The sequence below is a fragment of the Peromyscus maniculatus genome, chromosome 21, assembly GCF_049852395.1.
Source record: "Peromyscus maniculatus bairdii isolate BWxNUB_F1_BW_parent chromosome 21, HU_Pman_BW_mat_3.1, whole genome shotgun sequence".
In the NCBI taxonomy this organism is placed as follows: Eukaryota; Metazoa; Chordata; class Mammalia; order Rodentia; family Cricetidae; genus Peromyscus; species Peromyscus maniculatus.
The window spans coordinates 56,827,942-57,981,374 of record NC_134872.1 but is presented as its reverse complement, the minus strand read 5'-3'; the positions used below and the strand labels follow the sequence as shown (position 1 = coordinate 57,981,374).

The 1,153,433-nt window shown below is 41.8% G+C and overlaps 7 protein-coding genes and 1 long non-coding RNA gene across 38 annotated transcripts; 5 read left to right on the top strand and 3 right to left on the bottom strand.

Annotated features, from left to right (window-relative positions):
• Positions 1-44,301: 44,301 nt before the first annotated feature.
• On the top strand, positions 44,302-118,465 carry Tram2 (translocation associated membrane protein 2). Of its 2 annotated transcripts, none has more exons than XM_006991701.3 (11): positions 44,302-44,523; positions 84,440-84,503; positions 105,555-105,664; positions 106,344-106,460; positions 111,455-111,513; positions 112,458-112,542; positions 113,048-113,118; positions 114,432-114,536; positions 114,830-114,973; positions 115,814-115,980; positions 117,238-118,465. In XM_006991701.3, the coding sequence occupies exons 1-11, from the start codon at positions 44,404-44,406 to the stop codon at positions 117,309-117,311; spliced, it is 1,116 nt and encodes a 371-aa protein (XP_006991763.1). In that variant the 5' UTR covers positions 44,302-44,403; the 3' UTR covers positions 117,312-118,465. The 2 variants fall into 2 exon arrangements, with proteins under 2 accessions (XP_006991763.1, XP_042121556.2); XM_042265622.2 differs by lacking the exon at positions 44,302-44,523 and adding an exon at positions 78,311-78,495 and having other exon boundaries at positions 117,238-117,521.
• An 8,746-nt stretch (positions 118,466-127,211) lies between these two features.
• Positions 127,212-178,086, bottom strand: Efhc1 (EF-hand domain containing 1). Its single transcript, XM_076557903.1, has 11 exons — positions 177,664-178,086; positions 173,175-173,396; positions 168,459-168,746; positions 167,651-167,800; positions 165,367-165,559; positions 162,068-162,288; positions 153,421-153,561; positions 150,586-150,799; positions 149,784-149,976; positions 129,091-129,301; positions 127,212-127,448 (listed from the first exon to the last, which is right to left on the bottom strand). Exons 1-11 carry the CDS (start codon positions 177,790-177,792, stop codon positions 127,377-127,379), a joined length of 2,034 nt encoding a protein of 677 aa, XP_076414018.1. The 5' UTR covers positions 177,793-178,086; the 3' UTR covers positions 127,212-127,376.
• A 15,279-nt stretch (positions 178,087-193,365) lies between these two features.
• On the bottom strand, positions 193,366-242,176 carry Paqr8 (progestin and adipoQ receptor family member 8). 20 transcript variants are annotated; one of them, XM_042266348.2, is made up of 6 exons: positions 242,032-242,174; positions 224,529-224,720; positions 220,747-220,797; positions 220,235-220,321; positions 201,250-201,432; positions 193,366-198,336 (listed from the first exon to the last, which is right to left on the bottom strand). In XM_042266348.2, the coding sequence occupies exon 6, from the start codon at positions 198,292-198,294 to the stop codon at positions 197,230-197,232; it is 1,065 nt and encodes a 354-aa protein (XP_042122282.2). In that variant the 5' UTR covers positions 198,295-198,336; positions 201,250-201,432; positions 220,235-220,321; positions 220,747-220,797; positions 224,529-224,720; positions 242,032-242,174; the 3' UTR covers positions 193,366-197,229. The 20 variants fall into 20 exon arrangements, with proteins under 20 accessions (XP_042122282.2, XP_042122279.2, XP_015865438.3 ...); XM_042266345.2 differs by lacking the exon at positions 220,235-220,321 and adding an exon at positions 220,372-220,508 and having other exon boundaries at positions 224,651-224,720; XM_016009952.3 differs by having other exon boundaries at positions 224,651-224,720.
• A 28,190-nt stretch (positions 242,177-270,366) lies between these two features.
• Positions 270,367-277,957, top strand: LOC143269843 (uncharacterized). The gene is made up of 4 exons (XR_013046612.1): positions 270,367-271,172; positions 271,262-271,331; positions 272,968-273,063; positions 277,671-277,957. It is a non-coding gene; the product is annotated as an uncharacterized LOC143269843 (long non-coding RNA).
• A 54,654-nt stretch (positions 277,958-332,611) lies between these two features.
• Positions 332,612-351,265, top strand: Mcm3 (minichromosome maintenance complex component 3). The gene is made up of 17 exons (XM_006991706.4): positions 332,612-332,900; positions 335,344-335,456; positions 335,830-336,038; positions 336,517-336,647; positions 338,618-338,856; positions 339,279-339,387; positions 339,840-339,993; positions 340,304-340,435; positions 340,955-341,163; positions 342,581-342,755; positions 343,085-343,211; positions 344,321-344,471; positions 347,376-347,516; positions 348,417-348,520; positions 348,776-348,855; positions 349,225-349,294; positions 350,566-351,265. Exons 1-17 carry the CDS (start codon positions 332,823-332,825, stop codon positions 350,762-350,764), a joined length of 2,421 nt encoding a protein of 806 aa, XP_006991768.1. The 5' UTR covers positions 332,612-332,822; the 3' UTR covers positions 350,765-351,265.
• A 20,164-nt stretch (positions 351,266-371,429) lies between these two features.
• Il17f (interleukin 17F) lies at positions 371,430-377,464 on the top strand. Its single transcript, XM_016009942.3, has 3 exons — positions 371,430-371,456; positions 375,845-376,059; positions 377,227-377,464. Exons 1-3 carry the CDS (start codon positions 371,430-371,432, stop codon positions 377,462-377,464), a joined length of 480 nt encoding a protein of 159 aa, XP_015865428.1.
• Positions 377,465-414,190: 36,726 nt separating this feature from the next.
• Positions 414,191-417,070, bottom strand: Il17a (interleukin 17A). The gene is made up of 3 exons (XM_006991707.2): positions 417,044-417,070; positions 415,831-416,042; positions 414,191-414,428 (listed from the first exon to the last, which is right to left on the bottom strand). Exons 1-3 carry the CDS (start codon positions 417,068-417,070, stop codon positions 414,191-414,193), a joined length of 477 nt encoding a protein of 158 aa, XP_006991769.2.
• An 82,736-nt stretch (positions 417,071-499,806) lies between these two features.
• Pkhd1 (PKHD1 ciliary IPT domain containing fibrocystin/polyductin) lies at positions 499,807-983,357 on the top strand. Of its 11 annotated transcripts, none has more exons than XM_076557888.1 (68): positions 499,807-499,968; positions 500,659-500,721; positions 502,301-502,438; positions 503,902-503,979; positions 504,555-504,699; positions 507,525-507,633; positions 511,276-511,333; positions 516,107-516,185; positions 523,259-523,333; positions 524,538-524,617; positions 525,073-525,112; positions 525,971-526,041; positions 531,203-531,304; positions 532,407-532,502; positions 534,742-534,883; positions 535,408-535,522; positions 536,330-536,608; positions 538,132-538,221; positions 538,308-538,398; positions 539,670-539,812; positions 541,589-541,719; positions 542,383-542,558; positions 545,757-545,895; positions 547,391-547,518; positions 549,674-549,858; positions 550,824-550,946; positions 552,335-552,440; positions 552,865-553,140; positions 559,574-559,704; positions 567,811-567,946; positions 574,138-574,333; positions 574,956-575,023; positions 576,272-577,873; positions 579,734-579,877; positions 591,477-591,699; positions 598,688-598,838; positions 648,738-648,894; positions 676,971-677,183; positions 701,098-701,308; positions 701,672-701,829; positions 704,233-704,424; positions 707,797-707,922; positions 711,182-711,238; positions 712,460-712,590; positions 722,634-722,746; positions 725,311-725,416; positions 728,142-728,276; positions 736,490-736,622; positions 738,860-739,106; positions 758,383-758,560; positions 760,299-760,494; positions 774,356-774,421; positions 779,969-780,097; positions 811,977-812,114; positions 822,564-822,677; positions 825,385-825,472; positions 837,111-837,265; positions 839,569-839,721; positions 845,587-846,462; positions 848,133-848,301; positions 849,354-849,511; positions 942,294-943,311; positions 951,850-951,985; positions 952,898-952,985; positions 963,398-963,505; positions 968,848-969,006; positions 974,432-974,557; positions 982,241-983,357. In XM_076557888.1, the coding sequence occupies exons 3-68, from the start codon at positions 502,387-502,389 to the stop codon at positions 982,666-982,668; spliced, it is 12,222 nt and encodes a 4,073-aa protein (XP_076414003.1). In that variant the 5' UTR covers positions 499,807-499,968; positions 500,659-500,721; positions 502,301-502,386; the 3' UTR covers positions 982,669-983,357. The 11 variants fall into 11 exon arrangements, with proteins under 11 accessions (XP_076414003.1, XP_076414005.1, XP_076414008.1 ...); XM_076557890.1 differs by having other exon boundaries at positions 499,807-500,057; positions 524,553-524,617; XM_076557893.1 differs by having other exon boundaries at positions 499,807-500,057; positions 974,432-974,520.
• The last annotated feature ends 170,076 nt before the right edge of the window (positions 983,358-1,153,433 follow it).

Here is a 1,153,433-nt window from a genome sequence, read left to right as displayed (position 1 = left end):
CTTCTGGGGTTGACAATATCACTATCAAAAAGCTTTAAAATTACAATCAAGGGCTTGGATCTTTGGTAGTGTGTTTGCCCTGCATATAAAAGATCCTGAGTTCTGTCTCAGCACCACAAAAGTGAAGGGATAAAATTAATTAGTTAACTTAATTAAAATAAAGTGAATGTATAATCTTACATTAGAATCTGAACATAACGAGGGTTTTTGGTTTGTTTCAGTCTTTTGTCTGTGCATATCCCAGCACCGTGGTCTTGACCACCACTCTTAGCTACTTTTCTATTGCTGTGATAAGACATCACAACCAAGGCAACTCGCAAAACAAAGTGTTTCATTAGGTGCTCACGGTTTCAGAGGGTTAGAGTCCATTCCATGATCATCATATCATGGTGGGGAGTTTGGCAAGCATGGTGGTGCTGGAGCAGTAACTGAGAGCTCACATCTTGAGACACAAACACAAAGGAGAGAGAGAGAGAGAGAGAGAGAGAGAGAGAGAGAGAGAGAGAGAGAGAGAGAGAGAGAGAGAGACTGGGAATGGTTCAAGTCTTTTGAGACCTCAAAGCCTACCCCCAATGACATACCTACTCCACTGAAGTCACACCTCTTAATCCTTCCCAAACACTTCCACTAACTGCTATGTCAAATATATGACCCTCTTGGGATCATTCTCATTCAAACCACCACAGAACCTTTGTCCAAGATCATTTTACTCACTATATGTGAGGCTCACCTCACTTGTAGTTCAAAACAATTACATAAAGTGATGACATACTATAAACAGTATGGTGTATGTATAGGAATAGGGAACAGTGGAACTGAATGGAGCCCAGAGGTGACAGATCCCCTAGAACGAGAGTTGCAGGTGATTGTGAGCTGCCATGTGTGTGCTGGGAACTGAACTTGGGTCCTCTGCAAAAGCAGCAAGTGCCCTTAACCACTGAGCCATCTCTCTAATGCCCTATACATTTTTTTAAGAGATGCATCAGTTCCAGTAAAGGGACAGCCCTATTGAAAAGCAAGGGGTCTGAAGACAGTAAAGAGGAGAGCCCACAGGCAACGGGAACAGAGAATGGAAAGGCCAGGCAGTGACATCTGCTGGGTGGTTTGGAGATAAAGGAAGCTGGAGTGGAGTCACCTAAGAGGAAGGCAGAGGAAGGGAGCCCCAGGGAACTAGGGCCATTGGATTCTGCCCTTTGCTTGGAGTACTACAGAAGCCATTGAATAACTCTCAGGAGAGGACGGAGGTAATCAGCTGGATGTTGGAAGGACTGCTGTGTGATTTGCTCTGTTACATATGTTGAAGAAGCACTTTTTACATTCTACATAGATTTGAGAACACACACACACACACACACACACACACACACACACACACACACACACACACACACACACACAAGCCCTGCAAGCATCTATGCAGACATGCAGGCTTCAAGAATCTCAGGTCCTTTTCCTGCAATCTTCCAACCCAGAAACCCTTCAATCTTGACGCTTAGGGCCAGGCATGGCAGGCACACTGTTAATCCTAGCACTTGGGAGACAAAGACAGGAGGATCTCTGGGAGTTTAAGGTCCATCTGACCGGCAGGGTGAGTTCTAGGCCAGCCAGGGGTACATAGTGAAATCACGTCTCAAAAAAAGAAAAAGAACCCCCTCCCACACACACACACACACTTTTCTCTATCCTCAAAATGTAACCTATCAATTTTTTAATAACATCTTTATTAATTATTTTAATTACTATACTAAATCATGGGTTTCAGTATGACATTTTTATACATGCATATGATTACACTTTGCTCATATCCCCCCTTTACCTCTCTCTCTCTCTCTCTCTCTCTCTCTCTCTCTCTCTCTCTCTCTCCCCCGTTAGCTTCATTTAAGTAGTTATTTATTTGTTTATTTATTTATTTTGAGACAACACCTCATTATGTAATTCAGATTAGCATGGAACTCACAATGTAGTTCATGCTGACCTTGAACTCAAGGCTCCTATCTCAGCCTCCTTCATGCTCGTATTACAGGAATATGTCATCATGCCTGGTGAATCTTTTAAAATATCAATGAAAATGCAATTTTTTCCTTTCCCCATTGGAATGTAATATTTCTCATTCATTAGCAGACAGACAGTCAGGCAAACTTATTTGTAGGTGATATTCTATTCTGTTGCACCAATCCATTTGATTTTTCTATCAAAAATAGAAATGTAAAACTTGAAGCTTTATGCTGTGTTTTAAATTAAAGTAAGTCAAGAAGAAGCATCTTGATTTTTCTCATCAACCTGTTCTTTGACCTCAGAATCATGTCTTCAAATTAAATAAACAAAGTTAATAAGATGAAATTCCATTGGGATTTCCTGACTTTGTAATTAATTCAGAAAGGTTGTTTTTATCATTTTATCACCAAGGAACACAGTCTATATTTTCCTGATGATTTCAATCTTCTTGTGCATTTCTTAATTAAGTTTTGATCACCTAAGTCCTCTGCCTTCCAGGATAATTTTTTTCATTTTTTGCTGCTCTCACTTACAGAAGTTTCCATTACCACCTTTTTTTAGTAATCGTTCTTAAATTGGAAAACAAAGCAAAACAGTTCTCAGTCCCTCTCTGTCCTCTCCAAAGGAATCACTCCTTCCAGTTTCCCAAGTATCCAGGGTGATCGCTCCAGGAAAGACAGAGACGCTCAAGTTTAGTTCCTCTTTGCATTTCCTTGTGTGTGTGTGTGTGTGTGTGTGTGTGTGTGTGTGTGTGTGTGTGTGTGTGTGTTTGTGTGTGGTGAGTGTGTATGTGTGTCTGGTGTATGTGGGGGACTGTGTGTATATGTGTGTGGTGTGTGTTTATGTGTATCTGGTATGTGTGTGTGTATATGCGTGTCTGGTGTGTTTATGTGTATGTGTGTATATATGTGTGTATGTGTGTATGGTGAGTGTGTATGTGTGTGGTGTGTGTTGGGGGGATTGTGTGTATATGTGTGTGGTTATGTATGTGATATATGTGTATGTGTGTGTATATGTGTGTATGTGTGTGTGGTGAGTGTGTATGTGTGTGTATGGTGTGTGTGGTATGTATGTATATGTGTGTGGTGTGTGTTTATGTGTATGTGTACATGTTTATATATGTATATGTGTATGTGTGTGTGGTGAGTGTGTATGTGTGTGGTGAGTGTGTATGTGTGTGTGGTGAGTGTGTGATGCGTGTGTTTGGTGTGTGTATACATGTGTGGTTTGCATTTATGTGTATATGTGTATGTGATGTGTGTGTACATGTGTATATGTGTGTATGTGTGTATGTGTGTGTATCCAAACTGTACTTAGTTTTGTACCATTGATTTTTTTTTTCATACTCTACTAGAAACAAGGAAGCTGAGCCCTCCCTGGTACCGGCACTCCCCGCCCTTGCCGTGTGCTGCTCCTCTGCTTGGCTGCACTAGTTTATGAGCCCTCCCCATGGGGGGATATTTAGGTTTCCAGTTTTTGACACTGACACACAGCATTGTATTGTCATTTGCACCTTTGGCTCTAGAATGGACATTCAATATGAAACTGAAATTCTGATAATTTTTTCCCTTGAAGTCCTAGCCTATTGCTGAGAAATTTTCACTAGTTCTTGTACGTTTAAACAGTAAAATAACATTGACCCCCACGCAGAGTTTTACTCTCAGACTTGAACTGGTTAACATGCAGGCTTGGGCGATGTTTTCATTACTGGGCAGGGTGATTCCTGGAAACATCATGCAAGCAAGCTGCTGGTGTTTGTTTTTTACGCCGCACAGTTTGGCTTGGAACGTTTGTGAGGTCGCGCAGTTCCTACGGAGATAAATGAATGACTGTTTCTGGATACAGGTTGGTTGGTGGTTTTTCAGACCTGAACGTACTCCTCTGTTTTTGGAGGCTTGGTTCTGTGCGCTTGGTCACACTGTACAAGGGAGCCTTATGTAAGGAGCCATTAATTACGCCTCTCAAATGGGCCATGGGAGAGGAGCCGTTTCACTCCAGCCCACAAGTCATTACCATAAAGCCTGGGTATGATATTGAAGTTAGCGAGAAACACTAGACCTACTCACTCTGCATAGTCGACATTCTGCTAGCCAGTGCCTCGGTAGTGCAGTCACCCTGGAGTACCACTCCTCCATTGCCTAGAATAGCTTTCCTTCTCTCATTTCTTTTTAAAAAAATGCATGTGTATGAGTGTTTTGTCTGTGTGCATGTTTGTGCACCACATCCCAGGCCTTGTGCCTCAGAGGCCAGAAGAGGGTGCTGGATCCTCTGGGACTGCAGTTACAGATGGTTGTGAGCCCTAAGTGGGGACAGGGAATTGAACCCAGGTCCTCTAAAGAGCAACCAGTGCTCTTAACCACTGAGTCACCACCCGTTTCTTTATCCAGTTTCCACAAGCTGGTTGCGTGCTGACCACTCCAGACAAAGTATAGAGTAACCTGCACACCTGCACCTGAGAAGAAGGATGGAGGGAAGGAAGAGTTCTAAAGCATCTTTGAAGCCAGGTGTGGCAGCTCATGCCTGAAATTCCAGCAAACTAAGAAGTCTAAAGCAGAGAGGATCACAATGAGTTTGAAGCCAGCCTGGGCTAAAGGGTGAGACGCTGCTTCAATTTTTGATAATAAAATAAAATATCTTAGATCAGTGGAGTAAAGTTCAACTAAACTAAACTTTAAACTTCCCATCATTTGAAGTCAGATAGTTCTAGATTTGGACCCCAGGTTGAATTGCTCTGAATGCGCAATTACAAATAACTCATCTCAGGCCAGCTGCTTCTTCTAGACTCAGTTTTCAAACTACAGAATGGCACTACTGTACATGTGTCTGAAAGTTAATCCCTGATGCAATAATGCTACCAGATACGGCCTTTGAAGTGATTATATCATGAAGAATCTGTCCTCAGCATGGAGAAATGGCATTATCCAGTTTGTACGTTAGTTATCATGGGGGTGGATTCTAAATAAGAGAATAAATTCAATTCTCTACCTACATATATATATATAAATTCTGAATAAGAGAATAAATTCAATTCTCTCTCTCTCTCTCCCTCTCTCTCCATTTCCTTTCCTATGTTCCCCCTGTACTTCCCAGCCTCCAGAATCATAAATTAATCTCTGGTTTTTTATTATAAAATACCAAGTCTAAGGTATTCTATTACAGTAACACAAAAATGGTCTAAGAAAAGTAGAGTGTGGTGATGCATACTTGTAATGCCAGCATTTGGTACCAAAGACACAAGTTCAAGGCCACCAGGGCTACATAGTAAGAACCTGTCTCAATTTTTAAAAATAATCTAAGGCACAAAACTGGTACTGAGGGGGCTAGAGAGATGGCTCAGAGGTTAAGAGCACTGGCAGTTCTTCCAGAGGTCCTGAGTTCAATTCCCAGCAACCACATGGAGCTCACAGCCATCTATAATGGGATCTGATGCCCTCTTCTGGCATGCAGGTGTACATGCAGATGGAGCACTACATACATAAAATAAGTCTTAAACAAACAAACAAACAAATAAATAAACCATCCTTTTAAAAAAAAACTGGTACTGAGAAGTCAGTCTGTAGATGGACTTTTTCTTTGGGCCACCAGATCACAAGAAATGATGCGGAAACTTATTATTAAATATAAAGCTCAGCCTTAGCTTGGGTTTATTCTTAAGTAGTTCTTATAACTTAAATTAACCCATATTTTTTAACGTTCTTTTATGTGGCTTCGTTACCTTTACTCTATTCTGCCCATCCTGCTTCCTCTTCATCTGGCTGGCGACTCCACCTTTCTTCTTCCCAGCATTCTCTCTATCCAGAAGTCCCTACCCTACCTCCTGCCTAGCTATTGGCCATTTATCTTTTTATTAAACCAACCACAGTGACACATCCTCAGACAGTGAAAAGGAATATTCCACAACATCAGTCTGTGGCAAATACCTGAAAATGTGAGAGCTTCCTTGGATCTGTGCAGTGAGCAGGGCCTAGAGGCTTTGGAGGCTCAGGCTGGAAAAAGTCTAGGGTGCCAGAAATGGAGTCATAAAGGAGGTTCTGGTGACGCAGAGGAAGAGAAGAGATGCCGGACATCTGCCACCTCCTGGAGATGATGTCAGTGGTCATGACCAGGATGTTGAGAGAGAGAAACACAGATGGAAAGGCAACTCTGAAGAATCCTAGGGTTGACGTAAGGAGTCAAGTACAGGGAACGAGAACAAGGGTTATCCTTGTTTTCACTGGCAAGCAATCCACAAAAAAAAAAAATGTGTCCAATTCCTAGGACTCCGTGGAAGTCAGAACTCAAGAGCAATGATATGAGATGTCTGGCAGAAGAGATAGCGGGGCAGCAAAACACCAGAGAAATAGCAATGCATGTCTCCACAAGTTGTCATGTGGGTATGGGTGTGCACCAATCCAACAGGGGCAGGTCTCTAGGACAAAAGCCACTGCCGTGTCATCTGCTTGCCTCTGAATTCACTGAAGAGCTTCAGTGTTCTCAAACCTTACAAGCTCGAGGCTCAAGGCATGGTCTGAGTGGATTTCTTAGGCTTCCGGGATTAATGAAGGGGAATAGATCAAATATTTTTAAAAGATCATTAACAATAATCTTGGAAAGAAGTTTTACTTGCTAACACTCCAGAACATTCGGTCTTTGCATCTGCATTCACCTCATACATCTTAATCAAACATCTGTTACGTGTTGGTTTCTATGTTATATGTTGGACACTGTGAGATATGGGTCATCAAACTACATACTTCAGGACAAAGCTGACCTGCTGTCTATTTTTGTAAAGTTTTGTTGAAACATATCCATTTGTTATGGATTTGTTTGTGGCTATGACAGAAACTATATGTGGCCTGAAAAGTTTAAAATGTTATGTGAAGCTGGGGGTGGTGGCACACACCAGTAAACCCAGCACTCAGAAAGCTTTCTTTCTTTCTTTCTTTCTTTCTTTCTTTCTTTCTTTCTTTCTTTCTTTCTTTCTTTCTTTCTTTCTTTCTTTCTTTCTTCCTTCCTTCCTTCCTTCCATCCTTCCTTCCTTCCTCCCTTTCTTTCTTTCTTTCTTTCTTTCTTTCTTTCTTTCTTTCTTTCTTTCTTTCTTTCTTTCTTTCTTTCTTTCTCTCTTTCTTTTTTTGACACAGGGTTTCTCTGTGTAGCTTTGGAGCCTGTCCTGGAACTCACTTTGTAGACCAGGCTAGCCTTGAACTCACAGAGATCTGTCAACCTCTGCCTCCCAAATGCTGGGATTAAAGGCGTGTGCCAAGTGCTGGGATTAAAGGCATGTGCCACCACCATCCGGCTACTCAGAAAGCTAAGACAGGAAGATCTTAGGTCCCACATAACCAGAGCTACATAGGTTGAGCCCAGTCTGAGTTACATAGCAAAACCTTATGTTACACAACCACACACACACACACACACACACACACACACACACACACACAGCTGTCAAGACCTTTATTTTAAAAGCTTGCTCAGGAAATACATAGAGGCACTTCTATCATGGCAGTATTAACAACATTGTTGTACATATAAGACACACACAACCAATTGAATATCCATGCAAACCTGTGTGTGGTTAGTACAAAATGGTGTGAGGGAAATAATGTTATTTATTATGAGTGTTCATGTTATGAGTGAACACAAAAAGGGATGCTTGCATGTTGATATGTTTAAAAGAGAGGCAGTCTAGGATATGGGGCTTGAGCTTCAGATTAGGGGAAGGTCTGTGTCTTCAACAGATTGACAGGCATAGCGATGATGATGAACAGAGGTAAGGCTGTCCCGAATCCGATCCAGTCTAATCATGATGTTCTAAGGCTCCAGACCTGTGCAGCTAAACGCCTTAGCTGGCTTATGAGACAGACCTCCAGTTATCCGGCCCGGCTTGCCTCTTCCCCTCTGTTCTTGCACTTCCCCTTACACTACATACCCACACACATATACATGCTTACATGTGTACTTCATAATCCGAATTCCATTCTGAGTGAAATTTTCTGTTACTCAAATGCACAGTCTTCTAAGGGCACTGACCAGTTTTCCTGTCTAGTACAGGCTGCTTTCAACTCATGACAAAACTTCTGCCCATTCATTGTGTCTCATCTGATTCTCTCTCTCTCTCTCTCTCTCTCTCTCTCTCTCTCTCTCTCTCTCTGTCTGTCTGTCTGTCTGTCTGTCTGTCTGTCTGTCTCTGGACTGCATTCTTTTGTTGTTGTTGTTGTTTGGGTTTTTGTTTTTCTTTTTTTGGTTTTTGTTTGGTTTTCAAGACAGGATTTCTCTCTGTGGCCCTGACTGTCCTAGAACTTGCTCTGTAGACCAGGCTGGCCTTGAACTAACAGAGATCCACCTGCCTCTACTGCTCTGAGTGATGGGATTAAAGGCGTGCACGACCACCACCCAGCCCTGGACTGCATTCTTTCGTGTCTCCAAGGCTAGATTAAGCACAGTGTAGACTCCCTTCACGGCTCCCCCAGCATTGCCGTGGTCAACCCATTTGTCCATATCCTTGACCAAACAAGGAGCTCTTTGTGTGCAGAAACCTCTCATCATAGCCCGGCCACACAGAAGGCAGCCAGAGCACTCTGGCATGTGGTGGCTCATGTGATGCCAGCTTGGACGAGCTGTTTTCTGGTGGCTTACAGAGTGAGACCACGTCTAAGAGGAAAATCAAATCTGGGTTTGAGTGTGAGCATTATGACACTCTGGATGTATAACTACTGTGAACTTCAACTTTTCATCTCTCCTCAAGGAGATGAAATTTTAATCACCTTATCTGAGTAAAGGACTGTAGTGAGAAGAAATAAATCATGTTGTTCTCACGGTTGTCATTTTCAAGAAAAACTCTCTTAGGTAGGCTAGTAAAATGTGGTAAGAAAGGATTGAATTTCCCCCAAATAAAGGGGCTCCAGCAGAGCCTGGAGGTCTCTCTAGTCCACGTTGGGGTTAAGTAAATGGTAATGACCCTTCGTGCTGTTTTAATGAGGCTGGTTTCCTTCCCTGCAAAGCATCAACTTTCAAACGTGCTTGGCCTAGGGTCTGGGAAGGCTTCACAACAGCTGTGAACCACGTGCTGCCCACCCAGACAGCCTGCACAGCCTTTCTCCAACAAATGCACACACCAAGTCACTGATGCAGGTGGGCCCTACTCATTCATACACACACACACACACACACACACACACACACACACACACACACACACACACACACACACAGTGTTTCTAGACTACCCACCTCTTGTGTGACTACACCATCTTTTGGAAGTGGGAGGAGTCACTAAAGACCAAGATGAACAAAGCATTGCATGAACCCCTGAAGAGCTCAGTCTGCTCCAGCAGCCAAGTGCATCACCGAGAGAAGGAAACAGTAGGAAATACTAAGAGTCTTATAGATGATGTTCCAAAGCACCATAGTGCTGTTTTATCATGGTGGGGAAAGATGAAGTGACCTGAGTCTGTAGGACACACATGGAGCCCTTACAGAAGAGAACAGTGTCCAGCCGGACATGGGCTGTGACTACTCCAACCTCCCCTCCCTAAGGCTAAGCAAAAGGATGTCAGCTGACCCACCAAGAGACAAAGCAATTGGACAGCAGACTTCTTGGCCTGCACAAATCAGCCTTTGGTCTCAAGACTCTTCTTCTGAATAGCAGCAGGTTCTAATATAATATTTCTAGAATTTCTTGGCTGACCATTGCATCATTTACTGTGGGATAGCTTCAAGTTTGCTGAAGTTACTCTCACAGGGCTGGGGACAGAAAGTAATATCCATCATCATGGACTTCTGCACCTTCATATCTTATCAAGGAGGACCCAACAGAACAACAGAGCATGCTAGATAGGTGACCTTAGGGCTAAGATTCTGAAATTCAAATAAAGATCAAAGATGGGCACTTTATTCTCAGTATAAAGCCCTGGTAGGGAAAAAATATGACAGGTGGAATATACAGAATGTCCTCCTTCCTTCCTTCTTATAAATGAGGGAAGGCACGTCCAAGTACAAGATTGTGCCAGGGTATTCATTTCCTCTTCTAATCTGGAAACCAGAGGAAACTGAAAACTCAGTACAAACTTCCCAGCATCGTGGTTGTTGGAGAATGTTGGAGAGCAACTGTCTTAGTTAGGGTTACTATTATTGTGATGAAACACCATGACCAAAAGCAAACTGGGGAGGTTTTATTTGCAGTTTATTTTGCTTGTATTTCCACATTACTGTACATCTTCAAAGGAAGTCAGGACATGAACTCAAACAGGGCAGGAACCTGGAGGCAGGAGCTGATGGAGAGGTGACAGGGGATTTCTACTTACTGTCTTGCTCCTTATGGCTTGCTCAGCCTACTTTCTTATTGAACCCAGGACCACCAGTCTTATTGAACCCAGGCACCAGGGCTGGGCCCTCCTGCCTCAATCAATAATTAAGAAAATGTACTACAGACTTAGCTACAGCCTGATCATATGAAGATAGTTTCTCAGTTGAAGTTACCTGCCCCCCAGATGATTCTAACTTGTGTCAAGTTGACATTAAAAACTAGTTGGCACAGAGTTTTCTCTCCGGGTCCCACCAATCCCTGGCAGTCTGACAGCCCACTCATAAAATAAACACACAGGCAATTATATTATTTAAACTGTTTGGCCTAATGGCTCAGGATTCTAGCTATCTAGTTCTTACATCTTAAATTAATCCATTTCTATAAATCTATACCTTGCCACGTGGCTCGTGGCTTACCGGCATCTTCACATGCTTCTTGTCATGGCGGCGGCTGGCAGTGTCTCCCTCTGCCTTCCTGTTCTCTCATTTCTCCTCTCTGTTAGTCCTGCCTATACTTCCTGCCTGGCCACTGGCCAATCAGTATTTTATTTATTGACCAATCAGAGCAACACATTTGACATACAGACCAGCCCTCAGCAGCACACCCAGTGTGGTCTTTCACATGGGGTCTGGGACACTGAGTTATTTGAGCATAGTGAGGAAAATTTCCACAGTTCCATCTCGAGAGTGTGGTCCAAAATGGGTGGAACAACAGAATGGTTTCAGAGGCAAGGGCAAGTCCAAGCTCCCTTTTCATGCAGGCCTCTTCTAGCTGTGGAACACTCATAGCTGAACCTTAATGAGGCACTGCTGTTCCTTGACCAATCTTTTCCAGTAGCGTATCACATTGCAGGGCAGCAAGGCATTCTCCCATGTGAACTCCTCCTTGGATACAGACCATCTTAATCATCTTTAGGTTCTGGGTGCCTACTGCGGGCCCAGCACGCTGTCAGTATTCAACACTAATTGCTGAGTGAGTATTGTCCCTGGAGGAAGAGTGGACAAACGGGAGACAGATTTCTCAAGTGACAGTTTGCAGGAAGGGACCCTGGAGGCCACCATGGGGATGTGCTAAAGTGGCCCTGATGCTTCTTCCACTTCTTGTGTGACTCTCTTGGATTGTACTCATTCTACTTTTTATCAGCTTTATAAATTGGGGATTCCATGTCTGCTTCTGTTAGTTCCTAAAAAGTACTAACTTTGGGGATAAATAAGAGCCTATTCTGCTGTTATTGGATCGAACAAGCTCACTCGGGATGCTTCCCATAGCACCCTGGAGGTGACACTATTGTCCCAGCATGGTCACAGCCTCAGGTTGTTGGCAGAATAGAAGGAAGACCTCACAAAAATGCAAAAGGTGAGCCAAGAGATTTTTCTCCGTCTCTTCCTACAAGAATCTCCGTCTTTGGTTCTCAATCAAACTCCTGAATGAATGCCATGAGATCCCACTATGAAGTGTGCTCATTTCTTAGGACCTTTGTACAGGCCATTCCCTCTGTCACAGAAATTTCCTTCTTCCCCTCCTGTCTTAGTCTGGGTTTCTATTGCTGTGATAAAACACCATAATCAAAATCAACGGGGAAGAAAGGGTTTATTTCATCTTATAGCTTTGTAGTCCATCATCCAAGGAAGTCAAAGCAGGAACCTAGAATTAGGTGCTTAAGCAGAGGCCATGGAGGAACACAGCTTACTGGTTTACTCCTCCTGGCTTCCCTGTCTGCTTTCTTATACCACCCAGGACCACCTGCCCAGGGATTGCACCACCCACAATGGGCTGGGCCCTCAAACATCAATAACTAATTAAGAAAATGCCCTTGTCCACAGGCCAATCTTATGGAGGCATTTTCGCAATGAGAGTTCCCTCTTCCCAAATGACTCTAGCTCATGTCAAGTTGACATAAAACTAGTCAGTTGACATAAAACTAGTCAGTACGTCTCTCTTTGTAAAGTAGATCTTCCAGTCTCCATCAATATATTCCTGCTTGACAGCCTAGCCAGCTTGCCCTGGGGAATCCCTTGTCTCCACCTCCTGAGCTATGGGATTATAAGTAGACTAGAAGGCCCACCTGACTCCAGCCTTTATGCTTGTATGGCGAGCATTCTGTCCATGGAGCCATCTCCCCAAGCATCTTGTGTTTTTCTGCATGTTTATTAAAATTATGTAACTAGAGTTTTCCTGCCTTGCCCACAGTCAGGACAAATCTCTCTCACCCGCCAGTCCCACAGCCGCTCAGACCCAACCAAGTAAACACAGAGACTTATATTTACAAACTGCATAGCTGTGGCAGGCTTCTTGCTAACTGTTCTTATAGCTTAAATTAATCTATTTCCATAAATCTATACCTTGCCGTGTGGCTCGTGGCTTACCGGCGTCTTCACAGCTGCTTGTCAGGGTGGCGGCTGGCAGTGTCTCCTTTTGCCTTCCTGTTCTTTCTTTTCTCCTCTCTGTTAGTCCCACCTATACTTCCTGCCTAGCCACTGGCTAATCAGTGTTTTATTTATTGACCAATCAGAGTAATTTGACATACAGACCATCCCACAGCAAAATTACAAAACCTATATGCCCATAGGTGAACTGGACCTGGGGCTCACCCATTCATCTGTTCAGGGATCCTAACATCTCCCTGTCTCTGCCTGTCCAACACTCGGGTTGCAAGTGAGTCCCACACCTGGCTTTTTATGTGGGCGCAGACATAGTATCAAACTTCTCTTTAAATGGGCATCTCTCTAACCATATGTTATTACAGACCTCCTTAGAAGTTTCTTTGTACAGTAGATGGCAGTTAACACAGAAATTCAACCACTGGTCATGTATGAAAGCATCACTCAAGTGCTCAGCCACAAATGGAATATCTAAATTGCCACCACCCTCCCAGGTCCAAGGACAATGGCAGAAAGGGGGAGGAAATATTATAAGAGGCAGAGGTCAGAGAGGTCCAGAGAGAAACAGTGTCTTTGGGACCTGCTACACTCACAACTTCACAGCACATGTGGTTGCTTCCACAAGATCAAGCTGGTCAGTATTTTACCATGAAGGGAAAAGGGGTTCACAAACCCCACCACTGATGGAGGAGCTATGGACAGTTGATGGCTTTTAAGTGAGAGAAGGTCAGTTTTTTAAAGGAGGTAGTATAGTAGCTCCTGGTTAGTTGACAATGTCCCAGTAGATGGCCTTACACCTATTAGTTTTTGGACAGCACAAATTAGACCCAATAGGTTATAACACAAAATAAGAGGACATGAAGTAGAGGTGGGAGTAGGGAGTTGGGGGTGGATCTGAAAGAAACTAGGGGGAGGAGTAGGGAATGAATATGACCAAAATGCACTGCATGACTTTCTCAAATACTCAAAAGTCTATATATTTTACATGAAGTTGGGGTGGATCTGGGTCTGGGAGATGCTGGGGAAAAAATAGAGGGAGCTTATGATCAAACTACATTATATGCATGTGAAAGAGTCTCCAAGCATTAATAGCATGCTATACTAAGGAGCCACAGAGATGGCTCGGAGATTAGGGCTGTATATTACTCCTACGGAGGGCCCAGTTCAATTCCTAGCACCCATGTCAGGTGGCTCATAACTTCCTCTAACTTCAGTTGTAGGGGGATCAGATGCCTCTGACCCCCGTAGACCCCTGCATTCATGTTCAAACACCCCCACACAGACATACACACAAACACACGTGTATGCAATTTTTAGTTAGTAAAAATAAACCTCAAAAATATCAGTGGGTAAGAACGCTTGCTCCACAAGCATGAGGACCTGAGGTCAAATGACCAGAACCTGTGTGAAAAGCTGAGCATGGCTGACTGTGCCTGTAACCCCAGCACTGTGGAGGATGGAGGCAGGGGGATCACTGGGATTTGATAGCTACCAGCCTAAACCGGGGAGACCATGTCTCCAGGGAACAAGGCAGAAAATGATCAAGCTAGACACCTGATGCCTTCTTTTGGTTTCCATGTGTGTTGACAGGCACCCACCCCCACGCCCCCACACACTGTTTTACAAACACACACACACAGACCGTCACAATGCCTTTCATTGTAGAAATAGGGGGAAAAAAATCCTAAAATTCATATGAAATCACAAATGACACCAGGAAGCCAAAGCAATCCTCAAAAAAAAAAAAAAAAAAAAAAAAAAAAAAAAAGAACAATGCATTGTTTGAAGTTATACTGCAGAGTTTTAGGAACAAAGATAGTACATTGCTGGTAGAAAAACCGACATGTCCATCAGTGGAATAAAACAAAGGACCCAAACCCAAAAATAAACATATGCAGCTATGGGTACCTGATCTTTGACAAAGATACTAAAAAACATACATGGAAAAAAGATAGCCACTTCAACTAACGATGCTGGGGAAAATGGATGTCCACACGTAGAAGAATGAAACTAGATCTCTGCTCGAGCTGCACAAAAGCCAATCCAAAATGGGTCAGAGAACACTTTGTGATGCAGGCACAGGCAAGGTCTCTCTGATAAGGGTTGCAGCAAAGCAGGAAATAAAAGCAAGACTTGACCAATGAGATTACACCGAATTAGAAAGCTTCTTCACCACAGAGGAAACAATCAGGAGAGTGAAGAGACAGCCCGTGGAATAAAGAAACAAACAGAACATCTGGCCAGGATTGCCATCTGGAATACACAAAGAACTAAAAGGGAAAGAAGGCAGAACCTCTCCAAAAACAGGAAAAAAAAAAGAAAAAAGAAAAGAAAAGAAACCACTGCAGTCCATAAATGGGTTAACGAAGTCAATGAGCCAAGAGATCATTCTTGGAAGATGATGTACAAATAACCACTAAGCGTCTGAAATAATGTTCAACCCCCTTGGTCATCAAGAAAGTTCTAATCAAAGCTGCACTGAGATCCATGTCACTCCAGTCCACATGGCAGGCATCAGGAAAACGGAGAAGGCCTAGGGTGATAGCTCCGTGGGTAAGGTGCCGGCTGCACAAACTGGAAGACCTGAATTTGGATTCCCCAGAAGCAAAAGACAGGTGTGGCAGGTCATAGCTGCAACACTAGTGTGAGGGCCCATAGACAGGAGGATCCTGGAAGGTGAGGTGGCTGCAGTCTAGCCAAAGTGGTAAGCTCTCAGTTCAGTGAGAGACTTTTTCTCGAGAGAGTAAGGTGGAGAGCAATTGGAGATAAACCTCTGGATGGCAATATCTGGACTCTACAGGTGTTCACATGGGTGAGTGTAACAACACATGCACATGCATCCTCATGCATCCAACACAGAGAGAGAGAGAGAGAGAGAGAGAGAGAGAGAGAGAGAGAGAGAGAGAGAGAGAGATATGCAGGGGGGGAAGAACTGGTGTTTATGGTGTGGGGGGGGGTATGTGCACTTGCGTGTGTATCTATACACATCCATACATGCACATGTGGAGGCCAGGGGAGGGCATCAGGTGTCCTGCCCTACCATTCTCCAAGCTCCCTTGAGACAGAGTCGCTCAGTGAACCTAAAGTTAGGCTGGCAGCCAGTGATGATTTTGTCCCCACCCTTCACAGCACTAGGTTACAGGTCAACACCTGCAGCTACATCTTACTTTTCTGGGGGTTACAGGCAATTCAAACTGGGTCCGAATGGTTGTACATTGAGTGTTCTGACCCACTGAGCCATCTCTCAAAGGTGGTTATTATTGTTACTGGTCCAGGGGCTAGAGAGATGGCTCAGTGGTTTAGAGCACAGGTTTGCAGAGGACCTGGGTTCAGTTCCCAGGACCCACATGGTGGCTGGAAACTACCAATAACTCCAGGGTATCTGTCATTCTCTTCTGGCCTCCACTGTCCCAGGGATGTACATGATACACACACACACACACACACACACACACACACACACACACACACGTAGGTAAAACATTCACACACCTAAAATACATAAATAACATAAATCTGAAAAAAATTACATGCTCCTGGTCCAGTCACTATGAAATCAGTATGAAAGCTTTTCCAAAAAGTAAATATAGAACCACCATATGACCCAGCTCTGCCACTCTTGAGTATAATATACCTGAAAAATCTAAGTCCGCACACAAGAGGGAGACTTGCACATCCATGTTTGTTATTCACAACAATGAAGTCATAGAGTCAGCCTCGCTGTCAACAGATGTTGACATCAGTCAACAAGTGAATAAAGAAATGGTATATGCTCATGATGGAGTACCAACTGGCTGTAAAGAAGAAGAAAATTGTGTTGTTTGCAGGAAAATGAGTGCAACTGTAGATCACCATATAAAGTGAAGCAAGTCAGATTAAAAAAGACAAATACTGGCCAGGTGTGGTAGTACTTGACTATAACGCCAGCATTCTGGAGGTGGAGACAGGGGACTAGACTGGGCTACAGAACAAGTTTAAGGCCAGCCTAGGCTAGATGATGAAACTCTGTCTCAGGAAAAAAAAAGGACAAAAGGAAAGAAGGAAAGAATAACATGCTTTCTCGTTTTCTATAGATAAAATCATTTACATATATATGGTCAAAGTAACTGATATATTTGTATGATATGAAAATGTCTTTATGAAACCCATTTCTATGAACAATGAAGATACACTGATTAAAAAAGAAAAAAAAAACTAAAACCTGTTTGTAGCTAGAGTTTTCCTGCCTTGCCCACAGTCAGGACTAATCTCTGTCACCCGCCAGTCCCGCAGCTGCTCAGACCCAACCAAGTAAACACAGAGACTTATATTGCTTACAAACTGTATGGCCATGGCAGGCTTCTTGCTAACTGTTCTTACAGCTTAAATTAATCCATTTCTATAAATCTATACCTTGCCACGTGGCTCGTGGCTTACCAGTATCTTCACATGCTGCTTGTCATGGTGGCAGCTGGCAGTGTCTCCTCCCACCTTCCTGTTCTCTCAATTCTCCTCTCTGTTAGTCCAGCCTATACTTCCTGCCTGGCCACTGGCCAATCAGTGTTTTATTTATTGACCAATTAGAGCATTTGGCATACAGACCATCCCCCAGCACCTGTTGCTCAGCAGTTAAGAGCACTTACTGCTCTTTTAGAGGACTGAAATTCAGTTCCCAGCATCCACTTGAGTGACTCACAACCACCTATAACTCCAATGCCAGGGAGATCCAAAGCTCTCCTCTGGCTACCCTGAGGAACCACACACACACACACACACACACACACACACACACACACACACACCCCTGTGTGAGCCCATGTGCACGTACAGACACAAATAAACAACAAAATAAATCTTTTACAAATGTACATTAAAGCCATTTTTTTATTGGGCATAGTGACTCCTGAATATGACCCCAGCACTTAGGAAATGGAGACAGGAGGACAAAAGTGAAGGGTCACTCACAACTCTGTGCTAGGTTGAAGGCTACCCTGAGCTGCAGGGGATCTTTTCTCAAAGAACCTACCAATCTAGGTACATGGGTGGTAGCACTTGCCTGTAATCTCACTATTCATAAAGCCTGAGAGTGAGTATTAAGGTAAGTAAAAGACCAGCATGGGCTACACAGCAAGTATAAGGCTGGTTTGATGTCTCAGTCAATCAGTCAATCAATCAATCCATCAATCAAACAAAAAACCTATTCAACTTTGTTCCATAATTTTCTAAATGAAGACAAAGGCTGGTAACTTTAGATGATATGTCAAAAGAAGGAGAGCTACAGGGCTGGGGTAAAGCTGCAGAGATGGGGCCCTGCCTGTACTAAGGGGTGTTGGTGATGTAACCAGAGTCAGAGCCTCGCAGTGAAGTAGAGCCTTAGGAGACAAACTTTGGCCTGGGGCAAATGCTTTGGCCTGGGGCAGAGCCTGACTAACACTTTCTCGGCTGTTAAGTTATTTATTCCTCCTTTTGTTCATAAAAGGAAACCAGGAGAACGCTGGACACCAGAAGGGACTCGCCAGAGGGAGGAAAGAACCCAGCAGAAAAAGGACAGGAGACACATGGATCAAATGATTCTTATATTTACCTTTGTATCCCATAACATGAAAGATCCGGGTTTGAGTGGGACTGAAGGAACTCAACAAACACCTTGGCCAGGGTGGGGACACGAGGTCAGGCTTCATTCCCCCACAGTGGCTGAAAGGATCCATGGAAGGCACACTCCTGGAATTCAGCTTCTTCAAAGATTAGACATCAAGTGCTTGAATCTGTATAGCCATCTTAAATGCTTCAATAAAGCAACTTTGCTACTTCCAGAGTTGTCTGTTTCTCATTCTTTGCACATTTCTACTGTTTCAATCACCCCAAATCTTATTATTTCAGTATTCTTTTATAATAGTTAGCAAGTAACTGTGAATGACTATTTATTTAGTCAAACTTCCTGAAACCCTTCCTGCTACCTGTAGGAATGGGAATGTCCTAACACTGCTCTGTGTTTTATGCTTAGACTATCACTGGGGGGGGGGGGGGAGAACAACATTCTAAAAGTATGTCAAAAAACTTATCTGAAGGGCTGGGCAGTGGTGGTGCATGTCTTTAATCCCAGCACTCAGGAGGCAGAGCCAGATGGATCTCTGTGAGTTCCAGGCCAGCCTGGTCTCCAAAGTAAGTTCCAGGAAAGGCGCAAAGCTACACAGAGAAACTCTGTCTCGAAAAACCAAAAAAAGAAAAAAGAAAAAAAAATTATCTGAAAATTGAAGCCAGGCATGGTGATATATGTCTGTAATCTCAGTTACTGAGAGAGTAAAGCAGGATTGAAAGTTTGAGGCCAGCCTGAGCTATATATAGAGACTCTGTCTCAGAAAAAGAAATTATTGAGTACTTACTGTATATGAAATTATAAAATCTAGCAGGATGGTGGTAGGGCACGCCTTTAATCCCTGTGCTTGGGAGGCAGAGCCAGGCAGATCTCTGTGAGTTTGAAAGCCAGCCTGATCTACAGAGAAAATTCCAGGACAACCAAGGCTACACAAGTCAACCCTATCTTGAAAAGCCAAGAAAACAGAGCAAACCAAAAGAATTATAAAATCTGATAAAAGAGGATCATGTTTCCCCAAAGGCATGCTACCGAAGCACTTCCAAAGATTAACAATGCCCTATTTATAGGAAAGCCCATGGAATGGGAATGGAAATTAGGAACTTCCCATTTCCACGCTCATCGTTCTCCAACCTCCCCCTCCCATCTATAAAAGGAATAAGACTATGGATCATTGATTTGGATCATCTGCTCATTGATCTGTAAACATGCATAGACATCAGATAACTACTCATGCAAATTGGCTATGCTTCCAGACAAAGACATGAAAATAAATCAGACCTTGAGGTAAGCAGGCAGTCAGCATGACCTGAAGAGATTGGGTGCCTGTCATTGGCCTTCTCCAATCTCCCTTCAGTGCCCGACAGAGACCCACCAATACCACCTTTCCAACTTCCCCTTCTCAGCCCCAGAGGACTGGTCCTCCCAACCCCCGAGGGTTCAGCTACCTGCAGAGGGTGCCTACATCTACAGTTCCAACCCTTATAGATTCCATCTGGATCAGCTAGTACCAAGGAAAAGAGAGGCCTGGGAACTTCAAAGCACCGGGGGTTTCAAGCGTACACCTGAAGAAAAGTAAAAAGCAGTATAGATTAACTAGCAGAAATTTTAAAAAACTAAAAAAAACAACAACAACAAAAACAAAACCAGACATATTGAGGTTGTTTTGAGCCCCAATTTTAACCATTCTCATGAACCCCTGTTTATCAAAACTATTTTTTTTTTTTTTTTTTTTTGGTTTTTTCGAGACAGGGTTTCTCTGTGTAGCTTTGCGCCTTTCCTGGAGCTCACTTGGTAGCCCAGGCTGGCCTCGAACTCACAAAGATCCGCCTGGCTCTGCCTCCCGAGTGCTGGGATTAAAGGCGTGCGCCACCACGCCCGGCTCAAAACTATTTTTAATAATATATTTTGAAGCATAATAATAATAACAATAAGGTAGTTGAAATATTATCATCTGTGCTTATTTGATAAAAATTGCCCAAGGTGGAAGGGTGATAGCAGTGAATGTTCTTTGGGTTTGTTGTTGTTGTTGCTGTTTTTAAAAAGTGTATTTACTTAATTGGAGTGTGTGTGTGTGTGTGTGTGTGTGTGTGTGTGTGTGTGTGTGTGTGTGTATCTGTCTGTCTGTCTGTCTGCTTGCCGCGGTTTGCAAGTAGAAATCGGAGAAGCACTTTCAGGAGCCAGTTTTCTCCTTCCGTCCTATAGGTTAGAAGGATTCAATTTAGGTGCGCAGGCTTGGCTAGCCCCAAGCCCCTTCCCCTGCTGAGTCATCTCCCCGGGGGCCCCCAAAGGAAAAGTTCTTCGTGTGACCCCCTTCCCAGTTGCTTGATAACATGTAAGCCATTTCCAGGAAATGCAGTCTCTCAGCTTCTGTTTTGTTATGTGTGGGTCAGGAGGCTCTAAAGATGGGGTGCTGGGAGGGCAGGAGACTTTAAATTCCGGTGTGGTCCTCTTACAGCAAAAGGGGGCTGGAAAGGCCTCAGGTCCCACCCAGACCTACCCATTAGGAATCTACATTGTGCAAGATCCCAGTTGCTTAGGGGGTGTGAGAAGTCAGGCAGGCACTTGGAGCCTCTTCTTGCCCCCCTGCCCTCCCCAATGTGGTTCGATGGTCAAGATCTAGCGTAACTTTCACACCTCCTTGATGTTGACCTAGCAGTAAAAAATCACAGCTCTGTGGGAGTAAACGCCTCCTGCTCAAGCCACAGCCCTGAGTTCTGGGAAAGCCCTGAACGAATGACCTTCTAGATTCCGTGTGGGTTGTGGGGCCTCCAAAGGGAAGCCGAGGTGAAGAGACAACTCGGCCTCCCTCATCAAAGTCCGTCTGGGAGTCAGGGCTGTTGTGTTTGCTGCCCCTTAAGTCACAGGAAATCATTTACCTATGGGGACAGCAGAGAGACTCACAGCACAGTTCTTTCAAGTCTCTGGGACATCCACACAGTTCCCCTCTTCCCTTCCTGATCCTATATCTGCTCCTTGCTGACCCAGATGGTATCTCGATCCTTGCTCTTCCACCAGGGGGCAGCACTGGGCACTGCCAGGTCATATGGGTTGGCCACCACCTCCAATCAGATGAGCTGTGAGAGCCAGGACCTTGAGTGCCTGCCTGGTGATAGAGGAAAAATAGAAAAGACAGAAGCCAAAACAGTCATGTCTGCCTGGGCTGCCAGCCACAACCATGTGTGGTCATGAGAGCTTGTCAGAGTCAGAATGGCCCAGACAGCGCCTGCTGAAGGGCTGGGTCCCTCAGACCTCAGCTGGGATCTCAAAGCAGGCAGCCACTGCAGCCCTTGCAGGAGCGGCTCCCTGCTAGGACCTGCTGCTCGCGTGGGAAGTGCCAGCCTTCTCGCCTTCAGTTTGTTTTCTTCCTGAAAATCGACGGCCATCACAAGCCCGTGTGACCAGACACCGGGGTCCCTCTGTGTTCTGGCACCTACGGCTTCTGTCTCTTCAGCGCCGTGGAATAATCCTGCTGGCCCCAGCCCTGGCCTTGGCTACCAAGTGCTCACCTGGCATCTGCCTCTCCGGAGCCTGGCGTCTTAAGCTCATTGGGAACCGACTTGCAGATCTTTCCATGGGAGCATGTGGGTCACCTGTGGGGGTCCAGTGCCTGGTGCAGAGGGAGAAGTGAGGGATGATGACAAGGACTCCTGTCCTTGAGGAGCTTACAAATGTCACCCAGTTTGTCCCGGCAGCTCGAAGCTGTTTATAAAATAGCAGCTATCAGGATAGTCTTTTTTTTTTTTTTTTTTTTTTTTTTAATTGTAGAGGTCACTGAATATAAGTGGTTGAAACCTCAGGCTCTGGAGCTGCAGATTTCATTCAGGTACTGGCTGCCTATTACTAACAGAGTGGCCCACCTTGCCTTCTGCACTGTTTTAATTAATTGTGTGAGTGTGAGTGTGTGTGTGTGTGTGTGTGTGTGTGTGTGTTCACAGGATGTGTGTATGTGGGCACACATTCCACAGCATATGTGTGGAGGTCAGCGGCCAATTTTGTGGAGTCAGTATTTCCCTCTCTGAAATGGGCTCACAGGGGCTGTAGAGATAGTTAAGTGGTTAAGTGTGTTTATTATTCTTCCAGAACACCAAAGTATGTCAAAGGACTCTTGGCGACATGTCTGCAGCTCCAGCTCAGGTGATCTGATACCCTCTGCTGGCCTCCACGGACAACTATATGCACATATGCACACACACACATGCCCACACACGCACACAATAGCAAAGCACATTTTTATAAATAAATAGGTAGGGGCAGGAGAGAAGGCTCAGCAGTGAAAAACACAGATTGGTCTTCCAGAGGACCCTGGATTGGTTCTCAGCATACACAGGGTGACTAATGACCATCTATAACGCCAGTGCCAGAGGACTGACCTCCTCTTACAAGTACTGTTGTAAGTTCTTCTTGTATGAGTTCATTTACTCCTTCCTACATCCCAGTTTTATATGCGAGGAATCTGAGATACAGAAGCTGAGCATCAAGCAGCTAGTAATAGACATATTCCAGGCCAGGCAGTCTGGCCCAGAGCCTGCCTTCTTACTCCTATTACCATGAAGCCTCAAATAATGCAACATACCAACTGTGCCTGGGGATCAGGGAACGCTGTGTACACACGACAGATTGTGACTAAGTACTCAGCCTCTTGGTGTTTGGTCTTCAGCTGGGATCCTTCACCCAACAAGGCATGGAGTTGGGGGACTGCTTGAGAGGGTCCCGAGGCTTTGTCTCAGCAGCTAGCACTTCTGAGTTCTGTGGCTGAAAATAAAAAAATAAAAAAATAAATAATGTGATGGATTCTTAACCCCCAGTACCACAGAATGTGATCTTGTTTGGAAGTGGAACCTTTGCGAAGGTAAGCAAGTTAAAATGGAGTGTCACTGGAGTGGGCAAAGGACAAATTTGGACACAGATGTGTCCTCAGAGAAGTCTCCGTGGAGACTTAAGCAGAGTCACCCTCTGGAGCGACAGACAACAAAGCCAGGGGCACCTCAGGCTCCAGACATGGTAAGACGGTCATGGGAAAGATGTTTCTCAGCCTCACCGGGCCAGGCGGGGTCTCGTAGACATCCCTTGATCTTAGACCACGAGTGCCCACTGCTGTGGGACAAACATTTCCATTGTCCGAAGCCAGCCAGTCTGTCATGATTTGTTATGGCAGCCCAGTGTAACAGGCTATATATACACCTATATCAAGTGTGGTGTATGTACATGTTCATGTGGCTAGACACACACGTGCATGTGAGTGCTCTGTTGTTCTCTACCTTAATTCCTGGAGACAGTGTCTCTCATTAACCTGGTACTCACTAATTAGACCAGACTGGCTGACCAATGAGCTCTGGGAATCTTCAAGTATCACCGTACCTCACTAGACCTGAGACCGTATTTTTGGTTGGCACACAGGCATTCACTTTTCCTGTAAACACCAGTTTCACAAAGATTACATTCTGGCTGCCTATCTGCTTGCCTTCCTTCTTTCCTGCCTTCCTTCCTCCGTGTGAACAGTTGACTAAAATATAGCACACAGATCATCAGTGGAGATTCAGCGTGTCCACAGCAACGTAAGCAGTGGCCAGACAGAGAACGAGGACATTAGCAGCACCCCTGGAATCCTCCAGCCCCCTCCAACCACCGGCCAACAAAGGAGCCACTATCCTGACTTCTGACATCACAGATTGGTTTTGCCTGGTTTGGAGCTTGACATAAATGGGATTTCACAGTACTCTTTTGTGTCTGGATTCTTTGCTCCACATTATGCTGGTGAGGTTTGCCTGTGTTTTGCATAGCAAGCCATTCATTCTCACAATGTAGTAGAGTGTTCTTTACTTCCAAACTGTGGACTGCAATTAAGAAGAAGTGCATGGAGGAAGAAGAGAAGAGCTGAGAGAGAGAGAGAGAGAGAGAGAGAGAGAGAGAGAGAGAGAGAGAGAGAGAGACAGAGAGAGAGAGAGACAGAGAGAGAGAGAGACAGAGAGAGAGACAGAGAGAGAGAGAGAGACAGAGAGAGAGATGTTTCATTTATAATGTAATGGATCTGTTAAGAGCTAGTTTCCAAAATCACTACTCTATCACCCCTACTCCCGCCCCCATCCCACCCAGGGTCACACTAGGCTGGCTCTGCTTGAACAGATATAGTAAGGGACTTGCAGATAAGTAGCTGTGTTCCATGTGAATGAACCTGCCTCGCCCTCAAAATAATCCAGAGCCTGGACCATCCCTGGTTGGCAGTAGGGCCCCAGTGTCTTCGGTACCACCATAACCATCTTCATCCACAGCCAGAGAGGCTGCCTGTTTTATTCAACACTTCCGAGTTAGTCCAGTTAGCCCCTGGAACCCTGATCTGAGTCTGCCTCAGGCCATCAGTGGCTGGAGGGAGTCCACAGAAGGGGTCTGCGGCTCCCCTTTGAAGCCACCACAAAGAATCACTCCCCCGGCTTTCTCAGGCTCAGCCCTCCGTCTGCAGACGCAGCTTGACTGCACTGAGGCTGTGCCCTCCTCCTTATCTTGGCCAGACTATAAATCATCTCCATTTCTTCATACTCACCAACTTCTCTGGGGTCTCCCTTTTGCTGGGAACAATGACCTAATCCCCAAATGCAGTTTCCAGAGGATCCCTGGGGCAAATCAGCACGACCGCTGGTCCTGAGCCTCAGTCCATATATGGTACAGTCTCTGCTCAGACAGAATAGACTATAATGCAACACAGCTGATTCCCCAGCTGTCCTTCTTGCTGCTTAAGCTGCGCTGGCCCACTCCAGTTTCCATGGAGGTCGGCACAGCATCCACAACCAAAGGTTAAGATGGCTAAAGGGCCGGGCTTTGTGCCTTTGGTCTCTGCCATTTACTGTTCCCTTCTTTCCAGGATCCCAGTTCCTGGGAGGCTGTCCTTTCTGGAATGGAATAGAGTACTGTGCTCCAGTCATCTTGTGGGTGCGGCTGGAAGCTGGGAGGAAAGGAGACAGTTATAGCGGAGAGGCTTGCTCAAGCCCAGTTGCAGCTGAGCTCAGTTCCGAACTGGAAGCACTCAGAGAGCCCCACCCTGACCCTAGGCAGAGGTCAGCATTCACCGGCCAAAACTGGAGCCTTAACTCTTCGGTTCGTTCTCCACCCTCAAGTGCGTTTTGTTGGGACTTTGGTAAAGTATGTAGTGCCTCAGACAGCAGAGACAGCACAAGCCTGGGCTGCCAGCTCCGGGAAAGCTCTTGAGAAGATAACCACATTCTTTATATTACCAGACTCCCCACCATCCCATGCCTAGTGCAAAACAAAACTTTATATTAGACTCTACTAGCGGCGCGGCACTGAGGCTGGCTCAAACCAGATTGCCAATCTTGTTACATTGTCAGGAATTTTGCAAACAGATCGTTAAGCGTAATTATTAAAAGACTGAATTACATAAAATTACAATGGAGTAAGTGAAATTTAAAACAGCCACGGCTGATGAAATGGCTCTGTGGGTAAAGGCACTTTGCCACTAGTGCTGATGACCCGAACTGGATCTTCTAGACCCTTGTAGTAGAAAGATGGAATCAACTCCCAATAGCTGCCCTTTGACCATCTCACATGTGCTGTGGTGTGCACACAACCACACACACACACACACACACACACACACAGATAGACAAGATTTTAAATTTTTAATAATTTTACACAGATCTCGCAAGACTGGAGAGCTAGCTCAGCAGTTAAGAGCACTCACTACACAATCATAAGGACCAGAGTTTGGATCCCAGCACCCACATCACAAGCCAGGCAAGATGAACTGAAAATGGATGTAACTCTGGATCCTGGGGATCCCACTCTCTCTTCTTAAGTCTGGGGCCCACAGGCGTGGGCATTCCCCCTCTTCTTTTCCCACGCGTGTGCACACACACAAGTACATACATTCACACTGACACTCTCAGACACAAATAAGTAAAATAACATAATCAGCTGCAATGAATACCCTGACTCATCACGTCCCCTATATTTCCTTACAGGCTACTCACTGCATGGTATCTGCATGGTGGGAATACTGCATATCGGTGCGCCATTTCACATATCTTCCAGATTTCTTGCTCAGTGTCCTCCTCATTATAGTAGTTTGTCATCAGTGGGGGAGTGGGGTGGGAAGGACATTACTTGCTCTAAAGGGCTTGGACCTGTGAACCAGGACTTCACCACCTGGCTTGAACAAGCATCCTGCTGGCAAGGTGAGATAACAAATATCCTTGCCTGGAGGTCCTTTTAACACATGAAGGAAAACAAGTCTTTCAAGTCTTGGGTTGGGCACAGTTTCCTGAAAAATGGTTTAAAAAGAGGGTAAGAGGACAGAGGAGAAGTCAGGGAGGCTTGGCTTGGCTGTCTCATACCGTCTCACACTGCCATTTGCCGGCCTTGTCACCAGAAATAGTGAGCTCACAGTTTCAGTCACTTGCACATGAGGAATGGTGGTGTTTTTCCCATCGTGCACAAAACCCCAAAGCAGAAGCTAAATCCCCACACTCAACCGCCAGGCCATGACTACATGGTGTCCATTTCCTGGTTACTTATGCAGACACCTGGAAACTAGTTCCTAATAACCCATGTTGCCAGTTTCAAGAAAAACAGCTCAAGCTGTAAAATTTCCTTCTTAATAAGGGAAAATGTGGACACTACTGCACCGACGGCCCACAAGATATGGCCAAGAAACTTTCTTCTCAACTTCTAAAAAGAAAGAAAAAAGAAGAAAGAAAGAAAGAAAGAAAGAAAGAAAGAAAGAAAGAAAGAAAGAAAGGAAAGAAAGGAAGGAAGGAAGGAAGGAAGGAAGGAAGGAAGGAAGGAAGAAAGAAAGAAAGAAAGAAAGAAAGAAAGAAAGAAAAGAAAGAAAGAAAGAAAGAAAGAAAGGAAGGAAGGAAGGAAGGAAGAAAGAAGAGAAGGAAAGATAGACAGGGAGGGAGGGAGGAAGGAAGGAAGGAAGGAAGGAAGGAAGGAAGGAAGGAAGGAAGGAAGGAAGGAAGGAAGGAAGGACAAAAAGATGAAAAACCTTCCATTCACTCTCAGCCCGTGTTCCCTCTCTGGAAACTTATTCGCTGCCTCCTTCCAGTACATTTCAATAAATTCTCTGTTTCCTCGTGCTCTGGTAAATTCTTTTTACTGCCTATCTTACCAGCTTTACTTGTGGATTTCACAGCTGCTCACCTCCTCATAAGACATTCCTAGCAATCCAGAGGTAGAGGCAGGGAAACCAGAAGTTCAAGGCTAGCCTTTGCTACACAGTAAGATCAAGACTAGCTGTATGAGATCCTGTCTCAAAAAACCAAACAGTAGAACTGTAGGAGAGCCTTCAAGGAAGACCCAGTGTCAAGACCTGAGGCTGCAGAATGGGATTTTTTTCCTTTTTTTAAGAGACAAGGCCTCACTCTGCAGCCTAGCTTGGCCTCCAACTTGCCGCAGTCATCCTTCCTTCGTAGCTTCCGGAGGGCTGGGATTACAGATGTGAATCACATCTGGCCGGCTAAAGGCATCTCTGATGAAGGGACCAGAAATGACACAGGAGTATTAAAGACTAGTCAGAGAATGACTAGGGGTCCAGTGTATGCATCTGTTAAGCTCCATCCAGAACAGCGAGTGGGCGGAGTAGGCATGATGCACCTCCAGTAGTGCAAGATTGACAGGAAGGGGAAAGCTGGGGCTGGAGGAGACTGGGCTGAGGAAGCTAAGGTGCCACAAAGGAATCCAACAACCCAGTTACCTGTGTTTGAGAGACAGAAACCTCAGGCGTCAATCAGTTAATCGGGGGTAGAATGGACAGGCAGTGTGATGGAAGATCTACTCATCCAAGGTGAGGTCGCAGTTATAACTAAAAATATAAGGGGCCCTGCTTCATTATTCAAAGGGGGGCCAGAAGTAAGAACTAGGCATCTTAACTAAAACTTGGAATAATGTGGGTATTGGTGTTATAGTAGACCTAGAAGAGTTGGCAACAGAAAGCCAAATGGCAAACCAAGGCATTAATGGAATAGGCCAATAGCGAAGGGATTAAATCTCAGCTAGGAGAAATTCAGTTACAAAGACTGAAACATTTAACTAATAGGCAAAAGCTATTTAAGTATCTCATAGAAGTATGGAAGTGGTGGTAGGGCTGGTCCAGTGCTCAGCACGGTCATCAGCTGGCTAAGGTCTTCATCCTGATATGGTCACTGCTGTTAGTATGTCAGCATTCATTCCTGGGCTTGACATCTGTCCCAACTCACACCATCTGAAGCCAAGCAGATGTGCCTGCCGCAAATCCGAACATCTCTGAAATCAGGGAACAATGCTTTCCTCTGATTCCCCAGCAGATTTCCCTTTACATAGCATTGGCCAGAATGGCCACACAAAGATGTTCATGCTCTGACCTCCTGCAGATGGTTCCCTTTATACAGCAGAGGGGACTTTGGAGGAAGATGTGAGCCATGAGATAGCCAGGCTATCTGCCCTGGCTATCTAAGCATATCCGCCCAGCTGGGAGAGGGCAATGATGACATTGTACCAAGTTGCTACTGATTCTGAGATATAGGGGCTATGTGTGAGAATTGGAGAGAGGCTGCTAGGAACCCAGAAGGGTCTTGAGTTCACAGCCAGCAAAGAAACTGGTGTGTGTGGGGGGGGGGGGCGCTGTAGTCCTACAGCTTCAGGAAATCACAATCTGTCTACAGCCAAAGAACAAGAAAATCATGTCTCTCTTGAACCCCCAGAAAGGAACACGGCCATGATTTTAGACAAGACTCAGGCTTAACATCAGAAATGCAAAAAATAAAACAAAATCATGTCTATTTTAAGCTATGTTTTTAGTGGTTATTGAGACAGCAATAGAAAAGTAATTCATATGGCCTCTCCTAAAGCCAATAGTGGTATAACCAGATATAGTTTAGACCAGCTAGGCACTTGCCTGGGATTGGAGTGGCAGGTCAATTGTGTTTACATGCTGTCAAGTGTCCATCAGTTAAAAGTTGGAGACAGGTAGGTGAAGGTTGGGAACCAACATTATTGCAAATGACAGACAGGCCAAGGAGCAGTAGGAGAGATCCAGGACAGACCTACCACGTGCATTTGTGTATCTTCTGTTCTGATTATCATGTAAAACTTTGAGCATCCCCATGGCTACAACTAAGGGTGCCTTAGGGCAGGCACCCAGAGTTGGCTCCGTCACCCAGGGACCCATGCCTATCCTGGGAGGAAAAGTCTCTAAGAACGATCTTCCTGGTTCCCAGCCTCGGGCTGAGCAGCTGGCACTTGCATCTGCATACTTCATTAAATATGAAGTGTCTTCAGTTGTAAGAGATAATATTATTTCATTAAGAAAGAAAAAAGGGAGCTGTCAATATGGCTTCCTGAGTAAAAGTACTTACCATGCAAGCTGGACAGACCTGAGTTCAATCCCCAGAACCCAGATAGAGATGGAAGGAGAAAACCAACCCCATAAGGTTGCCTTCTGACCTCTACACTGTGAAAGTACACACACACCCCACACCCAAACAAAATGTACATGAATACACACACAGTGACAACAAATAGAACAATTTTAAGAAGGAATGCTGCAAAATGAACAATAGCAGACCACTGATTTTAACATCAGTGCTGAGCAATATGTTAAGAGGAGGGGAAATGTGCATATTATGCTCTATCAAATATGATACACTGGGCGGTGGTGGCGCACGCCTTTAGTCCCAGCACTTAGGAGGCAGAGGCAGGCGGATCTTTGTGAGTTCAAGGCCAGCCTGGTCTACAGAGCAAATATGATACACATTTTCCGCCAATCACAATTCTTGTGATTCTGCCGAGATTCCTAGAAACCAGCTGCTCGCTTGCTGGTGTCTTCTTCAGAAAGCCAGCGGCCAAGGTGGAAGGGGGACATGAAGTTGCTTAAAGCCAGGCTAAGGGCTGCGGGGCTTCCTCCAGCAGGCCCCTTCCAGTTGCCGAAGGCACTCTCACTGGGAAGCAGGATGCTGGTCACGTGGTACCTGGAACCGCATTTATAACTCCTGTCTCGTGTCAAGGTTGAGAGATCTGTGCCCAGCATGGGTGGACTAAAGCTGCTGCTGGCTTAGTTTTGTTTTTTGTTGTTTTGAGATAAGTTCTGGCTGTGTAGATCAGGCTGGTCTTGACTTTGTGATCTTCAACCTCTTCCTCCTAAGCACTACAGTTTCAGGCGTTCACCACAGTGTCTGACCTGAGGTCAACTTTGAATAGCACTGGCCAGAAGGTTCACCTCTACTCCAAATGAAAACACTCAGGAAAAGAAGCTCCCTTCCCTTCCCTCCGCTTCCCTTCCCTTCCCTTCCCCTCCCCTCCCCTCCCCTTCCCCTCCCTTCCTCCCCTTCCCCTTCCTCTCTTGTTCCCCTGCCCTCCCTTCCCTTCCCTCCCTTCCCTTCCCTCTCCTTTCCCTCCTTTTCCCTCCCTCTTTTTCCATGCCTCCAGGTATTCGCACTTGCTAGAAAGAAATGTTCTCTACACCGAGCCCCAGTGCCAGCCCCCCACCTTTTACCGTCCAGTAAATATCTATAACTTTGGTAATGATAGAAACAATACAAATTTCAAAGTAAGCACAGTTGCTCCTTTTAGGGAAAAGAGTCTTAACTTTCCCATTCAATGTTTGGAAAGGCTTATGTGTATTTGTAATGATGTGTGTGTGTGTGTGTGTGTGTGTGTGTGTGTGTGTGTGTGTGTGTGTGTGGTGGGGGATAAGTGTGCATGTGAGCAGGTACCTGAGGAGGTCAGACAGATCTCCTGGAGCTGGGGTTACAGGTGATTGTGAGCTCCCTGACGGGTGCGGGAACTGCGCTCCAGTCCTCCATAAGGGAAGTGTATGCTCTTGGTTGTTGAACCATCTCTTCAGTCCCCCTTCAGTTTTTTAACAGTGTTCACGGTATCATCACTGTTGCTCTTCAGAGCTTACACTTCCTGTTCTTAAGACCTGTCAGAGCCTATGCCCTTGACTTTCACACCTGTTTCATCAGCTTCCTTCTCTTTACTCTTGTTTTGTGCCGATGGAGGCTGTGTGTATTTTTGAGTGACTGAGACAACTTCACCTTGAACACTGAATGCTCAGCAGCTGCCGGCTGAGATAATTCCTTGGTCTTGGCATCCGTGGGTAAATATATGAAGCTGGGATCTTGTGGGCACTTGGTTTTGTGATAACTGAGAACATGTTCTTAGGTTTTTAGAGGGTTACTCTAGGAACCTCTGTCTTCAGTGGGACCTAGCCTGATTTTCATCAACTTTAGTGGCTGCTGCCATCTGTGAGGGTAGCTTGCTTTTACTGAGGAGTCCATGTTTGTTCATGCTATTGTGCGGGGCACCTGTGTACTTTGCCCATTCCTGATAGACAAGCCCTCTTAATACTCACCTGGAGACTCTGGTGGGGTGCAGAGGACCAACCAGGGCTGCCTCAGGGACTTGATCTGGACTGAGAGAACATTGCACAAATGGGAAACTCTAGGACCAACCAATGAGTCATTTGTTTCCTTTATCCCTTTGCTGTGGTTGGTCCTGAGTCCAGAAACATCAGAGGTTGTTCTGCCCACTTTCATCATTAGGACAAAGCATCGCAGCTTTTCCAATACCATTGCTTTTCTGATGAGGACACCGGCGCTTGGGAAAAGAAGGGCTGGACTCAAGGAATTCGCTTGAGGTGTGACAGAACTAGCCTGGAATTCAGGTTTCCTGTCACTTTGGGCCTGAAACCAAGAACAGTAGAGCAGAGCTTCATCCCCTGGGGAAGACCCAGCCTGTCTCACTAACCTAGTTCCCTAGGTAAGTTCCCTCATAACCCCGGGGCTTCCAAAATGCTGCGAGTAATTGTTGTCTACTGCAGAAGGTGGTGCAGATTGAATTTAAAACCTCGTATGAAGGCTGGGGGCTGGTGACGCACATCTTTAATCCCAGCACTCAGGAGGCAGAGCCAGATGGACCTCTGTGAGTTCGAGGCCAGCCTGGTCTACAGAGTGAGATCCAGGACAGGCACCAAAACTACACAGAGAAACCCTGTCTCGAAAAAAAACAAACAAACAAACAAACAAACAAACAAAAAGCAAAACAAGAACAAAACCCTAGGTGAAGGGTTTAGGCAGTTGCTCTCTGCTGGTGACAACTTCAGAGAGTGGCTGTCACTGTTGTGAATCTTTCCCACCATCCCCTAGGGCTCCTGCAAACACGTCTGAGAGCTGAACTTTGAGATTTAGGGGCAGAGACACCTGTGGAATTTGTTCTCTTTTCTAATCTCACAAAATCAACAAATCGTTTCTGTTCAACCCAAAGAGGAGCCTCTGGAGTTGGCAGGTCACAACACCGGGAGGTTTCAGGTGACAGGCAGCAGCAAAGCCGGCCTGGAGAGATAACAGCAGCCAGGCTGGGGAAGGGGAGAAGCTTTCTTGGAATGAAGATGCCTTTGAGTGTGGAGGGAAGGAAACAGGGGATCTAGGAGCCATAAGGCGCCTGGGTGGGGGCACTTGGCATGTGAACGGGGTGGAGAAGGCCAGGAAGGGGGATGTGATGTGGACATTTACAGCTATAAAGGAAGGAGACTCAGAGCGTATGAAAAGAACCATTTTCTGTGGGTCTCAGGAAGGGCCTCTCACAGGGGATTTCCTACCCAGGGCTCCAGGCCTTGGCTGCCTTCCCAGGGAAAGGTGGTGTTTGCTATGGGGGACTTGTATACTGCGTGGCTGTAGTTCAGAGACACAGGGTGCCCATTCCCTGCTCTGGACTGAAGGCTGCCTGAGCCTTGTTCAGCTGGGAACAAATATGCTCTTTCCTTGAACCATACATTTCAGAAGCCTTTGAGGGAAAGGGATGCTGAGTTCAGGGCAGGAAAAGTGTGAGTAACACTGGAGTGACGGAAGGTGAGAGCAGTGAGGGGATGTTCAGAGGAGCGAGCAAGCGAGCCCTTAGCGTATATAGTGTATAGATGATGGCTGGCCAGCTCCCGGCTGAGGCCACAGGGGCAGGGCTCCTCATAGTGCAGTGTGATCTAAAAGCAAGTTCCCTTGGAGAAAAGGATTTCAAAATTAAAAACAAAACACATCTGACCCCGCACTGTTTTTTTCCCCCAACCTCAATAAAAAATCAATATGTGCTATTGAAGAAGCAAAGCCATCTCAAGTGTTGATGTGGTAGAATGCTTTCCCGGCACGTGCGAGGCCCTGAGTTCTATGTGCACAGAGGACTTTTTAAAAGAAGGGAAAAAATCACATCTCAGAAACCAGGTGCAGTTTCTGTCAGCATCTGCCGGGGGTTTCTGATGGGAATGGTGGAAATGTGTTCCATTTTCATTTAGGATAATGAATAGCCAAAGTCCTCACACGTCTGTTCGGGCAAGATAATGATAACATTACTAGAGGGATTGTGCTGTACACACTGTAGTTGGAATTTTTTTTGGGCCACCAACCAGATCCCAAATAAAGACTCAGAGACTCACTATTAATTATGAATGCTCGGCCTTAGCTTAGGCTTGTCTCATTAGCTCTTTTAACTTAATTTAACCTGTTTTTATTCATATGTGTTTTGCCTTGGGGCCTTTACCTTTCCTTCACTCTGTATGTCCTACTTTCCTGCTTCCTCCATGTCTATCTGTCTGGCCCTTGGTGTCTTCCCTGCATATTTTTTTTTCTTCTTTCTAGCCTAAATTCCTCCTCCTCCTTACTTGCCCAGCCCTGAAGTCTCTCCTATACCTCCTTCCTCGCTATTGGCCATTCAACTTTTTATTAGACCAATCGGGTAAGGAAAACAGCAACACATCTTTACACAGTTAAACAAATATTCTGCAACATAAACAAATGCAACACATCTTTGCATAGTTAGATGAATATTCCGCAACAACATATTATCTGCCTTTCAATCCTTCTCACCCCCTGCTCTGTTCAGCTTCACTCTTTCCCCTCTTTTCTCTCTGTACTGTTCCCTGCCTCCTTCTTTGTCTTTCCCTTTGTACTCTTTCTTACCTTTCCATCTGTCTGTCTGTCTGTCTGTCTGTCTGTCTGTCTGTCTGTCTCTCTCTATATATATATGTTTCTCTCTCTCTCTCCTTCTCTTTTCTCTTTCCTATTTTTCTTTCTTCTGTGACTTTGAGAAAGGATCTCATTATGTAGCCTAGGCTGGCCTCTCAACTCCCCCTGCCTCAGCCTCCCGAAGGCTAGGGTTGTAAACATGAGCTGACAATCTCTGATCTCCTTTCCTCCTTTCTTGCTATGTCTCAGTGCCCTCAATGAATTTGCTGGTGAATTCAATGGACAAAGTGAGGAATTCCCATAGAATCAAGAATAGGGGCTGCTGTGAAGGTGTTGAGACTGGGGATTGGCTGCCCAAATTCACTATAAAAGGGACTCTGAGTTCTTCCTGACAATGATTCCTGTGTGAAAGACCCTTGCTTATCTCTCAGCAAGAATCCATCATCTTAGTCAGAGAAATCTCTGACCCTTCCCCATGCTCAGCCTCCTCAACAAAGAGTCAAGACAGGCAGCGGCAGTGTGACAAGCTAATTCCCATCAAAGAAAAAAACAGATAGGAAAGGTCTAGTGGCTTTGGGGGTGGGGGGTAGTAAGTCTAGCCTTTAACATCTGAGCCATCAGCCCAGGTCTAATGTTTTAAACATTCAGGAATGTTTTACACCATTACTGAGATCTCCTGGAAGCCCAATTAATTATTTTATGTATTTATTTGTTTGTTTGTTTGTTTGTTTTTGAGGCAGGGTCTCACTCTGTAGCCCAGCCTGGCCTACAACTTACTATGTAGCTCAGACTGGCTTCAAACATGAAGCAATATTACAGCTCTAGTCTCTGAAATGTTAGGATTATGGCTATGAGCTTACTATGCCAAGCTTAGTTAATTTATAATGATGTTTTAATTTTGGCACATAAACTAAAGTCATATGTGGGGTTGAGTTTGGTATCAGTGGGAGTATCTCTAGTGTTTATCCACTCATTCATTCATTCATTCAGTCAGTCAGTTTTTTATTTTGTCTGAAGCATGTGCCAGAGACGCCTGCTTTTCAGGTTTAAAGTCCAATTGAAGTCAAACTTCTATGAAGCCTCAATATAGCTTTGGTCCTGGACATGCCTCCTGAGGGAAACAGAATCCTTTGTGGTCCCTTCACTATGCAAGAACTCTAGGTATGACTGTAAAAATGTCATGAAATGGACTAGTACACACGGATCCAATCCACCAGCTCTTACATACATCCAACCACCCATTGTTCATGTACTCATTTATCTATGTACCCACTGATTTACCCCACCACCTGCCCATTCATCCAAAATACCTGTCTATCCACCCAGTGATCCCTTATCTATCTGTCTGTCTGTCTGTCTATCTTCCCATACACCTATGAATTCTATTATTTATCTATTCACTTATCTATCATCTTTCCAAGAATGGGGTGAGAAGTCAGTTTTTAATCCAGTGGGTCTCAGGATATGCCTGACTAATCACTATTAAAAGTACCCTCACCTTATAATTCACCACTAAATATTTCCTCGGCACTGGGCAGAGGCAAGGTGAGAGCAGAGATGATGGGATGCACACGGGGTGCTGCGAACAAAAGTCCCCTCGAGATGCTTAGCTTTATTCAAGATGGCATCCAGGTTTCCCTGCAGTCTAATTGGGTTGTTCCGAGAAGCCGGGCATAGCAGTCGCCTTTTGTCAGGGCGGCTCTTCTAAGGCAGTTTCTCCTCAGTGTGAGAGCCCATGCTTCTGCATCGTAACTCTGGTCATGTGTTACTTTCTCCCTGTACCTAGAAAAAAACGAGGAAAACCAGTTTATTGGGCAGGTTTAAGCTCCCAATATGTTCTTTTTTCCATCCATAAAAATGATCCCAGAAGTTGGCGAACTCAGTGTCTGCAATTGTTGCCTGGCTTCACAGATGCGTGTCAGTATTTTTCCTGTGGTGGGAATTCAGGCTGGTTTACTCCTCTCTAATGTAGAGTTGTATCCCTTTCTAAAGATGCAACCCTCCCTCTTTCTGTCTGGAGGTCAGGCGTTAGTCACTTGGGATTCATCTGGAAAGGGGAAATGAGGTGCAGTGGTTAGAGCCCCAGAGTCATGGTGAGAACTGCTTCCCATGCCTTAGTCTGGAACTGAGTCACTAGGCTGTGCTGGACAAGGAGGTTCATGTGTCTGAGTGGTCTGTGAAGAGGGAACCAGCACTGGGCACAGCCGGTACTGGGAGTGACATGCCAGAATGCAGGGCGTCCTCTCCAGATCCTTATTTTCACCTCTCCAGGTCCTTATTTCCAGGCCTCCCTCTTCTATCTCTAAAGTGAGAGAGTGGATACATGACACTTAAGGAAGCTTCTAATGCATTTGGGTCTTGATTCACTCAATCTTATACTTGGTCTATTTGATACCTGGGGCAGACCATGATGAACACCCAGCATCTCTCTATGACATGACAAATAAAAGGATTACAGAAACAATCATGCCATGAAACAACACTTAAAAACAGAGAGTTGACTGAAAATGAATGTTTGAGTCCTAGTTCATCCTACAGAAATAGTGTAACTTCTGTGTTTTCATATCGTAACGGAAAAGCGAGAGTTGGAGGCACGGATGATTCCGATCAGGTATGAATGAATGTGGGCATTTGAGGCTGTATATACCAGTGGCTGACAGTGTGACATGAGTCACAGGGTTAAAATGGTTACAGAATACAGTGTTTATTAAAGGATAAGTAATAATATATGCTAAATTAGAGGTTAAATACCGATGAAGGCCAGGTGTGGCAGTGAATACATGTGATCCCAGGAAGCTGAGGCCAAAGGATCATGAGGCCCTGGCCAGCCTAGACCACATAGTGGAACTCTGTCTCAAAAACCAAACTTAAAATGAAACAAATCTGCTGTGGGATGGTCTGTATGTCAAATTGCTCTGATTGGTCAATAAATAAAACACTGATTGGCCAGTGGCCAGGTAGAAAGTAGGCAGGACAAGGAGAGGAGAATTCTGAGAAGTAGAAGGCTGAGGAGGGAGACACTGCCAGCTGCCACCATGACAAGCAGCATGTGAAGATGCCGGTAAGCCACAAGCCACATGGCAAGGTATAGATTTATGGAAATGTACTAATTTAAGCTGTAAGAACAGTTAGCAAGAAGCCCTTCACAGCCATACAGTTTGTAAGCAATATAAGTCTCTGTGTTTACTTGGTTGGGTCTGAGCAGCTGTAGGACTGACGGGTGACAGAGATTTGTCCTGACTGTGGGCAAGGCAGGAAAACTCTAGTTACACAAATCCCCACAACAGTACCTATAACAATTGCTCAGAATTTAGATAAAAATATTTGAGGGAAGGGGAGGAGCTAGGTATCACTAATGTTGCGTATAATGGGCACTTCATGTAATAACAAAAGATAATCAACTTTCAGTGCACTGTAAACAGAAGTTTCTGTCCTGCCAGTAACTCCCAGATACCCAACAGCTGCTTCCTAAATAATTGACTCAGAGGCTTAATATTACTTATAAATGCTTGGCTGGTAGCTCAGGCTTATTACTAACTAGCTCTTACACAAATTAACACATTTCTTATCTATGTTCTGCCATGTGGTTTGTGGCTTGTTACTTTATTTTCTATACATCTTGCTTCCTTGGTGGCTGGCTGGCATCTCTCCTGACTCCACCCTTCTTCATCTCCAGTTTGATTGTTCCGCCTAACCTTATTCTGCCTGGTTATTGGCTAAAACAGTTTTATTTATCAACCAATGGGAATGAAACATATTCATAGCATACAGAAAGACCATTGCACAACAGTCCACTTTAATGTAAAAAAATCATAGTTTGAACAATTTTAAACTTACAGGAAAGTTGGAAAAATAGTTTGGAGCGTTTTCATATACATATGTCCCTCTTTAGGTTTACACAGCCATTGTATATGAATTAAAATGAATACTAACACTAGCACAACATGGTTAACCAAACTACAGACTTTATGTGCATTTCTCCAGTGTTTACAATGTGATCTCTCTTCTATTGTGAATTATTTCAAGAATTACATTGCATTTACAGGCTTATTACTGTTTTAAAAATCCTTTACACACCTACCTACAGACCCTTATTACTGTCCTGGGAGATGACCTCTCCCACCACCCTCCAGTCCTTGTTATACCATGAATTCCCCTAAATTGTATTACTTTGAGGACCTGCAGACTGTGGACACATCTGGACATCTCAGCTTCTCTGAGGATGTGTTCTTGGAGACATTAATCTAATCAAGTCTACCAGTGCTTGCTTTAGGAATGAATTTGGAAGGTAATTCTGGCCAGTGGGTAATGAGAAGTCTGGAGTTTCTGGGTAAGCTCCCTTCACTCCTCAAATCACTCCTTCCCTTCTTGTCTGAATCTCAAGCCTTATTGTCTGAGTTATCCTTGGTTGAAGGACAGAATGCCTGGAGCTGTTGCAGCCACTTTGTAACCATGATGGGCAAACCCGAGACAGAAGCAAAGCACATGTTCCAAAATGGAAAAATCGCGAGGCTCTAGTCTTAAATGTTTTATCCCTGGGAATGAACTAACTCCTGACTTCTTGTTATGTGAGAAAATACATTTTCCTCTTTTAGGGGGAACCTACAGTTACTGACAACTGATGGAAAATCTCCATCAACAAAAAAGCATGCTGTGAGGCCAGGTATGGAGCACGCCTTTAATCCCAGCGCTCTGGAGGCAGAGGCAGCTGGATCTCTGTGAGTTTGATGCCAGCCTGGCCTATGTAATGAGTTGCAGGATAGATAGGACTACATAAAGAGACCCTGTCAAAAGGAAAAAGAAAAGAAAAAGAAAAAGAAAAAGAAAAAGAAAAAGAAAAAGAAAAAGAAAAAGTAGAAGAAAAAGAAAGGCATGATGTGCTCCATGTGGACAAGGCCAGAAGAGGTGGTCAGCTTTTATAAGGTCCACAGCAGAAGCATCTCTCATTCAATCATGAATCCATCACCTCCCAGCACAGATGTGGGACTCTTGTACTTGGCTCTATATCAGTATGACAGCCATCTAGGGTGGCACTCTTGACCTGCCATCTTTTTCTCTACTCCAAGAATGAACTCAAAGGAGGAAAGGTTTGTTTAGGATCCTGCTTCCGGGGGTTTCAGCTAGTGGGTGGCAGGCTCTATTGTATTGGTGGATATCTGTGGTGAAGCCACGCTGCTTGCCTCATGGAGGAGATATGCCCTTGGTGACGTAATTCCTCCAGCTAGTGCCTATCTCTTAATATCCTATTCTGCTTTGAACTCACTGGTTAATCGAGATTAACCCACCGGCACAGCTACATCCTCATGGTCCCATCACCTCTATATGACAGCAGCAGCCGGGGCCCAACGCATCACCGGAAGAGCTTTTGGGGGGAATATTTCATATACACACCATAATACCGGCCTAGAAATGTCACACATCCAGGGGTGAAATTCAGAGGCATCCACCTAATGTAGGAGCACCTGGTGCTGCCTGGGAGGTAAGCGTAAGGTGTTAGGAATGCCTGCAGACTGGAGTATGGAAACTTAAAAGGAGGCAATGCATCTGTCTCGAGGGATGCTTTCCTTCTAGGCAAAGGGATGAGGAACACAGGCACTGAGGTAAACAAAGATACAAGGATTGGCAACCATCACGTCTCTTTCGGAGAGTGAAACTGATCCAATTTAGATAACCTTTTATCGTTTTATTGTTCGGCAGTTTCAGGCATTTAGATAACAAATTTTAGTCGTTTTTACCCTCTAGTCCCCTCCCTATCCTTCTTTCTCTCCGGCTGGAACCCTTCTTCTCCACAAGCCCCCCTGCTGTTTTTTTAGCCCTCTTTTTGTTTGTGAATAAGAGCTGTTTGCCAAGCATGGCTGGGAGGTTGCTATTTCCTGGGGCTAGGTCAACTTACCCATGGCCACACCACTGCAGAGAAATGATATCCCTCCTCCAACTGCCATCAGTTGCCAATGGGAGTAGTGATGTCTCATGGCCCCCTCCCCCACCCTAGTGAAGTGTGAATGTGTCCAACCTTGTTCAGGTCTTAGGCAGATAGGCACAGCTTGGGTGAATTCACGAGTGCAACTGCTACATCATAGCCAGAAGACATCTCCCCCAACCACTACTCTTAGGTTCTTTCTAAGCCCTCTTCTGCGATATTCCCAGAGCTTTAGAGGGGGTGATGGATAGCCTTTGACGTAGTCAGATTGCTGGCAGCCATCATTGGGTTCGTTCAGTGAGACCTCTGATAGGCTTCACAAGCCGCAGTGTGGACCAGCGGCCCCTGGAACTAGTTAGTCCTGAAAGACTAACTCAAGCTGCTGAGTCCAGGTTCAGCCACCCACTAATTATGTGGCCCCTGGTCATCCGTGTGTCTTGGAACAGCCACAGGAAGAGGTGGCCCATCACTGTCCTCCTTCCTCACAGGGCACCTGCAACGTGCAGTGTAAGTGTAAGGGGTGAGTATTCCCCCCACCTCCAGAGGTAACTGTGTATCTGCCCACTCTGAGGTTCCTGTTCTATGTCAGAGTTTTCCTTCTGTTTAAAAACAATTTGTTTTGAGCCAGCTTCTCAATCAGTAACCCGGTCTAGCCTAGAATGAACCAAGTAGCCTAGGCTGGCCTCAAATTCAGAGCAATCCTCCTGCTTTAGCCTCTTCAGTGCTGGGATACAGGCATGTTTTAAGATTTCCCATGTTTCAGAATAAAGTCACAATCCTTAGTGTGATTCTTAATCCAATTCCAACTCTTTCCAACGTTATTTCCATTTCTGCATTCTCTGTCTCTGTCTCTGTCTCTCTGTCTCTGTCTCTCTGTCTCTGTCTGTCTCTCTGTCTCTGTCTGTCTCTCTGTCTCTGTCTCTGTCTCTGTCTCTCTCTCTCTCTCTCCTCTCTCTCTCTCTCTCTCTCTCTCCCCTTCCCTTTCTCATTGTGTTTTGAGAGAAAGTCTACCTAAGTAGTTCAGGCTGATCTTGAACCCTCAGCCCTCCTGCTTCAGCATCCAGAGTGCTCGATAACAGGAGTGCACCTCCACACACGGCCTGCATTCTTTATCAGCAAAATGTATGTCAGATAAAGGCCCAGCCCAAATGTCCTCCTTTCCTAGACCATGATCAAAATGAGTCTTTATACTCATAGTGTACATATTTCAAATTATCAGAGCCACTACCATCCTATTCAATTGTAATGCTGTCTTTATTTCCTAAGAAGTACTCTAAGCTCCAGCAATACGTATAAGTTACTTGTTGCTACAAAACAAAAGGCAAGATTTAGTGGCTTTAGATATCAAACTCTTATTATCTTATCATTGCACTGGGTCAGGAATTCAGGCATGGCTTACACCCGGCCAGTTCTAGCTCAGAGTGGTTTATGGGCTGTGGTCAAGGTGTTTGCTACAGGTTTGCTACAATCTGCTTCCAAAGTAGCTCCCTCACATGCATGAAGTCAGTTGCTGTCAAGAGGTTTCAGATGTTGCCATGTGAACTCTTGCTATATGTTATATGGCAGCTGGTTTCTCCCAGAGAGGCTGAAACTCAAAAGGCCTTTTAGAACCTAGTATTAGAGATAAAAAAAAAAAAAATCACTAATACCATGTTCTGTTAGAAGTAATCCCATTAAGCCTACATTCAGGAAAGTTTAACCCACACTGAAGGGAAAAGGAATTGAAAGTTGGATTTGAAGACATATAAAACCACCACACCTGGGCTGTCATATGTCTTTGTTCTCAGCAACTAGCTATGTCTACCACATGGTAGATGCCCATGGACATTCTAAATGAAATGGCTAATAAACAGGACAATAATAACAAAGGTAGAGAATGGGTGGTTTGTGGGGGTCTACACGTACAAAACGATGGAGATGAAGATTGGTGAGAAATTCTGAGATACGAATTTACAGGACTTTGAGTGAATTAGATGGGTTGGAAATGGGCTTGCAAATCTCCTGCAAAATGGGGGATGCCGTCAATTCTCAGTATTAAGAGTGTACATTGAAAGCACGGGGCAATGTTTACCCCATCCTTTGTATTAAGATGGCTCAGGCAATGTGCACTTAGAGATGGTGGTGATGGCTGAAGGAGGCTTTTGGTACTTCCTCTGCCCATGTCAGGGTGAGGCGCTATCCAACACATATCTTTGGATCTGATTGTTCTTAGGTCTGATTGTTCAATTATATTGCAAAGGGAAGAAGGGCTGGCTCTCGGAAGCAAGAGCCTTGTCTATGCCATCTCTGTTATGTTAAGTGTCTTATTTATACTTGGGAAGGCTCTACTTTCTGTTTTCCTGGGGGGTTTGACCTAAAGTATTCATGTTAGATTGACACCATTACACATTCGAAGGAAATTCCTACAAATCTTTGTAAAATGCGGGGAGCAGACAGTTACGCAGCATCATTTTGAATACTAGGATTCCAGTTTTCATTTTTGAAGCACTCAGTTTCCCAGGGCTCAGACTTAATTGGCACGGCTGCAAGTTGACCATTAGAACAACTCTACATAGAAAGTCACAAGCTGCTCCCTAATACTTAATCTTTTTGTTCTTCGAAAGGCTGGGGGAGGGGGACAAATTTCAGCAGGGTCTTGGTCGGGGAGATGGTTTAGTGAGTTAAACGAAAGCACATGCTATGCAGGCCTGAGGACCCAAGTTTGAATCCCCAAAACAGGTGTAAAAGTTGGTCACACAGCAGGAGCATTTCTACTGGGGGATGGGAGGTGGAGACCCCCCAAATGTTCAGAAGCTAGAGGAGCAGCTAGCCTGGCCTATGCAGTGGGAAAATGAACAAAAAGAGAGGCCTTGGATCGAACAAGATGGAAGGCGTAGCCTGACACCCAAGGGCATCTGACCTGCACGTGGAGTGAATGCCTGCATAAAAATGCACGAATGTCTTGTGCATGCACACCCTCTATACATCACAAACCACACACACACACACACACACACACACACACACACACACACACGTATGCACGCCAGTTGACATTAAGCAAAGGTTAGTTTGATATAGGCACTATTAAGCTTTTTTGTTTCCCTGGGAATTGGAGGGCCCAGGGCTGTACACTAAATAGTGCATAGTGTAAAATATAGAAGGTAAATTTCTCTAGAACTCCATTCAGTTCCAATTACGCTCAGACTCTGCCATTTTTGCAAACTCTTTATTTACTCAGAAGTGAAATAACCATGGAACTAATTTTAAAAAGAAATTAAACAATTCTTTGTTCATTCTGCATTTCTGTACATTTAGAAGTGATTAGTTGTTCCTTCATTACTGGCAGGATTAAATCCAATATTTGCCAGTATAATTTATTTTAAAAGACCTTTTGTCCTTCCGGAAGTATTTTTAAAACAATAATTAAATGGAAACTTTGGATGAGAAAGTTTCGTTATTTCTTCCGTGTTGATTCTTCCACTTCTGATCAATTAATACTGACTGTAGTAGATTTTGGGTGAGACTTGGAAAACTAATTCAGGGTAACACCTAGCCTTTTAAATTAGGGGGTCAAACCTGGGCTACCTGCACTCCATTGTAAAGTAGGCTCTACAAGGGCAGGGCCTTCGGGGAGCTGCGGGCAGGATCTGAGCGGTTGAATCTAGCCCTGTGTAAGCCCTCCAACACTGGAGTAGCCAAGCATTCATTTAAGGTCCAGTGCGGGGCTGAGGCCAGCGAGCAGGCAGGCCGGCGGCGCAAAGCTTCCCGCTCCGGGCCCTTCCTGCGGAGGAAGGAGCTGGGCGCGAGGAGTGGGATCCCGGCCCACTTCCTGTCCGGCTGCACGGGCACCGCCTCCTCCCGGAGCCGGAGGACAGGGCTTCCAATCCCGCGTCCCAGCGACGGTCACCCCTGTGTCCCCCGGGCGAAACCGCAACCGGGGCACGGAGCGAGGGTTAAGGGCTCCAGGCTCGCTCAGGGGGCGTGGTCGGTGGCGCTCGCTACTGGGGTTTGGGGGCGGGACCGACGGAGGACGGGGGCGTGGCCGGAGCGCGCGCCTTGGCGGCCGAGGGGCGGGGTGGACGGAGGAAGAAGGCGTGGCCAGAGGCCCGCGCCTGTGCGGCCGCGGCGGGGAGCGGGCTGTGGCCAGGGGCGGTTCCGGGCGGCAGGCCGGGGGCGGGGCGGTCGGAGGAAGGGGGCGGGGCCCGAAGTTGTTCCGCGCTGGGCAGCGGGGCTGGCGGGCGGACCGGGCCGGGCCGGAGAAGTTTTCACGGCGGCTGCTGAGCGAGGGTGCGGGCCCCGGCTGGCAGTGCACGCCCGCTGCCATGGCTTTCCGTAGGAGGACGAAAAGTTACCCGCTCTTCAGCCAGGAGTTCGTCATCCACAACCATGCAGACATCGGCTTCTGCTTGGTGCTCTGCGTCCTCATCGGGCTTATGTTCGAGGTGAGTTGAGCGCCGAGGGCTGCTGCAAGGGACAGGCGGTCCCATCTCCGGTGCACCGCGGTGAAGACAGGGATTCCCTGACCTCATCTGGGCCAGAGCGCGCCTGGCTGTCCCGCACGTTATCCGCACCTCTGGCTTTGTGCACCGTCTTCACCCTGGCCTGGACCTAGGACAGTACAGACAGCACCCCTAGCTCCTGGCTGTGCGGGCCGTGCCATGCTCTGTCGCCCCCTTGGGTACCCACCGTACCCTGCAACTCTCTACATCTCTGAAGCCCATGCCTGGCCTCGAACCAATTACAGCGCTGCCTTCTTGGCCCCAGGATTGGGGTTTCCTTTCTGGCGTTCTGGTGCCAAGCTGGGAGACTCCCAGACCCGCAGCAATTGCACAATACCCCCTCCTCCCAAGTGGGGGCTGCCAGATCTTCTAGGTTCTTCCAGTGGGAGGGACCCTAACCCTTCTCCACCTCTTCTGTGGCTTTCTGGGCGTTCTTCACCCTAATCTCTGGAACTTGCTCCAGGTGTTCACGTGTGGCCCTGGCTCGATCCCAGTGGGGACCTTCTACGACCAACCTCTCTTTAAATATTTCCTAAAGGGTTAGTTTTAAGATATCCTTTCCACTTCGATCTGTCACTGTAGATCGATGTGTGAATTGGACCCAGAACCTCATCTCCTGTGCAGGATCGAAGAAAGTAGCAGGGATACCCTCTGCTTTTAGGTGAAAGGTGATTCTCTTGTAGCTGCAGGCGTGGGGGGTGGGAACAGAGAATAAGATCCTAAATTCAGCAGTGTGCTGTTGTAGGCCTCAGAGAACTGTCTGTGTAAACCAAGGAGTCAGAATCCAAGGGGCTGATGGTCGTTACTACAGAGTAAGAAAAACGATGATATTGAAAGGTGCACTGGCGGACACTGAGTATGGACTTGCTGTGGTAGATATATCTTGTCTCAAAAGCGCCATATGTGACGTGATACACTCCCTCACACTCTCTGTAGTCTCCTGCCCTCCCTTCTGGGTAAGGTGGCTGATATGCATTCTGGGGGATATAAGAAGCTGTACCATTTAAAAGTTGACTGACCATCCCTGCAGCTACCGGGGTCTCCCCTCTGTTGCTGACACAGGTCCTATCTGGCTGATGAACCTGGAGACATTCTAGTGGTGGCCAGATCTGGGCTGGATGCATGCCCTTGGCCAGGCTGTAGGGATTGCAGGAGAGAAGCTGTGACTGGGGTCCACACTCCTGGTAATGCTGTCAGTTCACTGTCTCGCCTCGCCTCCGCCTCCCCTCGCCTCGCCTCCCCTCACATTTCCCGAGGTTCTGGAGAAGTATGTTTCATTGAAGACTGACGGCAGCCTCAGTTTCCCCATCATTGAAGAAGCCGTTGAAATCTGTCTTTCTTACAGTGACTGTAAAGCTTGAGGCTGAGATTATATTAGCAGCAAAAGCCATGCCTCCCTACCGATGAGAGACTCTGTTTCTTGCTCCTGGACCCTTGTTATCATTTAACGGAATGGTTTAATGAGAAGGCAGGGGACCTGCCCGGCTTAGCGCTGGCCTTATGTCTATTTGTTGTCCTCCATTCTAAGAGGCTTCTCAGGGCCACGCTCCAGTTCTTGGAGGGTAGGGCTGGAATGACACAAGTGTCAATCATAAACCTCATAGCCATGTGCTCCGCAGCTGGCCACAGTCCCTGGCTTAGCCCCTCTGGCTTAGCCTGTGGCTCTCTGCTATCTCTAGCATTTGTTGAGATGTTTTGGCTTTACCTGCCTTAGTGTTGTGCAAAAAAGAGACGCCTAGGGTTTGTACTCCTGCCTCCTTTGTTCTCTGTCTCTAGCCTTGCGGAAAGTCTTTTGCATTGGGTCTATGGAACCAAGTACAGAAACTGTCATTTCTAGTACCTGATGGAAGAGAAAGGACCAAGGTGAGAAGAAAAAAAAAAGCCATTTTCCTTTGGAAAGGCCTTAGGGTTGTAGAACAGACTTGGAGATGCCCGTCTTTCCACTGGGCCGTCTTTTTCTGTACTACTTCAGTCCTTCGGGACTCACGGGACAGACCTTTCTCTCTGAAGACGCTTTGAAGACTCACCAGTCTGAGCTGGTTTAGAAGGAAGGAGGCTTTCCCCTGTACCTCCACTATCAAAGATTACTGATCTGTGTGTACTGAGTGTGTAATGGGTTTTCTCCATCTCTTCCCAGCTACTGTCTGGAAAGAGATTTGTGTGTGTGTGTGTGTGTGTGTGTGTGTGTGTGTGTGTGTGTGTGTGTGTGCTCATGCTGTGCACGCACACGTGTGGGCTTGCGTGTGTGTGATCAGTTATCTTAGAACTCTGCTATCATTACTAAGTGAGAACAGAAACATCCTGGAAAGCAGGGGGTGGGGAGACACCTCAAAACCAAGCATAGGATGAACTGAATATTTCTGGGATCTTTCCAGGAGTGGTGGTGGTGTGTGTGTGCGCGCATGCTTGTGTATGTGTGTGTTTATAGGTAGACATGTAGTAGGAAGGTTTCTCTAGAAGTGTGGACAGAAGGAGCTGTAGGGGACCAGGGAGAAAAGTCATTAGGCCCCTGGGTTTATATCTTGGGCCAGGCTAGGGCTCCTTCATTTGGGAAGTTGAACCAGGAATTGTAATTCTTTGAATAGAAAGTGACTTTTGTGATCCCCCCCACTCCCTAAAGTCCCCTGCCGAGTCTCTGCTGTTTCCTCTACCTCCTCCCCACACCCTGGCACGCCACAGACTTCACATCCACGTCCACCCTCCCTTGCTGGTCACCTCTGCAGCACTTAGGGGTTTTGATTTCCCTCTCAGGATCCCCGGGGCTTAGGTTCTGTCTTTAGGGAGATGTTGACGCCAAATTCCTTCCCTTGGGATCACTTCCTTTTGGGAACACATGAAAGGCTGTCTGGCCCGTGTTCCCCCAAGCCACACTCAGACGCACTTTTAGTTTAGTTTGGGGTTATCTTATTTCCAAGGCAGAGACAGCTTCCTCCCCAGCCCAGGTTTCGCCCCATCTTATGTCTGTTTGGAATAGAGTTGTTGTGTGCCGACACTGCACTTGGCTAAAAAATGTCAGGAATGTGGAACTTTATTCCCCCCCTCCTTCCTTTCCAGCTTTCTCTTTCTTCACTCTGCTTCGGGGAGAGGTGGTGCCACAGGCAGTCTGGACTTTCTTAGGTGGAGTGTGGTTCTTCAGGGTGCCGGTGGCCAGTTGGGATGTGGGTATAAGTAAGATTTGAAAGTAGCCACCCCCTCCCCTCCCCTTCCCTTCCAGTGCCTGGTGCCACGTTTCCAACCGAGAAACAGGCAGGGGAAGAGGAAAACTCTTTCATTAGCGAGTGGAGAATGAGAAATAGGGGGCGCCCGGAGGAGAGGAAGCCCTTTCTGTACCACCTTTAAAATGTCATCTCAAGACAGAAACTAGCGTCTTCCTCAGTGTCTGCAGCTGCAGGGAAATGGTCCTGAGAGTCAGTTGTAAGTTTTGTGTTTGGTTTTTGTATAGGCCATGATGAGGATGAAAGGGTTTAGGACCCAGAGGAGTTGGCGGACGGAAGCTGGTTTGGGCTTTTGAACTTATTTCTGAGGTAGCTGTGGAAGGTAGCTCACCCCCCCCCCCACCCCCCGCCCCGGAACTACTTTCTTCCCTGTTCCCGACCCCATGGCAGACTTGTCAGGAAGAAATATTTGCAGCACATACAATGGCAGCCCATGGCAGGTGTCCTAAGTGTTTGGACTGGGGTGGGATGGGGATTGGGAGGGGGGTGTCTGTGGCACCAGTTCATACTCAGGGACGTACCTATGGGTATCATAGCCTGCCACCAGACACCCAGTCCTGTCTCTTGAGGCTGGGTGAAAAGATTCTTCTATTGTGTTACTAGAAGCGAATAAGTGGCACCTAGGAACACCTGTGGATGTCAGTCGGTTTTTTGTTTGTTTGTTTTTAATAACTTCTAATGCATTTTCAAGGATGCTACTTTGTCAGTTTTTATAATTCCTGACTTTTTGCTTCACCTCCAGAAGCTTGAGACACAGTCTGCTGGGGATGCTAGAGGCCTCCAGCGGGAGCCCCTCATTCTCATGGGCGCCTTGTGTGGTTGAATTTCTGCCTGTGGCACTCAGTGTGATTTGAGCAACAGAACAGAAGCTGGCTGTTTCAGTTCCCCTCAGTCAGGATTTTGGTTTAACCCTGGCCTGTGGGAAGAAAGGGCATATTCATTATCCTTTCCTTGGCAAAGTGAAGGATAGTATTGGTCAGCTGGTGAAATTTTGACTTCAAGTGCAAGATGAAGACTAGTGTTAAAAGACACACGCACACACCCCACCCCACCCCCAGCACAGGAGTACTTCAATGATGCTCTCAACAGTCACGTTGATCACCGTTGGCTCTGGCTTCGTTATTGGGTCTGAGGGTCTGCTTCTGTCCCCAGACCTTTCGTTGAGGGTCCTGGCTGCACTGTCATTTTAGGGATGACCTATTTTGAGAAGGATGCCTTTCTCCCGAATTCTCCCGCACTGGGCCATCTCCCATCCCAATGACTGCCCCTGACTCCTAGTTCCCCCTTCCCCAAAGAATCCCCGTGCTGTGACTGTGCCATGCGCAACACGTTTTCTCTCGGGCATTTGTCTTATTGGAACACAGGGTGTGGGTACCAGAGGGTCTCAGCGCTGCCAGTGTCAGCCCCGGAGCAATAAAGACTATAGGGAAACTGCCCTGGGAGCTAAATGGATGTCACCTCTCCTGTTCCCTCTGCCGTCTGAACCCTCGGTGGCTTATTTCTCAGAGGCTGGTCACAGCAGAGCGACTTAGTCCCCGACTGTTTGTGGAATAACATGTGTTGCTATGGTGAAAGCTTCCCTCTGGCAGGCATGAACTCTTTTTTTTTTTTTTTTGATCTGCTTCATCGTCGTCGTGGGCAGGGGCCCAGAAATCATTCCGTGGCGTAGCTGATGTACCTCTCATTCCCAGCCTGATAAGTGATGAAGCCAGAGGTTCGATAAGAGTGGATTAGAATTCCCACACGACAGAAACGCTTTCTAATCGGTCGCTGTGCTATTTAGCTGGCTTGGGAAACTCTACTACTACTGATGCTATCTGTCTCTTAACCTTCTTATCCAACGCTGTGTATCTGGTATCCACTGGTACCTAATGGTTAAAGAGAGGAGGGGCGGAGGACAAAGAAAACAGCAGAACTGCAAACAGGGCTCCTGAACAGCTCTCCTTATTTCGTGGGCAGGCCATTGTCCTCCAACTACTCAGTTCCTTTGCCCCGATTTACCTCTGCTATCTCAGATGTCCCGCTGTCGAGGAGAACCAAACCCAGCTTAGGCACAGCTGGTCGGTCATGTTCTGAACTAACTGTGTGGTTTCAAGAGCTTTGCAAGGGGTTCTTCTGGATGGTGTACGTTCACATGGCTCTTCTTGCTTTTGAACAGAGGAAAGGGAGCCAGATCGTGAGTTGGTGGGTACCAAGGGACCCCTGGTGAGGTTGTTGGAGCCCCAGGGTTGTGAGGAGGGCTGCCACGTTGCCTCCTGATGTCTTCTTTCATTTGTCTGGAGGGACTGACAGCATTTTGCATCTGTGAAATGTTTTACTGGCCTCACCCTGTAATTGGGATGGTTTATGGGGGTTGTCATAGTCAGCCAGAGCCTGGCTTCTAGAGGAGGGGTTTGGCCAATGACCATCCACTGTAAGTGAGAGTCAGAGCCAAAATAAGAATTCAGCAATGCCTGCCTCACATTTAGAACTCAGCTCTGATGCCTTCACGAATAGGGGGCGTCCATGGAATGTAGTCACGGGCGGCTTTGTTTTCCTTTGTCTGAATGGATCTGTTTGTTACCTGGAAGTAACGTCTGTGAGCCACTCCACTTGGAAGCCTTTCTGCCTAGAACGATCATTGAAATTCCCGTCTCCCTCGAGGAGACTACAGAGAATGACCCAGATGTGCGTGTCTGTCCTATGTGAACACAGATGAGCAGACAAGGGCATTACCCAGCACTGAAGTCCCTGCCTGCCATTATCCAACATCTGTGTGAGATAAGGGCTTTCTGGTTGTCGTTTGCTCATTGACCTTATCATCGAGTTAATATTGTGGTCATAGCTCAAGGGCACATCTATTTTATGAGTTTCTATTTTATGAGTTCATGACCTTAGAGTGCAACCTAAGAAATTATCTACTGTTTACAGAAAAGAAAAATAAGCTCCACCCCCCAAGAGGTTGAGAGATTTGCCCCAGACAATTAAAGTCAATGTTTCACAAACCCGGAGCCACACCCAATCTGTCTCTGGTGCATCTTCTGTGTCTCTACCCTGAACCCTAGACTTTGTCTTGGAATACCAGCCTATGTGTGAAGTCTTGAAAGTGATATATGATGCTGAAGAGCGCCGGACTCATTCATTTGTTAAATACTTATTAAATGGCAGAGTACCTGTGATGTGCTTGTGTGTGCTCAGGGAATGCAGAGATGAGGAAGGGTCAGGGTTCTGTCCTCAAAAAGGTCACAGTGTGGCTGATACACTAAACTAGCTGTAGTGGTACAGGCCACTGAGCCCAGCTACTTGGGAGGCCGAGTCCAGAATATTAAGAGTTTAAAGCTAGCCTGGGCAGCATAGTGAGATACTACCTTAAAAAGCAAAACGTGGCCAGTGCTATAGTTTATTAGTGAAATGCTTGCCTAGCATGTGCAAAGCCCTAGATGCAAACTCATGTACCACAGAGGAAAAAGAAAGAAAGAAAGCTATGTTGTGACTCCAGGCCTTCAGCTTGGTATGTGTGACAGGTGCAGCCTTAGACCCTTGGGCTCAACCTCGAGCCACTGTGCTTGGTGGCATAGCATTTACTAAGAACTAGCACCCTGGCCATGGATATCAGGGTCTAGAGGAAAAGAGGGAGATCTTGCCAGGCACATCTGGCACTCATAATCTGGTATTACTTTGAGGCAGGTCATAGGGGCTAATATAAAAATCCCTTAGGGTTGGGGGCTTCAGACAGCAGCAATTCTTTATCACCATCTTAAAATCTGAGTAAATCCAAGACTAAGGCCCTGGCAGACCTTGTTTTGGGGGAGGGTCCGTCTCCTGGCTTGTAGTGGCATACCTACATCTTGACACAGCAAAGAGAAGGGAAGGAAGGAAGGACAGAAAGGGGTGCTTGACCTCTGGGGTCTCTTTATTAAAAGACCTTTACTAAGCCCATTCATGAGGGCTTTGTAATTGTGATTAATTATCCCCCAAAGTCCTATCTCTAATGCCATCACACCAGGGATAGGTTTTTCAGCCTAGGAATTTTTGGTGGCCAGCATCAAAAATTCTATCCGTAACAGACTGTGTGGTGGGTGAGGAAGGGGTGTCCGTGTGAGCACATATATCTACATGAGTGTGAAAGCCATAAGTCAACCTCAGTGTCTTCCTCTATTACTCTCTACCTTAATTTTTGAGTCGGGGTCTCTCACTGAACCCACAGCTTAATGATTTGGCTAGCCTTGCTGTCCAGAGAGCTCCAGGATCCACTCGTTAACAGTTACAGACAACTTGCTTCCAGACCAGCTTTGATGTGGGTGCTGAAGATCCAAATGTGGGTCCTCACGCTTGTGTAGCATGGGGGTTACCGACTGACCTATCACCCTGACCTGTCATATGATATCTTGAAGATTTTTGTTTCCAGGACTGGAAATGAGAACGAGGCTTTGCACATGCTAGGCAAGTGGACTACCACTGAGCTACATCCCCTACTCTTGGATTTTGTTGGGTTTTTGTTGTTGTTGTTGTTTTGTTTTTTGTTGTTTGTTTGTTTTGGGGGGGTTGTTTTTTTTTTTTTTTTTTTTTTTTTGGAGACAGCATCTCACTCTGTAGTCTTGGCTGACTTGGAACTTGCTCTATAGAAAGCAGGATGGCCTCCAGCTCATAGAGATCTACCTGCCTCTGCCTCATGCCTGACTTCCTGCTGGGTTTTGGTGTTTTTTGTTTGTTTATTTGAGGTAGGGTCTCACTAGTAGCTTGTGGCTGGCCTTTTAAGCTCAAGGCTGTCTTCCTGTCTTTTACAGAATTACAGGCATAGGCCACCGATATCAGTGGGAACGAACTTTTTAATAGAACTGGATTTTACAGTGACAGAGTATGGCTTAACCAGGCCATTCCCCATCTTCTTTATGAAGATATTCTCTCGCTGGAGTAATTCTTCTTTTTCTCCCTCCTCCTTCTCTTCTTCCTCCTCCTCCTTTTTTTTTTTTTTTTTTTTTTTAAGAACTTTTGTTTTTTATAGGGAATTCTATGGAGTGGCTCACCACTGGCGTGAAGATGACTGTGGCTGCCAGGGAGGGAGAAAGACGTGTCCTCCAGGACAGTGGGTAGATATAGATGGAATTTGTAGTGTTGTCTCCCCACCCCTGCTGACCTCTGCTCCACGAAGGGAGGACTGCTTTAGTTAATCAGCATACTCTGGCTTCTGGTTAGTACCTAGGGCAGGACCAGAATCTTCACCAAGTGGGTGTTGAGTCAGTGAGAGCATGGCTCCTGTTTAAAGGGGCCACGGATAACGTTAAGAGCCGTCTGGGGGCTCTTGGGTATCTAGTCCTTGGGAAAATGGGCCTCCCCTCCAGCAATTCTTAGAGTTCCACAGGAAACCCCAAGGTCTGCTCCACAATGCCCAACTTCCGGCTGAGACGGATTCCTTAGAACTTGGAGCCGAGCTGAACTTTTCAGGCCCCATACTTCTAGACTTTAGAGTATGTTTTCAACTCGTACTTGGTGCTGGATCAACTTTTGACCTCCGTGGGCAAGGGATAACTTGTTGGTATGGATTCTGTGACTGCTGTGTGAAAAGGAGACCGGTGAACTGGGAAGGAATGTTTGATGGCTGATTTATTTATTTCCCTTTTTCATTAGCAGTTTCGTCTTTAGCATGGGCAGAATGTCTAGAGAGTTTCTCTCAAGTAAGAATTGGCCATTACATCCAACATTTGAAATTTTGAAATACTACAGTTTGGGGAGTTTCCTCAGGGATTGATCTGTGGCTAGCGCCCTGTGGAGGCAGAAGCCGGGAGGGAGGGGGGTGTAGCAGAAGCAGTGAGCTGTGGGACACGGATTCTTTCTGTGAATTGCTCTGTGGCCCCTGCAAGACCCTTCTCTTCTCCTGGCTACCTGGCTCTGTGTGGGCTGAGGTGAGTGGGTGGGGTGGCGTGGCTCTCCTACCCCTCAGCCGGGTCTTCGTACCATGGACCTGTCCAACATGGGCAGAGGCTGAGCACAGGGCTAAAATTGCCAGGGAGGCAGAGGAAGGGGATCGAAGGAGGAAGCTGCCTTCCTCCGCCCACTCTGATTATGACATTTAACTGGAGCGCAGTTGGGCCTCCGTTAGATTAAGAGCTCCGACTTCTCTTTTTGATTTGCTTGAGTTGGAGACAGTTTCCCACTGAAGTTTGACGTCTAATTACAGTGTAGCAGAACCCAGGACTGGGGAAGGAGAAAAATCCATATTAAAAAGGAGTCATAGTCTGACCCCTTAATGTCCTCTCCGAGGTTGACCTGGGAAGAGTACAGTGTATATAGTGTGGTCCCTGCCTGGGCTGACTGTCCTCTGCACCCTGCTCGGCCAGGTCAGGCTTTGTCACATCAGCTCTCTGAGTGTGGTCTGGGACCTTAGACTTAAAAACTGTTTTTCACATTTCATGGTAGATCAATGTCTCTCTGTGTCTGTGTCTCTCTCTGCCCCTCTCTCTGCACCCTGCCCCCACATTGTGCACCCTCCCCCCCCCCCAAGGCAGTGTTCTATGTTGACCTTCCCACTTCATCTGTCCCCTTCTACCCTGACCCACAGGGGCATGCTTTCTCCCGCACGGTACTGGGAATGAACCCCACATGACAAGGAGTAGGATTTTTATTTTATTGTTTTGAGATAGGATCTCATTCTGGTCCTCACTAGCCTGAAACCCACGTCTGGAGTGCCAGATTACAGATGTGCACCGCTGTGCTCACCGCATCAGTGCCAGATTACAGATGTGCACCGCTGTGCTCACTGCATCAGTGCCAGATTACAGATGTGCACCGCTGTACTTAATGCTCTTCTAATGGCCGGGTTCAAGTAAGAATTAGCCATCATTACATCTAACATCTGAAACTTTGAAATACCACAGTTTGGGGGACCAGTGAGATGGCTTTCTGTGGGGAAAGAGCCCTTGCCAGTGAGCCTGATGACTTGAGGTCAGTCTCTGGAACACGTGTGAGTAGAGAACAGTGACTCCTACATGTTGTCTTCAGACTTACACGCGCACACATGCAATAAATAAATGTAATAACAAAATGAAATACTGCATTTTTTATTAACACTGCATTTTTATTAACCCCAAGCTGTTCATGATTGTGCCTACCAAACAACAGCCACTTAATTATCGTCATATTTCACTATTTATAAACTAATTTGAAAAAACAGTGAGGAACCCAGTTTTAGATAGAGAATATTTTGTTCACAGAATGTTCTCTTGGATGGTGCTACTTACTACATTGCTCTCTGCCTTTGTTTTTTGTTTTCATAGTTACAAGATAGGAAGAGGTCCTTGTGACCTGGCTCTGTAAGGAAACTATTAGAAGCCATAGTTTACAGAGATCAAGGTCACTCCTAGACCTACAGCTGGACTGCAGAGTTTGCGGTCTGCTCCAGCCCTGCCATATTGGGTCAGTAAGTTAACTCTTGTATGCCTCAGTTTCCTCATCCTTAACATAGGACTAATAGTGTGTCATAGAGATGTCAGGAGTGCTGGAAGTATTGATATAAATGCAGCGCATAAAAGGGGCTTAGATACAGCTCCTTATAAGAGCCTCATACATGCTGCCTATGTTACTTCATTCAGAACGGGCTGGATGATGACTCAGCTGTGTGTAACTCCTCTCTGTGGCTGTATCATCCATTTGGAGCATAGCCAAGAAACAGGATGCAGGTCAGAGCTGACGATGGCCCTAAACTCCGTACTCAGCCTGCCCTCCGGGTCCAGTTCACATCTTACCTGGACTTAACCTGAATATGTTCATTGGTTGATACTATGGTAAGGGTTGAACACAGGGTATTGTGGATGCTGGCAAATTCTCTACCACCATGCTAATGCCCTTTCTCAATACAAATGAATTTCACGTTTGCAGTTGAGTCTCACCCCCAAGGGTATCTCATTACACGTATGCAAAAACATTCCAAGTTCTGAAGAAAGAAAGAGCCCAGAATATTTCCCAACCTGTGTACAGGCATAGGTTTTTATATATCCACAACATTAGAGTTTGGAACCTAGAAATGGTCCTATGGGAAGTTAGGTGTCCGGGACAATTAATTTCCAGAGTTCCTGGGAAGCACTAGTTTTTATCACATTGAAATAAATAGTAGAGCATGTCTGTTGCCTAGTTCCTTATCAACCCCAAATTGTGAAAGAAACAGTTTTGGTGTCGTATCATGCTGCCTGGGAGATGTATTAATTAAGCACTTTTCACCTCTTTACCTATATCACCTTCTTTCTCTCTAGCTTTTCCTTCCCCTATTCATCAAATACACCTACTCTGTGCAAGGCCCTGAAATCTGAATGGGAAGGCAGCTGACATATCTGTTGACATACCTAGCTTGAGAAAGAAGAGAATGTGGCGTCACCTGTGGCCTCATTTCCCTGAGTTGCTTGAGTGGATATTATTCCAGGCATGACAATTACAGCTTGCCAGATTGTGATGGATCGCTTATCATGTCTTTAGCATTCAGCTGTTCGGTAGCCAGGTGCAACTTGTCCAGTGTCACAAGCCTCAGGGAGGTAAGTCTGGAGTGAGCTGGCTCTTGTCCCTCATTCTGCCATGCTGATTGAATGCTCGTGGTCTCAGTCAGGGTTCCTGTTGCTGTGGTAAAACACCATGACCAAAAGCAACTTGGGTCGGAAAGGCATGATTTCATCTTATAGCTAGTAGTCCACCATCTCGGGAAGTCAGGGCAGGAACTCAAGGCAGGAACCTGAAGGCAGGAGCTAATGCAGAGGCCCTGGAGGAGGGCTACTTACTGCTTGCTCCTCATGACTTGCTCGGCCTGCTTTCTTACACACCCCCAGGACCATCATCAGCCCAGGGGGGTGGCAGCACCACAATGAGCTGGGCCCTCCCACAACATCAGTCAAGAAAATACACTGAAGGCTTGCCCTAGGCTGCTAGGGGTATTTTCTCAATTGAGATTCTCTCTTCTAAAAGGACTCTAGCTTGTGTCAAGTTGATGTAAAACCGGCCAGCACAGTGTTTTTGCAAAGCCATCGCTTTTGGGGGCTGAGTGGAAAGCACATTACCTTTGCCCCTGGAAGGCAGGCAGATAAGAAGCGAGCGGTCACTTGAGGAGGTGGTGGTGGTGGTGGTGGTGGGGGTGCTTTCATATTGAGCTGCCATATTGGTATTCTGTGTGTAGCACCAAGTAGTGATGAGTGCATGGTCATCTACGAGAGAGGATGCTTTGAGAATATGAAGGAAACATCCCTAATTAAGTAAGGCCAGGAAATAGAGTAGATGTGGAAGGACCTAGGCAGAGGAGCTGTGTGTCCTCATGAAGGGTGGGGCTAGTGTGGAGCCAGAGTGCTCAGCCAGTGGGGGATACTGGTTGTTCTGGAGGTAGGATGAAGGGGAACAAAGATGCAAAGGGGGATGTTGTTGAAGTTTTTCTGTGTCCTGCCTGGTCCACAGCCGCTCAGACCCAAGTAAACACACAGAGGTTTATATTAATTAAACCGGCTCTTCCATTAGCTCAAGCCTACCACAGACTAGCTCTTACACTTAAACTCAGCCCATTTCTGTTAATCTATCTGTTGCCACATGTTCCGTGGCTTTACCTGGGTGCCATTACATGCTGCTCCCTAGACAGCGGGCTAGCATCTCCTGACTCAGCCTTCCTCTCCCCGGCATTCCTTTGGCCTGCTCGCCCCACCTATACTTCCTGCCTGGCTACTGGCCAATCAGTGTTTTATTAAACCAGCATGCAACAGCATTATCCCACAGCAGGGGGGAGGTGGGGACGGTCACAATTGCCTTGGCGGTCGTGCCCGGAGTTGAGCTCTTGTCCTGGAGGTAATCAGGTAAACTTGGAAGAGTTTCCACGAGGACAGTGGCGTGTGTGATGAGCTTGCTCTGGGACTGTGGAGCGAGGCAGGGAGGGTGGGATGGGACATAGCGCCTGGGCAGGTGGCTGTGGGACTGGTCCATGTGAGAACTCTTTCTGTGTCAGCTTCTGGCGAGGAAGGACGTTGTAAGAAGTAGTAGGGACCCGCATAGCTGAGCTCTCTCTGCTGTTCAATCTCCTCAGTCTTTTCTGTAGGTTTTATATGATCCAGGCCCTTGTGTCGGGGTGGGCTGGGCTTGGAGACCGTACTGACAGAGGTCTTGCGGTTGAACAGGAATGTTGCTTCCCGAACATCCCGTGTCTTTCTCACCTTTGCCCCACACACCCTGCCCCCTCATCTCCTCCTTATCTCCTTTTTTTGATCCTTATTACCACCTGCTTCTACTTTAATGCCCTCCCCCCCTCACCTCACCAAACACCTCTGCTCAGGACTCTGTCCTGGCCGTCCTCTTAGGGAATTTATTCTTCCTTTAGGTCACTATCACTGTTTCTTATTTACTCAGTTAGCCAGGTTTAGACTGAACATCTGCTGTCTACCAAGAGATAAAACATGAATAGAACAGGTGGGGGTGTGACAAGGTTATTGATATCTTATGTATATAAGGGACAGTGACAGTAGTGAAGTCTCTCTATGTTGAAAGAGAGGCATTTATCTAGGCCTAAAGCATGTTGGCCAGGCAGACTTGTTATGGATAGAGTGGGAAGTGATGGGTATCCAAATTCCCAAAATTGTGTACCTGGATATTTGTTACCATTTAGAAAGGGCCTTGCTTTGAAGTTGAAACTGGCCTTGACCCCATCACCCTCCTCCCTCAGCCTCACCACGCTGGGATCACAGATGTGTGCACCACACCTGGCTTTCAGTGTGTGTGTGTGTGTGTGTGTGAAAACACTGAGAAAGGATGTAGTGAAAGATGATGAGTCAGCTGTATCAGAGATGCAGCCCATCAAGACTTCCCTGACCAAAAGCCTGGATCTAGCTGCTGGCTTAGGTAATAGGGAGCCATAGAAGATTTCTGAAGAATGGAATGACCGATCTGCATCGTGAACAGTGGGACGTGTGCAGGTTCTTGCACTTGCTAGGCCTCTCACACAGCAAGGGCAGGAATTGTTTCACTCATTGTGTCCCTGGCTCTGTCCTCATAGGAGGGTGGTGATGGGAATTTACTGAGGTGGTCCTGTGTACTCAGGGAAGCATGTGTCTCTCATCCTTTCTGTTACCGATGGCCATTTCCAGCTTGTCTCTCCATGCTCCAGGTAACCTTTGGAGGTGCTTGAGAGCACTGATAGATGCTGGGTACTTTACATCTACAGACTCAGAGAACTTGCAGTCTTAGCTTTCTTTCAAAGGCGGTGGATTGGGGGGGGGCGCGGCGGGATTGCAGTCGATACCCTTTGGTAGTACGCTGATGACTCAAAACCAGAATTGTACCCCCAACACCTGCTCTCATCCATCACTCCTCCTCCACCGTCAAGAACCATTTTTGCTATTTTTGGTATTTTCTTGTTGAGTTATTTAGGGCAGTGTTAGCAGCCATAAAAATATTACATGGGGCAAACAAGATTGCTTGGTGAGTAAAGGTGTTTTCCACAGAAGCCTGATGACCTGACTTGGATCCCTGGAACCCAGGTAAAGGCGGAAGGAGAGAATTGACTCCACAAAACTGTTCTCTGACTTCAACATGGATGCTGTGGCACATAGGTTCACACATATACCACTCTGACACATACACATGCACATACATAAGAACACACACACAAATAACAACAACAGCAATAATAATGAAGATGTGTTATCAGTTCAGCGTATCAATTTTTATGCACATATCTGTAAGTACATATATTGCCTTCTTTGTGGTGCACAGCAAGGCATAATTATCTAAATTGATGTGCACCTAGTGTTTTCTTTGTATTATACATATATGTACATATTGTATTGTACATATATGTACATATATTGCCTTCTTTGTGGTGCACAACAAGGCATAATTATCTAAATTGATGTGCACCTAGTGTTCTCTTTGAAGTCTGGGAGGACTTCCTATCAGTGCAGAGAGTCTCCTCATTCATGTGTTAGGGCAGATAGCCTTCCATTATGCAAATTGACCTGAATTCATTCATTGAGTTCTCTTTTGATGGATGCGTGGACTTGTTTCTAGCCTTCTGTTCTTATAAACGGTGCTACAGAGTATGTGTGGGAACATGCCTCACTTTGCTCCTGTGGGGAAACATCTTTCAGGGTGTTTCACCGAGATGGGGCAGGTAGGCTAAAGTGTATTTGTAGTTTTGAGAGACGATGGCATCTTTTCCTGTCTTTTTAATACTGTGTTCCAATCCATTGATCGGTTAGCTACGTGACAACATACTATAGTGTATAGTTAGATACTGAACGCTCTGCCGGTTTCCATGTTGAACTTGCTTGCTGCTACATTCATGTTCTCACCGTCAAGCACAGCCCTGAATACGTAACAGCAACAACAACAAAACATCGAATTTTTAAAAACTGTAATGGTCCATGCCTTTTGTTAAGGGAGCCGTTTCCTACTGATTTTCTTTTTAAAAAATTAAAAATGTATTTTTCTCTATTCTTGAGAATTTCATACATCTATACAATGAACTATGATCATATCCACCCCATTTCTCTTCTCCAACTCCCTCCAGGCCCCCACTCAGCATGTCTCTCTTCCAACATCTCTTTTTAAAAATAACCCACTAAGTTCAGTTAGGGCTACCCACATGTGCATAGTGTGGCGCCATCCATGGGAGCCTTGGAAATTTACCAGTGGTCACAGTCACACAAACAAATGATACCCAGCTCCACCCCAGCTCCATCCACCCCACCCCATCCCACCTGCTCTTGCCGAGTTTCTCGAAGATTTTCTTCCTGTTGTTTCTCTTCCTCGGCTCCTCCACACAGCTGTTTCTCCTTCCTCATGCTCCACATGCCTTTTCTGGAAAAGCCTTCTCTTCCCCTGGGCTGGGTAGTAACTCCTTCCTCAGCTCCGAGGTTCCCTGGGCTTCCCCTCTGATGACACCACCTCTGAGTGGCTCCTCTTCACCCCACTTGACTGGCAGTTCCTGGAGGATAGAGGCGTCTCCGACAGAGCTTCAGCACCCTGGTTCAGCAAGTAAGTGGCGAAGTAGGATCACCACTTGATAAATACCTTTTCGGACCCTTGTGCCTGAATTTTAAATTATGATACCAACCCGCCACTAATTTACTGTTTTAATGTAAACAGGGCCAGTGCTGCTTCTTCGAGCCTTCACCGATTTTTCTCGACTCACATTATCACAGCCCAGAACATTTGCCTCCTTCCCCAAAGAAACGTTAGCATTCATTTCTCATTGCAGCCTTCCTCCCCTGTCACCACCCCGAAACCACTAATCTTTCTCTGGACTTGCCTATTCTGAACATTTTATTTAAATGCAATCATACAACATATGGCCTTCATGTCTGGCTTTTATTTAGCACAGTGTTTTTGAGATTTATCCTCACTGTGGCATGTATCAATACTTCATCTGCTTTGTGCCTGACTTCGTTCCGTTGTATGGAGATACCGTGTTGGGCTAACCCATATGTCAGGTGATCAACACTTGAGTTGTTTCTGCTCTTCGGAAATTATGAATTATGCCTCTCTGAGCACTCCTAAGTAAGCGTTCGTGTGGACAGCAAGTGTTCAGGTCTCCTGAGTGTACTCCTCTGAATGGAATTGCTGGGTCAGTAAATAATTTCCATGTCGGCAAGGAGCCAGGGTTGAAAGTATATTGAACAGTTTGTCCTTTTAATTCAAGAGTTTTTATCTCCAGGCAAGCATTGTGTATATTGCTCATTCTTCTGCCTTCACACAGCAATTGTTGACGTTATATTTGATGGACTATAGACCACTCATCTGTAATTCACAGGCAGATGTCTGAGTTCCTATGACACCGTTTACTGCTTCCCAGGCGCGCTGTGCTTTGCTGACTATGGAGATGACAAACACTTATCTTGCCCTGACACCATAATTCATTTCAAGCCATCTAAATATCCATCTGTGTTGAGTCACATATTAAATTATGGTTATGGCCATGCAGGGGGAACACTATAGCTCTTTAAAACAGGATGAAGCCGTGCTCTATGTATTGGCATGGATTGATGCCTGTGAAAAGTGTTGTCTGTGGATTAGCAAGTATAGTATCAGCCCATTTTAATACAAAACTTATGTTTATGTATGCAGAGGCAAAGCCAGGAAAGGTCGAAACAGACTGTCAATGTTGATTTTATTTCCAGGAGGAAGACTAAAGAAGACTTTTTAGCTTTCATTGGTATGTTTCTCTTAAAAAAAAAAAAAAAAATCCCCTTTCCAGTAGGTGTGTATTCCTTTTAAATTGACTTCACATCCCCCACTTCTCTTTTAGGGAAACAAAGCATTCAAATAAAATCCTATCTGAAGCACTAGGCGTGGGTGTACAATGTGGGCTCCATTGTCAGCTCTGCTTGGGGGCCGGCCGGTCCGTTCATGGCAAACACCATGTCTCACCGGCATCTTCCCAGAGGAGAGAGGGAGAGCTTCTAGATTGTAGCCCGCAGGATGTCTTCCGCAGAGAGACTGGGGTTGGCATTGGCCCTCAGAGGATGGGGGCATGCGTGTGGCAATTGACAGCTGGAGAACTGGAGGGTAACATGCGCGCGTGCAATGAGTTTGCTTCCACCGTGCCGAGCACCGTGATAAGCCCTTCGCCTATATTCTCCCATTTAGCCTTCGCAGCCATTCCGGACAGGAGATATTATTAGTCCTGTTATACACACAGGGGTGAACAAAGGGTTAGAGAGCGAAGTTGACCATTGCTCGTAAACGCTAGAGCCAGAATTCAAAGCCACATGGCTGACTTCTCAGCACTGTCCTGTGCTCCATTTTAAATAGGAGACTGAGGCCCGTACAATGCCATGCTCTTAGCCCCTGATTTCAACTCTGTAAGTTGGGGAGCACATAGAGCTAAGGATTTCCCCCAGAAACCTCTTGTTTCTGTTACATACATGGTTCCTTGGGAGTGCCCAGGACTGGCCATGGGGGGTTGGTAGGTTCTAGTCAGAGAGGCATGTGGGACTCCTCCTGGAGATCCACGTCATATAAATTTGTGGATTGCTTTGGGCTTTGGGGCTTTTGTTTTGAGACAGGGTCTCATGGAGCCCAGGCTGGCTTCAAGCTTACTATTTAGCTGAGGTATTGAGCTCCTCATCTTTTGTCTCCACCTCTTGGTGCTAATATGATAGGTGTACATAGTTCATTATATCCTGTTTTCTCAGACCTGTGTGACCATCTCTCTTCAATGGGATGTGGTGGCTTCTGACAGGTTTCACTTTGTAGATGGCCTCTTTGTAGCAGGTGCCGGACTACTGGACAAGCCGAGTGAACAGCGCTTGCTCATTGTGTACAAATCTCAATTAACAAGAGTGTTGGCTGGCACTGGCCTGGCTTGAAGTTGAAAAGCAGTTTGGGGACGTTAGAGAGGGCAACTTACTGGGTGGGTTTGGGCTGTATGTCTAGCCTCCTGTACGTCTTATTGGATCTTCCTGCTTTAGGTCACACGGGAGAGTACCCATCTGCCTGTGCCATTTTGTTCCCATAGATCATGATTCATTGTTGATCAGTTACTTAATTGATTTTTCCCATAGGTCCTAAATTCTCCAGCCTACAATCCCAAATTTCATTCAAGCAGCCATTTCTTCCTCCTCCTCCTTCCCCTCCCGCATGGTCATCCTAATATGTAACAATGTGTTCTTAAAGAGATTGTAGGAAAATATATATAATGGAAAGTCAGCCATCTTAGTCATTTGGAGGTATAGTTGCATAATTCTCAGTGGTTTCTTAGGCATTTATTGGGCACCTCATGGGCGATGGTGAAGATTGACTTCCTCTCAGGTGTGATGGTACACACTTGCAACCCCAGCAGTTGGGAAATTGAGGTAGGAGGATTGCCATGAGTTTGAGGGGAGCCTAGGCTACCTGGTAAGTTCCAGGCCAGTCTCCGACAATAAAATTTGAAAAAATAAAATAAAATAAAATAAAAAAAGAGACATTTCCACGTAGTCTAGGGAGGATGAATCAGAAGCAGTGTTAGAGTTCAGCATGGCCAGAGAGGTGAAGCGTGGTTTAACGGACTGGATCCCTGGGGATCATCACCCAGAATTAAGGACTGCCTCTCCTCGGGCTCCCCATCTGAAGACACAAATTGTGCCTCACCCTCTCACTCTCTGGAGGAATTGCAGTTTGTGCTCCATGGGGCCCCGGGGAGTATTGAGAGCTATCACCAGGTCTGTGGATTGGGCCCGTGTGAAGGTCAGGAACTTGGCTCTGCAGCTGCGCCCGTGTGGCCTACTGCGCCCGTGTGGCCTACGGTGGGGGCAGGGCAGGAGGAGAACACCTCTGCCAAAACCAGAACTTCACCAAACCCCAAATCAACGGTTTGCCCAAATATAGTCTCCTGGACCTTCAGCCACGATGCCTAAGCTAAATATACTGTCTGTAATTATTATCAAGTGCCTTTTCTCAATTTGTCTTGGAAAAATGGCCGTGGTGATGTGGCCCGAGTCTTAGACCAGGGCCACGTGTAAACCTAAAGTAGATTAGAGAGGGCTGGCTCCAGGTGGCATATGGCTTTGTGCTATTCCACAGTGGCCTCTCATCAGGGATACCCAGTGGTGGCATCGTGTGTGTGGTGCATAGAGCTCCCAGGCAGAAGGAGGCTGTTACTACGGAGGAGGCTGTCCTTGCAAGCTCATTCCCTAGGAGAGATAAACTTGAGTCCCCACTGATTTCTCTGTGGCTATGCACCGTGAATCTCCAGTTTGTGTTGCCGAGTTGTGTCAGGCTTATAAACGTGGGGGTCACATGTGCACATCGGGTCACATGTACGAAGCGCCACTGCTGACTGAATCCAGAGCCCTTGCTTTTCTGCTAGCTCCCTCACTTAAGGAGACACCTTGCTTAAATTACTTAATTGGGCCCATTTTCTTCTCAGTAAAAGGGGCTAAAAGTACTGTACTGCAGCATTGAGGTCTCCACAGGGGCAAGAACGCACGCGTAGTGCTTTTAAGTGCGCCTGATGCACAGTGAAGGCTCAGTCCGTTGAGGTCTTCATTGTGTGTAATAACTACTTCCTTGAATATTGCCTCTGTAGCCAAGCTGCCATTTTTCTGCATCTCTCCTCTTCCTCTTTTGAAGACAAGGTCTTGCTATGTAGCCCTGGTTGGCATGGTACTGTGTAGCCTAGGCTGGCCTCAACCTCCCAACATTCTTCCTGTCTCAGCTTTACGGGTGCTGAGATTTTAGGGCTGTACTACCATGCCTGGTTCTCATTTTCATACAGATTACATTCATCCCATTCTGCCTGGTGTGTCTGTTCCTCCCAGACATGCCTTCCACCCCCAACATCACTGGGCGGGCTGCTGAAACTGGAATGTGCAGCCTGAGGAGATCTGCTTCAGGCTTCTCTGTGGTGGACTGTGAATCCCTTTCCTCCTGAGTCCCTGGACCCGCATCTATGGATGCCTCTCCCAAGTGCTTTTTATGCCTCAGAGTTACTCCTCACCTTTCCCTTTCTCAGGATCACGTGGCTTTGTCCTGCTGTCTTTCCCACCATGAAAAAACAAACTCTTGAGGTTAAATTACATGGGGATCAGCTGCTTGAAGCATCTTATATGGAAGCTCAGCCTGACTGCCATAACTTTTTTTTAAATACAAGCGATTTTGCATTTCACAAGGTTATTATTGTTGAAGGGCTTTTTGCTTTTTAGTTATGACGTCTACAAACAGATTTCCTTAAACTCTAACGTACAGTTTAAAAGCGGTGTTGCCACCCTGGGGGGACGGGGTGGTGTTCAATGCGTGAGCCCATGGGAGACATTTCCTATTTCAGCCACAGCAATCAGAAAAAGGTTCAGTTAGGCTGCTTCTGATGGAAAAGGGAGAGAACCAAGTTGGCTTCTTGGCAGAGCCCTTTACTTGGTGGAGAAGGGGATAGGTGTATGGGACTAGGGTGGGGTGAGCTGGCACACGGAGGTGTGGGGAGATGAGGGGCAGCAGATCAGCTGGGAAGAGCCGCACACCTTGATCTCAGAGACGCCATTCTTGCCTACTGTGATGAAGGCTTTGATTTCTGCAAGTTCCAAAGAGCGACTCACAGGTGAGATGGACATCTGAGAGAGTGGGTCTCCCGGTTTACTTGTGGGTCAAAACTGTTTCCTGTGGTCCCTCTAGCTGGGAGGAAGGGGGAGTTCTGGGTGGGGTTTGCCTAGCCACTCACCTGTGAAACCCAGTGTGTGGCTCGAGGACAGGAGGAGGAAGACCAAGTCCCAGAAGTCAAAGCAACAATTCTAGGAAACGAAATGAAACCAGGCATGGTGGTGGCCCACCTTGTAATCCCATCGCACAAGAGACCAAGACAGGAGGATTGCTGTGAGTTTAGGGACAGTCTAGACTACATAGTGAGTTCCAGGCTAGCTTGAGATTCAGAGCAGGACCCCACTGAAAAACAAAAAGGAAAAAATAAACCACTTTAATTTTCACTCGTTGAAGGCCCGTGGTGCTGTACCCAGCTCTGGATTAGACCTAATTCTGCTGGTCGTCTCAGGTATCCTTGTGAGTGTGCTCTGTCGGCCCCGAGCAAGCCGAGCAACTCTCGATTTAGAGTTGCTGAGGGCAGAGCTGGGGTTTGGATGTAAAATCCTGGCTTGTAGCCAGTGCACTCTGCCGTCTCTCCTGGCCCGGGGTACGTAAGATGTGAGGTGGCCCTGGGGGCTGAGGTCAGTATGGGAAGAAGGGTTCTAGAAGTGAGGCCAAGGCTAGCCCACACAGGAAAGCCAAGGCAGAAGGGCAAACGCAAGGGAAATCAGAGAGCCGGTGTTCCAGGGAAGGAAAGATGTTCAGACAATCATTGAAAAATAGTCAAAAGGTCTAAAGTGACAAAAAGTGTTTCTGTGGCTGATAGGCTGGGCTAAACAAACATTTTTCTTTATTGCAAGACTTGTCAGAGCCTTTAACATAGTACTGATTCCTCTCTTGTGTCTACACCAAGCGTATTCATTGACTATGGGGAGCATTTCATGGAATGATAGTATCAGACTTTCCTTGATATACCCAGGGCAGTGGTACTGAGTCTGCATGGGGCTGTGATATGGAGAGATAGACACGGAAGGAAGGTATGGGGAGCCCTGAGCAGATCATCTAGGGTCTTTGGCAGGCTACTGCCATGCGTGTGGATGACTCCCTTACAGCCCTGGGAGGGAAGACGTATGTAAAGAAACAGTGGGAGGGAGGGGCTAGAGAAATGGCTCAGTGGTTAAGGGCATGCCTTGCTCCTGCAGAGGACCCGAGTTCCGTTCTCAGCACCCATGTTGGGTGGCTTACAGCTGTCTGTAACTGTGCCTACAGAGGGATCCAAAGCCTCTGGCCTCCGTGGGCACGGGCACTCATGTGGACCCCCACACATGTATACACAAATACCCATACCTGAAAATAAAAATAAAATCTTAAAAAAGAAAGAAGGATAGAGAGAAAGAGAAGGAAGGAAGAGAGAGAGAGAGAGAGAGAGAGAGAGAGAGAGAGAGAGAGAGAGAGAGAGAAAGAAAGAAAGAAAGAAAGAAAGAAAGAAAGAAAGAAAGAAAGAAAGAAAAGAGGAAAACCCGAACAAGGCTTGGGGGAAGGGCGGAGGACCAGATGGCAACCTGGATAGGAGCTTGTGTGATATTGCTTCCTGGGTGCCAGCACTCTTGTGTCTTATGGAGTTCCTGGGGCACTGCTTAGAAAGGAGCTTGATTAGGGTATCATTGGAATAGTGGTGGCCAAGGGAGCAAGAAGAGCAGGGGCTTGAACCCCTCATCTGGAGGGGCATGTATGTCCCAGAGGCTCCTGGAAGAATCTAGAGAAGCAAAGGAACTCCAGAGAGTGTCCTTAAGAGATGGGGACATCTGGCATGGAGAGGGGAGGGGACAGAGACTTCAGCGAGCAGGTGCCCTTGCTGCCTGCTTCCTCTTCTTGCTGATGGAGAGTGTACGTGTATTATATATAGCCTTTCGGGGTGGAGGGTGGCTGCAGGTGGCCTTCCTAGCAGGTGTGTTCACACATCCTGTCCTTGTCCCTCTTAGCATCTGCAGGGCATGAGGGGTGGTGTGGCTGACTGATCTTGCCCACTGAGCTATCCTTTCTTGATGTTTGCCCTCGGGGCCCTGCCAAGGCAGCCGAAGTCTCCAAGGCTGGAAGCCAGTGTGGCGGCTGCCCTGGACTGTTGGCTCTCAGTGCTCTCCCCTCTCACCCAGCCTCGGTTGGAGCTGCTGGTGGCCCAGGGCCCTGCTTGTCAGCACGTGGCTTGGGTTTCTGTGTTACAGGTCCCAAATTGGGATCGCAGAGGGGATCAAGTGTCCGTGTTGTGTGATCATGCTGAGCCTTCCCATGCGGCCAGCTGCAGACTCTTCAAAGGGCTGTTGTGTATTTCGTCTGGGAGATGCTGCAGGAGACGACGGAGACAAGGACAAAGAAGTCCCTTTTCAAAAAGCGATGAGGGCCACAGGCTTGGACACTGGGTAGGGCGGGGTGCCTGGGCACACTGGAACTCCTTCCTCTTCTCTTCATAGTTTCCACTTCTACAGCCCCTTTGGCCAGTCCCTGTCAACCCCCCCCACACACACACACACAGACCCTGCCCGTGTAAATACAGCCTCTGTGTGTCCCCCCCCCCCTTCATTATGCATTCCTTTAATCTGACCCATCTTCAGGTCGCCAGCTGGCAGAGACAGGCGGATTCCAAACCCCAGCCGGTGCCAGAGTGTTTACACGGGCGGGAAGCTTGGCAGACAACTTGCCCCCAAGCTACTCAGCTGGAGGAAAAGGTAGAAAGACAGCCCCAGCGGGGGTGGCGGCGGCTCACGCCTGTACTCCAGCAAGGCCAAGGCCGGAGAGCTACTGTGAGCGGAGGCCAGCCTGAGCTACAGTGGGAGACCCTGGTTCACTCCTTCCCTGCACCCCCCTAAAAAAAAAAAGTGAAAGTCATCCCCGAGATAAGTGGGGCTCTTGTTTACAGTTTTCCTTTTTTTCTTTCACTCCCCTTCCCCACCCTCCACCCCCCCCACCCCCCACCCCCCCACCCCGCCCCTGCTCTGGTCTGCCCTCACTTCATGCTGTTCTATCATGAAAAATAAGAGGAGAATCCCTTTGTGAAAGTTGGTAAATGTCTGGGACTCCCAGTAGCCCCTCACCCCACCCCAGGCAACCCTTTATATAGCTGTCGGTCTGAGCACACGAAGGTCCTTGCCTCCCGCTGCGCTCTGTGGTAGATCAGATAGTATTTACAAGACATTATCCAGCCGTATATAGCCAGTTCCCGTTCGCAATGGGTGTGGTCTTTCTAAAATAGTAATAAAAGCTATGCGGCCGAGTGTTAAGCTGGCACTGGGATTTGTGGCTGCAGCCTGAGTTCAGCTCTCTGCGTCCTACACCTCCTTTTGTGCCCAGCAAAGCCCCTGAGACACCCAGAGGGGCGGCCAGCCCTGGTGAGTCACCAGGAACAGTGTTTGAGAGGCCAGACCCAAGGTGTTCTGTACTGGGAGCCTGAGCTGGGAGCTGGTTATCAGCATCCAGCCTTTGGGGGATTGCTTGACTCCCACTGGACAGACGAGTGTGTCAGGAAGAGAGTTGTCCTGTGGTAGTGTCGTCTCGCCCATAGTTCTGCTGACTGGGGTCCTGTCCTCTCATGTGGTGGTTGGCGTCTTGTGTTTTACTTGAGAAGCATGGCTGCATCAGTAGGTTCCTGTCAGGAAACAAGGAATAACGGAGGGATGGTGTTGAAAGCACTGTTAACTCTAAGTACTGACTGGAGTGGAAAAGCGCTGGAGTGAGGACATCCTATATAAGCGGGGGTGGGGGTGGGGGGCCAGAACTAAGGTGGAAGGGTGCTGGAGGTACCTGAGGCTCAGGAATCAGGACTGTAGCACTACCAGAGTTGCCTGTTAGGGAAGGAGCCAACAAATGGATACTGTGGTGGTTTGCATAAGAACGTCCCCTTCCCCCCAGTAGGTGGAATATAGTGGAATGTTTAGTCACCAGGGAGTGGCACTATTTAAGAAGGATTAGGAGGTGTGGTCTTGTTGGGAGAAGTGTGTCATTGATCATAGGCTTTGAGCCTTCAAAAGCCCATGCCATGCAGGTCTCATTCTCTCTGCCTATGGACCAGGGGATGTAGAGCTCTCAGCTACTTCTCCAGCACCGTGTCTGCCTGTGTGGCTGCCATGCTTCTTGACTTGATGCTAATGGACTAAACCTCTGAAACTATAAGCAAGCCCCCAGTTAAATGCTTCCTTTTATAAGAGTTGCTTTGGACATGGTGTCTCTTCCCAGCAGTAGTACAGAGATACCTTGCTCATGGCCCTTAATCTTCTGCACATCTAACCTGAGGCCCGTCGATACATCCCGTCGAAGCCCAGCTCTGTGTTCAGGTTGGAGAGCACTTAGATTCTACTCCGCCTCCTCTGTGAATGCTAACCTCATCTGCTAGGGAGGCAACCAAGGCGACGTATGTGAAACCCCGTACTCTCTGGCAGCAGGCTCTTTGGAGAGGCATTTTCCTGATGGTAACAAGCCAAATAGTATCACACATCTGGGGTAAGCTACTCACTGCCTTGGTTTCTGGTGCGACAGAATCACTCCTGCTTTTTAAAGCGGCAGCACAGTAATTACTGCCTCTACTTCCACCTTGTGCAGCAAGTTGAGATAACACTCAAGTGCCACTTAAACTCCTTCCCTCTGTTGTCCCCGTGTGGTGTCTCGTGCACACGTAACCTTGGGACCAACCAGAACTTTCTGTGTAACCTGATCCCTCAGACAGTTGCCAGTCGCTTTAAAAAAAAAAAATATTATTACTTTGTTAAGATAGGATCTCACCGTGTAATCCTGTCTGCTGTGGAACTCATTTGTAGACTAGGCTGGCCTCCAACTAACAGAGGTCTGTCTCCTTGTGCTTCCCAAATGCTGGGGTTCAAAGCACGCGTCCCCACACATGGGCAAAGAAACTGCTTTCTTGTCAGGTCTCACAGGGAAGCTCACGCTGACGGGCCCATTAGACAACCAGTTCCATTGGTAGAGCGTGTGGGGAGCATTTGAAGCTTTGTCCCAAGGTGACCTCTTTCACCTTGAGGGAAGGAGTCATTCCTCCCCCTGAGTTATCTTGGATAGCAAGGCTTTGGGATGTGCAAGGTGCTGGGACAGATAGTGTCCTCCCCATGAACAAGGAGACCAGCTGGTTCCACTTTGGGACCTGGAAGCCGGCTAACTTGCTTTCTACCCCCCCGCCCCCATTCCTTTCCCTTTCTCTTTTCTGTTTCCTTATGCTTGTGGGGGGGGGGGCAGATGACCACTTTGGGTATCATTCTTCCTCAGGTATCATCCACCTTGTTGTCTTTCTTTGTTTGTTTGTTTTTGGTTTCTGTTTTTGAGACCGAGTCTCCCCCTGGCATGGGCCTCACCGAGCAGGCTAGGCTGACTGTCCCATGAGGGTGGCCAGCCAGTGAGTCCCCAGGATCTGCCCATCTCCACTCCCTTAGCTTCAGCATCACAAATGTATGCATCAAATGCGCGAACTGTGCTGGGCATTTCTGTGTGGGTTCTGAGGCTCAAACTCAGGTCCCCATGCTTGAGCAGCAAGCTGTATCGACCAAGCTGTCTCCTCTGCCACCTCAGTGCCATGGTGGCTTCAGCACAGTACCTGGAGGAAGGAATCAATAAATGAGAGAGACTGAAGGACCGTGAGGCTGAATTTCCCTTCCTTTCCCTGTTCTAAGCCCATGTGTTCAAGACACACGCACGGGCCGTCTGAGGACTGAAGTTGGACCACACTATGGGCAGCATGACTACCTTCAGCTGACCCACCCCACCTCAGGCCTCCTTCGGTGCTCTCCCTCAGCACTGTAATGACGGCTGTCCTAAGCAACCGCTCTCCTCTCCTTACCCAAGGCGACATTGTCCTGACTCAGATCATCCCTCCCAGAGTCTTTTGAGGAAATCTGTAAGTCCCCTCCAAGTCCCCAGGACTACCAGATATTTTCTGTCCCTCCTTCTTCGTGACAAGGATGTTGAGAATGTGATGATGAATGGACACGGTCTGCCTTTGAGCAAGGGACAGAACTGTCTCCATCTGTCCAGTCCTGGCTCACCCCATCTTCATCAGCTTTAGAGCAGACTCTCTCCGCATCACAGTCTCACTGGGTCATTAGGTTCTGGGCACAGTGCTCAGGAAGCATGGGGATTAAATCTAGACATCCCGCACAGGTAAACCTTGGGTTCCTGTCCTATTTCTGGAGTTTATTAGCTGTGTGCCTCTGGGCAAGTCTGTTGAGCATTTGAGCATCCCTTTTTTGTGTTCTCAGGGCACGTGAGGGTTTAAAGGAGCGATTTCTGTGGGAGTTCAGAGCAATCATGCACGTGGTAAGAGGCGGGCGGTCACAGTGCCTGGTAGAGCTGGAGGTCTGGAGGTGAAATAGGCGGTCTTGTGTAGGACAGCGTCTGCCATGCTTAGTCTCACCCATTCAAATGTCAATGCCACACTTCCTCTCAGGCTCAGGAGTGAAGTAGTTCCGGGAAGGGTTTTGATCTCAACTGGGTTGCCTCAAATGCTCAGAACAATGTGGTTTGCTTGACCAGCTCCATCTCCAAGGGTGTTTAATTAGATTGATAACCCATCTCCCGATTTGGGGCCCTGGACCCTTAAGGGAAGGGAGGGATCATGTCATTATTTGAACCTCTCTAGCACTGTGTCTTACACAGATCATGTACTCAACAAATACCGAGTAAAAGATTGATTTAATCTGTATAGTGTATGTGCGTTGACACAGTCTCACACTATCGCTGAGGCTGTCCTGGAACTGATTATGTAGCACTGGCTGGCTCAGCTGGCTCAGACTGGCTGTGATCCTCCTGCCTCAGGATCCTGAGTGCTGGGATCTTTATTTTATTTTTTTAAAGACTTCATTTATCTGGAGCCTAGAAACGAGTCTAATACTATGTAAAGATGAGTTTGTAAGGGTTGAAAGTACCTTACCATTGAGCTTTGTGCATGTATGCATTCATGTCTGTGTAAATACACACTGATGCTTTCTTGGATGTATCTGATTAGAAAACTGACCTGGCCATTGTAAGATGGAGAACAAGGAGGTGGCCCTGCCCTGTGGTGGCTCACAGGGAGCTTATCTGTGTATGTGCTGGCTCTGATTGCAAACCCATCAGTCAGTCAAGAGATAAAGGCAGACGGACCCCTAGGAGGCTGGAATTCTGGCTGGAGACTTTGAGGCACCCTAGCAACTAACCGTCCTCCTGGGAACTCACAGGACAAACTTATCCTCCTGAGAAAGTGAAGTCAAGGCTGTGGAGAGTGACAGTCGAGTGTGAATTCAAAACAAAACATTAAATAAAAACAACAACAGCCCCCCATCCCCCAAACACATAAAAGTCCTTAGGCCCTCTGTCAGGGTAACCAGAAGGGATGCCTCAGTCTGGCTTCTGCCCCTCTCCCATCCTCTCGTTCTTCATCTGCTCGGTTTGTTACCTAGGAAGGTTTACTGAGCATCGCCCGTGTCTAGTGTGTGTACAGAGACAAGTGGCTGGACTTCGGAAGGCTCCTAGCGCCCTGGGGTTTGAGGAGACGGAAGTTTCCGGGAGCGGTGTTCCCCCTTGGCATCTCTTTCCTGCTGTACCTCAGACTCCCAGGTTTCCCCCGCAGCCCCAGTTTTCCTGTCTCCCCGTGTCTTTCTTCTTCATGGCCTTTCCCCTGCCCCCCCCCCCCCCCCGACAGACTCAGGCATCCTTCTACCCCTTCCTTTGCTTTCCTTGACAGACCAGCAGCCCGCAGCCGGTGCACCGGCCCCTGACCTCTCCTCAGCACCAGCTTTTGACCCTGCAAGGAAGGTACCAGTGACTCAGCTTCTGGGAGAACACGGACAGGGCTCCCCGCCCTCATGGGGTCCCCCCTACAGTCCAGGATTACCCCCCCACCCCCACCCCCACTCCCACTTTCCGAAGCACCTGCGGGTGCCCAGTGGACTCCTTAGAACTTCGTCTTCTCTTGGTTTCCAGGACCATCCTGGCCTTTCCAACTACGTCGTCTGTGTCTCCTCCATCCCCAGCACACTGAGTGGCCATCACCACAGTGAGCGTGCTTTATGTATGCATACATTTCTGGGTCACTTCTGTCCCAGACCCAAACAGCACTGCTGACAGCTCTCTTTCAAATCATCCACTGCCATCCCCTGTCTGTCACCTGTGCCATCCCTTTCTCTACGTGGTCGCTTCCAAGTTCCTCTGTCTTCTTGTATCCCTTAGGAATAGAGTTGCTAGACGGCCCTGATGGAGGCTAGGGAGGATGCCTGGCTTCCTGTCCTAGACCTTGCGTAAGGCTGGATTCATCAGCAAGCGGGGGTTTGCACGCTGAACACTGGCTGAGAAAGCTGGATGCCCCTCGTCAAGTCCGGGTGAGGTCCAGCCTCCCCTTGGCCCTGTGGTTTTCCTGCTTGCTACTTGGAGTCCCATGCTGGGACTCAGAGGGCCGTGGTGGGAACGGGCCCAGCCTGCCTGAGAGGAAGCACCAAGTCTGGGTGGGCGTTGGTTTGTGTCACTCTTGTTGTTTTGTGACGCCGAGGCTGGGACCCAGGGCCTTTGCACGGGCCGGGCAGGTCCCCGAACACTTAGCAATAGCTTCAGGCCTTTTTCAGTGTCACTTAAAACATCTCATTCAAATTAGAATGCTGAAATTTCTTAGTGATGTAAATAGCAAAGTGTGTCACTTTAAGGAATTATAATTCAGAGGTGAAACAGGGTCTCCCTTTATAGTTTAGGTGGGCCCGGAACTCACACTGTGACCAGGCTAGCTTGAACTCTTTCTTAGCTTTCCTCTTACCTCTGCCATTGAGTACCGGGGTTATAACGTGAACCCCCGCCCGGCTGAAATACGGCGTTTAACCTAACATTGACATTTGCTCAGACCTTGGACCTTGACTAGGGCTGGAGACTCGGGCTTGTGGGTGGGTATGGCTCATGTTTTCCTGAGGCCATGCCTCTGGTGCTAGAGTTGTGCTTCCGTTCGTTCATCATCTGGGAGATCTTGCTTTCCCTGTGCCTTCTCTTCTCCGTTTGTGGTGGATTAACTAAGAATGGCCCCCGTAGTTTCCTATGTTTGAATGCGCAGTCACCAGCGATGTTCCAAAGGATTAGAAAGATTAGGAGGTGTGGCCTTGTTGAAGGAAGTGTGTAGAGTTTGAGGTCTTCAAAAGCTCACGTCAGGCCCAGTCTCTCTTTCTCTGCCTGCAGTTGTGGATGTAGCTCTCAACTACTTACCCAGCATGTCTGCTGTGTTCCCTGCCATGATACTAATGGACTAACCCTCTGAGACTGAAAGTGAGCCCCCAGTTAAATGTTTTCTTCCGTAAGAGTTGCCGTGGTCGTGGTGTCTCTTCACGGCAATAGAACAACGACTAAGGCACTGTATCTTGAAGGGACGATGCATGTCTGGTATTTATTTGCACACAGGGATGTTTGAGTGCTAGATGTTTCTCATTAACCTTCGTGGTGTTGGTTTAAGGTTGTGTGTGTGTGTGTGTGTGTGTGTGTGTGTGTGTGTGTGTGTGTGTGTGTGTGTGTTTGTCTGTGTGTCTGTGTGTGAATAATCACCCTTAAGCTTTGCCTATAAGGTGCCCCCATGAAGACAATTCTGGGTGGGTCTTTGCAAACTCCAGTGGAAAAGGGTTCATGCTCACCCAGATGTTCTGATGCTTCTTCTGTTGGTGCGGGATGCTGTGTGAGAGATAAAGGTGATTCAGAGCAAGACTCAACAGGGCGGAGCTCCTGGGCTGACCACTGTGTCTTCTAACTCCAAGCACCCATTGCTTATTCTCTCCCCAGTTCTTGGCCCTCCATGGAGGAGCCCTGTGCTTAGCATTTGAAAAGCCTCATATTTAAACATGATAGAGGTGAACACCTTCTTCTGCAGACCCTTACACAAACATCCAGGGCAGTAGTACTCGACCTTCCTAATGCTTCAGCCCTTTAATACAGTTTCTCATGTTGTGGTGACCCCCAACCATTAAAAACTATTTTCATTGCTACTCCATAACTGTAATTTTGCTACTGTTAAGAATTATAATGTAAATATCTGTGTTTTCTGATGGTCCTAGGTGGATTCTGTGATAGGGTTGTTTGACCCTCAAGGGGATAGAGAGCCACAGGTTAAGAACCACTGATCTAGGGGAATCCTGAGGCTTCCTGTGAGAATGATCTTGGCCCTGCTGGAAGGCTGGTTTATTGCCCCACCCCCACCCCCAGTTTCCCTTAGCTGACTAGTGAAACTCAAGGCTCATTTTCCCAGCAAGCTTTAGTCCATATGCCAAAACACAGGGGTCAACCTGCTGAGTGGGAGGGTTCCCTGATGGCAAACTGTTCCTGAAAGCAGTTGCGGTAGATCACCAAGGACCCGGGTCTTCCTAGAAATGTGCAAATAAGCAAACAAAAGGCAAATACACCTGGCCTTGCCTCCCTTCTGCTGTGCTGGGTCCATGGACCCTGTAAAGTGAATCGCCCTTTTATTTCCCCAAATTCTGGGCAATGCCAAACATTCCTTGGGATGTTTTTACCTGGCATCCAGTCATAACACTTGCCAGCAATCAATGGCTGGCTGGCTGTTGCAGACCTATCTGAAATGTTCTAGTTACACACACACACACACACACACACACACACACACACACACACACACACACGCGCGCGCGCGCGCGCGCGCGCGCACTGACTTTGTGCTTCATCCTCATGGTATTAAACATTTTTAAAACTACAGTTAAAACAACACTGATACACTGGAGTGGTGCTTCCTTTTCTGTCTAAAAAACAAGTCTAAAAATGTTACCTAATATTGACTCTTAAAAAAAAAATCACTCACAACCCCCAATTCTACTCCCCAAAGTTCCTATCTGGGTTTTAAATTCACTGTAAAAAATGGTATTGCATCTTACCATCTGTTGTTGGATCAAAAGTAAAATACTCGTTTCTGACCAATATGTGTGTCTTGCTCATACACAGCCAGTGTTCTAAACCCTGATGTGTGCATATGTGTTTCAGTACACTGATATTCTTTTTTTTTTAAAAAAAAAAAAATGTTTTTACATGAGCAGCTTTTTTTTTTTTCTGGTTTTGTTTTTATTTAATTCTTAGCCCTCACAGGAAATGTTTTGTGGACATGTTATAATATCAAATGAAGGGAAAAGCTTTGGGAGTGGGTTTAGGTAGGAGAGAAAATGAAGTATATGAACAAGTAAAGACTATTTGGTTAGTTGTGGTGGCACACACCTTTGATCTCAGTACTTGGGACAGGGGGTGGGCAGGGGCAGATGGTTCTCTGAGTTCAAGGCTAACCTGGTCTACATAGCAAGTTCCTGGTAGAAACTTGTGAGATCCCGTCTAAACAAGAAAAGAAAAGAATAGAAAAGATAGGAAAGAAAAGAAAAATATATTCTAAACATCTACTTAGGGCTCTTTTTTAGAGAAGATTGCGTGTGTGTGTGTGTGTGTGTGTGTGTGTGTGTGTGTGTGTGTGTGTGTATGTGTACATTTGCATGTGCATGCATATGGCTATCTGTGCCTCTAGAGGCCAGAAGAGAGCATCAGCTCCCCTGGAGCTGATGTTACAGACAGTTGTGAAATGCGTACTGGGAACTGAACTCTAGTCCTCTGAAAGAGCCAACAAATTCTCTTAACCACTGAGGCAACTCTCCAGACTCCAGATCTCTATCTTTTTAAAAGTTTTTTGTCTTTCATTTTCAAGATTATAATATAATGACATCATTCCTCCTTCTAAACCCTCCCATATACCCCCCTTGTTCTTTTTCAAATTCATGACTTCTTTTTTCATTAATTGCTGTTACATGCACATATAAGCATTTAAGCATATAGCATGCATGTAAAATGCAAGCACTTTTAGGGAAGGATTCCACTATTTCCCGAAAGTGCTTTGAGATTGCACAAAAACACAATTCTCTGAAGGTTATATGTTATAGATATGACGGAAATGGAAACGCCAATCCCTCAGCTACTTCACACTTTATAGCACATGAAATAGGGGGTGTGAACGACAAGTTTGAACAATCTAGATACCTTTTCCTTAAGCTCCTTCTTAAAGATACTAAAAGGGCTGGAGAGATGACTCAGTGGTTATGAGCTTTTCTGCGCTTGCAGAGAACCCAGGTTTGGATCCCAGCACCCACGTGGTGGCTCACAACCATATGTAACTGCAGTTTCAGAGGGTCTGGTGTCCTCTTCTGGTTTCTGCAGGCAACAGGCATATACATGACACACAGACATCCATGTAGACAAAACACTTTCATAAAAGAGAAAAGAGTTAAAAAGCTCTGCATGAGGCAGGAGTGATGGCATGCTCCTGTAATGCCAGCATTCCAGAGGCCAAGGCAGGAGGATGGTGGGTTCAAGGCCCCCGAGGCCAGCCTGGACTACATAGCAAGCTCCTGAAGCCACCGACCAAACACCTCTCCCTGTGCTCCGGTATAAATTCCTTTTTATCCTGGGATAGTTTAGATTTTGGCCTGGTGGATATAATCAGAGTAGCATAACGTTATCATCGCTGTGGCAACAGCAGAGTTTCCCACACGCCTACACCATCGAGCCTTGGTCTACGTACGGCTCCATGACCGGTAACAGCTTTTCTGTTCAGCATCGTGAGCCCGGGCTCTCGAGAACCTGTGGGGTCTGTCCGTTTGGCTTCGCCCCATTCTCGTATCAAGGCCGCCTTTCAGCCCACGAACCAGAATCCCCAGATGTTGCTCACAAGCTACACAGAAAGGTACTGTCAGAACTGTGTCCCCTGGGTCTCAGCCACTCACCCCTTTCCGGTCATCCAGAACGGAGGTTTGCGGAGTGCCAGAGTGAAAAGCATGTTTGTCCCAGCGGTCTGTCTTCTGCCGAGCTGCAGGGAGCTGCAGACCTCAGACACCATTGCCCTGCCATGATCATTGTGCACAAAGCTGATGGCAGACCCACCAGGTTCTCTGCAGGAAGCAGAAGCTTGGGGCACTCCAGAAAAGATGGCTAAAGAACTTTTTTCCTCCCTCCCCTTACATCTCCTCCTCACCAGTTGAGTGTAATTTTCCAGTGCTTTCCTGTCTGACTGAAGTTTTCCTATTCACCACCTTAGCAGAAAGATGTGAAACCAATTTCAGGACCGCTTGCCGGAATCGTCTGACTTCCTGTGATCGCGGCCAAGCTTGGGAAGGAGGCAAGTTCCCCAGCCTCAGCAGGGTGGCTGTCTAGCCTTACCTCAGTAGTTTCAATGAACGAGTGTCTGTGCTTTCAGCGTGGGACCCTCGGCACTCCGTGTTTCTGCCTCTCGGGCAGGATACCAATGGTCCACAGCACTTTCGCAACAGAGCGTTCCTCTTGCCCCAGGCATGCACAGTGGACCCACGCAGCCCCTTGCAAGATCCATTATGCTGATGTGTCTGTGGAGAGAAGGTCAGAATGAGCTGAAGTGAAGGATCCAGCAGTGTGGTCCCTTTTCCTCTTAGTTCTTGCATCTTTCTTTGGTGACTGCCATCGGCTGGCAGTGAAAGGGATGGTGCGTTTTGAAGCCCTGGTGTGCCAGTGCTTGGGACAGGCCATTGACTTTACTCTGTGAGGCAGGGAGGACACCCAGGCTTCCGTTTTCAGAGGGAGAGAAGCAGCACTGTGCTTTAAACTTGAAGATAGACACTTCAGTAAGGCTGTGACTTGGGCATTGAAGGTCAGATGGGCTCAAGAGTGACAGCTCTGTGAGCCTGAACAGAGTTCTTCCCAGGCCTTCATTTCAGCCACCTCCGTGGGCCTGATCATTTCCATGTCTGTCTGTAACAGTGTTGGTCCTTCCAGGGCCATTGAAGGAATTACACTTGATCATTAGAACCGTGCCTGGCACTAAGCAAGCGCTTGGTAGCATCTGTTGTCACTGTTGTTAGTACTGGGGAAAGGAGCCCACAGAAGTGAAATGCATACCTTACCCAAGGGCACCTCGCTGGTCCACAGCAGACCTGGGACTGGACTCTACATCCTGAGTGCTTCATGGAAGCAGCGATCTCCCGGGCATGCTTAGTATCTTTGTAACCAAGAACTCACGTCCGTGTGCCTCTAATAGAACGTGGCATGTGGAATGATTTTGGCTTTGTTATGGCTGTGTGAACACACTCAACATCTCTGGCTTTGTGTTGCACACCATGTTCCAGTTAAAACTGTAACGAAGCTCTCTCTTTCTCTTTGTGTGTGTGTGGGGAGAGAGAGAGCCCCTCCCAAGTAATTTAGTGCTTTCCCTTTGCATTAGTATATTATTAGCACATTGTCACTTTTAACCTTTCACCCACTGAGCTTGGCGTTTAATATGCTATTAAACCCAATATTGTTTCCTATAAACAGCCTTAGAGGGATGAGAAATAATTGGAGTGACATTTTTAATAGGCCCCTGTTTCTCAGCCTCCGTGCTACGTGAACCCCACATTGCACAGAGGGGCTTGTTATTTGTTTGGTCCCTGACCTCAGATCAGGAAAGAGTGATGGAATGAAGATTTGGGGTGCCAAAGGGCTTTCGAAAGCACACAGAGGGGTTTTTTATGAGGGACAAGTAGGGTTACCCTTTGTGGCTAATGCTGCTACTGCTCCCTTCCCCCCTCCCAAGTCCCCTCTCCCCTGCCCCCTTCCTTTAATGGATGTGGTGGACTTAGTAGCTGACCTTATTTTCCTCTTTCAGACCACTAGGAAGGAGTTTAGGCTCCAGACTTCCGGCCAAGTTGAGAGGATGGGTAGGACCTCTTGGCATGCGCTTCTGTGATCAGCCTCGTTCTCTAGTCCTTCTCTTCTGACATGTGATGTCTCTGGGTTCGGTTTTAGTATTCTAGTTTTCGTTAGGATTCTGCTAAGAGCTGTGTTGTGTGCCTGCTAAAGTTGTTTTTGGAGCAAACTTATGAAATCCCAGGTTGATGGTTGCCTGTTTTGCTCGGCTTGCTCACTGGGCGGTAGAAGGCCACCCTGCCTCTCTGTGTCCAGAGTTTCACTTCTTTTCATGTGAAACAGGGAAACTGGCATCTGGGACACACTAGCATGGGGACAAGCAGGGCTTAGAGTTTGTTTCTGCTGCCACAACCCAGAGGGCAGGTATGGAAAAGTACTGGAGTCTAGCATTTTTGCCTTAATTCTGTTCTCTTGGACTTACATTCAGAAAACATGTGTTAGGCATTCATCTGTGGTTACCGACTACTACAGTTGCTTACAGTATGAGTTCATCAAGTGGGCATTTGTGAGACCCCTACTCCATGGGCAGCCCTGGGATGGACACAGTGAGAGAAAACTGTTGTACAGAAACATAACTGTGAGCAGGGGACGGGCTGCAGATCAGACAGTTCTCCTGCGGGATGGCTGTGTCCGTGGGATGAGCATCATGTGATGAACGTGTGTTACCCAGCCAGCTCTGTCCTCTCGCCATTGTGAGTTCGAGGTTATCGAGGCAAGTAAGTTCTTCGTTCTTCTAGAACTTAAATTTGGTGATGTTAACCTCTACCAGGGGCCGATTAAAAAGAACTTGGTGACCCGTGAGACACCGGCAGATATAAAACACTTGCTGTACATGCCTGATGACCTGAGTTCGAGCCCTGCAACCTGTAGTATGAGAGCTGGATCTGGTGGCTCACATCTATAATCCTAGCACTCTTATGGGGCGATAGAAGAGGAAACGGGAGATCGGCTCTAAGTGCACATATGCAGTAGCTGCAGAAACAACAAGAGAGGCTGGGTTATAAACAAGGTGGAAGGTCAGACCTAATTCCTGAAAAGTTGTCCTCTGACCTCCACGTGTGTGCCTGTGCATGCGTGTGTGCACACCCACCCAAACACCAAACAAACAAATCTTGGAATTCCTAATGGAATTGAAATTCAGGTTTGTCCTGATATGTTCATCCATCACTGATTGTAGATTTCATCTGTGTGAGTCTGCTTAATTGACTAAAATTCGCCTGTAACCTCCACATTCATAGCTGGCCCTCCACAGTTGTGTACACAGGTGCAAAAACCTTGATGCCAGCTCAGGTGAAACTAGGCCTGCCTTCCTGTTTCAGCTCTCGTACTGTAAACAAATCATCCTGGTTGAAGTCTATTTAGGGCCATGGTTTTGCATTGTGTGATGTTTGTGGGGTTTCATTCTTTGTAATGGCCCCTAAGTATTTTCCTGAAATGCTACCTATGTTTCTAATCTTAAGAAGGAGACAATGTGCCTTAGGAAGAAACTGTATGCCCTCTGTTGCCTCCTTTGGGCATGAGCTACAGTGCTGTTGACCATGAGTTCAGTGGTAATGAACCAACAGTCTGTATTAAGTGTGTATTAACTAAGGTGGCCTTTAGAAGCAGGCACAAAGCAAGGCTGTATGTTGATCTGGTGAAAGGTGACTGGTCTGTAGTAACCCAATTCTGCGTTTTTCCTGGGTGCAGCGTTTCAGAGTTCAGTGTTTGCAACGGTTCCATAGAACTGCCATGAATGAAAATTGACTGCATATGCAGAGCTAGAGCAAAAATGTATGTAATTCCCAGTCCAGATGCCTACTTCCTGCGCTTTATTTATTTGTCTTGTCTTGTTTGTTTGTTTTAAGTGTAATGGCTCCCAGACTTGGCTGTATGTTAGGATGCTGTGGGAGCTGGACCAAATGCTGATGAGCCAGCCAACTGTGAGGGCCTAGTGTAGTTGCCTGGGGGTATGGCCTGGATATAGAAAAATTTCGAGTTCTTTCAGGAGCTCCATCACAGGCATGGCTGAACAGTGGTGCTCCACACATAGAATTACAATGCTTCTGGGAAATGGATGCTGTCCAACTTAGAGAGGCCCTCTGGGGGCTCACACCACTGTAGACCCACAGCTCCTCCGGGGACAGACAACAGAAACCACAGCAGAAGACCTGTGGCACTGACCAGCATACTCACCAGCCCCACTCAGGAGATACAAGCCAGGAGAGGGTGGACTCAGAGTTGGATGGGTCCTAAGGAAAAGGCCATTGGTGACAGAGGCCAGTTCCCACTAGAGACTGGGGACCTGTCATTAAAGGAAGCAGAGTGCATTTCATTCTTGTCTTGGTCAGTGAGCCGTACCTGAGCACTCGCCGAGTCTGGGTTAGCTGTTTGGGAGGGCATGCAGTGAAAACTGAGATGACGGGACCCCTGCCTTCCAGGAGGTGATGGCCCTCTCTGTGGAGATGGTAGAACAGTAGAGTATGATATGGGCGCTGCTGCCTGTAAGGGGGTGACCTTCTCTAGGAGTAGCCAAAGGCCCTGCAGAGTGTCACAGTCGAGGGGAAGCATGATGGATGCGAGAGACAGGTCCTGACAAATTGTGGGGAGTAGCAGAAGAAGAGGGGTCTGTGAGTAGACTCTTTGCGCTTGAGCCAAAATCGTTATTGTAAGGAAAAAGCGGGCAGCTGGACCAGAAGGAGGTCAGGAATGTAGAACAAGGTCTTACGGACCAAGAATCAGTTTCAGGGGTGGGGGTGGGGGTGGGGAAGAGCACCTTCTCGTGCCTGATCTTATTTGTTCTTCCCCCACACACTTGATAGAGCACACATAGGGCATGAACACAGATGTACGAAGACTTTGCACATAGCCGCCTATAAGAAGTAAATGATACCTAACTACAGAGTAACGAGCCCTTTTCTCCTTAAAGGAGAGGGTGGACTCTGTAGGCTAGGCTAAGGGTAGTCACCCGTCCCTGGCGTGTTCAGGAAGCCATCCTTCACCTGTTTCCACACTGATTTGACTGTGGCCTGGTGTATCTCCCCCCCCCCCCCCCGCCCCACTCTGTGCACACAATTTTCTGCCCTCTGCTTTGGAGAACCCATGACCCCTGGCTGAGGAAGTATCTTCAGAACCTCTGGGGAAGTGGCTTCTCCTCCCCTGACCTTGTGCGTGTCTCGCAGAGTGCTTCTTGGTCCTGACTGTACGTCTGTGGAATTTGAAACAATGCCAAGAGAGAGAGATCACTGCTACTCCAGTCTGTAGCACGCAGCTGAGGAACGGCGCATATCCATGACTTTATAGACAAGGGGTTTGGTTCTGGGTGTGGAATGACTTCCTCGTGGCTACATCTGCATCTCCACTTCAAACCTCCACATTTGGTCATCTCACCCCTGCTGCAAACGGTCCCAAGTACAGATTTGACTATTTGTAACCAGATTGGGACCACAGTCATCTAAAGATAGCTTTCAAAAGCAACAAACCACCGTCGTGGGGTCTGAGAGGTCCTTTCCCTGTGCAATCGGAGGGTAGATGTGAAATGAGGAGCTGGAAGCCACCGTTTCTGAAGCTTGAGTTTAAAACATCAGGGCTGCTGTCCAGTACGCAGGCAACTGAAATGTCTGGGAAGTTGGCTTCGGAGCTGTTAAAAGCTGTGACCTTCCACAGAGCTGGGTGCCCAGAACTAAATCAGTACACGAACCAGTGAACAGCAGAACGGTTTGGACTGCCCGTGGCCGATACAGCTTGCTTCATTCCATCCATAGTGAACACAAGTGTAGTCATTATTTGGGGCCCAGGATGGCTTTGCTTTTCCCGAGCAGGTACTGGGAGGGTTGGATCAAAACCGGTGCTAGCTGTGGGGTAGGTAAGCACCCTGCATTCTGGAGTGGGAATACTGATGTAAAGGATGGGCCCCAAGGCAGGGACCAGCCTCTTCCTGTTCCTTTTGATGTGGCCATGAAAGTAAACAGGAACTTTTCTCCTTTGTTTTCCAGGTCACAGCCAAGACTGCCTTCCTATTTATTTTACCTCAGTATAATGTTAGTGTGCCTACAGCAGGTAAGAAAAGCACTGCTCTTTATCTCTCCTGGTCCTCTTAACCCTGAAGATGGGAGAAACTTCTCTTTTGCTTTATACCTGGCAACTTTTAGATACTCTCTCTCAGATTAGAAATAAACCATGTCTTCCTTCACACAGGGCCATTTCATGAAGGCCACTGACCATAAGTGTCACACCACAAGCTGACCTGTATCTAGTCTTTGCAAGAGCAGCAGAAAGCCTAGCTGTCATGGTTCCCAGTACCACGTGGTCTTCACTAGCAGCTTCCAGTCCAGTTACGGGGCTCCAACTCGAGGAGTAGCAGGGCCACACGGGAGCAGAGCAGGGAGGGAGTGGACCCATTCTGAAATGATGGCTGCTACTCGCTTCCAACCGATCACCGGCCCAGAGGTTGCTGTCAACCCAGAGTGCCTGCACAGTCGCTCTTATCATCACTGTGACCAAATACCTAACAGAAGCAACCTCAGGGGTGAAAGGTTTGTTTGAGCTCACAGCTTCAGAGGGTTCCTGTTGTGGCTTGGTGGTTCTGTGTGCTTGAGCCACAATGGCGGCAGAAGCATATGGCCAAGAAGAGCTCTCCAGCCCATGGCATAAAGGAAGCAGGGAAAGGGTTGACTACTGTTATGAGGCCTTGGTGGGTGGAGCCAAGGTGCCCCACAGTGGGTGACAGACAGAGATGCCATGTAGGGGGCAGAGAAAGGGGGGGAGGGGAAGAGGGAGGGAGGGAGGGAGAGAAGAAGGAGAGAAGTGGGGAGGTGCGCGCTACCCTGTGGCGAGAGAGAGAGAGAGAGAGAGAGAGAGAGAGAGAGAGAGAGAGAGAGAGATGGGGGAGGAGTTCTTTCTTAAAGGGTATAGAATGTAGGATGACCTCAGGATGCTGGGCAGGCCAGGATTCCAAGAAGTGGGTCTGAATGCTAACAAATACAGGAAGGGGGATGGGCCAAGATACCTGCTGGGGTGCACACCCAGGAATCTACTTCTTCCAGGAGAGCTCCTGCTCATCTTGCCATTTTCCAGTGTTACCATCACATTATGACATTATGGGCTCATCATCTGAATAGGTCTGAGTCCTCAGGTTCTGACACCAGACCCACACACCAGAGCCATGCTCTCCTAATCGCCAGGCATTTCTCAATCGATTCAAGTAGACAATCAAGTTAGGTCATCACAATAGCTGAAGTTGTGTCTCTCGAGATAATTTTTATCCCAAGAGAACCAGAAAATATTTCTTCCTGTGTGTAAATACCTCACTTTTTAAATGTTGGCAGCTGATTTTGTAAATGCCACAGAAAGTTAAAAAAAAAAAAAAAATGCAGGAAAGTCAACAGAAACAAGTCAATACATCTGCTGGCCGGGTTATGCTTTTTGACCATGTTTCTGCAGCCTAAGGGTTCTAGGGTCTCAGCCTAGGAATCAGATTTCCGTCCCTCTCACTTATAAAATAGTAAGGCCCCTTCCTTCCTTGATGAAGGAAGAAGGAAGTTTTGCTTGCCGAGTGAAGTTCTTCTCTCATCATTTGATACTAGAGAGGTGAATGGACTTGACTTTTATGTAAAGGTCCTTTATCTGGCTCCAACAGGTATACTTCAAGGATGGGGGGCGGGGCGAGGGCGTAAATGCATGACTCTTTGGCCCATAAAGGTGTAGCCATGAATTTTGCCCGAGTTTCATCCCTGAAGCCAATGTAACCAGACTCCGAGAGCATCCTTGCTTCTGAATGTGTAATACAGTTCCTTTTTTGGAGAGTCAAACTGAGAGATTGTGGTAAGAGAGGGAGAACATTCTTTGCTATGGGAAGAGAAACTTGAGAGTCTCTCTCAGCCTGGGGAACCAGGAAATGCTATGGCCAGACACGTGTGCATTCCAGTGCACACTCTAGTCCTGGCGGGCACAATGAATTTTGTTGCTCAGTGCCACGTGGTCCAAGATCAATGTCAGGCTTCTTTCATTCCCATCGTCTGTCAGTTGTGAGAAACACATAGAACCAGTTGTACTTACAAGTGAGCAGTTTAAATATTTAGTTTTTAAAGTGTAGTAAAATAGCTGGGCATAGTAGTATTTCCCTAGTAACTGGGCGTGTTCCACCCTATCTAGCCCCAAATTTATTATCGCATCCAATTTTAAGTGTGTAGTATGATTGTATGAAGTACACTCACATTATGCTACTTTCCATGTCAAGAACCCTTTTCATCTTGCAGAACTGAACTTTTAGTTATTAAATAATGACTCCCCATAGCAACCATCATTCGCTTTTCTCTATGAATTTGTTGCAATAGGTACTTACATGCATAGGTGTGTGTGTGTGTGTGTGTGTGTGTGTGTGTGTGTGTGTGTGTGTGTTTAGATTTTTGTGACAGGGTCTCACACAATATTAAGCCAGGCTGGTCTTGAACTCAAGGAAATCCTTTGGCTCAGCTTTCAAGTGCTAGGAGTACAGGTGAATGACCACACCAAGTCATAGAATCATATATTATTTAACCTTTGGTTACTGGTTTAAAATTTAAATACATGTTTCCCCCCAATGCATTTACGCAAGCATTACATAACTCTTAGAGAAAATGTATATAGTAGAGACAAGAAGATAACGATCCCATCACTAAGTAAGAACTTCAGTTAAACTATTTTTAGATCCTGATTGATAACTTGCTGTTTTGCTATTAGAATGGGATGGATCTTTCCCATGTGATAATTATAGTCTGTGTTGTAAAACGGCGTGCAGCAGCCTTGGTGGGTTTGAGCCAAGGTGCCCCACAGCGGACGAGGGAGACACGCCATGCAGACATGGAGGGCAGCAGTGTGGCGAGGTGGAAAGTTACACCATGCAGACGTGGTATCTACATGGAAAGTTTTATTATTAAAGGGGGAAGGGAGAGGGAAGAGAGAGAGAGAGAGAGGGAAAGAGAGAAAGCAGAGATGTGTGCAGCCTCATGGAAGGAGAGGGAGAGAGGACGGAAAAGAGAGAGAGAAGGGGGAGGGGTTTTCTCTTAAAGGGGACTTTACATAAGATGACCGGGTCAGGACGCTGGGTGGGTCCCGGAGGGGCAGGCCAGAATGCTGACATTCCCTCACAGTCTGACATTTTGAAAATCTTAAAAGTGAGCAGCTAATGCACAGTTCCTTCATCCCCTTCTCTCCTCCCTTTTCTTTCTTCCACTGGAAGAGGGCTCTTCATGAAGCTTACTGGGTTGGGAGCATTTTGTTTTTCCTCTTCCTTCTCTGCTAAAAGTTAGACACAACTTTAGTCATTCCATTAACCCCACTGAACCGTAAGGTAACGTCTCAGGATGACCGAGTAGAAAATGAAAGAAATGTGGCTTCATGATGATGTCACCAATCGCCACCCACACTTGGACTCACTGCCTCTGGGTTTCTTTCTCTCCTAAATAAAATAAGAATATTATTTTATTTTATATGTATGGGTGTTTTGCTTGCATGTGTATTGGTGAAATTATTAAGACCACTCCACATAGTTAAAAGGAGATTTATTTAATGGCGTAACTTACAAATTAAGGGATAGGTAGGTCCCGGGGTCTGAGGAAGGTGTATCGCAGTCCAGCGGTGTTCTCTGGAGCTCTGCTCGGTCCACCTCCACAGTTCAGGGTCTTGGAACAGAGAGAGCGCTGGCCCATCCAGCTCTCGGGTCTCCAGGCGCCTCCCCTGGCCCCGCCTCGTAGGCGTGACAGTTGCTGAAGCCTCAATGGGGGTTGGAATTTCCAGATCAAAGCTGGAATGGCTATGGCTACCCACTACACATGTGTACCATGTATGTGCAGTGTCCTCAGAAGCACGATATCATTGCATCCCCTGAAACAGGAGTTACAGACAGTTGTGAGCTACCATGTGGGTACTGGGAATCCAGCCTGGGTCCACTGAAGAGACAACCATGCTTTTAATCTCTGAGCCATCTCTCCAGCCCTAATTATTATTATTATTATTATTATTATTACTATTATTATTATTATTATTTTGGTTTTTCGAGACAGGGTTTCTCTGTGTAGCTTTCCTGGAACTCACTTGGTAGCCCAGGCTGGCCTCGAACTCACAGAGATCTCAGAGGAGGCTCTGCCTCCTGAGTGCTGGGATTAAAGATGTGCGCCACCACCGCCCAGCTAATTATTATTTTTTAATGATGGGTTTCATTAGCGTTATCATACATCTGTGTTATTACGCTCTGTGCTTCCTTACCCCTCTCCCGTGGTCTTCCCCCATGCCATGCCTTCCTTTTCTTGGTCCCCTCCCTTCTCGACACGGACTCCCTTTGCTTTCCTGGAACAGGTGTTACATTACACACACACACACACACACACACACACACACACACACACACACATACACACACACACACCTATGTAAGTTTAAATATAGATTCCTCTGTCTTGTTTTATTTAATATTTAATTATTAATTAAAATTTTTTTTTCAAGCCAGGGTTTTTGTAGCCAATTTTCTAAGTGGTCTTATTAAATAAAAAACACGGAGCCAAATACAGGGGTGAAAGCCTTAGACATCAGAGAAGTAGTGAGAGCCTTAACTCACCAGCTCCGTAGCTTCCAAATGCCACCACTTCCTGTCTACCCAGGCTTTTATTGCCTTGCTGTTCTGCCCTCTCATTGTCTTTTAGCCCAGCTAACTCACTTCCTTATCTCTGCCTGTCTGTACAAACCTCCAGGTCTCTATGGTTGGTACTGGGATTAAAGGCGTGTGTCACCACGCTTGGCTCTGTTCCCTAGTGTAGCCTTGAACACACAGAGACCCTGCCTGCCAAGTGATAGGATTAAGGGCGTGTGCTACCACTGCCTGACTTTTGTGTTTACTTAAAACAGCTCGCTATATCCTCTGATCTCTAGGCAAACTTTATTTATTAACATACAAATAAAGTATCGCCACATTTCAGCACAAATAAAATATCACCACAGGTTTCTCTGTGTATAACAACTCTGGCTGCCCTGGAACCCGTTTCGTAGACCAGGGTGGCCTGGAACTCACAGAGATCTGCCTGCCTCTTGACTCCCATGTCCTGAAATTAAAGGCGTGTGCCACTGTGCCTGGCTTGGCTTGTTTTATTTAACATAATCTTCAGCTCAGTCCATTTTATTGTAAATATCCTGATTTCGCTTGTTTTTATGGCTAAATAAAATTCCACATTTACTTTACTCACATATCTGTTGATGGACGTGTGTGCTGGTTCCATTTCTTAGCTAGTGAGAAGAGTGCAATAATTTAATAATGTGGCTGTGCCAGCGTCGGTGTGGGGTGCTGACATGGAGTCCTTTAGGTGTATACTTCCACAGTGGCTGCGTGGGTTTACCTTTCCACCAACACATCCCTATATCCTAGCCAACATTTGTTGTTGTTTGTTTGTTTGTTTTCTTGATGATAGCCATTCTGACTGGTGTGAGGTAGGGGTCCCCAATCAGTTTTAATTTGAATGTCCTTAGTGACTCAGGGTGTTGAACATTTTTTCAAATGTTTCTTTCCGTTCGTGATTCTTTCTTTGAGAACTGACTGTTTAGTTCATGAGCTCGTTTCTGATTGGATGATTGGGGCGGGGTTGGCTGTTTAATTTTTGCAGTTCTTTATTTATCCTAGATATTAATCCCCTGTCTAATATGTAGTTGGCAAAGACCTTCTCCCACTCTGAGGATTAATTTGAGACAGAATCTGGCTGTGTAGCCCTGACTGAGCTGGAACTCACTAGACTCAGTAAGCCTTGAACTGGTGGCCATCCTCCTGTCTCTGCCTCTCTGGTGCTGGGGTTATAGGTAGGCATCAACACAACTGGTTTTTTTTAGGTTGTCCCTGTCAGGTGTTGTTACAGCCACGCAAAAGTAAGAAGACTGAACACACATGTGCCTAAGGCATCTTTTTAACTCCTTCTTGAAGAAATTAGACAGTAAGCAACGCCTTCAACATCTATTTCACTGTCAGGATGACAAGTGTAGACGGTGTTTCAGGCTAGGCCCAAGTCAGAGCTGCTGGGCATAAAGAACTTCCCGTTGAGTCTTGGGAGTGTGCCACTATCTTGCATTATTAGTTTAATTAGTTAATTGCTCACTCTAGAGAAATATGTCTGTGTGTCCTGTATGCCAGCCCTGGTTGTAAAACAATTTAAGGGAGATTTTAAAAAATGGATAATAAATAAGCAGATAATTATAATTGCAATGGGGTGGTGAGGGGAATACACAGAGCTATGAGGTGAAGAAAAAAAATAAATAAAAGCCTGGTGACATAGCCTTCCGAAAAGCTGATTTATAGTGGGATTGGAGAGCGTGCAGTTGTGAATATAGAAGACAGGACAGTTCTGAGGGATCAGCGTGTGTAGGTGTAGACACTCTCAATCGAGAAATAAATGCCTGGGGTGTGCTAGTGGCTGAATGTAGCCAGTGAGCCCACAGCAGCTGGGATTAGCATCTTCCAAGATGTAACTGTGGAATTCTGCTCCTGGAAAGCCCTTCTAGGTCCGTGCGCCCCTGGTGAAGGCCCATTAGAGTGCCTGCCAGATGGGGGGCTTCAGTTGCTTTAGAAAGGGAAGGGAAGGGATGGTTCAGTTGTCTATCTGTCATGGAAATCTTATCATCTGGGACTGTCTGAAATGTGACAAGCAAAAACTGAAGGTTCCAATGAAATCAGAATAGCCTGCTTCATTTTGTTTTGAGCACCTGTGGTGACCAGCCCAGTATGGTAATGCCTGTTTGCCTGGCCGGCAGGAAAGCAAACTTCTCATGGGACAAAAAGATTTTACAATAACAGGTTTGTTAAGGTGATGATTTCTAAATCCCTCCTCACAAATCTCCTTAGGGCAGGAAGTGCTTAGAAATCTATCCTTTTTTTTTTTTTTTTTTAAGTATAACCAGAGTAAACTCTGCCTTTTAAAAATCTCTTCTTTATAATGAATGTCTCATGAGTCCGTGTTTAAAATTGAATTTTGGGTGAGGTGGTAGTTTTGTGCTCATGGCAGGCAGTCCAGGAGTCCTGCTCTTCCCCGCCACTTGAACCAACTCCTTCCTCAGCCTCTCAAGTGCTGGGGTGATAGATGTGAGCCACCAGGCTCAGCTCTCCTTTGTAAATCCCTGGGTCTTCCTGGCTGGGGTTTTCAGGTTTAAGGAACTCAACGTATCTGCGGTGTTGGAGAGGCTCTTCTCTGACCAGTCTTCCCCGCTCTGCTGTTCTTTTCCTACTCTCGTCTCCAGCTTCAAGAATCCTACACTTCTCATCCTGAGTAAACTTAACGGCCTAATCATGGGTGATTTATTTTCTCTCGGTTTGGGGCCTTGGCATCTGAGATCCATGGGACTCAGGCCTTTCTCCCTGTGAGGGTATGCGGGAAGATCTGTTCCCAGCTTCTTGCCACATCAGTTTCACATGCCGCTCCCTCCATGTGCATACTATACTCTCTGTCAAATTTCCCTAGTCCACGATGGCCTCATCTTAACGATGATGTAAAGACATAGGTAAAGAGCCTGGTTTCAAATGAGGTCCCATCCTAGGGTGCCGGGAGGTAGTATATCAAAGTATGAATTCTAAGAGAGACACAAATTAGCCCGGACCACATTCCAGTTGCAAGGTAGACTAGCTGCAAATTGATGGTTTTGTTGCATTGTGATGGGCAGATGAGGCTCCTGCAGAGGTGACCACAGCAGGGATGGGGAGAGGCTGCAGTGCCTGACATACTGACCTCCTGAAGGCTGACCTTGATTAAGGTTGACACTTGATAAAACAGGAAGTCCCGCCCCCACCCCAAACCAAGTCCCAGCTCTTCTCAATACTTCTCTTTGGCATCCTGTGAGGGTTGCCAGAGTTTGCAAACACAAAAACCAGGACCATTTGAATTTCACATGAACATATTTAAAAAATATAGCTCAGGTAACGCATGGGACACCATTATAGAAAATATAATTATGATTCTAGGAAATTAAAGCGTTTTTGTTTTATGGGAAATGGGGTCTTGTTAGGTAGCCTTGGCTGGCCTGGTATTTGATCACCCTATAGTCCAGGCTGGCTCAAACTCAGAGGAATCTTCTTGCCTCAGTCTTCCAGGTGTTGAGATTACAGACATGTCTCACACACCCAGCAAAAATCAATCATTGTTTATATGAAATTCAAATTTAACTCCGTGGTCTGTATACATGTATGTGTGTGTGTGTGTGTGTGTGTGTGTGTGTGTGTGTGTGTGTGTGTTTTGGCTTCCTGATTTTAACTTCATTAGACACATTGAGTTTGACTTTCTCTTTAGAATTCCACAAAGTATCTGGTATCATGGTCAGAAGTATATAGACTTTAAGAGGTCAGAAACTAAGAGAGGTTTGTTTCTTTCCATAGGTGACTCCTCACCTGGTGGCCTCCCTTCTAATGTAGAATAGTTGAGCTTTTGGGTCCCAGCAATTTTTTTAAGTATTTATTTGGGTTGTGTCTCTGATCTGCTAAATGTTTTTGGCAAATGATTTAACATCTAGGGCACCCCAATCCTTCGCAAAACAGGGACTGATGGTCATTGCCTCGACTCGAGGTCCCCTTAAGTGTTTGCAACATAGATTTTCTGTAAACCAAGACCTTTAGCACAACCTGGGAACCCATTAGAAATGCAGATTCTTAGGCCTCCTTCTGTAGCAGCACCCACCCATAGCTGCTCCCCAGTGGAAACTGGGAGGAGTCTGTGCCCAATGAAGTCAGATAGGTCGGGTGTAAATTATGCAGGGCAGGAACTTCAGGTAGTCTTTCAGATGCTCCTGGGCTCTCAAAGGGAAGATGAGGAGAGCCATTCAGTCTGGTTACTCATTTCTATCTTTCTTTTCTCTTTCAGTATTGGTTTTTCATATTGTTTGGCATTTTTTTTTCTTTTTCTTTTTTTTGTTTTTGTTTGTTTGTTTTTCGAGACAGGGTTTCTCTGTGTAGCTTTGGAGCCTGTCCTGGAACTCACTCTGTAGCCCAGGCTGGCCTCGAACTCACAGAGATTCACCTGCCTTTGCCTTCCGAGTGCTGGGATTAAAGGCGTGCACCACCACCGCCTGGTGGTATTTCTATATTATTTGGGTTTTCTTAGTTACTTCACTATTGCTATGAAGAGACACCATGACCAAGAAGAAGAAAATTTGCTGGGGTCTTGCTTACAGTTTCAGAGGATTAGAGTTCACGGTGGGAACATGGCAGTAGTCGGGCATGGTGCTGAAGCAATAGCCCAGAGCTTGCATCTGGTCCCCAAGCACATGGCAGAGAGAGAGAGAGAGCTAACCAGAAGTGGTAACACACCTCCTCCAACAAGGCCACACCTCCTAATCCTTCCTAAACAATTCCACCAGCTGGGGACCAAGCATTTAAATATATGAGCCTATGGGGGTCATTCTTATTGGAACCACCACACTTTAACTATTTGGTGGGGGTGGGGTGGAAGAGGAGGGGAGTATGACTGAATAGACTTGGGTTTCAGCTGGGGCTACAGCTCCCCAGAAGTCATGAACAATTCTGTGGTGCAGTGTATGTGTAACCTAGTTTTTATGTCTACTTGACACAAGCTAGAGTCATCTGAGATGAGGGAACCACAAGTGAGAAATTGCTTCTATAAGATAGGATGTGGGCAAGCTTTTAGGACATTTTCTTAATTAGTGATTAACGTGGGATGGCCCAGGCCACTGTGGTGCTGCTGCCCCTGGGCTGATGTCCTGGGTGCTGTAACAAAGTAGGCTGAGCAAGTCATGAGGAACAAGCCAGAAAGCAGCACTCCTCCTTGGCCTCTGCATCAGTTCTTGCCTTTAGGGTCCTACCTTGTTTGAGTTTCTGCCCTGATTTTTTTTAACGATGAACAGTGATGTGGAAGTGTAAACAAAATACCCCCCCCCCAAGTTGCTTTTGGTCATGGTTTTTAGTCACAGTAATAGACATCCTGACTAAGATAGCATAAGGGAGTCCTGGTAGCTTTGGGGGTCCTGGACCTGCCTGCTATTTTCCACAAAGAACAACAAGGCTGGCATGGAGGGATCTCTTCCAGGAGGCCTTATTTTATAATGGCCAAGGTGATAGACCCGCCCTCTCATTCCGTCCATTTCTGTCGCTTTGATCATCAGTATCCACCACGCTGTGTTTTGCAGCATGAAGAGGTAGAAAGCCTGGGAACCTCCCACCCCGTAGCTTGACTCCTGTTTTCTAGCCCTTTCTGGGATGAGACATACGACGGCCCGTGAAAACAGCCTCATTCAACCCAAGGCTTTTGTCGAGGGATCTGAATGGCTTGTTTTCTCTGCTGGCCAGGCAGGCATTAGTACTGTCTCTTGTCTTACACTTGAAAGATTGGCATCACATATCAAACCAAGCCCCTGTTGTAAGATGAGCTCAGAGAGAACAAAAAAAGGGAAGGACAGGTGGGCAGCGGTAGCTCTGGGGATGGAAGCCGCTTACAGCGAACACGCTCCAACCTGGACCTGTGACCCTTACAGCTGTGGAAGATCGGGAGTGGCCTGATCCTTTTACAGTGGGTGGAACTGGGCCCAGGGAGTTGATTGATGTTCTCAAGGATGAGCAGGAAGAGCAGAGGGAGGCTGGACTGTCTGTACCTCATACAGCTCTAGGGCCCAGAAAGCTGTAGAAAGGCTGGGTTTGTCACGTGGAGAGGCCAACTTGTGAGACACAGAGCTGGCTTTGTCCTCACCTTGTGCTAAATGGCTACCAAGACCACTTTTGGCTCAGGGTACCTCTGTATGCAAAGGAAACTAAAGCCAGTCCCCCATTGTGTCCGCCGTGGGAAGCCTCCTCCCAGGAATTATGGTCAAGTCTGGACTTGATTTTCGTTTCAATAACTAAAATTTAGCTAGCTAAACAACTGTTCAGAAGAAGGAACAAATCATAAGCACTCGGCTTCATGACGCTTCGGAAACTGAGTCCATGTACATGTGGATGTGTCAACTTCCAGCAGAGCCTTGATTCCATCCAGTCTCCTGTTTATAGCCTGGAGAGTTCGTGCCGGGGGTCCTCAGCCTTCCGAATGCTGTGGACCTTTTAATACAGCTCCTCATGTCATGGTGACCCCCAACCATAAAATTATTTCATTGCTACTTCATCACTGTAATTTTGCTACTGTTATGAATCGTAAGGTGAATATCTGATATGCCACCCCGGTGAAAGGGTCATTCGAACCTGACTGAAAGGGTCAGTGGAGAAGCACTGGTCTATGCCATTCAGTGTGGCGCTTCCACAGGCTTAACTTAGTAGAAGCTCTGAGCTGCTGGGTTGTCACCTGGCTTGACCCTTGATGGGAACACTGGTATCTCACTGTTTCCTTCCTTACCATACCCCCTGACCTAGACCCCCACCGATCAGTTTGACGTAATTTTGTTTCTGTGATCTTTACCTCCCCGTGCCTCTGGATGGGAACTTTCTTGTGTTTTCTTGTGCTATCTAGATGGTATTTTCTTCTAGTCAGTTGTTTTTACAACAATATTTTTTTTTTTGTCCTTGGATTTACAGGTTTGCTGAGATTGTTATTTTGGTATCAGTAAAGGCCCTGAATGAACTTAAAATTTAAAATGTAAAGAAAAACTCTACTTTTTTAGTTGTTGCTTCTGTTTCACGTGATCCTGCAGGAGTGTGTAGCTGGAGTTATCTCCAGTCCCGCCTGGGCATGCAGCCACTCAGATCCAAATAAACACACAGATACTCACCACTATTTAAACTGTTTGGGCTAATGGCTCAGGCTTCCTGCCATCCAGCTCCTACATCTCAAATTAACCCATTTCCACAAATCCATACCTTGCCACGTAGCTCGTGGCTCACTGGTAGCCTACATCCTGCTTCTCATGGCAGTGCCTGGCTCCTGACTCAGCCCTCCTGTTCCCCTCTCTCTTTGTCCCACCTATACTTCCTGCCTGGCCACCAGCCAACCAGCACTTTATTCATCAACCAATCAGAGCAACGTATTCACAGCATACAGATATCCACAGCAGGAGTGACTTTTTCTTCCTGACTCTTGGTGACTTTTTTCTGAAGTCCGTGGGTCCCGTCCCCTACCCCCCCCCCCACAGCCATAAGTGTTCTGCATCATGACAGCCTACTGGATGCTGTGTCATATCCAGGGTGTGTTATAAGAAACCACAGGCTGTGGATTAGAAGGATCTGAAGCACGTGTCCGACACCGAGAAATCCTTGATAGATTTCCTTGCAGCCTCACAGACAGGGCGCTGGTTCTTCAAGGAGACAATCCAGAAGCCATGGCCTTCTGTTCCTAAATTCTCTGTAGTCTTCCCTCACCTTCGCGACTTCTTTTGCAAGCTATAAAAACATTTTTTTTTCTTGTCTTCCTAAGTTGCTATCAAATGGAAGAAAATGGATTCCAAAGCATGCACTAGGAAGCCAAATGGTAGCCTGGGAAATTGTTAACCAGGTCTTTCATTCTGTGACCCTTGCACAGAAAGAGAATGTGTTTCCTAAGGTCCTGGTCACAAAATGCCACAAGGCACAGTTTTGGGGGCTAGAAATCTGAATCCGTGGCATCACTAGTGATGGTTCCTTCTGTACCTGTCGGAGAAAGAGCCCTTCTCATTGGCCTATGGATGGCTGCCACCTCCATGCCTCTTCATGTCACCTCCCTCCTGGGTGTCTGTCTCTGTGTCATTATTTCCTGGGTTTTTAAGGACACAAATCATATTGAAGTGAGTCCCCACCCTAATGACCTCATTTTAACTTCTTACTCCTGGATAGACCCTATTCCAAATAAAATATTATTGTGAGGTACTAGGGACTCCAACAGTATTTTTTTTGGAGTGTGAGGGGCACAGTTTAACCCATAACTGTGTGTATATGTGTCCATGTATCTGTGTACACATTCATTTTGAGAACTATCTTTGTTTTATAATTAAGATATCAATGACCTCATCTTCCATCTTCCATGTTGGGAGGTCAGAGATGTTGAAACATGAGTGGAGGTCAGAATCCTGCTCCTGAAGGCTGTGTGTATGTCCCCGCGTATATTCTAGATCCTTCTCTCTCCTGCCATCTCAGGGAGCAGATTGAGTCTTCAAGACTTGAGGAATGTACTGTGCCTCTGGCGTTTGAAGGGGAGTCAGGAAGCAGAGAGGCCTAGCGAGGAGAGGATGGGTTTGGTCCCTGGCTTCTGTGGTTGTGGCCCTCTCTAGCTACAGATCATTTGAGTACGGCTCCTGTTATCTCTCAGCCACAGCTGCTGTGTCAGTAAACAGGGATAATACTCAGGATTGCAGGGAGGCATAAATGATGTCATTTACCAGACATGCTCAGTATAGTGCCTTGCTAAGAAAGGGCTTATAAGCCGGGCGGTGGTGGCGCATGCCTTTAATCCCAGCACTCGGGAGGCAGAGCCCGGCGGATCTCTGTGAGTTCGAGGCCAGCCTGGGCTACCAAGTGAGTTCCAGGAAAAGGCGCAAAGCTACACAGAGAAACCCTGTCTCGAAAAACCAAAAAAAAAAAAAAAAAAAAAAAAAGAAAGGGCTTATAATCGCCACTTGTGGTATTTATTCTAAATGAGTACATAAGACTGTTCTGTCCATCTTCTTTCTGTGGGAAACAGTAATAATAGTTACATCTATTTGTACAGCACTTTACAGTTTTGTAAGTTATTTGTCTATTTTATCCTTAGAGCTTTGTGGTAAAGGGTAGTTTTATTTTATTTTTAGTTGGGTTTTTTTTGTGTTTTTTTTTTTTAGCATTTACTTTTAATTATGTGGGTATGAGAGGTGGGGTAGGGGTATGTACATGTCAGTGCAGGTGCCCAGGAAGTCCAGAAGAGGGTGATAGATCTCTCGGAACTGGAGTTTCAGGTGGTTGTGAACCATCTGATGTGGGTGTGGGAACCAAACTTGGGTGCTCTGCCAGAGCAGTGCATGCTCTAACCACTGAGATCTCTCGTCAGCTCTGACATTTAACTTTATTTATTTGTTGCCCAGGAGGGCGCCATGCTGCATGTGTAGAGGTCAGAGGACTACTTTCAGGAGTCAGTCCTCACCTTTATCTCCTGATCATCTCACCTCTTTTATTTATTGCTGGACAGGCTGGACAAGGTCTCATGTGCCACTCCGGCCCCGAATTCCTCTGCTCCTCCTGCCTCTCTCTGTCTTCCAGGTATTGAAAGGACTTGCATGCCCAGCAGGCGATTTGCTCTGTTCTCACTGTCCACACAGGTAACTGAGTCAGAGAGTTGTGGAGACGCATATATATGGTGGCAAAGAGCAGCTCTAGAAATGAGCTTTAGACTTTTTCATGCATAGCCTTTATGAAAAATAAAATACAGCAGCAAGGTGAAAAAGATGCCACCTTGTTCCTCTGCAGTGACACCTCAGAGTGTAGCCTTTTGCTGCTCTGTCTTTGAGTAACCCCGAAGCATTGCAGGGTGAGCCTCGCTTACCCTGCACACTTGGGGCCAGAGTGTTTCCGATTCCCAGTGGCTTCAGACTGAGGAATATTTGCACATGTGTATTAAGAAATTTCGGGGGGGGGGGAACCCATGCCTGAATTAGACTTCATTTATGTTTCATATTTGCCTTTCATTCTCTGAAAGTGATTTTGTACGGTATTTCTGGTGGACTTGAATTTTAACTGCATTCTAATGGGAGCTTGGGTGTGGAATTGTCTAAATGTGGCTTCATGTCCATACTTAACAGTTTTTCAGAGTTTCAGATTTGGATTTCTGTGTTAAGGATACTCAACCTATGTGTCTATATGTACCAGATTCCTATAATGAAAACATTACAGTGTTGTTGTTTTACTCTTGAAAGCAGTACTCTGGTTTATAACCAGGAGCATATGCCAAGCCATCCATGGGGCGAGTACTAACTGAAGGGTAAGTCCCCAAAAGCGGAACTGTCACGTCAAAGGGTCAGTACCTTTGTCACCTCAACAGAAATGGCCACACGACTCCCCACAAAGATGGTACTATTTTGCACTTCCCCCAGTACCATTCAAGACAGGGATTTCCCCACAGCCTCCGCAAGGCTGTATTGTTAGGCTGGGGATTTCTATTCATCTGATCAGGTATGAAGTGGTATCTCAGTGTGGTTTTAATTTAAATCTCTCTTCCGGATAAAGCTGAGCATTGTTTTCAAGGCATAAGAGCTGTCTGTGTTTCCTTTTTCTGTGAACTGTCTGTTTGTACACTTTGCCCATTTTTCTGCTGATTTTTGATCTTTCATCTACCTTCTAGGAGCTTTTGACATTCTGGCAAGGCAAACCATTTGTCTGAGAACTGAAAACCTTTGCCCCAGGTGGTTATTCGATGCCTTTCCTTTCTTTTCGTGTGTGTGTGTGTGTGTGTGTGTGTGTGTGTGTGTGTGTGTGTGTGTGTCCGTCTGTCCCTCCCTCTGTGTCTGTCTGGTTCTCTCTCCGCTGTCTCTCCCACCCCTCCCTTCCTTTCTCTTTCGGCAGGACTGGGGCTCAAGCATCCATACTCAACCTCTGACCCACATCCCCAGCCCCATTTGCCTCCTGATTTTGTTCACTGTAATTTTTCTCACGTCCCTCCGCATTCTGCATTTATATATAACGGAAGAGATCTGAAATAACGTGGGAACTGTCAGCACAGAAACCCATAGAATGCTGTTATTGGGAAGGGGTCGGGGGTCAGCCCGGCCACAGGTTGCGAACTGGTGGCTTGTGGTTGGAGTTTCCCTGGGGCTATGTTTTCTTTGGCTTACTTAGTGTTGGCCTATGCGATGTCTAAACTTTTTAAATTGGTCTCCAGTACTGTAAAATCAGATGATCTCTTTGCTTTAAAAGTACCGGGAATTGGCCTGCCCTGGGCTGTGCCTCTCCTGTGACCACAATGGGAAAGAAGCCACCTCCCCTCTCATCCCCACCCTGGGCACAAGCTCAGTCCTCCATTCCTCCTTTCTAGACCTGGAAAACAGACGGTGCCTGTCATTCACCATTCGCCTATCCCTGTTTAACTGTGTGTTTCTCTTTAAAATGATGAAAAAGAGGTGGCACTTTCGTGAACTTGTTTCTTTCTCAAAGTTGACATGTGACAGACAGGCCGAGATGGTGATGTGGAAAGAAAGCTAGGTAAGAGCATATTTCTTGGTTGAAAGGCAGTACACTGCTTCCCGCAGCAAGTCTCCATGCGGGGAGTGTGCACTTAACACACCAGGACTGCAGTTTGCTGTGACTCCTGACCATTCACTTCACTGATTTGATAGGCTAAAGACGTTACCCTTCTAGAAACATACAGTAGGTCACTGGCAGCACTGTGCTTCGTGAGAGCAGTGGTCCACAAGGACCTGTCTAATTTGGATAATAAGAGCAGTGTTTTTTTTTGTTGTTGTTGTTTTTTGTTTTTTTGAGACAGGGTTTCTCTGTGTAGCTTTGCACCTTTCCTGGAAATCACTCTGTAGCCCAGGCTGGCCTCGAACTCACAGAGATCCGCCTGGCTCTGCCTCCTGAGTGCTGGAATTAAAGGCGTGCACCACCACCGCCTGGCATGATTTTTTTTTTAAACAGTTCTTTTTTAAAAAGATTTATTTTTTAAATTGTATGAGTATTTGCTTGCATGTATGTGTGCCACATAGGTGCAGTACCCATGTGGGTCAGAAGGGGGCATTGGATCCTCTGGAACTGGAGTTAGAGATAGTTATCAGCCACCATTGGGGCACTTGGAACCATACCTGGGTCTTTAAAAAGAGCAGCACGTCCTCTTAACCTTGGAGCCATCTCTAGCCTCAGAAGCTGTGTTAGATGTGTTATTAAGCAATTGAGTTTAAAAGACATTAAAAAAAAAAAAAATCAGGTATGAGTTTGTTTGAGCAAAGTTCCAGTTTCTGCAGCTCTACAGAAAGTAGGAATCAGACCATTTTTTTCTTCCTTTAATCAAACAGGAAGTAGATAAGGAAGAAAGCAGCAGACGTGATAGGTGACTCAATGTACCTTTGGAGAATCTGGACGGGATGTTGTTCTTCACGATTGTAGGAGGACAACTCAAAGGAGCAACATATTACTGATGATGAGGCCAAGGATGGCATGGGGTGGTGTTGACCTTGAGGTAGCATTTGGAGGCTGGGCTGGGGCTCTGGAAACTGGAAGCGCTGAGAAATGTCCACATCCCTGCAACCACCTTCCTTGCCCGCCTCCTGAGGTGATTCTCAGGGTCGGTTATACAGCACGATGGCTGCTTGAAGAATTCTGAGGTGGTGAACGAGGCCTGCAGAACACATCAGATCCCGAAAGGGCTGGAGACTTGTTCCTGCAGCCAGTTCATCAGTCTGTCCCCACTGTTCTCCCCACTCCCATCCGAGAGCAGAGCCCGGGTCCATGCCCACCGTCTGGAGACCCGCAGCTACTGACTGACGGCTGGCTGTCTCCCTGCCACCCTCGTGACTGTGTGGCCAGAAGTGGATCTTTGTAAGTCTCCTGCTGCCTTGAGGAAGTCCACAGAGCTCACTGTGGTCTATAAAGCCCTCTGTGGGTTCCCGCCATGCAGCCTCCACCTCTGACCCCAGCCTGGGTCTACTTAAGCATTCAAAATGCCTGGCCACTGCCATTCTGTTGTGTTTTAGGTATGACAAACCACACAACAAAATTCCTCGTCTTAATTATTTTTAAGTAAACAGGTTAGCAATGTTAAGTACGTTCACAGCTTGTTCAGGCAATCACCATGAATATCTCAGATAATCTGAAGCTGTAGCCATTAAACAGCTGTTCCCCATTTCTTCTCTTTCTGCCCTGAGCGACTGCTGTTCTCCTTTCCGTCTGTAAAAATCTGACAGGCCAAGGGAGCCTGTACCAGTGGGATCAGATATTTCTTATCATTTTGTGACTGGTTTCTCTCACCCAACGTAATGTCAGTGTTAAAGCATGTGTCTGGATTTCCTTTCTTTGAAGGCTGAGAAATATTTCGGTGTGTGGACACATCACATTTTGTCTGTCTATTCATCCATTGATGGACACTTGAATTCTTTCTAATTTTTTTTTTTTTTTTTTGGCCATCCTGAATTACCACTTTGCACACATATGTACTAATGTCTTTGCTTTGGGGAATATTTGCCTATATGTATTAAGAAATCTCAGGGCGGCGAGGGGAACCCATGTCTGAACTACATTTCATTTATGTTTCCTATTGACTTTTCATCCACTGCAAGTGATTTTTTTTTTTTTTTTTTGGTTTTTCGAGACACTGCAAGTGATTTAATGCAGTGTTTCTAGTGTTGGTTATGTATTTGTGGGTGGGTGTGTATATCAGTATGCCCTGGGGTCAGAGGTCAGCTTTGGATATCATTCCTCAGGAGCTTAACACAGAGACTGCTACTGGCATGGAATTCCCAAGTGGGTTAGATTGGCCAACCTGCGAATCTGGCTCTTTCTATCTCCCTGGAGCTGGGATGACAAGCACATGCCACCATGCCCTGCTTTTCATGTCGGTTCTGAGGGTGGCACTCAAGTCCTTATGCCAGAAATACTTTGCCAACCGAGCCATTTCTCCAGCCCTGAAATCCTGTTTTCAATTCTTTCCAATTTATACTCAACAGTAATGCTGGGACCTATACTAATTATTATTTTAAATTTTCCGAGGAACGACCATAGAGTTTTCTGTAGTGGCTGCTCTGAGTTACATTCCCACCAACGACGCACATGGTTCCAATTTCTTTGCATCCCCAGCCACACATTTTTATTTTCTTTAATTGTAGCTGTCCTAGTGGGGAGGTCGTTGTGATGTGCATTTCCCTGATGCTCAGTGATGTCGGACACGGTTTCCTAGGACTGCAAGCGGGCAGATACCACCGCACCGGGCTAATTTTACTAACTATAGACTACGCTCACTTGGTTGAATGTGGGTCCCAGTTTCCCTAGTGGTGATTTAGATGATGGAACTTTGTACATGCCTGGTTCTTCTGGAGTTCCAAAGTATGCCTTAGATTTTTCCCCTTGCCCCTCATTTGTGAAGGAGGAAGGGGAACAGAACCTAGTCGTAGAGGTGGCAGAACAGAGACCCCTTCCCCTTCCCTCCCTCCTGCCCCTCCTCCCTCTTCTCTGGGTGGATGAACACTTTCTCTCATCTCTGCTCCATCCTTGGGTGCCATCTCTACCTCCCTGTCTCTCCTGCAGCCTGGATTGGATTCTGCGGTTCCTCGGCTGGGTCCCGGGGTGGCTTCCTGACACTGTCCTTACCTCTAGGCCTCTTCTTGTTCACGGCTGCTCAGTACATTTTCCACAATACAAGTTTTACCACTTGGCTGTTGAATTCAAGTTCTTGGATGTTTCTCCACTTCCTCCAGGCTAAAGACCACACCACTTCAGTGGCCCATAGGCTGTCCATGGTAGCCCTGGCATTCACCCTTATCTTGAGCACCTTTCCTGAGCCCTGGGCCTGAAATGTCCACCACATGTGCCTTTACCCAGATTTCTATAACTTCCTGGTCTTCCTGGCCAAGAAGACCCAGTACCTGTACCCTAGCCGCTGCCCACCCTTGCCCGCTCTAACCACTGCCTCTCGGCAATGGGCCTGTCTATAGTGTAACTGTTCCATTTTCAACCCCCAGCTGGATTTGGCCCCCAAGGGCCGGGACTTAACATTAGCCCAATGCCTTTCACAAAGTAGGTATTTGTAAAGAGGCGGAGGGAGCTGGAAAAGGAAAGTGCGAAATTTCTAGATCTTGTCTGTGTCCTAGACCCTGCCCTCTGTCACGTCCTCTCAGTCCAGGGTGGCTGGAGGAGTTAGCAGGAACTCCCATAGTGACCCAGTTCAGCATTGCTTCTTTCTCTGGCCACCGCGAAACAAACTGACCCTGGCCTACCTTCTGGTAAATGCATCCCAGCAGAGATGACTCATCCCTGTGTGACTCAGGCTCAGCCTCACAGCTGGAAGGGCAGCCAGCACGTCTGCAGGGGGAGGGCAGGCCCAGCGCCTGAGCCCCTGGCAGGCATGCGCTAGCCAGCCTCCTCCAACCCTCTGAGCAAGGCTAGAAGCGGTCCTTTCTCAGCTGGCATGGCAGCACTGGGTTCTGGTCAGGAGCCTGAGGCAGGAGGATTGCCACAAGGTAGAAGTCTACATAGTAAGACCCTATCTGTACAAACAATTCTGCCTGGTTTCAGAATTTTATCTAATAATCCACCATTTGCTAGAAGCCGGCTGTGAGTTTAGGTGATGTGCTGTAAGCCTTGTCATGTTTAATCCTCACAGTAGCCCAGCAGCACAATTAATAGCAATTATGTACCAAATACCCCCCCACACACACACACACTTGCACACACGCAGGCACGCACTCATGCACACAACGTTGCAACACTCTTACTGTATGAAGTACTTTTCTCAACACAGTAACAAAGTATCTGATGAAGGCAGGTTAAAGAAGAGAGGGTCTACTTGAGCTGACAGTGAGAGAGTACAGCCTATCATGGCGGAGATGGCATGGTAAAGCAGTTTGCCACAGCTGGTTACATTGTATCCACAGTTAGGAAACAGAGGCGTAGGCTCAACCCCTCTCTTCTTCCATTCGGTTCCTTGGGGTGGTGCCCATCCACATGCAGGGAAGGACGTCCCTCTTCAGTTAAACATTTCTGGGAACACCTTCAGAGATGGACCCAGAAGTATGTTTCCATGGCGACTCTAAATTCAGGCAGGTTGTCAGAATCATCCCACAGTACTTACCCTGATTCATCCATTTTTTATAATACCGCGTTACAGGAGCTCTTGTCTTTACTTCAGACATAGAAACCCGAGGCACCAAAAGAGACCTTATAGTGCCTCACAGTGACATAGGAAGCACAGAACTACGGCATAGGGGAGGAAACTGAGGCCCGGAGAGGTTAGTCATTTACCCAGAGACACGTGGTGGGCCAGGGCTGGGCCACAGCGCCCTTCTGCCACTGCTTCGGAATCATGCATTCATCACGATATGGACTTGGTTCTCCGTGGCCCTCCCCGTGGGTGCGTCCCAAGGACCAAGTCCAGAGATAAGGCAGGATGCTGGGGCAGAAGCTTTCTTCTGAACCTGGGGTGCAGCAGATGGGGAGCGCTGAGAGAATGGTGTGTTTCCCATCTCCTTCCCCTTTGGGGTCTCAGAGCATCTCCTCACCTGAGGGATGCTGACAAGGTCCTTTTCACCCCACAGACAGCGAGACAGTCCACTACCACTATGGCCCAAAGGACCTGGTCACCATCTTGTTCTACATCTCCATCACCATCATCTTGCACGCTGTGGTCCAAGAGTACATCTTAGACGTAAGTGACGAGTTTGGATTCTGTGGTCAGAAGCCGAGAGGTCCGTTAGGGTGGTGAGCCTTACCTTGAAGAAAACCACAGCTCCGATTCGCTCCATCTCCCAACTTAGCCCCTTAGTCGGGAGGCTAGACTCCTTCGCCACCCTTCCCCCTCCCCCTCGGATTTCTTTAGTTCACATGCGAGACTCATAAAGAAATCTTTTTAGATTTCTTCTTTAGTTCCTAAGGGAGGAAGCTGTCTGAAAGACACCAAGAGCATATTCTCGGAGTCTTTCAAACACAGCATGACTAGAATATGCTTTCTTTCTGTAGATGTTAACAGCCTTAACACCTACTGCTTTCTCAAACTGCTAACCCGAAACTCAGTACCAGAGGCATGCAGTGGGCTTGTGCTAAATGGCTTGGGTTGTAAGGAGTTTGAACTGCTAACTCTTTTGTAAAGGGGAAACACGGGAGCGTATAATCTGCTGGGTATCTGCATGCTCATGTGTATAATCTGCTGGGTATCTGCATGCTCGTGTGTATAATCTGCTGGGTATCTGCATGCTCATGTGTATAATCTGCTGGGTGTCTGCATGCTCATGTGTATAATCTGCTGGGTATCTGCATGCTCATGTGTGTAATCTGCTGGGTATCTGCATGCTCGTGTATTGACGTGTGGAGTTTTCTTTCTTCTCTAGAGAATCAGCAAACGGCTTCATCTCTCCAAGGCCAAACACAGCAAGTTCAATGAATCTGGACAGCTGGTTGTCTTTCATCTCAGCTCCGTGGTGTGGTGCCTCTACCTGCTGGTAACGGTGAGTGGTCCTCGTGACTGCTGAAGAGTGAAACTCAAGCCACCAGGCGTGCTCTTCATTGCTGATCAAATGACTGTCACGGGCTTAAAGGGAAGAAAAAGAGCTAGGAACAGGTGCCTTAGAGTTGGAACTCGTTTTGCATTCTCCTGGTACTGTGGGGAGTGGCCGGATTAATTAGTGTAGATGCCACTGAATGAAGTCATCCTCTTTTACAAAAGTAAGCACTTTTTACAGTTTTTACCCATGTTACATGATACCAGGTATCCACGTGGCTCTATATTGTTTTATCAGCCCTATCTTCAAACAGTGTCTCACAAGGTAATTCCCACCCCCACCCCCACCCCTGCCCCAGAACTGGGCCTTGTACATGCTAGATAAATACTCTTCCCGTGAGCTGCATTCTCCACCCACAATAAATCCATATTCACGCAATACCCCGGATGTTGACTTAAGGGTCCCGAGTTGGTTTTTCCAGTGCGTCCGCAGCCACGTACTTCCACGACGGCAAGCATGGAAGCGTGGCTTGGACTCGGAGGCCTGGCTCTGTGTGTGTCGCTCTGGCCGAATACCTGAGACAAACCACTGAAAGGAGGGAAGACTCATGCTGGCTCCTGGTTTCAGGGCTCTCCCTTTGTGGTGTCCGAGGCCACTGCTTTGAGCCTGAGGAAAAGTGAACCACTGTATGGATCATGTGGAACCATGTGGCTCGCCTCACAGTGGACAGGAACAGAGACACAGAGAGGGCGGAACCGGGGTCAATGTACCCCTTCAGGGGCATGTCCCAGTGACCTACTTCCTCCAGCTAGGCCCCACCTCCTCGTTTCTACCACCACCCCACAGTACCACAATCGATGCTACATTATTCAGCCACTTCTCCAAAGCCCCAGCCCTGAGCATTATACCGGGAACAGAGCCATAAATACACCAGTTTTTAGGGTGTACTTCAGGTCTAATCAATTAACAAAGGCCAGCATTCCCCTTCTGCACATCAAACCTTTGATATAGAAAAAAAAATTCCTTCAGACAGGGGCTCTGGACTGTCATTCAGGGCTCACTCTAAGGAGACCCTGCCTGCTTACTGTCCTGTAAACTGCCGTTCTCATCTGGAGCAGCTTTTGTCTATAACCAGCTCCCAGCAGAAATCCCGGCCTGGGGTTTGGAAATGTCATCAGCTCTCTGGCCTCTGCTCTGCTACCTCGCCTCTGCTCTCCCTGACAGAGATGGCCCTCCCATCCTAAGGAACCCCGTCTCCAGAGCTGAACGCAGACTGACTGCGTGGACTCAAAGCAGGAGGCAACATGTCCGCGTTGTGTGTTGCTTTGATTCCTATTATCGGTGCATCTCAGAACACTTTTTCTGAGCCGCGCACTAAGGAATTTTAAATGAGAGACCAAAGACTTCCGTCCTCTCAGAGGGGGGCTCCCACATTCCTAACCCCAGGGGACAGATACAGTGCACCCACGGGACCTCAGGCCTCTCCCAGCTTCCTGACCTTGAGTTCATGCCCACCTCTTGGAGGCCTTCGCTGCTACAGTTTTGCGGGGAGCATTGCCTCATCTCTGAAGCCTTTCTGCCCTTGCACCCTCACTGTGACATCCCAGCTGTGACCAGAGGTCTTTGATCTTGTGGAGAGCCCATTCTCCACTCAGCATGCTCCGTGAGGACGTGGAGACCAGGGAACCACACAGGCTCCTGGGTTCACTCCCTGCACTCACCTCCTCCGTCCCAACCATCCATCCGCCTGGGAGGAGAGACGCTGAAGAATAGGAGAAGCCATTTTGTAAAGGGAGCAAAAGCACCCGGTTTTCAAATCACAGTTCTCTGTCGCAATGGAACTCTGTCAGGATTCTTCTCTTTCCCTCCCCTCCCAACGTCAGCAGATCCTGCCTGCTCCACCTTCAAAATTCTGAGATTCTCAATACCGCTTTTCTACATGGATCACTCCCCCAAGTCCCGTGGGCCCCCACTCAGGTCAGATGTTGGTCGTATGCCCCTGGCATCCCTAGTTGGGGGTCAGAGATGCTCTTTTCTTTCAGTTCCGAGGACAGCCTCACAGGGAAGCTCATCTGCCTCCAGCTGTCATTAATGTAAAGGATGCAGAACCCAGGCCTTCTCGGCCGTTTGCCTACACTGCTGATTTCTTCCTTTCTCGGGGAGTGCGCTTCCATTCCGGGCCCTCCCCTCAGCCCATTAACCGCTCAGCCAGATGGATCTCTTTAAAGCATGAGCTAAATCATGTGTTCTCCTACTTAAAATAAGTTCCCCTCACAGCTGCCGTGAAATTGTTTTCTCCTCCTTGCTGGTGTGACCCGGGTCCTGGAACCTTGCCGGTGACGTCAGCATGGACTGATCTCTCACTCCATGCTCCAACTCTACTCCTCCAGTTCGGCTGGCGGCTTCCTTTGCTGGAGTGCTCTGTCCACAGACATCATAGGGCCAGCCCTTTCCTGCCATCCATCCTCCTCCTAAGTGTCACTTCCTCAGAGCACCCCCCCTCCCCGTTTGCATTTTCCATACCATGCCTGTTGTTGGTGTTTCTACTGCTTCATGTGTGTGTGTTCTGCATGTCTGACTCAAGCTGCCCGCCAGCAGGCACCATGCTTGCCCACCGCTGCACCCTTAGTGCAGTCTTTCTGGCACACGCTAAGACAGACGACGCTGAGGACGTCTGAGCCTAGGTGGCGGCTGGCTGTGTTATGTCTATTAAATTCTGCTGGTTTTTGTGGTTCTTGTTTGAACATCAGAAAGGAAGGCTGCTAGGGAAAGAGGAGGAATTGCTCCAGCAGGCTGAGGCCTCGCAGGGGTAGACGTCAAGAATCGGAAGAGAACAAAGTGTCATGTGCCCCCCCCCTCCCCCGCCCGCCCACCCGCCCGCCCCTTGAGCCACCTGTCGTGGAGGCCCTGGTTTGGGCTGGAAGGGGTTACAGTGCTTGCTTGTGGCCCGCGACCCCGGAACTCAGATGCCTTGGCATGCCTGAACTCGGAGGCAGCCAGCCTCAGCCTCGCTTTATCCTCCCTCAGACAGCTGCCTAGACAGGGCTGGAAAGGGCTCCTCACCGAGTGTGAGTCAGTTCTCCTTTGACTCTGGGCTCCACCTCCTCCCGTCCCAGCGGACAGGACATTTGCAAGCAGGCAGCATTTTTCTGAGGAGCTTTTTTGGCTTGTTGGCTTCAAAGTCCTGACCTCTCTGTCTCCGAAGTGAAGAGGCCATTCAAGCAGTTCCTGTTTAAACACACAAGCCCATCCAGGCCTTGGGTCTCTGGGGTGCCACAGATCCTGGCCTATCTTTTTGGTAGAAATGCACCCCGTCCCCCCCCCCATACACACACGCACACACACTACCACCTAGTCCAGGAAGTCCCACTCTACTTGTTAAATACATAGCTGCTTCCTCTAGGAAGGGGCCATCTTACCCTTCAGGGTTTCCTGGAATGAGGCAGTGTGGCTCATCAGGTGTCACTGCGCCTGAGGGCAGAGATCTGACAGAGGCACGTGTGAGTGGTCTAAAGGGAAGTGAGACAGAGAGTAGTGGGGTGGGTACCACACACACCCCCACACACCCCCTCCCACTGCCCAGGGCCGAGTCCCCAGAGCCCCGCACCTCTGTGCCTCACTGTGTGTGACTGAGGCGAGGGGGAGGTAAAGATGAGCAGAGATTATAATTGAGACGGTAAGGGTTGGGGTGAGACCTCCTTCCAATCTAGGCTGCCATGTCTACACGGGTATGGGCACGGGTATCTGATTGGCCCTGTCACTTAGGTCACCTAGCTCGCTGTGCTCCTAGAGGCCCGGGGATGGTACTCAGAGTGCGTGGTGTAGGCGAGAGGGTGCTAGTGACTTGAGGGCGGGTGGATCAGCCCTCCTTGGAAACATGGCTTACAGCTCTAGGAACCAGAGCTTTGAGTGATGTCCCTCGCTCTGTAGACGTTCTCATTCTCCAGCTCAGATTGCAGCTGGGCTACTGGACAAACCTCATCTCAGGAGGGCTTTCCTATCTGTTTCTTCATTTCTCTCTTTTTTTTCCCCTCTTCTTCCAAGAGGAGCTGTTGAAAGCATTCATCAGTTATTCACTCGTTATTCCATCAACTAACGTTCCTATTGGACTTCTGCAGGGCGTGGACTCTTTTCTCCTGTGTCTTGTAATCCTATGTTAAAGTTTCATCTTGCCTGTCTTTAGGAATGCTGTAGGTCTTTGGCTGAGGGGATGTCTTAGTTAGGATTTCTGTTGCTGTGTTAAAACACCATAACCAGAAGCAACTTCGGGAGGGAAGGGTTTATGATCTGACAGCTGTTGTCCATCATCCAGGGAAGTCAGGGTCACAGTGGTACCCAGTTAGGAAGCAGAGCACGATGAGGGCTGGTTGGTACTCTGCTCCCTTCCTTTCTCCTTTTCATCCGGTCTGGGACCCCAGCCCATATGGCGGTGACACCCACATGAGTCTTCCCTCCTTAGCCTAATTTAGAAACTTCCTCGTAGATATGAGCAGCGGTTTGTCTTGTAGATGATTCTGTGATGGTCAATATTAATCATCACAGTGATGTGAAAAGCTTCAGTCTCCAGTGGGTATTGTAATTCTGCTGTATTTAATCCTTTATTATGGAAACAGTTCCCGAGTGTATATATGGCAGATACCACACCAGAGAGTGTCACATAAACTCACATTTATTTCCACCTGTAACTCTGTACCGTTAGTATTTCACTTTACAGATGAGCCTGGGGAGACTGGGGAAACTCCCGAGCTGTTTCAGTAGATGTCGCTACTGTCAGGCCTGTCTTCAGACACAGGTCGCCAGACCCCAGAGCATGGCATGTCCCTTCTCGGGTGGACAAGTGCCAGTAGGTCCTACACACTGGGTTCCTTTGTTTCCAAGAGCGGTTTGTTCCTCGTGGTGATTGATGGAGGCCAGGTGCATCCCTGATCCCTGGACCGGTCACAGGCCCCACCAGGTACATGGTCACATCTCTAAATGCTTTCTTTTCTCACCCACCATAGGAAGGATACTTAACAAACCTGAGAAGCCTCTGGGAAGATTACCCGCACGTGTACCTCTCGTGAGTATTTGTGTGACTCACTAGGGCCATTGAGGACCAGGTCATGACCTGAACCTATAGAGCATGGGGTTGGGAGCAGTAGGTCTCTCTTTGAGAGTCTCCGCTCAAGGCATTATCTGTATTAGCTCCATCCATAGAGGTTACCTAGTCTGCATGCAACAGATGCAAACTCTCTGTCAGGGTCTCTGGCTTTGTGTCTCATTGGAGACCCTGTGAGTTCATAGCACATCTTTAAATTCAAACTCACGTTCCTGTTTGTGATTCTGCTCAGACCTGGGCCTATCTCCCTCTGGAGGCCACCCCGTGTCCCCAAGACTTCTCAGAGAAGCGACAGCAAAGGGTGTGGAGCTGGAGCCTCTCTGTTGTCGCCTTCAGTGGTTGCCATGTCCACGCACTGTGTGCTATAATCGGCTTCCTCCTCAGCTCTACCTTCTCTGGGTTGAAGAAATGTGTTTGGTCACTACTGGTTCCTCCCGTGGACTTTGCTGTGGACCTTTAAGTGGTCTTATACGTGGTGCTGTGGGTGTGGTGGTCTCTGCCTCCCTCGCTCACTCACTCACTCACTCACTCCCTCACTCACTCACTCCCTCATTCACTCACTCACTCCCTCACTCCCTCATTCACTCATTTACTCACTCACTCACTTACTCCCTCATTCACTCACTCACTCACTCACTCCCTCATTCACTCACTCACTCACTCACTCACACACTCCCTCATTCACTCACTCACTCACTCACTCCCTCATTCACTCACTCACTCACTCACTCACACACTCCCTCATTCACTCACTCACTCACTCACTCACTCACTCACTCACTCACTCCCTCGCTCCTCGTCCTGCTGGTCAACCACAGCCTTGGCGTAGGCCTTTCCTTGTGTCCTTGGCAAGTGCCGTGGGGATGCTCTTGGTCCCGTGTGTTGCTCAATCCCCTCATCTCCAGCTTCCAGGTGAAATTCTTCTACTTATGCCAGCTGGCCTACTGGCTGCACTCCCTACCCGAGCTTTACTTCCAGAAGGTGCGGAAGGTGAGCATGCCCCTCTTCCCCTGCCCTCTCCCCTGCAGCCCTCCTGTTTTCCCCGGGGACCCCGCCTTTCCCTTTCTCCAGAAGCGTGATGGGTTGGCTGATGATGGAGTTAGCTCTTGCAGGAGTACCACACAGACCGCCAAAGAGAACAGTGTCGGGCACTTGACTCCTCCACCAGATGTGTTAGGCAAAATCTAACCTAATCTAGATACTGGACTTAGGAGATCTTGCCATGCCCGGCCCTTTGTGTAGTTTTCCTGGGGTGATGCTGACAACCCTCTCCCAGTCCTTTCTTTCCCAACCCAGACCTGCCTTCTGGCACCAGGCTTGAAGCTCTTGCCTCACCCTTCCGGTCCCTAGCCCAGTGTATGGGGTTCTGAGGTGACGCAGGACTGTAGGGGTAGGGAGACCTGGCCATTTCCTGTTCCCCTTACACGTCCCCTCGGTCCTTGGCATGTTCACTTGGAGGATGAGCATGCTCACCCTCTGCCCCTCTCTCTTCCAGGAAGAAATCCCCCGCCAGCTGCAGTACATTTGCCTGTATCTGCTTCACATCGCTGGGGCGTACCTCTTGAAGTGAGTGAGAGCGAGAGCGGAGCCAGCCCCGTTTCCTCGACCTTTTATGCCCCCGGGGTCTGTCCACATAAACTCTCAGTTAGCAGGCATTCAGTTGACACCAACTGTTTGCGAAGTACCATGCTGAGACTGTGGGATGCAGAACGTAGTAGAAGATCCTCTTATCTTCAGTGGTTCATTCCCCTCCTGGTCGGAAAGACAGTCACAAGAAAGACAGGTGTGGTGCGCTCTGCCATGGTGTGCGCCACTAGCCATGAGAACCCAGAGCGTTAGCCACCTCGGCCCGAGGCAGAGCCGAGGAAGACTTCCGGCAGCCACGGACTGGGCTCCCCCCTCCATGGGTGTCCAAATGCTGCTGGAGCATAGAGCTCTAGAGTTCATTTCAGTTTGGCTCGTAATGAAATAGACAACAGTTGGCTGGGTAGTTGTTCTAGAAGTGGGGAGTGTCCCTGCGTGGGAAGCTGGAGTATCTCTTACGGACAGTGCATTGACGAACGAGCTATGGCCATTGGTAACTGGGCTTGCCGTGAGCTTTTCACTTACAGAATCGAACCCAAACTGTGTGTAGGCTCTCCTGTGAGAGCTCCGCTGTGGTGCCCAGATGTCCTGGGGCCTTGTTTCTGAGGGACTCACAACAGGCTTCCTGTGAGAATGACTGACATGGATGAACAGTGCGCCTGCGAGCGTGTGTGTGTGTGTGTGTGTGTGTGTGTGTGTGTGTGTGTGTGTGTCGGAGTCCTCCAGATCTCGAGCTCTGGCTTCCTGTCTCTGGAGGCCGAGGGCCATGACAGCTGTTCCAGCTGTGCTCTGATGTTGAATGCTCACAGCGGAGGAGGGGTTATGGTGAGGGCCTGGCTCCCCAGCACTGTGTGTTGAGCACCCCACAGGGGGAGAGCTTCCTGCTGCCTCCGATAGCGCAAAGTCAGACAGCAGGAAGTCTTCATAGATGTACCCACAACGCTCAGCAACCTTGTTCAGGGCCCCCCCTTTTGTGCATGATTCTGGCACCGTGAGAGTGGAAGGTGCCAGGTAGGGACCATGACATGCATGAGTCAGGTTCACTGTGGGGACAAGCAAGGGTGGCTCACCTAGATGAAACAGGTCCAGGGCTGAGGAGTCAGTCCAGGACACTCCCTGAAGGTTTAGTGGCCCGACTCTCACCAAGGATAAGGCATGGTCCCCACACCCCACACACACACCCCAAAAAGTGGAAAACAGAACCCAGGCACAGGCACAGGAGCAGCACAATGGGCCAGTGCTTCTGGGCCACCGTGGCATTCTGGCGGGAAGGTAAGGCCCGTCTTTCTCCCCAGCCTGAGTCGCCTGGGCCTGATCTTGCTGCTGCTGCAATACTCCACCGAGTTCCTTTTCCACATGGCCCGGCTCTTCTACTTCGCAGATGAGAACAACGAGAGGCTGTAAGTGGGGTTGCTGGGCGCTGGCCTGTCCCGAGACCTCGGGGCTGGGACCCAGGCATCTTCCTGAGGTGTCCGTGGTGGTGGGAGGCTCCTGCTGCTTTGGGTGTCAGCTACCCCCCCCCTCCACCACTGTGTGCAGGCAGCGCCCTATGCTTAGGTTCCAGAACTGGAAATCTCACCTTCCTGGGTCCTGTTTGACTTCCTGTCCCATCCCGGGTTACTTCTGGAGAAGAGGGTGAAGGTCCTTTGGGGGGCTCTCAAAGCTGACGCTCCTTTTCTGCCCCCGTGAGCAGGTTTAACGCCTGGGCTGCCGTGTTTGGGGGCACGCGCCTCTTCATCCTCACTCTCGCCGTCTTGGCCATCGGCTTCGGATTGGCTCGGGTGGAAAACCAGGTGTTTGACCCCGAGAAAGGGAACTTTAACACCTTGCCTTGCAGGTGAGTTGGCGGAAGCCTGAGGTGGTGAATCGGGGCTCTCTGAGCGCTGCCAGGCACCTCTCGAACATGGCACATCTTCCCAGAAGGTCAGGGAAGAGAGGCGCCGTGAGGCTCTCATACAGTGACGTTTAGGAGCAAGTCTATTGATGTCAGTCTCCTGCTCCCGTCGGACATTCTTCACTTCTCAGCTTTGCTGGGCTCAGACCAGGCAGTGAGGAAGGACCCCAGTCCAAATGCAGTGCGGACCCCTCACTCGTGTTCAGCACCTCATGATGCAGAGGACAGTTCTCATCCAGGCTAGGTTGATCGTGACACCCTCATGAGACTTTGGAGTTTTGTCCTCCATGTCTTGCTCTGTGGCTTTCCCTAGCATCCAGGGAGGCAGCCAGGAAGCTATGTGGTCCATGAAGCTCTAGGCATCAGAGTGCATGCAGTCTGTCTGGGGTTGTTCCACTGGTTTGTGACATGTTAGAAGAGGATTATTTCGGCACTCCCATAATTTAGTTCATTGGAATGTTACCAATATATGGAGAGCTTATATTGGCCTCCCTGTGGGCCATGCATATGGGAGAGGTACAGCTGTGGATCTGTAGGTGTAGGATGAGTGTGACTGTGGGGTGAGCGTGCAGTGGCACCACCCTCCCCTCCCCGCCCCCCTGGGGGGGGGGTGCTTCACCTCCCATTGCTGAAGTGTGCTGGAGCAGAGACGCCCAAGCTCCCAGCCTTCCTGGTGCTGGTGGCTGGGAGGCGGGCAGGCCACAGGACCTCCCCCACACCTCCTCCTGCAGGCTGGAGATCTGAACCTCACCCTCAGATCCGTCTCTCCCTGTCTGTCGGCAGGCTCGGCATGCTGCTGCTGGTGTGTGTTGTCCAGGCCTGGCTCATGTGGCGCTTCATCCACTCGCAGCTGCGGCACTGGCGGGAATACTGGAAGGAACAGAATGCCAAGCGCAGACTCCCAGCCGCTGCCCCCAGGCTTCCAGCCAGGCCTATCAAGAGGGAACCTGGTGAGTGCCAGGACTGTGGCAGAGAGCCAGCGGGTGGGGTCTGTGCTGGGATGGGCGAAGAAGAGTTGGGATCTGGCTCTTAGGTCTTCCACAGACCAGTCCTTCTGGCTCCTCCTCCTTCTAGATACTTCTCTCCGGGCCTGGGGCTCGATGACCAGCATGGAGCTGGGCGTGAGCCCGAGACTCAGTGTGAGCAGGCCGGCCATAACAGGCAGGGCCTTGCGCCCCGGCCGCTGTGCTTCGGGGCGGCCGTGGGTGGGGACTTCTGGAAGGAAGCATGCCCTCTGGGTGGCTTCTGGCGTCCAGCCATAGTTCTGCTGCTGTTGCTATTGCTGTCACCCGTGCCCTGTGCTACACGGTGCCTATGTCCTCACCTGCCCTTGTCCTGGGCATCCCGGCCCACCCCTGCCTCCCAGGCGGTTAGCTTCCCCTCTCTCTTCAGGAATGACTCACAGTGGCACAGTGTTAGGGGTGAGCTGCAGGGATGGGAAACCCCCGTCTCCTCTGGTTCCTGAGCATCCTCGAGTAAGGTCCCCCAAGCCCCACAGGTCCTCAGACGTCCCAGCCCTCATCTACCGCCCAGCCCGGGGGGCCTGTCTGCATGCCTGTTTTCTGACTCACCTGCATTTTTCCAGGCCGCTGCCTGCCTGGCAAGAGCATGTGCATGTGTATGTTTGTGTGCAGCTGGGTGTGAGGAGGCCTGAGGGTCGGGCGGGGGTTAGGAGGAGGGGTTTCTGTGTGGCTGAGACTCAGCCCGAGTTTGTGGAGAAACTCTTCTCAGTAAAAGATCGCACTGTTCTACAAAAGGGGTGTCAGGCTGTGTCCCCGAAGCATCGTGCTCCCCATCTCCCCTCCCCGTCACCATCCCCGTTGCTGAGACCTATGGGTCGTCTACGGGACTGAGAGATTGAGGACACTGGAGGAGCTAAGAGGTGGCCGCCAGCATTGCTCAGACGTCGGTGTAGGCTGCTGCCTGTTCCTCCGTTTCTGTGTGTCACCTCCAGATGCCCTCCACTAAAAGATAGTCCAAGACTAAAGCACCTGACGCCAAGTCACTCGTCAAAGGCGGCAGGACAGGCGGCAACCCGCCCTGAACTGTCTCTGCTGGCTTCCATCGGCTCCAGCCTGGTCCCTCCCTGGATAGTCTGCACGCCACAGGGCCATCTCCCCAACCACCAGACTTCCCCACCCTCCATGCCTCCATTTTCCCACCTCAGTCTTAGCAGTAGCCTCACGGGTGTCTCTCTCCATTCCCAGGTTACCATGAAAATGGCGTGGTGAAAGCAGAGAACGGAACCTCCCCACGGACTAAGAAACTCAAGTCTCCCTAAGGCCAAAGTGCTGAGAACAGGATCCACTGGGTGAGGGCCCAGCAGGGAGGCAAGAGACCCTGGCCCCCAGCTCAGCCTCTCCATCCTCCTAGCCCGGCTCCATCTCCATCAGCAGAAACCTTGGCATCAAAGGGGGAGTCAGTCTCTACCTTCTTGGCTTTCTCTTCTTCCATAAACCATTCTCAATAAAACCAAAAACCTTCCTCTCTCGCTCCCTGGGGCCACCTCGTGGCCTCACCTCTGTCCTGTACTCTAGGTCTTCTCAGACGCCTAGATTTTCCTAGCCGTCTTTCTCGCTCGCCTCTTTCTCTTCCTTCATGGCTACTTCTGTTTCTCCTCACTTCCTGACTTTAATGTGCAATTTCTCTGATATTTTACACTGAGAGGGAGCTAAGATTGCAGTCCTGTCCATCAGTCCCAGGACCTGTCCTCCTGGAAGCCTCTTGCCAAGGAGCTTCCCCTAGAGCTGGTGGCCGATCCTCGGTGGCCCCTGTGTGGATGGATGGGCAGGAGGAGGAAAGGCCATCCCTCTCGGACCACAATATTCTTGGTGCTGACTGACTGACAAGATGTAGGACTGTGGTTCTACACGTCCCGTCCCGAAGTGGTTTGCTTTGGGACGCAGTGACTTAATCCAGAAAGACAGTGTTAATTAACTGTTGAGTCCCAGGACTCCAAAGAGCTTCCAGCGCTGTGTTTGAGTTGGAAACCAGCCTGCCTTCACTCTGGGGTGGGGGTGGGGGGGAGGATGCGCTAAGAAGGATGTGCCTTCCCACTTCCGTCGCAAGAGCAAAGCGTGTTGAACGGCTTGCCTCTTCTGGAAAGGTGGCTGGATGAGAGAGACAGAAGCGTCTATCTGGAACTTTCTCCAGCACACCAGCCGACGTACTTCCTTAACCCATCCACCAGCATCTAAAACCAAACCAAACAGCAGTTACAAACCTGCCCAAGACATGCCGTTCCCACGTCCAGAAGCAACCTGCCCCCATCGGAGGCCAGACACACAACCTAGACGTCATCTCTCTAGCTGCAGAAACGTGAAGCCTCCGGCCCCGTGTGGTCCCCCCACACACACCAGCGTCCCATGGAGGGTCACCTGGCCTCCCTTCCTCTGGCCTCACCTGAGTGTTCTTTAAAATCGTGTCATTTGCTGACGCCTGATAACGGGATGCCTCAGGGTCACTCTTCCGGCTGTGTGAGCAGACATAGCCACGTCCACAGGAGTCCATGGCTCCATTCCCTTCAGTGTTCCTTCTCCTCTCTTCTACCTGAAGATGTGGTCACCAGGTCCTTGTGGTACCTTGTGAGGACTTCCGGAAGGGCGGCGGGCTTCAAAGGGCCCCTGAACTCCGTGCTGGTGTAGGGGAGCCATTCTTGGTGACAGAGGAATGTTAATGTTAACCTGATTACGCTGGTCTTCTTCTGACATCGTAGTAGAGACCAGAGCTTGAATTTGTACCCATAAACAGGGAGATGGGTCCTTCATCAAGGCAGCTCCCCTCTCCGAGTCACTAACAATGTATGTAAGGTCTAACTTACCAGTATTTGAGGAATTTGCTTCCAAACATCATTGTGGCATTTCCCCCCTCCCTCTATGTCCAGAATAAGGGTACAGAATAGGGATGAGATCCCCTTGGCTGCTTCTGCATGTGCTTGGGAAGCCAGACAGAATTTTGAAAGTACCTTTCTCCGTTCTCTGCCTCTCCTGCCCTGGCTCTTCCCTGGGCAACCCCCACAAAATTGATCTGGCCCTTTTTAAGCCAGTACAGCCCATCTCTCCTGGGGGTGATTTTAATTGAGCTCATGCTTCTGACACTGCCTAGAGCTGGGTGGAGGTTCAGCCAGTGGTCCCCAAATTCACCTCATCCTATTAGTCTCGGTGTCCTCCTGGACCCTCCCCAAGCTATGTCACTGGCAGGACCTTGCCAGCTCTCAGTAAGAGCTTTGTCCCCAGGCTGAGCTGTTGATATTTGTGGCGAGCATGTGATATGCAGTGGTCTTGGAGAAACAGAGGTACAAAGAGCAGCTGATGTCTTGGAGGCAGCAGCCCCGTCCCTGTGTGTGGGTTTTTGTTGTTCTTTCCTGGGACACTTGGAAGCCTGACATGCTGTGGCTTCATTCCTTACATGTATTGCAAGCTTCCTGTGTAGCTAGTCTGTTGGATGTCTTACCAGGAATCCAATGGCTGGGATGGATATAGTCTCTTCTAGAACATAAGGGTTTTGTCAGTGGTTAGGAGTTCGGACAGTGTTCATTTTCAGAGAAAAGGCCTGAGACCAAGGGCAATTACCTCATCAGCCTCGACTTCAGGGGTGTTTGGGGGCTTAGGAGAACCATAGGCTACTTTCTCATCCCCCGCCCCCCAGCCTCTCTGGCATTGATGTTGTAGGAAAGCCAAGACTTTGGTAAGTTGGCACACATCCTGCTGCCAGAATTACAGTGACTGAGTTCCACATCATCCTGAGAGCATACAGGCTAGCTTGTTCTAATCTGGGCACTGTGGCCTCATTTGAAGTCTCTCCTGTCCCCAAAGTGCCACAACCTTAGTGAAGGCCCTGCCATGCTCCTCCAAGTTGAAGATGCTTAGCAGCATCCACCAAGACCCAGAAGATGCCAATCTCTACCTCAGCAGCCACTGCCTGTCTGTCAGCATCCCTGGGACGCCAGCAGGCATCTGTGGCAGGAGTGGTGGATGGAGAGTTCCCTGCGGCCCGTTGCCATGCGCAGAGGTTTGGTGATGGGACAGTTACTTACAAGTTGTCCAGGCTTGGGTGCCTACACTATGAGTAAGCTCTGTGTGCTCCTCCTATAGCCCAGTGATCCCGGGGAAAAGAGAAGCAGACCAAAGCCAGGAAGGGAGGCTTTCTGCCGTTCTAGTCGGCCCTAATCCTGTGTGCCTAAATGGTTGTGGACAGCACCATGTGACCTGTCTAAGGGTGAACTTAAATCACTTAAATTTAGATGCTACTGACACTATGCTTTTTTGGAGTACCTGGGACCATAAGAGTCCATGAAGGTGGAGACCTCCTTCCTAGGCCCCATTGGCATTTTTTCCTAAGTGATTAAAAAAAAAAAAATGGGAGCAGAAAGAGTGCATTCTCCAAAAAGTCTGCAATGCTCACTTAGATTCCATGCATCCTTAAAGAAACCCACCGACTCTTTCAGCTAGGCAAGGCCTTTGTGTGTATTTGTTTTTAACTGGCTTGAGCCTTCCCAGTGGGGTCTGCAGAAGTCTGCCGTGGGAGGAAGCAGAGGTTCTAGGCATAGCTATCTTTCTCTGCTTAAGGGCCTCCGTGTCTCCAGCAGACACATTTGCATTCTTGATCTCTGGCCTCTGTTCTTCACGGCTCTGGAAAGGACCTGAATAAGGCCTGGGGGGTCAGGACAGTGAGGTGGTCCTCCCCCTCCCACAGCCTCCCGGGCTTGCAGGTTCTTTCTTCAAAAGAGGAATAGTATCAATGTCAGACTTTTGGAGACATCTATAGGATCCCTCTCCAGCCCACGGTTAGCATTAGGAGGATGCTGTCGCCGACTTCTCACCCTTTACCCCGCTCCTTGTGCAAGGGTTAATTCCATCATGCACCCTTTCGAAGCCCTGCAGATGAGAAGGGAAGTCATCCCGAGCAGACTCTGCAAACTCGCTGTTCTTGTCCTCAGCAGTTCCTTGTTCTTTTGTGTAAAAAGTGCCTTATATTGCCTTGTGGCCTTGACTGGTACTGTATGGCCAGCTCCCAACTGCCAGGGCTCTAGGGCTGACCGGCCTATGCAGCCAATGACACCATACCTCAGCACAGCTCCAGGTAAAAGGGACATGGGTTGACAGTTTTGCCTCACTCGTTCTGACCCTCTTCTCCCTCATGCTTAGATCTCTCGTGTGTTCTCTTTGTCTCTGGCTTCCCCTTGTCTGTTGCCTTTGGGCTTGGCTGGGTGGCTATGGAAGCCTGTGAGGTGGCCCAGCAGCAGGCACCCATGCCTCCTCTGTAATAAGGGAAGCTTGGGGGTTGGGAAGAAGGTCACCTCTTTGTACCTCTGGCCCTCTGTGGCAAGCCCTGCTCTTCCAGTCTCCTCACCACCACCCTAGGTTAGAAAGAGCATCCTCTTCCCACCTGTTCTGTTTCCATGTAGCCCAAAGTTTGTATGAGGAACGCGTTCACTTGTACTCCTGGTTCCAAGTCGTAGCTCATCGGTAACCTGCTTGAGTACCTTTCTTTGGCCTGGTCGCTGCCAAGCACCTGGGTTCCTGTCAGGGTTACCTTGGGTTCCTAGCACCAACACCCTCCCTGACCCTTGCCTGCCTGCCTGTTCCTGCTCCTGCTCCTCCTCTTCCTCCTGCTCCTCCTCCTCCTCCTCTTCTTCCTTCACCGGGTTGTGCAATAACCCTCCCAGCCAGTGGTCTTTCCCACAGGCCTTTGTCCCTTACTGTATCCTGCACAGTGGGAGAGAAGGGACCCATGGGAGAGGTAGTCATCATCCCTTACACTGTCAGTCCCTTCCCTTCCTTATATTGCTGTCAGTCTCATGATCCTGGGTGGGTTTCTGTGGCAACCCTGTAGAATGTGTAGTATCATCTTAGAAATTCTTATATTAAAAAAAAAAAGGTTGAAAAAAAAAATCCTCAGACTGGGACATGATCACTGTCTGGGAATAAGGTCTGCTCTGGTATTGCCGGCATCACTGTCACCGCTGAAGGCATTCCAGAGTTTCTTGTTCCTGTGGGGAGGATAGAGATTCTTTTCCCCAAGAATCAGCCGCAGTGGTGAGCCCTGTCCCCGCCCAGGACCTGGCTGTGGCGGTGAGTGCCATCATTCTTCTGGGTACAGATTCGCGCGCACGTGATGAAACCTCACTTTTCAGTTTCTCTGTTTAACAAGCACCCGAAGAACAAGCTGAGGAGCTGGTGCCCTGCGCAACTCATAATGCAAATGTGGACACATTGACTGTTTTTCTACATTAGCCTGTTTCGGGTCACGGACCAAATTCAACAAGGAACTCAAGGAAAAACGTGTACCTGCGTATTTATGCTTTCATGTAAAAGGGTTGGGGGGAGGGATGTCTTTATTTTTGGTGACATTTTTTTTCAAAGTCCCTTTTCCTATGTTTCTGTCTGGTTTTGGAAACAAGCTACAGTTTTGTATGGATTTTTTTTAAATGTACATTTTGAAACAGATGATCAAATATTTTCTGAAATACCTGAATAAAGGGCATAGAATTATTGGTGGTAACGGTTTCTGATAGAACTCACTGATGTGTTTTTATATGCTAATATTTTTTGGTCCTGATTCTTCCATTTGTTTTCACTTCGAGTCTGGATCAACTTTAGCTTTTTACGTCTAAAATTTTTCACTATCTAGTAATTGGCTTAGTATGCATCATTTTTATTTCATCTATAACAATGAGTTAAAAAAGGGAATTTCCAAGCCGGGCGGTGGTGGCGCACGCCTTTAATCCCAGCACTCGGGAGGCAGAGCCAGGCGGATCTCTGTGAGTTCGAGGCCAGCCTGGGCTACCAAGTGAGTTCCAGGAAAGGCGCAAAGCTACACAGAGAAACCCTGTCTCGAAAAACCAAAAAAAAAAAAAAAAAAAAAAAAAAGGGAATTTCCTAGCAAGTTTTGTAAGCTGGATGCCCCCCCCCCATCCACCCAAGGAAGGTCTCCCTACTTGGACTGCTGTCCTGTGAAGTCATGCAGCTTGGAGGGGATGCATGAATGCAATGTCCCAATTTCGTAAGAGTGGTGGCAACAGGGTGCCTGGCGTCATCACGTAAATAGCCTGCCACTGCATGCAGCTGCGTTTTCCAGAACCATCCGTGAGGAGTGCTCAGGAGGTGAGTGCAGTTGCCGGTGGTGGTTAGCCAAGGGAAACCCACAGGGGTCGACATCATCCAGGGGCTTACTCGAGGTGAAAGTGGGCCGTGCTCACGGCAGCCAGCTTTGGTGCAGATGATTTCCGTCATGCTCTGCATGGCATGCTGGGTAATATCCCGCAGTGAACTGAGTTAGCTTAGCCGGTTTCTCTTCTGTGTCCTGCAGGTTTTGTTTCTCAGGATAAGGTCGCTAGCAACAGTGTTACGTTCATAGTACAAATAAAAGGATATATAATTTGTTTTTGAGACAGGGTGTCTCTACATAGCTCTGGCTGGTGGTCTGTTGCCCATGTCCTAGCTCAGGCTGACTCAAACTCATGGCAATCCAGCCTCTGCCACCCAAGAGCTTGGATCCCAGGTGTGTGCCACCGTGCCCACTTTTAAATTGTCGGCTTTGTTTTTGTGTGTTTTGAGACCTGGTCTTGCAATATAGTCTCCGCTTACCTCAACTGCATTGACAGTCTAGATTGGCCTTGGACGTAAGCAGTCCTCCTGCCCAAGTGCTGGGATGGCAGGCCTGCACGCCTGGCTGAATTGATCTTAATAAACACGCTTATACTTACGTGCCAACCGGATATTAAAAGAGTCACATACCCAAGAGCCCTTGGAGACAGTATTTAGAGAAATCTTCTTTACCTGTTTGTCCTGAATATACTGGAACTTTGTAGACATGAAACGAATCCCCTTAATTGTGACCGGATGTTCAAGGCCCCCTAGTGGTGTATTTGAGGCATGGACCCTGGACTGAACAGTGACTCACCACCAAGCCAGTCTTCACCCACAAGGCAGCCCCCCCCCCCCCCCCCCCCCCCCGTGCTGAAGCAATGACCTATCCTTATTAGTCTTGAACACAAGCTTCATTTAAATCCAATGGCTGTGGCTACCAGTGTGCTGCCTCTGCAGGTGGTAACTGGTCGTGCTGTGGCTTATTTGAAGGGGTGGTCATCTCTTAGTGTTGCCCACTACAGGCTATCACTTAGCGGTCATCTATCACCTCAGCCCAGGCCTCCAGATGCATGCCAGTTGTGACAGCAGCTTACAGTACTTAGTGTCATCTCGTGGTTTTGCTCCCATTCATGGTCTCAGGCAGAAGTGATCTGCTCGGGTTTTGTAGTCCAACAGTGAGTATGATGCTTCCATAAACATTCCCTTCAGCCCTGAAATACCTCTCAGACCTTGTCAGGATAGCTGTTATCGGGTCTCCTCAATCTTGGGTCAGTTTGGAAGATGTAGGGTGAGGCAGGGGAAACAAGCTTATGGAATATTTGTGTGTTGGGCTCACATAAGACCACTTTCTCTGTGACACTATGATGAGCAGCAGAGAGAGCTATCTGGACGCTAGCTAGTGGGAAAGACAAAAAGTGGCCGGAACTGAGATTGGAGGGTGTGGTGGTTGGGCTAGGAATGACTCCCCATAGGCTCATACACTTGAATGCTTGGCCATTAGGGAGTGGTGCTACTTGAGAGGGATGAGGAGGTGTGGCCTTGTTGGAGGAAGTGTGTCACTGGGGTCAGGCTTTGAGGTTTCAGAAGCCCATGTCAAGCCCAGAGGCTCACCCTTCTCTTTTTCCTGTTGCCTGCGGATCCAAAGGTAGAATTCTCAGCACCTTCTCCCAACCAGGTCTGCCTGTGTGCCACCGTTCTCCCCACCGTGATGACAATGGACTAAACCTCTGAAAGCCAGCCCCAGTTCAATGCTTTCCTTTGTGAGAGCTGCTGTGATTGGGGTGTCTCTTCACGGCATAGAACACTAAGACAGAAGGAGAGGAAGAAGATCTAAAAGAGAACGCCCCTCATTCAGCAGAAGCCAAAGCCAATGGAAAAAGATTAGGAAGTGTTTCCACATGCTACTAAGTGTGCAACTCTGTGAGAGATTGCCAGGGAACAGGCCATAGCTTCTGTGGGCTTTCGTCTTCAATAGAAGACAGGGATGGCTGAGTAGAGACTAGAAAGTATGGACTTCTCAGGGGGCTTTCAGAATGCTGTGGGTACTGTTGCTCAACTTACCCAAGTTTAAAGGTTTAGAAAATCTCTAGTGCATGTGTATATATTTGAGTGTGTGCGGCATGCTACGATGTGCATATGGAAAGCAGAGGACAGTTGTGATCACATCAGTCCCTGTCTTCTGTGTTGAGGTAGAGTCTCTCAATTGCCATTGCATTGGGCACTCTGGGATAGCTGACCTATGAGCTTCCTGAGGATGGGACACTCCCGTCTCTGCCTCTCATACCACTGAAGAAGTGCTAGGATTACAGATGCGTGGGACTGTAGTGGGTTTTACTTGGGTTCTGGGATTTGAACTCAGGCCATCAGAATTTCACAGCTACCACTTTTACCCACAGAGCAATCTCCCTGCCTCAGTCCTCTGGGCTCTAGAAAGCATATTTGGGGTGGCTGATTCGTAAAGTAACTCTAAAGGAAAGGAATTGACCTCCCTAATTACCCTACCCTAGAGGGGCCCCCTCCCTGTAGACCCTTCAGAGGAAGGAAAGGTGCCTAAGGACTATGCCTTTAGAGTTGAGCAGCTGGGGACTGGGACCATGCACAGGATTTCTTTGGAAAATGACCTAAGCGCTCCCTCAAGAACAGAGCCCTGTGAGTGAGAATAAGCCAGTCTTTGGCACATGCCACTTAGCCAGCCTTGGCTGCAGATGATATTACTAACCAATGAAACAATACATTGCTTCTCCAGCTTCCTGGTCCTATTCTTTAGCTCATCTTACATATTCCTGAGGTGAGTAATGGGATACAGCAGCCAGAGGAAGGACTGGGCTGGTCTAGCACTCACTGTACCAAAGGCTCCCGGGCCTGGGACAGGACTGGATGGAACAGGTAAGATAAAGCTTGGGTAATGTAGACGGAAATAGATTTTTCTAAAGTACTTAAAAATCAAACTTCAAACAGCTAGAAATGATGGGAGGAAGCAAAACGTGGTTTCTTCCTGAGACAGCCTGGAACTGAAAAGGAACCCCTTGAACAAGCTAGTTAGATGTGTCTTAACGCTTTGCCAAAGGCAAAACCAGGAAGGCCCCGTGGCAACTTTGAGAAGACCGGGGTATTCTGATCCTGTATGACTTCCTCCCCACCGCTGCATGTTTTGGGTGGCTGGGAAGAATCTAGCCTGGCTTGTCAATCAGAGCTCGTTAGAAAACCAGAAAGTGCTGCTAGTCTTGCCCCGCACATCTTAGAGGTGAAGCTTTCTAAAAGGAATTCTTTTCTAGAGATATTGACATTATATCCCAGTAAATACACAGATCTTATGAAAACAGCAGCATTCTATGTACACCACACTATTTTATATTCCATTTTTTATAACTTTATTTTTGATGGCATTGGGTCTTGCACATACTATGAAAGAACTCTACCACTGAGCCAGACCTCAGACTCCCAGTTTTTATTCTACTAATGGGCTTAGAATTGCGCCCTGAAAAGCATGTAGTATATCTCCCTACAATACTGAGGGAAGTGGATGGGTGGGTAGAGAGGCCCTCGGCTACAGCGACAGTGCTGCTGAGAACTTTATTTTCAGCATCCCAAACGCTTCCCGAGGAGTCCGTCATTCCTTCTGTGCTTCCTCCTTCTACATCTGTATCCAGCTTTTCCAAAGAATCAGCAAACTAATTGTGTGTGCTGTGGGGTGGTATGAGTGAGTGTGTGTGCTTGTGTGGGCTGAGCCTGCCAGCTGATCATCGCTGAGGGTCCAGCTCCAGTCTGCTGGCTGCATGCTCAGAACACGGGAAGTTTCCACTGAGAGCCAGGGAAGGGTTGTGTGGCCGTGGAAAGGCAGCCAGGCAGGGGGATTCTCTTACTCAGGGGTGGGTCAGTTTGTGTTTCTAGTCAGGTTTTCAAATTGCTGCCAGGGGTCTCCTTACTTTAAGATATGTTTTACTTGTCTATCAATCCAACTGTTAACCTCATCCCAAGCATGGTTACACACATATTGAGGGTATTGTTTGACGAATTCTGGACCCCCTGGGTCCTATAAGTTAAAACTATCACGGTACCTCTGCCGCTCCAAATAAGGCCCCAGTCTTCCATTCTTTGAAAATCAATTTACTTTAGACTTTAGTAAGAGTGAAATAGAAGAGCCAAAGAAGAAGTACAAGTTCAGGAGCGATGCAAATGCTCGCCCAGTAGATACAAAGTAGATCTCTCCATGTCCGTTCAGTGTCAACAATTCATATCACACTCTCTCGTTCAGCTCAGTTCGAGAAAGCGCGAATAAAGTTATAGTAGTTAATCTTGCCTTCTCCGTGGGTACACATCCTGATTAACTGCAAGGGAACAAACAGGACAGGTGAGACAGAGTTCCCTTCGGCTTAACTGCCAAGCGCACTTACGCATAAGGAGCCCCGGGTTTTGCCAACCCAAACAGAGTTCAGCCTTTATATCCCCAGTTGACTCTGAAGTAATCCTGTGATCCTGGAAGGTAGGTCAGACATTAAGCCCCATATTATACATAGTGAAACCACAGCAGTAATATTCACGTTTATAAGGGCGTTGTTATTATCACACACTTTCCTTTTTTCTTTATCTTCTGAGGCAGTATCTCACTTTGTAGCCTCCATTGGCCTTGAACTCATGATCTTCCTGCCTCTGCATTCCAAACTTTGGGGATATAAGCATGTACTAGCAGACCCAGCTTCAAAATACTTTTTTTGTTGTTGTTGTTGCTGTTTTTCAAGACAGGGTTTCTCTGTGTATGGTGCCTGTCCTGGATCTCACTGTGTAGACCAGGTTGGCCTCAAACTCACAGAGATCTGCCCGGCTCTGCCTCCCAAGTGCTGAGATTAAAGGTGTGAGCCACCAATGCCCAGCCAAAATACTTTTATTGCTATATTCAAATATAAATATTTTGCCCCCCTCCCAAGAACTAAACACCCCTAAACTGCAGGCTCCTGCTGTTGCAGCTTAATAGAAGATCTAGTTATAGCCATGCTTTCAATGTCCCCTGGACTCAACAGTGATGGTAACAGTGATTGGCTGCGGTTGTCTGTACAACATCTGCCTTGCCCAGCCTCTACATTCCACTTCCCAATGGCTGCATTTCCTTTCTCATGTCCGCTCCCATGTCACACAGTATGAATGGCTTGAAAATAAAAACTGAATTAGCCATGCTGTCAATCAAAGACTTCTAGAGTAAATGGGTATTTAGCCCATGTGAACAAGTGCCCTTCTCTCATACTCCTTGTCAACATTCTGTCTTCAAAAAGACCAAACAAGACCCTCCATCCTAGTTACTTAACCTAGTTACTTCAACAAAACCATTTCCTAAATGAACCTTAATTTCCAAACGTTCCCTCTTGCTTGAAAACCTTCGGGAAGGTCAATAAAGCCTCCATGTTGTTAATCAATGAGTAGGTCATGATATTAAGCTAGAGTCCTGGCCAGGGTGGGGTAAATTTTGTTCTGACTTCCAGCAAGGGTCCTGGCCATCAAGATTTGTAGTGAGTAAAAGAAATGCCATCCTTATTTAACAATCATAAAAGTTCTAGGAGGAACACTTCCATTCCTTCTCCCCATCTTCAGCGAAACTTGTTACCCTACAGACACTGCTGCCTTGGGCAGGGGTCGTATCAGCTTCCATGCTCATCCTGACAGGCTGACCTTGAAGTCTCCCAGAGCCCGCAAACATCCTGTTCATTAACTTATCTTCGGGTCCCTCCTTGGCAGCTGGTGCCTCACGATCACCTACCCTCCATCACTAACACGCTGGACTAGCAACTTCTCTGCTATCTGTTCCCAGCCCCAGCTTAAGAGACACCCTGCAGCAACAATTTGAAAAGGAAGTTGATGCTGCGGTGTGGAAAATCCTGTCCTCAGGACAGAATGGGAGATCTGATTCTTGTATCCCCTTAGAAGGAATGACCAGTGTTTAGTCTGTGCAGTCAACCCAAACCACCCGTTCATACTGACCTCCTTAATCAAGGAGTCATCGACTGGGATATTAAGAGTGTCACAGACTTTAAAGAACACCTCTTTGTCCACAAATCCTGACTCCTCCTTGTCGTATATTTGAAATGTTTCACGGAGGTTATCTTTGCAGGAATGGTCTTTCAGGTGCATCTGGATTGTGTCTATCAGGGTATCCAGGTCCTGTGCCTTGGGTTCCTCCGTGGCTTGCATGCTGTAAAGAGAAGGACATGATCCGATATAAATATATTCATTCTTGACCAATCTTACCTCAGTAAGCAAAGCTCTTATTTTGTGAAATCTGGGAAGCATCAATAATAATAATAATAATAATAATAATAATAATAATAATAATAAGCCAACCATTTTTGACACACAGCTAACCTCCTCATCAGAAGGCCTCATGTGGGACAGTGTTTGAACTATGTCCCTTCTTGCCATCAGTTAAATCACTCCACCCCAAAGAGCCAGGTCTCCTATACTGCCTTTCCCAGTTTGCTATTTGTGGGAATCACGCTGGCCTCTACTGTTGCAGACTAACGTTACCTCATCCAGACCCAAGTGCCTGAGTGCCTAGAAGTTATGCACGTCACTGTGCAGACAGGAATCTCTCAGGGTTTTAACATTCCCCCTTCCGTTCTCAGTGAGTTTTGTGAAAGGCCATCTGTGGGCGTTTGGAGACCGCTCTTGGGGCTGGGCAGCAGTGCAGGCCTTGTGTTACTGAAACCACAGAGAGATTGGTACAGAGCACTGGGAAGAGGGATGGCTATCCCTTCCCAACAGGACACAGTAAGGAGAAGCTCAATGTGTACTTCCTCTGAGAACGAAGCTAGTTATAAAACTAAAGAACGTTAGCTCCAACAAAGACTCCCTCATCTTCCTAAATCCTTTCAGAACAAAATACCCTCCTAAGTGCTTACACTTACGTTTCTCAGTGATGAGAAAATGGACTTGAAGATGCTGGGACCTCGTCCCGATTCCACATCAGAGGCCCGATCAGAACTCGTGTCTCCCCCCATTTTCAACAAGCTTTGGATCCTCGTTCCCTCTCGCCGAGGCCCTCCCTCCATGGCTCTACCATGGCTTCTCTGCTCTTCCTGTGTATTACATTCAGAAACTTCACTGCTGAAAACAGTGTAGCTTGGCTCCTGGTTCACTTTGGTTTTTAACCTTCCGTTTGTGTGTGGTTGTGCACACACCCAGAAGAAGGTGTCTGGTCCCTCAGAGCCAGGGTTGGATGGTTTCGGGATGCCAGTTTGTAGTAAGGATGCCGGGAGGAGAACTCCAGTTGCCAGGACGGCATGGCAAGCACTCTTTACTGCTGAGCCGTCTCCCCAACCCTAGTTCCATGTTAACCTGAAGCTGCCACTGTGCCGTCTGGGCAGGTGAAAAGTAGTGTGGTCTTCCCGGATCTCTTTTTGGAAATAAGAGACAAAAATCTAGCTTTTTTTTTTTTTTTGACATAGTCTTACTGTGAAGTTCTAACTGGCCTAAACTATATAGATAAGGATGGCCTCCAATTCATTGAGACTGCCTGCCTCTGCCACCTGAGTGCTGGGATTAAAGGTGTACACTACTATAGCCAGCTCCTAGCAGTGAATTTCAAACAATACCTCGTGAGAAAGGACCGTGGACTGCACGAAACAAAAGAGTTCACTAGACTGATCAGCCTGAACGTCCAAAAGTAGGAAATGAGCTAAATAATTTACACTTTAATCACGTGATGCAGTCACGATGAAGCCACTGCTGTGCTGCAGGAGGAAAATGTGTTCTTAGTGTGAGCGCTGGGGCCCTGATTTGTGGACAGGGTGCTGGCTCCCGTAAAACTTACACAGGTATAAAGACAGAGTGTGGGGCTGGACTCAGCAGTTATAAGCATTTGCTGTTCCTGCAGAGGCCTTGGGTTCTGTTTCCAGCACCCACACGGTGGCTCACAACCACATGTCCACATGTAATTCAAGTTCCAGGGGATCCAGTGCCCTCTTCTGGCCACTATGGGCACCAGGTACCCATGTGATGCATGTATATATACACACAGGTAAAACATACTAATGAACAAATACTTAAAAATAAATTGAAAAAAAAAAAAAACAACAAAAACACGGGGCTGGAGAAACGACTCAGCAGTTAAAAACGCATCCTGTTTTTAAGATGACCTGAAGTCAGTCCAGCAGCTCAGAACTCCAGCTCCAAGGGAAGCCAACACTCTCTTATGGCCTCTGGGCCCTGCATTCACATGTGCAAACCCTCTCACGGACACATACACAAAAATAAAACTAAATCTTTTTTTTTTTTTTTAAATTAAAGTCATAGTCTAGCTGGGTAGTGGTAGTGCACACCTTTAATCCCAGCACTCAAGGAGGCAGAGGCAGGTGGATCTCTGAGTTTGAGGCCAGCCTTGTCTACAGAATGAGTTCCAGGATAGAGCCAGAACTGTGGAGAGAGAGAGAGAGAGACAGACAGACAGAAAGCCATAGTCACCTGTGAAAGAGAGGGTAGAAGTACGTGGAAAATGTGAATGTAATGTTTACTTAAAGCATTAAACTATTGATGCTTCATAGAACATTCTAAGATATCTGAAATGTTCATGATAGACTGCAAAAGCCAGTAAACAGCCCTCAAAAAGTATTATATTTTAAATGAATATTAAACAACAAAATATTAGAAGCAGTCATCTCTGGTTTATGAGTGTTTTGCTTGGTTGTGCTTACTTCAGCTTGTGTAACCCAAGTTTTATCACCTCTGTTTTGTTTTCCTTGTTCTTGTTTTTGAGACCTCTCACTCTGTAGCCCATGCTAGCCCTTAACTCCCGTCCCCTGGCAAAGCTTCCAAGCACTGGCATTACAAGTGTGTACCACCAAACCAGGTTTACTCCCTTAAAATTTAAGCAGATATTACTGTTATAGCAAGGTCAAAACAAGGGTCCTAAAACTCCCCCAGTATAGAAAGGGTCACTTGAATCACTTATTACAGAAGCAGAATATGATTATCAGATTCATATAGGCAGGGGGCCATTTTAGTGACAGGACGCACCCAAACCTCCATCTCCACATGCTCTCAGGAGGTAAGGTCTCCTGCCTGTCACATATCTGAATATATGACTGAAGTTATAATTTTATATCAGATCATTTGGGGGAAAGACAGTAGCTCTCTCTTCCCTGAAGAATCCAGACACTCATTTCCTTCAAACAGCAGAGAAAACACCCATGCAGCATGGAAGAAATGTGGGTGGATGGTAACGGGTATGGCGCTTAACTCACGCCAAAGCCCCTCCTGGATACCCGAGTGGGTGCGGGTGTTCCGAAGCCCCTCCTGGGTACCTGAGTGGGTGTGGGTGTTCCGAAGCCCCTCCTGGATACCCGAGTGGGTGCGGGTGTTCCAAAGCCCCTCCTGGATACCCGAGTGGGTGCGGGTGTTCCAAAGCCCCTCCTGGATACCCGAGTGGGTGCGGGTGTTCCAAAGCCCCTCCTGGATACCCGAGTGGGTGCGGGTATTCCAAAGCCCCTCCTGGATAACCGAGTGGGTGCGGGTGTTCCAAAGCCCCTCCTGGATACCCGAGTGGGTGCGGGTGTTCCGAAGCCCCTCCTGGGTACCTGAGTGGGTGCGAGTGTTCCAAAGCCCCTCCTGGGTACCTGAGTGGGTGCGAGTGTTCCAAAGCCCCTCCTGGGTACCTGTGTGGGTGGAGGTGTTCCCTAAGGGCCGGCTGCTTCTCCGAACTGCTTTTGCTGCTTTTTTCCATAGATGCTTTACATAACACTTTAAAATATTTTGACTCGTTTCTATTTTGAAATTAATTTAAGTTTTTTGAATATCATTTAGATGTTTTCAAATGATTATTTTCCTAAAACCAGTTTATTTTGTAGTTTTTTAAAGTGTCCCCCCTTTTACAACTGAATTCACATACTGTTTATATTTTTTTCATACAAGAATTTAAATTGATGAACTGTTGGTTGGTTTTGTTTTTTTCTTTTTTCTTTCTTTTCTTTTTTTTGGGGGGGGGGCTTGGATTTCAGTAGAGATGTATTTAAGGCCAGAGTTCTTCCCAATATTTGATTTTTCTAGTATTGGTCTGGCAAAGTGTTTCATGGCATAGGCAATGAATTTAAAAAAACTTGGTAGGTTTCTGGTAGATTCTGGGAAGAACTTTTTAAATTTTAATGAATTATAGTTTTGTTTGTTTGGTTGTTTTTGTTTTGTTTTCATTTGTTTGTTTTTTTGACACAGGATCTCAAACAGTGCAGGTTGGCTTTGAACTCCTGTCTCCAGCTGAGAACAAGTGTTGTTTGCCTCCAGCTATTGTAGTACATGAAAAGCATAAGCCAATGGGAGATTGTTTCTGCTGTTACTGTTGTGGGTACCAAGTGCATCCTCACTGACAGTCTGCATTAAGTCAAGACAGGTAGGGATACTGAAAATGAGAGATTGGAAGCAAGAGGCATTGGAGGGTCAAACTAAAGAACACAACAGCTTATTGAATATGGTTTAAAATGTAAGGGTACTGTCAAGGAGAGAGAGGGCGGAGCTAACCTGCGTTGACAGCCTCTTCTCTACCAGGCACTGTGCTGGTGATTCCCACGTCATCACAGCTCATTAGCTCAACCTTAGAGGAGAATAAGGAGACATAAAGGGAGGGGGAGCAGGTGTGCTGGAGAGGAAGTGACAGATGGCTTTTCAGTTGTAACCAGCATTTCAAAAGATACCATAAACAGACAAAAAAGAATGCAGGCATCAATCCAGGAGAATGGCTAGGACAGAGAGGGACTCACACTGTATCACAGAGAGTTGAGGAGGCAAGCAGGAGGACAGATGCAGGATCTTGAGAAACAGCAACCCGGACAATGTAAATCGAAGATGCACCTGACAGGTTCTCAGAGCGGGGACACCAGACTCTGACTCCCCAGATCAAAGCAGAGGTTTCCAAAGGAGGGTGGTAAAGAGTAATTCATACTGTGTGTCCACCAAACAAGCTAACCGGGAGGGGAGGAGTCAGGAAACTGTGGAACGGGCCAAATCTAGCTGACAACTGCTCTTTATTTGGAAAGGTCTATTGGAACACACCTGCTTTTATTCGTTTACCTTTGTCTGTGGCTGCTTTCATGCTGGAAAGGGTGGGGTTGAGTATTCCCAAGAGATGCTATGACTGAATCACTCAGCATCGGAGCTTCTGCAAACAAAAGCTTGCCAGCCTCTGCTCTAGATCGCAGCCCCTGATTGTCTCACATATTTGCTTAAGCTAGTATTAATGTCAAGTCTAATGCAGGGGACAAGCGCAAATATCTGCTCAACTAATGTGTAAGTGAGACGATTATGTTTGAAAACCATCAATGACCTTCAAGAAGGCAATTCATGAAGAGTGTCTGGATTCTCAAGCAGTCAGGGAGAAAATGATCACAGATGCACAATAGAAGCCTTGCATTTGGAGAAGGTGAAAGAGGATGATCACGTGGACGTTCTGAAGTAAAGATGGGAGACTGGGAGAAGAGCCCACTGGGTTACTTTATCTCACATTCGACTTTTTTTTTTTAAGGCTTACCTGTTTAATCCATATGTGTTTTGCCCATGTGGGTGGACAGAAGAGAGTGACCAAGCCTGTGGAAGAGACATGTGCAGGGAGAAGGGGGGTGGGGGAGAAAGAGAGAGCAGAAGAGAGAGGAGGTTCTGTGCCAGGGTTTTTAAGGATTTCCCTGCACATGCGCATGTGGGCTTGCCACGGAGCTATGCCACGCATGCTCAGATCGTATGACCACGCTGTGCACGGATGATGTAAGACATAAGGCCCGTAACTTGGCTACTGAACTATGCATGTGCAGTCATGCAGCTAGGGGAGTGACTAGGAATTCTAACAGAGACTACCTGGAAACACCAAGGGAAGAAGGAAGGATGAAAGGCTCACTGAGTAGGAAAGGGGGTCCACCTGAAGTTGAAGGGCACGAAAGAGTCCACTAGAGAGAGGATGTGGTCTGTATACAGATGTGTGCTCATGCTGGCCATACAGACAGATTCTGTGATCAAAGTGGGCTTATGAGCCACGTGCATGTTTTTATCCTTAAATCTGAGTTCACAAAATTGCAAAGAAAGGCCTAGAGAGGTGGCTCCGTGATTAAGACACTGGCTGCTCTTTCAGAGAACCCAGGTTCAGTGCTCAGCCCCCAGATAATGGCTCACAGCCATCTAGGACTCCATTTCTAGGGGCTCCCATGCCTTATTCTAGGCTCTGGGTACCAGGCACGTATATGGTGCACAGACATATGTGCAGGCAAAACATCCATACATATAAAATAATCATTTTTTTAATTGTAAAGGAGATCCTGACTCCCTAAGAACTTCAAGCTGAAATCAGTATTCAGTTAATTTCCTGTGTGCGACACCAATTTTCTGGCCCAGAGAAAACAATGACTAACTGCTTAAAAATCCGTCCTCTTGGAATTGTTACCTACCATAAAAATATGCAGACCTAAGCCGAACAGTGGCTTTAATCCTAGCACCCCACTCCAGAGGCAGAGGCAAGCGGATCTCTCTGAGTTCAAGGCCAACCACTGACTGCAGAGTGAGTTCCAGGACAGCCAGGGCTACACAGAGAAACCCTGTCTTGAACAAAACAGAAGAAAATACACAGGCCTGCTGATTCTTGGGAACCTCTTGAGATTATTAGTTGAATGAAGGATGTGCACTTCCTGTTGCAGGGTTCGTTATAGATTGGGACAGGTAAAGGGCCAACTCGGGAAGGGCTTGAAGACAAAAGAGTGTGAACTCAGGATTTATGTCATCTTCACACATTTCCTCTCACAGAGAACAACCGATAGATCTGAGGATGGGAACAGGGGCAGCAGCAGCCCTCTGTGTCCAACACCTGCTCTCCCTTCCTTTTATGGCTATAGAGGTCTGAGCCCTCTTGCACTTTTCCTCGTTGCCTGATATAAAATGAGGTTTTGCCGGTAGCATGCTTGAGCAAATAGCTCCCAGGGTCTGCTGGTATTTGCACAGACGCGGGAGAATAGAAGGGGACCCTTTTGAGAAGGAGCTGAATGGAACATAATGGCCATGAATACCAAGTGGGCCCTTAGTGCTCACCATGCCGCCTCCCACTTTCCTGGACAGCCACACTACTTCAGTTCTCATGAGCCAGGGTGGAAAGACCGGGCGGTGAAAGGGAGAAGAGAGAGAGCAAAAACCCTCACCCTCGGGTACCTGGATTAAGCCTCTCACCGAATGGCATCAAGTCACCGGCAAAGGACTTGAAATCACATTTTTGAAAAAAAAAAAAATCTCACAAGATACTGAACAGGTTTATAATCCAGACATGTGCCTTGGCTCTGTGTGACCTATGATATAGTAAGAATCCCTTTGACCTTGCGGGGCCTGTGGTTTGGTCAGAACTCCTTTCTTCTCTTTAAATGTTTATAATGCATCTCATAAACCACTTGATAACCTCAGTTAATAAGGAAGAGTTCTGTTTATTTATCTATTTACTTTTGCAACTCTGGAGATTAAACACCAGACCTCACACATGCTAGGCGAGTTCTCTACCTCTGAGCGACATCCTCAGTCTCATTTCACTTTATTTTCGAGACATGGTTTCACTAAGCCCGCCAGGCACTCCTTGAAGATGTGAGCTGCTAGGCCACAGGCCTGTGCCCTAAAGTCTGGCAAGGAGGGTTTTTTAGAGAAAATAATTATACCAAAATATTTTTAGTTAATCTTTCAAATCCTCTGAGTAATGTGTTTTTAGTAGCCACTACTATTAATATATTATATTATAATTATACTAATATTAACATATGCACTATTATTAATATACTTAAATATGACTCTCCTCTCAGAATCCTGGGCCCTCCCTAGACTGTATAATGGTCCATTTCTTCAAACCTCTCCTCTGTCCTTCTCTCCCCTTCTGCCCTCTCCTCTTCCTCTCTCCCTCTCTCCTCCCCTTTCCTCCTCCCCATGTTCTCTCTCTTCTCCTTCCTCCCTCTTCTGTCCCTCCTCTATGCCTTTGCTAAATCTACATAAAAATCTCTCCTTTCATAAACAAATCTCAGCTTTGCTTCACACCGACTGGCCTGGAAATTCTTTTCATCAGCCTGAGGTTCTGGCTGCCACTGAGCAGAGGACCCTGAAGAGAGCTCCCCTGGCCGCACAGAAGGCCATGCCTAACTAACTATATATACTAGCTGCTCCCCTGACACAATGACAACTTTTCCCCACATGTAACATCTCTGGAATTAAGATACATTTTTCAATTGATGGTGAATATAGATTAGAATTGGTCCTATTTTTTTTTTCTGTTGCTGTAGTAAGTAAAATAACACTGAGCTTTAATTTTTAGGTGTTCATTTTCCTTATGTTTGATATATAACCTACATATTCAATAAAATGACACATTTCACAAATTCCAGTTCCTACTGTACTGCACACTACCACAAACACTTAGAAGGGCTTTCCAACCACATTTTCTGTCTATGTGTGCCTGTTCCCTTGGGTTCTGACCTCATGTCACCAAGATCAAAATTTCCAAGAAGAGTGCCTGGACTGCTGGGGTCCCCCAAGGCCCTTGGAAGGTTCTCCAAGGTGAAAAATAACACCACCACTACCGTTTATCTTTTCCCTCCTCTTCCTCCACAAGCATACGCAAATTTTCCCAAATATTACACAATACAGGATTTTTTTTTTCTAGGCTAAATTTAAAAACATAAAAATTCAGTTGTCTGGGCTGGAGAGATGGCTCAGAGGTTAAGAGCACTGGCTGTTCTTCCAGAGGTCCTGAGTTCAATTCCCAGCAACCACATGGTGGCTCACAGCCATCTGTAATGAGATATGGCTCCCTCTTCTGGTGTGCAGGCACAACACTGTATGCATAATAAATAAATAAAATCTTAAAAAAAAAATTCAACTGTCTCCTCTTAAGAAAACTAGATATTACAGGTATCGTCAAAAAACTCAAGTGTAATTCTTCCCAATAGTTGTTTTTGTTTGGGAAACAGAAAACATAGTTATTTTCCACAGAAATTGTTCTCTTTTTGTGGCTCAGTTCATAGAGTGCTTGGCTAGCATGTGTGAGGCCCTGGATTCGATTCCCAGCCCTGTAGATGTAACCAATCGTATTATTAAAATAAGAAACACAGAGCCAAGGTAAAAGAGAAAAGCCGAGAGGTCAGAGCTCAGAGATAAAATCTTACCTCCTGCAGTGCTCCTAGCTTCCCCGAGAGAGGGAGGTACTTCCTGTGTCCCTGTTTAAATAATCTTTCTGTTCTGCCTTCTCATTGGTTGTAAACCCAACCACATGACTGCCTCATCACTGCCTGTAAGTACCGCCCTCCAGGTCTTAAAGGCGTATGTCTCCAATACTGGCTGTATCCCTGAACACACAGAAATCTACCTAGCTCTTCTAACCACCACGCTCTTACTATGGCTCTAATAGCTCTGACCCCAGGACAACTTTATTTATTAACATAAAATTAAAATAACATTTCAGTACAAATAAAATATCACCACATTTCCCCTTTTCTATTTTAATAAAAAGAAAAAAGGCAAAAGGTTATAACTAACAAAAGAAAAACTATATACAAAAGTACAATAACTATATACAATATATACAAGTAACAAATACCTAAACGATGTCTAGTCCATTTGTATTTGACAAATCAGAGAAAATAATTCCCTTATCTATCCTATTTTAGTAAGTCCAAAATGTATCTAATTCACTTTCTATCCTAATTAATCTTCAACTATAACTAACTAATCTTCAACTCCCTCAGAGACCCAAGAAGGAAATAATATTAGCTAACAAAAATAAAAACAGGAAGTGCACAAAAGCAACTTCCAAAAATTTTGTGAGTTGACAGAAACAGCCAGCTGCCTGGACAGTCACCTGAGGTTTCTCCACAGTGTTGGGGCATCATCTTCAGCCTATAGGCTTATGGTATCTGACAGACTCATTTGTGAAGTAGGTTGTACACAAGGTCAACAGTTCAACCTCCATTTGGGTGAGAGCAGTCCATGTACCAGAAACACCTGAATTCCACTAGTGTCATGTCATGATTCAGGATTTTAAATTCTGGAAATTGTTGATGGTTTTTGAATTCAGCTGTCCATTCTTCTTGGCTGTGTATATATGGCTTCATCTAAGCATGCCCTTCTCCACATCCCTCTATTAAATGCCAGTCTACTATTGAGAGGCGTGAGCTTTCAGTTGCTGTTCTATTGCACAACAGAAGCCATCGGCCCACTGCCTGTTCAGCTGCCTTCAAAGAAAAGGGCACTGTACCTTTTCCAGATTGTGAAGGCCACTTCAGGGATGGTGCCATATTGTCCTGGCCTCAGAAGATGCCGTCTGATAAAGCCATAACCACACTTGTTTTGGCAGGAATCGGTAGTCCTTTGTTTCGTGTTCTGTCTGTCCATTTTGTCCTGTTGATACGAGGATACTTTGTTGTCCAGTGGCTAACTTTTGCCACAATGAAAATTAACTCCATATGCAGTTTCTTCAATGCCCATATTTTCTCTGAAGTAGATTGGTACTGCCAGGAGCCGACATGTCTCAAAAAAGAAAAATTTCTAAGTTATTAAAACATTTTAAATGCCATATTCTGTAGATTTCTGAAGGGTTTGAAGATGACCTGTCTAAAATATATCTGCTCAATTTTTAAAACATATCTAATATGACTACAATTTCTATTGTAATGTCTAATTACTAACTTTCATTTCTTTATATCCTAATAGTTGGTAATAATGTAAAGTATTTAAAACTAGTAATTGTCTTTTTCTTTTCTTTTCTTTCTTTCTTTCTTTTTTTTTTAAAAAAAACGAGAACCTTAAATCTAATCTCCTTTGCTTAGCCTTTTTCCTAACCCTTGACAACTTGTAACCTACCCCCCTAAATAATGAAAATTATCCCAGACCCAAAACCCATTAAAAGGAACCAAAAAAAAAAAACCACCCACCCCACACCACCTCTTTGGGAATGTGGGCGTCATTCTTAAAATTGCTTCCTGCTGGGTATGGGCGAAGTTATCTTTATCCTGAAAGAAAAATTTAAGTTAATTGTCAAATTCTAGGAAAGGTAACTATATCCTTCATTATTATCCAGTCTGTGTATAATGCCAAAGTTCAGGGTTTATCTCAAGTCCTTATTCAAGTAGTCTTTGAGACTGGATCATCTCAGCTAGTCATCTCAAAATTGCTCTGAGCACCTTGTAGTTCAAAGCTGATCTGTAGATGATGTTTGTCAGTTCAGTGATATTATTATTGTCCACGTGGAATTGTTGTTGTTGTTGTTGTGGGGCCCCATCTTCTTCCTGGAGATTTCAGTTGATGTTAGGCCTGGCCATGATTTCCTGCAGAAAACTGATAAGAGACTCGAACACAAAGACATATATATGCAGCTAATTGAAGCCTTTTTTCTAGAATTAGATAGTACTCTATATGACCATTCATATCTTAACAAAGTTTAAAATGTATATATATATATTAATCTTGTAAATTTTGATATAAAATTTATACTTTAAGAAAAGTTTAAAGAATCAGAATAGAATCAAAGAGTTGAGATTAGTAATAGAATAGTCCCTTAATTAATTTGGCTTTTGTCCTGTCCCATAGCAGAAAATGGCTCTTTCTGGCATGATACAGGGAGTTTGCATTTTCCTTTTAACAACATGCTTGAGTTTGAAGAAGGAGAGAGCCATTCTCCAACTCCAAAGTCAGCTTTAAATTTTAATTGAACTGGGACTATTAGAAAACCAATAGTGTTAAATCTTTAGAGAAAAGCAGAAACAAACATTTAAGAAGACATAAAATTTTTTAGATAATATATACCCATATGCCATATACTCTCATATACTCTGTTTCCTGGGATAGATGATTTGTCCCTTTTCTTCAGTTGTCTCATTTGTCTTGTGTCCTTCAGATTCCTTAACCTTCATTCTCCTAAAAGACAAAAACAAAAACCTTCCCCCAAGACTAATTTTGGGGATGTTCCTTTTTGGCAAGTTATTATCTGATTAAATGAAAAGACATGTGTTACAGGTACAAGTTAGTTTAAATTGGATGTTCATGCTGATTGATGAACTATCACCTCCTCTAATTAAGAGGTTTTTCTTGTTCAAATCGAACCTTTATCAATTTTGATGGTATCCACAGCTTATCTTCTCCTGTAGAAACAAAAGCAAAACCTCGTCCCCAACGTAATACATACCATGGTTTCCATTCTGAGGTCAGCACATCCTTAAAGTATATAGGCTGATTTAATTCTGTAGTTTTTTCTATTACCCAATGTCTCTCTGCAGCTGTTGTTCCTTTCTCATTGGCATTCAGAAAATTCAAAGTTAATAGAGCATTATGCAGTCTATTTCTGGGGGTTTTTGTTACTCCTTTCTGTTTATTTAGCATATCCTTTAGAGTTCTGTTTGACCTTTCTATAACTGCTTGACCTGTAGGATTATGTGGTATACCTGTAATATGCTTTATATTGTAATAAGCAAAAAACTGTTTCATTTTAACAGAGACATATGATGGAGCATTGTCAGTTTTGATTTGTGCAGGTATACCCATAATGGCCATAACTTCTAGCAAATGAGTGATTACAGAATCAGCTTTTTCAGAACTCAGAGCAGTTGCCCATTGAAATCCTGAATAAGTATCGATAGTGTGGTGTACATATTTCAGTTTTCCAAATTCTGCAAAGTGAAACACATCCATCTGCCAGATTTCATTTCTCTGAGTACCCTTTGGGTTACATCCTGCTGGTAATGGCGTTTGATTATAGAAGGAACAAGTAGGACATTTCTTTACTATTTCTTTGGCTTGTTGCCAGGTTATGGAAAAATCCTTTTTTAAACCTTTACTATTGACATGATGTTTTTTATGAAATTCTGAGGCCTCCAGCACATTTCCTATCAATAATTTATCAATCTCATCATTGCCTTGTGCTAGAGGGCCTGGCAGACCAGTATGAGATCGGATGTGAGTTATATATAAAGGATGACTCCTTTTCCTGATTGTATCTTGTAATTGAATAAATAGTGAAGTTAATTCTGAAGCATCAGGGATAAATTCTGCAGTCTCAATATGTAACACCACTCTTTCAGCATACTGAGAGTCAGTTACTATGTTGAGAGGTTCTGAAAAATCCATTAATACCAACAGAATAGCATACAATTCTGATTTTTGCACTGAATTATAAGGACTTTGTACCACTTTACTTAAATTTTCTGATTTGTAACCTGCCTTTCCTTGTTTGTTGGCATCTGTATAAAATGTACGAACTCCAGATATGGGTTTTTGCCGTACAATTCGAGGCAAGATCCAATCAGCTCTCTTTATAAAATCAATTCTGTTGCTTTTGGGATATTTGCTGTTAATTTCTCCCAAAAAATTACTGCAAGCTCTTTGCCAAGGTTCACTTTCTGTCCATAATTTTTCAATGTCCTCCTTAGTTAAAGGTACAACAATTTCTGCTGGGTCTATTCCTGCTAATTGACGAAGTCTCAATTTTCCTTTCCAAATCAAGTCAGAGATTTTTTCCCCATAAGTTTTTAATTTTTTATTTGGTTTATTTGGTAAAAATATCCATTCCAATATAATATCTTCCCTCTGCATTAATATTCCAGTAGGGGAATGCCTAGAAGGTAAAATAACCAAAATGCAATCCAGCTTTGGATCAATACGATCCACGTGCCCTTCATGTACTTTCTTTTCTACCAAGGCCAATTCTTTCTCAGCTTCAGGTGATAATTCTCTTGGACTATTTAAGTCCTTGTCACCTTCTAAGGTTTTGAACAAATTAGTCAGTTCATCATTTTTTACCCCAACAATAGTTCGTAGATGAGAAATATCTCCAAATAATCTTTGAAAGTCATTAAGAGTCTGTAGTCTATCTCTCCTAATTTGCACCTTTTGGGGTCTAATTTTTTGTAGCTCTATTTTATATCCTAAATAATTAATAGAATCTCCTCTTTGTATCTTTTCAGGAGCAATTTGTAATCCCCAGCAAGGCAAAATTTTCTTTACTTCTTCAAACATTCTTTCTAAAGTATCTGCATTTGAGTCAGCTAATAAAATATCATCCATATAATGATAAATTATAGATTTAGGAAATTTTTTACGTATCACTTCCAATGGCTGTTGTACAAAATATTGGCACAGAGTTGGGCTATTTAACATTCCCTGTGGGAGGACCCTCCATTGAAATCTTTTAACCGGTTGAGAATTATTATAAGTAGGCACTGTGAAAGCAAATCTTTCTTTGTCTTTTTCTTGTAAGGGTATTGAAAAGAAACAGTCTTTTAAATCAATAACTATGAGAGGCCATCCTTTTGGTAACAGAGTAGGCAAAGGAATTCCAGATTGTAGAGAGCCCATCGGCTGAATTACTTTGTTAATTGCTCTAAGGTCTGTTACCATTCTCCATTTACCAGATTTCTTTTTAATAACAAATACAGGAGAATTCCAAGGGCTGGTTGACTGTTCAATATGCTGAGCATTTAGCTGTTCTTCTACCAGCTCTTCTAAAGCCTGGAGTTTCTCTGTTGTTAAAGGCCATTGCTGGACCCATACAGGCTTGTCTGTTAACCATTTTAAAGGTAGAGCTGTTGGTATTTTTGGAAGATTATCAGTTGTTGTGCCCTGTTCTTGTATAATATGGATGGCCGGTGACCACTCAAAATAATGCCTTCTAATATTTCTCTCAGAAACATGTGCTAGTTTATGATTTGTTTCTGAGATTGGAGGGATTTTAATCTGAGTATTCCATTGTTGCAACAAGTCTCGACCCCACAGGTTCATAGCTATGTTAGCGACATATGGTTTTAATTTTCCTCTCTGTCCTTCTGGACCTATACATTCCAGCCATCTTGCACTCTGTTTCACTCCAGATAATGTCCCAATTCCTAACAGTTGAACGTTTACCTCCTGAAGAGGCCAAGCTGGATGCCAAAATTCTGGTGCAATTATGGTAATGTCCGCACCTGTGTCTACCAGACCAGACAACAAAACACCATTTATTTTTATCGTTAATTTTGGTCTCTGTTCATTAATAGAAGTTTGCCAAAAAATTTTCTTTATGTTTTCTCCTGAATTTTCTATTCTCTCTTTTTCATCATCCTGACCAGCATGATTTATTCCAATAGTCATTTGGTTATTTAATCGCTCAGAGCAGGGATTTCCTCTACAGCTGCAGGAAAGGTTTGAACTGGTTTTGCTATGGGGGCCTGCATGAGGCCCCTCCGGGAGTTTCCCGAAAACTGAGGCAAAGGATTACCCTGTCTGTCCTTTGTTGATCTACATTCGTTGGTCCAGTGTTTTCCCTTACCACACCTTCTGCATACTCCAGAAGGAAGGGGCCTTCTGTTGCCATTGTTCCTTGAAGAAACATTGCTTCTAGGAATGACCTGTTTACAGTCCCTTTTAAAATGTCCTTGCTTTCCACACCCAAAACATCTAACACTCCTCAAACCTTTTGAAATTACTTCTCCTACCCACGTATCATGCTCATCAACCTCAACATTAATTGTTTCTCTAATCCAATCTTCCAAAGGTGCAGATCTTGCCCTTAACGGCCTGATTATTCTTTTGCATGCTGCATTCGCATTCTCAAATGCCAAAGCTTCAATTATTGCCTTACTAGCTTCTGATCCTGAGACCATTCTGTTTACTGCTGAAGCCAGTCTTTCTAAAAAATCTGTGAAAGATTCTTTTGGGCCTTGCATAACCTTTGTGAATGACTCAGGTTTTTTTCCTGGTTCATCAACTCTGTCCCATGCATTCAAGGCTGCCATTCGACATAAAATTACGGTTTGAACATCATATAAACATTGTGTTTGTATTGAAGCATATTGGCCTTCTCCAATAAGCTGATCCTGACAAACTTGTATTCCTTTATCCCTCCATTGTGTTTCTACGTTTCTAGCTTCCTCCTTAAACCACGTTAGAAATTGAATTCTCTGGCTGGGTTCCAGAACAGCTTGTGCAAGGTCCCGCCAGTCCTGTGGTATAATCCTATTATATGTTGACCAAGAGTTTAACATTTGCTTTACATATGGGGAATGCATGCCATAAGATACTATTGCCTCCTTAAACCTTTTAAAATCCATCAGTTCAATTGGAGCCCAGATATTTTGTGTAGCCATTTGATCAGGCATCTGCTGTACGGTTACAGGATAAATTAAGGATGACTGTGTGAAAACAGGCTTTCTTTCTGTAACCTTATGATCCAAACTTGAACCAACTTCACTGTTAAAATTAACAGGTTTTTCTAAAGCTGTTATCCTGGCACTTAAATCGACTATCTTTTTAAATAGTAAAATGAGAATAAGCATGGTGATTAACTGCATAATTCCCATAATACTAATCTTTTCATATAGTTGTTCCATTGTCAGACTGCCTAAAATTTCAAACAAAACCCAATTTTCTTCCAATGTACACAGGAAACCCATTTTTTTTAATGTGGAAAAAATTTGTCTTTTAAATAGTTTCCTTTATGACTTACCAAATCTGCGTAGAACAGTAGAAATCCGAGCGAATTTCAAAACAGCCACCTAGAGTCCTAGGTGTAAATCCAGAGAGAGAGAGAGAGAGAGAGAGAGAGAGAGAGAGAGAGAGAGAAACAGAGAGACAGAGAGAAAGCAAGAGAGAAAGCAAAAGCGAAAGTGAAAGTGAAAGTGAAAGTGAAAGTGAAGGGGTAGCCGGCTAAAGCTTAAAGCCAGCCACTTGTTCCCTCTTGAGCCGAGTCAAGGCTTGGCTTTACAGCCAGGGGCCCTGTGTAGCAGGGCAGGCCTGAGCTGTTTGTAGCACTGGCTTTAAGCAAGCAGCTCACAGTCCAGCCTGAGCCCAAACCTGGGCCGGGGCTAGGGAGCCGGCTGCTCCTGCTAGGGAGCCGGCCCCAAGCAGTTTTTAATGGATTCTTGTCACGTTGGGCGCCAGATGTAGATGTAACCAATCGTATTATTAAAATAAGAAACACAGAGCCAAGGTAAAAGAGAAAAGCCGAGAGGTCAGAGCTCAGAGATAAAATCTTACCTCCTGCAGTGCTCCTAGCTTCCCCGAGAGAGGGAGGTACTTCCTGTGTCCCTGTTTAAATAATCTTTCTGTTCTGCCTTCTCATTGGTTGTAAACCCAACCACATGACTGCCTCATCACTGCCTGTAAGTACCGCCCTCCAGGTCTTAAAGGCGTATGTCTCCAATACTGGCTGTATCCCTGAACACACAGAAATCTACCTAGCTCTTCTAACCACCACGCTCTTACTATGGCTCTAATAGCTCTGACCCCAGGACAACTTTATTTATTAACATAAAATTAAAATAACATTTCAGTACAAATAAAATATCACCACACAGCCCCACATAAAAACAGGACCAGAAGTGCGCATGCCTGTGATCCCAGAATGTGGGAGGCAGAGGCAGGAGGATCATAATTCTAGGTCAGCCTCAGCTCCATATCAGTGTCAAGGCTAGTTGGGAACACATGCAACCCTATCTGAAAAAAAGGTACCTTTGTTAGTATATTCTACAAAAGTATTTTTACATTTCAGATATAATTTCTAATATGCTAAATATGAACAGATTAAAAGTTCTTAATGATCTTGTTATGGTTTGAATGAAGAAATGTCCCTTTGATGGCTATTCTTTGTTGTCAAGTTGACTACATCTGGAATGAACTAAAACCCAAGCAGCTGGGTACACCTGTGAGAGATTTTTTAATTGGATGTTTTGAGGTAGGAAGATCCTCCTTTAATCTGGGCCACACCTTTTGCTTGCATCCTATATCAAGGATACGGAAGAAGGAAACTTGTTCTCTTTGCCTGCTTGACCTTGGTCTCAAGGACAAGTCTATTTCTTCACTGGCATTGCAAAACATCCCTAGTTCTTTGGGATTCTGGTGTATCCTGAAGACCAGCTGAGACATCCAGCCTTGTGTACTGAACAACTACTGGATGCTTGGATCTTCTGTTGGTAGACAGCCATTGTTGGACAAGCTGGACCATAGCCTGTAAACCACGCTAATTAACCCCCCCTCTCTCTCATGTATATATGAAAGTATACATGTATTCAATATATATATGTGTGTGTGTGTGTGTGTGTGTGTGTGTGTGTGTGTGTGTGTGTGTGTGAATTTTTTTTCTGTAAGTTGTGTTCCTCTAGAGAACTCTGGCTAATACAGTCACCCATAGGCTCATGGATTTGATCACTTGGTCCCCAGCTGGTGGCACTGTTTGGGGAGGCTGTGGAACCTTTGTGAGGTGGAGCCTTGCTGGAGCAGGTCTGGCACTGGAGGTGGAGATCGAGTGCTTATCGTCTCACCCCACTTCCCGTTCATTCTCTTTGCCTGGCCCTCACATTAGAAGATGTGTCTCCTGCCCCTGACATCATGCCTGCTTCTTCCTGTTATGCCTCCCCCACCCTCACAATGGACCCTTACACCTCTGGAATAAGAGGTAATACCGAATACCATAAGCCACATAAACTCTTCCTTCTGGAAGTTGCCTTAGTCACAGCATTTTACCACAGCAACAGGAAAGTAACTAACACAGGTCTGCAGTGTTTTTTCAATCACGAGTGTCCTGAAGCTAACATTTTTTAGGATGATTGCTCTAGATAAACAGTGCTTCTACCCAGCACCAAGTTCTCTCCACTGCTAATTCCCATCCATCCTGTCTCTCACACTTCAGCAACTCTGCCCATCTCTCACACATCCGCCAGTTCCTTCCCCACAGAACTTTAACACGCACCAATATGATTTTGTTGTTTGAGACAGGGTCTTGCCTGTGATGACCTCAAATTCACAATAGCTCTGCTTGGCCTCCTGATAGATGGGATCAAAGGCAGGTGGTTTTTGTATTTTTTGTTGTTGTTGTTTGTGTTTTTTCCATCTTACACCAAACACAAAACACAATTTTCAGCTGACTTTACCTCCTCTGCTAGCTACGGTCCCCTTTCTCTGTCCTCCTTTGAATAAACCTCCTCATAAACACTGTGTGTACATTTTATCTAGAGTGCCTCCCACCTCTCTTACATCTACCTCTTTTGAGCTTTCCCACCTAACTCTGCTGGAAATCTCACTGAAGTCCTCAGTCCCCTGTGTAATGCTAGTACACACATGGTTCTATTTTATCTCCTAAACATAAAATACACTCCAAACCCAAGTCTGTACCATACTCCCCTAACAAACTCCTTTACCCAGTTCTCACTGTCCCTATCTCAGTAAGTCCGTCCTGCTGTTCAGGCCCCATCTTAGAACCTTCTTTAACTCTTCTAGTTCTCTCACATGCCCTGCGTAACTTATATTTCGTCACATTGGCTCAGCCAATTAGATCACATCTTCACTTCTCTGGCCTTCATGCTCTGCCATCTCCTACAGTATCGTTTCTAATCTCCCTCCCGATCTCTCTCACACACCCTCTTTCTCTTCCCTCCTACTCCTCCTCAAGCTCACATAGCTCAGGCTGGCCTCAAACTCTCTATGTAGCTGAGGCTGGCCTCAAACTCTCTATGTAGCTGAGGCTGGCCTTGAAACCTTTGAGCCTTCTGACTGCACCTCCCAAGGGCCAGAATTAGGTTTGCACCACACGTGTGGCTCTGACTGGAGTATCAATGTGGCAGCAGGCTAGTCCTTCAAAAGCGTATGTCAGACCCGGCTACTCTTCTACTCAGAGACTCCAGTGCAGTCCAGCTCCTCGTTAATTTTCCTTTGCAGTTTCTTTCCCCCATTAATTTTCTAATTTCATCACTTATCCCTCCTCATCTCACTCCCCCTGGCCACTCTCACTGTCTAACCAGTTACTTGAGCATGCTAAGTGGAGCACGCTACCTGGCAGGTTCTGTACTCACCAGTCCTGCATCTACACAGCTACCGAGAGAACTTGTATCTCTTCAAGGGTTTGCTCAGAGTTGCCCTCTAACGTGGCTCCCCCTGCCAAGCAAGTGCAAATCACTGCCAACCTCCAGAAATGCTTGCCATGTATATTTTTGTATGGTATTTATCACTGATTATCTTGTATGATCTACTTGTATTACTCTCTATCAATTCCTGTTTAGGTCAGTCCAGGAAGACCGCAATTTCTTATCTATTTTGTTTACTGATCAGACCAGTAGCCTAGTGATCACATCTGAAGCAGATATGGCAGGCATTCATTCAATAATTATTTGCTGCAGGGGGGAAAACTGGAAAATTTCTAAGATGGTAGTTATTATTTTGAGCCCAAGAAACCATCTACATTTGCCTGACAACTCCAACCTGGTAAAGAAAAGCTGAAATCCTAAAACATCATTATGCTTCTATTTTGACAAGAATTACTCTCTAGGATTCTGCAGGGATGACTCAGTGGGTCAGAATGCTTGCTGCGTGAGCATTCAGGTATGGGGCGCTCAGGTCCCAGCACATGTGTAGAAACAAAACAAAAAAAGCCTGAGTGTGGCTGCACCCTCAACCCCAGTGCTGTGGGGAGCAGAGACAAGAGGATCATCGGGTTGCTGGCCACCAGCCTAGATCCAGACTTAGTGAGAGGCTCTGCCTCAAAGAAATACGGCATAGCATGACCAAACAGGATACTTAACGTTCTCCTCTGCACATGGGTGAACAAGCATGTGTACCTATGTACCTATGCACACATGTGCACATATACCACATAAACACAACACACACAGGGTGGGATTGCTTTCTAAATCGCTTGCATGTGCCAAATCCTTACCCTAGGAAGTCAAACATACCTTTCTGATCCTGGTGCAAGAGCATCCTGTGGGGGAGCATCCTGTGGGGGAGCATCCTGTGCGGGGGCATCCTGCTTTCGGATACGGTTCTGGATTGAGGCGAGGGCTTCTTGTGAATACTGGGAAGCGTTGCTCTCCATGTACTTTAAAACGTACTCATCGGTATCAAGGATGATGAATCGATGACCGAACACTGAGGAGAGAGTAATGTTACACTTAGTTCGGCTTTGCTTCTCTCATGCAGTCAGGAGCAAAATAATGTTAACCCGTTAGCAATAGATCCACAGTTAATCATTTGTGGCCAACTAGTGAAGTGTTTTGTTTTGTTGTGGTGGTTTTGTTTGTTTTGTTTGTTTGTTTTGTTTGTTTTTGAGACAAGGTCTTTCTGCAAAGTCCTGGCTGTCCTGGACCTCACAATGTACACCAGGCTGGCCTTGAACTCACAGAGATCCATCTGCCTCTGTCTCCCAAGTGCTGAGATTAAAGGTGTGTGCTATCACATCTGGCCAGCCTAGTGAATTTTGAACAGCTTATATACATTAATATTCAGTGGTTTCCTCAGGTTCCTTGTGTTAACATCTAACAAATGGAGCCAATGTATACAACCATGTAGTATCAACAAACTCAGTTAATTTAGAGTGTAACTGATAAGCAAGGAGATTAAGAAATAGTCATATTAGCACCATCTCAGTCAGAACACAGCCCGATTGCTTCTGATAAGGCTCAAGAATGCATTAAGTCATAGCTGTGAAGAATCCATTTTCCAAGCCAACAGGAAACTCGGAGCCATGTTTAGACTTACCCTCAATCACGGCACCGATGAAGAAGTCACTTGGTCCATAGTAGACAGGGTTGTCAACTGAAGAGAATGGTTTAACAACTTTAGTCCTGCCCAGGAACTTGCCCCCGATGATACCGGAATTTCGAACAGGAGGCTCAAAGATACTGATCATATCAGTGGCAAGAAAATAAGAGAAGACAAAGCGACGGTTTTTGTCTTCTGGGATAGGGGACTCCTAGGAAGATGGAGAAAAGAGAATATCAAGGTTCATGATCCTTCCAGGAACCCCCAAATGAAAGCAAGCTGGATGCATATAAACCTGCCCCGTGTTGAGGGTCTGGGCTGGGACAGCCAGGCTTCACTCTGGGAAGGGAGGCCACCCCAACTCAACTCCCGTCGACTGCTGTCTTGTGGGAGTGTAGGCCCAGTGCTGGCAGATCTTCTAGGTTTTCAGAAGAAGAAAACTCTGGGTTTCTATTTAAGAACCCCGTGGCTTTAAAATGTTGACTTGAGGAGTCCAAAGACAGAAGAGAGGAAGAGCTTCAGCAATTCACAAGATGGATGCTAGGATGCAGAAGAGAATCCCAGGAGCAAAGCACTGGGAAAAAACCAGCCGGATCGAGGCTCCCCAGCCACACAGCTCCCCAGAAGGGAGAGAAGTGTCACCCAAAAGGTAAGCCAGGGAACATGACAACTCCACAGGCTTCACAAGGCTCAACTACAGTACGAAGGAATCCCCAGTTCAGAGGGCAGCGACTGGGCACAAATTTGAGAATCTGCGGTTTTAAAACTGAATTATCTGGAGGCCTGAGAACAGGCCACCACATACACAAGTATGGAGCCTGAGTCAGCTTGCCACAGACCCAGGGGGTAGAGACCGCTCCAGGAGCAGCTGTGGAGAGCAGGAGGGCTGGATGTTGACAGACTAGGAAGGTGCTGAAAAGCTCAGGGGAGGCAGAGAAGTGTTCAGGGAAAATAGCTCCACCCATCGATCGGCTTTGTAGCCTTGAGCTTCAGGTCAGGAAGTAGATCAACATAACATCTATTACCTATGTGCTGTGACATTCACTACTGGAGAGTCTAAGAACTCTGACATTCCAGCGAACTACATGTACATTCAAAGCTATGTCCCTCCCACGGAGTGATTGTATTGCTTTTCTATTGCTGTGGGAAAAAGAAAACAACAACAACAACAAGGCAGCTATAGGAGAGTTTGTTTGGGGCTTACAGTTGCATCAGAGTCCATGATGGTGGAGCAGAGGTAGCAAGTGAGGGATGCTGGAGCAGCTGCTGAGGGATCATGTCTCTAATCACTAGCAGGAGGCAGAGAGAACTAACTGGAAAAGGGGTGGCACCGCGCATTGTTTGTGAACCTCAAAGCTCCACCCCATCACCCGCCGAGACACACCTCCTCCAGCAAAACCTCTTAAGCCTCCCCTAACAATACCAAAACCTGGGAACCAAGTATTCAAATGCTAATGGATTTCTGGATACATCGCATCCAAACCACCTCTGCCAAGGCCAATACTTCGGGGTCTTGGAAGTACGGGCCAGGTCTTGTGCTGCTCCAGGGCTTAGTATGCGGTGCATTATGGGAGGTCCCCATAGGCCTTCTGGATGGCAGGGGAATGGTCCATGAATAGACAAGAATGAATCTCTGTTCAGTCTGACCTAAGTACCGGTGCTGAGCCAAAACTTCGAGTGTCTGATACCAGTTCATTTATTTTAGCGTACTTAAGCCCAACACAATTTTGGAAGAAGTTTTCTGATAACAATTAACTCAGTCCCAAAGTACAGAAAACCTTAAGACGTTTACACTGAAGTTCTTTACAGAGTACATATGGCTTTGTCTGTAAGATGGGTTCTGTTGACTCAGAAACAAGGCTCAAGATAAGTGTCCAGGGAGAATGACTGAGGTCAACATAAGACCTGTGGGAGTCAGGATTGGGCCAGGCCCTAAGATAATGCAGAAGGCACTTAGGCTGTTGTAAAGTACAGATGCATCTCTCACAAGTATGAGGTTTATGGTCTAGAAGTAATGCCCAAGGTTTTAGGAATCAGACACCCTCTTCTGGCCTCTTGGGCACCAGGCACACATAGGCTTTCACACAAGGTTTTAGGGGAAAAGGGTCTGGGATAAGTCAACAAATTCTCCAGGATATGGGTGGAGCCTGGCTCACCATACAGCACAGGATCACCAGGCTGTAAATTACACTCATTTCCAGCTTTCCAGGAGGAAGACAGGTTAAACATCGCCCCCACTTTGAAGGATGCCTGTGTATTTAACTTCCCTGGCTTCTCCAGTACTTAACTGTGTGCCCAAGGACTTTTTTGCCCTCAACAGCGCAAGAATATACATGTAGGCAAAATACTCATACACATAAAATAATTTAAAAATTTCAAAAGACCTCTATTAGTGTAGTATAAGTCAGCTTTTTATACATAATATAAAATACATCCATATACATATCATAGCTAGTACTAAAAATCAGTAAGACATAGTTTCTGTTCTTCAGGAAATATACTCTGGAAGGGTCTGTCCATACACAAATGATTCGAATATGATATCGAAATTTACAATTGCTTAACAGAGGCAAAATGAATGCAATTTTGAGGTATAAAAGGGAAAGATTATGGATCTAGGAATGGAGAGTCAGGAATTGAGCTGGGTATTGGTTCAGAAGCACCGTACTTAGTACTACCCAACACTTCTGAAGGCTGGCTCCCATATCCAGTGTTTGCTGTTGTGAGCACATGACCCTGGCACTGTATTGCTGTACCCTAGAGACAAAAGGAACAACTGTCCAACGTGCCGAGAGAGAAGAAAAAGATCTTAGTGTATAAACTTTGCCTCACCAGTGCAGCTAGATAGCGGAGCACCTTGTTGTCATTCACCAACATTTTAATGATGTCTTTCCTGGGAGCTTTGGGAATAAGAGCAAAACAGTTCTGAGCAGAATCTTCAATTAGTCCATAGCCATTATATGGAGGTAACTCCTGGAGAGAAACAAGAAGGAGGCAGTGAGGTTATTGGTGTTAACGTCGCACAAGAGATCACTGTGAGTGTTTTCTTCAAAGTCAGCTCAGAAACACTTATCCAAAAGCAGCTTTTGAGGACTGCAAATTCATGGCTAGCCTGGTTATATAGTTAGATCTTGTCTCAAAAATAAATGAATAAACATCCCATTCTTAACAAGTCACAAGACATATAAAAGAACCAGGAAATTGGTACATTAAAGGGGGAAAAAAAAAAAAAGCAACAGAGATTTTCCCTGGGAAAGATCCCAGGGAGGGTATGCTTTAAAACAACTACCTTGAAAATGCTCCAGACAGTTGTTTAGCTTGAACTGTTTAGGGGGCCTCCAGGCAGTGGGATCGGAATCCATCCGTCCCTGGTGCATGAGCTGACTTTTTGGAGCCTAATGCCTATGGTGGGACACTTTGCACAGCCTTGGTGCAGGGAGGAGGGGCTTCGACCTGCTGACTCCCCATGGGAGACCTTGCCCTGGAGGGGGCTGGAATGAAGGGTAGGTTGAGGGGAAAGGCTGGGGAGTGGGAGGAGGGAGGACAGGGGAATCTGTGGTTGGTATGTAAAATAAATAGAAAAATCTCTTAATAAAAAAAAAGAAAAAGAAAAAGATTAAAAAATGCTCCAAGAGGGCCAGCCCACAGGGTGGGGCTGGGGGCGAAGGGGCAGCACTTGCCAAAGAAGCCTCCCGACCTGAACTTGAACTCTAAATCCACAGTGGAAACAGAGAACCAACACCCAAAAGTTCTCCCCTGACCTTCACATATATACCATGGTACACACACACACATACACACACATACACACACATACACACACACACACACACACACACACACACACACACATACACACACATACACACATACACACACATACATACACCACACATACACACACATACACACATACACATACATACACACACATACACACACACATACATACACATACATACACACACACATACACACACACACATACACACACATACACACACACATACACACACACATACACACACACATACACACACACATACACACACACAAAATTTTGTGAACCTTAAAAAAAAAAAGTGAAATATAAATCAAGACACAGAAAACCTAAACTAAAACCAAAATTAAATTTAAAAAGGGTCAGTGAGCTGGCCCAGTAAGTAAAAGTGCTCACTGACAACCTGAGTCCAATCCCCAGAACCCACAGCATACAAAGAGAGAAACCATTCCCACCAAATTGTCCCCTTACCTCCATTTGTATGCTGTGTGCACATGCACAAAATAAATTATAAATGTCAATTAAAGAAATTATGGAGCTGAAAATTAAAATGAACTAAAATGAAAATCTCACTCTTAGGATTCAAAGACAGATTTGAGTAAACAGAAGAAATAATGACTCCAGAAGCCAGGTGTGGCTGTGCATGTCTGTCATCCCATCGCTTGGAGGTACCGACAGGAAGGTCAGGAGTTCAAGGACAGCCTTGGCTACATAGCTAGTTCAAGGATGGCTTGGGCTATATGAGACTCTTGAGGGGGCTTGGAGGGAAGGAACGGAAGAAGGGAGGGAGGGAGGATGGGAGGAAGGAAGTAAGGATGGGTTCCTGAAGTTAAGCTAATGCAAACTATTCACTCTGAGGAATATAAAGACTGAAAAAAAATCCCATGGATGCTCTGAGGGACCAACATAAGCATCGCATCTCATAAAAAGAGAAGAAAAATGGGGGAGAGAGTGTGACTGAAGAAAGAATAGTTTACATCTCTTCAACCAGCTGAAAGACATGAATAAACACATACAAAGAGCCTAAAGATGAGTTCAGAGACTCATGTTGTCAGACACACAATAACCAAATGTCCCGATGAGAAAGAGAATCTTGAAAGTGGGAGAAACTTGTCTAGTCACACACAATAGGATTATCAGCAGATCTCTCCCTGTGACTTTGGAGACCATAGGCAGTGGGCCAATGCATCCAATGGGCCGATCGTAAAAGGAAATAAAGCACAACAATGGGGAAATCTATACATAGCAAAGCTGTCCTTCAGAAACGAGGGACAAATCAAGATATTTCTAAATGAACAAAATCTGGGAGAGCTAGTTACCACTGCACCTGCCTGGCAAGCAGTGTGCCAGGGAGTCCTTCCAAGTTAAGCAAAGGGGCAGGACACTAGATGCTATCCAAAGGGTTCCGTAATGGTGAATACACAGAGCTTAACTCAGAGACATTACAAACTAATCTACAAGTAAGTGTTCTTATAATTTTGGGTTGCGATACCATAATTTCTCTGTCATGTAATTTAGGAGAGCTAAAGGTATTGCTAGGTAATAGAGGACTTGTCTACCATGTGCAACATCCCAGCTTTGATAGCTACCATTGAAAACAAGACAGAACAAAAGATAACCTTCATGATATGGGAGTCCAATTGACTTGAAGTGGGGAAACCACTTGGATCTACAAAATATACTTTGGTTTAATACCATTGAACTAGGTACTTTAACGTCGTTAAGATAATATGCTGTGTGCATTTGAACATAATTTAAAATGGAAAAAATTAAAACATTTTTAAAAAGTAATATAGCTTTGCTATAAGAATCAAAATTAGAGCCACACAGGGACTATCAGAAGGAAGTTCTCTGGTCATCCCCTTGCTCTACCTTCCCATTCCCACAAAGAAAAGCCAGTGCCCACAAATGCTATGGCAGCTGTTTCCGACAGCTATTTCTCAGCCTTTATAAACAGAGGTTATGTACAGAAATGTAGATACTTATTCACTTAAAATACTCTATGGACATTTTCCATGTTAATATGCATGGACTTACTTTATCTTTTATGGGCCATACAATTTTCTACTAGTATAGATAAATGTATTTTGTCAACCTCACTCTTCATCCTGCACAAAACATGTATTCCTTTATAGTCCTCAAGGTGTATTTTGTAGACCAAAGATAAACAATGTTCTAAAGAATTAAACAGCACTTCAGAAAGGTGATTCTACCTGTCTTCCCTCTCAACAGTCTACAAGAATTGCATTTTCAAAGAGACAAACACTAGGCATTAAAAATCTTTAAAACTGCTGTGGCGGCGGCCCGCGGAGGTAGACGGGCCCGGCGGTGCCAAAGGGGACATTCAGGCCCAGCGGCAGCTGGCAGAGACATTCAGGCCCAGCAGAGGCCCACAGAGGTGGACAGGCCCTGCGGCAGAGATAAGCAGACAGAGGTGGACAGGCCCGGCGGTGGCGGCCGACAGAGACATTCAGGCCCGGCGGCAGCCCACAGAGGTGGACGGGCCACACGGCAGAGACAGGCAGACGCAGGTTGGCGACCTGTGGAGGTGGACAGGCCCAGTGGCAGCAGCCGATAGGGACATACAGGCCCAGCGGCAACCGGCAGAGACATACAGGCCCAGTGGCAGCCGGCAGAGACATACAGGCCCCGTGGCAGTTCGCAGAGGTGGATGGGCCCGGCAGCAGTGACAAGCAGAGGTGGGTAGGCCCGTGGTGGCAGCCGGCAGAGACATGCAGGCCCGTTGGCGGCCCGCAGAGGCAGACAGACCCAGCAGAAGCTGACAGGGACATACAGGCCCGGCAGTTGAGACAAGTGGACGCAGGTGGGCCTGTGGTGGCGGGCCGCTGGGGTGGACAGGCCCAGGGACGGAGAGGGGTGGACGCAGCTTGGAGCGGGGATGCCCCTGGCCCCAACACCTGGGGAAGAGGCTATCTCCGTGGGTCGGAACCAGGGCGAGTCTGGACACTCTGTCTGGGGACAACCCAGGGCCCAACTGCTGATCCTGTGAAACCCAACAACTTGGAGGTGTTGGTGAGACTACCCTGCTTAGCTGAAACCCATCTGGGAGAGGATTCAGATGCCTACAGTTTGAAGTCTGAAGAAACAAGATCAGCTGAGGAGTTGACAAATGAACAAAACGTGACCTGGGAACACAGAAGAAGGCGCTACCCAGCCACTAAACCAGATCACCAGAATCATAAGTATATAATTCACCAACTGAAATCAGCTGTCCCTGAAGAAACAGCCCAATAGCACCAATTTAACCAAGAACCCCTACTAAACCAAGACTAAAAATTAGAACAAGAGAGGCACTCTCAGACACAGACACCACCTGCACCGCACAGAGGAAAAGATGAGTAGACGCCAGCGCAAAAATACAGGCAATAACATAAAGACCTATATGGCAACATCAGAACCTAGTGATTCTACACTTGCAAGACCTAAACATACCATGACAGAAGAAACAGAAGAAATCAACCCTAAAAATGACTTTAAGAAGATGATAGAGGCCCTTAAAGAAGAAATAAAACATTTCCTCAATGAGGAAATAAAAACTTTCCTTAAAGAGGAAATGAAAAACTACCTTAAAGAGGAAATAAAAACTTTCCTTAAAGAGGAAATGAAAAACTTCCCTTAAAGAGGAAATGAAAAACTCCTTTAAAGAGGAAATAAAAAACTCCCTTAAAGAAATGGAAGAAAAAACGAACAAAAAATGGGAAGAAATCAAATCAAGCCAAGAAAAAGCAATTAAACAGATGAAAGAAACATTCCAAGATCTGAAAAATGAATTTGAGACAATAAAGAAAACACATGCTGAGGGAATGCTGGAAATAGAAATCCTGACTAAACGAACAGGAACTACAGAAACAAGCATAACCAACCGATTGCAAGAGATGGAACAGAGAATCTCTGATACTGAAGACACGATAGAGAAAATAGATTCGTCAGTCAAAGAAAACACTAAAGACAAAAAAGTCGTAACACAAAACGTCCAGGAAATTTGGGACACCATGAAAAGACCAAACCTAAGAATAATAAGGATAGAAGAAGGAGAAGAATACCAACTCAAAGGCACAGAAAATATATTCAACAAAATCATAGAAGAAAACTTTCCTAACCTAAAGAAAGAAATACCTATGAAGATACAAGAAGCTTACAGAACACCGAATAGGCTGGATCCAAAAAAAAAAGTCCCCTCGCCACATAATAATCAAAACACTAAACACACAGAACAAAGAAAAAATATTAAGAGCCGCAAAGGAAAAAGACCAAGTAACATATAAAGGTAAACCCATAAGAATAATACCAGACTACTCAATAGAGACTATGAAAGCTAGAAGATCATGGACAAATCTCATGCAGACACTAAGAGACCACGGATGCCAACCCAGACTATTATACCCAGCAAAACTCGTAATCACCATAGGCGGAGTAAACAAAATATTCCAAGATAAAACCAGATTTAATCAATACCTGTCTACAAACCCAGCCCTACAGAAAGTACTAGAAGGGAAAATTCAACCCAAAGAAGCTAAACACATCCATGAAAAATCAAGCAATAGATAATCTCACACCAACATACACCAAAGAAGGACAACACAACACAACCACAAAAAATAACAGGAATTAACAATCACTGGTCATTAATATCCATCAATATCAATAGTCTCAACTCACCTATAAAAAGACATAGGCTAACAGAATGGATAAGAAAACAGAACCCATCCATCTGCTGCATACAAGAAACACACCTTAACTTCAAAGATAGACACTACCTCCGAGTAAAGGGCTGGGAAAAGGCTTTCCAAGCAAATGGACCTAAGAAACAAGCTGGTGTAGCTATCCTAATATCTAGAGAAAAAGGATGTTTCAAAAGAGAAGAAGTCTTGTGGCAATGCCTCAGTGGTCCAGGTAACTACCAGAACTCGGAAATCCGCGACGGAGACTAAGGCAGCAGAGATCTAGAGTGGAGTGCTGAGTTCTGGCAAACAGCTGCATCTTTCTTCCAGTAAGTACCTGAACAGGGCTGATGTGAATTATGTCAAGTCCAGATTTTAAGAATCATACTCTCTCAGGGATCTCCACAAACTAGTGGGTGTCCTCCCTCACTGCCCCTGTGAGACAGTCTCTGTACGGGAGAGGCCTCATATGACTTTGTCTTTGGTGTTCCTCTGGGGACATCTGTGTGAGAAACTGTATGCTCCAGAACCAACTCTCGTGTCCTTTGGCCAATGCCGGAGTGTGAAATAGTCCAACGTGGGAAACAAAAGATGATCCCAATTGGGAATCGTGACATTTTTTTTTTTTTTTTTGGATGATGGTCATGTTCTGTTTTGAAATAACCTCTGTGTATTTCATTTATTTTCTTTTACCTGGCGATCTCTGAGCAGACTTCAGATTTTGACAGTTGATGAAAGATACGACAAGCATTAATGTGTGGGTGAAATTCTGAGTGAAGTTTTAGTTAAAGTTGGTTGAACTTGGGATTGACTGGGAGGCCAAAGATTTAAAAAGCAAAAGATTCTCTCAAGACACAAGTTGTGTGATAATAGTGTGTTTTGTGTGTGTGAATGAGAATTTGTAAATGTTGAATTCTAGGCTTCGACAATCATTGTCAGTGCAGATCAAGCTGCAAGTATTTTTTCAAATATCTTAAGTTATATTTTCTTTTTCAGAGCTGCTTCTTATTTGGGGCTCCTTTTTTTTTTTTTTAATTGAGGCGTAATTCATAAAAGGGTATATTGTTTTGATGAGACTTTTTACAACTGTGGCTGGATGTCTTTCTTTAGTCTTCCAAGAAGGGCCATTTTATGTGGTGGTAATCTAATTGTACTGAATTATTATTTTGATTGTATGTTAATAAATAAAGTTGTCTGGGGGTCAGAGCTATTAGAGCCATAGCAAGAGTGTGGCGGTGGTGGCACACGCCTTTAATCCCATAGATATCTGTGTGTTCAGGGTCAGAGCTATTAGAGCCATAGCAAGAGTGTGGCGGTGGTGGCACACGCCTTTAATCCCATAAGATCTCTGTGTTCAGGGATATAGCCAGCATTGGAGACATATGCCTTTAAGACCTAGGGGGCTGTACATTCAGACAGTGACGAGGCAGTCATGTGTTTGGGTTTACAACCAATGAGAAGGCAGAACAACATACTTTAAAAAAACGAACCGACAGGAAGTAGGTCTCTTTTCGCGAAGCTGGGACAGCAGGAGGAAGGGTGAGATTTTAGCTCTGAGCTCTGACTTCTCGGCTTTCTCTTTTACATTGTTTCTGTGTTTCTTATTTAATAAGACGGTTGGTTACATCTACAATTTTACTTTTTTAGAGTTACTTTTTAAAGTCATGAGGTCAACAACTTGGACTACTATGCATGTAAGTGCTAATGCAAATTAAAACCCAAGTTGACCTCCAGCAGCAATTCATTCTATGTTGACAGTGAGAGAACACTTTGCCTGTTAGGATACTGTTACTCGTGGACTGAAATGCTGAAGAAACCCCTCCCCCTATTTTGTTTTTTGCAAAAATCAAGGTATATTCTAGGGTTTCCTGGTTGACCTCAACAGATAAACTGAGATGATAGTCTTAGTTCAGAAATGATCTGAATGTAGATTTACAGTCTACGTGTACAGCTGGCTAAGTGAGATCGCTTTCACAGTTCTGCATGTATCCCATCAGCTCCCCATTAGTCACTGAACTCTTAAAACTGGTATTGTAACATTATCACAATGTTTTGCGCCAATTTTATAAACTTTACAGTGCAATATGTGTTCCTTTTCTGAGGCAAACCAAAGGTATATTTCTCAAAGTTCTGCTGCTAACAGCAGCGTTGATGGAGGATTTTTTATACATTTGTAATAGATAGAAATAAACCAGAAAGAAAGAAGAAAAAAAAAGTGGTGGAGGAAAAGGTGAACATTGCAAGAATACTCAAAAGGGCTGAGAGTTGCAAACGCCAAGAATGGCTTTGCATAGTAAATGGAATAGAACAGCTCTGAACTATAGCTTACTTTTCCTGGTTTGGTCTGACAGAATGATTGAATGCTTTTGTATAAAAATCAGAGCCTTAAAAACAAGGATTTGGTGAGATTGTAAAATGGTGTGCCACTTTGGCAAAACAGTTTGGTGGTTGGTCAAAATGCAAAACATTGTTACTCTGTTACTCAACAATTCTACTCTTAGGAATAAATCCTCAAACTACTGAAAATGTGCACCTATGAAACATGTACATGAAAGTTTACAGCAATGTGTTGCTAATAGTAAAAAAGTTAAAACAACTCAAATAGCTATCGAATACTGGAGAGAAATAAAATGTGGCTTATTCATACAATAGAATATTATTAAGACATAAAAATGAATGAGAAACTGACAGATTAAATGACTTTGGTGAACCTTCATAATTTCATTTGTAGATCTTTCCATTTCTAATTTATAAATACATTTGGGGTTATAAATTATAAATGTACTGCCTCCTGTCAAAAAAAAAATCTTTAAAACTGAGCAGACTATAAAACCTCATTATTGTTGCTCTGTATCTTTGATTGTAACTAGACTGCGGGTGTTTTCGTACAGTGATGGGCTCTTTGTACTTCCTCTTTTGTGAGCCTCTATCATAGAGAACTCACTCATTTTTATTGAGTTCTTTCCTCCATTTCCCACATCGTTTTCTTAGTGCACTCGGACTTCTGTTCCATTACCTGTTTTACAGGAGGTGGCTCATGCTTGGTCACATCGATGCGTGGTAAATCAGGCATTCCAAACTTGTCTTTGTAGTACTGTCGGGTGAACTGATCACAGTCGTAAATGAAGAAAGTCCTCCCGAGGATGGTGAGGGACTTTCCCACGATGAAGTCCTTGGCAGTGTACCACTCCAGCACCTCTTGATCGGAGATTTCCAGCACACACTGAGGGAAGTTCTCTAATAGGAGATAGGGTTAGCGGGACGAAGGAAAGAACAGAAGAAGAAAGCTGAACGTAAGAGCTGGGTATCCTTGATGGCTGGCTCTGGTTCAGGGTTGAGTACCCACTGATTTGTCAAAGGAATATAAGGCTGTATATGTCAATCTTTGCAAAATACACAAATAATATGACAGATATTTTTCATGAAATCTCTCTTCTACATTCAGCTAGCACTATCATCAAAAGCTTCCAAGATCCACAGAATTACTACTTGGTCATATGAGACATGTAAGAGAGTTAGCTCTGGAAGGGACCAAAGTCACTGGGTTCTAATTCACCACCCAATTTCCCACACATCCAACAATTATTAGGTCTATCTGTATACAAAGTGCACTGCTAACTACTGAGGCTACATTCATCTAACTGTTGGCCAAGTGTCTTTTTCAAAAAAAATTTGCATGTTTACATTTATTTATTGGAGGGAGTGCGTACCATGGCAAACACGTAGAGGTCAGAAGATAACTCGGGGGAGTCAGCTTGCTCCTTTTACCATGTACGCCTCCATCAGGGACTAGATTCCAGCTGTCAGGCCTAGTAGCAAGCACCTTTACCTGCAGAGCCATCCTGTCAGTCCTGTATGCCTTTTTTTAAAAGATGTAACTATTCATTCAGGTTGATTTTCTATTCTTAATTGGGTCACATGTTGTTTGTCCATCTGTCTGTCTGTTTTTGCTATCGAGTATTTTCACGTTAGTTCTGTAGGTATTTTGGATACTAATCCCCTGCAGAAGTCTAGTTTGCAGATATTCTTTCCCCATCCTATATGTTGTCTCCCCAAACTTTCTGTGTTTCCTTTGTAGCACAGAAGCTTTTTAACCCCATAATCCCATTGGTATAATTTGGTTTTGTTTCCTAGGCTTCTGGGATCTTGTAAAACAAATTCTTGCCCTTTCCTGTCTTAAACCATTTCCTCCTGTTTGTTTCAGGTCTTGCGCTCACATCATTACTCTCTTTTGAGTTAACTTTTTTAACTGGTAAAAGTGAGTAGCCATGCCTTGTTTCCCATCTTAGAGAAAAAGTGTAGCTCTTCCTCCTTCAGAATAATGCCAGGTTTATCATACATGATCCATATTACATTGAAGTACATTCTGTCTAAATAGAATTTGCTCAGTGATTTTATTATGAAAAGCTATTGAATCTTATACAATGCGTTTTCTGCAACTACTGAGATGGTCCTGTGGTTTTAATGAAGGACTTTATGCTATTAATTCAGTCTTGGGGCTTGTTTTGGTCTGTTCATTAAAAAAAAAAAATTCTTATGCTGATCCTGTCTTAGAAAACTTGCATTGTCTAGGAATCTGTCCATCTCTTCTAGATTACCCAAGTTTTGGTGTATAGGAGCTCATAATGATCTCTAATGAGATTTAAACAGTATTTATTTTCTTTCTGATTACGTGCATGTATGTGTATCTGTGGAGAACAGAGGTGTTGGGTCCTGGAACTGGAATTACAGTTGTGAGTCACTCTGCATAGGCACTGAGAACTTAGCCCAGGTCCTCTGCACAAGCAGTGTGCACCCTCAACTACTGAGCCATCTATCTAGCCTGTAGTGAGCTTTATCCTGCTGTGGTATCTAGTATAATGTCTCCCTTCTTATCTCTGATTTTGAGTCTTCTCTCTCTCTCTCCTTAGTCCAGCCACGAGACAGTCAACTTTCTTCGTCTTTTTGGAGAACAAACTATTTTAATGATCCTTTGTGTTTTTTTCTTTTTATCCATTTCATTTAGTTTTGCTCTGATCTCATCTCTTCTCTTCTTCTCTTCTCTTCTCTTCTCTTCTCTTCTCTTCTCTTCTCTTCTCTTCTCTTCTCTTCTCTTCTCTTCTCTTCTCTTCTCTTCTCTCTCTCTCTCTCTCTCTCTCTCTCTCTCTCTCTCTCTCTCTCTCTCTCTCAGTTAAGGGTTGGTTTGTTCCTGGTTTTCTAGTTCTCTGGCATACCTTGATTGCTTATTTGAGATCAGCATGAACAGAGAGCATGCAAAAATGGTTGTCCATCTCCCCACATCTCTACCCAGGGTAAAGATAGGTCTAGATACTTCAACCACACATCCCACCCTATGTCCAAGCTCAAAAGTTCTTTGCCTATACCTGGGCAGAATCAGTGGAACCAGCCCCAGACTCCTAAATCACAAATATGCAGCTTTTTAAATGAATCTCAACTATGGATACTAAGAGTGAATTTTACTTTATGCAAATGTTGTTATAGAATCTAATTTTAATCTCTGTTTTTACACTGCCTAATAATGCTTCTTAAGACCTAACCATTTGCTTTTTGTATAAATCTTGTTTATTGTTTCCAATTTCTATATGGAAATCAAGATATAAATCTGGGCAAGGTGGCACACATCTTTAATCCCAGTAAGATCCATGCCAGTCAAGGTTATCGAGTGAGACATTGCCTTAAAAAAAAAAAAGTAGTTGACCCAAGACTCAAAGGCCGGAAGCATATGATGAAATACATTGTCTAATCGGTGCTGCATAGGCATTAGGGTATCGGCCTGCAGTCCCAGTTAACTGGGAGGCTGAGGCAGGGGTGAAAGAACAAGGCCAGGCTGGGCTGCAGAGTGAGGTGAAGACCAGCTTTGGACATTTAGTGAGGCTCTGTCTCAAAATAAAAAATACAAAGAGGGCTGGGGCTATATGGAGTGGCAAAATGCTTTGCTGGCATGCACCAGACCCTGGGCTTAATCCCCAGTACCACCGAGACAAACAAGCAAGTCTGACACTAAATGGGTTCCATTGAGAAGCCTTGCTCTACCTGTCTTTAAATGAATCACCTGTTAAATGTTTTGTTTTGTTTTGCTTTGCTTTGCTTTTATCTGTTAAGTCACTACTTCTAGAGTGTCCAGGAGGCATGCCTGGACCAAGAGGCAAATTAGAGAGGAAAGTTGTAGAAAAAAAAAACAAACAAACATTGTTCAAACCTAAGAAAGCTCTGACAGAGCCAAGTACAAAAGAGTGACCGCACTGACTACTAACTCCCTAGAACCAGGCCCCTACCCCAAACCTGCCAAGCAACAGAGGCCACACCGAAACTTACTTGCATTCTCCACCAAAATCTTGGGCATGTGCTGGCGGTTCATGAGGAGTGGGAACGGGTCTCGTCCGTTGTTCCGTTCATGGACCTCTCGAATCTCCACTGTGTCATCCATGAGGTAGTAGTGAATGATGTAGTGCCGGCATTCCCCGAACAAGCTATCCGTGTCATCCCAGATGGCATAGAATCGAAGAACCTTTGAGGGGTCCAAAGTCATGACTTAAGTTTCTAAGACAGAGTCTTAACTTCACTATGACATGTGTCTATCAGAAACACTTTCAGAGAGTAAATTTAAAAAAAAAAAAATCAAAGATAGGAAAATATCCAAAATCATGTACTATGTATTAGCAGCCAAAAAGAATAGTACAAGGCTTCTAAGTTTGTGCCAAGACAGAAAAGCTAACTCTGGGCCCAAATATTATTAGTCTTGGGAAGAGAAGCTGAATAAAAAAGAATAGTAGGGTTGCCTCTAAAGGTAATTTATGTGTAGTAACCAAGATATTTGGTAAATTGTGTGTATAGAACTGGTGTGGAAAGAATTCTCAATAATGAGCCCATCTTTCTTTTGGTACCATAAAAACACATCCACTAGTAACAGGATGGACAGAATCTTCTAATTTAAAGTCAGAACAGAAAGCCAGGTGTGGTGGTCTACACCTGTAATCTCAGTACATGGGATGCAGAGGCAGGAAGAACATGAGTTCAAGTCCAGCCTGGGGTACATAGCAAGTCTGAGGCCAGCCTGGGCTATTGAGTGAGACCTTGTCTCAAAACATACACACACAAAATAAAGTCTGGTGTGGTGCACACCCTTAATCCTAGAATTCTGGTGGCAGAATTCACAGAATTTCTGTGAAACTGAAGCACTCCCTCCCCCATAGAGAGCTCTGAGCCAGCCAGATCTATATAGTGAGACCCTGTCTCAATAAAACAAGCCAAAAAAAAATAAAAATAAAAATAAAATAAACAAAATCTCAATCCTAAGTCTATGCTAGCACTGGGTAGAAAAAGAAGTCAAGCTTTCAGCAAATTAAGACAAAAATTTCCGAGTAATCTGTTATTTATTTTTTCCCTTTATCAGTGAAGGAAGATTCAGATCTACTTCTCCACTGTAGCTCACAGGTGGAAATCTGGGAAGAGTCAGAAAACACTCAGAACATTCTGTTCCCTAACACTAATGCAGTATTCAGCAGGGGTGCATTTGAGATGGGGTTCCTGGGAAATCAACGAGCATAACTATTTTAATTAACTACTTTATTTTATTTTAATAGCTATTTACTATCAGAACATGTAACAGCTGTAAAATTTCCCCCAAATTCATCTAAGCCTGCCCAGAGGATTCTGTGAGATTAACTCATTTGGGGGCTAGTGTGCCAGCTGGTTTTTATGTCAACTTTATACAAGCTAGAGTCATCAGAGAGGAGAGAGCCTCAGTTGAGAAAATGCCTCTAAAAGATCTGGACTTAGTCAAGCCAATAGGACATTTTCTTAATCAGTGATTGATTCTGGAGGACCCACCATGTTATGGATAGTGCCACTCTTAGGCTGGTGGTTCTGGGGTCTATAAGAAAACAGGCTGAGCAAGCCATGAGGAACAAGCCAATAAACAGCACCCATCCCTGGCCTCTGCATCAGTTCCTGCCTCCAGGTTCCTGCCCTGTTTAGTACCTACCCTGACTTCCTTCCATGATGAACAGTGATGTGGAAGTGTAATCTAAACAAACCCTTTTCTCCCCAGGTTGCTTTGGTCATAGTGTTTATCACAGCAATAGCAACCCTGACTAAGACAGGAGAAAAGAAATGGGGGGGGGGGGGGGTTGAAATAGAAAGAGAGAAGCAGATAGATGTATGTGGCTCAGGAATTGCTTTACCATGTGAACATAGGCAGGGATTCACAAGATAATGCCACAAGCTCCTTTATATCTCTAATAATAACGCTGAGGGCCTGCTAGATGGCCCATCAGGTAAAGGAACTTGCTACCAAGCCCAGCAACCTGGGTTCGATTCCCAGGATCCACACAACAGAATGAGAAAACCAATGCCCAGAAACAGTCCTCTGACCTTCTCCAGTAGGCTATGGCACATACAACATACATTTACACATCCCCTAATTAATAAAATATAGTAAAATTTTAAGATAGTAAAAAATAGAAATCTAGGTATTGACATACTTTTCGCCCTACAGGAAACCACTATATGCCAATGGTTAAATTATACCAAAACATCTTTCCAATAAACACACATCCACACTCAAACAGGAGTAAACATACTCTATTATGTTGCTTACTTGCTTGTCAAAGGTGAGAAATTGCTTCAGCTGGTCAAAGTCTGATGGGGTGACAAATTTACGAACAGGCTCTTTCCGGAGTTCAGTGTAAGGATCGAGAGCCATCTTCTCTGGCGGATTTAATTCAATTCCTTGACTTTTCAGAAATTCCTAAAATTTCAGAATTAATGTCAACATCCTTCTGAACATTTTAAATGACATAAAATAATGTTCTGAAAATAAGTGTGATGGAAGGAACGACTTGTTGACAGATTGGGCATGTCTTAAAGAGGCTATCTATCTCCAAGGACCCACCTCTACAGACAATAGCTGATAACTGCCTGAGGCATTCTTTATTATATATATGTTAAGCTAGTTGGAAGGCATTATGGTAAGATAACTAGGCATCTTAAATATGAACTTACATCAATCAAGTTAGGGGCCTAGCAGCAAAATTCTGGCATTGTTTGAAGACAAGCATCTCATACCCAAGCATTGTTTTGCAAAACATGTGTTTTACTTTTGCTATGGAGGCAAGTGCACCCAGGGCCAGGTTAAGATGGAATAATGTTCCCCACCGTTCTAATTCACTTAAAATACGTATATAATTACTTTTTAAAAATCTAAGACAAAGTTGGCATTGGTTTCCTGGTGTTTATACTCCATACAAAAGAAAGGTGCGTATGTGCACACTCACACGAATACTAACCTGCTTAGTAACTCCCGCCCAGTCACCAGTGTCCTCCCCATCCACTAATGATGTGATGAAACGGATCCCACCAGCCAGAATGCTGCTGCAGTGTCCCAGCCCACAGAGAACATACTATACCTGTGTGAACTGGTCACAGTCAACAACTCGGAAAGTCTTGCCATAAATTGTGATGTTGATTCCCCGATTGAGGTCTTTCCAGTGGTAATGGTCTCCCACGTCGTTCTTGGCTAGCCGCTGGCGTTTGATTAGCTTGCCTTGTGGGATCCCAGAGTTCTCCACAACCGGCTCTACCACGGACATGCTGTCATCTTCTAGATAGTAGTAAATGTTCACTTGGCGGATTCGATAGTGCTCCTCAGTTGATATAGGGACATCTTCTTGGAAGTAGGCGCTAAACTTCAGCACCTGTTACACACAAGAGAAGGGTTTTAATTATCATCCGAGAAACACAAACTACTCTCCTTAAAAGAGAACATTACAGGAAAAGTTGAACACCAACCCGCCATAGACTTCTTGGGCAGCATCTGAAAAAGTACCCTCACTGTGTTCAGAAGCATGTGCATGATACATAGACCAAAGCTCAGTCCTCCGAGGAGTATTCATTCAGTGTGAAGTCAGAATGGCTTATTGAGTGTACATTCACAAAATATATTAAAACATACATGTTGTGGGATTACTTTCCATTTCTGGTACTTTATTTTATTTAGTGTTTCTGTTCAGAGAGACAAGGCATTAGAATTATGTTCTAGGTAGTCAAAAGAGTTTACCCAAACCTCTACTTAAGTAAGGGGAGAATGGAGGAAAATAAGATCCTTAAATCAAGACACATATGTGTCTTAATCAATGAGAACATAAAAGTACAGGTTTTTAAAAAGTAGAAAATCAAGGTAAAAACCAAAAATAACCGGCTACTGCTTAGGAAAACTATGAATATAAAGGAGAGAAGTCCTTAAAATTCCAAAGAGAAAGATGAAAGGGACCTGTTCAGTGATGTATTTGAAGAAAAAGAAAGGGGGAAAAGAACAATTTTCAAGTAATAATTTGAATTAAATGCAAAAAAAAAAAAATTCTAAAGGAAACCACCACTCTAGTAATGCAGAGGAAATAGGGTGATTTTGAACCACAGATTTATAAATATATGCAACATTAAAGCCAGAATTCATCATCTGGTTCCATGTCACTACTTCTACAAAAGAAGAAACTTAGAATCCAGACTGGTGAAGTGGCTTTTCCTGGCCATCCATGAGCCGGAGCTGGGACCAAAACTCTACTGGGCCCTTGTAGTCTTCACACACTCCATCACCTCCTAGATGATGGAGGCTATGGTGATTCAGAGGAGGAACCCGTATGGAAAAAGTGGTCCAGTAGTACTTCAAACTGACAAGTGTTAAATGGGAGGGATGAGAAAGTTTTAGATGAAGCTGAGAGGAAAAGGGCAGGATTCCAGGCAATGGTGACAGAAGGCAGGGGAAGGGAACTCGGGAGCGACGGGCATAGCGTGGAGGCCTAGTGCCAGCCCTTCTGGAGAACAGGTCTGCAATAAGAAGTGTGTGTCCACAACACAACAGCAGCAGGGGCCTGACTGGACGGATGGTGGGTATGGGGGTGTGGGGCAGTGGAAACCAGATGAAGTACTGAGGAAAATACAGTGTTAGTGGCACAGCCATGACCCCATAGAAGGGTAAATACAGGGAGAAGATGGCCTTCACAATGTGCACGGCAAGGTGAAATTTGAACGTTTTAACTTATGTGATAGTACAAGCTGATGCTATAGGATTAATTTAAGACACTGGGCTAAATTAGGGGAATGGAATTGGTATTAAAGAGTAGACAAGCCAGGCAATGGTGACGCACACCTTTAATCCCAGTACCCAGGAGGCAGAGCCAGGCGGATCTCTGTGAGTTCAAGGCCAGCCTGGGCTAGAGTGAGTTTCAGGACAGGCACCAAAGCTACACAGAGAAACCCTGTCTCAAAACACGAAAGAAAGAAAGAAAGAAAGAAAGAAAGAAAGGAAGGAAGGAAGGAAGGAAGGAAGGAAGGAAGGAAGGAAGGAAGGAAGAAAGAAAGAGAAAAAGAAAAAAAAGTTATTGTCAAAGGTTTTTAAATTTTGGGGGCTGGAGAGATGGCTCAGAGGTTAAGAGCACTGACTGCTCCTCCAGAGGTCCTGAGTTCAATTCCCAGCAACTACATAGTGGCTCACAACCATCTGTAATGAGATCTGGTGCCCTCTTCTGGTTTGCAAGGACACATGCAGGCAGAACACTGTATATATAATAAATAAATCTTTAAAAAAAAAAAAAAAAAAGACTAGACAAGGATGACTTGAGTGTTTTGGCCCCGAGACAGGGTTCCGATCACGTTGGCAAGGGTGGAAGAGATGTCGGCAGAGCACATCAGAGGGGAGAGGTGTGAAAAGATAAAATGAGCAGCTCCATTTTCGACATGCTTAGTCTGGACTGGGTATCAGGGAGGGAGCAATAGGCAGTGACACACGCATACGTGCAGGGGACACCTAAAGTTCATAAGGACACAAGGACACTTGTCAAAAGAGTGAGCGCAGAGATGAGGACCAAGACTGAAACTGGGGCCATAGCCATCTTCCTCAACCACCCTCTCTCTAGCCCTGGAACGATGGCATGTTTTTAACAATGGGACCTTGGCCTCCGAACGGGAGCTGATACCTAATATTTGGACTTGTGTTAGAAAGGCTATACAAGTAGAAATTTATAATTTGCTACTTTAAAAAAAATACAAGAGATAGCAAATTCATTTAATTTTAGATTCACTTACTCTATGAATGTTTGATTTGTGTGTCTGCTGAGTCACCTGGCACTCGGGTTACAGAAAGCTGTGAGCCACCACATGGGTCCTGGGAATCAAACCCAGGTCTTCTGCAAGAGCAACACGTGTTCTTAACTGCTAAGCCATCTCTCTAGCCCCTCCAGTTCTTAAGAATATACTTTTTAGCCCCTAGCATATGATCAGTGTAGACTAATCCTAGTCTCTTATCTTGGCACATCTACAAATGAACTGTTATTATAGGAAAGTTTCGTAAAAATTTAGAAAGGCTAAATAATGCACATACCTTAGTTCTTGTTTTATAGTAATTTTATTACATTCAGATTCTTATTTTAAACTTTATTTTACTTATTTTTACTTATTTATTTGTGTGTGTATGTGTGTGTGTGTGTGTGTGTGTGTGTGTGTGTGTGTGTGTGTGTACATGTGCAGGTACCTGTGGAGGACAGAAGAGGGCATCACGGTCCCTGGAACTGTAGGTAGTTTGATTGTGAGCCACCATGTGAGTGCTGGATTGAACTCATATTCTCTGGAAGAGCAGCCAGTGCTCCTAACCACTGAACTCTCTCTCCAGCCCACTGACTGTCCATTTTAAAAATCATTTGCCTCTTCTCTTATTAAGAATAAAGAGTTCTAGGCCCCTATAAGGAAGCAACTGATAATAATGTTAACACAGAAAGTTCTTAACGGGTGGTTAGGATAACATCAGCTGTGCTAAGTAGGATGAGAACGTGATAACATGTAGAAAGGGAGGGAAAATAATATTTAGATACTCTGCTTAAAAATATCTTTTCACTGAATTTTACAGTGGCCTTGGCTCCTGGTAGTGCGTTCAAGCCTCCTGGGCTTGTAGAGATCATATCTCTTATTTAAACTTTGAAAATGATAGAGGAAACAAAAGAGAAATACTTGGCTTGGCATCTCATTGAATGTGGGGAGAAAATGTCAAGAATGAATGCTCAGAATCCAAACTGAGAGAGCAGATCTAGCGGTTCTCGGGGCTGGGTAATGGTGGGAGTCAAAAAAAAATGTAGAAGCTAGGTGCAAAGAACAGCTCACCCACATGAGGATTTCCCACTCTCTGGAGCGGCCTGTGGCTAAGGTCTGGACTTCAGTGAGGTCAGAGCTGAAAAGAAATACTGACAGTTGTCTGCACTGAGGAGACAGTTGGAGCCACAAAAGTAGGCGAGATCTCCTCAGAAGGGACATTCAAGAATGAGCACAGAAACTTGCAAACGTTTACACCAAGGAGTCAGGGAAAACAGAGAAAGAGCCACCTGATGGACAGGAGTGGGAAACTATGAGAGTGAATAATCATGTGTACAGGCAAAGAGCAGAGCCTGGGAAGGAAGGGAGGAGTCAGAGAGAGAGCCGGAACAGGGCCGTGGACGCCTGTGCAAACTCAGCGAACAGGGAGGGTACCACTGTTGTCTTTGAGTAAGAGTCTGGGGCTCAAGGACTGGGTAACATTATCTTCTTAAAGGAGTCATAGGCAGAAGGGGTTTTGTTGTTGTTTTGTGATAATATGAACTTTGCTAGAGAAAAACAGTCACTAGTGTGTTTGAAATAGAAATAGCGCCAACGATGAAAGGGTGGATGAATGAATGAATGAATGAAATCTTGTTAAAAAAAAAAACAAAAACATAACCGACAAACAGATGGAGATGTTTCCCTCTGTATTGACTCCATAGAGGCTTAGGACTCACTGTGGCAGGATAGGTAGGACACAGAGCAAACGCACATCGTGCAGCATGATTGTGGGATTTGGAATTCAGGCGACTTTTAACTGTATTTGGAAAATATTCTGGGGAAGTCTACAGGGAATTATTTTCTGTAATCTGCTTCCTGCCCAGAGAAGGCCTTTTCCAAGGCCCAGTTCCGCTCGCTGTCTGTGACTAAGGGTTGAGGCATCTGAACAATTTTCTCTCAGAGTACTCAAGGAATTCTGTAGTTTACTGATAACGTTTCTGCAAGTGGTCAAGTCTTAGACATCTGAAGTCAAGGGGTACCCTGAAATCCCAGAAGACAGATACCTTTTTGTCAAAGGCCACATGAGCAGGAACAAACTCCGCAGGAGGGGGCGGCCTGGGTGGCCCATAGGTTAAGACGGGTGCTTTATTAGCCAATTCATCCAGCTCAGCCTGAGAGAGCTGGTTGTAGTGGAGCCGGTCTCCGCCTATGCCCACGGTCGGACGTCGGGTAACTGCATAGCCATTCCTGTAGCCGAGCGTCTGGCTTCTGTGGAATGCTGTTTTCTGTAGGAAAGATTTATGCCATTAATAACCTCATACAAACCTTTAAAGTAGAACAACTAACTTCCTAAATTATCACAGCTTAAAACGTTTGCTTTAAAAACAAATTTTAAAATTATGTGTAGGTGTGTAGATGTGTGCATGTGAGTGTAAATGCCCTCCGATTCCCTGGACCAAGATGGCTATGAGCCACCTGATGTCAGTGCTGAGAATTGAACCCGGGTCCTCTGTAAGAACAGTTCTTGCTCTTAAAGGCTGAACAATCTCTCCAGCTCCAAATGTTTGCTTTTCAGCACCATAAAATGTACATCAAAACGTTTCACTGCATTAAAAGTTTTTTTAAAAAATAAATTTATTTCTTTTTATTTTCTATCCCAGCCTCAGTTTCCCCTCCCTCTTTTCCTCCCAGTCCCTCCCCCCAAACTGAAACACTTGCTCAGGAGCAAGGAAGGAAGTAGAAGCCACCCAAGGCTAAGAGAAAACAACCCTGCTCTGTGATGTCTGGCTTTTTTTTACCTCTACCACACCATTTCATCTATACTCTTTTTTATTTTTATCTTTATTTTCGCTGATCTTGTTTTCCTTCTTCTCTTAGTGGTCATGAACAATAGCCTTAGAGGATCTGGTTTTCTGAATTTTAATTTTACCTCCAGCAACAGCCCTTCTTACTATATTGACACATTCATATAAGTCTTTGGAAAGCGGCTTGCCAGCATATTTGGAAACATCCGGTAATCCTGCCCTTATGCACTGATTTTTAAAGATACATCCCAAAATTACGGGAAAGAGTGATCTGCTTAAAGCTGATCATAATGATGGCAAATATGTGTGTATATATGATGCTTAAATGTTGGAAATCATGTAAACAAACATAAAGAAAAAAGGAAATGATGGGAATTTCACTCACAAGATTACAATGGAGGGATTAAAATGGTTTTAAATACTACGCATCAGCCTAGTGAAGTACTTACAATTTATTAAAACAAAAAAGAGCATCATGTAAAATTATAAGCATGCAAACTGGATTTGGTAAACATTCTGTATTCTGGATTTCTGGATTTTGTTCATTTTCTGCAATGAATATACATTCGTTTGTCATTGGAAATGTAAAAGATTAATTAATTTAAATAAAGGGACAGTGAAATTTAAGTTATATTAATTCATTGGGTTTTATGTTCTTTGTGGGGATATTTTTAAATTACATATGTAATATAGTTATGTACTATGCATCTATGATTTATAAATATCATAAAATTTATTTTTATTAAGAATAAAAAGATTTCTTCCGAGTCCAGCCTACTATCTTTCAAGGTCTGTACTACCATCCAAGGGAGAACAGCATGGACTTCTGCTAAAAGGTTTATGGAACACAGACCTTTCTTTAAGGGTCCTGTGTTCTGGGTTCCAAGTCAGTTGGCAGGAGCTTCCCAGGATTCGTAACACACTGACATAGAATAAGATGTACTGAACTGGGCAATGTGCATGGCTTCAAGTTCCTCTTTGCAACCCCTAAAGACAGGCAATGTCACTAGAGGCTGAGAGTGTAGCTTGGTGATGGTGTGCTTAGCTTGTTCAAAGACTGAGGCTCGATTCTCAGCACCAAAAGAGGGGAAGAGGGCTGAGAGGTGGCTTGGTAGGTAAGGGCTACTTTCCACCAAGACTGACCACCTGAGTATGACCCGTGGAACCCACATGGTTAAAGGAGAAAACTCCCAGTCATTGTCTTATGACTTCTACACACGTTCTAGGGCAACTCCTCCCCCACAAATTATGAAATAAAACATCAATAACTTAAGTTCATTTTCTTTGTGGTTAGAAGATGTCTCTAGCATTAGTCAACTATATCATGGGGCATTCCAGGCAAGGCACCCCTCAGGCCTCCCACCCTTCTTATTTATTAGGGTTCACCTTCTGGCCACGTTTTCTTTGGAGTCACAACATGCCTGCACTGATGAGGACGCAGTGGCCACGCTTTTTCAAATTTCAAGTACTGATAATTAGTCACCCAGTATACTTCATATGAAGTATGTCCAAGGCAGTTCATCTTTCCATATAAATATTTAAAGTCTGGCATTTCTATCCACACCTCTGCAATCTTCCAAATCAACTCAACTCTGCCTTGTGGGTAACCCACACTAACCCACACCGAATGTGTAAGCTGATTCTGTACAGCATAGGAAAATGTCGACAACGTTTAAAGTATATAAAATAAAAAAGCTCATTGAAACAGAAAAATCAATGGTGCTAGCCAAGCACAGTGGCTCACACTTTTAAGCCCAGCACTTGAGAAGCTGTGGCTGGAGGCCATTTCCAGTTTGAGGGCAGCTTAAGATACATAGTGAATTTCAGGCCAGCCGGGCTAAAAAGCAGAGAGACCATGTCTCAGACAAACAAACAAACAACAGAGAAACACACTTAGGGAGCTTGTATCTTTAAAATAAATGACCATGTTATATCTTAACACAAGAGTAGAAGAGGGTCAGAATCCAAAGTCTCTCCACACTTGCAATTGAAATTGATGTCCCCTAGTAGACTAATTTTCCTTCAGAACTGTGAAATTTAAGGGTCTGAATGATTAAACTATACAAATCTAAACCACTACTGGCTCACCTATGTTCATCACCCTACTGAATCTCAATGTTGATTCTCCAGAACATGTGTGTGACTCTTAGAATTAGGACAAACGCTGAGTGCATTTAAGAGCTAATTCTAAGGGTTGGGGGTACAGCTCAGTTGGCAGAGTGTCTGCCCGTCACCCACAAAGCTCTGGCTTTGGTGACCTGACTGTAATCCTAGCACTCAGGAGCTCAGAGGATAAGTTCAAGCTCACCCCAAGCTATATAGTAAGTTTGAAGCCAATCTGGGCTACAGGAGACCCTGTCTCAAAATAAATGAATAAACAAATAGCTAAACTATGTCAAGAGGAAACCATGAACCCAGACTACCATTGCAGCTGGGCTTTGATCTGAGGTATTTTTATTGTGTTGTTGTTGGTAGCATGTTTGTTTTGTTTTTTTCTGAGCATGTGTGTGTGGTGTGCACATGCCTGTTTGCATGCATGTGGGCATACATGGGAAAGGTCGACGTTTACATGGGGAGGCTGCATCAGATAAGGGCCAGTCTAGCTAACCAGCTAGCTTGGGTTCCCATGGGTTCTAGGGACCCAAACTCCACTGCTCACATGTGGGCAGCAAGCGCTTCATCCTCTGAGTCACCTTCCCAGCCTGGTTTATGCTTTCTTTTCGTGCCATTCTTGCTCTGTCTAATTTGGATTTGTTGTTTGGAGACAGGGACTGGCTATGTAGCCCAGGCTACACTCAAATTGACCATTCTTATGCCTTAGCTTCCCAAAAGCTGTGATCCAGGATGTGCACCACTACACTGGACTTGTTTTTATTTAATTTCATCTAGACAGTGAATAAAAACAGCCAGGGGTCGGGGGAGGAGGAGTAAGATACAATCTGACATGCCTTTAACGGAGCATTGCTGGAGGCTGAGGTAGGTAGTTGTCAAGTTCAAGGCCAGTCTGGACTGCATACAAGATACAACAAACAACCCCATCCCCACCCCAACACACACAGTCTGAAAAGGAGTCATATATATATATATATATATATATATATATATATATACATACATACATACACACACACATAATATTAAGAATGTAAAACACAGGCTACGGAAAGAGAACACACCAAGTGGTCCATGCGGTGGAGGAAAGTGAGATGGGAGAAATACAAAGCAGAAAGGAGGAAGATCGGCACTCTTTAAAGAGAAACTACAAGAAAAACCAAGATGAGCTGGGGAGGGATTGAGTTCTAGAGAAGGCTGAAGCTGGAGAGAAAAGTGACCCGTAACTCAGAAGCTCAAGAGACTGGGGGAAAGACTCATTGAAAAGGAGTGCATAAAAGTTTGCGTGTACACACAGGAAAGGGGGCTGAAAGGCAGCGATCCTGAGGATTCAGAAGAGCTTGAGAATGAGGTTGCTATGGAGAAGAGGTAGGAGAGGATGAAGGCAAAGAGGCGCTGAGTAGGGGTAAAAATGCATCTGGGGAGAGGCGTGGGGACAGCCTGGGGTAATCGGGCCAGAAGGCAGGTAGGTGAGGCTGGAAAGTAAGAACAGGGTCGCAGTGGGGACCCAGAAGGTGTGTGGACTACCAAGAGGCCGAGCAAAACCCGCAGAGGCCGCAGAGGAGGGCTGTGGAGTCTGAGCGATGGGGGAGAGCAGAGGCGCGCCCAGTGGAGAACCCTTCGGACCGGCCCTCACCGTGGAGTCCGTAAAGGACGAGCCCGGGAGAAAGGGCAGGCCGTGCACCGGGTTGGTCACCATCGCAGCCCTGCAGCCGCCGCCACGGTTGCCTTCTGCCGCTTGGGTTACCCTGGCAACAAACAGCATCCGCGGGCCTCTCCAGACTCCATGGTAACGCCAAACACTACGCGAGGGAGGGAAGAGGCGCGGGAGCCGGGAGTCGAGAGGAGGAGGCGGGGGCCAGGTCTGCGCGTGCGCACAGGGCTCCAGAGGCTCCTGGCCACTGGACGTGGCTAATGGGTGTGTCAGAGGCGGCTCCGCCCCTTCCTTCCCCACCCCTTCCCTTCCTCCTTAACCCCACTCGGTGGCTCCCAGAGGATGCAACCGAGGAGTTGTTTCTATGTAAGGTTGAAGGAGGTTGGTGTCCTCAGGCCTTGGCTCGTGCAGTGAGGTCGGGGGTTGGAAGACGTGCTTTTAGATGAGTTCCTTCCCGTTCCACCATGGTCCTTCCCAGAGCTCAGGAACTCTTTCCCAACTCTGGGAAAAGAGCTGCTGTCCTAGTTCACACACAACGTAAATAGTTGCTCCCCAGTGAAAGCGCTAATGACTTCAAACTCATGCTTCTTGGGGCCGGGGCCGTGGATTAGATTATAACTGACTGCATGTTGCTCAGACATGGTTTGGACACCCCCCACCCCCACGCCCCACCCCGCACTTTCCCAATCCCTCCACGGCTTCCTGGTTCCCTCTCAGCTGTCTATTCCACCCTGGTTCCTGGAGGCTGTGTGCTTTGGTCTCAGAACTGTACTGAGTATCTGTTGACTACAGAGCAGGAGAGTACCCATCTCAGTCCCTGCTTTATAGCTACAGAAGCAGTGGTATATCAGAGCCACAGAGAAAGAGCACCCCTTCAAAGAGAGAAACTGAGTCATGAGAAAAGCAGTTAAGGGCAGTGAAATACTGCTGAGTCCAGCAGTCTCTGGACAACTTAATATTTTTCATTAAAAAAAAAGAAATGAGCCGGGCGGTGGTGGCGCACGCCTTTAATCCCAGCACTCGGGAGGCAGAGCCAGGCGGATTTCTGTGAGTTCGAGGCCAGCCTGGACTACCAAGTGAGCTCCAGGAAAGGCGCAAAGCTACGCAGAGAAACCCTGTCTTGAAAAACCAAGAAAAAAAAAAAAAAGAAAAAAAAATGACCCCATTCATGAAACATCACCAGGAAAAGAAAGAAATCAAGAATCCAAGATGCCCAAGGGTTTGGATTCATTATGTCTCGAGTTTTCCCAGGAGTCTGACCTTCAAAACATGGCGTTATGACCTATGAATTTAGAGACAGATAAGAGTAGTAAGTCTGAGGGAGAAGACATAACTCAGCGTCATGGGTCACTTGCTGCCACCAGTCAGATGGCAGCTGTATTAGTCAGGCTTCTCTAGAAGAACAGAACTGATAGGATGAATCAGCACACACACACACACACACAGATTTATTAGAGTAGCTTACAGGCTGTGGTCCAGCTAGTTTAGTAGATGTCTCAGTCGGTTCAGTATAATGCCAGAATCCCTTCTTTAAGTAGGCTCTAATGCCAGTGAAGGAATGGACTTGTTAGCAAGAGTGAGAGCAAGCAGGCAGAAAGCAAGTCCGCTTCTTTCACATCCTTTATATAGGCTGTCTGCAGAAGGTGTGGCCCAGATTTACAGTGGATCTTCCTACCTCAAAGATCCAGATTAGAAGTGGGTCTTCCCACTTCAAATGATTTAATTAAGAAAGATCCTTCACAGGTGTACCCAGTCACTTGGGTTTTAGTTAACTCCAGATATAGTCAGCTTGACAACCAAGAATAGCCACCACAACAGCTTTGCCTTTATGGCTGCTTACCACAGCCAATCTTCCTGTGGGTCGTGAAGTTCCAGTGGCCAGAATAAGAACATAAGGCATCTAAAGCCATCACTGGTGACTATTACACCTAACCATAAAAAATCTTTTCTGGTACCTCTTCATTTCTTCTTACTACTGTTTCTTGTTCTTGCTTGATTGTGTCCATTTGTCTTCCTCATCATCATCATCTTCCTCCTCCTCTTCTCTTTCTCCTTTTTTTGTTCTTGTTCTTTTTTTTTTTTTTTTTTTTTTTTTTTTTTTTGTTTTTTGAGACAGGGTTTCTCTGTGTAGCTTTGCGCCTTTCCTGGAACTCACTTTGGAGACCAGGCTGGCCTCGAACTCACAGAGATCCGCCTGCGTCTGCCTCCCGAGTGCTGGGACTAAAGGCGTGCGCCACCACCGCCCGGCCCTGTTCTTGTTTTTTTTTGAGACAAGGTCTCATTATATATATATATCCCTTGCTGGCCTCTTGGAACTCTCTATGAAGACCAGGCTCACAAAGATGTATCTGTCTCTGCCTCCTAGTGATGGGATTAAAGGCATGCACCACTATTCTTAACATCAGTGCCTCCTCTTCCTCTTCCTCCTCCTCTTCTTCTTTGGACAGTCTGGGTTGTGTATGCTACCATACCCAGCTCTTGTCCCTTTAAAAAAAATCCTCTTTCTCATTTCTTTTTCTTGTGTACATTAGTTTAATTAGGACTCCACTACTATTTAATTAAAACCCTCCACAAACTGATTAGCACCCACTGCAGTCACTGAAAACATTAAAAGCACCTGCCGTTGCACGGTACCTGAGACCCTGACTAGAATGGTGACTGAGGAGAATTAGCCATGATGATAAACTCAACCCTTCAGTTCTCCACTCCTCTGCTCCTCACCGCTACTGGGTAGCCTGCATCCCTGGTTACTGACTCATCGTGATAAACTTAAACTCTTACAGGCCCACTGTGGTAGCTTGAATGTAATTGGCCCCCATAATCTCATAGGGAGTGGCACTATTAGGAGGTGTGGCTTTGTCGGAGTGGGTACCGCCTTGCTGGAGGAAGTGTGTCACTGTGGGGGCAGGCTTTGAGGTTTCCTATCCTCAGGATACCTCCCAGTGTCTCAGTCAACTCCCTGCTGCCTGCAAGATGAAGGACTCTCAGCTACTTCTCCAGCACCATGTCTGTCTGTGTGTCCCCATGCTCCCTGCAATGATGATAATAGACTGAACCTCTGAAACTGTAAGCGAACCAACCCAATTAAAACATTTCATTTATAAGAGCTGTTGTGGTCATGGTGTCTCTTCACAGCAATAAAAACCCTAACTAAGACATAGGGAGTGGTATTATGAGGAGGTGTGGCTTAGTTGGAGTAGGCGTCGTCTTGTTTGAGGAAGTGTGTCACTGTGGAGGTGGGCTATGGGGTCTCACATGCTCAAGATACTGCCTAGTCAAAGGATACAGTAAATAAGACAAAAATGACAGTCTACAGAATGGGCAAAGATCTTCACCAACCCCACATTTGACAAAGGACTGGTCTCCAAAATATATAAAAAACTCAAGGAACTAGTATGGTGGTATTTTATTTGTACTGAAATGTGATTTTAATTATATGTTAATAAATAAAGTTGCCCGGGGGTCAGAGCTATTAGAGCCATAGCAAGAGCATGGCGGTGGTAGCGCATGCCTTTAATCTCAGCATTTGGTAGAAGAGCTAGGTAGATCTCTGTGTGTTCAGGGATACAGCCAGCATTGGAGACATATGCCTTTAAGAGCTGGAGGGCTGTAGTTACAGGCAGTGACGAGGCAGTCACGTGTTTGGGTTTACAACCAATGAGAAGGCAGAACAGAAAGACTATTTAAAGACAAACACATAGGAAGTAGGTCTCTTTCGGAAAGGTAGGAGCACTGCAGGAGGAAGGGTAAGATTTTAGCTCTGAGCTCTGACCTCTTGGCTTTCTCTTTTACATTGGTTCTGTGTTTCTTATTTAATAAGACGGTTGGTTACATCTACAAACTAGACATCAAAATACCAAACAATCCAATTAAAAAATGGGCTACAAGCTGGGCGGTGGTGGCGCACACCTTTAATCCCAGCACTCGGGAGGCTGAGCCAGGAGGATCTCTGTGAGTTCGAGGCCAGCCTGGGCTACCAAGTGAGTTCCAGGAAAGGCGCAAAGCTACACAGAGAAACCCTGTCTCGAAAAACCAAAAAAAAAAAAAAAAAAAAAAAAAAAAAATGGGCTACAGATCTAAACATAATTCTCAACAGAAGAATCCCAAATGGCCGAATGACATTTAAGTACTTGCTCAACATCCTTAGTCATCAGGGAAATGCAAATCAAAATGACTCTGAGATACAATCTTAACACCTGTCAGAATTGCTACAATCAAAAACACTGATGACAGCTTATGTTGGAGAGGATGTGGAACAAGGGGAACACTCTTCCACTATTGGTGGGAGTGTGAACATGTTGCAGCCACTTTGGAAATCAGTATGGCAGTTTCTTAGAAAATTGGGAATCAATCTACCTCAAGACCCAATGACACAACTCTTGGGCATATACCCAAGGGATGCTCAAGCATACCACAAGGACACTTGCTCAACTATGTTCACAGCAGCATTATTTGTAATAGCCAGAACATGGAAGCAACCTAGATGCCCCTCAACCAAAGAATGGATAAATAAAATGTGGTACATATACATAATGGAGTACTAAGCTATAAAAAACAATGACATCATGAAATTTGCAGACAAATGGATAGAACTAGAAAAAAATCATCCTGAGTGAGATAATCCAGACTCAGAAAGACAAACATGGTATGTACTCACTCATAAACTGAAACTAGATATAAAGCAAAGGATAATCAGATTACAACCCACAGCTCTAGAGAAGATAGGAAACAAGGAGGACCCTAAGAGGGATGTACAGATTACCTTGGGAAGGGGAAACAGAGGAGATCTCCATGAGTAAACTAGGGATGGGGGGGCAATAGATGAGAGGGGCCGGGGAAGAGAACACGAGAGAATGGGATGGTCCAGATTGGGGAGTGACAGAGTGGGAGAGGAATGAAAGAGATATCTTGATAGAGGGAGACATTATAGGTTAAGGGAGAAGCCTGGTGCTAGGGAAATTCCCAGGAATCCACAAGGATGACCCCAGATTAGACTACTAACACTAGCGGTGAGGGTGCCTGAACTGGTCTACCCTGTTAATCAGATTAGTGAATACCCTAACTGTCATCATAGAGCCTTCATCCAGTAGCTGATGGAAGCAGATGCAGAGATCCACAACCATGCACCAGGCCAAGCTCCGGGGATCCAGTCAAAGAGAGGGAAGAGGGATTCTATGAGCAAGGGGGCAGGGGTCAAGATCATGATGCGGAAACCTAGAGAGACAACTGAACCAAGCTCAAAGGAACTCATGAACTTTAGACCAACAGCTGTGGAACCTGCATGGGATCAGACTAGACCCTCTACATATGGGAGACAGTCATGTAGCTGGGTCTGTTTGAGGGGTCCCTGGCAGTGTGATCAGGAGCTATTCCTGGTTCATGAGCCGGATTTCTGGATCCCATTACCTATGGTAGGACACCTTGCTCACTCCTGATAAAAACAGGGAGGGGCATGGTTCTTTCTCAACTGAATGTACCAGGCTTAGCTGTCCCCCCATGGGAAAACTTACCCCGTTGGAGGAGGGGATGTGGGGGAAGTGGAGGGGGAGCAGAAGAAGGGATAAGAGGAGGATCTGTGGTTGGTATGTAAAATGGATTTAAAAAAAAGATACTGCCTAGTGTCTCAGTTCACTTCCTGTTGCCTTTTCAACAATAAGCCACCACAATTAAATGTTTTCCTTTGTAAGAGTTTTGTGGTTATGTTTCCTCACAGCAATAGAAACCCTAACTAAAATACTCCCAATCTCTCCATCCATGTCAGTTCTCTTAAAGGAAATCCCAGGACATAAGAATACACTTAGAAGCCCTTCTGGCTAATCTGCCTCACTGCTCTGGATTTGTCTTCCATGGTTTGGACAGAGAAGAGGTTTGTGGGACTGGAAGTAAGGGTAAGACACACCTGAACCCACTGCTCATAAAGAATCTATTTGTATTTGAGGAATGACTTGTGTCCATGTGCTTTCTTTTCTGAGAAACTCCTACTAGTCAAGGTTAATGGAGTGTCTTTTATCTACTTCTGTACCCCAGAATTGCAAGGGCAAAGGCAACTCTTGTGTTCTGTGGCCTTAGAAAATAGTGGTTTGTGGGAGATGGCTTAGTCTGTAAAGTCTTGCCAGGCAACCATGAGGACCCGAGTTCTAATCCCTAGCACCTACGGACACCATTTATCAATTAAATAAGAAAATCCCAGTGGGCCAGGCAGTGGTAGCACACGACTTTAATCCTAGCTCTGATCTCTGTGAGTTCGAGGCCAGCCTGGTCTACAGAGCAAGTTCCAGAATAGCCAGGGCTACACACAGAAACCATGTCTCAAACAAAACAAAAAAACAAACAAAAAAGACCCAAGGGAAGCCTTACCCCCATGAGGAATGAATGGGGGTGGGATGGAAGGGAAGTGATGGGGACAGGAAAAGGGGGGAAGAGGGAACAGTGGTTGGTATGTAAAATGAAAAAAAATAAATAAGAGAGAAGAAAGAGAGAGAGAGAGAGAGAGAGAGAGAGAGAGAGAGAGAGAGAGAGAGAGGAAGGAAGGAAGGAAGGAAGGAAGGAAGGAAGGAAGGAAGGAAGGAAGGAAGAAGGAAGGAAGGAAGGAAGGAAGGAAGGAAGGAAGGAAGGAAGGAAAGAAAGAAAGAAAGAAAGAAAGAAAGAAAGAAAGAAAGAAAGAAAGAAAGAAAGAAAGAAAGAAAGAAAGAAAGAAAGAAAGAAAGAAAATTCCAGTGACTTCACCTAAGGCTCACAGTATAGCCTGGGGTCATTTAATTTACCTCCATAGAGGTTGGCTAGTCAGCTAAGTACTTTTACTCCTGTTGGGATAATGATAATTATAGCAGCCACTGGCTGTAAAGCTGCAGTGTCGATGACTAGACCCTGCAGTCAATATGTGATAACCTCAAACAGGAAGCAAGTTGATGTTAGAGCTCAGAATATCTCCACTGTGGCGGTTAGAGTAAGAAAGGCCGGCACAGGCTGATCTATTTGAATGCTTAGTCATAAGGGATTGGCACAACTTGAGAAGGTTTAAGAGGTGTGGCCTTGTTGAAGTAGGTGTGGCCTTACTGAAGGAAGTGAGTCACTGAGGGTGGGCTTTGAGGTTTCAAAAGCCCAACCCAGTCCCAGTGTTCCTCTCTTCCTGCTGTCTATGGATTCAAACGTAGAACTCTCAGCTACTTCTCCAGCACCATGTCTGTCTGCTTTATTTCTTTTCTAAGAGTTGTCATGGTCATGTTGTCTCTTCACAGGAATAGAACACTGAGTAAGACATCCGTGTACTCAAATATTATTTTTCACCCATGTCATAAGGAACAGCATGAGAAATAATGCCAAATTCAGTTAGGACTAGAACATATGCTTCTGCATGCACAGAGAATCAAAGCAAGTGCTGACAGAAAATAGAGTCACCCCCTTCTGCAGGGCCAAAGAAAGTTGTACTAAACATTTGTTCAGTTAAAAGCATTATGGCATCTGGAGCTAGGACTGATAATAAGAAGTACAGCTGCAGTAAGAACTGAGCATTTTAATAAGGAGTTTGATACTTTCATGGCAGGGGGTTTGTACTAATAACTGCAGTAATAGAATTCATTGTACCTAGAATTGATGACACACCACGTATGCGAAGAGAGAAAATGGTTCAATAAATGCTCTGTCGTGGGCTAGGTTTCCCATTAACAATGGACAGACAATTTAGCCCGCACCTGCTCTTACCTCAACTATAGGGAGAAGTCAGAACTGTATATTATTAATCTGAAGGAAAGCTGTACAAGGAGTGCCAATCATTCAAGGTACCAATTAGTCACGGAAGCCGTTGATTATTGTAGACATTTCTATGAAAAGATTATAACAAATCCATGGGCTATAATGAGAACATTGTACATTTAGTTATCATCTAATGGGGCTCCTGATTGACTGGTCTAATTTTGCTCATATTAGATGGCTTTTGGCAGTATCTCCTTTCCCTGCTCACTCCCCAACTAGAGGCTATGAGGTCCATGTATCTTGAGAATAATCATGGGTTTGTGAACATAGGCACTGTGGCTAAGTAAACATTAAACTTTAAGACTAGAGACAGAGGTTTAAGGGATCAAGGAACCATTGGCTAGGGACTGTTTTCTAACTGAATATTTTTTACCTTAATTGCCTCACACCCATGAAAATGAAAGACATTCCTCATTTAGCACTGGAGACATCATTGAACTCACCTCCTGCTTGTTAAATGACTCCGGAGTAATAAAACTTTCAGATGAATACGCACAAAGGGTTGTAAAAAAATATGTGATAGTAACATTGGATATAGTTCGGGCTTCCAAATACAGACAGAAAAATGTTGGCTTTAAAACAACAGGGAAGCCAGGCTCTGTGATTCTAGCAATCAGGAAGCTGAGGCCGGAAGATGACAAGTTCAAGATCAGCCTGAGCTGTATAGCGAGTTCAAGGCCAGCCTGGGCAGCCTGGTGAGAGCCCATTCCATAAAATTAAGGGCTTGGTTGTAGCTCAGTGGTATGGTAGAGTGCTTGTCTAGCATATGCAGGCCTCTGAGTTCATTCCCTAGGACAACAGGACCCCTGCCAAAAGCACAGGGAATGGTTGGGATGGCATCAGAATATCTGCAAGTCTTCTATTCCCCCACCACGTATGCAGTATGGAATGGGAAACAAAAGAGCAGCTTGGATTCCTGCAGCCATATTCTTACCCAAACTGGTTATGAAGATTGTATTTGAGTACACTGAAGCCAAACACCTTCTCGAGTCTTCTGTTTTCTCATCTCTCAAATAAGATGAGAAGTAGTTCACTAGTTGTTCGTAACTTACACAACTGTCTTTGTTTCTTTTCTTGTTTCTGTAATAAACAAAAAACAAACAAACAAACAAACAAACAAAACAACAACAAAAAGCACTCTGACAAAGGCAACTCAAGCCAAAAGATTTTTGTTTTGAAGCTTACAGCTCAGGAAAGAGTCGGTCATGGCAGGAAAGTTAAGGGAGTAAGAGCTTCACGCAGTTGGTCACCTCACATCCTCAATCAGGAAGCTGAGAGGGGTGAATCATGCTTCCGCTCAGCCCCCTTTCTCCACTTACACCGTCCAGAATCTCAGTCAGGGAAAGGTGTCAACCACAGCGAACAGCTTTCCCCACCTCAGTACAATCAGAATAATGCCCCATGAGATGCCCAAGTGACCACCTCCCAGGTGATTCTAGCTTCTGTCCAGGTGACAGTGAACACTTGCCATCATGGGACTCATGTAGGAAATCACAGTCACTCAAACCAATACATTACATTTATTTACTTATCTCTTGCATGTGTGTATGTGAGTGTGAGGGTGCCATGGCATGTCTGTCAGTCAGTAGACAACACAAGGCAATTGGTCTTCCACCGTGTGGGTTCCAGAAGTTGGACTCAGGTCAGAGGTTTGGTAGCAAGTGTCTTTACCCTCTGAACCACTCTCACAGGTCCCTAGCCAATGTATTTACATATGTAGACTTTTCTTACGTCATGTAGTCAGTGAGTGAGGCCTGTGGGTCTATGACTCATCATCAAGCTCTTCCCTGAAGTCTGTGGAGTGAGAAGTCCTGGCGGAACCCCGAGACAGGATGAAGTAACTTTTCCAGGACATGAGAGCTTGCTCTGCCGAGGAATTCCAAGGGATGTGGCAGAGGGGCGTGAAGGGGAAGGGACCTTACAGATAGAAAGAAACATAAGCAGGCAGTGTGGGTTCTGCTGGGACCTTGATCCAAACAAATAAACCTCATGTTAGTAGAGTCACTGGGAAGTAAACAGCGGCTATTTAATGATGTCAAGGAATTGTCTAATATTTTAGACATGGTAGAAGCTTTATGGTTTTACTTTGAAAAAATTCCACATTAGCCAGATGCTAGATCCCTGTAATCCCTGCACGGAGGCAGGTGGATTGCTTCAAGCTCAAGGACAACCTAGGCTACACAGAAAATTCTAGGCCAATCTGGGTCATAAAACAAGACCCCCATCTCTGAGGAAGTACAAAAGTAAACCGATAAGTAGATAAAAACAAGAAGAAAGAGCCATCTTTTAGAAATAATCAACGAAGTATTGTGGGGGAAAGTGCATGATTCACTTCAAAATACTATGTAAAGGGGCAAGCGTGGTATGGTGGTATAAATGAAATCAGATTATCTACAAGTGGATAATTGTTGACGATTACATAGGATTCGTTTTACAGTTCTGTCTAATTTTGTCTGCGTTCGAGGTTTCTCCATAAAACAAGCGCTAGCAGAAGGGGAGGGCCAGGGGAGAAGGAAGAAAAATAAGAAGGGAGGAAGAAGGGGGAGGGGAAGGGGAAGGGAGGAGAAGGAAGGCCATGTGGACAGCCTCCTGAGCGAGACCGGAGAAGCACAGATTCTGATTCTGTCGCTCGACAGTTCTGTGACTCACTGGAAGTTTGTTAATCTCTCCCAGTTGCAAAATGGGCTAATAATAGCCATTTCCCAGACCGTAAAGTTGTTGTGAGCACAGAATGAGTAAGCACATGTCAGCTCTTGCAGTAGCTATTGGCATCTTGTACGTGCAATGGGAGTGGTAGCCATTGTCTGGTGGAGAATTTCAAACGGACCGTTCGAAGAGTGTCTGGAGACGGGGAACGCTAGAGATGATAAAATTAAGGCACAACTAAGGAGGGGAGAGGATGGGGGCACTTGAAAAAGTATTTATTTTTATGTGTATGGGCTTTTGCTTGCATATGTGTCTGTGTGTCACGTGTGTACAGTGCCTGATGAGGCCAGAAGAGGACATGGGATCCCTTGGAACTGGAGTTACAAGTGTCTATGTGCCACCATAAGGGTGCTGGGAATTGAACTTTGGTGCTATCCATGCTTTGACTTGTCAGTAGTTCTCTATCTGGGGGTGAATAGATATTTATTCACAGTTCCCCATGAATAGTCACACACACACACACACACACACACACACACACACACACACACACACACACACACACACGAGCATGCATGCTCAGGCATGTGGAGGCGATGGTAACAACCTCAGGGGGATGTTGGAGCTGTCTGCTCATTTTGAAGCAGGGTCCCTCAGTGGTTTGGAGATTGTTAACGAGACTGACTGGTCAAGGAGCCCAGGGGTCCTCCTGTGTCCACCTCCCCAAGCACTGGGATTCCAAATGTGCAACATTATATCCATTTAAAAAAATGGGTTCTGGGGATTGAACTCATGTCTTTGGGCTTGCACTGTGAAATATCATACCTGTTGGCATACTTTTTGTGAGACACCACACAAAACAGGCTGGAATTAAGATGCAAAGAATAAGGGGACCATGAGGTTTCTCCTGCAGGCCAAGAAAGCTTGGGGACCACAGTGACAAAGGATAGTAAGCCACCCTGTTTGTGGTGTGGGGTACTGATAAAAGACTTTCCCTGCCCCCGATGCCTGTGAGAGTCTGTGACCATGAGTACTGAGTACAAGGGAAGAAATATGGAAGAAATTTTTTTTTAAAAAAGATAAAAAAAATTACTCACCAAGACACAGCAGAACTCTCTCTACCCCTTGTCCCTGGGAGGATGAAACACATCTCCCTCCATACCGGTGGAGAGAAGTCCTTCCTTCCCAGGAGCAAAGGGCTTCTGCTCTGGAGAGAGATGACTGGGACCCCAGAGAGAGGGTCTGGCCTTTACATAGAACCAGCAGCATTCTGCTCGTGGTGAAGAGATGGAAGTCATTGTAACAGCAGTGGCTGCCTCCAGCCTTTGCTGAATGCAAACAGCCCCAGGAGCCGAGCTACAGTATTTTTCCCATAGCAGAATCAGCTTCTATGAGAAAGTCCGTGGAATGTTTGACATATTTCTTTAGCTGTCTTTGGGAAAAAGAAATTGGCTCAGTCTGGAATAGCGCTCAGATTTACTTTGATGAGAAACGGGATCCATTTACCACATCCTGTGCACTGATCCACTTCAGTTATCCTACACAAACTAAAGAAGTATGGAAAGATAATTCGAGGCCAGTTGGTGGTTCTTTAAGCAGGTTTATGGTCTAGAAACTCTTTCGGGTGATTATAGATGAATCCCAGCACTGAGCACATATGGAATTTCATCTCTGGTACCCACCACCCAGCAGCATCACGTAGAGGAAAAGTGTGGCCAACCTGCATAGGAATACAGAGAGAACTGCACGTGTAGGTGTGTTTTACTTACTGAAGAATGGAGGCGGGGGGCTACGTCACATGCTCCTCTCAATTGAAAAACTTTTCTAGTCCACACAATGATGTGTGGCAAAGAATTTTCTACATTCCCTTGTTCTGATGGGGAAGACTGAAAGCTTCACATCCAAAGGCCCAAGTTTTGGGGAGATTCTGTTACTAATCAGGTAGTCCTGGGTTAACTTATTTGTAAAATAAGCTACATTTTTGTTTGTAAGTTATATTCCTTATTTGTGAAATAGGGGCCATAAAAAATGGTAGTAGTCAATGTCAGGTGGTGGCGGTGCATGCCTTTAATCACAGAACTCCAGAAGCAGAGGCAGGTGGATCTCTGAGTTCGAGGCCAGCCTGGTCTACAGAGTGAGTTCCAGGACAGCCAGGGATACACAAAGAGAAACCCTGTCTTGAAAAACCAAACAACAACAACAAATGGTAACTACCAATGGGCTTGTTATCATGGGGGAGTGAAAACTCATCTCAGGATAGGTCGAGTAGTGTAGTGTAGATCACATAAGCTGTTGCTGTTGTTTACAGACTCTCCCCAGGGTGTGGCATTCCATTTCTGCCCAGAAAATTACCCAGAGGACAAAATCACTGTAAACCCAATGAAGAAACATTCCAAGTCTTTCTAGGAATCAGAACCCAGTGTCTTAGGCAGTTTAAAAATACCCTGGGAACAATCTGCTCCCCCCAAGAGGGTGCCCACCGGAAGGCAGAGCTGGTTGGGCCAGGCCCATGAATCAGAGAACTTAAAACAATAACCTGGTTTTGTGTAAATTGAAGGAAATAGAATCATAATGAGTAATTGGTAACTAAAAAAAAATTAGCAGTGACCCCAAATACTCCCCCATTTCCTGAAGTTACAATAATCTACTCATAAGGTCTTACAGGCTTCATTCTTACCTCCTACCTCTGTTCTCGCCAGGCTCCCTTCTAATCTGGCATGCTTTGGACAAAACACAGCTGGTTTCCCATCCCTTTCAGTGGTCTTCCCTAATCCTAGTCAAAATTGAGGGGGCTGGGGATGTAACTCATTTGGTAAAACAGTTGCCTAACAAGTAAGAAGCCCTGGGTTTGATCCTCATCACTGCATAAAAACCTTCCATGGAAGCACTTGCAAGTCTATGATCCCAGCGCTCTCTCGAGCTGCAAGCAGCAGGACCAAAGTCATCCTCAGCTCCATAGCAAGTGTGAGGCTAGCCTGAACTGCATAAGACTCTGTATGCAAAACCAAACAGGGGCTGGAGTGATGGCTCACCTGAGGAGCCACTGGCCGCTCTGGCAGGGGACTTGGGGTTGATACAGGAGACCCAGTGCCCTCTTCTGGCTTCCACGGGCTCTGTAAAAATCTGGTGCACAGGCAAAATACCCATACACATAAGAGTTCAAACCAAACCGAACCTGTACACCCACCCAGCCCTTCGGCCGATCCCTCTTCTTTGCTCTCTTTTTCTCCTGGACCGGCACCTTCTAACACACCACATACTCAGTTTACCTGGTTTTCTGTTTCCCTGCAACTATGGGGATTAAATGTTGCTACTGTGTCCCAGGTGCTTGGAGCCAAGCCTGGTTTCTGGCAGTGTTCCCTGTTTGGGGGGATGACTATCAGTGAATTCACGTACTCAGTTCACAGGCTGGGCTGGCTGGGCTCCAGCAAAGGTCTCTCCAGCACAGCCCTTGCTGGGCATTTGAATCTGAGGAGGTATTTCACACAATTCTTTCAACCAGAGAGCGAGTGTATCACGGGCTTTGTTCGCTAAGCTGGCATCATCAGATTACCTGCATAGTGTAATGTCAGAGGGAGCGTAATGGAGCTCTTGGTAGACCTGTAATCTGAACTGAAGACAGTTGATTTTATACTTTATAATGCGAAAGTACTAGGTTGCTTGAAATTTTTACTTCCTTTTTATCTCCCCCCGAGGAAGTTTTATATGGCATTACTAGTTTATATTTTATGATGAAAATATTTTGATAAAAGCTTTACTTTTCCCCTAAAACATTTTATTTTATTAATGGGTTTATGGGTTATCTTTTCTTCCCATTTTTCTACATTTTCTTCAATAATCAGATATTACTTAAAATAAAAAACTTTCTACTGATCTAAGAAATCTACGCGGCTCCTTGAAAGGAAAAATTTAAAATTTTGTCCTCATATTCTTATCTCATGGGGTGGAGTCGGGAGACAATTGCTTGGGCAACAGACAATCCCAGTGAAATGTGAGAAGGAAGGATCCGACACTAGTCTCAAAAACCTGAGTGGATTGGACTTTGCAGTCCAGGCTGACAATGGACAATGGGTCTTTGGGCCTCTGTGGTATGCGCAATGCTTTCTTTGACATCCAAGAAGATGGTGCGGCGGGGGGTGGGGGGGGGTGGGGGGTGGGGTGGGGTGGGGGGGGGGTGACTTCAGCCGAAAAAGCAATAGCACAGCCATGACCACTTGTGAGCTGTTCAGGACCCGAAGTCCCAGTGAGATCATGGAAAGCTGCACGCTGTAAAAGTCTTGCTGCAGATCTTTGGAGCTGGCGTTTCTGGTTAGCCGGGCCCCGAGGTTTTCTGAAGGGAAAAATATTTGAACATTACAGTGAGTTGTGTGTCTTGGGAACACCACCACCGTTCCCATACCCTCTTGAGCAGTGGTCCTCACTCAGCCTGGGCATTGCGACCCCCTGGGGGTCGAAGGACCCGTTTACAGGGGTCACCTAAGAACACTGGAAAACACAGCTGTTCACATTACAATTCATAACTAGCAAAATGACAGCTGTGAAGTCGCAATGAAAATAATTTGATGGTTGGGGGTCACCACAACATGAGGAAGTGTTTTAAAGAGACCCAGCATTAAGAAGGCTGAGAACCCCTGCTCTATAGCAATGGAAGCCCTTTGCGCTTATTTGCCTCATAGCTACTCAGCCGCTCAAATGGCTTCGGAGGGGATTTGGTCAGGCCTCCTGGAGTCAAAGGCACCATGAACACATCTTCCTGTAAGAATCATGATCTAGTAGAAACCTCTACCTTAGATATGCTAGCAAGATTATTCTATTTTTTTTTTAAAGTTACCAAATCAGAAACACGTACTCTGGTAGAAAACCCACATCTCCTTCTGCAAAGGGCCGGGCATTATGTTCTTGGAAATTCTACATTGCTTTGTGTAATTCATATTTTTTTATATTTCAAAAAATGTAGGCCATCGATTCAAAATGTCAAAATCTTTAATACAATTGTGAATGTAGCTAGGAATGTTTATGTAATTACATTGAAATCCGCATAGCAATCAACTCCGTGGCTCTTCAAAGGGTAGTTTGTTCAGCCCACAAGTAGAGAAATTAGCCGTAGACTTATTTTTAAAGGCTTTTATGTCTTCCCACTTTTAGATGGATGGAGTGTCCCTACCTTTTCCCCCTGGCAGTTCCAAGCGAAATACAACCCAGCTTTAGAAGGAGTTTGGGGTCCAAGCAGCCCTTGTCAAGGGGTCAAGGAAGGTAGTTTTCTTTATATTGTTAACACGACAAAAATTCATGTACAAAAACTGTTTAATGATTATTCATGTAAGTCGATTTATCGAGACAGAAAATAATCCCACATTTTCTTTACCAAGCAATCGAGCAAAACACGGTAGTACAAGTAGCGGCAAAACCTTGGTTACAAGAGCTGAGAAATCATCGATTAAGACAACATCGCCCTCTGGAGGATCCAGGTGGAACTACAGAGCAGTAACCAAAGACAAACGCGGAGAGCAACAGAAACACAATAACCGGCCCTCGTGTCGCGGCTCTGACCCCTGTTTCAAGCTTCCGGTCGATGACTTGCACATTGCTATTGAGAGACTTAAAAACTGAAATTGTAACCCTGACATCTTTAAGAACTTTAAAATTAGTTCATTAGAATTCGGTGTGGTGTGGGCGCACGCAGCCTGTATTCCCGGCTCCTTGGCCACCTGAGATGGGAGAATCAGGAGTCCCAGGCCAGCCTGGGAAACACAGAAAGACCCATCTCAAACAAAACAAAACACTCCAAACCAGAAACAACTTTCACCAGCAAATAAAAGTCAGGATTCTGAAACGAGAAACAGGCACCCCCAAATGCATCCCGTCGGCCCCTCTTCTTGAACTAAGTAGGGCCTTGAATAAATCTACAAGAATTTTATTCATGAGAAAATGTAGATGACTGACAGCTTAATTTTATCAGAGGCATTTGCATGTTAATGGGTTGGAAGTCTTAATTAAAAGAGAGGTGGCAACAACCAGAATGTCTAGTATTGCAGAGCCAGATAATGATCTCCCTTATACTATTTTTCTTTCACATTATGCTGATTTGGGGGGCGGGGTTAGTAACCCCAATGTAAGTCAAGAGGCATCCATCCTCCTTTTTACAATTCCTACTTGTTACTTTTAAATTCAGCAGGTCTTTTCCGCACTGATAGACTCTTTTTAATGACTGTCCCAAAAGGAGTCAAAAGACTTAAAACCACCTATATTTAATTATTCTAACTAGATACCGGTATTTTCAAGGAAGATCACAGTCCCCCATCTCAATGCCTCCCAATGTATCTATTATACATACACTGTTCCCTGGCCTGGTCAAATGGAGTAGGTCAATGGAGGAATTCTTGATTAGCATGTTGGAGGTCTTGGGGTCAAGTCCCAACTCCACAGAAATCACTTCTTTCTTTCTTTTTCTTATCCATTTCCAAATCACTAGTTGGCAATATTTGTATAATTAAGCTAAAAATTTAATGCCACTATCTCAGTTTTTACAGGTATGGTGTCATGGAGCCGCCAGTGACAGGTGGTGCACCTGCAGGTGCACAGAAGAGCCTTAGGTCTCTATTCACAAGGCTCATGACACGTGGTGGTGCCCACTTCTAACCCTGCCACTCAGGAGGCAGAAGCAGGTTGAACTCTAGAGTTCAAGGCCAGCCTGGTCTATATAATGATTTACAGGCCCAGCCAGGGCTATTGAGTGAGATCTTATCTCAAAAAGGAGAGAGAGAGAGAGAGAGAGAGAGAGAGAGAGAGAGAGAGAGAGAGAGAGAGAGAGAGAGAAGGAGGAGGAGGAGGAGGAGGAGGAGGAGGAGGAGGAGGAGGAGGAGGAGGAGGAGGAGGAGGAGGAAAGAAAGAAAGGACAAAACCTCCATTCACCAACACCACTGCAGTTACAGTCAAGAGCACCTTCCCCTCTCCTTCCCTCTCACTTTTCCCACCAACTTTTAAAAGAATACCATCTTTGAATCCATAACAAAGAGAACTTCTAACACGTTCTGGTCGCCATTTTAAACAGACCCTTTACTTGTAGCATTTACACGACCCCTACCCCTGCCATCTTTTGGTCAGTTCAAACCATTTCAATTTTGATAGCATTCCTTGTCATGAACTTGGCCTACACAACAGGGAGCCAGTGCAGACACTCAGCACAGAAGTTCAGCTCTTTGACCATGAACAAGAAACCCAGCTAGCAAAACAATACAGCAGACACATGCTTTCTTGCTTTGAAGGCAGTAGGAAAGTTTCAGTTGACCCTGCCCCCCCAAATATAGAAGAATAGTTATTTGACAAGTTAACAACTCTTGCTTTCTGGGGTTCTTCTTTTTTCTTGTCCCAGTAACCCAAAACATGAAATTGCATGTGTGCATATATTAAATAAAAGTTTAGACATTTCCATGTATAAGGCACAAAACTCACAAATCTCTCACAGAAAGATTAAAGAAAAAACACAAAGATTTAAAGACTAGCAAGTGACGTAATAGTGGAGGAGGTTCATCACACTCGAGTTGAAACAGACCACTTCCCTTTTTAATACGCAGGGACCTTATACTGATAGGAAACACAGCCTGTGAAAAGAGGGTATCTCAGCTCTTCCTTGGCCACAGCCTCCTTCACGGGATTAATGCAGACGTCAGTCCTCAGAGAGAGCTGTGTGGCCAGAACACATCAGCTGCAAGCACCACCCACCCTGCAGCAGCTGCTCACAGCAATATTGCAAACAGTGCCTTTAGCCATCAGGTGCCTCAATCTTACTCAAAGGACCTTCAGGGGCCAACCACAGTGAGCACACATTCACCTGTCCTAGGACCTGTTTTAAGGTTTCTTCTTGAATCAGGGGCAGAACTGCCTGTTTCAGGACTCTGGATTTGGGGTAGCTCTGTTGGTCCATCATGGGACAGCATCTAACAGAAATTTGAACCTTAGATGCTCGGTTCCTCTTCAAAGAATCAGATCCCTCGAGCAACTTTAGAGCTAAGCTTTTAAAAGAATCCGTTCAAACCTTCAGATACTGTCCTGGCCTGCAAGACAATCCTAAATAGCTTGCAGTTAATACTGCAGTCCACACATAGAAACTAAAAGGTCCCCATGGGGAACACACAGACGAGGGTATCCATGTTTTCGGGCTGGGTCTCCTAGTAGAGCTTGGCACTGTTGCATTTCCTGATGTTTCTGTATTACATGAGAATCGGCTTCCTGAAGGTTCATATGGCTCCAAGCGTTTCCTGGAAGTGTTAACAGCTTTGGAAGTCTGTATATTGCCATGCAGCCTAGGGATGGGAACAGTACTTCAGGCAAATCGGCCAGCTAGTTGGGTATCCTGAGAAAGGGGCCATTGCTGCAGTGAATGAGACCAGAGATCAGATACATTGAATAGTCCATTCTGTCAAAGGGTTTTGATGAATCTTCTTGAAAATTCCGACATTTCCACCCTAGGCAAGCTGAAATAAGATGGAGTCCACAGGTCAATTTACTCAGTTACCAAGACCAGCAGCATAGGGTGGCTGCGCTGTTTGTTATTGTGAGGAACATCCAGAGTTTACTTGGCAGTCCAGTTTGATGATCTGTCCAGTTCAGGACTCAGCTTTGGAAGCCACATCCAGAATTCTGCTGAGTGTTCATGAGTGGGGGTGGTTTTCCTTAGTTTGGGATCTCATGAATCTTAGCCAGGATCCCTTCCCATGCAAGGCTATAACCCAGATAGAAAATGAATATTCCCCTTTAAAACTCTTAAATGCCTGCCGTGCATTTGAAACTTTATAACCATACCATGCCCTTGAAAATATAGAATTATCCTTTTTTTTAGATAAGTTATCATGTATTAAAGGCTAGCTAGCCTTGGACCCACTACGCATCTGAGGATGATCTAGAACTTCTGATCTTCCTGCCTCTGCCTCCTTGAATGCTGCTACTGGTTTGTATGGTACTGGGGATCGAACCCTGGGCTTCCTGCATGCTATGTTAAGCACTCTCTACCAACTGAGTTTCATCCCCAGCCTGTAATACATATTAATTTAAAAATCAAGCCTTAAAAACAAAAAGTCAGTTTCTGTTATTGTGTCAAGTTTTCTCCAAATCACAGTAGCACATCTCTACACCTTTCCCCCTTGGCAGACATCAGGAATCTTTCTTGATCAGTCTGGCCTTGACTCTGTGCCTCAGGAGGGAGGCGGTGGCCGCGCTGCAGGCAGCTAAAAAGAAAAAGGAGAGGCAGGCAGTGTAGACGGACAGGGGACCGTGGCGCTGGAGGAAGATCTCATGCCGTCCCTGGTAGTCTAGAAGAATGGCCTCCAGCTGGGAGAGCGTGCAGATGGAAAGGAAGGCGTGGAAGATCTGATGTCCATGGCCCACAATGTCACAGGAACCGGGGAAGTACTTCTCGGGTACTGGGCAGGAGAAGAAGTAGGCGCTAACTAGAAAGAAGAGGATCTGAAGGGTGTGGTACCAGGCCGCCTGCTCCTGGCAACCAGCCAGATGACAGAGCGCCACCCGGTGGGCCACAGGGCTGATGTCTAGGATGAAGGCCAGCCCCGCCGGCACCACTTGACAGATCTTCCGCATAACTGGATAAGGCCTTCGGTAGCGATACTTGGCGTAGCAACAGCCCGCACAGGAGAGCCAGCCACAGAAAGCAGCCGCGGGCAGGAAGAAAAGCCAGAACCGCTCGTACCAGGCCTGGTCCGAGCTATAGAAAAAGTGAGCCAGCGCGCTGCCGTACTGGTAGACGCTGACCCCAACGTAGTCCACAAAGTAAAAGGTGTAATGCGACAGCTCTGACTTGGACTGCAGCAGGTGAGCCAAGAGGCTGCAGGTGAGGTAAGTGATGGAGGACAGGATAAAGAGGAGCAGGGGTAGGGTGTGGGGAGAGGCCCACTGCAATGCCCCAGCCTCCGCAAAGGCCCAGAATCGCAACAGGACCGCTAGGGCCGCCAGCAAGTGGGTCCAGACGTTGACCACCTCGTTGTGCTTCTGAAAGAGGCTGAAGAAGTAGTAGCGCCACTCGTGCCCCGTGGGGCGGTAGCCGGCGTGGATGTAAGGCTCCCTGAAGAGCTGGGGCACGTCAGTTTCTGGGACCGTGCACGGCATCTTGGGAAGCCCTTCTTCCAGAATCTTGGGCAGACGGCGCAGCTGCTGCCCGCTCACAGACAGGGTGCTCAGGCGTTCCAGGATGGCAGTCGTCATGGCAGCGGTGGTCCAGGCTCCCCAGGACGCAGCAGGACCAACCTGAAGGGAAGAGAGGAAAGCTGAGAGACAAACACAGCCAAGGTGGCCAAGGAGCTATTCATAACGGAGCATGGCTTGCTCAGCAACCGGGGAAGTTAGGAGGTCCAGATGGATTCTCTGGGCCTTGCTTTCTTTCTCTGTGCTGTAGGGTTGCAGCATCCTCCCTCGCCATGACAACATTCTGACTCCTCGGTTACTATTCACCACAGCGTGAGGAAGACGCATCTCTTGTATAATGGTCGTGTTAGCGCAGCGTAAGTTAGTGATAAGTAAGATTTAATGATGCCTGGAAGGTAAAGGTAGTCTTAAAGATCACTAAATTCCCTAGATATCACCAAAACGTAATCATCAGATGCCCTTGGATTATTAAATGGTTGGTGATATAAGAATACATTTCAGCTGGGCGTGGTGGCACGTGCCTGTAATCCCAGTACTCTGAAGGCTGAGGCCAGAAGCTGTCAGCAGGAGGCCAGTCTGCACTCCTTAGTGAGTTCAAGACCACCCGGTGCTATTAATAAATAAATAGATGCTTATTGATAAATAAATAGATAAAAATAAATAAATAAGGCGTCATTTCTTTAACACTCAGCCAATCTTGAATTATTCACTGATCTTACTGGAAACTTTAAAATCTAATATAAACAATTGGCTGAAACTCAGTAAAGGCAGATTATATTTGTCAGTGAGATTTGGAAAGAGCAGTGCACGCTGTGGGATATCTTAGCAGTGTGAGGCCACCATTGCTTGAAAAACAGGCATGTTGGGTGTGCTGGACAACCCCTCTGCAAAAGCTTTCTCCTGTTCTAGACCAGGTACAGCAGTATGCGGCCAAGAGGGTCAGTCTCAGAAGCCCAGGCACACAGATCCCTCTGCTGGCTGACGGTGGAAACACAGCCCAGCTTTTTCTTTTTGTTTTTAGATGAATGTATTCTGCTGAGCATTTTTTTTTCTTTTTAAAACCAAAACGAAACACTTATTTTATTTTTTATTCATGTGCGCGTGCTCATATGTGTTTGTGTGTGCGTGTACACACGAATGTGTGTATGGTGTGTACATGTGTGTGTGTGTGTGTGTGTGTGTGTGTGGTATGTGTGCAAATGTGTTGGTGTGTATGTGTGTGTGTATGTACACATGTGTGTGTGTACGGTGTGTGTGTGTGTGTGTATGTGTGTATGCACTTGGGTGCCATGGCACATGTATAGAAGTCAGGATAACTTGCGCAGCTAGTTCCCTCTTCTTCCGTCACATGGGGTCCAGGGATCAACTCCATGTTGTTAGGTTTGTACCGAGGCGTCTTCACCGGCTAACCCACCTCAACAGCCCCTCTAGTGACCATTTTCTTAGTTCCACACTCTCTCATGTTGACCAACTTTGTGATCCTTCATTTTTCTTTTTTTAACCTTTAATGCCTATGCCAACTCTTCATTCAACAGAGGAATTAAAAAATCGTGGCCTAAATATAGCTGAAGTCTAATTGCAGAGGTGGTTCTATTTTTCTTCAGATGCTGCTCAAGAAAGCAAGTGGCTTGGGATGCGCCTCTCCCGGGTAACAACACCTGTGTGCGACGGATTTCAGGCCCCTGGAGTACTTTATACTTAGGATTTCGAGGTAGTGCTCAGACAGATGCACACAAAGATCACTTCATAAAATTGATAATCTTCATGCACACTCACTGAGTAAATTATGTTTTAATACACAAGCACTTTCTGTGTCTTTTATTTTTCTAAGCTTTTTTTTTTTCCTGAAGAAAGTTAAATTCTTGTTTTATCTAAATGGCCCTCTTCCTCCAAAGGTCTTCAACCAAAGGGGACCTGAGAAGGGCTGCTAAGGAAATAATAGTCTCTCAACTCCACCTCCCCCCCCCCCTTTGATTTTTCGAGACAGGGTTTCTCTGTGTAGCCTCGGCTGTCCTGGAAATCACTCTGTAGCCCAGGCTGGCCTCGAACTCACAGAGATCCGCCTGCCTCTGTCTCTCAAGAGTTGAGATTAAAGGCGTGCGCCACCACTGCCCAGCTTGCACCACTACTGCCCAGATAACGTCACATTTCTTCTTTTTTCTTTATTTTTTTGATTGCTTTTTAATTTTATTTTTTATGTGCATTGCTGTTTTTGCCTGCATGTATATCTATGTGTGGGTGTCGGGTCCCCTGGAACTGGAGTTACACATGGTTGTGAGCCGCCATGTGGGCGCTGGGAATTGAACCCGGGTCCTCTGGAAAGCAGCCAGTGCTCTTAACCCCTGAGCCATCTCTCCAGCCCAATTTAACATTTCTTAATGTTGAAAGAAAAGTATCTAATCAGGTGAAAAATGTCAGGAATGAAAAGAATAAAAATGTGAGAAGTCTGGTGGTGGTGCTGCACACTTTTAGTCCCAGCACTCGGGAGGCAGAGGCAGGCAGATTTCTGTGAGTTCGAGACCAGCCTGGTGTACAGAGCAAGTTCCAGGACAGTCAGGGCTGCAGAGAGAAACCCTGACTCAAAAACAAACAAACAGGGGGGTGAGTTGGGAGTGGGAGACTGGGGGGCGGGAGGAGAGAAGAGGGGGATCTTTGATTGGTGTGTAAAATGAATGGAAAATTTTTCTTAATAAAAACAAATAAATAAAAGGAAAGGGAAAAAAAAGTGAAGGAAGTTTAGGAAAACCTAGAGCCAAGCCCGAGTTTTGCTGCTTCCTGAACGGCCAGCTAGAACTTCCCAGGTCTCAGTGTCTTCATCTAGAAAACAAGGGTAATAATTTCACTGGTTGCATCCCTTGTTGTGATGTCTAAGTTGCCTGGTTTGGGATGGTACTCAGAACATGCTAGGTCGTTCTGGGATAGACTCTATGCTAGGTACTAAATACTAGGTACTAAGTAGTAGGTACTAAGTATTCGGTAGTAAGGCTACAATAACCCAAAAGGTAGTCTACTCACCTTTTGTAGAGATTAATGTCTGTAGTGTTAGTGGGTAGAAAGATATGTAGTGGGGTTACGACAGAAAAGCGCAGTCCATGCTCCAGCTGAGGCGGGCAATGACCTACTGGGTCTCTGCAAACCAGGGTGGGTGGATTGCGAGCCAGGCTACTTCAAGTTTTTCTATCAGGACTGGAGGGATTCCTGAAAAGCAAACAGGTGAAACAAAACATAAGACTTCAGGCAGAGAACAAATTCTTTACTTTTAGAATTTATTTTATTTTATGGGTGTGCATGTGTTCTGTGTATTGTATTTAATGTGTGGCCTGCACGTGTGTATGTGCACCACACCCATGCCTGGTGCCAGTGGAGTTCAGAAGAGCGTGTGGCTCCCCTGGAACTGGAGTTATAGATGGGTGTGAGCCACCCTGTGTGTATTAGGAACTGTACCTGAGTCCTCTACAAGAGCATCCAATGAGATATTGCTTCAGCCCCTACTTCTATTTTTTTGAGACAGGGTTGTGGTCTGTAACCCAGGCTAGCCCTTGAACACATGAAACTCCTACTTTAGTCTCCCAAGTATGGGATTCCATCATGTCCTGCAATTCAAAGAACTTCTGTTTAGTTACAAACTTAGAAAACCCAGTCTCTGAGTGAAGACCATGTACGACAGTGGCACCAGAGACGCCTGGAGCTCTGGTCCCGAGCACTGCTGTTCACAAGTCATGTGCCTCTAGCCTGCACCCTATCTGTGAAATAGTTCATGAGAAGCTGTCTCATGTGCTGACATAAGATCTACAAGACACAAAGCCTGTGAGGCATTTTAACAAACTGTTTGCTTCTAATCCAAAAACTCATTTGCCATAACTATTTCCATAACTTATTAGAGACACAAGAGTGGTTTGTGAGCACCTTTGTTCTCCACTGGAGCACCTATCACACTGTACTGATCATTCACTTAGCCAGCACCAAAACAGTAGTGTCTCACCAGGAATAGGTTCTGATCGAAGGCTCAACATAGGAATTGAAGGTACCAAGAGAGAAACTGTAAGGATTACAGAATCAGTCAGAAAGAGAAACAGAAAAGGACAATATAGAAGAAAGCAATTGTCGAAATACCTTCGGTCATCCAGAAAAGGGAAGGAGGACTACTTGGTGTCTCCACTGCTGGGCCTGCGGAGATCAGTGCCTGGGCATCTGCACTAAGTTTAAAGGGCATCTATAGGAATGAGCCTGAGAGATGGGATGGCTTTTCAATATGCCCTGCTGCTGTAAGCAACATCTTTTATGGAGACACTCAGCTTTATGGAACTCAGCTGTTCACACAAGCTCCTGTTATCTCTCTCATAAAGCAGGGAAGAAAACAAGACGAGGAAGCTGGAAAGATGGCTAACATTCAAGAGCTTGCTGCTCTTCAGAGGGCCTGAGTTGGCCCCCAGTCCCGGCCTCAGGTAGCTCATAACTACCTGTAACACCAATCCTAGGGGATCTGGTGGCCTCTTGTGGCCTCTGTGGCCACCTGCACACATGCAGCACACAGACGTACACACATATTCATAAAATAAATCTTTAAAAAAAGAAATGAATTGGCTACCATTCCAGTTTATGGTTGGGAGAAACTGGGAGTGTGAAACTGTACAAAAAGACACTTCCCAGTAGACTTCCTCTGGATATCATCAATACAAGGACATTTCCATCATGTTGAGAGACCCATATCAATCATGGACAGTTCTGTACCAGAATTAAATAATGCACTACTGCACAAACCCATCCTTTTTATCACCCTATCCTTTGGGATAGGACATCTATTCAGTGGGTTCCTACGACCCTATGACAACAGAATTTCTAAAGACTAAAACTTTAGGGTTTGGTTAATGGATGGAATGGGGCCTAATTCAGTTCTGGGAACTAACGGTTGTCTTTCTGCTCTTGGAGAGAAGACGGAGTGTAATGCTGCTCTCTTGCTGGTCTCCAAACAGCTATGGCTGTTGAGACATACAGTTCCTCCAGCTTTCCTACCACTCATGCCCTTCTTGACTCTATGTTGAATTCCACTAAGATTGAGTACCTCTCCTTTGCTCTCACAGAAAACAAACTAGGAAGAGGTTTTGGAACTAAGAGGAGGAACAGGGTAAGATGGAAGGAATATTAACTAACTTCAAAGGAACTCACACACTTGCATACACATGTGCATGCACACATGCTGCAAGCCTCAATAGTATGAAGTAGGGTTTCAGCTGATTATGACAAGCTAATACCTGGAAGAAGCCAAGGGCCTTCCAGAGGTCAAGCTGAGGCTCAAGGAGTCTTGATGATATTGGCTTTTGATTGTTAGCCATTTCCTGCTATGAATTTCTCGCGGGCTATTGTAGCTTTTCCATCATGCATTGGGCACAATTTCCCCTCTACTCATGAAATATTTAGATAACCTTCTGTGCAGCAATACAGCCAGGATCCCTAATTTCAGGCCTTTCTGTCATTATCGTCGTTAGCAGCATCTGGCCAGGACCATCCCTGGATGGATGAAAGTATCTTACGAGATACCTCTGTACTCTCTAAGAACAGACTTAAGCATCCAGACTATCTGTTTGAGAAGACCTGGCGGATGTGCTGATTAAGCTTTACTTCCTCCTTTCCAAAGTCTTATCTCTCGTTTCAGATCCATCCTTAACAATTAACTCAGAACTAAACGGTTCGTACTTACAGGTGCATCTAGCTGTGGCAGAAGTTGCTTAGCCAAGTTGCCTAGCAATGGAGCACACTTCCCTCACTCTGCCAGAAACGGCGGGAGCAGAGATAGCTTGGAGAAATAAGAGCCAAAGGGATAAAAGGCAGTTTTATTTTCAGAGCAGGATGGAAAAGAAAAGAGAGAGTAAGCTGGGCGGTGGCGGCGGCCCACGCCTTTAATCCCAGCACTCGGGAGGCAGAGGCAGGCAGATCTCTGTGAGTTCGAGGCCAGCCTGGGCTACCAAGTGAGTTCCAGGAAAGGTGCAAAGCTACACAGAGAAACCCTGTCTTGAAAAACCAAAAAAAAAAAAAAAAAAAAAAAAGAAGAAAGAAAAGAGAGAGCAGAAGAACTAGATGGGTAAGAACTGCATTGGAAGAGAACTGGATTAGAGGACTATAAGAGAGAACTAGAAGGACAGATGGAAGATGAGGAGAGCCAGGTGGGGAAGAATGAGATGAGGAAGAACAAGATAAGAAAGAAGGAGATGGGGGAGGAGCTAAGATGGGAAAGAACTAGATGGATGAAAACCTAGATGGGGCGGAACTAAGATGAGAGAATTAAGATAGAACTTAGAGGGGACAGCAGATAAATGTAGAAAGAAATCAGGCGAGAAAGGAACTAGGCATGAGAGCAGAATAGAAGCCATGTAGAGAGAGAACTGACTCAGAAAAATAAAGTGAATGGAAAAAGAGTTCCGTGTATGTAGATTTACTAAAGTATCCCTCAGATTTATTTGCCACAAGCAGCATCTCTTCTGGGACTCTGGGGACAGCTATCGAGAGGCTGGACCCCAATAGTTTTCAGTAGATTCACACTCAAGCTTGTGCACACACAGCACACAGCAGAATCATCATTCTCTTTGCAAGTTAGATGTTTAAAATGTAACCACGCTAGTCTTCAAATCTCCTTCATAACCATGAGAGTGTTGTAGAACCTGAGACTGGATCCTGGTAATCTAGTAATAAAGCTGTCATTACCTCTAATCCAGAACATGATTCCTTATCTGGCTCATCAATTCTGGAATCCCAGGGACTGAGTCCTCTTTCTAAGGATGGGAAAGGCTTACATTTCCTTTGGGAGTTAAGGGGTATGACATTACAAACCTGTCATAAAGACAGGTTGCTATTTTCTGTTCTTTCCTTAGTAACTACCTCTTCACCTGATATGAATTCTCCCTTTGAGAGTAATCAACAATCATATTGGGCATGTAATGCTGTTTTGTTAAAAACCATTGACACTTCATTTGGGTCTACAAAGAAACTAATTGAAAGATGCCATCTTTACTTTGGGACAGTCCCCTGCCTGAGTCTCTACAAGCACATTAATCACTCAGAGTGTCTCCCAACCTAACCTGTTTCATCTTCTTTCACAGAGATAAGTCGTTGTCCTAAACCTGCAGTCACCTCAGAGTCCAGGACTGAAGAATTTCATGAAACTGATCACCCTCTCACCCCAAAGGAATTATCCATGACCTAACAGACCATCTTTATCACATCTAAAACTAGGTTGATCCCTTCAAGAAACAAGGACTTCTTCAGACCACCTCAAAGACCCAGACCTGAGACTAGAATCGACCAGATCACACCTGAACCAGGACTGCTTAATTACAAATACCTCTTGCCCTTCTGCCTCAGTCCTTCCTCGACTCACACCTAAAGCTCACGTCAGTGCCTTGAAGACCAACTTGGGAGTCACTAGACTCGTTTGCTCCTCTGCCCAGTGTTTTGAGCCAATCCACCAACTCTATTTTCACCACTACATGAGTCTTTACTTGGCATATTGGGACATTTCCTAACTCATTATTGATGCTGGAGCTGATACTTGAGCCCTTAAACTCTAGTTACACAATGATGGTGATGGGGTATAATTCTCTTATTAACACTAAATTCCTAAGACACTATCTTATGGCATCTTGACACCCTACCCCGATGGTCTTTATTTTCACCAATCCGGGGTGGACATAGAAGGAGGCTTCAAAGGGCCAAGTGTAAAGTCTGAGTCCATTTTTGGAGAAACTGAACATTGACATCTCAATATTGATACAGGCGCATGACTTTCAGCATTCCTCGTGGCTGCTCTGAGTAAAGACCCATCTCTCACTCCTGGTCCCTCCCTTTAGATATTCCTTTAGATGTGGTTAGTAGTCAACCAAGATACTATCTCAAGATGTTGTCCTTGCACAGGTTCACTCCACACCCCCTCTCCTGTTGGAGCTGCAAGCTCAACCCTCAAGAATCCTCTTCCAATAGATAAGCTCAAGCCAGTCACTTTGGTCAACGAGAACTTTCTTACAGCAACAAGTAAGTTGGGGTGTGGTGGCATTCGCCTTCAATCTCAGCACTCGGGAGGCAAGAGACTGGCAGATCTCTGAGTTCAAGGCCACCCTGGTCAACAGAGCTAGTTCCAGGACAACTAGGGCTACATAGAGAAGCCCTGTCTCCAAAAATAAACAACCAACAAACAAAAAAGCAAAATGATAATTATTTACTCTATCGCCTACTCCAGACTCCAAAGGCCACAGAAGAAGATTAAAACAAGATCACTTTCCTCAAAAAACTTACTCTAAAGAGATAATTCTCCAGCCCCAATCAGTAGTTAGCCCAAAATCAAGTGTAAAGTGAAACACAAACAAATCTCTATGGAACAGACTAACCTAGACCAACCATGAGGAAAATTGACTGGTATTGGGTCTAAAAGGCCCACAACACAAACCTAGGGGTGGTGTGGCTTCTTGGTGGGTTGACAGTAGAGGGACTATTTGGAAATGATAGGAAAGGGAATGAAATACAGTGACATCAGTAAGAGAAGAGGTTCAATATTATAGAAATAAAATGAAGATCCTGCCAGGAGGGATAGCACAGGCTTATAATCCCAGGCAGCACTTGGAAAGCAGGAGGATTGAGAGGTCAAGGGCAGACTAGGCTACATTCTGAGAAGTTGTCCCAAACCAAATCAAACAACAACAGAAGAAAAACCAAGAAGGAGGCAGTTCTCTCCCCTTGGCCAGTTCCAAAGTTCCCTGAGTATGACAGGTTCTCACAGTTACTCTCATCTCCAGCCCCATTCATCTCTCTTTCATGCTCTCAACATCCTCATCAACTGCGGTGGACCTAAAAAGCCGCTCTGCACATCTCCATCCAACTTCTCAGATTCTTCTCCCAGGCCCTTAACTTCAGCTACTGTCTCTACCAGAAGATTCCCAAATATCCCTGGCCTGACCATTCCTGATTTTGGGATTTCCATAACCAACCGCTCTAGAAGTGTCCAAGTGAATCTTGAATGGGCACTCAAAGTCAACATCTCAGGACCATGTTCAGTCTGGTCTTGTTCCTGCACCTACATCTCAGGAATCCAGGCCTGCTGGTTTTAGCCCATCATTTTCAGAACTCCAACAGTAACTTCTATTATAGCAACATCAGTCCCATGAGCATCCTTTCTTCTGCTAGTAAACCTCCCCTGTCTCACATCCCTAACCTTCAATATGGTCTCCAACCACTTCCTGGTGATAGTTAAAATGGAACTCTGTCTTCTCCTCCTCAAATGCCCACCTGTTTACAATACACACTTTATGCCTTGTCTTTCAAACTAGTCCTTTCTCCGCTGACTATCTACCTAGTTTACCTTCTACTCCCTGAACCCACACCCCCAGCAATGCCAATGGCCTGGGCCCGGATCACAGCACTGAATCTTCTTGAAGAGGACCCAGCACTCTCCATCTCCCATGCTTACAACCTTACTACGTTCTAGCCATTCAACCTCAGCTCACTCTGCAAGAAGAAGCCCTTTACTAGTGGTGACCTACATTATGGCTTTGCCTAGTTCTTGTATCCCGTCTTGCCTTTCTCTACTCACGTCTCTCCTGAACCATGGTTGTTGATCCACTCACCTCCTCATTAGTTACCAGTAGTTCAGGGCAGGGATTGTTTGTGGAAGAAGTTTCCATATTTAAAATCGAGTATATGGAAAACACTTAGTAATTATTTACTGAATAGATTGTAAAGGGGAAAAAAAGAACTGCTGGGTTGGTAGTCAGGAAGTCTGGCTGCCAGTGTTTGTTGTACTTAATTAACTACTTGCCCCTGCCCAAGACACTGAACTACTCAGTGTGACTGCCTAGTAACCGAGTAGGTAAGAGGAGGTGACTTCCTCTCTAGCCATATCTCAGGAAAATAATAAAAAATAGTAAAATGGGCAGAAGTGGATAGTACTTTGAAAAGATAAAATATGCATATTAAGGTTCTGGTAGTATCTGGAATAAAGAACCACCACTTGGTATGACAAGCACTTAGGAACTGCTTTTGCTGAAAAATCCTTGATGGTTTAGCACTTCACTTGGCCTACAAGGTAACTGTCCTGGCTGGTTTTATGTCAACTTGACACAAGCTAGAGTCATCAGAGAGGAAGGAGCCTCAATTGAGAAAAATGCCTCCATAAGAATCAGCTGTAAGGCATTTTCTCAATTAGTGATCTATGAGGGAGAGACCAATCCATTGTCGGTGGTGTCATCACTGGGCTGGTGGTCCTAGATTCTACAAGAAAGCAGTCTGAGTAAGCCATGGGAAGCAAGCCAGTAAGCAGCGCCCCTCCATGGCCTCTGCATCAGCTCCTGCCCCCAGGTTCCTGCCGTGCTTGAGTTCCTGTCTTGATTTCCTTTGACAATGAACAGCAATGCTGAAGTGTAAGCCTAATAAACGATTTCCTTCCCAACTTGCTTTTTGGTCATGGTGTTTCATTGCAGCAATAGAAACCCTAGCTGAGACAGTAACTAAATGCAGGATAACAGCCTCCAGCTTGCATCTATCTCCTTTAGGCACTTAATACCAGCTTTCACGTGTCCTGTTCTAGGCCGCTAAAATCTCCTTCAGGTGTCCAGTGATTGTCCTAGACCTGCAGTCTCCTTGGATTCCAAAATACAGCAGAATTTGGCAGACATATCACCCTAAGCAGGAAGGGTAATCTTATAGAAGTAGCTTGTCTCTTCTAGATACAAGCATTTCTTCAAACCACCCTATAGAACCAGCCAGAGGTCAACCAGATCAGTCCACCTAGATGGTTTAGTGGTGCATGGCTCATGTTCCCTGACTGATTCTTAGTGTAAAGCTACCGTGGTCATTCAGAAGACAGACTTGAAGTCACTGACCACTTTATCTGTGCTTCCCAGTGCGACCACATTGGTTAAATCTTCTTTATCTGCCTTTTCACCATCAACCAGCTCTTTAATAGTTGCACTGAAATGGATGACTGAACTTTATCTAGCAGAGCTGAGCTTTTTTGCCGAAACTCTCATAACATATCCGCACTCATATCACCCTGCCCATCACAGTTGCCTCTCTATGTCTGTGGGTAATTACAGATTAAGAATATCTTAATCATGCTTTACTGAGTATATAACAATTTCTCTTGTTGTTTTTAAACAGTGCAACATGATTTTACATAACACTTACATTGTATTAACCGTTATTAGTAACCTAGAGATGACTTGCAGTATACAGCAGAATGTGCAGGGGTCATATGCAAATACTGAGCTATTTTACATAAGGGACTTTAGCGTCAGCTGACTCCTCTGATTTAGAAATGGGAAATGGAGCCAATCCACTGAGGGCCAACATTTTGTACCTGGAAATGTATTTTATTATAATTTTTAATGTTAAAAAGGAACATACTTTTTTGTATGTTTCCCCAGAACCCTCCTCCCAATTCCTTTAAAGACTCTGTGTGTGTGTGTGTGTGTGTGTGTGTGTGTGTGTGTGTGTGTGTGTTACTGGAGAGTGAATCCATGGCCTTACGATTTGTAAAAATGCACCCTGCCACTGAGCTACATCTGCAGCCCCAAATTAATCAGATCAAGATTAGAGTGGGGTCGCAATGGAAGTTCTGCCAAACATGGGTGTGTATACCATGAATTCATTTAATAGTAAAAATAAAAGTGACGAAACTTTATATCACGACTGTGTCTTAGAAGGCTCCGTTCTGAAGGTTTTACACTGAGAAACTCTTTTCAGCTTTTTAGAAAAATGGAAAATTAAGGCAAAACAGAGATATAAAAGCAGGGTAAATCTAGCATTCACAGCAGTAATTTGACATTTTAGTCACAACTGTGCTTTTAGATGTTTTTAAAAGGATGTCACAGGCTAGGTGTGGTGGCACACACCTTTAATCTCAAGACTCCTGGAGGGTGAGGCAGACAGGTCTTTATAAACTTGAAGACAGCCTGGTCTAGATTGTGAGTTTCTAGCCAACCAGGGCTACATTATGAGACTCTGTCTCAAACAAGTAAACAAACAAAAAACAGAAATCACAGCATTGAATAAAGTAGTATTTTTTTAAAGAATAAATGTATCATTGTTGTTGTTTATATTTTATACAGGTGGGTCTTTTGCATGCATGCATGTCTATGTACCACATGTGTGTCTGAGTGCCCCTGGAGACCAGAAAGGGTGTTGGATCTCCTGGAACCAGAGTTAGAGATAGTTGTAAACTGTCATATGAGTGCTAGGAATTTGGAAGAGCAGCCAGTGCTGTTAGCCACTGAGCCATGTTTCTGACTCCTAAACTTTAAGGCTTGGTTTTGTTTATCTAGTTTAGACGGCTGAAAAATACCCAGAATACATTTACTTTTCAGTAAGGACAAAATGATGAGTTTCCAATTGGTGATCATTGTAATCCCCTGAAAACAGTTAAAATACGTGTCCCTGAGGAAAATCCAACTGGCTCTCTCCTACTGCAACTCACACTTCGCTTGTGTGATCCTGGAGATATGAACGATTTCTCCACACCTGCAAACATCAAACTCTCCCAGACTGAGATCATGATCCACAGAGATTTCTCAGTAGTGATTCTAGGGCCCGAGGGACCAGAAGAGGGCGTCAGATTATCCCGAAACAGGAGTGTACAGGTAATTGTGAGTGACCATGTGAGTACTGGAAATTGAACCCCAGGTCCTCTGGGAAAAAAACTGCAAGGTGTTCTTAAGAAGTAAGCCATCTCTCCAGACCCATTTTGGCTAGATTTGCAAAGCTAATACACTGAGACAATCCAACCTGAAGGTGCTGGTAGAAAATACATCCACATAAAAACATATGTATGAGAATGCCATAATGAAGCCTATTATTATGTATAATTAATACATGTTAATAACGAAAGCAAAGAACAACCACTGAAATATGCTACTCATATTCCATGCATTCCAAAAAGCCTCTCCCAGATCAACAAAGAGGACAATTGAATAGATGCTCCATATTTGGGAAACTCACATAGCGTGGTATGAAAGACATTTTAACTGGTAACCACCAAGACACCCTCCAAAGCAATGGTGTTCCTTCTCCCATTCCAAAGATCCCACAAAATCCTACCACAAACTTGGACATGCCGCTTCCGAGAGATGAACCTGGATGAGAAATGAGAAGTTCCAGCTGCTAGTTCGACTCCACTACTAACCATGAAAACTTGCGGCAAGTCATTCATCCTCACCGTGTTGTGGGGTCCCTGTCCCTAAAACAAGAGTATAGTCTGTAGGAGCTCAGCTACAGGGTGGTTTTAGAATTCACCTGGGCTACATTTGGCTCACACTGAAATCATCAACAAAGAGATTCTATGACATCATCCCATGCCATTATGTGCAGGACGCACAGATGGCAGGCAGGTGGCCCTGCTGGTTGTTGGGCAAAGAACAGAAGAGCAAATACTCTCAGTAGAGGTCAAAAGAAATGCTTCCAGAATCCCAGGGACACCCTTGCACATCACGGCATAACCACAGGGGTGGAGAAGAAACTGCAGCTAAAGGAACAGCCTGGACTCAATTAGAACCAGAGCCTTGCCTGGAGAAGCCTTGGAAACTGAGAGAGTGCAGGCTGCAGACTCAGAGGCTTCCAGAACCTCCAGCCACCCATCAAGCAAGAGACTGCTGGGCCCTCCCAGATCTTTGTAACTTCTGCCAAGAATCGTATCGTTGTTTATAATGTCATATTTTAAGGCTTAGCGTTGTTACCAACCAAATACTATTATTAGCAGAGGTAATTTTAGCTTGGATTCACCAACAGTCAATGCATGTTTCCCTTATATTCGGGAAAAACCCAAGGAATAGTTTCTTGACATCCCCAAATGGAAGACTAGACTGAATAAATTATAAATCTATACAATATTTATTACATCTCTTTTCTAGAAATATGCACACAGTAGAACTGTATGACCCCGTTTACCTCGGAGTGTGCCTGTACTTTGAACAGTGGCACAGACTCAAAGGGTACTGGCAAGTAAATCATTAAAATAAATCATTAAAATACAAACAAACAAACACCTACTCCTTGGATGGACATGCAAGGGAAGAAGTGGTCTAACTTCTTCCAAGACACCAAGGAGTCTTTTTAGCTTTGCGTTTGATTTCTGTCTGGAGGAACTGCCCTGAGCAGCCCTGTGCTCTGAGGCCTCACCTGGGGTGGGTGCTAAGGTTTGGTTGTGATTGTTTGCAGGTGCTGTTCAAAATTTTATTTTATTATTGTTATTGTTGTTGTTATTATTATTTGGAGATGAATTTGAGCTCTGTAACTTATACCTGGAATGTTAGAAAATTGGTAAATTGGTGCAGCTAGTGTTGACTGAGCTAATGGGATGGTTGGTCTTCTCTTCAAATACTTTTCATATTAAACGAAACAAAGCAAAGACATAAAAAGCACCGCCCCAACCCACACGCGCACATGAGCAAAAGAAGCTACACGGGTCTGATAGGCATGCTTGCCGTCTTCTAGGCTCAGTGGTCTCAGAGCCTGCCTATGTGACTCTATAGGTAATATGCGAGAGAGCAAATGAAAAGGAGGAACGTAGTTTGCCCCCCACCCCGCCCCCGGGAGAGGAGCACGGTGTAATTCCTCAGGGTGCCCTTTCTCCCCAAGGAAGCCCTCGAGCTAGAACTCCTGACCGCGCTTGCCCTTACATGCTTTGCCACCACATGCCAGCTAGTGTCACTCGAGCAGGCGCTGGCCTCAAAAAGCATCACTGTACACACAGAACGCATCTACCCCGGGCAGCCGGCAGTATCCGCAGTATCCTTATCACCAGGAGGGAGAAATTCGGGGGAGCTGGGAACAATTCGGGAGAACACACTGAAGAGTCTGCGACCGATCAGCTAGCTACTCAGTTGGCTGGGTGAGGAGGCTCATCTGTTCTTTGTAGACTTCTTGTTTGGGTCCGGGCAGGCTCTGCTGTCTGAAACACCTGCTAATTAAAGGCTGGGGACAAGGAGTCTCCATAGACGTCCCTCTCGAGCATAGCTGTTGGCTTCGCTTGGGTGTGGTTTGGCTCCGATCCTGCTGCCTCTCAGCCGGTTCCAGCTCCTGGCAGGCAGGCAGCTTCCACGGATCTGCAAGACTGCTGGGACTGGGGCCAGCCCAGGTGAACTGCTCATCTCCACTGACAGGGGTCCCTCTCGGAAATGCCCTTGCTTTCTTCCCGTGGAGTCGTGGAGTCGGAACACCACACAGACGCCTCTCTTCCCTAGCCACCCCACGGTTTGCATCAACCCTTCTGCAGTTGATGGGGTGCGCTCTTCACGGGGTCCCCGGTTCTGACCTTTTTATTGGCTATAAATTCAAGCACATCATTTGATTATCAGTTTCTCCTTAGATAAGTAGGCTTTAGTTCAATTCCGAATCATCAGGAAGCCTCTTCCGGTCATTTTGACTGGTCTCCCTCCTGAAATGCTGGTTTCCCTGTTTCACATGCCGTGACCTGAAGCACAGGTTATTTCACTACTGTAGTACAGAGAACTTTGTCCCTATAGCCCAAGATCTTTCGAGACTGTAACAACTCGGACTTTTCCCTCCTTTCTCCTGTCTGTAAACTGGCAGGGTAAAGGGACTCCAGGATGCATCAGTAGATAACAACTATTCAGAGACAAAATGAAATAAGGCATCCTTCGCCTGCTTCTAAAGGTACAGTCGACGCAGGGGGCACACGCCTATAATGCCAGCACTTGGGAAGCTGAGCGGGAAGACTGCTGCTGTGAGTTCAAGACCAGCCTGGCCTGTCATAGTGAATTAGAGAGTAGCCTGTGCTACACAGCAAGATGGGGGAGGGGACAACTGAAAATAACGGTGGCTGGCAAGATGGCTTGGTGGGTAAAGGCACTTGCTGCCAAGTCTGATGACCTAAGTTCAGTTCCCGGGACCCACGCGGTGAAAGGGCCCAAACCAGCTGTCAGGAGTTGTCCCTTCACTGTCACGTGTGCTCTGTGACACAGTCCCGCTTACATCCACGCAAAAACAGTGGAACTTTAGGTAACGAAATTGCGGTGCATTTGGCAAAAGGAAAACAGTGTTTGTATTGGACACTGGAATCTGTGTGTCGCTCATCTGCATGGTAGATATATCCAGAACAACATTCAAATTGCCGACTGGATTTCAAACCACCAGCTCGCTTCTAGTCTTTCATCTCTTATTACTGGTAATTTCATGTCCCAAGAATGCCTAATAAAGATGCAGGGAGTGGAGAGCTAGACAGAAGAAAAAAAAAAAAAAAAGCCAACGACACTGGAGAAGAGTCAGAGACCTAATTTCTTATTCTTGGTGCATAAAGAAAGCCAGAACAGCCTGTCCTGGTTCCCTGAGCAAAGCCAGACACTGCCAATGTCACTGGACCCCACGGTGCCTGGCAAAAGCTGTGTCCTGCTTAACCTCAGGCCCAGAACCTCCCTGTGATGTCTAGAGCTGCCCCGGGCGGAACTGACTCCATCTGCCCCGACCTTAGGCATTTCAGGTTCCCGTACCATAATACCGCAAACCAAGGGGTTTTTACAACAGCCAACCTGCTGTGGAGGTTTGAAGGCCAAGAACAAGGCCCTAGCAAGCCCACTGCCTGTGCAGACTTGCTCTGACTCGCAGACAGCCCTCTTCTAGCTGGACCCCCGGAAGGCACAAGGACCACCAGGCTTCCAGTGTATCTTAAGGTCATTGAAGCCGTTCACCTCCTAACACCCGCCCACTGGGATGAGGATTTGAACATATGGATTGGGGGGGGGGGCACATTCCCTCTACAACACCATCTTAGCATCACACTGTAACTTGAGGGGTGTTTTTCTTTACTTGGGATTGTGAGCATCACTGAGATGCATAAGAGAGTTGCTCAAACGTTTAAATTTTTAATTAATTAATTAACCAAATTTACTATGGTATTGGAGATTGAGCCTAAGGCTCAATCTTGATAGGCAAGCACCCTATCACACACACACACACACACACACACACACACACACACACATACACACACACACACACACACACACACACACACACACACACCCCTTCCTCTTAGTTCATGGCACTTGACTGTGAGAATAATTGAGACACAGAGCACTTAAGCTTTAAAGCAAACCGGCAATAGCGCACAGACAAACCCCATGCTTTCAACTCTCCCGTCCCAAGAGGCCAACAACTGACTGGGTGGCAATAAAAGAAAAACCATCACCCACAAAAGAACAGGAAGATCTAGAGGGCAAGAGGGTGGCCTCTGAGCTGATTCTGGGTGAAGAATCCTGGGAGTTACCCAGAAGCACTACCTAGACCTTCACCTCCCAGGTTATTCTATGAGAGCCCTCTTAAAGGTACCTCTGAAGTCAGTCTTCCATCTCCCGTAACCATTAGTAGTAGTCCATAGAGATGTCTTCCATAACTATTAGTAGTAGTCCATAGTGGCATTTTCCAAAACCATTAGTAGTAACCCATAGTGGTGTTTTCCATAACCCTTAGTAGTAATTCATAATCAATAGTTATTTGAAATTGTTATAAGTCATTAGTTATTCAACAGAGGGGCTTCCAGTTGAAAAATCAGCCCGCTCAGTTCAGATCCCTAAGAACTGCCACACGGGGACAGCTCTCCTCTCCGGTATACTAATCACCCACTGGCTGCCCTGCACTGTCTGCAGAGGTCTGATGACTTCTCACTCAGAGTTACCTCAGCTCTGAGATACTAGGTTATAATCCCTTCTGATTACAGGGGTCCCAACTTCTACTTGTGTCTGAGTCTGTACAACTTGGGTTCCTTATAGCCTCCTGTCCTCTTTCTTCTCTTAGTCCAACCGCATGATTTGAGCCTGTGGCACCCCAACACAAATGTGACCCAGGGCCAGCCATTTCACTTCATCCCTAGCCAGCACATCCCTGCCTCCATTCCTCCTCCATTACCCTTGGCTTAGTCTGCCTGCCCGCTCACCCCCAATTACACATACTTTTCCTTTTTTCTTCTCATCTGGTGTGCTGTGGGAAGCCCTAACATGTTGTGAGACCATTATGGCTTCAGCCTTCTTAACCATCACTTCTGTCCATCACACCTAGCTGTCCTCACCACCACCACCACCACCACCACAAGCAAACTTCCCCTGGCATACCTAATTTTGTTATTGGCATGGCGAATTTCTTATAGACCCTTGAAGTCTAGACTGACATCTCTCTCCAGGTTTGGTGGTGCAGGTCTATAATCCCAGCTACTCAGGAGGCAGAGGCAGAAGAGAGGAAGTTCAAAGCTGACTATGCCAGGTGTGGACTCAAGGGCAGCCTGTGTACCCCAGTGAGATCCTATCTCAAAAAAAAAAAGACATCAAGGTCTATATAGAGCTCGTGGCAGGGCTGTGTAAAAAAGAAAGAACCAGTCTCCTCTCTTTGCCTCCCAATTCCCTTAAAAGCTCCCAGTCACTAAAACTTAAAAATGTTCAGCATACACAAAAACCTGTCCTTTCTGACGAGATAAAGCATGTTCTGGGTAGAATAGCTGTAGAGAAAACATGTTTGTTTCACTTCTACAGACGCATATCTTGCCCCAACGACACCAGCGGTGGCTGTTTCCTAACTGTTCTTGGCCTCAGTTATCTTATTTGGTTGGCCAAAATTCAACTCAAAAAAACAATCTACTCCAAAGCCTCTGGTAACTCTCATTTGCCAACTGAAGCTCACATTCCTGAGCCTGGCAGTCAGAGCATTCCATGACCTGGCCCTGGTCCTCATCTGTGGGAATCATGTTCTCTTGAAGGCATGCAGGACAAAGGAGAACAAAACACCAGAGATCTATCTATCTATCTATCTATCTATCTATCTATCTATCTATCTGTCTGTCTGTCTGTCTGTCTGTCTGTCTGTCTGTCTGTCTGTCTGTCTGTCTGTCATCTATCTATCTATCATCTATCTATCTATCATCTATCTATCTATCTATCAATCATCTATCTATCATCTATCTATCTATCATCTATCTATCTATCTATCTATCTATCTATCTATCTATCTATCTATCTATCATTTCTATCTCTGTATCTGTCTGTGTCTGTCTGTCTCTCTTTCTCGTGTGTGTGTGTGTGTGTGTGTGTGTGTGGTTTATGTGTTTGACACAAGGTCTCCATCACATCCCAGGATAGCCTGGAACTCACTAAGTAGCCCAAGTCGTGCTTGAACTTTGAACTCATGGCTGTCCTCCTGCTGCAGCATGCTGGCCTCCATGGGACATGGGATATCCTTTGCTGTTCCTTATGCACTGTAACTTTCTCTTGGTTGAACTTCTGATTCTCCTGTCTCTAGATCCCATGTACTGTGATTCTAGGTATGGGCCACTTATGTCCATATTCTTCACTTTAAAATCATTAAATAATTTAAGTGTACAGAAATGTAGACAGTAAACAGGAGTTTGCCAAATCTTCGTATGTTGTACTTATTTCGGATTTTAAATAAATGCACATGGTGTGTGCAACTTTCTATTGGTTGATCTCCCTGTCTGTATGATAGACACAGTTGAAACCTTTTTTTTCTCCCCAGCAACAGTTACTATGTACTGAATTAGGCTGTTGACCCCACCACTCTTTTCAATTGAAGACATTATGAAATTATGAATAGGCATCAACATGGAATATTATAAAAACATCATGAAATTACATACCCACAAATAATATAGCCTTTGTACATTTTTAACCTTTATGCTATTTTCAACATTTTATAGCCTACTTTCTGTCATTTAATATGCTATTTTATTTTTTCCCACATTAATCATTTTGTAATCTCTGATTTATTTCCCCATATGACCATTTCTCATTGGCTAAATATACCACAATTCCTTTGATTCTATTTATTCCTCTTGTGAATAAATAGATTGTTTCTAGGTATTCATTTTGACAAACAAACCTGAGTGCTCATGTCTTTTTGAGTAGCTGCTCAAAGGGGGCTTCCTTTGTGGCGTCTTCACCCAAGCTGATCTCTTTACCTGGAATGACTCTCTCTGTCTATGAATTTCATCATCTCTGCAGGTACTCTCAGCTCACCGTGTTCTCCAAAGCACTAAGTCACAGCAACACCTTCCTCCATCCATCCTCAGCAAACAAGCAAACCATCTGCATTTCTGTTAGTCAGATGGAGCATTCAAACACAATCTTGTCCTGTACCGACCTGGAAGTTTCTCTTACGTCCCCATCAAGCCATACTTCCTTAGAGATAAATATTGTGTTGCATGGGATTCCATTGCTTTTCCTCTCTAGTGAGAACACTGAGTAGACATCAATGAGTGTCTGTAGAATTCACTAGGGCCTTTCTCTTTTTGCTACAAGTACTGCTTCCCCACTTAATGATACAGAATCATTAGAGTCAGGAGCTGCTGCGTTTCCACGTGTTGTCATTTGAACCTGGAGGTAAGAAGCTTGGCTCTGTCACCAACACTGTTTGCTGCTAGAAACCAGAGTCACTCAGAGTCTCTGGGCTCCATTACCGGGAGTAGGTGACTGTACACAGCTGGATGTGCAAAGAGATGAAGAAATACCCCTTTTCTTTTCTTTTATTTTTTTTTTTTTTTTTTTTTTTGGTTTTTCGAGACAGGGTTTCTCTGTGTAGCTTTGCGCCTTTCCTGGAGCTCACTTGGTAGCCCAGGCTGGCCTCGAACTCACAGAGATCCGCCTGGCTCTGCCTCCCGAGTGCTGGGATTAAAGGCGTGCGCAATGGTTTGAAAGGAAACGCTCCCCAAAGGGAGTGGCACTTTTAGGAGGTGTGGCTTTGTTGGAGGAGGTGTGGCCTTGTTAGAGGAAGTTGTGTCACTGTGGGGGTAGGGTTTGAGATCTCCTTTGCTCAAACTACACTCAGTGTGGTAGACAGTTCACTTTCTGTTGCCTGTGTATCAAGATCTAGAACTCTCAGCTCCTTCTCTAGTACCATGTCTGCCTGTGTTCTACCATGTCCCACCATGATGATAATGGACTAAACCTCTGAAACTGTAAGCCACCCTAATTAGTTAAACGTTTTTTGCCGCGGTCATGGTGTCTCTTCTCGGCAACAGAAACCCTAACTAAGACAAGAAAGCTGATGGAAAAGCACATACCAAGAATGTTATCAGAATTTTATCTGAGGATAGGGGTGTTGGTCAGTGTAAAGCATGCCCTTGGTGTGCACAAGGTCTCAGGTTTGATCCCCTGTATAAGAAGGGGGAGGCTAGAAGGACAGGAAGGAAGGGAGGAAAGAAGGAAGGACAAGAATGAAGGTAGAGGGAGGAAGTGAGGGAAAAAGTAAGGAAGGAAGGGAGTAAGAAAGAAGGAAGGAAGGGAGGTAGAGGAAGGAAAAGAGGAAGAAAAGAAAGAAGGAAAGTATGGACAGAAGGAAGGAAGGGAGGAAGGAAGGGAAGGAGGGAAGGAGGGAGGGAGGGAGGAAGGAAGGAAGGAAGGAAGGAAGGAAGGAAGGAAGGAAGGAAGGAAGGAAGGAAGGAAGGAAAGAAGGAAGGAAGGAGAGAGAGAGAGAGGAAGAGAGGGAAGAATTTTGTTCATAAATTAAAGGAAATCACACATTAGGCAGATTGGTTACCAAACACTGGAGCAGAAGGCCATTTTCAAGGTTGGTGGTATGTTTGCTTGTTTGTTTTTCAGGCAATCCGTAATGATTGCTGCCGTGTAGAAAGGACCCAGCAGAAGAAGCTGTTCCTACCCCCACCCCAGCCCTGCAGTGTAGTCTCAGAACCCTTGACTAGGGGACAGGACTGTGGGAGGGGCAGAGTCACTGGCCACCCATATGTGCTAATCGCCCTCTCATGTTCAGTAGTGTGTGTGTGTGTGTGTGTGTGTGTGTGTGTGTGTATGCACGTGCGCACGCGCGTGCTGGGGCATCCTCCTGATTGCAGAGCAGAGATTCATGCTCAGCATCCACTTTTCCTATTACATCTAGAAAAATGGCATAACAAAATGACACGTGGGAATCAGTTCAGACTCCAAACTACCAATTTCTTCCACATTTTATCATTAGGTGCGAAGTATTGGCTTAAACGATGATAAGTTGATACCTGTTTATTCTGGCCTCCTCAGTTCATAGTAAGACATGTCCAGGTCACAGACTTTTCTAGGCGGCTCACCATTCCATGCCATATGATCTATTCGGTAAAGAGTAACTGAAATAAGCATATCTGAGCTCCTTCCTTACTTGGGAGTTGACAAGAAGGTCAGCTGGAGCTTTGCAAATCCCAGGCTTATAAGGGGCTTAAAATTCATACTGGAAATGAATGTTTTCTCAGCTCCCAGGAAGCCAAGACTCCTCAGGCTAAATAACAACCTGCAAAGCTAAGATTTAAGAAAACAAGAGAAAAGAAAATCACACCTCTGGTTTTTGCTCCTAGGCTACAGTTTGACTTAAGAAAGGGTCACGTATAAGAACAAGCACCTATCATGACCGTAACCTAACCTTCGGTCTCAGGTGACTGTCTCATTAAAGCCAGGGCAGGTGCCACCTGAGCGTCTGGATTGTCTTTCTAATCAGGTTGAAATAAATCCACCCCCAGCTTCAACATCAGCTGCCTACCTGTGACACTGTTGGATCACTGTCTGGGCTTTGCCGCGGCACCCATGGGTCCTGGAAGATTTAGACATAGATTACTACGGCTGCCAGGAGATAAACAAGTCCTTCCTGGCTGTGCTCAAAACTCCCGTTCTCAAGGTGCTACGCAGCAGCCACCCTCTGGATTTCAAGCTGTCTGACGCTCCACCTGGCACCCTGCTCCACTCCTTTGTTTCAGCTCGGATTTGTTTCTTGTAGCTTCATGTATTACTTTCTTTCAACTACACAAAATGTATCACCTTAACCTCTTCTCTCCCCCACCTTCAATTACACAAAATGTATCACCCTAACCCCACCTCCCCCACCCCCACCCCTCTCTCTCCTTCCGTACAGTCTCATTATTTCGTCCAGACTGGCCTCAAACTTGTCATCCTCCTGCACAAGCTAATAAGCCGTAGGCCCACAGCTGTGCACCAATGTTTTCAGCATCCCACCTTCTCCCTTCTTGGGGTGCAGTTAAGCACATTCATGTTGCATAAACCCATCTGCACAACTCTTTCTCGCCTGCAAGACGAAACCCCAATATCCATTGAACAATTCCCCGTTCCCCCTTCTCCCTGGGCCCTGGCACTCATTTTTGGTCTTATGGGTTATTCCTGGAACGGCATTCTCATGGAATCATAATCTTTTCGTAGCTGGCATGTCACTTGGCACAGCGTTCCCTAGTTTTGCCCATGTTTGTAGTATGTTTCGACAGTTTTCTTCTTGGAGGGTCAACATTTCAATGTGTGCACACATCACCCTTTGTCTGTCTTCTGCTCATCTGTCAGTAGACAGTCCCACCTTTGGGTTACTGTGAGCCATGTACACACGGATGTGGTATACACATACCTCCTCAGTACCCTGCTCTCTGTCCTTTATTGTTTTTTTAAAGAATTTTATTTATTTATTATGTATACAGTGATCTGGCTACATGTATGCCTGCATGACATAAGAGGGCACCAGATCTCATTACAGATGGTTGTGAGCCACCATGTGATTGCTGGGAATTGAACTCAGGACCTCTGGAAGAGCAGCCAGTGCTCTTAACCTCTGAGAGATCTCTCCAGTGCCCTCTCTATCCTTTAAAACATACACAACCTGAAGTGGGATTTCTGGATCATAGTAATTTCATTTTTAATATTTTGAGAAGCCACCAATAAATACCATCCTCAATGCAGCTGCAACTTTTTTTGTCCCACCAGAATATTCCAATTTCTGCATAGCCTCAATATGTTTATTTTCTGTTTTTCTTTTTTTTAAAAAAGTTATTTTATGTGTATCAGTTCATCCCCACCCCCGTATGCAATGCCTGTGCAGGTCAGAACAGAGCATGAGATTCCCTGGATACCAGAGTTACAAATGATTGTGAGTGGCCATGTAGGCTCTAGTAATTGAACCTGAAGAGTAGCCCTGAGCACTCAGATTGACCACTGAGCAATCTCTCCAGCCCTATTTTCTATTTTTCTTAAATAGCAGCCATCTGAATGGATGTGAGGTATATTATTTTTTGTTTGTTATGTTTATTGTCTGTTCTTCCCAGTCTCTCTGCCTGCCCAGACTACAGGTTCCATCAGCAAAGCGATCCATGTCCACTGTTCTGTCCACTGTTCCATCCTTGCCTAGAACAGTACTGAGTATACAGTAAGTGCTCAGTGACTAGTCACTGTACGAATGAGTACAGAAAAGATGGGCCTGGTAGAGCAAGCCTGTAATCCAGCTTGTTCAGGAGTCTGAGGCAGGAGGATTGCAAGCTCCATTGTGAGCTCAAGTCTAACTGCACAACTTAGCAAACTATGCCTCAAAATAAAAAGCAAGAAATTGGCTGGAGGGATACTCATCAGTATCGCCTGAGACTGGCATACACAAGGCCTCCATTCAGTCCCAGCACAAAAATCAAACCAAACTAAGAATGAGCCAAATGGGAAAGAGAAAGACATGCAAAAGTGGGCTATTCTTTTTCTGGTTTGTATGCCTGATCTCATTATTGCTTTTCTCATGGCATACTTAGGTTTATGTTTATCTATTACCTTTATTGATGACATTTAGGACTTTGGAAAGAAATTCTCTCTTTAATATACTTGATGAATTTTGAATATATTCCATTATCCTAGTCGTTATAATTCATGAATCCAAAGCTCATGGAATTTGGAGTTGTGGGGACCTCACAAGAAGCTTGCAGGAAAACCAAAGAGAGTCCGTGATACTTAGAACACTTAGCTATCATCCACTGCTGCCCACTTGGTATCTCTGCTGATAACCAAAGATATTTCAAACTGAACATTCCCCAAAGACAGTCAAGCTTCCCTAACCTACTTCTGTCCCATGTTCCTTATTAATTAATTTACTTATTTATTTAGAGACGGAGTCTCAAGTAACTGAGGGCGCCTCAAAATTCCCGCACAGCTGTGAAGGTCTTGAACTTCTGATCCGTCTACCTCCACCTCCCACAGGCACACACTATCACATCTAGTTTTTCTGTACTCCTGCCAGAAACAGGGGATGCCTTTCCCCCTCTTCCTCACTCGGCACCTTTCTCTATCCACCTGCAAATAAATTTTCCTTACGACTCACGTACCTTAAATACTCAGTCTACGCTAGGCACTGTTTTAGGTCCATTGCGTACATGACCGCTTTCTTCCTTTTAACTATATGGACTAGAGTCTACTAATTTTTAGCTGTGATCCAGATAAGAGAACAAGTTAAGTCCCTTATCCAAAGTCACTCAGGGAGGAGGGAGCAGAGCCAGGAATTATCTGGCTTCGGAGCTTGCCTAGGTTTCCATGCTGTTCGGATAGACATGCTTTCGGTTTCAACCTTCTTTACTGGAAATCACTACAAATGTCTAAGACTACTTCCTTCAATTGATACGAGAATGGGATTCTAACAATTCAGACCTGTCTACATCCTCCATCTCTATGCAAACCTTGGCTAATGCAGGTGTCCATAGCCAGGGGCAGACGGAATCTACAGTCTTTGCTGGGATGTTGGGCTGAAACAGAAGTCCTAGCAGCACTTGATTATCGTGCATTTTGATGTTTTTGTTTTTGTTTTTTGTTGTTGTTGTTGTTGTTCAAGTAGGATATGTCAGTAAAATTTGAATTAAAGGCTGTACTAAACCAAATATGCTGTAGTAGACACCTTCATTAATATCGAGGCACATCTATTACAAACACCAAATTTTCTTCTTTGGAGGATGTATTGATCTTGGAAGCAAAGGAGGCTGGGAGGCAGACAGCCCAAGCCCAGCTCCTGTCACATTAAATGAAGCATGTGCTTAAAAATGCTCCACAGCCCTGCTGGCTCCAGCAGTCCCATCTCGAAACTGAGAAGGATAATAAAGGCTCACAAGTTGGGGGTTTCTGATATCTGCAGATATCAAGATCACCGCAGGGCTAGCAAGTATCACTTCTTGGTTTCAAGCTTATTCTGTATATAATAACCCCATTACACCCGTTGGCCATCAGAGGAACATTCAGACGTGATACCTTTTAGTCAACTGTCCTGGCTCGTGACTGTAATCCTAGCCCCCATCAGGCTGAGGCAGGAGGACAGACAGCAAGTTTAAAGCCAGCCTGAGCTCCGTAGTGCGATCCTGTCTCAAGCAAAGCAAAGCAAAACACAGCTAAACAAAGATCCAGTTTAAATCTAAAAGGGCACACTATCCAGGCCCCAAGTTCCCTTTAGCAAACAAAGGAAACAGCACCGACCCAAGCTGTTTGGCAAGTGCGAACCGGGGCTAGGGACAGACCAGCACTCAGTGTTACCGGGAGATTCAAGGTCAACACTTGCGGCTTCATTTCCATCACCAGGCGGGCGGGCGGGCGGCGCTGCCTTTCACAAAGGCTTGTCCTATATTCTGAAGAGTTGTATTAATTCCCCAGCTCACCATTTCAGCCTCATGCAGAGTCCAGTTACTTTCAACACTCCCAAATGGTGTTTGGCCTTTTGCCTTCTTCCTTTAGATGACATCCAAAGAGACACCGAAAATAAAGAAAAAAAAAAAAAACACAGCTAGCTTGAAGTGATTTCAGCTAAAGACTTTTAGCTAAGCATTACTACACAGAAATTACCCTTAGTGGAGCAGGGAGTGTCCTCTAAATCCTACCTGGTTTTAAAAACATCCCTTAAAATATTTGGCCAAAGGAGTGTTGTCTGACCTAGATGGGTTTTTGCCTTCTCCCTTCTCCATCCCCAGTACACAGTTGACACTTTTCAAATGACAAGGGATCTCTGTGGGTCCTCGCAGCCACAGCAGAGGATCCTCAAAGTGGCTGAGTTTGACTCTGCCTTGGGAAAAAAAAAAGCCAACAAAAGCAAACCACAGCAGCAAAAGCAAATCTCCAGCATCCAGAAGACAGCCTGGCACGCTCTGTCCAGTCTTCCTAGGAACAGCCAGGCCTCGTGAGGCAGGGCCTGCAAGCTCCCGCCTACATAGCTTATCAGCCGGAAATGCTTTCCAGTGAGCAGACATACCTACACCGTTTCTATTGCCCAATGGGTGGCATGAACCAGGCACACAGCAAACAGCTTCTGTCAAGGAAGTCTAGGATTCTTTCTTTTCTTTTCTCCCCGCCTCCCGACTTTGGTGTTTTGGAGACAGGGTTTCTCTGTGTAGCCTTGACTGTCCTGGAACTCAGAGATCTGTCTGCCTCTCCCTCCTCCAGAGTGACGGGATCAAAGGTGGGTGCCACCACGGCCCAGCTAAATCCCGTTTTCTTAACACTTTACAGTTTCTTCAAAAGCGAAGAGAACTGTGCCAGCCCTGAAGGAGTTAGCAGTAACTGGGCACTAGATTTTTTTGTTTTCTCTTCTCATGAGACCCCAGTGGATCTAAATCCAGCCAGGTATAATGGCTCCAAAAGATTAGGGACTCTATCAGGACAGGCTGTGGGTTGGGGTTCCTGTTACCTCCCCTGAACTCTGTAGCAAGTATTCTCGTTCTCCTCCTAAAAGAGGAGCTTTATTAAGGCGGGTGAGGCAGCACATGACTTCAGTTCCAGCCCTCAGGAAGCTGAAGCAGGATGGCCACGGGTTAAAGGTCAATCTAGGTTAAGTAATGAGAACCTCTGTCAAGAACAACCAGACAAGCAAACCAAACATCAAAATACAAGAAGAGAGACTATACTTGGTCTTACTGATTCTTCAGCCAATCTACAGCCTCCTTGAAGGACCTACTGTGTGCAGAAAGGGAGAACTCAACCCCAAAACTGTCCAGGAAAAGTTAGCATTTAAAATATTCTCTTCAGGCAGAAGCGGTGGCACAGGCCTTTGATCCCAGCACTTGGGAGGGAGAGGCAGGCAGATCTCTGAGTTCTTGAAGCTAGTCTGGTCTATAAGAGTGAGTTCTAGGACAGCCAGGGCTACACAGAGAAATTCTGCCTTGAAAAACCAAGTGGGGAGAAAACCTTCTCTTAACTGGATCTGAGGGTGCATGCCTTTAATCCCAGCACTCCCTGTGAGTTTGAGGACAGCCTGGTCTACACAGTGAGGTCCAGGACAGCCAGGACTACATAGAGAAGCCCTGTCTCAACAAACAAACAATCAAACAAACAAACAAATAAAAATGGAAGTCCCTCTTGTCATCTGTCTTGCAGAGGTGTCTTGGCATCCTTGAGTGGTCTCATTCCCCCATCCTTTGCGCACACTCTCAGAATCACTTCCCAAATGTTAGGGAAGGAACCCACAAAACCACAGGCCAAGGATGGGGTAGCAAGTGGCACTCGGGTTTCCCTGTTCTTGCCATCCGCTATTGCTTGGTAAGTGCTTCCTGGAGTGTCATACTGAGGGATGCCCCAGGCCTGGACTGCACCTGGGAAGGAAGGTATTGTGACTGAAATGTCTGCCATAGGCTCTTACGGAAGGCCAACCTGGGGGGGGGGGGGGGGCATGGCATGGAGCCATGATGTCACGTCTGAGCCCAATGCAGAGCCATGATGTCATGCCTGAGCCTACTCTACTGGCGGAGAGCCAAGTGACTTTTTCTCCGCTGTTTTGCCCATGAGACTCTTTCTTTAAATGTAGAAATCACATCAATAATGAAAAATTACTTAAAAGTATTTGCCACAACAAATGTTTGAAGGAAATACATTTTAGAGCTGGGGAAGACATTATAGTGGATACAGTTCTTGCCGAGAAGGTGAGAGGATCCTGTGAGGGGGAGGGTATGGGGGTGGGTAACTGGCCATCTAGTCTAGCCAATCAGTGAGGTTCTGGGTTTGATGAGAGACTCTGTCTAAAAATCTAAAGTGGTAAATGATAGAGGAAGACATCTGATTTCAAAGTCTGTCCTCTCTGCACATGCACACAGGGAACACTCACCCTCACATACATATGCACACCCACATACACCACACACAGAGAGAAGAAAGAAATAAAAAAGACCATACATGTTTCCTAGAAAAGACCTTGACTGAGGAATTAGCTGGCATATTTCACGAGGGACATGGGTGGAACTTGTTCTCAGCCTCAAGAGCACCCTGACAAAGTACACCCTATGGTGCTCCACCGTGAGAGGAATAAGAAGGCACGGGAAGCCCTCCAGCAGTTATACAGCCTCCGTGAAGGGACTGGGCAGGTAAGAGGGCCAGAGAAGAAACCCAGATTCAAGACTAGGCAAATGCCAGTGATCTCAATGACAAAAGGAAGCAGAAAGTCAATGCTTTCATGGGGAGAATGGAGACTCTAGCTTCTTGGATTTGAGGCAGCCAAGTGCCTCGACCAATGGATAGATAGGATTTGCTTGCTTTCTGCTCTGGCCGTAACCATGTGATGGGCCAAGCGGATGCAATGTAAGGGAAGAATCATGGTGTTTGTTTGTAGGTTTCGCCACTCTCTAGGTCTTTTTGGCATCCGGTTTGAATGCTTAGGAGGGGCCTGCTAGGTCAGGTCTCTGGAGGGGTAGAATTCGCCTCCCTGGATCTTCTTTGTTTTCTCAGCCAACTGGCTCCCAGGTGGGGAGAGATTTCTGGCAGTAGACGCAGCACGCAGCAGGCAGGAGACCTCAGAAAGGGCCGGGCGGTGGGGGCAGCGTGTGACACTGGAGACAAACACAATTAGCTGTGCCCCACACAAACTGAAAAGATGCAGTGGGAAGACTGACTCCCTCTGCCAAGAGAGAGAAGCAAAGGGAAACTCGTCTGAAAAGAAACTGAAAAGAAACCTTTTCGTTCCCTTGGTAGCGGCGGCCAAAGGCAGTCACATTTCCTGTGACGTCCCTTCTCAGTGTGGGTTTCTTCAACACTTCAGACTACCACAATAAGAGTTGGACTGCTTCATCAATGCTCCTTACTGAATAGAATCCATTAATATTACAAGCTGGTCCTTGCTTGACTAGAGATGATACCGGAGCCTCTCAAAGCCGTTCTGTCCCTGTGTGCCAGTTCTCAGCAATGGCTGGGTGACTGAGTTCGTGGAAACCAACATGGAGATTTGTCTTTATGGAATTCAGTCACAGCCCCGAGAGTCTGCTCTTCTGAAGATCCAAACCTTTACTGTGAGGATTAGCTACAGGAGTGGGGTCTGGAGGTAACTATATAGTATTTGGTAAGCAGGACAGGCTCTGGAGTTAGGCAGCATGTGCGTGGTCACTCCACCATTTACTTATGAACCGGGTGACCTGAGCAAGTCTATAAGGCTGCAGTCTCATTGTGTGTGAGACACAGATTATCATGGCATTCCATGGAGAGAGCTGTTGTGAAGGTGAAAGATTTATAACAACAAGTCTTTATCTTTTAAGTCACATTTTAGAAGATTGACAAATGATATTCGGGGTGTACTTCAAAATAATCTGGAGGTAAGATACATAAAAAACAAACCAACAAAAAATCTTGTCAAGCCAGGTGTGGTGTCATACGCCTTTCATCCCAGCACTCAGGAGGCAGAGGCAGGTGGATTTCTGTGAGTTCAGGGCCAACTTGATATACAATAGTGAGTTTCAGGACAGCCAGAGATATGTAGAGAGATCCTGTCTTAAAAAACAAACAACAGCCAGGCAGTGATGGTGCATGCCTTCAATCCCAGCACTTGGGAGGGAGAGGCAGGTGGATCTCTGTGAGTTCGAGGCTAGCTTGGTCTATAGAGTGAGTCCCAGGACAGGCTCCAAAGCTACACAGAAAAACCCTGTCTTGAAAAAAATGAAAAAAACAAAAACAAAAAACAAAAAAAACCAAACAAACAAAAAACAAAACAACAACAAAAAAAACAACAGCAACCAAGAAGTGGAAAAAAAAAAAAAAAAAGAAACTTGACTATAGTTATTCAAATTGGGTGAGGACCTGGGGAGAGGGTTGCTACCATTCTGTCCCAAAATATTTACAGCACAAATTTAAGAAAGAGAATAGAATGCATTAAAACTCTTCAAACACAGCATACATGTACTCAATACATATAATCTGTTAGAGATCAGGGAGAATCTCAAAGGCATTTTTCACACTCACAGAGTCACCAGGAGTTGAGCCTGCCTCTGGACACCAGCACAAAGGGACATGAGTGGGTGCACTGCAAACCTCACTGTCACTCGAAGCCACCCATGACTGCCCAAGCTTTCCGTTGGGAAGTTTGCTAAATTAGCTGAATTCATTATTGACACACACAGTCACAAAGAGCTGCAGATTTGCAGTATCTTAAACAGTTATCATCACCCCAACCCAAAGCCAAGCTCTTTTAAACTTCATGGACTCATGCAGCAATTCGATACACAGATTTGGGGGGTTACAGGCATATGAAACAATGGAATAAAAAAACGTTCACTGAAGACACCCTCTGAACCCTACCCTGTGCTGTGGACGGACTCAGGAAACCACTTACACTGATTCAGTCGCCACCAGAAACTCTGAACTGTTAGAATTTCTTCAATAAGATGCTGAGCTGAACAGGAAGCCTGACCCTGAAGTAATTCTAGGTTGGATACTCAGGGGCCCTTAACTTAAAATTAAATCAGCGTTTTCAAACTCCATGTCCCATCATCATGAAGGAATTCACGGTACCAGCCTTGTTACAGACCAACTTTGCTCATTTGTAAACTGAGATGGCAGCTCTCTCCTCCCGTTGCCACAGAGATTAGAGAAAATACAAAGAAAGTATATCACACAGAGCTGGAACATAGCAGTTACTCAGTACATGTTTCTGCATTCTGCATTCATATAGAAATGGTTGTATTGTTATCTCCTTTGGAATTCAGTTAATCATTAAAGCCAGCGGTTCTCTAGGCATAAGACACATCACACAATTACAGACACTTCAGTGTTTTCTTTTTTTTTTTTTTTTTTTTTTTTTGAGACAGGGTTTCTCTGTGTAGCTTTGCGCCTTTTCCTGGAATTCACTTGGTAGCCCAGGCTGGCCTCGAACTCACAGAGATCCGCCTGGCTCTGCCTCCCGAGTGCTGGGATTAAAGGCGTGCGCCACCACCGCCCGGCACTTCAGTGTTTTCTATTTCACGTGGCAAGATTTTTATACGGCTGTAATCTTCTACAGAGAGTTGATATGTGGATGACTATATTATTGTCATCGGGGCCTATTTGTCCTCTTTTATATGATCCCTACTTCTGTAAATGTATTGTGACAGTGTATTTCTTATACCAAAAGAAAAATCATAAGTTAAAAAAAGTACAGAGAAAAAAAACATGGCCCAATTCAAGCCTAGGAATCACTGTTGTTACTATTATAAAGTGCTGGCCAAAAGGCACGGGTGTGTGTGTGTGTGTGTGTGTGTGTGTGTGTGTGTGTGTGTGTGTAAGAGAGAGAGAAAGAGAGAGGGAGAGAGAGGGAAGGAAAAAAGGAGAGAGATGGAGAAAGAGGGAGAGAGATGTATTATGTTTCTTAAATTATTTTATCCCTTACTGTGCCTAGTTTACTGCTGGGGATTATTCAGTGGTCAAAATCCCTGCAGATGAACTAAAATTTCTTGCCTGAACCCCATCTTTGCTGCCTGATGCCATTTATACCCCAACAACATAGATTTTCTTTTTCTTCTGTTACCTCTGTGTCAAAGTGACTCTCTGACTTCAAAGATCTAAAACTATTCACATCCCAGATGAAACAGAAAGTCACCAGTAAGGCTGAACCTGGTGGCAGAGGCTGTGATTCTAGCTATTCGGGAGGTTGAAAGCTGGGGGGAAGGAGGAGAGTTATAACGAAATGGGGAGGAAGGAGAGGAGGAGGTCAGGAGTCCTGTGAATTGGGGGTGTTGCAACCTGAGAAACAGCAGTAACGTTTCCTGAATCAACCCGAGCCTCTTGTGCAGAGACCTGATGAATCAAACCTCCCTGAAATGTCACCCGCCTGCATGGCATTTCATGCACTGGAGTTATTTCAGTATTAGTCCATGCAGAAAACGAATTCCCCTTCACTGGCAACTCAAGAGAATAAATACTGTTAATGCCAGATTCTTGCTTAAGTGCAGGACTAGGAAAGCTGAGGTGGGATTTTTGCGCTGAACTCATTTTGCAGAACATAAATTTTGTTATGTGGATATCCTTGCCTTCCGTTGCTGATTTCATGTTATCCTCTGCTTATAGTTCCCTCAATTTTCTTCTTGAACAAGTCTAAGAAGAAAATGAGCAGAAAGCTTTCCCCAGTAAAAGGTTTCATTTCACACAAAGCCATTGTCTGTGGGCTGAGTATGTCTATTTCCCTTCCATCTGCAATTGGTTTGAGTAAGCACAGTCTTCCTTCTGTTTCCAGATGACAGCCCTAGTGGATAGTGTCTTGGTCTAAAAAGAGCAGGTGCCACGGATGCGGCCAACACACACTTTCAAGACATTGATGAAAAGCTGCAAATGCTCTCTTATTTGTGGATACAGAATCCATCTTCTTGCTCCTTCTCCTTTGAATCTTTGACAACATTAGCTGAGAAGGACAAATGTCACCGCCTCTGCTGCTGGCTATGTCTCAAGATGCACAGAGAAGCTCCTTAAATCAGTAACCCTCGCACTGGTCTCCTTAATCTTCCTAAGGGCCTGGGAGGCAGGGGTTGATTCAAGTCAGGAATGGGGTCAGTCTAGAGGGGGAGGTATACCTTGGTCACTTAGGTTAGCTCTTCTTAAAATCTGGGTTATTGTTACAACTGTTGTATATTAAAATTTATCACAATTATTAATTTATTCATTCAATGATTATTGCTCTGATATGGTATTTAATCCTCTTCACATAGAAAAACGGGGTTAGTCTGTGATAGTTAAATTTTTATTGTCAACTTGACCAGACTTCAGGATCTCCTATGAGAGAGATACATGTCTCTGTGAATGCCTATGAGAGTGTTTCCACTCTCTCTGCTTCCTGACTGCAGATGTGATGTGACCAGCAGCCTTATGGTCGTGATGGACCATAGCCTCAAACTGCGAACCTAAATCAACTCTTTCTTCCTTTTCAACTTTCCTAATTGTGTGGGAGCTGAAGGGAAGGTGCTTGTTTGTGTGTGCACGTGTGTATGGGTGCCTACACCTGTGCGTGAGCTTGCAGAAACCCAGGAGTCAACATGTAGTTGACTCCATTGTACTCTTTGAGACAGGCCCTTTCACAGAACCTGGAGCTCAGCTTTAGCTAGACTGGCTGGTTAGCAAGCCCTCAGCGATCTGTGAGTCTCTACCCCTACCCCAGCATTGGAGTTACAGAGACACACAGCTCTGTCTGGCTTTTACATGGATTCTGGGGATCCGAGCTCCTCAGGTCCCCATGTTTATGCAGCAAGCACTTGAGACCCCAGCCACCTCCCTGTCCCTCCTCCTTCCTTAGGCTGCTCTGACAGGTGTTTATCACACCATTGAGAGTAGTACCTAATGGATCCTGTTAAGCATGTAGATGTCCAGGAAGCTTATGAAGCTCCCCTAGGCATGAGGAAAGAAATATCTTCCTCCTTTACCCCCAAAGGCTTATCAACTTGATGGTCCAACTTGCTTAACTTGTCACAGAGAGCAGTTTCTTCACCTTTGGGGAAGAGTCATTTTGAATATAACATGAGATAACATGAAGGTTTTTGTTTTGTTTGGGTTTTTTGAGACAGGAATTCTTTGTGTAGCCTTGACTGTCCTGGAACTCACTCTGTAGCCCTGGCTAGCCTCGAAGTCACAGAGATCCACCTGCCTCTGCCTCCTGAGTACTGGGATTAAAGGCGTGTGCCACCACTGCCCGGTGATAACATGAAGTTTAATTCATCCATTCTAAACTTCTGAGTAGGTAAATAGCTAGTGCCCTCCTGTTTCCTGGTAGTCTTAGTTCTGTGCACAAACCATGAAATATGAAAGCCAAAAAAGAAACTATTTGGGGCAGGGAGGAAGAGGGGAGTGGGGGGGGGAGAGAGGACAGGGGGCACCAAGAGTTTTCTCCCCCTGACTCTGAGGACAGTGTGGTCTCTAAGTTATATCTAAACTGTAGCCTCCAGAGATGCACAGATGCCATTTCTCTTCATCATTCCATCCACAATGTTTATTGTAGACCCTGGTGCTTGGCAGGCCCAAATATGATGGATGAATGAGTAGATGAATATGGTTCCTAGACCACTGGGAAGTCCATCAACAATCTCAGGGCAGGGCCAGCAAATGGCTCAGCCTGTAAACATGAGAATCTGATGACCAGAGTTTAATCCCTGGAATCCATAGAACAAGCCAGATGTGGTGGCCTGCATCTGTAACCTGAGCCGTCCTAGAGTGAGACGGTGAGCAGAAACAGGAGAAGTGCTTGGAAACTCATGGGCCAGCTAGCCTAGAGTACAGGACATAGCTACCGTAACAAGAGAGATGCCCCAACGAGGTGAGGGTGAGAGCTGACTTCCCCATGCATACATGGCGCTCACACACCTGCACTTACACACTTACACAGCAAGCCGGCCTGGTCTGCAGGGTGAGTTCCAGGACAGCCAGGGCTACACAGAGAAACACTGCCTCAGGGGGAAAAAAGGTACAAATATGTGGCAGGCAGTCCTGCCATTTATTATTATTATTATTATTATTATTATTATTATTATTATTATCATTTTGCCATTTTCTCATTATCATTTTGACAAATTTATTATGATCGCCATACTTAAGTTGTAAAAAAAAATTAGAAGTCAGTGAGAGGGCTCAGAGAGTAAAAGTGCTTTCCAGAAAACCCTCTCCACCACACAGGACGACCAGAGTTTAAAACCCTAGACAGACACAATGGAAGGAGAACCAACTCCCAAAAATCATTATCTGACTGCCATACATGTGTCATGGCATGCATGTACCCCCTAAGTTAATGGTGCAGTGGCATGCATGTACCCCCTAAGTAAATGGTGCAATGGCATGCGTGCACCCCCTAAGTAAATGGTGCAATGGCATGCGTGCACCCCCTAAGTAAATGGTGCAGTGGCATGCATGTACCCCCTAAGTTAATGGTGCAGTGGCATGCATGCACCCCCTAAGTAAATGGTGCAATGACATGCATGTACCCCCTAAGTTAATGGTGCAGTGGCATGCATGCACCCCCAGAAATGTCAAACAAGGTGAAGGTATCAGAACTAGTTAAGTTTGTAAGGCTCTGAAGGAATGTTTCCCTGACTGCAAGCTTGCCTACACCTGTCACTAAAACAAGTTTTTATTTGTAGCCCCCCTCCCTCTCCCTCTCCCTCTCCCACCCACTCCCTGGGTGTGTGTATGTGGTCATGTGGGTATGTGTGTATATGCATGTTAGTGTACATGTGAAGGCCAGAGTTCACACCAAGTATCTTTCCTTATTTCTTGAGACAGGATCTCTCCATCAGAACTGAGAGCTCAGTGACTGGCTAAGCTGGCTAGCCAATGAGCTCCAGAGATCCACACAGCTCCATGATTCTCCCTCCCTCACCCTCCAGCCTCAGTCCTGGGCTAACTAACAGATGCCGCTGCCCTCATCTTTTTACATGGGTTCTGGGGAGCAACACAAGTCTTCCTTACTTCCCAGCGGGTACCCCAGCAGCAGATCTATCATCTCCCTAGCCTTGTATTTTCTATTTTGTTTTCCTCTTTTTTCTTCTTTTTTGATGTGTCTGTTTTTGTTGTTTTTTTGAGGCAAGATCTCATTGGGTGGCCCAGCATAACAATCTTCTGGCTTCAGCTTTCCAAGGGTTGAGATCATAGGCATGAGCCACCACAACTCAACCTCCCCCCCCCCTTTTTTTTATTATGCAGGTTATTAATCTAAGAAGGTAGTGACCCTTGACTTGCAGAATCATCTGAGAAGCAGTTTAAATATTGGATACCCAGGCCCTACTCTGAGTTCCTCAAAAGGTGGTTTGCGGTGGGGCTCGGGCACCCCAGGCAAGTCTATTGTGTGGCAGGAACAGAGCCACAGGCCCAGCGGTTTCTAGCTTTCAGCTAAGAAACCACTCTTATTTACATCCTCCTCTACAAAGCTCTGTGCCTGCCCTGGAATGCGCCCTACTCCCACGCCGGGGGAGATGTGCTAGTTAGTTACTCACTCAAGTGACGCCAAATTGAATAGAAGAAAACAGCAACAAATAGAAATCAAAGCAGTGCTTTCCTGTCCTATACGGCAGACCAGGCCGCGCAAGGCCCAAAATAAATAGCTAACAGTAATTCGCTAAAAGTAAAGGGACTTCTACAAGAATTCCTTGCAAGGTCGAAGGGTCTGGGGAAAAACTAAGGTACACTGGTAGACCTTGCCTGCTCACATAGCAGAAGCCCAAACCCTGAAGGAGAAGAGGAGATGATGATGATGATGATGATGATGATGATGATGATGATGATGATGATCGCCAGGCCAGGTAAAGCTAGCTGGCAAAGGGAAGCCCTTCTCCTCATGCCATCTTTCAATTTCACAAGAGAAGTCTGGGGACTGTCCTTTATGACCTGCAGACTACACTCACCTGTCTGGCCAAGCTGACTGCAGGAGGAACCGCTCATCCGTGCCTGCCCTACTTTTGGGCACATGAGTGGATCAAGAAACATGGATTCTTACTGTACACAGGTTAAAGGTCCAACTCCATGTCTCTTGAAGAACAGTCCAAGGATTTTTTACTCAGATCTACTGATAAGTCATACTTAAAGTGATGGTTTATTGGTTCCTGCTGTGTCCTATGTGTTTCATATAGACGATTTCATTTAGTTCTATATTATCTCTTGATCATCTGCAATGTATCTACATTATCTGAATATCTGTGTAGATAGTCACATCAAGTGACACTCACCCAGGATGGTGCAGTGGATACCTACCCGGTGATACTTGAATGCTAGTGCAGGCTTATTCTGACACCGGATCTGGGGGTTCTGGTATTATTGACATTTTAGACTGACGTTTAGACAGTTTTATGTTGGGATGGACTGTCCTATGCTCTGTAGGATGCCTAGTAGAATCTCTGGCCTCCCTTCACCACAGTCCAGCAAAAACCCTCCCTATAGTCCGAATAATCAAAATTGTTTATAGAATGGCCAAGTCTCCAGAGGCAGGCAAGGTCAACCTTCCTTCTTTTTAATGGCCGCCACTCTAGGTTGGGATGTGCTATATACTGTTTTCCTGGTATAAGTTCACAGGCCATTTCTCAGAAGAGGAACTGCCAGAACAAAACAACAAAACCCACAGCATCCCACAATTCTCCAGAGGAGCATGATATTTTAATAATGCAACCCCATTCTACAGTTATGTATCATTACGTGACTCAGTAAGTTTTTTTAGACAGGGTCTCCCTGTGTAGCACAGGGTGATCTAGACTTCAAAATTCTCCTGTCTCTATCTCCTGAGTGTTAGGATTATTGGTGCTCACCACTGTGCCTGGCTCCTGGGTGCTTTTGTATCATCTCCCTTCATGGCAGCTAAGCCTGTAGTGAGAGCTAATCCTCAAAGAACTAAACCACCTCAAAGAAACGGAGGCAGGAGAACTGTGATGGCCTTTCTTGATTCTTAACTTGATTGGTTTTGGAATCACCTAGGAGACACACCTGGACATGTCCTTGCTTGCCCACAGAGGTTTAACCGAGGAAAGAAGATCCACCCTGACTATGGGGTCATGACATCCCATACACTGGGGTTCCAGACTGAATAAAAAGGAAAATAGGAGAAAGTGAACTAAGCAAGCAACAGCATTCATCTCCCTCGGCTTCCTCACCACAGAGCTCGTGGCTCTCGCCACCATACTAACTACCATGGGGAACTGTTCTCTCAAACTGTGAGCCAAATAAAACCTTCCTTAATTTGCTTTTATTAGTTATTTTGCCTCAGCCATGAGAGAAGTAGCCGATACAGGAACACTCTGTGAAAGTCATATTAATCCTTGGCACCGCAAGTAATTAACGGAAGGCGCTTGCTAGCACATAGTTCCAAGACAGTATATAGCACAAATGTGAGCTCTAGAGAGGCCAAGTCCACATCTAATGGCTCTCTACATTACTGGCCTCCAATTTAAGAGCTCTCGTAAAACACTATTTCATGAACTATGACGTTTTGTAGCAACTCTGATCATTTGATTAAAACTATTGTGTAATAATCTTCCTGGTTTATATCTGAATAGTAAAATCCACAGAAAAACTTAATGTCAATATTTACAAAACAGCTGAGAATTGAATGACGAGCCGCTCTTCCTTGTCCTTAAAAAAAAAAAAAAAAAAAAGCAGGGTGAACTAAAATTTTAATAAAACGGAATGTTCATCAAAATCAGCCCTCTCAGGGCTGGGGACATAGCTCAGTTGGTCGAACCCTTGCACAGCATTCATAAGGACCCAGTCACAATCCCCAGTGCCACAGACACCAGGCACAGTGGTAGCAGGTACCTGGAACCCCAGTACTCATAATGGAAAAGGGAGGATCAGAACTTCAGTCACTTCTAACTAGACAGTGAGTGCTTGGCTAGTCATATCAAAATCTGTCATGTGAACAGTATTTCACTAGAAGGAAGGGAGGGAGGGAGAAAGAAGGGAAGGGGGGAAGGAAAGGAAAAGGAAGGGCATTTTTTATTGGCTGGGGCAGGAGGAAAGGGCCACAGGGGAAACTTTTGAATTACTTTTTCCTTTACATTTTCACTACCATGTCAAGCTGTAATATACAAGCATAAAAGGAATGTTCACATTAAAAACATCTAAATTAAAAGTAAAGTAACTGTGGTGGCTTTTAAAGCCACGATTTAAAATTGAATAACAAAAAACAAAAATCTAAGATGTTAGAAAGATAAAAATAAAACTTTCTCATTCATGTATGAAGTTACAAAGCTTAGCTAAAAGACTGTCATTGGTTAGACAATTATAAATTTCACATGAAGTCAAAAGAATTTTAAATCTACTAGTAAACGATTTGACTATTAAAAATTGCCAGACTCCACTCAGTACTTATCCAGTTATGCACAAGTCACAATTAATCTTCCTCCCAAACCCATGGGGTCCACATCTATTATTAGTCCCATTTTAAAACAGATGTCACTTGAAATGGAAATTAGTATCCATATGGCAGGAACTGAGGTTCAGAGGGGTGACACAACACGTCATCCGAGACCACACCTAGACCAGAGTCAAGTCACCGTGCTGGGGACTTTCTTGCTACGTAACCTGAAAAGAAAATGGAGGATTTAGGGAAATCCAAGAAGAAAGAGGGCCTACGTTCTGGTTCTGTCGGCTTCTTGCACTGTGTGCCCTAGAATCCTCATGCTAAATGCATTTTCAGAAGTTAATCTCTTCCACTTGCCTGTGTATAAAGTTAAAAATCCAACTCAAAACTCAAGAACTGGGCATAGGTATATGTAAGCATGGCTTCCTGGGTACCTTTTGTTTGTGTGTGTGCGTGTGTGTGTGTGTGTGTGTGTGTGTGTGTGTGTGTGTGAGAGAGAGAGAGAGAGAGAGAGAGAGAGAGAGAGAGAGAGAGAGAACTAGTCTCTTATTTTGCTGCTTGTAAAAATCTGCAGCAATACAAACTGCCCAGCAAAGAATATCAAGGTGAAATTTATTCTCACACGACCTAATACATTGTAAGGTATACTAATTAAGTGATATTTCTAAGTTATTTTTCCAATATATACTAGAGCATAAACACCCAAATGAAGGTGGTACTTCTATTAATTCATATCTTAAATTTGTTTTTAGATGGTCTCACTATGTATTTGGCTTGAACTTGCTATACCGATCAGGCTGCCCCCAAACTGACAGAGCCCCACCTGCTTCTGCTTCCCTGGTGACGAGATTAAAGGCATGTGCCACTACACCGGGCTGATTTGGACCTAAAATGTCTCCCAGTGGCTTCTGTCTAGAAGGTTTGAACTGTAGTATTGGCAAGTGGTGGAGGAAAGGATAATGTGTGTGTATGGAGTGTGCCCTGGTCTTCTTCTCCGTCTCTGATTACCTGCACCATGAGCTGAGAGCTTGGCTAGGCTGTGCACTCCCGGCCCCGCATCTCTGCCCTTCCAACAAACCCAAATGAACTAGGCCCAGCAGACAGCAACCTCTCAACCTTTCCCGGGGCATTCCTTCTTGCTTCTAAGTTGATTATCTCAGGTGGTCCGCTGCTGTCATTCATCTGACACAACCGTGAGTCGTGTCGTGGTAGGCTTTCTGGAAGCCCCCCTTTGAGCTGCTAAGCCTGCGAGCGAATCGTCACTATTTTCGTATTTCGTTTTACAGCCCCAGTTTTCCAGAAGCCCAGGTTGGCCTCATTCTGCCTTTGACTCTGCCGACCACGGCAGGTTTGCAGGCGCTGGGGCAATCAGCAAATGCGCTGCAGGATGCTCCAAAGCAGGCGCTCCGGGACTATTCTCAGAAATGACAGCATCACTCGATTTAGTACCCAGCTTGCCAAGGGAACACTGTTGAAGGGGAGAAATATTCATTTGAATGTACAAATACAGACATGTTTATTTTAATACTTGGATAAAGAATTGAGAGTATCAGCTGGCTTTATATTGAAGTGAATAAATATACTGCTGCAATAACGATATTTCGGATTTTGGGTGCAAGGGTGAGGCCATCCAATAAGCTCTATGTATGTGCTTTGCGCAACAAAGCAAGTCCTGATATGATGTTTTGAAATGAAAGCACGCTTTTCCTGTTAGTTTGCATAGTTATTGAAGATTTCCCTTTCTTGAAGGAAAAAAAGAAACTTGAAACAAACAAAAATAAAATTAAAAAGCACACCATCACCCCCAACAAAACAAAAACCCAGACTGGGATAGCTGTGGTGGAGCCTGCCTTTAATCCAAGCACTAGGGAGGCAGAGGCAGGTAGATTTCTGTAAGTTCAAAGCCAGCCTGATCTACATAGTGAATTCCAGGCCAGCCAGGGATACACGGATGACCCTGTCTCAAAACAAACAAACAAAAAAAAAATCTGACCCACTAAATGTTAGTTCCCCAAATAGCACTTAGAGATTGGGGCTTCAGCTTAGGGTGGAGTACTTACTTATCATGTGCTAGGCCCCATGCTTAATTTCCAGCACTGCAAATAAAATATTTCTTGTAATGCACACATTTGTAATTCCAATAGTTGGCAAATAGAGACAGAAGGATTAGCTATATTTGAGGCCAACCTGGGCTCCATGAGACCTTGTCCTCCCAAAAAAGTTAAAAACAAATAACCAACTAACCAAACAAACAAACAAAAACAGCCCTTGGATTTCTTAGGGAGCAGGCATCTCAATGTGTGCCAGAGGATGGCCCTGTACTCACAGCCTAGAAGGAAAGATATTCTTTCCCAAACACAAATGCCTTCCAGTGGCAAACAAATCACAGGGTCGCTATGAATCAGTTGTTATTCCTAAATAAACTACCCACCACAAATAATCAGCAATGTAAGGTAGGTTGACAAGATGCTCAACATTACTTTAAATGAAATGACTTGCACACCCAAGATAAACAAAGGAAAACAGACAATGCCTAGGTCATGTTTTCAGATATGCCTTAGACACGTATCCTCTGAGATGCCAGGGATGGAGCAGTTCAGAACATAGGAAGAGACCACCAATAACTTCAACAGGGCAGTTGTAGATAGTGCCTTCCACAAGGGTAACTTCTTAACCACAGGAAAAGAAACCCGTGCCAATACAAACACCGACTACACAACAGTAAAACACTGAAGTTCGCCTGTGGGATGCAATGTGCTTGCCCACCCCCTCGCCCTCCATATTTTCTCAGAAGCTGCCTCTGGTGGATTATTACTCTACACACACCTACATTACATGACACACACCTACATTACATGACATACACCTACATTACATGAGTTCTGCCCAAAGCACACAAGGTTGATAACCCTTATGTATTTGAAATCTCACTCTGTGACTATTCCTTTTGCCCAAGTCTCTTCTTATCACATGCTCAAGCAAAGCATTTCTAACCCAGGTCAGAAATATGAGGTGTCACTTAAGCAAGACAAAGTGCTCCCCAGGACCAGGGGTCTCTCTTTTATCACTGGGTACCTACAACTGCTCAGGAAGTTGAGACATTTGGCTGCCTCCAGGTCCTGGCAACTAACTGGTCATCCTTCCATTAGGTTCCCAATATTCCTGGGCTCGCTGAGCGCTGGGTCCCCATTTGTCTTGTCTAGGGCTTCCCAATCTGCCGTCAAGGGGATACCCTCTTGAGATGTCCGCGACTACCTCCCGTGAAAAGAGGACATTCCCAGCACTGCCCCGCTGGCCACCTCTGCCCTTTCGTGCTCTCTGGTCCCTCAGTTCACCATAGCCCCTAAATCAGCAGCCCATGGTTTTCAGCACTACTGAGCTCCGTGTAGCATCTCCTCGGAGTACCCTGCTCCATTCTCCTCAAGGAGGAGCTCACGCCTCGCTCACCTTACTCTTTCCGGGGTTCCCCTCCCTCGGGAACCCCCTTCCTCCCCGTTCTTCCTCTACTAGGCATTCCCCTCCCGGGGTTCCGTTCCTCTCTGCCCTGTGGAGGGCGCCCCAAGAATGCGCACAGGACTCCCCTCCTCTGGATTCTGTCTCTCCTGCTCTCCGGGCTCATACACCCACAATTCACGATCGTGACATCTACCCCAAACCCCAGCTCCCTCAGGCTCCCATCCCCAATCTCCTCACTAGCCAGTCCGGATTCCCAAGCCCCAGCCCTTCAGGGGTCTGCAGCTTCCCAACTCCATGGTCTGGACTGTCTGTCCTGCATTCTAAAAACCAGTATTGGAACTCCAACATCGGGTCCCAGCCCCGGCCCCTGGGGTCGGGGCACCTGTCAATGCGGTTCTACATCTTCTCTGCAGAGTCTTCGGGTCAGGCGCTCCCCCAAGGTCTCCATCCTGACATCCCCGCCTCCTGAGCTCTAGCAGAGGCTCCCCAGCATCACAGTGGAGACCTGCACCCTGCCCTGTCCCCAGCCGCCGTGACGGGACTCACCAACATCAGGCGCGGCCGAGCTCCGGCAGTCCAGCTCCGGCAGCCCAGCCCAGCCCCGCCAGCCACACTCCCGCCTCGGGATCCGGGAGAGCTCCCTCCGAGCGGCCGCGACCGCGGAGGGCTCTGCACCCGAGAGCACCGAGGAGGAGGGGACAACCCGGGCGGCGACGCCCAGCTCCGCCCCTTCCCGGCCCAGGGGAGGGCTGCATAGCCGGGTGCACACCCCGCTGCCACAGCCACCGCAGCCGAGGAAGTTGACTGACGCCGCTTCCTTCCACCCACCTTCAGACCCTCGCGCCCCCCTTTCACTGCAACTCCCCCGGGGGCTTGAGGCAGCAAGGGATGCGGCATGCACTCTGTGTTCTCCCTCAAAACCGTTTTCTAAGTCCCTCGGGAAGGGGAATAACAAACTTCATCTGCCATTTCAGGAGCTGATCCCAACCCTGGCCTTCTTTTCTCTCATTGCCCTGTGGTGAGTGTTTGCGGTAATGCCCAAGAAATCACACAGTGCACCCCAGGAAGGCCCTGCAGACACACTTTCACACCCCCGTGCAAGACTCATACTTCTGCTGTGATTGCATCACACAGGTCACTCGGCTGTGCCAGGCAGACCCGTGTGACCTCCATCCAGTAAGTCCTGCCCACAGTGGCCGGAGTTGTTCTTCACCCACAATGCACTCTGTATTTATCGTGGTTTTTTTTTTTTTTTTTTTTTTTTTTTCCTAATCCATTTAGGAAGCAGGACCATCAGTTAACAAATCGAATTGGCTTTGCTGCTCAAAGCTGTCTGCATTATCAGGAAGAAAGGGGGTGGGAGAGTCAGATCCCGGGAAGGTGGTCTGTATCGGTTTTCCTGTAAGAGGTCCATCTTCGCTGCTGTTCCGAGACAGCTCCACCGGTTTGTGGACTACTGAGCTTGGGCTCTTTTCCTTTAAACCCACCCTGTCGCAGCGAAGCATCTAACAATATTTTACCCATTCCCAACATTAAAAAAAAAAAAAAATCTGTTATTTGGTGAATCTTTAGCAAAACATTCAGAAGCAAAGCGAACCGTTTATACAGTGGGATTATTTCCATTCCGTAAATGAAGATGTTTGGATTCCGGGCTGTTGTGCGGAAGGTTGAAACAGATTCAGACCCCGCAAGAGTCCAGGGGCCTGGCTCAGTTTCGCTGCTTTCCCCCACAGGACAGTGGCCCAGCAGGCAAAGGCATGGGTGCCAAAGCTCCGGGGAGGGCCCTGTGCAGCTTTGTTACCTTCATTTCTGCCTCACCCCAGAGATGTCCAGGCTGCTCCTGCATCCTGGAAAGCCACGGCCTCCCACATTACCAGGCGTTCATTATAGCCAGGGTACTCAGCTGTACAGCAATGCTAAGGGGAAGGGACCACACACACACACACACACACACACACACACACACACACACACACACACACTTTCTACTCAGCTCTAATCTAGAATCAAAATTTTTAAAAGTTTCCAAATCTGAGGGTCTACCCACAGGTTCAGTTGAGCTAATGTGAGCTGGTGCAAGAGCGGAAAAAAGCCCGCGATGTGTATCTTGGTCTGTTCTTGCAATACCCTCCACCTCTGGGAGTGCTGCTTTATCTCAAATGTAAAGTCTCACAAGGATGCTAATTCCTATGACCCACAGCATCTTAAACCGTGGGTTGCAGTCCTGTGCTAGGGAGGGCTGCGAAACCCCGGACAGCAGTGGAAGTTTCTGCTTATGCAACAGCGGGAAGATGCTTCAAAATCAAATGCCGAAGAAAGCCGAGGTCTCGCTGGTGGCCTGGGCCTCTGGTGTGTGCCGCTTCACAGCAGCCTCAGTTCTTTACGCACATGTGCACGCTGCACAGTGCACACCATCACCACATGCAACCCCGACCAGTATTGCCTAAAATGCCTCTGCTCAGAGTCTTACATTAAGAATTGTAGCGTTTTTTTTTGTTTGTTCGTTTGTTTTTTTACCGTACACAAGGTTTTCTGGTCTTCCCAAACACTGATAGTTCAATTACTGAAAACAAAGACTTTCAGATTTCTCTGCTGTCATTCCTTAGCGTCAGATTAGCATGACTGTGGATTAGAGATGTGTTAGAGGACTTAATTTCAGCAACTGTGCCTTGCATGGCTGACTTAAATTTCACTTAAGGTCTGTTAAATGAACTTTGGTTAAAGGTTAGGACAGAATTTCCAACAATTTCTGAGATGTCCTTAAATATACTTCTACCACTTGGTGTTCTGTGTTCATGGGAAGATGTGTTCCCAGCAAATAATCATAAAATCAACACATGGATCAACGCTGAAAAAGACTGAAGATGTTCTACATCTCCGAGTCTCAAATATTCAGCCAGCTTAACTCACTGTATAAAGAGACAAGCACATCCGTCTCATTAGTATGCAAAGTTTCTTTTGTCTTTAATAAACGGTAAAATCATATGTATACTATAGAAAATAAAAAATCTTTGGATCCTCTGCTACAGGGACATTCAGGATGCTCTTTGGTATATGGAAAGTCACAGCCCAGTCTGTGTCTCTGCGTGTAGTATTTCCACCAGGCAAGAACATTCTCATTTGAGATTTTTCTAAGATCTGGAAGTGTGTGCGATCTCCACTGGCGGTGTTCAGAAGACCAAACTGCTAAACCAGTCTGCATTCTATCAGACACCATTTTTCTTTCAGATTGTTCTTAAAAACCACAGTAGGAGCGACATGACAAAAGAGTCAATTTGCAAGTGTAGGAACTATTTGTCCCCAAAGTCTGACAAAATCATTTGACCTGTAAACAAACCAAACTGGCACTGTTTTCAATAAAACTTCTACTTTGTGCTCCAAGAACATGTGAGGGCATCATCTATCAGCCTTCGTACATTCACATGAGTTAGGACGATGCTGACCCTACTGTGACGCAAGATAAACACTGACTTGTAGTTCTGGTACATACACTGGTGTATTCTAGACTAGACTAGGATATAGACTAGCATAAAGAATTATCACAAGAGCCACTTGTGTGACACTGTACACAACCCAGAGAATTGTTTAAAACCCTTGCCACCATTGTTTGCTTATCTCAGAAGAGGACTGAGGGCCGTTCAGTCTTCATTGTCTTGGTGAAGAAAAGGAGAGGCACTTGGCATTATTGGTTGAAAGTGTGAGCTTGCTGTCAGCCTATCGTGAGTCTGAGACTCATTAGGGCTCCTTGGAGTCTGTCTAAGCCCTCTGTGAGTCAGAGCCTTTATGTGCAGCATGGAAACAATCATCTTACCCACTTGATGTAATTATTTCTAGAACGAAATGAAAGACACACAGCACGCACTTAGCATTGTGCCTCACACATAATGAGGGCTTGAAGGAAGTGGATAAAAAGCAAGGGGTTGAATGAAAAGGTCCTTCATATTTTCTGCTGGAAGAAAAGATGTATTATTTCAGTGGACCTTGTGGGAGGAACTCAGGGAAACTTGAACATTAACATTAAAAAAACAAAACCTGAAATCATACCAACTTATTCTTGACACTCTGTCATCAGGGTATCTTCATCCCGGTTTTTCGGTTTGGATCCCTTGCAGCTAGACAAACGGGGAAAGCAACCATGAATCTAAATTCAATTGCTGCACATACAGAATAAAACTGAAATGAAAACAAAAACTGTGGGCTGGCCAGGCAGTGGTGGCACATGCCTTTGATCCCAGCACTTGGGAAGCAGAGCAGGCAGATCTCCGAGTTCCAGGTCAGCTTGGTCTGCAGAGTAAGTTTCAGAGCAGCTAAGGCTACATAAAGAAACGTTTTCTCAAAAAGCCAAAACCAACCAAACAAACAAACAAACAAAAACAGCCCACTGTGGGTAAATCAGGCTAAGATTAAATAAGAATAATGATTTTCTTGTATCTTGTGTCCATTTTATCTCATTTCACAGTGGCATGGTCAAGGCTCATTTTAATCTGGAGTTGGGTCACTCTTTTTCTTCTCAAAAAAAGGGTTTGTTTTTATTTTGTGTATATGTATGTGCTTGCATGTATGTACATGTACCACATGTATGCTGGTGCCTGAGGAGATCAGAACAGGGTGACGTATCTCCTGGATCTGCAGTTACAGGCAGCTGTGAGCTAAACAGATGTGGATTCAGGGAAGCTGTGTCTTCTTCGAGAACAGAAAGTCTCTTAGCTGCTGAGCCATCTCTCCAGACCCTCTTTTCAGTTAATAAATAATTAACAATTGTGATCCAGGCATGTGGAATGCGGGTGTAATCCCAAGGCTCTGGATGCTGTGGCAGAAAGTATCAGTCCATCCTGTTCACAATGAGGTCCAGCCTCAAAGCATCCAGAGCTGGTGGTGCAGCTCAGTGGTAGCATGCTGGCCTAGTATGAGCTCAGGCGCAGGTTCTGTGCCCAGCACCGAAAAAGAAAAACAAACACCAGCAACAGAACATTTCCAAGAACAAGTCAATTCTTGTAGACCACAGACACAAGTAGACATTGCTTCTGGGCCCTCCAGATCCCTGGGCTCATCTGGAGTTGGGAAGCCTTGGGTCTGATCATAGCTAGTTCCTGGTGCGAGTATATCAGGAAGCAAAATGACCAGTAAGGAACTTCTTCATATCACTAATAAAATAAAATTCCTAAATCATAACATTTCTGTGGGTACTAATTTTAACACTTGTTCCTAAACAAATCCTAAATTTAGAAAATGTGCAATGTAATTGGATCACAGTAATGTAATTACAAAGAAAAGCATAGATTAGAGACAGAGTGCTTCTTCCTTATTGGTCTATAGGAAACTAAAAAACCTTACAGTCACCTAGGAGTGTGGCACACTTAATCCCAGCACTTGGGAGGCAGAGGCAGGAGGATCTCTGTGAGTTCAAGGCTAGCCTGGTCTGCAGAGTGAGTTCCAGGACAGCCAGGGCTACACAGAGAAACCCTGTTTCTAAAAACAAACAAACAAACAAACAAACAAACAAACAAACAAACAAAAGCCTTATGTACCCCATCCTGGCAATTTCTTTTTGCTGTTGGCTTTGCCCCCAGCTCTTAGTCATTGCCTGGGGAGGAAGTGGGCAATGCCTTAGCCCTTGGACAATGAGAAGCCTTTAATGAGATTGATGCCAAAAGGTGGCAGAAGGAAACTTTATTTTTCACACTACCCAACGCCAATTCAATCCAGGTTACGTTCTCAGATATTTTGCAGGGCGGTTTCTCAGATCTGGCACTAGAGGAGACAAACCACATGATTTCACCGGAGTAGAAAACTGAGACGTGGTTCTCTGGACTTTGTCACGCAGCACCTCTGCCTCCGTTAGTGTGTTAACAACTGTGGGAAAGCACCCAATTTCCTATAGCTTACATCGTTCAGCCATCCATCACTTAAGTGCAGTAGATAGACGAAGGCGCTGACCACCCTCTGCCCCTCTGCTGAATGCTGCAGGTCAGAATCTTCTCAAAGGACAGTGTGTTCTGTCCATGACTCCTGAGTTGCAAGCTATCTCTATGAAAAATGGCCGTTTTGGACAAGTTCAGCAACAATTGCATTATTCATACTTGATTCTGGCCAGGCTTCAGAGTTTTAATCATCTAAATAGAAAAAAAAATCGATTCAACAATGACCAGTTTGATTCAGCACATGTTTGCTGAGTCTGTTTTAGCTGCAGAGGGGAGAGCCGGTAGCAAGCCAGCAGCTAGAAATGGCCTCTCCATGTGGCCATCTGGAAGGCCTCTCAGAATAGATGCTATCCAGGCTGTACTCTAGTCCATACCTCAGAACAGGAGCAGATGAATTAGAATCTTTGGGGGTGGGGTCATATTTGTATGTTCCAGGGACATTGGTTAAGCTGTGGTCTTGGTCAAAGATGACATTCAATTAAGTGAGACATAACATTGAAGTGACCTTTCTTGTGGCTCTTACATATCACTGAATGTTTCTCCTTTTACTTCTTTGGCTTCTCCACTGGGCTCTAAGCTTCTGTAGACCAAGGTCTGTATACGTGGTCCTTACTGTCTTATCTGTATGAGACAGTACATAGCATGTGCTCAAAATATCATTTGTTGAAAGGATAAATCATACGATGCTGATGCTTAGCACACCAGGAATCCACTCGGTTCAGGGGTTCATGATCAAGATGATGGATGATCAAGAAATGGACTAAGAGAAGACTATATGCCCCAGGGGGAAGAAACAATGGAATTCAGAAAAGGCAATTAAGGAGAAATATGGGTCCCCATTTGTCCTAGTTAAGTTTGCTTTTTCTGTTGTTACGATAAAAAAAAAATGGCCAATACCAACTTGAGAAAGACAGGGTTTATTTGGTTTACAGATTATAGTTAATCAGGAAGGAAGCTAGGGCAAGAGCTCAAGGCAGGAACCCCGAGGCAGGAACCTGGAGCAGAGACCATGGAGGAGTGCTTGTTTCTGGGTTTGCTTCCTCTAGCTTGCTCAGCTCCCTTCCTTTTGTAAAAACAACCCAGGACCACCTGCCGAGGGATGGCACCAGCTATGGTGGGCTGAGCCCTTCTCTGTCAATTACCAATGAAGAAAATACCTCACAGACATGGCTGCAGGCCAATCTGATGGAGGAAGTTCTCCAGTTGTGATTCCCTCTTCCCAGGTGACCTGAACGTGTGTCAGTTTGACAAAAAACTAACCATAACACTATCTGAGGTGGGGAGTGAAGGTGTGTGGGGGTGGAGAGAATGAAAAACAGTGAGCAGGAGTGAATCTGAGTCCTCAGCAGGATGCACTACAGTAACTGACTAGTCAAAAAATTTAAAGTGTCGCATTGAGCTTGAAGAACTTGGCATGTTTCTTCGGGGGAGGGGTGGTGGCACACAGCTTTGATCCCAGCACTTGGGAGGCAGAGGCAAGTGGATCTCCTTAGTTTGAGACCAGCCTGGTTTACAGAGTGAGTTCAAGGACAGCCAGGGCTACACATAGAAATCTTGTCTCAAAAAATGAAAAACAGTAACAAAACACTGGAATGTTCTTGATAGTTTAAACATAATAAAACTTTCCATTTTCATTCTCCCTCCTAAATAAGTTTGTGTATCAGCTTTGTCATTACCTTGGGATCCTCCAGCCCTGAAGATAGCTGGGGAGGACTTTAGTCGTCACGATGAATGTACAGTTTCAATTTTATGGCATCTTTCGCCTCAATGTACCTGACAATGTTCCACGACCCACCCGAGAGCCTGGGGATTTTGATCAGTCTCAGAATCTCGGCGATAGCAATGGGAAGTACTAGTAGGAAAGTCTCAGGGAAAGTGGTCCCGGCAGCAAGATGGGATGACTGAGGACCTCCTTAACTGGAGTCAGTGCGTGAGGTGGGATGCTCTAGGCTTTAAAAATCACATAGACCACACAACACAGAGAAATGTGCAGTCGATCCTTCTATGGTACGTTGGTTGGTTTGTTTTTGTCAACTTGACACAAGCTAGAGTCATCTGAGAAGAGAGAACCACAAGGGAGAAAATGCTTGCTGAGATTGATCAGTAGGCAAGCTTGCAGGCTTGATTATTGATATGGAAGGGCCCAGCCCACTGTGGGCAGTGCCATCCCTGGGCAGGTGGTCCTGAGCTGCGTAAGTAAGCAGACCAAGTGAACCAGGAGGAGCAAGCCAAGGAGCATCTTTCCCCATGGTCTCTACTTCAGTTCCTTCATCCGTGTTCCTGCCTTGAGTTCTTGTCTTGACTTCACCTAATGATGGACAGCGGCTGTGAGCTGAAATAAACCCTTCCGAGAAGGGTTGTGTTCAGTGTTTCACCACAGCAGCAAAAAAAGTAGCTAATACTTATGGGTTAGCAAAGGCAGCGAGAGTGATACAAGCTTTAAGTGTGAAGTGTGTGTGTGTGTGTGTGTGTGTGTGTGTGTGTGTGTGTGCCTTGCAAAAAGGAACAATGAAGAAAAGAAGAGAGGAAGAGGGAAAGAAAGCTGGATGCTTATAATGGCATTTCCAGAACTCAATTTCCCTTTTTGTAATTATAAATATTTTTGAAACCCTCCTTAATAAATATATAAGTGAATGACTGATGCTCATTGATGTGAGCCTAAGTATAGTTCCAATGCTCTATAATTAGTCATACATTATATTATAGTACAAAACTACAATGAGCTAACTACAGGTAATGGTGGTGGTGATGCAGAGTGCTTTGTGAGCACCCTGTGCTTACGAGCTCCTAACAGTGACAAGTAAGAACCTTTATCTTCTCTTAAACTAGATGTTAGGAAAGACAACTTGCTAAAGGCAACCACAAACTGTCTGCCATGTCATCATCGGCCACATGGAGGGCGTGGGTGGCAAGAAGGTCAGACTTGGTGCTCAGACTTCCAGGAACGTGAGGGTCTTGGAGGCGACACAGTGTAACAGTCAAGAGTGTCCTTTCTGTTAGTCACTAATGGGCACAGCCAGGTCTAGCAGACATGAGCAGTCTCCTTTGTCCCCACACTCCTCCTTAATTGCACACTCACGATCTCTTGACCCCTCTGTTGAGTCAAGGCTGCAAGGGAATTGTGTGGCCTCCTGCAATTTTACTGAGATTCCAGGCAGCAAACTGCACAGGCTAGGGCCTGGCTGCGTCACAGATCCAATTATGCCTGCTTCAACCCTTGTTCCTGACAAAGGACAACAAATCCTTGAGTTCAGAAGGGAAACCCCTTATCAGGCTGCCCTGGGGACACTAAGTAAGATTTATTCTGGGGACTGAGAGACACAAGGTCAGTACTCGATATGTAACATTCTATTAGTAATTCTTTCACATATCCAGGAGATAGTCATTGAAAACCACCTTGGTGCTAGGAACATTTTCATAGGACCTCAGGCTCAAGAGATAAGCATAATGCAACCCAACCCTCCCATCTAGAGAAGACATAATTAGAGAGATTTTTCACGAGGCCACGTTACAAGCATCATTGGAAAGGAACACTGAATCTGAAGAAAACCATGGGCCATGGCACCTGGCTCTCTAAACGTCTAGCTTTTCAGCATTAGGAGGGTCGGCAAGGTGAGTCATGAAGGAGATAGCTAGTAAGGTGGGGAGGAGGTTTCTGTGGGAGGGAACAAGGACATGAAAAGGATAGAGTCATGGTGGCCAGGATGGCCAGTCGTGCCTTGCTCACCTTCTCAGTATGGGAGGAAGACATTGTGCCATCACAACCCAAGAGTTGATCACTTAGTTACACACACAAAGAGTAAACACAGTCCCTTACTTTGACCTCCGGGGGCTTGTAAACTCCTCAGTAGATGAGGTGTTCAAGAAAACCTTTTTTCTCTATCCCTTGCCTGCAGCCAGTTCCTATAACGACCCAATATTTAGAGTCAATGTCCAGAGCATTTTGTATCATCTTCTCCTTGAGCTCTCACTGTCTTCTCACAGCTTCCCCATTTCTTCGATGCATTTCAATTCATTCCTTGAACTTCCAGGTCGGCCAGCATCTCCTCTCTCATCACAACCTTAAATAGGTTGCCTGTTGTCTGGCCACTTTTGTTAAGAGACCGTGGGGCAAAGCCTGTACACTGACTTCAGGGAAAATATCTGAAACACATCATCAGGCCTTTCACGTGGTCTCCTCTCGATACCTGCTAACAAGATGTTCACAAATTATCATGACAGAAGAGTCTGAGCTGGCAAGATGGCTCAGTGGGTAAGGACACTTGCTGTCAAGCTTGGCCACGTGACTTTGATCTTCAGAATACATGTGGTGGAAGGAGAGAAAACCAACTTACCTGCACACATATGCTATGGCACACATGGGAGCCAAACATACACACACACACACACACACACACACACACACACACACACACACACACACCTAAATGTCATTTTTTTAATTAAAAAGAATATAGGTGTGTGCCCCATGGACTCACATGTTTGAATGTTGGGCACATAGGAAGTGGCACTAATAGGAGGTGTGGCCTTGTTGGAGGAGGTGTACCTTGGTAGGGGTGGGCTTTGAGGTCTCACATGTGCTCAAGCTACACCCAGTGTGAAACAGTCTCCTTCTGCTGCCTGCAGATCAAGATGTAGAACTCTCGACTCCTTCTCCAGCACCATGTCTGCCCAGGTGATGTCATACTTCTTGCCATGATAGTAATGGGCTAAATCTCTGAAACTTTAAGCCATCCCCCATTAAATTTTTTCCTTTATAAGAGTTGCTGTAGCTGGGGGGCGGTGGCACACACCTTTAAGTGCAGCATTTGTGAGGCAGAGCCAGGCAGATCTCTGTAAGTTCAAGGCCAGCCTGGTCTACAGAGCGAGATCCAGGACAGGCACCAAAACTACACAGAGAAAGAAACCCTCTCTAGGGGAAAAAAAAAAGAGTTGCTGTGGTTATGGTGTCTCTTCACAGCAATAATAGAACCCTAATTAAGACACTTAGGGAGCATTTTTAGCTTAGTGATATACAGACTGTGGGCTTTAGGGGTGATAGAGAAGAAAGGAAAATCTATCACATAAATGGAACCTAGACCACACAATGATTTTTCCATTGAGTTGGGGGGGGCGCAATCCCCCATTTGTCATTAAGCCCCATTTAGCTTCTGTTCTGAGGGGGAACATGTTATAGTCATGAGGTTCTGGGTGGCTCGATTTAAGAGATAAAAGTTGATAATAAGGGAACTCAATAGGAGGTGAGTATTTGATTACATTTGTTTATTTGTGAGTGAGTGAGTGTGTGTGTGTGTGTGTGTGTGTGTGTGTGTGTGTGTGTGTGTGTGTGCATTCAGGCCACAGTGTACCTGAGGAGGTCAGAGGACAACTTGCTGGAATCAGATCTCTCTTTCCACTTTGTAGGTCCTGCGGATAAAACAGGTTGTTGGGCTCCATAGCACTCGCTTTTTTACTGACTAAGCCATCTCACCCACCCAAAGTTTTGATTTTGAAGATTTTGTTAGCAGAAATACAGAAGGAAGATCTGAGACTAGCAAGGCTGGCAAAAGAAATGGAGACAAGACCAGTCAAGGAAGCAACTGTGGTTGTGAAGGTGAAAATTGATGAGAGCCTGGAGGATGGTGAGGATATGGTTTGGTCAACAGCCAACACTAGAGCCAAGAGGTATTTAGAAGAAAAATAAAATATCATCTGGTAATTAAGTAGACCAGATTCCCATACTATGTACTCCCAGAGTTGCTTGTATATCCCTTAGGTATACCTCATCCTACTGGGTAAGTTTTTGATTGACATCTCCTATACAATTTCATAAAGGTTGACACCACGTGCATCTTCTTTACCACTATGCCCTAGCCTACAGCTCAGTGTCTGATAGATACAGACAGCTTGGGAAGAGGTTAGCTCAATGGATAACAAATGAATGAATGAATGAACAAATGACATGAAGAATGACTGTCACACACTGGTGATTAGAGAAACCATCGATTAAAGGTGACATAAAGGGGAGGAGGCTGAATCCTTATTCATAGTTTTATATCCATCATGCTGCATGTTGGGTGTCTATGAGCTCTCCAGGAAAGATATTTTAGATCCAACTGGAGGCCAGGCAACAGTTTTATGCTGATATGATAAACGTGGAAGTTGTCAGTGGGCAGATGGCTGTTTATAACATGGAGTAGCTAAAAAAAAAAAAAAATACAGGGTGAAACAAAGGAGACAAGGGACAAACACGTCATTACTTTTAACCAGGAGATGGACAGTCTTTGAGCTTTGTTGTGGCCTTTGTTGTTGTTGAAATAGAATTCACATACCATAAAATCCCCGCTTTTAGCGGTGGTGGCGCACGCCTTTAGTCCCAGCACTCGGGAGGCAGAGCCAGGCGAATCTCTGTGAGTTCGAGGCCAGCCTGGGCTACCAAGTGAGTTCCAGGAAAAGCGCAAAGCTACACAGAGAAACCCTGTGTCTCAAAAAACCGAAAAAAAAAAAATCCCCCTTTTAATGTATAGAGTTCAGTAGTTAGGGGCATTATATTATCACAATGGTAAACAACCATCTCCATCCTCCACTGTAGAATATTTCCTTCACCCAGTCTCATAGTCTGTGGCAACCATGAACCATCCTCCTGTGTCTACAGATGGCATCTCAATCACTGTTCTAGGGCACTGAAGAGATACCATGGCCAAAGCAATTCTTATAAGAGAAAGCATTTAGTTGGGGGCTTGATTATAGTTGTAGAGGGTTAGTCCATTATCATTGTGGCAAGAAGCAGACAGGCATGGTGCTGGAGCAGTAGCTGAGAGTTTGACATCCTGAGTCAGAGGCAACAGTCAGAGAAAGAGGCAATGGGCCTGGGCTGGTCATTTGAAACCTCAAAGCTCACTCCCAGTGACACGCCTCCTCCAACAAGGCCACGTCTCCTAACAGTTCACCAACTAGGGGCCAAGAGTGCAAATATATGAGCCTATAGGGGGCATTTTCACTCAAACCACCACAGATGGTCAATTCTAAATGCTTTTTTAAATAAATAATAGTAAGAGTCTGGAATTTTCCCACAATGTGTTCAAGGCTCATCCAGTTGTGTGATGAATTGGTACTTCAACCAGAAAGCTGGTGTCCAATCTTCCCTGTGGTCTGACAGTCCTGAGTTCTTGGGATCACGTGATCTTCATGCTCTGCCTCTTGGGTACCTGGGAATGAATGACACATGTCACCACAGTGGGCTGATGTTTAATCTTCAGCAAATTACCTTATATTCTCATCGTTGGCTGACGAGACTCTTCCAGACTTCAGCTATATCCCTCCAAGTCCAAATGATGGGACCCTTCATCAATTCATAGAGTATGGAACACCCTTATGCTGAAAGGAGCCTCGGCTATAACTTAAGGTATCTCTGGTAAATCTGGCCCATGGTAGACTTTCTTCTCTTCCTTCTGGAGCCCTGGCTGTATGCAGTGCACATATGGTTTTGTCTGGTTCTACTCTGGGTGCAAAAAGTAGAAGCTATCCCAGGCTGTGTTTTTCTTCTACTATTTGCCACACTGAGCTGACTATTATGTGGAACTTTACCTACAACCAAACAGAACCCAGAATGGCAATACTCCCTATAAATTGCTAACCAGTTTCCAGGAATAGTACTTTTGTTCTTAAAATTTGTTTGAGCCAGGCAGTGGTGGCACATACCTTTAATTCCCATACTCAGGAGTCAGAGGCAGGCAGATCTCCAAGTTCCAGGCTAGCCTGGTCTACAAAGTGAGTTCTAGGACAGTGAGGGCTACTCAGAGAAACCCAGTTTCAAAAAATAAAAAAAAAGAATATGTTTGGATATTTTTTATTTTGAAACTTTATACTCAACTACTCTTGGTGTTCCTTTTGTGTTTTCTAAGAGGTGGTGCTGTTTTCCCCCATGGGAGACTCATGTCCAGCCAGAATGCTTTGGTCCAGCTGTGGGGCCAGTACACTGCCTGTGGCTGGTGTTGATTCTCAGTCACTGGTACCCTTCCTGATCAGTTACCAGATGTTCTCAGGGGTACTCCTTTGCTGCCATCCACACAGGATCTCAGCAGCATTCCCACGCCACCCCCTAGTATGACAGCACTACCTTTTCTAATTTAAGTTATCCTAGAACACCAGACCTAGGCTATCTTCTACCTTAGTGGAGATTTGGGGTTGGCTCCTCCTTATGCTCTGTTTCTAATAAATATCTTTTTAACTTTAGCCAACTCAAGTGAAGTCTCTCTCTCCTCTCTCTCTCTCTTGAGACAAGGTTTCTCTGTGTGGTACTCACTTTGTAGGCCAGGTTGGCCTTGAATTCATAGAGATCCATACCTGCCTCTGCCTCCCAAGTACTGGATTCCAGGTGAATTTCTGATACCACAAGACTTAAAAGCATTCAGAATTTCGTTTAAAAAAATGTTCAGTGAATGTATTGCTCAAGTATTCGTGTGTGTGTGTGTGTGTGTGTGTGTGTGTGTGTGTGTGTGTCCGTGTCTGTGTGTGTGAGTGTGTGTGTGTGTGTGTGTGTGTGTGTGTGTGTGTGTGTGTGTGTGTGTGTGTAGGCTGCGGGACAACCTTGAATGTTGTTTCTCAAGTGCCATATGCCTATTTTGTGGCCAGCTCTCTTGGTCTCACATTGTGGTGAAGCTCACCCATTAAGCTAGACTGGCTAGCCAGTGAGCCTCAGGAGTCTGTCTCCCCAGCTCTGAGATTACAAGTGGGTGCCAACACCCATCTTTTCTTTATGTAGTTTGTAGGGACTGAATTTGAGTCCTTGTGATTAAAAGTGAAATATTTAATCAATTGAGCTATCTCCTCAATATCCAAAATGTTTTGTTGTTGTTGTTGGTTTTGGTTGGTTGGTTGGTTGGTTGGTTGGTTTTTTCGAGACAGGGTTTCTCTGTGTAGCTTTGGAGCCTATCCTGGAACTTACTCTATAGATCAGGCTGGCCTAGAACTCACAGAGATACGCCTGCCTCTGCCTCCCAAGTGCTGGGATTAAAAGCGTATGCCACCACCGCCAAGTGGTTTTTGGTTTTTTTGAGACAGTCTGTGTAGCTCTGGCTGTCCTGGAACTCACTCTGTAGATCAGCCTGGCCTAGATCTCAGAGATCTGCCTACCACTGCCTCTCGAGTGGTAGAGTTAAAGGCGTGTGCCACCACTGCCTAGCACCAGAATGTTATTAATATGACATAAATATATTTTAAAAGTAGACTTCTAAAAGACATTTGAAATCACATCATTATTTGACAGGGAAGAATTTGAGGCTCAGAAGTTAAAGATTCTATGTGGTGCCACAAATGTTTTCGAGTGGAGACTGGGGCCTCATTTCCACCACAGAGGCCTTTCCTTCATCCACTTCATCACCTTCAAGGATTGTCTCCAGCTCACAAACCTGAACTGTGCAAACGTGGGAGATGCTCACGTTATTGAATCACAGAAGAAACGGGATTTGGTGCTTTTACTAATTGCACTAATTGTTTTGACTTGTAAGAGTATCTGTGTGTGGTTACACTGAATCAATCCTTGCTGAGTCGCTGGAAGCCTTTGACCGGCTGACAAGCAGAGATTGGAAGCACATTGTGGTATGGTGGTTTAATCCAGTAATTATGAAATAACAAAACGTTCAGCTTGCTCCGACCCACGGGGAGGGTTGTACACTCTGCTGAGCTTCTCTCAAGCTTTCAGGGCATCTTCACATAGCGACGACACCTTGTTATGACGTTTCCAGCTCTGTCTTCTCATTTAGTTACAGTTTCTGATGCCCCTTTCTTCATCCCTTCTCTTCCTCTAAACTTGGCAAAGAAAGCAGGGAAATGTAGACTGCCCTGATTGATTGAGACTGTCCTGTGTCAAAGGTTGGAAAATGGTTCTTTTATTGGCTGAGTCCCAACGAGGCTGCTGGTACCATATATCCATGCCTACTATCTAGGTCAATGCTTGAGCATTCCAGGGGAAGCAGGTCAATAATATGGAAGATGCTCTCCGTGCTTGCCCAGTCAGACTATCTCTCACCCAAGGACCAGTCTAAAAGTGCAAGCAAGATAAACTCCATCTCGCCAAGGCAAGGACTCTATTCTGACCTCACCTGAGTCATGATTTTTAATGTACTTGTGTCTACATCATTTAAATCTTATAAGTTTAAAATTATATATACAAAATACACCACTGACTTACTTCTTTGCTCTGAAATGTATGGCTACAGTTCATTAAATAGTCTTCATTTATAATTAATTTTAGCCAAATGACTGCTTTCTCTCAGAAGCTGTATACTTCTTGAAAAAAAAATGCAATTAATTTTTTGTTTACTTCCCAGAATGCTTCTGGGATAAGGGCATTTAAAAATCCATTAAAATCTTGTGCATAATGACTACATAATCATCCTTTAATTTAGCAAAACTCGATTAATGTCCTTATGGAGTACGTATCTGCCTGTCTCCTTTTCACTGAGGATCTTTCTCTCCTTTACCTAATTGTGATGACAATCTTGTCCCAGGCTGATGGGAAAGGAATAGACAGAGTCTCTTACCCCTTCTGCCCAGAGAGGATGAGATGTCACTGAGAACAGACCATTTGCTGTTTCCCCCACTGTGGCAGTATCCACTTTTCTTGGGATCATCCTTTCAGCAAAGACCATGTGAACCCAGCGTGCCATCTGCTTCCAGATCACATCTAGAAGATATCATCTGAGGTTGAAACAATGAACCAAGTTATAGCCCATGCAATTTAAGTAAAGGTCTGCTGACAGTAGCTTTGGAAATTTTTCCTTAACAAAAGAGACAATCACGGTCCCTTCTACTTTTAGACCCTCTGCCCTGAATGCAAATATTACTGGTAGAGTTAAAGCTGATGTTTGAACGAGATTCGAGATTCGCTTGGCCAATCAACCTTTGTTGTGGGATAATCCTTTTGTACACTGTGAAGATGTGTCTCTGCCAAGGCACCTTCTGATTGGTTTAGTAAAGAACTAAAGAGCCAATAGCTAAGCAGGAGGGCATAGGTGGGACTTCTAGGCAGAGATAGGAACTCTGAAAAGAAATTGGAGAGGCAGAGACTCACCAACCAGATATGGAGAAAGTAGGACACACAGTACTTAGGAGAGTTAATGAGCTACATAGCATAATGTAGATTAATAAAAATGGGTTAATTTAAATTATAAGAGCTAGTTGGCCAAGCTTTCATACTTAATAAGAAGTCTCTGTGTCATTATTTTGGCACTGACAGTCCAAAGAAAGCTCAGTTACAAACTTTTACCCCTAAGGGTAGAGAAGTTGAATCCCTTGAAACACATTGATACCCAATGTCATTGTCCCTCTGTATCAAGGAGGATTGGTCCAAGGATTCTCCCTATCTTGCTTAAATCACAGATACCAAAATTCAGGTATTTAACTTCCTTATATAAAATAGCATAATATCTGCACATATCCCATAGCATCCTGAATATATTATATCACATATCCAACCCCATATTAAAGCTATAAAATATTATTTGTTATGTTATATTGTTTGGGTGGCAATTATAAAATGGAAACCTGTACATATTTAGTTCAGTGATGGCTATACTTTGTTGTCAACTTGACACACTGGGGAAGAGGGAATCCCAGCTGAAGAATTGCCTCCATCAGATTAGTTTATGGGCATACTATGGGGCATTTTTGTGATTGCTAATTGATGGAAGAGGGCATAGATCATTGTGGATGGTACTACCTTTGGGCAAATGAGGTTGTATAAGGAAGCTAGCTGAACAGCAAATAAGCAGCATTTCTCCACAGTCTCTGCTCCAGTTCCTGCCCTTACATTCCTGCTTAACATCTTGCTCTGACTTCCATCAGTGAAGGACTATGACGTGGAAGTGTAAGCCAAATAAACCCTTTCTCTCCATCAAGTTGCTTGGGTCATGGTGTTTATTACAACAATGGAAAGCAAGCTACAGAACAACTATATTGTTTGGGTGGTAACTACAAAATGGAAATCCGTTCGTATTCAGTTGAGCCAGTCACCCTAGGTGTAACTAGACAGTACAGGAATAGTAAGCCAGACAAATAGTAAGTGCTGGAGGGAAAGAGGACATCTGAAGTGGCAAAAGGCTACAAAGGTTATGTCAATATGTCACTTCATGTATGTCTGGTGCTCAGTATGTAGCAGATTCAAATTCTTATTTTGAAACTCTCTGAGACTTGGGGTTTGGAGGTATTTTCTCAGTTTATGGTTGGTTGGATCTGTAGATGTTGAACACATGGATACAGAGGGTTAGACTCTATCTGAAACACATGAGTGTTCTAACAGGGCACAGGGGGAAGTGGTCAGCACACATGTAGTTAACATCTGCTCTATGGTGTAAACAGGGCAAGGCAATACGGCTGCATAAAAAGTTGCCTAAGTGTTTCTAGTATCATAGTTTCAGAAGGTCAGGAGTACGGACATATTTTAACTGACTTCTTGGCAAGACTATAATCAAGTTGGCCAATACTGTTTTCCATCTGGAGGCTTAGCAGGAACTGAGTCTGCTTCTAAGGTTGCAGAATTTATTTCCTTAAAGTTGTGGGACTGAGTCCTTGGCTTGTGACTGGTTATTGGCTGGAAGTTGCCTTCAATAGAGATTACCCATGGTCCTTTGCCAGGTGGTCTTCCTGGCATGGCTACTTATATTATCAAACATGCAGGAAAAGCCTCTAGTGCAGTGGTTCTCAGCCTTCCTCACCTGTGACCCTTTCATACAGTCCCTCATGTTGTTGTGACCCCCCAAATATAAAATTATTTTGTTGCTATGATATGAGATTCCCAAAGAGGTCATGACCCACAGGTTGAGGACCAGTGCTCCAGACTCTGTCTAGAGCAAATGTGCCAGCAAGATGCATCTTATTAAGATGATGTAATTATGGAAACTGCAGTCCACCATCTTTGCGGTCATTTACTGTATAGCTTCTTCATCTGCTTACGGAGAAGGATTATACAGAGACCTGAGAATGAGGAACTTAGACTCCTTGGGAGGGAGGGAGGTGCATCTAGCCAGGTGTGGGTCATATAGAAAGCTCAGAGAGAAGAAGAAGGAAAATGCTAAACTTTTCTGGGGAATAAAAAAAAAAAAACCAACAGCTCTTCGGTTCAAATAAAAATGGAAGACACCCTAGAAATAGAACTTCTGTGACTTGGCAACAACGGAGGATCATGCAGGGAAGGGAAGAAATGGAGATGAGTCAGCCTTTGAAGCCAGTGACTGGAAAGATGACAACCTTGCTCCCGGATCTGGGAACTTTGGCAGAGGGATGGAGGAGGGAGGGAGGTGGGATTTCTTCTGAGATCCGCGGTATCTACATGGAGTCACCTCCTTGGAGTTTAGAACAGAAGGCTGAGACACGGCTTTCTGTGTCGGGATGACGTCTACCTAGAAGCAGCGTGGATGGGAGTGGGTCCCCCATTTGTGAGCACAGCAGCAGGTGACCTCTACTACACGATCTTCTGTTTGCATGCCTTTCAGATTGCCACTGAAGCCCCTTGAACTGGCTTTAAGTCCTTTCCTGGTTCAACTCTTGCTTACCCTTGTAGTCTTGCAGAACCTCCCTAGTGCTCTGTCATAGCAGGGAGAAGAAGCCTCCCCAAGTTGCTGCAACTCCTGTTTCCCCCAATTCTTTACTCACCATTTTCCAACTGCAAGAAACGCGCTCCATCCCTCTTTTCATCTTTCCCTGGCTGTGTATCTTTGATTTCCATATAGAACACACACACACACACACACACACACACACACACACACACACACACACACACACCCTTCTTCAAATGTCCTCAGCGCTCCAAATGTCCTCTCTCTGCGTGCAGTTCAATAGTCCTGTGTTGCCCTTTCTCATTTTTCTCTTATTAAATCATCAGCTTTCCAAAGGCAGGCACTAGTCTGGGTCTACCTTACAGCTCCTGTTTAACATCGTCTTCAGCACACTGTAGACACTCAATAAACATCCTCTGCACGGACAAGCGAGTGCACATCTCTGCTTCAGTCAAAGCTTCTTTGCTAGGAAATGCCACACCACATACAGTTGGATGGAGGGACTCAAAGGATGTCACCAGATGCCCCGCTTTCTCTTCCTGCCCCTGGCTCCACTTCCTCCGTTTAGCTCCATGGATGAGCTGTGTGGACTCAGCATAGCAAGGTGGCCACAGGGACTTCTTTTATCTTAGCGCATACAGACAACAAGGCAATGCTTCCTTTACTCCCAGACATTGCAGCAGGGGGTTCATGGAGTTTTAGTGACACCTAGGAGTCCTGTGCTTGTTTCATAACCAATTACTATTTGTCTAGAAAAATGAAAGTCTGTGATTGGCCCGGCATGAGTCATATCTCAGCTCTACTCAGTAGAATCAACTGAGACTGGCGATGAAGAATGGAGTGGGTGGTGGCAAAGAGTAGCTTCTGCAAAGAGAAAATTCTAGATTTCCCATAGATGTTGGTGAGGGGATCCGGAGTGACACCAAAATAAATAAATAAATAAATAAATAAATAAATAAATAAATAAATAAATCAGATTTTCCAGTTTTTCTTTTCTTTTCTTTTTAAGACTGTATAACCCTGGCTGCCCTAGAACTTGCTCTGTAGACCAGGCTGGCCTCGAACTCACAGAGAGTGTAATTAAAGACATGCAACATCAGAACCAGCTAAAAGAGGATTTTTTCCCCTCCCCTTGGTTTTTCAAGACAGAGTTTCTCTGTGTAGCCCTGGCTGTTTTGAAACTTGCTCTATAGACTAGGTTGGTTTTGAACTCATGGAAAGCCACCTGCCTCTGTCTCTGGAGTGCTGGGATTCAAGGCATGTGCCACCATCACCCAGCCAGACTCAATACTTTAATTCATGCTTCGTGTCTATGGTGTTCGGCATAGGATAGATACAGAGTGAATGTATACACTCATTGAGTTGAACTGAATATAAACAATCTCTACATTTGAGCACAGGAGCTGGGGGGACACCTCCATGGGGAAAGCACTTACCACACAAATTATGGCCTGGAATTCACCAGTACCCATGTAAGAGTTGAATATGCCTGGACCACCTGTAATTCCAGTGCTGGAGGTAGAGACGGAATCCTGAAGTAGACTAGCTAGCCAAATTAGCCAAAGTGGTAAGCTCCAGGCTCAGACAGAGACTTTGCCTATCTAGGAAAAGGCAAGGTCAGCTGTGGGCCACCACAGCCCAGGGTGCATTGACAACTGTACACCAATACACATACAAACACAATACACACACACACACACACACACACACACACACACACACACACACACACACACACACCCCTGAGTACAACCTATGCAAAAGGCAGCTACAATATCAGTATAATTTGGTGGTTTGCAAGGGCATTGAGAGGGTTTTGTGGGAAGATGGAATAAGTCAATACAATGTGTGCACGTCATCTATTCTGCAGAATGCTGTGGCAAGCCAAATTGTTCCTATCATTTTCTATGGTAGGAATTTACATCCTCCTTCATCAAAACACCTGGGCTTGGCCTGCGACAATCAGGGTGAGGGTTTGTAATAGTAGGCCTGTCAGGGGAAATTATAGCTTGTGAGGTCAGAGGATTTATTAAGCCTTCCCTGGGCCTGCACCAAGAATGTTCCTCGGAGAAGACTGACTCAGCCAAGAAGACTCCATCAGGTGGCAGAGCTGGTCATACTGCTTCTTCTTACACACCCCTCTCTGCCCACCCCTGTATCCCCAATACCAGGTGAGTGACCAAAATATAGGCCTCCTAAGGGAGCCACCAGGCGAAGAAGACAGCTTGATCTTCAACTCAGGCTTTAAATACTCATATTTAATTTAGAAATACTTAATTTTAAAATACTCATTTAGAATGAGGTAATGGGGATATGGACAATTGCTGATCAGAATACTAATTGAAAGGATTAAATAATCTGCAGGGGGAAACAAACCCAAAAACAATCCACCTACTTCCCTTGGGAATATTTAGCCCGTCAGAGGGCTAAAGATAAAGTAAATGTTTGGGGTAAGGAACTCTTGCAGTGAATCTTCTTCGGCTCTCTGCAGGTACTATCGTCCATGTGTTCCTGTGGGGATGAATAAAAAGGGGAGGAGCTGAAGGGAATGGAGATTAATTCTACCTCTGTGGCAATGAGGGGCCCAGGGCAGGACTGAGCTAGGTAGGGAAAGAAATAGGCAGTTGGTTCCCAAATTTGTTGTTTTGGTTTATTGATTGGCACAGTTTGTCCGTTTTTCCTTCAAACATTCAGGGCTCCACAGGCAAGGAGAAGAGGGGAGTTTGTGATTGAAAGCAGACATCCCGAAGATTTTGATAAATGAATCTTTTACTTCATTTCAAGCCGTAAACGGTCTGTTCCCTTCAGCTCTCCTATGCATATACCCAGCTCCACCCCCGCCAGACAACCCTACCAGGTTTAAATCTGACAACTGTCCTTTGTGGCAAGAGAGAAAACGGCACCAGAAGTTTGTAGTTTCTCTTCATCTCCCCCTTCTTCCTGCTGGCCCTTGACCTCCACACCAACTCCCACAGCACAGCCCAATCATTAAGGCATTCAGGGAGGGATTTAAGGTGTGACCTCCCCCATGGCTTGTTTTCATCCTAACAATAGGCTTTGTAGTTTGCTTTCCCAAACATCCTCCCCTTTGGCTGGAATCCCCGTGAGGAAAGCCTTGGGGTCGTATCTCCCCCAAGGTGTTTTTAACCACTTATCAAACTCACCGAGTACTTTTTACTTGCTGGTCTCTGTGCTAAATGCCGAATTCACACTTCAGTGAAACACCACAGCCATTCTGTGAGATTAAAAAAAAACATTACATCTGCTTTCCAGAGAAGAATGCTTCCTGTGTGCAACTTGCCCAAGGTCACCAGCTGTTAACAACATGAAGAGGAAGGCCTGGGGTGGGCCCAATACAAATCCTGTCCATCCTGTGCCGTTCTCCTGTGCAGAAGGGAGCCGTAGTCTCAGGATGCCCATTTCCGGGGCATCTGTCTCCCTTTTACTACTTCACAGAACTCACACAATGAGCAGCTGGAGGGAGAGATACTTTTAATCAATTGAATTCTTACATTGGGATGAGACTGTCATGTTGCATGTCAGGTACACTAAAAAGCAACAGAACCATCTGATTTGTGCCTCCTAAATTACGTTGTCAGCATCCGATTCTTCAGTCAAGTCCAAGTGGAGTGGGAGAAGCCCCCAAGCCTCCTGGAATGCAGCTCTGCCTCTACAAAACCTTGGGTGCATCAAAGCTGCCTGTGACTTCCTGGCTACGTTTTTATTTCTCCATCGTGTCTGTCTTGGACTCTGCAGTGTTTCATGGCTGACCCTGGATTGAAAGCCCCCCTTGCCTGGGTTTCAACAGTCTCTCTTGGTTTTGCTGATGCTTAAGCTCCTTCCAAAGACTTTCGTTTCTCTAACTATACCGATCATGCGTCAAATGCTAAAAGTGGGTTTGCGCAGATAGAAATAATGCCAGGTATATCACCAACTTATGGGGAGAAAAAGAATAGACTCTAGATTGAATTCCTGGACAAAGCTCAGACCTAACTTGTCAATGGAGTAGCTGTTTTAACCGTAATTAAGAAGTACCTTCTGGTGAGGACACTCCTTCCAAACTACCAATCAAGACCTGAAATTGTGTTGCACACCAGCCCAGAGGTTTCATCTTGCCCTTATAGTCTTCTCTCTCCCCACTTATTCAACCCTGAAATGGGAGCCAAATGTGAGTGTCTAATTGCCAGAACCTAAGTCAGACCCTTGGCCATTGGGCTACAAGTCTACCCGAGCTTTTCAGTCTGTTACAGATACCCTAACAAAGAAAACGGAATCTACACTGAGCCGTACGGTTCCTGACCTTTTGATGTTCCTGACATTGCGTTCTGAGCCTTTCCCTTTGGTGATATTATCTCAGGACAACTCCTGGTTTCAAACAACACCTGGGCTGTTACCAACCAGATTCCCTGCCTGAGCTCTGGTCTTGAATGTCCAGCCGGCTTCTGTTGTCTCACTCACCAAGAGATCATGAAAGGAAGGATGGCCCAGGACACCCCAAGACCAAGTTCTCAGCACAAAGGAGATTCATCTGCTCCAGAAGGACAAAGGGCAGGGATGGGAGACAAAGACAGACGATAGAGAATAAATGAGAAAGGAAAAGGAACAAGGGATAGGGGGAAGGGGTATTTGCCCCTGGAGTCACAAAGGACTGTGTCTGGATAGAGAGGAGACAGACATAAGCCACAGGCAAATGGCAGTTTGTAAAGGGAAAAGAGGAAACCCCATGTTAGGGTGAGGTGGTTAGTTTAAATTGGACAGGTTAGTTAGGGTAGCCGCTTTGATTGCTGGACTTTAGTACTCTGATAGCTGGGCTAGGTGATGAGTTTCAGCAATGAGTCAGTGGCCAAATATGGCACTAGACCTTGGCGGCTAGCTTTAGGAATGTTATGTAACAAAGGGGAGAAAGGTAAAAGGCAAAACCTGTTGACACCATGTTTGCCATGCTTGGGCCTGGGTTTGCCAAGCTCAGGCCTGCTAGAGCCCTTCAGGTCATCCTCTCCTGCTCTGCTTTCTGTGTTGGTGGACTGCGCAGTACCTACCCAGTAATTCATATCTGACACTGGGAATTTTCCTTATCCTCATATGTATCATACAGATGGTTGTTCTATGTAGCTTCTATGTGTTTTCATGTTTTCCTGTGATTAGATGGGGTTATGTGACTGCTAGGTGCTGGCCAGTAGAGTGTACACATAATTACATGAATAAAGTCCTAGTGAAATTCATGAAAACACCCTATCTAGCCATCCATGCTCTCTCCTCATCTGTCAGCTACATGGAAAGAATGTAGGACTCCAGAAAAGAACAGAACCATAGATGCAAGCAGTCTGGATCCCAAATAACCTAGAGGAGCTTTGTAGCCTCCCTAACTGGTCAGCATTGTACTATGATACAGCAGTAGGTGCTTATGAGAGTGTCTCTCAGGTCTTCGAGGGACAGCAAACTCTACTACTGCATCAGCTGCGGCCCCCACTTCATCTATCTGTGTATCTGTTCCAAGGCTGTGCTTCCCCTGGACTCTTCCAACAATGAGTGGCTGAGTGCCGAGGGCTCTGATTCGACCTGTCCTTGTAACGCACAGGACTCTTCCGGGCCATGCCTTGACTCAGAATTGGTTTTCGGATGGTCCAGATGAACGTTGCTTGTCTGCTGACAGCCAGGATGCCTCCTCTTCATGTCTGCTTCCTTGACTCTCTTTGTCACAAATGTCAGACTCAACATCTTGAAAGCTCCTTTGCTGTGGCTTCCTTTTCTTTTTTGTTCATAGGATGACGAGATCCTTCAACAGATCTCTTGCATGCCTAATCTCATGTAGAAACGTTTCTCACAGGGCCTGAGCCAATACAGGTGGAGAAGCCAACCTCTGCTGTCCTATACAACGCAATGTGGGGTCATATTCTCTACAGTAAACACACTCCGAAGACTTCTAAAAATTACTCTTTTCCTCCTACACCTGTGTTGGTCTTGGCACTCTAAGTTCATCAGCCCGTCTTCCTGTGTCAACTGTCTGTATCTACTCTTGGCAAGCAACTTCACTGAGAACCCACCTCCATTCCCTCTTCACATGACCTTTGACCATCTAACCACCATCTTAACATTTTGTGCAGGACACTGAACACATGGTCCTGAAACATCTCATAACAATCTAGAGAGAAAATGACTGTATTTACTTTATATAAAGGGAGTTAAGATTCTCAGGGGTTAAATACCTGTCCCCAACATTACCTGTCTGGGAATAAAATTAAGATTTAAACTTGGATCTTTTTGTTACCCAAACTTGCAGGATGTGGGAGTGGAACAAGCAAGGAAGATTGACTTGCTATACACGCAGAATAAATGGTAATTTTACAACGTATAATAAAGCTTCTTTCCTGGGGCTGGAGAGATGATGGCGCAGCAGTTAAGAGCACTGTCTGATCTCACAGAGGACCCAGGTTTGATTCCCAGCATCCACATGATAGCTCAAAACCATGTGTAACTCCAGATCAAAGAAATCTGATGTCTTCTTCTGGCTTCGGAGGAATACATGTGCTGCACAGACATACATACAGGCAAAGTATACACACACACACACACACACACACACACACACACACACACACACACACACACAAAGCAATCTTCCATCTTTTAGTATCAGACTTCTGTAAAGATATGTTATTTTCAAAGTCCTGAGAATCAGATAAGGATGCTTCTTGGTGTGGGTGCCATGTGATAACTGGGTTCAAAGCAGAGGCACCAGGCCCTGATTTATTCATTCAGGTTACACAGGTTCCCCTGCTTGCCCTGCTAGGGTGCAGCTTGGCTCCACACCCCAGCACACCTACCTGTAGTCTAAGTTAGACCTGTCGGGAGTGCGTGGCAGGGTGAGAGGCTGATGACCCCTTATCAGCCGATTCACTCGCCAAGCCACTCCTAGGCTCTTATTTGTTTTGTAGGAGGTCTAGGTCATTCTTCAGACTGGGAAACTTCCTCACTACAAATTACTAAGTCACTAGACAAATGCGTGCGTGCGTGCGTGCGTGTGTGTGTGTGTGTGTGTGTGTGTGTGTGTGTGTGTAAGAGAGAGAGAGAGAAAGAGAGAGCAAATTTTAATGACTCTTTGTTCTTACTATTAAAATGCAATAAAAAATTTTAATTGTTTATAGTAGACATTATGGTATTTTGCCCAGCTTACGCGCCTCCTTTCAGACAGGGAAACATCCATGCCTCGCCTCAGTTACTGGAAAAGTTGATGGCCGATAGCTCCCAGCCAAGCTCTGCTTTCGGTGTTATCCTCCAACACACAGAAGCAGTTCATCCAAGGGACATCCATTGACTGGCCAAGAACGACGGCTACCTGCCTTCACTGTCCAGTCTGGGGATGACTCAAGAGACCCTAGCAGAGTGCGTGAGGCTCTGAGCGCACCGTAGTCCTGCTCTTTCTGCTCAACCCTGTTTCCTCACACCCCTCTAAGGAGGATCCTAAAACCACGCCCTTGCCAGTCAGCATCTCACACATTGGTCCACGTCACAGAGTGTGCTTCCTGGGAGACGCAGCTGGTGGCACTTGTGACAGGAGTGGTGCCAAAGCAGCCCTCGAAGGCAGGTCTTGGATTGATGACCTGACTTAGTGGGCGGGCTTGGGGTTGAGCAGCAGCACAATAAATAAACATAAACAGACACATGAAGAAGTAAAAATGAAGATGGGTGTCATCCACTGGCTGGAAATAAGAACCCATCTCAGGAGGTAGGTGGAGCAGAGCTCCGCACACAGCGGCAGTGTGATTAACACTCGTGGGGATGTCATATCTTTGGAAAGGAGCTCACTGGCTGGAGCATCGGAATCGGTATTTGAACAGTGGGAGCACATTAGTAATTATAAAGACAATGGAGTAGGATGGCTGTGCTGGGGGCAGAAGATGGGCTGGAGCAAGCCAAGCCGAGGCTGAAGGTGATTAATCAGTAATTAAGCCAGTGACATAGAAGCCTGAGGGATCCTTGGCAGATTACAACCAGGCTTTCATCTCCTGTGGCTGGAGGGCAGATGAAGATCAGGCTCGCGCTGAAGCATGAAAAGTAGCTTACCTCCCGAAGAAACAGAACTCCCAGAGTCGCAGGGAAGAAAAAGAATCTATCCTAAAAGAACTTCAGGATCTGGTCAGTACATTGGGGCTGGCTGAGACAGCTTCCACGGGATTAGATTTGAAGAGTCTGGGATCAAGGACGATGTAACATTGGCTCAAGGAACACTGGATGAGGAGGCAGTCTCCTGATGTGTAGAATTTAATGTCTTGGCATGGACCCTAGAACACACTGCTAGGGTGACTTTTAGACACATAGTACACATGACGTCACACTCTGCAATAAATGAATGTCAGAACTTCTGTATGCATTGCACGCATTGAAAAAACGGGATCGCGCGCTCACACCAAGTTACACACACGGGCTAGGGATGCAGCTCAGTGACACTGAGCTCATCTAATGTCCACAAAATCCTGGGCTCCATCCTCAGCACCACACTGAAAAGGGGTGGGGCATGCTTATGAGCCCGTTTTCTTCCATGGTGAGGCTCAGAGAACACTTTATTGACCAAAGTGGTAAAGAAGACTCTATCTGGAAAGATACTTCCTCTGGATTGGAATCAGGAAATAATTCTGTCTCTGTTTACCAGTCTTCGTTTCTTTCGCTGTCGCTGTGAGAAAATACCCTGGCAAAAAGCAACTTAAGGGAGAAAGGGCTAATTTCATCTCAGTTCAAGGTCATAGCCCATCGTGCAGGAAAGCTGAGGCAGCGGGAACTTGAAGCATCTGGTCACACCGCACCTGCAGTCAGAGAGCAGAGAACACAGGGCGCTGTTCAGTCCCTTCTCTCCATTTATCCAGGTCAGGGTCCCAGCCAAAGGATGGTGCCACCCACGGTGGGCAGGACTTGCAACCTCAATTAACACAATCAGAATAATCTTCCACAGATAAGCCCAGAGACCCATCTTGTAGGCGATGCTAGATTCTTGCCAGTTGACTGTTAATACTAACCATCACATTATGTTTCCAGTTTACAGATCCCCAGAAAGTACCACTACCCAATGGCTTAAGAATGCTTGATCCACGGAAGAGATACTTAAAAGATCTCATTGTAACAAAAGACACTTTAAACCGGCGGTGGCGGGGGACGCCTTTAATCCCAGCACTCAGGAGGCAGAGCCAGGCGGATTTCTGTGAGTTCGAGGCCAGCCTGGGCTACAGAGTGAGTTCCAAGAAAGGCGCAAAGCTACACAGAGAAACCCTGTCTTGAAAAACCAAAAAAAAAAAAAAAAAAAAAAAAGACACTTTAAAGAGAAGAAGATGTGTCAGTGAGCGCATGGCCATGGGGTCATGTGATCCTATCCCATTCAGCACCATATAAAAATGGCAATATTATAGCTTCTCCAGGAGCTCCTGAGACAGCAACCACATGGTATGCTGTCCCTAATGGGTAGAATGCAGAGTTCTGGGAGCAAAGGTTGAAGCAGCAGTGGCCTTGATTACCTGCCCTCTCAGGAACCCATGTGAAAAAATTTCACTTTCCATCCCTACGGCTCTGCAATTGCATGTTCACAAATCTTGGCTCCAAAAACTAAGATGCTCTGCCTGGTACACAGCAAGCATCCCCCTTCCATTTCAAGTTTCATTTGTTGCCCGGTCACCTTAGGTTTCCTGTGCCAAGAAGTCAGCAGCAGGCTTGGAAAGAAGTTGCTGGCCTGAAGGAGTAATTGACCCTAATCACCTGGTGGAACTAGGACTATTGCTACAGAGGGAGAAATATATTCAACCTCAGGCAATTTTCATGACATCCCTTGCAGCAGGCAGAGATCAGAAAGGAAAGAGTGGCCAAGAGCTGTACTCTCTAGGGCCTAGCAATCTGGGTCGTTTCATTTAGGACCATCGCCAGGCCTAACAGACATAGAAGCTAAAGCGGGGTAGGGTGGTATATACGTGGGAGGCTTCGGGGGCCTCGCCATCTTGGTGTGCATGCATTTATTTTTTTTTTTATTTTTTGAAATTTAACTATGTCATAAAGCACCATTTTCATATTTGATCATGTAGTTATCTGATTACATTTTAAAATCACATAATATTTTTAGTTGATATGGCATTTTTTGTTGTTGTAGGGACTGTCTTAGAAGGAATGACTATTTATTGAAGGAAACCATCTTCTCCAGTAAATCAACTCCTTGTATAAACCCTGTGCACCCGGATGAGCAAACAGAACGGTATGGACATCTTTAGGGACATCTTTGGGCTTCTGGCATTTGTTATCAAGCTGTTTTGAAAACCAAATCCTAACAATTTATATCAATAGATCAAGGTGCCCTCGACATGATCTTCTCTCAGGACTAGAAGTTATCGCTGTAGAAAATTCTGGTGGTTATGTAAGTGTAGACTATCGCCTTATGATTGTATTTTGTTTCATATTTCTTTCTGAAATTTTTGTTTGATTTTTTTGTTGATTCCTGAGAGTTTCATACAGTTATGCAATGAAATACGATCATATTTAGCCCCCATTTCCCACCTCCAACTCCCTCCATACCCCTCTCAACAAATCTCCCTCTCAACTTAATGTCTCAAAATTTGCATAAAACCACGAAATCCGGTTGGTGCTCCCCATTTGTGCATGGCCCATTCGCAGGATCATGGGAGTCCTACCAGTGGCCATACTCTATGAAAAAAGCATGATTCTCCTTCCCCCAGCAATGATCAACTGCCACTAGTTCTTCAGTAAAGGATTGTAAGACCTGCATGGCTTTGGGATTGACCTGACTGGGGAAACAAAGAATGAAGAAATGACAGACATAACGTACAGAAAAGGGATTGAGTGGGCTGTGGGCTGTGATGGAGAAGCACTAGAAGCCAGAAACTCAGCACATTTATTATACACAGTTGCATGAGGAGGCGGATGGAGGCGGGTTTATTATACACAGCTGATGGAGGGTGTGGGGTAGCTAGCCTCCGTGCAGAGGGTCTCTGTTAGCAGAGCAGTATCAGGATGCAGTCATCTAGGAGGAAACGGTGGTTGATTCTTTCTGCACGGACTGTCAGCCTCAGTACTTGGACTAGGGGAAGGCCTTTCCAGTCCTGTGAGCTTGAAACATGAGCATCCTTGACATTGCCAAGCCTGGGCCAACAACCCATTCACTCACGACGTTATCCACTACCCACAAGGGATAGGGCCTGGAGATCATGTGCCACATCTGTGACAGAATTTTATCTAGCTTGATCTCTGCAGGCCATGTGCAGGTAACCACAGCTGTTGTGAGTTTACAAGTGTGATAGCTGTGCCATGCACAGAAGACAGCATTTCACAATGTTCTTCTCTGTTCTCAGGCGTGTACACTCTCTGCCTCTGCTTCTGTTATATGCCCCAAACCTTGGTCGTGTTGACGGACAGCACTTGAGAAGAGATGTCCTGTTTAGAACTGAGCACTCAGTCTCTTATTCTCAGCATTTTTGACCAATTATGACTTTCTCCCTTGACTGCTTCCCCTGCAAAAACAACTAAATAAAAATAAAAAAAAAATAGGGCCTGGAGTGATGGCTCAGTGGTTCAGAGCACCAACTGCTCTACCAGAGGACCCGGGTTCAATTCCCAGCACCCACATGGCAGCTAACAACTGTCTGTAACTCTAAGATCTGACACCCTCACACAGATATACATGCATACATCATTGCACATAAAATAAAAATAAATAAATTGTTTTAAAAAATAAAATTATGCCGGGAGGTGGTGGCGCACGCCTTTAATCCAGCACTCGAGAGGCAGAGGCAGGTGGATCTTTGTGAGTTCGAGGCCAGCCTGGGCTACAGGGCGAGATCCAGGAAAGGCGCAAAGCTACACAGAGAAACCCTGTCTCGAAAAACCAAAAAATAAAATTAAATTAAATTTAAAAAAAAAAAAAAGCTTCTGTGACCAAGGATTAGTGCAGCCCAGGTCTATGAGTATAAACATAAATATTCAGCAGCCAATTAGATGACGATTTTGCAAAGTAATAATAGCGTGTTCTACCCTAGGGCCTATGTCTTCTCCAGCCATGTGCCTTTAACCAAGATTACAGACCCACCTGAGATTCGTTCCTGAGGATCAGCTTCAAATCCGATCAGAATGCGGTTAGTTACCCCATAACCACCATGCCATTATTGCACTGCTGGGTATATCTGGCCTGGCAGGTTTGTATTGCAGCATGCAGAATACAGCACCGGGTAAGACCACTGACAATTCAACCAAATCGTGGTTGCATTGTTTTTTTAATTTCTCTTTCAGGGTTTGAGAATTTCGTACATGTATATAACGTGTTTTGATAAAAGCTAGCCCCCATTTCCTCTCCTCTGATTCCCCCCATCTCTCCTATACCATGTTTCCCTTCAAATTTCATGTACTCTTGAAAAAAAAAAAGGTTCACTGAGTGTGTTTCGTGGTTCCTGTGTGTGCATGGATGTGAGATCATCTACTGGAGCAGGGGGAGCCTCCCTGGCTGGATCCCTGAAAAAAGAAGACTCTCTCTGACACTGTCAATTTGAGTCATCTGAGGGAATCTCACTGGGGGAATTGCCTCAGCCAGCTTGGCCTGTATCCATGTCTTTGGGGATAATTTCTTTATCGCTAATCAATATAGAAGAGCCCAGCCCACTCTGGACACCCCATTCTTAGGCAGAGATCCTATGCTATAAAGGAAAAGCAGCTATTTAGCATGGTGGTGCACGCCTTTAATCTCAGCATGTGGGAGGCAGAGGCAGGTGGATCTCTGTGAGTTTGAGGCCAGCCTGGTCTGCAGAGTGAGATTAGAACCAAAGCTACACAGAGACACCTTGTCAAAAGAAAGAAAGAGAGGGGGAGGGAGAGAGAGAGAGAGAGAGAGAGAGAGAGAGAGAGAGAGAGAGAGAGAGAGAAAGAAAGAAAGAAAGAAAGAAAGAAAGAAAGAAAGAAAGAAAGAAAGAAAGAAAGAAAGGTGTAGGGAGGGAGGGAGAGATGGAGGGAATAAGAAGGAAGGAAGAGGGAGGGAGGGAAGGAGAGAGAGGGAGAGAGAGAGAGAGAGAGAGAGAGAGAGAGAGAGAGAGAGAGAGAAAGAAAGAAAGAAAGAAAGAAAGAAAGAAAGAAAGAAAGAAAGAAAGAAAGAAAGAGGAAAGAAAGAAGGAAGGAAGGAGAGAGAGAGAGAGAGAGAGAGAGAGAGAGAGAGAGAGAGAAAGAAAGAAAGAAAGAAAGAAAGAAAGAAAGAAAGAAAGAAAGAAAGAAAGAAAGAAAGAAAGAGGAAAGAAAGAAGGAAGGAAGGAGAGAGAGAGAGAGAGAGAGAGAGAGAGAGAGAGAGAGAGAGAGAGAGAGAGAGAGAGAGAGAGAGCTGAGGAGAGGGCATAGAGGGAGCCAATAAGCAGCTTTGCTCTGTGGTTTCTGCTTCTGTCCCTGGTGAATCCCTGCTCTGACTTCCCTTAAGAATTCATTTTGCCCTGGAAGTATAAATCAAATGAACCCTTTCGTCTCCAAGTTGCTTTTGGCTGTGCTGTTTTTCAAAGTGACAGAAAGATAACTAGAACATTCTCCCTTCCCCAGAAGCCACCAATTGCCATTAGCTTTTGAGCTGGGGGTGGGACTTCATGACCCCTTTCTCATCCCTGCTGGGATTTTGGCTGACCTGATCTTATGCAGGACTCATCCACTACTTCTGGCTCTTATAATCTTTCTACCTCCTCTTCTGAGATGATCCTTGAGCCTTTCCAGGAGGGAGTATTATATATATGTTCCACTCAGAGTTGAGTACCTCACAGTAGCTTATTTACACCGACCAGTTGTGGGTCTTTGTATTAATCTATATGTACTGTAAAAAGAAACTTTTATGATGAGGGTGGAGAGATGTACTAATCAAGGGTATAAGTGTAAGAACTGAATGGGGAGTTTAATACTACATCCATTTAGCAGTATAATAGTATTAAGTCCTCCCCTAGGGTCCAGGGCCTAGGTAACCATGAGTTTCTGGCTTAGTAAATGGTATCAATCATGAGTTTTATCTTGTGGAGTGGTCTTTAAATACAATAAGAAGTGATTAGTCACTCTATAATATTTGTGCCACTATTACACCAGCGAGCATATCTTGCCAGGCCAGTTATTACTATAGTTCACAGGTTCACAGCTGGGTAAGACTATTGACAAATTTTCACCCCTATATGTACTGTAAAAAGAAACTTTTATGATGAGGGTGGAGAGATGTACTAATCAAGGGTATAAGTGTAAGAACTGAATGGGGAGTTTAATACTACATCCATTTAGCAGTATAATAGTATTAAGTCACTCAGCTACCTCTCCAGGACCATGTCTACCTGAATTCTGCCATGCTCCCCGCCACAATGGACTAAACCTTTGAACTATAGGCCAGTCCCAATTAAATGTTTTCCTTTATAAGAGTTGCCATGGTCACGATGTCTCTTTACAGCACTAGAACCCAAACTAAGACAGAATCCATCGGCTGGGACAGACATTGGGGGCTTCAAAGCTTTGAGACATCTCTAGTTCATTCTCTCTGCTTTGTAACTGGAGTTTAAGATTCGAGAGCTTAGCTCGCGGCTCCAGCCACTATGCCTGCCTGTTGCCGGGTCTGTCCACTTTGATGGTGATGGACTTTTATCCTTCTAGAACCACAAGCCCAAATAAACCCTTCCTTCTGTAAGTTGCCTCAGTCACGGCATTTTATCACAATACAAAAGCAACCGATACAATAGGTCAGGATTTATTTGATGCCTTTTTTCCAAAAAAAAAAAAAGTTGGAAGTGGCAATCCAATGGCAGATCCTGGCCAGAGCGATTCAAGTGTCCCTTATGACCTACAAAATGCTGTGTCACTCAGTACCTGAAATTCAACACCTTACCTCCTCCCTCCACCTGGGAGGAAATCTTCAGCTTTCTAGGTTGTCCAGGGCATGGTACTGGGTGACAGAATGGGTATGGGAAGCATCTATTTGGTTGGAAGTACTGATGACTGGTCTGAGGTGAGGAGACATTCTGAATCAAAAACATATTCTATCCCACAGTTTCCAAAACGAATGAAGTTAACATCAATATCTGTCTTAGCCACTGTTCTATTTCTGTGAAGAAACACCATGGCCAAGGCACTCTTAGAAAGCATTAAATTGGGAGCATGCTTACAGGTGCAGAGGTTTCCCCCATTATTATCACGGCAGGGAGCATGGGGGCTCACAGGCTCTGGAACAGTGGCTGAGAGCTGATCCATAGGCAGAGAGATGGGGGGGAGACAGAGACAGAGAGACAGAGAGAAGAGAGAGACAGACACAGAGAGACAGAGAGACAGAGAGAGACTGAGCCTGGCATGGGCTTTTGAAACCTTAAAGGCCATGCTCCTCGATACACACTTCCTCCAACAAGGCCACATCTAACCCTTTTAATCCTATCAGAGTTCCACTCCCTGGTAGTGACTAGTCATTCAAATATATGAATGGAGCCATTCTTATTCAAACTACCACAATATCTGGTGAGATTAGCAGACATTTTGTAGATAATAGTTGTTTTAACCTGCATCGTATTAGATTGTTGAGTTTTCTTTAATTTACCAACAAACAATATGAAGAAAGTAAGCTAAGTTCCGGGAATATAAAGGTGAAAGGTGACACTCAGTGCCTTTTCCACAGGGATGGTCATAATCTAATGATGAAGAGAGCCACTAACCAGATAACAACTAAAACATAATTAGAAGACCTGACCATAACCAATAATGGCTTGTAAATCATGTGTTTTAGAACTTTAGTGTTTGAAAATACCTTGTATTCAATTGAAGCAAAACTAAAAATCCATTAGCAGCTTAAAAATGAGAAAAGATGGGCTCAGCAGTCAAGGGCATCTGCTTTTGCAAGGGACCAGGGTTTAGTTTCCAGGACCCACACTGTAGCTTAAAAACCATCCCTAATTCTAATTCCAAGGGATCCAACACCCTCTTCTGGCTTCTTCTGGCACCAGGGATGCATGTATATACATACAGGCTAAACACTCATACAGAAAATAAAATAATAAATCTTTACCAAAATAGTTAGAGAAGAGGCAGCAAGGCATGGTAACTCATGTCTCTAATCCTAGCATTCTGGAAGCTGAGGCAGGAGGATTGTGAGTTTCAAGTCAGCCTAGAATACAGGCCAGGCTATATAGCAAGTCTTTTATTCAAATGGTGCACGTTTGTGATCTCAGCACCCAGGAGGCTGAAGAGGAGGATTATATCAAGTATTATTTAAAATGAATACATAATTCATATATATATATATATATACATATACATCTATATATACATATATATCTATATTATATATATAGTGAATCACAAATGCAAAACAAATGTCCCACTTAGGAAAATAGTAAAAATATAATATACCTAGGTAGGAAGTTAACACAAGATACATAATACTTTGCTAAAGAAAAGTTGAGAACACTAATAAGCAACAAAAAAAGATAATTTGCACAAAATTAATTTGGACAAATGGAAAGGCAAAGATATTCTTTGAGAGCATGATGATTCTGAGTAAATTAACCTATGTATTTAATTCAATCATTTCTTCCAAATATTACCAGAAAGTGAACCTAGAGCTTATGCAAAAAACTAAGTAAGAATGACCAGGAAAACGTTAAAGTAAACAACAAAGGCTTAGCTGTAGAATGTATTAAAATAGATTATAAGACTGTAGGGGGCTAGGGATGTAGCTCAGCTGGTAAATTGCTTGTTTTTTTAGCATGCATGAAGCCCTGTGTGCGAACCTTAGTTTCTTATAAACTGGCTGGCCATAGTGCTGTACACCTGTAATCCGAGCACTCAGGAGGTGGAGGCAGGAGGACCAAAGTTCTAAATCATCTGTACATGGTGAGTTTGAGGCCAACATGGGATACATGAGACCCTGTCTCATACAAAGGAGGTATGGGGAAAATGAGATATTGGTATGCCAAGGGGTGCTTTTATACCACCATCTCACAATGAAAAGGAAAATTAAAGGTTTTTTAATTGTCACTATTATTTATTTATTTATTTATTTATTTATTTATTTATTTATTTATTTATTTATTTATTTTGTGATACTGGAAATTGAATTTGTGGCCTTACATATCATAGACAAGAACTTTATCTCTGAGCATACCCCCATCCCTAAAGCTACAATTTTTAGCTCAATGCTATATATTAATGGCAGAGTAATGAATTAGTCATTCGATAAAGCATTCTAAGCTTGGACCCAAGTACATATGGATTTTTGCAAATAATAGCAGTAACAGAGGGATGCAGTCATCTAAATACAGTTAGGAGAGTGGTAAGCTGCCTACATCCTACCCAAGGCAAAGGCTCTGACCGTCTGCCACCAGCAATGTTGTTGGCCATGAACTCCTGCTTAGCCCCATCTGAGGAATGGCTGTCAGCCAAAGAGAGATGAGTCACCCCAAATTAACACTTAAGGCAGTTCACATCCAGTGACTAGCTGATGCCAGGGTACACCTGCCCGTGCCCTCTCCTACATTGAAGAAAAACTCTAAAGAGCTATTCTTGGTCCAGAGTTCACAGAACTGGGCAAAGCTTTGCTGCCAGTTCATCTCAGTCCACCTTTGCCAAGGTGTGGATTCTTCCTATGGTCACATCTCCATCTCAGAACCAGTCAGGAAACCTGACCTTGAAAGTACCTTCCTTCTTTTGTTGGGTCCCCTGTATTCTACTAGAACACATTTAAATTTGAAATGCTCTTTTAAAAAATTGAAACTCGCCAGGCAGGTGGTGGTGGTGCACATCTTAAATCCCAGCACTTGGGAGGTAGAGGCAGGAGGATTTCTGAGTTTGAGGCCAGCCTGGTTCAGGATGGCTAGGAGTACACAGAGAAAACCTGTCTCAAAAAAAAAAAGAAAAAGAAAGAAAGAGAGGAGAGAGAGAGAGAGAGAGAGAGAGAGAGAGAGAGAGAGAGAGAGAGAGAGAAGAGAAGAGAAGAGAAGAGAAGAGAAGAGAAGAGAAGAGAAGAGAAGAGAAGAGAAGAGAAGAGAAGAGAAGAGAAGAGAAGAGAAGAGAAGAGAAGAGAAGAAACAAATTGAAACACTTCAAATCCTACATCCACAAAGCTCTAATCCCCACTCTTCCCCTCCCTTCAGGTCTGACAACCACCATTTGACTTTCTGCCTATGGTTTTAATGATCTGGTGTGAGAGCCAAAGTTACCTTTTAAGTTTTAATGACTGCCTAAGAGATCCTTGAAACAAAAATTCCTCAGATCTGCAAGCCCCTTGCCCAAGGACAGATAGTTCCTGAAATGCTGGAGGCTGTTGTTTATGGGAGATAACAAGTCACATGTTTTTCATTCCCCTAAACAAGTTTGTTTGACCCATCTGTACCGGATGTGCTTGACCACATGTGAGTGGGAGGTTCACAGGCTGGAGGTGTGTCAGGATATGTGATTGCCCCTGATTGGACCTGATGGGAAATGCAATGAATTATGGGTTTTCCTTCTTAAGTCACTGTACACTGTGATTCTGGGCCTTTTCCCGGGAACCTGGGTATGGACCTGGCCAGAGCCCATTTACCTGGCCAGTATTTAATTAAAATTTGCTTCAAATTTGGCTTTAAACTGTGGTGGTGGTTTTATTCTCGGGCAATGAGATTAACACTAGGTGCCTCCTGGAAGAGTGACCACGAAGTATTTCTCTTATTGTGACTGGCACAAAATTCAAAATTTGAAATTTTATTATAGTGGACCAGAACTTCAAATGTAAACACTTAAACATTAAAACTACATTCAACTTTACTCATAATAAGAGAAAGGAAATTCAAGGCATACTGAAATGATATTTTTCATCTATTGGCTTAATTTTTTTTAAGTTTGGTTTTCAAAGAGCAGTGAGTGTTTGAGAAAGCGTCTGTATATTTCTACATCATAGAAGAAAAATATTGACCTTATCTATTTAAATTATAGACGCTGTAATTTTGTAATACAAAAAAGCATATGCCTTTGATCCCCAAAAATTCTATTCCCAGGAATTTATTTAGTAGATGCACTGTACTTTCAACACATTATAAGACTATTTATTGTAATCATAGTTCTTATAATGATAAAAATTTTGTAACAACCTGATAGTCTCTCAACAGAGAAATCTTCAAACCTTTTTAAAATGGAAAACTACTCTGTAGTGAGGAAATGCAGGTCAGAGGGTTTGTGGGGAGTTCTACCTTCTTTGGGTGGTGCTGAGTCTCTAGAAGTTTCAGGTAGTAGGTGAGTCAATTGGTGAAGTTAGAGATCTGAAAACTGGCTGGCGAGAGGCCATAGCTGGTGTTTGCCTTAAGACCTGAGTTTGAAGCCACGTGGTGAGGGGAGGGAACCGATTCTGGCAAGTTGTCCTCTGACTTCTGTATTTGTTTTATGGCACACATACTCCCCGCCCCTCAAATAATAAATAAATAAACAAACAAACAAATAAATAAATGCGATTATTTTAAAAGACATATAAATAGCCAAGAGTATGAATGAATGTTCAACATCAGTAATCATCAATGAGAAAACTGTAAGTTAAAATGACAATGAGTTAGCACCTGTCGATGAATCTCAAAACCATGGTGCTCAGTGACAGATGTCAGACACGTGACACCTCAGAGTCAATGAATCCCTTCACATGAGTTGCCTCGCTGGCCAAGCTACTGAGACGGGCACCAGGCTAGTGTCCCCTGTGCTGAAGGACGGGCGGATGGGGAGAGAACAGTGAGTGAGAGCTCTTGTAGAAGGGAGGTAGATATTTCTCAAAGCGGTTTCCAGCTGATGGCTGCACCATCTGACCCATTTACTAACTACTGAGCTGAACATTAATAGGTAATTATATGACATGCAAAAGGCCTCAAGAAACCTGTCTTCAAGCTAAGCATTGTGACACGTACCTAAAATCCCAGCACACCCGAGGTGGGGATAAGAGTATCCGAGTTCAAGGTCATCTTTGGCTAGACAGAGTTTGAGGCCAGCCTGGGATACCTATGACTGTCTCAATACCTAAATCAAAGAAACAGAAAAGTGATTTTATAAGTTATAGTGGGAGATGACGTCTACTCTTGTGGTTTAGAACCCTGGCTCAGTTTAGAAGAGGCTCAGTTGGTGGCCTCTTCCTCGTGTTCCCACTTGATGTCTATGCTTCTCAGCTAGAATCAGCTGGAGCAAAGACTGGTTAATCCAGAGAAAAGATCAGAGAAAAGGACAGGCCTTGTTAGGAACCTAGAACGATACAGACTCCTCCACTCCAGAAAGTAAAAGGGGAAATGATAGGGTTAGCACAGGGTGGCCTGAAGCATCTATGTAGTGGCAACTTACAGAGACCTAGCTCAATACTATCCCAGAAGGAGAAGTATAAACCCAGGCTGCATTCTAAGGGCACACCATAGAGCGTCTTAGGCCAGATGAACAACGAAGCAGGATCATGATTATTTCTTGGAGTTGGTAAAATTTGGAATCTGGATTGGTGCTTTTCCTAGTGGCCAGTAAGGGAGGTGGAGGGTGAGGCTGGGGCTAGTCATGAAGTGGCAGATAATGCCACCCTAGATAGTACATTCTCTACCAGATCTGTAAAGAGAGGGCAGGGCAGGAGATAGCTCTGAGATAGTGCCTAGTTCAATAATTTCATCATTCTTTGGCTGACTTTCAGCGGTGAGTCATGCTAAGAGTCTAAGACTTTATTCGGCCTTGGAACTGACAAGGATATAAATGGATGTGTGTGTGTGTGTGTGTGTGTGTAGAGAGAGAGAGAGAGAGAAAGAGAGAGAGAGAGAGAGAGAGAGAGAGAGAGAGAGAGAGAGAGAGAGAGAGAGAGAGAGAGAGATTCAAAGGAAAAGTAGGGAAAATGTTAAGGAAAATAAGGCAGTGGATAAATGCTAGGTGACTCTGGACTACAGTCCCAGGCTCCCTTACTACACACACACTCCTCCTTGTAGAAGTTGCTCAGCCTTTTAGAGCTTCATTTTCTTCATTGCTGAAAGGATAGTATGCAGGTTAGTTCTCTCCTTCCTTTCCCCCTTCCTCCTTCTCTCCCTCCCCTCCTTCCTTCCTTCCTTTCTTCCTTCCTCCCTCCTTCCTTCTCTCCCTCCCTCCACCTCTCTCTTTCTTTCTCTCTCTTTCTTTCTTTCTTCCTTCCTTCCTTCCTTCCTTCCTTCCTTCCTTCCTTCCTTTCTTTCTTTCTTTCTTTCTTTCTTTCTTTCTTTCTTTCTTTCTTTCTTTCTTTCTTTCTCTCAACTCGACATTGTGGAGGCCCACAAAGTTTTTTAGTGAGATCTGAGCTTGCTTTACTAAGCAGGGCTGCATTAGAGGATTGCTTCATCATGTGCATGGTTACTAGGTGATTGGAAGGGTCTACACTTGGCTGAGCTAGGGGAAGGTGTTTTTTGCTCCACCCCTTGGCATTCCTATAAATAGCCCTTTAGAAGAGATAGAAGGGGCCAGTGGATAATGATCCAGGCCCTCCCGAGGCTATCCTGTGTTACTCTTTCTCTCCCCCTCTATCCTTCTATCTAAATATTTCTCACTTCAATCTTCTCAAGAGAACCCTGGGGGGAAATGTGGGAGCTGGTCTCCTACATGACACAAGCCAGGATCATGGGGAGGAGGGAGACTTGATTTAGACATTGCCTCCATCAGGTCGGTTTGTTAGGCAAGTCTGTGGGGGCATTTTCTTGATTAGTGACTGATGTGGGAAGGTCCAGCCCACTGTGGGTGGTGCCACCCCGGGATAGCTGATCTTGGGCTGTGTAAGGAAGTAGCTGAGCTAGCCAGAGAGGAGCTAGTCAGTAAATGACATCCCTCCATGACCTCTGCTTCAGTTCCTGCCTCTAGGTTTCTCCTTAGAGTTTCTACTTTAGAGTTACAGAATTCGTTCTCTGACTTTCTATCATGGTGGACTGTGATCTGGATGTATAAGCCAAATAAATCTTCCTCAAATTGCTTTTGGTCATGGTGTTTTATCACAGCAAGATAGAGGTCCCCTGAAGTGGAGTTGAAGACAGTTTTAAGTTACCAGGTGGGTGCTGGGAAGCAAACTTGGGTTCTCTGCAAGAGCAGTAAGTTCTCTTGACCGTCCATGGTGTTTTATCACAGAGATATAGAGTGACGTCTACTCAGAATTCTGTGCAAACAGAAGACTATAAAGCATCTAAGTAGTTACAGCTCCCAGGCACCCCAGGCATGCTTCATAATTGTTAGGCATCGTTGCTGTGGGATGGTCTGTATGTCAAATTGCTCTGATTGGTCAATAAATAAAACACTGATTGGCCAGTGGCCAGGCAGGAAGTAGGTGGGACAAGGAAAGAGGAGAATTCTGGGAAGCAGAAGGCTGAGGCAGGGAGACACTGCCAGCTGCCGCCATGACAAGCCACATGTGAAGACACCGGTAAGCCACAAGCCACGTGGCAAGGTATAGATTTATGGGAATGGATTAATTTAAGCTATAGGAACAGTTAGCAAGAAGCCTGCCAGGGCCACACAGTTTGTAAGCAATATAAGTCTCTGTGTTTACTTGGTTGGGTCTGAGCGGCTGTGGGACTGGCGGGTGACAGAGATTTGTCCTGACTGTGGGCAAGGCAGAAAAACTCTAGCTACACATCTTATTACTCATATTGCCTCATGTTACATTAAAAGTGGTGCAGTTGGGCAACGGGGAAACATTAGTGGGGAATTTCCTCTTTTATAATGTAGTAGCAAATAAGGATCAGCCCAGACTTCCAGGTAATGTCACCATTCCTCACCAATGCTTTCATCAACTGGTCCCAAAGGGCATGACTTTAACTGAAAAACAGTCAAAATGATAGGGGAGAGGAAAGAAGGGTAGGGGCATATTTAATATTCTATACTGTAAAGACACATTTGTACTCCATATCGAAGTAGGGCAAGCCCATGTTATGGTAATTCAGCACTAACAAACGGTTAGTGATTAGTTTTGCTGAGTTATCCTCCTCTCTCACAGATGCCCTCAGGAGAATACGGTTGACAAGCAGGCACTAACTAGTCTCAGCATTTCAGAAGTGCTTAAGTGGCTAGAGAGACAGCTGGACGGTCAAGAGAACTTACTGCTCTTGCAGAGAACCCAGCTTTGGTTCCCAGCACCCACCTGGTAACTCACAACTGTCTTCAACTCCACTTCCGGGGAGTTTGCACCTGTTTGCACCTGCCAGCACCTCCACACATGAAGTGCACATCTATTCATACAGGCAAACACTCATTCACATAACACAACAATTTTAAACAACTTTAAAAAAAAAAAAGTAACCAAGTCTAGACATCCACAGAAGGTAAAAGAGTTCAAAGAATGAAAAAAAAAAAAAGACATCACAAGTTACAGAAATATGACTGACCATCTCGCCAGAGGGGCAAGATGACTGACTGCCTTTAATCCCCCCCCCAACCCCGCCCTCACCCCCATAAAGCATGCTGGCTGGGGATGAGATGTAAGGCAGCTTTTTCAAAACACACTAATCTGCTGCTTTCTCACCTCTCTGTAAAGCACAACTTAAGGATTCAGTTATTCCTCTGCCTTTGGCCTGTGTGTCGAAAGCGCCAGGAGTCCACTTACACACAAAGACTCACTGTTTCCCACCCTGGCTCTCACACTCCGAAGCCAGGCAGAGTGAAAGCATCCTGGTGCCCACAACAATCATCTGCAGCGAGGACAGAGGTGATCTTTCCTGTGTGTAAGGATGAATGAGTGTCGCCTCTTTGTGTTGCTGGGTTCTCAGTCAGAAGGCCAGGACTGGCTGCCTGCCTTGAGCCTTAAACACTGCCAATAACCCATTTTAATCCCTTAATATTCCTCAGAGCAGCTTCAGGGGTGGTGACAGTGTTGTGGGGAGGCCAATTTCTTGAAGCTTGAATATGCACAAATAAATTAGGTACCTATTCATCACTGGGCATGTTAATCTGTGTTTGTTATACAAAGCATAGTATATATGCATTATTTAAAATGTCCTGTGATTTCGACTTTGCTAAGATTTATGAGATGGGAGATGTGTTTGCACTTGAATTAAATTTGAAAGGGTGGTCATCATTTATCATGTAAACTTTGTTTAATCCTCAACGCCACTGTTTCCTGTTTTTATGGGCAAGTATGCTCTATCCCTCAAGGGCATACCAGGGGCACTAAATTGTGCCTTTGTCAGCCAGAACATTTTGTTCTCCGAGGTAGTTCTCCTTGCAAGGACAGAGCTAGAAATGCCACAGAAATGTCAGTTCTACAACTCGGAAACTAAGCCCAGCCTGAAAACCCTGGGAAAATTTTACGGTTTTCCCAACACTTTAAAGATAACTCCCCTTTGTACTTAGATTAGCCAGAGTCAGTCTGTTGTTGACACTAGAGAACCTGACTGATAGAAACTTCTAGTGTACCAGCTCTGTATGTAGGATGTGCAAGTGTTCACTCTTTCTGTTCATCCTGAGTTGAGTATCAAAATGTTAAATGGGCGATTAAATGTCTTTCCTGTGAATAATTACCACAGACACGTTAGCACATTTAAACATGAAGTTAGAACATTTGCTTTTTTTCCTTCATTATTCTGCTTTCTTTCAAAGAAATTTATAGATATTGAAGTAGATAAAAATAATTCCCTTGAGGTGATTGTAAAGTCCTTGGTCCTCTATCTGTCTTTTTTTATTTCTCTTGCCATGGACTAATCAAGGGCCTTGTATGTGCTGAGCAAATGCTCTACCACTGAGCTATGTGAACCTAGCTACAACAATTGGCTTTTAAGACAAATTTTCCTAATAGAAATATTATAGTACCAGCCTGGCAGTGGTGGCACATGTCCTTAATTCTAGCACTCAGGAGGCAGAGGCAGGAGGATCTCTCTGAGCTTGAGGCCAGCCTGGTCTACAGAGTAAGGTCCAGGAGAACCAGGACTACACAGAGAAACTGTCTCAAAAACAGAACAAAACAAAACCAAATAAAATAAAACAAACAAACAAACAAAAAACAAAAGAAAGAGAGAAAGAAATATAGTACCTCCAACATGATAGATATTGGAGTTTTGCCAAATGAAAGAGGTGTTCCTTCGGAAAACATACGAGATCTTGACTTAGGAAGGAAGACGATGTAAAATGTATGAACTTCTTACTTAAGCATATCATCATTGTCAAAGAGTTTGACATATGTCCCTATCAAGCTGCAAGAGACGGCGGGAAAGGCAATCTGCTCCAGAGACCGGTCTACCAGCTTGTCACTCTTCTTAGCCATGACCTCACTATTTTGTAAATTCTCCCATTTTGGTTGAACAATGGCAATTCCCAAAACTCAACTAATTTGGTCTCCAGAACTACAGCAACTAATTTTTCTAGACTCTTGCCTTCTCCTCCTACTCCTAGTAATGGCCAGTCAAAAAAGGCATTTCTCGGTCACCCCATATTCTTTCCCTCACTGATCCTTCATTACCCTTGGGCAGAAAAGGGAAGCTTTTCAACCCCTCCCCTTTTCCCCTTTTTTCTCCATAATTACCCCAGCCTGTAAGCTAACGGTTCCCAATCTTCCTAATGTTGCGAATCTTTACTACAGCACATCATGCTGTGGGGACCCCATGAAATTATTTATGTTGCTACTTTATGACTGTAATGTTGGTACTGTTGTGAACAGTAATGTAAATATCTGATATGCAGGATATCTGATATGTGGGCCCCTGTGAAAGGTTCATTCAATCCCAGAGGGGTCATGACCCACAGGTTGAGAACTGCTGCTGTAAGCAGATGCCGAGGTCTCTGGTCTTTTGAACTAGAGACCTCCCCTTCGCAGGATTTCCCCCCTAATTAAACTTGTGCTGCTATAGAGTCATTCCCTTAGTGGTCGGTGTTTTCTTTTCATCAGCCTTACACTGTTTCATGGATTAAGTGGAAAGTGGGTATGGGGGTCACTCTCACAAGGGATTTTTATACATAAAAAAATAGGAGCAATATGGCCATTCTTAACAAATCTGTTACATTTGTATTTCACGTTCCTCTTCAATTGAAGGTCACTTTGTGTTATCTAAATTATATTTTAATTATTTAGTGGGTGTAGGGGGCAGATGAGTAATGTCAGAAGTTGATTCTCTTCACCCACCATTGGGTCCCAGGGCTGGAACTCAGGTCCTGAGGCTTGGTGGCAGCCAACTTTATCCAATTATCCATCTCATCCCTTGGCTCTACTTTATTTTATAAAATAAGCACGTGTGTTTGGAGACAGAGTCTTTTGTTATCTTACGCTCACTTACGTACCATGAATGACGATCCTGACTCCTGATCTTCTTGTCCCCCACGCCTTCAAGCTGGGATTACAGGCTGGTGTCACCACACCCAGTTTCTGTCTTGTGGGGTTGAATCCAGGGACACCTGCACACTTGGCAAGCACTCTGTCAACTGAGCCGTATCCCTAACCCTCTGGGACATTCTAGTGCCAGCTTTGTATTTCACACAAAGTGAGCATTTTTCACACTTATCAGACAGATCTCTGTTTCAAAGGGGAACTTTTCAGGAACTAAACAAGAAGAGGAAATGCTCGGAGATGAAGACAACAAAAGAGAGAAACAGCTGGGCAGGTCCAGGGGTGGGAACCCTGAGGGCAAATGATTCCAATTCTTGTCCGTGACCTGAAGCAGGAAAAGCCCCTGGTTCTGTCCTGGCCAGAGGCCAGGAATGCCACAGGGAACTTTTATTTCTCGTTGTCTCTCCTAAATGAGTACTTTGTCTGGAGGCCATATGTGAGGGTGTGACTGAAACTCTACTCCAGACATTAATCCCTTCTGGTGAACAGCTTTGGAACTAGAGTTCTGGATTTTCATGGTAGAAATGGGTTATGTCTGTTTCCCAATTTCAGCCTATGTCCTAAATTGCTTCAGTCTCCATTCTTGAGAAGGGAATGTTAGCGTAGTCATAGAATCCATTGAAGTTGGATATCAAGGCTCTATTGAGGTCCATTAACGAAGGCTATTTTCTTCTAAAAAGAATGAAATCTTCTCCTGGTCCTGGGAGCAGGGAGACAGGACAATCTGATCCACCTCAAACATGAGAGAACATCACAGACTATTGTTGACTCCTTTAAGAGTTAGTCTATCTGTGCCTGCTAAGGAGATGGGAGGAACAGTAATTCCCTTAAAGAAATACTGTGCCTTCCGGAAAGCCTGCTCCCGGGTAGCACTTACAGTTCTATCTGGCTGCACCATGGAGCCTCCACCTGTAGCCTGCCACTTTTCTGAGAAAGGTCTGACTTTTCCTTCTTATCGCTCTCTTATCCAGATGCTGGCCCAACCAAGCATGCTCTCCCAGATGCCGAGTCTCCCCTCATACCATGTAGCTGCTTGACAAACTCCACTGGCGAGCCTTTCTTCTTCCTTAGACCCTAACTCGGAAAGCATTGCTTCCTCTCTCTCTCTCTCTTCTCCATCTCCCTATTCCAGGAAGTTGCTGCGACTTACAGTTTGTCTGTCTGCTTGTTTTTCTTTCAAACTTGAAGAAATTGTCCCTGATTTTCCTTTTGTGTTCATTGTTGGATCGTTCCCCACCTAAAGGAACCTAAAACTAGGACAAGTACTATCTAGGGACCAAGTTTTCAAACACTTGAGCATTTCACATTCAAACTACCAAAGACAATCAGAAATGATATGTGGACAGCAGGGGGTAAATTGAAAGGTAAACAGTGAACCTGGCAAAGAATGCTGAGAGTGTTCAGGAGGAACCTAAAAAGGAACCTAAAAATTGGAGGGAAAAAAAAGACTCCCAGTTTGTAACATATGGTACCCAATGTCTGGCACTCCAAAGTAACACCTGAGAGGGCCACCCAGCTGCAGGGACAGTGGAGACCCATGTGGCTATAAAGTAGCCATAATCACAGCTTAGTGCTAAGCAGGCAGATGATGCTGTAAGAAAGGGGCTGGAGAAGAGGCTCAGCAGTTGAGAGCACATAGTCTTCTTACAGAGGGCCCACGTTTGGTTCCCGGCACCCACACTGAATGGCCTACAACCTCCTGGAACTCTAGTTCCAGGAGATCTGACCCCTTTTCTAACCTCTGTGGGCAACTGCACTCACTGGCACATATTCCCACATAGACACACATGCATGAATGCACATAACTAAAAGTAAATGTAAGCTTTTACAGAAATTTGTGTTTTCACATTTTTTCCAATTAAATATCTGATATATATTCTAGGTTTTGTTTTCTCACCTATTTCAGCCATAACCCAAGCTTGTAAATGCCTAGAATTTAATATAGTTTGGTTATTGACATAAAAGACTAAAAAAATAGGATCCTTTCTTTTTAAGGGCCCTTAGAATCTTACCTGGGGATGACCTCAAGCTGCTGATACTTGGTCCTCCTGAACACTCTCAGTATTCTTTGCCAGGTTCACTGTTTACCTTTCAATTTACCCCCTGCTGTCCACATATCATTTCTGATTGTCTTTGGTAGTTTGAATGTGAAATGCCTACCATAGGCTCAAGTGTTTGAAAACTTGGTCCCTAGATAGTACTTGTCCTAGTTGTGTAAGGGTCCAAGAAGCGCTGAAGAAGTCCCTGAACTCAAATAGTGTGTAAAAAGCAAGGAGCGTTTATTCTGCACAAACAACCAGCATGTAGGGTCAATCATTTGCACAAAATGGGGATCCAGAGAGGAGCACGCGGACGACTCCTTTTAAGCATGGCTAGGAGAATTCCAGGAACAGTTAGGTCATCTCAAACACGATTGGTTAAGCAGGCAGCAGTTACATTTGTACATTTTTTTTCATAGGCTGAGGCTTTAGTTTTTCCATCTCTAGACATATTTGGGAAAGTCCGGGTATGTTTCAGGGGTCACTGCCTCGAGATTTTGTGGGGGATGGCTCAGGCCTCATATATGTTCCCATCCTCGTCCCTGTGGTCAGGGGTGTTGCTGACTTATGGCCCTTTGCTGGGAAAACAAACAAACAAACAAACAAACAAACTTGTTTGCTCTTAAAAACCTGAAACCTGGATCTGGTTGTAAATGGGGGAAGTTTAGACCTTCAGTTAACTTTAATTGTCAATGACACAGATTACACTCACTGGAGAGGAAAGCCTTCATTAGAACATTACCTCCATCAGAGTGACTGTGGGCATGTCTGTGGGGGCGTTTTCTTGATTATCCATTGGCATAGAAGGGCCTAGCCCAACATGGGCAGCACCATCCCTAGGCTGGTGGTCCCGAGCTGTATAAGAAAGCCAGTCGACTTATAATAAGTTTGGGTTTTGCCCAATCACTAGGCAAGCTTTAGTGAAATATTTCACTATTAGGATAAGAATTTGTACTGTATCAAGCTGATGAAAGGATATGCTGGCTGTACTTTCAGGAGGGGAGGCCAAAATCTTTTTAGAGTATGGATTAGCCTATAGAAAAATGTCTGCGGTAAATCAAACAGTGAAGGGGAAGATGCACAGGAATCTCACATAACTTAAATAAAACAGCTCTCTGAACAGATGAAGACAGGTTTCTTCTGTATCCCAGAATCTAATCAATATTTATATGTATAATTCAGCTATTATTTGGCTTACAAGGGCTTATTGGGAAATGTTATCATTTTTACTATTTTCTACAGAGAAAATATTTTCCAGTTTTAAATAACCTTGGACTTTTGAACTATAACATGTTTTTATGTTCAAGCTGTCTGTGTATTATTTCTCCTGCTGTGTACATAAAATGTTTTTACATTCAAAGAAAGGACAAATACTATAGAATTGTATGACATGAAATATATAGAATATACAAATTCATAGAGACAGAAAGATTAGACATGATCTCAAAATGGAGAAGAAAGGAATATAGAGCAATGATTTCTTAAAGTACAGAATTTCTGTTTTGTGTGATGCAAAAGCCCCACAGACAGTAGTATCAGGACATAATACCATGAATGTAATAAATCAATATAATTAATGTAATTAGTGAATATCATAAATATAGTTATTGAATGAATATTGCAAATGTAATCAATGAATACCACGAATGTAATTAATATCATGAGTGTAATTAATATCTTGAATGTAATTCATGCCATTGAATTGTGAACTTAAAATAGTTACAATTGCAAAAATGTTCATTTAAAAAAATGAGGTGGAATGTAATCACCACACAGTATATGTGTGTATGAAATTGAAGACAGCGATGTTCTAAAATAAAAAAATAAATAAAATTAAAAGAAAGAAAGAAAGAAAGAAAAAAGAAAGAAAGAAAGAAAGCCAGTCGAGCATGATCCTGAGAGTGAGTGAGGCAGACAGAAAGCCAGAGGTAGTGTGCTTCCATGGTTCCTGTCTCCGGGTTCCTGCCCTGACTTCCCTCTATGATAGACTGTGACCTGGAAGTGTAAACCAAATAAACCCTTTCCTCCACAAGCCACTTTTGGGCAAAGTATTTCGTCACAGAAACAGAACGGAAACGAAGACTGTGGTGCTGTTCTGGAAGGTTGCAGAAGTGGAGCCTCACTGAAGGAAGTAGTCACTAGAGGCAGACCTTGAGGTGTGGTGGCCTGGCCCCACTTCCTGCCTGCTTTCTGCTTCCTGACTGTGGATGCAATGTGACCAGGTACCTCACACTCCCGTCGCTATGTCTTCCCCACCACGATGGATGTATCCTACCAAACATTTAAATTGCTTCTGGTCAGTATTTGTTAACAGCAAAACAAAAACAAAAACAAACTAATAATATGCCTTTTAATCACAGGCATTTCTGTATAGCTGTTTAATTGCAGTAGGAGTGTGCCCTTCCTCTCTCTCTAAGATGAATTGCTAAATGGTCTTATTAGTAAAAACCTGGGGCCAGATATTGGGGTAAAAACTGAGAGATCAGGGAAGCAGAAAGAAGCCAGCCATGTTCTTACCGCTAGAAGTTCTCAGCCGAAGAGAGAGCTACTTCCTGTATACTCATACCTATATCCTTCCTGTCCCTGCCATCTCACTTCCTCTCTCCACCCAGCTACATCACTTCCTCTCTCTGTCAGTCCTATCACTTTCTGTCTGTCTGTACAGACCTCCAGACTTTTATGGTTAACTAGTATTAGAATTTAAAGGCGTGTGCCACCACGCCTGGCTCTGTTCCCAGTGTGGCCTTGAACTCACAGAGATCCAGATGAATCTCTGCCTCCCGAATGCTAGGATTAAGGGTGTGTGCTACCATTGCCTGACTTCTATGTTTAATATAGTGGCTGGCTTTTCCTTCTGATCCTCAGATAAGCTTTATTGGGGTGTAAGAATAAAATATCACCACATCTCTCATTTTTTAAATACATGCTTAGTGAACAGTTATGACCTGCCAGACAAAAATCCCTGACTCTGAATACGCAGCAATGTTCAAAACGGCTCTCTGGCTTGTACCTTTTATCGAACACCCACGAGGCAAGATAAATGTCAAACAAACAGGCAAGCATAAAATAATGACATGTTAAGATGCTCTAAAGGCAAAACACAGGCAGGGCACAGCCAGGGAAGCTGGGAATGAACAACAGATGACACCTGAGTTAGATGGGGAGGGAGGAGGCTGGGTGTCCTGGAGGAGGAAGCAAAGGTACATGTGACTACAGAATGGACAGGCGTTGGGCATCCAAAGAGAGAATGACAGTAACAGCTTCCAAAATGGGCATCTACAAATGCCCTTAGGAAGGAGCTAACCCAAGCAAGGCAGGAGAACGAAATGGAGGGAAAACAAGCCCCCACCCCTTTTACCAACTGGGCTCACTAGCTTTGCATCACCTTGGCACACACACTGGAGTCATTTTGGAAAGGGGGACCCTCGCTTGAGAAAATGCCCCACCAGACAAGCCTGTGTGCATTTTCTGATTTAGTGATAGACGTGAGAGGATCCATCCCATTGTGGGAGTTGCTGCCCTGGACAACTGATGAGCTGTGTAAGAAAGCATGACAAACAAGCCTAGAAGCAAGCCAGTAAGCAGCACCCCTCCATGGTCTCTGCTTCGGTTCAATGATGGACTATGCCTGGAAGTGTAAGTGAACTAAACACTTTCTTCTCCAAGCTGCTTTTGCTCGTGGTGTTTTATTACAACAGAAGCCCGAACAAAGACACCAACTAAACCTTGAATTCCTCAGGCTAGAGAGCCTATGCTCTTTTGTGTCTCCCCTCCCTCATCTGTACAGTACTGAGCACATAGTAGATACAGCAAGGTGCTGAGGGATTTGATTGCCTACCAGCTCTTGGTCTAACCATGAGAAATTAGAACTGAGCATAAAATAACACATAATCAGGCAGGCTAGGCTACAGTCTACAGCTGTGATAGGTCCCCACCAGTTCTTCCGCTTGGAGGCCCCTACTACCCTTACATTGTAAAAACATATCTAAACAAATGCATAGATTATACCAAATATCTTTATGCCATCAACTAACAGTAGAGTTAGAATATAGTTCGTTTTGTAACACTAATTCTAGATACTTATATCTTGCGGGCCGCAAGAATATATCATAGAGATTCAGCTGTGTAGTAAAGCTATACTTTGACCGGCCAAGGGTCTGTCCAAAGGCAAGCCATGTATTATGGAATATTTGGTGTTATCCAGATTTTATATTTCAGCTGTCGTCTGCTATGAAATTCTTGTGTGCCCAAATACTATAGACCATTTGGCAAACAGCTAAGCTTCTCAGACACTGTTCCACTAGGTACTAACTCCCCCACTGAGCCTAGGAGACTAGCAGGCTACGTGATGCATAGCTTTGTTTATTATGAAAATCAAGTTCAGAGCTTCCTTTGCCCCAGAGCAACTTCTTAGATCAAAGGGGTTTCCTCTCACCAGGTGCTTCAAGCTCTGATGCCCATTGACTGGCTCTCAGTACTCTTCCCGCCCCCTGTCAGGAAACTGGTAGCAGAAAAAACAGTGGCAGTTTTATTTTTAGTGTCTTACAGATTTCTTTACCCTATCACCTGTAAGTTTATAGTTTGAGCACATTTATGACAGACTCATAATATTTTCACCTAACCACAGTAAGGATATATTCCTAGCACATAAATTCCTTCTCTGATTTATTCCAGATCCTAACTAACTCCGACTTTATTCTCTTCTCCTTTTTGGGTTGCAAATGAAGTTTACCAGGAAGCTTCTGGTGGGGACCTTGCAATTCTTATGTTGTATTGTAAACATGAAGGTGTTGCTGTCTTGGGAAAGACATAGACCAGTCCTGATAGAAGCAGAAAGAATTTTGGACAGAATGATGGTGGTGAACAAATAAATGAGTTGGACAAAAGAGCTCCATGTATCTAGATTCATTCCTGTGCTGCTGGTAGTGTCTCTTCTGGGCCCCTGGGAAGTGTAATATTAAGGGTGGTCTTGGGCTGGAGAGATGGCTCAGCGATTAAGATTACTGGCTGTTCTTCCAAAGGTCCCGAGTTCAATACCCAGCAACCACATGGTGGCTCACAACCATCTGTAATGAGATCTGGCGCCCTCTTCTGGCCTGCAACCATATTGCAGGCAGAATACTGTATACATAATGAATAAATAAATCTTTAAAAAAAAATGGCTGGTCCTATAATATTATATGAAGTCTATAGCTACCTATATTAAATTTGATGTGTGTGTATGTATATGTGCATATGTTCATTTTTATACATTCAAGTATATGTGCATGCTTGTATGAGGAAGTGCATATGCCCATGTGCTCCTGTGCATGGAGACCAGAGGATGGCCTTGGGTGTAGTTTCTTTTCAGGCACCATTAATGTTGGTTAAGCAGCGGCGCTCGTGGTTGGCCACCGGCCACTGCCTGCAGGGGCCATGCTGACAGAGGAGAGTGTTGGATGTATTGGTGATGAAAGAGTCATGAGCCATGGTTACCGTTCTAGAGCTTTATTGGAAGAGAAAGGGAGGGAGAGAGACAGAGACAGAGACAGACAGAGAGAGACTGAGAGAGGAGGGGGAGAAATATGGAAGGAGAGAGGTGTGGAAAGATAGAACACAGAGAGAGCAAGCCCACTTTTTAGGCTGGGATGCTGTCGCAGGCTGGTGACGTAATTAAGGACATAATCCTTACAATTAACCCTGTCTCTTTTAAGACAGACTCTCTCACTGGTACATGCCGCTCATTGGTTAGAATGTCTGGCAATCAAGCTCCAGAGATCCTCCTGTCCCTGCATCTCCACTTACCGGATTACAGGCATACAATGAGAAACCCCCCTGACTCCATTTTGAATGCTGGAGCCATTATGCTGTATTGTTTTCTGTTGTTGTTCTTTTGTTTTGCTTTTCTTTGTGTTTTGTTTGGTTGGTTGGTTGATTTTTGGTTTTTGCTTCTAGAGGCAGGGTTTCTCTGTGTAACAGCCCTGGCTGTCCTGGAACTTGCTCTGTAGACCAGACTGACCTCTAACTCTCAGAGATCCCCCTGCTGGGATTAAAGGTGTGCACCACCATGCCCTGCTCATTATGCTATATTGTTCAAAGTAAGTTTCCATTTACTCTAAGAGGTGAGTTGCTGTTTTTAAGACTCTGTTTCCTGAAGCAAGACCTGCCCCAATCAACCCATGATCTTGACTTGTTTTTGAGAACACCCAAACCCTCCCAGAGCCTCCCTGACACCCTAATACTTCCTACTCACAAGGTGACCACATGGTGATGGCTCTTGTTTTTTGAGATTTTTCTGTACTTCCTTATTGCTCCACTGTCTCAATTCTGTAAACCTGCTTTGCAATTACTTAAGGTTTTACTCCTTAAAAGGGCCCTAAGAAATGGACTCAGAGGTGTTCTCTTTAACCTGCCTTAGGAGGCAGTTACTGCCAGAGATTGGGTGCACCCCAATAAAAAAAAAAAAAAGCTCAATTCAAATTTGACTCAAAATTGTGGTAGTGATCTTATTCTCACCTGGTGGGATTAATAACACTCTTGGCTTTTTGTATGGGTTCTGGGATTGAACTCAGGTCCTCATGCTTAGATAGCAAGCACTTTACCAACTGACTATCTCCCCAGCCCCTGAAGCTTGATTTGGCCAACTTATTTCACATCAAAATTTGTCCAGGTCTCAAACACTTGTAAGAGTCCCTAGAAACAAATAACTGAAGGTCCTGTGTTATGGAATAATCTTTTTGTACAGTGTGAAGATGTGTCTTTTCCAAGGTACCTTCTGATTGGTTTAATAAAAGGCTGACTGGCCAATAGCGATGTAGGAAGAGGTTAGGCAGGAGAGTCAAACTGAGGGGACACTGAGAAGAAGAATGAAGACGTGATGGGAGTTGCTGGGAGACAGGGAGAGAAGCAAGATGAACATGCCATGCTGAAAAAATGTACCAACATGTGGTAGATTGGAGATAAGAAATATGGGTTAATTTAAGTTGTAAAAGCTAGTTAGTAATAAGCCTAAGCTATCAGCTGAGAATTTATAATTAATAAGTTTCTGTGAGGTTATTGGGGAGCTGGCAGTCCCAATTAAAAAAACTACACCTACAGTCCTGAAAACTTTGCCTAATAGTTTATAAAGACCATAATCTAAGGTTTTATTTATTTATTTACTTACTTACTTACTTACTTACTTATTTATTATGTATACAATGTTCTGCCTGCATGTTTGCCTGCATGCCAGAAGAGGGCACCAAATCTCATTATAGATGGCTGTGAGCCACCATGTGGTTGCTGGGAATTGAACTCAGGGCCTCTGGAACTCAGTGCTCTTAACCTCTGAGCCATCTCTCCAACAATCTAAGGCTTAACTGAGAGAATAACAACTGCTAGGGGCATTTAGAGAAAGAGTTCTCTGCGGGTGCAGGAAGCCCCAGATGCTGTGCCCAGGAACCCGCCAATCTGTCTGCCCATCAGCTGCCCCTCCTAAGGAATGGAGAAGAGGATGTTGTGACTCTGGGGATGCAGATATTGTTCACAGCAGAAGCTGCTACAGCCATTTGAAGTACTAAAAAGTAGAAGGAGCCACACCTTTCTTTTTAACGTTTAGAACAGGGAAGGGTGGACAGGGTCACATTTTATGAAAGTGAACATCAGATATTCCTGGAGGGAAAGTAGGTCTGTTTTTATGGATGGAGACCTTGAACAGGAGGTTGTCTCCAGAGGATGAGGAGTGTTGGGAAAGCAAGCACAGGTGTCAGGCTGCATGGCAGGGAGGACAGAGAACAGGGAGCTGAAGGAACTCTGGGAGGTGGCGCATGTCCACAGTACATAATCAAGGAGAGGTGCAGCAGGAAAGTCACAGATTCAAGGCTGTTCTGGAGGTGGTGGTGGGTGGGGGAGATCAGGTTGGAAGGAAAGCCTAGTAATTTGGTGAGATTTGAAAATTGCCTCATTGGGACAATGAGAATGCAGATAGGAAGATAAAGGAATCATATTCTGTGCAGGCCACCATGTTAGCTACCACAGACTGAATGGCTCAAATCATAGGTATTTTTGTTGTTGTTTTTGCTTTTGTTTTTTGAAACAGGGTTTCTCTGTGTAGCCCTGGCTGTCCTGGAACTCATTCTGTAAACCAAGCTAGCCTCTAACTCAGGGATCTGCCTGCCTCTGCTTTCAGATTGCTGGGATCAAAGGCATGCACCACGATGACCTGGCTTAGAAATATATTTCTTATACATCTAGAGAATGGTAGTTCAAGACCAAGAAGTTGGCAGGTGTCTTAGGGTTTTATTGCTGGTAAGAGACACCATGATTATGGCCACTCTTACAAAGGAAAACATTTAATTGGGACTGGCTTACAGTTTCTCACTCTATTATTGTCATGGTGGGAAACATGACGGTATGCAGGCAGACATGGTGCTGGAGAAGGAGCTGAGAGTTCTGTATCTTGATCCACAGACAGCAGAAGCAGCTATGTCCTACCCTGGGCACAGCTTGACCATGGGAGACCTCAAAGCCCACCCCCAGTGACACACTTCCTCCAACAAGGCCACACCCACTCCAACAAGGCCACACTCCTAATAGTGCCACTCCCCATGGGCCAATCATTTGGGGGCATGGGGCGTGGGGCATCCGTGGTGGCGGGGCATATCTATTCAACCCACCACAGCTGGGTATGCTTCTTACAAAGCCTCTTCTCTTGATTTGCTGGTGGAGCCATCTGACTATGTTTACTTGACTTCTAATTTGTGTGCTAGGAATTGAGGGAAGCAGGTTCCCGGGAACCTCTTTTTATAAAAACACAAACTGCATCATGAGGGTTCAGAGCCCTCTAAACCTTTGCTAACTCTCGATATAGCCAAAGGTCTTACCTCCAGTTACTGTCACATTGGAAGTTTCTGAAGGACTCTATAGCAGGCCTGAGCATGGCAAACATGGCTCTGGCTGGCCTTGCCTTTCCCCCATCCCCTCTGCCTTGCTAAACTGTTAGTTTACATTCCTAAGACTAGCCACTAAAGTCTATTATTCTCTTATTTGGCCACTTCCTCCTCCTGAGGCTGACTACCAAGGTCCAGCTAGCAAAGTATTGAAGTCCAGTAATCAAAAGCACCTTTTTGGCTACTCTAATTAACATACCCGATCAAAACATACCAACTCATCCTAACGGGGTTTCCCTTTTCCCCTTTATAAACTGCCATTTGCCTATGGGCCACATCTATCTCTTCTCTATCCAGAGGCCGTCCTTTGTCCCCCCCAGAGGCAAATATCCCTTCCCTCTCTCCTTGCTCCTTTTCCTTGTCCTTCATCCTCGATCTCCTGTCTTTATCTCTTATCCCTGTCCCTTTACCCTCAGAGTCAAATAAATCTCCTTTGTGCTGAGAATTTGGCCTTGGGGTGTCTTGTGCCAATTCTGGTCCTTTCAGTTATGATATCAAAACATGAAATATAATTGTTCCTGTTATCAAATGGTAAAATTACAGATGAACTAACAGGGGTTCAATGGCTTGGATATCTTAGCCTATGATCACACTAGCCAATGACAAAGTCTGAGTTTACACCAGGCCTGGCTTCCTCACCCCAACTTCGGTGAAGCTGAATGATGTTGTTCCACACATCAGGAGGAAGATGTAGGAGCACAAAGTGAGTGAGGTATCACAAGAGAAAGCCTAGCTTTGAATGGCCTTTGAATGTCTCCAAACTTAAACAAATCCTGGCTGGGGTCTCAACAGAATTTCTATATGAGAAGACTGTTGGCCATTTTACAGGGTCTGCAGAGATCAGCAGAGATGCCAGAAGATGGTTGCTGGATCCACACTGCTCCAGTTGGTGAAAAGGAAGAGAAAGTTTATCCTACAAACTGGAAGTGTATGTTCTGGGCAAAGTTCTTGAGGGGTCATCTCTTAACATCAAAAAGGGAAGCAGTTTCTGCTACCCCTAAGTTCTCACTGAAAGAAGTGACTTCAGATGAAAACCACATTCCTTTTTGAGAAACTAAAAGACTGGTCTGTTTTTTCTTTTTATTAAAAATATATTATTTTATTATATTTTAACATACTTTATATCACAAAAATTTAATATATGATATGCATATATCACATATGCAATATATAATCATATAATATATATTACATTTTAATATATTAATATATTTTAATGTATTAAAATATTTTTTATTATTATTATTATTATTATTATTATTATTATTATTATTTTACAACACCATTCAGTTCAACATAATAGCCACAGAATCCCCTGTTCTCCCCCTCTCGCCCACCCCTCCCCCCAGCCCACCCCCCATTCCCACCTCCTCCAGATCAAGGTCTCCCCCGAGGACCGGGGCTGACCTGGTAGACTCAGTCCAGGCAGGTCCATTCCCCCCTCCCAGACCGAGCCAAGTGTCCCTGCATAAGTCCCAGGATTCAAACAGCCAACTCATGCAACGAGCCCAGGACCTGGCACCAATGCACAGCTGCCTCCCAAACAGATCAAGCCAAATGACTGTCTCACCCGTTCAGGGGGCCTGATCCAGTTGGGGGCCCCTCAGCCTTTGGTTCATAGATCCTGTGCTTCCATTCATTTGGTTATTTGTCCCGGTGCTTTATCCAACCTTGGCTTCAACAATTCTCGCTCATATAAACCCTCTTCTTACTCACTAATTAGACTCCCAGTGCTCCACCAGGGGCCCAGCCGTGGATGTCTGCCTTCAGATTCCTCAGTCCTTGGATGGGGTTTATGGCACCACTATCTGGGTGTCTGGCCATCCCATCACCAGAGTAGGTCAGTTCCTGCCGTCTCGCGACCATTGCCAGCAGTCTTTTGAGGGGGTATCTTTGTGGATATATGCATATCATATATGATATGCATATATATCACATATGCAATATATAATCATATAATGTATATTACATTTTAATATATTAATATATTTTAATGTATTAAAAATATTTTTTCCTCATATAAAATATCCTGATTATGGTTTTCCCTCTCTCTACTCCTCCTAATTCCTTTCCACCTCCCCTCCCATCCAGATCCACTCCCTGTAGCTAGAGTTTTCCTGCCTTGCCCACAGTCAGGACAAATCTCTGTCACCCGCCAGTCCCACAGCCTCTCAGACCCAACCAAGTAAACACAGAGACTTATATTGCTTACAAACTGTATGGCCATGGCAGGCTTCTTGCTAACTGTTCTTATAGCTTAAATTAATCCATTTCCCTAAATCTATACCTTGTCACATGGCTTGTGGCTTACCGGTGTCTTCACATGTGGCTTGTCATGGTGGCGGCTGGCAGTTTCTCTCACTCAGCCTTCCACTTCCCAGAATTCTTCTCCTCCTTGTCCCGCCTATACTTCCTCCTGCCTGGCCACTGGCCGATCAGTGTTTTATTTATTGACCAATCAGAGCAACAGATTTGATATACAGACCATCCCACAGCAACTCCCTTTCTATATCTCAGTAGAAAACAAACAGGTTGCTAAGGGATATTAATAAAATAAAATAAGATAAAACAAAAAAAAAAATCTAACACATCAGAATTGGACAAAACAACCAAATAGAAGGAAAAGAACACTCTCCCCCGAAAAGGCACAAGAATCAAAGACCCAGTTATTTGCACATTCAGGAATCCCATAAAACAAACATTAAACTGGAAGTCAAAATACATGTTCGGAGGACCTGGTGCAGATCTGCGCAGGCCCCGTGTATGAGCTTTATTCATATTGAATTAGAGGGTTTTTGTTTCCTCCCTCCATTCCTTCTGGCTCTTACACTCTTTTGCCTTCTCGTCCACAGGATTCCTTGAGCCCTGAGGGGAGGGATTTGATGGAGACAACCTGTATAGGGCTGAGTGTTCCAAGGTAAAAGATTGGTATATTTTCTTTCTTTCTTTTTCTTTCTTTCTTTTTTTTTTTTTTTTTTTTTTTTTGGTTTTTCGAGACAGGGTTTCTCTGTGTAGCTTTGTGCCTTTCCTGGAACTCACTTGGTAGCCCACGCTGGCCTCGAACTCACAAAGATCCACCTGCCTCTGCCTCCCAAGTGCTGGGATTAAAGGCATGCACCACCACCACCCAGCTTAAGATTGGTATATTTTCATTTAGACAATGTATTTCACTCCTAATGAGCATCTTTGAAATGCCTAGACAGGTAGAGTCATGAAAAGTAGAAAGATTGAAAAGTAGAAATCCTGTTTCAAAATTAATAAACATTAAATTTAATTGTTTCCATGAAAATCTTTGGGGCAGTGTATTATTTAGCTTTGAGATTATTATAGATGTATATACATTTGTAAGAATGTTGCAGAGAAGTACCTTGTACAGTCGGCTGACATTCCCTCGCTGAATATATTTTGTCAAAGTATAGTATTCTGGTACAAACAGGATGACATTGATATGACTGACTAATCTTACTCAGGTGCCCAAATGTGTGTGAGTGTGTGTGTGTGTGTGTGTGTGTGTGTGTGTGTGTGTGTGTGTGTGAAGTTCTTTACAATTTATTATCTATGTGGTAATGTCTATCACTTCAGAATCATTTTTATTGGGATATGGAACGTCATGTTTTGAAGCACAAAAGAGAGGCAGAGATGATTAAGTGTCTCACTGAGCATGAGTGACCATGCCCGACCGTGGAGGGTGGTGGTGGTGGTGGGAATTTCTATCAATAAGTATCAGGTTAAAGGTCACCTCCACAGGGAAGCCACACCTGACCACTCGTCCTAAAATCCTGCCTCTTAGTTCCCAGATTTGCTTCTAAGCATATATTCTATACCACTGTGGTTTATGTCTTCTATTAAAACTCTCATGTAAAAATATTTGCAGCTACCCACAGAACCAGGGAGGCTATATAGCAGGGGGGACCCTAGGATGACTGTGGCTTATAATAAGTTTTGGTTTTACTCAATTACTGGACAAGCCTCAATAAAACATTTCACTATTAGAATAAGAATTTGTACTGTATCAAGCTGATAATAGAATAAATAAATAAATACATAAATAAATAAATAAATAAATAAATAAATAAATAAATAAATAAATAAAATGAAAAAAAATATTTGTAGCTAGGCAGTGGTGATATGGGCCCTTAATCCGAGCACTTGAGTGGAAGAGGCAGGTAGATCACTGAGTTTGAGGTCACCTTGGTTTAGGATGGCCAGGGCTATATAGAGAAACCCTGTCTTGAAATCAAAACAAACAAACAGCAATAATAAAAATTTAAAAAGCCAGGCAGTGGTGGCGCACGCCTTTAGTCCCAGCACTCAGGTGGCAGAGCCAGGCAGATCTCTGTGAGTTTGAGGCCAGCCTAGGCTATAGAGTGAGTTCCAGGAAGGGTGCCAAAGGGTACCCAGAGAACCCCTGTCTCAAAAAAACCAAAAAAAAAAAAAATAAATAAAATTTAAAAAATAAAACTAAAATATTTACCTATTTATTACTTGTTATTTACTCCTTTACATTAACCCATAACCTTTGTGAGAAGGTAAATGCTGAACTTTCTGTGTTAACGTACTGCATTTCTACTGTAAGGTACTATGTCAGAGAGCCTGGGCACAGAGGAGGTGTGGGACAGCCACTAAATGGATAAGCAGGCTCTCTGTGGAAGTCTGGCATGGCTTGCTTTGAAGTGTCCTTAATTTTTCTGCCCCACCCCTTTTTTTCTTTGCGATTTCCCTTGACTTTGTGGGCTCTGAATGAGCACAAAGTGAGAGGCGTTGTTTCCATGTAAACTTCCACAATTCCACATGAGCCCATATAAACAAAAAAAATTGTAAGATAGAGAATAAAAGATTTCTTATTAATATGTGATATGATCAAGCTTCCAAAGTGACCACTCACTGACAAGTATTGTGGGACACTTTGATCACACTCTGACAATCCCGAGACTGACAATAAAGTTTACTTTGAATCAGAAGGCAGAGCTAGCTGCTAGCTCACCAAAATTAGCCATGGAGATTTTGGAGGACTGAGGATATAGAGAGAGACACAGGAATTAGCAGAGAGGGGCTTGGAATGATTCTCGGCCCTTTTTGGATCGAGGAAGGAGAGAGAAAAAGGAGATCACTGGTCGCTTCTCTACCGCTTCTCTGATCAATCAGGCTCTTTTTTTTTTTTTTTTTAAAGATTTATTTATTTATTATGTACACAGAAGAGGGCGCCAGATCTCATTATGGATGGTTGTGAGCCACCATATGGGTGCTTGCAATTGAACTCAGGACCTGTGGAAGAACAGTCAGTGCTCTTAACCTCTGAGCCATCTCTCCAGCTCCTCAATCAGGCTCTTACCCCGATTATCTGACTCCCGAGATTTTGTTGATAAAGAATAATTAGATAAATGCTTCAGACCGACACTCTTTGTGGCCATATTAACTGTTTGTCAGCCATTAAGCTACTCTGTGCTCTTGGGGTTCAGAGCCTAGTGCAGGAGACAGGCACTTAGAATTAGAATCCAGCATAAGGAGCCCAGTAATGGGGCTGGAGTGAGGGCTGAGCTGGGTGCAAAGCAAAGTCATTTAATATTCAAGTGAGCCAGAGATGGATTCATAGAGCAGTTGCCACTGAGGCTGGGGCTAGAAGCAAGAGCAGGTAATTATCAGGTGATTGCTCAGAAGGAGAAAATCCTCGAGCCAACAGCCCTACATAATCTGACAGATAACGCAACTTCTCTCGCCACCATTGTTCATTCAACTCTGCTTATGTTTAGCTAGTCAGTGGTTTCTGAACATTCACAGCTGTCTAGAGAGATGCACAAGAGCAGACTCACTCTCTTGACTGGAAAACCAATGCACGGTCAGGCATCCACATAGAACCAGATGGTTGGCACTCAGATTTTAGCGCCATGAGATGACCAATTTTGTGAATTTGGGGAGTATACTTGGCCGCGGGCTGCCTCAGCATATCATCCATAAAATCTCACATGTAGGAAATATAGGCTCTGCATTAATGGAAACAGCCTGAATGTTCATCAACAGCTGAATGGATGATAAAAATGTGGTACATTTAAACGATGGCATATAATTCAGCTGCTAAGAAAACAAAATTATGAAAATTGCAGATAAATGGATAGAGTTGGAAAAAATTATTGTGAGTTGGGTAGCCTGGACTGAGAAAGACAAATGTCTCATGTCTCATTTGTGAATATTAGCTTTGAACCTTCAGATATGTGTGTTTTATTTAGGATATGCATAAATGTCAGGAAATTACTGCGAGGTTTGGGCTGGCTTTTAGGTGAGGGGGATGAAATACAGTGATAGAAGGTGTAAAGGTAAAAATGAAACAGGAAGGGTTAAATCGAATAGGGGATGTAAGGGCAGGATAGAGGAGGGAATACAAGGAGAGATAACTAACACTAAATATATTTTGAAAAAAATCATATGTAGACCTGTTCTTAGATGGTCTTATAATGAAAAACCCAGAGCTAAATATCAGGGTGAAAGCTGAAAGATCAGAGAAGCAGAGCAAGCCACAGCCAACTCCATGAATCCTCTGACTGAAAGTCTGTCTGAGTCCTCACTCGAAAGGGTCTCAGCTGAACTGCTTTTACTTCCTGTTTCCTCATGCCTTATATACATTTCTCTGCCCTGCCATCACTTCCTGGGATTAAAGTCCTGTGTGCTCTCCAGTGCTGGGATTAAAGGTATGTGCCATCACTGCCTGGCTCTGTTTCCAGTGTGACCTTGAACTCACAGAGATCCAGAGGGTTGTCTGCCTCCTGAGTGATAGGATTAAGGGTGTGTGCCTCCACTGTCTGGCCTCTATGTCTAGTCTAGTGGTTGGCTTTGTCCTCTAATCCTCTGGCGGGCTTTATTGGGGTACACAATACATCACCACATATACCTATCACTGTAGATGCTTCCTTAGTGACATTGACATTGTCCCTATTAGATACCATAGGGTAACATAAAAAAGCTCAGTGCCAGGAATTGTTACTTCTTTTGCAATCATTGGAAGGATAGGCCTCTATAGACTACCAAACATTACAGGCCATTGCCAATGCTCTTGGGTACCTTCCAAAACTTGACAGTAAGATCCTATTGCTGAAGACATCATATTCTTCAGTTATAGAACATGGAAAAGGTTGATGCTGGTCCAGAAGCTTCATACTCACTGGCCAGCTTTCATAAAGCTAGAAGGTGCTTTGAATGTTGCTGGAAGAGAAAAGTAATCATCAGTCTTACCCAGTTATAAACCCTGAGAGCTACAATAATGACTAGCCTGGAAAGACATACCCACTGGAGCAACCATGGCATGAATGTCATGGGAGTGACCAACCACTTTCTGATGGGACTTAAGGCCTACTCCACAAGCTGATACCCATACCTGGCACTGCTGTCAGGGCCAAGAACCTATAGCTGGGGTCATAAGCCCTAGGGAAGAACTATTATTCTGTTAAATGGACACAGTAATAAACTGACTCCTTATGACCCAAAGACCAGTGTATCTCTCAGCTTGCATCAAAGAAGCATCTTTTTTGCGGCAGATGGCAATTAACAAAGAGACAGAAAACTGGTCAAGGAGCAGAGAATAGGAGACTGTGGAATGCTCAGCTCCATATGGGGCATCTACATCATACCTATTTCTCCTAAAGCTCAGGGGTCATTGTAAAAGAGGGGGCAGAAAGATCATAAGAGCCAAAGGCAGTGGATGATTACAAGGAAACAGTGTTTTCTGGATATAAGAGAGCAGTTGAACATATGATCTCACAATGGTTGTGACAGTGTACAAAATCACATCATGGAGAGGGGAGGTTGTCATGAAGTCCCACCCCTAGTTGAGGAGCTATTGACCTCTGATAGCTGGGAAAGGGCAGGGCAGTTTTCTTTAAAGAGGTGGCCCCTGGTAGGTTGCCCATACTCCATTTGATGGCCACACAACCGAGGGTGTATAGGCAGCATAAACTGCACTAGTTTTTTTTTTTTTTTTTTAATGAGGTCACAAAGTTATGTGGATAAGAAAGAAAGAAGGGGTGGTGTTGTGGGATATTTTGATCACATTTTGTTACTCCCGAGGCTGATAATAAAGTTTACTTCGAATCAGAGGACAGAGTTAGCTACTAGCTGACCAAAATTAGCCATAGAGGTTTTGGAGGACCAAGGACATATAGAGAGACACAGGAAGTAGTAGGGTGGGGAATAGAAAGAGTCTCAGCCTTTTTGGATTGAGGAAGAGAGAGAGAGAGAGAGAGAGAGAGAGAGAGAGAGAGAGAGAGAGAGAGAGAGGAGGTCGTCACTGGTCACTTCTCCTCTCCTTCTCTGATCATTCAGGTTCTTACACCGTTTTCTGACTCCTGATTTTTTATTGTTAAAGAGTAACTAGATAAATACTTCATCTGGCATCCATTGAGGGGCACGAGATCACAAGGCAGCTGCTCACTGCCAGGTTTGCAGCCTCCAGAGTTGGTGCCATGGCTGGCTTCCCCTCCCTCCCCACAGAGCCTCCATGTGAGTCTGGGGTTTTCCCATTGCAGCCTCTCTACAACAGCTCCCAGCTGCCGCACATCCCTGGCCCCAAATGCTGCTGGAGTTTAGCAGCCCCCTCCAGCCCCCACATGCTCTCTCTTCCTGCCTTTCAGGCTTCTTCTTCATGTCCCCCTATGTCCACTTTTCAGGCAGCTGTCTCCTTCTCCCTGTGGGTTGTGGGATTCTCCTGGACCCCCTCTTCAGGCTGCTGCTACACCAGTTTGGCCACCTCAAAACCAGCTTGGGCTTTTATTGCTGCTGCCAATGCTACACACTCTTAGGCCACAGCTACATGTGCACTGCCTGCGTTCTCTGCCCAGCCATGCAGCACAGCAACAGCCAACCTCACACTTCACTGCTGTCATCAGCAGATCTGGTGAGCCATCTGGGATTTTTTTATTCTGTTTTTTTTTTATGTTTGTTTGTTTGTTTGTTTGTTTGTTTTGATACAGGGTTTTACCAGCAGCCTTTTGGAGAGCCTATTCCAAGACCACCTCCAGGGTATGCAAAAAAAAAAAAAATCCATGAATGCAGCCAGGGCTAGACTTTTCTATCTGAGGAATAAATAAAGAAGCACACACTTTCTGATGGTAACTTTTTCTTTTACTTCATCTTAAAAAAAATCTCTTTCTGGAAATCTCTGTCTCCACATAGCTACATTTTCCACACACTTCTTCTCCACAGCAATATTTCTCTCTACATTAGATAAGTTACATCTCTCTACATCACAGCCACACATCTCTATACACAGTTACATCGCTTTTCTATGTAGCTCCATATCTCTTTACATACATTTCCCTTCTATACACACTTCTCTCTTACTCTTCTATATTCCTTCACACACTAATACATCATTCACTCACTTTTTACTCACTCACTCTCTCACTCACTCTTTCCCCTCTACACACACATTTCTGCCCTATATATACATCTCTGTTTCCACAGTAAAAACTCTGGACAAATATGAGTTACATTTTCAGGGTCACAAAGCATTTCTTGAATAAACAATAAGAAGCAGAGCTGGACATTTAGCTAAGACTTCAGAGCAAACCCAAAATAGACTGGTTGCCCTGGAGATGAATTGCACAGGGTCAGGTTACCAGATGTCTGTTGAACCGAAGTCAGGCCGATAACATTAAGACATAAACTCCCTGCAGCAATTGACTTTCTGCATGTACTCCTGGGCTCAAGGTCTAGCCAACTAACTGTTTATTGTTTAAGTTCTGAATTTCAATGTCACTCTCTGTCTGGGAACCTTACCCACTTAGACTTATGAACCATCTTTACTCACAATGCCCAGTCAGCAAGACCTCCCTAGCCTGAGAAAAACTGTGTGATCAGAATGGCTCTCCTTATTGAGTTTGCTTTCATTGTGGCAAAGTTGGCAAAAAACAACAACAACAACAAAAAAAAAAACTGCCCTTGCCTTGACTACTGACAGTATGATGTCCAAATTGGACACAAAAGAACACAAAAGAAAGCGACTACAAACCTTTGCCAAGACAAGGTAAGAGAATCCTTCAAACTTCCTGCTTTACAGAAAAGTCTGTCTGTTAGATATTCTAGGGCTATAGGTCGAAGACGGATGCTTCAATATTTCAGAGGAACCTTGGATGACTGTCCAGGCAGCCAAATGTCTCTGTCATTTCAATAGTTTTGGAAGTTGTTTGCTCTGCATTTCCTGTTTACTCAGGTAATAGTATATCCTTCTCAGGTCTTTGGTGGGGTTGAAGACTAGATAGTTATAGTTATTTTCCTTGTACCCAATTCAGAAAAGAAACTCACAAAAGGGGTGTAGAGTGTATAGGTTGAGAGACATAAAAAGAAAGTTTTGGGTTGCTAACAAGTTAGCATAGAAAATGAATTGGTACAAAACTTTGGACTCACCAAGATAGGCTAGATAAAGGAGTATTTTCTCTGAATTTGCCAAATGCAAATGGATTGAACATTGTGAATGTAATTCTTACCTGATAATTGTTCTTTTTTGTTTGTTTCTTTGTTTGTTTTTATTTCTTTGGTTTTTCAAGACATGGTTTCTCTGCGTAACAGTCCTGGATGCCCTGGAACTTACTTTGCAGATCAGGCATTGCACTCACTGAGATCCACCTGCCTCTGCCTCCCAAGTGCTGAGATTAAAGGTGTGCACTGCCACCTCCCAGCTGATGATTGTTCTTTTTTTTTTTTTTTTTTTTTTTTTTGAGCTGAGGATCAAACCCAGAGCCTTGCACTTGCTAGGCAAGTGCTCTACCACTGAGCTAAATCTCCAACCCTGATAATAGTTCTTATCATACGTAGTTTGATTGTGTTAGAGTTAAGGTCTTCCATTTTTATTTAGACAAAAAGGAGGAAATGTTGTGGGACACTTTGTTCACACTCTGACACTCCTGAGACTGACAACAAAGTTTACTTTGAATCAGAAAGAAGAGCTAGCTACTAACTGACCAAAATTAGCCATAGGGGTTTTAGAGGACCGAGGACACATAGAGAGATACAGGAAATAGTAGGGTGGAGCTTAGAAAGATTCTCAGCCTTTTTGGATGGAGTAAAGAGAGGTAGAGGAGGTCACTGGTTGCTTCTCCACTGCTTCTCTGGTCATTCAGCTTTTAACCCTGATATCTGACTCCCAAGTTTTTATTGATAAAGATAATTACATAAACACTTCAAGGTGGATCTAGGAAAAGTTAGTAAATGTGATCAAAATACATTCCGTAAAATTCTCTAAGAATTAAAAGAGGAAAAATTATTTCTTCCAAAAAAGCCAGAAATTCAGATTTGTGTAAGAAATCTCACATTGTAATACTAATATGAAAAATTTAATGCACAAAATGACTTGTTCCAGCATGTCACTACCATACAGCTGACAATCGACAGGAGAAAGGGAAGCCCTGTAGGATGGGAGTTTTTGTTCTAGCAATTATTTCAGAATCATATAGCAACCCTTGTTCATACAAAAGTTATGTAAAATGGCTGTAATTCTGTCTTGTGATCACAGATTGCACAGTGGTTATGAGTCCTTGCTGTTCTCATAGAGGACCCAAGTTTGGTTACCAGTACCTACTCTGGGTAGTAACTCCAGCTCCAGGGAATCTGATGCCCTCTGGTGGCTTCCACAGGCAGCTGCATGCATTCACAAATAAAAACTAAATATCAAAATACTGAAAAAAAAAAAAAAACACAAACAAAAAAGGGTCAGGCTTGATGATACAGGCCCTCAGTCTGAGCACTCAGGAGGCAGAGGAAGGCATATCCCTGTGAATTCGAGGGCAGCTTGGCCTACACAGAGAGACCTAGACCAGCCAGCGCTACATAGTAAGACCCCATTTCAAGAGAAAAGCCAACAACAAATGCATATTTAAAAAAGAAAAGAAAGATCCAGATGGTGGTGGTGCACACCTTTAATCCCAGCACTCAGGAGGCAGAGGCAGGCAGATCTCTGTGAGTTCGAGGCCAGCCTTGTCTACAAAGTGAGTTCTAGAACAGCCAGAGCTACAAAGGGAAATCCTGTCTTGAAAAACAAAATAATAATTTAAAAAAAAAAAAAGAAAGAAAAAAAAGAAAAAAAGGAAAACTTACTTCAAAGAAAAGAAGAGAGAATACAGAATTTAGAGATTTGGGGGACTTTTACTTTTCATTCTTAGCTTCCTTGTCTCCCACTTTCTCATTCTTATCTTCTTCCCTCCCCCTCCTCTTACTTTTCTCATTTTCACTTTAGCTGTCTCTGCTGAGAGTCACTTTCTCAAAACAGCACACAGGTCAGGTGATCCCTGCCAGGTTTTACCCATCACCCCTAGTTCTGTCCCTTCAGATCAATTTACCTTTGTCTCCTGCGCCTCAGCCTTGGTTTGGAGATGCCTCAGCCTTGGTTTGGAGATGCCTCAGCCTTGGTTTGGAGATGCCTCAGCCTTGGTTTGGAGATGCCTCAGCCTTGGTTTGGAGAGAAGCGAGAGACTCGTTTGCTTCCCAGTGTTAAAAGCGACAAGGACAGGGTCAGTGGCCCAGGTAGCTAAGCTCTAAAGCTGGTCTCTTCAGTCACTCCAACTGGAACAGAAATCTTCCATCCCTGCAGGTGAAGGCCTTTGGGCCCCGCTAGAGTAAAAGGGAACTTCTCTGGAGTTATATCAACGCAGACTATCAGGGGTCCAGCCCCTCGATAGCCCACTCCCAGGGCCTGGGAAGAATCTATGACCAGCTGATAATACAATCTTCAATGTTATTAAATGAATCCAAGTACATGAAACTCTTAGTCCATACACTTTATTCTTCTGAGACAGTTCTCTCTTTACACAGCTTCCTTTCTGTCCTCATGCTTAGCTTCTCTCTGTCCCTTCTCTTCCTGTCCTCTCATAGCCCTAACTAAGCTCTTCTGCTTGAGAGAAGGTATTGATAAAGATCTCAAGGAAGGCTGGGTGGAACTCTGCATGTCCTCTCGAGGACCATGGCAGCCGTGTTCATATTCAAAGGGAAGAGTCACTTTGCACACAGCCCCAGGCTGCTGCAGTGACGAACAACTTTTCCTGTGCCGATCGTTTTAGGATATGTTTTCTCGCTATGTGCAATGACTCAACTAAGTCATGTAGGGCTTGGGTGCCAGAATCCAGACAGCCCTATGATGTAAGGAACCCGCCCCCACAGCAGGCACAGAGAGCTGCCTAGAAAAAAAATGGTGAAGTCCTGCATACCCTCTCTCCAAGCTGCTGGTGCAGTAACCCACAGGTAAGTGAGTGTCCAAAATGGCTGCCTTACCGTCTTGTGAGCCTGTCATAACTCTGGACCCATAAGACTTAATTAGTATGCGTGGAATGCGCTCTTGAATTTTATTAAGTAAACTGTATAGGAGATCAGTGGTTTGAACTGAGCTCCCGCCCCGAGCTGGACAGGGTAAAATGACATGTCGTAAACAGAACAGGTGGTGTTGCTCAGGGGTGGATTGCCTGCCTAGCGTGTGCAGGGCCCTAAGTGCTATTCTCACTACAGCCAAGTCAGACAAACAAAAACAAGACAAGACAAAGCAAACATGGAGTCTTAACTGGACCCCTGTCTCCAATCTGCACACCATAAAATGACCATCCGACTGTCCAAGTGACAGACAAATCCTCCAGCAGCTCAGTTTGGCAAAGTCTCCTCTCCTTCCGTCTCCTGAGAACAATGACTTCGGAGTTTGGAGTGACCAGTCTACTTTTTGTCGTCTGTTTCTGCTCTCCTCAGCCCTTTTCTGACTGTGGAGTCTAGGCTCCCTGCTTGCCTCATAGGAGAGCTCATCCTGAGTTGGATTCCCTCAGAAGGAAGTGTTACCCCATTCTATACCTCTCAGTCAAGGCCACTTAAGATCTGAAAAAACAAATGTGGGGGCTGGAGAGAAGACTCCGTGGTTAAGAGTTCTCAGAGGACTCAAGCGCAGTTCCCAGTGCCCACGCCTGGAGGTTTTCAACTGCCTCCCTACCTAATGACTTAACTCTGGCTGTAGGGGCTCTGAGCCTTCTTCTGGCCTCCCCTGGTACCTGCACTTATGAGCATGCACCTACCCACCCCACACGTGCGCACTAAATCTTTTATTAAAGATCTTTTTGTTTCTTTGTTAGTTTTTTTTTTTTTTCTGAGACAGGGTTTCTCTGTGTAACACTCACTATACTCACTCTGTAGTCCAAGCTGGCCTCGAACTCAGAGGTCCACTTGCCTCTGCCTCCCGAGTGCTGGGATTAAAGGCGTGCACCACCATGTTTGACTTTATAAAAGATATTCAAACTCAATATGTTCTACTTTGTCTCTTGGTAATTCATAATACTATTACGAATTACTATGAATACTATCATATTCTATTGTATTCTATTACACTGCAATCTCTAAGTTGCTAAGGTAAAGTCATTTTAGCTGACATCCTGTGAGATCTGGCCCTTTCACTCACAGATGGGAGAGTACCTCCCCATCCCCCGCACCCCCCCCCAAAAAAAAAACTGTCTTAGGGACAGAAGAGCCCAATCTCCTGGCTTCACAAGAACACTGGAGACACAGAGGTTAAGTTCAGTTTGGTAAGTACAACAAACGGATGAAAGATAAAAACAAACAGAACTAGCCGTTGCTTCATGTGCCCCCTTGTGTGGCCACATGGAGGCTGGGATTTATTCGTTGGTTTGCTCCACCTGAGGGTGGATAATCTCACAATGGTTGTGCCCAGTCTGGGGAGGCTGCTGAGTCCCCAAAGCTGGAAGAAAGCCTCAGAACAAAAGGGGAAATGAGGCAATCCTAATCTGGCTAGGAAGGCTCCCAAGAGTCAGTGTGGTGAGTGAGTCTACACTGAAAGGCTCAGGGAGCATAAGGAGGATGTCTGTGGGTGGGGGCGGCACTAACAACTGCCCACTCAGGAAGAGCTGAGCCCGGGTACACATGTGTGAGCTCTGCCCTTCTTCTTCTTGTTTCACAGAGGCCTCAGCCTTTGGAAGACCCCCCCCCATCCCCCCCACCCGACTTCACCCCCCCCCCCCCCCCCCCCGATTCAGGCAGGTCCTCCTCATTCATATCACTGAGCCCCACACCCTTCTAGATACAAGTGGAATTATTATTGATCAGTGTTCTAGGCATTTCAGTCCAATCAACTGGACAGCTAAGATGAGCCATCATAGCCCTGGATAGCGAGGTTCCCCGCCCCCCCAAATGAACTTGCTTAATTTTTTAAGCTGTGATTTTGGTGCGTGGAAGGGGATTTCATTGAGCTTTTGTTTGTTTTTGAGATGTGGTCTCATTATGCAGCCCAGGCTGGGACTCAACTCTGTCTTCTTTAGTATACCCTCTCTCGTCAGCTGAGGCCGGGCCTCAGCGCTCCTGATAGAGACTCATGAGAGGAAAACTGTGTGTGGCAATTCTGCAGGGCTTCAGAAATGTACGCAGACTGCCCTGACCCCAGCTGTAACACGGCTTGTAGTAACCATGGACTTCTCCTCACTCCGGTTTACTCTGTATCTCTCACACGATTTCCTGTAAGTGGGGGGACTAAGGGAGGATTTTAGGGTGAATGATCACAACAAAATTAGAATGTTCTAGTTAAAAATAACTAACGTTTAAAACCATTTGAGGCACTAGAGAGATGAATCAGTGGTTAAGAGCTCTTTCTGTTGTTCCAGAAAACTGGGGTTCCTAGCACCCGCGTCAGATGCTTATAGTTGCCTGTATGTAACTCCAGCTCCATGGAGGCCTTTTCATAGCCTCTGTGGGAATGTGGAATACATTCCGACAAACATATACTCATACACATAAAGTGATACTTTATCTACTTGATGTGTCTATATATTCTTTGTCTGCATGATCACCCTGGGTAGGGAGATTGGGGACAGCTAATTTACACACACACACACACACACACACACACACACACACACACACACACACACACAGATGGGGGGGAAAACTATGTGCCATGGTGGTCAGAGGACAACTTTTTGGAAGTGGAGTTCTTTCCTTCTACCTTTCTTGAGACAGGGTCACCCCTGCCCTGCCGGTGGACCGCATCCTCCAGACTAGCTCGTCCACAGCTTCTGGGTTCAGCGTTCCAGGAAATGGGAGCTTTTGTTCTGTTGAGAGTATAATAAGTTTTGAGTAAATTCTAAATTTGGGAAAGTTTTGTGGTGAGTGGGAAGCTTTGACAAGAGCTGCAAAGTCCAATAACTTCTCCAAGTAAGCCTCTCTGCAACATGAGAAAGAAAACTGTGACCCGCAGGTTTGATTCTGATTTCACATCACTCATGGTATGGAAATGCATCCTTGTGTGTGCCAAGTAAAGAGTCATGGTTACTCTCTGAGGATTCACAGAGTTTAAAGAAATTTCAAAGTTGGTCTCAAGTCGTGTATTGGGATTTACCAGGCAGTGTGGTGGTGGAAGTCCCAACCTGCCCATTGCCATTATTAATTGTCTGGAACCTCATAGTAGAGGGCTACCCATAGGCCTGGGTCATCATGGACAGAGAACAAAGCCCTGGCCTAAGAAGGGAGTTGAGCAGTCTACTAGAGGTTGAGAAAGGCCAAGGTGCATAGAGAGGACGATTCACCAATGGCATCATTATCAGAGGCAACCTCCTCACCTAGGGAAGAATACATCTCCTTGAGGATCTTGAAACAGCCACTTAAAGTCTCCATCCTCAAACATCAGTTAGAAACGGGTTAATGGGCTAAGGAGGTATTTGTAACTCTTCCTCTATTTTCTTTTTATGATGCTAGAAATTGAACCCCAGGGCTGGTAGGGCATCTCAGCAAAGGTGCCTGCCACCAAGCCTGATGATAGGAGTTTAGAATCTGCAACTTACATGGTAGAAGGAGAGAACCTACTCCCACCAACTGTTTTATGATCTTAACGACACTAATGCCTCATCATGCATGCACATGTATACACACACACACACACACACACACACACACACACACACACACACACACACACACACATGAATAGTGCAATGTAATACATTCCTTTAAAGCTATATAGTATTTTTTAAGCGATTGAAGTCAAGCTCTCACACATCCTAAGCATGTATGTAAAACTGAGGCACCCCCCACCCCAGGTTCTTCTCTCTTCATTTTGATGCTAAATGAGTTCCCAAAGCACTTTGAGATTCAAAGGTCTAAAATAACCAATGCCAGTTGGAGAGATGGCTCAGCAGTTAAGAGCACTGGCTGCTCTTACAGAGGACCCTGGCTCAACTCTCAGAGCCCACCTGGTGACTCACAACCATCTGTAACTCTAGTTCTAGGGGGTCCAACATGTTCTTCTGGCCTCTGCAGGCACCAGGCATGCACACCATGCACAAACACTCATACACAGAAAATAAATAATAAATAGAATATTTTTGAAAAATAAAACAGGCAATGTCTATTCTTTAGACAACAACAACAACAAAGTCCCAAAAAAGATGCTTATTTCAATACTAAAAATGTACCCTAATCTAGGCTCAGACAATTGTCACCCTCCATTTTTTTCCCTTCAGAGAATAAAGGTGTGGAAAGAGTCACAGAATAAGGAATCACACAATCATTATTACTCTGCTCCCAATGACCAGGTCTTCTAATCATTTTTGTAGAGACAACTCCACATTTGGAGAAAGAACTGGAGGGCATGGCTTTCTCCTAGGAGCCTACAGACAAGTAATTTGGCCCATGATCACAGAGGCCTAGCCAAATCACATAAAGTCCATTGGATCCCTCCCCTCAAAAGATCACCCTTGTTCATTTTCTTTATAATGCTAACGATGTATTTCTGGACTGTTAAGATGATATATCATAGACTGATGGGCTCTAGACATTTGTTTCTCATATTTCTGGGAGCTGGCAAGTCTAAGACTGAAGTGTCAGCAGACTGGACGTCTGGTGAGGGCTACTTCTCATAGCTGCTTCTTCTTACTTCATCCACAAGTGATGGAAGGGTCAAGGAAGTTCTCTGAGACCTTCATTTATAAAGATATTGCTAGGATTTGATTATGGTTTGTCCCCACCAAAATTTGCCTTAGGCTTAATTCTCCATGGAACAGGGTCAGGGACCTTTGGGAAGTCATTTGGTCATGAAGGCACTGTCCCCACGAATGGACTGATGTTTAAATAAAGAGACTAGCTTCTCCTAGAATAAGTTAGGTCTTACAGACCTAAATAGTTCTCATAAATATGGGCTGTTAGTAAGTCTTGGTTTGTCTCACATATGTATTACTTGTACCTACTTCCTTTTTCTGTTTTATTTCTTGCAAAGATATAACTCACCATGAGACTCTCACCAGAACCTGACAAGATAATGGCGATCTAACCATCCTCTGCATTTCTGTCTTCACCAAGTGAAAACCCATTATTAAATATGCCATCTTGAAAATGAAGTTGGGGCCTCACCAGACACTCAACGTGCCTTGATCTTGGACTTGGAGCCTCTATATGTACACCAAATACATTTCTGTTCTTCATAAATTCCCATGTTTGTTGGTGGTGGTGCTGTTGCTGTTATGATAGGCCAAGCAGAGTAAGACAAGGTACAAGCAGGAGCCAGGCTGAAGTCTGGTCAGGTCTCTTAGTGTATTACATGGGCAATTTCTTTGTGCTATGAGGATGTTCACGGTCCATAGTCTTCTACTGCTGTACAGGCTTCCTACTGGGGCATTCATGAGGTTGTGGGACAAGACTAAAGGATTCTTTCTCTACAACCCCAGGGGATGAGAGGTGGGCTAGGCTTAATCTGCACCCTGTTTCCATGGCTATTCCAGGGAGTGGCTGGTTTGGGAATAGGAAAGGGACACTATTACTGAGGAAAAGACCTCTGGGGGAGCCTCCACTGCAGCCAAATTTGTTTTCCCTGTTCCCTTAGCTGCTGGAGAGCACCAAAAAAGCTCTCGGTACCAAGGATGAGCTTGCACAGGCTCTAAGACCACTGAGTTTTATGGTGCTCCAGGTTCTGTACTTTGCTACCTGCTCACTGCTTGGTTTAAGCTACAGCCTATGGCAGAGAGGAAGGAACCAGAAAGTTGTGTTTCCTGGCTCTCCACCACCACCTACACCAACCCACTCACAGATCACAGACATCCCCCGCAGCTGTTTTCTTCTCTAGCACCACCTTTGCCTCCTTGACCTGTCTTGAAGCAGACAGCAGACTTCCTGTAAGTAAGGTGGTGCCTCACTGCGGGTTAGTGAATATCCTGTTCAGTGAAATTTGTGGATATGCAAATATCCCAGCTGAAAGGTCAGCAGGTTTTGCACACTGGCTGACCTCAGGTGAGGCTAGGAGCTCTCTCGATGTATGCCCAATGTCTTCGTTGGAAAACTCCTTGAGCCACAAACAAAGAGAGCAGACTGGCTCCCACAGCACAGTTGACAGAAATGGCATATATCTAGCCAGACTGCTTTTTCTGTTTGCCTGTTAAGAGAGTACCACCCACAATGTAGGTAGGGCCAACCTCTTTGGTAAAGAAAAGTGGTATCGTCAAGACCCAGGTTGGCTTTGAAAGGCCAGGGCTGAGGTGAGCAGCTCTCAGGGAGCGAACTTCAGCCTGTATCAAGGGAAGGGTGTGTCAAAGTCTTGCCTTCTGCTGTCCCCACTCTGGCATCCTGTCACGGTGCTCATGAAGTGGAAAAGGAAGGTTCAGCTATCTGTGACCCTCTTGGGAGCCAAGAAAACTCTCATTTCCATAGTCTGTCTTCCTGTCAGGACATGATAGCTGCCCGGAAACTGGTTTGAATGTCTCAGTGTAGAAACAACGAAAAATGTTAAAGGTTTCAAAATCTGAAGTTCTAAATGAGTCCATGAATCAGGGAAAGGCTTGGAGGTCTTACAGGTCAGAAAGGAGCTGTGAAAGCGAGAGTGAGAGACTAAGATATCAGTTCTGAATGTCTTAGTTACTGTTCTGTTGTTATGAAGACACATCATGACGAAGGCAACTCTTATTTAAAAAAAGTGCTTAACTGGGGGCTTGCTTACAGTTTCAGAGGGTGAGTCTATTATCATGATGGTGGGAAGCAGACAGGCATGGCACTGGAGCAGTAGCTGAGAGCTTTACATCCTGATTCATGGGTGGCAGATAGAAAGACAGACAGATAGATGATAGGTAGGTAGGTAGGTAGGTAGGTAGATAGATAGATAGATAGATAGATAGATAGATAGATAGATAGATGATATATGATAGACAGGGAGAGACTGCTCCTGGCATGGGTTTTTGAAACCTCAAAGCCCACCCACAATGGCACACCTCCTCCAACAAAGACATGTCTTCTAATTCTTTCCAAACAGTACATCAACCAGGGGCCAAGCATTCAAACCTATGAGTCTGTGGGGGCCATTCTCATTCAAACCACCACAATAGGCATTCGGTGTTAACTCACTAAACATTCCCAAAGGCCTTGCCAAGCATTGTGCTGAGCTCTCAGATTAAGAAGCAGAGTAGACAAAACTCCCTGAGAGAGTAAAAAGTGAAGTGTAAAGTGAAGAAAATGAGAGCACGCTTTCCTCAAAAACGTACAATGGCATATTTGTCTCTCTGGCCTTTGGCAAATCGCACCCATGAGAGTTTGCCCTACACGACGCTCTCTCTGACCACTGTCTACTCTCTCCCTGTTCCCTAGTTCGCTTTCCATTGCTGCGGTAATCACCATGACTAAAAGCAACTTGGGAAGGAAAGGGTTTATTTCATCTTACAACTCCCAGATCACAGCCTATCAATGACTGACGGAAACCAGGACAAGAACTCAAGGCAGGAACCTGGAGATAGAAACGGAAGCAGAGACCATAAAAGATGCTGCTTGCTGACTGGCTTTTCCACCGTGGTTTATTCAATCTGTGTTTTTATACACCCAAGGACTGCTTTCCCAGGGTGGTACTGCCAGTGGGCTGGGCCCTCCCACATCAATCATTGATCAAGAAAATCCCAGACAGACTTGCTAACAGGCCAATGCTGCTTGTTTTTTTTGTTTGTTTGTTTGTTTGTTTTTTTTTGTTGTTGTTGTTGTTTTTTTTTTTTCCGAGACAGAGTTTCTCTGTGTAGTTTTGGGGCCTGTCCTGGATCTCACTCTATAGACCAGGCTGGCTTCGAACTCACAGAGATCCACTTGCCTCTGCCTCCCAAGTGCTGGGATTAAAGGTGTGTGCCACCACGGCCTGGCTTGTTGTTGTTTTTGTGTTTGTTTTTGCTTTTAAGAAAGAATCTCGATATGTAGCCTGGAGCTTGCTATGTAGACCAGGCTGGCCTTGAAGTTGTAGAGATGTGTTTGCCTCAGCCTCCCAAGTGCTGGAATTAGAGGCATCCTCCACCATGCCAGACCCATGAGGCCAATCTTACAGAAGTATTTTCTCAGTTGAGGTTCCCTCTTTTCAGGTGACTCTAGCTTGTGTCAAGTTGACAAAAAAACTAACTAGAATACCCAGTGAAAATCCTTCAAGGGTTTCTTTGGCTGGTATCCACTCTTACCCCTGAGTCTCTGCCGCTTCGCTCTGTAATAAGCCCTGACTTCTATACTCTACTGTGTCTTGTCTGAATTCTTCTGGTGGCAATCACAAGGATGTGGTAGACAAGGGCAAGCCAGGGCAAGCTCCTGATCATGTTAAAGGGGTCTTACTGTGTTGTACAGGCCAGTCACAAACGCTTGGGCTCGGTGATCTTCCCAAGGGAGTGTGACTGCAGAGGACTCCAGGGTTGGGTTACCAAGCCCAGCTTCCTCATTTTAAATAAATAAATATCACTGTGGTACTTTGATTTTCTAAATGCGACTGGCAAGGAGGCATGATGGTGAGTAACGGATTCTTATTTCATAAGCAGCCTTCCCAGAACTCCAAAGGCTCCCAGCCAGTGTGTTCGGTTTTCTCACAGCTTTGTCCTAAATTAGCACGGTGAAGGACAGGTGGCTAGCTAGGCAGACACAGGCCAGGGAAATCTTCCATTGGGCTTGGTGTCTGATCAGAGATGTTTTTTTGGAGGCTCATCAAAGATTCCAGTGAAAAACTGGGGGGGCAGCGGGGCGTGTTAGACCTCTCACCTTCTTAGAGACTTCTGCTTTGATCCTTGTAGTACATGAAATAGAAAATTAAGAGTGCCAATAGCCTTTTTACCCTTTTTAAAATTGACCCCATTGGAAGGCAGAAAGGACAAAAAAGGCCTAGTTTCTTTTCCTGTAATGATTTCGACGGTTGAGTTGGAGGAATGTAGGGAGACGCTGGAAGGGAAGTTCAGGGTGAGGTGGGGGAGGGGATTATTTATTGTATTTGACTAAAGGGCAAGAGCGAATGATCAATATGACCGTGCTGCAGCTCGTACTTCACAATGCCTGGAAGCATCCTTCTTCAGATTCTGCTCTCGATCGGTCAAATGCTCTGTACTGGAGCTCCTAAATGCACAAAGCTTTCAGATTGGATATTTTTACAACTCAATAAAATACAACCTCCCTTTCTTTCCTGCTGTTCCAGATAAAGTTTTGAAACTAATTGTTAGTGTTTCTCTTGAGTACTGTTGGTTTTGGAGGATTAATTGTCTCTTAGATATCTTTTCCTCTGCAGAGGACGTAATTGCTATTCTAAACAGAAGCCTAAAGAAAGATCATTTGCATTTATTTGCCATTGCAAGCCTTTGGGGCACTATGTCCAATTTAGGCCACATACACATAATTCTTACCTCTTCCTCTCTCCCGTTCCTCTGTATGTCGAGACACATAGCTTTTGTTTAGTATTGTGTGCTAACTAATTCTGGTACTGTCCCTCCTACATACAGGAAGATTTCACACATTAACACACTCATACACAGTTTTCACATTTGCCGGTTTTTCCTCTGAATTCAATGCCCCCCCCCCATGATGGGGTCTTGTGATGCAGCACTGGTGGTTGGTTGTTAAACTTGTGAGCCTCCTTCCTCTGTCCACAGAGGGCTGGGATTACAGATGAATCCCACCTCGCCTATCTGAGTCCTTTCTTTCCGACTTCTTTTTGAACATCCTTTCCTGGCCTCTTTTTATTGTTGTTCATTAAAAGAATCCGTTATAAGAGCTTGGGCAAGATCAGTCTTCCTGAAGCACAGTTTTGATATTGTGTCTCCTTTACTGCAAAGTCTAGTAGAGTTCAAGGCCAGCATTAGCAACCTAGTTAGAATCTGTCTCAAAATAAAAAGTAAAAGGAGTGTGGGGGGTTTAGTTTAGTGATAGAATCCTTTTGGGGTCCTAGGTTGAATTCTAAGTACTTAATTAAAATAACTTGTGGTGGTATTGTGTTCACCAAAATATTGTGTACCTTAATAAACTTATCTGGGGTCAGAGAACAGACAGCCACTAGATACAAAGGCTAGAAAATGGTGGCACTCACACCTTTAATCCTAGCATTCCAGAGATAGAAATCCCTCTGGATCTCTGTGAGTTCAAGGCCACATTGGAAACAGCCAAGCATGGTGACACACACCTTTAATCCCAGAAAGCCAGCCTTTAATCCCAGGGAGTGGTGGTAGAAAGTAGAAAGATATATAAGGCATGAGGACCAGAAACTAGAGGCATTTGGCTGGTTAGGCATTTGGCTGGTTAAGATTTTGGCCTGGTTAAGCTTTCAGGCTTTGGAGCAACACAGTTCAGCTGAGACCCATTCCGGATGAGGACTCAGAGGCCTCCAGTCTGAGGAGACAAGACCAGCTGAGGATCCGGCGAGGTGAGATAGCTGTGGCTCGTTCTGTCTCTCTGATCTACCAGCATGGACCCCAATAACTCGCCTCAGGTTTGATTTTATTAATAAGAACTTTTTTTTTTTTTTTTGGTTTTGGTTTTTTTCGAGACAGGGTTTCTCTGTGTAGCTTTGCGCCTTTCCTGGAACTCACTTGGTAGCCCAGGCTGGCCTCGAACTCACAGAGATCCGCCTGCCTTTGCCTCCCGAGTGCTGGGATTAAAGGCGTGCGCCACCACCGCCCGGCATAATAAGAACTTTTAAAATGCCTGCTACAATAACTATTTAAAAACTTACCTGTTTCCTCAGTGTTTAAGTAAGTTCCACTGAGCCTAAGGAGCCAACAAGTGCATTTGGCTTTTTTGTTGTTGCTGTTTTTCTGGGTTTTGAAAAATATTCATGTTTTCATTCACTTTGTGGGTGAGCGCGCAAGAACAACTTTTGAGAGTTGGTTCTCTACTTTCACCATGAGGCTTCCAGGGATCAAACTTGGGTTGTTACATTTGTCCACAAGCATCTTTATTGGCCCTGTTTTCCTGGTCTGTGAGACTGGCTACCTTTACACAGTCCAAGGTGACCTGGAACTCACTATGTACTCCAAGCAGGCTTCAAACTTATGATTCTCATGCCTCAGCCTCACAAGTGGGGTGCTAGGGTCACAGTCATTTGGCTAGCCTCAGCTACATTTGGATCCTAACACACTCACTTATTCTTGTTAGATTTCAGCTATTATGACCAAATATCTTGGATAAATGTGGTGGTTTGAATAAAAATGGCCCCCATAGGCTCATACATTTGAATGCTCAGTCACCAGTGAGTAGAATAGTTTAGAAGATTAGAAGGATTGGGAGGCATGGTCGTGTAGAACTAGGTATGGCCTTGTTGGAGGAAGTATGTCACTGGGGGTGGGCTTTGAGGTTTCAAAAGCCCACTCCAGGCCCAGTTTCTCTCTCCTTCCCCCCCTCTGTCTCCTTTACCCCCCCCCCACCTGTCCTGCCTGCTGCCTGTGGATCAGTATATAAAGCTCTCATCTAATTCACCAGCACCATGCCTGCCTGGCTGCTGCCACACTCCCCACCATGATGGCGACCCACTAACCCTCTGAAACTGTGATCAAACTCCCAACCAAATGCTTTCTTTGATAAGAGTTGCCTGGGTCATGGTATCTGCTCATAGCAGTGGAACAATGACTGAAATGGTAACTTAAAGAGGAGGAAGTGTTTATTTTCACTCACGATTTCAGTCCCTGATTATTTGACCTGATGCTTTGGGGGCCTATAGTGAGGTAACATCATGGTGGATATGCCTGGCCTCAACCTTCATCAGGGAAGCTTTCTCTTGCACTAGATGGGAGTTAACACAGAGACCCACAATTGGACAGTGTGCTGAGAGTGAGAGACTTTGGATCACTCAGTTCTAAATGGGATGTCTTCATCAAACCCCTTCCCTCAAGGCTTGGGGATCTATCCAGAAAAGAAAGCTGAAAGACAGTAAGAACCAGAGGTAGCAGATCAATCCAAGGAAACTTTTCTAGGCACAACTATTGGTGAAATTATTAAGGCCACTCCACGTAGTTAAAAGGGAGGTTTATTTAGTGGCGTAACTTACAAGTGAAGGGATAGGTAGGTTGCAGGGTCTGGGAAAGGTATGGCACAGTCCGGAGGTGTTCTCTGGAGAACTCTGCTCAGTCTAACTCCATCGTCCTGGGTCCAGGAACCAAGAGAGCCCCTGCATCTGGAACTCGGGTCTTCAGCATCCTCTCTCAGCCTCGCCTTGTAGGTGTGACCATTAGGGAAGCCTCAATGGGGGTTGGAACTTCCAGGTCAAAGCTGGAATGGCTACCCACTACACACAACTGAATTGACACACATATGGATTCACAGAGACTGTGACAGCATGCACTAGATCTGCATAAGTGTAAGCCAGACAAAACTGCCGTATGGAGAAGAGGAAGTGAACACAGACCCATTCCTAGACAAGATGCCATCTGCAATTGTCACCTCTTGGGAGAGGGAGCATCAGTTTGTTTGTTTGTTTGTTTTCCAATGGAAAGACACTGGCTATATCTACCACACTCTAAAGTAGGCCTCTTGAGTAGTTGGCCAGTACAAAATGGACTCCATGTTTTCTTATGTGCTCTTTGCTTTGTTTTGGTTTTTGGTTTCTCTCTCTCTTTCTCTTGAGAAAGAAAAAAACCCCACATAGTGAGGTGGGTAGGGAGGAGGCAAAATCTGGGAGGAGTAGGGGAAAGAAAAGAATATGAACAGACACAATCTATTTTTAGAATGGGGATGACTTCTCAGGGACTGGAAGAGATTGTTAAATTTAATCTTGCCAAACATCAATGAATCACAGAATATTGGTAGGCTGACAGTTCTGCCAAACTTGATTTGAAAAGTTGGATCATTAGTATGGCCTGGCTCCTGGATTTTCCTGTTCTTTTAGCAATACTAGCCCACAGGAATCTAGAAATAAATGATGGGGCTTTAGGAGCAGTCAAAGAAGGGCAGCCAGGCTCTTTTAGAAGGCACACTGACTGTTTTGAGGGACCGTTGGACATATAGTACCATGTCTTAAAGATGAAGCAAATATGTCTGTTGGTTTTCCATACAGATGCAGCCAAATGGTTTCGTCTGTGAGTGTGTTATTTATTTAGCCCACCAGACCTCTAGTAGACAAGATCTAACTCAGGGAAGTGTTTGAGTCAATTCTGTTTTAACTTTGTGGTGGGCATGGGAGGCGGCCTGAATTTGGTGAATTGTTTAGAAATGCAACACAGTGATTTGTCAAACTTTCAGCCTTCCTTGAACACCTCTCCAGGCACAGTACCACCACCACCATTTATTTAATATTTGCTACAATTCAGGGGGGTTTCCTCACTATTTTACATCTGTTGTTACCTTGCTGACTATTCAGACTCTTCTGTGAGTTGGATATTACATCTCACTTCATTTGAAAGGTTACAAAACTAAGGTACAGAAGGGTTAAATAAACTGCCTGGAGTTACACAGTGTATGAGCAGAGAAGTTAAAAATAGTAATGAACATTGCCTGCCTTTGTGTTCTGAAGCAGATGATATTTATGACTAAGCCATCCCACAGAGAAAGGACTTACTTGAGTGGGCAAGTCTGCATGTGTGGATTATTGCCTAATCTTTCCTAGTACCTGGAGCGTAAACTGTCTAATCTCCAAGCTTATGAGGCCTTTATGAGAGTGTCAAGGACTGATGATAGATTTCCTGGGTGCCTAAAACAAAGATGTGATTTGAAATGTTTTGCAATATAGGTTGTTGTTTAATGAACAAAAAAGATATATATTGTTTGGGGGAAGTATTGGTTTATTACGGTTTTGTATTTTGTCCTCAAGTACTTTCTTTGGGCTGGAGATATGGAAAAAAGGAAGCACTTTGTATATTTTCCAGTGTCTTGATTTTCACTGTGTTTCTGCATTCTGCTTTCTAGGTAGCCTCCCAGGAATTACTTAGCCTGGGGAAATCAGCATAGGCCCATCAATGCCCAAGGTAGAAAGCCAATAGATAATAAGCAAAGGAAGACTGAACAGATGTGGAACTCTCAGATCTACTATCTCACCAGGTTGTATGCAAGTCTTCATTTTGAGTCAGAGCATAGGGGAGCCATCGGCAGGGCTCACCTGGACTTGGAAAGATAGATGTACTGCATCTAACTGTTTTTCCTTCTTTCTTTCTGACAGTGCTGGCGATTAAACCCAGGGCCTGTGCATGTCAGCCAAACACACTACCAGCTGAGCTGCATTACTTCTGAATTTTCTTAGGAACGATGTGATTGCCCTCTCTGGGCAGTTTGGAGGAGTAGAAGATAACCAAGGAAAGAGTCCTCTTCTGCTTATTGATCTCATGTCTTTATTAAGGCAGGGAGAAATATCAATTATAATTTCTGTCTTCACGGCTGCAGATGGCGGCAGAGCAGATCAAGTCTGTACTAAGGACAATAGCACAATTGATTCATTGGATGAAATTTGTCCTTGTAACACTTCTAATTTGCCATAGGCTCCTGGACTACTAGAGATAGCTTACTGGAGAATTTACAATTCAGATTCCTCATTTCATTTATGTGGAAACTGAAAGCCAGAAAAAAACAACCTAGAATCAGTGATATGGAGAATAGAGAGATGGGTCACTGGGTAAAGTGCTTGTCTCACATACATGAAGACTTGAGTTCAATCCCCAGCACCCATGTAAAAAGCCAGCCCCAGTAGTAAAGACCTTTAATTCCTGTACTGAGGAGATGAAGATGGACCTTTGGATTCTAGCTGAACCAGCACGCTCCATGAGTTCCTCTTTCAAACATCTAAGGGAGAATGGCCAAGGAAGACACCAGACATCAACCTCTGCCTTCATATCTACATGTGCACATGTGAATGCTCACCTGCACACAAATTTAAAAAAAGTATCAAAGACATGGTTTCCAATTTCACTTCTTCGAACTTTCTATTGCAAATGACTTTTTTTTTTAATTATGATTGTTGTTGTTTGGTTGGTTGTTTTTTGCTAGTTTAAGTCTAGCTTCCTGGCTCTTTTTAGTGATAACTTTAAGTTGTTTAAAAAAACAGAGAATATCACCAGTATTGTATCCAGTATACTCATAAAGAGTTATAGCCAATAAAGACATTAAGCTAATAATTATCGCTTAGTATATAGTTCCAAACAGGACAAAATCTCGTTCTTCACCCCTCCCACTCAGCATGCCCACTAGAATGACAAAAAAGCATACTCAACATAAACTGAATGATCATAATTAGAAATATGTATGCATTTACTTAGAAGTAAAGATGGCATGTATGTCTTGTTTAGGCAGATTACACTTAGGATTTTTTTTAAAGATTTATTTATTTACTATGTATACAGAAAAGGGCACCAGATCTCATTACAGATGGTTGTGAGCCACCATGTGGTTGCTGGGAATTGAACTCAGGACCTCTGGAAGAGCAGTCAGTGCTCTTAACCTCTGAGCCATCTCTCTAGCCCACACTTAGGATTTTTATTTGCACACAATGAGTCCCCATAGATCTTTAATACAAAGTAATGATGAATTGACTAAAATTTTAAACATGAAGTTACCAAATGTCTTGCTGGGCAATCTAGCATTTTAGCTTTCTGTTCAATAAAATTAAAGCACATGCTAGATCAATGCATGAAATATGTGGTATTATTACTAATATTATCATTACCATTATTATAATTTTGAGACATAGTTTCATGCATCCCAGGTTGGTCTTCAAATCAATACAATACAGAACAGTCAAGGATTCTCTTCTGATCCTTCTGCCCTTACCTCCTGAGTGCTATTATAACAGATATGCACTGTAGGCACTGTAGGACTGGTCCTATGTGGTGATGGTGTTTGAATCCAGGGTTTTTTGCACACAAAGCAATCACTCTACTAACTGAGCTATATCTCCGGTTCTACCCATTATTTTATAAAATTTAATATATGCTAATAAGGAAAAGGGAAAAAATACATGCTGGGGCAGCAATCATGTTCTATTGTGTTCTGAGTGGTTACATAAGTAAACATTCATTGAATTGTACTTCTGTACATCTTAACTGTATGTATGTAAATTATACCTCATAAAATAAAACCATCACTAACAAAAATGATGGTCATGACTCACTACAAACAAACAAAAGCCACTTGGGTGTGCAACAGACCTTTTAACAATTATAATTTCAGACTTTTATAGTATCTTAATTATTAGTTGATATCAACTGTAGGAGGAAACATTTCTTTCCCATGTTAATCTTTTGGTAAACTAAAACTAAGGTACTTAAAGGATTTAAAAAAAAATGTGTTGGAAACCTTTTTATTTGGTAATTGTGTGGTGGCTTGAATAGATGTCTCTGATAAGTCTTGGACATTTGAACACTTGGTCCACAGTTTATGGCTGTGTGGGGAAGTTGGGAGTTATGGCCTTGTTCGAAAAAGTATGTCACTTGGGGGAAGGTTCTGAGGTTTCAAAAGACTCACCACCTCAAGTTAACTCTCTCAGCTTCCTATTTGTGATTCCAGATTTTGAGTTCTCCACTATAGCTTCAGCAGCCTGCTGCTATAGGTGGATTTTTCTTTCCCACCCACCAATTCCAAATAACCACATGGAGACTTACTATAAATTATAAATGCTCAGCTGATAGCTCAGGCTTATTACTAATGGGCTCTTACAAGTTAAATTAACCTATTTCTATTAATCTATGTATTGCAACATGATTTGTTGCTTTACCCATCCTCCAGTATGTTTTGTTCCCTCTGTGTCTACTGGTGACTCCTCTCAGACTCCATCTCCTTCTCGGCATTCTGTCTGCCCTGAAAATCCTGCCTAGCTCTTGGCCAATCAGCTTTTTATTAAAAATGAGAGCAATACATACTTACAGTGTACAAAAAATTTTCTATAGCACATTGCCTATTACCTCTACTCTTCCACCATGGACCCTAGCCCTCTGGAACCATAGTTAGCCTCTCTTTTGTAGTAAACCAAATAAATAATAACCAAATACCATAATAAACCAAAATACATCCTTTCTTTTATAAGCTGCCTTGGCCATGGTGTTTTATTACAGCAATAGGAAAGTAATTTAGATGAATAGCTTCTTTGTCATCTTCTTCTCCTTCTCCCTCTTCTTCTTCTGTTTTTAGATTTCCAGATTCTAAAAATGTGATTTAAAATTTAAGCACATCACTTTCCCCTTTCCCTTTCTTCCTTTTGATCCATCTCATGTCCCTTACCTTCAACTCCTCCCATGCTGCCTCCCACTCCCTCTGAAGTTAATGGCTTCCTTTCCTTTGATTATTATTTTTCCATCATCTATATGTATAAATAAATGCATAAATATATAAATAAAACCTGTTGAGTCCATTTAGTTTTGCTTGTATATATGATTTCAAGGCTGATCAGTTCATACTGGATAACCAGTTGTGGGGGTCACCTTCTTCCAGCAGTCATCAGTTGCCTGTAGGTCTTTGTGTAGGGGTAGGACCCCATGAGATCTCCCCTGCCATGTTAGCATGTCTACTGGTGTTTTCATAGTTTAGGCTGTCTTGTTTAGGCAGTCATTTTGTCAAAGTATCAATGAGCGTAGCTTCCTTAACATTTCTAGGAGACACAATCTCACAGCAGACTTCATGGTCCATTGGCTCTTACAATCTTTCCTCCTTTTCTTCTGTGATGTTCCCTGAGCCTTGGGTGTAGGAATTATATACATGTCTCAGTTGGGGCTGGGTTCCCCACAATCAGTTGTTCTCTGCATTTTGACCATTTGTAATTTTCTGTAGTGGTCTCAGCCTGCTACCAGAGAAGCTTCTTTAGTGAGGGAATAGAGATACATGTATATGTGAGTACGAGGCTAAGTATTTAGAATGTAGTTAGGAGCTAAGTATCTCTGGTAAAGTGGTCATGGTAGGTTCTTCTCTAAGATCCATGACATCAGTAGCCCTATAGTTGGTTAGATTTCTAGTACCAGGCACAATCTCCTTTTTGTTGATTGGGCCTTATGTGTTGTTGGTTGTTGTTGTTTTTTTTTTTTTTTTAAAGATTTATTTATTTATTATGTATACAGTGTTCTGTTTGTATGTATGTCTGCACACCAGAAGAGGGCGCCAGATCTCATTACAGATGGTTGTGAGCCACCATGTGGTTGCTGGGAATTAAACTCAGGACCTCTGGGAGAGCAGTCAGTGCTCTTAACCTCTGAGCCATCTCTCCAGCCCTGTTGGTTGTTTTTTACTCTTTACTCTTTGGTGGGCCCGCCACCCTGCTCCCAAATAAATATACAGAGGCTTATTCTTTCTTATGAATGCCTGGCCTTAGTTGGCTTGTTTCTAGCCAGCTTCTTCTTCTTCTTTTTTTTTTTTTTTTTTTTGACTTAAATTATCCTATTTATCTTTTGCCCCTGGGCTTTTACCTTTCTCTATTCTATGTACCTTTCTTTATTTCCTACTCCATGGCTGGCTGGGTGGCTGGCCCCAGGTGTCCTCCTTTCCTTCTCCTCCTCTTGCTCCTATCCTCTTTCCCCACATTTCTCCTTCTATTTAGTCTCTTTGCCTGGAAGCCCCAGTTATCCTTTCTCCTGCCTCACCATCAGCTGTTCAACTCTTTGTTAGACCAATCAGGTATTTTAGACAGGTAAAGTAACACAGCTTCACAGAGTTAAACAAATGTAACATAAAAGAATGCAATACATCTTTGCCTCATTAAACAAATGTTCCACAGCATAAACAAATGTAACACATCTTAAAATAATATTCTACAGCCAGGCGGCGGCGGTGGTTAATTCCAGCACTTAGGAGGCAGAGCCAGGTGGATCTTTGTGAGTTTGAGGGCAGCCTGGTCTACAGAGCGAGATCCAGGAAAGACACCAAAACTACACAGAGAAACCCTGTCTCAAAAAACAACAACAAAAATAATATTCTACAACACTTTTTGTAACTCCAAGTAGCTCAAAGACCTCAGTTTGAAACCTGAAATACTAAAACTGCTAGGAGAAAACACAGACAGAAAACACATGATACAGGTGTAAGAAAGGACTTTCTAAATAGGACTACATTTGCCCAGGAATTTAGGTCAACAATTGACAAGTGGGACCTCATAAAACAAAAAAGCTTCCATACAACCAAGGAAACAATCCATCAAGTGAAGCTGAAACCCACAGAGTGGGAAAGAATCTTTCTTTGCCAGTTAGACATCTTTCAGAGGATTAATATCCAGAATAAAACAGCCCAAAAAACAAAGAGCCAAGAAAACAAATGACCCAATTAAAAATGGGCTTTGTATCTGAACAGTGAGTTCTCAATAGAAGAAATAAATAGCTAAGAAATGTCTCAAAAAGTGTTCATCATCCTTATTAGCATTTGGGGAAATGCAAATTAAAAATACTTTGAGATTTCAACTTACCCAACAAAATAACTGACAACAAATCCTGGCAAGGATGTAGGGAGAGGGGAACTCTCATTTACTATTGGTAGGAATGTAAATTGGTGCAGACAACTCTGGAGATTAGTATGCAGGATCCTCAAAAAGCAAAAATAAATCTACTCTCTGACCCAGCTGTACCAATCCTTGGCATATGTCCAAAGGGTTCACTATCTATTCCACAGACAATATTCATTGTCACCTGATTCACAATAGCGAAGAAATTGAAACAACCTAATTATCCTTCAGCAGATGCACAGATAATGAAAAGTGGTACATATACATAATGGAATACTATTCAGCTATAAGGAAAAATAAAGTCATGAAAGTTGCAGGTAAATAGATGGAACTAGAAACTATCAAATCGAGTGAGGTAACCCCAGACCCAGAAAGATAAATTCTGTGTGTTCTCTCTCATCTGCAGTTCCCAGTTCCTAGTCTTCAGATGTGAATATATATGCGGGAGTAAACACAGAAACCAGGGATGTATAAAAGGAGTATGTCGGGGTGAGAGGCTAGAGAGGAAATACAGGATATATAAAGGGGTAATGGGATAAAAGGGGAGGGGTTCAGTGAGGGAGGGAAGGGAAGTCAGCACAAGAGAGTGAGGGGCAAATAACACAGAATGTTTAAGAAAGCCAAAAGAATCAAATTATTTTATATTTATCCCAAATGATATACATATATGTGTGTAACACACACATACACACACCTCTTAGATGAAGTTACACCATTTGGGCCAACAATGCTCCTCACAGGAGCCATAGACTGTCTAACGAAAACTCCAGTACCAGGCATGAGAAAACTCCTTTGGAGTTAAAGGTCGAGTAGCCCAAGAAGTGACTCCTAAAATTATAGGCTATTGCTGGTGCCTTTGGTCGCCTGTCAGAAGTCGAAGGTACGTCTCTATTGTTGAAGAATGCACACACTTCAAACACAGGACTGGATCTAACCTGAAAGCCTCCTTCCTGTGGTATAGCTTCCTTAATACCGGAAAGTGTTAGCACAAGCTGACAAGAGAGGGAAGTAATCAATAGTCCTATCCATCTGTGCCTCCCATCAACCGCAACGACCAACATGGCAAGATATCACTAAAGGTAAAATAGCGGCGTTCATATCTTGGCGGTGACCAGTCTTCTTTTTATAAGGTGAGAAACCTTTAACTTACCTGTGTGGAACATGGTGCAGTATCCCAGCCTTTGTGGAATAGCACACGAGATGGCCTCTAGGGCTACACACCCAAGAGATTTCTTTTACTTCAGGCTCCTCAGTGGCCTGATATTTTTACAGTATACTCAGGTAAGAAATGAGTCTTCTATGAAGTAACATTTTTCTTACATTCGATTTCATTTTTCGTCTGAAAGAATCTCAAAAGACAATTTTCTGGAAAGATGCTGTTAAGGCCAGCAACTTGGATACATTTTAAAAATTACTCCAGCCGGGTGGTGGTGGGCACGCCTTTAATCCCAGCACTCGGGAGGCAGAGCCAGGCAGATCTCTGTGAGTTCGAGGCCAGCCTGGGCTACCAAGTGAGTTCCAGGAAAGGCGCAAAGCTACACGAAAAAAAAAAAAAATTACTCGCTTTTATGTTTTAACATTTTGTGGTTAAAAACTCTCTTTCTCTAACGTTTACTTCATTTTCCATCTAAATCCACTGGGGCGAAAAACTGGACAACTCTGTAAATCCTAAATTGCCACCTGATCAAGGCCTACACTCAGAGATGCAGGAAAGACTACAACTCCCAGAATGCAGTGCTTCCTAATCTTCCTGTTGCTCAATGATTGGGGGCGGATCTTGAGCCTCTCCTCTGTCCCAATTGGACAGCCTTCCTATTAGGGCGGAGAAAGAGAGAGAGACGCCATTCTCCTCCAATCCAGGCAACCGAAGGGAAGGCCGGAATCAGAAGAATATGGCTATTGGACAGTCGCATACCGGACGTACGAGAGATCAGCCAATCGTAACGCGTCTCGGCTCCCTGCGTCCTCTACCGTAAACTTCCGTGGCGGGAAAACTTGGGAAGTTTTCGCGCCAGGGCGGAGTCACGCGGGTTTTTCGGCACGGTTTGGCGGCCGGCGATTTCGGGACAGCGGCATGGCGGGCACCGTAGTGCTGGACGACGTGGAGCTGCGGGAGGCGCAGAGAGACTACCTGGACTTCCTGGATGACGAGGTGAGGCTCGGGCGGCCGGTCCGGTGCTGGGGTCTCCGCTGGTGACCCGGCCCGGTGCTGGGGTCCCCGCTGGTGACCCGGCCCGGTGCTGGGGTCCCCGCTGGTGACCCGGCCCGGTGCTGGGGTCCCCGGGGGTGACCGGCCCGGCTGGTGGGGTCCCCGCTGGTGACCGGCCCGGCTGGTGGGGTCCCCGGGGGTGACCCGGCCCGGCAGCTCGGGTTTCCGCGGGTGACCCGGCCCGGCTGGTGGGGTCCCCGCTGGTGACCCGGCCCGGCTGGTGGGGTCCCCGGGGGTGACCCGGCCCGGCTGGTGGGGTCCCCGGGGGTGACCCGGCCAGGCTGGTGGGGTCCCCGGGGGTGACCCGGCCCGGCTGGTGGAGTCCCCGGGGGTGACCCGGTCCGGTGCTGGGGTCCCCGCGGTTAGCCTGGGTCCAGCCCCCGAGATCCCCGCGGAGGGTCAGGGCCACAGGTGTTTCTTTTCGCTCCGCAACTTTCTGATATCTTTTCCTTTTCCTCCTCCTCTTTCCGCTCTGCAACTTCCTGATATCTTCTTTTAATTCTTCTTTTTCTTTCTCCTCCTTCAAGTTTACCTCAAAGTTTAAAATTTTTTTTCATGTCTTAAATTAGTGTACGTTAATTATGCATATGGCTTTCACAAACAATGCATTTTGACCATATTCACCTCTCATCACTCCTTTCATTTTCCTGCCCCTGCCGATCCACTTCTACTTTAATTTTTTTTTTTTTGAGTCAATGAATTTTCCCGTGGGAATTTTTAATTTTTTTTTAATTTTTATGTGGTGGTGTAGATGGTTCCCAGGGCTATGTGCTCGCGCTCTTCCCCTGAGCTGCCTATTTTTCTTGAAACCTCTCTTGGTTACTCGCTAGAGTTTTCCTCAGAGCCATCTAGTTTGTCTGTAAATGCACGTGATGACCCCGCTTGCTCAAGGAGACAGGTGTAAACAAATGGTTAAGCCCGTCTTAACTCGAACTTAGATGGAAAGGAGGTGCTGCCCTGAGAGTGCACCGAGAGCTGCTGTAACTGGCTTGGTGCTCAGATTTTAGTTACTGACTTGCTTCCACCAATTTGGCCGCTTGCTTTATGTCAGATCAAAAGTATTTTGTGTGCAGGTAAAGTGGGGTTTCTGTGCAAACCCCCCCCCCCCCAAAGCTCTAGGATATTATTGAGCACTGAAAGTTTGTTGATCAGTGCAAAACAATTTGAATTTTAAGAGTACTTAATTTACATTTTCATGTATTTTTGAAGTCTACATCATGCCTTTGAAATAAGACTGCGGTCAGGCATGTTAACATCCATATTTTAAAATGAAATTTTCATATTAGCAAGGCTTTTTACTTATTGCCCTTTAAGAGTTAAGTCATTTAAACTCCTAATTAAAATATAAGCATATAGAAGAACTGTTGCTGATCATGGTAGCATGTGATAGGTGGGGAGAAAGGGCTGTCTGCAGCCATGTGCTTCCTGGGTACCGTTTGAGACATGTGAGTACCAATATGCTGGCATCCCCATGTGTAAGTGACATAATTGGTATTCAGTGTCAAGTCAGTGTAGACTTCAAGTAGCTCCCAAGTCCCCAATACCTTCATGTTGACGTCCTCTGATGTAAAATAGCACCCCACGGTCAGTAATCGCTTTACAAATGGGATGGCCAGTGGTCACTAATGCTCTGTTGATGTAGACCGTGGGTGTGTTTTCCTTGTCTGTAAAGGCCTAGATCTCATCCCAGGATGGGGGAAGCCTAGGGAAGACCATCCTACAGCTGAAAGACAGGAAGGAAGTATGTCACACCAGAGGATAAGAACTCAGAAATGACCACCCTACCTTCAAGTGTTGTGTCCTAAGTATCCCAGGTTGGAGACCCAGCTGCAGATCCCGTTGCTGAGCCTGTCTGTTCTCTGACTTCTGCCGCCTTCGCTACCTTCTAACACATCCCTGAATCCTGAGCTGGCTGTCCCTTAGATTCAGGCCAGTCTTACTCTCACTGAAGACCACTCGTCTACCAGTTTTTACAGCTCGTCACTGTGAACTCTGCCCGCTTGTTCTTCTTGTTGCTCTTGATAGAGTCTTATTCTGTAGCCTAGCTCTGAACTGAATGGTGATCCTCCTGCCTCAGATGCCTGAGTGCTGGAATTATAGGGTACCTCCAGTGCCCCACCTGAGTTCTAAACAAAACTTTTCCTCTTTGTGTCTCCTTCCTGGCAGCTTTGGAAATCCAAGCTTGCTATCAAGAACCTGCAGAAAAGGAACCCTGGGTATCCTAGATTCATAGTGACTTTATGATTCTTATAGTCTCCTAATAGGTTGTAGGTGAAACCTGAGACTAGTGAATGAGAGAAACTGGTGGTCACAGATTTCGAATTGAGCTGTTCTGAAACACTTTGAGTTATGTAGCTGTTTTTGATATGTCATGATTGCTCTGCAGGAAGACCAGGGAATTTACCAGAACAAAGTTCGGGAGCTGATCAGCGACAACCAGTACCGGCTGATTGTCAGTGTGAATGACCTGCGCAGGAAAAATGAGAAGAGGGCTAACCGGTGAGTGACGACAGGGTTTGGAGGGTGTACTCTGCGTTTGGGTGAGAAGGGCATCATCTTGCTTAGACGGGAACAGGCTTCCCTGAGAGAGACCTGGATTGCACGGCTGTCCTCTCAGCGAGAGGATGTGGTGGGCATTTTGCTCTCAGGTGCTCCTATCTTCTAACGTTTTGCTGAGTGTCATGTTTACATCTTTGATGAATTAAAGTCAACCTCAGTTCTGGTGTAGTTTACTGAGTCTTCTCTAGGGGCAGGACGAAGTAGAAATGGGGTTTTCTTTCACTGCTCTTAGTGACCTAAGAATGTTTCTTCTTGTCTTGAGGGTCGTTTTCCTGAACTCTGCCTAATGGTTCTTTGTCATGATCTTATGCAGCCTCCTGAACAATGCTTTTGAGGAGCTGGTTGCCTTCCAGCGGGCCTTGAAGGACTTCGTGGCCTCCATTGATGCAACCTATGCCAAACAGTACGAGGAGTTCTACATAGGCTTGGAGGGCAGCTTTGGCTCAAAGCACGTCTCTCCCCGCACCCTCACCTCTTGCTTCCTCAGCTGCATGGTCTGTGTGGAAGGCATTGTTACTAAATGTGAGTGGGTTGAAGGTGGGGCCAGGGTCCTGATGCAGTGGTCGGATGTAGATTTAGGAGGTCCTGAAACCCGAAGAGTTGTAGCAGGTCTGTGGAACTTGTAGTCTGAGAGAAGTGAAGCATTGGCGTTAAATCACAAAATGTGGAGGAACTTGGGGTCCACAGCAACTAGGGGGATTGGCAGTGGCCACCAGCAGTAGCAGAATGGTGAATTTCCAAAGCTGGAAGAAGAGTCCTGCTCTTCCAGACTTACGGCAACCTCGAGCTGTCCCTTAATTGACTCAGTGTTTCTTAAAATTTCACATGAATACACTGATATCCTGTGTATGAGTGTGAAGACGAATAAATGACAAGTGTTACTGAAACAGGTTAACCTAGGTGGAAGAATCCAGTGTCTAAAGTCCTGGCATGGGTTATATCCCTCCTGTGTCTGTCTTTGTGTCTTCCGGTGACTTTGTACACGCCTTTGCATTCCTAGGCTCTCTAGTTCGTCCCAAAGTCGTTCGCAGTGTTCACTACTGCCCTGCCACTAAAAAGACCATCGAGCGACGCTACTCTGATCTCACCACCCTGGTAGCTTTCCCGTCCAGTTCGGTTTATCCCACAAAGGTGAGGACATGAATCAGTTGGATATGAATCAGTCTTGGGGACTTGGAATCAAGGAATGCTGTTTTAATACTAGTAGTTGTATAATATCTAGAGTCATTGTTCTAAAAGTAAATAATGTAAGGTAAGGATAATTCTGACGAAAGGTTGGGTGCAAGATAGTTTAATATAGAAATTCCACCCTTTTTTAATACTAAAGTTAGGGATTCGAGAGTTGGCTTAGTGGGTAAGAGTTCTTGATCTGCAAGCATGAGGACCTGGGTTCAAATCTCTAGCACCCAAGCAAAAGACTGGGCATACCTCCGTGTGCCTGCTAACCCAGCCGTCTTTGGAGAGCAGAGACAGGTGGATCCCAAAAGCTTACCTGCTGGCCAGCTAGTCTAGCTGAAATGAAGAAGATACTGATGTCATACCTATCTCCACATGCATGAGTGTGTGCATCTACACGTGTGTGCACCACACTCACAGACTAAAATTTAGAACAGTTGGACTATAGAAAGCCGAAAAGGAGAAACATTGGGTGGCAGGTATTTTAACAGAGTTATAATCATAGTTATATAATATGCTTTCTAAAAGTAAAATGGAAAATGCTTCTGTTAGGTGATCCCATTGTATAATCTTCGCAGATACTCCAGTGGATTTAGGGAAAGACAGTAAAAGGCTTTCTTGATGGTGTTCAGTTCAGGGTGAGAAAAATGGAAGATAACTTTCTTAGTGAGACAAGAGATCGTTAATATTGATTACTTGGTGTCTATACTCATTTAGTCAAAGGATACCTCTTAGGACATTGTCCTTGTCTGTGACGTAGAAAATACTTGCTCTTAGAAGATGATAATTACATGAGATTGTAGCATGGTCCCTGGCACATAGTGAGCACTCAGTGAGTCCACAGTGGCTTGTGTGGTTTTAGGAAATTCACATGTAATGGGGCCACACCTTAATTTTTTTATGGAAGCTTAATATATTAACATATTATAATATTATATATTTGTAGTACATGTTAATAAGCTATGTATTATATATAGTTTTCATATGTATATGAGAACTCCTAAGAGTTTTTACAAGCCGAATATACTCACATAACCAGGATCTAAAGTGGGAACCAAACTTACAAGTGTGTAGAAGCCCCTATTGAAGGCTGTGCTATCTTAGTGTCTCTACATAGCCGTGGCTGTCCTGGAACTTTCTATGTAGACCAGGCTGGCCTTGAACTCTCAGAGAGCCACCCACCTCTGCCTTTGGAGTGCTGGGATTAAAGGTGTGTACCACCATGCCTTGCAATCCCGGTGGTTTTGTCCAGTGGTTCTCAACCTTCCTAATACTACAACCCTTTAATACAGTCAGTTCCTCATGTTGTGCTGACCTGCAACCATAAAATTATTTTTGTTGCTACTTCATAACTGCAATTTTGCAACTGCTGTATATTGTTTTTGGTTTTTCGAAACAGGGTTTCTCTGTAACTTTGCGCCTTTTTCCTGGAACTCGTGGTAGCCCAGGCTGGCCTGGAACTCACAGAGATCTGCCTGTCTCTGCCTCCCAAGTGCTGGGATTAAAGGCGTGTGCCACCACCTCCCGCCTGCTACTGCTGTATATTGTAATGTAAAATTATAATCTCTTGAATTCAAGGCCAGAGTGAGTTCAGGACAGCCAAGGATACACAGGAAAACCTTGTTTGGGGAAAAACAAAACTGTACCAAATTGTAATCACAGATTCAACATCAGTATGGGGAGTCAGGATTTTAATAAGGTGTTGGTATAGTCATGGTTCCATCAGTGAAAACTGAGCCTTTCGTTGGTTGATTTGTTACTAATTCAGGAATCAGGCTAGAAAGACTGTAAGAGATGTATATACTTTTATTAAGATTCTCGATGGTAAAGTTTCAACATTTCTGAAAGATACTTTTCCTCGTTAGATGAACACTACAGTTTTGAGACAATACTGAAATGACTTCTTCTGTGGCCTCTTTTTTTAGGATGAGGAGAACAACCCCTTGGAGACAGAGTACGGCCTGTCTGTCTACAAGGACCACCAGACCATCACCATCCAGGAGATGCCGGAGAAGGCCCCCGCTGGTCAGCTTCCCCGCTCTGTGGACGTCATTCTAGACGATGATCTGGTGGATAAAGTGAAACCTGGGGACAGAATACAGGTGGTGGGGACCTACCGCTGCCTTCCAGGGAAGAAGGGCGGCTACACCTCGGGAACCTTCAGGTAAAGGTCTCCTGGGGAACGTTTGGAGCCCTGGCAGTTTCTAGCCTAGCAGTACTTTGCTCCAGGCCGCCATATACAAGAGGGCACTAAGTGGTGGGTGGTGTGGACGGCCCGCCAGTGAGGTGCCGTGACTCTTGTACCTCTTCCTTCTCATATAGCACTGGGAATGTTGGCCATCCTAGGCCAAACGTGGAGTCACTGGTGGCACAAACAGCCTCATGACCAGCCTAGCCTAGGAGTCCCACCCCACCTCCTTTCTGTACACACTTGTTTGTTGGACATTGGCGCCCTCACTGGCTCCTGGCCCGAGAGCTCAGCTGAGTTCAGGAACCTCCCCTTCTCCCATTTTCTGGTGTAGTTTATAGACCAAGAACACCTAGTGCCGCTGGGGTTTCAGCGGGCTTCCTCTTCCTGTGCTGCAGGACCGTCCTGATTGCCTGCAACGTGAAGCAGATGAGCAAGGATGTGCAGCCTGCCTTCTCTGCTGACGACATAGCCAAGATCAAGAAGTTCAGCAAAACACGCTCCAAGGTCAGTTAGGAGTGGGGTGGCTTTGGTTTGAAAGTGTTGTGTCCTGTGTGTGGCCGTCTTTGGGCTGCACCTGGAGGAAGTTGGGATTTTTCCTGAAATGTGTTGTTAGCATCCAGTTTCATTCCAACTGGCAAGTTAAGGGTATTTTTGCCGTGTGATTGGTAACACTTGTTCCGTCTGCTGGGCCGCTCAGGTGAACCTAATGCAAATTAGAGTGTAGGAGTTACAGTATCATCGTACCACCGAGCCTTCCCTATAACTGGTCCTGTTCCCTGCGGAGACAGTCTCATGTAGCCCAGGGTGTCCCTGAACCCCCGATCCTGCTGCATGCACTACCATCTGGGTTTCCACCTTTTATTTTGAAGTGAAAGAGAGTTTATATTTTCTGTGGGCTTGATAAACCCCACTGGGTCTCACTAGGCTTTTTGCTCTGTTGGTTCTTCCTCCTTTAGGATGTCTTCGACCAGTTGGCCCGCTCACTGGCCCCTAGCATTCATGGGCACGATTATGTCAAGAAGGCAATCCTCTGTTTGCTCCTGGGAGGGGTGGAGCGAGAGCTGGAAAACGGCAGCCACATCCGTGGAGACATCAACATTCTCCTCATCGGTATGGTGCTGGGGGATGCCTTAGACAAGCTTTTACCTTGAGGAGTGGGTTGTAGGAACATGTGGATATAAAGTTGTACCTTCTACTGCTGATCATATTTCAGCTCCATCAAAGTGCAGAGGGCTAAAATGGGTGTTTTTAAAAATTATCCCTGGAATTCTTGATTTATTATACCTAGCCTGTATTCTGAGAATGGGAAAAGAAGGGACAGTATCAGATTACTGTGTGACTTGTGCCAGGCAGCGTGCTACAGGAGAATTTGGGTTGTGCGGGGCCTTGGCTGGAGACTCACCACTGCCCTGTCTTGTAGGTGACCCATCTGTTGCCAAGTCTCAGCTGCTGCGGTATGTGCTCTGCACGGCACCCAGGGCCATTCCCACCACCGGCCGGGGCTCGTCTGGAGTGGGTCTTACGGCTGCCGTCACTACAGACCAGGAAACAGGTAAGGGCGGGCGGCTTCTTGGCAGAGGCCTAGCATGAGTGTGACCGTGTTCTTCAAGCTGGCTGTAGACGCTGCTTAGGTTTAGAATATTTGAAAGGTTAATGGGGTGTGCTGTAAGACTGAATGCTCTGGCAAAATGGGTCAGTTAGTGAAGGCTTTAGGTCTCTGTTGCTAAAAATGTGTTCTAGAAGATGGTTTGGATGATGGCAAAGGGAAAAACAGCAATTTAGGAGGAAGGTAAAAATGAAATTGGGGGAAAGGTTGGAAGAGCAGGAAAGGAGCTTTGGCTGGCTGTCACTGAGGGTGATAAGGAAAGCGAGTCTAGATGTGGGAGGCTCCTGGGAGGGCTCAGCAAGACTGCAGGGTGGAACTGAGAAGTAACAACACTTCATGGTTTCCTATTAAAGCCTCTTTACTGTGTTCTCATGCACTGTGGTGATAAGTTGGAAAGAGACCCAGATCCTTCTCAGTCCTCTCCCTTAGCCCGTGGCATGTACTTTACTACCTCTTCTGTTCTAGGGGAGCGTCGCCTGGAAGCCGGTGCCATGGTCCTGGCTGACCGAGGAGTGGTTTGCATTGATGAGTTTGACAAGATGTCCGACATGGACCGCACAGCCATCCACGAGGTGATGGAGCAGGGTCGAGTGACTATTGCAAAGGCTGGCATCCACGCTCGCCTCAATGCCCGCTGCAGTGTTCTGGCAGCCGCCAATCCGGTCTATGGCAGGGTAAGCGGAATTAGGTCTGTAACCGCTAATCTGGAACTGATTTGGTTTTGCCTAATAACTGGGCTGAGAGGTTTATGGTAGGGGAATTATAAGTCAAAAACTTACCTCATCTTGTTAACTGTCCTTGAAATATAGCAGTTATTTGTCACAGTTCTATAGAACAGAGTTTGTGTATGTGTGTATGTGTGCGCGCGTGTGTAGGCCAGAGGTTAAGGTTGAGTGTATTCCTCTATCTTCCACTTGAGATAGGGTCCGTGAGTGGACCTGGATTTTGCTGTTTGGGCTGCTGGCTAGCCAAACAGTTGATGTTGGGAAACCATCAAGTCTGTAACTGGGCCATCCTGCTTCTCTAGTATTAGGAGACTTTGTGTGTGCAGAAAAGCACCACAACTCCTAAAGTGCTCTCAGATCTGAGCCCTGGACTCCGGGCAGTGTTGTGTTGAATCACGGCAGCACATGCAGTGAGAATGCACACGTGGGTTCCGAATAAGGCTTCATTGAAGTTGTGTGATGTAGCAGAAGCCAGCACTGTCAGACTCGTCACACTCTCTATATGGTTGTTTTTTGTGACTTGCCTGATGCTGCGTTTGCAATCCTTAGTTAAGGAAGCTGTGATATATGTGTTTGTTACTTATTTATTTATTTTGGTTTATCGGGACAGAGTCTCTGTAACCCTAGCTATCCTAGAACTTAGCTGAGTAGACCAGGCTGGCCTTGGACTCAGGAGGCAGAGGCAGACAGATCTGTGTGCATTCAAGGCTGTTCTTGGCTACATAGTAAGTTCTAGGATGGCCAGGGCTACACAGAAACTCTGTCTGAAAACAGAACAAAAATTTAGTATGCATGTGTATGTGTATTACGATCAATCCATGTGAGTCTATTAAATGGGTAACAGAATTTATTAAGATAGAAATTGAGGGAATACACTCATGAATACAGAATGGAGTAGACAGCTGAAGCTGTCCTCTGATCTGACTGGGAGCGAATCCACCTCGCAGGCAGGAGCAGGGAGAAGGACGCAGCGACTCTTCTCAACTCCTTATAAGAGGTCTTGTATAACAGCAGGAAGCACTGCCTCCTTTGGGCCATTTAGCCCAAGGTCATGGGCAGAGCAAATACCACTACATGTGTGTGCGGCTGTGCACGTGTGCGGCCTGCATATGAAGGTCAGAGGGCAGCTTGAAGGACTCATTTTTCTCTTACCATATTGATCCCCACTGATCCCTGAGCATTGAACCCAGAACCTCACACATGATAGACAAGGACTCTACCACTGAATTATACTCCAGTCCACATTTTTTGCCTTCCTGTTGTATTTTATGTGGCCCTAGCCTTACATTCTTACCCCCAGGATTGATTTGACCTTGATGTCCTTCCTACTGATGTTGCCTCTACTCGATTGTCTTGTGTTCTCCAGTATGATCAGTATAAGACTCCCATGGAGAACATTGGGCTTCAGGATTCGCTGCTGTCACGATTTGACCTGCTCTTCATCATGCTGGATCAGATGGATCCTGAACAGGATCGGGAAATCTCAGACCACGTCCTTAGGATGCACCAGTACAGAGCCCCGGGGGAGCAGGATGGTGATGGTGAGTACATGGAACAGCAGGAGTGGCCCTTTTCTTTGGGCCAGACCCAGGGCTGTTGCCATTCTGTATCTGGGTTAATGTTGCAGGTGCCCTCACCTCTCCGTCCTTCTCCTCTTACATTACTGCTCACCGGAGGTTGAATGTCTGTCCATTTTGGGTTCTGCTGTCTCTCTTAGCAGCGTTTTGGCTTCTTATGTGTGAGGTCCACGTGTCTGTTTCCTCCTGAGTTCTGGCTTTCTAAATCTTGGTCTTATCTCTGTGCTATAGAAGAGGCAAGTTCACTTGGCTTAAACTCCTTAATCTCCTGTGTCTCAACTTGTGTTTACCAGCCTTGCCCTTGGGTAGTTCAGTGGATATCCTAGCCACAGACGATCCTGACTTTGCCCCGGATGACCAGCAAGATACCCGGATTTATGAGAAGCATGACAACCTTCTACATGGGAGCAAGAAGAAAAAGTGAGCATCCCTTTTCTCTCTTAACAGAACTTGAGACTTTTGTCACATTAGATTTTCTTTTCGGGGTCGACAGGTAAACCATTTGTCCTCGCCAGTTGCCTTGCGTTTGTCTGGGCTTGATTTGATTCAACTGAGAGTCGGATGCTTTCCTAAAACAGAAAGTTTGACAGAGTTAGGCAGGGCGCACCCCTGTAGTCTTAGCACTCGAGGGGCTGAGGCAGGAGGATTCCTAGGAATTTGAAACTAGCCTGGACTACAGATAACCTGTCTCAAAAGTTTTTTTGGTTTTTTTTGTTGTTGTTGTTGTTTGTTTTTTTGACAATATGCCCAAATGCTAGTGGTGTGTGATCAGTCCTCTTAGGTGCCCTGTGGTTCTTCATGGTCGTTTTTGGTGACGGTTAGTAGGTAGAGTCAGTAGTCTTGGAGAGTGAATTTGAATAGAAGAGTCTGGTACCTCTGTTTGGCCATGCTCTAGAAAGAAGCATAATTGCACTGAATTTGAGTTGATGTTTTTTTTCTCTGATCCAGTATTCCCACCTACAAAATGTGGCTGGTGTCAGGTATGATCTCAGCACTCAGGAGGCAGAGGCTAGTGCATTTGTGTGAGTTCGTGTATTTGTGAGTTTGAGACCAGCCTGATCTACACATGAGTTACAGGCCAGCCAGTGATAGTGAGACCCTGTTTCCAAAAATGGGGGGCAAGGGGCTGGAGAGATGATGTAGCGGGTTAAGGGCAGTTCTGGAGGACCTGTGTTCACTTTCCAGCACCCACATGGCAGTTTATAATGGTCTGTAATTCCAGTTCTAGGGGATCCTCTTCTGGCCTCCATGGACACAGGCATGCACATTGTGTACAAACTCCCATACACATCAAAATAAATAAAATCTCAAAGAATAAAAAATAAGACCTGTAATACTAGAGTTTCTTCCCTCGACTACAGGAGTGACAGATAACCCCTGAGGTTAGGTAGAGGATATGTCCCTGTGAGAGGTAGTGGCGATGGTGGGTTCCAGGCTTCATCTCTGCTCTATGGTCCTTGCCTTCTTTGAGAGGTTAGACCATTGCCCAAGATGGGTTAGAAAAATGACACTCATTCTCTTGGATCCAGGGAGAAGATGGTGAGTGCAGCTTTCATGAAGAAATACATCCACGTGGCCAAAATCATTAAGCCCATCCTGACCCCAGAGTCAGCGGCCTACATTGCAGAAGAGTACTCGCGCCTGCGCAGCCAGGACAGCATGAGCTCAGACACTGCCCGGGTGAGTGCACAGGGAGCTGTGGTCCCAAAGGCCTCTGGGAACATGGGAGGTTTGGGGTTGTTTTTTTTTCATAATTTATTTTTATTTTATGTGCATTGGTGTTTTTCCTTTTGTCTGCATGTGTGTCTGTGAGGATGCCAGATCCCCTGGAACTGGAGTTAGAGACAGTTGTGAGCTGCCATATAGGTGCTGGGAATTGAACCTAGGTCCTCTGGAAGAGCAGCCAGTGCTCTTAACCACTGTGCCATCTCTCCAGATCCCAAAATACATTTCTATGTCTGTCTGTCTGCCTGTCTGTCTATCTATCTTTCTATCTACCTATCTTGGTTTTTTTGACACAGGGTTCTTCTGTGTATCTCTGGCTGTCCTAGAACTTGCTCTGTAGGTCAAGCTGGCCTCAAACTTGGAGATCCACTTGCCTCCACCTCCCAAGTACAGAGATTAGAGGTGTGTGCTACCACCAGCACCACCCTACTACATTTCTGTTCAGAACCTGGGTGATTTTAACTTGACTGTCCTTTCTGGTCTGAAGAACTTGGTTAACACACATTTAATTATCACTTTTCTGAAGGAAATGAAAACTTAAGACCTGACAGATAGTAAGAATCTCCCCCAGTGAACTATGAGTAGGTTCCAGGGAGTGACCTTGTTTCTGTTCTCACATACCTGAGAAAAGAACTGAGGGTTGAGACTTGAGAGGAGGAGGCAGAAAGCTAGATGGGAAGACCATATACTTACCATGTATCCAGTGTGGTACTTGGAAGAGAATGGATGTGAGGGCTCTTTTGAGTACAGATGTGAAGAGAAGAAGGTTTTGCTAATAAAAATCTCTAGAGGGCTATGAATGTCAGTGATGTTTGGGCAGACTTGGGCCAATAACTGGAAGTTGAGTGACCTTGATTTCTAGTGTGACTTAATAGAGCTGCCCTTGAATTTATCTGCATCTTCCAGGGACAGTATAGTTCATACGGGATTATAAGGAGAGCCCACAGTTCAAAGTGCTGCTTATATGACAGACAGACTTTGAGATCACCTAACACTCCCCTTACACTTGTTCTGTCCCTGGGTTCTGTTGGTCCTTTACTTCCCCTCTGCCTGTGATAGATCCATGCTCAGGACATCACTGCCTTGCAGTCTTAGAACAAGTTCTTACTCAGATCAAACCTGCTCTCCACATCTCTGCCCATGGATTCCCTAGGATTCTGTATCACTGGTTTCCATACTAATAGCTCCCTTTCTTAGCACCATTCTGCCCTGTACAGACTGTTCCGGTGTGTCCATGTTGAGGACTTGCTCACTGGAGCAAGACTTGAGTGAAATGCCATTGGAGATACAGTCCTGGTTGGTCCCTCAGTTAGGATGGTCTAGCTCTGTTAGTGCACATGGAGACTTCACTAGATTCTTAGGAATGTACTCTCTGGACTCATGGTGTTCCACATGAGCACATTCAAGCACCCGGAGATTTGATTAGGAAGATCGGTGTGGGTAGAAATTGGAAGTTAGAAGATCCAGAAGTAGAAAGGAGCTGCGTACGGCACTGAAAGTGTGTGTAAAGGGAGACAAGGAAGTGTGCTAGAGAGTGACTCTGCCTGGTCAGAGCTCTGCAGCTGGTTTGCAGCCTGGCACACATCCTTTCACTGTGCAGGCCACTCTCCTTACCCCAGTGAGAAGGCTGGGTAACAGCTGGGCCCAGGTGAAGTCCCTGAAACTTAAAGTCAGCACAGTGTGATTCATCAGCCCAAGGATCCTGTTCATGTAGTAGCAGCTGGAAAAGACACTGGCACCCTGTTGGGGTTGCAGCCTCCCTGGGAGCCACGTGGTAGGGATGGGTCAGGCTCCTCTTTCTGTAAGACTACACTCCTCACAGGAACCTGTCCTCAGCTCCACTTTCACACCTTATGTGGCCTTTGACACATTCAGCTTTTGGATTCCCACGTCCTTGTCTGTAAAGTACTTAGTTAAGAGGAGTGACTTACAGAGGGAGTACTCAGCTCCCGGTGCATTGTGGGCCTGAGTAAGGACTGGTTTTCCCCACTTCACTTTTGTGTGTCTCACCCTTCTCAGCAGTTGTGGGATGGCTAATTTCTTCCTCTCTCTCACCTTTCCTCTCTCCCTGAATACCCTCCCTTGGTTTCCTTGGCCCTTTTTCTTACCTTACTGAATTTCTAAAAATTCATTAGTTCTTGACCATTTCACACATGTATAATGTGTTCTGATTACTCCGCTCCTGTTTCACATCCTTGGCAGCCTCTCCTCTGCCCTACCAGTGTCTCACAGACTCAGGACTTTGCTCTCCATTTAGTTGAACCAGGATTATCTGTGTGACTAACCATCCATTGGCACTTGGTGGGGTCACAGTGGATAGACACATGAAAACAACGACTCCCCACCTCCTTGAATCTTCTGGTAACAAAGAGTTCAGCAGTGAGTAGGGCCTCCTGAGTCCCTCCCCATCTATGCCTTGCTGTCAATGACCTAGTCTTGTGTAGACTCAGTGCAGGCATCCGCAGATGCTATGACTTTGGGATCATAGTGTCTTGTGTCACGTCCAGAAGATGGCGTTTCCCAGCTCTATGGCCTGCCTTCCTGTTCCTTTATTCTTTTTACCCCCTTCCGCTTGTTCCCCGCACCTGACGGGGATGGTATAGATGTAGTTTGGGACCGAGCACTCAGCTGCCACTTACTCTCAGCATCTTGGGCAACTGTGAATCTTCGCCTTCTCCACTGCTCACTGGAGAGAAACTGCTAGGACTGAGTGAGGGTGACGTTAGTTGGGTACTGGTGACTGTCTGAACTTTCCATGGTGCCCATCTACAGAGACGCAGACCTGGGGCTTTCTGAGCGTTTCTGTGCAGAGGGAGACACGTTTCCTCAGAAGTCACTCCCTCACGTTTCCTTCCCTAGACGTCTCCAGTGACAGCGCGAACACTGGAGACGCTGATTCGACTGGCCACGGCCCACGCAAAGGCCCGGATGAGCAAGACTGTGGAACTGCAGGATGCAGAGGAAGCCGTGGAGCTGGTTCAGTATGCTTACTTCAAGAAGGTGAGCCAGAGGGGATGGAGGACCCCAGGAGAACGAGGCCCTCGAAATCAGCTGTGCAAAGGGCATTTGAACTCAGAGGCTGAAGCAGCAGACACAGGCCTGCACGGGGCTGCACCAGGTCCTCTGCGTGTATAATATAGCTTTCAGTTCGGCGTTTTCATGGGACTCCTTCCTGAGTGTGGGAGTGAGTGGGTCTCTGACTGTTGTGCCTTCTCCTGGACTCTTTCTTCTGTTGCTTTGCCTTGTCCAACTTCGACGTGATGGTTTATATTTGTTTTATTTTGTTAATGTTTTGTTGTTACCTCTTAGAGGCCTGTTCTTTTCTAATGAAAGACTGAAAGGGAGTGGATATGATGAGAGGAGAGGTGGGGAGGAATTGGGAGGAGTAGAGGGAGGGGAAACTAATCAGGATATATTGTGTGAAAAAAAGAATTTATTTTTAATAAAGGGCAAGAAATGAGAAAAAAACAAAAATAAGGTGAGCCTTGTGCCCCTTGCCTGCTGCTCATCTGAAGAACTGTAGCCCTTGAAGGTCTAGAGCTGGGGTTCCACCGTGCTTTTCCGGATTCTTTCTCTTCATGAAGTTGGGAGCTGTGTTGAATTTCAACTAAATACCTGATCTATAAAGAACTGATTGTCCTCCACTTAACCATAATGGTTTGGACACCTCCCCAAACATGCTTCTTTCTCAGTAAACATAGAGTACCTACTGTATGAAAGGCCTCCCTCCCAGCAAGGTGGCTAATAGGCTTTCCCTGCCTCTGGTCCTGGACTGTGGGCAGGGAGGATAGAGATAAGTCTTAGAAACTTGGAAATGGTTTCTACCGGTGATGCACAAGAGACTCAAGGTTCCTCACTCAGTTTTGGCACCAGTGACAAAGTCCTTTGGCTTGGTTCTAGGTTCTGGAGAAGGAGAAGAAACGTAAGAAGCCAAATGAGGATGAATCAGACCTGGAAGATGAAGAGGACAAGAGTCAGGAAGACCCCGAGCAGAAGCGGAAGAGGTATGGGGGCAAAGAGAAGTGGGAGACTCTGTGGGGGGCAGGGAGAGCACTGCTTGTTGGTGGGTTCCTCAGGGCCCTGTACGGTTTGCAGATGAAGATTGTTGGGCACAGGAGAAAGGGAGAGCAGCCTGTGTGCTGTTCGGTATGGCTTCCCGTTTGGTTTTGGCTGTACATTGTTCTGGGGTGCGTGTGGTCAGAGCCCCCAATGGAGCTCCCTGAAGCCTCTCGGTTTCTTGACTGCTATGGTTTCTTCAGGAGGAGGACGGATGCCACAGCAGATGGGGAGTCCTTTGACCCTTACGACTTCCGTGAAGCAGAGAAGGAAATGCCTCAAGGTGAGTGAGCATGTCCCCGTGACCCGACCAGTTGCAGTTGGTGCTGCCTTTCCAAATCATGAGCCCCTGGGACCAGGACCTTTGTCGCCCTTGTCACCTTGGGAAGCCACAGTGCACACTTAAGAAGGAAGCTTGGCTCACCGTTCATTCTATATAACCTTCGTCACGCCTGGTGGAAGCATCCGGGTAGTGCCTTGAGGGTCTCCCGCCTACTCAGTCCCCCTGTCCATGGGGATTTCCCTGTGTTACCCTGCCTGGCCCTGTAAGAACCATGGGAGACAGTGCTCTCAGGCTCGGCGAGGCGGGAAGGGGTCGCTTCTCCAGGGTTGGTGGAAATGGCTTCACCGTGTTGTCTCCCCACCCCTGAAGTGCACACTCCGAAGACCGACGATTCTCAGGAGTCCAAGGAATCGCAGCAAGTGGAGCTGAGCGAGTCCAGGTGAGTGCATCTGCTCATGTTTGGGAATTGCTGCTGCTGAGGGACCCGCTCACTTCCAGAGTGCCACCAGCCACCTCTGAGGAGCTGAGAGCTGGAACTCCAAGGGCTTTACAACGCCCCACACCGATTCTAATGCCAGGCTCACCCAGACAGTTGCAAGCCAGTGTCTGAATGCCTGTGACAGTTTTGCAGGTCCCTGCCAGTTTTCTTTGTGGGAATTTGAGTTGTTACTTTTAAATCAAGAGGAAGTAGCCTAATTTACTAAGGGCAAAATTTGAGTTGTATTTTTTTTTTAATTTCATAAATTGTGTCTACTTGATTTGAAATGGATTTTCACTAGGGTTTCAGAAAACACTTTTCCCCCCCTGAAATTTATCTTTACTGGACACCAAAGAAACTCCATAGCTAAGGTTAATTTAGAGATACAGAACACAATGCAGTCAAACATGGAAAATTATTTAGAGAAAAACACTAAGCTCATTGTGATTCCGGTCTCTAGAAGCAGTTACCGAACCCTGTGCTTTTCGAATCAACAATCAGCTAGATTTCCAGGAGGGGGCCGTGTATAGAGTCTTTGGTTTTTAAAACATCTGCTGTACAATGCAGACTGGCCTTGAACTCAGAGATCTCCGTTCCCTTGCATCCTGAGTGCTGGGATTAAAGGCATGGTGCCCCCTCACCCAGTTTGATGTATAGATTTTTTTTGTTTGTTTGGATTCGAGACAGGGTTTCTCTGTGTAACAGCTCTGGCTGTCCTGGAACTCACTTTGTAGACCAGGCTGACCTTGAACTCATAGAGAGCCGCCTGGCTCTGCCTCCCAAGTGCTGGGATTAAAGGTGTGCACCACCACCTCCCTGCTGAAATACAGATTCTTAAACAAGCTCTTGAACGGCATGAGGTGGCTCCATGTCCCTGCCATTCACGGTGAAACATTCTTAGGTTTGTCACATGGCACACACGGGGCATGGTAAGGTTCCTAGGCTCTGGTGGAGAGGTGTGGGCTTCCACAGCGACTGAGTAACCTGTCCCCAGACGCTGTGCCAACCGCTTTACTGTGCTGTGTCGAGGATTTCCGTCTTTCTGACAGCCTCCAGGCCTCACAGGCCCCTTCGTGCCTATTTAAGACATGGTCTCACCATGTGGTCTAGGCTGCTTGTGAGTTTGGAGGCTCCCCCCCCCCCCCCTCAGCTTCCTTATGCTGGTGTTATATATGTGCTGCATGCAGTGTGCCTGGCTCCTCCTTTGCTCATGTTTCTCCTGTCTTGGGCAGGTTGAAGGCTTTTAAGGCCGCCCTCTTGGACGTGTTCCGAGAAGCTCACGCGCAGTCTGTGGGCATGAACCAACTCACAGAATCCATCAATCGGGATAAAGAAGAGCCCTTCTCCTCAGAGGAGATCCAGGCTTCCCTGAGCCGGATGCAGGATGACAACCAGGTCATGGTGTCTGAGGGCATTGTCTTCCTTATCTGAGCGGGGCGTATCTGAAGTCGCTCCTGCCAAGGACTGCCCTGTCTCTGCCTTTGGCTGCCTTCTCCAGTGAACTGTTTGAATGATGGAAGTGGGGAACTGGGTGATGAGACTGTCAGGACCTGGTGGAAAGCTTTGAGAACGACAGCTACTGTGGCCAAGAGCTCTGAGGGAAGGCCTGGACTCTGTCAAAATGCCTGGGTCACACCCCTTCCAGTCCTCAACGTTGGAAAGGAAGTTATTCTGTGGCTTGTGTTCGGGGGGACATCTGTTTTCTGCTTATTGCTTGTGTTTTCAGTTCCTCCCCCACCTCTACCCCAAGCACTTTAGTCTAGGAAAAGCCTGAGGTCTGTTGTGCCAGAGCAGCGCAAGCAGATCACTAAGGTGGATTGGAGAAAGCTTTCTTTGCAGTTCAATTAGACTAATGTGTAATATGTATTGTTGACCTAAATATCCAAGACATGACATTGAGTAAATATGACTATTTTATACATGTGGACTTTATACTCTGTGTTTTAAAAATAATATTTATTTGTGTGTGTATGTGAAGGTTGGAGCTGGGACACTGGAGGTCAGTGGATGTCTTGTGGGAGTTGTTTCTCCATCTACCATGTGGATCCTGAGGATCCAACTCAGGTAGCAGGCCGCTTTACCTTCTGAGCTCTCTCTTAGGCCCAGGCCCACTTGGAAATTTTTTTTTCTTTTAACTCATTGCAAATAAAATCCCACACTGACTAGCCTGGTCTACAGAGCGAGTTCCAGGACAGCCAGGGCTATAAAGAGAAACTTGTCTTGAAAAATCAATATTTCCCCCACCCTGACCCGCAAGAAAAAAAAAATCCACATACTGAAATTAACCAGACCCAAAGATTATACAACTCAGTGAACTTCTGTACCTTCAGAGTAGCCATTGGAAAGGGAGACAGTGGAGTGTCAGACAAATTTTATGCTTTCACTGTTCAATTTATGTTTATGCACTTATTATCCACCACCCAAAAAGGGAACTGGATGACAGAACTAGAAAGACAAGGAGCTTTATGTCCTTCATAACTTGTATCCATTAGTTCTTCCTCATGCCCCTGTGTCCAGCCTTTTTTTTCTCTTGTCTGCATGTTACATTGTACCCACGTGCACATTGGCTAGGTTCCACATACAAGGGAGAACGTGTGTTGGTTTTTTTCTTTCTGAGATTGTGGCGTTGCTTAATATGCTCTGTATGTGTTCCTATACATTTTATGATTGCTTTTTCTTTTAGAGGTGAATACTTACCATTTTTTCTAGGTCTCAGATTTTCATTATATGTTCATCTGTTGGTAGACAACTGAATTAATTTCAGTTCTTTTCTACCGTGGGTAAAGTAGCAATAAATGTGGGGTAGAGGGTCTCTGGTAGGGTGTAGAGTTTTCTGGGGGGGGGGGGGGGGTGCCCAGGATGGAAAAGTTAGGGCCATATGGAGTTTTATTTTTTAGTTTTTTCAGAATTCTCCAAACTGATCTCCCCAGTGGCTGTATTAATTTACCGGTGCTTTTTATATGTATATTTCATTTCATTTGCAGGACTAGCCTCTGCATTTACATCAAGTCTCCACAAGGTGGCAGCAGCCTGCTGTGATCTCTTTGGGGATTTTATTTCTGTCCTGTAGTTTTCTGTGGTAAACTATTTGTCAGCTAAAACTGCTAACAGATTGTTCACACCAGGCCCTGCTGATTTGGAAAAGCTAAATACACAGCGGTTGCTGAAAGTTCAGGGACATGGACTCTGGCTTAGTGACTCAACAAAGGTCCCTCTTGAAGGACTGATAATTTATGTCAGAAACCCTTAACATAGTTCTTGTCTGTTGCAGTTACTTGGCATTGAGACATTTTGTTTATATATATATATATAGTGTGTTTGTACAGAAGTTGGCAGGGCCAGCACAAATTTCTCTGTGTGTATTGAGTAGCTTTCAAAGAACTTAAGTTGACTTAAATAAGAGTGTCACAGACCTGAGCTGTGTCCTGGTGACAGATGTGCCCTGAGTTGTGCCAGTTTGCAGCTGTAGGCTGATGGGGGGTACGTCGTGTTGATTGGGGATTATCTTTTTTTCCTGAAGCTACAAAACAGAAGAATCTGTAGCTGTTCATGACAGGGTTTTATTTTGGTATGTGGGTGAGGACAAAATTATTGGTGAGTTGAGTTTTGTCTTAAAAGACGCCCCCCCCCCCACACACACACACAGGTAACAATACACAGATCTGAATGGAACACAACAAAGGAGGGTGTGTGTCCTGCAGGAGGGACTGTGACACTGAGTACTGGCCGTGAGGCAGAAGGTGGGGGGGGGGGCAGTTGGTGCAGGAAAAGCTGTAGGAATAAAGAGACCAGGCTGGGGGCAAAGAGCCTTCATTCAGTGAGACCACTCTGGCTGTCATCTACTCGGCTAAATAGAAGGTAGAAAGGAGATGGGGTTTGTCTGCCAGAGTAGATGTTAAGTGTCTAAAATAAGCGGGTTCTTAGGAATTCAGATCTTTATATTGAGTTTCAAGAAACTCGGATGTGTAGTGTACCCGACTTGTGACATGGAAGATGTGGGTAGGTATTAAGGGCACCATCTTGCCATTGTCTAGAAGCCTTGTGGGACCCTTGGCAGACACCTAAAGTGCTGTGTAGGGGACCAGGAAGATGGCTCAGTGGATAAAGGCTGACCATGGAAGCCTGATAACCTGAGCTTCATCACCAGCGGCTATATAAAAAGCCAGATTTTGGGACTGGAGAGACGTCTCAGAGGTTAAGAGCAGTGGCTGCTCTTCCAGAGGTCCTGAGTTCAATTCCCAGCAACCACATGTCGGCTCACAAACAATAATGAGATCTGGTGCCCTCTTCTGGCCTGCAGGCTTACTGTATACATAATAAATAATTTTTTTTTTTTTTTTTTTTTTTAATAAAAGCCAGATTACCTATCTGTAATCCAGGTGCCCCCATGGTGAGATGGGAGGTGGAAACAGGACTGGAAGCTGGCAGGTTACCTAGTCTGGGGTGCATAGTATGGCAGAAGTGTGGCCCATGTGAGAGACCCTGCCTTCAAGTTAAGTTGAAGAATCAAGTCAAAAGCTTTTCTCTGGTCTATACACATGTACTGTGACGTGTATGTGCACACACACATCCACAGAGTGCTCAGCCTGTGACGAGATGCCCTTCACATAGCTATTGCAATATACTGACTTGGACTGCAGAGATGGCTCATGGTTAAGAGGGCTCACTGTTTTTGCAGAGGATGTGAGTTCAGTTCCTAGCACCCAAGTTGGACTGTTTACAACCTCGTCTGACTCCAGCACTCCAGAGACACAAAAATAAAATAATAAAAAGTTTTAAAAAAGTATTGCTTTAAAAAGCAGAAGAACAAAAATCTGCATTCCTCATTCCGAAGAAGCCTGCTTGCATTTAGGTCTGCTATCTAAATTAGCTAAGCAGTTTCTGGGACTTAGAGGGTGAAGTTTTCCTATCTTGAGAGATTAGGGCGTTATCAATAGGGTACCTGGCTGAATGGAATGTTGATGATAGGGAAGTGATGGTCAAAGTTGTTAGTTTGGGAAAGGTGCTGGGATTGAGTCTGCCACTTACCAGGTAACTAGAGAGAAAGCTTGCACTGCTTGTTAATAAGTTGTAAATGGGGCTGCATACAGTAACAACTTTATAGGTTACTTAGGAGCCAAGCGGGCCACTGTTTCAACAAAACGAAAATCACTAGGGGCTGGGGGCATCGCTGGTAGAATGCTTACTTAGCATGTACAAGGCCTTGGGTTCAAATCACCAGCGTCCCCTTGGATTCATCCCCTTTTTCTGTTCTTTGGTAGTACCTGTTCTGCAGGCAGTGTGGGCCGGGCTCAAGCACCTAGCCCCTCACTTGTGAGAGGGCCGTTAGCTTTCCCCAATGGACTGCAGTTTTCTGAAGTGGCAGGCGGGGTTAGCAGCCCTGTGAGGTAGGTCAGGGAAACGTGGGGAAGAAAAGGGAAAGACGAAATCAGAATTGGCTGGCTCGTTCCTGCACGTTTTTTCCCTGGTGACTGTTCATTCTACATTAGCTGTCCTAATGATTCTGGACTTGGAGATCTTTTTAAAGCCTATGTTTATGGTGCCTGTTGTAGCTAGAGTTTTCCTGCCTTGCCCACAGTCAGGACAAATCTCTGTCACCCACCAGTCCCACAGCCGCTCAGACCCAACCAAGTAAACACCTCAGCCTTCCGCTTCCCAGAATTCTCCTCTCTCCTTGTCCCACCTACTTCCTGCCTGGCCACTGGCCAATCAGTGTTTTATTTATTGACCAATCAGAGCAATTTGACATACAGGCCATCCCACAGCAGCCTGTGTGTATATGCATGTGTGTATGGACATACTTGCCCACATGTGCGTGCGTGTGGAAACCCAGAAGGCAACATCAAGTATCTTACTGTTCCCCCACACCACCATCATCATAATGTTTATTATTGTTATCCCTGTAGTTATTGACCCTAGAGCTGGATATCTTCAGCTTGAGCAGCTGACCAATGGGTGCCCTGGAATATGTCTGTCTCTGTCTCCTCACTGGGCTGGGGTTACACCTCACTTTTACATAGGTGCCGTGGATCTGAACTCAGGTCCTCATTGGGCAGCAAGCGTTTTACCCCCGAGCTATCTCCACAACTGTGGGGAGAGTTTGTTCCAGGAAACCTAGTAAGTCCTTAGGACAGACCAAAGGGAACCTGGGAAACCCGAGGGTTTACCGGGCTTCCTCACAGTGCAGCGGGAAGATATCCTAGCTGTGTTCTTGAAGACCGCGTTCTACAACACCAGCCCCGTGATGCCAGACTTTCTGAGGTAAGGTCTACTCAGAAGTGGTCAGTCCGTGCGTGGACTAAGGTAGGTAGGTGGGAGTCGCCTGTGCGCTGGCTGCCTCAGCTCTGCAGTCTTCTGGACAGCTCTGTGTGGTTGCTCCCCTTTGCTACTCTCCTCTGGAACATGGTGACACCACTTCTGTTTTCTGTATGTGGAGATGGGGGTGGGACTGATTACACAGGAAATGTCACTAGCGAGCTACAGACTGCTCCAGGGAAGTAAGTCTGCATTCATGTGTTCAGGTTCCTTTCCCTGACACTGGCTTCCATCCTGAGTGAAAGGCCAGCCGCATCCTTAGAGGAAAGTGCATGGTTTCTTAACAAAAGTATTTGTTGTGTGACGTGACTTTTCCTGGGGAGATATAGAACATATATATGTCTTCACAACTCAGGTTGGGAGCCCACAGCAGACCAAAGTACAGATAACCACCAAAGAACTTGTGTTTTATTGGGTGCTTAAAGGGACATGGGTGAGGGGTTACTTACAGGAGCAGAGATGACTTAATAACAGCTGTATCACCAAAGCCCACCCCGGCATGGATGACAGCTCACAAAAGCTGGGGACCTGGGGCACACTGCACAGACTGGAGTCAGCTCAACAGGTTGGAGAGTGTTATCTCCAACTGACTCGGTTGGTCTAAACCGTGCAGGCAGCCCAGCTGGTCTCTGCTTCTTCCAGGTCCCTAGGCTGCCCTGAATTCTTAAGAGCTTGAGTTGTCTGCTCTGGAGAAGAAGGGGCCTAGTGAATCTGGTCAGTTTCAGGGACTTCCTGAAGCCGTTTTGAGTTGTTTACCTTCCCGTTTAAGGAGCTTCCTTGCGGGAGGGAATGCTTCAATCTCGAGGAAACTGCTACACAGCAGTATTTTAACACCTGGTTACATACAGTCATTCTTATTTTATTTTTTTGGTTTTTCGAGACAGGCTTTCTCTGTGTAGCTTTGGAGCCTGTCCTGGAACTCACCCAGGCTGGCCTTAAACTCACAGAGATCTGTCTGCATCTGCCTCCCAAGTGCTGGGATTAAAGGCGTGTGCCACCACCACCCGGCCCACACATACAATCATTCTAAGGCTGTTAGTGATACCAAAATCTGAGGAGGCCCAAGTCCCTTAATGTAAAATGGTGTCTTTTTTGCAGATTCTCTACATATATCCTGTTGCACACTTTAAGTCATCTCTAAATTATACCCAATTCCATAAAAATGCTATATAAATAGTTGTTATAGTGTATTGTTTAGGAAGTCAATGATAAGTCCAGAAAGTACCCATCTGGAGAGTATTTTCAATTGATTGGCTGTAGACAACCAGTAGACATGTAACCAACCCCATGCCTTCCAAACAGCAGTGATCTCTATGCCTCCATATTCAGTAAGTAGTATCCAGGACATTTTCAATGATCTCAAGAGGTTTTACTTAATTCCTAGGAAGATCTTATCACAAGACTAATTTTAATTCCATTTTAACTTGCTGAAATATAAACCTAGTTTACGCCTCACTGAAGAGTCTTGGATTCTAGCTCATTCATTATTAAGCAGCATGAAATCCTAGCTCATTCTCTTCAGTCTCCTCAGGGGAGGGAATTAAGATTCTAAATTCTTTTCTTGAACATTTTTACTATTAAGTCCTGAGTATTCTCCCACAGCCTGTAGGAGGATATTAGCTTCTGCTGAGATTTGCCATCCTGGTAATAGCTATCCCAGCAGGTATATTTTGGAGTAAGCAAGCCAAGCCTTCCTGCCTTAAGTGCCACCATTTAATCTTGCAGTAGAAAGGTCAACCTATGCCTCTTGCACGTGTGTCTCTGGAATCAAAGCCATAATCAATTTGATAAAGGACCCCCAAGCAAAAACAAGGTTTGAATTGCTGTGTGTGGTTTTAGGTTTTAAAAAATATTATTTAGAAAGGTAGGCAACAATACTGACAAAGCACCCTAATGCACTATATATATATATATATATATATATATATAAATTTATTTTTGGTGAACTTTAGAACCCGTTTAGAGACTGGCAAGATGGGCCATTAGACTAAGAGTATTGACTCCATAGACTCATTTTCTGACCCCCACATGCATACTGTAGCATCACTCTATGGAGTTAGTCCTCTCCATCTACCTTGGGCTCCAGGGACAGAACCCAGGTCATCAGACTTGGCAGCAAGGGCCTTCTCTCGATAGTTTGCTCTGGGTTCATAGCTGGTCAGTGGTGGAATTGATCCACACTCAGGGCTGTCTTGATTACTAATTACAGTACTTGACCTGGCATACTGTGATGTTCCCTTCAAAGGGTTCGGAGGACTCTGAGCTAGAGGGGTCAGAGCTTTGTCCATGGATGAATCTTGTGGACAAGATCACAGAGTTCTAGTGTGATGGGGTGGCTGGATACCAATGTTTGGAGATGAAACGACCTTCCATAGCTAGGTGATGCTCTTTGAGCAGTCTCAAGAACTTTCCCCAAGGGCAGCAAGGCCTGTGTGGCAGTGATTGGCATGTGCTATTTCATATGAAGCTGATGACTGTGGTGGGCACTAGAGTTACCAGGAACCTTGCTTTTGGGGGCCCACTAAAATTTCTTAATTGTGAAAAACTCAAATATTTTCTTTTTATTTCTAACCTAGAATCTTTTCATTAGTGGAACACTAGAAAACACCCATAATTATCAAGCCAAATATATGGTTGATATGCTGTCCTAGATATTTACACTGCCTGCATCGCTGGATGTTGTCAGTTTTTCATGACGGTCAAGAAGGCTGTGAAGAGCAGCCTTGCTGTAAGTTTTGGTGCACATACTTATTCCTTAGGACAATCCCCTAGAAGTACAATTATTTTACACAAAATATGAACACTTTACTGCATTTACAGTATATATTTGTACATGTATGTGTGAGGGATATGTTTTGTCTTGTACCCTTGCTGACACTAGATACCATCCCCACCATCTTTTTCAAATGGTCATTTTGGGCATGGTTGAGACTTGACGTATATTTGTAATGTCCTTCCTGTATTTCTCACTCTATACTTTCAGTAGTAACTGAAATTCAGATTTGTGGAAATGGTTTGAGACTGTTTCCTACCTTAAACACACAGGACGTATAGAAAGGACAAGCCTCTCCCACTGTGTATTTCTGAGGACTACATGTGACACGCAGCAGAGTAAAAGCACTTCCTGAAGTGACCTGGCCTGATCCAGCATTTACCTTGTTAATTCAAAGGCAAAATGCCCAGAAAATAATGTGCAACTAAATAGGGCGCCTAATAAAGCATGACGTAGACCCAATCAAAAAGCAGGCAGTGAATTCACCACCCATTATCTTCAGAGAGCAGGCAGAGTTGGTCAGATGTCTCCGACCTCAGTCCTAGACATATGAGTAGTCATCTAAGCTCCAGACCGTATCATACCATAATACCATACCATACCATACCATACCATACCATACCATACCATACCATACCATACCATGAATATATCACTTTTGTCAAAGAACTGATAGTGCTTTCACAGAGAAAAAGGGTCCTGAAGAGTTTTAGAGAGAGATCCCTTTGTCTGTAGTTAAGTATTAACAAACCTGTCATCCTAACACTTGGGTGGTAGAGGCAGATGGATCAGGAGTTCAGTGATAGCATTGTCTACACATGCAGCTGTAGTCCAGCTAGTGCCTCCGAGATCCTGTCCCCCAAACTAAACAACCCACTCCCTACATACAGAAGGGTGGAGGAAAAGGAGTCAGAGATGGGAGGAAGGGGAGACAGAGAAACAGATTAGAGGGAGTCAAGAGGCTAGGACCTTGGGCAGATGTGTGGCCACTGGCAGTGGAACCAGGATTTATCCCTGGTGTATGATCTGGCTTTTTGGAACCCATTTCCTGTGGGAGGAGGGGACGGGGAGGGAACTGGTTGGTGTGTAAAATAGAAAAAAAAAGTCTAGGGACTGCAATTCTTCAAGGGTGGTTAGCTGTAAGAAAGCTGTGCAGTCTCCACAAGCGTCCGTGAGAGCTGGAGCACCATATTTCTAGAGTTCTGGGCAGCTCCTGATGTCTCTAGTGAGCAGGCAGTACGGGCTCATCTAACTCGGATGCCAGGTCTAGGGGTGCTCTGGATGGTGCCCAGGTACCACAGGATAACAGACAGTGGAAACATCCTTGGGTCGTTTGGTTAAAATAAACCCTTCATAAGTGACACCAGCGTATTTATTTAGTTTTTCTTTCTCATCCCCCCGCCCCCCCCCCCCCGTTGTCACATGTCACAGGGCCCCAGCTCTCTGTGCCCTGAGCCTGGGAGGCAGAAAGGGGAAGGTATGCCCTGTTTCGTCTCCTCCCACCCTTTCTCCTTCATCCACCTTTCAAGTTCTCGTCTCCGCAAAGATGAAGGGCTTCACAGGAAACCCTTGCATCCTGTCTTTTGTAGCCTTTCTACCCAAATTAGGAGAGCCCAGGACTACTGGCCTGAGTCATGGCCGTGCAGGGTGAAAGTGATACATGCCCCAAATGTGGTCGTTTGAAACCTCCCTCTCTCCCTCTTCCATTCCCATTTTCCGTGTATTTTCATGGAGGCAGAGTTACAGCATGTAGAACTCCTAGCATTTGGAGTTGATGTTATTGTTTTCCACACAGAGATGGGAGGAATGAGCTGAAGAAGAGAGCAGGGATAGCATTCCCTACATGCAGGTACATGCCTGTGTCCTCCTCATACACGCTCCCACTTCCCTGACTGCACCTGGGAGTGTTATTAATCATAATATTCCTTAACATTTTGCCACGTTTATTTATTTACATATTTAGTGTGTGTGTCCTGTGCCACGGCACTGATGTAGAGGTCAGAGGGGTCTATTCTTTTCTTCCACCGTGTGGGACCCAGGGATTGAACTCAGTTCATCAGGCTTGGCAGCAAGCATCTTCCCCACAAAGCCATCTTGTTGGCCCCAATTAGTTTTCTGTTTGAGGGTTCCATAGGATCCTAAAGTACAAGCAGCTGTGGAGGAGGTTCAGTCCAAAAGCTTCCCAATTCACGACTCCCCCTGAGCATCACTACCAAATGCTATCAAGACTCATGACTCTGAGTGTCACTACCAAATGCTCATCAAGGCTCATGACTCCCTCAGAGTGTCACTACCAAATGCTCATCAAGACTCATGACTCCCTCAGAGTGTCACTACCAAATGCTCATCAAGACTCATGACTCCCTCAGAGTGTCACTACCAAATGCTCATCAAGACTCATGACTCCCTCAGAGTGTCACTACCAAATGCTCATCAAGGCTTGTGAAGAGCCAGTTGTGGAACTGCGCTTTTTAAATCCCAGCACTATGAGTGTCAAGCCAGCCTGCTCTACACATTGAGATTTAGGACAGCCAGGATTACATAGTGAGACACTTATGTTAGAGAGAGGGAGAGGGAGAGAGAGAGAGAGAGAGAGAGAGAGAGAGAGACTTGGATAGAAACCAATCTTTCTCCATCTTAAAAACATTTACAAGTATTTGAAAATAATATTCTGTGTCTTCAAGCGTTCTCTTCTTCAAAATGCCCCATTTTAAGAATTTAAACTAGACGAAGGAGACATAAAATAGCGTTGACATAAAGTGGAGTCAAGTATTTACTGAGCACCAGCCCTAGGCAGGACGATGGCCAGGACTGTAGTCATGGTGGAAGACTAAAAGGTGGGATTCAAAGTGAGCCCCTTCACAGCATTTAAGATTCAGAGAACGAATTATGAATGCACACTTGAGACCCTTAGAAGTCCAAAGCCCATACAAATAGCCGTTCAAGTGGCCAATATGAAAGTCACCTCTAGTTGTTTTTAGTTAATTGTTGAGTGGACTGGCATGAGAGGAAATAGATACTTGGAGGGTTTTCAGGAGGAGGAGGAGCTGGACATGGGAGACTGTGAGTTAGGGTGGAACTCAGAGAAGCAGCGTGATCAATCACTACAGGAAAGAAGATCAGATCGGAGAGCAGGAGCTTACAGAAACACAAAACTCAATAAAATTGAGTTTGCTTGTGTGAAAGTTTTGAGAATTTGATACGTACATGCGATTTTGAGCCAATACATGAGAAATTAGTGATTGAGAGGTAAGAATGGGGCGGAAGATCAATTTTTCTGAACCCTGATTTACCATCCAGAAACTTCGTTTCTTGTCAATGATGAATGGGGGGGGGAAAGTACAGGGACAAAAATCGCTGATTCCTGGTTCCTTCATAACCCTGGTAGAAATGAGCTGAGGAGCGATTTGGTGGGAGGAAGGCAGGAACATTTCGAGGGTGTTTGACCTTGAACCGGCAGACGGTGTGCTGGGCTTTCCCCTGGCGCTGTGCTTGGGCAGTGTGCTGACTAATTCCATCCAGCTCAGAGCAGGAAGTCTGCCTGCAGCTGGGCAAGTGAAAGTCTGCATGGAACCTGCAGAGTGCGCCTGCAGACTAGCTTCCAGGAGAGACCACAGTCCTGGGACTCAGAAACAGCCTCGCTTTCCTATTACAGCGGTCCCACACTTGCCAAAGAAACCGCCCCGAGTATAGAAGAGGTGGGCTTCTTAGCTATAAAGATGTACAGGAAGTTTAAGATTGCTCTTTTTGGGGTGAATGGGGAGCAGGAGGAGGGATGAGAAGGGGATCTGTGGTTGGTATGTAAAATGAATTAAAAAATTTTTTAAAGAAAAAAAAAGATTGCTCTTTTTGTATCCAACAGACTTCCAAGGGCATTTGATTGTCCGTTTCCCGGTTTCAGAACCCACTGCACTGTTTCATGTGTTTGTTTTGCTATGTAGTCCAGGCTAGCATAATCATGGTCCTCTGGCCTCAGTTTACAAGTGCTGGGTTTACTGGTGTTGGAAACCACAACACATCCGGACGTAATTTTATGGAACATGCAGCATTTTCTCTAATGGACTTTAGTTTGGGGAACCTCAGACTTCCTATGTGATGTGGATACTTGAGGTAGCTGCTGGACGTGGTGATGCACACCTTTAATCCCAACACTCACGAGGCAGAGGCAGGCGGATGTCTGTGAGTTCAAGGTCTACATAGCAAGTTCAGGACTACTTAGAGAGACCCTATCTCAAAAAACCTAAATACATACATACATACATACATACATACATACATACATAAATAAATAAATAGAAAAGAAAAAGAGAAAGAAAATGGAGTCTTCACTTTCAAACAAGCTCACTGGGGCTCATAAGTTAGATGGTTCTGAGACCTGATGTTGGGTAGCAAGATCCTTCTAGACGGCAGTCTTGAGGTAGCAGTATGAGTTTCTCATATCAAATCTTGGTGCTTGCTGATGCCCCCTGAGGAGATCTTGTTTTCTGCCTGTCGCTTTGCTCTGTGTGGACATCATAAGACTGTTTTGTGTTCTGACATGTTACCCCCAAACCAATGAAAGCCCAATGTAGGCTTGGAAACTTGTGCCTGGAAAGCTCCCTTGTCAGCTCAGCCACTAGGAGAGTGTTAATGAGCATCTCAATTCCCTTCCAGGGCTAACTCAAATTCCTCTTATTTTCATGCACAATGACTTCATGCTGTGCCACCTATCCTGGAAGAGGCTCTGTCTTTAAAGCCCCTAAAGGACCCCAGGTAAATTCTCTCCAAGGCAGCAATACTGTCTGATCTACCACAAAGTACACAGCTCCCCTGGGTTTAGAAGATGTCTGTATTCTTTTAGTATAACACCCCGCTGGTCCTCCTTACCACATCCCAATTTTATCAGCCTTTCCCTTACAGCCAAGCTTGATTTAGTGTAGTCTATGATGGAGCACCATTGTTTATTTTTCAATGCTGAGCATGGTGGCACACAGCCTTTTAAATGACGTACTCATTTTATTTTATATGCATGAGTGTTTTACCTGCATATATATGGGCATGTGCACGACATGTGTGCCTCATGCCAGAAAAAGGTATATCCCTTAGAATGGAAGCTATGGGTGGTCATGAGTCATCATGTGGTGCTGGGACTTGAACCTGCGTCCTCTATAGAAGCAGCCAGCTCTCTTCAGGACAGAGCCATCTCTCTAGCACTTTCGTGCATTTTAGCCAGTGCCTTTTTATTTTCCTTCCTCTTTCCCTGTCCAGAGTGGATGCTTAATAAATTGCTCATTGACAAGGAAACAGAAGGGTGATGCAGATGTCTCCACAGACCCTTAGAATCAGTTCAGATTTGAGACAGCCCTCAGTCACACTGGACCTTTCTCTGGTGACATATAACCTCTTCCACCCAGGGTTCTCACTGCGTTCTGGTGAAACCCTGTTCCTGCTTTTCTTTCTTATTTTTCTTCCAGAGCTTTTGCCTCCTCCCTTCCATCAATTCCTTTCTTCCTCCCTCCCTCCCTCGGTCCTCCCCTCACTTTCTACCCCCCCCTTCCTTTTTTCTTCTTCTCCGCTACCCTCTTTCTAACTCCTGACTTGGTCTCTAGCTCTCTATGCAGCCCAGGGAGACATAAAACTAAATCTTTGTGTCTCTACTTCCTCAGCACTGGGGCTGTAAGCATGAACCACCACACCCCACTTATGGCCATGCAAGGGATAGCCCAGGGCTCTGTGCATGCCAGGCTACCACTGTTCCAACTGAACCACATCGCCAGCCCACCAACCCTTTCTCAGAGAGGAGAGGAAGACTAAGGAAAAAAGGCGCGAAGAGAAAACCAGGGCCATAAAGAAGGGAAAGTAGGATTCTGTAGTTTAATTCTGTTTCCTCACACTCAAGTAGTTCCTAGTCTCATAAATATCGGCCTATGGAGACCCATGCACAGCTTCTCCATTTGACAAATAATTGTTGCGTTTAAAAAGCAGGGTCGGCTGGGCACGGTGGTGCACACAGAAGCAGGCAGATCTCCGAGTTTGAGGCCAACCTGGTCTATGTAGTGATGATCTGAGTTCAACTTGACAGAGAAACCTTGTTTCAACAAACAAATGAGAGAAAGATGGAGACAGAGAGAGAGAGAGATAGACAGGCAGAGACAGAGAGAGATACAGAGATAGAGACAGAGACACAGAGAGAGACAGAAAGGTTAGTTAGCCACTATGGATTGTGACCTTGTGTCGCTAAAAAAAACACATGCTGGGGCTCATTATTTATTTCGAACAGATACAGACCAATGAACAGATTCAAAGCACCCTGAACCTGGGGCTATTCTACTGCATCAAACTGGGAAAAAGGATCATGTTGACTTGGTGACGAGTACTGCTGCCCGGCAGGGTATGCTGTCACATTACCACATTTTTAATCTTCAGTAGGAGACCCAGAGCTAAGGTGACTCCAGGAAATGAAGCCTGGATTCCTTGTGCTAGGGACTAAACAGACAAGCTGTATATTTAATTAGCTCAAATAACCTAAAGGAAAGAAGAGTCTTTTGCTTGAGGGAGCAACAAGCTGTAAGAAGAACGGAGTCAGAGAATAGAATCCAGGATGTTTTGATGTTATTCTAGCCTGGTGTTCTCATACTCCTGCCTGACTTCAACATAAATATATGATATCCAGGAAAATAAATCACTTGAGGATAAACACAGGGTTAAAGTAAATCATGTACTAAAAACTTCTGTTTGTGAATAAGATAGTAAAAAAAAAAACCCACCTCAGTTTAAAGTTTGAATTTAATTCTAATTTATAATACTCTTTTAAATGTGGTATATGATAAAATACTGAACTGTCTTGTTTTATGAGAAATCAGAGTTCATATAAAAAGCAAAACTAAACAGAAAAGACTGCGAAATCCTTTAATGTGTCCACCAGTCTGCTTGGATTAGGATATGTAACAAATAAATAATGCCCTAATCCCAGTGGTTTGCAAGACCAGAGATGCCCTACTGCCGTGCCCAATGTGGGTCAGTCGGGAGACAGCTCATTGAACTAGCTCAGAGATGCAGACTGATGGGGAGTCCGCCCTCTTACCACATTATCATTTCCCCACACAGCTCCATAATCCCTGAGGCAGAAGAAGAAAGTCATGGTGAATGACACATGGGTTTTACACTCTTCTGCCTGGAAGTGACTCACACACATTTCATGGGCCAGAGCAAGACAAAGAGTAAGGAGGCAAGAAGAAAAAAAAAGCTGCACTCTGTTCCTGGAAGCAGAGAAGAGCTTTCTGATGAATGTATTTGCTCCTTCCAGCATCTACCTCTTTTTCCATCAAATATTTTGTTCTCAGTTCTCACAATGCTTTTTCTTCTTCCCTAAGGAAAAGCACCCTACAGTACTGACCAACCAATTCGAGTGTCCAGTGCCAATCTAGGGTTTATTACATAATGTCTGAGCATCTGGCTGATACTATAGCTCATTACCTGAACAGATAGACTAGAAGCAGGAAAACAACAACTGTTTCTATTTAGAAAGAAAAAGAATCGGAGCCGAGCAGGTATTTGTTTGGGTTTGTGGCTTTGACATTTTGCTTGGCTTGGTCACAGGCACCTCTTATACAAATTATCGCACGATTGGAACTTGGTTCAGGATTTGGAAGAAGCGCACTTTAGTTTTACTCGGTGATTTCTGGTTGTACTTGAAAATTAATTTTTTTCCTCCGAATCATCTCTTTGATGTATATAAAATAGTGTTGGCAAAAAATCTTTGCTAGGACTTAGCTACCTGCCCCTTGATGATAAAGGTACAAGGATCAGTTCCTGGGTGATTTTAAGCATTCTCTTAAAAGCTGAATAAATTTCTTATGTAAGTCAGAATTTTCTCTCGAAGCACAATGTTCAGAACACCCATGTTTCTTTCTGCATTCCTGGAACTCTCTCTTCCTCTCTTGATTTAGTGGAAGGTTGATAGAGTTATATTCATACATGTTTCATTCTGAATTCCTGCACCTGATTATTTCACGCTTCATTCTGCTTTTCATCCGTGGGAAATTTGTTTGGCTGAAAGATATGTCTGAAGCTTTTTTGTGATTGTCTTTTATTTTTGGTGGGTAGAAATAGATGTTTCTTTCTTTCTAGTCTTGCAGGACTCTGGACTTCTGGCCTCAATTCTCCATTTCATTTGCAAACCTTCAGTTCTGTTCTGAACTCAATTTCTTCATGTAATTTTTGTCAGTTCAGAAAATCTCACGTATACGGATAAGGTTCTAATCTCTTTCTCTAAGGATACAAATTAATTAGGTACAATATCTGCCTTTCTGGTTATTACAGTTTTTTGTCAAATGGATTGTGCTACATAACATAGATCATCATTTATCTGACTGGTAATTTAACTGCCCGAAGTACGGTTAGATTGTTTAAGCTTTTGCTATGTTAGCACCTCACTTTCAGACATTAATTTTGTGTTTTCAGATATACTGCTGTGCTGTGGCAGTCTCTCTCTCTTTCTCTCTCTCTCTCTCTCTCTCTCTCTCTCTCTCTCTCTCTCTCTCTCTCTCTCTCTAGTGTAGTGTATGTGCACTTGTGTGCTTGGAGACACACACACACACACACACACACACACACACACACACAGAGGTCAGAGATTGGCTTTTGTTCTCTATCACTCTCTACCTTGCTGTTATTATTATTTTGAGATGAATCTCTGTCTGAGCCTGCAGCTTGTGTTCTGGCCAGGCTGGCTAGCCAGCAAAGCTCTCAGAACCAATCTGACTTTGTCCCTCAGTTCTGGGGTTCCAAGCCTGCCCAGCTTTATGTGAGTGCTGAGGATCTGAACATAGGTCTTCTTGCTTTTACAGCAAGTTTTCTTACCCACCAAGCCATCTTCCTATAGAGGACTAGACTCACCTTTATAGAATGAGAATAACGTCTCTGGAAGTTGAATTTGTAAAATTAATTGTTTATATTCATGCCACTAAGATCACTATCAATTTCATGCTGTTATTTTATTTGTTAATATATGTGTGATGATTTTCACTATGTAACCAGATTTTGAACTTCTTAATACAAATTTATAATAGTACAGACTATTACCTGGAACAGTATCCCACGGAAAAACACGGAGTATGGCTCCAAGCACACAGTAGGGCATACTGGCTAAAACACTGGCTAATCTGGATGTTTTGCCAGCTGCACTATTTTATCATAGGTGAGGCTATGTGTAAGCCCATTATGAGAAATCCATGGGGTCTGCTTAAAGGGTAAAGGAATTTATTAGGAAGGAAGACTCACTATAGAATAGGAGATTTTCGTAGGGTCCTGGAAGGCTGAGGTACAATGCCACACTGTTCCTCTGCCTGAGTCCGTCCGAGCATCCAAGCCCACAAGGGAGAGAAGAGAGCGGCCTACCTGTGTCTGAGGTCTTAAAGGTAGCCCCCCCCCCCACCACGCCCCAGGGGCAGATACTTCAAGGTCATTGGTAGATAGGATAGTTACCTGCTACTTCTCTAAGGGCAGTGCTTCAAGGTCATAGATAGAACAGATATCCACTACATAAGCCACTCTTGGGATTACAGTTGTCTGCTGTTTGCTTTCTGTGTGCCTTGAAGCTGAGTGTGGCCTGGGTGCTGGACAACCGCTCTAGGGTATTTCCAAAAGTCTCAGGGCTGGTGCTGACACAAGGTCAGAGAGGTGCATGCCCCCGAGTTGGCTGTCTGCTTATCATACATTCGTTACTGTGTCCATAGTGTCAACATACCTGGTTTACATGGGAAGAAATGCTGAGTAAATGCGGGATAGATGATTGATCTGGACCCCTTGGTTCTGGGCAGTTACCAGTTTGGCATCCCGATAAGTGGTTTTCCTTCTGCAGCAGACAGCGTTTTGATGGCGGCTGTGAAAGTTAGTGCTGCTTCCTTCGCATGGAAGGTGCTCTTTTATTCTTCCCAGCCGCACTCCAGCAAACCCTCCTGTACTGAGTCTGGTGTTTTGAGACTCCTTTCAGGGTGGTTCTGGTACTCTTCTATGCACTGAAGCACGGCCATGAGGAAAGAGTCTACTGAGGAAAGTGGGGATGCTCACAAGCCTTCTGTGGCTGTAGCAACACACCTGACCATTAATCTAAAGGCTATTGAGGAATGTGGGGATGCTCATAAGCCTTCTGTTACTATGGCAACACCCATAACCATCAACTCAAAGGCATAGAGACTTATTTTGGCTCATGGTTTCAGAGGTCTTAGTGTGTATGGTCATGTGACATCATACTTCTTGATCAGGATGAGACAAGAACTTTGTGTCATTTTCTTGAGTGCAAGGTAGGGGAAAGCTGTTCTCTTCATGCTGTCTCCAAAGGAAAAGGTGAATGAAGAGAGGGATGGAAGGAGAGGAGGAAAGACCTGGAACAAATGCATTCCTTCAATCTATTTTTCCAATGACCCACTTCCTCTTATTAGTTCCTATCTATCAGAATTTCTGCCATTTTTCTAATAGCCCATTAAGTTATAAATTTAATACATCTATAACAATGGCATAATAAAGAAAGGCAGTGGTGGCACACATCTTTAATTCCAGCACTCAAGAGGCAGAGGCAGGTAGATTGCTGAGTTTGAGGTCAGCCTGATCTATCAAGAGAGTTTCAGGGCAGCCAGGGCTGCACAGAGAAATGCTGTCTTGAAACAACAACAACAACAACAACAAAAAACCCAAACAAACAACAAACAAAAGAATGTCATAATGAAATCTATTATTTTATATGCTAGTCAAAAATTTATCTGTGCATGCGCATGTGTGTGTGTGTGTGTGTGTGTGTGTGTGTGTGTGTGTGTGTAAAATATCTAATTATCAGAGTTCTAAATAATTGGCATTAAAGCTAATAAGTAAAACTAAAAAAAAAAAACTATAAAACTATGAAAGGTTTATTCTATTGATAAAAAGTTGTCAAATGAAAAGTTGTCAGATCTACTTCTGAAGCTCCTGCTTCTGAACCCTGCTATAGTGGACAGACAGCAAGCCACCAATGTTCAGTCCTTCAGCAGACAGTGCAGATCCAGAAGTAGCCTTGCTCATAGATGCTTTGGTATCATGAGGAATACAAGCAAAGCTGAAATCTAAAATCTAGACTTCATGAAGGCAGCTTCACCGTGTTCATGAGCTGTCCTATGTGATGAGGCCTTAAAATTATCTGTGAGATAAGCATGGGGATTTCAGTCTGGCTAAAGCACTTGTATTGAATCCATGTTTGCCCAAAAAATTTACTGTGTAGGCCGGGCGGTGGTGGCACATGCCCTTACTCCCAACACTCAGGAGGCCGAGGCAGAGGCAGATGGATCTCTATGAGTTGGAGGCCAACCTGGTCTATAGAGGAAGTCCCAGGACAGGCTCCAAAGCTACACAGAGAAATCCTGTCTTGAAAAACCAGTATATATACTGTGTAATATAGATTGCATATTTGAGGATGTTTCTTTTGGGATGGGCTGAAGATACCACATATTTATTAAGAGCCTAGAGAACCATCCTGAACAGAAGAAGCAGGCAAAAGATGATAGAATTTGAGCTTACCAAGAGTGAGGAGAGAGCAATGCCCGAGAGGATGGTTGGAGTCTTTAGGTAGGAGTTGAACTTCTGACAGCTGCAGAGAAGGAAGGACCAGAAGCTTCCACAGACAGAAGCTTCCATCATGTGGTGGTAAGGTGTGCCACGGCAGAACTGTGGTCAGTTTTGGATGCTCTTCAGTTAAAGAAAATGGAGATTTAGTCAAATACGTCGACAACAGAGGATGGCAGCTCCGAGCTCTAGACTACACTCTGAAAGGAAAGTGTGCACATTCACCTGATCTTTAAAAAACTTTGGTTATAGAATTTTATACATGAATATATAGTGTTGATCAAATCCACCCCCCACTCCCGACATTTGAGGAAGCTTCATTTTGTAGGAGATGGTAATGGACACAGAGACTCAAAGCTGGTCCAAGTGTAGATGATTTTACCTCCTCGTAATAGAATTTTTTAAATTTACTTATTTTTATCTCATTGGTATTTTGTCTGCATGCATGTCTGTGTGAGGGTGTCAGATTCCCTTGGAAGTAGAATTACAGATTGTTGTGAACTGCTGTGTGGGCGCTGGGAATTGAACCGGGATCCTCTGGAAGAACAACCAGTGCTCTTAACGTCTGAGCCAACAGACCCAGTAATAGAAGTTTTTAAGAAGTAAGCTTCTGGTGTGTTTGAGGGAGGGGGAATGATGTGTTCCCCTAGCATCAGTGTGTGTGCCTGACAAATGTTTTAGGGACAGGATCGGGACAGAGACAACTGAATTTTTTTGAAAGCCCACAAACTGTGCGCCAGAGCATTTAAAGTCTTCTATTTACTAGCTCACTTTGGCCAACAAAAATCATCCTCAATCAGCGTTTAGCCAAGACAACAGCCACATATATTGTGTGAATGATTATTTGGCAAGCACAGTAAGGGTTTGGTCAGAGCGTTAGAAGAATTAGTTTAGGGAAACCACAAAAAACTACCTGTGGATGTAATTTCTGAATCTCTCAGACACCAGTCATTTCTTTCGCTTCATTTTCCCATCCATGGTGTTTAAAAGCAAGGCTTGGTAAGGATGACTTACCCCCATGTCAACCAGGGATTGTACTGCATGACCTGAAAGTGGAACGCACAGTTCGTGACAAGAGTGTCCACAAGTTGTGGAAGAATTAGAGTCTGTGACAGTAATCTGTGACTTGGTTTCTCTCTGTAGTGAAGATAATGGGAGAGGAGGCGGGGAGCAGGAGGAAAGGAAGGTTGGGTCCATTTTCCGTCATCTCCTTTAGGGTCCCCCCTTTGATTCCCCTTCAGGAAGTAAAGTAGAAAAAAAAACCCTGCATTCGTCAGTCACTCTGGGTCAACCACAACTTACAGACAGTAAGGAGGTCAGTGGAAACAGGGACAGTGATTGCTATAAAAGTGACAGGTACTGTCATTGACATACTCAGGAAGACATACTCAGAAGAAAGAGTTTCCTGAACAAAGAAGCAGCCAGCTGGAAACAAACATGAAGGGTCCGTGTGAGACAGCCATGGTAAGTGGTGCTGATGTCTAGCGTAAGGGTAAATGTGTCTAAGCGGTAAAGAAGGGAGATTTCCAAGGCTTCAGACCTTCTAGGAGTCTTTTGTGGATTAGTTCTTTAAAAAATGAAGTTAAGTTTAATTTCTGATTTGTCTGGTGGAGAAAAAGAAAAAAACCAATGAACCAACAGCAGCAAAGTTACAGGGAGTGGAAAGCATAGATCTTACCTGACGGATTTTGCTCAGGTGAGTTAGTGTGTGTATCTGGTATCACAAGGGACCATGATGGTCTCTCTTAGCTACTCATTATAGACTCAGGTTGGCCAAAAAATACTTGATGGTGAGAGCCAAGCCAAGCTTTTATATATACATACATACATACATGTGTGTATATATATATAGTGTATATATGTGTGTGTGTGTGTGTGTATAAATTCCAAGGAAGGAGTAGCTATGTAATATCACATATAACACTATCTAATATACATTAGGTATTAATATATAATTTATATCCCAAGGAAGCAGAGAACCCAAGGTTTGGTTCATCCAAGACTATGGTAGTATTTTGGGTGGAGGAAGAACAACCACCCAGTTAAACTTTTGGACAGCTCCTGGAGAAGCTTTTCATGTCTTTGATACCTAATCAATTAACTAATTAATTTGCTTGGTCTTTCTCCTTCTAGAAGCTAGTGGAATGTTAGTATAATACAATTCTACTCCTCACTACTTACAACTGGAGTCATGGCCGACATTAATCGGATAAACGTGGGAAGCGTTTAACATAGAGGCACATGGACCAGGCGTAGGAAATCACACTGTGTAATTGGTTCGGATAGTCTTCTGATTTTCCTTGTATGAGCCTTGAAACTTCAAAGAGCTGGGCTTTTATAAAGGGCTCATGCTTTCTGACAATGGTGATATTGACTTGATTGTTAGTATTTTATTTTAGAGATTACCACAAGCCACCAAAGCACAGTATTTAGGGATGTAAGGCTTTGAAGTCAGACAAATTTGACTCCGCTATCTGCTAAATGTGGGATTTGGCATTAGTCACCACCCTTTGTGAAATTAATTTTTTCAGCCATGCAGCAGTATGATAATAGTGTCTCCTTACAGTGTTTGGTGGAAGGGATTAATTGGTATAGCGGGATGAATCTCTAGATCATGAATGCTTAGTTTCTATTTAATTTGGACACTCTAATTTGCTGTAAGAGATAAAGGTAGCAAAAGCATGTAAATTTAATTCTTAATATTATTGTTTTTGCTTTTTGAGACAAGATCTTCCTGTGTGGCCCAGGCTAGTCTTGAGTTTGCTACGTAACTTGGACTGGTCTGGAACTGGCAATCCTTCTGCCTCCTTTTCTGGAATGCTGGGTCTACAGGAGTGTGCCACCAAGCCTAGCTCAGTGTTATTATCATTACCTCTGAGACCCTCATCAACCCACAGAAATAGACAGTTAATATTCTGCCCATTACACAGTGAAAGGGAGCTCAATCATCTGTTTTTTGTTTGCTGTCATTGAATAGTGTAATGCACAACTGTGACCTGAATCATCTGTGGGTGATCAAGAGGCAAGATTCTTAACCTAACACCATTGCATCCAAGCTAATCCTTTGGGTAGTCTAGTGTTCCAAACCATTTCTATTTCTTTGAGAAAGAAAAGTCAGTTGGATTGTCAGCAAGAAGCGTGGCAGTGAACGTGGCATGGAAATGGGATTGGGTTAGGAGGGGCCAGCAGAGAGGACACACTATGGTAATTGAGGTGCATTTGGATGGAGCTTAGAGCTGACCAGGTTCCGTAGCCTATTCCTGAGTGAGGAGGTCACAGATTACAGGTAAGTGTAGGGGCAATGTGCAGCTGGGCTCACATCAGAGTGACATACAAAACTAAGCTGAAAAGGTTCACATTCTGTGATTGCCCACCTGTAGTTTCAGTATTCCCCTGCCTGTTTCCCATTCTACAGGGTGAGAATTATATCTATTAATCTGCTTTAAGGGTGGCATATAAGAATTCAAGCCTGTAAAACACTCTCAGCTTCCCTGGGAAGTATTGTTTGTATCATTCTTTAGACTCAGCACCAGCCTTATCAGAGCCCCCAAACACTAAAAACGATACTGTCAGGAAGCAAGCAGTGATTTGATGATATTATATGATTTCCTGATAAAGGCCCTATGGCTTTCAATACCTCTGGTTTTTAGATGCAGTGGATAGAATATTTAGAATTCTTGTGTCCTGTAATGACACACAACTAAGATTGATGTGGATAATAGTAGTGATGACCTTCAGTGGCTGGCTGTGACCAAGCATTGCCATGGAAAGTGGAGCCTGTAGACTGGCATTAAGAGGCTGAAAATCTGCCAAGTTCTTGATTGCCTCTCAGACTAAGTCCTTCATCTAGCTGATTAGATAATTAAGATGAGTTCTGTCTGCCTCATGAGACAGTGGGTAGAATCTAGTGTTTAAAGAGCCATGAAAATGTTTTCTAAAATACCCCAAGAATATTTAAGTATTAATAAAAATAGTAATGACTTGTTAGGAGAATGGTAGTTGTCTTAGTTATTTTTTTTTCTATTGCTGTGATAAAACACCAGGAACAAGGCAACACGTAAAAGAAAGTGTCCAATTTGGTACCTACAGTTTTTGAGGGTTAACTCCATGATCATCATGACTGCAGGCAGGTAGGCAGGGTGTAGAATCAGTAGCTGAGAGCTCACATCTTAAGACATAACCATGAGGCAGAGCTAACTGGGGATGATGAAAGACTTTTGAAAAATCAAAGCCCACTCCAGTGACACACTCTCTCCAACAAGACCGCATATCAGCCTATGGAGGGCATTCTCATTTGAACCACTACAATAATTGTCATGAATCACATAACCCACGCTATAGTGACTTTCAGTCTTGATAATGAAAATTAGAAGTGAGTCAGTGAACATGATATACAAGAGGAAGGAGAAGACTCAGAGGAGAGATTTGCTTAGGAAACCTAAATAAGTGGTTGATCGGTGAGTGACTCTGTTTGCTAAACTTCCAGGCACTTGTGAAGACTACATTCCACATCCATCTCACATGCAGTGAGTGTCACATCCGTATAGTGCCAGCAGTTGTTACCTGCATCAAATCCTCATCACGTGCTTACAGGGGTCTTTAGGACTTTTGTGGATGTAGGAAACCAAGTCACTGTGGTGTGAGTCCTAGAATTGAGTTATGGACGCCAGACAGTTGACTCTAGAGATAATGCCCCAAACCACAGCACTGTGACCCCAAGTATTAGTTACTGAGCGAACCAGTGACTGTGGAGGGGAAAACATACACGACTGCTGATTATCTGGAGGCAAATCTGCCTCATCCTGCATCTTGATTTCTACTTATTATTAGTGATCTTGGTACAGCAGGTTGATACGATGACCTTTCTGTGTGTGCTGGGCATTACTTGCACCCAGGCTTGTCTTTTAAACCAACACACAATCACTTTCCCTACCCACACAGTATGAACCTGAGCAACATGGAGCCCAGAAGTTGAAAGTTCAGCTTCAGTTCCTCTGTCCATCACCAGTGATGGTCAAGCAGGGATGGCAGTGTGGGCAAAGGATAGTCACAACAAAGGGAAGCTGTTGAGTTCCCAGCTCCTCTTGTGGGTAGGTCTTCATTGAGTACTTTCTTTGCGTGTTCTTGTAACAGCAGATAAACTGACATTTCAATGTTAGTGTAGAAAATATATTTATGCCACAGCTTAAAGAAATGGCTTCTATCCTCTGCTGTTGTGCGCCATTAGTGCCCCTGCGTCTTTCAATTAGCATCGATAATTGGAAGTTTGCTGTGGTTGGTTTTGCATAATCTTTTACTCAATGAGCTGAGCTCAACTCTATTGTTTAATATAATTGTGTCGCCCTGCCCGGTTCATTCATTCACTTACCCATCCTTTCATTCATTCAGAAAGCTTTTATGGAACACCCTTGCTGTGCATGTTCTCATACAGAAAGTTTTACTTTAACAGGTCTAAGTCTGATACGAACACACATAACACCTTTCTAGAAGAACATAAAGAAATGCTTCATGAGTGATAAATGATAAAAATCTTTATTATTTATTGTTGATAAATATACTTCTAATTGAACTACATATGAATGGGGCCCTGATGGTAGGGTGAGATTTGGAGGGATGTTCTGGAGGAAGCCTTTGTGGAATATAAGTCGAGGCTTAAATTCAAGAGGCTTTTAATGACCAGTCTTTCTGTTTCACACTTTGGTAACATTAGGGATTACTGTTCTCATTGCCAGTGACTACCTGTAGAAAGAAAGAAACCTTGGTCCAATAAAGAGACTCCATATATAGAGTTGGAGTTCAGCTACATTGCACCACCAGGGCTCTAGCCATCAGCAATCTTCTCTATTTTCCAGTTCAAGTCCCTGCTACTGTTGATGTTGGGGCTTGCCATCCTGAGAGGGGTAGCAGCACGGAAGAACCCCAAAGCTCCTGTCCCTCAGAAGGCTGGGAATTGCCCTCCCCTGGAGGATAACAGTGTGAGAGTTGACATCCGCATCTTCAATCAAAATCAGGGCATTTCTGTCTCACATGACTTCCAGAATCGCTCCAGCTCCCCATGGGATTACAAGTAAGTCAGGGGAGATAGATATCCATATTCCAATGAAAAATGTGCTAAACCAGATGTGGTGGTACATGACTTTAATCCCAATGCCCAGGAGGCGGAGGCAGGTAGATCTCTGAGTTCAAGGCCAGCTTGATCTACATACTGAATTCCAGGACAGCCAAAACTAGAGAAAAATGTTCTAAATTATCTAATTATTATTGATTATAAAGCCTCATTCTTCTCCCTACTCAGGACTCACATTCACTCTTTTTCTGAGATGGAGGTCTCACTCTGTAGCTCAGGTTGCCCTGGAACTTCCTAGGTAGCCCAGGCTAACCTCAGACCCATGGTTATCCTTCTGCCTCAGCCTTCCGAGTTCTGGGATTACAGGAGTGATAAGTTATGCATTATTATCACTGGATGAGGGTAAGTGGAAACCAGAAGTCAGTTTAAGGATGCACTCAGATTCAATGTTACTCTGAGTAGTGAGGGTAAGAGACAGGTGTGGAAGAGAGGTCAACTTGAGATGTAGACGTCCACTGTGTAGGGTAGAGTCTTGTGATTTTATCTTAAGATATAGGTTAAGCACCCACTTATACTCTTCAAATACATCCATAAAAACAGATTCCAGGGACAAAGCAGTGCTTTTGGGGCACTTCCTGAGAGGTTTGCACACTGCAGCAAGCCCACGAGGCTGCCTGTCTCCAGGCAGAGGTGAATATCAAGAGAGAAACTGAGTGAGGCTTTGGATTCATAAATCTCTAGGGCTTTGATTTTCCTTTCCAAGCAGTGAATTTTTACGGGTTGTACATTGGGAGACCTATTAGTGATGTTCACTTTCTGCTTAAAGGACGTGTAATAATTGTAATAACAATACAAATAAACTACAGGTCTAAGATGAACTGAACCCTAACGTCATTTATGGGGTTGCTTTACATGACTTCATACTACGTAAAAATCCTCAACAGTCCCCTGAGAGAATGATATGGTGAGAAGCCCCATTTTATGGTGGAGGCATTTGGGGCATGGGGAGTTACTTAACAGCTAGAGCATGGTCCAAGAATCTGGAGCGGGTGCTGCTCCCTGTGTGACTCAGAACCTCCCCTGGAGGGGGACACCCAGCTGCCGGAGCCCTTCTCTCTTCCACTGCCTGGCCTCAACATCCTTTGTTGCCTTTTTGTTTTTATTCAGCATCACCCGAGACCCCCACCGGTTCCCCTCAGAGATCGCCGAGGCCCAGTGCAGATATTCAGGCTGCATCAATGCCCAGGGGCAGGAAGACAGCTCCATGAACTCCGTTGCCATCCATCAAGAAATCCTGGTCCTCCGGCGGGAGCCCCAGGGCTGTTCTAATTCCTTCAGGCTGGAGAAGATGCGGGTCAAGGTTGGCTGCACCTGCGTCACTCCCATCGTGCACCGCGCGGCCTGACGAAGCTCCGCAGCCGCAGACGCAGTTGAAGAAGCCGAGGAAGTGCCTCTCTTTACCCAGTACTCTGCTTGAAGCCTGATTTCTAAGTCTTCCTGCTTCCTAGGACTCTTAGTAAGATGCGCATGGCATTCTTGAAGCTCTGTACTCGATGCAATGTTAACTTCCTGGCGTGCTTTAGAACTGTGACCAGTTCTGATGTGTTCCAATGCCTTAAACTTCTGAAAATCAAGGAGAATTAAGACACCCTTGGCCCAGCCCCTTTATGTTACATGATGGCCGCTTTTTTTTTTTTTTTTTTTTTTTTTTGGTTAATACTATCACTTTGATACAGTATCATTCTTGTAGAGTTCAATGAAATGCTCTTCTTTCAGATGGAAATTTCAGCATGTATGGGAGGGGGATTTGTAGTGTGGGCTGGGTCAACAAGGATGGGGCAAGCATCTGATAGTTCTGTTTATAGAAAAATTTGCTAAATATAAATGAGGCTGGAATAAACTATTATGTATTTATATTTGTAGAACTATACATATATTTATGACCTATTGATTATACAAAAATTTAGCAGAAATTAATATATCCATTAATTATATAATAAAATATTTTTAATTAAAAATATTTGAAGTATGTGCTGGTTAGTTTTTGTTAACTTGATACAAACTTGAACGACCTGGTAAGAGGGAACCTCAGCTGAGGAATTGACTGCAGCAGGTTAATTAGTCTCTGGGCATGTCTGGGGGCATCTTCTTGATTAATGATTGTTGTGGGAGGACCTGGCCCACTGTGGGTGGTGCCACCTCTGGGCAGGCAGTACTGGCTTGTATCAGAAGGCAGGCTGCGGAGAGTGAGCTAGTGAGCAGCGTTCCTGCATCATCTCTGCTTCAGTTCCTGCCTTGAGTTCCTGCCATGACTTCCCTCCATGATGGGCTATAACTCACAAGCCAAGCACATCTGTTTCCCTCCAAGTTCCTTTTGCTTGTGGTAATTAACATGGCAACATGGAAATTAAGGAAGGCAAAGTATTTGTTTTTACTTCCAGCTTGCAATCCAAGACCTTACAGCCCTAAAGATTTCTATATGTATGTCATTTGTTTATCATATTTCCTCCTCAGACCACTGGTGTTAGAGTTGTTATTAATGAAATCGAGGTTCCGTTAATGATGCAAGCGGAATTCAAGTGTGGGGGCAGCATGTTACTCGTCCACTCTTCTGGCCACATTATGTTACAAAGCAAACATTTACCCGATCGTTGTGTTAGCCACTAGAGGTACACAGTGGAGAAAGATGTACAGAGGATGTACAGCAGCCAGCCCCAGAACCCTGTCATTAGGGTCATGTGGTTCCTTTGCCTCCTTCTCCCTTTGATTTCTGGACCTTATGGGGTCACCAGGAGTCTTTTTGTCAGACTCCAATGCTACTTGGAGATACACAGAATGCAGATCGCAGTCTCTGGGAAACGTGTGTCTCCCTTTTTCTAGATAGAGCATATCACATCTCTCTTTCACGGCTGCCATACCACCGGCTTTAAGAACATTCACATTGCTGCTGCATTCCAGGTGCCAGAGGAAGTGAGATGTAAGGCCTTTCTCCTATCTGGGATTTGGTTTTGGGCCGGGCAGATAGTAGGAGCTTGGGGCTTCCGTTTCTAACTTGTGCATGATCTAATGACAGGAAGGATGCTCCAGCATGCGCTCTTCACTTATTCACAAATGAACCTGCAGCAAACAACCGTAGGGTTCTTTGCCTAATGAGCCACCTGTGGCTAGTTCTGGGCGCTGGATTACAGGAATGACGGAAGCCTGGCAACGTTTCCCAAGACAGCGCTGGTGATGTAAAAAAACGATCTGAATTCTGAGGGTCAGTTAAAGACTGGAGAGAGGTTCCTCTTGATGACAGTCTCATGGTGAGGGCTAAATAGACCACTATAGCCCCTGGTTCACTTCCCTATTTATGATTGTAGCCTGGAAAAATTAGGTGACTTGTTCAAGGTCGCTCAAGCAGTTACTGGCAGGAACAGGTTCACAGGCTCCAGGTTTAACACCATTGCATTCTGGTTTTCCAGTATTGCCAGAGTGTGTCTGATAACATGTCAGTTATCATGTTATCCGTGATAGCATGACAAGACCCATGCCAGCCATTTCTCTGTATGGACTTGCATTGGCTGTGGGAGAGGCTACAGAAGTACCACATCCTGTGTCTCCAAACACATTGCTCACTGAGCTGCCAGAGGCTGAGCAAGCTTGCCTTCTTGGCTTGCGGCTAAAGCTGAAACTGCACACCCTCTTCTACTCAGGAGGTGGCACACTGCGCCCGTGCGTTCTCGGATTCTTCAGCACAGATGGAAAAGAAAGGAATGGCTGGCTGCACCTCTTTGCTCAGGTGATGTGAGACACCACGGAGCAGAACGAGGATGCTGTGGTCATCGGCTTTGCCAAGCTGTCTGAGAGGCAGAAGTCCCTCCATTTTCCCTGAAGACACAGACTGAGTTGAATGGCTTAGGTTTTTGAATAGAGAGTTTCCGTCATAGTGTGTGGGGAGATTTCCACATAGGAACTTGAAAGCACATAGCTATTTCTGTCCTTTCCTTTTCTTCCCTCCCTCCAGGCTTTGCTTATTTGCCGCCCCCTCTCCAATGTCTCCTACAGACCAAGCTGTCCAAGGGCTTGGACTTCTGATCCTCCGGCATCTACCTCCCGAGTGCTGGGATTACAGGTGTGGAGCACCGCACTCAGTTCTACTGGGCTTCCTGCATGCTAGGCTGCAACTGAGCTGCATTCCTATCCCACGCATAGTTGCTTATTTTTAGTTACTCATGAAGGTCTCAGCTGAGAGGAAAAATAATCCCCCCCCCCCTAACCACGCCATTGTCCTAAAAACAGTAAATAACAAAAGCAAATGTACTCCTTGTACCTAACGTCAAAGTTCATTATAATGTACTCTGTGGGTGTAATTTGGAAAAGAAGCAATACATTTCAGGAGTGATATGTGACCCAGTGGATAAATGTACATTTTATGAGTTGTGATAGCCTTACTCGTTAGTGGGGACCAGTTTTGTGTTTTGTTCAATAATGAAGAAGACTGTATTTTAAAACTAAGACTAAGATAGAGAATGACTGTGATTGTGCATTAAGGGATTTTCACATGGAAAATATTTGCTTCTTCCTTTATGCTGTGCAAATGTCATAGCAATATCAGAGACCACCACATGACGGCTAAGCGCAAGGATGCTGGAGCCAGACGCTGGGGTAAGATGCTTGTTCTGGGTCTTACTGCTTCATGCTGATTACTAGTGATTTGAACAAGTTACTCAGACTTGCTCCACTTGCCTTTCCTCAGTTGTAAGAGGGGCATGCTGTCAGTACCAGCCTCATACAGTTTCTAAAAAGATATTTTAGTTTTGGGGCTGGAGAGATGGCTCAGAGGTTAAGAGCACCGACTGAGGTCCTGAGTTCAATTCCCAGCAACCACATGGTAGCTCACAACCACCTGTAATGAGATCTAGTGCCCTTTTCTGGCCTGCAGGGACACCTGCAGGCAGACTACTGTGTACACAATAAATAAATAAATCTTTAAAAAAAAGATATTTTAGTTTTGAAAATTATATATGTGTGTAGGTTTGTGCATGTCAGTGAAGTGCCCATGGGGTCCAGAAGTAGGTGTCAGAGCCCCTGGTGCTTGAGTTATGAAGTTATAGGTAGCTGTGAGCTGCCTCATGTGGGTACTGGGAATGAACCTGGTCTTGTGTAAGAGCACCAAGAGCTTAACTTCTGAGCCATCTCTCCAGCCCCGCCCCACCGCCGCCGCCGCCTCCAGGCCTAGTAGAGTTTTTAAGAGGATAGAATAAGGTGATGGGTTAAGATGCTTCAGACAGTACCTAGCAGCTGGGCCATGGTGGAGCACACCTTTGATCCCAGCACTTGGTAACCACTATTTCTTTCTTTCTTTTTTTTTTGTGTGTATGTTTTTTTTTTTTTTTTTCAAGACAGGGTTTCTCTGTGCAGTTTTGGTGCCTGTCCTCGAACTCACTTTGTAGACCAGGCTGGCTGGCTTCGAACTCACAGAGATCCACCTGGCTCTGCCTCCCGAGTACTGGGATTAAAGGCGTGCGCCACCACTGCCCGGCGGCGACCACTATTTATAAAGAGAAGTTCGTAGGCTACAACTAAGTCTATAACTGTGACATACTACTGAGCTATGCCAGTCCTTGGCATACACCTAAAATTCCCAGCATCCTACTACAGAGACACTTGCTCAGCAGTGTTTGTTTTTGTTCTGTTCCCAATAGCTAGGAAATGGAAACAGCCTAAATGTCCTTCAGTCGATGAATGAGTGTGAACATCTGATATATGTCCACAATAGAGTCTATTTGTCTGTAAAGGAAGAAATGAAATCACGAAATTCTCAGGGAAATAGGTGGAACTGGAAAATACGTTGAGCAAGGGAATCCAGACCCAGAAAGAGAAATGGCCGCATGTCCTCTCTTAGCTGCAGATACTAGCTCTGAATCTTTAGATTTGAGTGTATAACCTGCGTGACTGCAGGGGCTAGGGAAGTGGAAAGGGACCATGGGGAGAGGAGGGAGAAGAAGAGGAGGGAGAGGAAGAGGAGGGAGAGGAAGAGGAGGGAGAGGAAGAGGAGGCTGTAGGACACAGGTACCATGGAGGGGGAAATGGGATAAACAATGGCAGAGGGACTTTGAGGGGAGAGAGAGGATAATACAGAAGGAGAAGGAGGAAGAAAAGAAAACACTAAAGATGTTTGAAAAATTCATAGAGAACTTTTTTTATAAGTTTCCTTGAAATCCATATGATATCTTGTCACACACACACACACACACACACACACACACACACACACACACACACACACACACACACAGCAATAATGCTTCCCCAAGAGACACAGACTACCTAACAAAACTCCAGTGCCAGGCATGGGGAGTCTCCTTTTGAGTTGTGGATCAGGGGGATTCAAGAGACCCCTGAAGCAATCTAGACAAGATGCCATTGCCCTCGGGTCTTCCAGAACATGGAGTTGAGACCCCATTGCTGAGGAGCTCACATACTTTGGACATTGGACTTGGAGGAATGGAGATGGAGCTGACCTGTATGTCCCCTCCTTGAGGACTAAGTCTCAGAGGATAGGAAGGTACTATATTAGCTACCAATAGGAAAATCAACAAACAAAAACAATCAACAGCTCTACCTAGCTATAAAGCTTATAAACCACAACTATGACTGGCTCAGCAAGATATTGTGAATGTTCCAATAGTAGCCTTTTTCTCTTGGGAGCAACTGGTAACTGTCTAATTGGGCTTAAGGCCAACTCAACAGGAGGTAATTATGCCAAGTATTATAAACCTATTCAACTACCTATGGCTGGAGAGATCATGGACCCTTGAAGAGAGTCTACTCCTGCCACTTATCCTAAACCAATATAATTTCTAACTGTATTCTAAGTACTTATCCTTATACCCACAGATAAGCTCTCACCCCACCATCAAAGAAGCTTTTTTTTGCAGCAGCTAGAGACTATTCTAGAGGTCCACAGCTGGTCAAACTGCAGAGAACAGGTAACTGTGGGAATGCAAGTTCCAGCCAATACAGCTACAATGAAATCTCTATAGAGAAGAGGGATAAGTCATGTTGTAAGAGCCTGAGGACCAGGATGCTGCTACAATGTTCTGTCTTTCTAGACAAGGCAGGGGAGGAGCATCCATGAAATTCAACAAGATCTGCACAACAACACCTGTGGACCCGACAATATGAATAGAGAAAATTTCACAAGGCCTAGCCCTAGATGAAGCCCTCCATGACTACTACTGCGGGAGAACTGATTTCTCCAGATGAGCCCCTCTGATAGGTCCAACCTATCAGTCATCTCTGAATGATGTACATAGGAGCAACACTAAGTGGACTCAATAGGTTTTGAGAGGGGAAGCAGAGGGCTGGAAATGGTGTAAATATAGTACCCATGCATGAAATTCTCAAAAAAAAAAAATAGACAATGCTTATAGCTATTGTAGTTACTTTAAAACAAATTATAAACTAGGTAATATAGACAGAAGAGACTCTTTGTCCAAACTCTCTCACTATATTGCATGTTAAGATTCTGTGTACATGTGTTTCCACATCAACAGCTTGCCTTGGACAAGTTACTTCTTTTTGTCTCAGTTTTCTTAACTATAAAATGGGTGAGAATATTATCTCCCTCTGAAGTTTGGGAGACCCATTAAAAGATGTATTAAATGTAAAACATTTAGAGTAGTTCCCAGCTACTCCAGGCGGCTACCAGTATCGCAAGGTGTGTGGATTGTAATTCTTGTTGTCCAAGTTAAGTGGATCAATGAATTAAACCAAGGTGGGGTTATGAGTCGTCACAAAATCCATAGACTTGGGAGTCTGCTGGCTTACTTCTGTGGTTTCCTTCTGTGCTGTTCGTAGTTGACATACCACAGCCCTTTGAATGTCCCGAGGGTGAGAACCAGACCTTGTTTGTAGTGGTGACAGCACCAGAGGTCCCTTAACCATGTCTTACAACCACATTCTCATGGCCGTGGGGCTGGCGGGATGGCTCAGTGCGTTAATGCACTTGCTACTTCAGGGCTATGGAGAAAGCAGCCCTGTGTGTGTGTGTGTGTGTGTGTGTGTGTGTGTGTGTGTGTGTGTGTGTCCTGGAGTACACCAGAGTGTACTGAAGGCCAGAGTTCATCCTGTTCAACTGTAGCTGTCCCCTAGGAGGGGATGCCATGCTCACATAAAGTGCTTTGTATTTTTAAGATCAAGAGCTCCCCTAGATTCTAGGTTCTGCTGACACCACACTCCTGGTTTCTCACCACCTAAGAAGACAGAAACCCCAGATGTCATGCAGACCACTTGTCAAATGCCTGATTGCCTTCTGTGGTCACCTGAAACCCCAAGTGCGAATCTCTTAAGGAAACCAATGCTTGCTTCTGTCTCTCGCTGTTGACGACGTCTGCACGGGGACACCCGTCTTCAGGATCGCATGCTTGAAAATAAACCCCAAATAGAATTAAGTATATATATATATATAAATCCATCTTTTCTTTTGGGTCCATGTTGTTTAGCTTATTAACATCTGTTCAATGCCATTATTTGCGTTTGAGGATTTGGGTGAATTACTAATGAGATGCAATTGTCAAATGGGAAGGAATTTTATTGAGCGGAACGATGATGCAATCATTTCCATTGTACAGTAGGAGCGCCATTGGTTTTAGAAGTAGCAGAATGCTTTGTAATGTAAGCTGACGCTTGCTTGGTCATCACAATAGGATGATCTTTAAACTCTCCATGCATTCAGTCATTACAATAATCTTGTGAAGGAGGAAATATTAAGTAGCCTCACTCTGCAGATAAGGGGGTTGCTTATATTCAGGGATGGGTTTGTCTCTCCAGGGTAGGGGAAAGATCTAAGTAAACTCTCTTGTTCTGCTTGCTTGAGTTATTTAAAAAAAAAAAAACATTAATTTTAGAGGTTCCAGAGCCCAGAAATGCTGACTTCCTACTGGCTTATTCATAGAAGATGCCTCTGATTGGAGCCAATGAACAGATGGAAGGCTGAGGTCCAGCAAGTGTTCTCTCCCCTGTCCTCCAGAGGAACGTTGGCTTTTTATAAAAAATCTCCTCAGGTGCTCTGGGAAAAGACAATTGTTTGCTATCTCCTCCTGTTCTTGAGGAAAAATAGTGTCTCATGTATCCCAATAATTAATTGCACACAGTTAACTACTCCCAAAGGAACTAACAAGACTTGGGTCATAGAGTTCCTAGTCAGTAACTGTGCTCCAGAACCTCAAACATGTGGTAACACAGACGGTAACAACTCACGAGTCTCAAGAGCACACCACTAGACACTGAACTCCACGAGGCCTGCCAGTCTGGTATGCCCTCCTCAGCGCCTAACAGAAGCCTCGCACCTGTTGGAGACATCGCCCATCTTCTTCAGTCTGCTGGCATCCCACCTGCTACTTCGTAGCTACAGAGAAAGCAGCCCTGGGGTGGGGGAGCAGCCCTGGGGTGGGGGAGCAGCCCTGGATGAGCTTTCCCACTTTCTCCAATAACTCGTTCTTTTTTCTATACCCACACACACACATATATGTGTGCAATATATATAAACACACATATTTTATACTGAACACCATCTCCCTTACTTTCTATTCCCCCCCTCCCACCACCACCCCCATCTCATCCTCTCTACAAGTCCCTTTCCCACATTCACATCTTTTTGTTTGGCACCCCACTAAGTGACCACGGGCTGGAAACTGTCCCTTCAAGCATGGTGAGCTCATTTGTGGCTTTATAACTGAAGACATGTCTGCCCCTCCTCCAGAACGTGTCGGTTATCTAGACTTCAGCAGAGAGGGGCAGGGCCACAGGTGCCCCCTTCCTATCTCTCTTCATCGTTGACAGGCCCTGTCAAGTACATAGCCATTGTAGGCAGCAGCTGCCCCTATGACATCATGGTTGCATTGGTGCATCATTCCCAGGAGACAGAATTTCACAGTTCTTTTCCAAGACATTCTGACTCACGCATTGCCTCTGCTCGCCCTTCCATATCATTTCCCGAGCCTTAGGTGGGGTGGTATTTAGGAGGCTCAGCATTCAGCTGTCACTTATTCTCAGCATCTTGAGCAGCCATTCATCTTTGCATTTGCTGATGTCATTTGTGAAGAGAAGTTTCTCTGCTTAAGTCTGAAAGCAATATAAGTCTTTGGGTATAAACAGAAATATCTAGAAGGCAGCTTGGTACTGTGTCAATTTATCCACCGTAGGGCCAAAAGCATCCTCAACCACGGGTTTTTAACCAAGTATCAGGCATGTATTGTTTCTTGAGGAGTGGGCCTCAAAACCAGAGAGTGCTTGGTTGTCCATGTCCGGGCTGTGCCACTGTTGTGCCAGTGGGCACATCTTGTCTGGCAAGTTGGTATTGTGGTTGTAGGGTTCTCAGTTAGGTAAGGCAACTGATGTCTTTCCTTGCCTGGCAGCCTGCATTTCATCTTCCAGTGCTATGAAAGCAGGCGAGTAGGGAGAAAGCTGTCACGTCAGTTCCGGTATCGTGTCTTCAGCAGTAAGGTTTCAGCAATGGTGGGCAATAAAGAGAAACGGAAACTGTTAATCAAGAGTACAAATACCATATGGGCGAAAGATTCATGGTCAGCTATATCTCTGATGGGAGATTAATATGTAGAATACAGAAAGAACAAACAAAAGCCCCCTAAAAAACAAATGCAAAAAACAAACCCAAACCAAACTACCACCAACAAAAGCCCAACTAAACATCAAGCAAACAAACAACCCAATTAAAAAAAAAATGGGCCATGGGTCTAAACAGAGAATTCTCAATGGAAGACATACAAATGACTATTAAACATTTTTAAATGTGTTCAATATCCTTGGCCATTGGGAAAATGCAATTTAAACTACTTTGCAATTCCATCTCATCCCTGTCAGGATGGCTACCATAAAAAAATCAAGTGGCAACAAATGATAGGGGAAGAGGAACTCTTATTCACTGTGAGAATGTAAACTGGTGTAGCCACTGCAGAAATAAAAATGGGGAGTTCACAAACAACAGCAGAAAAAAAAAAAAAAACCCGCAACCAGAAACAGAACTACTATAGCTAAGCACTCCAGGGCATATACCCTAAGGACTCTGGATCGTACTACAGAGATTTTGTTCAGTAGTATTCATTGTTACCTTATCCACAATAGCCAGGGAATTGACTCCGTCTATATGTCTATCAGCTGACGAATGGACAATGAAAATGCGGCACACACACAGTGGAATTTTCTTCATCCATAAAGACAAATGAAATTCTTAAATTTAAGGTAAATGAATGAACTTGGAAAAAAATTATATGGAGCAAGGTAACTCAGGCTCAGAAAGACAAACGCTGCCATGTTCTCTCTCATGGGTCAATCTTAGCTTTTAATCTTTAGATCTACATGCTTAACCTGGAATACCTGTAGAAGATAGGAACTAGAATAGACTGGTTTAGGGTGGGGAATGGTTCAAGGGAGGAGGGATAGCACAACATATGTGATATGGAAACAGAGAGGGGAGATACTAGGGTGGAGCATTAAAGCAGGGATGAGAACAGAGATGGGGAGTTACGGGGAGGGAGGGAGGGAATGCTAATCAAATGAAAGGAGCATGAAAAAGCCATATGCAGACCGCCTACCCTGTAAGTCAACTAACACATATGAGAGCCAGAAAGATGTAGCCTTTATGGCCGAATTAATGCTGCAACTAACAGCCGTGAGTCATTAAACAAAATCCCAGGGGCTGATATGGAATATCTCTCTATGAATTGTTGGTCAGGGAGGCTGCAGAGGTTCTCAGTGTAATACAGGATCTTCCCATTCTCCCTTCCCTTTTTTTTTGTATGCCAGATCTTTTTTTTTGGAGTGGTTAGCAATGGTGTGGGTTTGTGATTGCAGAACCAGCCTATTCATAGGATCCCAAGAACAGCTGTCCCGATGAACATTTCCTGATTTTTAAAACCAGGAAGTGATAGTGATTTTGCATCTGGAAATTTCTAGGGGACTCAACATACAATAATATTAATCACATCAATAGAAGAGTTATTTTTAGAGTGTAGTAGCTCAGTTTTTTTTTTAAAAAGGTTTATTTTTATTATTGTTAACCATGTGTATGTGTGTTGTTTATGGGTATGTGCACATGAGTGCAGGTGCCTGTGGAGGCCAGGGGCATTGGATCCCTTGGAGCTAGAGTTACAGGTGTCTATGATTCCCCTGAAACAGGTGCTGGGAACTAAGCTCCCGTCCTCTGCAAGAGCAGTGTCTGCTCTTAATCACCGATCCAGCTCTCCAGCCTCTAGCCCAGCATTTTTACTTGTTATTTCTAAATGTTCATTCTGCCTAAATGTTGTGAGTTTAGATGAATATGAATTAGATTATAACTGGTCCGTTTGTGTGTGCATTTGTGTGTGTGTGTGTTTCTAGGAATTAAATGTATTTTGGGCAGGTGCTCTACCACTGAGCTATAACCCCAGCCCTCCAGTCTGTTACAGTGTTACATTGTGTGTTCTATCATCCACCAGGAATTGATCACAGTACAGTTACATCTTGGTGGTTTTGACCACCACAGCTACACTGAGATGCACACAGTACATACTGGTACTGCAATAAATAACAATGTACAACAGTACAAAAGACTGAAAGGTGAAAAGTATCGTTACAAAGTGCACAGTGTGTAGGCATGCAGTTCTGCCCACAAGATAAATGACCTTTGGGAACACCTTATGCAAAGAATAGGTGAATCCCCAGAGACCCAGCTACCCAAAATGCTCTACTTTGCATTTACATGATTAAAGATGTGGATTTCTCATTACAGGAAAAAAAAAAAAAAAAAAAGGTTTCAAGATACTCTTATGCAAGACAGAAAATTTTTGCCTTTCAGAAATCCTGAAGTCAGACACAGCCAAGCCTCGGGCTTTATTTACTAGCAATCTATTAGCCAGCATCGTAGTGCCTCCAGAATACGGTGGTAATTTGACCATTGTGTCCAGTTTGTTAGAGCACTGTGTGTATAAGTTTCTTCTCTGAATAGCATTTGTGCATGATGGACTATGTTATTCCCACTAAATAGTCCCCAAAGATAACTATACTCTAAAATGTGTACCTGAGAATATTACTATGTAAGAAAAAAAGGACTTGCAGATACAATTAGGATTTTGATATTGAGAGGTTATCCTGACTTATCTGTGTGGGTCCTAAATATGCCTGCCAGTGTCCTTGAGACAGGTAGGATGACCAACAGAGAGAAGGAAATCTGAGGACAGCACAGGATGTAACACAGTTGGCTTTGAAGATGGAGCTGAAGCTCTGTTATTCATTTTATTTTATTACTGTTTTTGTTTGTTCTTCATTGCTGGGGATTGAACTCAGGGCCTTGCAACTCCTAAGCAAGTGCTCTAGCCTGACTATAGCTTCAGACGCTAACACAGACAAATGATGGTTCTCGAAGCCTGGAAGAAGCATGGTACCACTGATAAGGATTTGGGTCCAGTGAACTATTTGGGAATGGATGTATGCTGTGTAATTTCTAATAGCACCGGTAGGAAACCAATAAAGTGCTAATGTGTACCCAGGTGCCATTGTTACCTCTCCCTCCTCCTAATGGAGTGTAGGCTGGTCTAGAACTTGCTATATAAGAAGGATGACCTTGAACTTCTGATCTTCTGTGTCTACCTCCTACGTGCTGGGATCACAGCTGTTCAACATCACACTGGGTTTCATGTGGTGCTAGGGAGTGCATCCAGGGCAAACACTCCACCAACTGAGCCATATCCCCTGCCATCTTCATTGAAAGCTTTTTTTTGCTGAGGTAATTCGTACTCAATTTGGATTTATGATTAACTTAAGCATTCATTTTCCAGGCCAGAAGAACATCCTTCTGGAAACATTAGTCATTTTCTATCTATCTGTAACCTTTGTGCTTAGTCCCTTATGCAGAATACTAATTCATGTTCATGTGTTCAGGCAGGCACTCAATGCTGCTAGTTTCTTACAAGTGATTTTCTTCATCCAGTGGTCAGTTTGGTTGGATGACATCTTTGAAAGCAGCCAGCAGCCCAGGCTGGGAAATGTCTCTGACTCACCCATGTGGTAGGTTCTGAAAGAAAGCAGTTCTAAGGATGCTGTTTCAGGTTGAGTGCTGCATGCTCTGTGTGGGAGACGATGAAGAGCATTCTGGGACCCCGAGTTGGCCTCTCAAGATCTGCCTGAAATAGGCAAATTCTTACAGTAACCTCAGGGGAAGGAAGTCAGTGTTGGTAGAGCGCTCCTTCCACGAACAAAAACCAAGATGCCTGACCTACATTGTAGGCCTCCAAAATGACCTTCGCTGTCGCCCTAGACGTTCAAGGTTAAGTACATAAAAATAAACATTGAATGACAATCATACTCAATAGTGTGTGCTTGGAATCCATGGCTTCATGCATCTTCGATTTTTCCAGCAAAAGGGTGATAAGGCAGTAGGATTGAGTAGGCAGTTATGTGGCTGTGGGGGCAGCTGTTTCATGTCCACAGGACAATCTGCTCCTTGCATTTGCAAAACCTTTCAGTCTTAATTCTCTGGCTGGGTCTCAACACCAGTGAAAGAGACCATCTACTCAGTTGCATGATCTGTGGGACTCTAGGGGGAAACTCCGTTAAGGTTTATCTCTGTGCTCTGCTGAAATGTTCTCTTTGAAGCATCACTTTTGACAGCTGTTAAAAAATGTGCTTTTCTAGGGAGTAACTCATGTTGGGTGGCTTACAGCCAACTATAACTCCAGCTCCAGGGGGGAACCAAAGGCACCTTCAGGCCTCTGGGGGTACCAGCATATGTGTGCAAACACACAGCACACAACACACACACACACACATTTTAGAAAATTATATCTTCCAAAAACCTCTAGCTCATACGATTCAATCATTGTGACACAGATCAATAAGGAAGCATTCTTAACACTTACACTCAATGTCTAAAAAGGCAGCCAGAAAATGATAGCACCCGGCAGCTGGATTACCATGTTGCAATTGATATGTAACCACTGGATACATACATGACAGGTTGTCCTCCCCCATCCCCGTGAGGATTTCTGTAGGAACCTTACTTGCCTTGGAGTCTCTGGTTTCTTCCTTCTTTTCTTATAATTATCTGAATATATAAATTCATGTATTTTGTGTGTGTGTGTGTGTGTGTGTGTGTGTGTGTGTGTGCACATGTTCAGGCTATAGCACACATGTGAAGGTCAGAGGACAATTTTCAAGAGTCAGTTCTCTCCTTCAACCATGTCGGATGGGATTGTACTCAGGTTGTCACTTGTTAGCAAGGGCCTTCAGGTGCGGAGCCAACCTGCCTGCCTGTCTCATGGTTTCTTAAGACACAGTGATCCAATTCTGCTTTCAGGGTCCACCTCCTACAGGATGTCTCTGCTTTGAGCTCCCTGGGTGCCTTGCTGAAAACAGCACTGGACATGTCTGCGTCTGCTAGACGTGCTTGAAGTTGTAGAATGGGGATGGGAGGGGCTGAACAGCAGCATCCGGCGACCATTTCACTGCCGATACCAGACACTCTTACTCTCTAGGAATTTTAAAAAGATTTCATTTTTAACTTTTGTGTGTGGGTTTTTGAGCACACCTGTGCGCACACGCACACATGAATGCAGTGCCCGTGGAGGCCGGAAGATGCTGTCAAACCCCCTAACCGAGAATTACAGCCAGTTTTGAGCCACCCGGTCGGTGTAAGTGCTGTGAACCCAACTTCAGTTCTCTACCAAGAGCAGGATGTATTGGTTCTAGTACTAAGGCCACTCCGTGTAGTTAAAAGGGAGGTTTATTTTGTGGGGTAACTTAGGAGTGAAGGGATAGGTTACAGTGTCCGGGAAAGGTGTGGCGCAGTCCAGAGGTGTTCTCTGGAGAACTCTGCTCCGTCTACCTCCAGTGTCCAGGATCTAGGAACCAAGAGAGCTGGCACATCTGGATCTCGGGTCTTAAGGGCTCCTGTCTCGGCCCGCCTTGTAGGTGTGACAGTTACCGAAGCCTCAATGGGGGTAGTACTTCCAGGTCAAAGCTGGAACAGCTACCCACGACACCGTGTTCTTATCTCCCGGGCTATTTTCCCAGTGCATTTGTGCCTAAGTACATTCTTCAGCCACCGTTGCTGATGAAGCAGTACTATAAGCACTTCTCTCAGGTTCCTGTCATCTGTTAGTAACTCTGCTCCTGAGCCCTCTCTTCCAGCTGTCATGGCTTAAAGCACCTTGGGGGGCTGAGAGGAGGGTTTAAAACCAGGCAAGAAGGTTCCTTAGTTGGGAAAGGTCTTCTGGGTACAGGAAGAGAATGAGTTTGGGTTTGGGACTCAGAGGAGAAAAACCATTGCCACAGTGGATGTCAAGATTGCTATGGCAGATGTTTACCGCATCTGTTTATGCAGATGCATTTACTGCAGATGTTTACTGTGGTACATGACATGTACAGAGCTCCCAGGATTCATGGCTTCTGAAAGATGTGGATGGATTTCACCTTGCTTATGAGCACTTCATGTGTTTGTCTTCTTTGAGTTTGCATTTTGAAGGGCTCTAGTAGGCTTGAGCATGGCAAATATGACTCTGGCAGGCTTTGCCCTCTCTCCACCCCCTGGTCTCTTCCTTCTTTATTTCTAAACTGTTAGATTACATTTCTAGAGCTAGCCATCCTGATCTATTCCCTTATTTGGCCACTTTCTCCTCCTGAGACTGACTATCAAGGTCCAGCTATCAAAAGGCCCCTTTCGGCTCACTTAATTAACATGCCCAATTAAAATGAACCAACTCACCCTAACACAGGGTTTCCTCTTTTCCCTTTATAAACCGCCATTTGCCTATGGGCCACATCTGTATCTTCCCTATCCAGAGGCAGTCCTTTGTCCCTTTCCCCTTCTCTCACCCTCCATCTCCTGTCTTTGTCTCTTATTCCCTGGTGTGTCCTGTGCCAACTCCAGTCCTTTCATGGTTTTTGTAAAGCTATGTCACACTGGAGTGAATTTACATGCTGTGGAAACAGTATGTCACAAGTACCTATAAGCTGGGCATGGTGGTACACACCTGTCATCCCAGCACTTGGGAGGTTAGGCAAGAGGATTGTGGGTTTGAGGTCAGCTTGGGCCCGATCGCAACAAACTGCCTCAAAAATAATAAATAAATAAATATCATTTTGTGAGATGGGGCAAAATTACATGTGTCTGAAGTTTTTTCCCTTTATGGTTGACAGCTCCTGACCTGACCAGGGAGGAGAAAGTTCCTGAGGCATGCTAGGTATCATGTTCCAGAATGATGGGCAGTTCTACATCTCTAAGGTGTGCTGTTGACATAACTGTGACAATTCATCTCATGATTCTTTAAATCAAACCTGAATAGCGAGCACACGTGTAAACAGTGCTCTCGGGTGTAAGCTGCTGAAAGCTGGTGATCCGGCATTTAAGGAGCAATCCACAAGGAACGTTTAGTAACACCGGGTGTCCTTACTAGTTCCTCTACTGAACCTCCCTTGTTGTGGAACAGTTTCCTCAGAGATGGAAACATTTCATCCTACAGGGAAGCTCCTTAACCAGGAAGGTAAACAACTCAAAAGAACTCCAGGAAGTTCCTGAAACAGAACAGGTTCACAAGACATTTCCCTGCTAGGGTAAGCAATAGACACTGAGAATCATCCTCAGACAACCCAAGCAGCAAAGAAGACGGAGACCCAACTAGCTGTCTGGAAGAAAGCAGAAACCAGCTGAGCTGCCTGGAGAAGCTTCAGACCAACTGAGGCGCCTTGAAAGGACCCTCTCCAGCCTGCTGAGCTGCCTGCAGGCTGTTCAGTGTGCTCCAGGTTCCCCAGCTTCTGTGAGCTGTCACTGGTGCTGGGGTGGGCTTTGGTGATGCAGCTGTCTTTGAGTCATTTCTTCCCCTGTAAGTTAACCCTCACCCATATTCCAGTAAGTGACCCCGATAAAACTCATGGTTCGCCAAATTGGACTTTGGTGGTAGCAGTACTTTGGTTTGTCGTGGGTTCCCTGTCTGGGGTGAGTAAACATGTATGCTACGTCTCCCCAGGAAAGGTCCTGTCACACAACAATCTTCTCTTTCTCTAGTCTTCCTTAAAAACAACAACAACAAAAAGACCCAAAAACCAATTTTTTTTATTGATTCTTTGTGAATTTCACATCATACATCCTGATGTTACTCATCTCCCTGCCCCCTGGCTTCCACTCTGTGCCCTCCTCCCAAAACAAAATTTAAAAGTAAAACCAAAACCAAAACAACTTCCCCTCAAAAAAAACAAAACCAACCAACCAACCAAACAAACAAACAAACAAAAAAACCCACCAAAAAAACAAAATAAAACAAACAAACAAAAACTCTTGGCATGTGACATGGAAGCTGCGTTGTGGCTCAGTGAGTCACACAGTGTATAGTTCACACATCTTTACTTGAAGTGTTCATTGCAATGAGTCATTGGTCTGGTTTGAGGTCTCTGGCTTCTGCTACACCCTAGATACTGGGTCCTTACTGGGACTTCTCTTGGATATCCTGTTGTTGCCTTGTGTCATGGGAGATCTTGTAGCTTTGGGTCTGCAGGTCTGGGCCCTTCACATGCTCCAGCAGTTCATAGGCGAGGTGGATGTTGGAGTGGGCTACCTTGTAGTTCCGGTGCTGGGCCTGGGTGGTAGGTAGCTGGGTTGGTCAGCATGCCAGCTTTCCATCATCATCATCATCATCATCATCATCATCATCACCTAGGTGAGCTCTCCAGCACTGTCCTGGCAAACTCATCCAGTGTAGCAGACAGGAAGGAGCAGGGCCAGTTCTGCTCTCACAGCCCCGGGTCCAGCTCTACTGTTTTGCCTCAGTGAGGTGCAGGGCCCGCCCGCTCTCTGGATTGCTGCCCTTGGTGAAGGGGAGGGTCTTCCTTTTTTTTTTTTTTTTTTTTTTTTTTTTTTTTTTTTTGAGACAGGGTTTCTCTGTGTTGCTTTGCACCTTTTCCTGGAACTCACTCTGTAGCCCAGGCTGGCCTCGAACTCACAGAGATATGCCTGCCTCTGCCTCCCAAGTGCTGGGATTAAAGGCGTGTGCCACTGCCGCCTGGTTCTTTTCTTTTTAAATTTGAGGAAACACTTAGATTTTGTTGAGGAAACTTAGAAAACCCGCAACAACATCAATCACTATGAGTTATATCAGGTAGAGTTATGAACAATTGTGAAACATTTTGCCTTTTCTGGAAGCGAGGAAAAGTTTGTGTTAAATATCTTTTCAGCTCTCACTTGCAGCTGAGGTTGAAGTCCAACAGTGTGGAAAGGTAAGGGCCCCTGAGGAGAATGGCTCCAGAGCTGCTCTTTCCAAGTAGGCTGACCTCACCCCTGTGCGTCTCCTTGTTGGGGACACCTCCCTCTCTGCAGTACAGAGGGCACATGGACTTGTGCTTCTTTTTCATTTCTCTCCGGACCCAAAGACAGAGTTTTTATACTGTTGTGGTGAGTATCACAACTGCGAGCCACCGATTCACCAGGAAGGCTGCAGACAGCATGGTTAACCACACTGTTTGTCAAGAGACGGGGTAGACCAGGGCGAGCAAGGCTGGGGTTTGTGGGAGTCGACTTGGAGGCGAGGGAGAGATACAGTCTAGGTTATCTGGGGCAGTGAAGAGTTTCATTACCAAAACCAGATCACTGTGCTACGTGCAGCTCATGCCGCTGCTGAAACATGGGAAGTGATCTAATAACTCTCGGCTGAAGAAATGTTGAACTAGTGTACAAGCCCAGTTAAAGTTATTGTGCAACCTGAAAGAAAAACAAAAGTTAAAAAGTAAATCTTAGCCCCAAAACCTTCTTCTTCTTTTCTGGAGTTGACCCTTGAATAAAATTCTTTGCTTATCTCCAACATAATGAAATGGTAGTCAGAATGTATAGTTCAAATATGAATATAAAATAGTAGACCTTTTCCCAAAACTTGACTGCTTCTTTCACTTTAGTATAATGCTTTTAAGATATATTTATGCTAAAGATCACCACTAGTTTTTTTTTTTAATGTTTATTTTGGATTCTACATATATGTGTGATTGTGCACGTGTGGATAGGCCAAAAGAGGGCATTGGATCCCCTAAAGCTGGAGTTACAAGCAGTTGTGAGCCCTTCAAAGCAGGTTCTCAGGTTCTCTGGAAGAGCACTTAGCACTCTTAAAGGCTGATCCATCTTTCCAACCCTTACTTTGTTCTTTTAAGTTGTTGGGTGGAATTCCATTGTTGGAATATACTCATATTTACTTATTCATACACTAATTGATGAACATTCTGGTTGCTTGTAATTTTGTTCATTGTACTTAAAAAATACATATAAATGTTTGTTGGTCAGAAAGTTTTATTTCTTTCAGGTAAAAATCTAGGAGAAGTCCTGCTGAGATTTGTAAGTGTACATTTAACTGGCAAACTATTTTCCAAAGTGGCATGTCCAAAGTAAAAATACCAGCAAATTAGTTAAATGGAGTGTGTGTGTGCGTGTGTGTGTGTGTGTGTGTGTGTGTGTGTGTGTGTGTGATGTGTTTGAGATAGGGTTTCCCCCATATAATCCAGGCTGACCTATAACTCATGGTTCTCCTGCTTCAGCCTCTTGAGTGCTGAGTTACAGCTGTGTATCATCATCATGCCTGGTGTTCAGTGAAAAGGTTTTTATATACTATATTTTGATCATGTTTTTCCTCTCCCCCAGTTTCTTCCAGATCCTCCCCACCTGCCTACCCACCCAACTTTATGCTCTCTCTCTCTCTCTCTCTCTCTCTCTCTCTCTCTCTCTCTCTCTCTCTCTCAAAGCAAGAAACAAAATAAAATAAAAAAAGCCATAAAGCAGACAAATTCAAAACAATCAAAGGGCTAATAAGGAAAAAACAAAGCCAAAATGAAACAAAAAGTCCATGAAAATACCATTGAGTTTGTTCTGTGTTGGCTCAGTACCACTGGGCATGGAGCCTGCCATGGAGTGTGGTTGATATACCCCAGGAGACTCCATTGGAGAAAACTGAGTCTCCCTTTGCCAGTGGCTAATCCAATCACAGATAGATTCTTGGTCAATCCCTTGTCTCCCTTCTCTCCTCTGTGCCGAGACACCATCTGACTTGAAGCTGTGCAGGTCTTGTGCGCGTTGCCACAGTTTCTGTGGGCTCGTCTGTCTATGCATCAGTCCGGTTGTGTCTAAGGGATCCTGTTTCCTTGGAGTCCTCCATCACCTCTGGCTCTTACAGTCCTTCCACCTCTCTTCTGTGCAGATCCCTGAGCCTTGAGGGGAGGTTTGAGAAAGACATCCCTCCTAGGACGAAGGACTCCAAAGTTTCTCAGTCTTTGTACCTTGTCTGGTTGTGGGCCTCTGTTAATTCCCATCTATTGAAAGGGGAAGCTTCTCTGATGTGGGGTGAGTGGAGGGAGTCTATGATAGCAGAACATCATTAGGAGCCATTTTATTGCTATGTTTCTTCAGCAGAATAATGGTAGGTTTTCCCCTAGGCCTGTGATCTATCTAGTCTCCTGTCTACCCTAGCAATGTCAGGCATGAGCTCCATCTCATGGAGTGGGCCGTAAATCCAATTTTAAAAAAGTGGTTGGTTTCTCACATAACGTTGGTGACACTGTTGCATCAGTGTACCTTGCAGGCAGGTTGATGTTGGAGGACCCAGGGTTTTAGTTACTTAGTTCTGACAATTACTTTCCTCCCCCAGTAGCATGCAGCGTGCCTTCCAGTACCATGAATGCTGACGGGGAGAGGTGAAATTCCTTGTTAGGCAGCAGCAGCAGCCCAGATTCTCCATGTCCGGTGACAAAAGTGAGTGTGGTCTTCTGCAAAGGGGCCTTACCATCAGGCTGTGGAAAGCAATCCATGACAATGGCCGCAGCCTGTGATGTGTGGGTGGTCTCATGAGACCCCTTTGGCCTGTGACTGAACAATAGGTAACCCATTCCTGGCACTGGGAGGTTTTACTTGGTAGCATGAGATGTCTGGTTGGGTCATTGTGTATCCCATTACTTGGTGACTTCTGTTTAGATTCATTCCATAGAGGAAGCTTCTACACTAGTATGTTTGTTTCCATATGGTTTTCGAGTAGCTCGCAGTGTTTTTCCTCCCGTATTCCCTCCTTTATGTTACTCACCCATCTTCCCCCTTTTATCTCTCCATAACACTGCACCCATTTCCCCTACCAAGGGAGAGCCTCTCCTCTCCCTTGGTCCCTTGGTTATTTGGATTGTTGTACATGTACCAAAAGCTTAAAAGCTGAGATCCACAAATAAGAATAAACCAAATTTAACAGAGAAATAGGACCACTAATGAAAACCCAAACTGATGTAAAAACTGGAAATGAAAACTTAGGATGTCAAACAAAATCTCAGAGGTAAAGTCTCACCAACAGATGACAAGACATGGAAAGAGAATTTCAAGACTTGAAGACAAGGTAAAGAAATGGATAGCTCAGTTAAAAAAAGGGGGGGGGGTCTAAAAAACAAACATACAAACAAACAAACAAAATCCCAGGAAATCTGGGACATTATGAAAAAGACCAAATCCACAAATAGAAGAAAGGAGAAGAAGCCCATGTCCAAGGCACAGAAAATATTCTAAGCAAAATAACAGAAGAAAATTCCCCCAATCTAAAGAAAGAGATACTTATCAAGGTACAAGAATCATACAGAACACCAAGTAGACAGGAGCAGTTAAGAAATCCCCAAGGACACAAGAAAGGACATTAAAAGCTGCACGTGAAGAAGATCAAGTAACATATAAAGGCAGACCCACTAGAGTAACACACGACTTTTCAACAGTGAGGAGGCTGTAATTAGCATTTACTTAGGATTCTGGAATCAGGTAACGTCATTCTATTAAATGCAGTTAAGTGTTCCGAGGAACTGAATAGAAGAGACTAGCTTTGTGGGGGCTGGATGGAACAGAAATAAGACAAAAAAATACATTAGTATTTCAAAGTTATTTTCTAATATAATTAAAGCAGAGGGAATGTAAATTAGTCCAGCTACTAAGAAAATCATCATTTTTTGAAAACATGTAGGAAGAGAACTTCTATATTATCCAGCCAGACTATTCTGAGTATATATCCCTGAACAAAGTTTGTTTGATATAGAGATGTTTACATATCATATTTATTGCCTCATTATTCATAATAGCTCAATTATGGTGTCAGCCTAGGTATCCATTAATAGATAAAGAAAACATGGTACTTATGTACAATGGAGCTTGACTCAGCCACAAAAATCAGACAGTCTGTTGTGAGATTGTGTCTCCTAGTAATGTCAGAAGCTACACAGCATGACTGAACAAGGACAACAGACAACCCAAAGTAGATGAGGGAAAATCCATGAGGCCTCAACTCTACACAAAGAACCATGGGCAACTAAGAAATTATGAGAGTGGGAGAAATAGTCTTCTCTGGGGGAAAAGCATATCAATTGGTTATCCAGTAACAAATGATAATCCCTGCAAACATATATACAAGTAACATTATACAGACCGAGCAGGTTATATTTAGGAATATATGTATATATGCATGTAACTACAATTAATGAAAAAAAAAAAGGCCAAGAATTTGAAAGAAAGGAAGTAGGGTATGTGGGGGAGAATTTGAAGGAAGGAAGTAGTGGGGGAGAAGTTGAAGGAAGGAAATGAAAGAGGGAAAGGATATTATTAAATCATGATCTCAAACACAAAATTTAAAAAGTATGTTGCTTTCAGGAAAATGTATAGAACTTGAGATCATTGTGTTAAGTGAAACAAGCCATTTCACTAAGACAAAGCATGTTTCCTCTTACATATAGAATCTGGGTGAAGGTGAGAAAGGCTACCAAAGTAAAAGAGGGAGTATTAGATAGAGATGGGAAAGGGAAGAGAGAAAGGAGGATGGGGGAGGAGAGATAAAACAGAGTTCTAGAGGATGTGAATAAAGAATGTTATACTTAGCCGGGTGGGCGGTGGTGGCACACACCTTTAATCCCAGCACTCGGGAGGCAGAGCCAGGCAGATCTCTGTGAGTTCTAGGCCCGCCTGGTCTACAGAACGAGGTCTAGGACAGGCACGAAAACTACACAGAGAAACCCTGTCTCGAAAACAAAAAACAAACAAACAAAAAAACCAAAAAACCAAAAATCAAAAAACAAAAAGAATGTTATATTTGTGCATGAAAATGTCATAATGGAATCCTTTACTTTGTACAATTAGTGTATGCTACTAATTAAAAAAGAGAAAAGAATCACATTAACACAAACAAGCAAACAAGAGCAGCAGAGAGTTCTGACTCAGACTGACTCAGGCTCCCTACAGATATTTATTTATTGACTTCAATGCCTCCCCCACATTTTTTTAGTACAACAGACATTACTGTGTCTAGTCTGGTGTGCTTAGTACAGGGACAGTCTAAGAGAGTTTCCTGCCATAAACTTTGGGTGATAGCATCATTTTTTTTTTAATGTAATTTGGTTTTCTTTTTCTTTTCTTTTTCTTTTTTTTTTTAGAATTATTTATTTATCATGTATACAGTGTTCTGTCTGCATATGTCCCTGCAGGCCAGAAGAGGGCACCAGATCTCATTACAGGTGGTTGTGAGCCACCATGTGGTTGCTGGGAATTGAACTCAGGACCTCTGGGAGAGCAGTCTGTGCTCTTAACCACTGAGCCATCTCTCCAGCCCGATAGCATCATTTTTATTTCTATCAGAAATATGTGAGACCCAGTGATTCCCACATCCTTCCTAAAGGCTGGTCTTCTTGGTTTTTAAATTTTGATAACTCTGGTGAGTTTGTGAAATGCTGTGCATGTTTGCACTTGCTTGCATGCACGAGTGGGTGGAGGTCAAAGGTCAATGCCTGGTGTAATTCTCCGGGCAACATGCATCTTTCCTTCCCTCCCCACACTTTGTTTCTTCACTTCTTGGTTTGTTTCTTTGCTCCCGCCCCCTTCTTTCCTTTCTTTATCTCACTGGCATGGAACTCACCAGGTAGGTTAAGCTAACTGGCCAGCGAGCCCTGGAGGTCCACCCATCTTGGCCTCCTCAGTCCTGGGATTATAAGCATGTCCCGACACTCTTGGCTTTTTAAAAAGTCTGGGTCCGTGGGCCTGGAGAGATGGCTCAGAATCAGTGGTGATTCCTCTCCTCTTTATAGCCAAGCTGCTTGGGAAATTGGCTTTTCCTCCTTGGCTTCCTGTCCTTCCATCAACTTCGTTATCCTTTGTAATACCGTTCTTGCCTCTGTCATTGCAGAAACCGCGTTGCCCCTCAGAATCAATAATTGGTTTCATCATAGCCGCTGCTCGTCGGGTGACAGTTTATGGGACATCTCTAGGCATTGGATTCCGCCGCCCTCTCCTCCCTTGAGGTCTCTATTCTGTTGTCTCCACTTTCTGATTTTCCTTTGTGCACTTTTCACTGCTCTTACTCTTTTATGGGCCTTCTTTTGACCTTGAGCTATCAGAATTTGCAGGGGGTCAGGTCCTTCTGTCACGTGACTTCCCTACAGGATATCCTGACAAACCCTGGCTTCTGAAGCTTGTTCACACTTTCACACCATACTTTAGATCCCATCTGCCTCTACTCAGGGGGGGCTTTATTTGCCAAAAATCTTTTGGCTTATACCTTTGTGAGGCTGCAGGCTAGTTTCTCTGTTTTCCTCCTGGATGGCCTCACAGATATCTCAAACCCAACATGCTCAAAGGAAGGTCATTACTCCTACCGCCTTATAATCTACCACCCCTCTCCTATTCAAGAGCATCGTGATCTTCCCCGGTGACCACATCAGGAGTAGCTGTTTCCCTCTTTCCAACCACCCCATCGAGTTCTCTGTTGACTTTATTTTTAATATATCTCAAAACATCCTTTCTATCCATTTCCACCCTCTCCATTCTCTCAGGAAAATAGCCTCATTTTCCACTACTTCATCCAGTTTAATTCTCCAGACATCTTCAACAACTATCTGTTACAGGCAAGGTTATCTGGGAATATCAAACCAGGGGATATCGTGTTCTGGTGGTGGGTTTGTTCTCCCTTGAAAACTTTCCCTTGGTGTATTTCTACACGGGGAGTCTAAACCTTGGTGGACCTTCCTCATTACTGATTCTCTGCACACCCTGACCTGGCCACGCACCGAAGAACAAGAGGAACTGACAATTGGATAGCTATGGGTGACTGTGTGTGGAGTTGAGGACAGCACTCCCGTCGTCTTGGGTCCTGTCTCTGCATGTCGCTGGAATCGATGCACCGTCCTATGCTCAGTTTTCTTCCTTGCTCAGCCTGGTTCCATGGCCAGTTACTGCAGTCACTCTTTTGAGTTTGTTCTCTGTCTTTTGCTTGTTTCACGTGGTCAAATTCAAGTGGCCCCATCCCAAACACTGTTGCATATGAATCTCTTTTTACTATGCCTGAACTCTCACTGGTGACTGTGGCTGGAGAAAAGCATGCAGCCCTTGTTGACTAATTTTTATTTAAATATATGATCACTAATCTCAGGGAGATCCATAATACCACCCTGATGCCCATTTGCTCTCCTATTCTCCCATAAGTCTACTGATTTTTGACTCCTGTCTCTGTAATACAGTTACAAATTTATTACCTTCATTTCCAATTGTTTTTAAAAGATTGATTTATTATGTATACAGTGTTCTGTCTACATGTCTGCCTGTAGGCCAGAAGAGGGCACCAGATCTCATTACAGATGGTTGTGAGCCACCATGTGGTTGTTGGGAATTGAACTCAGGACCTCTGGAAGAGCAGCCGGTGCTTTTAACCACTGAGCCATCTCTCCAGCCCCTCATTTTCAAATTTATCTTTGTTATAATTTGTAGCCATTTCCTAGCTACACGACCGCGCATGTGCTGTCCCAGCAGTCAGGCAAAATGCCTAGTCACCCCAGGGCCTTAGTTCTTCATAATCTGTGAGCCCTGAGATCACATAATCTATGTGCAGCATAATCTATGTGCATGCATGTTGTAGCTAAGCAGGCCCATATGCCCATGGGAGAGGGAGACTTATAAAAGCAGACCCCACCCATTCCCTGCTCTCTCTTCCGAACTATTTGTTTCCTGTAGGCCTATTGCACCGTCCCACTTTCCCTCCTCTGATAAAACTCTTGTCGTGGGATTTTGTTGTACCTCGTGTTCTCTCTCACCCAGCAAATACGCTGAAAATAAATAACAATCTTGATTGATATGCTCTTCAGTTCTCCACTCACCTCCATCACCTCCATCGCCTCCGGCTCCATCGTTCTTTACGCTCAGTAGGTGACTGTGTTTCTTATGCAGAAAATAAAAGCAACCAGAACTTTGGGAAGGTCTGTTACCTACCCACATTCCTGCATCAGATTACTCTCCTGTGGTGCTGATTGCACCCTAGATAAAGCCAATTCTTCCATCCCCACCCCCCACTGGCCACCATCCCTTCCCCCATATTCATGCTAGTAGCTCCGGAGTCCATTTTTACAAAAGTGTCTTTGTGTTATTGCATAATTCACATCACTGGCCAATCGGCTTTTTATTAACAATGAGAGCAGCACATTTTCACAGTGTGCAGGATTATCCCACAGCAAAGAGCAATGAGGAAGAACAGTACTCGGCACTGACAAGAAAGACCTTGAGACTTCAAGGGTGGTTGCTGAGTCCCACGCTTCCTCATACGTTCAGCACCGTTTCTTATCAGATGTGTAATTTAGGGCACAGGTGACATGACTGGTTCTCAAAGCATAAATCTCACTCTTAGTGATGTTGGGGAAGTGGACATGTCTGTGGTTAAAAGCAAAGAGGCTTCAAAAAGCTCAGATCAAAGGTGACTCGTCCCTCACATACCTCACGTTGAGTTACCACAGGTTACACTCACAAGTTCCTGGAAAGAGGAATTATGCATTGTGGTTTGCTCATGCTATCTGGCTGTCTACCATGAATGGCGATGGTGATGATGGCCAGGGAGATACACACATGAACCAACATGTAGTAAAGACACATGTGTCACTGGCCCAATGTTTATTACTGGGAGGGCAGAGTTGGGAAAGCTGGCTCATTCATTCTTATTTGTTCAGTATTTTTCTGGAGAAGTAGGCCCTTAACTAACTCTTACTGCATGACCACAAGGAAAGTTAGGAAATCACTGTACTGGAAGAGTTTGAATGATCTTCCACTCCACCCCTCTGCCCAAAGATAACCTGATATTGGTGCCTGCAACATGGCTCACTGGGTAAAGTACTTGCTGTACAAGCTTGGTAACCTGGCTTTAATTCCTGGAACCCATGTAAAATAAAGGAGGAGAGAACCAATTCTAAACTCTACATGTCTGCCATAGTATGTATACACACACACACACACACACACACACACACACACACACACACAGAGAGAGAGAGAGAGAGAGAGAGAGAGAGAGAGAGAGAGAAATAGAAAGAGAGAGAGAGAGAGAGAGAGAGAGAGCACTTTTTAAGATAACATGATATAATTCACAAGCCAAACAGTATTATCAAGTCTATTTCTAAAAAATAACTTCAAACATGAAAATCTCACAATCATTGTCCTCCAAAGCAAGAAATCTTTCTAAATGTCCAACTGAAATCTTGAAATTATGTCCAATGTATAAAAATTCATTCATTGTAAGTGTTATCCTGAGGGAGATGCAATAAAATATCAGATACTTTACATTTCAATTTGAAAAAAATACATATATACATAAAACTGACACTAGTATATAGCACTGTGAAAATGTGTGCTCTCCTTGTTAATAAAAAGCTGATTGGCCTATAGCCAGGCAGAAATTATAGGCAGGAAAACCAAACTAGGAGAAAGATGGGAAGAATAAGGGCAGAGTCAGAGGAGATACCAGAGAGCTGCCCAGGAAGCAAGACATGCTAGAGGACAGGTAAAGCCACAAGCCACGTGGCAATACATAGATTAATAGAAATAGATTAACTTAAATGTAAGAGTTAGCTAGTAACAAGCCTGAGCTATTGGCCAAGCATTTATAATTCATATTCAGCCTCTTATTTGGTTGGACGTGAAATAAACCAGACAATGAGAGTACTTTGTTATCTTTGACTTTGTGTGTAGGTGGCATTGGCAGATGCATTGAGATTGTCCAGAGAAACGGTAGTCAGGATAGGCAGGACAAGACACAGGAAACAGAAGAAAGACACACTTGGGAAGAGGAAATCTCATCTGAGGAATTGCCTCCATCAGACTGACCTGTAGGCACGTCTGTGTGGGTATTTTCTTTTTTGTTTTTTTGAGACAGGGTTTCTCTGTGTAGCCCTGGCTGGGTGGTTGAAAAACATCTGTTTACAGCTCTTCTTGTAACAGGCTCTGTGATTTTGAACCTGGAGGGCCGGGATTCAATTTCTATACATCCACATGGCAGCTCACAGCTGTCTACAACGCTAGGTCCAGGGAATCTGACACCTTCACACCAATGCATACAAAATAAAGCTAAATAAGTTTTTTAAAGGGTGGCTTTGCAGTTAAACAGGAAGTCACATGTCTGTTCTCTCTGTCTCTTTCCTTTTTTTTCTCTTTTCCCATTTCATATGTAGTAACATCTTCAGAAAGTCTTTGATACCTATAATCTGCAAGGACAAAACCACTTCAGTTATTTAGCCTATGATCTTCTGCAGAACTTCAATTCTTTCTTTCTTTAAACATTTATTTTCTTTTTAGGTGTGTGCATGTGTATGTGTGTGGATTTGTGCATGTGAATGTAGGTACTCTTAGAGGCTAGAAGAGGGTGTTGGATCCCCTAGAGAAGAAGTAACAGGTGGCAGTGAGCTGCTGGACATGGGTGCTGGTCGTCTGTAAGAGCAACAAGTTCTCTTAACCACTGAGCCACCTCTTTAGAATATTTCTAATTTTTGCTTTATATTTATTTTCTATCCCTCTGCCTCTTACGCCCATAGAATGCAGTTTCCTTGAAGACAGGCACACCATTACTCATCTTTGACTTTACCCATTTTTCCCCCAAATAAATGCTTAATGTCACTTAAAGGATACAGTGACTGTTCCTATCACATTGGACCCATGTTCTGTGGATAAGTGCCGTCATACCTGAGAAAGGATGTGAACTGAAGTTGGCCACTTGAATTTGCTTCAATGGAGAACAACCAGGTTATGCAGCTGGTGAAGGCAACTCTTGACTCCCTTTCATCGAAGCTTCCTTCGTCATGGAGACTCTGAGATAAGTGCATTAGTAAGCAGTCTTTGTTGTCTGGGTCCACCTATGTTCTAATCGCTCCCCATCTCCTCACAGCGTCTTGCTCAAGGTAGCAAAAGACATGAAACGTGGATGCTAAGAATGTGAGGTCCTCGTGAATATGGAGGAAAGTTTTGTTGCAGCGTGCAAAGCACAAAGCTTGGAGTGCAGAAGTAAGAATGAACAAGGAATAGGAGACCATGGTAATTGAAGACCACATGAGAATAGGAAGAAGCAAAGTGCTAGAGAGGCCCACAGAAATCCACAAAGATACCCCCACAATAGACTGCTGGCAATGGTCGAGAGACAGCCCGAACTGACCTACTCTGGTGATGGGATGGCCAAACACCCTAATTGTCATGCTAGAAACCCCATCCAATGACTGAGGGAACTGGATGCAGAGATTCATGGCTAGGCGCCAGGTGGAGCTCCGGGAGTCCAGTTGGCCAGAAAGAGGAAGGCTTATATGAGCAAGAATTGTTGAGACCAAGTTTGGATAAAGCACAGAGACGAATAGCCAAATGAATGGAAACACATGAACTATGAACCAATGGCTGAAGGGCGCCCAACTGGATCAGGCCCTGTGAATGGGTGAGACAGTTGATTGGCTTGATCTGTTTGGGAGGCATCCAGGCAGTGGGACCGGGTCCTGTGCTCATTGCATGAGTTGGCTGTTTGAAACCTGGGGCTTATGCAGGGTCTCTTGGCTCGGCCTGGGAGGAGGGGACTGGACCTGCCTGGACTGAGTCTACCAGGTTGATCTCAGTCCTTAGGGAGGCTTTGCCCTGGAGGAGGTGGGAACGGGAGGTGGGCTGGGGAGAAGGGAAGGGGGGCGGGAGGGGGGAGAACAAGGGAATCCGTGGCTTATATGTAGAACTGAATTGTATTGTAAAATTAAAAAAAAAAAAAAAAAAAAAAAAAAAAAAAAAAAAAAGAATGAACCAAACCAGGCATGCTATTGTTTGGGCACATGTTCCCTGAGGGCCCACATGGTAGGGGTTTGGTGTCAAGCCTTTAGTCATACTAGGAGGAGGTGGAGCCTTTAACAGATGAGATCTGGTGGAAGTAAGACTTGTGGGCGTGCCCTTGAAGGGGCTGGGACCTCAGTCTCTTCTGCTCTCATCTCTCATTCTGTTTCCTCCACCACAAGCTTTCATTACAAAGCAGGGCCACAGTAGTCTGGGGAAGGAAGGCTGTGAATAATAGGAACAGCAGGGAAAGAGTGGTAAGGACATTCAGGCAGAGGGGTCCCAAAGCACAGACAGTGAATTCAACAGCAGCCTGGTGGCTCCTTAAGAACCTCATTATGCTCAGAGCATTTAACTATGCAGCAAGTGGTATGAAATAAACCAGATGACGAGAGTACTTTGTTATCTTTGACTTTGTGTGTAGGTAGCATTGGCAGATGCATTGAGATCATCCAGAGAAATGGTAGTCAGGATCGACAGGACAAGACACAGGTAACAGAAGAAAGCTGTTGTGGGATGGTCTGTATGTCAAATTACTCTGATTGGTCAATAAATAAAACACTGATTGGCCAGTGGCTAGGCAGAAAGTATAGGTGGGACTAACAGAGAGGAGAAAAGACAAGAAGCATGTGAAGATGTCAGTAAGCCACGAGCCACGTGGCAAGGTATAGATTTATGGAAATGGATTAATTTAAGCTATAAGAACAGTTAGCAAGAAGCCTACCACAGCCATACAGCTTGTAAGCAATATAAATCTGTGTTTACTTGGTTGGGTCTGAGCGGCTGTGGGACTGGCGGGTGACAAAGATTTGTCCTGACTGTGGGCAAGGCAGGAAAACTCTAGCTACAGAAAGCCACACTTGGGAAGAGAAAATCTCAGTCGAGGAATTGTCTCTATCAGATTGACCTGTAGGCATATCTGTGTGGGTATTTTCTTTTTTGATTTTGTTTTGTTTTTGTTTTTTGAGACAGGATTTCTCTGTGTAGCCCTGGCCATCCTGGAACTTGCTCTGTAAACTAGCCCAGCCTATTTACTGTTTAGTGATTGATGGAGGGGTCAGCCCACTGTGGGTGATTCCATCCCTGGGGAAGTGGTCTTGGGAGGTATAAGAAAACTAGCTGAATCTGAACCAGGTAAGCAAGCCCGTAAACAGTGTTCCTTTGTGGTCTCTGCTTCCAGGTTCCTGCCTTGTGTTCCTGCCTTGGCTTCCTGTAGTGATGGACTATGACCTGGGAGCTACAAGATAAGATAATCCCTTTCCTCCCCAAGTTGGTTTTGGTCAGTGTTTTATCACAGCAACAGAGAAGCACATGAGGACACTGGGAATATCATAGTGATGAGAAGATATGGGCCCACAAAACAGTTAGAAAGTGAAAATCCTGAGCTTGATGCGTGAATGTTAGAAGTGTGAGAGAGGGAAAGAAGCAGGGAGAATTACCTAAGCCCCACAGATTTCCAGCTTGGATGGCAGCTTGGAAGGACAGCACTTGCTGGGGAAAATGAAGTTAGAGTACAGGTGGTGTGCATCGGGGAGTGAGAGCCGCACAACGTTCCTACTGTTCAGATGTGGTTTGTCTCTTTCATGGTTTGTCTGTGAAATGTCCTCCGTAGGATGGTGTATTTGGGCATTTGGTCCCTAGCTGTTTGGGGAGGCGGTGCAGCCTTTAGGAGATGGATGTAGGACACTGGTCTTTGGAATTCAGGCTTTGGGGTTATACTACATTCCACTTCAGGCCAAGTTCCCCACTCCCTGGTCTACCAGCCTCATGTTCCTGTTACCGTGAGTTCCACTACATCTCCCTCCTAGCCCTGGGCTAAAGCCCAATGTGTACACCTAAGTAAGTGTTTTCCTTCTTAAGGATTTCTTTTAGATAATGTCAGTGCCAAGAAAAGTAACTAATAAGGTGTCCAAACATTCATTGCTGAAAACCTGCTCCCTCTTCTGGCGGGTTTAAGGTGGTGAAACCTTTAAAAGGTTGGGCCTAGTGCAAGGTAATTGAGTCATGGGGGCATCATCCTTGGGAGAGATCGGTGCTGTATGATAATGGATCGAGTCCCAGGGGACTGCCCCGAAGGAATAGGTTGTGATAGAAGAGCCAGACACCTCCTCTCCACCCCACTTCCGCACAATATTACTTTGTGTGGATTCCATTTACCATGAAACCGTCACCAGAAGCCACACGGATGCAGGTGTCATGCTCTTCAACTCTAGAAATGTCAGCTAAATAAATCTTTTCTTAATAAACTATACAGCCTCAGGGATTTTGCTATAACAATACTAAGTGAACAGAGACAGAAGGGCCTCTTTCCTATCCCCCAAATCCTAGTAAAACTAATAGGAAATCATGTCTCAGGCACATGTATGTTCTCCTTTCGTGCTGCCCCTAAAACTTCCATTCAGTGAAACCCCCCAAGAATGAGCAGCGGGATTTTCGCAATGAATTTTAAAGAATGAAGGCAGCACCTGTCATTGCTAGCTGTGTGTGGGGAGCTTGAGACAATCTGGCTATGAGAAGAACCAAGCTCACGTTGATAGTGACAGGAGGAGCCGGAGGAGTTGCCCACTGGCTTTGGGATTAGAATGAAGTAGAGGCAGGCCATACAACTCTGGGTGGTACTGGGGCACACTGGAGAGTGAAGAGTGAACGCTCAGCAGGTAAAGGTGCATGCTTTTCTCTTCCAAACAAACAAACAAACAAACAAACAAAAGCAGGGAGCCTGTGGGAATGGCTGGAGAACTTCCGTAGGGCTCCCCTAACTGGGCATGATGATAGGTTGGGGCATGAAGGCTGGGAATGGCTGTAATTTAAAGCTTGAAACCGACCTGTAGGTAAATATGACTCAGTTTTTATTTTGCTTGTGTTGAACATCTCTTACACTTGAAGCTGGCTGTGCTCCATCACTTCCCTTCTGGGTGCTTGGGTGCCCTGGATGAGAGACAGAGGCCAGATCTGAGAACTGTAGCCCTGAGAGGGAAACCTGTTCCTTACTGATCTCCGGCAGGCCTTGGTCGTCAAAGGAAGGACTCCTATTCCGAAAACAGAGTCTCCTTGCAGAATTTCCTCTTTTAAGTCAAATATCAGGTTATAATTTTTGGGGAAGTTGTTAATTTTTTCCCCTTTGATCTTCAGTAATCATGTGCCATTCCCAGGACCACTGTTACTGTTGCTTAACATTTATTGTAGAATGCTCTGGTTTGTCCCATTGTCTAATAATAGACGAGCCTTGTCCTCCGTTGTCTTGAAGGCACGTGAAACTGAGAATGTGGAGTTGGGTAGTTCAAGGGCGTTGTTTCTCTGAGGCACAGTTTTGTGCTTACCCAAATAGAAGAGAGATGAAGTGGCTGAAGTTCAAAAGTCTTTCAGTGTGTTCGGGGATGAGTAACAGGACAGTCCCTCCCCCATATCAAAGTCTGCAGATGCTCAACTCCCCGCATAAAATAGTGGCCTTTACATGTAACCTGCCTGCATCCTTCCATATGCTGTGAGTCATCTTACAGCATCTCGCACAATGTGAGTGAGCCCCATGAAAACGAGGAAGACAGCACGTGCTCTGTACTGACACCGATCAGAGGCCTAACTACATGCTTGCTTTTCACTCTTGTTATTTTTTATTTTATGCATGAGGAGGCAAGAGACTTAGAAATATTGCTCATCGATCAGCAAGAAAGGAAAGCCAGGATTGAAATCCACCCTTGTGTGATTCCAAATTTCTATTATTCATTTACAGTTGGCATGGTAGAAAAATATATTACATGTAAAAAATGTTTTTAATACAAATAGAATTCTATTACTTTTCTCCTCCCTTTGATCCTCAAGAACCTCCCAGCTACCCTTCCTTGAAACACTTCCACACACCCCACTCTCAAGTTGATAGTCTCCTTTTCTTTATTATCGCTATATGCATATATATGTATGTGTACACACACACACACACACACACACACACACACACACACACAACCTGCTGAGTCCATTTTTGTTGTTGGTGTGCATACAGTTTCAGGGCTGACCACTCTGCATTAGATAACTAATGAGGAGCTCATCTCTAAGAGAGACTAATTCTCCTTTTCCCAGGAGTCAATGGTTGCCGAAAATTCTTTATCTAGGGTTATGACCCCATGAAATTTCCCCCATCCATGATAACATGTCCATTGCATTGTTCTGGTCTTGTTTATGCAGCCATTTCTAGGAGAGACTGTTTCACAGCAGACTTTCTGATATTCTGGCCTGTAACAATCTTTTTTTCCCTTTTATTCTTCTTTCATACATTACATCCTGTTTTAGTTAGGGTTTCTATGGCTGTGACAAAACACCATGACCCAAAAAAAATCAAGTTATGGAGGAAAGGGTTTATTTGGTTATCCAGATCATAACCCATCTTTGGAAGTCAGAACAGGAAGTCAAGCAGGGCTTGAACCTGGAGGCAGGAACTGATGCAGAGGCCATGGAGGGGAGCTGATTACTGACTTGCTTCCCCTGGCTTACTCAGCCTGCTTTCTTATAGAACCCAGGAATACCACCGACAATAGGCTGGTCCTTCCCCCATTGATCACTAATTGAAAAAATGCCTTACAGGTGGACCTCATGGAGGCATAGTCTCAACTGAGGCTCCTTCCTCTCTGATGACTCTAGCTTGTGTCAAGTTGACACACATGACCAGCCAGCATGCATCCTGACTGATGCTTCCCTTCCCTCCATTCTTCCCAGTCCTTTCCCCCCCTCCTCTCCCCTAGATCCACTTCTGCACTTCCCTTTAAAAAAAAAGGGGGGACCCCCCAGGGATATCAGCTGAAAATGGCATAACAATTACAATAAGACTAGGCACAAACCTTCATATCAAGGCTGGATGAGGTAACCTAGCAGGATGAAAGGGGTCCCAAGAGACCTCCCCCCATTTCTACTGTTAGGAGTCCCACAAGAACACCCAGCCAGATAATCATAACGTATATGCAGAGGACCTAGCTCAGACCCGTACAGGGTCTGTGAGTGTTGCTTCAGTCTCTGTGAGCCCCTGTGAACCCTGCTTAGTTGATTCTGTGGGCCGTGTTCTCCTGGTGTTCTTGACCCCTCTGGCTCCTGCAATCCTTCCTTCCTTTCTTCTGTGGGGTTCCCCTGGCTCCGTCTAGTATGTGCTGTGGGTCTCTGCATCTGCTCCCATCAGTTGCTGGATGCTGCCTCCTTGATAACAATTGGGCAGGCACCAATCTATGAAGATAGCAAAAATATTATTAGTAATCATTTTACTGAAAAAAAAATTTCCCCAGTCATGTTTGTTTCTGTCCTGGATTTCTGGGCTGTTCAGCTTCTGTTTCCTGGCCCTCCACACAGTGTCAGGCATGGGCTCCCTCTTGTGGCATGGGCCTCAATTTGGACCAGTCATTGGTTGGCTACTCCTTAAAGTTCTGTGCCACCATTGCCCCAGCACATCTTGGAGGCAGGACAGATTATAGGTTGAAAGTTTGTGGCCACTGCTGAAAGCCTTGCCTGGCTATAGAGGATGGCTTGTTCAGGCTCCATACTCCCCATTACTAGGAGTCTTCACTAGGGTCACCCTCAATTCCAGGGAGTTTCCACTGCACTAGGTTTCCACATTGCCCCTCCCTGCCCAAGTGCCCCCAAGTCCAGTCACCTTTCCCAGTACCGGGCTCTTACAACGTCTCCAACCCTCTTCCCTTATATTCCCTGAGCCATAGATGCAGGAGCTATGCTGCAGATGTGTCCACTGGGGCCGGGCTTCCCATAATCTGTTGATGATCTCTGCATTGTTCCCAGATAGAGTTTTTGGTGACAGTCTCCATTTGCTGGAAAGAGAGATGTCTTTGATGAGGAGCAGCAGCTACATGTATCCAGGGAAGGTGCCTTGCACATCCTAGCTACATTTTTGATCCTCAACTTCTTAAATCCAAGGTTGTGGAACCTATACACACGAGGGCTGATTATACTTTTTTCGGGAGGAAGATTTATTTATTTTTATATTTGTGAGCATGTGTGTGCATTCATGCATGCATGCATGCATGCACGGCTGTGTGTGTGTGCCTGTACAAGCAGGCAGAAGCCAGAAGAGGGTGTCAGATGGCCCCCTTATCACTCTCTGTCTTGTTCCTTCAGGGCAGGGTCCCTCCCTAAACCTGGGACTTATGTTTTCTCACTTATGTTGGAGGCAGCAAGGCCAGGGATTCTCCTGTTTCAATCCTCCTTGGAGCTGGCGTTACCTGTTTGTTACATGGGTTCTGGGACCTGAACTCAGGTCCTCATGATTACACAGAAGGGCTTTCAGCCACTGATCCATCAGTCCAGCCTCCTCCCCTCCCTGACCCACTTTTAATAAGAAAGAATAAGGAAATAAATTTTATTTCAAAAATTTATTATTATAGTGATATTGTTACAAGGTTTTAACAGACCAGGGAGTTAAATTGACCAATACTTTTGAAGCTTCAACAATTTAAAAACAAGTTAATAAACATAAAACTGGGTTTGGTTTTCACTCCATTCTAGGAGGGATTCTTCAGTACACAAATAGTAAAAACAAAACTTCAATTAATATTTTTCCTAGGTAGGACTTCCCTATGCAGATCCGATAATCATACTCTTTATCCTTTCTTTAAAGATTTAAGAAAAATAAATAGATCCATAAATAACTCATATAAATATAGGTTTTTACCTGTTAAATAATAAAACTTCTGAGCCTTAAATTTTGTCTTCTTCAGAAAGAAATGTCAAAAGGTAGCTAGTTCATAAAATAACTTATGCCCCAAAGTTATCTCAGGACATATTAAATACATAAATAATTCAAAGTCGGCCATTTAAAGCAGATAAGAAGCAAACTGGCATCCCACTTAAACCCTATCCTCAAGGAGGAGCAGAGTATTTTGACTCCACCTCTGAATCAGTATTACTTGCTGAGGACCAACCGCATGAACTGTTTGAAGAACACAAGTGAGTTTGCTGAGAAAGGTGGGCGTTTCTTAGGGGCTGCATTGCGGCTGCTCCTGACTGCGGTCAGCCTCAGGCCTGGGCTTAGGCCACGTGGCGGACAATGGAGGAGACGCAGGTGCAGCCCACGCCCACCAGCATCTTCTCCACCCGGAAGGTGAGGGGGCAGTTCTCAGGCTCCCTCCGCAGGACCAGGATCTCTTGCTGGATGAGAACAGAGTTCATGTGGTGGTCCAGCTTCCCCTCAGCATTGACACAGCGCTGGTGGCGGCATTGTGCCTCCCAGATCACGGGAGGGTATCTATCAGGGTCCTCGTTGCGGCTGTAGGGGAGACAGAAGCCAGGAGGAAAGTGAATTCTGGGTCAGCGGAAGGAAAAGCAGGAACGGGGGGCGGGGGCGGGGGAGGGAGGAAGAGCATAGGATGACGAAGAAGAGCACTGCAAAATCGCTGCCTTTACTTTGAAGAACTTTGGGTTGTTTGAAAATCTGGGCTCTCTCTCCTCCACCCCTTCTTCCCCCTTCCTCATCTCCTTCCTCTTTTCCAGTGATAAGGCTCAAACCCAGCGTCTCCCACAAGACAGATACCCTTTCTGTCACTGAACTGGACTCCCAGCTGTACAAACTTGGATCTTAAAGTTCATGAAGTATTTTAGAAGAATGTCTTGAAAGATAAACAAAATAAGTTAAAGACCACCGTGAGGACTCGCAACATAAAAGGTACATTTTAGGGTACATTTGACTTATGGAAAGAGATTAAAGGAAGAATCATCAAGGACTCAGGCAGCGTGACTCGGTGAAACTGGCCTTGGAAAGAGGGAATGTGCCAGAATTCTTTTCGAGACCACTTCATGAGATGGAGCCCAAAGGTTACGTGAAAAGCTGGCAACAAAGACCAAAGGCCCCTTATATAAACTTTCCCCGTCACCTTATACGATCTGAATAAGTAGTTCACTTAGACTTTTGAATTAATTGATTGATTGAACTGTCCTTAGCATTGGGAAAAGGGGAAAAGAAGAAATCCTACAGATGAGTGAATCTAAAGGTTTCTTGCCACTGAAACTTATTCATATAAACTCAAATGATCAAAGTACTTTTGTACTGATGCCTTTATGGGGTCCAAGCACTATATGCCAAAGACCTGTCCAGTATAAAGAAGAAGAAATACTCAGCATGATACTTCCTCTACCAGGATGCAAGTTTTGACTTTCCATGTCTTCTTCAGGACAGGCACAGAAATACCTAATTAATTTTTAATTACTTTCAGCAAACCTCACTTGTAGCTTTGGTAGAGGAAACGTATGCTCTATGATAAATGTTCTGATTTCCAAAAAGTCAGCTATTGAATTGAGCACTCATAAATGCTAGAATCATGGTTATTAATCTGTGGTGATAGAGAAAAATGCAGGCATTTAATGCTCTGGGGTAAGTGTCCAGATTTCCAAAAATTCAAAAATAGACTAGTTCTCACAGGTACTAGAATCATAGTTATTAATTTAGGTTGATTTTTGGCATCAGTGACAACTCTAACACGTTAGGGTGAAAGTGTCCCCTGCTTGAGCCAAGAAGTCTGTAGAAGGAAACTTGGAGAATCATTGCTGAGCACAGTGGTCCTTCTAGGTCCCTGATGATTCTGAGAGGGAAAATAAGAAATCATGCTCAGGGCATGTGTGATGGATCAGAGAGTAGAAAAACACAGATTTTTTTGTTTGGAGTCCTTACGTACTGGAGAGTCCAGGGCGAAGTGGATCGGTTGAGGTAGTCGGAGGGCCTTCTGGAACTCACTTTTGGGCTAAGAGAGTTAAGGACTTTCAGGTTGACCTTCACATTCTGGAGTAAGTTCTTGCCGTCAGTGTTTGGACATTCTGAACTTTGTGGGATAGGTATCCCTGCCTTCACTCCAGCCTCCAGGCTCAGCAGCAGCAACAGCAGCAGAGACTGAAAGGGGAAACAGAATGATGGGGGAGTGGATTAGAGTATGGGTTTTGCTGACAAATTCATTATGATGGAGTATATAGCGAACTATAGGAAGTATACTATGTTCTGGAAACATCTTTACTGCAATTTAAAACATTTTAAATTAAAAAATTCTTAAGATGAACAAAATCATCCTCAAGGCATTTTATTTTTAATCTGTTTTCTACATCCTTCTTGTGACTAAGGACAGGCATGCCGTGTTTTAGACGGCAGTGGTTTTAGAAAAAGTGTTGAGTCATCTCATCAGCCTGCTGGCTCAGGATGAGTCAACAGGACAAAAAATGACCTTGATTTTTTAGGAGGACATGTCCTTCTGCACCAGTGTTTGCATAAACATGCACCTTGAAGGAGAAGATTGTAGAAATCCTATGTGACGTCAGCATTCATGTTAGAATTAGAAACAGTCTTTGCTCACTGGCTGCCTTGCAGATAAAAACTGATCTTCTTATGTCTTCTTAGGTATATTTTCTGATTGTTCTAAACTTTGCATGCATTGATTCTGTCATGAGAATACAATTTCAGGACATATTTTTTGAAGTGAAGTATTTAAAAAATATAAAGCTTTATTCGGAAGCATGTATCTAATTAGAATCAAATTGTTTGAATGTACTAAGACTGGTATAAAACAATGGAAACAGTAGTTGCTTCCAAAGCTTTCAAATCTGCAAGAACAAAACTTTTGACAGACACTCTTTCTCACTGCACAGCATCATGTGACAGTTCTTATGTGGGTTAGTACCATCACAACTGTCTTTCAGTTTTAAACTCATCTTACTGACTGATGCTTATCAGTTCTTGAAAATGCTCTACAATGATTTAGGCATCTACCAAAGGTTTCATTTCTAGTTCTACGTACACAGATTCATGGACCTCCACAATGAGAGTCCAGCGTTTTACAGCATGTGCAGCAACATGACCTGGTTTCAGTCAACAAGAGCCTTGTACATTAGTGCAGCACTCACCACAGACGAAGTTCTCCAGGGACTCATGGTCGTTGGTTCTGATCAGCTGGTGCTGGATGAGCTTGTGCCTGGTGTGAGGTGGATGAAGCGTAGCGCGCCCTTCTCTCTTTTTATAGGTTTTTGCACCTTCTGTGGTCACTTACGTTGAGAGTGGGTTGGGGGTAAAAGATTCCATCCTCAAACGAGGTCAGACAGACACCCTCTTATGACGAGCAGGGCATCATTTGTCTCAAAGGTAGATTGGAAAGGGCAGAAGGTCACAGTACGAGGAAGCGTCACTTGCTGGGAGCTGAGTAGAGATGCTTTGCTATGGTTCAGCATCCTGTGGGTATGGACATATCTGAAGCTGCTGCAGAGATGTGCTCCATCTTATTGGTTTGTGGGGAAATGGAAGCTTGAACGTTGTCTGACTTGATCTTTCTCCTTTTCCTACCCGATTCCCTGGCCAGAGAACATCCCAGAAAACACTCAAGGTCTTGCCATATAAACAGACAAATAAAATAAAAAATTCACAATGATGGAATGCATTTTATTTAACTGAGTATAGCAACTGCTTTTCTTGGATGTCCCTTCTGTGCAACAAACAATCACAAAGTCCAGTTGGTTCTTAGGAAGTAGCTAGAGACATGAGGTTTACTAGTGAAGACATGGCTGCCAGATGTTATCAAGAAACTTGTTAATACTTGCTGCTTTGTGGTTTAGTCTCATGCCTTTCTTTTAGGAGGAGGGAACAGAAATCAAAGATTAAGGGGCTGAGTAGATGAAGGAAAGAAGGTATTCAAAATAGAGATGGAGACAGAAGAAAAGACAATGGAGAAACTGAGGCACTGGGGAGTCGAGACTAGGAACACAGAGGAGGGATGGGAAGGAAAGAAGGAAGACCCCTCATGCTCTCCCCTCTCAGTGAGATGACCTTTGTCTTCAGGACCTTGAGAAGAGTTTCTCTTCAGGAATAGTGAATGAGGACAAGATGGTAAATATGGGGGTCATTAGGTCATTAGATATAGATGTCATCTACATGTCAATTGTCTCTGCCTCTACCTGTAAGGAGGTGAGCCACGTCCCCTAGCTTCTTAGCTCTTCAGCTTCTGTCTCACATTCAGCACGAACATGGGGCAAACCAGCAGCCCCCGTTCAGTAAATGGAGCATCCGGTCCATCTGTGATCATGCTGGTCTCAGCAGTTGGCAGCAGCTCTCACATCTTTCTCCTCTCTCCCGGCCTTCTGCTGGTCCCCAACTCAGACTTTTCCCTGTTTGGACCGAGTTTGCTACTCTGACACTTCTAATGTCCCTGAAAGGATGCTCATTGCACATCTTTTTTTTCTCTTGTTCTCTTCCCGCCTGAAGGAGACACACGAACTCCTTAGCCCTTGAGTTAGGATTGCAGTTTGGGCAAACTCCCCTTCTAGCCTCACTCTTACCATGATCCCTGTTAGGGTTCATGGGGTCCTGGTTTTCTATCTGTCCTCCTTCTACAACTTATATTCATTTTGTTAAAGTACAGCCTTGGCAATGTCCTTTTCCACATATATTGATTGTCTTGTAGGATCCTGTGTACATATCCTTCTAGCTGGGAATAACATCACTGAAATGAACATCCTACCACATTGCTACTTTATACCCCCTCTCTTGTCTTTGGGTTCATTGGATAGTGCACTGAATTCATCTTTGAAAAGTATGCTGCGGACATGTGTATTTCTGGTTTTGGATTGTACTGTAATTGTAAAGCTAATATGTCATTGATTTCTATAAGTTTCATTATATATAATATAACCTTTTACATAACATAGGTCTTCATGGATCACTTTTTTTTTCACTTGTCTCTTTTTGATAAGTAGCTGTATGTTCCTTTTAAACTGTGTATTGTTTGCTTCCTGACTTCCTTGCTAGATTGAACTACCTGAACATGGGTAGCTGTTTTGTTAATCCTTGCATAGGATTTAGTAAATAGCAAGTGAGCTTTTTTATTGACTGACAATATGAAACATTATGTCAGAAATTTTAGGATCTTGCTTCTTTTTAGAACTCAGATGCATTCTAAGACACTATTGGTTGTCTCATCCCTGGGCTCCATAACCTGATCCCCTGGAAAATAGTGTGACAATGTTGTAGCCTATGCTGGACTCCATAGAGTGGATATTTCTTCTTGTTGCTATCTGGCAAGGATGAGCTGGAGGGGAAAGAAAATGCTTGCTGCTAATTCCATTGGTTGATGGTGAAGAGGAAGCTCTAAACCATCCTCCCACTCCAGTGTCCTGTGCTAGTGAAATCCAGCCTATGTACTGGCCATTGCGACGACAATCCTTGCCTTAAAATAAAGGGAAGTTGGAGAAGCAATATCAGTTTTCATGACAGTGTTATTTAGACATAGTGATTGGAGCTGGTTGTGCCTGGCTTTGAGAAGAACTGCTTGGAGGAGCAGTTGGGAACACAGAGGCTACACACACAAGGAAGGGGTTCTGTGCTTGCTGTGCCCTCAGAATTGGATCTGAGCCTTCAGGGGTAGAAAGAATACCAGAGTGACAGTTAGTGTGCTGGGAACACCAGAGGGGTTGGTATCTTCACTTTCACTGTGGCTCTGCCTTCTAAAGACTTATTTGGTCTTTTCAAAGTCTCGATGTTTTGCTTTGTAAAATGAGGGTTTGTCTCAATTGTTGATGGTGGTTGACTTTTTGCCGAAAGAAAATAGTAATGAATAAAACAGCAGTCAATTAGGAATGATGATTTTGCTCAGGAGTGGTCTTCAAGTTGATCAGTTTTCCTTCTCTGAAGACAAAACAGCAGTTATGACGTTGGGGAGCCATGAGTTTCAGGGACCAGGGCTGAGGGTGGGAGGGTATGCAACAGGCACCTACTAGCAGTCGAGTGGTGTTTGAAGGGAAGAAATGCTTGTTGGTGTCTTGGAATTACTAGGCCATTAAATGGTATTATTTTCCATCTATAACAGAGAATAGTACAAAGGGTAAGGGAAAATGCTTACTTTTGTAAACAGGATAGAATAGCTCTTGTCTCTGTGTGGTGAAAAATTAAGACATTGCTAAAAATATAAGGCAAAAACCAATTTTTGTTTCTTTCTCAGTTGGCAGGGTTATCATTGAGAAACTATTGTTTCACTAATTAGTATTCTGTAGCCCTTTTCAGGAAAAACAACAACCATACTGGTCTGTATCAAGGAGGGATTTCACAGGTTTAAGTGGTTAACGCACATCCTAATTTAGACAATGGCTGTTTGAGCAAGTGGGTGCCGTTAGGTTTAAAGCTGTGTGCATCACTGTATAAGGCTCCTTTTCCATTGATTTTGTGTAACACATAGAGAAAACAGGCCTGGAAAGAACGTTCCTGGGTCCTAAATGTAGGGGCTTCCACTATTAAGATGTCACACCGGAACCAGGAACAATCCCCAACAGACACTTAAAGGAAAGACAAGATGGTAAGAGAAGAGTGTGTTTGTGATAATGAGCACATGGAGGGCTTTGTGGAATTGATCAAGCTAGGATTTTATTGAGACCTACATTTTGTCTCAGTTTTAACCATAGTTGTGCTTCTGAGGACCACTCTGGAACAATGCTGGGATGGGGAGCCCCAGGAATGGGTACCAGGTTTTTCTGGAATCCCTGGTGGAAGAAAGTGCCTTCCTCATGTCACACAATGAATTGAGCATGCTTAATAAAATGGCTACTTGAATTCAATGGGCTGGTGCATGGGCTGTGTGTTTGAATGTTAGCATGTGGATGTATAAGCTGTGTGTGTGTGTGTGTGTGTGTGTGTGTGTGTGTGTGTGTGTGTGTGTGTGTGTGTGTGTAGGGGCCTGAGGTGTGTGTTGAGAGTCTTCCTAGCTTTCTCCCCACTTTTTGTTTTGAGGCAGAGATGCTGGTGCTTACAGATTGACTGGCCAGAGAGCTTTAGGGATCCCTCTGCCTTCTACCTCTTTTCCACTACTTCCTCTAGCTAGGGTTGTAAAGACTCAGTTTTATATAGATGCTAAAGCTCCAAATGCAGTTATTCATATTTGCATGGCAGATACTTATTGACTGAGCCATCTCTCCAGCCCCAGAAGCCCCTTCTGCTATTCGGATTCTGTTCTTTCCACCATTAATCATTCTTCACTCTAGATAGCTCTTCTTCCCTGATGGAGACCAGCTGTGACAGAGGTGCTTCTGAGTACTTACTTTGATTTATTTCACTATTGGTCTTTGCCCGTTCCCTTACCAAATATTGATCTCATTATTTTTACTTGATAGAATTAAGATCCTACGACTGGATAGCTCTAAAAATCAAACCTAACCTATGTGGCTAAAAATCATTAAGTATCTGTTACATGGCCCATGCAGAACCAGTGCCCTTAGCAAGCTCTCAACAGTACTCAGTGATTCTATCACTTGGACAATGGCGGCTTCCTGTAGCACATCCTCTTTGCCAGCCCCAAAGCCCCGAGAATAATGCCTGGAACCCGAGTAAGAGAAGGAAGATGTGTCATGTCACGTCACTTCAAAATGACCGCAACCTATCTGTTTCCCCAGTCTCTACTTCAAAATCCAATCAAGCAGACCCTCCGAGCTTGTCAGTTTCTCCTCTGAGTAATGAGTACGAACCTCATGGAAACTAAGGCTCCTCTCTAGGTGAGTTTCTCACTGGTCTTTTACTGAAACATTGGTTTAAAGTGGGTCAGAAAACTTTCCATTTTTTTTTCAACCAAGTACACTTAGAATTAGATACCTTTGTGTTAGCAGGTGCATGCAAATTGTTGGACTGGTGGCCCCCACTTTGGTAATGCTGACTTCATTTGATACCCTAAGAATCAAGGTCAGCAACTGACTGGCTTTTCAAGTCTAAACGGATGTCACTGAAAAATATAGTCTAAAATTAAGTAAGTAAACTAAACCACACACTGTGGTTGGATTATCTTTATTTTCAGCAATTTTGCAGTTAATATAGCGTAGGCAACCACAGAAAAAATTTTAAAAAGAAAGATATAGCACATCAACTTGGAAAATATTGTTTATAGGTATTTTGTTCTTTAAATAATATCGAGGATGCTGTGGTGAGGGAGCGGGTCTGAAACTGGAAAGATGGTCAATTAATATCTTGAGTTTTAATTTCTGTGTTTCAAAATCTTTTGGGAGATTTAAGATGACATGTTTACAAAAAAAATCAAGTAATAAAATTGTTGAATGTATAAACAGAATCAAAAGTCCGAATCTGGAAGAGAAATGCAAAGCCACAGTCCACAAAGGCAACATATCTGAATGTCTTTGAGCTTCCTGGAATCCAAAGAGAAGAGAAATGTACTCAGATATGTTACCAGAAAGGAAGACGTTAGCAAGCACCTTACTTTCTCTAACAGAGATTTTTGGAATAAAAATTTGGCACTTACAAGAGATTCTGGATATTGCACTGGTTAAGGACATGTTTTTGGCTTCAGACATTCCTAAGATTGGGTCCCAGCTCTAACTTAGACTGTGAGCCACTGAGGACACCAGCTCACTTGCATGTGCATGTCCGTTTCTGTGCTTCTGAAGTGAAACTAACAACAGAATTTGCATGATGGGCACGCAGTTGCAAGAGATAAACTCCTCTCTATGGTCTGACATGGATTCAGTGCTCAATGGGTGTGGATAAGCTATTAATGTTTATAGATATGTCAGGCATAAAAATCTGCCAAAGGACTCTAAGGAAAGAGGGTCTGCAGGTCTGAGAAATACCAGGTGTCTGGTAATCTCCATTGTGTATTCCCAAGGGAATTTTAAGGCTTTAGGCTTCCACATGGTCCAGATGAACTAGACTTTCACTGAACAAATGGTTTTTTGAGAGGCTATTACAAGCGAAGCATGGCACTATATTCCGGAGGTACAGCAGGGCACAGCCTACAAGCCTTAGGCTAGCTTTGGAAGAGTAGACATTCAGGGTAATGGAGACCCCTTATTCTATTCTGTGCTCACTGTACTGCTTGCTGATCAATTAGTGAAACAGACGTGTTGGGTAGATGACCTGGAAAACAATGGCCCTGGGTAGCAGACATAAGCATTTCTAGTGATAGAAAGGGACAGTCCCTGCTACAAATGACAAAGTCGTTCTTTTGATTTGCATATCATTGCACTGACAATAAATGGAGTCCACAGTTTGCTTGTGCTTAACTTAATCCAGAATTCTGCATGCATCTACATTTTGTTTATCCTGTGTCTATCTGTCCTTCCTTCCTTCCTTCCTTCCTTCCTTCCTTCCTTCCTTCCTTCCTTCCTTCCTTCCTTCCTTCCTTCCTATCTGAGAAGAATAGCTCATTTAGGGTGGTAAGGTCATAGTGTGTCTGCCTATCTATGTCCCATCACATACTGACCATACATGTGTTCACGTTGTTACAGTTTTCATATGAAATGTCCCTCACAGATTCATGTCTTAAACACTTGGGCCACAATTGGTAGTGCTAGTTAGGGAAGTACTAGAAACTTTAGTAGATAGGTTATTGAGGGGTGGTTTGTGCTGTCTATTTTGTCCCAGGTTCCTCTCATCCTCACTCACTCTGCTTTTTGTCCATCATGCAGTGAGGAAAGTAATCTGCCACATCCTCTCACGGCTGCAATGTCCTCCCTAAGTCCATGGGTCCAAGAATCACTATTGAAACCCTGTGAAATCATGGCACAAAATAAGCATCCCCCACATACAGGGAAGAGAGAGAGAGAGAGAGAGAGAGAGAGAGAGAGAGAGAGAGAGAGAGAGAGAGAGAGAGAGAGAGAGATTATTCATGCATAATTTTAAGTCTTAGAAAAGATTTTTGGAGTGTACCTCTTGTTAGGATCTTTTTAAGTTTTTAGAAACAACATAGTATTTATTATAATACTGCTTTGTAACCATTTTCTCTCCCTAGAGTATATTCTAATATTTCCACCTAACACAAATCTCTTTCTCTCCTCTCCCTGTCTCCCCTACTCTCTCTCTTTGTGATGTGATGTGATGTGTGTGTGTGTGTGTGTGTGTGTGTGTGTGTGTGTGTGTCTATCTGTCTTTCTACTTAACATCTTGAGGAATGGGTGGACGGTAGACCTGTCAACTAATTACTTACTGTTAAATGCCTTTATTCTATGTCATCTCCCCACAACAGAAACAATATTAATATCTTGGTATAAAGTAGATTATTGCAGCTTTCTACCTTTGCATAGTAACTCAGTTTGGTTGTGTAGTACTGTTGTGAAGACTGAAATGTAAAGAAAGATAAAGAATGTACCTCCTTGCAGAAACAGAGCAGAATTTGTGAATTCTTAATACTGGAAAATTGTGACTAATTAGACCTGGGGAGATGGCTCAGTGAGTAGCGTGCTTGCTGTGAAAGTGTGAACCCATGCCTGCATACCCAGCACCCACAGAGAAGTTGGATGTGGTGGCACATCTCTGTAACCCCAACACACAGGGTGGAAGGCAGAGGCAGTAAGATCCAGAGGTCGCTGGCCAGCCAGTATAGCCAAAATGACAAGCTCCAGGTTCAGTGAGCGACCCTGTCTGAAAAAATAAGGTGGACACTAACTGAGGAATACACGTGAACTCAATCTCTCATCTTCCCAAGTACCTTCATGGACAAGCTAATATAGACACAGATACAGATAGACAGACAGACACCATACACACGCAGAAAGAAAATTATGACTAATTTAAATGATGGTCTGAGCTCAGAAATGTTGAATTCTAACTCAAATTTTAAAAAAAATTGTTAAAACAACTTAGTGGCAAGGCTTCACAAATAGGAGAATGTTTATAATATGTAATATTGAGAATAAAGTAATATGAAATGATGTGTTCGATATTTTAATATGTCTGGAAGAGAGGTTATAAATGAAAAATTCCTTTAGCTCTTTTAAGGTTTTACTGTCTGATTTGTACTTCCCTTTGGTGTTGTAGAATATTATTTTGAGGTGTGTTGCTTTTGTGTATATTGCACTTGTTGAACTCTGTGAAGCTGTGTTACTGCACCTGTCTAAAACACCTAATGGTCTAATAAAGAACTGACAGCCAATAGCAAGGCAGGAGAAAGGATAGACAGGGCTGGCAGGCAGAATTAATAGAAGGAGAAGGAGGACTCTGGGAGAGGAGAGCTAGGAGTTAGAGAAGGAGGAGGACCCAGGGGCCAGCCACCTAGCTACACAGCAAGCCATGGAAGAAACAAAATAATATATACAGAAATAGAAAAAGGTAAAAGCCCAGAGGCTAAAGGTAGATGGGCTAATTTCGGTTAAGACAAGCTGGCTAGAAACAAGCCAAGCTAAGGCCAGGCATTCATAATTAAGAATAATCCTTCATTTATTTGGGAGCTGGGTGGCGCCCCCCCCCCCCCCAAAAAAAAAGAGCCAAAATACCAACAACAACACCTTGGTGGAGAAACAAGGAGCCCTTTGGTTTAAGATACATCTCTGGTACTGGGGACATGGCTCCTTAAACTAGCATTTGCCTTGCAAGTGTGACAATCAGAGTTTGATCCCAGCATCCACATAAAAAAGTGGGCGTGATGGTTTGTGCTTGTAATCCCAGTGCTGAAGAGGTGAGATAAGAGGATGCATGGGCTTTCTGTCAGCCAGACCAGCCTAATTAGCAAGTCACCCCACCTCAAAAAACAAAGTCAACAGCTCCCAAGGTTGACCTCTGGCCTCTACAGACACATGCATGCATGCACTCATACCAGCAAACACAAACACACACCCCCACACCAAAAGATGCTTTTCTATCAGTTTTTCTTGGTAAGAATAGAAATGGGGGGTCGGAGAGACAACTCAGAGGTTAAGAGCATTGGCTGCTCTTCCAGAGGTGCGGAGTTCAATTCTCAGCAACCACATGGTGGCTCACAACCATCTATAATGAGATCTGGTGCCCTCTTCTGACCTGCAGGTATTCATGTAAGCAGAACACTGTATACATAATAAATGAATACATCTTTAAAAAATAAGAATAGAAAATCTTTTCTCTAAATACTTTTCTCTAAAACTGCTTTTTTCTTATTATTTGTTCGATAAAATTTAATAGAATTATTAAATTATACTGTAATCTAGAAACCTAAAAATTATTTAGAAAGAGGTTTACTTGGTATTAATTGCTGGTATCCTACTTTGCCTGGCTGAGATATTTAGTAAAACAGGATGTATATGTTTTGAATTAAGGCAGAAGAAGCACCCTGTGTATAATGAAAAGGTGATGCTCACTAACTTGGTTCAGATCATTCAGGTTAAAAAGTAATTACGGCTGAAGAGAGACTCAGTGCTTAAGAGCACTGACTGCTCTTTCAGGGGAGCCTGAAGCTATTCCCAGTGCCCACAAGGTGGTTCACAATCATCTGTAATTTCAGTTCCAGAGGGTCCAACGCTCTCTTCTGGCTTCTGAGAGTAGCAGGTATGTACATGCACAGACATACAGGCAGCAAAACATTCACATGCTTAAAATAAATTTAAAAATTAGAAAAAAGGAACCATTTGCCTCATAGTTTTCATTTAACCTGAAAGAGTATTTGCTGTTTGTATACTATTTTAAGAGGGTTTGGTAAAAATGCCTGCAATTGAAATAACGTAAGATTTTTCTTACTGAAGAGAAACACGGCCATCCCAGTCACTATGGACAGTGTTTTATACCCAGTAGAGATAACTTTATGAAATTAGGGTCTTGAAAGCTCAGTGCATCGTTATTTACAATCACCTGATATTCTTGATGAATTGTTTCCTTTATTAACATGTAATGGCTTTTTAGATGATGAAGTCTACTCCTCAGCTCCTGTAACAGCTGCACCAGTGTGTCGCGAGCTTCTGTTTGCTTGTTTGACTTCTGTTCTGTGACTCTGTTCATCTCCCTCCCTCCCTCCCTCCCTCCCTCCCTCCCTCCCTCCCTCCCTCCCTCCCTCCTTCCCTCTCTCTTTCTTATTTTTTTCTTTTTCTTCCATTTTCTTTTCCAAAATTTCACTTTCCCACCTCTATAATCCCACAATTTGGGAGGCCAAGGCAAAGGTCACCAGAATCCCCAGCCTGTTTGTTACACACTGAGACTTGGTTTCAAAAATTAACACATCAGCAAACAAATTTCAAACAAAAACAACCAACAACCATAACAGAAACACCTCAGTTTCTTTGCTAAAATTCTAGTCTCTTGACTTTTTTAAAAAAAAAATCCACATTGCAGATCTTCTCTCTGTTTTGCTGGCTTTCCTCTCCAGGTTGAAAATAGATTCTGTTATTTCTTTCATCTGCTTGTTTTCATTGGGAGATGTCTCCCAGATTCATGGGGATTGTGGAAAACAACTATAGCCTGAGATTTGCACAGGTCAAGTGGCCCGATTTTGCAGTAGAAAGCCCGTTAGGCATTAAGCATTGTGCTGAAGGGATGTGGCTGCTGTGCTAGGTTGTCCCGCAGATAGCTGGCTCCAGAGATTGCTCCCTCCTCCGATGATCTTAGGCTGCGGGATGTCAAACTCAAGAGTCCTTAGCCGATGAAGTCCAAGCTAACCTCGTGCTCTTTCTGGTTTGTGGCATCTGGTCCTTACTCTCTCTACCTGTGTCCGTGTAGGTGCACCAAGCTGGCTTCAGGCTTCTTGACTTTAATTTTTCCTTCTTACCAGGTCCCCAGGTAGCTCAGTTTTAAACACTTGCTTTCCCTGCTACATGGGGTCAGGCTGCTACTCTTTGAGCTTGGGGAACTCTGCTCCACTGAAAGACCCAGCTCACCTGGGAAGTCAGTGCCTTAGCAAGACCAGCCGGAGGTTTTGAAGCTTGTGAGAACTTGCTAGTTTATGTTTGGTGGATACTTCTTCTTTCCCTCCATGAGGAGCCAAGGGCCGAACCTGTGTTCAGCTTTCCTTCCCCTTTCCAGGCTTCCTCCTCCTTTGTTTCCACACCCTTCAGCTGTGCCTTGTCAACGTCTGAAGCTCTTCCTCTTCCTTTGACACGCAGTCTCTTTTCATTATCCCTACACTTCTTCAGGGTCACAGAGCAGTGTCTAGTACACCTTCTTACCCACGTGTCACTAAATACTTTTGGAAAACTTAGTTTTGCAGCCGAGTCTCTGGTTGTTTTTTCAGAGTAGCAAGTTGAGAACATTCTCTTGGTTCACGACAACCTGATGGCATTGCCTCTTGCTCTCGTCATGGTTTCTCTCTCTCCCCACCACACACTCCCCCAGCCTTTCTCAGGGTTTCATGTCCTGTTCTGACTTGAAGATGTTTTTCTAAGGAAAATGGTCGCACAAAATTGAATTTAAGTACGAGCATAATGTTGGATAATACTATATGCTGTCTGAGAATTAGATTGACTTCCATCTTTTTCAGAGGAAATAGGAGATTACAGCCATATGCATTTTAACACTGGGGAAAAATGCAGCGTCAGGATTTTGAATATTAGACCAGCATTGATTTAAGCTTTGTGAATTTAATTGTACAATTAAGATGAAAATGGGTGAAGAGAAACTAATTTTGAGAACTTTCAGATGCATGCGTATTTATAATATGCATGTAGAAATTTGTATATGTATCCTATTATTCATTTAATCCCGGTTGATGCATTTCATGTTCATTCTATATTAATCTGTTAGATCTTTGTTTAAATACACAATATTTACTACAGGATACAGGGAGCTCTTCTATTACTCCCTATGTTTTGTTGGGAAGTTGTGAAGATGATTGTTCTCTGTGATAGACATTCAACTGAGCTAGTATGAGTGGAAGTCAGAAATCAAGTATTAGGAAACAGAGATGCCTCAGTGAAAGAAGGTAAGATTTCCAAGCAGGGATCCAGGCCAGCACTGCAATAAGCTAAAAATGCAGTCTCTCCCCTCTCTCTTGTCCTGAGCGATGCCTTTTCCTCTGTAAACCCCTTTTCTCTGCTTCCTACGCTTCTGGCAATTCCAGATTGACCTCTTTCCTATCCCAATCCCGTGTCTCCCAGCTGTGGTTGCCCAGGATCAGGGATTACCAGTGCAAATGAGGCTGCAGAGAAGAACCCAACCTTTGGGTTGGGGTGGTCCTGTATTTGAAGTAGAAACCAATCATGGTCTGGACAGACATCTCAATGGTATGTGTATGCCGTAAGTCACAACAGAGGAAAAACATGTAGACGCCACAGATGCCAGACCTATTTCTTTTCTTTATCCAACCGAGTCCTGGCCAGCATGCCTATAGCTCCTTGAACTGCATATTTCTTCCTCAGCGTGAGTGATATGGTTACTTTTGTTTTGGTCACAGTATGTTTTCAACTATACACTTATCTATGTATATGTATATGAATGTCAATTTAAATATATTTCTCTGTGTGCATATTTTGGTTTCTCTCTTAGTAAGTTTTGTTTTAAGCATTGCACAAAGTGTAAACAGTGAATGTTTAATATGTGCCTGTTATCTACCACTTCAATATGCTTTATAACCTGGGCGTGATGGCTCGCACCTGTGATCCGAGAAGCGGGGGACCTTAACCAAGACTATCACTGTGTGCTTGAGGTCAGACAGGGCTACATAGTTTAGGACAGCCAAGGCTACAGAGTGAAACCTGGTTCCAAGAAGATGGGAAACAAACAAACCAAATTAGTTATGTGCTTTATGGAGGCCTAGGCAGATCTCACCGAATCTGTGTGCTTTTTTTTAAGTTTTCATTTGGTAAAATCTGCTGGGTAAGCCTTTGTAACCAAATGTGGGCAGCTTCATACCTAAGAGTGATATATGGGGAGCCAGGGCCCCATCTAGGCTAAACACAGCCTCTGCTGGAGATGATGAGTAGACAGCAATCAAGGAAGTGGTTGACAAAACATTTGCCATAGGTGGGAAACTCATCTCCAGCCGGAGAGGACCTAGGTCAGATGCTTGGAGTACACACAGTAGAGCTTAAAAGACACTCTAGGGAGAGGAGCCTGGATTTCTGCAGAAATGGACCACTCACTGGTTGCCCCATTCATGGAACATTATCTATCTATCTCTATCTATCTATCTATCTATCTATCTATCTATCTATCTATCTATCTATCTATCTATCTATCTATCTATCTATTATATATGTATGTATGTATCTATCTATTTATCTATCTATCATCTATGTATGTATATATGTATGTATCTATCATGTATGTATGTATGTATGTATGTATCTATATATCTATCTATCATCTATGTATGTATGTATCTATCATGTATGTATGTATGTATGTATGTATGTATGTATGTATCTATCTATCTATCTATCTATCTATCTATCTATCTATCATCTTCCTGTCTGCCCACACACCCACCCACCCATCTATCCACCCATCATTTTTCCATATCCTTTGTTGGTCTGGCCAGTACAGACAACAGGGCAAGGGCCTGGAGGTCATGGTTTACCAGGTGTGTTCTCAGTCATCACAATAATGGACATGGTCACATAATGAAGACAGCTAGGAGGTGGTGGTGCACACCTTTGATCCTAGCACTTGGGAGGCAGAGGTAGGCAGATCTCCGTGAGTTCAAGATCAGCCTGATCTACAGAGTGAGTTCCAGGACAGTCAGGGCTACACAGAGAAACCCCATCTCCATTAACCAAAAACAAACAAACAAACAAACAAACAAACAAACAAACAACATCAACAGTCTTCTGAGGCTCTGGGAACCTTCTGGGGAAACTGCATTCCATCGATCTTAACTGCATGTAGCTGCAGATGAGTGAAAAAACATTTTAGAGCTGGATGCTGAAGGAACCTGCAGTAAGATGGGAGCTGAGGAAAACCAATTCAGTTAGTGTTTGGCTTGGGGTCTGGGGGCTAGCGAAAGCACTGTGTCCTCTTCCTCTTGGGTGCTGTAGAGCAAAGGGCAAGCCCCCCACCAAGAGCCCATGACTCTAACAGATTCCCCAAGTGCCTGAATTTCAGAGGAAAGGCAGGAGCCAGAGTTATTATTTCCTTAAGGAAGGTTATAGGCCCGTGCATCAGACTTGAAGACACCGAGGGTTCTAGATGGTGGTATATCCTCCACTGGTGTGATGGGCAAGCCTTAACTACTTCTGCCTGTCTTTTCTCACATGTCAGGGTCACACATTCCTTCCCTGGAATGCAGGACTGTCTTCTCCCTCCCTGTTACCTGGAATTAGGGACAGCCCAGACTACTCATCAACGAAAGGCCATGAAACCCCTCCCTTCCTCTGAAACCTAGAAGGGACCCTCGCTCTGCATGTGGGTCTGAAGTCTCTCCAGAACCTCCACCATGCTGCTGTTTGACTGTCAATGATATTAATAACTCATCCTACATTCTCTGGCCTGCTGGAGCAAAAGCCACCAAAGCCCCCACTGTAGTGGCAGGTGTGAATAAAGAACCTGCCTCACCTGAAGTATGTCTCAACATCTGTCTCTTTCAAACCAGGCTTTTCTCCTTCTCTAGTGCATATTTAAGAGATCCATCCCACACTTCACATGGAGATATATTTATTTATTCATTCATGTAAAGGAATTTAACTGGGGTTACCCTACACAAGGTGTATAATGCTCCTAGAAGCTATAGGTAGTCTAATACAAAGTCCAGTGCCAGGTGTGGGATACAACCCCCATGTTGGTGGTCCGGGGTGTCCAAGAGACCCTCAAAACAATATAGGCTATTGCCATTGCTCTTGGTTGGTTATAAGAACTTGGTAGTAAGATCCTAATGTTGAAGACACCACATATTTTGGTCATAGGACATGGAGAAACGAAGTTGATCCTGACCAGGAAAACTCCTCCATGCCTTTGTAGTATGGGAAGGTACTATGTATGCTGCTGTGGTGGTGATGGTGGGGGAGTCATTGATGGTCTTACCCTGCTGTGAACCCCTGTGAACTACAAAAGTGACCAGTATGGCAAGATATGCCCATAGATGTAATAGTGGCATGAATGTTATGGGGATAACCAATTGCTTTCTGATTTAAGGCCCAATCTGCAGGAGGAAATACATTCCTAGGAATGTAAATTTGGCCAAGAATCCATGCTTGGGAGCTCACATATCTTAGGGGTGAACCTACTACTAATAAATTACATAATAAACATAGTATCAAACTGCTCCCTAAATTTATATCTACATACCCATAGGTTAGCGCAGCTTTCAGACTGTTTATTTGTACAGAGGACCATGGTTGACAATAAACTCACAACTGATCAAAGTACAGAGAACAAGGGTAACTCATGGGGCATCTCTATCATAGCCCCTACCACCAAAGTTCACAGAACATCAAGGAAGAGGATCAGAAGTTGAGAAGAAACAAAGTGATAGTTTTCTGGACCACTGCACTCATGATGTTACAGCAGATGTTGCTAGCACAAGATCAAGCCACTGACCTTCTGGAATGGAGCAGGGGTGGGGCTCATGAGCCCCCACCACAAAGTGAGGAGGAGCTATGGACAGTGGATGGCTTCTAGGGGAGGAAAAGCCAGTTTACCTTAGGGGTGTGCTTCTGGCAAGGTGACCACATGCCAATGGATTTTTCCATGGTCATGAGTATGAATGTATGGGCAGCACAAACTGGACTGAGTGAGTTAATAACAACAAGAAAGGACTTGAGGCTTTGAGGGGGTGGGAAGGTGGAAGATGGGAGGAATGGAGGGTGTATATGATAAAAATACATCATATGAAAATATTTTTTTTCATCATATGAAAATCTTAAAGAATTAATAAAATATTACATTTAAAAACACAAGGGGAACAAGGACAGTACCCACCACAGTGTAGGACAGAGAAAGGAGAGACCAGTTTTTGTTTTCTTAAACTTGGGCTTGCAGGCTTGACTAGAAGTCCCATTACCAGCAGCTGCCCTTCAAGTGTACATCTAACTGCAATCCTGATGTCTGTAGTTAGTTACCTGTGGTTAATGGTATGTGTATGGAAGAACTAAAGCAAATGCCATTTCTACATGCTTTTTAAAACCAGAAGCTCTAGAAAAATGTTCTGAAAGAAGGAGCATTGTTACTGTGCTGGTTATTTATGTAAACTTGACACAGTTACAAGTCATCTGAAAGGAGGGAACCTCAGTTGAGAAAATGCCTCCATAAGATTGAGCTATAGGCAAGCCTGTTTGAGCATTTCCTTAATTACTGACTGATGGGGGAGGGCCCAGCCCATTGTGGGTTCTAGATTGGCAGTCCTGGGTTCTATACGAAAGCAGGCCAAGCAAGCCATGGGGAGCAAGCCAGTAAGCAGCACTCCTCACGGTTTCTGCATCAGCTCCCACATCAAAGTTCTTAACATGTTTAAATTCCGGTCCTGACTTCCTTCAATGATGGACTACAATGTGGAAGTGTAAGCCAAAGAAATCCTTTTCTCCCCAACTTGATTTTGGTACTGACGTTTCATCAGAGCAGTAGAAACCCTAACTAGGTCAGCTACCAGTAACAGATACCTTTATAATTAACACACAAGATATTAGGTCTAGCTCTTATAATTCGCTTTTCTTTGTAGAGTGATACAGCTGAAAACTTTTCTCTTGTTTATTAGCCTTTATGTTTTTTTTTTTTTTTTCTGTGAATTACCAGCTATTTTTCTGGATCTGTAAATGTATGGAAATGTTCCCATGCTGACATTACTACCTGGGAGCTTTTTAATATTTATAAGGGGATGGATCAAGAGTGTAAGACTTTGGCCTTAAAGGTAATCTATTAGCTGTGAGTGGAGAACGCTGTGTTGTGCATTGTGACACATATCCAGAATCACTCTGGGAAGCTGAAACAAAAGAAATGTGGGTTCAGAGCCAGCCTGGGCTATGTAGCAAGGCGTTGTTTCAGGAGACAAACCAATATAAAAACAACATCAAAATTGAAAAATGAAAATAAAATCTCTAAAGTGCGTCAGTTGAAAAGGAGTACCCCAGAGTGATCTTCAGAGTTGACTGGATTCCTTATGATGCTCCTGGGTCTTAGGGGAGTAGTATTTACTACTCGCTAGGTTTTCTAATGCATCGATTGCTGTTCTGTATTAACCTACTGATTCCCTGCCAATTACCTTGGACAGGTTTCCTCATTCTCCCACCATCCCTATTTTCAGGTAAGAAAAATGAAGATCATTATGTTCAGTGTGCCCCAAGTAACATTGCCAGCAGGCTGCTCCGTTGCTTTGTGAAAACAAGAATTTGCATGTGGGATTTCACGTCTTCACCCCTAAGCTGCTCTGGCTTCCCACACACACCAGAAATTTCACCAAGACAGGGCAGATAATTCTGCTCTGAGACCTTTCCACATTTAATGTTTCTTCTCTAGACTTTGTAAAAAATTAAATATTACATGCACAGCTTGTTCTGAAGTATCTTTTCTCTGGCTGGAATGTAAGCTCCTGCAGGAATGTAAGCTCTGGCTGGAATGTAAGCTCCTGCTGTTTTTTTTCTGGTATTGCTTACACTACGCCCCTAGCATTTATCATAGCCTCGTGGACAGTGTGGATGCATTAAAGGCTAGCTGAGTGAATGAGTAGTCTTCACTATCATCTTTCAGTGGGTCTTTTGCTGCAGTGCAGATCCATGCCTGTGGTTGCCCAGATCACGGGGTGCAAGTGGGGGAAGGGATATGTGAGCGGATCAAGTGGACGGGCTGTCAGCGGTGAATGTGTCCACAGAACTTGTCTTTCTTAGGGTGAAGGTCCTGTCCTGACCCTTCCACTCTTCACCCATACTCTCTCCCTCTGTCACAAAGGACATCGCTGAGACTGTGTTACTAAATCTGTGAGCTTGGGCTGGCTCTCATCTGATCCAGAAATGAACAGGCTCCGATGGCCGATTTTGATCATGCAACTACTATATTAGGGCCTATCAGGAAGCATCTAGCCAACTCTCAGGGACACAGCGCGTGCAAAGGATTAAAGATCGTGGCCAAGGTTGAGTCGCTAATGATGGACACGTTTCCTGCTGTTGAACACCCTGGTTGGTTACTCTTTTCACTACAACGCAAGGATATGGCCATCTGGGCTGTGAAAATCTGAGCCGCTTCTTGTGTCTCCCTGAAGCTCTGATGCCTCAAATACCGAAAGCCAGAGGAAGGCGTGTCAGAATGTGTGTGCAAAAGTCCAAATCCTCTGTGAGTCTTTGAACGTCAACTTGAGGGCTCCTCTCTATCAGACCTGTGCAAGAGATAAAACGTGAGCTGCATACATATTTTCACCTTTTCTAAGTGAAAAGAGACCACGTGAATTGAACTTACATATATAATTTGATGTGGGCTCGCATTGTAGCCCAGGATGGCCTGAAACTCATAGCAATACTGTTGTCTCAGCTTCCTGAGTGCTAAGATTATAGGTGTGAATTAAAAAGATTTATTATTTAGCTCAGTAATGTCTAAAACACCATCACTTCGACATTTAATCGTGTCAAATATTATAAGGTATCAGAAATGACAACTGGCACTAATTCACCTGCTACACTTTGTCTTCTGTGAAGCTGTGGTTTAAGGAACATGTCCTACTGAAACGGGGCATTGCACTTAGCAAAGAAATGTTTTACAAGACTCCAATTTAAAGTGAAAAGTTCACTAATTAATATTAATTGAATTTGAGATTCAGCTCCTTGGTCCTATTAGCCACATTTCAGGTACTCACAGGCACACATGGCTAGCAGCTATTGTGCTGGGAGCTTGCTTTAGAGAGTGCTTTGATGGACACAGAGCGACTGTTGCTGTTATGAACTGTTACCTGCAGCTCAGGCTGTCCTGGAACTTGCTATGTAGCCCACATTGGCTTCAAATATGTGATTCTTCTATCTCAATCTCCCTAGTGCTGGCGTTAAAGGAGTGTGCCACCATACCTGGCTAACAGACTGTTCTGATATCAAATAGTTCATTCCATTTCCTGGAGGGTTTGTCTGATCTGATGTCCTGGGGATTTTAAGAAAACTTCTGGATCATTCTCAGACTCAGGAACTTGGGGGCAACCCCACTAATTTTGGGGTGCCATTTGGTAGAGTTGAAAATATTGTTAGTAGTACTTCTTTTGAGGGATTTCCTAACTTACATTGGAGGAAGTTTCTTTCTAGCAGATAGAGTTAGTAATTCATGGCAAGTCAACTCTGAGGAGAAATGTCCACCCACTACTGGATATGGAATATGGTATTGTCAGCACTTACTTAATCCCATCATGCCTCAGGCTTTTTTTTTAATTTTTTTTTTTTAGTAGTCACTGCACTTCATGGTTGGGATTATGAAGAGTGAATGATTTATACATTTAATACCTACAAGTGTGCACATGGCATGCACGGACTCAGAAAGTATTGACCTCTGCTTTTATAACACTGTAACACTAGTTACATCCTGCCTCTGACAGCCAAGACACAGTTGATAATTGTCTGTGTGGAAGACATTCCACGCTAACCGCGCTTACCATCTTTTAATTCCAAGCTGAGAGTTCAGTGTTCCACCGGCAGCGTTTGCTTTCTGCTCACACTGCATTGAGACCCCTCCCATGGAAGTGCACAGCCTTTTGGTTACTCTGTATTCCTCATACTCACAGTATGCCTGTTCCCTTGTCTGTATCTGAGATCTGTGAACTGACACCTCCCTTCTTCGACGTATCCTCGGAACCCGGCATATTTGTATGATGATAAAAGTACTGTTAGTGGTGGCTAATGTGCTCAAGTGCTCACCGGCTAAAAGTTCATCCTCACTCACGATTCTCTCAGGAAGCTGCTATTGCTTCCATCTCCATGGAGTAAGGCTTAGAGAGGTTAAGGAAGTCTAGGTAAAAGAGCGACCAGTGGCAGAGACAGGACTTGAACCTAGCCTTTCTTATCCTGATCTCTCACGCTTGGTAAACAAGCTTGGGCAGCCTGCTGCCCCGAGGCAGATCTCAGACCTACAGGATTTAAGAACTCAGGAGGTTATGTTTTTCCCTTCTCTGTGGCAGTGTCCCACAGCAACCTCTCTCTCTCTGCTCCCTTGCTCTTTTTTTCCCCCTGAGACAGGGTTTCTCTGTGTAGTTTTGGTGCCTGTCCTGGAACTCACTCTGTAGACCAGGCGGGCCTCGAACTCACAGAGATGCGCCTGCCTCTGCCTCCTGAGCACTGGGATTAAAAGCGTGTGCCACTGCCGCCTGGTGCTCCCCTGCTCTTGTAAGGGCTGCATACAGCCACCGGCAGCATCATTTAAGATGGAAAGATGAGCATTCTCTTTCTTGAGGTCACGTCAGATTCATGCAACCCTCTGTTCTGTATAAACGTTGCCGTTTGCTCTTTAGTGGTCCTCTAAAAGTTCATTGATGGTTTTTGGCAGGAGCAGGGAAGATGGGATATAGGAAACTGTTGTTTAATGAGGCAGAGTTTCAGTTTGCCACATAAAAAGGTCTGCTATACTGTTGGGCTGAACTGTACAGATAAAAATGATTAAGACAGGAAATTTCATGCTGCGTGTTTTCATTTTTTAAACAACAGATAAAAAATTAAAGTCAATTAAACAAAAGTCACAGCCATTCAAGACTGTTCTCTGTTTTTTGTTTTTTTTGCAAATGTGGTATGGGGTCATATTTTGTGAGCAATTGCCTCTACTGATGGATGTACCCATGGTGAAAAAAAATCTAGTTTTAGGGTAAATTCTATAATCCTAACCTCTCATTGGTGTTATTACCTCAAAGTGCCTAGTAAAAAGGTACATATTAATAGTGTGTTCTTTTGTGTTGAAATCCCCGCAGCAGCATACTGTTATAACGTTACTGGAGCTCTGACATGACTATTCAAAGTGTGGAGCCTTGGCATGCCCAGTGCTTTGAAGTGAGGGAGATGGGGGTGGGGGTGGGCGTTAGGAGCAGGGTCTACAGATCTTGCTGTGTCCCCTTTTCCTCTACGCAGATTATTATAGACATCGGAATTTCTCTTTCTGTAGACCAGTCACAGAAACTTGAACTCCTTGCCTCTGAAAATGGAGACACCAGAACGGTCTATGATTTCCTCTTCTCTCTAGCAGGTCCTTAGGTGTCCTGTACCTGTGGGAAAGACCGCAGGAGGAAGAAACGATCAGAACAAAGGGGCCTTTCGGGGTACCCACTCTTACCAGCAGCTCATACCCATTTTCCTGCTGTGAAGCTTCCCTAAACGTATCTGTTTTTTCTTCGCCAGACTTACCACAAACATGTACAGTTTCCCTGCGTGTTTGAGTCTTCATTTCTGGAGGCCTTCATGTCACGTAACTTCGTTAAATAAATATATGTTTCCTGTTCACCTGTCATTTGTCACAGAAGTGTCTGCTCGACCTGGTGCTAAGTGAGGAAAGCTGTCACGCTCCACCAGGTTCCAGAGAGGAAAGGCATTTATTGGCCTGACCCTTCAGCAGGCGCGCTCCCTCATACATGTGCTTCATAGGTGCTGTGAAAAGACACTCTTCGATTCTTCTCCTGGGCATGGACTGTCTTTCCTGTTGTCAACTGCTGTCATCTGGTGGCAAATTTGAGGAATAGCAGAAGCTACCAGTTCAGACAGTCGTTTGTTCTTGTTACATTTGAGAACACATGCCTCCAGCATATGATCATTAGGTGGCTCTTGACAGAGCTGGAATTTATTAGCACACATCATCTCATCTGTCTTCAGGTTGCAACACTAATAACTGGTGATTGGTGAACATGTACTGATGACCAGGGTCATTGTAAGTGCTTTACACAGACTATCTTATTTAATATTTGTGAGACCCCGTGCTGGCTAGTTTTATGTCGACACAAGCTGCAGTCATCTGAGAGGAGGGACCTTAATTGGGAATATGCCTCCACAAGGTCAGGCTGTAAGCAGACAAGCCTGAGGGGATTTTCTTATTTAGTGATTGGTGGTGGGGTAGCCTATTGTGGGTGGGGACACCCCTGGACTGGTGGTCCTGGGTTTTAAGTAGGCTGAGCAGGGGTGGTGGTTTGAATGAGAATGGCACCCATAGGCTTATGTATTTGAATGCTTGATCAGCAGGTAGTGGAACTGTTTGAAAGAATTAGAAGGATTAGGAGGTGTGGCCTTGTTGGAGGAGGTGTGGCCTTGTTGGAGGAGGTGTGGCCTTGGGGCAGGAAATGTATCACTGGGGGTGTGCTTGGAGGTTTCAAAAGCCCATGCTAGGCCCAGTGTTCATCTCTCCGCCTGCTGCCTGAGGAGCAGGATACAAAGTTCTCAGCTACTCCAACACCATGCCTGTCTGCATGTCACCATGCTCCCTGCCGTGATGATAGTGGACTGAGCTTCTGAAACTGTAAGCCAGCCCCAGTGAAAGGCTTTCTTTTAACAAGAATGTCCTGGGTCGTGGTGTCTTCTCACAGCAATAGAACACTGACTGAAACACAAGCCACGAGGAGCAAGGCAGCAAGCAACACTCCTCCAAGGCCTGTGCATCAGCTTCTGCCTCTATTCCTAGGTGGAATTTTGAAACAGTTGTTCCTGTGCCATTTAGATACGTGCTTAAAATACACTGAAAGGAGCGCAGAGGTCTTTGACAATGGAAATCCATTGCTTTTGTCTTTGGAATAAAGATTTAGATTTAAAGTAACACGTTTTCTTTTTGTAAGACCTTTTAAACCTTTCTCTTTTTCAACTCTCATTTCTCTGTGGCTAGTCTAACAGAGACAACAAAGAAAGAAAATCCTACATAATTCATTTCAAAATTTATAGTCATACTTCTTTGCCTACCAAAAATCACATTGATAATTTTGGACATATTTATACATCATATTGTTTTTGTCATACTATCTCAATTATACTATTGTCTGTTTATAGTAAATAAAGTCTTTGGGAGTTTTACTCATGGTGTTAAGTTTCTTTCTTTCTTTCTTTCTTTCTTTCTTTCTTTCTTTCTTTCTTTCTTTCTTTCTTTCTTTTTTTAAAAGATTTATTTATTTATTGTGTATACAGTATTTTGTCTGCCTGGACGCCAGAAGAGGGCACCAGAGCTCATTACAGATGGCTGTGAGCTGCCATGTGGTTGCTGGGACTTGAACTCAGGACCTCTGGAAGAGCAGTCAGTAATCTCAACCTCTGAGCCATCTCTCCAGCCCGATAAGTTTATTTCAAAGTTTGAAAACTGTACCCATTTCTGCCACCTACTGCCCAGCAGATGTCATATAACAGCTGAAGAGAGCCCTGTGTTCTTGAGGGAGGAGCATGCTACGCATACCTGGCTTTTGGTCCCACTGAATATTCACTTAAGTGTAAAACTGTCTTTTCACTTACTAATTTCCCCATATGTAGATACAGAAAATTAAATGGCTTGGGAGAATTGTAGGCAGTTATCTAGGGACTCAGGACCTCTATTGTCCTAACATCTTCATGTCAGATCTCCCAAGTTTAGCATCCTGACAGCCCATGCTATAAGTGATCTGTGCTTTTAATGGTTCAGCTTCGGGTGACTCCCCTTCACTTTCCTCCCATGACTGTTGAAGGCCTGATAAATGCTCCACTGTCTCCTACTCCTGTTTGCACAGGTGGACACTGAGGACTGAGGAAGTGGAAACCGAAGAGGGGCTGGGATAGTCAGTTGGATTTAGGTTTATTCATAGAAAAAGTCTATTTAAAAAAATTAATAGTTAAGAGTATGCTCAGGGCTTGGAGAGATGGCTCAGCATCTTCCAGAGGACCTAGGTTCTATTCCCAGAACCCACCCGGGAGCTCTTAACCTTTTGTAACTCCAGTCCCAGAGGATCTCACACCTTCCCTGGCTTCTGAGGGCACCAAGCACACACATGGTGCACATACATACATGCATGTAAACACTCATACACATAAAATAAAGATCTTGAAAACAAAAAGAATATGTTCAAGGTTCTTTAAAAAAATTCATGTGTGCATGTCTGTGTGTATGTGTAGCAGGAATCTTAAAAGTTCTTAATAATAAAATCAAACCTAAGGCCAGTTATTGGGGTCAATGCTGGTAGATCAGAGAGACAGAACAAGCCACAGCTATCTCACCTTGCCAATTCCTCAGCTGGTCCTGTTTCCTCAGACTAGAAGCTTCTGTGTCCTCATCCCAATGGCTCTCAGCTGAACTGCTGCTTAAAAGCCTGAATGCTTAACCAGCCACATGTTTAACCAGCCAAATACTTCTTGTTTCTGGTCCTCATGCCTTATATATCTTTCTGCTTTCTACCACCACTCTCTGGGATTAAAGGCTGGCTTTCTGGTTTTAAAGGCGTGTGTCACCATGCTTGGCTGTTTCCAATGTGGCCTTGAACTCACAGAGATCCAGAGGGATTTCTGTCTCTGGAAAGCTAGGATTAAAGGTGTGTGGTATCACTGCATAACTAGTGGCTTTTCTGTTCTCTGACCCCAGATAAATTTATTAGAGTACACAATATTTTGGGGAACACGATACCACCACATGTATGTGTTTGTATATGGGTGTGCACACACATGAGTGTACCTGTGGAGGCCAGAGGTTGATTTTGAATGTCTTTCTTTATCATTCTCTGTCTTAAGTGTTGCAAAAGGAGCTCACACTGAGCCTCAGCCTCACCATTTTTGCTCGACTGACTGGCCAGTAGATCCTGGGGATCTTCTGGTTTCTTCCTGCTCACACTTCCCTTCTCCATCTGGAATTACAGGTGCAGGCTGCCAGGGCTTTTATGTGGGATGCGGAGATCCCAACTCAGGACCTCATGTTTGCACATCAATTGTATACCCACTGAGCCATCTCCCAGCCCCAAGAGTCCTCATCAGTCTCCCTTATCTCAGATCATAGGGTTGAACTAATCATTCTCAGCATGGTAATCACCAGCACTGGTTTCTTTGAGGCTTCTCTTTCCCGGGCCTCATCCTTTCCCACTGCATCTCCATACCCTTTTCTCATCTGCCATTGCATCCCAGGCATATTTTAAGATGAACCCACTGCATCTGGTTTGACTTGTATGACTCCTTGCAAGATGTATGTTGTATTGTGCACATCCAGTTAAAAAAATGTGTTCAAATGGTGCTGTGTTGTAGATCTCAATATTTTTACTTAATTCCCTCAGGATGATGCCACAAGGGAAGTCAAGTTGCTGTGTACACACTGTGACCATTGTCTCTTATCCCATTATATTCACCTTCCAGGGATCATCAGGTCCTTCTTCTAGTGATGCATTTCAGACCAATGCCAACTTCAACCCACACCACTATAAATAACTCAATAAATAACCGTGTGCATACTCTTACAGGCCAGAGTGAGAATTGCTTTAAGTTACCATGTGTAGAAGAGTAGAAATCTTGATTGATAAAGTTTGGTCCTATCTGTCTGTCAAAGTATACCCAAAACCTCCAGTCTCCAACTCGTTAAGTCAACCTGAAAACTAAGACTTTGTTTGGCAAGATATTAAGACTTAGCAGAAAACTGTAGCCATCATTAGGTTAGTGATAGGCATGTTAAACAGAAACCTATCAGTGAACTTAGAGATAGCCCTGAATATACGGGTAAGCTTAATATATGTTTGTTTTTCCTTTTATAAAAAAAGATTTCTATATGTCAATGGGAAAACATGATGTAGATAGGGTTGCTTCTTATCTAAGTAATGAAGCCAGATTTCCATCTACCATTAAATATAGAGGTAGACTCCAGGGATGCATTTGCATGTGAGTAGGACAGTTGTGCAGACTATTGAATAACAACTGCAGCACCTTGACACCTACATAGAGTAAAACACTTATTAAATCTCTAAGTATGAGGCAAAAATATGATGGTGAATTGACTATAACAAGATGGTGAATTTCTGTTCAACAGAAAGTTGTAGTAGATATATAAATGCAGTATATATCTATTATAAGTATGTATGTAGGTACATAAATGTCTAAAATTATCAATGTGTGTTTAGTAGACTAAAAGAATTGGTACAACAATTTGAAATAAATTCTGCATGATTTTCTTTTTATTATTCTATTTTTTTAAAGGGAAGAGATTCAGAAACTCTCAAAGTATGACTTGGTAATTGCAAGCTTAAGCAATGCATTTACACTGCTCAATCAATCTAACCACTCAGCAAAAAGAGAAGAAATTCCCAGAGCTAACTTGCCTAAAGAGAGATTTTTCAAAATTAGCTGTAATCAGAAAATGTTCATGAAAACAGCAGCGAGAATAACTTGGCACATGCCAACATTTAGCACTGCTGGAAACTGCGCATTCCATCTAATGTATGGACTTTAATGTTTAATATGTGTGCACGTGTATGTGCATGTATAGGAGAGAAGAGTCATGAGACTGAAAGAGCACCATGAGACAGGATACAGAGATCTTAAGGAATGGGGGGAGGATAAGAAGGGGAGTAGGCATGGAGAGGGGAGGGGTGGAGAGGGGATGGGGTGAAGAGGGAAGTGGGCAGGGAGAGGGCGGGGGCAAGCAAATAAAAGCAATATATTTACTAAAATGCCACCATGAAATACATTATTCAGTGTGTGAATTAAAAATAAATACATAAATAAATAAATAAATAAATAAATAAATAAATAAATAAATAAATAAGCAAAACCCAAAACCCAACCAAAGTTTTCTTCAAACAGATCCCTCATAGGTACTGGGCAGTTTCCTAACACCCAACCGTGCGTGCATGCGTGGTGGCGGCTTCTTGCTGGCATCTCAGCAGACCAGTGAGCAGAGCAGAGTTATTTCTAAATAACAACAGTTGCTGAGACTTCAGCTGCCTTTTCTGTACCTATGGAAACAATGCATGATTTCACCTTTTAACTCTGTTTAACTTTGTTGAGGAGTAGGTGCTGGGGATCAAATCCATGGCTTTTCAGAATGTTTTATTCTTTATTAATGAGGTAGATTACACTAACAGTCCACCATAATATCCATCTAGTGCCACCATTCCTAGGGGGGAATCCACTGGGCCAAGATATAGCTACAATTGTTCTGCTGCCTTTTGTATTTAGTTCATAGCTATTTTACCTGAGACTATCACATTTCTATTAAAAAATGGAAATAAAAATAGAGGAGCCAGAGTGATGGCTCAGTGGTTAAGAGCACTTGCTGCAATGGAGATAAAGATTCTGCTAGACTGTTGAGAGGATTAACACAGAGGACCTGCTTTCGATTCCCAGCACCCACACCATGGTTCACAACTGTTTGTAACTCCAGTTCCAGGAGGGTTGATGTCCTCTTCTAGTCTCTGTAGGCAAACATGTGATGCATAGACATAACAATCATAAACACAAAGTAAAATAAAATGAATTTTTTAAAAAATTACGAAAGACTGCTGGGTGGTGGTGGCACACGCCTTTAATCCCAGCACTTGGGAGGCAGAGGCAGGCGAATCTCCGTGAGTTCGAGGCCAGCCTGGTCTCCAAAGCGAGTTCCAGGAAAGGTGCAAAGCTACACAGAGAAATCCTGTCTCGAAAAACCAAAAAAAAAAAAAAAAAAAAAAAAAAATTAGGAAAGAAAATAAAAATCGAAACTTCATTTTAAAATTTATTGGCATGTGCCATTCATATAAAAGAATGAGTTTCATCATGCATTTTTACACACATAAGAGGTACTCTTACAGTATTCATCTCATGTTACCCTTTCTTACCCTCTTCTTCTCTTCCGTTGGTCATCCTCTGCTCTAAAAGAGTCTTGCTAAGATAGACTTTTCCTGTTTGAATGCTCTGTTGTAAACAGTTTTAGGATCATCATTATACTCTTGAATCATCTGGGAAGTATTTGTTCTCTTTCTGTTCTTAGGATATTCATGAAAGTGGAAGCTAACTCTTTTGGTAGCCTTCACCTGTAGAGGCTTCTGGGATATGGATGGTTTTAGGTGATCATTTCCATCCTTTGAATGCTTTCTTGCTTCATTATTTACCTATCACAAATATGTTTATGAGAAAAATATATTCTGGGCATACGTGGTAATTTTTCATGCTCAGAACTATTGATGGGCTATTTCTTCTCTTGGGCATTCATTGATGTAACTGCTCTTCTTTCACATCTATCATCATCCTGTCGTCATGAAAACAATTCTAAGCATCCTTTGTGAGGGCTTTGAAATGGGTACTTTTGCTGATAAGAACACATTTCAACTCAGTGGTGCTATTCCATCAATTGTAGGTTGATATCGAGGGTTGCTACTGGGTTCCAATGAGATGGGAGTTCCAAATCTCAAGAGACATTCCAGCGGGTTTGCATCTAAAGAACAAATATGCAGAGTTTCTAAGTGGTAGCCTAAAGATGGGAATGGCAGGCTCTGGCTGACCAGGTTCAATTCCTAACCACAGTGACCAGATTCTCCCTAAATTCTGAGTTGCTATCTCAACTATTGTAAGTGCATTTCTGACCTTCCATCTTTAAATGCGCTAACATCCTCGAGACCCCTGCATCAAGTGCCTGACTCTAGTTTGGGACTTTACAGGTTTCCTAACTTTCCAGTGGAGATAAAGACACTGCTAATGATTGAGAGGATTAAATAAGACGATGGAGAAGATGAACATTTTTCAAGTGGAGGGGTAGATGCTGGACAGCCTAGAGTTTTTATCCACTTCCTAAATATCTCATTTTTATTTATCACCCTCAAGGAAAAATGTCAGCAAAATTATATATTCCTACAAGCTTTGCTTTTGGAGTGCGTGTGCACACCTGGCACCCAGAGAGACCAGAAGAGAACATCACATCCCCTGGAACTTGAGTGATAGATGATTTGGAGCCAACCAGGTGGATGTTGAGAATCGAACTTGGGTCTTCTATAAGAGCAGCCAGTGTTCTTAACCACTGATCCATTCCCAGCCACAGAAAGTAAAAATAATTTTTTTTTTTTGAGACAGGGTTTCCTCTGTGCATTGTTGGAGCCTCTCCTGGATCTCTCTCTGTAGCCTAGGCTAGCCTTGAATTCACAGAGATCCACCTGGCTCTGCATCCTGAGTGCTAGAATCAAAGGCATACACCACCACTGCCTGGCAGAAAGTAAATTTTTTAATGCAGAAAACAAATACTATATTTTGAAATCGTGTATCTTCCCATATAAGTATCTGCTGGTAGGGAAATAATCTAGAAAAGCAACAATTCCTTCTTAAGCAGCAGTTCTCTGTCTCCAACCATGGGGCACAGAAGTACCTTCCAGTGAAAGAGGATCCCAAAGAGTCCGAAGGAGACTTGATTTGAAGAGTTAACAACAGGCAAAATTTTACAAATGGAAACCCTACTGGGAGGAGCAAAGCTTTAGAATCCCATATGTGTTACTGGTGTTCCTCTGTTACTTGATTTCCTTTTCTTGCTTCACATCCCTCCCTGCCTCCAGCTTACGGGGTTGCCCTGGAAGGCCCCAGCCTGTATTCTTCACATCTCAGCCGGTCACTGGCTCATCCTTGGGGCTGACTCCATGCATTCATTCTGGGAAGAAGCCTTGGCTCTCTCAGTGCCGTGACTCCCACCTAGCCCTAAGTCCCTCTGTGGTTTCCCTGGATGTCCTTGAGTCCTTCCAGCCGGAGACATCAGGCTTCTCAGTGGCTAAAATAGTAGAGAGATGGGGCCAGCAAATCTCCCACCCACACCAGCTTCAAGGGGGAAAAAAAGCAGAAACGAGCAAACAGCATAAACTAACAGCATCTTGGGAGTGACTGGTGAGCTGAGTATTGGTTGGTGCCCCTTGGTTGGTAAAGCCCCTCCTTGTAGGGCACTTTACCAGCATAAAGGATATGCCTCTACTTCCTCAAAGGAGCATGCCCTTGGTATTGCAATTTTAAAAAACTGTGTGTCACTCCAAAATACATGCAGGCAAAACACCCATACAAATAAAATAGGAATAAGCGAATCTCAAAATAAATAAATAAATAAATAAATAAATAAATAAATAAATAAATAAAAATTTCACCTCTTTTTCCTTTCTCTCTATCTCACTGCTCTTCCATACCCCTTCATGTCCCAGCATACTCCACTCTGTGCACATGTGCCCTGTGATAAAGTGAACTGATGAGTGAGAAGGACTGAAAATACCCTTTGCAAAGGCAGGAAGCCAAAGGAATGTCTGTAATACAAGGAACTTTTATCTACCCACCCCTTCCCCTTCCTTTGGACTTAATTTCTCTAGCCAAGGAGAAAAAAAAGAAAGAATACAGGGTGGACAGTGGGAGAGGAGGGAGCGAACACTTCTTCCTGCTGCAGAGTGTGACTGCTTCTTTGGGGCATGTGGCCTTCTTCCTGCTGCAGAGTGTGACTGCTTCTTTGGGGCATGTGGCCTTTGCTTTTCTGCACAACATTCCAGCTCGACTGAGTCAAGAGAACCGTGGGTCACTCCAGCTAGTGGGTTTTATTGAGCGTCCTTGGTTTGGGAGCCCAGGAAAAGCCTGTCAACAGGTGGTGGCTTTTTCTGAAGTGGCGGTTCCCCTTTCTCCAAGGTGCTCACAGTTGCTGTTCTGGAAGAAGAGATGGAAAGACTGCGGGGTGGGGACAGAGGCCCTGAGGGCTGGCGCACATGTGCTGAGCAGCTGAGTCATGCAGGGTCGGGCAGTTACACGGACATTACTTTGAGCTGAGGCTACCAGATAGAATTTCTCTGACTACCGGGATGGGGATAGAGCCTCAAAGAAGAAAGTATGCACAGTTCCTCAGATGATCCCATCAGTCGGAATCTGCTCTCTAGAGGCCATCAACATGTGCTGGAGGCGCCTTCCTTCAGTAGCTTCTGGGGTTCTGAGCTACAGCACAATATTTCATGTGTTCCATTTGAAGGGATTTTTTTTTTTTTTAAATTCACATTTTAGCTTTAGTTAGTTCCCTCTGTAGTTCTATGTAGTTTCCCATAATGTGTACTTGGTTGATTTTCTGTATCTATACACAGTCTTGGAAACACAAATGAGAGAAAACATTTAATATCTGTCTTCCTGAGGTTGGCTTACTTTGCTTGATGTGGTTATCTCCAGCTGTATCTATTGTCCTAAAAACAACATGACTTTGTTCTTTAGGGCTGGAAACATTCCATTGGGTACACGTATACACCGCATTTTCCTGGCTCCTGTTGTTGCCTACCTGGGATGGTTCTATCACTTAGCAATTGTGAATAGTGCTTCGACAAACACTGGTGTGCAAGTGTCTCTGGGATGTGATGACTTGGAGTCCTTTCGGGGGATACTCAGGAGTGGGACAGCTGGGCTATGTGGTGTGTACATTATTATTTTTTTGAGACATCTCTATATTGACTTCCACAGTGGCTAGATTAGTTAATATTCCCAACAGCAGTATATAAAGGTTCTCTTTTGTTCAGATCCTGGTCAGCATTTTTTCTATTTGCTTTCTTAACGATTGCCATTCTGATAGGGGCCAGATTTGTTTTTCTTACAATGTAATGAGGACGGATATTTTGTCAATGCTTATTGGCCACTTATACTTCTACTTTAAAAAACTATTAATTTTATCAGCTCATTCATTTATTGGATTGTTTGTTTAGTTTTTGGTAGTCTAGCCACACACGGAAGAAATGAAGCTGGATCCTTGTTTATCAGCTTATATAAAAATCAACTCCAAATGCATCAAGACCTGAATGTAAGACTCAAAACTCTAAAACTGTTGGAGGAAGAAGAAAGACACTACCTCATGGAACAGGAGTGGGAAGGACTTTCTGGGTAGGACCTTTGCTCAGGAAATAAGGTCAATATCGATATCATGAAATTCAAAAAGCTCTTCAAGAGCGAAGGCCTTCGTTAAAGGAATGAGGACACTGGGTATGGGATGGGAGAAAAACCTTGCAAGCCCTACATTTGAAGACTACTTTAAAGAGCCATTGTAACGAGACTACGGGGATATTTCAACTAGGATGGAAGAAAGAGGTGCGAATCTTTGGCTCTTTTCCAAAAACAATTTCCAGCGATCCACCCACAAGAGCTTCGCTTTGTTCCGCTTTGGAGGTGAAGAGAAAAAGCTGAGGTTGTAGCACACAGAACTCGGAGGTGGTGCTGTCACTGTCTAGGGGTCTCCATTGGGTTCATTGTCTCGGATAAAGAATGAAAAGGCAGGGCAGGGAGCAGCAGAACAGTCACGGACACAGAGGACAGAAGCAGACAGATACGGCAGCTGAAGAAATGCTTTTGTCAGGGAAGACGTACAGTACACAAAGAAAAAGACCTGGAAAGCGGCCAGGGACTAGGAAGCCCAGCTTCTCCTTGAGGGCTGGGAGTTTTTTAAGTCTTTGAAGGGTCTTCTTCCCCTAATTTAAGGTTGGTCAGTTTGTGGAAAGACAGGGTTAGCTCACAACCTTCTTTATTTGGCCTGGAACTTGTTGAGCCAGTCCACCAGCGGCTGCCTACTGTCAGAGAAAAAGCCCACAAGACCTTTGTTTTAAACTGCCAGGCTGTTGTCTCAGGTCAGGAGGTGAGAGGGAAGCTGGCCATCCTGGAATTGCCTAAAGGATTCTCTAACAGGCCCGAACAAACATGGTGTCTGCAGGTCTTCCCTTGCCCCTTTCCCTCGCCCTCTCTAAGCCTTCCGATTCCTAAAACTAGCCACCAAGGTCTACTCCATTATTTGGCCACTTCCTTATGCTTCACTGAAACACCAGCGTCCGGTGAGCAAAAGTCATTATTGAGTTACAATGCCCACCATGTCCAATCAGGACTTACCAACTCACCCTAGCATCAACTTTTTTTCCTTAAAAGCCACTCCTGCAGAAACACCTGCTGCTGTCTTTGCCCTACACAGAGGCAGCACCCCACATTCACTTGGCCCCCCAGGGTAATAAATCTCTTCTGTGCTGAGAATTTGGTGTCTGGTGTGTTCCGTGCTGACCCCGAGGGCCCCTTCATTTACCATCTTCATTACCTAGCCATGGCTCTCCTCCCTGTCTGTCTGCCTCGCAGGGCATTTGTCTATCTGCCAGTCAGTCCCTCAGCATTGTCAAAATGATTAAAAGCTCATGGCTTTGGAGGTCGTAGGCCCTGGCTGGGGGTGAGGGTACCTAATACTGCTCTTTGTTGACTGGATCTTTTTTGCCAAACTTCTTCCTAAGTATTTATGTTTATACCCATCGGTTAATGCTGCTCTCAGCCTGGGCCAGAGAAGGCTCTGTAGAAAGTGGCTAGCGGTTCCTGAAGTGACCCACAAGAAAATAAGTGTTCCTGGCGTTTCTGGTGAAGGCTCTGAGTATACAAAGGCCTCTTACTGGATCTCTAAGAGGAGAGAGCTGGAAACTATTTTGGGGTGGATTCAGTGCAGCTACTGATATGTATTGGTGAAGTGTGATCTACAGAGCAGACCAAGTACTTGGCACCACACCCTGGCAATGTGAGAGTTGCCTGTTGGTCAGCAGGCTTGCTAGCACTGGTAATTACCATGATCTGGCAAGCCAGATTACTTGGATCAGGTTTGCCAGAACCCACATAAAAAGCCTGTGCAGTAACATATGTCTATAATTCTTCTTCTATGGGAACATGGGAGGTGTAGACAAGAGAATTCTCAGAAGTTCAATGGCCAGTTAGTGTGGTTCATGCAGTGGTAAACCATGAGAGGCCTTTTCTCAGACAAGGAAGGTTGTCCTCCAAATTCCATATGTGCACAATGACATGCATGTATCTACACTCTAACATAAAAGCACACACACACACACACACACACAAGAACGACACAATACTTAAACACATTATAAAAGAAAATTTTTGTGTCAGGAGCAGTGGTCCACACTGGTAACCCAAATACTTAGGAGGTAGAAGCAAGGGACCATGAATTTGTTGCCTGGGCTACACATGAGACCTCGTAAAATAAAATCCAACCAACCAACCAACCAAATAAATAAATGCTATCTTTGGTGAATTGCGTGTAGTGGAATTTTCCTTTTCCTGTGACTGTCTGCAGGGTGACTCGCCCCAAACGATTCTCATCAACTCCTCCTGGGCAAAAGCCCTTTTGGCATCTTTATGTGTAATTATTTTCTTCCTTCTAGATACAACTCTTGCCCGCAGTGGGGATTTACCCAGAGTCAGTGTGTTTTGCCAGAGTGACACTGTGCTCTGCCGGTTAGAAGGAGCGTGGGGAGGGATGATGACTCGGCAGGAACACACAGCAAGGGACACACGCTGACAGCAAAACCACATGCCCCACAGGGTGGCTTAACCTAGATTCCTGCCCTGAAAAGGGGCTGTGTCAAGACAAGTGCCGGTAGCTTGGGACAGGATGCCAATCATTCAATGCTGCTGGATTCCATATGAAGGGCAGAGTTGGCTTTTGAAGAACCTTTAGACAAATTTGCCAGAAAGCATCCTCTCTTAGAAGTCCCACAGTCACTGTAGCGGTAAGCTGGAGCCAGATTCTCTTTGCTCCCTTTCTGAGTTGATGACGATTAAACAGAAACTTGACACGCAATGTAGAGAGGGGCCAGTATGGTACCTTGTTTTAAGGGTGGAGTTTGACTAAAAGTAGTTCCGTTTTGCAGACCTCAAAGATATTTTGATCAAGAGCAGGGGCAGGGGAATGTTGAAGGTGACATATTCTCCAATACTTCCAACAAGTTCTTGACCTCTGAGAGGTATAGTTGCAGCTCAAGCCACCCAGTAAGTAGAGGCAAAGTTGTCCCTTCCAATGCTAGCTGTGTGGGGGTTGGTTTCTTTCTAACCTAGAGGAAGACATTATTTAATCTTAGCCTTATAAAGTCCTGTCTGGATGCACCAAGTACTTTGGCTTTAAACCCCACATTTGAACATGACCTTTTCTTGACTCTTCTGTTGCCTATTCTAGTTACCACTCATCTTTACGTACCCGATTTCTTCCCTGCAGGACATACAAGTTCGCTTTTCTTCAGTTCACCTAACATTGATCATGTCATGTCTGTTTGCACATGACTTAACCTTTCTGTTCCCTCGGGTGCACTCCAGGCTAGAGGAACATGACTACCTTCAGATGCTCCTGCTTCCACTCTTAGTGATGCCTGTACCCAGCTCTAGCTAAAGTTCCATCATCACACCATAAAGTTGGGGAAGGAGAGGCCTGCCATGCATCCTCTTACCACTGGTTTGAACCACTGTTGTGTGTCTAAAGAGGTAAATAGAAACCTCACAATTCTACAGTTTATGTTTAGAATAAATAAATGACCAATGCCATCGTTTATTTTAAAAAAGTTTATTAAATATCAATTTGTTTTTGGGAACATTTAGGAACAATATAAAACCTCATTATGCACTGAGTCTTAGGTTTAGACCTTTTTAAACATTATTTTCATTCCTGTGAATTCTCTATAACATATAGAGTGTTGATATTTCCATTCTTCCCATGAGGAAACAGGTTCAGAGTACAGGGCAGGCAGCCACCAGCAGCCATGCTTACTCTCTGTTTGCCTTAGAATACATGTTTCACAGCCTCACAGATCCTACGGTGTGTGGCTCTACAGTTATAGACCAAGCTCAACATCTCTCAAAAGCAACATCTTCCCAGGCAGTAGATTCTCATGTGTGAAATAATTTCTAGAAAAACTTCCTACATACTAAGAATACACACTAGGATGAATGTATAGTGCATGCTAGTAGAATTCATAGTGGGGATATAAATATACCCTGTATTTATTTTGGAAACTTTGTCTTTTGAAATTTTCTTCCTCCTCAAGGTGTCATGCCTCTGGGCACAACATCATCATTGTATTATTGACACTCAAAACAGCAAGGTAAGCATTCCTTGAATGCTTATTGTTGGCTATTTACAAACATCTTTTTAAAATTAGGGAAATGATGAGATAGGTGTCACTATTTCTATTTACTGATGAAGCATCTAATGTTTTTACAGAGTTAATGGAAGTGATTTGACTGAGATCATTCCACAGCTCATAGACAAGAGGGGCCAGGATTCAAACTGGCAGCCAGGGTTTCACCTTAATTACAGGTAAAAGTTACTGGAAGCTTTGTAAACCCCTTTTGTGTATTTTAATTTCAGTACACACAAAGTCACGGGACTACATGGATTCACAAGCAGTTTCAGTGAACTATGTAAGAATTACATCTTAGACCAACCAATTTCTGACCTGCAATTCCATTGAGCTATGTTGTATTTCAATGGTCATTACCTTCTTATGCTTTTGTGTCCTTGTGAGCAGAAGACCTGTCTCCTATGTATCATGTATCATGTTCTGCCCCTGGCTGGTGCAAGGTTGGCCCAAGCTCCATCGTTAGCATCATCATTGAGAGTGTGTGAAAGGTGTGTGCATGACTGTAGTTATGGGGGCAAAGTTGAGTGTTGAGCACGAGACCCATGACCTCTTTTAGCCTAGGTTTCCTCCTTTCTTCTTCCTTCCTGGGAGCATGAGACTACAACGTCAAACCCAGAATGGCTTTTTGTAAGGAAGGCTGTAGCAGCTAATTTCTCTTCTCTTCTCTTTCTCCAAGGACTGGGCTTTGCCAGCCCTGCTGTAGCTGGTTGAAGGGGACCAAACCTCTCAGGAAGACGGACTTGGTTCCGTTTGACCAGCCAGAGCAGGGGGCCGCTCCCGTGGGAGGTGACTGCAGCCTCCACTGTGTGAACTCCTTGGAATGTCCAAACCTGTAACAGAGAGAACCACATTAGTACAAATCAACCCCCAGAGGCCACATTGCCCTGACCAATCTCTCACATGACTCGAAAGAAGTCTCACATAGTCGTCTGTATTTTGCATTCCAATTGTTATTTGTGGTTTTTTTTTTTTTCAGCTTTTATTCTTTCCCTCAGATTGAAACATTAGGGACAAAAATGGCATGCAATTATAGAATATGGAGAAAGCAGTAGACTCTCCTTTCTTTCATCTTCTAAAATAAGATTGACAAGTGTATCTGTATGCATCAAACAAATGTATATTTTACAGTCCTTTATGAATGTGTCATGGTTCCATTCAAACTGAAATGTAAGTAGGTGGGAATAATGTAGAGTAACTATGATACTGAGTTTCTTGTTTTCTTATAATTTAGATGTTATTCTCCAAAGCTTTTATCATTTATGTACATGTTCTGAAGCAATATATTTCAATGTATCATAATATAAATAGTCATCTGTGGTTTGGTATTTTTACTTTAAATGGTATCTGTAAGATTCATGCATATTAATGTGATAACTGCAATTCACTAATTTACATTGTTTGATAGTTTTCTATTATATGAATATACTATCTTCATTCTTTCTCCCAATAATAGATATCACAGTTGTTTGGTTTGAAACAATGGATAGAACTGACTCTAGTAGAGTCTACTGAGGGAGACCGAGACAACTTTGTTTTTTGTAGATCATGAAAAAGCCCAGATTCCAGTATGGAAGAACTTACAAGTTGGCCTTGCAAAGGAAAAAGTAACATTTACCACCCCAAGATATACAGCATTGGGGTTCTCAAACCCATCTACTTTGCCCTTTAAAGTTTGAGAACCTTTGAACTAGGAGGGGTGCCCTCTGGTTTTGACTTGTTTCTAGGAAATTGAGATCAAATATGGTTAAGGAGACTCTCCCCAGAAATGTCGTAAGGTTCATAAGGTGGTGATATGGGAGGGGAAAGCGGTAGGCAGAAAAGGTAGTTGCAGAAAACCAACTTTCTCCCCTGGGGCTATTGACTGACATTTTGTTTTCTCTTCTTGATAAATAAGAAGCCATTAAGAAGAAAGTAGATAGCCTTGGATCCACCTTTATCTGGGTTCAAATTCCACTGATGCTTTTTTTTTATTTATTTGCTGTGGAGAAGTTAAATAGCATCTTGAAATGTCAGTGTGTTTGCCTGTTCAGTGGGGAGTATTGCCTCATGTGCCTGCTTCGTGTGGATTTTCATAGCAACCAAGGGTGTACTGAGTCCCTTGGGTGTGCAGTGGAGCCTGGAAGGGCTTGGAGGAGAATCTGAGGGACAATTTGAACTGCTTTTGAGGCCAAGAACTTCACTTTCAATTCCACCTTTCCTGCTGAGCGTGTCCCATCATTCATCTGCAGTGATTTTTTACTCATCTACGGATGTGTTAAAATCACCAGTCACACCTAAAAGTGAGGTAGCTAGCCAACTAGCTTCGTGAGAGGCCTGTCTCAGATCAACAAGGTACCTCATACTTCAAAGCACTCAGCAAAGAGCTGCAGAAAGGCAATAGGGTAAAATCATACTCAAATGTAGCGATGGGAAAAATAGACATCACAAAATATGGCGCAGCTCTAGGGTGGTCTGTACAGGACAGTACTGAAGTTTCTTTGTGTCTTGAGTCACACCTTCTTGGTGTGAATCCTCCTGGCTCAGCAGTCACAGTCTTACCGTCTCCACCCTCCTCTTCCTAATGACACGTGTCCTGCCACTGCTGCCTGCCATCTTGTCCTGCATCTGTCCTGCCCACAGCTCACGTTAGGGAGCAAGGAGGCCAGCAATTGTAGGGCAGAGGCCAGCCTGGCAGTCTGAGTTTATTACTTCAAAAACACCCAGAGGGATTCTGAACACCGTTTTCCTATCTCTCTCCTTCTCTGTACCCATGTCTATTGAGCCAGCCTCAGCAACACAGCCATACATGTAACATACCCCTAATTTCAGAAAAAGATGATATGAAACCAAACACCAGGGTAGAAAAAGGAAATCTATGGGCATAGTGGATCAGAGTAGAAAAAGATAGGCTGTCATTGGAAAGAAGCACAGTTTGAAGCATCCAGTTATTTTGTATCAAGAAGACAGAAATCTAAAAAAAATAAAGGACCGAGATTTCCTTTGGGGAATGCCAGCACCAGACACCTTACTATCAAACACAGGGTTTCTGACTTCCATACATTGAAATTTTAGACGGGGGTCCGTCTTTGCTATGGGGCTGTTCTGTGTATTGTATACGCTTTGCTGAATCACTGGTCATCACAGCCTTGGCTCCAGGAATCCTCCAAGTGTGACAACCCAGTAAGTGCCAGCAGTATCTACTTTGCTGAGCACTGATCTAAAGCAGTGAAAGTCTGTGCTCAGTTCCTGTAGCTAGCCCAGCTCTAATATGTCCCTCTGCCCTTCCACATTCCCACCTGTCCACGTAAGTATAGGATGGCATGCCCTTGATGGTAGCTAGGTGATCACCTGGCTCCTGAAAAAGGGATGTGGGTGATCACTAATATCATTGTGTCCCACTTGGGAGCATGAGAGAGCTTCTGCCCACGGTGTTTTGTGTCTTTGATGTACCTCTCTATGTGTCCATGCGCCCCGCCTCTTCCTTTTCTCCTCCTATGTACTCTTCCTGTACGGCTCAGTTACATTTACACACCCTTCCTGGGCTTTCTGGGCATGCGCTTTCAAATGCTTGGTGTTGTGTTTTCCTTATGAACTTAGGCTGCAAGTTTAATGAGGTTCCAGCCTTTGTCTGATAACATTATTCTAAAATAATGTTATCATTATTCATAGAGCGGTGTGGAGAGTGAAGCCTTCCATGGACGGGGACTCAAGTGAGGAAGGGAGAGGCTTTCATCTTTCTGAGGGCATGCTGGGCAAGGGTGCCTCCTCAGGTTTTTCCCTTTAGAGTCTACCTCATTCCTGGTGTGAGTCAGAACTGGAAACACAGGGGACTGGGTTGAGAACAAAGGAAGTTAGGCCATTAAATTCGTACATTATTTTAGCATCTCCACCTTTCCTCACACCGCCGCACCGTATAGCTCAGAAGTAACACACTGATGGGGTCATGGAGGAGAAAGAACGGCACCCCAGGGCCAGGAGGCGTGGTGCCCTCTGCCAAGGCTGTGTGTCGGCTTCTGAGCCCGCTCACGTCTACTCCTGTTTATAACACAAGTCAAACACACGACGACTGCTGTAGATCTGTCACATAGAACTGCCATTCGGCGTGCTTGGTAGAAACATCCATTTCAGGAGCAATATGAACAGAAGAAAGAGCTGGAGGGTGAGAGCTGATTCTTGGAGAAATTTCGGGGGATGTGATCTCTCCCAGAAGATCGGGTATGAGAAATAGCATCAGGGAGGCTGGTGCAGAGGTTCTGGGGTGGGGAGCAACAGTTGGTGGACTGAAACCCAGGCCTAAGGGAGAAGTCTGTAGAGGGGGTAGGCAGTGTGTGGGGTCGCTGGGGAAGAGGGCACCTGCAGGCAGGAAACGTCGCTGCTGACGGAAGACGAGGCCGGCCTGTTCTCCGGGTGGAGCCATGGGTCATGAAGAAGTACTTGCCCAAACCACACACTTCCTTACATTCCATAGCACAGTGATATCTATGGGGATATAAAGAAGCATGTGGCCTCGGGAAGCAGAGTGGTCCCGAAGGAGGAGTCGTCAGGTCGGAAGGCAAAGCCGCTTTGCGTAGGTGAGAAATGCTAAGGGTCCCTGGGTCTTGACTCCCAGGAAACCATCCTGGGGTAAGTCGCTTCGAGGACGAGCTGTGCTTGTTGGGAACACATTTTCTCCTATGCGCTTCAGTCAGCGACCAAGGGCCCCAAGCCTCACTAGAGATTTTAGCCCGGTTATGGTCTAGTGATTCCGTTATCGCTGTTATTAACCAAGTTGCTGCTGCTGCTGCAGGGTGGATTTCGAAATGATTCTGTTTTAATATCCCCCCCCACCTCCCCGCCCGCGCGCCCATAGAACATTAAAACAAGGAGTGACTCCATGCATGCAGAAACTTCTGCTAAATGCTGGCTCTGGCACAACTGTGTTTCCTACTGTACCGGTGCTTGGTATGTGTTGACAGGCTGCAGCTGCCAGCAGAGAATTCCAACACAATTGTTCATTGTGGAAAAGGATCTTTTTTGCTCAGCCTCTGCTGCCCGTGGCCGATCACCTGCCCCGCAAATCTGCGAGGCCTGGGCTGTAGGAGAGCAATGGATACTGGCAGCTGTTGGACCCTTCATGGTCTGGACTGGTCACCCTTGGCTGGGGGAAATTAAGGGTTGGAGCTTCGTGGCATAGACTTCGCTGCCAGGAAACAGAGAAGGAAGCTAAGAGAAGTAGGCCTCAGAGCAGTCTCATGGCACTGCCAGGGGTGCTTCATGCAACCAAAGAATAATAATAATGATAAGTAGCTTCCCCCCCCCAGACCTATTTTTCTGTGACATGATCATTTTCAATATTTTCCATCTGCAAGTTCTTTGAATCCTCATGTCTATGTGAAGTAGTAGCTCCCCTTTTTCTTTTTCCATTTCTTTTCTGGTTTTAGAGATGAGGCTCTAGTAATAAATTAATTTACTTATATGCCAATGGTAATTCCTTTAAAAAACTAACCAGATTGGAGGAACAGCCCTGGGTCAGTACAGGTTCTCTTTATGTGAGCTTGGTGGGTAAGAGGAGGGTGTTGAGAGGAGGGAGAGAAGGAAGGGGACGAGGAAGGAAGGGAGGAAGGAAGACGTAAGGATTCTATATGCCATGTATTGTGATCCTCCTGCAGTTTTGAGCTTGGGGTGCTGGTGTTGACTGATTTAGAATCTGTGCCCTTTTCTTGGTTTGTAGGAAAGTGTCCTGGTCAAAACCATTCTGGTTGATGTTGGGAATGATCCAGTAACTCAGTTAATCTAATCTAATCTAATCTAATCTAATCTAATCTAATCTAATCTAATCTAATCTAATCTAATCGCTGTTTAAGGTTCTGCTCTGAAAAGACATCATTCTTCCAGGGTCAAGCACAAGCTTTATATAAGTGAGCATACAGCTGAGCTTCCTGCACATCTGGAGGAGTGGTCCATCCAAAGCATGGTGTCGGGGACTGATGGTCCTGGAGGGTTTGCTCAGGTCAAAGGAGATGTTGTTATGACTTTGAGAAAAGTAAAATGTCTCATCTCCCCAGAGAGACAGAGTCCTTACGAGCAGGGCCAACCTTCATCTTAACTCACTAAGTTTGTCACAGTAGAATCCTTTCAAGTGTTTGGCATGTGTGCTGTCAGAAGTGGAGGTCTGCAGAGCCAAGAGGGGCCGCTCGCTGTGTTTTCTGTTCCTGAGAACTCTATGGGCCAGCTTTATGAGACTTAACTATTCACGAGGCTGACGGTGGTGAGTTCATGTAGGAACACGAATAAAGATTTCCTGGAAGAATATTTGGGATAACCAGGGAGTGTAACCATTACTGAAGATTGTATTTACCATTTGGGTGTGAATTTTTTGGTTTTTGTTAAGCACAAGCCCATATGGTCAAAGTGTCACATAAAAGTTCACTGTAAAATCCTCTGGAAAAAAATTAAAAATGCTAATAACCAATACCTCTACAGTTCATGAATCCAGGAAGCTGACATCTTTACTAGTTTAGAATACACAGAAAATTTTGAGAGTCAAGAGGAAGTAGGAAGTAGGATTCTACAATTAAAGGCTTATCTAAATTCTTGTTGCTCTCTGTTGGACAATCTAACTTAGGATGCAAGGAAGGACCATCATAAGACGGATTTAAAAATGTTGTGAATGGCAGACTGGAAAAAACAAAACCCAAAGAAACAGCAACAAAACCAATACCTGCTAGACAGGAAAGAGGGCATGAGAAATTGTAGGATGGGGAACATGAGGACACATGCTTCTCTGGGACTGGCACAGAAACTGAGTGTCTCATGCATTTAATTAGGTTCTATCTGCCTGAATCTTCTGCCTTTGATAGGTGGTGTTGAAGATAATTGTGAGACATGCATGTCATCTAGACACGTGCCCTGTGTGGTTTTGGCCAGATCCTCATCTTGGCCCCAGACTCCAGGACACTTATCTGAAAATAGTGATGGTGTAGCCCCATCTGCTCACCAAAAGGTGGTTGAAGAGTCATGAGATGACACATGGGAAGGTCTTGAGTTTCTTAAGAGAACAGGTTAATGGCAATATAAAATGTCACTCAGCATGTTACTGGAAACAAGATTTATTCCCCACCACCCACCTCTGTCCCACAATTAAATCATTCTTAAAAGCCTCCCTTTCTAAACTGCTCTTTCCTTTGTTTCTAAGAAGCAAGTGGCATAGAAAAGCATTAGCAACAGTGACAGTCATGTCAAAATCACAAACAACAACCATGGCTCTTGTTCTATTTTTTCCCTTTTTTCTTTTTTACTGAGCCAAACGTTTAGATAGTTGAACATAAATAATATGCAAACACTGACTTAGAGAGACAGGGATGGTCTTTGGAACATCTCTGAGATTTGGGAAAAATCAGGGATGGGTTGAGACAGGGAGAAGGCCAGATCATAGACCAACGTGCAGCTGTAACCTTCAAGGCTATTGGGTGCAGGGTGTATGAGGATGGTGACTATGGCTTGATCATCTGTGGCCTTGAGTAAGCTACCAAACTTTTTTGAGCCTCAGTTTCCTGATTTGGAAAGTGGGAATAATAACGCTTATTGAACAAGAAACTTCAATGAGAGATGTTTGGAAGGTGTAAAGCGCCGTGAGCTTAGCATTAGTTTAATAAATGGTTTTATTATTAATAACCGTAGTATTTAATGTGTTACTAATGTAGTGACTAAGTCTACACACTATGTGAGAGTCTTTATGCATGACCTAGTTAAAAGAATTTAATTAGCATAAAATTATTTTTTATATATGGAGTTATTCATAAGTATTTAGGAAAGCTTGACTATTATTAGATGTTCTCCTAAGAATTCTGGTCTGCCTTAAAAAAAAGCCCTTAAAACATTTTCATGTATCTGAAGAGAAGTTGAGAGAAAGGATCTTCACCCGTGTAATTTCTAACAAGATTCATTCTGAGTGCTAGGTTTCCAGTCTCACTTTGGGGACTTTACAAGTGACTTATCTGGTAAGATGCTCAGATGGTCCCTTTGTTGATTGAAAGGCATTTGCTCTCTGATGACAGATGTGACTTTAGACGGTCAGCCCTAGGCTGGGTGAGAAGAGGAAACCTGGACCACGCGGATTGCTACCTTCAGCTCACTCTCTGTATTTCCAGCGAAGGCAGAGCTGTGTTCCCAGTTCCTTCTCTGAGCCCAGGCAAGCATTGGGATGGAAGTCGTTTTCTTTCATGGGGACTCACTCTACTCAGGCCTGCGGGAAGAGTGACCTACACAGAGGCCTCATTCCAATGTGTGATGACTTTTGCCTTGCACTCTGGCATCTACTCCTGGTGATCTTGGTGGCTATTCATGAAACACAAGGCATTCTAGAGTTTAACAGTCATTTGGGGGCTGTCATCAAGCTGAGGGGGCAGGAAACATGTCAGAGCCCCCTTTCTCTAAGGCAAGTGTGTGGTGATAGGATTCTCTTTTTTCCTGGGGCTCAGCCAGGAAGGCTTGCTATTTTTAGAGCACTGACCAGTTCTGAATGTTGATTCACTCATGGATATGTTTAACTCCAGGAGCCGTGAAGGGCGGGGGGTGGCCCCAAGAGCCTACCTTCTCTTTCTCCAGACATTCTGCTTAGAACATGGTAGTGTTGGTGGCATTACACTAATCTGTTGCTGTTCTTGCCTGCGTCTCACCCAGGCGACGGATAGGGCAAAGGGATGAGAAGAGACCAGCACCATATGAAGGCTGTGTCTTGGAATCTTTAAGTTTACACCAATCCCGTGAGTTACACTTTATGGTGTAATTTAAAAAAATGTTCTCAAGGAGAAAGGGAAGTGAACACAAAGCCCCACTTCTAAACCAAGAAGCTGTTTGCAGCTGACACCTACTGGGAGGGGACATCAGTTTCCTCCAGAGTGGCACTGGGTATATCAACCCCCAACTCCAGGGCAGTCCCATGCTCAGGAGCAGTCGGCCAACACAAAACTGACACCACAGTGTGTGTGTGTGTGTGTGTGTGTGTGTGTGTGTTTTCCTTCTTTGTTTTTGTTTTTGAGAGAGAGAGAGAGAAAGAACATGAAGTTGAGTAGGTAGGGGGATGGGGAGGATCTGGGAGGAGCTGAGGGAGAGGAGAGAATATAATCAAAATACAGTGCATGAATTAAAAAAAATACATGAACAAAACAAACCCCTATCTCAAACAAGTTAATGAATTTGGGGCAGAAAGTGGTTCAGGTCCACAGTGAAATCACATGGCAGGTAAGTTGTGGGTATAACTTGGTTATTTTCCCTCCGATCCAAAGCACACATCCATTCTTACATGCTAACATTTCCCAGGCTTGCTGATCGTTAGTCACTGAGGCACTACACTTGGAGAGAGCCTTAGAATCGGAATGTCGAGGCTGGGTGGGAGCACATGGTTAAAAGGGCACTCCGGCAACCACGCCCATTTTGTTTTGTTGCAAGATGTAGGGGGACTTTGAAAAACACTGGTCTGGTAATCAACAAGGAGAGACTGGATTCTAAAGTCATGAAATTACTACTGTTGCAAACCCTGCGCTTCAAGACAATGGAAGGGAACTTCAGTTTAATGAGGATTCTGCACACAGGGTGATAAATGGGTAGACTCTGAAACACCATGGCCCTCTTCACAAAAAGTCCTTAGCATATTGCTAATGGAAAGGCTACACAGACCCCTAGTGAGTTATCTTGCCAGTGTTCCCAGTGCTCAGTTCCTACTGCCCACTCTACTGCCCCTGTTTGCTCATCTCCAGAGGTAGCATTACTTTTTTTTGTTGAGACATAGTTTCGCTATGTATCCCAAACAGATCCTAAAGTGCCAGCTCTCTATTTCAGCTTCCCACATTTCTCATTCCATAAAACACTTTCTTGACCAATTTTTTTCTTCTTCACTAATGTTCGTAATTGGTCATATAGTATATCACACACGACCTTGGTTGCACTCTAATTCCTTGTACACCTGAGAAGCACACATGTCTCCCTCCTGGATGGCTGGCATCCTGAGGGCTTCATGTTTTGATTTCTCAATCTGTCTTTTATGGCCTAACCCCACAGCAAGAATGAAGCAGATAAAATTTCCACCAACCCAGAGGAGCAATATGTGTGGAGATGTTCTTCTAAGCACAGTAACAAATAACTTCTATTAGAAACACTCCTACTTTATAGATGAAAGAAACAAGTAGCTGGACCACAGGGAGTGCTGTTTGTTGAGAAGTCTCCTTTAGGACATTTGGCCCTGAAGGCAATCTCATCACACCTGTAAAGACATCTGAATACAGTCGATTCAGGAAACAGCACCTTTAAAAATCACCACTTTCTAATTCAGTGAGTTATAGTCTCCTGGTCACACCTCTTAAACATAAATGGCCAAGTCCCACTCTCAGAGTTCCTGATTTGGGAAGTCCAGGGTAGGAACTGGAAGCAGCAGCTATAGCATGTTTCCGGGGAATATTGATGTTGCTGGCCTGGGAACTGCAATGAGAAACTACTGTGTCAGTGTTTCTGATCCTGTACAGGTCAAGGGCAAGGGACTGACCCTGCATTCTGACCTCTTACAAATGAGGGGACAGCCAGGAAAGTGTGAACTGTCTCAAAGATGTGCTTAGACTCCAAGCCTTAGAGGTTCCTGTAACAGTGAGGATACAGCAAGCCAACACGCCATCCTTTAACAGTGGGGATACATTCAGCCAACACACACCAAAGAGAGGGGGATCCCATCTGGGGAGGTTTCCAAGTGTTTTGACTTGAGCTGTTGTGTGTTACTTGAAATGAACCCTTTGCGCCAATGTTTATTAGTAAGTTCAGTGGAGCTTGGTGAAGAATTGGCTCAAAAGGAGTTAATAGCTTTTTTTTTTTTTTTTTTTTTTTTTTTGAGAAGGTAGCTCAGCAGAAGGACACTGGCTCACATGCCCTCATGTGGTATTTGCAAAGGGGTTATAATGATAATATATAGTAAAATAATGTAATAATACAGAGTAACAGCAAACATCGTTAGTTGCAAGTCTCTCTCTTTCTCTCCCACCCCCTCCTTTTCTCCAAGTCACTAAAGCAAAGGACTAACAGTTGCTTAAAGTTCAAAGGGCAAGTCAGGAACACTGAGTTCTGCTCCAAGCTTTCCAGAAAACTACATGGCTCAGGGATTTATTTTCTTAGCTTTCAAAACATTGTATTAGTCCACATTGTCTTAGTGGGGATGTCTATGGTTTCATCCAAAACTCAGCCCTGTGGAGTGATGGGATATTTGAGATACATTCATTACACACACACACACACACACACACACACACACACACACACACACACACACACACACACCTTTTGAATTCTTTGGGGAAAAATCAATGTAAATTTAAAACATTTTCTAAGCCCCTCAAAAGGCATGCTGCAAATGCATACTGAGTTCTTGTCCCTTACACCTAATACCCTACTCTTTAGCTCTTCCTGAGGTAATGTGCCAGCCCCTTGGATGGCTATGAAGGAATCTCTCGCCACAGTTGGATTCAGGAATGAGCACCTTTCATGGTTCCTGGATGTCTCCAGGCCCACATCCTCTCGTCTGGGTCTTTGCTGCAAGCCTCTACACACTGAAGCAAGCCCCGGCCCACAAGTCACCCACATGCGCCACCCCACAGGTGGAGGCCCCATCTCTCCTTCACTCCCCTCCCCGGCTTGTTTGAGATGCAGAACCCGGAGCTTCACCTGCTGGCATAGATCTGTCTTGCTGGCTTCACATAACAGAGGCGGATCACCCACAGGGCTCCCCAAAAATTCACAAAGAAAGAAAGGAAGAAAACAGCAAGGGAAGGCAGGAACAGCCAGGGGACAAATAGAGGAGAAAGCAGCATGCCAAATCAGCTCAGTGACATACCTGGGGAAAAGTTGCAGGCGGGTCCCTCCTCCTCTGTGGGCTTTCTTGCCCCGCAGGCTTCTGCCCCCATTGAGGAGTGTAGAACATGGGTTGTTATTTATTTATTTCCAGAGCTGGCAGGGTTGGCTGGCATTTCTATGCCTTCCTGTCAGAATCCTCTCAAGGAAACAGCAGCTGGTGAGCTCAGAAATGTCAGTCAGAATCTTGGCCTAGTTTGGGGCCTTGAAGATTCTTACAGAAAGTTAAAAAGGTTTCTGGGCCAGTGTCTCCTCTGGGTTTTCCCTTGCCTGCTTCTCACCTTCTCCATCTATTTTTTTTCTTTTCTTTTCCTCCCCCTCCCCACTCCCCGCAGTAGCTAGCTACTTAAATTGCCTGCTCCTGCCTTTCAGAGGGCCCCCTCTGGGGTAAAGCTGTGGCTCCTCTTCCTGCCCAGCTGAACAGCCTGGTGACTTTCTGACAGGTGGATGGCCGTACCCGCACGTGTTTCTTATTTCATCGCCGGACGGATTCCTTTCCCTCTCTCCCCATTTCCTTTCACTCTTACCTCTGCTACTGCTGTCCTTCCAGTCCCTCACAGAGAAACCACGTTCTATCCTTTCCTCATATTCACTGTCCTCAGCAGCCTCTCACTTAACCCTTGATGCCCTGGGCCTGTTTCTCATTCCTTACGGCTATCATCTGTTCTAGCTTTACCTCTGCCTCTGAGTTGAGCTCGGTCCATGTGTTCTGAGTTCAGGTTTGTCCTCTCCTCTCCTCTCCTCTCCTCTCCTCTCCTCTCCTCTCCTCTCCTCTCCTCTCCTCTCCTCTCCTCTCCTCTCCTCTCCTCTCCTCTCCTCTCCTTCTCTCCTTTCTCTTCTCCCTTCTCCAGCCTTTTCCTCCCCCCCTCTCTTCTCCCTCCAGTCAGTCTCTCGCCCTCCTTCATCTAGTCTCTGCTGTTCCTAGGCGAGGCTCTTCCTTTTTGTACTCTCCAGCCCTCTGCCCACCCCCAGCTCGCTCTCCCACCTGTCTGTGTCTTTTAAGGACCGTGGTCATGTCCCTGCCTTCTGTCCACCTCAATCACTCCAGTGACGGGCTTCTGAAAGCTGTTAAATTACACCTCTTCAGCTGTCCCATTGCAAAGAGAAATGTCCTTGGCTAAATCCCCTTTTTCAAATAGGCAAGTCCATATTAATGTTCCTATTTATAGAATGTACTAAGGCGATACATGGATTGTTTTAAAGAGTAAGAACACACTTTTTAAAAATAAGTGAATCCTCATCTTTTAGTTTGCATCAATATATACCACTTGAAATGCAGATTCGTTTAGCTTGTCTGAAACTTATTTCGTGTGTTTGTCTGATGGGAAGACGGTTTTTGCAGAAAATATGAGTAGTTTGGGGAGTAGATACTCAACAGCATGTAACTGGTGCATGCTTGCCAGAGTGCTGTGTACCTTATTAGACACCAGAACTGGAAAGAAGTGTCTATGCCCTTGAGAGACATCCTGATTCTTTTGGGGATGGAACCTGAGTCTAGGGCTGGAGAGATGGCTCAGCGGTTAGGAGCACTGGCTGCTCTTTCAGAGGTCCTGAGTTCAATTCCCAGCAACCACATGGTGGCTCACAATCATCTGTAATGAGATCTGGTGCCCTCTTCTGGCCTGCAGGCAAAACACGCAGCCAGAACACTGTATACACAATAAATAAATAAATAAATAAATAAATAAATAAATAAATAAATAAATATTTTTTAAAAGGGACATATATGTAATAGAACGTAACTGTAGACCGATGGTCCAGTGTGAGTACTGCTGGCGTTCAAAGCCAGGTGGTCAAAGCTCCGTGGGTGAGGGTGGGTTTCGGTTGGGTTCTGAGGAATAGAGAGGGCTAGTGCATATGGATAGAGAAGTGTGAAGAGCTCGCTCTCAGAGGAGGGAACAGTCTGGGCAAAGGTTCAGAGACAGAACATGCTGGCCGAGTAGCCATTCTAGGGACATAGGCTTTTGGTAGGAGATGTCAAGTTTTTAAGAGTCCCTAGAGAGCAGCCTTTCATGGGTTATTTTTATGTAAAAATAACACTATAGGTTGGCACGGCTTTTGCAACATAAGTGAACATGAATTTGGATTTTAATCATGATTATATGGATTTACATGGTCTGAGATTTGTTGGTAGTAAACAATCTGAGAGAAGCAGACATTTCTCTCCAATCACCAAAGCATTACAATTAGTTATCTTAAGATCTGCTGTTGTAAATGTAGAAACATCTAGTCTTACCCATTTCTAGCCTATTAGGGGTTCCATCACTCTTACACAGAATACAATCTAGTCAAGATAATTTACAGTTAGCTTAGATTCTAACCTGGCTGGAACACGCATTTGTTATGAGTCTATGTATGCTTTAACATGCTATAATACTGCCTTATAATTTATTTTATATATGTTTAAGAAAGTCTAGAATTCACAATACTGAAAATTCTTGGGGGTCAAATTTATTTCCTTGTTTCCCTTTTGGTCTCTAACATGATGCACTGCACATATCAGGCTCCCAGTAAATGCTTAAGGTCACACCCGATCAAGAACTTTCTACAACTTTACTACAACATACAATCCCAATAGGAACTCCACCAATAGGACAACAGCCTCTTTAAAACACATCCACCCACTAGTTCTTCTGAGCTTTAGTCAGAGTCAAAAGAAGGAACTGATATTAACTTAACCACATGTCTTTCTATAAGGTTACATTTCACACTTGAAGCTAAAAAGTGAGCCTTCAGAACTACCTGAGGTAGATCAGTCAGAGGGATGTTGATAGTGAGATTTGGAAGATGGGACAGGAAAGCCACTCAGCAGCAAGGGACTTGCTGAGTGCACAAACGTATTATGGGGCGAAACCAAGTCTTAGGTGTCCTAATCAAGTTTGCTTTTTAAAACAAAAACAAAAACAAAAACAAAAACAAAAACAAAAACAAAAACAAAAACAAAAAAACATCAGTAGGTTTTAGGGCAGAGACCCTGACTTTCCCAGTTGAAGAATCATGATTGCTTTTCCTACAGTCTTAAATAATTTTGTTTTAAATGATGCAGGTTCTGGAGTAGGCTGTGAAAGTTTGGGATGATGCTCTTCCTGAGCTTTTCCTAGTGAGAGTTCTTTCCCTTAGGAAAGTCAGGGAACAGGGTAAAATTAGAACCAGTCTCAGAGACTTCAAGACAATCCACTCAGTTATTTTTGCTAGTGTATGAGGGATCCAAGACCAGATGGACATTCCCATGGTCACAGAACCAGTGTCTCTTGATTCCTAAATCTCACGATTGTGGAGTAAAGCCGCTTTGAAGGACATTTTTCTTCCCTAGTCCTTACCAAGAAGCAGTGGCCATGAAGAGAACATTCAGGGGGATATATTCCCCTCTTCAAGCTCTTCAGGAGTAAGTGGAAACCGGGCTGGGGGAAGGAGCGACAGCTGTCGGACACTGTCTTGATGCTTTGTAGCAGGCTCAGCTGCCGAATTTCATAGGGGTGACCATAATACTACAAATGAACTCATAGGACAGTAATAATAAATCCTTTGAGATGCTGCCAGACCTGCGCACTGCAGGCTTCAGATGCCAGCGGACAGCTGCTTGGCTAAATGTGGTCCCCAGTTGTCAAGGAGAGACCCACCCCGTTACAGGAGAAACAAATCAACAAGATGTGCACGACACATGGGGACAGAGCCACAGGGAGGGGAGGGCGTCATGTTAGACCTTGTCTCTGTCCTTATGGAGCTAGCCATTGCAAATGTGTTCAGACCTTCAAGTTTGACACAGGTGTGTGTGTGTATGTGTGTGTGTGTGTGTGTGTGTGTGTGTGTGTGTGTGTGTGTGAGACTCAATAAATTAGGGATCAAAAAGAAAATATCATGTGCCCTAAGTGCTTATCCTGATTCTAGCCAAATAATTTACCATTGTCAGACACCTGTAAAGGTAGTGGTAGCAATAAACTTGTGATGTCCCCCCCCCCCCAAGATAACTGAGTTTCCTTAAATCTAGAACAAAGGACTTCCGGCATCTACCATATGATTGCCAGAAAACTGCTGAATTTTTACCTTTAATTGTTCTTCTAAAATGTAGAGGTGATTAGATAATAATGTGATGACCTCCCCATTAGGTTTGTTTGGTGGATTAAGGAAGTGCCTTATTTGGTTTCCAATTTGTTTTCATTGTCCTTTGCAAGGTAAGCGGCACAAGTGAGTTGCGGAGGGCAGAACAGCTTTGCTTTGGTAAAGGTAGATTCAGCAGTGTGAAGTTTGTCCACGGGTGTGGTGGCCTCACTCGCAGTAATTTTAGATCAGGCTTTTCCTTTTGCAGGAAGGAAATTGAGTCTTAGAGTCAAAGTGTGTGTGTGTGTGTGTGTGTGTGTGTGTGTGTGTGTGTAGCATATATGTGTATGAATGTATGTATATGTGTGAATGAGACCATAACTGGCATCAAAACCCAGCAGACATTTGGTTCCTGATTCATGTTACCAGTTTTTGTTTGTTTGTTTTTGTTTTTTGGTTTTTTTTTTGTTTTTTTTTTTTTTTGGTTTCCAGGTGAGATCAAACAACATGATCGTGAGACATATCTGTCCCTAGCCTAATTTGAGAGAAGGTATCCTTAAAACCCCATGACTACAGGAGGCGCTGGGGAGGGCAGGACTCCTACTGTGGTTGAGGAGCTTAGACAGGAGGTGTTCTGAGAGGAGATTTCCAGTAGGAACTAGTCTAGAAGCAGAGCAAAGGCAAATCGCTTGCAGCTATTTGGGGAATAGACGTAAAGAATGGAAACCTCCTTTTGCTAAAGGTGCACTTAAATCAGCCTAGAAACTACCCCAATTGATGGGCTTTCCTTCCTCCCTCTCCCCACTTCCTCATCTTCTATTAACATTTGGCGCTGTTAGGAGTTTAAAAGACATTGGAAGGTGAGTCAATTTCTCTTTAGCTTAGGAAGCAATGTTAAAACAAAACTGATTACCAGCCTTGCAATGCTCTCCTTCAGTATAACAAAGCACATGTGATTTCAAAGCAGCAAGAGGGGTTTAATTAGATACAAGGGGAGCTAAGTTTATAGGGTCCCTAGCCTGAGACAGCTCCATGCTTTCACAGTTTGTTCTTGGTTACTCTTTACAAAAATCTTTAGGTTTCATAGAAGAGCTCAGCCTGGGGCGGTGGGGGTGGGGGGTTGTCTTGTCTTTCAAATTCTGTTGCATTCTTGTGTATCCAGATTAATATTTTTAGAAATGTAGAATATATCCTATTTGTGTACTACTTATTTTTAAATTAATTTTTATACTGATTATTTGTATTTATAGGCTTTTAAATTGTGATTGTTCAAATAACTTAATTTCTGGTATGTTGTAAATATTTGACATTTGTAATGTAAATGTTGACATTTATAATTCAAGTATCACACCATTCTGCTGTGTAATGTTACTTTAACTATGTAAAGATGTGTTACATTTGCTATGTTGTGAAATATTACTTTAACTATGCTAAGGCCTGTTACATTTGTTTATGCTGCATTTGTTTAATTATGTAAAGATGTGTTGCTGTTTCACCTTGCCTGCTTAAGGCACTTGATTGGGCCAATAAAAAGCTGAATAGCCAATAGATAGGCAGTCGAGGGATAGGTGGGGCTGGGGCAGGGAGAATAAGTAGCGGGAGAGAAGAGAGGACAAGAAGAGAAGAGAAGGAGTGAGAAAGAAAGGGAGACACCTGGGGCCAGCCAGGCAGGCAGCTGCCAGCCAGTCAGACATAGAGTAGGACGGACATACAGAAGGAAAGAAAGGTAAAAGGCCCCGAGGCAAAATGTAGGTGAATAGAAACAGGTCCCTCTCCTTTGGTGTTGTTGGAGTCATAGATTCAGGAGCTGTGCTGCACATGTGTCCATTGGGGGCTGGGCTCCCCACAGTCCATTCTTGTCTGTGGTCTAACCACCCTGGATATACCCAATTTTGTCTGATTTTGGAAACTAAGGAGGGCTGAGCCTAGTTTGTACGTGTATGGAGATATAACATAATTTTCAACAAGAAATATATTTCCGTTGCTGCAGTGTGGACATGGATTATTTATTGGGGGCGAAGGAAAAAATCCATGAATCCATCAATCTGTAAGGGAGACATTTTGTCCATTGTAATTTTTGTCACCATTGCTGAATGGTAACCAGATGTATAAGAACAGAATTTGCTGAACTTCAGGAATGATGCTTCCTCAATTCCCAGTCACATACCGCCAGCCTGTAAACACACACACACACACACACACACACACACACACACACACACACACACACACACAGACATCCAACCAACATGCTTCCAACCAGTTTTCAAACTCATCATCTCTAGACTCCTAATCTTCCATTCTAAAACCACGCCCTCTCCAGCCTTCCTAATCTTGTTGGTGGCAGCTTCATGACTGATTGTTCAGTCCACAATCTCCCTGTCTTCACTTGAACCCTAATCCAAGTCACCATGAGCTCCTATGGGTTCTCCTTCAAAACGAGTTCAGGAATGGTCACTTCTCACTATTTCCACCATCTCTACCTTGTCTCCAGGCACTTCCCTGTGTGCTCTTCTAGCTAAATTTCAAGTGATTGGCTCAAGGGATCATTGAAAAAAACATGAAGAATGATATTCACGTTCTGTGTGCCCTGCAACGTGCCCCTTATGCAGAAGAAAAGCTATGGTCTTTGCAATGGCTCACATGGTCCTGCATGATCTCCACCCTCCTCCTCAGTATATCCCTTTCTCTCATTTTTTGAGATTATAATGTAATTACAACATTTCTTTCTCTGCTTTGCTCCCTCTAACACCCCCCCCCCAAATACTTCTCTTTGTTCTCCTTCAAATTCATGACCTCTGTTTTCATTAATTTTTATTGTATGTCTAGACATACACACATTCCTAAATATCACCTGTTGGGGCCATAAAACGTTGCTTGAATGTATCTCTTTCTTCCTCCACACTGACTGACTTCCTTGATTTTTTTTTTTCCTGGCATGGCAGAGGTATTTCCACTTTATGCTTCTCACTCACTGTTTTCTCTGCCTGAAATGTTTCCTACAAGGATTCATGTGTCAGACACCTTTACTTCCAACTTTTGTTCGTTTGTCTCTTCAATGAGATGCAGTCTGAGGACGCTATGAAAATTGTCACCAATATTCACTCGTTTATCATTATACTCCTTAACAATCTCAAAGTTGGTACCCAGTGATCTTTACCTCCCCCACTTTAGTCACAGCCTGTGTGATCCTTTTCTGCATGGAACTGGTTTCCAAGTCATTGAATATGGTGAAATTGTTACTTCTAAATTAGTTTATATAAGAATTGAATGTCTTTATTGCTAGAAGCCTCTGTTGGCTTTTCAGCCTGCACACCTTAATGAAAACAGGTATCTAAGCGGGTGGAGTTATGTGGCAGGGAACCAGGGCCTCTGGCAACAGAATCGTGGTAAGCAAGTTTCCCCAGTCTACCAAATTCCACTGTCGTCAACAATTGCTGAGAAAATTCACTCATGAATTCTTCAGTAGTAACTTTTAGATGATACCACAAACCCAGGACCAACAAGTTGTAACTTTGTGAAAAACAGAAGCACCTAAGAAGCAGAGCATCCAACCAAGTTGTATCTGTGTTCCTGATCCACAGAAAAAAAACATGGGAAAAATTTGTTATTTGTAGGTGATTGATATCTTTTTCGTATTTTTAATTAATAGATTATAAACTCTAAAGGAGCTTGGGGCAGAACTTATCTTGTTACAAATATTCAAATTATCCTGAAAAGTGCTGGGAACCTAGGACCTGCTCCTATTTGTGGGATGAGTGAACATGTATTTAAGGAATGATGCTCTCTTCATCTAGCATTATTCTAGCTATGAAAATGCAGTAACATGCTGGGTTGTGGTGGTGTATGCCTTTAATCCCAGTACTCTGGAGGCAGAGGCAGGCATATCTCTAAGTTCAAGGTCAGCCTGGTCTACAGAGCTAGTTCTAGGTCAACCAGGGCTATGAAAAGAAACCCTGTCTCAAAAAATAAAAAAGAAACAACAACAAAAACAAAATGTGGTAACAATATAGTCTTCCACAGTAGTATAATCCCCCATCTTTTTTTTAAAATAATGAACATTCTAATTTGTAAAAGATCTTCTGAAGTCAGGTGTGATAACTACATAACACTGTCAGTTACTTACATTTGTGTCAGTACTCAGTATTCATCGATAAAAAATTTAATACTTATTTTTCAAATCAGATATTAGAAAGTGGAAGACATTACAAGAGGCTTTCATACTAATATTTGTATTTAATCACATGTGTGTGGCTCAGCTTAGGAACAATGCATTATTCAGTAATAGGGAACAAGAGAGGTGAGATCCATAATTAAAATCATTCTTACTCCAGACATTCTATTCATCTTTATCTCTAAATTCATATAACAGCCAGCTCAAGCCTAAAGTCCCAGCCTAGTGCCAGATTTTGTAGTAGCATAAATCCCTCCAGGCAAGAAAATCAGGAAAGTGGCATGATGTAGTCTTATATGAAACAGGTTTGCCAACCACCAAATTGAAGCTGTCCATCTGTTTGGCATCCAACTCAGGTTTCTGTTGTCGTTGTTTGTGGTGGTAGTGGTCTTTTTCTCTTATCTCTGAGAACACATTATTTAGGTGAGCTAGAAGTAATTACAGATATGGACTTATTTGTGTAAAGTGGAAGAGACAGGCCCGTGAAAGGGAAGTTAGAGAAGGACAATGACTAATGAGAGGTGAGTTTTAGCTCTACGTGGTGAGAGCCAGGGATCTGAGGAGGGCGATTGCCCTAGATCATTTTATGTCCTGATGCCTCACAGCACATATCTGCTTACTCTTGTTCTCGGATATCTAGCCTAAACAACTGAAAAGAAATACTTACTTTGGTTAGGCTGAGCAGAGAATGGTTGAGGAGCCCGGTGGCTGTTTTTGTGGTAGCTTTGGCTGACTTCTCACATGTTAAAATCAAAGTAATATTCTGTCTTCAGAGGCTATGGCACCATGGCACGTAGCTACTGTTCTTGTACACAGAGTGGTAAAATAAGTTACCTCTAATGGGCTCTGTCCTGAGGTCCAAGAGCAGCAGGCCATCGAATCAAACTGTGTCGAGAGCCTAGGGAACAGTTTATTACATTGTTCAGTTGTAATAGAAAACTAACTGTATAGAAAACATCAGGTTAGACTCACCATCCCAATTATTCCCCTTTTAGTAACAAAGTAAGAGTTTCCCAAATCACCAAACCCACCCAGGGGTCTTATCATATAAGAATAAACATGTGTGTATCTTATTAATATTTAATACATGCACAACATATACAGATAATTGTAGAATGATTTGGCCAGAGACTGTGTTAGTTATATTGCACAGAAAGAAGTTTGGCAGTCATTGACCAGTCAGCAGAACCCATGTCCGTGGGATGGATGCATGAGATGCCATCGGCAGCTGCTGCACTTATCTGTGACGATGCGAAAGCCTTCCTCAGGACTCTTAGAAATGTTGGCCTCTGGAGGAGGCATTGTCAGCAGCTAAAGTTCTGCTGAGCGTGTAGTTAGCAGCAAGTGTTGGTGACATGGGTTGATGAAACCACATTTGCCACCACATTCCAATGTCCTGGAGGCCCTGTAGGAACTCAGGTTACACATTAAAACCTTAGCTCTCTGTGAGCGACAACTGGTGAAATCCTTTCTTTCTTTCTTTTTTTTTTTCTGATCAGCTGCCTGTAGATTTGCCACCCTGAGGTTCCCCTCCATAGAAGCCGTGGGCTGGAATTTCTATCTTGGCTATGGCTCTAGGGGAACCAAGTATTTTATTTTATTTTATTTTATTTTATTTTATTTTACTGAACATAGATTCTTTTTTCATATAATATATCCTCATTATAGCTTCCCCTCCCTCTACTCCTCTCAACTCTTCTCCCCTCCCCTCCCATCAGATCCCTCCCTTTCTCTAATTAGAAAAAAACAGGCTTCTAGGAGATAATAATAAAATAGAGCAAAATAAAATACAGTTAAGATTAAAACAAAAACTATCACCTTGAAGTTGGACAAGATAAACCAACAGAAGGAAAAGAGCCCCAAGAGAAGGAACAAGAATCAGAGACCCACTCATTCCCACACTTACAAATCCCATGAAAACATTAAACTGGAAGCCATAATAAGTATGCCAAAGACCTGGTTAGACCTGTGCAGGCCCTGTCCATGCTACATTAGTCTCTGTGAATTCATATGAGCTCTGATTATGTTGATTTAGAGGGCCTTGTTTTCTTGGTGTCCTCCATCCCCTCTGGCTCTTATACTCTTTCTGCCTCCTCTTCCTTGGGGATGAACCAAGTATTTTTTTTTTTTTTTTGGTTTTTCAAGACAGGGTTTCTCTGTGTAGCTTTGCACCTTTCCTGGAGCTCACTTGGTAGCCCAGGCTGGCCTCGAACTCACAGAGATCCGCCTGCCTCCGCCTCCCGAGTGCTGAGATTAAAGGCGTGCGCTACCAACGCCCGGCGAACCAAGTATTTTTAATCCTTGATTTTCTTCTCCTCCAAAGCAAAACTAGGTCTATTATTTAGACCATCTGATGGACTAGTTGAGAAAGACCCTTGCTTCACCCTAGGGCCATCAGAAGAGGGGAAGATGGGTCTTTACAATGCTGGCGGGGAAAATGGTGAGTGCAGGCAGCCTGGCCAGCTTCTTTCTGTGGACAGCAAGTGGCTCTCCTTCCTACCTGTTTCCCCAGCTTGGTCCTGACCTTTAAGACCAAGCCTGGAAAATTGCCTAGTTAATGTTTAAAACAAAAACCCATTAACAGAAGGAAATGTCCCCCAAAGCACAGAAGGCCTTCATGCTGTGATCCCCTCCCATGTTTCTCTTGGCAGAGTACACTAGATGTATAATCTCAAACACCCCATTCCTCCCAGTGAGAGGGCAGGTCCACTTCCAGCTGCAGCAAAGAATCTCATCAGCATTCATATCTTGAAATAAAGCTTTCGGAGAAGAACTGTGCACATAAAGTTAGGGAGCACCATGAGAGACTAGTGAGCACAGACACCAGTGTGGGGCTTAAGCTCTTGGAACAGGAACCAGCTAGAAGGTTGGCTTTGAAGTGGATTGTCGAACATGTGGATATTCACAATGGACTTGGTCACTGTGGTTTGGAGGCAGGCTCCCTGCCTGATCTTTCGTGATAAGACAATTATTAACTTGTATGAACCACACTGTGGGAATGTTTTGGAATTTTTCTTAAGTGTGGGCAACAAGAGAGCAAAGTAAACGTTTGGTGTCCTGCCTGCGTTCTGGAGAAAATGCAGTGAGGAGGGCTTGATGAAAATGGAGGAAAATGTCTGAGGGGTGTCTATACCCCCGCCCCCTTTTTTTAAAACAAGCTTAGAGTATCCTAGCTGAGCCTCATAGCACATCTTCCCTTTCTCGGTCTGCTAAGGCTCTGGAGGCAGTCTCTTTCAGGTTAATAAGTATCAGGGCATGAAAAGGCTTAACCCTGTAGGCAGTCAAATGAATGGCTATTAGAGGACCGTTACTATAGGTCATGTATTTTTTTTATAGACACTAGAGGGTAACTGTGTATTATTTAGTTGCATAAAAAGGATGATGGGAAAATAGAAATTATTGTATGACTGAGGTAGCCCAAGTGATTAGAACAGTTACAGAATCAATGAACGATTCTGCTCCCGTGACACATGCCTAGGATTGAGGCACCCAAGGGCATCAGGCAGTGGTTACATAGCGAACACTCTGCCTCAGCCTCTTCCTTGACAAGGTTTGTCATGATGAAAGAATGTGGCCTGGGTATTCAAGCCACAGTCCTCCAGTCCTACTCTCCATCAGCGCCTCTTATCCTAGTCTGCTTGTTTCCACTATAATAGACTTTTCACAGCGAAAAGAAATCAACTAAATTTTAATGATGCCCAATTTCTGATTGCTAACATTACTTCTTCCTGCCTTAGGATAGCTCTCCCTGTTCCATACACACACCCCTCCAAATAGATATCACCTCCACAGTTTTAAAGGAAAAAAAAAGAAACATAACTTTATCATCTATCTGACTTTTGTTACTGGACACATGAATACCCTGCATGTGAGGTCTCCTTGGGAGTTTAGATATTTCTTGTATGTGTTCTGTTGTTTAAAAGATGTGATAAAGCTTTGTTTCACAAGGTACAGTAGCTGGCCCAGCTTGGGCTAGGCTGATGGGTAAGACCCAGGATGGTAGAGAATGAGGAACAGGGGACACGGAGGAAAGGTTACTTCCCTTCTTTGTTATTTGTTACTCTTTCATTTGACACAAGTTCATTGCACACTGCCTCTGGGCTAGGCACTGTTGCTGGAAGCCGGGGATCCAGGGGTCACACAAAGACTGGATTCCCATCTCCCTGAAGCTTACTTACAGTTCCCCAGAGAACTTGAGGCAGATCTGTCTTGTTCCAGTGTAGCACCGAGAGGAGTCATGGCTAGCCAGGAGGCCCGTGGCAACCTGTGAATTCTTCCAAAAGAATCTCTAAATAGAAAGCTGAGTATGAAATCAGCCCGATGTAATCAAGATCCTGTGAACTCCTAGAGAGACTCGACCTGACCCTGGGAGAAGAATTAAGAAGGAAATCTAATGAGGTTTTAACCCAAATATGAGAATCAGAGTGCATTTTGAAAAATCTCACAGGTCATGGTACAGCTGCTAAGCTAAACCTAGGAGGGAGAAATGTTCTGTTATATCGGAGGAAAATATAAGGAGAACCTTCAAAGACGAAGTACAAATTGGGAGAAAAGTCTTAGCAGAGTGTATATTATCAAAGACTAATGTATCCATGATATATTAATATGCAGTGTTCCTTCAACCTGATAAGATATTAAATGAAATTGCAATATACAAACCCATAAGAGTAACTGTACCAGACAAGTCCCAACAGGAAACAAAGATCTCTTTGGGGGATTTCTGTGGGAGAAGGTTTATAAAGAGACTGCAGTGTGGTGGCCAGAACTGAGGGGACACAGGAAAGGTAGTGTTAAGAATCCATTATCATTCCTAGGTCTTGAGATGCAAGAAACACAAACAAGTTTTTTGAAGCTTAGAGAACATGACAAGGGGACTTCCTCTTGAAACTGAACTTCAAAGGGCATATTATGTACAAGTCCACACCCACAGAAGACCATAGAAGGGAAGAGAATGGATGGTGGAGAGGGTGGAGTAAATGGAGAGTAAGCAGGACAGTTATAAATAGTGATTATAACATAGTTTAAAAATAAATATAAAGAATGGATTTATTTGGAAGGAAATACTGGAAGGAATAACTCACGCTAAAGTTATTTTCAAAAAGTTGTATAGAAACCTGCTTCTGTAGAAGTTCCTTGAAATACACACACACACACACACACACATACACACACACACACATACACACACACACACACACACACACACACACACACACACACACACAAAGAAAATTTTGCTGGGCGGTGGTGGCACATGCCTTTAATCCCAGCACTTGGGAGGCAGAGGCAGGCAGATCTCTGTGAGTTCGAGGCCAGCCTGGTCTACAAAGTGAGATCCAGGACAGGAGCCAAGGCTACAGAGAAACCCCATTGTGAAAAACCAAAAAAAAAAAAAAAAAAAAAGAGAAAGAAAGAAATATTTTTTGGAGAGAGGGTTTCACTAATTAGCCTTAGCTGGCCAGGAACTGGCTGACCAAACCAGGTACCATCCAGGCCCAGAACCAGGGCTATGAGTTAGCTTACCCCAACACTCACCTCATCTATGAACTGCAGGAGCATGTGAAGGGGCGGGACCTGCAGATCCAAAGCTGTAAGATCTCCATGACACAGGGCAGCAACAGGATATCCAAGAGGAGTCCCAGTGAGGACCCATTATTGATGGTGTAGCAGAAACCAGATGCCTCAAACCAGGCTAATGACTAAATATATGTATGTATGTATGTGTGTATGTAAATGTATACATGTATGAACTACAGGGCTGTGTGACTCACAGCCTCCATGCTGAGATTTTTTTGTTTGTTTTTGTTTTATGTTTTTCTTTTAAATTTTATTTATTTATTTATTTATTTATTTATTTATTTATTTATTTATTTATTTATTGGTGTTGGGGGGAGGTTGTAAGGTCAGAGGGCAGATACAAAGGGACAGGGGGATGAATGCAATCAGGATGCATGATGTGAAACCCACAAAGAATTAATAAAAAGTTTTAAAAAATCTTTTGCTGCAAATTACCAAACACTGCTGAGAGGAACTACAGATTAAAGAATGGAGAAACATACCTTGCTGGTGGTTTGAAAGAGTTATATCAGTTGTTCCCAAATTGATGTCTTCTTATGGCTCCATGCTTTCTTCACATGCCTGAGTTCCTGCACGCACACACACAAACAAGCAAAACGCAATTTAAAAAGAAAGACAAAGGAACAAAATATAGAGTAAATAAACCCACACAAAGACAAATGATTTTTTTTTTAAACCATGGTGGAAAACAGATCTGGTGAGCAAAAGACGGTCTTTCAGCAAGTGGTATCCAAATAATTGCAGATTCAATCACCTTAAAGGGTACCTTTGACCCAAAGCCTCACCATACAAATGTGTAAATTTTTGAGAGTGATATTTTCACTAACGTGATCATGGCAGTAGTTACATGAATGCACATGTATGTCACAACTTATCAAACAATACATGTTAGTTGAGTCTGTAATATGTCAGTTGTACATCAATAAAACTGTTTAAAATTGGCTAGCAAACATTTTAATTAGTTTAAACACTAATTAGTGTCCTTTTGAAAGCTTCTGTTGCCGAGTAGTAATTACTACACATTTCATTTTAAAACAATGCACATTTATCTTTTCCTAGCTGATTATTTCCCTGCTCAAGCACATTGTTATTGGGCTTCCTGCACATGGTCTCAGGATGCAAACGAGAAGTCACCCCGCTGTCTGCTCATCCGCACGCAGATCTGACTGGAGAACCATCGTCTTTAAGTTCATTCAGACTTTTGGCAGTATCATTTCATTTTAATTGCATGATTGGGAGTCCTGGCTCTTGACTATCCTCTGGAGGCCTCCCTCATTTTCTACAGTTTACCCACAGTTCCATATGGCCCCCAGAGGCAGCTTCTTGCCTAGCACTTTACTTTTTTGTTATTAACAAAAAGCTCCCACTCTAGTCTGTTGGGTGGATTTTTATGCCGTGCAATGTAATCAAGACAGGGACATGCTGTCATCTTTGCCATAGTCCTTTGGCCAGAAACAGACATGGATTCCACATGCACTCTAGAGAAAGGCATCTTTCTCTAGATAAGAAAGGGTCTTACTGAAAGACCCTAGCCCTTCAGGCTTATACCCCCAAGCCTCAGGAAAAGAGAAACTTCAAGCACCAGGAAATGAGAAACTAAAAATCTAGTTCCAAGGGCAACCTGACCCTGCCACAATGTAACAATGTAAAAAGATTTCTGTTAAGAGATGTGCTCAACTGTGACTGGGATAGTTGCAGGTGTTCCAGGAAGGACCACTGTGACCTTTGTGTAAATTCCACTCCTGCCCTGATACCCCACCTTGAGGTTTCAGGAAGAATGTATCCGTTGATGTAACTGTACCCCCTCTGTGATCACTCTGTAACCAGACCATGATCTTATGAAACGAAATTGTATGGGAATTGTAATGGCTTTTGTGGGTTTTTCCTTTAAAAGCCCCCATGGGGCTGCAGTAAGATGCAGCTCTTGCTCTTAGGAGCAAAGCTTGCCTTTCTGTACAGAAGCTTTAATAAATTCCTTGTGCTGTTGCATCAACTGGACTGGAGTCTGGGTTCTTGGGGCGCCCACTTGATACCCTAAACTTTAGGGTCCAACACTTACCAATACATGTGTTTCAGGATCGCTTGGAGACTCCTTCCACTGGATTGCGATATGAAGAAACTTCCGCCCTTTGAGAAGTAAGGCAAATCAGGAAATAGAGATAGTGATGAAAGCAATGTTTCTGGAGTTCAAGCAAGAATAATGGCGGGAGTAGGAGGAGTCAGTTCTGGGTTTGAGAGACAGGAAGAGGAGTCTCTTGTGTAGGGAGACTGGAGGGGAGGGGATGCATTTAGGAAGATGCTCATTTGGCAGGGGGGAGATAAGGGTAGAAGGTGTTTGGTTGAACATGTTGTGGTGAGATCCTGAGGAGAATATGGTGCTGTAAAGGGGGTACTTGGTTAAGGTGTAGATTTGAGCATTGGTAACATCTTTTCTTTGTTGAAGACTGGTTTCCCCTTCTAGTCCCTTAAATTTGTACCATGGAACAAGCAAAATTGTAAAGAAGACCAAATTATGTTCTGTGTGACTTAAGTTAATTTTCCTAGCTTAATTTTGACTACATTTGAAGAAAGTTGGAGTGAATACTCCTTTGTTATATGGGTAGAATGGTGAGGGTAGTGTTGTTGTTGTGAGGTGTCCACCACAGAAGACTACTTGGACTTGCATTCAAGACAATAGAAAGCCTTTACTAGCTGGTTGGAGACTACACTGTATATTTAGAACCTGAGTGTATTCCTGAGCCTTTCTCAGGGTGAGCTTTTAAGGACAAAAATCACAGGTCTGGGAGCCTGTTACACTGTCAGGTCATCCTCTGTCTCAGAACATCCATTATCCCTATGGTAGGGGTGACTTGTAGCACATCTATGAAATGCTGACATTCGGAAGCATTTTGTAGAGCAATCAGCCATCCGCAGCTGCGTCTAACCTTGGTGCTGTGCATGACACACCATCTTTGTGGTCTTCATCTATAGATCTTTCTTACTTACTCTATTGTATTTGATTGACCTAGCCACACTTTATCGTCCAGTCCCCTGGTAACTTATGACAATTTTCTCCCACAGCTGCAGGCACGATCTTTGTCTCTAGACTACAGGACAGTCAACTGGAAGGCAGCTTTGGGAATTTGGAATCAATGAGTGCAGAGTCTGCACAACACACTAGGGTGGTGCCCCGAGTTGAGGGTGAATTTGCCTCTCTCTCGGAACTTTCCCATAGCCATGTGACCACGGTCTGAGATTGCCACTGAGAACTCACTGCCACTGCCACCGTCCCACCACTCCCACCCCTGTCATAGCAAACTTCCATTCTCTGGCCCCTTATTAGCATTTCAGCAGCATTCAGATCCCCGCTGCCTCTTCTCCATTACCCTTTCTTGGCCATTTCTCTCTTGTTTGGCCTGTAAATATTAGAGGGCACCAGTAGCCCTAGACTGTTCTCAAATGATGATTTCTCTCTAGATGACCCTGTATTGGCCCTACGTCTTCAGATGCAGATGGCCCCACATTTAATTCTCACCCGTTTTTAAACTTCTTGCTTGGCTTCTCTGCTTAGAAGTCCAAGAAGTGTCTCAAATGATCTTGGCTAAACCATAGCTCTCATAGCTCTCATCTCACTTCCATTCTCTGTTCTTTCCCATCTTCTGTGTTTCAGAAAGGGGACACTCAGGGGCTCAGGACCCAAACCTGGGCTTGCTTTATCTTTGATTTATCTTGTTGAAGTATTCCAATACATTCTTTCAGCAACTGGTTTAAATTCTTCTGCGTGTTTGTTCTTCCTACCTGAGACAGCAATATTTCTTGTCTGATTTAACCACAGTGGCTTCTGCTCGATTAATTTGTACATAATTAACCATACATCATTAAAACCATAAGTCATATTATTTATTTTGTGGCTTTGACTCCTTCCTCTGAATCTTCTAAGAGAATTCAGTTTGGCTTCAAATAAAGTCTAGAAGCGTACCAGGACCTTCTTCTCTCTAAGTGGCCTTGAGTTCCCTCATGGCAGCCCTTGCCACTTCGCTCACAGTATTCTTCATCCAAACTGCTTTCTCTTGTGTTCCATAGACGCTGAAGCTCTTGACTACTGTGGCCCCCATATTTTTCATATGGCCATCATCTACCTGACATTTTCATCTCAGGACATATCACTGTCTCAACATGGCTGTTTCTGAACACCTGAAGATGCTAAGCTCCTGTATTTCATATCACATCCTTGGGTCTTACTTTTATCATTATGTTTTCATAAACCAAGATTACTTGCTGTGCATTGCCCATCTTCTCCCAATAGAATGGAAACTTTGCAGGACCATAGACCTTTGCTACCTCATGTAACACTCAGCTCTCAAAGTGTTCACAGTCATTTCCCAGAACACTGGGTGATTGCTCTCAAGTCATCCATCTCCTCACAACCCCTCCCTTCCCCCCAATTTCATGTTGAGTAACGTCTTATTCTTTTTAGACTCTAATGTCTCCATGTGGTCTTCAACAACTGCCCTAAGCCTCTTCCTCTCTACCACTGTCTCTGAGCTCATCTAATCCAGTCACACTGATCTGCTCACTAAATGTTGAACATGCTGAGCAGGGTCCTATCTCAGGGCTTTCTTTTGCCAAGAGCCTTTTCTCAGTTGAGACAGCTATGGGCTTTCTCCTTTATTCTCGCATGTCGTTATCTCAGAGTTCTTCTATGTTTCTTGATGTTTTCTTTTCTCCTTATTTTTCTCCTTACCATAGTCTAAGCTGTTACAATTTTCATCTGTTTCTTTGCTTGCTGAATTTTGGAGCTTGAGCGGTGCTCGGCACATTGTAGAGTTCAGTAAACATTTGTTAAATGAATGGAATGTTAGACAGAACCATTACAAATTTATTAGGAACTCATCCAGTGATTTTAAGGAGAAATATGTCAATTGGTTTTTCCATTTTGGGAAACAAATCAATTTGGAGACTTGGGCAAATAGATGAGAAGAGTGAGTGTGGACCTGAAGTGACAAGCTAGGAGGGTCTTGTAGGAGTTTCGGGGTAGTGATCACTTGCTAAGGAGTGTGGCAGTAAGGATGGTAAAGGGGGATGGATTTGAAATGAGACTGAGTCTGTAAGCCTTGGTGACTGATTAGAAGTGGAGAGCTCAACTGTTAAGAATTGAGTCTAAGCTTGCTAGAGTGGGTTCCTGTGTGAATGACTGAGCTATTCCTGGAGACAGAGAACACTGAAGGAGTAAGAGATTGTGGGCTGAAGATCAAGGGCTCAGAGTCTTTGCACTGGCTGAGTTTCGGGTGTCTGAGAGCTAGCCAAGTGGAAATACGGCACTGGCAGTTGGTCATTCAGGTCAGCAGCTCAGAATATTTGAGTCATCGGCACACATATAGTACATGAAGCCATGGAAGTGGATGATAAACAAAAATCTGTATCAGATTGCACTTGTGAGACCAAACCCACTAAATGCTCTTGGAATTCCAGTGAGGCTGTTTTCTCTCAGAAGACATGTTTGTTATATTGAATGTCATGTCTCTAAGAGGAACCAAAATGCCAGTCTCTGCTTCCTGCTGAGTCCCACCCATGACCCTTATCTATGACACTGCACATAATCAACCCTTTATACGCACCAGATCCACACACACAGATTCAGTCAACTCTGGATAGAAAATATTTGAAGAAAAGCTAGGTCTCTACCAAATGTGTACAATTTTTTCATTGACATTATTCTCAAAATTATAGATTGTATTTATATGACATTAGCATTGCACTAGGTATTGTAAATAGTATGGAGATGATTTAAAGTGTGCAGGAGAATGTTCATAGGTTACACGAAAACACTATCATTCTATATAAAAGACTTAATTAAGCCTGGAGGAGTTTGGCACTCTCAGGAGGTCCTGAGATGTATTCCTAAGGATCCCAAGGAATGACTGAAACTTCCGTCTTGTCTTTAAAATTAGTTGTGTTTCCAGGGTTGTGAAGAAGGGATGAGGGGATGGTGACAATCACCCAGCCCAGCTTCAGATGAGAGCATCTTGTTTCCCTTGGGGCTTCACTGTGTTTCTGTGCTGGGATCCAGCACTGTTATCCAGGGCTGCCTGGGAGTTGGGGGACCAATGACTCAAGCCATAGGAGCATGGGACTCTCCAAAGATCTTAAATTGGGAGCGATCTTGGAATGTGTCCATGAGCACTTTGATATATTGGTTCATCTAGAGTCAGTTGTAGGAAAGTATGTGCTTCTTTTTCATTCCTTTCTACTTAAGCTGTACTAAAAATGAAATGTGTACTTACCATAAAAATTCAGTATATAAATACATATGTGAAAAACATACCTCCCCCTTTCCTCCTCTCCACGTTTTCTTCTGTTAAAACTGGCTTGATTGCTTATCCGATTAAGCTTTGTTTTAAATTCAAATTCGTTGGGTTCAGCAACTTAGTATGATTCATTCTGGTCCCACTCGAGTTTCTTAGGAACAGCTGTTTGCCTGAATGAATATCTCACTTATGCTGGGGTCTTCTGTGTGGCTTCTCTGGGCAGCTTTGACTCAGGGCACCTGGGAGGACAATCAGATCTTTTAATGCTTGGACAGGAGATGGCATGCACTGAGGACAGGCAGCTGTCTCCCTTCAGGAGGCGAGGGGGCAGGTGGGGCCACCAAATCCCTTGCAGATTTTCCCCCTTCCTCAGCAGAGACTGCCAATCAGGCTGAATAACACAGGGACAGTTTTTTCCACCATGAACAACTGTGCCGGGAACAGCAGGACCTTGATCTGCAGATCACATTTCAGGAATCCTGTGCTGCTCTTCAGAGGCTGTGCTGATGTCTGTCAAGTGTGTGCAGGGTATTAGAAGGCTCCCCAGAGAGAAGATGATCATGAGGCATTGGGGTGGAAGGGGTCTTTGAGGGAGCTGGTTGACAAGGTTTATGTGAGTCAGACACTCCTGGCATTCATTTCAAGTGTTCAGATGTGAATTATCAAGACCGTATGCACACTTTTAGGATTGTTTCATGTACCCTCATAATTTCTTTCCATTGATTTTGATTTGTTAATTTATTAAAATTGATGAAACAGTAACTTCAGAATATTTTATTTTCTTGCCATCATTAGGTGTGGTACATGTCCTTAAGACCTTCATTCTAGCACTAGCCTTCTCTAGTTGTCCTCGTCATATGATTGCACTAATAGTATCTTAGTCAAGTGTCAGGTGATGCTAGACTCTTGCACTTGAGTATATCTTTTATTTGTAGACCACAACATTTACTCACAATTATTTTCTCATCTAATCCTTCCAAAAAAAAAAAAAAACCAGATCAATTACCTTCATCTACAGAGGGAGAGTCTGAAAGGCAGAGAAATTGAGGGACGGTAGGAGTCAAGCTGTGATCGTTGCATGGTAGTTTCTCTATTGCACATGAGCACAGCGGAGTGGAGTCTGTTCTCAAGAGGGTCCAGTCCACAGCAGGACAGGGTGAAAGTAGGTCATTTCTAAAGGGAGTCTTTAGCTTTTGAATGATCCTGGGAGTGGTGGCACACACCTTTAATCCCAGCACTTGGGAGGCAGAGGCAGATGGATATCTGTGAGTTCCAGGCTAACCTGGTCTACAAGTAACCCCCCCCCCCTTAAAAAAACAAAAAACTTTGGGAAAATACTCCTTGTCTTTTTCCAAAACAACAGAGATGAAGGCAGAGGGAAAAGCAGCCTGTGTAGAAGGTAACTCTAGCCTAGTTCCTAACTACCTTAATTCACTGCCTAGGACATTCTGTATAGCTCTTGACCTTGGCCCAATCCTTTTTAACCCAGTGAGGGAAGGGCTGTGGTGATGATGTTTTATTTGGTGGCCAAGGTGATAGACAAGAAGAAATTTAAGGAACTAATTAAAGAACACACAAAGACCAAACATTCTATGCTTACATCTCTCCTTCCTTCATGTCCCCCAGTACAGCCCATCACCACCAAGGCTAACCATTCCTGTGGAATGGCCCTTCCCATTCCGTTTCCATCCATTCTCTTTTGAGTACTGTTTTAATATGTCTTCGTATTATTTTAGTCTGTACTCACAACTCATTTGGACAATGTCTCATCTGTCTGTTTGTTGATGGGGGAGACTTTGGGTTCTGACTTGTAAATGTTGTACTCAGTTTAATGAGGCCCAAGCTTTCCCTCTCTTCCATTCTACTTTCCAGTGTTTGGCTGGGAACAAGAGGAGGAGGTGTACTTCATCACACTTAGCAACCTATCTTTCTTTTTACATCTGCGCTCTCCCCCTCCCCGTGTGTGTGTGTGTGTGTGTGTGTGTGTGTGTGTGTGTGTGTGTGTGTGTGTGTGTGTTTCAGGACAATCTTGGTTATTGGTCCTTGCCTTTCACTCTGTATGACGGTTTTGATTGCATTTGTGTCTGTGAACCACACATGTGTTTGATATCCTTGGAGGTCAGGAGAAGATGGCAGATGCCATGGAGTTGGAGTTACAGACAATTGTGATCCACGGTGTGAGTGCTGGGAACTGAACTCCCAATTCTCCAGAAGAGCAGCCAGTGTTCTTAACTGCCGAGACATCTCTACTGTCTAGAGAAACAGGATTTCTTTCTTTCTTTTTTTCTTACATGTTTTCTTTTTCTCCCTTTTATTTATTCTTTGTGTCTTTCACATCATGCATCTCCATCCCATTCAGTTCCCCATCCCTTTATATCTACCCTATGGTGTCCACAGCTGCAGGCACCAGGTTAGTTGGTCTGGGAGCTTCCAGATAGTTTCCTGTCTCTGTCTCCTGTGTCTCCATGGGATCTCTGGGGTTTCCCCTTAGGCTTTACCTGGATTCTGGGGATGTGAACTCCAGTCCTCTCTGTGCCTTAACTACTGAGCCATCTCCCCAGTCCTGCTTTCCAACTTTGTTTCTACATTATCAGTTAACTACTTGTTCTTGAAATAATGAGTTAAAGAAAGCAGCTTAAGACATGGAGTAAAGTGAGGCTCTGGTCTATAAATGCAAGAAAAATCACATTTGCCTTATTTATTCATTACCAAGTAGCTCTGATGGAAGAGGACATTCAAGACCATTAAAGTACAATGCCAAGGCTGTGTAGCTGGTGCTGGATCTTGCTCTATCCTTAGCCAGTGTGGTTTTTGAGCAAGTTTTTTTTTCCTGTCTCTAGGTCTCATTTCTTTATCACTGAAATGAAGAGATTACAAATAGGTGACTGATAGTTGATAGAAGGATAATTTTAATATTCTTTGATGCAAAATTTCATGCTCTTAGCCCAAGATGACTGCAAGGATCAGACCAAAACATCAGTTTTCTACTTTTAATGATCTTTGGTTCTGCTTTTCTTTCCAGTCCTTTCCAAGCACCATTTCCTGTCTGCCACTTCAACTATGTAGATGATATACCTTCTCTCTCCAGGTCTTGCCCACTTTGTTCTGACGACTCTTGTCTTCTGGGAAAGGATTTCCATCAAGGATGTTTACCTGGTGATGATGACTTCTCAGTGGATTCAGTTTCTCTCACATGATGATGAGGTTCCTAAGATGGAACCTTTCCACCTCTGCTTTATATCTTTCCATAGAAGGGGGTTTAGCAGAGTTCTCTGACAAGCCGGATTCCTGTTTGTAGGAAACAGTTGAGATACCATTGCTTCTGAGGATGCTGCAAATCTCTTTGGTCCTTCAATGCACACTTCTAAGATACAATCCCTGTGCTTACAGACCATTTTGGTTTTTGTTGTTGTTGTTGTTTTGTTTTGTTTTTGTTTTTGTCTTTTTTTGAGAATGGAGAACACATTTGAAGAATAGGGAACATGACTCTGTTAAGCTACAGATTCCCTCCACCCCTACTGACTTTAGGGATGTTAGAGCACTTGCCTGACATGTGAATCATAATTTCCTAAATGATGTAGGAGAAAGTAGTGACAAACAAATTGATGGATGTATGATGAAATTAGTATTTGGGAAATACTTATTTGAATAATTTTTGAATAATACATTTTTTGAATAATAAGCTTTTTGTGGGTTATCTTTCTGAATTATTAAGTTCCACTGTATTCTTTTGAAGACTACTATGAATGAAAGAGGTTAGTGTAATGCTACCATGTAAAGTTAATTGATGGAAAGATATTTGGGCCAAGGTTGGGCACTGAAATATTATGCTTTGTGTGCCTATCATTTTTTCATTAGTATGTTATTATAGGAGTCTGGATCAATGCTCAAGATTCAGTATTGAAACTGAATGAATTTTCTTTTCTTTTCTTTTTAGCTAAAATCTTTTTAAAATTAATTAATTTATTTTTATTTTACATGCATTGATTGGTGTTTCGCCTGCATGTCTGTTTGTGTGTGTGAATTTTCTATGTGATGGAGGTACACACGGGAAATCACTTTGGAAATTTCTTCAAACATTTCGTTCTTAAATTAATCATGAAAGATGATGCTGTTGTTGTACATAATATCACTTAAAACCCCTTAACTGACATAGTGTTGCTTATTTTATAATGAAAATCCAAAGGCAAACACAATGTAAGATGAAATAAACTATAATTTTACTGCTCAGTGACTATTGTCACTGTGATAGATGCACTCTTGACCTGAGCATGCAAATAAAATTCATATTTATCTACTTTCCACGCTGAAATTAAGGTTGTTTTGACATTTGGGGGATATATTTAATTTTATCCTCAATTAACCTATTTCCTTTACATTTGTGGGTTTTTTTTTTTGAAGAGAGGAGAAGCGGGGGCAGAAAGAGGGCAGATGTAACTGGAGTCTTGTAGCTGTTGTTGTATGGCACCAGTGCTTCCTAAGGGGTACACAAACTGCCCTGTCTCTTGAGAGAGGCTCTGGCTGTATAGTCTAAGATGGCTTTCAGCTTGGGATCCTCCTGCCTCAGCCTCCTGCATGCTGGAATGACAGGTGAGCACAAACACACATGCCATCAACCTGTATGTGTAACAGCCCTAAGTGACAGTCTTTCTGGTCTCTATTCATTTTCTTCGACTGCTGCCACCAAGAACGGTAAACTCAAGGGGTTACAATAACGCTAATTTACTCTCACACAATTCTGAGGCTCAACATCTGAAGTCTTGCTCTCCAGGATGTAATGAAAGTGTTGTCAAGGCTGATTCCTCCTGAAAGAGTGGAGGGGGATCTGTTTATATTTGCTCTTTTCAACTGCATTCCTTACATGCCCCCCCTTTTATGATATATCAGATTCTGATTCCATCATATTTCTTATGCTGGGCCTGATCTTTCCACATCTCTCTTATGGTGTAGGATATACTGGGTCTGGATTGATGTTTCAGGATCACATCCTCATCCTAAGATGTTTAAGAGTCCCTTTTACTATATAAGCTAACACAGTCAGAGAGGATGTCAGGAATTTGGTGAGAGGATAGTTATTCTGCTTATCCATTGCCCTTATTTTCACATAATTTTATTTTTTCCTTGAATTGAAAAACAGATTTTCTTTTCACATAATACATACTGATTACAGTTTCTTCCTTTTCTTCCTCTTGGTTCTTCCTATCCTCCCCTCTCATTCAGATCCACCCGCTCTCTGTCTCTCATCAGAAAACAAACAGGCAAGAAAGAAGAAAGAAAAAGAAAACAAATAGACATCTAGGGGATGATGATAATAAAACAAAATAATTAAATAAGACAAAAAACAAATACTAACACATTGGAATAGGGCAAAATGAACAAGCAGAAGGACTGGAGCCCGAGAGAAGACACAGGAAACAGATACCCACTCATTTGCACACTGAGGAATCCCCTAAAAACTAACCTGGAAGCCAAAATACACAAAGGACCTGTATGATAAAGAAAAAAAATAACTAAAATAAAAAAATAAGATTTTTTTTTAAAAGAAAAAGCCCTGAGACAATGAACTTTCAAAGATGCCATTGAGTCCATTTTCTGTTGGCCATCTACTGCTGGGCATGCTGCCTACCCTTAAGAGTAGTTTGTTTCCCCAGTGAGATTCCCTTGGAAGGAACTGAAATTTCGTTTGCAAGTGGTTATCAATTGGAGATTGCTTCTGGGTTAGGGATGGGGCATGTGTCTGCTTCTTTCAGTTCCAGGAGCCTATGTGGTGCAGACCAATGCAGGCCCTGTGCATGCTGTCTCAGTCTCTGTGAGTTCATATGTGTGTTGATCATTTTTATCTAGAAGGCCCTCTTTTCTTGGTGTCCTCCATCCCCTCTGGCCCTTATGCTCTTTCTGCCTCCTCTTCTGTGGGTTCCCTGAGCCCTGAGGGAAGGGATTTGATGGAGTCATCTTGTTTAAGGCTGAGTGTTCCACGGTCTTTCATTTGCTGCATGTCTGGTTATGAGTCTCTGTATTTGTTCCCATCTGTTGCAGGGGGAAGGTTCTTTGCTGATGGCCGAGCAGGGCACTGATCTGTGAGTATATCAGTATGTCATTAGAAGTCATTTTATTGCTACTTTCTCCCACCCCCTTTAGAATAGTAGTATTTGGTTTTACTCTAGGTTCCTAGGCTATCTAGTCCCAGGTTCTTGGTCTCCCAAGCAATGTCAGGTATGGATTACATCTCGTGGAGTGTGCCTTATGTCAAATCAGATATTGGTTGATTACTCTCCTAAGTTTGTGCCATCTGTGCACTAGCTTATCTTCCAAGCAGGGCACCATTGTTGATCAAACAGTTTGTGGCTGGGTTATGTTTACATTTCTCTTTGGGTAGCATGCAGAGTACCTTCCTTTACAAAATATATTAGCATGTAAGGGTGAAGGCTCTTTGTAGACATCAGCTTGACTTTTTCACATTCAATGAGTTGTGTTCGTGTTGTCTTCAGCAATGAGGACTGGCTGTCAATGTTTTAGAGAGCAACCTATAGTATTGGCAACAGTCTGGGTTGTTTGGGGGTTTGGCCAACAACTCCATTCAACGTTACCCAGTCCCCATACTGGAAGATTCATTTGGTGGCAAGAGATGTTCAGTTGGGTCTCTGTTTCCCTCATTATTTGGTTATTTCATGTAGATTGTCTTCATACATGTATATATTTTAGGAAACTTCTACTCTATTAGGTTTCCATACAACTTCTCAAATGACCCTTAATTTTAACTGTCTCTCCCCATATATCTTAGTCCCCCTCTTCCCATCTTCCTTTTGCTTCATTCTCCAGTTCCAGTCCCTCCCACTACCCACCGTTAACTATTGATTCTCTTTCCCTTTCCTAATGAGACCTATCTGCAGTTCATTATTCTGTACCTAACCTCTGTGCTTCTATGGATTGTAGCTTGGTTATCATTGACTTAACAGCTAATATTCACATATAGTTGAATACAAGCCATATTTGTCTTTCTGGGTCTGGGTAACCTCACTCAAGATGATTTTTTTTCTAGTTCCACTTAACTGCAGTTTTCATAATGTCATTTTTTTAAACAGCTGAGTAATACTCCATTGTTTAAGTGTACCACGTTTTCTTTGTCTATTCATCTATTGCGGGACATTTAGGTTGTTACCAATTTCTGGCTACTTTAAATAGAACAAATAAATATGAATGAGCAAGTGTCTCTATAGTTGGAGGTAGAGTCTTTTGGTATAGTCTTTGGTAGAGTCTTATCCCCAAAAGTGGCATAACTGGAACTCGATGCCCATCTTCCTGAGGAACTGCCACGCTGATTTCCATAGTGGCTGTACAAGTTTGTCCTCCAACCAGAAATGGATGAGTGTTCCCCTTACTCTACATCCTTGTCAGCATGAGCTGTCAATTATTTTATTGAACTTAGTCATTCTGATGGGTGTAAGATGAAATCTCAAAGTAGTTTTGATTTGAATTTTTCTGATGACTAAGGATGTTGAAGATTTCTCAGCCACTTGAGTTTCCTCTTTTGAGAATTCTCTGTTTAGATCCATACCATAATTTTTTAATTGGGTTATTTTCTTGATATCTAGTTTTTTGAATTCTTTATATATTTTAGATATTAGCCCTCTATCAGATATGGTTAAAAAAGTCTTCCTATTCTGTAGGCTGCTGTTTTTTCTGAATGACAGTGTCCTTTGCTATGCAGAAGCTTCTGAGTTTCATGAGGTCCCATTTATTAATTGTTAATCTTAGTGTCTGCACTAATGGTGCTCTGTTCAGAAAGTCTGCTCCTGTTACAATGACTTCAAGGCTAATCCCCACTTTCTCTTCTATCAGGCTCAGTGTATCTGGTTTTATGTGGAGGTCTTTGATGCATTTATATTTAGGTTTTGTGCAGGATGATAAACATGGATCTATTTGCATTCTTGTACATACAGCCATCCAGTCTGACAAGCATTTGTTGAAGATTCTATCTTTTTTTTCCCAGTGTGTATTTCTGGCTTTATCAAAAATCAAGGGTCTATAGTTGCGGGGGTTTATATCTGGGTCTTCAATTTAATTCCACTGATTAACATGTCTGTTTTTGTGTGAATACCATGCTGTTTTTATTACTATAGCTCTGTAGTACAATATGAAATCAGGGATACCTAGTGATACCTCCAGTAGTTCCTTTACTATTCTGGATTGTTTTAGCTGTTCTGCTTTTTTTGTGTGTGTTTCCATATGAAGAACATTAAGTGTTCCTTTTCTGGAAGCCTGTATCTGATGGCCACGGATTTGTTTGGTAAATCTGACAATGTGTCTCACTGTGACAGAAAGTCAAGTAAAGCCCCAGTGTCACCTGCCTTGGCTGACAGCTGCCCTTCTAGGATGGACATAAAGGGTTCTGAGCATCTACCACATTGGGAGGACAAGTGGACATTCTTGGCACGGTTTGCAGTTGGATCTCCAGAGCTGCTGTGTACCGTCCCGAGTTGAGAATTTAGCACTTCAAAGTGTTCCCTTTGCATCTCAGCCTTGGCTACGTGCCCCCTTTGAAGTTCTGTACCAGTTGTTGTCTATAAATAAGGCATGGCCAGTGCCATCAAAGTGCTGGGATGAAGGGCATGGCTCATTTATGGGATACTGCAAGAGCAGGACCATGTTAGGGAAAGGGCTTGGTTTCATCTTTCTTCCTCAACCTGACCTCTGCTCATCCCTACCTTGGTTTTATCTTTCTTCCTCAACCTGTCCTCTACTCATCCCTACCTTCACTTTGGTGTGAAACACATGTGAGGCTCCAGAGAGAATCAAAGCTGCCACTTGTCAAACTCTTTCTTGCTTCCCTTTAATAAGAAGAAAGAAAAAAAAAAGAGAGAGAGTTTGGATCAGAGCCCAATAGCCTACATCAGTTTAGATTGTCTGAGCAGAAGCAATGCCAGGAATCTTCCCAGGGGACAGCATTAATGATACCAACTGCCACTGATTGGGCTTACTCTTGGCTTTTTATCCTAGACTTTACCATGTGCTTTTATCTCATAGCTGGAGCTCAAGATTAAGGATTTCTACTTTGCATATGGAAACTAAAGCTTCAGAGAGTTTAACCCGCGTGCTTCTGGATATTTCAGTTCTAGGCACACATAGAATTGATTATATACGAATTTGATGATAGAGTTGCTCAAGGTGAAGGTTACTGGACTTGATCTCCCGCTGCTTCAGGTGTCATCCAGAAACAGTATTGAGGATGATAAGACCTAGGCACACCTGTGACCCACCCATATTTTAACTGTCTTGCCTAAGACTACAAGATGAGGAAGTTGTAGACATGAAGCCATGTTTATCTGATACTTGATTTCACATTAAAAACAAATACTAGTGTTTCTGAAAACAGTTCATGGTGAAACCATCATTGCCTCAAAGCTGTCTTCTTTTCCTAGCTATCTTGCTCCCTGTCATAGGCTGGTTTTCTGAGTTCTGAGACAGAGCTCTGGGACAGACATTCTTGAGCAAGGTATTTATTGAGGAAGTGAACTTGGGAGATAACTTGTAAAGAATCTGAGCAGGAAAGGGAGGTGAGTGGTCATCCACCCTCAGCCTGATCCTCAGGGAGCTACTGAGTGAGAGGTGCTGGAGGTAGCCCTCTCTGAGTAAATGGGCCTAGCCTTTCATACTCTGCATCAGTTGGTCAACGCACCTGAGCAGTTGAGGAAAGTATATAATCCTGTAGGCATTCTGGGGGTAAGGTGGCCCCTCCAGCTTGAGGATCATTCTCCAGAGACAGGCTCAGCAATAAAGGAAGTACAAGTGATGGATGGGTGCACTAGCCTATCGATGGTGTATAAACTGGGTGCCAATACCCCCATCCACATCTTCACTTATCACTTCCAATTTTATAACTGCTCAATTAGGAGGTTCACTCATCTTTGCTGTCTCCTTAAGTTGCATTGTGGCATTAGTCAAATTTCCTTTATCTATATTAGATATTCATATCAGAATTGTTCTGTCTCCTCTGAGCTCTGGCTGCTGCTAGAATTGGAGCTACTATTAGTAGTTTTAGTGCAAATAGAGTCATTACCCTTTGTCTCCTCTTTTCCCCTCCAAAAATTGTTACCCAAACTTCATTTTTATTTATATGTACATTCTTTAACCCCACTCTATATCCTCCAGTTATCTCTCAGTGTCTTTTAATGTAATTGGGTGATGTAAAACCATGGACAGCCTTCTGAAAACTACATGGTAGAAGACTATTTCTGTGACATGGCTGAACTGCTCCTGATGAGATGACCTGTGCCACCTCACTTCTAGTGCTTCTCACAGCCATACAGAGGTGTTCACCTTTCTTGGACACCCATTGTGATGATTAAAACGGATTGCCAACTTCACTGGATCTAGATTCACTGAGGGTACAAAGCTCTAGACATGCCTGTGAAGGAGTTTCTAAATTCATTTAATGGAAGTGGGAAGACTTTCCCTAAAATGTGGGTGATAGCATTTCATGGACCGAAACCCTGGACTGTATAAAGAGAAGAAAATGAGTTGAGGGCCAGCATTCATCTCTGTGGTGGTTTGACTAGGTATGGCCTCCATAGACTCATGTGTTTGAATGTTTGGCACACAAGGAGTGGCACTATTGGGAGGTGTGGCCTTGTTGGAGTAGGTGTGTTGGAGGAAGTGTGTCACTGTGCAGGTGGGTTTCAGGTCTCCTATGCTCAAGCTACACCAGTTCACTTCCCGTTGCTTGGGAATCAAGATGCAGAACTCTCAGCTCCTTCTCCAGCACCATGCTGGCTTGCACACTGTCATGCTTCCTGCCATGATAATGGACTAACCCTCGGAAACTGTAAGCCAGCCCCAACTTAATGTTTTCCCTTATAAGAGTGGCTGTGGTCCAGCCAGGTGCCAGGCCGAGCTCCAGGAGTCCAGTTGATGAGAGAGAGGAGGGATTCTATGAGCAAGAGACATCGATATCATGATGGGAAAATGTACAGAGACGATCAGTCAAACAAGTGGAAATGCATGAACTGTGGATCAATAGCTGAGGAGTCCCCATGGTACTGGATTAGGCCCTCTGAATAGGCGAGACAGCCGTTTAGCTTAAACTGTTTAGGGGGCCTCCAGGCAGTGGGATCAGGACCTGTCCCTGGTGCATGAGCCAGCTTTTTGGAGCCTAATGCCTATGGTGGGACACTTTGCACAGCCTTGGTGCAGGAAGAAGGGGCTTGGACCTGCCTCAACTGAATGTACCAGGCTCTGCTGACTCCCCATGGGAGAACTTGCCTTGGAGGAGGTGGGAATAGAGGACTGGTTGGAAGGGAAGGTGGCCGGGGGGTGGGGGTGGGGGGGAGGGAGGAGAGGGGAATCTGTGGTTGGTATGTAAAATGAATAGAAAATCTCTTAATAATAATAAAAAAAGGAATTAAAGCTATTTATGTCATATGAAAAAAAAAAAAGAGTGGCTGTGGTCATGGTGTCTCTTCACAGCCATAGACACCCTAACTAAGACAACCCCTGCTTTCTGATTGTGAATGTAGTGTGAGCAGCTGCCCCATGCTCTTGCCACCATGCTTTCCCCACAATAATGGATGGGACCCTTAAGCCATGAGTCCGAACAAACACAGTAGAGCCTTTCTGATGAGTTAGTGAAATAATGAGACAGTGAACTGAGAGCTCAGGAAAGCCAGTAATTATCAAGTATTTACAGCAGACGCCTGATAGAAGTTTACCTGGTAACATTTATCCACTCATGTGTTCAATGGATGTCTCCCGAGTAGCGACTATGTGGGGCTTCTATGAATCACATGGAAACTGCTTTGAACTGCCCGAGTCTATTCAGTTGTACTCAACTAACTCTCAGAGATGTACAACCAGATTTGACAGCAGTGGGAGTGAAGAAGCTGAGATGCTTTGAAATGCTGAGTATCTAAAGCCATGCTCAGTGGTACACGCCTGTAACCCATCAACCCAGCCAAGGCAGAGAAATTTCAAGACCTGCCTGGACAGCAGGAGGCAGTTCAAGGTCAGCTTCAGCCACTTAGGAAGATCTTGTCCCTAAATAAAAAGAGGGCTGGGAATGACCTCAGTGGCAAAGAACTTGCCTAATACATTTGAGGTCCCAAGTTCAATCCCCAGGACTGGAAAAAAATGTCGAGTATCTGAAACATGCTTGTCTTGTTTTTTAGTTATGGTAGTCAAATGTGGGATTGCTGCTGCCTTCTGGTGTCAAGTAATTGAGTCACAGATCTACTCAGATCCACCAGGTAAGAAATAATCGACTCTCCACTTAAAGATAGAATTGACAAAGAATTTATGACTAGCTTCTAAAAACCTGCCATGCTACTTACCTTCTCAATTAAGATATAATAATATTTATTATATCTAAATATATAAATATATGCTACTGATAATTGCCTCCTGAATGATCTGACTGGTTACTGGATGTCTCCATTATCCCAGTGGATTATCTTCACTTGTATGGCTTATACGATATTGGACACCAGTCTGTTTTCACTGTGAAATCTTTTACAGAAAGGGTACAACCATTTCTTCCACTTTGAAAATTTATCTAAGATATAAAAACTTGACAATATAGAATTCTGCCACTGTAGCAAGCATCCTATTGGGCTACAGAAATGTGTGACATCAACGTCACTCACCATTTTAAAATCCAATGTGAGAGGCATTTCCGAAATCTCAGCTGGGCTTCTGGACCCCAGTAACAAGGTCTACACAAGAAAAAAAAAACAAACCAATTGCTTTGGTGGTGTTGCTCCCTGCTGGTGTGGATTATTTGAAATTCTGCTGAACTTGGGGAGAAAGAATTGCACTGGAATTCAGAAACTGACATGTGTTGATATGATGCTCTGCCGAATCTCTTACAGATGTTCTGAATTCAAAGAAAAGACTGTCTCTCTGATTTAGGGAACACTGATTATTGTAACATGTGTCTAGTCTGACAGAGCAGGAATCCAACTGGGAGAGCAACTAAAATCTACCTATTGTGAGTGCCAAGTTATAGGAAGCGTTATTTTTCTCCTGGAATAAGATCAGTCTAAAAATACTGTACATCTCATATTCATTTCTTCAAGTTCCTTAACATTTATTTTTAAATTTTTGGATTTCAGGGGATGGCTGGTTAATGTGGGACTTTTTTGTTTCAAAACTGGGACTCCTATGCACTGAGAAAGTCCCCAAATCCATGCAATTTGCTTGGTGTTATCACGGCTTTTTGATGAGTCTGTGTGAGCAGTGTGAACTTGCTCCGTGGAGTACTGCAGGCTGGTGATGTCCTCAGGATGACTAGGGTAGAGAGTATCACATGTCCCCAGACAACAGGGTGTAGAACAGCTGGGCAGCTTACTGCATCTTAGGTCCACAAGCTTTACAAGCTAGCTCCACCGTTGACATCCCATGGCCTTGTTGGGATGCTGTGACTCTCATTAGAAAGGTACAGATCACCACAATACATCTGGGCCAGTAGCATTACTGTTAGTATACTATGCCAAAGAGCAGAAAGGACTTGGTTTAGGACAGAAGCAGTAAGAATGAGCTATCTTTGAGTAATTTTGTTTGATGGGAAAGAAAGTTTGTTAAAGGCAGTCTGACATTAAGATTTTACCCATAGTTTGGGCCCTTGCTGAAGCAGGGTCCTGTTGCCTCAAATCTGAGTCCATGATGATAATGTGATAGCGAACACAGAGGGATTTGATTGTCTTTATTTTGTTTCTTCACGAAGAAAAGCAGTTTGAAGAAAAGGAAGGAAGATAAGCTGTGTCAATCCCATAGGAGAGAAAGGGGCTTTTGTTGGGGGGATTCTGAGAGCACAGTGTGAGGTGAAGCTGGGTATCTCACAAGAGATGGCCTTGGAGGACAAGAAGAGTTTGCTCTGGGGCTCCTGTTGCCTAATGAAGTTCTTCAGTGGAGTGCCATGCTAGTGCCCTGCTTGCTCGATGATATGCCACACTTCTATCAGAAATATGCATATAAATTGAAGACAATATAATAAACTTCCAAAAAAAAAAAAAAAAGTAAAGAAAGAGGGAGAAAAAGCCCAAACCAAAACAGCATCAAGCGTCCCTAGTTTTTTCTTTTGTTGCCCATATCGTCTCTGGAGTATTTTCTTCATTAGATTCCTAATATATTCCACTTTATGGGGTGAGTCCACTCTATATAAAGCACAGTGCAATCTATTTGGGTTTGCAGAGAGATAAAAAGTAATTTTCCCGCCTGGACTGAATCTACCAGGTTGAACTCAATCCTCGGGGGAGTCTTTGCCCTGGAGGAGATGGGAATGGGGGGTGGGTTGGGGTAGGGTGGGTGGGGGGTAGGAGGGGGGAGAACAAGGGAATCCATGGCTGATATGTAAAATTAAATTTAATAAATAAATTTAAAAAATGGGAAAAAAGTAATTTCCCCCACATGATGTATGCATAGTTTGGGAATGGCTTGCATAAGTCAAACACTATTGGGCAGAACTAGCCTATTCACTACTCATGTACCAAGCTGCACTCAAGTTTTGATGACTGTGAACTGTATATTTCCAATGTGGAAACTTACTTATCTCTTAGAGTACATATAACATTAGAGTCCTGGTAGGAAATAGATCACTTTTGAACTTCTGGCTGTGCCCTATTCGTGAAACCAATAAGACATCAAGTATGGTGGTATGAGCTGTGCAGACCACCCTCCCAGGTATGCAATAGTAGTGAGTAGATTTGTTGGTCCAGAGGGAGGACATCAAGCAGAAGGATGTCAAAGTTCATATCAGATACCAGGCGGTGTCTCCTCTTTCCTGCTAACTTTCCTACTTTCCTATTTCACATCTACAGCCTCCTTCCCATGGCCTTATCTCTACCTTACTAGCTGCAGCCCCACCAGATCTGTTGGCTTTCCAGCGGTTGCCAAGCTGTGGTACAGCAAGTGACAACAAGCCGGTGACCCAGACTCATTGCTGAGTGCGATTAGGTAATGATGGTGCAAATCAAGGACCTCTTTGTGAAGAAAGCAAGGTAGGAGAAACAACAGAAAGTGCAAAGTTGAACCGGGCTCACGAAGCTCCAAGTTCCTCTGCATCTTCAGGCCCATGCCCCTGTGGTGGAAACATCACTGAGAGCCTACAGCACAGTATTCAGGAATAGCTTGAGAACACTCACAGAGCATGCCATCCCGCTCAGATGTTTCCTCTGGGCTCTCTGCTGTCTTCCTGGCACATTCTTTCGATCCCTGAGTGCCTGTTCCACACTGGGTGGACTTTTATTTGAAATTCTTGTCTGTGACACATACAGTAATCAGAGAAAAATGTAAGAAGGCCCTTCTTTGGGTCCCGAAGTAGCTCATGTTAATGATTAAACTTGTCCTATGGTCATTTGTGAACTTTTACTCTGGTGAACATTTGGCCAGAACAGAAACGAGTTAGGCGGGTTATAGTCTAACAGAAGGGAGCTACCTGCCTGCTAGCTGCAGGCCGGGTTCTAACCAGATAACACGGCATCATTTGGAAAGGAAAGATTTCTCCTTTGAATCACAAGGCAGGCACAGAACCAGGTACTGTTTGATTCAGAGAACGACCTGTTTTCTAAACTCTGCATCTCCTGCCCTCGTTGCAGTCAGCAAAAGGAAGTGGGAAGTGTACGGTAAGAACTTGGAAACTTTGTCTTTCAGGCTCCCAGATGAGGGGGACTTGCGAGATGAGGGATGAGGGGAAGAGGGGGCAGAGAGGAAGAACACAGGAACAGGAAGAGGACGGAATTGAATGCACAGTGCTCTGCTCTGTGGTTGAAACATTCTGCTTACAGGAAATAGACACTGAGTTTATCCTTAGGAAGGAGAAATGACATTTATTGTTGATATGACTGTTTTATTTTTGGAGGAAAATAAGTGGTTGTGAATTTACAGTTTAATGAACCCCAGTGTGGGGGTTCTTATTTCCATTGTCCTAAGCTTGGCAGTAGGCATTAAGATGAAATGGTACAAAATAATGGGCCTGGATTGGACTGCAAGCCAGATCTGGTGCTTTTGGGCTAGGCAGCAAATCCTCCTTAGTGTCGTTCTGACGTAGTATATATTACTGGAAACTAGATGTTTGTAAATTGAATACAATTACACATTACAAATACCCTGAAGAATGTAGGAAGCTTTGCAGTGTGAAAGAACACCTGGTAATGTGGACACCCCTTCCATACCCGAGGAGACTCCATGACTAAGGACGGGTACATAGACTCTTTATTTTCCCAGCTTCCAGTGCAGTGGTCAGCATCCATCGGGGATGTAGCAAACCTTCCCAGTGCTGGACTAAATGTAAGTTATTGTTTATTTTGAGTTAGCTTCGCCAGGACGTACCTGTATGATAAATTCAACGCATTTGGGGGCAGGGGAGGCAGTCTTGTTCTGAGACTATTTGGGGGTTCTGTGCTTCCTGAAATGGTGTAACTACTAGCACATCGAGTGTTATCTTAGAAATTTGCATTAATGTATATGTAATATCCTGGGTTTACTCCTTTTAGTTTTCAAACTTTCATAGAGCCTCCAAGCCAGTGTTTTAGGATTATTTGTCTATTCCCTTCTGGTTGGTGCTGGAGAGCAGTTCCTCAGTCTTCCGAGAGCAGCGTAAGAGGGCTCAGCCAAGGCTGTGTGGATTCTGTTTTCTTTGCCATGGAGACAAAAACACATCTTTCATATCTGTAAAATCAGAGGTGGGGTATTTAAAAATGTATGAATGAATTAAAAATCTTTGAGTGCTATATGAGGCCCTCACACTGAAACCCGTATGGAAATGGGTGGCGGGTGGATGGATATCTTCACAGTGCCCTCTAGAGGCAAGACATGCATGGCCGTACACAGACAGTGTCTGGCTCAGACTCCCAGGATGTGAGCTGGAGGTCTGAGGGTTTGAGGGGACCTCCTGAAGAAAGATTTGCTGGAGAATGAGGCCAGGAGCTCATAAAACCATGGAGGGTTAGCTGTCAGAGCAGAGGCTGACAGATGGAAGCCTTGCCGGACTGCTAACAAGAAATACAGCCTGGCTATCATGCAGGATTCAAATCTGACAGTCATGGGAGAGGAAGCAGGGGTTTTGGGGTATGAGAAAACAACATGGACCCCTGCCTGGTCACTAGTCATCTGATGACTAGACGCTGTTTCTAGGATTCATTTATTTGAATGGTGTCGCTCTTCACCCAATTTAAACGTGGATTAAATAAGCTATTGAAACATGATAAGGATGATTTTCTGTAATTTTTTTACGTACTCACTCTCTCCCGAGCTTAGGGAGATTGTGGGTGCCTCTAACGATGCTAGTACTACATTCTTTACTTATTTAATTATTTTAAATACAATTACATCACCAGACTCTCTCTAACCTCTCCTACCCTCTTTTAAATTCACAGCCCCTTATTATTGTTTTGTGTGTGTGTGTGTGTGTGTGTGTGTGTGTGTGTGTGTAACCCCATGTGATTTTCCTTATCCACGTTGGCATGTCAACTGGTGTTGTCATTACTCAGGACTTGCTTAAGCAGCCATATTGTTGAGATTTCCTGAGTGTGGCTTCCCTGTCATATCTACAAGATGCTATCTTGGAGCAGACTTTCTGGTCCTCTGGCTCTTACAATCTTTCTTCCTTTCCCCCATTCTTAGAGGGTTAGGTGTAGGGGTTGTGTTGTAGTATATCAATTTGAGCTGGTCATTCACAGTCAGTTGTACCCTACATTTTAACTGCTCATGGCTTTCTGTAATGGTCTCCATCTACTGTGAAAAAAAATATTGGATGGTTGAGAACTACACTTGTTGGGCTAGTGCTACATTTATCCCGTCTCTTTATTTTCTATTTTAATATAGCTCATTGATAGTATATAGACTTTTTTTAACTTTGTTTTATAAGGCTCAAAAGGCACATTGCACCAATCAACACCAAAAAATGCTTTTAATATCAGAGCCATCTTAAGACGGCTGAGCTAGCTGGATGTCATGCCTGCCTGGCTGATTGCCCTGCTGAGTACAGAAGTATTACTTCTAGCAGGTAAGTAGAAAGCACGTGAACAAATCACACATCAGGTTACTAGGTCACCTTGAGATCCACTATTAATAGTGAAAATATCGCCTTGCTTATATACTGTAGACATACAATTTTTACTTGCCCACTTAAAATATGAGTTAAAATATGATTTTAGAAGGAAGTATTGAAGTATCTGCTTCGGGATCTGAAATAATAGTTGTTTTTTTTTCCCTGATGAGTATCTGGGGTTATTTGTTAAATTGTTATGAATAGATATTTTAACTTTTAATGGCCAGTGGGGGTTGCTGTAACAATTCAAATACTTTAATAATAATATAACTTCTTCTATAATCTCTTTTTTGGCTAGTAGATATAATTCTTATTAGATTTTATTGTTATATCTTCCCTAAGGCATTGTGTCTTAGTGATTAATGGCTGCTTCCATCAAAATCACCTTCTTATTTTTTCTAATCATGCTTCCACCTTCTCAGTGAATTTGGTAATCCTCTGTATTTTATTTTTGTCTTCTTTGGATAAAATTATCTTGTCATTTCTGGGGATCTAAGGATGGTGGGATCTGGTTGGGGTTGCCATGTTGTGATCTTGATATGAATTAGTTTCCACCATTCTTAGGTGTAGTGAGACACCAAAGCATTGTTGTACGTAATGCCCTGGGCTAGTCTACAGGAAAGGCCCAGTTTACACTGGAATTTTTCTGACGTGGAAATGAAGGCGTTTTCTTTAGATAACACACAACTCTTTGTTTGCTTATTGTCATCTGGAGGTGCCGAGTGATTTTTGCTAGCCTCCTTGAAGCGGCTTTGCCTGGACCATGGCATGTCTGTGAATATCCTCAAAGATTAAGTCTCATTTAGTGTAGCATTTCAAGTTCACACGCCTTTCCTTTTTTATTTTAAAGGAATTCTGTCTTTAGTCCCTCAGTGATCATTCAAGGCAAAAATCAGGGAAGTCTTGGATGCATTTGGGGAGTCATGCTGATTATGTATTCAACAGGGCTTAGAAAGGAAAAGTAGAAGACAAAGGAGAAGGAAGCAGGTGCATCTCCAAGAAGTTTTCCCCTTCCAGGAAGTAGGAGTCTAAGTAGTGAACTTTATATTGAAATGTGGCCATCTGAATAGAGAGCAGAAGAGAGCAGGGAGGGAAAGTGAGTCCAGCTAAGAACCAAGCATGTCTCTGAGACTATTTCTAAGGGAAGCAGAAATTCGGGATTGTCCTGATGAACACTGGGGTTCTGGATTGATAAAATGAGAGTGATACATTTTCCTTAAAGTAGAACTCGAAAGCCATGTTTTCTGGGCCAGCAATGCATGGATACAAGTGCACATCCGGAACCAGAAACTCTGGTAATAGGACCTGGTGATCAAAGTTTCATCCAGCCCCTGGATGACACATACATGCCAAAGTCTGTTTTAAGATATTGGAGGTGCTACATAACCTTCAAAACCAGTGTTTTCCTTTATTGACAGATCCCTACCTGAGTTTCCAGGTTGAACCTGCAGAAGGTAGCCTCTCAGGGGGAACGTGGATCACAGTTGTTTTTGAAGGTAGGTGTGGCCTTCCCTAATTGTGTTGGATTTACTAATCCAAAGTCTAAAGGAGTGTGAATCCTTGCCTCCTTGTCTAAGAACAGCTCTAAAGAACGGCCCGAATGGGATGAACTGATTGACCCAATTCCATCTTTGCAGATGCTGACTGGCCAGTGTCACCGCAGAGGTCACTCTTGTGTCAGTATCCTCGTGGTGGGATGCTTGGGAAGATGATGGGCTGACATGGAAGTGTCAGCATAGTATTAAGTGTTATCCTGGCTGTTGCCCTTACATATGATTCCATGTTAGGAGGTCCCTAAGCCATGCCTTACTCTACCCATTTCCCCCACGGCACAAAGCAACTTGAAAGGTTGGAAAACTCTTTCCTAGGGGGAAGGCAGATGTGAAAGGAGAAAATTTTTTGTAGGCTCATAAATATGAGAACGTTTGTAAAGCAGCGTTAACTAACTGCCTTTGGAAATGAGTATTAATGGTATCCTCTGGCAAACACAATGTCTTATATTGCCCTCCTGTGGCCAATGTTTGTATTGCCCTGTATGTCTCCTACATCTGGGATTTCTCCTTGAGTTTAGGTTTGGAGAAAAGTGTTCTTTACCGCAACAATGGCTCTCAGCTGGAGATAGACCTGGTGAATGTGGCAGTTCCTGCCTTGCCCAGGATCCCCTGTGACGTCTCTCCTGTCTTCATGGATTTGCCTGTGGTGACTTGCCAGACCAGGTACACAAGTCTGGAAAACAAAACCTGGCAGGATGAAGGAGCTTTCCTTTCTCAGTAGCTTTGGGTGATACGTTAGACAACTCTTGCAGTGCCTACAGTGATCAGGCGTGGCTTTAAAACACTCTTCGTGAATATGCTTGCATGCTTTCAAAATTCTTTTCCTTTAATCTCTCTCGGAGTAGAAAACAGAAACAAAGTTCTGTCTATGGCAGAAAGGACAAATGAAAGAAAACAAAAATTAACACTATCACAAGCAAAAGCAATCACCTGTCAATGTTCTTTCTTTTGTAAAATTTTAATTTTTTCTTTGCTATTTTATTTTTGAGATTATAATGTAATCACATCATTCCCCCTTCCCTTTCCTCCCTCCAACCCCCCCACCCATATTCCACCTTGCTCTCTTTCAAATTTGTGACCTCCCTCCCCATTGATTATTGTTATATCCATATATATGTATACATATATATCCCTAAATATTACCTGCTCGGTGTGTATAATGCATGCATATGTACATTTTCAGTGCTGACCATTTGGCACTAGACAACCAATTGGTATGCTCTTCCCTGGGGAAGACCACCTTTCCTGTTCTTGGTTTTCTTCAGGTGCCTGTAGTTCTTCATGTAGGGCTGAAGCTTTGTGGGCTTTCCCCCCATTCACTTTGGCATACTTATTGTCCTTGCTCAGCTCCCATCTGGGTAGTCATGTTGGTGAGACTTTATGGGTGTAACCTCTGACACTCCTAGGAGATACAATCCCACAGTAGACTGTCTGACCCTCTGGCTCTTACAATCTTTCTAAAGACCTCAGAATGAGCTAAATATGCAAGTATGTGGTCAATATTGGAGAAAGTTCCATGAGCCGCTGAAAAGAAAAGTGTATTTATTCTTTTGCTTGACATGTTCTGTAAATATCTGCCAGGTACATTTGATTTACGACGTTGTTTAACTCTAGCATTTCTCTGTTTAGTTTTTGTCTGGTTGACTTGTCTATTGATGAGAGTGAGGAATTGAAGTCATCCCCTATCACTGTATGAGGATCAATATGAGATTTTAGCTGTAGTAGTGTTTCTTATGTAAACTTGGATGCCATCAACGTTTGGTGCATAAATATTTAGAGTTGCAATATCCTCTTGATGAATTTTTCCTTTGGCAAGTATGTAGTAGTATCCTTCCCTATCTGTTCTACCTAGTTTTGGTTTGACGTCTACTTTGTCAAATATTAAATTGGCTATACCTGCTTTCTTCTTGGGTTCATTTACTTAGAATATTTTCCCCATTTTTTTTTACCCTGAGGTGATATCTATCTTTATGATTAAAGTATATTTCTTTAATGCAGCAGAAAGATGGATTCTGTTTTCTAATCCAGTCTATTAGCCTGTGTCTTTTCATTTGGGAATCGAGACCATTAATATTGAGAGTTAATGATGAGCAGTGTTTATTTGATTTCTTTGTTGATATAGTATGTGTTTCCTCCTATTTTTTGATTTATTGTTATGGGATTACTTATTTTGTGTATTTTCTTTGGTGTGGTTAACCTCTTCAGACTGGTATTTTCCTTCTAGTAACTTCTGTAGGGCTGGACTGAATATTTTGTTTTAGTGTTGAGTGTTTGTCTTCCTCCATCTATTGTGATTGATAGTCTTACTGGGTACAGTAGTCTGGGCTGGTAGCTGTCATCTCTAAGAGTCTGCTGAATATTCGTCCAGGCTCTTCTGGCTTTCAGAGTCTCCATTGAGAAGTCAGGTATTATTATTTTATTGTTATTATTTATTAAATTGTTCATTTATTTTATATCCTGACCACCATTTCCCCTCCCTCCACTCCTCCCATTCTCTCCCTCCATCTTACCCCCTACCCCCTACCCACTCCTCCTAGTTTCTGTTCAGAAAGGGCTAGGCCTCCCATGGCTGTCACAAACTACCATTTTTCTGGTGGTTCTGTCTTAATATGTGACTTGGTCTTTTTCCTTTGCAGCTTATGTCCTTACTCTGTTCTGTATGTTTAATGTTTTTATTATTCTGTGTTGTGAGGAATTTCTTTTCTGGTTCAGTCTACTTGGTGTTCTGTTTATTTCTTGTACCTTGATAGGCACTTCTTGCTTTAGTTTGGGGAACTTTTCTTCTATGATTTTGTTTAAACTATTTTCTGTGCCTTTGACCTGTGTTTCTTCTCCATACTCTATTTCCATTATTTATAGATTTAGTCTTTTGATGGTGTCCCAGATTTCCTGGATATTTTTAGATTTAACATTCTGTTTGTCTGAGATATCCATTTTTTCTGTCTTGTCTTCAATGCCTAAGGTTCTTTTTTCCATGTCTTGGACTCTGTTGATGGGGTTTACCTCTGAATTTTTTGTTTGACTTCCTAACTTTTATTTCCAGTTTTTCAGTTTGGGTTGTCTTTAGTGATATTCTTTCTACTTTCATGTCTTGAACTGTTTTCGTTACCTCGTTCCACTGTTTCTTTGTGTTTTCATAGACTTCATTGAGAGTTACTCATATCCCCTTTAAGATCTTAGAACATATTCATAACTGCTAATTTGAAGTGCTTGTCTTGTACTCTTAAAGTCCAATGAGCCCATAATTCTGAGTTATTAAGTTCTTAAATGAAGTACAAAGGACTTTCAACAACAAGAAGAAATACAGTTTCTCTTGGTGAGGACTGAGCCCAAGTGGAGGTTTAGTGAGCAGTAGATCTAGGTGGTGAAAAGTGAAATACAGAGACATCCCCTCAACTCCACCTTACAAACACAGATAGGAAACATACAGCAGTCAGGTGGGGACTCCAGATTTTTTATTTATAAAGATTTCCATTTTCTGTCCCCAGATCTCTGCTGTCTGAAGCTCATGCAGGTCTGTACTCTCTGGAGATACGTTCTGGAGAGCAAGTGCTCGGCGGCCCATGTCCAGGGTCACTAGACGGCTGTACTTTCAAGGTGGGTTCTGAGGATGGAGGAATGTGTATTTGACCGGTCATATAGTACGTGTGTTACCAAGAACAAGTTATAAATCAACCGGCATGTGTGCTTTACTAGGGAAGAAGCGATATGGAGAGAATGCTAGGGTTTCCCTCACGCTATGAAAATAAACACTGACTCAGGTTCTAGCTGAGTGCCTCATGTATATTGTGTACTACAGTGCTCCCAATTTATGATGGGGCTGTCTCTTATGCTTGCTACATTACCCAGGCAGTAAGTGGCAGAACCAGGATTTGACCCGTCGGGTGACTGTGAATTCACATTGAACCTGAAGGTCACAGAGGAGCCACACACATCAGTGTTTTGGAGTGTTACGTTTTCAGCTGATTCTGAGTGTTAGGATATTGAAGGGACTCAGGGGTCCCAGGTCCTTTGGGGGGCCAGTCTCCCTGCCCCCTGCTACGTGGTACCTTTTGCTGCTCTTCCTGACACTAGTCTGAGAGCTCCTTTGCTGCTGAAATTCTCCTTCCAAGTCAGACAGATGAAGAAGGTGAGAGCCGTTTCCTTCAGGCCGGTGTCCGGTCTTCTTTAATTTAGACCCTTGATTCCCACACTAGACTTCCTTCTCTGTTTGGTCCAGCCGAAGAGCCATTTAGCTTTGTGGGAAAATGACCCGTAAACGGGGAAACTCTTTTAGCAGGCTCTTGTGAAAGGTGCTCCAGCAGTGCTCCTGGTGGGAAAGCCCTTTGTTTAAGAGCCTTAGAGAACAGAACCGAGTCCTTAACTCACGCTGCTTTAGAGCTAAGACACTGCTGCCCTAGACTCAATTCCAATATTATTATACAGGCACTAACCTTTAGAAATTTGGAATTTGTTGTCCAATCCCAATTAACAATGTGATCCTCAGCCCAAGAGAATGTTATTGTCTGAAACGTTGTCTCTGTAAGCATGTTGCAAAAAGAAGAAACAAAGCCACAGCATTTTTTCTTGTTAGGAACCATATCACCATCCCTACCCTGGCTCAGGGACCATCAGAGAGAAGTGTCTGAGCACTCCTGAATCACCCAGCTCCCTTCACCCCAGGAAGTCCTTTTCCTACTTATTATAAAGATCAGTAAGGACAGGGGTGGGAGAGACACTCTTCCTGAAATTGCACATTAAAAAAGCCCCACAAGTCCAGCAGTGGTCTACTAACGTGGTGAGTTGATGAACTAGCACCAGGGGATGCAGTTAATGAGAGGCACTTGAGTGAAGTAAAATGCAATGTGCCTTTCTGCTTTGGGACTGGGACTTAGGGAACCATGGGTATTAAAAATTAATTCCATCTTGCCAGCCCACTCCAAAGAGCCTGCTGCGGGCACTGACAAGTCTGAAGGACTCACAGAAGGTTTATCAGGCAGCTGGCGGCTGTGACTTCTCATTCTAATCTGCTGTTTTTACCATCCCTCTCTGGCCCACCTATCTTCCCATCTTGCTGTTGCTGACCTCACTGGGCTCAAGGATCAGCGTGTAGGAAGCCTGCTTTGGAAGCTCATTAATTTTTCACTGTTCCGTCTCCAGCATGGTGGGTGACCAGAAGTCGGTTTCTCTTAGAAACAGTACTATTTTATGTTTTATGAATACAGAAGGAATCATGAGTGAAAACTTTTATTGTGGTTTAACCCTAAGTATACCCCAGTGCTCTCTGAGGAGTTGGGAGGAAGCAATAAATGAGTCTATATATCCCCACTAACTTCTCAAAGGATGACAGATGGCACAGTAGATCTTATATTTCAAGCTGGAAACCTAGAGGTATGCTTCCGTATTTGCTTTGAAGTTGACTGCTCCATCTGCCTTCGTTTTTAATGAGCATGAGAGAGGGCAATAACAACTTCTTTAAAATTCCAATGGAAGTCACTTTGGAAGGAAAGACCTCCTCGTGGGAGATGAAACACGGAGTGCAGTCACTGGGTTGGAGGCCAGAGCTGGGACTGAATGTTTGGCGTCATGTGTGGAACTGCATTCATCTTTATCTTCTGTTGAGATCACAGCCAGTTCTTAATCTGAAAAGTCACAGTAGTCTTATCTGGACCCCCTGACTGTGCATATTTTCTGTGAACTAGTTTCTAACCCTTTCCTGTAGAGAATGAGGAAAATGGCCTTGATGGCTGACTGTGCTGCTGTGTGGATCAATACATAAACTCCACACTCAACAGGCCACCGTGGGCTTGGTTGAAAAGCCTTTTCATTCCCGATGCCTGATTAGGGCAGTTGATTAACCATGGCTGTTCTCTGGTAATAGTCTCCCTGGGAATTTGGACTCCGGGGGAGCTGGATGCAGCCCAAACAAAACAGTGTGCTGTAGTTTGTTTTATAAATGTGAACCGCTGTAGTTGCTTAAAAAGGAAGCAGTCTAGGCATCTAGTCGGAGAAGTGGTTGCTAAGTCTCTTCCTGGGTGAAACATTAGCTCACGGGTCAAACCTTGGCCTGGCAAGTCCGGCCCATTCTGTGTATATCTCCATTTCCTCACGTAGCCTGGTATGATGTCCCAGTGGCGCATGCTCTACTCTTAGCCTACCCTAGATGTCTGTAGGTGGGATGGACTTCCTGAGTGATCTCATCCTGCCTTTCCTTCTCGGTAGTATATCCGTCAACCATGGATGGGCTGCTGATGCACTGACAGGAGTACAAATGTCTCCCGCATTTCAGGCTAGGCAGGAGAAGCAAGTGCAGTGGCATCAGGCAATGTCCCTTTTGGTGAAGCCTGGAACTAATGGGTGTTGTGTTTTAAGAAAGGGACATTGTAAGTTGATTTGGGATTCCATGACTAGGCTTCAGCATTTTCCCACTTCTTCCATAAATGGTGTTTACCGTGTGTGTGTGTGTGTGTGTGTGTGTGTGTGTGTGTGTGTGTGTGATCACATGTGGCCTTAGCGAACATGTGGAAGCCAAGGAGAATCTTGGGTTTCTCTCAGTCTGTCTTTGCCCTTCTACCTTGGTTAAGTCAGGGTCTCTGTTGTTTTCCCATTGACTTCCAGAGAGTCTTTTGTCTCCACCTCCCACATCACCCTAGGAGTGCCAGGATAATAGATGTATCTGACTTTACGTGGGTTGTGGGGATTCAAACTCGGGCTCTTATGCTTGTATAACAAGTGCCTTATTCACTGAGACATGGTCACAGCCATGGCCTCCTTCTTGAAGGACAGTGTTCTTTTCCATTTCTTGAATATCCCCCCCCCAAAAAAAACCAGGCACCCTCTGTTTTTCTATCTTTACTCATGTATATCCAACTTGTTATTTTATAGGATGGCGAGCTGACAATAATGTAAACAACATTCCTTCCAGCTTAAAAATTAACTCAAAGACATTTAATTATAATAATGGAATTAAAAGACTGACATTCTGGATGGCACCTTGTCCACCTTTCTTTCTGGCAAAATATGTCCCTGGGTGTGGTAGGGAGATGTATGACCTCGATCCGATCCCTTGAACTCATCTGCCGAATATAATAATGTCTACCATCCCTGCTTTGTGGGATTAGCATGAGGCTAACAAGAAGTAAGTGTGAAATGACTGGGGAGATGCATCCTGTTTTCCGCTCCTGCTTTCTGAAAAATAGTTTGTGGCTCTTGTGGTCATGTCTAGTCAAATGAAATGCTTACTTGTGATAATACTTTCAGTTTTCCAAGGCACAGACACCTGTCGTGTATCAAGTTAACCCGCCAAGTGGAGTACCAGGTAAGAATTCTTCTGTCAAATATGAATCTCTCTGCCAACCTTGCTGCAGACTCTTCTACCAGTGTGTGGTTTCTATAGTCCAATTTAGCTTCTTATCTGATGTTGTTTTGAAAATAAGTTTCAGCTTCAGTTTTTTCTTAAAAATTTTTTCCCTTTAGTCGCTTTTGTTCTATGGCTTTACTGATAACAAACAAACAAAAATCCAAAACATGATTTAAAAAAAAAAAGTCCAACAAAACCCAAAGTCATCCACACAGGAGACTGTAGGAGATAGAAATTATAACCACTCTACTTTATTCCCACCTGAAATAGTCCATTCATACCAGGAAGTCCTTATTGACCCCCTACTGTGTGCCAACTTACACACATAACTCTTCATATGTATTATTATCTGAGGATCACAAAAACATGATGCTACAGGAACAATTATTATTTTCATTTTTGAGGAGAAACAAATGAGGTATTAGGGGGTTAAATGGTTTGTTCAAAGAAGTGGTTCTCAACCTTCCTAATGCTGCGGCCCTTTAATACAGTTCCTCGTGTTGTGGGGACCCCACTTACTGCTACTTCATAACTGTAATTTTGCTACTGTTATGAATCATAATGTAAACATCTGATAGGCAGGATATCTGATATGCAGGATAGCTGATGTACAGGATATCTGATGTACAGTATATCTGATATGCAGGATAGCTGATGTACAGTATATCTGATATGCAGGATAGCTGATGTACAGGATAGCTGATGTACAGGATATCTGATATGCAGGATATCTGATGTACAGGATATCTGATATGCATGATATCTGATACATGACCCCTCCAAGGGGGTTGAGACCCAGGTTGAGAACTGCTAATCTAAAGTTATATCAATAATAAGTGGTGCAGCCAAGGTCTGAGTTGAGATAAAGTCTGTGTCTATTATTATTTTGGTGTATGTCAACTGACACTGGATACAACTCAGAAAGCTATTAGCCCTGAGGTTTATCTGGAGGATTTGTTCGTGAGTTAGAGAAACACAGACATATATACTTGATCCTAGTCAAAAGGCTTGGAAAGGATTCATATGAGAGCATTTTAGAGCCAGGAGGGCAGAAGAGGAGGTGGTTGTGTAAGGGTAGGGGATTTACACAGAAGAAGCAGATGCTCTGAGACATAGGCCCAGGAATGTTGTCAGTTTTCTTTAAAACCAAATAATAAACACAGCTTTTAAAAATGTACTCTGCTATCTTTTTATGGACAAATTCTTCTATGTATGTATGTATACATGTACACACACATATATACCAGATTTTTCATATGTTCTATATTTACAGTATAGTATACATCTATGAACATAGTTGCTAATTTAAAAAATGATTACATTTGCGTATTCACATGTTATGAGTGTGTATATGTGTGTATGTATGTTAGTGTGTGTACTGTGTATATGTGTACATATGTCACAGCTTGTGTATGGAGGTCAGAGGACAACTTTCAGGAGTTGGGTCTCTCCTCCTACCATGTGGGTTCAGGGATGAAACTCAGGCCATCATGTTCAATGGGAAGTGCCTTTTTAAACCTACTCGACCATCTTGGTAGGCCAAGTTGCTGGGTTTTTAGGTATGATTATGTCTGAATGCATAATCTGATCTAATTGTTTTGATGTGATTGACTGGTTAAGATAATAAGAATGAATATCTATGTTACAGACAGTGTTTGTATTTTACAGTGTGTGTGTGTGTGTGTATGTGTGTATGTGTGTGCATGTGTGAGTAGGCAAAATTTATGTATGTGCCTATTTAAATTACAGTCTAAAGAACAAGAATTTAGCATTGACTTACTGATATAAGGCTTTCACAGATATAGTCCGTTGTATTAGTTTGATTACCCACGACACGATCATGTTTTATGAAAAAGGATGCAAACTATGACAATTACACAGGTATTTGGCTTCCTGGTGCTTGTGTGTAGAAGGTTTCAGTTTAGGTGGCAGAAATCTTATTCTGATGAGGGATGAATAAGGAGCCACGAGAGACATGAGGTGGAATGTCAGTTGCTCTCCAGATCTGTCAAACCTGCCTGTCTCACCGAGGTGGAGTTCTGCACACTGTCTCTTCCACATTTTGGGGGGACGATGGGTGGCTGGCTTTGTCAGAGTGGTCCCTCAAGGCATGATCCACACGGCTGCGTTTTTGCAATCACTTTGTAGACAATTACGCTCATTTCATTTGGGAAGCTTGCCCAGAGTAGCAGCCAGGGACATGCGGGAGGAGGTAGCTACAGAAGAGACAGCATTTTATTTTATGGGTGGTTGGGTTTCTGTATGTGCTTAACAGTCCTTCACTGTGACACAGAATCCCCTGGAACTGTGCTCTGCTTTGCTCATTTGTCAGCCTCTGTTAGGCGGCTTTGTTTAGGCATAAACAACCAAAGATCCCACAGGATTTTTTAATTTCTGCAACCTGCTATTTGTTTTTAAGTGGAACGTAACAAAGCTTGGCTTCTTCCCGGGGAACTAGGAAGCCAATCGTGCGGTTTGGTCAACATAAAATAGAACCATTATGCCAGTTTAGCAGCAGCAGCAGCAGCAGCAGAGAATTTAGCATTCTAGTCTTCTGAAAACTCTGAGACCTTAGTTTCAGTCGTTAAGAACCCATGCTTTCTCTTCATCTACCTGAAAGGTCCAGTCCTAGCCATGCAATGACTGTGGGTGAAAGTCCCCCTTTCACACAGAACAGCGTGAAGAGAATCCACAGAGGGTGATGTTAAGTAGTTTTAAATGCTCATGGAAAAAAAAGTTTCCTGGACACAGTGACCGCAAGTGTATCCTTTTCTGGGTTTTGAGGCTTTACTGGACTAACAAATACCTCTCTAATCTGTGAAGGTAGTTTCTAATAGTATTACTGCCTATATATCTTGAGTAGCTGGGGTTATGGGAACATGACATGGTACATGGATCACTCTGTCATTGAATAGTGCATTTGCTGAGTTAACAACATATGTTCATTAGCCATACATCCATGTAAACTTTAGTTCTAACTCTCTTGCTGTTTTGTGCTCATCTTTAGTTCCTGTCCATTTGGCTCATCAGGGACTTTTTTTTTTTATCTTTTGTACTTTGAGATACAGAAAATAATTAGGATCCCAGAAGACTGATCAGAGATTGCGTGATACAGCCTCTTCATATAGCTTTTTATTTGTTTTCTCATTTTTATTAGTTCTTTGAGAATTTCACACAATATATTTTGATCACATTTACCTGCTTGTTCCAGATCCACTTCTCCCTTCCTTACAGATGCACCTTTGTGTTCTCTTTTATTTTCCTTCAAACAAACAAACAAACAAACAAACAAACAAACACCAAGTGCAATTTGTGTTGCCCATATACTCTTGGGCATGTGGCCTTCCACTGGATGTGGTTGACTTACCAGGGGCCACACTCTTAGAGAAAATTGACCCACCCTCTCTCAGCACCTCCCTGTTGCTAATAACTCTGTATCTAAGGCTAGAGTATTCCATGCTGGGATTTTGTCTGCTTTGAGCTTGCACAGGTTTTGTGCACATAGTCTCCACAAACACTGAGTTTATTTGAGCAATGCTCCATTCTTTCTGGAAAACACTGTTTCTTATTCATCATCTCTGTCTCTAGCTCATACAATCTTTTTACTCCCTCTTCCACAATGGCCCTTGAGTACTTGGTGTAGTCAGAATTTTTCCTGTGTCCCACTCAGTCCTGCAGCCACTCTGACCCAAGTAAACACACAGAGGCTTGTATTACTTACAAACTATATGGCCTATGGCTCAGGTTTCTTGCTAGCTCTTAGAACTTAAACTAACCCATTTCTATTAATCTACGTATTGCCACGTGTTCTGTGACTTTACCTGTGTCCCACTACATGTTGTTCCTTAGGAGGCAGGCTGGCATCTCTCCTGCCTCTGCCTTTCTTCTTCCTGTCTCTCTCTTGGATTTCCTGCCTGGCTATAACCTGACCTAACATAGGCCAGAGCAGCTTATTAGCCAGTCATAACAACATATGTTCACAGCATACAGAAAGATATTCCACAGCAACTTGAGGTATGTATGGTATGGATATCCCCAAATACATATAACTATTCTACAAACTCTTACACTTTGGAAGTTGACCTATTGTGAGTCTCTGTGTTAATTGCCACCCACTGCCAAAAGAAGCTGCTTTGATGAGGATTGAGAGATGTGACACATTACACACGCACGCGCGCGCGCACACACACACACACACACACGATATCATAAAGTGTTTAATGTGTGCATATGTTGTGTCACATTCATATCAAAGTATGCACATCTGTCTCCTCAAATATAGCCTTCATTTTTGAAGACATTGGAAATCTTTTCTTCTAGATTTTAAAACATAGAACATTGACATTATGTAAAGTCACTGGATTGTGCAGTAGAACACCAGGACTTATTTTTCCCCTCTCACTGGAACTTAGATACCAATGGTCAACCTTTTCTCATCCCCCCCTCTCACTGATCCTTCCCAGTAGAACAGGTAAGTACCATTCTCCTCTCAACTTCTGTGTAATCAATGCTTTTAGGTAATAATGAACCATTATTTTAGCCTTCCTAGTGTGTAACCTGGATCACTGGATTCCACCACTCATTTTACATTTATATAGTTTATTAAACATGTTAATTGTACACACCTGTGCCTTGTTGGGTATATGTAACCAAACAAAAGCAAACAGAATTTAGGCTCCACGTTTGGAGTTTGAGCTAAGGCCATTGCATTTCGAACTCTTTTTAAAACAGGAGAAGTAGTTCATGTGTATGGCTGGATCATCACTGATCGGTTGGAGACCTTTGATACTGATATGTACTACATTGACAGGTAAGCAGGTTTCTTCCTGTGCTCACCTCATCACACATGTGCTAGATGGACACTTTCCTTCGCAGCAGTAAGTTGTAAGGACTTTGCACAGAACTGCTGTTTTTTTCTGTGCAGTTTATGGTCCCTGGTGCACCAGATTTCAGCTTTCACTTTGTGAATGTGGTTGCAACTGGCAGATTAAATTGGTCCATTTTTTTGTTTTAAACTGACAAGTAGTGACTGGGCTCTGAACTGCACTGTAACTGCATCTGGGGGTTTTCCCTTTGATTCTTACCCTTCCTCCTCTCTTCTCTTAGGCTAAAGTAAATTCTTTCTAAAATGATACATAAACACAAAAGTCCACTAACTTCTTTTAGTTATTGTCCATCTGTGCATTCAGAAGTCCTGTTGGTGGGATGAGAGGGACTGTGGGCTCAGGTACCAAAGAGGAGAGGAACCAAAGGGCCCAGGTACTAAAAGCTGTGTAGCTTGCGATGTTTATTGGAAGTGATTAAGTGTGAACATGGCTTTCTTTAATAGCTATTTTAGAATTATCAACTGTTGCAGATTGCACCCATTCCCTTGGGTTCCACACTAGGGCCCACAGCTCTGCCAGCTTTATCTGAGGCTACGGTGGTTCTAAGGACCTCAGGGAAGACATTGCCCACCTCCTGTTAAACTCCTTTAAGCCTGTCCAACAATATCAAACTACACCCCTACCCCTGGGCTCCATATCTCGGCCTACTACTGTGGAAGACGTCTTTGTCTTTACTGGAGGCCAGGCTGGATCTAGGAACCTTAGACACTTTCCCTCCTTGGGCTCCATATCCAGGCCTACTATGTCAGAAGCAGACTTTAGCTTTGCAGGAGCACAGGCTGGATCTACAGTACAGGAGCAGCTGTACTGGAGGCTAGGCTGGTCCTAGTGATCCCAGAGGCCAGACCAGATCTAGAGACCATAGACTGCACCCCCTACCCTAGGTTCCATATACTTGGTTTCCAACTTCAGAAAAGACTTTGGCTTTATCAGAAGACCAGAAGAGGAAAGAGAAATCAAGGAACAAAACACCCATCCAACATAGACAAACGCAGGAATCAACACCTAGACCTATAACCATCCCAAATCCAGATGCCTAAATGCCAGTGTAAGAACACAATCAATAATAGAAAAGGCAATATGGCATCACCAGAGCCCAGTTGTCTTACAATAGCAAGACCTGAACAATCCAATATAGCTGAAGCACAAGAAAACAACCTTAAAAATGAATTTATGTAGACAATAGACATCTTTAAAGATATGAAAATAAATCCCTTAAAGACATTGAGGAAAAGTCAAACAAACAAAAAAATTGGAAGAAAGCAACAAATCCCTGAAAGAAAGCCAAGAAAAAACAAGCAAACAAATGAAGGAAACTGTCCAAGACCTGAAAATGAAAATAGAAGCAATAAGGAAATGGAAAATCTGGGCAGATGAATAGAAACTACAGATGCAATCACCACCAATGGGATACAAGAGATGGAAAAGAGAATCTCAGGCATTGAAGACTGTTGTTACTCTTTTACTCTTTTGACTCTTTGGGGGCCCCACCACACAGCTCCCAAATAAATCACACATGGAGGCTTATTCTTAATCATAAATGCCCAGCCTCAGCTTGGCCTAATTCTAGCCAACTTTCCTTAATTTAAATTATCCCATCTACCTTTTGCCTCTGGGATTTTTCATTTTCTTACTTCTGTAATCTTTGATCCTTACTCTGTGGCTAGCCTTTTTCCCCCTTGCTCCTCTTCCTTCTCTGGCTACTACTTCCTCCTCCCAGATTTCTCTTTCTATTTATCCTCTCTGCCTGCCAGCCCCACCTACTTCTTTTTCCTGCCTCACCATTGGCTGTTCAGCACGTTATTGGATCATCAAGTGTTTTAGACAGACATAGTAATACAGCTTCACAGAGTTAAACAAATGCAACACAAAGAAAAGTAACACACCTTAAAACAATATTCTACAACAGAAGAAATAACAGAGGAAATAGATTCATCAGTCAAAGAAAATGTTAACTCTAAGAAATTCCTAACACAAACATCCAGGAAATCTGGGACACCATGAAAAGACCAAACATAAGAATAATAGGAATAGAAGAAGGAGAAGAAATGCAGCTAAAAAACCCAGAGAACATATTTAACAAAATCATAGAAGAAATTCCCATCATAATAAGGACATCTTTATGAAGGTACAAGAAGCTTACAGAACACCAAGTAGATTGGGTCAGAAAAGAAAATCCCCTCACCATATAATAATCAAAACACTCAACATACATGACAAAGAAAGAATATTAAAAGTGGCAGGGGAAAAAGGCCACGTAACAAATAAAAGCAGACCTATTATAGTCACACCTGACTTCCCAACAGAGACTCTGAAATCCAGAAGAGCCTGGACTGATGTCTTGCAGACTCTAAGAGACCATGGATGCTAGCCCAGACTATTATACCCAGCAAAACTGTCAATCATCATAGATGGAGAAAACAAGATATTTCATGACAAAGTCAAATTTAAACAACACCTATCCACAAATCCAGCCCTATATAAAGTACTGAAAGGAAAACTCCAACCCCAGAAAGTTAACTACACCCACAAAAAAGTAAAAGCAATAGTTAATCTCATACCAGCAAAACCCAAAGAGAGGAAACACACAAACACAGACACACACACATACACACACACACACACACACAACCACCACAAACAACAAAGTGACAGGAGTCAGCAATCAATGGTCATTAATATCCCTCAATACCAATGGACTCAATTCAATAATAAAAAGACACAGGCTAATGAAATAGATATGAAAACAGGATCCATTCTTCTGCTGCATATAAAAAACACTCCTCAACATCAAAGATAGACATTACCTCAGAGTAAAGGATTGGAAAAAGATTTTCTAATCAAATGGACATATATCCATTAGATCCAATGGATCTAATTAAGTGTATATATGTGTAAATATACAATATATAGTATATTTATATACATATATACATATAAACACACACACATATATATTTATATATATATAACAAAATAGACTTCCAACCAAAATTAATCAAAAGAGATGGAGAAGGGCATTTCATATTCATCAAAGGAAACATCCACTATTGGAGAAATTATTTTGGCCACTCCATGTAGTTAAAAGGATATTTATTTAATGGCGTAACTCACAATTTAAGTAATGGGTAGGTCACAGGGTCTGGGGAAGGTGTATTGCAATCCAGCGATGTTCTCCGGAGCTCTGCACAGTCCACCTTTCACCTTTCAGCGTCCCGGCACCGAGAGAGCGCACAGAGAGAGCGCTGGCCCATCCAGCTCTTGGGTCCCCAGGCGCCTCCCCTCGCCCCGCCTCGTAGGCGTGACAGTTGCCAGAGTCTCAATGGGGGTTGGAACTTCCAGATCCAAGCTGGAATGGCTACCCACTACAATCCACCACGATGATGTCTCAGTTCTGAACATTTATGCTCCAAACGTAAGGAAACCCAATTTGTAAAAGAAATATTACTACAGCTTAAATCACACATAGATCCTTGTACAATAATAGTGGGAGACTTCAACACCCTACTTTCACTGATGGGCAGGTCATCCAGACAGAAACTAAACAAAGAAATAACAGAACAGATGTTATGACTCAAGCGGAACTTGACAACCATCCACAGAACATTTCACCCAAACACAAAAGGTTATACTTTCTTCTCAATACCACATGGAAACTTCTCCAACATTGACCATATACTCAGCCACAAAGCAAGTCTCAACAGATACAAAAAAAATTGAAATAACCTTCTGTATCTTATCAGACCACCATGGATTAAAGCTGGGTTTCAACAACAACAGAAACAACAGAAACAACAGAAAGCCAACAAACTCATGGAAACTGAACAACTCTCTACTGAGTGACCACTGGTTCAAGGAAGAAATATAGAAGTTAAAGATTTTCTAGAATTCAATGAAAATGAACATACAGCATACCCAAATTTATGAAACACAATAAAAATGGTGCCAAGAGGAACATTCATAGCACTAAGTGCTTTCATGAAGAATTTGGAGAGATCTCATACTAGTGACTTAACAGCACACCTGAAAGCTCTAGAACAAAAAGTAACAGACACACTTAAGAGGAGTAGATGGTAGGAAATTATCAAACTGAGGGCTGAAATCAATAAAATAGAAACAAAGAGAACAATACTAAGCATCAAGGAAACAGAGTTGGTTCTTTAAGAAAATCAACAAAATAGATAAACCCTTATCCAAACTAGCTAAAAGGCAGAGAGAGAATATCCAAATCAACAAAATCAGAAATGAAAAGGGGAACATAACAACCAAGGAAATACCAAGAATCATTAGGTCATACTTTAAACATCTATACTCCACAGAATTGGAAAATCTAAAAGAAATGGAGAGTTTTCTCTACAGATATTACTTACCAAAATTAAATCAAGATGAGATAGACAATTTAAATAGACCAATCACCCCTAAAGAAATAGAAGCAGTCCCTTAAATGTCTCCCAACCAAAAAAAGCCCAGGGCCAGATGGTTTTAATGCAGAATTCTACCAGACTTTCAAATAAGAGCTAATACCAATACTCTTCAAATTATTCCACAAATAGAAATAGTAGGAACATTGCCAAAATTTTTTTTATGAAGCCACAGTCACACTGATTCCCAAACCACACAAAGACTCAACAAAGAAAGAGAATTTCACTCATGAACATTGATGCAAAAATACTCAATAAGTACTGGCAAACCAAATCCAAGAACATATAAAAAAGATCATTCACCATGACTAAGCAGGCTTCATCCCAGAGATGCAGCGATGGTTCAACTTATGAAAATCTGTCAATGTAATCCACCATGTAAAAGAAAAAAAAAACACATGATCATCTTATTTGGTGCTGAAAAAGCCTTTTACAAAATTTAGCACCCCTTCATGATAAAAGTCTTGGAGAAAACAGAGATATAAAGGATACATCTAAACAAAAGAAAAGTAGTATATAACAAGCCGATTGCCAACATCAAAATAAATATAGAAAACTCAAAGCAATTCCACTAAAATCAAGAATAAGACAAGGCTGTGCACTCTCTTCATACCTATTCAATATAGTACTTGAAGTTTTAGCTAGAGTAATAAGACAACTAAAGGAGATCAAGGGGATATGAATTGAAAAGGGAGAAGTTCAAGCATCATTATTCCCAGATGATATGATAGTATACATAAGTGACCCCAAAAACGCTACCAGGGATCTCCTCAGCTGATAAACACCTTTAGACAAATGGTTGGAGACAAGATTAACTTGAAAAAAAAAATAGCCTCAAATAATATAAAAAATATTTTGGTGTAACTTTAACCAAGAAGTGAAAGACCTGTACGACAAGAACTTCAAGTCTTTGAAGAAAGAAATTGAGGAAAATATCAGAAGATGGAAAGATCTTCCATGCTCATGGATTGGTAGGATTAAATGTAAATTAAATAGTAAAATTGGTCATCTTACCAAAAGCAATCTACAGATTCATTGCAATCCTCATCAAAATTCCAACAAAATTCTTTACAGACCTTGAAAGAACAACACTCAGCTTCATATGGAAGTTGGGTAGGGATGGGAACAAAAACTATCAGGTTGGGAGGACGGAGGAGGAGAGTACTGAAAGAGACTACTGGAGAGGAGGGGCATTTTGAGGTCAGGTAAAAACCTGGCACAAGGTAATCTCCCAGAAATCTACAAGGATGACCCCAGTTAAGACTCCTAGAAATAGGAGATAGGTAGCCTGAACAGGCAATCTCCTGTGACCAGATTGATGCGTAGCCCAACTGTCATCAGAGAGACTTCATCCAGCAAGTGATCAAACAGATACAGTCCCACAGCCAAATAGGCGGAGTTTGGGAAATCCTGCATAAGTAGTGGTGAAAGGATTGTAGGAGCCAGAGGGGCCAAGGACCACAAGAAAACTCACAGAATCAACTAACCTGGGCTCGTAGGTGTTCACAGAGACAGAACCAGGGAACCTGTATGGGACTGACCTAGGCACTCTGCATATATGTTACAGTTGTGTAGCTTGGTCTTCTAATGGGAGTCCTAACAGTGGGAACTGGGGCTGTCTTTGACTCCCCATACGAGGTTGCCTTGCCCAGACTTAATACATGGGGATGTGCTTAGTCTTACTGCAGCTTGATGTGCCATGTTTTGTTGATACTCATAAGAGACCTGCCCTGTACTAAACAGAACTGGAAGAGGAGTGGATTGGGGGGTGGGTGGGAATGGAGAGGGAGGGGATAGGAGGAGAGGAGGGAGGGGAAACTGCAGTCAGGATGTAAAATAAATAAACAAATGAATAAATGAATGAATAAATAATGTTACTATGAAAGCATCTGTGTTGGGAAGCTCTAGGCAACTGCTGTCACCCCAAAAAATCCAACAACTATAGTGAGGATTTATAAAGCAGAAGAAACATTATCTCACTAGTTACCAAACTGCAAGGTATCTATGTGCTGTGTCACCCTGAATGTCTTAGAGGAGTTTTCTATTTCATCTTCATCTTTTTTGATTCTGCCCTTTATTTATAGCATTAAATTCTTCTTTTTCTTCCTTCCTCCCTCCCTCCCTCCCTCCCTCCGTCCCTCCCTCCCTCCCTTCCTTCCTTTCAATAAAAAATGCTTTCTCCTGGGGACAGAAAGTCCACGTCCATCCTTAGCTCATGTGTCATCTTCACTACTTAGACCTATCTCAGCCTCAGTTTGGGATTCAGCTTTCAAAAGGGTGCAGTGAAGGCTCATCCTCAGTAACTGTGCAGAGAAAGCATTGCCAATGTGGAGATGAGGGGGGGAGGTTTGGGGGAGATGGGGTAAAAGCTCCATTAGCAATAGGGAAGCGTAGGCCTTGCAGATACCTCTACACTGTGGAAGAAAAGTCACATTCTTCACTGAGGCCCCTGCAATGGTACCTGGTAGGTTCAGAGGAGAAAGTTTGTAACATGCAGCCTTTCGGCAACTATGTTCACTGGGAACACTGGACTACTCTTTCTTGTCTTTGTTTCTCTTTTTTGTCCTCCATTCTAGCCCATTGATCCTGGAAGCTGGTAGAGACAAATGGCTTACTCCTTGTTCCCTAGTAAATAGGCAGACAGGAAGCTGGTGAGTATTTTTTTGTTGTTATTATTTTCTTGTGAATGAGTGTGTTTTCAATTTCTGCCACAGCACAACCACATGCACATACATGGATCTTTTTAAAATATAAGACATGTGTAAGAGTTAGCTGTCTTGTCTTTAGACTCACTGGAAAAGATGAAGGAATCAGGTATCAGCTGAAAATAAAAAATTAAAGTAGAATCTAAAACCTTTGGTGAAAACAAGTAGGCACTGCTTATTAAAGGCATAACCCCCCACCTCCCACCAAGGCTTGTCCAGTGCTCTAGAAGTTAGTCAGTCATCTTGTGATTTATACCTATGGTTATTAGTCTCTCTTTGCAGAAGACACAGGGTTTCAGGGAGCAAGCAGCAGAGGTGAACCTGTGTGACTAACCCTGTATGACTAACCAGCCTCCAGAATCCATTTCCTAACCACTGTAACTATAATGACCAGGAAAGCATACAACATCTGAAACATATTATCCTTTCCCTTTTTTAATGTGCTTGTGGTGTGCATATTTGTGAATGTGTGTTTACATGGGCATGTATGTGTGAGTCTTTACATCTGCATGCATGTAGGTTCAAGTTTGGTGTGTGGAATTATAATAGATCTCCTTCCCACCCTCCCTGTTCAAAGAGACAGGCCCTCTTAATCAAACACAGAGCTAGAGATGACTGGTCATACCCATACAAAGTCCCATCCTGAAACATTTCAAAAGGAGTGTCTACATGCTCTGGGTCATATAGCCACAATTTGGCTGGATTTTTACTTCACTTTCAACTAGGTGGATTAATTTTCCTTTGGGGATATTACAAGAATTGTGTGCTATGGCCTGGCTTCTTGGGATGAGTAGTGGAGCCAAATTCTCTACCATAGTTTCTTTTTACTGTCTTCAATTTGTTTGCTCGAATTTGCCTGTTTTTAATTCTCATCTTTGAGAGGTTTTATTTTACTCAACATAAAATAGATTTTTGGAAAGAAAAGACTAAATAGAAATTAGGAATAAGTTAAATTTTGTTTCCCAGACTGTGCATTTGGCATGTGGCTTATTTATTGACAACTCCAGTTATCATTGTCCCTAAGGATCTGACCATGACCTTATTATACCTTCAGTATGTATCAGTTTTCTCTGGCTAATTTGATTTTTATATATTGATTTCTTTAAAGAGTTGGGAATTCTGAGCAATTGTCTGGTTATTCTTATTTCAGTATGTTTTCCCTCAGTTTTCCTATCCAGGAGGAACATGGCTTTGGGACTGTGCAGTGCCGTGTGGAAGGCGATTACATTGGTTTGTTTTAGAACTATCTTTTAAAAGACTCACCCATTTCTTTTGTGGTATCCAGAAAGGAAAACAAAAACATATTCATCAGATGTTATCATGTGAATAATAATTGCTACCAAAATAGCTTTAAAAAACACTCACTATGCAAAACAGTTTCCATATCAACTAGTTTATTCATCATAATCAGTAATTTTACTTTACAAGTGATTATGTAGACAATGTCAACCAGTGGGTTAGGATTTAAATCATGCTTCATCCAAATCTAAACCTCAGGGTTTATTTGCCCTACATGTGTCCATTTTGTGGTGAAAGTTCATGGGATATTTCCCTGGGCAACATGAAAGAAATTCCAGACTTGGACAGTAATGATGATATTGGATCTTTGGGCCTAGGGTAGCAATGTCCTGGCCCAGGAGATTCATGCACAGTTCTGCATCCATGTCTGTTTCTTTGTGTTTCAGGTTCCCAGAATGTTAGTTTCTCAGTGTTTAACAAAGGGAGGTAAGTAACTGGGGCAGCTAAATCTGTCTGTGTCTTGTATTGTCCGTAACATCCTGGGTACTACTCTTTAACTCTTATCATTTCAACTGTACACCAGTAGGATGTAGAAAACTTGCTACACCTTCTTGGTTTCTTTCGCTTGAGTGAGCATTGTGTCTCACTGTCTTACCTATGGGCATCATAAATATTTCAATGTAGAGATGATACAGAATTTTAAGAACTGGCTCTTAAGTCAAAGTGCAGTGAATCTACAGCTGTCAGGTGTGTGTTGTGGGACATAGTTTTCCTGAGACAGACACACTGTGTCATTATAGGAATTGCCTTATTCAAGATATAAAGAGTTCATATTTCATCATTCTTTGGAGACACAAATAAACTAGGATTCTGGATTTCTTGTTTTTGTCCTTAAAAATGCATTATTTGATATTAATTTCATTGTGATTGTATTAACACACTATCTATGGTATATAGCTCAAAGTTTGGATTTGTTTTCTCTTTTTTTTCTCCTCAAGTACAAAACTGATCTACTTTATTATGGGAATCTACTGTATCTATCTATCTATTGTAGGAATCTACTGTATCTATCTGTACATTAGTTTAGTATTAGGACCATTCATATTTGCTGTTGCATTTAATGCTTCTAACAATCTACAAAATAGAGATTATCCCCATACAATCATTTTATCTATGAGAAAAGCTTTGATCCATTGATACTGCTTTCTGGTTATCAAAAGAAGCTGGTGTCCAAATTGTTAAATTTACTAGAAGTTATTCTGTGAACTTCCTTTCAAGCAGCCAATTTTTAAAAAATACAGTTGTAGGTGACATTTCACCAAAAGCCTTTGTTTTGCTCTGAAGGTCAATGGTGCACAAGGAAGCCTGGCTGATCAGTGCTAAACAGGACCTGTTCCTATACCAGACACACTCAGGTACTCTTTCTCTTCAGCCTGTCTTCTTCTTCCCTTTCCTCGAAGTACACTCAACGTTAGACTCTCCTTTTCTTTCTTCGGGCTGCTTCTCTTTGGCCATTAACATGACCTCTTGATTCTGGGTGAAATTAAGTTGCTTGTATCTGTGTCAGCTCTGGTGCTTCTAGCCCTGCATCGCTTATGTTCTGAGAAATGCATCACTGGGTGCTTTAGTTATTGCGCTTTCCTCATAGCTCTCATGCACACAAATGTAGATGCTGCGGCTCAGTTATGCATTGTGGCCTCTTGATGCAAGCAGGAGATGAGGAAAACACGACACACATGAAGTTGGTATCAGTGTACTGCAGCATACTATTTTACAATGAACTTTTTTTTTTATAAGCAAGAATAAGCACTATAAAATAACAGGAAAAGCATAGGAATAGTATACTATAATAAGCAGATAAAGGTAATTAAAATTAATTATTATTAAATCTAGATTGTACATATTTATGTTATGCTTTTTATTACATTTTAACACTGTATTATTGTGTGACAGTTTCCTAATTCTTAGAATGAACTGTAGCTATTTTACTTCCCATCCCCTTCTCTCATCCTTCTCCAATGGCAGTATAGTAGGTTTGTATGCACCAGCATCACCACGAATATGTGTGGTGTGCCCTGTGATATGTCCTTACAGTAGGCTTGCTGATGTCACTACATGACAAGAAGCTTTCAGCACCAGTACAGTCCTATGGGCCTACTGATATAGTTGTGATTTGTTGTTGGTAGATGCATTGCCGAGCAGCTTTTGACTATATTCAAAGAGGCTTGATTGTAGACTTCTATATAAAGTCTATGGATATAGACTGAATGAAATAAAGAAGAGTTGTGCCTTCCTCTGTGTTCTAAAAAGTAACAGAAGAAAGGTGACACTTAAAAATACAATAGGACTTCTTTCTGGCCATTCTAACACCCGCCTCTGAATTCATGCATTCATTCAATGCTTTATGACTTACCTATTCTGATGCTAAGCTATGGTGATGCCCTCTGATGGCCAAACTCTGATACTGAAAGATGAACGCTGAAAAGTAGGAACTTGCCTGAAACTATGAAGTCAGTTCAGTGGTGGGCAGCTGGTTATTTCCAGAGAGCATACAGTGTCTGGGTTTTAATACAACCACAAAACCACTGAAAACATGTCTGTGAGGGAGGTTCAAATTTTAGAATTTAGATTTTAGAAAATAGACCTTTTCAAACGAGAAAGCTATCATCTCACAGACCATGAGACAAATGCCATTCATTTTCTGGACAGCCCATCTTACTGGAGCTGGGTTCTGACCACTGCCTTTCTTGTCTTTAAATAGTTATCTAGTGTGTTTGAGAGATGGTGAGAAGAAGCAGCCATGCTGATGAATACAATGATAGGAGCAGAAAGATGGTCAATCTCTTATTGAGTGTTTGGCATATAATCTCAGTATTAATTTCTTTGAACTAAAAACTAGGGTTCATTGCCCTTATTTTTCTATGGAGAAAACAAGATTAAGAGGGGATGCAACTTACCTAAAGGTCCTTGAAAACTAGTTAAAAACTCCATGCACGTAACTAACACCCTTTAGGAAGCATGTTGTCTCTGGTACCCAACCTCAGGCTTCTACGATTCTGCTGTGACTATAGATGCTGGAGCGGTAGGCTGATGGTACCTGATATCATTCACTTCGTGGGCTGAAAACATAGAGGCATGAGCATTTCCATAGAGAAGGAATCCCTGGCGATATGGACAATCCACAGAGTATGGGGCCAAGCCTCTTCAGGCTGGCACTCAGTAACTAGTCCAGTGTGGTTAAGCCCCTAAATTTCAGAGCCTAGATTCAGCATATTTGAAATGAATAATGTGGTGCTTGTCCTTTTAACTCTAAAGATTGTCTAAAGTAGTTGGTAAGGAAGAATATTTGAACTCACGCAGAATTTCTCTGTTCTTTTTATGAGCATGCTTATGGAATAACAAGTTTCTTCATTTTGTTTCCCATATACTTTTTAAATATGATGTCTATTTTTATTTTATTATTATTATTATTATTATTATTATTATTATTATTATTATTATTATTTTGAGACAGAGGTTCTCTGTATAGCTCTGGCTGTCTTGGAACTTGGTTTGTAGATTAGGCTGTCCTTGAACTCAGATATCTGCCTGCCTCTGTCTCCCAAGTTCTGGGATTAAAAGAGTGCACCATTACACCCGGCTGGCACATCTGTTTTATCTGTATTACCACTGTGCAATTCTGGGCCCCGTAGTCTCCTGCATAGTTTGCTCTAGTGATTTCTAAGGGGTTCTGACTTGACACTTATGCTCCGTAGATCCATGTTCAACACAGCCATATATAGGATTCTCTATATCAAGCACACACCTGAGGTTTCTTCACCATGCACATCCTCTAAAGCAGTGGTTCTCAACCTTCCTAATACTGTGACTTTTTAATACAGTTCCTCATGTTGTGGTGACCTCCAACCAAAAATCATTTTCATTGATACTTTATAACTGTAATTTTGCTACTGTTATGAATAGTAATTCAAATATCTGGTGTGTAGGGTGGTCTTAGAAAATCCCTGTGAAACAGTCATTTGACCTCCCCAAAGGGGCCATGACCCACAGGTTGAGAACTGCTGCTCTAAAGGTGTTTCATCTTCTGTGAGAAATAGCTCAAGCGTCTGTCTTCACCTAATGTGCTTTTCCAGCTCACTCTTCTCCCCTCCTTTCCCCTCCCCCTTCTCCCTGTCTCTCTTCTACCTCTCTGCATATTCTAGCCACACAATATGCATTGTGCAACCTTTTTCCTATTCTGGCTATTGCTTGCTTTAAATGTCCCCTCTCCCTTTTATGTGGTCAGTTATTATTATTATTATTATTATTATTATTATTATTATTAATTTTCATCCTGAAATAGAGTCTTACTATATAACCAAAGGTAGCCTTGAATTTGTTAGACCCTTGCCTCAGCCTTCCCAGTTCCAGGACTATAGCTAGATGCACACCTTCATGCTCAGCTTTCCTCAGTCAGTTTAAAGTCATCCTTTAAGAGTCAGTTCACATTCCTGGAAAGTTAATTCTCTACTCTGTACTCCCACTCACCTCTAAGCCTCTCTACTTCAGAGCCACTCTAATTTAGCTGACCTGAAATTGTGATTATACTCCATATACATACACTTTCTTACCATACTCACTGCTTGAAGAAAGGAACTACTCCGAATTCCTCTTTATCTCGCTAGTGCAATAGAGTAGACACTGTGAATGTTGAAAGAGATTGTACTATCACAGATGTTCTAAAAGGCCAGGAAGCCTCTTTTTCCAGTGAACATTAGTGAATGCAGAGACCTGCAGCCGCTCCAGATGTGGAGGATAAGTGATGGCCGAGTGCTCACATCTAAATGAGACACTCCTGGGCTGACTCCCCAGGGGAGACCTTGCCTTGGAGGAGGTGGGAACAGGGGGGTGGTGATGGATTGGGGGTGAAGGCTGGGAGGTGGAAGGAGGGAGGACAGGGGAATGCGTGGCTGATATGTAAAATTAAATTAATTATAAAATAAAAATATTTAAAAAAAAGAAATCAAACACTTCCTCTAAGGCTCAGGAAACACCATGAAAGAGAAGGCAGAAAGAATGTAAGAGCCAGATGCAGGGAGGGAGGTATAACACGCCCCCTTCCAGGCATGGTCTAGTCACTGCCATCTTGAACTCAGAGCAGCCACAGTTACCTGCACTGGACCTGCACAGCCAGGCTGGCCTGTTAGCCATTGGTTATTGAGGAAGAGGGTTTCATGAGGTCTTACCCCTCTCTGTTTAACTACAGGATATTGAAAGATTCTGGAAGGGGGATGTCATTGTCTTCAATTTGGGGCTCACTGATGAGGATGCCATGTTCCAGTGGATAGTACTAAATTTATGGCCAAACATGACCTTGGTCAAACTCAGTGAGTGATTGGATAGAACAAAGACTCGAGTGTGGGAAAAGAGTTTGTAGGGACGGAAGGGTGTTGAGAGAGTGGGAGGTGAAGGTAATGAGAATTCATTTTATTCTTGTATGAAGATGTCAAGGAGCAAAGCAATTTAAAAAAAATTTTCTATTTTGAACTTATAAGCATTCATGACCAGTCCCTGCACAAATAAACTTATTTTATGTCATATTCTCAATATGTGTCTACTGTACATTACAGTATAAATACATGTAAGTTTATACTTAGCTTATCAAAGAGTACAACTCTTCTCTACCCTGAAAGGAATCAAACTTCATACTGTGAGTATTTAAAGAAAGGTCAAGGGGCTGGAGAGATGGCTCAGTGGTTAAAAGTACATAGTGATCAAGCAGAAGACCTGATTTCAGTTCCCAGCACCAACATCAGGCAGCTCAGAACAACCTGAAACCTCAACTCCAAGATAGTCTCATGCCCTCTTCTGGCATCTGCAAGTGCCCCCGCCATATACACATAGTTGAAAAAAATCTTTAAAGAAATTATAACATGAAATCCTGTGGTTATGTATCACATTGCTATAGAGTGGTGGTTCTCAACCTTCCCAATGTTGCAGCCCTTTAATACAGTTCCTCATGTTGTGGTGACCCCACACCATAAAATTATTTTGTTGCTACTTCATAACTGTAATTTTGCTACTGTTATGAATTATAATGTAAATATTTGATATGTGAGCCAGCAGGGGTCGAGACCCACTGGTTGAGAACCACTGCTACAGAGGCTTCAGCTTGAACGAAGTGCGGGTGAGATATTGCATGTGCCTGAGGAAGAAGCCTGCAGCATGGGCAAGAACTAAGGATGGGGTAGTGGGAGTTTCACTGAGTACATCTGTTGTTGATTCTTCCATGTGGTGTAAACTACTATTCCCCATTAAGTAAAATCCTTGGTGTGAAGAGACATATTTCATAAGAAAGCATAAGGGATACAAAGGCTTTTGCTGACACCATGAGTGACCTTCCCTATAAGTACTGATCCTGTTCAATATATATTTAGAGTCCTTTTGTTATTATGTGCATTTAAGATGACGATTAGAAAAAATTCAACTGTTGCTGGACTTGCAGTATAAGAATTGTCTTATAAGGGTTTCTCTTATTGTCTGGGGGGCACATCACATTATATATCTAGAAGCTTACATTTTTATACACTCTTGCAGAAATCCTATCTGTGTTTCCAAAAGTTGGGAGCCTTGGTGGAAGAACAGACATCACCATTACAGGAGATTTCTTTGACCCTTCTGCCCAGGTTACCATTGCAGGTAATTATGTTGAAATGGTTGAAAATGGTTTTCAGTGTTGTAGGCGTTTATATCTCTACTGACTCAGGGCTGTGAGGGGAAGCTTTCTTACATTTTAAACGTTCACCTCTTTCTTTCTTTCTTTCTTTCTTTCTTTCTTTCTTTCTTTCTTTCTTTCTTTCTTTCTTTCTTTCTTTCTTCCTTCCTTCCTTCCTTCCTTCCTTCCTTCCTTCCTTCCTTCCTTCTTTCCTTCCTTTCTTTCTTTCTTGCGTGTGTGTGTGTGCTCATGTGTGTGCATGGCATCACATTGTGTGTGCTCATTCATGCATGTGTGTGGCATCACGTGCCACAGCACTTGTGTGGAGGTCAGAGGGCAGCTTGGAGAGGTGGATGCTCTCTTCCTGGAGATCAAACTCAGGCTGTCAGGCTTGACCAAAGGCACCCACCCTCACTGAGCCTTCTCTCTGGTCCTGTGTTTGTCCTCCCTGGTACCTGATGACTCTAAAGTCTTTCACCTGTATGTGTGGGCGAACAGATACAGGACTTTTGTCCTGTCACCTTGCAAATGTGCCACAGGGACAGGGTGGTCTTCAGAAAGACTCGTCATATGTGCAGATTTCCTATCCTAGGGATGAAGAGAAGGGAAGCTGTAGCTGCCTTGTCCCAAAGCTCTACTTTTACTAGAACCTGCCCTTCACATCTTCCATCTTTGAATGAGTAGGTGGGAATTTCCTATGCAGACTCCTCTGGAGTGTTCCTTGGGAGACCTTTTGGTGGCGCATTTCTAGAACCTTTTGTCCTGAAACAAGGGGGCTCCTGACACATTCATGTGGCCCTTACCCTCCCCACTCAGCAAACAGGCCAGCGGCTCCTCAGTGAATGCAATTGTTTTGTGTGACTTGCTTTCTTACGTCCACGAGCTGCCCCACACCCATACTCTACTGCACTGCACAGTCCCTTTCCTGACCTCCTTCTGTCGGGGTGACAATTTGTGACTGTCCAGATCTCATGGCTTCTCTCTCTCTCTCTCTCTCTCTCTCTCTCTCTCTCTCTCTCTCTCTCTCTCTCTCTCTCTCTCTCTGTATCTACACGTGTATTTATGAATTTAAAAATTTCTCCTTAGGTATCCCATGTGACATTAGACATGTGTCTCCCAGGAAGATTGAGTGCACCACCAGGGCTCCAGGAAAAGGAACAAGGCTCACTGCTCCTCAGGCAGGTAAGGAAGTCATTAGGGCTGCCCAGTGAACTCTCTACATCATGCTTTAAGATCCAGAGAGTAGAAGAAAACATACTTGAATTGTGTCTTAGCAGTGTGACTGGATCCCTAATGCCATGGGCCAAGCCTTTCATATCAGGGAACATCTTAGATTCAGTCACTTGCAGAATGGCACTACATCCCTAGCTCAAGCCATATGTCTAAACAGTAGACTCCAGGCAGAACATAACTGCCCCCCAGACACTGTGGCTATTGAATGGAATCCCCAAACTGCCGCTCTGCATTTGGTTGGAGGGTTGTATATGTATTGGCCGAGGAGACGGACCAGTGAAGCGTGCTCTGGTGCGCTCATAGCAGCCACAGTAGGTAGGTCAGTGAGTAAGGCACGATGGGGTATATTTAAATGCTGTTTATCTCCCCTGTGGGCTTCCCCCCCCCCCCCACTGATATTACAAATGGGGACATGCTGTGACGCAGCCACCAGCATCTGCCTCCGGTGGACAGAAACGGAGGAGGCGAGGCAGCAGGTTCCACCTGTCCTTCTTAGTTTGAAGCTCCCCCATGTTCTGCTAAGCGTTAGGACTAGAGGCTCCAGTGCAGTTAAGCATAAGGAAGGCTGGCATGTTGCTCTGTCGAGAGCCACAGCCCGATGCTCTGTGCATAAGGCACTGACCTAATGCTTAACGATGTAGTGAGTCAATTCGAAAGGCTCAGCACCTATAAGCAGAGTTGCCCTGCCGGAGTGAAACCTTTCTAAAGACGGGGCCTTTGCTTTGTGGAGACAAATGCAAAGCTCTGGCTTGAGAATTCTGGAGCTCCCAGATCCCTGGTGTTTACTTAAGGAGAGCTCCCAGCCAAGGAGACAAAAGTATTGAAACAAGAAATGCAGAGAAAGTGTGTTTCCTGCATCAGGAAACAGAAGCTGGTTCCCTTGCTGAGCGTTTCCTGCTTAAGCTGCTGCAGTTGTGGGAGGGTCGTTTCCGGAAAGCAGCTATTTGAGTTAGTGATGCCTTTATGAAAAGCTTTTGAGGTTTGTCCTGTGGAAGTAGGGCAAAACACCACACAAAGCAGTACTTCTCTAACATGGCTGATTCTTGTCCTCTCGAGACAAGATGATATTAGCATCTAAGGAGTAGAAACCAGGGATGCCTCCCATTCAGCAGTGTACAAGACAGCCCAACAACAGAGCTGCCCAGACTAATATAGCAACTGTGTAGAGGTTGGTTGAGAATCCCAGAGTTAGAGTAATATTCTTAACATGCTCCTAAGTCTCTACTTATCCCTTATTTACTGTCTATCTTTGGGGTCAATGAGGAGCAACATCGGTAGTTTATAATAATAGTTATCATAGATATGCTTTATTGAGACTTACTCTATTTCTAGATTCTTTTAGTCTTTGTATATTGTTTCTGGTTACTGCTGGCTCTGTTTTGATATATGAGTGAAGGGAGACACAGGACACTGAGGAATGCCCCTAACCTTCACTTTTAGTAAAGGGTGGAACTAGACCCTGAATGACCAATCAAGATGACTATCTAATAATGATCAAGATTAGTATCCAATATCGGTGCACATATGCCTTTTGACTCAGGGTTTGCTTTATATACAGTGTAAGTTAATAAGTAAAACATCATTTAAAATGCCACGTAATAAAATTATGCCACTGAATGGTTTTGTGTGCAGGTCAACAAATTGAGGTCATGATCGTTGAAAACTTAAAGGATTGACAGTTTTTCTAGGAAAAGGGAATTTTATGGAATAGAACACGTAGGCTGAATTAGGCCTCCAAGAATACTGAAGTTCATGTCCAACTTCAGAAGGTGCAAAGTCAGGCCACGCCACAGCTTACCATCACACAGACCACCTTTTCTGAATAGTGGCACTTATTTTTTTGTGACCTCTCCAGGATTTGGCTTTCTTCTGTGGCTGCTGAAAACACTTTCTAGTCTTCTCTGTCCTTTGAGAGCACTTCTCATTTTAACATTTCTCATCAAGCTGTTCTTTCCAGGAGGCTACCCAGGGAAATTTTATTTATTTATTTATTTATTTATTTATTTATTTATTTATTTATTTATTTAATTGCTTTCTGGAAAGTTCCTAGTATCTACAGAGGCTCTCTTGGTCTCTGGTGATTCATCTTCACTAATAACATCTGCAGTGCCTTTCACCTTGTAACTTAAGTGGGGTCTTTGTGAGGAGGAACACTGCTCGGTGGTTATGGGATATACATGTCTTACAGGCAATCGAGGACTTCTTTTTGAAGTTGGAGATGCTGCTGCGGATGTAGAACTGAATGAGGCCACCCCAGGGTACAGGTGGCAGATAGTCCCCAATGCCAGTTCTCCATCTGGATTTTGGTCAAAGGAAGGGCAACCTTTCAGGTATGTCGTAGATAAAGTGGGAATCCGTATCAAAAGTATAGCAACTAATGCAGGCAAGCTAGGACCCAGGGAACAATGCGGTAGTATTTCTAGAGGATCACTTGTCCCATGAGCCCGTGGTGTTTGGCAGTGTTCTCAGCCAGTGTTGGCCATTCTGGTGACCATATGACCTTTTGTAGCTGCACAACCAAATATTGACCATTGTGTAAAACCCATATTTCCTGTAACTCTAAATCTGCTTTGGAGATGAGTGGTTGTCTCAGCCAAGCCGCCACATTGTCCCATGGTATGGCCATGATCTCCTGGTAATGATACAAATGCAAAGGAACTTGTAGATGTGTAGAGACTGACATACTGAGATTGTGCAGGTGTGACTGCTTTTTCTAGAATCATCAGAATAACACTGTAGTATAAGGCAGTTTTTTTTTTTTCTTGTCACTTTCAGAATAAGGGGTGCTGTATGTTGGCTCAGTGATCCTGGCCTCGTTGAGCCTCACCTGACTCTGTGTTCCTCTGTGTTTCAGGGCACGGCTCAGTGGATTCTTTGTGGCTCCAGAGACAAACAATTACACATTCTGGATCCAGGCCGACAGCCAAGCTTCCTTGCATTTCAGTTGCTCAGAGGAGCCAAGGACTAAGGTACTCACCCTCCTCTGGATTGCCTTTCCTTTGTTCACAATCCTTTGCCCTTGAAAGAAGAAAGGATCAGAGAGAAAGATTTCCTGTTCCATAGTTGTAAAATACCACTGAAAAGCAATTTGGATTACTATAATGGTATTGTAAGCCCAGCATTATGCTACAGTTTACAACCTTGCTTATTATTTTTATCCCTGTGAAATATGCATATGTCCACTTTCTAGATAAGAAAATTGAGGCATTGAGGGATTGTATGGCCTATTCAGGACCACTTGAATAATAAGAGAAGTAGTCACAATTCAAAATCAGATTGGTTTGACCCTCAAACTTGTGCCCTTTCCACTATGTTTGGGTTAGTATCATGCAGGAAGCATCTGTCAGCCTTGGACTTTTTAGAAAGCAGTTGAGGTCCATTTGTGCCTTTGACAGAGACCCATGATGTTCTTAGTATGCTCTCTGAAATTGATTTGCTTGCTGGAGAAAGCCATGGATTTTAATGAGCTAGTGCCATTCTAGGTCTTTCAGGGGTTTAATGCAATCTTTTCACAGCATCACACAGACATAGAATGTGAGGGCAGAGGCTGTTCCTAAACATAGCCTGTAAATTCTCTCAACTGCTATGCAGTTGAGAGAGAGAATGGAGGAGGAGTGGGGAAGCAAATGTAGCCACAGGGTCAAAGTCAGTGGACTAAGTGGTTGGAAAAGTGCTTAAAAAATGTCATGTCGGTAGCTTTTGAAATGCTCATTGTCTGATCACAAAATGCATGGAAGATTCACAGAGTTGACCGTGATTGGCTTATTTGGGCACAGGTAGAAGTGGCCTCTGTTGGAGTTGGCACTGCTGACTGGTTTGATTCCTGGGAGCAGAAAGGGGACGAAGGGAGTTGGCAACAGAAGACCACTAAGTTAGAACTGCGGGCAGGAGCCAAGTACTACTTGGAAGCAGAGCAGCTTGGGATAGCCCCCAGCAGGGGGATGAGAATTGCCGTCCAGATCCACAACACCTGGCTGAATCCTGATGCGGTCAACACTTACCTTCTGGAGAAACACCAGATCCGAGCCCGAGCCCAGAGACTTCCAGAATTACAGGTCTGTGTGTCTTCTCAACCCCATGAAAGTGAGTCATAGGGAGAGGGGAGTCTTCCTCAGAAGGAGTACAGCTGACTGAGAGTAAGAAAACCTGAGATGCATTGACAGTTCTTCTGCCACAGGTATAGGATATAGGGTTATAGAGATTAAAATTCTTTTCTTTTCTTTGTCTTTAAACATTGCTTATTATTGTTTCTTTGTATGTGCACGTGGGTTCCAAGGCTTTTATGTGAAGCTCAGCGGACAGCTTTCAGGAGTCGGTTCTCTCCTTCTACCACGTGGGTCCCTGATATCCAGTACAGCTGGTCAGGCTCAGTGCCAGCCCCTTAACTCACTGAGCCATCTTGAGTATATTTTTTAATGCATTCTTAGTATTGAGATTATCTTTCTTGCTGATTTATTTCTGAAATATTTGAATTCTAGTTAAGTCCTTAATTGTTTTTAGATTTATTTTACATGTGATTATCTTGCCTGAATATATGTCTTTGCATCATATGTGTGCCTGGTGCCTGTGGAGGCCAGAAAGGGAACTGGAGACTGTAGTTACAGACAGTTGTGTACCATGACATGGGTGCTGGGGATTGAACCCAGGTCCTCTGGATGAGTAGCCGGTGCTCAACTTTCCAGCCTCATGTCTTTTCTTTGTTGAGAGCTTATTTCTCCAAGTACAATCAAGGTCATTTAAACACACACACACACACACACACACACACACACACACACACACACACACACACACACACACACCACACGAAACACCATAGCTTTTTGACCTATTATGGGCTTATTTCCCTAAGTGTTGTGTTTATGTATAATCTGTCAAGGTGTGCTTTGAGTCTTTCAGTTGTGCTCCGTGTCTTTGTTGAACAAATTCTGTACACTTTCTCTTGTTCACTTTTCTATACAGAGGTGATCAATGTGGACACCACCTTCTAGGACTTCTAGTTTAATAGTAACACGAGCATAAAGAACCATTGAGAAAAGTAGAACAGTGCAAGTTATTCTTGAGTGCTCCCTCAGGACAAAGGCATAATGTACCCAAGAGAGGACATCCGCTGGGGGGGGGCAGAGTAGAGATGGAATAAGCCCCCAAGATAGAGTGGGATGCCATGTGCTGGCTGCGGCCTCTTAGGCCACTCCTTCAAGGCAGCATTCGGTGAGAAGGTCCAAAAATGAGGTGAGCAGTGGCCACCTTTACATGACGTACTCTCAAAAGTGTGGTGTTCAGTGGCCACCTTTATATCATGTACTCTCAAAAGTGTGGTGTATAGTAGTGACCTTTACACCATGTACTCTTGGAAAAGCAACACAGATAAACAGGGAATCAATCACTCATGTTATTCCAAGAAAAGTTTCATTTGATGGTGACACTGTTTTCCAGAGATTTCTAGATCTTGTGTATTTAGAAAACTGAAACTGTAATAAAATGGAAACATCATTCCGAGGAGCTGTGCTCTCTCCCTAGACTGACTCTGACTCCAGTCCCTGCGTATCAGTGAATTTTGTCTGTCTCCACTTTTTAGATGTTGAATGTGTCAGCTCGAGGAAACTTTTTCCTTACTTGGGACAATGTCTCTAGCCATCCAGTTCCTGCCAACGCTACAGCTCAACAGGTGAGTGTCTCCTGCCAATAATGAAGGGGGGCGTGGGAGCTTTAGACCTGACATTTGAATGACTGCATTTTTATTCATTTTAATAGATCCAAACCACCATTGAGGAGCTGCTTGTGGTCAAATGCAATCTGGAACCAGTTTCAGCTCGCATTCTACTCCGGCTTGGGTTTGAGCAAGGTGTCTCCTGGGTGGTTATGGTCCTCTCTTCTATTGCTGTTTTCCTTTTCTTTCTTATAACATAGGAACAAGCCCCGTTTCTTGACCAAAGTGCTAATAGAGTCAAATAAAAGCAGGACGTTGGATCCGGATGGAGTGACATGGGAGTAGCTGTGCATTCGGGAGGGAGATGGTTGGGATGCATGTCAACTGAAGAAGTATTCTTCTTGATAGTTCAGCAGAGAGAAACGCTGTTCAGAGAGTTTCTTCTAAATAGGGAGAAGAAGCAGGGTATGCACAGCAATGATATTGTTTAAAAAAAAATCTCGCTTAGTTCAAAATCAAAATTTGTGTCAATAATTTTTTGTGTGTGTGCTGATGGAGATCAAGCCCTAAGGCTTTGTAGATGTTCCACATGAGTTCTTCAATAAGCCATACTAATATCCGTTTAATTAAAAAAAAAGTTTTGAGACAAGTTCTCACTAAGTTGTGGAGATCAGCCTTGAACTTGTGATCCTCCTGTGCCAGCTTTCCAAGTAGCTGGGACTGCAAGCGTGCACCACCACTTCTAGCTCATATAAGAGAATTAGTATATAAGAGTGCAGAAAGAAATTCTTTCTTTTCTTTTTTTAAATTTATTGTTTGTTTTTATATCCCAACCACACCCCTTTTTCACTATTTCTCTTCAGATACAGGTGGGCCTCCCAGGGATATCAGCCAGCCAAGATATATCAAGTTGAAGAAATTCTTAAAATGTGCTAATGTGCAATATTGCCCTCCCCAATCAATGGACAATGCATTCTGAAAACTATCCCTAAAGTGAACTGAAGTTGTACTGAGGGGCTAGAGCAATGGTTAAGAGTATTTATTAGTCGTGCACAGAACTCAGGCTCAGTTCCCAGTATCCATTCCAGTTTCAAGTAATCTGATAGTCCCCTTTGATGGTCATCCATAGGCTCCTACATGCATATGGCATACTCCCTACACTCAGGCACACATAAACATAAAACAAGCAAATAAATAAAAATTTTTAATTGACATTCCCTCTCTCTTGCTTTTATATAGTTTTTCCTATTTTGGTACACAGAGAAAACTGTATTACTATTCCATGTTCTATGGTTTCCAGAAAGGATTTCTCATAGCTAGAACCTTCCAATTGGAGGGTGCAAGGCCTCTGGACTCTTCCCATCTCTCTCTAGGCTGAGGGGCCAATGCTACTGTTTATTTCCTACACACCTATTGTCTTGTCTCATGGCTGTGCCTATATCCCTATTGATTTGAATTATATACAGGCCTAGAAGGTTCCAGCTCTGATGGGGTCCTCACCAGTTCAACGGAACCGTTCTGTGGCAGATTCAGCCTTGGTCAACTTCAGCACCTTATCCTAAAACCCTCAGCTGCCAAACATGGCTACCAGCTGGTGCAGTACCCATATGTGAGTACCCACTCTCACGCTTCTAGGCTTGGCAGGTCGGGAGGAGTCGACATTATTCTCTGGGTTTGAAGCTAACATGGCAGAGGCAAAGGAAATGACTGAGATAATTTGCCCAGTGCATTTGAGCTCAAGTTTGACATTTCTTAGCTGCTTCTCCAGGCCCCCCTGCTTGTGCATTGCTACCTGAGAATGCTACTGTTAACTAGAAGGCCTGTGGACATTTTTAATTGTTTAGATATTTTCTTGGCTCTCTACACTTGAGAAATAGTGCAAATCTTGCGACAGATTCTGGTTTTGAACACTGATTCTATATCCTGCATATTCGTAATATTTATTACTTACGTATGACATGTCTTAATTTACTCATCTCTAAAATGGTTAATATGGTGCAGCTCTCAGGAATGTGGTGAAGATTAATATAGTAAGATGTTTTGCATCAGTGAGGACCCAGTTGAGGGTAGTTGTTTATTATTATTATTATTATTATTATTATTATTATTATTATTATTATTGTAATTAAAGCAAGTAAATAATGGATCAGCTGACACACCTACCCCTGTGCTATTTATTTAATTTTTAAAGAATTTCATACATGAGTACTGCATTTACATAAATTTACATAACTTTCACCCTCTCTCTTCCCCTTCCAACTCTTGTGTTCCCCTATTCCCTCTTAAATTCATATTCTGCTCTTTTAATTAACACACACACACACACACACACACACACACACACACACACACACACATATCCTTCAGAGTCTGTTTAGTATTGCCCATGCATGTATGTGTTTTGGGGGGCTAGTCCCTGAAGAAGGTTGATTTTCCCTTTCTCAGCAGCCCTTAATTACTTGTAGTTCCTCATCTAGAGGTGGGACTTCAAGGTTTCCCTCATCAACATTGGAATGGATCTTGGCTGGTCATTGCGCAGGTCTTTTTCAGGTGACCATATTGCTGGGCTTCCATGGGTACAACTTTACTGTCATATACAAAAGATACCATCTTGTAGCAGATGTTCTGGTTCTCTGGTTCTTACCATCTTTCTGCCCCTTCTTCCGAAATGTTTCTTGAATCTTATGTGTAGGGGTTGTGTTGTAGACCTATCAGCCCAGGCTGGGCACTCCATGGTCAGTTGTTTTCTGCATTTTGACTAGTTGCGGATTTCTGTGGTGGTCTCTGTCTGCAATAGGAAGACACTTCTTTGATGATGAGTGAGAACTGCATTTAACTGTGGTATAAAAATAATTATTCAGAATGTAGTTGGGAATTATACTACTTTTAGGAAAGTTGACCCAATTCTTAAAAACTTAAATATTTTTAAAGTGACTATTTTACTAGACTTTTCCTGTATGTGTTTCTATATGTGTACACATAATCATGGAAACCAGTAGAGGGCTTCAGATTGGATTTGGATTCACAGATGGTTGTGAGCCACCATGTGGGTGATGGGAATGAGGGCCTACAGGTGCCTGGGTTGAAGCAGGTGTGTTACAACTGACATACTTTAAAATCCTAATTGCTGAGCATAGCACTGAACTTTGAAAAGGGTCACCATCCAATACTGTGTTTCTTTTGGCCTCAGAGAAAGTAGTTACACTGTGTTATTTTCTGGCTTGGTTGAAGAGGTAAAGAATAATGCTTTGGGGCTTCCTGCTTGATTGGACCTAGACTCTTGAATAGCATGCAGCAAGACCTGGAGAGGCAACTTCCTGTCACATCATGTCTGAGTTGCAGCTTCTGGCAGTGTTGAACTGAAGGGCCTATTTGATATCCACAGCTGTGCATTGCATACAGAGGCCACATAAATGGGACTGCCCTGAAGATGACTGTTTCGTTCATATTTGGTGTCCAAAATATAACGAAGAATACCACTTGCGACTGGAGTCTCACGGAACCTCACCCTGAGAGGTAGGTACGATGGGGAGGTGTGGGTGGATTCTTCCTGCTGGTGTGTGTGTGTGGGAGGATTGGATATCTTAGAGACTGTGGCCCCCTTGAGATACTGAGTATTCCATTTGGGCCTCAGATACTAACTTGGGGCTTTGAATTTATTTATTTGACCGGACAAAGCAGTTTGACTTAAGAGAAACAGTTACAAGTATGGAAGGAATCTGACAGGACCCTAGCATCACATTAGGGACAGAACTTATAAGACGTTCTTTGACATGAGGAGAATTGAGGCCCTGAGGATCTGCGCTTCACTGAAATGCATTCAGCAAGTGGTTCCATAATAAAATTAAGGCACCCTGGTCCATTGATTCCGTTCTCTGTCTAGACATTTCTCATTGCTCTTAAAGTTGTTTTAAACTTTGAAATGAGTCAATAATACAGGAATCCCCAGGATGATCCGTACATGGTTAGAGCCTGGCATGTAATCTATCGATTTAAGACGCACAACTACATTGTTTCTCGAAAGTGCTGCTGATGGATGCCTAGTGTTGTGAATGAGTGACTGACTTGAAATGACTCACCAGTGTCGTAGATGGAAGCGGGCTGAGCCCAGGGTATCGGGGGCTGTCTGGAGGAGGCTGGAGACCTTACCCAGAGTCCCCTCCCTCTCTGCTTTGGCAGCTGGCAGTTCACTTGCATTAACCTCTGGGACACTTGTGTGCGTCACTCTGAGGATCTCCAGTCTTCTCTGGCAAACACTGCGTTGCTGGTTCATCAGATTGACATCCTTCCTGTGGCCCTGGAGGCAGGCCTGCTCTATCTGGATGAAATCATCCTTGCAGACACAAACATAACAGGTGATCGCCACATCTGCTGTTCCCTTAGGCCTGCCTGTTAAATGCCTATCTCAAATACCCACCCTAGACATTGCTCTTCTCTTCCAAAGGAGAAAATGGGGGATTCTTCAACTTGCCTGCCATGGTTTGAAGGCAGATGGGATTGGACATGTGGACATGTGTGCCTTTACTTCTATGTCTCTCCAGCTAGCTGCTCGCTTCTCTCTCTCTCTCTCTCTCTCTCTCTCTCTCTCTCTCTCTCTCTCTCTCTCTCTCTCTCCTGTTTATCTCACTATTTTATCTTACTTTTTGTGCTTGTACTACTATGCCCCCACTTTACAACTTTCTGGCTCTGAAGATTTGTTCTTCTCATCTGGAAAATGGGCGGATGAAGAGCCAACATCAAGATTAACCAAAGATTAATACAAAATTACCCTTCGTGTCTCCTGACCCAGGAAGGACTTAAAACCATAGAAATTGTGATTATCACTGCTATGCCAGCAGGGCCCCTTCCTCTTCTGCAGCTTCAGTGTCGCTGTACACTGTCACACACAGTGCTAGAAGCAACACGCAGTATTTGCTCTTATACACAGACTCCAGATTGGATTTATGAGTCTCCAGATGGACAGCAGGCACTTCGAGGACCCACCTATCTGTTTGGTCCTCCCAGACTCCTACCACGCAGTCAGAGTTCACTTCTGATTCACTTTCCCACAAAGTTTCCTTTGGCCAACCTCTCTTGGGGACAGTGCCCTCGCCTGATTGTACTAGCCTCTGTCCTCAGGACACAGGGCCTGTCCTGATGAGTCCCACTGAGGTTGGTCGTGTATGAGCACTGATGGCCAAGGCTGGTGGTGCAGGTTCTCTCAGGGCTCCAGCTTCCTAACTTTGGCTCCCTTTTCTATTCTGTCAAGGTTGTCTCTAGTGACATTGGGCTCAGCGCTTCCCTCTCTCATAGCTTTTCACTCTATGGGGGGGGCGATTTCACAGTCACTTATTGTTTTATTTACAAAATGCACCGCTTTTGAGCCCTTCTAAAAATCTCAGACCTATGGCTAAAAGAGCTCGCACATGGCTCTGAGAGGACTATCAGCTTTGGAATCACATCATCTCGTTGAATTTAAGTTTTTTGTTTATTTAGGTGTGTGTGTGTGTGTGTGTGTGTGTGTGTGTGTGTGTGTGTGTGCTTGTATGTACATGCCATAGTGTACATGTAGGGGCCAGAGGACACCTTTGTGGAGTTGGTTCTCTCTTTCTACCTTTAAATGGGTTCTGGGGTCTAAACTAAGGTCTCTATGTTTGCATGGCAAATGCCTTTACCTGCCGAGTCATCTTGGGAGCCCCTCCCTTAAAAATTTTTAAACATATCATCTTTGATGCTTATCAAAATTCCATCTTTTATTTGTTCTGCTGGTTTAAGTGTTCTTTGAATGCTTGGGTCACACCAAGACAATGCTAATCATTCAGCCTTTGCTCTGGCACACCTGGAAAACGATGCTATTCGGACACATGTTGATGATCAACTGCATTTGCTGGTGTCTAAGACAACTGGCTGGGGGACTTCTGTAGTCTCAAGTACTGCCCAGATTTTCAGAGGGCCAAGGCAGCCAGTATTTCATACACGTAAACACATTGTTTGGGAAACTCTGGACTTGCTAACAGGTGCCATTTCATTTCTTCCTAACCCTGAAGCCAAGGACCTCTTTCTCACCACCCTCACCTTTTTACCACCAAAGTTCTGTAGATCTAGAAGCATCTGGGGGAGAAGTAAGCAGGACAGCAAGGAGGGAGGGGCGGGGACTAGAACGAAGACTGGGATTGGTGAAGCCATTTGCTTCCTTCTTTGCCAGTTTGATCGGCTGGCATGAACTCCCCCACCCAGAGTTTTAGTTAATGGCAATATGCACTGTGTCACTGAGCTCAAATATCATGATTAACAATGTTTGTCTGATCAATATAATATGTACTTGTATTATTCTGCTTAATAGTCTGTGGAAGTTCTTTGTGTCTACTGTGGTAGCTTCCACTATTTATTATTATCATTATTATTGTTATCATCATCATCATCATCATCATCACCATTTCATGTATTTCTCAGAGCACCTGTGATGTCCTGCCACTTCTATTCTGTGGATTAGGGAATCAGGCTAAGAGGGACTATTCTCAAAGCCTTTTTCTCTGCCAGTGCACACAGCTGGAATGTGGGGATAGAATGGCTCCCAAAGTTTCCCAACACTGCTTCCTCTGCAGAGCTCATAATCATATTGAACACCAGCTCTGTGCCAGTGTTGCCGTAAGAACTGGGCATGCAGGACCAGGCATGGTGGCATATGCCTTTAAACTCAGCCCTGGAGAGGGTGAGACAGGCAGACCTGGACGAATTCAAGGCTAATGTGGTCTGCGTACTGAGTTCCAGTATATCCAGGGCTACACAGTGAGACCCTGTCTAAAACAAACAATAAAAGAAGTGATCATGAAACAATAAGACAAGGGCATCATTGCCTTTGAATTCTCTGTAATCTGAACTGGAAGTACTGTTGAGGAAAAGCTGTCTTACCCAGTGCCCAGCAGGAAGACAAAGGACACTGAAATGTTTTGTGGTCACAGAAGTCAGCCGTCTTACTGAACTACCTGCCATAAAGATTTCCACCAGTCCCACATGCTGTGACTCTCACTTTGAAAATGAGAAAGCTGAGTATCACGGAGCTTATGTTGATTAGCAGAGTCCAAGGGAAGTGGGAAAACCGGGATTTGGATTTGCATGTTTCTGCACACACATCACTTCACACCATGAATAAACACTTAGGTAGCTCTAGTTATGAGAGCCCAGTACATCCCTCAGATACATGGCATTTCCAGGAACGATCATCTGTGTGTCATGAAGATTTCCCGAGGTTATGGGAGGGAAGGGGTAACTGTCAAACACACAATAGGATGTAGGGGTGTTCCAAGAGGTGGTTGGCTGGTGGGGGCTTATTGACTTTTGCTGTGGAGCTGATCTTCATGTCTGTACACCACTGCATTTTCCTCTTGGTAATAAATTGAACGTAGTCCTCCCACACCATTCTCCCCCAGGTTCTCTGATGCAGTACATGGATAGGGATCTAGGCTTTACATGTGCATGAAGAACTATGTGACTTTCCATCTTCAGCCAGAACTTTCCACTTTACAAGCCTCTGTCTTGAGTTATTTGGTGCTAATTGGATCACTGGTCTCTAGTTTCTCAAGATGATTCTGGAACAGCCCGCCCAGGTGGGAATCTGGTGGAGTCAGTCTCTGTGGTCGGATCCCCTCCGGTCTACCGCATAGCCTTCTGGTTGGCGGGGTGTGGCTCAGAGCTGCCACTCATCGCTGCATGGTAAGGAGTGGCTGTCCTGCATGGGTCTCCTCTATCCACAGCTGGCTGTGGTGCACAGGGGTGCAGCTTTTTATTGCAGTGGGAAAACTCCCTGTCATACTGTTTAGAGCCACAGTCTTATCTCAAGGATGATGCATCAGACTCGGATAGAGGTCTGGTGTAAAGACAAACTGCCGGGACCTGGCAGGTTTGGAGGTCTGAAAAATTTGCATTTTTCAATGACCTAGTGGTGCTGATTCAGCCAGCCTGGAGCTACATTTAGGAGCTTATTTCCATTGAATTTGTTTTTAGATAGTTTGTTAGGTTTCTCAGAGAAAACACTGTTTTCCATTTACTCCCCTAATTACAGTCCCAGCACAAGAAATCTTGTTGGAATTCTTTCAGTCTAAGGAACAAAAATAGGCATTTCTGAGAACTCACCAGCAGGTGGCACTAGAGCACCACAAGCGTGGCTTCTAGTCGTGACTTATTTCTAGCCTTCCTTTACAAAGCAGAAAAGCAGATACTAAAGATCAGTCCCCTTGAAGTCTTGGGACCACATGTATGTTATTCTTTTAAATTTCACTTAAACTAGGCAGGCTCAACAATGCTCTGCCTTGTATGTGTACTGTACTGATACGTGTGTGTGTGTGTGTGTGTGTGTGTGTGTGTGTGTGTATGATATACACATACATGCAAAATAGTGCCCTATTGGCTGGCTCTTAACTATTAACTATGAAATGATAAAAGCTAGTTTGAGTTACTGTGTACAGGTTACACTCAGAGTGTTCCTGATGACCTTCCTCTCTGAGTTTACCTCAAGTCCCTGCGCTCCTCTGGAAACCTGTGGCCATCATGAGAACGAGGACGGTCTGTCTAGAGCATGCCTCTCAAAGAACACCAATCCCATTCATGATCTAAAGACCTCCTCAAAGGTTGAACATCCCAAAGCTATGGCCTCGGGGGTTTAGGATTTCAACGTGTGACTTTTGTGTTTGTGAGGGGACACAACTAGTCAGCTCAGGGCAGCGACCGGACAGTTTTTGCACCCCAATTCATGCTGCAGTTATTTGGGTCATTTGTTTATCAAAAGCAGGGCTGCACCGGCACTGTGTTGGTAAACAGACCTTAGTGAGGTGGAGTAGATGCTTCAGCAGGGGCTACTGGGGGGACACTGATGGACCAGGGCACATTGACTCTGAGTATGTAAATGAGGCTCTAGCAAGCCATGTCCTTTATGAACCAGAAAAGGGTGTGGCAGGTGTGTGGAAGAATTGCCTGTGGCTCTGGATCCCTGTGGTCATAGGATCAATGCTGGTAGCACGTTCTTTAAGAGCCTGCTGTATGTAGCACACTGCTCCTGCTGTGGTGGGAGAGGAATATTCAATATTTGGGAGTTCGAAACCAAAGCATGGGATCATGGGAGTGAAGCAGTCTTTGTTAAGGGCTGGGTTTGGTCTGCACCGCACATCTTAATGGCTGTGGTGGCCAATACTTCGTTTTTGATATGCCGCAGGTCGGTGCCCGCTGAGGGCACAGGTGAAGGATCAGAACTGATTGAGGTGACGGCACAGCGACTCCAGAGGACAAGCCCGCCTTTGGGAGGACACTTCTTCCTCCAGCTCTCTGACACAGTGACACTCGGTAAAGGGGCAATCAGGGGACAAAGCTTCTCGTGTCCATACCGTGTGTGTGTGTGTGTGTGTGTGTGTGTGTGTGTGTGTGTGTGTGTGTACATAAGGTAAAAAACAGCTTGTGAGCTCCACGGTTAGGGTGATGGGTTCAAAACAGCTATTTCGACATGAAAGACCTGGGAAGGGAGGGACTGTACAATCCCAACCTTTTAATTTTGTAGATGAGGAAAGTGAGTGAATTGGCCGTTGTAATGAATTATCACAAACTTAGGGCTACAGAAGTTTACTCTTAGTTTTGGAGTCCAAAGCCCCCCATGAAGGTGTGAGTAGGGTCCCAACTGTCCCTGCTCTAGGGGATGATGTCTCGGCTGCCTCTTTCAGCCCCGGTGGGTGTTGCCGTTCCTCAGATGACCCTGCATTGCTTTAACCTGTGGTCATGGCCTGCTTCCTGCGTCTCAACACTTCCTCTGCCTTGGTCTTGACGGATAGATAAGATTTTATTGCACACTTCATGATAAACTCCTCTCAAATCCTTAACTTGACCATCTCTTCTGCCACATGAGATAATGTTTATTCTTTGGCCTTGCAAAGGATTAGGACACTGTCATATCTCCTTTTTGCTGTGAAGGTTGGAATTCAGCCAGCCACGCTGAAGCTTCCCTGAAGTTCTTACAAATAATTTATGATGGGCTCTAGATGTGAACCTGGGTATTTTAGGTTCAAATTCATCTTCTCTCTGGGATTTCCTAGGCCAACACCTGTTGTACTCAGGTCCATCAGAGTTAAATGTAGTGGCTGTCGTGCTATTGAGAATTTTAACAGTCACCCAAGTTTGAGATTATGGATACAATTTGGCACATGTTTCAAGAGCTTCAATAATATGCACTTTGACAAAGAACAGAATATGAGAAGAGATAATGATATTTGTTGCTCAAGAATATTATTGATAAATACTAGCAGAAATGTGGGACTTCATAAGGGAGCTCAGAGGCATTCTGGAAAGCTGTGTGGGTAGGTGGTACATGTTCCCCAAATCTTTTTCTCCTGAGAAAGGATCTTCCTTGGTGGGAGGCACACAGGTTGCTTTGACTATAATGAGACAACGTAGGAAAAGCTTAAGGCACATGGGCCAGTGTCCACAATGCCTCTGTCTCTATGCTATGAACCACCGGGCTATACTTCCTACAAATGAGAGATTCTCTGTGGAGGTGCTTTTCTGCTCTCGGACTACAACATGGATGCCTGTCACGTGGCTCCCGCAGAGCCACTGAGGAAAGCCAGTCTTAGCCTAACTCTGTTGATGAGTACAGACCCCAAATTACGTGCAAATGCTTTTTAATGATGGAACTGTTGTTGGTCTCGTGGAAACACAGTGGTACTTTATTAACCCTTCAGGGCAGCGTGGCACTCAAGAGGAAGGCTCTTGAGCAGGTGAAAATCAACCTGAATTTTAATCTAAACCTGCCTCACTGGCTTGGCAAGCTTTGGGATATCGTTAGGGTTCATTTTCTTCATCCCTCAGGTGGGCATGGAGGGGCCCCAATGGCCCACCTCACAGTGCTGTTGGGGCTAGCTAATGAAATGGAAACTTTTGGTAAAGTATGAAGCACAGGGATTTGTTATTTCTCTGTGGGGATGCGGAACGGGAAAGCAGGTGGTCGGGCTTAAGAGGAGATTCTAATAGAGAAAGCAAAGCGAAGTGCCAACATTCCTCAGCTGTATTGGCCACGGTTTATGGCTGTCAGCTGCTGTGTGCCTCCCTTACTCCCTGTGAAAAGTAGCCAAGTTTTCTCTGTTCACAGGACCAGCTAAAATTTTCCAAGGAAAAGCCAACATTTAATTAGACGTTCAGCCCTTTCAAAGATGTCTGGAGCCTGTGTGTTGAGTGGATAGTTGAGGCTGCTTTGTCTGACATAGCATGTTCCCTGTGTGCCAGGCGATATAACACTGAAGGAAGTGTCTCAGTGTAACAAGTGGTCATCTACGTCTGGGGGCAAGCATGATGTTATGTAGGGTAAAGTCTCTCTTGTGCTTTATTTTGATTCTGAAAGTCTCCTGCACGTTTAGTGTGACCCTGGTATTTATTTTCTTTTATCCTTGATGCTGACACCCACAATGTGTGTTCATTAGTATCCTGTTTTCTGCATCAAACTCTTGCCTCACAGATGTTCCGGTGCACATGTCTTCCAGTCAGCTTCATAAGCTATTGCAGGACAATGCTGATGAGTCCACATCTGCATACCTCAATGTCAGTGACTTGACTGTGACAAAGGAGCCAAACTCCTGCTATGAACATGTGTGGACTCTTTCTTGGACTACTCAGACTGGGGATTTGCCCAGTTTTATCAGAGTAGGTATAACCAACCTTTGTGTGTGTGTGTGTGTGTGTGTGTGTGTGTGTGTGTGTGTGTGTGTGGTAGATTTGGTTTCCTGGAGAAATTTTGTAAGAAAAAGACATACAGAATTATATGAATGAAAATGGATATAGATTATTGATTATTACTGTTATTTGTTGGTGTATTCTAGCAAAGAAGTTCCATATCCTTTTCCAGAAGGTTTCAATACAAATTTTACATCTCAGGTCAGGTCTCATCTCATGACACCCAGTGCCTCCTTTCCTAACTCAATGCGGGGAGAGGAGCTGTTGGTCAGTGTCCGCCACATAGCTTTCCACATCTGTTATCGGATAATTTAAACAGATGTGATCGACTTGGATCATCATGAGGCAGATGGCGTGGCAGAGGGGAACTTAGAAAAGGGTTTGCTGTCTTTGGATAATGACAAAAGCAGATGCTCTTGCATATTTAACGTCTTAAAAAATAATCGAATGATCATCTAGCATTTGCTTATTATAAAATAAAGCCCAAGATGAAATTTTATCTGAGCTTTATGGCACTATGAGATAAGTGGTTTCTCAAGTAAAATTCTGGAGTGAGATGGAAGAAGAATGATAATGTTTGCTCTGAATTCAAAGCAAGTTTTTCTTATGTTTTATTTTTAATATTTTAGATTACAAACTAATGAAACAGAGAGGCACATAGGAGCAAAGTATCTCAAGACTTAACATGATTATTATTTGTGTGTGTATGCCTCTTTTGACAACTCCTCACACAAACATCCCTCTGTTTTATTGCACCTTTTATTAGCCACTTTTTATTTATTTATTTTTAACCATTAAGTTTCTAGACTAAAATTCTTTATCAACTTAAGCTACGAGATTATTTCAAACAGAATGTGGAATAAAAACTCATTTGTTTCCCTCAAGATGAGATTTCTTTTCCAAGACAAAACTGATCAGAAATGTAACTATCTCAGGTCTCAGATCAAAATCTTACTGGGGTGAATCCTGCAGTAATTGCTCGTGTGGTATATGATGGTGGAGTTTTCCTTGGACCCATCTTTGGAGACATGTTGGCTACTGCCAACCAGCAAACTCAGGTGAGAGTTCTGGGCCACCAGCACCAAGTGTATTTCAAGTTCTTCACTTGTTTACACTGAGGGCCAATTGGTTCAAGTTCTGTGGCTCATTTCTTCATTTGGTTTGCTTCCACAGCATTTCCAAAGTACTGTGAAAACGTAATTGCTTTCTGAGCACCAAGTTCTTTATAAATATTGATGCTATTATTATGGTACAAAAGTTAGAGGACACATATAGCAAAATACATATAACCAATTACTAAGTATCCAAACTGAGAATGGTTAAATATGATTATTATTTTTTCTAAGTTTACCTACTACTACTACTACTATTATTATTATTATTATTATTATTATTATTATTATTATTATTATTATTATTATTAGTGTGTGTATACATATGTATGATGTGTGTGTTGGGTGGGGTGTGAGAGTATGTGACATGTGGAGGCCAGAGGACAACTAGCTATGTGGAGTTGGTTCTTTCATTTTATGTGGGTTCCAGGGATTGAACTCAGGTCATCAGGATTGGGTGGCAAGTGCCGTTACCCGCTGAACTATCTTGCTGGTCCTGATGAGCATTATTTTTATCTTTTGAAAATAAATCGTTACAAATACAGCTGAAAGGCTCCTTGTCACCCATGCCATCTGAACACGCCTTTCCTCTTACAGGACTATTATATAATGTGAGTGTGCATTTAACCCATTTAAAGAATCCCACAGAATCAATCGAGTCGTCCCTTTTACCTTCCCTATTTCTAAAGAGTGTTTGACTTGTCATTCAAATTGAGTTAGCATTCATTTGGTTTCACTGAAAAGGAGACGCACAGAGTCTGAACTTATCCTCTAGGACAAAAACACCTTCAACCCAAATGTGTAACTACACTTTGCTCTGCTGTGAAGGAAAGAGGACCATGCCTAATAGTTTGTACTAGTGGGGAAAAAAGATAGTTTTCATGAAGTGTTGGCCCAGTTATAAAAAGTCCTTGTATATTCCAAGTTTATGAAATTTACTTCCAGATGACAGAGAGGACATGTTTAAAAAAGACAATTTATCATATTCAGTCGTGTACAATATAGGTGTCCGGAAGACTCACAGAGCCCAGGAGTTCAAGGTTAGATGGGAATCACAGGAAGGACTCCATTTCAGAAAGCCATATATTAACTGTATTTATTTGCACAAATGGATCTCAGCATTTCCACGACTTTGAGAAAATTTAATATGCTTTGAACCATTCATTTTTTTTTTTGTATAAGAACTTTCACTGAGAAAATAGAAAAAAGGAAATGAGAATATACGAATCATAAAGGCATTTTAATTTAGGAAATGTGCACAAATGCTTTATAACTTCCCTTGTGTTCGTGAAGTCCATACATTCGCTTTTAATTCTCTCACCTCCCTCCCCCAGGTGGCTGTACAAGTGAATGATGTACCAGCCTCCTGTCCGGGCTCCTGTTCTTTCCAATACCTGCAAGCGGCAACTCCCAGTGTGGATTACGTGTGGTCCTCCCCTGGTATGCATGCTTCAGATGGGACTCTTAGACTCAGTGATTTCCTTAGAGGCTGTCGTAGGAGCATCAGCATTCTCTGTAGATATGGATGCAATGGAAGGCACAGTTTTGGTCCATTACGGGGTAGATTCTTATTTAAATATGTGCGTGGCGTTATTATCAGTCCTTTGATTCAAGCTTCCTTTACATTATTATTGACTGATTTATTTTTATTAAGTTATGGGCATTTCATTGCTAGTGTAAGGAAGCTGAAGGTGGGGACTTTGTACCAGGATGATAAACACAGTTGTCTGAGTCATCAGTAGACTCTTTCAGTTTTGGGAGAGGAAGCTGAAAGAGAACAAGCCTTTGATGTTGGAGTGAGAGCTCTGAAACGGAGTGTCAGCACTGATTTGAGCTTTGAATTTCCTCCCACCTACCCTTTTAGGTTGTGACGTCAACCTACTGGTTTATTTTACTGGAACTGGTTTCCCTGGAGATTCCCAGTCCTTACAGGTTACAGTGAACAAAACAAGTTGTGAAGTTATTTTCTCAAATGAAACAAACGTGGTCTGTGAGATGGACCTGCTACCAGCTGGAGTGCATCGGATTTTGATGCTGGTGAGACCTTCAGGCCTTGCTGTTAATGCCAGTGGAGAAGGCCTCTTCCTGTATGTGGAACCCAGGCTTGATGCTGTGGAGCCCACTACGGCTGCAGAGATAGGTAATGTGGGTGGGGCTCCACTGTGCACCTGCTTTCTGAAGCTAGAGTTCTTGGTCATGCAGAAATCTAGGCCCATAGCCTCATATGTCTTATGATTTACATCTTTTTGTTTCCTAGGCATTTCTTCAAATTAAGAACACTTTTAAGCTCTGAGATGGACTTGCTTGGCACATTAAGACTAGAATTAGCTGGTGATGAGACATATAATCAGAGCCTGGAGTCAACTTGGATGGTCATTCACCTGAAAAACTCCAAGATGCTAAATGAAACAGTGCTAGTTCTAGGGGAAAGGTGACTTGCCTGAGACCTCACCGGGGAGGGGGTGGAGCTAAAATACAAAACAGAGTGCTCTGTGTCAGTGCTCAGAGGATCTCTGCGCTCGGCTGCCTTGCCTTTAGAATGGCCTGATTACGCCTCATTCATAGCTTACCTAGCTTTCTTTGAGAGCAAATGAGTCAACACATGGCAACACTCCTTTAAAAGTAACAGTATTAGGCAAGTATGCCTACCCACTAGAAACTTTTCACAGAGTTTTTATTTCCCTAGTGTTCCTGGAAACTTGGCCAGTATGCAAAGCCAACTACTTTTTGCATAGTTTGAGTCCTGAGAATAGTTAAGTCTTGTCAATATCAGAAGGATGGATTGGATCTTAGGTCCATGGGAAAGTAGAGAGATCTTTCCAAATCTTGTTACTTTCTGAAGAACTCTACTAGTTGAGAAAAACTCTGAGCACTGACACAGAGCACTCTGTTTTGTATTTAGCTCCACCCCCTCCCCGGTGAGGTCTCAGGCAAGTCGCCTTTCCCCTAGAACTAGCACTGTTTTATTTAGCATCTTGGGGTTTTTCAGGTGAATGACCATCCAAGTTGACTCCAGGGTCTGATTATATGTCTCAAGTTTTTTTTTAAAAACCTGCACTATAACAGTTTCAGAAATACTCAGGTTCATGTTGGCTAATGTATCAGCTTTGTAGAATACAATACCCAGTTCCTTTCCTTAATGATTTGCACTTTTGTCATTGTTGATTCTGGTGGCCAGAAGCCTGTAGCCCAGAAAACAGTTTAAAGTGGTATGCTCTAGACAGGGTCATCATTCAAAGGACATGTTTGATTCTGATTCTGTTTTGCCTTGGGTGAATGAATTAGCAGGCCCACTCTTTTTCATATTCACACAGAATAGCAAACTCTTTGGTGTTGTCAGGAGGGAGCAAGCAAACATGTTTTGCTCAGAGTGAAAGACCATATTCTTCATTATCCCATGAATTATTGGTTTGAGTTTTGGGCTTATTGCAGCCTTCTGACAAGATTTATTAGAGGTTTGATCTTACAGAGTTACTTTCCCAGCTCAGGCCACACTGCTAGACGGTGGACATCTTTCAGGCTAACAGGTGACTCACTCAGTCAGCTGTGTGCCCTACATAGAGTGATTTGCACAGGTAGGTGACTCACTGCTCAGTTGGTCTGGGATTGACAGTGCTCTCAGAATGCAAGACTTATGGTGTTAAAACTGGAATTAAGAACTCTCAGTGTAAAAAATCAGTCCCAGGAGAATTGGAATGTTATGAACACCCCTGTCAGGAAATGTATCATCAACAAACAATGAAGAGACTCAAAGGGCTTGGAGAATCATCCATCCTCCTCCCACATTTTAGCAAAAGGTGTGAAACACTGAGAAGGAATAATTTCAGATGCATATGAAGTAACTTTTATTAAGACTGGGGGGTGGGATCTGGGAGATGCTCTTTTCTTTGTTATTGCATTTAGACTTTCCCAGTGAACCCATCTCCTTTCCCGTCACCAGTACAGTGTCCATCAATTGTACCCCTGTATACAGCACCATGTTGGATGCTGATGACCTTAATATTTCACATGTGGCCCTGGGCAAGTCGTATCTATGTCACTTGGGAGCCTGTTAGAAGTGCAGTCTTCTGGACCTTCTGAGTCAATCTGTATTTTAACAGACTCCTCAGACTCCCTATTTATAGCATAATGTGTGAGACCCTGCTCTGGGAATTTAAAGAGAACCAAGCAAGGCCTGTCAAAAAGAAATTGAAATAAGAACAGAGTACAGAGGGAAAAAATATGAAAATGAGATCTGTAGTACTCACAGTCGCCACTTATCCCTTTCCTCAAGCATCTTCAAAAGAAATTTCTGAGGACAATCTTGGCTTTTCGTACAGACTGTTAATTCACTTTTGGACTAAGACAGAGTTGCCTTCTTAGGCAGTGTGCTTGTGAAGCATACATTTTCAAATGGGAATGGTAAAATCTTACCACCACTATAATTTCTCACAACTACCACTGACAAAATCATGATAAAGAGAATTTATTTAGTTCTCATTATGCATGAGAAGCTCAATACTGTGGTATGGTAAATAAAAATAAAGTTATACTCTTGAATAGGTAGCGGTAAGGATGTAGAGCAAAAATAATTTGGGGAGGGCATGAAGAGGAGAGGAGGACATTGTTGGGCTAGGGTGCTCATTAGCATTCTTTGGAGGAATGATGTAAAGGCACTGGAGAATAGAGGTCAGGATGGAATGAAGGAGCAAGCCTGAGGGAGATCTTATGGAAGAGAACATGAAGCAGAAGAATATCATGGCATCTTGACTTAGAATCAGCCTGGCTTGTTCTGCAACCCCCAGGACATTGCTGTAGCTGGAGGGAATCTCTGTACTTTTGATTTGCATCTAACTCATAGTCAAAGACGTTGAATATATTTTTCACATGCTTATCGACTATTTCTATTTCTTTATTTGAAAATTATCTGTTAGCTCATATACCAATTTAATGTTTGCGTTATTTGTTCTTTCTGTGCTCATTTTTTTGAGTTCTTTATATATTCTGGGTATTATTCCCTTGTCCATTTTGTAGCCTGTCTTTTTATTGTTTTCCCTTTTGCTGTGGAGTTTTTAAAATTTGATGCAGTCCTTTCTCGATTTTTGCTATGGTTCCCTGAGCTTTTGGAATTCTATTTAGAAAGCCATGGCTGTGCTTATAGCTGTTTTTGTCATTTTCTTTCATTTTTGAGATTATAATGTAATCACATCTTCCCTTCCTCTCAACCCTCCTACATACCCTTCCTTGCCTCTTCCAAATTCATGGGCTCTTTTTTCATTAATTGCTTTTTAATGCTTATATTTTGAAGTGTTTTCTTCAGTAGTCTCATAGTGTTAGGTTTTACATTACTGTCTTTATTTATTTTAAGTTGGTTTTGTGCCAGGTGAGACATAGGGATAGACATCATTGATGGTGGGGTAGAGTAAGTTAAAAAGAGGCTATGTTCTTGGGTGGGTGGTGGTAAGTGTATAGGACAAATATAAAGATAGGAGGGGCATGAAGAGGAATGGAGGGGTTTCAGTCTTATATATATTTGAATAAGTGTTTTTCCTAACACCACTTGTTATGATTTCCCCCAATGTATGTTATTAGCATTTTTGTCGAGAATCAGATGACTGTAGCTGCGTGGGTTCACTTTTGCGTTCTCTATTCTCTACTGGTCTACTTGTCTGGTTTTCTGTCAGTACCATGATGTTGTTACTATGGCAACTTCAATCTTGTATTTGGTCACACAGTTACCATTTTATATATGTGGGAAAACATTAGTAGCATAATTAATTAGAAGTGGAATTTCTGGGTCATGGATTAAATACACTTAAAATTTTAATAAATAGGACTGGAGAGATTTCTCAGTGGTTAAAGTACTTGCTACGTAGACTTTGGATTCCAGCAAGCCCATGTAAATATCAGATGAGCATGTGTCATGTCTATAATTACAACTAGAAGTCAGAGACTAGATTCCTAGAGCAAGCTGGCTAATAAAGCTTTCTATATCAATGAGCTCTGAGTTTCACTAGAAGACCTTGCTTCTGTGAATAAGGTGAAAGAGCTATGGAGTATGACTCCTGACATCAACATCTGGACTCCACATGCCTGTGAACATATAAGTATATGTATCCACATGCATGAACATTTGTATCTACACATGTAAAAACCTCATATAGGCACATGCACACCACATACACATACATGAGAAATTGGAATAAAAATATAATGCTGATAAGTAAGTATAAGATATATTCTCTTTAAAGTTTGTATAACTTTTTACATGTAGGTATGAATATCTATTGTTTTACATCTTTTTTTTAAATAAACATTTTTATATTTATTTATTTATTCATTCATTTATTTATTATGTATACAGCATATATGACTGCAGGCCAGAAGAGGGCACCAGATCTCATTACAGATGGTTGTGAGCCACCATGTGGTTGCTGGGAATTGAACTCAGGACCTCTGGAAGAGCAGTCAGTGCTCTTAACCTCTGAGCCATCTCTCCAGCCTGTTTACATATTACTAATACATTTTTGCAACTTTTTTGATGTTTAACATCTTATAGATGAAAAATATTTTAGTGTAGTTATAAATCATATTTATTTTAAGAGATATTGAACTTCCATGGCTTAGGAGGTATTATGGTTTCCTTTCTGGGAAGTTTGTTCATCTTGGTCTTTCTTTCCAAATTTAGCTATTGCTCTTTCTTGATTTTAAAGACTTAAAAAAATTTAATGTATTTATCTATTTTTTATAATTCATAAATGCTTTTATGTAATAAAATGTGTTTGGCCTTTATAGCTTTAGAGATTGTAAAACACTCAGAGTAGGCTTCTCTGAAATTATATGAAAATAAAGTTCTATGTTTCCTTCTATTCTTTTTCCATTTAATCTCTTTATGTCCAAATATTTTATTTGAAATTGGCTCTGGGTGAAGGATGGGAGCCAAAAATTCAGGTTTTATCTTATCTCACGCTATTCACTTATTCACTTAATGATCTGTCTGTGTGTTAGCATGAAGCCACGTACTTATCTGTCCTTCCAGACTGCCTCCTCTGCCCGCCCTGTCTGAGCATGTGACGTTGTCACGTTTTTATTCCATTTGATTCTAAAAAGTTTTTGTAGTGTCTCAGAACACCTCTTTACCCTTACTTCTGAATTATTATTTTATGGTTACTTTTGTTCACTTTTCGCTGAACTTTACAATTATCTTGTCTAATTTATGAAAAACAATCCACCATGTTTTATTGGAATCCTATCTATGTGTTTATGTTTAATTCAGAGAAATTATGATACTTATTCTTTTTACCCATTTATGCTATTTTTTTTCAGTTTTAATCTAATCCATTTGTTAGGTCTTTGGCAGCATTTTAAAATTCCTCGCCATGTTTTCTTGTCAACTTTATTTATAGACGTTGTATCCTTACTGTGTTGCTATCACATATCCATCTTCCCTCCCGTTTTTTTCTCTCTACCTTAGAAGTCTTGGGTAGTCTTGCTCCGACTCTTCCAGGCAAGCTACACACTGAACTACAGACATTATTTCTCTAACTTGCATCAGTCTCATAGGTTTTGGTAACGTTGTATAAGTTCCCTTTCTTTGTCTAGCCTGTCTCCTGCTTTTGCAGCCCCACTTAATCTCAAGAGACACGAGTCTCTATGTGGTATCCTTTGCTGCTCTCTTACTAAAGAGCAGATTTATTTTTCTCATCAATAATGACTGCATTTCTGGCTATATATGGTAGTGTCTGTCTATAGTCCCAGCTATACGAGAGACTGAGGCAAGGGTTCTATTTGAGCCCACAAATTCAAGACCAGCAGAAGCAACATAGGGAGGCTTTATGTGGAAGCAAAGGACATGAAACAAGCCTCCCCCACCAAATGAGGAAAAAGCAAATAAGTGAGCTTTTGTTTACCACCAGCTAGACTAAGAAAGTGTGCTGTGGTGTCAGGACTGGCATCACCTCTCTTCCTGCCTATAGTGAGGACATGGTGGCTCCTTGGGGTCACTGTTAGCAGCCTGCAGAGAATTCCTGATGGTAGAGGCAGACAACATTAGTCATTGTGTACTGTTATGGTGACTAGAATTTGGCTTGTGTGGTGTCAGATCTCCAAGTTGGAAAAATTGTCCTGGAAGGAAATAGAGAATGAGGACAGGTGAGCTCGGGGCCGATGCTAAAAATGAGCCGCCTCAGGTAACAGCAAGGCCAGAGGCCCTGGCTCTGTCCTGTTTCTCTTAATACTACCACGCTCTCACTCATTGCTTCTTGGGAAAGAAAACCTTTTATGGAATGGGGAAGAATGATCTTTAGAATCTAGGTCAGACAATGTTTTCGGATACCACTTGCTTCTTTGACTCCTGGCTGTATCCTTATATTTTATTCATAAAGGTCTCCAGATGCTGCTCTGCTCTTTCTGTCTTCTACTTACCATTTCTTCATCTATGTGTGGTGGTTTCTACATTTCAATTCAGTCTTTTCTGCAGTTTGAGCATTGCCTTGCTCTTTGGCTAAAGAGTTTCCTATTTCAATTTCATTTTGGTTTTCCTGTAATTAACTTTGAAATAGCTATGTACATGTGAAGTGTTCCTTTTATTACAGGAGGACTGTGGGTTACCCTCCGAGGCTCCAGTTTGGAAGGTGTCAACCTGGTGTTGTTTGGAAGGCAGTCCTGTGCCATTGATGTCCTTAACAGCAATTCACAACAAATTCAGTGCAAAGCCCCACCCAGGGTAAGGAGCACTTTGCTGTCCCCTACAAATTTTAACACATCCCTCTGAGAACTAACATAACTAATCTGAACTTCTCATCATAACAATGTGCTTATTTTTTCTATTGTTTGTTTTGCTATGAAAAAAAAAAAACACCCAAACAAAACCCTGAGCCCAAATTGTAATTAATTTTGGTTAATTCCTTAAAAAATAAGGCAACTTTGTGCTTTTAATGGATATTCATACTATAGAATAAGCAAAAGTAGCAAGACACACGTTATGTTGCCTTTCCTCTTTTTTGAGCAAACAGGTTGCATACATTAGCGATTTTGTTTTCTGGTGGACTTGTGGAACATAGAAAATCCTTGAATGCTTGGTTCTGACAGAACACCTTCACAGTTACTGCCTACTGTTTTCTTCTGAAAAGCAGATCCCCCAGGCTGCAGAGATAGCCCAGTTGTTAAAGTGCTTGGTTTGCTAGAAGGACTTAATTTTGACCCCTGCCACATATTAGAAGATCAGAGTGCTGACATGTGCCTGGAATTCCAGAGCTGGGGAGGCAGAGACAGGCAGATCCTTGTGGCTGTCTGGCCAGCCAGAATCCTAACAGGAAGTCCTGAGTCCCAGTGAGAGACCTTGTCTCAAAAAACAAGGTGGATAGCTCATAAAGAATGATACCCACAGCTGATCTTTGGCTTCCATGTGGACATATAAATGTTTGCATATGTACCTCTACACACATGTGCACCTATACATAAATGAATATACACACTCCCTCTGTATACAAGCCCCCGCTTACACACAAACACATACACAAAACAAACAAACAACAAAAATAAGGTCCCCAAGCTTCCCTGCCCTTCTTATTAGTACTGTCTAGTGTCCACTGAGGGACTAGAGTCTGGCTCTTCCCTTCTCTGGCGTGATCGGCAAGGGTCACATCCACTGCCACAGTCAGAGCCATTATAACTGAGTTAGTGTCCTCATTATTCTTAGCCTCTCTATGCCCCAGAGAATGACTACTCACTGAACAAATGTGTCCTGCAAGAGGGTCGCAAAATACCAGTTCATCACAGGCCCTACCACTCTGTCATCCAGTTCCTCAAATACTATGAAAAGCTAGCTTTTACGTGAAAATGACATGCGATTCTAGTATAAAGCTGACATTTAGATAATTTTTATATCTGCCTTGTTATAAGCAAAGGTTTTAGACCATCCTAGTAATCATATATTTGAACATATTTATATTTTTCTGGACCCTTTAATCTAAATTTCAAAGCTTTAGATATAAATTCTTACTGTCTACAGTTCATTTCCAGTTTCACTCAGCATCACTGTGCATTTGATTTCTAGCACTTTAGTCCACCATGGGTGTTATCAGTTTGGTGTAGGCCCTGTTTAATGAGTCAAGTTTGAATGCTTTGGCTTTCTTTTACTACAGGGCATAAGCATTAGAAAGCAAACTTTAAATCTTGAACAAAGTTCATATATGGAAAGGGACTATGGAAAATAGAAAAACAATTATGTTCTCTTTTCTGCTTTTCCTCCTTCTATCGCCTTGTTGGAAACACTTTTAATTCTTTGGATTCAAATTATGATAATTTTTTTTGTTCAAGCAATAAAATGTGTTTACATTATTATAGTTTTTAAATGATGCTGTAGAAACAAAGTATAATTTTTTTTTTTTAGAGTTCTTTGATACCCGCTTCCACCCCCAGCCAATTTATTTTTCCTTCGGGCCTTTCTTATAATAGAAGCTTACCATGTTTTTTTGTTTTTGTTTTTGTTTTTTTTCTTTTTTTACTGTGTTCATTCTGTATATTTATTAAATAAATGAAAGCATCAGTGGACATTGGGAGGCCACTGGTAGTCTCTGATTTGAGAAGACATGTGATTTGGAAGCACTGAGTGTTAGGAAGTGTAGAACACTTTATTATCAGGATCCAAACAAACATCTCTTTTCCCTTAACACTACCAGGTGCTGGGCAGGGTGGTGCCTTACACAGATCAGATCCAAGTCATTTGTATTTGTGTTTACCTTTTAAGTGACTGTGAAATTTAAAAGGGCAAGAGAAAGCCATCAGGCATACCTCTCCCATCCCCCTCTTGTATGAGGAGCTTGATTGTCTTAAAATCACCAGTCAGGAAATGGAGTACCAGAGGAATGTTGAGTTTTCTTGAAGCTACATAGTTTGAATTAAAAAAAAACAAAAAAAAAACAAAAACGGAGAATACATCCAGGTTCCCTAAATGTCCATCTGAGGGCTGCACTTGTTATGCTTTTGTGTGATTCTTTAGGAAGATTCTTTTCACAGGATTATTATTTTTTTATTCTCCTCTCATACATTATATCACAACAGCAGTTTCCCCTCCCTCCCCCTTCCTCCCCAACCTCCCTTCTTCCCAAGATCCACTCCACCTCCATCTCCTTTCAACAAAGGAACATGCCTCTCAGGGATATCAACTGAACATGGCATAACTGAAGGGTACACATCATGCCCCCACATTCAGGCGTGTTTGCATATGCCCAGCGGACACTTTCGCCTAGCCAGTTCCAGGTCAGGATAGCCATTTCTGGGTCAGGGTGTCTCACGTGACCAGGATCCGTGACGTTGCATGGCTATGTAAGAGCACGCAGCATAGCCATGTGATCTGCGCAGGCATGGAATGGTTACATTGACCTGTGTACACATCTAGGCCACCCAGCCTTTAAAAGCCAGTGCCATGTTCCCGGTTCTTCTTATCCACACATGTGTCTCTTCCACAGGCCTGCATACTCTCTGTCCCTTTTATCTTTAATAAAACTCTTATTAGCAGATTCTGTCGTGTTTCGTGACATTTCCTTGCAGGGTAAGGGCACAGCGCCGCAAATAACTAACAATAACAAGTTACAGTAAGATTAGGCATATACCTTTATGTCAAGACTGCATGAGGCAACTCAGTAGGAAGAAAAGGATCCTAAGAGCAGCCGAAGGAGTCAGAGGCAACCCCCACTCCAAGTGTTAGGAGTCTCATAAGAACACCAAGCTACAAACACATAAGATACATGCAGACGACCTAGTTCAGGCCCATACCAGGTGCATGATTGTTGCTTCAGTCTCTGTGAGCCCCTATGAGCCCTGCTTACTTGATTCTGTGGGCTGTGTTCTCCTGGTGTCCTTGACCCCTCTGGCTCCTACAATCCTTCCTTTTCCTCTTCTGTGGGGTTCCCCTGGCTCTACCTAGTATTTGACTGAGAGCCATTACATCTTTTCCCATCAGTTGCTGGATGGTGCCTCTTTGATGACAATTGGGCTAGGTATTAATCTAAGAGTAAAGCAGAATATCATTAGTAATCATTTCATTGAATTTTATGTATGTATGTATGTATGTATGTATGTATGTATGTATGTATTTTGTATACAGCATGTATGACCAGAAGAGGGCACCAGATCTCATTACAGATGGTTGTGAGCCACCATGTGGTTGCTGGGAATTGAACTCAGGACCTCTGGAAGAGCAGTCAGTGCTCTTAACCTCTGAGCCATCTCTCTAGCCCCATTTCATTGAATTTTTTCCCAGTCATGTTTGGTTCTATCCTGGGTCATTGGCCTGTGCATCCTCTGGTTTCTGGCTATCTATGTAGTGTTAGGCATGGATTCCCTCTGGTGTGGGCCTCAGGTTGGACCAGTCATTGGTTGGCCATTCCCATAAGTTCTGTGCCACCATTGCCCCCGAATATCTTGGAGGCAGGACAGATTGTAGGTTGAAGGTTTTGTGGCTGGGTTGCTGCTTCAGTCTCCCTGCTGGCAGCCTTGCCTGGTTATAGAAGATGTCTGCTTCAGGTTCCATATTCCTCATGACTAGGACTCTTCACTAGGGTCACCCTCAAATATTCCAGGGAGTTTCCACTGCACTAGGTTTCCACATTGCCCCCCAAATTGCCCTTAAGGTCCAGTCATCTCTCCCAATACTCTCTTCCTCCATCTACTCCCCACCTGATCCCTCCTCCCTCCTGTACACAAAATCTATTCTGTTTTCCCTTCCCAGGGCAATCCATGTGTCCCCTGCTGAGACCTCTTTGTTACTTAGCTTTTTTGGGTTTGTGAATTGTAGCATCATTATCCTTTACTTAACAGCTAATGTCCACTTATAAGTGAGTACATACGACGTTTGTCTTTCTGGGTCTGGGTTAGTTCACTCGGGATGATTTTTTTTTTTTTAGTTCTATCCATTTGCCTGTAAATTTCATGATGTCATTGTTTTTGACAGCTTAGTAATACTCCATTATGTAAATCTATCACATTTTCTTTATCTTCAGCTGAGGGACTTCTAGGTTGTTTTTAGTTTCTTGTTTCTGGTTGTGAGCCTAGTCTTTAATGGCTGAGCCATTTCTCCAGCCAAGTTTCCAATTTCTTGCTACTATAAATAAAACTCCTATGAATATAGTTGAGTAAGTATCTTTTTGGTAGGATGGAGTGTTCTTTGGGTATATGCTCAAGAGTGGTGTACCTTGGTCTTGAGGTAGATTGATTCCCAGTGTTCTGAGGAGTTATCATATTGATTTCCAAAGTGTCTATACAAGTTTGTACTCCCACCAGCAATTGGAGGAGTGTTCTCCCTGGTCCATATTCTTGCTATCATGAACTGCCACTTGTGTTTTTGATCTTAGCCATTCTGACAGGTGTGAGATGGATTCTCGAGTCATTTTGATTTGCATTTCCCTGATGGCTAAGGATGTTGAACATTTCCTTAACTGTTTCTCAGCCATTTGAGATTCTTCTGTTGAGAATTCTGTTTAGATCTGTTCCCCATTTTTAATTGGACTATTCATTTTTTGATGTGTACTTTCTTGAGTTCTTTATATATTTTGGATATTAGCCCACTGTCAGATGTGGAGCTGGCAAAAATCTTTTCCCATTCTGCTGTTTTATCCTATTGATGGTGTCCTTAGCCTTACAGATGCTTTTCAATTTCATGAGGTCTCATTTATTGATTGTTGATCTTACTGTCTGTGCTACTGGTGTTCTGTTCAGGAAGTTGTTTCCTGTGCCAGTGCATTCAAGATTATTTCCCACTTTCTCTTCTATTAGGTTCAGTGTATCTGGATTTATGTTGAGGTCTTTGATCCACTTGGACTTGAGTTTTGTGCAAGATGATACATATGGATCCATTTGCATTCTTCTACATGTTGACATCTAGTTAGACCAGCACCATTTGTTGAATATGCTTTCTTTTTTCCATTACATATTTATGGTTTCTTCATTAAAAATCAGATGTCCATAGGTGAATGGACTCCATTGATCAATGTCTCTGTTTTCATGTTCACAAGGCAAGTTGGTCTGTAATCTCTTTCTTTGTTTAGTCTTTGTGTGGTTTGGGTATCATGGTGACTGTGCCCCATAAAAGAAAATTGGCAATGTTTCTTCTGTTTCTGTTTTGTGGAATAATTTGAGAAGTATTGGCTCTTCTTTGAAAGTCTGGTAGAAATCTGCATTAACACCTCTGGCCCTTCGATTTTTTTTTTTCTCTTTTTTTGGTTGGGAGACTTTTAACAGCAGCTTCTATTTCCTTAGGGGTTAAAGGTCAATTTAAATTGTTTGTCTGATCTTAATTTAACTTGATAAGTGGAATCTACTGAGAAATTTGACTGTTTCTTTTAGATTTTCCAATTTTGTGGAATACAGATTTTTAAAGTATGACCTAATGATTCTTTGGATTTCCTCAATATCTCTTGTTATGTCCCCTTTTCCATTTCTGATTTTGTTAATTTGAATATTCTCTTTCTGTCTTTAAGTTAATTTATATAAGGGTTTGTCTATCTTGTTGATTTTCTCAAAGAACCAACTCTATTTCCTTGATTCTTTGTATTATTTTATGGTTTCTATTTTTATTGATTTCAGCTCTCAGTTTGATTATTTCCTTTGGCTTACTCCTCTTGGGTGTGCTTGCTTCTTTTTGTTTAGAGTGTGCTGTTAAGTGACTAGTATGAGTTCTTTCCAGTTTCTTTATGTAGGCACTTAGTGCTATGAACTTTCCTCTTGGCATCAATTTCATTGTGTCTCTTAAGTTTGGGTATGTTGTGCATTTATTTTAATTGAATTCTAGGAAGTCTTTAATTACTTTCTCTTCCTTGACCTAGTAGTTATCTAGTAAAGAGCTGTTCAGTTTCCATGAGTTTGTAGGCTTTCTGCTGTTTCTGTTATTGTTGAAATCCAGCTTTAATCTGTGGCAGTCTGATAGAATACAGGAGATATTTCAATTTTCTTGTATCTGTTGAGACTTGCTTGTGGTCAATTTTGGAGAATTCCATGAAGTATAGAGAAGAAGGTGTATTCTTTTGTTTTTGGGTAAAATGTTCTGTAGATATCTGTTAGGTCCATTTTTCCCCCCACAATGTTTTCTATCTCCAGTATTCTGTGTTTAGTTTTTTTCTGGATGATCTATACATTGGTGAGAGTTGGGTATTGAAGTCTCTCACTATCAATGTGTGAGGGTTGATGTGCAATTTAAACTTTAGTAGCATTTCCTTTACAAACATGGGTTCCGTTGAATTTGAGGCATAGATGTTAAGAATTGAAGAATTATCTTGGTGGATCTTTCCTTTGATGAGTATGTAGTGTCCTTCTCTATCTCTTTTGATTAATTTTGGTGTGGAGTCTATTTTTTTAGATATTAGAATGGATATACCAGATTGCTTCTTAGATACATTTGCTTGAAAAATATTTTTCCATCCCTTAACTCTGAGGTAATGTCTGTCTCTGAAGTTGAGGTGTGTTTCTTCTGTGCAGTGGAAGGATTGCTCTAGATTTTGCATGCATTCTACTAGTATGTGTCTTTTCATTGGGGAAGTTAGTCCATTGATATTGAGAGATATCAATGACCAATTATTGCTAATTCCTGTTATTTTTTTGTTATTGTAGTTACTGGTACATGTGTGTGCATCTGTGCTTCTCTCTCTCTCTCTCTCTCTCTCTCTCTCTCTCTCTCTCTCTCTCCTTCCCTTCTTTTGGTTTTGCTGGTATGAGATTATTTTTTGTGTTTTCATGGGTGCAGTTTATCTTCTTGGGTTGGAGTTTTTCTTCTAGTACCCTTTGTAGGGTTGGATTTGTGGATAGATATTCTTTAAACTTGAAGCTCCATTTCCTGCTTTGATCTAGGCTGGATGTATCTAGGCTTTTAGTCTATAGATTCTATTTTGCTAGTTCCTCATTTTCTCTTTCTAGTACATTCACTATTTCCTAGATTTCATATTTGCTTTCTTTAGACTTTTAAAAATCTTGTGACAATTTTATACATGGATATAATGTATCTTGATCTTCTCCCACTACCACCCTCCCTTGACTCAGTTCCACTTCCTCTGGATTCATTCTTTCTAAGTTCCTTCCCTTCCTTTTAAGACCCACTGAGTTTAATTAGGGTTTCTTGTATGAGCACAGGGTGAGGGGTATTTAGCAGAGCATGAGAAACTTACCAGTGACCATACCACAGAAGACAATGACTGCTGCATTTCCCAGCAGCCATTAACTGCCAATAGCTCTTCAGCTGGGGTAGAGTTCTTCTGAACTACCTCCCCCCATACTGGAGTGTTGATGGACTCTGTCTTATAGGCATCTTATGCAGGTAAATGCAGCTGCTGTGAGTTCATGAATGCAATGATTATCATGTCTAGAAGTCAGCATTTTATAGCACACTTCTCCATCTTTTGGCTTCTACATTCTTTCTACCATACTTTCCTCCATGTATCTGGAGCCTTGAGGGCTGAGAGTGGTGTCTCCTGAATTTGATTATTATTTATCTGTGAGACAAAAAGCTTCAAGATGCATCTCACAGGAGATAACATAGGAGGAAATTATCTGAGTATTTACATATCCGAAGCTACTCTCTCACATGACACCCTAAGTATAACACTAAGTATAGACACCCTTGAATGCACCTTATTGCCCGGAAACAATTAGTGTGTTAAGTGTAGATCACTCTTACTTACCTTTCAGGGGACAGCCAATGTTCAATACTGCATTTTTCTAAGTTCTTACTCTCTGCAGAAAACATATTCCACGATCAGCAACGTTCTTTGACTGATTCTGCTTAGAGTTCTGTTTTACCCTCAAGTCCAACTGAGATTTGAATTCTCAAATTGATTTTCAGGGGAAAGATGGATACACCGTGAATGTGACTGCAATCAGTGGAGGCCACCCCACAGTTCTTCCCAGAGCCTTTACTTACGTCTCCTCTTTAAATCCAGTGATCGTGTCTTTGAGCAGAAACACAAGCAGCATAGTGGGTAAGATACGAGTTACTTCAAGCCCTTCTTTTCTTTAGAGCTTTGCTCCTATTGAAAGTCAATTAATAGGCTATGGATTTTGATTTACTGTTTAATTTATTTATTTGAGACAGGGTCTCCCTAATTTAGTCCATGATGGTTTTTAGTGGCGCTCTTACCCTGTGAAGAAAAGTCACGAAACACAACAGAATCCACTAACAAGAGTTTTATTCAGACAAGGAGAAAGGGGTAGATGTGATCCGGCCTGCTGAAAGGACATGTGTGGGAGAAGGGGGCGGGGGGACATGGGGCCTGCCTTTTTAAGGGCCAGCTCCCACCTGTGCACACAGGCCCACATGGTTGCTCCATGCATGTGCGATTATGTGACCATGCAGCACATGGGTTACATAGGACATATGACCCAGAAATGACTAGGGGGAAATGACTAAGTGTCCTGCCGGGCATGCTTGACCACGGGGGGGGGGGGGGGGGGGGGTTGGAATTCCTATCAGTCCAGCTAGCCTGAAGCTCTATTTGATAGTGACCTTGCACTCATAATACTTGTTTCACCCTTTTGAGTGTTAGGATTCCAGGAATGCATACTGGATCCAGCTTATTGTGTTATAGATGAAAGATCTTTTTCAGGTTACCTGTCAAAAATTAGTCTTATATCTGATTTCTCCTTTGTGAAAATTGGACTATTTCCTCATGAAAATGATGTGAATATTGAATTAGTATTCAATAAGTATTTATTGAGCAGCTAATTTGTACTGCTACTGCTAATTTTATAGATATACAATAGACTTCAATCCTTAGCACTGGTTTATGGCTTCAGTTTACAGACTAGAAAACTAAAGGATAGAGTGTAAATAACCTAACATAGCACCTTTAGCAAGTAACAAAGCTGAGATTTAAACACCAACAGTCTGCAGATCCCAAGCATTCAGCCACTTACAGTTGGACATAGGTTTTGGCAATAGAATCTATTGTGGTAGTTTAATAGTTATAGAATAGGTACTTGGAGTAACCAAGGATTCTTGTTTGTTGAGACTTACTATGTACAAAAAGAATTTTAAAAGCATTATGTACCAAAATAGTTTAATCTTTACTTGAGACTCAGATGATATGATGGAATGAATAATGATTTTTTATTATGTTATTCCAATATAGACTAGGTATAGTAGCTGGCCATCATTCTTACTGGTTAATTGAATGCCAGATGGCAGAGTTTATGTTTTATTATAAAATGACCACCATGTTTCCTAATGAAAAATCTTGAACTTAGTTTTTCTGGCACTGTTTTCCTTTTCCAAAGCACAAGAGCACACAAATAGAGTAACGTTACCTTTAACTGCTAATAGTATTCAGCTCAGATCACACAGAAGAATTTTCTGCCTCAAGAGATCAAAGTATCTAAAATTCCCAAATGGTACAGATTCTTCCCAATTAGGTAAAAAAGTGAGTAGGGAGCTCATGGGACAGCTACATATCAGTGATTTTAAAAAAGGTCCTACTCGTAATGATAGTAACAAATATATTGATCTTGAAAGTATCTAGAAGTAGCCTGACAGTTTGTGATAGCAAGTCCTGAAGTCTGTGATACTGATACATCCTAGGCAAGGTGCTATTTCAGAGTTTATACTTGCTTTTAGACCTGCTGTGGGCAGATTAAAGACCACCCTTTAGCATCCACACAGTGTGGCAGCACAGTGGGAAAGCCTCTTTTAAGTTGGGTTGCTTCATCCAGGAGATGATGTTGATGATTGTGAAGCCAAGATAAAATAAAAAAAGAGGGACAAGGAGAGGGCAAGGGGAATCCGAGCTTAGCAGCACAAATGTGGCTTTTGTAGTCAGAAAATAATTGAATATATATGAATATCAACTCAACCACTTGTTAAAGAAACATTTGACAAATTCATAGCATGTTTTAAAACAGAGGAATTTGTGTATTTGGCCGTCTTCAGAGGGTGTTCTCATGGGCTGACAACATTGGTAGACAGAAAATGCAATGAGGTCTCGAAACGGCTTGACTGATCACAGCACAATGTATCTCAAATTTGATCATGATTTCATCACTTGGTAGCCTATGAGTAGTTAAAGTTAATCTGGTGATTGGTGGGGCTCAGCTAATTGCTACACAAATACAGTCATAACTTAGGATGTCAGTTTGTTACTTAGGTTGCACTTTGCTACAGGGCTCAAGGTATGGAGGCATCTTCCGGACAACTTTAATTTAACTTGATACACAGTGAGCCTTCTGTTCCCACATATTCTGCATATGTGGATTCAACTATGAACTGAAAAGATTTACAAAAAGTGTCTTTACTGAACATGTACAGATTTTTTTCTAAATAATCTTACAACTATTATATGACACTTACATTGTATTACGTTCTAAGTAATGCAGAGACTATTTACAGTATATGTGAAGTTGTTTTTAGGTTCTATGCAGATACTTCATATTACACAAAGGACTTGAAAATCCTTGGAGTTTGGTATCATGGGATTGAAATGCCCCAAGATCAGTCCTCCCTGGATGCCAAGGAATAGCTATGTTTCTTTTTTTAAATAATTTATCTTGTATTTATTTGTTTAAATTAACTTATAAAGTTCATTTACATACTTTGTAATTTTGTTGCTATTTTATCCTGAAAAACTTGCCACAGTACTAGTCAAATAAGCTTGTTTTGTGCTAGTGTTACACTGTTACCTTTTTTTCTTGGTGGGCCTTGAAATCTATTGAAGTTGCTGAATGTCAAATAGAGGTTGGGAACATAGGAAGAAGGAGGATAGGGAAGTGAGGGAGAATGTGAAGATAAGGTGTGTGTGTGTGTGTGTGTGTGTGTGTGTGTGTGTGTGTGTGTGTGTGAGAGAGAGAGAGAGAGAGAGAGAGAGAGAGGAGGGAGAGAGGGAGGGGGAGGTATGAGTCTATATATGCTATCTCAGGATTTCAAGTTAATTCTTCCTAAAACTATAATGGGAAAGAATTTGTCATCATTTTATTAATGAAAATTTAAACACTTAAGCTGCAAATGAGGTAGTAACATTCAAGGATTTGAATAAAGAATCACCATGTCACTTTTCTCTTTTTAGCCGAGTTCTGGTTAGTATATGTCAACTTGACATGAACCTAGACATATCTAGGAAGAGGGAATCTGAATTGAGAAAATGCCTTCATAAGACTGTTCTATAGGCTACATGGAGTATTGTCTGATTAATGATTGATGGAGGACAACTCGGTTCACTGTGGGAAATGCCATCCCTGGGCAGGTGGTCCTTGATGGTATAAGAAAGCAGGCTGAGTAAGCAATGAGGAGCCAGCCAGCAAGTAGGAACTCTCCATGGTCTGCTTAGTTCCCACTTTCAGGTTCCTGCTAGAGTTCTCTCTGTGGTGGAGTGTGACCTGGGAGTTGTAAGAAGAAAAAAACCCTTTCTTCCCAAGTCGCTCTGTAGCTAGAGTTTTCTCCAGTCCTGCCTGGCCCATGTCAGAACAAATCTCTCTCACCCGACAGTCCCACAGCTGCTCAGACCCAACCAAGTAAACACACAGAGACTTATATTACTTATAAACTGTATGGCCATGGCAGGGCTTCTTGCTAACTGTTCTTATATCTTAAATTAACCGATTTCTATTAGTCTATAAGTTGCCACGTGGCTCGTGGCTTACTGGTACCTTACATCTCGCTTATCATGGTGGTGGCTGGCAGTGTCTCTCTGCCTCAGCCTTCCACTTCCCAGAATTCTCATCTCTCCTTGTCCCACCTATACTTCCTGCCTGGCTACTGGCCAATCAGCATTTTATTTGTACAGAGCGATATCCACAGCACTGCTTTTGGACACGATGGTTTTTTTTTTTTTTTTTTTTTTTTTTTTTTTTTTTTATCACAGCAATAGAAACCCTAACTGAGACAGGCAGTGTTTTTCAGTCTCATCTAATTAGCTGTGGTGTCCTGTACTTGGGAGCACTAGAGTGACTCCAGGGCACGTGTGGCTAATGGATCTTTAGAGGGCTCTATTCCAAACTGAGGGAGCACTGAGGAGTGTGAGTCAAGGGCTTGCATTTCCACTTCTGATATTGGGTGGATAACTTTTGGCCTTCATTAAGGTTCTGGTTGTCTTCAGACTGAATTGATCCTTCCTGCAGATTTGTCTTATCCTGTAGATATGAGCACTAGCTACAATCCTATCCCTTCACTGCTTGGAAACCTATGGATGTTTCCATGGAAAATAGAGTTTCCCTGGGGATTAACTTTTCTAATGTTCAGTCAGAGAGACATCACCCTCTTGGTTTACTTCCTGGACATGTACCTGTGTCTGCACATACCTTTCTTCTTAAAAACCAGCCAGCTGTCTATTTCTGTCAGGCCACTGGATTATTAAGTGATGTTGTACTACTATACAAGACTTTAGTCCAAATTGTGAAATTTTAAGAATTGAATGTCAAGTCCCCTTTTCACTCACGCTCTTTCAGATTTTATCTATCAAATTGAATCTAAAGTACCATATTGTACAGCAGTTCAGCCTGTCCTGGTGTTCAGAACATTATCATTTGAATAAACCTTCTGGTTAATTGGCTCTTACAGTGTGCCTTCTACTTAAAAACTTGAAAAATATGGTATATATATATATATATATATATATATATATATATATATATATGTGTGTGTGTGTGTGTGTGTGTGTGTGTGTGTGTGTGTGTGTGTGTGTGTAGTTTGAGGACAACTTATGGAAGTCAGTTCTCTTCTTGTACCACGTGAATCCCAGGGATCACACTCAGGCAGTCTGGCTTGGTGGCAATGCCTTTACCTTCTGAGCCATCTTGCCCATCCCTATTGATAGGATTTTGTCAGCTCATTCACTACTTTTGACAGTTCTTTGAGGATGAGGTCTATGTAAGCATTTTTGTTTCCCATGGCATCTCTGTCATGGACTTAACACACATTTCAGTGAGAAAGAGCTGAGGTAAAGTGTTTATGATATGTGTAATTTTTATTTTGAGCTGAGTTGCTGATTGTACCAATAAGCCCTTGAGATACAAAGTACAGATAGGAGTGCAGGGATTGACTTTTACACTATTTAGCTATGACACCTTGATGGTTGAGGTTTCCTCAACCTTAAAATGCCCGTTGTATTCCACTGGGACAGTGGATCTTAATTAGCTTTAGCTGCATAATTGATTCAAACCTAAAATCACCTGGAATATGGAGCTTCAGATGAAGAATTGTCCAGATCAGGTTGCTCTGTGGGCATGTGTGTGAGACATTTTAGTTTCTTTAAATTTTTTATTTAGGTTTATTTATTTATTTTATTTTTATGAATGTGAGTATTTTGTTTGCATGTGTGTATAGGTACCACATATGTCGCTGCTACCCATGGAGGTCAGGAAAGGGTATCAGATTTTCTGGAACAGGAGTTATGGATAACTGTAAACCACCCTATATGTGCTGAGAACCAAACTTGGGTCCTCTGTAAGAGCAGCAAGTGCTTTTAACTGCTGAGTCATCTTTCTAGTCTCCTATGAGGTGTTTTCTTGATAGATAATTGATATAGGAGGGCTCAGCCAGTTGTAGATGGCAGCATTCCTAGGGTGGTCCTGGAGTTCATAGGAGAGGAATAAGCCAGAGAGAGCAAATAAACCAGCAGTGCTCCATGGTCTCTGCTTCCGTTCCTGTTCCAGGTTCCTGCCTTGAGCTCCTGCCTTAGTGTATCTTGATGATAAGCCCAAGAAATCCTTTTCTCCCCACATTGGTTTTGCTCAGTGTTTTATCACAGGAACATAAAGCACACTAGGACCTAGTGGGAGGATCACATGGGGTGATGATGCAAAAATGCACAGTAGAAGGTGAACTCTTGGAATCATGCAGCACATCTTGGAGATGTAGATTTTTCACTTTTCTTAGCACAAAAGTAGAGGTTGAAGAAAAGGGCACAGGACACGGTTTGCAGGCTAGGAAGGCAATTATCCTACTACTCCAAACTACTTAATCTGCCTTTCCAGGAATAAAAGTTTGCGCAGTTGTCTCAACAAGTTTGCATTGTTGATGTCCCTGTGGATTTAGGCCATACAAAGAATTGTTAGAAATTTTGTGAGAAAAATGCATAGCTGTTAAAATTCTTAGAGACTTGTGTATAGGGCTGACTTTACTTGGTCATAAAAAGATGCAGTGGTTGAGGCCACAGGTCCAGAAGCAAATGTATTCTTCTTGACACAGGAGGAGAGATCCTGTTCCTTGGGATGGCGCAGCTGGTGAACTACACCGATCTGGATGTACAAATCCGTGTGCAGGACACCTCTGCTCAGGTCCTCACGCAGACGTCTTGGGGACTGGAGGTGGTGCTGCCCCCACTGCTGGCTGGCACCCACATGATTTCAGCCTTCATGAATGGAGTGAGCATTCGTTCACAGGGGTAAGGTTGCCGCTGCTGTGGACTTTGGGTCTGTTCGATGGACTAGCAATTCATTTGGGAACCTCTGCTTGGAGCTGGGTGTCTTCTTTGTTCCATGCAATGTGAGGTGATAAGGGTCTGAGAATTATAAACATGAATGAATCTCAAAGCCTTGAGGACAGTTCATTCCTTAGACTATTGGTAGGGAAAATGGCTTGCTCGTTTGGGGAAAGGGAAATTGGAAGTTGGTTGAGGTGGGGATAGGGTGGGCCTCTGTCTAAGGAAGGTAAGCCTGCGGTGGAGCACTTTAATAAGATTGTGTCAGAGGCTTTGGGTAAATGATTTGCAGTAACCATACTCACCATGCCTCCTGCCTCACCTTCATCTCCTCTGTACCCTGAAATCACCAGATTTTTCTCTAAAAATTTCCTCCCTCATCTAGAAGGTATCTCACCTGTGTAGGACTCATGTTGCCACTTGAGACTGGCCCAGGACCGTGCCCCACCCATCTCTCCATCGTTTCTTCTCTATGAGCAGGATCCCTGAAACTCACTCTTCATAATTGCTCCTCCCTTTACAAACATGTCTCCATTCTGTTTCACTCATCTCCATGATATTTTCTCACATGGACTGTTTCCTCTAGGGTTGATCTCCATATCCAATACCTCACTGAAGTTTTCAGCATGGAGCCTTGCTCTGGGTCTCTTTTGGGTGAGTGATTCTGACATCACACCTTATTTGTCCAGCAAGTTGGTTTACTGAATGTTCAGATTTCCTTCCTGGACTAATGAGCTGATGAGGTCAGGGCTGCAGGTATCAGGGAGAGAGAGAGTTCCCTAGGTTCTCAGATGAACAGTGCTCTTATGTGAAGTGTGAAGAGTTGTGGTACTTCAGCTCTGTGAGTTCCAGAAATAACAGAGTATACAAAAGAGAGGTGTCTGGCCTTTTTTCCTGCAGGAAATGTTGAAACATCCAATGGACACCACACTCCAGCATGTACTAGGAAGGGATGGGCAAGGCTCCTGCAATAGGCTTTTAGACATTGCATGTGCAAGAAGAGGAGGGAGGAGGCTTCAATCTTTTCACTTTCCTCTAAGGACAAAAGACAAAGGAAGAAAAATAGAAACACAAACACAGTGTGGGAAATGTAGAGCCATGTAGAATGTTATGTCAGATAATATAACAGATGACAAGACAATGAAAGACTTTTTCATTCACATATTAGTTGACAGTATAGCCTTCTAAGACATACAAGGGTATTCTAAAATTTTGTCTTAAACATTAAAACTTATCGTTCTTGGGGTTTGATGGTCAGTGGTTAAGGCCACTTGTTGCTCCTGCAGAGGACTTGGTTTAGTTCCCAGCATCCACATGGTGGCTCTCATGGGTCTGTAAATCCAGTTTTAGAGGCTCTGTCATGCCCTCTTCTGGTTTCCATGGGCCCAGTATACAGTGGTACACAGCCACACATGCAAGCAAAATACCCATACACATAAAATAAAAATAAATTTCTTAAAAAGTATTCTTACAAAACAATTTGAATTGCTTTACTGCTCTGTGAATTTTGTCACATCTGAATACTGGCCAAATGGTCATAAATTTAGCCATAATGAGGATGAAATGTGTGCACACCCCTTTCCACTTAATTCCATCAGATCTGTACAAGGTGCTACAGTTCCTATTTGGATGGAATATTAGCTTTGTGTATGTGTGTGTGTGTGTGTGTGTGTGTGTGTGTGTGTGTGTGTCTGTCTGTCTGTCTGTCTGTCTGTCTGTGTCTGAGCACATCCCTAGTAGGTATGTAGAGTCAGAGGTCAGTTCTCCCCCTTTATCCTGTGGGTCCTCCTCAGGAATTGAACTCGGGCCGTCAGACTTGCCAGTGGAGGCATTTAGCTGCTGAGCCTTTCTGCTGGCCAGAATATTAGCTTTTAATGGGTGCCTTCCATGTTTACCCTTTAGGTGGAACTCTCCTCAGCCTTTCAGGAACAGGACTTGGCAGAGATCCGACTCTGATTTGGGTACTTGTGGACAATCAGCCTTGTGATATTGTGAATTTAACAGAAGTGACTGTCTGGTGTGAGACTCCTCCAGCTGCGCTGCCCCCCAGGGCAGATGGTCTCACTGTGCCAGCTTCTGTGGAGATCTGGGTTGGCAACACTTCCATCCTCCATGGACCAAGCTTGGTGGGGAAGGGCCTTACCTTCATGTATGAAGCAGCATCAACACCAGTGGTCACTGCTATGCGGGGAGAACTCACGAACAACAGCCTGGGGTTCTATGTGGAAGGAAATAACCTCTCTGACTCAGTCATTCTTTTGGGAACCTTGAAATGTGACCTTGAAGTGCAGTCTTTTGTCGGTAACATGAACTTGTCTGGGTGCTCCTTTCCTCTCTATGATTTGGAAGCAGGGGTCTATCCTCTCCAACTTCGTCACAAGTGGATGGGGTTTGCCAATATGTCCTCAGTGCCCCAGGAATTTGAGTTGTCACCTCGGATAGTGACCATCTTCCCAACACGTGGTTCTATGTGTGGTGGGACAATACTCACTGTGAAGGGTGTTGCCTTCAGTTCTAGAAGGAAGTCAGTTCATGTCAACCTTTCACGCCCTTTTTCTTGTATGATTTTGAGTTTGGGAGACCATACAGTTCTATGCCAGACCAAATTGGTGGGTGACCGCTTTTCTGAAGTGTCATCTGCTGTAAATGTCACAGTTCTGGTCAATGGACTGGCCAGCAAATGCGAGGGGAACTGTACACTCTTCATGCAGGAAGAAACAACTCCTGTTGTGGATGCCTTGACTCTAAGCATCAATGGTTCTCTCACCACAGTGCTGATGAGAGGCCGGAGGTTGGGTACCACTGCTGCTGAGCCAACAGTGTTTGTGGATGAACAACTTCCTTGCCACACAACTTTCTTCAATTCCAGCCATGTGGCATGCCAGATGAGTGATTTGACCCCAGGGTCTCATTACCTGTCAATTGTTCATACAAGCACTGGATATGCTTGCTTGGACAGTGTTTATAGAAGCTTCTTCATTGTGCCTCAGGTGTTTGAATATTTTCCTAAGAATTTCAGCATCCATGGTGGAAGTCTCTTGACCATAAAAGGCACAGCTCTTAGAGGATGGAATGCTACATTTGTCTATGTTGGCCAACAGGCTTGTCTAACAGTGAACATCAGTTCTGAGCTCATCCAGTGCATTATGCCTACAGGAAATGGCTCTGTTGCTCTGGAAGTAGAGGTGGATGGAATTTTGTACCATATGGGACTTGTTGGTTATAGCAATGTCTTTACCCCAGAATTGCTTTCTGTTTCATGGAATCATGACATCTTAACCTTTGCAGTGGCCCAGATCTCAGGGGCTGCAAATGTTGACTTATTTATCGGGATGTCACCATGTGTAGGTGTCTCTGGTAACCGTACAGTTCTCCAGTGCACGGTCCCTTTCCTTCCTGCTGGGGAGTATCCTGTCACAGGTTATGATCACTGCAGAGGATGGGCCTCATCGGCTCTCATCCTCGAGCTGAGAGCTACTGTGACCTCAGTGACTGAGAACTTTGGTAAGTATAGAAGCTCAGACAGAACACTTTCTCTATAAATTAATTGTGACTCTCAGTTTTAGGAAAAAGGGTACCAAAGTCACTGTAAGATAGCAGGATAAAAGATCCTGGGTGACCTCTTATAGTCACAGTTTCTTTCTCAGGCCTGTCTTTGTGACATTTTATTTATCTTCATTTTTTATCAGTGAAATTCTGTGTATTCCTTGAGTACTGGGTTGTACCTTACTTTTATGCATCAACTTCATTAGACATGTGTTTTAAATTTAATATCATTTGCTAAAGCTCATTATGTGATTGTATAAGAATATAAATGTATTTACCTATTTTAGACATGTGCTGATTTGTATTATTTAAAACATATTCAATAGGATTAATTTTTGTCATTTTGTAATGGTTCACAGATGAATTCATACTCCACCAATAATATGCCAGTGCTATAGTGTAAGTGTGCTGGTTAAAGTTAAAAAGTATTTATTTTCTATTTTATATGTCTGTATGTGTGCCTGAGTGTATATATGTATACTAAGTATATATATGTAGTATCATATGTACTCAAGGTATCCATGGAGGCCAGAACAGGGCATCAGATCCCCAGGAATTGGCATTATAGGCAGTTGTGAGCTGCTCATTATGGGTGCTGCAACCAAACTCAGGTCTTCTGGAAGAGGCCTGAGTGCTCTGAACCACTGAGCTATCCCTATGGCCTTCAATTTTATTTTTCCTTTCAGGTACACTGACATTTGACTAGCTTTTTAAAGGTCTCTGTTCACTTACTTTGCTGAAATAACTTAAGCCTGATTGTAATAAAAAAAAATGGAGGAAATCATTCAATCTAAATTGGCAGGGTAGTACTTGGCTTCAGCTGAGTGGGGTGCTGTTGGGATAAGGTTTTGCTAATGTGGCTCTGTGTTTTCCCCTAAGATTTGGCTTTCTTATTTGTAAAGGTGTTTGGCCTGGATAGTCTATAAATTCCTCTCCCTACTTCCCAGGACACCACGATTTCTATGGGGAAGGAGCACCATAAAATGCACCCACAGCAAGAGACACTGCCCTTGAGTGACCAGGTGATTGCCCAAGCACCTCCATCCCTCCAGGAGGATGAGGGCAGTGGAGAGGGAAGTTCCTCCTCCCAAAGTGTTCCAGCCTCTGGACTAGTTTCACTGACCCAAGAACCTTAAAATATGTCTTTCCTGTAGTACTTATTGATAGTGACAAAAGTTGGGAATTCATTGGAGGTTTTAGATATTAATTTTTTACATCGAGGAAAATTATATAATAAGATTCTAGTTCCCTATCAAAATGCAACAGAATCTATGAAAGCTTGGGAAAATATCTGTGCTGTAATTTTAAGTAAAGTTCAAGATAATATGTACATAATGATCCCTTTTTGTATAATGTATCTATACATTATATATGCATGTATTACACACACACACACACACACACACACACACACACACACACACACACAGAAAAAAAAGTATTTGATAAATAGTCACAGAAACTTCACACATGGGTTTCTCTGGGAATTCCCCTAGGTGTTTGGGGGAACTTAAACTTGTTTTCATTTTATGGTCTTTTTATATAGAGATAAATTTTTGTATAGAAAATTTAAAAGTTGTAAGTCATCATTAGTTATTTATACAAAGTGACTATACTTTTTAAAAGCTCCCAACGCAACAACAGAAAGCTACAGGTCAGAGCCAAGCAGAGAAGAACCTGGAGATGGTGCTGGGGTCAGCTGTGCACCTTCTGTGGGGATTGAGAAAGCTGCACAGTGAGAAAGTGAGCTTTGAGCTTTGTGTGCAATAAGCCAAGATTCACCTCCTAAATAATGAGCTTGGGATTTTGTCTCTGAAGGCTGCCTGGGTGGAAGGCTTTTGCATGTGTTTGGAGCAGGATTTTCTCCAGGGAACATCTCAGCTGCCGTGTGTGGTGCTCCGTGCCAAGTCTTGGCTAATGCAACAGTGTCTGCCTTCAGCTGCTTGGTTCTGCCCCTGGATGGTGAGCAAAAAAGCCACACTTACACATTTATGTGAAGATCATATCCTCTGGCCGTTTCTGTTTCTGTTTTAGTACTGTATTGACAACTGGAAATAGAATTTCCTCCTTTTTATTAAAAATGGTAGTTGCTGGGGCCTGAGGAGATGGCTCTGTGGGTAAGTTGTAAGAAGAGGACTTGTGTTCAGAACCTCTGCACCATGTTAAAGCTGGGCATTTTAGTTTATAACTCAGGAGAAGGCAGAGGTGCAGAGACAGGTGAATCCCCAGAACTTGCTGGAGAGGAACTCTAACTGAAAGGTGAGCCCTAGGTTCGGTAAACCTGTCTCAAAAAATAAGGTAGAGAGAGAAGGAGAAGATACCTGAAGCCCACTTCTGGCCTCCACATGTACAGATAGAAGGGTATACCATCTTACACATGTGCACACACACTCACACTTACACACGTGTACCACATACATGTATAGAACACACACATAGACAGAAAGAATGCTACCAGCTGCCTTCTCAGTGGGCATCTCTTGAATATTGGTTTTCTGCTCAGTCCCTTGATTCTTTCAGGCAAGACTTGCCATTCACATCGTTCTCTTTTTCTTCAGTGTTGAGGAAAAGTCATGACAGCTCAATGCTTTAAGACATGGCCAACATGTCAGTTGTGGAATGTGAAGCCCTGTCTTTATGGACAGAGCAGTGTGCAAAGCTTGAGGCTTCACAACACATGATAACTGCCTATTGAGCTTCAAGGGGAAAAATCCCCACAGGAGGAAATGACTTTATTATCACAGAGCCTTGTTGCTTTTGAGAGAACCTCAATGATAAGGCTGGATGAATAAGCTGGATGAATTTTCTGTTTGCGTATTTCCAGATGCTGAACTTTCTCACTTTAGAAATCACACTGTGTACTTCAGCATTTACAGATGTGCTCTCTGTGTATTGGTTAGGTTCATGTTCTCCCTCTCTCCCACTTCCCCCCCTGAGATTTGAGTATGGGCTAAGGATTTACAAAGTGATGGGTGTAGAAATCCACCTGAATTTGGGCAATACTTTTATGAGATATAATTCTATCATGGTGGAGAAGTATGCTGGATTGTGTTAGGCAGGAGAAAAGGGGAAGGGGGAGGATGATGAGGGGAAGAGGGAGGAAGAGGAGAGAGAAGAGCAAAGAAGAGAATATGAAGAAAATCCTAGTTTAACATACCAGAAACAGTTTTCTGTTACCATCAGGTGTATCACCTGAAGGTGATGAAGGGGAGACAAACTCCATAGTAAGAAGCCTAAGGGGCGGTAGGGATTTTAATGTCATCTGATCCATTGTGTGACTCTTCCTATGCACAAAACAGTGTGTGCAAAATGAGAATAATGTAAAATTAAATGAAAGAGTTAGGAAACAAACATCACATTGTAGGTTCTAATTTTGTTGTAGAGACTTATTTATTTTTATTTTCTGGCAATAAGTGTATTTGCCTGTATGTATGCATACATGTATATATATATGCATATATATATATATGCATGTACATCCTGTGCATGTTTGGTGATCATGAAGGTGAGAAGAGGGCATCAGATCTCTAAAACTGGAGTTATAGGCAGTTGTGAGCCTGTATAGATAGAGGAAATCAAACCCATGTCCTTTGCAAGAGCATGGACTATTGAGTCATTTCTACAGCTTCTGTGTTCTAATGTTCAATTAATACCTTGTCAGGTTTATTTTTTTAATTGAAACTAGATTCTTCTCTCATACAATAGGTTCTGACCACAGTTTCCCCTCCTTCCACTTCTCCCACCTATCCTTACCCTCCCTCTCCCCCAGATCCATTTCCTCTCCATTTCCCTTCAGAAAGAAGCAGGCCTCCAAGAGACAACAACCAAACATGATAAAACAAGATGTAAGACAAGCCAAAAGCCCTCATATCTAGGCTGGACAAAGCAACTCAATAGGAGGAAAAGAGTCTCATGAGCAGGCACAGGAGTCAGAGACACACCTGCTCACACTTTCAGGAGTCCCACAAAACACCAAGCTACACAATCATAACATACATGCAGAGAGCCTGCTTGCAGCCCCATGTAGGCGCCATGATTGCTGCTTCAGTCTCTGTGAGCCCACATGAGCCCTGCTTAGTTGATTCAGTGGGCCATGTTCTGCTGTTGTCCTCTATCCCCTCCATCCATCTTTCCTCCACCTCTTCTGAGGGGTTCATGAACTCCTAGGGAAGGGACCCAACGGAGACCTACAATTTAGACTCTCTGCATAATGTCTGGCTGTGAGTTTCAGCACCCTCTTCCATCTGCTGCCGGAGAAAGCTTTTCTGATGGTGACTGGACAAGACACCAATCCATCAGTATAATAAAATGTCATTAAGAGTTATTTCATTAATTTTTTTTTCTGCCAGTTGTGTTTGGGCCTTAAGTTAAACCAGATATTTATTGGTGGAAGTATTAAGGCAACTCCATGTAGTTAAAAAGGAGGTTTATTTTGTGGGGTAACTTACAAGTAAAGGGATAGGTTACAGGGTCTGGGAGAGGTGAAGTGCAGTCCAGTGGTGTTCTCTGGAGAACCCTGCTTGGTCTACATCCAGCATCCAGGGTCCAGGAACCAAGAGAGCCGGCACATCCAGATCTCAGGTCTTAAGGGCTCCTGTCTCAGCCCTGCCTTGTAGGGGTGACAGTTACTGGAAGCCTCAATGGGGGTAGTACTTCCAGGTCAAAACTGGAACAGCTACCCACTACAGATAGTGGTTGGCCATTCCCACTTTTTAGTTTTTTGAGGCAGGGTTTCTCTATGTAGCTTTGTGCCTTCCCTGGAACTCACTCTATAGCCCAGGCTGGCCTCGAACTCACAAAGATCCACCTGCCTCTGCCTCCTGAGTGCTGGGATTAAAGGTGTGCGCCACCACCACCTGGCCATTCCCACAAGTTTTATGCCACCATTACCCCAGTACACCTTTCAGGCAGAGCAGATTATAGGTGGAGGATTTTGTGGCTGGGTTGGTGTTGAGGTTTCTCTTTCCATAGCCTGCAGAATACTTTTCTACACCAAAGAGACTAGAATGTAGGTGTGAAGGCTCCATGCAGGCACCAGCTCAGCGCCCCTCTACATTCAGTGAGCTGTGTGGATGTTGTCCTCAGCAATTGGGCCTCCACTGTTGGTTTTCAGAGAGCAACCTTCTGTCCTAGCATCAGCTTGGGTTGTTTCTTGTTGTTGTTGTTGGTGTTTTATTCTTTTCACATACATTACATCTCAACAGCAGTTTCTCCTCCCTCCATTCCTCCCAGCATCTCTCACCTCCCTTATCCCCCAGATCCACTCCTCCTCCATTTTCCTTCAGAAAAGAGCATGTCTTCCAGGGCTATCAATCAAACATGGCATAACAAGTTACAATAAGACTAGATACAAACCCTTATATTGAGGCTGGACAAGAAAACCCACTAGGAGGAAAAGAGTCCCAAAAACAGACAAAAGAGTCAGAGACACCCCCACTTCTACTGTTAGGAATCCCACGAGAACACCAAGCTACATAACCATAAGGTATATGCAGAGAACCTAGCTCAGACCCATGCAGGGTCTGTGATTGTTTTTCAGTCTCTGTGAGCCCCTAGGAGCCCCACTTGGTTGATTCTGTGGGTCATGTTTTCCTGGTGTCCTTGACCCCTCTGACTCCTACAATCCTCCCTCCCTCTCTTGCATGGGGTCTCCCAAGCTCTGCCTGTGGGTCTCTGCATCTGTTCTCATTAGTTGCTGGGTGAAGCCTCTCTGTTGATGATTGGGCTAGTCACAAATCTATGAATATAGCAGAATATCATTAGGAATCATTTCACTGACTTTTTTTTTTTTGCCAGTCATATTTGGTTCTATTATCGGTCTATGAGCTGCCCAGGTTTTGGTTCCTGGCCATCCAGGCAGTGTCAAGTGAAGGCTCCCTCTCTGTTGTTGTTGGTATCTAGCCTTAGTCCATGGTAGTCTGATAGGATGCAGTATGTTATTTCAATTTTCCTATACCTGTTGAGACTCACTTTGTGTTCAAGTATGTGGTTAATTTTAGAGACAGTTTTGTGAGATGCTGAGAAAAAATTATATTCTTTTGTGTTTGAGTGAAATGTTTGTAGATATCTGTTAGGTCCATTTGGTTTATAACATTTATAAGCTCCAGTATTTCTCTATTTAGATTTCGTCCAGATGACATGTCTACTGGTGAGAATGGAGTATTGAAGTCTCTCACTATCAGTGTGTGAGGGTCAATATATAATTCAAGCTGTAGTGGTGTTTCTTTTACAAACTTGGATTTGGGGCATAGATGTTAAGAATTGAAATGTCATTTTGGTGGATTTTTACCTTTGATGAGTATGTAGTGTCTTCCATCTCTTTTGATTAGTTTTGGTTTGAAGTTTATTTTGTTAGATATTAAAATAGCTACCCCGGCTTGCTTCTGAGGTCTATTTGCTTGGAACATCTTTTTTGAACACTTTACCCTGAGGTTATGTCTATCCATGGTATTGAGGTGTGTTTCTTGTATGCAGTAGAAGGATGGATCCTATTTTTATATTTAGTGTGCTGGTCTGTGTCTTTTTATTTGGAAATTGAGTCCATTGATATTGAGAGAGATCAATGGCCAATAACTGTTAATTCCTGTTATTTTGTTGTTGTTGCTGGTGTATGAGTGTGTGTTTGTGTGTGTGTGTGTGTGTGATGTGTGTGTGCGTGTGTGTGTGTGTGTGATGTGTGTGTGTGTGTGTGTGTGTGTGTGTGTGCTTCCCTTATTTTGGTTTTGCTGGTTGACATTTTTGTGTGTTTTCATGGGTGTAATTAACCTCCTTGAGTTGGAGTTTTCCTTCTAGAACCTTCTGTAGGGTTAGTTTTGTAGATAGATATTGTTTAAGTATGACTTTATCATGGAATATCTTATTTTGTCCATCTATGGTGATTAAAAAATTTGCTGAGTATAGTAGTCTGGGATGGAATCTGTGGACTCTTAGATCTGCAGGACATCTGTCCAGGCTCTTCTGACTTCTAGAGTCTCCATTGTGAAGTAAGGATGTAATTCTAATAGGTCTGCCTTTATATGCTACTTGCCCTTTTCCCCTTGCATCTTTTAATATTCTTTCTTTGTTCTGTTATGTTTAGTGTTTTGATTATTATGTGGTGAGGGGACTTTCTTTTCTGGTCCAATCTATTTGGTGTTCTGTATGCTTCTTGTACATTTATACGAATGTCCTACTTTAGGTTAGGAATTTTCCTTCTATGCTTTTGTTGAAAATATTTTCTGGGCCTTTGAGCTGGCCTTCTACTCCATTGACTATTCCTATTATTCTTAGGTTTGGTATTTTTTTAGTGTCCCAGATTTCCTGGATGTGTTGTGTCAGGAATTCTTATATTTAACATTTTCTTTGTATCCATTTCTTCTATCACATCTTCAATGCCTGAGATTCTCTCTTCTATCTCTTATATTCTATTAGTGAAGCTTGTCTTTGTAGTTCCTGTGCACATTCCTAAATGTTTCATTTCCAGAATTTCCTCAGTTTGTGTTTTCTTTATTTCTTCTATTTCCCTTTTCAGATCTTGAACAGTTTCATTATCGTTTCTTTCCACTGTTTGTTTTTTTTCCTTACCTCTCTTGAAGGGATTTATTCACTTCCTGCTGTTGTTCATTTGTGTTTTCCTGGCTTTCTTCGAAGGATTTATTCATTTCCTCTGATTGTTTGCATTTTTTTTCTAGATGTCTTTAAGGGATTTATTCCTTTCTTCTTTAAGATCATCTATTATCTTCGTATAGTTGGTTTTAAGGTCTTTTTCTTGTTCTTCAGCTATGTTGGGATATTCAGGGCCTGCAGCGGTTAGGATAGCTAGACTCTGGTCTTCTGGCAGTCAGGCCTGTGGTTGAGCATCACGGGGTCTGCCAGAGTTGGATGGGACACAGATGAGGGCAGGAGGGAGGCCAGGTGGAGAAGGTCTATGATGTCCACAGGAGGTGTGGACACGGGGGAGGGACGGCTGCAGCTGTTGTCACAGAACCAGAGAAGACCCTGAACATCTGGGGGAACAGAGAGAGTGGAGAAGGTCCACAGCAGCCAACATGGTCTTCTGGCAGATGTGGTCTGTGGTTGAGCAGAGGCTGACTGCCTGGGTTGGGGGCTGATCCACAGTAACAAGGGCGGGAGGGGTGGGGATGGGGATGATGGTCTGTGGGATCCACAGGAGGCTTGGACAGCTGGGAGGGTAGGATGCAGCAAAAGTTCTGCTGCTGAGATGGGGAAGACCCTGAGGACTGGGTCTGGGGGAACAGAGAGAGTCTCTTCAGGTCTTTTCTTTTTTAAACTTTCTCATGTACTTATCACGAATTCATGAACTATAGAACTTTTTGGTACTATTTTAAAATATTAAATCTTAATCAGAAGTACAGAGGAAAAAAATCAGGGAAGGGTTCAAGGGTCAGGTAAATTTTGGCATTGTAAGTTTGATAACTCAGATGGGAAAAATTAAGTTAGTATACTATAAGGGGTTTGATTTAGTTTTAGAAATTGACAATCAAGTCTCTGGATTTTTGAAAGGAGCAATATTGTAATTAAAGGCTGAAACTCTTACCATGGCCACTGGGTGGCACCAAACACTCATCAATTGTGCAAGCACACATTTCTCTTTCTTAAAAAAAAAAAAAAAAAAAAAAAAAAACCTTTGAAAAGACCCTTATTCTTATGGTCTGTGCGCACCTACTCCAGAATTCCTTACATGGGATCCAGGTGGAGGTGTGGGGAGTCTTTGAATCCTCTGAAGCCGACTAAAGCAAAAGCTGTGCATATAATTGCGTTTTCATTTCTTCCCGTGAAAGTACACCCGTAATAGACATCAAATGGTAAAGGGGTTATGCGTGAGAAACTGTTAAGAATCAGCGATTCTCTTGCTTTATAGGATTGCGTATAACCAGCATCATTGGGAATCTCTATTTCTGTCAGAGGAGCAATCCTCATGCCTGTATCCCAGCCGCCATTCTCAGAGAATCCATCTTTCTGCATTGCTAACACTGGCCTTCTGAACCACCCCGGTGTTAACCAGTCCATGGCCCTTTTTGGAAAGCTGCAGCATGCATGTGTGCAAAGACTGCGGAGTCTGCTTGTGCCCTGCAGCTACTTCTGCAGCATTGCCTGCGGATTTGTTAGAAATGTAGATTCTCGGGATTCATGATGTCTGAAACTTTCTACATAAACATTTTGATGTTTCTTCTCTGGTTTCCTACATCATTGTCTAACCGGAAGCTCCAAAACCAGGCAGCTTGTCTTATTTAGCAAGTTCTAGACACGTTGGGGAGCATCATCAATGTCTGCCGATAATTTGGTCCCAGACTTGTTATTGACATCATAGTGCTTTCTGTTAAGTATTCCCCCCCCCCCCAGCTGGAAGTTTTCCTGTGTCTTGCCCAGTCCACAGGCTCTCAGACCCAGGTAAACACACAGAGGCTTATATTAATTAAAACTGCTCTGCCATTAACTTCCTACTGACTAGCTCTTACATGTAAACTCAGCCCATTTCTGTTAATCTATATGTTGTCACATGTTCTTGGGCTTTACCTGTGTGCCATTACATGCTGCTCCCTGGATGGTGGACTGGCATCTTCTGACTCAACCTTCCTCTTCCCAGAATTCTTGTCTGCTTATCCTGCCTATACTTCCTGCCAGGCTACTGGCCAATCAGCGTTCTATTAAACTAGTGTACAAAAGCATGATTCCGCAGCTCTCTCTCTCTCTCTCTCTCTCTCTCTCTCTCTCTCTCTCTCTCTCTCTCTCTCTCTCTCTCTCTCTCCATGCAGTGTGTGCATGCATGTCTATGGTATATATGCATGTGTTGTGTGACACTGTTTCTAGGGAGACATGAACAAGTGTCTCCTCACCCAGATGTGGAGCCTATAAAACACCAAGTCAGGATACCATCAAAGTCTAGTTTGGTGAACCAAATGGTTTTACTGGGGTCACTTACAGTGGTGTGGGGGAGGGGTTACTTGCAGCAGGAGACCCTTCAGGGAGCTCAGCTGGTCTCTGCTTCTCCCATGCACCTTCGCTGATATGATTTTTCCAGGCAGCTCAGCCTATTGGAAGATGTCTCTCAGTAGTTCTACTACTTATATATATATGCTCAGGGAAAGAGGAAGCTACTAATCTGGTCAGTTTCAGGGGCTTCTGACATTTTTGAGTAGTTTATTTCCTGAGTTCATGAGCTTGCCTGGAGGATGAGATATTTTATCTCGGAGAAAATTTTTATACAACATTCATGTATGTGTTCATGTATGTGAATCTTGTATCAGTGTGCATTGAGTGCACGTGTGTACTATGTATGTATGCATTAGCTTATGTGCACTGCCATGTTTATGTACATGCATATGGCAAGCATACTTCTGTGTTTCTAAAATGACTGCAGAGCGAGTCCCTCTTCCTGCTTACATGGCCTCTTTCTGCCTCTGCAGTTCTCTGCCTCACTCTTTTCAGCTGGTCTTTTGTTTGTTTATTTTTTGTTAACTTCTCAAATTTAACAAGGTCACTTTGAATTCTGTCCCTTGGTTTGAAATATTTTCAGTTCGATTTTGCATGATAGAGGGATGTTTCCTATCCCAGATTACAGATAAATGTCTTAGGATGCAAACTTTCCTAATTACAGTTTTGCTTGTTCCAATGCCATGGTACTAATGTGTTTCCTTTTTAGAGAATGATGGGGAATTAAAGATAGAGATGAGAAAAGTTCCCTTGCTGCTTTTGGGATCATCTATCTTTACTCTCACAAATTACACTTCTAGCCAAAGAACATTTTTTCCATACGATGGGTGCTAAAACATCCAGTTAGGTGAAATTCATATTTCACTTTTGTTTAAAAATGCTCAAGATCTTTGATCTTCAGGTTTTTTGCATTTCCTTGGATCATGCCAAATGACTTTTTCATGGAAACTTTAACTTTTCCATGAGGCATGAAGAGCTAAAGCGATTAAGGTCACAGAGCTATTTAGCGGAAGAACTTTGAGTAAAACCCATGGATTTTGATCCCCAGCCTTGGGTGCTTTTCATAATCCACCTTGTCAATTTGCATCCACTTAATCACCTATAATGAATTCATTATTTTATAGGTGTTGAGCCTGTTTTTATTTGCCTTGGGGCTTAGGAACTAGAACATTCTCATGTTGTGTCTACCCACACGAGAATCCTACTGTCAGTCATTTTTATTGTAATTGTTCATTCAGAACACGTTCCCAGCGAATGTCCTCGGCGTCAGGTGCTTTAGAATGTAATGGCAGCAATAACAGCATTTGGGTGCGATTGTGTAACTCCAAATCCTGTTGTGTGTACTTACCTCGTGTGGTCCTCACTGCCAGCACTGTGATGAGGGAGGCAATAATAGATTGAATCCTGAAGATCTTGGTAATATTTGTTGGGTATCTGTGAAGACAGGCTAGCTGCAGATGTAGCAGGCCAGAGAGACTTTTCTTTTTTCTCCACTTCAGGATTTTCAGACAGTTCCTGTGAAAACGCTTCGCCAGATATTTGTTCTTCTTGCAGTTAAAGGTTACTGTCACTTTGTGTTACTTTTGTTCTTTGATTGGAGCTAGAGTTTGACTCTGGGGTTTTGGTTGGCCTGCAACTAACTCACTATATAGACCAGGCTGGTCTCAGAGTTACAGATCTATTTGATGTCTTTCTTTCGTGAAATGCTGGGATCATGCCTGCCTTATTGTTGTTTTACATCTCTCCCTTGTCCCAGAGAGAAATGAGAAAAAATGCTCACTTTTCTAACTCATGAAATATTACTGGCCATTATAATGCACAGAGAATTCTGTTAAGCAAGAAGTTCTATAAAGAGGGAGAAGTCTAGCCACAAACTTGGAGGTCATAGTAACTTCTAGAGGGCCCCAGAATTCCAGTCCAATAGGATGAAGATAAATTTTTGACTATTGAAAAACAGTCACATGACAAGAACAGGAACGCCACATGAGTTAAAATTAAACATAAAAAATTTCTCAACCTAAAAAGCAATAAAATCTCTCAATTTAAAAGATGATAAAAATGTAAATTCAATCTAAAATGTAATGATAAAAATGTAAATCAAAGCTACAACATGACACGGTGTTCTTCACCAGAAGGAAAAGTCGGGGTCTGATAACTTCAAGTGCCGACAACTGTGTGGAATAGTGAGGACACAAATACACACAGGAGGAATGCAAAAATTGTTTCAGAAAGCAAGATGGCAGCTTCTTTTAAAGTTGACCTTGTACCTATGTTTCTTTTTTTTTTTTCTTCATATACATTCATCCTAGCAAAAACTTGGCTCATATCTGTAGCAGAACATATTTGGAACTCTCCAAGAGTTCCCTGTTGAAGCAATAGGCTCCTTATAGCCATGTCAGCAGCATATGTGTAGCATCAGTGGAAGCCTATACACAGCAGTTACAGGTGGTGATATGGCACCCAAACATTGGGAATTAGGTGGAAAGAGCAGGTCCAAGAACATTTTGTCGTGTGTTATATCTATAAATGTTCAAAAATGAAAGTCAAAAGCCTCTTATTTAGAAATATAAATTTGTTTAATAATATAACTTTTTATTTAAAGTATTTTTATTTCATATGTATGTGTGTCTTACCTGCATATATGGCTGTGCACTATGCATGTGCCTGGTGCTCATGGAGGCCAGAAAAGGGTGACTGTAGTTATAGATGGTTGTGAGCCATCATGTTCATGCTGGGAATCAAACCCAGATCCTCTGGGAGAACAGATAATGCCATGTCTCCAGCCCAAGCATGATTTTTTAAAGTGCCAAGTGGTTATTTATGAGGATGAGTGTAGCTGGAGAATGTCTCTCCAGCTCCCGCCAAGTCCCGCCAGTCCCGGAGCCCACTTATAGAATAAACACACAGACTCTTACATTATTTAAACTGCTTGGCCATTAGCTCAGGCCTATCATTGTCTAGCTCTTACTCTTATGTTTAGCCCATTTCTATTAATCTATACTTTGCCACGTGGCTCATGGCTTACTGGTACCTTACATCTTCCCTGTCCTGGCAGCGGCTCCAGGCAGTCTCTCCCTTCCCTTCCTGTTTCCTCAATTTTCCTCTCTGTTATTCTTGCCTATACTTCCTGTCTGGCAATTGGCCAATCAGTGTTTTATTTATATAGAGCGATATCCACAGCAGATGAGGAAGAAAATGAATCCAGAGCAGCAAATTAGTTAGAAGTATTAGAACTCTTTTAGTTTCTTGCTGTCTGAACAGTCACATCCATTTGATTCATGAGGATTATTTATATTTTACAATATTGTTTTTTATAGTCTTCTGCTTTAAAATATTATATATATATATATATATATATATATATATATATATATGTGTGTGTGTGTGTGTGTGTGTGTGTGTGTGCAAGAAGAGGTGTGAAGGCCAGGAGACAATTTCAGTGTCATTCATGAATAATATCATCTACTTTATTTTGAGACAAGGTCCCATGTTGGCTGATAAAGCATTCTTTTTTTTAGATGAACTGATAATTTCATTTTCCATGGTCAAATAAAGCATCATTACAGAAATGACATGAGATTTTGAGTTCTTTCCACAGGTTTACCTAAACTTCTGGTGACTTTTCCAGTGTCCTTGGCTTTCCTATGTGACCTGAGGCATGCAGAAGACAGCTGTGAAGCTAGCAGCCACACCTACTTGCAATGTGAGTTGACTGTCACCATAGGGACAAAGAGACTGCCTGGATCCTGGCCTTTCCTCTACCTTTGTGAAGAGAGTTCCCAGTGTCTCTTTGCACCAGATCACCAGGCAGAGCCAGCCTTCCCATCATCGTTCTCAGGCCTCTTCCTCAGGTAGCTCCATCTTTCCTGTCCTCTTTGACTTTCCAACCAGCGCATGGCCACTGGGATCCACAGAGCTGGCAAAAAGCACCGGCAGGGTGGATATGTCCTACGGGCCTCCAACTCTTTCAGAGGGGCCGTTCCATCATGGATTCTAGCCAGCCTACATATCAAAGCATCTCTGTCTTTTTCAAGTGTTCAAGAGAACATCTGAAAAATATGCCCAGTAAACAGCTCACTTTGTTCTTGCTTAGATTTTAATATTTATCTTCCGATCCAAAGCAACATCTGGTGAATGCCAATGGGGAGAAAGATTAGACATTATGAAAAACAGAAGGCTTCCCCCTTTCCTTTTTTCTTTTCTTTCCAAACAGATTCACAAGTATGAAAAAAAATAGTAGAGAAATCTGGCAGATTGCACAATGTTTATTCAAAAGAAGGGGGGTTATGCCCTAGAATTACTGTAGAGCTGGGTATTAGAGGCCATACACTTCCAAGGACTCTGAGTTTTAAAAAGGAAAAAAAAATATAACAAGCAATACCATGACTGCCTAGATTCAACCCTTTTCTAACAGAATTTTTTTAAAAGCGAGCATGCTGGTAGCTGTGCATGGCCTTAATTCCTGTCTGCAGTTCAGTTCCTATACAGGCTGATATCTTATCACCAAACATTGCCTTATGTCTTTATTGCTCATCTGGATAGAATGGTTACAACCAACTTTTTAATGAAGACCGATTTCCTCATTAAGATATAAAACCAAACAAGACCAGTTGCCTACAGTGGAGGAAATAGCTAGTCCTTTTCATGGCTGTTTGTCTTTGTGATGTCCTGAGAAGTCTGTCTTTCCACCAGAGATTTGTGGCCAGCCAGAGGAAAAGAATGTTTCCGTGGCTGCTGATGCCTTGAAGGGTGTGATGTGCCTTGGAAAGGGACAGTGGGAAGTGAGGGCATAGAAGTTGTAGTCAGGTGCAGCAGGGTCTCAGGATTCACTACCATGTCCACAGATCCTGTTCCACTGATTTGGGGAACTTTACCTGGATATCTTAAATAGTGCTCTTGGATTATTTCATGGTCTTTCTCTTTACTGCCAGAGGTGGCTGAAACAATTGTGTCTCAGACCCTGTTACAAATTGTACCCTTACCTATAAGTTTGTTTTCAGTGTAAGTGAGAATTTTGCTCAGTATTCTGGCTATTGCAGCATGCCAAAGTGGATGTGATGTATTGAGCTAGAATTCAGAGCTCTTTAACTTAAACACAGTTTATCTTTCATGCTGAAGAGGAGCGGGAAACACACATGGCTTTTGGTGCCTAGTAGGAAAGAAGGTGTGATCTTTGGAAGATAGTTTGCTAAATCACTGATCAAAACTGTAGAATTTCACATACTGAACATCCCAGAAATTCCACTTCTAGGACTTTATTTTAAGAAAGCAGACAGCAGTGTGTGGTATTTACAAAGTTAATAGCTGAAACGAGTTTACTAATACATCCAAATGCCATGGCACTAAGAGACTTAAAAATCATGCTGTAGAGTGTTCAGTAGGAAAAGCTTACAAAGTCCTGAAAAATAAAACCACAGACCCCAAAGAGGTGCTTTTGGTGACTCCTCCTTCTACGTGCATTGTGGTTTTTTTTTTGTACACAATTAGATGCTTGGAAAAACCAAGCTGGAAGGATGTATTCAGAAAGGTCAAAAATCTCTGCCTCTAGGTGGCTATACTGTTGATAGTGTTTATCTTCTTTGTTTAGTTTTTATGTATTTCTCTGTGGAACATATGCTGATTTAACAACTAGATGACACACAGTAAACTCTGCAAGGGACATTAAGGAAATCATGCAGCATATAGTCTGTCCACTTCTTAAAAGGTTCTGTTTGAGAACATAGAGTACTGTTTTTCCAGGGTCTTTTCACAGAACCCCCTTCTATTAGATGCCGTATCTCCTTGATAGAACTAATATTGGGCTTTATGTCATTTGGCAAAGGCAGATGTACCTGTGGCAAAACTGTGCCCAGTGTATCCATCTATTCAGCTATCTACAACCACCACCTGCCATTCACCTTTTAGTGAGTACAACGATGGTCTAGGTGCAAGTGTTGTGTCAGGTCTAGTGACTCGATGATAGGACACAAATGTCAACAACCTTAAGAGGTAAAAAGACGGCAGATGTAGTGATCATGTGTGATGACTATTATATACTTATAAAGCATTCAGACTCTTTAGACACCCTGCTTAGAGGAGCATTTCTAGGAAGTGAAGGTGCCACTGTGGAAATTCAGGTAGTGGAGGCAGCAAGGACAAAGTTACCACAGAGTTTTATGACCTGGTCAAAGGCCAGCTCAGCAGAAGCAGAGGGAGAAGAAAGTAAAGCGACTCTAGAGAGAAGAGGAAAGTTCTCTGGGAGATATGGGAAGACCTTGAAGGGCTCTAGATTTTCTATTAAGTGAGGATGAAGTCCCTGTCCAGTGTCTACAGTGAACGCACGGCAGTATTGGGAGTGCTGGATGGAGCCTGAGGCTCTTGGCTCGCAGTGCACTTCGCATAATGTTGTCTCTCAGCATCTGTGATGAAAGCTTTGGTGGAGATGTGTGTGGGAAGAGAAACCAGAGCTATGCAAAGCAAGTCCTGCTTAAGTGGGGGAAAGGAGCTTTTATTACTTAAAGAGCAGGACCTCATTACCTGTTTTCTCTCGGATCCAATGGCATCAACTGAAAGAGCAATAGATAGAGAGTCTAGAATTGTAGGTTCTAGAACTATTATTACCACTGTTTGAACGAACATTTTCACCACATTCCCTTAACTATTTATGTTTATCCTTCTATATCTGTAGTCATATCATTATCTATATATTTGTTGATATCTCAGTTTATTTATATACTTTAATTTCTTTTCAAATCTGATCAACTCTACCTCCTCATTCATCAAATTTCTGTGAAAGGAAACATGGACTAATAGTGTTTGCCAAACTTTGAAATCTTGTAAGTGTAAATCTAGTTTTGTTTTTGTTTCTTTGATACTGCCTGCATGGAAGGTCTAGTTCAGGCATCATGGCTTCTCTGCCAATTTTATCAATGGCCTTTAAATGACCAACAACTCTAGTGAGGTAATCAGAGACAAGTTCAAAGAAAAAAAAAAGAAAACAAAACTATAAGTCACCACAAAGGGCGTTAACCTTCCAGAACAGAAGAACCTAAAGAGAGAAGATAATGTGTTGGGAACAGGCAAACTGAAGGAGAGCAGAGTGGCTTGCATCATTTACTCAGAACTTTGCCAGAGAGGCCAATGACAGAAAAGGATGATGGGCAAACATTTTCCCAACTAACTATGGGAAAAACGGAGAGTTATGGGAATTTAGAAAAGTCAGTTTGACATTATCCCTGAGAAAATTGTAGAAGGGATTATTAATTAGATGGTTTATGAGCTTCCAGAAATAAAAGTAGCCGTCTGGGAACCAACTCATATGGAATGTGGTTGTGTCGTCAACCAACTTCATTTCTTTCAGATAGGCTCATAAGTGATTTATGATGTAAATACAGAGCGAGTCCTTCACAAACTAGTCTAAGACTCTGCTCCAGCCCAGCAGCAGAAAAATAAGTAGAAGTAAAGAAGGAGAAAGCAACTTTTGGGTGCTAAGCCCCACAGCGGCTTGACAAGCCTCAGATTGCTTTGAAGTCAAGTTTTGCAAAATCCGTTTTGATTTTGCATTTGCTTCTATTTCCATATTTTCAAATATTATATAATATTTTAGTTTTCTGTTTTTTTTTTTTTTTGTGCCTGTCCTGGATCTTGCTCTGTAGACCATGCTGGCCTCGAACTCACAGAGATCTTCCTGCCTCTGCCTCCTGAGTGCTGGGATTAAAGGCGTGCACCCCCACCACCTAGCTGTGCTATTTTTTAATAATTTAAAGTTTATTCTTCAGGAATTTTATAAACATGTACGATGTAATTTGGTCATATCCACCCCAACCCTCTCCAGCTCCCCCTGGAACTCAAATACAAGTCCATCCTGAGTTTACATACTCTTTTTCTCTCCTTTTAAAAATACATGATATCAAATGAAAGTTTATCTCAGTAACTATAATTGTTGAACAAACAATCTTACTATCTGCCAAATATAGTCCTAAAATGCCATACTCAATGGATCCAAAGATAGCTGCAAGACAAAAAACCCACAATAATAAAAGGGCCACCTCTCAAAAACTGAAAAAAAAATGCATTTGTTCTTTGGAATATGGAAGCAGGCAAACAAGTGGAATGTCCCATTACATTTGATGGACTAAAAAGGAACATGAGATTTTCGTCTCGGAACAGCCAAACACTTCCTATGCAGAAGTCTCAGTCATCCAGCTTAGAGTGGAGCCAAATTATACTCCTTTTCTTTTCGAAATAGATAAACCACTAAGCCCAATTGGTGCTAACCATCCATGTATAGGTGTGGGGTCATCCAAGGAAACCCAGGCAATGCTCCAACAGCCACACCTTCCTCAGTGAGCAATGTCCAATAGCTGCTCAGCTGGGGGTGGGTCTTTAGGGGCCCTTTCCCTATCCCTGCTGGATTTTGACTGGCTTTATCTTGTGCAGACAGCCACATTTCCCACGAGTTCTTATGTGTCATGGCCATGTCAAGTCCACCAGAAAGCATTTCACAGCTCTCTTCTTCATCCTCTACTTCTTACAGTCATTCTATCCCCTCTTCTGGGATGTTCCCTGAACCATGGGTGGAGGGAGGTTGGTATAAATGACTCACTTATAGATGAGTACCGAGACTCATTTATTCTCAGCACTTTGGCAAGTTATGAATCTCTGAACTAACCACTCTCTACCCTCTATGAGCAATGTTGAGAGCAATACAAATCACTGCAAATAAAAAAGGGTTAGAAGGCAGTTTGACAACTTAGCCATTTTCAAAACAACAGTATGTTCCCTACTAAGACCCATGACTTCCCCAGACATGGGCTTTTGACTAGGTCTATTTTTTGTTGTTTTGGAACTGATGCTACATTACTTTTCTCTGAATCTTGCAGAGTGACTAGGAACAAATGGCTTATATTTACCCCCACAGCTCCATTTGCCTTCTGTATGGAGGTTTAACTAGTAAGACGATGGCGTGTGATTTACAATGTATTTGAAACATGGGTTCAAATCAGTGAAGTGAAAAACTTAGAGTTGAATGTGGATTCCAACATTTCAACAATAACATGACTAACATCACTGCTACCCAAATTAGAGCAAGCATTATATTTATTGGCCACTTACTGTATACTAGGTTCTGTTCTAGTCATTCAGCACGCTTCATAGCACTCTGTTCTCTACCACCTCTATAAAGACAGGGGTGAGATTGTTAGTAAGTATTTTACAAAAGGGAAAACAAAGTTCGGTGAGTGTTGTCTCCAGTGTCTTATCTATGGTAAGGATCTGTACCAGCTATTCCAATATAACTGACCTGCTTCCACACCTTTGTACGATAAGGCTGCCCCAAGCCTCTGTTGAATATATACAACACAGTGAAACCTCAAGTCACTGTAGTGCTGATGCTTTGAGATCCTTACCATCTTCAAGTAAACATCAGGCGTGCGAAAGAACACAGTGTTAGGAGCCATGGGTAGTACATTTCTGATGCAAAGAAAACAGAACCTCAGTGGTTAGCCTAAAGTCTGTGTTAACTCTGGATGGTGTGATGTTAAAATACCGTTGACATTCCATAGGTCTAGAACATGGTGGTTATGGAAGTCATGTCTTTGCTAGGCAAATACAGTCATCATTTCTAGCAAATTGTCTGAGAAACCATTTTGATGTTGATTTCAAGAAAGAAGCTAGAGTTTGACATGATTTATAGTCTCTCTGTCGGTGACCTTTGTCCTTCCTGCTGTTCCTTTTGACCCTCCTGTGGGGTCTGCCATCTTCCTGGCTGATGTTAAGTCAGTGCCTGCAAATCTGAGGGACCCAGCGTAGGAAGCACAACACCCCATTTCTGATTTTGACACTCAATAAATTTGGGTTTGGCTTAATGTAAATCCCCCCAATCTCTTTGGGTTACTTACTTCGTACTTCTGCCTAATTCACAGGCTGAAACGAAACCTTGCATATAAAATTGTAGGAAAGTATGAAACATCATGCATTATTATTGCTAATAATCTTTGAGTTAGTTACAACAATGCCTAAAGCCAGGATTATTCTTGAATAAATATCACACCTGTTGGGGAAACTACTATCCATACTTCCACCTTCTCTACTGCATATTTTTAGACTCTCTCTAAATCCGTGTAGCTGTTCTTCATTGGAAATCCAGTCTGCCTTCTCTTTTTAAAGCGAAAGGACTTTGTAAAGTGAATGTCTGGGATGTAACTGGTACATATATCGAATCTCCTTAGTCTGGGCTGTTAAGTAAGTTTAATTAATTTACTAAGTTAATGTTCTACTGCTAGCAACAGAGCCTCATTGCCATCAGCTGGGGAGAGGGAATTGAAAGTCTAAATGAGCTCATTTTTTCACAGTTGGAATTAGGGACCAGTTAGCCAGTTGTGAGGGTTTTCCAATTTCTCCATCTGCCCTGGAGGGATTCAGGCAATTCTCTCCCCCAACACTAAGTGTGAGTAAGATCAGGAAGAGGTACAGGGATACGAGGAAAAAAAAAAAGCCCCAAACAAAATAAAGAAACTCAGTTCAGGTTTTGCTTCCATTTTTAGAACTGAAAGTGCTGTCTGGGAGCTGCTTGTTAGGTGGGGTTTGGAGAGCATCTGCTCATGTGCCTAATTTGGAAAAGAAGAAAGGCCTCAGTGAAGGATATTTAACTGTGTGCGTTTTCATTGCTGGGTGAGCAGATAAAGGAAAAACAAATAAACAATAAAAGAATGGAAACAAAATTACAGAAATTTGCAAAATTTGACAAATGGTGGCCTCTAGTTGCCACAAGCTAATGGCTTGCAATGATTAATAAGAGTAAAAATAATTGCATTTCATTAAGATTGATGACACCCCATTTAACCTCCCCTCTTGTTTCAGCCCTAAAGTGGAAAGAGATGAAGTTCTCATCTATAATAGCTCCTGTAACATTACCATGGAAACTGAGGCAGAGATGGAGTGCGAGACGCCTAATCAGCCAATTATCGCCAAGATTACTGAAATACAGAAAAGCCGGGGCCAGAACACTCAGGTATAATCAAATCTCTTTTACAGACTGATTCAAATGGCTCAAATTAAATTTGTAATATTGTGTACATTAAAAAAAAACAATTTAGTCCAAATGGCAGCGATATATAATATTAAATGCTCTCAAACTTTGAGGGGCTGATCCAGTGCTTAGCATCTGAATTCATAGTTAACTATGGTTAATCATATATTTTCTCCAAAACAAATGAATCCTGCCTGGCCTCTGTGAGGGCGAATTCTGAATAGATAACCTCTGCAGCATTCTGTCCTGTTTTCTGCATGCATGTTAGAAAGGGGGTCCCTGTGTTTTATTTCTTAGTAAACCAAATAGCCGACAATTTAACCAGCCACGTCTGGAAGGCTTCCAAATCACTCAGCCACCTTCAGCTTGCAGGACAACAGTGTCGCCTGTCTCTCTGGTTCAGTTCTGTTCTATGGGGAAGGAGTGTGAACATCAGCCTCGGTGGAGATTCCTGGGAAGTTAGGAACAAGAAGGGCCAGAGGCCGTTTGGTTTGGCCTCTCCATTTCAGTGTATCCCATACAAACCATCTGAACCACTCCCTCCAAGTGGCTCTTCTGATGCTGTGTTATTTAAGTCCCCAGTGAGAGATTCCACAGCCTCCCAAGGGAATTTTCGAGAACTGAAATCAGAGGCTAAGAGTTCTTTGGAAATGTATCAGATAATCTCTTCCAACTCCCCAGGCTTCTCACTGTACACAGACCCAAAATAATATTTATTGAGCACCTACTCCCTTAGGTGCCTTTCTTTTTATGAAAGCAATCCTGAGGTCATCTTGTCTTTGTCTCTTTTATTTGGTACAAACATTTATTAAGTGCCTATTACATGTCACACAGTATTCTAGCTCCTTTTGTGTATGCTGTTTGATCCACCCCATCCCAATCCAAATCTCTACTTCTTTGGCTTGTGGTAAATATTTCTGCGTGAGTTTTGTATTTCTGCTGAAAATGTGTTGTTTTGCACAGTCTGTTTTCTGCCCTTCCTAAACTGAGCCCCGTCTGTCCCCAGTCCCAGGGGCCTCTATGTTCTTTTTCTCCCATGTCCAGTCTTCCCACTCCCCCAAACCCTCCAAGCAGGTGGTTCCCCAGTGTCCTCACTTCCTGCCTTTCAATCCACAGCTCACACTGGCTTCTCATTTCCACATCCTCTGTCCTATAATTTCAGGTCCCACTTCACTCTTCTGCCAGGTGGGACTGTAGGGGACACCCAGCATCGTTAAGCCTCCCTCAATCTTACTTTTTAAGATATTGTTTTTCCTGACAGTTTCATATGTGTATATGTGCATTTAAGTTGTTTTCATGCCCTATGACCTCTCTCCTATCCCTTCCCTTGCTGATAAAACGTTCCCCCTCTTCTTTCATGCCCCCTCTTTTTGCATGTGACCATTGAGATTGATTTACATTTTGTGCATGGCCCTGGGTAGGATGTTATTTACTGGAGCATGAACAACTAGTCAGTGGCTACACCACTGAAGAAAACGACACCTTCAGGGACTGCCCCAAACCATTAACTATCAATTGTCCTTGATGGAGGGAAAGGGTCTCATGAGACGTTCCTCACCCATTGTGAAATATTGAGGGGCTCAAGCTTGTGCAAGTAACCATACCTTCAAGAACTTAATGAGTACAATAGCTGTGCCATGTCCAGAGATATCATTTTTTGACACATCCCTATCCCCTCCTGCCTCTTACATGCTCCCGCCACTCCACCTTCTGCAAAGGTCTCTGAGCCTCGATAGAGAGGTCTTGTTTCGTGACAAACCCTACCTCTATGCTTATTCTCAGCACCAGCTTCATGTCTCCATTTCCACTGCCCTGGCCTCACTTTCAGTCTGAATGGGCAACCGTCTAGCATTCTTGGAACATCAGCATAAGCAAATTCTGGGCAAAGGATCCAAGAGGAAGGTTATCACATTGGTTAAGTGTCTGAGCTTTGGAGCTCTACTACGAGATTTGAATACACTACTCATCTCAAGGGAATTATTTACCCTACCTGTGCCTCAGTTTTCTTATCTGTACAGTGGGGATAATACTAGTAGCCATCTGATCAGGCTACAGTGAACCTAACTACATGTAAGACACCGAAAACTGCATCACACACACAGAGCAGAGGTCCAGTGTTAGCAGTGACAGGGCAAGAACATGGTATTGGATTACTCATCACAGTGTTTACTGCTTTGACCAGATAATTTTACTTCTTAGATTTCATTAAGGTTTTTTTTTTTTTAACATTTCAGAGTCTAATTTTGAGATTTGAGGCATCTTTAGATGCTTCATTTATTTTAAGCAATGAATATGTATTGAGTTCTAAACATCTTCAAATTCCTCTGCTGTGCTTTTAAAAAGATAAGAAAACATTATGAAAGGATGTCCTCACCATTAAGGGATAGCTGGGAAGTGAGGTAAGGGAGAAGGTAAGCCTCACAAGAGGGTACCTAGAGTTGATTCATCCTAGTTCAGTGGAGCTTTGGGTATCACCCAAACTAGTGTTGCAGAGAAGAATCAGCTATGATTCATAAGGATGAAAGACTTGGTAAAGATCACATAGTCTGGTATTTGACATCACAGTTGTGGAGCCATAAGTCACTGTGGAGAAAGTAAGCCCTATGCTCTTTAGGAACTGGGCTAGGGGAGAATGAGGGCATGTCTCAAAAACCTACCAGGCTAACGCTATGTGTGGGCAACTCCATTCCTATATGTCACAGCTGTGGCTGCCACATGTGGTAGTGGTGATGATAGAGTCATAGTTTTAAATAGTCTACTTGGAGCAGAGCCCTTGCAAGTAGCTAGGAAGACATGTGGAAGAAAGTTATGGCAGAATCCTCAGAATCTGAGGTCCATGTTAGCCTCAGCAGCAACTGATCAAAAAGAGTCAGGGACACAATTTTTACCTATTGACTGTATTTATGTATAGGGAGTCCGGTGATATCTATGCAGCTTGAGCGGGCACACAGTTGTCCAGGACCCAGGAGAATGTAGTTCTAGGTAATGGAAAAGTTGTTAATCCTAGATTCTATTCTCTGGTGGAGTGGCTTGGTTGGCTTTGGGAAGTGGGTATCATGAAGTCCACAATTAACTTAGTAGACATAGAGTTGATTTATAACCCAGGCCATTATGATCTGAGAGGAGAAGGTCCCCAGTAATTTTCCTACCCATGTAAGAATATGTGGTTTCTCTACTTTGACCTTGGGGTCTTTGTCTGAGCTTAGATTTGGAGACAGGCAGATACTTAACTGGGACAATTAGAATAGATAGTTAGCAGCAGAAGGTCCCCAAAGTCAGATGAACTTGTTAATGTTGGCTCTCTCTCTCTCTTGCTGTGTGCATGTAGGTATGAGGATATTTATATGTTTATGAATATATTCCTTTATCAAGATATTTAGGAGCATTCTATGCATGATTTATAATGTGAATTTTATGAAGACCTATGGTATTAGCATAACTTGTCTTTGGAACATTTTAATTCCATAGTTTTCCGAAGGGCTGACACCTCCCTTCATACCTTCATCCTGGAAAGAGTAGTCTGTGCCACTGTCGCAGTGTGTGTGTGTGTGTGTGTGTGTGTGTGTGTGTGTGTGTGTGTGTACCAAGTGTTGAGCTTTGTGGTTGTCAAGATGAGGTCTTAACAGGGGAACACGAACCAAAGAGGGATTGTTTGTCGGGGGACAGCAGATGGATTTGGTCCATTGTATATGCAGGGCTGGTGTTCAACTCGAGCAAGCCTGAGGCAACTGTAGAACTCCATGACAAGCGCAGAGAAAGGAAGGATGTGGAAAGCAGCTTCTCTTCATTTCTGCCTCCAGGAAATTCTGCCAAGTTCATCCCACTCATTCAGTTGTTTATCCCGGCAGTTTTAGGGTGGTTACTTGAAAAGGCTTCTCTAAGAGGAAGTTGTTTCTAATATTTCTATTTTTCTACTTCTAAGTAGAAAAATAATCAGAAGCAATGCTTTTAAACTTCTCTGGGAAATGCCCTTTGAATCCAGAAACTTGTATCTACTAAAATATTATTTGGTATGAGGATAAAGTAAAGATATATAATTTGATATGAGACTATAATGAAAGTATGCAAAATTCAGAAAATTTACCCTCTTCATGCTTTCTCTGAAAGGTGATTTGAGAAACTGAAAAATGAATCCAAGAAAATATGACATGACATGACTTACAAAAAACAATAATGAACAGAAAAATGAGAAACACAGAAGGAGCAACGTAAAAGTTGTTGACAGTATGTCTCTGGACTTAATATAGTTGTTTCGTTGTACATATGCGTGTGTTTGTATGTATGTACACGTGCATGTAAAAGTCAGAGGTCAAACTCATGTGGTTTCCTTCAGGTGCTGTCTACCCTTTTCAAACATGGCCTCTCTCACTGGCCTGAGCTCACTAAGAAAGTTCTGTTGGGTGGCCAGAAAGCCCTGCGGATGGGCCTGCCTCCCCCTCACTGGAGCTTAGATATCAAGCCTTTGCTACCATGACCACCTTTGGTTTTTGCTTTTTGTTTTTATTTTTTGTTTTATTTTTTGAGGCAGGGTTTCTCTGTGTAGCCCTGGCTGAACTGGAACTCACTCTGTAGACCAGGTTGGACTTCAACTCAGAGATCCGCTTCTGCCTTCTAAGTGCTAAGATCAAATGTGTGCACGGCAATTATCTAGTATCCCACTTGTATTTACATGGATTTTGGTGATCCAACCTGGATCCTTCTGCTTGCTTGGCAAGAATTTTATTCAAAAAGCTATTTCTCTAGTTCTTTACCATGGTTTTGAAGAATGGTTCTTACTGAAAGAAACAGTGACATCCTTCAAGTAGCTATAATGAGAGAGAAAGAAAGAAAAAAAAAAAGAAGCGTATGTCCCTTCTTTGAAGAAATGAGACGAAGCTCAGTATATGACAACGGAAAGTTGGTTGGAGATTGGCATATGATGTAACAAAGTGGAGGGGATATTCACAAAGGAGAATTCTGATTAAAAAAAAAAGAAGACAGATCACCCTTTAGAACCTCAAAACTTTGAATTTGGAGACAGTTAGATACCAGGAATTGAGCACAAGTGTCTTAGGGTTTCTATTGCTGTGAAGAGACACCATGACCTTGGCAACTCTTATAAAGGAAAACATTTAATTGGGTGGCTTCCGGTTTCAGTGTTTAGTCCATTATCATCATGGTGGGACAGGGAGGCATGCAGGCAGACAGGGTGCTGGAGAAGGAGCTGAGAGTGGAGAAGGAGCTATGTCTGGATCCTGCAGGCAACAGGAAGTGAACTGAGACACTGGGTGTGGCTTGAGCATATATGAGACCTCAAAGCCCACCCCCACGGTTACATACTTCATCCAACAAGGCCACACCTACTCCTAATAGTGCCACCCACCATGAGCTTATGGGGGCCAATTACATTCCAATTAGCACAACAAGATAAGACATTATTAGTGACTTTACTCAGTGCTGTGACCAAGTACACGAAGCAAGGTAAAGAAGAAAGTGTTTACAGTCTGAGGGGTTACAGTCCATCATAGTGAGAAATGGTGATAGGACTGTGAGGTAGCAGCACATTGGGTAAGAGAGCAGAGCGCACAGAAGCATAAGCCAGGCTACAAAACCTCACGGTAGGGGCTTTACAAGTTTCCGAAACCATCTGTGGATCAAGCGTGAGAACACATGAGCCTCTGGAGATATTTCACATTCTAACCACAACAGACATTGGGATATAGGGGTTGCCTGATATCTACTGAGGGAAGTGGTATCCTTGAGAAATACTATCCCTATTTTCTCTTAACTGGTGTAACAGCTATTGAAACCTCACCCTCCAAGAAGCAGGCCCATGATTTCAGCAGAAAATACACTAGTAAGGCATTGTGTTCTCGAACATAACTGAAAGGGGGGGGTAGATAGGTTGTTTTTCTTTAAGGAAAAGTCAGTTCTATAATCCCCCACTAAATCCAGTCCTCCAGCCAACTCTGGCATCTTGGCACATCAAATTGTACTCTCAGAAGTAGGGATGCTTCTACGGAGAGATTAAAACAGAGTGAAGACCCACAGATACCACATTTGGAAGCCTCATGACATCCACTTAACACTCAGGTTTTTCTTTTTCTGGATTTATTTTTTTATTATTTTATGTGTATGAGTGTTTTGCCTGCATGTACATCTGTGCACCACATGCATGCCTAGTGCCCAAGGAGGTGGTGAACCTCCATGTGGTTGCTGGTACTCAAACCTGCCTGGGTCTTTTGCAATGAGTGCTCTTAACCACTGAGCCAATTAAAAGTTCATCATTAAGTAACGATTTAGCAGACTTATGGTTTGGGCCAAAAGAGTACTAAGTTTCAGATTTACTCCCGTGCTATGTGCAAGTATAAAGCTAGTCAAAATACATCTCAGCGATAGGCTAAGAGATGACAGATGCATGTTCCCGATGAGGAAGGCAACAGACAAGGACCATGACTTTCTCGCTGGAAAGCACTGCTCAAAACACAGTGCAAGGTATGAGTATCCTCCAGGATACAGTGTCACTGGCTGGAACATCAAGAGATCGGAGTCCAAGGCTGATGATGGTGGTGGAGATTATAGGGGAGGGTGTCAGAGAGGAAGGGCCTTGCCAAAATGGAGCACCAGAAATCTGTGTGGGACTTTATATCTTTAGCACTCAGATAGTGAGATCTTTCAAACAGCAGTTGCTGAGATGTCTGGAGTGAGCCGAGGCGCCAACGTGCTGGAGCGGTAAAATGCTGGGTGATTTCAAATGGTGACCAGGAAGACTGAAGAGATGTCAGCTTTCTTTTACAGACTACAAAATACCTCAGTGTTTGGCTGGTTAAATCACTACCCCTACCCCCCATTTTTTTTGTGTGTGTGTAGTTGTGTGGGTGCTTGTTTGTGTGTATATGGCTGTGTGGGTTGGATGCATGTAGAGATGAGTATATGTGTATGTGGAGACCTGAAGTTAATGTCAAGTGTCTACCCCAGTCACTCTCTATTTGCTGAGCATCTGTTTCTAACTGACCCTGAAGCTCACCAATTCCAGCTAGTTCAGCTAGCCAGCTTGTCCGTAGGATTCCCTCTCCTGGTCTCCTGAGTGCTGGAACTTACAGGTGGCCACCACACCTGCCCAGCTTTTCCAGGGGTTCTGGGGATTGAGTTTTGATCCTCACATAAAGGCATTGCCTGCTGAGCTGCCCCCGAATCTTAAACTCTTCATTTGTAAGTTCATTTGGGCTTCTCAGTACATTTCTACCTTACGATACTTATTTCCTTAAAACCAAAGGATTTTTTTTTTAATCTTCTGATATCCCATAGTACTTAATCTTACTTGTGGGATTTATCTCTTCTGGATATTTAAGTCGCGTGCATTGATTTTAATATTCTATCTCCCAGCTAGACAATAAAAGGCACTGACGGTGAGCTCCGTTTGAGATTCCTTTTTGAGGACTGAATAGGTGAAGGCAAATGCTTGGTCTGGACTACTAATCAGAAAGCAAACCACACCGCTTAATCTAATCCCCACTTATTTAAGGAGAATATCCCAGAAAATTCCCACAATTCAGTGGTGACAGCATTCAGCTTTTTCTTTACACTGTGTATAGTTATCCTGAAACAGATTTGAAAAGTCTCTAATCAATTTTGTTTGTCCCATAACAGGAATCCAAAAAACAGCTTTCCCCTTTATTTCATTTTGTTTTGTGGCTCCTTTTCACTTTATTTCCCCTTTACTCCTTCTCTTCTCTCTTTCCCCCCTCCTTCCTTTTTCTCCCTTCTCCCACTCTCCTACACCGTCCCTCGCCTCATTTTCCCATCTCCTCTCCGCTCCTCCCCTCCTCTCCCTTCTCTCCTCCTTTTGGATCGACCTCTTTTGCTCGCTGTCTTGTGTTTGCAGACAGAAAGTGTGGGATGCAGGGTTGAACTAGTTCTTAGAGCAGGTACACGGGAGATGCAGGAGCTTGGAGGTTCCCTAGCTGACCTGTATGAAACCCGACTCCCTTGTGTCTGCATTTCCTCTGTGAAACGCGGGTCCTAATGCATGGCAGCTATCTACTGCCAGGAGACAGACATTTCACCTCAGAAAGGGTTGATCTCCTTAGGATAATTAGGCAGGCAGCAGAGTCAAGTAAGCTGAAAAGTGAACAGGGTTCCTGGGGCCTGACTTCTAATTCTAGCACTGTCTGTGACTGTGACTGAGGCAGCTCACTTAACCTTTCAATCAATTAGCGGAACTTGACACCCGGGTTTGGAGGAAGACAATACATGTAAAAGTGGAACAGTCAGGGAATCCTAATAGTCCAACGTGTCATTGTGATATGGCGCCTATGACCTTGGGCCCTGGGAGAAAGCTAGATTTGTTTATTATATAGCTTTGGGCACATTTCCTTAGCCTGTTCACTCTTGTTTCCCAAGGTTGTCAGGATTAAGTAACAGCTACAGAGCCTCTAACAGTGTCTTATTCATAGGTAGCCTCCAAATGTGCTGTTTTTATTGTCTTTTGAACACACGAGATACACATCTGGAAGCAAATAGATTTGTGCATGTTTGGAAAATTGTTGTTGGGGTTAGGATGTTGTTTTTTTCTTACTCTGGGGACATCGCACCTATAACCAGCTGTGTTAAAGCGACTATGCTTTGTCATTGATTCAAACTTAAGGTCTTGTGTGCTCCTTTATCATGCCCCTCTTTTCAGAAGAATAAATCTGGGGAATATTTAGCCTGATTTCAGTCTTTAACTCACCTTCATAAGCCTCTTGTACCTTTCTTCTCTGCCAGAGAACTTTAGCGTTGACTGAGTTTGTGACATCAGTTCGCTTCAGCTGTTAGGAGTACATTAAATATTAGGATTACATGTAACATACATGAACAGTGATTGAGGCAGCAGTTTCAATGGCCATTTGTTATGTTGTAGCCACAAAGGACATCATTATTTCTAGTTACTGTGTATCCTTGAGTAAATTATTACATCACTATATGGGAGTTTGGTCCCAGGTAAAGTGCTCTTAATCATTACCTTAAAATTAAGTTTCTGCCCACAGTGGAAAACAAAGCTCGAGGCTTATGAAAATGACAGTACTAGTGACAGGCAGGGGCCGTGTCCCGGAAGAGGAGGGTTATTTGTGTGTAGAATTAGGTTGAGCTAGTTTCTGTGAAACCTGTAAACAGAGGTGACCAGTAAGATGTCAGTTAGCCATGTGGTGGTGGTGCACGCTTTTAATGCCAGCACTTAGGAAGCAGAGCCAGGCAGATCTCAATGAATTTGAGGCCAGCCTGGTCTACAGAGCAAACCCCAGGCCAGGCACCAAAGCGACACAGAGAAACCCTGTATGGAAAAACAAAACAAAACAAAACAAAAATATTATCCGTTGTGTGAGTGGCTGTTAACTTGTTCTTGATTGTGAATTTGTTTCCATCTGATTTTTGGACTCATTCTTCTGGTGTAATCCAGTCTCAAGGGAATTGAACTAATCGAAGTTAAGGTCCTATTGACACTGTAGGCTCATTTGGTTACTGTCTCTCTGCCGTCTTCCCAGACTCCGACTGTGGCTGCGGTGTACACAGGGTAGCTTGTGCCCGAGCACTGGAGATCTGTCCCCAGGCTCTTTCTCCCATGTCCTGTAGGTGTGCTGGGCTTCCAGACGCTTGTTGCTGTGCCCGGCTTCACCTGGGTTCTGAGGACCAGAACGCAGGTCCCCAGGCTTGCCTGGCAAACTCCCTACCCACTGAGCTGTCTCCCTGGCCCCATGCTGGCTGACTGAATGAGAGAATGGGCTTCACCTGTATCAGCATATGGAAGGCGGTGGATTGTTCTGACCCAGAGAGTTGTGAACATAGCAAAAAAATTTTATCTTGTCAGCTTTGTATGAGCAAGAAGTAAACAATTGGGGTTGGAGTGAGGGTTCAGGAGTGAAGTGTGCTCACTGCTCTTGTGAATTTCACATCACACATCCTGATGTTACTCATCTACCTGCCCCCTTGCTTCCACCCTCTGCCCTTACAACCTCCTCCCAAAACAAAATTTAAAAGTAAAACCAACCCCCCCAAAAAAAACCAAAACCAACCAAACAAACAACCCCCCCAAAACAAAACAAAACAAAATGAACAAACACTCTTGGCATGTGGCATGGAAGCTGTGCTGTGGCTCAGTGAGTCACACAGTGTATAGCTCACACATCTTTACTTGAAGTGTTCATTGCAGTGAGGCATTGGTCTGGTGTGAGGCCCCTGGCTTCTGCTACACCCTGGACTCTGGTAAGTGTGCTCACTGCTCTTGTGGAGGACTGGAGTTTGCTCTTAGCTCCCACACAGCAATTCCCAGCTGCCTGTAACTCTACTTCCAGGGGATCCAGTGCCCTCCTCTGTCCTCCACAGGCTCCTGAACTGTCATGAGATATGTAAAGCCCACTCATACACACACACACACACACACACACACACACACACACACACACACACACACACAAAACACAACAACAACAAGTCTTTAAGAAACAAAACGATTACTCACTGAAGATGTGGGGTTATTTCTTACTAGACATGATCTACTGAATATGTGCCTTGTTCCACAAGCAGTTTTTGTAGCCTAATGGGCAGTTCACTAGGTTCTATGTGATATCTCTGATTTCTTTTTCTGAGTCTACATGGACTCAGAATCCAGTGATTCTGGGTGGCAAATGTGACAAGTAACCCTGTAAGAAGGAAGCATTTGGTAGACATGATGGAATGATGTGCTTTCATGGAGGAAGCTGGGCATTCTCCTCTGTTCATGGGTCCCGTGTTTCTGTTCTCATTTGCAATCCCTACCTGCTTAAGATGCTCTGTGGAATTTTCTAGTGCTGAGAAGTAATCGCTCTTTGATGTATTGTCACAAACAGTAGGGTTATGTGGGGATTTGTGACTATCCTGGCATTTCTCTCTTGGGTCTCTTTTTATTTCCTCTTAGGAAATATCATAGAATATTAAGCATTATATATGGACAATATATTCCAATGTAGTATATGTTTATATCTACAATTTATACTATATTCACATGAATACCCACAGCTCATTATAATCTATAGATATTTTCTATATACTCTTGCTTTCTATTTTTCCTCATTGAACTTTACTTTAAAAATATATTAATGGTGTCTTCAGTGAAGGGCTGGGGCAATGGCTTAGTCAGGAAGTGCTTGTCCTGCAGGCACAAGTATTAAGTACAGTGTGAGAGCCTGTGTAAAAAAGCAGGTGTGGTAGTGAGTGCTTGTAATCCCAGTACTGGGGAAGGACAGACTGATACATCCCTGAGGAAATCACTAGTCTACTTGTTGAGCTCCAAACCAGTGAAATCCTCTATCTAAAAAAAAAAAATTAGGCAGAAGGTGCTTCCGGAGAATGACACTGGAGCTGTTGTTCTCTGGCCTCTTTGTGTATGCGCACGCATATGAATGTGCCCCACCACACGGTGTATGCCTGCACACATGAACGTGCACAGACACAGACACACACACACACACACACACACACACACACACACACACACACATCATTATTAAGACTGCAAAAACAGAAGGAAAACAATTCAAGTGGACTTGAACTCAGGGCTTGCAGAATGGGAGAATTTAGAGTCATTGGAATGGCATGATTCAGCAGCTTGTGTTTCTTTCTGAGTCTGCTTCTTAGGGTCATAGACGTTTTTTATGGTTCCCAGGATGACTTGCTTTCCAATTCAGGTTACACGGCAATTAAAGGGTCTTTCTTGGCACAGTTAGAGAGGAGGGGAGATTCTTTCCCATATATATCAATATGTCTACTTAAGTCTGCTCAACACTAAGTTGTTTGATCATAGTGCTCTGTGATCAGACTGTTGACTTTGTTGTTTGGTTTTAGCCAGTGTGTGTCCACTGTGACCCTTGACGTAAACCTACTCCTATCTCAAATGTCTAAGAAAATGGGGTCACTGGTGCCTGGAAGGGAAATCTTGAGGGTATTGTTGAATGAGGAGCTTGAAAGAAGAAGTTGAGTAGTCCAAACATGCTTGTCTGTAGTGGCCATGCATCTCTCTTAGAAGGCCTTGTCCTCTGGTCCTTCTTACTGAGAGCTTTTGATAAGTAAGACATTGCAGGCGTGTGGGCTTTTAACAGGGGTGGGAACCAGGATCTGTTCTATATAAATGGCAGAGTTAGACACACCCTTAGAATTCAGTAGGGGTGTTTGCTTTCAACAAATGAGCAAGCAAATAACTGAGAAAACATAATGAATATGTAAAACATGCCTATGTGCAGGACCTCAAAATCAGCTGTGTGTTTCTTTGTTGATATATACCTTCCTGATTCCAAATGACAGGAGGTTTTTTATATATATTTTTTTATGATGTGCTGGCTCCCAATGGGATGACTCATTATTCAGTTCTTTTTTTTTTTTTTTTTTTTTTTTTTTGATTTTTCGAGACAGGGTTTCTCTGTGTAGCTTTGCGCCTTTCCTGGGACTCACTTGGTAGCCCAGGCTGGCCTCGAACTCACAGAGATCCGCCTGGCTCTGCCTCCCGAGTGCTGGGATTAAAGGCGTGCGCCACCACCGCCCGGCTTCATTATTCAGTTCTATGCAAGGCAACTTTCCTTGGATAACAGAGACAAGATCAATCTGCGGGAAAGAAATGCCCTGTTCTAGTGTTTGCTTCCAAATGATGTCTTTTCAAACATGTCACAAATACTAATTAAATCTCCCTGCCTTCCTACGTAACGAGCAGAGTGGAGTAGACCCGGGCCGTTCCATAGTTTAATGTCAAAAGAAATGGTCTCCACCATCGGGGCCCACAGCTACAGTTCCAGCCACCTGAAAACACTGCCATTTAACTTCCTTCCCTTCCCAGAGGGGACAGTATGCACAGCGAAGCAGAAGCAAATATATTTTGTTTGGTTTATTCCTGGTGTTGGCTCTTAGAAGTCTGAAGGACAGTACCTGATGACTTTGTTAGCATGTGGGACATGTAGACAACATGACCAGAAGGTGGGGCCTGGCATCACTGAGATGGGAAAATGAAATTTGTTTAATTTTAGCTCTCACACAACAAAGAACTCAGAGCGTTCCAGTCACTGGTTAGCTATTCTGCAGGGCTCTTAGGATTAATTTGAAAAGAGAAGCAAAGACTATGCAATGGTGCAAGTGTTGGGTAGAAGGGTCCATTTGGGATGAGATGGCTACCAATCTTCTGGACTTTGAAAGGGTTTTGGTCACTCAACAGAAGAAAATAGAAAAGCTTGCTCAATTGGTAAATCACAAGCACAGTGTAATGATGTAGTGAAGCTATGTCTCTTTCAGTTTTCAAAAATAAATGAAAGCAGAGAAACCTCTGGCTGAAAAAGAGTCACCTGGAGATTCCCTGGAGGGCATGATATTTAAACTTAGGCTCAGAAGGATGACCTGGATTTGGATGAAGGGACAGAAGTAAGGGAATATGTTAATGACTAGTCTTACAGAGTCAGCTGCGTGGGAAACATGGCATCTGTAAATAATCAAACTGGAAGGTAAGGTTTCAGAGAAAGTTATCAGGGGCGAGAGTTCTAGGAAGAAAGTCGAGAGTACCACAAGCTGTCTTGAGCACCAACTCGAGGAGAGTTGTTTTTAATCCAGGACAAAATGGAATACTCTCAGGGGATTTATTTTGTGGCCATGGCTCTTTCTCTCATAAAATATCCCTTCGAGCTCATATCAGAGGCAGAGAACTATCCTTGCTGAACCGGGCTGGGTGACAGGTTAGTTCTGATGGGCACAGCCACTGTCCTCCTGAAGCTCAGATACACATGAGGAGGAATACTGGCCATCAGCACGATGCTAGGCACCCAGGCATCTGAAAGCTACAGCTGAGAAAACCATGCTTGGAAATTCTGCGAGTAATGTGGAGGAGCCTGGAATGACTTTGTGAATGACAACAGAAGTGGCTGTTGTTACTTGGCTTTAGACTTCTGGTGAATTAGAGAGATAGTATGCATCACTAGAGTGCTATGATAGAGACCCAGGTCCTGATTCTTAGGTTCCAGCATTATCTACCTGTGTGATGGCAGGCAAGTCTGGGAAAGCCTAACCCCCCATCTGTAATGAGGAATTGGACTAAATCAGCCATTTCCAGTGTGAATCCTGCATGCGGTTAGTAACACAGGATTTTCCATTGAAAATAACCACTCTGTGGCCAAATAAGTTTAGAGAATAGAGTGCTATGCTGAGAGGCATGTCCAGAAACACAGTAAATACTTGAAAAAGTCTGTAAGAAGGAAGTGTGCTTTCCTATGTTGAAATTGCTGGGTTATTAGATTCTCAGCCCATTACTTCCAAAGACATTTAACCTCAGATATTTTTATTTTTATTTTATTTATTTATTTTAAGTAGAAACAAAGAGAACAATACAAAGAATCAATGAAACAAAGAGTTGGTTCTTTGAGAAAATCAACAAGATAGACAAGCCCTTATCCAAACTAACCAAAAGGCAGAGAGAGAGAGCATCCAAATTAGCAAAATCAGAAATGCAAAGGGAGACGTAACAACAGACAAGGAAATCCAGAGCATCATCAGGTCATACTTCAAAAACCTGTACTCCATAAAATTGGAAAATCTAAAAGAAACGGACAATTTTCTGGATAGGTACCACACACCAAAGTTGAATCAAGACCAGATAAACAATTTAAATAGACCTATAACCCCTAAGGAAACAGACATAGTTATTAAAAGTCTCCTAACCACCAAAAAGCCCCAGGGCCAGATAGTTTCAGAGCAGAATTCTACCATAATTTCAAAGAAGAGCTAATACCAATACTTCTCAAATTGTTCCACACAATAGAAACAGAAGGAACATTACCAAACTCCTTTTATGAGGCTACAGTTACTCTGATACCCAAACCACACAAAGTTGCAACAAAGAAAGAGAATTACAGACCAGTCTCCCTCATGAACATTGATATTTTTAAATATAAAACCCTTTTATTGTCTCCTACTGTCCATATATTATCATGTTCACACTTTCCCCTCTTCCAACTCCTTCCGGTTTCTACCCACTTACATACCTACCCAGCTTCATGCTTTTTTCTTCTCTCTCTCTCAAAATCAGAATAACAACAACAACAACAACAACAAAATGAAAACCAAACAAACTCCAGTAAGGCAAAACTTCACTAAATCAAACCAAATCAAACCAAAAACTGCACAAAAACCGTGAGCTTGAAACAGGTGAACTGGGAAGGACAGAGCTGCAGGAATAATGGAGTCATCAGCACCATGGTTTCACCTGGAGCAGCACATGCAAGCACTGGAGTGTACATACACACAGATACACACACAGACAGACACATACACACACACACACAGACACACACACAGACCATCAACAAGAGCTGAAACCCTGGAGTTCTTTTGTTGCCCAACTACCCTTGGCATGGGGGTCTGCCCTGAAGTGTGGTTAATATATCCAGTGAGACCCCATTGAGAAAATGGATTTTTCCCTTTCCCACCAAGTATCAATGGCAAATAGCTTCTTGGTTAGGTTCTTTGTGTCCTTCTTTGTGACCACTTCCCCCGTTTCCTCTGGAATTTCAGCTGGTTTGAACCTGTGTGAGTACAAAGAAAGTCTGCTTCTCCAGCATGGCTGAGGGAACTTTGCCATCTGTAATACCGGACTGATCATGGCCCCAGCCCAGTCAATGCTGTCTCAGAGTTGAGGCACAGAGTTCTTTAAAAGAGCTTGGAGATCCTCTGAGGTCGGCTCTCCCTGGTGGCTTTGTCATATGACTTCATTAGACAACGTGTATGCTCGGGAGCTATCGACTTCACCTTCCAGTTTGGAATCATCATTTCTCTAACTTACTCTATTAACCAGGAAAGAACTGGGGGAATTTTTTTTCTTTGCATCTGTATATAATGTAATTTAACCTAGCCAAAAAAACGACACTGATTGTCCCACAGGACTTAATTAACTCCCATCTTCATGGTGCTCCATGGAAATAATCAGAAAAGTAAAAGTTCGGGTGTTTCGTACCTGTCCACTTCCACCTCTGCTGCATAATGAGCTGCCAGGAACTGTGACACTGATGAGGGGTGTAAAAGACACTGATTACAGGAGGCGGAGAGCTGCCTGCTCAGCTCCCGGGAAATCTGGCTGGGCTGCAGGAACTGCAGACCCAGTGAACAGCCTTCGCGCTCACAGCGTTCACATTCTGACTCTCCACGTCGTCCCCCGCGCACCTTGCTGCCACCCGAGCGGTGTGCCTTTGTTAACCTTTAGCTCTGCCTTCTGCACCGGGGTGGATGTGATGTCAGTTGTCACAGGGCAGGTGCCATGTTTATTGCTCTGCCTGTAGCAAATCCGGCCCGGAGGAGCAGGATTCTCCTAGCTAGCCCTCAGGGGAGCCCATTAAGAAATTGCAAGGCTAATAAAAATCATGGTGGATGAAATTGCAATCCTCTGGTGCCACTCTGTGATGGGTCGACTCTGCTTTTACATTTTAATGGGGGGCAGGGATTGAAGGTTTGAATGAGGACCCTTGTTCCAGCGATACTGAGAGTCACACCTTCGTGACTCACAGATGGAATGGGCAGCTAGAAGGCAGGCTTCCTTCCTTCTTTGTGGGAGCCTTCTGCATAGTTGAGATAGGGATTCATTAATGTGTCTGATATGCTAACGGTGGCCTGCTCCCGGAGGAAAGCCTCACCCTACCATAGGGCATGAAATTTGGGGCACAGTTAGAGATTTCGTGCCTTTCAGGGAAATCCAGTGCCCATTCCTAGGGGAGTCTAGATAATGCATGAGGTCTGCTTCTGTGCCTTGGTAAAATGGTTGAATACATTTTTCTACTACTGGCCTCTCCAAAAGGAGACTGTGTGGGAATAGCCATTCCAGCAGTTAGTCTCATTTTACACCGCGTCCTGTCTTACCCTGGGACCGCTGGGTTAGAAGGTGACTGCATTTTATTCTTTCCTTCTCTTCAAGGAGTTTATAACTTTGCTTGAACAGATAGTTTCAAATGTTAAAATGATGCCACCGGCAGTTGATGAGCTAGCATCAACTAGCACTTACTAACTGAGCAAGTGGGGCAAGGCACTTACCCCTGGCCCAAGCCTGACAGCAGTCCCCAGGACCCACATGGCGGCAGGAGAAATCTTAACTCCCCCAAGTCATTATCTGACCTCCACATGAGCATTATGGAATGTGTACTTGTGTGTGCATGTGCGTACACACACACACACACACACACACACACACACACACACACACACACAATCAATGAATGAATGAATGTAATTTAAAAATTAAAGTAAAAAATAAATAGATCAGACAATTAAATATATATTTTCTACTTTGGAAAGAATGAGGAAAATAGGAGAAATAGGAGAATTTGGCAGTAGGTAATGATGCCTTCTACAGAAGCATATACTATATTTTATTGTAAAGAAATGCTATTACTCTGAACGAAATGAAAGGACAGTGTCATTGATTGAACGCTTACTCTTTTGGGGGCCTGCATGAAGCTCTTTGCTTGAGCTACTCACTTGATCCTGAAAAGGAAACATAAAAGTGATTGCTGTGGCCATCTTCATTTTACAGATTGATAACTGCCCAGAGATATTTAGAAACCCGTTACTGGCAGAGCGACAACTCAGACTGATGTAAAATAATTGCCAAGTCTATACCATTACCATAGACTTTTTCTTGGCAAAATGTTCAAGTCTGAAGAAAGTTTGCTCTCTTTCGTAAACATTTCCTGGGATGAACTGGGAAATCAATAATCTGTGGAAGGTGATTAGAGAGTGGATGGAAAAGTATGAGCATGTTCAAAGGGATGCTCTCAGCTGCAGCTACAGTGGACCACACAGGCGAAGCTCTGCACTCTCGTCTACCACAGTGCCCGACTGTTCCTGCTTCCTTGTGGGTATCTCCCTGATGTCTGTCTTCTCTCTCTCTTTCTCTCTCTCTCTCTCTGGTGTGTGTGTGTGTGTATGTGTGTGTGTTTGTGTATGTGTGTGTGTGTGTGAGAGAGAGAGAGAGACAGAGAGAGACAGAGAGAGACAGACAGACACAGACATAGACACACACACACAGACAAACACACACAGAGACAGAGAGAGACTTGGTGGGGTCTGTTTCTATTTTGTATATCATCTGCAACTTCTGTAACAGTAGAAATAATTTTGTTGAATGAGTGCCTGGATGAACGTGATTAGAATGAATGTCCCTTCTGTGTACATGTAGTGCAATCACTCAGGAGGTTAAGGCAGGATGATCATTTGGAAGCAAGCCTGAGCAACACGAGGAGATGCAATCTCAATGTAACAGAACAAACCCCTGTGCTCCAGACTGAAATAATTTCTTAAAACATTTACTATAAAAATTTAGAAATCTTTGCTGAGACTGTAGATGGCAAGAAATAAAGAGGAATCGGACCCTGACCGGAGTCACACTCAGGGTGGCTCTCCTCTGAAACACCTCCCTACCTCATGGCTTCTGCAGCCCTGATGCTCTGCAGCCTTGATGCTCTGCCATCTGCTGCTGTGTGGAGTTTTCAGTCGGCTGTGGACACAGAGATGTAATTGACACAGATCGTTATTGTATGTTTTGGGCCATTTTAATCTTGGTAATGTAAATAATGTGTAGCAGAACATTTCTTATATCATAGGCAGACTCTCATCTTTATTTATTTTTCTTTTTTTGCTCTATGTCTTTTGTGAAGGAATGGGTGATCAGACCTGTAATTCTGGGACATTTGCTTTATTTTGCTTTTTTTCAGTTTTCTAGTTAGTGAGGCAATAAATCTCAAAAGATAGGGATGAGGGATACTTGTGTGGGAGATAGAAAAGTTTTGTTGTTTTTAAGGTGTGTGCCAGTGATCATAATTCTGGCTCATTTAAAAATATTTTAATCATGTTGGCTTTTCCAGAATACCACTGTAATGCTTTAATATATGATGAAATAAAACATGGTTTCATCTTATTTTAAAAGATACATGCTTAGTAAAAACTTGAAAGGTAATAATTGGATTAAAAATAACAAACTGTAGTTTTTAGCGTTCAGTTGCTTTGACTGTGGCTGAGAAAACATCAGATACAGTGTTCTTAGTCCCCAAAGGCTTATCCTCTTTGTCCCGCAGCTTACATGCTTCAGTGTGAAGGATGAAAGTCTCAACATCATTTTCTATAGGCATCATCATTAGGTGTTCTCTGTGCACTCAATGAATTTGGACCAGTCTTCAGTTCCATACTGGCACGTTTATGGATGTGCCTATGATTGTGTGCCTATCCATGAAATGCCCTGGAAGGAGAAGATTTAAGATGTCTCTGTTTCATCTTTAGAAGCCATTCTTTTGTGTGTCATGGGAATTTGACCCTATTCTTTACCAGACTACCACATACATCTTCAAGTAGAAGTTCATCACAATTGATCCACTCAAGGCAATATGTATTTTTAACTTTCTAAATTAACAGCTTTGAATATGAAAATTAAAGAGACTAGCATAATCAATTTAAATGCTCATCACTGCAGCCATTCACTTGTTTGCTTTTTAAAAAACTAACTTTTCATTGTGTACTTTTGACAGATTGCTCTTTAAAGTCCTGGGAGACAGCTCAGTTAGTAAACTGTCTTGTAAACATGAAGACCTATGTGTATCCCTAGAACTCATGTGAAGGAAGTTGAGCATGGGGAAAGTTTGCAATTCCAGGGCTGGGGGAGGGATGGCAGTAGGTTCCCGTGGCTCACTCTGAGCCAATCTAGCCTAATCATTGAGTTCCAGGCCAGTGAAAGATGCTGTCTCAGAAATCAACAGTGGACAGCGCCTAAGAATCAACACTGGAGGTTGATCTCTGGCCTCCATGCACCCACCCCACATGCACCTGTATACACATGCACACGCACACGCACATGAGGTTATCATTTTAAAAGGGTAATGTACTAATAAGAATTTAAGGATGAACACAGGCATGTGTTTATCTGAATATCTATTATTTAGTATGAGAAAATGGAATACATTTTATATATATTTAAATTTTTCAAAGCACAAACTCTCTGGCATTTTGATTTAAAAACATTGGAGCAAAAATCATGTAGAAACGAAGTTTCCTGTGAGCCTTTTGGATTTCTCTTTTCTTAAAGTATCCTTTTCTTATGCTTCTTTTTTCCATTCTACTCCTAGTTAAAGTTTAAATTCAGAAAGTCTAAAATTTCCCTGGTGCATTTGCATTTTAAACAGATTTCTTGAGGACTGAAAAAAAATGAAGTTAAAGTAAAAGAAAAATTAGCAACGAAGATACTTTTTTTTGCATGTGGGAAAATGTGTGCTTGGAACTCACTCCATCAAGTTCCATTGTCCAAGCAACAAGTCCTTCATTAACTTTATGGGACCGAAACCATGCGGCTCTGCGTTTGACATTTATCTGTAACAAGTCCACGGCATGTAAACATTTTTCTCTGTTATTTCTACAGCACCACAGAGAATACATTGTTAGTTCCATTTAACAGATAAAGAGATGAATGCTTCAAAATGTTGAGACTTGCTCAAGGCCTCAGGGCTTACTGTGCTGTAGTTGAGACTTTGAAATGTAGTCTGCTTAACATTAAACTCCCTTTTAACCATAGCATCGTATGCTGACGAAATGATAGGGTAAGGATGGAGGGATTTTATGGCAGGATGGTCTAGGATGGGAAAATGAATTTGTGACAATCAAAAGAAAACTTTTGATAAAAATCTCATATCTAGTGGAAAGAAAAAGAGCTAGCAACGCTTAGGTTCAGATGGACCTGAGGTATGTGACCATATTTACTAAGTGGTAGTAGAAATTCAGTGTTATTTTTTCATGTTTGGCCCACAGGACGAGATTGTTTTTTAGAGCCTGTGATGGGTATTCCTGGCCTTGGAATATAGAGGGCTCTGAAAGATGGGAGGGGCTTCACTTCTTTCTGTCTTTAGTTTGTGAGAAAATGGTGTCCACTGAAATGAAACAAAGAAAAACGCCAGACAAGGCAACAGAAAGGAGTCAGGGAGCAGATTTTATCAGCGCGGGGACTAGCCACCTCTGCACAAGGTTGTTGCGATGTCGCAAGGCAAGAAGGTCTCGGCCGTAACCACAGGCTATGCAAAGAGATAAATGGTTGACCCTGGCCCGTGTCAGGCTACGATTGATGCCACTATCAGCCCTGGTGCCTTCCCAATGATTTTTTTTTCAAATCTTTGATAGAGTGTGTTATCTCCTTACTGGCGTGAGGGCAATAGCCTGGAGGGGTGGAGGAAAAGGAAAGAATAAAAGGTCACTCTAGGAGGACTTTCTATGTCCCACTAAATGAGAAAAAAAGGATCTAGTTCAAAAGGGAGGAAATAAATAAATAACAATAAAAACGACTGCTGGCTGCACCGATGGGTAAAGCCACCCCACCCCCCCTCTCCCGTTTCTCCCTGTGTCTCACTCCCTGCCTACCTGGCTCTGGCCTCCCTTCTCTCCCTCCTTTCCTCCTTCCCTTCCTGCCTTCTTTTCTCCTCCCCTTCATACTTCCACTGGCTAAAATGACAAATGAAGGCAGACCAGACAGTTCCTGTCCTTAAGAAATATTGAGCTATTGTGTGCGGCGGGGGTGGGAGTGGGGGGGGCATATTAGCTGCCATGCCGTAGATTCTCCGGGTTTCTCTTGAACTTTTATAATGGCATTTTGAAGATCTGAAAGACTGGGAAAGAATACCCTTTTATTTAGTTGAATTTCCCTTTTTCATATTGTCCTGAAAAATACAGTGTCTACCCCATGAATCTTTTGGCAGAAGGTAAAATGTTGGTGCAGTTTAAGTGGCCCCAAGGCTGGACAGATCCACAGCACAGGCATTCCCTTTGGAGAAGAACCACATTGCCTATGACGCCTGTGTCTCCAAAAGCAACTCTGTAATGACTAGAATTTTTAGTGGGTGGAGTTTATCATTACAAAAGCCACAGGGTCTTAGCCGTTCAGTTTTTTTGGCCTTACACCCTTGGTTCTTGCCAGGAGGTGCTGCACAACACTGTGTTGGCACAAGTTGAGCTATTTGCCTTGAAATCTTCCTCGGTCAAAGGCATCGGGGTAGCAGATAAAGAAAAGCCTTGCTGCTCAAAGACTTGGATTCAAGTTTCACATGCCATCTAAGATCCTTGGGTCCTTGACGGAGAGCCATACATCCCCCTGATGAAGGAGTAGTGTGTTTAACAATATCTTCCTGTGCATTTTCTCAAGCTTAAATAGGTTGTCAGGTATAAAAGACCCTCAGAAAGCCCTAAAACCCTATTCAGCTCACAGTTCTTGCATGAGTGGCATGTGGCCATGGTGACAGACAGCACTGTGTCCAAAATGTCTAGCACAGAAAGATGCAAAGTGCCCACATGGAGCACAGCAATAAAGCAGTGACTCTTGGAAATTTCCTTGGGATTTTATTTAAATGTAGAGTAAAGTAGGTGTTTTGTGTGTCAACTTGACACAAACTAGAGTCATCTGCAAGAAAGGAGCCTCAGTTGAGGAAATGGCTCCATGAGATTCTGCTGTAAGGCATTTTCTTAATTAGTGATCAATGGAGGAGGGCCCAGCCCATTGTGGGCGGTGCCATCCCTGAACTCGTGGTCCCGGTTTCTATAAGAAAGCAGACTCCAGTAAGCAGCTCCCCTCCATGGTCTCAGCAACAGCTTCTGACTCCAGGATCCTGTTCTGTTTGAGTTCCTGTCCTGACTTCCTTCAGTGATGAACAGCAATGCTGAAGTGTAAGCTGAATAAATTCTTTCCTCTCCAACTTGCTTTTTAGCCATGTTTTGATGTAGCAATAGAAACCCTAACTAAGATGGTAGGGGAATGATGTCAAGGCCAGACAAAGAATGCATTGCATGTACTCTATTGTTTCTTTAAGAGTTTCTAGTTTACAACAAAGAGTATGCTGCATAATTTAGTTTACTGATATAATTAAAATATGTGATATAATAAACTTGAAGTTGAAGTGTATTTTGTAAAGAACTGATCTCAGGGTCAGGGATACAGCTTAGCCAGAAAAGTGTTACCACATGAGTGCTATCCCTATCACCCAAGTAATAACCTGCTAAGGTGTCTTGAGTCTGTAATCCCAGCACTCAGGAAGTAGAGAGATGGGGAGGCAGGGAGGGAGAGAGATGATGGGGAGAGATGGTTGGGGGAGATGGGGGAAGAAGAAATGGAGGGGGGAGAAATGAGAGAGAGAGAGAGAGAGAGAGAGAGAGAGAGAGAGAGAGAGAGAGAGAGAGAGAGAATATGAATCCCCAGGTCTCACTGACCAGCCATCTTATTCTCAAAACAGCAAGCTCAAAGTCCCAGCAAGAGCTTATGTATCAGAATTTAAGTGAATGGCTCCTGAGAAATGATATTCGAGGTTGATTGGTGGCTTCCACACAAGGTGCACCTGCCCCCATGGGAATACACACACACACACACACACACACACACACACACACACACACACACACACACACACATAAATAAAAAAGAAATCTCTTTTATTGAGTGTAGATTAGATATAGCAAACTTTCCTGATCTTAAGTGCACTGTTCATTAACATGTATGTGGTGTGAAGGCCAGTGCAAAGTCAAGATGTAAGGCATTTTATTTAACCAAAGAATCTAATTTTGCTTTGTTTCATTTTTCCATAGTGATGCCAACAATAAAATCTCCAGAGATAATTTTATCCTTGTTTTTGTTTTGTATAACATAGGGAAGATGGGGAGTGAACACTAATATTAAGCACCTGGTGTATATTAGGCTCAATATGAGAGCCCTTTGGAAATCCCTCTGCATTTCTTATATGAAGAGTAGAACTTCAGATAGCTTAGGCAATGACCAATGGCCACCCAGCCAGTACAGGAAGAGACTTGAACTTACATTGTTGCCTGTAGAGCCCAATTTCTACAATTCAAATAAAACTGTTATTATGATTTGGGGGCTTCTGTGAAAGCAGTGAGATTCTCAGAGTCCACATTTTCAGCTCCAACCACCTCAGGGAAAAGAATCTCTCTCTTACAATGAAGGAAGCTGGCTGTCCTTTGATCAGGATTCAGGCTGATTTGATCATCTCTCCACTTGTGAGGCTGAATTCATTGTATCAGTTCAGATTTATGGAAGCTTTACCATTATTGACTTGTTTCTTTGGTGCTCAGAGGCATAGCCTCATGAGCCGGAAAGCAGGTTCCCTGGCTGCATGGCTGGCCAATGGTTTGCTGGGGAGCATGCTACTTGGCTTCTGTAGGTCTCATTTTTATCATTTGTGAATAAGGCTGATAATGGAAAGCCTCACTGGGGTCTAAGTGGGTCATGGAAGTCAATGTGCTAGTGTTGTAGCTGAAGTCTACTCAATTCTCAATGAATGCTCATTGCCATAATTGTTATTATTATCTCTCTGTCAGCTTCTATCCTCAACCTTGGGTAGTACTATTATTGTTGCTCTGATATTCATTTTTAATGGTTTCTCAGCCCAGACACATTTGCTTGATGTGCTAACAAAATGGGGTTGTCTGACTAGATTCAACCTGTGTCGTATCTTGCCTCAAACTAGAATGCTTACTGGCAATTGACAATCTTGGTAACATATCTTCTGTGTTGACTGGTACTCTTGTCTGTGTCTGTGTTGACTGGTGCTCTTGTAGCTACCATCACACTTGCGCTCTGCTGGATTGTGTGTGTGTTCCATGGGTAGCCCAAGCACCTAGTTCAGAGATGGGTGTTTAGGAGACACTGTATCACTATTTGATGAATACATTTCCAAATTTCATTCCTGGACCAAGCCTCTGATGGTTGTCATATGTTTTGACGGTTTTAAACTTTTCAATGCCCCAGTCTTACATTTTTCTTAAGGAATGAGGAATATGAGAAGAGTGGATTTTCTTCAGAGAAATTAATTTTTTAAGTGGAAATTTCCCTTAAAATGCCAAATGCTGTTGATTTTGAATAGTATTTTCTAAAACATATTAAAGGTCTTTACGTCCTTTTTGCCTAATTAGAGGCAAATATTCCCTTGATGTCTCTGCATCATCATCAGCAAAACAATATTATTAAATTTCAAAATAATACCCTAGGATGGATATTTAATCCAATGGTGGAACATTTGCCTGGTGTGTTCAAGGCCTTTGGGTCATACCTAATACTGGAAAATAGGATACAGATAATACCTCTATACTAGTCTATTAGTTATTTTCTCATATAGTGACAAAATGTTTGAGCAGGTTAAGGAAGGAATTTATTTTGGCAGTCCATCATGGTGAGGCTGGCGTGGTAGCAGGGACAGGCAGCAGCCACTTACATGACATCTGCTGTCAAGAAGCAAAGAGTGTTGGAGGCCAGTGCTCAGCTTGCTTTCCGTTTCTCACCCAGTGCAGGACCCCAGCTACAGGATGGTGGAACCCACAGGTAGGGTTGGGATTCTTACCTCAATTAATCTAATCTAGGAGATCTTGCAGACATGCCCAAAGGCTTGTCTCTTGGGCAATCCCAGATCCTGTCAAGTTGACTATTGTTAACCACCACATCCAAGGGTAGTATGGAAGTTTCGAGAGGGTGACTGCTTCTTCACTGAGTGGCCTATGATGGTACCAACAGATGTCATCCCTTCCTTTGCTCCAAGACTGTAAATTTCATTTTGGATGCTGTTATTATCTCTGCTTCCTCCAGCTGCTGCCCTATTTTCACGAACAACTGACAAAAGAGCCCTAGAGATACATAAGCAAACTCACAATTGAAATGACTGAGCATTTTTCGAAGTTCTCAGATATCTCAGCTCATTTTTTTTATTAAGAATTTTTTCTTTTTACATACCAATCACAGATCTCACTCTTCTCTCCTCCTGTCCCTCTAGCCTCCCCCCTCCAACCCATTCCCCATTCCCTCCTATAAGAAAGTAAGGCCTCCCATGGGGAGTTAGCAGAGCCTGGCACATTCAGTAGAGGCAGGTCTGTAGCACATGAATCTTAAAAAGCTCTTATTAATAAAATTAAACCTGAGCCAGATATTGGGGTGAACTGGAATATCAGAGAACCAGAACAAGCCACAGCTAACCTCACCTGGCCAACTTCTCAGCTGGTCTTGTTTCCTCAGACTGGAAGCTTCTGTGTCCTCATTCCAATGGCTCTCAGCTGAACTGCTGCTTGAAAGCCCGAAGCTTAACCACCTAAAAGCTTAACCAGGCCAAATGCTTTTTGTTCCTGGTCCTCATGCTTTATATATCTTTCTGCCTTCTACCACCACTCCCTGGGATTAAAGGCTTGCTTTCTGGGATTAAAGGCATGAGTCACCATGCTTGGCTGTATTCTTGAATACATGGATTTCTGCCTCTGGAATGCTAGGATTAAAGGTGTGTGCTACCACTGCCTATCCTCTATGTTTAATATTATGGCTGTTCTGTCTCTGACCCCAGATAAGTTTATTAGGGTGCACAATATTTTGGGGAACACAATACCGCCTCACAAGTCCAAGCCCCTCCCTCTGCCTCAAGGCTGTGTGAGGTGTCCCACCACAGGTAGTGGGCTCCTAAAAGCCTGCTCATACACCAGGGATGGATCCTGATCCTACTTCCAGGGGGCCCCTCAAGCAGGGATGAAGTGGGAGAGCAATGAAAGAGGTACCATGATAGAGGGAGAGAGACATCATGGGGACAGGGAGAAACCTGGTGCTAGGGAAATTCCAAGGAATCCACAAGGATGACTCCAACTTAGATTACTAGCAATAGTGGAGAGGGTGCTTGAACTGGCTTACTCCAGTAATCATATCGGTGAATACCCTAACTGTCATCATAGAGCCTTTCTCCAGTAACTGCTGGAAGCAGATGCAGAGATCCACAGCCAAGCACCAGGCTGAGCTCCAGGAGTCCAGTCAAAGAGAGAGAAGGGGATTCTATGAGCAAGGGCACCAAGATCATGATGGGGAAATCTACAGAGACAACCAAACCAAACTAGTGGGAACTCATGGAATTTAGACCAACACCTATGGAGCCTCCATAGGACTGGACCAGGCCCTCTGCATAATTGAAACAGTTGTGTAGCTTGATTGAGCATTTTTAAAGAAGTCCACAAAGTTTGGTGTGCAGATGTTGAGATATATTTCACTGTCCCCATTTCCAACTAGTCATCATGACTAGGATTCTAAGATATCAGCTTTGTGTTTCTCTACCATCAAGACTTCATAAAGTGCATCCATGTTATTTACAATTTACATTTCTGCAGCCATTTCTAACTTAGGTACTTAGAGCCATACAGATTCCCATTCCTATTTATTTGGTTCTTTTTTGTTTTTATAACTCAAATATGCTGACTAAAAAATGAATTGTTAACATGACCCATGACCTTAGTCGATTAAAAACTATCAAACAAGAAGTTTCAGGAGTTCATCATGGAGTAGTATTTGGCTATTATATTGGCTAAAAAAATGTAAAAAATGTACTCTGATTCATTAATGGATGCTGTCAATTATTCAAAAAATACTATTTTTATCTTTTAGAAATAATACAGAGCCGGGCGGTGGTGGCACACGCCTTTAATCCCAGGACTTGGGAGGCAGAGGCAGGCGGATCTCTGTGAGTTCGAGGCCAGCCTGGGCTACCAAGTGAGTTCCAGAAAAGGCGCAAAGCTACACAGAGAAACCCTGTCTCGAAAAACCAAAAAAAAAAAAAAAAAAAAGGAAAGAAATAATACAGAAGCTGCGTGGCATGTGGGAATAGAGAAATATATGAAGATTTTATTTGAAATATTAAAAGCGATTCTTGATTTTTCTATAGCATGAATAGCTATTAATAACATCTTTGGCTGGAGTCCAACTTCCTGGCTCTCTCTTCCTCTCTCCTCTAGTATCCTAAGTCATTTTCTCTGAGTTGAGCCAGCTCTGGGCATTTTGTCCTTTTCAATGAAAGTGTAGCCCATCCTTGGTCTGGTGAACGCAAACTTGAAATATGTTATTTGGAGTTCACAGATTGTGAATTTCCTTTTCTTTGTAACTGAGATTTCCTCTCCATTCCTCAGAGGCATTCCTGATTAGGTTATAATTTCTGTTTTTACTTTACTTGGTCCAAAATTGCCTCTGGCAAAGGAAACTTCAACATTCCCCAGTGCGACTTTGGCTTCGGGGAAAGGGTAGCGGTTCTGAATTTCATACTGATAGTGGTATGCAGATAAGTTCAAGGTCAAGAGTCTGTGCAGGATCACAACACACTGGACACTGCTTGTTAGGGCTTTTGCGAGGTCGAGAATGATGCTTGAAATGTTGAGGAGCAAACTGACTCTGTGTCATTCTGTGCAAGCTGAGTACATACGGGCATCCTTCTTTTTCAAACTCATTTCCTCCATTTTATTCCTTTCTCAAGTCAGAATGCCTTAAGCCTTTCTTCTTAAGGAGTGGAGCGAAGAGCTTCCTTCCAAGTCTTCCTCTTGAGGAATCGACTTAATTAATAATAGATTCACTTTCATTGAGAGGACTCGAATTCTAGCCCAGAAAAATCCACACCATCTTCATGACTTCATTGATCTAGTCCCTACACCCTCTCTGGGAAAGGATCGTTTTAATGGCATTACTAATAAAGTGTAAGTATTTTCATGTCTTCCTAATGAGCAATGGCTGGACCTAGGTCCCCATAGACTTGCTCCTTTTTGCCTTGTGGTTTCCTTTCTTGTCATATGTCAAGGTTGGCAAATTTGCCCTTTTAATCTAGGTTTCTACAGGGCAATAAACTTCATTAACCGTTTCCAGCTAGACTTGAAAAGAATTAGAACGCTGACTAGCAAGAGTTAAAGAGGCCCCCCTCAGACCCTGAGCAGGCAGACTTCACAGGGCAGGGATAGCAGCTAAAGTGGTCGCTGTAAACACTTTCTCTTAAAAGCTGGGTCTTTTCAATAAACACACTGTGAGGTGCTAGCAAAATATTTCCAGTTGCCTTCCTGGGTGGTGCAGTGCTGGAAGCCGTTAGCTCGTGTTCAGTTAAATTTCAAATGTCAAAGCTCATTAATAGTGAGCTTAGCCAAAGACAGCTTGTAAGGAACTGTGCAAACCGAACTTCCTCAAATAAAAAGAGAAGAAAGATGACCATTTAACATTGCCGTTCCTCCCCCTGCTTTCCGCACCTCCGCTTCAAGTTGGTTTGGGGTTTTATTGACAGTAGATTTCAAGTTTACATTCAACATTTCCCTTAATTTGCCTTGTCTTTTTATTCCCTCCTCCCCCCTCCCCCGGGACCCGGGCCTATTACAAAGGTGTTGGGATGTTTCTTTGAGTTTGAGAGGAGTGTTTTGCGTGTTTGAAGCAGGCCTGGAGGAGTCTGCGGAAGTGTGAAAGCAGAAGGTTCAGCTCTTGAGAGAGAAACACTGTGATATGATGCTCCTCTCAGGTGCTGCTTCTAGTCTGGGCTGAATACAAATGTACAGGAGATTCTGTCTACACAGTAATGAAGATCCAAGGTAAAACATCAGTACACAGGCACCCCCACTATTTGTAATGTTTCTGATTCCCACCACTGTAGTCTGTGGTGGTATTGTGTTCCCCAAAATATTGTACACCCTAATAAACTTATCTGGGGTCAGAGAACAGGACAGCCACAATATTAAACATAGAGGATAGGCAGTGGTAGCACATACCTCTAATCCCAGCATTCCAGAGGCAGAAATCCCTCTGGATCTCTGTGAGTTCAAGACCACATTAGAGACAGCCAGACATGGTGACACACACCTTTAATCCCAAGAAGCGAGCCTTTAATCCCAGGGAGTGAAGGCAGAAAGCAAAACGATATATAAGGCGTGAAGACTAGGAACTAGAAGCATTTGGCTGGTTAAGCTTTTAGGCTTTGAGCAGCACAGTTCAGCTGAGATTCATTCTGGATGAGGACTCAGAGGCTTCCAGTCTGAGGAAACAGGATCAGCTGAGGAACTGGCGAGATGAGGTAGCTGTGGCTTGTTCTGCTTCTCTGATCGTCCAGCATTCACCCCAATAACTGGCTTCATGTTTGATTTTGTTAATAAGACCTTCTAACAATTCATGAGACAGTAGTCACTGAAGTCAATGAAAACAACAACAATAACAACAACAACAAAATATATTTTTTCCTCCCTAGTCTAAACTTACTTGAGCAGTTACCACATGGATGCTATGGGTTGATCCACTGCTGTGGTAAATTCTATGACAAGCTAAGAAAAAAAAAAAAACTGAATTACTAATTATAAACTCTGTGTCAACTTGGCCTCCCGTAGAATTCTGAGTTTCATTGGTCACACCTTTTTCTGTGCTCTCTGATTTGCGAAGGTTTCCTATGTACAAGGGAAGCAGCGCCCATCTTCTTCATTTGAAATGGGCTGCTCAAGGACTTTCTGAGGGGATGTGCTGGAGTCTCTCTAAAAGTGCCCTTTGAAGAATGTGAGCTTGCGTTACACTGAGGGATGTTTTGAGTCCAATAGGAGGAGAGGCCGAGTGCAGAGAGAAGAGGCTGAGGGTGAATTCGTGGTCCTGGTCTCTTCGGAGAGTTTACCACAATTCTCTCTTGGGAGCACAAAGAGGTCCCAATAGAGATATGAACGCTGTGGCTTTCCCTGCCTTCTTGATAACCATAAGATACCCATGTTCTATCCTTAGTGATTTGCATAGATTTAAGAAGTTGGCTGATTTGGTTACATACTGTTATACTAATGAAAGTCATTTATTGGTAAACACGTCTGTACCTGGAAATCTAAAGGAATCCTGTTCTTTTCTTTACTTGGGCCACCTTTAGTTATCTTTGAATTTCACTAGTGTTTGACTCACAGAAAAAGGTTTTAATGTTATATATAAGACCATGTTGAGTGGGCAGGTAATGTTCAGAGAATTAAATGTTTGTGTGGTCTCTTTTAAAAGCCTTATATATCATGGTCATATTTCTGCATGTGGGACTATAGTCTGGGAGGTTTTTAAAAAATATTCTAGCTTTCAGTTGTTTTCCTTCTCTCCTTCTCTTGTCAACACCCAGCTTTTGTTCTTTGAGAAGAAGAAACAACCCACCCTTATTATCATGATGTGTTCCTCTTAGTTTCTTCTTGACGATGAGCTTCTTGGGAGCTGGGTGTTATATTTATCTCCTTGTCCTCAGGGTCTCCATAGGACCTGGCTCAGTAAATGTTTATTAGTTAGATTTAGTAAAACTTCATTAATTGATACCCTAACAACATTGAACTTGAAATATTTAACTTAGGAGAAAAATCAATTTTATGGACTCTCACACATTAATTATCTGCATGCAAATAGGGGCTGAAAATTGCAAATAATTGCTATCAAGTTACTGGAGTGGGTCTAGGGGTGTTCTGGTAAAAGACACAGGCCAAAAGTGAACATATATATGTGTGTATATATAATCTTAAAAATATTAATTTTAAGAGAGGACAAAGCAATTGTAAAATTTCACGTCACTCTAACTGACTGTGTCATTTTTGGTGGCCTGTTTTATCAGTCCCCAGGCTTATTGATTTTGTTGAGTTATTGATTTTGTTGAAGTGTCTGGGAAGGATACTCCGTGTGCCAGGTATGTGTTACTGAAATGTAAAGCACAGGGCCATAACCTCGCAGAACTCAGAGTCTACTAAGATAAAGCACTGGCATGATATGGAGCACAAACCCAGTCTGAGCAGAGTACAGGGCAGCATGAGAAAAGGAAGACTCTCATGGGCCTTGGGAAATCGTAACAGGCAAGTCAGAACTGGAGCCCTGCCTCACAAAATACTCTCAGGGGAGATGAGGCCCAGCCGCCATGAGTGCAGTCTTGATACCTCAGGAGGCTGTGCATCTCTCGGCACAGTCTGAGGACTTGCAGGATACAGTGGAAGCCGAGGGAGGAGGAATGGGAAAGAGTGGGGGATGAGGCTGGAGTGTGGATTTTGGGGTTTAGGATTATATTATTTGAATTTGGAGTTTTTTCTTCTAGGCATTGGAAATTGATTCTTGTACCAGGCTTTTTCTTTTGTGCCACCAACCAGCTCCCAAATCATAACACGGAGACTTAGTTTTGAATGCTCGGCCTAGCTTAGGCTCATTTCTGGCTAGCTCTTTTAACTTAACCTGTTTCTCTTTATCTACCTTTTGCCTTGGGCTTTTTACCTTTCTTACTTTCTTTCTGGATATCTTACTTTCACTGTTTTTCATGTCTGGCTGGCTGTGGTTGCCTGGTTTCTCTTCTTTCTTGATCCTAAATTTCTCCGCCTATTTGTTCTGTCCGCCAGCCCCACTTTTCATGCCTAGCTCTTTATTAGACCAATCAGGTGCCTTAAGCAGGCAAGGTGAGACAGATGCACCACATCTTAACATAATTAAACACACATCCTTACATCATTACATAAATGCAGCATAGGCAAATGTAACACACCTTTACACAGTTAAAATAATATTCAACAGCATAAACGAATGTAACACATTGTTGCATAGTTAAAATAATATTCCACAACAGGTTCTCATCTAGATTCTACATCAATAGATTCTCAATTTTGGGGGTGGGAAGTGCAAGCCATCTCTCTCTCTCTCTCTCTCTCTCTCTCTCTCTCTCTCTCTCTCTCTCTCTCTCTCTCTGTGCATGTGCATGTATGAATGCATGCATATGTGTACCTGTCTGTTGCAGGGGGTGGGAACCAGGGGGTGGCAGGTTGATAGTGTTGCCATTAAGCACTAGGGAAAAGTAAATTTGTGGGAAGACAAAGTAATTGATAGCTTATATGGAAAGACCAGCTACATTCCAGCAAATGTCATCTGCATGGGAGTTGGACCATTGTTGGCTCTCTCTTAAGGGTGGGAAGTCCCTTCTACAGTCTGGGATTTGCAGCCCTGACTGGCTGACTTACTAGTTTTGGGATAAGAACTTCCCTTCTCTCCCAACAACCCAACCTGTTCTTTAGAAAAGATCCCTTTAGACTATACCAGATGACTACCCTTTGGTGAGACCCCACTCATCACCTTTTTACCTCCAGCAGTAATATGTAACTTGTTCTTAAACTGTGTGTGTGTGTGTGTGTGTGTGTGTGTGTGTGTGTGTGTGTGTGTGTATTTCTTCTGTTATTAGGCAGCGACAGCTTCAGCTATTTGTAGGTAGACTTGGCCAGTATGAGTCATGCCTGTGCCTTCCCAAGTAAGCAGGTCAATTGGTTCTCTTGCAGTTCCTCTCCTGCCTTGGCTGTAGCAGCAGCAGTGATGGACAGGACCACCATTATCAAATATGATACAGAAGTGTGGGCTAAGTACCCACCTTTCATGAAAGCCCAGGGAAGCACAAGGCAGATGGGAGAAGCCCTTCTTTGTGATGATAAGTTGCTAGCAAAAGATTCATAGAGGGTTGACCTGGTATTTGAAGAATACATTTCCATAGCAGAAAGAGATGAGAGCCTTCAGTAGCTGATGGAATAGAAATGACAGACATGAATGAAGATGTAGGGAATGAGACTGAACAATGCACTCCTGCACAGGGAGTCAGGGAGTAGAAAGAAAGGTGGACCAAGAACACAGAGGGCTGGTGGACACACCTGTGCATGCACAGGCACAGAAACGCCATGTGCCAGGGAGGTGATGAATGAGAATGGCTCCCATAGGGCCATAGGTTTGAATATTTAGTCTCTAGTTGATGGCTGTTTGAAGGATTAGGAAGTATGACATTATTGGAAGAAGTATGCCACTGGGAAAGTGCTGTGAGGTTTCTGAAGACTCATGCCATTTTGAGTTAGTCCTGTCGGCCCCTACTTGTGGATCAAGATGTAAGCTCTCAGCTGTCCCTGACACCATGTCATGTCTCTGCCATCATGGACTCTAACCCTCTGAAACCATTGAGCCAGTTAAACACTTTCTTGAATAAGTTGCCTTGGTCATGGAGTTTTGTCACAGCAATAGAGAAGTAACTAAGACAGCTGGCAAACATAATTACAGGGCACCAGACAGACATGCATACTGAAGGGTTCCTTTTCTGTTTTCTCATTCTTTTATCTGGATATTTATTTGGATATTAAAAATGTCACTTGACTTCCCAGATCTCCATTGTCTTGAACTGAAAATGAGGAGATTGAATGTGTTGCAATTCTCCAGCATCAGGCTGGGTTCCACAGAAACATGTCCAAACTGGATAGGTTTAATTTTTAATCTGCCTTGTACTAGAAGACCACTGAACTCAAGAATGTCGATGACTTTTATTAAACACAAGGAAACGTATTTTCCCCTAGTTCTGCACATGACATAACACCCAGCATCTTTACCCTTGTTAGTCTGCAGTTCAGTAGCTCTGAGTGTGTTCCATTGCTGGCCATGTCTTTCTAAATGTCAAGTCCACACCCACGAAAAGCAGAGTCCCCTTTTTGTTTTTTTCAGCCCTTGGTATGCATACACCATTCTGCTTTTGACTTTGACTGTTTTGTAGACCCCATCAAGATGGAATAATTCAATATTTATTTTTGGATGTCTGGTTTATTTCTCTTAAACCATCTCAAAATTCATCCATGCCATATGTAGTATTCATCATAATTTCTTTCTCTAAGCCCAAATGGTGTTGCTATGCCTATCATATTTTGTGCATTATCTACTGAGGGTTACTTAGGTTGTTGCCTATTTTGGTATATTGTGATCAATGCTGCTTATAAGCATGGGTCTTATGAACAGGTCCCCTTAAGATGTTGCTTTCACTTGTTTTCGATATATATCCGAAATCGCTAGATCATAGACTAATTCTATTTCACTTTTTTGACAACCTACATTACTACTTTTTATAGTGGTTACCCCACTGGACATGCACATATGTATGTATGTGTGTATAATGCATGTATGTATGATGTATATATATATTGTGTATATGCATGTACAATGTATTATGATACATATATATGTAAATATTATATATATGTTTATATATTGAAGTTCTAGTTTTTCTGCATTCTTGAGAACCTTCTTGTTTTCTCTGATTGTTTTAATAGTAACTTTTATAATGGTTTTAAGTAATATTTCATTATAGTTTTGTTTAGGATTTTACTGAAGATATTAAGTTGTCCTCGTGTTCTTAATTTCCATTTGCATATCTTCTTTGTCATTAAAGTATTGTTTGCTTTGAAAACTGAACTGTTGAGATATAGAAAGTCTTTATATATTTTGAATATTGATCCTATTTTGAATATTGATCAGATACACCATTCACAAATATTTTCCCCCTTTCCATGGCTGTCTTTTTACTCTATTGATAGTTTATTTGAGTGAACAAAGGTTTTTAATTTTGATAAAGTCTAATTATTTGTGTCTTCTTTGTTGCTGGTTTTGGTGTCATATCAAACAAACCATCATCAAATACAATGTCTAAAAGTTTCTCTTATATAAACAAGACCAAAAACAATTCTGTATAAGTTGTAGTAACCTAAATTCTATCTTTGAAACTCAAATGAGCTTATGTAACCAAGCTTCATTTATTTTTCCATTTTCACCTCCTATCTTATAACTTTTTTTGTGTGTGTTGGTGCCTCTTTATCATCATTTTTTAGGGCATCAGGCAAACTTTCCATGGTGATTTCATTGCTTTGTCTTCAAATGTTCTCAAGTTGGCTCAAGAATTTAAAAATACTATTTGAAGCTAAGTAAGGTTTAGTTTTGACTTGATCTGTCCATGCAGGTTGATAGTCAGTTGAATATCACAGGAAGGAGGAGACTAGGAAGGGAAATTTAGTTATTTACGGTTCATGTGATTAATGATATAACAAAGTAGTCCTCCCTTCCCACATGCCGTCAGTTTTTTAAAGCAAAACCAAGTAGTGCTCTGTGTAGAAGCCAGTCAAGGGAAACTTTATTTTGTGGTGGAACACCAGAGATTTGTCATTTGGAACTGGGGAATGAGGGAAGTGGTGGTGTAGGCCTGTCAGATTTGCCATGGTCTCTATCAAAGCAGTGTTTATCTGAGGGACATAAGGATGTGCTACCAAGAAAAAATTTTCAAAAAATTAAAAATTAACTTTAAATTAAAATATTAAGAGAAGTAACATTTATTTTGATTTGGCCTTTTCCCTGGCTCTACTCCTACTCAATACATTGAGTGACCTTGTAGTGGTGACCTTGCTTTGCATTTATAAAACAAGATATTGATACAGATAGCTAAACTTTCATTAAGCCCTGCAGTAATACAGGAAGGTACTGAAAGCATTATTTCTTCTCATTGGGGAAATGGAGAAAGAAGTTTCTGTTTTCTAACAGCCAAGATGGAACCATATGAATAATTAATTCCCAACAAGTTGAGCAATTGATTTTCAGCAAAGGGGCAATTCCCTAAAGTTGGGAGGATTCTGGGCAAAGGCAATTTGTACTTATTTCTGAGAGGTGGTGTGGCTTCTGCTAGCACTCTGGTATGGTTTATTGAACAAGTTCCAGGATCTCCTTCAGTCCCTAGGTAGCTGCTTTAAGGCTTGTTTTGTGGGGGTCTCTGGCTTTTGAACTTGTTGGCAGAGGGTTCTGTGTTTTTGACTTCCAGAGATGCATACTATGGAAAGGTTTCCAAGTGTTTGTACAAACTTACTGTGTGTATGTTATAACTCCATGTTTATACGTTATGTGAATTGCATACAATGAATTCCAGGTGACTGTAAAGCAAATGATTAAAGTGCATGTCTATCTGAAAATTATACTGTGCTTTGTGAACTTTTGGAAGGGGTCTAGAAATGATTTTTTCCATGTGATTTTTCTCTGAAGATGAGTTTATTAAGAGAAGAATATATGTATTACATTCATTTTGTTTATCTGTAGTCTAAGCAATAAATTAGATGTATACATATAAAACAACTTTAAATACATTATTTTGATGCACTACATATATGGACATTAAATTTTGGGATATTTTAATCCCCAGAACATCTAAATCATGTCACCACCTGACACTTTCCACGTTGATCACCTGCATATGAAAACTTAAAAAAAAAATAAAAAGCAGATTATTTCCCCATCATGTCAAATGGCATGTGGTTTTGATCCTGAGAGTGGAGTGTTTCCATCAGACTCCTCTATCTGAAATCTCTGGGTCTATTTCCTCCCTTGCCTGGACTGCTGTTAGTGGTAGTTGGTGTTATTTAATTATCTCTACATTTTAACTGTGGTGTTTACCTTTAATATCACTCCAGTCAGTAAGTGATTCATTGCATCTGGAACTAAACAACAAGGTTTGGCAGAAAAGGGACAATGTGTGGCAGATGCATTTGGACCCAGGAGGACAATGGCTTTGAAAGTGGGCTCTAAGAGCTTAGAAATTCAATTATGCGTTTATGACTGTAGGAATACGTACTGCAATGGATGGTTCATGGTGAATTTCACAAAAGATGCTGGGGACTTTGAACAACGTGACTGGTGTTTACTAGAAGGGCCTCCGCCCTTCAGGGGACAGGCAAGCTCTTCAAATTCGAGGTACTTGAGATTTCATCCCAGTTAGAGAACTCAGCTGTGTGGTTTTCCCCATTCCTAAAATAAGGCTGGTAATTTTGGGAGTTAACATTGACAAGAAACACTGTGTGCCTCTGCCTTATCAGAAACCCAGCAATGTCCATATGAATACTTAATAAAGCACAATACTGCTTTCAAGTGGTCTATTAGCCTTAACTGATATTTCCTTTGTCCTCCCTATAAAGTGTGTAAGTAAATGCCTTTAATCAAGGTCTGTGAAGACGCAGGTATAAGATGGGTTTCTTGGTTTGGTTCCCGCCTGCAATGAATCGCCTTTCTTTTTTTTATTGAAGTCTTAGATTTTATTTCTTTTGAGACATGCATGAACACTGTGTTCTTACTCTTCTCTTCCCTCCAGGCCAACTCCTGTGTCTCCCTTCCCTTTCGAATGAATGACCTCTACTTTAACTATTACTGTTACATGTATGTGAATATTCATATGTGTGTGAGTATGTCAACCTATTGATTCCACTTACTGTGGCTCATATGTACATGTGTCCCGGGTTGATCTGTTGGGATCAGACAACCTATGTTGTAGCTCATCCCTGGAGGAAATTTTCTCCCTCTCTCTGTAGTCATCACCTGTAGCACTTCATCTATGGATGGGACCATGTGGAATTCCCCCTGTTTGTACTGGCATGTCAACTGATATCATTATGCGGATCTTGTTCAGGAAGACATATTTTTGAGATTTCATAACTGCATTTTCCACGTCATGTCTATGGGATACTATTTAGCAGCAGTTACTTTGAACTTCTGGATCTTGCCACCTTTCAGCCTTTGCCTCCATGATTCCTGAGCCTTAGTTTAAGGGTTGTGTTCCAGATTGATCAGTTGGGGTAAACAACCCACAGTCATTTATCCTCTGCACTTTTTCCAGTTTATTTTCTAAGTGAGGGAATACAAGTTCAGTCCTTTGCTCCCTTCAGGAAGCAATGCCCATTAAAGAGTAGCACTATTAACATCACCTATATTCAAATAGTTTCACAAATAATATAATATGTGAGCTTTGAGAAATTCTGGTTCTCTTGAAGGGCACATACTATGGCCATGCTTGGCATCAGGAGAATTTTTGGCTTTGGTAACATCAGTTAGAGAGAGGTTTGATAGATTTGGAATCCTTGTGGTATTTACAGTGTAGCTTTAGTACTCAAAACTCGTCCTGAGCAAATGAAAGGTCTGTGTCAGGTCTTCATTTATACTTCTTGGCATCATAAATCTAGAAGTTTTATACTGTATGTTTTGTGTGTGTGGAGTCATCTGTGTTATAAGAACAGGCTAGCCTCCTGCAACTGGCCTCCAACATGATCTTGCTACTGAACCCTTTGAGCAAAAACTTCAGTAAAGAGGGAGAAAAGTCTTCTTCTTCTTCTTCTCCTCCTCCTCCTCCTCCTCCTCCTCCTCCTCCTCCTCCTCCTCCTCCTCCTTCTTCTTTTTCTTCTTCTCCTCCTCCTCCTTCGTGAAAGTTATTCTCCAAAGGAGGTCATCATGGCAGCATAGTAGGTTTCCATTGATTCTTACTGAATGACTACACTCTTAGAAACTTCAAACAATGCTGACTTCTCATTTTGATAGGTCACAGTTCTCCACAGAGCAGCTGAGTTCAATTCTTGAGGTCTCCTAAGGCTGAAGTCAGAGTGACAGCCAAGATATATCCCCATCTGGAGCTCAGCCCATCTTCTAGGTCCATGTAGGATGTCTGCTGAGGCTAGTTATTCAAGTCTCTAGGACTTGGAGCCTCATTTTCTTGCTGAGTTTTGTCCAGGAGCTCTGCATACCTCATAAAGGCTGATCTTGGGTCCAAGCCACATGGTTGATGTACCCTTTCAAGAGCCTGTGGGAAAAATCACTCTTAATGACTTACCTTAGGTCAAATCCACTTCACTTTTTAAAAACAATTTTTTTTTTAGTCAGTGTACATGATACTGGCTTACATTATGACATTTCAGTTCATGTAAATAATTGCGCATAGTTATCACATGACTTGCCCTTCACCCCTCCAGTACTTCCGCCATACATGCTGGCTTCCTTCCATGCCCTTAGAATCTCTTGTCTGCTTTTGAGAGAAAGCATGTGATGTTTGTCTGTTTCCTCCTCATTATCCTCTCATTTCTTTCCTTCCATCATCTTGATTCCCCTTCAGAATACACACACACACACACACACACACACACACACACACACACACACAATAAGGTTAAGGTGTGTGTGTGTGTGTGTGCTCACGAATATGTACAAAACCCACACACATACATAATATAGCTTCCACATATGAGAAAATAATATAGTATTTATCATTCTGAGTTTGGCTTATTTTACTTAACATGCTGATCTTCAGTTCCATCCATTTTCCCCCAAATGACAGAAATAATCTCCTTCCTTCCTTCCTTCCTTCCTTCCTTCCTTCCTTCCTTCCTTCCTCCCTCCCTCCCTCCCTCCCTCCCTCCCTCCCTCCCTCTACCCCTCTCTCTTTGTACACATATCTTCTCTATTTATCTGTTAATTGGCACCTAGGCTCATTCTATGACTAGGCTGTTGTAGATAGTGTTGCAATAAACAGAGTGTGCAGGTGTCTCTGATGAATGCTGACTCGGGTTTCTTTTCTGTAAACATTCAGGAATATTATCATTGGGTCATCCAGTAATTCTGTTTCTAGTTTCTAGGGGAACCATCCATGCTGATTTCCATAGTTATTGCATGAGTTTGCATTCCTGCCAGTAGTAAACAAGTGTTCTTCTTTCCCAATATCTTTGCCACTGTCTGTTGCTGTTGTGTTCTGGATGACAGCCATTCTGATCTGGGATGAAATGGAATGCCAAGGTGGTTAGAACTGTGTGTGTGATGTCTATGTGCCTTCCTTTATTGCTCTCCACCTTATTCTTTGAGTCAGAGTCTCTCTCTGAACCTGGGGCTTGCCAATTAAACTGGCTGGCCAATAAGGCCCCGGGATGATCCTTTCTCTGCCTTCGCAGCAACGATACCATGCCTAGATTTTTATGTCGGTCTTGGGGATCAAACTCAGTTCATCCTCATGCTTGTGGAACAAGCACTTAACCAATTAAGCCACCTCCCAGCCCCTCAATGCTGTTTTAATTTACATCTTCCCTGATGGCTAAGGTCTGTATAGTGGCGCGCGTGCGTGCGTGCGTGCGCGTGCGTGTGTGTGTGTGTGTGTGTGTGTGTGTACATGTGCATGTTGTGTGTAGTGGCTGGTCCTGGGGTGTTGTTAAATTACTGATAATAACATAGGTGGTATGTTTGAGGAGATCCCTAGACTCAGCCTTTGTGGAATCATCTTTCTCCTGCTGCTGTTGTTGGCATCTGTCACTGTTTTCTTGTTTCCACACATTTCACTGTGTCCAAGGAATGGACCTAGGCTGGGTTATTTTTGTTCCTGGAGAGTTTTCTGAGACTCAGTTGGCTCTGTTTTCCTTTAAGAGACTGGAGCCTGGGATGTTCCTTGAAGAATTCAACCCATGAAGTCATCTGCAATTTTGAATGAATACCCAGCCTTATAATCAATATTTCTTAAAAGCTGAGGCATTTTAGGAGACCTATCCATTCCTGATTCTGATCAAAATGTAAGGAATTGCTCTACAGTGTCTTTAGACCCAGAAATGTGCTGTACTAGTTCTTTGACCCTTGTGAGCTATGGACAAAATTTCTCCAAAGAGGTGAGAAGAGGAAAAGAGGAGTAACCACCAAGGGGACTCAATTTGTGCTAACCAGAGCCTTGCCCACTCTCTTAAATGATTGTTCTCTGTAGCCATTCCTTTAGCCTGGGAGGCATAGGTAATCAACTTTTGTTTATTTCTGATTTTCTTCTTTTGCCCTTGAGGAGCTCATTATTTCTATTGTACAAAAATGGTAGCCCAAACATTGGAAGCAATTAGAACAGATGGCAGCGAATACTTTTGTGGTAAGAGACACTGATGCTTATAAACTGGATTTTCATTCTTTGGGCTTCTTCCTTCTTCTCTTTGCCATGACACATTCATTTGCTTCCCTTCAGGTACAAAGGGGACACAAAAATGAAAAGGAGGAAAAAAAATGCTTCCCCTGGTGTACGGAACTGAGAAGCTGTCAAAGGCTCATAGCAGGGAAAGTGCGCTCCTGTGTATTCAATCACTGAAATTAAGTGTTTTCGAAGGCAGTGCAGTCACGGGTCTATTGCATGGGGAAATAACATGTTGTAGTCCATCACTTAAAATGTTAACCTTGTCTCTTACTAGTGACTGCAAGCAGAAACATGTGCTGCACGCTTGCTGGTTAAATGGCAGTGTGTCAGCTCTGTGAAAAAGGCTAGCATGTATCTGTCAATCTTCAGATTTGACTCTGTGTGTGAGAATGCAAACACACGCGTGCACACATTTAGGCATATACATACCCCTGCCTGTTTCCACTTACCTTTAGTAACTTCCCCAGACTTAGCTTATCACTTACTAGAAAATAAGAGCTAAATTAATTTCTGGTACTTAAGTGTATATTCTTTACTATGCTGTTTTCATTCCTAATCCTAACATTCTTTATTAGCGTAGTTAGAATTACTTATATTTATTTATAGAAAGTTTTGTTTTGATTGTATTTCAATATTGTTGGAGTATACATATGCTAGAGTAAGCTCATTGTAAGTATCATCCCGATAGTATGAATTATAGTATATGAGTAATCCACCATTCCTCAAAGATTTATATGACAAATATTTTAGATTTTGCTGGTCATATTGTCCCTGTTGTGACCTGGAAAGAGCCATAAATAACAGAAGTGAATCACTAATGTTGTGCACCAGTATCAAACTGAATAGTCTACATTTGGGCTGTAGTTTGAAGGCCATTATGTACTACTGAATATTTCATGTAATTCTTCCATGGCATATGAAAATTTGATATCCACTAGGTCTTTCCTCAGCGTTTTTCACTGCATCAGCAGGAATAGTCTGTAGCAGGAAGTACCACATTCTCCCTTTGAGGCCCTGACACCCTACCTGTCCTTGCTACACTCTAGGCAAGCCCATTTGTTTTTCAGGGTCACTCCCTGCCCCATTAGCCTTGGGCTCACACTCAGCGTTTCTACTTCAATCTCTTATCAGAGTTATGTAGCCAGTCACTCAATGTCAATAGTTCCTGCTACCACCCTGACATTTCTGATCTACTTTACCCTGGCTTTTTTGTTTCTTTCAGGGCAAACTATTCATTTTATATATTTATCTGTGATCTTGCTAGAAAGTAAGCTCCATGCCATCAGGGGTTTTCTGTGCTTTGTGCTTAGACCAGTGCCTGAGGTGTGGTGTGTGCTCAATAAATATTTGTTGGATGTAGGGATCTATCACTCTGGAGTGGTAGACAAGGAATCTATAGGGAGCCTATGATTATTAAGCAAGATAACACCTGCTGAGTGAACTCAGTAAATCAGCCCTATTATTCTTATTATTGTTTTTAAGATTAAACACTAAGTGGGGAAAGTAATACCTCCCTGTATTTTTTTTTTTTTTTGAAGATTAACGACCCTGAGAGTAAAATGCATAGTGGCATGCCTGGACTTTTGAGGCATTCAATTACAAGCAAGTGAAATGATCCTCAGACTTAGAATTCAGAAGAGGCATTGCTAGAATAGATATGATAATTCAAGTAGAGGAGAAGGTGAGGCTCTGGGAATTTATTTTCCTTGTAGACTATGATAGTCCTCTGAAACTCATAATGTTAGTAACTCATATGTGTGAAGTATTGAGCTGGTAGCAGTAATCTTTGAGAAAGCATGAAGGCAGAAGTTTATTCAACCAGTAGAGGAGGTTAAAATCTCCCAGTTTTCTACAGAAGAGGAAGAATAGATTGGATGTAGGCAGAATTCTCTGGCAAGAGATTCTTTTGGCATTTCTCTGAGCGGTTGGGAAGTGCTGGATGTACAGATGGACTTTCCCACACCATTTTCTCATTGAGGAGGATTGATAAATACTGCATAAAGAAAGAGATCAAGAGTCAGAGGGACTCCAGGAAGAATAAATTATGCCAAACAAATTCAACTTGCTTTGCATTCTCTAAAGGGTTAATAGATTACAGGTCGAGGCTCCATTAGTAATCCTGGAATGTGCAAATGGTTGGCTTTTCTACTTCGAATATTTTTTTGGTCTCACAGCTACCTGAAATTATTTTAGATTGTGCAAATTTATTTTTAGTGTCAAGCTCTAAAAAAAGAAGAGGCAATCATTTTATTGATGTCACCTCTAAGGCCACCTCTGACAGCTCTCCTGAGCCCCTGGTACCCTTGTCTATGTTTTTAAGTTTTGAATCTGTAGCACTTTAGTTATCTTGGTATTTGTCCTTTGTTTCCATGAAAATACAAGCACTTCTAAAACAGGGAGGAGGTCATAAATTTTAGAGAATTGTCTTCCCATGAACTCACACAAATGTTTGGAATTTTAATTGGCCAACATTTTTTAATATCACTTAGCTATATAATGTGACTGTTGGTATAGTCAAATGGTTAGAGGACTATAACTATTATTTACTAAGTGGCATGAAGACAATCATTTATTTAGGTAGAAAAAGCAAGAAAAACAAGACAAGGAAAAGTGGGAAATATTGTACAATGCAAATTCTCAGTTAATTAGGAAACATGTAGATAGACAAGCCACTAATTAAGAATCTATGAATGGTACCTATGTCAATTTCAAAGAGTGACTTCTATGTAGAATGATGAATGATTTATCAGATGAAAAGGCAAATAAACTTAGTTTCATAACAATTAAAAATATTTCTTTGTAAAGAAACTCTTGCTGGAACCTAAACTTTTCATCTTATCAAATTATAGTGATTATTAAAATATTTTGAATTACAGTGTAGTTATTACAAACCCAAAGGAGGTCTGGCCACTCATTTCTTTAATAGCTATTTTTTGGACTACTCATGGTGTGCCAGGCATTGTGGGTCCTAGGGCTATAACAAAAGCTCAGAAGCTCCCATGAAGCTTCATGGTCTGCTAGGCCCAGGCTTGCATATGAATACATGCACGCTGCACGATATGGTGATAAGGGCTTTGACGAGACTAAGGGAGGGAGGGTAAGGGGTAGAGAAAAACATTGTAGGGACTCGTCTTTTCCACTTCCAAGACTTGTACGCCATGCAAGAAGGCCTTCTGGTGAGGCACCAGGAAGTGTCTTCCTTGCCTTTGTCAGGCAGCTACGACCACAGAGATAACCTCGCCTCAGCTCTCCTGCCACCCTAGCTCAGCACATGCACTCACATAGGTCCTTCCTTTGCCTGATGTTCTATCTTGCTGATCAATGACTTCTTTCAAGGGAGCTCTCAGGGAGGTGCAAGCCCATTTAAGGTGACAAGGAAGATTTGCAGACACTGCACATTCCCTGAAGTTTCAAGAAGTGCTGACACTCACCAAGAAGAAAACAAATTGCATAAGCTTCCTAGATGAGGCAGGGAGCTTTTGGCCTTTTACTTTTATTTATTTATTTAGGTTTTTTTTTTGTTGTTGTTCATTTGGGGCTGGATATATGGGCCCGGATAAACATGCAAAGTTATGTTCTGTCCTGTACAGTTCTTTCTCTGTGCTTGTGAGGAAGTGATTTACTCCCATCTACATAACAGAAGTGACTGATTTGTCTTCCCAAGAAGAAAACTAAAGTTGAATCCTGAGCATCTTGGAAGTCATAGAGGAAAGAGATTATTGTGAGGTGGAAGTGAAGCCTTCGTTGACCTATGACTTATGTACGCGACAGAGGGCATCATGGGAACCAGAAACCTCCTGCTGTTATCAATGGAAGGATTTCATGTGTATTGACAAAGATCCTTGTGTTAATTCTGTCAGATTTGTTTCCTTAATTGGCTCAAAGGGTGGTGGGTTAGAGGATGAATATATTGAAAGGGGAGCCTTCCCCACTTGTCCATAGGGCAGAGTCTTCTGTTGGGAGTGATCCTACCAACACTGTCAAGTGTAAAAATGGAGAACGACGATCCTTCTGGCAGAGGGCTTGCCAGCCCAGATCACACTGACATTTTGTAATCTTGGGCTCATCTTGTTCCTCTTCTTCCCCAGGTACCTGCTAAATAGATTAGGCTACACTTACATTTTTTTTTGACATTCGAGTATTTAGTCCTTGTTTTATACAAAATCATGAATTATCAATGAGTGTATATATTCTCTACGCCTTTACTATGCTAAAGAGAAATTTGGGCTCCTAGCCACTTGAGACTTTGAGTAATTAACACTGATATTCATTTGATATCTACCACATTTAATAGAAAAACTTAAAGGGAAGGAAATAAAATTGGATCAGGACATCATAGGGAAAATGGAGGATCTGAATCTCCTTTTCTGGCATCGAGGCTGTCTCCAAATGGAGTAGATAGCAGGAAAAGGCATGTGAAAGTATATAGACCAAACCCAGTCAGTTGAAAAAAATGCAGCAGTTTTGATAACTTAGGTTTAGGCACCCATTAGTTCACACACACTGTATTAGAAAGGTGTGTGTGTGTGTGTGTGTGTGTGTGTGTGTGTGTGTGTGTGTGCATGTGTGTGTGCACATGTGTGTGTGCGCGCGTGTGTGTGTGTGTTTATGTATGTTAATAGTGTGTGTAGTATGTGTGCATTTATGTACTCTGTGTATAGTGTGTACAGTATGATGTGTGTAGCATGTGTTCATGTATATCCATGTCTCGGTGAGTATGTGTAATGTCTATAAGACCCATGTTGGATTAGTAGATGGAATAGTACTTTAGTGAGTTATGAAATAATTTGTAGTGGGGGCAGTTTTCTTTTTTAGCAGAATGAGGCATAACAATGACCAAAAATAACCTCCCTGCATTATTTGAATAAGGTTAAGAAATGATAAATAAATGTAGAAGGAGTTCTATGATATCCTTCCAGAATGATAGGGAGAAGGGTTGACTAAGGTTGAATTTTGAAGGAAACAGTTATAGGGAAGTGGGCCATACTTGAGCAAAGGCATGGATGTAATAATGGGGTAAGCCAAGCAATATTTTAGGAAGGGCATCCATCCCAGGAGGAAACAGGAGTAAAAGGTCTCAAGTGGGCATTTGCTTCACATGACTCCAGTCTTTAGTTGAACACATTTGAGCCTCCATTTCCTCAGCCTCAAAATGGACATAACAACACTTCATCTTCCCATCCACTGGGCTGGGATGGACTGGAATAGTTTCAGAAAGGCTGCCAGGCCAGACCAAGCTCACTCCAAGCTGGATAATAGTTAGTAGAGCTAATTGTAGCAATTTAAAAATGCTCTCAAATCGATGGCAGACACCATGGAATTGTTTTCCTTTGATGCCCTTAAGTACCTAATTAATGTCCGCTTGATCCAGATATTTTTACTGAGTGTCAGGAGCTTTCAGCTCCTTTGTAGTTCTGTGGCTGGGCTATGGATCTGCTCACCAGATTAACACATAAGGCTTGTGCTGCTGAAGTCTTCACATGCCCTTGAGTCCACTCACACCACCTTGCCTAACTTGGTTCTGTCAGGGGACCTTGATCACTGATCCTGAGCTTCAGTGTCATGTAGGTGCAAATTCCATGGTTCCCCCTTTTGAGATCTATGTTTCTCCCTTCTGGCCCTTGCCTTGATTAGCCCAATGGACCCTGAAGCCAGATTCTCATCTGAGTGACAAGCGCCTCTACTCTACCTCCTGAACTTCTGATTCCCTGGCTCTGGGGTGGCAGTGAGCAGGGTCTGTATTTTATTAAGTGCTGAGCTGAGAAACAGAGTTTGAAACATCATCTTCAAAGTGAAAGGAAGGGCTTTTGCTACAACTGTTCTATCTCTGGCCTAGATAGACAAGCTTTCCCAGTTCTTTTAATGAAGACTTGGATGACAGTGCAGATAACCTGGTTCACCCAGTTTTGTAGCTGATAGAACCATCTCCGTCTTTACAGCTTTTCTCCAACTTATTCCCTCTTCAGTCTCCCCCTGCTTGCCTTCCTTTCTGCGTTCTGTGTTGGCATGAGTGACATAAAGGAATACAGGCATGGTGGTATAGGTTGGAATCCTAGCAGTTGTTGTTGTTTTAATAGGAGATATGGTCAAGAGAATCATAAGTTCCAGACTAGCTTAGGTAACTTGGTAAGACCCTGTTTCAAAATAAAATGTAAAGACAGGGCTATAGGCTAAATGCAGCTCAATGATAGAGCACTTGCCCAGCATGTAGAAGGCTCTAGGTTCAAACTCAAGTAACATTAAATTATATAACATATATTCATAAGAAGTTACCTTTGTGTTGGTTTTATTTCACTAGAGCTAGCTCTATGGTGAGATCAGCTGAAAAGGCTGGCCTAGCTCTCATTCTTCGAGACCATGATGCAGCTCTTGTGGTTTCCAACGATGCTCAAGCACATTCCATTTGTACTCCTTTTTAATTGCTATACCACACACACACACACACACACACACACACACACACACACACACACACACACACACAATTCCTTAAATTGTGGAAAACCTTAGGCTTTTAGGTTATTATTTTTTTTTTTGTAGATGTAAAAAGTGAAGAGTCATGCTTTATCCAATTCCTAAGCCCCATGGTGATTAGGTTAAGTCTACATCTTGGGACTATTGACCTGGAAGGGGGGGGGGTCTGCATTCTCTTTTAGAAAATATACTACTTCTTCAAGAAACATCATTTTCTAGTTTATCTCTCAGAAATACTCCAGGGCACAATTCTCTATGTCAGTATAATTATTAGCATTACAAATATGTTCTCTCTTTTTTTTCTGTATTCCCTTTTCTTAAACATAATTTTTTTTTATTGATTCTTTGGCAATTTCACATCATGCGTCCCAGTCCCGCTCATTTCCCAGTTCCTCCATAGCCACCCCTCACCCCCATAGTGTCCTCTGGAAGAAAATTTAAAAATATTAATTAAAAAGGAAAAGAAGGCAAACAAAGAAACCAAAAACTCCGCCTCACTCCTCTGTTTTTCCTGCTTTTCCAGCACCTCTTCATGTCTCTCAGTGGCACTGGGAGCTGTGGTGTGGCACACAGTGGACCCTTTTGTCCACTCTGCTTGACTGGGAGCTGTGGTGTGTCACACGGTGGACCCTTTTGTCCACTCTACTTTATTTGCAGATATTCGTTGTGATGGTCTGGCTCAGGGTTTCCTTCTTCCTTTTCTTTCTTTTTTAACAGCAATTAATCTCTCTCTCTCTCTCTCTCTCTATATATATATATATATATATGTACATATATACATATATATATATGTATATATATTTAAATTTCCCCTTCACTTCTAAGCTTGTTTCTAGAAATTAAGAAACATACATAAACAGACAAGATGCTAACTGTAATTTAAAAATATATATTTATTTAATTGTTTACTTTATATCTGGGCTGCTATTTCTCCTCCCTCCTCTCCTCCCAGTCCCCCCCTCACCCCACTGTTCCCACCCCTCAATCCACTCCTCCTCCATTTCTGTTTAGGAAAGGGCGGGTCTTCTGTGAGTATCAACAGTACATGGCATATCAAGTTGCAGTAAAACTAAGCACTTCCCTGTGTATTAAGGCTGGGCAAGGTGACCCAATATGAGGGGTAAGGTCCCCAAAGCAAGATTCCCTTCTTAATGACTGCCTCCAATCTGCCTCTAACCTGTTGTGGGAGGACTTCTTAGGTACATATGTGTGCAGAGCTCAGGATTTCCATCTTGGTATGACAGTAACTGTACAGAGGCATGCACCTGCTGATGCTTTACCTTGAGGAAATCACAGTTTCTGTTCTCAGGTTTTTTTTTTTTTTTGTAGATGTAAAAAATGAAGTATTTATCTTCCTACCCAGCTCAAGAACTACTTAAGACATGCACTAAGCCTCTCATGTGCTGTGACTTTCATGTCTTTGCTTTTGAAAGCCTGTGGCTTTAAAGTGACCATGATTGAACAAGAAAACTGAAAGCTTTGAGAGTGGAACTGAAGACCGATGATTCTCCTCAGTGCTGCCCTCTGACCTTCAATTAAACCACTGGGCTATTCAGCTTGTCACCTAAAGTCAGTCTGCCTCTTACTTGTGCAGGTGTTGGCTTGGTTTAACACAGCTCACTAAGAGAAGAGGAAAGGGCCACATGGGGTGGGGGTAGATCTGAGTACTCCAGAAGCTGAATGTCCCTGTACAACAGGGATACTTGGTGGCAGAGTCAGTGAAAAATGATCCCAATTACATAAAGCAAAATGCCAGCCATCAAGGAGAACATTTTAATTCTCTCTAGCCCGGGCTATCCATGATTTTTTTTTGTGCAAGATTCAATATATATCTGTAAGAGTAAGAGTTGGAATCAGCTCTGCCTGTTAGTTTCAAGGGAGCCTGCGCTGAGAAAAAAAAGGAAAAAATTATGGAGCTGAGCACAGAGGCATCACTTATCCTTGTTCATATTCTTCCTCTATTTGGGTTAGTTGTCCAAGGAAAAGAGGGTGACGAATTTTTACTGAGGCATTTAACATTTTCCATTGCGAGCCTTGCTACCCAGTATAAGAAACAAGCCAAATTATCTCTTTCCAGGGCAACTTTTCCTTCCAGTTCTGTCGGAGGTGGTCCAGGCCTCACAGTTGGTTTCCCCAAAGAGTGCCACACGATGGCGACAACGTCACAGTGGAGACCAGTCAGCTGCTGCTGCTTGATGTGAACACAAGCCTCCTGAACGCGCTGCACATTAAAGGTCTGTGGAGTTTGAACGAGTCTTTCACTCATGGGGAAGGGGAAGGAAGGGGGAAGGTTCTGGAGACGTTTCAACATTTGATTGACAATTTATTTTGAAACCAAATTGAGTCTTGCTTTTAAAATGAAACATAAGAAATGGTCAGAGAAGTTCAAAGTAAGAGGCCATTCTTTTCAGTTCTTTAAAACTCTGAGTTTAATTATTTTATTTTTTTTCAAAAACAAGAAAGTTAATAGTGTTCCCCAGGAGCAGCTGCCTTGCCCAAGTGCTTTGTAGTCCTGCTTATCCAGGGCAACCCCCACAATATAGCAAAATGCCTTGAAATTGGTTAATGCTGCTGCCTTTGAAATCCTCTGCCAAGAAAGCAATGTCTTCCTGCGTTTACCCTGTTGTGGTTTTGACTTCTTGGTCCCGTGGAAAGTCATATAAATAGGCTTCCTTAGTGCAAAACCATCCACATAGCTCTAGGGTGTAGGAAGTTGGAGGGGCCTGGGAATTCAGATTTCAACTCATCTACCACGTGGCTGTTGGTCACTTCAACTCTTCGTGTATTTATTCTTGTATCTGTTAAGTGATAACAAAACACGCTGCCCGCTTCAGGGGCTGATAATAAGAAGTAAGTATGAAAGTGCCTTTGCTCATTGTATGGGAGAAATGCTTAGTTATGGATGTCTCTAAAACTTGAGGCCAAAACACCAGTAGTTAAGTATAAATGCTTGAACACCAATGCATGTATGTACCCTTGTTACTAAGAGCATATCTGCACAACCAAACGTTTGGAAGAGGGTTAGATAAAGTACTCTCGGGATCTGTTTCTTACAGACTGAGTCAAGTTTTTCTGGCCAGTTATTGTGGCATTCTTTATTCTGGAAGCTGCTTTTATTTTCCCTTTGATCCCAGGCGAGAAGAAGTTTTCTGTCAAGTCAGTTAATTAGTGTCCTTTAAGAGGTAGAATGTTTGTCACATTGGGTTTTTGCCCTGCCTTTGTGTTTTCTCTATGTATGTATGTGTAAATATGAATGAATGTAGTATGTATGCATGCATGCATGCAGCTCAGTGGCTATGGGGGGTATGTGTGTATGTATGCAACTTAGTGGTTACGGGGAATAGTATGTATATATGTATGTGGCCTAGTGGCTATGGGGAGTATGTATATGTATATAAAATATATGTATATAAAATATATGTATGTATAAATATATGTATATATATAAATGTATGTATAAATATATGTATATATATAAATGTAGGTATGCAGCTTAGTGGCTATCAGAGTATTATGTATGTGTGTATGTAATGTGGCTTAGTGGCTATGGATAGTAATGTATGTACATATGTGGCTTAGTAGCTATGGGGAGTATTTATGTATGTATATATGTATGTGTGTGGCTTAGTGGCTATGGAGAATATGTATATGTATGTGTGTATGTGTGTGTGTGTGTGTGTGTGTGTGTGTGTGTGTACATAAGTGGCTTATGCCAATCTATCAGTCACTGTGAATATCCTGAAGACTAGCAATGACAAAGTCAAATTAGAGACTTAGAACAGCATCTCCAATGTTTTCGTTGCTAAGCTTAAAACTGGGACCATTCTCATAGAACCTGAGTTATGCTGGAGGATGGGATACTCTGCTGCTGCTCAAGGGACTTGGCCTTTTGTTGACACAACCACCTGGGAATACCTTTCCAGCTCCAAGTCTGGGATTTCTAAGTCTGGTCTCTGGATATATGCTTATTTCTTAGTAATGTTTACTCAAGAAATCTTGAAAGGACAAGATATGAAAGACGAGGTATCAGATGGGCTTCAAAGGGCAGGGGAAAGGAAGGGCCATGTGCAGAAAGTATACAGCTTCTCTCTATTGACTCTTAGCTGCAAGTAACCCACATGTATGGTTTCCCGTGGTCTTCTTAGATTAGACAATACTTCACTCTTGTGCTGTGTAGAATCAATAAGCTGTATTTGGAAGGACAGACTCTCATTCTGGGGAATGGAAGGATAAGGAGGGGATATCAGCTTTTGCACACTGAGTGTGCAGGAGTTCTTTGCAGGGAGGAGCGTTGCCTCCAGAGAAACTGAGATTTTTATCATAGAGACATGAGTTGTGGATCTAGAAATAATGAGAACAAGAAAAAGACAAAGATCAAATTTTGTTCAACAGATAATTTGTGAATGCTTATTAAGTGGCCTGAGAATTCCCTGAGATACAAGGAAAAGTGAAGAAAACTATTAATGCCAGTAACAAGCAATATTGCCAAAAGGAAAATAACTAGGGGGGTAAATATGACAGATTGAAGTTTCTAGTTCTATCGAAGGCAGTTGATAGATATGGGCAGTGATGTATAATGAGGAGTGAGAAGTTATTAGAGTTGAAATGTGGGGAGGATTCAGAACATGCCGGCTTTGAGGTTTGGTAAGTAATACAAGTCAGTAAAATGTTTGCTGTTCAAGCGTAAGAACACAAGTTCCATTCCCGAACTCATATGAAAATGTCAGGTGTACTGACATGCACTGTAACCCCAGTGTCAGGGAGACACACACAGGCAGATCCCTGGGGCTCACCGGTCAGGCAGTCTAGCCTAATTGGTGAGCTCCAGGGCATGAGCCATCCTATCTTAATGAAGGCACAAAACATTTCTGAGAATAACAGCCAAGGTTGACCTCTACATGAACGTGCCCACAAATTCTCAGACATGTATATCCACCCACCTTAAAGAGAGCATGCCATTTTTTTCCAGACTTTTGAGTTTTGATCACATGGATAATCAAAGTTGGAGGAACTTTCCTACCTTACTTGCTGAGAGTCCATGTTTCTAGTAGCCAGCCTAATGACAGACTTCATTCTTTGTTTTACTATAACCCACCACAGTGATTCCTGTTGTCTTAAGCCTCACTAGGTGTTACATACATCCACACTTACATCATTTTTTCCTTCTCACTGTAATTTTGGACCTGAATTACTATAGATTGCCTCTAAGTTTTTCCCAGTGCTTTTAGGTTTTTTTTTTTTCTCTTCAGAATCCAGTTTCATTTATTACAGCACGATTTTTAAACTGCTGTGTGTTCTAGCTTCCTTTGTAGCTGGGCATAGTCTTGTGCTAAAAACTGGCCAGTGAGATCCAAGAGGAAAGTTGCATGGGCTGTATGGGAAGTTTCTTATAGTAGAGATGATGCAGTAGGGGGCATGTTTGTACTTTATTCCTTTCTCCCTTCCTGTTACGTAAATGTGACAGCTGAATCAGCCACTATATTAGATCATTAGGTCATTTGGTAAGGATGGAGAAGAAGGAACATGAAATGAACTCGGGACCTTGATGACTCTGGAGTTGCTATGGTAGTTTTGAAATGGCCACTTTAAAAAACTGTAATATTTTATTCATTCTTTGAGAATTTCATACATGCATGCAATGCATTTTGTAATTTATTTAATTTTTTTCATTTTACATACCAACCCCCTTTCTCCCTCCCTCCCTCCCCTTCTCCCGCCTACCCCCTATCTACCCCCCATCCCACCCCCCATCCCACCCCCAAGCCACTCCTCAGAGGGGGTAAGGCTTTCCTTGGGAAGTCAACGAAGTCTGGCATACCAAGTTGAGGCAGGACCAAGCCCCTCCTTCCTGCTTCAAGGCTGAGTGTGGTATATTCTACCATAGGGAAGAGGCTCCAAAAAGCCAGTTCATGCACCACTACTCGGTGCCCCATGAATGGATCAAGCCACACAACTGTTACCATCATTCCCAGGGCCTCGTTTGGTCCCATGCAGGTCCCCAGCCATCAGTCCAGGGACTGTGAGTTCCCACTAGCTCGGATCAGCTATTTCTGTGGTTTTCTTCATTATTATCTTGACCCCTCCTTGCTCATATGATCACTCCTCCCTCTCTTCAACTGGACTCCAGGAGCTCAGTCCAGTGCTTGGCTGTGGATCACTGCATCTGCTTTCATCAGTTACTGGATGTAGGTTCTATGATGACAGTTAGTCTAGTCACTTATCTGATTACAGGGGAAGGCCAGTTCAGGCACCCTCGCCACTATTGCTTGGAGTCTTAGGTGGGTTCATCCTTGTGGATTCCTGACATTTAAGGCATTGCTCAACATCCTAAGCCATCAGGGAAATGCAAATCAAAATGACATCGAGATACCACTTTATACTTGTCAGAATGGCTAAGATCAAAGACGCTGATATCAGCTTATGTTAGAGAGGATGCGGAGTAAGGGAACACTCCTCCACTGCTGGTACAAACTTGTACAGTCACTTTGGAAATCAGTATGGTGGTTTCTCAAAAAACTGGGAATCAATCTACCTCAAGACTCAGCAATACCACTCTTGGGCATATACCTAAAGGATGCTCAATTATACCACAGGGACACTAGCATTTTTGATCATACTCACCCCCAACTCCTTGTCCTCACTCTTTCCAGATCTACTTCCTAAACCATAACCCCTCCCGACTTCCTGTTTTAATGCACCTCTGAGTCTAAGTGGGTAGCCCATATGTACATGGCTGTGAGATCATCCACAGGAGCATGGTCGACCTACCTGTGGCTATAACCCTGACGAAGAAACCTGACAGTCCCTCCCCCAGCAGCCAACAGCTCTCTATAGCTCCTAGTTGGGGGTGAGAGCTCAGGAGCCCTTCCCCATTCTATACAGGAGTAAACCCACTTTTGAAAAGACCTATTTGCATGGAAAATAAGATTCCTTGTATTGAAGTCCTTTGAATTTGCCTTTTGTGCTGTGTGCTAAGGTTAACCTTATTGCTGTTAGCTTGTGCCTTTTTTTTTTTGCAGGTTCTATTTTCTTTTCTTTTTTAAAAATTTATTTTACAATACTATTCAGTTCTACATAACAGCCACAGATTCCCTTGTTCTCTCCCTTCCTGCCCCCCTCCCCTTCCCCCCAGCACACCCCCCATTCCCACCTCCTCCAGATCAAGGTCTCCCCCGAGGACTGAGATCGACCTGATAGACTCAGTCCAGGCAGGTCCAGTCCCTTCCTCCCAGACTGAGCCAATCGTCCCTGCATAAGTCCCAGGTTTCAAACAGCTAACTCATGCAACGAGCCCAGAACCTATTACCACTGCCTAGATGCTTCCCAAACAGATCAAGCCAATCGACTGTCTCACCTATTCAGAGGGCCTGATCTAGTTGGGGGCCCCTCAGTCTTTGGTTCATAGTTCATGTGTTTCCATTCGTTTGGCTATTTGTCCCTTTGCTTTATCCAACCTTGGTTTCAACAATTCTCGATCATATAAACCCTCCTCTTTCTCGCTGATTAGACTCCCAGCATTCCACCTGGGGCCTAGCCATGAATGTCTGCATCCAGATTCCTCAGTCCTTGGATGGGGTTTATGGCACAACTATTAGGGTGTTTGGCCATCCTATCACCAGAGTAGGTCAGTCCCGGCTGTCTCTCGACCATTGCCAGCAGACTTTTGTGGGGGTATCTTTGTGGATTTCTGTGGGCCTCTTTAGCACTTTGTTTCTTCCTTTTCTCATGTGATCTTCATTTACCATGGTCTCCGATTCCTTGTTCTCCCTCTCTGTTCTTGATCCAGCTGGGATCTCCTGCTCTCTTTCCCTCGACCCTCGCCCTTCATTGCTCCCACTCATGTCCAGGCTGTTCATGTAGATCTCATCCATTTCTCCGTCATTGGGTGATCTCTGTGTCTTTCTTGGGGTCCTGTTTTCCAGGTAGCCTCACTGGTGATGTGAGCAGCATTCCAGTCATCCTTGTTCCACATCTAGTATCCTCCTATGAGTGAGTACATACCATATTTGTCTTTCTGAGTCTGGCTTACCTCACTCAGGATGATTTTTTCTGGATCCATCCATTTGCCTGCAAACCTCATGATGTCATTGTTTTTCTCTGCTGAGTAGTATTCCATTGTGTATATGTGCCACAATTTATTTATCCATTCTTCAGTTGAAGGGCATCAAGGTTGTTTCCAGGTTTTGGCTATTACAAACAATGCTGAAATGAACATAGCTGAGCAAGTGCTCTTGTGGTATGATTGAGCATTCCTTGGGTATATGCCCAGGAGTGGTATTAGCTCGTGCCTTCTAAACGTATGTCATATCCTATTGTTACTTCTCTCTTCAAAACCCTACAATGACTTCACTTCTCACCAAGAGTAAAACCCAAAGCCCTTACTGTTTATTAACCTCAGATTTCTTCTTCGATCTTGTCATCCTTATACACTTCAAATAAGCCCTTCTGTGAATCCACCGGCCCTTACACCGCCACCCTTAATGTCCTTTGCCTAGAATATTTGTCCTCTGGATTCATGTAGCTTGCCCATTGTGTTTATATGCTCTCTGAGGAAATATCAGTGTATCAGAAAGAACTTACAGGGCAACTTTTCCAAAATTGCAGCAACCCCTCTTAGGATTCTGGAGGTTGGTTTGGCTTTCTTTCGTCATAATTTTATTATCTCATGCCATATTTTAAATGTACTCATTGGTGCAAAGTATGTTTCTCCTCATAGAATAATCCTCAAACCAAAAATATTCACTAATTTGTTGACTGTTTTTCTAGTCAGGATTTAGAACAGTGTGGAACAGATAATGGTTTCCCAAAAGCTGTGAGGTGATTGTTGCATGAACAGGCAGGTAAATGATATACAGTTCAAGGTCTGGGTGAAATCTACTGCAGCTATTAAAATAATTCCTGCTTTCTTGGATAATATCTTTCCCAATTAATTTATTTTTAGTCTCCTTAGTTGTTTCAGTGATACATATGCATGTCCATGCATACATACATATGAAACATATATATATATATGTGTGTGTGTGTGTGTGTGTGTGTGTGTGTATACAGGTATACAAAATGTACACATATATAATTATGGATTCTCAGCAGCATAAATCTTTTACCAAGTTATTTTTCTTTTTCCGAACTATGTAGAGGAATATCTTTACTGGTAAAGGAAGAACAGCAGTTCTTATTATGTGGTTTACGTTCTATAGCTCTATTTTGATCCATAGTATGTACAGAAGCACTTGGAAAATAATAAGGAGCTACTCAACATGAGATCAAATCATTGTCTCCATCACCAGGAGCAACTCAGTCTCTGAATGTCTCTTATGGCCTTCATTTTTCATAACCATGCATAGAATCAGAAAAGGAGCCAAGTAAAATTTTCTTTAATTTTCTCATTCCATCTACAGGCTGAGATAAACTAGGAAAAATTTCAAGGCTGGAATAGTTCCTTCAAAAGACTGTAGGGAACAAAAATCCGAAATATTATGGCATTTACATGTGTAAGTGTGCAGGTGGGAGCAGAGTATCCATTGTCAGCATTAACCACTCTCTCTACATTATTTTTGTGACAGTCTTTAACCGGATCTGAAGCTCAGTGACTTGGCTAGACTGGCTGGCCGGTGACTGCGTGGATTCTTCTGTCTTGGCCTTCTCAGTGCTGGGATGATCTACTCTGCCGCTCTTAGCTTTCTTTGTGAGTGCTGGGGATCTGAACTCTAAACAGCAAGCTCTTTACCAACTACGCTATCACCCCATACTTCTTCTTTTAATTATTCTTAAATTGTATTGAAATAAGCCAGATTTTTGTGATCATGATAAAGAAATTCAGAGATATCTACTGTAGTTTTATTTTATTTTGGAGTGCAAACACATTTACCTGTTCAGCTATTTTGCCACCTCTCCTCAGTATTATTTTATTCTAATTAGAAAAAGACACACACCTTTAATTTGTGGGTCATCTTTATCTCTCTCCTCCTTGCCCTCTCCTGTTTATTATTTTTTTGAGGGGGAGTCTCTAGCCTAAGCTGGGTTCTAAATCCCTATAGCTGAAGAGGGCTTTGAACTTCTGATCCTTCTGCCTCTAGTTCCTATTGCTGGGATTACAGGCAGACATCACCGTGAAGTGCTGGGAACCCCATCATGCCAAGCAAGTCCTGTCAGTTGTACATATTCCCAACTGCCAACATTTTTTGTTGTTGTTATTAGGGCTACTGTTAAACACAGAAGAGAATTAATCACTTATTACTAATGAGATGGGGTGGAAATAGGCATTTTGCCTTCATTTCAGTAATTATACTTTTTGTTCTTTTATGTTAGGATGCCCAATAGCTATAGGCATTTCTGAATTAAAACTTATCATTTTTTATTCCAAGTAATTACGAAGAGCAATAAAAACAAGGAAGGAAAGTTCCCCTCTTTCAGAGCATTATGCATCCCAGGCGAGGATCTTCTGCAGTTGAGGAAACATTTATATTTCCTGAACGAGGCAATGAATCTCTTTCTCATCTGGTGGTCAAGCAGCTTAATGTTAAGTGGCTGAGAGATAATAATTAACTAAGTGTTAATTAGGGGAGGATAGACCATCCTCATGGTGTAGAGCCTTTATATTTTAGGTATCTCTCTCTCTCTCTTACATACATATACAAAAACTATGATAAATACAAGTCGGTGGATACATTATTTTGAGAATCCAGTGTGTAGATAGATATGTGTATGTATGAGTGTGCACATGTAAATATGTAATTAAAACATCATATTTTACCCTATAAGTATATACAGTATAAAGGATGACATTTTGTAGTTTCTGATTTCTCACAATGCCATTTCTTTAAAATGCTTCACCAGAAGCTTGCTTCCAATTTCCCTTGCTGCTTAGTAATACACTGCTTGCCCTTAATGCGATTTTCTATTTCTTGGTCTACTGGTGTATACCACGACAGTTAAATGCTTGGCAGGCTTTCAAGCCAGAAGGAACCAAGTTAGATCTAGGCCTCAGCATCCACCATCTCTGTGACCTTGGTTAAACTGAGAGTCCCTATAAGCTTCAGGATTCTCCTTCCTGGGGCAGTACCAGATTGTAATGACTTCAGAAGTCACAGTGATATAAGAGCAAGCATTTGTGACTGTTGCGAGGCAGTATTACTATGCACTCCGAGGTCATAGGGATGTTTTGAGTTAAATGAGGAAATATTTTTAAAGCCATTAGTTTTTGACAGAGCCTGGTCCAGAATAAGAACTCAATTAACATTAGTTGTTTCTTTTGGACTAGCAGAGATAACAGAGGAGATGGCTGAGAATCAGACCTAAGTTAAAATTTTATTTACAGAAAGCAGCTGCTTCTATATATAAAGCAAACTGGATTACTGAAAGAATTAGCTGGATAATAAAGACTTTGGATTGCTTTTGCCTCTGTTATCTTCAGGATGTCACTGAAGTGTTTTTCTTTCCTTTGCAAGAGAAGAAAGGATAAGAGATGGAAACAGCAGAATCCTCGTCTGCCTGCCTCTTCTCTCCTTGTGGTTCAGACTTCATGGGTCATATGGCTTTTCTAGTGCAACTGGGAATGTGGTTTTATTTCCTTTAAAGCTGTTTTGAGTTCACAGTTTTAAGGACACTCAGATCTTTTGGATCTATTATATTCAGGACTTGTACAGTATAAGCATGATTATTGCTGGTTTGTTGAGATGAAGCATCCTTTATTTTTAGTTCATTAATTATTTGAGAATTTCACACATACACATAACACATCCGGATTATATTCAGTATCCATTACTCTCTACAATTCCTTCTAGATTCAACTTCTACTCCATCTCCTCTCACCACTTCATGCCCCTTTTAAAATAAAAGCTTACGGAGTCCAGTTAGTGTTACCCATATGAGGTAGAGTCAGTGGAGCCTCTGGTGGATTCCTAAAAAGATGCGTTTCCTTCCCCTGGCAGCCATCAACTCACAAGAGCTCCTCAGCTGGGGTGGAGGCTCGGGGCCCCTCCCCTTCTCCTGCTGGCATTCTGACTGGCTTATTTTGTATAGATCTTGTGCCGGTCACCACAGCCGTGGTGAGTTTATGGGTGCCGTGCCATTTCTTAACCCACTGTCGAACTCCTTGTCAAATGTCTTCATCTTTGGAAAGGTTTTGCGGAATTTAGGGTGCACCATCAAGTACTGACCCCAGCTTGCCTTCTTATCCCTGTTGTGTGTATTAGTTTTTGCTAGGACCTCAAAGAACAACATAAATGAGAGAATAATTTTATCCCACAGTGTGACGTGTTTGTCTGTTGTTGTGCTAAGGAGGGCATGACAGAGCAGGGCAGCTCATCTGGGGGATGTGAGGCAGAGAATTGAGAAGAGGCCAGGGCATGGTAGAGCCTCCAATATGTTCCTCTAGTGACCTGAGGCCTCCTACAAGGTTCTACTTTCTGTGTTTTACCACCTCTCAGTGATGTGAACCCATCCAGGGATGAATCCAGTGCTTATGTCAGGGTCCTCAGGATCTAATTGTCTTGGTAATGTCCTCACAAGCACATCCTGAAGTCTGCTTTACTAATCTCAGTTCAATTAAGTGTAGCATCAAGACTAAGCATCTCTCCAGGGACTTGTATACTTTTCTGCTCCTTATTGACACCGACCTAGCCTCAGATTCTGTTGGTACTTCAGATCCACTTTACAACAGAAAAACCAGGAAATGCTGCAAGGAGGGTTCCCCTGATATGACACTTGTTGTTATGACACTCGGCGGATTGCTCTATGTGTGCAGTATTCGTAGACACCAGCCTGAGTTGAAAGGAAATAGATCTGATGACAGCCTGGAGTTTTGATCATATTGAAATATTCTGTTTTGAGGGTTCTTTCTGCAATAGGATGTCTTGGTCAATAAGAGATGTGAAGGTGGCAAAATTTGTTCTGAACTGGTAGGCTTAAAATAATTTACCTATAAATTGCATGTGAAAGAAGACTGAATTACTTACTTTCTTGGTCAAAATATGGCCACCTGTCTTAGTTAGAGTTTCTGTTGCTGTGAGGAGATACTATGACCATGACAATTCTTCTCCTTTTTTGGGGGGGGGGTTGAAAAAATATATATATTATTTTATAATTTAATTTAATTTTACGTATCAGCCATGGATTCCCCTGTCCTCCCCCCTCCACCCAGCCCACTCCCCCTTTCCATCTCCTTCAGGGCAAGGACTCCCCTGGGGATTCAGCTCAGCCTAGTAGATTCAGTTGAGGCAGGTCCAATCCCCTCCTCCCTTCACCCAGGCTGAGCAAAGTGTCCCAGCATAGGTCCCAGGCTCCAAACAGCCAGCTCATGCACTAAGGACAGGTCCCAGTGCCACTGCCTGGGGGCCTCCCAAACAGTTCAAGCTAATTGACTGTCTCACTTATCCAGAGGGCCTGATCCAGTTGGGGGCTCCTCAGCTATTGGTTCATAGTTCATGTGTTTCTACTAGTTTGGCTATTTGTTCCTGTGGTTTTTCCAACCACAGTCTCAACAATTCTAGCTCATACAATCCCTCCTCTTTCTCGCCGATTGGACTCCTGGAGCTCCACCTCGGGCCTAGCCATGGATATCTGCATCTGCTTCCATCAGTCATTGGATGAGAGTTCTACCATGACTGTTAGGATGTTTGGCCATTCGATTACCAGAGTAGGTCAGTTCAGGCTTTCTCTCGACCATTGCCAGGAGTCTATTGTGGAGGTATCTTTGTGGATTTCTGGGGACCTCTCTAGCACTTTGCTTCTTCCTATTCCCATGGGGTCTTCATTTATCATGGTCTCTTTTTCCTTGTTCTCTCTCTCTGTTCTTGATCCATCTGGGATCTCCCATTCCCCTAAGCTCTCTTTCCCTCGTCCTTTGCCCTTCATTACCCCCACTCACGTCCAGTTTGCTCATGTAGATCTCATCCATTTCTCTGTCACTGGGCAAGAACCTGGAAACAACCTAGATACCCTTCAACTGAAAAATGGATAAATAAAATATGGTACATATACACAATGGAGTACTACTCAGTAGAGAAAAACAATGACATCATGAGGTTTGCAGGCAAATGGATGGATCCAGAAAAAAATCATCCTGAGTGAGGTAACCCAGACTCAAAAAGACAAACACGGTATGTACTCACTCATAGGGGGATACTAGATGTAAAACAAAGGATGACTAGACTTCTACTCACAACTCTAGGGAGGCTACTTAGTAAAGAGGACCCTAAGAAAGACACAGGGATTGTCCAATGACCATGACAACTTTTATAAAGGAAAACATTTAATTGAGGTGGTGGCTTACAGTTTCAGAGTTTCAGTCCATTATCATCATGGTGGGACATGGTGGCATGTAGGCAGACATGGTGTGGAGAGGTGGCTGAGTGTTCTACATCTTACAGGAAACAGGAAGTGGACTGTCACAATGGACAGTATTTTGAGCATATATGAGACCTCAAAGCCTGCCTCCATAATGACACACTTCCTCCAACAAGACCACACCTATTCCAAAAAGGCCTTACCTCCTAAAAGGGTCACTCTCTTCGGTTGCCATTTTCTTTCAAAGCACCTCACCACCCTTCTGGCAGAGGATTTGGGGTGGCAAATTGACTCACTGAAGTTTGGTTAACAAAATGGACCCTGGGTCACATCTGAGGCAGTCTCAGATTCTTCAGTGGATTTGATAAGTCTGCTAGCCCCTGAATAATAACATCTCTCTCCCATTGGTAGAAAGAAAGTAGATTGTAGTATGTGTAGCCCTGTGGATGAAGAGCAGTGAAGGACGAGGCAATTGTACTGCCTACATTTGCCAGCAGGTATTCCATGTGATCCCAAGCAGAAGCTTGATTGTGTATCAGAAAGTATTAACCTGAGTAGTTTTGAAAACTACTCAGGACTTCCTTTACCTTGGATGCTTTTATGTATCAGTCTTTTCTTGGTGACTGGTTGATGTAACTTTCATTATGGAAAGTTAGTTTCTGTAAGGCTAAATGGATCATTGACAGAATTTATAATCTACTGAGAATTTGTTTTAATTTGTGTTGGTATATGTGCATACATGTTGGAGTATGTGTTTATGTATGTGGAGGTGTGTGTGTGTGTGTGTGTGTGTGTGTGTGTGTGTGTGTGTGTGTGTAGGCTATGAGCGTCATTCCTCAGGTTTTGTACACTTTTTATTGTTATTGTTTGCTTTGTAATATTCCTTTACATAATGTGAATGTATGTCACTGTGATTGATTTAATAAAGAAGTTCACCAGCCAATAGCTGAACAGAAAAAGATTAGGCAGGTGAGCCAGACTAGGAGAATGCTGGGAGGAAGAAGGGCAGAGTCTGGAGTTGCCAGTCAGACTCAGAGGAAGCAGGAGATGAATGTGCCATGCCAATAAAGGTACCACCATGTGGCAGAGCATAAACAAGGAATATTGGTTAATTTAAAATGTAATAGCTAGTTAGTAATAAGCCTGAGCTATAGACTGAGCATTTGTAATTAATAAAAACCTTAGTGTGTTTATTTGAGAGCTGCTGGTGGGACAGAAATGTCTGTCTACAAATGTTTTGCTTTGGGTTTCTTACTAGCTTAGAGCTCACAAGTTTCTAGACTGACTGACCAGTAACTCTTAGAGATTTGCCCGTCTCTGGTTCCCCAGTGTTTACAAGCTTATGACTGTGTTCAGTTTTATTTTATTTTTATGTGAATTTTAGGGATTGAGTTCAGATATACATGCTTGTTAGGCAAGCATTTTACAAATTGAAGTATCTCCAGCCCTTGACTTTCTCCATCACATTCGTGTGTGTGTGTGTGTGTGTGTGTGTGTGTGTGTGTGTGTGTGTGTTTAGCGTGCATGTGGATGTCACAGGACAACCTCAGGTGTTGACTCTTACCTTCTATCTTGTTTGAAACAGGATCTCTCATGGTTTGATGATGCATATGCCAAGCTACCTGGTCCACAAGGTTCTAGGAATTCTATTGTCTCTAGCTCTCATCTCATCATAGGAATGCTGGGTTGTAGATGGACACTACATGTCTTGCCTTATGTGTATTTTGGGAATCTGACCTTGAGTTCTTACTTGTACAATGATTATTATATCCATGGAAGTATCTCCACAACCCCATTTATTTATAAATATGACATCAATTTTTTTCTTCCTTTGACTATTGTGGAAGATTATAAAGTTCTAGGCTATAAGCTAAAAATAGCAGCAGCCAGAATTAGTGATGTTCATCCTGACCGAAAGCACCCGTGGACCTCTGGGAAAGTATTAGATGCCCAAATAATTGCTGAATGAATGAACTAATAACTGAGTTTCTTACTTGAAAAAGCAGGTTCATGTTGGTTGTGAGTTTTCTATAGCCAGCATCCTTCCTGGTAACCTCACATGTTACTGGATTCATCCAGACAGTGACCAATTTCATTTGCTATTTGTGTATCAGGAGATCAGAGACAAAGGCTTTTTTATGTGAGGGACACTTGCCTCTGAAGCCCGTTATTTTTTCCAATCTGACAATGGCTTATATTATTTACTTCCAGAGAACAGTCCCAGACACACTTGATTAGCCATAAATGAAAGATAATCCATTGCTGTGAGAGAGGACATGCTTTCAATAGATAGGCAAACAGACAGATAGATAGATGCTTAACAATTTACAGTTTATGTCTTGACAACTTGGATATTGTAATATGAAAAATGTTACGGAAAAGGTCCAGTCCATTCCTAGAACAGTATTTTCAGTAATGAAAGATAAATGTCTCAAACTTTCTTACTTAAAACCCTTCATTGGCTTTCCATTAGCCCTTAAGTTCAAATCCAAACTTAATATGGCTTACAGGGTCCTTCAGGACTCGGCCTCTCCTTACCTTTCTATCTCATTTGTTGATTAATGATCCCTAGATCCTATTCATCCTGACTAGGAAGGGAATTGTTAGTTTGGGTTTCTTATGTAACTAAGATTCTTGGACTATTTGAACTATGAAACTATGAGACCAAACATTTTATTACTGTTGTTTCCTATGCAATGTGTAATATTCACAGGGCCAGGTGATGTTTTCATAGTTTCAAAATTACTATACAAAATAACTTAGCCTTGATTTCTAATAGAGCAATGTTATAGACAAATTAGGGAATTATGTCTGGAAGTCATTTAAAGAACAGCTTGCTCAGAGAACTGTACTCACTTGTCAGCTGGACAGAAATATGATGGGGTGAATGCTTAAGGAAAGTTAATAAACAAGAAGAAGCATGAATACATTTGGCAGGTAGGGAGGCTTCTATCAGCTCAGGGTAGAATTTCGGGGGAAAGATGCAGATTTTATGTTTGTCTTTGTTTCCTTTTGCAATAGCTTTCTTTGTGAGGACTTCAGTGATTTCAGGACTCCATGGAGTAACTGTGACCTTGAACACTTAGATGTAAGCACTGTGAGTGAGGGATGTGGTGGGTTTCTGTAGCTCTAAAGGGAATCAAGGTTTAATTGAGAAGTAATTGGTAACAGTTGCCGGAATGTCAAACATTTATTTATGTTGGTGTTTCAGCCCCTTTAAAGATTTACATATAGTTCCAAAAATATGATTAAACTTGTAATTAGTATAGAATTGATTCAGAAAGAACAAGTAAGAGTCTAAGTGAATTGAAGCCTTCACCTCCCTGCTCAGTTGTCTGTAAAACAGGTCTGTTCACTACATTAGGATATTCTCATTTACCTGGAACAGTTCACCTCCACTGTAGCCCCTGGATACAGAGACCATATGTTTTTACATATTTATTTTAACACCTTGGAGAAGGACTGGGAAATAACAGTAAATATTTATTGGATGAGAAAGGAAATTAATTGATCATTCCAAGTTTGTATTTATTCCATCTGTTTTAGATGACAGCAAGTATGGTAAGATTATGGACACCCAAAGCCATCACATCACTTACCTGTAATAGTAAGGGGCACCTACAGTTCTCAACCCACAGCATCTAGGTATAGGTCACCACCATCCTGTCTATGTTTTAAGATATTCATTCAGGTCACACTGATGAGCGATCAGGTTTGAGGAGGAGCCTGAAACAATAAATGGAACCCCATCGCACTGTCAGCATTGAAAGGCAACTAACACAGTACCACAGCTCTTTTCACAATGGCCATTTGACTTGTACAAAGAGCGAGGGAAATTATACCTGGGCACACCGAATGGGCTTCTCCTGAGCCTAGCATTTTAGGTTGGCTGCAGTTCTTTATCCTGCTGGGGAAACCTAAACTGATGAAGACTGTTTCTTCCAGCTGCTATTGTTTGTGGCTCTGAGTCAATGATTTTATTTCAGCTCCGTCTCCCCCCTCTGTACTGCCCATGCCGCTGCAATGCAAGGCTAATTAAAGAATTGGGATGTGGTATCCATTCCTGGGAGGTGTATAATTCTCTTCTTGCATCCCAAGAACATTTTTTTTTTTTTTGCAAACCCTTTCAGTTCATATTTTCTTTTTTTAATCAGGCAGAGACATTACAATTAAAATACCGTTAAAGTGATTCTGGCAAGTATTGCAATAAGCATGTTTTTTAATTAAAGAAAGAACAGGGGGATGCATAAGCAGCATCAGCTAAAGGGGAAATTTTCAGCTGATATCTGTTTTAATTGAAAGTAAAAAGAAATGGAGAAGAGCAGCAGTAGCCTTTGCTTGCTTGCCGGTGTGTAAGTGGCTTCATCCCAGGATGCTAAGCCTAGGTGTTCTGTGCTTGATTAATTAGTAGCCAGCCAGAGAGACCATTCCCTTTGCCCCTTATCCTTAAAGCCTGATTTATGCCTCACATCCTCCATGAATATGTGAGGGCTCAGGCTTCTATTTCCTGAGCTGCTTGTGGATAGGATTATGGAGCGTGGACTGAGCTCTTGGGGGCTCTCGTTTGCCAGCCAAATTGATTTTCCGCCTCTCTGGCCGGGGACAAGCCCACCTCGAAGGCTTCTCAGGCTCTGCTCCAGTGGATCAGGCACAAGTCTAATGTGGAGCTTGCCAACAAAGGAAACCGTGTGGTGTGCACCCCATCACAATGCAGGCTTCAGGCTGTGGCTGCCTTGCCTAAATGCTACTCTCCCCTGCTCTTCCTCACCTCCTCATGGCTCCCACCCTCAAAGCAGTACAGTACAGTGAGTACCGTATCACACCTCACCACTTCCCATATCACAGCTAGCACCCCTTTATCAAGGCAGAGAAGTATCTGTACATCCTAAATATGCAGTCACCTGTCATTCTCCTGGAGGGCTAATCTGCAGACTCCCTTGACTATTCATTTGACAAGTTAACAGTTGAAAAATTGTGATACGTAGCCTGCTGAATTATTTAAGAAAAAAATTTCCAAATGAAGGTTAGTCAATGCAAGTAAATAAATTGGATAGTTTGCCTCCCCTGATTCAGGTAGTTCAAGGTTTGAGAACACAGATGATCTAGTTCGGTGATAGAAATCGTCTAATTAATTGGGGACCTTGGATCCTTTTTGGAGTCTTGCATTAGGCTCAGTGTCACTCTGCCTCTCTCTTCTGATTGACCCTTGAGTTCATTGTTTGTTTCCTTTTTCACCTAATACTCACCTCCTCACCAAAAATGCTATCACTCTGAACCTTTACTCCCCCAATCCTCCTAAAAAATGGCATATAGTATTTGACATCCCAATTACCACCTCCACAGCTCTTAAAACTTTCCCCAGAGTCCATGCATTTGCTTGGACTTTCTGATTATTCTAATCTATTTAATTCTTATTATTCTAGACTTTATGTGGATATTTGATGGACCTTTCTTCCCTGCTCCTTTTCCCCCTCTTTTGTTTTCAGTCTACTTATCCTCTGTGGGAGACTCACTCACTTCTCTAGCTTAAAGTTGTATTTATTCAACAAGACTTTACTATTTCCCATGGCCCAGGTGCTGTTAATGGCACAGAGACTTTGGCTGTGGAAGAAACCAGTCAAAATCATCCTCTTAGAGAGTTTACTTTTATAAGGAAACAACAAATAAGCAAATATGTTATGTTTTTATTGGATTTCTTACTTCCACAGAGCAAAATTCAGCATGGGTTGAGGTGGACAGGGAACCGATCCTGAGGAAGGGTAGCTAGGGGACTTTGCACAAATCAAGGGTAAAGGCTGCAAGATGGGAGGAGATGGCAAAATGGTCAGTGCAACAGGAGCACTGGATCAAGAAGGGACTAGAGGGTGCCAGAGCCAGAGGAGACTAACCCTGAAGGGTCTGGGGGGCTTTGAGAGAAATGGGAACAGCTCCAGGATTCTAACAGAGAGATGGATTATGGCTTCCATTAAAAAGATAAGCTCTTCCAATATTTCAGGACTGAGATGAAAATGACCTAGACTGTAGGAGCATATATCCAGGTGGTGAGAAGTAGTTGAGTTATGAGGGTAATTTGAAGATAAGATGCACACAATTTCTTCAGGGGTTGAAAGAGTGAAAGTCGACTCCAGAGTTGTGAGACTCAGCAAACCAAATCTCTGAGGTAAGAGGAGTTTAGGGTTTGAACTGTTGGGTTTAAAAGATAATTGGACATCCAATTACTGAATATGAAGATGGGTGTATAAATTGAGTTGAAGGCTGAGATTAGGCTTGGAGATAAATGTTTGGGAGTTATCAACAACTAGGTACGTTGATATTTTTAACCCTTGAGATAAAAATGGGACAATAAAGGTGTTGTCCATGCACTAATAAGAAAAGTGGCCAAAGGGTTGGGTCTTTGGGACACATGGAGTGTCATAGGTTGGCATGATCAGAGAAATCAACTACCGGGGAATAGATGCCTGGGAAGTAGGAAGAAGCCCAGGGTAGTGACTCTTTAAACCCAGCACCTGGGAGGCAGAGGCAGGTGGGTCACTGTGAGTTCAAGGCCAGCTAGTCTACAGAGTGAGTTCCCAGACAGCCAAGACTACATAATGAGACCCAGTTTCAAAAAGAAAGAAAGAGAGAGAGAGAGAGAGAGAGAGAGAGAGAGAGAGAGAGAGAGAGAGAGAGAGAGAGAGAGAGAAGGAAAACCAGGACCACACAGTTCTGGGCAATTGGGGTGAAGGAGTTCCCAGAAATAGCAAATTACGAGGTACATCAAAGTTTGAGACTAATATGAATAAAATTTGTGACCTTGACAGAAACAGTTATAGTAGAGAAGTGAGGCAAAGGTCCAGCTGGGGATGGGGATTATGAAAGAAAAAGAAACGGAAGAACTGAAGACCAGGAAAGCCAGCTCTGTGCAAGATTATTGGTTCATAGTAAAAAATAAGTTAATTTTTTTTTTTTGTAAGGAAGTCATCTTTAAAGCTATGTATCTGTTTTCTTTATAAAACACAGCAAATTGGCCGGGCGGTGGTGGCGCACGCCTTTAATCCCAGCACTCGGGAGGCAGAGCCAGGCGGATCGCTGTGAGTTCGAGGCCAGCCTGGGCTACCAAGTGAGCTCCAGGAAAGGCGCAAAACTACGCAGAGAAACCCTGTCTCGAAAAACCAAAAAAAAAAAAAAAAAAAAAAAAAAAAAAAAAAAAAAAAAAAAAAAAAAAAACCACAGCAAATTATTCTGTGGTCACTACAGATGATGATTAATTGTACAGTTAGCCAAAAGTTTGTTTTCAATGTTCCTTTTTTTCCCCTTCAAACATTAGCTGGCTGCTAAAAGTCTCTTTTACTTCCCCTTCAAAGAAATAAGAGAGGTTTGATGGAAATGAGTGGTTACATGTAAAAGATGTGTTCATTTATGTATTTTCGAGGGGAAGCAACTGTAATGTTGCTTGATTGATTCTTATACAATTACCCAAGACCACTTGTGAAGATACAGCCAGCTTTCATTCAAGTCATAACAAGCAATTTTAGAGTCATCCCGAAAGGCTGATTTTAGCTCCACTCTTTACTTTAACTTTAAGAAATGGGGTCAGAGTCTGTAAAGTGGAGACATAGCATCCTCCTACTGCCCTCCCATGTCCAAGTCACCATCCTGTGAAGCGGCCTGTTCTAGACTGATTTCAAGTTGTCTCTGTGAGGATGGAAATTCTGAGGCCTTTACACAGGCCAGGAGGAAGCATCGGCTTTAGATTTTTTTTCTCCCCGCAGAAAGGCTTTCACTTTGGGTACCATGGAATTATTTTATATACAAAGAACTGAATTCCTTAGTAAACTTCCTCCATTGTGTACCTTTCTATTCTTTCCTGCTGATGAAGCAAGGGAAATGCTTTTTAGCAGGGTTTATGATGTTCATGTTCATTAATTCATCCTGTTTCAGCACTTTCGACATGAAGTATTTGTTCTCTTTGTACCAAGGTCCTGTCAGTAAATGATGTTTACTGGTGTTTCAAAATCTCTACCAATTTGTTTCAATGTGTTTAAAATTTTGCTTAATGGTATAAGGGACAGAGCCCAGGCTTATGTATTTATCTACTAATCCTTGTAATCTGTTATATATCCTTTTTGGAAAAAGGGGAGGATATCTCCATTAACAAAATAAAAATAAACTCTTGTAGAAACAAGCTAAAGGCAAACTTACTTAGGTTAATATGTTTTCACTTAAATACAGCTATGAAAACAACCTCACTCAGTGAAAAGATTGCCAGGAACTATTTGTGGAAATAGGTAAAATACTGGTGTTTTTGTCAAGTGGTCCTGTGTTCTAATGCTGAGCTTTTTTCTTAGTTAAAAGAAATGCAAGCTTCTCTAAGCCTATTTTCTGCTATGGGAAACACAGAAAGGGGTGTTTATTTCACAAGCTAAGTTTTGAAGATTATTTCAAATAAACTGTCCAATGAGTTTGGTTTATGGTAAGTATTTAATAAACATCTACTTTTTAAAAAAAATCCTTTGTTTTTGGAATAAGTATTGGGCTACAATACATTTTGTTATAAAATAAATGGGAGAACATAATGAAACCTGACTCAAAATGTAATCAAAGTCTAAAATGATCTCTTCAGTCTTATTTGAAGGGTGATTCCAAATGTACTATATATACCCCAGTCAATCTCAGAAAAACCTGGCTTCATGTCATCTTTAATATCAAATGAACATCTAAATACATTATTAAAAATAATTAAAAAAATTGTCATCTACAGAATTTCCCTGGATTCACCTAGTGTTTGGCTGTGGGTTTTTGCATCTGCTCCCATCAGTTGCTGGATGAGGCTTCTTTTTTTTTTTTTTTTTTTTTTTTTTTTGGTTTTTTTGAGACAGGGTTTCTCTGTGTAGCTTTGCGCCTTTCCTGGGACTCACTTGGTAGTCCAGGCTGGCCTCGAACTCACAGAGATCCACCTGGCTCTGCCTCCCGAGTGCTGGGATTAAAGGCGTGCGCCACCACCGCCCGGCTTGGATGAGGCTTCTTTGATGACATTTGGGCTACAGACCAATCTATAAGTATGGCAGAATATCATTAGGAATCATTTCATTGACTTTTTTCTTTTTTGCCAGTCATATTTGGTTCAAAATTGGGTCTGGGGTGCCCAGCCTTTGTTTCTTGGCCATCCATGCAATGCCAGGCATTCGAGCTCTTTCTTGTGGTGTGGGCCTCAAGTTGAACCAGTCATTGGCTGACCACTCCCACAAATTCTGCTTCACCATTACCCCAGCACACCTTTCAGGCAGGACATACTATAAGTTGAGGGTTTTGTGGTTGGGTTGATGACCCAGTCTCACTTCTTGGAGCCTTATCTGGTTATATAGGGTGGCCAGTTCTGGTTCTGTATACCCCATAACTAGGAGACATTGCTAGGGTCACTCATGTAGATTCCAGGGAATTTCCACTGCACTAGGTTTCTGCATCTCCCCCAACCCCCTCCCCGCCCCCACTCCAGTTGTTTCTCCCAGTAGTCTCTTCTTCCATCCACCCCTCCACCTGGACTCTCCTGTTCCCATCCTCACCCATCCCAGTCCACCTGAAAAATCTATTCTATTTCCCTTTCCCAGGGAGAACCATATTACCTTCTTAAGCCTCCTTGTTACTTTGCCTCTCTGGGTATGTGTATTGTAGTGTGATTGTTCTTTGCTTAATACCTAATATCCACTTACTAGTGAGTACACACCATGTTTGTCTTTCTGGGTTTGGGTTACCTCACTCAGGATGATTTTTTTCTAGTTCCATTCATTTGCCTTCAGATTTCATGATGTCAATGTTTTTAACAGTTGAGTAATATAGTAAGTAATGACAGCTCCATTATGTAAATCTACCACATTTTCTTTATCCATTCTTCAGTTGAGGGACATTTAGGTTGTTCCCAATTTTTGGCTATTATGAATAAAGTGTCTATGAACATAGTTGAGTAAGTGTCTTTGTGGTAGGATGGGACATCCTTTGGGTATATGTCTGTGGTAGTTTGAAAGAAAATAGCCCTCAAAGGGTGTGGCACTATGGAGAGGTGTGGCCATGTTGGAGGAAGTATTACTGTGGAAGTAGGCTTTGAGTCTTATATATGCTCAAGCTACGCCCAGTGAGACAGACCTCTTCCTGTTGCCAGCAAGTCAAGATGTAGGGCACTCAGCTACTTCTCCAGCACCATGACTGCCTGCATGCCACCATGTCACACTATGATGATAATAGACTAAACCTCTGAGAAGGTAAGCCACGCCAATGAAATGTTTTTCCTTTATAGGAGTCATTGTGGTCATGGTGTCTCTTAATAGACACCCTAACTAAGACTATGACCAATAGTGGTATAGCTAGGTCTTGAGGTAGATCGAGTGCAAATTTTCTGAGGAACTGCCATATTGATTTTCATAGTAGCTGTAAAAGTTTGCACTCACCCCAGCAATTGAGGAGTTCCTTTTGTTCCACATCCTTGCCAGCATGAGCATATATTATATGTGTATGTATATATATATATATAATTTTAGCCATCCTGATAGGTGTAAGATGGAATCTCAAAGTAGTTTTGATTTGCATTTCCTTGATGGCTAAGGATGTTGAACATGTTTCTCAGTCATTTGAGATTCCTCTGTTGAGAATCCTCTGTTTAGCTCTGTACCCCATTTTTAATAGGATTATTTGGTTTGTTGATGTCTAGTTTCTTGAGTTCATTTTATGTTATCCCTTTGTCAGATATGAAGTTCGTGGAAATCTTTTCCCATTCTGTAGACTGCCATTTTGTCCTATTGACAGTGTCCTTTGCCTTACAGAAGCTTTTCAGCTTCATGAGGTCCAGTTTATTTATTGGAACCAGAGGGGTCAAGGACACCAGGAGAACACAGCCCATAGACCCAACTAAGTATGGCTCATAGGGGCTCACAGAGACTGAAGAGATAATCACAGACCCTGTATGGGTATAAGCTAGGTCTTCTGAATATACATTATGGTTATATAGCTTGGTGTTCTTGTGGGACTCTGTAACAGTGGGAGTGGGATGTGCCTCTAATGCTTTTGCCTATTCTTGGGACCCTTTTCCTCCTACTGGGTTGCCCCCCTACCCTTGGTCTGAGGGTTTGTGCTTAGCCTTTTTGTAATTTGTTACCATGTTCAATTGATATCCCTGGGAGGCTCCCTCTCTCTCTCTTTGAAGGAAAACAGAGGAGGAGGGGATCTAGGGAGAGAAGAGGTGGGTACCTGGGAGGAGTGGAGGAAGGGAAAACTGTGATTGGGATGTAACATATGTAAAGAATTAAATTAATTAAAAAAGAATTAAATTAAGAATTAAATTTAAAAATTAAAAAAATTGTCATTTATTCATCACTGCACAAAATAACAGGCTTCCTTGAGACAATTTCATGGCTACTCTGATGTACTTATATCATATCCAGGCCCCACTATCCCCTCTCTTGATATTCCTTCCACTTTCTCACCAGACACCTTCCTCTTTCCAAATCTGACTATATTCTTATTAGGTAGATTTTAGATATAAGTGGCGGAGCAACGAGGCTTGGAGAAAAAGTTCTATTGTTTAATTTTAGTGTGTGACAAAAGGATATTTAGATCAACACATAGTCACAAGATCAGGTTATGTGATCTTATATTGGATTATAAATTTAGAAGCAATCCTAGTTTAACTTATATATAGGTGAGAATATACACTGAGAGGAGGTGTACTTTTAAAATAGCCTGTTTTAAAGCCACTGACCATAATGGGAAAAGATGAATGACATGACTAGATGACAAAGAAAAAGACTCACACCAAGAAGCAGCAGCAAAAACCATCCGCAAAATAAGCTTGATATTCTGACAGGTCCCATCACTAATGTCAGGTGAGTGTATTCTTGCTTTAATAAACTTTGATATACTCTAATAAACTTCACTTGCTGACACTCCCTATGCATCTTGCTGAACTCCTTTTAGTGAGAATATAAGAACCAAAGGATGCTATATGGTCCTTATAGATGGAACTATCAAATGTTCTAGAGTTGGAAGGATCTTAGCAGGTGCATGGTTCTCCCCCTCTACTTTGCAACGGAGAAAACTGAACTATTCCTAAATAATGAAACTGCAGGTTCTACTGAAGGTCAATCAGATGCATATAATAGGACCGCAGCATGACCTTCACTATTTGCTCATCAAGGTCAGTTCTGATTCACTGACTATTTACAGTGGGAAGTCTTGCCATGCAATCTGTGGTTCATCAGTCAAATAAAGTTAGTGAGGACATGAGTGATGTGAGTGAAAAAGTTTTAGTTGATACCATTATGTGAACTGTAGCACAAAGTCCATTTCTTCTTTTTTTGTTCACAGTGGAGTTCAGTTTCATTATTGCATTTTTAGTGTGATGACAATGGATGGAAAAATTAATGTCAAGATTGCTAATGGGTCTTTTAGAAGCCTGGTAAGCAGAGTGCTACTGTTCTCTGGCACCAGGCCCAGAGATTGCCAAAAGGGAGTCTTGCTTCTTAGATAGTTTTTCTGCCTTATAGTATAGTTTACACAGAACATAGTTCAAGAGGGAAGTCAAGACTAACAGCTATGAGCTGTAGAAAGTCAATGGTCAGAGAGTGTTGAGACTATTGTCTAAAGTGAGTGGACATTAGCAGTAGTTGGGAATGAAGGTGAAAAATATCAAAGCAGCTGACACTTGCAATGAGTGGTCATCAGACACTAAAGCTGGGACCTCTGAGCATTATTTTAATGAATCTTAATTCCCCAGAGAAACTTCCTTGAATCCTTCACAAAAAGACGAATTAGATGCCTAGACAGAGCGTGTCTAAATTATGTCTGAACTGAAAGAGTATGAGTTCTAGTCCAAGTAAGCATCCTATAACTGTTACTGATGGTGTGTGGCCCGAGATTTGGAATCGAAGACTAGAAAGTATGATAATGAGAACCAAAAAAGATGTAAAGAAATTTTAGAACATAAGTTCAGAGAAATGGTCTCTACATTTGACAGTCAGTCAAACATTTCTTGATCATTATCTCTGCATTAAGATGGAGGTGAAGAAAAATAACCACAGGCACCTTAGCTCTTTCCTTCTCTCCTTTCATGTAGTGTTAACTACTTCCAGTTGTTGTTTCTGGAAAGCAACAACTCAAATCCATGAATTAGTATACTGAATTCCAGACAAAGTTTAGCTAGTGAAGAAAGAGTCTTTGCTGTGTACAGCCCCTCACCAATATCTTCCTTGTAAAAGTAGGATCTGCCTTTTGAGACATTTCTGACATCTTTCTCTCTACATCTTTTGCTTTAATTTACTGAGATGTCTAATTTTTTCAAATAGAAATATAATATCTTTCCTGAGAAAATGGAAGTGAGAGTATATGTTTGTATTTGTATCAGATTCTCTGAAAAGATATACCCTTATACTTATTCACTCAACAATTATATATTGTGTCAGTTACCTATAGTTGCTGCTGTAGTCATTAGATATTTAAAATGAACAGAATTGGTAATTGCCCCTATAAAGAGTGCATTCTGGCATAGAGAGAACAGAAAATAAAGGTACAAATAGGTAATATATCTTTCAGATATTACAAAAATACACATGATGATGGGACAGGGCAGGCTCCTTCATATAATCCAGACAAGTTTATAAGGAAAGGAAGAGTATTTACCAAAGTTACATGGCTTTTTTGAGGACATAGAGTCAAAGGATGACAGAGCACTTGCCTAGCATGTACAAGGTCCAACACCAAATGGATATCTCCAACATCAAACAAGTAAACAAACAAACAAAGAAAAACAGCATCAACAAAAATAATACCCCAAACCAGACCATAAAGTCTAGCAGACAGGCCAATATGTTTGAAACATGAATTAGTCGGCTTTTGTTAGTGTAATGAAATCCTTGAGGCCAGATACTTTGTAAAGAAAATAGATTTATTTCAGTTGACATGGTCACATAGCATGGAAAAAGCTTTTGCAAGTTTTCCTACCCTACTTTTACATTATTTTATTGTAGGGTTATATGTGTATCTCTCTCTATGCATGCTCTATCTCCCTCCCAATATAAAGCAACCAAGATTTAATCATGGCTCTCTAATCTCTGACCTTATTTCATCACTTTCAAAAGTCTCCACCTCTAAACACAATGGTTGGCTTACATCTCTATCCTTTTCCTTCCATTAACCTAGAACATTGGGAACAAACTCATGTGTGAGTTGACATTTTCAAGCTATAGCAGAACAGATGAATATTAAATTTGATAAGAAGATTTTGGAGAGGAGTTAGAGATGGACAGTAAACCATGCAGGAGCCTTTCTCAGCCAGATATAAAGACACTGAAATGTATCCTGAGTGAGGTGGGACACTACCACAGAGTTTGGAAGAGGACATCTAGTAGTTAGGGAAGACTTGGCCAGACAATGATTTCTGGAAAGGGGAGGACCAAGGTACTAATGAACTCACAGCACCTGTGGTTGTCTGCATAAGACCTGTATAAGATCAAGCCAATCTGCATTCTGTGGCATACTTTGGGGAGTAACTGGTAAGCATCCACCCCAACTGAGGAGTACTAACAGTTGGTGGCTACTGGAGGAAGGAAAGTCAGTTTTCTTTAGTGATGTGACCTCCCAATAAATCAACCACATTCCAGTGATTGGCCTAACATCCACGATTATGTGGTCAGTATACATTTAACTCAGTGAGTTATTAAAAAATAAAAAGAGAACATAAATTTAGGAGAGGGATAGATAAGTGTATGGTGGATCTCTGGAGGAATGGGGGTGACCATAGAATACTTTGCATGCATTTATGAAATTCTTGAAGAATTAATAAAAATATTTTATATAGCAGAAAAAAGTAATAAACAATAACAAGAAAAACACCTATATTAGTGTTTCTGTTGTAGAGCACTCAGAGAACTCTGCTATAGGGAGGAACATTGTCTATTTTAGTGTTTTTGCAATATGTTTGCATCAAGGAGGAGATTTTATATCTCATTCTGGTTAGGTGTTTGTCTGAGATACTTAAAGTATCATAAAGTTGTTAATGACTCTGATGTTATTGATACATTATATGAAACATAAACCAATTAGATACCAAGAAGAAAAAAATTTTCCTTAAGAGGACTTAATTACTTATCTCACAATAATTTTGCCATAAACTTATTTTCATATGTTACAAAAATTGAGCAGACTGATGTCTGAACCAGTGAATGTGCTTTGGTTGTCATGACAGAAGGGAACCTTTCTTTCCTTAGAAAGAAAATGATTTAGAAGGTTTTGAGTACCTTATTAATCAATGGAAGTCAGAAACGAACCAGAATCAAGGCTTTTGGAGTGGAGGAGGTGAGCAGGTGGTGGGCTCAGGAGCTGCAACTCTCTTCAGGAGTTTTAGAATACCACCAATGTAATTATCAAGATCTCAACCTCCCTCCCTTTGCTCTGGGTCCTTCTCAAAGCTTCAGTCTGTGACCTAGGGTATGGCATGACAAGGAGTCTTAATTGGTAGGCTGCTCATCTCTGTCCAGTGAAGAACTCTTCAATTAAGGTCTGTTGACAAAAACAAAAGCAAGTGTGGAGGATACTGGCTAGCTAGCATTCCACAAAACTCAGGATCTTAGTTCCACTGCTTCTTGTCATTCTTTCACCAATTTTAGCCCATTTTTTTCTACTCTTGTCTCTTGTACATGTGCTTTGTCATGTACTTAATATGATAATCAAGTTTAATCTATCGTAGCCTGTAAGGTTAGTGACCCCCTCAACTGTTTACTTAGCCAATTCTAAATTGCTGGATATTTAGATTGTTGCATTGAAATTTATTATCAAAGCTATAGCAAACAGAAATATCTTATGAGAAACCGCTTAAAGATATAATGTTTCTATCTCTGCGTGTCTGACCTACCTTATGGTGCTTGTAGAACAGAGTTTAATATATATCAAGTCCAACTTCCAGAAATGTATAAACAAAAGCAATTTCATCACGTGTTGGAACTGCCAAAACAGGGTGAGCCTCATTCTCTTGAAGACTGACAGCTTGCTCTTTGTTTACCAGGTGGCAAGTTGATTTTCATGGAGCCAGGACCCATCGAGCTCAGAGCCCACTCCATCCTTATTACAGATGGTGGAGAGCTCCATATTGGATCTGAGGACAAGCCTTTCCAAGGCAAAGCTCGGCTCAAACTCTATGGAAGTTCCTACTCTACTCCCTTCTTTCCCTATGGAGTGAAGTTCCTGGCTGTGAGGAATGGGACTCTCTCCCTGCATGGTAAGGAGCAGAAAACTCACAAAGGAAACTGAAATGGGGCTGTTTCTAGCAAATATGTGGACAATGAGTATCAATAAATTATTTAAAAAGTCTAGTTATTAGTTGTTGAGGCAGTAGGTCAGTTATTGCATAACACTATGTCCTTAAATGACATATCTAATTATTATTATCTGTGGCAGACTATGCTATGGTCCTGCAAGGGGACTGGATACCTACACTCACCATCAGATGGCTTTCAACATCTTTCTTAGCCATATTCCCTGTCCCACTGAGGGTGAGCTTAGCCAAAGGCATCCTCTGGTTTGATAAATATGGGAGTAAAAATAATGTACTTCATGGGCAAGTAGTGGTTTTAAAAGCTATTGTGATTCTTTATTCATTTGTCTCCTGTCTTCTACTTGAGAATAGCCTGTGCCAGGTAGGGGCAATTCTTTTAGCTTGGAACCCTATATAAAAACAACATAGGCTAGAGGTGATGATTACAGTTGCATATGTCCATGAAGAGTAAAACCTTTTTTGAAGCAAGCCATTGAGACTGACATTGGTAATCATTATTTGACTCAGTGAAAACCGACCGACAATTATTTAGAGGAAACTAGTATTTCTCAGCAGCTAATATCCTGGCATCACAGACCAAGTAAAGACAACTCCACTTTGCGATTGTTCTCCTCTCCCTTTCACTCATCAATACCCATGAAGAGTTCAATTACAGATGTACTTAAAATTCCCTTACAGATGTGCCTGGTGTTCACGGCTTCCTAGGAAAAAACAATTTCTCCTTCAAGTTTTCTTGCTTTCTGATCACCTCATTTCATTTTGCAAACTGGCTGTTTCTTCCCTTAAGATATAAGCAATTCCTAAATGTGTATGATATTGATATCAACTGGAAAAATGTAAGAATTAAATGAGTGTTTCCGCAGATAATTGTATATATATTTGTTGTCTGGCCTTGGTCAAATCCAGAATAAAAGTGTGGGCTCCAGGTCTGGGGAGGTAGCTCAGTGATATGGTATTTGCAAAACATGGGTAAGACCTAGGATTTTAGCACCCCAAACAAAACCAAACAGAATGAAACAACCCTAGAATGTGGACCCCAGGTAGTAGCCTAAGAGGCTTGACATCATCAACATCAGCATTTTTATATTGACGTGACAAAATGAAACCTAGTTGTAATAGAAAAATTGTTTTAGATCTGGGTTGAAGAATCTGATATCGTCCTCTGTCCTGGTTTTGTTACAAACCTTGTAATAATCATTGTCTACACACACTCAAACTGCTCCGTGGCTTCTTTTCCATCTCACTCTAAGAGGAAACCAAAACTGTTCCTCAGTGTTGTTGGCCCTGGGCCAGCCAAGTGCTTGAGAAACTGAGTATCAAACTTTGTCATTTTAAATACCAATAGCTTTGCTGGATGGGAAGTCGGAATTCCTGTCCCACTGGTTTTTACTCCATTTCCCTACCCTCACAGATCTGTCCCCTAAGATCCATGCCTATCTTCTGCCTTTCCACACATTAGCTGTGGTCCCCAAGTGTTTTGTCCGCTGGCCACTTAGGCCACCTGTGGTGTTCGTGGCTTGAGTCCTCTAAAAACTGGAATTGAAATGAGGAAAATGAGACCTTGTTCCGTGTATCTTCCCTCTTTGATTTGAACTTCCATGTTCATGTATGAATACTCAGTGAAGACATGCTATGCCCTATGTGCCTGTATTTTAAAAGTTCCATGGAATCCTAAGCCTTTATAAATAAGGAAATGTCAAATTAAAGAAAATCTACAATGGCACTGCCTATGTTCAATATGGCACAGTCACAGCTGAGTAAATACTGTTATTAATAATAATATGTTTCAAAATTTTGTGAATTAAGAGGAATATTCCTAGTGTGTCTGTCTATGTGATACTCTTGGATCACAATGAGGTGCGGCTTTTCTCTGTTTCTCTTTTCTATTTTGTTTTCCTCTCTTGTCTACTTTTGTATTTCCTTTATGTTTGTTCCCCTTCCTCCTCCTCCTGCTCATCTTCTCTCACCCCTCTTATATTTTCAGACCTTTTATCAACATTTTATTCATCCTCAAAGCCCTTCCCACAATACGTGTCCAGCACCTCACCCAGAATGCAGACTCTGAGCATGGGACATGGCAAAATCCAATCTATGCCCCCTCTGATATGATAATTCTGTACCTCATTCATCTGAAATAAATAGTCCATGAGAAAAAAGCTTGGGCAGCTGGGTAAGAAGGTGTCCTTTCCTCTCCCATCCATCAGAGCACCACAGTCACGTGTGTCCTTCTTCAATCCTCTCTCTCCATCTCTCACCACCTGAGGTCTGGAGTAGATTCTCCTTGAGGCATGGTGGGGTATCATGGTTAAAATCATTATGTAATTTTACTGGCCTTTTTTCCCAGGGCAAAGGTGGGTGCGGTGACAATCAGGCATTAGAAACAAACTAATTTTCTTTTGCTGTCAAAGATTCCAAAAAGTGAGCAGCTTGATTCACTGCCTTCTGCGCAGAAAGTCCCTATTGAGGTGGCATCCACTCAGTGTCCCAGGAAAGATGGAGTGAGGAGATTAACCAGCTTTGGCGAATCTCAAAGGACTAATCCAGGGAGAGTTTTGAAGTCTAGCTTTCTGAATCTCATCCCCAGACTCTGATGCAGTTGGTCACAGGGTTGAGGAGGAATATGCTTATCAGAGGGAACTTCATGTGCATTGAATCAGTGACTGACCTGGGAGATTCGCTGGTACACTGAACATTGTGGAATTAGAAACTGGCTTAGATATGTTGGTTTTTAGTTGTGATTTTGAACAAGTTAATTTCTATAAAACCAGTAAACATGGTCATCATCCTATACTACTTACAAGGTGGTTTAGAGCAGTGGACAGACAACTCACAGTGTTCATTCTTACTGTTTCCTCATATTCTGCTTATACTTCTTTTTCTTTTCCCATACCTACAGGGGATATAGTGCCAGGTAGCTCATATTAGGAAATGTTGAGGGGACAGCAATTTCTAATTGAAAATGTGGCATGTGGCCCACTCTGCCTTCCATTTTCTCATCTTATTAATTAATATCTTTTTTCATCAGCCAGAGAAGATTTAGCCTTGGAGCTCATGAGGCAACAATATTCCCAGGAACCTTCTGTTCCATTCCCACCACCCAGGGGACACCTTTAGATTTTAATCTCTTGTGGTACAGTTGCTTTCCAGTGCAGGACAATCACCACTCCTAGGTGTGGTTACAATGAAGTCACAGAAAACAATTGCATGTAGCCAGAAGGCGGACACTGTGCAGCAGCAAATGGAGTCCTTTGCAGACTTGATTCCTAGCATCTAGGATTGAGGGGATTGATGGATTCTAATTTAACTCTAGCATAGGTCATATAGAATCATACAACTGGGTCAGCGTGTCAATCATATCAGTCTCCCCAGCGCTTCCCTCCTGGCTTATTCTTCATTACTGCCCTTTGTCACCCTTCTGCTCCAGCTGATTTTCACCACAGATTAAACTTGCTAGGCAAACGGGCTTTGCTGTTCAGCGATCATAGGAACGCTGGGGTTGAAAGCCCATTTCATGGCTTTGTTCTGATGCAGGAAAACGACAGACTTTGGCATTCACACACACACACACACACACACACACACACACACACACACACACACACACACGGCAGTCTCCTTTCCTGTGTGTTTGAGAATGAATCAAGACAAGGTATGCAGGAAGGGGGTGCTGATGGTTTAGTAACTGTCACCGCCTCACTCCGATATGTTAATATGACCAAAGGGTCCAGGGCTGGAAGTCTGCGGCTTGAGCATTTGGAGTCAAGAAAGAAAATCTACTCTCGCCTTTTGCTTTGGCCACACTCTGCCAGTGCGGTTTCGCCGCCCAAACTGAGTGCCAATCACTTGTCGCTTTTCAAAGAGGTCGTGTCAGCCTGGGCAACTTGAATTTTTGACAATGTAATTACGGCTCTTGCCTCCACAGTGGGGGGCTGAGCAGGCCAGAGAGGATTTTATTGATTGTTCAGCAGGGAAATTTATCAATGTCTCTCATTTCATTTCTGCTTCCTCCCTGAGAAATTTGGCTGACAGTTTCTTAGAAGAAAAGTAGTTTTACAGCCTTGACTGGACTTCCACCTTTGTCCTTTTCTAGGAGTAACGAGATAGAGGCGTTACATAAAAATGGTGATTTCTGAGAAAAACTACTATGTGGCACACAATTGAGGAAAATACTAGTGAAACTATTATGAGTGTAATGCTTCCCTAGGAATAAAAAATGGGGGGGGGGGATTTATATGGATCGCTCACTTTCCTTGTAGAGTTTCCAGAAATCTGTATTTCAGTTCCAAGGTTTGGACACATTCCATACAGCATGCTGTTGGTGTGGTTGCTAAGGAGGGGAATGCTATCCTTAAGCACAGTGTAGTGCTCACGGAGCAGCGCATAGCCGTGTGTTCCCGGTCAGTGATTTTCATACTGAGTTCCACAAAAACCACATTTCCTAAGAGAGCCCCCAGGGGCTCCATAAACAGGGGAATATTTGAGGTCAAGTAACAAAGCTTAAGCAGCTCAAGGAATCAATTCAGTGCCTTTATCTCCACTACCTGTTCAAAGTGATATTTCATTAGAAAGAAAAAGAGTTTCGCTGTAAAAGTTGTGATTAAAAGCTCCATTAAGGGGCCGGTGAAGCATGCCCACTCAAGCCTGGCAACCAGAGTCCTGTCTCTGGAACTCATGCAAAGGTTTGAGGAGAGAACCCACCCCACAAAGTTGTCCCCGACTTCCCGGCATGCTGCATGGTATGTAAACATCCTCTGAGTCATAAGTATATAATAAATAAGAATTCAAAGACTTTAAGCAGCTCTGTTAATTCTTTCTTTTAATTGTGGAGTGTGGACCTTTTGAGGGCCAGGGCCTCACTCTGCATGACTCCTTATCTCTTCCAAGCTGTTCTGCTGGAATGTGCTTTCTATGAAGTCTGGTCTTTGGTGTAGCACAGTCTTTCCTAGTACCAGTTTAATTTTTTAAAATTTATTCTATTTTTCTTTTTCTTTTCTATTTTTAAATCAACAATGTATTTTAACATCGTTGTTCTCAGTCCCATCTGATCCATCATTTCTCATCCCGTCTCTTTGCCATCCAACACTCCTACCCTCTGCTTTTGTCCATCTTTTAATATTTTTTTCTATATTTCATTCCCTTGGGCTGGAATATAAACTATTGCAATGGCATGGTAGATTTTTTGTGTGTGGCTTTATTAATTTCAAACTGCTTGGTTAAAAAAAGAAACACCACAGAATCCCAGTGTAAATAACTTTAGATGGAAAAGGATTTATGTCTTCTTGTAATTAAACTGAAGGCTGGGCAGGGAAGAAACTGGCCATGAACAAGAGTGCCTCCAGTGCCCTCATTGCCAGCAGGACCCATGCCCATGCTCACCTCCTCAGGTATGAATTGGCCCCTCTCTCTCCCTCTACTTGTCATTGTCTTGCTTCATTTCATTGGTATTCCTAGTTTTTCATAGACTTCTATTTTCTATTGCTGAAGAAAGGAGGAGTTATGTGTTCATAAAAAATAAAAAAGAAAAAAAAAAGAAAAAACAGGGAAGGGCTCATATGCTCTAGACATACTAGTGTCATGTATGGTAACCAGGAGATCAAGACTCTAATTGGCTCAGCTCATGCCACCTTTTCACTGCTCACTCCTGTAGCACTCCTCAAGACCAAGAAAGTAGGGCCACGTGATAAAATGTCATTTTGCCTTAATCATGGAGGCTAGGGCGGTGTGGGTATACAGGGTATATTTTTGTGTGTGTGTGTGTGTGTGTGTGTGTGTGTGTGTGTGTGTGTGTGTGCAAGGTCATGTTTGTGTGCAGTGATATTCTGGGACTCTGATCAGCAAAAGTAAGGGTTATAGTCAGTACTTGAAAGGATTCTATTACTGAGCAAACAAATCCATGGATATTTTCTACATAGATTAAACTAAAATTTGGGTTTTTTGATGTATTTGTTCATCTTTGAAATCTCAAGGCTTCAGGTGCCGAAAAATGTAGAGGCAGAAAAATTCAAGGATGGTACATTTGGGCCACATTGGCCAGCAAAACACAATAGGATCATGAAAGCAAACATGCCATTGAGTTTATAATATAACCCTTAAAACACAGAGGATTTGTATGGCTCATTTGTATAAACACATATGACACTACTAAAATCTTTTGTTTTAATTTAATCCAAAATTTGAACCGTTAAGTCCCCCTGAAAGAATGGTAAGGTTCTATTTCTTGGAAGGGCCTTATGGAATCTAATTTTCTAGTATATGTTACAGGTTTTTCCCTTCCTTCTCTCCCCTCTTCCCCCCTCCTCCTCCTCACTTCCTGCTCCTGGGATGCTAGCTTTCCTCACTTCTCTATTTAAGAGGCTTTCAGCCGGGCGGTGGTGGCGCACGCCTTTAATCCCAGCACTCGGGAGGCAGAGCCAGGAGGATCTCTGTGAGTTCAAGGCCAGCCTGGACTACCAAGTGAGTCCCAGGAAAGGCGCAAAGCTACACAGAGAAACCCTGTCTCGAAAAACAAAACAAAACAAACAAACAAACAAACAAACAAAAAAAGAGGCTTTCTACCTTCTCTAGCCTTTACCACCATATAAATGAGCCTCAGCCTGTCTGGTGTATAAACCTCCAGAATGGAAGAGATCCGATTTAGGGCTATCTGGGAGATGAAAACGTTCTATCCAGAACAATTTATTTTTCCTTCTGATTGCTATCTTTATTCATATTCTGTTGTGCCGCTTTCTGTCTTGTACTTTAACAGAACTGTCCAGCCGATTGCCCACTTTTAAAAAGTCAGTGCTCATTTGTCCAGTTCTAAGTCTCCAGTCTCCTATCCATTTCATATACCTTTTCTCTTTCTTCAGGCCTCTAGCTTGAGGCACTCAGAGTGGTAGAAACATGGGCCACAGTCGAATTTCCTCTCTTGTCTTCACTTTACATTCTATTGATGCTGGGCTGGTGGAGGAGGTAAGACATTGATCAGGCTTTTTACTGAATTCCCTTGTTGTTGGGCACTCTCTTGGACTATTCCCCAGTTTAGAGGCCTCACTTGGGTATGCAATCGCTAGTTCCCACATTAGTGTTGGTCTTGGATTCCATAGGGAAAGCTGACTCAAACCAAACCTCCCCCTCCAGAATTCACTTGATCTAGAACAGTGGTTCTCAACTACTGCTCTGACCTGTTAACACAGTTCCTCATGTTGTGGTGACTCCCAGCCATAAAATTCTTTTCTTTGCTACTTAATAACTGTAATTTTGCTACTGTTATGAATCGGAATGTAAATATCTGATGTGGATGTGTGACCCCGTGAAAGGGTTGTTTGACCTCCAAAGGGGTTGTGACCCACAGGTTGAGAAACAGTCAGATCTAGACGATGTTTACAAATCCTTCCATCCTAAACATTTCTACTCATCACCACTTTCTCTGCTCTCCACATATCTTTTCTATTTGCTTCCCTGAGAGGCATGAGCAACTCATCAATTATTGTACACGTCTAGATGGCAAATCTAGGATGGAGGATTTAGGTCTTTCAGGCAGCTTACCAGTTATATTTCGGAAGGCTACTTTGTTTATTTGGAAGTAAGAACCTCACACCACCTTCTACACAGGAATGAGATCCGAAGTCCATGCTTACCAGGCCTGATAATGCCTAAGGATTCTTTTTGAGTTTTCTGTTTCTGGCATGGTGCCATCCAGCATACAGGCTTCTCCAGGAATAGCTATGAGTTAGATTAATACCCTTTTAATAGGTTCTAAGAAAACGTCTACTCTCTAAAATTTTATGGTTTCCAAATAACATCTAGCACTTGTTATCTGTTTGTTCTGTTTAGCTCCTTCTAGCAGGTTCTATTGGAGTAGAAATTCTGCACAACTACTTGTTTGAAAAGTCAAGAAGATTGTAAATGGTTTGAAGGGGAGAACCAATGTCCTTCCCCTTGTATTTTGTTTTATTTTAGTTAGGGCTTGGAAGCAATTTAGAGAGAAGAAAGAAGGGAAGATTGGGGAAATTCAAGTGTAAACCATTGCTCTCTGTAATCATTTTTCTTCTCGTACTATGTGCTGAACCTAGGAACTATGCATGGCAGGCAAGAACATTGTCACTGAACTGAATCCTTTGTCCTTTTCATTTTAGTTTTGTGACAGAGATTGACTAAGTTGCCAAGGTTGGTCTTAAACTTGATGTATAACCTGATGTGATGTTTTGAATAAAAATGGCCCCCATAGGTCCATAGGGAGTGGCACTATTAGGAGTTGTGGTCTTGTTGGAGTAGGGTTGGCTTGGAGGTCTCAGAAGCTCAAGCCACATCTAGTGTCGCTCACCGTTGATTTCTGCTGCCTGCCTATCCAGATGTAGAACTCTCAGCTCCTTCGACAGTACCATGCCTGCCTGTGTGCTGCCCTGCTTCTGGCCATGATGATAATGGACTAAACATCTGAAGCTGTAAGTCAGCCCCAATTAAATAGTTTCCTTTATAAGAGTTGCTGTGGTCATGGTGTCTCTTCACAGCAATCAAGCCCTAACTGTGACACCTGGGCTGGCTTCAACTTTGTGACCTTCTTGCCTCAGACTTCCGAAGTAACTGGATACTGCTGTGTGCAGCTAATCCTTGCTGTTTCCTAACTGACCAGCTTGAGTACAGCCTTGGAGTTATAGTCGGCTGGAATGCTGTGATGGATCACAGTTCTATGTTTAAGAGAATTGAGTGTGGTGGAGTCCCCCCTTCAACATGGGAAACTAGGCATGTGACTAGTCAGTCTCCTTTCAGGGCAGATAAATACTGTGCCATATGACTTTGAAAACATGATCAACATCACTAACAAAAAATAAGATGGGAATTTCTCTCTGCTCTGTCTAATAGTACTTTTAAAAGGTCCCACGTACAATGGTTTTTATGCAGTGGCAAAAACACATGCTCTGTAGTTTGTTGATGAGACAAGTGTGACCTTGGGCCAGTGCATATGAAAGGCTTCCCTAGTTTGATAGTAGAGATCACACTTGCAGGAACTTATTTAAGTGAACGTGTTTTTAAGGTCTTTTGATTTTAAGTGTTTGTGTGTAAATGTATATTGCTAATTGGAAATGAGAGTTAGCTTTTCAATAACCCAAGTACAGTGGGAACCCCACTTAGAAACACATTGTAGGTACTTCAGGTTTCTATATATACTTGAAAGTGTTGTCATTAGTCAGGTCTTTCTTGGTTGGAAGTGACAAAAAACCCAATTCAAACGAAAAATAAGGGCATTCACTGCCTCGTCTAACTGAGGAAACTATATCCAGGTGCTCTAATGCTGTCATTAAGACTGCTTCTCTGCAGCGCTGGGTGGGGCTTCCCCTTAAACTGGCTTCATTTACAGTTACACTCTACCCCGGAAGAGGCAGAAACAGGGATCCTATGACTCCAGATAGAAGACATCACCTCTTTCCTAATGGCTGTTGACCCTTGAGCAATCTCCTTTGTCCCAACAGTACCATTGCACATCACTCTGTTGCCTGCCCTTAGCTCTTAATCTTGTCTGATAAATATATCACACAAGACTTATTTTTCATTGTTGTTTTATTTATTCCTTTGCTCCTGTCAGGAATATATGTACATCATGGGGACAGGTGTGTTTAATTATTTTTTGTTATTGTTTCTGTTTATGACAAATTCCTATTGCCAAGAATACAGCTAACATTCATAATGGACTTTGGTAAATGTTCCAAGAATACAACTAACACTCATAATGGACTTTGGTAAATATCCTAAGAATACAGCTAACACTCTTAATGGACTTCGGTAAATATTTGTTTGAACAGCTTAATGGGAAGCCTGAGCAAAAGGTTTAGAAGTGACTTTGGCTGCATTTGAATCATGGGCTGCTTGGATTATTGTCTGTGACAAAGGAGATGTTACTCTCAATCTCAAGTGAGTCCTTGTTGGAACAATGGCATGGAAAAGTCTTCCAGAACCAAATGCCCTGAGATTGAGAAAAGATGGGTTTATAAATAAGAGGTGTTTTTTCTACTATTGAAGACAAAGTACAGTAAAAATAGCTCACCCACCTCCTAAGTATTGAAATTATTTTTTTTACTATTTTTACTTATTTGGAATTGCAAAAGGATTTAGCTATAGTGCCTGTAATAATATATTTAAAACTTGTCTAATTTGGCTGAGAAAATTTTCAGCAGCTTCACTAGGCAAAACTAAAACCATCAACACAAAGAAAAGAAAAGTCAGGTTTAAAATATACCGCGATGTTTAAAAGATTTGGTTATGTATTTCAAGTGGCAGTAAAAGGAAAAGGTTGATTTTTAAGTAATTTCAGGCAGAGGGTCCCAGAGCACCTGAGTCCTGACCTGACCTGTCGCTCTTCTGTACAAATATTTACATAGGAGGCAGTGGCCAGAAAGCATCCATCAACACTGAGCGTTAGGACTGGATTATAATTTTATATACTTATTCTTAAAAATCAATATATCTTATTTTTTCCTTTCCTTTCTCCCTTGGACCCCTCCTATATACCACTCCTTAGTTCTGAAATTTATTGCCTCTTTTTCTCTAATTGTTGTAAGCACAAAGATCTAAATATAGAAATACAATTCACTTAGTTCCTATGATGTCACTTGTATATTTATTTGTTTTCAAGGCTGACCACTTGATATTGTATAACCAATCGGTGTGCTCTTCCCTGAGGAAGACTATTTCTCCTGCTTTCAGTATTCCACAATTGTCTCTAGTTCTTAGTCTGGGCTTGTTTTCATTGTCCATGTTCAGGTCTTGTTTTGGTAGCTATATTCTTGACATTTTATGGGTATATCTTCTTTTACAAAAGCATTTAGTAGCATAAAAAGTATATTTCATATTGGCATACTAATTTAGCTGACATTACTCTTGCTGTGCAAACATTGCTGACTAACTACTCTGATTGTATCATAATAAACTCTTGATTTTTTAAATATGGTCTGAATATTATGGAGAAAAGAGATATGCCAAATAAATTGTATCAAAAACCATTATTAAAAATAAAATACAAAATGATTTTAAAAAGATTTGGTTCTAATTCAAGAAGAGAATTGCTGTGGAGCAATGAAATGCCATGAGATGAATTATTTGTGTGTGAGCTGTGAAAGGAACACAGGAGTGTTCTTTTCTTCCTTATCTTTAAGGCTGCTCGCAGATCTGGAGACTTCATTGCTTGCAGGAAGGTCAGCCCAGTCAAGAAGGGCATAGAGCAAGTTCACCTTGGGCTCAAGAGAGAGCTGGTCCACGTACCTCTATGTTTTAGAAAGAAGGCTCTAGGGAGCTACTTCCAGAACTCTCCCCTATCCCAGTGAGGGTGAGAGAGTAGAAAAATGAATCCTTAATTTAGTCTCATGACTCCTCCGTTACCTGGGACTGTGCCAAGAATTACCTAGTCAATGGCCGTACTATATCTCTTTGTGTAACTGAGGGATGGGGAAGAGTAGGAGAGCCATGATTGTCACTCAGCTAATGACAAGGACATCCTTATTTTATACTGCAAGCAGAGTTATTGTTATGTTATAAATATCAGTTATGTGGGAGGATATTCAGATTCCAGGGAAGGCAAATTGGGAAGGCAGTTGTCAAATTAGAAATATATATATATATATATTAGAAATATATATATAAGAAATATATATATATTAGAAATATATATATTAGAAATATATATTAGAAATATATATATTAGAAATATATATTAGAAATATATATTAGAAATATATATTAGAAATATATACATTAGAAATATATATATATATATATATATATATATATATATATATATATATATATACATGTTTACCTGTGAGCTACTTCCCTCTGAAAATTTAATTATTCATATACTGAAGCAATAAAAACAGTACTTTTCCTATATTTCTAAAATTTTTCTAAACTTATTCTCTTTATAATATTCCTCATGGATTAGTAATCCACTGTGGTAATCAGTTTTCTTGGGAAACTAAGCCATTTCACTACAGAGATTGAAAAGTCCCATGGTCAACCATCAGCAAACTGGAGACCAAGAAGAACAGCTGTGTGCAATTCCTCATTCAAAAGACCGTGGCAATCAGGAGAACTAATGGCTTAAGTTACATCTGAAAAGATGGCAGCCGAGCGAGCCTAGTGCTGAGAATTCATTCTGAGTCTGAAGACCAGATCGATATAACCAGTGTCTGTATCTAAGTATCCAAAAGGAGTTCCCTGGATCTTAATTCCCTCACATTGTGGAAGGCAATTAATTTTACTGAATTGCCCAGTTTCAATTTTATTCTTATCTAGAAAATACCTTTACAGACACACCCAGAATAGTATTTAGCCAATGACTGGATACTCTGCAGTCCAAACAAGTTAAAACATAAAGTTATACATTACAGTCATCAATTTGTACCCGACTGTTGCATGAATCCTAATAGGTCTTAATAAAAACCTGGAGCCAGATATCAGGGTGAAAGCTGAAAGATCAGAGAAGCAGAGCAAGCCACAGCCACCACCTCTTACCTCACCAATTTCTCAGCCTGAAAGAGTGTTCCTGGCTCTTCCTGCCTTATATTCCTTTCTCTGACTAGCCATATCACTTCCTGTCTGAACCTTCCTAGTCCTGGGATTAAAAGTGTGTGCTACCACTACCTGGCTCTGTTTCTCCTTTAGACTGGATTAATCTCATGTAGCACAGTATGGCCTTGAACTCACAGAAATCCAGACAGATCTCTACCTCTGCTTCCTGAGTGCTAGGATTAAAGGTGTGTGCCACCACTGCCTGATCTCTATTGCTAACTTTATGGGTGGCTCTGTCCTCTGTTCTTCAGGCAAGTTTTATTTCTTAGATTATAAACAATATATCATCACATCCTACTTTTGACAAATGGCTTTTTATCATATTATAGATATGTAATCTAGGAAGACACCAAATGTCTTCCTCTAGTATATGGCAGAATGATTCCTTTTTCCCAATGAACTTTACTTTGCTTAGCCATTGAGTACTTAGTCATTTTCAGTGATCAAACTTGAACTCTATAAGACTTTATAGGCTCAAATCCCATCTCTATCATTACTTAGGTGATGGAACTCAAAAAGTCACCTCCTAAGTGTTTCAGCTTCCGTGTGTAGAATTGATGCCAAAATATTTTTTTTATGATAATATTACATGAGACAAGGCCAATAAGACACAAAATACTGCTTAAGTTAGCAGGAATCAAGCAACTTACTATTCAATTCTTATTCTTGTTATGTAGTTGCAATTTGATCTGATGAAATTGCTTCATTATTAATCTAAGATGGATACAGTTATTATTAATTTTTTCTGTCAGCCGCAATCCTGATTGCCATTCTAATACCTCTTTTGCTATCGTTTTGCCCTTTACTAAGTGATTGTTTATTGTTGAACAACTTGTGAATTTGTGTTCTGTACACTTCTATTGTTATCACCTTAGTTTATTTTGGTGCTAATATAGCTTTTAGTTGCTGTTCTTATGACCTCTCCAGTTCATTCTCTGCCCTTGCACCAAGGCAATCTTTAAAAAATGTAATTTGTTGTGTTTTTAATCATGCTGATATTTGAAACTCTTCATAGCTTCTTATTGTTCCCATGATAAAGTCCAAACTGTCTCCTCTCACTATCATGCACTGTCTGACTTAGAAGCCGCCTATAGCTTCGGCCATCATCATTCTCCAGGAGAGTTTTCTTTTAGTTTATTGGCTGGTTAATATCGGCATGCTTTTACGTTTTTAAGTATCAAAAGGGACTCAGGCTAGTTAAGGAGATGAGAATCTACAAAGGCAGAACCCCCTTTTCAAACGGCATTCTTCCAATTGCATCATCAAAGCACAACTGTTAATAGCCTGGTCATGGAGTAGGAGGAATTGGGTATTATAGTCAGCATTTGTTGAAATTGGATTTTCCTTCTATCTTGGCACTTTATAGTTTTCAAAGCTGATTCACACCCTTTCCTCTCATCTATCTCTCGGAGCTCTGTGAAGCACGAAAGGCTGGGATTATGACTATTTCTTTCATTGTAGAAATGGTGAAACTTGGGCCTGGAAGGAGAGGTAACTAAAGTTCATTCTGTCTTCTTCATGGACAGAAGAGGCACACAAGGGTCTTTCTGCTTTTTGTACATATAGCTGGTCATTTACCTGTGGTAGAAAACCACACAGAGGGTAAGCCTTCTGGGTTCTGGAACCATCTTCTCAGTTTAATCCTTTTACGATATTTTGGGATCCCAAGTGGAACATTATTCCTACATCTCCCTATGTAATACTCTTGACAAAGACAGGAAGAGCCTGTTCCCAGTTTTTCCTCCAATTTGTTATTTAGTCTTCAGTATTTTTTATGGGACTTTAGTGTTCTTTTTTTTTTTTTTGGTTTTTCGATTTAATGTTCTTTATAATAACAAGTCTAAAGATATTTTTTCTGTATAATTCCTGCCTTAGGTATTGTGTTTAGAAAATCTTTCATATAGAAGAAACAATGTAGACATTTACATACTAGGTTCTCAGATCTTTTATTTGTTTTAAATTATTTTCTTTCCATATTGTGTATTTAAATAGGTTTGGAAAGCTCTAGCCTATGGTCAAATCTGGTCCATTGTTTGCTTTTTTTTTAGAACAATTTTGTTGAAGCACAGTGACCCTTGTCTGTTGAGATTTTTATCTATGGTGGCTTTGTATGTTTGTAGCAAAACTGAGTAGTTATGCTAGAGACAACATTGTTTGTAGACACTGGAATCTTTAGCACCCAGCTCTTTTCATGAAAAGGTTGCTGACCTCGGCTTTAATTAATCTAGAATTAGCTGATACTGTTTGTTCACCTGTTACCTATTTTCATCCAATGGCTAGTAGTTTTCTGAACACTATTCACCAAAGTAATTATAATAATCTGAAAGTAAACCTGAATTGTGTTTATGTTTCAATTGTCAGAACTCATGAGTATTGCTTTATTTGGCCAAAGGAGCCTTGCAAAGATGGGCTTGCAAAGATGGATACGGTGGCACACACTTGAAATCTCAGCATTTGGGAGGGTAAGAAAGGAAGTTCCCAGGTTTGAAGCTATGTGGGCTGCAAAATTTGGCCTTATCTCAGAAGGAATAAAATGAGTAGGGAAACTGGGCAGATGTGATGAAATTGAAGATCTTGAAATGGGGCGATTATTCTGAATTACCCAGGTAGAATTCATGTAATCATCATGGCGATTATAAGAAGGCTACAGGAGAAAAGTTGGAGAAGGGGAAATGATGATGGGAGTGGATATGAGTGATGTGTTTTAAATATGGGCAAATGAGCTATAAGTCAAATACTTCATACAACCGTTGGAAGCTATAAAAGCCAGGGAACTAGATTTTCTTCTCAGAATTTCTAAAGTGGAGCAATGATGTAATGATGTGAAATTATTTTCAGCATTCTGTTTTTTTTTCTTTTTTAAGCTACAAGATAAAAACTGTGTTCCCAGGGTTGGGCTATATCTCTTGCCTTGCATATTTTAGGCCCTAGGTTTAAGCCCCATTACTGCAAAGGAAAATTGTTTTCCCACTATATATAAAGAGAATTTTGGGGAAAAAAGCCTCAACTCTTAATGCTATTCTGTAGATCTTCAAGGTTGGCTCCTCAATGAGCACTTGCCTCCCTCATTTTTGTCACAAGATTTGTGGTGACCCAGACATCAGGGGCATCAGTGCCCACCAGCTTTGGCTTTTGGATCAGTGGCATCAGTGGTGGGGTCTGTAGTAGTTTCAGCCACGACACTTTGCACATGATCCAGCGGTAGCATTATTATAATCCACAGAGGCACCTTGGTAACCTCACCTATGACCATGATCAGCTCATTAAGCAATAAGCACTGATGTATCCTTGATGTACTTCTTCCACAAGTTGAGCTTGGGGGCTGAGGAATAACTTAGTCTTTTAGGTGGCACCCTTGAGCCACCAAGAACTGTAAGTCTGAATGCTCTTCGATGACAGGATTAAGGTGGGCTTCATTTTCAAATGGCCAGTGGTGGATGGGTTGCCAGTGCCTCGGACAGTGTTAAGAATGATATCTTGTTAGAGACATGTTGAATGTTGAAGAAAATGGATCTGAAGGAGTTTGACTTTGATATCTCATTGGGTATACATGACCTGGAAACCATGGCCAATGAGAGTCTGGCTTGTTAGATGGCACTTGTGATCTTTTGCTCCCATGCTGCACCTCTTTGTTCTGATGAGAAGTCTTCTTCTTCAGACTATGTATCCAGTTGGCTATGTTTGAGAAATTTTAGCAGAAAGTAACCATATTTCCCTTTTTCTTCTGAAAACCATTTTCCCAGGTCTGGTCCTCCAAACCAGATTACTCCTTCATAAATAAACAGTGAAAAGAAAGTATCTGAGGCAGTTAGAGGACCTTATCCCATTTCTAAGTTAATCTAATGGAAAATGCCTCACCATAAAACAGCAGTAGCATGAGTCCCAAATCCTGCCTCGGCTCTACCCAGCACAGGTCCTCTGACTCTAATTGCTCTTCCCTTTTGTCTCTCTGCCCCATAACTTAGAACTGTCTTGAAGACGGTAGATGTACAAGTAAAACAGGAGAAACTGGTCCCAAAGCTGAAAAATAAGTAGTGTAACAGAGTATCAGTCATCAGCCTGTGCCCAGAGAAGAGGGTAGAGAGGGGGGTACTCACAGGTTAATGTAAAGAGTTAGACATGAAAAACAAGATGTGAGATAGAAGGCAGTCTATAGCCAGCTCAACCTGAACACACTCACACAACTGCAAGAAAAGACACAGTCTTTGATCAAGAGATCACTGTCTTACCGGACAGATGAGTTCACAAAACAGAGAAGAAGGAAGTGAGGGTTGTGTGTACTTCTACGTAGCAGTCCAGCGCTGAAGCCATATTGTAATAAATTCTTTTCTAATGAAAGCACAAAATTTCAAAGGAAAGACGTGCATAATTAAAGCATTGCAAAAAAACCCCCATACAATTATGTTCACATGTGAATATAAAAAGGAGTAAGAAAGACATGAATTAATATGTCATAAAATGTTATGAGCTATTTTCATTACCCTTCTCAACCCTGTATTTGTATGTGATATGCTTGTTTTTTTCTAAATATAAACTATTATTAAAAATTCTTCCTCTTAATCCTCACTGACATTCTAATTGACGGTATAAACCCACTTAGATGCTCACCAAAATGATTATCTACCCAAACAATGCTGCATGTACAGTTTGACACAGCTTGGGAGCAGCAGATAAAAGAGGGTATTTGAGACATTCCATAGAAGCCATGTAGAATTTGTGCCTAGGATTGAAAGATGTTCCAATGATGGATGTAGCAAATCATGGTGCTAGTTGAAGTGGCTGAAATCTTCAGAGGAGGTAGTATAAATGTCCAGATGTTTCTGATGATGTTACTATACACTGTTTCTTTTTGGGTGCTCACTTTGAATCAAAGTAGAAAAACTACAAAGTTCTAACTGCATGGAGACAAAGCCAGCTTTTCTCTGATCCTTTCTGAGACACAGAACTAATTTTATTATCCCCACACCGTGGTTAGCTTTATTCCAAACTCTTGCAGTAAAAGAACAGCAGGGCTCTCTTTGGCGCTGGGAGAGACCTGATGTACACTCCCTTTTGGTGCATTTTGGACATGTTGACTGATCAGCTGTGGATGCAGCTGTCTGGTAAGCATATTCAGAGGGCTTTTCTGGCTTACACTTCTCTTTCTTGCAGGCACATCTTCCCGTCTTCCTCATGACCACTGCAGATGAGCCAGTAATAGTGCAGAAGGCTCATAGTGGACCTGTGCACAGAAATGCACATGCCCTACCAGGTTTAATCTTAATCTAAGGGAGACATCATAGAGTGATTCTCATGGACAGAAGGAAATGGTACATGAAAAAAAAAGTTTAGATGCCCACTTTGTCATCTGGACAAATTGGCTTATTCTTCCACACTCAACATAGTAATGTTACTCTTCTGGGAAACATTTTCAGGAACAGCCAACCCCTTTCTCCTTGTGAGGTATTCTGTGTTTGTGCAGTGGTAGACGCTGGGTGTTCTTTCACCTTAAGCTTAGCATGGTACACCTGTGATGTTCATTTGTATATTTCTTACACTGAGAATTAGTATTGGGAAAAGAGCTGTCTATTTTATGTTTGTCTTTCCAATGACAGACCAATAAAGAAGGAAAGGAAGCATTCACTGTTTTATTATGGGGAAGATGCAGAACAACATTTATAGTTTATATTTTTTTCTATTTCTATGATGGTGTGAACACTGTTCTAACAAGTGATATCTATCTATCTATCTGTCTGTCTGTCTGTCTATCATCTAACCTGTCTCCCTCCTTCCTCTTTCCCTCCCTCCCTCCTTCCCTCTCTCCCTTCTCTCTCTCTCTCTCTCTCTCTCTCTCTCTCTCTCTCTCTCTCTCTCTCTCTTTCTCTCTCTTTCTCTCTTTCTCTCTTTCTCCCTCCCTCGCCCATCTCTTTTTTGGAGTCTTGTCAGCTATTCTTTTAGAATAAAGATTTAAGTCTTATAAAACAAACAGAGGACAATTAGTGAGTTTTAAGTGTGTCAACCCACGAAGGTTATTTCCTTTCTTCCCATGCCAATTTGGTAAAAGTGGTTCTCCGGGACTGCATAATTACAGATGAATGACAGTGAATTGCTTGGACAATAATTGGTAGGAAGTACAATTATGAGAAGTCATTAGTGGGAGAAAATGAATAGTTGGTTGCTTAACAGGTCAACGTTGAAAGCCCAATGTGGTTAAGCATTGTATTAAATTACAGGCTTTGCCATTTAAGCATATTTATAAATCACTGATCTTTCTAAGCTGTATTTTTGCATAATCTTTGATTTGTGGTACAGTACAGGAGCTGCCCATTGTGGGTTTCAGGAGTTCAATGAAGAAAACAGTGCACATTTGAAATGTACAGTGCTCTCCAGACCAGGGGGATCAGCTGACCTACTTTACACAAATAACATTTACAAAGTATTACATATGGTATTTAAAGAACCCAAGCTAAGTCTGTACAGTTGGTGTATTTTTCTGTTTAGAGGCTGTGAAGTGTGTTAGCCATCTAGTTCCTTGGTCCTTGATTTAGAAGTCCCAGGTTCAGAATTCAGAACTGATATCTCATTGCTTTGTAATCATGTCCAGGAGGAGTTGTGGTTTTCTATCTGTACAATCTGTTAAAACAGCAATACTACCAAAACTAAGAAGAAAGTCACAATAATGCTATCTTTACCCTTCCTTCATAAAGAAAAAAAATCACTCAACATAGTGTCTTAATTTTCTTTTTGGTGGCTGTGACAAACACCACAACTAGAAGCAACTTAGTGAAGAAAAGATTTATTTTATTGTACTTTCAGGACACAGTCCACCTTTTATCAGGTGACGAACTCAAGGCAGGAACCAGAAAGCAGGAACTGACACAGAGACCATGGAGGAATGCTGCTTACTGCCTTTCTCCCTCTGACTTGTTCTCAGCCCATTTTCTTATATAGCCTAGGATCTGCCTGCTCAGGGGTGGCACCATGTACATTGGGCTGTGCCCTCTCATATCAATCAATGACAAGAAAACTCACAGACAAACCTGATGGAGGCAATCCTCCAACTGAGACTCTGTCATATAACTCTGGGCTCTGTCAAAATGATAGCTGAAGCTCATTAGGTGAAAGAGATTAGGATTATTCTAATTCTTCAATAAATGTAATATTTTTATGCTTCTTATGTAGTGTATATAGTATGTTCACTCAGGTACATGTTTGCTGGGCTTTGCAAATAATATAGATATTTTAAGTACTGTGAGTTGAATGCTAACCTGGCATCCAGTTGTGTTTGGAATGGGGACATCCATAAATGCCATACGAAGTAGTAGCTCTGCATTCCTATTACCAACTGCTGATGTAGGAGGCAAGGTTTATCCCCTGTAATAACTACAGAATGATTTAGTGCTAACAAACATGGTACTGGCTAGATAGCTTAGGAACTGTCTTAGATTCCCAGGTCTCCTTGAATCTGCTCAGCTTGTCAGTATTTCATTAGTGATAACAAAATTCATATTGCCCATTTCCTTCAGCTCTCGGAACATGCTGTTTTCTTTTCACACTCCCATCTTCTATATGGGTGTACTTGTTATGAACTGCATGGGAAGCTGGCAAGTGAGTTTGTCTGCTGTATTCACCACAAGCCACCTTTCATGACAGTTTCCTCTTGCTTTGACTGTCTTTGTCATTGTTGTCTTCTGTTCAGGAATTTGGGAGGTACCACCTCCTTACCCCTGCTGTGTTAGCTACCCTGAGAATACTGGACATAAGTGTCCAAGGGTGGAGGTTTCCATTTCTCCTATCTGCTCAAACCCTAAGGTGTGGGAGAGGACGTTAATACACAATAAAGCTCAGTGATGCTCTTTCGATGGCATAGAGTCTAAATTAATTGAGTAGACATTCAAATTTTGAGGTGCTTGCTTCCTTATGTCTTAATATATATGTATACTTATATATGTATATATATAACATATACATGTATATATCATTATATATATGTATATATATAGTGTGTGCGTATGATATACATGTATATGTTTCCTGAGCAGCTACTATGTGCCAGACACTGTGAATGGCTTTGGTGTTGTCATAGTGAACAAAATAGACATTGCTTTTGCTGCTGTGTTTAGTGCATGAGACAGACAGGTAGTTGCAGCATTCAAGGCCAAGTTACAGTTGTGTCAAGTACTAGACAGAAGAGAGGTGTGGTAATGTGACAAATTACAACACAGAGCTAGACTCTCCAGGAGGTCTAGGAGACTTGCTTTATGCTCAGCAGTAATCAGTCTAAAGAACTCAGCATGCTCTCCCCAGAGAATCTGAGGTAGAGAACAATCAGATATAAAATGATTCTGAGAGCCTTTTCATGTTTGTCCTTAGGTTCAGTGTGCGTATGTGTAGTTTATATGGGTAGAAAAGGGCTCAGATCCGACACATGCTGTGCCGTGACTGTAATCCTTGTTTTTATTTGCTTCTTCATACTATCGTATTCTCTCATATGAAACGACTCACATCAATGGCTTACCTGTTACTCACTTTGCTTGTGCAGCCTTAACCCCAGATACGCTCACTAATTGTTCCATCAAATGCCCTGCATTATTCTTAGGAGTATGCAGGAAGAGGTAGAGAACAGAAGGTAGCTGAAGTGTTCTCTGAAACCCCAGGGAAAAGTTAGGCAGTGACCTCCTTCCGGGGGTAGAACTGACAACGAGGGAGACCACGTTAGGGGACAGATGATTTTCTTGGGATAGAAATGCCCTTACTAAGTCAGAAACTGTAGAACAGGGTCTACTGTGAGGGATTTGGTGGGGGGGGGGTTAAGAAAAGAATTTGGGCCTTTATTAATGGGGTCTTAAGAGAGGTACTACAGGTGAGCCAACAGAGAGATTGGACTAACATGAGTCAGCAAAATCATTTTTTAGGCATATGATAAGAAATGGTTAGAAAAGATCCATTTGCAGAAGGTCTAGCTTAGGTGATTATTGCAATTATTTTGACATCTTGGGTTTGAATGTTTGTAGCTCACAAGAAGGTCAATATGTATTGTAGATGAAATTAAGAGGCTGGATGGAACTCAGAATGTGTCCAGATTTCATACCTTAATCATACACAGAGAGAATGACACTTTTTTTAAAGAAAATAAACGTTATGAAATAATTTCGCTACATTGAAAGACTGTTAATTCAGTGGACTAAACCTCTGAATTGTAAGCCAGCCCCAGTGAAATATTTTCCTTTATAAGCACTGCAGTGGTCATGGTGTCCCCTTACAGCAATAGAATCCTTAACTAAGATAACCATCACCAGAGAAGCTTTCTCCTGTAGGAGATGGGAACCAGTATAGTGACCCTCAATGGGACAATGTGCAGAGAGTGAGCAACCTTGGAACACTCAGCCCTTAATGGGATGTCTTCTTCAAACCCCTTCCTTTCTGGGCTCAGGGAACTCTGAGGAATAGGAGGTAGAAAGATTGTAAGAGCCAGAGGGTATGGGAGATACCAAGAAAACAATGTATTTCAGACACAAAAGAAAGATGAAAACATGGACTCACAGAAAGCATACATAAAGTGTGTACAAGTCTAAGCCAAATGGGGTCCAATGCTGAAAGCAGACATGGACACCAGCTCCTGTACCTAACCCAGAAGCTATCAACAATTGATAACAACTTGTTAAAAAATGTTTTCTCCAATGGAGTCTCACTGGGTATACAAACCGCACTTAAGAGTAGACCCCTGGCCACCAGTAGATAAAAGGAACCAATGTTACTTTGTTTTTTTAAATAATTATTTTTATAATTTTAATTTTATAACAAATAAAATTATAATTTAAAATTATAGTTATTTTTGTAATCTCAAAAAAAGAAAGACTGTCAATATTTGAAAGGATTTTATGTGAATAGTTAAATATGTACTTTAAAATTCCCTGAGTTTCCTTGTTAATTTTGACTTGACCATTTATTTTTGGTTGTGAACCTAGCCTTTAATGGCTGAGCCATCTCTCTAGCCCTTGACCATTAATTATAAGAATGATTAGCTGATAAATACGTTTGTTGTCTTCAATTTTGTTCTTTATGTGCTTTAACTTTGATACATAGTCATGTATGTAGCCAATAAAGAACAGGTTAGAGAAATTCACACATATGTATACACAAATAAATAAACTTTATTTCATTTTATTATTCCCAAGGGTTAAGATGTACAAACAGGGAATAAAATTAAAATTATTTTCTTTGGGGATGATTTATGCCTTAATTTCCACCTGCCCTATAATTAGAAATTTTGAACTCTGTAAATGTTTTTTAAGATAAAATTATTGCCTTGGTAAACTTCAGAAATTACATCATTAACCCCAAGACCTTTCTCAGCCTAGAACAACATGGCTGGTACAAGTGTCTGTGCACACACAGACAAATAAATAAAGAGGAAAGTTTAAAATAATTTGAAAATGATTTATTGTCGGCCACCCCTGCAGTTAGGAATTCAAGTATTATTACTTTACTTCAGTGCAGCAGAGGAGGACAGCAACTTGCTGTGGGCTAAAGGTAAATGATGATCTATTGCAGAGGAGGAAGGGGATGAACTGAGGAAAAGGGGAAGGAGTGGGGTGTAAGCAATGTGTTTTCTGAACTATTGCTTCACACAATGCCTTCAAAAATTTCCCTTGACCTCTGCTGGAAAATCCCAGTGTAAATGGTGAAGCAAATGGCATTCTTAAATCTTTGATCGTTAAGGGCATATGTGCTTGGTACGGCAAGGGTGATCAGGGGGTGTTAAGTCTCCTGCATCAGCTGCTTGATAATCTCATCCCAGAGGTACCTGGTTCCAGTTCGAAGGGATCAATTAACACACAAAAACGCTAAGGTGACTCTTCAAAAGTAATCTATACTGCTCACAGCATTTGTGGGTTAAAACCTCATGTCATAAATGAATTATGGAGTTCTATAGTAGAATAAAATCTCTACATATTTGAAATAAAAGTGAAGTAAAAGCTCATTTTTCCAAACACAAAGTAATACAGGGAAAGAAAAAGTAAGCCCTAACATTTGCCAATGTCTCTTACACAACAAGGTTTGCACTGAATATTTCATTAACTAGCATCTCATTAAACTATCCTCAACTCCATGCTGAAAGTTCATCTACTTCTCAGAGTAACTGAGAAAACTGAAGCCCACCTAGACATATTTCTCTATGTTAAGACTAGCTCACATATAAATTTTATTTAGTGGCGGCTCTTAGGTTTTCCACATCACTATGCTGTCCTTGGCTGTTTTTATGAGCCCCTCTTATAAAATCATATCCTTGTTAACAATTAAAGTATTTAAACAAGTTTTCTCTCGATTTCAGGTTCGGTTCCAGAAGTTACTGTCACCTACCTTCGAGCAGCTGCATGTGCAGGAGACACAACGTTGGTTCTGGAGGAAGCTGTGGACTGGCACCCTGGGGATGAGGCTGTCATCATCAGTGGAATGAGTGTTGAAGGTGCTGGACCAATGGAAGAAGTTGTTATTGTGGAAACTGTGCACAATACATACCTCCATCTCAGGACCCCCTTGAGGTACTCAGATTTCAGCTTGGATAGGTTCACATGGAGGAAGATGAGGTCTTACACAAATTGGGCTCTGGACATTTATCTCTTGATGAGATCCACTAGCATTAGATAGTGCCGGACATCTGGAAAGGAAAATAATAAAGCATAAATGTTATGAAATGAAAATTTCTTGAATACTTTCTCTAGTGGGAACCTAGAATCTCTGCCTTAGCAAGTGGTTAGTACATAATTCCCAATGCTATGATAGATGTGTTTTACAGGTGTAAATATGGCACATTCATAGGTATTTGAGTGTCTAAAGAAGAATCTATTCCTAATAAGATGTAGAATCATGTTCTCAAGTGCATCTTCCTCTCTTGTTTTTGTCAGATATTCTTACAACTTCACAGAGAACTGGGTAGCTGGAAAGAATCATATTTTGAAGGCTACAGTGGCTCTTCTCAGCAGAAACATTATCATCCAAGGAAATCTCACTCTTGAGAGGGTACAGCACCTCCATTCCTGCCAGGAGGCCAATGCTGCTAAAGGTAGAAATGCAGTTTGATAGAAAACCCAAAGAGTGAATAAGTGTTCTCACTGCCTAACAATATGTGATGGGCCCATTGGTTGGTCTTCTTCATTAGAACATACTGTTAGTCTTTGAGTGTTCATATTATTCCATAATTTTCAGAATCCTTTTGATAACTTGTCATTTCATCCCTTTCCCTACTGACAGGCAAAAGAAATAGACAAAAGGCAACAAAAGGCAAAGGAGATGATTTAATAATTTGATCCCGGAAAACTTGTGCTAATGATAAGCCAGGACAGCTGGGATGCTTAATGATTTCTTTAATTCCAGGCTTCTCCTAAGATTCTCAAGAAAACTATGATTCCAGAATCAAAGGCTTGGGCAGTTCATTCTTATTGATTAGATTTGCACCTCCTCCCCTTTGGGGGTTTGTTTTCTGAGTGACCTACCACATACTCTAGGTAAAGGGGTAACGGAGCCAATTCATCTTCTGGTAGAATAGCAGGTACTGAATCACACTGATGTGCCTATTAAACATCTATTTCAGGGATGGTTAGTTTAGGAGGTTATGTTTTGGTTTCCCAGGCTGTAGATTATGAGGCTTTCACATGCTGTGAAGATATCATTTGTCAACTTTGGTCCAGGATGGTGTGGGTGTCAAGGATGACTTCCAGGCATGAGCTGTGGATGGATGTGATGAGGCTTTTACTGTGTTGGGAAGAGGAGAAGGTTTGGGGATAGGATGGTGGTGGTAAACATGAGTTTAATTTTGTACACGTTGAAACTGAGAGGGCAGGCCAGAATTTGAGCAGAGATGTCTGACAGTGTCTGGACCTTAATAGAAATATCAAGGCTAGAGTTAAAGATTTCAAAGATCTGTACATAGAGGTGCAGTTCACTGTGTTGTGATGCAAGGGATTGTTAACAGTGGACAATGAGAATGACCTTACTCCTTTCCACTCGAAGTCATCAACTAACAAATATGTAATTTGGTAAAAAGAAAAAAAGTTTGGATAAAAGTAGGTTAGGGCTGATTGACTACCACCTTCACAGTTCTGCCAAATTGGGATCATAATTGGGCTAAAACATATAAACACACAGCATCTCTTTACCCACTGCTTAGTGGACATTTCTGCAAAGGATTAAGCTCTGTAATTCACCACCTCTTTTGCTGCTTATTGGTATGAACCTGAGTGCAGCAATACAGATGGCGTGTGGTTGTGCTGGTTAGCTTTTGTTGTCAGTTGGACAGAACCTTCAGTCACCTGAGAAGAGGTAGCCTTGTTTAAGGAACTACCAATATTAGATCGATCTTTGGCCATGTTGGTGAGAGACTGTTTTGACTGAAGATTGGCATGGGAAGGCTTAGCCCACTGTGGGAAGCACCATCCCTAGGCGAATGAGTATGGGCTGTATAAGAAGGCTACCTGAGTATGAACCAGAAAACAAGCTGGTAATCTGTGTTCCTCCATGGTCTCTGCTTGAGTTGCTTGAGTGCCTGCCCTGACTTTCCTTAAAGATGACTGTGGCCAGGAAATGTAAAATGAAACAATCTCTTCTTAAATTGCCTTTGGTCATGGGCTTATTACAGCAAAAGAAAGCAACCTGGGACAATAAGTATGTCTGAATGAAGTTTACTTTGTTTCTTCTTTCTATGGACTCCAAAGTAACATGGCTGATACTGAATCAATTCTGAAGGTGACCTCTCCATTTTGAGATTCTTTCCCATTATCAAATGTTGCATGTCAGCAGAGAATATTCTGAGTGTTGGTTTCTCAACACTGTAGCAATGGCAGTTTGCATTCAGCACAGGTCACTTTTCTGTCCTTAGTAGGAAGATTGCTGGGGAAGCAGATTGGTAGCAACTCTCAGTAACTTTTCTGGAGCCCTCGGTCCTGTCACTGGAGATATTTTTGCTAAATCCCCGAACACACAACAGCATATTGAAGGGAACCCCATTGGGTACTTTAAGACCTTAAGCACTATGGTGGGATTCAGTACTAAACGTCCACGAGAATTATCAAATATGAAAAAGCCATTTTATTACATCTTTCCTATGGGTTATCTTTTGTGTTTAAATCAACACCACTATAATTGGTATGATTGTAATCTGCCCCTTTCTGATAGGAATTAAGGTGATTTTGTGTGTGTGTGTGTGTGTGTGTGTGTGTGTGTGTGTGTGTGTGTGTGTGTGTAGGGGGTATTTCCAGAAATAAGTGAGCAAGGGTCAATATCATATCCTAGTTTTTGATCTATTTAAAGAGTCCACAGGGTCTAGTTATTTGATCTACTTAAAGGGTCCACAGGAACAATGAAAGAAGACTGTTGGATGGTTTGTCCTTTGTAGCCATAGAGCCTTGCAAACAGAGATTTGTCTAGAAGCATGCTTAATGTTTCCTTTGGACATCATTCTGTGTTTCAGGTAACCTAAAGCACTGTTTGTACTCTAAGAGTGAAAAGATGCTGGGAGCCAGGGATCTGGGGGCCAGAATAATCATTCAGTCCTTCCCAGAGGAGCCCAGCTTGGTCAAGCTAAAGGGAGTTCAGTTTCAAGACCTGGGGCAGGCCTTCCATAAGCACCTGCGCTCACTCACCCTGGTGGGAACTATGAGAGGTAAGGGACCACACCTTGGCCTTCCGGGTTTTCTTCTGTGTTGATGGTACCGCATGATGGTGATATGTGGGACTGACAAGTTCAGAGGTGGATAAATGTTTACAGGATATATATACTTTTCAAACTTCAGTACCTGAATTAATTGCACATGGAGCTTACTAAATTCAGATAGACACTCATCAGAGCAACTTGCACATGTGAGGAGGTGTTAGTGGTTCAAGTGTAAGCACGTTCTGATGGAGCGATGTTTTGATAGAGAGTCAGAGTTGGGAAAAAATCCCAGACAGTGTTTCTGAAAGAAGCGATCATTAATGAGTTAATTTATAGGTGTTAATTTGTATTCTTATAAGAAACTAGAGATTTTGCTCTATAATCAACATAAAGTGTTGTATAAATACAGATTTTACAGTACTGACAAACAGACCCAATACTTACACCTTACCTTTAAATGAAGACTCATTATACTAGATATATATTAGTGAAACAAAAGCAACCCTCCTCCAATAGAATACATAGACGGGAAGATGGTTCTTAGGGCTTTTAACCTGAGTCACCACACTATGACAATGCTGTCCTCAAAATGTCACTCTAAAAATCAGAACTCCAAGTTAATGACTCATTTTCAGTTTACTGTAGTTATTCTCTTTTAGCTTTACAAATATGCAAGTTAACGGATATAGTATAATTTTAAGGTTAATTTCTTGTAATTTTCCTAAGACACATAAAGATATCAAGGGACTGTGGATATAGATATTGTGCAGTTTAGCATGTGTAAGGTCTCTCACACACAAACACACATACTATTGAATATGCATGTTCTGGATTATTTTTTAGAACAGAGGAAAACGGACACTTTACTGATCTGTATTTTCTATATTTTTTTTTACTTTCCAAATTAGTTAAATATTCCACAAAGCTTTCTTTGGCCAACAGCATGATAATCTTGGAATAATTTTTTTCAAAATTAGATATGAGGGTTTAAACCTACTCAACAGTATAACGAACATTTAAAAGTCCAGAAGAACACAAATAAAATATATGACAGAAAAAATTTTTTTGGGTCCTGCTTAAAGTAATTCCAGGAGTGTTTTATTGTTCCTTTTTGGAAGGAAATGCTTCAAACTTCTAATAATTGTTTTTTTCTTGAGAAGAAAAATGAAGCACAAACTGGTATTTCAAAAGCAAATGATTTATCTTTGCTAATTTTTATATTATCTGCAAAATACATTCAGTGTTAACTATCAGCCAATATTTTAACCATAGTTTTTTATTTTAGTCCTACATGATTTAAGACCTGAATATTCAAGTGATTTATCTTAGAAAGATATTGTACCAATTACATAGTTCTCATATGATAAAAGTCATAATTGGATTATAAAGGTAACTAATATATCTTGACTGACATAGACTATATTTCATTTTTATTCAAATTTATTAATTGTGCAAACTAATGGGTTTCTTTATGACATCTCATTCATGCATATAATATACTTTGATCATCTTCAATCTGCTGTTATCATATTCTATCACCGAATCCATCTACTCTTACTCCAAGTTTTCCTTCTACTTTCATGGATTATTTTGACATGGATTATTTTTAAAACAGTTTATTGTACATGTTATTATAAAGTTAAAAGAGAAAAAAACTGTCCATAGCAAAAATAGGCTTATTTTTAGAGAAACCTATGCTAAGAATGATAACTTTAAAATTTTGTTAGTTTAAAAGTAAGAAAAATAAACAAGATTATATGTATATAATTCAGAATTTAGTTCCTAGAAATGACCTATTTCTCCTCCTCCTTCCTCCTCCTCCTCCTCCTTCCTCCTCCTCCTCCTCCTCCTCCTCCTCCTCCTCCACCTCTTCTTCTTCTTCTTCTTCTTCTTCTTCTTCTTCTTCTTCTTCTTCTTCTTCTTCTTCTTCTTCTTCTTCTTCTTCTTCTTCTTCTTCAGGACAGAGTTCCTGTGGGTAGGTCTGACTGTCCTGAAACTCACTCTGTAGACCCGGCTGGTCTCGAACTCAAAGATATGCCTGTCTCTACTTCCTGAGTGCTAGGATTAAATGTGTGCTCCACCACTGCCTGGCCAGATATACCCTATATCTATGTGTACAGCTGAACACACTTTTTTACTTTTCAACATGTAATTATGAGGTTCTGTTTTAATATGTATACGTAAGTGTGTGCATGTGCACTATACACATGTGTATATGGTGTTCCAAAGAAGAATAAGAGAAAGCAACACATATACCACCTGCATCCAATAAATGGCATCATTCAATGTAGAACAGCTAGAAGTAATCAAGACAATGCCCACAAACAAATCCACAGGTCGATCTAGTTGAGGTAATGCTTCAGGTAAGGCTCCCTTTTCTAGGTGTGTCATGTAGACAACCAAGATTAGTCATGGCATCAGCAATGAGTGTTTTGGTCCAAGCTGGCCTGGTATTCATAATCCAAATTATTGGCAGAACCCAAAATTGACCTGAGAACCAGGCATATGAAAATACAAGGGAAGTTGCTTCAACTATGCTGAAATAAACTGACATTTAGGAAAATAGTTACTCAGCCTCAATATCTCATCTTTGTATCTACCCCAAAATAATGGTTTGTGCCTTGGGCCCATCAACAAATAAAGGTTTGCTACTGGCTACAGTTGTGCAGCACAGGATAGCATTTCTGTCAATCATGGCCCAGCCCACTGTGGCTAGTACTGTCCCTGGACAAGTGGGCCTGCGTGTACAAAAAAGTTAGCCGAGCATGGCCAGTGGGAGATTGAATGAGTAAATGGTGTTCCTCGGTGGTTTCTACTTCAGGTCTCTGCCTTGGCTTGCTCAGTGATAGACTGTAAACTGTAGGATGGAATATAAATCCTTTCATCCATAATTTCCTTGTGGCCCTAGTATTTTTCACAGCCATAGAAACTAAACTAGAACAGCTGACAAGGTATAAACATTAATTTATTGCCCAAGAAATAATGGCTACAACTTTATATGCAAGTATAGTTTTAAAAAATCCTGGTTAAATCATATAAGACCTTGATGGCTGCTCTACTATGTTGTGATAAAGGACATTGAATAGGTAGAATTCTTGATAGCCATATGGCTTTGTGGCTTGGCCACTTTCTCTTTTTTTAGATGGATAACAATTTCTAGCATTTGTGTCTTGAATTTCAACTAGCTTTCTGTTCAGGATCTAGTGGCCTTAGTTGTCCAATTTCTTGATTTGTTTTTTTTTTTTTTCCAAATGATAGAGTTTCATATTTTTGTGGAGAAATATTTTCTGGTTATGGTGCATTTTGTTTGGATGTGGTCAACAGAATCTGAGGAGACTCTGAGGTGTGAGCAAAATGTTCACCATCTTCTTTCCCATTCAGGTTCCTATCTCCAGAGCTGTTCAGTGTGGGGCTCCTTCAGCAGAGGCCTTATCATGCACAGAACCTGGGGCCTGAGGGTGGACAGTAATATATTCTACAAGATTATAGGCCATGCCCTGCTGGTGGGTAAGTACCTTTGCTTGGTTAATGTATGCATTCTTGAGTAGGACAGGCAGTCTTTCATAAACCATTCTCCAACATTGTTGAATTCCAAACTTACAATATCGTTATTTTTTCTGAGCATCACCTAATAGGACATAGCTTAAAATCCCAAATTCAAATTTACTCACCACTGAGTGACTTAGTAAACTGTATAAATAGGAAGCGAATCACTTGAATGTTGAACTCAGGTTAATAAACGTCTAATGGGAAGTTTTAAAATTTACTGCCACAAATTTTCCCATAATTCTAAGTCCACCCACAGTCTCAGATGCTCAGGCTTGGATGATGTTGACTAAAGATTCAAAAATTGAATTTGTGCATAAGTGTTTCTGTGGTCGGCTGGGGCTGCAGCTTCTGAACTGGCAGACTGCTCACTATTTTCTAACTTTCTCCCTTTAAGTTCATTACCAAACATCAATATTATCTTTAGATAATTAGAAGCCTCAGCTGACATCACATCACTCCCAGAAAACAATCCAGAAGTTCTGGATGCGCTAACAAGTGCCCTATCAGTGGTTTCCACCCCAACTGATTTCCATAAACTCATCCTGGTCCTTTTCATTTCTTCCTCTGCACTGTCTGAGGAAGGAGCTACTTTATTTCATCCTTTTCAAAGATCAGCCTTTCTTCTGCCACATGGCTTTTGCATAAATTGTTTCTCTACGTTCATGACAGCTACTCTCTTGGAACATTCTTTCTCTCCTATACCTCCAGGCTAGAACTTCTCACCTTAAAAGTCCATGTCACGTTCTGATTCCTCTTGTTTTACCACCAGGTTTTGTGACACTGTCTTCTTGTATCCTATAGTTCATCGTAGGCCAGTTGGCTGAAAGAAATGAACTGAGAAGCAGTCTTTGGCTTTGTCAGAATATAAAAGCAAACCGTAGATTTGTGCTGAAAGTAAGAATATAACTATGATTGTTAGTGTTTTATTTTTAAATGAGCCCTGTGATGTGATCTAAGAGAATGTATATGTTTTATTTAAAAATAATATTTTGAGATAAAAGGCTGAAAAAGTTCTAATCTCAAAAGAGATGTTGCTTCATGAGGGACTGTGGATTTTATAAACTCATTTAAAAACAAACTCCAGTTTGAAGATATGGAACATATATATGATGTTATCAGGTGTATAAAATCTTTTGATTAGAAAAGGGTGGCCACAGAAGTCAAGCCAACAGATGCAGGCTTGACTCTGTTCTTAGTTTTCTCAGTGAAAATCTGTGACTGCAAGCAGAGATTTAGGATGGCATACTAACAATTTGATTTTAGCAGAAAATGATACTGAATAAGCAATAAAAAACCTATAGGAGGAATTCAGCCTTGGTTATTGTGGATTATTGGCTCTTGACATCCTTTTTATTGTAATAAAGGGAATTAAAATATTTAATTCACTATAAAGTTTTCTGTCATACCTAAAACAGCCACAAGTTCAGATCCATTAAATGACATGGGAATCTCAGGTAAAATAAAGTCCTAGCATTGAGGGGTTCTGTGGCACTGTCTACACACTATTGATCTGACCTAAATGAATAATACCTTTCTATGCCACATGATTGGGACATTCCATGGTCTTCTATTCCATTCTCATTGTGAGTGTGACTGTCACATCCTGTCCAGCATGTTCCTTCAGAGCACATCTGCGCTTCTAGGAAAAGCAGTCTATATAATTTGAGAACCAGGTTGGGTTGGACACAGGCAGTGTGGCTTTTCATAATTATATTTTTATTAAATGTATTGATTGACATTTCTATGCACATATTTAAGACTATCTGGTTGTTCCCATTTCCCCCATCTCTTTAACTTTTCCTGTTTCCTACCATCCAAGTCCCTTTCTCATGTTCATTCATGGAGAGAGAGAGAGAAAGAGAGAGAGGGAGAGAGAGAGAGAAAGAGAGAGAGAGAGAGAGAGAGAGAGAGAGAGAGAGAGAGAGAGAGAGAGAGAGAGAGAGAGAGAGAGAGAGAACCACTGAGCTTAATCAGGGCCATCTATTTGGTTTGAACAGTGGAACTATTTGTTTAGACTTCATCTAAGAATTAAAATAGATCTATTCTGTTGCAGGATATTTGAACAAGTTATGAGCCCTGAAATCGTGTTATTTACTGGAAAAGCCTGTTTCTAGTTATGGTCTAACTCAGTCCTAGCACACATTTTTAATCCAAGATCTTTCTGTTTGAATATTGTAAACAGGATTAAATAAAGTCAACCATAGGTCAAGAGGTGGATCGAGCAACCAGTTGACAGGAAGTGAACACAGGATCATTAGTAGAAAATTAGAGTCAGAGGGAGTCAAGAGGATGGATAGAGAGATGTACAGGAAGTAGAAGGGAAGGACATGCAGTTTGAGGAGGGTTTTTTGTTTGTTTTGTTTGTTTGTTTTGAGATGGCGTAGTGTTACAGAATATTTGTTTAATTATGCAAAGATGTGTTACATTTGTTTATTTTGCACAATATTTGGTTAACTGTGTAAAGATGTGCTTCATTTGTTTAATTATGTAAAGATGTGCTGCTCTTTTACCTTGCCTGCCTAAGGCACCTGATTGTTCTAATATAGAGCTGAATAGCCAACATTGAGGGAGGAGGTATAGGCATGACTTCCAGGCAGGGAAAATAAGCAGGAGGAGGAATTTAGGCTCAGGGGAAGAAAGAAAAAGAGATGCCAGGAGCCAGCCAGCTAGCCATGGAGGAAGCAGGAAAGCAGGACATACAGGAATGAAAGGTAAAAAGCCCAGAGGTAAACATGAATAGGGACAGGTTAAATCAAGTTAAAAGAGCTAGTGAGACAAGCCTAAGCTAAGGCCAAACATTCATAATTAATATTAAGTATCTGTGTCTTTATTTGGGAGCTCATTGGTGTCCCAAAGAAAATACCAACCACAGCTTAGGGAAGGCAAGGAGGCTTCTGGGAAGTTGGCTGAGGAGGAAGGCCAGTTAGATGTTTTCTCTGCCTCTCTGAGCTAGTAGACTTTCACACCAGCATCTGGCTTCTGAGTTTTTATTGGTAAAAATCAAACAATTGAGATTTTGGTTTAAAAAAAACACTATTCCTATTATTATTTTTCTTTAAAGTTAACTAAGATGCTAAGGCTCATAGTCCATACAATATATATTTCTTTCTCTGCCTCATAGATAAAAATTACCCAATCAAGAAATCATGTTTTATTTTTCTCTTGCTTTCCTGAATGATATCAAATATGCCAAACTAATATATTCTTCTCTTCTCAGGGACCTATATGGACAGTAAGTTTGGTACTAGTGAGACTATTACTGGAAGAAAAATTGGTAAATATATAAATTTATTTTATTTTGAATCTATCATGTTCATCTATAATTGTCATAATTTATAGGCAGCTATCATGATATGTTCATTGTAAATTTGGTGAGCAAGAGATATTGAGACCATGATTAGAAAAAGCACAGGGACAAATAGCTAAACTAGTGGAAACACATGAACTATGAACCAATAGCTGAGGAGCCCCCATGGTATTAGACTATGCTCTCTGCATAAGCGAGATAGTTGATTAGCTTGAACTGTATAGAAGGCCCCCAGTCAGTGGACCTGGGACCTGTCCTTGGTGCATGAACTGGCTTTTTGGAACCTAGGACCTATGCTGAGACACTTTGCTCAGTCTTGGTATAGGGAGGAGGGGACTAGACCTGCCTCAACTGAATCTACCAGGTTGGGCTGACTCCCCAGGGGAGACCTTGCCCTGGAAGAGGTGGGGATTGGGGGGTGGATTTGGGGAGAAGGCTAGGGGGTAGGAGGAGGAAGGACAGGGGAATCTGTGGCTGATATGTAAAATTAAATTAATTATAAAATAAAAATATTTTAAAAATTTGATGAGCATACTATTTTTTCTAAATATATATATATATATACATATATATAATTCTTTGAGAATTTCGTGCAGTATATTTTGAAACATGTTCATCCCTCCTCCAATTTTTGATTTCAACTTTCCTATACCTTCCCGTTCAACTTTGAGAAGACGTCTGTGTTTTTCTACTTCCCTCATCAAACCCATGAATACTATCTCACTAAATTGATAGAGTTTTAAAATGATTCCCAATGACTTATTGCTGTACCCATAGATTAGAACATCTCTCAACCCTCATCAAAGAAATATAATTTTTAAAAATTATTTTAATTGTATGGATATATATGCATCAATGTGTGGGTTTATACACATGAGTGCAGGTGCCTATAAAATCCAGAAGAGTGAGTCAGATTACCCCCATGCTGGAATTATAGGAGGCTGTGAACTGCCCAATATGAGTACTGGGAACTGAATTTTGGTCTTTTTACAGAATAGTTTATTCTTCTAGCCATTGATCTATTGCTAATACCATCTTTATAATGTCTAAGGATATAATGTCTAAGATATAGTTATACATAATATATATATGAAATAAAGTTTATATTGAGTCAAAGAGTATTGAATTATATAAATTTTAATGTTTGTGAATCCCCTGTGTTTGATTTATTTATTTTTTTCAAATTAGACTGGTGGGAACAGGGAAGTACAATAAGAAACAATGTGATCATCAGTGTTTCTGGGGCTGAGGGACTATCCAGTCCTGAAATGTTGGCACCAGCTGGCATCTACACTTACAGTCCCACCATCGTGGTAGAGGTAAGAGCTTCATTTTCACAGGAGAGTCTAAGCTCTCTTCCAACATCCCTTCCAATAGTTCACAGTAGCATCAGATACTTGATTTGGGGTTGTTCATTTGAATGAGTATCAAGAAATTTGCTTATGATTTTGTGTTAGGTGATCAATTTAATGATTATTTTCAGGATTCATATGAAAGCTATTTAGTATGATAAGTAAAGAGTTGTATATTGATCATTTTCTGGTAAGACAAACTGAAACATCTTGTTTTGGATCTCTTGGTTCTGATGCCAATTACTTATTAAATCACCTATAGCCTATCAAAATAATTTGGCATATTTTTGTCAAAAGAGAGTTTTACATTGAATCAGGAAATATATGAGACATATGGGTTTAGGAGCATGGTCTTAATTTTTATTTCATTATTTGGTGCAACTTAATGTAGTGAAATTTTAGCCATGTGATGAAGTAATTTTTTCTATTTATTATTAACCAAAGATTTGTGAGTGAGGAGTAGTACTGTAATAGCAGAAGGCCATTTAATTTCTCCCTTGTTAGCTCTTGGTCTGCCCCCAGCATGGGTTAAGGCCCTCTCTTTCCCAGGATGCTACTCTGAGCATCTGTAGATGCATGGCCCCACAGATCCTCCACTGCTACAGTATTATGATATTTATGCCCAACTTCTGAGGAACACACAGGACAAACTGCTCCTAATTACCATCAGTTGAATAATCCCTAATAAAAGTGTGGTCCTCTGCTCAACACTCCTTACACTCTTAATTGTGTCTTCCCACAGCACAGCACTTACACACCATTTTAGGTGCCTAATAGGGGTGGATAATAGGCCAGAGACAAAAGGAGGCAGAATTTCATGGATCATCAGAAACCAAACTCTTGACAAGTTGCGTTTAACTTTGCGGCCACTGCAGGCCTTGTTGAGCAGCTAGGAGGCCAGCTCTGGGCCTAGAGAGTCATGTTTTGCTTGACTTTCTTGGGTAGTATAATCTCATCTTCATTGAAGCATCTTAACAAAAGCAATCAAGGTTTCCCAGCTCATCCATGTGAGGCTGGAACACCCTTTCCTCTCTGAGTAGGTGGCATATTCCATTCCCTGGCTAGAAGAAAAGTTGATCCTTCTTACACGCACTGTATCAGGGGACTCATCTGGAAGCAGAGACCTATGGACTATGGAACCTGGGTGAATGGCTCCTCCATTAAGATGGAGGCCATGTAATGACATCATTATGGTGTGTTTCATTGGTATAGTAATATTGATTGAGGAAAACCGTCACTTGTAGAAATTCACCTAATCTCCCAGTGTGGGCATTCAATCTAGAAAGTACACCTAGTCAGCAACAGAAAAGCTGAGATAAAACCAGTTATTTTTTCCCTCTCAGATGCCTTCCTGTTCAATATATTTTTTCCTTTTAGGGCTATTTTTGTTTAACAAATGTGTATATATATATATATATATATATATATATATATATATATTATGCAAACACACTATACATGTATATATATATATATATTTGCATAAAAGGCAAATAGAGAATAGGCTCCAAGATCCCAGAATCCTTTGAGGTGGAGTTGCAGATGTGTACTGCTGCAGTGCATGTGGGTGTCAGGAATCTGATCTCAGGTCCTCCTGCTTGTACAACAGTTTACTCACTGAGCCATCTCCTAAACCTTTAAACTTTTAACTTAGAAATAATTTCAGACTCACAAGAAGTTTCAGAGAGTTCTCTGTTCCTTTCACAGGGCTTCCTCCTATAACATATAACGTCATTGAGTGATGTCAAAATGGATACATTACACTGGTGTAATAATTTTAACGGAGCAAAGCCCCTCACTTAGACTTGAGGAAGGTTGCCTAATCTTCCAGGGTGGACATTCAACCTCGAAAGCACACTTGCTCTCTCTCAGCATATGATCCTGCCTTAGAAGTCCTTGACCTGGTGGTTGGGGAAGATATTTTTAAGTTTGGGTGATGGTTTGTGGTTTTATGTTATTCCTGACTTGTTCGAACCCAGAATCTTGAACCAAATTCTCAGCCACAGTGTAGAGAATTCCTCTTCACCTTTAGAGCTTACTCACTTTCAACTCTGCACAGTACAAAGCGATTTCTGAGGTTCTTTTTGGTTTTCATACGTGCAATTGGTCTGTTGTCATCCTACCCAGGCCACAGCTGAATCAAATAAAAGTCAGTTTCTCTGAAAATCACATTTTGAGCACTGTGCCTCCCTACCAATGAGAACTTTTGTAGTGTCTTATTGGAGCCCACAGGGGCATGGCCATCTTTGTGCACTTCTTTGTGGAAACATTGACTTGTTTTCTACAAACACATTGGTGGCACTCTCTCCATGCATTACCCTAGCCTCTGCTGTCTGTGCTAGGCCTGTTTTCTCTCAATGGCTCTGGGATCAATAGCCAGTCTTCAATTTCTTTCCACAGAGATTCCTTTTATCTGACATACTATTCATGAACCCACTCTCCCCAAACCCTCCTGCCAGAGTGATTCTTCTCAGACAATGGGGGACAGTTCACTGCCAATGCTTCTGAGTGTCCCATATTTATAGAGGCATTGGAGCACAGTCCTATTTAGGAGAGCCCACGGAAGAAGGGGCCTGTTGGTGACATCCATTTGATTTGAGGGGAATTTGTTCCAGTTTGTGAATCAGTTTTGTAAGGAATTCTGTTTTAAAAGACCCAGCCTCAGTTCTGTGGCTCTCCCCACTCAATAGGTAATACATATTTAAGAGCTGCCTGAAGGGTTAAGCCACCCCTCCCTTTTTTTTTCTTCCAGTGACTGCAGATATATACCTCAAGGAGCTGGCTTACTCGGGCAGTTCATTTCTCTCTGAAATTTCTCTTGCTTCAATGTCCATAACACATTGACTTCCACAAAGAATTGATTTCCACAGAAAATTCCCTGCTTGCCTTAAACCCTTCCCTGCAAGCCCCTGGCTGCCTGTATAAGTATGTGGCTTCTTCACGAATCCTTTGTAGAGTGCCCAGTTGGAATTAGGAGAAAGGGCTGGGCAGTAGCGTGATGTAACTGCGGATGCACTTCTTTTATAAGAAAAGTGAGTCTTACTGGCTAACATAGGACCAGAGCTGCAACATCCCTTCCAACTATAAACGCACTTGGCCAGTGTTTGTGTGTGCTGCTCAGATGTTCCATAAATACTAATGGCACCGGGGTAGGTGATTCAGCAAACACTTTCATTTGTTAAAAATACATGCTTTCTGAGCACTGGTGCTGGCAATGGTGATGAACAAGGATGTAGCCTCTGGAATATCTTTCTGAACTTCTGGAGCATTCTTGCTTCTCGTAAAGTGTTGGTAATGAGCTGGCATACAGCAGCAATGAAACGGATATGTGTGTTATTGAGACTGCTATCATCGGCCTGTGGTGTACTTTTTTTTTTTTTTTTGCAGTGCTTGCAGAGAAAGTGGGTGTTTAAGAGTTATCCGTATTTGTGTATGTGTGTGTGCGTGCATGTATGTGTGTGTGTGTTTATGCATGCATATACACTATATTGAAAATATTGTAGAGATCGATACCTTTGATACCTTTTTCATTCCTAATTTTAGAGGAAATGTTTTCAGTTTTTCATCATTTAGTATAATGTTGATGTGTACATGTGCACACATGTATGTGTTGTGTGTGTGTGTGTGTGTGTGTGTGTGTGTGTGTGTGTGTAAGTCAAATCTTGATGTCAGGTGACTTCTTCAGTAGATATACAACTATTTTTTTAAAATTACATTTTATTTATTTATTTGTGTGTGTGTGTGTGTGTGTGTGTGTGTGTGTGTGTACACAGGAGTGCACACATGCATATACCATGACCCACAAGAGAAGGTCTGAAGACAACTCGTGGGATTCGGTTTTCTCCTTCTAGCATGTATGCTCAGACATCCAACTCAGGTCAACCTTACAAGTTGAGCCACGTTTCTGGCCCTCTGTGTTAGTTATTGATATAGAGCATCTCGCTGACACTGGAGCTACCCGTTCCATTGAAACTTGGCCAACAAACCCTCGTGAACCTCTTCACAGCTCTAGGAATACACACAGGCACGAGTGGCTACTTAAGGCTTTTTCTGTGGATGCTGGAGATCTGAACTTCTGCCCTCATGCTTGCATGGAAGCACTCTACTGTAAACCATTCCCCTGCTCCTAGAGCTTTCTTCTTTGACTCCCAGCTCTTAGGTATTGGTGGATCATCGGTTTGGGTTATAGGTGTAGTCTTACTTGTGGTAGGAGCAGTCACTAGATAATCTGGAAGATAGAAATTCACATGGTATTGCTGGGGAAGGTTTCCTTTTGCAATCATGATAGGGAGTGAGTGCTATGTTATGCCCTTGTTTTGGATAGATATGCTGAGTATTTATATTCACCTCCTAAGAGATAAAGATTCCTTCTGAGGCTGAGAATTGTTACTGCATATTCTGATAAATTTTAGGCCTCCTGAAGGCCTCTCTGCCAACACAGCAAACTGAGTCAGACTGAATTGGAAAGCACAGGTTTAATGGGTAAAGTGCTCCCAGGTGACTTGCCGGCCCTGCAAAGAGGAGACCAGCATGTGAGACTGGAAGAACCATGTGTCTGTTTTAGGGGATGCTGCTTATATACCTTGTGGGAGTGGTCTTGAGTCTCTCTGGGGGAGGAGCTGTGTTTAGCGGGCTTTGGAGGGGCAAGTTTGGGGGAAAGAGATGGGGAGGGGAGTTGAGGTGGATCTTCCCCCAGACTCCTTCCAAGCATATTCTAATTTTTTTTAGTGAAGGATTGAGATGGCTAGGTACTATTCTTTCTGATAATATTTAGTACCAGATTTGATTATTTTGAAAATATCTTCCGTGTGAAGACTGCTAAAACATTTCCCATTATAATTAATTGTGTTTTCATAACTAGCATAAAATATGGAATTCAATCAAATACAGGATATTGTGAAGTGGGTGTAAATTACTTTTATAACACCTGGTATTTTTCAGCAGTGGTACTTGTAGTGGATAGTTACAAGGTTCTCTATGTAGCAGTGTTTTAAACACCAATGGCACTTTCCTCTGCCTTATGAATGGTGTTAATAGTAACTATTTCCATGTTTCCCAGGAAGCAAAATTACCCTTGGTCTAGATTCTCTAGACTGTGATCCCCTAAGACCATTAATGTCTGAGAGAAGGCCCCATGTTCCTAAAGTCCTGTGTCCTCTTGAATAGCAATTCAACTTCACATACCACAATATCCACATATTCATAAGTGGCATTGCGGTAAGTGAATATGTTTGGAATGGTAAATGACCTCAGGAAATAGAAGAACTGTTTGGAATCCCAAATAATGACACTTAGAAAAGAACAGGCCAACTTGTCCACTTGGGAAGAAAACATTCTGTAACTGGGTAAAAACAAGGAAAGACTATTTACAAGCACCCAGGGTAAAGAGCTTCTGGGGCCTACAGTAAACAGCAAGCTAAAGTTAAGTAAACAGCACGATGATTGTGTCAGCATGTGCTGGATCCTGCAGGTCAGCCTTTCAGACTCAAGACAACTCTAGCCCTGACTCACACGTCAACAGACTGAAGGCCTCCGAGGCGGGGGCCTTCTTTCACCCTTATTATTGTTGTAAAAGCTCATTTCACATTTGTCCCCATAAACTTTGTACATGTGTTTTGTGGACCACGAGGCACATCCAAAGAATAGGATATTTAAATTCTACCTTCTGCAGAAATTCTGCTACATGTCAGTTGTCAGTGTGTCATCTAGGTTCAAGGTTGAGTAAGACCCCCAATTATCCTTTAATTTCATGATTAAAGTCAATAAAAATGTTGCTGCAGAGTGATTGAAACCGTGGGATAAAGTGAGTTGATTCAACCTAAGGAAAATAGAAAATAGCTACTAGTGCAAGGGCATGAGTACCCCAAGGGGGAAGAGGACTCTGGAATCTCAGACTTAAAGGGTCAAAGTAGGGCTGGAGAGAGGGCTCAGTGAAAGTGATGTTTAGGTTTTGTCAACTTGACCCATGCTAGTGTCATCTGGGAAGACGGAACCTCAACTCAGAAAACACCAACCTAGGATTGGCTGGTAAGCAAGTCCTTGAAGTCATTTTCTTGATTAATGATTGATGTGGGAGATAGCCCCATTGTGGGTGGTGCCATCCCTAGGCAGCTGGTTGTGGAACGTATAAGAAAGGTAGCTGATGAGGAGCCCAAGCAGCAAGCCAGTAAGTAAGCAGCATCCCTCTATGATATCTGCCTCAATTCTTGCCTAGGTGTTCCTTTCCTGTTTGAGTTCTTGCCTCGGCCTCCCTTTGTGATAGACTGTCATTGAGATCTATAAGCCAAATACACCCTTCCATCTTCTAGTTGCCTTTGGTCATGGTATTGTATCACATCAACAGAAAATGAACTAAGAAAAAATGATGGTAGCACTTATGTAACATGAGGATCTGATCTGAGTTTGAATCCCGAGGACCCACATAAAGCTGGGTATGGTGACATGCTTGTAATTGCATGTGCTCCTGAGATGAGATGGCAGGTAGTGAAAATAGCATCTCCCGATGCTTATGGGCTAGATAACCTGGAGTATGCAGCTGCAAAGAGCAAACACAGGGGAAGGTGTGCACTCACAACTTAGGTTTCTCTCTGGATGCCATATATGTATTGTCACAAACATACCTGTACTCTGACAACACACACATACACACACCTCAGTGCATACACATGCACACACACAAGATTTTATTTTAAGAACACCAGTTTGATAAATGCATATAACTTATTCCATCATAAAAGATTCAAGTAAAGTATACAGCAAACAGTTGGGTATGTTCAAAGAGCTGTACAACCCATCATCACAATAACCAGAACATTTTCATCTTCCCCTATAAATCCCATACCCATTAGTAGTCATGCTCCTCTTTTTTTTTTATCAATGACTTCTTATCTTTGGACAACCACTGTCTACTTTAGGATTGATTTTCCTTTGTAGGACACTCTATACATTTGAAAATAAACAATCTGCCAGACTATGAAGAGAGTGGTGGTTCCATCCTACATTTCTACCAACAGCACCTACTATCACTCTTTGTTTTTAGCTATCCCATTAGGGTCATGCATTATTTCACTATTGCTTTGACTTTGCCGTCTCTTGATTCCTAATGACACCCGATATGTTTTCATATATTTATTGGCTGTTTTACATAGCTTTGGGGAAATGCTTATTGGTCTTTTGCTCACTTCAAAAGTATTTTTTATTATTTAAAACAAATTTTAGATTGAAATATATTGATCATATCTCTCCCTCAAGCCCTTCCAGATCCTCTTCCTCTCCATACCCATCCAGCTTCAAGTTCGTTCTCAAAACAAAATAAACAAGACAAAACAAAACAAACAAAACAAAGCAAAAACCCAATATAGCAACAACCACCGCAAACCAAGAAAACAAAATAGACCATCCAAAAAACCCCACAGTTTAACAGTTAGCAAGTAAAAGCACATACTCAAGAAACTGTGGATTCCATTATATGCTTCTCATATACTCCTGATATGAGACTTGCTCTTGAATGGTTGACACACCCAGTATCACTCCATTGGAGAAAACAGATTTTCCCTCTCCCAACAGGTATAAAAGCCAGTTTAGGGTGAATTCTCTAATCCTCACAGTGTGTACTTGAGGCTGTGTTACCTACAGTGAGGATGTCCTGGCAATTCTTGGTATTACACTAGCTAGCTCCTGTCAATCTCCCAGATGACGGGATGAATAATATGGGAGCCTCTGAGCTGCTATCTTAGTAGCAGGAAGAGAAGCTTATTTCTAAATGTAGATTTCTCAGTTAGACTTGGTCATCTGGCCTAGGACAAGACTCTCGGACTGAGAAAGGTAAGTATATACACATACGTTGAAATTACTGTTTGATCAAGTGTAATTAAATCAACTATTCATTCTTCTAATGGTAGTGCCATCTCAGTGAAGCAGCCTGACAGACCCCAGTTTTTAATCCAAGTTCTGTCTTCCCAATGGTGGAGAGAGGAGAGAGACTGTGCTGGGATATGACAGTGTAACAGAGAGGATTCACCTGCCAGTTAGGAACAGCAGATAGAAATACCCACTCAACAGCCAGTGTTGAATTTATTTTGCTTCCTGCAGTGAAGATTTGGTTGCAAATTCAGATTCCAAAAATGAATAGAAATTTATCATGAATGAGTGAAGCAGGAAGTGAGTGTTCTCTGCCAAGACAACCCATGGGCTAAGAAGATAGGCTTTCTCCATCTGTAACTGGTCCCCAGTTCTGTCCCACAGGAGTTAGGGCTCATAGGGCTTATATTCTAGTTATTGTTCTATTGCTGTGAAGAGACACTGTGACCGACAACTTATAACAGAAAGCATTCAACTGGGCCATGTGTTACAGTTTCAGAGGACGAGTCTATGATCATCATGGCAGGCAGCATGGCAGCAGACAGGCTGGCATGGAACCGGGGCAGTAGCTCAGAGCTTACATCCTGACCTGCAGGGAAGAGTTAGAAAGAAGGCAAAACCAGGTTTGACATGGGATTTTGAAACCGCAAAGTCCTTCTTAAACTGTGTACAAACTGGGGCCAATTGGGAACTACACATTCAAATGTATGAGCCCATGGAGGCACTTCTTACCCAAATCACTGCAGCCGGATTTTGAATTTTTATATTGTTTTCTCACTTTAAGTTGTTAGTGATAAGTAAAAATCTTTGCAATTATTTGGTAGACCAAATCAAATACACACACAAACACATACATACACATACCACACCACACCACACATACACACATATACACAAACACACAAAACACACACACACATACAACACACACACATACATATACACACACATATAACACACACACACACACACACACACACACACACACACACACACACACACACACACACATCTCACATGATCAGACCTTTTAGGAAATCATTGTTTTTAACTCTGTCTTCGTGTGTGTTACACAGCAACAAAATCTTGTAAATACTTCATGGAATTTTTGAAAATAGCTTCATCATAATTCTGTTTGATCAGAATTGAATTTCCAAACTCATAGAAATCCTTGGAGGACCTAGATTTCATAAAAACACATTAAAAATTAAATTATTTAGATAGTGTGCCCTATGAAGAAATATTGAGGTAATTTGGTAATCTAAGCAGGACAAAAGTGTATTGAAGAGATTTAGCTTGCAAGTGAGCTTAGCCAGCATGTTTCAGAGATAAGGATGAACAGGGACAAGACTGTAACCTTAGCTATCTATGTTGGCGAGTCACTGTGTCTCCCTCCTGGTATCTACCAATAAGGACTTCCCAAATGACTCTAACCTCATATTAGGTGTCACAGACAACCTCCTATCTTAGGGTTTCTATTGTTGTGATAAAACACCATGACTAAAAGCAACTTGGGGAGAAAAGGATTTATTTCAATTTGCTCTTCCAGGTAACAGTCCATCACTCCAGAAACTCAAGGCAAAAACTTAAGCAGGGTAGGAGCCTGGAGGCAGCAACTGAAACAGAGGCCATGGAAGAAGGATGCTTATTGATTTGTTCCTCATAGTTTGCTCAACCTGCTTTCTTAAACTATTTAGGACCACCTCCTGGGGTGGCACGATCCACTGTGAACTGGACCCACCCACGTCAACCATTAATCAAGAAAATGCACCATGGGTTTGCCTTCAGGCAGATCTTACGGGGACATTTCCTCATGGAGAGCCTCTTTTCCAAAATGGCTCTAATTTGTATCAAGTTGAAATAAAACCAACCAGCACACCTTCTTGTCATGGAAACGTCAAGAAGGATTTAAAATGGAATGCTAGTTATTGAGATGGACAATTTATAGTGTAGTCAAGTTGTCTAGAGGTTGGGAAGTGGGGGCAGGGATTGATCCTTTGGGGAATCTGAGACAATGGAGTCCACACAGGCTTTATCATGCCTGAAAAGAATCATTGAAGAAAGTAGAAAGTGCCAATAATATTCTTTCTTTGCAGCAACCTTAACATATATGGAATAACTATTTTTCAAATCCCCCTGAATTTCTGTAGGGCAACAGAGTTTGTGCCGCTGGCTATGGCTATGTTTTCCACCTGGTGACCAACCCAACATCACAAGCTCCACTCCTGTCCTTCACGTTGAACACTGCTCATTCTTGTACCAGGTAATGCTGGTTAAACTCATCTACCTTTAAGTTTAGTGCTTGTGATTTAGCGATTGCTTTTAATGCATAAAGGGTGCACGCTCCTTGGAATTTGATTTGAGATCGGGCAATGCTCCAGTGTATTTTTTTATAGCTATGTTATTGGAGTATTCTTGACCTGCAAATTGACGTATATACCTAACCTATAGAACTTGATAAGTAAGCTTGGAGGTAAGTATCCACCCTTGAAGCCAACACTGTAACTGGGGTACCAATGTTCATCACCTTGAACATTTTCCTGCTGGTCTGTTAACTAATATACTAATTATTATAAAAACGTGCAATAACTAAGTATCCAATGCATTATTGTTAATCATAGGTATTGTGTTATACAGTGTATTTCTAAGACCTATTCTTTTTACACAACTGAAACTTTATTTCTTTGTATTTATTTGGCCCAGTTTGCCCTCTAGACAACCACTCACCACCATTTTATTCTCTGCTCCTGATATTTAGATCCATTATATTTCTTATATAGGTAGTTTTTTTTTCTGGATCTGGTTAAAATATAACTCAGCACAATATCTTATGAATTTATCAGAATTACCACAAGAAGCCAGGGTTTATCATTTGCAAGGCTAAATTGTATTTCATCATAAGTATATATGATATTTTCTCCACTCATTCAATCTATTGATGAACACCAAAGATGATGATGCTTTGTCTAACTATTATGAGTAACTGTGTTGATCACATTTTTTTATGGGAGATAGAGAAAAAAGAAGTCACTTTGGAAGCCAGCAGGACAAAGTACAACTTCTGTAGCTCAAGAAAATTTAGTGGAGAGACACACTGAGGCTGAAATTTAGTGGAGAGACAGAGGCTGGTGCACATAGCTCAGGAGCCTAGTGGAGAGATCAGTCTTGGAGAAGGAGCCCTTTGCTTGTACCTTGCCTACTGCAGAGAGATAAGAGACTGACCGCAAGTCCTCATAACACAGGGAAAGGGCATCAGTTGCTAAGAGAAAATACTTGAGGAAGCAGGGTGGCCTAGAGAAGTTAAGAAGTAAGGCAAAAGTGTTGTTTCCAGTCAGTCAGGTCTTGATTCAAATCCTGGCATGCACCTACTAAATTTCTTGTTTTCATTACTTTTTAAGAAGAGTGAGGTTCTTATTTGTGAAGTGGGGACAAGTCTCCTTTAGTAGAGTAAACTTAGAAGGAATGACAGAGTATCAGGGAACATGGCTATGTGTTTATGGTTAAATGCAGGGGCATGTCACAGGGTACAGACAGAAGACCTCATGAGTAGTGTCCATCACAGAGGAGGGTCTCAGGTCTTGCTTATGTCCATTCTCCCAAATTTTATTATTTTTATATCTGACAAAGTACACACACACACACACACACACACACACACACACACACACACACATATATATATATATATATATATATATATATATATATATATATATGTACTCTAGGAGACATTCAAACAACTCAGTATAATCCACTCTGAATATTTCAACTTTAAAGTGGATGATAGACCTATGATGGCATTTCTGAGAGGAACATATGAAAGTGATGAGTGGATATATTAAAAATAATTAAGACTGCTAATAATTAGGCAACTTCAAATTAAAACCACATAGAGCTATAAGTTCACACCTGTTAGGATAATAGGATGAATATATCTATCTAGAATGATAAATGATGGTATTGGCATGAATTTGAGTAAGAAAAACATAAACTTACTGGTGGGGATGCTAGTATTACCATTATGAAAACAAAGAAGAAGGAAATTAAAAGTATAAGTACCATTTGATCCAGTAATTCCATTACTTGATATATATCCAAAGAAAGTGAAATTGACTGAAGAGATATTGTACTCACACATATATTGTAGCATCATTTACAATAGTGAAGGAATGGAATCAATCTTTCAATCTGTAACTATAACCTAACGAATGGGAAAAGAAAGTCTCTCTCTGTCTCTGTCTCTTCTCTCTCATACACACATGAATATGACTCAACCTTAAGAATGTGAAATATCATCATTTATTATAACATGGATGGAACTGAGAATCATTATATTAAGTGAAATAAGGCAGACTCGGACAAGTACCACATGATCTCACTTATATGTAAGATTGAAAATGTTGGTCTTAAAGAAGGTGTAAGTTGAAGTGTAGTTATCTGAGGCTGGAAGTGAGGATGATGAGGAAAGTTGGTCAGCCTGAGTTACAGTTAGAAGTAAATTCTGGAGTTCCACACATTATGTTAATCATAGATAATAATTCTCTGTATATTTAAAGAAATACTGGCTAGCATACCCTTACTATAAAAATGATAAATATTTGAGAAGACATACGTGTCCTAATTTGAACATCATACAATGCGGTTGTACATTGAAATACCACACACACACACACACACACACACACACACACACACACACACACACACACACAAATCTGTGAAGATATTCCATGCCTGTGTCAGTTTTTAAAAATGAATAAAACCCCCTTTAATCCCAATGGAGAAAATGTTGATTAATTTATCTTCATTCTTTGCTTTGTTTTCTAGGTATGGTCTCCTTATATATCCTAAATTTCAGCCACTTTGGAATAATGATACTGGCCTCACTCTCTTCCAAGATTTCATGGTTTGGGGAAGTGCAGGTGGTGCCCAGGTATGATTTTTTTTTTTTTTAGATAACAAGGTTTATTATAAAACTATATGAAGCAATACAGAATGGTATTAGCATAGAGCTAGACAAATTGATAAATCAACTTTTTAAGCATACATATATATATATATGTGTGTGTGTGTGTGTGTGTGTATCTTTGTGTCCTAGAGTCAGATTGTTACATCACTCTATCTAAAGGATAGCAGTTTAATGACAAAGAGAACACTGTGATATTATCACAACTAGTGTCAATGGCATGATGTGGTTGTGTGTGTGTGTGTGTGTGTGTGTGTGTGTGTGTGTGTGTTGTTGTTGTTGTTGTTGTTGTTGAATGAGCAAATCCCTCCCCAGAGGTCATTTTCTTCGCTTCCTGCAACAGTCCTAGTAGAGAACAGGGCCATTAGGGACATTTACAATCAGAGGGTGCCAATGTAGAGGTTCATTCATGCTTCCCTTCCAGTTCCTACTTATGACCAATAAATAAAGAACCGGAAAGTAAAGGGCTTGTCAAATGTCACACACTTGATCAGAAACACAACCGACTGAAGAGTACAGACACAAATATGTGTTTGATAGTGTAATGTCCTGAATAATGAATGCTCCAGTCTTAAGAAAAACATGGTTCCTCACTGTAAAACAGTTTCAGTTCTAGCTGTCATTTACTTTAATCAATGTATTTTATTTTTGTTTTTTTTCTCAAAAGAAAAAAATAGATTTATGCTTACCTAGTTTTTATTGCCACAGTGACTTTGTAAAAGGGAACTTTACCTGTTTTCTGTCAATTAAGATCAACTAAAATTACCTAGGGTCACCAGTACTACAAAGAGACATTTGCACGCATTAATCTCTGCAATTTAGAACTCTGCGGCCTAGGATACATAGGGGAGACAATGTGTTTGTAAAGCATTTAGGGATTAGAACAAAAGCAAAATCATAGTAAAAGAAACATTTACTCAAGTTCCCAATAAAAGGAAGACAATTTGGAATGAAGAAAGCCCAAAATACATGGTTAGGATAGCTAGCAAGGAGGTCCCTAATTGTGTTGAATATTGTATTTTAGACTTTTTTTTTTAAAAAAACTTTTATGTGTTTTAGAATACTTTATCAAGTTATATAGATAAGAATGATTGATTTCAATCAAAGATCTATTCAATTTCTAGGTATAATAATAATTTAAAAACATTATTTTCATCAAGTTTCATAAATATAGTACTTCTATAATAAAGAAAAATATTAGTACACTGTGAAAATTGTACTCACACCTCTAATAAATATAATTTCCTGGTGTATAACTTAAAACTAGAGATTTGCTAGCTAGGGCTTAATATTACTATTTTTGAATATATTTGCAAATGAGTTATTTTTAGGTGCCTGTAATTAGGTAGTAGTTTTTTAGTTTTCAGTTCAGGTCTTACCTGTTTTGCACTCATAGTCTGTCTTCAAAGAACTGTCATTTTATAAAATGTTTGCATCCAGACACATTAGGAAATTGCACAAAATCTAAGTGACATGTTAAAGTATGATAGCATCATATATGAAGACTAGACTGGGTCTCAGTAGGACACTTTCAATTCAAGTATTAATGCCAAGTATGATATGATTTAATGAGCAAGGAATGACCATTAGGTCAGCTGTTGGTCCTCATTTTATTTATTTATTTATTTATTTATTTATTTATTTATTTATTTATTTTTTAAATTAATTTATTTATTTTTATTTTATAACACCATTTAGTTCCACATAATAGCCACAGATTCCCATGCTCTCCCCCCCGCCCCCTCCCCCTTCCCCCAGCCTACACCCCATTCCCACCTCCTCCAGATCAAGGTCTCCCCCCTTGGGATTGACCTGATAGACTCAGTCCAGGCAGGTCCAGTCCCCCCTCCCAGACCGAGCCAAGCGTCCCTGCATAAGTCCCAGGATTCAAACAGCCAACTCATGCAATGAGCCCAGAACCCGGCACCACTGACCAGCTGCCTCCCAAACAGATCAAGCCAAATGACTGTCTCACCCATTCAGAGGGCCTGACCCAGTTGGGGGCCCCTCAGCCTTTGGTTCATAGTTCATGTGCTTCTATTCATTTGGTTATTTGTCCCTGTGCTTTATCCAACCTTGGCTTCAACAATATAGGTCCTCATTTTAAAGATGGCAAAGCTCAGGCCTAGGGAAGGTCAAGATCACCCTGATATTATGAGACCAATGTGAATAGTAGGAACTGCATTTCCCAGAACAGCAGAACAGTGGGATGCTCTTTAACTCCTTCATGCCTGTGTAGAGGTGCTAGTATAAGTACTCATAAATAGGTATGCACATGTTAAATCCACACACAAGGAACCTAGGGACACACTGACTTACTGATTTTATATTTGTAATCTTCGGACCAGCTCAGCTAATGTTGTACTAAAATGCTAAACACTGAAGTATTTGAATGCTATGCTTTTATTAATTAATTTTGCACATTTGGGGAATATAGGCTTGTTTTAAATGTGTGGACAATTCATGCCGACTTCTTAATGTATTGCCTGTTAGCGGAGAAATGTAATTTCCAAAGGGATTTGTTAGCTATGTTGAGATTTCTGTACTGATCTTGGTAGACAAAACCTGCTTAAATATGCCAGTGTGCTTATTTACTTATTTATACTTAATCAATAATTAAAGAGAGCATAGGAAGTCTGTGCAAAAAAACTATCTTTAGACCTTTGGCATAACTTCAACTGTTACTTTATAGATTTTTAGAAGTAATAATCTACACCTGAAAAACTTCCAAGTTTATGCATGCAGAGATTGTGGAATCGACATTTTGGAAAGTGATGCAAACACTTTGGTTACTGACAGCTTGTTACTTGGTCGTTTCACACATGAGGTAGGTGCCTTGCTGAGGTTGTTGTGGGTTGACAATCAAGACCAAATCATGTAGACTGGGCTCCCTGATGATCTAGTACATAATGATATAGAAAGTTTTAGTGAAAATCATAGAAAAATAAGAGCATTTTAGTTATAATAGTGATTATATTAGTAATATGATTTGAGTATGTAGAGTTGCAGTATTGAGTCTATGTAAATCATAAGTTACTAAGAGTCTGAAGAATTCTTATTTGACTTAAAGTTAGGTCTTCTTTTGATGTATGCAAATTCAGTACTAAACCTAGCCATTTAAATTGAGTGTCATGGTGCACATCTATAATCCAAGCAATTTGGAGGCTGAGGCAAGAGATTTGACAGAAGTTCAAAGGAAGGTTGAGATACAAAATGAAACTGTATCTCAAAACCAAAGCAAATGAACAATTTTGCACCATGTTGATTTAGTTTACTTTTCTAGAGCCTCTCAAAGACTGTGAACAGCACATTGCCACACTGTCCCTCTGCTGTGATGTTCTAAGATACTTCATCAAATTTTTGTCAACAGGATCATTTCTCTGTTTAGCCTGCCATCCCGAAGAGTGTGGATGAGGCTATCCCATATAGTGGGATATTATGTGATAAGGTTTTGTTGGGTGAGTTGTCTGTTTGCCTCTCTGGAACTTAGGAGAGCGTGGTGGCTGTGGGTGGCTTCTGAGTCCCTGCCAGGTGTGGACACTGGGAGTTGGTGGTCCCAGATAGAATTGTTTCTAGGTATTGGGAGCTGACAGAAAGGATTGAGGATGGGGTAAGAAGGGGATGGGTGGGGTTGAGAGAGTTTCACAGGGTGAGGGAGGGTGAGGGGAAGCTGGGTCTTCTTTGAGAAACTATGGACCCTGCCCCCCCCCCCCCCAGGAAATAGGAGAAGAAAAGGAAGATGGGACTCTGCAGGTGGTCTACTACAGGACTGGGGATGAGGCTGGGGAATTGGAATTCAAGGACAGAAAGAGTGGAAATGGCCTACCTGATTCCCTGGCCAGCAAGCCCAGGGAGATCCAGGGAAAGTACCTCCAGTGTTGGCGGCTGAGACTAAGGAATATGTGTGTGTGGTAAGATTTTGGCTGTGACTGCATTGACCTCCAGAAAATATAGGTTTCTGAATTATAAAAATCAGACTATAGATGGCTTGTCCTGCATTGCATAGTTCAAGGAACCATGTGAGTTCCTTTTACATTGCTGTGACCAAAATGCATGACACAAACAGCTTAGGGAGGAAAGATTTCTTTTGCCTCAGAGTTTCAGTCTTTCATGGTAGGGAAGGAATGGTGGCTGGAAATTACGATTGATGTGAGGAATTCCATCACAGCGGATAAGGAGGAAGAGCTATGATAGGAACCAGGGGTTGGGTGTAACATTCAGGGATCTTCCCCCAGTGATCAACTTCTGCAGAGCTAGTCTTCACCTCCTCAAGGTTCCATAGCCTCTGAAAATGCTTCCATACACCATAGAACAAATATCAGAAATCAAGCCTGTGATGGACACTTCATAGTCAAGATATGGCAATGCTAGTGTAGTCAAAAGCTACTTCCCAGGTTAGCAGGACCATTTTCCCTTAAGGAAGTTTCCAAGCACCCCTGTCCTCTTAGGCCTCAGACCTTCAATAATTTTCTATGTCCTTATTTTTAAAAGAGTCACATGAATATAGCAATTAATGTTTATATTACTTACTTTTCTTGTGGCTGTGGCAAATGCTAGAATGGGTGTGGTTTGGATAGCATTCAGAGGGATGATTATCAGGGTGGAAGTCACAGAGAGAGAGGGACACAAGAAAGCTGGTCACATCACATCCACAGCCAGGAAGCAGGGTGTGATGAACAAAGCTTGTCTCAGCTAGCTTTCTCATATATTTTCTTTTTTTTTTTTTTTTTCGAGACAGGGTTTCTCTGTGTAGCTTTGCGCCTTTCCTGGAACTCACTTGGTAGCCCAGGCTGGCCTCGAACTCACAGAGATCCGCCTGGCTCTGCCTCCCGAGTGCTGGGATTAAAGGCGTGCGCCACCAACGCCCGGTGACTCATATATTTTCTTTTTCAGTCCTGGACTCTATTCCCTATTCAGGGTTGGCCTTCTCCCTCAGGTGACCCAGTCTAACCAATCACTACCAGACGTGCCCAGAGCCATGTCTCCTAGGTGGCTGTAGATCCTGTCAAACTGACAACGATGAACTATCAAAACATTGTTAACAGTTTGTAGAGAGAAGATGGCTTGCAGAATTCTTGGGACCCATGGGGAGTGCATTCAGTAGAAATTCATATGAAAATTGACTCTTGGGAGATTATTTCATAGATATATGATAAATTAAGATTTTAAAAATTATTCAAAATATATTATTATTTTTTGGTTTTTCAAGACAGGGTTTCTCTGTGTAGCTTTGTGCCTTTCCTGGAACTCGCTTTGGAGACCAGCCTGGCCTCGAACTCACAGAGATCTGCCTGCCTCTGGTCTCCCAAGTGCTGGGATTAAAGGCATGCGCCACCACCGCCCGGCTCAAATTATTTTCTTACTGAGTTACATTTTCCTATATTTAGCTCTCAACTTTGGAGTTAACTCTTTTGAATGATCCCTTTTCCTGTAGTTTTTTCTTTTCCCTGAGAAGGTTGCTGGTTTGGAGATGACTCATCTCTCTAGCCTGCATTGTTTCCAGAGGGGATGCTGTAAGGTCAATGGACCTTAAGTCCAGCAATGACCTTAGAGTACATACTAAAGCAAGATGCCCATCAAACTGAGTAATTGTCCTGGTGAATTAATGTTTTAGTCTCTTAATTGATGTTAACTAGACATATGATGTCTAATTATGAATTAGTGGAAGAGTGACATAAGATTTAAATTATGACCAAAGGATACTTATCATGAGATAATAAAATATAATCACACCCTGAGGTTATTCACTAGAAATGCAATCTAGCTGATAGCCTTTGAGACTCTTAACAGATGCAGGCCAAAAGTTTACTGATAAAAACTCCTAAACAAGCTTGCTCTAGAGAATTCTAGATAATGGTCAGTCACCCAAATAATAAAAGCATTCAATTTTATATCCAACTGTAACTGTAAATGATGATATTGTTCAGACTGAATTAACAGGTAAAACAAAATGGAGAGATCCATTGACTTTACAAATGCCAGCCCCAGATTTAATCTGAGTACTAGATAGGGCAGCCTGGCTATTTTCCTGGCTCCTGATCAAATACTATTGATTACATAAGCGAAGCAGCTTCAGTGGGAAACATTTATTAATAGGTATGCCATGCCCTCTGAAGTGTTTTCTGTGAAAATCTTGTCCTAGGGGAGTGTCTTATAAAGGAGATTCTTTGGTTGATTTCATTTACCCTATGCTGTTTACTGCGAACCCTTTTGGGTCCCCAATCTCAAATAACTCTAGAGACATGCAATGCACTGTGAGGATTACAGTTAACCTAATAGGACCATGTGAGCAATTTATGTTAAATAAATAAATCTTAGCTGCTCTTTTAAAAAACAAATAAATATGTAGGATAACAGATGTATTTATTGTCATCATTACAATAACTTATTTTACTATCCACCTGAATACTCTGCTCCTGTAATTCTTAAATGTACACAATAAAATAAACTTGCAAAAAAGTATCGAAGGCTCTGAGAAATCCTATGATTAACACAACAAGGAAAATGACAATCTTTACTTAATGAATTTTTAAAGTTTATTTTGGAGTCATATTATTGACAGGTGTCATTAATAATTTTTATTTAATATAAGGAAGAAGTTAAACTGGCCGTGGAATAAGATTTTCGCCTCTGTCTTTCAAACTTGCCTGGCTTTGTAGAATTAAGAATTTCGCAGAACTTGGCCTTCTCACTCACATTTGATTGGTAGCAGACAATTACATGCTAATCATATCCTCCAACAGATATTAGGTTATGCTTTTTGTGAGTAGAGGGGAATTAAGTGTATTTGTGTTTGTGTTGGTATTCTCACCCACTGTATCACCTATGTGTTCATGTGTGTAGAATACTTTTAATGTTCAGGAAGGAAAGGTTTGGGTACCATCATGCCACATCTTAGTTTGGTTAGGCAGTTTTTGATGCTAGCTGCTTAACATCCTATTTAATCATCACCCCCTTTCATGTACAGAAACATCCTGATCTGGATTTAAATTTTGGTCTCCTTACGTTTCTGAGTATCTGCAGCCTGGCTGTCTTTTTATTGCTATTGGAAATAATTTGGTATTTGTTTAAAGTGGCCAGATATTTTTACAGATGTGGCAATGGCATCATGGTTATATCAGACGTGTGCTTAAATGATACACATTTATGTGTGTAGGTGTGGTATAATGTTTGTATGCAAACACATCCCCTGTGATTCAGCAGAAAAAAGCAGGTGATAAGAGTAAGATGACACAATGTAGATAGTTGAATCTAGATCATTGCTAATCAGAGAATTCTCTATACTTTCAATGTCTTCATTCATTTGAAAAGGTTTATGATAAAAATTGTGAATTAAAATATTCAGCAGGTGCTGGTGGAGCTGCTTCATTCTTCCTCCATTTTCTCCAGGGGTTATTTCTCATTTTCACTGGGGATTTGTCTACCCCAGTTTAGACCTTTCATCTTTCTTCGTTTCTCTAAATTCTGTTGCAGGGCCCCTCTCTTCTCAATATACTTGCTCCTGCTGGGAGAAATCTCATTTTCTCTCATGGTTTCAATTACCATCCATGCTGATGTCTCCCACGTATTTGCATTTTCTACCGTCTTCGTTTGTGCTTTCAGTTTTAATCATTATTTTTGTTTTCCTTTCCCCATTTTTCTAACTTGATTTGGATTGTCCTGTGTTACATCTTTTTAGAGATATTTTTCTCATTTCTCACATACTCATTATGTTTTGACATTCTAGCTATCGGGATTAAATTTTTAACATGCCTGCTGGTTGTGATGATTTTGTAATTACATTAATGATGTTAGACTATACCTCAGCAATTCCAGACTTCAATTTTTTAACTGTGCTCTTTTTCTCCTTTTCTTGATGCTCAAGATCTTCATTCAAGCATATATGTTTTGATCAAGTTTGCTCCTTCATTCCTTCTATTCCAACTCCCCCTTTATCCACCTCATTATTCCCTCTTAACTTCATGTGATCTTTTTTAAAAAATGCATTGAGTCCACTTAATGATACCTGCACATGCAAGGACATAGGACCATCTACTGGAACACAGGTAGCTTCTCAGGAGCCACACCCCTGAAGAAAACTGTCTCTTCAGAAAACTGTCCCAGCAGTCATCAATGGCCAGAAGCTTCTCAACTAGGGATGGGGTTTTGTTTATCTTCTTTCTTTACTTACCCTTTCATCCTCTGCTTCTTTTACTTTCTGTTGGTTCTACCTTTGAAAGTAAATGTAATATGGAAATATTTACAGAGAAAAGCACACAATGTATTTTGTAAGTACACTTTTAATTAAAATAGAATTACATCACCTTCCCCCTTCTCTTTGTTCCCTCTAACCCCTCCCATCCACCCTCCAACTCTCAAATTGATAGTCTCCTTTCCCTGGACAAAATACTACATACAGGCAGCTGATGGCTGCTGGAGGAGGGAGAATTAACTTCTCCTAGGGATAAGGCCCGTTATCAGTTATCCCATACATAGGGGTCATTCCTGAAACCAAATACACAAAAGTAGCAAAGGAGAGATTCAGCACACACACGCACACACACGCACACACAAAATGTATATTTGTAACAATAATGATCACAATGTGTTTATCTTAATAAAGCAAATCAACTGTATACCACCCAGATAAGAAACACTACCCATTTCCCTTGCAGTGGCCTCTTTCTATTCCCAGATTTAAACCCGAGTATCCTCAGCTAAAGGGGGACCATGATTCAGACTCCTAGTGATATGAATTGATTTTTTTCTTCTTCTTATTTGATACAATGCAGTCACAGAGCACATAACTCTATTGTTCCTGGGTTTCTTTGGCACAATAATATGTCCATGAGCTTTGTCTGTCTTCTTGTGAGTAGTAATTTATTCTAGTCATTGTGTATTATCCCATTTTATGACTGTACCAAATATTTTCTCATGATCAAATTCTGTTTATTGAGTTCACAACAGAAATTGTTGGTATTTGGCAGTTTCTAACCATTTTTCTACCTTATTTTTCTCGTTTGAAAAAAATCTGTATAGACTCTTGGAGCTTTAAAACTTATACTCAGAGCTCATGTAATTCGGCTCCCTACTTCAATGGGAAAAAAATATTCAGGCTTAAAGTGCCTTTCCCCTGAGCCATTGAGCAGAGAAGTGGAGTGCTCTGCAGGAGTTGTTCTTAGTCGGAGCCCCAGGAACTTGCAGCACGTGTACTTCCCTATGCTCTGCAGCAGTCTTGAATCTGGTAACAGATCATTCACTTCGACTGTCCATTCAGGTGCTCCCCCCACCAGACATTATCCTTTATAAATCAACTGTTTACGTTAAGGTTCAAAGTAGGGTTTCATCATCACCTCTTTGTAGATGTATCAGTGAACTTTGTATTTCCCCACCTGTCTTCCCCATTGTCCATCACCTTTTGCCGTCACACCCCATGTTTTCTTACTACTTCCATCTTCCTTGCGTTCCCATTGTCCTATCTTTTCAGACTCTCATTTCTTTAAGATCCCTTCACCCCAGACCCTGAATGCAACTCCACAGCTTGCTCAATCACCAGCTTTCTATTCCTCTTTTGTCCATGCCCAGGATGGGATGATACTTCCCCTCGTGTAGGCAGTGTGATACATCCAGGACCCAGTGGACAGCCACTCCTGTCTGGAGAACCTTTGCTTGCCCCTCGCTCCTTCCAGTTGTCCTGCTGCCTCTTTGTATATTTGTGATGTTTTTAACTCTTTATTTATTAGGAATAGAATCTGGTTGATGATAATGTTTTCATTTTCTTTTGATTTGTATACTAACTTTAATTATGCTGAGATTTTATTTGTTTCTCTTATTTGTTTCTATTTGTGGCCATTTTTCCTATTGGAGATTTTTTGGAAAAAAAAAAACTATAATAGTTCTCAATTGTGCAACCATTTTTAACAATGGAAAAGTTCAGAGCCAACAGCTTAGTTAAGTGGGTTTTGCTGAAGAGGTTTTTGTAGGAAAATCTAGAAAGAGTTATGTCTCATTTTAGATATTTAAAAAAGATTTTTTTCTGTATTATCTGTAGAGAAGCTAACCTTTTTGATGTGTTTTTGTGCATTTCAACACATGTATACATTTGTGTCACCACAACTCCCATAGTCAATATACAGAAGGGTTGTCTCAACCTCAGCTCCCCCAGGCTTCATCTCTCTGACCACATCCTCTACTGACTACTAATTCTGAGCCATCGCTAATCTACACTCTATTGGGAAGGTTTCTTGTTCAATAATTACATAAGTGGGATCAAATGATATGAAACCTTTTGGGACTGGTTTCTTTCATTGCCAAATGTGTTCAGGGATTCATTCAACTTATTATGTTCATTAATGTTTTATTCCTTATTGTTAATGAATTATGTGCTACTGTACCAATGTAACATAGTTCTTTTTTTTTTTTCACTCATTTGTTGAAAACCATTTGAATAGTTTTCCAAATCTGGTGATAATAAACAGTTTGGTATAACCATTTCTGTAATATTTTTGTATGACTGTCCCTTCTCATTTCTGTAAGATAATTATCTAGCAATTAAATGGCTGTTTCATGTGAGGCATGATAAAAAACTGCCAAAGTGGTCTCCATTGTAGCGATCCCATTGTGTATTCTATGATCAATATGTAAGCTTTAGTAGTTCCCCATTTTCATAGATACTTGATACTGACTTTTTAAAAAAAAAAACAAATTCTAATAGATATATTGTATCTTATTTGCACTTCCCTACTTTACATAATTTTAAACACTTTGAAATGTAGCTACTTACCATGCAGACATTTCACTTTAAAGATATGTCTTAATTTTTTTTCTTTGATTGGAATTTCTGTATTTTTGTTTTTGAGGTTTACAGTTTCTATTTTCTAGACATAAGTTCTTTTTCATAAATATTAGTAGCATGTGTTTTGTTGTTTCAACAATTTCAATATTGGCTTGCAATTTTCTTGTTTTAATTATTTTTGCTTGTGCATTATGACTCCATTTCACATGATTGGTATTCTTACTTTGTTTTTTTGCTTTTCTTTTTGTTTTTTTAAAAATTCTCAGGGAAGTCTATGTATGTCAGCTGGAATTAAAACTCCCAAAAGATGGGGACTTATGATTTCTAATACAACTTTTGTTAATTTTGATCTGAAATGTGTGGCCATCAGAACCTGTTCTGGCTGTTCCCAAGGACAGGGTAAGTTGGAGCAGACTGGGCAGATGGTAAATAAGACTAGTGCTCAGGTGAGTATGACAAACAGTGGTAAAGGCTTTGATGAGTCAGTGTTTCTTTCAGTTACAAGATTATATCAATAGAAACTGTTCAAGTTTCACAAAGGAACTAAGGAGCTAGGTGCTCACCGCATGCCACCTGTAGTTCCCATCCTCTGTAATACAGTCTCAGTGACCATCACATCTATCATTATATTTCTATGGCTCATTTGGACTCTCAGCTTCATGAAATGGAGACATCTGTCTTGGTTAGTGCCTGTTTTTAAATTGGTACTTGGAAGAGAGACCGTTACCTAGAGAGAAGATCATTGGTAAGATGAATAAATGAAATTAGGTGGACGATGAACACATGGACACAAACTGACCTGCATACACACCACTGCCAAAAGATCCCAAGCCAGGCTACTTAAATGTTTTCAACAACTTGGTCTGTGATGTTTACAAAGAAAACAAGGGCAATTCTTGGTAACTTGTTAACTGCCACACAGGGCTTTGAGAAGTAACTCCTTGGAGGACTCATGGTTCAAGGTGAAAAGAGGCAGGGAACAATTTAGTCGATCTGATTGCTACAAACAGCCAAAACCAAGTAATTCAAGTAAATATGCTCTTGTGGTTTGAATCACCAATTTAGATAATTGTTTGTTTTTTTTAATTAAATGAATAATCAGCAAGTCTCCACCTTACTATTTTTTTCCCTATATAAGCAGAGCTAAAGATTGGGGGATTTTAGTTTGGGAGACAGTCATAGGAATATTAAAATGCCCTATGGCAAACACTTCAGTTCATAGTTCTCCAATTCCCTGATGATTTCACATCATTCATCAGACACTGAAAAAAGATCTCTTGTCACTGGATGATGCTGGGCGAATAAGCTTTCCATTTGTTTAAAAATTGTCTATTATAGGATCTACATAGGGATCTAGAGAGTACAATCAGGAAGAACACATACTTCTTCAAAAATGAATATCTGAGAACATAATTTCCAAAGGATGCTGAGAGCAGTCTTGGTGAAGTGAACAGAGTCAATGAAGGACGAGGGGTGGGTGTACTTTGGAGAAGTGACTCTCCTAGGCATCACAGGGTAGATAGAAAACTGAAACAGCAAAGGATGATTTCTAGGTATTATAAATAACGTAGGCAAAATCTTAGAGATTTTATACATCAGGTTTTGCTTGGGAAGTGAGACATCTGGCCAACATAAGAAAATTATGGAGGTGAGGGTATTACTAAGTCTTATGCATTACAAAATATGGAATTAAGAAGTCTTTCACACATGGCTTGCTTTGCTGCATGTAATCCACTGATCAGCAGAGTGAAAATACTACATCTGTGTGAATCTTGTTCTCACTTATTTTGTGCATTTTCTGTAGTTTATAACGTGTGTAACACAACAGGATGCAATGTATGTGTTGGGTGTTGTATACTTTTCCCTTTCAGTGATAGGGATGTATGATATAAACATATTCGTAGGTAGGTGGGCTGGTGATGGTGGTGAGTGACATCAGAGAATGTGCTGAGCGGTGTGGCCAGGAGCTAATATTTACAAAGTGTGTTCCTAACACTACTTATTCTAATGGTTAATAGAATGTTGGTTTTGTTAGTAAGTATAATAAAAAAATTAAAGTATAAGCCTCACAGTTTGAGGTATTATCGATGGGGTCAGGCTTATGACAGAGTAATGGAAGCCAAAAGATTGAGAGACTTTAGTGTGACATCGTTAGTGTTTAGGGAACTAACACTTGTTGTTTATGTTTCTTAATAGAAGAGCACCCCCCCCCATCATATGATTGGTATTTGGGGCTATTGTTTTGTGATCTAGAAAATTCTGTTCATTGTAGGAAATTTAACAGCATCTCTTTGCCATTTTCTCCAGTTGCCAGTAGCACCACCAATGTGACAGTTGTGACAGTCAATAATAACTCAAAAGAATGTCAGTTGTCTCTTGGAAAGTAAAATAACCCCCAGAACAAAATCACTGCCCTATAAAATAAACTGAACGATGGCTGGCCATGCTGCCTTTGGCCCCCAGTATCTTTGCACATGGATACTGACATAAGGGAGCACTTGTGCTCTTTTTTCTTTTGTGGATGAGTGAATGAATTATAAAATTATAGAACATAAAGTACTAAAAGGAATCTTGTGAATTTTGTTTCATAATAATGGATTCATGTCATGTGTAACAGTCTGTCTTCTAATTTATAGGTGGATTTACTGTGAAGACCAGGGAATTGAAGTTTGAAAACTCTCCAAATTTAGTAGCATTTCCATTTCCTCATGCAGCAGTTTTGGAAGACTTGGATGGGTCCTTGTCAGGGAAAAATGGAAGTCATATTCTTGCTTCTATGGAAACTCTCTCAGATACATGCTTGGCCAATGCAAGCTTCAGTCATATTGTCCCTGGCAGCATCTGTGGGGAAGGTGTTCTCTTTCATCGTATGTCTATTGGTTTGTAAGTAGCATTAACTACACTTCTTAGCTTGTCAATGGGCATGTACATACCACTCCATCAGGCTTAAACTTATGGAAGGGAAATTGTTTTTCTGATGAGCTGAAGTACATATTTCCTTAAAAGTGAAGTGGGACGTTGACCACTGTGAAATCAGGAACTTATGGTGGTTTTAGGTTGACTCAAGTGGTAGCTGTCAATGTCTTTGGATCAGCTGTCATAGCCCATGACTGCTTATTGACAGTTTGAGTCAACAACCTCTTCTTTAAAAGACTCCAAACCAACAAAATATTTGAAATTTATTTAAATGAAGAGTATTATTTAAAAAATTCCAATAATGCCATCCTCATTTATATACATGCACTTTGCCCAAGCTCTTTTTAAGTGCTCAGAGTGCTTCAGGGGATCAATTGCTGATGTCTTCTCTCACGTGCCAGGTTGCTTCACTCTAGTTCATTTTCCTTGTTAATTTCATGAACTATTGGATTCGTACAATACATTTCCTATTAATATTGGATCAAGGACTCCTTGGTTATGCTACTCAAACTACCATTAAGTCAGCAGCTGGGCTGTTTATAATGCATAATAGGATTGCTTCTGCTCTCTTTAATTTCCAGGTAATGATTGCAGAGTGTCTGAGGTTCTCCCTTTTACCTATTGCAAATGCATTGTATATATTTAGCCACACTTATTTCCTCCCTTTAAGTGTCCCAACTCCATGAATATTAAGCCAAGTAATTCCGTCAGACCACACTGGCAACTTATTTGAATCAGTGTGCTCTAGAGGGGGAGAACGGCGGAGGCCAGGCTTGTACTAGCTGCACACTGAGTGCATAGAGAAGCCCGTTTTCTCCTTCTCTTTTGGAAGGCTTAAAAATGGAGTTATCTGTGAATAGTCCAAATATTTTTTCTCTCTGCTTTCCAAAGTAGTCTTTATTTTCTCTACTGTGAAGGTGCCCCAAATCCCACCGAGTAACATAAGAGTGAGAGAGGGGGATATTTTCACTTCTAATTTTGCTTGTGCTGAGGAGAACTTTTTTTTTCTTCATTCTCAGGAATGTAGCCTGATTTTCATCACCCTGCTTTTACAAAACCTGGCTTTAAGGAATGTTTGGGGAATCTATGAAAGTTAGTGTTCTCTTTCTTACGTGATTTTTCCCCTCTATATGATGATAATAAGAGATTTGTAGTGAAGAGGAACATCATGCACTTGTATGATATTTCTCTGTAGGCATTTGTCAAACTCCTTCTAAAATGACTTTCTTTAAGGTTTGCTTAGGTTATCTCTTGCGTGTGTGTGTGTGTGTGTGTGTGTGTGTGTGTGTGTGTGTGTGTGTGCTTGGAGGGTGGGCATTGTGGTAGTGAAGGCTCTTCTGAGCTTCAGCCTTGTCACAGTATCTGTTCTTGGAGATCTCCAGGGCTGTGCAGCCTTTTGCCACAGAAGCAGGTCATGGTTGTCCTAGTCTGGATCTCATGACAACCATCAGGTTGTTTTCTAAGTAGATTCCAAAGACTCCTGGGAGGGTGAAATACTCACCTTTTTAAATTTTATTTTAAGGCATCTCCTCCTGAGTTTCAAAATATAAAATCCCATGTCCCGGAAGCCTCTTTAGTACCATGAAATCTGAGAAGATTCATTGCTTTTCTACCCAGACTTCTATTTTAAAATTTCAAATGCACTCACAGGTCTAGGTACAAATGCTCAGCTGTCACAAATGAGTTCTAGGGAAGCCCCAGCATGCTCCCAGTGGTGTTTTGGCCCTTGTACCCTCACTAAAAGAAGACTGTTGGATTCTAGGAGCTGTGAAGCCCAGCAATTCAAAGCGGTCTATGGGCTAGCACACAGCAGCAATGGGAAACTCTAGAAATGTAACAGACCTTCAGTCTGGACCTCAGTCCTCAGAGGTCCCGAATGAGAAAGCCCAGGTGATACACAGGAACCCTCGGGCAGCCCTGCTCCCAGGTCCTTCTAATTATACACTCGTGCTTCTACCCCTCCCTCTTTGTGCTCAGTGGCTTGATCTTTGTCCCAGAGCATTATAACCTCATTAGGAACATGTCAGTGCTAATGAGCAATTTGAATTCAGCTTAGATACAAAGTTTGTTGTGTTTCATGAAGAAAGGATTAATTTGTTGTGCTATTTACCCTGGGGCAAGCGCTGCTGTCTTTACTTTCAACTGTTACCCCCTTCTCTCAGCAAGCAGTCCCCAGAGGGCAAGGAGTGAGGCTCTATATATTCCTGCACAAACAAAGCCCCGCTCTCCTCCCCCTTGCCGAACTCTAGTACTTGGGTTATTTCTTTTCTGTTGGGCCCATCTCTGGCTGCTCTTCACTCTACACCAGTTCTTTGTTTGATGTGAGTGACTTCAGAATCCTGTCTCGCACTGTCTTCCTTATACCTGACTGAAGCCCACGTCTGTGGCAGAGGCTTTCCTAGACTCGGTGACGCAACACCAGCAGTTTGGTTGACAGAAGCAAGTAAATAATACTTGAAGTTGGTCATAATACCCAAAGTCCAAGTGAAGAGCAAATGGCTGCTCTGTACAAGGCAGAGGCAAGTTTATCATTTGTTAAGTGACAACATGCTTCATCTTCATGCTGCTTCGTATGTTGTTGGTCTCGTGGGAAAGTGTTTATTCCCAAGCTCCTGCTCTAGCAGCATTCTTCCAGGAACCCAGGATGCTGATGTCAATTCAGGACCTTATCTTAGACTATTATGTCAATGACCATTTCCCCCCATGGTCCCCTAGTAATGAAAGGGACCACAGGGTTGTGGGAGTTTCTTTAAAATTTTTTTTTTAATTACATTCTTATTTATTTATTGTGTCGGGAGGAGGACACATGTGCACGCCACAGTACATGTATGGAGGTCAGAGGAAAATGCCCTACCACGTAAGTTCCTGGAATTGGACTTAGATTTTTCAGACTTGGTAGCAGCAACCTTTACCCACTGAGCCATCTTGGCTCCTGTACCCTGCTTTTATTCTTATCTCCAGATTTGCATACATAATTTCCTCTGCTTGTATGTATAATTACACAGAAGAAGTAAAATGCTGTCTATAGTGTGTGTTTGTGTGAGCATGTGTGCATGGATGCTTTTAGATCTTCTTTTTAAATGTTTTTATTTAGCTCTTTGAGAATTTCCTACAATCTATTTTGATCATTTTCACCCTCCTTCTTGCAACTTCTTCAAAATCTTCCTTGTCTCCTATTGAGTCTAGTTTGTGCTGACCTTCTACTCTGGTGATGGGGCTTTTCCTAGAGTGTGATTGACATGCCGGGTGTCACTCCACTGAAGAAATCTAGCTTTCCCTTGCCCAGCATCAATCCATCGCCAATAGCTCCTCAGCTAGGGATGGGATTGATGTGTACCTCCTCTCTTCTATGATGGCATCGTGTCTGGCTTGAACTTACACAGATCACATTCATGTCCTCACAGTCTCTCTGAGCTCATATGTCCATCTACCATGTTGTCTTTGCAAAACACCATTTCCTTGACGTCATCCACCACCCTCTTCGCTGTCCTTTAAATGCTGCCGTCTTTGGAGGACCTGTGAATCTTTCTTTTCCTTCAAGCACATGTGTGCTTCCCAAGCCACCCTAGTTATTTTCACATGTAGTGATGATTCCCCAATGTTTCTTTTAGTTAAACTACACTTCAATTTGCATTGGCTGATATGTTAGTCACTAGGCACACACGGTTACTGTACATTTGAAATATGGCTAGTATAAATTGAGACGTGCTCTAAGGATACATTATACACTATATTTCTATGATGTTATGAAAACATAATAGTACAAGCTTCAACAAGTTGCTGTTACTGGCGAAGCTGAGATGCTGTTTAGGATATATTGAGTTACTCTGGTTAAAATGACTTTCAGTGCTCCTTTTTACTTTTTAAATGAAAGTGGCTACTACAGAATTTTAAATGAGAGAGACCTATGGCTGGTGTTTGTGGGTCGTTTCTATTTCTACTAAGCAATTCAGTATTTCCACTTGTGTCTTTCACATCCATTTCAAACTCAGTGTGTCTGTATGGACTAAAGTTTTTACTTCACAGACCTGCTCCTCCCTGGGTGTTTAGGACCCCGTTAAGGAAAATGCTGGTCTTAACCAAACACACATGTTATCTTCAGTTGCCTTTTTACTTATTTTGTCCCCTCAATTGACTACCAGCTTCCTTCCCTCCCTCCTCCATCTCTCTCTCCCCCCTCATTCTTTCCTACTTCTTCCTTATTTCTTTTTTTTCCTTTAAAAGTTTTTTTTTCATTTTACATATTAACCACAATTTCCTCTCTCTCCCCTCCTTCTACTCCTCTTCCACTTCCCCCCTACCCCAGCCCCATCTACACCTCCAAAAGGGTAAGGCCTCCCATGGGGAGTCAACAAAGCCTGGCACATTCTGTTGATTCAGGACCAAACCCCTCCCAGCTGCATTGAGGCTGAGAAAGGTATCCCTCCATAGGAAATAGGCCCCAAAAAGCCAGTTCACGCACTAGAGATAAATCCTGGTCCCACTGCCAGGGGCCCTATAAATACCCAAGCCACAAAACTGTCACCCACATTCGGAGGGCCTAGTTCTATCCTATGCAGGTTCCCTAGCTTTCAGTCCAGAGTTCATGAGCTCCCACCAGCTCGGTTCAGCTGTCTCTGTAGGTTTCCCCATCATGATCCTGACCCCCTTGCTCATGTAATCCCTCCTCCCTCTCTTCATCTGGACTTCAGGAGCTGGGCCCAGTGCTTGGCTGTGGATCTCCGCATCTGCTTCCATCAGTTAAGGGATGAAGGCTCTATGATGATGGCTAGGCTATTCATCCATCTGATTATAGGGGAAGGCCAGTTCATGTACCCTCTCCAGTATTGCTAGACTTGGCTGGGATCATCCTTGTGGATTCCTGGGAATTTCCCTAGCACCAGGTTTCTCTCTAAGCTCATAATGGCCCCCTCTATCAGGATATCTCTTTCCTTGTTCTCCCTCTCTGTCCCTCCCCCCCCCCTGCTCAACCATCCTGTTCCCTCATGTTCTCATCCCCCCACCTGTCCCCATGCTCCCAGTTTACTCATACAATGAGGAGACACATGTCGTTCTACTTTATCCTCCTTCTATAAAAAATTTTAAGTAAGTACACAACATAGTGGTTTATTATAATATTTCCATATATGTGTCTACTTATATTTTGCTTTTATTCATTGCCCCCTGCCCACCCTCAAGCCTGACATCAGTCTGTCGTGGTGCTGGTCCCCTTCTTCACTTCAAATAGCCACCCTGACTCAGTTAGCTTTCTGTTGCTGTGATTAGACACCGTGAGCAAGGCAACTTGAAGAGAGTATTTATTTGTAACACAGGGTTAACAACATCTGTGACCAACATGGTAGGTAGCATGGCAGCAGGCAGGCAGGCATGGCACCAATCAGTACTAAGAGTTTGCAACTTGATCCGTAAGCATGAGACAGAGACATCTAGCCAGGAAGGCCTGGGCTTTTGAAACTGCAAAATGACACACCTCCTCCAGCAAGGCCACACCTCCCAGTCCTTGCCAAACTCTTCCACCAACTGAGGACCAAGAATTAAAATACATGCTCCTATGGGGACCATTATCATTCAAACAACCATCCACCCCTTTGGTTTTCATGTTGTAAGTGTTTCATTAGCTTCTTTTTTTCTCTCATCCCCTGTTATGATTTTTATCTTTGATTTCATGATTCCCTTTGTAGTTTCAAAAAAGACAGATACACACACACACACACACACACACACACACACACACACACACCATACACATGGACACACAGGTTTAGATTTAGATGTAGATTCCGCATGTGTGATGAATCCTGTAGGGTTTGTCCTAAGTCAGTCTTACTTCATTTAACACAATAATCCTTAATTCCATGCATTTTCCTGAGACTATCATGATTTCATTTTTCCTCACTGCTGAATAAAATTCCATTGTATGTATTACTTTTTATTTACTCATTCATGTATTACTTAGATAGGCATCTAGGTTGATTCAGTTTCTTAGCTAATGTGACTACTATATTCATAAGCATGGATGTGCAAATGTCACTGCAATGATGACTTATAATCCTTTAGGTCTATACCCAGGAGTGGTATAGGTAGATGGATCATATGGTAGTTATAGTTTTGTTTTGGTGAGGAACCTCCATAGTGACTTTCATCGCGGCCGTACCAATTTAAAGTTCCCACTGGCAGTGAAGGTAGGTCTTTCTTCACTAATGACCTGCACTTGTTCCTGTTTGTTATCTTGATGACAGTCATTCTGATTACTTCTGATTACTGTAAGATGAAATCTCAAAGTGTTTTTAATTTTAGGTATTAGCATAGGGATTGAGGATGTTGAAGACATTTTCATTGTTTTATTGGCCATTTGTATTTTTTTCAGAGAACTGTCTTTTTAGTTAGTTGTTCTAATTATTTATTAAATGATTTATTTTCATTTCTCTTTCTAGCATTTTAACAAAATTCTTTGCATATTCTAGATATTAATGCCTTGCCTGAACCATAGTTGGCAAGTTCCCCCACCCCCAAATAAAGGCTATATCATTACTCTGGTGATGTTCCTTTCCTTTTTCTCTTTCTTTCTTCTTTCCTTTCTTTTTTTTTATGCAAAAGCTTTTAAAGTTTATGTAGTGTATTTTGAATTGTTTTTTTGCTTGGTGTGTGTGTGTGTGTGTGTGTGTGTGTGTGTGTGTGCATGTGTGTGTGTATGTGTGTGTGCATGTGTGTGTGTGTATGTGTGTATGTATGTGTGTGTGCATGTGTGTGTGTGCGAATGTGTGTGTGTGTATCTAGTTTCATTTTCCTACATTTGAATAACCAGGTTGAGTAGAACTATTTTTTGAAGGCATAAGAACAGAAATCACAAGATCATCACAATCCATGTAGAAAAAAACCTGTGATAGAGTTCACTACCTCTTCATGATAAAAATCTTTGAAAAATTTAGAAGTAGAAGGAGCATATTTCAACGTAATACACTTGACAGACTTGTATTCAACATTATAGTAAATGGTAAAAATGCTAAAAACAATTTTTCTGAAATTAGAAATGGGGAAATGTATTTTTTTCAAAATAGTGGTGAAAATCTTAGCTAGAGAAATTGGGTAAGAGAAAGAATAAAAGTTATACAAACAGGAATAAACTAAACTACCCTGGAAGTATTTTTGCCTGCAAATGGCATGATCCTCTAATTAAAGGTCCCTGTAGACTCTGGCAGAAAACTCAACAGGCTTGATAAAATCTCTCAGTACTGGATATAAGATAATAAACTTTGTAAGGAAGAAAAGAAGAAAACAAATCCCATTCACAATAGCTATAACAATGCCCAGCAATATATATAAACAGGAAAGTGAAAGACCTCTACAGTGAAAACTTTAAGATACTGAAAAAAGGCAATCAAGAAGACTCCAGAAGAGGAAAATATCTCCCATACCTATGTATTAGCAGAGTTAGTATTGTAAAAGTGATTAAATTACCAAAAGTGATCTACTGATTCAATATAATCCCCATTTAAATTTCAAAGATATTCTTAAAGAACTAGAAAAAAGATTGTAAAATTCATGTAGGAACACACACACACACACACACACACACACACACTACACACACACACACACACACACACACACACACACACACACCCAAAGCAATCCTAAGCAGAGTGAGGAAAAATGGAGCAATCAATACATGCCCTCAAATTATGCTAGTAACACAAACTACATTGTATTAGCACAAACACATGCAGAATAATGGAATAGAAGAAAGTACCCAGAAGTAATCCCACAGTTACAAACACTTAATTTTCAAAACATATATTGATATAAACATTGCTTTATCCCTTCCCCTCCCCTTTCTTCCCCTCTCCTCCCCTCTTACCTCTGCTACTTCTCTCTCCTCCTCTCCCTTCCTCTCTCTTCTCTTTTTACTTTATTCTACCCACCTTCTTTCCTGTCCCCTTCCCATTTTTTTTCATGTTGAATCTCATTCTTTAGCCTCCTCTGGCCTGAAACTCACTATGTAGCCCAGGTTGGCCTCAAAGTCTCAACAATCCCCTTGCTTTCTGTATAGTGGGATTTCAAGTCTGACCTGCTTGCACAGGATAGTTTCTAGGAGCGGTCCATGTTGAGTAATTTCCCTTCTAATGCGCCCTTCTAGGCCAGCTTTAGTTATCATTTACCTGTGTGCTCACAGGCACTTCTTAGCTTGCCACTTGATGATGCCCCAACCTTGCCCTTCTTTCCCTGGCTGAAAATGTGTTTCCACATGCTTCCTGAGGCAAAACCTCTCCAGCCCTTTATATCTACTACTTGCAGAAGGCCTTGGCATCATCCTATATCCCCAGCTCTCTATCCCATATTTACCTTGTTGCCTGTTTCTGTTCATAAGGTTCAGCTTCCATGAGCTCAGCATGGAGGTGATTTTCTCTGATGAGTTTTCCTGAGCATCTTGAGCACTCTGTTATCCCTGCTGTGTGCTCGCTCTTTAGACTTCCTCTGATCAATACTCATAACTCCTGCACAGTTTTATAAGTTGCCTTCCTTTGCAGATGTTAAGGAGGGGATCTGGGTAGCTTTGTTTGTTGTGCATCTTATGGCCCTAGTACAACATTGAGCACACATTGACTTAAATTACTTTTATATAAATTTAAAAAAATTGTCACCTCTAAATGTTTTTCTCATGCTACTATTTCCCATATTTTATGTTCATATTTATGAGGTCTCTATTACATTTACTTTTTCTCCAGAATATTCAGGGATTAAAATGTTATCTTTAGTCCTTATTTCCAAAAATTTTAAAATCATATAACACTTAATGCCCTTTCACAGTGTCTTAAAGTGTTCTGCTATCCTGGGGCTATCAGTTAATTAGAGTATATATTTTAACATCTAATTCTTTTCTTCATTGCACCCCGCCCCCCACCACCCAATCTGTTGCCAACATTTGCAAATGCTTTCTTTCTCTGGTGATATAGAGACTTTATTGTGATGCGGAGAATGTGATGAGGGAGGAAAAGAATTTAACCCTCACGATTATCAACTGGGAAACACATTTGTTTTTTGTTGTTGGTCTCAAGTCACTTACAGTCTTTTCAACCATCTTTGACTTGTTAAATGTTAACAAATCAGACAATGATTTTATTTTGCTTTCTAATTAGTGAATGGGTGGGGGTGAGGTAAGAGCTTGAAAAATGTAGGCTGGCCAACCAATCTGCCTGAGTTTTATAGATGGCACATAAAGTATGGTGAGGATGCCTGAATTCCACACTAGGCTTCAGACACTGGAGGATACAGAAGCAGTTGGGAATCACTTCTCAGCTCTCCTGGGTGTGTTCCTTTCAACAAGTCACTTTACCTCGTCTCACTTCATTTCTCACATCAGTAAAATGAACGTAATGGTATTTATTTCACAGGGTCATTGCCAGACATACAACAAATGCTCAATAAGCCCCACCTTAAAAAGTCTATGTTGTGTCTGTTATTTAGAAAGCAACACATAGGCATTCTATCATGGAATAGTGTGCTATAGGTTTATATATTTATGGGAAAATAAGCCTGGCAAAACAATCAGCTGTGCTCAAAAGTAACAATATAATTCCTGAAGAAAGGGGAATGATTTTCAATAATGACATATTATGCTAATCTGGTAAAAATCCCCTGGAGGATACAGAGTCTGAGTGATTCATAACCCAGTCTTTGATTCGCTGTGTCCTTTGATTCTCCCTTTCTCCTTCCGGGAAAGGAAAGGTTAATGTTCTTGTTGATCACCTTGATTCTTAGCTCTTGCTTAATACCCTCTCCTGTCGTGCTTGCGTTCAGTTTTTACCTATGCAACTGCTCTTAATGTGTTAGTGTGCAAAGTATGAGGCACCCCCTGCCTCTGTGAATGCAAAAGTAAAGAAGAGTTCAAATGGAAATTTTGGCCTAGCTTTTCCTCTAATAATCACCTAACTCTCCTTCCTAGGGATAAATAGGCATAGCATCACTAATGGTATCATTCAGTCCTTTAACAAAACACCCTGTGAGACAGGACGATTTTAAGATGTATTATCCTCTCTTGGCAGTAGAGGTTACAGAAGTAGAACAGGACATCATTTAAAAATCACGATGAACCCCAAACTGAGGAACACCAATAACAATACTATATGATCATTGAGTTTAATGAGTAATAAAAGGGTACGTTGGCATATCAGTGAATGTTTATCAACTAACATTCTAGAATACCAAACCTTGATTTGTGGCATTTGCATAATTATAAGATGAACAGAATTTCATTTGGTTTTTTTGAAGCTACAAGAAGATGCCGAACTTGGAGTTAGGAGAGCGGCTCTTATGAGCTGCTGTCTGTCAGTGAACTGTGTCCAGTACCAGGTGTGTAGACATAAGAGAGAAGACAGATCTTAGCCTATCTTCCTACTCAACACAGGCACAATTATTTTTCAATAACCTTGCTAAGTAGTTGCCTACTTCCTAGTTGCATGATTCTAAGGATGCATTCTTTCTGAAGAAGGCTTTCTAGCTAAAGTTCATAAGGCATGGAGAAGAGATAACATGGTGGATAAAGTCTCACTCAAGTATCATGGTGGGTGAAGGCATATCATTCTTCACAAATTAAAACAGAATAAGCAAGAAGTAGCATCTTAACATGATAAGAGTTGAATCTATCACAAAGCAGTAGATAATACCTTTGAGGAACTATGAAGCTGTTACTCAGGTTCCTCTACAGTAAGTTTTTCCTTTGACCAAGTCCACACAAAGACAGAAACAGGTATCTAAAAAGTCACAGAGGACAGTTAGTGGGCTGTACTCTTCAGAAACACAAGGCTGATTATAAGAAATGTTTTGCTCTCCACAACCATGTAAAATGACAATGTAAGAATTGTTGAAAGTTTGTGGAAGACAGAATGTTGTACTCCTCCCTTTCTTTAGGTTTATTATCCCTTTTCTCAGAAGGCAGAATACTGAAATGTTTTTGACGCACTGTCTTGTTCTCTGTCTGTCTGTCTGTCTGTCTCTCTCTCACTCTGTCTCTGTCTCTGTCTCTCTCACACACACATACACACACTGGAAAAATGGAAAAATAATTAACTGCATAAAATGTCAGTGTATCGTGGATGGTGACATGTCAGAAGATAATCTGATGAAGGGGAGTGAGTTCAGGACAGTTTTGAAGGATGCTCATGCAAAGGCGTGCCACCAAGGTTTGTTGGTGCTCCTCAAAATTTTGATTCTGTCCTGTTTTGTGCAATAAAAAATGTGCATGCAATAGGATGTGTAAATATCCAGGAGTTGCTTGGAGCAACATTTGTGGCCGACTATTATATATCTGGCTTAGGAAATATATAACTATAGAGGTTTTATTTCTGAGTTGTTCATACTTGATAATATTTAGAGTTTAATACAGTGTTTTTGTTAATATGTAGAGATATGGATCTTCAGAAAATGCAACCTAATGGTGAACACAACCGAGGGAATTAGTGCTTGTTCCCACTGATATTTTTTGATGGCCTAACAAATCCTTTGTGGGCACTCGACATCCCATAGTTCTGTGCAGTATATGGCCACTGAATCCCATTACTCTTAAGCAACTAGGATGATAAATTGTTCTGCTTGTTTGGAAGTTTTATCAATAAATACATTAGTATTCTAATGAATCATATCACTTAATTAAAAAGAATCATTCCTAGGGCTAGAGAGATGTCTCAGTGATTAAGGACACTGGCTGTTCTTCCAGAGGACCTGGATTCCGTCCTCAGCATACATATGGCAATTATGTTACTCTAATTCCAAGGATCCAATGCCTTCTTCTTGCCTGCAAGGCCAGGACACTGATGTTGTACATATACATATGTGCAGGGAAATATCTATACGCATAAAATAAATAGTAAAAAAATATTTTAAGAGAAGTGTTATTTTTGGAGGATGTAGCACCTGATAGAATTTTCATGCTGTAGTGGATGGTTCTACAACTATGCATATATGGGCACAAATAACTGAATTCAGGGAGTCAGTAACCACATCGAAAAGAAAAATAAATGTAGTTGTAGGGGGAAATGTTGAGGGAGATATGGGGGAAACTGGATGGGAAATGGGGATAGATATGACCATATTTCATTGCATATCATTCAGTCCTTTAACAAAGCACCCTATGAAACAGTATGATTTTGTAATGAAAGAAAATACAGCATGTGAGGCTCAGAGTCCTTTTGCATTTCTGATGGTGTACAGGAACTGTTGCCTATGGGAATGTAAGGGTTAACATTTAAAATTGACTGGTTGCCTCCTGATTTCTTGCACATAAAGCCATACGAAGTTCAGGGAGAGACTTCTTCCCCTAGTAATGAAGCTCTCTGCTGCTAATGGCCCATGCAGACTCCCTTGGCTCCTCCAAATTAGAAATACTTTTGTGCTCCTTTGCTTCATTAACAGTAAAGAGAGGGAGATTGGTGGCTATTTAGGGCACAGGGAAATTGGTGGCTATTTAGGGCAAGCAAAGATTGTAGTAATTATGGTTGGTAAATTCTCTTCATGGTGTTCTTTGACTCTCGATGTTCTCTTGGTGCCTTTCAGAGGAGCCCACCACTGTCAATGCTGGCATTTGGCCTAGAAGGATAGGACTTGATCTGACTTCAAAGTTTTGGCCCCTGGCAATGGTCAATCTTACCTGCTAGGATATGAGCCTTTTACATTTTGATTTGCTCTTTAGAATGTGCAATATGACTCTGCCACCAGCTGTGATGAAGACATGCTTGGTATCTACTTCTTTATTTACACTACAGAAAGTTGGCTTGCTCATGGCTGCCTAGGAAACTACATCCTGAATGGTTGAGATGGATGAGAGAGGCTTGATAGGCTCAGGGCTCTAAGCTGTCTTGGCGTAAAGAGGTAAGAAAAAAGTTGGTTTAGAATCACAGTGTGTGGTGGCGGGTCTCTGATTGACCTAGTGGCCACTATCACATTATTGTGTGCTGATGGAAGAGAAGAATACTCATTGGGTGGCACAAAGGACCACAAGATAAGTAGAACTTCACTAATAGTATCAAAGTTTTGATAACATTTAAAGAGGGGAAATGTTTATAAAAGCCTTTAGAAACTGGGGAAATGTCCTCATTTTTTTCAAGAAACTGAAATTAGGGCTGGAGAGGTAGCTCAGTGTTTAAGAACACTGTCTGCTCTTCCAGAGGAACCAGGTTCAATTCCCAGCACCCACATGGCAACTCATAACTGCCTGTAACTCCAGTTTCAGGGGCTCTGACACCTTCACACAGACATACATGCAGGCAAAACATGAATGTATATGAAATAAAAATAAATAAATTACTTTAAAAAATAAAAAAAGAAACTAAAATTATAACCTCTATGAATTGAATCTGGAAATTAGCATTCTAATTGATTAATAAAAAAGATAATGATAGAAATTTGATAACTAGCTCTAGTCAAAATGGTTAGGGGGTTCTTGAGACACATGTCTGTTCCTAAGAATTAAGAATAATTTCTCAGAAATCTATCCAATTGATTATATTGAGATGTATTAAGATTTAAATAGCTATTAAAATGGTATAAATAATAACTAGGAAAAGAACAAGAAATGTAGGCCATGAATGTTAAAGGTATTTGAACATTTTTTTTCATTTAGTGTATTATTTAAACTAATTTTGGTGGCCCAACCTTAAGTTGTAGTTTTCTGACCATTTTCCCTGGACAACATGAGCTCCATGGAATGTTACACCTTCCTCTCCATCAGTTGTTACTTTTGGTCGCCCAACCTGAGTCTGGTTGGCCAACAATGCGATCTGTGTAGATAAAGGATCTGTGGGTCTCAGATTACCAGATGTCCATGCTCTCCATTATAGTGGCTCTTAGGGTAGCTGGTGCTCTGGGCACCTGGTTGTGGAAATACTGGGGGGTTAGGTGGAGATGAGTGTCCTCTAGAGTCTGGAAACCATGAAAAACTTAATGAGTATCTGGCCTCCTCCAGGAAACTAGAGACTCATAATTGAAGATGGAAGAACAAAATTTGGGAATGCATGGAGCAAAGGGAGCTTCAGGTCACAGTAAGGGTGTTACACTCAAGACTACCAAAGAGCAGATCTTTGTAAATCCCATGGGTAATGCCAGTAGCCTTCTGGAGATCAAATCGTATTGTTCCTGGAGATTTTAGAGTCAGGTATGAGACGGGTTGGTTATATGCTATCATAGTTTTGAATAGGGATTGCTTCTCCTAGGGCATCAAAAAGTATTTGAACACTTGGTTCCCTGTGGATGGTGTTCTTTGGGAGAGGTGTAGGTAGTGTAGCCTTGCTGGAATAAATACATCCCTGGGGGCTGAATTTGAATATTTAAAGTCTCAAACACTTCCTCCTCTCTCTCTGTTTTATGCTTGTATTGAAGAAGTGGGCATTTAGCTTCCTGTTCATTCCACCGTACCTGACACTTGCTGCCATTCCTTCCTACCATGATGGATTCTCATCACTCTAGAGTCCTAAGCCAAAATAATTTCCTTCTCCTCCTTATGTAAGTTGCCTTTGTCATGGTATTTTATCACAGTAAGAGAAAAGTAACTAGTGTATGTTCTGATCTTTGGAGAGGAGCTATTGGCTCTGCAAGGTCATTGATGATGCTACTATCACTAGGCTGCAACAGTGATGGAAATTGAAGCTTTCAAGGAGAGGTTGCTGTTCATAAAGAAGAACCATGAGGAGGAATTTAAAGGCTTATGATACAAGACTGCCAACCTTGGTTGACTATGGAATTAGATGTCCCTAAACATCAGTAACTCAGCAAAATGATGGTGGACCTTTGGGCCAATATGATGAATTAGCTCAGGAATGGGAGATAGAAAAGTACTTGTCCCAGCATATTGAGGAGAGCATGATGGTGGTTACTTTATACTCCCCAGAGATTGTAGCTGCTTCCATGACTATGGATCTTAGATAATGCCTATGGAGCCAAGAGGCAGAGCTTAGTGCTTGGAGATTAATTTTACTTCAGTGAGATTTTAAAACACAGCTTGGTATGTTTTACATATGGAGCTATTCAACAAATTTTGCTACACATTGGTGGAACTCACAAAAACCTAGGCAAGCAGTCATGTGAAACACAGAAATACAAGGCCCCATGGAACATCACAGGCTAACTGAGTGCCAAATACCACTACTACCGACTTATGGAAGATGAGAAAGTCTTAAATACCCACAATGACCTAGACAGTAGCAACATTATGTAAATCTCATGAAAGATCACCACCGTCTGTAGGATCTAGTCATCATGGTGTCTGTAACAAATACCTCCAAAGTTCCTAAGTGCCAGGGTAGCAGAAGTAGGAAACTCAGGAGCAAAGACCAGTAAAAGTTCAGAGGTCATTGAACATTAGAAAAAATAAAAGTAAGCTATTTTCCAAAGTGGTTCAATTGGCAAAAACATGGGTAGAATATAAGAGATGTGAGTTCATATAGGAACCTCAGCATTTTTAAAAATCATGATCTACTTCAAAACATATTGTTCATGCCACAAAGATGGTTTCCAACCATAACTTTTAACTGTCTGTGTCGTTTTGGTAAATAGTATATAGCTTAGAGTTGACTTAACAAATTCTGATGACTTGTAATCAACTGCTAATCTTTGATTAATAAATTAAGGATTCCCCTGAAACTTGTATGATTTTCTGTATAGACACCTTCATTGGGGAGAAATGTCAGAAAGTAGAGTAAGTAGCCAGTCAGCATATATAGACACAGTTATCACTCATTCATTCATTCAACAAATTTATTCACTCAGCCTGTCTTTCAAACTGTTATTGAATGAAAGACAATTTCATTTAATATAGCAAATCACTGATTAGAAATTCTGACATTTCATTTATTCTCCTCTGTATTAAGTCTTGCAGTTCATTATTCACAATCCTTGTGTCCCTGTAGAAGCTGAGACTCACTGTCGAAGATGAATTATATAGAACTGTTCTCTGGACTGTGGTGAATCCCATTCCAAATTGGACCATGGTGCTCACTGGAGCCAACACATCTATCTCCTTGATGTTTCTTGCTTCACACTTATCTCTTCTCCTATCACTTTTATTTTACATTTGTTTCTTAGATGTCTATGTTTATTTCTCAATGTATTAGTTGTGTATATTATGCTGTACACTCCTAGGACTCATGGCTCCAACCAGTAAGTATGTAGCTAGGATGATATACAACAAATAACTAAAGAAAAATGTTTATTATTCTAAAGGTTTTTCTAAACATTACAGTTTTATCTGGGTTTGGTGACACATATCTGTAGTTCTAAGTGTAAGGGAGGCTGAAATGGGGCATTCAAAGCTGTCCTGAACAGTGAGTATGAGATGAGTCTTGGCTATATGATGAGACCCTGTCTCAAACAATAATAATATTAGAAAATGTACCTATAAAATTTTGTAAGTAGACCCCAAATATATCATGAACTGAAAACAGGGACAGAATAAAATGTAATGAGGGAAACTAGGCATTGGATTGACATTGGAGCAAACCTCCTTCATATCCATTCTGGTTCTAAGAATTTAAGTTAAGACCTGTCTAGTAGTTCCAATACAAATCCTAGTAGAAATGTGGGAGGTAAATCCTGCGTATCTAAAGCCTAAAGATGGAAAATTGCTTCTTTTAAGTTTATGGCAATCCAGATAACACTGCATGGGCTTATCATGGGACAGAATAGTTCTTTTATTCCAAATGCATCATTTTTTTGATCACTCTTATTTCATTAATAGGGGAAAAAGCTGTTTAATCTCACAAGAAATACCTGGGTCAGTGATCTGTAACATGAAAGCCTATAGTTATGTGTTAAAAGGGCAAAACATCACAAATAACCATCCAAGACATGCCAAACCATTGACCCATAGCCACAAGTATACCATAGTCATTCAGTGCACAACATCAGAAAATCCCAAACTTATGGAAATGGGAAATTTCCTTGTTATTTTATTTTGTACCTTGATAGTGTGGTCCCCAATATGTACTCTGTTGATAACAATACTGCTTCAATGTCAAAAGGCAAGTTTGTTATCATGTTATTCATGTGACAGTTTAGGCATCCAAATAAATGGTAAGGAATGAAGAATACATTGTCTCCATGCTGGAAGAAAGGAAGCCACATTTTAAAGGGTTAGTAAGTTCCCGACTTCACACATACTGATGTATATCATTCGCCTTTGTATTTTACGTCTATTTTTTTCATTTTTATTCTAACTTGGAAAAGCATCTTTTATTTCCTTTTGCTTCTTAGTCTGCTTCTGATTGTTCTGCTAGAACAGCATGATCAAAAACAACTTGGGGAGTAAGGGTTTCTTTGGCTTGTGTGTCCCTACCACAGTCTGTCATGAAGGGAATCAGGGCAGGAACTTGGAAGCAGGAACTCAAGCAGAAGCCATGGAGGAGTACTGCTTACTGGCTAGTCCTCATGGTTGGCTCACTTTTGCTTTCTTAAACACCTCATGACCACTTGCCCAGGGGAGACATCATCCAAAGTGGGCTGTGCCCTCCACATCAGTAATTAATCAAGAAAATGCCCCATGGACTTGTCTACCAACCAATCGTATGGAGGCATTTTCACAGCTCCAGTTCTGTCTTCCCAGATGACCCTAGCTTGTGTCAAGGTCATCAACTAACCAGTTAGAGTCTCTCTCTGTGGCCCAGGGAGACCTGCAACCTGAGATCTTTTACCCCAGTCTCATGTTCAGCCAGCTATTCATCATTCCTGTTTTCATCTATGCTCAGTGGTACATCCCCATAATTTCAAGTACTTATGAGGCAAAGGCAGGGATTGATTTGAATGCAGGAGACCTTGACAAGTTTGGTGATGTTGCAGGAACTGTTTCTCTCACACGAATGTTTCCTTTTCATGATATACCATTGGGTTATAAACTGGGTTTTGATACACTCAGGTTCCATCTCACTGTGAGAAGTCTTTACCTTCTCTCTCTCATTTCCTTTTCCTTTCAGAGCTCAATTATCTGCTTTGTGGCTAAATGCCATGGTGAAAGTTCTCATGAAATCTAAACAAAAGGAGAAAAACAGATACATGCTTATTGAACTTAAAAAAGATCTTTTCCTGATGTTTTTCTTTTCATTTTGGCTTAGAGTCTTAGCTTTTGACTAAATACATTTATTTTCTAACAAAGTCTCAAAAATCACTTTCTGGGATGGGCTACAGAGAACAATTCAGGGGGTCTAGGTACTGCCACAATCTGCCTTAGTTTTCTAATTTGGTAAAATAAGCTCTGTATACAACCCTTTGTAAAAGTTAGCAAGATGGCCCAGGCTGCTTTTGGAAGACCTTATCTAACTAGTCTCCATTTTATAACAAGCATGGTGAGCACCAACGTGTGTAGACCCCTGTGCTGAGACAGAGGTCACCAAGGGGAAGAAGGATGTGTGTCTTAATCCAGGTTTGTACACTCTGTAGTTTGCAAAAAGCAAAGCCAGGAACACCAAAGGGAAGCGGTGGCAGTATGCTCTGTGCAGTAGGCCAGACTCTGGGCGAGACACCAGGACCTTCATTCTAGGGAACACTACTAAAGCCGTTTCTCCCAGGCAGTTGTAGAAAGGCACTGAATAGTTAGGCTCATCAGGTTCTGGGCTCATGAAGGCTCCTCTAGGAATATCAAGTTACTCAAAATAATGTGTTTCCCGCTGTTAACAAGCTTGCTACATGGCAAAACTCTTAGTGTAGACGTTTGTTAAATTAATTGTATTTTATTCCAGCCTATGTGGACTCATTAAGGTGACATTTATTAGTGATTTCAGATACTAATGTTACTTACCCATTTCTACCACAGTAGTGTAACGTATGTAAGGCTTCTGGTGGCCGTCTCCTAGGGGGCTGTTTTGACTAACATAGATTGTGACCACTATAGACACATAGGTAGAAGCCCCATGACATCACCAACAGGGAAGAATACAGATGATGTAAGAGGAAGATTTAGAGTGGGGAAATTACCATGGAATTAAAATTTTTTAGAGTGTATTTATTCATTTATTTTAGGTATATGTGTGCTTCACCTTCCTGTATGTCTGTGCACAATTTATGTCAAGTGTCCATGGACTCCAGAAGAGGGAGTCGTGTCCCCCTGGAACTGGAGTTACATAGAGTTGTTAGCAGCCCCATGGGTCCTGAGATTCAAACCCAGGTCCTACGGAAGAGCAGCAAGTACTCTTAGCTGCTGATCTATCTCCAAGACCCTACCTTGGAACTCTTATTTACTATTTTTTTTCTTTTTAATTCACTATAGAGAGAAGGCCCTTGGTGTTCCTAAGAATTTAATTATAACTGACAGCAGAAACAAGACGATCACTGTCAATTATGTGGGTGACACATTGTCTAACTATTATGGCTGGATGGCTCTACTCTTGGATCAAGAGACCTACTCGCTGCAGTTCCAGAGCCCTTGGGTGGACAGGTCTTTGCAGGTAAACCTGTCTACTGGCATTGCTTCCCACACTAAGTGGTTCCTAGCTGCACTTCTGTGAAGGCATGGGCTGTAACTATTATCTGATGCTCACAAAGGAAACTACAGCAGCAGTTTGCTAGATGGTTTGTTTGTTAACTTGAACCCTTTAGTGTTTAAATACCATCTTGAATATGAAACTAGTTCTACTAGAAATTTAGTAATTCGGTAAAAAGTAGCCTTTAATCATTTCCTATAATTTATTTTCTCTCCTCCGTCTCTCCCTCCCTCCTTTCTTTCATTCTTTCCTTTCTTCCTACCATTCTCTCTCTCGCTCTCTCCTCTCTTCTCTCTCTTCTTCTTCTTCTTTTCTTCTTCTCCTCCTCCTCCTTCTTCTTCTTTCTCTCTCTCCTCTCCTCTCCTCCTCCTCCTCCTCCTCTTCTTCTTCTTCTCTTTCTGTCTCTCTGTCTCTCTCTGTCTCTCTCTCTGTCTCTCTCTGTCTCTGTCTCTCTCTGTCTCTGTCTCTGTCTCTCTCTGTCTCTGTCTCTCTGTCTCTCTCTCTGTGTCTCTGTCTCTCTCTGTCTCTCTCTCTGTCTCTGTCTGTCTGTCTGTCTGTCTGTCTGTCTGTCTGTCTGTCTCTCTCTCTCTCTCTCTCTCTCTCTCTCTCTCTCTCTCTCTCTCTCTCTCTCTCTCTCTCTCTCTCCCTCCCTCTCTCTCTCTCTCTCTCTCTTAAAATATAAGCTACAACCTAACTTACCCCTGTTAGAATGGTTAGAAGCCAGAGAAAATTTCTTTACTGGTCAATCACATGTTTCATACTGCCACCTTGTGGCTCAAGGTGAATTTACAAAGAGATCTGTCTTCATGCTCCTCCAGGCAGGCCTCAGTAGAATGAATCAAATTGTTAGGGGTAATGGCTAGATAGAAAGTGAGCACACTTTTCAAGATGATAACGACAACAACAACAATAATAAGACATAAAATTTAAAATGGAAATGGTAATTCAACGTGTTTCTTCAACCTTAGTCCCCTTTCTCATGATTGGTTCTTTCCATTTCATGCACAAGGTCCGTATAGTTGTGGAAGTGTGTTTTAGGGATACAGGAGGCACTTATCTCAGCTGAGCTTCTCACCGTGGCCCTCAGAAAGGATATTGTCCCTCTGCCTCTTTTTGCTGTCCATTGGGTTTACCATAAGAACACTCCAAGGAATTTCCCCCAAAGCTAAGGATGAGGATGTGGCCCGGGAAGGTTTGTGTACCGGCTCAGCACTGTCCTGCCTTGTGATCCGAGCAATTGGTTGCTGCATGCTGGAGAATGGTACGGTGAGATGAACAGTCGCTGGGCTCTCAGGGGTTGACTGGTCCCCAGGTGCCCCAGCGGCGTCAGGCCATCGCTGTTACTCATGCACAGATCCTGACCACCGCTTGCCTCCTCATGTCCTGAGGAAAGCTGGCAAGGAACTATAGACCTGGTCCCTTCTTAGAGCTGTTTGACCGCGAGAAGTCAATTCACTTGTCTGGGTCAGGTTTCCTCCTCTCTTCACTGTGGTTATAAACAAGAAGAACCTCATGGCTTTTTTCAGTCTTCACATTTGATGATGTTGTAGTCTGACTGCGAACTTCTATGAAATAGGTTCAAGTAGGCCCATTTCCCACACAGGAAGTGCGGCTTGCGTTTACCTGTTCTGCGGCTAAATGACTCCTTTTGAGGGGAGGGCTTCTCCTTGTTCATCATTGTGTTTTTCCCTTCTCACTTCAGTACTCGGCAACCTTTGACAGCTTTGCCCCCCAAAATCATCTCCTGCTGCAGCACGAGGACCTACCGCCTTACCCGGACATCATCATCAGATGTGGGAATCTCCTGGGTCAGTCACTTTCATCTCCTCCTTTGCCCAGTCATGACAGAGGCTGTGACTGGTTCTTCAACAGCCAGTTAAGGCAGCTCACCTATCTGGGTAAGGATCCACCCACGGAAGTAGTTTTTGAGGGCATATAGTCAGAAAGCTTTCTTTATTCCTGAACTAAAGCTTTTGGGCTGTGAAATCAATGAGGAATAATGGGGCTGTGCTGTATGTTGTAATTAAATGGGTGAACTCTGAAATCAGATCATATGGGTTTAAATCTCAATCCAAGGACTCAGTAGGAAGTGGGTGGTAGATAAATAGGTACTCTACATCTTAGTCCCTTTATTTGTAAAATAATAATAGGATCTACATCAAACATGCAGTCAAATAAAGGGTGGCATGTAAAATTCTTTATCAAAGTTCTTAATCTATATTAAGTGTTTGTGATATTAATATTTTAATTGATTTTAAGGTAGTATTCTACTTGTAGTAAAATAATTGCAAATTAATACTGCCCTGAGATGGGGCTGGAGGGGTGGCTCCGTAGTTAAAAGTACTTGATGCTCCTACAAAGGACCTGAGTTTGCTTCCCAGGACATCTGCCAGTAACTCCAGCTCCAAGAGATCTAGGGGGAATCTAGTGTTTGCAGGCATGAGACACGTGTTCACAAACTCATACTCAGATACACATGCATATACATAATTTTAAAAGGCTGTTCGGAGAGTCCATTTCACTCTAGTCAGAATGGCTATCATCAAGACAACAACAACAAACGCTGACAAGAATGTATGGAAAGAGGAACTCTTTTTTTTTGAGACAGAGTTTCTCTGTGTAGCTTTTAGATCCTGTCCTGGAACTCACTTTGTAGACCAGTCTGGCCTTGAGCTCACAGAGATTAATCTGTCTCTGCATGTGCCACCACCACCCTGTGGGAAGAGGAACACTTATTCACCTCTACCAAGAATGTAAAGCGGTAAAGGCAATATGGAAATCAGTATGAAGGTGTCTCTAAAAACTAAAGACAGAATTACTACATGAACAAGGTATACACATGGAAGATTCTCAATCAATATATCAAAGACTGCTGCTCACCAGTGTTTATTGATGCACCATTCACAATAGCTAGGAAATAGAATCAGCCTTGCTTTCCATCAACAGAGGAATGTAAGAAGAAAATTAATACATATATACCATGCATTTTTTATCTGAGAAGAATTCAGTTATGACATTCAGAGGAAGATGTATAGGAACTAGATCATGCTAGAACCAATTAGCCAGGTTCAGAAAGACAAATATCTTGTTTTCTCTCATGTGTGAAATCTAGATGTGCGTGTGTGTGTGTGTGTGTGTGTGTGTGTGTGTGTGTGTGTGTGACATGGGAGGAGAAAAGAGGGCTATGAGACAGGAGGGCATGTTCTGAATGGAAGGGAGGTAGGAACAAGAGAGTGTCATGGCTTATGTATAATCATGAAAGTTGAAGAGGTGGTAACTGTGGGGGGAGGGGACAGGAAGAGGGACAGAAGTGGGAAGTGAAGAGGAACAGAGTCCAATGATGCATATGTATGGAAAGCCACAATAAATCCCACTTCTTTGCATGCTGATCAAAACATCAAAAAGAAAGAAAGAAAGAAAGAAAGAAAGAAAGAAAGAAAGAAAGAAAGAAAGAAAGAAAGAAAGAAAGAAAGAAAAGAAAACAACCAATAACTAACTTTACCCTATGAAAGTGATAGCCGGCTGATTGCAGTGGGAACAGCAGAGACTATTTGCCAATGCTGACACAAGTGAGCATGCGCGTGGCATTTGAGAAGAGAAACTTTGGAGAGCTGCTGAGGTTAAGGGGACTAGATGGCATGAGCTAAGGATCCCTGGGCTGGAGGACTGGAGGATAGGCTGAGTCTGTCCAGGATCAGGGTTAGAGGAGGAAGAAGGACCCTGACAACCCCCGTCTTTGCAGTCTGCGGGCAGAAGGAGTTCCTAACCTTCTTCTGTGTGTGTTTCATAGCACCCCGGTGTTAGACACAGGGCTGTCCATTTTTGACCTCCTGAAGTCTATCTGGTTTTGTTCCTCTGCTCCAGTGTCCTCATGGGTCTCTGAGAATCCTGGTGTCCACTTGTACCAGCCTCGCCAGCTCACTAATATGATCTAATCAATGGTAGTCGTCCTATAGATGACCATTTCCATAGAAGACATGCCATTAGTTCAATCCTCACTTTCATTTAATTGTTTAGCTTTTGTGACCTTTTAGGGTTTAGTGGCTACACCACATTTTTGTGGTGGTATGCAAGAAAGAGTATCTGATAAAATGGGTTTCTGCAATGATGGCTCTGTTATAAATTGTTCTTAATAGATTCTGACAAATTCAGGGAGCCTGATCAACACAGCAAGTCTCAGCCCTGCCACAAGCCAGACTTGGCCCTAAGGATAGTAAATAGTAGGCAGTTGCCCTGGGTCACTTGTCTATCCCACTTGCACATAACCATATGAAAACCGGGTCTGACCCACACAAAAGCTTTACCACTACTGAATTTTAATGTAGCAACGAAGGGAGAGTTGGTGCTTTCCTGGCATGAAAAGAAAACTTCTTGACAAATGGATTAAAATATATGTTCCTTGCACTGAATTTAACCATTCATATTTCATTTCTAATATGAACTAATCAAATGATAGTCATCGTTTCGATAGAAGACATTTTATTAGGTAGGTAGATTTTACTAATGAATACTTTTTTGTATCGAAATATCCTCATAGTCTTTCCTTTGCCTATGATTTGGAAAAGAAAAAGGAAGCCTTGGAGGGTTGCTTGAATGTGTAATGTACTTAAAGACTCTTGATTTTTGAAGAGGATGATCAATAGGAACTTGTGTGGTCAGTATCACCTCTTTTATACTCTAAGTGACTGGGGCAAATGAGTGACTACAACCACTTACGTTCCCATTTCTGATCTGGAATTGAGGTGTGTGCTGTTTCCCAGTGTTAGCTCCCCACGCAGCTACATTGACAATTGCACATGGACTGTGACTGTGGATATCCTCCGTGTAAAGTTTACAGCTTCTGTAGGAATGAGGTGGATAGACTACCATGCATCCCACAGACCTGTGTGCCTTTCCTCATAGCCTACTAGCAGTGAGGTAATGATCATAGCCAGCACACCAACACAACCCATAGGAAGTACAGTTGGAGATTTGTGTTGCACGTTTGATAAATTAGTTAGATCCTTACTCTCATCCAGTTGCTTGCTTTTGTGACCTTTTAGGATTAGCATTAGAATAATTCACAAATATACAAATCAAGATTTCACCCGTGTATTCTAGGAAGTGAGACATCAGTAGAGCTGCGTGTATAGAAGTCTGGCTTTATTGTCAGGAAACTGCCTGACTTCCTGAGGTGCAGCTTCAGGTCAGTTTTTCTGTGCTTTCACTTAGCAGCCCCTCGGACAACTGGATGGATTTCATTAACTACTTTTTTTGTTATTATTATTATTATTATTATTTTCATACAATATACACTGATTCTTTCCTTTCCCCTCCCTCAACCCCTCCCAGACTCTCCTCTTCTCCCTCCCCACTTAACCGTCTTTCTCAATCCCCCAAAATAACAAAAATAAAAGCAAGCAAATCAAACCCAATAAATAATTAAAACAAAACCAAAAGCACACACAGACACAGACACAGACACACACACACACACACATACACACACACACACACACACACACACACACACACACACACACACACACACAAAACAGGGAATCCATTTTGGTTTGTCAACTACTCCTGGGCATGGGGCCTGCTCTGCAGTGTGGTTGATAAACACAGTGACACTCATGGAGCAAACAGATTTTTTCCTTCCCGGGTGGGTATCAATTGCAAAGAGACTCTTAGTCGGAGGTGAGGCTTTGTATCCAGAGCCCTTTCTCTGTGCTGGAATTTTTGTCTGGATTGAACATTAGCTGCTTCTAAGTGAATGATCTGCTGTGCTGTCTGTTTGCAACCTCACCACACCCCATTGTAGGAAGTTTTTTTTTTTCTTGTCACGATTAGTTATATCTCTTCTACTTGACTTCATCCCATGAGACTTACAGTATTTTTCTAACTTAAGGCCCAAACAAGAATGAAAAAGAACAGAACCCAGGCATTCTAGCTCCTCGCTCTGGGTCCCTCCACTAGAGTGTGCTACCCACTAAATAATCATTGATCACCGACCACAAAGGATGGAGAAGGGGCTTCTAGGCAGGCTGCGGAAGAAAACTTCTCCCTGGTTCCCAGTGACAGAGAAAAATACACCGTGCACACATTTGACCCTTCCATTTCTCCTTTCCAGTGAGGCTAGCTTTGTCTTTGCTCAGCAAACATCTTTATGGAGTGCTGGGTTTCCAGAAAGCTCATGGCCAGTGCTTGGGGCTTAGGGTTTTAATCAGTGGCTGGTTCCTTTTCCTAGGGCATGGTGTTATAATTGCTTCATGCCTCAATACCTTCACTTCTACAGGGAGGTTAAGAATATTTACTTGTCTCTTGGAAATGTGATACACAGCATTCAAATACATTAAAGCTTGCTTAGCATAACCTGCTAATCTGGGGAAAACTTTCCCAATGGACTCTTCCTCTTCTCTCTCCATTAATGCAGTGTCTTCATTTCAGCGTTCTCACTACAATTCCTCTTCTTTGCATGTTCGTGTGTGTGCAGGTGCACACGTCCACGGGTACACATGTGTACATGTATGTGGAGGCCAGAGGCTAACTGGAGATGTCAATCTTCAGGGGCCATCCACCATGTCTTCCGAGACAGGGGTTCTCAGTGGCCAGGAACATCATCACAATTAGGTTAGTTTGGCTGGCCAGTGAGGCTCAGGGGTCCAGTTTACCTGGCTCTACCTCCCCAGTTCTGAGATTACAAGTGTGCATTCCTCCTGTTCTCGTCATTTTTCCCCCATGGGTTCTAGAGACCAAATCCAGGTCCTCAGGCTTGCAGGTCAAATACTTGACCAACTGAGACATCCCTAGGCTCTTAACATTTTTTTTTTTGAACTGGATTTTGCATTACTTGAAGTCCATGATCATATGATATACCTGGCATGTTGCTGTGAACAGGGATTTAAACAAGTGTTATACGCTCACTTAAATATATCTTTTGAGGAGATTGGTTCAGGTTGCCTTTCCAAAGCCACTGGAAATATTGCCCAGGAGACTTGTGCTGCTGAAGTACAGGTTAGGACCCAGAGGAAGAAGTATTTGAGGTGGTGATCAAGAAGATATGGCAGGCCCCGGCTGTGACTTCCAAGTTATGCTTGGGAACACGTGTAACCGTAAAACGAGTGTTCTCTCCTGCTTGCAAGTGAGGAGTCAAAATCAGCACGCCGACTTCTCCCCTCACACAGTTTGACTGACAGCTCGTGTCTCTGCCTTCCCAAGCTACTTCCTTACTACTTCCTGGCTGCTGTCTTCCCCCCCACCCCCAGGAATGTTTCAGTTCATGGTGAACTATTTTTATTTTTTAGTTACATTAACGCTATGAAATAATTAGTCAGCTAATTAATCTGGTTTACAAGCTTTGTAGGATTCTTCAGCTGTCAGTCAGGCCCAGGCCTGAGGCCTCCATCTAGTCTCATCTCTCTTGCCCATGTGATTCTCGTTGCCATGGCTACTGGCTACATCTGCTGACACCCCACTCTCTATTTATTGCTTAATTAAGAATTTCACGCTCAGCCCTTATCTGCCTCTAAGAACAAGTGCACACTGTTAAGAAATTCCAAATTTAGGCCCAGACACAAGGAAAGCCTTTCTTATGGACTTGGCTGTGTGGAGCCTCTCTAAGGATCCTCTCAGCATCCCAGCCGCCACCCTTCAATCAAAAATCATTAAATGGGGCAGAGATAATGAGCATGTAGCATATCAAAAGAAGGATGTTTGCTTGGTCCAAAGGAGGGAAAGCTGCTAGGCCCCATGCTCAGCTCCACTTCAAAGGGAGATGAGACCCCTCATCACTGGGGCCTGATAAAGCCTCATTTGTTCTGGGCTTGACTTATGCAGAAGGTCTCCTATGTCGGACCATCTCACAGACTGGGTTTCCCCCACTTCTTGCCTCCACCTCTACGGGACCCCTCCCTGGCTTTCCGCATGCTCGTGTGTCAGCACTTAGGCAGCTGGGTCCCCCAACGCATCAGGCCAAGCGTGTAATCACTGACTCCCCACTCACAATGGCCACTTGTAGGGGGGTGGCCAGGAGGAGGTCTTCATCACAATAGGAACACAATTATTGCAGCTGCTAGGGAGGGCTATGCTTCTTCCTGTAGCAATATAATAGGACTTGCCCAAACCAGGAGGTGAAGGCTGGCGGGAGGTGGTGAGGGGCTGAGAGGAGTGGAGAAAACAACCTTGACTGGATTATTCATATTCTGACTCTTGGAAGCCCGATGTGGAGCCAGTGGGGTTCCAGCAGCTGCTCCTCCGCAGACTCTTCTAATAATTGTACATTCTGTCAAGGGTCAACTTACTTTTGACCCTGTCCTTTTATATTGGTAAAAGGCTCTTTAGGGCAAACTGTTGGGTTGTGGCAGGGTGCATTAAATACTCACAGCCCCCACCCCTTGCTTTATCCCCCTCCCCGCCCGCCCAGCAGCCTGTGATAAATTCATATCAGATGCTTCGCCATTCACAGTTGTCCTCCTGAATTCACACAGCCTCCGAGCAGAGCAGAGACTGCTACTGCACTGGGACATTGTGTGAGGCAGCAGCTGAAGGTACACCTGCAAGGCTCAGAGGCTCCTATGTCACCACGTTCTGACTGGACAGAAAACAAAACCCAAATATGTCTTGGCAGACTAGCTAATGTATGTGTTCAAATGTTCCCTTCACCAAGATAAAGGCTGGCTATGTGTTGAGGATCTGGGGGTCGTAGTGTGTGAAAACAAGCATGGTATGGTTAGAAAGACAGCTGGATTTTTTTTGTGTGTGTGTGCTGAGTTTCTTTGGAGAACTCGTCACACTACAGAGATGCACCAGCAATCTTGCTGCCAACTTGTAAGATCCTGAAAATAGCGACTCTTCAGTTTGAGGCTAGGTTCACGACTATAATGGCCTTGTAGCTCTCCTATTCTCAAAGCAGTCAGGACACTTCTGTGGGTCTAAAGATGCCATGCACTTCCTGGCAAAGGGATCCTGTGAGAATATAAGAAGACAGGATTGAACTGCTCTCCAGAGCTCTTGGGAACATCCGTAGGAAGGGCAGAATCATAATCTTTCACAATGCCGTCGCCCTCCCCATGCCGAAGGCCTCTAAGGCAATCTATAGCATTCTAGTTAATAAATTAATTTACATTCTTATAGAAAACTCATTCTCCAAAGATCCCTAAGGACTTTACCACTAATGTAGCTGATTGACTTGGAAATATACTAACCTTTATGGTTAAAAAAAAAAAAAAAATCTAGATCGCGGGGACAGGAGCTTGGGATGGGAAAAGGAATTCTTTGCTTCTTGGTTATAGAAGCTTCTGCTCCAGAAGGAAAAAAACAACAACCCAGAGAGGTAGCAGAGAGAATGAAGGAAGAAAGAGAGGGAAGAGAAGGGAGGGAAGGAGCCAGGGAGAAAGGAAAGGAGAGAGACAACCTTAGGTGAGTTATTGTGGATCTTTCAGGAGTGACAGCGATAGGAAGGATATTCTCAGTCATGCTAAGTGGTGAACCTTAATTGACACGGGTCACAGCTGGGGTGACTTCTGGTCCAGTACAGCTGTCCTGACACTAGGTTCCATGTGTTTTCTTCTCTAGTATCCTGCTTTCTCTTTAAAATTTCAGGTGGAATACTTAGCCTGGTAAACCGGCTCTTCTATCTGTGAGAAAACCGTGTATGTTTTAGCCGACACTATGCTTCTTGAATTTTAGATACGTGACCTCTATCCTTAGACTTTTGTCACACTCATTTCTCTTCTGGTTGGCTGCTCAGCTGCCCCAGCCTCCTGAGACCTAGGGTCACAGGTGGGAGCCCTCACACCATTTTCTCATGCCTTCTGTATTATTTGCTTAATATTTAAAACCAACTCTTACACTGTTGTATTTTTTAAAACACAGCCTTTTCATATGCAATACTATCCCTAAAACCATGGAAATTAATGGGACACTTGTTTCTTTCTAAAATACCTTAAAAGTCAATAGCCATTAAAACAAAACATGTTATGCTACCTAAATCATGGCTATACATGCACTTGGGAATGATAATGTGGCTTGCAAATTTTTGTCTGATTTCTTTTAGTTACTAGTGTGACCCCAGGGGTATTTTCCACCAAAATCTCTTTCCTTAGTTGATAGGAACACCAGTTCCCAAGTACAAACTGCGTTGTTGTTGGTAAGTCCAAGAGAAATTACATACTTATGTAAATAGTGTTTTTAAAAATTTACCTCATGAGTAAACAGAATACTCATTCCCAGATTGCTCTGAAATTCTTGTTTTTTTTTTGTGTGTGTATGTGCAGGAGGGACCAAGATATTGCAAATGCCTCCACACAAATATGGTACACACTGTTCTGAGTCAGACTCATAATTGTTATTGTTCTCTACATTAATTAAGAAGGTTTAATGAGCTAGCTCTCAGGACTATGATTAATGCAGACATATCTGTCAGTCTTGATTAAGTTATCTTAAAAAATAATAGCGGCTGCCTATGAGTGAATATTACTGGGGGTAGGAGAAGGCTCGAACATAGAATTTGCCTCTATTTCCATAAGGACCTTTAAGGGATCATGTGTTGTGAGGGTAAAAATGACTTCCATAGCTTCTTAGTGATGCTGAAATCAGGCAAGAGTATGTATCATCCTGTGACTCAAGCTGCCTTGGTTCTCACTGGCAAGTGTTTCCTGCAGTTAAGTCAGAAGACATCAACTTCTGGGACATGAAGTCAAGTTCAGAGCTCAGGGAAGGAACTTCAAGCATATCCTAAGAGAAGAGATGGATACAGCAGGCATGAAAGCTAGAATGGAAACACAGAGAGAAGTCCAAATACAAAAACTGTCTTAGGAAGCCAGCCCTGGAGGGCACTGGCACACTTTTCATTTTAAAACAGATAAGTACTTACTTTTCCTTCCAAAACTTCAAAAGTGCCCTAGGCTTGCTTAAGGGCAGAGTAGGGGGTACTTATTTTTTCCCTTCTTTAGGACTCTAGACAGGACAACCTTTACCAGGCACAGGATCTTAACTTATTGGGCATGTACCTCCTGATTAACTGTATAACTGTCTTCGTTTTCTCTTCCCAGGAGCCATTTTCTTAAAAAAAAAATGCCTCTCTCTCTCTTAGATGTCTGTTTATAGCAGGCTTACATCATATAGCATTTACCAAAATAGCTTGGCACTCAGCGACCCGAACACTGTTTTTGAGGACTACTTCCTACAATCTGGGAAGGATCAACAATGGGGCTCCACTTATAAACAAAAATGATTAGCCACCCTCATATTTCAAATACAAAATTGGAAATCACAACCTCAGAGAAAACATATGCATAACATCACAGCTTGGACAAAGCCTTTAAACTCTTCCCAAGTCAATACCTATACTATTGAGTGATTTTCATCCCTCCTTCTCTTTATTCAAATTGGAAATGGCATTTCACATTTACAGTCTTTAGGAGTGAAAACACCTAGTAAAATTAAGCAGATCTCTTGAGTTGTGTAATACTATTATTACTCCTCTTGATGAGATACAGCGGCACTAGTGAAAGCAATTTCTGGAGCCTTGGTAACGTCAGCCAAGAACTATAAGGATGGCATGATAGTGGTATCAACAACAGCTAATATTTGCTTCCTGTGTGCCATGTATTGTGTTAGCTCACATTTCTTCACCCAGTGACCCTACCCAACAGGGTAAGTCTCTTCCCTCCGGCTAGTTTCCTGGTGATGTGAATGAGGGTCAGAAATGGTGACTAACTGGTCAATTGTTTCCATGTAGAAACAGGAAGGGCCATGATTCAGATCTCTGCTGTTGGGGTCCATTACCCATCATCCTCTATTGCCTCTTCGGACTTAGAAATGTTTGAGGATGTTTTGTCATCTGACCCATATATGTACACTCAGAGCCAGCTAGCTCCAGACAGTCATTCATGCACAATGGAAGTTTGGGAAGCCAGACTCCTGTGATTTTGTCCTATTTATAGCTTTCCTCTGTCTTCTCTGATCTTCTGAATCTGCCTCACATGTAATAAAGTGGAAAATAGGTTCTCAGTATACTTTTAGTTTTGCAGTGTTTGTTTGGTTTTGGAATTATACTGGATACACTGGAAGGAGATGTGTAGAGGGGGACACACTGGAGGTGGGTGTGTAGAGGGAGTCACATTGGAGGGGGATGTGTAGAGGGGGTCACACTGGAGGTGGGTGTGTAGAGGGGGTCACACTGGAGGGGGATGTATAGAGGGGATCACACTGGAGGTAGGTGTGTAGAGGGAGTCACACTGGAAGGGTGTGTGTAGAGGGGGTCACACTGGAGTGGGATGTGTAGAGAGGGTCACACTGGAGGGGGATGTGTAGAGGGGGTCACACTGGAGAGGGACATGTCATGACTGAACAGCATCAGCAACTGCTCAGTCTAGGCACCATCTCTAAAGTACAGTGGAATCAACTGCTAACAGGCTAGAACATGGAGCTAGAAAGTCTTGGCCTACTAAGAATGGTACCTGGATGGAGTTGTAGGAAAAGAAGGGACAAACCAAGGACTTGGGAGTTGTGTTAAAGGTACATTCTTCAGCCCCCAAACTAATCATCCTGTGGTAACCCCACTGAGTCGATATGAGTGGTAGCCTTTTTCATTCAAGGTCCTTGGGATTCATGAATTGCTTTTTCTCTTTAAATGTTTTTGATCTATCTAATGCAGAGAGTAATCACTATTTTTTGTTCCTCCAAATATATCTCTTATGCTATTGTTCTTTATGTTTTGAGGGGTTAATATTGTAAAGCATCTGTAAAGCTTTATGAATGTCTTCTGATACATACCGATTCCTACTGCCTCATCTCTAGCTGTATTGGAGGAAGCAGACAATGTATGCACTGACCACATGTGGACAAGCTTACTGAAGTCTATGCTATTTGGAAACCATGAATAAGAATGAATATGAACTTTCATAACAACTTTATATCTCATTTCTCTTTTCAGATGTTTCCTGGGATATTTTCTAGTTTGTCTTTCCTAGAGATTGACTAGGTGATGCTATTTAATGCCAACTCTTACAGAAAGACTCTCTGTCTTGGCCATTATTTTCATGTTTCCTAATGATATTTTGTCAATATTTCCTTTTATTCCAGTGAAAACTAACATTATCATTATTACCATTACTACTATGATGATGACTATTCTTTTACATCTGTGGGAGGAAGCAGAATGCCTTTCAATTGTCTAGTCTGAGTAACCAGACTAGAACACTGTGAACTTGGGTTTTGTAAATCAGTCCATGAAAATAAAAAACAAAAACAAAACCCAGAGGTTCCAACATCAGAAAGTACATAAGAAAAATCTCTCTTTTTTGAAGAAAGTATGTCCTCTGGGTAGGAGTGTAATTCAGAGGTACAGTGTCTGTTCAGCAGGCAAGAGACTTTGCTTGGTTCCCTGACACTGTAAAACAAAGCTAAACAACACAAAATTGAGAGACAATGTTAGTTACTGTTACAATCCTGAATTACTAATTACTATGCAATTATTAGTTATTGAACTGAAAACAAACAAGATAGATATAATGGTCTGGAACTAGTAGCCGTTTTTCACATTAGTGAGGCGCAAAACCATGCTAATAGAAGTGAATGTATTAGACCTTAAAGAAAAAGGAAAGGTGAAATTGTTGACTGGTGACTTAATTTTTTAAAGCTATTTTTATTTTGCTTGTAATTAGGTGTATGTGTATGTGCCTGTGCATGGGTTTATGCAGGTGAGTGCAATACTTGCAAAGACCAGAAGAGGGCATTAGACCCCTTGGAGCTAGAGTTACAGGCAACTGCCCAAATGGGTGATGGAAATGGCACTAGGGTCCTCTGGAAGAGCAATTAGTGCTTAACCAATGAACTGTCTCTCATGCCCAGTTAATTAAAAAAGAAAGAAAGAAAAATCGGAGGAGGGGGAGAGAGAGAGAGAGAGAGAGAGAGAGAGAGAGAGAGAGAGAGAGAGAGAGAGAGAGAGAGAGAGAGAGGTACAAAAGAGAGATTGGTGAGTATACAACAAGAATAAAATAATAATTTAAGGAAGGTCTAGAAGTGGTCATAAAAAGGAACACTTTAACCTAGGGAGACAGCTCAGTAGATAAAACACTAGCCATGCAAGCTTAAAAACCCAGTTTAAATCTTCAGAACCATTATAAAAGCCAGCTACATATAACATGTGTGTAATTCTACCCAGGGTTCCTGTGGTAAGATGGGAGGCAGAGACAGAATTCTCCAAAAGCTTGTGGGTAGTTAGCAAATATATGTAGCAGCACCCCAAAAAAGAGTACTGTATCAAACAAGGTACAGATTGAAAACCTATACCCAAGGCCTAATACCCAAAGACCAAAACCTGAGGACCAATACTCAAGGAACAGCTCCCGATGATCAACACCCAAGGACCAATACTCGAGAAACAATTCCTGAGGACCAATATCCAAAGACCAATCAATACCTGAGGACCAACACCCAAAGACCAATACCTGAGGGCCAATACCCAAGGACCAGTATTTGAGAAACAATAACTGAGGACCAATACCCAAGGACCAATACTTGAGGGCAAATACCCAAAAGAACAATACCTGAAGACAAATACCAGAGGTTTTTTTCTTCCTTCCACACAGGTACTATGGTACATGCACTGCTCACCTCATATACACACATACATATACATACATACTTACACACAAAAGGAATATATCAAGAGTGTGTTGCCAGTGTTCCTGGTCTTAGATGTGCTGATATAAAGGAAATACTAAGCCTCATGTATTTTATAATTGAAAAGCATGAGAAAGTGATCAAAATAGGAGTAGAAGAATTGGAAAGATCTCATCTTGGATCTCTTTGGGATTATTTTCTTTCTAATGTTCTGAAGCGTATGCTTTGTAATTAAAAAGAATGACATTTGTTCTCTCCCATCTGTGATGGAAGAAAGAGTTTAGGGTCCCAGTGAAACAAAAATGGAGAGCATGTTTGGCCAAGACCCTGAGGCTGCAGCCTGCAGCTGCATTAGGTCTTCCAGTGATGGGAAGGGCTGGCTCACATGACATCGAGTAAGGCAGAAAGGTAATTAACCAATAAGAGACAAGGTGTTACCAGAAAGATAGAGTTCGTGCACCTGATTACTAATTAATCAGGCATGAGAGCACCTTGTAGATGCATTCACTATTTAATTATAGCAGCCTCTCTTGGCAAAGGAGCATATGTTCCCAGCTTAATCTACTGGTTTATACTGACATCAAATTGTCATTATCAGAAAGAATCAGGCCTTTTGATTATTTCCACTAATTTATTGAACACTTAAAATTAATGAACCCCAGGCCTTTTAAATGTGCTTAGTTGGTTTGGAAGAAGGGAGGAGAAAGGGGGAATAGGGTGTGTGGGGGGGAACCTTCATTAAAAGGACAATTTGTTTGGAAAAAGGTAAAGCAAATACATTTCATGGGTGATCTCAACTCTGTTGGTGAGAAATCCATGCACTCTACAACCGAGCCCACATAATTATGGACGTAGGAAATCAGGCACACCTGCTGAACGCCAGTGGCCTCCACAGAGCACATGTTAAAGTGTTTTCCTCCCTCACTGCTTATCTCTCTGCCACGATGCTTAGTCAAACCAATGCAAAAAGAACAGAATGGTAGAAATCAAGTGCTCGATTAACTAACAAGGACTCCTTTCTCTTTCATTTCCAAATTTTGTTTTGGATGGGAAGAATAAAGTGAAATGCCATCATTCTCTATGTGTGGTGTCTTTGCATCACATTCACCTTTTTTTTTTTTTTTTTTTTTTTTTTTTTTTTTTTTTTAGTTTCAGGTGAAGGTCGAGTTCAGGTGTTTCTCCAAGTGAGGGAAGGTGTGGCTCCCACTGTTTCAGGTGAGTACCAACCACTGGATAGAATGCCCGAGAGAGCAGAATGTTCTCCAGGGGTCCTATGGATCCCTCCGCTCCTTTGTTTATAAACAGGCAAGCACCAGCCCTGGTGCTGTTGTGCCTGACAGCTCTCTGCTGCGTTGTCCTATAATTAAATATATGTCTGCATGTCAAGGGAAGATATAGGATGCATTTGCTTTTCAAAACAATAGAAAGTAAGAATTGTAACATGTAAATAAGCACATTTCATAAATTATGAGCCATATGTGCACCCAGGACTCCAGATCTGCAGATGGGCCATTAGGCCCCCTCCAAATGGAGAGAAAAAATCCAGGGTATCTCTAAACTTTAATTGTTCCTGGTAATTTCAGAAAATCAGGATAAACAAACGCTCCCCAAAAGTCAGATGATTCTGTGAGATCCTGCTAACTCAAAAGAGCCGAATTCTCAAAGACTAAACATCTCATAACCACCTTTTAATGTATGTCTCAGTTTGTTTTTGTTTATTGTGAGTCAGTTTAACTGTACATTTGCAGGAGGGATAAAGCCTTTCAAAGGCAGGGGTTTCCTTTGATTTTCAGGGGAATATTTGTGTTATGTCAGAGAAGAGTCATACTAATCAAAAACGTTCAAATTCTCCCATTTCAATTAGCAAATGAGGTAAAGTGACCACACTAAGCTAAGAGAAGGGGGTTCAGCTATCACCCCATGCTTCTTATACTGCAATAAGTGCAGTTAAGACTGGCTTCACGGTGGCTTTCATGTGTCTGCTGTGTCTCACTCTGTACATCTGCCATTTTCATTCAGCCTTTCCCTTTAGGTGCCTCAAAATTCCCAGCTTATTGATTGCCTCTCTATAAGGTGTGTGTGTGTGTGTGTGTGTGTGTGTGTGTGTGTGTGTGTGTGTGTGTGTGTGTATGTAGCAACAGTGAGCAAGGAAAATGGTTCTTACCTTTATAACATCTTACTGTCTCTAGCAGGTGTCCAATACATGGCAAAGTAATTAATTAATTAAAATTTTCCTTTTTTCTTTTATTATTAAGAAAAAATTTCATTCATTTTACACACAAATCAAAGATCCCCCTCTTCCCTCCTCCCGCCCCCTCCCAAGTCTCCCCTCCCAACCCATCCCCTACTCCCTCCCACAAGAAGGCAAGGCCTTCCATGTGGAGACACATTCAGTAGAGGCAAGTTCAAGCCCTTTCCCCTGCCTCACATCATAGGTAGTGAGCTCCACAAAGCCTGCTCATGCTCATCCATCAGAGATGGATTCTGATCCTACCACCAGGGGCCCTCCCAAGCAGATCAAGCTGCTCAACTGTCTTGCCACACAAAGGGCCTAGTCCAGACTCATGTAGGCTCCACAGCCATTGATCCAACTGTCATGAGTTCCCTCTAGTTTGGTTTGGTCATCCCTGCCTGTTTCCCCCTCATGATCCTGATGCACTTTCTCATAGAATCCCAGATACTAGATATAAAGCAAAGGGTAATGAGGCTACAACCCACAACTCCAGAGAAGCTAACTAACAGGGAAGACCCAAAGAGGGAGGCATGGATCACCCTGGGAAGGAGAAATAAATGAGATCTCCATTAGTAAACTGGGGATGAGGGGTGGGCAATGGAGGGTAGGGAACAGGGGATGAGAGCATAAGGGAATGGGATGGTTGAACTGGAACAGGGAGGGAGGGGGAATGCAATGAAAGAGATACTGTGATAGAGAGAGACATCATGGGGATAAGAGAAAAATCTGGTGCTAAGGAAGTTGCCAGGAATCCCCAAGGATGACCGCAGCCCCGGCTACTAGCAATAGTGGAGAGGGTGCCTGAACTGAACTGGCTTGCCCCAGAGATCAGATCAGTGAATATCCTAACTGTTATCACAGAACTTTTCTCCAATGACTGATGGAAGCAGATGCAGAGATCCACAGCCAATCACTAGACAGAGCTCCAGGAGTCCAGTCAAAAATTTCCTTTTAAATAACTATTACCAAGTTCTTTTCTCTCTGAAAATCTTATCTCCAAATTCCACAAAATTGTTTGAGTTCTTATTTTACAGGTTCATACTGTTTGGAAAGGCTGTCTTGTGCTAGGGTCCTTTAGGGTATGTGGGACTACATGTGATGCCTAGATATACATAGTAATATCAGCAGTCAGTGGTTGAGCCTTGGTAATACTTCACATATCTCAACTCAGTTCTGTGTTCTTTTTGCTATACCGTGTTGCCTCTAATATTCTTATATTATTTTGGGGAAATATATTAATCTACACATGAAATTAAGCTCTATAGCCAGTTTTCCTCTCTTACATAATTCAGGACAGAAAGTATCACAATGTATGAAGCCAAAGAATTAGTACATCAGTGAAAACATTTCAGCGAAGAGGATTCCAAGGAATTCCTTGACTTCCAAGATACAGAATATAAAGTTTAATTATAAATTTAAAATATGACAGTGAATTTTATTTAATAAAGTAATCTATGGAAAACAATGCAATTATTGCACTATCAACACTAGTTTTCCATAAACAAGGGTATAATGATTAGTGAATGATTCTACCTATGTGACATCACATTACAAACTTCAATATGAGTATGTAATGCAGTTGAATCTGTTGATAATATGCTGCGAAGAGTTTCTCCATTGATCTATTAACAGTGATCCTGTTACATGAACAAATTGTGAGGTTATTGTGAGGATATGGTGACAGGAAAATTCTAGGATCATGCCAAGAAACCAATGTAAATCAACCAACCAACATCTCCCCGACAACGGTGTGTGAATGAATGTCCTTATAGCTGTTATTTATCATGGATGTTTCTTAAAAGACTAGCTTTCTTAATGCAGAGCCACAGAAATCAGGAGGAGGTGAGTGAAGCGTGAAGGAGTAGATGGCAATATCTGGCTGATACCACTTCAGATTTCAGCTGCTGCTGATTAACAAATTTGTATAGAGAAGTAGGATGAGCATTCGTTATAAGTGTTGGTCCTCACCAAAAGTGAACTAAAGGTTTGGGAGAAGATAAAAGGCTCATAGCCTCCAGTGCTAAATGCAATGAGCTTTTGGATGGTCTAACCTGAGTTCTTCATTTTCTTATCTCCAGTGCACTCCTCAATCATCTGTAATACGGTTTCTACCCCACCCACTGCACTGGGACTACTCTCTTTTTTATTTGTGATTTTTTTCATACAATTGAGTCTGATCATATTTTCCCCTCTCCAATTTCTCCCAGATCCTTTCCACCCATACAACTTCATTACTCCTCCCTGTCTTCTCCTCCCTTCGCCCAACAAAAGGCCCAAGTGCCCCAAAAGAATAATACCAACCAAAAAGTGTACACACACACACACACACACACACACACACACACACACACACACACACACACACACAGAGTTTATTTTTGTGTTGACCAACTAAGTACTTTTGGGCATAGGAGTGTGTTTGATATACCCAGTGACATTCCATTGGAGAAAACTGATTTCCTCTTTATCATTTGCAAATAGCTTCTTGGTCAGTGGGTAGGGCTTCATGTCCACTTCCTTTTTCACTGTTCAGATTTTATCTGGTTTGAACTTGTGTGGGGCTTATGTATGCATCCGCCGTCTCTGTGAGTTCATATGTTTATCTTTCTGGAAGATGCTATTTCCTTGGAGTTGTCCACCACCTCTGGCTCTTACAGTCTTTTTGCCTCCTCTTCCACATAGGTCTGTTAGCCTTGAGGGGAGGGGTTTGAAAAGACATCCCATTTGTGGCGAGTCTCCCAAGTCTCTTGCTCTCTGCACATTGTCCACATGTGAGTCTCTGTGTTAACTACCATCTAATCACAAGAAGAAGCTTCTCTGAAAATAATCTCATCTTGATCACACATGCCCTGATTGTCAAACTCAACAGTTGGCTTTTAATACTCTCTTCTACAGAATTTTACTGTTAGCAAGATCTCATCTTGAACTCATTCTATTGTGCAAGATTCCAAGGAAAGATAAGCAGTATATTACTGACTGCTTTAAAAAACAACAAACAAACAAACAAACAAACAAAAAACCACTCAGAGTTCACTTTCTCTCCCCAACTTTCAGCACAATATTAGCCATGTAGAAGCCATATAGAAATCTAGTAACTAACAAGAAACTGAAAAACAGGTTCTTAAGGTAGGATGGAATTTGCATGTAACAGTCATCATTAAAGTAGTCACTGGAAGGTCGGGTTGTTAGATTAAAAATAACTCCAGCCCTTTTCTGAACTATAGTGATGATGGCAGAAGCTCAGGATGTTTGTTTCCACCATCTGTGATATAAATCTGAAGCAACTGTTTTTCTGTTTTCTTTTGTTTGAGACTTTGTGAAGTTTTGAAGAGCCTAGTCATTGTCCATCGGATAAATTACTGTATATAGAACATCAAAAACACTGCCTGGCCTCTGTGGTACTAGTTAGTGGTTATACCAACACATGCCCTTAAGCCTTTGGCCTGTTCTCTTGGACTGTTTGGGCCATATTGAGAACAAGGCACAGTAGAGAGAAAACATAGGAAGGTATTACAGTGTTAGTGTCACAGCAGAGAGAAAGCATAGGTAGATAATACAGTGTTAGCATTTATTAACTATTTGTAAAGCTTCTTTCTGAGATAGGCCTGCTCTAAGAAGTGCCTTATTTCCATGCTGTGAAGTAGGACAGGGGAATCCGTGGCTGATATGTAATATTAAATCAAATTATAAAAAAATAAAAATAAAAAAGAAAGTGGTTAGTGGTTATCAATCTCATGATTGTGGTACCACTAGAATGTGAATGGTCAGGGGCAGAATCAATAAAGAAACATGATCTGTACACAAATTACTATCCCAACAAGTGTCTAGGTCATAATCCCACCATTTTCATACATCAGGAGCTGTAGCATGCTTGTACTATGACTCAGCCATTCCAAGAAAGAATCCATCTTAAGAAGATAATCAGGATTATGGTTAGATTTGCATAGAGACTGCTCAAATCACATTGTTTAACATTAGAAAGACTCTCCTTGTGGGATGTTACAGAGTAAGAGAATAATGGATTTCTAGTATGATAGAATATTATGTAATCAGTAAAATTGTTTATACAAAGAGCTTTAATGTCATTAGAAAATACATAAGAAAAATAACTAAGCTAACAAAGTAAAACTGGACCTGATATAATTTTAATTATATAATATCACTGAGATATTATGGGAGGAAACACAAATAAAAGGTTGATTGTGGTAATTATTATGTGGTGAGGTTCTGGGCAATTATTAACTTTTCTTTATTAGCATTTTCAAAATAATCCATAATAAGTATATGTAATATTTATAATGAAACAGAATGCCAGTGTTTAATAAGTTTGCAATATATCTTATCAAAAGTATAAGAGTTGAGTAATACTTGATTTCTTGCAATGAAATGTTTTATAGAAACTTCTAATATTCAAAACCAGCTAGTTAGAAAGGTGAAAATACCAGTCATAAAAGAACTATATAACCCTGAAATTGTTACAAAGACTTGGGTTTTTAGAGTTAACCTTGCACCTTTTCTGTGTATTGCAGCTTCTACATTTGTCCCTGAATCAGCTTTAAAATGGTCCCTTCCTGAAACATGGCAAGACATTGAAAAAGGCTGGGGAGGATACAACCAGACCATCCCAGGACCTGGTGATGACGTCTTGATTTTACCCAGTAAGTGAAACCAGCTGTAATAGGACACAGATGAACTGAACTGAACCAAATCTGACAGGGGATAAGATTGCATGATGTAGTGCAAGATAGGAAAAGAGTAGAAATAAGTATAAGAAACTCCTTATTTTTATGACCCCTTTGGGTCAGTTAATATTGGAGAAGAAGCATTCTAAGTTTTTTTGAAGAACCTCTATGTTGTTTTATATAGTGGTTGAATCACTTTGCATTCCCACTAGTAGTGAGTGAGTGTTCTGTCCCTCTAAGATCATTGCCAGCATTTGTTGTCATTTGTTTTCTTATTGGTAGCCACTTTGCTGGGATGAGATTGACTCTTCAGTGTGGCTTTGATTTGCATTCCCTTTATGATTAAGGATATTGAGTACTTTCAATATATGTGTTGGATTTGCACTTCCTTCTTTGAGGACTGTCTGTCAATGAAATTCATCTGTCTATTTATTGATTAGGTTATCTGTTCTCTTGGTGTTTAGTTAAATTATGTATTTTGGTCTTAGGGATTGAACTGAGGACTTTATATATATTAGGAAACACTCTACCACTAAGCTACATCTCCAGCCCTTGAACTCCTTGTATATTCTAGATATTAATTCCTTGACACATGAATAGTTGGCAAAGATTTTCTACTATTCTGTTGATTGCCTTCACTTTTGAAATTGATTCCCTTGTATATTGCCTACTACTATTAGTTTTAAAAGACTTGGATCAATGGAAGAGAACAGATGTAGAAAAAGATAATTTCAGAAATACACCAAAGCATGATCATATTTAAAACACTCATTTTTCTTAAAGGAGAGTTCATTAAGGTTCCAGGTAATTAGAATATTTTTATTGAGCACCACAAAACATAATTCCATTTATGGTCAATGTGGCTATCTCAAGGTTTCAGTATACAAAAGATCTGCAATGGGGAAAGAACATTTGTCTATCTATGAATCAATAATAATGTCAGACATTTACTGAGCACTAACAATGTATTGGGGCTGTTCTTTGTGTAATTAGTTAACTTTGTAAATAGAGTAAGGTTGTTGTCTTCATTTTACAGAGAGAAAGAGAGAGACAGAAATTTGTGGCAGCTGAGTAACATACATGGTCAGAGTCACACAACTTGCAATTCAGAAGAATTGGGATTTAAATCCAAGCAATTTGATTCTAATTTCTTATTTTTAAGCAGCAGAGTGCATTTCTTTCCCAAAAAGACTAAGTAAAATAAAAACAGAGTAGATATGTTGTTCAATTTATTTGCAATATCAGAGCCAGCCAAAGCACACTGGTCCCTTTTCAGCCTTTTGTGATGTTTTTATAACTGCACAGAAAGATGAAGGATGGGGCAAATGAGTTGTCTAATGCAAACACGAAATATTATCATCCATTTTCCTCATTATCCACCTATGTCTTCAATGGAGGATGTATAAATTTTTGAATAAATAGGCTTATGAGTCATTCCAATACTGCAAAGAAAAAAATCTGTTCTCCCTCAGTCATGTCTTTGATGAATCTAGCCAGTGAATTTGCCCCAGGCTGTGGTTTTTGCCATGAAGCTAGTGATTTCCTTCACTCCATGCAGGAAGCTAGGGAAGCTTTTGAAAGTTGCCAAGCTTTTAGTATCTTCTGGGGCTTTGATGCTGAACAAGCAGTGGTCTCAACTATCTTGCTTGGCTTTGCAAGCTGTGTCTACTGCATGCTCCGATGCCTGGGAGCCCTTGGTGTTTCCCCTTATCCTTCATCCCTGAGATCACCATCAGCTCAGATAATGGGTCTGGATTCTCCAGGAAGCTGCTCTGAAATGCACCAATCTATGTCTTAGGGAGAGGCGGGTTGAGAATGCAGCCATAGGTATAGGATGCATAAAAGGTATCTTTTAATCCACCCAGCTGTGTTATTGTGAGAACAAAACAGGAGAGGGTATTTAAAACATACCCAGTTATTGTTTGTTACATTTAGCACTTGAGTAAAAAAAGAGATGAGAAAAAGGAGCCATGGAATATGTAATGAAAGCCTTGCTCCTTGCCCATTGTGTTTACTTGCTCTTGTACAAATCTTTCAATGCCAGCAGATGGACTAATAGCGGCCAGTAGTTAAGTCCATTTGTTCCCTTCAATGTTGGCCCGAGACAGGAGTTTCTGTGTTGTTCTTTGACAAATCTCCTCGATATTCTGGCCTATGGTGGGTCTTCAGGTTGAATCTACTTCCTGTGTTTCCACATAGATTTACTTATGTCTAAATTCGTCATCCTTTCATGACTATTTCTGTTTTTTTAGTTCCCAACCTTTTTAATTTAAGTGTGATCACTGAGTCTGGCACAAGTTAGATACTAAATGCTGCCTGGATGAAGGACGTGAACTTAATGCTGCCATCTGTAATTTAACAGCACAGACAAATCTTGGAGACTGAAAGGTTTTACATAGTACAACTTTTCAGAGACTGTACAAGTCAGTGAAAAACAATTTCTTACCCTTTGAACAGATTCCTAAGAATTGTGGATTTTTTTTTTGATGATAACACTTGGTATATGTTACCTACTGTGCTGGCTGTTCTATGGAGAGACTTTTTCCACTTGGTTCTAATCACTACTTTCTAAGTAGATCCTGTTCTTAACCATGATTTTACAAATGAGTAATCTGGGACATGGAAATGTGGGATAATCCACTCAGATTCTATCCAGTTAATGAGTAAAGATGATAGAGCAGGAAACCAGCATTGGGTATTCTCTCTCTCCTCTCTCTGTTTCCCACACACATGTGCATTTGTGTCATTATACATATGAACATATATACAACACACACAAATGCACATTCACACATACACCTACACACACACACACACACACACACACACACACACACACACACACACACACACAATCACTCACTGGTACTCAAACCCAGAGCCTTGTACATTCCAGGTAACTACTTTACCAGTGAGACCCATACTTAGCTTTCTTTATTGTATTTCCCTCTCTTTTTAAAGTTATCCTATTTGCTTTGATTTATGAAAATTATCCCACTTTATACAAAAATTATATTTTAGTGTACTATTCACATTATTCCTTTAACTAGAATTAAAAAAACCAAAACAATTTGATATATGACATATTTGCTGATAGAAAAATCAGAGAAAGTGCTTAGATGGGAGCCTATCACAATAAAGCATTGGTAAAATCATTTGCCTGTGTCTGAGGTTATGTACCATGTACTTAGTAGCTAGGCACCAAAAGTGAGTAAGCTATATTCATGTTCTCAGACTGCCAGGGGTTTGGCTGTGTTAATAAAACATACAGTGAATAATAATAATTAATATTCCAAACTACAAGAAACACAGTGTGGTTAGATGCAAACTGTCTTCAGTGAACAGTGGAGAAGTGGATCTTGGAGGAAAAGGTATGTGAAATGGACTGTGAAAGATGGGGTACAAATTCAAAGCTCGTTTATAAGACACAAGGAAAACGGGGAATTCCTCGGTGGCTATAGAGTGAGCCATCAAATAGGACAAACCTGGGTTCACTATTGGATTCCTGACATTTACCAACTGTGTAAATGACCCTCATCTATATAACATGAGGGCTAAGATTAATATATCATAATATTAAGAAGATGAAATGAGATCCCATCAGTCCACATGATCACAGCTTCGAGTGTTTGTAGTAATGGAATTGGAGGTGAAGGCTGTGATTTGTGGTGTATTAGGGGTGCTCTTTCCCTTTCTTTTTGCCATCTGGCTGCCCCTCTTGGCCTCTGATATTAGCGACACTTTGTATTTGCTTTCCAAAGGCTTATTATTTAATTTTCACAACATCCTTGGGAGCTAAATAGGTAATAACTATTATTACAGTAAAAACCCATTTTTACATAATACGATTTTAATGGAACTGCTGATTTTACAAAATGAAAGTGACTGGTAAAGAAGATTTAAGTGATACTTTTGAACCTCTAATATAATTTTATGGTGTTTTGTGTATTTTAATTCATTAATAAAGGAAATGTGTAGAACATTCCCATCATTATTCAAATAGAATAGCATAATTTTTCAATAAAATTCTTAGAGTAAATTGCCTATTTCCATTTTCTGGGAAATCAATTTTATGGAATGACCTCAGACCCATTCTTTTCCATAAAATCAGGGCTTTACTACCCCAGTCCAAGCATGAGTATCTACCAGTCTAAGGCACCAGTATCTTAAAGACGATCCTATTTTTCTTTAAAGTGGTCTGTCTTTATAGACATTGGGCTCTGAGAAAGCTGTAAATGTCTCCCTATGGTATTAAAAGCAGTAAGCTTAGGAAATTGTGAAGAACTTGATCTTGTGACTTAATGCATGATAATTTTGCTTCATTCAGCAAACATATCTGTGTTGCCTCATCAGTACTGGAAGAATTGGCTCTATCCATTCTAGATGTCCTAGAAGTATTGAGAACAAGTTCTATCTAACCAAAGATACCAGTTCCAACCCTTCCTAAAGAATAGTTGGCCAATGGGCAAAACAATCCATCTAACTTTTCACTTATATCTTGTCCTGAATTTACCTGAGAGGATTTATGAGAGGAGTTATAGTTGAAGATTAGTTAGTTATAGTTGAAGACTAGTTAGGATAGAAAGTGAATTAGGTACATTTTGGACTTAACAAAATAGGATAGATAATGGAATTATTTTCTCTGAATTTGTCAAATACAAATGGACTAGACATTGTTTAGGTATTTATTACTTGTATATATTGTACTTTTGTATATAGTTTTTCTTATGTTAGTTATAACCTTTTTTTCCTTTTTATTAAAATAGAAAAGGGGAAATATGGTGATATTTTATTTGTACTGAAATGTGATTTTATTTGTATGTTAATAAATAAAGTTGATAAATGCTTTCAGAACATCTTCTAGAAGATGTCTTCTAGAAGACCTCTTTCAGTCTTGGTAAACAGACAGACACACACACACACAGACACACACACACCAGTGAAATTTTAATGGAAGGAGAATGTGTCATAATCTCAAAAGATAGGATTCTTATTCAAAGGCCATGGCCATATGTCATGTAGTCTCTGCAATCTTTCTGAGTGTGTATGTGATGGTAGAATTCCCAGTTTCATTTCCTCTCTTTCTTTGAACTAGTCTTATTTGAAGACATGAATGGGGGATACTGTTTTTTCTTTTATAATGGTCCTTTTGTTTTCTCTGATTTTCAATACTTGGGTACTTTGAACAACACAGAATCTCATCAAAGCCATGTGGCATTCAAACATGGCAGCATCTAAGGCATTTCCTGGTTAAATTGCAAAGCACTGTAAGATATTGGTGATGTGAGGAAAGATAATTATAATCAGAAAGTAATTTCTGAAAGGAGAAATTTCTGTAACATGATACAATTATAGAATTGGTTTAATTTGGGGTGGGGAGATGGCCAAATCGTTAAGAGCAGGTAGTGCTCTTAACAGAGGAGACTTCAGTGTTAGTTTCCAGCACCCACACTGGTTGGCTTGCAATTACCTGTAACTCCATGTCCAGGGACATCCAATGCCTCTGATCTCCATGGGCACCTGTGCTCACATGCATATACCTCCACAGAGATACAAATAAGAAGAAAGCAACAATGAATGAATGAATAAACATAACTGACTTCATTTACTTTTCTTTCTTTTTTACTAGCTGAAACTATGTCGAATTTAGGATGACATGTGTACATAAATACATAGGTATATAATAACAGTTACAAACCAAATGCATACATTTATGGTGCTTCTGTAGCTGGAATAGTTCTTATCATTTTGGTCTTGTAATACTTAGGAGGTACAAAAAGGTCTTTTAGACCATCACCCACTTATTCTGGTTTACTAAGAAATGAGAGAGAAAGAAATTTATGCTTGAATTACCAGAGACCTTACAATGATGCAGAGCATCAGAATGCTTGTTTTTAGTTGTGGATATTCTGTAATTCCATCATTATCTTCTAAACGTCCCCCAGAAACCTAACCATCTACAATACACACTTTATTTTGCTCACAGTGGAGAGATAGCATGCTAAAGTGGTTCCATTTAGATTCTCTTACATATCATCGACTATCATCCGAGGGTGTCTGGGCCAGTCATCTACAATCTTAACTTGAATGACTACTCATACAACTGGTGGCTAATATTGGTGATTGGCTGGCAGCTTATCCAGGCAAACTGGCTAAGAGGGCTCTGGCCCTTTCCTCTTAGGGTTTCTATTCGGAACTGCCCGGCTTTCCTTACAGCATGGTGGTGGTATCCAAAAGAGAGTAGTCTAAGAGAGTGCCACCAGAGTAAGTGAGCCATGAAAGTTCAGTGAAACCTAAGAGCCTCAGAACATCTTGGCTCTCAAGTTGTTAGTCAGGGAAGGCCCAAATTTTCAACACAGATTCATGGGAAGAAGGCTAGTCTCCATAGCTGACAGAGAAGACTAGCTAAGCATTTACAGCTGTCTTTAATCTACATTGTATGTGTGTTTACATGTGTGTATGTATATGTACGTAATTAAGAGCAGATGTATCTGACTCAATTCAAAAGGTGTTTAGACCCAGCTAAGTTTGTGCTGTCTTTCTTCTGTAGGCAGACGTTACTTGGACTCTGTCAGCCTGTATGAATCAGAAATTCAGAACATTGGGAGACAGATTGGTCAAAGGATTGAATTTCCTTGTCCTTTGTGTTACCTATAATGCTTAGTGTTATGGCCCTACCTCCTTGTAAATGAGCATCTTCAAAGAAACTGGGTTTCTGATGTAACATCCATTACTCTGAGACTGGGATGAAGAGCAGAGATTTGGCTGCCATCTGTGCCCACACTCCTCATGCAGAGCCAGGACCCTCTCCTTGGAAGAGAGACCGATGGTGACATAAGCAGATAAATGAAAAAAAAATTCAGAGCCCTTTATTCCAATGCAGAAACTAAGAGCCTAATGAGAGAACAACTATACTTTTCTTTGGCCTTATTTTGAACATGAAGATAAAAAGCATCTTGAAGGTTTTTTTAAGGAAGACTAGATAAACACGCTTTTCAAAGTAACACTTTTGACACACACTCTTCTTTCAGCATTATTAACAAATAGAAATAAGCAAATAGAAAATCTGAAGCAAATGATAAAACAGTCTTTGGAAACTAAAACTTAGGAAACCTTCTGCGGTCTTCATGCATCTGCCACAGAAAATAGAAACACAGAGTTTAACATGAATTGTAGGTATTTCCACAGTTTTTCTAGGAAGTTTGTTTTTAAAATATTGAATATTAATAGAATTTCCATATATTGAATTGCTAAAAATGTACTGTTTAGATTTACCACCTGTGGTAACTTAAGTACAAAAATCCATTGTAATATGGAGCCTTAGACAAGGGGAATTATTAGTAATTTATTTGTTTTAGTTGTTTTTATTTATATTAGTATTGTATAAAGTCATATGAAATTTTTATACTTATAAAATATATAACTATTGAACTGTCAGAAAACTTGGTGGCTATTAAGATGATGCAAGAGTATTATAAATTGTGAAATGCTGTTAAACATATTAATATTATCATCTCAAATTTTTATACCAGGGTGAAGAATAGAATTTTAGTCTCCTTATTTTTAACACTCTGTTATAAGTTACCTTCTAAAATGCATGAAGTAAATTTTAGAGCCTTGTGTCCCTAACATAGAATTAAATTTATGAGATGAAACACTGGAGATAAGGATTCACGAGGCTTTCCCAAGGGAAGACTACCAGTGTCCACCAAGCCCTCTAACTCAGTGTCCTTGCTAGGGTGACCAACCCAGAAGTAGATTGCCATGTTAATTTGAGCTATATTTTCTTTTCTCTATAAAAATAAAATTTCAATTAAAATAAGAGAAGCTACTTTTGTTTCTTCTAAGTTACAAAAATGAGCCTAAAAATGTAAATAATGATGGAATAATATTGAGATAGATTTTCACCCTTTCTCTAATTCCAATTTGTCAATCTCGGCTTGACTCAATCATGGGGCTAATTGGAGCTCACTTAGACTCTTCTCCTGGGATCCAAACTCCTGTAGGCCCTGACACTCTTTATGGCTTGCTAACTTGCTGGAACTAACGACAGTTTTCTCTAATCGAGTAGTTTTTCAAACCCTTTATATTCTCACTCACCTGAGAAATGTTCTCACTGTAGAAGTCAATTAATATCAGTATCATAAACTGCAGAGATTCCAGGAGGGGATATACCTTCCCAGGGTGCACAGATCTTAATTTGGGTGGGGTAAGGGTTGGGATTTGGTGAGTATCAGGTAAGAGACCCATGCTTATTTTGACATTTAACCTCATCTAGAAAATTACTGCTTTAAAAACTTTTCTTCATGCTATCCCAGTCTCCTAGAGGTCAGAAGCTCCTGGACACCTTGTGGGTTAGAATGAGAGGAACATAATAAGTATATCTTGATGAGTAGTCATGATGCATTCCTTTCTCAGATTAATGTGATTCTGCAGTTGCCAAGGCAACATCTTCCTCCTGTACAACCCCTCAAAACTTCCATGTGAAGTTTACAGCTACTTCTTTTGTTGTTGTTATCTGCTGCTGCTGCTGCTGCTGCTGTGTGTGTGTGTGTGTGTGTGTGTGTGTGTGTGTGTGTGTGTGTGTGTGTGTGTGTGTGTGTACATGCTCCATGGCACAGCTGTGGAAGTGAGAGGTCACCCTTAGGTGTTGTGCCTACCACCTTGTTTGAGATTGGCTTCCTTGTTTGAATATACCCAGCTAGGTGGCCCACGAGCTTCTAGCAATTCTCTTGTCTGCCTTCCATCTTGGTCTAGGTCTAGGGGTCCTAGTGTTATAATGTACATTACCAGCTTCTGTGTGCATTCTGGACATCCAAATTCTGGGCCAGACACTGGTGCACTAAGCTATTTACCCATGCCTCCTGGTCCTATAGGTTTTTCTAAAAGGAACTATGCATTAAGGTTTTAAAGTAAACATTGACCCTCTTATTTCAGATTATAAACCTTTATGGTAAATACAATGATTACTGTGGAAAAATACATTTTTTATAACGGAAATCAGAATTGTTGGGACTTGGCAATTTATCAGTTATGCAGGGGACCGGAAGTTGAGGCAGGGGATGACCAGATTGTTTGCACACGTCCTGGCATATGGGCTCAGGGTATTCTTCATAGAAATAGAGGATGCAGGTTAGGTGGTTTAAATCAATTATCATCTTGACAAGAGTCACCTAGGAGACAAGCTTGCAGGCATCTTTATGAGGGACTATCTGAATTACAATCACTTTTGGGCATGCCTATAACAGATTATCTAGATTAGATTTGCCTGTGGGCATACCTGAGATTGATCAAATGGTCTCCTATGTCAATTACCGCACATGCCTCCCCTGCCTGTTGCCATGCTATCCCTGTCATGAGAAAGTGATCCCTTTGAGTAATACATCAGAGTAAATCCTTTCTTTTTTAAGCGACTTTTCACAGGTATTTTGTCACAATGAAAAAGTAACTAACACACTGAGGAAGAGATAGATCTATCAAGGAACCTGATCACATTCATTGTCTATTTATACTAAATTTCTTGTGTAAACACCCAGATGGTAATAGAAATTATGGTGCTGGAGACCTGGAGGAAAGTTCACTGGGAATGTGGATTTAAATTTGGAGATCCTGGAAGAACTGATTAAGAAAGCCTTGAGACTACAATAAGAACCAACATGTAAGGGCTGCTGCTGATAGCTGTGAGGAGGAAGAAGAGGACATCTTGGATAAGTTATCATTTACGTGGAAGTAAAAGATATCAGAAAAAGCAGTTGCAGAAGGAGAAGGTCTATGACTGTAAGGAGCAAGTAAAGAGCACACAGTGCTGTTAGCAACAAACTAAGATGTTCCAAGCCTGGAGAGTAAGCCATTTTATTCATGGGTAGCTCCTACAAATCAAATGCACAATCTATGCAACATTACTTGTTTGTCTTACAGTCTTGCATAATTGGGTTAGATCAGCCTCTTTGAGGATCCACACAATTTGGTTAAAATTAAAGCCATTGCTCCCTTGTGAAATTGTGGATTTTCAGTGTGGCAAGTTGCTGTGGCTTGTCCCCTGGTTATAATGCCAGCATGGACTTCACTTTAAGAGGCTCCTGTAGAAGTGGATGAGATCTACAGGAGTGGACTGGGTGTGTGGGGGGATGGCAGAGGGCAAGGAGTAGGGGATGAGAACTTAGGGAATTGGGAGGGTCAAGCTGGAACAGGGACAGAGTGGGATGGCAAGGAAGAAGATACCATGATAGATGAGGACATCATGTGAAAAGGAAGAGGCAGGGTGCTGGGGAGGCTCTCAGGAATCCACAAGGTTGACCCCACCTTGGTCTGCTGGCAGTGGTCCAAAGGGTGCCTGGACTGGTCTACTCTGGTGACCAGCCTAGCAAATAACCTAGCTGTCATCATAGAGCCTCTGTCCAGTGACAGATGGAGGCAGATACAGAGATCCACGTCAAGGCACCAGGCTGAGTTCTGGGAATCCAACTGATGAGAGAGAGGAGAGATACTACAGGCGAGGGACGTCGAGATCATGATGGGAGGACATGCAGAGATGACTGGCCACACTAGTGGAAGCCCATGAACTGTGGACTGGTGGCTATGGAGCCCCCAATGGGACTGGACTAGGCCCTCTGGACACAGAAGATGGATGTTTGGCTTGAACTGTTTGGGGGGCACCCAGGCAGGGGGACCGGGATCTGTCCCTGGTGCATGGGCAGGCTTCTGGAAATCTGGTGACTGTGGTGTGACACCATGCAAAGCCTTGGTGCAGTAGGGAAGGGGCTTGGACCTGTCTAGGCTCAGTGTGCTGGGCTCTGCTGACTCCCCATGGGAGACCTCGATTTGGGGGATGTGAGGATGCAGGGTGGCTTGGGAAAGAGGGCTGGGGGATGAGAGGAGGGAGGGGGGGTCTGTGGATAGCATGAGGAGTGAGTAGAAAGTTTCTTAATAAAGAAAAATAAAATAAAAGTTAAAAAAAGAGGCTCCTGTGATAGGTACAGTTTAGTTGAACAGCCAATGTGTGCAGTTATCAATTTACTGGGAAAGCAGGGTGGACTATGTCTATAAGACATTATGATCATTTTCTAAAGGGCTGCAGTCTTAATAAAAAAAAAAGCACTTAGAGACTGTGTCTGCCTCTTAAAATGAGTAGACTCCCAGAAGTAAGAGTTGAAGTTCAAATTATTGAAAATGGGCAGCAGTAGTCATTCAGAACACTGATGGGTTCTTTTCAGTTGTGAACACTGAGAACAGCATCCAGTGAAGCTGAAATTAATTTAGGGATATTATATTATAAATCAGTCCCCTGAAAATCATTATTAAGTGGGTGACTGTCTACCCTAGTTTTTCCAGGACTGAAGGGTTTCCTGGGGTTTAGGGTTTAGTGATAAAACCTAGAAAATATGAAGTCAAGGAATGCATACCTGTCATCCTAAGGAGAAGTCACCACCATTAGCTTATCCTACCCTGTGTTCTTTGTATTACAACCCATGTGCTAATTTTTTTTCTTGACATCACATATACCCATTTTACCTAGTTTTATTCTCCAGAGACCTCTATTTCATGGAATGAATGTTCTTTGAGGAGATGTTGGAGTTTCTTGCAGGGGAAGGGGAACTGAGTGTTTACATATGTCCTTTCCTGCTGGCTAGTGCGGGGAGTGTGAGCCAAGCAGGGAACGGTGCCCATGGAGGTTTGTAATGTAGAGCAGAGCTTTGTTTACTCGCTCTAATTGAATTAGTCTTCTGCTCTTTTCTTTATGGTCTGCTTTCCATGCAGATATTTTTGGAATGCAGAATTAAATAATTCATGATTTCCTTATTATTGGCTTAGGTATAGTTGCCATTTCTTGAGTTGATTATACTCCCTTGAGGGGACTTCTGGAGTCTCCTCATAGGCAGCATTTAATGATAAGAATTTGGCCAAGTAACTGGGTATCTTAGGTAGAGAGGCCAGCAGGGGCAGAAATTTAGGTGGCTTTGTGTTGAATCTTGGACTGTCACACTGCCACTCTGCCCTGGGTTTCTTATGTCTTTTGTGGCCTCAACCTCTTCAACAGTCTCGTGAAGGATTATCTTTCTCAGGATAATGGTTATGATACATAAATAACCCATTAGAATTACAAAAGAAACCAGCTTTATTGATTTAGTTATGAAAATATTTAAAACAAACGTTGTGATGTAATCATTCTTCTTTTTAGGATTAATAAATATCTCACGTAGGGCCTAATAACTGCCACTATTTCAACGTTGCTATTGCTAATATTTTCCCTAAAAGGCTGCCATCAATTCTGTCCCTTCACTTAGGGCTGTGTTGTTCCTTCCCTTCAGTGGGGCTCATTCCTGTCTTGAATCTTTGCTGCTTCAGTGATGTGCTAGACAGGATGTACATTAAGTTCTGGGAGCTCACTGGCTGGGTAGTAGGAATTCTTGCAGTAGAAAACACGTGCCTCACATGCTTTTGGGAATTTCTCTTTTATAACTTAGTCCATTGGGAATCTCAAACCACCTAGAGAGCCTGTGCGTGTCACACGGGTTGAGAGCCCCGTATAAACTCCAGCCAGCAACCAACATCAATTTCCAGAACCCATGTAAAGGGCAGACAGATGTGAAGGCTCCTGTGCATGGCAGGGCCTGTCCTCTGTCTGGTGGTTTATCCTCATGTTTGTTTGTCATTTGTAGCATCAGTAATTCTCCGAAAGCCTTGGAGCCCAGGTGAAGCCACCTGTTTACCTGTCTTTATTTACATGATAACTCCACATCCTGATAGCACCACCTAATGTCTGGAAAAGAGCATAGAGCTTTGGTTTTCCTTCCTGTTTTGATGGAAATGGAATAGCCCATCCAGTTGCATTTTAGAGGCAGCAACACCATATGCAAAGGAGGGATCTGCAAAGCTCTTACAGAGGAAGTTTCAGAGATGATACATGTTCTATATTCTGCCCAGCCTGGATGGCTTTGCCAATGGCAGGGATTTCTCTGATGTCTTTTTGAATATTTTTTTTTTGGTGCCTGTGTGGTGTTCTCATCTTCGTATTTTCATTGTCTGCATAGCTCTGGGATAGTTGCTGTATAGAATCACCTAGTTCACAGATCCTAAGGGATGACTGTGTGGCGCTAAGTTCCTTCCACTGGTTCTGATGTTGAGAACTTCAATTCTTACTGTAGTGGATTTTTCATTTTTGGATTATGCTGCCACAGTGGACTGAACCCTCACACATCAATCATCTCTCAAGGCAGTCTCTCACAGCCACGGCCACGGACCAACATAATGGAGCCAGTTGAGGTTGTCTTTTCCCAGTTGACTCCAGGTTGTTTCAAGTTGACATTACAGACTAACTGGAACACTATTTGTATAAAATCTATTACATTCATAATGCTATTTTTTTAACAGGATTATTGTGGCATCTGTATAGATTTATCAACTTATCACTACATTAACAAAATAATATTGAGGATATATACTTAAAATTTTATTTTTCCAGTAAAGGTGTATTTAGCATTTATTTGAGTTTTAAAAAAACATACTAGCATTTCCTATAGGAAATATGAGTATGCTACATGCACTATTAAAATATGTGTCATATAGGATATATATATATATATATATATATATATATATATATATATATATATGGCTTTGGTTTTCATTTATTGGGCAGCCGATCTATGGAGCCCTGAGTAGACTGGGAATCACTTTACAGCCAATACAGGCCACAACCTTGAGACTCTCTTCCTGCTCCATCTGAGTATTAGGATTACAAACATCACCATTTGCTTAAACCTGTTTGCCTCTCTTTCTTCATCTCTCTTTTCGTTCATCACTCTTTTTCTTGTGTCTTACTCTTATTCTTTAACATTGAACTATTTAAAGATACCTTTGAATTCTCAGTTGATTAGTCCTCTCTCACATATGTTCCTACAATACCCTGGCCATCTTCCTATAGTAAGTGGTTAGTCTGTAATTATTTTTTGTTTTCATATTGCTATTGGTGAAATTATTAAGGCCACTCCACGTGGTTAAAAGGGAGGTTTATTTTGTGGGGTAATTTACAAGTGAAGGGATAGGTTGCAGGGTCTGGGAAAGGTGTAGTGCAGTCCAGAGGTGTTCTAAGGAGAATTCTGCTCGGTCTACCTCCAGCGTCCTGGGTCCAGGAACCAAGAGAGCCCGCACATCCAGATCTCAGGTCTTCAGCATCCTCTCTCAGCCCTGCCTTGTGGGCGTGACCATTACCGAAGCGTCAATGGGGGTTGGAACTTCCAGGTCAAAGCTGGAATGGCTACCCACTACATATTACCTTGGGGTCAGAGGGATATTCCTCATTTTTAAAAATATGTGTACTAGGCAAACTAGAAGGTTTGGCATGCTGTAGATGGTCAGGAAGTAGGAAGTATTAGAGTAAGAAATTGAGAATGAAGAGCAAGCAGTATCCCATCTGTCCTTCTTAACATGTTTCCAGTGATTTGGGGACACGGGAACAGCAATATGTCACACAGAGAACCTTTGTGAACAGGAATAGGTGATGAGTCTCTGGAGACCTTAGCAATCACATCGGAAGTGCTGAATTGGTACTCCTGCTGCGGAAACTGCTCTGGAACTCATTCAGTACAGTGGGTTTTTTGTTGTTTCGTTTTTCATTTTTCTTCATTAAGAAATTTTCTACTCACTGTACATACCACCCACAGATCCCCCCTCCTCCCTCTTTCCACCCTCCAGCCCTCCCTCCCTAGCCACCACACATCCTTAACATCCCCCAAGTTAAGGTCTCCCATGGGGAGTCAGCAGAGCCTGGTACACTGAGCCTGGGCAGGTCCAAGCCCCTTCCCGCTGCCACCAAGCCTGCACAAGGCATCACACCACAGTCATAAGGCTCCCAAAAGCCTGCTCATGCACCAGGGACGGATCCCGATCCCCTTGCCTGGGGGCTCCCCAAGCAGTTCAAGTCAAACAACTGTCTTCCATATCCAGAGGGCCTACCTAGTCCAGTCCCATGGGGGCTCCACAGCCACTAGTCTACAGTTCACGGGCTTCCAGCAGTGTGGCTGGTCATCTCTGCACATCTTCCCATCATGATCTAGACATTCCCCACCTGCAGAATTCCTCCTCTCTCCCATGAATTGGATTCCCTAAACTCAACCTGGCGCCTGGCTCTGGATCTCTGCATCTGTCTCCATCAGTCACTGGACAAAGGCTCTGTGATGATGGTTAGGGTATTCACTAGACTGGTCACCAGAGTAGACCAGTCCAGGCACCCTCTAGACCACTGCTAGCACTCCAAGGTGGGGTCATCCTTGTGGATTCCTGAGATCAGCACAGTATTTATTCAGAATTCCTGGGCCAGACACTAACTCTGTGAGATAGGTTTTCCTATATGGGGAAGAAGACACAGTATGCCAGGGAGGGAGGGTTCCTTCCTTTTCTTAATAGAGTTAGTTCTTGCTCAGCTATTCCCAGGAGGTGCCTCTCCTTTTCCTTCACCCTTGGCAAGCCGGTGGCCTCTCATTCAAGCTCCTTCACACAGCGTGCCTGCTCCCTCCTGCCTTCACCTTCCACCTGAGCAGTTGATAGCCCCCCTGTGGCTCAGCACCCTAGGGCCTCTTAGGCCTGGTGTTTTTTGCCAATCAGGAGTTTAGAGCTCACTGGGGATTCACTGCCTCCCCGCCTGCAAGCCTCCTGTGGCTTAGCAGCCAGTGTTTGACACCCCTCCTGTGGTTTTAGTTAGGAAGCAGCTTGTGCATCTTCTGTTAGCTGTGAAGCAGTTTCCGAGGTTACCTCCTCTCATTTGCATAGCGTGGATGCACCTGTTTCAATTCTGTTTCCACTGTTTAGTAAAATCATAAGGAAAGCTCAGCTCAGAGACAACCCTGATGCCAGCTGAAGAAAAGGGCCCGAGTTGTGCTGTCTGAACCTAACTAGCAGTTTGCTGAAGAAATTAGCTGTGACCAAGGGACTAGAGAGGGGCCTGATGTTCTTTTAGTCTCCTAGTATATGGATTGGTATGTGCCTAAAGAGATCTTGCCAGCCGGGCGGTGGTGGCGCACGCCTTTAATCCCAGCACTCGGGAGGCAGAGGCAGGAGGATCTCTGTGAGTTTGAGGCCAGCCTGGTCTCCAAAGCGAGTTCCAGGAAAGGCGCAAAGCTACACAGAGAAACCCTGTCTCGAAAAACCAAAAAAAAAAAAAAAAAAAAAAAAAAAAAAAAAAAAAGAGATCTTGCCAGCCTGAATGGTTCAAATACCTTTTGAATCTTTTTTTTTAAAATGATCTTATTCATCAGGAAGTGTCACTCAAGGGAAGGCTGTAGGCAGAGAAAGCTGAAAGGTGTTTCCAGAAAAGCAGAAAGGAAATAGTTAAAAGACTTTAAACTGCTAAAGAGGGCTTTTGCTTTTTTTTTTTTTTAAATATGAGGAAAGCAGCAGTTTGCATGGAAATCACAGGTTTTATACATTAAGTATGGTTATGAGTCTTTTCCCTAAAGCTGTGTAAGAAATGTAGGCAGCTCCCTACCCCCCACCCCCAGGAAAAGGCCCAGGACTAATGTGTGGCTTCCTGCCAAGGACTTTCAGGTAACAAAGAGAAGGCAGAGACTAATTGTTTGCCAGAAAATATAGGATTTGATTGATAACATATATTTTGCTACATCATGTTTAGTCCGAGCATCACCAAGAAAATAAAATTAACTATTTTTATAGACCAGATGATCGCAATATCTTCTACCCCCCCACCTTTATTGTCACCATCTCCCATCATAGGCAAACACAAACCACAGTTCTTATTAATGAAGATTGTGGCAGTCACTTTCCATTGCTGTAAAAAAAAAAATGCTCAGGAAAAGGAAGAAACATTTATTTGGGCTCATGATTGCAGGGGCTTTAGTCCATGGTTGACTGACTCAGTTGCCATGGACCTGAACCACAGAAACGGAAGCAGTAAGGTAACATCACAGGAGGAAGGAGATGTGGGAAAGCCTGCTCACTTGGTATTGGTCCGGAGCAGAGAGAGTGGGAAGGGTAGAGACAAGGTATGCCTTTTAAGGGATTGCTCCAGCTGTGTCCCACCTCTTCATAGTCCTCTTCAGCTATTAGTTTATCACAGAAGCTATTAATCAAATGCATCTGAATCAAATTAGATGGCATTAAAACATGTGTAGCCTAAATGTTGAACCAGTCCAGTAAGTGGTAAGGGAGCAGGGACTACATTGTTGAAAAACTTTAGTACAAAGTAGCCTAACACTGAGTAACAGCCTGGTTCCCAGCGGGAGAATGGCTGGTTAGGATTTGAGTGCAGGTCAGTACTCATTGTTACATTTCTTTGTTTTCTCCACCCTGTTCTTCAGGCTTCTGTGTGCCAGAAAGATTAGCATGTTCCTTGTTGTGTCATTCATCACATTCCCTATTTTTATTGGAAATTCTTACCAGGCTTTTGTAAACTTAATTAAAAATAACACATAAGAATTTACTGTGAAAAATAAATCAACATAGAGATATAGAAATATCCAATAACACTTTAGTCTCTTCTTTGAAATGTTTTCATCTATTTATTTTGTATTTGTATGCATGTGTGTGCACGTGCACGCACGCACATAGGTACATGTATGTGCATGTCACTATGTGATGCATATGTGGAGGCCAGGAGACACCTTGCAATAACTGGTTCTTTTCTTCCACCATGTGGGTTCTGGGGATGGAATTCAAGTTGCCAGGCTTGGCAAAAAACACCTTTACACTTGAGCCATCTCTTCATCGCCTTTGAATTATTTTTTAAAGATATGCTCAAGTATAACCAGGTAAGATTCCTTGAAGGAATACAAAGGTAGATCGCCATACACATTTTATGTTGATTTATGCAAATCAATAAGTGTGACATACCACAGCAACAAAATAAAAGACAATAGGTGCAGAAAAGACATTTCATAAAACTCAAACCTTTTTGTGAGAAAAGAAAAACCTCTCTGAATAAATTGATTTAAAGAATAGTGTACTTCAAAATACTAAAGGCAATTTAGGATATACAGCAGCTAACATTATTATGGGTAGGGGAAAACTAAAACTTCCAGGGACCTGGAACTAAGAGGAACGACCATTTCTTCTACTTTTATCCAACATACTGTTGCATATCCCAGCCAGAACAACCAGACAAGAGAAAATGTTGAAAGGTACCCGAATTGAGGAAGACGAAATCAAATTGTCAGTGTCCAGAGATGGCATGATTTTATGAGTAAAAACTTTATATAATCTCTCTCCCCCCAAAAAAACCAGTTAAAGCTAGTACTAATGTAGAAAAGTTCTAGGATTTACAACTATTACCCTTGGGCACACACATAATAATTATAGAAAAAGGAGGGCAAGAATTTGAATGGCAGCAAGAGGGGTGTTAGTCTATGAGACAATTTGGAGGGAGGAATGGCAATGGAGCAATTATAGAATTATATTTTGCAATGGAAATAAAAATATCTATGGAAGGGATGTAAAAGAAAACAAGCCCTATGTTCCTGGACTAATGCAAATACTAGAAAAATGTCCATGACAGCTAGTATGTTTTACAGACTCAATGTAATTCATATAAAATAATACTAATATTACTCAAACAATTAGGACGAGACTCCTACATTTTGTATAGGACTGCAAAAACAAGCAAGCAAACAAGTCAGAACAGTCTTACACATAATGGTCAAAGAGAAATAATGGTGTACTTGACAGTAAGGTACACTGTATACTTTACAGTAAGGTACACTGTATACTTTACAGTAAGGTACACTGTGTACTTGACAGTAAGGTACACTGTGTACTTGACAGTAAGGTACACTGTGTACTTGACGACAGTAAGGCACGTGACAGTAAGGTACACTGTGAAGCTGTAATAATTCAAAGGGTATAGCATTGTCACACAAGCGGAAACACAGACTAGTGCAGTAGACTGGACACCACTGTGGAATGAGCTTTTGTAAGATCAAAACATGATTACATCACTTCCTCCACTCTCTTTCCTTCCTCCAAATCCTCCGATGCCGTTGTCCATCTTGTTCCCCCAAATCCCTGGCCTTCTTTTAAGTGTGTGTGTGTGTGTGTGTGTGTGTGTGTGTGTGTGTGTGTGCATTAAGTATATAAATACAACCTGTTGAGTCCTTTCAGTGTTGCTTGCATGTTCCTGATTCCAAGGATTACTACTTGATAACCCTGGGGAAGGTGACTTCTGTTCTTACATCTCTTGATTGCTTTTAGTTCTTTGTCTAGGAGTCTGGCCCCAAAAGCGTTTCCCCATCCATGTTAACGTGTCTGTTGGTGTAGTCCTTGTTCAGAGACCATTGAGGCAGCTCACCTGTCATTTTGAGGGGACTCACTATCACAGCAGACTTTCTGGTCCCCTGGCTGGCTGTTATAATCCTCTGCCCCCTCTCCTGAGCTGTTCCCTGAGCCTTAAGTGAAGGAGCTGTGTTGTAGATGTACGCCATTGGGACTGCGTACCCCGTGATCAGTGCTGTGCATTTTGCTAGGTTAGGGTTGATTGTGATGTTCTCTGTCTGTCACAAAGGGCAACTTCTTTGGCGAGGACTGGAAGCTCACTTATTTGTGGGTATAAGGATAAGTATTAAGAATGCAGTTATGAATGATGTTGGTTTGGTAAAACGGTGATGTAGGTTCTTCTCTGACATCAATGACATTACTAGCTCCGGGTATTTTTGCTAGCTTTCCAGCACAAGACATGATTTCTTTCTTGTTGAGTGGGCCTTAAAACCATCAGGATAATGCTAACTTGCAGTAAATCATGGCACAAGAGTCACCTGTACATACATTAAGTACTCCTGCTACATTATGTAATCACAACGAGAGACGAGTTAAACGTCCCACTTAAAAATAAAGGAAATGAAAAGTAAGACAGAAGCCTATTTAAAAATTCTTTTTATATGAGTTTCATGCTTCTAAAATGTGTCCAGATCATCTACTCTGCATGAATTTGGTGTATTTGGGTTACTCACTTTTGGGATATTGATTATTCAGTATCATTTTTCATCTTCTGGTTCTATATCCACAATTCTGTTTTTGTTTGCTCACAATGACAGATGCACAAAAATGACAATGAAGATAATGTATCAGAGCACAGTGTAATTGAGAAAGGTGGCTAAGTTTGTTCCTGCCCTAATACTAATGTAGCAAGCAGAACTTGCAGCCAGAAAAGAGAGACTGAAACGAAGTCTAATAGTTAATTCTTCATGAATATGTAGACATTCAACTGTATGAAGCATTTTATACAAATGTAAATCTAGAACTAGCAAATATGGAAGGAAAATGTAAACAAGGAGACAAGAAACAAAACCAAAGGCAAGTTAAGGTAGAGGAGACTTGATAGACTATTGTCTCAAAGAATGTTGGCTGTGAAGAGAACTGTAAGTGTAGCCAGGACACAAAGAGAACTATAGAAAAGAGTCAGGTGCATGTGCACCTCACACACAGGCAGGTCCATGTGCACTTTTACATGTAGTGCACACACAGGCAGGTTCATGTTCACTCTAATACACAGTGCACACACAGGCAGGCACATGTACATTTTCATATGCAGTGCACACACAGGCAGGGTTATGTTCATCATGTTCACATTCACACACAATGCACACACAGGCAGGTTCATGTTCACCTTCACACACAGTCCATACATAGGACTAAAATGCTTATCTTTAGCAGATGGAAATCTAACCAGTCTTGACTCAGTTTCATTCTCATCTCATCTTTAGAAAAACATTTGCATTAATTAATTAATAGGTGTGTGTGTGTGTGTGTGTGTGTGTGTGTGTGTGTGTGTGTGTGAGGGAGGGAGGGAGGGAGAGAGAGAGAGAGAGAGAGAGAGAGGGAGAGAGAGAGAGAGAGAGAGAGAGAGAGAGAGAGAGAGAGAGAGAGAGAGAGAGAGAGAGAGAGAGAGAGAAAGTGGATGCATGTGCCACCATGTGTGGAGGTGTGAGAACAAACTGTGAAAGTTGTCTCTCTTTTTCTCACATATGTGCCCTGGAAAGGGAGCTTAGGTCACCAGACTTGGAAGCATGCACCTTTACTCACTCAGCTGTCTCACTGACTCTAAGGCTTTAAAAATAGGGAGCACATATTTCTTGTTCCAAGGCACCAAAGAATATTTTTTACACTTTTCCCATCAGTTTTTTTGTTCTATCCCTTCTTTCAGTTCCTGGAGGTGAGAAGGCTGCTCACTCTTTGGATATCCTACCAGAGATTCAATACTATCTCCACAAAACACTTACAACTAATTATCTACACATATTTTTATTATTTTCCACCTTTTCATAGATAGCACATTTCAAACTGCTACCCTTGCTTGAAAAGATACATTTTAAGATTATTCCGTATTACTGTACAACATGCTATATCACTTTTAAAGAGATTTATTAAAGTTGAACTTGTACACCACACAACTCACCCATTTAAGGCTTTCAAATTAATGGCTTTAATGTGTTTGCGCAATCATGTAACCAACATCACAGTCAATTTTAGGATGTTTCATTACTTTATAGAGAACCCCTCACTTAGTACCCATAACTCCTGAATATCTCATCTTTCCCAGCCCTAAGCAACTATTGCTTCCACCACCACCAGTTCTTCCTCTTTTCCTCCTCCTCTTCCTTTTTTCACCTTTTCTATACATTTCTTATAAATGAAAAAAATAGAATAGCATCTTTCAGTTTACATAAGGTTTTCAAGGTTCACACATGTTATATCATGTAAAATCTTTATCTGAGAGTAGATGGCAGAAAGAGTTCATATGTGAAATGTGTTTAGTTTACATATCAATATATGAACACACATACACTAATACCCATATTGTGCTCTTATGTAGCAGTTATTAATTCTCATGTACTAGTTCTTATTAGGGACAGCAAGTCAAATACCCAGGTTATAGAATTACTTCACACAAGGATTTTTGGAAGTCATTCTTAATTGGCTATTGACAAGTCTAGTCTAATGTTTAAATCATATGATTTGCGGTGAACTTGAACTGCCCTTGTCTAAGTGTTACTTAACTGTGCTTTAATATTTGCTTTCTATACCAGTTCTCAGGCTCTTCCCAAAAGGAGATAAATGCACAAAGCTTACACTGCCCCTACCTCCTCTTCATCTCTCCCCATTGCAATGGAGAAAGCCATCTATCTTCCCTCAAAAAAAAATTTCATCACAGGCCTTCTCCATCCTATGCTCTTCCTTTTCAGTCCCTTGGTCCATTAATTGTCTCGTCTCATTCCCTATGCATAATTTCCACTCTCCCCCATAATCAGACATTTCCTGTCCAAAATGCCCAGTCCCAAATATCTGACTCAGAGGCTATATATTACATATAAATGCTCAGCTGGTAGCTCAGGCTTATTACTAACTGGCTCTTACACTTAAATTAACCCATAATTCTTATTTATGTTTAGTCATGTAGCTTGGTGCCTTTTCTCAGTATGGCATTCTCATCTTGCTTCCTTTGCATCTGGTTGGTGACTTCCAACTCCGCCCTTCCTCTTCCCAGCATTCTTAGTTTGGCCACCCTGTCTATACTTCCTATCTGGCCACTGGCCAATCGGCATTTTATTACAGCAATTCAAGTGACAAATCTTTAGAGAGTACAAGAGGATTATTCCACTGCATCCCCCAACATGATGCCTCCTGTTAGCATACACACATATTTTCATGATTAAAAAATTTCATGGACCTCTTATCTAGTTCTAGAACCTGATTTTTCTCTCTTCTTTCTGTCTTTTTGCCCTTGGTGATTTTGGAGAAAATTAATTTGCTAGTTATGAAGCCAGTAACACTATTAGAAACTATGAGATATTTGCTTCTTTTACCCAATCAACTTGAAATCTCTCTTGAAGTGACTTCTAGAGCTCTGACACTAAAACCAGGGATGCTCTCCTGTAGTCTGCCGCTCCAAGCTGCCACTTGCTCTTCTTTCCCTTAGCTGTCTGTCTTTAAGGCAAGAGGTCACCTTCCATTAATAATTATAAAAGTATGTATTTTTAGTAACACTCAGGAATCTGGGTAGTGAAGATGGGTTGAAGCCTCAAGAGCAAGTCAGAGCAAGCACTGGGATATGCACTGTCACATCTGGAGGGCACTTCTAGACATTATACTCCTACCACCCTTCCTCTCTGCCCTCTACCTTTTGCTATTTAGACACAGTGGTATTTTCTTTCTTTCTTTTTAATGTTATCCCCTTTTTTATAGTATTTTTATTTTATAATTAACTTAATTTCACATATCAGCTACGGATTCCCCCAATCTCCCTCCTCCCCTCTCTAACCCTCCCCTCCAATCCACCCCCCATTCCCACCTCCTCCAAGGCAAGGTCTCCCCTGGGGAGTCAGCCCAGCTTGGTAGACTCAGCCAAGGCAGGTCCAGTCCCCTCCTCCTTACACCCAGGCTGAGCAAAGTGTCCCAGCATAGGCCCCAGGCTCCAGAAAGCCAGCCCATGCACCAAGGACAGGTCTTGGCTCCACTGCCTGGGGGCCTCCCAAACAGTTCCAGCTCATCAACTGTCTCACTTATCCAGAGGGCCTGGTCGAGTTCCATGGGGGTTCCTCTACCATTGGTTCACAATTCATGCATTTCTACTAGTTTGGCTATTTGTCCCTGTGCTTTTTCCAATCATGGTCTCAAATATCTCTCACTCATACAATTCCTCCTCTCTCTCGCCAATTGGACTCTCGGATATTTTCAAATTATAATTCAATTATGGGATTTCTCTGTCTCCTGGAAACCCATCAGTCTTTTGCCATCATTCTCTGGATGAAGCGAATCTTTGTGTTGCCCAACCACCAAAGTGCTGCTTGCTCTGCTCTTGCCCAGCTTTCTGACTTCCTTCTCACTGCTCTGCATCAGAGTACATAGTTCCATTACTCTTCTGGGTTTGCAGTATTTTGAATGCGTGGTCCTATTTCTCATTTTTCACTTAAATACTGTTTCTTCTGTATTTGGTCATCTTCGCTCTGTAGTCTCTGCCATTGCTCTCACAGCATTATGCATGTTTCTGCTTACTGAGTTGTACAGTTTGTGTCTATATAGCTGTTGTATGATTGTGTTTTAATGTCCACTTCCTCCACCAATTATTAGCTGTCAAAATCTTGGCTTGTGTAACCTTGGTTCACACAACAGAGGATTGTCAGGTGTAGCATGAGCATTCAAATATGTATGTTTGATGTGTCAAAGAGATGGCAATAATGAAGTACTTTCCATGTCTGGCACTGGGCTGCTTTCACATGTGTTATTTCTCATAATTTTTATTACGGCTCCTGCCATGTCTTTCTCCATGTAGTCTTTGTCAGAACCTGTAGGGAAGAAATACAGACACATTTGAGAAATGGCTGGAACTGCAGAACTACTTATATCTCCCTGAAATAGGACTTCACAGTGTTTCCTTTATTTTCTTGATTATTATGATGGTTTCATCAGAGGCAAATACTGAAAAGCCTTCAAATCTACTTCTTCCAAAGTAAAAATCACCTGATTAGTTGCATCAAAAGTATTTCTTCTCAAGTCAGATACATACCCATAGTCCCAATATTCAAGAGGTAGAGAGGGGATAACCTGATCTGTTCAAAGTCAGACTGAGCTACATAATACAACTCCATGTCAAAAATAAAGAACAAAGTTACTCTCTTTGTGAAGTGGTAGCATTTATGCAGTGTTTGTTATTGTTTAAGACCTGGCTGTATTAATGAACAGGTACGTGAGACAATTTACTCATCAAGGATAATGCTTTGCTTTATATGTCTGTCTTGGAGAATACCATATACTCTGCATTGAACAGTGGGATTTTACAAAGGGAAACTTTCAGTACTTGTGTTGGTATATAGAGATACTTTGAGTATTGAGATTTTAGATGAAGTTGTAGAATCTGTATAGTTTTGTCAATATACTTGGAATTATGAATAAAGATTCTAGTGAACCTCATGATCTCTGAGAAAACATTTGAATTTAAACAGAAAGAATTTATTTTGGAACCCCAAGTAAAGCCTTTGCATTATATTCACATAATTAACTGAAATCCACAAACAGACAAATAGAGGCTTAAAGGCTCTGGAACACTGTACATATATGTAGATATTCAGAACAATGACAATCTCTATGGAAATTATTTGCAGATTTTTGTATAATAAAATCATTTTTATAAATTTAGGAGTATTACATAAAAGTTGATTTTGCTTATCAATTATATCATTTGTGATAGCATGTTAAAATATGAGTCAATATTTATTAGCATAATATTTTAAGCCTTCTTAAGCAATAAATATATATTCACAAAACACTGTATATAAAATTTAAGAACAAAATAGACTACAAACATCATCATCTTTTAGGAACATAGTAATGTTATGGGATTTTATTCCAGTTAGAAAAATATATTAAAAGTGTGAGAATAAGTAATCAACAGCAATGAAGAAAAATGAAGAATCTCATAAGTTTCTGAAAACATTTCCCTCTCTGTTTGAAGCATAAAATAAATGGGGGCGGGGCTTTGTTTCCAATAAGGAGCTCATGGGGAAATAAACACTGAATAGAATATTTGCTACACAGACCAAAATGCTTCATTCAAGAGCAAATGATTTTGTAGACTTCTATACTTTTTCTTCAGGGTTAAACTGCGAACATACATGGATTCATTAGAAGTCAGTCTCATTGTTTTTCTTAGGGAAACAAATCAAACAAAATCTACATAGGATTATGTTTGATGCCTAGTCTGATTTAACAAACCATAGCATGTAAAAATATATTAATTGGGTCACCTGAGAGTCACTCTAGCTTTTTCCTGACCACATAATATGTGTCCTTAGCCACATATGTCCCATTAGGATTAGAGAGAGAACTGTATCCCTAAACCTCATGTCAGCCTATATTCATTTACAATGAACTGAAGTAATAGAATTATGTGGCCAAAGCCAAACTGGTAGCTTCACACCTAAACTTCAAATTTATCAAAATGCATAATTATTCTCAGGATTTCAGGGTTTGATTTCTTTTTTTTTTTTAATATTATACTTGAACCATTGGTAGAAGCAGAGGAGTATGCTCGATGTTTGAAATTGCAGCTTCAAGTCAGGCTGTGTGAAGATTTTGAGGCTTTATGGAGAAAAGTAGCTGTCTCAGTTAGGGTTTCTATGGCTGTGATAACACATCAGGATCAAAAGCCACTTGGAAAGAAAAGGGTTTATTTGCTCTGACAACCTGTAGTCTATCAGCCAGGGAAGTCAAGTCAGAGACTCAAAACAAGGCCATGGAGGAACATTGGTCCTCATAGCTTGCTTAGCCTGCTTTTTTTTTTTTTTTTTAAATACCAAGGACCAGGGTTCACACCACTTACCACTGTGACCTGAGCCCTTCACATCAATTATCAACCATGAAAATGCACGACCAGCCAATCTTGTAGAAGCATTTACTCATTTGAGGTTCCTTCTTCGAAAATGAGTCCAGCTCACATCAATTTAACAAAAAAACTAACCACACAGTAGCACAGCACAATCCCTGGATTAAAACAGCAAGGCCAGATCAGAAGAGAAAAGGCTTTAATTTTCTTTTATTATTGTGAAAACAGCAGCACTTCCTGGCATTTTCCTTTCAGAATTTGGAGTTCAGAGGATTGATCTGCTACTGTAGGTAATTTTACTTAAAAAAAAAAAAAAAAACCCTTCTATTACACAGATTCACAATATTTTTTGTTTTGGTAGAACAGATGGTATAGACTAGAGGAAGAGACAAACATTGTATGTAAAACATTTTATTGATCAATTAAAATATCATAATTTAAAGTGTTGATTCTGCTGTGGGAATTATGCATGTCTGTAAAGGACTGGAAACGACATTTAGAATGTGAGCGGGGGTGGAATGGGAATATAGTGTGTGGTTTAAATGAGAAGAGCTATTATTTCCCCCCTTTCCCATCTCCCTCCTTGCTGTCTGTAGCTCTGTCTCTGTCTATCTGTCTTTCTGTCTCTGTCTCTCTTTCTCTGTCTGTCTGTCTTACACACACACACACACACACACACACACACACACACACACACACACACGCACACTCCAGGGAGGCAGATGGTTTTCTGTCAAGGTGTGAGGAACCTGCCTTTCTTTCCTGGATCATGCCTCCAGGCCCTTGGCAAACTGCTTCTTTTGCCTATTTTTAAGACCAGTTTGAAAATAGATGATAGTCAGGGGGTAGAATAAAGGAACCACCTGTGTGGATTTGATTAAAAAAAAAAAAAACAGCAAGCACTAAAGCTTGCAGCTCATTGAACAGAGTGCTGTTACAGGGAGGCTGGATCCTTGCTGCCAAGCACAGTCAGGTTCAGTTTTTCTAGAGGGGGAAGGATCTCTTGAGAACCCAGTGCCATTGTTTCGGTAATGTATCACCTTGACATTTACTTTCAGCCATATTAACCTTTCTTCCTGGTAAATTATTTATGCATGAAAGCTTCCACTATGTTTAGAGTATTGTTTTTGACCATATTTATAAATTATGATTGTCTATTCCCTTAAAGTTAGACAAGGCCACACAAGATAGGAAGTACTACCAGTGACTGCAGCATATTAACTTTTCATTCTGGACTGAAAATACTCTTCTCTTTTTTTAAAAGGGAGGTTAGCTCATTTACTAGAGATCTCAACGACATTAAGATTTACTTTTCATTTGGTTAATGTATTTATAGGAAAATATGGCAGCTGAGTCTGGATACAGAAACAAATCCATTATGTATGGAAGGTGCAGGCCAATGACAACCTACAAATGGTCCTTGTCTGCCCTGCTGTGCCTTGCACGCTCTTGTTCTCCCTCAGAGGCCTCATTTGTGTCCACTGTTGGATCAGACTGCCTCCCCGACAATGGAGAGTTGTAATGGAAACTGTCCTCTCCACCTAAATTATGGGGCCTGATACAGTGCCTACCATACAAACAGTGGTTCTGTCTCCCCTAAATCATGCCTGTGCATGTGACCCCATCATTGTTCTAAGATCTGTGCCCTTTGCCCCTGATCTCATGTCAGCAGGATTTAGACGAGTGTCAGGCCCTTGGAATGCTACCCAAATAGTGACCTTGATTCTTGGACTTTTCTGGGTGAAAACTGAGTTTAAATCTAGAGTTGAAATTGCATGGAATATTTTGTGATTATATTAGTCAAATGACTTCCGGTACAAAAAGAAGTCCTCGTCCTCTGTCAGCAACATCTGTCTTTACAGTTGGGTCAAGTCTCCAGTGTTTTGTTCTTGGGGATGATGATGCATTTGTACAAGACTGGACATCCTTTGTTTATATTATTCTTACATCGGGTGCATAGGGAGATCCTAAAGATGCTCCTTAGTGTTACATTTTCAGAGAATTCTTTTAAAGCTTTGTATTTCTGATTGTCTAACTAGAACATGTTCAGAAACCAAACCAAATCAAACAAACCAAAAAAAAAAAAAACTTGCTTAGCAAGAAATACTAGAATAATGATGGTGGGTGCTTAGTACTTGATGGATGAACAAGTGGTAAGAAAGTGCAATTCAGTACCCAGAAATACCACACCATGGTTGGTCCTAAGCCCCTTTGGGGGGAAAGACAGTCTTTAATTACATCTGGAACTCATTATTTCTTTTTGGAGGCTCTTTCCAGATCAGCTCCCCCATCAGCCTCCCATTGAGCAACAGAAATTCCAGATGGTTCCCTCCATATGCCAGTGCTCACTCTCTCAAGTAGGATAGATTGGTCATTGACAGAATAGGATGGAAGAGCTTCATCCAACCAGGACAAGGTAGAAAGTATTGGGCCACAGTTAAAATAGAGGCAGTCCATCACTTATACTTATTATGTGGGTTGCATAACTTTTTATGAGTGATTACTAGAAATGCTTTGAAATAATTTCACAGAAATGATGCTACTTGTAGAGACTGTGGCATATTGGTTCAAACTCACACCTAGATACAAAGATACAAGCTGTCCTTGTATCTGAGGACAGTTTGGCCTGGCAGCTTATCTGATTTGGAGCCAATATCAGCATGAATTGTACATCCCATTGCTCATGTCTCCATCATCTCTACAATTGTGATACAAGGAGAGCCCTTTAACAGAAAATATTATATGAGGTACATTTATTTCATTATTGTAGAATTATGTAATAATAAGTAAATTAGTGCATTTTCCAAACAAAAGTAGCTGGAAATAAAAAAAACACAACAGACCAGCATCCATTTAATTAAGGTATAGCATCACTTCAAATTTATAGCATTATTTTATTAATGTATTTATCATGGTAATTATACATTGTATATGTATATACTCTATAATAATATAGAGAGTGTAGTAGTATAATTAATATATCTGTATATTAATAAGAAACAACTCTCACTCATCTTTCATTTCCAACTTCTTGAAAGGTGTGGCATATTGCAGGAAAAGACAGGGACAAAAAAGTTGGAGAGTTGAATCCAGGAAGATGGAAAGTACAAAATATAAAACCCAAAGAAATAAGTACAATACTTCTCCTCTCTGAAGCTCATCCTTTCCCTCTGGCTACTGAATTTTATGTATATGTGTGCTACTTGGTATTATTCTGTGGACCTAATGTATATCAGACTTTGTTTCAGACTCCGATAAAATAAACACAATGAGGGAAGAAGCCATGTACTGGTCCCAAGCAGTTAATCTGTGTTAATGATCCCTAGGGCATTGGTTGGGACATATGGAATAGACAGGACAATTCAAAGGAAGAATTCCTTGTAGATGGGTATACAAATTCTATGCATCTGTCATATTTTACCCATGAAGTACCTTCAAAGAGTCTAGTATCATGTGTGTGTGTGTGTGTTTCTGTATTCATTCTGTGACTGAAAGAAACATTTATTAACTATGTTTATCATTTTATGTAATAGTTCTATAAGCAAACATTGATGATAGTTTGGGACACATGATGACCATTTGCACAAAACTTTAATTTTTAAAGGTCTTTACTTTAAAGAAATTTTAATCTCAAGATTGTCAACCCACTAAATATATAAAAGTATAATATTCTCTGGGTATTTCACTCTTTTATTTGAATGTTTTGAGAAGTACCAGAGATGAGCCTGAGAGCTAGCTACTTATTTCTCCATCTCGTCAGTCATCTTGTATCTGTTAATAATGTATTGAACTCTTGAATTGAAGGTATGTGTGGAATAAACTTACCAGAGACAGAAACACTTCTTTTATGTCTTTATTTTCAACAGTATAAGAAGCATTGTTCTTTTATTTTAGAAATATTTAGTTTCTTTGAAAAATAGGAGAGGAAGGACTGACTCTGTGATGATGACTTTTTAATATGCAATAATGTGTGCATGGAAATCAAACACCACATTTTAGTGTTCTGACTTGAGTGCGTAGACAGTGTTCTGGGAGTGTGGAAGAGAAGAGTTGTTTCTCCAGAGGCAGTCGTGGTGGAGATCTCTAAGGAGGAGGTGAGGAGTGCTTTATTGTCAGTTAAAATGCGGAACAGTTCCTCATATAGTGGGTGGTGCTGATGATGCCTGACCATGGACATCCTTTGAGATCTACTACTCGGTGTTCAGCTGGGAGAATTGAGGAGGGAGAGAACATGCAGAGGTTATAGACTGGGCTAAAGGTGTTATGCTGGAAGTCTGCCCGCTTGTTATTGGCAACAACTCAGTCACATGGCTTCATTTAACTATAAAGACAGCTCCTGCCTGGAGTCTAAAACTGTAAACCCAGGAGGAAGGAGGAGCCAGTCTGCTTGCAGCCTTATAGTCTTTGCCACAGGAGGGCATGGCTGGTCTTCTAGCTAATGAAACAGGCAAGGGCTAGTAAGATAACTACTGACAAGTTAATTTGCTTGGTCAGGTCCCTAAGAATGGCAGAGTACATTGTTTCCTGTGACATGAAATGAGATTATGCTAACAAAAGAATTTCTTTAAAAAAAAATCTGCACACCTGTCAGTGATTGTGATACTTAAAATTTAAGCAGAAACATTTATTTGACATCTTGAATTCATGTTGAAGTACTTCAGAGAGCAACACTTAATACTTCAGCATACATGAAATATTTACTGTTTTAAGTGAAAATGTTTTATTCATACATTATTGTTAAGATCAGGCAAAATCCATGGTTATTTCCCTTAAAGTGATACAGAAAAGGCTTTTATGAGAGGATGAAGGGAGGAGAATAATTGTTTGAAGTCACCGTGAGTTCTATAAGCATGCCAGGCAAATGGAAATCTGTACACATAACACTTCTCTCCAGCACGTACTGAGTGCACACTATGCACTCTGTATTACATTCTGGAAATTAGGGAGTTAAATGTGGCTTACTATGGTACATTAGCACCTTAATCTATTAACTCATTCCATACTCACAAAAGACCCATGAGGAAGCAGATACTATTTTTATTCCCATTTCACAGACAAGATAATTGAGGCATAGATGGATAAAATTGGTCTCCCATCTAGCAGATAGCAGAGCTGGCATTTAGAACCAAATTGTTTATCTTTCAAGGCCAAGATCTTATCTATTGTTCTGTATGCCCCGAGAGTAGTCAAAAGTGAGGACACAGGTATAATGCATAGGGAGTTCATGTCTGTATGTACTAAATTTGTACTAAATTAGGCTTGTGCTGGGGGGTGTTTGAAGATATAAACAAGACTTTTCATCCATAACACTGTTGTGTTAAAGAGTGACAAAACTTCCTAACCATGACTGACTTTCTTTCTAATTTGTTAATATGACTGCCTCATACATAGTATTTGTTCTGGTTACTGCAGCTGGCCTGACTCGGATAACATGTGCAGTTCCTGAGTTGCCAGAAGCCTGAGACATCGCTGGAGGAGAGAAGGTGGCTCTTGTTTTAGCTGCACACAGCTGAGCAACTTTTTTGTCTTCTGCAGACAGGACTATTCTTGTGGATACCGATCTTCCAGTGCTTAGACGCCTCTATGTGATGGGGACCTTAGAATTCCCTGTGGACAGAAGCAATGTTCTGAGTGTGGCGTGCTTACTCATTGCAGGAGGGGAGCTGAAAGTAGGTGAGTAAATGCTTGGGGATAGTCAAGTTCTGGGAGAAAGTGTTGTGGGAAATGAAAGGCAGCATGAATCTGCTGCCTGACGTAAGCTGGGAGGGCTAAGGCTGGGAATGCGTTTCCAAGTACATCTTTAGATGTGCACAATGGTGACTTCTTTCTCTTCTTTCTTACTGACTCCGTTGTCAATCCCATTTTGTTGTCCTCAAGGGACTCTAGGTTAGATAACCTGGGTCCAAACTTATCACAGCCTCACACTGGCTATTTGTCCTTAAGCAAATAAACACCAGGGGACCTTCATCTCCTACCTACCATGCATGCACCCTTAAGGAGCCTACCATAGGGGGATGAGATGTCTAAATAATTAGATACAGCAGCTCACATTGTCTTATAGTAGGTGTTTGATAAATATTACTTTATCAATTGGGGTGTCCATACACAAATCAATAACATGAGTTGGATTTTTTTTTTGAGACTTAAATGAACTATTTAAAAAATTACAGGTTTGGAAGGGTGTGCTCCTTGGGGCTAGTAAAGGCAAATATTCTTGCTTTGCTTTGCTGTAAAAGGTAGAGGGGATGAGTTGTTCCTGGAATCCAGACTTGTAAGTGTGGAGCTGGTTGTTGGACATATACATGAGTGTTAGCATGGCTGGGACTCAACCTGCACCTGAGAGTGTCTTACCGGAATCAATACTGTAAGCCTGTCTTTTCTCACCAGGGTTGGAAGTCAGAGAGGACTCACCAATTCCATGTTGATAGGTCAGCTGCCACCTGGAGCATCACACAGATTAGAGATGGCAGCCTAAGGAACCTAGGTACCAGCAGAAGCTCCCCCATGCAGTTGGCTTCCAGTTATCCAAACAGAAGCAATGCTCCTACCAATAGAGCCAATAAGTCAACTGACCTCTGAACCACCCCAGGCTGTTAGTCTTGGCAACTTTCTTGTCAGCTATAATTCCTGCTCTTTCTCTATGTGCTGCCTCCAATAACTGTTTCCCCAGTGTTCATGTGTATAAGGGTTCTTTTGTTTTACCTTGGGTATTGGGGCAGCCAAGTATGCCTTTTCATCTGTTTCTTAGTTAGATATTTTCACCCAATCTCTCTGTACTGGGGAATGACTGTAAATCCTGATATTTTCATGTCTGATTAAAACTCTTGTCCAATTTGTTTAGCATTCTATAAAATTCTCATCTAATCACTGATGGAAATAAATAATTTTGTGTTAGTAAAAAACTATTGGCAGCCACCACCTTCTAACTGGAGTTGCTCTTTTTAGGCTTACAATTCGTGGTCTGAAAATCCGTACCTTTGAAAGAAAGTCACACTGTGCTACTCTCAAGTTCTGCTTTAGATGTTTCAGATATTTTTATTATGTCTGTTCCTAACTTGATTTTTACCCATCACTAGATAATGGTGTATCTTTTTTCTCTCTGTTTCATCCATGTGTTTCAGGCCTAAAGGTTGCTTATTGGAACCCATCTGCCCAATCCTATGTGTGTTATGCCTGAAGGAAGACTTTCAACCCATCTGTCCACACCTACAGAAATCCCAACATGAGAGAGATAATATGGCTAGTTAGTAAACAAACTTAATAGATGTGGACATTGGCACAGTGTATTGCCAGAGCATATCTCCTCTGTGATGGCATTTGATCCAAATCCTAACTGTGGAGTTCTCATTCTTAGTGGTTAAGATTTTGAGGCAATGGATGCTGGCAAAAGATATCATCTGACTTTCAAAATCATAGAATGCTAGAATTGGAAGTAAATTTGAGATCAAGGTTGCATGTCAATACCAGAGTCAGCTACATTCTTTGTTTAGTGCTTGTCTTACTAATCCAACAGAACATATGCATGGGCACAAAGTATAACAGATGAAGAAAATAGGAAAGAAAATTGATCATTATGCCCTGGCTATTATTATAGTGGCTGATAAATGCATCCTGAGCAGAAAATCTTACCCTACCCTTGTAACAACAACAACAATATCAAATCCAAAATACAACCCCCTAATATATATATATCTTTAAAAATACTTAGTTTTAATTATGTATATAAGCGTGTGTCTCTGTGTAGGTATGTGCTTGTGGAGTCCAAAAGAGAGCCTCTGAGCTCCTCCCCTCCCCAACCAACTACTGGAGCTGGAGTTACAGGCAGTTGTGAGTCAACTGATAGGAGTGTTGGGAACCTAACTCAGGTCCTCTGTAAGAGCAGTTAGCATTCTTAACTGCAGAGCTGTTTGTCAGGCCGGCATGTATTTCTTAAGAGATGAGAAATTTTAATAAACTCTGCATCCTTTTTCTATTCTTTCACAAGTTAACTTTTGCCTTTAACTTTCCTTTTATAAACTTACTATATTTTTAATCAGTGTGTGTTTGTGGGGAGAGAGAGAGAGAGAGAGAGAGAGAGAGAGAGAGAGAGAGAGAGAGAGAGAGAGAGAGAGAAGAGGGTGGTTTTGTGTATGCTACAGTGCACTTGTGGAGGTCCATGAGCAACTTGTAGAGGTTGGTTCTCTTCTTCTTCAATGTGGGTCCTGGGAATTAACCTCACAAGGTCATCAGGCTTGATGGTAGGCTCCACTTCAATGTGTTCCTAAGTGTCATTGAATATAACATACATTGAAAGTTAACAGTTATCCACCTTGAGTAATATATAGAATTACTTTCATGAATAACATTCCTGAATGAAGAAAAAAAGTAAAAATTAAGAAGAAAATAATTCCTCAGTTGTGATGATTTCCCAGTACCATTTATACATTTCTCATTTCCTCTCTTTTTCCCCTTCCTCTTTCATATTTTTTCCTTTATTGAACAATTAGTTTAATGCCAGGCATTGTTTTGGGGTTGACTATTTTTCAGGCATTGGGACAAAGAGAATCCTGGTGTTTTTTCATTTGTTTATTTGGGAAAACAAATGAAAAAATAGTAAGATGAACAGGAATGAGATGTTTAGAATGGCAATATATGTTCTAAAGGAAACTAAGGAGGGAAATAATTTGAAGAGAGGTCTAAGTTGGCTGTTGTCCATCAGAGGTTAGGTGCTGAGTCAAGAACATTTCAATGAATCATGTAATTTCAGACCAAAGAGAACAGAAGGATCTAAAACAGTGGTTCTCAACCTTTTTAACATTGCAAACATTTAGTACAGTTCCTCATGTTGTGGTGATCCCCAACCACAAAATTACATTTGTTGCTGCCTCATAACTGTAATTTTGCTACCGTTGTATGATGTGTAATATAATATCTGATATGTGACCCAAAGAGTGTGTAACCCACAGGTTGAGAACTACTGACCTAGACCTACAGAGACTGGGCAAGACAATCTTAGCCTTGGTGAAAAGCTTAAGCTAAAGCCTCGAGACGGAAAAGTGTGCTGCAGGGTGGGAGATGGAAGGGCAGCTGCTGGACTAGAGGACAGTGTAAATTAAGCTTTTAATTCTACTCTAGAAAATTCACTGTACAACTTCTAGAAATTTCTCCAAAAATAACTGTGATGTTGGGAGTCTCTGTGATTGTATGAATCATCCCTTCCTGAGAAAATAAATAGATGGATTATTACTTATTTGTTTCAAGATCTTGTGTTTGGCAAAGAACAAAGCCATGTTCAGCAGCTGTTGCAGTTAACTTTAATACTCCCTTCCCAGATTCCAGCACTTCTGCCTCTATTAGGAAACCTTTCTTGTTTCTACCAGTAGGTTACATTCAGTCTCTTATTTCTGGCCTATTCTACCCATTCTTCTTGTCCTTATTACATTCACTTTATTAATATAATGTATTAGTTTTCAAACTATCCTCTTCATTTAAATGGTTGAGTTCTGTGCATGTTGTAAAACTTGTTAGCTTCTGGTGGTATGTGTAATTGGTATATAGATGAATGCATGGGTATGCCTAGGTCTATCCATTATCTCAGTGCTTTTCCTCCCCTTAGAACATACCTTGCTTAAACATCTAGGGATTACAGTTTAAATGTTTAAATGGCCACAATACATTTATCTCCTACAAGGAAGGAACTGAACAGGTGTGAAAACACAGTAGTAAGTTGGTGATCCTGTTAGGATCCTCCCCTTACTCCTGCACCTGCGCAGTTCTGGGTCTTCTGTCTTGTGTCATCAGTGTGCGCTGGCCACTAAGTACGCACCTTAAAAAGCCAGACATAGACTCCATCCTCTATCTCTGCTCTCTCTGTCCTGTTCTGCTCTCCCATTCCCACCATCTTTCTCTCTCTCCAGGCCTGGCTCTCCTCTTTCCCCTCCCCCTTTTTCCCTCCTAAGAAAACTCTGAAAACTAACACTGGGTTCTATCGTGACTGTGTCCCTTTCCCCTCCTCGGTAACGAGCACTGTTTATCATCCTTTCAGATCCAAATTCAGTTTTTACAATCTGTCTTGGATCAATTGAAATTGGCCAATACAATCTCAAAATAAATATTGTTTTGTTGGTTTGTTAATTTGTGTTTGTTTGCTTAGGAGCACCTGCCTGAACCCATCTCTTTCATTTATGTGTTCTCTTAAATGAGATATTGCTCGTATTCATTTACATGTATTCCTTTTATCATAGTTTTCACTGATGTCAGCAAATGTTCAATTCATTAGGAATTTTATGCTTTTAAAACTGCATGTGAATAATATTTTTTTGTAATAATTTGTAGAAAGGCTTCAGAGGTGGATAACCAGAAATAGCATATGTATGCAAACTACTATCAAAATAACATAAAACAGTATATAAATATTTTATTATTATATAAGCAATATGGAATATTGGCATTTGTTTGGATAGAAAATTTATATAAATGTATATACTTTGTTTCATCCAAATAAATTGAGTAATGCATATTCTAATAACATTTAAAAATTAAAATAATCCCTAAATCAGCAAGGCACACTGCACACACTTGTGAACCGGAGACACAGTAATTCATCATTTCCATGACTTGTCACAGTTCTATGAACTGCCTAGTTGCTTAGTAATTATACTCAGAACTTGGACTTATATCCTAAAACCTGTCACGTTCTGTTTTTAAGGGCCAGGGATGGGTACTTGTCACTGCCCTCTCACAGCTGTAGCCAGAAGCCTAAATTCATCGTTAATGCCTGGCTTTGATTGTCAAGAAATGAAGTACTAGGTGTATGGGAGCTACCTTCATTGCTTCCAGGATTGGAGCTTTCTCAGTCCAAAAGAAGGAAATCTATATAGTTTATTGCCTTCTAAACCAGCAGTTCTGCAAGACTCATTAGATTATTAAGTAATAAAAAGTAAATAAACCTGAGAAAACTATATTACATCCTTCAGCCTAAAGCCGTGATACCACTGAGGAAACAGAAAACTATGTGTGTGATGTTTGTTAAAAATAATATATCAGGGGATAGAGAGTTGGCTCAGTGGTTAAGACCACTTGTTGCTTTTGCAGAGGACCTGGATTTAATTCCCAGCACCCACATGATGGCTCACAACCATCTTTACTTCTAGTTCCAGGGGATCTGATACCCTCTTCTGACCTTGATGGGCACCAGACATGCAACTCATGCAATATGTACACGAGGGCAAAACACTTATTCACATAAAATGATAGAATAATTTAAAAATAATATATCAGCTTAAAATAAACACTAATGTCTTCTTTCAAGCAAATAGACTTTTAATGCATAAATTTACCACACATATTTCCACAAAGACATGGTTTATGAGAGCTTACGTGGACCAATCACCAGTCAATCAGGTTTCACGCTGACAGATCTTTATTCAAGGTAATAGTTGGTTCATAAAATTTTAAAATAACATTGAAGACATGTGCTTCCTAAATATTATATTTAATACTTTATGTTGTGTAAGTATAGGAAGCACAGAATTTCATTTTTGTACCTGGAGAGTTGTAATAAGGCTAATAGACTGATAGTAAATAATGTGTGCTTCAAGATGAGGTTTGCCATACAAAGATATTAGTTCTGGATGAATACACTTTTTCACAAACATCACATTTTCTTTCAATTTTACGTGTACGTTGTTAATCAAAACTCTAATAAACCTGAAAATCCTTCTGAGTAAATGTCTTTAATAGTGAAATATTTAAAAATCAATATTTTTTAATTTATGCTTCTAACTTATACATTTCTTTAATATAAATTTAAGAATCTGTCATTTTTGATAAATAATTAGCATGAGTAATTAACTGTACTTTAATATAAGGTAAATTACATATTAAATAGATAAATTCATATTTAAAAATTAACCTGTTAATTTGTGTTGAAAAATAACTTTTTTCTTCATACATGAATGCATTTTTTAAATCAAATCTATCCTCACTCCATCCCAGTTCCTAGTGATTCCCTCCCACATATCCCCTTTCAAACTTCACATCCTCTTATGTGTAGGAAATCTTCGTTTTAACACAATTACATAGCTGTCTTTGGGAAAGATGAGAGGGAGATCCTATGTAGCCCATGGCTTCAGGTTCCCTATATAAGCAAGGCTGCCTCTTAAAGCGTATTCCTGCATCTACCTCCCAAGTGCTGCTGTTACAGATGTGTGCCATCGTGCTGGGCTAAACCTCTCATTATGAAATAAACATTTTGATTGAATTTTGGTCAAAAAGCACGTGCTCTGTAATTCCAATACTTTAAAAAACAAACTCGGTTAAACTTAAAATTCAGATGTGGTCGTATATACTTGCACTTAGTCGATAGAGGCAGGAACATTTGTAGTTCAAACCCATCCTCAGCTATACAGTGAATGGAAGGCCTGACTGGACTGCTTAAAACTGTCTGAAAAAAAAAATAATTCTACCTAAGTATTTTTAAGCTTTCTTTTTCATCATTGTATATCAGTTTTTATCTTGCACAGGTCTGAAAGAAATTCGCATTCATTGTTTATGGATGCTTTCCCATCTATGGTTATTATGCCAAGCTTGCTAATTGTCTCGTGTATTACCACAGTGTTCGTAGTATTTGTTTATTATATGAGCAGATGTTTGCCTTACCACTCTTATTATCCATTTTTCCTTTTAGTTCCCTAGATTTCTGCTTTCTACAATTGGAAGCTATACTGCTAGGTACATGTATGTTTAGGATCATTATAACTTACTCACATTTTTTTTATTACCATAAGGTTTCTCTTTATTGGGGTTTTCTGCAAGGAAGTTGGTCTCAATGAACTAGTTCACCATTCTTCTATGAAACATTTGAAAATTACTTCTTGTGATACACTGTTTTTTAGCTCACAAAGAAAAGAAAACAGGCAAAAGGCACTAGTGTCACAGTCCTGAAAGTTTTAAGGTAAAATATGGTATGTTGCTATAGCTAAGAGGGGTTACTTAGCCCTGATTTAATTGATAAAGATAGATATGGATCAAGATGGACTCTGAAGAGTTAGCTGTGAAAAGGGGCAGTCGTGGTATTCCCGGCAGAGAGAGGAAGAACATGTGTAAGGACTTCCTGTGGCTCAGCTGCGGAGCGCTTTAGCAAAGGTGAAAAGAAGGAAATGAGCATGAAATAGAAACAATGCTTCTCCTTGCCTGCTGTTTCGAAGCATTTAAAAACACTTGCCATGATTTATAAATTACCCTCTGAAGGACTTTGAGGATTTACTCATCTTTGTCCATATGGAGTGCTAAATGTTTAGTTCAAATTTCTTAATATACAACAAGAGGCATGGCCAGTTTTATATACTCCAATTAAAGAACATAGTAGATTTTAGAAACTAGTTAAGAGTGGAGCCAGGTGTGGGTGGAAACTTAAGGATTGGAAAAAACAAAAATGATTGTGAAAAGAAAGATTTGAAAGATTAGAAAATAATCCTGAATGCATTTGTTGACTCCAAGGTGTGGGGATTCAGGTTGATAGTGGAGGCTTAAGTGTAAACTAGGCTTATATTTGATTCTATCATAGAGATTTAGCTAATAAAGTAATAAAAGCTCCATTTCCCTTTTTCTTATGGTTTGGACATTCATGGAATCCATTTGTACCATATCCCCCAAATCAATAATGGTTATCTTTGGTATACCAGAACTTATTTTCTTCCATCTCCCCAGGTGATTTTAACATCTGGAATCAATTGTTCTCCCCCTCCATTGCCCACCATCATGCTAAGTAATAACAAGTATGCTTTACTTCTCCCTTAGCCTTCCAGATGTCTTAGAATGGTATTTATTAAATCTAAGCCCAATGCCACTAAATAATAGCTATGTAATTTCTGACTAGTTACATAAGCTCTTCCTGCCTCAGTTTCCTTGTGGGAATCTCTACAGTCTTCATTGAAGACCTATGAGAATGTAATGAAATCATGTATGTAAAAGTATCAACAATGTCTTTGCAACACAATGACAATTATCTCACAAGATATAAACTTCAGGTTTCAAAGCAGCTTTGCAAAGGTAAACCAACACACTGATGCTTCATCTGGGGTACCCTGTCACAGAGCCAGCTACTCTTACTTACTGGTAAAGTTAATGTTGAAAAGAACATCTATCTCCATTGAGAATACGATTGAGTACAGCAGTCCCGGAAGCTTCACTTTCACCAGCTTTTACCAATCCAGGAAGCACTGTATGTTAATGTTAGAATAGTACACATTTCCTTCTCTTGCCTCTACTTGATTGCTAAGTAGTTCTAGCCTCCATCTTTCCCTTTCCCATGTTAACAAAAAGATTCCAAATCCTGGTCGCTTCAGATTCTAAAAGATCACGGCAGGCTGACTAATTTTGCCCAGATTTTCTGTGAAGGCTCCACATGTGCTGCCGTTTTGGGGTTGCATAATTGATTTAATCTCTGATTTTAGAGAAATGCGCAACTCTTTTTGTGGGACTCTGCATACATTTCTCTAGGGCAAGAAGTGTCCTACTTTTCCTCTCTGGTATCTGTTTAGTGCTAGGCCATTTTTCCCCCCTGTAAGACTTTACCCTCCATGAAATAAATGAAATCACAGTAGGAAAACAGCTTACTGGACAGACTTAAAGCAGCAGGAAAAGAGTCACATCAGGCACATTTGCTTAACAGTACCCAGTCCTCTGTTTCCTTCCACTTGCTTTCTTTGGTCTCAGAGGATACCTTCATTACTCCACTAAGGCACTGTGGCATCTATACAGAACTGGAGATTGCATTAGTGTTGTAGCAGATACACCTCAGCCATGGGTTCCAGTGCTTACTCCAGACTCAAGTGCTGTGCAGATTGAGTTGTCTCTCTGAATCTTGCTGTTAACGCTTCTAACAGTAAATGGCTGGAGAGGATGATCTGAGGAGATCTGTGTAGAGAAACCCCCAAACTTACACCAGGTGCACAGGAAGTCCTAACAGGGTTGTGGGTGTGGGAGTGTGGAGTGGTTTTATGCTGCCCGAGAGAAGAGTAACCAAAATGACAAGAAGGTGATTTTCACTTTACCAATTATTCTATACCATATTTGGCTGTCCCATTTTCTGTTGTTTTCAGGAAACTGGTAAACGGGAATGTCTCATTTGGTAGTAGATGATTATGGTGAATCTGCTTCCATAGGCTATATAGGTTGAGGAGGACTTTTATACTGGTTATTTCTTCAACAATGAATTCTGTAAGAACAGCCTAACTTTCCTAGGTCTATATTCACTAATATTGTGTTAGCAAGTCTCTGATCATTCATCAAACTATAAAGAACATGATTGTTCCCTCAAGAGACTGTTAGAAGCAATTCCCATCTGCTGAGTGTCATAGTCTTATGTTTTCTGTATCCCAATGATGCAAGGAGAACTTATAAGAAACAATTTATTATTAGTTTAATAAACCACCATTGTTTGAAGGCTGCTACATATACTGCTAGTTGGATAGATTTAGATTCATTCTTGAAGCTTCAGGCCTCTTTCTATGTGGATATTTACATCAAAACAAGAATCATGCTTCTTAGGCTTGTAATGAACATTACATGCTAAAACCATATGAAGGAAATGGCAATTCACACCACCCTGCCCCTGGATTAGCTGGGATTTGCTGTAATAATGGTTTTGACTGCATAACTCCCCTATCTCAGTGGTTTGTAAAATGAGTATTCCTATTAGACTGGGTTGAACCTGGCTCCAGCCTGCATGCTCTTCTCCAGGTTTTTCTGAATGTCTATTTAGGCACCCGAGGGTATGAGAAATTATATGATAGAAAAGAGATGTGGGGAACACTTGGCTAGTCTTTACACTACCAGCTGACAACTGCCATTACTACCCCTCTCATCCAAATGTCACTAACCCAGAGCACTTCACAAAATCAGGCTGGCTAACAGGGGCCAGGAAAGTGTACTCTGAGTCAATGATGAGGAGTAGCAGATAATTGATGAATGGTCACCCTGCCTTCTTCAGAGAGGCTCTCAGAACCTCATGCTTTTGGCTGTCACTTCATTTATGTGACCCTTGCCTCTTCCCCATACAATCAAATTTACACCATTTAGTCTGGATTCTTTCTTTGCATTTCTAGTTATCTCAGATAATATACTTTGCTTTCTTAACAGGTACTTTAAAAAATCCCTTAGAAAAAGAACAAAGGCTTCTGATTCTCCTTAGAGCCTCAGAAGAAATCTTTTGTGACCATTTGGATGGAATTCATGTTGACCCTGGAACAATTGGTAGGAGTTAAATATAATGTATGCTAATAATAAAATGTGTCCATGCGTTTGCGTGTTTGTGTGTGAGAAAGACAAGACAGGAAGAAAGAGACAGAGAAGCAAAGGAATTTTGTTTCTTGGACAGCTGATAAATTCTAGACAGTTTATATGTACTCTTTGACTTGCTAAATGTTCAGTGTCCACTTACAGATATCATAACTATGACTTCTAAACTATATGTGTGTGATGACCACAAGAACATTCACTGTTGACAGTGATATTGCCCAAGTATTGTAGTATCAAATCCTAAACTGGTCTACAAACACAGGAACTGGGAACACAAAGACTGGACATCTTGTACTAACACATAGGAAAGTTACCAAATCAGCTGTATTTCCCAGTGGCACTGTGCAGGCGTTCTTTACTTTGTACAAGGGAAACCTCTCAGCATGGAGTAGTTTTCCTTTCTTTAAGGAAATCCATTTATTTCAAAATTAGATCCCCTCACTTATTTGTTTTTCTTCCTTATAGGAGGAGAGTTGAAATGAGTCAGGTCAGGGTCATTTACTATGTTTTTCAGTACTATGTTGTTATATAGCCTAGATGTGTATGTTACTGTCATGAGCCAGAGTAGTGATTTCATTGGATTTTCTTTTAGATGAACCTCTATATTGGATGTTTCAAAGTTTATATATATATATATATATCTGCACATAAATGAAGTTTCTGAACATTATGAGATAAACATCCAGATAACATGGGGCTTGTTAACTTACTTCCAAAATGCCTAACAATTGCTGTATAATATGTTGAAATGCTTTATAATTTTATTTTTTCCTATGAATTCTGTTTATTTTATCATTGCCATGGCATAGGTAGAAGAACCTTTAACTTTTCACAGTTGACCTAGAAGGACTATACTAGGAACATTTGACTTGATTCATTTGTTCTGTGGAGTAATCACATTGGTTGAAACTTTCAGAAAGGAGTCCATACTACTAGGTGTGCTGATCCTGGACCCAGACATATGCTTCAACTAATGTCTTTAAAATTTTTCCTGATAGCAGTTGAAATAAAGAATAACCAATTTACCGCATACTTAGTTTCTATGATATCATAAGCAAATGGCAGGTTTTAATCATTTTGAATAGTTTATTACCTTCTTGAAACAAATAAGAAATGGTATCATTTTACAGTTAATCTTTGATGATGTAAACAAGCAAGAAATCTACTTTTCTGGTTAATTGAATTTTCTGGATATTTCAGATTTTAAAGATGTGAATGTTTTTTTTTATAATAAACATTGTTGTTGGAAATCTCTCTAAACCACCCCTGGATTCTGTCTGCTTAGGTACTTAGCCTGTGATGAATAAAAGACGATTTTAGTTTTGTGGTTTGATATTTTATGACATGTATTCATGAAACTATATTATGAAGGATTGATTCTAGGGCATGTTCTGTAAGTAAGATACATTCTGAATCTACTAATCTTTATCTTATTTTTATCTCCTTACATATCTTTCTGAATTAGAGTATAGAAGAAATTACAGACATTGGCATGAACATTTAATTAAGGTCTCAGTAATTTTGGTTTTATTGTTTTGGTCCACACTGGATGAAAATCCAAGGCACATTGTTGATATCTCAATGGTGTTTACTTCTTTTATTCATTTATTTTTTAAAAATATTATGAGGGTTTATGTTGTTAAGTTAGTAGCTTGCAGCAAAATGTTTCCATTTGTATAGGGCTATTCACATGACACATTTGAGTACAGGGTGAAAACATTAAAACATCAAGTCAAATTCACAGGTTTATAGACATATATTATCTATATATTATCTAAGTGAAATAAATACACATATGGAGATACATGATTACTTTTTATTCTACTACTGGAATGCATGGTCACATTTTTGAAGCACTAGATTATGAGAAATTATACTTAATATAGTTGAAAATGGCAATGAAGTACATTTGAGGAAATCCTCAAAAGCCTGAAGGGATATATGCAGGCTCAATTTCCCTGGTAAGACAATAACTTGTGAGTCCAAAATAAAACAGAATGTTTTCCTTGATCATCTATAGTAAGACAAAATGTTAAGTCTGAGCACTGAAAATAAAACTAATAGCACCAAAGTCCCCTCTTCAGGAAATAGAAAGAGCCTTGCCATTTGACAATCTAGGGTATATCATGAAATACCAAAATTGGTTGACTTCCATCAGATCAATAGAATTCTGAAGTCACCTGAATGGCAGAAGGACATACCTCTTTAAATTGAACTGGGTCACCATTAGATGGTGTTTCTCCACTTTTAGATTGCTATTATGTGCTGTAGCTTTAATTTCTTTGTAGGTCTTTGGGTTATATTTGACCTGTTATAATAGAAATATTCTTTTTTTTTTTTTTTTTTTTGGTTTTTTTTTTTGGTTTTTTCGAGACAGGGTTTCTCTGTGTAGATTTGCGCCTTTCCTGGAACTCACTTGGTAGCCCAGGCTGGCCTCGAACTCACAGAGATCCGCCTGGCTCTGCCTCCCAAGTGCTGGGATTAAAGGCGTGCGCCACCACCGCCCGGCGAAATATTCTTTTTTATATAATGTATACATGATTAGATATGGATTATATGTTACATATTTTGTGTGAAAACCTTTAAACCGTATTTCACTCACCTGTCCTTAATTAAGATGGAAGTATTTTCTTAGTGATTTGTTGATTCTTTAATTTTTCAGGAGTTTATGGGAAACTTCACCTTCACAGTGCTTATCCTAAGAAATCCTGGGTACACCTTGGAGCAGATATTGCACCAGGAAATGAGAGGTAAGGAGAGAATCAGAGACATTTATTTGTTGTTATTGTTTCACTTGGTTATTTGTGATGGTTTACTGTGATCTGAAACATTAAGCAACATCATTCAAAGCAGAGGGAGTAGAAAAAATTTAACCTATTAAAAAGACTAAGCATACAAAATGTAGGAGAAGAAAACTGTATAGTAAGAGTAGTTTGAGATAATGCATGCTTTTTGTCAATAATGTATAGAACTATGGGTTCATAGAGATAAGACAAGGAGTATGAATGGAAAATACAATAATGAGGATTGATAAGGCACCATAGAGACACTGACAGAAATAAGGGCGAGACAAAGCTTGTGACGATGATGAATGGATCCACCATTATCTTGAACTGAACAGATCATATGAAGAACCAACTGACAGAGATCTATTAGGTCTTGAGAGACAAGATAAATAGATGGAAATAACAGAAGATGTGATTCTAGAAGTTAAGACCAGAAAGTAGAAAGCTCCTATAGGAAACTATTCTTATTAATAAGAAGCCAAGCCATCTCCAATAGGAATGATAACAGCAACTCTAACTGGAATACACATTACAAAACTCAGAAGAGTTGTATTGAATATGGATAAATGGATATTAAGAATAGTGATTGTAACATTATATAATCCTGATGGTACAGGAAGAAAATTGAGTTAATAAAGAAAAACAGGGGCCCTTTGTAGCTAGAGTTTTCCTGCCTTGCCCACAGTCAGGACAAATCTCTGTCACACGCCAGTCCCACAGCTGCTCAGACCCAACCAAGTAAACACAGAGACTTATATTGCTTACAAACTGTATGGCCGTGGCAGGCTTCTTGCTAACTGTTCTTATAGCTTAAATTAATCCATTTCCATAAATCTATACCTTGCCACGTGGCTGGTGGCTTACCAGCGTCTTCACATGCTGCTGGTCATGGTGGCAGCTGGCAGTGTCTCCCCGCCTCCGCCTTCTGCTTCCCAGAATTCTCCTTTCTCCTTGTCCCACCTACTTCCTGCCTGGCCACTGGCCAATCAGTGTTTTATTTATTGACCAATCAGAGCAATTTGACATACAGACCATCCCACAGCACTTTCCCTTTTCTTTTTTTAAAAAGGAAGGTTTTAACTTTTATACATCTCCAAAGCCAGCTTGGTATATTTGGGAATTTGGGCGTAGCTTCTCTTACTACTTCCTGCTGGAGGGGGGGCGCTGTATCTTATGGGGACACAAAGAAAATTTTAGGATCATGGAGTAGTCCGTGAGACTGTATCGTCTGAGCCAGTTGCCTTGAAAACGATTCTGGATGTTGGATCATCTGGGCCATGGTGTCATCAGAGACCTTTCAGGTGGTCTTGGCTGGTCAAACCTGATGTATCTTAATCTGGAACAAATCCATAGCCTCTGGCTTTCTATGGAGACAAAAGCAGAGCTCCTTTCCAAAGCAACATATCCTTACATCCAAAATTTGAAGTTAAGGTACCTTTAAAATACACATTTTGGCATAACTCAACAGCTTTTGCAATCAAATGTTTTTCTTCAGTTACGAATATCAAAGAGAACATAATCCAGATTCTCTGTGCGGTAGCCATCTTTACGTGGCTTATGTTTTATATTACCTTGAGCCTATTGCTTTAAACTGCAGCCTTTAAAGCCTGAAAGGAAGCTGTGGCTGCTGGCTCCGCCCACTTCAGCTTCCCAACATGGCAGTGGTACGTTTTCCATCAGCTTTGGGAGCCATCAATTCTCAGAAATAGTGGGTCTATGCTTCTTATCAAAGCAGCGTGTAGCCCAGAAACCTCTTTTTGTTTTGTACTAGCAAAGGCTAAATCCACCATGCAGCTTAATGTGCCACTTGCAGAGGCCTCATTCCTGCCATACTGCAGGTCAAGCACACACGCCAGGAACCCGCCAGTAACTCAAACCTGCAGCTGCTGCTCATTTGAGAGAGACAATTAGGGAGCTGTTTTTAGTTCCGTTTTAGAATCTTTTTACTCAGGTTTTAGGTGGAAACTCTTGCCAACACGTTGGGCGCCATTTGTAGCTAGAGTTTTCCTGCCTTGCCCACAGTCAGGACAAATCTCTGTCACACGCCAGTCCCACAGCCACTCAGACCCAACCAAGTAAACACAGAGACTTATATTGCTTACAAACTGTATGGCCGTGGCAGGCTTCTTGCTAACTGTTCTTATTGCTTAAATTAACCCATTTCCATAAATCTATACCTTGCCACGTGGCTGGTGGCTTACCAGCGTCTTCACATGCTGCTGGTCATGGTGGCAGCTGGCAGTGTCTCCCCGCCTCCGCCTTCTGCTTCCCAGAATTCTCCTTTCTCCTTGTCTCATCTACTTCCTGCCTGGCCACTGGCCAATCAGTGTTTTATTTATTAACCAATCAGAGCAATTTGACATACAGACCATCCCACAGCAGCCCTTAAATAAGGGGGCCTTGTTAGAATCTAAAATCCAAAGAACACAGAGTTTTGATGTGCAAGGGTAGAACAAGGATGCTCTGACTCCAGGAGAAAGAGAAATTACCATATCATATATATGTATATATATATATACATATGTGCATATATATATACAATATGTGATATATATCATATGTACTTGCATTTATTTATATGTATATAAATATATTTCACATATATATTGGGTGATAGTGGTGCATGTCTTTAATCCCAGTACTCATGAGCCAGATGTAGGCAGATCTCTGTGAGTTCGAGACCAGTTTGGTCTACACAGTGAGTTCCAGGACAGCCAAGGCTACACAGAGAAACCCTGTTTTGTAAAACCAACCAGCCAATCAAACAAACAAACTAATTAACTAACAGAAACAAAAAAACCCAAATCATACATATTAAAGATATGTATTCATTCTATATGATCATTTGTATTATATATTCTCATTTAAATCTCTCAGCAAAAATATATGAATGAAGTTATTATCAACATTTTGTTTAACTGGAGTCACAAAAGTTAAGAAGTATTCATTTATAAAGCTAGAAGTTCTATGACTGACTATTTCCTGTTTTTTTCTAGTAATTAGAAATATTAAAAATAGCATTTCCTAGAATCAGTCTCAAAGAGGATTGTTCTAATGAAATTGTATGAAAAAGTATAATTATCATAGTGTTCTGGTTTTATGTGTTGTATAGCTGTTTTCTCCTAATTGAAACATCCCCTCCTGGAGGGACGAGGAAGGTTCATATGGTTCGGAAAATTTCCCAGGCAGGGAAGCTTACACCTGTCATTCTGGTAAGCATAAGGCAAGATCATCTTGAATTCAAGGCCAGCCTAGATTATGTAGTGAGTTCTAAGCCAGCTGCAGAGTGAGAACTGTCCTACACCATTATTCAGAAAGCTCATGGATCTCAGGCTACTCTTGAGACTTGCAAGAGTCACACAGCCATTTGCAGGGTTTCTTAAGAGGAAGGAATTTCTGGGAGAGAAGAGACGCTTAGCTGAAGTTACCTGGTTTCCCCCAAGAAACTCCAGTAACTGAGAATACTTTCCTTAGCTGTCACCCCGTGCTGGGAAGGCTTTTCAGGGAGCCAGCCCCCACGGAGTCACATCTGCTGCTGACCTTAGTTTCCTAACTTCAGTTCTGAAAGTGACCACAATAACGTCATTGGTTGATCAAGCTAGATATGGGTAGACTCCTGGTCTGTCATTGTCTGGGGTGCATAGACACTTGTTCATATATTTCTAGGAAAACATATAATATATGGATATCCTTTCTTTGCAAATTTATTAAGATAACTTGACTCATAAAATTTGTTTGTACATGCTTGATTTATTAAGTACTATTAATGGGAAACCCTCCATGAAAATGCCTCTCATTCATTTATTGAACTTATTTTTATTTCTTGCTTGCCCAGCCAAAGTAAGCTCAGTGAGATGCCTTGAAGAAAACTTACTTTGTATTTGCTCTATGTCATTTTTACATTTATATTGATGTTACTTCTTACTTTACTTTGTTACAGTTGAAACTTTTGTAGAAACCAATGAACAAAATGTACCTTTTGCATTTAGAATAAATAAAAACAGGCTATACAAAGACAAATAAGTTTATACTTACACCACTATGCTACACAGTACATGCACTGCCTGTGTAGACTTGGGCAGTCACATGCATGTGTTTTCTGAAAATTAGTGGTTACTCTGCCAGTGAATCTTAAGGTATTGGTATTTCATTCTACCCATTCATGGAGTTTTAAACAGGCAAGCACTAGGTCTGACCAACACTTTATCTAACTTATACTTATAAGAAAATGGTTGCTGTTGCCAGAGAAGTTGGAAAAGACCCTTAAGACTTAAGACAGGATGGTAACTTTGCAGCTTTTCTGGAGATGCCTTATAGTGGCTTAGATTAGGTGGAGATAAAGAGAGAGAGAGAGGGAGAGAGAAGAGAGAGAGAGAGAGAGAGAGAGAGAGAGAGAGAGAGAGAGAGAGAGAGAGAGAGAGGTGTTGGAGACAGAAGCAACACTGTATGCTGATGGACTCAATAGCTGATGAGAGGAGGCATCTAAGAGCATGCTAACCCTTGTTCCTAAGCAACTCTGTGGGAAAGCTATCACTGAGCACTGGAAAGCAGAGAGAAGGGCAGGTTTGTGGAGAACCTTCTACATTCTTTTGTTTGTTTTCTAGTTAATCATTTCTTGTCCTTTTAAAGGAAAAAAACTATACAAGGCTTTATCATGTCTGTTTTATTATCTTGTTTTTCAAATGTTTAATTGTTTTTAATTGACAAGTGAAACTATGAATGCTTAGCATGTTTGGAATTCTGTTTTGAAACCTGTATGTCATGGAATGACTAAACAGAGTAAACCAGCATATACAGTACTTTACATGCCTATTTATTTGTTTATTTTGTGTTGAGCAACAAGTGAAGTCTGTGTTCTTAGCAGTTTTCAAATAAGATGTTATCCACAATCAACATGACCTATGTGAGTCTCCTAAATGTTTTCTCTTCCTCTTAGATCGACACTTTAGATTTAATACATACATGAGGTCAGCCAGTGTGTTTCTCATTCTTCTACTTACTGCACTTACCATAATGTTCATCTACGCTGTTCAAATGGCAGACTGTCCTTCCATTTGAAGGCTGGATCATGTTCCATCGTGCACATGTACCACATTTCTTTTTTCTTTCTTAGTGGACAGACTCCTGATAGTTTCCCTGTCATGCCCGTGGTAGATAGTGCAGTTAGTGAACATGGAGGAGAAATTCTTTGGCACAATGGTTTCAAATTCTTTTCCTATGTACTCTATGGTAGGATTTCTATGACAGTTAATTGTTTTAATTTCTAAGATTCCTCCATCCTTTTTCACACACACACACACACACACACACACACACACACACATATCATATATATATATATATATATATATATATATATATCATATATTTTACATGTAGGTATATGCACATACCTACTTATGGTTGAGCATAGGGGCCAGAAGTGGATGTTAGAGGTCCTCCTCTGTCACTCTCCACCTGTTCCTTTGAGTCAGTGCCCTGGAGTATCCAGAAGCCATGAAGTCCCAGCAATACTCCTGTCTCAACCTCCCTCAGAGCTGGAGGCCACAGGTGTGCATGACACACCTGCATATGAACTGGGGTCTGGATTCTGTTCTTAATGGCAGAGCCATATATCTAACCCCTCCATCCTGTTTTCTATAATAGCTACACTAATTTAAGTTTCTACCAGCTGTGCACAACGGCCCCCTCTTCCTTCTTATCCTTGTGTCACTTATTATCTTGCATCTTTTTTTTATGACAGCTGACTTAGCAGGCTTGAATTGTTCCGAATGGTTTGTGGATACAGTCTGTTATCTTCAAGGAAATCACAAATAACCATTTATGACTTTGCCCTGTCCTCAGAACCTAGACCTTTAATTTGAACACTGCCACTGATAATATCTGCTCTGTTCGTTCCTGTATCACATTAGTGATGTGCTTTTGAGATATCATGTGTTTGGAATATCTCTGTTTCCTCTCCTCTAAGCAGTGCACACGAGGCTTTCTATGGCACCTTTGGTACTTCAATCTTAGACAATCAAATAAGGGTTTTAGTTGGTCTGTATATCATTACACACCATCCTACTTATCTTTGGAGATTCAACCATTATCTCTTAATTTAGCATACAATTCCTTCATCAGCAAAACCACTGTAGCATGATTTTATGGTTTAAAATTTTAGGGAGTCATAAAGCATATGGCTATCCTTTCTTTGTAAGAATTCTTGAAATAATTTAAGATATAATAAGTTGTATAAATATTAATGTTTCTATATACCTTTGTCTTGATATTCCCGCATAATAACATCATGTATAGCCACAAAACATTGGTGTGGCTCTTAATGCATGATGAGGGTAAGTTATTTAAACTGCATGAACTCTGTTCATGTATATAGGTTCTGGAGAGAGGAAATAGTATTTGATATAATCTGTAGCATCTAAGAAAAGCACAGCACAGGCATCTAATTCATATCTGCTTGTGTCTTTTCTACAAATTAGAACATGCCAGCTTAACTGTATATTTTCTAGTACATCAGCATTTCTGCCTCAAGTTAAATTTTAATCAGTTTTTTACATATTATTCAAAATGTATTATAACCGTAATGGTATTTATGTATCAGAACATACAGTCAGTGGCTCTTTTCCCACTTACTAGCAATTAGCGATCCTATGTACAGTTTCTTCTAAAAAGAGTTCTTTAGATCTGATGAAGCACTATGCTCTAACCTCAAATGGACAACTCTTCCATGGATGTCAAAGTCTTCACTTTAGGAATAAGGAAGAAAAAGAACTCTGCAGTGAGAAGGCTTCAACAGTGAGATTGGCTTATGATTTACTAAATGTATAACTTTGGTAAATTACCCTCTTGAGTCATAGTTTCTTTTTCTGTAATTATGAGAGTAATAGTGCCTAGCTAATAAAATAATTATACAAATTAAATGAATTAATGAATGTGAATTTTTTTTTGTTCAGTTTCTGGCATAAAGTCAGCCCCAAGACAGGGACACTGATAGGCAATCAAGCTTCTGTTAGAGGAGTTAGGAACACTCCTTGATTCAGTTTGGATTGGGGCTAAGCCAGCCTCTCCCTTCTGTCGCTATACATTTTGTGCTTCTCTATTATGACCTCATCTTTCTACTGAGGAACAGTTTCCCCCACTGCTGTAGACTATGCCTGATCTCAGAGCCACTGAGCTTTATCTAGCTTCACAATCCAAGAGGATATTACTCTCCCCTTATGTTCATTCACTGTCTAGGGGAAAAATTTACACAAGCCTAAGGAGAGGCTCTCAAGAGAACAACTAAAGTCGTATGGTAGAGGGAAGAATAGAGTTTCAGAAGGTGAAAGAGTTTCCTGGATGAGGGAGAAAGGAGGCCTGAGAGGTAAATAATCTACCGGAGTTGTGATTATTGCCTATAGCATTTACACTTCATTATGGAGTGGAGTTTCTTCAGAACTCAACACCCAAATACATCTAAAAATTATCATTGCATTTCAGTGGCATTGATGAAAAAATGTTAATATTGGAATTAGCAAAGCAAGTGTTAGCATTTGTAGAGTTTCAAAGTCTGTGACTACTCCTATTTCTTGAGGGAACTAATATTGTATACTTTGAGACTGGTCAAACACAGACATTTTCATTATGACTCTCCATCAATGTCTAGATTTATTCATTGAAATTATAGGTGTAGACATATGAATGTTTTATTCATAGTTGTAAAATCTGTTAAATGACATTTATAAAATTTGTTCTTTATAACTTGATCGGTGTCCTATGGATGGACAAGCATTATATTTTCCCAAAACAGGGTCAAATATTAATGTCAAAATAAAGGAAATGGTGCTGATTTTTTAGAAAAAAATATTACCTTTCAGGAGCCTTCCATTGTTATATTTTAAATTTTATTTTTTTTCACATGGTTCTCACTTGACACCAGTTGATTGGTGGATTGTTTTAAGAATATTTTTCTCAGAAAACAGTAAAGTTTGAACTCTTCTCTATAACATGACTCTCATTAGTGTTATACAAAAGCCTAGAATGAAGTTAAGACTTCTTATTCCCATAGTCATTAAATTATGTCTTTTCAATGATTCTAAGTTGGCGACAGTGGTGGAAAACTGGAAGTGAAAGAGTGGATACTGAAATCCTAGGAACACTGACTCTTAGCCAGCTGTACTAACTAGGTTTCTGATGCTGTCACCACAGACTTCTCTGTGGTACCCACTGTTAATGGTGCAGATGCAGACATAGGAGTCTCCAGTTCTTTGAGTACAAAGGAGAAATACATCTCTGCGACGCTGTAACATTTCAAGAAGTCTTAATAGAAACAGTGAGGTTAATCTCACTCATTTTTACCATAAAATAATGTTTGAACTAACAAATTACACAATGTTCATGGTTCCATTAAGCAGCAACCAATACTATCAAAGTAGATAAGGGCAGGATACAAGTCTGAGGCCTAAAATTTGTTATGTCAAAAGTTCGGTGATGAAGGGTTGGGTCCTCCTCGAGAAGACCTCTCAAAGCACAGTACCTAAACGAGTCAGTACCTTTGAGAATGAATGGGCTTCGGGAGAGTAAGCAGACCCATTTGGCCAGAGTAGAGGGCTCAGGAAAGACAATTTGTGAAGGACTCATCTTTCCTCCTAGGTTACCTTTGGGTTCACTTGACATTGTGTGTTCTGTGCATTTTGATAAATGTGTGAAGGTGTCTGTTTACCTTTCTTCATTGCTCTAATGCCATCATATGCTACATTTGAGATAAGGTGTATATCAGTTATAAGAAACTGTATAAAATATTATGGTCACTTATTATCTGAAGAACTTCATTCAAAAATATAAATGTTAATGAGAAGGTTATCTGAGTAATCTAGACCATGATTAGATGACCGTATACTTCTGTTCTATTACTAGTTGCCTGTCCTGTGGCTTTGTACTCCCAGTTGTTTTTCTTACCCCTCTTCTGAGCCTCACCCCTTATCTTGTCTCTTTCCTTCCCTTCTGTTCCTTCCTTCATCCTTTTCTCCCCTTTCCTTTTTTTGTGGTATTAAAATAAAGCCCCAGACCTTAGTAGACACTGCTACTGTGCTACATCTGAAGCTGTTATTTTCTTTCAAATATTTTTTAGTATAGCGTGCTATCCATTAAGTAAGAAAATACATTCCTAAGTGGAAAAAAAAAAAACTAATACAGTGTGGTGATATTTTATTTGGGCTGAAATGTAATTTTATTTGTATGTTAATAAATAAAGTCTGCCTGGAGATCAGAGGTCATAGTGAGCCATAAACAGAATTCAGGCAGTGGTAGCACATGCCCTTAATCCCATCATGTGGCAGGCAGAGTCTCTTTGTTGTCAAGAACACAGCCAAGCATGGTGACAAGAGCCTTTAATCCCAGTACCAACCATAGAGACCTGGAGGTCTGTATAGACAGGCAGTGATGAGGAAGTGATGTGGCTGGGCTTAGAGCCAATGAGAAGGCAGAACAGGAAGGCAGTAAAAGTGCAGGTTAGACAGGAAGAACCTCTCTTGGGAAGCAACTGTGGTGAGGTGGTAAGCTAAGGTTAGTCAGTGGCTCTTTGCCATTTCTCTGATCTCTTTGGCTATTACTCCTGTATTTGGCTCTGTGTTTATCATTTAATAAGACTGTTTAGAAATTCGACTACAATATAGCACCTATATAGGTTAATGTTTTAATAGATATTCTTTTTGTCTTCCATTTTATGTGTATTTTTTTTGCTTTAAAATGAGGCATATTATTTTATAATTTCTTTTAAAAAGCAATGCATTAGGAAGAAAATTCTTTGCAATTCAGTTACGCCCAACAATGTACTTTTAGGTGACTATATGGTATTCCATTCATTATTTCTTCCATAGCTTCGTTATTATTTCAGGGGTTGCATTGATGTAACTGAAATATTTAGATACTGCTTTTTTAAATTATTAATTAACAGACAGGGAAGAATCTATTGGTGATGGTAAAGTGATGCTCTTTAGTAAAAATATCTCTGGACTGGATCAGGAATATTCCATTCATCCAACCTAATCTTTGGCTCCATTTGATTATCTACCCTTGAGTTACTATTTAATCTTTTTGTGTCAAAGCTGGTTCCCTACTTTATAGTTTTCTTCCTTCCTTCCCTCCTTCCCTCCTTCCCTCCTTCCTTCCTTCCTTCCTTCCTTCCTTCCTTCCTTCCTTTCTTCCTTCCTTCTCTTCTCTATTCCTCTGTCCTTTCCTCCCTCCCTCCCTCCCTTCTTTTTTCTTTCTTTCCTTCCTTCTTTACCTCCCTCTTTCTTCTATTTTTATTTTGAGACATATTCTTATGTAGCCCAGACTGGCCTCAAACTCTCTATGTAGCTGAGAATGATTCCGAACTTTAGATTATCCCGACTCTGCCTCCCAAGTGCTAGGATTATAGGTGTGCACCAACAAACCAAGCTTATGGGGCGCTGGGTATTAAACCCATGGCTTCATGCACAGCAGGAAAACACTTTCCTCCAAACTGAGCCACAAGTCCAGCCCCCCCCATTTTACCTTTAAAAATAGCATTTGTTCAATTGTTCTGCACCTGAATCTTCTATGACATCATAGCCAACCAAGGGCACAGCTGAGACTTTATGAGGATCTATAATAACTGTTAGTTATTAGTGGCACTGTCAATACATGCTGCACAACTGATGTGTTGTCCAGCCCCATTGCCTAGATGAACATTTGTATGTGATACAGAATTGGTGTCACTGTTTGATAAGTTAGGGACATTGACTAAAGTGACAACTAAATTGGTACTAGGTGAAAGGCCACAGAATAAACTTGCAGTTTTGAAATAAGCAAGGAAGGTGAACGGAAAGAAAAACAGTCATATTCACAAAGAAAAAGGTACACAGCAATGACAGATTGAAGAGAAAATTAATTCAAGGTGAGTCTAAGAAAATGTACAAAGCTCCCATTGATTCACAGAGAGATAAAAGCACAAAGCTTGGAATAGCACACTGCAGTAATACACACCCACTATTCTCCGTAATACAGTCTGCATGTCAGGGTGAGATGGGAACATTTGACTTCATCATTGAAGACCCAAAGCTGGAAAAACTAAACAGCTTTTTGAGGTTGCACAGATGCTACTAGAATTCTAAAGACTCATAGCTGTATCTGTCTGACAGGCTTTCTGTATACATTGCCCCCCCCCAAAAAAAAAAAGCTAATACATCTTCAGAAGACATGAAAAGAGATCTCCTTGGGAATATCTTTATTACTCAAGTTATTTGGCAGTCAAGAAGGGAAATGGCTCTTAGCCAAGGCACATGAAAATATGATGACTAGACTTTGCCATGTTACTGGGATTACAAGAATGGACCACCACATTTGACATTTTAAAAATGGTTTCTAGGGCCCGAATTAAGGTCTTCATGCTATCAAAGCAAGGACTTCATGAACTAAGTATTTCTTCCATGTACAGCAGTCAATGTTTAACAAAAGATTTTTTCTTATGTATTGTTTTACTCCCTCTTTGAGTTTGCATGGTGAGATAGGCTTGTTTTTGTGGGTTTTACTTTCTTTTGGGTTACTTGATGACCTCTGTGGTTTTATTAGTATATCTGATGCCCACTTTCTGAGTTTACAGAATCATAGTAGATGATGAAGTGGATTGGCAGCCCCATGACAAAGTCATCCTCAGCTCTTCTTCTTATGAGCCTCATGAGGCAGAGGTCCTCACCATAAAGGAAGTCAAGGGCCATCACATCAGGATCTATGAACGTCTTAGACACCGGCACATTGGTAAGTGCTTTGCTTTGTTGGTTAAAGGAAATGGATGGGCCCTGAAGGACCTACTTGTCAGCCTGTCCAGGTGTATTGCACTTGCTTGACATTAAGAGTGGAAAGAGGCTACTTAATTGCTGCCCTGTACTTGTCTTAGAAACTTTCCTCAATTTTTCTTCCCCTGCCCACCTCTCCTTTCCTCTCTCCCCCCGCCCCCCATTCTTTCTTCTTTCCACCTTTTAATATTTTTGTTTGTTTGAGACAGGGTCTGACTAAGCAGTCCAAGCCTGCAACTCAAACTTATTCTCCTATGTCAGTACTTCAGTGCTGAGATTTTAGACATACATGCCCCATATCTTCATGTCTGGCTTATGGTTAATTATGGTATTGTATTCCCCCAAATATTGTGCATGCTAATAAACTTATCTGGGGTCAGAGACGGAGCAGCGACAATATTAAACATAAAGGATAGGCAGTGGTGGCACACGCCTTTAATCCTAGCATTCCAGAGGCAGAAATCCATGTGTTCAAGGATACAGACAGGCATGGTGACTCATCATGCCTTTAATCCCAGAAAGCAAGCCTTTAATCCCAGGGAGTGGTGGTAGAAAGCAGAAAGGTATATAAGGCGTGAGGACCAGAAACTAGCAGCATTTGGCTGGTTAAGCATTTGGCCTGGTTTAAGCATTCAGCTGAGACCCATTCTGGATGAAGACTCAGAGGCCTCCAGTCTGAGGAGACAAGACCATCTGAGGATCTGGCGAGGTGAGATAGCTGTGGCTTGTTCTGGCTCTCTGATCTTCCAGTGTTCACCCCAACAACTGGACTCAGGTTTGATTTTATTAATAAGACCTTCTAAGATTCCTGCTACAGTTAATTTTTATTTTATTTATTTATGTATTGAGACAGGGTATCATTATATAGTCCTGGCTGTCTTAGAACTTGCTATGTGGACCAGGCTGGCCTTAAGCTCAAGAGATCCACCTGCCTCTGCCTCCCTGGTGCTGGGATTAAAGGTATGTTCCATCAGTCTTGGTATATTGTTTATTTTCAAAATAATATTTAGTTATAACAGAATTTTATGATTCATGATGGCAAGTCTGAGAGGAGAGTTGAAAAATTTTCAAAAATCAATAGATAGTTTTTTGCCTAAGCCAGATAAAAACTCTTTGGCACTAAGTATCTAGTTCATTTCATGGCACATTGAATCCTATAGTCCCTTGGAATACAATGGATAGTATAATAACGTTATATAAAAATGTATGTTTCTTAACACAAAATATATTTTATATATTGTCTGGTAGGATTACCAAGAAAAACAAAAACAAAAGAAACAGAGAAACTCAGATACCTTCTTGTAAAAACAGGTAGTAAGTTATGTAGAGAAATAATACCCATCATAGAAAAACCACCTTCCTGTGTCATGTATGAACTAAGTTTAACTCAGGAGATTTAACTAATAAAACATGTGAAATAAGTGGGTCAGAGAACTGTTCTTTCATATGATATGCGAGAAGGGAGCATAATGTTACCCTAGACTGTCTAAAGTCATTTCTAAATTATAGTTTCAGGGGTAATAACTCCTCCTCTGCTTTCTATTGTTGTTGAGATGGATTTTTCTATGTGACTTTGGCTGGTCTTGAATTTCTGGGCTCTGGCCATTCTCCTGCTTCGGCTTCCGATTAGCTAGTACTATGTCCAGCTTGATTTTCTGTTTAAAAAGCATAGCATAGAATATATATCTTTATTAACCCTGGCCAGCTAGAGCCATCTTGAAATATCAGGGAAACAAGGCTTCTCCTTACCCCTGCTTCGGCAGATGGTCCAGGCTGTAGAAGGCAGAAGTCCATCAGGAGAGGGGATTACTGTGCTAAGCAGCATCCTCCTCTATTCCCTTCTCTGTCTAACATTGATGTTTACTCTCTACCACTGCCTCATCTGACCTGAGATTCTTTACTTCCATGATGGATGATGGAGGTACATAAACAATGTGCAGTCAAATGCCAGAACCTCACACTGATGAATGAAAGGAAGGATGTTGGGGACCCTACTAATTGACCTGTCCTAGTACCCAGAGTTATTGAGAAGAAATGAATTATTGCTTGCACATTCTCTTTGATCCCAAAGAGGAACAAGTGAACAGGTTTTTCATTTCTCAGTTGACATCTGTGGAGTGTGCCTGAGGAAAGGCTGGCTTTCAGGTTGGAAGGACTTCTAATAGGAATAGAAAATTTTATTTGTGAGGTACTGTGAGGTCCCCAGCTGGCAATTTCCATGACAGCCAGTTAAAAGTTGTTTTTCTCTGATTCCTGTTTCTCTAGGAAGTGCTCACATCATGGAGGATGGTCAACACATTCCTTTGGCTGCTGAGATTGGACTGTTGACTAGGAACATTAAAATTCAGCCTGACTCATCATGTAGAGGGAGAATCCTTGTGGGGTCCTTCAGGAAGTCTAGCAGAGAAGAGTTTTCTGGTAAGTGAAATGAAATTTTCATTTATTAAACATTACTGTTCAGCTACTAAGTAATTCTGAGCCGCTCACTTGGGACACTTAGAAACTTCAGCTGTGAGAATTTTCACTTTTGATGCAAAATGATCCAATTAGGTGGCTTCTTTGTGCTCCAGGAAGCTATGAGTTTTCAGCCCCAATCTTTGCTAAATTAGTAGTGTGAAGTTTAATAATATACTGGAGATCAGTGCATATATATGCACCTTTTAACCTCAAAGAAAATACCTTCAGCACATCTGAATTTCCCTCTGCTTTGAAAATGATACATGACTCAATAACTATTTGAATTTTATCACTTTCCTAGTTTTCTCTTACATTTTCCCAGTAGTATGCAACATCTAATGTTAGAAATGAGTCATGCTACCAATTAGTGGCTGGAATTTAAATACAAATATTTCCCATATTTTAAAGTGGTTTAAAATCAATTCAGTCTTTTTAAAATACCAGTGGAATCTTTTCCTTTGAAATGCATGCTTCAGCTCTTTTAGGATCTTGCAAAATTGTTTTATTTATTAAATATATATTCTGGCTATAGTCTTACAAAGCTCTTCCTTACCAAATAGTTTGGGAAATCTTGTCAGAATAGCTCCATCTTTGAAAGCCACTGTATGTCTATCCTTAAGGTTCTGAGTTTATTTAAAAAATTATTTTCTTTGATTCTTAGAAATTTTCTTTAATAGTTCTTGGAACACACATCAACTGCTGATTAATTCTATTTTTTTTTTACCTAAAAATATTACTTGTTCTTCTACTACTCCCTAAAGGATGTTGGTTTGTTTGTTTTTTCTTTTGAAAATATTTGTTATTAGAAAATGTCTGGATAAATCTAAAAATGATTCTTTTAAGCTTAAAATCATTTATTTTTTTTCTATGAGATTTTTCATTCTGCAAGATAAAATGAGGCTGCAACACAAGTGATGGACACAATGTAAAGGACAGGAGACAGAGGAAAGTTCTCACATAGTTGGAAATTTCCTCACTTTATGTAGAGGGCATCACTTTTACTCTAAGATGGAAGTTATAGATGTCTATTATTCATTTGCACACCTCTTAATCCTAATTTTAGAAGTTTCTCCTTGAGGTGAATAGTTAACATAGAAACACTCAACTGTGTAGGGTAAGTGTCTGGGAAGTGTTCAGCAAAATGGTACATCTTTATTCTTATTTTTATTTTTAATGTTTTGGTTTTTCGAGACAGGGTTTCTCTGTGTAGCTTTGTGCCTTTCCTGGAACTCACTCGGTAGCCCAGGCTGGCCTCAAACTCACAGAGATCTGCCTGGCTCTGCCTCCCAAGTGCTGGGATTAAAGGCGTGTGCCACCACCGCCCAGCAAAAAGTGGTACATCAATATCACCCTGTCTTAGGGTTTCTATTGCTGTGAAGAGACACCATGACCACAGCAACTCTTAAAAAGGAAATCATTTAATTGTAGTGACTTTCTTATAGTTCAGAGTTTCAGTCTATTATCATCATGGTGGAACATGGTGGCATGCAGGCAGACATGGTGCTGCAGAAGTAACTGAGAGTTCTACATCTTTCAAGCAACAAGAAGTGAACTGTCTTACTAGGTGTGGCTTGAGAATGCATGAGACCTCCAAACCTGCCTTCACAGTAAAACACTTCCTCCAATAAGACCACACCTACTCCAAAAAGGCCATATCTCTTACTAGTGCCACTCCCTCTGGGGGTCATTATTTTCTTTCAAACCACCACAAACCCCAGTCACCCCATTGCTCAGGGGCCATCGCACAGAAAGGAGTGGAAAGACTGTAAGGGTCGGAGGTTGGGGAAGGCAAGACCAAAACTGTCTTTAAGGTATGACAAGACTACCACACTCAATAACTCCCAGCAGCTGTGGTTGCCTATAGAAGACCTACACAAGATCAAGTCAGTCACTGTTGCAGTGTGAGCCTCTTCTTCCTGGCTGAGCAGCCATTGACAAATGATGGTTTCTTGGGAAGAGAGAGTCTCTGTTCTTTAGTGGTGTGCCTGGTAGGTTGAACACATTCCAGTGTATGGCCCCTCCCCCAAAAGTATATGAGTAGTACTAGTTTGACTTATTGGGTTCAAAACACACAATGTGTTTAATACATATTGTATATATTTATGATATTATCAAAGATTTAATACAATATTATCTTACCTATACCTTTAAAGACAAGAAAGTCACCCTGCACTTGCATACAATAAATGCTCAGAGAAGACCTGGAAAAAGTGTTCTAACCTATTATAATCAGCATAGGATGATTCATGGAATCATCCATTCATTATTTTGGTATATTCAGATCTTAAATCAGAAGTTTACAATTTCTAGTGAATAGAAAATCACTTTACAAAAGCTCTGTCTTTCTATGTTCTTGCTAAAGGTGAGTTTGCCCATTAGGGTGAAAATTGTCAATATCTGGTGGCATTCATTGGGTGGATTTTCTGGTACTTAATGAATAGTTACCAAATCCACAGGACAGCAACGTACAAAAATGAATGTCTGGCTCAAGGTAACATGAGGTTAAAGTTGGACAATCTTACTCTAGAAGACGTGGACAAAAGCTGGACTGTGGTAGAAATGATTGTAAAGTTGGGCCATCATAAGGGGAGAGCATCATAGAGACCCAGCTAATGAAAACCAGGTCACTGGAATAGGACAGAAGACCAAGTCTTACAGTTGAGCTCAAAGCCTGAGTCAGCATCAAGTGTGACATAATCCTAAGCCTCTGTAGTTGCTAACCTATAACTTTTAAAATAACCTCCCAGGAAAGGAAAGAGAAGCCACATTAAGTGCTTCTGTGGGCTGGAACTGTTCTGGTTTTTCCAAAGTGGATTTTTTTCCTTTTAATGACCCCTTTCTGTCCAGAATACAATCCATGTTTTCATACTGTATTAAGAATCCTTGCTTTTAAAATTAACCTATGCCATTGCAGAATAGGGGTGGAGGAAAGATTGTAATAACTAGTGGATCAGAGAGTTGGCTGTGAGACTGCCTAAACATGAGCTTAACAGGGGTGGCAGTAATAAACCTGCCAAAGTGAACCAAGAGAGGACCATGGGGCCTTAGCCCTACACAAAGAACTACAGACAACCAAGACATTCTAAAAGCTGGAGAAATAACCTTCCCCAGGGAAGAGCATACTAAGTGGTTGTCCAAAGCCAGTGGTCAGCCCTGGGAATATACATATGTGTAACAATATAGTGACTGAGAAGGTTATATTTAGGAAAAAAGATTGCATAGGAATTTGAAAGAGAGAAAGTAGGGGTTGCTAGGGAGGGTTAGAGGGAAGAAAGGGAAGGGGAAATAATGTAACTATATTGTAATATAAAAATAAAAGAAATAATTAAAATAAAACTAACCTGCATGAGAGTGTAGATAAAGTGGGATGTGCAGGTATATATCATGGATGCTGCAGAATGGTTATAAGGGTGAAAACAAGTTAGGGCTGTCTCTACTGGTTATTAGCATGGACGGCAATGCTTTTTTCCCCCTGATGACATCTAGCTTGAAAACTTTAAGATTATAATTCAGAAGGAAAGGTTGGAAAGCACTTACTAGCAAAAATTGAATCTGAATTCTTTAAGTTCTCAAGATATTGTAGGAATTTACTATTTATTGATTTTCATTCATTGCTTCAATGTACACAAAAGTGAAATGATGTTGAACAGTGTGAAACTGTGAATTGCAACCACACAGAAATGAGATCTTTACATTTTGCTCACAGGATATGTTAATGAGATCCTAAAACAATCATGTATATAGGAAATAGGATGTTTACATGTGAACTTATTTTCATTTGGTGTTGTTCATTTCAAAGTTCTATGAACAGGGCAGGTACAACATACCTTCAGCTGTGTGTTGTTGGCAAAGAATATCAAGAGACATCTAGCATTTTAATATTTCTTGCTAAAATCCCTTCCTTGGGGAGGTGTAAACAACATCTACCCTCTCTTCCTATTGTCTCAGTAATCGACCAAGATGCAACTACATCAAAGTTCACTCTGGAGAACTTGAGTTTATTAGGCTTACTTAAAGAAAAATGGGCAAGGGATATGGGCAGGAGAATAGGTGGCCAGTAATGATGATGTTTTTCCATGTCTGTGTAGATAGATACCTTCTGTCACCCCTCTCCCCCAGTACCCTCCAGCTCCTTCCCAAGGACCATATGCGATTAGGCAAAATTGCATATAGCTTGTTAGGAGGAGTGGCTGGATACTCAGGTAAGGGTCCTATGACTCCCCTCGGATTCCCTCTTTCTGTGATAGGAGGTCAACAGACCTAGTGGTGATGACCTTTTGTTAGTAGGACCAGCAGAACTCTTGAAGATGATGGCAGTTTGGCTCAGAGGTGAGTCCTATACAACAATGTTTAACACTATTTCTATACCATCTACCAGAAGCTTCTCAATTATTGCCAATAGAGGATTAATTATTGAAGTTATTTTATTCAGTTTTATCTAGGAGAGACAAATAGTTTTTCATTTTCTCCTTCTTACAAGGATTGACTTTTTCACAGCAACTGATGTGCGAGGGTTTGAGTTTCCTATCTCTGAAAAGGCAGTGGAGAATTGAAGGTATTAGGCTGGTCTTTGAGCTTTAAGTAAAAACATAGTAACATTGAAATGTCACACACCTAGCTTCCTCTTGGTTTATCAAAGAAGTAACTTCATGGTTTTCTTTGGTTATTGCCTCAAAAAACAAAACAAAATGTCTTAAATTCCAGCAACAACAATTAAGAAACAAAAAGAGAAAGAAAGAGAGGAGGGAGGGAGGAAAGAAGGACAAAAGAGAGGAAGGAGGGACAAAGTTGTCAAGTCATAACCTTTCTAGCAAAGGATATGTGACTAGTGACTGGCAGACAGCTGTTGCCTGCTTACCTGACTCAGTGTGACATTGCTCCACACATAGTGTTGAATCTTTCACTCTTGCTGTGTGTGTACTTGCAATGAGGTTCATGGTACTTAACCATATGTCCAGGTCGAAGTCTTAGTTTGTCAAGCATTTCATTTCTCAGTATCCTTATCAGCAAAATGAGGATAATAATTGAACCTAACTCATAGATCTTTGTGATAAAATTTTGTGTGTGTGTGTGTGTGTGTGTGTGTGTGTGTGTGTGTGTATGTGTGCGTGTGTGTTTCAGAAGAGCTTAGCACAGTGAACAGTGTTATATTGGACTTATATGTTATGGTTATTTTATTTCATTATTAATTAATTACATATAAGCATATAGTATGTATTCTTACCAGAAGTATATACACCGTTATTAATTCTCAAATTTAATGTGTAGGCTGAATTCTGTATCATTTTAACTATATATTTTTAAGGCAGTACAGCTAGATGTGTGGTATCCAATTGCAATAGTAGCACTTGGGAGAGAAAGGCAGGAGGGTTGTCAGGTTGAAGCCATCTTGGGCTATATAGTACTTTCCAGCCCATCCTGAGTTTCGTATTCAAACTCTGTCTCTGAAAAATAAAATAAGCTGGGGGTGGTTGCTCAGGTCTATAACCTAAACTACTCAGGAAGCTGAGGCAGGAGGATCACAAGTTATAGGCCTGACCGGACAATTTAATAAGACTATGCCAAAAATAAAATCTATGCTAGATGTATAGCTGGTGGTAGAATACTGGCCTAGTAGGCTTAGGGCTAATAAAATGACAACATTCAAAATAGCTTGGTCTCTTCAGTGAGATTGCATAATTGCTAGTTTTCATCAAAGATGTAGGAAATCTCATGGTTATAAAAAATTAAGTGGGAAATATAGTGTGGCTAAGATTAAAATATAGAAAAGGTATTTTGTGGGAAACAAGAAAGAACGTGACCTGAATATGTACATTGTCTTTGTAGGTGTTCTTCAACTTCTAAATGTAGAAATTCAGAACTTGGGGTCGCAGTTGTATTCATCCATTGAATTCACTGGTGTGTCAGCTGGATCCTGGGTAATATCTTCCACTATACATCAAAGCTGTGGTGTGGGCATCCGTGCATCTGCCAGTCATGGGATGGTTTTAAATGACAATGTAGTGTTCGGCACAAGTGGCCATGGCATTGATCTGGAGGGTCAGAACTATTCTCTCACTAACAACCTTGTCGTCCTGACGATGCAGTCAGCAAGGTCATCTCCTTGGGTGGCAGGAATCAAAGTGGACTATGCGAAGGATATCATTCTCCGTGGCAATGTGGTGGCAGGGTCAGAAAGACTTGGCTTTCACATATGTGGCCATAGGTGCTCTTCTGAAGCGCTTTGGTCTGACAATGTGGTCCACTCAAGCCTTCATGGCCTTCACCTCTACAAGAAACGTGAACCCAACAACTGTACTGGTGTCTCTGGATTCCTGGCTTTTAAGAACTTTGACTATGGTGCCATGGTGCAGACGGAGAATAGTGTGGACCTGCAGAATATCACTCTGGTAGACAATACTATTGGTCTTTTGGCAGTCGGGTATGTATCTTCGGCTCCACCAGGCTCCATCAGAGCTGTGCAGATTGTGCTTAGGAATTCAATCATTGTGGCCACTAGCTCCTCTTTTGACTGCATTCAAGATAGAAAGACACCTCAGTCAGCCAACTGGACATCAACAGATAGAGCGTCTTCCAATCCCAGAGGAGGCCGGATTGGTATTCTGTGGCCAGTTTTCACCTCAGAACCAAATCAATGGCCACAGGAGCCGTGGCATAAAGTGAGAAGTAGCCATCCAGTTTCAGGAATTATGAAGCTTCAAGGTAGGATTCTGGACTTTATCCTAAAAATGTGTCTTCACACACCCAAACACACAACTTTCAGGAACATTACAGCATCAAAGGACAAGAAGGTTCAGCATGGCCTGGTGCTCGCTTGTCTAGCTGACACCCTAATGTTGAGGAATCATGACTGTGTATTCAAGACAGTGAATGATTTCTTACAGAAATTACTGCTTTCTATTTGCTGGAGAGACTTCACTGTAACTATTTAACTCAAAGATAACTCTGGGATAGAAGGTGTTTTTCGTATTATACATTAAAGTAACTGAGACACAAAAACTGTCCGTCAGCAGGGTTAGCTTTAGAGTTTGGTGCTATAAAGATGGCTAGGTTTAAAGTCAGCATTTGAAAACTTGGGCAGTGCATCTTGTACCAGATAGTTTTGATAATTTTGTACTCATTACCCATTGATTTGAGTGTTACATAAAATAGATAACCTTTCATCATGCTTTTAGCTTAACTTTTCCTAAGACTGTAATATATTTGAATAATTGTTTTTTAAGGTTTTTTTTATTATAAACACACACACACACACACACACACACATCTGTACAGCATATAGATGAAGTACCTACAGAAGCTAGAAGAGAAGGTTAGATGTTAAAGAACCGGTGTTAAAGAAGATTGTGAGCCTCCATGTGGCTGCTAGGAATCAAAACTGTGTCCTTTGGAAGAACAGCCAGTGCTCTAACCAACAAGCCAACTTTCTAGCTTGGAATTGCTCTTTTCTTTCTTTCTCTCTCTCTTCCTTCCTTCCTTCCTTCCTTCCTTCCTTCCTTCCTTCCTTCCTTCCTTCCTTTCTTCTTCCTTCCTTCCTTCCTTCCTTTCTTGTAGCAGGAATCTTAAAAGTTCTTATTCATAAAATCAAACCTGAGGCGAGCTATTGGGGTCCATGCTGGTAGATCAGAGAGACAGAACAAGCCACAGCTATCTCACCTCGCCGGATCCTCAGCTGGTCTTGTCTCCTCAGACTGGAGGCCTCTGAGTCCTCATCTGGAATGGGTCTCAGCTGAATTACTGCTCAAAAGCCTGAAGCTTAACCAGCCAAATACTTCTAGTTTCTGGTCCTCACGCCTTATATATCTTTCTACCACCACTCCCTGGGATTAAAGGCTGGCTTTCTGGGATTAAAGGCGTGTGTCACCATGCTTGGATATTTCCAATGTGGCCTTGAACTCACAGAGATCCAGAGGGATTTCTATCTCTGGAATGCTAGGATTAAAGGTGTGAGTGCCACCATTTTCTAGCCTTTGTATTTAGTGGCTGTCTGTTCTCTGACCCCAGATAAATTTATTAGAGTACACAATATTTTGGGGAACACAATACCACCACACTTCCTTCCTTCCTTCCTTCCTTCCTTCCTTCCTTCCTTCCTTCCTTCCTTCCTTCCTTCCTTCCTTCCTTCCTTTCTTTCTTTCTTTCTTTCTTTCTTTCTTTCTTTCTTTCTTTCTTTCTTTCTTTTTTTACATACAATGTCCATGTATGACCCAGATATTTTGTAATTAAGATTCATGTATACTTCCTGGCATTATTCTGGTTAGATTAAATTGGCTCCAGTAATATACATTATGAAAAGAATATTTTGTATGTAATCTGTTTGTGTTTGGTGGTGCACATGATATAATATTGCGATATATTGTTTAAAATTTCAGATGTCACATTCTCTAGTTTTGTGAAGAGTTGCTATAGTGGTGACCTGGATGTCTGCATCCTGCCTAATGAGTGTAGCACTGGAATCATGTACCCAATAACAGCAGAGAGAACCAGGATGTTGAGGATGAAGGACAAAAACAAGTTCTACTTCCCTCCATCACAGCCCAGGTACCCCTTTCAGTATTGACAATATACAATATTTATGAAGCAGTTTTTCAACTAAAACATTAAAAACTATAACACCATCATACAAATTGAAGTAAATCTCTATAGAAAAGGCTGGTGCCTTGATTTAGATGTCCCAACATTTTACCCATGCCATATTCTTGCCCTTTCATATATGATTTTAAGAATTTTGCTCACAAACAAGCAGATACTGGTTACTGATTTCTCCCCTCGAGTCATTTTTAAAGAAGGATCAGATGAACTTTGTAACAGTTTTATTGTTATTTTTATTGTTTTATTTCTTAGAGATATTTTTAAAATAGGTGGATTCAAATCAACTTTATTCTTTCCTCTATCATGGAGCACAAAGTTCACAGTTTCAAATGGGGATCAGGGAGCCATTGAGCAGGATGAGGGTATGGGAGGAGATTGTACCTACTGCTGGGAATTCCTAAGGTAAATGATGAAGCATAGACCAGGTGTGACTACTGCTCTTGGACACGTGATCCGAGAGTTTTATTCAAAGATCTGAAAAAAAGAATGGGTTATGCTTTCTCACACTGAAAAAAAAAACTGCTTTAGGGAGAAAAGGAATAGTCTAAACAAACCACCCTACGTGGAAAGTTAACGTGTTTGACCTAACACTGATTCCTTTTTAATGCCCCTTCCTGAGCCATTGTAGGTAGCTCAGTACAGTTAGGCACATAGTTTGTATTGTGTTATTATTTGTCTTACCAGCAGGATGAAAGCTACACCTCTTGGTCTATTTGTGTCTACACCAAAATTCCATAAACTAGATGATTTGTAATGACCAAAGATTTATTTCTTATAGTTTTGGGGTCAGTCTGGGAGTACCAGAATCAAAGCGCCTCAAGACTGGTGTCAGGTGAGGGCTACTGTACAGATCATCCATTCGAGGTGAAGAATATTAGCCTCATATGGCAGGACTGGAAGATGGGTCGTCCCTTGACTTGCTGCAAGATCAGCACTGTCAATGAGCTTTCTTTTCCTGCCTATCATGAGATGAGAGAGGTGCTTCTTCCTTTTCTCCACAGGAAAGATTTAGAAGGAACCGGTTGCCTTGAATCTGACTGGGAAAGTCCAAGAAAATACCTCTTCACAGATCTGGATGGGAGAACCCTGGGTCTGCCTCCACCAGTCACTGTGTTTCCAAAGATAGAGGCAGAATGGACTGGATCATTCTTCAACACAGGTTGGTTATGTCCGACCATGATGCCTATGGCAAAGCCAGCGGGCATGTAACAGAGCTTGTGGCTCCATTGCCCCATGAAAACAAAAATATATTGGAAAGGAACCAAAGTCTAGGGCTGGAGTCTATACTGATGTGCAACCAAATCACATCTATGGCAGGGTACTTAGTCATTAAGACATATTGTGACATCGCCACTGTGACCTCTGTGGATGTCTGTGTCTATGTCAAATGTATACATTATCATCACTCACCTCTGAGTACAATGTGGAGAATAATCCTCGTACATACCTTAGCCTCGTGCAGAATTCATGTCACCTTGAAATATCCCAGCCACCTATGAATCCATCTGTTTTTTTTTTTTTTTTCTGTTGTGTCTTGGAAGCTCATTCTGGAGAGGATGGTATAGAAGTTACCGTGAGATTCATCTCCCTGCTCTCCAAATGCCTCCTAAACTGTGTTGTGCTCAGAACTTCTGCACTCTACTTTCTTTCCTTCCTCACACAACCAAAGCATCATCGCATATTGATTTTGTAGCTGGGTCCTGGAGATATTTCTGATTCTACCACCAGGGATATGATTTCCCCTTTGAACTGAATTTGCACATGTTACAGGAAAACCTGAAGAATTTTTCCCACTTTCCCTCTGCTTCACTCTTTTTAGATTCTTTTTCTGGTCTCCCTTCTCTTTGTTTAGTATCAGTTACATTTGTTCTTTTATAATTCCTTACATTTACATAATGCATTCTAATTCCTCTCACCCCCCACTCTTTTACTTCCTACCCCCATTTTCTCCTTCCTTGCCATTTTAAGTTCTAAAGGTATGACTCACCCAGGGCATAGTGCTCAATTTTCCTTATTCCAAGAGGACCAAGATCAAATTTCCACTTAATGCTACCTATGAGTTGTGATTTCTATTACTAACTCAAACCTGACCTTGAAATGTGGTAAAAAAAAAATACCCTACTGGTTCTATTAATATGTATAGGTACCTCAGATCTACATGCCCACTATTAAATTCCAATCCCTACCCCAAGCTGATGCCTATGACTTGCCTTTTGCCTTCATCAGTTGATTAAAAACATGGGGCATACTCCTTGTTCTTCTTCCTAACCCAAGCACTCACATTTCCCATCTTCCTTCTCTGCAGCCTCTGTAATGTAGACATAGTCATCACTCACCTGGAGGCAGAGTACTCTCTCTAATGATGTTTTCTCCCATTTCTGCATTCTGCACTCTATTCACCTAGTGGTTAAGACAATCACTTAAGTTTTCCAATGGCTTTTCACCCATTCAGAAGGACATCCAAACCATAAGCTTACCAGACTTGCATTTTTGGATCAGGGATGCTTTCTTCCACCTCTTGTGAACACCCACCCACCCACCCCACTTACCTTAACTATCATAATCTTACTGTTCCTTTAGCACAGGGCCCTTGCACAGACTATTTCCTTTGCCTGGATATCTTATTAGTAGCTCTGTTAGGAATATACTTAGTATCCCTAAGTGTCTTTAGGGAAGCCATTCCTGATCCCTCATCTAACAATCATATGTGTGAGCTAGTGCTGTCACTGGTAGAGTGTTTGCTTACTATGCAAGAATCTCTGATTTCTATCCCTAGGCCAAGGGTGGACCACATAAACTGTGTATGTTGGTGCATACCAGTAAGCCAAATCTCCAAGGTCATCCTCAGAGTGTGTTCAAGGCTAGCTTGAGATAAGCAAGCCCTTGTCTCAAAAACAAACAAACAAACCAAACAATGTGTTTATTATTTTCTAAAGCCAATGCACCTGCTTTATTGTTTTTGAGGTCCAACACCTGGCATTATATTATAAATGTAATAACTTAGTTGTTTATTTGCCATTTGACCCTTTAGAACACAGACCCAGGGAGGGCTGGGATTCTGGACTATTCACTGATATATATTTGGGAGGATGCTCAACAAATATTGCTAGACTAGCTCTATCAGTGTATGCATTATAAGCTCTTAGAAAGAATATTAATGAGCCATCCTAAGCTGTTCAAGAGCAGCAAGTTATTGATTTAATTATATATATATATCAAAGCTTTTGCTTGTTTGGTTTTATCTGTACTTTCTTTAGAGATGGGATTTTGTTTTGTACCCAGGCCAGCCTGGATTTTGCTGTGTAGTTCAAGATGGCTTCATTCTTGCTATGTAATTTATACTTGCCTTAAGCTTCCAATCCTCCTGTCTCAGTCTCCTGTGTCCTAGTATAGGCATAAATCATGACAAAAACTTGGGTATATTCTTATTTGTTTATAACTTTTTTCCATCTTAGCTTTTGGTGAAGTTTAACACTTGGCATTTGGAATCATATCTACACATGATTGTTTAAGTTATTGTAAAATTTCATACTTGAAAATATATGTTATACTCATCTCACATTTCTCCATATGTTAAAGTCTTAGCATTGCAATTGAGTGACAATATATGGGGTCTGCAGTAGAGGTTTTAAAGTCCTGTATATGCTGAGTGAACATAAAGGCTGAGGAAATATTCACTTTGATATATTGTTCACATATGTGAATCAAATGCTTCATGTTTGAATTCTAAGAACATTCTTTTGATGAGCTTTTAGAAGACTGCTTACCATGTGGTTTAACACATTATTCAGGTATAAATATGTTCTTGCTACTGATTCCATATAAAAGCTGAGGAAGTGTTCACTTTGATATATTGTTTACAGAATATAACCAGTTAATACATTTTATTCATAGTGGAATGAAAACCATAGTGTGTGTGTGTGTGTGTGTGTGTGTGTGTGTGTGTGTGTGTGTGTAAGAGGAAAGTGAGAATTGATATATGATTAGTAAAGATAAAAAAATAAAAAGCATAGTGTGATCCTTGGTGTCAGTTTTCACCTTGATAAGATCTAGTGTCATCTGAAGACAGGCCTCTGAGGATGCCTGTGAGGGATTATATTGATTACATTAATTGATGTGGGGAGACATCAGGTCTTACCTGTGGGTGAGACCCTTCCTTGGGCAGAGTATCTGGGAGCAATATAAAGTGGAGAAAACACATTGAACAGATGAACAGTAGTAGGCATTCACCTCTCTCTGCTTCTTGACTGTTGATGCATCATGATCAGCTGCTTCAAGCTCCTCCTTCCTTGACTTCCATGCCTCAAACTGTGGTCTAAAGTAAACCTCTGTCCCTTAGTTTGCTTCTATCAAGGGGGTCTTACCACTGCAACTGGAAAAGCAACCAAGGCAGATATGCAGATCTAATTCTGTCTATACCTAGATTCAGTCAATGTTTTCTATAGTAAGATTTTCTATTGGTTAAAAAAAACCCTTATATTACTACCACAGACATTTATATCATGGTAAAACTCTCCTCATGCTTTAAAACAAGCCTATGGGTAATTGTGTATCTTTTATGGACTTGAATTTTGGCCAGGCTCACATTTCTTTTTTAATTAAGAAGATGCGTGGTGGTCCACAGTGCTAGATACAAATTGAAATTCATCCTAGTAGAAAAGACAAAGGCTCAATCATAGTGCCTAATTTGGGTGGACTTAGAAATACATCCAAGACAAAGCTTAGGCTCAAATAGCCCAAGCAGCAAATTGCCAAAAACCACCAGTCGGGAAGTGAGATTAGAAAGAAATAATGACAGTAAAGATGGGCTGTCAAACTGTCACCAGGGTGGAATTTGGAGCAGGACTCTAATGGGACTCTTGGAGACCATAAACCCAAACGATCACAACAATGCCTGGGGAGCTAATGTAAATATGTTATATCCCTGCTCACCCTTGGGTCAAGAGATGACTCGAGGAAGATGACTCTGCAGGCTGTTGGTTTTCCCTGAACACAGGTTGTTCACATGGTCAGAAAACATTTCTCAGATTGATGTCGTAAGTCTTGTCAATAGTTCCTTTTGGTGGGAGAAGATGATTGTCAATGGCATATGTTATGTCATTGTGAACACTCTTACCAACAGTCACTACTATGTCAATCCAATGCTTCATGTTTAAATTATAAGAACATTCCTTTGATGAGCTTTTAGGAGGTTGCTTACCGTGTGGCGTAATACATTGTTCAGGACTAAATATCTTCTTGCTATTGGTGACTGTGCTGTTCTGTTTGCTTCTCTTCAGCTCATTGCCCTGTGTGAAACACAATTCAATGGTATATAACAAGCATTGCACACCATTCGCTATCAGAGTGTGAAAGCAAGTCTGTGTGAATGGCTGAGAGGACATGCAGGTGTTTAAGACTGACAGACTCCTCATGCTCAAAAACTGCCTAAAATGCTCAATGAAGTTGTTATAGGTGCCAAGATTCTCACAGTGGAGTCTCTTGTCTACTGCTCTAGAAACAGAGTCCCTTTGCAAGGAAGACAACACATGGTAAATGTTGTCTTGACTTCAAATATATTCTTCTAGAATGTAAGACCTTTGTATTTTAAAAATTATTGTTCTCAAAACTACTTTCTACTTCCTGTCACCAAGCTAGCGTACAAGAGAAGCACAGCTTTATTCATAAGAGACTGACATGCATATGTCCCTCTGTAAGACAATAAAGGTGACACATAAAATGAAACCACTAGAACCAAGTCTCATATTTATTCCCAGTGTCACCATGCTTGACACACCCTCATGTCTTTTCTGCATTTTATTAGTAAATCTCTCCAAGTCATTTTGAGTCCACTGCCCCTAAGGTTTATTTTTAATTTGCAAAATAACAGATCTTGTTTGCATATATTAGTTCACATACAGACACACACACACAAAAAAAACCCTCCTCACTAAATCATATATCCACAGTTAGTTCCCTGAATACCGTCAAGCACTTTGGCATCAGGAGCTAAACCCATCCGTGTGGATCACCGAGTAGGAACACTGTGCCAGTGGGCTTCACTATCTTCACAGTGCAGGGTGTGCAGCCAGGGGAAAAGTGAGCTGTTAATTTTGTTTTATACTTATCTATAAGTTTTCATTTGCTGCCAACTTTGAAAATTACATGGCAATAAGAGCAAGGCTAATCCCAAGCAGGGGATCCCCTGAGAACTATTTATACTTTATTTTAGGAAGGACTTCTGTGGTTATGGAGACATCTAATGATCCCAAAAATCCAAAATCATTCAATAAAACAAAATCTTGAAATTAATATCCCACTTAGGTAGATGAAAACACCAGGCCTTTCTATTTGGGCTTCTTTTTAATTTCTTGTCTATCTCTAGCTAATAATGAATAGTATCACCTCAGAGACTGGTTTATATATATAGAAGACCAATGTTGTAATGAGAGGACTGAAGACTTCAGAGCTCTAGGTTGGTGGCAGTTTATAATTCCTCAGCTGAATGAACTATCAGGGAAGTAAAGTGGAGCATTATATGAATACCCTTTGCATGTGAATTACAATATCTGGCATTTTCCTTTATTCAGTAAATATGTTTTGGCAACATAGTGTCTACTAGCATTTTATTAAGGATTAGGTATTATAGTGTATAGTGAAGAAGATAATAACCGTGCTTTCATTAAAGTTATATTGCAACAAAGGCATATACACAAATAGCAATGAAAAGAGAAGGGAAGAAAATAGTGTTTTGGTTTACAGAGGGAATTGCAAATAGGAGTTAGTTTATTTTCTCTTTCTCTGATATATATATATATAATATATATGTATATACATACATATATATATGTGTGTGCATGTGTTCACATGTAGATGTGTATGTGTATAAGAAATACATATTTTATATAAAGTAACATTGCAAACAAGACTCTAAGAAGCAGAGGAAGGAAACTCATAAGGAGGGTCACCAGCCAGCACAGAGGCTCTGATAAATGAATTTCCTCAACACATATGAGGGGTGGGAGGAGCAGAGATCTGTGCATAGTTTTAATTTTTCATTAATAATCAAAAATTAGTCTTTGAGTCTAGATGTGGTAGCTCAATCCTGAAATATTAGGATTTGAGAGGTTATTGCAGAATAATTACCCTGATTTCAAGACTAGCCAGACTATGGAGTGAGACCATGACTCTCCATGCCAAACACAAGACATAGACATATTTGCCTGGACACAGATCAGAAAGACAAAAGAACCTTAAAAATATACAGAAGTGTTTATAGCTAAAGCCTTTCACTAAAATAGATTTTTAGACCTTTAATATGTATCATCTTATTGTATTGAATTAATTGTATTGAAATGAATTGAATGACCTCCAAAATCCCATCTTCATAATACATTGCCGGGTGAAATTAGGTTTGTTATTATTTATTCTATACTGTATCATTATATTTAAAGCTCATTTCATGATAAGCTTTTCCCACACTCTCTTTGACACTATTCCCAGCAAATCACTGTGGTCTGGCCAAGACTTCTGACCAAATCTACCTTCAGGGAAAAGATTGGTTCCCCATTCTTTACTATGAGTAGCTAAGAAACATTTTTCAAATTTTGTTACTTCTGGGAGACTTCCCAAGAATGAAAGTTATAAACCATTCCGGAGACCTTAAAAGTGACTTGCCTTGAATCAAAAATAAAATATGAGGTTGATATAAAAGAAAATAAAGTTGGCATTTGACTGTCAGTTCCCAAAATGATGAAGTGTTTTCTAAGTGAGTGATGGGAGAACCACAGAGGCTGTTTGTTCCCTGCTTCCCGCGCAGAGCGTGGCCAGCACTTCCCCTCTTTGTGGCTGGATCTTGAAATGTGTCTTTCTTTCAGCTTTCCAGGCTTCTTGTTCTTCCCATTTGTTCCGAGAGTGACAGCAAGACGGTATTATAAAATGAGAGAATGGAGAGGGAGGGAGGAAATGAGAGGAGAGAATGGAGAGGAGAAACGGTTGTTAGAAGATTTGTCTGCCAATATCCGTGCTTGCTGAGGTCTTTTTCTTCTAGCTAGAGGGGGAAATGCCATTCTCTTTTCCCAAGCAATTATAGGCCCCAAAGATTGAAACTTGGTATATAGCTCTTTAATCTCAGCAGATATTTATGGTTAAACATTAGACTTTTAGGATTCCAGATGTCAGGGTATTAAAATATAAAGGCACAGTAGAGTCTCAGAAAATATTAGGCTGTGGGATATGTGGCTGCAAGGGACTTTTATCCCAAGCAGAGGAAGATAGGCTTCCAGTGGTACTTTCTGACACCCGAAGAGCAACTTTGATCCACCTCACTTTCTCACTCTCTTTGGTCTCCAGGCAGTACAGCATAACACTATTTGATTGCTTTCCAGAGTGGTCCAGGCTATGAGTTGCAGTGATTTTCATGTGTGATTTCTACAGGATGATATGCAAAGGAAGTAGTACACTGAGGATTATTTCTTTACCTTTCCACAATCTAGACACTGATTGTTTCTCTCTTCTACTCTTCCATTCATGACGATGACTACCACTGTCTCTGGCTCCCTGCTGAGTCCATTAGATTAATTATCTCATTTGGTGACATGAACATGATCTGTCCTATGAGATCTATACTCTTACTGCCTCCATTTTATAGGTGCAGAAACTGATATGAAGATATTGGGTCACTGCCCAAGTCATGTAGCTAATTAACGAAAGATTCAGGACCAAGCAGTGTTCTTAAGTTGAACCTACATTGTTGCAGTACTATAAGGGTTTTCTCCTTTCCTACTGCTTGTTCTTCTGTGCAGTCTCTCTTAATCTTCCTGTCTTCTCACAGACAGAGCTCAAAATAAAGCAAACCAAGTCAGTGGTTATTCTAGCAACTATCCACTCAACCTGGTAAGAATCATAGTTACTCTCTGCTCTGTGCCCCCTTTTGTAGCATTCTGTATTTGTGACAGGTTATAAACACCTCCCTTATATTTTCAGTTGTGAGCCTTGCCTTTAACGGCTAAGCCATTGCAGAGATGACCGGCCACTGTCGTGGGTAGCCATTCCAGCTTGGATCTGGAAGTTCTAAGCCCCATTGAGACTCTGGCAACTGCCATGCCTACGAGGCGGGGCCAGGGGAGGCGCGTGGAGACCCAAGAGCTGGATGGACCAGGCTCTCTCTGTGCGCGCACCGAGCAGAGCTCCAGAGAACATTGCTGGACTGTGATACACCTTCCCCAGACTCTGCGACCTACCTATCACTTAATTTGTGAGTTACGCCATTAAATAAATATGCTTTTAACTACATGGAGTGGCCAAAATAATTTCTCAGTCAGTAGAGCATGAGACTCTTTTTTTGTTTTTTTTTGTTTTTTTTTTTTTTTGTTTTTTGTTTCTAATTTTGTTTATTGCTTTTTTTTTGGTTTTATTATTATTATTATTATTATTATTATTATTATTATTTTACAACACCATTCAGTTCAACATAATAGCCACAGAATCCCCTGTTCTCCCCCTCTCGCCCACCCCTCCCCCCAGCCCACCCCCCATTCCCACCTCCTCCAGATCAAGGTCTCCCCCGAGGACCGGGGTTGACCTGGTAGACTCAGTCCAGGCAGGTCCATTCCCCCCTCCCAGACCGAGCCAAGTATCCCTGCATAAGTCCCAGGATTCAAACAGCCAACTCATGCAACGAGCCCAGGACCTGGCACCAATGCACAGCTGCCTCCCAAACAGATCAAGCCAAATGACTGTCTCACCCGTTCAGGTGGCCTGATCCAGTTGGGGGCCCCTCAGCCTTTGGTTCATAGATCCTGTGCTTCCATTCATTTGGTTATTTGTCCCGGTGCTTTATCCAACCTTGGCTTCAACAATTCTCGCTCATATAAACCCTCTTCTTACTCACTAATTAGACTCCCAGTGCTCCACCAGGGGCCCAGCCATGGATGTCTGCCTTCAGATTCCTCAGTCCTTGGATGGGGTTTATGGCACCACTATCTGGGTGTCTGGCCATCCCATCACCAGAGTAGGTCAGTTCCTGCCTTCTCGCGACCATTGCCAGCAGTCTTTTGAGGGGGTATCTTTGTGGATCTCCGTGGGCCTCCCTAGCTCTCTGCTTCCTCCCCTTCTCACCTTCTCATGTGGTCTTCATTTACCATGGTCTCCTATTCCTTGTTCTCCCTCTCTTTTCTTGATCCAGCTAGGATCTCCCACTCTTTCCCTCGACTGTCGCCCTTCATTGTTCCCACTCATGACCAGGCTATTCATGTAGATCTCGTCCATTTCTCCGTGTCTTTTTTTGGGGTCCCGTTTTCCAGGTAGCCTCACTGGTGATGTGAGTAGCAGTCTAGTCATCCTTGTTCCACATCTAGCATCTTCCTATGAGTGAGTACATACCATATTTGTCTTTCTGAGTCTGGGTTACCTCACTCAGGATGATTTTTTCTAGATCCATCCATTTGCCTGCAAACCGTGTGATGTCGTTGTTTTTCTCTGCTGAGTAGTATTCCATTGTGTATATGTGCCACAATTTATTTATCCATTCTTCAGTTGAAGGGCATCTAGGTTGTTTCCAGGTTTTGGCTATTACAAACAATGCTGATATGAACATAGCTGAGCAAGTGCTCTTGTGGTATGATTGAGCATTTCTTGGGTATATGCCCAGGAGTGGTATAGCTGGATCTTGGGGGAGATTGATTCCCAATTTTCTAAGAAAGCGCCATATTGATTTCCAAAGTGGTTGTAAAAGCTTGCATTCCCACCAGCAGTGGAGGAGAGTTCCCCTAGTTCCACATCCTCTCCAGCATAAAGTGTCTTCAGTGTTTTTGATCTTAGCCACTCTGACAGGCGTAAGGTGGTATCTCAGAGTTGTCTTGATTTGCATTTCCCTGATGATTAGGGAAGTTGAGCAATTCCTTAAATGTCTTTCAGCCATTTGGGATTCCTCTGTTGAGAATTCTCTGTTTAGTTCTAAAGCCCATTTCTCAATTGGACTGTTGGTCGTTTTGATGTCTAATTTCTTGAGTTCCTTATATATTCTGGATATCAGTCCTCTGTCAGATGTGGGGTTGGTGAAGATCTTTTCCCATTCTGTAGGCTGTCGCTTTGCCTTGTTGACCGTATCCTTTGCTCTACAAAAGCTTCTCAGTTTCAAGAGGTCCCATTGATTGATTGTTTGTCTCAGTGTCTGCGCTACTGGTGTTATATTTAGGAAGTGATCTCCTATGCCAAGGCGTTCAAGACTATTTCCTACTTTTTCTTCTAGCAGGTTCAGAGTAGCTGGATTTATGTTGAGGTCTTTGATCCACTTGGACTTAAGTTTTGTGCACGGTGACAGATATGGATCTATTTGCAGCCTTCTACACGCTGATATCCAGTTATGCCAGCACCATTTGTTGAAGATGCTTTCTTTTTTCCATTGTATACTTTTGGCTTCTTTGTCAAAAATTATATGTCCATAGGTGTGTGGGTTAATGTCAGGGTCTTCAATTCGATTCCATTGGTCCACATGTCGGTTTTTATGCCAATACCAGGCTGTTTTTATTACTGTAGCTCTATAGTAGAGCTTGAAGTCGGGGATTGTGATGCCTCCAGAAGTTGTTTTATTGTACAGGTTTCTTTTAGCTATCCTGGGTTTTTTGTTTTTCCATATGAAGTTGAGTATTGTTCTTTCCAGATCTGTGAAGAATTGTGTTGGTATCTTGATGGGGATTGCATTGAATCTGTAAATTGCTTTTGGTAAGATTGCCATTTTTACTATGTTAACCCTGCCTATCCATGAGCATGGGAGATCTTTCCATTTTCTGAGATCTTCTTCAATTTCTTTTTTCAGGGACTTAAAGTTCTTGTCATATAGGTCCTTCACTTGCTTGGTTAGTGTTACCCCAAGGTATTTTATGTCATTTTTGGCTATTGTAAAGGGTGATGTATCTCTAATTGTCTTCTCAGCTTCTTTGTCCATTGTATATAGGAGGGCTACTGATTTTTTTGAGTTGATCTTGTATCCTGCTATGTTGCTGAAGGTGTTTATAAGCTTTATCAATTCCTGGGTGGAATCTTTGGGGTCACTCAAGTATACTATCATGTCGTCTGCAAATAGGGAAAGCTTGACTTCTTCCTTTCCAATTTGAATCCCCTTAATCTCCTTATGTTGTCTTATTGCTCTGGCTAGAACTTCAAGTACTATATTGAATAAGTATGGGGAGAGTGGACAGCCTTGTCTCATTCCTGATTTTAGTGGAATTGCTTTGAGTTTCTCTCCATTTAATTTGATGTTGGCTGTTGGTTTGCTATATATTGCCTTTATTATGTTTAGGTATGTTCCCTGTATTCCTGATCGCTCCAAGACTTTTATCATGAAGGGGTGTTGGATTTTGTCAAATGCCTTTTCTGCATCTAGTGAGATGATCATGTGGTTTTTTTCTTTGAGTTTGTTTATATGGTGTATTACATTGATGGACTTTCGTATGTTGAACCACCCTTGCATCCCTGGGATGAAGCCTACTTGATCATGGTGGATAATTGTTCTGATGTGTTCTTGGAGTCTGTTTGCCAGTATTTTATTGAGTATTTTTGCATCAATGTTCATGAGGGAGATCGGTCTGTAGTTCTCTTTCTTTGTTGCATCCTTGTTTGGTTTAGGAATCAGGGTAATTGTAGCCTCATAGAAGGAGTTTGGTAATGTTCCTTCTGTTTCTATTATGTGGAACAATTTAGAGAGTATTGGTATTAACTCTTCTTTGAAGATCTGGTAGAATTCTGCGCTGAAACCATCTGGTCCTGGGCTTTTTTTGGTTGGGAGACCTTTAATGACTGTTTCTATTTCCTTAGGGGTTATTGGACTATTTAAATAGTTTATCTGGTCTTGATTAAACTTAGGTATGTGGTATCTATCCAGAAAAATGTCCATTTCTTTTAGGTTTTCCAGTTTTGTGGAGTAGAGGTTTTTGAAATATGACCTTATAATTCTCTGGATTTCCTCAATGTCTGTTGTTATGTCCCCCTTTTCATTTCTGATTTTGTTGATTTGGATTCTCTCTCTCTGTCTTTTGGTTAGTTTGGATAAGGGCTTGTCTATCTTGTTGATTTTCTCAAAGAACCAACTCTTTGTTTCATTAATTTTTTGTATTATTCTCTTAGTTTCTAATTTATTAATTTCACCTCTCACTTTGATAATTTCCTGGCGTCTATTCTTCCTGGGAGACTTTGCTTCTTCTTGTTCTAGAGCTTTCAGATGTGCTGTTAATTCACTAGTGTGCGATTTCTCCAACTTCTTTATGTGGGCATTTAGTGCTATGAATTTCCCTCTTAACACTGCTTTCATAGTGTCCCATAAGTTTGGGTATGTGGTGTCTTCATTTTCATTGATCTCTAGGAAGTCTTTAATTTCTTTCTTTATTTCTTCCTTAACCCATTGGTGATTCAGTTGAGCATTATTCAGTTTCCATGAGGTTGTAGGTTTTCTGTAGTTTTTGTTGTTGTTGAAATCTAGCTTTAAACCATGGTGATCTGATAGAACACAGGAGGTTATTCTGATTGTTTTGTATCTGTTGAGATTTGCTTTGTGGCCAAGTATGTGGTCGATTTTAGAGAAAGTTCCATGGGGTGCTGAGAAGAAAGTATATTCTTTCTTGTTAGGATGGAATGTTCTGTAGATATCTATTAGGTCCAATTGGGTCATGACATCGGTTAAGTCCTTTATTTCTCTGTTAAGTTTCGATTTGGGAGATCTGTCCAGTGGTGAAAGTGGGGTGTTGAGATCTCCCACTATTAATGTGTGGGGTTTTATATGTGGTTTAAGCTTTAGTAATGTTTCTTTTACATATGTGGGTGCCCTTGTGTTTGGGGCATATATGTTCAGAATTGAAACTTCATCTTGGTCGATCTTTCCTGTGACGAGGATGTAATGTCCTTCTTGATCTCTTTTGATTGATTTTAGTTTGAAGTCTATTTTGTTGGATATCAGGATGGCTACCCCTGCTTGTTTCTTAAGACCATTTGATTGAAAAGTCTTTTCCCAGCCTTTTATTCTTAGGTAGTGTCTATCTTTGAATTTGAGATGTGTTTCTTGTATGCAGCAGAAAGATGGGTCCTGTTTTCGTATCCATTCTGTAAGTCTATGTCTTTTTATAGGTGAATTAAGTCCGTTGATATTAAGGGATATTAATGACCAGTGATTCTTCATCTCTGTTATTTTTGGTGGTAGTGTGTGTGTACTTCTCTTCTTTGGGGTTTACTGTTGTGGCTTTATCTATTGCCTGTGTTTTCACGTGTGTATCTGACTTCCCTCGGTTGGAATTTTCCTTCTAGTGCTTTCTGTAGGGCTGGGTTTGTGGATAGGTATTGTTTAAATCTGGCTTTGTCTTCGAATGTCTTGTTCCTTCCGTCTATGATGATTGAAAGTTTTGCTGGGTATATTAGTCTGGGCTGACATCCATGGTCTCTTAGTGTCTGCATTACATCTGTCCAGGTCCTTCTGGCTTTCAAAGTCTCCATTGAGAAATCGGGTGTTATTCTGATGGGTTTACCTTTATAGGTCACTTGGCCTTTTTCCTTGGCTGCTCTTAATATTCTTTCTTTATTCTGTACATTTAGTTGTTTAATTATTATGTGTCGAGGGGACTTTTTTTGGGGGTCTAGTCTGTTTGGTGTTCTATAGGCTTCTTGTATCTTCATAGGCATTTCCTTTTTTAAGTTGGGAAAGTTTTCTTCTATAATTTTGTTGAATATATTTTCTGTGCCTTTGAGTTGGTATTCTTCACCTTCTTCTATCCCTATAATTCGTAGGTTTGGTCTTTTTATGGTGTCCCAGATTTCTTGGACATTTTGGTTCATGACTTTGTTGGCTTTAGTGTTTCCTTCGACTGATGGAACTATTTCTTCTACTGTATCTTCAATGCCAGAAATCCTCTCTTCCATCTCTTGCATTCTGTTGGTTATACTTGCATCCGAAGTTCCTGATCTTTTACTCAGGTTTTCTATTTCCAGCATTCCCTCTGTTTGTGTCTTTTTTATTTTTTCAAATTCCCTTTTCAGTTCTTGGACTGTTTCCTTTGTTTGTTTCATTGCTTTTTCATGATTTTCTTTCAGTGCTTTATTGTTTTCTTCCAGGATTTTAATGTTTTCTTCCAGGACTTTATTGTTTTCTTGGAGGGCTTTATTGTTTTCTTCTAACTTGTTTGCCCTTTCCTCTAGTTGTTTACAGCGTTCTTCCAATTTTCTTGTCTTTTCCTCTACACAAGCCTCTACCTTCTTCATGAAGTTACTCATAAGGCTACTTTCTTCTGCTTCTTCCAATTTTTGGTGTTCAGGTCTAGATGTTGGAGGCGAGCTAGGTTCTGGTGATGCTGTATTGCTCTTCATTTTGCTGTATGTACTTCTGCTTTGACGTCTGCCCATCTCCTTGTGGTTCCTTCTTGGTCTTATCAGTGGACTTGTTTCACAAAGAGCTGACAGACTCAGGAAGACTCTCTCTCTTGTCCAAAAGGGAGTTCTCTTGTCCAACTCTTTGGTCCAGAAGGGAAGTCAGGGGCAAGCTCTGGTCCAGAATGGCAGTCGGGGACAGGCTGGGAGCTGGGGGCCGGTCTCTAAGTCTCAGGAAGTGGCTGGGGTCTTGGGCAGATGGGTGTGGGGGCAGGGCACGGAGACTGCAGGGGCTGCCGGGGGCTTGGAAATGGGGATCCCTCCCGGTGGGGCTAGAAGGGGAGCTGCCCGGTGGCCAGAACCCGGCGCCAAGCTGGGCAGGTCCTCCCGGGGTGGCTGGTGGCCAGGGATGGGGTCCGGGTTGGACCCGGGTACTCACCTCTGGTCCAGAAGGGAAGTCGTCGGGGGCAGGCTGGGAGCTGGGGGCAGGTCTCTAAGTCTCAGGAAGTGGCTGGGGTCTTGGGCAGATGGGCGTGGGGGCAGGGCGCGGAGACTGCAGGGGCAGCCGGGGGCTTGGAAAAGGGGATCCCTCCGGTGGGGCTAGAAGGGGAGCTGCCCGGTGGCCAGAACCTGGTGCCAAGTTGGGCAGGTCCTCCCGGGGTGGCTGGTGGCCAGGGATGGGGTCCGGGCTGGACCTAGGCACTCACCTCTGGTCCAGAAGGGAAGTTGTCGGGGGCAGGCTGGGAGCTGGGGGCCTGTCTCTGAGCATGAGACTCTTAATCTCAGGTTCGCGGGTTCGTGCCCCACGTTGGGCGCCAGATATTGGTGAAATTATTTTGGCCACTCCACGTAGTTAAAAGGATATTTATTTAATGGTGTAACCCACAAATTAAGTAATAGGTAGGTTGCATGGTCTGGGGAAGGTGTATCGCAGTCCAGTGGTGGTCTCTGGAGCTCTGCTTGGTCAACCTCCACCATTCAGCATCCAGGCACAGAGAGAGCGCACAGATAGAGTGCACAGAGAGAGCACTGGCCCATCCAGCTCTTGGGTCTCCAGGCACCTCCCCTGGCCCTGCCGTGTAGGTGTGACAGTTGCCAGAGTCTCAATGGGGGTTGGAACTTCCAGATCCAAGCTGGAATGGCTATCCACTACAGGCCACACTAGTGGAAGCCCATGAACTGTGGACTGATGGCTGTGGAGCCCCCGTGGGACTAGACTAGGCCCTCTGGATACAGGAAATGGTTGTTTGGCTTGAACTGTTTGGGGGGCATCCAGGCAGGGGGATCAGGATCTGTCCCTGCTGCATAGGCAGGCTTCTGGGAATCCGGTGCCTGTGGTGTGATGCCTTGTGCAACCTTGGTGCAGTGGGGAGGGGCTTGGACCTGCCTAAGCTCAGTGTGCTGGGCTTTGCTGACTCCCTGTGGGAGACCTTGATTTGGGGCATGTGGGGATGCGGGGTGGCTTGGGAGAGAGTGCTGGGGGGAGGGTGGGAAGAGGGAGAAGGGAGGAAGGGAGATCTGTGGGTGGTATGTAGAGTGAGTAGAAAATTTCTTAATAAAGAAAAATGAAAAAATAAAATACTAATGAAAAAGAAAAAAAAACAACCCCCCAAAAAACAACAACAACAAAACACCTCCCTTTATCCTTACGACACACTTAACCTGTTGTCAGCATTGTTATTCATCTTAAAATATTTGGAAATACAGGGTTTTAGAGAAATTAACTACTTTTTTCACTATATTACAGAATGTTCAGAACCCAAATTTAATTCTATACTTGTTGTACTCAAAAGCTTGAGCTCACAGCTACTACTGGATAATTATGATGTGACTTTTATCATCTGGTGAAAACTCCACACAGAGCTGTGTTTAACTGCATAATTCACATCCTCTCCCTTTATGTGGAAGTAAATACATTTTTAGGTTTTCAAACCATCTAACTATCAATTATAACTACCATGTAGTAACAACCACAAAAATCTCATTTTGTTTCTCTTCTTAATCTCTATATGATATAAATATGTATTTACATATGGCTATTTTCACCAGGTACAAAATAAATGTTCTGTATCATAGCCAAGAAAACAAATGTTTTTATGGCTAACCAAGGAGGCTATATGACAATAATGGAGTAGTTATTAAATCATAGCTTTAGTCATGGATTAGAATTTCATTTTGGAAATTCTCAGTAGCTTCCTTCCATTCTCAGTGGGTTAATGTAGGTATAATTTTAAGTTGAGTATTTTATCCAGTATTCAGTGACATCAAGGTGCATGCACTGATTGAATGTGCAAGGGGAGGTGTTAAGGTAGAATGAGACTGTTCCTGTTCTCATATAGTGGGACAAGTGGGCCAGACTGTGATACGACCTGCAAGGATGCAGTTAAATCAGCACCCTAAGGAGATCATAGATAGCCAAGGATATGGACGAAACATTAGGAAAGAAACAGAATTTATAGTGAGTATAGACCACTGTGTGAAATGCTAAAACAGTTGGAGAAAGAACAGAATGGTATGAAATACATCCAAGGTGTTGCACTCTAAAAAATTTAATTTTATTTTATATGTGTGGGTATTTTGCTTCATGTATATCTGTATACCATATACATGCAGTGCCCACACAGGCCAGAAGAAAGCATTATATCCCCTGAAACTGGAGTTTGGGATGGTTGTGAGCCATCATATGGGTGCTTAGAATTGAACTCCAGTTTGCTGCTGAATGAGCAGAAATTGCTCTTAAAACACTGAGCCATCTCTCCAGACCTAGATGTTGCACTCTGGAACTCAGAAACTGTGATTCTCTGCACAAGATAAGCAAAAGATTGGCCCATCAACACTATCATTGAGGATTAAAAGCTTTCAGTGGGGCCTGTATTTCTTTCTCTGAGCATTTATGAGGGCAACGAGGGAGATTTTCTTCAGTTGGTGTTGCTACCAGTAAGGCATCCATGCTCCTTTAAACAGCCACCCACCCATGATCCCAAAGCAGCCTTAAAGTACTCATCGGGCCATCATGAAGAAAACAGATATGTAATAAGAAGGGGGAGTTGAGAAGAGAGTGGGAAGCAGCAGGAGATAGACACCAAAGAATATCATTGAAATAGGTTGTAGATGTAACCAACCGTCTTATTAAATAAGAAACACAGAAACAATGTAAAAGAGAAAGCCGAGAAGTCAGAGCTCAGAGCTAAAATCTCACCCTTCCTCCTGCTGTCCCAGCTTCGCGAAAAGAGACCTACTTCCTGTCGGTTCGTTTCTTTATAGTATGTTGTTCTGCCTTCTCATTGGTTGTAAACCCAAACACATGACTGCCTCGTCACTGTCTGAATGTACAGCCCCCTAGGTCTTAAAGGCATATGTCTCCAATGCTGACTGTATCCCTGAACACACAGAGATCTTATGGGATTAAAGGCGTGTGCCACCACCGCCACACTCTTGCTATGGCTCTAATAGCTCTGACCCTGAACACACAGATATCTATGGGATTAAAGGCGTGTGCCACCACCGCCACACTCTTGCTATGGCTCTAATAGCTCTGACTCCCAGACAACTTTATTTATTAACATACAATCAAAATAATAATTCAGTACAATTAGATTACTACCACATTTCCCCTTTTCTATTTTAATAAAAAGAAAAAAAGCAAAAGGTTATAACTAACAAAAGAAAAACTATATACAAAAGTACAATAACTATATACAATATATACAAGTAATAAACACTTAAACAGGTATTTGACAAATCAGAGAAAATAATTCCATTATCTATCCTATTTTGGTAAATCCAAGATGTATCTAATGCACTTTGTATCCTAATTAATTTTCAACTATAACTAACTAATCTTCAACCATAACTAACTAATCTTCAACTCCCTCAGAGACCCAAGAAGGGAATAATATTAGCTAACAAAAATAAAAACAGGAAGTGCATGCAAGCAACTTCCAAAAAATTTTTGTGAGTTGACAGAAACAGCCAGCTGCCTGGGCAGTCACCTGAGGTTTCTCCGCAGTGTTGGGGCATCATCTTCAGCCTATAGGCTTAGTGTATCTGACAGACTCATTTGTGAAGTAGGATGTACACAAGGTCAACAGTTCAACCTCACATTGGGTGAGAGCAGTCCACGTACCAGAAACACCTGAATTCCACTAGTGTCCTGTCATGATTCAGGATTTTAAATTCTGGAAATTGTTGACAGTTTTTTAATTCAGCTGTCCATTCTTCTTGGCTGTGTATATATGGCTTCATCTCAGCATCCCCTTCTTCTCCACATCCCTCTATTAAATGCCAGTCTACTTTTGAGAGGCATGAGCTTTCAGCTGCTGTTCCATTGTACAACAGAATCCATCGGCCCTCTGCCTGTTAAGCTGCCTTCGAAGAAAAGGGCACCGTACCTTTTCCGGATGCGAAGGCCACTTCAGGGATGGGGCCATATTGTCCTGGCCTCAGAAGATGCCTTTTGATAAAGCCATAACCACACTTGTTTTGGCAAGAATCAGTAGTCCCTTGTTTCGTGATCTGTCTGTCCATTTTGTCCTGTTGATTCGAGGATACTTTGTTGTCCAGTGGCTAACTTTTGCCAGAATGAAAGTTGACTCCATATGCAGTTTCTTCAATGCCCATATTTTCTCTAAAGTAGATTGGTACTGCCAGGAGCCGACATGTCTCAAAAAAGAAAAATTTTCTAAGTTATTAAAACATTGTAAATGCCATATTCTGTAGATCTCTGAAGGGTTTGAAGATGACCTGTCTAAAACATCTCTGCTCAATTTTTAAAACATATCTAATATGACTACAAGTTCTATGATAATGTCTAACTACTAGCTTTCATTTCTTTATATCCTAATAGTTGATAATAATAACATTCAAGGATCAGAAATTTGCGTTACATTGTTAAATGGATGGAATAAATACAATTAGAAATATACATATAACATTTTCTAACAATATCAGTTTCAAATTTGTGTACAATATAAAACAATTCAATCCAATGTAAAGTATTTAAAACTAGTAATTGTCTTTTTCTTTTCTTTCTTTCTCTTTCTTTTTCTTTTCTTTTTTTTTTTAAACAAGAACCTTAAATCTAATCTCCTTTGCTTAGCCTTTTTCCTAACCCTTGACAATAACTTGTAACCAACCCCTCTAAACACTGAAAATTATCCCAGACCCAAAACCCATTAAAAAGACCAAAAAACCACCCGCCCCACACCACCTCTTTGGGAATGTGGGCGTCGTATTCTTAAAATTGCTTCCTGCTGGGTATGGGCGAAGTTTTCTTTATCCTGAAAGAAAAATTTTAGGTTAATTGTCAAATTCTAGGAGAGGTAACTATATCCTTCATTATCCAGTCTGTGTATAATGCCAAAGTTCAGGGTTTATCTCAAGTCCTTATTCAAGTAGTCTTTGAGACTGGATCATCTCAGCTAGTCATCTCAAAATTGCTCTGAGCACCTTGTAGTTCAAAGCTGATCTATGGATGATGTTTGTCAGCTTAATGATATTATTATTGTCCAAGTGGAATTGTTGTTGTTGTGGGGCCCCATCTTCTTTCTGGAGACTTCAGTTGATGTTAGGCCTGGCCATGATTTCCTGCAGAAAACTGATAAGAGACTCGAACACAAAAACATATATATGCAGCTAGCCTTTTTTCTAGAATTAGTTAGTACTCTATGTGACCATACATATCTTAACAAAGTTTAAAATGTATATATATATTAATCTTGTAAATTTTGATATAAAATTTGTACTTTGAGAAAAGTTTAAAGAATCAGAATAGAATCAAAGAGTTGAGATTAGTAATAGAATAGTCCCTTAATTAATTTTGCTTTTGTCCTGTACCATAGCAGAAGATGGCTCTTATTCTGGCATGATACAGGGAGTTTGCATTTTCCTTTTAACAACATGCTTGAGTTTAAAGAAGGAGAGAGCCATTCTCCAACTCCAAAGTCAGCTTTAAATTTTAATTGAACTGGGACTATTAGAAAACCAATAGTGTTAAATCTTTAGAGAAAAGCAGAAACAAACATTTAGGAAGACATAAAATTTTTTAGATAATATATACCCATACACCGTTTCACTCTGTTTCTTGGGATAGATGATTTGTCACTTTTCTTCAGTTGTCTCATTTGTCCAGTGTTCTTCAGATTCCTTAACCTTCATTCTCCTAAAAGACAAAAACAAAAACCTTTCCCCAAGACTAATTTTGGGGATGTTTCCTTTTGACAAGTTATTATCTGATTAAATGAAAAGGCATGTGTTATTGATACAAGTTAGTTTAAATTGGATGTTCATGCTGGTTAATGAACTATCACCTCCTCAATTAAGAGGTCTCTCTTGTTCAAATCGAACCTTTATCAATTTTGACGGTACCCACAGCTTATCTTCTCCTGTAGAAACAAAAGCAAAACCTCGTCCCCAATGTAATACATACCCTGGTTTCCATTCTGAGGTCAGCACATCCTTAAAGTATATAGGCTGATTTAATTCTGTAGTTTTTTCTATTATCCAATGTCTCTCTGCAGCTGTTGTTCCTTTCTCATTGGCATTCAGAAAATTCAAAGTTAGAAGAGCATTATGCAGTCTATTTCTGGGGGTTTTTGTTACCCATTTCTGTTTATTTAGCATATCCTTTAGAGTTCTGTTTGATCTTTCTATAACTGCTTGACCTGTAGGATTATGTGGTATGCCTGTAATATGCTTTATATTGTAATAAGCAAAAAACTGTTTCATTTTAACAGAGACATATGATGGAGCATTGTCAGTTTTGATTTGTGCAGGTATACCCATGATGGCCATAACTTCTAGCAAATGAGTGATTACAGAATCAGCTTTTTCAGAACTCAAAGCAGTTGCCCATTGAAATCCTGAATAAGTATCGATAGTGTGGTGTACATATTTCAATTTTCCAAATTCTGCAAAGCGAAACACGTCCATCTGCCAGATCTCATTTCTCTGAGTACCCTTTGGGTTACATCCTGCTGGTAATGGCGTCTGATTGTAGAAGGAACAAGTAGGACATTTCTTTACTATTTCTTTGGCTTGTTGCCAGGTTATGGAAAAATCCTTTTTTAAACCTTTACTATTGACGTGATGTTTTTTATGAAATTCTGAGGCCTCCAGCACATTTCCTATCAATAATTTATCAATCTCATCATTGCCTTGTGCTAGAGGGCCTGGCAGACCAGTATGGGATCGAATGTGAGTTATATATAAAGGATGATTCCTTTTCCTGATTGTATCTTGTAATTGAATAAATAGTGAAGTTAATTCTGAAGCATCAGGGATAAATTCTGCAGTCTCAATATGTAACACCACTCTTTCAGCATACTGAGAGTCAGTTACTATGTTGAGAGGTTCTGAAAAATCCATTAATACCAACAGAATAGCATACAATTCTGATTTTTGAACTGAATTATACGGACTTTGAACCACTTTACTTAAATTTTCTGATTTGTAACCTGCCTTTCCTTGTTTGTTGGCATCTGTATAAAATGTACGAACTCCAGATATGGGTTTTTGCCGTACAATTCGAGGCAAGATCCAATCAGCTCTCTTTATAAGATCAATTCTATTGCTTTTGGGATATTTGCTGTTAATTTCTCCCAAAAAATTACTGCAAGCTCTTTGCCAAGGTTCACTTTCTGTCCATAATTTTTCAATGTCCTCCTTAGTTAATGGTACGACAATTTCTGCTGGGTCTATGCCTGCTAATCGACGAAGTCTCAGTTTTCCTTTGTAAATCAAGTCAGAGATTTTTTCCACATAAGTTTTTAATTTTTTATTTGGTTTATTTGGTAAAAATATCCATTCCAATATAATATCTTCCCTCTGCATTAATATTCCAGTAGGAAAACGCCTAGAAGGTAAAATAACCAAAATGCAATCCAGCTTTGGATCAATACGATTCACGTGTCCTTCATGCACTTTCTTTTCTACCAAGGCTAATTCTTTCTCAGCTTCAGGTGATAATTCTCTTGAACTATTTAAGTCCTTGTCACCTTCTAAGGTTTTGAACAAATTAGTCAGTTCATCATTTTTTACCCCAACAATAGTTCATAGATGAGAAATATCTCCAAATAATCTTTGAAAGTCATTAAGAGTCTGTAGTCTATCTCTCCGAATTTGCACCTTTTGGGGTCTAATTTTTTGTAGCTCTATTTTATATCCTAAATAATTAATAGAATCTCCTCTTTGTATCTTTTCAGGAGCAATTTGTAATCCCCAGCAAGGCAAAATTTTCTTTACTTCTTCAAATATTATTTCTAAAGTATCTGCATTTGAGTCAGCTAGTAAAATATCATCCATATAATGATAAATTATAGATTTAGGAAATTTTTTACGTATCACTTCCAATGGTTGCTGTACAAAATATTGGCACAGAGTTGGGCTATTCAACATTCCCTGTGGGAGGACCCTCCATTGAAATCTTTTAACCGGTTGAGAATTATTATAAGTAGGCACTGTAAAAGCAAATCTTTCTCTGTCTTTTTCTTGTAAGGGTATTGAAAAGAAACAGTCTTTTAAATCAATAACTATGAGAGGCCATCCTTTTGGTAACAGAGTAGGCAAAGGCATCCCAGATTGTAGAGAACCCATTGGCTGAATTACTTTGTTAATTGCCCTAAGGTCTGTTACCATTCTCCATTTACCAGATTTCTTTTTAATAACAAATACAGGAGAATTCCAAGGGCTGGTTGATTCTTCAATATGCTGAGCATTTAACTGTTCTTCTACCAGCTCTTCTAAAGCCTGGAGTTTCTCTGTTGTTAAAGGCCATTGCTGAACCCATACAGGCTTGTCTGTTAACCATTTTAAAGGTAGAGCTGTTGGTGTCTTTGGAAGATCATCAGTTATTGTGCCCTGTTCTTGTATAATATGGATGGCTGGTGACCACTCATTAGAACAATATCTTTTAATATTTCTCTCAGTAACATGTGCTAGTTTATGATTTGTTTCTGAGATTGGAGGGATGTTAATCTGAGTATTCCATTGTTGCAACAAGTCTCGACCCCACAGGTTCATAGTTATGTTAGCCACATATGGTTTTAATTTTCCTCTCTGTCCTTCTGGACCTATACATTCGAGCCATCTTGCACTCTGTTTCACCTGAGATAATGTCCCAATTCCTAACAGTTGAACGTTTACCTCCTGAAGAGGCCAAGTTGGATGCCAAAATTCTGGTGCAATTATGGTAACGTCCGCACCTGTGTCTACCAGACCAGACAACAAAACACCATTTATTTTTATTGTTAATTTTGGTCTTTGTTCATTAATAGAAGTTTGCCAAAAAATTTTCTTTGTTTACTCCTGAATTTTCTATTCTCTCTGTTTCATCATCCTGACCAGCATGATTTATTCCAATAGGCATTTGGTTATTTAATCGCTCTCCAGAGCAGGCATTTCCTCTATGGCTGCAGGAAAGGTTTGAACTGGATTTGCACTGGGGGCCTGCCTGAGGCCCCTCTGGGAGTTTCCCGAAGACTGAGGCAAAGGATTACCCTGTCTGTTCTTTGTTGATCTACATTCGTTGGTCCAGTGTTTTCCCTTACCACACCTTCTGCATACTCCAGAAGGAAGGGGCATTCTGTTGCCATTGTTCCTTGAAGAAACATTGTTTCTGGGAATGACCTGTCTACAGTCCCTTTTCAAATGTCCTTGCTTTCCACATCCAAAACATCTAACACTCCTCAAACCTTTTGAAATTACTTCTCCTACCCATGTATCATCATGCTCATCAGCTTCAACATTAATTGTTTCTCTAATCCAATCTTCCATAGGTGCAGATCTTGCCCTTAATGGCCTGATTATTCTTTTGCATGCTGCATTCGCATTCTCAAAGGCCAAAGATTCAATTATTGCCTTACTAGCTTCTGAATCCGAGACCGTTCTCTTTACTGCTGAAGCCAGTCTTTGTAAAAAATCTGTAAAAGACTCTTTTGGGCCTTGCATCACCTTTGTAAATGACTCAGATTTTTTTCCTGGTTCCTCAACTCTGTCCCATGCACTCAAGGCTGCCGTTCGACATAAAATTAGGGTTTGGACATCATATAAACTTTGTGTTTGTGCTGAAGCATATTGGCCTTCGCCCATAAGCTGATCCTGGCAAACTTGTATTCCTTTATCCCTCCATTGTTTTTCTATATTTTTAGCCTCCTCCTTAAACCAAGTCAGAAATTGAAGTCTCTGGCTGGGTTCCAGAACACCTTGTGCAAGGTCCCGCCAGTCCTGTGGTACTATCCTATTATATGTTGACCAAATGTTTAACATTTGCTTTACATATGGGGAATGCATGCCATAAGATACTATTGCCTCCTTAAACCTTTTTAAATCCAACATTTCAATTGGAGCCCAAGTATTTTGTGTAGCCATTTGATCAGGCATCTGCTGTACGGTTACAGGATAAATTAAGGGTGACTGTGTGAAAACAGGCTTTCTTTCTGCAACCTTATGATCCCGACTTGAAACAACTTCACTGTTAATTTCTTCTGTCTGAATTTTTACAGGTTTAACAAGTTCTTCTAAAGCTGTTATCCTGGCACTTAAATTGACTATCTTTTTAAATATTAAAATGTGGATTATTATAGTGATAAGGTGCATAATTCCACCAATACTAATATTATATAGTTGTTCCATTGCCAGACTGCCTAAAATTTCGAACAAAAACCAATTTTCTTCCAATGTACACATAAAACCCATTTGTTTTTTAATGTGGAAAAAAATTCTCTTTTAGATAGTTTCCTTTAAAATATCTGATATATTATGACTTACCAAATCTGCGTAGAACAGTAGAAATTCGAGGGGATTTTCAAAGCAGCCACCTAGTGTCCCAGGTGTAAATCCAAAGAGAAGAGAGAGAGAGAGAGAGAGAGAGAGAGAGAGAGAGAGAGAGAGAGAACAAGAAAGCGTAGCTGGCTAAAGTTTAAATGCAGCCACGTGTTCCCTCTTGTGCCGAGTCAAGGCTTGGGTCTGACTTCCTTAAGCTCCGACCACGTGCGTTGGCTTTACAGGCAGGGCCCTGTTCGGCAGGGCAGGTCTGAGTTGTTTGTAGCACCGGCTTTAAGCAAGCAGGATTTAAGCAAGCAGCTCACCGATAGTCCAGCCTGAGGTCAAGCAGAACTAGACCCAGGCTAAGAAGCCGCTGCTTGGACTAAGAAGCCGATCGCCGCCGGCCGCCGTGGGCCGCCTGCCGCCCTTGCGGGAAAGCGGACCTGCCGCCAAGCCAAGCAGTTTTTAATGGATTCTTGTCACGTTGGGCGCCAGATGTAGATGTAACCAACCGTCTTATTAAATAAGAAACACAGAAACAATGTAAAAGAGAAAGCCGAGAAGTCAGAGCTCAGAGCTAAAATCTCACCCTTCCTCCTGCTGTCCCAGCTTCGCGAAAAGAGACCTACTTCCTGTCGGTTCGTTTCTTTATAGTATGTTGTTCTGCCTTCTCATTGGTTGTAAACCCAAACACATGACTGCCTCGTCACTGTCTGAATGTACAGCCCCCTAGGTCTTAAAGGCATATGTCTCCAATGCTGACTGTATCCCTGAACACACAGAGATCTTATGGGATTAAAGGCGTGTGCCACCACCGCCACACTCTTGCTATGGCTCTAATAGCTCTGACCCTGAACACACAGATATCTATGGGATTAAAGGCGTGTGCCACCACCGCCACACTCTTGCTATGGCTCTAATAGCTCTGACTCCCAGACAACTTTATTTATTAACATACAATCAAAATAATAATTCAGTACAATTAGATTACTACCACAATAGGTTTTGTATGTTCATGAAATCCCATAATGTGGCATATTATTTGTATTAATATATGCTAATACAAATAATGGATAAAGGCAAATAAATAAATAAATAAATAAATAAATAAATAAATAAATAAATAAATGGTCTGCATAAGGAGGTAAGCATACACATTGTATTTAAACAGCAGATGTGTCCCTGCCTTCTGTGATGGAGCTTTGTGCTTTCAATGTGAAGCAGTTGCTCGCTTCCACATCTAGGATGGTGTAGACAACTTTTTAAAACAGTTTTATTAAATAAGAAACACAGAACCAAATGCAGTGGTGCAAGCTGTAGAGATCAGAGTAATAGCCGCCAGCTAATCTTAGCTTACCACCTTGCCATAGCTTCCTAAGAGAATTTCTTCCTGTCTAACCTGCACTTTTACTGCCTTCCTGTTCTGCCTTCTCATTGGCTCTAAGCCCAGACACATCACTTCCTCATCACTGCCTGTCTATAAAGACCTCCAAGTCTCTATAGTTGGTACTGGGATTAAAGGCATGTGCCACCGTGCTTGGCTGTGTCCTTGAACACACAGATACTCTGCCTGCCATGTCTTCTGATTAAGGGCATGGACTACCATGGCCTGACTTCTGTTTAAGGCTCACTATGACCTCTGATCTCCAGGCAAACTTTATTTATTAACATACAAATAAAATATCACATTTCATCACAAATAAATATCACCACATGTAGCAAGAATCTTGAATGGTCTTATTAATAAAATCAAACCTGGGGCCAGTTATTGGGGTGAATGCTGGAAGATCAGAGAAGCAGAACAAGCCACAGCTACCTCAACCACAGGACGGGTCTCTGTATCTAGATGATCTGCCTTTGTCCATCATGTGGCTCTCTCGCTTCAGCTGTCATGCTCTCTTCCCATGGTCGTGCCAGTCTGCAATCACACCAGGCTACAAGGGCCTTGAAGGCAAAGAAGTTGTGATTTTTACTACAATTTCTGTGTCTTAGTTCCTTTTCCTGTTTCTATGACCAAATACTCTGACAAAAACAACTTGAGAAGAACGGGTTTATTTGAGGCATAATTTCATCACTGCAGGCAGTCAGGGTGCCCAGAACCTGAAGCAGCTAGTCTCGTTATTTCCACAGTCAAAAACAGACAGCAGAGAATTAACTAAGCCCTGTTTCTCAAGTTTTATACAAACTAGTATTCTCTTCCTAGGAAATGGTGCAACCCACAGTGGGTGAGTCTTCCCACATAAATACAGTCAAGGTAATTCCTCACAGACCTGCACAAGGGCCTTTTCTCCAGGTGATTTTAGGTTTTTCAAGCTGACAGTTAACACTATCACATTCTAGAACACAATATATGTTTAGTACACACCAAAAAAATGACTAATAAATAAATTAATGAAAAAATGTGAACAATTCAAGATTATTTTGCCTGGCAACTATTCCACAAAATTTACTGAATTGATATGATTGATATCTTTTAACATTTTCAAGGCTGTTCCCACAATCACTGAACTCAGGAGACTGAAAAACATGTTCCACCATCAAATCAATTATGAAGACTGTATTCACATTTTAGAGATTTAATGTGTATCTTAAAAAAAGAAAGGTTATAAGTTGTGCAATTAAATTAAAAACTACTATTTAATTTTGTATAAACTTTTTGACTGGAGAGTACTTGTTTATTCTTGTAAATAGTGTACTTAAAAATGAATTTGGGGGAAATATTGTCTCATATCAATCTGTTCATCTGCACACATTTGGTCAGAAAGAAATTATAGTGTTATAGTGTCCTGTATTTGGATCAGTTCAATCAGTTTCATTCTTCATTCACTACACAGTGGCTTCTTATATTTCCTAGTATTTCAGTCTTAATGTCTAGGATCTTCCTTCTGTAATTTCAACCAACTGACCTAATTTGTTTTCTAGTATAGCAGTATTTTGTTGTTGAATTCTTTCCCATTTTTTCAGATATTCAAAAACAATAAAACGGAGAATTTATGGCTAACTAATATCTTTTAAGTAGGCAGTCTAGAGACTAGAGAAATGGCTCAGCAGTTAAGAGAGCTTGCTGTTCTAGTACAGGATTTAAGTTTGGCTCCCAGCACCCACATAAGACAGACACCTGTAGCTCCCATTCCAGGGGATTCACAGGCACCAGTACATGAACTCACACAGGCAAATACACAGACACAAAAATGAAAATACTGTATAAATCGTGAAAAGCACAAAGTCTAATACCTTCCAGCTGGAACCAACAATGGGTTAGGTTTAGTGCTTCTCAAGACTGTTATAATCTTATTATAATAAAATATACATTGCATGAAATTTACAACTTAACCACTTTAAGCATTTAGTTCAGTGGTATTAAATGCATTCTTCACGTCATGCAAATATCACTACCATCCATCTTCATATGTCTTTTCATCTCATAAAATACAAGTTCTGCACCCATTAAACAGTAACCCCCTTTCCCCTTCATCCCCAGCAGCCATCATTGTATTTAATGTTTGTATGACTTTTTCTACCCTAAGTGACTTAGATAAATATGACCACATGTCTTCTATCAATGACTCATTTCACTTAGAATAACGTTCACAAGGTCCATACAAATTGTAGTAAATTGTAGGATTTACTTCTCTCTGAAAGCCAAATATTCCGTTCATCTGCCCATGGACATAGGATTCTTCTTACATTATAGCTACAGTGTATCATGCTACTGCATCAATGGCATACACATACCTCTTATAGATTTTGTTTTAAACTCAATTGGACACATATGTAAAGAATCATATGATACCTCTATTTTTATGGATTTTTGAGGAAACATTGCATAAAGTTTTTCCCACAGTACCTATACCATTTTATATTCTCATTCCCAGAACACATGGCTTTATCTTTGTCTATATTCTCACTAACATCATTTCTCTCCCATATTAGGGATCCTAGAGGAATGAGGTGCTACTTCACTGTGATTTTGATCTGTATGTCCTCATTGACTTCTGGTGTTCAGAGTATTTTCATGTGATTATTGGCCATTTCCTATCTCTTCTTTTAGGACATTCTTTGCTTATTGTAAGATGTTATTGCTTATTTGCTTAAAGTGTTTCTTTTTTATTTTGCAAGTTCTCTATACATACTGGATACTTTTTCAGTTTGGGGTGGCATTTGTTTGTTTGTTTTGAGACAGGGTTTCTCTGTGTAGCTTTGGAGCCTGTCCTAGATCTCACTTTGTAGACCAGGCTGGACTCAAACTCACAGAGATCCGCCTGGCTCTGTCTCTTGAGTGCTGGGATTGAAGGCGTGCACCACCATTGCCCGGCTTGGGGTGACTTTTTAAGCGGTTGATACGATTTTTTGATGAACATTTAATTTTCCATGAAGAGCTTGTTTATTTTGATTCATAAATTAATGTCAGTTTGAGATCCTTCAGTATCATTTAAAACATTCTAGTGATACACTAACATGTGGAATAAGTTTTTAAAATTATAATCAGTTCATCAGTGTTTTTGACAACATGTAGCAATTAAAGTTGAAAAATGACCCATGCAGCACGATATAACCAACAGACTTAAAGTCAATCATAAAATAGTTTAAAATTTCTCACATGTAGGTTTTAAGAAATTTAAAACATGCAAAATAGGTGAAACTAAATTTAATAACATCATTTAGTTCAACATGATCAAAATAATCTTAAATCAATATAAAATTAGAATAGTTTGCTTTCTGCCTTTCATAGTATGTAATTTGTTATCTGTAGTTGTGGCTGATCTCAATTCACAAAATATAATTTCTAATCACACAACCAAATTAACAAGACCCAAAGTCACCATGTCTTAGCGAATTCTTATACAGTTAGAGTAGTACATTTGGAATAGCTTTACATGAAGCTTTACATTGAATTTTGTAATTTTACTATTGAATGTAATTTTATGTACTTACCTATCGCCAAATGTGAAAAATCTAGTACAGAGTTATAGCTAAAAAATCAAAACAATTATCTTTTATTCTTCATAAGTCATGTCTGTTACATACATTCAGTTACCCACCCTCATACCTAATATTTAGCCTTTGTTGTTCTTTTTTCTACATGTTCTACCCTATCCACATGCACACTTTTTATTTATATACATATAGTATTGGGTAAATTCCATATATGAGGGAAATGTGGATTCTTTTCTTCCTGAGATTATGTGAGCTTGCCTAATAGTATATATTCTAAGTTCATCCATTTCATTCTATTTTGTGATTGTATTCCATTAGAGCTGGACACTATCCTATTGTATATACATTTATAATTTTCACTATTACTTTCATGATAGACAGCTGATTCTAGTTCTTTGCTATATTGAACAAATCAGCAAGAAACATGGGCATGCGGGTGTCTCCACTGAAGGGTCTGGGGTTCTCTGAGGATATGCCCAGGGCTGAGGTGCATTTTCATAATCCACATCTAGAGTTCACAAACTTCACCATAAAACTCTCTGGTATAATACACAGAATTACATATACATTGTTTCAAATGTACTTAAATATTCTGTGATCACTAAATTATGCTTTACATCTTAAATATTTAAATTTGTGTACAATTTGAAATTTAATTGTCATATTCCACCAGTCATAGGACACCATGTATGATACGTATAGCCTTCTTCCTTGTTCTTGAGGGATATATGATAGACAGTTGATTTAATTTTCAAACTGTGAGCTTGTCTTCATCTCTGTTAAACTATGTTTTTACAAATGAATTGTCTGAATTAGACACACACTGTATTTCTAGCATTAAAAAAAGTTTCAGAATTAGATAATTTGTTTAATCTAGACACCCAAATCAGCCAATGAAAGGAAGCAGCTCACCTACTAGCCTTGGGTTGTTTGCCATTCTGGAGAACTACCATGGAAACACACAATCCTCTAAAGAAATAATGGAGTTTTCTGAACTCAGGAAGTTTCCATGATAAAAAAGTAAGCAATCCTTTATGAGAAAAACCCACTCACTTTTCCAAACCTTGCTGATGAGAAGCACTAATATCAATATTCTCCAGAGGGTTATGTGTGTACACATCTGTACACCCATGTGACATGTATGTAGACACATTCATATCCCACTGGCATGCTTGCAAACATTTTAATCGAAGGGAATAATTGGATAGTCATATCATAAATAAACACTTCTTCCTTGCTAAAACAATAACAAGAAACAAGTTAGTGAATGACACAATGTTGTGTTGTTTCAATATTATGGACCTGGAAAGACTATTTTACTTGGTTTTCAGTCTCTCTTTTTTTTATAAAAGCATGTAAAAGAAAGGAAAAATGAAGAAAAATTATCTTCCTAGATCTGCCAGCCAATCTCTGTGCTCTGGAATTAAGGACCCCCAGAGTCAATTCTTTTTGCTTTACCTCATCCACAGAAGACATATTGATAACAATTGAATTTAAGTTTCTGAGAGTAATTTCAATGGATAAAGAGAGTTGAAATTAATTTTTATGTTGCTATGGATAGTGATAGTTTCCCTTTGGCATAATGCTGAGGACACAGTTTTGGAATTCTGACAATGACCAAGTTAGCATATCCACACATTCAAGCTGTAGTCTCTTTCTACTTGAACAGGTTCGGGGCAAAGGAGGAGATCCCAGGGCTAGACAGAATATATGCAAAAGCATCAGCCTCATGCCCTAACAACTACTAAGCACTATAGGACACTTGTTGACTACTCCCCAACTGCCATCACTGGTTCCTTGTCATGGCTCTCCTTGGGATGAGCCTTAGTTAGCTCTTGCATTTAGTTTTTGTTGCTACTACAGCAAAACACTATCACACTAGTGTCCTGAAATAGCACTGATATACCTTCATGTAGCCCAAGAGGAAAGAAGTGTGGTGAGCTTGTCTCATTGCAATTCTGTGTAGGTAAAGTTGATACCACATTCTTCAGTTTGTGGCTATGAATCTACTTTCAATCCATTAGGCTCTGGAACAGATTCAATTCCATGTGGTTGTAGGACTGACAGGGTCAGTTCCTATCTACACATAGGCTGAAATTCATGCTCACCTTTTAAGGTGTTCCTTGCTTGGAGTTCCTGCTATTTTTAATGCATGCAACAAGACTGTGCTTGCTCTATGCTTTTAATTTTCTTTACTTTCTCTTCTACTGCTCCAATTTCAGCCAGGAAGTTTTCTCCTAAATGCTTTTTGTCCTATATAATCTCCCCCACTGTGAGATCTGTAGCCTTAAATTGGGCATGGTGGAACACATTTATAAATCCCAGAGACCAGGAGGCTGAGGCAGGGGGATTGTGAGTTTCAGGCTAACCTAATTACATAGTGACATCCTGTTTCAAACAAACAAGACTTGCCATGGTCACATATTCAATCTATGGAATTAAACACCCTGCAAGAAGGGGCACGCTGTACTTCTTTGCAAGTATTTAATGTTAGCTACACAAGGAGAAATAGTAAGGACTAAGGGATAGGAATGCTCGAGCTATCTGTGCAAGATGTTTCTGTTTTAGGACAGAAGTTAGCATTTATTCACCTTATTTCAGAAGCACTGTAGAAATAGGAAGGACCTGTCATCCTTAAGCATCCAAAAGCAGGCTTAATGGGCTTTTAATTGGGAAAAAGTATAACCTGATTGTCTTTGACATGATGATGAAATACCGTTACTCTTAACCTGCCTTTTGCCTTTTTTTTTTTTTTTTTGCCACAGATGAAGCAGCAAGGAAGTGCCTGACTTTGACATGCATTTTGGATGTGTACTTTGCTATTTGTACTTTAAGTGCATGTGTTTACTCTGCTGTCTTTGGTATATTTACTCTGCTATTGATTCAAAATCCAGTCAGCATTTGCCTCACCCACCCATTGCCCCTGAGTTAATGGAAGTAGAATTTCAGCATTAGGAACTTCTGGATGTCCAGTGCCTGATGATGCTCAGTGACACAAATGTGAACTTCTGTAATAAAGGAGAGAAGCTCATTTTCCCCAGATCTCTCAGACATGTCTCTAGCCCACCCAAATAGCTGAGTGTGGGCTTGCAGAAGCTTAGATGAGGGAGCACTGCATTTTGCAGCAATTAATTTTGCAGAGGAAGCAGTCTGTTTAAAGATGCCTGCAGCACTCACTGAAATGGGGGTTGTTTTTCAAGGCCACTGGAGCTGCATTTGGCTAAGGCTGGCTCATCAACAAAACAACAATGCTAAAATATGGCCTTCTGGGTTTTTGCAAAAGAAGGGACTAGAGGGGCATTGAATTATGCTCACCTGATAGAACTGGGCAAAGTCATAATTGCTTAGCCCTGTAGCACAAACCTGCAAGGGTTAAAATGACAGAGATATTAGTTTGTGATGGCTAAAATTGTTGGCTTGAAGCTCTCGGCGATACGCAGACTGTTATTTACCGGACTTGGTCGATTTACTTCTTAATGCAATAATGACCTGTGAAATGAAACGTGAGCTAGACAATTGTTCCTCATTGTTTCCACCGCAAAATCCTTTCATACCCCATTAAACCACCATTAATTCCATATGAAAGAGAGTCACGCACAAGCACCGATGGGCCCTTCCTTTCCTTCTTGCACTTCCTTGTCCCCATAATTATGACTTTATCCTTTCTTTATATTTTCCCCTTTCTTCCTCCTTCCCTCCATTTCTTCCACTGGAATATGGAAATAACGGGGTGCATAGTGAAAAACTCCTCCAAATCAACGCTTCTAAAACAGAGCAAGGTATCACATGCAGGCTGTGTGCATGGCTTTGCCATTTCCTGGGACAAAAAAAAAATAGTGACAGAAAAGTTTTTAAAACAAGGAACATTCATTTAGACCTCCAGCAATGGATCTACTGATGTGCAGAGTGATGTCCAGGGCAAAGATGAACCTGTGCACTCGCTAAGATGGGAAAGGGCTTATTATAGGGGTCATTACTATAGGGGTAATACATGGGCAGCCCAAGAAATCTTGTCCCCCATTTTTTCAGCTGCCTGACTAGTTTTGACTTATTTTTTTTCATTCCTTGATCTACTTTAACTTTTCCATGTTGATCCTGACCAAGAAAAAAAAGGTTTGTGCATGAAAAATGGGTCTGCAGGACGTTTTCCCTCTGTCCCTGTGCTGTGCACAGTATCATAAACTTCAGTCTTCATGGTTGCTGCTGTTGTTAGCATGACTGCTGCCTCTTCCTCATTTCTGTCCCTGGGGCCACATTGCCTTACAGTTGTCAAATGTCCTTTAGCCTCTCTTGTCAGGACACCTGTGACTGCACTCACTTAACCAGATCGTGGAAGGCATTCCCCTCAATTCAGAAGCCTTAACTTGATCATATTCACATTACATAGGTAATGTTCATAGATAGTGAAGGATACGTCATAGTTGTGTGTGTGTGTGTGTGTGTGTGTGTGTGTGTGTGTGGCCAAGATCCAACACAGGGTCTCAGGAAGGAAGTGCAAATGTTCTATCACTGAGCCACACCCTAGTTTTCTGGGGGCCATAATACAAACTCATATATGCTGTGATCCTTGCACAACATGACACAACATTTAGTCTCATATTAAATTAAATACAACAAAATTAAGTAAGAGTGTTTGTGGCTCTGGTTAATCTCAGCGGGTCACAAAACAAAAGGAATAGATGTGAATGCAAGAGAGAGATGTGTCAAGAGATGGCTGTAGTGATGGGGTGGTATGGAGACGGGGGTAAGAGTGGTCAGTACGCATGGTGTACATGAATTTATGAAATAAATACAACTTCAACACCCCACAATAAATCGTGGTAAAAAATTTAAAACTTTACATACTCAAACAGTAGATCATAGGGCATGTCTCGTGAAAATTTGTTTTTCAGTACTAAAGATTAAACCTTGTGTGTGCTAAGCAAGTGCTTTTCCTAAAGTTATACACTCAGTAAGAATTTTTCTCTATAGACACTTTTATTTTAATGTCCAGGTTTAGAGAAAGGTATGCTGCCACCTTTTGATATGCACAACATTCAATTTTCCAACATCTCTCAAAATTGTTCTATTTGGCTTAAATTTTTCTTCAGTCATCAATAGTTTCATGTGAATTAAGTGTGGTACTTGTTTCTAAGTTTTTGCCTAGGAATTAGAAAGTCTGTATTTCTCACGTTCTACCTCCTAAGGAAGATCATTTGTATGAGGGAATGAAGGGTAAGATGGTGTACAGTAATGAAGCCTGCTCGGTTCATTACAGTGACAGAAATCTGCTTAGAGCTACCAGAGGACTTCATATTGAGTTTGTTTGTACTGGTCCCACTTACTGATCTCACTACCTTCTTTCTCGATGCTTCTTGTATAAAATACAGCTACATTTCTATTGCAGCTCTTATTATGCAAGTATCAGGAACAAACCAACTCTTTCAAAATCCCAAAGCCTACTATAACTTACTTGTACACTGCACCTTAAGTAAAAGGGTGGGATGACTCAAGCTAACAGCTGTTAGCTGCCTTCTCAAGCTAACAGCCCAATGTTAGGATGCCTCTAAGCAGAATAATTAAAAAGAAAATAAAGCTATTAGTACAGTAAAAATATGATGAATGGTTATTTTTTAAATGAGTTTCACTTTATTTCCTTAAAAGAAAAACACTTGAGTAGCTCTTTACAGATCAGAGTGGGCCCAGCCCTGTATTTTATGTTGTATGAAAGTTGTACCAAGTGTTTCATCTACTTCCTTCTTCATCCCAGCAGAGAAGGGTTGCTCCACACATTCAACCTTTGAATATATTTAGTGATGTCATGCATTCACATTACATTCTGCTCAGAATAGTTAATGATATTAATCTGTAGTAGTGACTCCCTTCCCCGATCATATTATAATCTTTCAGAGGGCAGGAACGATTAACTATGCTAATTTTAGTTTAATTGAACAAACAGGTATCAATTCTATATCACAATGTAATACAAATTTCTACTATTACCATATCTCCCATCCCATAGGATGGATGCCACTTTCATTCCAGAAACTGTTAGATGCTTTGTTATCTTTACACATTCACCATTTTAAGTTTGAAAAGCTTGAATTGCATAGGACTTAGGACCTTGCATAAGTATATATATATATATATATATATATATATATATATATATATGTGTGTGTGTGTATATATATATATATCTATCTCAAGTGGAAAAGTTAGGATACTAGGATATGTGCTCAGGGTGGTGTTTAGTATGTGTATATATGCGTGTGATATGTATGTATGTGTGGTTTTTTTTGTGTGTGTGCGTGTAAATGTGTGTGTGTATGTGTTTTACTGGAAATTTAACTCAAGATCTCATGCATCCTGTTAGGAGAATGTTCTCACTCTTAGTTACACCCCAAATAATTTTAAGAGTTTTGAAAAAGAACCTGTAATGTAAGTCTTCATATACTGACCAGGCTGTCTCCTGCCTCAGCTTCTCAAGCAGATGAAATTGAAAGTGTGCAAAATCAGGACAGGCCATGTCTAAGACTTTCATAATTCATCATCCTTGATTCTTTCTTTTTATTTTTCAAAACACCCATTTCCTTTTCAGTATCTATGTTCTGTAAAGAATTTATGCAAAACTAGAATTCTGACTTGAACCTCAAGGAGATAATTTAGAAGGAGGGAAAATTGAAATAGTTGACTCTAATATGAAGTGAAATACGTACCTCTACTTCTGAATGCAATACTCTAAGAGTGCTTGTTGGCATAGAAAGCTATTTTTTGAGGAAAGTGAAAGGGCTTTCAAAATTGAATATAAACATGAATGAAGAAATCAGATATTATAAGATGTGGGGTATTTTCATTCAGATGTAGCATGGAGAAGATGTTGAGAAGAGCCAGGGTGTAGCCCTCTGTTTGAAGAGTCTTCAATGTCAGACTGAAGCCCTAATAATACTTCTGTTGACTTCAATAACCTTTTAGAAGGCTTTGAACAATTCAGAATACAGGAGGAGTCCGTAGGAAGCTGGACTTCAGAAGATTAATCAGGCTGCAGGAAACAGGGTGAAGAATGGATTGGAGTAGGGACCAAATGCAAAAACTTAGGACAGTGTCCCAATTGTTGAGATTTGAAAGAAATGCATTGACCTGGAAGAGATTAATGACAACCAGGATGGAAAGGATGGCACTGACCAAAGAAACAAATGAACAGAAACAGAATGGGTTTTCTTACCCTGACTTTTTGGGTTCTCTGGAAATGAAGCCAATAATGACTTCATTGTGAAGAGACAGTGTATCTCAGAAAATGCAGGTTCTAGCAGCAGATAAGGGAAATAAGAAAGAAAAGGCAGCTGCTTATGCTTTGCCTTTAGTGAGTTTGGGGAATCTGGTGTCTCTGGCAGTAGATACCCAGATATTCAGCTATCTATGAAGACTCTGAGATTGGAGCTTAAGAGAGAAGGTAAAACTAGACTCAAACAGACACTGTCTGGAATAAAATATTAGGTAAAGATACAGTCTGTGTAACGGTAAAGAAAGGAAAAAGGAAATAAACTTAAGTGAGAACACCAGGGAATGCACACAGAGACAGAGAACGTTAGCAAGTACCTGAGCAATGCATGGCATTCTCCTATTTGTCAGAGAGCAAGAGAATGAGAAGATGACCCATTGTGACTGCAGGAGCCCTAGATTCCTATGTGGCTACCCACTTGGTTTGTGAGGTGCTCCAAAGAAAGCAATAAGCTCTGACAGACTGCTGTGGGATGGTCTGTATGTCAAATTGCTCTGATTGGTCAATAAATAAAACACTGATTGGCCAGTGGCCAGGCAGGAAGTAGGTGGGACAAGGAGAGAGGAGAATTCTGGGAAGCAGAAGGCTGAGGCAGAGAGACACGGCCAGCTGCCGCCATGACCAGCAGCATGTGAAGACACCGGTAAGCCACCAGCCACGTGGCAAGGTATAGATTTATAGAAATGGATTAATTTAAGCTATAAGAACAGTTAGCAAGAAGCCTGCCACGGCCATACAGTTTGTAAGTAATATAAGTCTCTGTGTTTACTTGGTTGGGTCTGAGCGGCTGTGGGACTGGCGGGTGACAAAGATTTGTCCTGACTGTGGGCAAGGCAGGAAAACTCTAGCTACAACAGACAGAGATGGGGTATGTTTAGAGACGCTGTGCCAGTCATACACTGATGGAAAAAAATCAGGTGCAGATACAGTGTGACTTAAAAGCTTAGCCCCATCTTGGCCTTTCTGGCCCTTACTTACTTCTCTGTTTCTTGACAAAATATGTATGTTTATCCATTTATGGAGTCATTTATTCAACAGATACTTAGTGGGCATTTACTGTATGCCAGGTAAGTATTATACAAAATAACTAATATACATAATCTATATCTTAATTATTTATTAAAGTCAACAGAAAGAGATGATATAAATCATATACATATACATATATATATATATACATATACACACACATATATATGTATCTTCTTATCCATGTATATATGAACAGAAATGTACAATGATAAATGCATTGAGAGGGAAAATGGGCATGTTGTTAAATACATCTGAATTAAAAATACTCATGGCTGCCGGGCGGTGGTGGCGCACGCCTTTAATCCCAGCACTCGGGAGGCAGAGGCAGGCGGATCTCTGTGAGTTCGAGGCCAGCCTAGACTACCAAGTGAGTCCCAGGAAAGGCGCAAAGCTACACAGAGAAACCCTGTCTTGAAAAACCAAAAAAATAAAATAAAATAAAATAATAAAAATAAAAATACTCATGGTAGTGAGCCATGAAGTATTGCCAGTGAAAGTTGTTTATGGAAATGTTAAAGTGGGTTTAAAACTGAGTAAGAGTTGAGTAAGTAATCACATGGAACATGCTTCCTAGATACAAGAAGGGTTTTTGATATAGTCTCATGGTGGAAGGAGTCTGTACGTCTGAGGAAGGAGATGAGGATTTGCATAAGGATGACAAGAGCACGAGGCAAAAAGGGACTGGTGGATGAGATCTGAGTCCTAAAGAATTTTAGGAAGAATGAGGTTTTATTATATTCATTGTAGTGAATGGTATAATTTGTGTTGCATTTTTCAAACTGGGAAAATGGAAGAGGTGGAACAAGGTATATATGAGAGAGATGGACTAGCAATGCTATCTCAACACTCCTCCTGATGTTTGAAATTACCCTGCTAGGCAGCAACTGAGATTTATTAACGTCCTGAAAATTATGAAAGTAGTTAACATAAGGCAAAGTCAATATAACTGATAAAATGTTGTTTGTTTATCCACTCTGTATACATCTCAAAACTTTCTTCATTTTGGGAATGCCAAGTACATTACATGTAACTCACAAGGACTATTAAAGGTAAGTCACTTTTAAAATATACACTGTAAAATATATTTCACACTTTTTCAGGTATATGGGCAAACACACACATCTCTACGTATGTCTGTGTACCATATACATGCCTGTTATCTGCAGAGGTCAGAAGAAGGCACTGGATCCCCTGGATCTGAAGCTACGGAAGGTTGTGAGCCACAATGTGAGTGCTGGAAATCAAATCTGGATTTTTGGAAGAGCAGGTAGTTCTCTGAACTGTTGAGCCATCTCTCCAGCCCCTTAGACATTTTTTTTATTGACAAAAGGTTTATGGAGACAAGTCAACTGTGTCATGTATAGAATTGAGCTTTTGAGGTTTAACATTGGTCACATTCTTCAAGAACTGCTAGTCTTTGATTTGTTGTTAAATTTTGCCGAAAGCATAACAAGGGTTTTTGCTCAAAGAATACAATACCATTTGCTTAATTTATTTTTTCCAGTTAAAAAATTAGAAAAGTCCTGAGTGCTGGGATTAAAGGCCTGCCCTACCGCTGCCCAGTAGAGCCAGGCAGATCTCTTTGAGTTTGAGGCCAGCCTAGTTTGCAGAGCGAGATCCATGACAGGCACCAAAACTGTGCAGAGAAACTTTGTCTCAAACAAACAAACAAACAAACAAACAAACAAACAAACAAAAAGTTAGAAAATTCTATCTATAGTTGTACAGAGATGTGAGGTACCTGATGTCCACTGCAACAAGAAGCTTCTCTGACAAGCCCTGAGTTAATCCACAGGGATAAAGCTAAACAAATTAAAAGGCAGGTTTATGCTAACATTTAGCAAAACAGCAGTAGTGGTTTCTCTCCTAGAACATATGGTGTCTCTAGTATTGGGTTCTTGGCCATGTTTACAGCACCAGGCATGACTTCCCTCATGTGGAGCAGGCTTCCTTAATTCTATCTTTCATCACCTATTTTAACTCTCAAAAAAGTCTTATAAATCAGTGGTACTTGTATGGGACTTTGGTGATAAATTTGGTCCCACAGACAACCTTCAGCAGTATTTGAAGACATTTCTGTTTGTGACAGTGAAAGAAGGGCCACTAGCATCTACTAGGTAGAGCTCAGGACTGCTATCGAACATCCCACAGAACAACATACCCCGTCCCCTAACAGAAAATTATGCAGCCCCAAAGGTCAATATTTCTGAGGATTAATGACTCTGGCTCTATGTGATTTCATTTTAGACTTATAGGAAAAAACTGCACAGAACAACATCTAATCCTCTTGTTGATGCATTTGTTCTGTGACATCACATTACATATTTCAGAAGCTTTACTTTCTGACTGACATTCCAAACAATCTCAGTATTCTGCAAGTACTTGGAATTGGCTATTCCTTATACATTTCTGTGATACTGCCATGTAACTACATCAGTATGTGGTCATTTCAATGGCTAGAGTTTTTACAAGCCTCTGTGAGCTGCATGTCGAATTAAATGAAGCAATGGGCTATCAGAGCATTTTACTACAAAAGTGCAATTCCTTGCCATATTGTAAGCACCCAGATGATAATTTCTCTGAACATAAGTAGGAAATGAACTGGAGACACATGATCATTGAGTTTGTATTTGCTCTTGTCTTGATGCAGCGCTTGCATGGAGCACCACATTGATCTGCATTATCAACTTGAAATTCCATTTCCATTTTTTTATTTGATTATATCTCCATTTATAGTTGTTTCCATTTTGTGTGACAGAAGCTGGAAATATCATAAATCACTTTCACTGAGAACATCTCTATTTATCTATAGATCAGATGGCAGATAATGGATGTTATTTAATGATTGGGACACAGTATCACAGCATAATCTTCTCTCTGTACTCAATGCCAAATTCTACCAGTAATAGTCTTATTGCCTAAGCTTCAGGTAGATAACTTTTAAAAAATGAGTTTTTGCTGTTTCTCTTCATACTCTAGAAATTTTAACTCCCTAGACACCAGTGACTAGACCCACATTGATAGTCTGTAAACACTGGTGAAAATGTGCTGTTGTTTGTTTGAAGCATAAAGACATTTTTCCAGCTTCCATTTCCAGAGAAAGGAATCATGATAGAACCAGTGTGCTGACAGTTCCTAGGACGCTAAAATCGTCCACAGTGGAAAAGCAGTCATACTGAGAGAGCAAATGTGTGTGTAAGACTTGCTTAAGGCTGAGGGTATAGTGGCTCAATATGGCATGCTTTGAAGACAGCAGGGGAATGTTGACCTTCCTCCTATAATGCCTATCAAAACTACTCTTCCTTGTGCCTTCAGTTCTACAAAACAATATGGATCAATTGTGATTTTGTGGTGGTTTGACTAGGAATGGTCTTTATAAACTCATGTATTTGAAGGCTTAATCATTAAGAAGTGGCTCTAATTGACAAGGATAAAGAGGTGTGGCCTTGTTAGAGGAAGTGTGTCATGAGGGGTAGCCGTTGAGATTTTAAATGTTCAAGCCAGGACCAGTGTCTCTCTCCTCCTGCTGCATACCAATCCAGATGTAGAACTCTCAGCTCCCTCTCTAGCAGCATGTCTGCGTACGTGCTGCCATGCTTCCCACCATGATGATGATGATGATGATGAACTAAACCTCTGAATGTAAGCATGCCCCAATTAAATGCTTTCTTTTATAAGGGTTACTATGGTCATGGCATCACTTCACAACAATAGAACATTGACTAAGACAGATATTAATGATTTTTGTGGGGCAGGGAGGGCATGTACAGACCACTTTAGTAGTGGTCTTTAACAGGTTTCTTAGGTACTTAGAGTGAGGATGATAGCAAATAAAGGACATTGTAGCCTGGAGTTTCCCACACTACTGGCCTTATTTCTTCATAGTCTCTTCTCTTTGAGACCAACTCACTCCCTTTTGTAATGATTTCTCATGTTCGAAGGCCCCTGGCCCTTGCACTCTCTTTCCAGAATGTCTTCTTTGCCCTGCCTGGTGTGTGGACACTTGGACAGAACATTTTTAACGGGGGTAAAAAGTGAGCCGTAACTATTAAGAATCTTCAGCAACATATCAATACCTGTGTTGTGCTTCTAGAAGATTCTGCAATCCTTGCCAGACTGAAGGGAGAGTTAGAAAATGTAGAGTCCTGAGATCTAACAAGAATTCAGTGACTCCAGGACCCACCTGTCATTGCTGCTTCTCTGCACCCTTTGTGACTGATGGCATCTTTTTCTTCTTCTGACAGAGAACTTTCTGAGTTTGTGATGGTGAACAAGGGAGCAATGTCATTTAAGTCATCCTTGGTGTTTTCATTTTCTTTTATACAGGTGGGTTAGACCTGGGGGAATTATTAAATTCTTCTTATTTTTTCTTTAATTTTTTTCTATTAAATCTACCTATCTTCCCTTCTCTTCAATTCTTTCCCTACCCACCCCACCACTTTTTTCCTCTCAAATTCTTGGGCTCTTTGTTTAAACCTACAGAGTCCTCTTGGTGTTACAGGTATGTGACTTGGTATACAAGCCCTACTAGAGCATGGGGCAACATCTCTGAAGAAAATGGATTGTTCTCAAGAAGCTGGCGTGGGAGAGTGAGAGTGAGTTCTAGGCCAGCTTGACCTATACAGCAAGATATTCTATCTATAAAATAAAGAAAAAGGGAAAAAGAAAAAAAATAAAGAGATAAATTTTTCTAGACTGATTGAATGATAAATTCTAAATTTTGGTGGGAAAAGACTCAAATTCAGTCTCATATATGACTGTAAATGTACTAAAAACAAAACTAAAGGAGTTCTTCATTTCTAACACCCATGAGTACCCCTGACCCTCTCAAATCTTCTTCCTTTCCATGTTATTTCTTTGTTGTTCTTGAAATCTATTTTGAAACCCAAGAGAGACATGAGACTCTTACAGACAAGTAAAGGAAGAAGCTGTGGCTGTTACGGTTCAGTGTATTTTGAACTCTTAAAATTGGGGGCCTATTTATACTTCAAGACAAACAGATATCACATTAACAATAGCAGATGTTGCAAGGAAGGATAGAATTTATTGCAGACTATTTTATGTGGGATCCAAAGCAATAGGGGTTTCCTGTGGTGGAAGTCAAGTGGGCAGCTGCAGCTTGACAAGACAGAGCTCATTGTACTATGATGGAGGCTGAGAGCAAACGTAGTGTGATCTCTGTTGGTAGAGACATGCCCATGTTCACCACTTGCAGCATGGTTTTCTTACTGGTTTCAGTCATTCCTTCCAAATCAGAGAAGATTGATGAGGTTCATGGAATACATTGATCCATTTTGAAGAGCACTGAAGATGCCTCATATTCACAAGTATGATTGGAATATTTATCTTTCCTTCCTCCTCCCACATCTTCTAAATGTTAGCATTTAATAAAACACACATTTCTTTCATTTATTTTGAACTCTTTCCAAAGCTAGCAAATACCAGAACCTCAAATGTTATGATAGGATAAGTTCTTTATTGGTTTGTTTTCTTTTCATTCTTTCTGTTTTTACTGCGTGATTCTTTTTCATTATAAATCCTTATGTTTCTAACTCAAGGAGCCTGACTAATCAGAAGGGCTTCCAGCAGAGGTAGACAAATATTCTCAACATGGTCCTCAGCCTCTACAGATGCAGATAGCTCTGCTATTCAAAGGAAATGAAGAAGTCAGGTCCATCCGAGACAGGGGATTTCCTATTCTGATAAAATATGATAGCTGTTGCATGTTAGTTCTAGAAAGCTGAGGGATAGTGACAAGATGATCGCAGATGGTGGAGGAAATGGGTTCCTCTTATCCTGAATGGGACTAACAGAAGATTCTGACAAAGGTTATGCATTTGGGAGGTGTTTCCCAGAGAGAGGAATGGAGGACAGCAGAAGTGAAACAAAAGAAGTAATGCCATTCAGACAACTGACAAGAAGTGTTGTTGAGAAGTTTTTTAAAAAACATTTATGACAGGTATCTCAAGATTGTTCATGAACAAAAAGAGACCATATAGATTTATTTCTCTGAGTAGCTAACGTAACTTAGCCAGCTACAAGTCCATGAATGCTAAATGGTTCATCTAATGTGGTAGCCATTGGAGATCTTCAAAGGTGAAGGTTAGGCATGACTAGCCTCCCCCTGCACGGCCACTGGCCACTGGGAGCCATATCAGTGAGTGGAGTCTGAGATGAGCCTGAGATGTTCAGAAGCAGCGTATGAGAGGTGTTGAACACAACCTCCTAAGGAAATGGGTGGCCATTGATAGATTTGGAGAGTCACTGCTATCAGCTGACTAACCCAGGGGAGCCCAGAAGTCTACAGGAGAGAATTCTAAATTCATGGGCACATAATGTGAACATCATTTCTATTCCTAAATCCGGTACCAGCTGGAGATCTACAATCTGTATGGGATGCAGAGAAGCGAGGAGACAGTACATACAGTGGAATGAAGCAAGAGAGAATAAGGCAGTATTGACAGGGCCAATAACCCAGGAAAAAATGGACTCAAGCTAGTTGAACTTGTCTAATCAAATTTAGATTTCGAAGAGGAAGAAGAGGTGAAGATACCTCCCTGTTGGTGCCATGTATAAATGTTGGTCCCTGGAGGAAGAACATGGAGAAACAGCAGTCTATTTTTGACCTAGTGAATATGTGCTATATGCAAGATGTCCAAGTGTTGATGCATAGTTCTATAGTTCAGGGATGGATAAGAAGTAAATTTTTTAAGATCACATATCAGTAACGGTGGGCTGGGAAGAGATTTGTGCAGCAGGAGAAGAGATACCACTATAACACTGAAGGAAGAATGTCTAGATAAGGAAGCTTTAAAATGCCTGTAGAGAGCTGGGCTTGGCGGTGCATGCCTTTAATCCCAGCACTTGGTAGGCAAAGGCAGGCAGATCTATGTGGGTTCAAGGCCAATCTGGTCTACAAAGCACATTCCAGGACAACCAGGACTGTTAAATAGAAAAACTTTGTCTTGAGAACAAACAAACAAGCAACAACAACAACCCCCCAAACCCCAAAATGCATGTAGAGGAGTAGGCAGACATGTAGGGGGAATATAAAGTTGTTTTGTAAGGTCACTGTATTTATGACATGAAAATATTTTAAGGGGTGGCATGATATAGTGTCAAATGTTGCAGCCAGGGAAACAAAATAAACCTCAAGAAAAAGATCACTGGATGTAGTCTCATAGGTGATCTCCATAGAAGCAATGCCCATGAGTCTGAAGGGCTTAAGTCAGGCAAGAAATGAGTTGAGGAGTCAGTGGGCAGACACAAAGACAGTGAGAGGAAAGCCTTCAGTCTAGATGGCTTTAGCTAGCATGAAAGATTAACAGGGAAAAGAGGGAGGCAGAATGATTCAGGAGTTGCTGAAATGAGGTAAAGATGTAAGATTTTTGAAGTCTTGATCATGTTTAATGCCAATGAGTTGGCAAACATAAGAATAAAAGGGCAGAGTTTGGTGCCTCCTGAAACTGAGAGGGTAGGATTCAAAGTTCAGATAAATGGAAGAACACAGTTGGCCAACAAGGTCAAGCAGGCCCACTGTCTCAGCCTGTTTTCAGCTCTCTGTGACATGCTTCCTAGAATACACAGGGCCCCTTGTTCTCACATGCGACAAGTCACCCTTTGGGTCAGAGGTGACCCTTAATAGAAACTGAAGCATTTCAAATGAGGCCAAAGAAAGCATGAATGATGAATAAAGATGTTGGTCAATTTATTTTCAGAAGTTGTTTTAAATCTTTATTCTTAAGTAGGGTGATCCCTAAACTTAATTGAGAAACTACTCTCTCTTTGATTATAAAAAAAAGTATTAGACTATTACAGTGATGGTCATTTTTTTAAAATTATTTCTACTGAAAATATATGTTAAATAAATCTCTTTTGTACTCTGCAGTTCTTTCAAAAATGTGTATGTGTGTGTGCATGTGTGTGTATTGAGATGGCACTATACAATATATGTGTGGATATCAGAGAGCAACTTGTGGGAGTCATCTCCTTCCACTATGTAGGTCCCAAGGTTTAAATTCTGGTCCTTGGGTTGACAGGCCAATGCTTTTCCATAATGAGTCATCTCATCAACTTATGAACTTATCTTAATAATCAAAACATGCAATTTGATAAACAAGTAGAGATCTATGTTTCAATACTGCAATTTTCTAGTCTACATAATATTTGCTTAGCATATGAATATTCAGGTCATTTGCAATAATTTTGATCTATTGTAACTTTGCCATAATCCAAACACAACTGTTACATATATGAAACTGACCAGTTTTTCAAATAGTTTATGTAAATTTCATTTATAATTTGGAGAGAATAAGATTCATACCCTCCTATAAATCACATGGTAAGAGTTTGGTCTGGGGTGGGATTACAGGAAAAAGCCACCAAAGACTGGTAAAGATTGGGGCAACTGTTCTAGGATCAGTGAGAGACTCTAACTAGGTGACTAAATAAGGATGACTATTATTGAATGAATAGAAAACTTCTGGTGTTTAATGGTCACTCTTCCATCTATTTGTCCTCCTCCTCCTTCATTTTCTCCCTACTTTCACCAGTGATGGTACCCATTTCCTTTCCCTTTCTTTTCTCATCACTTCTTATCTTTATGTTTTGCTATGGAATAATTCTTAAGTGAAGTTAGATTAGGGATGGTGTCTATGAAGTCTATAAATTTGTGCTTGGATGATAGAAAATAACATCCAAGAAAGGAAAGACCTCCTTGGGAGTTGACTATGTCTCACATGTATTGATAGCAGTTTCCAGAGTAGATCAATAGCCTACCTTCAATCTATGAGAGAACACTGATATTCATAAGAAAGAAAAGTAAGAATGGGAGATAAAGCACAGATTTCTCCAAATTTTCCTTGGCTATAAGTTATAAGGAAAATTACAATTAATTTTCAGAAGTATGACTCAGGGGGCCTTTAACATTTGAATGCCTTGTGTATCTGATTCATAGATTTATTTATGATTCAAATTGTTATTAAGTTTAAGTTGATAATTTTGTTATTAGAAAATGATATTTTATGAAAGATGCCTTACTAAAGAAAGGTCTAACTTCAGCGAGGTCTGGTATGATGGCTCAGTGCATAAATATTTGCTGTGTGAGCTGAGGACCTGAGTGTGGATCCCCATCATCCATGCAAAAAGCCAAGTGTGGCTGTATGTGTCTATACTCCCAAAGGTAAGTGGTAGAGACAGGAAGAATCCAGCCTGATCAATGGCTAGCCAGTCTAGCCAATCATTAATTTCCAGGATCAATGAGAAACTCTGTGTCAATAAATAAGGTGGAGATTGATAGAGGAACACACAAAGTTGATCTTCAGCCTCCAAAGGTGCATGCATAAATGCATGTACCCATCCATGCTCAGTCAACCTCCACCATCCAGGGTCCAGGAACAGAGAGAGCACAGAGCATCTGGATCTTGGGTCTTCAGGGCCTCTCTTGGCCCCGCCTTGTAGGCATGACAGTTACCGAAGCCTCAATGGAGGTTGGAACTTCCAGATCAAAGCTGGAATGGCTACCCACTAGAGAGGGACATTTTCTACCAAAGGGCAGCCATCAAATTGTGCTGCATTGCAGGTGAGCTGCATCAGGGTTTTGAGGAAGTAGCTCCAGATGGGGTTGCTACCTTATCTTGTCAAACTCTCTTTGAGGTCCTTTGACCCAGCATCCCTAGGGCTCCTATCATCTTCATTTCTTCATATGCAAATATTCTTAAAGAAGTCTGTGCCCCTATGTGCACCCCCTAACTCCTCTATCCACCTCACTATTTCACTGAACACCTACTGGAGTCTATTAGCTTTATCAATGTAGGTAACTCTGCCTTCATCTATATGGCTTTTGTGGTCTGTGACACTGAATCCAATCCATTTATTAAAGTATCATCTTTGTTTGATTTTCAAAGCATTGCTTTCATTCTCCTGTTTCTCTTACCTGCCATTAACAGATTAATAGAGAGGTGGACTAGGTTGGGAATATAATTTCCATCAGCCACCCCCATTCTTTCATATGTGAAATTGAATTTTCTTCCATCCTATATCAAATACTATGCAAATTAGTCTTTAAATTCATCTCTGACTTGGTCACTGCTTTGAGACCTATGTGCTGGAATGCTTGCCTAGTTAGTGCAGGCCTTGGATTTGATGTGTGTGTGTGTGTGTGTGTGTGTGTGTGTGTGTGTGTGTGTGTGTAGGAGTGCCACCACTACCCCAGTCACTTCTCTTTTTCATATTCACTATCTGGTCTACCTTTACCTTCAGTGTTTTTTGAACTCTTCTTGTTAACTATATTCTTCTTTAGCACCCCTTCTTTCCCATCTGGAACTTATCACGGCCTTGCAATTTAATTACTGGGTCTGTTCTAAAGACACTTAGATCTGTGTTTTTATTTGAGACTGACTGCTACCCCACTCCCACTAAATATCCAGCTACCTGTCCATCATCTCCATTTTCTTTCTTTAGAGGAGTGCTTCTCAACTTGTGGGTTGCTACTACCCCTTTGAGACTTGAAGGACCCCTTCACAGGGATCACACATCAGATATTCTGCATATTAGCTATTTACATCATTATTCATAACAATATCAAAATTACAGTTTTGAAGGAGCAATGAAAATCATTTCATGTTTTGGGGTCACCACAACGTGAAAGACTGTTTTAAAGGGTCATAGCATTAGGAAAATTGGGAACCACTGGTTCAGAGCATTGTAACTCCCATTCCACCCTCCACCCAATCTCTCAGGTAAGCAGTCACTCTTGACTGCTGCTGCCTTAGGCCCTCTCATTTATACAGCTGGGAAGCCTTCCTGAGTTCACCTTCTTAGTGTCTCTTAAATCCACCTTCTCTTCTTCACTTCTTGCTTCTGTCATAGTGTGAACTTTTTTCTGAGCGATAGTAGTCGCTGCTCTTCTCCATTTTACTACTCTAACTTCTAAAATCCTACAGTCTGCCCAAAGAAGTGTCTTTTCCCAGATGCAAATGTGATCCTGTGGCAGTCCACATAAAGAAAAAAATCTTGTCTTCGTACGTTTTCCAAAAGAAAATCTTAGTTTGCTAACATGATGTGCTTGTGGCCTAAACTCAAATATCCCAAGATTGATATATCAGTTCTTCCTGTGTAACTACAGAGTTAATCTTAGGCTGTCTGAACTTTTATATAGTGTTACTTTGGATCATTCTCTCTGCTTCTTGAGTATCTATGCCTCATCTACCTACTGAGAAAGATAGGTCCCAACTTAGAAGGAATTATGGAATAATAGACTCTTTTTATACCAACTCCATGTTGACTGGCTGAAATGACTGCCAGAGGAAGGATACAGCAAGGCAAGGATGTAACATCTCATCTAATTACTGTCTCCTTGCACTCTTGGCATGGCTGGTGTGACACAGAGGCAGGAACAATCCTCTGGAAATGTACTGGGTACTCTTCTGATGGTGATCGTTAGAGCAGAGATGCAGGTGAACCATTTGTATTCCCTCCGAAATAGCAGAGCACCCTGACTCAAGCGTGTTGACTTGAGCACATTCACCTGAACATCTTTTTGCATTTATTTTATTAGTTTATGTGTATGAGTGTTTTGCTTGCATGCATGTATGGGCACATCATGCATACCTGGCACCCATGGAGGTCAGAAGTAGGTGCCAGATTCCCTGGGACTAGAGCTACAAAGAGCTGTGAGCTGCCGTGGGGTGCTTGTAATTGAACATGGGTCTTCTTCAAGAGTGAGTATTTTTAGCTGCTGAACCAACTCTCCAACCTCTCCACTGAGAATCTTTATCTGAGAATCTTGACTTGCTCATCTTGAATTGAGGATCTTGAGGATCTTGACCTGAGCATCTTGACTGGAGCATCATGTGACTATCTTGTCTTGAACATTATGTGAGAACTCATATGTGCTTTATTGCTAGTTGATCTCTCTAGAAATCAAAACACAAAACATGGATCACAGCATACATTTGGTGTAGAACAGGGGGATACTTAAGTCATGACCCAATTGATATCTGAATAAAATTTTATCAGTCAGGAGCTTTCCTACTTTTAAGTCACAGCTCACAGAGCTACCAAAGAAAAATAAAATGTGGCATTAATATGAATTTACAATATAAATATGATGCTTTTGTAGTTAACTATCCATCATAGGGTATATCAGTTTGAAAAACAACAACAAAATAATATTTTTACTTTTCTCTCATCTGATTTAAAATTATAGTGACTAATCAGAATTTTTATTTCTCTGTTTATTCTCATGTTAATTTTTCAGATTGCTTGGAGAAATTTATCCATTAGCTATAGCTATCAAATACTAAAGATCTTAATTGTCAGGAGAAAGAAAAATTTATTATGACATAATAAAACAAACGAAAGGAAAAGACATAAATAAGATGTAACAAAACAAGAAAATAGTGTTTTTTATTTTCACTATGCCCTTTCCAATCCAGATGTACTTAGTTGGAACAACCAATGCTAAAAATCTACGAAGTGGAAATAGTCATTTAGAAATAACACAAGTGTTTTATCCATTTAAATATCCTGAAAATCCAGTGTCCTTCTTATTAAGATTACAAAGGGAGAAATACACATAATTATAAAAGGCATCCTTGGTATTTACCTAAGTTCTTCATATATATATATATACATATATATATATTCTCTCCCCTTTAAAACATTTATTTCTACCCTTTAAAGACTGTCTCTATATGTGTATGTCTCTGTGTGGCTGTGTACATATGTGAGTGCAGTTGTGAGTGTAGATGAACACAGAGTGTAGAAGAGGGAGTTGGATTCCCTGGAACTGGAGTTATATAGAGGTGCTTGTAAGCTTTCCTGGGTGCTATGAACCAAACTTGGATCCTCTGCAGGAGCAGTATGTGCTAATAATTGATGAGCCATCTCTCCCCACCCCATATATGTTTTTTAATAGCAATTCTATGAATGTGTATGAGTGCTGTATACATAGTAATCTAAGCACGTTTTATGCCATTGTGATTTATCTTTCTCAAGTTTTGTGCTGGGAGGATAGAGAGCTACTTATTTTTACTTTTTTTTATTACCAGGCCAAATTCTAGAAAAACTCAATAGTATTATCAGAAGGCAAGTACAAAGTCACCCCCTCCACACACATAAAGGATTTCTGTTAATTTTGTGTCCCAGAGAAAATGTGATCATTTCAATTCTATATACTATTTATTAGCACCCCCCCGACACACACAATGGCACACATGGACCACAATATGTACAACAGTATGTGGTTGTCAGAGGACAACATGCAGGAGTTGGATCTTTCCTTTACCAGTTGGGTCCTGAGGATCAAAATCAGATCACTGGGCTTCATAGTAAGTGCCTGTGGGTGAGCAGCTACCTTGCCTATCTTGAATTCTTTATTCTTCATTGATGTTCTTCAAGATAAAATACATGTAAATTACTTCTGTAAGTTATATTGAGATGTGATAGATCTGATACAAGGTTTGAAATTCATAAGTATTTATATGGAATTATTGATTTCATCTTAACCTATAAATCCTAAAATATTGTCTGTTTCCTCACACAACAAAAAAGATTGCTGACCCCTTGTCTATGAAATCCCCATACATTTACGTAGAGTGGAGGAAATAATCTCTAAAAGTTTCTCTAGCACTGTAATTTAGTGCTAATTCAGGCATTAAAATCTCAGATTCTGTTTCCATGTGTATGTCTCTCTTGTCTTGATATTTTATCTCATTGGATATGAAGCTGAGTGTATGACAAATGGGAGGTAAAATCTGGTAAACTGACTTCCTTAGCTGTTCAGTCATAGGAAGAGACCATTTTAGCTTATCAGAATTGTAATTAAAAATACTTTAAAAACTCACTGTAAACACAGTATTTCTAATGAGGATGATTTTAAATGGCATGCGGACAAAAGAATACACCTAAGAATAAATGTCAGACTCTGCTGATTTCCTCTAGACTGAACTGTAGAAGTTGCTGGAAGGTGCTAATGACTGATGCTCAGTGAACTCAGCTTTAGGGATTTTAGTATAGAGGGCAAGTAAGTTGATTTTTTTCTTGGTTCTAGTTTGATAGCTTTAGATTTAGCATCACCAGTGACACCAGACAAAAACTATCCAAGACCTCACAATTAGGTAGCTGAACAGCCTAGGATAGTTTATTGGGTAAAATATAATCTAGGGTTACTGTCATGGTTATCAAGACCAGAATCTTCATAGATTTTTTTTTCTTTACTGGTGGCAGGGAAGTCTGTACTAATTTCTCTGGCTGAAGAGATTGCATGTTCAGTGGCTGAGATAAGACATGCTGTTATAAATCCTGCCTAAATTTAGCTTGAATAAACCGCTCAAGAATTTAACCTCTGTTTGACAGACTAATTGGTTTGAGTTTGAAAGTCATCAGTTATGTAATAAAAACTGTATGCAGTCAATTAGGGTGAACTGATTAGGTCCAGGCAGTTTCGTTTCTGAAGAATGTTGTTAGCTGTTGAATTCTGAGTTACTTGCTGAACTCCTAAGGATGACTCAGCCTCTTGTGTAAGTGTGAGCTTCTCTGTTCCTCATAGATTTCATAGGGCTTCCAGGTTATGGACTACATTTTGTCAAAGAGGACAAGATTACAGGTATGTATGAGACAGAAGGATTCTGGCCTTAGAAAATCACAAATGGTCTAGTAAGGTCAATTCTTCCCTCTTAATGATCTGTGATGGTTTGGATAAGAATGATCCCCAAAGGCTTATATGTTTGAATGGTTAGTTATGAGGGAATGGCACTACTTGAGAGGGATTAGGAGGTGTGGCCTTGTTGGAGTATGTGTAGTCTTACTGGAGGAAATCTGTCACTATGGATAAGTTTTTTTTTTTTCTTTCTTCTCGCTCCCTGCTACAAACGTAGAACTCTCATCTGCTTCTGTCCACATGTGCCATGATCCCACCAGGATGAAAATGGACAAAGTCTCTGACTCTATAAGCAAGCCCTAATTAAATGTTTTCCTTTGTAAGAGCTGACATGGTCATGGTGTCTCTTCAAAGAAATAGAACACTAAGATGTCACCCAAATAGGAGCGAGGAGGAAGAACAAGGATTCTCAGGATGGGGGCACAATTCATTTTCAATGTATTCTTATCTTTTCCTTGAAAATTATGAGAAAAATCAAGGAGACATCTACTCACAAGATAGAGAATGGCAACTCTTAGTGGAGCCATAAGTAAGAGGGAACCTGGGCAAGAGAGATCTTTCCAGGCCAGGATACAGAGGAAATGGAATATAATGGCTTTCCTCACACCTGTAATTGACCAATTCATGACAAAATTCTCTTAAAAACATTTCCAGCAAGTTCAGTTAGCAAAGTTCCTGCTATACAAGCACAGGGACCTGAGTTTGGACCTCCAACATCCATGGAAAGTTTAATAGCTAGGTGTAGGTGTTTGTGTCTATACTTGTAGCTCTAGGGAGGCAGAGACAGGAAGATCCCTGCACCCTGAGTAACCAATCAATGAGCTCTGAGTTCAGTGGGAGACTCGACCTCAAAATATAAACTGAAAAGAGATGGTAGAAGATGACAAGGGATGCTAACCTCTAAAATAAACATTCACATACACATACACACACACATGCAAAAATATTTCCAGGTAATATATACTACGCCCATCCTTAGAATGAATAACTCATGCAATTGATTATTATTTTTACATGTACACACATATATACATCTCATAAGGGCAGAGGACAAATACATCCTCCTTGCTTTTGCCCTCAGCACACTAATTCTCCCCAAGTATTTGTCAAACTTGGGAATGGGTTTATGTTTTTTATTAACAATTTATTATTGTTTTTATTATCTTATAGTATGGAAAAATAATTTACATGGTTTCAAATGTTTAATTTTCAAAGTATTTTCTTCAAGATGCCTCATTGGAAAATAGTGCTTTCTCTAGTGTGTTGACTGCTGATCCATATGAGCATGTACCAATTATTGCAGTGTAGAGGGATTAATTTGAATGAAATCATTATCATTCTAGCATTTTTTTAGATGTTGTCAAACTAAGCTGAGTGTGGTGATGCCCACGATCTCAATGCACAGAGGCCTCTGCTAGAAGAGACATGAATTTGAGAGCAAACTGGGTAAATATGAGGCTAGCCTGATCTATCTCATAAAGAATTTCAAAAACTGATTAAAAGCAACCACAACAGATTTAAAAAACAAAGCCCTATCTATACATAGAATATCAGACTCCCGCTTCAACTCTTGGTGTGGAAAGACACAGAGTAACATACGGCTGGTATGAATGAAGAATTGTATGGAGACAATGTCTGATACTAACTTGATAACTTAGAAGCAGTTACAGAGACACCTAACCTATGTTTTTACAATCCCATCCCATGGAATTTATACTACAGAAACAGAGAATTGTTTTCTAATAAAAACCTGGAAGTGAATGTTAGTAAAGGTTTCATTTGTGATAGTTGAGACCTAGAAATATACTGAGTGCCCTTTATCAGGAGTATGGATAAACAAAAGATATTGTTTCCATGTATGTAACTAGTGTTCCAAAATGTAAAAGAATATACCATACATGTAGTAAGTTAGATGAGTCTAAAAGACATGCAAAGTTTCAGAAGCTAGTGTGTGAAGGATCCATACTGTATGATTCTAACTGCGTGGCATTTTGAAAAATGGAAAGCTATATAATCAGTGAAAAGATCCCCAAATTCAGAGGTATGACTATAGTGAAGTTATTAGCATGCAGGGGAGCCTAGAAGGTATTAAGAATGGTGGATTTTTTGTCCTGATTGTGATAAGAGTTTTATGTATCTATAAATTTGTTGAACTCAATAAAGCTGGATAGTGAATGCAAAAAAAAAAAAAATGAACCATGTAATACCTTTTGAAAGTGAACAGAAAAAATACCTCTACACATAATATTTAGAAAATTGTAAAAGCATTTGATTTAAAGTCAGTGACATCTTCTCAGGTCCAGAAGTGAAGATTCTGGGTTTGGAAACTATGGTACAATTCTCTGGGAGATGGTAAAGTCAAAAATTCTGTTACAGTACCACTTTTTCAAAACCATAAAGTAGTCATTATCAACATGGAAATGTACCTATAATTACTTAAAAAGCCAGGTGATGAAATCTTGTCTGAACCCATCATTTTACTGTTGCCTTATGTACCCCTCCCCCAGCACTTGTCCTGCCGTTAATTAACATAACAGCATTTGAAAGAAAAAGACTAGGAACTTGTTACTAGAGAAAGCATTGCTTAGGGACAAGCATATTGATAAAGCAGGTGAGAGCTGGCAGTTTTCTCACAGCTGAGCCTTTTCCCCACTGAGTCTGGAGTCCAGTGGAAACCACATATTTATAAAATGATTGATGCTAGTGATGCTTGGGAACCACGGGAATTTCCATCCTAGATCACATCATTAGTTGCCAGCATCTTAACATCTCACTCTGGCTTAGGTAATTAGCCACTGGTGCATTTGAGGGGGGTTTAGCTCTTTCCTATGGAACATCTGACCAGTGTTTCTCTAGTGTTTATAGTTGGTTGAGCTGTGAACAGGAACCCTGAGAGAAGATGCTCAACAGAGAGCAGCCGACTTACTGCCTACCCTTCAAATTCACTTTTGTCTTTACTGTTTTGACAATATGCATTTGGGTCTAAATGATGGGGAGCATTCTGATATACTAATCCTAACCATGGTTTTATTTTCCCACTCTATAATGAAGCTATAAGATCACAGTCACATTAAATGTCACAGACTTTATACATTAGAAGTTCTGCACTTCAGTTTTTTTTTTTCTTTGGCAGTTTCCCTGAGGGTTGGACTTCATGGCTCCACTCCTATCCATATTGGATCTTGTCTGGCTTGATCTTGTGCATCTTGTGATGAGATCTTCTGATTATTTCTCATACCTGCACTCACAGCTGCTATGGGATCATGTGTATTACAGGCCCCTCATACCCAGCAAATATGGTTTTGCTTCAGTCATCCATAGCTTCTAGTTCTTATTGATATTCTGTCCCCTCTTCCATCATGACCCTTGGGCTTCAGAAGGAAGGGGTATGAAAAGGACAGCCATGACATATGGACAGTAAGTAATCTGAGGTTCGGGACTGAATACTCTTTCTACTGCAGTGATTTCTCAACTTTTCCTTCACCGGGACATTTGACAACATTTGTACATATGCTTGGTTGCCACACTTGGCCTTGGGTATATTTACTGGCAATTAGTTGGCTGAAGCCAGAGTTTTTTCTTAATATCCCACCATGCCTAAGACTTCTCCTTACAGAAAGAAGTTACTCAGGCTACTAGGTCAGCAGGGATAATGTCAGTGGAGAAAACCCTATTCTGCAGTGAGGAGAATGTGTTTTTAACACTGTTCAAAGGGCTAAACAGGTCAATACAGAACATAAATTCACTGTATTTTCACCAGGGACTTCACAGTTCAGACTCAGGGCACGGAGGGAGTGTATTTATTATTGTAATCAAGCAAATTGCAAAGGCGTGTTAATGTAACACAAATTTCAAGGCATTCATGACAATGATTTCACAGCATGTTAGATTAGGCACACATACAAAGTAGCTCATTAAGTGGAATATTACTAGTATCATTTTAAACCGGTGAGACTGAATGCTGCTTTCCTTTCTTCGCTATTGCAGTATATTTTTAGAAATCATTCATCAGATTTTTCTCTTCTCCTGCCACTAATAATACACGAAGTTTTTGGAACTCATACCCTACCAGCTGTGTTCTCTTCTTCTCCCTTGGATCCTCTAGGAGTAAATTTATTGGTGTTTGACTTTCAGTCTATCCTGTTCTTAGCTGGGTGATCATTAAATGTGGAGGATTTCAGAGTCTCTTTCTCTCTAAATTCTGAATCTTTAAAATGAACTCCTTGCACTGAGATAAGAAATGGCATGAAAGATTTCCAACTGGGAGAAGATTCTGAAGTAGCCTGATATGGGGGATGACTACAAGGAGAAAAGATGGGAGCACTTCAGTTCTTGGTTGTGGATCAAAAAATGTGACTCTCTCTGGATATTTGAACAACTTTTGCTTATTGGGTCGCCCTCTGCAATCTCACTTGTACAAGTGTCAGATCTTTTCTCATTTGTCCAGAGGATATGTGAGGCATCTAATGGTTGCAGAACAGCTACTGCTCTATGAACTTTTTGTCCGCCCCTGTAAATCCTATATGTGTAAGTGCCTTCAAAGCAGCCTTCCCAGCACAGTGGCATCACAGAGCAGGGAGGATGCTCTTCTCAAAGTCACAGCATGACCTGGAAGCCAGTACCTGTCATTCCCTTGAAGTCTATAAAGGTTTTTCGTTAGAGAAGCAAGTGTCTGCAGTTGGAAGCTGGGAGTGCATATTATACCAAATTTCCATCCAATTTCAAATCAAGGCAACAGATTCTGGCTTCTAGAAGAAGAGACAATAGTTTATTTCCAGCTTGGAAGTGGTTGAAGAGCATAAGGAACATCGAAAGCAATGTTCCTTCACTTTGAGTTTGTGTTATTTGTTGTGTGTTCTTTGCATGTGGAGTGCATAGGCATAAGGCAGTTAGGCAGGAAAGAGAGAAGACTAAGATTTTCATTCTAGAATTTGCTATTGCAAAGGCTTTGGCCCAGCTATGATCTCTCAAGATGGTGGGATTTATTATGCTTCCCAGAAGTAGTCATAATATTAGTATTATTTTAACCAGTGAATTGAGGCTACTACCATCAGCCTTTCCTCTCTGACCCCTTGAAGAAAGTGTGTTCAATACGTCAAAAGTGCCAATGGTAAACCTGAGGTGTGTCCAATATGGCTGCAAGCTGAGTCAGTGTGAAAATGCGAGCCAGGAATCAATGAGTTGATAAAAGCCATGTCTGTACAATTTAGTAGATTTATAGACTTTAAGATTTCTCTCTCCCCTTTTCACCTTCCTTTTTCCTTCTCCTTCTTCCCTTCTCCTCCTACCATACTGCCCCTTTCTCCTCCTCCTCATCCTCCTCCTCCTTGGAAAAATTATCTGTACATTCCAGAAACCACAGTATTCAATCCTGTAGAGAAAGGTTATAGGGTTGAGTTTAGGGTTGCATTATAAAGACAAGTTAAAAGCTTTAATTTATATTTGAGAATAACAAGATATGAAAGGATTTTCATGAAAATCCTTTGTTCATTAGATAATGTTTGTTTAGCAAGATCAGAGTTTTTCATAAGATTAAACTGTGGGTTTCATTGAAAAGATCTAAGAAGTAAGGTCTCTGGTCCTTAAATCCTGCCGACTTAAAGAAATATTGCTAAATACTTTAAGTCCAGTTTTATTCAGCTTTGTCTGCTTTCCATTGGGTATGATAGAATTAGAATCTTAAATCTTATTCTTTCATTCTTCAGTTTCTTGCTTTAAAATGCTGGCAAGATGTCTTGCTTGGGCATGTTGTTATTTGAAGGACCCAGTGGAATTTCAATCCTGTGTTCAGTGTTTCTGGAGGGAGCCATGGTCTTCCAGCTGCTGGGGAAGCTGCAAGCATTTCAGTGAAAGTGTGGCCATTCAGCTGTGCCACATCCCTTAGGGCAGAAGCTTGAGGGCTGTATCAGCACTCTGCCCAGGGAAGTTCAGAGTTTTGCCTGGATCCAGCTTCATTATAATGACACTCCCCAAAGTGTGTTGACTTAAATAAATTGGTCACTCTGGATTTAGAAGGCTGTGAGGAAAGAGTGGTAGTGATCACAAGTCATTCTTTTGTTCTGGCTATGGTGCTATGGTGATGAGGGTTATTAAAATCATCAGTAAAATTTGAATATCCAGGGTGAGTCAGAATGTGGTAGGATTAGTTTGGAAGGAAGAAAGACAACACCTGTGGAGATTGCTATAAATCAAAGATCTAAAAGAAATCAGAAGGAAAAAAAAGTGACAGTGGGCCCAATAATGATTGAGAACAAGCCAGGTGGAATGCATTCGAGTGGTGAGGTGGTAAGGTAGTGTACACATTTCCAAGGATTTTATTACTTAGAAAACACAATAAAGTGTTTATAAAGCACAAGAATATAACAGGATGGACAATGACATGGTTTTTAAAATTAAAATGCTTAGAGTTTGCTTTCTTTAAGCCACTTAAAAATGAAAAAGAAGCTTGTGCTCTATAGTCCCCCCCCCCCCCAATTCCCACATCAGTGAAGTAGGAGTGAGGGTAGATTGCAAGGTTGTAAGAGTAAGTAATAGTAAGATGCCATGGAGTCATAGTCAGGATTAGGTGAGACAATGCCTACGAAGCACTTAGAACAGGAATTATTGCTCAGCACTTTCCGATGGCATTATCATTTTTGCTACTATTTCAGTGACCAGTTTACTGCCATCTGTAACTCAAATGCAGCTGAGCATACTGTCCCTAGACGTAATGTTGTGGACTGAACAATTCTTTAACCAAATGGGCTGGATGGATTGCCTCAACTTCTCTTTAGTCTGTCTCTGTATCTTTAAACAGGAAGAGAAACAGCAGAGATGTTTTTGGTTTATTGTGATGACCAGATTTGATGTAAGCTTTGTAAACCATATCCATCAGACCCAGACACACGAACTGCACTAAAGGAATGTTGGAAGCTGTTCTAGAAGAATTTCTCTATAAAACTTGCGTGTTTTTTAAAGAGATCAAGAAAGCAGTTGCTTTTGGGGGGCCTTTTAAAATCAAATCCTCCAGAAACAGAAGTTAATGAATATGTAGTTCATCTTGAGTAACTGAGAAATTACAGGAAAATGATAGTGGCGGTGTAGGAGACGCTTGGGTTGAGAGTGGTAGATGATGATGTAGCTGGCACAGATCTGTCATTCAGTATAGATGATGAATTTGGAGTCTGTTACATACACTCTGTGTGTGTGTGTGTGTGTGTGTGTGTGTGTGTGTGTCTGTGAGAGAGAGACAGACAGACAGACAGACAGACAGAGAGACAGAGAGAGATTAAATCCTCAAGAATGTCTTCTGACTGAGTGGATGAGGTCCAACAACAAAAACTGCATTTCGTAGAGGGAGGAAAGTGGGATAAAAGTGAGTGAAGGGTGGAGAAGAGGAGGCTCCTCCTCACATTAGTAAGAGCAGTGCTGGAAAGGTGTGATTGAGGCAAAATCAAATTTCAATGAGTTTTGATATGCAAAAGATGAGACAAATTCAATGATTAAAAAGCAAATTCCAGTGGAAAACAAAATCACCAGAAAGCAGGGCTTTCTGAAGGGTAAGAAATTAGAAGGTTACACTGGTGTAAGAGTCTGAGGAGTCCTGGGGAAGGGAGTGAGCACTGAGGAAAGGGTAGCAGAGCTTGAACGCCAGGCAGAAGTTACCGAGGCATAGAAATGAGGGATAAAGAGTTGGAGGTTTGGGTAAAGAAGCAGATTTCCTAATTTAGGATGCTCTAGACAGAAGGTCATGGCAAGGATTAGTCCACTAGACAAAACTAGCTGAGGAGTTTCTAAGTGAAAAAATCCTTTTCACAGTGAAGGTTAAAAGAATTTCTTATTTGATGGTGGCAGGTCTGAAGCCTTGAGAGCTAACAAAATTTTCTAAGAAATCCTAAGGCACACTGTTTAAGAGCACTGAGATTTGACACAGTGTGGGTTTTTAGAACCGTTTCTCTAGATCTCTCTATGAGTTTGTACTTAAAGATATACATCATCATATACTTGAAGTAGTCAAGTCTTCAGGGAAATCAAAAACACGATAGTATAGTATACTGAAGACTGTTTAGAAATTAACAAACTTACTGTTTTTGACACACTTCATCAAATAAATGTATAGTGTCAAATCCTGGCAGCCTAATGTATCCAATAGTATGTACATCAGAGACAAAATATAATCCAGGTGACATGTGTCTTAAAAAGGTCACATTGCCTAACACCAGCCCTTGCTTAAGTCTAGTTAATTAGTGGTAATTTTTGGTTAATTCAAGTGGATGGACCTTGAGGCAATACTATTTGTGGAACACAACTTGAAAATTCAGTTGCTTTCTGTATTCTGTTTTTGAATGCTTTTGAATTTATGTGGTTTGCATCTGAAAACAATTTTGCAATCACTTTGGATATTATAGCATCAGATTTTAACTGACTAACTCATTCCTGAATCCATCCAGTCTTTGAGAGACATTATTTTTCTAGGTAATGCACAGAGCATCGTGTTATGACAAGAACATTGGCTAAAGATGTCAGAAGACAAACATTTTAAGAGAATGCATTCTCTTTTTGTACAAGAACTGAATAAACTATATGAAACTGGGTTTATTACTTTGGGCCAAAGGGAATGGTTCCTTTTGAACTTCCCTTTCTAGGTGTTGTGAAAGGCAATTGATAGGTAAAAAGGTGCCAAAGTACCAGGAATGATGAGTCCAATATAGTCTCAGATCCTGGCTTGCCCTGGCGGTTGAGTGCCTCTGGTTATTAACTACTATGAGCTTTAGCTTTATAACTTGAAAAGTAGGAATAAAGGCTATTATTTTCTTCATATTGCTAACATATAAATCATACACAATATCAGTCACACAAAAGGATTTGCATTATCACATTATAACAAGGCTTGAAAACATTTACAGTATTAAAATTTGCTAAAGATGTTATATGTTTATAGGAATGTATGCATATTTGTATTTACCAGGGTGTAGTTTTCTTTTTCTTTTTGCATTTATCTTCCAATCTTGTGTGCACGTGTGTGTGTGTGTGTGTGTGTGTGTGTGTGTGTGTGTGTGTGTGTAATGACCTTGGATGGCAGGAGAAGGTGTCAGACCTCTTGAAGTAGGAGTTACAGGTGGTTGTGAGCCACCCTCTGTGGGTGCTGGGAACTGAACTCAGGTCCTCTGTAAGAGCAGACAATACCAGCCCCTAATTTCTAATTATTATCCAAACCTTTTCCCTCTTTTTATTATCTTGCTTCAGAAAATATAATTAAATTCACACACCCAATTCAGTGATGCTCTTACCTCACGTTTATTTTTTAACTCAGTGCTCTCTGTTGTTGGTGGGCTAAGCTAGGAAAAAGTATCCATTTCCACATGTGAGGAAAATTTATCTACAGAGGACCACAAAATAAGTTTATCTTCGACTCTCTACTGCTGACTGTGAATGAAGCAGAAATTCAGGGTTAAAAAGAATAAAAAAAAATGGATGTGTTGACTCTTCATTTTAACACATATTTTCTGAGGGTGTGCTATGTGCCTGGTACCTACCGGAGTACAGAAATCCAAAAGCTGGGTAAAATGATTCCTGTCATAATAGAGTTCAACTTCTAGAAAGAAAGAGAATAAATAATACATACAAAAAAGTAAACTATTTCATTTATTTGAAAGTTGTGGTTGCTACGGCCCAAAGGAACAGAATGAAAGAATGCAGAGTAACTTGGAAGGCCATGATGCTGTGTGCAAAGCAGACAGCATGGGCCTTACTAGGGCAAGTAAGAGCAGGGATAGGAATGAGCAATGGGAACACCTGGAACAGAGCAGCTCTGCCCTGGCTGAGGCCCCAAATGGGGTGTGAGCCTCAAGCATTTGAAAACCATCCAGGGAGTGAGAGTGGGCTAGGCCGAGAGACACAGAGGAGAAAAGGTAAAAAAAAAAAAAAAAAAAAAAAAAAAAAAGAAAAGAAAAAAAAAATCAGGGCAGAGCTAGATGTTTGGCATGTTTCTAAAGACCATTAAATCTAGTTACTTGGACTTTTATAGCGAATGGGCCTTCACAAGGAAACATGAGTCAGTGCTTCCCCAGTCTTCTCTGCCTGAATCAACAGTGCCACACTGTACTCAGGCTGGGTGAGATTCCTGTGCTGTTGGCCAAGTCGGCTATCCATGCATGGCAACACTGTTAATTTTAGAGGAAGTTATTGGTGAATTCTGTCATCTAGTAATCAGGACAAAAAGACTGAGAAATGTGTTTTTGGAAGTCTAGCAACCACCTGATGTGGATTGACAGAGAGGAACTTAATGTAAGGCACTTCACGTAAGTGCTAAGAACAGGTCATTTTCACAGGAAGGGTGTAGGTATGCTTGATTGACAGGAAGTGGTGCCGGAACTCTACCATAACTGTTGCCATCAGTGTGTGTGTGCACACCCATGTGCTAAGGCTATCAAACCCAAGGTATTGTGCATGCTAAGCAAGTCCTGTATGGTTCGGCTGCATTCTCAGCCTGGACTGGTTGGTTGCTTTGTCAACGTGACAGAATTTGGAATTATCTGGGAAGAAGGAGTGTCAGTTGAGAAACTGCCTTCACCAGGTTGGCTTGTTGATGTGGGAGGGCCCATCCTAGTTTGGATGTTGCCAACCCCAGGCAGGTGATCCTGGAGTATATAAGAAAGAAAACTGAGCCATCAATGAGGAAAAAGTAAGCATTATTCTTCTATGGCCTCTGTTCCTGTTCCTAACTCCACGTTTCTGTCTTGGGCTCCTGCCCTGACTTCCCTTCAGGATGGTTGGTGACATGGATGTGTAAGTGAAATAAACCATTTCCTGCCCAAGCTGCTTTTGGCCATGGAGTTGATTGCTGCAGTAGAGGGAAAGTTAGGACACAGCCCTGATATCTTAAATAATGGTTTTAGTCCCTATTAGCAACAATATAGAATATATAATCTTCATTTTATTTTATCCATAAATAAAACAAAGTTCTCATAGTAGTTGAATAACATTGACATGCCTGGGCTGGAAGGCGCGTTCCTGCTCTAATTCCATGTGCACTGCCATCCTTTCATCTGCCACTGGTTACTGTCATCCTTTACCTTCTGTGTCTGATGTGGCCTGGTTATGGTTCCTCAGCTATTGCTTTCTCAGCCCGTGGCATGGAAAAACATTAGCCCTTGATAACAAAAATCAGCAAAGTTGCTCTGGAAAAAAGGAGAGTGCCTACAAAGAGCAGCTGGTGGTTTCCTGATCTATACAGGTCATGGGTACTTCTAGCAGGGGAGGTAAGAAAAGTGAATGGAGTCAGAAACATTAGAAGGCCAGGACAAACATTTTCTCATTCCACAGGAGTGGTGAAAACTTATTTTCTTTATTCCATTTCATGATATGAGAACACGTATGCTCTCAATGAAATTAACAATGAGAGAATTGAAATAAATAAACAGAAATACTTCTACAGGTTGTGTATAATCAGCCCGTAGACTTTTCTGTTCAGGAAGGTCAGGAAGGCAGATGCTGAGGAGGAAGAGAAGGGAGGAAACTCTGGTTAGTTTTATGATAATCATAACATTATAATTATGCCCTCAGTTAAGAATAATGAGTCTGAAGCTTTGGGATATAAAATGATCTCTCCTCAGAGGACAGGAAAGAATTCTCCTACTCTTACCCCTAACAAACTGAATGGCACCAACGACTTGGCCAATTGCACTAAGGTAATGTTCTCCCAGGGGGCAACTCTTATTAACATAGGAAATCATTCTGAAAAGACCAGTGGCTGGCTTTATCTGGAGCACACTGTATCTCTGGGGTATTAAAATTAGCCTTGAATCTCAGAAAAAAACCGAATTTTTTAGTTGAGGGAATAGGCTCCCCACTGAAGAATGTGGTCCAATTTTGCTTTTGACCCAGTATATGAATTGCTCTTAACATAATGTTCATGTAACTGACTTAGTCTCATACAAAGGGTGGAAATGGATGCAGGGAAGGTTCCAAGGGAACACATGAGCTCATCCTTGTCTTTAGGAATGGTGATGAACATGCTCCTGCCTTTTTGCCAAACTACTTTTAACCTTCAAACCAGCTGCCTCTGGCTTCTAACTTTATTTTGGTATGAGGGATTCTGCTTTAGTACTTATAACCCAGATCTTAGCGAGGCTCTAGGTCCTTAATAGTCCCTAGGGCTCCCAAATTAGTTTTGAGCTGGCCGCCAAGTGGGGAATGCCTAGGAGGGCAAAGCTCATCAGTAGTCACTTTAAATAAACTCATAAGAGCACAGGGCAATGACAGGAATGCCCCCATTATCTCCCCTCGCAAGACTACTTAAGTGTATATGTAGCCCAGGTCAGAAAGTCAGGATAGCTGGCTTTTCATCATAACATGGCTTCTAACTACGGATGCCCTGGCCTCAATTATTCACTGCCTTTCTAGATGTATCCACTTCAAACATTTTACTTCATCTGCTTTCATTGTCAGAGCTATTGATTCCCCATGTTTCAGTTGTTTAACAAGCAAAGGACTGTTACACCCACATCTCAGCCTGAAGAAGGTTGATGAGGTCTTAGCTGCCACCATCTAGGTGTGACGACACTTGGGGATCCTGGCTGCTGCTTGCATCTGATTCCCATACCCCCGAGTCCCTCAAGTCCAGGTTTCTCATTTGGCAAAAGAAAACAATGATACTATATCTCTTGGATTGTTGTAGAAAATCAAGATAGAAGGTATATTTGGATGATTTACCTAGCAGTCAGCATGTTGTAGATGCTCACGAAATGTTGATGTTCCTTCCCTCTGTGTGTGTGTGTGAGTGCAACATGTGCCCTGGAGACAGCAGAAGGAGCAAGGCCATGGTGAGTGAGGCTGATGCCTGCACTCCAGTTTCCCGTGAGCTGATTGTTTCCTAAAGATGAGGCAACTGTTCTGTTTGTTTGTTTGTTTGTTTTATTTTCAGAGACATGACTAAAAGCTTCTTGAGGGCAAGCATTCTGTATTCTATCAAATAATGGTAAATGTCCAACAAACAGCCTTCAGTCTGTGCTTAAATGTCAGAACACCTCCAGGAGATCAATTAACATTATTCCCTATATTTTCTCCCAGTCCCCCACCCTGCTGCTCAGAGTTTTAAAAACACTGCAGTGACACACTCAATCCCAGGTGATTTTTGATTTCCTTCTTCTACACCGCCTTTCATTCAAATTTGAAGACAGGGCTTTGAAGTTTCCCTGTGGGCAAATCTTACTGCGTGCTGCTTATCACATTTCACACATACACGGCTAAGTATAACTAAAAGTTTGCTTAATAAAGTATTCTTTTTCATGTAGAGAGTCTCCATGTTGTATTTGTAGTCAGACTGGTCTCTGTAGACATATTTTGAATACTTGTCCTAAAGGTTCAGACCCCACTTGGTTTCATAGTTTATCAAAAACTTCCATCAGAAATAAGATTTTTTTTTTCTGCATGGATGTGATGGATGTAAATGCATATGTGTGTGCATGTTCAGATATGTGTGTGAGTACATACATGTACATGTGTGCACTTGCATGTAGGGGACCAAGGCTGACACTCAGAGGCTTCCTCAATTTGCTCTGGATCTTATTCACTGAGGCTGATTCTCTCCATTGAACTCCAAGCTCAACGGTATAGTAAGTTTAGCTAGACAGCTTACCTGAGGGATCCCCTTTCTCTGCCGTCTGAAATTACAGATGGGTGGCCCTGATCACCTGGCTTTTATGTGGATTCTAGGGATTGAGATACAGCAACAACGTATCTCAGCCACCCAGGTAGGCTTTGTTGCTCAAAATTGAATTCTTCATGGTCTTCTGCTTTCATGAATCTTGTTTAGTGATGAGGCCTCAGTCCCAGGAGTCCCTGAAATGAAGGATGAAGTAGAACAACATACCTAGAATCTTGTATCCTGAGACTCTGTTTGTAAAAATTGGGACCACTGATTTGTTTAACTGCCTTGCCAGTATCTGGTTGACCTCATTGTGTTCCCCATCCACTCTCTCTTAACTCCCATTTCTCATCATTTGAAACTCAGGTGACTGCTTTTCCTTTCAGTCCAACCCATCCTATATGTCTCCTGGTCCTCAGTGTATTCATTTTTATATAGTTTCCCTGTATTAGGTAAATGTCAAAATGTATATCTTTGCTTCTATAATAAAGAAGTTGAAGTGAATTGTAGTCTGTCAACCCTCAAATATCACAAAGAGTAGGAAGAAATTAAATTGGAATTCATACCTCAGATGTGTTTCTGTTTATCAGACCAACGCACTTCCCTTGGCAAGATCCTCCCTGGCTCAGCCTTCTACAGCTGAGCCCAGGCACACAGCATTCAATGCCCTCTTGCTTTCTAACTCTCTATGGGTTTCCAAAGAGCAGCAGAGCCAGCCCATTAGCTCAACTTGCCCATCTGTGAAGTTGAAAGGCCATTGTGATTCCTTCCAAGAAACAAATCTGTTTCTTTCACTCCCAAAAGTAAAAGATCTGTCTACTAAAAAATAAAAATAAATAAATAAATAAATGAGCAAGTGTAGCCAGTCATATTCATGTGTCACCTACTTTAAAACTGTCAGTGCCTAAATATAAGAACTCATAAAAGATTTTAGCACGTGAAACCCAGGCTTACGGACACATCTACCTCTAATTAAGTCAGTAACTATTTTGTGTGTACCACACTTAGGACATTTTTTCTGTATAACTCAATACAAAGACGGCACATAGAAAGTAGCTTTCTATCATGCTTTGTCAGAGAACCTTGTCCCCAGACATTAGATGAAACAGATGTTGGGATGATGTCTACAAAGGAAATTTGTGCTTATTGAAGGAAAAGTTCTAGACCATGTGTCTGAGAACCCACACGTATCCTGAGGTCAGGCTAGATGTCATGAAGACAAAGAGTCCCCCATGTTCTCTGTCCCTTTTCTTGAAGCAGGATGCAGTGAGTACAGTCAGATAAAAAGATTCACCTGAATTTAGCAGATGGGTATGCTACTTCTATCCAGGGAGGCTAGGCTAGGATGCATATGAACCTGCATAGCTCAGTACCGCCAAAGAGCAAAGGTTTATTTCCCATGTGTACTTTTGATCAGTGTGTGCTTGGCAGGGGCTCAGGCTGAGGGATTTAATTCTGTTTTATACTTAAGCTGGTCACTATCTCAGAGACAGACTCAGAGCTCAGAACAGACATTGGCAAACACTTAATGCCAAGCATCACAAGCTAAATATTTCAATGCTTTAGACCACATGGTTTCTTTTGAAATCATTCAATTCTACTGTTAAGGTGTAAAGCAGCCATAGAGAAGACATCAGCAAATGAGCGTGGCTATGTTCAGAGAAATGTCCCTTTTAACACTAGTCAACGAGCCAGATTTGGCCTGTAGCCTGTGGTTTGCAACTCCTTCAATTAAATTATATGGCCCCAAAGGAACCTTCATTCTCTCTGCTCTATGGTTAAGGACTAATTAATGACTCTGCCCACCCTTAAGAAAAGATGTCCTAGCCTCCTACTTCCTGAAGTATGAGCGGGCTCATATGTGTTCTCACAGGTGCCCAGAAAATACTGAAACAGCTTGAGCATGGCTTTTTTTTTTTTTTTTTTTTCTCACGATGCTTGGTTGTGAGGATCCTGGTCTTGTAAAGTTTCTCCGTCACCTTATGTTTTTCCCTTTAACTGAGAAAAACAGACTTTACAAGGTGACAGTGTGCATTTGTTAATTAAAAGGCAGAAGCCATGCTGGTCCATCAAAGGAGGTGCCAGTCAGCCCTGTGTTTATTCAGTGTTGGTGGCCCTCTGGCTGAAGGATCTGGAGTCATTCATAAATCTCACATGTAAGAACCCTAAGGTGAGTCAGCAAAGCTGTTCAGAAGCAGATCCTGGGAAAGGATTTTATCATAGCCACTGGGGCTTTTGTCAGATGACATTCTACAACAGATTGCCTCTGGCCAAAGCCATTTTCTTACAGACTAAGTCCTGAGAAGTTTCCTAGCTGCAGGGTTCGGTCTGTGCATGGGGGGCAGTGATAAGCTGGGGCTTTCAGTTGATTAGATCATAAATGGGGGTTGTACTTAAGCCCTCTTCACTAGAAGGGTGCCAGTTGCATCCCCAGCCACAACCAGCCTATTTCGAAGGCGTATTTGTTTTATCTCCTTCATCTTTATAATTTTATGAAGCCCTAGGGTTCATTACTTTCAGTTAGCACTTTCCAATTTTTTTTGGCATTGCTTTAAGAAGAAAACTTTAATAGTCCATTTATTTTTATGCATTTCAATGCATTACTATTTCTGACATTTCTCCAGTTTGACTAGACGTGAAGAAATCATAAATGAGTCGATGTGTTGGGTGGTTAAAAATGAAGACACTAAAACCTATCTTTCAGGTAGCAGGAACTCGGTAAATGGAAATACCTGCTTGCATTGATCTTTATCTATACCTGCTAACTGAAAATACATACCTCTTGCATTTACTTATGGTGTATAGGTAGGGGGAATGCATATGTGCATGTACCACGGTGTCCATGTGGAGTTCAGAAGACAATTTGAAACTCCTATGATATAGTTCCTGGGATCAAACTTGGGTCATTAGGCTTAGCAGCAAGCATGCCAGAGCTCTAACCCTGAGTTTCCTGTTAGTCCTTTACCACTGAGCAACATTTCTAGCCTTTGGATTTTTGGGACAGAATCTTGCTATACAGCCGAGGCTGACCTTGAACACATGCTGGTTTCAAACTCCCAATCTTCCTCCTACTTCTGTTTCCTGAGTACTTAGGTTACAGGTGCATCCCACAACATCCAGCTTGATCTGTGACTTTTATGTTCACCATTAGGGGAATTCAATAGACAATGATTAATTCACCACTACAAAATACCACTATAAGCAGAATAAAAATTACTTAAAAAAAACAGTTTTGGGGTCTATGTGGTATTCATGTTGTAAGTAAACTGTCATTGAAATTAATAGCCATTGGCTTGAATAAAGTAATTATTATGATTTTCTCCTGTAATTTTCTACTTTATTTCTAAGACATTTCTGCCAGTATTAAGCTATCAGAGAAAAGGGTGGTAAGGAGACTGATTTTCAGGTCTCTCTGTTTGGCCTAACAGAAACAGATAATACATGTCAGTTAAGTTTCTGAACTTTAAAAAACACATTTAATTGTTACAGTCACAGTACGAGCTCTATATCTGCCATGGTTTAGCGTGGTCTGTTCTGTCAATGCTCATTTTGCTATTTAACTTCCAGTGTAATGTTATGGGGGGCGTGGATAAGCGTTGCTTGGCCATGAGAGAACACATAAAGGGATTCATGGTCCTAAAACAGTGGGTCAGTTATCATGAACATGTGTGGTCCCTACCTGTCCCCTCTTTGTATGAGCCTGATGGTCCTTCCACCTTTTCACTTAGGACCCAGCACATCCTAAGAGCAAGCCTGTGTGGCTGTGCAGTCTTGCCTAGAACATGGTGGGCTAAATAAAACTTTTCTTTATAAAGCACCCAGTTTGAGATCTTGTTATACATAACCCACAGCAAGGAAAACCAGACTGAGGTTGCACCATACCATTAAGGTTCCCAGTTAAAAAGGAGGAAACAGGTATCCACAGAGGGGAATTTACTTGAGTGTGCCCACAGAGAATGTAAGTACCTGAGGCAGGGCTTGAACTCAGGAACTTGCTAAACATCAAATAACCAGGGGTAGAGTGTAATCACTGTGCTGAGCCACTCCTTCCAAGGTGGAGATACCCTCCAGGCCGGTGCAGATATGTAAGGCCTTGTAGATGACTAGTCAGTCCATAGCACTGAAAAGCTGAGCTATTGCTATGTGTGTTGAAATGGATTCAAATTCATCAACGATAGAAAAACTCATTTTCCTAAGACTATGACAATGCAGGGAAAATCCTGGCATCCTTAGCAACTATTGGGTGTGAGTGTCATGTGTTTGTTCTTGAGTAAAGACATAATAAGGGAAGGAAGGATGGAAACACTCGTCGGCATTGGTTTACTATCCTCAGGTGACAAGTGAGTTTGTCTTGGTAGCCACCTCTCATCCTTTTCATTCCCACCATCATGTGTGGCTTCTCCTCCATCGCTGGCTTAGCAACCTTTTGCTGTAGCTAAGACCCCATACCTGACAGTCTGGATCCGTACCTAAGGTTAACACGTACCAGCCAAAGGCTTTGTAGTCCCAGCCTGCATTTTGATGTCAGAGTAAGAGGGGGGAATTTATCTCCTGTGAGTCACAGGCACCGAGACGCTGGGAAAGTTTCTCTAGTTTCTCTCTAGCGGGGCGAGTGGGCAAAACTAGTCCCAGTGGATTCCAAGTTAATTTGACTAATTCTTTCACCACTTGTCAAATGAAAGTACTTTTGTTTAGGTAACAAAACAAGCTGTTTCCTCTGCCATGTCTCCAGTGGGTAGTATAGGCACTTCTGGCGAACACACATTACTGCTAACTGTTATGATGTTTGCTGTCAAATTCATTTATTTATACAACTGTTGTAAAAAGCCCGAGGCCCATAAGCAGCCATGAAAGATTTCAGAGTCATGGTGTGGGGTCAGAAGAGGGGGAAAAAAAGTCTCCACTGGTTATGAGAAAGGAACTGACACAGGAAATGGTCACATATGGCACAGATTTATTGTGTCCGGGCCTTCCCATTCAAATCTCATTATAGCCACTGCTCTGAGCAGGCCACAGCACTGTCCCATTCATTTCAGTTTTGGCATTCCAGCAGAATTACTGTGGCTGCTTCAAAAAAAGGCGCTGGAGAGGTGGTAATTTTATCATTCTGAGGAAAGAGTGTGCCAGGAATTGCACTTGTAAAGAATGATGTTGCTCGTCCTTCTCTTTTAGCTATGAACACTGCTTTGTTGAAAGCTAGCAGACAAGGCTCAGCAGCAAAAGAGAAGAGGAGACGAGAAGAGGGCTGGGATGAGGTGGGGAGTGGGGACAAAAGGAATGAATGGAGTTTGGATGACATTGGAAATCATCCTGGATTTTTAGGGTGGGTTGTTTTCTTCAATGGTGGAAAAACAAAACAAACAAAAACAAACAAAATGTTCTGTTTGAACTCACATGCACACACATTTCAATGCATGTGTGAGTATTTCTCTCACCTACATTTTCTAGAAATATACATTATTAGGTCAATGTTTTAATGATTGTAACTTGTCTCCTTCAACTCTGTAGGTGGGGATGAATCATTTCAACACTTACCACGAGGTAAACACGATTTTGAGCTGAGGGCAGAACCAAAAGAGGGCTGTGAAGTTGTTTTCAGGAGGATTCTTTGGCAGTTATGGAGAATGTAGGAGCATGTAGTTCTTGACAGGTGCTCATTTAGTACCCTGAACATAGATTATCTCATTTTCGGGTACACTTCAGCCCATGGGTTGTGTGGGGCTCTTAATCCCTCTACACATGAGAAAACCGAGTCAGCAGGAGGATGAGGAGCCTATCCAGGGCTTCAAAGTACAGGAGGCAGGATGCAATCAGTGCTAAACTTGATCTCTCAGTGAGCTGACTTCCTGAGCCTGCATTTGCCTGGAATGTTTTCAATGTAGTATTCAAATAATAGATTTCATAATTGGGACCATATCCATTGATGTTTGTAGGTGAAATTTTATTCCCATAATCCTCCGACAAAAATACTGAGCCGCTTACTATTTCAAGAGGTGTATAACTAATGAAATTTCAACACAGTAAGAGAATATAAATAGTCCCTGGGTTCTGTTTGAATGCTCTCCTATCAATAAAGGTAGAGAAAACATTAAAAATGGCTGGTTCAGAAGAAAGAGCTGTTGGATCCACTTGTCACCCTCCTCCCTGCCACCTCACCCCATTGCTGTCATCCCATCATTTATCCTACCTTTTATCATTCATTGTTTTTCTCAAAATCATACAGTTATTAAAGATAAAAAAATTACTGTGAAACACTCACCAAGGTAACGCGAGAGAGGCCGAAGCTCTGCTAAGCAAGCTTGCTTTGTGTGTTTACAGGCTTCTTGGAGTTTTCTGTTTCTCCTCCACCACCTTGGGAAGGTGTCCCCACTGACCATCAGGACCAGTCTGAGGACACTGGTGAAACTGCTCATGAGCGTGTAGGAGATGCTGGGATTAGTAGCTCTGGATAGCCACAACCCTTTCACACCCACAGCGCTGCATTCTCCTCACCGAGCAGCTTTCCTGCCATGGCTGTCTTCACTTTAGAGTTGTCTTCAGATCTGCACATCTCATGTCCCACAACCATGAAACCCACAACACCACACCTTGTAGAATGGCTTTGTTGTTGTTGTTGTTGTTGCAAATGATGTCTAAGGTAGTCACTTTTGCTCCCAAGTGACACTCTCTAGCTAATTATAAAAGCCAATGCAGAAATGAATTATTTTTGACATTCCAGGGCTAAACATTGAATATATGATATACTTTTTCAATCCAATGACACCATTTCTCAAATTTTTTACACTAATAAATATTTTGAATTTATAATTACCACCATTACCTATAGATTACTTATTAATATTGTGATATTCATCAATATCTGAACAAATATATGTGTTTGCTTTATAATAACTATAAATGGCATAGTATGGCCATTCAGCAGGACTTAAAGATCTCAAGTTCTAGACTTCAATTTAGCATAGTTATATTTTGTTTAGATATCAAATATATTACATGGAAGATCACTCTCAACTTGTCTTTACCAAATAATCCCAACACATATTCATTACTTTCAAAGTTTTAAAAAAGCCTTTTTAGTTAGCATTTCTCCATCTTTGAAACAAAAGACTGTTCTGTTGGTTGTATCTGAAATAAACAAAACATATTTGTTTTAACAATCTCTTTGAATATCTGTATTTCTTTCTTTGGGCATCGAGAAGCACAGCTTTGAGATTTGAGTGTCGCTCCTCATAGCTCAAGGATTAGCAACAACCATAAACGGGGAGACACTCAACCTGTCCTCGCTTATTTGATCTGTGCCCATTTGTATTTGTTAAATTTGGAATAATGAGGTATAAATATTGTTTGACAGAAGAGAGTTGTAAATTATTTATTCTCAGTTCTTGAAAACAAGTGAGTGATTATTTATTTTGTTTATGTCAAAATCTCCTATAGTTTGCGGTACTTTGTGAAATATATCACAGGACTGCTAAAAAATATTGTTGAGGGAAATGGTGGCATTAACCTCGAGGAAAAAATCATTAATGTTGATGTATTTCATTCTATTTTAAACATATAAATTTTTCTCTTTTGTTGAAAATGGGAAGATGGAAGGATTCTGTGTGCCTTTGAGTCAAAGCATTTATTTTAGAAATACTTTTTTTCCTTTCCTTCTGATCCATTTTTCTAAATAAAAGATAGAAGTCATTTCTTATTTTTTTTTTCTTTTCTGTTAATTTTTTTTTCTCTAGCAAAGATGACCCCTTTGGCATATTTTCTTTTCAAACGTGAAATGAGGTGGAAAATCCTCATTTCACGACAGGAAGGACAAATATTGACACAAAGTTAATATTTGTTAGAACCCTGGAAGCTACCTGAGTACACACACACACACACACACACACACACACACACACACACACACACACACACAGAGTTATTTCTCCTTCTAAACCAGACACAATTAGCTTTCCCCTTTCCTGGGGTTAGGTCTATGGCTTCTAGTCTGGGGAAAGGAGGAGAGAGTGTGTTTTATGTCCAGGATATTTTAGGAAGGTGAAAGACACACAAAGCAAGTGCTCATGTGCACATGTGCATACACAAATGCAACCTGCTTAATCAAATTTCCCGCACTGAAAGCAGAGCTTCTGGAGTTTGTCACTGTTCTTGTCTCCCTGAACGCAATAGCATATGCCAAGCCAATGCTCACTGGTCACTCAGCATTCATTATGACCTGTCCACTCTTGCCTTTTTGAGAGGAATGCCCTGGGGTGACTGGGTGGCTGCCCTGACAGGCTGTATCACTTATCTATTCACATTGATTATCAAAGTCAGCTGTGGCCAGGCCTTGCTTTCTCTCCTTCTTCTCTCAGCCCCTCTTACAAGCACCCCTGCCTGGATTTTCATGAGGAAATAATCAGATTAGGCCTTTCACGGTGAGTTCATATGGAGTTCTCTTTCTCCCGTGTGCTACTAACTGAATAAACGTGTTTAGTGGTAAATTGTAAATGACATTATGATTACCAAAGCCAGCATGGGTTTCATTTAAAAGTGATCAGAATTGCAGACCACAAAAATTGTGACTGGCAGATGAGGCCATTTGGTGAAGTGGGAAAGGAAAAGACAAAAACAAGTGAGAAAGATAATCATTACTCAAAACTAACCTTCTCCAATTGAGAAAAGCAGGAGAGGAAAACATCAATAGGCGGGAACAATGGAAGGCTATTCAGACATGAGTCTAGACTGTGACCATGGGGTCTTACCATCAGCACTGCGGGTTGAACCAGGAGGCCTGTTTGTTGTCTGTAGCTTTTTCTTAAGCACTGACCATGTATTCTCGGCTATAATTAAGAGCCATGCCCGTTTGGCAGCTCTTCAGCCCTACTATGTTGTGTGTTGGTGCTTGAAAACTTATTATTATTGTTGTTGTTAATTTTGCCTCTTGACAAACTGAAAACACGAGCATTGATTAACTGTACAGATGTCACAGAAAAACGAATGACAGGCTATTAACAAAACAACGCATCTCCTAGCCACGGCTGAATTCCAAAGATATTAAGATAGAATTTGTAATTTAGAAAAAGCAAGAGTTCACATTTGGCTACAAGGGTGGATCTTTAATATGACTTACTGGAAAGATTTGGGTAATTATCTTTGTTAAGACTGTGGTGATAATTTTCTTCTCCTGGCATACCATGATAAAATATTGATTTGAAGGGGCAAATAATAACACACAAAAGCACAAGAGATTTTGCTAAACATATAATTTGACAACCATCAGGAATCTTCCCACCCATATGTGCTCATTAAGAAACTGCGCAGGGAAAGCTTCCAAAGTTTTGGCCCTCCTCACTGTGGTGGTGTGTACCATGCCAGAACTTTATATCCAAATACTGTTTCCTGGATATCCTCTAGATGTAATTTTATTTTACCAGGCACAAAATAAAAAATTGAAGTTTAGAAGTTCTAGTTGCTCCTCCTCCTCCTCTTCCTCCTCCTCTTCCTTCTCCCTTCTCCTTCCTTCCTCACTTCTAAATAATGTTGCTGAGTCAATATGACTGTGATTCAATTTTATATCTAAGAAGTAGAAATAATTAAACTTACCAAGGGAGACAGAGATTAAAGAAGAAAGGCAAGTAAAAGGGAAGAAAGAAGGAAGGAAGAGGGAGAGGGAAGGTCTATTAGCCTTATGGTACAAAGGCTTCTTTAAGGTGAAACCAACTTCTTGGCCATTGAAATCCTTATCTTACTGTGCCCTCTTCCTGATGCCATTCCTAAAAGTCTTGGGCATCTTGTCAGATATTTCTGTATCTAAAGCTTTCCTCAGGCATCATGTTATGATGCCTTATAAAAGCATGAATTGACCAGTTGGCTACCACTAAAATCCATTGAATAAGTCAGAGAACTTTATTGACCAAAACGATGTGAAACTCAAATGCTTGTGGTTTTCATACAGCTTTTAGTATAAGACTATAGTGTGTTTTGATAAATATCTATTCTGGCCACAATGAAAAACCAGCACCACCATCTCCAATGCAATGCATCTCTTTCCTGAGATGCTCTGGAGCTCTGTAACTACTTATTTCCTGTGTCCAAAATTTGCTCCCGGAGGTATATGAAATCTTGAAGTTGGAGCCAGACAATCATTAACTCCAAGGAGCATATTTTGCCCCCTTTACTCCAATAGGCCTCTATTGTGTTATGAAGAAATCAGTTTCTTTATGTCACACCAAGCTGGGTTTCCTTCGCTGATCTATGCTGTTCCCATACTGTGTGTGTGATATCCCTCTGGATACTCCTCGGAGACTGACAGCATCTGGTTTGCTCATTGGTCTTACTAGTGTGCATGGCTTATTGTCACTCAGTAGACAATATTCTTCCCTCCTAGGAGGTCAGAGAAATTGACCCACTGTTTTGTCTCCATCCTAACATGTTTACCAAAGAGTGTGATTCTTATCAAAGTAGGTAATTTAGCCCCAAACCTTGACAGGTGTGGGAATAAACAAAGAACACCCAAAAGACAACAAGCAAAGGCCAGTCATTCTGAACTTGGTACAAAGGGGTCATCTAATCCCTTTTGTATTTGACACAGACTTAAAGGCTGACAGTAGGGTGGAAGGGTTTGTAGTGAAAGTTAGGGAAGGATCAGTGAGAATTAGCGGCATGATGGCACTTCACTAGAGACTCTCTGAAATAAGCCAAACCCAAACAAAATGAACTCAAACACAAAAGTGAAGCCAATTGGTTAGGGATACTTATTTATTTATTATTTATTTATTTATTTATTTATTTATTTATTCATTCATTCATTCATTCATTCATTCATTCATTCATTCATTCATTCATTTCCCAATTGCTCTACATTGGAAGTTGAGGGAAAAAAAAAGAATACTAATAAGAATTGGGGAAATTTAGGGAAATGGGCACCTATTAATAAAGAACTGCTGAATGATTAGAGGTTTTTTTTCCCTATGTCTTGTCGGTGCAAATAGAAATGTAGCTACCTGGGATGGCCACTGCAGATTGGGGGAATGTGGCTTAGCTCTCTATACTATCTGGCTATTGTGTTCTATATCCAGGCCTATATGTAGGTCATCTTTAAGTACTCTCTTGAAACCTAATTGACCAAGAAAAGACCTTCAGTTAAAACAAAAAGAAAGAAATGATGTAATCAGGTATGCTTTCCTCCCCAATGCACTTAACTACACAACCACACAATTATAGTACTGAAAATTTCATCACTACTAACCTTCCAAGTCAAGAACTACAGGGTTCCTATAACCCATGCCATCCCAGACCACCCAATCAAAAGTTCTTTCCTTGTGACACCAAACCCACTGTGCCATTTTACTTCCCTTCTTAAGTAGCTAAATGAGCTATGCTTCAGTTTAGTTATTTGTCAATATTTTATCACTGGTTACCAACCTTCTCTTTTCTCCTAGTCAAGCATAAACCCAGTATTGCATGAACCCATTCACCTTGTTTGTTCATACCTTCTTACCAGGCCTTTCCAAAGCATTTTTCACAATACACACAGACTTTCTGTGAAGACCATTTTCAGGGCTTTCGTTGACACAAATCTCCCATGTGTCACTACAGGAGCTCTGTAGCAGTATGATTACATGGATTATGTTTTTATAAAATATTTAAAACTATGGTATTTTAATTGAGGCTAGTAAAGATGTTGTTCTTTCTATTCTAAATTCCCCGTTTACCTTGGAATATCTGTGGTATTGCGTGACAATGGACTGGCCACTGCTTGGGATCTAAGAAATGGGAAACACAATAGGATATACTTTAGATCTGGGGTTAATAGGAGAGGGTATGGCTTTTGTAGTTTGCCAAACACTTCTATATAAAATTACTCCTCTATGGTAACATTGGCTTACCCAGTGCTATAGCACACAGGGGCCAGAACCCAGGCTACTCTGTGATATGGACTGGTCCTGATTTAAAAGGAGAAAGTGAAAGGTAGAAGAGATATGGATTTTGAAGTGACCCTGCCATGAATACTGGTTTGCCAAACTGTATCCAATATCACAGCTTCTCTATAAGTAAAAATTTTAAAGAAAATACCACTTTTAACAATAATTATAAATATTTATATGTACCAGAAATGAAAAGTAGAGATGAAAGAATCTCTTCTAAACAAGTAACGCTAGAAAACAAATACCAATCCTCCCAGATAAAGGAAAAGAGGTATTTTCTTTCTAAGTCCTTCGTGGGAAATATGAAAATCTGTATCATACAAAGAAAGAAGATAAAAGTATGTAATGAAATGTAGGAAAATTGATGAAGCAGGATTAAATAAGCTAATGAATTATTACTTTTTTGATTTTATAATTTTATGTTATTTATAATAGCAATTCAATTTGCATTAGTTTTTGTTTGTTTATAAAGAAATGGGTTTCTGTGAGACATTTGCATATATATGTATTAATATAGTTTGTCCTTATTCTCCCTTCCTGCTGCCTGCCTTTACCTCCTCTACTCCTGCCCCTGGTTCTCCTTCTCATGACAACTACTTCTGACTTCTGTTGGCATGATATTTGTATTGTGTTATTTTTTCACTTGTTCCCCTCAGATCTTAATGAGGATTATTGAGAACTTACAATTTAGTTGTGATTTCTCTCATTTTGATTAATATTCAGCCAGTGGGAAGAAGGCAAATATGAACGAAGTACAATGGTACATGTATATGAAAATCATAATAAAGCCCATTGAAACTCTTCATGGTGCTGAAAGGTACGCTGTATGCTACTGGAGGAAAAAGTCATCATCAGTATTACCCAGCTACCAACCCTGTGTTCTTCTACAACAGTGACTGTCCTGTAAGACATACTGGTGCAATACTGGTATAAACATTATGAGAGTAACCAAACACCTTCTCTTTTTTCTAAATTAGATTTAAGGCCAACTCCATGAGATGGAATCCATATTTGATACTGCTGAAGCAGCCAGGTGCCTGAGAATAGATAGGCATTGGCCCCAGGCGAAAACATCCTATTATTCTGCTAGAGGGACATAGTTGTAAAATGACTTCTAATGACATACTGTTATACCCACAGATCAGTGCTTCACTCAACACTCATCAGAGAAGTTTCTTTTTTCAGTTTAAGGGAATTAACACAGAGACCTATAGCTGAACAGTGTGCAGAGTGAGAGACTTTGGAGTACTCAGTTTAGTCAGTTCTTACTAAACTCCTCCCCTTGAGGCTCAGGGATTTATGAAGAAGAAAAAGCAGAAAGAATCTAAGAGCCAGATGTGATTGACTCTAAGGAAACTGTATCTTCCAGACACAACTGGACGGATACACATATGACCTCACAGAGACTGTGACAGCACACACAGAATCTGCACAGTTCCAAACCAGACAAACTCCCAGCACTGAGAAGGGGAGCCAGGCATAAAGTTCCAGCCCTAACCAAGGAGCTGTTAGCAATTGATGCTTTCTGGGAAAAGGAAATTCAGTTTTCTCTAATGGAGTGTCACTAGGTACATCAACCACACACCAGAGCAGGCCCCATGAACAGGAGCAGTTGGCCAGCACAAAATGAATTCTATGTTTCTTTTGCAGGCTTTTTGTCTTTGTTTTCATTTTTAATTTTGAAAGAGAAAAATGAAGTTGGTGGGTAGGGAGGTGAGGAACACCTGGTAGGACTTCAGGAGCCAGAAGAATATAATCAAAATATATTGTATAAAACAATTTTTAAATAAAAACTAATCTTAAAAAAGATTTAATGATTAAAATAATTGTGGCTTTTTAATATAGAGGCACAATATGTATGTCTCCATAATTTACATTTTTCATTAGAATGTCTCTTGAATTTTACTATACAATCTTCATTAAACATACTTTTTTTCAGTATCAAAAAAGAAAATCAATAAATAAAGAAAGAACAAATTACATTAAAATAAATAATATTCCTAATTTAGAATTAATAATTTTGAACCTTTTTTTTTTTTTAGAATGGTTCACTCAGGTGAGCACTAAAGTCTGAATGGGTTGTTTACTCCTGTGGTTTATGCTATTTTTCTCAATCTAAGAGCATTTGCATCTCACCTCTGGCCCCTAAGCCCATCCCTCAGTCCCATCCTCCTCAAAGATGAGAATGCCTTCAACCTTCTGCGACCTCTGCCATGCACACCATCTTCCTTCCAGTTTTAGAGGTAGAGTCTTTCAAATTTTCCATCCTCACCTGGTCCACAGGGGCTCCATATTCTTCCTTAAATTCTCAGGAAGTTTGCTCTAAGTAATTGACTTCATCTAACTCCATTTGAATTTTTATATTATTTTCTATTATATGGCAAACTTTTACTTGGGTCTTGACACAATCTGTGGTGATATTGTGTTCCCCAAAGTATTGTGCACCCTAATAAATTTATCTAGGGCCAGAGAACAGAACAGCCACTACATATAGAGGCCAGAAAATGGTGGCACACATACCTTTAATCCTAGTATTCCAAAGGCAGAGATCTGTCTGGATCTCTGTGAGTTCAAAGCCACACTGGAAACAGCCAGGCATGGTAACACATGCCTTTAATCACAGGAAGTGATGGAAGAAAGCAGAAAGGTGTATAAGGTATGAGGACCAGGAACTAGAGTCTGTTAAGCTTTTAGGTTTTTAGCAGCAGTTCAGCTGAGATTCATTCTGGATGAGGACTCAGAGGCGTCCAGTCTGAGGAAACAGGATCAGCCAAGGAATTGGCAAATTGAGGTGGCTGTGGCTTGTTCTGTTTCTCTGATCTTCCAGCGTTCACCCCCAATACCTGGTTTATTTTTTTTATTAATAAGTCCTTTTAAGATTGATGCTACAACAATCATGTTTTCCTTTCATCCTGATGCACCATAAGAAGCTGCCGGTAACCTGAGCAGGAGTTGACTTCTTTCTGATGTTTCATCTTGAGTTGCAGACTGGTTTGCCTCAATAACATTACTTAAATTTCATTTTTCTATTAATTTTTGGATACAAGGTCTCATAGCCCTGGCTGCATTGAAAATTAGGAATTACTTTTCATCCCACAGAATCATTTCCTTTGTGTAGAATATTGTTAATATTCAGGATTTCTGTTGTATGTGGACCTGTACTATTAGAGATGACTGTAATGGCTTGGTAGGATTGTTTTTCTGTCTATTTTAACTTGTCTTAGAAGAGAAATATTTTTCAGTTAGCCATGATGATATGTCCATTATATAATGACACTGCCCAGTGGATAAAGGCTAGTCCTGTGCCGCATTTTGCCTTTTATGGAAAGACTGAGAAAGTAACATCCTAGGTGACTACCATACTGACAAGGAAATTTTGGCTTTGACTAATGTGAGTTTCTCAGTTATTGAAATGCTATATTTTTCATAAGCTCTGGAAACCTTGAAATAATTTGATTGTTATTTTGGCAAATCTTGGAAATATGAAGGCCTCTTTTAGCAAAAAGATATACCTGGGAAAATATTGCTTGTGTGGATGTACACATGTTTATATGTCTATATATGTGTATGCATGTATGGATGTGCATATGTATGTATCTATATATGTTTGTGTGTATAACTGTACTTATGTATACGTGTGTATGTGTGTGTGTACGTGTGTGTGTGTGTGTGTGTGATTTCCTTTTTTTTTTTTTTTTTTGGTTTTTCGAGACAGGGTTTCTCTGTGTAGCTTTGCGCCTTTCCTGGGACTCACTTGGTAGCCCAGGCTGGCCTCGAACTCACAGAGATCCGCCTGGCTCTGCCTCCCGAGTGCTGGGATTAAAGGCGTGCGCCACCACCGCCCGGCGTGTGATTTCCTTTGAGACACATTTGTACATCCTTATAGAAGTACATTATGGTAATCCAGCACATGATTACAATGTGTAATAATAGAATTCAGACATTACATATTTTCAAGTGTTCAAACATTATCATTTTTATGTGTGGGAATTTTGTATTCTTCTAGTAATTTTGAAACATATCAAGATTGTTTTAATGAGTAATTACTCTACTGTATTAAAAGAGACCAGGATAATTTAGATTGTTTTTTCAGTACCTTTTTTTCCTCAGACAGCAAAAGTTACAGAGTATAAGATTTGGAAAGAAAGAATTCTTAATTAAAAGTAGACTGGGTGAAATTATGTTAGATTGACAGGTTTTCATTTGGGAAGTGGAGTCTACAGGAGGAAAGTATAGTGAGAGTATTTTGTAATAACTGATGTCTAGTGAAACTCCTTTTGAATATGATTTGTACACTTCAAATATCAAGTTGAAATCTCTTTCCCATTTCAAGGCATGATTGGGATACAAACAATTCAGCTACAGTGTTGGGAGGAGGGCTTTTCAGGAACTGATTAGAATTAGAGAAGAGCATCCAGGTGGAACCCCATGAGTGAGTGCTGGTAGCTAGATAAAAGAAGTGAAAGAGACTAAACACTGTACACAGATGCATTCTCTGTAGGTCTTTTTGAGTAATCATATTGCTGAGAGGTCATGGGTACATTTCCCCTGCCATTGTCTAGGGGACACTATGTAACAGCTGACATCCTGAACCTCTGGTTTTTTATCATCTTTCTGCTGGCTCTTCCTTGATTTCCCCTGAGCCTTAGGTGTAGAGGTTACATTGAAGATATACTGGTTGGGGCAGGGCACCACACTGTGACTTTTTGTCTGCAATGGGACCAGTGTTGGATCTCTGTAACAGTCTCCAACTGTCCCAAAAAAAACAAAACAAAACAAACAAACAAACAAACAAAAAACAACTTCCTTGATGAGAAGTGACAGCTACACTCATCTGTGTACAAGGATAAGGATTTTAAAGACAGTTCAATTGTGTTGGTTTAAGGACCTGGCGATAGTAGAGTCTCCGCTGAGGTCTGTGATCTTTTCAGTCATGCGCAGTTGGCTACGTGTATGGTACTAGATGTGAATACCCCCCAGTTGAAGAGACCTTCAATCAAGGGAGGTGGCTCTGCCACTATTGCGCCATTATAGAGTCCTTGCTGGTCCAGGCATTGCTGGGGTTCGTAAGCTTATAGCTGAGTAGGACTTTGGATTGCTTTCTTCCCTTGTCAAACAACTTCTTTTGTTTTCTAGCTTTAATAAAAGTTATAAATGTCAAAATTGTACCTAACTAGTGGGTGCAGTGTGCTGTTTCAGTATGCGTGCACATTGTGAAATGATATTTGTTACTGGTTAGTTTAAATGACAATCCATTTCTAGTTACTATGTTAGTACATGGGCAGACATACATCTATGTGATAAAACACTTTAGACCTGTTATCTTAGCAAATTTCAGATATATAATATAATACATTATTAATTACAGTTACAGTACTGTACGTGAGAATTTTTTGTAAATTCTTAAAATATTGTACACAGCATTGCTTTTAGAAACTTCTCTCTTCTCTTCTCTACTCCATCATATTCCCAATCAATGGGGATCGAACCATTGTATATTAGAAGCAAGTGCTGTATGACTGAGCCACTTCATTCCAGTCCTTTTAAGCTTTTTACAATTTTGAATCAAAGTTTTGGAATCTCTTAGTCAAGGCTTCCCTTGAACTTGTGTTCTTCCTGAGTTAATCAAAAAAGTACTTGGTAATTCAAGCACAAATTGCCACAAAGACAGAAATTTCTTCGTATAGTAGTGTTCAGACTAAAAATTCACCTAGAATAATCCCTTAATTGCATTGCATAAATGTTGACATATTAAAGCCTTCATTGTGTCAGTTTGAAATGCTTCATGGGATTCCCTATTCTAGTTTCACCCCTTTGTTTTTGTTCATTTTATTGCCCCAGGAATGAAGCATCACTGTGGTCACTAAACTCACTGAAACTATGTGAAACTTTGATGTAGATTTTTAATTTAAAAAAAAAATGGAAAGATGTAGGCAAAGGATAGGTCTTTCTCTGATGCCATCTTTATTAGTTTCCTAGGTTACTTTGACAAGAGCTTGCACAAAAGCGAATTAAAAATATCTAGAAAGCATGCAAGAAGACTGTGACTCCCAGTTTGAAAGAGAAGAACTGTGCAGCATAGTGAAATAGCACTCTGGGCTCAGAATAAGAGCTACTCTGGGTGGAAGGTTTGGGAATGGCAGGCATGGTGAGCAATGCTACTCTCCTAAATAGTTTTAGCTCAGTTACCATTTTCATCTCGGCTCTATTCCTTGTCAGCTAGTCTTCACACTAATTGTTTCATCTATTCCTCTTCTTCTGTATTTATTTGTGTGTGTGTGGAGGGGGATACATTTCAGTGTCAGTGTATGTCTGTAAGTCCTCTGTTCTGTTCCCTCAGTCCTTCATGGAGCTGCAGTGTGGTAGCGTGAGAAGGTCTGGTTTTTGAAGTGAAGTTCCTAAAACCCTTTCTTTTTTCAGTCTTGGGGATCAAACTCAGAGCCTCACACCTGCTGGCAACGACTCTGCCATTAAAGAGCAGTCCTGCCTCCTCACGTGCCTTTAGATAATGTGACAGGGGAACCTTTGGTTGTAGCATTTGGAGATGCTGACATAGAACTCCTAAAACCTTTGTAACAATCCGAGGGATATGAATGTCTGCCCAGAATCTAGTTCTTAGACAGCAGGGAAGTACTGTGAGCTAGTGAAGGGGTTTGCTTTCCCTGTCCCTCCTCCCCTCCCTCTGTCCCTTCCTCCTTCTCCCGCTTTCCTTTTATTATTATTTTTTTTCAGATTAGTAAAAAAATTAAAAGGTTTCAGTATGGAGTACCATGCGTATTTGTTTTCATTGATCTTACTCCCATCCCCCCATGCCCCTTCTGGGGTCCCTCGTTGTACCCCCTCTCCTTTCATGTTCCATGCATTGTGCTCCGCTCTTTCACCCCAGTTGAGCTCTCCCTCAGACACACTTTTCCTTTCCACACTCCCCTTCTTAGTATCATTAGCCCCACACCTCGCACACATCGATATAAAATTAAAAGCTAATGTACACACACTATAGAAAAACATGTGGTATTTGTCTCTCAGAGTCGGGAATTGTTTGCTTGCGATAGTAATTTTTTTCCAGCTTCATCAGTTTCCCCACAAATACCATTATTTCCTTTTCTATACAGCTGAATGAAACTCGGCTGTGCATTTACACCCATTTTCATTATCCATTCATGAACTGATAGACATCTAGGTTGGCTTTACCTAGCTATTGTAAACAGAACACCAATAAACATGTAGGTGTACCTATGGTAAGACTTTAAATTCTCAGTGTATTTAGAATGGTACGACTGTACCATAGAGTTCTACTTTTAGATTTTTTTTTTTATTTTTATTTTTTTTTGGTTTTATTATTATTATTATTATTATTATTATTATTATTATTTTACAACACCATTCAGTTCAACATAATAGCCACAGAATCCCCTGTTCTCCCCCTCTCGCCCACCCCTCCCCCCAGCCCACACCCCATTCCCACCACCTCCAGATCAAGGTCTCCCCCGAGGACCGGGGTTGACCTGGTAGACTCAGTCCAGGCAGGTCCATTCCCCCCTCCCAGACCGAGCCAAGTGTCCCTGCATAAGTCCCAGGATTCAAACAGCCAACTCATGCAACGAGCCCAGGACCTGGCACCAATGCACAGCTGCCTCCCAAACAGATCAAGCCAAATGACTGTCTCACCCGTTCAGGTGGCCTGATCCAGTTGGGGGCCCCTCAGCCTTTGGTTCATAGATCCTGTGCTTCCATTCATTTGGTTATTTGTCCCGGTGCTTTATCCAACCTTGGCTTCAACAATTCTCGCTCATATAAACCCTCTTCTTACTCACTAATTAGACTCCCAGTGCTCCACCAGGGGCCCAGCCGTGGATGTCTGCCTTCAGATTCCTCAGTCCTTGGATGGGGTTTATGGCACCACTATCTGGGTGTCTGGCCATCCCATCGCCAGAGTAGGTCAGTTCCTGCCATCTCGCGACCATTGCCAGCAGTCTTTTGAGGGGGTATCTTTGTGGATCTCCGTGGGCCTCCCTAGCTCTCTGCTTCCTCCCCTTCTCACCTTCTCATGTGGTCTTCATTTACCATGGTCTCCTATTCCTTGTTCTCCCTCTCTTTTCTTGATCCAGCTAGGATCTCCCACTCTTTCCCTCGACTGTCGCCCTTCATTGTTCCCACTCATGACCAGGCTATTCATGTAGATCTCGTCCATTTCTCCGTGTCTTCTTTGGGGTCCCGTTTTCCAGGTAGCCTTACTGGTGATGTGAGTAGCAGTCTAGTCATCCTTGTTCCACATCTAGCATCTTCCTATGAGTGAGTACATACCATATTTGTCTTTCTGAGTCTGGGTTACCTCACTCAGGATGATTTTTTCTAGATCCATCCATTTGCCTGCAAACCGTGTGATGTCGTTGTTTTTCTCTGCTGAGTAGTATTCCATTGTGTATATGTGCCACAATTTATTTATCCATTCTTCAGTTGAAGGGCATCTAGGTTGTTTCCAGGTTTTGGCTATTACAAACAATGCTGATATGAACATAGCTGAGCAAATGCTCTTGTGGTATGATTGAGCATTTCTTGGGTATATGCCCAGGAGTGGTATAGCTGGATCTTGGGGGAGATTGATTCCCAATTTTCTAAGAAAGCGCCATATTGATTTCCAAAGTGGTTGTACAAGCTTGCATTCCCACCAGCAGTGGAGGAGAGTTCCCCTAGTTCCACATCCTCTCCAGCATAAAGTGTCTTCAGTGTTTTTGATCTTAGCCACTCTGACAGGCGTAAGGTGGTATCTCAGAGTTGTCTTGATTTGCATTTCCCTGATGATTAGGGAAGTTGAGCAATTCCTTAAATGTCTTTCAGCATTTGGGATTCCTCTGTTGAGAATTCTCTGTTTAGTTCTAAAGCCCATTTCTCAATTGGACTGTTGGTCCTTTTGATGTCTAATTTCTTGAGTTCCTTATATATTCTGGATATCAGTCCTCTGTCAGATGTGGGGTTGGTGAAGATCTTTTCCCATTCTGTAGGCTGTTGCTTTGCCTTGTTGACCGTATCCTTTGCTCTACAAAAGCTTCTCAGTTTCAAGAGGTCCCATTGATTGATTGTTTGTCTCAGTGTCTGCGTTACTGGTGTTATATTTAGGAAGTGATCTCCTATGCCAAGGCGTTCAAGACTATTTCCTACTTTTTCTTCTAGCAGGTTCAGAGTAGCTGGATTTATGTTGAGGTCTTTGATCCACTTGGACTTAAGTTTTGTGCACGGTGACAGATATGGATCTATTTGCAGCCTTCTACACGCTGATATCCAGTTATGCCAGCACCATTTGTTGAAGATGCTTTCTTTTTTCCATTGTATACTTTTGGCTTCTTTGTCAAAAATTATATGTCCATAGGTGTGTGGGTTAATGTCAGGGTCTTCAATTCGATTCCATTGGTCCACATGTCGGTTTTTATGCCAATACCAGGCTGTTTTTATTACTGTAGCTCTATAGTAGAGCTTGAAGTCGGGGATTGTGATGCCTCCAGAAGTTGTTTTATTGTACAGGTTTCTTTTAGCTATCCTGGGTTTTTTGTTTTTCCATATGAAGTTGAGTATTGTTCTTTCCAGATCTGTGAAGAATTGTGTTGGTATCTTGATGGGGATTGCATTGAATCTGTAAATTGCTTTTGGTAAGATTGCCATTTTTACTATGTTAACCCTGCCTATCCATGAGCATGGGAGATCTTTCCATTTTCTGAGATCTTCTTCAATTTCTTTTTTCAGGGACTTAAAGTTCTCGTCATATAGGTCCTTCACTTGCTTGGTTAGTGTTACCCCAAGGTATTTTATGTCATTTTTGGCTATTGTAAAGGGTGATGTATCTCTAATTGCCTTCTCAGCTTCTTTGTCCATCGTATATAGGAGGGCTACTGATTTTTTTGAGTTGATCTTGTATCCTGCTATGTTGCTGAAGGTGTTTATAAGCTTTATCAATTCCTGGGTGGAATCTTTGGGGTCACTCAAGTATACTATCATGTCGTCTGCAAATAGGGAAAGCTTGACTTCTTCCTTTCCAATTTGAATCCCCTTAATCTCCTTATGTTGTCTTATTGCTCTGGCTAGAACTTCAAGTACTATATTGAATAAGTATGGGGAGAGTGGACAGCCTTGTCTCGTTCCTGATTTTAGTGGAATTGCTTTGAGTTTCTCTCCATTTAATTTGATGTTGGCTGTTGGTTTGCTATATATTGCCTTTATTATGTTTAGGTATGTTCCCTGTATTCCTGATCGCTCCAAGACTTTTATCATGAAGGGGTGTTGGATTTTGTCAAATGCCTTTTCTGCATCTAGTGAGATGATCATGTGGTTTTTTTCTTTGAGTTTGTTTATATGGTGTATTACATTGATGGACTTTCGTATGTTGAACCACCCTTGCATCCCTGGGATGAAGCCTACTTGATCATGGTGGATAATTGTTCTGATGTGTTCTTGGAGTCTGTTTGCCAGTATTTTATTGAGTATTTTTGCATCAATGTTCATGAGGGAGATCGGTCTGTAGTTCTCTTTCTTTGTTGCATCCTTGTTTGGTTTAGGAATCAGGGTAATTGTAGCCTCATAGAAGGAGTTTGGTAATGTTCCTTCTGTTTCTATTATGTGGAACAATTTAGAGAGTATTGGTATTAACTCTTCTTTGAAGATCTGGTAGAATTCTGCGCTGAAACCATCTGGTCCTGGGCTTTTTTTGGTTGGGAGACCTTTAATGACTGTTTCTATTTCCTTAGGGGTTATTGGACTATTTAAATAGTTTATCTGGTCTTGATTAAACTTAGGTATGTGGTATCTATCCAGAAAAATGTCCATTTCTTTTAGGTTTTCCAGTTTTGTGGAGTAGAGGTTTTTGAAATATGACCTTATAATTCTCTGGATTTCCTCAATGTCTGTTGTTATGTCCCCCTTTTCATTTCTGATTTTGTTGATTTGGATTCTCTCTCTCTGTCTTTTGGTTAGTTTGGATAAGGGCTTGTCTATCTTGTTGATTTTCTCAAAGAACCAACTCTTTGTTTCATTAATTTTTTGTATTATTCTCTTAGTTTCTAATTTATTAATTTCACCTCTCACTTTGATAATTTCCTGGCGTCTATTCTTCCTGGGAGACTTTGCTTCTTCTTGTTCTAGAGCTTTCAGATGTGCTGTTAATTCACTAGTGTGCGATTTCTCCAACTTCTTTATGTGGGCATTTAGTGCTATGAATTTCCCTCTTAACACTGCTTTCATAGTGTCCCATAAGTTTGGGTATGTGGTGTCTTCATTTTCATTGATCTCTAGGAAGTCTTTAATTTCTTTCTTTATTTCTTCCTTAACCCATTGGTGATTCAGTTGAGCATTATTCAGTTTCCATGAGGTTGTAGGTTTTCTGTAGTTTTTGTTGTTGTTGAAATCTAGCTTTAAACCATGGTGATCTGATAGAACACAGGAGGTTATTCTGATTGTTTTGTATCTGTTGAGATTTGCTTTGTGGCCAAGTATGTGGTCGATTTTAGAGAAAGTTCCATGGGGTGCTGAGAAGAAAGTATATTCTTTCTTGTTAGGATGGAATGTTCTGTAGATATCTATTAGGTCCAATTGGGTCATGACATCGGTTAAGTCCTTTATTTCTCTGTTAAGTTTCGATTTGGGAGATCTGTCCAGTGGTGAAAGTGGGGTGTTGAGATCTCCCACTATTAATGTGTGGGGTTTTATATGTGGTTTAAGCTTTAGTAATGTTTCTTTTACATATGTGGGTGCCCTTGTGTTTGGGGCATATATGTTCAGAATTGAAACTTCATCTTGGTCGATCTTTCCTGTGACGAGGATGTAATGTCCTTCTTGATCTCTTTTGATTGATTTTAGTTTGAAGTCTATTTTGTTGGATATCAGGATGGCTACCCCTGCTTGTTTCTTAAGACCATTTGATTGAAAAGTCTTTTCCCAGCCTTTTATTCTTAGGTAGTGTCTATCTTTGAATTTGAGATGTGTTTCTTGTATGCAGCAGAAAGATGGGTCCTGCTTTCGTATCCATTCTGTAAGTCTATGTCTTTTTATAGGTGAATTAAGTCCGTTGATATTAAGGGATATTAATGACCAGTGATTCTTCATCTCTGTTATTTTTGGTGGTAGTGTGTGTGTACTTCTCTTCTTTGGGGTTTACTGTTGTGGCTTTATCTATTGCCTGTGTTTTCAAGTGTGTATCTGACTTCCCTCGGTTGGAATTTTCCTTCTAGTGCTTTCTGTAGGGCTGGGTTTGTGGATAGGTATTGTTTAAATCTGGCTTTGTCTTCGAATGTCTTGTTCCTTCCGTCTATGATGATTGAAAGTTTTGATGGGTATATTAGTCTGGGCTGACATCCATGGTCTCTTAGTGTCTGCATTACATCTGTCCAGGTCCTTCTGGCTTTCAAAGTCTCCATTGAGAAATCGGGTGTTATTCTGATGGGTTTACCTTTATAGGTCACTTGGCCTTTTTTCTTGGCTGCTCTTAATATTCTTTCTTTATTCTGTACATTTAGTTGTTTAATTATTATGTGTCGAGGGGACTTTTTTTGGGGGTCTAGTCTGTTTGGTGTTCTATAGGCTTCTTGTATCTTCATAGGCATTTCCTTCTTTAAGTTGGGAAAGTTTTCTTCTATAATTTTGTTGAATATATTTTCTGTGCCTTTGAGTTGGTATTCTTCACCTTCTTCTATCCCTATAATTCGTAGGTTTGGTCTTTTTATGGTGTCCCAGATTTCTTGGCATTTTGGTTCATGACTTTGTTGGCTTTAGTGTTTCCTTCGACTGATGGAACTATTTCTTCTACTGTATCTTCAATGCCAGAAATCCTCTCTTCCATCTCTTGCATTCTGTTGGTTATACTTGCATTTGAAGTTCCCGATCTTTTACTCAGGTTTTCTATTTCCAGCATTCCCTCTGTTTGTGTCTTTTTTATTTTTTCAAATTCCCTTTTCAGTTCTTGGACTGTTTCCTTTGTTTGTTTCATTGCTTTTTCATGATTTTCTTTCAGTGCTTTATTGTTTTCTTCCAGGATTTTAATGTTTTCTTCCAGGACTTTATTGTTTTCTTGGAGGGCTTTATTGTTTTCTTCTAACTTGTTTGCCCTTTCCTCTAGTTGTTTACAGCGTTCTTCCAATTTTCTTGTCTTTTCCTCTACACAAGCCTCTACCTTCTTCATGAAGTTACTCATAAGGCTACTTTCTTCTGCTTCTTCCAATTTTTGGTGTTCAGGTCTAGATGTTGGAGGCGAGCTAGGTTCTGGTGATGCTGTATTGCTCTTCATTTTGCTGTATGTACTTCTGCTTTGACGTCTGCCCATCTCCTTGTGGTTCCTTCTTGGTCTTATCAGTGGACTTGTTTCACAAAGAGCTGACAGACTCAGGAAGACTCTCTCTCTTGTCCAAAAGGGAGTTCTCTTGTCCAACTCTTTGGTCCAGAAGGGAAGTCAGGGGCAAGCTCTGGTCCAGAATGGCAGTCGGGGACAGGCTGGGAGCTGGGGGCCGGTCTCTAAGTCTCAGGAAGTGGCTGGGGTCTTGGGCAGATGGGCGTGGGGGCAGGGCGCGGAGACTGCAGGGGCTGCCGGGGGCTTGGAAATGGGGATCCCTCCCGGTGGGGCTAGAAGGGGAGCTGCCCGGTGGCCAGAACCTGGTGCCAAGTTGGGCAGGTCCTCCCGGGGTGGCTGGTGGCCAGGGATGGGGTCCGGGCTGGACCCAGGCACTCACCTCTGGTCCAGAAGGGAAGTTGTCGGGGGCAGGCTGGGAGCTGGGGGCCGGTCTCTAAGTCTCAGGAAGTGGCTGGGGTCTTGGGCAGATGGGCGTGGGGGCAGGGCACGGAGACTGCAGGGGCTGCCGGGGGCTTGGAAATGGGGATCCCTCCCGGTGGGGCTAGAAGGGGAGCTGCCCGGTGGCCAGAACCCGGCGCCAAGCTGGGCAGGTCCTCCCGGGGTGGCTGGTGCCCAGGTATGGGGTCCGGGTTGGACCCGGGTACTCACCTCTGGTCCAGAAGGGAAGTCGTCGGGGGCAGGCTGGGAGCTGGGGGCCTACTTTTAGATTTTTTAAAAAGAAACATTCATAATGATTTCCACAGTGTCTTCAGAAATTTGCAATTCTGCCAGCAGTAACTGTTTCTATTTACCCATGGACTCTTGACCATTTGTTTTCTTGATTGTTCCTGACTCAATTATTTTATGTCTTCAACTCTTTTTACACGTAACCATTGTTTTTGTTGTTAATCTTAAAACGATATTTATCATTAGAATATGTCAAATGGATTTTCTTTAATGCATGTATTTTTCCATATTTTGCTCAAGATTTCTTTGTGTTCCCAATATCTAATACAGTCAAATGGTCAATAAATATTTGACAGTATAACAAATGATAATGAGAAGAGTGGTTTACAAATCCTCATTAGTTGTAGCTCATATTTGTTTCTTTTGCATCACAGGTATATTCAGAGAAGAACAGAAATGCACATTCCGAGCAATGATCCATGGCTTCTTCTGCAAGCAGACTGAACACGTAGTCCTAATTCTCCATAATGTTGATGTAACTTGGACAGTCCCAACATCATACCCACTTGTATCTGTTACTAATGGCTTTGTTGACACATTTAGCAGGGTGAAGGATAATACCCTATGCTCTACCGCTACCTCTGTGTCTAGTTTCTATACCATCTTACCTACCAGGCAAATTACCAAAGTATGCTTTGTGGAGCGAACACCCCCATTATTGCACTTTTCTCTACTGGGCAACAGAAGCACCTCCAAGCTCATCTTGGCTGTGTTCTACAATGAGATTCAGAGCCCTCACGTTTTCTTAGAAAAAAGGTTGATTCCACCTACTCCAGTAGAGTCAGCGTCTTCATTGTTGAATGAGTCTGCTGGTGCCAACTACTTTGACATCATGAATAACCTCTTGTATGTTGTGCTGCAAGGAGGGGAGCCTGTTGAGATACACTCCAGTGTTTCCATTCATTTGGCTTTCACTGCGACATTTTCAGTCCTAGAAAAAGGATGGGAAAGAGCAATGCTTGAAAGCCTAACACGCTTCTTACAGATTGACCCAAACCAAATCAAATTCACTCTGGAGATGCCTGGCACCAAAGAGACCTTAGAGGCCATTGCAAACAGTAGAGGAAAACGAAAGCGCAATTGCCCAACTGTAACTTACCTTAGTGCTTCTACCAGATTTGGTCAACGCAGACCTCTCATGGCAGAAATGATGTCCTACAGGATCACACCAACAAGCTCTGCAGAAACTTTCTCAAAGGTGATTGTCATCGAAATTGGTGATCTGCCAAATGTAAGGAGCACTGAATTCATTCCATCCTTACCAAGTAACAGATTACAGAATTTGGCTTACCAAGTTATCACTGCTCAACAGACTGGAGTCCTGGAAGATGTTCTTGGTATGGCTGTCGGGGCCCTACTGGTGACTCAGTCAGAAGGAGTCACAGGCTATAGGTAAGCAGTAATTATCACACTAACTTGATGAAGGGTGACTTCTTGGGCCTATAAAAATCCAAAGCCACATACCTAATTGGAAGCAAATACAATCAACTCATTTATTGATATTTAAAAAAAACTACATTTTAGATAAAATAGAATTCTATCGCTTTCTCCTTCTCTTCATCCTTCCAACCCCTCCCAGGTATTTCTCCCTCCAATCCCTCCCACTCTGCTGTCTCAAACTGATAACGTCTTTTTCTTTGATTTATGTTCTTTTACATACACACATATATACATGCACACATATATATGTACATATACATACAATATATATACATACATGTATATGTGTAAATATATGTGTGTATGTATATATGCATGAAATATATAAACATAGCATGTTGAGTCCATTTTTGCTGTTGGTTTATATATGATTTCAGGGACTGACCACATATATAACCAGTAAGAAGGTTCATCCCTGGGAGAGGGTAATTAACATTTTACAAAGAGTAATTATCCTAGTGTTACTATTACAGTTTTGTATAGTAATATGGGTGTCAATGGTGCTGATGCATTTCGGTTTTGCTTAATTTTTCTTCTTAGTGTAACTTCATTTAGGCTGCACCAAGTTCTTATAGATTTATATGTATACCTAGAGATCAAAGCTATAGCTTGTTGCTTTATCTTCTTCACTGTTCCAAAATATTGAATATTGCAGTGTGTAGTCATCTTTTAGTACGAGAGAAGGCATTGAGTAGAAGTAGTCAAGGTCCAATGGGAAAATCCTGCAGAGTGGAACAAATAGGCCACAAAGCACATGTTTGTGGGGCAAGTCATCCTGTCCTGTAGACATGAGATGGCTTCAGCCCAAAGGTCACCTCCATCACTCATCATCAGTCATAACATGCTGTCTTCACTTCTGACTCAGATTTTTCTTATCTAATAAAAAAAACATGAAGCACAAATAATATGGTATTGATTTTCTGTTGGAAATTGTTATATCCTTCGTCTCTTTGTTTTGTTGGTATTTTAAGAGTTTTTCCATGTGTAAGACAAAAAAAAAGTAAATCATGGGAAAGTAAAGAAAAGCATACCTGATGATAAGGTCTGCTGAGTGAGGAACAGCGTGCCCCATAGAATTGACAAGTACTAGCAAGGTTCCGTGTGTCTCTGAACATTGTGTACCCTATGGTAAACTGCCTCGAAGCCATACACAGGCCCCAAAGCCTGCTTGGTGTCTTTCAGCTCTTACCAATATCAGTTAGGACCTCTACTGAACTCCCCAGAGAGCCATATTCACACTAATGAATTGACCTTGAGACAGCAGAGATGAGTCTGAGGATGAGTTCTTTTCAGAGGGGAAAGCACTAATGAAGTCCTCTGGAAGGTCACTACTGTTATGTACAGGGGTTGCAGGCATTTCAACAAATGAGGCCATCTTGGAAACTTACATTTCCAGATGATCACTACTTATTTTTAAGAAACTAGCACTTTAGAATGTGAGGGGAAATAATATTGCTATCTGCTCTTTGGGTGTGTAGTCAATCCCCTCACCTTTTCCCCTTACCCTCCTGTCAGGAAATCTGGATTTAAACTTCCTCTGCCTGCATAGGACAGTAGCATGAACTTGTTCAATTTTTAGACTTGTATTGGCATATGCAGTCATTTTGCTGTCTATTTGCCTATTTTCTTTATTTTATTTCCCCCCCCCACACTATTTTACCCAGTTTCATGCTTTAGGTAGTTTCAGTGGAATTTTTAGTGGGAAGAGATGAATACATTCTGCATTCCCTTTTTAAGCTAGAAGTTCCCCACCAGGGTTGTGTTTCCATACATTGTATTCAGGAATCCTGACAGAACATTTAGTACAGCCTGCCTTTCTTTCACTAGAAGCTTGACCTTCACTCTAGAATGTCTCTCATTTTTTCCCACATTTTCTCATCTCTTTTCTCCTTTTCATACCGGAGTATAAACTTCAGACGCATGTGTACCTGTGCAGATTGATGTCAGATACAATTGATGTCTCCCTAGATTGCTCATTACTTCATATACTGAGCCAGGGTGTATATATTCAGGTACATACACATACATACATACATACATACATACATACATACATACATACAGTATCAGTAAATAATAAAATTAAATTTGGCTATCTCTCTTACAGAAGCTTAGCTTCAAAATACCTAAGCTGTCTGTAGTTGGCAGAATTTCTATGACGTCCTCTCAAAGATGCACCTCTGTAACCTCTTGACCCTAAGAATGATGAAGGAATAGTTTTAAGATTTTGCTGTGTTCTGTGGCACATTTGACCCTAAAATGGGAAAAATATCCTGAGTTATTATAGTTGGCTTAGTCAACACCTGAGTCTTAGACAAGCAGATTTTTTCCTGCCATAGGGGGAAAAACAAAGGAGAAACAGCAGTTCCAGGTGTAAAAACGACTTATGGTGTCAATGTTGTGAAGACAGAAGAGGGCCCATCACAATGATTTAAGGAACTGTGGAGATGGTTCAATGAGTAAAGTACTTGCCCCGTGAGCATGAAGACCAGAGTTCAGTTCCATAGCACCCATGGCCCCGACACTCTAGTTCAGTTGGTAGAGTGCTTGCTTATAGTACATTGATCCTTGAGTTACATACCCATTACCACATTACTCTATGTGTTAACACACAGTTACAGTAATAGTGCTGGTGTGGAGGAGGGTGAAGATCAGAAATTCGTGGTTATGCTTGTGTACATAATGAATCTGAGGTTAACCTGGGCTAAAAAGAAAGGAAATAAATACAAATTTTCCATTGACTTTGAATACCTAGCCTTATTAAATGGGAAATAACAGGACACTCACAATTCATTCACAACTCACAGTCAAAGTTTTATTGATCATTCATCATACTCATCAGTAAGATTATAATTTATTTCAGAGTCCTGTGTCTGCAAAAAAATGGCTTTAGGGTCTATTGTTCTCATACTAAATGATCTGAGACCAATGAATATTTGATTGTTGTTCTGGGGTTTACATGTTTTTCTGTGCTTTTTCTTGTGAATAAGTTGTTATGTATACTCTGTTACTGCTGCTGATATCCCTGCATCCAGCAGGTCTCTATCCTCATGCACAATAGATCCCAGTTCCAAAAATTAGTCCAAACTACTTTAAAATGCATTAAAATATATATAAAGATAGAGTGAATGATAAATAAGATACCTCATGAAAATTCACATTTCAACAGTTTTTATTCCCAAACATTATTTGAACAGCTATCATGTCCAACATATTATTCCAGTTTAAACAATATATATATGCATATCAAAATATTTTATTATATCACCACTGAAAATCTAGAGACTTTTAAGTAAATGGATACTTAAAACAATATTTTTCTCTCCTACTTAGTGAAAATGTATTATGTTACACCGTAAGCACATGTACATATAAACCAAGCTAAATGGGTTTAGTATTCAGTAGGTTTTATACATACCAGTGTGTTCCTAGGAGTAGAGGGGAAAGGGGAGAGCTGGCTAGGAGAAAGGAGAAGTTGAGATGATATAAATACAGTGTATTTATGTAAGAAATCCTCAAAAAAATTAAATAAAAGCTTGATATAGCAAAAAATGAATTAACAACATGAACCTGCCTATTGGTGTTACTTTTTTAAAAAATGAAACAAGTATACTTTTATCTGTGTAATATTTATGGGGTAGTCTACATCGTCACCCGCTAGCAAGGTACCACCCATACTCGGGTTTCGGTGTTTCCTTCTGAATTAATCCTTACAGCCACACCAAGAAATTTGTCTCACCACCTCCTGCATAATTCTCAGCCCAGTCAAATTTAAAGTGAAGATCAACTATCACAATAACTATTTAGCTTCTCTACTCGGATGGTCCTATGTAACCTTCTGCAGGAGGCCTGCAGAGAGATGGTCAGATAAAGGCAAGAAAATGATTCAGTTCATCAGGACCAAGTAGCTGGTGTTGTTTCAAACTTCTGGAGGCTGGCCCTGGCTGGTTTATTTTAGGTATATTTAAGCATAGCACAGTGGGTGAAAACTTACTCTGGAGGTAATTAACTCAATCTCACGTGCCCAGCAAAGTATATATAAATCTCTTTGAGGAACAAAGTAAGCTAAATGGAGATCAGAAGTGAAGACATGGAAACTCTTTGTGAAGTCCATAAATACAGGTTCTATAGATTGGCTGAGGAAAAACAAATTTACCGTAAGTGTCTGGGGATAATTGGGCACTAGAAATGTCTCTAGCCCTACAGACAGAGCAAAGGTCATCGGACTTTTAAACACACCTGCTCCCAGTCTTTTGGGTAGATAACAGACATAGCATCCCTTCTCTTGCAGGAACAATCTTGTGTGCTTAACACTCCAGGTTCCTCTAGTACTTATCTGTCAGCACAAAGGTCTCCATGCCCACAACCTTCACTACTTTATATTAATCTCTTTGACTAAAAAAACCTTGAGTGGTTTTTGTTTCCTTTTAACCAAACTTTTACCACTACCATACCTCCATGTAAATAGAAAAATTTGAATATTTGTATAGAATCTTAATAGTTATTTGTGTTCTTTTGCATAACTTTAACTCATAATTTTATTCTTGCTAGATTTATCATAAAATATTATCTCAAATAACTTACCAATTAAAATATTTTAGATACGTTTCCAGAATGTTTGCCTTTCATTGAAATTGTTGAAAGATGTATCATGTTTACTATCAGCATACTGCTATTTTAAATGGACAATTTCAGGCCATCCAAGAGTTTAGCTAAATAGTTTGGAGCATAAGTAAGCTCACTATGTGGACAGCGCACCCAAAGTTGAAATTGGCCAGGCCAGTCTGGGTAGTAGCCTTCCTGAGGCAATTCATGGCCTAAGTGCAGAGAAAGGGTGTGATGGGTACTGAGATGATAAAGTGTTATGGTAAGATGGAGTAGGGGCGTGTAATGTGTCAGACTTGAAATTATTGGACCATAGCATCAGTAGGAGATCATAAGATAATTCTTCCCAACTGTGAAGAGCAACTGCTAAGGGAGCTGCCTGAGTTTAATAGGGATCATGAGGATCATTAAATGTGGATAAAATGGTTTGTATCCATTCAGAAAGATATCTAGGAAAGCCATTCTTGTCATCCAGAGGTATGAAAGAGTCCAGGGGCAGAGTTATAGTGTTGTATTTATCTTTGCATATCTCACATTGCCTCAAGCAATTTTTGTACATATTAGGAAGTCTAACATTGATTGTCAACTGGAATTGACTGGAAAACTTACTTTTTTTTCTTCTGGGGTACAGAAATCACCCATTCCCTTTTTTCAGGTCTCCTATGTGGTACATATAAACTGTATCATTTTTCTAGTCCGTTGACAACAAGAGAGACCATAGGCACTCAGGATATCTTGGAAATCTAATGAAAACACAGGGATTTCTTTATGTTTTTGTTTAGTGGAAACCTAGTAGACAACCTTGGAGGGGCGAAGAGGAAGTACCAGAAATTCCCCACACCACCCTCCCCCAACACAGTAGGTCTTATTGAGAGACAGTGTCTACCACTAGGATTCATTCCTTTCCATTTGCTATGTTTGCCATAGTCTTGTCTTCTAGGAGGTGAGCATGTCACCTCCGCCAGATTTAGAAGCACATGTTGGACAGAATGGTGGTGGTCTCTGAGCTGGGAAGTTTCTGCACCGTCACGATCTTCCTCCTTCAGCCTACACTTAAGCGTTGCAGGGAAAAATATATTTCACATACTTGACTGAGTTTTGCAAGCTGTTAAATAGTGGTTGAAACTGGAGGAGATGGAGGGAACATTCCTCCCCCATTTTTTAAAGTTTGGCTGTAGGTCCTTTTGCCTGCAGGCTACAGTCACATTAGCAGTTGGAAATTGGATAACGACAGCACAATGACAAATCCAGGTTGCTTGCAATAAGTTGCTAATCCCTTTGCTTTAATATTGGAGCAGCGTGTAATGATGTTTGGACATCACTCCAGTTTACTGACGACCCCACTGGGGCCAGCAATAGAACCTTACAACTGTCTAACAAGGCGTCAGGTGACTCCCGTCGTCACAGCAACGGACACTGGAATCTAATCTTCCCTTCATCCCTTCTAGCACCCAATAACGCCTAGATTATATAAGCGGCCCATCATTGCTTGGTAACTTGAATCAATTAACGTTAATTCGCACAATGCTATGATGTATTGTGATCACTTTCATTTCAGGGAAGGGGGAGAAATTGCTATAAGTCACCTAAAATGAGGTTGTCTGTGGTACTGAGGTATTAATTGGGTGTCCATATTAAATGCAAAAGGAGCCCCATCATGAAAGGAAAGTGGATGAGTGACTCTCCTGGCTGCTATTGACCTATCAGAAGAAGACAGTGCCCTTTTCCTTTGCTTTTATCTATTACAGTTTTCCCTATTGCGTGTCAAGTTGATGTATTATAAAAAATTCATTTGGTGACCTTTCACCCCCTTAGCAGATTAAACAATTTCACTTCAATGGCATCATTAACAGGACCCTGCATTTAATGATGATTTCTCTAAAAGGCCACGGAGATTCGATTTTAAGCTAACAGATTTATTGCACTATTATAACATATCGTAAAAAACTGTACCACCTACGGTCAGGTTTTAGGATAGAAACTGCTTAAGAGTTTATGTGGAGCTTAAAGTGGTATTACCTTGGGATATGCTGCAGCCGCCAGTCTCTGACCTCCAGTGAGATGCTGTTTACATTTAATAAGAGGTGTTTGCTCACAATAAACTTTAAAGTGTGTCAGGGACTGGCCTTTCTGTAAGCATTCAAGCCAACCTAGGGTCTCCAGATACCAATGTACTTAAGTCAGAGTCTTTAATGGGTTTTTCAGTTTCCTTAACCCAGGATGTTTGCTTGTACCCCTCTCTTATCAGAAAACATTTAAGGATGAGGTTACTAGAGGAATAAGACTTAGTAACAATGTTAAATGTTTCCAATAACTATACCCAACAAAAAAATAGAATGACATATTTTAAGAAACAACACTAATGTACATTGTTTCTTTTTTTAACAAAGAAAGGAGCCTTAGCTCTTCAGGCTAAGCAAACTTAGATGATTGGGCACAGAACTTCCTGGGAGAGGTTTCAGCAGCCAGGACCTTAGCTTGGTGGAAAATCCATGTTCCTAGGGCCATATAATCCCACTCTGCTTGTACCATTCTTTGGTTTGTAGGGCACAAGGAAATTGCTTCCTGTAGAAACTTCATATATTTTGGCCCATTATAATCATTCTTCCATTATTTCCTCTTTCAGGACTAATGTTCACCTCTGACTGTCATTCACTGCCTCTGATAAGTAAACAATGCTTTATTCTTTCTTACTCCCATGAGGGAAGAGTAGAAGACAGAAAATAGCATAAGTGACTCACAAATATTTAATTGAGGCTATGGTTGAAAATACAATAAAAACTTTATGAGACCAGAACTAACTACTCTAAATGCAGCTCATCAAATCACACTGTATATTGGAGCAGAATGCGTGGTATATTATCTACAAATCTCCATTTAGCTTGTGAAATATCTGTTGCATGTCTATGATGTGTAATACATAAGTTAAAAGAAATAGTAAGTTACTAATGTTCTCATAAGCTCCATCTTTCAGCAAACCAAAACACTGAGTTGCTTTGAGGTATCATGGGTTATAGAATTATTTTATGCTAGGTCTCACCAGCAGTTAGCATGTCTGGACAACGTGAGAAGTAGTATAGGTCACTGGCAGTATAGTTAAGTGGCAAAAATAGTTATGGTTTACAAGGCATGTGCTATGTCATTCTTTTTTAACCCCTCACTCCCCAAACCTAAGTAAATGCACCTAACTCACAGATTTGTTTTAAAGCTGTAATAAGTTTATACAGACAAAGCTAATAGTACATGGTATACAGTGTCACTAAACACCCACTACCACCATTATTGGCACCATATGTTTCTAAGGACTACAATTAATGTGTAGATATGGGACCTATTAAATGAAAGTCCATTTGGAGAGTATAAATACAAAATGGTGGTGTGGTGGAGTTAGGGCCATCTCTTCCTAGATTTGTCCAGTGGCATCTTGGTATTTTGGACTCAGCCATGGTAGGAAAATATTTGTACCATAGACACTAGAGCACAGTACAAATTAGGGTATATCCCAGGAGAGCTGGTTCAGCAGCTTATAGCCAAGCATAACCTGGCCTTATAAAGATTTCAGTGTCATCATATTTTTCACTGAAGTTTTTTTTTTTTTGGGGGGGGGCTAACTTAATACACTGGTGAAAATTATAAGTTCATACTTTTTACTTCCCAATTGCTTTACCCTCATTTTTAAGCATGGATAATCCATAATATTTTGGACACACAAATTGTGGGTAAAGATGGAATTATTCACTACACGGTGTATTTGTGATGTTTGTGGATATACAGGTAACTTCAAATATTCTCACCAGTCAAACTCTTCTATGGAAAACAGAAGTGATCTTTGTAATCCTATGGGTATATTGATCTCATTCATCTTTGTTTTTTTTTTTTTCCTAGAAATGCAAGTACTTTAAGAACTGGGAACCTCATATATACCCGGCCCTCTGTACTTTCCATGCTGGTCCAGCCTTCAGATGGGGAAGTGGGAGTAGATCTGCCGGTTCAGCCACAGCTTGTCTTCCTGGATGAGAAGGTAGTGCCTCAGATCTGGCCATTTTTCCACAGAACATGCTTTATGTTAAAACATTCCTAATCTACATTTACAGAGTGACTGCCATGTGAAATTGGCAACATGTAGAAATTCTCACTATGATGGTCATTCTTTTTTTTTTCTTAATTGAAAATAGATTCTTGTCTCATACCATACATCTTGTCCACAGTTTCCCCCCCTCCACTTCTCCTGGCTCCCTCCTACCTGCCCTCTCCCCCAGGTCCACTCCCATTAGGTTCCCTCTAAAGAGAAGAGCAGGCCTCCAAGAGATAACAGCCAAATTAGCCAAATAGGACAAAACAAGACACAATAAGACAAGGAAAAAGCCACATCACACTGTGTCTTCTTGCATTTCCTATGAAGGCTTGAGATTTACCAAAGGCAAACACAGACCTCTGATGCTTTTCCTCCCCATGCTCATTCTTGAAGTTGGTCACTCCTATGTTTACTGAAATCCCACCCTCAGACTCCGTGGCCTTGGTTCTACTTTATGTTATTTTCTTTTGAGGGGGTGAAGATTGAGCTCAGAGCAGTCCCTATGCTAGGCAAGTGCTGTGCTACTGAGGATCTCTCTACCCTGCTGTCTTCTCTTACCTTTTCTTCTTACCAGCCACCTTAGGATACCTGGGATGCCCTTCTCTTTTGTAACTCAGTTTCAGGTTCTCTTCTTCCAAGCACTGCTTTAAAATTGCAGACAATAAATTCCATGGACTCCTCTCAATAAGTCAATTTTGATTGAACATGAGAAGGGACGCATTCATCATTTCCTTCCTTCCCTGAAGTACATGTGTGCTTAATAACATTTATGTGTGAACATTCCTCATTTTTTTTAGAGAGAACATCAAAAAATGATGTTCTAAATCCAGTTTTTTTCTCTCTCTTTCTTATTGCCAGAACCAAAGAGTGGAGTCTTTGGGTTTCCCCTCAGAGCCTTGGATTATTTCAGCTTCTCTGGAAGGGGCATCGGATTTGATGCTAAAAGGTAGGTGCCAGTGACGTTCAGGTATCTGTTACTACTTTGTACAACAAAGATTCATACTGTCTTAGATATTTGCTTATGACAAAAAACTTGAAGCTGGTGATTTTATAGAGAAAAGGAGATTATGTGGTTCATACAGAGTTTCCAGGGCCTGGTGACCTTTTTGCTGACAGAATGCCACAGATGCCACAGGGTTTTACATGCAAAGGATATGGAAAGTGCATACATACCACACACACACACACACACACACACACACACACACACACACACACACAATACATATGTATATAATTATGTATGTTTGGCTCTTTTAATCATTGCATCATATTCAATCATGGAGGCTCCACTTGATGACCTTATCAATTTCAATCACATTTCCTTCCTTTACTTCTACTGAATATGTGATTCATATCATTTTCTATGTAAAAATTCTTACTTTTTGGGAAACTTGACAGAAGATGCACAGGAATCCCAAAGTTTCCCCCAGGAAAGCACATATTCAAGGGATATAAAATTTCAACACATGAATTCCTAGGGGACATCCTCCAACCCCATCCAAACCATTGCAGTCCCATTAGGAATTCATGGCAAACACAAACATGCCCAAAGAGTTCTCTGAGTTCTTTTCATTCTCTGTCAACAGTACCAAATGTATATGAAAAGGAATACTAGTCTAGCAATAAATATTTACAGCCTCACGATTTGGCTGATTCTTGAGTCCTAGGTTCTATACTGTCTACTCAGTGCTCCCGTGGCACATTCTTTTGCCCAGGGATTCATTTGCCTAGTACCTGTGGCTTCTATTAGGGGAACGGAAATACATAGTACCCTCAGTGTTACGAAGGATAAATGCAGTAAATGTGCAAACATCTGACCCAGGGCCAACCTTCCCACTGAAGTTTGTTGCCTCTGTTGTTTTCATGCCCATCTTACTCTCTTGTTCAATTCTGGCAGCAAGGCCAGCTCCATCTAATTTCATGGGCATTTGTATATATCAAAATGAAAATATAAGTAATTTAGTATGAAGTGTTTTTAGTATTAGAAAAAAGAGAACTGGGATTATGTATTCTGCAGGAAATACCTAAATTTTATATTTGTCCATGAATCAAGGAGAAATAAACATGCGTATCATGATTTTTATGTGAAAAGTAGTTTTTGTGTTTTACATTCTGACCATCTGACTTGTTAAACAAAGACTTTCTTGCAAAATAACCAACTCAATGGGATAAAAATGTTGCTTATGGGTGTATCCCAGTGGTCTATGACAAACCGGGTGTTCAGAGTATCTAAGTATTAGCTCTGCTGCCAATACTTGTCTTTGTTTGGGGGCTACAAAAATATATATTGTTATTTTAGAATAGTTCCATCACCACGATTTTACATTTAAAATCCAAACTGTGATCTACAGACACTATATTAAAAAGAACAAGTTATATAGACAGAACAAGGACAAAGAAGCCTATTAACTAAGAGAAACCAGGAGAGAAGGTGAAATATCAGGGAGGTAGGTTGGAGCCAGATATCAGTGGATTCTAGAATTGGAGGTAGGGAGCCTGGCCTGTGCCTTTGGTGAGATGCACAGCCACTGGGAGATCTTTAATTAGGTTGCAGTGCTGAGGTCTAACATGTGTTAGATAATCTCTCTGGCATATAGTTGGTGAGACATAAGAATGGGCACTGCATCACCTAGACAGAAATTGGAGATCTAAAGAGTGCTGGCTCAGACTGCCTTTTAGAAGTAGAATCAAGTGACATATGGTGAGTAAAAGAAACAAGAAATAAAGGATGACTTTGAGGTCTGACATTACTACGGTGTTTGGAGTTTGGTGGTACTCATTGAGATGAGAGGCATCAGAGGGGAAACAAAAGAAGGTAAGTGCTCTTATATTTTTGGTTGTGAGCCTAGCCTTTAACGGCTGATGTCCTCAGAGCATGAGTTGGCTGTTTGGAACCTGGGGCTTATACAGGGACACTTGGCTCAGCCTGGGAGGAAGGGACTGGACCTGCCTGGACTGAATCTACCAGGTTGAACTCAATCCCCAGGGGAGTCTTTGCCCTGGAGGAGATGGGAATGGGGGGTGGGTCAGGGGGGAGGTGAGGGAGGCACAGGACGGGGGAGATCAAGGGAATCAGTGGCTGATATGTAAAATTAAATTAAATTATAAAATTAAAAAAAATAAATAAAAAGAAGGTAAGTGTCTGAATGCTGAGCTGAATTAAGACAGAGGTGGGGAAGCAGGGCAGAAGAGAGACTTCTTTAGAAGTGGCTTACATTTTAGAGCAAAGGAGAGAGTTTGGGGTTACAACTGTTATGGTTTGTGTGACAAAGGGTTCCTACTTCTTATATACCACCTCCACCTACTCCAATTAATTCGTCCTTGTTATTTCAACTAATTGTCAATTCCATGTTATGTGCAGTGGAAAAGGTCTTCAAACCCTACACAAGAACCATGGATTCTCTGATGATAGGTAGGATTGTCTTTTTCAATGGGCATGTGGCTCAGTGGTAAAGTTGAGCATGTAAGAAGTACTGGGTTCAATCCCCAGCAAAGGAAGAAAAAAAAAATAAGATAAAAGAAGCCCCGCCATGTATGGCCACAGATCCATGATTCAGTTCTAAAGCTGCTACCTTGAGGCAAAGAGAAGTTCATTTTAACATGATTTGATACAGCCAAGAATATGCTGGCTCTGTGGAAGTTTCTAAAGCTACCCCTGATACTTGAGTAGGCCAGAGATTTTTTTTTAACACTAGAAAGGCCAATGCCTTCATTTTTTCCTAAGCAGTTTCAGTGAAAAATATTGATAAAATGTTCCCCAAAATTTACTCAGTGGGTTTGAAAAAGCAAACAACCAAGCAAATAAAAGAACAAAAAGCCAGGGGAGTGGGGAGGAGGAAGTGGGTCTGGGAGAAGTGAGGAAGTGAAGGTGAATATGAACAAAATATATAATATGGAATTTTCAAATAATTAATAAAATATTTTTTAAATATTCCCTAAATTAAACCCATTGAAATAATTTTAATATAGGTGCATTAGTTACTTTTGTTCTCATCACAAAACCCCTGATAGAAGCAGCCCAAGGGAAATGGGCTTATTTTGGTTCACAGAAGGAGGACAGTTCATCGCAGTGGGAAGCGATGGCAGTGTGAATGTGAGGCAGCTGGTAGCATCCCGCAGACAGTCAGGAAGAAGCAAAGAGTGATGGACGCTGGGACTTCACTTGCTTTCTTGTTTGTGTTTATCCTGGGGTTGCAGGCCAGAGGTTGGTACTAGTAACATTCAGGATGGGTCTTCCTGCCTCAGCTAAGCTTCTCTGAAAACATGTTTACAGAAGCACCCAGAGGTGTGTCTTCACAGTGATGACAAATTCTGTCAAGTTGACAATCAAAACTAACTGATACAGTACTTCATAAACTGATATTTTTAGAAAGTCTATACCTGCAACTACCTACCTCACAAAAGTCTACCTAAAAGAATAGAGCCAATGAATTTTTATTGTCTGTTGAATTTGTATTACTGAATTATTCTTATCAAGACCAGATGATCAAGTTTCTCAACCAAGAGTCTATATTGCTACTTTTACATCATAGAAATATTCTAAACAGTATCTTAGTTGTTGCTGAAAAATAATATTTTCAAGATATGCATGTTAAGGAGATATCTATCAGTAACAAAACAAGAAAACAAGATTAGAACTGACCTGTATTATGTATGAACATTTATTTCTACCATGATATTTCCCAGGCAGAAGCAAGCAATCTTGTGAAGTTTTACAGTCTATTCTTTCTAGCAATATGGTTTATAACACTGGCCTTTTATGCCTTTACTGTTGTCATGAAAATGACATGCCTAGAATATAATGATATCTCAGTAACATTGGAAGCTGGTCTGTAGCAGTGAATCATAGTCAATTTTAAATTACTATGTTATATTAAAACTTTTGTGTTCTTATTTTTTTATTTTATAACTTTTTTATTTAAATTTTTTTCTTCCCTTTTGCATACCAACCCCTGTTCCCCCTCCCTCCTCTTTTCCCACTGCCCACACCTACCCTCATCTCACCCCCACCCCTCCTCATAGAGGATAAGGCCTCCCTTCAGTAGTCAATACAGGCTGGCATACCAAGATGGGGCCGGACCTAGCTCTTCTTCACTGCATCAAGGCTGAGTAAGGCATCATTCCATAGGGAATGGGCTCTAAAAAGCCATTTCATGTATCCAGTATAAGTCCTGGTCCCATTGCCAGGGGACCCACAAACACATCAAGCCACACAACTTTCACTCACATTCAGAGGGCCTAGTTTGGTCCCATGCAGGATCCGCAGCTGTCAGTCCAGCGTCCATGAACTCCCCTAAGCTTGGGTTGGCTATTTCTGTGGTCTTTCCCATCATGATTCTGACCCCCCTTGCTCTTATAATCCTTCCTCCCTCTCTTCAATTGAACTCCCGGGTCTTGGCCAAGTGTTTGTCTTTGGTTTTCTGCATCTGCTTCTATAAGTCACTGATTGTAGGTTCTATGATGACAATTAGGGTAGACACAAATCTGAGTTCAGGGGAAGGCTAGTTCAAGCACCCTCTCCACCATTATGAGTCTTAGCTAGAGACAATCTTGTGAGTTCCTGGGTTTTTCCCTAGCTGAAAATTCATATATGTATACAATGTACTATGATTACATCCACCCAACATATTCTCCCTTCCAACTTCCCTTGTTCCTATAAACATCCCCCTCACAATGTCACATCCTCTTTATTTTATATTCCACAGCATCTACATCATTCTACCATTATGTGTGTAAGTATGGGGTCTTCCATAGGATCCCACATGTGGCCACACCTCCAAAGAAAAGTGACAATCCCTTCTCTAGTCCCCATCAATTGCCAATAACTCCTCAGCCAAGGGTAGGGACTTGTGAGCCCCTTACCCATCCAAGCTGCTTGATCTTCTGCAGGCCTCTTTGAAGTCATGAATGTTATAATTGTGTCATATCCAGAGGAGAGCATTTCACAATACTCCTTTCTGTCTTCCAGTTATTACCTTCTTGCCTTCCTCTTTCATAATGTTCCCTTAGCTTTGGTGAGGACTTAATACAGATGTCTCAATGAGGGATGAATACTCACAGTCGTTTATTCTCAGTACTTGGCCCACTTAAGAGTCTACATTCAGTCCTGCTCACTGCAAAAAGAAGCTTCTCTGACCATAGATGAGAACAGCTGAATCTATGAGTATAATTAGAAATATTTAGAAGGCTGTTTGATGACATGAACATTTAGCAAAATAACAATAGTAAGTTCTCCCGTAGTGCCCATGACCTCCACGATCACGGGCTTTTGACCAGGTTTGTACAAGACATAAATTCCCTCATGTGGATCAGACTTTAATTGGTTGGTTATCCTCCTTATGGTCCATGCCACTCTTGCACCAGTGACTACATCGTGCTGGGCAGGTCAGTGCTGTAGCATGGGGGGCTAGGATTGGATAAGATGATTGATGTCTTTTTCTGTGTAGCAGGGGTTTCCAAAAGAACTCAGGCTACTGCTATTGTTCTTGGCTAATCAACATAAGTAAATGGTAAGACTCCACAGCTAAAGACACTACATAGTTTGGTTGGATTACATAGAGAAATCCATCTTAAATCAACCAGGAAGCTTCTTCCCTGATGGCTAATTTCCAATAATGCCATACAGTGCTATGTTGTACATTGTCATAACTAGTCATATACCCCTATCCTTAACACAATTTGAAGATATTTCTTTGACAAATTGACATCTCACGTTTTTCATATACTTCATGGGCTAGCCTAGGTTGTTTCTGTTGACTTTGTATTAGCTAAACTTTTTTTCTACACACATGGAAATAACTTCTTTACCAGGTTGAACATCAGCCTATCTTTATAATTGCTCATTTCCTTGATGAGGATATTTCTTGCTACCTATATGTCTGGAATACATCACATGCTTCCATAGATATGTAAAATACTTAATTGCATGTGAGGAGTCAGTTGTAATTGTGCTCAATTCTGTCTGTTCTTTCAAGCTACATTTATTTTTGCTTTAAGGCTATTCTTATAATCTGATTTAAAATATTCATCTTTCATGTGGATTTTTTTCACTTTTTGTTCTTTGTCCCTAAATAAAGCAAATGATATTAATTCAGGGCCACAACTGATGAATTCTCATTTACAGAGGTTTCATAATTTTTTTATAATTTAATGTCAGAGCCCAAGATGTTCTAGCATCCCCATGTCATCTCATTTATACCTCTTGTTTTCTGTAAGAGTGTATATCATCAACTCCAGAGAGCAGGACTTCTTGAAAACATTGAGGAAGCAATCTACATTGTGTGATTACATATTCCATAGCTTTAAAACCTCAGTTTATAATACTTATTTTCTTATTAGAGCTATATATTTTCTCACTATCACCTTTCAGGTTGTCCTTCAATTATTTTGACCTTCAATATCTTATTCAGAAGCCTGATCTTTTCAGGCTACCTACAAAATACGTTTTTTAAGCTTATTTTTTTCTTAATTTATATGGATGTTCTGCATACATGTATATCTGTATAATACTTGTGTGACTGGTGCCTGCAGGCCATAGAGAGTGTTGGATCCCCTGGGACTGGAGTTATAGACTATTGTAGGATAACATATAAAGGATGGGAATTGAATCTGGAAGAATAGCCAGTTCTCTCAACCACTTAACTCCAGCCTCCACAAAATGTATTTTTGTCAAAATTTCCAATATCTTTGTGCTCCCATTAGTACCGCCATTCTCTGTATTTTGATAGGTCTAAGAAATTGCATGCATTTTATGAGAATCTACTCATAGACATGTTAGACATACAGCCTCTTTTATTTTTTAACTTTTCACTTTGATAGAGTTGACATGCATATTGTCATCATGGTTTTGCTCTAGGTCACTTCTTTAACCTAAATAATACAGTCTGAAACTCAGGTTTAAAATATCAGAGAAAAAGTTCAAGATTCCTTGTGCCATTTTTTTCTGGATCAAACCTCATATTGGAGAAATCAGATTAATAGTCAATTCAGGGCTGGCCAATACAAAGTTTAAACATTTAAACCTGTATCAAGACAGAGTTATGAAGTTCCTGTGTGGGTACTGCTGCTCTGCCCATTGTTCAATTCCATATTGGTGGTGGTGGTATTTCAGTATCAATAATACTTAGGGTATATGGAAAATCAGCTTCCAGTCAGAAATAATGATACCCAGATTTTTTTTCCATATTCAGTATCATCTACAAAAGATAACCTCACATGGCACATCACTAGTGGAACTTACCTGCCTCTACCTTCTCCAGAACTTGCTCATGTCTAGTTTTTACTTATGTTTCATTCTATATTAATTCTTTATCCTCATTCAAATGCTTCATTCTTTTCTCATACCACACAACTTATCAGCCATACTCTGTTCATACCTTGTATCTTGTCATACTCACAACCCTGGTCATCCTCAACAAGTTCTCCCTTCCTATACATGCTTTAGACTCTATGCTTCATTCACTTGTAAAAATTCTTCCGAATCATCCTTCTTTTCTGTACTTTCATTTATCCTAAGGATGATCTCACTAACTAGCTTAAAATAATATTGTGGTTATGAAATGTGAATGAAGCAGGGGAAAGTTTGTCATTTAGTTTTACTAAATACTAAGCCATGCTCAATCCAACTAGCCTACATGGATTGATATTACCACTATTGCCTGTTTCAGGATATCCAATAGAACGGTAGATAGAAGTATTAATTTTGTGTGTGTGTGTGTATGATGAAACAAGATAAAAATTAAATATTTTTATGGTTATAACACACACACACACACACACACACACACACACACACACACACACACACCTTTATTTCCTATTATTGAAATATTTCCCCTTAACTTCATAAAGAATGAAAACTGAGCCAGGTGGTGGTGGTGCATTCCTTTAATCCCAGCACTCAAGAGGCAGAAGCAGGTGGCTCTCTGTGAGTTCGAGGCCAGCCTGGGCTACAGAGTGAGTTCCAGGAAAGGTACCAAAGCTACACAGAGAAACCCTGTCTCAAAACAACAACAACAACAAAAAATGAAAATTGAACCATTTGGAATGGATTTACTAACTTACTCCAAGTAGTTCTCAGAGAAAAAGAAAATAACAATCACAGAAATATTCTCTTTGTGTAGTCTAAGTATTTTATTCTGCATTTAATGGTCTTTGTTTTCTGTTTTTAGTCCCTACACAATGAAAAATGTTATCATCACAAAACAGTGGATTCATATACAAAGGCAATTAATTTAAGGTGTCTCCCTTAAATCCTCTGAAACTCAATTATGGGTCACAATTGCAGAAAAAATAATCTATATATTTTTAAAACTAATTTCCTGGCATTATTGATATATTAGTTTGCTAGCATGTATATCAAGTAGTGAGTTGGTGGTGAAAGATGCATGTCGTGCAAAGGGATTTTAGAAACCATATACTCTGCAGAAACACACCTTGGTGCGATTTCTTGGTGGCTATATAACCCAGTTTCAGTGGTGTTTTCAGTCTGCCTCCCCACTTCACCCCGAGTTCTCTCAGCCAGTACCTTGTTAATACCAGCTTGATCAGGGAGCCTGTCAACACATTTGTATATTTTATAATAGCCATTCCAAGGATATGATGGACCCTGGAGTAATGTACTGTACTTGGCAGCAAGCGCTTCAGCTTTTGGGCACATATGCTTCAAATCTGAAAATATCATAGATATATATGGGAGTCTTTGTGGAGATCTGTAAGGCAAGCTGGTATTTAACGCAAAAGGAAACCCATTTGGAGCTGAAGCACTTTCCATTAGGCAGTTTGGCGGCTGTTCTATGAGGCAAACTCACAGTGCTCGACGGACACATTTCGATTAAATGCTGCTTTGCATTCTTCCAAAGATGGGAACAATAAGGACGTTTGTCAAAGGAAAAACTGCAGCAAACGATTTCATGTTGAACATCTGTACTCTGCAGTTCATTGTTTGCAAGAGTTTATTGACCATAATTTTGATGCATATAGGTTTTAAAGAGTATAAAGTACATTTATCTTAGGCGCCTATCATTTATTTGAGTCTTGGCTTATTTATTTCCATTTTTCTGGGCATTTTATTTATTTTGGGACTCTCTAGAGATGGAAGAAAATATGGTTTGTGTAAAGAAACTTTTAGTTATCTCTGCAAAATTGATGAGGAAAGACATTGTTTTCATAGAAAGGACTGAGCAATTGAATTGAAAAATGTTAACACTAAATGTACTAAATCTTTATGATTCTTTTCAGCCTTAGACATCACAAACAAATTCATAAACTTTAAAATCACTCTTTTAACTCTTTGTCTACCATGATGACATTTTCAGAGAGAAGTGTAACAGCTATTAATCAGCAAAGAAATTTAGGTATGGTGGATCAAAGGCAATTTATGGTACAGGGATGTGAGTTTGAGTTGAGTTGCCTACTTTAACTTTATGAAAATATAAGCTTTGTGTCTTTTCTTTTCAACTTTTTCCTTTTAATTCAGAGAAACCAATGCTGAAGCAATCTGTGTTACTAAAGCAGTATACTCTTCCAGTCATGATTTGATGACAAGCTGTTGTCATCTTGATGTATTAGCTTAACCCTACTATTGCATTAATACAGATTTCCTAAAGAGAGAGATCGATCCCCTAAACCAGTGGTTCTCAACCTTCCTAGTGCTGCAGTCTTTTAATATTTTAATACAGTTCCTCATGTTGTGGTGACCTCCAACCATAAAGTTACTTCATTGCTACTTCATAACTGTAATTTTGCTACTGATATGAATCATAATGCAAGTAGCTGATATGCAGAATATCTGATTTGTGACCCCTGTGTGGGTCATGACTCACATGTTGTGAACCACTGCCCTAAACAGATAACATAATTTATTTCTTGATATACATTCTTTTGATGATGGTACTGTTTGAACTCAGGCTGTTTCATATGCTAGATAAGCATTCTACTACTAACCTATAAACCCAACCTCTTGCTAGACATGTATCAAGAAAGTAGTCAAATGCGTAGGAATATAAAATTACAATAAGATATATTTATGGCTATAATCTTACCATAAATTATATAATTTAACTCAAGAGTATTGATCATAACATATTCTATAGTATTGATATATAGACTGTACACAAAGCTATCTATAAAGGACAGTGTTTGGCATATTATGCTTTCAAAAAATGCTGTTTTATATTTTGCTTTGAATTATTTGGTTCCAGGGTTTGTCTAAGAAGAAATGGATAGATACAATGATCTCTTTTAATTCTTTTAAAATATTTTGCTTTATTATTTAATACCCTATTTCCAGAAAAGACTTAAAGACATCATTCTGGTTTAGATAGCTAACACCTTCAATTTTCTCTTTGTTTATAGGATGTACCCAGGCAGAAACACGGGATGGCTATGTGAGCTTCTCCAGATTGTCCGTCTTGATCTCTGGGTCAAACTGGCGCTTGGTTTTTACTGTTACTTCCCCTCCAGGTAATTTCAGCACAGTGTTCCTTTATATCTGTATTTTCTAAAAAAGTAACCCTTCTCCTTTGTAACTGGAATAAGTCACTTCATGAATAAGAAGCCATCATAGTTTCAAGAAGGTGACTTGGCCATATCATCAAGTAGAAGAAAAAAGAGCTCCTTTAAAAATTAAGACTCAGGGTGCACTTAACAAACAAGACTCCAAATGCATATTTTCCTGTAGATGTTAACATTTATGTTATGTCTCCCTTCTTTCTCTCCTTTCCTCCCATTTCTTTTTATTTAGTCCATGTGACTTACATTCAATAGAAATTCATAAGTCAATCCAGCTGTTGAATATTGTGAACCCAAATCTTTGGGTCCTGTTTTCCTCATATTTCTACAATGAACATCAAACCTGTTGACATTCCAGTGCCTGAAAACACTCATAGAAGGCATGGGTAAATTGTAAAATGACCCAGTTACCCTTCATAAGGCATTTGAAAATGTCTGTCTTTGAATATATCTAATGGACACTTGTCTATAAGTACTTTAATTCATTAGTGAAGGAACCAGGACAACAGCAATGGTATTCTAGAACATCCTTGAGCTAAAATGTAGAGATATTCTTAAAGGCAGTTGTCAGTGGATATATAGAGAAAGCCATAACCTTTGAATGACATGTCCAAAGATACCTTTCATATCTTTACCAGACAACAAATCATTTATAATGTATCAGTGTTCTCCCAAAAAAACAAATGGTAAATATTAGCCTTTGTTTGATAAACCCAGATACTTAGGAAACTACTGGGAGAGGAAGATTGCTTAAGCCCAGTAGCTTGAGTGACAAGCCTGGACAGTATAGTGAGATCTCAATTTGTAAAATAAAATCTACTGTAGAGAAATAGACAAATCTTTCTGAAAAAAATGCTGCAGTATAGTATGAGGAGGATCTCCAGTGAATTTGCCTTAATTGCAAGTTTAAAAACATTTTTCTTAACTACAGATCTATCTTCTGGTATGTAAAATTATCAAGTACTAATTCTGTGGGCCATGTTCTTTTAATGCCAGTGCATCTATCTGTATTAGGATGAGGATTGATTCATGAAGAGACATGCTTATTCACAGGATGTGGGCATTTTGCCTCAAGCTTGAGTTTTTGAATATATGTTTTTAAAGGGTCAGATTTGCGGGGCCCTAAGTAATTTGTCCCAGATTTGTATGATATCATAGATATTTTTGATCTGTAGTTTTCTCAGTTGTTAACTAAGGCTGGCCACATGCCTCATCAAGAGTTTTTAAGTAATAAACTATAAAAACAAATATAAAAAGAGTTGCTGACAAAAATTTCCAGAACCACATATGATTTGGGCATTTCATTGGTAGATTACTGTTTTGTTTTCTTCCTCCTTAAAACTTGTAGATTAGAAATGACTTTGAATGTTTCCCTAAACTATTCTTAAATAACATTATTTAATAATTGTTAAAGCTAAGTCTGTGAGGCAAGGCTCTGCATAGAGGGATTTTTATAACATTTAAATTAGAATAGATAGAAGCTTTAAAAAGACAAAAGAAAAGTAAATAATCCTGGCAGTTGGATCAGAATCCATCCCTTGTGCACAAGCAGGCCTTTTGGGGCCCACTTCCATGATTGGACACCTTGCACAGCCTTGAGGCAGGGGGAGGGGCTTGGATCTGCCTCTACTAAATGTACCTCCTCATGGGAGGGCTTACCTTCTGGTAGGAGGGAATGTGGGATCGTTGGAAGGGGGAGGCTGCAGGGGGAGGAGGAGGGAAGAGGGGGATCTTTGGTATGTAAAATGAATAAAAAATTTTCTTAATAAAAAATAAAGAAATAAAAGTAAATAATCAAATACTCTGCTTCTGTAATCACTACTGACATCATGTTGATAAAGGTACTCATCCTAAGACTGACACCTGTTTCAAACACTCACTGTACCAGTGTCCAGAGATACAACACTACAAAGTAGCCTTCATATATAATTCACATTAGTATTTAATTTCTACATGAGCCAAACAAAGATTCAAACATATAGTCATTTTCCCTGTTGTTGCTATTCTCTCTAATTTCTTAAGCAGGGAACAAATATTCATTTTTATTTTAGAGATATAGTTGTTGAGGAGTTAAGAAGTTATAGAGAATGTCTGTATGGGATCCTCTTGAGACCTTTCTATGCATTAATGAATCCTACTTTATCACTTATACCCTTCCTGAGCTATTTATTAGCTAATGGTGGTGGCTATAGGTTAGTGATGCTGACTTTCCACTTGGTCCTTCTGCATTTGTGGTCATGGTATGGGCTGTGATTCTTCTCACTGCTACCTGAAGCCAGGAAGTTCTTGAGTGAATAATGGGAGCCAGGATCTTTCTTTCCCCTTCCCCCTACCCTCATTTACTCTAAAGATATTTTACCTGTAATTGGCATTTCTTAGGAAGACTCTCCAGAAATTCACATGGTTTATTCAACAAGTTTCCTTTCAAAAGTTTTATCTTCAGAGAGTCCTATTTGGACAACCCAGTTTGTGATGCCTCCTCCTAACACTCACTACTAGTAATTCGGTCTTTTATCCCCCCCCCTCCACTTTAGTGTTCTTCACAGCATTGGCCATTGTAGTTTGCATGCATTGTTCTTGCTTGTCTATAGCTTGTGTGTTAGATCCCCTACTAGAACCCGAGTTTCTGCTTAAGTGAATATATTTGAGCATTATATCCCCCAGGTTATGGAAAAGTGAGTATATTGAGATTACTTTTAAGATCATATTGTTAAAAATATTTGAAAGCCAGGGGTTTCCACCATGAAATTCTCTTATCTTTCAGATTCCAGTTGGATTTCTCTGTCTTTAATTTCTCAGCCATTGTTGTTGATGTGGTGATGGGGTGTTTTACAAGCCTTATGGAGTAATCTGTATCTCTTGTGACTCACATCACTTCTCAGCTTAGAATCTTCCCTTTATTACTATCTGTCATAGTCAGAATGCTATTTAGGGTATTTTGACTGACATTTAATGCCTATCAAAATTTCCCTGGCTTTCAATCTTTCACCTCAACTGCTATCTTCTCCTGTTTTTGTTTACGAATGTGCTAGGTTTTTGAAGTTTCTTCCGAATCATTTTTTTTTCCTTCAGAATGCTTTCCATGATCATATTTGTTTATGTTATTTTTCTGGAAGTTATTACCTTCTGACTTTATGCATATATTGAATCATTTACTAACTCCTAAATGCCTTAAATAAGTGCAGGACACTATTAATTTTGGTTGACTTCCTTGAGCACCTAGTAAAATCCATTCCTCCCTCTCTGGGGTAATAGGCCTGATGCAGATGCTCATACTAAAAAGGTACTTGAGAATAAATAAGGTGAACTCATCTCAGCCTAAGCTACATGCTTGCAAAGAAGAGCCACTGCATCTGATGTTATTACAGGAGCTCTGGGAGCCCTGAGGTGAGTCAGCCCAGAGTCAAGACATCCAACATCTAATTGTGGCTTCCAAACAAATTGTCAGGTTCACCCAAGGAAACCACAGCACAAAAATACATGATGTGATTTGAGTAGAGAAAATAACAGCTATTTTTTGTTTTCTGTGAGATTGAGGTTTGTTTTGAATTAGCTACTTGAAAAAAGGCCAGCTATAAGTCGTGATCAGAAGCAAATAATCATCCTGATTCTTTATTTTTAATACTTAGAATAATTGAATATGATAAAACATAAATGTAAAGCACACTGTGTGATTAAATTCTAATATATATCCTCTCACGGAACTATCTCCATAATTAATACATTCTACTTCTGAGACTATAGACAAGACTTTTTTAAATGTTATTTTTCAAATTTACTTGTGGTTAAATGGGCCATTTCTGGTTTTTGTTTGGTTGGTTTATTTTTTTAACTTGAAATCCAAGTATAGATTCCTGTAAGCAGCAGAACAATCAAGATACAGATAATTTTCATTAATCCTCCAGAAAGTCTGTTCTGAGAGTACACACAGTTCAGCCTCTTGCCCACTGGCAAACACCACGTCTTCTCTGTCTCCATCATTTGGTACTTTCTATAATGTTATTTAAATGGAATCATACAGAGTCTGCCCTGTAGACTGCAGCTTCCTCAGCACATTGCATTTGATTTTAAGTTTAGTTATTAGAAGTTATTTACCATACTCCCCATACACTTTTCTTCATCATTTTCTCTTTGAGGCTGAATGGGCAGACAGTTGATTCTCTGGATCAACTGTTTGTTTATTTCTTCTTTTGAAGTACATTTGAGTGTTTTCTGAGTTTGGGTGATCATGAATAGAACTACCACAAATATTTGTATCCAGATTTTTTAAATGTTCCTAAATAAATTCTTTTATGTCCCCTTTTTATACACATTAATGGGATAAAAATCACACTTTTTAATGTACTGGAAAATGTGGTTTTAGGTAATTCTTAGAGAAGGTCTCTCTCATTGAGAAGTTCTCCATCTTGCCCCATCACCCACAGCCAGAGCAGCAGTGTCTACAGCTGCTCACCAGGTTCCCTGATAGCAATGTTCTTAACTCTGGGAAGACTGTTAGCACTGTATTTGCAGAACATGTGACCTGGCATGAAGAAAATTTTAAGGAAATCCAACAAACTTCAATTTTCAAATTCATTTGTTTGTTTGGCTATATATAAAACTGTCCCATCTAGGCTGGGTGGATGGCTCAGTCATTAAACCACTTGCTGTTTATGAAGAGAACCAGAGTCCAGTTCCCATCACCAATGTCAGGCAACTTCCAGTTGCCAGCAATTCCAGTTCTAGGAGATCTAGTGTCCTAATCTTGGCCTCTGCTGGCACTCACACACAAGTGCTCACACAGTCACACACACATACACACAAGCACAAATAAAAAAAACAAATCTTTTAAAGTACTATTTACAAGCTTTGTGTGCTTTGAGATGGAGGGGGTTACTTTGTGGGCTATAGGCAGACTTCAGATTCCCATAATTTGATTTGTATTTATTTGTGATGAGTTTTCCCTCACGTGACTATTGTCAAAATGAGTAGTTCCACCCATTCTGGAACAAAGAACATATTTTCTCATTACTAGACCATGAGAGTGAATGAAGTTATAATTTTGTAGTGACAGAGAAAGTAGGTCTGAGCATCAAATTAAGGACTCAGAAGGATTTCTTATCATGGTGGACAAAAATGAAAAGAAATGTTATGACTTCTTATTGTCATCTTATACTTCTTCCAGAACATGAAAGTGGAATTTATCATTGATTCATTTGCTTAATAACTTCAAAGAAATACTTTTGACATGCCTGCTCTGTGCTAGATATTAATATCTTAATGTTTTATTGAAACTGTTTTTAATTCCTTAACAGGTGCTAATTTTACAGCTCGATCCAAGACCTTTGCTGTCTTACCTGTGACCCACAAGGAGAGATCAACGATCATCCTGGCCTTGTCCCTGTGCTCAGTAGTGTCATGGCTGGCTCTGAGCTGTCTTGTTTGCTGCTGGTTTAAGAAAAACAAAAATAGAAGTATGTAGCTTGGAGGAGGGGGTTGATGAAAATACATCACATATAATCATGTATAATATATTAATGATTTCAAAGAGAAATTTTATGGCCTTTTGTTATTTATACAACTACATGGATCTCACTGTTTCAATTAACATAATAAAGACAGGGATTGCTTGATCTTTAATATTAACAACTATATTAAATTATTACATTTATTGCATGCTCACTATTGACCAGATTCTAAGTACATTAGATCAATAAGTTCATTAATTCCTTAAACAACTTATTGACAGAGGTAGTGACTATTATTCTTTCAGTGTAGGTATTGGAGAGTAAGGTCCAGTAAGGGTAAATACCTGTGTATTGTCACACACCATAGAAATGTGGTTTGTATGCTCAGCCTCATCTTTGCAAGTGATCCTGCCAGAGGCATGTTGAAGAGCTGGGTTAGGAATTCAGCTCACTACATACAATGGCCTAGCATGCTGGAAGCCCTGGGTTTGATTCTGAGAACCTCATAAACCTGGCATGGTGGGTCACATCTATAATCCCAGTTCTCACACTCTAGAAGTGGAGACAGGATGATCAGATGTTCAAGATCACACTTGGGTACACAACTTTGAGATTGTCTTGGGCACATAATTGTGAGACTCAAAGAAGAAAAACACAGAGGCAAACTCTGGAAGAATGTAAGTGTGGAAGGTTTTCCTTAGCAGGGAGATGCTGGTTGTTTTTATACTCTTTACTCTTTGCTCTTTTGGCTCTTTGGGGGGCCTGCCACCCAGCTCCCAGATAAGTCACACATAGAGTCTTATTCTTTCTTCTGAATGCTTGGCCTTAGCTTGGCTTGTTTCTAGCCAGCTTTTCTTAACTTTAAATTATCCCATCTATCTTTTGCCTCTGGGCCTTTTCCTTTTCTTACTTCTGAAATCTTACTTTCACTCTATGACTGCCTGTGTAGCTGGCCCCTGATGTCCTCCTCCTTCTCTGACTACTTCTTCCTTCCTCCTTCTCCTCCCAGATTTCTCCTTCTATCTATTCTCTCTGCCTGTCAGCCCTGTCTATTTCTCTCTCCTCCTTGCTATTGGCCACTCAGCTCTTTATTAGACCATTTAGACAGGCAAAGTAACACAGCTTCACAGAGTTAAACAAATGCAACATAAACAAATGTAACACACCTTTAAATACAATTCTACAACAGTGAGAAGTCCAGAAATCATGCGCCTCCTTGATCATTTCCCCGGAAGCACAATGCCATGGTTTTAGGTTAACATGCATTTTGAGGGGAGTCTCAAGTGGACCTTCATATCATTCTCCCCCAGTTTTTGTGAGTGAGAGAGGAAAGGCAGCAGATGTGTCATTGAAAAATCCTTTCCTGACAAGCAAACCTCACACTGTGGACCTTTGAGTGTCCTGAAGAAATAGTAGTGATATGAGGAACCAGCATGAAACCAAAACCTTAAGCAATTACTACCTAAAAAGTGTTCCAGTGACTAAAGGCAACAGGATAGGATTCAAATACAGGAATCACAGTGGACATAGTCTGCTCTGACTACTAAGATTTTCACTGTGTTTGGACTTTCAAGGGCTATTTGAGAGAAGGACAGCCCTAATTGAGAAATACCATATCTGATAGCATTCAGCCTAGAAACCCTGTCTCTCTTCCTACCCTGGTGACCAGGGCTGGATAAGCTACTAGCAAAATCTTCATCTTTCTTAAAAAGAGTAGTCTCAAAGTGGTTCTGAACTGTTTTGCCTGTGATGTGTTGGACTGCAGTTTCTATTCTGTTTAGTGTTTAAATCTACAGTTAGGTCTATCCACATTCTGTGTGTATTTATGGGTCTATGTGTACACTTGTATATGTGAGCATGTTTGTGCATGATGTGTGTACATGTGTATATGTTTGAGTATGTGTGTGTTTATGTTTGTGCATGTGTGTTTGTGTATGAATGTATATGCTCATGTGTGTGTATATTTGTATGTGCATGCGTGTTCTTCAATCTATGTATTTGTACATGTATGTGTGTTTGTGTGTATTTGTGTTGAGTGTATATATTTATGCATGGTACTTTCTGGTTTGTAAGTAGATTATCATGATCTTTTATGTCATATGATCCCATGAATTAGGTTATATAATTCTCACTCTTAATATAATACCTAATTCCACTAGTCACTAACAAGCCACTCACTAAGCCTTGTGAATTCCATCACTCAGTTCTAGAAGTAGATTATTCCTACAGTTATTAGTATATAAGTTGTCTATCCCAGTCCCTTTCTGTTCTTTAAACCTGTTAATATCTGTAGATTCATTTCTCTGTACTAAATTTTATTTTTCTAGGAGTTTGTAGACTCATATTTAAAAATGATGAAGCTCTTGGAAGGAGTTTTGATAAAGATCGCAGAAGATAATCTACTTGAGTGCTTCCTTATATAGTGTGCGTTCTGTACTTTTTGAATTTAAAATTAACAATCATTAATTTCTTAGAATAAGAAACATGCTCTTTCTCAACTTTGTGGTAGAAAATAATTCCCCACTCAGTGATACACCTAGTTTTCAATTTTGCTTTGTCTCATGGCCTCATTGGACAGTGATTAATTACTGAGGACTCAAGCAGCTTTTGTCTGTATGTGCTCTGTCTATCAGAATTTCCATGTTAAAAGTTGAAACAGAGTATTTAAATTTTGCAAATTAATTTATTCAAGCAATAATAATGCATGTATTGCTTATAAATATAATTAACCCTTTGCTTTAAAAATAATGCGTGTTAAAAATTATAGTGAAAACTTCTGTATTCTTCTAAGCCTTTCTACTGGTTTTCTAATTAGAATTTTTAGGAGCTGCTGTGTATAATATTATGATGGACATATTTAAGCTGAACTGTGTGGAGATATCTAGACTCACACAGAAAAAGAATAAGAAGTATCATAGTTGACTTTTGTATGTTGGATATAGTTTTATTATACATCTAAACTTGACAAAGTAAGGAGGATTTTTTTTGTCTATAGATGTCCATTTTAAAGTACTATTTGTATTTTATTACATGAAATATAGTAGTCTCCTTTGCAGTTTATTCTTTATAAAGTATTTTTTTCTTGTTCTTTAAATGGCACTTTTACCCATGCATGAGTTAGAAACATTGTGTCTTGGCCGCATGAATATCATTTTAATAATTCAGGCAGTCTTCTAAATGTCAACAAATTTTATTCTACAAAATAAAAAGAATTTTTTGTTAATATTATTGTGAATCTTTAAGAATTAGAAATCTTAGAGCTGGAGAGATGGTTCAACAGTTTAGAACACAAACTGTTCTTATAAAGGACTCAATTTTGGTTCCCAGCACCTACATCAGACAGCTAGAAATTGCCTGTAACTTCAGCTCCAAGGGATCCAGTATCTCTGTAGACACCTGCACATAGCCACACACAGATAAACAAACATATACATAATTTAAAATAATATAAAATATTAGAAATCAATTAGAAATCTGTAAAATTTGTGGCTATTGATGCATTTCTCAAAACTCTAAGTTTCCAGTGTATCTTGAATTCTCCCACTGACAACTGATAGAATAGCAAATTACAATTGTTTTACAAATCTTCCAACTGCCAAAGTATGCAAAATGTGTCTCCTTGTGATTCTTTCTAATTATTTGATTTAAGTGTATTTTATGCAAACATCAGCTAGTTCAGCTTGAAGTTCAACCATCAAATTCTTTTTCCTTTAGAAAATTCATTCTATGCATCTTGTATTACATTTTGTTTATGTGTGTGTATGTGTGTTCATGTGTCCTCACACATGCATATTTGTATATCTGAGTGTGGGGGTACACCTGCCATGGGGTATATGTGGAAATCCTTGAATCTCCTTATGTCAGTCTTCACTTCCCACATTGTTTGAGACAGGATCCCTTATTGTTGTTCATTGGGCATGCCAAGCCAGTTGGCCTGCTGCCTTCCTGGGACTCACCTGTTTCCACCTCACATCTTAGTGTAGGAATGCTGGGATTCCATATGTGTGCTAACATGTCCTGCTTTTGTGAGCTCTGAACATCTGAATTCACATCCTCACACTTAAGTAGCAAATATTTTATCACTGAGGCAACTCATCAATGCATAAATGTATTTTAATGTTTACATTTGTCTAATGAATGAAGACGTCAAAATGAAGTATCCTTTTAGTCAGGGATAGGTGGAAGATGTTATCATTTTTTTGAGCCCAAAGTACACATCTGTTTGCATTAGATGAATGCACCACTGTCAGTTCCTTTGTTCTGCTGCTGTGTTGGTCAGCATCATGTTACTACAATGGCATAATTGAAGCAATTAACTTTAAAATGGAAAGGGTTTATTTAACTCACAGTTTTGAAGATTTAAGTATACAGTGAGGCAGTCTAGTTGATTTGGACTCTGGTCAGGGCTGCAGGTAGAGCCCATCATGGTGGGAGTATATGTGGTAACAAGTGCCCACACCCAGGACAAAAGGAGAATGGGATTGGATGTGGAGATTAGGTTATACAGTTCTCTTGGAGGGCATGTCCTCAGTGATCTAAGGATGGAGGCCCCATTTCTCAGCTGGTATGTTTAATTGGCAGGTCATGGGCTGAATGTGACTACATCTGGCTAAGGATAGTTATGACTATAACCCAATGCAAAGTCATAAGACTACTTAAGTCATTATGAGATACTTTTTTGATATTTCAAAAGGCTTGCTTGCATGGCCCTCAACATTGAGCTTTGTAGATGCCAATATTGTATTTCACAATCATAGAGATGAGTAAATTATAAAAGCTACCCTCCCAATGGTGCCATTCTGTGCATTGGGGTTTCAATCATGGGCCTTTAAGGGGTGTCCTCACCAATGTCCAAACAGGTTAACAATGGGTGAAAATTCTAATATATCCTTGCAAATTTTTTTGATCCTTCAATTGAATCTATTGTTTATTTAAAATTAAAAGCTTAATAACTTTTGTTAGTAAACTGGTCTTGTCCAATTGAAATATAACATAAGCAATATTGTGAAACACACAGTAAGTATATTAATTTTCTAATTAGCCTCCATCCTAAATATCCAAAATATTATTTCAATGTGTAGTGAATGTAAAAGAAGTGGATATTTTGCTTTTCCCTAAATCAGGTGTGTATTTACAATGCATCTCAATTCAAACCATCTATGAATCAAGCATTCCAAAGTAATGTGGGGCTGCTATTGTATCAGATAATACAATATTATATCATAAAGTTAGTCATCAGTGCATTTTTTTATGGAATCACCTCTTAAGCTCTAGGCATATTATACACACTCTGTTAAATACTTATCACAATTGGAAAAGATAGGAGTGATAGAAATAACCTCACATTTAGGTTCTCCTTGTAAATAAAAATGTCTTCTAATCTGACAAAACAATAGAAAATAACATCTTTTTTTTTTTTTCATCAACACAGAAATAAAACCTGAAGACGTATCTGAATCCCAGGCTAAGGATCAAAAGAAGAACACCCATATCTCTTCCAAACACCGAGGAGGCCTACAGGTAAAGACAGCAAAGGAAGACACCACAATGGGGGAAGGTAAGCATGGCACAGGGAAGGCGACTGTGGACTAACAGTGCTTCCTCCTTCCCTGGTGTCAGGTTATGAAGGGGTTTAGCTCACAGCCCCTTCTTTGGTTTTTCATTACTTTTTCTTAATTAAATAATACCCCAGTTCAGGAAGACACGGGTCCACCCGATTCACTCAGCTAGTAGCCTGTTATTTGAACTGACGTTGATATATCTTTTCTTAGAAAAAGATTATTGGTTTCACATTTGAGTTTGTTTAACAGAGAGACGGGAGAGCCAGAGTACAGGCATATAATCTTTCCCATGGCTGTTGCAAAGCCGCCAATTTGGCAACATCACTGAGTTTGGAAAAGCAGAGAGTGTAGTTGCCAAATGCCCACTGTGCAAATTAGATTTAGCATCTTTGAGCCCTCAAGAAGTGAGTCAGTGTTGCTTAACCCTGCTTTGTTGTTTCCTGGTATGGTTAGCAGCGTGTGTCGTTTGGTGTGCTGTGGTGTGTGCTCTTACTTCTTCCACAGTCAACTTACCACTAGAATTTATGTAAAACAGAGAAAGTGAAGCCTTTGCCTCAATTGAGTGTCTGGCTGCTAGCCTACTAAGGGTGTACAATGGGAATGCAGTGGCCAAAGCATATGAGGTTGCCAAGTATGGATACTGTGTATGAAAGATATTTGCATAATTTCCATGACTCAATGTTTTTAAACATATGTTCTAAATACAAAAACAATTCTAGTTTTCCTAAGAGTCAAATAACATATTTTCAAATAGAAAAGGAATACCAGTTTTTAGTAGTTCTGAGTTCATGTTTGACCAAAATCTGTCAGTGTGAAATTATATTTGAATGAGCTTTTCAGTTGTGTGTACATAGGTGAATGCATGTGTGTGTCCATGTGTGTGCTTACACACACAAATAGCAGATTGTTTGTGCCATTTCCCATAGAGGAAATACATTTTTTTCAAAAGTATCCAGCTATATAGCACAGTCTTTCAAACTATTTTAAATAATAATAAAAATGATAAATAATAATAGGGAGTAGGTGTGAACTGGGGATGTGGTAGTATAATAAATGGAGAGACAGAAAAGGACACAAGAATTCTTTGTAGATTCCACATCAAGCCATAAGGATTTGGGGTGCTCATCTACCTCTTAAATGAGAAAGCATCTTGTCCTCTATTGTATGCCTTTCAGGGTTATTTGAAATTTCCTCTGACTCTAGCAGCCCATCTTCAGCTACATTTTTCAGCAACTGACTGGAGCAATGCCATGCTTGCACCTAACCTAATATGGTCATCTACATGGCTCACAGTCCCCTTGATTAAATTAATATTATTAAATACTCTACAATGGCTGGGGTTTATGGGGTAGTTTACTAATAAATTATCAGGGATTAGACAAGGAATAGGGCTTCTGGGGATCAGTTTAAACAAGAGATGGGAGCAAAGAGGCCATTTTATTAGGACATCCAAGTTAAAAATAGATGTATGTGAGCCCTCCCTGAGGACCATCCTAGGTCTTTTCCTTGTCTTCCAAGCTTTGTGTAGATCTTAAAAACAAAACACCTAATTATTAAAAGCTTTAAATATGTTTGGTTTTATTCTACTGTCTACCTACCATTTTAGGTTTCCTTTTCCTTCTGTGTTTTTAAACCACTACTAACAAAAATGTCGCAGATGCAAGAGTGGAAAAAAGGAGTGAAGTGTGAAGACAGAGCCTTCAGAACACAACACTACCAATGGTTTTGACACACTGACGCCGTCTTTCTGAGTTCATATATAAGGCTTCTCTAGTTCATATATAAGGCTTCTCTTCTACTCCCCAGACTTAACAAATCCCCGTTGTCAGATGAGGGAGCAGGAGAATGTGACAATTGAGGTCATAGAACCACAGAGTGAACGGACTGGGTTTAGTTCTGAATACCCCCTTTGACAGACTTTCTGTCCCCAAGCTTGACAACTAACTTCCCCGTGCCTTTCAGTTCCCAAATTGGTAAAATTGTCATAATAATACTGTGCACAATTAGGTATCTTACACAAATTGTACATCAATTAAGAAAATTAATACCAGCCAAGATCACAGGACACATATCATATAGTGAATTCACCACATGCTATGTATTGTTGGGTTTTCTCATGACTATGCAGCATTCACTCAACTTGAGATAGCCTAACTCCTTGTCAGTTTGCTCACATTCTCTGCCAAATGAGGCCAAAGGTGCTATGCACTATTCTTCATACAGCTTTCCCTAGTTTTTCTTATTGGATTGAGACACCCTGAATATGTGCCTCCATGGCAACGCCTATGGCCTTGAGAAACTCTTTGTGTGAGTGACTGCTTCTTTCCCAAGGAGCAGCTCTCAGCCACAACAATTTTGTCCCCTAGACATGGTGACTGACTGACCATGGTCTTGCAGAGAAGTGTCTCGGTTGTAAAACTAAAAGCAGTATGACTCTGTCATTCTCTCACTGCCAGAATTCTGAGGACAGTTAGTTTCATTTGCTTTAAAGGACATTTGCAAGGTGTAGAGAAAATGTCTCACCCAGAACATAGTGTGTGGAGACTGAGGGTGATGCAATGTTGCATGATGCCTGGTGTCGAGCCCACAGTAGAAATGACCTGGTTGAAAATGGCAAGAGTATCAAGAATTAGAAATCTTAACATGAAGCTCTTCCTCATCTTTGCTACACTTTGGTGAGAACCAAGTAGAATGAATGACTAGTGAAATTTAGTATTCTTCCCCCCATGATCCTAAATATTAATTTATGGCATGGCATTGACTAAATATTAATTTATACATCCTTTGTGTAATTTCAATGAGCTGTTATGTGGTTCCCTGTATTACATCAAGTTCTAACATTTTGGGGACCCAGTATTAGGGACAATTAGAGAAGGATTTCAGTCAGTGAAGTAGAATGAAATCACAGCAAACAAATACGTGATTAAAGAATGTAGCTATGACACTGAATGCTAAGGGGGCAAAGAGCATTATCTCAAATGACACAATTTAGCCCTCCAGGTCCTGAATCATATTATACTGTTTCAAATCTCATTTGTTAGGGGCCTGGTTGTCCACTGTGCAGAAACTGGCTCATAGACATGCCAGAGAAGGAGTCTTGCATTGTTGTCAAAGCTCAGACCTGTATTGTATTTTGTTCTTTTGTTCCCTTATACTGGTTAATAGCACAGAAGTCTCCCAGGCTACACTTCAGTTCTGAGTCTTTCTTAGTTCAGTCTTCTTCATACTTCCTTCTTGCTTGCTTGCTGAATTTTATCAATTCGGCTTTTTTTACATGCTTGATCTACCTATCTTTTTGCATGATCTCTGTAGTATAGCCACATTTACTATCCTTCAGCCTGTGTGTCCTCCTCTCCCATCTCTTTTCCTTCAGTGACAGTGTCTGCTATGTATAGCATAGGCCCCCCTTTCAAACTGTTCACATGTGTCTGCATAATTAGCTCCTCTCATTTCTCCAAACTCAAAATGAAACACTTATCAGATTCCTTTATCTAGGAGTAGTTACACCATTCCTCTTTTGTGTACTTAATGCACAGACTTATTTGTGTCTATCTTATCATTTGATATAAATTTATATCTTCTCTAAACAGAACCTCTTTCACCACAGTAATTATTATATTAAGAACCACTGGGGAAGACAGGCAAGACCTTTCTCTAAGCCCCAAGGAAAGGATAACTGTATTTGGAAACTACTAATAGCATCACTTTATCACATAAAAACAAGGAGTAAATATCTTCTATTTTAAAAGCATGAATGAAATCTAGCACTTATTTTCTTAAAATAAGTACAAACACATACTTACTGAAAAGTTCCTTGCTATACAATATTGCATTAACAATAAAACTTTAGATTCCCTACTCAAATAATGACAAACAGAAAATTTAATCATATCCTACAAAATATTTTTGATATTGTAGAATGTAGGTAAATCAAAACTAAAAAGACAATATTGGATTTATAGACGATATTGACATTTAAACCTGACCCTTTTCTTGGTAAATTTACTCCAGTTTAGTGATTTCATTAGAACAACATAAAGTGAACTAATATAATAAGCTAGTAGGATGCAATTGGGAAGTATAATGAAATTGGCTTAAATATGTCATTAGCTTTAAAGAATATTAATGAATGATATGGTGAACTTATTAAAAGACTATATTTTGCCAAACAGTTTAAAAAAATACTTAAATATATTCAGGGATGATGATATGTCCATAAATAGATTTAGTAATTACAAAGACCTGTTAATTTATTTTAATTTAATTTCAATCATTTTATACAATGTTGAATGGTATAAGATGACTCTAAATTTCATCATAAGGTCTAAACCAATGAGAAAGATCCAATCTTCTAAAATAAATTAAGTAAATTGATGCCATGGCAGTGGGAATGTTAAGATCTAGCAGAGAGGTGAAATTTATGTTACTACGCTTAAGATCATTTGGTACTAATACAAGTGTATCATTTGATACCTAATATATATATATATTAAGGTTTAGAAACATAATGTGTTAAAAGTAGAAACAAAATAGAGCTGTAGAGAATGTCACTGGTAAAGAGGAATAGGAGAGAAAGTATAGTGATACATGTATGAAGATGACACAATAAAACCCATTACTTGATAATGTTAACATAAAAACATTCAAAAGCAAAACAGCATATACATGAAACAAGTGAAGTTGACTATTTAGAGTATTTACCTATATCTATATTTTTAAAAAATGAAACAACAAAGTAAATTTCACAAACATAAATTATCTGAATAAATTGGCCAACCATATCCAGTGGGAGAGTGTCTCCAAACCAATAAAGTGCAGGACACTTGGGGCATTATGTGAGAGACTAAATATATTCCTTCCTTTTTTTCCTTCTAAAGTTCTTGACTTTCTGTTGAGCAATGTATTACTTATTAAAATAAGCAATAATTTCCACATAAAGAAATAGGGAATCAAAATAGAACACGGGCAACAGTGTTTACTGTATATACATTCTGTAACATGTGGGCAAGGTTTTCAGCCTTATTGACAAGTAAGGAGTGGATTCCTTATACTAATTGACCTCTGCCTCAGTCCCCAGAAGTCTTATATAAAACCATCGAACTGAGAACTCGTGACTCAACACTGAACACCATACATAGAGCAGGGTTGAGAAAAAAATATGAATATTTCAGATGAAGATAGGGAGCCATGGGCACTTGTTGCTAAGACTCTTGCTGTAAAACCAAAAGAAAGAAAATACTAGTGAAAGGATATTCACTCAGCCAAACTCAAGTGAGAGGCATACCATGTGCTTGATGTTAGAGAATGTTCTAAAAGTCAAAAGAGACTAAGAGGGCTGGAGAAGTTCTAGTTAGCTGTGCATGCACTCAGAAGGTCCTCAACCCAATGAGTCTTTATCTTGGTAGAGCAGACATAGATCTTGCCCATATCTTATCCCATTCTTCCTGAAGCATCATCACATCTGATAATGGATGCTAAGAAGTGAGGTTGAGTAATCTGAAGTCATGTTTCCATTTTAGTGGAGACCCATGAACAAGGCCTATGTGGGAAGGAGGCATGTTAATTCTTATGTTTTGATACTCACTAGCCTTCCTTCCCTAAAACCCAAACATTCAAACATTCAACTGAATGCCCTAGGATACATATCTGCCATAAATTCATTTTTTATCTAATTTGTCTGAGATCTAAGCTTCCTGTGGAGGTCTAAGATCAAAGGAGCTGATTCCTTCTGATGTCGGCAGTGACATGTAATGTGTGCCGACTTAGTTCTGTCTATAAGCTCGCAGTGGGAGGTGGCCAGCCTCCCTGGGCACCTTTACACTGTGAACTTTCCTTTCAGCTGGGGAGTCTGTCAGGTGTGCTGCTGATTGGAGCTGCCATGTAAATAATTCATGGGAGATTTTTAAAATGTTTAGGGGTCTGCAAAAGGAAGGTAGGCTTGCATTAGTCTTTTTTGAATAGATACAGAGTTGAGAAACAAGAGGGTAGGGGGATTTCCAAGGAAGGTCCCTCAAAACCAGGCTAAGAGCATCTTCAGTGGGCTGAGAAAAAGTGACTTGTACTGTTTAACTCCTCAGATATGTAGTGATATTGATTTTTGTCAGGGGATTAAAATTTAGAATCCATTTTTCTTTTAAAGTGTGCTTCTATATGGTAATTTATTATTCTTGTTCCTTGGTTCTTTGCTGATCCTGGTAAACCTTATTTTCCTCCTGGTGAGAACAGTAGTTACAGGGATGACACCTAGTCCAGTAAAGGCTACAGGAGGGAGCATGATGACTGTGCAAAGTTGATGACAGGAAACATTTCAGAAAGTTCCTATAGCTCTCAGCAAGAGAGTTGGGTAAGTATGGCTGATAAATGGCAGGCAAAAGACTATGGAAAGGGATAGAGGAGATATGAATAGCATGTGCTTCTCGGATACTAATCCATGCACTGTGGAAATAATATAAGCAGTAAGATTTCTTCTCATTTTTTTTTTTCACCCTGAATGAAAAGCATCATTCTTATATTTGCTGGAGCCATTGCTTTATTTTTTATGTCTTCAGGTCATTTTTCAATCCACCATTAGACTGGATTGAGGTTGAAACTGGATTGAGGGTACTTTGTGCCCTGTTTCTTATGTTAAAATAAAGATGTGCTGTCTCCTAACAAAAACCAAGGCAACTTGTGAATTGGAGCCGTATCATGTTCCAGTTAATAAATCACCATCGACAATGAGTACGAAAGAGTAAAGGACTGAAGGGGAATGCAAGATAAATGGGCCCTATCTACCTCCCAAGAATTTGGACAGATCTCTCATTTTTGTAAACAATAAGGCACATGAAAGTTATCCTTTTGTATGCATGACATTGTCCGATACATTGGAAAATAGTATAAAATTATGCAGGTAGAGCCAGGAGATGCTCAGTCTTAGGATGAGCATCACACAGCCAGCTAGCAGAAGAGGATAGTAAATGCACATCATCTCTTTCACTATTATATTTGCTTCTTAATTCTCTGTGGTTGTCCTAGTCTTTACATAGTATTGTGTGGCCTTCGCTTTACAGAGTCTGTATAGCCAAATACTTGAATTTTTCCATAAGGTCTATTTCTGCTTTATTTGTGACCTTAGAAAGCTACTTAATTTGTGTCTTAACTTCTTTACAATTAAAGCCGAGATAATAACAACCTATGCAACAGAAAGTTGTTTTAAGGACGAAATTGTATGTGAAACTAGTATGGAATATATGTTGACTTTTATAATTGAAAATATGTGTTAATTTAGATTATTAAAGCAAATTTTGGGGAAATTGCTAGTTTTTTAAATTCAACTCATTTAATGCACATGTTGGTTGGCTTAATGCTTAGCCTTGGCTATGGTATGAATTTCAAATTTGACCCATGCTTATAATTAGAAATACTTGTTAACTTAACAAGATTGCCTGAGTGATTTTGTTTTCTGAGAATGATATAATCACATTTTTGTTACATGGCTAATATCAATTACAAATTGAGTATGAAGTATAGTACTTTTTATAAAAAAATATTTCTAAATTTATTTGGAAATTGGTGAAGAGATGTCATTCAATCTTTGATTCTTTGACTGTGCTGCTAGGATGGCCAAATATATAACTCATGTAAGCCGTGTAATCTGATTAAAAACTAAGACCTTTCTTCCCTTATGTTTCTTTTTATAGATATGAGAATGAAGGTCATGCAGGGAAGGCAGAACCAATTTCCCCAACAGTCAACGGAAGGAGTGACCAAAAGAAACATTAGTCACCGTGCTGTCCCAGAGGAAGGAGCTGCTACACCTGCCCCGAAGACTCCCAGAATCACATCCCAGGGGCTCACCTGTGTTCCAGGATCTCTTGCTCAGCAGCTGACCCTGCAGGAGCCTGGGAATTGGAAGGAAGCCCAAAAACAGTTGCTCAGATACCAGCTGGCAGGGCACAATCAGCTGCTCCTGCTATGCCCAAACCTCAAGCGAGAGAGGCAGCAGGGTCAGGAGTCTAGCCAGCTGAACAAAGGAAGTGACTGCATAGAGCTTTCCCCAGAGAAGGGCAGTTGTGTTTCCTCTGAGACTGTCTGCCTCCACACAGCACCATCAGAAACTATCCAGTAACAACTCTGAGTGTGGGACTGTGTGGGTGTTTGTAGGAAAAGGGGGGGATGTTTAAAATTATTTCTACATAGTAAATGGGAAAGAAGAGGCCTGATCTGGCAGGACAACAATAGGGGAGTATGGACTTTCAATCTTTTGACTTTAATATGGAAGACAGTCGGAGAAAGGCTAGTAGACTGAGACTGTGACTGAGTATGTCTCTTGTACCTGTCATTGATCCTACCCAATTCCAGCAAATAATAGGCTCTCAAGCACTTGCTGATGTTTTCCTAGGTTCAGACTTGTTGCAATGCAGCCAACTTTATACCTATGCTATACTGAATTTCACTATTAGGAACTGTGATTTAAGTGCCTCTTACAGTGAACTCCCACAATGCTTTGGGCTTGTCTTCTAGAAGACTTCTGATTGGTTTAGTGAGCTACAGTTATAATTGCAATGCTATAGAATACTCAAGAGGCATCTTGCTCCTTGCTCCACCAAAACTTATCCTCCCACAAGGGTCAACTTCATGACTGTTACTTATAGATTTTATTTCATTTTAATTCAGTCAGTTTAAATTCAGTCATTGTTGAGAGCTGTCTGCATTACAAATATTATCATTTGTACCTCATGAGTATTTTTACTGGAAAGACTATGATCACATGGACTTTGTTGGAATTTCAGTTAATAAAGATTTGAAAATACTAAATTTAGGTAAGTTTTGTTGATATACTATAGTTACATTTTACATTTCTCTTGTTGGTTGGGCCAAATTTACAACTAAAAGGTAATTTTTCTGGGAGACTAGAGATAACACAAAGGTGAAGTGGATTGATTAACAGCTCACTTACCAGAGAACTGATTTTTTTCCAGCATAAGCAAGTATAAGGGCTTCCCAAGAAAATAGAAGAGAGATGCTATTGGGTGTGGTCTCTGGAAGCTGTGGTAAGGAAGACAAAAGCAAAGCATGAGCCAGTGCTTTAAGAAAGGAAATGCACGCTATTTTACCACACTCAGATGTTTGTACAGCCTTCATCTCTATTCAAACTGAAGAATCATCTAAGTGCACTGACTACGACTTTTGTCTGGTTCCCAGAAAGCCTAGGACCTGAGAATATGAAGCAAAGATAGCAGAAATAAGGAGAATTTCCACAAAGAGATGCTCACAGATTTTCCCCAAGTATAAACCAGTGTTTCCCAGTGTCTGACTGGCTAAGGGGCTATCCTATGATTGAGATAGAACATAAGCAAGAAATACCGTCTTCTATTGCTAAATCTTAAATATCAGCAGCTAAGAAATAGAATCCATAGGCAGCATGGGTATAAAGTAGTCATTGACTGGATCCCATGAGTTGGCTGGAGCAATCTCAGCCTCTTTCTCATTAAAGATTCTTGAAGTATCTCATGAAACCCGCCCCATGTCTAGGACTACCTTGTTCTGAAGGAGTTACCCTTCCCTGTGGCTCTGTACTGACTGCTGAGGGAGGTGAAGGTGATGCTCCCTGGGAGACTTAAATACAGTTTGTATGTATGCTGAGAATATCATAAGACAATCTAGACTATAAAAATTTACTTTCAAGGTATACACTAGCTGCCTCTGGATAAATGTTCTTTATAAATATATTTTTGTGTTGTTCGAATCTTGATGGTCTTCTAATAAAAAACAAACAAACAAACAAACAAACAAAAAGGAGCCAGATATTAGGGTGAAAGCTGGAAAGATCAGAGAAGCAGAACAGCCAGCCACTAGTTCTTACCTTAATGAAATCCTCAGCCTAAGAAGAGTGAGTTCCTTTTTCCTCACACCTTATATACCTTTCTTTGCCCTGCCTTATTACTTCCTGGGTTTAAAGACATGTGTGCTCCCAAGCAAAGGCATGAGATCTCAAGTGATAGGATTAAAGGTATGTGCCACCACTGCCTGACCTCTATGTCTATTCTACTGGCTGGCTCTGTTTTCTGGTCCTTAGGCAAGTATATTATACAATATATCACCACATTTTTGGGGGGCAACAAAGGTATTTTAGAAACAAAATAACTGTAAAAACCTTGAATTACTTCTGTATAGCGTTCCTTCTCCCATTTAATTCATTCTTGTAATAATATTTCATTATATTTCCTTTGGTAACTTGTTTGTTTGTTTTTTGTTTGGTTGACACGGGGTTTCTCTGTGTAGTTTTGGTCCCTGTCCTGAATCTTGCTCTGTAGGCCAGATTGGCCTTGAACTCACAGAGATCCTCCTGGCTCTGCCTCCCAAGTGCTGGGATTAAAAGCGTGTGCCACCACTGCCTGGAGGTAACTTCTTGATTTATGAAACCACTGGCCTTTGCAAACTCTTATGCACACCATTGGTTCCTAAGAACTGTGACCTTCCCAAAGGGACAAATCTATAATGGTTTTATAGGGTTAGGGAGGAACCTGATTCTAGTGAAATTCCCAGGTACCCACAAGGATGAACCCAGCTAAGACTCCAAGCAATAATGGAGAGGATGCCTAAACTGGCCTTCTCCTGTAATCAGATTGATGACTACCCTAATTGTCATCATAGAACCTTCATCCAGTAACTGATGGAAGCACATGCAGAGATCCACAGTTAAGCACTGGGTGGAGTTCCTGGAGGGAGTCCAGTCAAAGAAAGAGAAGAGGGATTATATGAGCAAAGGGGTCAAGATCATGATGGGGAATCCCACAGAAATAGCTGACCCTAGCTAGTTGGAGTTCACTGACTCTGGACTGACAGATGGGGAATCTCCATGGGTCTGAACTAAGCCCCCTGAATGTGGATGACAGTTGTATGACTTAGGCAGTATGTGTGGCCACTGGTAGCGGGACCAGGATTTATCTCCAGTGCGTGAACTGGCGTTTTGGAGGCCATTCCCTTGAAGGGATATCAGTCTTGATACAAGGAGGGGGCGGGGATTGGGGCTTGGTATGCCAGACTTTGTTGACTCTCCATGGGAGGCCTTACCCTCTCTGAGTAGTGGACAGGAGGTGGGGTGGGAGGGAAAGTGAGGGGGTGAGCAGGAGGAGAGGAAGGAGGGGAAACTATGGTTGCTATGTAAAATGGGGGGGGGGGAACCTTTAAATAAATTTTTAAAAAAGGATAAAACCCTTTCAGAAGTTAAGTGGCTTGAGTATTATAGTACCCATCAGTCATTGTGCCGCCTGCTGTTTGTCTTCATGTCCCATTTTCACTCAGGTGACTTCTTGGACACTTCAAATTTCTGTGCAGACTTTTGCTGAGCTCTATTCCATGTACCTACTGAGAATTTTCAGGAGGTTACTTCATAGCCATTGTGAAGCCAGTGCAAAGCTAAACCAGGTTCCACCTCAGCATTTTCCCTTCATTCCATGAATGGCTTTATACTCTAAGAGACAGCTAAACAACCATGACTTTTTGTCATACATGACCCTGCTCAGTCAACTACCAAGACACGCATTTATACTCCTGAAGTGCAATCCCAATTAGTCTTATTAAATAAAAAAAAACCTGGAGCCAAATAAGAACCAGAAACATCAGAGGAACAAATGAGCAGCTACCAGAGACTTCTTACCTCTCTGGATCCTCCAACTGAATGGGGCTGAGATCCTATCTTCACCCCCCCCCACGCCCCCTTATATTCCTGTCTCTACCTCCCAAGTGCTGTGATCAAAGGCACCAGCACCACCAGGCTCTGTTTCCTGTTTAGACTGGTTCAATCTCATGTAGCCCAGGGTGGCCTCGAACTCCTATCTTCCTGCTTCCTCCTGCTAAAAGCTGGGATTAAAGGTGTGTGCCACCACTGCCTGGCCTCTATGGTTAACTAGTAGCTAGCTCTGTTCTCTGATCTCCAGGCAAGGTTTATTTGTGAAAACACAAACAAAATATCACACAGCGTACACCCTTTTCTAATCTATCTCCTCATCCATACCCCATGTGGTGTGAGATAAGTTTTGAGCTAATTTTCTGTTTTACTGCTTAAAAAGAAGAGGATGGGCAAGGATGGGGCAAATTCTGGGAGTAGAAAAAGAAGCTACGTTCATTCATGGCTTAGAATAAGCCTATTAAACACAGCTCACTATAAGCCAGTCCTAAACTGTACCATTGATGGAGGTAAATATTTCTCAGCTACTCCTATTAACAAAAATAATCAGTAGGATAAACCTCTTTTTCCTCTATCATTTCAAAGAAACTATTTTTGTTGCTCATTTATAATGCTCTCTATATGGTGCACCTTTCCTCCCAAGAGATGATTGTACTAAGGCTCTGGGGATTTAAAGATGTTTGACAATAGATTTTAAGAGATGCTCATCATAAAAAGCAGATAAATACATGAGGTAATACAAATGTCACTTCACTTTACTGAGCTATTTCACACTGGATAAGTTATTTTGTACGCAATACATACATGCAATTTTTAATTTGTGAAATACATGAAAAATTCATAAATTTTTTTGCATACTAAAATGGAAAGGCAAGCCAGTGTAGTTTGGGCCCATTTTTCAAGCTTTTGCATTGTGCTCAGGGAGGGTCAGCCTTTGACAGATGTCATTCCTAGAGAAGAGATGGAGCCAACTCAATCAAGGCAGGTACTGTAGAATTCTTGTCCACGTTACTGCCAATGAAGCTGTCAAAATGAAAGATGCCTTGAACTCTCTCAGGTTTTATCTTTTCCGAAGGTAACTCAATTAAATGACTCCTTCCCATCTATCAGTGAAATTCCAAATATACAGAATTACTGTACATTAAATTCACCCAATGCACATTCAAAAACACAAAACAAAATGGAGAAACATTGTAAGTCGCATGCACTTATTACTCAACTAATTTTTTTAAAACTATGTATGCCCATGACATCAAAGAACTTTAATTAATTCTGTCATTACAACTTATTCATTTATTCTATCATTTGTTTCCCAAATTTAAAGTGGTTTCAGTGTCAATTTTAGAAAAGCAATAAGCAGAAGAAATTAGAATAGAATCTAGAACAGTTTATTTTAATCTTCATTATAGCATTGTGACCAATTACAAACAATAGTGGAGAGAGGAAGTTTCTAAAATGGAGTTTGAAAAGATAAATGAAACATTTTTATGAAGTCAAGTGAGGCATAAATAATAGAAAACAAAGATTTAGGTGTTTCACATTTTTGACCCTATAAGTTTTAAGTATGTTACTAAAAACAATTGGGAATCACTTCTCTCTGAGCAATTCAAAAAGAGAGTGGGTTCCTCCTAGCATGATGGTCTTTTGCATATGAGAGAATTCTTTAATACATTAGGACCTTCTAAAATTTATTGAGATCCAAAGGATTGATTGTTTCTATGTCATCTCTTATTTTAGCCACAAAAGATCTTATTTTCATCACTGTATCTTTTATTTCAAAATTAGTAGCTACAGCAAAAGAAAAGAGGCAAATTGATGTTAGAAAATGTTATAAGAACTCACTCTATTTTTCTGTAGCTGAAAAATAGGCAGCTGTCAACCTCTGTTAGGGTTAAAGGCAAGTCCCAAAGTCTACATCCAGTCATTTGTCCTTCTTGCAGAATAGAAAGCCCAACATAGAAAACTATTTAATTAATGTAAGGCCAATATACAAAAAAAGCCAAATTAAAGAATATTTAAAATTCAGACACTAAAAACATATTCACTCACATAAAGGTAACAATAGGGAACCAAGAGTCTTTTTAAGTCAAGTGTGGACCCAAGATATGCTCACACCACTTAGACATGCTTAAACATGCCTGCCAGATAGGGTGACTCTGTCTGAGGTTAGCAGCACACTGTGTGCTTTTCCCTATCTAAAGCCGTGGAGACTTAATTCTAAACCAATACCACATACTGTAAATGGATGACTTGTGCTAGCAGCTCCCTAAATGGAGACTCTTATGATAGAGACATAAAATGCTACATGCTTTCGTTTATAAACAGTGGATATGATTTCAGAAAATAAATATTCTAGATTTTTTAAAATTTCATGTAAATAAATAATCTTGAGTGTGTCTGGACAGCTCTAGAGGTATTATACATTTGGGACTATAGATGTATTAGTAGTATCAGCTCCTATCCTCCATGTAAAAATTTTTATTCTATTCCTATGATGTAGCAGCTTCAATTACCACCTGTTTCTAAAACCATCAATCTTTCCCCCCATACTAGTTTGTCTCTATAATAATCCAACACAGTTAAGAAACTCCTACCCTAAAGGAAAAACAAAACAGAAGAGGAAAAAAGAAACATGTTTTTGTTAACACATTTTGTTATTTCTTTTTTCTGTTACCCTACAAGTTCATTAATGTATCCCTTGACAGAACAAAAACTTCTCCAATGGTGACCACAGATGACATCTCTGTTGTCAGTTCTGAACAATGCTTCTCTGTATTCTGTTCGAATCACCTCTGTGCAGTATCTAATTGAAGCTTTCTCAAACACCTCCATTCTGTTTTGGCTTTATTTTCTGTCCTTGGTATACTTGCATACCTCACCTACTTGTGTGGTGGTTATGAGAATTGCCCTGCAAAGCTCATCATTGAATACCTGGTTCCCAGTTGGTGAACCTGCTGGGGAAGGATTAGGAGGTAAGCCCTTGTTGGAAGAGGGTGTGTCTCTGGAGATGAACTTTGAGGTTTCAAAAGGCTTACTACATTCCTGATGTTCTCCCTTTCTGCTTCCTGCTTGCGATCAAGATGAGAGCTCTCATCTGTTTCTGTCACCATGCTTTCACTCTGCCATCATGGACTTTAAACCCCTGAAACCTTAATCCCAATTAAATGCTTTCTTTTACAAATTACCTTGGTCATTATTTTGTTTTCCAGTGGTGGTGCCAAGAGTGGAGTATTGCTGGGAAGAAACTGAGCCTGTGATTTTTTGGAGGAATGTGCAAGAATTTGGGACTTTGTAGTTAAACACTGTATGAAGAGTTTAACAGGTCATCTTAGTAGAAACAGGAAGACAGTTGTGATGAGGACAGTGTGGACTATGGAGCTCAGGAGGTTTCAGAGTGAAGCTGGGCCTTTCTCAACAACTGGGAAAGAGGCCATTTATTGTGATATTCCTTTAAGATGTGGCTACCTTCATCCCTTGACCTACGAATTTAACTGAGGCTAAATTTAAAAGTAAATTTAAAACTAATTTCATTGATAGAGAAGATTTCCAGGCTGCCTCGTGTTGACTGTGTCATGTGATTATTGGTGACTATTCTTATGCAGTTTTACAATGGAAAAAAATGGAATGGAAAGGCAAACTGAGCAAAAAGAAACACAGAATATACAGTTTTAAGAGAAAAAGAGCACCCCAGGAAATTTGATGTTGGAGCCAAAGAGATGAAGGAGGGATTGGATCCCCAGTGAAACACAGGAGGGACTTCTCCAGGGCTAGACTCACCCAGGCAAACTTCAAACTTAGAAGAGGCTTAAGGAGTTTCCTGTTCTTAAAAAGCAACAACAAAGGTAGGTGTGGTAGCCCACTCCTTTAATCCCAGCACTAGGGGGGCAGAGGCAGGCAGATCTCTGAGTCTGAGGCCAACCTGATCTACAAAGCTAGTTCCAGTACAGCCAAGGCTACACGGAGAAACCCTATGTAGATGGAAGTTTCTCAGCTCCACCGTGCTAAAATCCTGCCCAGTCCCATGGACCCACAGCTGCTTATAAAATAATCACTCAGAGGCTTAGTATTATTTAGAAACTGTATAGCCTATGGCAGGCTTCTTGCTAGCTAGCTCTTTCATATTAAATTAACCCATTTCTTTTAATCTATGTTTTGCCACATGGCTGTGGCATTACCAGTCTTCTGGCATCTTGCTTTTCCTTCAGCAGCTGTTGGCATTTCTCTCCCCTCTCCTTTCTTCTCCTGGTACATCTGCTTGAATTTACTGCCTGCCTCTAAGCTGCCTTGCCATAGGCCAATGCAGCTTTATTTATCAACCAATCAGAGCAACACATATTCACAGCATACAGAAAGACATTCCACAGCACCCTGTCTTTAAAAAAAAAGTTTTAAGAAAGAAACAACAAATCTAAGTCTGCTGAAAATATGATTCAAGGGTCCACCCCAAGTAGGTGACCAAACTTGACAGTGTTGTCTGCATGGGTCTGGCTTTAGATTCATGAAGGATGCATGATTAAAGGGCCTGTAAAATATTTCTCCAAGGTTGGAGAGCTCAGCTTGAGGCCATGTGTGCAGCAATGGAGTCCTTGTGTGGAGGCTCTGAGAGGTCATTGTGTAAAGTTGTGAAAATGAAGACTTGATTGCTTTGGAGACCCCAAGATGTTGTGGATATGCCAGAGCTATGAGTTATCTGCCAAGGAGAGAGTAGAATCATCTCAAGAGAGAGAGGTGTGTTGGTGGCAGCCAGGCAGGAAGTGAAGATCCATCTCAACTTTTTGACATCAGGTATCAGACAGTTTCAGGGTTTGGTTTTGCCCTGTTGAGCTTCTATCTCGCTTTGTCTCAGTATTTTCTCATCATGCCCCTACTCCTACCTTTTGGAATGTATTGGTAATACATAGTCTCTGCCACTTATATGTTGGAAATAATGTAGTTTGATTTTTGGTTCTGCTGGGGATGATGGTTAAGAAATTGCCTTTAGTCTCTGAAGAAACTTTAGACTTTGAAACAGTTGTTGAGATGTAAAGGCTGTGGGGACTTTGGAAGTTGGACTCAATGCCATTCTCACTATGAGATGGCCATGATTCTATAAGGGTTGCATAATAATGTGGTAGTTTGAATGAGAACACCTTCCCCCATATGCTCTTGTGTTTGAGTACTTGGTCCCCAGTTGGAAATGCAAGGGAAGAATTCAGAAGTGTGGCTTTGTTGGAGGAGGTGAGTCACTGGGCATGAGCTTTGAAGCTTCAAAATACTCAGACAATTCCCAGTGTTCCCTCTTTGCTTCCTGCTTGTGGATTAAGGTGTGAGCTCATAGCTGTTCCTGCCATTATGATTTCACTCTACCATTATGTACACAAATTTTCTGAAACCATATAATCAATTATGTTGCGGAATTTTAACTATTCAAAGATGTGTAGCATTTGTTTAATTACATAAAGATATGTTGCTCCTTTACCTTGCCTCCCTAAGGCACCTGATTGATCCAATAAAAAGCTGAACAACCAATAGTGAGAGAGGAGGTATAGAAAGAACTTTAAGTAGAAGGAGGAATTTAGGCTTGAAAAAGAAAAAAAAAAAAGGATGCCAGGGAGACACCAGGGGCCAGATAGACAGACATGGAGGAAATAAGAAAATAAGACATACAGAATGAAGGAAAGGTAAAAAGTCATAAAACATAACATAGATGAGTAGAAACAGATTAAATTATGTTAAAAGAGCTACTGGGACAAGCCTAAGTTCAGGCCAAGCATTCAAAATTAGTAATAAGTCTCCATGTCTTTGTTTGGGAGCTGGTTGGTGGCCCAAAGAAAATTCCAACTATAATTAAATGTTTTTAAATAAGTTGCCCTGGTCATGCCATTTTTCCACAGCAACAGAAAAGTAACTAAGTCAACATGCTTTCTCAATAAAGAGTAAGACAAAGAATTATTTTTGGGCTGAGTCAAAATCCATTCGTGTTTTTCCTTAGCCTGTTGTAACACAATCCTGAAAAAAAGATACACAAACTATTAATGCAGACTATCAGACTGTCAATCTATTATGAACTGAATATTTATATTTTCTTGCAATGTGTACACTCAAGTCCTAATTTCTGATGCCATGGTATTTGTAAGTACAGGCAAGAGAAAGCCCTGACAGTCCATTGTGTAAAGCTGTGAAAGTGAAGACTAGATGCTTGGTTAGTTGATGGGGCTGGGCACTTCATGATGAGATTAAAACTCTTACAAAGAACAGCAGACACGCGACAGCTCCCTTTCCCTATCCCTCTCTCCTTTGACCCCATCCTTATCCCCACACCAAGCTTGATGCTAAATGATGTCATAGAAAAAAGCTAGCAATCTTCAAACTAGAAAAGGGGCTCTCACTGGTGACTGAATTTTAGTTTTTCATAACTTGATCTTATAAGTATCTGCATCCCAAACTATGAAAAATAAATGTTGTTTAAGCCACTCAGGATATAATATTTTCTTATGGCAATCTGAATTAAATAAAACACCTGATTAAACTTTTTAAATAGTATATATTATAATTTAAAAATTTGAAAAGTTGAGATAGCATCCTATTGTTCTGAATGCATCACATTTAATAAAATTTTATCTTCCTGCTACAGCCCAGTATCACTCATATAATTTCTTACTAGGCAGAGTGACCAAATATCTCAATTTTTGTTTCTTTTAAAATAATTTTAGCATTGTAATCTTATTTCATGGCCTACTATTTGAAAACTTTTAGGTGTATTTTTATGCTTACTTTGCTTCTATGATTAGAGATGACATTTATACCATGGCTTGCCCAGTTGTGATCCATTACTTTTATTGCACATGAGTGTATTGAACTACATCTAGTGAGTTTTTTTTCAAGAAAGGTAAAAGCATTTATATTTTACGAGTCTTTTGTCACAGACCAGTGCTTTCATTCATAGAAATCATGTGGCAAAGCATAAAATATTTTACAATCTTTACCTCATTTAAGTATTTTGATAATTCTATATAAATTAAATTATCTCTGTTATTTATGGTCATTTGAATACTCTGATAATAATTACAAAGAAAGGCTGTTCTTTGTAATATGAGAGGAAGCCTTTTGAAAGTGAGTTGTACAAAAGGGAATAGAATTTAAATAACCATAGGATAGTTCATGTAGGGGGAAACATATGCATGACTACAATAGTTCTTTATCCCCATATCATAGATCATTCCACAATAAATTATTGCTTTTATAGAAAAGAAAAGGCTGAATGAACAATTAATAACTACTTTGAGCATATGAAATTATAATCTGTTATGGTAGATGTGATTTCAACTTGTACCAGGACAAATGGGAGAGAATTCATTTTGACAAGATTGGGAACTAGGGAAAAAAAAATAGCTTAGAAGAATTGTCAATGAAAATTATGAATATATCAGTATTTGACTCAATGGAAGTTTTAATTTTATAACATTTATTTATGTGTGCGTGCATGTGTGTGTGTGTGTGTGTGTGTGTGTGTGTGTGTGTGTGTGTGCGTGTGTATGAGGGTATGTGTGTAAGCATGCCATGAAGTATATTTGGAGGTCAGAGGACAATGAGTTCCAGGAGTTGGCTATCTCTTTCCAACGTGTGGGTCCTGGGACTGAACTCAAGTTGTCAAGTTTGGCAGCAATCACCTGTGCTAACTGAGTCATCTCACTGGTCCTCTGTTGATATTCTTTTGTTTATGATTTGTATTGTTTTTAATGATGTGCAGGTGTTTGTGTCTTTGGAGGCCAGAAGTTTGAGGTCTCCTGGAATGGAGTTAAATACTGTCCACCTGACATGAGTGCTATGAACTGAACTCAGGTCCCTTAGAAGAACATGAAGTGATATTATACACTGAGCCATCTGTTCCTGCCCCTGTATTTGAGATTCTGAATGCTAAATGCAATTTCTTGTCTTATGTACATACCAGAAGATTCTGGAGTAAGTAACCCAAACTGCCTTGTGTTTTTTCCTGTGTCAAATAACACATAGATCAGAAGTTAATAACACCAGTCAGTAATGCCTTCCAATCTAATCAATGGGTGCTTCTCACGATAGTGTGTTCCTGAGTGACCTCATACCACTCATTCCCAGCCAGACTTTCACAAAGGCAAGGGGTCCATGAAACAGTAACTATACCATGTGCATGTCTATTCTAGGTGATCTATTGAGTGACCATGATCTCAGTGTGTGTGTGTGTGTGTGTGTGTGTGTGTGTGTGTGTGTGTGTGTGTGTACAGCATTTACGCTTAAACAACTTGAATACTCCATCAGAGCAGACACAAGCTGTTTTCTAAACTTTTCTAGATTCTTTCTTTTGTTCATCATGGTAAATGAAGGAAGAGTTTATTATAAACAGGTAGGGATAGTTCGGTTGGCCTCTGGCACTTTTTGAAGATGGAGGCTGCCTGGAAGAGGATGTTTGTGACTTCTGTTAACCAAGAGTGGTCTCAATAAGGAAGGGAGGATGCAACCAGAGATGGTGTTGCTGTGCAAGACAATTAGTTTTGGCATCTGCATAAATGGATGATCCTGGAAACTGATTATTCCCATAGAAGGTCCAGGTATAAGTTCAGATTAAGACTTTGACTTAAAAAAAAAGTGAGACCCTGAAAAAGAAAAGGAACCTGTTTAAACCATCTGGCTTTCAGGCCTGTAGAACCAAGATCTAATAAACAGGTACTGTTCTAGGTCAACGGTTGTGAAAATAGAAAATTATTAGAGACTAACTTCCCTGAACAGAGATGAGACTGGTGTACTTTGCACCTGTCCCTTGGTCTCTTTTTTAGCTGGTGGAAATCACTCCCACCCTCTAGAAGCTTGAACTTCCGATTCAATTCGCAGGTTCCCTCCCTGAGTACAGCTGGTTCCTGTCTGTTCCCAGAGGCTTCTCCAAGCTCCCCCAACTGGTGCAGCGGTGCCCTTCAGTGTGAAAAGGGCCACCATCAGACTCAGAGGGTTTGTTTCCATGACTGAAACCCAAAGACAAAAATCATCGCGATTTTTCTCTCTCCCGTTCCGACTTCTCATTTCATTCTGGTTCCCCAACTAGATTCTGACAAAAGTTATTTGCAGCACTCCCATCTGTTCCGTGAGTGACAGGAGACTGGTGTCAAGTGAGAAAATGAAATGTAAATTTTATTAAACACCTCCTCTCATCTCTGTGTATCAATCCAGATTCCAGCCGAACACAGCAAATCAAATCCTGTCTATGCCAAGCCCCGGGGCAGAGAGAAAAATCATTTCTCCTTAATACTGTTCCCTTCTAGTAAAATATTTTGCTGTTTAGTAAATGAAAATTTTTAAATGCAAACCCTGCATTAATCCTAGTGAAAAGCATATCTCCAAAATGAACGCTTAAAGGAGGAGCTGAGAAAGAGAAAAGAGGAGATTTGGGGGGCAAAGGAATGAAGGAAGGGACAGGGGAAATAAGGCTGTCTCCAGCTGTCATGTGCAGCCTTCCTTAGCGATGCAGGGGTGCACATCTGTAGAATAAACGGCAGGATTGCTTTGAAGCTAGGACCATTAGAACATTTATCTCCAAGTTGCCTTCTCTCAGAGATAATAGAGATTTTAACTCTGATGCATTGCCTTCCAATGGCATTAGGAACATAGATACTTCGTTTGGGATATGAATGTATGTACAATGGCTGACAGCTGTTATGTGGATTTGACAGGTGATGTCTGGCTATAAGGAAATTCTTAACTTGGGTGTAATGTATGTTATTTGCTTAAAAAATAAAAAGCATACCTATTGTGCATTTTATGACAAACAAACTTTTGTTCTATAATTAAAGTACCAATTCATTTTATAAAATAGAATAATTTTATTCATATCCTATTTAATTTCAATAAACACTATAAATACATTATGAAGAAAAAATAATCAGTTTTTAAAAAATCATTTAAATATATTTGGCTACACAATCTTTATTTTTTTAGCTTTTCATTGATTCTTTGTGGATCTCATATCAAGCATCAAGTGATCCCATTCATCTCCTCATCCCTTTTTATACACCCCTGCCCTTGCAACTTCTCCACCCAAAGATAAAAAAAAAAATTTAAAAGAAAAAAAAAATCTCATTGTGGAAGTTGTAGTGTTACACAATGAGTCACACAGTGTGCTATTTAGTCCATACATCTTTATTTGCAAGTGTTCATTGCAAGGAGTCATTGGTCTGGTTTGAGGCCTCTGGCTTCTGCTACACTGGGCCCTCACTAGGATTGCTCTTGGATATCCTGTTGTTGCCCAGTGTTATGGAGATCCTGCAGCTTTGGATCTGCAGGACCAAGCCCTTCATGTGCTCCAGCAGATCATAGATGTGGTGGATGTTGGGGTGGGCCAACTCATAGACCTGGTTCTGGGCCTGGGTGGTAGCTGGGTTGGTCTGCCAGCTAGCTCTCCCTCATCCTTACCACCAGGGTGGGCTCTCTAGCATTGCTCCAGCTAGCTCACACGAAGCAGCAAGCAACAGTGGGTGATTCCAGTTCTCTTGCTCTCAGGCCCTCACTGGGCGGCTCATCCACATCCACAATAGCAGAACCAACTCTACTGTGTTGCCCAGGCAAGGTGCAGGGCCCACTCTCCCAATTGCTGCAGCTGGTGAGGGGCAGGACCAGCTCTCCAGTTCTCATGTCCCCGAGACCAGCTCTCCTGACTAATACAGATGGTGAGGGGTGAGGAGGGGGAGGGCAATTTTCTCTTTCCCACACCACCACCTGTCAGACAAGGGGGGCAGAGGCAGCTCTTCCATACTCATGCCCTCAGGGCCGGCTCATCCATGCCCTGTCAATAGTGCCAGCTCTACTGTGCTGCCCAGGAGAGGTGCAGGACCTGCTCTCCTGAATACTGCAGTTAGTGAGGGTCAGTTCTCCTGCCTGCTGAGGTGGCAGGGCATAAAGGAAGGGGGGCAACGTTTAGTGTTTAATACAAGAAAATATATTTTTTTTGCAGTTTGCTGGAATATTAAACAGGGAAAACTTTTGTATAACAAATATATAAAGTTAAAGATAAGGAACTTAAGCCATAAAATTATGTAACTTCCACATGGAGAAATGTCAACATATTTTCTTTCAATGTGTTGGGCCATTAAAAGACCTTACCCCATTTCCTGAATGATTCCTCTTTTATTGATTGATTGATTTTAAGCTCTCACCTACTAACTGTGTATAACTCTGAAGTATACTGTCACAACTGGATGTATGTGTGTGTGTATGTGTGTGTGTGTGATGATTAAATAGGTGTATTAGCATTTTGCTCTGACATTTATAATTTCTTCATGTTGAGATAATTAGAAGTATTCTTTTAGTTGTTTTTGCTTGTTTGTGTTTTTGTTGAGATAGGGTCTTGTTAGACTACAGTGGACTTGAAATACTGATCCTATGGCTTCCACCTCTTTCCAAGGGCTGGGGTTTTGGGTGTGTGCTTCCTACTTAGCTTTTTCCTAGCTCTTCATAAAGTACATAGTTGTAGCTGAAGTTTTCCTGCCCGGTCTGCAGGCTCTCAGACCCAAGTAAACACACAAAGGCATGTATTAATTAAAACTGCCCAGCCATTAGCTCAGGCTAACTACTGACTAGCTCTTACACTTAAACTCAGCCCATTTCTGTTAACACATGTTCTGTGGCTTTACCTGTGTGCCATTATGTGCTGCTTCCCAGGCTGGCGTCTCCCTCCTAGCCTTCCTCTTCCCAGAATTCTCCTTGTCTGCTTACACTGCCCATACTTCCTGCCTGCCTACTGGCCAATCAGCATTTTTAAACCAGTTTACAAAAGCATTATCCCACAGCACATAGTCACTCATTGTGAGCTACAGTCAATGTGATAACTGAAGAACTGCAACACATTCCTTGCATGTAACTGCATTTTTGTGTTCAGTATCAGAGCCTCTCCTCCCTTCCTTCTCCCCTCTCCTTCCTGGTTTACCATGCCTCCTTCTGTTCTACTGCTGTAAAATCAACTATTGTAGTTCCTATCCATGAATGATAACATGTGACAACTTTCTTCCTTTGCCTGGCCCATGCACTTGGCCTCCCCCAGGTCCACCCATGTTGCCAAATATATCAAGGTTTTGTTTCCATGGCTGAAAAAAAAATCCCATTGTTCATATTACATTTTCTTTATCCATTTCTGCTAGGGATGCTATGAATGTGTTGCTCTGATTGACTGATAAATAAAATGCTGATTGGCCAGTAGCCAGGCAGGAAGTATAGTGTAGGCGAGAAAGGAGAGAGGAGAATTCTGGGAGGTGGAAGGCTGAGTTAGGAGATGCTGCCAGCTACCACCACCATGAGAAACAAGATGTAAGGTACCGGTAAGCCACAAGCCACATGGCAACTTATAGATTAATAGAAATGGGTTAATTTAAGATATAAGAACTAGATAGCAAGAAGTCTGCCATGGTCATACAGTTTATAAGTAATATAAGTCTCTGTGTGTTTACTTGGGTCTGAGCAGCTGCAGGACTGGTGGGAGAGAGAGATTTGTCCTGACCTTGGGCCAGGCAGGACCAAGAAAACTTTAGCTACACATTTCTTTGTTGATTGGCACTTTGAATGGAGGCTCTGTCTTACCTTTTGTGAATACAGCTGCAAAAAGCCCGAGAGAACTGATTTCTGTAGCTAGAGTTTTCCTGCCTTGCCCACAGTCAGGACAAATCTTTGTCCCCCACCAGTCCCACAGCCGCTCAAACCCAACCAAGTAAACACAGAGACTTATATTGCTTACAAACTGTATGGCCATGGCAGGCTTCTTGCTAACTGTTCTTATATCTTAAATTAACCCATTTCTATAAATCTATACCTTGCCACGTGGCTCGTGGCTTACAGGCATCTTCACATGCAGCTTGTCATGGTGGCAGCTGGCAGTGTCTCTGACTCAGCCTTCTGCTTCCCAGAATTCTTTTCCTCCTTGTCCTGCCTATACTTCCTCCTGCCTGACTACTGGCCAATCAGTGTTTTATTTACTAACCAATAAGAGCAACACATTTGCCATACAGAACATCCCACAGTAGATTTCTTTCTGCAGTGTGGACTTCATTTCCTTTGGATACTGAACCATATGGTATCTTTAGGCTTTGCTGTTGGTGGTAGTTTTTATTTTTATTTATTTGGAATTCACACACCACCACTTTTGATACTAGTATAGGAGTTGCCGTCTGCACCAACAGTGTATGGGAGTTCTCCGTTCTCTGTATCCCTCCTAGAATTTGTCACTTATTTGTCACTTTGGTGATGATAGACATTATAATGTCAGTGAAATACCTTGTTGTGGTTTTGGTTTTCAACATTTTGGTGATTTGTTACATCAAGTAATTTTTCACACATGTGATATCCATTTGTATAATTATTTTTCATAATTTTATACTAAGAACTTCATATATCATCAATGCATCTACATTACTCCTGTTCCTAGATCTCCTTCCAATCTTTCCATGTTGCCTTCCTCCCAAATTCATAATATCTCCTATAATTATTATTATATTTACAGATGTGTGTGAATGTATATGCAAACATGTATATGCAACCTTTTGAATTCATTTAGCATTGCCAGCATATGCATGTGTCCTGAACGGGCCACTTGAGATTAGACAGCCAATGAGGGAGATTGTCCCTACAGGAAACTAATTCTCCCTCTTTAGCAGCCATTGACCACCTGTAGCTCTTCATCCGGAGATGGGGCCACGGGGAATTTTCTCTGTCCACATTGGCATGTCCACTGGTGTCATCATTAATGCCAATCTGATTCAGGCAACCATAATGTTGGGCTTTCCTGGGCACATTTTCTCTGTCATGTCTAGGGAAAACTCTCTAACAGCAGGTATCCTGATTGTTTGACTCTTACTGTCCTTTTGTAACCTCTTTTGTGATTTTCCTCCCTCAGCCTTAGGATCAGTAGTTGCAAAATATTTGCAACACAACCCATTTGTATATATGTTTTTGAAAAAAATATTGATTTTCAATTGAATTATCATTTGATTTTACAATTGAGTTTTCTAAGTTCCTTGTAGTAGTATACTCTTAGATGAATAATTTTGAATTATGTTTTAGTTTCTCAAGTGGTCTCTTCACTATATCACAAAGAGGATTAGGAAAAAATAAAAGAAAAAGAAAAAGAAAAAGAAAAGAAATCACTGTCTGTGGTAGTTTGAATGAGAATGGCCCTCATAGACTCATAGTTGAATGTCGGGTTCTCAGTTGGTAGACTAGGAAGAATTAGGAAGTGTGGCCTTGTTGAAGGAGGTGTGTAACTGACATGGGCTCTGGGGTTTCCAAAGCCTACCCCATGCCCAGTCCCCAGCTCTCTCTGCCTTCTGCTTGCGAACCAGATGTAAGCTCTCAGCTAATATCCAAGGGTCAAGCCTGCCTCCCTGCTGCCATACCACCATGATGATCATGGACTAACCCTCTGAAAGCAGGCCCCCAATTAAATACTTTCTTCTATAAACATCCATTGTCATGGAGTCTTTTCACAGCAATAGAACAGGAACTATGGCTCCTCTTTAACTAATATTAATATGTTTGTTTTATATTGGTGGAAACGTTTTTGAACTGTTTTGCCTTGAGTTCATTTGTGGTCTCCTCTGATTTCTCTAAGAGAGAGGGATTTCTCAGGATATGGGAATTTAATAACTAAAACTAGGAAACACAAGAAAATCTCAGACAAACCAGCCTGAACTGGTCACCTTAAAATAGTAATTCCATACACTTTGGTAAATTAAAAGCTCTAGAATATCAAATTGCTGCCTCTCTGAGTCAAGAGCATCTCTTTACCCTCACTGTGGCAGTGTCCCTGTTTTAGGAGGAAGAAGAGAAAGTGAGACTTAGAGAACAGAGCTAAGGACATACTCTGGTTTCAATTCTGTTGCTGTGACAAAGAGCTGGCTGAAAGGGACTTAGGAAAGAAAGTGTTTATTTGTCTTACAATTCTGCATCAGAGTGCATTATTGTAAGGAAGTCAAAGTAGGAACCTAAAGTGTCACAATTAGAGCCAAGACCAAAGAGAGAACAAATGTATGGATTCTCATTTGCCTGCTTGCTCTCAGCTAGCTTTCTCCTTCCCTGTGCTGTCCTGGACAAGCTTCATAGAGAATGGTGCCATCACAGTGGGCTAGCCTTCCCCACCAACTAATAGTGAAGACTTTCCCCAAAGGCATACCCACAGACCAACCTGATCTAGGTCATTATATATAGGTCATTAAGGTTGTCATTAAGCTTCTCTTTCCAGGTAAGTCTAGCTGTGGTGGTTTGAATGAAAAGTGAGACAATTTCCTGTAGCTGGAGAGTTTTCTCTCCAGCTCCCTCCAACCCCACCAGTCCTGGAGCCCACTTTTAAAATAAACACACAGATGCTTATATTAATTAAACTGTTTGGCCTAATGGCTCAGGCTTCTAGCTATCTAGTTCTTACATCTTAAATTAATCCATTTCTATAAATCTATACCTTGCCACGTGGCTCGTGGCTTACCAGCGTCTTCACATGCTGCTTGTCATGGTGGCAGCTGGCAGTGTCTCCCCCTGCCTTCCTGTGCTCTCAATTCTCCTCTCTGTTAGTCCCGCCAATACTTCCTGTCTGGCCACTAGTCAATCAGTGTTTTATGTATTGACCAGTCAGAGCAACACATTTGACATACAGAGCATCCCACAGCAATTTCCCAAAAGCTTAGGTATGTGAACACCTGGTCTCTGGCTGGTGGCATTGTGTGAGGATGTAATGCAGCTTGCCGGTGGAAACATATCACTGGGGGTGGACTTTGAAGATTTATGGCCTCATCCCACTAGCAGTTCATACTCTGGCCCCTGCTGCCATACCTTCCTCATCATTATAGACTATTTCTCTGGAACGGTAAGCCCATATAAACTTTCTCCTTTCCTTGGTCATGGTGTTTTAATCACAGTGATGGGAAACAAACTGATGCATTAGCCTTGTGCTGAGCTGTGGGCAAAGTGGGAAAAGAGAGCAGAGGTTACTTTCCTCTCTTCTCGATAGTGGTTTACTATGAGAGTGGACATGGATGTTGAAGGAGTGAGTACAAAGTAAATTATCTCATGACACAGACTTCAGGGAAGAGCTGTACTTTCAACATACATAGTTTCCCTTACCCATGGTTCTGTTTCTGCTTATTTCAGTTATCCAAGATGAAAGGCAGTCTGCAAAGAGCAAAGGAAGGGTTTCATAAATAAACAATGCATGTTTGACATTTTAATGCAACATGATATGATGAAATTTCTCACTAATCTGAGCTGTCTGTGACGAGAATTATCTCATATTTGTACTATGAGTGCAGTGGCTCTCTTAGTTACCATCCACTATTGACACACCATGGAGCTGATGTTCAAGTCACCCCAAGTAGATATGTTGGATACTAGCATATGGAAAGACAAGCCATGAAATAGTTCTTGTAAGTGAAGATGTGAAAGTTCTAAATTTAGTAAGAGAAAATTTCAGATATTTACATTCCTAAATTTATAAGATAAAGTATTTTGAGAGAACAACTAGATTTATATAAACTTTTACAATATGTTCTTATAATCTTTCTGTTATATTATTGTTGTTCATCTCTTCTCACATCTATCTTACAAATTAACCTTATCTTGGGTGTGTATGCTTAAGCAAACATATGGTATTTAAAGGATGTGATGATGTGTAAGGTTCCAGACATCTTACAGAGATCTAGAAATTTATCCCATGTTTGGAGGAGGTTTCCTTACTTCTGCATGAATATTTTAAAATATTTATAATTTCTACAGGTAACAAGGGGTTAAAAAAGTGCTCTGGAAATATTTGTTGATTGATCCCATGGGGGGAAATAATTCTACCTTTTACTTTTTAGTTAGCACTAGTTAACTTTGTATTTATTTTTCCAGAATATTCTACACCAAAATGGCTAGAATTTTAAGTACTAACCAAGTTTAAGCATGAATAAACCAAACGCAAACAAAAGCAAAACCATAACTGTAGACAAGAGTTAACTATAAGAAATATCCACATAATTCAATCTTTGTTAAAATTATGGAATTTCAATAATAACTACATTATATTTTAATATTAAGTGCAGAACGCCACATAGGAATATATTCCTGTGTATGTGCCCTGAACAGACATTATCCCTGAGAGACAGAGCTATTTATATCTCCTTTGAAAATATAATAACTAGGACTGGAGAGATGGACTTGTTGTTTAGATCACTTGCTGGTTTTGCAGGGAATTCAAGTTGAAGTTCAGTTCCCAGCACCGATATCAGTTGGTTCAGAACCACCTGTAATTCCAGCTACTGGTGATCCATGTCTTTTTTTGGCCTTCATAATCAGATTTATGTGTACATATCCATGTATAGACAGACACAGGCACATAAACATAATTTAAAATAAAAAAGTCTTTTAAAATATAGATATATTAACTGAATTTCTGTAACTCAATGTTATCCTTTCATGAGATCTTAAAAATCCAGTAAGTACTGTTGGCATGAGGACTGGAGTGCCTCACCTCTGCTTTGATGAACACATCTCCCTGAAATCAACTCTGGAAACATGCACCTGCACAGACTTACTTCAAACCCACCTGCTGCTCTCCAGCGCCCTTGCCCAGTGTTTTGAGCAGTCTGCAGATGGCTGAGAATGGCAACATGCTAGCCCTGGAGAGGTCCTAGATCCCATGGCTCTTTGACATGTCTCTAATTTCCTCTCTGTTGTCATCACTATCCAGAGGTAAAGATCAACACAATCTGCTCACTCAGTCCCAGTGAGGTGAGTTTCTCTTCGGTCCACTTGGAGAAGCCATGTTCTTAATACTGCTGTCCTCGTGGTTGCTTGGCTGGGAAAGGATGCCAGGGGACCAGGCTAGTGTGCAGCTGGCAAAGAGGGAAGAGTAATAGACACAGCATTGACTAGACCCAATATCAGTGCAGGCACTGGGAAGCGGTCCTGGCTTTGGGCTGCCTGAAGGCAGTGGTGATCCCCTGCTTGTCCTATCTGTCAGTCTATTTGATCTCCAAATGAATTGCTTTTGATAACAGCTATATAAATGCAGAACAGATCCGCTGGGCCTTCTTAAATGAGGCTCCTTGCTTTCATCTCCCAGTCATTTCAGAGAGCAGATAGACTTGTTAGCGGGTGGAATGCAATGATTTATGTTTTATCTTGCCTGGTTTGAGGCAGCATTTATTTAGCCCTAAATTCTTCCCAAGCTTCTTTATAAGGAGAAATGTTTGAACACAAAATATTTGGGACTTCTTTTTGATTGTTTGTTTATTTTAAGTCAATAATAGATGTTTTCTTTTCAAATTTTATTTTGAAAAAGCAATGAAGCTTATCTGAATAAGGGAGAGAAGGAAAGGGGGAGATTCACTATTAAAAGCACTTTTATTAATACACTCTCAACCAAGTCATAAGGAAATCTAATTATACCAATCCTCGAACTCCATAAAACAAATAACTAAGAACCTTTATATTAATGTCTACTAGAAAAGGAAATTAATTAACTTAATCAAAACAAAAGACACTAAGATATCTTATATTTTTCATACTTTCTTAGTACATTTAAAAAAACATTTTTGCAAGTTTTAATTATGTTTCTTACATTTTTTCTTTACTTCATTTTTTGTATTTTACATTTCCCTCATATTTCTCTTTCTCTCCCTTCTGCCCTCATCCCCTCTCTTTCTCCCTCCTCATCTCTCTTTGATGTGGGAATTGAACTTATACTAGAACATCAAGCAGTATATGTAAGTGTTCTACCACTGAATGACATCAACAACCCAGAAAATTTTCTTGTTAAGGAGACAGGAACATCATTCATAGCACAGGAGACATTTTGTAATTTTGAACAAAATGAAAATTATTTAACTTTCATATACTAGAAATAAGCTTACTTAAGAGGACAAACTTGAGGATTAATGGCAAGCCCCCAAAACCACATAATTCAATAGAACTAGATTTCAAATTCCTTGCCGAATTACAAGAACAACAATACAAAATGGACACCTGTACATAAATTATGGGTCAACTATTATAAAATATTGCTTTCAAAGAAAATAATCAATCTAAATAAAATTATCAATATGATTTTTCTCAGTGATTATGTTTCATTCGATTGTGAACGTACGATAATTCTCTCATGGAACACTATACTACCATATTCAAGATGACAGCATACAACAATGCCTTCTTAAATTCCATGTACAAGAAAGCAGGGAAAAGAAATGACATGGTGTGAAATATGTGCCATCTATGTATCTAGGAAAGAAGATACATTATTTTTAAGGAATGGTATTTGCCTTTCTCCATTGATAGTGTGCAGAGTACCTTCCGGTACCATGAACAGCAGTAGGGATGAAGGCTTTAGGTAGGCACCAGATTGACTTCCCCATGTCCAAGGTGTTGTGTAGGAATCCAGCTACAAAAGCTTAGATCTACAATACTGACCCGCCTGCAACATATTCCTGTGCAATAGTGGCACAAAGCTATGGGAGTAACCAACCAATATCTGATTTGAGTTAAAGTCTGCCCCATGAAATGGGTCCCCTAGCCAATGCTGCTTGGCTGTTCAAGAATCTGAGACTAGATAGTCCAGGGACCAAGGGGAAAACCAAATACTAAGGAAACAGCAATAAAATGACTCCTAATGACAACATGCTGTACTCATGAATCCATGCCTTGCTCAGCCATCATCGAAGAAGTTTCCCCTGCAGCAAATGGGAAGAAATACAGAGACCCATAGCCAGACAACAAATAACCATACAAAATAAACAATAAAACAAAACAAAAAAACCATAGCCTGCAAAGAGTGAAAAATCTTGAAACATTTAGTTCTAAAAGGGGTGCCTTCATCAAATCCCTCCCCCAGAGCTCAAGAAACTGCAGAAGAAGAGGAGGAAAGCATGTAAGAGACAGAGAGGATGGAGGACAGCAAGCAATCAAGGCTTTCTAGACACAACAGGGCTGGCACACATCTGAACTCACAGAGTCTTTGGCAGTGCACACAGGGTCTGCACCACATGGGGTCCTAGAGCTGAAAGAAGTGGACACACATACACACACATCTCTAACCCAGAAGCTGTTGCCAATGGATAGCCACATTTAAATGAAAAATTAGTTTTCTCTAAGGGTGTCTCACTGGGGAAATAAACTACCCCCCCCCTTTTTTTTTTTTACAAATACAATACAAGTTGTATATGATTTTTATTAACTTAGTTATCAAAGGTTCTCCCATTAATTAAGGCTTCTCTCTTGTCCTTTGGGAAGGCTCACCTTTTGCCTTTCTTTGGTGTCCTCTTTTCTCAATGATTTCATAACTGTCATCCAAGCTCAAGTTCAGGTTCCTCTCTTCCAGCAAGCCCTTGAGGGAACTCTTTTTTTTTTTTTAATTATTATTAAGAAATTTTCTATTCACTTTACATACCAACCACAGACCCCTCCCTCTTCCTGTCCCCTCTTAAGAGTAGGTCCCCTGCAGAACAGTAGATGGCCAACACAAAACAAACTAGTAGCATCTTTGGAGGTTGTCTCCTAATGTTAAATCAGGCCATTTTTTAAAACCCTTATAGGTCCTTTGTGTATATATTATGGTTTATAGTTTTATATGGCCTTTTATAGGATTCCTGTGTGTGTGAACATGTGTGTCTCTATGTCTATGTGAATTTCCTGTACTTTTTCTTTGGCTCTTTTTCTTGTTTGGTGGTTTTGTCCCCTTCCAGTTTATTAGGTTTATTTTATTTTATCATTAATCCTTAGATATCTGTTTGATTTCTAATGAGAGTGGAATAAGGTATGGATCTAGATGGGAGGGTAGGAACTGAAAAAAAGTGTGGGTTCACATTGTTTCTTGGAGGTTATAATACAATGACATGGTTTCTCCCTTCCCTTTCCCCCTTCCAAATACCTCATCATTCTTAAAAGCCAAAGTTAGCTGGCAATGAGTTAAACAAGTTTCTTCTATTCAAATTCACATCTGATTGGATTTTACTCAGTTTTCTCTTTAAGTAAGTAGAAAAGATTAAAAAAAAAAAGTATTTAAATGCCTGAACATTTGGTTAAAGCAGCCTATATTGTGTTCTTAGGATCGAGTGCAACAGGTTACAGCTGTTGGTGATAATTAGATTGTCGCCATGATTTTTTTTCTTGTTACTCTTTCTAAATGTTTATAGAAATATTGAAAAACTACTTCAATTTCTTGAACTGACTTGCAATTCTGGCAGAATTTACAAGTATTTTTATTAAAACACACTTAATAGCCAGGCCTGCTGGGTTACACCTGTAATCTTGTGGTGGTTTGAAGAAAAATGGTATCCATAAGCTCATAGGGAGTGGCATCATTAGGAGGTGTGGCCTTGTTGGAGTAGGTATTGCCTTGTTGAGGGGGAAGTGTGTCACTGGGGATGGGCTTTGGGGTTTCAGAAGCTCTAGCTGGGCGGGCCCAGAGTGATCTCTTCCTGCTCCCTGCTGATCCAGATGTAGAACTCTTAGCTCCTTCTCCAGCACCATGTCTGCCTCCACACCACCATGCTTCCTGCTGTGATGATAATGGACTAAACCTCTGATCTGTAAGCCAGCCCCAATTAAAAGCTTTTCTTTGTAAGAGTTGCCATTGTTATGGTGTCTCTTCACAGCAACAGAAACCCTTACTACAACAAATTCCGATACACTGCAGATTCCTCACTCACACTTGGTCCCTTTCCCGTAGGACATCAAATGACTTATAATTTCTCTTTAAAATTACTTATAATTTCTTTTTTAAATCATATCATTTCCTGGCTCCCTTTCCTCTGACCAACCCCTCCCATTCCTTTCTTCTTGCTCCCTCTAAAATTCATAGCCTCTTTCTTTAATTGTTCAAACACACATATACATAAAAATATAAGTACAACCTGCTGAATTATTTAGCATTGTTTGTGTGTATATGATTTCAGCGTGGACTACTTGGTATTGGTTAACCTGTTAGGAGACTCATCCCTAGGGGAGATTCTGAGTGTGTGTATTTAATGAGATGGAGTACCACATGTGTGCCTTATGAACTGTTTTTAAAAGGAAAACAGCTGAACTGAGCTGAAGTGAACCATGGTCAAGATGGAAGCAACTTGTGATTCCTTGCCCTGCAGGATCCCAGATCATCAACACCAGTGGCTCACCTGGGAGAAGCACCAGGTGTTAAAGAAGTATTTGAATATGGACCCCAACTCTAACTGGAAAGCTCATGATGTCTGGATGATAGGCTCAGCCTGATGGAAAAGGAAGTTGTGACTTTGTTCATTTGGCATAAGAAGAAGGGAAAAGCAACGGAGGCCACAACCAGGTACTCACAAGCATGTACCCTACATTGTCCTGCAATGCCTCTCTCCCAACAAGCCTAGAGCCAATGCTCAGTGTCAGAGCACTCCACTGGGCTCAGACTCTGTACCTGCTGTACCAATACAAGAAGCTTTACCACCACAGTTATCCCAAGATAGAGAACCAGACACTGCCTGATGACTCTCCAAGGACACTGAAGGCCCGAAGCAGGGTCCCTGCACCTTTGGAACCCTGACAACTGGATACCAAAGCAGAGAAGAAATGACACAGGCTCCATAAATCTATAGGGAAGGTGTCTTAGAACTCCCTCCCCCCAGCCAGGGCCACATCTGACTCTCTAATCTGCATATGCTTGGTTGCAGATTTCATTTTTCTTTTTTTTTCCTTGCTTGTTAGAGACCTGTTGGTTTTCATGTCTATCAGTGGCAGATTGGTAAAAAAATTATCATAGAAACTAAAAAAAAATAAAATAAGTAAATACTAGATTCCATATTCCATCACAGAATGATTTTGAAATATTTCTCATACTTCTTAAGTCCCAATATTTGAGTGCCTCTACTGTGTAACCACAATCTTTTTATAAAAATGAGTGCCTACTATTAATTAATAATTACATGATGTGAGGTTTTTTATTGCTATTTTATTAACAAATTTTATCATAATATATAATTACATCATTTCTTTCTTCCCTTATCTCACTCCAAACCCTCTCATTCAGTCCTTACTGTACCTCAAATTCATAGTCTCTTTTCTTTAATAGTTCATATATTCCTAGATACATAAATACAACATGCTCAGTCCGTATAATTGTTAGATTACTAAAAAGGCAGCTGTAAAGACACAGAGGCAGGAAGAAAGAGAGGCCTGGTCTGACCTAAGGTGGAACCATGTTTATTCATGGCAAGGGGCATCTTTATCACCCACATTTAAAGATAAGCGAAATACCCACAGAGGAAGATGGGATGCAGCCCCGTCTAGGGGCAAAAGTGACCTCTGTAGTTGGCAAGGGAGGCTAGGAAGTGTAGTCTTTCAGCAAGAGACTATCAGTAATGTATTTATGTATATATCATCCCACAGCTGACCATTCATTTTTAAAATATTTACTTGTGGAGGTCTTTTTGTTGTTTGTTTGTTTTTGTTTGTTTGTTGTGCATTTATGTGCCCTTGGGGGCAGAAAAGATCATTAGATTCCTTTTAACTAGGATTATAAGCCATTGTGAGCCACCTGACCTGGGTACTCACAACTGAACTCCAGTCCTCCAGAAGAGCAGGCAGTGCTTGTAACCACTGAGTGTGGTGGTATTGTGTTCCCAAAAATGTTGTGCATGCTAATAAACTTATTTGGGGGTCAGAGAACAGAACATCCACTAGATACAGAGGCCAGAAAATGGTGGCACACACACACACCTTTAATCCTAGCATTCCAGAGGCAGAAATCTCTCTGGATCTCTGAGTTTAAAGCCACACTGGAAACAGCCAGGCATGGTGACTCACTCCTTTAATCCCAGGAAGTGAGCCTTTAATCCTAGGGAGTGATGGCACAAAGCAGAAAGATATATAAGGCTTGAAGACCAGAAACTAGAAGCTTTTGGCTGGTTAAGCTTTTAGGCTTTGAGCAGCACAGTTCAGCTGAGATCCATTTGGATGAGGACTCAGAAGCTTCCAGTCTGAGGAAACAGGATCAGCTGAGGAACTGGCAAGGTGAGGTAGCTGTGGCTTGTTCAGCTTCTCTGATCTTCCAACTTTCACCCCAATACCTGGCTCCAGGTTTGTTTTTATTAATAAGATTTTTTAAGAATTTTAAGATTCATGCTGCTACAACTGAGCTATTTTGCCAGGCACATTACAAATAGTTTTTGAAAGTGCTGCAATTACTTTTTTTCTTGAAAATATTGGTCTCAGAAAAGTAATCTCTTTAGTTGCTTATTTTAAAAATACTTAGACTTAGCCAGGCGGTGGTGGCGAACGCCTTTAATCCCAGCACTTGGGAGGCAGAGGCAGGCGGATCTCTGTGAGTTCAAGGCCAGCCTGGGCTACCAAGTGAATTCCAGGAAAGGCGCAAAGCTACATAGAGAAACCCTATCTCTGAAAAACCAAAAAAAAAAAAAAAAATACTTAGACCTTTTGGCTTCAAGACCAGCAACATTTCAAGACACAATGCCTTGATTGAAGTCAGCTTAAATCACAGTGAAGACAAGTTGTTTGGTGAGATGATGGTGCTCACTTTGTTTGAGGTCTATTAGCTTCCCTAAAACCACAGAACTGTAGGCTTCTTACATACTCTCTCAGGATTTCTATTTGTATGCTCAGGTCCCTCAGGATATTGAATTTTTCTAGAGGAAAATGTCATTAAGTTTGTTATCTGTGTACACTTTCTACTTATCCACTCACATAGCTATTGTGGAAACTTCCATAAATCAATGCAATGCTCCATTTCTAAGTGTGATTATAAGGCATTTGTGTATCTGGATAAGTTCATTTAGCATATTGGTCTCTAGGTTCATCCATGGTATGCCTAATAACATGGTTTCCTTCCTTTTTAAGGCTAAACAATAGGCCATTCTGTATGAATATACTATGTATCTCTTCAACTATTCCTAAATTGATAGACACTTGTATAGATTCCTCAGGATTTGGTGATGATACAATGGTGAACCAAAAATGCATATCTCCCTTTCACGTACTGATTTCATCTCCTTTAGATGTGTGTATGAGACACTGCTGGATCATGTCCTCATTGTGCATTACTATGCTCTTCTGTGAAGGGTCCACAACAGTTACAGCTGCTAACTTGGACTACTGGGATGGAATATTGTTTAATTTACACAAAAGAGTAAGAATGTGCCAGGAGCACAGTACCATTTAATAGATAGGAATCATCATTATTGTAACTGAAAAATGAACAAACAGGTATGATCAAAATACCTGCGTTGTCTTCCACCACCTTTTGAGACCTTATGGGATGGAGAAACTTTTCAGCTGCACTACATGAGAACTTGGTTAACTGTAAAATTTTCCACCTCTCCATGGAAATTTGACAGTTTCAGGCTGACTTTTTGACATGAAAATCACAGCTGTAATTCATACAATAGAAATGTTAGTCAGTACCTGAGCTTCATCGAAACGTCAGCTTTCTGCTGGGTAGTGGTGGTGGTGCACATCTTTAATCCCAACATTCGGGAGGCAGAGGCAGATAGCTCAGTGAGTTCAAGTGAGTCTACAGAGTGAGTTTCAGGACAGGCTCCAAAGTTACGTAGAGAAACCCTATCTCGAAAAACAAACAAACAAAGAAGAGATGTCAGCTTTTTTCTACATCTAACTAGCTTGCACTGATGAATGGTTGGTTTAGCTTGGGAAGAAGGTATGCAATCAAGCTCTGGTCACGTATAAGATTATTGTTTAGGTGATGGCTGTATTGTGCTTTTTTGATATACTGTATGACTTGTGTTTTCTTACTTGCTCATCCTTCACCCCTTACAGTGAGCCACTAGGCTGAATTAGTATTTTAAGAAAGGGAAGTTATCCATTACTATTGGAAATTAAGTTTACTTTCCCGGAGTGGGTCTCTTTTTGTCTCTGAATATTTCTTGAGCAGAGGCATTGGGTGACTATCTTTTTTTTTTCTTCATCTTTTCTTTATAAAATTGAATAGCACTGGAAGATAGGAAGAGTATTTGCCTTCAAAGAAAATTATAGGCTCTACAGAGTTATGGCAATATAAAGACAGTCCTCTTTTGTGATTTTTCTCTGTGTTTTCCTGAAGATTGATACTAGGCTGGGTGCAGTTGCAGTCACAGAAATGAACAGTGTCACCAGAAGACCAAAAGCAAAAAGGGTGTTCCCAGAACTGGGAAATAGGAAATGGTAGAAAGCAAGGAGGACACTAGAAAATCAACGTTGTAATGTTGTTAATAAAATCTGGAGTTCACTGTCATGACTGTGAAGAGCATATACCCCAGGGAAAACCTACAACTATTTTGACAAGAATTTGGATCCCAGCAGCCACACTAAAAGATGGGTGTCCAGGGCACACTTTTCATCCTAGCTCAGATACAGGTAAGTATAGGTGGATTGTTGAGGCTTGCTGTATTTGAGACCAGCCAAGAAAGTATGGAGCTCAGGTTCAAGAAGAGACCCTACCACAGAGGAATAGGGAAGTGTGATAAAGGAGGATACCTGATGCCTTCATCTGGCCTCTGCTTAGAAGCGTAGGAGCATGCACCTGCACACATACACATTTCTACGTATAGCCATATAGATGCATACATGCATATACACATACAAAAATAAATCTAAAAATAACGACAAAACTTGTCAAACCTTTGGAAAGAAAACATCCAGCTTTAGGATGCTCAAATGGTACCAAATACGTTGAATTAAAACAAAAACAAAAACAAAACAAACAAACAAACAAAAAAAAACTTAGAACTAAGCTGGGTGGTGGTGGTGCATGCCTTTAATCCCAGCACTCAGGAGGAAGAGGCAGGTGGATCTCTGTGAGTTCGAGGCCAGTCTGGTCCACAGAGCTAGTTTCAGGACAGCCAGGGCTACACAGAGAAACCCTATCTCAAAAACAAACAAAAAAACAAGAAAAAGAACCTCTCACAACTAAAAGTATTTCTCTTACACTATTCACAGACAGAAAAAAATGACCTCAAAATTCATATGGAACCACAAAAAGACCTCAGATAGCCAAAGCAATACTAAGCAAAGATCAATGCTGGAGGGATTTCCCCATCAGATTTCAAGCTATAGTACTGAGCTATGCTGAAGAAAACAATTTGGTGCTGACACAAAAGCAGACACATAGACCAGTGGATGTGGTGATATTGTGTTCCCCAAAATATTGTGCACCCTAATAAACTTATCTGGGGTCAGAGAACAGAACAGCCACTAGACAGACATAGAGGCCAGAAAATGGTGGCACACACACACACACACACACACACACACACACACACACACACACACCTTTTATCCTAGCATTCCAGAGGCAGAGCTCCATCCGGATCTCTGTGAGTTCAAAGCCACACTGGAAAAAGCCAGGTATGATGACTCATATCTTTTGTGCCAGGAAGTGATGGCAGGAAGCAGAAAGGTATATAAGGCGCGTGAGGACCAGGAACTAGAGTTGGTTAAACTTTCAGGCTTTTGAGCAGCAGTTCAGCTGAGATCCATTCTGAATGAGGACTCAGAGGCTTCCAGTCTGAGGAAACAGTATCACCTGAGGAATTGGTGAGGTGAGGTGGCTATAGCTTGTTCTGCTTCTCTGACCTTCCAGTGTTCACCCCAATACCTGGCCCTGGGTTTGTTTTCATTAATAAGACCTTATAACAATTCGTGCTACAGGTGGATCAAAACATAAGACTCAAACATGAATGCCTGCAACTGTAAACAGATGATTTTTAACAAAAAAGTCAAAAACACACATTAAAGAATAAAACAGCAGTTTCAAAAAAGGGTTCTGGGAAAACTGGATGTCCACATGAAGAATGAAATTAGGCCCCTGAATAAAAATTAACTTCAAATATATCAAAGACTACAATACCATACCTGAAACATTGAAACTTCTACAAGAAACCACATAGGCATTTCCCTACAGAATATAAGTTTGGGAAAGGACTTACTGAATAGGACTCCATTTGCTCAGGAATTATGGGCAGCAATTGACAAATGGGACCTTGAGAAACTAAAAAGCTTCTATACAGCAAAAGAAAGAATCGCCGGGCGGTGGTGGCGCCTTTAATCCCAGCACTCGGGAGGCAGAGCCAGGTGGATCTCTGTGAGTTCGAGGCCAGCCTGGACTACCAAGTGAGTCCCAGGAAAGGCGCAAAGCTACACAGAGAAACCCTGTCTCAAAAAACCAAAAAAAAAAAAAGAAAAGAAAAGAAAAGAAAAGGAAAAAGAAAGAATCATTTAAATCAAATTATCAAAAGTTAAGTTAAAACCAAAGAAATTTGAAAGTAGTGAGAGAAAACTCACTTATAACATACAAAGAAACTTCCATGGGATTATCAGTGGATTTTTTTCTTTCAACAAACAGATGGAAGGCATAGGAGTATGATATGATAAATTTCTGGGATTTAAATTGCCAATTATCAATACTACCCATGATAACATTACAAATGACATTATCCATTACAAATGATGGAAAGGTAAACATGAACTTAGACAAAAATGAATAAACAAATAAAAATAAACTGAGTTTATCTACAGTTGAATTTGTCTTGCTCTACCTTATAGGCAATGCTAAAGAGAATTCTTCACAGTGAAATTCAAATGTTGAACAGCCATTCAGAGCATAAGGAAGAAAGAAATTATTGGTAAAGCTAAGTACATAGAAAAATATTTCTGTGAAAGTGATAAATAAAACATTTAATTATACTATAAAAAGTAAAATCCAAAAACATTTTAACTGCATTTAAATTTGTCCCTGAATAGATGTAAACTAAGATATCTAAAACCACATTGGACAGAAAAGAGGTAAGTGTGCAGAGTAATAGTATGTAAGTAAAGTTAAATTGTTAATAGCTTTTAAAAGTGAGCATAAATATATCTCATATAGGTTCTTATGTAACCACAAGGAAAAGCATATTCAACACTACATAAAAGCCAGGAGTGGTTGGACATGCTTGTAACCCCAGGACTCAGGAGGCAGTGGCAGGTGGATCCCTGTGAGTCCCAGACCAGCCTGGTCTACATAGGTAATTTTGTGGCTAGCCAGAGCTACATAGTGAGAAAGACTATGTTTCAAAGAAATCTTGCATAAAGTAAAAATAGAAATCTTCAAAATTTATCAAAAAATAAAGAAATGCAAAAGAGAAAAGCAATGGATAACAGAGGGAAATAGAAAATTAGAGGGAAAAGGAAACCGCCAAAAAGTAGCAACAGCAAATCTTTCCTTATCATACTAATTTAAATAAACATGAACTAAACTCCCTAACTAAAAGATATTGGACTACTGAATGATAAAGTCCAAATTTAACTATATGCCATCTAAAGGAAATTGACTTTTTTGCATTTATGTAGTTGTTTTTTAGTTTTTGAAGTTTGAATTATTGACTGCAGGGCCCCATTCTTGGTACTAAGCATTCTAACACTGTCTATCCCTACCCCCCAAAATTCAGTTTGGACTTAAAGACATGCACAGACTGGAGCTTAAAGAGTGTAAAATTATACATGAGAAAGCAACAGTGACTATCCTTATCTCAGATAAAGTCAATGCAATTGAAACTGGTTCATAGAGACAGGGAATATTATTATGGAATAAAAGGGTCAGTTCAGCAGGAAGATATAAAAATTATAAAATATATAAACCTAATGTTAGGATATCTAAATACACAAATAAATATTTTTCAGATCTAATGGAAAAATGATAGTAACCCAATAATAATAGGACAGTGTATTACCCATTTACAATGATGAATTTAAAATTTAGACAGAAAATCAAAAAGATCACGCAGCTTGAACCATACTAGATCAAATGAAACTATCCCTCAGAATTGACTGAGGAGTTGGCAATGTGAGGCTGGCTGTGGCTTGTTCTGTGTCTTTGATTTTTCAACTATCACTCCAATATCTGGCTCTGGGGTTTTTGTTAAAAAACCTTTTAAGAGTCATCTTACAAGACACCAAGAGACCAAAGTCCTCTGAATCAACTAAGCAAGCCACATATGAGCTCACAGAGACTGAAGCAGCAAGCACAGGGCCTGCATGGGTCTGCACGAGGTCCTCTGTATATATATTAGAGCTATTAGCTTAGGATATTTTTGGGAATCCTGACAGTGAGAATGAGTAGGTCTCTGACTCTTTTGCCTGCTCTTAGGAGTCTTTTCCTCCTGTTGGGTTACCACGTCCAACTTTGATATGATAGTTTTTGCTTCATTTTATTATATTTTATTTTGTCATGTTTGGTTGTTATTTCTTAGAAGTCTGTTCTTTTCTAATGAGAGATAGAAAGGGAGCAGATCCGAAGGTAAGGCAGGAGGGGAGGAATTTGGAGGAATAGGGGAAGAGGAAGCTAAAGTCAGGATATATTATATGAGGAAAGAATCTATTTTCAATAAAAGAAATAAATCTTAAGACAAAAAGAAATAAAAATATTACATGGAACATTCTAAAGGCATTAATAAGAGAGAAGGTTAGTGATAAGTGGATTTCTGTATTTTAAAGAAGTTACCAGATCAGCAGGTACCTTTACATCCCAGTGATCTTTAAAAGGGTAAACTAATGAGATTATCAGGAGTAATAAAATAATAAAGATTGACAAAAAATAATACAAGTGATGGGAATGCTATGGGGAAAACTTGTTCCAAAAATATTTTTATTTTAAAATATCAACAGAATTTAGAAACTGGAACAAGAAAAAATAACAACCACAAACCTCAGAAGCCTAGAATAAACAAAATCAGAAATAAAACAGAGATTAAATACCATAAAATTTCCATTCTACCCAAGTAACATACAGATTCAACACCATCTCTATCAAATCTCCATAACACTTTTTTTTTTTTTACAGAAATACATAAAACAATACTAAAATTTATGGGGAACCATATATGATCCCAAATCAAGCAATTTCAAGGAGGATGAGTAAAGGTTGAGACAACAAACTTTCTGATACTATGTTGTCTTATAGATCCTTAACAATCAAAGCAACATAATCCTGGCCTAAAATGCAGACGCAAAAAATAAACCCAGGCATATGTGATTGACTTGTCTGTAAACGAAGACACTAGGAACACACGATGGGAGCAGGGCTGTCTCTTTAGTAAATTGTGTCAGGGAGACTGGAGAAATGGTTCATCAGTTAAGAACACTTGCCACTCTTGCAGAGGACCCTGATTCGGTTCCCTGTCCCCACAAGTATCACAACTGCCTAATAACTTTAGCTGCAGAGGATTCAACAGCTTCTTTGGTCCTCTGCTGGCAGAAGGCATGCATGTGGTACATACATATATATGTGCAGACAAAACATTCAGACACATAAAATATGACTTAAGAAATAAATGATGTCAGCAAACTCAATGCCTAGATGCACAAGTAAAAATGTCATAATGTTGAATTCTATCTTATAAAACCTACCAAATCAAACTGAAATAAAGACTTACCCATAAACCCTGAAAAAAAAAACCTCCTAGAAAAGAATATGATGGGGAAACATCTTAATGTTGGTCTTGGTAAGTTTTTTTTCCTTAATTGTCTATTAAAGCTAAAAAAACAAAAGCATGCTGGGCATGGTGGTACAAACTTAGTCCCGGCACGCAGGAGGCAGAGACAAAGAGATCTCTCTCTGAGTTGGAGGCCAGTCTGGTCTGCAGCAAGTTCCAGGTCAGCCAGGGCCACCAGTGAAACACTGTATCAAAAAGAGGGTGGGGGGAAAGAAAAGAAGGAAGGAAGAAAATAGGGAGGAAGGAAGAGGAAAAGAAAACAAATATAACTCATCTATAACTGAAGAGCTTCTATATAGCAAAGGTCATTGGGTCAAAATGTTATCTTTGGTTCTAAGAAGGGATAATCATCCAGCATATGTGGGAAATGCAAATAGCTCAAGACAAAAATAATAAATGAATATAACAAGTACAGTAATTGAAAAATAGCCAAAAAATCTTAATAGAAATACTTCTAACACACAAAAAACCACATATAGGATTTATGAAAGTGTACCAACAGATATCTAAAAATGTATTGAGCATCACTAATCATTAGGAAAATACAAATCTAAACACCATTAGATAATCCCTCACTTCATCTAGGATCTCTATTTTTGAAGATGTCACAGGAAACAAAAATAGGTAAGAGTATGGCAGAAAAGCTGGAATATATCTCAGGGGAAGAATGTGTTGTGTTCTATTTGTCCATTGTGAAGAGGTGTTGCTGCAAATGGTGTAATAAAAAGCTGGCTGGCCAAAAGCTAGGCAGGAAAGACAGGCGGGACTTCTAGGCAGAGAGAGGAAGAGGATATTATAGGTGAACAGGAATCACCATGGGGATACAGGGAGTCAGACATACAGAATGAAAGAAAGGTAAAAAGCCATATGGTAAAAACACAGAGTAATATAAGCAAGTTAATTTAAGTTATAAGAGCTACTGGGACAACTAAGGCTGAGCTTTCATAATTAATAGTGAGTCTCACTATTGTTATTTGTGAGCTAATGATGACCCAAAGAAAAATCTGCCTATGAGAGTGCTTGTCCAGCATGGTAGGAACCTGGGTTTGATATGCAGCAGTGCAAAAAATGGTGGTGTTTGGAGACAGACATCCTTTCACAAGGTTGTATCACTGGAAGTGTGAATTGTTGTGGCAATTATGGAAAACAACTGTTTTTCAAAAACTGTAAGTTGCAACCACAATTTGATACAGCAATACCTCCTGTAGGTATCCAAAGAAATTAAAGCAGTACTCCATAGAGATAGCCACGTTCCATTTTTCATAATTGAATTTCATAACTCAAGTCAGCCAAGATAGAAACAACCTATGTGTTCAAGAGATGACAAGATAGAAGTCATTCTGGTATACATACACAATTGGAGAGTTTTCTGCCTTAAAGTTTAGGAAATCATGTCATTAGTGACAAAATGAACCAAGGAAGATGTTATTGTAAAAGAAACCTGAAACAAAAACAAACGTCTCATCTTGCCCTGTCTCTTATGGCATAAGTTCTGGAACCCTGGGAATAAAGAAAAGACAGACACACATACAATGAAGCTGAGATCACATGGGGTTCTCTACCTGATACCACTGCAACCTGGAACCTCAGCCTGTTTATGAGGTAAAGTCTGGGGCAGGGAGGGTCACAGATTAGCTAGTCCCCATAAGAGTCTCTGTAGGTGAGCAGTCTCAGGCTGTAAACATCCAGGAAGAGGAAGCTGCAGTTGCCAGTCTGTGCATATACTGATGGATCACCTGTACACAGACTCTCAAGAAAAGCTTTGTCAGCTCTCTTATGCCTGGTCCACATGGGTAATGGCTTTGCGGATTTATCATAGACCAATTGATCTCATATTTAACCCAGACAGGCCACACTCACGTCAAAATACATTCAGACTTGGGCTCACTGAGGGCTTCCTCCGCTCCATACATCACCACGCTTATACTCAGAATTTGTAATTGTCAAATGCACAGGACTGGGGGACGATAGTAATTAACAGAGAGGGAGGGAGGGATGAGAGGTTGTTGGCTAAAGGTGAAATGTTACCTTTACAAATGGTGAGTCCAAGGATCCAACATGCAGCATGTTGAATATAGTTAATAACAATGTTATATATATATAGAAAAGTGACTGGCAGAGTGTTTATAGGAGCTTTAAACACACACACACACACACACACACACACACACACACACACAGAGAGAGAGAGAGAGAGAGAGAGAGAGAGAGAGAGAGAGAGAGAGAGAGAGAGAGAGAATCTGTGTGTAAAAGATAGCTTAGTTTTCTTGAGTGTACTCATATCAATGTTTGTACATCACACAGGTTGTGTATACTATATGTGATATATATGTTATGTAGGTGTGCATACAACAAAAAATAAGTATAAAAGAACAAATATGATATTCTCCCAATGGGACACAAATAGTTTAAAATAAGTAAGTTTTGATGTAAAATTCATATAAGAGTTTGCTCAGTTGGTAAAGCACATTATGCACAAGGCTGAAGATCTCAGTTCAACCCCCCAGTTGCCCATAAAAAACAATTGTGATGTCACAAGGCAGTAAATCCCAGTACAGGGGAGGTGGAGATAGTAGAGACCATTGCCTAGCCTAATTCCTAATCATGAGCCCTGGGTCGCAGTTAGAGGCTGTGCTGGAATATTCTTTTGTCAACTTGACACAAGCTAGGGTCATCTGGGGAAATGAAACCTCAATTAGGAAAAAAAAATGCCTCCCTCTGATTGGCTGTAGGCCAACCTGTGGGACATTTTCTTGATGACTGATGTGGGAAAGCTCAGACCCGTGTGGATGGTGCTAGCCCTGGGCAAGTGGTCCTGGGTTCTCTAAGAAAGTAGGCTGAGCAAGCTAAAGAAGAGTGAACAAGCCAATAAATGGATTTGTTCCTTGCCTTCTGCTTCAGCCGGGCCTCCAGATCCCAGCCTTCACTCCATGCCTTGACTTCCCTTGATGATAGACTGCAAACTGTACGATGAAATAAGCCATTTCTCCCTAAGTTGTGTTTGGCTGTGGTGTTTAACACAGCAAGGGAGAGCTAACTAAGACAGAAGTCCTGCCTCTAAAACAGACAAACAAAGAGAAAAACAAAAAAATCATATAATACAGAAAAAGGAAATATTTGTGGAAATAAATTTAAGAGGGGAAAAAAATACTCAGACCTAGCATGCACCAACAGTACAAACCAAACAAAAATGTGTTGATAAGTTAAAGGTCAGATATTTCTTAAATCCCTGTACAACATTCAATTGAGAAAATTAAAAGACAATCTATAGATTGAAAAAAATATTTTTGCAAGTCACAAATCCAACAAAGAACTCAATCAAATTAGAGTAGAGAACTCTCCAACTCCATAGTAATGAAATAAGCAACTAAAAATCTCCAATCAAAGCATGTCAAGATCTTAGTTTTGATATGTCAAGAAAGGAAATGAAAACACTTTATTTTCAATATGATTCACCTTAGGAAAATGATAAAACTGTTTGATACCTTTATACAACTCTTCAGGTTATGAAAATTAAATGTATAGAAGACTGATACTGATATCTTAAGGTTCTGAAATATATATATTTGTTTTTGTCAAACTATCATACAAAAAGCACCTGTTATTGAATCCATCACATTTTTTAAGTAAGTCTGATCACAGAGATAAATGTAATCTAGGGCTAAGATGACTACACATAATTTTATAAAAGCATTTTTATGTTATAGATAATAAAATGAGATATAATTAAACAGTCTACTGATTTTTTAAAATTACTAGTTATATTTATATCATAGAATGCTTTAAATCTAATATATTAATTCTTAAAATAACAAAAATTTAATTATATTTTAGTGTTATTTTCTTGAAAAAAAGTTCATGTTATGATATTGAAAATCTTCTACATTTGAAATTTGCTTCATGGTGATAAAAACAATAGTTTTGGTGAGCTGTGGCAATAGCAACATAATAAATCAATAGCACAGACCCTGTAGAATTTTCTCAAGAGCCTCATTAATATCTTGAATGTAGACTGTTATCTTTTAGATAGTCTTAATGTTGACCTGAACCCTGCAGATTTTTCTCTTGCATTGACTGGTCAATGCCAGCTAAATCTTCTCATATAAAGATGTTCTGAGTGTCCTCTATTTACCACGGCACTTTCTTTGTAGTCTTACATTGACTGAGTCAGGGGCAATGCCAGAGGATTTTTATTTACAACTATCTTGGGATTTTTTTTTTTTTTGGCAGGACACCTGGGTTGCTTTGTCTTTGAAGGGTAGACTAGCCTAGCTCAGGATTTCCTCCTCTTACACACAAGGAACTCTCACCAACAACTCAGTGTTTGTAAGCAACAAATGAGAAATAATGAGAGAAAGACAACTTCCATTCCTTTTGTTTTCTAGATATGACAGAATATTTTCTTGTTGACACTCAGACTTGGGGCTCAACCTTGTAGCGCCGTGGGGAAATAAGGCATGCCTGAGATCAGTGTGCTACAACCATAAATGTTATGGTTAACATTCTGACCAATCTGCAGTCACTTTGTCTGGACACTACATGATTTAGTAATAGAAGCTTGGCCTTCCAGCAGTGTCCTCAGTTTGGGGAAATAGACAGTTGTTCTATCAAGATTTCTAATTTTTTCTCAACTAGGCAAATGCTCTTAAAAAAACTAGGTAATGCTCTTAAAATTTTCTGTATATGTGTTCTGTTTTCCTATTGCTTCTGTTTTTATTTTGCTATTGTCTTACATCTATTATTTTAATTTTTGCCATCCATGCTATAAAGATGATCTTGGGAAAAATGCAAATGACCTATTGAGTGGGCTTGTGTATTCTCATTATGTAGGGAACATATTTTTTTAATTACATCTGTTTATTTATTTGTATGTTTGGGAGTATACTTATGCTACAGAGGACATGTTGAGATCATAAGACAGTGTACAGCAATCATTTCTCTCCTTCCACCATGTGGGATCCATGGACATAATGCAGATCTTCAAGTGAGATCTACCAAGTGCCCTTAGTGGCTGAGCCAGCCAAGCAGCTCATGAAGAGTATCTTCTTTAGCTGTAAATATAAGTGAGAGAAAAAACAATAACAAAAAAGACCCCAGTTGACTATCAAACACTTCAATGCACCTTCCTTAAAAGGACATCATCTCACAAGGGTATCTCAGGAAGGGGGATTTTAATTGGTAGAGCAGGATCTGATACAGACAGGAATTCAGTATCCAAGAGCTCCAAATGAGAGACTGGTAACATGGAAACTGATAGTACTTGGAAACTAAGGTCTTTGTTTGATGTGTCATCAATAAGTGGGACATGAAGATACTGAAAAATTAAGTCCTGTTTTGTCTTATTTGGAGGAATAAATGACAGAGAAGAAGGATGAAAGGACAATTAGTATATGATTAGGAACACACTCAGATGTTGTTGAATATCTGCATACTGGCATTACAATTTTGGGAAAAGCCTTCTGCTGGAACTTTAGACAATCAGGAGTACCATTGCATAGAACTACTTACCTAGAGAAACATGTATCAGAGTGTTTGGTACATAATAAACATTTAATGGAACTTGATCATTAGCATAGTTGATTTGCTTACTTTTTGTTATCAGTACTCTCATATAGTTATCTTTTTTTCTAATTTGTACTAAATCTTGATTGCATGATGATTATATAAGAGTTAAAGCTTTTATTTGCATTTTTTATGTTCCTGTCATTGACTCAGTCCCACATTTTCCAGCATGCTCAAAGAATACCATCAATATAATAAAGATATCTGGTTTTTAAAAAATTTCTGCATCATCTCTAGCATGCTTTCTGAAGGTCTCACCAATTTTTTTTTCCCATTTGAATGACTTACTTTATAGATCTTGTGGCTATGGAGCTTGAGTCATGTCTACACTATTTTCCTAGATTGGTGATCCCTTTTCTTCTTCTTGGGTTGTCCTCTGCCCTCTGGATTCCATCTCTTCCCTTTATTAATTCAGTCGTTGGCTGACACATTCTCTAATCAGAGTTAATGGAGAAGTCAGTCTCTGAAACCATACATGTGTGGAAGCATGTTTGCCTTGTACTCACCTCATATAGCAGACATAAACTAGATTAGAAATCACTTTTTAAAGAAGATTTTTAAAGTAGCCTAATAATTTTTGCGTTCTAATTTTCATTGTTTATAAGTTCATCTTACTGTAATTGCTTTTCTTTCTAGGAGCTTTTGAAAACTTTATTAATGTTCTAAATTTCACCATTACACATACTTTCATCATTACTTATGCTAGACATGAAATTGACTTTTAATCTGGAAATTTTTGGATTTCAAGTAAAATAATTTCACTTGAATCTATCTCTGTGTTTTTCTGTCTGTCTCTCTCCTATCATTTAAGCTTTTCATTTTATTAGCTTTCTTGTTTTGAAATTTTAAAATCCCTTTTAATTCTTAGCATTCTTTACTTATAATGCCCATTCTTGTTTCGTGAATGTAATAATATCTTCTCTTAGTCCTCTAAGATACATACATATACATGTACACATCCATATATAGACATACATATACATGTACATGCATCCATACATACAGACAGACATTTCTTTCCTCCACATTCTGCTTGTTTCTATATTCTTCATCTTTGTATGTGACAATCAGCTTCCAAAATTAGTTAATTAATGGCTCAGTATTTATATTTATATTTAAAATGAGGTGAAATAGATGGAAACCCTTAGTGAGCTCAGCAGGAGGTGAATCAGTCTGAGATTCGAATATTTCCATTAAAGACATCAATGTACTAGTGTCTGTATGTTTTCCTTTTAAATGAGACAGTTTCTCTAAATAACACTGCTGATGTTTGCCTGGGTTTGTAAACACCACTGTTTTTTCTGCTTTAAAAGCTGAACACTAAGAAATCCTCTGCGATTGGTTGTTTTGCTTTTTATTCCATCTACTTGTATGCCTAAGTCAAAACTCTTTTTGATTTATCCTCTGAGGAGCATAACCCTTTTGTCTTCTGTTAATTCTGAGGCCAGACAGAGAATTTAATTATCCTTTTGCTGACCACAAACCTGCTGTCATTTTCAGATGTATAACACGCTTCACCTTTGAGAGTTACTGGAGTCTCCAGCATTTATGAATTAGCAGAGAAAAGAAGCCTAGTAGGGAAGGCACACCAACATTACTCAGTAGGTAAGGAAACTCAGGAGGGTCCAGTTGCATAAACTTTCCTCACCACTTCCTTGATTGTTCTCTGTCCCATCGACACCGTCTGTGATTTTCTCCAAATTAACACTCTCAAGTCTCTACCAGAGATGCTTTTCTCATTCTTCCTTGATTAAAATATTCTCTTTTTCACACAAAATTGAAACCAGAAATCACTTTCTCAAAATATCTCTGTCTCCACACACCAGAATGTCTATGTTTCTGAGGGTTTTCTACAACCCTTGCTTGTAGTAGCTAAATGAATGAGCAGTGAGCATACCCACAATTCTATGCAAATTTTGTCTCACTAGAGAAGTTTTGCTTTTGAAAACAATGTCTGCAACAAGGTAGACAGACAACAAATGTTTATAGAATAAATGGATTAAAAGGTGGAGGGAGGGAGTCGGGGAGGTAGAGGAAGGGAGGGAGAGAGGGAGTGAGTAGAGTGCAGATGGAGGGAGGGAGGGATGATGGATGGAGGGAAGGAGGGAGGGAAGGAGGGAGTGAGTGAGTGAGGGAGGGAGGGAGGGAGGGAGGGAGAGAGGGAGGGAGGGAGAGAGGGAGGGAGGGAGGGGAGGTGCTTGGGTCGATGGCTATTTAGATGGTTGTGTAGATGGATGTATGGAAGACTGTGTCAACTACTGACCAGGATTAGAACAAGATGTTTTAGATTACAGAAAAAATAAAATTCTAGGTTTATTAGGTACCACTGAACTCAAATTTGTGAACAGTACTCACCGCTTAGAGAGAAACTGTGACAGTGATAACAGTGAGACCCAGATGAGTCTCACTGCTCACAGTTGGTCTGCTTCTTCAGTGGCTTACAATAAACAGAGGGAATGGAGTGGGCAACCATCTTAGAATAAACAAATTAAGAACATGAAAAGTAAAGTGAACAGAAGTGGGTGATCTCATGAGTCCCCTGATCTAGGAAAGACTTTGTCCAGTTTTCCTGCGATTTCAATGTACCATATGTCCCTCCCATGTCACTGTAGGACAAAGGTCAGGAAAGGACACTAGTCACACTTTGTGCATTTTGTTGAGCTTTCTAAATGGTAGTTACTACTAATAGGTGGGAAGAGACAATTCCACCTGTCTTTTGTCTACACCATTTCTCTACCACTCTCCGGGAGCACTTCATACATTTCTTCAGTACCTTTCCTGACTTTTCGTAGGAGAAAGGACACATTTAATTCGCTGCTTGTTCTGCTTGAGGTCAGCTCTGCTGTCCCTCCATCCCTTGCAGTGAAAACACCTTTCCCTGATACTGGGGAGGCTGGAGGGCTGCTTTCAACTAGCAGCAGTACGGGAGCAGTCCATAGTGCTCCGCATTTCCCCCATGTACCACTTATTAAACTCCTGTTGCCCTGACCATTGTTGCTTCCCACTGAAGTCTGGTTTATTTACTTGAAAATCTGATTTGTTTCATTTTATTACTGTGTTTGCGAAGTAACTGATATCAGATTCGGAGGGAAAGAACTGCCATTTACCAGCAGGCTGTGACGGCTTTGCCTCGGTCTGCAGGCCTGATTTTGAGGCCTCGTCTGCCCTGGGGCTCCCACAGAAATAAGATTACTGGCAATAACTGCTTCAACTGCTTTGAATAACAGACACAACTCAGAGAGCATAAAATTAGCATAAACACAGCACTGGTGTGTTCCCTCAGCGGATATGAGACAGGCAGGCTGTGGAAAAATTGACTGAAATGGGGTCAGACAATGTAGAAATCTGAAATATAGGAAATACCGCCTAAGAGATCAGAGGTATTACCACCTCTCTCCTCTGCTTTATCTTTCTCTATGTATATATTCATGCAGTTTTAATGATAAAATGTTAGGCCTGATGAAAATTAAAGATGCAAAAATCACCCAGCCCCCTAAAACGCCTGCATTATCTTTGCAGACAAATTATTATTAATCATTTCTCAGCTTTTTAATCCTGAGGGTAGAAAAATAAACACATTTCCACAGTCATTTTAAATTGATTTTTCTTTTTAGGGGGATATTAGTTTGAGGATAGAGAGTTTTGCTTCCAAAAGGAGGTGAACAGCTGAAGCAGCACAGGATTGTAGCTGGAAACAATTCCTCCCATATCTATTTATCAAATATTAAAATGGAATATGCTGCCGACAAATGCAATAAAGTCTAACATTACAGGGAAGAGAGTGACGCCATGCATCCCAACAGGCAGATGGAAGCTGTGGTTTTTCTGTCTTCATAATATGTTGTCACATATGGAATACAATTTTTTGATATAGCTGCATATAGACGGATCCCATTGCAATATATACATATATATTGGTATGAGGCTAGAAAAGGTCCAAGTTACCCTTCCAGAAAATGAAAATTCTCTAGAACCTCAGCATTTTCTGGTGTTTATCATGGTCAGAAATAATGTTCAAAGGTTGATAATGTAGCACTTGGAATTTAGATGATGGGAAAGGGTGCAAACATTTAGTGATATTCCCCTTCCAGAAGACCAACTTCAGGTCCTTGCACAGTGCTTTGAAAACATTTTCTTTTGTAGATTCCCCCTTTTTTTTTATTTTTATTTTAGCTCATTTCCACCTAGAGACCTTTGTTAAGTAGTATTCCCTGCCATGCTTTTGTCATTGGCATTGCGCCTCATGTTTAGTGGTCCCTCAGTAAATAACTATTGAATGCACAAATGAGGAATGATTTAATAACACAGGACTAAAACCATGGCATATCACGTGATAGTTTGAATGAAAATGGCCCCCCATAGGCTCATATACTTGAATGTTTGGTTCCCAGTTGGCAGATGACTCAGGAAGGATTGAGAGGTGTGACTTTGTTGGAGGAGGTGTGTCACTGGGGCTGGCTTTGAAGTTTCAAAAGCCCAGACCAGGCCCCAGTCTGATTCTTTCTGCCTTTTACCTATAGATCAGGATATAAGCACTCACCTATTGCTCCAGCACCGTGCCTGTCTGCCGCCATGCTTGCTGCCATGAAGATCATGGACTAAACCCTCTGAAACTACAGGCAAGACCCCAGTTAAATGTTTTCTGTTATAAGTTGCCTTGGTCATGGTATCTCTTCATGGCTATAGAAGAGTGATTAAGACAGATTGTGTTAATTTTAAGTTATAATTCTTTTTGTTTGTTTTGTTTTGTTTGTTTGTTTGTTTTTATATATCAACCAAATTTTCCCTTCCCTCCCCTCCTCCCAATTCCTGCCCCCCTGACCTTCCCTCTACTTCTCCCTCTCCATCCACTCCTCCTCCACTGTTCCTCTTTAGATATAGGTGGGCCTCCCATGGATATAAGCCAGCCAAGGTACATCAAGTTGCAGTGAGACTAGGCTCCTCTTCTATTAAGGCTAGATGAGGTAATCCAGTGTGAGTAATGGGTCCCAAAAGCAGGTATAAGAGTCGGAGACAGCCCCTGTTCTCACTGTTAGGAGTCTCCAAGAATACCATGTTACACAACTGTAACAAATATGTAGAGGGGCTAGGTCAGTCCCATGCAGGCTCCTTGGTTGTTGGTTCAGTCTCTGTGAGCACCTATGAGGCCAGATTAATTGGTTCTGTGGGTTTTCTTGTGGTAACCTTGACACCACTAGGTTTTACAATCCTTCCTTCCCCTCTTCCATAGGATTCTGCCTAATATTTGGCTGTGGTTCTCTGCATCTGATCCCATCAGTTGCTGGGTGAAGCCTCTCTGATGACAGTTAAGCTGAGCACCAGTCTATGAGAATTGCAGAATATCATTAGGAATCATTTCATTGACTTTCCCCCCCCATGCATATTTAGCTCTATCCTAGGTCTCTGGGGTATCCTACCTCTGGGTCCTTGCCTTCAGTTGGGAGCTCCCTCTATGGATGTGGGTCTTTAGCTGTGCCAGTCATTAGTTGGTCACTCCCACAATTTCTGGGCCATCTTTACCCCGGAACATTTTGTAGGCAGGACAAATTATAGCTGAAGGGTTTGTACCTGGGATGGTGTCCCAATCCCTCCACTGTAAGTCTTCCCTATTCAGGCTCCATATCTTCCATTGCTAGGAGTCTTAACTAGGGTCACACTTGTAGATTCATGGGAGTTTTCATTTCTCTAGGTTTCTAGCTCATCACACAGATGCCACAGATCCCAGTAGTCTCTCAGTACTGTCTCCCTCCATCCTCCCAGACTTGATCCTCCTGTTCTCATTCCCATTCACCCTTCATCCACTGAAAATGTCCATTCTATTTCCCCTTCACAATGAGATTGTTGCAATCCCCCCTTGAACCCTCTTCATTATATAGCTTCTCTGAGTCCATGGGTTGTAGAATGTTTCTCCTTTCCCTTATGACTAATATCCACTTATGAGTGAGTACATACCTTGTTTGTCTTTCTGGATCTGGCTTATTTCACTCAGGATGTTATTTTCTAGTTCCATCCATTTGCCTGTAAATTTCCTAATGTCATTGTTTTTAACAGTTGAATAATACTGCATTGTGTAAATGTGCCACATTTTCTTTATCCATTCTTCAGTGGGGGAGGGAGGGTTCTAGGTTGTTTCCAGTTTCTGGCAATTGTGAATAAAGCCACTATGAACATAGTTGAGCAAGTGTCTTTGTGGTATAATGTAGCATCCTTTGGGTATATACCCAAGGGTGGTACAATTGAGTCTTGAGGTAGACTGATTCCCAATTTCTGAGAAACCACCATATTGATTTTCAAAGTAGCTGTACAAGTTTGCACTCCTACCAGTAGTAGAGGAGTGTTCCCCTTGCTACACATCCTGTCCAGCATAAGATGTCATTTGTGTTTTTGATCTTTGCCATTCCAACAGATGTAAGATAGAATCTCTTGAGTCATTTTGATTTGTATTTCCCTGATGGCTAAGGATGATGAACATTTCTTTAAGTGTCTGCCAGTTGAGAGTCCTCAGTTGAGAATTCTCTATTTAGATATGCATCCCATTTTTAATTGGATTTTTTGGGTTTGGTGTATAGTTTTTGAGTTATTTATATATTTTGGATATTAGCCCTCTGTCAGATGTGGGTTTTTCAAAGGTCTTTTCCCATTCTGTAGTCTGCTGTTTTATTCTATTGACTGTCATTTGTCTTACAGAAGCTTTTTAGTTTCATAAGGTCCCATTTGTTAATTAAGCGATAATTCTTATTGATATTGCTATCAGTTTTGACTCCAAAAATATGGCAAAGCCAGGAATATAGATCAGTGATAGATGGCATGCCTACTATGTAAAAGGCTTTAGTTCCCATCCCTCACATTGAAAAAGAAAAGAAGTTAATAGACACACACAAATGAAGGGAATAGACGTATATTCCTTTGGAGTATCGAAAAAATCTGTCTTCAAAATGAATAAAATTAGGTACAGAATGAAAACATTATGTTTATAAAAACATTTGTAAAATATATGCCACAGAACAACCCCAAAGGATCTTACTGCTACAACTTATAACTGACATGTGACAATATTTCACTTGACATTTTATAGACAGTTAAAATTTTCAATGTCGCCGGCCAGTGGTGGTACACGCCTTTAATCCCAGCACTCCGGAGGCAGAGGCAGGCAGATCTCTGTGAGTTCAATGTCAGCCTGGTCTACAAAGCGAGTTCCAGGAAAGGTGCAAAGCTACACAGAGAAACCCTGTCTCAAAAAACCAAAAAAAATTTTTTTCAATGTCAGAAATATATACATACACACATGATACTGGTATTAAGTACTTGAGGAAAACAGATGTCATTTTATTTAATGTAGTAACTATTCAGTGAGTTATTCAATTTTCCATCTATAATATTTAGATGTAGTGTGTCAGAAGCTTGCTCAACAAATGGTCAAAATTGAAAGTTACATTTTTGTTCATTTTTTTTCTTAACCTTGAAGAAAAACTCATTTTGTCATATACCAAGCAAATTTTAATAACATGAAACTCTTGCCCTCTCTGATCTTGTAACAATTTTTATCTAAATAACATAATAGAGGCAAAAGAATTGCAATCTTGGACACAATTTGCCTCCCCAGATCAGTTATACCAGACTGCAGATACCATATTTTATGTCACTTTTATTTTCAAATCCTTGTATATTAGCAACACACATCTAGTGAGTCTGTATTTTTTATTACATAGAAAGTGGCCTGAGTTCAGATCTGAATTTTATGTAAATTAGCATGCAGATACATGCCCACAAGGACAGAGACAGAGAGACATAATACAGAGAGAGATTCCCCAGAAATGATACCCCAAGTCCAAAAAGACTCCTTCTGCCCCAAAGTGTGCCTTTGAGGAGGAACTTAGAACAATACATACAGCCAGATTTGTACATACATAGGACAGACCTCACCAGAAGAGTCACATTATGTGGCAGAATACAATGAGTCTAAAAAAAGTGACACAGTTGTTCACATTATTGCTTTTTATGGTCTTTCCCCCTTATGTTTCACATTGGCATTTGTTGTTCTTGGGAGAAAACTCTTCTCTGAAATCCTTCATTGGATGGGACCCTGCCAATCATAAGCATTCAATTTTTTCTGAATCAGTACATTGCTGATTTCACCAGCCAGGTTAATCAGATTCTATAATAATGTTCTTAAGTCTGAAAACTTCTCATTCAATCTAGATTATTAACATAAACTTAATATGAACTATAAATATGTAGACGGCCATTTTCCTCCAGTGACTAGAACATTACAAGTCTATTTGCTATTAAAGTAGATGTATCAGTTACGGATTGTACTGGCTGTTAAAAAAAAGAGAAATCCAGTGATGACAGACTCATTTTTAATATTTTCACATGAGGGAAGTTTAGACATAAACAGTGCTGGGCTGACAAAGCACCACATCTCTCTATATTCCCTGTTCTACTGTCTTTAGCATGCAGCTCTCTGCCTCCTGCTCTCAAGATAGATATTTAAGCTCCAGGAATGGTATCTGTATTTTGAGAAGGAAGAAACTCCAGGCCATTGGCTCTCCCCCACTATTGGCTTTCTAAGGTCACCACCCCAAAACTTTTTCTTCCATGCCAATAACCTGAGCAGTGCTCTATTGCCAATTTCTAGTTGAAAATATACCTGGAAAACTAAAACGTGAAGTTTGTCATAGTATCTGTGTGAATTAAATGACAGAAAGGAAACTATACAGAAAGTTGACTTCAAACAATGCTTCATACAGCAGCCTATAGAATACACTATAGATAATTAGTAAACAAACAAAATCTCCATAAGATAGGGGTTGGGTATTTCAAGAGACTACTTAGAACCCATGCATTTCTGAGAGTTTTCTTATTTTTGGCTTCAGTTCCTCATCAAGCTTGGCTACTATTCAGCTCATAAACATAAGAATCCTTAGGGCAAACTGTGTTTTGCCCTCTGTGTACACTAGATCAAGTTATTTTATGCTATTTGTAAAACAAAAACAAAGCCAGAAAAGCAAAACCATAGGGGGATCTTATTAAGAAAGAGGACACACATACAAGTAGATATGAAAGGAAAGTTAGTCTACTGCTTAAGTCTTCTTTCACTAAAAAAAAAAGTTTTTAGAGCATTTTCAGATTTTAATTTCTTCAAAGTTGGGTAAAAAGTGCAAGAGTGCCCATAGTCCACCTGCCCCAGAATGAATACTTTCTGTCACTGTCAATGTTCTATTTTATATAGGTGTTTGTTAGAGTTGGTGAATCACAGCAGTCCCTCATTGTCACTCAAAGCTAATTGATTCCATTAGGGTTCCTTCTTGGCATTGTGCATTCCAACATTGGACAAGCCTACAAGAAAGTCCATGTACTATTACAATGACATAGAGTGTTTCTACTGCTCTGGAAACCCTCTGTGCACTACCCATTCATCCCTTTCCTCTTCCCCTTTAAACCTAGGTGACCAGTGCTCTTTACTGATATCATAGGTTTTTCCATTGTCAGAAGGCCATATAGTTGGAATCCTATCATATGTGCAGTATTTATACATTAAGATTTGGTCTCTTTCCTTTGGTACTTTCCCTTTAAGGTCCTTCTGTGTACTTTCATTGCTCATGTACTTTTACAATTTTACACATGTGTATCATGTATTTTAGTTGTATTCATCCCATTACCCTCTCTTACCCCCCTGTTGAACCCCTCTACTCTTTCTTTCTTATTGTGTGTGTGTGTGTGTGTGTGTGTGTGTGTGTGTGTGTGTGTGTGTGTGTGTGTTTCACTGAGATTATTTAGTGTTGCTTGCTTAAGCATGGATTGGGTGTTGTCTACTAGGGTATGAACAACCAGTGCCTACAGAAGAAAATAATTCATTCTCACTCAGGAACTACCAACTTCCAATAGCTCCTTAGGAAGACATGGAGTCCCCCCAAGGTCCTCTCTTATCCAGGATGGCATGTTGATAGACACAACCATACCCTGGAGTCTTTCAGAACCAACTAGTGATGCATAGGCAAATGGCTTATGTATTTTATAGCTAAAAAGTAGCAATAAGTGTCTTTATACAGGTCTCTAAATGGTTATCAGTGAACAAATCATTTGAGTAAATAAAAAAAGTATGGGTACTCTATTGTAGGCTCATTTCTACATGTGAAATTTGAACATCAGCTTTATGGGAATCAGAACTATACACACACACACACACACACACACACACACACACACACACACACAGAGCTTATGATCTGTGGCTTATGTGTGAATGATAGCATACATTTTCACAAGGAAACCAATCTTTTACTTCATAGTTTACTGTATGATTTAAATAATAACATTACAGAGTCTTCTGCACATATATTACCTAAATTCAATCAATTTCTAGGTAAATATCTACAAATGTTTGGATCACATAAGAGGATTCATTGCAATAAGGACTTTCTCTTTTATAAAATTTACACATTAGCCCACAAATGCAAATATGCATTTTATCCTATAGAATTATGGATATATTAGTGGATGATAGTCCCATATAGCTCATACCCACTTGTCTCCATATTTCTCTATCTCTAGATGTCATGATTATGCCTCCTCCCTGATTTTGGATATTCATTCTGACTTCTAAAGAGTCAGAATCCAATTATTGCTTTCTGTGGTATTTCTCCCTACCATTTCTTCATATTTCCTTTTAGTTCTCTTTACAATCTGTTGTTGTACAAACTGTGTAAATAAGAGTCATAATACTTTATCAAATATTTGTTGGGTACCTCTTAAGAGTTTTCAGAATAAATATTTGTTGAGTTGATTCTTTTGTTTAACAAATAATTATGGATTCTTTATTTTCTGCTAGCCTTTTAGAGGCTCAAGATATAACCCTGAAGTGGATAAACACGGTTTTCTTAGTCATTGACCAGACCCAGCATCAAGAGGAGGACTTCCCCTCACCTCTGACAATAAAGGCCACTCCTATTGGAGACAATAGAATAGTTAGTTTTTAGATGTTGTCTGCATGTCAAGACAACCTATCATGAATTAAGTGTGCCTTCTCTCCAGTCACCTGTACATATGGTATTGACATCTTCCGGAAGTTCTGGGACACTCTCTTGTGATTCTGTTAGTTTCCTGTAAACTTTACATGAATTTTTCTCCTGTGATGTGGACTGTCATAGGCCACCCCTACTCTAAACTCAAAGACACCAATGCTCCTTTCATGTCTGTACTTCCTAGTAGTTTAGAGAACACAGGGTCCTAACTTTAGTTCCTAGTGCTGGGATAAAAGACCCTGACCAAAGCAACTTAGGGAGAAAGGGTTTGTTTCAGCTCACTAAATTTCAGGTGACAGTCCATTCCTTCCATCACAAGGAAGTCATGGTGGGAAGAAGTCAGAGGAGCTAGTCACAAACAAATTCAAGAGCAGAGAGAGATCGGTATTACAGCGTACGGAGTCCAGTATCAGATAAGATAGGCATACCTTTTCTCCCTAGAGGCCAGTATAGCACCTTTCAGCACTATGTTAGCTAGCCAGTAAGGAGGAAATTTCTGTTATTTGGAGATGTTCTCAGCTAAAGGTATCCTCAAAAATAGTGGCTGACTATATATATATATATATATATATATATATATATATATATATATATATAACCAAGGGCAATGTCACAGTATGTTTACTGGTACAATAGGGGCATAATTATCACAGGGTAGCTAACTGCTTTTTGATTAGATTTGAGGCCTGATCCACAGAAAGGAATTTCATGCTTGTTACCACAATCCTGATCAAAAGCCGATGGATGAAGCGGTCATATACTCTAGGGTAGAGCTTGCTATTATTTTACTATGTGATCAGGTTGCTAAAGTGCCTTGCTAATATTTCTAGACCTGGGCATCCACATAGTTGATAGAAGCTTGATTCTGCAGGGGCAGCAGTCAGGGGAATGATGCATAACTGAGTCAAAGTGCTGAGAATAAGACCCTGAGTACTCAGCACTAAACAGGAATCTCTATCACCCAACCCTCCTCAACTACAAGCAAAGCTCAGGGAACACTGGAGAAGAGGAGACAGAAAGAATGTTCAAGCTGCAGGATGGGGAGGAAGTCTTGTCTCGTAGACAAGATGTAGCTATTATGTACAGAATTATAAGATCGATGGTTATCTGAACAAGATCAAGTCAGCCAAAATCCCCAGGAATAGAAATATCATTAAAGAAAAGAACTCATGAATTTGGAGGGGTACATGGAAAGGGTGGGGGAGGAGAAAGGGAAGAGGGAAAATTTTGTAATTATATTTTAATTTTAGAAAATTAAAGAAAATTCCAGTAAAGATAGGATAGACTATCTTCAGGTCCCACCTCTTAGTGAGGGGATCTTGATAATAAATAGTTGCTGAAGATCGAGAATCTTTTTTTTTTTCCTAAAAATGTGGCCACTGGTAGGTTTCTGGTGCTCTGAGGGCTCAGAGCTGTGCACATATGGGCGGCACTAACAGAGCTTAGTGGGTTACCCCCTCCCCCCCCCAAATAAAAACGACATGAAATTGGAAAGAAGATGAGTTGTGTGAATCTGGGAGAAGTTGGAGGGAGGGAATAGGGAGTAGATATAACCATATTTCAGTGTACACTTGTATAAAATTCTCAATAATAAAGAAAACTAAAAATTCAGCCTACAGATATGGACAGTTTAAGCAGAAGTTTATATAGCAAAACCATGCATTGCAATAACTCAAACAGAGATATAGTAGGCTACCCAAATACAGTTGAAGAGTGGTGGGTCTATATTAGAGTTTTTAAATAATATTTATGAATATTTATGAGCTCGGTGTCATATTCTTGGAGTAAGATGAAACCTTTTCTCTCCTAAATCATGCTGAACTAGCTCTCCATGATAGGATATAATTTTCTTTACACATGACTATAGTTTGGGAGAAGTAAAAAATGGTAATGTAAATAATATTATAATGGAGTCAAAGTCTTTAAGGATGCCCTGGTACCCTAGTTTCTGATGCTGCAGGCTCGATGTCATTTAACCACAGAAGGGTGTTCTGAGCAACAAGGGATACAACTATCAAGATACAGTTAAAGTATTCTTGGTAACTTCCTATCTAATTCCTGTGTGTCATCCTCAGGGTCCCAATTTGGTCTCATGGCTGTATATGAACAAAGACTTTTGGCTGAACCAGAATTTTATTGTTATTTTCAAAACTGAGGCTTACTTATTCATGAAAGTTGGAGTCAGGGTTTTACAAGTGTCTTCCAGGCCAAACAAACAGGAACAATGAATGGTTGGAGATAAACCAAGAACTGAAGATAAAGAATCTACCTATACTTATGTTCTGCTCACTTTCTCCCTTTTTTATATAGTCCAGGATCCAAACCCAGGAAATGTTTCCACACACTTAACAATGTGGGCAATCAAAACAATTCTCATAGATTTATCCAAAGAACAATGTGGTCTATATATTCCTTCACTGAGGCATTATTTGTGTTGAGTCAACAATCAAAATTAACTATCATACAGGTATTCTGCAGACTCTGCTGTAGACTCATAATCACCCCTCAAGTTAGTTGGTTTACCATAATCCACACTAGCGAGTAATTCCTAACATAGAGGTTAGTATGGAGGCTTCTAGAACACAGGTTTTAAACATAATATTGTCCCTAGAAGACATTTCACTGTCTACAGAGTCTCTTTAATTATTACAAAAGCAGTGACATGACTATAGACTACTGAAGTCTAATAGGTAGATGTGAGATGCTGCTGAACATCTTTTTAATTAAGAAAATTTTTTCATTCATTTTACACACTAAAGATCACCCTCTTCCCTCCTCCTGCCCCCTCAGCCTTCCCTCCCACTCCCTCCCACAAGAAGGCAAGGCCTCCAATGTGGAGGCAACATTCAGTAGAGGCAAGTCCAAGCCCTTCCCCCTGCCTCAAGGCTGCATGTGGTGTCCCATCATAGGTAGTGGACTCCACAAAGCCCGCTCATGCACCAGAGATGAATTCTGATACTACTGCCAGGGGACCTTCCAAGCAAATCAAGCTACACAACTGTCTCACCATGCAAAGGGCCTAGTCCATTCCCATGTAGGCTCCACAGCCATTGATCCAACTTTCATGAGTTCCCTCTAGTCTGATTTGGTTGTCCCTGCATGTTTCCCCCTCATGATCCTGATGCACTTGTTCATAGAACTCCTCTTATCTCTCTTTGACTGGACTCCTGGAGTTCTCTCTAGTGATTGGCTGTAGGCCTTCCATCAGTCATTGGAGAAAAGTTCTGTGATGACAGTTAGGAAATTCACTGGTCTGATCTCTGGGGCAAGCCAGTTCAGTTCAGACACCCTCTTCACTATTGCTAGTAGCTTAGGGAAGTTGCCAGGAATCTCCAAGGCTGCTGAACATCTTACAAGGTACAGAAGAGACACCCGCTATAAAGAACAACCCAGCTAGTAGTGGATGAGAATATTGGGTTAGGGGAATTTGGGTAACTAGGGTCTATGATTATGACAGATATTCTTATCATTTATTACAGGGTTCCACTGCTTTCTAATTGGCTGCCTAAACTTAGACTATCATATCTATTCAGATGCTTTTGGATTTCAGCTATTCTTATGAATAACCCTTGAACAGATTCAGCTTGCTCTGCCTTTCAACTGTAAAAGATAAGCATCTGCTTTTATGTTGTCAGGCAGATATTTTAGCTTCCATACATATGTTCTAATTTCTGATTAATCAGTCTCAGCTTTCTATTACTTGTTTTGAAAAGAGCTAAATGCCCCTAGCATTATTTTCTCACTTCTACTGCATCTCTATTATTTTCTCAAGCATTTTCTCTCAGCATTTCTCAAGCACCTGATACATCATCTACCACTCGTGTTTCTTCACTCACAGGGCAACCTGATTCCCTGAGGTGAAAGTTTTAGCAGGTGCACCACTGCCTCGTGCTGGGCTGTTGTCTTAGTCAGTGTTCTCTTGCTGTGAAGTGACATGACCATGACAACTCTCATAAAGGAAGCATTCCATCGAGGCTTGCTTACAGTTTCAGAGGTTTAGCCCATTAACCTCATGGTTGGGAGCATGGTGGCACACAGGCTGACATGGTAGCTGAGAGTTCTACATCCCCATCTAAAGGCAGCAAGAAGAGCAAGAATGACTGGGTTTGGTTTGGGTTTCTGAATCCTCAAAACCACCCCTGGTGACACACTTCCTCCAACAAGGCCACACCCCCTAGTCCTTCTAAGGGGTGCCACTCCACGAGGACTAGGCATTCAAATACATGAGCTTATGGGTGCCATTCTTAGTTAAACCAGCACAATTGTCCATGCTCCCTCCACCAGTGACTGGCAGCTTGGCATTTGCAAGCTGGTGGTGATGGGGTGGGGTGGGGGGTTGTATCTTCAGAATGCCAATTACACATCTGTTTCTCAGACTTCTGGTTTGGTTGTTGCCAGTCAGCTTCCCCAAGAGGGTAAATCAGATGATGCAAATGGAGGTTTGTATGTGAGAAGAATATCTATGGAAAGCAAGAAGGGAGCAGGAACAGTCAGGGAATTATTAATTATAATTATACCAGCTTTTAGCACAGGTATAATTATAGCATTGGTTTTAAGCAAATTACAAGGAGCTCTGAAACTCTTATGTAATATAGAGTTGGCTAAATTGAGATAAAGTTGTGGTCCTTTGTTTTGATAAACCAGCTTGTCACCGGGGCCAAGATGCAACTCTGTTTAATGAAGTGCAGTTTCTGGAGACACAGCAAGAACACCGAATGTGGTAAGTGTGTCTTTTGGGGGAAAGGGGATGCACCTCTGGGCTGTACCACACAGCATTCTCTATAGCAGATACACATTCTGACTATGTGAGTGATTCTAGATGTTCTCTGCAGATGTAGGTGACAAGGCATCAAAAGGGGAAAGTGGGGGACCAAAAGATTTCTTTCTGTAAAGCCCAGCAAGAGAAAGGCTTCTTGTCTCTGAGAGCAGGAATTTGTGGCAAGCTGTGAGGTAGTTGTCATTTCACCCAAAGCTACAAACTCTATTAGTTCTGATGAAAAAGAAAAAGAGAGAGAGAGAGAGAGAGAGAGAGAGAGAGAGAGAGAGAGAAGCAAGTGGCTCTACAATAAGGATATATATACAGCAAGTTCCAGAATTTTTCTCAGAATGGAACTGTCTTTGTTCATGAAATGACCTTTGGGTAGAGTGTCAGACTTCATGTTCACACACTAAAGAAGTGTTGATAATCGAAGAATCTTATATAAGTTAAAAAGTAGGGTAGGAAGGAAGGGATAAGGAATTATTTTATTTCTATGAAAAGAGTGAATTGCAATAGAACTATAATTATGTGACTCCTTCAGTGATGAAAAGATTATTTCCATAGGATTAGACAGTGACATCTTATATTGCTACTGGGATAATTAAGGCAGTGGCAATATCACGCCACCATATATACAGGTCTTAGGTCTTTTGCTTAGTCACTCACAGCTAGAGCATCGTCAAAGCGCCAGTGAGCATCAGGGCTCCTGTCTACACACAATGGGTAGCATTTCCCCTTCAAGCATATTTCCATTCACCTTGATTGGGTCACATGATTCATTCTGCACCCACAGCTGTGCTTAGAACATCCTCTGTGTTGGATGTGACCTTTTCCCTAAAGTTTGAGTTTGCTGACAAGGAGAGAGATGTCTAACCAAAATTATTTCTGTTTGTAGAAAAAAAGGAAAATGGGTGTTGGGGAGACAGGAATACAAATACAGGTACAAAGAGAGAGGAATAAAAGAGCAGGGAATTTTCAAATAGAACAAAAAATGGAAGGCCCACACCTTCCCAGGATAAAGGGTCAATGACATGCCCAAAGGGCAGAGTGTAAAAAAATAAGAACATGCTATCTCCTGTTCTACAGAAGGCAACAGCATGATCTCAAACCCACTTCTTTGGTACACCAATATTGCTAGGCAAAGCCCATTATGATGACAAGCATATAATATGAGTAAATAATTTGTTTTTTACTTGAATTTATTTTTAAAATTTTATAATTTGAGAACATTTTAATATATATATATATATATATATATATGTATGTGTACATATATATGTATTTGTATAGTATAAGCTGATCTTTTGGTATATGTATATATTTTAGAATATGGAAACTAAGCTAATTGATATACCTCATCCTTCAGAATATTTACAATATAATCAGACCATTTTAGAATATGTAATAATTATAAACTGTTGTCAGTAGGCAATAGTTCAACAAAACTGCCTAAGTGAGATGCTGAAACTTTTGACCAACATTCCACAAACCCCTCAGTCCCCTGTGTTTAGAAATCACAAAACTTTCATGAGCTTGAACTTTTTTTAAAATTATTATTAAGATTCCACATAGAACAAGGATAAATGATAAGAAGTATCAGTGGGAACGTGGAGAAATAGGCATGCTTATACACTTTAGTAGGAGTGTGAATTAGTAGAGCCAGTTTTGAAAACATTATTGAGGTTCCTCAAAAAAATAAAATAAAACTATCATTTAATCCTGCAATCGCCCCATTGGATACTAAGCCAAGGGAAATAAAATCAGTATATCAAGAGACAGCTATGTTCCGTGTTCTTATCAACATTGCTCAACCTAAGAATCCATTAGTGGATTAATAAAAAAGAAAATATAGTGTATAGGCAATGGAATATTAGCCAAGCTTAAAAAGGAAATCATATAACTATTGTGTCATAGATAAAATTGTAGTACATTTAGATATGTGATACAAGCCCCATACTTCTATAAAAACAAATACTGAATTATTTTTAGATATGAATAATTGTCTATAATGTGGATTGGCATTTCTATGCCGAAACAAAGCTTTCTCAGGAAAACAAATGAAATCAAAATAAACAAAACAAAACAAAACAACAAAATAAACATTTCTCTAAAATGGAGAGAAATGGAATAAGGCTCACTCTAAATTCCAAAACACACTCTTTCTGAATTGTTTTGTCTGTTTTCATTAAGGCCTGACTTGCCCTCCCCCCGCCAAAAAAAAGAAAGTATAGGAATTCACCTATACTTCAAGGGTGAGAGATTTATGTTTATTTGGGTTACAGATAGCATGTGACAGGTAGCTTCTCAATAGCATTATGTATGAATGTAAAATGTCCTCTAGAGAACTTCAGTCTAACTTCAGGAGATAAGTCACATAGTCTCTTAAAAAAATAATATTTTGAAGAGATTTCTGTCACAGTACCAATTGAATGTCATAAGCTAAACTAATTCAGAGGAATAAAAAATTATTTCTTTTCAGCTATAAATCTGTTATTCTGTAATTACTATAATTATTCAACATCTTATTAAACTCTCCCTGAGATAAGGTCTCACTAGGTTGACGAGACTGATCTCAAACTCCAGGGCTCAGAAGATCTTCCCTTAGGCCCCCAAGTAGCTGGAATTACAAGCATGTGCCACTACACTTGACTTCTGAAGGCAATTGTCTCCAGATACACAAGATAATTGATGCTGGACAATCTTCAATGACCTTGCTGATTTTGTTTTGTCTTGGCTTTGTCATTCCCAAGATTTTGGATTAAAATTCCTTTCATTACTTCTGTTTCTTTCTGTGCTTCTTGCATTGTGTTTACAAGCATCTCAACAGCTTGAGAGTGCCCAAGACCTCCCTTGACTTCCACAGCAGATCTTTTGTGAGTAACATAATGTATTTTATATATAGTCACAGCCTTTAAAATGCTGATGCTATGAAAAGTGAAATATAAATTAATTTGAATTACCTCTTCATTTATAGAACCGTAGTTTTCAGGATTGTTTTCCCAATAAATAATACAAACATGAATATATACTTAAATATAATTATGTTCATCTATTGTAATCTTTCATAATAAAACCATGTCTTCAATCTTTGGATAATAGGAAAAGAGAGGAATTTATAAACTCCCTGAGTACTATGAATTTTCAAGAGGCATGAAGATTATACATAGTGTTAGCTATGAAGTGATGCAAAAAGTGTAGATTTTTAATGTAGAGACATATTTGTCTTAAATACTCCTCCACACAGTCACATATCTACACACAGTGTGGCCACATTCTTGACAGATATCTCCAGCTCCTTGGTTCTGTTTTTGATCATAGTATCAACATTTCAACAAATATGTTTTGTGACTTCCTTCTTTTCCTCCTAGGAACTATGTTTTTATGTGATTACTGTGTAGTGAGATATACAGCTCACTTTATTCATTCTTGAGAATATTAGCTTTATGAATGAGCATTCATGTGTATGAGTATCCTACTTTGCCGTGAAATATATCATAACTAATTTGTTTATTGAGAGAGAATGCATTTATTGAAGATTTCTTAATAGTCTGCCATCACAAATAATACTCTATGAACTTTCATTCTACACATTTCTGGTAGTATATTTAGGTGTCATGGTGTACTTATTTAACTAATGCCACCCTTAGAAAATGAGAATTTTTATTGTATTAATCCTTCCTAAAATATAGCCTTATAGTTTTCTTCTAATTTAAAATATACGTATTATGGCTTCCAGTTTAGTGTTTTTATGGGACTCCTGAGTATGCATGTGACTTGGTCTCTGTGTCAGATGTATCTCCTTCTGCCTTTTTGGTCTCTTTTCCTTCTGTTGTTTTGTCCTATTCCTATTAGTTTTAGTTTTTGTGTTAGTGTCTGTTTTATCATATTATATTTTATTATTATCCCTTAGAATCCTGTTTGTTTTCTTTTTTTAACTTTCGTTATTCTCTCATACATCACATCTTGAGTGCAGTTTCCCCTCCCTCTATGCCTCCCAGTCCCTCCACCTACACCCTCTCTCTTCCACAGATCAACTTCTCTGTTTCCATTCAAAAAAGAACAGGCCTCCCAGAGATATGCACCAAACATGGCTTAACACAATAAGACTGGCACAAATCCTTACATCACTGCTGGATCTGGCAACTCAGTAGGAGGAAAAGGGTCCCAAGAGCAGGCAAAAGAGTCAGAGACACCCTCATTTCCATTGTTAGGAATGATACAACCACAGCATGTATGCAGAGGACCTAGTGAAGGCCCATGAAGACTCTGTGATTGCAGTTTCAATCTATGTGAGCTCCTTGATTTTGTGGTCCATAGTCTCATGGTGTCCTCGACCCCTCCAGCTCTTACAATCCTTCCTCCTGCTCTTCTGCAGGGTTCCCCTAGCTCTACCCAGTGTTTGGCTGTGGTTCTCTGCATCTGCTTGCATCATTTGCTGGATGATGCCCTCTGATGACAATAGGGCTAGGTGATAATCTATGAGTATAGCAGAATATCATTAGAATCATTTCAAGCCTTTTTTTTTTAACCTGTCATGTTTGGTTCTATCCTGGGTCTCTGGGCTGTTCTGCCTAGTTCCTGGTCACCCAGGCAATGTTCGGTGTAGGCACCCTTCATGAATGGCCACAAGTTGGACCAGTCATAGGTTGGTCACTCCTACAAGTTCTGCACTATCATTGCCCCAGCATGTCTTGCAGGTGGGAAAGATTTTAGGTGAAAGATTTTGTGGCTGGGTTGATGTCCCCATCCCACTACTAGGTTAACCTCTTGTTATAGAAGATGGCCTATTAAGACTCAGTATCCCGCATTACTAGGAAACTTTGCTAGGGTCACCCATGCAGATTCCAGGGAGTTTCCCCTCACTAGGTTTCTATGTTGCCCCCCAATGCCCCCCAATTCCAGTTGTCTCTCCCAGTACTCTCTCCCACCCCCTGAATGATCTCTGCTGTTCTCATTCCCACCCATCCCCAGTCCACCTGCAAAATCTATTCTATTTCCCCTTCCCAGGGAGATCCATCTGTCTCCCCTTGCTCCTGCCTTGTTTCTTAGCCTCTCTAGGTCTATGGATTGTAGCATGATTGTCCTTTACTTCACAGCTACTATCAACTTCTAAGTGAACCTGTTGGTTTTCTAAGTGAGACAGAAAAAGTTCGAATCAAGATGGGAGGAGAGGTGGGCAGGAACTAGGAGAAATAAAGGGAGGGGAACCATAGTTGGGATATATTATGTGGGAAAAAAATTCTATTTTCAGTAAGAGGAAATATATTAGATATTATTTTATTTACTGTCTGCTAATGTGGTTCACTATCTTTGTATGTGTTTATTGCTCAGTTTCGCTTCAGTAACATTTCTGATATTGGCCATTATGCATTGTTTTGATTTGATTATATTAGAAGGAGTTTTTATGTAATCTAGACACTAATCTGTCTGTTATGTGAATTTCTAACATTTTACCTTTGTAAATACTATGTCTTAAGTTGAATGATAATAGTATATATTGATTTCTTCAATCGAATATAACTAAGAATCCCCTTCCTTATATTGAGAATGTTTTCTCTCAGTTTTTGTACCATATGTCTCCCTTCTATTGTATCACTGCTCTTTCTTCTCCTAGGAAATATTTGGCCATTCCACTTTTATTCTTTGGTCAGTGAAATGTATCCTTTTGTTTATTTAATTTTATTCTTGGGAGAAATGTGTACATGATCATTGTATCTACATCACTACTGCCCCTTTCCAACCAAACTCTTCCCATGCCAATCTCTCCCAATTTCATGGCCTCTTCTTTATTATTGTTTTGTGTGTGTGTGTGTGTGTGTGTGTGTGTGTGTGTGTGTGATTTTTTTCAAAACAATTATAGGTTTTAACTCCATTCTAAGTACTTATCTTTATACCCACAGATAAGCATAGTTCTCACCTCTCATTAAAGAAACTTCCTTTTGCAACAGAGACTTACAGAGATCCATAACTCTGCCCAAGTGGAGAGGCTAAATGACTGGGATCCTTTACCTCAACTGCCACACAACTCCAACACCTAAGGCTCAGGAAAATCACAGAGGAAGGAACAGAAAATTTTGAAGAGCCAGAGGCCCAGGATGCCTGTTTTTAGATAGTATCTTATAGACATGAAGAGGAAGTTGCATTCATGAAATCCCAGTGATGTTATTAATGTTTGGAAATTTGTTAAGATTTTAGAAGGAACATGAGTTGGAGGCCAGCCTGGTCTAGAGAGTGAATGCCAGGATAGCCAGGACTATATACTGAAACCCTCTCTTGAAATACCAAAGGAAAAAAAAATAAAAGAATCTGGTAAAGTCCTACTTCATCTTGACAGAAATTTCATCAAATTTGTATATGAATTTGAGCTGTTGACTTATGTACATATTTAGTGTTGAGTAGCATAGTATATGTCTCCATTTATTTATATTTTTAAAGTATTTTTCACTGAAGTATATTCTATTGCCCATAAAATTTGTACATACTATTTTGATAAATTTATTCCCAAACATGTTGTTTTTAGAATACCATTATGAATAATTTTTATGGCTATGATAATTTAATAAATTTTAGGTAGATATAAGAATACTTTAAGGGGTTGGGAATTTAGCTCAGTGGTAGAGTGCTTGCCTAGCAAGCACAAGGCCCTGGGTTTGGTCCTCAGCTCCTGGGGAAAAAAAGAATACTTTAAAAATAACATTTTATTAAGTCTTTGAGAATTGTATATGATGTATTCCTCCCTTCCCTCAATTCTTCCAATGTTTACACTCTCCTCCCTCACCTTCCTATCTACCCAATTTTGAATATTTTTGGTAGATGCCTTTAATCCAAGCACTTGGGAGAAAGAAGAAAGGGGATCTTTTTGAGTTCAAGGCCAGTCTGGTCTGTATAGTGAGGCCAGCCAAATCTACATAGTGATACCCTATCAAAAAGAAAAAAGACAAAATCTGTTATTAATTATTTTATTGTAAAATTTCCAACTGTTACTTCACTAGAGAAATGTAATTACTATATAACACATGTGTATGTGTGTGTGTGTGTGTGTGCGCGCGCGCGCGTGCACGTACACACACTCACTTGAAAGAGAAATCAGTGACACTCTAAGATCTCTTGATTATACAAAAAAAACATGTGGCCCTAACGTTATTATGCTTTAGAATGTTTGTTATCTACCTTAGAATACCATTGAGTGATTGACTGTCTCCCATTAGAGAGGTAGCTCTTCTTAGAATTCTCATTTCTGCCAATGACGAGTCTTAACTGATTTTTATCTGCAGTATATTCCACAATATAATTCTTTGTAGAATGTTTCCATTTAAAGATGACAACATTCCTGCTTTGAACCAAGGTCTTCTATGAATATCTAATGGGCTGGCATGTAGCAACCAGTGCTGATAAATTTAACCAGCTCTGGTACGGCATCTCACCAGGGCCCAGGGTTGTACTTTTACTGTAACCCACATTCCAGTTGTTTACACTCTGTCTCATCTAATTGTTATTACAGCTGCTTCTGGAAAAAAAAAAAAAAAAAAAAAAAAAAAAAAACAAATGCACCTGAGTATCACAGCAAAGTGTGGCTTCTCTGGTTTGTCAGTTTTTTAATTGTAAGGAATCTATCCAGGCCTAGAAAAACATGATGATTTCTTTAAAATATGAAGCCTTATCTTAATCTAAAATCTTATTGACTCTTACAAGAAGTTTTAAAAATATCAAATTAATCAATTAGAAAATGACCGGTGTCAGGCCTTAAATTTCCATTTCCCCATTTCTCTCTCCCCCCTTCCAGTTATACCCTAAAGGAAACAGCCAAGAGGTTTAAGTTCCCTGAACAAGGAAAATTTGAGAAAGAGTATTGAAAAAACCCTGATGGTCTCTGCCACATGAGGTATTCATCTATTTTCTATGACTTATGGGAAGACAACAACAATAACGACGACAACAACAACAACAACAAATTAGCAATCTGTTCCTCTTCCTCATTCTTCAGGCTTTAGCTTGAATTTGGGTCTAGAAGCCTCTCTCTAGCTAACTCTGTTTTATTGGGCAGTTTTCCTTTCATTATTTTTTTAAAAGCCTAATCAAGGTAAGCTCTAGTCTAGACAGGACCATCCGCAACAGTCCCTTCTCTGCAGCCCTGTCTCACTTCTACGAAATTGTGACCAGGAGTTTCTGAAAGACAGATATTAAAACTTGCTATTAAGTTTTTTCGAAGTGGGAATTCAGAAAGAATGCATAGTTTCTGCTTTTTCACATCATTCTATTTACATCTTTAGTACTATTTTTGTATTTTTGCCCCAGTTACTTTTGTGAAGCCTCTATAACACAATTGTAAACAAGTGGCTGGAGGTAGCTGCATAATGACATATGAACCCAGACTCTCTAACCTGTGAATCACATGTTCTTTTCTCTGCCACCTAATAGAGCTCCGTTAACACTACCTTTGATCTCAGAAGACATAATCCAGCAAAGGCAAGGGACTCCAATGTGTTCCTTCTTTGCTACCATCAGAGTTTTATATCCCATTTCAACAGGCAGAGCAAGAGAGGAGAAGTGTTACTTATGTTGTTTCTCCCAGGCCAAATGAAATAAACCTGGCAGGAGCAGACGTTAAACTGAAGCTTATGAAAACTCAACACTCTCGTCGGTAATTGAAACCTTAGGGAGGAAGGCTCGAGACAATTGCCAGTGGACGTGGAATATCGACACCAGCGTTTATTCGCAGGATCATTTCTTGTATCTCCTCTCCATCATGAGAGCAAAGAAAGCAATAGCTAGACTGTGAGAGTGAGGAGTCAGTGATGAGATCAGAAGGACAAATGCAGAATCAGCTCTGCCTCTGGGGGAGCCCATAGCCTGCCTTTTGCAATGGACCTTTCCTAGGTATCCCAGGCAAGAGAAGCCCTTTCACATCCAGAAATCAAGTGATCTTCTTTTCTCCATGTACATGGAGTTTTAAAGATGATTCTGCTTTCTTGGGTTTGTCTGCACGGTGACAAACAGTCAGAGCAAGCCTCTGAGAACAAACCCTTTGAAAGTAAGATCATCAACCCTCTCAGGGAACACTCTTAGTCCTTTTTGGCTATTATTATTATTCACTCCCTTACAATGGCTTGCATTGGTTTTGTTTTCCCCAACTCTCTCAATTTGCTGTTTAAAAACAAGCCCGTTATGCATACATTAAAATTGTATGTGTTAGTTGCAGTGAGGCATTTGTAGATTGGAGGTGTATACACACACCCACTTATAATAGTTGCTTTAAAAAATTAGAAGGGATTAGGTACAAGACTAAAAGCATGAGGGGTTGAATTATTACTCCATCTCTTTCTCATTGCACAGTTTGGAGCAAACCACGTTGCTTGTTGATGATTCAGTTCCCTCATCTCTAAAATTAAGATAAGTACTGTATCTACCTCTAGCTTTGTTTTGACTATCAAATCTGTTAATAAGTGAAAACTACCTAGGACAGTTCCTATCCCACAGTAAGACTTCTAAACAAATAACCATTATTTCATAATCATTTGATTTGCTTAATAATATATTACAATATAATGATGATCTGGTATTTAGGAAGGAAAATTAATTATTCTTACTCTAGGCTTTATCATGTAAACCATAGTAGAAACCACAGAAAAGATTGCAAGCAAGCTCAAGATATTTTCAAGTGGCTGCCTTTTAAACACACTGTGTTTCCTCTCTGAGAGGAAAGGAAGAGTAAGGAGCTGGAAAGACTCTAAGAGGAGAACCTTCTCAACATGTCCACTATTTGTGGTTAACTATTCAGGGAATAGTTTAATGGTGGACTGGCTGGTTTTGTGTGTCAACTTGACACAAGCTAGAGTCATTGGAGAGGAAGGAGCCTCAGTTGAGGAAATGCCTCCTTGAGATCCAGCTGTAAGGCAGGTTTTCAATTAGTGATCAATGGAGGAGGGCCCAGCCCATGTGGGTGGTGCCACCTCTGCACGGGTGGTCCCGGGTTCTATAAGAAAGCAGGCTGAGTAAGACAGGAAGAGCAAGCCTGGAAGCAGCTCCCCTCCATGGCCTCCACAACAGCTCCTGCCTCCATGTTCCAGCTCGGCTTGAGTTCCTGTCCTGACTTCCTCCAATGATGGACAAGGATGTGGAAATGTAAGCCCTCCCCTCCTTAACTTGCTCTTCGGTCATGGTGTTTCACCACCGCAGCAACAGTAACCCTAACTGAGGCAGATGGTGAGTATTCTTTCAAGCAGATATTCCTGGAAAACGGCAATATGGAACTTTTCCTGAGGAGTAATTGTCTTCAACATTCTTGGCACTGGAGGCTGAGAGCTGTGTGCTGAAGCTTTACAAACAGGTGGAACTGTGTCTGCTCTGCAGGGGGAGGTGCAGAAGGAGAGCACCTGTCTGTGAGTGTCACTTCAAGGAAGGAAAAAAGGCACAAAAGTCAGAGGCAGGAGAAGTGAACAGAGAAAAGGCTGGGATGACTACAAGGCACGTGAAATCACCTAAAACAAATTCTGCTGGAAAATACCATAATGAAACTTAATACCTTATATACTAATTTAAAAAGTAAATTTATTTTTAAAAAGGGGTTTGTTTTCTGTGTCTTTGCTTTTTATTTTGGTTTGTTTTCTGCCCCTGGTTTGGTTCTAAGTCACTCAGTTATTCTGTGTTCACATTCATCGATTTGGTGTGGAAAGAAAGGAACAGATGTGTTCTGCAATGGGGGTAAGCCCCACTTGCCATGTTTCAGTTTCCTGTTGGATTCTAAGACTTAATAGAACTTCACTATGCAAGCCCCACTTTGATTTTAATATTAAGAATGGAGCATCGCCAGGCTTAAATGCTGTGCTCCACCCTTTCACTGTCCGGCATTTCTGTTACTTCTCTGCTCCTCTCTCATTTGCTTAGATCTGGCTTCTCCCCTTGAGGAGAAAAATTTTCACAGGACCTGGGAAGCATCATCACTCAGGGACAGATCTGTCCCCTGTCTCTGACAGCGCCCTCCTCTGCCCAGCTGCAAACTGAATAACCTGTGCTGTAACTCTCCTGCTGCCAAGGCCAGACCGGTTTTACTTTCTCTGATTAAGGCAGGAGGAGAAATTCAGAACTTTGTATTTGCCTGTTATACTAACACAAATGCAGAGCAGAAAGTGCCAGCCTTATAGTTTGTTAGCATGGCACCCACCTTCAACATTGATTGGTAAAATAGCAGATATAGGATTGCATTGGAATAGACTTCATCTCTTCCTCTTACAAGAGAGGTATGACATATTAGAGTAAGAATTTAGAACATAGCATTAACTTTGAATTTTAAACAGAAAAGGAAGAATCTCTTGCCCTGGTGGCAGATGCAGAAGGAGAAGAATTTATTTGTAACTTCTGCTTCTATTGGGCTGGTACAGTATGTTGAAAACGGGCTTCTGAGAGATTTTGATCACACACACACACACACACACACACACACACACACACAACTATTTAAAGACAGTGGGTACTCTTTTAAGATCACTTCTATGTCATTCAAAATTTATTTTCTTAAAATTAGCAATGCTTTATCATTTATCAATTCCATTATTTATAACTAAATACGTTTTTAATTGTAGGGAGTATTGGCTTCTTCAGGAGAGCCTTGCTTGCTTTTTCTGCAAAAGGGTTTCCTACATCATAATGAACCTATTGGTTTGCTGGATTTTCTTTCCCCAACAGTATATATTTAATGCTGTGTCCTTGTGGTCTTAGCATTGCAAACATACTGTTTGCCATACAAACCCCAGTCAAAAATCTAATACAGTCACCTTCCTGACCAGCTACAATGACTCTACCCGCCCCATTCTGTGACTCACTTTGAAGATTTCTGTAGGGGCTGGAGATCTGACTGCATGATGGAGAAGCATACTGATAGCTCTTTTTCAGGGCCTGAATTCAGTCCTCAGCATCCATGTTGATGGGTGCCTTATAAACACCTCTAACTCCAGTTCCAGAGGCATCTGATGCCTTTAGTCTCCAAAGGTACCTGTATTCACATGTACACAAATTTACACACATATACACAAGTAAAGAAGAATTTTAAATCTTTAAAAAAGAGGAAAGTTCTTTATTATTAGTCCTTAATACTTCTTGGTACATTCCTCCAATTCAATAATTCAAAAGTTTTGCAGTGTGTGTGAACTCTGTCTTCCTAGACTTTATGATTATGAATTTGCTACTCACCATCCACCCATAAAATTTGTTGCCTTGATAAGTGTGGACGCTTTAGTTTCCCTGTTCAATTATATGTTACTAAAGAACAGGAGACAAGTTCTACACTGTTTACTTTGCATGATGCCTTAAACTTAATCTACTAGCATTAATTTATGTAATTTTCCTCATGCACACAAAAATCAATTTCTTGATATAACATATTTTGTTAGATGAAGGGTGACCTATAAAGTTGCTTCTTTAAGAAAAGAAAAATCACACACACACACACACACACACACACACACACACACACACACACACAATTTAAAAGAGGGCAAGAAGAAGATTCTAAATAATGATAATCATTAAATATTGGCTAATTTGGGACACTGACTCTTCCAACACTTTGCTAGACTTCCTTGTTAGGGAACCCCCTTTTTTTGGTTTTGTTTCTGAATGTTATCTATTGTGGTAAAAAGGAATGACGAGAACCAAAATCTAAAAATTATAAGGGTGCCGAAGGACATCTTGTTGAACGGAAACCAATTTTCCTGGTGAGAAACTTGGCTTCATTTTTTTATTTTATAAATGTTGGCTTAATACTGATTGTGTGTCATGGAAAAACCCCCCAACACTCACTACATCAAATGCGGTGAAAATTACCCAGCTCATATTATACCTCTAAGCACTTCACCAAAATGTAATAATTTCCTGAAACATAAAAGAAACTTTTCCCTATCTTTATTTTTTTGTCAAGTCAGAAGTCTGGACTTGTACTTCAATTCTGCATTCAAAACGAGAAGCAACGAAACCACTTTATTTCCTCTTATAGGCAGTGAATTTGGGTGGTTGGTGGGGTGAACCGAGAATTCTGATATTTCTGCCCCTAGGATCACTGGTTCCAGCTTCCTGGGTGTCAATGGAGGCAAACTATCCTTGGGATGCCCAGACAAGATGAGAATCCAAACCACTGATTTAAAGAACCAGAAAATCCAATTTCTGGAAGGTTCAATGCATATATTTTCTTGATCTGCAAAATTTTTTTGCAGATACTCTATGAGAATAAAACTATCATCTTTGAACTCTCTTCCAGGAAATGGCTCCTCAGTTACTCCAAAGCCTACAGAGGAGATGTGTGTGTGTGTGTGTGTGTGTGTGTGTGTGTGTGTGTGTGTGTGTGTGTGTTCTTCCTGGTCCTATGCTCTTTCCTCTAACAATCACCTTGCATGTATTAGTTGATGGAACAAGGTGTGAGCTAGTGGAAGGTTTGTAAAATGGGTTACATTCACTTACAAAAAAACTGCCAAGGAGACACACCTTGTAAACAGCAAGCACTCAGGGCCCTGCCTTGGTCTGCAGAGGTTAATTCCCTTGAATTCCTTAAGGGGTCGTAGCCTACTCTTAGGCAGAGATGCTTTGGGAAGGTTCTTATACTTTTCCCTCTCCCTGTTTCATACATGTATAGAATGTACTGTGATCATATTCACCGCCACCCTGATTGTCCTCTCTTAACCCCTTTCCACTCCTGCTGAATTCTTTCTTCTTCTCAGTTACTCTCTTTACTATCCCTGAGCACCACTCCCGATGCTGAGTTTTGTCTTGTATTTCCTATTGCTGCTGTTGACAACTTGACACAAGCCAGGGTCATTTGGGAAGAGGGAACCACAACTGAGAAAATGTCTTCATCTGATTGGCTCATAGACAAGTCTGTGGAGCATTTTCTCGATCAATGACTCATGTTGGTTGGAGGAGGGTCCAGCTCATTCTGGATGGTACCACCCCCGGGGAAGTGGTCCTGGGAGGTATAAGAAAGCAAGCCTAGCAAAGTACAGGGAGCAAGCCAGTAAGCAGCATTCCTCCATGACGTCTGCTTCAGTTCCTGCCTTGAGTTCTGGCTGTAACTTCCCCTGGATGAAAGACTGTAAAACAGAATAAACTCGTTCTTCTCCGAGTTGCTTTGGGCCAGCATTTTATCACAGAAGTAGAAAACAATTAACACACTCCATTTAATCTCTCCTCTTTTTTCATGGCCTAGCTCACTCATTGTATCATAAGATTGAAGATCTACCTGCTGTATACTTCAGGTCAGATGGAGCTGTTACCACCTTCTTCAAAGAGTTGTCTCATTTATTTATTTATTGTGCCTCACAAAAATTAAAAAAATGTTTTGAAGCATTTCAGCAACCTTCCTAGAATACTGAAAGAGGCCTTCAATTCTTGATACCATTTGTAAAATTAAAATGTCATGATAAAAGTTTTTGGTTTGTAGAGGTAGAATTATTCTAGGAGTGGTATAGCTTTTTCCAAGATTGAGGGTTCTGTAGAGCTGATTTTTAATCTCTTAGTTTTCATATATTCTTTTCTTCATTTTATTTCCCCATCAATCCATATTCTCCATGTTTTCCTTCCTTCCTTCCTCCCTCCCTCCCTCCCTCCCTCCCTCCCTTCCTTCCTTCCTTCCTTCCTTTCTCTTTATGTCTGTCTCTCTCTTTCTGGAACTGATCCAAGGATTGTTTTTTGTTTGTTTGTTTGTTTTTTGGAGACAGGATTTCTCTGTGTAGCTTTGTGCCTTTCCTGGGACTCACTTGGTAGCCCAGGCTGGCCTTGAACTCACCGAGATCCACCTGGCTCTGCCTCCCGAGTGCTGGAATTCAAGGCGTGTGCCACCACCGCCCGGCCCAAGGATTGTTTTTGGTATGTCACAAGATATTAATTTCCCTTCGTGTTCCAATACTTCAGTTTTCTAAAACAATATCATTTCTTTTTACCTTCATGCTGTGTTCTGCTTCCCTTGTTTCCACAGGTATAATGATTAATATATCCCCATAAACATCACTGAAGGCTGGTATCCTGACTCCTTATAATATTGCCTAATAACCTTCCCCCTAAATGATGGCTTTGAATCAATTATGTCTTTTCTCTTAACACTGATTAGAAACAGTATGTAACTGAGTATTGGCCTCCAAGGTTGTCAAAATGTACTGAGACCTTTGAGGATGCCAACATACAGACTTTCTCCTAACTTTGCCATCTCCCTAATGCTTCCTGTATTGTTAAGCCTTTATAATTTACCTTTATGGAATTTTATTTGTGCATTAAAGGTTTATATTTTGTGTAAGTGCTTAAATAGTGAACAATAGATATATAATTTCATCATTTCTGGTATTTAACTACTATTATACATTTTCAAAGGTATTGTCTATTGTGTAGCTAGAGTTTTCCTGCCTGACCCACAGTCAGGACAAATCTCTGTCACCCGCCAGTCCCACAGCTGCTCAGACCCAACCAAGTAAACACAGAGACTTATATTGCTTACAAACTGTATGGCCGTGGCAGGCTTCTTGCTAACTGTTCTTATAGCTTAAACTAACCTATTTCTACAAATCTACACCTTGCCACATGGCTCGTGGCTTACCAGCATCTTTACATGCTGCTTGTCCTGGTGATGGCTGGCAGTGTCTCTGACTCAGACTTCCACTATTGAGTCTTTGAAACATTCTTTAAATTTTATTCATGGAAATACAATTACTAAGTCAAAAATACACAACTTCTCTTAATTTCTAAAAGTTGCTATTCACATCAGTGATAGTTGATCAGGATGTCTCGGCCTGTCCACATCATTGAGAGCACTAGGCATAGCCTACTTATGAAAATTTGTTGGAATTTGCTTTGATTCTTAGCTAGTTCAAACATTTTCCTCCTAACGTATCATTAGCTAGTGTTTTAGTGATATTTCTTTGTATTTAATTTCTTTTAGTTATCTATAGGGCTTTATTATTGCTTAAACAAACACTTGTGAGCTTTTCGTATACTGTTATTGCCTTATTTACTGAAATTGTTTTCTTTGTCTTCATTTTGACTGAAATGTTTGAAGCATTAATATTCAGTTTGTTTATTTTTTAAGATTATTTCTTTTATTAATTTTCAGTGTACAGAATCCTCTTTTGAAGTCCCCCAAATCCAGTGAATATTAAATTCTTAATCTGTTTTTTTTTCCCTATTTCTTTTTACTGTTATATTTAATTATTTGATTCATCTGGAATTCTTCTTGACCAATATTCAGCGTTACAGGTCTTGATTTATTTTTCGTTACAAAATGCTAACCAGCCATTCAGCTGCCATTTAGTGACTAATCCTCTGCTTCCCCGCTGCTTTGATAAAATAAATCTTACATATAATAAAGTCTGTTCCCAGGCTTCTTCTTCTGCTCCATTTAGCTTTGCTTTGTAGTTTGCAAGACACTTTAACATACATTATCTCATTTCATCCTTCCTACCCCACACTGATTGCCTGGCTCACCCCCTGCTGCTACAAACATCAAACATCTGACTTGTCCCATCCCTGCCTTATGGATGGAAAAACAAAACCCTGAAAGGTAAAGGAACACATTAGCTAGCCCTGCCAGACTTTTAATACCGGCGAGAAAGGGCAAGCGTCAGCGTTCCGTTTGTGCGATGCTCTGAGATGCTGTATCCAGCCCTAGGGAAAACTGCTTGCCTTCAGGATCACCTGGCAGCCTCCTTTATTGATTCTTGAAACTACAAACCATTTTCTGCATTCAGGTCTAAGTTCTAGAACACTCCAGGAGCTTGTGCTCCCGCCCCAGAGAGGAAGCAGCAGTCTGGGCCTGGGCTTGGGCCTGGACCTCCTATCCTGTGTGTGTGCTTGGCACTGACTGAGAACTCTGCTTTCTGTCAGTATATTTGTGCAATGACACATACTCTCGGGTGATTAGATTAAGGCTGGCAAAGCCAATATGAAAAACCCACACAGATTACCACTGTCACCCGCAGTAATTACATTTATTCATTTCCATTTAGCCAAGTTTTTACAAGCCGAGCAAGGGGCCAAATAAGCAATAAACACAGAGGCAAGAAATTAAAATGCTGATCTGTTTGCTGTGAAAACAATCAAACTATCATCTTTCTTTAGGCACCTCATTCATCATCGGAGAGGGCCACACTGGTGAAGTGGAGGTGGGGAGCCTAATGTTATTACATGTAAATTCACTAACATGAAATTACTGCCCCTGATGCGATTTTACTAATAAATTAGTTCATTTCTACCTTTTCGCTAGAGACTTTAGGGACCGTGGAGAATTGTACATGTGTCTCCTAATCTTGCCTGCTTTATTTCAGGCTGGCTAGCTCTTAAATTTCTTTTTCTTTTCACTCCCTCCCATCTGATTCTTTAGTTGCCTGGCTATGCCTTATTGGATAAACATGCCATACAATTTGTTGTCTTCACATGTAGTTTGAAAATAAGCAGCTTAAGGACAAATTCTCTTTCGCAGGCGATGAGAACGGCATCAGGAGGCATTATGAGTGTAACAGTTCTCGGAGCTCGTTGGCAGCTATTATTAATTCATTGCTGGGTGTGGTGGTTTTTCTCATTGCTGTATAAATTTTCAATTTGAAAATGGAATGAAGCCAAACTTTGCTATGTCAAGTAGCTATTGAAGCAAGGAAATCCATCTGCAAGCAGCTCCGTTCACTTGCTAGCCCTTCCACTGTGTCTTCAAAGTAGCAGGGACTACACAGTAGAAGAGCAGCCGATGGCTCACAGAAGACAGATGCATCCTTTCGCTGCACTGATCCCTCCCTGGGACATTCCCAGTCCTTCTCTTGCTTATTGTTAATGGGCCATGCCTTCACATAGAGTAGTTCATTTATTTTTTTAAGATTTCATCTGCACGGCTGTTTATCCTTGCCCCAACCTCATGATCTGTTTTTACAAGCCTACAAATGGTTTCTGTGGACATGACTCTGATGTCATCACTGAGGGGGTGGAGATGAGCAGATGAAGAGTGAAGAGAGGAAAGACAAGTCTCTCAGAGGAGTCCCTTGCCCCACTCAACCCTACTCCAAATGCTCTCTATACTGATGGCGTTGTAAGTGCTTCAACGTTACACCGGCAGGGAAAAATGTGCACCATAGTATGTTCGCCCTTTGCGCAGCAAAACATGTGTTTAAAAAGTTGCTTTGGTGCAGTGGTACAGTGAAAATCAGTCATAAATGTGGTAAACATCACACCTTACACATTCCACCACTTCATACATGATCATGGGGTACCATCAGCTCATCCTTGTGAATGGATGTCTCAAGAAATGAAATCAGTGTGAACAATAAGTAATTTCCGTATACCTGGATTTTAATTTAGCTTTGCACCATGTAAATAGAACAAAAAGATAAGGTACATGAAATCTATGCCTTTATTCACAAAGGGGAAATAAAAGTCATTGAGAGTAAGTACCTGGTTCTTGTAATCATTGGGTAATAGAATATCCTGTATGCTAATGTTTTGTTAATAAATAAAAATATATGGAATACTAGTGTGAAGACAACTCCATTTAACCAATATTTATTTTTCAACTGCATCAGAGAGAACCCTATGACCATTGTTGCCAAAAGGCAAAACCAAACAAGCCTTGCCTATCAGGTCCTCAAATTCAGATTTTCTGGCTCCTGACTTCATTTCACTGTGCTCCCATAGAACTCTCGATTTTCTTTCATACTTACTACCACGCAGTTTGTTGTGCATTATGTATTTGAGTATTTCCTAAATAGCTGTCTTTTCACTTAGATGTCTTTATTCAATATGAACTCGGCCATAGTTTGGATCTCATAGCGCTGTTCTTCAGTCTGACGCTATTGGAGAATGGAAGAAAATTTTAAGAGGTAGAGTGTGGTCAGGGGTTTTAGGTAACTGGGAATGGATGTGCCCAGAATATGGGGCTCTGGTGTCTGGTTTCTTTCCCTTCCTTCCTTCCTTCTTTCCTCCCTCCCTCCCTCCCTCCCTCCTTCCTTCCTTCCATCTTTCCATTGTCGTTTAAATGAAAATTATCCCACACAGGCTCATGTGCTGAACACAGTTGGTGGTACTGTTTGGGGACAGCTTCTCACCATGCTGTCCTCATTTATCATTCACCAGTGTCTGACAGATAATGAATATGAGAATGAAAACATGAATTGTATAGTTCTACAGAAAGAGACGTTATTTTGAGTATCACTTGAAGATGAGCTTGATAACTATTCTTGAGAACTATTTATTGAGCATAATTATGTGCTCTTCAATAGTCTTGTAACTGGTGAGGATCCAAAAATGGACAGGTAGCTAAAAACACTTGCCTTCATGGGTCTACATTTCTAGAGAAAATAGATAATAAATTAAGAAATATGTATCAGATTATGAGTGATAGTCATTGTATTTTTATATAAACCTATATACCAGATGTTGGTGTTTTCCATACCCAATGACTTTGAAAGTTCTTTTCTTTCTATTGTGCTGACGATGTTTGCTTATTATCTAAGATGTAGATGTTACCTTGTTCTGGCCCTATATCTCAATTGGTACACGGTGGACTGCATGATACCCTCACCTTCATGTCTAGTGGAAATCTGCATTCTTTTCATCTCCTGCTCTCTCTCTTCCTCAATCCTTCTCCTTGTGACTTTACTCACACATCAGTACAATTGTTTGCATGACACCGATCTCCTCGGTTTGGTTGGGACTTGACTAGCAAATAACTTTGTGTTGCTTTGAATAAATAATCTGTCAGTCAAATCATTATATTCTGTGTGGGTGACCAAACGTTGCCATTCATTTTGTTCTCTCACTCAGTCACCACACCCCACCATACACGCTTTCCTACTTTGTGTTCCAAGCACAATAAGAACCTGATCTCTTTAGAGAAACTATTTTTTAATTATCTATAAAACCTTCCAGAGTATTATAAGAGATGTTATACTTCTTTAAACAAACAACACCGTGAATGACTGAAGCCCTGTACATTGGAGGAACTGTGTGAAGATTTCTAGTGGCAACTACCATTTGAGTTGACATTATTCATATCCTACATCAAAAACAGCTTAGCCATTTATATATTCTCTTCTCACTTCAGAATGAGAAATGAGAAGGACTTGCTACTGTATTTATTGAGTTCTCTGAAATACTCAGAGTGGATAGAATAGGTGAATGGATGAGGATGGTGTTACATGTTCCTAATCACCATACTCAGGAGATTAAGACAGGAGTATTACAAATTCAAGGCCAAACTAGGCTATGAAATTAGATCTTATCTTAAAACAATAATCCAAACAATCAAAACATAAGCTTTCTGTACACAATTTCTCATTGCTAAAACCTAATATATCAAAAACTGTTGTATTAGCACAAAAAGCCTACATTATTTTAGAAGGTACTGATTTTTTTACCATGGTGAAATATTCATAAAATTTCCATTTTAACCACTTCTACATGTATACTGCAGTTCAGTAAGTACTTCCAACTCCCCATCCCTTCCCCAGAAAATATGACTTTACATCATTGAAAGACAAGTAGCATTTATAATGGTTGTTTGCTCTTTTCTGAGATACAAATCAATACCTTATCAATCAAGAACAATATAAATTAATTGAAATTACGAATGACCTCATGTTGAAAAAAGTAAAAATGACTTACATATAAAAGCAGATTGTCACAAGAAAAGTCAGAGCTGTTGGCTCTGTTTCATTTATTTCCTTTATCAACTTGCTATGACCTCAGTCAGTCATGAGGAGATTGAAAAGGGAGAAACCAGTTACACAAGTAAACTTACTTGTATGTTTTCCAGACTTCACAGAGCCTCCAGAAACAAAGACACGTAACACATGACATACCTGAAAACTGTTGCATGTTTGGGGATGGTGTATTTTCATTTCCTTCAGTGGGACTGGATTAAAGAGCTAAGATAATAGTTTTCCCTATGTATGTGCTTGTGTGGTTTTTCTCCAGACTCCCCCTGTCGTCATAGAGTGAAAGCATAGTCTCTTGACTCTGAAACGTTTTTCTAAGTACTAGTTGCTTTATTCCCCCAGTGTCCCTTCTGATCCAGGACTGTCTCTGTCAGTCATGAATATCCTTAAGTGGATTTAGAAACTTTTCACACATAAATAAAGGTGTAGTTTAGTGCCGGCATAATAATATGGTGTTATCTTGCTCAACACTGTAATTTCCATGTTCTTATTGATTGTAATTTATAACATCATTAGCTTTCTAAACTGCCATTAACTAATGATGGACTCTGTGGGCTTAACAGCGCTTTGAAATCAGTTACTGACAAGTTGACCCCAGAAGCATTTATCAAAAGGATAATGGATCCCTATTGGAGTGACAATAAATTAGGTTATGCTCTTATCGAATTAAACAATGGATGAAGGAAAATTAGCTATCAATAAACATCTATAAAGCCTTCCCGATTATTCCCAGTCAATTATATCAATTAGAGATCAAACAGGGAACCCCTGCAGTAAGTTAAATAGGACTAACCAGAGCCCAAAGAGGCCAAATTGTGTTACAAAATGCAACACCAGGGGCAGCTGTGAAAGAGGTAATCATTCTGGCCATTGACAAAAGGGCTGCTTTATTAGAACATGGGGTACCACCCCGAGGCATGCTTCTGGCTTAGGGACAAAGACTTTGTAATAAAGGCAAAAAGAGAGACAGGGTGAGAAGATGTTGGAGGTGAGGAAGAACAGGAAAAAAGAGACATAGCACATATTGGAATAAAAGAAAAGACAGAACCATGTTTTGTTATGTGTAGCCTTTCTCTTTTTACTATAATAAAATTAAACCTCTTGGCTCATAAGGGTGTTTTGTTAGCTCTTTTCCAGGGGATGATTTTGAAAGGGCTATTTTCTTTAGTAGCTAGTGTGTATGCATAGATATGTGCATATATGTACAGACATATATAAGATATAAATATATACTATATTACTTAATACTTCTGTGCCTTCCTTGTCCTAGATCTGTTTTGTAAGGAATATTGAACTTTTCACTCTGTACATTTGAATTTTATGAGCATTTGTCATGTGTTTCAGACAAATTCCTCTTCATCAGTCTCTATTAAGAATTTGGTATCGAGGGCTAGAGAGATGGCTCCACAGTTAAGAGCACTGGCTGCTCTTCTAGGGAACCTGGGTCCAATCACCAGAACTCGAATGACAGCATATCTGTACTCCATCCCATGGGACCTGATGTCCTTACCTGGCCTCCAAAGGCATCATGTATGCACATGATGCACAGATAAATATGCAGATGGAAGATTAATAATATTTTCTAACAAGGAGGAGTTGCTGATTCTATTTGTATTTGCTTTTAACTCTTTTGAAAACCCAAGTTGATAGCTAGCTAAGTATCCAGCTGATTGCATACTATTTTTACAAAGTGCTGATGGGATTGTTTAAACCACAAAAGCTAAATACAACATAAAGAAGAAAAAGAAAGGCCCAGAGAAGGCAGCATTTTGAAATTTCATCACTGTGAAGCCAGACAAAACACTCATTATCATCTTTTTTAGTCCATTCATCTATCTTCTGTCTCCTTAATACCATAGAAATAATAAAAATAAACCACCATAAAAATAATAACAACTGATATAACTGATCTACTTACCTGCTTTTTTCTATCAAAAAGCATGCCAATCACCATGTAACATTTCAAAAACAAGCCATAATCAGGAATTTCCACTTTTCCTAGCCTCATCCTTACTGCTGCCCCAAGTATCCCCCACTTTTTCCCACCCTGTGCTCTTCCTTGGCATACACACATACTTTGTCTTGACTTTGTGCTGAGCTCTGAAGCATTAGGCTCCCTATGAGGAACTGTAGGGCTTCTAATCAATGTCAATATGATTATTAATCTAATTATCAGTACCACAGCCCTGATCAGGGAGAGACCCTGGGTTACCCAGCAGCATTGGTCATTGTTTCAATCCTCTTTGCAGCGTCATGATTTGGAGCCCAAGAACAACAGAATAGCTGTAGAGCATCAGGCTAGAAGCTTATCCAGACAGCTTTATACACTGAAGATGTTTTCCTGAGACAATGCATGGGTCTTATAGTCAATCTTAGCCAGGACAGAAAGGTACCTAGATGAGTTAATGAAAGATAACATATACAAAAGAAATTTGCAAATGTTGGTGAATTCCAGAGATAGAAATGCTCCACAATAAAATGAGGCTTGTTTAATTTTGCTATTAATCTTCTAAAGAGCTGTAGGAAGGAATATTTGAATTCTTTGCTTTTCTTGCATTTTAAAAGTAAAGAGCACCACTTCCTTTAAATAGAGGAAGCACTCCTTTGCTACCTTCATTCTATGTATTTTGTGTCTGTGGGTGGCAAAATGTATGTTCTTACTGATAAAAACAATCTCATATGTATGTGTGCAGTCTCAAGACTGGGAAAAACAAATAGTGAAAAGATACAAACTTTTCCTGAAAAGGAAGTAGTTTAGTAGTTGTAGAAGTAGCTTGAAAAACAATGTATGTTCTAAGAATATGTTAATCGTGTAGAGATGTGAGCAGCTATGGGCTTCTACACAGAGACAGGATGCAAGCCTGAAAACACACACATGAATCTACAAATATGTTGAATATTTTATCTAATTATTTATGCATATGTAGCATTATTTCTTTCATCGGTAAGTAGATAAATGAAAAAGGAAGGTGTATCTAGGGTGAAAAGGTAAGGGTCATAGGCAAAATGATGTCCTGAGTACAATAATCTTACAAAGGAAAACAAATGAAACCAGGTTGAATATAAATGGAACATCTATAACATATTATGGCATTGATATGCTTACAGAAAAGCAATGACAAGACCCTGGGACCAGAACCACCACCACCACCACAAAAAAAAAAAAAAAAAGAAAGAAAGAAATTTAGCTTCTCAAAAATGCCACCACCTGGCTTGAATTCATTTGTCAAGGATCTTTTTATTTTTATTTTACCGCATTTTTAACTGTCTCATCTCACGATTCTGGGGGGGGGGGGGTGTCACAAGATTGTGCACTGGCAGTAGTTTCCGCACATTTCCCTAAACCACACTCTTTTCTACTGCAGAAAGGAGAGGGAAATGGGAGGAAGTTGCTGGATTCTTATCAATCTTCAAATCCAAATGCTTTCTAGCTTCCCCCACATTGGCTTTGAGCATGTGAAACTTGTCCTGGTAGGTGTATGAGCCTCTAAGACAGACTTTGAAAAGTACAGAAGGAAAAAAAATCCAATGAACCAACACATGTGATTCTGGAAGGATAACAAAGCATTAAAACATTGGTGGTTCCATATTACAGATACATATTTGTGTTAGCGGTAGATAAAATAAAATGTAAACTTTAATTCAACACAGTATCTGAGCTGAGTAAGAGAAATTAGCTACAAGAGTTAAAGTTTATAAATTAGCTTCACTGGAGCTACACAAAATTTCCCAGTGAAACAGTCTGTTGATTATGTATCTATCATCCTGAAACAGACATACTCTATGCTTTTGAAATGATTAAGGCAGCCCTGAATACACTTGTTGCTGTTTCATTAAGGGCTTGATGATATAACTTGGTCTGTGATTTCAATTTGTTCAGCTGTTCATATTAAAGGAAGCTAATGTCTTTCTATGTTTAAATTATGTCTTGTGTTCTTAAAATAACACACTGAATATCTATGGACATTTTTTTGCCTGGGATACCCAATGCATTCCTGCACATTCATGAAAACATTTATGAAACACCTACTAAGTTCCAAGTACTATTCTAGATCCTGAGCATGTAACAGGAAATAAAGCAATGATTTTTGAGTTTGTAAGTTTTTATTCTGCTCCATCAATATTTATGACGAGCAAAACAAAACAAAAAAAAGGGTAGAGAAAATTGGGATGATAAGAATGCCAAGGAGAACAGTAAATTAAGGTCTGGATATAGGAGCATGCAAGCTTAGAGTAAAAGAAAAAGTTGGAAAATTAGTTGGAATTAGGGAAGAGCACACTATGGTGACACGTCAAGACCTGAAGGAGTTGAGGGAGGGAGTCATTAGTTATCCAAAGGGACAGATGAGAGAGGAAATAGCAAGTGCAAGGACCCTAAGGCAGGAGTGTCTTCCAACAGTTGCAGTCAGAAGTCTGAATGGAAGGGATGGCTAGGAGAGTAAATAAGATTAAGGCCTAAGAGGTACAGACCATCTAGGACCATGGCAGCCCCTGGTAGGAACCTTGGCTTTTAATCTATGTGAGATATAAATAGTTAAAAGGTTTAGATAAAAGAGAAATACATTCAGATTGTCTCTTAGTCATTTGAACTAGAGTTCAGCCTAAGAACTAGCTAGCTTGGACTTTTTTAAAATCCAATTTTGTTATTATTTAAATTTATTTGACTATTTTGTAAATTTTTTAAATGTAAAGTCTAACTACACAATTTCCTTCCTTTCTGTTCTCCTTTTGACTCCTCCAATATTCCTTATCACTCCTTCTCATCTCCATTGCCTCTTTTTCTTTAATTATTATTAAATAAATATTGGTTCAAGTAACATCTCAGAAGAGGGGATAGAAAGACTGTACAAGCCAGGGGAACAAGAAGTCTGCTGTGGGACTGTGTCTTCTAGAAATAACATGGAAATCATATCTATGATACCACAACATGACTACCTAAACAAGACCTAAACAATGAAAACACCAATAGATAGGCTAACATGAAAGAAGATCTCCTCGGGTCCCACCCCTAGACAACGAGTTACAGGTAACTAATGACGGGAGGGAGGGAGAATTAGTCTTCTCCAGTGAGGTCCTTTATTTGTTCATCCAATGCCCATGGCAAGCCTTGAAATTACATACATAGAAGCAACATAATTAATTAATTAATTAATTAATTAATTAATTGTGTATGTGTGTCTGTATGCATGTATGTGTGTATGTGTGTGTTTGTGTTTGTGTTTGTGTGTGTGTGTGTTAGTGTATGCCACATGTGTACAGAAGGACAAAGAAGAGCTTCAGATATCTGAGAATTGTAGTTACTAGCGATTGTGAGCTGCCCGTTATAGATTCTGGAAACTTGGATCCTCTGAAAGAGCAGAAAGTGTGTTTAAACCACCGAGCTGTCTCCCCAGCCCTTATTTATTTTTTTTAATTTATGCTTTTATTCATGTATATGTGTTTGTGCATATGCCGTGTATGGGGGTGCCCACTGAGGAGACCATCCAATACACAAATTGAATGTTCTGAGTATGAGAAGAGGCAACAGTTAAAATGGAGAAATCTCTCTCTCTCTCTCTCTCTCTCTCTCTCTCTCTCTCTCTCTCTCTCTCTCTCTCTCACTCTTCAACACTGAACTGATACACTGGTTTCATTGACAACACCTCTCACTACCCCCTTCATAGTCCCACACTTGCAAACAAAGCCAAGTGACAGGATGCGCTATTAAGTCCCCACTCAGATTCTACTAAATCTATTTGAAATCAAAATAAACATTTTAATAAGAGAACACAGAAGTGAAAATCACACCCTTCTCTACCCCTCAACCCATCCTAAACATGGAAATGTTTTTGCAAATCTCTTTAGTTTCTGGATCCACATGTGTTCCGTATTATCACCAGCTCCTTGGCAAATAGGAGCATATTACTTGTGCATGAGAGAATTTTAACTTTCCGGCTTGCCTTTCTCCCAGGAGTCACATGACCATGAAACAGAATAGAATACAGAATTGTTATTATTCACCTGCTGTAAACTGTTGCTGTCTCAGACAAGTAGCTGAAGAAGACAGGACCCAGAGAACTTGAAAGTAAATTCTTCTCCTTCTCTGATATCGTGGAATGTACAGCTATGGATTGCAGACCCAGGGTACTATGCCAAGTTCAAAAGCAAAACAAATGCTGGAGTCATGATTAATATGTGATTCCTCTGCTCCCTCGGAACTACTCATTTGAAGATGAAGGGGTCTCCCACTTAGGAAACGACTAGTTTTCTAAATTCCTCTTTTAGTCCACAGCTTGGAGCTGTAAAGATGTTTTCTTTGAGAAACAATGTGATTGATGGAGTCTGAATACCTGGGGAACTCCCCAAATCCCAGCCCAAAGCACAATTGAATGACAGCCAATGTGAGGTATCTCAGGGCAGTAGGTCAAAAGAAGAGCAGACAAGGGAGGATGAGGAAGTAGAAGCAGTTTTCTCCTCATTATCGTTGAGAGAGACCCAACCATCATCTTGAAATCAATGGTTGCTTCTGGTACCTTCCCCAGCTCTTCCATTAATATTTCTTTTCTTTTAACCAGAAGTACTGGTTCCAAGTGCCCAGAGACCTAAGGCTTGCTATCATGCGATACTTCAGCCTCTCTCTCAGTAAAATGATTCATATGTGACATGACTCACCTCACTTCCACTCTAAGTAACCCCCCCTCGCCCCCAGCTTCAGAACATCTAGTTCTGATGTAATTTGGGAAAGCAAGTGATCAAATTATTTTCTCCTGATAAGTAAGTGACTTAAACAACAGAAAATATCAACTCTAGAAAAAGTGCTTCATTCATGCAAAAAAAAGTTGTTATAATTTTGTCCATATGATGGCATGAAGTAAAACAAATAAATACAAATGATAAGCAGAAAATAGGGAAAGGGACCCCATCAGAAAGTTTCCACATAAATTAATTCTAAGAAAACCTATGTCTTCCTCAGCCTCTCTCTCTCTCTGTCTCTGAGTGTATGTGTGTGTATGTGTGTGTGTGTGTGTGTGTGTGTGTGTGTGTGTGTGTGTGTGTGTGTGTGTGTGTGTATGTGTGTTGTATAGGCATATGTGTAGGTGCAGGTGATAAGACAAAGGAAGGTGTTGAGTGCTCTTCTCTATTATTCTCTTCCTATTCCTTCGAGGCATGAGCTCTCCCTCAACCTTGAGTTTTCACATTTTTTTTTCAGCCAGGCTGGCAGTTAGTGAGCTCCAGCAATCCTTCCATCTCCACCCCACCCAGTGTTGGGGTCACAGGGAGGAGCAGTCAGGGTTGTCATGTGCGTTGTAAGACCGGAGCTCCGGTCCTCATGCTCAGTACCTCAGCAGGTACCCTTCCCCAGTGAGGCCATTTCTCTCCGATTTTGAGCCCATCTTGGGTATTAAGTTTCCAAAAAGATTGAAGAGAAATGGCAATGTCTTTGTACTAGACAGGCTTCAATTGCTTTGGGGATTTGGAGGGAGAATAATAATAGTAGAGAAGTTGGTATCAATGTAAGTTTTGTTTTTCAAAATCAATGCCGGAAGTCTAAGGCGCATTTATGATCATTTACATTCATTTTACTCTCTTGCTACCTTTCATCAGCTTGACTAAAATAAGTTGTTTTAAAGGCAACTTATTGTTATTGTCATAAAAGAAAACATTACAATAACTTATAGAAAGAGTATAAAGCTTTTCACCAGTCTTTTATCATGTCTTGGTGACTGCAAGCTAGTGATTTTATGACATTTTTCTTTCTAAGGAGAATATTACCTTTCAGTTTAGAAATGAATAGTAAGCCCGGAAAGTTTTAGTTCTATGGAGATAAATAAGAACTGTGCCTGCCATGGAAAGCTAGGATAGTTACTGCTTCAGAAAAACAGTTATCTGAGCCACTGCCATAAAGCAAGCCTAGAAGAATGCCAAAGGATAGTTGATTTATAGAACTCTGTGACATAGTTTAAATTCCACAGCCTCCAAGCATACTTTTGTGTGGAAACCCGCCTATAACTTCTCCTTGCCTTCTTCTCTCTATCCCTATGTCTGGTCCCAAACCTTGTCTTAAACTCACAAAGAACCTCCATTGTAAGCCCAAAGACCCTGCTTCTATGACAGTCCCTCAGTGATTTCTAAGAAGAGCCCAGGATTCAGGAACATTTGTGGAAGCATTGTAGATAGGTTTCAAATCAGAACATTGGAATTTTATGTAAGAAACCTTCCCTTCAATTTCCTAGGTACTTTGGCAGAAGTCACTAACAATTATATGTTAATATTTATGCCTTAAAAATTTCCAAGTAATCATCTCTTTCTGAGGAGCGTGGTGGGGTTAGACTTATTTGTATTTATTTCTTTTGCATTCACACTGTGTCTTTTTTTTCCTCCCTTAATTCTTGCTCCTATGAGTTTCCCCTCTGTGCCTCAGCTATATATTGTCTCAGAAAATCAATAAATCCTTTGCACATAATAATGCCCACCCATTCTACCTCACAGGGGTGCTGTGATGTGTAATTAATTAATGTGTGTAAAGAGCTGAGGGAGCATGCAATGCAAGCCACCCTATAAGTGAGAAGAATCATTATTAATAAGTGTTATTACCCAAATGCCTCTAGATGTCAGCAAAACATCTTTTAAAAACCGTAATTGGGCCGCAGTTTTGAGAAGCCTTGGACTATGCTGTCTCCCATGGATGGATGCTAGGGAGAATGCCATCCACCGTAATGCTGGAGCAGCCTGTCCTTGCAAATCTTTCAGTTTCAAATTATGAACTTTGAATAAAAGTGAGCATGAGAACAGAGCTGTTTGGGATGCTTTCAGAAATAAATGTGTGGCCCACCGGGGCGCTTTCTAGACAATCCACAAGGAAGGTCAGTCTTGTATTTCAAAATGGCATTTCATTTCCTCACTTACAAAGCAGTGGGTGGTGGTAGTGAACAGGCAGAATCAGGACACACACACACACACACACACACACACACACACACACACACACACACAGAGTTTCTCTAGATTTGAAACTGTGGATTCATCATGTGAAATCTCTGTGAGTATAGATGTGCTGAATCCCACTAGCTTCCTTCGTTGATGGAAATGTGAAAACAAAGATGTTGGTAATTTCCCCACAAATTGTGTGATGACATGCCAGTCTTATTTTAAAAGCAAACGTTTGGGTTTATAAGTGGTCAGTATTGACGCTTGTCAATAACAAGACCAGATGTTTCCTCTTTCCGTTTTCTTCTTATCCATCACTTGCTCCAGAGAGAAAGAAAGATGAGATCTAGATACAGGAGAAAAAAGATGAGCCAAGGAGAAAGAGCAAAGACTGCTTGGGGTACTGGATGCTTCACCACAGTTAAGCACAAAGGAAGTAAAACAACTCCGTTAAGAAAGAACACACCAGTAAAATTATTTTATAAATTCAACACAACTTGATTTCTTCGCTGGATGCTAAAGCAACCTAGCTTTCCAAGTACTTTTCAGGGAGATAAAAGTTTGGTTTCAAAATTTCCCATAATGAATAAAAAAAAGTTTTCTCACTGTTTATTTAAAGGAAGCATAGTAAGATGTGCAATGAGTTTTTATCATTTGGTCTTTAACAGACTTTGTATCCTGAAGAGGTTGGAATTTTCTCCTGTGTTAAGCAAAAATTAAAGCAAGCTTTTCTAATACTCTATAAGCAGTCTTCTGATGCTCAGCTATTGCGTATGACTTTGTAAAGGTGTTCTAGGAAGTGATGAGGTAAAAGGAAGCCATGAGGTCGCTTTCAATTTCAACTGAAAATCATTAAGTGATTTCCTTTGAAAAAGGAAGAACTTAAATATTTGTAAATAAGGTAGAGTTTGCATGCTGGCTGATAGATGCTACAATGAGTTTTGGCAATCCAACAAGGAAAAAAAAATTTTGGTAATTTTAACTATCACATACTTTTAAATCAATTTTCCTCTTAGGAAGCAGGGTATAATTTATATAAGCAGTAAGCATAAAACACTGGCATTTGTATGTTAATGAAGAGAATATATAGATGTTATTTAAAATCTATATAAGTAATTCATACAATATGATGTGCATTATTAAATAAATATTTTAATTGCTTTGAAATATGAATTCATTTAATCTTTCTAATTTTCTCATGTAATGGACAGTATTGGCATTCTCACTTTACAGGTTAAGAAACAGGTTCATAGAATGTAGGGTAAGTTCGTTCCTCACTGTTATAGAGGCAGAAAGATGCATGCTGAGAAATGTGGTGGAGATGATCATGGATTTAAATCAGGGATCGTTGTCCAGTGTGCCTGGAATCCTCCTAGCATCATGCAGTGCTTGTTGTCTGAGAAGGCTGCTCAGACTTCCATGAGGAAGTCCCTCAGTCAGTTCTTAGATTCCTCTTTTCTGAGCCCCACCACCCAAGAACTGATATGGGAAGCAGTAAGGATATTAATGTCTGTTAGTCCGCTTGTTTATAGGGAATAAACACTCCTACATCCAGGAGCTTCAGAGATTCTGAGTGGGCAAAAGCTCCAGATATCCTCTCTTGCCTTGTCCCTTTAGGAACACAACAGATAAAAAGCCTTTACATGACTCTTTCAGTGTAAAGTACAAGAATTAAAACTAAGACATTATCTTTTCAGATGCTCATCCTGAGGACTGGGGAGATGGATCAGTGAGTGAGTAAGAGAGCCAAGCCTGAGGTTCAAGCCTCAGAACCCACGCAGTAGAAGGAGAAAACTGACTCCCACAAGTGTCCTCTGACCTCTAAATATGTAATTTGCTCTGTGTATGTGTATGCACATACACACACACACATACACACACACAGAGAGAGAGAGAGAGAGAGAGAGAGAGAGAGAGAGAGAGAGAGAGAGAGAGAGAGAGAATAAATAAATATTAAAAGAATACTGAGGGCTGGTGAAATGATTCACTCAAAGTGTATAAAGACCTGAGTTGGATCCCCAAAACCCATGTAGAAAAAAGCTAAGCATGCTGACATGTGCTTGTAATTCTACCAGCTAGTCCCTAGCTTCCCTGCTGAGTTTAAAGTTCACTGGAAAACCATATCTTAAAAAAAAAAAAAGAAAGAAAGAAAGAAAAGGAATAGGATGGGGCCTGAAAAACAACTCTTAAGGCTGTCCTTCGCCCTTCATAAGTGAGCACACACATGTAATTTTGATAGTGGAAAACTTAATTTTTCTATATTTTAATATAACTGCTATGCACAAAATCCAAATTCAACATTTTTAGTGATCATTTTACATTTGCTTTTTTCTTAAATTGTTTATGTTTATGCCTATTTGTCTATATGTACACCATGAGTGCGCAAGTGTCCATGAAGGCCAGAAGAGGGCACCAGATTTCTTGGTATTGGAGTTACAGGTGGTTAGGCCACACAGTGTGACCTGGATCCTTTGTGAGAGCAACCAGTAACCATTGAGCCGCCTCTTGTGCCCCCAAATTCAACATATTTTTCAAGAATTATTGTGCATAGATTACATTATTTCTAAATAACAAATTAAGCTGAGTGTATTTGTTAAGTGAGATGGAGTAAATATCTCATATTGCAACACATCACAGTAAATGCTATTTTAGGAGAATTTCTACTTTGTACTGTAACAAGATTGTATTTGAAAATGTGTCTCACCCTCTATAAACTGAAATCTATGTGGTAAGTTATAAATTAGTCACAGTTATAGAATTGTCCTGATTACATGTTTCACGGCTTAACATACTCTACAATGTAATTACATAGTAACAAAGAATCCAGATTCTGAAGTAACAGAACCTTGAGAGCCTCTCTCTCGGGATACCATTGCACTCCATGACATCATCTTGTTTTCGGTTTCTGCCCATCGTGTGAGTTCAGAATATTTAGTGCAGGTCATCAGGTTTATTCCAGTGGGGGGGGGGGGCGGGGAGACTTAGACTCTGAGCATTTTCTCTAACTTTACCTCATAAGTCTGTGGTTATGGAGGGAGGGAGACTTTTTTAAATACCTTCTTTGATCTACAGTCCTTGCTCAGATCCTGCTCATTTTCCCTTTCCCAATTACAACCCCACACCCCGGCCATCTCTGACTACACCAGCCTTCTTGGTCTTGGGAGGATCTGCTGTGCCTTAGTCACCTGGAGCTTCTCATGGCTCTACAGTTCTGTGGCTGTCCTCCTCCAGGGAGTCTCTTAGCTGTGCTTTTAAAGCCAAGGACCTGGCTGCTGGGCCACCTGCTTTAGCTAAAATCTGGTTTTATTCTTTACTTTTTCTGTTAGGGTCTGGTACTTTGGTGCTGGAGGTGGTCTCTACTTATTTTGCCCTGCAGACTAGATAGCTTTCCTTAACCTCCCTTTATGCACCCTGGGTTTTGTATCTTGAACAAACAACAGAAACATCACAGAAACAGTAGCAGCACAGAGGCTCTTTCCATCCAGTGTCTCTCTCTTCTCTGGGAACCAACAGGAAACAAAAGGGCAGCTGAGATGTCGGCGGGAAGCAAGACTGGAGGGCAGAGGTTTTCTCCTCATGGCCAGGGTTCATTAGAGTCTCTTCTTAACCTGCAGTACCTTAACCTGCACTGCTAGAGCCATGGAATCTCTTTAATTTCTCACCGTTTCACTTCCCTTCCTCCCATAAGTCTTCTTGGTCCTGATTTTATGCCAAGGGTTGTGCTCAGCGGCTGCATCAGCTAAAGGGGCAGTGGAAAGTTGGAGAGTAACTAATGACCCAACATTTCCTGGGAGAACTTGACAAAATAGCCCAAGGGACTGAGTTACCAACCTTCCTCTTTTCAGTCATTAGGCAAACCCTGCCCCCTACCAATTTTTGCAATTTGATTAAAAACTACGTGATTATTTAGAACAGCATAAAAAGAAACCCCAAAGAGATTCTTAAAGGAAGGGGTCGTAGCTAGAGGTGGTGGAAAGCATGGAGCAAACACATGGATGCAAAAGGGCACAGTGTAACCCGTTCAGTGACCTCTCTCACGGCCGTCTCGCCTCCCTCCCTCCCTCCTGTTCAAAATGGAGATACTCCATGGCACTTAATAGCAGCTCTGTAGATGTCTCTCCAGTAGGTGTAAGTATTGAGAGCAACAGCACCTCTTGTCACCAGCTGGGGATGGGGAGTGGCTGCCTCAGGGGAATCCGAGCCTAAAAAATCCACCACTGAGAAAAGGCAATAACAGAAGTGTGTTGCTGTCGAACCTGCCATATAAATGAAACAATCAAACAAGACAACAAAGGAAACGCCGGTAAGCACCAGAGGCAAAAGCAGTTGCTGTAATATATCTTGGCTTCGGTGACTATTTTTAGTTTCTTCCCACCCCCCTTTGAAACAACAACAAAAAAAAACCTCTAATTTAGATTAACTGGGGAAAACATTAAATAATTCAAAAGCGACAGAGGCAGAGAGGTGAGTAGCAGGGAGACAGAGGGTAGCATACATCTGAATGAAATAAAATAAAGTGATTCCTTGCAACCTGGCCGAGTGTGGTTGTAATCAATGAAGACGGGAGGTTATTTTAGAATGGAAAGAGAAGCTATTCCATATTCAACCAAGAATTATGTTTTAGTTCATCGAAGATAATCTCCTGTTTCTTTCTTCCTGCTCATTTATCTGGACTCAAATACATGATACCTACTCAGAGAAAAGATGTTTATGAATGGGAAGAAGAAGAGAATAATAATTTACCTCAGTCATTATTATTGGCTAACAAGTATACTCTCTTTCTGGACAAGGTCCTTTAAGTACTATACATGATGAACCAACAGATTCAAAAATGCTTCCCAGAGTCTTTCTAGGACAATTGTCTATAAACATTACCAAACTGCTTATTAACAATGTGCTCTGTGTACTTTTAATAATACTTGATTTAGCATCCTATCAGTGGGCAAGAATTCTCATACTTACTGAAATCCATAGGTCTCAAGAAAGATTTAATTGCTTCAATCCCAAATTCATATCATTGCACATTCACCTTTTAGAGGAATGCTGGAAATGGTCTTGCTAAAGTAATTCACATCTGAGGATAAGTAGTGCAAGGTGGAGCTACCTAGTGCAAGATGCTCAAAAAGAAGAGAGTGACAGGTGACATTTACTCCTTCCCATGACTACCGCTGTAGTATTTTGTTCTGTCCATTCAGACCTTGAACACTTTAAAGGTATTTATCGTCATTCACACAGCCATGCCAGTATGTACCCTAGCAATTACTAAGATTCCTGAGAGAACTTTTACCTTTGCACTTGACCTTAGCCACAAGGTCTAGAAGTGGTATGTGTGTGTCTCTGTGTGTGTGTATGTGTGCATATATGTGTATGTGTGGGTGGGTGTGCATGTGCCTAATAAACAGACACAAAGACTGGTGACTGGTAAGTACAGAATCATGCCTTAGTGCTGTGCTGAGTCTAGTAAATAATGAGAACACTGAGACAAGGGCAAAGTCAGAGAGAAAGTGAAGAGAAAGGGCTTGTATTGGAATGAGTTGGGACCAAGTTAAACTAACACTTGGTTGAAAATTTCACCTTTCTAGTCTTGGTAGTATGATTGTCAGTTCCTATTAACGCTACCCTATGAAACTTGGTGCATTTATGGTGCAGTGGGGTTCTATTTGGATACTGTATTAGAGAGAACAATTGACTGACTGGTGAGTGATTTGCCCCAATCAGGACATCTGTGTCACTCACTCTGAGGCCTGCGTAAAACCACAGAAGAGAGGGTGGCAGTTTGGGAGATGGGGAGGAGTGAGCAGGGCATATTCAATGCATTCATGAACGCTTCGAGGCTGTGAGTTCTTTCACGGGACCTGCAAAAGGGTGGGGTGGGATGTGAAGGTAGAATGGTGACAAGTTGTGAAGAAGGGGTCTGGGGACGTGATGGGGCAATGAGAGAGGGTGGTGGAGGATGAATATGATCACAACGCATTATACACATACTGTCAAGATATGAAAGAAGAAGAAGAAACACACACACACACACACACACACACTGTCAGCTCAGGTAGACTTTGAACACGTCTTCATAGGACACTATACGAAAGATAATCCTAGCAACTGGCCCGTGACCAAAGGGAAATTGGGAAGTTGTGAGTCATAACTATAGCAGTGTCTGGATTGGGTATTCGCCAAACTACAGAAGTAAAGAGAGATGCTCAAGACATGTTCAGTGTTAAGGGGAACAGACCCACCCCTTCAGTTATCTGCCCGGCAATCTTCTGGCATCTCATGTAGGTTCTGATCCAGAAGAGCTGGAAGCTTAGATTCTGCATTTCCAAAAGCATCCTCCAGAACACCAGGCTGGTGCTGCATGGACCAAATCCTGAGTGGCAAAACCCAAATAGCTTATAAAGAGAGTCTCCTGCCTTGTTCTTCAAGTTCCATGGACATCTGAACCGCCCACACATCAAGCATCTCACTCAGTTTACAGGTTCATCCTGCCTACCTTTCTCTGATTAAAGCATGCTAAATCTGTAAAGCTCAGTTTTCATAATCTAGTGGCAGAAACAGATGATGACTTTTGCTTAGGAAAGGTCTGGATCATGTGACCACTAGCTCAAACACCAAGGAAGAACTTATCTTTCTGTTAATGAGGTAAGAGGATTTTATGGCTACATGCCCTTCACACCAAATAAAAAAGTTTCTAGGCACTTTCAAGGTGCGCTAGGACAGAGCCTGTTCGCATGACCTACATTTGGGAGCAAGTTGCGCCAGCAGCGGACACCCAATCCTCCCGAGCATTTCCTCTCCATCGTGTCTCCCCATAGCCCGGTTTTCATTCTGGGATCTCACAGAGCTGAGCAGTGTGCTCCAGGGTGCCCTTCGTGTTTTGACAGAAGCCCTTTGAAATGATGTTAGTGCTGGTTAATGGTCTGTAAATGTGTCAGAATGATGCCACCCAGTGCCATGGACGCCATCTCCCCTTGTGAAGTCACACTGGCTGCGCCACAGCAAGCCAGAATATAATTAGTGTTAATTTGGTTCTTCGCAGAATGACGACTGCACAGCATTCAAGGTCTCTCTCTACTCTGCTCATCTGGGAGATGTGAGGAGGGGACATATTAGGATGGTGAGGCAAAAACATAGCAGGCGAGATTTCACTTTTGGCTCCTTTTCATGCTCACGTCCTTAGCAAAGACAAATTTTATGTTAATATAGTGTAAGATAGGTATGTTTTATTTTCAAGCATTTTGATTTTTCCCAACTTCATAGAAGTCTGGAAAGAATCTCAGGACAGATCCGTTCCTCACAAGAGCACCGGAAGCCAGCAATTCATCTCTAACTTTTCAGCTAAGCCTCTGTTTTTGCCTCTGCTCAAAGAGGGAAGTGGCTGTGGTTGACCCAATGCTATGTTCATCACATTTTCCAAATGGTTTATGAGGAAGGCAAGTTAAATTCTGCAATAGGCGCTCTTGAATGTGCTTAATGCAAATGAGCACACGTACATAACTCGGGTGAATTTGCTGGCCAGCTGCTCTAGCTAATCAAGTTTAATGGGAGAACTGGTCCAAATAGCAAGGTGGGGAGCCATAGAGGAAGGCACTTGACGTTCACTCTGGCCTCCACACACATGAGTCCGTGTATACCACACATTTGTCCCTATGTGGCTTTCCCCTTATCCTGCCTCCTTTGATTCCGCCTGGGTCTACCTTACATGTCCACCAAGAATTCTTCATATTTCTTGGTAAAAAATCTTATCTTACGAAAGCTTCGTTGATTTCCTTTCATGAATCCCTGCCAGTGTCTTTGGTGAGGCTCCAAGGCACTTCCATCTGATGTTTACTACCAAAGTCACAATTACTTATTTGTCTTTTACCACACCAGGCAAGGAGATTCTGAAAAAAATTAAAGTGTTTTTATTGTCACATTTCAAGTTGTAGTCTAGCACAATGTCACTTAATAAGTGTTTACGAAGTCAAATGTTCTCCCTTGTTCTGAACTGGATTTTTCTTTCTTGACACGTAGAGTGGTTCCTTTGGATTTATATTATTATCATATTCTTACCAGGTCCATGAACATTCTCTTAGAGCTCTAGCCTCAAGTCCTAGGATTCCCAGCAATGAGGAGAGCTATAGGGCCAACCAATAGAGAATCTTGATCCATTAAGTGGTATCATTTTAGTTGTGTTTAATTTTCATCTTTCTGCATGGTATGGGCTGGATCATCTACTCATTGTGACGATAAATCCTCATAGAAGCCAAGAGTGTTGTGGTGATTAGGAATTTATCAGTCTGTTAACAACAGTTAACAGAAACCACTGGGTTGTAGATCACTGTGTATCTAATACAGCAGTAGTTCTTTTGGAGTTTGGTTTAATTAGTTTCATCTTCATGAACATATAAAATCTTTAAGAATTCTTACAAGCTGGATATTCTACTCTTGTCTTCCAAGTGAACTCATGAGAGTTCATACAAACTGTGCAACATTTAAAGACAGTGACTGTGACTTGAACACCAATACTTCTGTAACACCTGTCTGTGGTCTTCTTGGAAACCCACTGGTAGGAGGCAGTTTTCATACACTATTATCCATCACATATTAACTTATCTATTTTAATACTATAGAGCTCAGTCAAAAAAAATTAATTACTGTAATACTGAGGATTCCTAATTGGGTGTGTTCTGAAAAGAACCTAGAATCCAGTAAACAATAGCAAGCCCACTCCCGACAGACAATGCTGTGTACAGCTGGTCGCCCTTGACAGTCGCTCTGCATCACCTATGGCATGGGAAAGATGTGAGTCCAAGCCCTGTATTCAGAAGCCTGGACTTAAAGTTTTATATTGTTATCAATGATCATCTGAAAAGAAGGAAGAGATAAAATATCACTCTCTGGAAGGTGTTCTAACCGGGAATTATACACGAGTCAAAATCTATCTCCACAGCTCCTGGCTTTCAGTTTCCTCTCTAGATGGTCTTTCCCCCCACAACATTGCTATTACTATCATATTGTATATACCTTGCCTTTTTGTTCTTTTTAATTCTCACCTCACTTAGTTGTTTTTGGAATATGGGATCTATGGAATTGTAGACTAACACATATACATACAGTGATTCCTCTTTATCTTTCTGAATTGCTATTAGCTTTTTTTTTTTTTTTTTTTTTTTCAAGACAGGGTTTCTCTGTGTAGCTTTGCGCCTTTCCTGGAACTCGCTCTGTAGACCATGCTGGCCTCGAACTCACAAAGATCCGCCTGGCTCTACCTCCCGAGTGCTGGGATTAAAGGCGTGTGCCACCACCGCCCGGCCTGCTATTAGCTCTTAATGGTGTATTAATGAAATCTGTCAAGATGTTACCCTGAGTATTGTGGAATATTTGTTTAACTATGCAAGGGTGTGTTTCATTTTTTTTAAACTATGTAAAGATGTGTTGCATTTGTTTAGTTATGTAAAGATGTGTTTCTGTTTTACTTTGCCTGCCTACGGCACCTGATTGATCTAATAAAAAGCTGAATGACCAATAGTGAAGGGGGAGGTGTAGGTGGAACTTCCAAGCAGGAAGAGTAAGTAGGAGGAGGAGTTTAGGCTCAGGGAAAAGAAAGAAGAGGAGACGGGAGATGGCAGGGAGACACCAGGGGCAGCCAGACAGACACAGAGGAAGCAGGAAAGTTGTATACACAGAATGGAAAAAAAGGTTAAAAAAAAACAACCCTGAGACAAATGTAGTTGAATAGAGCCTGGCACAAGCATAAGCTAAGTCTGAGCACTGAGCATTCATAATTAATAATAAGTCACTTTATTAATAAGTGTCTTTATTTGGGAGCTGTTGGTAGCCCAAAGGAAATGTCAATTCTACCTGAGTTCTTAGCAATACAGCGAGAGACTAATAAGAAATCTTGGAAAGTTGTTTGTCAAATGATCAAAATATTACCCACTCATCACTATGAAAACCAACAAGAGATATATTACTGGAGGTGAGGGATGTACTATTGACGGCTACCAAGAAATACAAGCTTCAGAGAAAGTGTTGTAAGGAATGTTCTCATGCTTCAGTTCTGTGTAACCTTTATTGGGTGCAAGTCATAAACAGGCTCAGGGTTCTGAATTATCAAAAGTTGATTTGCCATGGGACCTGTGTTTAAAGAGTTAATACTGTCTGTTAATTGGCAAATACTGCATGGTTACCAAACATTGCCTTTTCAAGGTATGGAGTCAGCTATCGTGTTCATAGCTTTCCTCAATAAATATGTAGTTGTTTATCAAATACAACCCTAAAAGCTTATAGTACAATCTTAGACACAACAAAAACTCTTCTTAAAACTCTTTCAACTCCCGTAAACTGTGTTTTTAGGAATAACGACATTGTTAGGTGGTGGTGGCACACACCTTTAATCCCATCACTCGGGTGGCAGAGCCAGGCAGATCTCTGTGAGTTCGAGGCCAGCATGGTCTACAGAGTAAAATCCAGGACAGGCACCAAAACTACACAGAGAGAAACCCTGTCTCAAAAAATAAAAAAAAAAAAAGAAAGAAAGAAAGAAAGAAAAAAGAAAAAGAAAAAGAAAAAGAAAAGAAAAGAAAAGGAATTATGGGACATGGACTTAGTAGGTAGAGACTCATTTATATTCTTGTCACAGAATCTTCCAGACCTTCTCCATCATAATCAGCTAGTTTCAGAGGATGAATCTCCAGATTCCTCTTAAATCTTAATAGCCAATTATTTTCCTAACTTCAGTGGCAATCTGGATCAATCATCTATCTTTCAGGAAAATTCTATCTTTTTAATTTAGGCTAGGAAGAAAATTCATGCATAGTGGACACAGTTTGAAACTGTCTTTTAAAATTTTTTTTGAGACAAGAGTGTCACGTAGTACTGAAAGCATTCCATATCAGAGGCTGGTCCTGAGCTTCAGATCTCTCTCCTTTACTTGCCATCACTGTGATGACACACATACACTAGCATGCCCAAATGACAAGCCATTTTTTTCAATGAATTAACTTAATTAGCTAATTAATTTCATTCAGTGAATTCAACCTGACCATTACCTCTGACTATTATGGGAACTAGATTCTGGTAGTACATTGTAGTACAAAGTGCTTGACTATTGTGTGTTAGGTTGTGGGTTTGATTCCCAGCCCTGTAAAGTACAATATTGGAGGAAAGATGTGCATCTAATTCCTTCCTAAGTGTTCTCTGATAATCATGTGAGTTGTGGAGTATAGTCATTACTTCCTCTAAAGCTCTTTCCAACAATTACCACAAACATTCTAGCTCCAGAAACACCAAAATAATGAGATTCCAGGTTAGTGGAAGGAACAGCTTGCGGGACCCAGCTGTTCACCCTTCTCTAGCTTTGTGAACTTGAACCTAATGTTACATTAATTTCCCAAGTTTTTCATTTCAATATGTGAAAATCATAAGAAATAATACAGAAAAATAATGTCAATGACATAATATTGAAGTGATAATCAGGTATCAGTGAAGTACATTTCACAATGGCTCACCCACTAAGCCATTTTCTAATAATAAGAATTTCACCTCTTCTGCATTAAGAGTAAGTTCAAATGTGCACTGGATGGCTCATAACTTTTTTAAAGAAGGGATTGTTAGTTATTACTCTCTAACAGTTTCCAGAAATAGATTTTCTTAGCTTCTCACATTATGTATCATAGATTCATGTACATGATGTGTTCTCAGTACGTATTTTGTCAATGAGGGCATGGATATAAAATGTATTTCAATATTGAGCCTTGTAAGGTGGAGACAGATCAAAGCTAGAACATAACATGAAATGTTAGGTTCTATCAGACTGTAGTAATCTCTAAGAAGTTACCTCCCATACTACAAATTATAATACATGAGTGATGTCTGCCTTGATGAGGTGTTGCTCTTGCACCCCGGAAATCACAGGGAGTTAAAAGGGAAGGCATCTTAGCATTGCCACAGATAGGCAGGTGTTGGCTTTCGGGTCACCTAAGCTGAGCATTTGGGGCATGGGAGAAATAATGTTTTAAATTGTTTTAATCCACTAATAGAATTGTCTGGCTTCTACAAGCACCTGGTTTATTCCCAGAGTGACACTTAGAAGGCCAGTCACCCTGAATCACTGTCTCTTTCTCATCCATATAAGGGACTGTTGCTTCCTACAGCCATTGACAGAACAAATGATGTTTTAAATGACACTGTAAGTTATCAACAGCCTTGCCATTGAGCTTTGCAGAGATTCTGCTCTACAATTCCTAAGACTGTAGGGTGATTTTTTGTTTGTTTGTTTGTTTGTTTGTTTGTTTTCCCGAGACAGGGTTTCTTTGTGTAGTCTTGGCTGTGCTAGAACTTACTCTAGAACTTACCAGGCTGGCCTCAAACTCATAGAATTTTGCCTGCCTCTGCCTCCCAAGTGCTGGGATTAAAGGCATGTGCCACCACTGCATAGCTGTAGGGTGATTCATATTCAAGCATTTATGCATAGGTAGTCACAGTACATATCCAGTACATAAGCACTAACCCAGAAATACTACATAAAAGCTCTATGTTCCATTAATGAAGAATTATCAACCATGGCATCTGGATTCCCAGTCTTCAGAAAGCATTGATATGTACTAGATGAGTGATCTTTATCCATCTGCCTCAGTTTCTTCAATCCTAAAAACCAGTGTCACAAAGCTGTTAAGTTCATAGGAATGCTGGGAACATTATTCAGGATGAAGCGTCTGAAGTAGGAAGTAGGAATCTCAAAGACCACCTGTTACCACATTCACTCAAGGATCTTGTCCACTCTGCGCTTGTTTTTATAGCATAGTTGTAGATGAATTTAACAGTCTTATTAAATAAGAAACACAGAGCCAAATACAGAAGTATAAGCCATAGAGATCAAAGCAATAGCCACCAACTCAACTTAGCTTACCACCTTGCCTTAGCTTCCCAAGAAAGCTTCTTCCTGTCTAACCTGCGCCTTTATTGCCTTCCTGTTCTGCCTTCTCATTGGTTCTAAGCCCTGCCACGTCACTTCCTCATCACTGCCTGTCTATACAGACCTCCAGGTCTCTATGGTTGGTATTGGGATTAAGGGTGAGTGTCACCATGCTTGGCTGTGTCCTTGACCACACAGAGACTCTGCCTGCCATGTGATCAGATTAAGGGCATGGGCTACCACCACCTAACTTTTGTTTATGGCTCACTATGACCTCTGATCTCCAGGCAAACTTTATTTATTAACATACAAATAAAATATCACATTTCAGCACAAATAAAATATCACCACAAATAGTAGTCTAAATTGACCTGAAAATAATTGGACAAGAAGTCTACAAAATAAATGAAGCAAAGCATATATGCAACAATTCTAATATCTGTGAAACCTCAACTTTTGTGTCCTTGATTTATTGTGACAGTTGTCAGAACATCCTCAACCAGGTGCTCAGGACACATAGTTATTCTTACAGCCACAAGCTCCAGAAAGAAGCTGCCCTCTACCAGGCAGTAACTCCAGGGAGCTATCCCATTCATAGACAGGAACCTTCAATTGACTTGTGACAAATGGAAATTACTTTCATAAAACAGTGGACCAGATAACAGCAGAAAAATGGAGGCCCATCAAACTATTTGGAATATTCATCTGTTGCTGGAAAAGGTGAACTCAGTGAGCTCTTGTATCGAGTCTTGATATTGCTGACTTCTGGGAACATCCTGGAATTTCCCCCATTAGTTCCTTACATCAGAAAAACCTACAATCCACTCTCTCACAGGTAATGAATATTACCATCTTCAATTTATTATTTTCTCTTTAGCTTGTTACATGGAGTGGCTCTAACAGAAATAGACTCTTTTTCCAGAAAGATTGAAAAGTTAGTTAAATTTTTGCTTGGGATGTGAGCAAGGAATATTCCACTTGTCTTTCCAATTTGTTGAATTGTTGTGCTTGGAAAATCTACAAAAATGTATTGGTAGAAAACAAGCTGCAAGTAAGTGTTCATTCAAAAGGAACCCAATGATTGATATATCACGGTTTCTACAATCCTCACATCTTCATCCTTCATTCATTCAAAAGAAACCCAATGATTGAAATATCGTGGTTTCTACAATCCTCACATCTTCATGCTTCAATTTATGTAAATACACAGCAATCCTATACATTAACTAAATAAAATTGAAATTAATTTGTCCCTGAATCATCCAATGTCTATAAACTTTGTGAGCTATGATGCTCAACAGTTTTGTATATCTTTTTCACATACCAAAACAGCTTGCGAGGCTGCTATGAGAATTAAATAAAGTAATCAATAGGAAGTTTCTTGCCGTGACAGATCTTCACCTAGAAAACTAGCCCATAACCTGTAGTGATTTTAAGCACACAATGGGGACCTTCCATATACCTCTCTCTAGTCAAAATAATCTCCACAGTCCAAACACTTAACGGAGCCTGCATCCCTGTAGGTTTTGCCACTAATGTGGTGCGGAATGAGCAGATGCCATCACCTGCATTGGTTGGCAGCAAACTCAGAGCAGGTCTCAGGAAACTTTTAAATAGAGACAGTGTTTAGAATGAATTGGGAGGGTGATATGTGAAGTGGTATTGGAGAAGAGCAGAGTATGAAGAAAGAACTGATGGGTGAAGGGACTACTGAAATCGAGGGGTACTACTGAAATAACAAAGTTAACCAACTCATCCCCCTCTCCTTTACCATCAATCAAAAGGATTTTATAGGGAGTCCAGTGAATGCCCTAACCAGAGCTGTAGCCGCTGAATTGTCTTCTGACCATTGCCAAGCAGGTTTTCTGCACAGTCAGTAAAGATAGAGCTGAGCCTCTTGATCTATTCAAAAGGCTCAATTATTCTTATCAGTACTCATTGTTTAAAAAATAATCTAGGCAAAGACTCCCAATTGCTAAGACTAATGTCTGCCTCTCAGACCAGAAAGCACTGGAATAGAACATGAAGTTCTATAATTGGTCCAGCATTGGCCAATGAAGTTAGAGAAAAGAGATAATGAACAGTGATTGATACATTCACCAGGGTCACGCTGTTAAGAAAGTCCACAAGACAGGGCTTCTGACTCCTGGCTTAAGCTTATGTGTTAGTTTTCAGGTGTAACTGTGGGTAGTTATAAAGATTTCATGTGTCAGGCCACCATGGAGGCATCCACTTTCCTCATCCCACCTTTGGGATGCAGTGGTCCAAACAAAAGCCTTCCTGATCAGCTGTGCTCTCAGGCATAGCTGCATCGCAGTTGAGGTGCCCTCAGGGGAATCTTTTTGGGGATTTTGACATGGCACCTCAAGTATCTTTATTGACATCTCTTCATGGAAATGGAGTAAGTCATGAATAAGACACTTGGAAGTGTCTTATTGTGAACTTGGAAGTGAACTTGGAAGGTTCAATACCTTCCACTCTTAGACCCATCTCGTGATCCCCACTGCTTTCTATCCTCATATTGGCACAGGTCCATACAAATGCAGGATCCTTCGTTTTGGGTCTCCCTTGTCAAAGAAATTACACTCCCCCCCCCGGAACTGTGTTGATTCACCTGACCTTTCACTGGGGTGATTCCATCAGAGGACAATATAACAGAAGACATTTTTCTCTTGGGCTTGGCCTCCAGCTTACACGGTAGTAGTAGGTGATTAAAGGATTCCCCGTATTTTCATTTTGGCTTTCTATTTTAATCAGAATCTCCCAACACCTGGCAGCTCAGCCATCTCCAGCCCATCTGAGCTCCCCAGAGACTGGGGAGGGTAGTTCTCCTCAGTACAATGGCATTCTAGAAGAATCAACAGACTAAAGGGCTAAGAGGACACTCCTGGAAGGAGCAGAAACATCTCAGACATTTTAGAGGAGTGTACTGGGTTGTTTTACAGAATCTGAGGGTATCTTGAGGCCCTTCAGGAACGGGTCTCCAGAAATGTCAATGTGTCTTCTGGGGCACATCTCCAGCCCTGCCTCAAATACATCTCAGGAAGCTTCTGGGTCTTCGTAGAAGGATCTAGCTGCTTGTGCATGAAAACATGTTAGTTCCTAGGAAAATCTTCTGTACTTCCTTTGAGTGCCTGCCCCTTACCTGACCTCAGCTGCTGGGTCAGATGGAGACCCCACAGAGGGGCTTGGAGAAAGTTAAGAAAGCAGTTTCCTAGTGAGTGCTTTAGGCTTTCCGGCTGTGGGGCAGCTGTGGTCAGGGGAGGTCCTGTGAACAGAACGACTCTGAGAGTGTCCAAGGCACCAATTAACACCCTAGAGTTCAGCAAGTCATGCAAACTTCAGAGAGAGGTTGGTGGGAGTAAAAAAAAAAAAAATACGACAAAGAAAGAAGGGAAAAAGGAAAAGCCTCACCCTTTGGGATGTCTTTCCCCAACATTTCCAGACACCTTAGAGAGCATTTTTATCAGATCTCCACTGGAGGCAATTTTGCTAAAGTTAGCAAAGGAGCAAGAGGAAGCAAAAACATTTGGATTAGATCTTCCTGGGTGGATTTCCTTGGCTTCAATCTCAACAGTAATGTTTGAGGACTGACTCTGTTTTTGAAAACAGCTTACTTAGCTGCTGGGATGCAGAGTGAGGGATGAGACTGTTAGTTCAGAAGAGCTCTCAAAAGATCACACAGCTGAGAGTGGGCCCACTTGCTCTGAGAGTTTCCCTCTGCATGCCCGATACGGCATTCTAAGGGCTGATTGAAGTCAAGTTAGCCGAAGTTGTTCAGGATGGGAGAAGATCCAAGAACCAGATGGTTGGACTTCTTAAGCAAGCCCTACTGTATACTTTCATAGCTCACAGGGACATTTGTTAGGAGAAACAAATACTTTAATTCCAAGGAGTTAAGAATGGCAGGTTTATGGGTTCAATGTAAGTGTTTGCAACATTTATACTATTTTAACTAGACTAAGTTTCTCAAAGTATATCATGGGGGAAAACACAAATATTTTTTTAAAAGATATTACTTTTCTACTTCAGGTATTGTGCATATACACAGACAGGTATTTTTTACTGAACAAATGGTAATCACATGACTGTCATAGATGTCAAATTATTTGGTCATAGTGATTTACTTTTTTTATTTCCTGAATGTGGTAGGCATTTGAAGGGGACAGACAAACTATAAAATGTAATTTCTCACCTCGAGGAGCTCAGTTTACTTGATGGTGGCAAGAGGATAATATATATGGAAATACAAATGGGAGAACTTCAGCTTATAATTACCTGCTAATGTGGGTGATTAAGATTCTAAAGGTTGTGGGAATCCAAATGGGGAGAAATGAAGACATGGAAGAATAAGGCAGGAAGGCTGCCCATGCCTTGGGTCTTGGCTCCTCCTGCTGGCTCTCACATCTCTCTTCTCTTTCTCTCCTACTGTTTTTCCTTTTGGGACTCCCATCTCTCAGCATATGAATATTGACACCATTTCATCTATTCTGTCTTCCCTAACCACTGTAACACATATAAGAATTGTTGCCAGTCTCCAACTTTACCCCTTATAACACAACTTCAACTTATCACCCTAAAACTGATGTAGTTAATATCTGATAATGACTCTGAGTGGCATATCCCATTACTTTTCCCGATCATCTGTTTCTTCTGGTAAGAAGAGATGTGTAGTGTTAAGCATGTGCCTATGAGAGCCAGTCTACGTTTAAACCCTAGGTCCCTTGATTCCTACCTGTGAGAAAGCTATGAATCTTTATCATGAATTTATTTTCTCAATTGCAAATTGAAGCATTAACAACCCTAGCTATCACACTGTTTGCTGCAGGAATTGATCTCAAAACACCATACTCCAAAACTGTGCCCAGTAGAGAGTAAACACTCAGCTATTAGTCATACCACCCATCCTTTCCAGTTGAGTTCACATTCTTCCTCTTCCTATACTTCATCTAATGGTGGCTTCAGGGAGTTTTGGGGAAAGTCTCTCAGCTGTGTGTGCTGTTTTAGATGTTTCAACTTGTTCTCAAGCTCAAATGATAATGCCCATGGCTGTGTGTGACTGTGGTCAGTATTTCCCTTCAGGACTTAGCAGGTATTAGTCCACTGGCTTCAGAATTTGTTATCCTTTGTAGAAAGTTTACAATCTCATTTATACGCCCTTTAATGTGATCTGTATTTTTTTCTTTTGATAGTTTTTTGAGCATTTTCCTTTCTATTTGATGGGCCAAACTTTCATTACGATGTTTCTAGTTTTCAGTTTATTATTATTTACCTTATTTGGTGTTTGGAGGACACTTGATTTCACTCTAATTGTGAAAAGTCTATCTTACTAATTAATTCTCTGACATTCACAGAATTTTCCATTGAGGAAGTGTTTTTATTTTTATTTTTATTTATTTTTATTTATTTATTTTTTGGTTTATCGATACAGGGTCTCTCTGTGCAGTTTTGGTGCCTGTCCTGGATCTCACTCTGTAGACCAGGCTGGCCTTGAACTCATAGAGATCTGCCTGGCTCTGCCTACCGAGTGCTGGGATTAAAGGCATTTGCTACCACCACCCGGCCAGATTGAGGAAGTCTTATTGGATGCTTGTGACACATTTGGTCCTTTCTTTCCTCAGTTTCAGTCTGTTATTTTTAATCTCCTTATTTCTTGGCTGAATTTCGGTTAATAGTTAGATATGTTTATGCTTACTTAAATAATTTCAGAACTCGTTTTGTTTATTAGATATTATTTCATTGAATACACACATGCATATATCCACCCATACACACATGTGTATAATTTTCATTATTTTTCGTATATTTTCATTTAGTTTATATTTTTGTTTTCTTACCTACTATTCTTTTTAAGTGAATATTACATTTTCATATCTTAAACATATTTTGTATCATCATTTCTCTTTTTTTAATGTGTATATGTTTGCATGTTTCCTTGAGTTTAGTACACCACATGTGTGTAGTTCCCCACAGAAGCCAGAGGGTATCAGATCTCCTGAAGCTGGAGTTACAAAAAGTTCTAAACTGCCTGATGTGTGGGTACTGGGAACTGAACCCAGATACTCTTGAGAGAGCACTAAGTGCTCTTAACCACTAAGTCCCTAATTTCTCATTCAATACTTGCTTTAGAGGCTTAGTTTGCAAGCTATTTTGAGTGAAATTTCTATTTATTATCTCCTTCTTTGCCATTTAAAATTATTTCCTCTGGTAGCTATTTTCCCAGCTCCTCTTCTTAGTTCCCTGTGTAAAATCAGTGCTTGTAACTGCGCCTCAGGTTACCCATGCTCTTTACTTTCCTCCTTAACTACAACATGGGCTGATAACCAAAGTTGTGTGGCATCACAGTTGTATTTTTACCTGATATATGTCCTTTCCCATCAGAATTCCCTCGTTCAAGTTCGATCTTTTGTGAAACTCTCCATACATCCATTTTTCCCATTGATTTTATTTTTTTTTCATTTTTCTTTATTAAGAAATTTTCTACTCACTCTACATACTATCCACAACCCCCTTCCTCCCTCCTCCCTCCTCCCATCCCCAGCCCTCTTTCCCAAGCCACCAGGCAACCCCACATCCCCCAAATCGAGGTCTCCCATGGGGAGTCAGCAGAGCCCAGCACACTGAGCCTAGGCAGGTCCAAGCCCCTTCCCACTGCACCAAGACTATGCAAGGTGTCACACTACAGGCACTGGATTCCATAAACCTGCCCATAGACCAGGGACATATCCCGATCCCCCTGCCTAATACATCTATTAAAAACAAGACTCTTCGAACATTAGACTGAGCTCGGGGAATCTGGCTGAAGAGAGAAAGGAAGGATCATACCATTCAGAGGAGTCAAGGACATCACAAGAAAACCCACAGAACCAACTCACCTGGGCTCATAGAAACTCACAGAGACTGAACATACTATCAGGTAGCATGCATGGGACTGATTTAGGCTCTCTGCATATATGTGACAGTTTTGCATCATGGTCTTGTGGGACTCCTAACAGTGGGAGCAGGGGCTGTCTCTGATTCTTTTGCCGCCTTTTGTGACTTGATTCCTCATACTGGGTTGCCTTGCCCAGCCTTAATACAAGGGGAAGTGCTTCTGTCTTACTACAACTTGATGTGCTGTGGTTTGTCAATATCCACGGGGGGGTGGGGGGTGGGGGGTAGGTTGGGGGTGCTGACCTTTTCTGAAAGAAATGGAGCAGGAGTGGATGTGGGGGAGACAGAGGGGATGTAGGGAAGTGGTAATGGAAACTTGTGGTCAGGATGATAAACATGCAAACAAGACTTTCTAAAACATAAGCATAAAAAGCAGATTATAATACCTCCTTAAATTCATTCAGTGGATTCTCGTTGCTGTCATAGTATAATATTCTGGAATGACTTACAGTTTGCTTTATGGCAAGCCTTTGACACCTCATTCACCCTCTTCCTACTTAGTGTCAAAACTGCCAAAGTGAACTTCAGCAATACCCTAAACATGTTGGGAACTCTAACAATCTCCATTCTCTCCTGATTATATACTGTTCCCACATCTTCCCTTGTTCCATTGTCTATCTAGTTGATAACCACCCATGAATTGAAGTATTCAGATAGGAGCTTCTGTGAGAAACTTTATTCTCTGTTCACCTTTCTCTGTTCACAGAAGACACTGAGTGGCCATAAGACCACAAAATCATCCTTAGTAGGCGTAGTTATTCACATACCTTCTCATCATTCTTTGAGCTTGTTGAAGTCAAAGCTGTTTCTTTCTTTCACCTTGATGATTTCTATCAGCCTGGGCTTAGTTTTATGCTAACCCTGGAACAAGAACTCAGTACTGATTGAGCTAATGAGTGTATGAGTGGGCAAGAATCAGAGGCATACTATGTGAGGAGTGCCTGCTACAGAAAGGCTAAGGAAGTGGTAGAGGCAGAAGGTGTCTGAGAAACACCCTTGCAGTAAGATCCTTTGCAAGTTGCCAGACGATGGTGACCTGACTAAGCACCTGGAGCCACAACATGCATAGGATGCTTCAAGCATCCCCTTATAGCTAGCATCATCGCTAGGCCCATAACAAACGTTGGGACATGAACATAAATGACCCAAAACGTCACTCTTGAGGAACTTGGAGCCTAGCAGGAGCTATAGGTGAGTAGACTGATGAGACTAATAAAATTTGGTGATTGGCATCTCCGATGAGTGAGCTGAGGCCAGAGAAAACACAAAGGGGAAAACTCATCGCTGCTCACTGATGTCAGTGAAGACTTCATGGAGGAAGTGATCTCTCATTTGAGTTTTCAAGGATTAAAAAAAAAAGTTCAGGCAAAGATATTAGAGCTGAGAGCTGCATGAGGAAGCATGGACGAGATTAATGATTAATGTGTTAAATCGTGTGGCTTAGGCTATTAAGACACTGGAAGTTTGGAGAATGTGAGATAAAGAGGAGAATATTCATACACTTAGTGGGTGAAATGCTGGCTCAAAGGCAGATTTCCTCCCTGGCTAGCTATGCTGCCCTGTGATGGGTCTCCAGAGCTCACTGTCCGCTCGTGATGGGCTCTTCACATTTCTGAGCTGCAGTGCCCTCGTTTGCAGAGAAAGGCCACTCACAGACATCTGCTGGAGTGGCAGTGCAAACAGTATTCGCCAATACTTGGGAAACTCTGAGGTTTTTTACTCATTTTGATCTATGTAAATTATGGGGGTCTTTGCCTTTAACTGTGGTGCCTGAAAATTAAATCAGTCATATAATTAAAAAATAAAATAAAATAAAATGAATACTAAATTCAAAACCCCAAACCTGCATACCACTTTCCTTCCCCACAGAGATGAAAAATGTCTGACTCTTTCAGGATGCTCTGGTTTTCACCAGGACAGGCACCACCTCAAGGTTGAATTCAGGTGCTTCTGAGTTCAGAACTCTCAGGGGCTCTAAGGATGAACTGTCTACTTACAAGTTCCATTGTGCCACAAGGGGGTAGGGACGTTCTGTCTAAGTTTTTGCCATGTGCTTTTCCTGACCAAAGCTCTCTCGACAAATAAAAAGAACAATAATAATAAGATTTAAAGAAGAAATCACTTTGAATTTTAATAGATTTTAATTGAATAGATGTATGATCTACTTTTCTGCTATCATTTTTCTGATAATTAACATCTGTTCAGAGACTTCAGGAATGATACTAAAGGCCAACATATTGAAGGGCTGTCTTTCTAATGATCAGCAGGATAGTTCTAGAGGGCCAGAGAGGGTGACCCTGGGGTTGGAAGATTCAGTTACAAAGGAGGCCACCTTTCATTAATCTGAACAGACAGCCACAGGGCAATGTGAATGGTTCACAACTGGATTTTATCACGGCAAGTCCTTTCCATGTACACCCATTGAGAAGAATTTGGGGGAAAAAAAAACCTTAAAATCTTCTGCTCATTATGCACTTCTCTAAGAGGAAAACAAAATGACTAGATGAAAGGGAAAGCAGCTAATCCTTTAAAGCATGCATTAAGAAACAGTTCACAACGTGTGCCTCTTAAGCAACATGTCTTTAAAAACTATAACCAGTTGAAGCATGCAGTAGTAAGGTAATGACATCATTTCTGGATAAGGAGTCCTTACTCAGTGCTGAGGTTGTCCAGGACACAGATCTTTGGAGGTACTCTAAGATCTATAGGAAAACATAGCTGTGGCACTGGGGGACTTCTAAGATCTCCAGCCCAAGTCTAGTTATTTACCTCCGACATATAGAACTAATAGATTTCACCTGCTATGTGCTAGCCACCACATACCACTTTCTTCCCTGTTCCTGAAATTATCAATGCCCAGCACCCACTGTTATTTTTTTTTTCAGCTTGGGATATTTACTTATCTGTACCCAAGGAACAGACAGCTTCATTTGTCTGGTGATCTTCCACATGATGCTATTTAGCTTTCATATTAACATTTTAAAATGCTTAAAGAATCAAAACAAAGCTTCATCTACGTAATGACTTGGGTGCTGAGTCAAGCTGTTCAGGGAGTCCCTCTCTCCTCTTGGTGGGGCTCAGCCATTCTGGGTGATCTGTCTGTAATAAGTGACAGATTCTGGTCCCTGTAATGGAAAAGGCTGGAGGAGAGCAGCCCAGATCCAGTACAATAGCAAGGCAGGTGCTCCGGTCAGACTCTGCTCTACCAGGAAACGATCCTGGAATGCATGACCAATTTGGTTTCAGGACAGAATACTCCCTTTAATGGACAGAAAACACTAACCTTTTCTTTTTCCTTTTTCCTACCCTCATCCCCCCACCCTATTGAACCCCTAGTTTCAACAAGCCCCCTTTTCATTTTAACCCTTTCAAAGGATAAAAGGCCAGCTCCAATCTGCACACCCTCATCCATGTATTTACTGCTCTGCTAACAATCTGGGATGTGAAATGAAAATTCACTGGTCAGGAAAATATACAAATATACTCTGACTGTGGAGCATTGTGGGCTAATGGGCCATTTTCTTCTTCTAAAGTCTTGTTTTTAAATAACTCTAAAGGGGCTAGAGTATGAAATCCCTGTAAATAAGAGGGATTCTAGAAAGAAAAATATGCTACTAGATATGAAATAGCAATGCCCCATTAAAAATGCTCATAGCCTTTTAGAGATCATGTAGCATTGAAGTCAATATTTTAAATCTCACCTTGACGATCTAGTCTGGAAGAAGTTGGGGGTGAAAAAAACATGTTCAAAATGTATTGTACAAAAAAAAAAATTATAAGTTAAAATAATCTCCCCTTAAATAGCCTATTAGTTTGGTAACATTTCACAATGCTAATGAAACAAAAGAGTGAATAATACTGTTAACATCCTCATTCTTTAAATGCATGTCCAGACAACAATAGACAACACTAGGTATTCCCATCCACACAAATAAGATAACAGAATACTAGTTTACTAGTATTTTAAGTACAGCATTCATCTGACTCGGTTGACAAAGCAAGATTTGAGCAGGCTTCTTGGCTTGTTTTGTATGTAACTGTGTTTAAAATGTAGTGATGTGGAGTAATATATATTAGCAGGAATAGAAGTCTCCCTTTCAAGTATTGTTGTAACTTATCTTTGAAGTTAAGCTCATTTATCATGACGAGAATTGACCCCCAAAAGTAAAAAGTACAGCAACAAGCCTAAGGCAGTGTTAGAAACTTCCAGTAGCTGTAGAAAAAAAGGAGGAGGAGGTGGAGGAGGAGAAGAAGAAGAAGGAAACAGAAAAAGAAAAAAAAAGAAAGAGGAAAAAGGAGAATAAAAGGAAAAAAGAAAAATTGAAAATGTATTCACTATTGCACTGATAGATCTGAAAACAAGAGTTTTAATTACAGCAAATGGCAAAGAGATTTTTCTTTTAATGAACCCAAAAGCACGACTTCAGAGAGTATCTCCCACTCCCATGCTTTGCAATCTTTGATCAATTTGTATGTGTTCTTCATTTGGGAATAGTAGTCTGTATGTTAAAGAGGGACTCCTGCAAGATAATTTCATTTGCAACATGGTATCTTGAGAAATAATGGAAATAAAACACAGTAAGTCCATCTGTATCCATGTAGAAGCCAAAACTATGAGAGGTGCATCATGAACTCTTCAGGAGCATGTTGCAAAATGTATGTTCAGGAGAAGGTGTTGCACGTGTATATGCAGCCTGCTTTCATCAATGTGTGGACACTTGTTTGTCTGCAGCTACAGCTTCGACAGTCTGCTCCTTTAAAGAAAGAGGAGGCGTTAGCCTATCTCTGTCCTGGTATGAGAAATGAACTCTCAGGTTTTGAAGGAAAAAAAAAATAATGAAATTAGAGGTTGCTGCTTAAATCAGAGGCAATTAAAATGCACACATTTCTTTTCCTAGAATCTGCAATTGTATTCAAAGTTAGCAATACAATGCCTGCCTGTAGGATAAATAATTTAATGGGTTTTGTGATTTGGTACTAAAAGCAAAACAAAATCCTACAGCTGTAGCCTCGTTTTTTCTCCACACTCAAACTGTTCCTTCCTTAAATTGCATATTTGGTACAATTTTTTAAAGAACAGAGTAGGTTCTACATCTTTGAAAAACCAATTTCCTACATAATAGGTAATTGCACATAACTACAGGAGTTTCAGAAACTGAAACAAGAAAACAAATAAGATTTCTTCCCACCTAGGTCTATTTTTTTTTCCTCTTAAAGATTTGAAGTAAATCGCCATTATATTCATGCACTTTTGCCCCCTATGACAAGGAATGATATATGCTGAGAATAGCAAGGAAAACCACCCTCCTGCTTCTGATATCTACTCACTTAGCATTAGTTTCAGATTTGCTTGAACAAATCTAAGAATGGATTTTTATAAATTTCTTTCACTTTTACTTACGTTTGACAAGTGCCAGAATGCAAGGGAATGTGGTCAGGTGAGGACTCTTACATAGCGTGGGGCTGTGTTTTTAATTACTTTACTACTTCCCACTTCCACTGAAATGGATCTTAATAATCATTACTCTTTTTTGTCATTTTTTAATTTTATAATTAATTTAATTTTACATATCAGCCACAGATTCCCCTGTCAGCCTTTGTCCCCCCCGCCAATCCTCCCCACCTCCTCCAAGTCAAGGTCTCCCCTGGGAAACAATCATTTGCTCTTAGAACAAAGTGAAGACCACAACAGCATCCAGCCGCCGTGGCCTGAGAAAGCTTTCCAATGAGGGGATGAGAGTTAGGTCCAATGGGGAGTGGAGGGACTGTGTCTTCCAACTGCGCATTTCTTTAGGGCTGTATTGATTGATCTGGGCTCGAGTCCCAGAAAAGGTAAGATTTTGCTTTGGGAGCTTTTTGAGAGTTTTCTGGCTGGACAGAAAGACTGTTGTGTGTGCTTCCTCTACTTATAGCAAGCTGATGGCTATGTGTTTGTTTGTTTGTTTGTTTGTTTGTTTGTTTGTTTGTTTTTCTGTCTGTTCTCTCTCCCTAATCAGGGCAATGCAGATTATAGAATGAAAGTGCTTCAAACTTCCTACTGGGCAATCCTGTTTCTACAAGTATAAACTGAACTTATCCCATTGACTGGGTAAATAAATCTAGATGGATTGTCCCTAAGCCTGCATAGGCAAAATTATCTGTTTCTCAAATTCCAGGGGAGGATATTAGAGTAGGTAGTTGGTTTTTTAAAACAACTAATGGGTTGTTTGTTACATATAAGGTGCATCTTTTGTTTTGTTTGTTTGTTTGTTTCTTTTTGTTTTTCAAGACAGGGTTTCTCTGTATAGTTTTGTTGCCTGTCCTGGATCTCGCTCTACAGACTAGGCTGGCCTCGAACTCACAGAGATCCACCTGGCTCTTCTTTCCAAGTGCTGGGATTAAAGACGTGTGCCACCACAGCCTGGCTTAAAGTGCATCTTTTATGCTGAATTCAAAGTTATTTCTTTTCCTTCTATCACCCTTGGCATACAGTGGCATTTGAAATGAAAAAAATGTACAAACATGAGGTGTGTATTTTTTTTCTTGATCTCTGGCTTAACAATTATTATAATTGAAATAAATGTATCAAGTAAAATCCATTACTGAAGCCATCATTTTGTTTAGGAGGCATTGTGGATGCTGACAATTCCATATCCATGTATTCCTGTGGGGATGGAAGTAAAGCAAATGCTCTTAGTGTGACCATGAATATCATAGTTAGAGTCTGTGGTTCTCATAGACATATAAATGATTCCACAAACAAAAAGGAAGGCAGGGCAGGAAGGCAGGGATCATGATGGTTCCAGCAGTTCAACTACAGGAAACATCCAGTATCAAAAAAAAAAAAAATCAGTGTAATTGCTCCCATTTTTCTGATGTCAATGGCAGCTCAGATTCAACCAGGCCAGAGCTGAAACAGGAAATCAGCACTTGAAGGAGGTGAGGAGGAAGAAAAAAAACTGTCTTACATGTGAACAACTTAGATGACCTCCTCAAATGCTGGGGATGTCTTTCTGTATCCTGTGAATATCTGTTGTTCCCATTGATTAATAAATAAGCTGCTTTGGCCTATGGCAAGGCAGTTTAGAGGCAGGTGGGAAATCCAAGGAGAGAGACAGGGAAGAAGAAAGGAGAGGCAGGAGAGACGCCAGCCTGCCTCCCAAGGAACAACATACTCGCAGACCAGTAAGCCACAAAACATGTGGCAAAACATAGATTATTAGAAATGGGTTAATTTAAGATATAAGAGCCAGCTAGCAAGAGGCCTGCCATAAGCCATACAGTTTGTAAATACTATAAGCCTCTGTGTGTTTATTTGGGTCCAAGTGGCTGCGGGACCATGGGTGAGAGAGATTTGTCTGGACCATCGGGGGGCTGGGTGGACCCCAGAAACTTCCCACTACACTCAAACACATCACTTTAAAAATTCACAGTTGTGATAGCAAAGCCCGTAATCACAACACTTGGGATATTGAGGGAGGCAGAGCAGGAATTCAAGGCCAGAGCTGTTGTCTAAAACAACAATGGAATGACTCTTTGCCTCATGTCTCTCAATTTCAATGTGCTGTTGCTAGTAAATGCAGCTCTACTGTTTGTATTAAAATGCTTGTACCGATGTACTAAGTCTATATGAAGGCTCTTTCTAGTATTCTATATGATAGTGGGGACACATGACTTAAGAATTTTCCCACCATGCTTTGGTGAAGGAAATACCTACCTTTTACTATGCTGTGAGGTTTTGTGTATCTCTTCAATTCTTCTCAAGCCAGCTTAAAACAAACAAACAAACAAAAAACAAACCAAAAAGAGGAAACTTATAAAGTTTTTATAAAGAATTTTATTATGCTTTTATTTATTCATTTTGGTGAGTCGGGATCACTGATGTCATGGCACCCCACTACTTTTTTACTCTTTATTTTATGTGCACATGTGTAGCCACACATGTCACGGCAGCCTATTACATTTTAACTCTTTATTTTATGTGCATATGTGGCCACACATGTCATGGCACCCATGTGGAGGCCAAGGAACAACTTGCTGGAATCAGTTTTCTCCTTCTTCCATGTGGGTCTTTAGGATTGAATTCAAGTCATTAGGCTAGGTATAGCATCTCCCGATACTGAACCCAGCTTATGAAACTGTGGGTCATGATCCAGTATGGGATGGTGGAATTGAATGTTGGGAGCAGACAAAACTTTTGGCATCAAGCAATAAAAGGTTTCTAAATGAATAACTACCAGAAAATAATTTAAATGCAAATTCCTAATGAATCCAATGTTCCTCTGACAGTGCTCATACATGTTGTATCATCCTTCACCAAGGCCATGCATTTGAATGCAGAACACATACACTATAAACTACACATACCATCATGCCACATAATCCCAAATAATATGCCTGAAATAACCTTGGTTCAGATTTAAAACAATTGCATAGTATCTATCTCAGTGTTTTTACCATACACAGAAATTTGATTATTCTCAACAACAAAAACCAAAAAAAACTATGATAATTTAATTACAGAAAACAGATTTTTAATATTTTCCTATTACTCCTCATAATCAAAGTATGAAATCAGTGTATGTTTGAATTATATTATATGAGAATTCTGGATATTTAAAATTGCCATTTGAAATACTGACTTAAATTTCATAAAAAACAGTAAACAAATTTTGACTTGAAATTAGGACATCCTAGGCTCAGTGTGCTGGGCTCTGCTGACTTCCCTTGGGAGACCTCGATTTGGGGGATGTGGGGATGTGGGCAAAGTGGCTTGGCAAAGAGGGCTGGGGGTGGGACGAGGGAAGAGGGGGGATCTGTGGATAGTATATGGAGTGAGTAGAAAATTTCTTAATAAAGAAAAATGAAAGAAAAAAAAGAAATTAGGACAGCATTTCTAACAGTTTCTAAATTCTCCTAAACATACTTCTACCATTTGGGGGTATGTACACAGTATTCTTAGTTTCAATGATTATAAAATTAAAGTATCAATCAATCCTAAAGCATTCCCCAAATGCTCTACATCTGGCAATATAACTATTCAGTCAAGATTTAATTATTTTAAATATACTTTTTTAATTATGTGTCTGTGTCTTTGTTCTTATCCATGTCTGTGCCGATGCATGTATCTGTGTCTGTGAGTACAGGTACCCATGGATGCATCTAGTGGTGTTGGATGTCAAAGGATTTGGAGTTACAAGTAGTTTTCAAAACATAAAAAGTTATATTCTGTGGTTTTGCATGTGCCCTCACAAGTGTTTCCTCCTCCTCCCCCTCCTCCTCCTCCTCCTCTTCTCCTTCCTTCTCCTCCTCCCCCTCCTTCGTTTTCTTCTTTTAAAATTGTGTTTGTGTGAATATTTTGCTTGCATGAATGTCTATGCACAGCTTGCATGCCCGGTGCCCCCACAGACTAGAAAAGAGCATCAGATTCCCTGGGAGTGGGGTTATAAATGGTTGTGAACTTCCATGGGAATACTGGCAGTCAGACCCAGGTCCTCTAGAAGAGTACCCAATGCTCTTGACCACTGAGCTATCTCTACAGCCCCTATAATTTGTTTTACTTAATTCTTCCAGACAGCATTACAACCCATCCTACACACACACACAAACACACACACACACACACACACACACACACACACACACACACACACACACACAAACACATACCACCAACAGCATACAGTTATGGCTATTAAGCATGATGATGTTATGTTTTCTCATATGCCATGCAATATTTTACATAATTTGAGAACTTAACAATGTAGGCTGAAGTGTTAAGTATCTGAAGGAAGTTCAGCAAATTAGCCAAGGATAGACTAGAATATGTTTTTTGTAAATTAAATTTATACCTCCACACCAGGCAATTAATGCATCTTCCCTGGTTGTTTTTGTACTACAGTGGCGGATGATGGTTGAAACAGAGTTTCTACAGCATGCATTTATCATCTGGCTCATTACATAAAATGACTCCTAACTTAGATGGTGACTTCCATTCTCCATTCATGAACTTTAACCCACACATTGTGAGTTCTGAACTCTCATCACCTCACCACTCATAGAATTAAAGTTAACTGCATTGATAGCAATGTGATCAGCAGTAGCACCTTATAGGATCCTTATGGAGACTCCTTTTTGTTTATTTTTGTTTGCTTATTTTGAGACAGTATCTCATTATGTACTTCAGGCTAGTCTCAAATGAACTATAAAGTCAATAGTAGCCTTGACCTTGAGATCCTCCTGCCTGGATAAATACAAGAATTATAGGAATACACCACTATACCAGCTCTTCCATAAACTCTCAGCTGAAAGTGAGGGTAGGGTTATTACATGCTTCTCAGCTTGCTTGGAGATTATACATCCTGTTCTCTCACTCTTTTTAGACAGCTGACAGGAAAACTCTAATTGCCTCAATTCTAATTCTGTAACTTGATGTTTGTGCTGCCAGATGTCACTATATAAATTATTATAAGAGTGAATAACAGATATTTGTATTTGAGATCTTATCTCAGATATAGAAGATTCTGGGAGATATGGTAAAGGTCAGGTTGGAGAACAGAAATGAAGGAATTCAGCTTTCATAAATGCCATATGTTAATAGAGTTCATGTCATCATAATGAAATCGTCTTCCCCTTCCAAATAATGCTTATTGTTCTTAGACTTCTTAAAAGTAACACATGGAAATCCAAAAATAAAGTTAAACCACATATTGTGTTTGCTTTTCTAGACAGTAAATTGTGGTTTATGTATCACAGGTAAAGCATGTACTCACCTTTGGTAGAAACAGATATGCATGTTTGTATACATGGGTTAAAGTCAAGTATTAAGATTGATGTCTTTGCTCTCATAAAACCTTGAACTGTAATACATTATTGTGAACTCCTGGAAGAAAGACATAGGTCAAGGAATAGGTGGAGACTTGTACTCACTTTCAACATGTGTTGTCTAGATCTGCAGAAAGGGTATGGATACAATGAAAACACATTCATTGTGGTTGATGAATGAAACAGTTTAAATATAGTGTCCTAGTCAGGGTTCTATTGCTGTGAAGAGACACCATGGCCATGGCAACTCTTATAAAGGAAAATATTTAATTGGAGCTGGCTTTCAATTCAGAGGGTTAGTCCATTATTGACATGAAGGAAAACATGGGCACACAGTAAGACATGCTGCTGGAGAGGTGGCTGTGAGTTCTACATCTAGATATACAGGCACAAGGAAGTGACAGTGACACTGGACATGGCTTGAGCATCTGAGACCTCAAAGTCAACCCCCCTAGTGACACACCTCCTCCGGAAGAGCCACACCTACTCCAGTAAGACTACAAAGTCTAATAGTGCCAGTCCTGGTGGGTCTCTGGGGGCCATTTTTATTCCAACCATCACATGTAAGATTCATATTCTTGCATTCAAGCCTTCATCTTCAGTACTATCTATACCCATTAGATGATGTGACATTGACTTGTGTTATTCCCATTCTTCAGTTGGAGGTATGGGAAGTGGTAAAAGTATTTTTTAAAAGAGGAAAGGTAGAAGGTAATAGAGGAGGTGGATTTGTCAAAACCAGATATTATAGAGATGTGAGCATAGGTCTGGGTGGTTTCCTGAGTGCTAGCACCCCCTGTCTTATTTAAGGTTTCTATTGCTGTGAAGACACACAATGAAAATAGTGACTCTTATAAAGGAAAATATTTAATTGGGGTTGCTCACTTACAGTTCAGAGGAACAGTCCATTACCTTCATGGTGAGACATGGTGGCATGCAGACAGTCACAGTGCTGGAGAAGTAGCTGAAATTCCTAAATCTTACAAGCAACAGGAAGTGGTCTGAGGCACTGGGACATAAATGAGACCTCAAAGCACGCCTCCACAGTGACACACTTCCTCCCACAAGGCCATAACTACTACAACAAAGCCACACCTCCCAATAGTGCCCCTCTCTTTGGAAACCAATTTTTTCAACCCCCCCCCACACACACACACACTCAGATCTTGACAATACATTCCTTGTTTAGCATCAACAATTATTGTCAACTGTGGAAACTGTAGCGTTATGATCATCAAACTTTGTAAAGCTGCTAATTCATACTAAATCCACATTTGTTTTCTTCTCTGATATTAAGAGACCTTTTCTGGAGATATCTCCAGTACAGTTTTCCATGCCTGTATTTCAAGACAAATACTTAGTTCAGAGAAGAAAGATGTGGCTTCCAAAGCATTGAACCCTGGTGAAACATAGAGGACTCAAATTTCTTCTCTTTCTGGGTATAGCTAAAAACTAAAGCATAGGAAATAATCTGGAGAGTCACCAGAAAAGCAGTCAGTATTTTGACATGATTTGACATGTATTTGATTGTTGCGTTTTAGAGGTTTAAATGATTAAAAGAGGACAAAACTGGAAAGACCTTGCAGTGTGCTACATTTATTGCCAATTAGATTCATTCATGAGAGATTATCGAATGATCAATGTGACATATTTCTCCCCACTTATTGAAGTGAAAGTTAACCATGCCCTTACTTTTTCTAAGAAAAAAATCATAGCTTAGTTGCCCAAAATGGGTTCAATGGAGATCACAAACTTTGGTGGACCATAAAAGTTTATCTTAAGATGAATTACTTCAGTCATGCTGTTGAGCCACAGGTATCATGATTGACCACACAATAAAAAAAAAATTTTTAAAAAGCAGGCAAATAATCTTCTACTCATAGACACTTTACAGTCATTCTACCTAGTCCTTAATGATGATGCACTGTACATAATGAATTACAGATCAAATTCTTAGGTTGTTCATTGGTTTTGTTTTGTTTTCTGTTTCATATTGCAATATCACTTGCCATATGATGTGTATAATCATTTTATATACAGAAGATCTCCATTAATATTGGTTATCTCTTGCTATGTAATAAATTACAACCCTCAAAACAGTGATAACATTATTTATTGTATCACTTTCTTAGGCCAGAGATCTGTGAATAACTAGGCTGTGTTCTTACTCAGAACTTCCCTTGATGCTGTGACTGAGGTAGTGGTGAACAGTGGACAACTGAAGCTCCAATGGGGGAAGGATGTACTTTGAACTTTGTACTATGCATGAGACGGTTAGACAACTCTTGGAAAGATGGCCTAAGTTACTTAATAGCTATTGGTCAAATCACTAACCTCAGTTCTTTGCCATCCAAACCTCTTCCTAATATTCACCACCACATTGCATGTCAGAGCATCTGAGTGTCCAAAAAGTAAGCAATAGAGATGTGTCATAGACACCATAGTCTTTTATAACCTAACATATAAAAAAATGTTCCATTTCTTTTACCATATTGTATTTGTTGAAAGTAGGTCACTAGGTCAATCCTCCTCTTTAGGGATTAAGTATGGGCATTTGTAGCAGGAGATGGAGAACACCGCAAGCCATTGTCTAGCACTTCATATCAAATAGATAAAAAAGTAGATAGTGTAGAGTAAATGTTCAATATTTTTCTCCAATCTAGTATATGTTTCAAAGAATTTTGCTGTAATGGTACATGATCCATGAGAAGAGAGGCATGAGGGGTCAGGTTTAAAGCAGTCGTGAGGTTGCTATAAAGGGAAGCAGCCTTTCTATTCCTCAATCTTATTTGTATCTGACTTATTCCACATGTTCCATGTAAATATAAAATGATCATGGGAGCTACTACAACAGAGTAAATTACTCTTAATTTAATGGTGAAGAACAGTAGAAATACAGGTGCTGCTTTCCTTTCCTAGTCTCTAAATTCTGTTGAAGGCACATGGGCTAAAAGCAGAAAAGAGAATTCCATACATCTCACGTGCTTCTAAGGTCCACCCTTATGCCTGCTTCAATCAAAAATGGGATCTTGACAAAATAGTTCATAGAAGATAATGATTAACCTGCATTTCTAAATGCCTTGTCTGGATCCATTTCTTCAGCTGTGCTGTCCTGATGTCAGACCCTCAAACTCAGCAGTTTCGTCACTCCTCTTCAGCCTGCCAAAATGTCCAGGGGTCTGATATTTAACAATGGTCAATTGTTCTGCATGTGGTGTTGCAGTCTGGACTCTCTGCCTCGACTTCTTCTCTCCTCTTTCCCTTTTCTCTCCTCTTTCCCTTTTCTTCTCTCTTTTCTCCATCTTCAACTCTGGCTCTCTGACTAAACTCCTGATGGAAAGCTCCAACCACAGGAGATGCCTTCATTCAATTTTGTCCTCTCACCTGTCTTACTCCTCCATTTTGCAACAAAATGTCAGCCGTTGAAACCAATGCCACTTCTGGGTTTCTCATTCTCTTAATTTATTTCCTTTGCTGAGTAAATGTCTGCATTTACTACAACTGCTGCTGCTGCTGCTACTACTACTACAACAACAACTACTACTACTACTACTACTACTACTACTACTACTACTACTACTACTACTACTACTGCTACTACTACACACAAACACACATAAACACAAACAAAAACAAACCCCTAACGTGGTGATCCTGGCAGTTTCTTCCTAGTTAACTTCAGCAATATTATTGATGTCACTTAAAGGCACAGACTTTATAGTCAAATGATCATGCTTAACTTCTGTTTTTAATGTTTTGTAGTATAATAAATATAAACAAGTTAAAAAATTATTTAAGCTTCTTCAGTTTCTATACTGATAGAAGGGACAGAGTGCACATCAACACTGTTGGTATTAATCCCCCCCTTGAAGTTTCTGAATAATTTATATGCTTTGCCTGCTCTCCACTGATCTGGAAATCACAAAGAACATAACTGTACCAATCCTGTTTTGTCTGTACTATAATCATCATGGCATCTAGTTCATGTTCAGCACTCATGGAAAGATGCTGGACAGGAATAGATTTGGTGTCTAAGACATTTGGTAACATGATCATTTGAATGCATGGATTATAAATGTAAACTTAATGAGTAATTCTCTTCTTGACATTAGCTCATTTCATTCTCCAGCCTTAAAAAGTATGTGGGAACCTTACATCTTTTGAAATATTTTCCTATTTGGTAGCTGATGATCTATGAGTGAAGAAAGTATCAAAAATCAGTACCGCTCCAGATTGTAGACTTGCTAGGAAAGTATATCACTTCTTCCTGTTGCCATAATAGTCCATTATTTCAGGATAGTAAGTCATAACCTAAAATTCAAAAATGTGAAAACCCTTAATGACAGCAGTTTGGGTTCCTAAGATCAGATTAGAGTTGTTTTCACTTACTATTGAGAATTGGCACAAAAGTAAAACTGGGGAAAATGTGAGCAAAAAGAATGACATTATCTCATATCAAGACACCATCTCATTTGTAGATAGACAGAAAATACTCTAGCAAACAAACTAGATAACACATTTTGATAACTTCCATTGCTGAAATTCCTTGCAGCCACAGTTTTTAAAAGCTAATATTCGATCATTTTAAATTTCAAATGCCCTGACACGGCTATGCACCTTTGGAGTCAGCCACAAACTAATGAATCTGGAAATGATCAATTTATACTTCTTTCCTTAGTAAATTCTTATCAGAGCTTGCCTGGAGCAATGTATTTACCCTCCTGCTTGTCCAGAAAGTCTGCAGTATTTTCTCCTTTGTGACCTAGATTCTCTGATTTGAGTGTCTATATCCAGCTTCCAATTATGTAGAGCATCTCCTTGTACATGCTGTGTAGTTCTTATTAGCAACTGAGAAAACACACACGACTGAAATATGATCGGCTGTATTCTCCAAAGGACACTTGAAGGAAAGATATGATTTATGGTGTTTTTTAAATTTAATACTGCTAAGGTCTAAATGTTTATGTGCCCTCAAAATTCATTATGCTGCAATTCTAACCTTCAAGGTGACAATATTAAGAAGTGTGTGTGTGTGTGTGTGTGTGTGTGTGTGTGTGTGTGTGTGTGTTGCTTTGATATTAATACCTGATAGACACAAAAGAGGAAAGGTAAATGGTTCTCTTGGTTTCAGAAGTTCATAACTTCTAGGTCCCATGTACTTGAGTAGAAAGTTAGGCAGCAAGAGTGAACAGTGAAGGACACCCATGCGCATCATGATTGACCAGACAGCACAGACAAAGTGTGATAAAAATAGGAATTGGTTATTATCAAAGGCCCACCCCCAGGGAAGTACTTCTGCCACTCGGGCCCCACATCTTACAGATGTTCCCCATCTTCCTCAAATAGGAGCACTGGCTAGGGAATAGTCCTTCACAGCTTATGACTGTGGGAAGACAATTAAGGTTCATACTTAGCAGGGAAATTACAGAGATCACTAGAGAATGGAGAAGGAGCCCTCATAAATGGGACTGATATTTAATCAAAGAGGCACAAAAACCTTTCAGCTTTCCTACCCTGTGAGAACAAAGCAAAGAAGTATACCCAGGAACCAGAACATTCAAAACTTGCCCAGCACCTCCAACCCCGAAGTATATAAAAAAAAAATTTTCTGTAGTTTAGAAACAATTGAGTTTTGGGTAATTTGTTATTTAAGTCCAAGCTAATGCAAGTCCTTTTACATAGGGCAAACCATTACTGTTCTGGATATTTCTCACCATTTCAGGTAGAATTAAAACCTACTTCAAACTCTCAGACTTAGTATAAAAAATGGTATATTCAGAGGGTGTTCACATTAACTTTTACATGTTCAATCTAGGTAGACTTCTGCTTCTATTAGGGACCACTCAGTCTACATGACAGTGTTTTCTTCTAAGAACACCATATATTCAGATACAGCATTGCTTTGAAGCACCGAACTTCTCATAGTTGTCAAAGATACTGGAAGCTCTGCCTGTGTCATCTGTAGCATGCCCTGCTGCAAGGAGCTAAAACGCTGCTGTTGTTTTGTGTGGTCTTCATTACACAAATTAGTTTTTGTTGTTCTTACTTTTCTGTTTTCTCCCTCAGGACTGTCTTCATAAGATTTCAAAGTGTCTTAGTTGTTATTTTCAACAAAAACAAGGTCGAAAGCCAGTGTTTTTGTATTCAGATGGTGAAATACCGTTCCTTGGTCAAGGTATCTTGATCAACTATTATTTTTCTAGATTCTCACTCAGCCATATCTGCAATAAATGTTTGTTGACTAGCGCCTTGATATGTGACTTTCCCTATGGAAACATGGACAAGTATCTACTTACCCTCAAGGATACAATGGTAGGTTAAAGTAACTATTATACCAAAGTCTAACATGGAACGCCAATGAGTTTATTGGGGTTACTTATATGACTGAGGGCTTACAGAAATAAAGACAGCTGCACTGTTGCAAAGCCAACCCAAACTTGGGTGCTGACTCACAGAAGCTTCATCCCTGGGCTCCCTACATGTCAGGAAAGGAACTTGCCAGGTCTGAGAGTCTTCTCTCCCAACTGATCCTTACTGCTTATATAACAGTTGTGGGAGGGACTTTCTGAATCTTGTAAGTTTTGGGAACTTCTTGATACTTGTTTGTTGTTTATGCCTTGAACTTTATTAAGCCCCACCCCCTTGAATCTTAAGTATTCTTCCTCCAAGATATAGTGTTTAATTTCAGAAGAAACTGTTACTCCACACCATGCTACATGAGGGATAATTTTTTTTAAAGTAGAATTACCAAATGTGAATTGTTTTATTGCTGTTTCCATAATCTGAGTAGAAACATTTGACCTTGAAATTGGTTAGTGTGAATAAAATACAGGAAATTAAATATGTCAACCATTAAGCTTCCACAGCACTTGGGTATCATTTGTTGAATGAACTCAGGAGGACGAAGTTATACCCTGGAACCTAATAGAATTAAGTCAATGTTCTGCTTCCTTCAGCACATTTTATCTATTCCAGAACATTCCTTTTTAAATATTTTAGACAGTTCCAATGATGAATACTCTTTTTACAGAATTATCCAGTTGTGTCTACACACAGACATACAGCCTGACATATATTTATGCGTGTTTGTATGTATATAGAACTAAAACAAATTTCATAAAGCAATATCCACCTAACTTATATGTAATATGTTATGATTATTTTCTATGGGGCACTTTTTTTTTCTGTCTTTCACCTTTTAGTGCTACCTAATCAGTACCCTTTGATGATTCAGTAGCACTACCCAGTAGGGGTCAAGTGATTTTTAATTACCTCCTATCGGAGAATTCTTGAAAACTAATAGTGTCCTTCAAAATTGCAGATAAGATCACCCAGGGAAAAGGCTGTGGACACAGTTTCAAAAACTTGAACTTTGCAGCCTGGAGGAACAGTGGATTTTTAGAGGAGGAAAACATTTAGCAAAACCTCATTGGAGGAGAGCACAGGGAGTAGACAATGGACACTGAGATCTTAGCAAGGACAAAGCTCAGCCATTTAGAAGTGGTCCTCTGCACTTTTAAGCATTCACAGTACAAAAGAGGAGGCCAGTGGCTGGAGAAAAGGCTCAGCTGGTAAATTACTTGCTGTATAAGTATGAGGACCCGAGTTTGACCTTCAGCGCCCATGTTAAAAAAATAAATAAAAAAGAAGAAGAGTATGGCAATGAGGACCTCTACTTTCATCATTGGGTACCCAGCAACAGGAGGATGCCCAGAGACTGTTGGCTGGCGATTCTAACTGAACTGGTTCAGTGAGAGACTCCTCCTCAAATAATGAGACATAGAGCAATGAAAAACACCTGATATTGACCTTTGCCTCTGTATATGTGTGCACACACACAAACACACCTAGGCAAGGAGGCCTTCATTACATCTGATAAAGTGGCAGAACACTTTCTGTTAGTAATTATTTTTATCTCTCTCGTGTTTTATTGGGGAAAAGGAATGTGAGAAGATAGAGGGTTAGACACATTTCCTAGAAAACTGACTATATAATCCACGACTTTCTGGGTTCTTTCTCATCTTTGTGATTACTTCAAATGTAAGAAGAGAATTGGTTAAGAGGACCTCATCATTTTGAAGTTTTTATCATATAATTATCTTCTTCCCAGTAGCCTGAACTGAGCTTTACTAAAATAAGTGTCTTAGGCGGCAGGTGCTTGTCATCAGACTAAAGAATGTTATGGGGACCTGGAAATGACCCATGCTGTTTTTCAGGTTCAAAGAAAGCAGGGAACAGGAGTTCTTCTATTAGGGGCCTTTGGGCCATGTACCTGCTGTTCCTGAAGCATTGTGTGTATGTGTGTGTGTGTGTGTGTGTGTGTGTGTGTGTGTGTGTATGTGTGTTCGCACATTGTGGGGTGCCTCTGGATCATCATCTTGCAGTTTGCTAATACCTTCCTTGGAAATGTTCTCTCTAGTTCTCTACAGACACTACGTTCATCCTTACAATTGTCCTTGTAGAGAACTAAAGCTTGTACTCCTCAGACCTACATTATCAAAAGGGAAGTTGTTTCTCTTTATACATGCACTAGCATAGAACACAGGAAACTCATTTAACTGGTACACATATGTCCTATAAATGAAAATGAAAATATACAGGTCTACAAAAATTCCACTTGTGTTCCCATTAAGCCTATTAAAAGTGTTGATGGTTCTTGGCATAGGAGAAGATAGTAATGTTGAGGAAATGACCTTATAAATCACATTTTATGATGTGTTACTTTTTTAAAAGATAAAAGCAAATGAATGTGATTTTTTTAAGGTTCTGAGTAAGATACAACCACATACTCAATGCACAGCAAAGCAGTTATCTGACCTTCTTATCCTTGCTGTTGAGGCTGCTTTAGCACAATGTAGCACCAGAGTTCAAACTGAGGTCCACATTTGGTAGTTGCCATGGTGACTGTGTGACACATTGTCAATTAATCATGAAGTTTCCTTCTGTCGTGGAGAACACTAGTCCTGAGATGGCCGATTTCCTGAATTGTGTCTCTATGCACACTCTTACTACTGTGAAATGCTCAAGTGCTATGCTAACTTTCATACTCTGTTCAGCACCTCCCAGGATGTACATCCTTGATGGTAGCTGTTGAAGCCAGTCTTCCCTGGCTCTTCAATGGACACCTTAGAAAGAACTATAGAATGAGATCCTGTCAGGACAGTGGGAGACCTGTTCCAAAAGTTGCTGCTTCAGCGTGCTAAGTGGTAGCCTCGGGGCCAGCACAGATTTCATGCTGGTTCCTAAACTGCCTGTTGAGACCCAGGGAGCTGCTAAGGTAAGAAGTCGCTCCATTAAGCAGAGAAGGCTAGGGTTGAAATAAGAAAACACTATCTTTCCTGTTTTGATGGGGGCCACCTGTTACTAAAGACTTTCAAATACCTTCTCCACCCACAGAACCTTGCCATTAAGGGCTAGTTGTATTCCTATCATATCTTTTTATTTTAATTTTTATTGAAAAACATTGTTTCATACAATATATTCTGATCAAGGTTTCCCCTTTCCCAACTCTTCCTGAACCCTTCCAACATCCCTACCCACCCAACTCCTTTCTCTCTCTTTAAAAAGCAAGACAAACAGGCAAACAGACAAACAAACAAAATAACAGAGTAGAAAAGAACACAAGAAACATGCATATATACACAAATGCACTCACAAGATTGGAAACCATATACAGGCAAAAGATCAGTAAGACAAAAAAAAATGCCCAAACAAAGCAATATGAGACAAAAAGTCTACAAAAAATACCACTGGGTTTATTTTGTGTTGGCCATCTACGGCTTTACATGGGCCTACCCTAAATTGTGGTTAATGTTCCAGTGAAACTCCATTGAAGAAAATCATGTGTTGTTGTCGTCTTTTTTTTTTTTCTTTTGCAAATGGGTACCAATTGCAGATAGGTTCTCTGTTAGGGTGGGTGCCTGTGTCCACTCCCCTCTCTCAGTGCTGATACCTCATTTTGCTTGGACCGGTCAGGCCCTCTACATGGATGTTCCTTGATATCAGCCATCCCCTCCACCTCTTACAATCTTTCTGCATCCTCTTCCATGTAGCTGCCTGAGCCCTAAGGGGAAGGGTTTGATGAAGATATATCTTAAACATAGCAAATATGGAAAACGGTTTCGTCCAGCATCAGTAAAAGAAGCAAGCAAGGGTTTCTTGAATGCCCCTTCTACTCAGCTTCCCAGAATGGTCTCTAGTTCACCCCCTGTTCCAATCCTCTGCCTCAGTCATATGTGGGTGCTTTTCTCCAGTATTCTACCTTCTATGCTTTCTTACTTCCCTGCCTTGTTATTCAGGCCGTTCATCTTCTCTTAAATGTATTTATGCAGACACTGCCAAACCTTTAAAGTTCTAATCATGTCTACTTCCCTCATTCAAGACTTCCACAGGCCTTCCAAGTTGGAAGTCCACCTTCTTGCAGCTGCTGTTCCATTCAATTGAAATTCATTTTATCTCCAGTTCATGTGGTACTGTTTTATCTACCCAAACAGAAGGACAGCATCTTAAAAGCACAGGAGAGTGCTGAGATGTGTTGGATGCCCTCTCTAAAAGACAATGATAAATTCTAAATTGTCTCCTGTGTATGTTGGCACCAAGCACACGGCAGAGCTCTGCTCGTGGTGACTTCCCAATGGACACATATATCCTCATCCCAAAGTTAATATTTCAGGTCACTATGTCAATCCACATCCTCCAGATCTAGATAAAGCTGGTATTTAGGGAGCTTGGCTCTTTCTGATGCTCAGAATTTATTAGATGGTCCTGCCTTCCTGAATTGTACTTACTACTTGTAAGAAGTGATTGCACTCTGGGTACTATTGTCCTTGGGGGTTGATCAGGCCAGCCCAAAGGCAGAGGAATGTCTGAACAAGCAGATTAATGAGCAGCCACTGAGGAGGCTGTGGATCCCCATTCAAGGTCTTGGAAAGTGTCTGTCTAAGATTTGATGAAAAGGACTGGATTTGGGGCCAGAGGGTGAGAGTGGCACCACGTGTCCCTTGCCTCCTGCTGCTGGGGGCCTGAAGAACAATGACGAGGCAGAGAGGCTGCAAGAGTGGGAAGCAGCTGACTCCAGCTGACTGAAAATAGGCCATTTGTCCTGCTCAATGCTAATGGGCTCAGGGCTTTGCACAGTTGGGGCTGCTGAGTGGGGCCGGGATGCAGAAGCGGTTATGTATGCACGTGTCTGTGAGATCAAGCCTTCTTTCTTTGCCTTTAATCAGCTTTCTCTACTCGATAAATTACCAATAAGAATAGCTGATGATCTCACCAGCTTTCCTAGCTGGTGAAGACTTAAATGCATTGGCTTTGCCAGCTTGGGAGCATGGGAAGATTGATTTAAATTCTAGAGCTAGATGGAGACTCCCAAGATATATCTCAACTCAAATGAAAAAAAAAAATGTGATCATAAAATTTAACAGATCAGATGTCATTACAATAAATTACAAGAGCATGACTGAGTATCCTAATTCCTTGTTGTTGTTGTTTTCCAAAATCCTACCTTTCATTCACAGGACATAGAAACATATGGGCATTATCAGTATTTCGACGGGGTTCTGTTGATAGCCACGATAGCCTCACCTATAATAGTATCAGCCTTCAGGGGTCACTAAGTTAAAGTCAGCTAAATATTGCCTGTTGACCAAGCAGGACACCTAGAGAGAGGCAGTATACAGTTCAGTCACTAGAGGAAGATACAGAAAACAGCTTGCAGTTTCCTTGTGTTGTGAATGACGGGACCGACAGACACACGTCTTTGCAAGGGTGTGTATATAAATGAGCAAACCCATACAGACATACATTTACTGCAGAGGTTACTTATGACAAATAGTTTAGTGTGACTCTCAGCAGTCATCAGGCTCTATTGGAGAGCGACCTAAGCCTCTTCTTCCAACATACCCTTCCTTCACTCTATGTCAGGCTTTCTAGGATATCAGGGCATAGCTCTTGGCTTCCAGATGGAAATTTTCTTCTACATCATATTGAGGGTGGTCCTGAGCTAGGCTGATGAGAACCTTCTGAAAAGTCCAGAGCTGCCTAGTCCAGAGTATCTATTTCTGCTCAATCTCTGAGGTAGACAGTGATGCTTGGAAGTTCTCTCCCAAGGCCATGCAGAAACCACTTCTGCTTACAAAGGTGCCACAGTTGTGACTCTTCAATTTTTTTTTTCTGGCAGTTTTTGGCTCCCTTTATTGTTGCAAGCTTTGGAAGGTTTTGAAAACACCATCACATTCTACTACTACTAAAACCACCTTCAGAAATTTCCTCTGAATATGAGTAGTGTTTTTTCCCCCTTACGGTTGTCTCTTTCATAATTGCTGGGTGCCCCTCTTCTCTGATGGAGTTGAAAATAGACAGAAAGTTGCAGAACAGGAAATATTCCCGTCTTGCTCCATTTTCCATTGTTTTTCATGTTTTGAGGTCAAGATTGATACTGGAGCAAAGGTCCTTACATTACCAAAGTCAGTGAAATAACATCAGTTCAGAAAGAAGCTTATATTTCACATGAAAGACACCAAGGGTATACATACATGCACATATATGTAAATATGCAATTCAAGATAAAAGCATATAAACAATGTAAAAATCACATAGAAGAAATTCGTAATTTTCTAAGGTGGCTTCAGCTAAGGCTTTGGGAAAAGGGAAACATTTGACCTTAGCTTTGAAGAAATAATAATATATGAGCATTCACTCATTAAATGCAATTGGTTTAGGCAAAGGCATTATTTCAGTTTCTTTGTGTTGGCCTTCATATTATAAGATTCATTTTAGATGTCTTGAGCTCTATCTTTTCATGATTTTTCCATCAAATATTCTTGAGCTTGGTTTCACATATTCAGTTTAAAGTATTTTCAGTAAACACACTTATAGAATTCCAAGTTACTTTCACAGACAAAAGTTTAGAATATAGAGAAAAAATGTACTGTTAGTCTTTGGTAAGATAATGACCCCAGAGCACCATGGAAATGATATAGGGTCTATTATGAACAGCTCATATCTTAAGTCCTGCATGCAGAGGTTGAAATCTGTTACCCCCTTTACCTACCCAAGCTTAGAGGGGGCACCTTCAAGGCTAGTTCCTATTTTATCCCTGTTATCATATGCAAGAGCTGAGATAAATAGAGGCTGAGTTGCTTGGTATAAGTTAGTCAATAAGTGTTATAGCCAGTCTTTGAATACAGGACGACTTATGGAAAGTTAATACATATAAATGATGTTTTATATGGGCTCTAGCCAATCTCAAAATAATTACTTGGAGCTGGGAGCAGTGGGTCATAGAGCTTTCTGTCCAAGAATGAGAAATGAAGTTTGAATCCCCAGGCCCATGTGAAGTCAGGCATGGCTGGAGGTGCCTGTAACTACAGAAACTGGTGGCTTCTGGGAGCTCAATAGTCAGCCAACACAGCCAGAATGGTGAGCGTCCATTCAATGACTCAGTCTCAAGGGCGTCAGGAGGGCGCAATGAAAGAAGACACCTCTGGCCTCCATATGCGTGTGCACACACACCGTAATCGCTTACTGAGTGGGATGATTCTATCGATCACCTTTTTATTGCATAGCTGCCATTTTCTAGGTGAAATGCTATGAGTTGAAACCCTAATGAAAACTAAGTGGTATCTCCCTTAAACAGTCTAGAGGAAGTTTTGACAGGGGAAATTATTTAAAATGGGGCCAACTACTTGTGAAGAGAACACATCTGTATCCTTTGTCTTGGAAGTTATATTTTGCAAAGGAATAGTGGTAGATGCTGTAAAAAGTGGCTCCTTCAAATGTTAGTAACATTATTTTTGTATACTAAAAGGTATTTTTTTTTCCACTCAGTAGGCCAAAGAGATATTCCTGTGAGGCAAGGCCCCGAGAGGGCCTCAGGGACTCAGGCTCAGTGTCTTCTGTGTCTCCACTGTCCCTTCATGTTCATCACAGGGGATCGCCCTCCTCAGTCATGCCTGGGGGAGTGGTTTGGGACGCTCTCAAGAAATAGAGTACACCACATGCACTCATGCACTCACATTGAAGAGGAGACTCAAAATGTGCTCTCACTGTGGACCCAGGAAGAAGGGAGATTGGTTTGACAATGAGAATTCTTAGGACTTAGATCAACAGCTTCCCCTTTTATTGAATTTTAAATGATATTACTCTGTAGGTTCTGGGACAGATGTAACTGTTAAAATCCAGGAGCACTGTATAAATAATCCATTATAAGCAGAGGTAGGGTAAGGCAGGGAAGGAAAGAATCTTGTTCCTGTCTCCATTTCTTTCCTGTTGTTCGGTAGAGACCAGGACTGTTTTAATGAAACGGAATCGAATTTACTCACTCCTCCTCCCCTTCTTGATTCTTTCACCTGGTGTCTGAATAGAGTTTCTAACTAGATAGTAGTACTATGTGACCACTGTGGGAGAAAAAGATGAATGCAAATCAAATTATCTGCACATAATTCCATCTACTTTTAGATAATTCAAATTTTCATGCTGAACCTGTAATATCAAAGGTATGAGGCAGAGTATGGTGAAAATTAACATATATTGATTGCTGTTACACAGCAGCTACAGTTTTGGATCCTTTAAATGGTATTTTTAATTCTCTAAAATATTAGAATCATTTTTTAAGGGTTGATTTATTTTATATATGTGGGTGTCTTTTCTACATGTATGTCTGGGTACCACTTGTGTGACTGGTACATGGAATCCAGAAGAGAGCATTTCTTCTCCTGGAACTGGAGTTACCAAAGGTTGTAAGACACTATGTGGGGACTGAAAATTGAATCCCAGTCCTCTGGAAGAGCAACCAGTATTCTTAATCATCAAGCCCTTTCTCTAGTCCCCGTGGTAGCCATTGAACAAATAGTGCTTATAATGTCTAAATCATGAGCCTAACATGCTCATCAATGACAGACTCAGGATAAAAAATGTGGAATATTTAACCTGCAAAATTTTATTTACCTCCGTGGGATCCAATTTACTGAGAAATTTACAGTACCCAATAAAGATATATCAATGGGAAAAATAACTCAGTTGCTTTAAATTTATAAGAGTGAAACATCCATTTAATTTCTTTCACTTTCTGGCCGCCTCTATCTAGACAGACAGATAATAAATGTTTATGATGCACACTCACCTGGAAGTAAAACAATCATAGGAACTCTCTCAGGTGGCATTGCATCACAGATTGTGCGTATTAATTTGGTCAATGTTTATTGAGTATTTTATGCTCGTCACTCACAGGTTCCATGTTAATGGATAAGCCACGTCTTCCTACTCAAACAGATTGCCTTCATAAACATGGTCTTGCATGAGTCTCCAAAAGTGGGAATCATACTTTAAATTGTGTTTTTTGTTTTGTTTTGTTTTTCTTTTTATTAACTAGACCTTGATGATGTAGTAGGATACTTTTACAATGCTGTTTTGTTGCAGCCAGCCACATCTGGCTGTATTCAAAGTCCTGAAGCCATCGATCCCTTCAGTGTTATATATTACTGCAGTACGTTCAATACATTTGTCAAGGATTTTTTGACTTAGGATTTATGACTTTATGATTACCCAGGTTGAAGAGCATTTGCCCTCATGTATGATTATAATTACTGCTTCAGTATTCTGAACCTACCTCATTTTCATAAAAAACAAATTAAAATATCTTGATGAACTCCTAAGAGCATCCATCCATTGGGCTCCTTATGTTTCGTTGGCCCCCTGAGGCTAGACTTGAAAGTAATAAACACAGGATCTGTTTCCGGGCACTTTGATCACTGTTGGGGTAGCTAGAATCATATTGTTAGGTATCTTCTAGATGATTTCTAGCGAGGGAGTGACAGGAAAAATTTAACCACCCAATGTTTAGATAAAACACAACTAGGCCAGTCTCTCCTGGTTTCAAGTAGGTGTTGAAATTGATCCAAGATCATGTCTTATGTCTTAGCATCTTTTTTCTTATCAATAAGAAAATTATTAGTGAGAAGTAGATGCTGTGGGATATTGTACTGTATGCTATGAATATGTGTTGCTCTGATTGGTTGATAAATAAAACACTGATTAGCCAGTAGCCAGGCAGGAAGTATAGGTGGAGGGGGCAGATGAGGAGAATTCTGGGAAAAGGAAGGGCTGAGTGACAGTTGTCAGCCAGACACAGAGGAAGCAAGATGACAAGGCAGAACTGAGAAAAAGTACCAAACCATATGACTAAACATAGATAAGAATTATGGATTAATTTAAGTGTTAAGAGCTGGTCAGTAAAAGTGTAAGAGCTAGTCAGTAATAAGCCTGAGCTCATGACCAAGCAGTTATAATTAATATAAACCTCTGTGTATTTACTTGGGGGATGTGAGTAGGAGAGATTTGTCTCAACCACTGGCCAACTGGGACACACTATAAGATGATGTCCAAATAAAATCTCATATATAATGTTAGTGTCTGCAGAGTGCAATGCCCTGTACTATTAAAGAAACTTAACAATTACTTTTAAAACTTTGGTGGTGCTTTTATGTTTGGTGTTTAAGACCATTCAGATGACCAAAACTGACATTTTTTTTTCATGGGCAGGAAAGAATATGTACAAAATATATCATATGGGGAAATTTTTTTTTTTAAAAAATTGTCAAGACCAGTAAAGGATCTAGTCTTTGGGGTTACAAGGGATTAGGAGAAGCCAATGGCTCCATCATTTTATGAGATATTCCATCTTTTGAGACTAAGCCAGAGGCCTTGCTTATCTGGTTTTTTCCAGATCCCTGCCTAGAGATTTTAAAGCCACGAACTCTTGCCTTTACTTCTCTCACACATCTCTCTCCAGTCAAGGTGCCAGTCATGGACTTTCCTTGGATGTTATATAAATGGAACTACTGATGCATTTCAGAGTCCTTTCACATAGACTCACTGTAAGGGTATCCTACTGCCACACTCAAAAACTCCATTAGCTCAGAGAAGCTAGATCCATCATTGCCCAATTTCCTAGTGTCAGTTAAGGTTATATATTTAGAGGATGGAATGATGAGAACAGGAGGTAGCATCTGGAGAAGCAGCTCAAGACAAGGGCACAAGAAGCAACAGTTACAGAAATACTCTTGGTTTTCAGGTTAGGGGTCCCAGAAGGGAGCTCTGGTCTCTTATTTCCTCCTTAAGGTGCAGTCCTGTCTGGAGGCTACATGCAAGGGAGGGAAAAGAAAGTCTATGCAGGTGCTGGTCCCTCCTGGTGAGCAATTCTGGAACTGGATCTTTCTGAGTTTTCATGGTTATATAAATGGCTTATATTGATCCCCCAGTCTCGATCTATCTCCTAATGATTTTTACAGTCCCCTCTTCAGAGTGGGGAATGAGCAACCCAGTAAAGGCCCATTAAGGAAAACTTCTGATCAAGACAGTAGAATTTTTGACCTGGCTAGAGACCTAACATTTCAGTTGGGCACACCAATCACCTGAACAAGGAAGGCTCACCTGAAGCCATGCTAAAGAGATAGGTGGAATAATTATCTCTTTGGCGAGGCACCAGTATGCTTCTTCTCAGAATTCCCACCCCTGCTAGCACAGTCCCTATGAGCCACCATGAGGTTTTACAACCTTTTCTTTCTTTTCGCTTTTCTTTTTGTATTCTGGCTGTTGTGGTTTAAAAGAAAATGGCCCCCAAAGGAAGTGGCACAGTTAAGAGGTGTGGCCTTGTTAGAGTAGGTGTGGCCTTGTGGGAGGAAGTGTGGCACTGTGGGGGTAGGCTTTGAGATCTCCTATGCTCAAGCTACTCCCAAAGTGACAGACCACTCAGTTCCTTCTCCAGCAACATGTCTGCCTGCATGTCACCATGTGGCACCATGATAATAATGTTGCATCTCTGAAACTGTAAGCCATCCCAATTAAATGTTTTTCCTTTATAAGAGTTGCCATGGTCATGGTGTCTCTTCACAGCAATAGAAGCCCTAACTAAGGCACTAGCAATAGTCTAATTTTTTTTTCTGGTATGTTAACTTTCTTTCTCTTCCAATCTCTCCTCCCCATCATGTGGTTACCAGTCTTCTTGCAGCTCACCTTCATGATAGCTTAACTCAAATGACATGACTTTTTTCTTTCCCTTCTTCATCGTCCTCCTCCTTTACAGCTGCTGAGATTTGTGGTTTGCCAGCCTAGAGCTTCCCATCCACTCTTTTTAAATAAACAATCAAGTATTTTAATATAATTATCACAAATCTTTACTTTTAATGCTTCAATATAACTCTAAAGAAGGTCAAACCCTTAAGGATGTCCTTATGTTAATGGGTCTGTAGCCATCTACTGGGATGGCATCAATTTACCAGCGTTCACTTCCACAAAGGAGAAAGATTCCCTTAATGATTTGGATGAAAATGGCCCCCATTGATTCATATGCTTGAGTACTTGGTCCCCAGTTGGTTGAACTGTTTGGGAAGGATTAATAGGCATTGGTGTTTATTTGAGGGGATGTGTCATTAGGGGTGGGTGGAGCTTCCATTCTAAAATGTAGTAAAATTGACCCTTTCAAGTGAAAAATATTATGCTTAAATTTTTTGTTTTAATTGATTTATTTATTTGTGAGTTTGTGGTGTCAAAGCTGTGCTGTGCTGTGTGTGTGTGTGTGTGTGTGTATTTGTGAGTGTGTCTGCATATAGAGATCAAAGAACAAGCCCCACAGTTTGCTCTTTTCTTATAACACAGCCTGGGCATTGAACTGGGTTTGTCAGTCTTGGCAGTAAGCACCTTTACCATCTTGTTCACTCCTTGACGATACCTCTTGACATTATGGATTGACTACCTGGTTGTGCATTTCCTGACACACAGAGGTTCAGAAAATATTTAGGCAGATGGATACATTTCAGGAGAAAATAAAAATAACTGACCTACTGCAGTGAATTCACTGGACTAACAAGAATTCAATAAATGAAGCCTGAGATGAGCCTTGGAGAAAAATAAGTAAAGCAAGGTACATGCCCACTAAGACTAAGAACTATGGATTTTGTTGATGTAAATATATCACTGAAAGAAATTTTCCCATGTGCCCGACTCTGCTGAAATATAAACTTGGTTAAAAGTAATGGCCATTTAAGAAGGGACATTTTTGTTTCTTCCATTATTTAAGCATAGACACACATCTAGCTTCTCTCAGGGAACACAGTTGAAGTTCATGAGACAGCTTTATTTTAGGGGCCTCAGAGAAAAAGGGATTATTGGAAAATTGAAAACCCTTCTAGCAAAGAATTCCAGTGAATTTGTTAACCATTTGGGAATGGATTAGGACTCTGTCGTAAAGTAAATATGCATACCCAATAATAAATATAATATATGATTGTTTAGCGCTTCATTATTGATATTGCCTGTAGCACGACCGTGTTAAACACTTGAGGAATATATTCTGCCTGCTTCCTTGTGAAATGTAAATCAGAGTTCACGTGTGATGGAGAGGGAGGGAGTAGGCATGAAGCTAAGCAAGTCAGTGGTAATAAGTTAGAAGAATGAGCGCCAGGACTGAAGTGTCAGCCTTAAGGAAACAAGGTTTTCCTTGGAATACTGAGGAGAATGGGCATTTTATTCCAGCACTCTTCTGAGACTTCATCTGCAGGATCAAATTCAGGCTGAATGCAGATGAGCAATGCCCGTGCAGTCAGACTCCGATAAACCTGTTCATGATTTGGTGGGTTTTTAAGCAGGAAGGCAAACTTCAAGTGGTTTAGTCTCTCTCAGCCTCAGTTTCCTCATCTGAATGATGAGAAATGGAAGTGAAAATCTTAGAAGAGGTAGCATAGGAAATCCTTCCCAGCCTTAAAACTATGAAGGTTTGAATGCTTCTTATTTAGTCTTTACTTATAACAATTATATTCCCTGAGTGGGAAGACAGGCCAACCTGACCTCTCTGGAAGCCATTTGCCTGTAGCTGCTGGTGTTTTGAGTCTTCTGTGAGTCATTTCTCTGACAGCTTTGGAGCTGCTGTTTGACATTTGATGGCTGATACTCAGAACATTTTGTCCAGATATCCTGTGTAAATTCAAATCGTAATAAAAGAAACTGCCATTCACTTTTGTAATTCACATGCATGCGTGTGTGTGTGTGTGTGTGTGTGTGTGTGTGTGTGTGTGTGTGTGTAATGCTGAGGAAACTTTATTGAGAAGCAAAGTAATAGTGTAGATCAGGTTCATTTGCTGTATTCTCATTTTTTGGAGACATCGTTGTATGTAATCCACCGATCAGGAAATATACCCAAATCTACATGGGTCATGAATGGCAAAGGGGACATTGAAAGTCACAAAGAGATGTAGGGTAAGGTTTGACCTTTAGAGAATTCACAAAATTCTTCAATTACCTTGCTAATGTAGAGAACTTGTTGAGGAATCCCATCACGGTGGTGAGATACACAAATGTTTGGGGTGAGGGACTTTAGCCTTGAGAGTCAGAGCAAGCTGGACTAAAGCCACTGCTATTCTGTTTGGGTGGTATTTTGATTGTTTTTAATTGAATTTTAAATGTCAATGAAGTTCTGGATTGCCGGAAATTTTAAGATATGTTTAGCAAGTCTAGAGCATGTGTGGATAGAAAGTTATCAACATGTAGACAGGAATCTAAACCTGGATTCAAGGTTATTGCTTAAAAGATCTTATTTTATAGATATGCTTGTGTATGTATGTGTATGTGTGTTTATATGTGTGAGTGCACATGTGGGAGTTTACATATGTGTGTGTTAATATGTATGAGTGCACATGGGGGGTTCACATATATATATCAGAGTGTGTGTGTGTGTGTGTGTGTGTGTGTGTGTGTGTTCATATGTGTGAGTGTAGACGGATTTCTAAACAGTCTTATTAAATAAGAAACACAGAGCCCAATACAGAGGTAATAGCTGAAGAGATCATAACAAATAGCCACGACTAGCCTTAGCTTACCACCATGCAGTAGCTTCCACAGAGAGAGAGACCTTCTTCTTGTCTGACCTGTGCTTTTATTGCCTTCCTGTTCTGCCTTCTCATTGGCTCTAAGCCCAGCCACATCACTTCCTTGTCACTGCCTGTCTATACAGACCTCCAGGTCTCTATGGTTGGTACTGGGATTAAAGGCGTGTGTCACCATGCTTGGCTGTGTCCTTGACCACACAGAGACTTTGCCTGCCGTGTGATCAGATTAAGGGCGTGTGCTACCACCACCTGACTTCTGTTTATGGCTCGCTGACCTCTGATCTCCAGGCAAACTTTATTTATTAACATGCAAGTAAAATATCACATTTCAGCACAAAGTATCACCACATGTGAGTACACATGTAGGAGTTTACATATGTATCATTGTGTGTCAATGTCAGTGTGTGTGTGTGTGTGTGTGTGTGTGTGTGTGTGTGTGTGTGTTTGTGTGTAGAGGATAACCTCAGGTGTCCTCTTTGGTTGCTACTCACCTTTCTGTTGAGAAAGTCTGCCACTGGCCTGGAACTTGCAATGTAGCTTAGGCTAGTTGGCTAGCAACCCTAGATTTCTGCTTATCTCTGTCTTTATGCTGGTTTACAGAGAACGGCACTACGCCCAGCTGTTGCTTTGTTTGCTCTAATGTGGAAATTCCCATAATTCCATTCTGGGAATGGAACTCAGGTCCTTGTGCTTTCACAGCAAGTACTGACTTTTAGTTCTTGCTCCAATCCTGGAAACACATTTGTTCATTTATGATGCATCTGTCTGAAAAGAAAGCTAAGGGTGACCTGGGAGTGCTTGTCAATGTGACATACGCACCTGAGGTACCACCTCAAGTAAACTTTTAATGTTCAACAATACCAGGTTACTCATATGAAAATAGTTTTAGGCAAATTAAATATCAGCTAGCCCTTTTGGGAGACCGCACCAAAATCCTTGTGGGCAGCAAAAACACCTAACAGGACATTAAAGGCAACAATGATGAAGAAGATGGAAGCTTGAACTTCACTTTTCTTCTTCCTGGAAAAATTCAATTTTTGACACCCACCAATAAAGAGGGTCTCCAGAAAACCAGATTCTGTCATACCCTTTTTAGACAAGGAAGAAAAAGAGACAAATACTGGTTCCATACACTGTTATGGGAAGAGAACAGTGATTCTCAGAATGTTTTCTTCTTACCTAATCACCTCAGAAAGGTGTTACAGCACGAGCTACCTAAAATTCTCAGGGAAAGTGTCTCATTGCCAAAAGACTCAGTGAAAAACTTTCAGACAGCCCATCTGCATGCCACATGCTAGCCTGGCTAGCTGTGGACTCCAGCATTAGATTGGTAATTGGACTACCAACTTAGATGTTCATATACACTTCAGAGCATCTATACACGTCAGATCTTTTCTCTAACTATTATATTCTGCCACATATTACAAAACAAAAAACAAACAAACAAGCAAAAACCCAGACCACTCTTCCCAAACTGTTTATTAGTGTCTGGAAAGGGGACTCTCTGATTAACAACACTGGCTGCTCTTCCAGAGGAGCCAGGTTTGATCCTTAGCATCTAAGTGGTGGCTCACGCTGTAACTCCAACTCTAGGAAATCTGACGCCCTCTTCTGGCCACTATGATCATTGCACTCACATGATGCTCAAACATACATGCAGACAGAAAAAAACTTACACATTAAATAAAAAATAATCAAACCTTTTACAAATAATAATAAAATAACATACTAACTGCATGTTAATTTTTTCAAGAATGTTTAAAGACAGCAAAAAACCAGAGACTAATCTCCAAATCAGGATTTCACTGGGTACTAGGTAACTTTACATATTCTTTTTTTTCAGTAATGCAAGTGTTTTCTTATGTGTGTGCCTTGGACATGACTCCCTGAAGCCTGTGCTACTTTAATAACACATGTCTTTCCTGTTTGCTGTGATTTGATTCATGTATTTCCCTTCCTGCTCTCCTCTGCATGCATATGTACCCTATGCACAGACCTGGGGTCGTGATCCTGTGTGGCAAGACAAATTCACATCTCAGTCAAACTCAGCTTCTCAATCTGAGTTCCTTGTTTACAAACCTTTGTGGTCACATTGTTATGAGTGTGCAATCCATGCACGACTCTAGAGGAAACTAGGAGGTGTTTGAAAAGTAATCTATTCATTACTTCTGCTCAGCTTTTACCTTTGTCTGTCAATGACAATGTAGGAGCTCTGATTTTGCCTGTTCTCTCAATTTTCTTGACAATATCCAAAACAGTAAGAGCTAACAAAACCAGATACAGATAGGCAGCTATTGATAGATGATGGTACTTTTGCTTCTTAGAGTATGCAACACACAACCCTTTTGTCTCATTCCCCCAAATTTGTATTAAAGTGTTCTCAATTTGGTATACTGGAAATGTGGAAGAAAATAGTTGAGGAGAAATATTTATCTGTATGCCCTAAAAAAAGAGTGTTATTAAAGCTATGCAATACTATTGTCACAAATATCTTGACCATTGCACTCATATACCTCTTTGCCTCCTTCAAGGTTCTTTTGAGCTCGTTTATAACAACTGGGAAAGATCCAGTTGGGCAAGGTCAAACATTCTCTTTATATGCATCAGTTTTCTCTAAATGATGTTTTCCTTTGTTCAGTTTTATTGTTTTATCTTCCTGACACAATGAATCACATAATATTCCAAACCAAAGTTTCACCTCCTGCAGAGAGACTTGGGGTAGATTTCATTTTTTAAGTTCAGTTCATTGCTTTCTGGGTTACTAATACCAATTTGTCTTTCTTTCTTTCTCTCTTTCTTCTTTTCTTGCTGAACAATGAGGGGAACAGTTAGAGCTTTAACAACCAAGACACAAATAAGAAACACAGCTCAAAAGAACACTGTGTGGCTGTTAAATGGCCAGCTCCTTTCAGATCCTCCATAAGGATTAAGAACTAAATGATTCTTTTCACATATTGTTACTTAGACACAAGGCAGAGAATCAACTTCATTCTTCTCCTTTGAACCAAAACTACAATCGTCCTGGGAAGGCCCCCACCATCCCTGAGTCAATTAAAGATCCTGTTACTGGAGTTATTTTAAATGGGTGTGTATAAAGCACTTGGGGGCAGATCGTAGGCTATAATCCTTAGCTGACAGGGGAATATACTAGAGTCCCCCAGGAGCTCACCCATCTTGATTTTTATAAGACACATGAGAGCTGAAATGAACAAGCCAATTTGAATGAGATAAGAAAAGCCAAGCTCTCTCCTCCCTTCCCCCAAATCCGCATCCACCTCCCTTAGTGCCCAGGCAATTTGACATGGGTGGTAGATTAACACACCCACACAATACACACAGGGACAGCACCCCCTTTATTGATACCGAGTTCTCAGAGTCAGCTGCTGCACAGTAGGCCAAAAGCCAGCTCAGAAAGAACCAAACTGCCCTCTTGACGTTGTCTTTATTTTACGGCTCAACTGCAACTCTGGGAGATGAAAGTTTCATAGCTTTAAAAATATTCTCAGAACCCAAAGATGGAGATTGATGAATGTCTTCTTTCACTTTGCTTTAGATAAAGGCTTTTTTTTTGGGGGGGGGGGTAAACCATCTTCTTTGTATGTTGTATGATCTTCCTTTGTGTTTGTTTCTTCCAAATTGTGGCATTCATCAGAAGTCACTTGCAGACCAAGAAAATGTCAAGGCTTTAAGAGAACACGATTCCCTCAAACCCAAATATAAAAGCAGAGACATTCGGGGCTTCCTATTTTCCACGTAATCTCTTTGCATTATTTATAATCTTTGCCACCCATGTGTCTTCTTTCTTCCAGATCTGTGAAGAATTGTGCAGGAGGAAGGAGACAGACGCTGACCTCAGCAATCATTTTCTTTTCGAACCATGTGTTTGCTGTAGGAAGAGAGGAGTCTCTCTCTGTATTTCTGGTGTATGGAAAACATGGATGGCTGAAGCATACACATGATCTAGTGAAGTTTTCTTGTCCATTTTTCTAACCTTTCATAAAAACAATGGAGCTAGGAAACAATTCGAGGGCTCTAGATATAGCTTTGCTTTGTCGTACTTGCCAAGACGCACAGCCCTGGCTTCCATCCCCACCACCAAAAGAAGAAAATGGTTACTGAGAGTTCAACTTATGGACTCATCCCATGGGTCGGTTTTTTTCCCTAAGGTCTCCTGTACTCTAACACACAGCATTGTGAGACAGACTCAGTCCCCAGGTGCAACCTTTATTTCCAGCACATCCCATCTCTAGATCCATGTCAAAACAAATCAGGGCCAAAAGAACACACATCGGGGTTGGTATTGAAGGATGTGGGGGAAAAAAATCCAAAAAGTCAAGATATTCTGTCTTATTTCTTATATAGCATGTATTTTTATTCCTACTTTGGTTGATTAAGCAAAGTGTTTTGAACTGATGGTGTTCAGGTTTGTGCTCAATGGCATTTAATTTGCTCATATTTCTTACTAATAGGTTTCTATGTTACTATTCAGCTTTTCTGTAAAAACAGAGAGTGTATGTGACCCTTTGAGACAAATGACATGATATAGCTGAGCATCAATAAAAGCATATGAAGTTGCCAGTGCTGTAAGTTGTGAAAACATCTCATACTTATTTGATTTAAGTATTATTAAGGGGAAAATATTAAAAATAGCTTATATCCAGGAATTATCTTTGGAAGAAGCAAAGGTTAGGTTCTGGTCAGTGTATTGATGTGTTTGTTGTTTTTAAAACCCAGATTTCACGAAGGCAGGGATTTTCCCAAGAATTCAGGATCAATTTTTCACACATGACAAAATTCAAATCCAGAGACACAGCTGATAATCTGGAACCAATACACATAGTAAAGTCACATAAGTCTTTTCCAAACATCATGCAAAGCGACCATAAAAATTTTCTCAGCCTTTGGTGTGTGTTTGTCGGGAGTGGCTTAACCCCTCTGCTTATGGAACTATTTTGTTCTGCCCATCTGCATTCACTCATACTATTGGAGCATACATCTCAACATTCCCAAGCCCTGTGATATCTCCTCCTACCATTCATTAGCATCTTAGAAGAACCTTTACTTTACCAGGATACTATTTTTTAAAACACACGTAGAACTTTTCTTTTTCTCGCTTGCACATACACATAGAAAATATCTTAGTAGAAATAATTATGAGGTTTCTCATGGCTTTATAACCAATTATAAATGGCCTTTGAGATAGAGAAAAGTCAAGAAAAGTCATTATTTCAAAATGCATTCATAACTGCATATTTGGTTTTCAATTGCTTCATGGGAAAAACATTAAAATTTAAAATTTTTTTAGTTAATACAAAGCATGCTCAGGGTTATTTTTCATCATCTAGGTTTTGCAAAATAAATGATCTATAAGGAATTAAGCATATCTGTGCTTTTTTTTAACCAATAACTCTAAACATGTATTCCAGCTACTTATATATACATTAATACATGTTTCTTTTAAGTAGCCATTCTTATAATATGTTGAGTATCAATATGATTCAAAAAATGAGACAGAATTTTCTAGAAAGTGTTTATCACTTATTTTCAAGTATAAATTAACTAAGGTAGTCTTTATTATTTATGGTTTATGATGTCAGTTTCTTTTACATACTATAGTTTATATAATACACCAATGTGCTCTGAAGAATATCTTGACAAAATAAAATTTGTTTACTATTGCCTCATTTTCTCCTCTTCTTTGTTTACTCTTCAGCGCTGACGGGAAACTTGTGTAGCTTCTGTAGCTTTCAATGTTTTTGAGAGACTTTTTTATTTTCTGTGTATGAGTGCTTTGCCTGCATGTCTGTAAGTACACCATTTTCATGCCTCAGACCTCTAAAGTTAATATGGTGAAGAATCCACTGGAACTGCAGTTAGGGCTGGTTGTGAGCCACCATGTGGGTGCTAGGAATTGAACCCATGTTCTCTGTAGGAGTGACCACTATTCTTAAGCACTGAACCATCTCTCCATCCCCAATATTTCCCCATATTTAAAATCCCCTGATGTTTTTTTGATACTCTATAGTACAAAGTAGGATAGCACACCTTCCCAGCTGTGCCCTTATCTTGTGAGTATTGTTCAAGTCGAGTGGAGCACCATATACCTAAAAGGTTAAATGAGTCTTTTGAATGGTTTCTCTTTTGGTAAATTGAATATTGTAACAAACAAACAACAACAAGAAGAAACAAAGTGGGAAATTTCAGCTTGTTATGCGTTTTCCTCAGTTTCTAATTCCATTGACTTAGCTTCAGTGCATAGGATGATCCTCCCACGCATGACAGTCAATCATACCACATCAAGCTGTGGGGATTGAATATGGTGAGGAAAATTCTATAAATTGTAAATCTAAGATGATGTCTAGTTTATGAGAATTTTGCCTGAAGACACATTTTCATTCCCCAAAGCCTCTTTGCCAAACATTCATTATAGAACCTGATTCCTCCTGCAAACTTAGTTAATACTCCTGGATATCTTTTGCATACAGAGCAGGACACATGCTGCTGAAATTGATGTGTCTGTCCAGCAAGCATAGAGTGAGTGACATCTATTATGAACAAGACAGACAGCTGAGCAACGTGCCCGTCTATGCAAGATTGAGCTACAATGCCCGTCATTTGAGCCTCCCTGAGTATTCTGTATCTCAGGCCATCTCCTTCCTATCTCCAGTTGGATAGTTAACACATTGGAAGAGTTTCTCCTCTATGCATTCCAGTTTTGAAATACTTAGGAAACGTTATATTTCTTCATCTCAGGTTCTTTCAAGTCAGTGTTTATTTAATTCATATTTCTGAAGCTTTCTTCGTGTTTTCACTTGGAAGTCAACATTCTTGGTCTCCTGCTCCTGTCTCAGCATGTTTGGGTTGATGCTCTCACTCTGCCTTGCTTTCTTTAAAGCCCTAGCCAAGCTACTGGGCATGCTTTGTTTCTTCACGTTCTGGAAGCATCTCTCCTGATACACAACCTGAACCCCATAGTTAAAAGACATCCTTGAGAGTTAAGAAAGGTCCAGACATTTTTAGCATACGTGAGGCACTAGGTTTGATCTCAAGCAATGGACAAAAAAAAATGGTTTGTTCCTTCTTTATTCCCAGCTCTGTATATTGACATGGCCAGATTTTTTTACCTCTACATCATTGCATGCTGCAACAAACTACACACACACACACACACACACACACACACACACACACACACACACACACACACATTCTGATCTACTTATTTCAAGCAAATTGTTTTACAGCCGAATTATTAACTAATGGAGGGATATGAAGAGCTCCCAAGACTTTTTTGAAAAGAAATTGTGACTCGGGTCATATTATTCTGATTCTTACACAGGTTTTATTTTTGTCTATTATAGTGAAACTTTGAAGATAACAGTTCTGTGATTCAAACAGCTGCCCATCACTCCCACATGCCATTTCTCAATATATTTTGTTTTGTTCCTTGGGGAACCAGTGCATGCTGCCACCTCCTTGGTTTTTTTTCCCTTTCTCTTTGTATATGTCTATTCTCTATAGCCACACCACACTAAACACATCTGCTCTTGTCAACCTGATTCCTTGGCTACATGAGATTAAATATATTGAAGGGCCCACACCATGCATTCCACAAAGGATCTCTAAAACGTTCACCAGAGGCTACTAAAACATCACCCCCTCCAAGGCTCAAGCAACAGAAAGAATGGAAAAGCTGGAATATCAGAACAAGGACCATGAAATGCCATCTTCTGGGCCAGACATGGCTATTGGAACTAAGAACACACAGCAGTTACGGATGCCTCCATTAAGCCTGCACAAGAATGGTCTGTAGATAGGCATGAGTGGAGGGGTGGCTCAGGGGGCTCTGCTCCTCGCTGGTGGACTATTTGCTACTGATAGATTCAGAGAGAAAGAGTGATTGCCTTCAGCTGGGTACTCACTGGTGACCCCACCAGGCTTGTATAGGTCCAATCCAATGCTCACACAAGTGGTCTGGGTTAAACTAAATGGGTCACAAAACAAAACCCAAAATTATGTGTTTAGGGAAGGAACCGGTAAAGAAGTGGTCAATTGATAGGGTTGAGAGTAGGAAGACAGTTATCAGAATATATATATATTTTATACATGTATGAAATTGTCAAAGAGCTGACTTAGTCAATAAAAAGGAATTTCTAAGAACAACAAAAAGTGGTGTGACACTTGTTTGGAGTATTTTTAAGTGATAAAATGAAAAACCCAAAGTCAAGAGTTGAGTGATAGATGGTTCTGGAAGACTTTGGTTTTATTTCTTAGTGTACCCAACTGTTTCTTACTTCCACTACGCTAGAGGAAAAAGTTAAAGTTTCAGAGTTCTGTCTTTTCCGCTCTCCCTCCTTCATTTCTGTGGTGTAATCTCAGGTTATACGTGCCTCCATGCTTCCTCTCTACATATCATTTTTTTTATTTTTCTCTATTCATATAAAAATAAACTTTTTATTTAATTGTTCATTATTACTACTCATAAGAAATACATGACTGGCAACTATACATGTATATTGTCTATTGTATATAAATTTTAAAATATGACCAGGTGGTGGTGCACGCCTTTAATTCCAGCACTTGGGAGGCAGAGGCAGGCGGATCTCTGTGAGTTCGAGGCCAGCATGGGCTACCAAGTGAGTTCCAGAAAAGGCGCAAAGCTACATAGAGAAACCCTGTCTCAAAAAAAAAAAAACCAAACAAATGACAGTATTAGTTCATATACTTAATAAATATCTGTTCACACTTTATGCAAGTCACTGTTCCAAACAACATACATATAGTGGTCACAGTGACAAAAAGTTTGGACCTTCATTGACTAATAGACTAAGGTGTGTGTGTGTGTGTGTGTGTGTGTGTGTGTGAGAGAGAGAGAGAGAGAGAGAGAGAGAGAGAGAGAGAGAGAGAGAGAGAGAGAGATCATGTCTTAATTTTGTGTTCACCATAAACCAAACCTAACTTGCTGAATGCTAAACAAGTTCTTACTACAAAGTCATACCCCAAGTCCCAGAAATTTCTTTTCCTAATAAAAATGATCTGGAGACCTGCCTCAGTGGTTAAGAGCACTGATTACTCTTCAATTTCTAACATCCACATGGCATATTGCAACCATCAGTGACTCCCATTCCAGCAGATCTGACACCCTCTTCTGGCTTCCCTGGGCACCAGTCACACACATGGTACAGAGGCATAAATTCAGCCCAAATACCCAGACACATAAAATAAAATTAAAGTTAAATTTTAAAAAATTGAGAAGAATTCCTGATTAAACACAGTGGCCTACAGCTTGTGAGAGATTGAGACAGAAGAGCTAGTGCTCAGTGTCATCCCAGCTTTATAGTGAGAACTTGTCCTATGAAAGAAAACAAACTAAAAAGAATTTCTAAATGTTTTTTAACCACAAGTTTTTAAAAAATGTGACAATGAGAAAATACCTTACCAGATAAGTATTCCAGTATACTCTACGCTTTTTTGAGGAGAAAAGTTTTGTTAATTTCACATCTTCTTCCATGAATGTTTGTCACATGGAAGAGCTATGAGCAGTCACCAGGGAATAGCAGAAAACGATTTGAGAATCTTTCAAAACAAACACCAAATGTAAAAGATATGCTTGCTACCTTCAAGTATCTCCCTGTTTGATGGTACATGCATACAATTGGAAACATTAAGTACAATATGTCATCTACCAATAGAAATATTATAGTCTTAGTAGTCTCTTTTTCTACATTTTGCCTCTTCAGATCCATACATGTACATGCTGTGCAATGATCATTCCCATGAGGACAGTCACATAGATATGTCAGAAACAAGCTATTCAAAGTCAGTTATTGCTGTTCACCCTGAATCTGATCATTTCTTATTTGTTGAATCTTTAGTTTGGCTGAGCCAAGTATCCTGGTCATCCTTGACTCCTCCCCCAACTTCTAGTTGTTAAATGTTGCTTACAATTATGCCATCTCCCTATTATTTCAATAATTGCTTTTATTAATAGTGCCATTTATAACCCCATACTTCAAACTCATTTATAATGTCTTGCTTGATGTAGTTCAATGAGTCACTGGCCAGTCCCCCTGGCTCCATAATGCTATTCACACTCTGGACACTGCTGCTATAGTTATCATTCTGGAAAGGAGAGTAAATCAGATCACTGCATGATGAATTTATTAGTATTTTCTCTTCAAGGTAGTATTAGCCAGAGTCATTCTACCCTGGACTCTTTCTACCAATATCATCTCATCTTTCATAATTTTGTCATAAATCATAGTTTATTGCTGGGTCTAAATCTTTATTCCTCCCTTCTCCCCTCATCAAAATTAAATGTCCTTTTCTCCTTCTGCCACTGACTAGATTCTCTCCCTTCTTTAAGACCCCACTTACAAATATTGGATAAAGTTATCTCTCTACATTCTGGGCAAAAATTCCAGTTACCTGTTTCTACAATACTCTAAGATCATGTGGGTTGCAAATTTTACTGTACTGCATCATTCATGACCAACTAAGTGTTCCATGTCCTAATTATAGAGTAATGATCCTCCGAGGGTGGCTTTCATCTGTGTATACTCAGGGTTGTAAAGAATAAATTGCTGACACAGAATATAATAGTTACTGCTTAGCATTATATTCAGGAAGAGTAGATTCTTCTTGGAGGCAGTAAGGCATAACAGTAAATATGACCCAAACTATGTTGAGAAAGATAATCTGATTTTAAATGTGTATTTTTCCACACATTATTTGTCAATAATTTAAATGAAATTGACTAGGTTTGGGCTAACTAAGCATTCTCAAAACCTATTTAATTTATCACAATAAACCCAAAACAGTTTTTTAGAATGATTGAAAACCCCCAACAACACCAAAATCAAATGTATGGCCTTTAGTACATACGTTTATTATTACCAACCACTTGACTGCCAGAAACATCATAAAGCTCTTATTTTATCTATCAGCATCCTGTGACCATAAATATATTTTACATTATGAAAATAATTTCCTTCATTCTTATATTACATCCTCAAAAAATTGACCCACCTCCCTTACCACCCTCTTTTCTTAGAGTATTCTTCCTGTATATGTCCTCACTCTTCTTCTCCTTCAAAACTTTGTGGAAATATCAACCTGTTAGAAGGCCACAAGGTTTTGTCTGACATTTCTTCATGTACTCCACTAACTTACTAATTATATAATTATTATATAATAACTCATAATTATATCTAAATTGTTCCATATATTTACATTTATAAGTTATAATATATAGTATGTAATATATATTACATGTTATCTATCTATCTATATATGTATGTATATATTCTTCTTTTATCCTTCACCTCTTTATTGGAATATAGCTTTCAGGAGGACACAGGGATTTTGTCTGTCATGCACTGTATTTCCCCATTTGGTTTATGTGTACAGCATTCAGTAAGTGTTCAAATATTACTTCCTAAATGAGGGAGTGAACGCTCCAGAATCTGCACTGACATCTCTGTGGATCACTGTGTGGCGATGGGAAGCAGTGAAGACTGTATTCCTGAAATGTCTTTTTTCACTCCCTGAGCCTTGCCACCTTTCCTCCACATTCTGCACGTATTCCCTAAGTCGTGTCTGTAACCATTCAATTCCCCTTCTAAGGAAGTAGATCCCTTAGTACTTGAAACGTGGTAAATTTCCAAGCAGACTCAGACATCTGGAATAACAGGATTTGAAAAGCAAAAATAGAACGAAGGATCTTCGGGGCCTGCACAGGATGTCATTTTCCTAATGGTCAAGGTCCTTCTTCCCAAAGCCCATATCGATTGATTCACCTAATGGTGGACACACCAAGCACTTTGTGATTGATATAGAGTGATGTCATCTCCTCATTCTCATTCTCCCTCATTTTGGGGACCTGCCTTGCTGGTTCCTGTCTCCCTGTCTCCAGCACATGCCCAGATAGCTGCTGATTTCATCAATAAACATTTTAGAAACACACCAATTAAATGTTTTGATCCACACTGACAAAACTGAAATAGTTTTCTTTTTAATTTTAAACAGTGTCACTGGCTTTCACACCAGCATAGAAGCAAAAGTTCGAGGGATAGTGTGCTCAGGAGTGTGTGTGTGGGGAGGTGTCTTATCCCCAGCTACCTATTTTTGAGTTTCCTAATCTTACAAAACCGCAAAGTGTTTCACTCTGGGGAAAATTTACCATGAAGAAATGGAGGGGAATGAGAGCTCTAGATAGATTGCCTCTTCTTGTTTGAGAAGTCACCCGGCGTGTTGCTGATTATGGCCATGTTTTCTTTGCAACAAAAGGGAAAAGCAGCAGGGCAAGGGTATTTTTGTCATGAGCTTTTGACTGAAAAGCTCACTTCTCAGTATCCATCATGGCGTGCTGATAACTTTGAAGACCTCTGTACCAAAGGGTAATTAAGGGTGGGAAAGAGAGAGCTGAAACAGTGCCAGGGCTTTCACACAGTGTCTGTGGGCGCCTTTGTGAACTGCAGATAAAGACATGTTTCCCAATATTTCCAGGAACCTAATACTATCGTCAGTATAAATTCTGGGAACTTAGGGTAACAGCAACAAAGGAGAATGCATGTGTTTTCAAAGGTAAGAAAAGTATGCCCTCTTCAAAATTATTAGGCTTGAAGGAGGTGAATTTGAGATATCTGAATGTCTAGAAACAATGGTCTGCCTTTCCAAGAACTTTAGGCGGATGTAAGCAGGTCCTGTAACAATTACCGGGTTACTGTGTACACTGTAATGCATGGGTTCCCGTATGATTCTGCCCTCGCTAGTAAACTGCCTGTCAGTTGTTGGCTGTGTGGGATCGTCTCCTTTCCTCTATTCCATCACGAACTCAGCAGCACCGCAGTCTTCCTTGCCCTGTGCCTCTCATCCACGGAAGGCAGAGCTGTGCATAGTGTGCAGTCAAAAATGCCCATTGAATGAACTTCTTGTCTATGTTGATCCTATTAACCAGATAATTGCCTAATCTCCACTTGGCTTTGTGCTCTATAGACACAACCTAACAGGTGAAGTGAATAAAAGCGCTTTCCCAGAAAATGCTCTCATGAATAGGCTCTTTGGAGTGAGCGAGAATGTGATCGGCTGTACCTCAGGAAGACAATGTTCATCTCACACCAGTGAGCAGATTAAACCCAGGGCAAAGTTGACCCAAAAGATCAGACTTAGTATCAACACAAACAAACCCTTATAGAAATCCAAGGAGGCTGCACATCCAGCCTATAGATATCGCCACTTTTCTCTCTGAGCAAACATTTAAAGCAGACATTCCAATCACCGTCAACACTGTTTACTTGGGCTGAGGCAAAACTCAATAGGATCGATTCCAAGTCACAGAGCCAGTTAGACGGACCAGAACCGTGATAGGAATGGGAGAGAAGGCATGAAGTACGAAAAGGGGGAGGGGCTAGCTTCAAAGAGGCACCGATAATATTCAAGTTGCTGGAGAGCTGGGAAAAGTTGGGGGTTTGTAAGGTGATGATCTGCCTTCGGACAGGTCTTTCGCAGTCCAGGCTGTAAGTTGAACAGATCCAGTTAGCCAGCATTGCGTAGGGCATTTTGCTGTTATAGAAAGGGCAGAGTATTCACTCCGAGAAAGTTATACGACGCAGTTGCTTGCCTGTGTTCTATCCTAGCCCTCGATACATGAAAACATAAATAAGTGACATATCATAATATTTTCATGTTGGGTAACTACAGAGAATATTTTGGCAAGAGTGCTTAATCTAAAATGTTCAATTTTAATCAGTTTGAACTATGGTCTGTCTTTCTGTGAACTGAAAGCCACCAATCAATTTTCCTTTATCTTTTTTTCTGTTGTTCTCACCCAAGGCGATGCCTTTTGTAAAAGGGTATTTATTTTTAATGGATTTTTTAATGAATTTTTCAGTCAAGCTATTAATAATGCCATTAATTATAGGCAGCTTGTATTAAAGTGCACGCTGGCCTCTTAATCCTGACCCCCAGCTATTGGCTTGCAGCTAATCCAGCCTGGTGCTTGGCAGAGAAGGGCAGGCCTCAGCCAGCGGCTGCTAGGAAACAGGATAGGAAAGGCAGAACCAAGGGATAAGAGGGAGGAGGGAACGAATAGAATGTTCGTCTCTTCTTTGCCAGAGGGCCTGAAGTTTAAAGCCAGATGATGTGTGTGAGTGGGGTGGGATAATCCCGCCGATGCCATGCAAGCACTTAGGAAGAACTTCCCACTGGAAGGGTTTTGCTCTGCCTTCGAGGCCTGGCCGGTTTGATAACCCCACAGGAACACTGCGCTCCTTTACCTGAGGCGGTTATGTGCGACTGCCTCCGCTCCAATCTGCTTAAATCGACCAGACAGAAGCCTCCGCCACATAATAGATTCCAATCCCTGGCTTTCTCCCCGTCACCACTCCAGATTCCCAGTGTTAGGAAAAGTGTTTAATTACCATTTGCTTCAAGATAGTTAAATGTTCCAGGATTTCACCCTGTGGTGAAAATGTGGCGGTGGGTTTGTGGGGACGAGTGTAATGTATGTTTCTAAATTGGCAGGTAGTGAAAGTAAAACTATCCGGTTTCCATGGGTAACGAGCAAGGTGATGGGTGTTGGGGTGGCTTTTTGTCGATTGTTGTGGTTGACAAGATAAGGTTCAGGAGAATGAAGGATGCTAGCTCCATCTGAAGTTGAAGGAGGAGAGGGAAATCAGAATTCCTGGGTCCTCCTGCCTTCTGAAAGGGAGTTGTTACATGGGATTGGAGAGAAAAATTTCTCTAATAACAAGGCCAGTCTAATCAAAATAAATAATAACCCTCACGTCACTTGTCTGTGAAAGGCAATGCTGTAGCTATTATCCAGTGCAATGATTTTGGCATAAACCAAGGTGAAACCTCACTTGTATTTACACTCAAAATAAATCTGAGTTTAAGTCCTTAGAAAAACGATGAAATTTTCAAGTTGTATTTCATGTTGGATTGTGACAATATTTGCAATAAATGTAGAACTGGAAGGTTTTCAGGGGCGTTTGTTTTAGAACCAATTAATTTGTTAATAATGCATTTCCCATCCACCCCCAGTTAGTCACATCATTTTCTTGCCTCCCTAAAAGGATTTCTGCCTTCAAGACAGAACACAATAGTCATGAGCCGTGCTTACGAGGACAAACTGGGAAGGAACATTGTATTTCATTAAATTACTTTTTATCTATCTGATGTATATTGTGTGTCTGGCATGGGTCTGAGGTTGTGTCCAATTTTACAGATACAGTGAGGAACAAAAGCAATGCGGATGCTTCCTTACAAAGCCTGATGTTTCATCAAGGTGCCACGGTGATGCTGATGTCTAGTCACATTCTCTAAACCAGTGGTTCTCTACCTTCCTAATGCTGCCACCTTTTAATATATGTTCTTCATGTTGTGGTGACCCCTAACTATAAAATTATTATCGTTTCTAATTCATGGTTGTAATTTTGCTACTGTTATGAATCATAATGCAATCATCTTATATGCAGATGGTCTTGGGTGACCCTTGTGAAAAGGTCACTAGATCTCCAAATGGGATGTGACCCAAAGGTTGAGAACCACTGCTCTAAATAGTTTTTCTCTTTGTCTAGTCATATAGATAGATAGTGACAATTATTCAAAGGATGGCCCCTGCGCATGGCAAGGGTCATCAGAAAAGCATATGGAGTCTGGTATCAAAGACAATAAAAATAGTTTTCTTTTTCTCTTACTATGACCTATTATGGATCTTGAATATTTCTGCTAGTGTTATAGGGATGTGACTTCTTAAATCTTAGAATCTCTCTGATCATATCTATATGGTGTCATATGGAAGTGTTTTATGATAAATCACTTTACTACCACTTAGAACAATGCTTTATGTTCTTTCTGTTTTATCTGTTCCCGAGGTCTTCCTTGCTAGGAAATACAAAGAAATCCCTTCATTGTCTCGCTATTATTTCTTTTCATCTGTGTCCTTTTAAGCTCCTTGTAGTAAAGCTATTGCCTGGACAGAGTGGAAGAGATGCCCTTCAAAGGCTCCCTATTTTCCTGTTAGATGGGAGAATATGGCCTATGATTTAAGAGGGTAAGCAGTTCTGGTTCTTTTACCACTAGGCTATGTGTTTGCCCAGTATGCTCTTAATTTCTTGGTAACTGATGCCAAGAAATTCTCATGCAATAGAAGATGAAGTTGGAACTTAGGCCTTCTACTGAGAGAAAAGGGCACAGAAAGGTGACAATATGAAGCGAGTGGTGCCATGATTTTTTTTTTTTTTTTTTTTTTTTTTTTTTTTTTGGTTTTTTCGAGACAGGGTTTCTCTGTGTAGCTTTGCGCCTTTCCTGGAGCTCACTTGGTAGCCCAGGCTGGCCTCGAACTCACAAAGATCCGCCTGCCTCTGCCTCCCGAGTGCTGGGATTAAAGGCGTGCGCCACCACGCCCGGCCCGGTGCCATGATTTTAAATTAACTTTTCAAAAGTTGGTTTGCATTCAGCTGTCACTGTTCATTTTATTCTTTTGTTCCTTAGTTTGACCTTAAGAAAATAAGCCTAGACAGCTTCACCCATGTTGCTTGAGCTCACTGATGTTTTCTCCCTTCATCGTTAAGGTATGAGTAAGAGTTCCACTTCTCAGAGTGATGCAATTTGATGAATACAAGGTATTCCTTCCGGGATCAGGAGTATGGATTCAGCTTATGACCATAAGCATATACTGTGCTTCCTGCTTCCTGACACTGCAGGAATTAAAAACATACCATAGTAGTACTCATCTCTTGAGATGTTCACCCAAAGAAAATAGTTGTGCTGATTCCTTTGGGTTCCCACCTGTGCCTGCAATTGTTTTGTTTTGATGAGATCATAATTTATTTATTGGCCATTTTATTTGTGAGATTAATTATAAATCTTGAACTCCAATTCTCTCAGTCAAGTAATGCAAATCTAAGATGCATTCCCCGCCCCCCAACATGCTGTACAGCCTGCTGAGTTCTTCAGCAAGCTCCCTCATGCTTCAAAGCATTAGACTTAATGTTGCTTATTGCTTATCTGGATTCAGATTAAAAATGAAACCCAGTTAGGACACACTGTTCTAATTGGGTTTCAGACATTCTATTACTTACATGGTAGTTGCAGGAGGAGCCCACATACTTTTAATTTTATTAGCACCTGACCTGAAACTGAATAAAAGAAGGTTCTGTGCTTGCATTTGGGAACTAGACAGTCTTTCCACTAGATTCATGCTTTTGTAAATTATGTCTTAAATCAGTGGTTGCATAGAGTGGAATCAGATTGCTGCAATGACGCTAGATGCAAGAGAAATTTAACTAACATGGATGTGGTTGCAGGACTCCCTCTTCAGAAAACATGGCAGTTCAACCTTCTCTGTCAGATTAGTTGTCCCAAAGTGTTTCTGTATTCTACACTGACTTTAAAAAAAAAATCTCAGCCGGGCAGTGGTGGCACATACCTTTAATCTCAGCACTTGGGAGGCAGAGGCAGGCAGATCTCTGTGAGTTCTAGGCCAGCCTGGTCTACAGAGCAAGATCCAGGAAAGGTGCAAAGCTACACAGAGAAACCCTGTTTCGAAAAACCAAAAGAAAAAAAATTCAACATTTTCTAGAACAAATGAGGCCAAGAACCATGTGGCACAATTTTCCTTGTTCGCTTCAAATGCTCTGATGGTTTTTATTACAAATTCAATGATTCTCTCTCTTTTTCATCCAGACTTTCCCTAGGAAGTAGAGCTTCTCGTTGCTCTTCTACAGGTCACCTCAGAGTTGTCTCAAAGTTCAACATCCAATACAGCTTTACTATCAAGATAGGTCCATTCATAGCTCAGAAGCTTGGTGGTTCATTCGAAGATTTGTAGTGAAGAGCAGGACTAGGAAACACAGAGGGAACAATTCTCTTCTATAGTATTTATTTTGGGATAAATAAGAGACGCTGGAGCCAGGCTTTCTGAACACAGACACTATATTTAGTTCATTGGGCAACATGTCTCTGTGAATATTTATTTTGTGTCTCAGCTCATCCTAGGTCTTCAAAGTTCTTTTTAATTTTATCTCCAGCCTTCATAAGCTTTATATTTATGGGTTACATATAACGTCTACTGCAAGTTCCAGGAGGGTTTTTTTTTTTTCAAAAGAACATTTTGGAAAAAGAGTGATGCAGACCCTGAAATTCTGTTTCATTCTATCTGATTGTCTCACTGGCAAAATTCACAGTTCTTCTGCTGTGTGGAAAATATTGCACTTACACACACTAAGTACACAATAGAGTAATACGTACAGTCCCTGTGATTACATTTGAAACATGCATGGCATGGGCTAAGGTATGGTCTTCTGAGAAAAAAACAACATCAATCTTTTGTTTTTCCTAATGGGTAAAAATCACATCTCTTTTTAGATATGTGACAATAGGCAATATCATAAGAGGTCTTAAGATGCGTAACTTCAAACTTTTCAAATCCCCTCTCTCTTCCACATACATCCCAAAATAAAGAGAACAACAAATTCAGTGTCTAAATGAAAAGGAATCAGTGCCTATGGATCCCGGTGTGAAAGTCATGGCTCCACTTCACAGCCATGACTCACTCTCCCCGTTTCCTCGTTCAGCTTGCGGGGTGCTTTATATGATGGAATGAACTCACCCTTGTTTTCATATGCTTCCTCACCTCCACCTTACAAAGGACCTTTGTTTTCATTATCTCATGCTATGCATGCTCTCATTTTATGCAGTACTTTACGATGACAAAAGTGACCCCTCTCCTCATTTTAGAATAGAAAATTGAGGTTTAGAACATTCAAGTGAGATCCAACACCCTGTCACACCCAAATCACAGGATTCAGTGCCAGGTCACCATCTGATCTTACCTTCCATCACTCTGCACCGCATCACAGCACATCATTATGTTAAAGAGAATCAACCAGACTCCATAGTGGCAACAAAGTAAGGATAGAAATCACATTAACAAGTTGTATTATATGATGTAGAGGTATGCTTTCCACGCAAAAGTTATTTGTTTCTAGTGTACTTTGGAATATTTATTCTGTACTCTTCAAAATATAAAATATAAAACAACCCCAACTTCATGCCAGACTAAGAGTTTTTCTTACAGGCCTTTAGGTTTCATATTTTCTAAGAAGAGAAAAAGACACAAAGCATTGGCAATGGATGACTAAAAATACACCAAGACAAAATTAAATCTGTGAACAAACAACTTACTAAAATCATGAATTATTTTAATTAGGAAATCTAGGGAATTCTGCCTGAGATATCTTAGGAATGAAAAACAATTCCCAGTAGATTTTGAAGAAGACAGTATGGTGGTCTTAACAGGTAGACAGAGATGTATGGATCTCTGTGAGTTCCAGTCCAACTCAATGTATATAGAGAGTTATAGGTCAGCTAGGACTATAGTGAGTGAAATCCTGTCAAGAAGGAGGAAGTGGAGGAGGAAGAGGAGGGAAAATGATTCTGAAATAAAGATGGTAGATTAACTTGTCTTTGGTATGGTTGTAGAATGGCTGTATTCTCTACCATCCTTGAACACAAATTTCCTAAACTCAGTCTGTCTCCCACTTACTGACAGACAGTGAGGGCAAGGCATATAGAATGTGTTTTAGGTGTTTTACCATCTGGAAATCTGGGTGAAGGATTAGAGTTGTTATTAAAGCACAGAGGAAGAGAATAGGATTTCATGGCAAGGTAACTACCGTGTTACTACTATGTTCCCTTTTGGTCAATCATTACACTCTCCCTCTTTCTCTCATCTTTTATTGATCATCAAGGGAAAAAAATACAAGATAGTAGATCATTATCTATATTAATAATTAAGTGGAAAACCTATACATATTTCAAATCCTTGGCCTAGTTGATTATTGTTCATATTCTTTCATGTCCTTTTGCTTTGATCTCTCCTAATGGCATGGCTTGAAAAAAATGTATTCTGACCTCTTTACATTACTATGAATATTCTACAAAAACTTAACAGTAGAACTTCCTATGATCCAGCTACAGCACTCTAGGTATATAGCTGGTATATCAAATCCCTTACTGTAGCTAACTGAATACCCCTCTTTATCACTGCACAATTCTCAATAGCCAAGTTGGGGAATCTCTGTAGGTATCCAGCAAACAATAAATGGGTAAAGAACATGTACACAGTGGGGGACTTATACCCCAGCAGGGAAATGGGTGGACCTGGAGATCACCGTGCTAAGTGAGATAAGCCAGCCTCACAAAGCGAGCATCCCATGGTTACTGCTAGATGTGCCATCTGGGTTAGGCATGACTTAAAAGTAAACAGAGGATTATTCAGGGTGTAGAAAGAACAAAGGAGGAAGCACTTTGAGAAAAAGTGATGGGGGGACTAAGTGTGTTCAAAGTACCTGTGGAAGTGTCATAATGAAACTCCTTTGCATAGTGAATATGCATTAATTAAAAAATAAAGTACATAAACTAGAAAGCCCTTTTCTAAGGTTTCTGGAAAGTAATTTGATGTTGTCCCCAACCTCGCAACTTTCCTTTTCCTAGGGAAGTTCATATGGCTCTTGCTTTTCTGTCTCCTGTCACTCTCTGGTTATTTCACTTTGACAAAACTGGGTTATGGATTCAAGGGAAGAAGAGTAAAAGAACAGAAAGAGACCCATCCATGCTGGAGAGTCTCTACCTTCCCAGTGGGAATAGACGTTTGTTTGTTCTTCACAGGAGTGATGAATACTGATCAGACTAAATGCTAGACCCACAGGGAAGCCAGTTGTGTGTACTATAAAATACTCTGGGTCCTGAACAGGGTAACACACTTTATGATTTCAGAAAGGACTGATAAATCTCAGTAAAAACCAGGTAAAAAAATTTTAAAGCAAAGTAAACAGAGAGCCCCAGGGACTGTATTTCTCTCTCATTTCTCCATTTCTATGTTTTCTCTTAACTCTTTACAGCACCTACCCTTCCAACATTTCTCTAGGGAGACACACAGTCCCCAAGGTTATAGAAAAAGCAAGAATGACAGTCCATGAACACTGAGAGTAAACAAAGGCTGTGCTTGTGTACAGAATCTGTTTTATTCTCCCAGTTTAAACCACTCTCTTCGTATAGCCTTGTGAACATCACAGGCAGCTCCTGGAATGTAAGACATACAGAATCCTGGGACTGAACACCATCGGACCTATTCCCTTTCTACCCAAGCTTGTCCATTGCATAGACATGGCAGAACCATGTAATTTTAAGATAGTTGATAGAAAAGAATATAGATGTAAACATATGATTGAAGTGGATTTCCTCCAACCCATGCTAGTTTTATTATAACTTGTAGGTCTGTCTGTTATTAAAAATATATATATATATCTTCTTGCAAGAAATTTCAATACATGCTGGGATGTGTAGAGTGTATTTTGTCATCACCTTCAAAGAACATAGTGATCAACAGAATTTTAGCTCACATGTATGGGACGCTAGAGAGTAAAAACGAGTGACTTTTTTACTTTTGGTATTATTTTCCTGCAAAGTAGTAAAGAAATCTAGTACAGTCTAAAAGAGCATGGCATTTTGTCCCAGTGAAACTTAGGCACCTGAACAATAATTTTAGGCCTAGTCAAGGGCAACTGCATTTGTTTTATGCATTAATCATGAATCCTCTAAATTAATTTGCCATAGCATTGTTAGTGCTCTGGTTCTGTGGTAGAGAATTGAGATACAGAATGAGGAACTACATTTCACATATTCTTTGCTTCTCTTTGCCCTTTTCCGTAAGATCTTAATCTTACCGTAGAAGGAATATATGTGCAGTTTTGCTCAGTACAAGTCAAGAGAAGTGAAAATTTCCCCTCCCCATCTTTTTCTTGGAAGGCAGAAGGTGAGGGAACAGCAGTACATTGACCTTGTTCTCAGGGTCACTTCACAGCACCCCTTGAGTTGTTTTTACGAGACCCCACAGTGTCTCCATTCAGGTAAGAACAGCACCCCCACTTTATTAAAAAGATCAGGTTGTGGTAAAAAAACAGCTCACATCAAATAGTTCACTTTTACTGAAATTATAGTATGTGTCTGGGAAAAAGGGAGAAATCCAAATTTCAGAAATGTTTGAGTAAAATCCTCAGTAATCTGCATTTTAAGCCATGTCTGAAAATGACCCCATGCAGAATTTTAAGTCTGAACCACATTTCAGAGTTATCAAGGAAAGTATAAAGGTTAGAAATGAGTTAACCAACAATATGAGAAAGACACTGGTCTGTTTGGAATAAAATGCTATCAATATACCTATCATTACAAGATGTGACAATGGCTGATAAAAATTATTATGGAAAGACACTTCTGGAAATTAAGGCTAATTGAATCCCCATGATGCCACAGATTGGTGACAATTGTTTGCTAGGTGTCAGTTCTCAAAGCCACTCTAAATGCCATTGGTATATTAGGTGATAAGTCATCCCTACTGTCATTTAGGAAAATAAAATTTGCAGTGGCGTTTGTGGCTGAATTTACTTGCAGCTTGAGTAGACGTATGTTTTTATGATTACTTAAATTACTGTGATCTAAACCTGGGAGTTACATTCTATGATTGCTGTGTCTCAACCTGTCTATCACCGTGTAGAATTGTTCCCTGCGCCATAAAACAAGTGACTAACACAGAATAAAAAATATGCAACATGTGTTAAAAATCTGCCAATGTATCTTCTAGAGTAAACTCCCATTCTCTTATTACTATTCTTGGTTGTTTTATTGTGTTTTCTGTCATCTATGGCTTTGGCAATTTTATGGAAAATCCGAAGAGAGGGCTTCATGGTGTCGAGACTTTGAGGAGAGAAATTCAGTGGGAGCCTTCCTTCATTGTGCTGAGTCAGTGGGAAGCCCAAGAGTGATTGCACTGGATTAGATAATCAGGGGCAACTGGTTCCTTGTGGAAGACTGGATGCAGAAAGCATCTTTTTTGGACCCTGTCCCTTCTTGCACTGACATATATTACAGGAAAGCCCTGCCCCCACAGGCCAGAGAGTTGCTGGGTATCTTTTTGCCTAGCACAGGGAGGCTGATCAATTAGTCCATTTAGCAAGAGCTCCCCAGCCAGCCTGTCTCTGGAAAATAGGTGAGAAATTCTTATATTCCTCTCAATATGTTAATCAGACGACTGGTATCATAGTCCTCTAACTGTGTAATACCAGTCCCCCTTGGCAGATATATTTTATTTGGATAATGATGTGAAATTTAAGATCTACGTTTCAATTGTGCAGAGCCATAGGCAGTTGTCAATTTTAGTGACAGACATAGACCTCGAGCTAAATTCCTGTGCACAAGCAAAAATTCCAACAAGCGTAGCACAATTCTGGTCCCTTAATAGAAATACATTCTCTCCCATTGAGGGGCAGTATTTTTAAACCATTCATCGCATCCCTTGGTACCAGCAAATCATTAATGCTCTCGAATATTTCCTCTAACATGGGCACTGGTGACTTGAGCTATCAACTAGCCTGACAGGAAATCAGACAGCTATAACCGGATACTCTATTTTTTTCTCCAGCAGAACCATCTGATTACATACCATTCTTTATTCCTCTGCAGTTTCTCTAACAATGTTGCTAGTTAACAGATCCAAACTCCACGCAAAAGAAAAAACCCTCAGCGGCAAAATTTCTAAGACCTCGGGATCCACATACTGGGGAGAATTCCCACTGCTGCTCTTGCTGTGGGCAGTTACATTAAAGCAACAGCCAGCTAGTGAACTTTGTGGCCTAGGGCGATCATAATGTGATGTGCAGTCTTGCCCCTCAAGGTCACCAGTTCAAATCCAACCGTGCCTAATGGGGGCTGTCAAGTGTCTGGTTGTTCTAGGTAAAATTATTTGTCAAGTTGGTGAAAACATGAAATGGATCCTAAAGCAAATGTACCAAAATCAACATCACCATTAATCCCTGCCCATTGGCACTAGGATTTAACATTTAGTGAGTTTTAACTCAATAAGCTAAGAAAAGGAAGGAAGAAAGGATAGAAAGTTTATAAAAGATATATTTTCATACTAAATTGCCTCTCTGTGCTGTGGCCTAAAAATAAATACACTAAGACTTTGTCTAAGCAGGGAGCAAGGGAATTCTGGAGCAAAATCTCTACTCCCCTGCAGTATGAACCAGGGAGGCCAGTAGGAATGGGCTGTGTTTTCCTTCTCCAATAGTAGACATGGAGGAACTCTATCATCTTTCCAGGTAAAATCAGTAGCACAAACCTTTAGGAAAAGGATATGGGCTGGGGCATGACACGTACCACACCTATTATCTGAATTTTGTTTGCTCATGTGTCAGATGAGGGGTTTAATAAAACGTCTTCAAGGCTTCTACTAACTCTGTGAGTCTGGGATTCTTGTACCAAGCAATAATAGCATTCAAACAGCTTTTATTTCCCTAATCGATAGGCACCACCATCTTTGTGTGTGTGTGTGTGTGTGTGTGTGTGTGTGTGTGTGTGTGTGTGTGTTAGATTTCCCCTACATGAATCCCCTATATCAGCAAACCATATCTGAAATCTTGACTCCTTTTCCCAGGTCTGTGTGCTCAGACAGAAGACTAACATTTCCTGAGCTTCAGAAACTTGAACTTAACAAGGGAAATATGCCTATATCTCAGTGTGTAGTGTCAGAGAAAACAGATCAGAAAAGACATGGTGAGTAAGAGCCTTGGACACAGTACACATACAGCAAGTAGTGGAGTCTTTATTAGTAACGATCTCTCTTACCTCCATCTCTCAAAGGATTGATTATTACTGATTTCCTCACTCAAAGATTTCTGAAATTTGCACTTGTCCTTTTATCTGGTGTGCATTATCCAATCAGTAAATGTGAACTACCTGATGCGAACTATAATTATCACAGTCTTAACTTTTTCAGTGAAGTGGGCGTGTGCATCCCACTTTAGCGGAGCAACTATAAAGTCTGAAAAAAAATGAAACAGTCTGCTTGGGGAAATCTTCAGTTAGGACAAAGAAAGAAATTAACTCAGCCATATTCAGTTTTTGTACATAAGACTACTGGAGGGTGAAGGGAGTGTGAACTTTGAACTTCAGCATTCACATACAGTTTATTTCTGGACTCGGATTGTACGTCCAGCTCTATATGCTCCTATACCCAGATACTTTCCTCTATCTAAATATTAATTAGGACTCCTTAGTCAGCATTTCATAAATAAAACTGTCTATGATTTTCCTCTTGGTTACTGAAATTCTTGTGTTCACACTTACCGATCCAGAGGAGGTTTCTCAAGTGTGGTGTGGCTCATTCTTGGTTGTAAGGGCTGTTTCACACAACCTAGGATGTTTGTGATTGCTTCTAATCTTTACACAATAGATGCCAATAACACATCCCCAGTTGTGACACTGGAAATGTGTCTGGTTATTGTCATATGTCCCCTAGGGTGGCAAAGTCTGCCAATTGAGAAGTACAGATCTAGCGGCTTCACTGGCTTCTCCAAACCATCTGGGATATTGACACCAAGGAAATGTAAATAAATAGCTAGCATTTTGCCAGAGAACAAAGCGCCTTCAGTGTGCGTTGTTTACCCAACTTCCAAGTTACCTGCAGCCTCTCGGGTCTGAGATGCCCAGGTTAGGCTGCAGACAGATGTGTTTGGCTTTAGCAGTGCCTTGGGATTTGGAAACAGGAACTAGAGAATTGAAGTTAGTTTTTATTTGACAGTTTTGAAATTCTGTGGCTATTGATCTTTGATGTCTTCCAGATGGAACATGCAATAACATACAGCCCAGTTGTTGATTAAAAAGAAAAGTACCATACTACAATTGCCAGGAAAACTCTGAAAAAAAATAGTTGTAGCTGAAATGCATCTACAAAGGACACGACCACAGTAGGAACTGGGGACTCAGTAGGGCAGAGGAACAGAGTTGGGGCCTTTGAGGTTTAAAAAGTTAGAACAATGAAGCTTGTCTGTGTACCAACCCATGGTCCCTCTGCTTTCAGAAAGCTATAACAGTAAATGCAACTTTCTCCAGAGATCTTTTGTTTTTGGCACTTAGACATCATTATGAATGTGTCAAGATAACAGAGACATTAAGCAAATATGCAAAGTAAACTATTGTACCACAACAAACACCCTTTTGGGGACAGAAAAAAAATGACAAGTGACTCGGCCCCATGTGATGTGCACGAGTACGGAACGATTCCACGGGACCTGGCACTCAGTAGTTTCCAACTGGGGTCACTGACAGCAACCATTTATAACAGAAACGTAACTGGTGTCTTCAAAGGCCCTTGACTTTGGAGAACACTGTGACAGTTTGGCTATGCCTCCTCAGTGTATTGTTATGTGTCTACTGCAGAAATATATGAGGGACAGTTCTCATTCTGCTTATGTTCTGTGGTCTGAAATAATGCCCTTGCAGTTGTCAATACTGGCTTGGTTTTTTTTTTCTTATGAATCAAACTTTGAAGATATTGAGGAATGAGATATTTGGAAATGGATGACTTTAGATGACCCTACTCTGCATGTGCTTGTGATCTGGGGGGAAACTATGATGATGGAAAGGAAAGATAAGGGGAATCAGATATGTGCTACCCCTTTGCTGAAAAATCATTTCAAATTTTCTTCCCTCCTCAGTTGCCAGTCACTAATTTCCTGTAAGACTGTGAGATGTGTTCACTGAACCAACATTGTAATGAGAAAGCAACTCACCAGTTTCATGAGATGCTCTCTGAGTAAAAGCTCAGATTTTGAACTGTTTGATGAGCTGTTCCTCAATGGTACCCTCTCCCTGATCTTTATAAGGAATCTAGTAATATTCACTTTCCCTACCTGTTTCCCTTTCCAAACACAAGCAGTGGTATATGTACCTTTTGATATTTGAGAGTTAAAAGCAGCACAAGATCCTTCTCAAAGCAAAGATTGTCATCCAGATTAGGCATACAGTTTCCAATAATACAATGGAGGATCTTTGCACAAAGATACTCTATACTTGTATTTTCAGCCACAAACAAGTTATAGACAGATTCATCTCCTTTGAAAAATAAAGGAAATAGAAGATACGTTACAAACATTACAAAGAATCACAACATGCTGTTTGCCTTTTCCAGTAGTTTTAACATGAATTCTGCTTGTATTTAAACGAGGCATGATGTTTAGTCTCATACTTTCTTCTAGTGGATATTAATATACAACCCTAAGCAATGTCCTCAGTTCCTGTTGCATCCTGGGAGATTGTAAGCTGTTTCTGGGTGATTTGTAAGATGGAGAGCTTGAAAGAATCTAGACTCCACAGGAAGATGGGCCTCTGAGAATCGCCGCGGGGGATGACATAGGTTCTTTGGGGGCAGAAAGACATGCCCACTCTGGGTGGCACCATTTTCTACCTACAACAGAATAACTGGAGCAAGAGAACTTAGGAACAGCATGCATTCTTTCCTTGTAGTTGTTCTGATTTCAGCTGCAATGTGAACAGCTGCTTCAAGCTCCCACTGCCTCGATTTCCCTACTATGTTGGACTAGTCCTTCAACTGTGAGCCAAAACAAACTCTATTTTCTTAAGTTCCTTTTATCAGGGTTTTTAATTACAGCAACTAGGAAAAGAAACTAAATTGACAGGAGGGATATATTAATAGCACTCTGTGTTTAAGAAGTCTTTATCACTATTCTCAGTGTTAAATGTTCAAGGTTACCCATAACCCTAGCTTTGTTTTGTCCTATGAGCAAAGAAAACCAGTGAAGAGATCTCATAGTGCATAAAATGATAACAAAGTATCACCTGTATTTATAGCTTCATTATAACTTTAGATTGCTTGGAGATATTTCCAGCTGACAATTTTTGGAATGACCATCTCAGTTCAAGAGACTTGATATTGATTAAAGATATTATTTGTGTAGACAAGAGCAGTTTAATGTGCATATCGAGGAAAGTTGATTTTATGACAGGGCACATACTTTAAATCTCTTGGGAACTAGGACAAGGTGTATGGGTTAAATGGGGAAATAAAGCAGAGAAATGAGAAAGTTGCTCTCTGGTTTCTCTTTGTAAACACTTTCAACTCTTTTTTCAGCAGTGAGGACAGTTCTCTGGTAATCTGTTGTCTAAAAAATGTTTCCAACCTTCAGATCCAAAGAATATAATTCCTATATTCAACTTACTAAGACAGGAAGGGAAGTTAATGCTTTCTGATTACATTACTCTTTTATTATTCTAAGTAGAGGAAAATAGTATATAGCTATTGTGATTGTGATGAGTTGGAATCTTCAATTAGCTTCAATTTACATTTCCCTGATGGCTAAGTATACTGAAAAAAATTTAAAAAACACTTAGTAGCCATTTATGCTTCTTCTTCTTCTTCTTCTTTTTTTTTTTTTTTTTTTTTTTTTTGGTTTTTCGAGACAGGGTTCTCTGTGTAGCTTTGCGCCTTTCCTGGAACTCACTTGGTAGCCCAGGCTGGCCTCGAACTCACAGAGATCTGCCTGCCTCTGCCTCCTGAGTGCTGGGATTAAAGGCGTGCGCCACCGCCGCCTGGCAATATGCTTCTTTTTTGAGAACTGCCTATTCATCCCATTGGCACACTTATTAGTTGTTAGGTTGACAGCTGTGTTGCTTTATTTTGGTCTTGTGCCAGCCAGGATGTAGGGAAGCAAGAAACCATATTCATTCCTGGTGGGAGTGTAAACCAGGACATACATTATGGAAGTTAGTGTGGAGATTTCTCCAAAAATGAAAAACATTACTTCTATGTGATCCTGGGATGTACACCCAAGATTTTTCCACAGTTATTTGTATAACCTCTGTCTATTATTCACAACAGCAAGGAAGGGGAACCGGCTTAGATGACCCTCAACAGATGAAAAGGTAATGGAAATGTGTTGTATATACTCACAACATGAACTTACAGAATTTATAGGAAACTAAATACATCTTGAAAGTATTACAAGTGAGATAACTCAGAGAATGACAGTATCAAATGTTCTCTCTTATATGAAGATTCCTGCTTTTAATCTCTTAATCTCTATCTGCTTATCTATGTCTATCTATCTATCTATCTATCATATATATATATGTATGTATATATATATATATATATATATATATATATATATGATATACCTATCTATCATCTATCTAAGTGGGCATGAGTGAGTATCTATCTATGAAACTAGAAGGAGACCACATGAAGAGAAAAAGAAGTGTTGAGGAAAGAGGTGAGGAAGATAAGACCCATGTTAAAAGCAAAAGAAAGTTTGCTAGGACTACAAAGATTTGAGAGGGATCTGGGGTTGAGGAAGAAAAGGATGCTAGGAGAATCAATAAACAAACCTTATTTGAAGACCACTGAAATAGTTGTCCTTAATACTATCTTCTCTCTATAGCATCCTTTGACATTCACAGATTTCTATCACCATGTGTTGGTCTACTACTAGTGAAGATAAAAATTAATTTTTATGTATATTTGATGCCTGGCTTCATTAGTTTGGCACAATGTTTTCTTGGATGTGTCTCATGCTTATTTTATTTTATTTTTTTATTTCTTCTTCAGTGAATGCTGAGTCCCATTCCATTGTATACCAATACAGTGGAAATCATTAATGTATTGAGTACTTTTGAGTTGTTTCCAGTTTGATAATGAATACTGGGGATTAACAAGCTACCTCTAATGTAATATATATATATATATACATATATATATACATATATATGTATACATATATGTATATATAGAGAGAGGGGGGTATATGGATACATTTTAATTCCTTCTTGTGTGCATGTGTATGTAAATGTGTGTGTGGAATGCACATGTTTGAGTGGATATTCATGCAAGATTGTAAATTTGACACTGGGTATTTTCTTGAATCACTCTCCACTTTATATTGAGGCAAGATTTCTCACTTGAATCCAGATCTCATGCACTTGGCATATCTAGCTATCTAGATTATTGTGGGGATCCCTTGTCTTTCTGCCTTTGGAGATCTAGGATTACAGGTGGCCCAAATGCTCACCCAGCATTTCCACTGGTGCTACCGATCTGAACTCTGGTCCTTCCCTGAACCTGCTCAGTCATCCCCTCAACCCCTAATTCATTTTTGAATAGCTGTTTGCATATAAAAAGCTACTAAGATAAAAATTCTAAAATAAATCCTTAATACATAACATATACTATTTTTGACATTAAATCTTTATTAGCTGACATTTGAAAGAATCTTCATAAAAGGAGATTTCTTTTTAATATGTTAATAAATTAGCAGACTGAAAAGTTACAAAGAATGGGTTTTTGGAATACTGATTACCTTGTTTTATAACAAAGTGTGTTTAGTATCCCCATCCCAGGTCTCTGTGAAAACAAATTTATAGTAAAGAAAACAAAAAGCTTTACAAGTTTAAGAAAACAATACTGATATAAAATAATAAGCACGCACTGGACATAATAGTAGGAAGAAAAATTCTCTAAATTATAGCTGAAAACTTGAAATGGGAAATGTTAATAGATTTTAGTCCCACCTTTCTTTTTTTTAGAGCCAGTTGAATCACACATTCCATGAAACCAGGCACTGTAAAGACCTAGGTAAGGCCCCATAGGAAGAGAACTACACAGATTTATCCTCTGTTTCCCAGGGACTGAGAACTAGATTATATTATAAAAATAACAGGTGAGTAAAAACTTTACAGACAACAGAAAAATATATACAATCGTATATGTTTGCCTGTCTGTAAACATTTGTAAAGATAAGCAAAAAGTGCCATATGTGTAGCAGGCATTCAATAATATCTCCTGACCATAATTAACATTCATTTATTATTTCTTTTATTACTACAGGATCAAAATCTACAGTTCTGGTCAAAAATAGAGCCAACACTTGGTAAACCGTGACAAAAACAGAGCCTGACAAAGACTCTCCAAGTGCTCAACGCCTAGCATCCCAGCCACTCTTTTCCACGCCCTTAAGAAGACCTCACATGCTGGCTGGGAGAGCTGCGTGCCTGCAATTGAATCCTCATAGAAATGCAGAGAGAGGCACCACAGCTCCAGAGGAAAAGGGGAAACGACAACAAGATTAAAAGCAGAGGGTGTGGATCATTACAGCCTGAGAAAAACTCGAGTTTCTCCTAACAACTGCCCCTCCCCCACCCAGACCTAACAAATACCAGAAACCCAGGGCGCCTCTTCTGTTATTTGTTCATGGATGTGAATTCTTCATTAAAGTTGAGGGATTAAATATAACACTTTAGCTAATTAATTATAGTTTGATCGTTTTGACACCTCCAAATGATTCAGCCACATACCTTGAAGCTTTGTCAACTCAATTGCGTCTCTATTTTTGTTGCCTTTAACCAACAATGAAGACGAATGCCACTCTTTCTAGTTTTCAATCACCTCTACAGAAGTGTTCCCCTGGCAATGTGCGAGGACAGACCTAATTAATCCCTCATCTGCCCTCTGTGGTGTCTATACATCACACTGGCAGTTGAAACTGCTGCTTGTTTTAAGGCTATTGCCGGAATGAAAAGCTCATCTGTTTTTCAATAATTTTACCACAGGTGGTGATTTGTAATTAGAAAGGGCAGAATCCGAATTGCAGTGTGTGCGTCTGTGTGGGTGCAAGTGCAAGTCTGCACACGTGCACGTATGGGCTTGCGGGAGCTTCGTAGTTTAGCAAGGCGTGCTTACTGTAAAGGAGAAGAAAGAAATGAAAAGCAGGAACACAGCAGGAGAAAAAGCATACTCGTTGGGCACCAAGCCAAGCAGCAGAATTTGAAAAGAACAAATATTTTTGGTTTTGACTTTTGTGTTCTCTTTTTTAAAAATTGATAAGGAATCACACATAGATTAGAGATCAAACACAGAAAGAGACAGGAAAGACTAAAAAAAAATCAGGAAACTCTGACATCCCCAGAGTGGGGGTACTTATGCTGAACTAAGTCAGGGTTGTAGAACAGGTGAGAGTCAAGGTGAGAATCTGTTTTGACCAGGGTTTCTGTCTCTGCTAAAAGAGGAGGAATCTGCATCCTCTTCTTCACCCTGGGCGGAATTGAGGTAGGTAGAAAGACACTTTGGCTAGCTTAACAATGGCTTTAAGATAAGTGGAGATATGGCCAAGGCAGCTCCATTCCAGGCCATATGAACCACCAGCAGTCACTTTGACCCTCTCTCTGACTTTCACCTGCACCATTCCATTTGGCCTTCTTGGCTTAATCACATCTTGCATTTTACTCTTAAAGGTACCTTTGTTCTATGAAGTTTCCCCTCACACGTCCAGCCTGCTCATCATCATCTACAGCCTATGTGTCTCAAGGTTTCTTTTCCTGTCTGCAGGGTGGAAAACTCAATAACTATCACTTTCAGCTTGAGCATAAAATCCTGACTCTTCATCTAGACTGCAGATCTCTGGAAGTCAAGGGTTTTTCTCTTGATCTCAAAATCACTTTGTGAAGCCTATTTGATTTTATACATTCATATGTATATACAAGAATGGGTGAATTGGTTTTTATAATCACCAAAGTAAATTTTAAATATATGCTAAAGTGGAAGATTGAATCACATGTTAAAAGAGACAAATGACTGCGGCAGAAGGCCAAAGTTAAAATGATGTGGATGGATGTAGTGTTACTTGGAGTAGGTAGTATTTAAGAAGAGTGGCTTTCCTGCATGTAGTTTACTTTGACAAAGGTAAACCAAGGACACCTCTGGTGTAGGTTCATTATACTCCCCCTCTTCTGTAATTATGAAGGCACATGTTGGGAGGGGGTAATAAGTAGACAGTGGGAAAGAATACTGACTCAATGATTTCTGCCAGTTTGTGTTAATGTGCACAGAACCAGTCTATTCTATGTTTCTTCACATGATAAAGTATGAGGGTACATCATGCCAGACAGATGTAAGATTTATGTTAGAAACTGAGGATTCTTCCAAGTCAAGTGAGTCCCAGGAAAGGCACAAAGCTACACAGAGAAACCCTGTCTCAAAAAAATAAAACAACAACAAACAACAACAACAAAAAGGACTGACCTTCATAACTCTGTAGGCCTTTTTCTGTGTAAGATCAAGCTTACAGAACAACATTAGAGCTTATTAATATTCCATCTCCCATCTGACATATATCCATCACTTTCTCCTGGTTACTGCCAGAGACCAGATTATTCTAAAGCACTTGATTCAAATAATACATTGTCCTTCAATGCAGGTGTATGAAATTTGAATATACAAATATTGTCACATTCTTAGTACAAGAAGAGTATTACCTATGTGTTCTGCATTTACAAAAAGAGAAGTCAATACTGGAAATAGAAGGTACAGATAGAGTCATCTTTAAGTGTACATTTTCACATTTTTATTTTATAGTTTAGACCTTGGCTTTGTTGGTTGGTTTTGTGAATCAACTTACTTGTT

What these genes read in the sequence shown, in the direction of transcription:
- Tram2 (XM_042265622.2), top strand. Translation starts at nt 78,340, where the DNA reads ATGACCGGTAACAGCTTTTCTGTTCAGCATCGTGAGCCCGGGCTCTCG. An exon ending in TCCAAGAGTACATCTTAGAC is followed by an intron (nt 105,665 to 106,343) that starts GTAAGTGACGAG and finishes TTTCTTCTCTAG; the next exon opens with AGAATCAGCAAACGGCTTCA. An exon ending in ACTTCCAGAAGGTGCGGAAG is followed by an intron (nt 112,543 to 113,047) that starts GTGAGCATGCCC and finishes TCTCTCTTCCAG; the next exon opens with GAAGAAATCCCCCGCCAGCT.
- Paqr8 (XM_006991705.4), bottom strand. Translation starts at nt 198,294, where the DNA reads ATGACGACTGCCATCCTGGAACGCCTGAGCACCCTGTCTGTGAGCGGG.
- Il17f (XM_016009942.3), top strand. Translation starts at nt 371,430, where the DNA reads ATGAAGGGTCCGTGTGAGACAGCCATG. An exon ending in GTCCGTGTGAGACAGCCATG is followed by an intron (nt 371,457 to 375,844) that starts GTAAGTGGTGCT and finishes TCTATTTTCCAG; the next exon opens with TTCAAGTCCCTGCTACTGTT. An exon ending in AGCTCCCCATGGGATTACAA is followed by an intron (nt 376,060 to 377,226) that starts GTAAGTCAGGGG and finishes GTTTTTATTCAG; the next exon opens with CATCACCCGAGACCCCCACC.
- Il17a (XM_006991707.2), bottom strand. Translation starts at nt 417,070, where the DNA reads ATGAGTCCCTGGAGAACTTCGTCTGTG. An exon ending in CCTGGAGAACTTCGTCTGTG is followed by an intron (nt 416,043 to 417,043) that starts GTGAGTGCTGCA and finishes TTCCCCTTTCAG; the next exon opens with TCTCTGCTGCTGTTGCTGCT. An exon ending in ACTTCGCCCTGGACTCTCCA is followed by an intron (nt 414,429 to 415,830) that starts GTACGTAAGGAC and finishes TCTCCCCTACAG; the next exon opens with CCGCAACGAGGACCCTGATA.
- Mcm3 (XM_006991706.4), top strand. Translation starts at nt 332,823, where the DNA reads ATGGCGGGCACCGTAGTGCTGGACGACGTGGAGCTGCGGGAGGCGCAG. An exon ending in GGAAGGCATTGTTACTAAAT is followed by an intron (nt 336,039 to 336,516) that starts GTGAGTGGGTTG and finishes TTGCATTCCTAG; the next exon opens with GCTCTCTAGTTCGTCCCAAA. An exon ending in CACTACAGACCAGGAAACAG is followed by an intron (nt 340,436 to 340,954) that starts GTAAGGGCGGGC and finishes CTTCTGTTCTAG; the next exon opens with GGGAGCGTCGCCTGGAAGCC.
- Efhc1 (XM_076557903.1), bottom strand. Translation starts at nt 177,792, where the DNA reads ATGCTGTTTGTTGCCAGGGTAACCCAAGCGGCAGAAGGCAACCGTGGC. An exon ending in TCCGCTATCTAGCTGCACTG is followed by an intron (nt 150,800 to 153,420) that starts GTGAGGCAAAGT and finishes CCATCTTCCTAG; the next exon opens with GAGTCCCCTATCCCAGAAGA. An exon ending in CTTGCACCAGGATCAGAAAG is followed by an intron (nt 129,302 to 149,783) that starts GTATGTTTGACT and finishes TTCTCTTTACAG; the next exon opens with CATGCAAGCCACGGAGGAAC.
- Pkhd1 (XM_076557889.1), top strand. Translation starts at nt 502,387, where the DNA reads ATGCCTGCCTGGCTGATTGCCCTGCTGAGTACAGAAGTATTACTTCTA. An exon ending in TGCCCAGGTTACCATTGCAG is followed by an intron (nt 531,305 to 532,406) that starts GTAATTATGTTG and finishes ATTTCTCCTTAG; the next exon opens with GTATCCCATGTGACATTAGA. An exon ending in AGGAGGGGAGCTGAAAGTAG is followed by an intron (nt 812,115 to 822,563) that starts GTGAGTAAATGC and finishes CTTTCTTAACAG; the next exon opens with GTACTTTAAAAAATCCCTTA.